General features: G+C 47.6%; 2 protein-coding genes across 3 annotated transcripts in view; one reads left to right on the top strand and one right to left on the bottom strand.

The window, feature by feature from the left end:
• CDK12 (cyclin dependent kinase 12) overlaps positions 1–124,327 on the bottom strand; it is a 503,410-nt gene extending 379,083 nt beyond the window's left edge. Inside the window, exons 1-3 of the mRNA XM_078645647.1 lie at positions 121,933–124,327; positions 98,821–99,780; positions 15,804–15,974 (exon numbers count right to left, since the gene is read on the bottom strand). Coding sequence (XP_078501773.1) covers positions 15,804–15,974; positions 98,821–99,780; positions 121,933–122,963 — 2,162 coding nt within the window. The 5' untranslated portion in view covers positions 122,964–124,327. The remainder of the gene's footprint in view (positions 1–15,803; positions 15,975–98,820; positions 99,781–121,932) is intronic.
• Positions 124,328–161,896: 37,569 nt separating this feature from the next.
• On the top strand, positions 161,897–708,441 carry MED1 (mediator complex subunit 1). 2 transcript variants are annotated; one of them, XM_078645645.1, is made up of 18 exons: positions 161,897–162,026; positions 247,140–247,368; positions 249,858–250,021; positions 252,328–252,406; positions 298,994–299,048; positions 302,164–302,296; positions 302,646–302,674; positions 303,241–303,312; positions 303,567–303,641; positions 411,092–411,165; positions 412,342–412,431; positions 463,019–463,130; positions 463,622–463,746; positions 497,834–497,952; positions 503,623–503,824; positions 593,971–594,066; positions 630,141–630,246; positions 704,668–708,441. In XM_078645645.1, exons 3-18 carry the CDS (start codon positions 249,935–249,937, stop codon positions 707,840–707,842), a joined length of 4,629 nt encoding a protein of 1,542 aa, XP_078501771.1. In that variant the 5' UTR covers positions 161,897–162,026; positions 247,140–247,368; positions 249,858–249,934; the 3' UTR covers positions 707,843–708,441. The 2 variants fall into 2 exon arrangements, with proteins under 2 accessions (XP_078501771.1, XP_078501772.1); XM_078645646.1 differs by having other exon boundaries at positions 162,023–162,075.
• Positions 708,442–879,312: the final 170,871 nt, after the last annotated feature.

Raw genomic sequence — 879,312 nt, 5'->3', positions numbered from 1 at the left:
GTTCAAGATAAAATTTGAGACATCTCTGGACATCCAAGGAATGCAGAGACCTTTCTGCAGGAGACGTAGGTCAAGGAAAAAAAAGATTTCTTAACTACAGGCTCGTTCAAATGGAAATCCGAAGGGACCTTTGCAATAAATTTCGGATTTGTCCTTAGAATTAGGGTGTCTTTTTTGAACTGTAAAAAGGGTTCCATAATGGAGAGAGCTTGCAGTACTCCAACTATCCTAGCTGACTTCAAGACTCGAAGGAGAGCTAACTTCAATGATCAAAACTTTAAATCCGCTCTGTGAATAGGCTCGAACGGAGGTCTCATAAGATGAGCCAGAACTAGATTGAGATGCCACATTTTAGGTGGAGGCTGAACTGGAGGGCAAACCCTGAACAGACCCTTCAGGAATTGTTTGACAATCCTAGCGTACCAGAGAGAAGGACCAGAGGCTGTCTGTCTGAATCTTGAGATAGCCGCTAGGTGTACCTTGATGGAGGCACGTGCCAGGCCCAACCTAGCCAGAGAGAGAATGTAAGGTAATATTTGATGAGGAGCAGAAGAGAACAGATGAAGGTTCTTTAGGTGGCACCATAAGCAGAACCGTTTCCATTTTGCGTGATAGTTCTTATTCGTACTTGGTGCGCGGGCTTTAGATAAGATTTCTTTACACTCCTGAGGGATATTGAAACCTTGGAATTCTCGGTGCTCAGGAGCCACGATGTCAACTGCAGCGAGCTCGGATCTGGATGCAACACTTGGCCCGGGACATTGTCAATAGAGATGGAATGGGGCGAAGGTGAATCGGCTGATCCTGAGAAAGAAGGAGAAGCTCTGTGAACCAGAATTGGCGGGGCCACGCTGGTGCAATCAAAATCATTGTGCAGGGTTCTGTCTTGAGCTTCCTGAGGAGCCTTGGAATCAGGGGAATTGGAGGAAAGGCGTAAAAGAATGTGCCGGACCAGGCTATCAAAAGAGCATTTCCCAACGAGCTGCGATGGTGATTCCTGCTTGCATAGAACTGTCATTTCCTGTTGTCTGGGGTTGCGAATAGGTCTACAGAAGGAGTGCCTCAAAGTGTGAAGACCCCTTCGAGTGTGTCCTGATCCAGTTCCCACTCGTGACAGACTGATTTTAGACAGTTCAATGTATCCGCGGTTGTGTTGAGGGTACCTGGGAGGTGTTCCGCTGATAGAGAAATTCCTTGTAGAACTGCCCATTCCCATATCTTCTGGGCCTCCCTTCAAAGGATTTGACATCTTGTTCCGCCTTGTTTTTTGACGTAATGCATTGCCGTCATGTTGTCCGTACGGACCAGCACTGTGGAATTCCGAATCCTCGGAAGGAAAGCCTGTAAAGCCAAACTAATTGCTCTGAGCTCCAGAAGGCTGATGTGGAGAGTATGCTGCTTGGGCGTCCAATGATCACTCGCATGTATATCTTGTAGAACAGTTCCCCAGCCCTCCAGAGAGGCGTCAGTGGTCAGAACCATGGGAGATGGAGCAATCTTGAAAGTGAGACCTTTTGAGATATTGTCTTTGACCGTCCACCAATTGGCTGCTTCCCTCATAAGAGGAGTGACCCTTATTTTGTCTTCGAACAAAGCTTCTGCCGGGCGCCATTGCTTGTCCAGTTCTTCCTGTAAGGGGCGCATATGCAGTCTGCAATGCGGAATTAAGAGTATGCAGGATGAAATCGATCCTAGGAGAGACTTGTATAGACGGACCGACAGGGATCAGCTTCTTTTCAATTGACGAGCAGGAAAAAAATCTGCCTTTTCTGCCTCTCCTCCGATGGGAAAGCCTTGCAGCATCTCGTATCCAGAATGGAACCTAGGAATCTGGCCGACCTGGATGGGAGGAGGACCGACTTGTCCTTGTTGAGTTGAAGACCCAGATGATTGAAAAGCTGAATGCAACTTTTGACTGCTTTCATAGTTGCTTGAGAAGATGGAGCTTTTATCAACCAATCGTCTAGGTAGTGAAAAACCTGTAGAGGCTGTCTTCTGAGAAACGCTGCCACCGGGGCAACACCTTTGTGAATATCCGCGGTGCGGATCGGAGCCCGAAAAGCAGGACTTTGAATTGAAAGTGGCTCTTGGCTACTGTGAAGCATAAAAACCGTCTGTGAGCTGGGAGGATTGGAATGTGGAAGTATGCGTCCGAGATCCAGAGTCATCATACAGTCTCCTGGATTGAGAAGGCGCAAAATATCGTGAGGGGAAACCATCCGAAACAGTTTTATGAGATGGGTGTTGAGCTCCCTCAGGTCTAAAATTGGGCGCCATTTCTCCTCCATCTTGCGAACCAGGAAAAACCTGGAATGGCACCCTTCTTCTCGTTGTGATAGAAGTACTTGCTCTATGGCTCCTTTGATGAGCAATTAATGAGTTTCGAGACATAACATATGTAGATGTTTTGATTCGGTGGCGCGAGGGGCTCTGGAAAGAGGGAGGTGTTGAAATTCTAATGTGTGGCCAAACCGCTTGATCTAGAAAACCCACCGATCTGATGTTATGATCTTCCAGCTGCGTAGACCGTGTGATGTCCTGCCCCCACTGATGTTACCGGGAGTAGAGGAACTGTAGCTAGAGCAGAGAAGCCACTACTGGCGTTTGGAAGAATCTCTCCCCTGACGCCCCCGTCGACCCCTTGAAGGTTGCAGAGAAAGACGCCGATTGGCCTTGGTGCTGCGAGTACTGAGGCTTGTAGGATTGTGAAGAGTGAGAATAGGAGGAATAGCGTTCTTGGTAACCTTTCCCTCTAGCCCCTCGGAAAGGTACTTTGCGATATTGCAAAGAGCCAAGGACCTTGCTGTTTCTGTGTCCTTCTTGATGTTTTGTAGGGCATCATCTATATGCTTGCCAAAAAGCATGTCTCCATCGAATGGTATATCCAAAATCTTATTTTGCACCTCAGGGCGAAACCAGGAAGTCCGAAGCCAGCCTTTCCTCCTTAAGACAGCCGAGCCTGGCAAAGCGCGAAAAGCAGTTGTGGCAATGTCCATAGCAGAATCGATCATTTCTGAGGAAGACCGTTCCCCCTCCTCAAGGATTTTCTTCGCATCAGCTTTGGAACTGTCCGGCAGCTGGTCCACAAATGGAGACAAATCGCACCACATTTGGCGATCATATCGTCCCAAAATTGCTAGTGCACAGGAGACTGCGAACCAAGATGCTAGACATGGAGGAAAACCTCTTACCCAAATTGTCCAGTCGTCTGCCCTCCCTATATGGTGGAGTGGTAAGGGGTGCAGATGGATTCTTCGATTTTCTCTGAGCCGCCTGAGAGATAACTGAGTTTGGCTTCGGTTGGCCAACCAGGCAAGCAGGACTCATCAGGAGCCATATTTATTTTCTCCAGTCGCATTTGAACAAGGATAACGATTGCTGGAGATTGCATGACTTTAATGCCTTCACTCCATACGTGCTCTATAATGGGGATAGAACGGATGGATGTTCTATAAGGCTCTTTGAAATCATGTAGAAAACAGTCCGATTGGACCATCGGAATGGGAAGGCCAAATCTCCTTGAAGCTCTCTCCATAAGGTTATGGAAACCTCCAATGTCTGCTGGAGGCGAATCCACAGGATCCAGTAAAGGCGAAGCAGGATCTGGAATGATATAATCGGCCCATTCTCTATCCGGTTTCAGGAAATTTTCAACATTCTGTTCATCACCTGAGGAATCATCATCATCATCATCATCCTGTCCTGTGAGGAGATCCGTCGTTCCTGCAAAGGTTCTGGCGGCTGAGCCGTAGACGTAGATGGAGGTGGTGGTGGTGGTGGCAGTGAAGGTGGTTGAATGGACTCGGGAGGCTTGACATGGAAATCTTCTCCTACAATCCTCTAACATAATCTGCAAGTCATTTATAAGGGAAGAAGGCATGGCCACCAAGCCTTGTTGCGACTGTTCTAGAGGCCTATCCCTAGGAGGAAGTTGCCGTTGTTCCAAGTAATAATCATCAGAATCGGAGTCCTGGTATTTCACCTGGAGCTGAAAAGGGCTGTACGCATCTCCATAAGGACTAATATCCTCATCCGAGTAGTCCTCGTCCAAAGTAATGCAGGAGGTAATGGTGTTACCCACCGCGGTGATGTCATTTCCGGTGTTATTTGGCGTCTTTTAATAGAGATTTTGACTTTCTGTACCGGAGTCGACGACGAGGAATCAACATTGTAAAATGCATCGTCGTCGGTGGAAGGATCATCGTCGACGGTGGACTGATCGACGACCGAACCATCGATGAGTTCGACGTCAGCACCATCATAGCAGTCGTCGATGTTCTCAGTCATCGTCCTCACCGTCGGCGTCATCATCGTTGAGGTTGTTAGCATAGTCGACGCCACTGTCGAAGAAGTCGTCGAAGCGGTCGATGGCAAAGCTCTCGACGACGAGACGTCGACGGAGCTGAAGTAGACATCTGGTGGCTTTTAGTTGTCGTCGACGACGTACCTGGAATTATCGTCGTCGACGAACGGGTTTTCTTCTCCGATTTTTCCTCCAGAGGTACAGATGGAGGCTTCTTGAGGAGTTTAGCCTTTTCAGTGGGTGGAGAGGCAATAGAAGGTCCAAGAATAACCTTCTGAGATTGAAGTACCTCAGGAACAAGTTCCTCCCTCCATTACACCTCGGTGAGGAGATTTCTTGGGACTGGGACTGCTAGACCCATCAGAGGTCTTTTGAGAGGCCTTACCAGGAGGCTCAGTTGAAGGGGAAGACCTACCCCTCTTTTTAGACCTCCTTGAAGATGTTGCTGAGGAGGAATCTTCACTGTCGCTTGAAATTACTTATTTCCGTGACTTCATCTTCTGTAACTAGGTCAAACGTCGTCCTTCCCTGTCTCTCAGGGTCTTAGTAGAAAAGGTCCTGCAGATCTTACAATCAGTGTCCTTGTGATCCGGGTACAAGCAATAAATACAATCCTTATGCTGGTCTTTAACATAAAGCCTTTTTTTAGAGCAAGTAGCACAGGCATTAAATAAAGCGTTCTTTTCTTTATCAGACATTCTGAAGAGAATATAGTAGAAATCCAAGAGTTGTTGAGAAATCTGAGCAGGGCTCAGCGGAGACTCCCTAAGCACAACGTGTGATAGAAAATCTGAGGCTCTCTCAGGGGGGTTCTATGGGGTGAGGCTGATCTGATTGGTTGTTGCAGTTTTTTGGTCTCTTTTACCAAAAGAGGTGGACATGCTACAAAATGACATGAGGCCTAGGCCTTTCTCTCTCTTTTGTACCTACTGCTATGGTATTTTTTGTTTACAGAGGCTCCCATTCCGACGACGGGGAATGATACAAGCTATGGGAATCTATGAAAGTTCCAATACTGGGGCAACGTCACTTGTTGCCTATTAAATATATTTAATCTTCCCAATGTCCTTTTTTTGTGACCACTGGTTCTCAAGACAATAAAGAAGATGTCTCAAGCAGGATGTGTTTTGATGAACGGTCAGTCTGACTAGATGGAATAAGTCTGCAAATTTCATCTGTATTGACAATACTCTCTCCCCGGATACACTTTTTCCTTTTGAGTATCTATTTGTGCATCTAGAACAGTGAGGCACTCTACAGGTGCTGAGATTGATTTTGTTAAGTTTATTTGCAAACCTAATCTGGAATAAGTTAGTGATGTTTTTTTTCACCTTCCAAAGAGAATCTACCTTTTTTAACCAATCGTCGAGATAGGAATATACAAATACTCCTCTTTTTCTCAGGTGAGCTGCAACTACGGTCATACATTTTTAAAAAGTTCAAGGAGCTGACTTTAGACCAACTGAAAGAACATATTGATAGTGTTCGTACTCTACCAGAAATCTTTGATACTTTCTGCCAAGATGATAAATTGGAATGTGAAAGTACACATTATGGAAATCTATTACACATAACCAGTCACCTTTTCTTAGGTGTGGATTGATTTAAAGAAGGGCCAGCATTCAGAATTTTTCTTGTTTTTATATATTTGTTGAGAAATCTGAGATCTAGAATTGATCGAAATTGTTTGGGATGGCTTTTCTTTTGGACCAGAAAAAACCTTGAGGATATACCTTGGTTGATATGATTTGAAGGAACCTTCTCTATTGCTCAATTTTGTTTTAGTGGTTTCTCCCCTTTGACTGAGAACATTTTGTTGGAGTGGATCTTCCTTTTTGGTATCCGCTCTGGTATGGTTTTGTAAGGGCTTCTGTTGTTGCGTAGATTGGTATTGCCATCTAGGGGTTTCAACACTACGATAATAGCATCTTTGGATTTGTAATATTGCATGTAAAAGCTTTTCTGTTCAAGACACGCAGCTTTAAGTGTTTCAGCCTCATCCTTCATTCAGAGCATTTCTTCCTCAGTGTGTAGCCAAGAGTGAAATTCCCTGACAGAATGAAGCAGCAGAGAGTTTGCCTGAATCAAACATGGCACTAATAGACTGATTTGAAATGAATGATCCGCCAATAATTTCCCAAAAATCTTGTTATCGGAGTTGGAAGCTCAGACACAAAAGATTTCATAGCATACCAAATATCTGTGGTATTTCCCAAGAAGAGCTGCTGCATTGGCATTCTTTAATTGGAAGAAGGTTGTGTTGCAGAATTTTCTCCCTATAGTGTCCATTCTTTTGATCTCTGTTCGTTGGACAGGGATTCTGGGGCAGAAGCATGTTTACAACTTAGGCTGTAACATTATTAAAATTTATCCTGAATCCAATTTGATCAAAGTCAGAATCTTTTTACTGTATTATGTTACATGCATTTGTAAAGTGCACGTACACCATGCAGTTTCTTGGTGCGGAGGTAACAATTCAGGCAGCAGTTCAAGATGTTAATTGTAGGTTTGCCTGAAGATCTGTGTTTCTAGGAGCTGTCTGAATTTCATGTACTAGGGAGTCATTCTAACCTCCAAGGGCGGGGAGTGCCATCAGGCACTTATATTTCTTAAATAACCTTAAAAAACATGCTTTACCCATAAGACAGATTGAGAAATTGGTCTTTAACAATGTCTAGTAGACATGGAAGGGCCCTTGGTTGTAAAGTTTCACAGCGGACCAAAACTGTTGGTTGAGCGGTGTCTATGTTAATGTTTAGTTTGGTTACACCTCATACCAAAACATCTTGTAGAGTAAGGATATCACCTACTGTACATGTTGTAAGGAACTGGCTCTATATATACTGCACCAAAGTGAGGTACAGTAGGTATAGAGTCCAAGAGTCTCCAGAGGTTTGGCAGAGGCTAAAGTTAGATATAACCTTACTCTCTAAAGTGGTAGCTTGGTCGAGCAGTAAGGCAGTATCAGAGGACAGTGTAAAGCATGTGTTGTACACACTCAGCAAAAGGTTTCACACACTCAAGAACTGAACTCTAGGCCAATTGTTTTGTATAAACAAAAATATACTGCTTTATTTCTAGAACCAAGCAAGCCTGGTGCAGGTAAGCATAAAAATACTCTTCAGTAGCAAATTACTTGTATGAACACAGTTCAAAACAGCAGTGTAACTTGTACTGGTTTTGGTTACAGTTTTAAGAAAGCAGTTTGCAACACATTGCAGGTATAGCACATTCAATTGAAAGGGCTTTTTAAGTAAAAATGCAGTAAATTACTTTTCAGATTACTTTTGCTAACACAGGACTGCATCCAGTCCTGGGACATTTCCTGAAAACAGGCGAGTAATTGCGTTTTGGTTAAAGGTACGATTTTTAAGGAATATTATTCTATTTCAAAAGTTGACACTTGGAAACTTTTTCACATATAATCGCCAATGTTATCCTATGGGAGGAAATTCACTTAGCAGGTAAGTTAGGTTATCGTTATTTTTTCTTACTCCGTGCTGGATCCTGGATTCTGCACTTGGACATTTCCTCGCGACAGTTGAGAAAATGCATTATAGTTATTTGGCTGATTTTTAAGTAACATTTGCAGTTTTCAAAAGTTGACACAAACTTTTTGGGAGAAAAAGTGTCAATGTTATCCTATGAGGAAAAAAATTAGTTATTGGTTGCAAGGAAAGTAATCGGTCTTTTGAGTTAGGGTTCCAGGGTTAGACTCAGGGGTCTCGCAGGGTCAGTGATGCACCCTCAGGGGCACTCGGGCGGCTGGGTGCAGTGTGTTGAGGCCCAAAGTTATCCAAAGGGGGACCCAGGGGGGTTTCGGTTAGTGGTGGCTGGCAAGCATGCCACAGGGTTGTGTGTGGGAGTAAAGCTCATAGGGTAAGCCCAGGGCACGTTGGGGACCAAGTTAGCACTAAAGGGTCACCCTCAGCGGCGCTAGGGCAGCCGGGTGCTTTTTTGAAGTCGGGTGCCCTGTTGATTTCAATTAGATTTCTCCGGGACAAAGAAACACTGCAGGCTCGGGGACGAGGAACTTCCAGAAGTGACCACCACTTCGAGGGGTAAGTTGGGGTGTAGAGGGATGGTTAGGCACCACTGGGTTGGGCACACAAGGCCGTGGGGTGACGGGTGCAGCGGTGCCTTTGGACGTCGGATTTTATTACCCACTCTGGTCGCGGTAGGGGGGCCCTCTGAATTGAGGCTGCAGACTTCGTCTGGAGGCAGGTCAGGAGTCGCCAGATCTTTAGTCCGTATCACCAGGCGACCTCCTCATGGGGTTTGTTCACTCAAACCCGGGCCGGGTTCGGTGGGTGCAGAGTGTGCTGGATTCGCGGTTCCTGGTTGGCACCAGAAGCTGCAATTCAAACGCGTCCAGTGTTCACTGGAGAAATAGCTTGGGAAGTGAATGCAGGCAGCTCCTCCGGGGTTTGTGAGGTTGCTGGCCCCTTGGACAAGCCGGGATTTCGTAGGAGCAGATTCGAGGGGAGACAGGCCTGTAGGGATGGGGCCAGCTCAGTGGGCGTCATCCTCTTATTAGCTTTGCACTGCTTCTCGTCCTTTTCTTGTTGTTGCTGGATCTGAGGAAGGTTGGTTCAGGGTGCCCCTAAATGGAATATGATACTTACCAGTATGCATCTGTTCTTGGCATGTAGGGCTGCTGACATTCATATCTGTGTATAGGTCGCCGCCTAGTGTTGGGTCCAGATGATTGCACTTTGTTGTCCTGGAAGAGTCTTCGAAGTATCACGAGGTAGGTGACTCCTCCCCTGGACTACAGTGCACATGGGCATCCTTTCCATGCTCAGATTGTTTTTCGCCATTGTGGCAGAGGTAGAGATAGGAAAGTAAGAGATGCCCATGCTAGAGATAATGCTGCAGCTGCGACAGGCGCCGGGGAGGAGGGCGGGCGATATGAATGTCAGCAGCCCTACATGCCAAGAACAGATGCATACTGGTAAGTAGCATATTGCGTTCGAGGCATGTGGGCTGCTGAATTCATATCTGTGCATAGACTGAATATCAGTATCTCCTCTAGTGGTGGCCACCTGTGCCAGCTGCAGCAGTTTGGAAAAGAGTTTTGAGGATAGCCTGGCCTACAGCAGCTTGCTGTTTTGCTTGCACGTCTACACAGTAGTGTTTAGTGAAAGTGTGTATGGTGGACCATGTGGCTGCCTTACAGATGTCTTCGAGTGGAATATTTCCTAGGAAAGCCATGGATGCCCCCATTTTCCGTGTAGAGTGTGCTCTGGGGGAACTGTTAAAGTGTGTTTAGCTTTTAGATAACATATTTGAATTCACTTAACTATCCATCTGGCTATTCCTGACTTTGAAATAGGATTTCCTTTGTGTTGTGGTGCAAAGGCAACAAACAGCTGTTTTGTCTTCCTGAATGATTTAGTTCTGTCCACATAGTATAATAGAGCTCTCCGTTCGTCTAGCGTGTGCAGGGCTCTTTCAGCTACTGATTGTGGATTCTGAAAGCATACCAGCAGTCAATTGCTTGATTAATAAGGAAGTTGGATACGATTTGAGGCATGAATTTAGGGTTTATTCGAAGAACTACCCTATTAGCATGTACTTGCATGAATGGCTCTTCAATTGTCAGCGCTTGCAATTCGCACATTCGGTACCTGATACACAGGAGCCCAAGGCACACTCAGTCAAAGCACATCAGCAATTCAGCAAAAAGTGGGGGCATACCATGCAAGAAAGAGGGTACTTTCTCACAATCATGGATGGTGACGGAGGTGGAGAAGTTGGTGGATAAGAGGAACATGTTGTATCAGTATTTGATCATGAATAATGTAGGAGAGTAGGGTCTGCAATCCTATGATCACCCAGATTTTTGCTTTTTGCTTCACTGGTTTACGACTTTCCCTGGCTGTGGGCCTGCTAATCAGACCCACAGCCTAGCTGTTCTCTCTATTCCAAATTGTACCCAGGTACTGAATTGGCACTGGGCCCTCTCCAAGTCCCTGTACCCAGGGCAGAGGTGCACCCAGAAGTCTCCCAGGGGCTGCAGCATGTATTATGCCACCCCTGGGCTGACTAACTAAACAGACACAACTGGCTGCTAGACAGCTGGGGGCAAGGAGGTGTAATCACCCCTGCTCTAGATATAGTATACCTATATCTAAACCGAAAATGGGCACACAGATCTCCTATCAGTCACTCCTATGGCAGGCCTTAATCCTGAAGGCAGAGTGCTTGGAATCGTGTGAGATGGTGCTCTGGCATGAGCTGAGCCTGTCTGCGGCTTTCGGGATCTATCCCATAGCTGTTTCCATGATAGCGTCAGACCATATACTCTTAAGTGCCTTATAATCCTCGCGGTTATGGTAACTTTGGTCTGACATTATCTAAACATGTCGTGTAAGGTGTCATACGCTTTGGAATACTACCCCCTCGCCAGTTCTGGCGACGGGGGTAGCATTCCACCCCTCTAGAGGGAGAAGACATGTTGGTAACCTGTAACCCCGGTTAAAGTTGAACATAGCCTCAGCTCCACAAGATGGATGCTGCCACCGAGACACAAGTCTGCCCTCCTGCTGCTGGGAGTCCTTCCAGTGCGGGAGGCTTGGACAAAGGGTTTCCTGTCAGGGGCGGTGCTAGCACCATCCCAGACAGGGTTATGTGTATCCCAGGTAGGCAGGGCTATAGAGGAAGGTGACTGCAAGTGGCACCCCGGTGCTCACTGTGTATATGCCGGCTCAAACCAGTTCCTGGGGCACACCAGCCCCTGAGCTGGGGAGAGACCGGACAAAGGAGAGGGGTGTAACCACCCCCCTCCTAGTCCCACCCATAGGGCAGGACTTAGTCGCATGCCAGCCCCTTTTCTCAGGATAAAGGTAGGAGCAGGCCCCCTTCCAAATTAGATCATCTTTGAATCCTGAAACTACTTTCTACGAAAGGAACTCAAGACTTCTTCTCAAGATTTCTCCCTTGTGACTAAGTAGTCACCCTGCAGCAGCAGGCACCAACTAAGTATCTTGCGGTTTGCTAAGACGTCCTTCCTCCGGAACCAGACTGACCAGCACGACGAGACCCGGACTCCCTGCCCTCTCTGACCTCAACCTGCCTCTCCAGCACAGCTGAGAACCGTGGGTGCGACGAGACCAGAGGACCCGGCGACCATCAGAACCAGCACGACCACCGAGGGACCCTCGAGTGGGTGCACTGGGGTAAGAGAAGCCCCAACCCCAAGCAGCACGAGCACCGAAGTCCAGCCCCCCAGCATCCACCAGATCTGCGTGGGGGCCCTTTTGCTTCTGTGTTGCTTGCCACGTTGTCCGGTCACTTGCCCGTTGGCTAGTGACCCTCCAGACGTCCTACGTTTGTTTCACCGCTGGTCTAGCTCCTCTGGACTGGCACTTGTCTCCTCTTGAAGGGGAACTTCCTCGGACCCTCCTGGTCCACTTCGGACGCCATTTTGTGTTGCCAAGTGGGCTTGCCTTAGCCAAGGCTTGTTGCCTCCTTCAACGGATCCAGCATCGCCAGCAGCAGACATCCGACGTGGGACAGCTCGACATCAGCGCCCTGGTCCGTGCAGCAGCAGAATCCAGTGTCACCTCTTCGCCTGGCTGAGTGACCTCGTCCGGTGCCATCCTGGTGCCCACCTAATCACTGGCTAGTGATTCAGAACTTGGTCCCCTCTGCATACAGGTACTCTTCTTCAACTGATCCAGTCCTTGGATCAGCCCGGAACATCTTCACTGGTCGCCTGCCAGCAACTCTTACTTCAGGCTCCTGGTTCATCAACGAGGATTCCCGACGACACTTGAACCCTATGCAGCCGCAGCCCCTGGGCTAGGTACACCGAGTACCACGGTGCTCCAGCGTAGATCCACTCTCTAAGTGTCTAGATCCACTTTCGTTTTTGACCTACCTAGTCGGGTTCGCCCGAGAACACTAACTTTTGCATTTACTAGTATCCATAGACTTTCTCCCGCATTACGCGTGAGAGTTTCCACTCTGCACACGACGTCCCTAGGCCTCCTGCTTCTAATCCAAGGGTTCAGCATTGTAGGCCCAGCGTTCCTAAAGTCTATGAGAGTAGTACTTACCTGCTAGTAATTTCGCATTCCACTTTTGTAGTATATGGTTTTTCGTGCCACTCGGGCATTTGTGTAAATTGTGCGACTTTCAGTATTTCTTTAAGAGTTTTGTATTGTGCTTAGCTCCCTGACTCAAAGAGTTCAGGGTAGTCTTGTTATAAATAAATATACTTTATTTTTCATAACAACTTGTGTGGTGTCCTTTCACTTGGTGTTCAAGGGGTAAATGTGATGGTAAAACAGCTGGCTTAACACGCCCTCTAGAGTTTAGCCTAAAGACTGCTCTTGTCCATGCTACTAGGATAGCTGGTCTATCAGGTTGACTTACAACCAATCATCAATAAGGGTCGTTTGGACTGATACATAGTGATCACTAGAATAGTGAGCACTGCATATCAGGCCAACTTCTCACAAATAAGACATACAAATTCTGTTAGAGGGTGTTTTGGGTGGTGTTGCCGAACAGGTAAAGGAGGTTTAAATTTTCTTATAGGGCAACTTTGAGATAGATTTAGAGGCCCTTCTGGTTGGCGATAGAACTAGGGGCTGTAATGGTGTCTATAAAGGGTCATCTGGAGGTATTATAGGCCTCAGTGGGTGAAGTGGTGTTTCTGTCTGAGTCACCGGGGTAGCATATGCTTGAGAAGCTGTGGAAAAGGTATAAGGAGAGCCAGACCAACCTGGAGATGAGAAAAAACTGACCTGAGAAATCCTCAACGCTGAAATAGGTGGGACTGAATTCGTACACGCCTTTTTTTTCAGTAATGGCGTTTACTGCTGCGATAGAGGTCTTCAACATTGTATAGTGTCATTTCTATGTCGACGGAGTGTGTAATGGTGGCAGAGTCTGTGCTGTCGTGGTCTTCAACATTGATGGCAGTGATATTCTTGATGCCAATTCAGAAGCCGAACGAAGTCTCGATATTGTCCTTTCTTTCTAGGAAGAGCATATTGGGACTGAAGCTCGTGATGGTGGTTGTCTTGATGATGGGTGTGGTCGAGAGGGACACCAATGACGAAGTCTAGGAAGAGGTCTTCTACTGCAGCTTTCTCTCTGTAGGAGTCTTTACCAGATTTGGAGTTCTCAGGACGAGATGAAGCTCTTTCCAATCTTTTTCTCTTCCTCTACTCTCAAGTCTTGTATCAAACCTCTTAATCTGGTGCCCTCCCTGTCCTTAAGCGCCTCTTTTAACATTGTATTGCAAACGCCACATCCTTTTGCCCAATGGGATGATCAGAGGCAAATCACACATACTTTGCGTGCATCTGAACTTGCATTCCTTCTTCCATACGGAGGGCAGAAAAAGAGGAGGCATTCCGACTAGGAAAAAAGTGTCACCTCAATGTAAATTTGGTTCTACTCAACTGAAGAGATGTTAAAACGTCTAGTAAAAATGATTTGAAAAAACACTGTAGATAATAAAAAATTGCTTCAAAGGTGTGAAGAAACACCTGATGTGTTCAAAGATCCTGCCTGAAGAAGCTGGAAAAAAGAGAAGTGACTTGCAGGCAAACTGCCACTGCACGGCATTGTGAGTCAGAGTGCTTCTCAGGTTCTTAAAGGACCAGGCTCCTTTATCAGGCTGCATTTTTTCCTCATGGTTTTTTTTATATAAAAAGTTTGGTTTTTTCCAAGACAAATGAAGTACATTCAAAAGCTACTCCCCCACCAACCATTTCCACCAGCATTCTGAAAGAAAATGACATCTCTGATAGACTGCACTGAGAATCCATGGGAAATTAAATGATATACATTCTCCAATGATAATTTCGCCAGTGTTCATATAGATTAAAAAGGTGTTCCTGGGTCCAAGCAGGCAGTGGAGAATTACTACAGGTTTAGGACTTCACAGAAGCTCCTACAATGCAGAATGGAAGTTATCTTCACAGAGGTGAGAAATAACTATGCTCATCAAGTGGGAGTATGGAACAAAAACAACGTTTCAACAGGTAATATTTGGCAGACCGTCAATAAAACATGCACATTTCGTTGCAAAAACGAAAAACTCCAAGGGTTTGTGAGAGATGCAAAGAGAATTATGTATTTAAGACATGTATGGACAAAGGAACAGTATAAGCATTGGATGTGAGCGTTACCTGAAAAAACTTGTGCACATAAATGCTTGTGAAACAAAGAGAACGGCGCAAGTAACACAGCGAAGGACGGCGCAGGGCAGACAATAACCAATATTTTCAAGATACTTTTTGGTTCAAGAGTGGTTTTTTTCAGAGAACAAATTGTAATAAATTTACAATTTTGTGAACCAGAGAGTTGAGCTGAGAGGTCAACGGCGTTTCAACATGTAAGTTACGGTCATCTTCAGGACAAGGTTACAATTTTATTCGTGCTGCACAGTTAAGAGGAGAATAAAAGGAGTGCGGCAATGGGAAAGGTAGATACCTGATCTGGAAGTAATTCCAGGACAGGGAACAATGAATCTCGCTCCTTCAATGCAGATTGGAAGTTATCTTCACAGAGGTGAGAAAAGCCAACGGTACCTTGAGAAACAACTATGCTCAGCAAATACGAGACATCAGAGCTTCACACGTGAAAACATCAGAGAAGAAATGGTGATGTCGAAAGTGTGAGCTAAGCTTGCTGAGACCAAGTGTTAACAGTTGTATAGAGCTGTACAGGCAATTTAAAATCTGGCTGGTTTGCTACGCACATTTGAAGATTTAGCTAAGTGTCTAGGGAACTGGATTTCATCCTGTGAAGTGATTCAGAAACCTCTAAAAATGTGTTCAGGGTTGGGAATATGCAATCTGTGACAAGCCTGTTGGCAAATAGAGATGGAATAAATCATGCAAGGACAAAGATATGAATACAGTGGCAAAAATCATGGACCTGCTATATTGCAGTGGAGCAACAGGTGAGAAGGTGGTGCTGTGCTGGAGTGCAGCATGACTTGGTATGAGGTACTGTTTTACAAAAGAAACAAGAGAAAAGTAAAGATTTCTGCCATTAATGTAGCAGAAACAGATTAAGTAAACATCAATGGACATTAACATTACTGTGAAGGAGGTTCTCCAAGAAGGTACTTTCAAAAACAAAATAATCATGTACATTTAGCCATACAGAAATGTATCAGTCAATTTAAGAACACACTTCGAAAAACCAAAATCCTAATGTTGACTTACTACACTTTCTTTGAACTCTATAATAAAGGCATCACAATTACGCCGAAGACAGATCAGAGCTTATCTCTGACATACCATTTTTACTCTTGAAACCTAACCTGCATTAGCACAGGTGAAGTCTTTTGTTCACATGCAATCGTAAAGGTTTAGCAGCAGCTGTTGAGGGCTTGGGAATAAATGTCAACATTCAGCTTTCCAATCGTCATAAAAATCCAGTTATAGGTTTATTCAGTCTATAGAATAATTTCTAGCACTACTTCAACAGAGGCTGTTCAGTAGGGACATACAAGTCTGGATACACTTACTTCGGCCTCTTTCGGGTAGGCTGTGGCGGCGGGGTTGGTGTCTTTCGCTCTGGTGAATCAGGAGGTGACGGATCACCCCCTGGAAGCTCTGGGGGCAGCGGAAGGTCTGCAAGAAGGTGTCGCATTCTCTGCTCCTTTTTCACAGGTTTCGGTGGTGAGATTTCTTTGGGGCTGTAAATGGATTGAACATTAGCAGCAACATAGGGTAGAGCAGATTTCTATAATTGGTCAATTAAAATAAATGCAAAGGAACTTTCCAACATCTAGGTACACAGGAGCAACCATGTTGATGACATGAACCTGTGCGGTGAAGGGGATCTGGGAAATACATAAAAGGAAAATAAAAAAAAAAAAACTTTGTTTTCACACAATTATTCTAACAGGGACTCTTCAACTTACAACCTCACTTTAGTAATCGGATTTGAGGTTGCAGAAGTTTTGATAAGAACAGCAAATAAAGAACAGCAATAAATTAGATACAGTTGTTCTCCCACCATCTTCAGATCTTTGGTCATTTAAGGTTTTATACCATCCTCCCCCATTCAGAACTCTTTTACTGCCCTCCTCCCTTGAGTGGTAAACTGCTTGCTGGACAATCTTCCAACCCACTACCACAACCAAATTCCACCCTTCCAATCCGAATTCTCCCATACCCAATAATTATGGTTCACAATCCCCTTCACTCCAGGTTACTTTAAGACTTTACTCTTCTCAATATGCTATTTGCCTCTGTATAGTAGATATAGCCATTGGGTAAATCAACATCCTAAATTCATACATCAGAAGTAAAATAATGTAAAGACCTTCACTTCTGTAGCTCAATAGTCTCAAGTCAGACTTCTAAATCTGAACAAATAAAGGCATTACATGTACAACCACTATGGACACTGGTAGATAATGAAATTGAAAATCTGAGAGTCGCATCTTCTCCATCTTGCCTTCTAATTTTAGGGCAATCACGGACAACCAGGCTACGAAATTCCAACATTCAAGTACATACACTTCTGCTTCAGCATTCTGAAACACAACTTTGTAGAAAAGAAACATGTTCTCACTGCACTTTTAAAAACCCATGACAACCTGGCTGAAAATATAACTTGTGGATACCTTAATCAATGGAGGGTCTAAACTTAAAAATATATAAAACTAAACACCCCTTCTTCCCCCCTCACAATTTCTCCTAGTTCACACACACACTCATGCCAAAAGAACCCTTTCTAGGGAATATCATTAATGTCAAACAACATGCTACCTACCCAAAAACAGCCTTCAATTCTTAAGCACCACAATACTAAGCAGTGCTTCTATGACATACTGCTGTCTGCGAAACAAGTACTAGACTTGAAATGATAGGGCTCTTTACTGATTAGACCAAATCATGTTAAACAAACTCATCATCAAGGATAAGAGGTTAATATCCAAGCTTCTGCCTCATCAGGAACCACTGTTTTGCATAAGTAAATAGTCTATGGGTCCTGAAGGACACCCAGTATCTTCACCCACTGAAACCTAGAAAGCAGCAAGCACACAGCAGGACTTATCACGGGACTGGGGCATCAGCTCAATGGCAATCTGTACTCGGATCTTAGTTTAATTTTCCAACATGTGTCGCTCTATTGTTGCATACACTTTTTGTGAAAATTAAGTGATTTGGAAATGTAGAAGGCTTGAATTTTTGTCAGTAAAGACTTCCAAATTCCCCCCTCTGGTGCTCTTGTTTATCGCCCCTCCCCTCCCCTCCCAACCACCCCTTCAATCCTCCTCTCAGACTATGGAAGCTTTGATAATATGCCTTTCCCCTCGACTACTTAGTGTTCTCAATTTATGGTACTAGGAGACTAACTTTCACACAGATGTCCCACACAACAGTGTTGCAAAGCCGTTTCTGGACTCTATGTCTGACCTAAACCATACACAACGTGTTAAGGGTGCCACCCACATTGGGGGCCACATACTTGATCTAATTTTTTCTAAATGAGGTCAGGTCCTCTTCTTCAGCTTACCTGGTCTGACAATTTCCTTATTCCTTTCTCTGTTAACCAGACATTACCTAAAATGGCCACAAGGAACCCTGTGGACACCTTCAGAGCGTGGAATTCCATCCATGACCACAGTCCAAAGAAACTGTTCATGGAGATAAAAATCAATTAGTCTATGGGAATTGATGCACCTGCCCAGCCTTCAACAATGCATTAATGTCAGGCTTTGACAGCCTGGCACTGCTAAAAAACCAGCGCAGGGAGATTTACTCCCTCTGCCTTATGCTAAAAAATGGAAGTGTAAAACACTGGAAAGAAAATGTAGGGTAAGCTATTATAGTGAAGAAAAAAACATTTACAGTGCAGCCTTAAAATTATTCAGAAAAAATATTTTAAAAAAGGCAAAAAAATGTTTTGCTTAAATTGCTGCCTCAGAAAATGCTCTCAGAACTGTATTTAAAATGAAGTCATTCTTAAAACCGGGGTCAATGTATTCCATCCTCCCAGCAGTTTGTGGGCGATTTATCTTTTTTCTGCCATGTCAAATTGGAAAAAAAACGTTCTCACTTTGATCAGTTGGATGTACGTACTCCTTCCCACATGGATTCTTTAATTTCGCTCTTCCATGCAGAGAGGCCCATGCTGTAATCTATTAACAGGATCTCTCTGGCAGAATCAGATGTAACACTGCATAAAATAAAATCTGGGTCTTATCTTGATGCATTTCTGCCTTTCTTATTATTTAAGTTAGGTATCAGTATTAACACTCTGAATAATCTTTTCAATCTCTCCCTTAAACAGCCGGTAGTGTCCCCTTTGTTGGACAAAGGCATTTATTTTACCACTTTTTAAAAAAGATCAATGATTCTCCACTCACACAGAGTAATTACAGACCAATCTACTTTCTTCCTATCTTACGAAAGATGTTTGAATCTTTGGTTAATAGCCAAATTGTCAGTTATGTTGAGCACAATAACATCCTCCACTCCTCCCAGTCTGGCGTCTGTGCTGGGTTGCGCATGAAAATTGCTCCTTTGGAGGACTCTGAATCTATCAGGACCAATATTGATCTGGGTGGGAAGGCAAAGGTCATTTTAATATAGCTGTCCGCCGCCATCGAGACAGTGTCACAAACATTTTTTGTTTCAAAGACTGAAGATTGGAATAGAGGGCAGGCCTTTGACTGGTTACGTTTCTTTCTTTCCGAAAGACATCAAGCTGTATTACAATCTTCTTTCATTTTCTAGTTTAGATCCATCAGCTGTCGTGTCCCGCAGGGCTCTGCTTTGAGTCCCACTTTATTCAACATCTATATAGCTCCTGATGTCCATGTGGTGCAACATTGGGTGAACATCATATCTCACGCTGATGACACTTAACTGATGATGGCCTTTCAACAGCTTGACGACTCAGGGGCCAATGACTTTCATGGTTGTCTTACTGCAGCTGCACACTGGACGTACAACAGTAACTTCCAGCTCAATGCTTGCAAAACAGATTCTTATGCTTGGTACTCCATCTCCCATTGAATATTCAATACTTTGGCCACCCAAGTTGCGCCAAGTACCTACACAATCTACAGTTGCCAGAAATTTAGAGGTCTTGCTGGATTCAACTTAGTCCTTTGATTTTATCAGGATTTATAAAGCGCACAAAGTCATAAAGGTGCTGTAGTATAGCACATAATACAGAAGATTAGTAAAATACAAAAGATTAAGTGCCTATATTAAGATAAACAACCAGGTTTTAGTGCATTCCTAAAAGTGAGCTGCATTTTCAAGATGTAAAACAGAGGGTGAGTTTTTTCCAGAGTCTTGCAACTGCAAGTAAGAAGGTTCTGCCTCCCCATTTTGTCCTCCGAATTCTTGGCACAGTCACTCAAATTTGATGTGCTGAACAGAGATTTCCCAGGGATGGGGAGGGCACATACCATTAAATTTTTTTTAAAATATTGACTAGACTTACCATGTAGCGAGCTCTGTATACCGTACAGATAGCTTTAAACCATACACATAAGGCATGCCAGTGAATTCTGCAAATGTAAGGTGCCAAGGTAAATTTGTTGGTCTCAAGATATGCTGCATTGTAGTAATCGATCCTTGAAGAAACCAAAGCAAGAGCAACATGATTGCGAGCTGAAAGGGCCAGAAATGGAAATATCTTCCTAAGCATTTTAACGGTCAAGAAACACTAGGAGACTCTGGTTAACCTGCTGATCCAGTGATAGGAGTCTGTTCAGGAGGACACCTAGACTTTTTGCACTGTCCCCTGGGATGGATGGGGTGCCCAAGATGTCCGTCCGCAGTTATCATTCCAGATCAAGGTAGGGCTGCCAAAAAGCAGTGTCTCTGTCTTCTCTCCATTCAGCTCAAGGTAGTTCTTGGCCAATGAAAGTGCAACAGCCTACATAAAGAGATTGAAGTTGCGTGCCTGCGAGTCTTTAGAGAGTGACACAATCAGGGTGTTATCAGCATATGACACTGTCTTGAAACCTAAGGAGCGGACGGTGTTTAGCTAATGGAAACATGTGAAGGTTAAGGGATGTGGGGATCAGGGCCGAGCCCTGAGGAACCCTACATGGCAGCACGAAAGGATAAGAGTGAAGAAATGCGTTACTTACCTGTAACTGCAGTTATCCAGTATTAGTGTCTTTCATAGATTCACATGCCTGAATCATTCCCCGTCGTCGAGACGGGAGCCTCCGGTATATAAAAAAGTAATGTCCTATAGACATACATAGAAAAGAATAGGCCTAAGGATCTCACCTTAGTGTCCTATCCACGTCCTTATGTAAAAAGGACCAAAACAGAGAAGGCCCAAGGGTCCCACCTTGGTGGCCTATCTGTGTCCTTTTGTAAAAAGGACCAAAGTAAAGCGAACCAACCAATCGGCTACCACCTCCTTCTAGAACCTTCCTGTAAGGAGCCCAAGTCTCTCAGATTTCCGTACGCACCAAGCTAGTTAGGCGTAAACTTGTTAGAGAGATAGGTGAGTCCTTCCAGGGGAGGCGGGAGGGTGCATGTGAATCTATTAAAGACACTAATACTGGATAACTGCAGTTACAGGTAAGTAACGCATTTCTTATCCAGTATTTGGGTGTCTTTCATAGATTCACATGCCTGAATCAGAGTAGCAAACAATATATTATGCACATTTTTGATGGAACATCATATATGAGTCTGTAGATAATACATATCACGCGACTGCAAACCACCAAAATATATTGTCATGTAAATATAAGTAAAAGAATGTGCATACCAGTAAAGGATGGAGGGATGTAGGAAGGCTCACCTCACTGGAATAGATGGCAAAGCACTGCTCGACCCACTGCTGCATCCTTCATCAGCTCAGTATCCAGGCAATAATGCCTGGTGAAGGTGTGCGGGGACTTCCAGGTCGCCGCTCTGCAGATGTCCAATACCGGCACTCCAGCAAACAGCGCCGCAGACGTGGACATGGCTCTTGTCGAATGAGCTTTGACTCGTGAGTCTAGAGGCCGACCAGCCTTGTAGTGACAAAAGGTGATCGCTGAGGAAATCCACCTTGAAATACTTTGTTTCGTCAGAGGCATGCCTTTGCGTGGTCTACTAAAGGCAATAAAGAGTTGAGATGACTTTCGGAAGTGTTGTGTCTTGTCGATGTAGAATTTAAGACATCTCTTCAGGTCCAATGAATGCAGAGTTCTCTCGGCTGCAGTGGTAGGGTTTGGAAAGAATGACCTGAGTACCACTGGTTCGTTCAGGTGGAAGTCCGAGGGGACTTTCGGAATAAACCGAGGGTTAGTTCGGAGTATGACCCTGTCCTCCCTGAACTGCATAAAAGGATCTTGGATTGAGAGAGCCTGCAACTCACTGACCCTTCTATTTATTTTGAAAGTTTTATATAGCGCGAACAAGATCTTTACAGATAACAGAGCGCTTTACAGAGGCAGGTGTGATCATCATCAAGATCATCAAGTTCAAGTACATAGCAGAAATATTACGTATAGTACAGGTATGAGGTAGCAAGGCATAGTTGGAGCGTATGACAACAAAAAACGCTGTAACTATACAGAGACGGAGAAAAAAAAAGGATCTAAGCACTTTAGACTAATATAAGTCAAAACACACGTGCAGAGGAATATATAGGCTATATCATAATAAAATACTGGAGTACTGATCGCAGTGTAAGTCAAACGCATTGTTCAAGTGTATTTAGCCATAAGGATACTTTTGACTTCTTTCTTAAAAAGAAGGGAGGAGGAGATGAGCCTCGTTTCAGGAGGAAGTGCGTTCCAGATCCTGGGCGCCATTCCAGAGAAGGAGCGTTTGTAAGTTTTTTCCTTCCGGAATCTTCGCGGTTTCAGCAGAAGATTGTTTGAGCTCCTGGTAGTTGGAGGTTAAAGCCAGGAGGAGGGCCGTTTTCCATGAGATGAATTTGATCTCCGCTTTGTGGATGGGTTCGAAGGGGTGCTTCATTAGTTGGTGAAGGACCACATTGAGGTGCCACGACGGAGGGATTGGTCTTGGTCGTGGGAAAGACCTGAAGAGGCCTTTAAGGAATTGCTTTATAAGTCTGTCCGCCCATAGGGATGGACCCTTAGAAGTCCTTGTGAATCTGGAGATCGCCGCTAGATGCACTTTGATGGATGCATGCGCGAGGCCCGATTGCGCTAGCTGCAATAGGTATGGTAGCAGTTGCTGTGGAGTAATGTGGAAGGGGTGCAAGCCCTTAGCGTCACACCAAGAACAGAACCGCTTCCATTTTAGTGAGTAGGTTTTATTAGTGCTGTCCGCACTAGCCTTTGCAAGGACGTCTCTGCACTCCTGCGGGATGTCTAGGTGGCTGAATTCGCGGTATTCAGGAGCCTGGCTGACAACTTTAGGGAGTTGAGATTCGGGTGGAGAACCTGCCCTTGTGACATTGTGAGCAGGGCTGGATAATGATGCAGGCGGAGAGGTGGCCGGGCAGAGAGGCGATGAAGGTCTGTGAACCAGTGCTGCCTCGGCCAGGATGGAGCGATCAGGATCAGAGTGCAGGGCTCCGACTTCATCTTCCTGAGAACCCTGGGTATCAGTGGAAATGGCGGAAAGACGTACGCAAATACGTTGCGCCATGCGATGGAAAATGCATTTCCGAGGGTTCCTGGGTGGTGATGCCTGCTTGCGAAGCTTGGGCATTTGGCGTTCTCTCTGGTGGCGAAAAGGTCTATTTGCGGGGTTCCCCACTCCGCGAAGATGTGCTCCAGCACCTCCGTGTCCAGCTCCCATTCGTGGGTGTCAAAGTCGCCAAAAGCTTCGCGGAGACAGAATCGCTGCTAGTCCCAAGCACCCCCTCACCGGTGTCGCAGCATAAATCTACTAAACCAGAGAGGGGGGGAAAGGGGAAGTAGAGAGAGAGAAGAGAGAAGAGAGAAACTGCGTTTGCTGGCACCCAGGCTCAATCAGGATTCTTCTTGGTCTTCTGACTGTCACTTGGGTATCTAATGCACATATAAAGGGGGAAGGGGTTGGAATTTTGAGAACAAGCACTTACACCTTTATTCACTCTATACTCTACTAAGCTCTAATCCTACCAGCTAGCTGCGGAGTCTTCACCTCTCTTCTATGTGTTTGAATGGTAACTGGAGATTCTTTCTAAAAGAGAGAGACTATATTATAGACATCTATTTACCTATGAAATCTTTTGGAATACTCTATTCAGCTTCGTCCTACCTTTTGAATACTCCAGGAAGCTGCCTTAGGGTTTCTGTTCTTTGTCAGCAATACTAAGCTTCAGAATATTTACAATGCTGTGATGGCAGGGTATCCTTCGTAGCGCGCAAAAAGGGTAAAGGAAGGCAAGAAGGGGAGGAAAGACTAGGAATTGCGCAATGAAGGGAGGGGAAGCCAAAAACGCAGTTAATGCCTTGCACGCTGCAGTCTTACTGTCAAATGCGTAGTTGCCGAATTTCTCTGGTTCGACTTGTAGGAATTTCTCTGGTTCGACTTGTAGGTTCACACCTTGAAAGTTAAGTCGTGTCTTGAACGTCTCTTCAGTATCCAGCTAACATTGCCAGAATGGGTGTGGGGGAAATAACTAGTTACTGGAATAAGTACGACTTGTCTCTGCCGTTTCTCCGTAATTCCAGTCACTCCCTCAGGTGCAAGACTTGAAAACTCTGACGCTCTCCAGCTGAAGCTGCCTGTCCCTGCTCAATGAAGACCAGCGCAGCGAACAACGAAGGAACTAATTTCCTTCTACGAATGATGAAACCGTTTTCTCCCGCAACGAACAAATGCGCGGAGAAACGGTTTTAGACTTCCTCAACGATGAATATCCAAATTGAAGTGCGCAGCACAACGGGCTCGCGCGCTTCATGTAAACTACACTGTAACCCACCAACCTCTAATCCCTAACTCGGCAACCTTGGCGGCCATCTTGGGAGAGAAGCTTCTTACTGAATATACTGCCACACATTAACAGTTTGGGGCTTTAACAGGAATCTGGAATGTGTAACTCCACCCACCTTGGTTAAAGCTGCCACCATGTGATTCCTGGCAATCCTGACAGTGGGATGGAGAACTCTCTCTGCTCAAAGCGTTCGCCAAGACATTGTCCTTGCCCGGGACGTACTCCGCTTTCAGCGTTATTCTATGTTCCAGAAGCCAGTTCCAGACCCTTTGCGATTCTCGAGATAGTGAGAGTGATCGCGTCCCTCCCCTGTTTGTTTAGGTAGTGCATCGTCGTGGTGTTTTCTGTTCTGACGAGCACCGGGGAGTTTCGAATGAGAGGCAGGAACGATTGTAGAGCTAGGAAAACCGCTCTTAACTCCAGTAGATTGATGTGGAGCTTGGTTTCCTGTGTCGTCCACTTGCCATTGATCTGATGTTCTTGGAGGACCGCTCCCCAGCCTTCTAGGGATGCGTCCGTTGTTATCACGTGTGGTTCTGCTGGAAGCAGGAACGGTAGTCCCTGTGACATGTGTTTGAGCGATCTCCACCACTGTAAGTGGTTGACCATGGTTCGAGTGACACGTATGCGGTCCTCGAATGATCCCGCAGCTTGTGTCCATTGCTTCGTCAGCTCTTCCTGGAGGGGGCGCATTTTGAGGCGGCAGTGGGGAATGAGCATGATGCATGAGGACATCATGCCGAGGAGGGACTTGAAGGTGCGGACCGGTAGAGTCTTCCGTGATGCCACTGACGTGGCCAGGGAGATGAGTTTGACTTTTCTCTCCTGAGAGGGGAAAGCTCTGACTTGTTCCGTGTCCAGGGTTGCTCCAAGAAATGTAATGACCTTGTTGGGTTCCAGTGCCGACTTTTCGCGGTTGAGGATCAAACCTAGTCGGTGGAAAATAGCCAGACAGGCGCTGAAGGATGTGGCTGCGGCTGTCGCAGATGGTGCTTTTACCAACCAGTCGTCCAGGTATGGGAAGACCTGGTGACCCTGTTGACGAAGGAAGGCCGCCACGGGGGAAGAGGCATTTGGTAAATATCCGTGGGGCAGATTTGAGGCCAAACGGAAGGACCCGAAATTGGTAGTGTTGTCCTGCTACCGCAAACCTGAGGTACTTCCTATGCCCTTTAAGAATAGGAATATGGTAGTAGGCGTCCTGTAGGTCTAAGGACGTCATGTAGTCCCCTTCCTCCAGGAGACCCAGGATTTCCTGTAGTGTTACCATGCGGAACGATTGTTTCTTTAGGAACACGTTGAGTGCTCTGAGGTCGAGAATTGGCCTCCACTTTCTCCCTTTTTTGTGGATTAGGAAGAAGTGGGAGTAAAAACCTTTCCCTTTGTGGGCATGAGGAACTCTCTCTATCGCTCCTTTTTGGAGCATGGAAGCGATTTCCTGAAGAAGCAGCCGTAGGTGCCTGTGGGACCGTTTGCAATGTGGTGTTGTTGGGGGGGATTGAAACAAATTCTAGAGAATGTCCAAATTGAATGAGTTGGAGAACCCACCTATCTGTTGTTATCTTCTGCCAGTTGTTTAGGAAATATGTGAGTTTTCCTCCAATTTTTAAAGAATGCGATGGTGGAGGGACTGGCCATTGAAACGAGTCATTGGCGGTTGCCAGTAGGTCTTTTTTGGTTTTTCCCCCTGAAGTTTGACTTGCCGTAGGAAGTCTGGCGTCCTAGCTGGTTTTGTCGCGGTTGGTATTGCGTTTTGCTCTGGGTGTACGAATAGGAAGACCTATTCTGGTAGGAACCCCTATATGAAGATTGACCTCTTCCTCTGCTTCCACGAAAGGACTGGTTTCGGAATTGCAGAGTTCCAAGGGCTTTGGCAGTGTCCGTGTCCTTCTTAATGGTGGTGAGGGCCTCATAATTTTTTTCGCCGAAGAGATGCTGGCCGTCGTAGGGCATATCGAGTATTTTCGTTTGCACTTCCCGGCGGAAAGAGGTGGCCTTGAGCCAGCCTTGTCTTCTCAGTACGGCAGCCCCTGCCAGTTGCCGGAAACCAGTCATGGCGACATCCATGGCGCAGTCAATGAGTTCGGAGGCAGATGTTTGGCCTTCTATGAGAAGCGAATGAGCCTCCTCCTTTAAATCCTCTGGCAGATTAGATAGATAGGGCGCAATGTCTGCCCAGTAACGGCCCAGAAGCGCAATTGAGTTCGCCACTTTCACCGTCATGGCCGACGTGGTGGAGAAACGTTTGCCGATGGTATCCAGCTTTCTGCCCTCCTTGTCAGGTGGCGTCGACAGCGGCGATGCTGGATTTCGCGAGTTTTTCTGCGCCGCTTGGGTTACCACAGAGTCTGCCTTGGGGTGACCTGTGAGGCATGCTGGCGCCGATGAGGTTGCCTTGTATTTTTTTATCTAGCCTGGGCACTACCACTGAGATGGATGCCGGCGTTTGCATTAGTTGTTTGCCTTGTTTCCAGATAAAGTCAATGATGGGGATTGACCTTGTTGTCTTTTTAGTGGGCTCCTTGAAATCGTAAAGGAAGCATTCAGTCTCCTGAGTTTCCATAGACATATGGAAGCGTTTGGCAGCCCGCTCTACCAGATTATGGAATCCACGGACGTCTGCGGGTGGTGATTCCGAAGATTGTGGTTCTGGAGAGGCCGGAGAATGTGTAACATAGTCCTGGTCTGCATCCGGGTCTGACTCGTCGTCATGGACCTCGCTCTCTTCTTGGTCTCTGTCCTCGTCGTCAGACGAGTGAATGTCTAGTGTTGGCTCCTGGTCTTTACTAAGCACCAGTGGAGGTGGCTTGTGTCGAGACAAAGGAGAAGGTACCTGAGCAGCTGGAAGTGTAGGCGTAGTGGGTTTTTTCGGAAACCGCTCCTTGTAGTCCTTTATTAGGAATTGCAGGTCCAAGACAATGGATGCTGGTAGGCACACCATTGGTGTAACATGTGTTTGTACTTGAGAGTGGACTGATTGTTCAATTTGGTCCTCCTCTTCCGGCTCCTAGTCTGTGCTTTGGCACTTAAGTACCAAGTCTGATGGGCTAGTGGCTTGAGTATAGAACTCTTCCTCCGACTCTTCACCCTGTAATAGGCATGTTGGAGGTAGTTGCTGCACCTTACCGGGTGACGTCAGGACAGGCGTAACTGGCCTTTTCGTGATCTTAACGGTGATATGGGATGTCTGAGGCGGGAAGGCATCCATGGCATATGAGAGCAGCTCGGATTCTTTCCATGTTCCTGCAGTCGTCGACGCTTGTGTCGACGGTGCCGTTGAAGAAATTACCTTCGTCGACGGTAATTTACCGGTCGTCGACGGTGTCTCCGTCGACGGTGTTCTCGTCGACGCGGCCTTCGTCGATGGCAATGACTCCGCCATCGACTGTTTTCCCGTCGTCGCCGGTTTTCCCGTCGTCGACGGAACGCTCCTCGTCGACGAGATAGGCTTCGTCGACGGTATGGTCTTCGTCGACGGTGTCGTCGTCGTCTTCGACGTCGATCTCGTCATCGACTGTAGTATCTTCGTCGTCGATGAAGTGACTGGAATAGTCGACGGCTCAGGCTTACTCACCGACAATGAAGGCGGCGTCCTCGTCATCGAGGAGGCGGCCGACGAAGCGGTCGTCGTCGACGTCGAGACAGTTTTGTGCGCTTAAGAGACCATCGACGCGGTCGTCGTTGTCAAGCCAAGCGGGCTGCTTCCTGATGACAGGAAGATCCTTGCCAGACACTGAGGTTCTGCCCTCTGAGGACTTTTTAGAAGTCTTCTTAGGAGGGGTGTCTGAGGGGCTAGGGGAAGTAACCCTTGGCCTCTTCAAGGAAAAATGCGAAGTTCCAGAAACATTCTCACCTTCTGACACCAAGTCGTCTGTCCTGTCCTTCAGCCTATTTAGCCAAAGTAGTAGGCGTCCTTCTCAGTCCTTGAGGGTTTTGTTTGAGAAGGTCCGACATATCTTGCAGTCCTTGGCTTGATGTTGAGGGTAGAGGCAGTATAAACAGGTTTCATGTTTATCCTCTACATGGAGCCTTTTTTTGCCACAGGAGGAACAGGCTCTAAAGAGACCTTTTTTCTGGCTATCAGCCATAATGATAGAAGTTGAATAAAATCGTTTTTTGGACAAAGAAGAAAGATTCCTGAGGAGAACTCGGGTGGAGCCTCCCTAGCACAACGTGCGGTAGAAAATCTGAGAGACTTGGGCTCCTGACAGGAAGGTTCTAGAAGGAGGTGGTAGCTGATTGGTTGGTTCTCTTTACTTTGGTCCTTTTTACAAAAGGAATCAGATAGGCCACCAAAGTGGGACCCTTGGGCCTACTCTGTTTTGGTCCTTTTTACATAAGGACGTGGATAGGACACTAAGGTGAGATCCTTAGGCCTATTCTTTTCTATGTATGTCTATAGGACATTACTTTTTTATATACCGGAGGCTCCCGTCTCGACGACGGGGAATGATTCAGGCATGTGAATCTATGAAAGACACCCAAATACTGGATAAACTGATTTATTGATACCTTTTGGGACCTGTCCGAGAGAAAGGAACACAGCAAATTCAGAGCGATTTTGTTAATGTCCAATTAATGCAACTTCAAGTAAGTGCGATCGGCGCTACCTGTTTCGGCCTGTTGAAATCTTTGAAGAAATTCCTAAAATATATTCCTTTAGTTACTCTGAAGGGGATCATTCATACCCTGATTACCTCCAGACTGGACTACGCCAATGTCCTTTACTTGGGATCTCTCAAGAGCAGCTTATAGGGCTTCGACGCCGCTACTCGTCTTGTATTAAATATTCCTAAAAGACATTCCATCAGATCAGATATTTTTATTTTCCCTCCAGGGAGCTCTGCTAATCATAATCTACTTCATATCCCAAAAGTGCATAAAGTTAAATTGGGTGGCATTTCTTTTTCTTGCACCATTTGGAATTTTATGGCAGGACCGGAGGCTTCAGATTATCCTTTAATTTCTCCATTTACTCCAGCCGCTTTCAACATGAAAACAGTAACAACAAACTATTTCCCATGATGCAAAGGGAAATGGAAAGTGAAAAAGTGTAACAGTAATATCCAATCATGAATAAGGGCATCCAATAACTTCCTCCTCTTCTACCCTGCTCTTTCTTCGCTGCTTCAGCAGCATCAAGATAAGGGTTTCTGTACTTCTTTCATGAATTTGCTGTTTTTTGCCTTTAATTGTGCAGAGTTTGCATGTTTGCCTAAGTATGATTGTTCCTTTGTGGTAAGCTTTATCAGACACGCGCAGCAATAATTTTCAAGGTTTAACGGCTGTGGGAGTGTCTCTCGATCCTTCGCGGCCACTCTGTTTTCTCCCAGGCTCTCGGTGCAGCCCTCCCGCTGCTAGGGGACAGCGCGCACAGTATTCACGTTTTTGAACGAGCCTGTGCTCCCTGTGGGGTCGGCGAGTCTCTTTCTTCCGCCTGTGTCAGTTATGAAGAGACTCGCACGGCCGCGCACCTGTCAACACGTGGGGGAAGTATTTATTCATTTCATTAGCGTTATTAACACTTGGGCCAGTACACGAGAGACCCCGCCTGGAGTCGGACACCCGGAACCCTGGTAAGATTAGTGCTTTTACAAAGGGACCAGCCCAGGCAGGAGATTACCCTCAGCACCAGCAGGGAGCAGTGGTGTCAGGGCTCAGCCCTATATTATTGACTTACAGTTTAATTAATTCAGGGTATTTCCCTACTCTAAAACCCATTTGTCTGCCCATAGCCCATAACTATAAAAGAATTATGGACTTTGAGAATTACTATGAGGAGGAGGTGGAGGAGGAAATTACCTACCTACCGACAATCATTTCTGCCAAGTTATGGACATCTCTGTTCTCAAGGTGGTTTCTCATGTGGTAGCGCCCCTGGAGAGGAAAATTGATCAACTTCAGGCACAATGCCACCAACCTCTCGAACCGAGGAAAGACATATCTGGGGCTAAGAATCCCCTATCTCCAGGTCAGCCCTCATCTAATGCCTCATACCCCAAAAGAAAGCGTGCTGACAACCCTTGTGTGGATACAGACGCTCCTGCACGTTTAAAGGCAGCATTTATGGATGCCCAGCCCCCTTCAATGCCCGCTAAACCAGCGGAGGACCTGGCAAGACCCTCTAGTTAACCAGATGCTTTGCCCACGGGTGACCCTGATGAGCTCCCCCCCCCCCCCAGACCTCAGACGGAGATGGGGATTCGGGCAGGCCATGGCGCCCAGCAAAGGTAGATCAGGCGGCAATTCCTGATACAGACTATGATATGTTGAACCCGGATTACCTCTTACACCCAAGATAAGCGGAGTGGGTCCCAGCCCCTAAAGAAGCAGCTTGTATGGCATCCAGACTGCGTAAACCTCTTGACAAGGAGGTCAGAAGCTGTCTGAGAGCAGAAGACCCAAGGCCGGCTTTAGATGGGAAAGTTGCCGCCACGCCAGAGTTGGACCCCAAGTGTTGTGTGTCAATTTAGATACCGTATACAGATTTTACCGATTAATGCCCTTATATAGGTACAATTCACTTTGTCCCTATTTAGGCATATAAATCCAGCCCTTATTTAGGCATTGCTCATGCTAACCAAATACAGGCATGGTCAACTACATCCGTTCATCTTTGTCACAACCAGTTCTTGGAAAACCAGACTCTTAAGGCTTTAGGACTTCCCCTTGCCTGGATATTGATTTCTCCAAGAACTCATTTATTATGCATGAACACCTGTTTCTCAGGGGTTCATTCATGACGTTCTTATGCCCTACTTGTACATCAATACTGGCATTCCTAAACACATCCAAGGTATAAATATACCTTCACTTGCCATAGCAAACTACGGTTCGGATGCCTGCTTGCATGACGCGGCTCGCCACGGCAAGTTCGGAAGGCAGTCAAGTCCCCGCCAGACGCACTGACCAGACGCAGTCATCCTCCTCGCAGAGAATCAGGCTCCAGTGTTTCTTACTCCCCATGCGGGTTGTTAGAGATCGGGACTCGGAAATATTCCAACCTCTCTCAGTCTAAGGTATGGAGCAGACTAGAATCAAGAGAAACTTTTGGTAACTCTTGGCTAAACTAGACTATAGCTAAACAGCACCTACTTCTTCCCTAGTAGTACACTTAAGTTAGGTACACTGGGGTAGGATTATTTTAGAAGCACCAGATGAATATTTTAGCCCGAGCTATTCATGTATGTATTTTTATGAATATATGTCATAGCTACAAACCATGCTATTGCAGTATTTTTTCAATGCTGTACGTATTATACTTCGCATTCTGTCTTACGATTGTAGCAGTTCATATCTCTTGCATGAGAAATAAGTCTGTTCAATAAACCCTTTTTATTGAAACGCCCGACTCTTTTTCTGTGCAAACTCTGTAGAAACAAAGCATGTACCATTGACTGAGTGAAACTTATCTATTGTTTCCACGATTCTGAGACTGTTCCGATTCTAAGGGAAACAAAGTTGTAATGTTTATGCGGTTGTCAGAAACAAATCCCTTCTTGTTTATTCGAGAAGTTTCTAGCGACCTCTGAGTTAGCTGGCACACACAAGTAATTAAGTTTAATGTACTCAATAGAGACATACTGACCTCAGTCCTATGTCAAAACTACAGTGTATATTATTCCAATGTGCAGAGCCTATCAGGGATATAGGAACTAAACCACATGGCGCCCAACGGTTTGGTAAGGCACTAATTTAACACTAGATACTGAAGTAACTCAGTTGTGCTTTTCTCAGAGACCCCTTTTACTCATAATACTCCAATAGACGCCTGGAGTGGGTAAGGGATAGCATCCGCCATAGCGAGTAGGACGGAAAAACCTATGTATTCGCTTTTTGGTTTGTTCAACGTTGAAGGATACAGTGTTCCAAAATATTGTGCACCTTATCTTTGTTCCCTTGAAACTTGCTCTATAGATTTCATTAAAAAATGTCTAACGGCAATAACACCGAAACCGGTGGGGCTGAAGGTGACAACGTCGTACCAGCTTTTAACTTAATAGGTTTTGCTGAAACCGATGAGAATGCTATAATCATTCCTATTAACTTAAGGAGAGCCATCACTATACAACTTATAAAGCATGGCCTAACATCAAGAGGTGGTAGAGCAGTTTTTGTGATAGAGGCACATGAATCTCACCAGACAGATGTATTCTACTCATGGATAGTATTCCCACAATCAAATCCAGTAACAAAAGTGTTTCACGTCTACAAAGAAGATGAAACAGCTGAGGAATATATACCTTTCGAGGACATTGAAAGCCCACTCGCATACCAGGAGCATGAGCTCTGGTTTAAAGGTGCCCTAAAACATTTAAATCACATTACCAGGCTCGGTCCACTAGGTAGACCAGGAGCAATATGGCCGGTTTTTGCCGGCTACACACCTCATCCTGACATTGAAGCAATGTCGAACAAAGAATTACTTTATCAAATACAAGAAATAGAATTACACAGTTAAACCACAACTGTCCGAAAGTCCTGACAGGGTCTTTACTAAAAACAATCCTACATCTTCTAAAAAGAAGTGGGAAAATAGCAAACATTCAAAAGAGAACAATTCTCAATCCAGAGATAGATCTCAAAAGAAGCCCTCTAAAAGGAGGTATAACCTCAGGAATAGGAATAATTTGAGAAAACCCGACAGGTATCAAGATCCTGATACAGGTTCCTCTTGAACCTTTCAGATATCGTCACAGACATCCGAAAGAAGAGGACGGTCAGACCACAAAGAAGAATGTGTGAAGTTAAAAGACGATCAACACGTTCAGAAAAACAAAACAAAACCTCAATTCTCAAAGAAGAAAGTAGCAGGACTAAAAATCAGACATGCCGAGGATTCTGAGTACACAGCTCAAGAACGGAGAATGGGTTCAGACAATGTTGGACAGCGCAGCAGAAGTAACAATAGCTCGCCAGTAACTGAAGGGACTTCTGGAGACAGCGGACTTGAATTAAGACACTGAAGTTAAAACTGCAGACACTAGGGTTAGTTCTCCACATAGGTTATATTAAATAACACTCAGGATAGAGGGAGACATAACAATGAAAGTGAAAGCACTCTTTGGGGAGCGACTTTTAAAGGGTTATGATATACTTCTAGCAGAACGGGACTGGCCACCAGAATTTGTCACCTTCTCCAACCATGTTCCAGTACATTTAAAATGTACTTATGGCAGGAAATGGATAGTTGCCTCAGCATTATACAAAATTCCCGTAGGATGGGATAAGGATTCACCACACCACAAAATCCAGTTAAAAAAAAAAAAAAATCAATCAACTGCACAAAGGCAGTACCCAGTTAAGCAAGAAGCTAAAAAACAGGTCAGGAAGATTTTAGATCAACTTGAATACCAAGGGGTGATTGAAACATGCACCTCATCAATGAACAATCCTTTGTTTTCTATTTCCAACTTTTTAAAAGAGTGTGCGCTGCTCCGACCTCCAAAAACGCTGAAAAACTTAGTTGATTCTAGGTTTGCAGAATTTTAGAAGAACATACATTGTAACTACGCAGAAAGGGTTAAACCTCTCTATGAATTAATCAAATCTGATTTTAAAATCACACATTGGACACAGGAACACAAAGAAACAATGCGTTCAGTCCAAGCTGACATGTTAGCAACAAAACAGTTGTAAACATGCGTAAACATACACAACTTAGTGATCCGAATCATTCCGGGTCAATGGGGATTCACCTTCTTAACTTTTAACGAAGGTGAACAAGTACTAATTGCATACATAGGGGTGTGGAATTTTTAAATAAATGTACTTTCGAATGGGCAAAATGTTACTGAAATCTACTTGTCCTGTAAAGAAATCCACTTGTCCAACATAATACCAATTTCAGTTAGCTGGCATGAACACGTGTGGCATTTGTATATTTCGAAAATAAATATTTCAATCTGTATTTTTTCGTACATTTTAACCCCAGAACTTTGCTGGTATAGAAATCATATTGTCAGTGTACTACTAATATGAATGTACTTCCTTAATATTGGAACCTGTGGTGCAAAAGTTCACAAAGATGCATGCTGTAGGTGCATTAATCCCTGTATCAATACACTAACTGACAGAGAATGCTCTGAAGGCCGTCAGGACAATGCAGACGGAGGAGGTAAATGGCGAACATGCCATGGTGTGGCCGATAGATTTCCGGAGGTATATGAAGAAGAGAGACAAGATTCTGGTTACAAACTTATTTGTTGGGAATACAACCTAATTGGCAATCGAAAGATAGAAAGTAAAAAAGAAATAAAGACGCACAGAAACAAACAACGACCACCAGTGACAGACAGATTTGCACACACTCAGATAGATAGAACACACGCTCACAGACAGCAGATAGTTAAAGCAGAAACGACCGCACATTTGGCGCAAAGGGGATACCTTGGGTATTTGTCTTTGTCCATATTGCCCTACAATGGCTTTCAAGCTGAACTTTATTACCCCAGTAAGTTCCCCATGCCGAGGCTCCCCGCTGCCTTCACACTTCTGTCTACCCTAGAGAAGTCAGACTGCTTGGAATTAAAAGAGGTTCCATTTTTGTCTGAGTACTAGATTAGGCGCTCAAAGTTTTTCAGTGGTCGAGTTTCCAAGAAAGCTCTCTTACTGAGGGGATAGGTGTGCATTTTTTCTTTCTCTAGTGAACATTTCTAAAAACAAGCATTTACAATGCAATGGTTTCGCCTTTGGAAAAGTTAGAGCTATTGGCATTGCTCATGACATATATTTTTTTTTTTTTACTTATAAATAAATGGCATTGTTATTTACATTGCCAACAGCCCACACAGCCCACACAGCCCACACAGCCCACACTATGCTGCTGTCTCTAGGAGAAGCACTTCCCAAATTCAAAACAGATCTCAGTTTCAGAGACACACGCACACACTTGTTAGTTTCTCTTCACCACATACGGGTCCTCAGTCCTTTGGGCATGTCTGGCCTGGTTTGTGTGATGAGGAGGAGGGGTGGTGGCTGTAAAGAGGCCTGCCTCTGTGCAGGGTGTCCCCCTGGACTTAACACCACACCAGAACACATTTATATGGAGGGGGTCCCCACCTCAAACACCCCCCTTGCAGCTCTGCCCCAGGGGTCTGTGGTGACACTCGAAGGCTGCCTTTCTGCTCAGTCCCAGAGCAGGGTTAAGGATAGATTCAACATGTCAAATGGAGACACTCGTGTGTTTGTGCTGTGTTTGCATGAACCGGCTCCATCCATTTCCAAACAAAATCTACCCCTTGAGGACACGGGGCCCCTCTGACCGGACACGGGGCCCCCTCTGACCGGACACGGGGCCCCCTCTGACCGGACACGCTCAGCACAGACCGCACAAGTGTTAAACAAGCTTTTTCAAAGCAGGCGTTTTAAATTCCCACCGTGACTGTCGCAACCCCAGCAGCAGGCACACACTGTGCAGGCTTTTACTATTTAAAGAGCGAGACAGTCATTTATTAATTATTTATCAATACAAATCCATCGGGTGGATGCTGGTCTCGTGCACGCCACGGGCCAGGAATCTTTTAATGTTTATGTACATGACAGGTGTCCACAAACCACCTCCCCGCAGTCAGTCTGTGGTGAGCGAGGACTCACTTCATTCACCCCGGACAGGCCTCCTTCAATGAAGGGGTGGGTCAGTCCGGGTCCGGCCCGGGCCTGCTCCCTACACCGGAAGTGACGCTTCACCAGTGCAGGGTCTGCAAGAATCCGAGCTAAAATCCATCCTGAATACCCCAATGTCCCCGAACTCGCGCCATAAACGAGCTGCGTGAAACGAGCGGATTGAAGTCATTCCAGAGCGCTGTACAACTAATTTTACGAGACACTAGTGCATTCTGGGGGTTGTAGTTCTGGCTAGCTTAAACTAACCCATTATGAAAAACGTAATAGAATGGTCTGCATTTTACAAACCCCGGGGTGATGCGGGTGTTAGATCTCCCTCGAGCACTCTCTCGCGTTGTTTGCCTCGTTTTAACTTTGGATCATTTGACGCTATAACCTCAAAATGAAACATTCAGAACGTAGCAGCGGGCGGAGATAGAAATGAATGCAGATTCGAAAAACGTTCAAAAAGGCAATTTTCATTGAGAAAAAACCCAATGCGAAATAAATACTCAGAAAACAAAATGAACCTGATTTTAGGCAAGGACAAATTTAAGTGACTGCTTCAACAAGCATTGAACGCGCCAACACAACGCTCTGCGAAATGCTCTGAAACAACCCGAGGCGCAGAGGCGGACATGGGTCCGAGGGGGTCATGCGCCCCACTCTTCAAAGCAAACACAAGTGCCACGTTCAAGCATCGAATGGAGACCTCGGGGCAGCGAGGTCTGTAGTAAGGTCCAGTTTGGGGCCACTCCTAGCGCTGCACCGGCACATTTATTCAGGACACCCCCTCTTCACACCCACGGACCCCTTTCAGATGCCCCCGCCCCCTCAGTTTTTTTTCTGCACATTCATTGGACAGTACAGCACAGTAGCAATGGCAGCAGACCGATGCCCCATTGTCAGTGAGCGCAGGGAGAAGCCTGGACAGCTCTCGAAAGGGGTCCAATCATTTCATGATCATCATCATGGACGCTGGGACCGGAGCCGCCTGCACGGACACACACGGACAGGGGGCGGGCGGGCACACGAACAGCGAGAGGGAAGGGGGGGGACGGCACACGGAAAGCGGGGGGCGGGAACGGCACACGGAAAGCGGGAGGGGGCAGGAACGGCACACGGACAGCGGGAGGGGGGGGCAGGAACGGGCACTCACCTGGACTTCTTCCGGCGGCCGTGGTCAGCATGATGAAAACAAACACCCCAAAAAAAAAACGAAACTCCGCCCACCGCCCGATGACTATGCGAAAAGGGTGGAGAGCGAAAAAAATGCAGGAACGCCCACGAATCTGGTCCGGCCTTGACGGACAGATCTCTGTTCCAATGGCTAGCCTCCATTTATGGAGCTAGCCAATGGAACAGAGGGCGGATTCAAGTGTCCCTTACTGAAAACTAAAGATTTCTCTGGGGGCGGAGCTAAAGCTCCGTGCCCCAGGAGAAACCTAAAAAAGTAAAGAATAAAATCTGTCATTGCAAGTACCCAGTGAGTGTTACAAAAAGCATCGCACTGTTGTCTTTGTTTATATAAAATATTAACATGTGGTTTAACTAAGTGACACTTCTAAAAAGAATAGGCCATGGTTTTTTTATTCACCTGCTCGTTTTGTCCGATATTGTAGACGGGTTATTCATGTATTTTACGTTCTTCTGACTCTGAATACTCTAATTGAAGACTACGGTCTACGTTGGAAAAAGGCATGAAAAGTAATATTTGTGGGATTGCATTTTTTGGCATACTTATATGGCGCGAACTCGACCCGAAGGTATGGATTGGAGCGCTTTTCATGAGCATCATTTACATTACAGATTCAGGCACGGGGAGATTAAGGGATTTAGCCCAGAAACACAGGATGGGGACGCGACCCTGAGGCTCGAATCCTGGTTTCCCACCTCCAAAGTCGGCAGTCTAGCCCTCAGACCACATTCTCTCCCCTTGTATTTGAAAATGCATTAGAAAACAAATATATCGGAATTACAGTGATATTTTGTGCTGACTTGCGCTGCGAAAATAAAATATCCACGTTCCAGTACCACATTAAATCATTTACTTTACACAGAGGCTCAGCGCAACTGTAATAGTAGTAAAGCATCAGACATTGTAACAGCCCCTCCCGAAAGGCACTTTTGTTCACAGCAGTGGCGGGTCTGCACAGAAGTCACCTCGCCACTGATACTACTCGCAGGATCACCGCAGTAAGTACTCACAATGGGTGCCAGCGTCCGTGGGGCTTCTCCGCTTCAAAGAAGTTCAACTCTAGGGAGGGAGGGAGGGAGGGAGGGAAAGAAAGATTTCCAGCCACTAGATGCTCTCAGAGAACACAAAGCAGGTCTCTGGGAGACACAGGAATAAAGTGTTGTCCCGGAATCATGCTGCTACCTATGGCCAATAGCAGCACAGAGAGCCACCCTCATGCTTTATTTACCAATGGAAATTAAAATGTTTGTCAGGGAGGCGGGCTCATGTTTTCCCAGTCAACATGGGCCTTGGGCCAGTCCTCCATTCACAGGCCTTTGCAGATGTCAAAAGGTTGTGAGATTTGTTTAAGTGATCTTGATTGGCTGTGAATACTAAAGTGTCTCAGCTCATCCCTTTGATGCGTGATTTTAATGTCTAGTTGTCCATGGGACAAAATAGACATTTGATCTTCTTGTCCCCTTTGTAAATCCTCTTGGTACGGGCGTCGGGTGATATAAATCCCCCACCCCTGCATACAAATCTCATTTGTACACGCAAGCAGAAATGAAATTTACATCAACAGAAAAAATTCTGACAGCAGTTCAAACCGCTGTAGCAAAAGAGCCCTAGCACAAGCAAAACGCATTACGGTCATAACCCCTGTACCAGCCTTAGAGGCAGTTACAAAAGCCAGCATTCCTAATGCAATAGCTTTACATCAGAGATGGATACAATGGGTTAATTCTCTTGCTGCAACTGATGAAGAATACGTTTTTGATCCTTATTTGAAAACTCAAGCATTCCTGAAATACGAACACAAATGTCCTCTGCCTACTGAAATTCTACATCTAGACAGGTATGAATGTATAGTTTATACTGACTGATCTGCACAAACCGCTACGGGGAGTAAGCAAGCTTATAGTGCAGCATGCGCAATCGTTAAAGGTCGTATGCGAGATAGCAAACTGAGGGTTACAAAAACGCAATCTCTAGGAGATTGTACAGCTCAGCGAGCTGAACTACAATCATTCATAATGGCACTTGAAAATATGGATCGCGAATTCCCCACACTCATAGTGTTCGATTTCTTTTACTGTGTTCAATCTTACAATTAATATTTACAGAATTGGCTTCAAAATGGTTTCAAAGATGCAAAAGGTAGCACAATCAAGCACAAAACGCATTGGGAACAAGTAGTTCAGTTGCAGACTACAAAACACTCATGTGATACACACGCTGAGTCATCAACGTGATGGTTTTCACATTGAAGGGAAGTCATTAACTGATGAAGCCGCGAAAGGGGCTGTGCAAACAGCTTCCATAGCTGCAATAACTTGTTCAAAAACGAAAATAGACAGTGAAATAATACTGGCGATCAAAGCTTCAAGCAAAGGCAGCAGTGCAGCATTATCTAAAAGGTTTCCACTCAAATACTCATATAAAATTGATGCAAACAGCGTTCCGTTTGCTCGAATCACTGGAGTGGGGGAATAGGGTAATTCCAAACATCAGGGATCCGGAATATTTTAAAAAATGTACTTGTCCTAGGGACAACATGCTACAGAAATGTACTTGCCCTGCAAAGAAACCAATTTGCCCAGCCTATTGATTAATTCAATTAGATGAGCTTCCAAAGAAAGTGCCTATTATTTGTAGTAGAGACTATGGCACTATTAACTTTACACTGTGATGCTTTTAACTTTTGATTGGATAAAACAGTTTCTATTATAAATGTACTTGATGTGTATGTACTGGAAAAAAACTATATTACAATATACATTGTGCACTATGTATTGGCAAATAAAATACAGTAACAAACATTGTAGAATCAAGCTGATCTCTACAAAACATCTGGGATCCAGCCCCAAGTCATAGATGGATATAAATGTCATTCTTCATTTTCCCTTAACCAGAGCTATTTTCCCTTAACCAGAGCTATGTTTTCTTCAGTAGAGCAAAGGATAGTTTTTCTAATTCATCAGTGAAGGACAGGAGCCCGAATTCCTTTCTTCTTAGGAGACAGTTCTGCAGATTTCAGTCAAATTAACATCAAAGGTTCCTCTCACATGATGTGAAGGATTTTCATTTGGGTGACTGACATTGCAACACATAATGGTAATAAAGAGAACTGTTGGGCCTAGGCCCATGGTTGGGCAAGCCGCCAAGGAGGGAGGCTCAGATTTATGCCTAAGGTACGCCAGTCTTACCAGCAGTCCCAAAGACAGGCAGTGTACCATTAAACTTGGTGAGGAGTCAGTAGGATCTTCAAGAAAGCCCAATTTGTATTACAGATTCACAAAAAGGATTTCCAAGTCTTCCCACAGGAAACAGCTGATTGAAATTCTTGGAAGGATTAAGTAGAACCATTTACCTTACCTGTGTTAGCTAAGTAAAATGTGCACAGTAACAGGTTGTGCAGCAATGAAAGCCTAAAATGACTAAACCCATGCAAGTAGCTGGTATCAGGGTCAAGGATGTTAAAATCCTTCTCTTGTCAGTCCTGGCAGGATTTTAATATCCCATTATACAAACTACAAGGAATCTGTTCTATGATTATGCATTGGTATGCTCGAGATGAACTGCTGAATAAATCCTGTTATAAAACTATGGACAACATATCGGACGAAATGCCAGCGCTTTCAAAACAGCTGTGGTTCCAGTTGTGAGGTTTCGCCAGCAATAGTTACCGCAGTGCGCATCATTAAACTTCTGCAGAAAATTTAACACAAAAATTCCACGAGCGAGAGCTGCAAAATCAGTGTGCAAGGACTAATCAATGTCATTTTTAGTAAGCTCCTAGCAGGAGTGGTCTGCATTTACCACAACCTTTGTTCTCCAATGAGGGTAATCTGCCCGATATGAAAATACAGATTACTTTCTCCAGGTCCAGTGTAACCTCGTCAGACATACGACAGAGAACAATAGACATTTTTTCCTGATCTACTGGTCTGCATGGTGATCTGACCCAAACACCACTTGACTTACCTGCAGGTTAAGAAATTGACACAGTCTGGGATTTCTAGAATCAGATACACTATGTTAGGCAGGAGCCCAGGAAGAAGCATGAAGAAGGTGGCTGGCCGGAGAAACCTCTAAGCAAAAAAGCTTAAATGATCTTATGTCCTCAAAGCATTCCTCAGCTGTTGAGTGGAGGGTAATTGAGAGGCTGCTGAGGCATGGTGTGGCCCTGGATTTGGGGTTGGAAAGGAAACACCAGCCATACATGGGCTTGTGAATCAGTTTTACATTGAGCTTTGCATGCCAGTAGACTGGGATACTGAGAGAGAATTTTGATATCTTATTGTATATACACAAGACACCACCGGCAGCTGTAACACAGAATGGTGTGGTGGAGGGAAGGAAGATAATATGGGGAGAGTGGGAGTTTTAGGGCATTTAGAGGAAAAGAAATGACACAGGAAAGTATCTGGATTGAAGGTAACGGTATTTGCCACATACAGTAGTCCTTATGTTTGTATGAGGAGACTTCACCAGTTTCCAACATCCAAAAATCTGACTGCATCCCCAGCTTTTCAAACTGTGGCAGTGTCTTCCTGAGGACAGCAGCTAAAGAAAAAGTACAAACGACCACAGATTGTGTTGTAGGGCCTGTGCACTAAAGTAGAGAGGGTAAATGCAAGTGATTGGGTTCTCCCAGTACACCATATGATCCAGGTACGCCCTGATACACAATCATGTGACACTCATGTCATTAAATGATTGACAAAACCAAAGACACTTCAAGACATTCACATCACAATTAGTCAAGAGGCAGTTTTGAGGGGATCTATAGATGAATAAAGGAGTACATGGAGAGCCACGGGAAGCCAATCAGGACTGAGGTGCCACACAGGAAGCCAGGGATGTCTTGATTGAGTTACACCGGGAGCCTGTGGTAGTGTAAGATTCATAAAGAGAGCCCGTAGTGGCCCAAGGATTCTCAGCTAAAAACAGCTTACTTGTCCCTGGGAAGCCGTTGATGGGTTTGAAGTTACATGGGGTTAGGCTGGTGGCCAGATAAGAGTGGGAAATGATTAAGAGGTTAGCATAGAGTTAGAGAAGGGAGGGGCGCTTATCAGGGAACTAAACAATAGCAGTAGGCTTTAGATAAGAAGAAACAGAAGAGTTGGGAGTTAAAGTCCCGAAGGCATGGTGAAAGGGTTACACAAGGGACTAGAGATGGGAGAAAGGTTGGGGTTGATTGCGTGCAAGAGACTGGAAAGAGTCAGATGTGGATAGAGATGGAACAATAATTTGCTATGGTGCCTGAGAAGATAGGTGTGTTAGACGTGGATAGATATAGTGGAGGTATCAGGCAGGCCATGGGCTAGTTTTGGTGCCTTTGTTTATATGACTCCACTTGAAAGAGTGGTCTCCCCTTCAGGTGTGAAGATCATCAGCTATGCTGATGATACTCAGCTGGTAGTAGGTCTGACCCAGCTGGCGGAACGACCTGAGGTTCTCCACGACTGTCTTGCCAATGTACATCGGTGGATGTCCCACTCTGCTTTGAAGCTCAATGGAGAAAAAACTGAGCTGATGTTGCTTGGTAAATCCAGGCCTTCACTCATAGCTAGTTGTTGGCCCCGGTCCTTGGGCGTTCCACCATCTCCTAAGAAGGAGATCAAGAGCTTAGGAGTATGGTTGGAAGAAGATCTGTCCTTCAGGACAAACGCCAGGAAGACAGTGGGGATTTGTTTTGGCCTGCTGCGGTCAGCTCGCAAGGTGTTACCGTTGCTCCCTGATTCATCAAGGAAACTTCTGATCCGTGGTCTTGTTTTGTCTAGACTCGATTATGGGAACGCGTTGTTCCTCGGTGCCCCGGAGTCGACTTTTAAGACCCTCCAACAAGTTCAGAATGCAGCCGCTAGACTGCTGATGATGGTCCCTAGGAGACAATCAGCTGCTCCGGCCCTGAAAACTCTTCACTGGCTCCCTGTTAAGGAGCGGGTGAAATTCAAATCCTTATGCACTGCACACAAAATCCTGCATGGGAGGGGCCCCTCCATTTTGATTAATATGGCACGTCCATATAAGTCCACACGGGCTCTTCGCTCTGACCAAAAACACCTGCTTCAGTCAGCCAGAGTTAAAAGAGCTTGTTCGGGTGGCCGGCGTTTCTCGGTGCAAGTAGCGGCACTGTGGAACTCCCTGCCCCTTAAGATACGCTCAGAGCCTAACATCTTGCACTTTAGGAAACTCCTTAAGACCCATCTGTTTCCGGTGTAATGGCTGAGTTTGAGTCTTTTTTTTTCCTTCGCTGTGTCCTGCGCCGGGATGCCCCTGGGTAACTGAGCGCGTTATAAATTTCACAATAATAATAATAATAATAATAATAATTTGTTGTTTTTTTTTACCAAAGATGGTAGACTCTGTAAAGAACACTATGTAAATGCATTTATTTTGTTTTCTGGCTACTATCTTACTAGATTCCTGTACTGAGCATTGAAATGTTGGTTCTTCCTTTATCAATGGTCTTCAAACTTTAAAATAAAAAAAACAGGCCCCAAGAGTTTAACAATTATTCTAATAAATTTGGAATGTTTAAATATTTCTATATGTCTAACATTTGAATATTGCAGTTAAGATATACTATCCTTTTTAACAAGCATTTGCAATGCAATAGGTCTCACATTATTGAAAGATTGAGCTATTGGTGTTCCTAATAATAATGCAACGCCAATAGCTCAAACTTTCAGTAATGCAGAAACTCTTGAATTGCAAATGCTTTTTTTCTATTTATTTACTTTTGAAGCACCCGCGCTTTAGCGTAAGATGTGAAGTGTCGAAATTGTAACAAAAAAAAGAAACTGGGAGGAAAAAAAAGGTATGCTGCAGCATTTTTTTCTATTTATTTACTTTTGACGCAATCCCTGCACCAGCACTTTAGCTTTAAAACATCTTAAGCTAAAGCGCAGGTGGCACGATTGTAGCAAAAATAAAGAAACAGAATAAAATGGCGTGTTGCCACATTCTTTTCTATTTATTTACTTTTGAAGCTATCGCTGCATCCACGCTTTGGCTTAAGATGTTTAAAGCTAAAGCAGGGCATGCCACGATTGTAACAAGCGTAAAGAAATAGAAAAGAAAGGCACAGCCGCCATTATTGCAGCTGAGGCGTGCTGCGCTCGTTATTTTTTTTTTTTTTTTTTTAAAGCATTTAGAGAGAATGTGTCCTGCTTGCCGAAAGTGATTACAGGCTGTAATTAAAACATGTAGAGTAACAACACATGCAACAGCCCTCATGGGAGGTTACAACAGGAGAAAAGGAGGTACTATGGTGGGACTACTAAGCCTATTCACTAATCAAAAGCCACCATTTAAAAATGTGCATCAGCCTCGAAAGAACATGAGGAATGTCACACCATTGACACGCCTGAACACAGCATAAGCCACTGCTTCTCCATTCTCCCTTCAAGTTGCTGTAAAGCAATGAATGACACGGGAGAGGTGAACAAACACCGAAGGCAGGTCCGCCAGAAATAGAAGGCAGCTACATCGATCCTCCCAAACCCAGATTCTCTCCCTGGTATGAGGCTGCAAATGTTCTGCATCTTCTCCCCCCGCTTCGCACCAGCATCAACAGTCTGCCACTCAGTGGATACAGCAGGCAGTGGCAGTCCCTGCTCGAGCCCGCTCTGACTCAGGCTGTTCAAAAAGTACTATCTAGGTGTGTGCATGAATTGGAGCCCCATTTCAAGTGCTCGCTGCTTTGTAATGTTTTAACTTGCTGACATCTTTTTAAAACACTTTGTTTTTCAATCTTTGCCGTGCCCCTTGTCTTGGCTCACACTTACCCGACTCATTAAGGGTGGTGTGCCGTCCCTGCCCCGGTCCACCACGGCTCCTAGTGCTGATTGTGTGGAGGGCAGGGTGCCATCTTGGGTGTCCCGGATCCCGGTGAGAGGCAAGTCAGCGCTCTAGCTGGGAGAGGGAAAGGCATAAATCGGCTGACAGCGCTGGGCTCGCGGCAGATACAGCAGTAAGTGGCAGACCCTGCTCGAACCCGCTCTGACTCAGGCTGTTCAAAAAGTACTATCTAGGTGTGTGCATTAATTGGAGCCCCATTTCAAGTGCTCGCTGCTTTGTAATGTTTTAACTTGCTGACATCTTTTTAAAACACTTTGTTTTTCAATCTTTGCTGTGCCCCTTGTCTTGGCCCACACTTACCAGACTCTTATTAAGGGTGGTGTGCTGTCCTTGCCCCAGGCCACAGCTGCTCCTAGTGCCGATTGTGTGGAGGGCAGGGCGTCATCTTGGGTGTCCCGGATCCCGGTGGAAGGCAAGTCAGCGCTCTAGCTGGGGGAGGGAAAGGCATAAATCGCACATGATCTCTCGGACACGCAGCGGACGCGCACAGCGGGCGCGACGCAGGCGTGCCGGAGGCACGCCAAAGGCAAGCCCGTCTGCGCCCGGGAGCGCCCAGTGCCAGCCATGCTGCGGTTTCAGTCCAGATGTGCTGGGGGATAGGTGCCACTATAGCCGTGAATAATTACTGGCGCTTGACTCCCTCCCCTGGGCTGGCAACAAACAGTGGGCTGTCTTACCCAATCTGTCTAGTACATGCCCTGTTTGTGACTTTTGTTTTAAATCTAACTGCCCAGTCCTAGGGCCCCAAGCTGCCAGTGGGCTTCGGATTTTCGCAGCTCTCCTCAATGCCCGCTCAATGGTGAAACATGCCCTTAATTTCCATGAGCTGATCATAGATAATGCGTTAGACGTTCTCTTCATCACGGAAACTTGGTTTGGTGAGTCATGTGCACCAGTGGTGGAGCTAGCGGTCCCTAGAGAGTATCGTATTGCCCGGGCCGATCGTACCTCCGGGAGAGTAGGGGGCACCGCGGTGGTCTTTAGGGAGACCTGGACTTTTACGTGTGAAATTGTGAGGGAGTTGGGAGAGGGGGAGGCTTTGGATTTCACCTTTGTCCTCTCTCCACATTTCACGATGGGGGGCACAGGGGCACGCAGGTGTATCGCCCTCCCGGTCCTCCAGGGGCTTTTTTGAGGTCTCTAAGTGAGGCCATCACCTCACATGCTCTTCGCTTTCCTAAATTTCTCCTTCTGGGTGATTTTAATATTCATCTTGATGTACCAACAGCCCCGGATTCTGTATTACTGCTGGATTTACTTGAGTTGACTCAGATGACTCAATGGGTTATGAGGCCAACACATACAAGGGGGCATTTGATCGATCTGGTGTGCTCTAACTTTGATATCACGGTCACAGACCCACTCCCAGTTACATGGACTGACCACTTTTTGATAAGGTTTTCATGGGACTCGGGAAAACCCTCTCCCCCACTGGCCATGGCCTTAGGCCCCCCTTCCCGGAAGATCAATATACCTGCGCTTTCAGAGGCGCTGTCACTTTCCCATCAGGCACCTGCGTCTGACCTTGGAGGGGCGGAGGATTGTTTTAATGCCTGGGTTAGCCAGGGGATTGACTCCTCCTCTCACCCTCTGGCCTGCAGATCTCTCCGGTCCTCCCCCTCCAGTCCCTGGTTTTCCCCTAATCTAAAAGAGCTGAAACTAGGCTGTAACAAACTTGAACACCAATGGCGGCTGGAGCATTGTCCTAATGCTAAATCTGCACTCCGCGCAGCTCAAAGAGACTACAATGCAGCGGTCAAGAGAGCTAGGAGCGCCTGGTATGCTGAACTGATCGCAAAAGCCAACAACAATAGTAAGGAGATCTTCACTATAGTCAGCAGTTTTATGTCTCCCGGTGCGGGGAAAAAAGACACTCCCAGTTTCCACCCAGTGGTGTGAAGAGCGGTCTTTATTTTCTATTAATAAAATTCTGTCCATTCAGGACAGTCTGGGCTCTTCCTCGGCAGTCCAGCTGCTCCCTTCTGCCACTACCCTCTTGCCTTCCAAGCGCCTCAGTCCAGGGTTCACTCAGTTCCCACCTGCCGAGGGATCCGATATGCTTGCCATTCTGAAATCGCTCAAATCTGGCTCCCCATCGGATCCGTGCTCAGCAAGAATTTTAGCGGAAGTGGCAGAGAAGGTGCACTTGGAAGTCGCTGCCATTATCAATCTCTCCCTATTGTTAGCATGGTTCCGGCACAATGGAAACAGGCCAAACTTCTTCCTCTTCTAAAAAAAACAAAAAACCACTGCAGACCCTTCCGTCCTTTCCAACTACCGCCCGATTTCCTTACTGCCAGCCTTGGCCAAAGTGTGTGAAAAGGTGGTCTTCCGCCAGCTTGAGACTTTTGTAGAAACGACAGGGGCTCTTCATCTCGCTCAATCAGGGTTCAGATCAGCATATAGCACCAAAACCGCGCTTGTGGAAATGGCGGAGGCCATCAGAGAGTGCCTGGACGGGGGCGGCAGAGCAGCCTTGATTTTGCTTGACCTCTCTGCCGCCTTCGATACGGTGCCTCATGAGCTTCTTCTTGCCCGCCTATCTTCCATTGGCATTGCAGGGTCAGTGTGGGCCAAATCCTATCTGGACGAACGACCCAGCAGGTCTGGATGCCCCCCTTCTCATCCATCGACAGGAAGTTAGCAACCGGAGTCCCACAGGGCTCGCCCCTGAGCCCTCTGCTCTTTAATGTCTATTTGACCCCCCTGATCTTTTTGGCTGAGGAGTTGGGTGCGAAAATCATGCTGATGACAGGCAACTTTTATTCACCTGGAATGGCCCTGATTTAGACTTAGGCATCACTCAAAGGTGCCTTTCAGCTGTATTCACTTGGCTGGCACGGGCCCAACTCAAGTGTAATGAGGAGAAGTCCAAGGTACTGCTGAACGGGCCGTTTCCCCATTCTTTAAAGAAGCCTTAAGGCCCCCTGACTATCCACAACCCTCCTCTGAGGGTGGCCCAGCAAAGAACCTAGGTGTGCTGTTCGGAGAAGGTCTTCGGTTCTCCGAGCACATTAATAAACTTACAGGCGTCTGTTTTGCCACCCTGCAGTCCCTGAGAAAATTCTTCCCTTTGCTTCCTATGCCGGCCAAGGAAATGGTCACGCGGGCCCTCATTCTCTCTCGGCTGGATTATGCCAACGCCCTTTTCATTGGCATCCCCAGCTATCTGCTGAACAAACTTCAGCTGATTCAGAATGCGGCGGCCAGGCTCTTATTTAATATCTCCAAGAGATCTAGTGTGAGAGCGCATCTTCGTGATCTGCTCTGGCTCCCCGTGGCCCAGAGGGTTCAGTTCAAGGTCCTCACCTTAGCTCATAAAGCATTGCACAACCAGGGACCCTCTTACATTAGGAAGCGTTTCGCTTTCTATAAACCCAGCCGCATACTATGCTCGGCTTCTCATAGTCGGATGGTCATGCCACGCTTCCGTCACACTAGGATGGGGGGCCAGTCTCTTTCGGCCAAAGCCCCTTATCTCTGGAACAGCCTCCCGGACAGTCTGCGTCATACACAGGACCTCCGCATCTGTAAGAAATTGCTCAAAACTCATCTTTTTAACCAGCCTTGTTTAGCACCCTTATCCTTTTTTTACAGCCTCAGCCTTCCTACGCGCCAGGACACTCCTAAGTATCAGTGTGTGCTACAAATCATCTATAACGTAACAGTGCCTCATGTTTCCCCATCTATATGCCTTGCTTCACATGAAATGCACCGCCATGCATTCTCCACACCTCTCATGCCACCACCAAGCACAACCATGAAGTCTCCATTGCTCCCCACCTACAAACTATCCGCCCTGTACTCACCTCTGCCTGACACACCACTTCGGAACCAAATCCACAAGGTCCTACCCGCCAGTCTCCTGTCCCGTGGCACCACCAAACACAACTTCAACTCCTCCTCCCCAAACCAGGCACGTAGCCAATGCACTCACTGATATTCATAGGCCTTCTCAACCTTTTCCTCACTCCTTTTGGCAATCCAACTTTGTTGGCACTGTCGTCAAACATGCCCTCCCTCACTCTCACCCTCGCTAGAGTTGGGTATTCGAAAACCAACTGGACGCGGACACGACAATGGCAGCAGCATTGCCGCCATGTCTGCTCCTGCACAGCCACAGGTGCCAACACTCCTTCACCCTCTCCATGACCAAATGCCCTCCCATTCAAACTCATCGTGCTCTACCATTTCAAAGTCTTCACACTTGCATACACTGCAAAGCCTCGAATTGGTGACAAAAAACACATCACGGATTCGGCATCTTTTGGCAGGAAATGCCCACGCCAAAAACACCAATGGAGGGCCCCAGCTATCAATTTCAGTGTTGCCATGGCAGACACCCAGAACACTGCTGCTTTGCCCGTACAGGGCTCCAAAGGAAGAGCAATGCCACACACCGCCTCAGTTGAGCTCCCTTGGCCTGCATGCACCTCGGCCCCTCGAAAACTTGCCCCCTACACACATTCGTCCCCTCGAGTCCAAGACCATCACTGTGACCGACACCATGGCCCCACAAAAACGCCAATCTGACACCTGGCCCATATCCACACTTCTCCTGCTTATGAACTAAAACAGTTTTCTTTTTCTGTTGAACATCCCATGGAGCTGGGGACGCAATCCACAGATGCAAAGTAACTGTCAGTTTCAAACTTGACTCCATGGTTCCTGCAAAATTGAAACCCGTTCAACCTCCAACTCTCTGCATTGTGAACCACAATCAGATTCCATCATGCCCAAGACCCTGAAACTGCAGCCGTGCATCGCCTCCAAAGCAGAATTATGTATCCCAATGCACCTCGAGGAGCCCCTGCGGGTGTCCGTGACGCTGAAGGAGTGCACCAAATGCTCCACCTCCAATTTGCACCGTGTGACACCTGCCCACTCCCACCCCACCGCAAAGCCCTGGGCAAACCGGCCTGTGATGTTGAGGCCCAGCTCCACGCGTGTAAGGTGCAAACGCGTCCACATTACAGTCGTCGGGTTTCCGAACACCTCACAAATGTCTCTCTTGAACATCACACAGGGTCACCACAGCGCTTTAAAGTCACCTCCATTCACACGATAAAACGCAGCCTAAAGTTCTCGAAAGAAACATGAACACATCCCTGGCAGGGTCGCAGAGCGTGCAAATGCCCCTAGGAGTCACTCCGCACCCGACGACCCAGCGGACATGAAGGGGCCACACAAGATACGGAGTCACATGGCGCCAATGCCCATGCGCCCCATTGGTCCAGCGCCCGGCCGCTCCACTGAAGCTGGGCCACCCCCCACCACTGCCCCACCCCTCCTCCGCGCTGCAGGGACACTCCTGGACTCCCCCACGCAGGCAAGGTGGATGAGCGAGCAAAATCGGCTTCAGCTCTATCTCCACTACCACCTGGAAAACCGAAACTCCAGAGACCGGCAAATCGTGCGCCACTTGCCTTGGCAACCGCGAAACAGTCCTGACAGACGACACATGACTTCCGATCACCATCGACCCAGCTCCTGCGGGTGTCCCGTGCTGACCCCCAAGTCAGCCCTTCCTCCACTCCCACCCGACTCCGCTCTATGGCGACGCTTCCACCCTGCCCGCCGCTCCTCTGGCGCTCCGCTGCCCACCCTCACCACCTCCGGGTCTCCATGCTCCACCGATCGAGCCAAGCCTCCACTCCAGAGAAAGTGAAAGCCAAGAGCCTAGCGTACTGCTGGCTCCATCCCCACTCCCCAGGAAGGAGGCAGAGGGGACGGCGTGTGGAGACTCGTGCTCTGCAGGAAAGAGGGTGGTTGGGGGCAAACCCGTGCATGGCAACACCTCAAAACAGGAAACATGGAGACAGTGAAAAAAAACGGGTGATCCACCTTCCCCAGGACCCACATTGAAACAGACAACGCAGCCACTTCCGACCCAGACGCTCCCACAAGTCGAAAACAACCACTCTCCAAGTGTCTGCCTCTTTGTGAGTCCTCCACTATTCTACCATTGCATCCAGGCATATTGCACAAAAAGCCACAAGTAAAGCGATCGCGAAACTGAAAGCGATCGCTTTTGGAACCATAGATGCTGCGAGTGGTGCGCCCGCGCCACAGCAAGCTATATGGTTTTAATTATCGCGCCTGTGTCAGGGTACGATAATTGAAACCAGAAATGCGCGTAATAGACACCAATAGGCCATGGGCGTAGGTATGCGCCCACCTTTGGCCTATTGTGTGCTATCTTTAAAACAAACACGCAGGCAAAGGCCACAAAAGTAAAAACACACGCACGAGCGTGTACAATTCCTGGGTCCATTTCAGAACCCCGGACAAAAGGACTCTTGCTGCGCGAGCACTGCTGTGCAGTGCATCACTAGGCGCGAAACCTAAAAAAGCAGTCAAATACACGATTGCCAAACATTCCATTCTGGTTAGCCATGCCTTAATAAAGTGTAAAAGTATTCACAGTGTGATTTTCAGCAGTGGGTGGAGCGGGAGGTTTAAGGAATATATTAGTCCCTTCCCTTTTGACACCTACTAGGAGCCAATATATAAATGGCAAAAGGTGTTAGTGATGGCCCTTTACAGAGTAGCTTACTGATACTCATCTTTTCAACTTGACACAAAGCACTTTTATCAGCATGAGCCTGGCGCCCCCAATTTGAAGAACTCTGTACTAGAGTTACATTCTTTTAACAGGACCTCTGCTTGTATTTACCGAATTTGTGGGCAATAGGTTTTAAGCACAATTGAGTCAGTGCTGTCTGGGGGTTAAAGCCTGTGTATTCTGTGGTGATTTTTTAAGGTCATAGACAGTGCAAGGTGTAGGTGTTAGAGCACATTAAAAGCACTGGGAAGAGCAGCCAAGTCAAAGGACAGACTGTTAGACATACAGAAGTGTTCACAGCCTAACAGCAAGGCACTTTTAAGCCTTAGTGATGTGAAAGAACACCTAGGCCTCATTAATATATCCACTACAAGCAAGAGACTGAGTTGGACACGTCAGACCCATCATGCTCCCTTCACAACAGAAGCCAGTTTTCCAGGGCAATTTTAAATACATTCCTTTTTATGTGCTGCATTAACGCATTGTTGGGCATTTTACAGTGCTCCATTTGGGGTATGTCTGAGATATAATTCATGCCCAGGCGTTTGCCCTCTGATTGCACAGAATACATCATGTTTCTTAAGATGTATCCTAGTTGCCAGATTAGCGTTAAATCAAGGGAACTACATTTCTAATGCTGCCCACTTAACTACGTGTGATCTTGGGCAAATGTTCAATTCTACTGGGACTCTATTCACTTACCTGTCAAAACTGCTTGCACTTGGCTAAAGCCTAAAGGCTACAGCCTATGTGTTATGACAAACAGCTTGGCATTTACATAAGTGTACGTATCTACGTGAAAACACAACACCACCATTTTTAAAACATTATTTAAATGGTTTTCTTACTGAGACCTAAAGTTTTCCAGCTTATGTTCCTGTGAGGATTGGGAGGCGCCTATTTGTTTGTTGCTGTCCTGCCTCCTCAAAAGTATACTCAGCACTGCAATAAAACTCCTACAAAGCCTCTCAATGTATTGAATACATGGCATTAATGGAAAATGTACTATCGGAAAACTGTCTACAGGCAAACCTTCAAAAGTATGCGCTGTCATTTCATTTTTGTTTAGCATACCTTTTGTTCATAGGTGCTACTAAAGTGAGAAGTACTGCTGAACAAATAGTTTTCACAAAGCCCCTGATTTTATGCTCATTACGCTCACTGTATATAAAACGCAGGCAAGCAGGAAGCACAAGAGGGTAATGGGAAGCATAGCATTTGCCTCTGACGTCAGCACGGATGTGACGGTCACGGAAAGTAAAAGATAACGGAAATCCCCATTATAAGCAGACTTGTGTGGATTCCAAGAGGGCCAGAGAGCAAAATGCCAGAGGTATACCAGACTGGCAGACTTTGATGATTCTACAAAGCCCAGAGGGCACCTGGGCAAGAGACAAGGCCCAAGGAAATGCACGAGGGGAAGCAAAGCTAAGGTAATCGAGAAGGAAACCAAGGGGCACAACTGAGAGGGCCTCCAATAATCTGCTCCCCTGCACTCCAGTCTTTTACTTGGCAGTCCAATGGGAGCTGTGCTACCCTGCTCCATGACTTTTGATTTAAAGTCTGCTGTAAAAGCCGCGCTACTTTGCATTTCAACAATCTCAATTTCAAAAGTAACAGCAGCCGAGCCCATTAAACTAGTTGGCCTTTAATCATTTTCGTTATTGAAGATCTGCTCTGGATTTCTTGATTAGCTGTTAGTGGTAGCAGTTCTATCCCTACTTTAACTATTATCAAGTCTGCTTGTCCTTTGGACAAAACAGACATTTGAACTTCTTGCCCTGGTAATAAATCTTAAAGTCTCGGGCGTCGGGCGATGCAACATGGAACGTAGGACAGCTTTGATTTACGAAGCACATCTGGGAGAGGGTCTGATACATCAGAGGATCTCAAACAATATTACCATTAAAAGAGATGTACTGCGAAGTCGGTGCGGGTGGCGGGGGCACTTTCATCGTCCTTTCCTATTGGGCGGGGCACGCGGCAGGGCTGCCCTCTGTACCCATACTTGGCTGCATGGGTGCGTATTGACACTCAGATCCGGGGATTTGAATAGGCGCCGGGTCTGTCTGATAGGATAGCATAATATGCAGACAATGTTCTTTTCTTTCTCACAGCTATGGATAGGACGGGCCGTGGTTATTGCACATTATGCAAATTTTGGGGGAAACCTCGGGACTCTATATGAACCCCCGTAAGTCAACACTAGGGGATCGAAAGGGGTAGGAGCATGGGTGTCCTCGTCCAGCTGGCGGCGGGGGGGCTTAAATATCTGGCAGTGTTTTCATCGGATATACATGCAGTTTCCTTGGAACACAATCTGGTCCCAGTGTGGGAACTGACTTATAAAGATCTAAAGTCCTGGTCCAGTATGCCTCTGTCTCTATATGGCAGATCTGTGATATTTAAGATGGTGGCACTTCCCCGGCACCACTACCAATTACAGAACCATCCATACCAGATCCCGCCCGATGGTTTAGACAGGAGAACGCAGCACTGGGACACACCTGTGGGAGGGGGGGAAGGTGCGGGTGGCCTTGCGCACATGTTTCCTGTCCACCTACTGCGGGTGCTGTCGTCCTCTGATGTCCTCTCATTATCAAGCCTCACACTTACTGGTTCTTAACGAGTGGTGGTACAGTGACAGGGGAGACCTGGCATATGCAGTTGAGCGGCAGCTCATGGGGCACCATTCCCTGCATACAATATTATATTCGGCGCCGCTGTGGGGGTCGCTTGCCATCGGCTACGCTGTTAGTGTTTCTGATCTGGAGGCAGGCTCTATGCCGAATGGTGTGGTGGAACACTTTGACCCGTGAGACCCCCCCTCTGGGACAAGGGGCGTCTGCCTCAGCTAGCAGCCCTATAGGCTTTCCGGGGTTGGGAGGCAATAGGTATCTCGGTCCTTGGTGATGTCATGAAGGGCCGGACGCTCAAATCTTTTCAAGACCTGCAGAATAAAGAATACCAGTTTTACTGTTACCTTCAAATTAGACATACCCTGTCCCCTAGCTTAGAGGGCTAGGAGTCGCTGCCGGAATTCAGCACGTTAGAGGCGAAGGTCTTCATGGGAGACCTACCTGACCGGAAAAGCTCTCAAATCTATCAATCCCTGGTCACTCACTGCTCCCCCACGTTACAGAGGCTTGGGAGGAGGATGTGGGCACACTGGAGGAAGAGGATTGGACTGAGACCTTAGCAGGCCCGTGGGGGCGGCCATAGCGATGCGCCTTCCCCTGGTGCAGTTCAAGTATTTACACAGGGTCTATTTTACCCGAATGCGCTTGTGGAGGGCAGGGCTGATCGCCTCCTCTGTGTGCCTTCGCTGTAATCCGGAGGAGGGTACATTTATTCACACTGTTTGGAGCTGTCCGTCTCTTGGTCACTTTTGGAGTGGGGTATATTCCGGTCTTTCGGAGGTTCTGGGGTAGGAGCTCCCCCGTACGCCAGAGCTGGCCTTACTTCATGTAATGGAGGAGATAGGGGGTAACATCTATAAGCAACACCTCATGCAATTGGGCTTTACACTAGCGAAAAGGGATATTGCCAGGGCATGGAAGGCACCAAGGGCCCCATCGGTGGGCGCATGGAAGAATGGACTTGAGTTCTGCATTGGGCTAGAACAACCCATTTTCGTTGCCAGGAGGTGCCCAAGCAAACAACACGATTTGGAAACGGTGGGCAGATTATCGGGGTCTGTTAGACCCGCCAACGGTGGTGGAGGTCCATTTGACGGGATAATACATACGCTTACTTTTAGACTGTTGGGGCATGTTGCGGGGGGGGCCTCGGAGGGGCTTGCACTTCCCGCTGTATCTCTATATGGTGGACAGGTTTATGTGGATCTGGTGCGATCAGGGGGGTGGGGGAGGTGGGATGTGTTGCTAGTATGTGTTTGGATATTAAGTGCAAAAGTCAAAGTCATCATAACTGTATAGTTACATTGAGCAGTTGTCTGGGGTGCAGAGCCCTGCAACGTATGTGCAACTTGACAAATTAAATTTGTTTACAGAAAAAAAAAAAAAAAAAGAGATGTACTGGTGGCCAGGGATGAATGCACATATTCACATCTTCGTCATTAACTGCATAAACTGCAATAGAGATCGCAGCACAAAACGTCACCAGATACCCGACTATAGCACAGCCAGCGCAGCATCAGACGATCTACGTGCAGGTGTCCCTCTGGACGAATGCAGTCCCACAAACACTAATTCGAGGTTCCTTTGGATGTGGCCTCAGCGCTCGGCTGACGCTCGAACTGTTATAAAAGATTTGAGAGTCTTTATTGGCACTTACACAATAGGCACACTACACTCTGACCAGGGCCCTGCGTTAAGCTCTCGAGCTTACAAAGAAGCCATGGTCAGTTTGGGCATAGCATTGCAGTATTCCTCTACATTCCATCTTGAGGGAAATTATATTGTGGAAAGAAAAAACCGGGACATAAAACAGTCTATAACATCTAGGGTATGAGGTTCGGGTGATGGGTGGGTCAAACATCTTTATGGAGTTCAACGTGCATTAAACAATTTGCCAAAAAGTTCTCTAGGGGTGTCACTCCATATGATGTCCTATTAGGACCCATCTCCCTGCTCCCCTTCCCGGCGAAGGTCATCGAGAAAATCGCCAACATGCAGTTGACCCGCCACCTCGAGGACAACAACATCCTAGGTTCATCCTAGTCCGGATTCAGACGCAACCACAGCACCGAGACTGCCCTCATTGCCGCCACATACGACATCAGGAGCCAGCTAGACAACGGCAAAACTTCAGCCCTCATCCTCCTGGACCGGTCAGCCGCCTTCGACACGGTCTGCCACCGCACACTAACACGCCTCCAAGAAGCTGGAATCCAGATGAAGGCCCTGGACTGGACCATGTCCTTCTTCGCCGGCAGAACCCAGAGAGTCCGCCTACCACCCTTCCTATCCGCAGCCACCGACATCATCTGCGGCGTAACCAGGGCTCATCCCTCAGCCCGACCCTGTTCAATGTCTACATGGGCCCCCTCGTACAAGTGGCCCGCCAACACGACCTGAACATCATCTCCTACGCCGGTGGTTCTCAAAGTGTGCGCCGCGGCACCCCGGTGCGCCGTGATGAGAAGCCAGGGGCGCCGCGGCGCCGCCTAGGATGTGGCTCCTTTGTACTGAACATAATCCCAGCCCTCAACCTCTGCATTTAAATGGCTCAATTAAGAGCTCGGCGAGGTTACAGAGAGTGCTGTGGAAATCTTGACAGTGCATCCGAGTAATACTGTAGCAGCGGGCGAAATGGCTAAAACTGCAGCTGCCTATAGGAAGAGATAGATAAAATGCTGTATCCCATAAAATGTGCAGACTGTCTCCTCGACTTCCGAAGCACGATTAATTGAACGTGTGCGTTCCCAAGATTGCACATCTGACTCAGCGCGAACAGATACGTTTTCCTAGGGCACACGTGTTTGTCTCTGAAATGAAAACTTACCTGTATTTGTAAGACATGACCATTGTGTTTTTGTGTGTGCAATTTTACAAAACGGGACAAGACGCAAAAGAGTATCGCTTTGCATATATCACATGGTTCCTAGGGTTTAAGTACACTTCATGAGACAGTGAAACGTAATTGCAATTAAAACCAAGCAGAAAAATCACTACATTAAGATACATATCAGAACGTACACCCTTTGGTTTTATTTTTATTTAATGCGCTTTTATATAGTGCGAACATTACCGGAAAGTGTCAGAACGCTTTACATAAGAACCAGTTGCGATACATAAGGACTTAGGATTACATGTGTTACATAAAAGATACAAGCAGAAAAAAAATTGCAAATGTGCAAGTTATAAAGTCACACAGCGAAGAGATATAAACAGAAATAAATTGCAAATGTACAAGTAGTAAAGTCACACAGGAAAGAGACAAATATAAAAAAATTGCAAATGTACAGGTTGTAAAGTCACTCAAGGAAGAGATACAAATGGATAAACTCTAAGAGTCACATAGGAATGGTAAAGAGTACAAAGGTCTACTGCGGTGGTTCCCAAAGTGGGTGCCGCGGCACCCCGGTAAAAAAATGGTTGGGAACCACGGCCGACTGCCAATTAGGACAAGGGAGCCACGGGTCAAAAAAGTTTGGGAACCACTGTCCTACGCAGACGATACCCGGCTCATCCTCTCCCACACCAAGGACCCGTACACCGCCAAAACCAACCTCCACGAGGGAATGAAGGCCGTCGTCGAGTCGATGAGGAGCAGCCGTCTGAAACTGAACTCAGACAAGACAGAGGTCCTCATCCTAGGTCCCACCCCCTCGGCGTGGGATGACTCCTGGTGGCCGACCGCACTGGGAGATGCTCCCACACCCACGGACCACGCACGCAACCTAGGATTCATCCTCGACTCCTCCCTCTCCTTGACGAAATGGATCAATGCCATCTCCTCCTCCTGCTACAACATCCTCCGCATGCTCCACAGGATCTACAAGTGGATCCCGACCGAAACAAGAAGAACAGTGACCCAAGCCCTCGTCAGCAGCAGGCTGGACTATGGCAGCGCACTCTACGCAGGCATCCCGACCACACACCTGCAACGACTACACCGCATCCAGAACGCCTCAGCCCGACTGATCCTCAACGTCCCCCGCCGCAGCCACATCACCTCCCACCTAAGACACCAGCACTGGCTGCCCGTCAACAAGAGGATCACCTTCAAACTCCTCACCCACGCACACAAAGCACTCCACGACACCGGACCAGCATACCTAAACGACAGACTCAACTTCTACATCGCGGCCCGCCAGCTCCGCTCCACCAGTCTCGCCCTAGCCACCGTCCCGCGCATCCAACGAACAACCTCCGGCGGCAGATCTGTTCCTTCCTCGCCGCCAAGACCTGGAACACCCTCCCCACCCATCTACGGCAGACCCAAGACCTGCTCACCTTCAGAAGGCTCCTCAAGACCTGGCTCTTAGAGCAGTAGCAGCAGTCCTCCCCCAACCACCGCCCCCTCAGTGCTTTGAGACCCTCACGGGTAAGTAGCGCGCTTTACAAGTTCATTAATTGATTGATGGATTGGGGACAAGAATGTTGGTTCCGGACCTTGATTGTCATGAAAGAGTGGTGGAAAATAAGAAATTTGATATCAAATTTGATTGTTTGGCTGTTTTACAGGACTTAAATGAACTAAGATCGAAAGAAAGCAACGTGTTCCTGAAGCCAACCACCACACCACCAGCTAGGCCTCAAAACCTGGTGATCTAGTCAGAGAAAGATCGCGGACAAGCAGGAATTTGGGCCTTCTTACAGACAACTAGTACCTGTCCTAGCAATCCACGGATCAAGAACAGTACTACTGCCGCCCCTTGCTGGTAAAAAGGAGAAAAGATGTGTCCATCGACCTGATCAAACCACACTATGTGGCCGATACTAAGCAGTAGGCCAAGTGGACTCCGACAATGTAGCAGACGCACTCCTCTAGCTACAATCCAAGAGGTTCACACTGAGAGACTCATCACCTTTGAAGATTCTACAGTGAGAACTGAAGGACTAAACAACAATGCTATGGAACTCGTACCTCTTGTGACCCAAATAACAGTTCGTATCAAGTGATCAACTGGTTCCAGCGATTTCAACTAATCCTGATGCAATTCCAACCATTGATAGAACTGGCTCTGGCTATTTTATTAACTTCGATACGTTTTCTGAGGATCCTAGCAAACCTGATATGACGCCAGCACAAAGAACTTTCAAAGAACAAGCTACAGACCTTTTTCTTCACGTGAAAACGACTTATCTGGTTTCACCATGGATTGAACTATGGATTGTTTTGGGAATATTCTTCTTTCTACTTTGGTTAACTGGTAATAACTCTGGTTATGCTGATAAATGGAAGATATATTCAAAAGGACACAGCAAGTCAAAGAGTGAACTTACTTCTGCAGCCACACAAATCATCCCATTGTGAAGCAAGAGACTTGTCAGCAGTAAACATCACAGGCATTCCAATACCAGATGGTATAGTTTGGGACAAAACCGAATATGACATTTTTCACCCGTCAGAACTTTTCAAGATTCCACACTTATTTAAGATTTCATTAAGTGACTTTATTACCTCTAATACCTTTTCTGATGATTGGGACTTCGAGACTGTTAATAACATGAAGTCTGATCTAGAAAAGTCTTCATTATTCACAAATCATGAATATTTAGAAGGTTCATCAGACTATGAACAAATGTATTGTTGTAACCATTATGGTCATCCTTTCTTGCATAAAAGAGTATCACCTAGAAATGTATTTATGTATAACCAATGGGAACATTGTCCTATACCTCCAAAGGGTAGCTCAAAAACTTTTGCGAATAAGTTTCCATATTTTTCAGGGTTCAAAGTATCCAATCCAGATTCATATTTCAAAAATATGAACAAAACAGGAACGAAAAATATGTTAACCAATTTATTTGTCTTGCCTTGGGATAGCCAAGATCAAAGACATGAACACACGGACCTTACCTATAGCTGCAAGTAATAGCACTACACGGGTGAGGGCGACGTACATAATATTTTGCATCATAACAGATCAGATCCAGAAAGGAAAATGGCTGCTCTGGCCACAGACACAAACAACTGTCAAGATTGATTCCTGAACAAAACACAAGATTTTACAATCAATAGGCTGCACCCAAGATATGTTCAAAGACAGCATCCTGGGGTAGTAACAACATACAGTATAGGGAAACTATGCCTTAATAGCTACAAAAATCTACACTTGAGGATGTAAAAAAAACACTTACCTTTACTTAACAATGGGGCAGACCTTAGGAAATTCTTGCTAGGACCAAGAAAACCGCATAAAAAAATGTTTCATATATGCCGGTATCTACGCTGCTTATAATTAAGCATGGAAGATTACGCAAGCAGAGACTGCCGAACGAATACAAGAAATTGATCGTATTAATTTAGAGAAATCTCTCTCTGTAGTAGACAATGGGTTAACAACTGTCGTCCAGGATATATTCATTGGATAGCATTGTGTCTTCTGCCATAAACACCATGGAACAAGACTTGGTCATGTTGCAACATGGTCAGACTCAATTACGTTCTTTCATGCTATTAGGCTGGACGCTACAAAACTTGCGTGCAGGAAATGTGCCTTGGCGTTTAATCAATACTACGTCACGGTTTTCAGAATTCAATCTCACTGATAAACAGATCAAACTGGCGCAAAGGGGAGCAGACTATACGGTGCTGAGCATTGAAAAACTGGAAAATTACCGTTTACAGTGGCAGAAAAAACAGCTACTGAGTGGATTATACCTGGTAAAATTACTCTGCATGTTATAATTTTCCATTTTCAGTATTGCCTAAAACATATCAGCAGGCAAATATGAAAGGTTGGGTAAAGAATACATCAAGACATCCTGGAATTTACCATACACACACAGATGTTGGAGTGGGGGGCGTGTAGCGTTTCTTATCGGTACTAACTGTGAAAACGCACTAAGCGGTTCTCTCCTTTGTCAGGGTATTAACTTACACGGGACCTGTGATGGTTCCACTACAAACTTATCTTGTCACCTGCAAGGCTCACCAGCTGCAGTGATTAATCCAATTTTTGGCCAACTTTCGAATGGAAGCAACCTCATGTTGAATGATCATGGTTGCTGTGGCATGTTGCCAGGTATCCCATATCTAGTGACTATTTCATCCAGGGTCACTTGCTGTATGCAAGTATTGTTTCCACAAACCAAGACAGCCAGGGAGTCTCTTCTATACGAGTTGATGCTCTAAGCAGAATGAAAGCCATTCTTTTGCAAAAAACTGTGCCACTGACCTCGCCCTAAGAAACCTATGATCTACAATTCGCAAGGACTTCTGCGAGATACATGCCCTTTTGAATACAAACTGCCCTATACATTTCTCAGAAATGATGGGACGTATCTTAAACAGGTCTGATACGAGCGGTATTGTACATGTATTTAAGAACGTGTGTTCAGGACTGTTAGCACCTTTTCAAGCAGTCCTCGAATTTTTCCAAACTTCGTGCACTCTGGCGGACTGCCGCTCCTTCTAGCACTCATTGCAGGGATATTATTGTTGCTCTTACTGCTATGATATGCAAGCCAAATCACCAGCGACACCCAATTCACCATGGAGAGAGCTCTGCTGGAGATGAAGTGTCGTGAGCTCATCGTCTAAATTTTAGGTTTACCTTGTCTACGAGAATTAAATACCATATGGTTTCTGTCATTCAGACGAATCTGGCAAGATTGCATCCTACCTGTTCTACGCTGCCTGCTTTGCGGTAAAGAATGCGTGCTAGACATCTGTCTAACACTCCCATCAGTCATGCCTATGGATGTCGATACTCTGCTGGACCCTGTAACAGCCCATGCTCCGTGCTGTCCCCAGCAGCTACCAATTCTGATGACAGCATTCATGGAGATCTCACAGACGCAAATTGCTACTGCTGAGGTACGAGAGGAAACAGGCACGCAGGTAACATCCGATACGAACATTGATGATGCGACCAATGCTAAAGGCGATGCTTATCATCTATGTGCAGTTAGTCTTCTAAACGAGGTAATCCAACTTTCACCTACAAAGATAGATTACTTTTTGTCTGCAGATTTAGAAGATTTCATGTTTTCTCCAAGCCCTAACACTGTCACAACGAGTTCTTGGAAAACCAGACTCTTAAGCCTTTAGGACTTCCCCTTGCCTGGATATTGATTACTCCAAGAACTCATTTATTATGCATGAACATCTATTCCTTAGGAGTTCATTCATGACGTTGTGATGTCCGACTTGTACGTCAATACTGGCATTCCTAAACACCTTCAAGGTATAATTATACCTTCAATTGCCATGGCAAACTACGGTTCGGCTGCCTACTTGCACGACGCGGCTCACCACGGCAAGTTCGGAAGGAAGTCAAGTCCCCGCCAGATGTCGCCGCAGAGAATCCAGCTCCAGTGTTTCTGACTCGCCTTGCGGGGTGTTAGAGATCGAGACCCGGAAAGAGACTCCAACCTCACTCAATGGTTTGGAGCAGACTAGAATCTAGAGAAACTTCTGGCAACTCTTGGCTAAACTAAACTATAGCTAAACAGCACCTACTTTTTCCCTCATACTACACTTAGGTTAGGTACACTGGGGAAGGATTATTTTAGAAGCACCAGATGAGTATTTTAGCCGGTTTTATTTATGTATGCATTTTTATGAATATATGTCATAGCTATAAACCATGCTATTGCAGTATTATTTTATCTTACTGCTAAAGCTGTACGTATTATACTTTGCATTCGGTCTTACGATTGTAGCAGTTCATATCTCTTGCATGAGAAATAAGACTGTAAATAAGACTGTTCAATAAACCCTTTTTATTGAAACGCCTGACACTCACTTTCTGTGCAAACTCTGTAGAATAGAAATGAAGCATGCACGATTTACTGAGTGAAACTTATCTATTGTTTCCACGATTCTGAGACTGTTCCGATTCTAAGGGAAACAAAGTGGTCATATTAATGCAGTTGTCAGAAACTAATCGCTTCTTGTTTATTCGAGAAGTTTGTAGTGACCTCCGAGTTAGCTGGCACACAAAATAGTAATTAAGTTTAATGTACTCGATAGAGACATACGGATCTCAGTACTATAGTGTGTATTATTCCAATGCGCAGAGCCTATCAGGGATATAGGAACTACACTACACAAGATGGCCACATTCTTAGCCATGTTTATCCACGATCCTAAGAAAGGCATAGACCGCTCTTGGAGGGAGTGCCAGGATAAACTCCTTGCCACAGCAGGCCCCCTGACTAAGATACTAGACATGGCGGAAGACGCCAAAACCTCGGGCAGCCTTATTTCACCAGAGATCCTCTCTAGCTGAGCAATCATCTTTCTAGGAAACAAGAATGCGGCAAACTCAACAGAGCGTCGCAGATCAGTGCTGATAAAGATAGACCCTAAGTTAGGGAAACTGGCCACCTCAGAGGCTGGTCCAATGGCAGAGGGTAATCTCTTTGGAGACCCCTTCGTAAAAGAGATGGGTAAATACTTTTAACTCGCTGGACAAAGGCCAAACGTCAATAAAACGAAACTTCACCCGCGTGTTTCTGGCACAGCCGGTCGTGGAAGGGGGCGCTCGAGCAGCAATCCATACAAACAAGCCTCCTACACGTCTGCAGAACCTTGTAGGACAGTGGCAGGACCCCGAGAAGTTTGAAAACATCTATCCCACCAGATCATACCCATGCCGCAGGGGTGGCAGAGGACAAGGAAATGGTTCCTACAACAATCAGCAAGGTGAGAGTAGAAAACTCGGGGTTTGTGAAATTAGGGAGAGAGACCAAATATTTCTACACAATTTGCCTTCCTAACCTCAGATGCCTGGGTTTTACAGACTGTCAGGTTTCCAGATAGAGTTTTTCGAGTTCCTGACTCAATTGGTTCTTACAAAACCCTTGGTTTTCCCGACAGATCAGATGGAACTAATAAGACAGGGAGATTTCAGAGATTTTGCAGAAAGCAGCAGTCCTACCCTCAACCTTGCACCCATGGGGCTTCCTCAGCAAACGTTTTCTAGTGGAGAAACGGGACGGGGGCTATCGCCCAGTAATAAATCTCAAGGAGCGGCTAATCTACCGCCACTTCAAGCTGGAGGGTATTCACCTCTTCAGGGACCTTCTGCAAAAACAAGACTGGATGGTCCGTTTGGACCTCAAAGACGCGTACCTTACGGTTCCAATTTTTCCCCCTCACAGACGTTTTCTTTAGTACTAGTGGTAATCCCAGATTTTTGAGTTCACCTCCCTTACTTTCGGTCTATCATCCGCTCCATGGTGCTTCACCAACGTGATGAAGCCAGTGGTGGAGCCCCTCCGATCAGAGGGGATCAGGCTGATAATCTATCTGGTCGATATACTTATTATGAGTCAGTGTCCCAAACGCCTGCTCGTCCAACTGCAACAGGCAATAAATGTTCTAGAGTCACTGGTGTTTGTGATCAACAAATCCAAGACAGACCTTACCCCTTCTCAGAGAATGTAATGTCTGGGTTTCATGATAGACTCGGTCAGCTCGACCCTGTCACTTCCTTCTCGCAAACTATCCAAGATCAGACACAAACTGAGGCATACTCTAACAAGGCCCACAATATCCTCACGCCACCGAGCTAGAGTGGTGGGCCTTCTATCGTCATCAATAGAGGCCATATTTCCGCGCCCTCTCCACTAAAGGGCCCTCAGACGTCTCAAATGTTCTCACTTACACAAAGGCCTCACTTATCCCCAGTTTGTGCCCCTCTCGGAGGAGGCCAAGACCGAGTTACAATGGTGGATCTCCCACATCGAAGCTTGGGAAGGCCGGGCCATCTTTGAATCTCAAACCGATCTAGTAATAGAATCAGATAGTGCAGAGATGTTTCCACCGGCAGAAAATGGTCCTCCTCTGAACAGGATCTTCACATAAATTGCCTGGAATTAATGGCAGGATTGTTCGAAGTGAAATGACAAGGTCCAAAACAACATCCTGCTCAAAATGGACAACATAGCAGCGATCTGCGACATCAACCACCGGGGGGGCTTGGGGGGATGGGAGACAAAGTCCAAGGCTCTATCCAATCTGGCTCGGGACCTCTGGGAATACGGTCGGTCTAACCAAGGGATGTGGAATTCCTATAGCCAGACGCTCAGGACATTTTGTTTGGGGTCAAGGACAACAAGTTTTTATGTGCATTTTGTTCTTGGGACAAGTAGGGCCAACCCCCTGCAGCACAAACCCTTTGCCTGCCAGTGTGCAGTACCACATCATGGAAGGGCACTGTCTGCGGGTCAGGTAATATTTTGGTCCATATAGATTAATGCTGTTCGAACGTGTATTTATGGTTCATTAATTGAAAGTCTCTATTATTAGGGTGAGCGCTCTAAATAAATGTTATAATCTCTGACGGCACTACTGGCAGTGGTTCCAGTATAAAAATGTGTACGCACATTTTCAAAGTTTAGCAATACGAGGCTATGTATAATGCTCTCGGATTTGATGCAAATATTTGCACGAGCTTGAAAGCAAGAATGAGGTTTCTTTGCTTTCAAACTTAAATGTTTATTAAAAAAAAATGAAACCGGAAAAAAACATTTCGCTAAAATACTGTAACATTTCAGGTGCCATTTCTTTGCAGCATCATTTAGTAACATCTTTTGATGAATGCTAGCATTTCCCAAAAATATTCATAATGAAAATTCAGTGTAACCAGTTTCAAGAAGATTATGGGAAACAAAAATAAAACATGCATTGGCAAAGCCAGTTGATCTGAAATTGGTGGTCAACTTTATAGTTTGTCAATGTGTGATTTGTTTTGGCATGGTTTTTGTAAAACCTTATTGGTGTAGGAGCTGCTGGGCCCTCACCGTTATAACAAACATAGGCAAAAGCAAAAATTGTGTTTGGTCTCAAAATGGATTTTGTTACAGGAAAAGTAGATTTATGAAGCAACCTGCCCCATGGACAAGTAGATATTTTATTAAATTCCACACCCCTGTAACCAGATATCACAATCGGCGGAACACCTTCTGGGAACATCCAACCAGGTGGCACTCCCGCCACTGGAAGAACACCAGTCTGTGGAAGCTACATCCCAGGATATTAAGGGAACTCCAATCGCGTTGAGGCCCCTTCTTGATTCATCTCTTTGCCTCGCGACTAGATGCCCAACTGGACAGGTACTACAGTTGGCGTCCGGACCCGGAAGCATTGGATGCCTTCCTTCAGGACTGGAGTGTGAAACAGAGTAACTCATTTCCCCCTTTCGCGATAATAATGAGAGTATCACCCCAGGTGAGGAGACAGCTGGAGGATCTAGTGGTGATCACAAGCCTAGTTTCCAGTTCTGATTGAACTTTCCTGGGATTTTCCAATCCGTCTACTCCACGGTCAGGGTCTCCTCAAAGAGCCTCAAGGGAATCCTCATCACCTCCTTCCCATGGGCTGTATTCACCTGATGGTCTGGCGGGTTACAGGCCACAATGGAAAGTGCCAGGCCTTCCGGCAGACGCTGCCTCGTTGCTCGCAAAATCTTAGGCAGAGAGCACTTACAAAAGATATCGTTCCACCTAGTCTCGATGGGGGCGTTGGAGCCTTCGACAACAGGTGGATACGATGGGGGCAGACGTTGTCTACGTCCTTAATTTCTTAGTCTTTCTGGCAAAGGAAGGACTGGCTGTTAGGTCAATAAATACTTTTCGGTCAGCAATATCAGTGGGCTATATTTCAGTAGACAATCGCCCAATGGGCGAGCACCCTCTAGTATGTAAGCTACTGAGGGGTCTCAGATTATCCGTGCCCCTGGAACATCGGTACTCTGTGCTCTGGGATATTAACAAAGTCTTACAACTGTTCCGATCATGGCCATCCAACAAATACTTGTCCAGGAAACAGATGTCGGAAAAAATGGCAACCCTTCTATGTTTGATATCCTGTCGCAGGGTTTCAGACATGAGGGCCCTGGATCTTACAAGCAGAGTCTTCACTCCAGAGGGAGTTAATTTTCATATCTCTAGAAGAACCAAATGCAATTAGAGGTCAATGTCTTATCCTGATTTTCCTGGCGTCCTTAAGTTAGGTGTAGTCAGGGCGCTCCAGGCCTACAAAGTGCCGACAATAGACCTACGCCCACAGGGCGTCAGACAACTGTTTATAGCCCTCACTAAACCACCAGGGGCAGTCTCATCCCCTACAATTACAAGATGGGCTCGCTGGGCAATGCAGGAAGCAGAGATAGATACCTATAGTTTCTGGGCTCATTCTGTTCAGGGTGCAATGGCATCAAAAGCATTTTTCCTGGGAGCACGGCTGGAGGACATCCTGATAGCTGCTGACTGGTCCTCAGACTCTACCTTCAAGAGATTTTACTTTAAACCAGTGGTATCACTGGCATTCTTGGTGGTGGACGAGCTTTAAACTAGCCTAATTTGAAGCCTCCGGTCCTGCCATAGAATGAAAAATGTCCTAGCTATCGTAAAAGATAGTTTAAATTCTATTAAGGACGCGGAGGCGAGAATTAGCCACCCATGTCAGTTGAACCGTCCAAGAACACCTACGTATATGCAGCGAGTAAAACTGTTTACAATCGGATATGTTTTGCAGTGCTTAATGGATGATTGTTTTACTCTCACTCGGAATATTATTGTTATTGTTATCTGAAGACAAACGTGTTATTTCCCTATCTCAGAATTACAACTAACCTTCTTTGATTTAGGAACAGACGCCAGCAAACAAGAATAACCGAAGACTTGCTTGATGTGGTTACAGGAAGAAAGAGGAGGGTACAGCGTCCTCGTGGGAAGTTATTTGATGCCCTCATTCATGATTGGATATTACGGTTGGACTTTTTCGCTTTCCATTGCAACTTTTCTTGATGAAAGGTGCTAGAGTAAATAAATGGAGAAAGTAAAGCATAATCCTCGCCTCTTTAATAGAATAGAAACTTTCCTTTACGATAGCTAGGACATTTTTTCATTTTCTTCTACTGCATCTTCCTAATGAAAATATATTAAAAGCCCAACTAAAAACTTTCTTGTTCTGCGAACTTTAAAAAGCTCTTTCCTTGTTGGGTTTCCGCACCAAGACTCTTCTGTAGCAGCGACTGCTTTATAGACCTTTTCATTCATTCAAAATCCCTGAAACAAATACCTTTCTTTCATACACCCGAACTGTAACATGTAAACACTGGATCTTACACTTCTGCAACACTACATCTTTGCCGACCTAATGTCTTTCTGAAAATAAAGTGTCAAGAACATTCTCTATTGCCTTCTGAATAAGGTACAACCATGTCCTTCTATGCAAAATATTGACAAATCAGTTCTTTTTAAAGAAGGGTGAAGGTTGTACACAATATCGGTTGGTTTTACTTTTGACATTTAATCATCAGTCCAATCAGAGTTACAATAATTGCTATCCTTAAAATAAGATGTTTCCACAAAAACATCAAACTAGCAATACCTATGCAATGATCACTCCAAAAAAAAAGGGGGAAAGGTTCCGGGATGCATTTTTCCTCAATTTTTTTTTAAAAAACAGCAGTTTCATCCTTAAGACTGAACCCTGTTAGGCCATTGGTCGTTGAACTGACAGGTGAGGGCCTAGTGCAGTGCTTCCCAAACTTTTTCAACCCATGGCTCCCTTTATCTATTACCGGTCCCAGGATGCTTGTTTCCGGTCCAGGGAAGACATGGCTTGGCAGTTCGGGCTGGACTTTCCCATAAGGCACAGGGTCAGACTGATTTGCATATAGCCATGTCTGAACTGGGGTGGCTGAGTGAACTAAAGAATGGTGATGGATTAAACCCAGATCAGTTGACTGGGGTGAGTGTTTGATTTGTTCAAGCGCTCCGTCCATCATCCCCTTTTGTATCCCTTTATCTATTGGCAGTTGTCCGCGGCTCCCCATTATGTCATTTTATTTTATGGGTGGCGGGGATTTAAGCCCGGCGCCTCTGGAGTACTTCCATTTTTCTCCTCTTGTCTGGTGGTTGGTCACTTGCTTACCAGACAAGATGCTGAGTTTACTCACATATCTATACTGTACAGTATATATATATGTGAGTAAACTCAGCCTCTGTTCTCTTTTATCTAACCATACTTCAGATTAGCGAAACAGATAAAAGTCTGTGCCAGTATTGAGCCCCCAATACTGTTGACATACCAATGCGCTACGTTATCTTTCAATTTGGCCTTGATCTCCCGTTGCACAGACTGCTTCTACCCCACTGAGATACTGGCACCCCTCTCACATATAGGGCACAACCAGCAATGACACCCAGTCTGGCACCTCTCCAGGCTATCATGTGTCCCTGGGTATGCAGTCTCACCGAGAGAGTCAGGGTAACAACCGCAGAAAGAAGTGTCAGGGCAACTGTTGGTATGTGTCTGGGGGCACAGACCCTGCCAGACTGACTATGTTGATGTTTCTTAGACACTGGTGATCTCTTTCAATCCCAGTGAGGTGAGCCCTGGCATCTGGTATATTAACAGTAGCAACCCCAAGAAACTGCTGTGCTGCACCCCCGGATGTTGCAGCAGGTCTTGCACACTCCCCAAGTCTCTTGCACAGCTCACCTTTGGCAGTTATGGTCAGCACTGCGCCGCCATGCACAGCCTCAAATTTGTCCCTTCTCCTTCAGCACTCTATTTCAGGGTGGCCCGATTTTTGGCAAATTACACACCGGGACAGGCAGCCCAGCTTTCCTTTGCCCGTTTTACAACAAGGTACATAGGTAGGGGCAGCCCAGATCCAAGCCTCATTCACATTCCCTGAGCCTTCTCTCCGGACCCGAAGCTCATTACCTGGTTGGTCTGGCCCTGCAGTCTATTGCGGCCCATGTCCCAGGGTGGAGCACACCCAGTCGAGATCCGGGCAAGATGTGAAGGGGGGAGTGAAACATTTGACAAGCAGTTGTAGCTTAGCAATGAGGGGAGAAACAGGGTCCCGCCAGGACTACTTCGTGCCCGGTTGCAGCACTGGGACGAAGTATGTGTGGCAGTCAGTCCGAGACAATCCCCTCAGGGCTAGGCCCCGTCCCTCCACAGTCCTCCTCCAACGGCGTTCAGAGCGGCCTACTGCTCACAGCACTATGAGCACTGGGCCCTTTCTCCTCAGTTCTCAGCCAGCTCCCTCATTCAATTCCAGGCCTCCTCGTTTACTCAGGCCAGCACTGTTCTTCACTTGAGGGGGGGGGGCCACGCTGCGGTCTCCTGTGTCAATTAACACCTCCGTGTAACAGGCCTGTCGCCCCCCGCCGGTCTGCATTATCAGTTCGGCTGGCGCCTCCTCCGTGACTAGCCTCACTGACCCAGGCCGTCGGCAGTCGTCTGTTCTCCCTTGCCGCCTTACGTGCCATACTGTTTATTCCTGATTCCCAAACTGTGTGTTCATCTGTTCGTGGCGCCCCTGGCAAGTTTTCGCGGCGCACAGTTTGGGAACCGCTGGCCTAGTGTGATACCACGTAGTTTGCGTTAGCGCACCATTTGTTATTCATTCAGTAATTCATGTTTGACCAACATTTGTTTATTAGCAGTCTTTCTGTGTGCTCGAATGAATCCATGTATAAATGAACTGATCCTCTGTAGAAGTTATACTTCCTGTGCCAGTCTGGTTTAACAGAGCACTTGTTTCCTAAACTAGAACTGTTTAGCCATGAATGGTTCTGGAGCCATTTAACAGTGCACTTTCTTCTTAATATTCTAGTGCTTGCACTGGCTTCCTTATTACAAAAATTGATCTGTAATAACGGTTTCCTTTGCTGGTCATGCTTGCTTGTTTTTGTATTAGCGTTTGCCTAAGTTTTCGCTTCTTTCTGTCTGGACTCTGTCTTTTTCTTTTCTATTAAGTTATGGTATGTGAATCAGTAAAGCGCACTATCACCCGCAAAGGTATTCATAAATGTTACAAGGTTTTCGATTCCAGAGATATGGGTTTCTTAGGCACAGCAACAAACAAAAGTTAGGAATTCTTGTGCTAGCGTAGACTAAGTGAGCCAATACAAAATCACTGAGGAGTTCCTCTTCAGAAAACCTAGGCTTGCATACATCACAAATCACAAGAGTGTGTTCAATTAGAAGACTGCAAATAGTGTGTGATATTTTTAGTAAACTGAAAGACTATTTTGTGACAAATGATGTAGAAAAACACTGAGAAAAGACACTCACACCCTTTGATTAGGCAGAGTTCTTAACCTCAAACAGTAAATTAGTTGGAAATTCAGGTAATCTGATTAGGTGTTGAATTCACTGTTCTTCATTGGGATAACAAAGTGTACTCCTTGAAACAAACAAAAGATTGGTCTATATGGTACAAAACATTAAAGTACTCATGTAATGCTCTTTTTCAGAGAGTCAGGAAATAAAAGTAACCCATCTGTCCCGGGGTGTCCGGGGACACGGGGTTTAGGCCGTCCGCCTCGGGAGTAGCCGGCACCTCAACGGAAGGAGATACAGAGACCTTGAATAAACTTCTTAAGGAAGGTTTTATTTTGGTATAAGTTTTTCTGCTTCTGCTGGTGATACGTTCTCTGGCGAACGCTGCAGGGTCATAGGCTGGAGGGCGAGGAGGGTCCAGGGTGGCTCTTGCGTCGACTCCCCACGTCTTCTACCTCTGGCTCCGTATGCAAGAAAGAGAACACAGAGGCGCATCAGTAACGGACCGTCTACTATGCTGTAAGGGACCAGGAGTGAGGGGAACCCATTGTTGGTGAAACTGTACAAACGTAGGTGCAGGGAAGTGCTCGTGAGAGGGAGGGGAGCAGAGGCTTTTTACTCTTCACTCGTGACTGCCCATCCACCCTGCCATACGCCCCGTACCTGTTGTAGCCACGATCCTCCCGTGGCGGGGCGGCTCGCCGAACCGTGGGCCTCCTGGCTTCTCCATCCTCTCTGCTGTCCTCTGGATACCGTCCTCTGCTTCCTGGCGACCACAGCTCACTCGCTTCTCCTCTCCTGGGCTCGCTGCTCGGGAAACGCCGTCCGTCGCTTCCGTGATCCGGGTCCCTTTTGACGTCGGCGCGTCGTCCTCAGGGGGCGTGGCCACGCCCGTCGAGTCCAGTTCCTTAAAGGAATAGCCGTCTTCCTCGTCCGCGGTCGGCCACCAGTATCCGGGGTCTCCTGCTTTCCAGTCCGCCTCGGTTTCCTGTTCGGGGTGCTGTGGAGAAGGAACGGAGGTAGGTGAAACCGCGGGGCCGGACCACCAGTCGGTGGTCAGACCCCCGTCAAGGGGCCCTCGGGGACCCACCCCGTCACACCATCACTGAGCATCATTGCAGCCTTGCTCAGTGTAGGAAGCAGGCTATGGGAGAGGTGTGGCGCCGCGGCCAGGGCGACTGACGCTGGAATCTGGGGATCAGGGTTCGATCCCCGGCTCCGGCGGCAGGTTAGCCCAGCACCATGCGACTCTGGGCAATAGCTTGCTTAATCTTCCCGACGGCCCCCCAGCACCTAGAGACCCTAACGGGTGATTGTGCGCTATACAAATGTGGATTATTATTATTATTATTATTACCAATGCAGGGGTACACCATGCAAATAGTCCATATGACACTTAATGATTTACAGGGGCTTTATTTATGAATCCCAAGTGCTCTCTTTGTGGTAATAGGGTCGAGCAGCTTCGGCTAAAAGGAAAGTGTTAAGCATTTGAGAGACAGACAGACACACAAATTAGAGACCAATTTAGAAAATAACCGAAAGTACTTACCTGATTCAGATGACCTTGGTGTCTACATTAATATCAATATCGGAGTTATCGTATAAAAAAAACACAAAAAAACTGTACAAAGCAGAAAATAACAGGTTTGAGTCTCGAACATGTTAATGATATCGGGCGGGAGAATGGTGGTTAGGGTCGATCTCTTGGACTTAAGGCTCATAGAACTACCAGCAGTATGGTTTTAACTGCCATGGTGTGCCCGGGTGCAGTGGTGCTGGTCGCGATTGTAGCCCCAAGCACTAGGCAGTAATGTCAATGGAAAAAACCTTTAACAAGAAAAGGCTGCAAGTCCTGCAGTACCCAAAGGGGAACTCAGCTCTTGAGGGTCTCTGGGGCAAGGGGACCCCGTAGGTTGGTTCGGACTCCGCCTGTGGGGCTCGGGTGCAGAGGTGTTTTGTCAAGCAGGGCCGCTCTGTAGGAAGCTGGCTCTGTATTTACTATACCAAATGTAGGTACAGTGTGCACAGAGTCCAGTGGAAAACGAAAGGTAGGGAGAAGTAAAGTTACATAGTACCTCACTCTATTTGTGGTAGTGTGGTTGAGGAGTAAGGCAGCACCCGAGGACAGTGTTAAGCATTTGTTGTACACACTCAGTCAGCAAATGAATTCACACACTCAAAGACTGAACTTCAGACCAATTGTTTTTGTGTACAAATATTTTTTGTTATTTTATTTTCTAGAACAAGGCAATCCTGGCACAGGTAAATGATACATATTTTACAGTAGTAATACAATTGGAATCCAGTTTCAATGATAATTGTACATGAACTTTGATCTGACTTGCAGTATGGATGCAGAGAAATGCAAGACTTAGTAAATGCAGTACATAGTCTTGAATATGCTTTTAAGTAAAATAGCAGGTAAGTAACTTTTTAGATTACTAGGCTACACAGAGTAGTATACCTAGATACTACTCTGGGTCATTTCCTGAAAACAGGTAAGTTATAAAGTTTTTGTTAGATTATGCAATTTTTAAGAATTTCTTTAGTTTCTCAAACTCCACACTTAGAAACCTTTCACAGAAAAACAGTCAATGTTATCCTATGGAGGAAAATGGTGTTATCGGTTTTGAGATAAGTATTTGGTAGTGGGAGAAGAGTTTATGGGGGTAGACTCAGGGGTCCCCTAGGGTTAAGGATGCACTCGCGTTACACCCTCAGCGGTGCTAAGGCGGGCAGGGGCAGAGTGCTGAGGCCCAATGTTATCCAAATGGGGATAGGGGGCCTTCGGTTGGCGGCTGCTGGCTAGCAGGCCACTTGGTTGTGAGAGCAAAGCTCCTGGACTTTAGCTCAGGGCAAATGGGGAAACAAAGTGGCACCTAAGGTGCACCCTAATCTGCCCTAGGGCGGCTGGGTGCCGTTTTGACGTTGGGCGCCCTGTTTTCAGAGGGGAACCTCCGGTTTGCAGGCTTGGAGATGAAGGTCTTCTTGGTGTGATCACCACTTCGAGAGGTAAGTTCGGAAGTTAGTGGTTGGTTAGGCACCGTCTGTTTGGGCACCCAAGACCGTGGGACGCATGGGGTGTCTTTTGTGGTCAGATCTTACCAGCTCCTGGGTGCGATTGGGGGTGCCTTCTGAATTTAGACTGCAGGCGTCGGCTGGAGACAGGTCAGAGGTCGCTGGATCTCGGGTCAGGATCGCCGGGGGGGACATCCTCTTGGAGTTTGCCCACTCTAGCTCGGGCCTTGGACGGCAGGTGAATAGTGGTGCGGATTCGCGGTTTCCGGCCAAGGCAAGAGGTTGCAGATGAACACATCTGGTGTTTATGGGAGACAAAGTCTTTGTGGTTGAAGGCAGGCAGGTCCTCCGGGGTTTGAGGTTGCTGGCTGCAGGACACACTGGGATTTCGCAGGAGCAGGTTTGAGGGGGAGACAAGCCGGTAGGGCAGGGGCCACGTCAGTGGGCGTCTTCCTCTTGTTAGCTTCAGCACGGCTGTTGGTCCTCCTTTTTTTCTGGTCTGTGGAAGCCAGGTTCAGGGTTACCCTTAAATACTAGATGGAGAGGCGTTGCCCCCCTCCTCCCTTCAGGGGGAGGAGGGCATAAGCCTTTCCCTGGTTTGCCGAGTCCCTCCATCTGCAAGTTGGCGGGGACTGAGTTGTGCTTCACCTCGTATCCCCCACCTGAGGGGTGGAGTTGGCAGAGGTGGGCACACCTCACTTGTTTTTCCCACCGGTTCACCAGTCCAAAGCGGGGGTCAAAACCAGTGGGGGAAGAGTTGCTGAAAGCAGCAAGTGGCCTGGGGAAGCTCACAAAGGCGGCAAAGCCATTGAAGCTTCCCCTTCGTGAACCCTGCCCATCCTGGAGGAGGAGGCTTGGCACCTCATCCCAGGATGTGAATTGTTTCAGGCCCCCAAGAGCAGCAAGCTCTCGACCCAGGGGTCCAGAAAGATGTCTGGTGGCGTCAGCTGAAAGCAGCATCTCAGCCTGGACAATAGTGGTAGTTAGTTTTCAGGGGGCATCTCTAAGATTCCCTGTGTGTGCATTTTTCATTAAATCCCACACTGGAATCAGTGTGGGTTTAATGTGCTGAGAAGTTTGATACCAAACTCCTCAGTTTTAAGTGTAGCCATTATGGTGCTGTGGAGTTCGTAATGACAAACTCCCAGCACCATATACTCCTAATTGTAGCACTGCACTTACAATGTCTAAGAATGGACTTAGACACTGTAGTGGTACAAGGCTCATGCGCCTATACCCTCACCACTGGTATAGTGCACCCAGCTAGAGGGGTGACTAGTCTATGTCGACACTTCACTCTGTTCTGCACCAAAACACGCAGCCTGCAAAGGCAGTGTGTGTGAAGGTACAGGACCACTAAGGGTGGCACAATAAGTTCTGCAGCCCTTAGAGGCCTTCTCTGGTCACAGTGACCTGGGTACCGGTGGTACCATTTATGAGGGGCTGACCTGTGGCCAGAGATGCAAATTGGGTTTAGGCTTCACTGTAGTTTTAGGGAAAGAACATAGGCACTCTGTACCTGGTTCGCAGGAGCCCAGGGTTCACTCAGTCAAAGCACATCAGCAATTCAGCAAAAAGTGGGGGCAACCATGCATAAAGATGGCACTTTCTCAGACATAATACATGCTACCGCCCTTGCGGACCTTCTTTAGTACCAATGCCCTGTGGACAAGGGGTACCATTTACTAGGGACTTACAGGAGTGTTAAAGTTCATGCCAATTGTTTAGCAATTGAACATATATGGTTTGTATTAGGGAAAGACCACTGGCACAAGCAGGGACCCAGTGCACATCAGTAGAAAGACATCAGTCGCAAAAAGTGGGGTGACTATGGCAAAAATGGGCACTTTCCTGCACTCTGAAATACTCGGTTAGCTCTTTCTATCCATTTTGACTTTAGCACCTCTATCTCTGCGCCTCATGAATCTATGCTTCTCCAAGATTCTTGAGTGGAAACTATATGTTGCTGAATGAAATGCACCCATCAGTATACAGCTCTCTCATATGGTGAGCTAAAAGGAAAATGCTACTTACCAGTATGCATCTGTTCTTGGCATGTAGAGCTGCAGAGTCGTACACTTAGCATTAGATCACCACCTGGTGTCAGGCTCGGATGATTGCAGGTCGTTGTCTTCTTGGAAGAAGTCTTTGTAGACACGAGATAGGTGACTCCTCCCTTGGACAATACTGCGCATTGTCATCGACTCCATCCTCAGATTGTTTTTCGCCATGATGGGAAATGATGGAGTTAGTAGAAGTAAAGAGAAAGGATGTCCATGCATGTGCATCTAAGTAAAATGAGAACTGGAACGGATACAAGTCCCGGGGAGGCGGGTGGGCATGTACGACTCTGCAGCTATACATGCAAAGAACAGATGCATACTGGTAAGTAGCATTTTCCGTTCGAGGCATATGAGCTGCAGAGTGTACACTTAGCATCGATTGGGCAGCAGTGTCTCCCCTAGCGGTGGTCGCTTGTATCCGTTGCAGTAGTTTGAAACAGTGTTCTAAGGACAGCTTGGCCCACTGCAGCTTGCTGCTTGGCCTGCACATCAACACAATAGTGTTTAGTGAAGGTGTGTGGTGTAGACCATGTTGCTACCTTGCATGTGTCCTCTAGTGGTATATTTCCTAAGAAAGCCATAGAGGCTCCTAGTTTGCGAGTGGAGTGCGCTCTAGGAGGAATGGTTAGTGTACGTTTAGCTTTTTGATAGCATATTTGTATACACTTTACAATCCACCTGGCAATCCCCCCCTTAGAGATGGGGTTGCCTTTATATGGAGGAGAGAAAGATACAAATAATTGTTTTGTCTTTCTAAAGGATTTAGTCCTATCTGTATAGTATAACAGAGCTATTTTAACATCTAAGGTGTGTAAGGCCCTTTCTGCCACAGAGTCTGGGTTTTGGAAAAACACAGGTAGCTTTACAGATTGGTTTAGATGAAAAGGAGTGATAACCTTTGGTAGAAATTTAGGATTAGACCTAAGAGCCACTTTATTAGGATGTATCTGAAAAAATGGTTCTTGTATTGTGAATGCTTGTATTTCACTAACTCTTCTGAGAGAGGTGATGGCAACAAGAAAAGCAGTTTTCCATGTTAGAAATTGCAATTCACATTTGTGTAAAGGCTCGAAAGGGGGTCCCATGAGTCTTGTAAGGACAATGTTTAGGTTCCATACAGGAGCAGGTGGTAATCTAGGTGGAATTATTCGTTTCAATCCTTCCATGAATGCTTTGATTGCAGGTACTCTGAAGATAGATAGATGTTGCCTATTTTGTAAATAGGCTGCAATTGCTGCAAGATGCAGGCGTATGGAAGAATAAGCCAAATTGGACCTTTGTAGATGTAAAAGGTAGCAAATGATATTTTGGATGGAAGCATCCAGTGGATCATTGTGATTATTTTTGCAATATATTGCAAATCTTTTCCATTTAGCGGCATAACACGCTCTGGTAGTGGGTTTTCTAGCTTCCTTAATAATGTTCATACAGTCTGGTGGTAGGTTTAAGTAAACGAACTCTAAGACTTCAGGAGCCAGATCGCCAAATTCAGTTGGCTTGGTTCTGGGTCTGGGTGTTGTCCGAGCTTGCGCACTACTAGTGAAATGAGTGGGAGAAGCGGAAAAGCGTACGCAAATTTGTCTGACCAATTCATCCATATCGCATTGCCTTCGGACCGTGGGTGTGGAAACCTGGCGGCGAAGATTGGGCATTTCGCATTTTCGTGGGTGGCAAACAGATCTATTTGTGAATGCCCCCATATTTGGAAGAATGGCTGAAGAACTTGTGGATGTATTTCCCATTCGTGAATCTGTTGTGACTGCCGACTCAACAGATCTGCTATCTGATTGTGAACTCCCGGAAGGTGTTCTGCTGCCAGATGTATGTTTTGAGGAATGGCCCATCTCCAAATGTTCTGTGAGAGCGGAGACAGTTGCAGAGAGTGTGTGTCCCCCCCTGTTTTTGTATATAGTACATGGCTGTCATATAGTGCTAAGAATATTGCTAGCAGCTCTAGATTGTTGATATGGAACAGTTTTTGTTGGTTGTTCCATTGGCCTTGTAAGAGATGGGCTCCCCATCCTGTGAGGGATGTGTCTGTCGTAAGCACTATTTGTGGAACCGGGTCGAGGAAAACCATCCTCTTGTCAAGTTTTTGGTGTTCCAGAGAGCGATACGTACAGCCGTCTACCAACACCAGGTCTGTAAGCTGGCCTTGAGCCTGATTCCACTGTTGTGCTAGACATTCTTGTAATGGGAGCATTTGCAGTCTTGCATGTGGAACTATGAAGATGCAAGATGCCATCATGCCTATTAGTCTCATGAACACTTTGGCTTGGAGAGACTGCTGGTATTGAAAAATGGAGACTAAGGCCTGAATGCCGTGTATCCTGGCTGGACTGGGATACGCTCGAGCTGTAGATGTGTCTATGGTAGCTCCTAGATCAGGGTTCTTCAATCTGTGGGGCGCGCCCCCCTGGGGGGCCGCGGCACCATCCCAGGGGGGGGGCGCGGGCTCCACTCCGGTCTTCCCTTTGTCTGGGTGATTCTCCCAGGAGGGGGCCAATTCACGGAGTCGACAGCTGTGCGAGGCAGGGGTCTCCTCTGCCAAAAACAAAAGCAAACAAACAGACACGCTTTCAGTTTTAGCAGAGGAGACCCTTTACCTCCCACTGCAGCTGAAGCTGTGGACTCTGAATTAACCCCCTCCTGGGAAAGTTCGCTTTTCACAGAAGGCAGAGAAGGTTTCCAGAGAGGTTTCGAGGCACGGGCGGGGTGGGCTCTGGCCCAGGGCCCCAACCATTTAAGGGGGGTGGGAGTGAGGGGGGGGGAGGGCCTGTATTCCCAGGCAGAGAGTTGTGTTAGTGTGCTAACGCATAATGACGGAATGTGGCCTATTGTTTGGTCTTGCCACACCATTCACCAATTTCCTCACTTTAGAATCAAAAGGGATGAATCCTGTTTTACAGTCACCATGATAGGAAGATGACAAGAAAAGAATAAACTTTTGACAGCATGCATGAAAGGTCTCACTTTGTCAAAGCTCCTAGCTAATGAGTGAGGAAACAAGACCAACCGTTTCGAAGGAAGCTTACAGCAAGTTTGGGAAAATGACCTTCTGAGTTATGTTCCCCAAGCCAGTCCCCAAAGATTAACAGTTTTCCATTAGGGTTCTTTGACCTCCCTGTGGTAGGCTCTCCTAAGCAAAAAGGCAACGCGGATAGAAAATGTGTGAAGTATTATGTGTCATAGCACAAGAAATCAACAATACAGGTAAAAAATGCAAGCTCCTTAAGAGCCTTACCACCACCTTAAAAACTGAAGACTGGGCTTCTGGACAGACACTGCACTAATCCTGGCCTTGGATTGAGAGGAGGACCATACTTGATGAGAGAAAGGCAGCATCACTGATCCTGCAGGATCTTTCCACCACTTTTGAAACCGTAGACCACCTAGTGCTCACCCAGCGTCATGAAACTCATACGACAGCATATTGTTGGACTAGCGCAAGTCTCATACGGTGCTTTCAGACTTTGTCACTTGCACTTTAAGATAGGAGAAGATGGCCATTCTTTGTGGGGTGCAGTGTGGCTCTTCATTATTACAATTTTTCTAATGTATGTCGGTACTTTGTCAGATCTGATTACATCTTTCAGGAGCAGGACGTTGGCTTATGCTGCTGATACTCAGTTCATCAGTCTGCGCAGGTAGGTTCCCACACTAAGGCTGACCGACCTTCAGTTATTTTGGGAAGGGAGGGAGAGGTTGCAATCCGGGTTTGGGCCATGAATCGGGAAGGTGGGCTCTGGTCTGCGGTCCTCAACTCATGAGGATCTTTGTGTGGGCACCGAAGTGTCGGTGTTCAGGGATGTTGGTCTGCAGATTCGAATTTCAATCATTAAATGTGTGAGGGATGTCGGGTGGAGCCGGCCACCAGACGTCCATTATGTTGCCATGTGGGTGAATAGATGTATGGGAGGAGTGGTGGATGTATGGGTGGGGTGATGGGTGGAATGGTGGATGTGAGGGTGACATGGTGGATGTATGGGTGGGGGGTGGATGGATGAGTGAGGGGATGGATGGGTGAACGGGTGGATGGATGGTGAGTGAAGGGGTGAATGGATGGTGGGAGAGAAGATGGATGCATGAGTGGAGGGGTGGATGAATCAGTGAAATGGTGGATGGATCGATGGGGGGGGTGGATGGTGGATGAGTCGGTGGGTGGATGGATAAGAGAGGTGATGGATGGATTGATGTATTGATGGGTGAAGGGGTGAATGAATGGATGTATGGATGAGTGAAGGGGTGGATGTGGGGATGGATGGGTGATTGAGGAGGGTGGATGGACGGGGGATGGATGGAGGAGTGAAGGGGTGGAAGGATGGTGAGTGAAGGGGTGAATGGATGGTGGGAGAGAGGATGGATGTGTGTATGGTTGGAAGGGTAGATGGATGGGTGGAGGGGTGGATGGATCAGTGAAATGGTGGATGGATCGATGGGGGGTGGATGGTGGACGAGTCGGTGGGTGGATGGATGAGAGTGGTGATGGATGTATTGATGTATTGATGGGTGAAGGGGTGGATGTTGGGATGGATGGGTGATTGAGGAGGGTGGATGGACGGGGATGGATGGAGGAGTGAAGGGTTGGATGAGTGGTCAATGGATGGATTCATGAGTGGATGAGTGGATGGATGAGTGGGTGGATGGGTGAAGGGTGGATGGAGGGATGGGTGGCTGGCTGAGGGGGGAATGGAGAGAGAGGGGGAGGATGGATGGATGAGTGAGGACATGGATGAATGATTGGCAGAGTGGATGGGCAGGTGTGTGCTAGGATGGGTGAGGAGAGGAGCATGGAAATGGATGGGTCAGAGAGTGCATGCATGAGTGGGGGGAGGGTGGAGAGCGGAGGGATGGATGGGTGGGTGGATGAGTGGAGGGTTGAGTGGGTGGACGGATGAGTGACTGGGTGGACGGATGAGTGACTGGGTGGATGGATGAGTGGGTGGGGGGATGGCTGGATGGGTGAGTGGGTGGGTGGTTGGTTGGATGGATGAGTGTGTGGATGGATGGGTGGAGGTGTGGATGGATGGGTGGAGGTGTGGATGGATGGGTGGAAGAGTGGATGGATGGGTGGAAGAGTGGATGGATGGGTGGAGGAGTGGATGGATGGGTGGAGGAGTGGATGGATGAGTGGGAGGATAGCTTGGGTGAAGGGGTGAATGGTTGGATGGATGAGTGGGTGGGTGGATGGGTGGATGAGTGGGTGGATGGATGGGTGGAAGAGTGGATGGATTGCTGAAGGGATGGATGGATGATGGATGGGTGAGGGGGTGGATGGAGGGATGGATGGGTGAGATGATGGATGGATGGATGGTGGATGGGTTTGCAAGTGGTTGAAGGCGTTTGGATGTGGATGGGGCACAGATGGAGGGACGCCACACCCACTCACAGGCCTGCAGTTTACTAGGCACTCTTGTTGTGTTGAGCATTCTTTACCGGATATGGCCCGTGGTGTGCACGTGGCAGTCGATCATGTGGTGTGCTGGATTCCCGAGGTTTCTGTCGGGTGGTGGGGGGGCCCAACATCTTGGGGAATTCAGCTGGGGGGGCTCAACATGGAAAAGTTTGAAGACCTCTGTCCTAGATACTGATGAACATGCGATGGCTGCAGGTGCGACTTGGTGTAGGTTATTGTGAACCCCAAGTTGTGCAACGTTTGAATTGTCTGATTTGTGTGTTGGACACATTGACTGAATGATTTGGCTTTTATGAGCCAATCGTCGAGGTAAGGGAAGACATGTATCTGTTGTCTTCTGAGATGTGCCGCTACTACTGCTAAGCACTTTGTGAACACCCGTGGTGCTGTTGTGACCCGAAATGGAAGGACTTTGAACTGGTAGTGCTGTCCTTGTATTACAAACCTTAAATACTTCCTGTGAACAGGATGTATAGCAATGTGAAAATAGGCGTCCTTTAGGTCTAGTGTTGAAAGAAATTCGCCTTGTTGCAGCAGAGGGAGTACTTGTTGCAGAGTGATCATGTGAAAATGATCTGATTGGATGTAATGGTTGAGGGGCCAGAGGTCGAGAATTAGAATTGGTCTCAATGTCCCGTCCTTCTTGGGGATTAGAAAGTACAGGGAGTAAACGCCTGTTCCTTGTTCTTCTAAAGGAACCAATTGAATAGCATCCTTTTGTAGAAGCGCTATAACTTCCTGTTGAAGCAGAGTCAGATGGTCTGTAGACATTGGACACTGCCTGGGTGGTGTGTTTGGGGGGGTTGCTGTGAGTTCTAGGCAGTAGCCATGTTGGATAATCTGTCTCACCCACCTGTCTGTTGTGATGGAGTTCCAGACAGGTAGGAACTGTGATAATCTGCCCCCTACAGGAGTGGAATGCTGTTGGGGAAGCAGAGGGAAGTCACTGTTTTGAATTGGAAGAGGAGCGGTTGTTGTGGTTACCTCTACCTCTCCCCTTATTATTATTGCCTCTGTATCCTCCTCTAAAGTAGCCTTTGTTAGAGGTGGTTTGTGTGTGCGTCTTGAAAGAGGATGTATCTGCTCCAGTTTGCTTGGAGCCTCCTCTATAAAAGGAGCGACGAAAAGAACTTCTAATCTGTGTGGATTGTAACGCTCCCATAGACTACGCTGTGTCCGTGTCCTTTTTTATTTTTTCTAGTGTAGTGTCTACTTCAGGCCCAAACAATTGGTTCTGATTGAAAGGCTGGTTTAAGATGGTAGTCTGCACCTCCGCCTTAAACCCGGAAATGCGTAACCATGTATGTCGTCTGAGTAGGACACTAGTATTGACTGTTCTGGATGCTGTGTCAGCTACATCTAGTGCACATATTATTGAGGCATTGGATATTAATTTTCCTTTTTGTATGAGGTCTGTTGCCTGATCTTTGAATTGATCTGGGAGGTGCTGTAATAGTTTTTCCAATTGATCGTAGTGAGCCCTGTTATAGCGTGAGAGAAGGGCTTGTGTATTTGCCATGCGCCATATATTTGTAGCTTGTGCAGCAATACGTTTACCTGATGCATCAATAACCTTGGATTCTTTGTCAGGTGGGGGCGTGTCACCAGAAGTCTAGGAATTAGCTCTTTTCCGTGCATTGGACACTACCAAAGAGTCTAGTGGCAGATGTCCCTTAATATAGACTGGATCAGATGGTGCTGGTCTATATTTCTTTTCTATTCTTGGATTTAACACTCTACAACGTACAGGGTCTTTAAATATTTCTGGAGCATGTTTAATGACTCCTTTGATCATGGGTAGTATTTGCGTAGACCTTTGTGACTGTTCAAATGTATCCAGTATAAAATCCTCCTCAATGGCATCAGAGTGCATTGAAACCCCGTGGTAAAGGGCAGCTCTGTTCAAGAGGTGATTAAACCCTATACTATCTTCCGGAGGGGAAGGTTTTGTTGGGTAGGATTGAGGATCAGGAATGTCAGGCACATTGTGTGGTGGGAACTTCTATATATAGTCATTTGTAGGATATGTATCTGGATTGATATGTTCATCTACAGGGTATGCATGTGACTCTAGTATGTCATCCCCCCCACCTAGATCATACTCAGTGTGGTGTGATGATGCAGGAGATTGAACAGGAGAAACTGTAGGTGAAATGTAAGGAGGGATAGGAGAGGAAGAAGGTAAAGTAGAAGAAGGGTGCATTGGAGAAGTTGCACAATCCTCCTTTTTGGCAGGAACCACAGGTAGAAGTGGTGTTTCTGCTGGTCTCTTCTTGTGAGGAATAGCTTCCACATGTCCAGATTTTGGGTTGATATAGACCTTTTGTTTAGGATCTGGTTTAAACAGTTCTTCTTCTACAACCTACTTTGGCGTTGGTTTTTCGGGGCCGATAGAGGTTTTTTTGTGACTTTCGCTTTAGGAGGCGTTACAGTGTCCTGTGGCAAATTTTTCGGTGTCGAAAGTGGTTTTGGTTTAGTAGGCTTGTCTGAGGGTTTAGGGGACTCTGAATCAGGCCTTACAGTCTTCGGTACCGAGGTTGGAGTCCTTGGAGTGGAAGCAGGTCTAGTCGGCTTCGAGGCGTCGGACTCTGGTTTTCCATTTTTTTTCTTGGAACCGGACGGTTTCGGAGCCGGAGCTTCTTTTGGATACGGTACAATTTTTGGCTTCGGTACCGGTGCGTCTTTAGGCGTGGGTGCCGAAGGATCTTTGTCTTTTGGTACCGAAGGGTGTTCCAGCTTCGGTGTCAAAGAATCCTTCGGTTTCGAAGGATGTTTGTGCTTCGGTGCCGATGGAAGAGGTGGAATTGGCACGTGTGGTTTGCTCGGTGCCGAGGCACCAGAAGGCGTAGTCTTTTTCCTCGGAGCCAAGCCTGAAGGCGGGGCGTTTGAGGGAATATTTCGGTCTCGACTGGGCCCCTTGGGCGGAGTGCTGACCGCTGCCTTTGGCTTGGGCAGTGTCCGTGGTGCAGGGGCAAGAGTACTCATGGGTTGACGAGATGGAATTCAGTCATCTAAGTCCTCTGCCTCTGATACGATCTGGAGATCAGGCAAATCTTCTTCCGGGACGAGTGCAACCTCATCATCGAAGATGTCCTCCGGTGCTGGGGCTGATCTCATGTCATGTCGACGGCCCTCCGATCCCGAATGGTCTTTTTCGATCGGAAGGATGCACAAGCTGTGCAGGTCGACTCGTCGTGATCTGGCGATAGAAAGAGGTTGCAGACCTCGTGATGATCGCTATGAGGGAATTTTGATCGACATACCGGGCATTTCTTGAACGGAGTCCTGTCTATGAGGTGTAGGCCGCACGGCGCCGATAGGCCCAACGGCCCGCGCCGATGCACCGGAATGGAGCTGATGGCGTCAAAAGTAGTATATTCGATGTCGATATTGTTTGTATAAAGTTTTTACGCTTCGAGGTTGCTGGAAAAGTTTTTCTAGCCAGAGCAGAGAACTTTCATCCGAACCCAGTGGCCGAAAAAAAACAATCGGTGGATGGAGTCTATGACCATGCGCAGTATTGTCCAAGGGAGGAGTCACCTATCTCGGGACTACAAAGACTTCTTCCAAGAAGACAACAACCTGCAATAATCCGAGCCCAACACCAGTTGGCGATGTAATGCTAAGTGTACACTCTGCAGCTATATGCCTCGAACACTTCATCACAAAAGCGTGTCAGCTGGGATTGACACACGGACACCCAGCACACGGTGGTGGGAACTGCTTTTTTAAATGTTACCGTTTCGCTTGAGAATACTGCAGGTGTTAAAGGCACATACTACTTTCACAGTATCTACTGCTCCCTTAACTTCCCAAACTATCTAGTTTTGAGACCACCTTTTATTTTACAAACTTAACTGCTGCCTCAATGTCCCCAGCCCTAGACAAATCTAAGCACCATATATAGTGAATCAATACCTCAGAACAGCGTTATTTTATTCCTGACCTTTTCTGAATCGTGACTGAAGTCCTCAGCCATCTCCTTGTGTCAATGTATCTATGCTACTTCATGACGCTTAAAAAACACCTCCTCCATTTTCCTATTCTCTACCTCCGTCACAATCAGTGAACAAGGCCACATTCCCTCAGGGTAAGTAGAGGGATGCCAAACTTCAAGTTCCAAAGTGAAGAATTCTAAAAGTAAATCTCCCAGCTTCCAAAGAACATACTGCCAGGGAGGCACAGTAGGTTATGGACTTGTGTTAGAATTGGGCAGGCAGAGTGCTTCTCTGTTCCGTATGGCTCAGGGGGCTAATCACACTCCATGGACAAACTCTCCTACTGCTAAACTAACCACCCACACAGAAGTATTTAGCCTTGAACATATGTCCAAAGAGGTACAACTATATGGCGTAAGAAAGGGAAGAAGGCTCCAGCAGTTTGGGATTTAAAAAAAGAAAACTTTAAAACATTGGCAACCTAACAACAAAGACAAAACATCATCAAACTAAAACACAGCAGTTCGAATTTTCTTGGCAGGGCATGGTCACAGATCCATTTACAATGGTAAATGGCGCATCATGGGTCCACACTTGCTCCCACACATTTTACTTCCAGCTGAGTTTAGATTGAGCCAATAGTTTCCCATCCTCTTTAATAGATGCATGAAAAGTAACTTTCAGTCTAGTTAATTTCTCCTGTGCAAGCTTCCGGAGTTCTGATGTGCCACCCATTTACAAGTAAGATTGGAAGACTTGGTACCAAATGAGGCATGACCGACGGACAACTTAAGCATTTAACAAGGACCTAAAGTAATGAGCATCGAGAAATTCCATAATTAAAATAGTGTGTTTGTAATAAGAAGGGAGGCAAGGACACATACTGCTAATGAAAACACTACAGGACTGAGGATGCTCTAGAGAACTGGATGAGTTTCTTCAGATGACAATCATGTAGCGGATCAAATCGGAGTGCAGTATACTATTCTTGTAAGGAAAGGTGTTGTAACCATTAACCTACAGAAAATCAAGATTTACATTTATGGCTCAATGATACTTGGTGGCAAAGACCTTTCAGGAATCTTGCACTAAATTAACAAAGGACCTGATATAGAAGACACTTAATGCACACTGTGCAAGAGCAAAATGCTATCACTCTCAGTGAAGTTAGCCAATGGCTGTAGTGGGCTATGCCCAAGCAGGCAGGTTGAAAGCCTCAATACCTATAGACATACATATATACATACACACACACACACACACACACACACACATTATTATTAGTTTTTGAAAAGCACATAGCTACCCAAAGGCATCCCAGCGCTAGCGTCAAGACAGGAGTTAAGGCAAGGTTTATGCAACTGCTTGTTGGAATAGCCAGGTCTTGAGAAGTTTCCGAAGGGAAGAGGATGGGATTCAGGCCGAATGAGAAGGAGCATTGTGTTCCACAATCTGCTTCAGCTTCTTGTCCTTTTTATTTCAATTATTGATTCATATCAATCAATCAGGGGTTTATATACTCACTCGTAAAGGTCTCAAGGTGTTGGGGTGAGGGTGTTGCAAAGAATAGCAGTACACAAGAAGTATGCTTCTTAGGTTTATTCTGGACTTAAACCCTCTGATAGCAAGGAGAAGTAGACACAACCGCCAGCAGGTAGCTCTATATCATGAATGCCCACACATTCCACACATTCTCCATGCAACAATCTAGAACACAGAGTGGTCGAGCACACGCTCAAGCCCAACACTTTCCCCTTTCTCCCAAAAATAAATACAAGTTTAAATAAAAATAATAACTAAATAATAAACAATTAGGAAATACAGAAACATCTTAGTGAAACACGAATCAAAAGTAGCAACCAGCTATTTATACAATTCTGACATTAGTTGTAAATGTGTGTAATACAACACTCAAATTTTTTAGGCTTGGTACACACACGTTTAGCCGGAGACACTTCTCCCCCACCAAAACTTTTGGATTCACTCTGAAGGGGACATTCAGGACTAATGTAACAAGCATTTGCAATGCAATAGGTCTCGCATTTACTAGAGTTTGAGCTATTGGCATTATAGATTACAATGCCTTTTATTAATGTGTTGGTTTTTTAAACAAATAAATAAAAGGCATTGTCATTTCCAATGCCAATAGCATAAACTTTCGCAAATGCGAGACCTATGGCATTGTAAATGCGTGTTTAAAAAGATAGGTTGTCAAATAAAATCCATTAATAGGAAACTCTGTGTCTTACAGACTTGGAACAATGCTGTAATCACAGTGGGAAAGCTTGAGATAAATCAAAAGAAATGTGAGGACGTGTGTACTGAACACGTTAATTTTCTTTATGTAGAAAAGTAAAGGAGAAAGCTATAAATGTATAGCGACTAACAGCAAGGGAAGATAAAATGTCAAATGAAGGGGTGGAGGGGCACAGGAAAATATTCCTGCAAATTAAAGCATGAAAGAGAATGCACGGTGAACAGGAGGATGGAATATGGGTAGGAAAGAGAAACAGAGGTAGGGATGAAGGGGCGAGAGCTAGAAAAGAAGGGCTAGAGGGAACATGATGGTAGAAAGGAGCAATGCAGAGGCGAGGGGACTGGATGGATAGAAAGAGGGTGAGGCACGGTGAAAGAGGAAGAGAGTGAGGTAGAAAGCAAGAGGGGCCTCGAGCGGTAGGTGGAGAGCGATAGATGTGAGGGAAACAGCGTAAGGGGGAGAGGGGAACAGAGATAGAAAGGGAGAAGAGAGTGAGACAGCGGGTAGGGAGGGAGAAGAAACGAATGGTCAGGAGCGCGAGAGGCATGGATAGGCAGAGGGGCAGGGGAAGCGAGCGGAGGCTGGCAGGTGAGTGGAAAGACAGGGTGGTAAGCAATGTGTGTGTGTGTGTGTGTGTGTGTGTGTGTGTGTGTGTGTGTGTGTGTGGCGGGGGGGTGACTTTAATAGGGCAGCATGGCACCGAGGTAGACCAGGGGCCACAGTAGATATATGGCTGGTCCGCTGAATTTGTGCGAGCGTTGTTATTACCACACAACACGGAATACCATCTGCGCCCTAATGCACAAGTTACTTACCTTCGGTAACGATATATCTGTAAGAAACAGTAGTTAGTAATAGATTCCTTACCTTAGAATATCCCCAGGCGTCAGACTGGATCCAGAAATTTTTGCGTAGCAGTACCCTTGCGCATTGGTCGGCGTCGTCTGCGGCTCCGCGTCAGTCGTCGGCGCCATGTCGCCGGAGTACTTAGACGCCGCCCTCGCGCGCGGACGTCAGTTCTTATACACAGCTTTTCCGCGCCAGAAAACGCAGATCCATGATAAAAACCAACACTGGTGCCATAAAAACTAGGGCCCTGAAAGGGGATGACCTTAACCCTAGATATCTGTTCGCAGAACGGGTAGGGCGGTAAGGAATCTAATACTAACTACTGTTTCTTACAGATATATCGTAACCAAAGGTAAGAAACTTGTGCATCTGTAAGAAACAGGTTAGTATTAGATTCCTTACCTTAGAATAGATACCCCAGCAATACCAACCCCGGTGGTGGGTCTGCGAACCAATGATCACACCAGAAAGTCCTGGAGGACGGAACAGCCAAAGAAGCCATCCCTCCGGACTTGGCTGTCCAGGCAGTAGTGCCTTGCGAACTTGTGCAGCGAGGCCCACGTAGCTGCCTGACAGATGTCCTGCAAGGGGACTCCCCGACCAAGGGCAGTAGTAGCCGCCGTGGCCCGAGTCGAATGGGCCCTTAGCCCAACAGGAGGCTCCTTCTTAGCCAAAGAGTAACATGCCTTGATGCCAAGAGATGGTCCGTTTGTGCACCGCCCGTCCCTTCTTAGCGCCCACGTAACCAACAAAGAGTTGGTCATCCACCCGGAACTGGCGTGTGCGATCTAGATAGTAAGAGAGCGCACGTTTTGGGTCCAGACGGTGGAGCCGCTCTTCCTCTTTAGAGGGATGCGGAGGCGGAAAGAAGGTGGGCAAGGTGATGGACTGCCCGATGTGGAAGGCTGTGACTACCTTGGGCAGGAAAGAGGGTCTTGTCCGCAACACAACCTTGTCCGGATGGACGGAAAGGAGACTTAGAGGAAAGAGTCTGGAGCTCACTCACTCTCCTGGCAGAGGTGAAGGCAACCAGGAAAGCAGTCTTAAGCGTAAGAAGACGGAGAGGACAGTTATGAAGCGGCTCAAAGGGAGCGCACATCAGGTAAGTCAGAATCAGGTTCAAGTCCCACTGGGGCATCACGAAAGGAACAGGGGGGAACATATGAGTGAGGCCCTTCAAGAATCGGTTAACAATTGGGGACTTGAACAAAGAAGGCTGATCAGGTAGCCACAAGAAGGCTGAAAGGGCAGAAAGGTAGCCCATGAGAGTGCCCAGAGCAGAGCCCTGCTGGGCAAGAGAAAGAAGGAAGAGGAGAACTTCAGAAAGGGGGGCAGAGAGTGGATCCACAGCCTTTGCTGTGCACCATGCCACAAATCTGTACCACTAGCAGGTGTATACCGATTTTGTGGAGGGACATCTGGCTGCCAGAATGACACAACAGACTTCAGGAGGCAAGTCAAATGGCCTCAACTGCCGCCGCTCAATCTCCACACATGTAAGTGGAGACTGGACAGGTTCGGGTGGAGGACGGTCCCCTGCTGCTGCGACAGAGGTCCTCCTGAAGAGGCAGACGAATCGACAGACATGCTGAGTAGCTCTGGATACCAATATCTTCGTGCCCAGTCCGGAGCCACAAGGATAACTTGGGCCCGATTGCGCCAGATCTTCTTCAGCACTCTGGGCAAAAGTGGTATAGGCGGAAAGGCGTACAACAGACCGCAGCTCCACTCGCGCCGAAAAGCGTCTCCAAGCGAGTGCCGCCTTGGAAATTCCAACGCGCAGAACTGATGACATTGCACGTTCTCTTCTGTGGTGAATAGATCTAACCAAGGCTCTCCCCACTGCTGAAAGAGGCCTTGCGCCACGTCCGAGTTCAGACGCCATTCGTGATCCATCATGCACCGACGGCTGAGTTCATCCGCCCTGGCGTTCAGGGAACCTGCCAGGTGTTGAACCACCAGGGTCACGCCCTGATGTTCCAGCCACTGCCAGAGGCGCAGAGCCTCCTGGCATAGGGTCCACGGCCCCACCCCGCCCTGTTTGTAGCAGTACCACATGGAAGTGGTGTTGTACGTGAACACCTGCACTACACTCCCCGGGCAGAGGGGAGGAATGGCTTCAGTGCAAGCCAGATCGCCCGCAGCTCCAGAAGGTCGATATGGAGCGGGGACTCGACCAGAGGCCTCTCATCTCCGCCTCTCCCAAGTGGCCTCGCCAGCCCTGGAGGGACGCGTCCGTCACAACTACGTGCTCCGGTTGGGGTACGGAGAGGGATCTGCCGCTGACCCAATCGCGGTCCGTGAGCCACCACTGCAACTGTCTTGCAGTGCTCTCCGAGATCAAGACATGGTCGAACAAGTTGCCCTGATGCTGGGCCCACTGAAACCTCAGGTCCCACTGCAGAGCCCGCATCTGCCATCGGACGTGATGCACCAGAAGGATGCAGGAGGCCATCAGCCCCAGAAGCCGCAACGTCAACGTGACAGACTCGGGATAAAGGCTGAAAGATCGGAATCAGAGCCCAAATATCCCGAACCCGCAGTTCGGGAGGATAAACCCGAAACTGCGCAGAGTCTAGAACCGCTCCGATTAAGAGGAGCTTCTGAGAGGGACACAGGTGCGACTTTGGCACATTGATGGAGAACCCCAGCAGGTGCAGGAGGTCGGCCGTAGTCTGGAGGTGGCTGACGACTGTCTGGGGCGAACCCGCCTTCAACAACCAGTCGTCGAGGTAGGGGAAGACTGAAACCCCTAACCTGCGCAGATGAGCTGCGACCACCGCCATCACTTTCGTGAACACCCGTGGGGCGCTGGTAAGGCCAAAGGGGAGCACGGTAAACTGAAAGTGCTCGTGGCCTACTGTGAACCGCAGGTAACGCCGGTGGGCCGGCAGGACGGGGATGTGAAAATAAGCGTCCTGCAAGTCCACCGCTACCATCCAGTCTCCCGGGTCTAGGGCCGCCAGGAACTGAGCCAGTGTCAGCATCTTAAACTTCTCCTTCCGGAGGAAGCCGTTGACGTTCCGCAGGTCCAAGATAGGGCATAGGCCCCCTTTGCCCTTCTTGGGTACCAGAAAGTAGTGAGAGTAACAACCACACCCTACTTCTGGCCCAGGAACGCTTGGCCAAGAGGGCTGTAACTTCCTCTTGTAGAAGTTTCAAGTGATCCCCCGACACGCGGTGGCATGGCTGGAGGGGACGCCTCGAAGGGGAGGGAGTAGCCCCTTCGGACAATTTGCAGCACCCACCTGTCCGATGTGACAGTGCGCCAGTGGTGGTGATGGCGAACTATGCCCCCCCCTGGCGTCACATGGGCCTGAAAGCTCGGACCAGGCATTGGAAAAGTAGGGAACCGCCAGCTCCCGCGCACTGGTACACATCCTTCGTTAACTGGGCCAAAGCAGAGGGCACGGCACTGCGCGGGGAGGAGATAGCGGGTCTGAGACAGTCCCCGATTGCACACATCTGGGATGAAATCCTGGGGTCCCTGCAGGCAGAGGGCATGGCCAGGGGAATCGCGCAGCGACAGCCGAGACGGGCAGGCCCCCCACGAGCGACGACATCATAGACAGGGCTGCACACCGCGCTCACCCCCCACCTCCCCGAGGGTGCCACCGACCCCCCGGCATGTAGGCCGCGAACACAGTCAGCCACGCTACTGAGGGCTCTCCACCACGTAATGACCCGAACGCAATTCTCAACACCACAGCCTTGACACAACCCGCACGAGTACACTTCCCCCCCCCCCCCCCACTTCTGTCTCCCTCTGCACATTCCCATATTGATGGTCACACATTCCTGTTTTTCCCAGCTGCGGGTATACCCACTATCAAACTGCGACAGACGGGCACCCCTGGCTGAACCCTAGGCAGAGAACACGGGAGCGGGTGGCACCCACCGAAAGTGTCATAGGGGCGACACATATGTTTGCCACATATGTCGCGCGACGAGCGGACAATTGGTGGAACGCCACCGCTTATCGACCCTGTTCACCACCCGCTATACCACCGACCACCTAGGGCGGCCATGGCTCTCTCACTTCACCGGTGCGCTCCTAGCACATGCGTAAACACGTTGGAGAGACATTCACACCACACGCTCCACAGGTGCATGGAGTTACACGGACACCGTAGGCACACTGGGACGTGCAGTTGTGAACGGTCCTGTTTCTTGTTGAAAAGTTACTGGTTGAATTATGATTAAAATGTAAAATGAGACGTCATTTACAGTGATGGCCGAGTGCTACAAGCACATGTTATGTATAATCTTCGCGTGACACGTTACGCCTGATAATGACCTGAAGTATGCATAATACCTTCCCCTGCAACCATCTGCCTCAACACTGCACAGATTTTTCTTTTTGCAGCCGGCCCGCAGGGTTGTAGGCTCTGCTATATGTACTGCACTTTTTGAACAATAATAAACGTCTTCAAAAAAAAAAAAAAAAAAAAAATGGGCCTGAAAGCTCGGACTAGGAGGGTTTTGAGGCGGATGCTGCAGGGGCAGGTGTGGACTGGCCTCGCCGTTGTCCCCTACCGCAGCCACGGCGGTTTCCACATCCGCCACCGCGCTGGATGGTAGTCTGCAGCCCGTGGCTGGCAGGACATGTGTGGGGGCGCCCCTTCCTTGGCCACGAAAGGGGCGAAAGGCAGCAGTTTGCTGGCGCGGGGCCGAGAGGCCCAAGGACTTGGCCGTAGCCCTGGAGTCCTTAAAGCGCTCAAGCGCATGGTCTGCCTTGTCGCCGAAGAGGCAACGGCCATCAAACGGCATGTCCATAAGGGTGTTTTGGACATCAACCGAAAAGTTGGCGGACCTCAACCAGGCGTGGGGACGAACCGCCACCGTCGTTGCCATCACCCTGCCCAGTGAGTCCGTGGTATCCAGCCCACACCGGATGGAATACCGTGCCGCATCTCGACCCTCCGCAAGGGCTTGGGCGAGTTTAGTCCGGGCCTCCTCCGGACATTGTGGCAGCATGTCCGCGACCGTGTACCACAGAGTGGGTGTTACTGCCCAAGAGGCATGCAGTGTTGACTGACCACAACCCCAAACTCAGGGACGAGAAAACCTTCCCGTATTGCTCATACCTCTTGGATTCCTGATCGGGGGGAGCCGTCGGGAATGCGGTCTGGGAGTTAGGGTGGTGTGGGTGGACAGGAAGCAAGGGTTGCCCGGAGCCGGGCGATGGCGCCTGGCCACGTTCCTATCTACAGGCGGACCTGTAGCGGGCTTGGACCAAGTGCCCAGAAGAACGTCTGACAAGGCCTCATTAAAAGACAGCAGAGGCTCGGCCGAGCTTGCCTGCGGTTTAAGGACCTCAGTGAGGAGGTTAGTCCTCATGGCCGCGACGAGGAGTGGGGTGGGTGGAGAGTCGGGATGTGTGCGCGTCTGTGTGTGCGTCTGCGCCGGTGTATGTGTGTGCGTGCCTGTGTATGTGTGTGTGTGTGCGCGCCTGTGCCTGTGTATGTGTATGTGTGTGTGCGCGCCTGTGCGTGCATGTGTGTGCGTGCATGTGTGTGCGTGTGTGCGTGTGTGCGTGTGTGCGTGTGTGTGTGTGTGTGTGTGTGCCTGTGTGTGCGCGTGTGCCTGTGTGTGCGCGTGTGCCTGTGTGTGCGCGTGTGCCTGCGTGTGCCTGCGTGTGCCTGCGTGTGTGCGTGTGCCTGCGTGTGTGCGTGTGCCTGCGTGTGTGCGTGTGCCTGCGTGTGTGCCTGTGCCTGTGTGCGTGTGCCTGTCTGCGTGTGCCTGTCTGCGTGTGCCTGTGTGCGTGTGCCTGTGTGTGCGTGTGCCTGTGTGTGCGTGTGCCTGTGTGTGCGTGTGCCTGTGTGTGCGTGTGTGTGTGTGTGTGTGCGCGCGTGGTGCCTGCCTGTGCGTGGTGCCTGCCTGTGCGTGGTGCCTGCCTGTGCGTGGTGCCTGCCTGTGCGTGGTGCCTGCCTGTGCGTGGTGCCTGCCTGTGCGTGGTGCCTGCCTGTGCGTGGTGCCTGCCTGTGCGTGCGCCTGCGTGTGCGTGCGCCTGCGTGTGCGTGCGCCTGCGTGTGCGTGCGTGTGCGTGCGCCTGCGTGTGCGTGCCTGTGTGTGTGTCCTGATCCATTGTGACTGAACAGCATGCCGGAATCGGAACGCGTGTTCACGCGCTACCTGATCCGATTCCGGCATGCTGCGCGTGCTCATCTCCTGTTTCCTGGGAAGCAGAGCCGGTTACTATAGGTCTGGCAGGCAAGACAGCGGTTTCGCGCTGTAATCGCCAGGTGCGAGACCTAAAAACTACGAGTAGGCGATTGGTAAGGAATGTTAACAGCATTATTAAGTGAACACAATTCTTTTATATCATCATCAATCCAGTCATATCTCTGCGCTTGCACTCGATTGCCTTTGGTAAATACTTCCTTAATATGTCCTTTATATAAAGCAATTCTGTTAGCATTCCATACTTTTCCATCACTCAAAAGTGCAGAGTTACACAAGATTTTAATTACTTTAAGAGGAGCAGAATATTTGCTTTCACCCTTACGTACAAGCCTTCCTTACTTTACTTTAACTATATCACCTACTTGTAACTTGAATTTACTTCCTTTACATTTGTCAGTCTGTTTTTCCACCAACATATTTTGTTTATTCTTGAATGACCGTTTCACATCTTTAACTGACCAGGAAATAATCTTCGTATACTTGGACCAACACCTGTTGTCTTTTGTGCAAGGTGATCTCCCCCTCATAAGTTCAAAAGGAGCGTGGTTAGTCGTTACACATTTTGTGACTGTGCACTCACCATTTTCCTCAACTCCACTTCCCAATCATTATTATTGCTGGGTGCTAATTATTATGTTTTAATCACCCTGTTGAAGCGCTCAAAACTTCTGTTGCCTTCGGGATGATAAAGAGAAGTGGTTCTATGTACAATGCCAGTCTCCTTGATAAATGTTTTAAAATGTTCACCCATAAATTGTTCACGATTGTTGGAAACTTAGGGCCAGATGTAGGTAATCCCAATTTACCTATTCTTAAATACCGAATTTTACCGATTCGGTATTTAAGAATAGGTAAATGGAAGGTGGATAAATTCTCTGTAAAAATTACCGAATCGGTAAGATTTGGTAATTAAGAATCGGTATTTACCGATTCGGTAATTCCTATTCATTCCATGGGAAGCCATTCAATATTACCGATTTTGTAAATACCTAATCAGTAATAGGGGGGGGAACTCATTCAAGGGTGTTGCACCCCTGAATAGTGCATGGGTGCACATGTGGCACACGTACATGCCCTAAGGGCCACATGGCACAGCAAAAAAAAAAAAAAAAAAAAAACGATTTTCGAAATTTACCACCAACCTTTATTTGGTGGTAAATACCGAATCCTTAACTGTGCAATGCACTCATTTGAATGCTCCCTACATTTCAGATTCGGTAATTTACAGATTCGGTATTTTGAGGAATCGGTAATTTACCGATTTCTTAAATTACCGATTCGGTAAATTACCGAATCTGAAATGTAGCCACCAACATCCCAAATGCCCAATACCGGTCGGTAACGGCCGAAATTCGGTAATTTCGGCTTTTACCGACCGGTATTGGGCCACCTACATCTGGCCCCAAGTCTTTAGGCAGACCTTCTCTTGCAAATACTTCTCCTAAAAATGTTTGCAAATTTTCTGAATCTGCCTTCTCCACAATTTTATACTCAGGCCATTTAGAGAAATGATCTATTAGAACAAACATGTATTTGGGTATACCAACCACAGTTATGACCGTCACAAAAAGGTCTATCCAACCCTCTTCTCCCAGGGCATACTGGGAACCACAACGGGATGTAAAGTGGGTTTAAACGTGACCAAACTCGGAGTGGAGTAGAGTGAACTGGTGTAGAGTGTTGAAGAGTACAGTGACATAGTAGAGTGCAGTGGTGTTGTGTAGCAGCATACAACGTAGTGTTGTAGAATGCCGTGGCGTAGGTTAGAGGTGTGCATACAAGAGTGCAGTGGCGTAGAGTGCAGTAGTGCAGATTAGAGTGGCGTAGAGTTCAGTGGCAGAAAGTGCAGTGGCGTAAGGAACAGTGGTATAGAGTAGAGTGCAGTGGTTTAGAGCAGAGTGGCGTAGAGTACAGTAGCATAGAGTACAGTGGTACAGGGTATATTAGAGTGGCGTGCAGTGGACTGGTGAAGAGTACAGGGGCACAGAGTAGATGTTACAGAGTGAAGTGCATGGACGTAGAGTGCAGTGTTGCAGAATGGAGAATAGCGGCGTGGAGTTTAGCAGTGAAGAATAGAGTTGCCTAGACTGGAATGGTTGAGAGTGCAGTGGTTGAGAGTGCAGTGGTGGAGAGTACAGTGGCGCAGGGGGCAGCAGACTAAAGCGCAATGGTGTTAAGTGGAGTGGTGTAGAGCAAAGTGGCATAGAGTGGAGTATGCATGGTGCGGTAGGATACTGCAATTACAAAAACATTTTAACCCCTTGCATGCGGTGCACATTTTCGTGCTGTGCAGGCGATCTGAATAGTGGGAGGAATTTGGACGACCCCCAGCCGTCCTGCGCACTCACCCACTGTGATGTAGGTCGGCCGGGGGCCCTCCGAAGCATGCAAGGGGTTAATTGAAATGAACAATACATTTGCACAGACATACAGTTTTACTAATAAAACTATACAGCACACAAACTGTGGAAACTGCATCACCTAAGGTAATGATTTGTTCTAATCATCTTAAAGTTGGTTTCCAACACACTTCTGAATTACCAAAATATTTCCTTAGTTTTTGTTCCTAATTCCGATATATTCTGAAATACTTGCACAGTTCATTTAAATGTTGCGTGTTAGAAAAAAAACACCTTTCCTCCCCTTAGTATCCAGCAAGATTGTCACATAAATCTGCGCACTTTGAAGTCAGAAAAAGATAAGGAAACACCAAGCTCCATCGGAAGATAGTGCCTGACATATGACCTCAGTCTTTGAATGTACAACAAACGTGACAAGAAAAAGATTTACAGGTCTGTTTACAGAAAGGAGTACTCATTGAAGAATGCATGGGGAGTTGGTGTGAAACAGCTTTGCTCCTTAGGAGGGACAATATCACCCTGGACAGCCTAAAATAAATAAAGCCAGCAAACACAAATCCAGAAAATGTGAGTTACAAACCACTAAGTCAATGGTAAGCAACGTGCGGAATGCATTCCCAGGGAAGCTTTATGAATGTCCCCAAGAGGTCTTTAAGAACCAGACAGCTGAGCTCTCTGGTAGGCCTCAATCTAAAATGAATTAACTCATTTACGTAGAGCAAAGCATTTTCAGTTGTTTCCACTTAAGGAAGAAAATGAGTGTGAGGCTGCAGCACATAGTTACAGTCTATGATATGTGCTAGGAATCAGGCAAATAGAACACAAATCTGAAGATTGCCTGCCTTTCACACAAAGCCCTCCACTTCAAAACCCCTACCTACTTCGCACAAAAACTAAAACTATCTGGAGGAGGTAGATCGTCAAGGAGTGAGAAGAAGACGACGAAGAAGCCACCGAGCTTTCTCGGGATTTGCTCCAAAAATCTGTTTGACTCAAGTTCTGATTGTTTATTTATTTTTTTGCAGAGTTTTATATAGCACGAACTAAACCCGAACGGAATTGGGTATCAGAGCGCTTTACATAGACCCAGTTACGTTACATGAGGACACACATTCATTTTAGGCATAGGGAGATTAAGTGATTTTCCCAGAATCACAGGAGGTTTTTTGGCGTCGAGACTCGAGCCCAGATCCCAAGGTCTGAGGTCGAGCGCCCTAGCCTACAACTGTAAAGCGCTCTGATATCCTCCGGGATCTAGTTCGCGCTATATAAAACTTTATAAATAAATAAACCCAAGGTACAAGCTGCCCTCCTAGAAGGAGACTTCAACTTTTTTATACAGGAGGTCTATAAAGCCCTGCCAATACTGATCCTAAAGGCATGTGCTCCCACACTCTATTGCCATGCCACCGTGTATGACTTTCACTCAGCAAACATCACATTTTCATAAATCAGTTAAAGATCCACACCACTACTACAAATAATGCAACACAATCATCTTGTATCCCACCCCTACAGTGACCTGTCTTTAGGCTAGGTTCAAGATATAGAACTACCGTACATATACATACATTGGGACTACTTGTGGGCAGAGAAATGCAATGGCTTCGTAAAAGCAAAATTATTCAATACCTAAGTTTTACAGGGAGATTTAAAATTAGCTAGCAATATATCAAAGTCTTACCTCTCTATGTCATCCTCACCCGGCAGCAATGGTGGAAGGGGCAATGGAGGAAGCGTGGATGTTTTTAGATGCGGTATAGCGACAGTTAATGACATCTGCGGTTTTACTGTGGTCTGCACAGATGTTTGAGAAGTGGTCGAAGTGGCAAAATCAGACGTCTTCGAGTGGTGAGAGGTGGTTGTTAAAGAAGTAGCCAAAGTGGTGGGAAGTGGTAGAAGTGTCACAGTAGGCTGCGGTGGGAGAGGAGGCGGTTGGTTCTGGACAGCAGGAGATGCAGGCAAAGGTGGCATAGGGGGGGTCTTGACAGGAGAGGAAACCTCTGGCAGTGGAGGAATAGGGGATGCCACAACAGTTGGTGAAGGAATGCTCTCCTGTTCTGGCTCTTCTGTAATGATGTCCAGTGGAGTGGTAGGTTCTTCCTTCACTGGTACACTCTTTACTTCTTCAAGTATTGCTGGAGAAGCAGGTGCAGGAAGAGGTGCAGGTAAAGGTGAAGGTACTGGCAAAGGTAGAAGTGCATCTGCTGCCACAACAGGCTGCTTAATCTCAGAGTCATTAACCTTAGTATCTTCCTCCAGTGTTGGGTTAGAGGCCATATTAATACTTACTACATTGACAAGCTCTGTATCAGAATCAGTTTTGTCAGGCTTGACCATTTTGGTAACCTTTTTAGAGTCCGCTGTTGCAGCCAATTTACTTTCAACAGAACCAATGTCTTTTCTAAACAGCAGAAGAGGTGAACCCTTATTCTCCCAACCATCAAGTTTCCCTGCAGCTGCTGCTGCAGCTGCCCTCTCTCTCTTTTTCCTGCTTAGTTCAGCCCCGAGGCTGGAGTTCAAGGGTAACCTAGTTGGTGAGATACTGGAATGGCGACTACGTGAACCAGACTTTTTTTGTTTCTTGTTTCGAGATGAAGAAGCTTTTCTTCTAGGGCTTCTGCTGCGGTCTTTCAAAGACTTTCTGTTAAGAGACGAAGATATGACAAACAATTAATTTTATTAAATACTAAGGTGCAGGCATCACAAAGTGAACATTAGCCATTAATTAGTAGTAGCCAGCTGACTCAGTTCTTGGGTATATCATTCAAACTACATATGTAAAAGCCACCAGCTCGCAAAGAGCATTATCAGTTACAACACATACAACCAAACATATGCGAAAATGTGGCATTGTTACTTGGTATTAGCATATATTAGCATACATTCCCTGCACATGTTATGTTTTGTAGTGCATTTTGGATTCAAAGAGAAAGTTGATATTGGAATTCCTGGTTGAACTGCAGTTTAACCGGAGCGGTCTTGCCTTGAGGACAGATTGCTGTGCTGCTTCAATAAACTTCTAAACCTCTATTTTGATAGGAATATTTCATTACAACAATAGCGACAAATTAGTGAGGTATCCTGTCATCATTTGCAGCACAGGTGCGGGAATTAACTCGCCTCCCCACGGATTTGAAAATCTTATTCTGTGTTACTTTCTGGATAATATACCCAGTGTTTGGATACTGCAGATTTTCATCACTGAAGAAGAACTGGATGTGTGCATGCAATTGTGTATTTTATCCCGGGATTATACTTTGCATTGGATTTCTTTTACCTGTCTTGCATCACATAGACGAAAACAGCCTTTGGAGGGTGTATGCCTTTGAAAAGCACCACCGACTGCTGGCCATTCTTTCCCAGAATCTTTAGCCCGCAGTTGCACCTTGGCAACAAAACATATTGGTGCACGTCATCGGAACATACAATGTGCACCCCTGTAAGCGCATACGGGTGCGCATCAACAATGTGGGCAACCAGCAGCATGTACACATCACACTACATGGCGCCCGTTTTGGATTGGAGATATTCACAGGAGAATATAGGGGGTGTCAGCAGGTTCAGTTTTCAGGCACAATGACACATTTATTCATCTGTCCTACTGATTTATTCAGGTGAAAACTTCACATTAGTCAGTACAATGAATATTTTGGGGGGGTTTTCTTCTCAGTTGGATATCTCAATTCATCTAAAAAAAAAAAAAAGCACTTCCTTCAGTTCTTTCCATACTACATTAAGTGTATCTGTACTTCAAATTCTGAGGCAATTTTGAGGAAAATTAACTGGATCGACTGAAGAAAATACAGAGGCTATGCAGTTTGACTCCCCCATTCCATGGGTGTGGTGCAGAGGAATTTTTTTTACTTATATGGAAGCAATAGATGGTGAACGAATAGGGGCAGAACGGAAAGAGCGTTTTTTTTTTTACTTTGTCTCAGATCTTAAGGTAAAATTGTTTTCAGACCACTGCCTCAGGTCAGTCCACCCGAAGGACAATATGAGAAGGATGGGTAAAATAAGATATTTTACCGCTGGAACTGAGATTTAAACTGACCACTAGCTTGGTTTTAAACAGATTAAAATTTGACACAAGAGTTGAAAACGAGGAGTCATTTCATGAGCTTTGTACTGTGCATGGATGACTCCACCATTGTGATGAAACGTTTTGTACACGTGGTGGTTGAGTTCAAAGGGAGAAGGGCCCAAATCAAGCTTTATGTTACTGTGAAAGAAGTGAATGTATTGGGGTGGAGAGACCACTGAAGTTGGGCATAATGATAAATTCCCAGTGCAAAGAGCCTGTAGTGTTGTGCAAGGAAGTTTACGATGAACAGGTCATTCACTTGAGAAGACAATGGAGAAAATGTCTTGAGGAACGTTTTATGAAAGTATTCTGAGGATTTGGGGAAATTGAAAGATTGTACAGAAGATTAAATTGAAGAGTAATGCAGCCGCAGTTGGGCAAACTTTGAGGGATGTTCCAATCAATGTGAGATATGATGAATGAGTTGTTTAAAGAAGGGATCATTGAAAAGTGTCGGCTGAGGGGTTTCGCTAATCGTTTTGGCCCACAAGTCTGATCAAAAGTTGAATTTATATGTTGATTTGAGGACACTAAATGAAAATATATTGATTACCATACTTTAGTCAATATCAACGAGGTTGTTTCTATGTTGGAGGGGGGCAAAAATATTCTTCACATTGGACCTTAGGTCACAGTACCATCTGGCTGAAGAATCCAGGCATCTAACCGCATTTATCACACCACATGGATTGCTTCAATTTACAAGAATGCCATTTGGCCTGGCCTCTGCGGCCTCGGTTTTTTCAGAGAGCTATGTTCATATTTTTAGAGACATTGACAAATGCGTAAAGTGTTTCCAAGATTAAATTTTAATATTTCCTAGGAATGAAGAGCACCTGCAACGCATGGTTGAATTTAGAGAAGCATGGTTTAATGCTCAAGGGTCACAAGTGCAAAATAATAATAAAAAATAAAAAAATTAACTGGTGTAATATCTGGGCTACACCTTATCTGGTGATGGGTTGGTGCCAAAGAAGTCTAACCTGGGTGAAATTGTGAATGCCTCTGCACCTACTATGAGAGAACACTGTGCTGGCATGTGCGAGCATTAAAGCAAGTTTTCAGTGAACTTTGTGACAAAAATGGTAACCCTTAAAGAACATTACCCATGCGTGGTCAGACAGGCAGCAAGTAGAATTAGAGAGCATTAAGCAAGAAGTTGGACAGGCTCCCACATGGAGACCATTCTGCATGGGGAAGGAATGGGTTATCAGTGTAGATGCCACAACGTATGGTATGGGTGGTGTTTGGAGGACAGATCATAAACCGTTGGTAAACATTTTGTCTCCGGGAGCTGGTTGGAATTCTATGGCACGAATTGCCAGGCCTACCTAGAGATTGCAGGACTACAGTTTCAAAGCGGAGTACGTCCGCGGTAAGAAGAATGTGATGGCAGATTTCCGGTCGCAGTTGCCATGATTGTAGAGTGGCACATGTGATACGGGAAAGGATGAGTTGATTGCCAACATTAAAGATGTAGATATCAATGAATTTGAGGAAATTTCAGAAGAATTCGGGAAGGAGAGTGACCAGAGGAAAGACAGGCCCAACCACCCAGGAAGGGAACTCAACATCGCGCACAAGAGCACCCTCCGCCCACCACCTCCAGCGAAACCTACCCCTCTGCCGAACACCTGCACTTCCAGATCCAGACCACCCCCAAAGCCACACTCCATGGAACCCTCGTCTACAGAACCCCTGGCGCCAGATTACCCTCCACCACCACCATCACCGACTTCATCGCACCCCACACCATCGTCTCAACAAACTACATTCTCATTGGAGACCTGAACTTCCACCTTGACAACCCCAGCGACCCCAACTCCACTTTCCTTCATGAAAACCTCGCTAGCATCGGACTTCAACAACTCCTCAACACACCGACCCACAGAGCAGGACACACGCTCTACCCTATCTTCACGGCAGGAAACAGCATCCAATTCAGCCACACAACGCAGCCGCCATGGACCGACAACCACTGCGTACACTTCGCCATCAACAAACCCAAGGCACCCAAACCAGCCCCACGCCCACCACAAAGGAACTGGAGCAAGTACAGACAAGCAAATTAACTCCACCCTCAACTGAGACAACCACACCTGGGCACCCGATGCAAACGACGCAGCCAGAGAACTCCACAAGTGAATCTCCGACTGCGCAGACGAGCTCGCTACTGAACCTCGAAAGACAACGCCCCAAAAAAGCTGCCTAGTTCACTACCGCTCTCCAAGAAGCCAGACGCACCTGCAGACACCTGGAGAGGAACTGGAGAAACACCAAGACAACCAAAAACCACACCACCTACAAGGACGCCATGACGGACTACCACAACCAGATCAGAGCCACCAAGAGGAACTTCATCCACAGCAAAACCCTGGCCAACTCGAAGGACTTTTCAGTGTCATTCAAAAATTCACCAATCCACGCTGCGAAGCCACAGACATCACCCTATCCCAAGACCTCTGCGACAAGCTTGGAACCTATTTCCACCTCAAGATCAAAAACCTCTACAACATCTTCATCGACCATCCACCAGGCGCCACAGGCGGCCCCCACCCCCCAGATACAGCAGCCAGCCCACCATCTCCAACTAGACACCGATCACAGCAGAAGACACCACCTCGACCATGTCGGGAGGCCCCCACATACCCCTGCCCCCCTCACATCTGCCACAGAGCCGTGGCCACCATCGCACCCGAACTACAATGCACCATCAACACCACCTTCAAAACAGGCACCTTCGCAGATGACTGGAAGCGCGCCGAAGTCAGACCGCCTGCTCAAGAAGCCCACAGCTGACCTCACCAACCTCAACTATCGGCTCATCTCGCTCCTCCCCTTCGCAGCCAAAGGTGCAAAGAAAACAGTCAATAGGAACCTGAAAAGATTAATTGAAGAGAATGTCATCCTCGACCCGTGCCAATCCGGATTCCGAAGCAACCACAGCAGAGACCACCCTACTCGCCACCACAGACAACATCCGCACCCTCCTGGACCAAGGCCACTCCGTAGCCCTCATCCTACTTGACTTAGCAGCCTTTGACACAGTCTCCCACTGCAAACTAGTCACCAGACTACACGACGCAAAGATACAAGACACAGCCCTGGACTGGACCCGATCATTCCTCACTGGAAGATGCCAAAGGATCAGACTCCCACCCTTCTTATCTGACCCCACGAAAATCACCTGCGGCGTCCCACAAGGTTCATCACGGAGCCGCACCTACTTCAACAGCTACATGGCCCCCCCTCCCAGCCATCGTCTGACAACACAGCCACAACATCGTATCCTCCGCCGATGACACCTAGCTCATCCTCTCCCTCACCAAAGACCCCACCACTGCCAAACTAAACTTCCAGAAAGGAATGGAAGATGTCGCAGTCTGGATGACCAACAGCTGCCTGAAGCTCAACGCCGAGAAGACAGAAGTCTTCGTCCTCTGTACAACTCCTTCGGCATGGGACAGCACCTGGTGGCCGACCGCCCTGGAAGCCCACCTACCCCCTCGGACTACGCCAAGAACCTCGGTATCGTAGTCGACTCACTCACCATGAAAGTACACATCAACGTCATCACCTCCAGCTGCTTCAACACCCTCCGCATCACCTTCAAGTGGATCCCCCCTGAGTCAAGGAAGACAGTCACCCATGCACTCATCACCAGCAGACTGAACTATAGAATCGCACTCTACGCCGGCATCAACAAGTCCCTACTCTGCAAACTCCAGACAATATAGAACACCGCCGCAGGACTCGTCTTCGGCATCCCCCGACACAAACACATCATCCAACACCTACGAAGTCCCCACTGGCTCCCCGTGGAGAAAAGAGTCACTTTCAAAATCCTCACTCAAGCCTACAAATGCCTATAAAACAACTGACTCAAATACCTCAACGACAGAATCAACTCCCACGTACCCAAAAGAAACCTCCGATCTTCCAACCGTGCACTGGCCGAAACCCCCCACATCCACAGAGCCACAGCAGGCGGAAGATCCTACTCTCACATTGCAGGCAAGACTTGGAACGAGCTACCGGCAGACATCATACGTGCCCCCTCCCTGAACACATTCAGGAAGACCCACAAGACCTGGCTCTTCGGCTAAACAGATCTGCAGACACTCCTCCACTCCCTCAGTACCTTGAGACCCTGGCGGGTGAGTAGCGCGCTTACAATTCCCCAATTGATTGATTGCGACGGATCGGGTGAAATCTGGCAGGCCACCAAGAAGTGTGTTTTGGATGGGGGGCCCAGGAGGAGAGAAGTCAAACCAGAGTGGTCATCCACGTATAAGCCTTCAGAAAAATATATATGGGGATGGGGGGATGGATGTACTTCTACCATGGGAGTGCAAGAAATCATTCTCAAATTGGCTCCCAAGTGTCAGCCAGGACTGTCCGCCATGAAGCTTCTTGTTTGCATTCCTTTCAGGTGATCAGGAATGGATAGGAGGATACAGGACGGTGTGAAATATGTGTGGGAAGTGAATAAAATGTTGCAGGTTAATGCTCTCCCCTGAAAAGTTGTGAGTGGCCCAAGTTACTAAGGCAAAAGGTGACTTTTTATATATCTGGTTCTTTCAATTTTCTCCCTCTGAATAGATACCTGGTTTGCTTTCGTTTTAATTGATTACCAAAGTGGCCAGAGAACACGTTGGTGTCACAGGCTACTATTGGGGCAGTAGTCAATTTTTCAAAGGTAGAATTTGCACATGAAGAGTGCCTGTTTCTGTTGGTTACCGACAACAGAGTTCAACTCACAAGTGGAGAAACTGAAACTTTTCTCAAGCATTGTAACAAACGAACTACTGCATTATATGAACCAAACAAAAATGGTCCAGTGGAGGGATTCAAACGCGTGTTGAAGGGTTATATAGTTGAAGCACATCATCAAGGAAGTGATTAGAAAAATACCCTATGCTTTCCAAAAGAGTGAACATCCATTGCAGGTGGATTGACAATCTGTAGGGGTCTTGGTCCATGAAGAGTGTATCATCCAGATATACAATAGGACACAATCCTTGTGCCCGCAGGTGTTTTACGACTGGTTTGAAAACTATGGTGAAGAACCACAGAACGGAGAAAAGGCCACGGGTAAACTCAAAGGTGTGGTGGCGCCAGATGAACTGGATGATGTGCCTATGCGGCAGAAAGATCGGAATGGACAGATAAGCATCCTTCAAGTCCAAGCGGACCATCCAGTAGGAGGGGGAAGGGGAAGATTGCAAAGGAGATGGATGCCACCCCGCGACCCCTTCCTCCCCCCCCACCCTTTGAAGTGGCAATACCCCAGGCACTCGTTGAACTTGTCTACGTTTATGACCGGTCTTTGCCCCTGTCTGACTTGACAAGCAGGAAAATGTTGCTGTTAAAGCCGTAGGGATGTGGGAGGGTTGGACATATGGTCCCCTTGGAAAGCAGCGTGGCAATCTCACCATCCACCAGCTCGGGCTCCTGTTGTGAGAAGTGGAGTGGTCTGTGACTCTAGTTTTGTTTGGGGGCATGTAGGAAGCTGGCTCTGTATATGAAAATGCCACTAGGTGGTAATACCCTGCACTGAGTCCAGAGATTCCCCTAGAAGTGAACAGAGTTAAATGTACCCTAAAGTGCTCTATTTGTGGTAGTGTGGGCAAGCAGCCTTAGGTCTAACAGAGGAGTGAAAGACATTTGTTATGCACACAGTGACTAATAAATGAGACACGACTCAAAGGAGTCAACAACAAGATATATTTTAAGAAAAAGATATTCACAAAAAGGTTAGCACTTTTTTCAGGAAAAATCATTTAAACTTTAAAAAGTGGACACGTAGAGCAATTTTCAAGCTTTGCAACGTTAACCTATGGGAGGAAAACAAGAATGCAGTTTGCAGGGAAGTACTCAACTTACAGATTCAGTCTTCGAGGTCTTTACTCAACACCAGGCAGGGTTCAAATCAGTTCCAACAGTGCACTCGCAGCTGCACTGGGGCAGCGGGGTGCAGAGGTCAAATACAAGGTTGAACACCCAATGTTTACCAAAGGAGAATGGGGTTACACGAACTTGCGCTGCTCAGAAGTGAGTAATGCAGTGTCAGGGGTCGATCTCCTGGGGGTAAGATAAGCACAAGGGGGGGGGGGCACAAGGCAGCACCAAACTGACGTCCTCATCGGCACTGGGGCAGACAGGAGCAGAGTGCCAACACAGCGGCGGGTGATAAATGCTAACCACTGGGAGATTGGTCTTGAAGAAAGGCTGCAGGCTCTGGCCAGGAGGCTGGGTGAAGAAAACAAACAGCTATCCAGATAAGTTAAGATGCTAAGGAAAGTAGGGACACCAATGGTTGAGATCCCCAAGGCGGTCCTTAGGCGTCTGAAAACTCTTACTGGGCAGGTTGCAATGAGGGGGAGTTTTCGGGTTAAGGGGGGGAAAGAGTCCAGCAGGGGTAAGCCCATGGTGGACTCTGGCTCAGAAGCGACGGGAAACCGTTGCAGGGCCGTGGGCCACTTGGACTCTAGCAGTGGGCGTCAGATGCAGGAGGTGGATCCAGAGTCCAGTTATTTTCTTTGCAGATGGTTTCTTCTGGCCAGGTCCACTGTTCACAGGAGATTTGGAGTCTTTCTTGAAGGCATGCAGTCCTACCAGGGTTCTGGAGGTCACTGGTCTACGGAGTGAGTCGCTCTTCTTTAACAAGGTCTTTGAGGGCAGCATAAAGGTCGGTAGGGCTGGTGCCAAGTCAATTGGTGTCTTTAGTCTTTGCTGATGCACTGCTCTTCTTCGTACGTCGAAATCTGATTTCGGGGTCTGAGAGAGCCATCTAAATACTAGATTTAGGGGGTTAACAGATCAGGACCAATGGACACCTTACCTGGGGTGTCTACACCCACAATTACGCAATCGTCCTGTGGGAGGGGGCAAGGCCCTAGCCCCGATTGGATACGTCACACCATTTTTAAGATGGTGGGCACTGGAAAGCATGCTCAATTTCGCCTCTCCCACCTGAGGGGTGGAGTTGGCAAAGGTGAGCACTCCTCCTAGCCTGAGGTTTCCCATCAGTTTGAACGCCAAAAGTGGGTTTTACAGCTGGAGGAGTAGGCCATCTGCCGTTAGCAGCAGAGGCTGGGATCCAATTACAAAGGCCAGGTTGTTCTTTGTTTCTGGCCTCAGAGAGCAGAGGCTCTCGACCCAGGGGCCCAGATACCGGTCTGGTGCTGGCAGGCTGCCTAAAGTCGGTCAGAGACCACACTAGGGTTGGGAGGTTTTCAGAGGTCACCTCTGAGGTGCCCTCTAAGTATATGTTTTAATAAATCCAATACTGGCATCAGTGTGGGTTAAGAGGAGTTGTTTGGTACCAAACACTCCTGGATTCAGTGAAGCCATCATGGTTCTGGGGAACACGAGTAGTCAGGTTTCAGCCAATGTGCTCTTTCTGGCTTCACCAATACTTATAACATTAAAGAATAGACTTAAATATTGTAGAGGCATATCAGCTCATATAGATATGCCCACAAAGATATAGTGCTGTTAAAAATGGGGGTCTCGGTGGGGCGTGGCTAGCAGCCTAAGATGGTGGCAGCTTAGAGGGCGAGCTCCGCGGCTGAAGCGGCCTCCGGACATATCCGACCAGCAATCCGTTACAGAATTTCACCCTGCGGGCAGGGATTGAGTCCCGGGACCGGGCGGCACGCCCGACAGCAACCAGATTGAAAATCAGACGGCGGGAAGTGAAGTTACCCGTGTCGCTCGCTCTGGCCTTAGAAAGAAACTGGAGCCGGGGACCTGCCTGGCGTGAAAGGGCCGACAGGAAGTGCGGCGGACTGGGAGTCGAGGAACCGGAAGCGATCGCTCGCAGCGAAGCACCGGGGAAGAGGGGGGCTTGCGGCCCAGCGCCACCGCCGGCGCCTCTGTGACCTGCGAGTGAGAGACTGGCCGACACCGACTGCTGCCCGGTGAGTGGAGGGAAAGATCCAGGCCACTGCACGGAGGCGGCCGGACCCGTGTCGTCTGAGCCCGGGACTGCCATCTTGACTCCCGACCACCGGAGGGACCGGGGCCCAGCTCCGCGGGGGTGCTGAGTCTGACATACCGGGACCAGGAGCAACCATCACCCGGGCTGCGGGGGACCTGACGCGAGGGGCGCCAGCTTCTCGAGGAAAAACACTGGGGCGGCCATTAACGCACCTGAGCGCGACCACATCGCTGGGGCAGCCACGCAGCCTGCGTACCGGCTCCGATCAACCTGGGCACCCGCACCCCGTCCTCGGTGTACGAGGCTCTCGGCTTGACCCGGCAGACGCCCGGAGGCATCGGGGACCACACCAAACATACAGGGGCCAACAGTGGATCAGTTCAGGCGCTCTTCAAAGGCGTCGGGCACCCTGACCACGGGACGTTCCCACTCGCTCAGTGACGCGGGTCTACGGGCCCGGCGGACCACGCGGAGATACAGCCTCACCCGCTAGTCTCACCGGCGGACCGAGGGACGAGGACGACGACAATACCTCATTCGGACCAACCACATCCAGAGACTGCTGACGCACCGGCGGGCCTCCACCGGGGCTCCTTCTGGAGGGACTCAGCTCCCTGAGAACTCTGCTTGCAGCGACCACTTTGGTGCAACCACAGCTGCCATGGCGGGCAAAGGGCCGAAGGGAGGCAACGCGCAGTCACGACTCGAGAAGTACGCATATGACAGAACGACCGCTTCCCCACCAGACGCTAAAGCGCAGGCAAGCAAGACGACCGACCAGGCGGGTGGTAAAAAAGCGACCCTTGAGGACGTTATGCGAGCCCTGACGCAAGTACAGGCTACAGTGGGATCGATCTCGACAGAAATAACGCTGATAAGAGCCGACTTCCACAAAATGTCTGAAAAAGTTTCCTCGATGGAGGTGGTGACCAAATCTTTAGTGGAGGATGTCTCGGAGCTCCAGATTAGTGTTGAACGAATCTCGAACGAAAATAAAGACCTACGTGCAAAGCTGGACGAGCAGGAAGGGCGCTCGAGGCGGAACAACATCCGCATTATAGGGGTTCCGGAGTCGGAGGACACGAGAGCGATGGATCTCAAAAAACTGATCGAACAAGAACTCAAACCTAAGGGTCTGTCCGCCTTTTTCTCAGTGGAAAGAGCGCATCGAGTCCCGGGGGGACGTCCGAAGCAAGGCGTAGCACCGCGGCCGATCATTGCAAGACTCTTCAATTTTAGAGACAGAGATGCGATCTTGCAAGCGGCGAGAAATTCACCCCCAGTTAGAATTCAAAATTCCACCTTCGCGTTCTTTCCAGACTACACGGCAGAGGTCGCCCGTAGGAGGACGACATTCTTTGAAGTCAAGAAAGAACTGAGGGCGAGAGAACTTCCCTATGCCATGCTCTTCCCAGCCAAGTTGAGAGTAGTGGCAGAAAATAAAACGTGGTTCTTCGACACTCCGAAAGCTGCGCACGACTGGCTAGAAGGGTGGAGACAAACGTGCCTGCCTCGCCGCTCCACACGACCAAACAAGTACCGCACTAATGGATCCCGTTCAGGCTCCCACGCATCCGGAGGAGAAGTGGATCCGCGCTCCCCGCTGAGCGAGGCCCCTGAAACTGAGAACGACGACGAACAATGACTTCCCGGGCTTACTAGACTAGAATAAATGTGACGTTGGCCGGGCGGGCCGTCAAGGACACCGGGCGGAGGTCCTCCGTGGACATGGAGGGAGGCCGCCGACTCCGGAGAGTCCCTCACCCCAGCGAGCAAGTACTATGTTTGGGGTTTGGGTCAGGCACTCTGCTAAGTTGGGGGGGCGGGCAGTTCTGGGTCCGTCTAGCAGGGGGGCAGGGAGGGGGGGGAGTTGGGAGTGGGGGGGGTTTGGTTTTTTCGAATTGTTTTACAGGTGTAGATTGGAACCACGAGGCACACACACTAAGTTTGGCGAGCTCATGTCGACCTATTAGAACGCACTTTCTCTGGTACATAGATTTTCTCAACCACAGAAGCAATGGCACACAATACACGGAATGACATGGGGAGGGGGGAACCTGAGACAGGGCCAATGGCACCTCTGCAGCTTATGTCCTGGAACGTGAGAGGTCTGGGGGGACAAGGTCAAACGAGGTTTGGTGCTACACAGTATAAAGAGGATCAACCCGGCCCTGGTCCTATTGCAGGAGACACACCTCACAGGGACGGCCACACATGCCTTAGACAGGAAAGGTTACCGTATGATCGCCCATTCGGAATTCACGAGAGGATCCCGTGGGACAGGACTACTAATGCATCGATCCTCCAGATTCATACTCCAATCCACGAAGGTAGACACGCAGGGGCGCTTTGCAGCGGCACTCGGACAATGGGAAGGGAGACAGCTGAATGTAGTCTCGGTGTACGTTCCGCCGGCGCTGCACTCAATAGTTCTCCCAGAACTGGGAAAATTTCTGTTGGAACTCCCAGAAGGAGACCTCATAGTAGGGGGGGATTTTAATGCGGTGGCACACAATGCACTAGATAGGTTCCCAACACGAACACAGGCTCAAGGGCCCTCCCGGCTGAACGACTTCTTAGAAGCACAAGGCCTGATAGACCTTTGGAGGCGCCTACACCCGACTGACCGTCACTACACATACCACTCAGCGGTCCATGACAGTCTGTCACGGATCGACTATTTCCTTACACCGGGGCACGGGCTGCTCACTGTCGATGACGTACAAATTAAACCGAGGGGTGTCTCGGACCATTCCCCATTGACCCTGACTCTTTCCAACCCGGAGCGGTCCCAAAGGCGCATATACCCGATATTCCCGGGTTATCTTAGGGTCCCACAGGTGACCAAAGCTCTTAAAACGGCGACGAGGTGTTACCTCGCGGAGAATAGAGGCTCGGTCTCATCCCCATCGATCCTATGGGAAGCCTATAAAACGGTTCTCCGAGGCCAAGCCATTTCTACTATAACGAGTTATAAGAGCACCCGGAAAATGGAACTACTAGACCTAGAGGATAGACTCGCCAGGGCAAATGAGGTTCATATGTCTGACCCGACCGGAGACACGCTACACGCACTACGGCTGTGTCAACAACGTCATGATGATCTTCTGCGCCGTAGAGTGGTCGAAAACATTGCGGCCACTACGAATAGGATATACGAGGTGGGGGATAAGGCGAGTAAGCTCCTAGCCTGGCTGGAGAAAAAACGAGAGGGGCAGAGGACTATCTTACAATTGAAAGACTCTACGGGGGCATTGCACACCCGCCCCGCCCTGATAGTCGAACTCCTGGCTGATCACTTCCAGGCGGTATATACCTCTGAAATAGAGGTTACACGGGAAATGGCGGAGACGGCGCTCGTGGGAGTGCCCACCCGCACCCTGTTGCAGGACAATGCTGAAGACCTAGAATCAGACTTAACGGCCGAGGAGATACAATCAGCTATCGCGGCGCTACATCCAGGAAAAGCCCTGGGCCCCAATGGAATCCCGATTGAATGGTACAAAACCATGTCGGAAACGCTCACGACACCGCTACTCAACATGTACATAGACAGCTTAGAACGAGGACATCTGCCACCTGATCAGTGCATGGCTACCATTGTGGCGATCCCGAAACCTGGCAAGCCCCCTGAAGACTGCGGCTCCTATCGGCCGATTTCCCTCCTCAATGCCGAAAGCAAAATCCTGGCGAAACTACTAGCCAACAGGCTGTTGCCTCACCTTAGTCACCTCATTCACCCGGACCAATCGGGCTTTATGCCGCACAGGAGTACGGCACTGAATCTCAGGCGCCTGCATGGTGTTATGGCGAGGGCTCCGTTGTTGACAACCGATGCAGCAATCCTCTCATTGGACGCCAAAATGGCGTTCGACTTGGTGGAGTGGCGGTACCTCTTTGCAGTCCTGCACCATATGGGCTTCGGCCCAAAATTCATAGCGTGGATCAGGCTACTGTACAAGAATCCTATGGCACGAGTGACCGCAAACGGCCACGTCTCGAGAGCCATTTCGTTAGCAAGGGGCACGAGACAAGGCTGTCCGCTCTCACCGCTACTGTTCGCCCTGGTATTGGAGCCGTTGGCAACTATCATTAGGACCACGCCGCTGCTGAGGGGCATTGCCTGGGGTGATGGCTGGGAGGACAGAGTGTCATTATATGCTGATGATATGCTAATATACCTAGCGAACCCGGCGGAGGGGATCCCAGTATTACTGGCATTGTGTGAGCGGCAGGGACTTGCCTCCGGTTACAAGATTAACTGGATGAAATCGGTGCTCTACATGCTGCGTGGGACCCCGCCACGTCTGGAGGTAGACTGCCCCCTGATGGTAGAGGCCGTTTCCTTCAGATACTTAGGGATTCAGATCACACGGGATCACGTGACCTTTCAGGATATGAATCTAAGGCCGCTGCTCGACAGATTGAAAGCAGACGTGCGCCACTGGAAGACACTCCCGCTGACATTGGGCAGAGCGGCGCTTTTCAAAATGATGGCGCTGCCCCGGTTCCTCTATGTCTTGGAAAATACGCCGGCACTGGTCCCACCTTCCTTTTTCAAACAGATAACGGGGCAACTGTCAGGCCTGTTGTGGGGAGATAGACCGGCGAGGGTAGCGCAGGTAAAACTGATTAGAGATTGGTACACTGGGGGGATTGCGCTCCCAAACCTGGAACTGTATTACTGGGCGGCGCACCTCAAGGTGATTAACCAGTGGTTGCACGCACCGCAGGAGGACCCGGCGTACTTAGCGGACAGACGGCAACTTGGCACAAATACACTTCTGGCTCCGCTTTATAACAAAGGCCTGACGGCAAAATTGATCGGCCCGACTAAGCACACTGTAACGTTGTGGCATAAGGCTCAATCTCGTCTGAAGTGGGGGGGGGGTGATTACACGGCTCACACCCTTGTGGGATTCTAGGGCACTGGGACACCTGAGACGTAGTAAGGGATTTGACCACTGGGACACTATAGGGATTTCCACGGTGGGGGATCTGTGGACCAGGGATGGGGTGGTTCCGTTTGACACTCTGAGAGAACAGTACGAGCTGAGCACCACTGAGACATATCGATACATACAGATTAGACATGCATTACTGGCGGCGCTGACACCGGGCACTAAGGTCCCGGAATCGGCCCCTTTAGAGGACCGACTACTCACTGATTACATGGAAGCTAGCGCCACATCCCTCACATACCGCAAATTAGTTAACAACCTGCCTGACCCACTACACAAATTGAAAGAGAAATGGGAGGGTGATGTTGGCGACCTGGATGAGGCAAACTGGAATGCCGCAATGGCATCGCCTAGAGAAGCGGGAATTTCAGCAAGATTCCGATTGGTACAATTCAAGATACTACACAGAGTGTACTACACACGCACCACCCTACACAAATTTCAAAGGGCAGATCACCCGTATTGTTTACGAAACTGTGGGGAGGAGGGAACGCTGTTCCATACCCTGTGGTCTTGTCCGAACATACTAGATTACTGGAAGCGAGTGACACGCACGGTCGCCCAGACGCTACAGCTCCCGTTCACTCCTGACCCTAGAATTTGTCTGTTAAATGTGTGGGGCCCGACTAACCTGACACCACATGGGCGGCAATGGGTGGTTATAGGGATGATGCTGGCAAAGCGAGATATAGCGCAAAAATGGGGGGCGTCAGAGACGCCGACATTGACACAGTGGTGCAGAAATATGGATGTGCTCATGATGGTGGAGCGGGCGGTATATCAGCAGAGGGCTAATCCACGTAAATGGAACAAACTTTGGTTGCCCTGGAACGCTTACAGGGGTGAACCGTGTGAACCGCTCCCGGAAGAAGAGGATGTAGATAGTTCAGAGGAGGAGGATGATGTAGAATAAAAGAGGTAGAGCGGGAGGGGCAGGGTTACATGGGTGCGGGCTGCCTGGGTCCTCCCCCGCCCTTCTGGCGTAGAAGATGGAGAGATTACCTGTGGGTGGTGAAATCTGGCCCACTGGCCTGACAACTGGAAAGCTGCTGTATACTTAACATGCCTCTGTACGACCAAGCTATACACCTGAATGTTGTTTATTCAAAAAAAAAAAAAAAAAAAAAATGTTGCGACTGATAGAATGTGGCGGAATGTTGACGCCGCACCTCTTAATGCTTGATCTGCTGATTGTGTTAACTTGCTGCAACAATAAAAACAATTTTTAAAAAAAAAAAATGGGGGTCTCTAGTTGGCAGAGGTAGGTACGTTTGTCCAGTAGGTACCCTCGCTTCTAGTCAGGGTTATTAGAATAAGCATTCGAGAACTCCTTCACACTCCCTGGGTAGCTTGGCACGAGTAGAAAAGCCCATCCCAAAGGCAATATGTAAAGTATTTGTGCTCAAGACACACAGTAATACAGTGATAACACTACAAATGGGCACTGTAGGAAGCTGGCTCTGTATATACTATACCAAAGTGAGGTATAGTATGCACAGTCAAGTGGATCCCAAAAGGAAGGCAGAGGTAAAAGTAGATAGCACCTTACTCTCTATTTTTGGTAGTGTGGTCGAGCAGTAAGGCTGTATCAGAGGGTAGTTTTAAGCATTGGTTGTACATGTTCAATCAGCAAAAGATATCACACACTCGAAGACAACTTCAGACCTATTGGTTTTGTATAAAAATATTCTTTTAGCTATTTTATAAAACCAAGCAAGCCTGGGTCAGCTAAGCAATAAATACATTATAGTAGTAATGCAGTGTGTAAACAGTTTGAATTGTAAATGCAGAATAGAATATTTTATTTGCACAATTAAAATGGTTGCAATACGTACAAAAACGAGTTAAAAGCACTTTCCAAGTACTATTAAAAAGAGGAATTCATGGTAGCAAAGGGGCTCATAGCTGGCAATGCACTTTGATATGATTGCAGTAGAGCTACGACTAATGAAATGCTTCTCATACTGTACATATACTTTGTAATGGCTTTTTAGTAGAATGTAAAGTAGATTACTTTACAGATTACTTTTCTTACACAGTCCAGTATACCTGGATACTGCACTGGGACATTTCCTGTAAATGGGTAAGTAAAAGTGTTTGTGTTATTTAGTTACAGTTTTAAAGGCTTTCTTAGATTTTCTAACTCCACACCAAAACTTTTCACAGAAAACCGTCACGGTTATCCTATGGAGGAAAATAGGGTTATCGGTTCAAAGGTAAGTATTTGGTTGTGGGAGTTGGTGTTCTGGGGGTAGACTCAGGGGTCCCCCAGGGTCAAAGATGCACTCTTGTTACACCCTCAGGGGCACTGGGGTGGCCGGGTGCAGAGTGTTGAGGCCCAATGTTATCAAATGGGGCTTAGGGGGCCTCCGGCTAGTGGCTGCTGACAAGCAGGCCACTGTGTTGTGGGAGCAAAGCAACTAGACTTAAGCTCAGGGCAAATGGGGGTTCAAGCCAACATAAATGGTGCACCCTCGGTGGCTGAGTGCAAAGTGCTGTTTTGGCATTGGGCGCCCTGTAGCTTTCAATGGGGAGTCTCCAGTTTGCAAACAAACTGTAGGCTCGGGAACTACGGTCTTCTGGGTGAGACCACCACGTGGAGGGGTAAGTTGGGATGCTGGTGGTTGGTTAGGAACCGCCGGCTTGAGGCAGGTCGTGAGTCACCGGATCTTGGATCCGGATCCCCAGGGAGACCTCGTCTTGGATTTTGGGCCATTCGAACGTGGGCCGTGGGCGTCGGGTGCCAACTCGCTGACTTTGCCGGACATGGAGTCTGTAATCCAGTGTTCACTGGAGACAGTCTTTTCTTTTGAAAACAGGGCAGGTCCTCGGGGGTCTTGAGGCTGCTGGCTGGAGGGCACACAAGAGCTTTGCTTTGCCTCAGGTTTGAGGTGGGGACTGGCCGGTAGGGAGGAGGCCAAGTCAGTGGGCATCCTCATTAGCTTTGACACGGCTGTTCGGTCCATCTTATTTTCTTCTACTAGTTTCTTGTCTGAGGAAACAAGGTTCAGGGGTGCCCCCTAAATACTAGCCTTAAGAGGCGTTACAGGTAGGTATAAGGTTGGGACAAATACACCCCTAATTATGGTCTTTTTCATGGGGGGGAGGGAAATCGCAAAGACGTTCTGGGTGCATTTTCCATTAAATCCCACACCGGCATCAGTGTGGGTTTAATGTGCTGAGAAGTTTGATACCAAACTTCTTAGTTTTCAGTGCCGCCATTATGGTACTGTGGAGTTAGTAAAGACAAACTCCCAGCACCATAGAACCCTTAATGGTAGCACTGCACGTACAATGTCCAAGAATGGAAAAGACACTAACGGTACAGGGCTCATGCTCATGTACCCTCACCACTGGCAAAGTGCACCCAGCTAGAGGGGTGGCTGAGCTATGCCAGGTCAGTGGGTTGTAGACATGGCACACAGGCATGTGTGCCATGTTGACTTCACTTAGTTCAACACCAAAACACGCAGCCTGCAGAGGCAGTGTGTGAGAGTAAAGGTACAGGGCCTCTAAATGTGTCACAATAAGAGCTGCAGCCCTTTGAGGCCTTCACTGGTCACAGTGCCCTGGGTACCTGTGGTACCATTTATGAGGGACTGACCTGTGGCCAGAGATGCCAATTAACTGCCAGACCAGGCCCTCCCTGGACTGGAAACAAGCATCCTAGGACCGGTTTCAGGCTTTCAGCCCTCATCAGCCAGGATAGCTTGACTCCAGTGGCATGGAGAGCACGGGACCCACATCTGGGCATACTCGTCCTACTCAGGGTGACAAATGCAAAAAGAACAAATTGATGGACACTAGTAGCATTTGATTTACAGGCCCTGGCACCCTCATGAGCAATCTTCTAGGGGCTTACAAGTAAATCAAATAGTCAATCATGGTTTTAACCAACCATACTGTTACCACAATTTACACAAAGAGCATATGCACCTTAGCAGAGATTAGCAGTGGTAAACTGCCCAGAGTCCTAAAACCAACATCAGATCAGGAGAAAATATAGGGGGAAAAAGAAAAAAGTTTGGGGATAACCCTGCAAAAAGGGCCACGTCCAACAAGTGCACCCTGCCTTAGGGCTTGTAAGGCTGCCTTATTTATAGCTTAGGCAGTGCTGCTGGACATGGCACACAGGCAGTTTGCCATTTTGACTCGTTTTTCACTGCACCATGGCATGCAAGCTCCAGTGGCATAGCCTTGGTGGGGGGGCTCTTCAGTTCCTATGCCCTTGGTACCAAGGGTACCATTTACTAGGGATTTACAGGGGAGCTGACGTTGCTAATCATGGTACAGTTTCAGGGAAGGAGCACAGGGGACATAGTTTGCAGGGACCCTGTGCACTTACAATCGAAACCACATTTTCCAGACAAAATGTGGGGGCTAACCAAGTCATAAGAGGCACTTTCTCACACCGACGTAGCTTGAGCTTGCATACTAAGCTTATCCAACGGAACACAGATTTTTAGCCACCTTTTTGGGAAAAGAGGGAGCACCAAATTCTTTGATCCACCAGTCCTCTGTCCATATTGAGTTGCTTTTCCAAAAAAGGACGCTCTTGGTCTTTCCTCTATTAAGTGGTAAGCAATTCAGCTTCATATAGGAGGACACTACGGACAAAATGTCGCACAAATGTTTTCTGGCTCTGTGCAACGGATACCACGAGGAGCCGGTCATCAGCGGAAGATAGTATGTCAAAAGAGTGATCCTTTACAAACTTTGCCAGTGGGGTCAATAGATATTAAAGAGCGAAAGGCTTAGTGAAGGTCCTTGTGGAATTCTGCATGTGATGTTAACAGCCTTGGATGAAACAGACTTGAGTTCTGTAAGCTAGGAAGTCAGAAAATCAGGCTAGGTCTTGCAAATGAGTAACGATTTCATGTAGCCTCTAAGTCAGAACTGCATGAGAGACTGTGCGACTGGCCTTAGAAAGGTGTAAAAGGATGAGAGCCACAGGTTGACCTTCATCCATGCTGGCTTTGAACACATCTGTGTGTACCATAAGGTTGGTTTCCGCCCAGAAGAAAAAATGGAGATCTGAGTTCCTGGATTTTAAGAGACTTCATATTTTCAAACTAGATACAACAGCTTGCCTTTAAATAAGATGTACACAAATGTGTAAACATATATACCAACATATACAAGCGATTGCGCCAACGTACAAAAGAAATAAGAAATATCAACGTGCTTTCTTCCTAAATGTGGATGTCTTCTGGCAACATGACATCCTGAACATGTGAAAGTTAGTGAACAAGTAACATTGATTATGATTCTATTAAAAAGGAATCTCTCAGAGCTTTCAAAATTCAAAAAAGTTATTTACCAAGCTTTTCGGTTCTAAGCCAAAAAGCACACATCTTTAGAAAAAGGCTAGGTGAACTAAGTTCAAAAGTAAAATATGAAAATTATGGTGGGAGATTACTTATTGCGATTGGGTATTTAGGTGAATATTTCTGGAGAGTGCCGAGGGGATAACTAAGAATTATGTGCTAAAGTATTTTTTTTTAAATGATCGGTAGAATACTTGAATCTCAGCCACTGGTAATTACTCCAGCCGCATCACAGTCCATCTTTTTGCCCACCGTGCTACCTCACATTAGAGGCAAGCATTTGCAAATCAGCCTTGGTCTTGCTCAAGCTAGTTTCCGGTCCAGGGAAGGCATGGCTTGGCAGTTCGGCCTGGACTGTTCCCATGAGGCACAGGGTCAGACTGATTTGCATATGGCCATGTCTGAACTGGGGTGGCAGAGTGGGCTAAAGAACGGTGATGGATTAAACCCAGATCAGTTGACTGGGGGCGAGTGCTTGTATTGTCAACGCTACGTCCATCACCACCTTTGGTTTTGCTTTGTTCGCCATAAGTTGGCATGGTATGCTCAGACGTGAGTCCCTTGCTCACTTTGCCACTGGATTCAAGCAAGCCGGGCTGAAGACGGCTGTAATGCCAGAAACCAGTCCTCGGAAGCTAATTTCCGGTCCAGGAAGGACCTGGCCTTGCAGTTCGGACTGGACTGTTTCCATTGGGCGCAGGGTCAAGACTGATTTGCATATGGATTTGGGCCCAGAATCTCTGTACTGGGGTGAATGTATGACATTGTTCTGCATTAAGTCCATTAATTGTTCTTTTTGCATTTGCCACTGGAGAAGGACCAGGTCTGATTTACATATTGCTGGGTCTATTCCGATATGGCTTGGTGGGGAGGTAAAATGGAATGGGATACAGCCGGAGTACTTCTAAATGGTTGAGATGAATTCAAGCACACCACCCATCACTTTTGTGAACTACAATAAGAATTAGGTGCAGCAGCACAAGCAGCTCAACGCTACAAACGGGGGCACAACAGTGGAGCTCCAAAATGGCCAAACATTTCACCAAAGGTGTCTGCCTTCACATGACATGGCACTCAAGTTTACCTTCATAATGTACAACAGGTACCTTCACTTAAACATCACAACGCCGTAGTGGGCGCCTGCATGCTGCCCCGACTACTTACTCTATATCAGTCTGGACTGGCATCACTTGCTATATGTCTGTCAGACACCACACTATATATCGAGCTAAGTCCTTTCTCTAAGATCACAAATTAACAAAACTAATATCTGTACCCTAGAACAAACGACAATATCCGTACCCTAGAACAAACGCCAGTATCCGTACCCTAGAACAAACGCCAGTATCCGTACCCTAGAACCACACCAATGTCAAGGATGGGAAGCAGGTTTCTGAAACATATGAAAATATATATATTTGTTTAACTCAAGTGTGAACCCCAACTTCACATCCATTTTCACACCCATAATCATCCTCCATTTGCCATGGGCAAAGACTAATTAATATTCACCTTGATTCTAAATGGATTCTGGACAAGTATGACAGGGAAGTGCTACATATCACAGCTTTCTTAACTAAAGCCTCCAGTTGAATCTCGCCCTGGAACTGCTGTGTGTACCCCACTAGACTAAACAAACTTATTCTTTGCACCTAAAACCATAATCAGTCTATATGAAGTCTAACCCAGCACTTAGATCACTTTCTAGAATATCTACATCAACCACAAATACATTGAACATCTCACAACCTCGCCTCATTGCTGGTGTACTTCAGCAATAATTGATCGCTACAAGACTAGACATCATGCTCTCTTATTTCACCAACCTTTTTTAGATTAACATAACTATGATTTAGTGAAAGGAGGTGATTCATAGTGCAAAGTATTAATTATGATTGTAGGATTATTCGCAACAAAACTAATTCATAAAAAGAAATTATTTTTGTGTGACCAATTTGCCACAACTGAGAATTTGATTGAGGCAGTTACGTTATTAGCACGCCAATAACCCTGGTGCACCATTCTAACCACATACTACAAGACAGAGTGAGCTAGTCTGGATCCCTCCCAAGTGACAGAAGGCATCAGACCAACCCCACACTACACAACTGGACACCCCAGTGTGGTTTGACACTTCTGTCGAAAAGTGCCTGTCTATCACACAACTGATACAGTCGCCAAGTCTAGTACTACTCAACCAACTAGTCTGATAGTAGGGCTCTGCATTATATGCCAGCATCATTATCATGATCTAAAACAGCACTAGGATCTGAGACGCATTAGATTACGGACATTGAACGCCACCCTGGTCAGCAAAACTCCTAAATTGATTTTGATCACCCCCAAGCACGATGAAATATGAACTTGAGATACCCCAGGCCCATGGTAAGAACGCCAATGAATGGTAGAATCAGGAGCGCTACACAAACCTGTGTGTAAGACCTCAGTGTGAGACAAGTCAACCAGTTCTACATACCTGACTGCCGGACTTCGACTCCGGGAATGCTTTATCCCAAAGGGACTGCTGGAGCGCCGGCGGCTATAAGGACTGGGAGACCTCCCGCTGTACGATCCGCTCCCACGCTCGTAGCTGGAAGAGCGCCGCCTGCTGTATGGGCTGACCGACCTCTGCCTCCGACTATATGGACTGGGAGAACGGACACATGTTTGGTAGGCTGCAGGCTCCTTGTAGGAGGGACTAGGAGATTGCCTGCGGGAAGTGCTGGTGGGACTCTTCTTGTACATGTCATAGTTGCTGGAAGCATGAGAACGTGGTGGGCTAATATCATAGTCTTGGCAGTAAGACAAGTCATGAGCACTGTCGCCCTGCTTGGGGCTACCAGGCCATTTTCTACGAGGGCTCCTTGCTTTCCGTTTCGGGCTGTCTGAGGTCTTGTACCTTTTTGATAGGTCCCTTTTTCGATGACTTTTGCTGCGATCCTTATGTCCAGATTTCAACTCTCGCTCTTTCCGGGCCTTCTCCTTCCGTACCTTTTCGGCTAGTTTGGACAACTTAGTCTCCTTATTGCTGCTTTTCGAAGACTGGGAAGGTTTGATATATTCCTCATGCTCTTCGGGCGGTCTCTTGGACGATACAGATGGTCTGTCCTTGGTCGAAGACGACTTGCTTGGCTGTTCTGCTGCTTTCTCTACCCTTTTCTCTGGTTGTTTCCCTTTGATCAGCTCTCGGATTCGCTTGTGCCGATGCTTGTGCAACTTGTCGCTCTTTTCAGCAGTCTTTCTCTCATCGTTCTCTCGCTTCTGAAGTCGGAGGGCTGTCTCATCAGGGAACGTGTCAGAGTCCGAGCTAATATCATCGTATTCAACTAGTGGCTTTAGAGTGGTAACCATCACAGACTCACAGCCATCCTTTAAATACTTGGCCTTGTGCTTTTTGTGCTTGACGATCAGCTTGTGCTTCTCCTTGCTATTGCTTTGCTGGGCGAGGGCCAAGGACGAGGACGACCCACTATCCTTCTTTGCCCCATGTCGCTCTGGATTTGGCATTCCTCTCCTAATTCCAGAGAAATGGAAGGGTGTGTATTTGACCTCTTCGCACAGCTACTTCTCTGTTAGGATCACAAGAAAACGTAAATGAAAGTGTCACACTTTCTTGATTCACGGCAATAGTTGTCCTGCTCACATTGACATGTCTGTCCTTGATACAACAACGTTGCTCGGCAGCTAACCCAGGGGTTCCCTGACGCTTCCATGCACAGACAATGGAGGATGCGGATTGCTAAGGCACGTTGCTCCGTCGCAAACTTGCTGTCAGAATTGGCTTCTGACTCAAGTCCTTATAGCTAGTTGTATAATGAGCTATTTGTACAAGGCAATCTGTAGCACTTCACTGAGCTGGTGGCTCACCTTAGACCCTTGGTTCCACCTTCTGTAAGCGCTTGCATCAATACGATAGCGAGTTTTCCAATAAAACCGTAGTTCTTCCTTCTCTGTGGGCCATGGGTAACCTGTATTAACTGTTTATTACATGTGGTCTTTCAAGGCTGTTGTACCGGACAGTGTTCTCCTCCCTCTCACAGAACACAGTCCTGCTTCCCAGTGAATCCCTCGCTCTGCGTTGGAAGCACTTGTCCCATTGGGGGGTGGAGGGAGAATTCTCTTCCTCGTTTATGCTTCACAATACTGTCCAAAGTGGTGTTTAAGAGGCTTCCTCGTTCTTTGAAGGGTCTTATAATACTGTCCTCCTTGGTGGGGAGTGAACGACAGCCCCTCGACTCCTCATTAGGGAAAGCTGATAACTGTCGTGAGTCTGCACCTTCACTCTTCTTAGGGTGCCTATCTTCTCCGTGTCAACTTGACGAGAGGGTCCACGCTTTCTCCACGGGGACCACCAGGGTGGCCCTCCTCGGAGGGCCTCTTCTCCACCCTCCTCAGGGCAGGTTAGTACTTTCCTAACTTACTAGGGGAGTAGGGTTTCTGCACCGGAGGTTCTACTTCGGTACCTCAGGGGCTCCTCCCCTTCCCGGGACCAGGCCCGGACTGCTTCTCAGTTGCTATCCCTGGCCCCTACTCTCCCGCTTGCTGGTAGGAGTATCGCGCCTCTGCTCCAGGATGAGGAGGCCTGCTTCGCTGACACGGCTCGGGACAGAGGCCGCTTTCACTGCCTCCTGTGGCTCCGTCACTTCAGTCAGATCAGAGCGGCGCTAGGGTTGCACACTGAGGAGAGACTGCGCGAGCTCCCGCGAGAACTGGCTGCCTCGCGAGAACTCAACGGTCGTTTCCCAATTCAGGTTCAACAACAGAAGAGTGCACCACTGTAAAGAGGCGAGGTGAAATACCGAGCCAACTGACAGCGGCTGCTAACACGCTAAAAGCAAATCCTGAGAGGAATAAAAAAGAAAAAAAATGTATCGTTTCCATGACCATAGAAACAAAAGAAGGACAGTTTTTGTGGCACGCAGACCTTTCAATGTAACGCGGCCTGCCATCTTGGAACAGTGACGTGTTTCTTAACAACTCTCCCATCAATTCCAGCATCGTGAATTAAAAGTTTGAAGTGCACCAAACATATGGCATTTTACCAGGTCAATGGAATATTGTTCGTATTTATATATTTTTAAAATCGTGAAATAATTAACACTCAGGAGGACGATCAAAGTTAGACATGGAGTGGTTAAAAATATTTTGCGACATGCCTCTCAGAGTCACACTCATTTCTCGTTTTAGTGCTTGTGATCGTTCGGCCTCTAACGAGGCTTACAAGATGGCTGTCGTTCTTGCTATAATGTGCTAGTTTTTGGGGGCCGGTACATGCAAAGTTCACATTGAGTTTACTTTGCGCATGTTCATCTGCGCCGAAACATGTCGCGTCCTGTAGCCATATTAGGGATAGGCAAAACGTCCCTATACGATAGTCTACTAGGTTTTTATGAAGCACTGAGCTGTTTGCCTGATTTAGCGATGGCCGTCATATATGCCATGCTGTCTCTCCAGCCACCTTGTAGCAGGGTCGGATTGGGATTGAAAATCGGCCCGGGCACACAAAAAAAATCGGCCTCCATTTGCATAATGCCTCTCCTCAAATCACTGCTTCAGTGTAATTGCATTAAAAAGAAGGGGGGGGGTTTAAAAAAAGCCCGCATTAGTTTACACTAGTGAAACACACCTGAAAACAAGTGAGGCCACTTCTACTGCCCCGCTCAGTATGTGCATACATTAATGGGCTGGCCAGCGAGACACAAGGGAGTGATACCTCTGCCTGTTACTAAACCGGGGGTGAGGGACCGGCGGTGTTGGTTTATTGGGGGGGGCGGGGGGAGGTGGGGGGGGGAATGAGCGCCCATCTGCCTGCAGAAAGGCCACTCAGCCACCCACTGGGCCGCTGGCTGTATTTCGAAAATAGAGACACCGCCCAAATCGGCCCCAGACTGCTCAAAAAAGCAGCCCACTGCAGGAACTCAGACACCGGCCCCTCGGGCATTGCCCGAATGCCCGCATTACCAATCCGAGGCTGTCTGTGCCTGCTCATCTTCAAGCTATTCATTCTCCATGCTTTGCCACGTTCGCTTTTGCGCCGATGCATCCTTAATATGGGTATTTGAAGGAATACTTCCAGTGCCAACAAACAGAACTTGGTGGAGGATAGCATAAATCAGTATCTCTAAATTAAGACAGATATAAAACAAGCAATGGAAATGCAATAAGTCACGCGTTTGCTTGAGTTGAAGCCACTGGCGTAACGAAACTTGAGCCCCCCCCCACCCCGCAAGGCACGGGGAGGGCCGCCCACGTACAGTTGAAGTTGCGAGGACCTGTGTTGCTCACTGGTTCGAGCTATGGGCGTTGTAAATGACAATGTCTTTTACTCCTGTGTTATGGAGTGTTTGTATGTGGTGTGTACTGGAATTATGTGGGTTGGATTGGATTTTTTTAAATAAAGCTAATTTCTCAGATACCACCCTTTAAAAATACAGGCTGTGGATTTCAATGAGTTGCACTGACTGAATATTTCAGCCCAGAATAGCAAACAAATGTACTTGTTCGCAGGCTATTGATGACGCCGGATTCTTATCTGAATTTTAGACCTTCTCTTACCCCTACCCGAATCCTCTTCTCCGGATCTTTCTTGACTGCTAAGAAGTGTAAAGGGAAGAAACTCTTTTCTCATTTGCAATTTATCATTAACGAATTCAGTCCGAATCAATAACTACCAACTACAGAATAAAGTTTAAGAATTTATTACAAAGCCAGAAACAATCGGATATACAGACACCTCAGTGAGAGGTTCAAAAAATAAACAGGCACTAATACAAACATAATCGTACGCATGAGCCTCAAACGACTCTATATGATGATCAGAGTGATCTCGAAAAGCATGAGGCAAACTACTACAGTCCCTACTTGTAGAGATGACTACATCGGCCTAAAAGGAAGAAAAAACATTAATCTGTCCCTACACTAACACTAGAATGACATCCCTACATAGCATCATTCCCAGGAAAGAGGAAAAAGGTGTCAGCAGTGAAGACTTCCTTAGAAGTACACTCACTTTGCAAAGGTAAGTAGCCTAAGCTACAGAGCTGGTTCTAAGATGCTCCTTCTTGCACCTTCGCTCCTACTCTGTCTCTCCTCCCCCGGGGCACTGTTCCTAATACAAAATGCCCAAACAGTAGGGCACGCCCTTTGCACACCCCTTCAAGCAGGTCCTCCTTCTGGATTTTTCCAACAAAACTCTGACTTCATCCAAGAACCGTTGAGTCGACCTTGAGTTCCAGACACCAACTTCGCTTAAAACAGACTATCTGCATTCCAGTTGACTCCCATGGCACCTGTTCCTCCATCCCTATTCTTAACAAAGGGTTATTCTGCTTAACGAGACATGTGTCCTTGCACCTGCAACTGGAAGCTGGTAAACCACTTGTTTTTGCACGCTGTCAGGATCGCGATGGGAACAAACTACGATTCCCGGCAAACCCTGGGCCAGAACTACAGTTCCCGTGATCCTTCGTGTCAGAACGCGATCCCACGAGAAAGCATTTTAGGAAGCCGGCGGCTGGACATGGCGTCGGTAATTCCTCTAGAGTTTTGGATTACGGTGGTTGGAGAACTCGAAGTGCTTGGTGCGGTAAGGGTGCCTGGCACAAAAGCGCTTTTCAGCGGGATCGCTGAATTCTTGATCCTTGTTATTTCCGAGCTACTCGGTAACGGCTGTTACCGTGGAGTAGGCTTATGTACTATTGAACCTTGGATTTGGCTCGGTTGGCATTTTCGGCCAACGGAGAAAACTTTGGGATTGTTAAGTGGTGTGCAGGTTGCACATTAACTTTGGTGGTAGTTCTTGACACATACTTTGGATTATACCCTTTACCCATTTAAGAGGCATTATTTGGGTCATTGGAAAAACGAGATTTACAGGAGCATTTACATGTTTATTTTCATTTATCTAGATATCTCAACTAAAGGTGGCAGCGTGTATTGCATTGTGTATGGTCTTAACTATGGTATTTACCTCTTCCATTTAACAGGGGTATTCTGGAGGTGTATGGTTTACACTCTTCCCCTGTGATGCACTGTTAGAGGTATACTTAGGTAGGTTGTTATAGTTGTGATGCATGTTATAGAGAGACGCTGAAGGGAATTGACAAATATCATATTACTGGTACATGCTTTTGTATTGTTATAGTTACTCCGCAACAATTCCTACGCTGACAGATACCTCTACACATCTACAAGAGTTATATCTTCCTTTACAGGTATAACTCCTATACGGTAGATTCATATGTACTGTTAGTTCTGCTTGGTGCAAAACATATACTTATGCGTGTGTCCTGTTTATGTCTTACAGATCTCCCTCCCTGCTGTCCCCTTCCTTTCCTTCCCTGATCAGTACATTTTTCCCCTCACTTGATCTTCTCAATGCTCTGTGCCATTACGGTAATTCAGGCGTTGATTCGATCTAGAGGTGGGCATACTAATCAACAAACCGATCCCGAGGACGTTATCTTAACAGAATTCCCGACCTACATATTATAGTCCTCCTGGTCGGGTTGTGCTAGTATGGCCACTTTAGAAGATGTGATAGAGGTTCTGGGTAACCTACAGTTGGAGGTAGCCGCATCTCGGTTAGAGACTGCTGACCTGAGAGCCCGTTTGGACGGCGTACAGCGCAATCCATTTGATGCGGGGGCTGCTCCTTCGCCGCAGCCGGTGGTAGTAGAGATGCCTGTGTCTATTCCTTTAGCGTCTCCTGAGCGATTTCATGGGGAGTCAGACAAAGTCAGGGGTTCCTCACTCAGGTAGCTTTACATTATTCGTGTAAACCTAAATCTTTCCCTACAAATCAGGCCAAGGTAGACTTTCTGATCTCCTACTTAGCTGGCAACGCTGCACAATGGGCGGTTCCGTTGGTTAATCGCAATGATCCGTTATTGCATGACTGGGAAGCCTTTAAAACGGAATTTCTTAGAGTGTTTGACAGAATGGCTGATTCCTATACAGCCGATCGGGAATTGCTGGAACTACGGCAGGGTAAACAAGCATTTGCAATGCAATAGGTCTCGCATTATTTAAGTTTGAGCTATTATTATTGTAAATGGCAATGTTTTTTGCTTTATGCTATAGTTTTCTTATGTACGTAAAAAGCTACATATAAAGTATTTGTTGTTAAAATTATTTATGCAGTATTTAAATTTGTTTGCATAAAAGATTACAAGAATATCTTAGCAAAAAAGTTAAACTTTTTAATGGTAATTGACTAAATGTCCATTTGTACATTTTAATTTCAAATAGGTAAGTGTAAACATCACAAATATATTGTGCAAACAGTGCAAAATATTTTAGCCATAAATATTTTTGTTTTACGAGGTACTTTGTAAGAAAATGATTGTAAAAGGCAAACACTGTAATTAAAATGTAACATATAACAGTACAGTTATGGCTAGTAAACATACATTAGTAGTATAGTATAATTGTAAACAAGATGTAAATAAGACTACAGAAATTAGCATGAATTATCACTTTAATATCAACTTTACAAACATTTTGAAAACACGATCACAGCTGGTAATCATGCATTGGCTTGTTATTACAAGCATTTCATTTTAATAAATATTTCTGATTCCCAAAAACAAATATGACAGTCTCTCAAAATAATGGCTTTTCAGTTTTAGTTGTATCTTTGATCTCCATGTCATCAAGTACTCATGAATATTACTGCCCCATGGACAGAGTCTGGCTTTACATGTCTACATATCAACATCCAATTCCATGAACACCCATCGCATGCCAGGGATGACCATCACCGCTGGTGAAGAGAAGCACAATTGGGTCAAGAATGCCCACAATACGTTGTGGTCCCATTATACCAGGGATGGGCTCAATAATGCCAAAGATGCCAACATCATGCCAAGCATTGCTAGACTAAAAGTGGGAATAATTCTAACAGGGACACCACCAATAAATTAAGAAGGAACACCATTACGCTAAGGCAAGCATTACCGCCTTCGGGTAAAGTCCGCGCTATATAAAAATGCATAAATACATGAATAAAGAAATACCGCCTTCGGGTAAAGTCCGCGCTATATAAAAATGCATAAATACATAAATAAATAAATACCGCCTTCGGGTAAAGTCTGCGCTATATAAAAATGCATAATTAAATAAATAAATACATACCGCAAAACATCCTCGTTACTCTGCCGGCCTGCGACCAGGAAGTCAGGCAGGCCGGCGCGACACCCGGAAACAGGAAGTAGGAGGGCGGGAGCCTACCCCGCCTCCCACGGAAGAGCCGCGATTGGAGCCGTGTTGGGAGCAGGGAGCACCGGAGCAGGCAGGAGCCTACCCTGCGCCCCGGTGCCGAAGGAGGGAAGAAGAGTCCTGCTGCCGGGCCTTGCAGCTGAGGAGAGGAAGCCGGTGAGTGCGTTGCTGAGCGGCGGGCGGGCGGAGGGAGAGGAGCATGTAGGCGCGGGGGGGGGGCGGCCTGTGTATGTGTGTGTATGTGTGTGCGTGCGTGTGTGTATGTGTCTTGGAGTGCGTGTGTGTGACTGTGGGGGAGGGGGTGTGTGTGTGAGCGAGTGTCTGTCTGCGACGTGTGTGTGTGTGTGTGTGTGTCTGTGTCTGTGTGCATGCATGCATGCGCGGTAGGCTGGGAGGGCGGCGCATGCGCAGTAGGCTGGGAGGGCGGCGCAGGACGGAACGTGCGCGTTCGCGCAGCCAAATCCGACTGCTAAAAATCGTGCCAGTTTTGTGTCCCTCATTCCCCGGCATCAGCCGACTATAAGTCTCCGTCCCTGTTCCAGGGCGAGACCTAAAAAGACCTGGTTGATATATTTGAATGCCTTCAGGCGTTTAGTGACTGAAACCACCTGGCCTGAAAACAAACAGGCTTCTTTGTTTCATCAAGGGTTGAATGATGAACTTAAGGATGTCATCGCTCAAATCGACCCTCAACCCACTACATGTGAAGGTTTGATTAATTTGGCCCTGCGGTTAGATCATCAACTGGGTGAAAGAAAAGGGGAAAACCGTAGGAAACCAGTGGTTGAGACACATGTCACCAAGGAAGGGAATCAGGCCTCCTCTTCTGAGCCTATGGAAATAGGGGCTGTGAGAACAGCTTTGACACCTGCCGAGAGAGAATCAAGGCGTAAACAAGGCCTTTGTTTATATTGTGGGGAAAAAGGCCACTATGTTAGAGAATGCCCAGTAAAGCCTAAAACAACCGTTTTCGAGGTAATCTAGTGGCTTCCGCAGATACAGAAAAGGTGTCGGAAAACTGATTGACTCTGGGAAACAGGAAGGGGTTTCTTGGAGTCCTATGTATGTCCCTTCATTATGTGGCGGAATGAATAGGGTAACGAACCATCTGTTTGAATCCATTGTGTTAATGCTTGCCGGAGAATCTGTGATCACGTCAGCTATGGTTGATTCAGGGGCAACGGGTATGTTTATTGATCTACGGGAAGCCCAACGTATGGGGATTCCCCTAGTGCAGAAAGTCAGGCCTGAAGAAGTGTATGCTGTGGATGGGAGGAAGCTCAGTATGGGTCCTATAGGCTATGACACAGAAGAAATCGAGGTGTTACTAGGCGACACACACTCTGAGTTTCTTACATTCAGCGTTATTAAGGCTCCTCAATATGGTATAATCTTTGGTTTGCCTTGGTTGGAGAAACACAACCCTAGTATAAATTGGGACACCAGAACCGTTCAAATGGGTTCAGAGTTTTGCATGAAACAATGTCATAAGGGGGTTATGAAACCTGCTCAAGCCTTGTCTGGTGGGTCATGTATTGCCACGGCCGCAGAAACATGTGTTCAACTTCCTGCCATGTATCAGTCCTTTGGTAAGGTGTTCAATGAGGTACAGGCTGAGGAGCTCCCTCCTCATAGGCAGTATGACTGCCAGATCGATCTGGTCCCGGGAGCTGCGATACCATGTGGGCGGATTTATGCTCTAACGGAGCCTGAGAACTTACACCTCCATGAGTACTTGGACAAACTGTTGGGGCTGGGTTTTATACGTCCATCTAAATCTCCAGCCGCCTCGCTGCTTTTCTTCATCCCAAAAGCGAATGGCGAGCTACGCGCATGTGTGGACTTTAGGGCGCTAAATGCCATCACTGTAAAGAACAGGTATCCTCTGCCCTTGATCAGTGTTTTGTTGGAGCAGGTGAAAAAGGCTACTGTGTTCACGAAACTTGATCTGAAAGGGGCATACCATTTGGTCCGCATGCGTAGCGGGGATGAATGGAAGACCGCATTCAAGACTAGATATGGGCTATTCGAGTACAGAGTGATGCCCTTCGGACTCTGTAATGCCCCAGCGGCCTTTCAATTCTTTCTAAATGACGTTTTTCGTGAGATCTTGGACCGGTATGTGATTGTCTACATCGACGATATCCTGGTTTACTCGGACTCGGAGGATCTGCACAGGCAGCATGTAGCAAACGTGCTTACCATTTTGCAGGCGAACCATCTTTACTGTAAACTCAGTAAATGTGACTTTCATGTTCGTACTGTAGAATTTCTGGGGGTAATGCTGAGTCCTGATGGCCAAGAGATGGCGGAACGGAAGGTAGCGGCTGTCCGAAATTGGCCTGTTCCGTATAATGTCCGTGATGTGCAATGTTTCATCGGATTTGCTAATTTTTTATAGGCGTTTCATCAATCAATTCTCCCGGTTGGTGGCGCCTATCACTCAGCTGCTGAAGAAAGCGAGCGTGTTTGTGTGGTCTGAGGACGCTCACGCTGCTTTCACGGCCCTCAAAGACGCTTTCGTGTCCGCCCCGGTGTTGGCCCACCCGGATCCTGATAGGCCGTATGTTGTGGAGGCGGATGCTTCGGATGTGCGATCGGGGCAATCCTTTCTCAACGCCATGTGGATACGGGTCAACTACACCCAGTGGCGTATATGTCACGTAAGCTGAATTCGGCCGAGAAAAATTACCACATTGTTGAAAAAGAGCTACTGGCCATTCGGAACTCGTTTCAGGAATGGCGGCATTTCCTCATGGGAGCCCGTCATGTGGTGACGGTTTACACCGACCATAGTAATTTACAGTTTATGTTTATGTTTATGTCGGTTTATATAGCGCCAAGTCACCGACAGGTCTCAGGGCGCTTTTGACCGCAATGACATCACAGCTCGGGCAGCAACAGGAGGCGAGGTAGGTCTATACTGAGTTCAACGCTGTTCTAAATAGGGTTGTCTTTAGGGCTTTCCTAAAGCGTAACAGGTTTCCTTCCTTGCGAAGAGCTTCCGGCAGCTCATTCCACATTTTGGGCAGTAGGACCGAAAAGGATCTCCCTCCTTTTGTTGCTATCCTGAACCGAGGACTTACAAGCAACTGAGCCTCGGAGGACCTTAGGCTTCTTTAGGGCCTGTATATGACTAGTCTTTCCTTGATATAGGAAGGGGCTTGCCCATAGATGGCCTTGTGGGCTATGCAGAGGCTCTTAAAAGCCAATCTTTGCGTCACTGGTAGCCAGTGAAGATTCAGCAACAGCGGGGATGCATGTGATCTCCTTGGAAGTCTGAAGATTAATCTTGCCGCGTCATTTAAGACTACCTGCAGTCTGTTTATTAAGGCTTTAGGTAAGCCCAGGTAGAGCGCGTTTCCATAGTCCAGCCTCGACAGTATGGTGGCAGAAACTATCGTGCGGATCGTGGACTGGGAGAGAAGTGGAACAAGTTTGCGCAGTTGTCTTATGATGCCGTTGCAGTTACCTACTACCGCAGAGATTTGATTGGTCATTGAGAGGGCGCCGTCTATTCTAATGCCCAGACTTTTGACCACGATTGCTGGCTTAGGGGTGGGCCCTAATTCCTGAGGCCAGTAGAGGTCACCCCAGGGGGAACAGGTGGATGATACAATTAACACCTCTGTTTTCTCGGGGTTAATCTTCAGGAGATTCCTGGACATCCAGTTTACTGTGTACCTAAGAATCTCCTGTGCCAGTGACTGGGCCCGTACGGTGTCATCTATGCTCAGCAACAACTGGGTGTCGTCTGCATAGTTGAACACCCGACAACCCATCTCAACCAAGGTGCTTATTAGTGGTTGCAGGTATAAGTTGAACAATAAGGGGGACAAGGCGAAGCCTTGGGGTACCCCACATGTCAGGTCTCCTACTCCTGATACCTCCTCTCCCAGCTGAATCCTCTGGGTTCGCCCAGACAGGAAGGATTCCAGCCAGAGGTAAGCAGAGCCCCGAAACCCAAACCCGGCCAACCTATCCAGGAGTATGGTATGGCTGACGGTATCAAACGCCGCTGATAGGTCTAAAAGTATCAGGGCGCTTGGTTTCTTTCGGTCAGCCAACCCTCTAAGGTCGTCCAGCACCGAGAGCATGACTAACTCGGTGCTATGGTGGGCACGGAACCCTGCCTGCATCTCATGGAGCAGATGGTTAGACTCCAGGAACGCAGCCAGGGACTTCAAAACATGCTGCTCAAGCACCTTGGATAGAAATGGAAGCTGGGAGATGGGCCGATAGTTTTTTAATACTTTGGGATCGGCCCCAGCTTTCTTAATTAGGGGCTTCACTCGGGCCTCTTTAAGGCTAGCTGGCAGCTGTCCCATGTTCAATGACCTATTTAGCATGGACAGAATGCGTTGTTCTAGGCTGAGGCGGGCTAGGCGAAACACACTAGGAGGACATGGGTCGGCTGGAGAGCCTGACTTTGTTTTCCTCATTAAGGTGTCTAGGCTCAAGGAATCAATCGGGGGAAAACTAGACAAGTACATTCCACCTGGAGTTTTAACAGGATGTAGTTCAGTGGAGCCAACTCTGGTACTTGTTATTTCTTGTAAAATAACCTCAACCTTTTCTAGGAAGTATTTCTGAAAGGTGTCGCAATTGAGGGTGGTCTCTGTAGGTTGAGTTCTTTTACTTAGTTCCGTGAGGATTTTAAAAGTTTCCTTCTGAACGTTATCTGCCTTATTAATGCGATTTTCATAGAATGTCGCTTTAGATTCCTGTATTTGTTTTTTTATGTCTGCTGCTCGTCATCTCACGCCTAGGCAGCTCAGGTGGATGATGTTTTTTCTCTGGCTTCAATTTCGTCATCAAGTTCCGCCCAGGGACGGACAATCGGAAGGCGGACGCACTCACTCGCCAGTCAACGGTCACCCCGTGTGGGGTGAGGGAAGAGGCTAGTATTGTGGAGCCGGACAGGGTGGTGTGTGCTATGCAGCCTGATACGTTCCTGAGGGATGTCAAGAAGGGGGTAGACTCCTTCGTTTGGAGGACCTGGCTTGGTAAACACCCGGAATGGAGGTTGCATGGGGGCCTGCCGATGTTTCGTGACAGGTTATTGGTGCCTACGTTGGCTTTGAGGAAACGGGTCTACGTGTGGTGCCATGAGTCGCCGTGTGCGGGTCACCTGGGATGTGCCAAGACCCTGGAGCGTGTCCTGAGGCAGTTCTGGTGGCCTTCTGTGAGACCTGATGTTGGGCGTTGGGTGTCCGCCTGTGCTCAATGTGCAAGAATGAAATCTGACCACTCTCGTCCGCAGGGCTTGCTGCAGCCTCTCCCTACTCCCTCGATCCCTTGGGATAGGATATCGATGGACTTCATTGTGGGTCTCCCTGCCGACCGGGGATGCACGGCAATAATGGTGGTGGTCGACTACCTGTCTAAGATGGGGCATTTTGTGGCCTGCAAAAAGGTGCCTTCGAAGGGGCAGTTGGCTGTCCTACTCATGGCCAACGTGGTTCGGTTACATGGATTGCCGAGTGTTATAGTCTCCGATCGAGGCTCACAGTTTACTGCCCAGTTCTGGAAGAAATGGTGTTCTTCGCTACATATAGACACGGCCCTTTCCACGAGTTTCCACCCGCAAACAGACGGCCAAACTGAGCGGTTCAATCAGACTCTTAAGCAGTATTTGAGGTGCTACGTGGATAACAGTAAGGAGAACTGGGTGGACTATTTGTGGTTGGCGGAAGTGGCTTATAATAATGCCACACACAGCTCCACCAAGAACACACCTTTCTACTGTTTATATGGCAGACACCCCCGGTTTCTTCCCTTTGTGCATCCGAACGCCGATTCACTCCTTCCGGCGGTGGCTCAAAGAGTGGAGCATATCAAGACAACGTTGTCCAAAGCACAGGAACAGCTACAGGCTGTGAAACTCAAGTACAAGGCTGCAGCCGATAAGCACCGGAGACAAGGTTCGTTGTATTGCAAGGGGGATGAGGTGTGGTTATCCACGAGGAACCTGCGGTTCAGGAAACACAGTGTTTTCAACCCTAGGTACATTGGGCCATACACTGTTTTGAAACGCGTGAACCCGGTGGCGGTGAAGCTGAAGCTCCCTTCCCATCTACGCATCCATCCGGTGTTTCACGTCTCATTGTTGAAACCGTCATTATCACAGGGCAAGCATCGTCCGCCTCCCTTGATGGTACAGGGAGAACTGGAGTATGAGGTCAGACGAATTTTGGATTCCAAGTATCGGAGGAGTAAATTGTGGTATCTGGTGTCATGGAAGGGGTATGGGCCCGAAGAAAACTCGTGGTAGCCTGCTCTGGGGATACATGCCCCGGTTTTGGTATCTGCCTTCCATCGGAGATGCCCCACTAAGCCTCGTCCGTGATCTCTCCTGTTGAGGGGGAGGATGTACTGTCAGGATCGCGACGGGAACAAACTACGATTCCCGGCAAACCCTGGGCCGGAACTACAGTTCCCGCGATCCTTCGCGTCAGAACGCGATCCCACGAGAAAGCATTTGAGGAAGCCGGCGGCTGGACATGGCGTCGGGAATTCCTCTAGAGTTTTGGATTACGGTGGTTGGAGAACTCGGAGTGCTTGGTGCGGTAAGGGTGCCTGGCACAAAAGCGCTTTTCAGCGGGATCGCTGAATTCTTGATCCTTGTTATTTCCGAGCTACTCGGTAACGGCTGTTACCGTGGAGTAGGCTTATGTACTATTGAACCTTGGATTTGGCTCGGTTGGCATTTTCGGCCAACGGAGAAAACTTTGGGATTGTTAAGTGGTGTGCAGGTTGCACATTAACTTTGGTGGTAGTTCTTGACACATACTTTGGATTATACCCTTTACCCATTTAAGAGGCATTATTTGGGTCATTGGAAAAACAAGATTTACAGGAGCATTTACATGTTTATTTTCATTTATCTGGATGTCTCAACTAAAGGTGGCAGCGTGTATTGCATCGTGTATGGTCTTAACTATGGTATTTACCTCTTCCATTTAACAGGGGTATTCTGGAGGTGTATGGTTTACACTCTTCCCCTGTGATGCACTGTTAGAGGTATACTTAGGTAGGTTGTTATAGTTGTGATGCATGTTATAGAGAGACGCTGAAGGGAATTGACAAATATCATATTACTGGTACATGCTTTTGTATTGTTATAGTTACTCCGCAACAATTCCTACGCTGCCAGATACCTCTACACATCTACAAGAGTTATATCTTCCTTTACAGGTATAACTCCTATACGGTAGAGTCGGTATGCACCTGTTACAACGCATTCGTTACTCCGCACTACCATTACAACGCGACTTTTATAACGCATACCATTACAACGCATTGCGCTGGGGGGCGCTATAGGATAGGGAATGGTATAATTTACTATCCAACACCTTCCCTAGGGTCCACGGGGACTGGAGTTAGAATAGTAAATTATACTTACCACTATCCAGCACCCCAAAGCGCTATGCGTTGTAATGGTATGCGTTGTAATGGTCGCGTTGTAATGGTAGGTAGTTGTAACGGTATGCGGAGTAACGTCATACATCCGGTAGAGTCATATGTACTGTTAGTTCTGCTTGGTGCAAAACATATACTTATGCGTGTGTCCTGTTTATGTCTTACAGATCTCCCTCCCTGCTGTCCCCTTCCTTTCCTTCCCTGATCAGTACATTTTTCCCCTCACTTGATCTTCTCAATGCTCTGTGCCATTACGGTAATTCAGGCGTTGATTCGATCTAGAGGTGGGCATACTAATCAAAAAACCGATCCCGAGGACGTTATCTTAACACACGCACACACGTTTCACGGTCTTCTTTTAATTAAAGAAATGAGCCTTCCCAAGGAAAAATATATTTCGAGCCTACTGCTTCTGGCTAACATAAGAAATCACAAATAGGCCTTTTCCTATACTTATATGCAGTCAGGCCATCCTACATTTAAACACACATTTTCTAATACCACATTATAAGCATTGCTATTTGTGGTCATCTAATACATTATTTCACTACATGGAAGCAACCTTCCCGTGCAACTTTTACATGGTGCACGTTTAATCCTAATGCATCACCTTTACATGTGAACCAATACATTTTGCATTTCCAAAGCATCTTTACGATGAAACACTACTCTAATCTTCAGCACAATATCAATATACTTCTAGCATTTTAATATAAACTGGTTTAGCACTACATTGCTAAAGATTATATGTTAATACATTCCTCTAAATATGCGGGTGCTGGCTATCTGTGATTATGATGCACCCCTACAATTTTCAGAATAACATGGCGCTCTATCACTGTCAAACTACCCCCCCTTGAATCTGACCACCTTTCCTAGCAAAAAAAAAAAGTGTTTTTTTTTTTTGCCAATACTGATCAGCAGCAACAAAAAGAAAGATTGAAAAATGATTAAACAATTCTGGAAAACAATGAAATTAAAATACCAGGGACAATGATGTTTAAGCATGCATGCATTGTTTGAGAGTAGGATCTGCTTCCTATGTTTACCCCCACTTTTTGCTGGTGTTTCACTGTTTTTGTACTGTAGTCTGGCTGAGGCCCTGCTATCCAGGATCCCAGCGTAGCTGCTTCCTCTCTAAATTGATTGCAAGTACTTTAGGTACACTCCCGTTTGGTTACTAGGGGAACCCTTGTGAGTCCCTAGTATATGGTACCTTAGGTACCAAGGGCACTGGTACCCCAGAGGCCTACCAGGGGCTGAAGCATGTATTATGACACCCATGGGAAGCCTTCCAAAATTACACCACAGGTCTGTTACTGCAGCCTGTGTAAGGTGGTGTATGCACCCCTTACTTAGATATAGGTTCCCTATATCTACCTCATATCACTACACATCTGAACCTATCAGTCACCCCTATGGCAATCCTTATCAATCGTGAAGGCAGGGTGCTGGGTTTTGTGTGAGAGGGTGCCCATGCATGAGCAGGACGCCTCTGCAGCCTTCGAAATCTATTCTCTGGGGCTGTTCGGTGATATTGCCAGACCATATACTCTTAAGTGCATTATAACCTTGCGGTAAATGCTAACTTTGGAATGGCTGCAAGTAAACATTGTGTTTGGTGTCAAAGCGATACCAAAGGAAATGATGGACAGAGCGTTGGAGCAAATCAAACACTCACCTCCAGTCAACTGATCTGGGTTTAATCCATCATCATTCTTTAGCTCACTCCACCACCACAGTTCAGACATGGCCATATGCAAATCAGTCTGACCATGGGCCTCATGGAAACAGTCCAGCCCGAACTGCCAAGCAATGTCTTCCCTGGACCGGAAACAGGCACCCTGGGACCGGTTTCTGGATAATCAGCCAGGCTAGCTTGAATCCAGTGGCAAAATGAGCAAGGGACCCACGTCTGGGCATACCCTACCAACTTACGGCGAACAAAGCGACGCCAAAGGGGAAGATGGGCGAAGCGTTGGAGCAAATCAAACACTCACCCCCAGTCAACTGATCTGGGTTTAATCCATCATCATTTAGCTCACTGTGGCGGGGTGAGTGAGTGCTTGCGGACGGGACTAGCTGCTTCTAGTCTACTTGAGGCCCGGAGGGACGGTTCACCGGAAGGATAGGCAGAGAACTTGAATAAGCTTTTCAAAGATGGCTTTATTTGCGTGTAAGTCTTTCTCTGTCTACTGGTTAGGCATTCTTGGGCAAAGGCGGCAGGATCGTAGGACGTTGACCGGGGAGGATCCAGGATGCCTCGGTCTCGGGTCCGGTCGTCTCAGGAACCAGTTCGCACCATGTGGAAGAAGCGAAAGTACGTATTAGGACCATTCAAGTCAAGTCAAGTCACAATTTATATAGCGCACTACATACCCAGAGGGTCTCAAGGCGCTTGAGGAGGGGGGGGGGGTTTACTTATCGAATATCCAGGTTTTAAGCTGTTTTCTGAAGGCTAGGTGGTTTTGAGTGAGGCGAAGGTGGGTGGGGAGGGAATTCCAGGTTTTGGCTGCTAAGTAGGAGAAGGATCTTCCCCCCATGGTGGCTTTGTGGATGCGCGGGACGGCGGCGAGGGCTTGGTTGGACGGCACTGTACATTGTTAGGGACCGGGAGTGAGGGAAACCAGTGCTCGGGTGTATCTTACAAAGAGTGACACGTGAGGGATTGGTGCTCGTGATAGCGGGGATGCAGGGCAGCTGTACATGGGTCTGTACACTTAGTCTATGGGAGGCAGGTGTCGTTGTCCCATCCAACCCGCCATACGACCCCGTACCAGTTGGAGCCACACTCCTCCCGTGGGAGTGTGGCGGGGCGGCTCGTTTTTCAGATGGCCTCCTGGCTTCCCCGACTCCTCTCGTGGACTCGATATGTTCTCCTCAGCTTCGGTGTAACGGCTCACTCGCTCCTCGGCTCCACTCCTCTCCAGGGAAACACTGTCTGTCGCTTCCTGCTTCCGGGGCTCTTTTGACGCCGGCGCGTCCGTCGGTAGGGGCGGGGCTGTCCGTGAGGGCTCCCATTCCTTAAAGGCGTAGGGCTTATTTCCTTCCTTCGTCCGCCACCAGTACTCCGGGTCTCCGGCGTTCCACTCCTCTTCCTCGGGGCGGTCAGGGTGCTGCATGGAGGGAACGGAGGTACGTGAAACAGCGGTGGCGGACCACCAGTCCATAGTCTGATCACCCTCTACGGGTGCTTGTGACCCCACCCCGTCACACACCTCCCCTCCTGGACTCCCCCGATCGGGGAGAGGAAACACCCTGGACAGGAAGTCCGCATTCCCATTGTCTTTTCCTTTTTTGTGTTGTACCGTGAAGGAGTAGGGTTGAAGGGAGAGAAACCACCGTAGGACACGGGGGTTGTGACTGCTTTGTTGGTGCATCCAACGCAGCGGGGCATGATCAGTATGGAGGACGAATGGCCTGCCCTCTAAATAATACTGTAGCTTCTCCACCGCCCATTTAATGGCCAGGCATTCCCACTCAATGGTGGAATACCTTGTTTCCCGGGGATACAATTTCCTACTTATATACACTATGGGATGCTCCAAACCATCTGGACCTTTCTGGGACAGGACTGCCCCCACCCCCACCCCCACATTGGATGCGTCCGTTGCTAGTACAAAGGGTTTCTCGAAGTCCGGGGATATCAACAAGGGGGCTGAGGTCATGGCTCGTTTAAGAAGGGTAAACGCTGTGAGGGCCTCCTGGGAGGGATAGGTTAGGTCTCGGGGTCTGACGTCCTTCCTCAATAGATCGGTAAGGGGTGAGGCTGTTTCCGCAAAATTGGGGCTAAAGCGCCGGTAGTATCCTATGAGGCCTAAGAAGGCTCTCAGTTCTTTTTTTGTCGTCGGATAGGAAACATCGTAGATGGCCTCACTTTTTCTTCTTGGGGGGCTATATGGCCTTCCCCCAGCACATACCCCAGATAGTTCACTTTCGAGAAAGCCGCTCTGGACTTTTTAGCGTTGATATGTAAGCCGGCCTCTTGTAGCGCGGTTAGGATGGTCTGGATGTGATTCAGGTGTTCATCCCAACTCCTGCTGAAGATCACTATGTCGTCCAGGTAAGCTGAACTAAAGGAGAGGTGGGGCCGTAGTACTCTGTTCATTAGGCGTTGGAAGGTTGCGGGCGCCCCGTGATGGCCAAACGGCAGCACTGTGAATTCGTAGAGGCCATCATCCGTAACAAAGGCCGTCTTCTTCCTGTCTTCCTCACGGAGGGGCACCTGCCAGTACCCCTTCGTGAGGTCCAGGGTGGTTATGTACACGGAGTCTCCGATCTTTTCTATTAGTTCGTCCACCCTGGGGATAGGGTATGTGTCGAAGGAGGAGATAGTGTTCAGCGCCCAAAAGTCCATGTAAAACCACTTGGACCCGTCTGGTTTTGGGATCATCACGATCGGGGAGGACCAGTCGCTGTTCGAGGGCCTGATCACGCCAAGGTCCAGCATCTCCCTGACTTCCTTTTTCACCGAGGCCCGTCGAGCCGCGGAGATCCTGTACGGTTTTTGTTTCACGATCTTCCCCTGTTCGGTATTAATGTGGTGTTCGACGAGGCTCGTTTTTCCAGGGAGATCGGAGAAGATAGGTGAAAAGGGAAGCAGTACATGATGCAGGGTTCCCTCCATCTCTTTGGTCAGTTCGGGGTTCACCACTAGCTGCTTTACTGTGGACGGAGATATCATTGATGGATAAGCCATGTGTATGCCTCTAGGAGCCGGACCCAACCATTCCTTCAGCAGGTTGATATGGTAGCATTGGGTTTTTCTTGCCGACAGGCGTAGCTTATACGTCGTGTCCCCTATCGTTTCAACCACTTGATATGGTCCCTGCCATTCGCTCTTGTTTTTCCCGCTTATGGAGGGGAGTAACACCAGGGCCGACTTCCCCACGGAGAGACGCCTCAGTCTCTTCCCCTTATCGTAGGTCTTCTTTTGCTCCCCTTGTTTCTGTTCCAAATTGGAGGAGGCAAGGTCCCTCAACTTGCCAAGCCTGCTCCTCAAATGCATGGTGTAATCGAGGACGGCTTTCTGTTCTTGTATCTCCTCGGATTCCCACAGGTCCTTGGTGATCTCTAATAACGATCTTGGGTGACGTCCGTATAAGAGCTCAAAGGAAGAGCACCCCAAACTGCTTTATTTTTGGGCTCTTAGCACGTCCAGGGCCAGTGGTAGCAGCCGGTCCCAGTCTGGTCCTTCCGATGTCATCATCTTCTTGAGAACGTTTTTCAGGGACTGGTTATACCTTTCCACCAGCCCGTCGGTCTGGGGGTGGTAGACAGAGGTTTTCAGATGCTTTATGTGCAGGGTCTTGCAGATCTCTTTCATCAGTTTGGAGGTGAACGGCGTTCCTTGATCCGTCAACACTTCCTTGGGAAACCCCACTCTAGCAAACAACTCTATGAACCGGTCTGCAATGGCCGCGGTAGTGGGGGCTCTTAACGGAAACGCTTCCACAAATCTGGTGGCATAGTCCACTATCACCAGCGCATACACGTGTCCTTTTGCTGTTTTAGGCAGAGGGCCTATTAAATCCATGCCGACACGTTCAAAGGGTACTCCCATGATGGGCAATGGATACAACGGAGCGGCGCTAGGACGATGCGTGTTCTTTCTCTGGCACACCTCACACTGGGCACAGTAGTCTTGCACTTCTTTGTAAATGCCCGGCCAGAAGAAATACCTCAGGATACTCTCAGTGGTTTTTTCTTTGCCCGAATGCCCAGAGGTTAGGTGCGTGTGGGCGTAGAAGAGCACCTGGTCTCTGAAGGACCGGGGTACCAGTAGCTGGGGCTGGCTGTTCTCCTGGGGTTGACGATACAGCAACCCGTTCCTTCTGCGGAAACTAGGGTAGACAGGGGACATGAGTGTTCTCCCATGCATTGAACAGAGTCTGGTCTTCTGCCTGAGCATAACGGAAGCTGTGGTCTGTAGTCCGAGGCTCCGGAGCAAGGTAGTGGGGTATCGGACGGCCGCCTGTTGGCTGGGAGGGCACTAGTGAGTTCCTGAACAAGGAAAGGAAGTCGGGATTGTCTACCCCTACTATGACATCCTCGGGTAAAGAATCCACCACCCCAACCCTTACCGTACAGGGACCCTTCTCCTTGGGGGTGAGTGTGATAGAGGCCAGGGGATAGGGCTTAACGTCCCCATGGACGCATCTGATGTGTACGAGGGCGCCGGGGACATACTGGCTAGGTAAAACAAAGCGTTCCTGCACCACCGACTGTCTACACCCAGAGTCCAACAGGGCCCTCACCTGCAAGCCATTCATCCACATACTTACGTAGAAGGAAGAACCCAGTTCGGAGGAATATAGTACTGTCCTGGGGAGATACCCCACCTCCATTGGTTCCTCAGGGGGGGTTCTTTTCCGGGGACACATGCGGGCTATGTGTCCCCATTCACCGCATTCGAAACATTGCGGCCCTCTCAGCATGGGGGAAACGCCCTGTTTCCCCGCTAGGTTTAGGTTTTTTCTCCGTCTTGATAGGTAACGGATGCTTCGATGCTTTATCGTTGTCCCAAGAGGGGTTCTTGGGCTGCGCTCTGGCGTAGTTGGCCGCCATTTCGATGGCCTGCTCTATCCCTAATCCAGAATGTTGACGTAGCCATCGTTGGGAGGCATAGGGGAGTGCGTCCATGAACTGTTCCAAATACACTTTATGCAGTATTTCCTCCTTGGTGCACGCTTCTGGCGTTAGCAATTTATCGGCGGCCATTTTGAGGCGGAAGAAGAGGGTCTTCGGGTTCTCTCCTGGAAGGCCTCTCTCCTTCCTGAACTTCACTCTGTACGCTTCCTGGTCGAGCCCCAGGTGATCCAAGATCACTCCCTTTATTACCGTGTATGGGGTGTTTCCTAGAGGGTTCGCGGCCTGATAGGCAGATTGGGCTTCTCCCGTGAGCAAAGGGGCCAGGAAGAAGGGCCATTTTTCTTCGGGCCATCCCAATGCCCTGGCGGCCCTTTCAAAGTTCATCAGGAAGGCGTCGGGGTGTTCCCCGTGCAGATACTTCTGTAATGATATACCTGAGGGGTGAGGAGTGTGCACCCTTGCTTCTCCCAGGGGTAGTATCGCGGGAGGCGGCACATTTTTCAAGCTCTCGATCTGGGCAGAGATGGTGGATTTGAACAACTCGCGGTCGGCTTGGGCGGAGGTCAACTGTCTTTCGACTGCCCACTCGAGTTTCTCTTGTCCCTTTATCATGTGCTGGATCAGGGCGTCCATCTCGCTGGCACAGATGGACTGGTCTTCTGATCCCACTTCCGACACCAGTTGTGGCGGGGTGAGTGAGTGCTTGGGGACAGGACTAGCTGCTTCTAGTCTACTTGAGGCCCGGAGGGACGGTTCACCGGAAGGAGAGGCAGAGAACTTGAATAAGCTTTTCAAAGATGGCTTTATTTGCGTGTAAGTCTTTCTCTGTCTACTGGTGAGGCGTTCTCGGGCAAAGGCGGCAGGATCGTAGGACGTTGACCGGGGAGGAACCAGGATGCCTAGGTCTCGGGTCCGGTCGTCTCAGGAACCAGTTCGCACCGTGTGGAAGAAGAGAAAGTACGTATTAGGACCATTCAGGCACTGTACGTTGTTAGGGACCGGGAGTGAGGGAAACCAGTGCTCGGGTGTATCTTACAAAGAGTGACACGTGAGGGATTGGTGCTCGTGATAGCGGGGATGCAGGGCAGCTGTAAACGGGTCTGTAAACTTGGTCTACGGGAGGCAGGTGTCGTTTTCCCATCCAACCCGCCATACGACCCCCGTACCTGTTGGAGCCACACTCCTCCCGTGGGAGTGTGGCGCGGCGGCTTGTTTTTCAGATGGCCTCCTGGCTTCCCCGACTCCTCTCCTGGACTCGATATGTTCTCCTCAGCTTCGGTGTAACGGCTCACTCGCTCCTCGGCTCCACTCCTCTCCAGGGAAACACTGTCCGTCGCTTCCTGCTTCCGGGGCTCTTTTGACGCCGGCGCGTCCGTCGGTAGGGGCGGGGCTGTCCGCGAGGGCTCCCATTCCTTAAAGGCATAGGGCTTATTTCCTTCCTTTGTCGGCCACCAGTACTCCGGGTCTCCGGCGTTCCACTCCTCTTCCTCGGGGCGGTCAGGGTGCTGCATGGAGGGAACGGAGGTACGTGAAACAGCGGTGGCTGACCACCAGTCCATAGTCTGATCACCCTCTACGGGTGCTTGTGACCCCACCCCGTCACACTCACTCCACCACCCCAGTTCAGACATGGCCATGTGTTTGGTGTCAAACGCTTTGGAATCCTATCCCCCGCCAGTTCTTGCGGCGGGGGTAGAATTCCACCCTTCTAGATGGAGAGACATGTCCACACTGGTATACCCGGTACCAGTTTAAAAGAGCCTTGGCATCACAAAATGGATGCTGCAGCCACAGACACGAGTCTGGCCTCCTGCTGCTGCACGAAACTCCAGCAGGGGAGGCCTGGACAATAGGTTTCCTGTCACAGGGAGGTGTCACCACCTCCCAGACAGGCTTTAGCGTATTGGGGCTGAGTGGGTGCACTCCAAGAGTGCTTTGAAGTCTGCACGGGGGGCACATTTGGTGTCCCTGTGCATAGCCCAGTTCAAACCGGTTGCAGGGGCTACCAGCCCCTGCTCTGGCGCAAAACTGGACAAAGGAAATGGGTGTAGCCACCCCTCTTTCCAAACCCTACCATAGGTGAGTCCCCAGAGTATTTCCAACCCCTTCCTTGGGTATAGGAAAGGAACCCCTGACTACAGGACTTTAGATTACACCTGGACGAAACTATGATACTGAATCCTGGAACTTTGACGATCTGCACAACGCTGGATGACTGTCAGTCACTAGTTTATTGTATATGATTACTTAAAATCGTTACAATTTACAATATAAAATATTTCGACATAAGAGAGTTGAGCAATTTTTAAAATGCGAACCACATTAATAATGCACATAATATGTTAGTAACAGTTTTAACAAACTTTTAACACCTTGCCTGCTAAGGCAATTCCCGCTGGGCGCTGAGCATCCTAGACACCCATTGTTCATGACAAGGTCAGCTCGTCATAAGCACAGGTCCAGTAAACTGCATTATGAGCTGACCTTGTCATTAGCATGCAAGTGGTTAAAAGTTCATGTTATTCCGATTTTTCCTGTAGCTCGGGTAACTGCATTGTTCAAATGGATTAACCCGGTTCCGTCGAGCTAAAATGTGCCTATAAAAGATGCTTCACTTTACAATAAAATGTGATTAACTACTTTTTTCTGTTATTCAAATTATCCCATGCTTGGTTAGGCTTTAGGTTCGCCTATTGCCTGTGCTTGAGAATTGCTCCGATGCTTGGACGAAGCCCATGCCGACCTTATTCATGCTTTTTTGTCTTCTTCTAAATGGGCTTGCCTTAAAAGTTTCCTTACTTTTGCCAGATATTTTACTCCCCGGCAAGCCAAGATTATCGAGGATCCTTCCAACCAACGTATCACCCCTTGCCTGCATGTGCGAATGTTCGTTAAAAATGGGTTTTAGAAGCAGGTTCTTTAAATCCTTGACTGCGGGGAAAACGCACAGCAGGTGAGTTAACGTTTCATTACGAAAACCGCATAGGTGACAGTGTACTGCATGTTGGTTGTTTTTCCAAGAAGGCTGTAGGTCTTTCGAATCATGCATACCCAACCAGTAATCAATAAAGTAATTTTTTAACTCAGCGCTGAAACGGGTTACTAAGTAAGCCTGAGGCTTTGTTGACACATAAGAATTGATCACAGTCCACCCATGCCAGCGTTTTGATATTGTTATTTTATCTTCTACAAAGGACTTCCTCTTTGCTATGTTATTTACTGATTTACCAAATACTGCCTGGTCTACCATGCTGTCCCATATCAGATGTATATCAATTTTAAACCTAGATATTTGTAGATCACTTGTTCTTCTACTATTATCCCATTTACCAACGATTTGAACTTGGTATTTTTGGGGTCCACTAGATGTACAATCTTTGTTTTCTCTTTATTTAGTTCCAACATTTCCTGGTTCAAGTATTTTACTAAGTTATTGATTGCTCTTTGTAGCCTAATAGGGGTTTGGCTCAGCACCACTATATCGTCTGCATACTGTAAGAAGGATATTGGCTCTTTGGACAGGTTTGATGGATGGCAATCGGCGGCTTGCATGTGTTTAATGATGTCTGCCATAAATAAGTTGAATAGGCTCGGGGCCAGGACGCAGCCTTGTTTTAGGCCTTGCTGTGTGTAAATACTGGCAGTGGTACTACGTCCATAGCCTAATTTCACTCTTGCCCAGGTTTAACTGATTAGGGCTATTATTGCGTCCAGTAATTTACTCGGCAGCCCCCAGGCTCTTAGTTTTTCCCAGAGACGATTTCTGCTTACTCTGTCGAATGCGGCCTTCAAGTCTACAAAACATGCAAACAATCGTGTTTTCTTTTTTGACACTTTTTCAATTAAAAGTGCCAAAGTAGCCAGATTTGTTAAGGTGCTTATCCCTGGTCTAAAACCTGTTTGAAACGTGGGGATTATGCTAATTCCATCCATCAAGTCTTGCAGGTGAAGTAATAGACATGATCCATATATTTTGGCCTCTACGTCGATCAATGATATTAATCTGTAGTTTTCAGGCTTCTTATAATCTCCCTGTTTAAATATTGGATGAATGATCCCGTTCCAAGATTTGGAAACGTCGTTCTGTCTGTAGATCTGATTAAAAAACAGTGTGAGGTAGTCAGCACAAAAATCCGATGCATGTTTGAATAGTGCGTTGGGGAGCCCATTTGGTCCTGCTGCCCCCTCAGTTTTTTATCTTTTTTTTATTCCTCTTAATTGCTTAATATTGATCAGATCATTTGGATCGTTGCAACTTGCGGTTTGTTCTAGATCTTTATATTCTGCCTGGGTCATTCTGGTGTTTACTTCGCGTCTTTGATCTTGCAGTGATTCTGAGGCGACTGTCGCCATATCTCACTTATCGTACTTCATACTGCTGTATCTATTTTGTAAGTGCTGTGTCCAAATGTTTTCACTGATGCCTGCTTCTTGTTGTAAATTTAAACCCTTTGTCAGTTTCTTTCTGATACCCCAGAATTCCCTACTATTTGGCAATTTACTTGCCCACAGTAGTTCTGTCCAGATTTTTTCTTTATATGATGTTTTTGCTTCCCTCAGCATCTTCTTGTATTTGTTCCATAATTCCTTCTGTTTGCCTTTGTCTGGCTTCTTACCCGTTTTTGCCGCCGCTACTTGTAGTCTCACCTCTCTTGCAATCCTTCTCTTTTCTACTCGTAGTGAGAGGTTAAACCATGGCTCCTTCCTGGTGTCTATTCTTTTTTTGCTTCCGTTAATTCCTGGACATTTTTGGATGAGGACGAGGCACAAATCATCCCAACTTTTTAGGCCTTTATCCTCTGTCGGGGGCCCTATTTGACTCATGTGTTCCTTAAGTGTGTCCATTATGATCGTCATATTCAATCCTCACCATTTTAATTTCCGCAGGTTAAACTTCTCTGTATGTTGTACCAGCGTATTTATTTTTTCGGCCTGGGTAAGGGTTATGTTGATGGTTGTTATATACGGGAAATGGTCACCTTCTATACGTGGGCAGACTTGAAATGAGACGATTCTTGGAACCAGATTACTGCTGGTGATGGTAAAGTCTATTATAGATCTATTTTTTCTGCTTGAATGTGTTATGGCCACTGTTGAATCCCCTATTGTATTGCCGTTCAGAATTGACAGACCATGGCTATCTAACTCTTGCGTTAATAATTGGAATCCCCAGTCCTCCTGCCTTTTTCTTTTATTCTGTTTTTTTATTAGGTTGCTATTAAAATCACCTGAAATAATCAACGGGCAGAGCTCATGTGATTTTTGCAGCACATTGATCAAATTCATTAGTATTATGAATTTTTCCTTCTGCTTTTCTTTTCCAGGTGAACATATACGTTAACTAGTATTAATTGCCAATCTGATTTGTTAGAATGAAGATTTCTGGTAAGTTGTATTACCTGCAACCAGTTTACACCAGTGTTTAATTCTTCTGTTTGCCAGCCATATTTTTGTGATATGTATGTTACTAAGCCTCCTCTCGGGTGACCAAATATTGCAAACTTTTCTGCTTGGATGTGATGTTCTATATAGCCCCCTATTGATGCTGGATTCATGTTCCACGTTTCTTGGAGTAGTATTATGTCTTTTTGTTCATAGAAAGACAGAGTTTCATGGTCATGCCCCATATTATTAAATCCATGGACATTCCATGAACAGATTTTTATCATGTCCTGGCTCTCATCCCTAAGGACTTCTATTAAATCCTGTCCATTAGTCTCATCTCGCTGCCCCCACCTTTTGTGATTCATCTTTAATCTCAACTGTTCGTTAGGTACGCGTGTTGCTTAGTACCTTTGGCACCCAGGACCAATCCATGCTTTCACCTGTATGTTGTCGAAGCTTGATTGACTCACTATTGCCTTAACCTCTTTTGCCTTGGATGGCCTCGGTGGCGTGGTAGAACGAGCGCCGCGTAGGCATGTTTTGTGATTTTTCCCAGATGAATATTCCCTTTTTTGCTTCTTATTATTTGTTAGGAAAGGGTGGGGGTATCTTGGGCGTTTGTGGGGCCTCAGTGTGATCCCCAGAATTCGAATGTTGAGCTTGTTGCGTGTATCCTGTTCCCTAGTTCCTTTGAGGACCAGGTAGTCAATTTCTGGGTTATTAATAGTAGGGTTAAATTCTACGGCTAACAGATCTTACGAAGATATGCCTTCCAGTTCTGGAATTTCTTTAAACAACCTTAACAGATTCCCTCGATGTAATATATCTTGCCTTCCCTTTGTGGAGTATTCAGGCACAAATGTCTATTTCGATGTATTCTCCCTTGAGTTATTGACGTTCCCAAATTTTCCTCTTTTTCTACCTGGACCTACGGGTGTTACGGATTTCATCATGAATGTGTATTTCTTTTCCCCTTTGTTTTTTGCTGACCTTTTCCTGTGGTGTGGCCGTCCTGTTTACTTCCTTTAAATCTTGCTCTAGTGTTCCAGCTTCTATATATGTTAATGACCGTTCTGGCTTGATGTGCTGGTCAGTAATGGGCAACCTACATGTTCTACTTTTTCTATTTATTTTAACATTTATTGAGTTCTGGCTACTTTGTTGTTTGTTATCTATTTTATCGTACGTCATATTACTTGGTGTTATTTCATTACTTTTTGTTTTTTCTCGTATTTTCCCCTTCTCTTTCCTACTAAGTGTTTGTACCCCGTTATCTGGACTGGTGCCTCTATCATCCCTGGGTGTAGTTCTTACCTGGACCTGCAATGCTTTTTCTGCCCCTTCTTCCTTTTCGGTAAATTGGATTTGTTCGAATTGCCTTTTTTCAATTTTAATGGTTTGCACAGCTTCTGCTGTTAGCTGATGGTTAGATGTTGTGTGCGGAGCCTGATTCATCTTCTCTTGATTAATGATGACCAAAGGGCTCAATGGAATTTGCTTTGTGTTAAATTTATCCCTTATATGGGTTGATTGTTCTCGGCCCGTTATTGAGTCCTCCAATGTGACTTCATTCAAAGATTTATTTTCTTTCCTTTGTATATTTTGCTTTGTGAAAATTTAAAAGATTTTTTCTGATTTTGTAGTTGGTTGATTGTTATGTTTAACCCTACCCTTTCTGGCTCGTTTTCTTTGCCTTTTTGTAGGTTTTGTCATTTTTGAGGTGTCAATGGTGCTCTGTGTGATTTCAGTCTTATGGTCCCTTGTTTCTGGTCCTAAATCCTCTCTTTCCACTTGTTCTGTTTCTCACTTATCGATAACACCTGTCCCTATGATTGTTTGTTTGTCTTTGTGTGGTACCTTTTTCTCTGCGTCCTTTTGAGTTTCCCTTATTTCTTTGGGCTTTGTTATTATTGAACTGCCCCAAAGATATCCCTTAGTATTTCTAGTAGGTTTACCAATTTGTCTATGATTTTCCCACAGCTGCAATTGGGCTGCATTTGAGGATTGCTTGTTTATAACTCCAGGTTTCCCCTGCAAGTTAGAAGGGCAGTAATTGATTCCAGCTTGGTATTTATGCCTGCAATATGACCAGCAATTCAATTTATACGGTCTATCTGGACTTCCATTTTGTCTGATTGAAAGTTCAGTACCCTAATTGCTTGTTCCAATGTGCTTAGCAGCATATTATTCCATAGTTGAAAGTTCAGTACCCTAATTGCTTGTTCCAATGTGCTTAGCAGCGTATTACTCCATGGTGCAGTCTGCAACTCTTTGAGGGAGTTTCCTGATGCCCGAGACCCATGATCAATCCCACTTACAGAAGAAATTGTTATTGGCGATGACAAGTTTAACATATTTATTTTAGTTGAAAGACTTCCTTCCTCCTGTATGTTCAACTGTTGGTTGATTCTATGGGTCTGATTTAATGGGATAGATACCACCATTACTGCACCTCCTTAGGCTTCCTTTCCAATGGCCAGTGCCGGGGCGTTCCCTTTAATTGGTTTGTTCGGGGTTTTCTGCGTTTGAGTATTGGTTTCCAATATTTATAACAGATTGACATCATTGGATAGTGAAAATGAGCTTAACCAGTTATCGTCCACTGGTACTACCTGTTCCGCTAATTTATTTATTTTTCCTTCCAAGTACTTGTTTTTATTGTCCTAGTTTTCACGCCTTCCAATTACTTTGTTCGTGGAATTGGTCTGGTGTACCTGGGCTATTATAGTTGCCAACCTGTTTGCCAGAGATTCTATGCTTGATTTCTGTAAAGCTGAATTTTCTTTTAGCACGTTAGTGATGTTTGGTGGTTGCTGTGTGGCAGAAGAACTTGTTTTAATGGTAATAGATGCGCCCTTTTCCTGTTGGTCAGTCCTTCCCTGGTTGACATATCCTTTATTAGCCCTTGTGTCTGGTGATATTGGACTAGGCAACCGGGCTGTCTCTAAGGTTGGAGCGTAAATGACTGCCATTGGGTTCTTTAAAAAGAAGAACTTCTGGATCTCTGTGTTATTACCAGGACTGACTGATGTTATTTCCGGTGTTGGCGCTGAGACTAGCCTCTCTCTCCATCTGGAGGCCTTTCTTTTTTGGCTTGTTACTTTCCCTTGTTCTATGTGTTTTTTATTTTTGCTTTTGTTTTTGTCTACAGTCGCCTGATGCACTCTCCCAGATCTCATGCTCCTTATTGCTCCTTATTGAAGTATTGGATTGTTTAAGTTGTTTTGCTAGTTTCTCGTTAGGTGAACCAGAGCTCGGCACGATGGTGAGCTTCTAACTATGTCCAGCCTAGTTGGACGGCTTGTGCAGCGTCCCCAGGCTCACTTATCGTCCGCCACTATTTGCTGCTTGCTCATTATCAGGTGCTACTGATCGTTAATTGACCCTTAACCCGCACTATAGCTAGCTCTGGTTTCTATCACTCTTGCTGCCTGAACCGCTGTACTTTATTAAGCTGGGGCTTACTTGTAGCTTGTAGCTTGTTAGCGATTTTACAATTTGTTCAAACTGCTTTGAGAACGTGGGCTTGGTAAAGTTGCTAGCGGTTTAAGTTATGACTTTCCCGTGTATTTCGAGAACTGGGGGACTATTTGGGAAAATGCTGGCGGAATACTGGAGGTGTAATCAATTGCTCAATTGCTGCGAGTGGCTGTGTGTTGTTAGCAGCCTGCTCAAGGCCACACAGTCTTCCCCATGTTCTCGCCCACTGCTCACCTCTGTTCTCTGCAAATTTATGCTCCTACTGCGTACAAAAATACCTCTCTGCCTCTGCAAATGCTCTGCGGCACCTGCCGCGTTAGTGCCACGCCTCGCTGACTCCTGCCGTGTTGGAAACTGCCCCCCGTGGCTTCTGGAGGCTTGGTAAATGATCTGCAGCTTCTGCCATACCCCGCCGAACTCTTGCGGCTCCCCCAGCGCTGGGCACACTGGCAGCGAATAGGCACGGCTCCTGCCGCGTTGCAAGCTGCAAATTCCGGTAGCTCCCCCGCGCCTGGCAAACAGGATGCTGTTAGAAATAGGATCTCTGGTTGGCTAAGGCTTGCGCCAAAGCCAGGCAGAGACCACCACTCTAGTCAGGGCAAGGGAGTTACACACCAAGATAACCCCTGCTCACCCCCTTGGTAGCTTGGCACAAGCAGTAAGGCATATCCCAGAGGCAATGTGCTGCTGTGTGTGTGTGTTGCGCAACACACACACACAGCAGCAAAACACTAGGCACACCACAAAAAGGGACTCCACACAAGGTTATATATAAAAATAGCCTTTGTATTACCATAACACATTAGATCATAATCACACATATACACTGTGCCAAGTGGCACTGGGCAGTATTTACAGGGGATTATTTACACAAGACAGGGCCATGTGGGACACTGTCAGAATCAGCACTTAGTAGAAATAGTAGATGTAGAACATAGATTAACTGTAGCACAACATAACAATTGTAGAACACAACCAGTAACCACTGGTAAAAGGTAGGAGCACTCTACGCAATACTAATCACCCTAGGCATAGATCACGCAGTGAAACATAAACTGACTAGCATAAACTATACTAGGCAAAACAACCTCCTAGTCATAAAAACACAGTTAGAGGTATTACAGGCATAACGGCATTGCACATTACGCATAAATCACAGGCAATTATCATCACAAGCACAGTAGGCAATCACTTTGCGCAGGAATAACAGAAGTTACTGAACCCAGGCCAACTGGCCTTCCATGGGGCTCAAATGCCCTCTGTCCAAGTAGTCAGGGCGCGCTGCAAAGGCAGGCAAAGCAAAGATGCGCAAGAGTTTAGCCTAAATGTGGCAGCTGCCCACTACTTGCTGGGCAGCTGGGAAATGAATGGGGCGAAGGAGGGCGCCTCACTCCTGAGACCAAAGAACATGTCCCCTCAAAATGAAGAACCTAACGGTGCAGCTGTAAAATCCAAATGATGGGCACGGGCACTTTGGTGCCCTCAGGACTCCACACTGGGGCTCTCTAAACCATTCTGCGCAACGTGGCAGCTGCCTGCGCTCTTGCAGGGCAGCTGGCCTTAGCACCACCCAACACTGGCACTGTGGGACTAAAGAAACGTGCTAGGCCCCAAACGAAGTAGGTACAGCAGGAGGGGAAGGGGCCCTTAAGTAAATCAGTGCGGGCACCACTGTGCATGTGAGCCCCACTCGGGGGACTCTTTAGTAATTATTCTGCCCCCAACGTCGGAGCTTGCCTGCGCTCTAGCAGGGCAACTGGCAAAAATGGGCAAGGATGTTGGGCACTCCTGGTGTCTCTTGGGCCACCACTGGGGCTTCTTAACCAAAGATCTGCCCCCAAGTCCCCCTGGGACTTCTGAAATCAAGGTGGCCTCACAATACGTTAGTACGGGCCGAGGGGTGGGGGCACCGGCACGGTACCACGCGCCCCTTCTACCCATGGCACCAATGAATCCTACTCACCGGGCTCTTCTGACTGCCCTCCGGTCTCCTCTCTTTGGTGCACCATGCCTCCTTCAATCTACAGAAGCGCGGGGCTGGTATGCGGCAGGGGCAGGTACCAACAATGTGCCTTGAGCCCCCTCCGCCTCACTTCCATATGGCTGCGGCTCGTCTCTTTTCACTGCGGCGGGGGCAGGCACCGGCAATGTGCCTTGAGCCCCCTCCGATTCACTGGTTGTTAGTGGGGCACTTGCAGGACTCTCAATACGTAGGGCAGTCCCACACCGCTGTAAGCCTCACTTCCCCCGGTCCCTCTCCTCGGGACCGGGACTTTGTTATGGAGCCCGCAGGGCTCCGGGTCATTTCCGCCTTGTCCCACGACAGAGTCGGGCGAGCCTCCCTGTTGCTAGGGATGCGCTAGAGGCGGGGACCAATCCTGGCGCGGCTCTGGCTGGGACGTGGCACGGCTTCTAGGCCTACGGCGTGGATTGGCCAAAGCACCCAGCAACGCAGGTGATTGGGTCACGGACTCCGCGGTGATTCTTCGCTATGGTGGTAATGAGAGGTGGGCTACCTCTTCTTGAAGCACAAAAGTCACTGGCGGGGTGGGCACCCGCTAGGGGTACTCACAACCCAAAGTCCATGGCAGGGTGGGCACCCGCCAGGGGATTTAATAAAAAAAAACTCGGTAAATTCATCGACGGGGTGGGCACCCGCTAGGGATATCTAAAAACCAGCAAATATGCAGGGTAGGCACCCACGCCGGGAATACAGATGCAGGGGGAACTCCACGGTGCAGCTCCTCGCTGCAGTTGAAAACAGAAGCGCTGCTACTCTTGGCAGCACAACAAAGCGTTCCTTATGGAAGTAGAAATAAAGCACTTCCCAGGCGCTTCCGCCCAAAGTCTCCAAGGAAAAGTCCTTCAGAATGCAGGGGCGGGGCAAAGGCTGGGCCCAGGGGCCAGGTCACAGGGCCCTCCAACAGGGAGGCAGTCCCCAGTAGCGGTTCCTCCTGGCGCCAGCAGCAGGCCCCCCTCAAGCCAGGATCAAGCGAGAACATTTTACATGGGGTCACAGCCCCTTTTTATACACAAATTCCTTTTGTCCCAAGGGTGCAGGGCAGGGGGAAAACCAGATGCAACTGGTTCTGGAGCACTTAGTTGTGCTCAGCCCCTCTCCCTATTCACAGGATGGGCCAGAGACATCAGACGCACCACAGGGGGTGGAGCCAGAATTGTGGAGGGAAGCCCCAGCCCTATTCAGGTCCCAGGTGCAACTCCTCCCTCCTATCTACATGCAGATCTCCATATTCACCACCGGGCAGACCCATCCTGACTCCTGGAGCCAGGCACACAAGCCAGCCCCTGTCACTCACAAGCCAGACAGTCAATTCACATTCACTGCACACAGAAATGCCAACTTCTAAAAGTGGCACTTCTACACTAGTCACATTCAATCTGCGCACACCATTGCACAGCATTTATTCTCACGAGTTCGCACATACCAAACTCGCCCCTGCACTCCTCTCACACCAGGAATTATCTTGGACACACATACCGCCCATTTATTCCTATGGGAGGGCAGGCCAATCTCACCACATGCACTGAGACTGCGCACGGACTTCACACTGGGACACAGTGCTAAGGTGCGCAGAAGCCCAAAACAACTAACATCAGGTCACATTTAAAAGCAAAAAGTTTAGGGGTGAACCTGCCAAAAGGGCCAAGTCCAACAGCCGCAAATAGATGCTGGGCACCAAAAACCGCCCCTTGGGCAGCCTGGCCAAGTGATCTACACCTCCTGCCGCTCACCATGGGCTCCTGCCGGGAAAAAGACAGCAAGACAATCCGTGGCTCACGCCGCGCGCCCACAGGCTCCCGCCGGGCCAACCGGCAGCACAACGGCAGCAGAGCGATCCGCTGCTCCTTCCACGCTCCACAGGCCCCCACGGCCCCCGCCAACAGGCAGGCCTGCCCAGGACCCGGTTCAGGTGAGGAAAGGCGGGGGCTAGCGGGCAGACTGCGACTCTCTTGTTTCCCGCTTTCTGTTTTGCGCTGCTCCGGCAGCTTTCGTCATTCTCGCTCACCCCCCTCTTCTCCTCGCTAGCTGGATGACTGTAGAATCTCCCTGGGGGTAAAGGAGTTACTCCACTGCTTGGCAGGCCCAAAGACGCATCTGACCGGTCTGCATCTCAAAATCTCCCTCCGGACTCCGAAGTAAATGCAGCCCAGGAGGTGGATTTCCAGACTTCTCCGAGGCCGACCTGAGTCCCCAGCAAAGCTGAGACCTGCAGCCCTCGTGATTACCATGGAACCGGAACCATTGGACACTGTGCAAACGTGCAAGTGCATATGCTTTCCTCCGAAGATTGTTGGCCTACACTCCACGAGTGTTCCGTGAACCGACTTCTTGTGATTTCTCTCGAGCTACCTTCGCGATCCCTGGTTCGTTGACTGGTGGGTCCCTGAGAAGGCAACTCTGACTTTCCTTGGGCTTCCCTGGTTGCTCCTGACGTGCTCTGACTCTCCAGCACTTGGTGAGTCCCCCGGACCTAGCTCGTCCACACCAAAGCATCTTTTCTCTTTCTGCGTTGGTTGCTGATGCCAAGGTTTGTTGGGTCCAATCCAGTCACCGATGCTGCAGCGCGCAACATCCTTCGTGGAACAGCTCGAATCCAGCTCCTGGTTGTCGTCAACACCTCCAGGTCCTTGTGGCTGCAAAGTCAAGCTTCACGTCTTCACACCTGAATCACCTGACATCGGTGGGCATTCGTCTATTGTGCCCCATGTCACTGGCAAGTGACCCACACTCTGTCTCCTCTGCTTTCAGGTTCTTCTCATCTTCAATCCAGGCTTGGATCACACCGGACTCTTTCCACTTTGACAGAAGCAGCACTTTGCAGCAGATCGCCATTGAAATCAATGACGATTTCTGACACCAAAAGAGATCTATGCACCCGGCTTCCCTGAGTGAGGTAACTTGAGTACTCTGGTGCTCCTGTGGGTGTTAGCCCTAGAACCCCTTAAGTCTTAAAGGGTTTGCTCAAAGTCCTCTCCTAAGTGTCCTTAATCTTTAAATTTCCAACTGCTACTTTCCCCATAGAAGCTAACGGCGTCTTGCACCTGTGTTTTCACACTGCACGCATCCCCCGTGGGTCCTCTGTGTCACTACCTTGGGTGGTTCTTGTGGTCCTAGCATTTCTACAGGCTCTAGACCTTGTGTCTAGTCAAGTCGTGGTTCTTATACCACCTTCTTAATATATGGTTTGGTACGCCACTAGGGCTCAACGTATATGTTATGTTATGTTATGTTAAATTTTATTTCTATAGCGCACGGCTACTCAAAAAGAGTGTCCCGGCGCTTTATTTAGGCAGCTCAGTATAAAAAACATAACACCATAAAACAGACATTAACAGGGAAAGGACAAAAAAAGACATCCTAAAGGTTGCAGTCTCTTCCTGAACAGGAGCAGATTGGATGAGCGCCGCAAGGCCAGAGGCAAGGTGTTCCACAGCTGAGGGGCCCTCAGACTAAAGGAGCGCCCCCCGGTACGGGCCTTCCTCACTCGAGGAACCGCAGCCAAAAACAGGGATTCCGAGCGCAGAGATCGGGCCGGGCGATAAAAGACAAGCCTGCGCTGTAAGTACTTAGCTCCGGAGCCGAAAAGCGCTTTGTGCGCCAGGGTCAATGTTTTAAACATGATCCGCTTCCGGATGGGCAGCCAATGAAGCGACTGCACCAAACCGGACGCTCTCACTCGCCTATGGAGGCCAAAGATTTGATAGCTGCCGGACGCCAGCAGGTGTAGGCAGCATAGCACCTGCACCTGCACAGGGATTGCGTGTGCCCTTGGGGTGGGGTGCTGCAACAGGGGTTGGAGGTCCCTGATGAGGTCTCTGATGGTCTCTGCCTCCAGCCTGTACCTCTGTAGGATCTCTGGATCTTGCAGCATGCACAGGGTGATCCGCTGTCTATACACCTGCTCCTGTCTCAGCCATTCCCTCTCTCCTTCCTGCTGTAGCCGTAGCCGTCTTGCTATGACATAGAAAGCTGCCATGTTGCAAGTAGAACTGCATTTTGGGTCCTTTTTTATAGGTTGCACCTGGTTACCACCTGATTCCAATCCATGGTAATGTCCGACTCTGAAATACCGAATTTGAAGCAAATTCGGTATTTCAGTGCTTACCTACATCTCATTCTTCAGCTTTTCGCATCGATTCGGATTTTAACCGAATCGGAATGTATACCAAATCGGCGAATTTACCGAATCGGAAAGTCTCCGAGTCGGTAGAATTCCGATTCGGAAAAAGGTCGGAATCGGAAAAATCTCCGATTAGGTATTCTACCGAATCGGAGATTTTCCCGAGTCCAATTATTTTCCGATTCGGATTTCTACCGACTCGGTGACTTTCCGATTCGGTAAATTCGCCGATTTCGCAGGATTTCGGCCTCCTACATCCCGTTGTCTCTATTCCTATCGGTAACGGCCGAAAATACCGATTTTCGGCCGTTACCGACCGACCTACATCGGGCCCTCAATGAGCAGCACTCATTTGCACTCCCCCATTCACTGTGTTCAATCAGGAAACTGATCATGCGTGTAAACCTGAGATGTACTGTGCACACAGCGGCGGGTTACACAAAGAATGCCTGTACAGTACACGTAGGACGCGTGCCCGGGGCTCTTGATGCAGCGCTCTAACCTCTTTCAAAGTACCTTCACAATGTGTCTCCTCCCCTCGTGCAGCTCTACAGGTTGAGTACGTGCTGCATCAATCTTGTGTGTAGCCTCCGCATCACAAGATTGAAGCCCAGCGACGCCACTCATCCTTTTGTCCTCCCAACAACAAAATGAGGAGCACCGAATCTAACGACGCTCCAAAGTACAGACTGGATACAAATAACGACTTCTCCTGAGAAAAAATTCGGTTGAAGTGTCCCTAGAAAAGCTGTGTCCAAAATGCCCAGGACAGGCAGGGCCTCACTTGAGAGGTCAGTCACGAAATCCAAGATCACACAACATGACTCTTGGCACAGGGTGTAGGAAGATGTGCACGGAAGGGAAAGGGATGGCAAGTGCAGGTGATGCTTTTCCTTTGAAAAGGAATTCCTGCTGGCCTCATATCCCCCTGCTGTGCAGGAATGTGGCCCACATTCATTAAACAGCCTAAGTTGTTTGCCCTTGTTAACAATATTCACACGTGCAGACATATCCTCCACTTTCCAATATCCAGTGCAAGAGGAGTGTGTCTTGCCAGTCACACCTGCTCTAGTAGCATCTCATTGGAGTATACTTTGGTACCCAATATATACTTAATTCACATCCAGGAACTTGCATTTGGCTAACAGTTCTCTCAAATTAGCCGCATACGGTACCTATCAATCAGCTCACCTCTCATACATTAAATAACTGCAATCATGGAAATATAACATTTACCTGTGACCCAGGATACGCCACGAATCGCTCCACCTGAATAGTAAGCTTCCCAGGACAGTGTAGCTTTACCATGCTCAGACAGTGCAGCAGTGCCACTTGCTCAGTTTAACCTGAATGTATCAATTCCTTCAAATGTGGTGGTTACATACAAGCTGTAATTACTGGAAGAATGTTTCTCTTTTTTCAATATTCCTTATTTTCTCAAGAAATTCATTAAACTGACACCACAAATGTGATCATCGTTGGCCACGAAGGGCATCTTCCCACTCCCATCCAATGCTGCACAGCACATCAAACATGCTTAGGTGAAATCCCTGCCTTCAGACAAGGATATCACCTCGGTGGCAGCCCGTCTCGAAGAAAACAAAAGGTTGGGGGGCAGGGAGGGTTGCGAGGCTGGCTGGCTCAGGGTGGTCCTAGGTCTCTCAGAAGTCGTCATTAAAATAACATTCTCCGATGCTAAAGCATCCAATAATAAAAACACTACCCGATGTAGAGCCTTGATACAAATGAAACTGGGGAAGAACGGTTTGCATACTTTCATTATTTTAGTGCATGTAAATTAGGAAAGTGTGTCATGCTGTCATCTGAACCTTTGCAGCCCAGGCTGAAGACAATGACTGGGGGGGGGCTGAAGCCTGTTTGGCCCAATGGGCGTTGCGCGCCTGCATGAAGCACAGGGCATATGTAGAGCAAGCACATAGTACACATAGATTATAGTACGAGAAGCACACAGCTGCAAAGTACACGTGGACCACAAATTACACATAGGACAATCAGAAAATGGTACACATAAAGCATATAGTACATAGACATTAAAATATACGCTTTGCATTAAGTGAACACAGGATGTGGGGAAGGGAAGAAAATGACACAGCCGCAGGTCGTGGGGGAGCGATGCACAAGATGAAGGTCAAGGGGAAAGAGGAAGGGGAAGGAATTTAGAGAAAAGTACATGGGAGAGCAGATAGAAAAGCTGATGGGTAAGAGCAGTGGTAGTGAACGGATGGCACATACTGAAGCTGGTGAAGCAGATACAGTGAGGAGGGCACATGTGGAGGTTTGCGAGGAAGAGTCCAGGAAGGGCTCATGAGAGGCCACACTGAGGCTGTTGGAGGAGTGAACCAGTGGGTAAGTCACTAAGTGAAAGGCATAGAAGTCTGTGTGTGATTAGGCAGTGGAGGCACCAAGCACTTAGTGGATAAGTACACAACAGAATATCTTGCAAGACTGTGTCAGGTGTCCGCACAGGATAAATAAAAGTGAAAAAGAAGAATGGGGAAAGTAGAAAGAATGGCCAGTGGACGAGAAAAGAAAAGGTTAATAAGGATGTGCATGACATAAATTCACAGCAGAGGTAACGATTTTTACATGGATGCCTCGAAGCTGAACTTTTGCACAGACAAAGCTTTAATTCAACATTCACGAAGGTTGAAAAAAAAAGGTGTTGAACAGCTAATTGAACGAGTGAAAACAGAAAAAACTAAATCCCCAGTGGTCGCTTGATTTTTAATAAAGAAATTCGCATTTTAAGCAAAGAACAGCAATCGTGGGTGAGGCTATTTCAGGTACAACAGAACGGTGGTGTATTGCGCTGTGACGAAAATGATTATTATTGTTACTGAAAAGCACAAACTGACATGCACTTCATTGGCCATCTGAACGCTTAAAAATAGCATTCACAAAGTGCAAGTTAATTTGTGCTTTTCAGTAACAATAATAAATGTTTTCCTCACAGCGCGAAGATAGCATCTTTGTCGGATTAAATAACTTGCCCATGATCACACAGCTGAGTATTCTAAATGGTCAGGCCGGGACTCGAACACACTAATACTGGAAACACGGCAGAGCCTGAGGTAGTGGATCACGCATGCGCACTAAACCGGCAGAAGAGTGAGGAGCTTCAAAATACATGCATCTAAGACATTGACCATAGTGCGGCTGCGCATAATTATGCGCATGCGTGGAAACGCGGGGGGGGGGGGGGGGTGTTTGAGGCGACCGATAGAACACCGTCGGCGCGGGAGTTGCGAGCGAAAGTCTCGCGAGAGCCTAGAGGAGGATGTGATTGTACTCATCAGCGGTTCCGGCACAGGTACCTTGCAGGGTTGTTGTGTCTGCTGCTAAACCTGGGCATCATGGAGGTCAGAGAGGGAGACAAGGTGGTTCGGGGACACATAACAAGAGGAAGTGAATTTGCCGCACTTGCGATGGGTTGTTTAGGAGGATGTCCCTGCTAGTAACGGGGTGTTGGGCCTGCCTGCTCCCCACAAGGCTTGCCATGTTTATATACCTACTTCGTATTTTAATTCTAGTTGTAACTTTTCTCTATGATCAAGCATTCGTAGCCCTCAAAGTTATACTACGATTTTCTAGAATTGTTTGGACACTGATATGAATAACCCTTGTTTTTAAGCACTATTATTCCAGTGCGGTTCCTCATCAATCAGCCCTTACAGAACTGTTGCTCATGTGTGCGCCACCTTTACATGCACCCTGGTAGTACCACGTGGTTTCTTTTTTTGTTGTAGCGAAGTATGTATGTGGATTCAATGGGATGATAGAAGTGTGTTGGGGAGTGGGTTCTCTAAAAGGGTTGCGACAATGGAAGCGTTACTGTTAATCCTATACCCATTTGATGCAAAGCAGTTGGAGATTCAAGTTTTTGCGTACGTTTTGACAATCACATCCATACATAAAATTGTGCCGGTACGGTTACTCGCTATACCACTGCAGCTACCAGCGTTCCATGAGACAGGACGACGGGTTTTAAAGAAGGAGGGAACCATTAATAAAATGTTATATAATACACTATATGTTATTTAACACATAACAGATGTAACACATTCTTCCCCTTACAGAAATTATACTTGCAGTGCTTCCATGTGGGGGTTCTTGACCTTGATCAGTTATGGAACTTTCTCTAATACTGGATTGTTCAGAATGGTACTCAGGAGCAATCTTTTCACCTCCACTAGGTTGTACCTCAAGCAATCTAAATTTTTTAAAGTGCTTGAATACCCGGGGGTGTCTTGGTGCCAGATTCATAAGATAAACTTACCAAGGAGATTTTGGGGTTAAAGAGATGTGGAAAACAGCAGTGATTTCAACTGTGAACACCTAGACCAGGAATGTGGAATTCCTATAGCCCGACGCCCAGGACATATTGTTTGTTTGTCAAAGGCAACAAGTTTTAATGTGTATTTTGTCCTTGGGACAAGTAGGCCTAACTCCCTGCAGCACAAACCCTTTGGCTGCCAGTTTGCAGTACCTCATTAAGGGTCAGGGAAGGGCACTGCACTGCCTGCAGTGGAGTTAATATTTGTGTGCATATGTTAATGCTGTTCAAATTTGCATTCATGGTTCTTTAATTTAATGCCTTTATTATTAGGGTGAGCGCTCTAAGTAAATGTAAATTCTGACTGCACTACTGACAGTGGTTCCAGTATAAAAATGTGTACACACGGTTTCAACGTTTGGCAATATGAGGATATGCATAATGCTCCCAGAGTGTTCTCTGATTAGATGCAAATATTTGGAGAAGCTTGAAAGCAAGATTAATGATTCTTAGCTTTCAATATAAAATGTTCCTCAGAAAATGAAAGAAGGAAAAAAACATATTGCTAAACTAATGTAAGATTTCTTTGCAACATCATTTAGTAAAATGTGTTTATGCATGCGAGTATTTCCCAAAAATATTCATATTGGAAAATCAGTGTAACCAGTTTCCATAAGATTATGGCAATGACAATGACAATACTTTGAGTGTTTAATAAAAATCAATACAAAAGGAGAGCAATTAAAAACATATTTCAAATTGAATAAAATAATGTATGTGTAGGAAGCATGTGCCATATGGGACCTTCCACCGGTTAAAAGTCAAGTTATACCACGATCGAACTGGCCATTAGGGCTTGTTGCGCATGATAGATGAATTTGGCGAAGTTGGCCATGTGTTTCACCGTGTCTAGCAAATATAATTGATGAACTGCCTCTTTTACAGTCCGTGTTCCCAGTTGGAGAAGGATGGGCCTTAGATGGATTCTACGGACTGACAACAGTGCTGGGCAGCATAATAAGATGTGCAACAGTGTTTCACGCTTGTAGTGGCAGAGGCGACACTCCGTGATTGCTGGACTTAATTTGACAGAAGGATACAGATGTTTTAGGAGGAGCGCATGCAATCTTGCAGCCATAATCCTTTGTAGGACTTGCCTGCCCAAAGGCTGTGCAAGGTGCGATATATGGCCATTTAAAGTGTGAGGAGAACTTTGGGTCTCATGGAAGCCTCTGACTGTCAAACCTTCAATGTCCAGTTTTTGCGAGTAAGATCTTACTTTTTTTTTTATTACTGTTTTGATGGTTGTGAATTTTATTGTGTTGGGGGTCCCAGTTCTCTGTCGCTAGATTAAAGAGCTCTTTGGCAGAGGCTAGACCGGCGGACCACGGGTTACCTGGCTTTTTGAATATTTTGTTTATAATGAACTTCATCGAGTTCTCTGGTGCCGTGGTGATTAGGTAGTAATATTTTGCTAGGCTTGCTAGCTCTTCCAAAGATTGCCGATTAAGATTGAATTCTAAGCGTATTAGAGTGTTCCTTGTGCATAACGGAAGGCAGAATAGCTTTTTATAGGCTGCACAGTTGATTTTTTTCGAGGTCTTGACCTAATATACCTGGGAACGCCTGTATTGCGTAATTGAGGGAGGGTAGCAATTTTGCACTCAGAACTCGTTGGATTGCTGTAGTGGTTGGACTTTCCAAAGTGGCGTTGAGTTTGCAAATGGCATAAGTAACCATTTTGGCTTTCTGCTTGAGCTTGTGTCGTTGAACCTGTGGCCGACCAGTTTCGCTGAGCCAAACTCCAAGATAGTTATGATTGTGTGCTTGATAGTAATAGTGGTCCCAGTCTCCATTTTATTAGCTTCTTTTTTGGATAACGGCCAAAGATAAGTATCTTAGATTTTGTTGGATTAGCGACCAACTTGTTTTCGGCGTTGTACGCTGCTAATGCTGTTAAGCTTTTTTGAAGGCCAACTTTGGTATAGTCCAAGAGGACCAGGTCATCCGCATACTGAATCACTTGGATTCTAACTCCCCCGATCCTAGGAGTTGCCAGGTTTGCTCCCTGCAATGCGTTGCCCAGATCTGCTGTATATAAGTTAAAAAGAAGCGGGGCAAGGACGCAGCCCTGCTTTAGCCCGTGGTCAGCGCTGATCTTTTTCGTGGCTGATTGACACGAGAGTTTGATTCTTACCCACGTATGGGTATACAGTGATCTGATTGCTTGAAGAAGTTTCGGACGGATGTTCCAGCCAGCCAGTTTCTTCCATAGAATATTTCGATCTAAACCATCAAAGGCTGCTGTGTAGTCAATGAAGCAGGCGAAAAGAGGATGGTCGCCCGAGCGATAGATTGTTGTGTTAAGTATGATAGGGCTGTGATGTTATCTATGGTGGAGCCTCCTGGGCGGAACCCTGTTTAATAGAAGGGAAGCAAGTTCTCCTTGGTGACCCAGTCTGCTAATTCCATAAGGAGAGAACTTGCATATGCCTTGCCCTCCACGTCCAATAAGGCAATCATTCGGTCCCCTCCACGAGTCCGGGACATCCATCAGGAGCCTGCACTCTGCATACAGCTGACCCAGGTTCTCTGCCCAAAAGTCGATGTCCTCCCTGAAGAGAGAGCCCGGCAGACCATTTGGTCCAGGGGCCACATTGTGACGTATTTTTTTCACAATTGCTCTTAAAGCCTTTCTTTCAGCAGGTGTAGCGTTAGTTGGAGGGGACGTGGGTTCAGTCAGTTCTTCATTTGGATGTTCTTCAAGAGGTGTTATTTTACTTGAGTTATTCACTGAGTCGTTGGTATAGAGAGTTTTTACGTGGGCTATCCAAGTATTTGCATCAAGTGGGTTCTCACTGTTGCAAGTTCCATGGGTAAGCTTGGCTATATATTGCCAAAATCCTTGGGTCTTGCTAGTGGCAAGCAGCTCGAAGATCTTCAACCATTTTTGCTCTGTTGCTTCACGTTTCATTTGCCAAACCAGTTTTGCTTGAGTTTTGGCCGCATCTTTTAGATTTTTTTTTTTAGGTCTCGGCCTATTCCCATTCCGCAGGAATGGAATAGGACGAGTCTATAGCAGTGAAACCAAGACTTAAACTAAGGTCACCCATAAAGAGGTTTTCCACGAGTGCACGTGCACATGCACGAGCCCGAGCCTTCTGCCTGCCTCCTAGGCAATCTGCATCTCCGCCCCCCTGGTGTTTCTGGCTTGCTCTTCAAAGGCTCCCCATACCATTTGCTACTGCCTCCCCACCCACTGCTTCACACTTCACTCGCATTTCTGCCCAGCCCCCCTCCCAGCGCTGCCTTGGTTTTTTTTTTCGGTCTCAGTATCCAGCTGTCTTTTGCAAAGTCCTACCTATCTGATTGCCTCTTCTATGCCTCACACTCTGCCATGCCTCGTACTTTACAGTCAATTTCATGTTGTTCCTTCGTAGATATTTAATGTTATAGCTGTTTTCCTTTACGTTTTCAAAATCACTCTACAAAGTGTTTGTGTCATCATTCAATTTATGGCGATTTTCTCCCTCTTGCAGGGTAGATTTAACTTGAGTTCGACCCATCTGATTTCTCTCATGCTTTCCGTTTCTCGCACCAGTATTTCCAGTGACACTTAACACCTTTCCCTCCGATTCCTGCCACCCTCATCATTCTGCTAGTGCTATCTCGGACTTTAAGTGGGCCGGGGGTGGGGCATTGCTGCTTAGTGCAATGAGCTTAACTACCTTATAGTTTACCATTTTGGCATGTGGAGGGTCTCGTGAGTTGAGCAGGATATGGAGGCAAGTGGGCCTGGCAAGACCGCAGCTCTGCCAGGGGTCATTCAGCACTAATGCATATTTGGTATAATCGCATTCCCTCAAAATATTTTGTCACGCAATTCAGAGTGCCAGTACTTGCTTGAATTACTGTGCCTGCAATGCGCTTTCCACCGATACTAATGATGTCTGTTGTTATGTGGCTCTGTGAACAGGCCCAGGGCCGAGGAGAGGTCACGGGTTATCAGCCATTTACAAGTCCTAGACTCCCGTGGCTGGAAGCTTTTGACCCAGCTTTACTGTAGTATTCATGGCAGTACTGGCAGCTCTACCCCCCCTCCCCCCCTTCGCTTTTCCTTTTGGTCCCGGCAGCCTCTGTTTTGTTTGAGTGAGTGGTTAGGGGGGGTGGGGGGCTTGGTTGAGGGCAGATTGTCTCTTACGGAGCTCTCGCCACAAAGCTTCGCCCCCACCCCCGAGCCTTCCTACTCTCACGGTGATTTAAGATCTCTATCAGATACTAGCAAAGCATTGCCGGTTGCCGCCCGTGCCTTCCTGGAACTCACTAGTGTTCAGAGGGGAGGGGAAGTGGCTTCCGAGTTTCGAAAAGCAGTTGGCGCTGCAGGAAGTCAATGGCAGTCACTAGTCAGCCCACTCCCGAGCAGACTGACCCGGACGCAGACCATTGTTATTTCCGAACACCAGGGCTTTAAGTGGGATAGAAAAAACTATGAGGTTTCTTATTTTAGCGTGGCCGATCTAATAAAGGGAAGGGCCGAAAGAAATTAAGCTAAAAATCTATCCTTAGCTTAGTGTGCTGCCCATCTGGAATATTTTGCTGCTTCTGTCCATTTATCCAGCTATTAAAAAATAGTAACATTACACCTACAATGAGCACTCACAATGCCATTCCATACCTACGTAAAAAAATTATAAACAGGGCCTCGAAATTAAAATAGTACTTTCACTAAGTTTGTCTTTAACAAGTGTCAGTGCGCTTCCGGTGTTTGTGTGGACTTTTGAGCGCCACAAACCACAGAGATCAACCCTTAGCGCTTGCATACTTATTGTTTGAATAGTTTTGAGGCAGCTGCACATTCAGTTTACCTGTGTTAAATCCGTACAGCGTTTTTTAGGTGCTGGCAGGGCTTTAAGTGGCCGGGTCTCACTGGGTCTGATCATTACTCAATTAATGATTCCAGCCACAAACCTAAGCTCTCCTGTTCAATCCAGCATTCAATCGTAGTGTTTGGTAACTGGCTGGCTTATTAAGGTACTCAATTTCAGGGTCCACTACTTTTGATCGCTTAGAAGGTGCTCTGCAGTCCATCCTACCACAGTGCATGCTGGGAACCGCAGAGGAAATGTTGCTCTTGATTGGCACAATGTGGTGGGTGGCACTTATCTTGTTTATTTTTAATTCTTTACGAAAAATGTAATGTTTTGGTCTTTTTGCACAAAGTGAAGCAGAATGTGCAGTGAATTTTCGAGGCATGGTTCCTTCGGCCCAGTCCTGCCTTCTTTAATAGATCCTCGATGAAATACATCATTCTCGTCCAGAGTTTCCCTATCATTAAACACCTTGTTTTTTTCGTTGCACACTTTAAAACTTTCTCTTTGGCACACATATTACCAGCCATCAGTGCACACTTTCACAAGGCATACACCACCTGCCGTCAGTGCTCACTTCCACCAGGTACACATACCACCAGCCGTCAGTGCACACTTTCACCAGGCATACACACTACCAGCCGTCAGTGCACACTTTCACCAAACACACACCACCAGCCATCAGTGCACGCTTCCACCAGGTACACATACCACCAGCCGTCAGTGCACACTTTCACCAGGCACACACCACCGGCCGTTGGTTGGTGGTGTGTGCCTGGTGAAAGTGTGCACTGTCAGTGCACGCTTCCACCCCAGGCATACACATCAACAGCCATCAGTGCACGCTTCCAACATTCACACACCACCAGCCATCAGTGCACACTTTCGCCAGGCACACACCACCATCCGTCAGTGCACGCTTTCACCAGGCATACACACCACCAGCCATCAGTGCATGATTCCAACAGGCACACACACATCACCAGCCATCAGTGCACGTTTCCACCAGGCACACACACCACTAGCCATTAGTGCATGCTTCCTCTAGACACACATACAACCAGCCATCATCACCAGTCAGTGCATGCTTCCATCATGCACACACACTACTAGCTGTCTGTGCACGCTTCCATCAGACACACACCACCAGCCGTCAGTGCACACTTTCACCAGGCAGACACACACCGCCAGCTGCCAGTGCACGTTTTAACAGGCATACACAACACCAGCTATATTTACATGCTTCCACCAGGCACACACACCACCGCTTGTCAGTGCACGCTTCCACCAGGCATACAAACCACCATCCGACCCGCCTAATTGTTAGCCAACTATTTTTTTATGTATTGTCTTTTACACACGTTTGTTAGGCTGATCTATTTTAGCGCACATTATGCTGCAATCTGGCGTTTATGAGTTTTTTTCTGGCACACCTCTACCCCAAGGCCTCACTGAAAGGTGTGAACTCTAGCACTGCCACGCTCGCGAATGCCTTACAGAGCAACCGCACATACAACACCACACACACACCAGATCACACACACCACACACACACACTACACACACACACACACACACACACACACACCACACACACCACACACACACACACACCACACACACAACCACACACACACCCACAACACACAAATACAACCGCACACACAACCACACATAAAAACATACACACAACAAACACACACACAACTACACTAAAAACCAAACCGTCAGTGCACGCTTTCACCAGACACACACCACCAGTTGTCAGTGCACGCCCTCACTATCTATCGCCCTCACTCTATCGCCCTCACTCTATCGCCCTCACTCTATCGCCCTCACTCTATCGCCCTCACTCTATCGCCCTCACTCTATCGCCCTCACTCTATCGCCCTCACTCTATCGCCCTCACTCTATCGCCCTCACTCTATCGCCCTCACTCTATCGCCCTCACTCTATCGCCCTCACTCTATCGCCCTCACTCTATCGCCCTCACTCTATCGCCCTCACTCTATCGCCCTCACTCTATCGCCCTCACTCTATCGCCCTCACTCTATCGCCCTCACTCTATCGCCCTCACTCTATCGCCCTCACTCTATCGCCCTCACTCTATCGCCCTCACTCTATCGCCCTCACTCTATCGCCCTCACTCTATCGCCCTCACTCTATCGCCCTCACTCTATCGCCCTCACTCTATCGCCCTCACTCTATCGCCCTCACTCTATCGCCCTCACTCTATCGCCCTCACTCTATCGCCCTCACTCTATCGCCCTCACTCTATCGCCCTCACTCTATCGCCCTCACTCTATCGCCCTCACTCTATCGCCCTCACTCTATCGCCCTCACTCTATCGCCCTCACTCTATCGCCCTCACTCTATCGCCCTCACTCTATCGCCCTCACTCTATCGCCCTCACTCTATCGCCCTCACTCTATCGCCCTCACTCTATCGCCCTCACTCTCTCCATCTATCTGTCTATCGCCCTCACTCTCTCCATCTATCTGTCTATCGCCCTCACTCTCTCCATCTATCTGTCTATCGCCCTCACTCTCTCCATCTATCTGTCTATCGCCCTCACTCTCTCCATCTATCTGTCTATCGCCCTCACTCTCTCCATCTATCTGTCTATCGCCCTCACTCTCTCCATCTATCTGTCTATCGCCCTCACTCTCTCCATCTATCTGTCTATCGCCCTCACTCTCTCCATCTATCTGTCTATCGCCCTCACTCTCTCCATCTATCTGTCTATCGCCCTCTATCTATCGCACCGCCACAGCATCACTCAGGGGCACCACACCATCACTATGCTCTACCACAGCATCACTGAACGCCACAGCATCACTCAGCGCCACGACAGCATCAATCTGTGCAATCAACAGCAACTGGTTCAAATATGTTCTCTCAATGTATCAAGCTTTATTACAAATGTCACAAAAAGATGTTAATATTTCACTTCTGTGGAGAAGTGTGGCTCACTGGTTAGAGGAGGCAGACCTGGAAGCAGAGGTCAGCCCAGGACCAGGGTTCAATTCCCGGCTCGGCGGGGTCTTGAGTCCTAAAATGTCCATGGACTCGACAATTCTCGCTCCAGTGCCTACTCGATTCACGGGTTCACACTCTGCGACTCTGGGCAATAGCTTGCTTAATCTCCACAACGGCCCCTCGTGGCGGGATGCCTGGCTTTCACCTTGCGGATACCCTGCCGGGGTTATCTCACAGGGGAATACCAGGACGGGTTCCCTAAGCAAGCGCTTAGAAACCGCTTGGTGATTTGCGCTATATAAATTCCTGTACATTTACATTTACATTTACATTTACATGTACTTCTGTTCTTGGATTTTCGTCACAATACACTGAACATAATCTTCACAAAAGTTATTTACAAAAGTTTAGGCTATTGCCATTATAAATTCCAATAACTTTTAAGTATTAATTATTTAAAAAAAATAAAAGCCATTATTATTTGTAATATCAATACATCTAAGTCACGTAAATACAACACATATTGCATTACAACTGCTATAGGTGTCACATTTGCGAAAGTTAAAACTATTGGCATTGTAAATGACAAAGCTATTAATTTCGCTATTTTCAAAACCAACACATATAAAAAATTTGTCATTTACAATACCAATAGCTCAAACTTTCCTAATGCGAGACCTATTGCATTGCAAATGCTTGTTTTTGTTGCAGTCATCAATCTGGTTTCTCGATAGGCTCTGCGTTTGGAATGGAGTACTTTTGAGGATTTCCTAATTGCCGGCTGGAATCCCAGTTTATAGGTGGAATTGTCATAGGCTCTTTGATTGTTGCTCTCTCGAGGTTGGTTTGCTAAGTCATATGCGAGAGCGCCCCACTCTCCAATTCTACCCTGGTCATTACGGGCGATCTGCCAACCTTTCCAAGTTGATTTCCATGCAGCAAACTTATGGGACGGAAGCGGTCCCCATTTAATTCTTCGAAGTAGTCTGTGTTGCTCATCTCCATTTGTAGCTCCAATGCAATGAAGAGTGTGCCTAGTTTTCGCACTCATGGACAACTCTATTGTGAGGGCGGCATGGTCACTTTCAGTCCGACGTTGTAGCTTGACATATAATTTTATAGGCGATCGCCTAGTAAGATGTAGTCAATTGTTGTTTGATTGTTAAAAGTAGGAGGTATCAGTACAGTTGGGTTATTTTTTGTAGTTAAGCTGTGTGATGTTGCCAGCTTATAGACTCGCATTAAATCTTCTGGTGTTTCTGTTATGATCTTTTTCATCAATGGTTTGCCCTAAGTCGTGGATGTTAAAGTCACCCAAGATAATTGAGTCCATACCTGCGTACCGTACTAGTAGGGATTCGATCTCATTTAATAGGCGGGTCAGATTCTCGTTGGAGTCCGGCCCATGCCGATTGTAATAGACGTTAATGAGGAGAATTGGAGTCGGGCCATCAATCGTTATGAGACCTTTTAAAATTGTAGCCAGAAACATGTCTGAAGTGTTCTGTATTGTTGAAAAATGTACTTTTAGTCCATGCTTTATATACGTTGAGATACCCCCTGATGGTCTGCCAAAAATATTAACCTTTTTTGCAGGTTTAAAATATTAGGCGTAATTCCCTATTGGTGTAGAGGAGGTGGCCCATGTTTCCTGTACACAGATTATGTCCGCTCCGACCATAAGTCCCACTGCTCCTGGGCTTTGCAAAGCTTTGTGTATCCCGGCGACATTCCAGGACACTATGTTGATGATTGGATTGTTTGCCGTGGGGTAGTTATGGTCATTGTGGCTAATGTTGGAATTTGTTGGTGCTACATGGTTACCCGACTCTTGACCAGTGCTAATCTTGCACGAAACAAGCTCGTTATGCCTGGTATGGCCCAAGGTATTCTTTGTTGTTGTCAGATGAAAGTTCGATAGATCAGCAATGAGATCAGCAATGTTGCTATTAGGAAGTAGAATTTAAGGCATGGGCAAGCCAAGACCAGTCTTTGCTACTCCGCCCCATAATTGAGCATGATCGGTTACCTCCTTCAGTATGTTTAAAAATTTGAATTAAATTACTACTCCACTGTATTGCTTCTGTGCCACCTATTGAGCCATGTAGAATGGATTTGGTGGCAGGTGGAGTTAGATGATTGGTGTTCATATTTTCCCGTCTCCCTGTTGATGGTTATCTTTCAAAATCTCAGGGTATTTTGTCGGTAGATGGGCCTTAATTTTCATTTTCATTCCCCAATTCTCCTATTGTGTTTTGTATCCCTTCAGTGCATTCGCCATGTTGAAGTTGGAAAAGGTTATCTCTGTTTCGTTTTGTTCACTAGGCCCTGGACCAGAGAAAGCCACCCTCTCAATGTCTGTTGTTTTTATGTTCTCCAGTCCTGGGATGCTTTCGCAGAGTTTCAAGAGGTTCCCTCTGTTGAGATTGTCCCAACTCGCTTGTGAGATGTCATTGTCATTGTCAAAGATTTTTATATAGCGCATCATCTCACCGTGAGGTCTTATGGCGCTTGTAGCATGAAACCAGATGGAACAGCTGAGGGGCAGAATAAAGTGGAGAGAATGAATTGGGGCTAACAGAGAGGGGATCTAATTGGGGAAGAGCCAGGTTTTTAAAGCTTTACGAATTTGCTTGTGCTCAATGATGGAAAGGTGGGGGGGCAGTTTGTTCCATAGGAGAGGAGCAAGATAGGAGAAAGAACGCTGCCCGTACCTGGATATACGGACGCGCGGATGGGTCCGAAATGATTTATTACTAGACCTTAAAGGTCTATTGGGAACATACCAATTGAGTTTGTATTGGAGATATTTGGGCCCGTTATTATACAGTGCGTTGTGTGTTAAACTTAAGATCTTAAAGTGGCTTCTCTGACGGATGGGCAGCCAATGGAGCTTTCTCAAACATGGCGCTGATGCAGTTCTGGGGGGAAGGTCTAGGACCAGTCTGGCAGCCGCATTCTGGAGAGTTTGCAGTTTTGACAGCAGATCCTCGTTCAGTCCAAGGTGCATGGCATTGCCATAATCAAGATGGCTGCTGATCTTTCCCTGAACCAACGGTTTTCTGGCTTCTATAGGAAGCCATCTGAAAATCTTCCTTAGACTGCGCATAATTCCATAGCAAGTCCCTGTTACTTTGGCAATGTGTTTTTTCATAGACCGGGTGCTATCAATTATGATTCCCAAGTTACGGACTGCTGATTTAGGAGAGGGACACACTCCCAATTCCGGAGGCCACCAGTCTTGAGTCCAGCACTTTTCTGCTTTACCGAACGGAATAATCTCAGTCTTACTGGATTTCAGTTGGAGTTTGTTGTTCCTCATCCAACTGCTTGTCTCAATCATGCAGCTTTTGAAACGTGAACAAGTGCCGGCGAGATCCACGCCGCAGGTGATAAGCAGCTGTGTATCGTCTGCATACAACACAGTTCCAAAGCCGTAGGAATTAATAATTTTAGCCAATGGTGTTAAGTACAGATTAAAAAATAACGGGCTTAAGATCGACCCTTGTGGTACCCCAATTGCTTCTTGGCGACTACTGGAGACCAGGGTGTCTACTCGAACGGTGGTGAGGCGATCAGTCATATAGTTTTCAATCCACCCTAGGGCCCCCCACTGACACCTATCTCCCACAGACGATGTTTCAGAATACTGTGGGAGATGGTGTCAAAAGCAGCGGAGAGGTTCAGGAGGATGAGAATCGCCGATTCGCCCCTATCAACCGCAAGCCTGGTGTTGTCCACAATCTCAACGACACCTCTCTCCATGCTATGGGCAGCACGGAAACCGGATTGGGAAGGGTCAAGGACTCCGTGTGCCTCAACAAAAGCCGTGAGCCGTTTATTTACCAGATATTCCAGCACTTTCCCGAAAAAGGGCAGCAAAGATATAGGCCGGTAATGAGAAGGTAAAGTGTGGTCGTCAGAAGGCTTTTTAAGAATAGGTCTAACTTGTGCATGTTTCCATCTTAATGGTACCCTGGCTTGTTCCAATGAGGTATTAAAAATGGCAGTAAGGGAATTAACTAGCAGTGGCATAATTGCGGCACAGCGGCGCGGAGAGAAAGGGTCCAAAGGGGATCCAGATTTTATTTTTCTTAAGCCCTCCAGTGTTTCAGTTGCAGTAATCGGGTCGAATTCAATCAAATAGGAGGATTCATTGCAATCCATCGGCCGGGGCGAGGGCATCAGGCTATCAACTTGAGGAGATTGACCTAGGTCTAAGTTGGAGAAGGAGGAATAGATAGATTTAATCTTGTTATCAAAGAATTCAGACATTGATTCGACCCAATTTTGGGAGGGACTAAAAGGAAAAGGGGAAGTGAATTCTTTTAATATTTTGTATAGTTCTTTACTGGAACTTGCCGAATTGTTTATGCGCTGGGTTAAGTAGGTGTATTCGAGATATAGCAATACTTTTCGGTTTTCGTGGTCTCGGTCTGACTATTGAACGAGATTCCGTGAGTTGAAAGGAACCGCTGGAGTTTCAAGAGGAGCTATTAGGTTCCATGTGGGGTTGTCACCTTGGCCCCTCCTCGGTCCTATTTGTTTTTGCAGTGTGGATATGTGAGTCAATCCTGGAGATGATGGTTTGGTCCGAGCGAAGTTGGCCATCTCTGTGGCTTGCCTGACTAATAATTTTCTGCCGTTGAAATTTGGATGTAGATTCCATTTGGCGGTCCTTGTGGGCCTTTGTGTCTGCAAGGTCAGATTTGTACGTGTTGTCGTGACCGGGCTCATGGACCTGTAGGCCCTGTGTATAATTCAAGATGCTACTCGGCGTGGTAGATTTTGCAGTTTAGGTTTTAATCAAGTTTTCGCTTGAGACGCGTGATAGGCTCTCGGGAGATGTTATCATGGTGGATGTTCCGCTTATTTGTATGTCTCTGTTTTGGTCTGCCAAAACCAGACCCAGACTCTTCTGGTCCCCACTGTCGGTTGTCAGGGGTGGTCGGATTCACTGACCCTGTATGACGAGTGTTCAGCATTTTGTTCGAATTCATAAAGAATTGCATGTTTCTATACAGCTCCTAATATAGCTCTGTGTGTTCTGTTGTGCCCTGTTTGGTAATTTGGAGACCATCCCTAACGAACTGAAAAGGACGTCTCTCCCGTGAATCCCCGCTTGGCTTACTGATTGTATCGTGAACACGCCCCTTTACTCAGCGTTCTGCTCTTTGTCCTTTTGTGAAACTACAGGAGTTTAGGTTTCTGATTCCCTGCCTGCTCGAGTTCCTGACATTGTTCCATGACCATTTGGTTGACGGTAGATTCGTGGTATCTTGCTATCTAAACCACTTTTCCCCGGTATTCCCTCTCCCTTCCCCGAGGGGCGGGGTGTCTTGCCCGTGCTCTGCTGCTGGTTCTGTTTCCGACCTCTCTTGGTTCCTGCCTCTATCACCTGCACCTGGCATTGTCTGATTGTGTTCGTGAGTACAGTCTTTGTGTGTTTGTTCCGTTAGTGCTCGGTCCGCTCCGTCTTCAGTTTACGAGTCGGACGGCACTCCTTGTGTTTTGTGTTTGTCTGCGTCTTTCTGGCCATTTGAGAGCTTCGTACCGCTCTGTCTTCAGTTTAGGGGCGGACAGGGTTTCTCACTTGTGCGTGTGTTTGGTGTACACCCGTTCCGCTCTATCTTTAGCTTACGAGTCGGACGTGGTGTGTGTACTCCGATCCACTTTGTCTTTAGCTCTATAAGTGGATGGAGTCTGTCCTCTGCGTCTCTGGTGGTCCAGCCCTGCTCTGTCTTCAGTTTATGAGCAGGACTGTGTGAATTTTTGACTACTTCGTGTTCTTACCCCGCTGTGTTTTTTTAGCATAGCCGGGAAGACGTCCCCTGGTTGTGAGTGAGCCTTTCATATCTGTTATTGTTAGCCAGGTGCCCCTCCTATCCCACCTGGCACTTGGCCTCGCCAGAGCTACCCTTGTGTCTACTCACTCAAGACCTGAAGCTCACGATCGTGGGGTAAGTGGAACTTCATGTTTATTAATCCTGGAGGTTATGTTTAAAGTCTAGACATATTGTATGTTTGTTACAGCTTTCTCCCGCCTTCGAGACTGCAGCTACACATGTCCAGCTGGGGGAGAGTTGGTATACTCCTTGGATTTTCCCCCCACACTTTTTGGGAGCAGTCGGCATTGAGTGTGTTTTAATTCCCCTCTGGTCGTTGCTAATTGGAAGTGTGGGGGACTTTCATCTTTGCTCTTTTGGAACTTGTCTCCCCCCCATCGGGGGGGGGGGAACCTTGACACCGGTAGTTTTATTATTCTTTTGCGCTGGCGCGAACCAATGCTCGATTTTCCCTTTTGCATAGCTTTTGTCTTTTTAGGTCTCGACCTCTGCCAATGCCTCTGGCATTGCAGATGTCGAGAGTATAGAGTTGAAACCAGGAAAGCTAAACCAGGCAGATTGCGCCGCGTGCATGTGCCCGTGCACGCGCTTTCCATTTGGTCTCCGAGCCGCCTGCCTCCCATCATTGCATCAGACCCGCCACAGCAATGCCGAGAGCTTCACTTTAAAGGGATCCGCTCCCCTGCCCCCTGCTTCACACTTCAAAGGAATGCGCACCCCGCCCCGCAATGCCGAGAGCATTTCCCGGCCGCATTTAATTTAATTTCACTGCCTTTTCGACGCATATCTGTGATAAAGGCATACGCGTGGTAAAGGCAAGCAACTTACTGAACTTATTATCAGAGTAAACTGAATAACTCCCTTGATGTTGGCGCCAGTGCAGTAACCTCTTTCATTGTAGGTGGTGGCCAGCCATTGAAAATAACAGAATAAAACCCCAGTGCAGACCCAATTTAATCAAAACAGTTCGCATTCAAGAGGTCGTTGCCAGTAGGTACTTGAGGTAGCTTGGGACTCTTGCCGTGTCTTTCCTGCTCCGAGCAAAGCAAGCTTGCAAAAACATCGTGGGGTGCTTTGTGTGTCATTGTAATAATTCTGAAACTAAATTCGACGTCCAAAATTCAAGAGAAGTTCCAGATGCATGAATACGTATTTTCTGCTAACACCGGTTCCCAAACGATAGAATTATTAGGACGCCGTTACCGGAGCAAACACTCGTCACACTTACGATTTTCGATTTGTGGTTGTTTCACCCCCGCAACCAGGTTGGCGGAAACCACAAGACTATCATGGTGTAGCATCGATCCGGCAGCTTAGCTATCTGTCATGTACGAAGTAGGCAGTGTTTGGCTTGTGTTCAGCTGGCACGAGCAACACTTGGTGGCAAGCTTGTTGCTGCTCCTCCACACCCCCCCGGCACTGAATGCCGTGCACACGTGCTGTTCAGTGGAGAGTCTGTTCGTCTCCTACGTGAGTGCTGCTGCCCGTGGTAGACAGTAGTGTCTGACTGATACAAAGCATAGCAAGCCTCTGACTTGCTCGCAAGCACGCGCTGATGCGCCACACTTATGGAATCTTCTAATATGGAATCCGTGACCTGTGCATTCATTAAAATAATACAAGACAGCTTGTTGGCTAGGAACTTCTGTACAATTTGCTATGCTCTTCTCGATTGTCTACACTTGACATTTTGGCATAAATCAATTGGTCAAGTTTGCAGAACTGGGGCATTGCACTTTTACTGCAGTAAAAGTATTAAACACATGATTTAGAACTCAGAGCTATTAGCTGGGGACCTTACTCCATGTAGTTAAGTGACTGCACAGTGTCCTCACCTTTTAGACTTTAAGGTGTAATTACAAAGGGAAGATGGAGAAGAGTGAATGTGGCTATACCGATGCACCAACTAACAAGAAGGTAAGGTTTGCCATGCACACAAAGGACAAAACTCACGACCACAGCATCACTCAGCGCCACCACATTATCACTGGGCGCCACCACGTTATCACTGGGCGCCACCACGTTATCACTGGGCGCCACCACGTTATCACTGGGCGCCACCACGTTATCACTGGGCGCCACCACGTTATCACTGGGCGCCACCACGTTATCACTGGGCGCCACCACGTTATCACTGGGCGCCACCACGTTATCACTGGGCACCACCACGTTATCACTGGGCACCACCACGTTATCACTGGGCACCACCACGTTATCACTCGGCACCACCACATTATCACTCGGCACCACCACCACAGCACCACTCAGCAGCACCACCACAGCACCACTCAGCAGTACCACCACAGCACCACTCAGCAGTACCACCACAGCATCACTCAGCAGCACCACCACAGCATCACTCAGCAGCACCACAACAGCATCACTCAGCACCACCCCAGCATCACTCGGCACCAGCCCAGCATCACTCAGCGCCACCCCAGCGCCACCACATTATCACTCAGCGCCACCACATTATCACTCAGCGCCACCCCGGCATCACTCAGCGCCACCCCGGCATCACTCAGCGCCACCCCGGCATCACTCAGCGCCACCCCGGCATCACTCAGCGCCACCCCGGCATCACTCAGCGCCACCCCGGCATCACTCAGCGCCACCCCGGCATCACTCAGCGCCACCCCGGCATCACTCAGCGCCACCCCGGCATCACTCAGCGCCACCCCAGCATCACTCAGCGCCTCCCCAGCATCACTCAGCGCCTCCCCAGCATCACTCAGCGCCTCCCCAGCACCACCACAGCCCCTCCCCAGCACCACCACAGCCCCTCCCCAGCACCACCACAGCCCCTCCCCAGCACCACCACAGCCCCTCCCCAGCACCACCACAGCCCCTCCCCAGCACCACCACAGCCCCTCCCCAGCACCACCACAGCCCCTCCCCAGCACCACCACAGCCCCTCCCCAGCACCACCACAGCCCCTCCCCAGCACCACCACAGCCCCTCCCCAGCACCACCACAGCCCCTCCCCAGCACCACCACAGCCCCTCCCCAGCACCACCACAGCCCCACCACAGCGCCACCACCACATCACTCAGCGCTACCACATCACTCAGCGCTACCACAACATCACTCAGCGCCATCACAGCATCAATCTGTGCAACCATTCAACAACTGGTTCAAATATGTTCTCTCAATGTTTCAAGCTTTATTACACATGTCACAAAAAGATGTTAATATTTCACTTCTGTTCTTGGATTTTCATCACAATAAAATACACTAAACATAATCTTCACAAAAGTTATTTACAAAAGTTTAAGCTATTGCCATTATAAATTACAATCACTTTTATTTAAGTATTAATTATTTAAAAAAATTAAGCCCTTGTTATTTGTAATATCAATACATCTAAGTCACGTAAATACAAAACATGTTGCATTACAAATGCTATAGGTTTCACATTTGCGAAAGTTATAACTATTGGCATTGTAAATGACAAAGCTATTAATTTAGCTATTTTCAAAACAACACATAAATAAAAAAAGTCATTTACAAGACCAATCGCTCAAACTTTCATAATGCGAGACCTATTGCATTGCAAATGCTTGTTTTATTTTATTGAACTTTTTCAGTTTTTTCTTATTTTTCCTATATAAAGATTGTCACTCTGAGGGTGATGGATTTGAGTTGTCTAGTTTTCCAGGATTATTGTTAGTTGTTTGGGGTTGTGGTATTGAATGTGAGTTTAGATTTGGTGCCTGAAAGTTGGGGCTCAATGGGCTTTTTGGATCATTGATGTTATCGGGAATTTCCTGGGTTCTCACTAGGCTGTCCTGGTTAGCCTTTGAACAGTAATTTGAGTCCAAAATGGGCTGTGTATCCCTTAGAGTAGTTTTGTTTATTGGATCTCCACTTGGCCTTGAGGATGAGTGTGTGGCTTTTGTGCCGTTATGTATGTTCTTTGCACTTATTCTTGTTATTGAATTTTGAGGGGAGGAGTATGCTGTATTATTCTTGCTTCTGTTTACCTCATGTTTAAGATCCATGACTAATGTGCTCATTATTTCCGGCAGTTTTTCAAAAGACTGCAGTAACGGGGAGCACCCGCAATCGATGGGTTTCAATGTTACCTATGTGTCTGCCTGCGCTCTGCGTATTAAGGAGTTTAAATGTTCCAGTGTGGAATCCACTCCGGTAATCAAGCTTGCTACGGACTGCAGAATGTTTATTTGAATGTCCAGTTTGTCTGCGTGCATTAATGCGGCATTTCCCATTGATGTCAAGGCCTCGTTAATTAGTGCAAGGTGGTTTTCTATTCTTTGTGAGACCAAGCTAGATTCCCAGAGCGGCAACTGTTTGTTTGAGTCTGTTAAACTTGTCTCCAAATCTAAGGCAAGGTTTTCGTTTCGTGTGGGGACTATGTCATCATCCTCATCCCCCGATTTAATGGGTACATACGGAGCATTCAGGAAGCCCGACTGAGATTTCAGCGGGGTGCAAATAACATTGAAGTTCACAGTGTTTTCTGTGGGGGTATGAGGTTCCTTGTTTATTTCACTTCCCTCTGGCGCAATACTAGATTGTGGTTCCGGGCGGTGGTAGGACAAATTTATCAGAGCCTGTGTGTTGGTTCCTAGGTCATTGGCTCTGGTCGAATTGTGATCGATTAAATTGTCTTCGGCCTGTGTTTTATTGCCCTTCAGATTCAAATATTTTGGTGATAGAGGAACAGTCGATGAGGGCTTTTGAGTCAAGATTGCGTTTTTACCAGTGCCTGATGGTTTGTTAGCGTTAAAGCGATGGGTGTCAAGCCTGGAGGCATCAGGAGAGGTATTAATTGGTTTTCCATGGGCAGTGGAATTACCTCGTTTTGGATGTTGCAGAAAGTATTTCCTGATGTCATTGATTTTTTTTTATTTTATTAAAGAACCTTTATTGTATCAGCATAGAGAGACAGTCACGGGCCTACAACCAATCCGGCCGGCCGCTACGCAAATCAGGATAAAGGAGCAATATAATATACAAGTCACAGCGGTCCGGGGGTCGAAGGCAGATCAACATCCAGGATATGTCATATATTTAAAGTAACACGTAAGAAAAAGGAGCATATACGGTTCATTTTGAAATAACAAAAAAGTTAAGTGGTATCAATGTCGCACTATCATACACACCCCCATTGCAGCTATTCTAAAAGCAAGAAATTACGCCAGCGATATACATAAATTGAGAATGAGGGGAAAGGGGCATCAAGGAAGGAGAGACGCGACAATCACTAAATAATCATGGCGAACAATTCCCACCCCTCATGGCGAAACACACTAAGGGTGACATGAAAGATAACGACATCAAAAAAAGAGAAGGGAAAAGGGCCATAGAAACAAAAGAGAAACAACACAACACACCCATCCCCCAACCCCCAACCCTGCACCCCTGCGGCCTGATGTCATTGTTGCCTTTGGGGCTGCTGCCACACAAGTACTGATGCTATTATTTGTGTTTTTGTTACAGTCTCTGTTGTCCGTATCATCGTAATTGCACTGGCTTCCTGTTATGCTCGTAGCCCCCTTTATGAATGTATTGGCCTCTGTCCTGGGAGCTAATCCAGAAGCTGGGGAGGAATTTGTCCTTTCTTCTCCCGATTGTTTCCTGTCGTGTAGAGTCCTATCCTGTAGGGACGTGTCATGTCTTCTATTATCTTTGCCCACGGGGTATAGCATCCTGACTTTTTGACGTCGTGCGGACTTATAAGGGCGATAGTTGGGCTGGGATTGTATAAGGCCTGCGTTCCTTGTTCGCATGATTACTCTGCACGATAGATGTCTGGGCTTTAATGCGGCGTCTAATCTTTAAAAATGTAAGTTACAATGTATGTCCAATCTTGTCCAGTGTCTTATCCAATAAAGGAAGGTGTAAAAAGGTAAGCAAAGAGGCAAGCATGGAAAATCCAACGATTTCCTTCCGTTTGGGATGGTTGTCCGGTGAAAGCAGGTGAGGGAGTTTTGTTAAAAAAAAATTCCGCCGTAATTGCCAATTATCACCATCGGAAAGGGTCCGACCTGGCAATAGCAGTATGATTAATGCTGAAAAAGTGATTTGTTGAGATGGAGGTTGATTAGAGCAGGGCCAAGGCTACTGTTGGAATTCCTTAATTCAGCCCGCCTCACTGCTCGTTTGGTCGCCCACTCCCCTCCGCCGTTGTTCATGTCTCTCTGCGGTCAGGGGGGGCGGGCAGCGCTAGCAGAGGAGACTGCTGCTTATGTGGCGAGGTGAGACAGTGCGAGGCAGTGCGGGGGGGGCGAGGCAGTGGGGTGGCGGGGGTAGCGGGGGTGGCGGGGGTGGCGGGGTGGCTCACCTTACTTCCCTTGCCGCTCTCAGCTGAGATGAAGCCTCCGCGGCGCTGCGGTGCCCCAAATCGAAATCTGGAGAGAGCAAGGTCCCGAATCAGAATCGGAGTCAGGGTGAGCCGTTCCACCGTGCCACTATGCCGCGGTACCTGCAGCTCTCGACAGTTCACTTGGACGCTGCGCTCCCCTCCTCCATGCTCCTCCGCGCTCCAGCACCAGACGCCAAACGACAAGCTCACCCTCTGCTCTCCGCTCCGTAATTTGCAGGAATTAGAAGAAATGGTTAGGGGTTCTGCCACATTACCCTCCCGTACCTGAGCAGGAGACATCCAAGGATGAAAAAGTAGCAACAAAAAGGTACTAAAGGGATAAATCTACTTTTATTCTCAAACAAGAAACAATGAATTTTCTTGTGATATGCGAATTATACGCAGTATAAGTATATGTAAATTCATAAACACATATATGAGCAAACAGCCAGAGAGGCACAATATCACAAAATGATACAATCTATATACAACACATCACATCTACAATATGTACAAATCCACAAAACACTATACAATACCAAACATATTTCTCAGTACCCTAGAGAAAACAAGAATTATATACACCAATTTACATATGTATTTCCTCTCAATTTGGACTGGAGTATACAGCAAAATGGTAGTCCCAAACAAAGAAGAAGCACCAGGGGGGTAACTTATCAACACAGCATAGATTTGTGTTGGTGTGCCTTGGAAAAAATATCCAATCTTCCTTAAATTTTTACAAGGGACTCCGTTCAGAACATAAGGTGTCGACGCAGTCGCGTTCGCGTTTCAGCCAGAAGATATAGGCTTCATCAGGACATGGGTACTCTAATAACAACAAATACATATATTTACTCTATCTACATAGACAAAAAGAAAAACACAATTTACAACTGCTAGAATACAATAACTTCGTCTCCCCCACATGTGGAAATGCAGTGTCAATGGGTGATTCAATCATGGAAAGTGAGAAACAATAACACCAATAAATGAAAATAATAAAAGATCAATCTTCAAAGAAACTATCAAAAAAGACCCCAGCCACACCTTCACGTGAACAACTCTAGTGTGCAACGAAAAATAAATAATAAATGCTAGTGCTAATCCAGCGAATCACCTTATGCCCCAGATTAACAGTGCATATAAATGCCACATACTATCAACACTCAGTACGTGTCCAAAGAAAAGTACCTATTCTTTAAAGGCCCCGGTCAGACCTCGGGCTGGTAACATCCGCCCCCCACCACAGGAGTAGGTGGGGTGGCGACCACCGTCTATACTCAATTCCAATGTACTCTGCAAGAGGGAGACATATACAGAGGCAATCAATCCATCCCAGAAGGGGGAAAAAAACGGGGAGACATCATTTTCCCACTGCCTTAACTGACAACATGCTTTCTCAAATACAGCAAGGCACACCTACCTTGAATCTTCGAGATGTACACCCAGGTAGAAAAACATTTTTTAGAAATGGCTCGGGTCACGCAATCTTCCTATAGTCGTGTCATGGCCCCAGAAAGAAAGAAAAGACAGGAACAACACACCATCAATCACTAGGCCCTTTTTCCACATGTCGCCTCCAACAATCTCCTCATGGCGCTAAATTCAAGTCATCAAACGTGGCATAGTGTCGGTCCCCGGTAATTCAAAAACCGAAAGGTACTGGCCACTATAAATCCCCATCTGTACATCCATACCCTACTTAGAGAGTTTCCTTGTTTAAGGTAGCGTATTGGCCTAAGTAAGACTCCTAAATAAACAAATACAGCCTCTCGCGGTAGAAGAACAGTCAGGGCAGAGCCTATCCTTCACTCCGCTGTCGTCGGCACCAACCCCCCTCAATATTCTGCTCTACTCAAATATGAAGGGGACCTCACTGTCCGTACTGCGCGCTCACATAAAAATGCGGCGAACCATGGTAAAAATACCTTCAATTTCTCCTCCGGGGCCGTGGCTCGTGCACTCAATATTCAATATTCGCTCCAGCGCCTCTCCAGTTGAACTAATTTGCAGGAAACAGGAAACTCAGACTCCGAGAATGGGAGAATTCAGCCACACGAGAGAGATTGCCAGAGACCCAGCCACGGGAAGCATAAGATTATGGGAAATATATAAAAATAAACAAGCATGGGTAAACCCAGTAGGTCTGAAGTTGGTGGTCCGCTTTTTTGTTTTGGCAATGCGTGACTTGTTTTGCCATGGTTTTTGTAAAACCTTATTGATGCGAAAGCAGCCTGGCCCTCCCCATTATAACAAACATTGGCAAAAAATGTTTTTGGTCTCAAAAAGCACACACTGCCACATTAGTTATTGGCACTGAACAAAACTACTTTGTGTGCCGATATGCTCCTTGTGAAAGAGAGAGAGAATTTTAATAAACCCAAAAGGTCATGGTTGACGCAAGACCAAATTAGGGGCCCAATTAAAAGTGCACCCTTGGTATATTTCCTTGCATTAAGTGCCGCTATATAGCTTTCGTGAATTCAAAATAATTTACAGAAGTAGGGCAAAAAATTTTACTCCTAGAAAATATTTGTGAACTGCATTTTAGCATGAGCAAATAGGCATGTGTAGATTTGCTAATGCGGAAACCTGAGTATTTGCAAGTTAATTTTCCCTCTAACCACTTTTTTCCCAACTCTGGAAGAAGGTTTACGTCTGCCATTATCAGGAGTACATTTCCAACATTTCTCAGTATGGGAAAAGATTACAGAAGAGTTGTTGAAAACCCTTAAAACATGCAAGTTAGTAGGTTTTCACAGACTCAAAAGGGCATTCCAACCCTGGAGCTATTGCTGACCACTACCTTCAGTCCCAGTATGTAGATCTGCCGAAATGTGGCAACATAAAGGGATTGCTAGTATTAAAACACTACTATGGTATGAGCCCTGGCATAATCGGACAGGCTATAGAAGACCTCCTATATAATGAGATTGCTGCCTGTGACGGAGTCCCGGCGTCCCCCCCCCCCCTGGATTCTTTCCCCCTGAGCCTTTACCTCATCCCGGGGACGTCCACACGAACTCTGGCCATCCAAACCCTCGGGTCCGCACCCGAGCCGGAACAATAACATTGACCCACAGTCCCCCGCCTCTCTCTCCAATACAGGAGCCAATCACGGACCTACAAGCACCGGAAGCACTTCGCCTTCACCCCGGAAGTCCCGCCTCGGAGGTAGCGTCGGAAACGGTGAAAAGCAACCCGAACAGTGGAGGCAGCGTCGGAGAATCGTGGCAGGATACTCAGGCTGGATCTGGAGACGGAGGAGAGGAGCCAACCGAAGCAGACGAGTGGTCGGAGGAGTGGTGGAACCCTTAAGGAGGAAGCTGAAGAGCGGCCGTAGCTCACCTGGAGAGCTACGGCAGACCGCGTCTCTCCACCAACAGCGAAGACCAGGTACCCGGCAAGGACCATCCGAAGGGAGCTGCACCCCACAGACGCCGGATCCGACCATCAAGAGTCCACTGTTTTCAACTTTTGCGTGACTGTTGTACTGCGAATAAAAACCCTAACTATAGCACACTATCTCCGGCCTCCTTGCCTGATTTACCGGCCCGCGGACACCCCACGACCACACTGCCATAATTTGTCGCCGTACTACATGGCACCAAAGAGTCAAGTGGATTTTGTTACAGGACAAGTAGATATATGAAGCAAACTGCCCCATGAACAAGTAGATATTTTAATAAATTCCACACCCCTGCGTAGACATTTGGCAACTCTCATCACACTCCGTAATATCTGCTGTCCTGTGTGATTACACTAATTGTATTCACCTTTACAACTTTTAATAGGTGTGAAAATTTAGATGGACCTTTTTCCCCACTCACTGGCAATTTGATGCACACAATGTCTCCCATGTGCAGATTTTGATATTCAACTCTGTGTGATGCATTGTACCTCTGCTTAGACTTCCGCTGCTTTCTCGCCACTCTACTTCTGATATTATCGAGTCAACGTATTTGCCGCAATTTTGTCCCCTGGGGTGTTTTTAGAGCAACCAAATGTAGTTCACCCATGTCTTCCGTATCATCACTCTGGTCTGGATAAGGGTATCAGGACGAAAAGTTTGCATATTTGATATTTTTCCCTGGAACATGTAATACATTGAAACAGTACTCCTGCAATTTTGAGCATAACTTGGCTATTTGAGCTGTGGCGTTCAACCCGGCGCCTGGAACTCCCTACTACTGTCTTTTTGAGCATTCCCACTATGCCCTATATTTGTCTAGACTCACACCTGCTCAGTGTCAGGATACCCTTCTGGGTGATAGTGCGCTGTACCAATCGGCCTAATATAACTTTAGCGCTGTTAGTATTTCTACAGCTATGCATATCTTCACACAGTTTTGCAATAAGTGGTAGTTACAGTTGGCACAAGTGTGGCCATTGTTCTGTGCATTCTGCAGAGAGGCTAAGTATTGGACAACATGCAGTCGGACTACCTTTATAACCCATTGACAAGCACCAGAAGAAACTCGCACTTCCTTAAATCTCAGCTCTGATGTTTTCAAAAACACCCCGTCACACGCACCCACATATTGAGTTCACCCAAACATCTAGCGACGACCCAGTTTACGATATGTATTGTGCAGCAGTTCTATGTTATAGAAAAAAACCCGAAAGAAACGCAGCATCTGAGAAGATTTAGAGAAACGCAAGATGAAGTGAAAAGTTACTAAGACTGCATTGCTTGACCAGTCTATTCTACTCTGTGCCACTCCACTGTACGCCAGTCTACCCAACTCCACTCCAGTTCACAACCCTCTCCTGCACTCTTTACCAGTCTACACAACTCCACACCAGTTCACAACACTCTACTGCACTCTTTACCAATCAACTCCTCGCCACTCTCTTCTATGCCACAAATTTTCTATGCTGAACAGCAGCCACACTAGCGTACAACATGGTTAAAACACTTTGGCAAAGTCAATAGCTTTTGCATAGACGAGACCTGTTGACTTTGACAGTGCTTGTTCTTTTACTTTGTAACTAGGGGTGGTGAGGGACAGAGTCTCTGAATTAAGCAGAATACTCTCACCCAGTCAAGAGATCAGGGCTAGATCCAACACCGTTTTTTAGCTCACTGCACCATACCAGTTTCAGAACGTGGCTGTATGCAAATTAGTCTGTTCCTGTCCCAGTGCATGATGGGAACAGGGCAAACCAAACTACAAAAGCCAATTCTTACACTGGGAAGGAAACAAGCTTCCGGGGACCGGTTTCTGGCATTTCAGCCGTCTTCGGCCTGGCTTGCTTGAATCCTGATGGTGCAATGAGCAAGGGACTCATGTCTGAGTATACCCTTCCACGCTTAGGGTGGACAAAAATATTTACAACAAGGGGTGGTGAGGGACAGAGACTCTGAATTAAGCGGAATACTCTCACCCAGTCAAGAGATCAGGGCTAGATCCAACACCGTTTTTTAGCTCACTGCACCATCCCAGTTTCAGAACCTGGCTGTATGCAAATTAGTCTGTTCCTGTCCCAGTGCATGATGGGAACAGGGCAAACCAAACTACAAAAGCCAATTCTTACACTGGGAAGGAAACAAGCTTCCGGGGACCGGTTTCTGGCATTTCAGCCGTCTTCGGCCCGGCTTGCTTGAATCCTGATGGCGCAATGAGCAAGGGACTCACATCTGAGTATACCCTTCCACGCTTAGGGTGGACTTGTTGCAATTGTACCATCAGGATTCAAGCCGGGCCGAAGACTGCTGTAATGCCAGAAACCGGTCCCCGGAAGCTTGTTTCCTTCCCAGTGTAAGAATTGGCTTTTGTAGTCTGGTCTGCCCTGTTCCCATGATGCACTGGGCCAGGGACAGACTAATTTGCATACAGCCAGGTTCTGAAACTGGGATGGTGCAATGAGCTAAAAAACGGTGTTGGATCTAGCCCTGATCTCTTGACTGGGTGAGAGTACTCTGCTTAATTCAGAGACTCTGTATAACCACCCCTTGTTGTAAATAATTTTGTCCACCCTAAGCGTGGAAGGGTATACTCAGATGTGAGTCCCTTGCTCATTGCTCCATCAGGATTCAAGCAAGCCGGGCCGAAGACGGCTGTAATGCCAGAAACCGGTCCCCGGAAGCTTGTTTCCTTCCCAGTGTAAGAATTGGCTTTTGTAGTCTGGTCTGCCCTGTTCCCATGATGCACTGGGCCAGGGACAGACTAATTTGCATACAGCCAGGTTCTGAAACTGGGATGGTGCAATGAGCTAAAAAACGGTGTTGGATCTAGCCCTGATCTCTTGACGGGGTGAGAGTACTCTGCTTAATTCAGAGACTCTGTCCATCACCACCCCTTGTTGTAAATAATTTTGTCCACCCTAAGCGTGGAAGGGTATACTCAGATGTGAGTCCCTTGCTCATTGCACCATCAGGATTCAAGCAAGCCGGGCCGAAGACTGCTGTAATGCCAGAAACCGGTCCCCGGAAGCTTGTTTCCTTCCCAGTGTAAGAATTGGCTTTTGTAGTCTGGTCTGCCCTGTTCCCATGATGCACTGGGCCAGGGACAGACTAATTTGCATACAGCCAGGTTCTGAAACTGGGATGGTGCAATGAGCTAAAAAACGGTGTTGGATCTAGCCCTGATCTCTTGACTGGGTGAGAGTACTCTGCTTAATTCAGAGACTCTGTCCATCACCACCCCTTGTTGTAAATAATTTTGTCCACCCTAAGCGTGGAAGGGTATACTCAGATGTGAGTCCCTTGCTCATTGCACCATCAGGATTCAAGCAAGCCGGGCCGAAGACGGCTGTAATGCCAGAAACCGGTCCCCGGAAGCTTGTTTCCTTCCCAGTGTAAGAATTGGCTTTTGTAGTCTGGTCTGCCCTGTTCCCATGATGCACTGGGCCAGGGACAGACTAATTTGCATACAGCCAGGTTCTGAAACTGGAATGGTGCAATGAGCTAAAAAACAGTGTTGGATCTAGCCCTGATCTCTTGACTGGGTGAGAGTACTCTGCTTAATTCAGAGACTCTGTCCATCACCACCCCTTGTTGTAAATAATTTTGTCCACCCTAAGCGTGGAAGGGTATACTCAGATGTGAGTCCCTTGCTCATTGCACCATCAGGATTCAAGCAAGCCGGGCCGAAGACGGCTGTAATGCCAGAAACCGGTCCCCGGAAGCTTGTTTCCTTCCCAGTGTAAGAATTGGCTTTTGTAGTCTGGTCTGCCCTGTTCCCATGATGCACTGGGCCAGGGACAGACTAATTTGCATACAGCCAGGTTCTGAAACTGGGATGGTGCAATGAGCTAAAAAACGGTGTTGGATCTAGCCCTGATCTCTTGACTGGGTGAGAGTACTCTGCTTAATTCAGAGACTCTGTCCATCACCACCCCTTGTTGTAAATAATTTTGTCCACCCTAAGCGTGGAAGGGTATACTCAGATGTGAGTCCCTTGCTCATTGCACCATCAGGATTCAAGCAAGCCGGGCCGAAGACGGCTGTAATGCCAGAAACTGGTCCCCGGAAGCTTGTTTCCTTCCCAGTGTAAGAATTGGCTTTTGTAGTCTGGTCTGCCCTGTTCCCATGATGCACTGGGCCAGGGACAGACTAATTTGCATACAGCCAGGTTCTGAAACTGGGATGGTGCAATGAGCTAAAAAACGGTGTTGGATCTAGCCCTGATCTCTTGACTGGGTGAGAGTACTCTGCTTAATTCAGAGACTCTGTCCATCACCACCCCTTGTTGTAAATAATGTTCTTTTACTTTGAGCGCTCCATTGGAGGGCATGTGTGTTCTTGCCTTCACCAATGTGTTGTTCCTCCCTCACTTCCCTATTCACCATGCCCTCCTTGTTGCTCCCTATTCCTCCTAGCTCGTTGTTAAAAGCACAGCAACAGGTATATTTTTGCTAGGGGTTTTTAGACTTTAAGGTGTAAATACAAAGGGAAGATGGAGAAGAGTGAATGTGGCTATACCGATGCACCAACTAACGAGAAGGTAAGGTTTGCCATGCACACAAAGGACAAAACTCACGACCACAGCATCACTCAGCACCACTAAAGAACACATCTGAATGTTTTTTTTATTGCACACGCTTTACATGTTGGATGAAAGTGCAGGCAGTTACAAACATAGGCTGCATTTATAGTGCTATGGGAGGAGTGGGCTCTTGCACTAACTCATCTAGCATTTGAGTCAAAATGCGTAATTAGCCTAACTGGAAAAGAGATGTCTCTTCTCCATGAGACCATAACTCTGCTTCCTGGCTGCTGCAAAGTAGCAAATGGGAAAATAAGGGGGTGCCTGCCTACCCCCGTGCGATCAGGGATACGATAACCATTAAATAAAATCTGGCCCATTATGAGGAAAATATGAATACAACAAGTTACCCAATGGATGTGCACTTTCTATTAGAAGGTAACTTACTTCCAAACGTGTCAATTCCAATTCTTTAAGGGCCTCCCCAACTCAGATTTGAGTTCTGCTTAAACAAAGGACTTTTGTTTTGAGGGACTGCTCCTCATTGGATTTCCTTGTTTACGCATGAACTACCTCCTGGTGGATCAGGCTTGGCATCCAAAATAAAGAACATTTGTACCACTGTATTATGAAAATTGCTCACTGAGAGACAAGAGTCACGTGTTATGTATCGTGAAATGAACCTCTTGCGTGGTATGGACATGTTGGAGCTGTCTTCAACACATGTGCTCCCCAGCAACTGAGGATGTTTTTTCTTCTTCTGTGCAATGGCGATTGGCATGCATGGCCCGCTGACTTCATTACACAGAAAGTGAAAGTAAATGAGCCAATTGTCTCATTGCCTTTTACTTACATCGGGGCTCGCGTGCATATCTGAGCCCCCCCCCAACACCGATTTGGACGAAGAGGTGTAATTGAAAAGGGGGCAAACTCTCCTTTCCAGTGTTACTTCACCCTAGTGGATTCCTGCTTGGGGATAGCCAGAGGAGGGTGTTCTCCAATCCAGGATTCACCCACTCTGCCCCTGTGAATATTCTTTGATTGAGGCGCAGTCCTCTTGCTTCCATTGACCCCCAGTCCCAAAAGTCTTTGTCAGAAATGCAAGGAAAATGTGAATTGTAGGCAAAGTTTGAAGTTTGCAGGCTTGTTGGGTAAAGGATTTATGGGAGACCCACCATGCTTGACTCCCCTTGGTGTATAGTTTTCAGAAATGTCAGGGTTTGATATGATTCGCTGGGTGGCCATCAATCCCTGGCCAAAGAAACTTTGCTACCCCAATTGCCAAATCAGATACATTTTGTGACAAGAAATGTTAATGTCTCCACATTGTATTTTGGGGCCTTTCCTGTTGCGGGCACTAGGCCTACCAACACAGATGAGATACTGTTTTCATCAGGAGACTTGGGGGAATGGTAGGTGGTAGCTGATTTGTTGCTTCATGCAAAGTCACCCAATCCTGTTTGTGATTTTTAGGTTTTACAAAGAGCACAGCAGCATGTCGACTGAATATCTGAAGTTTCATGCGGATAAAAGGAGAAATTCCTAGGTAGGAGAAGAGTGTGGACAGAGAGTGGTAGACTGATAGGGGCGTGGGGGGAAGGCAAATGGAGGCGAAAGTTAGACAAGTGAAGGAAAGGCATGACCACAAGAAATAAACCGGGAAGAAATAACAAGCATTTGCAATGCAATATGTCTCACATTAGTTAAATGCAGAGCTATAGCCTTTGCAAATGTAAAAGTAATAAGGCGGACAAACAACTTTTTTTCCCTTCTGTTTATTCACTGTTGTAATGATGGCGGCACCAAATTGTTTGCCAGTCGTATTACTTTTCCATTTGCAAAGCCAATTGCTCTGCATTTAAATAATTCAAAGCCTATTGCTTTGCAAATGCTTTTTGTTAGAAGACTTTGGGGAATGATAGGTGGCAGGAAATGTTTGGCTCCCTGCAGATTCCAGAAGTTTTCCTAAAAAAAAATGTGTTTTTAGTCCAAGTTTGAGGTTTGTAAGGTATTCTGGGTAAAAAAAAAGCACAAAAAACAGCCGACTGGGGCCATGCAAGTCGCTCCACCCTGGATTCCCCTAGGTGTCTAGTTTTAAAAAAGAAGTACAGGTTTGCTAGGTTTCTGTTTTACCTGGATGTGGGAGGCTGTGGAACCTTGACTTCTGTCTGGTTCTAGGTTCTGTGGGAAGGATTCTGAGGGTGGCAGTTGGAGTGGAGCTGGCAGGGGGACTGCTTCACTGGCATCGCTGGGACACACAGTACTCTAAATAAATGTATCGGCAAGAACCCCCTGATTTCGAGATATGGTTATTACTTCAACTTACAAGAATTGGCAACAATATGCTAGCTTGATCCTGCGATCTCCAGCAGCCGGAACCTAACCTGTGCAGTCCAAGACTTTCTGTACCGCTGACACACTTTTCAGGGACCTCCTCGTCTTAGACTTCTTGTACCGCTGACACACTCCTCAGCAGATCACCCAGATACTACGCACCTGTGCAGAAGAGCTGGGGTGAGTACTGCCAAAAAGGCCTGTTCCCTCATTGCCTCGCGTTGTGCATATGTCACACGCACAACCAGCATCACGCTGGAGGCCATTTTGTAGAGGTTTACCAGTCTCGAGAACTAAGTTTGCCTACGCTCCTCCATTTTGAGTTTGGATCATACCAGTATATCCCAATCGACGTACGCTTCTTCAGATATCGGATTTGATTCGGTGATTCGCACACCGCCTACTGGCATTCTTGTTGCGAATTAACTTAAAGCTACCTTTTGTTCCAGTGATATCCACACCACCTGGCAATATTTATATTGCATGTCACTTGCGTTCATCTTTTTTCTCAGTGATTTGAACACCACATACAGGGTTTTCATTTCAAATTGCCTGCATATAGTCTAAGTTAAGCATGCAAGCTCATAACGTCATTGTGTCTCTACCATTGTTTTTATCATCACCAGGTCCACTCCCAATTGAATGGGAGGATTGGTTGACAGTGTTTGAGACCCATCTTGAGGCCATAGATGGAGGACTGTTTAGTGCTACTAGGAAAAAAGCATTGTTGGTAAAAAATGTAGGCAAAGAAGGGCAACACGTATTTAAATATCTGCCTTTAGTCACTCAACCCAATGGTGGTCCCATTGAAGGTGTATGCGGAAGCAAAAAAAAAAATTGGAACTCAGATTTGTCCAAGGAGGTCAATTTGGTCATGAACCGGTACAAATCTATACCCACCAACAAGAAGGTGGTCAACCCATAGATGAATTTGTGGCAAAACTGCGAGAATGGTCACTGAAACATAAACTAGTTCGCGACCAATTGATAGTCCATTCGAAATGTAAGAAACCCCAAGAACGCTTGTGGGCTGCTAAGAACCCCTCTCTCAAAGATGCCATAGACATAGCCATGTGTTAGAGCAGTCACATTACATGCATGAGATGGATAAGAGAAATGCTAAGGAAGCTGTAGATTCCACTGTTGATAATGAGGAGTTAGATGTTGCTGCTGTTTCAAAATTCAATCGTAACACTCCCAAAATCAAGCAGCCCTCCAAGTCCTGCTATAGATGTGGCAGTGCATTTCACACCGCAGATTATCGCAGATGTACTGCCTTAGTGGATAAGGTCTTTCCTGACACAAAGGACGTTTCAGATCACATCTTCCCTTGCTTGCTCAGAAACGTTCAGCGCCCCGCATGGAGTACCCCAGTGCTCTATCTTGAGCCCTCTGTTTTTTAACCTCTTCCTCCGACCCCTGGCTGACTTAGCAGACAGATCAGGACTCACCCTCATGACTTATGCGGATGACTCGCAGATCATCTTCTCACTGTTTGAATCTAATCCCCTAGCCCCATCCCTTCTCAGACATGGGCTTCACAACCTCTTCAGCTGGATGTCTACCAACCAGCTGAAGTTAAATGGTGAGAAAACGGAGATCCTCCTTCTGGGGAAAAACAAAGACCTATGGAACTCCTCCCACTGGCCCTCTGAGTTAGGAAACCTCCCCATACCAGCCACCCAAGTAAGAAACCTGGGGGTCACGATCGACAATGCCCTCTCCATGAAACAACAAGCCAACAAAGTCGTAGGCCTCTGTTTTACCATCATGAAGTGGCTGAGGAAAATCCTCTGGATGCTGCCCTCTGTGACCCAAAAGACCGTAGTCAATGCACTTATTACTTCTCGTCTTGACTACGGCAACAGTCTTTATATGGGTTCGAATCAGGCTGTAATCGGGCGGCTGCAACTTGTTCAAAATTCAGCTCATCTCATACCTCCGTTCAGTGATATGTCTCGGCGTCGGGAAACCCTTTTTGGGTAGCTGTGCGCCATACAAGTGTAAAAAGTAAATAAATAAATAAATAAATTAGATAAGACTTGTATTAAGTGCGGTCGAGAGGACATTTTGCTGCAGTGTGCAATTGTAAAGTAGCAATTGTGGATGATACCAGTGGCCTATCGCACCATGGAGACACAATCCTAAGTGTTGGTGCAGATGTGGAGAAATCAGGCAGGAGGAACAGACCCAAAGCTGTCTTCAAGATAAATGGAAAAGAAGTGCAGTTAATGATGGACTCAGGATCCATGTACACCATTATTCCGAAGGACACATTTGAAAAGACGTGGCCAAAAGACAAGTTACTACCCAAGGACATCACCCCAGGAGGGTATCAAGGAGAAACCATAGACTTGCTTGGATTCTGAAATTCCTCAATAGAGTTCCATGGGAGAATCATCAAGGGAAAAGTCTACATAGATGTGGATGGTCCAGCCATACTAGGGTGGATGCACCAATATGACTTGGGTATAGTAGTGAATCCAAGGACACCAGTACAAGTGATGTTGGTTGAAGACTTAAGTGTAGAAGACATTTTAGATCAAGCTAAGGTTGTGTTCAGGGAGGATTTAGGGTGCTTACAAGGTTACTCTCACAAGATCATATAGAAGCCCAGTGCCATACCAGTACAACATAAAGCTCACAAGATTCCTTTGGTGGCACATGCCGCCATTAAGTAACTGCTCATGGCTATGGTAACTTCTGGAGTGATTGAACCTATTGAGAGTGCTGGTTGGGTGTCTCCTGTGGTGATTACAGAGAAATCTGATGGGAGATTTCGATTGCTACATTGATTTGAGATCTCTCCATCAAAATGTTGTTGTGGACACATACCCCTTATCCAACATAAAGTAGCTTATTCTAGCCTTCGGTGGAGGGAAGTACTTTTCTAAATTAGACCTGAAAGATGCGTACCATCAAATCCGTTACTGGGGGTGAGTGTTTGTATTGTCAACGCTCCGTCCATCATCCCCTTTGGTTTTTCTTTACCATCAAATCCGTTTACACAAACAATCCAAACTGCTCACTGCATTCATAACAAAGGAAAGGCTGTTCCAATGTACTAGAATGGCTTTTGGACTGTGGTCAGCCGCAAGCGTTTTTCAGCGCATGATGAGTGAGCTGTTTAACCCCTTGTGTGCTTCTGTCGCCCACCGGCAGTCACAAGCACTACCTTCGTAGTGCTGCGCACGTCCGTTGGCCGATGCGGCCCCGTCCACTGCACTAAACTGCCACACTGAGGCGTAATTGCCGCCACGATCAAGGATGTGACGAATATCATGTTCTGCCAAGATGATATATTCATATTTGGGAGCACAGCTGAACAGCACAATTTAGTTCTTGGACAGGCCCTGCATAGATTAAGCGAGGCAGGACTAACCCTGAGATGTCAGAAATGTAAATTTGTAGTGGCTAGAGTAGAATATTTGAGGTATGAGATCTGTTGAAGGCATGAAACTGAAGAAGAACCCGATGGATGCCATCAAGTTGGCACCTACACCAAATGACAAAGATAAACTGAGATCGTTCTTGGGTCTTATTGAATATTACGCTATAATTGTTAGAAACTTTTCAGAGAAAATTGAGGTGTTAAGGGCACATTTGAAGAAGGGAGCTAGCTTTGTGTGGGGGGAAGACCAACAGAGTTCATTTGATTTAATTAAAAAGAGATACCATTTGACACCAAGCATAAGTCGGTCCTTACTGTTGATGCCAGATCCAGTGCCACTGGTATTGGTGCAGTATTGGCACAAGCCCATTGCAGGGAGGTAAAACCAGTAGCATTCTCCTCCAGAACGTTGACTGATTCGGAAAGGAACTATTCTGTAATAGATTGAGAGACCAGAGCTGCAGGGTGGGTTTGTGAGTATTTTAGGGCTTCCCTGTAGGTCTCCCAAGTTTGTTTATGCTAAATTGGGGGTGCACAGCTCACAAAGTCCAGGAAGCCAAAGTATATGAAAATAGTCACTTTTATGATTTCTAGATGTGGTTATTACTTCAGCTTACAATAGTTTCCCTGTGTGCCTGCTGAGCTAGGGACCACAATCCACAGCTACCCAGATAGAACAAGCATTTGCAATGCAATAGGTCTCGCATTAGGAAAGTGTGAGCTATTGGTATTGTAAATACATTTATTTAATATGTGTTGGCTTTGAAAATATATAAATTAATAGCATTGTTCACAAAGCCAATAGCTTACACTTTCCTAATGCGAGTCCTATTGGCTATGGCAATGCTTTGTTGGTAGCAAGCAAGGACAGTGCTGTTGTGGTGCTGAGTGATGCTATTGTGGTGCTGAGTGATGCTTTTGTGGTTGGGCTGAGTGATGTGGCGGTGCCCCAGAGTGAAGTGGCGGTGCCCCAGAGTGAAGTGGCGGTGCCCCAGAGTGAAGTGGCGGTGCCCCAGAGTGAAGTGGCGGTGGTGTGTGGCGTGCAGCAGTGTGTGGCGTGCAGCAGTGTGTGGCGTGCAGCAGTGTGTGGCGTGAAGAATAATGCGGGCTAACAAATGCGGGGAAGCTAGACTAAAACAAAACCCAAAACATTGCCTCACGCCGAAAGCAAATCTTTTACTGCGGGGGGTGAGGGGGAGGGGGCTACAGCTGAAACGAAATAAAGGTGACTTCGTACATTATGGGAATGCTTGCATGTTGATTAAAGCCCAGGCCATGGTTGAAGAAGCAGCACAGACGTGCTACGTTTATAGGAGGAGTGGTTCTGCCTTTTGTTGCGGACACCATGCAGTGGCCACAGTTAACGTATGGTGCAGAGTGGCAGCACGTCGTGGAGCATCAGAGCAGAGTCCGCTCTTGCAAATAGAAATTCCTCTGTTGTCTCTGTGTTTATTTCGGTTGTAATGCAAGGAAAACCAAGTTTAAGATGGAAGGACTAGCGCATTGTCGCATGTAGCTATGTGGGCACTAATCAGGAAATACGATAAAAAATGTAAGTGGTCTGGTGTGAAAGATGAAGCGGGGCGGCCGTGAAGAGGCGCTGCGCTGATTAAGGGAAAGGAAACACGAACACTTGCATGCAGAGCTTATAATGGGAGAAGTTTGTATGCCACAAGTAATCATGGTGATCCATGAGGGTGAACAAACAACAACAAGCTCTCGGCATTGCTGTGGCTTAGGGGCGGGGGAGCGGGAGCGCATTCCTTTGAAGTCTGATGCGGGGGAGCGCATCCTTTGAAGTCTGATGCGAGGCACAGAAAAATGGTGGTGTGACGTGGCTGGTTTGTGCACGCGCATTGCTCACATGAACTGTACGTGATCCGCAAGTTTGGTAGAGTTTTTGAAGTACTTACTATAATTCTCGCCTATCTATCCCTGCGGGATAGAATAGTCGAGACCTAAAAAAGGGGACAGTTTTCAGCAAAAAAACGTGATATGTTCATGTTGTGTTTTGGGCCCTTCCTGTTGCATGCACTAAGCCTCCCCGCACAAGTGAAGATCCCTTTTTAGCGGGCTACATGTGGGAATACAGAATAGTAGAACATTTGATATTATCATTTTGTATTTCTGTTTTTTGGGGCCTTCCAAATGCAAGCTAGAGTGTAAGAAAGAAGCCATTTTGAAAAATACCTTCTCAATCACATGCCAGTATGGGTGTACACACATTAAGAGATGTATAATAACCACTGCTTCTAAACTCCGTAACTGGTGTCGATTTCAGAAATTCATAGGTTTCCTTGAACACCATTTCTCACGTTCTATATTTTACCATATGAATTGATGTATGACAGGGCCCAATGAAAAAGCAGTGCACGGTGCAGTTCAGTTGTTGGCCCTGGGTACCTCGAGTTCTTGGTAAACGTATAAACCCTACATACCCCTGGAATCAGAAGGGTGTAGCAGACATAATGGTATATTGCTTATGTAAATTGGCCATAGTGGCTAGAAGTTACAAACCAAAACATTGAAGGGGCGCTAAAGTGCCCACAGCAAGATGGTTGCACTCTAGTGCAGCTCTGTCAGCTGGGCGCAATAATCCGTCCTAAATCCTGCCATCCTGCACATTGAAAGTTGTAAATCGTCCTCCAGCGAGATTAGGCAGTAGGGGAACATATCTGTGGCTCCTTATCGACCATCTGTGCACAACCCACACACCGAAAATGAAGAGCGTCTGCTGACAGAGCAGGCCCTGGGCGCAATAATCCGTCCTAAATCCTGCACTTTGAAAGTTGTAAATCGTCCTCCAGCGAGATTAGGCGGTAAGGGAACATATCTGTGGCTCCTTTTCGACCATCTGTGCACAACCTACACACCGAAAATGGAGAGCGCCTGCTGACCGCGCAGGCCCTGCGAGAGAGGCGGAGACAGGCCGCAATGCAGTCGAGACCTGTGAGGCAAGTGAAGTGCCTATACTGGGGCTGAGGGCGGAAACACACACTATGAGGAGTGTGGAATTGTAAAAACAATTTACTTGTCCAAGTGACAAAATGATACAGAAATCTTCATGTCCAGTTAAGAAATCCACTTGTCCCACCTGCTATGTAAATCAATTATATGTGTCGGGACACAAACATCAAAAGATTTTTTATAAACTCTTAATGAAACGGACTAAAATGATTTACATCAATGCTAACGTGAAATGTCATTTTAAACTAGAAAAGTGGCGTTACTGTCATTCATCCAACAAGTAGTGGGATGTGGATTACCGCCTTGTTGCTGCCCTAACGGACCGTTTGACAGACATCAGTCTCCAGGCTCCATACCTCGCGGTACCCGCTCCACGGGTCCCGCATCGTCAGCGGACTGCACCTGGACACCTGGAAGCTGCTGCGGGCGTGGGCTTGATTGAAGGGCTGCGAGCATCGGGGCCGGAACTCTGTCTCCCAGGAGTCCCGGCAAACCCGTGCCCGAACCACCTGGGCTCCTCTCCCTCATCGCCCCGCCCCTCTCCTTCAATATAACTAACCCTGTCACCTGTTTTATCGTGGGATGTGGATTACCGCCTTGTTCCTGCCCTAACGGACCGTTTGACAGACATCAGTCTCCAGGCTCCATACCTTGCGGTACCCGCTCCGCGGGTCCCGCATCATCAGCGGACTGCACCGGGACACCTGGAAGCTGCTGCGGGTGTGGGCTTGATTGAAGGGCTGCGAGCATCGGGACCGGGACTCGGTCTCCCAGGAGTCCTGGCAAACCCGTGCCCGAACCACCTGGGCTGCTCTCCCTCATCGCCCCGCCCCTCTCCTTCAACAACGCTTCGCCCTACATAAGTGATCTGCGAATCCTGCTGCGCGGGAGCGCCCGGGGCGAAGCCCGGGCAAAGGGCGGGCCCTCTGAGGCCCTCCGAGGCCAGAGGAGGACAGGGCAAGCCGGGCCTCGCTCCCTTGACTGCCTCTGCCGCATATTATTAATTGGAACTTTTTGAGGCGGTTTCTCTGCAGTCTACTGCCTTTCCAATAGTTTTAAGCTTGTTTGTTCCTATTGCACCTCAGTTGTATTCAGGTAGACATCATACTCCATAGCCTGTATTTTAAAGTTATATTTTGTTTTGTGTTGGAGGATGCCTTCACCCACCATTGTACTACCTGCCGAAGGAAGTGTTAAACAACGGACGCTGGATAGTTTCGTCATCAGGTCAGCATCTATGGCGGATAGGGATCTAACCCTATCCGAACGACGAGCAAACAGACGCCGCTCGATTGAGCACATTAAGAACAAAAGGTCTTCACTGGGTCCTACTCTATCTGGGTTGCCTGTGCCACTAGATTTAGTTACTGGCCCACCGAGTTCTGAGCATCTGCTCGACTCTAGCATTCCTTTTTTACTGCAGGATAGGGATAGCCCCCAGAATCCCAGATTATTTCTAACCCCGTCACTGATCTCTCAGCCTCGTTGGTTAGCATATCAGACGAGGTTGCATCTATGACGGATTCCTTGCTGACAATAATTGAGCCTCCCCCTAAACCCGATACGCCCGCTGTAGCTGTAGCTACGGAAGATAATCGGTGTTACGGTCCTCCACCTAAGAAAAGGAGAAGTAAGGGGCAGGGTATAGCTCGTAAGTTAGCCGCATCTTCCCCCTGTACTAAGCAGAGCTATCTCCCTTCTCCAGCCATAAACCTACAGAGTACTACTTCTATTCTCTCCACAGATCAGCAAGTTCCCGATGACCTGGGGAGCATGGAAAAAATGATTAGATCAATCACCATGCCCCTGGTGGAGAGACTTAAGGGGATTGCTGTACAGTTGAGAGATTTAGAGAAGGCTTTACATCTGAGTAACAAGGGTCCAGGTGGGGAAGTCCCTACCCCCCTGTTACTACTGCCTCTCGGGGTTCTGCACCACGGATCAAAGAAAAACCTTCCAAGCAGCCCAACGGCGCCGCGTCGTTGGTTACTGTAGTTCCCAGGCGCGACAATGATGGTGCAGTTAAGGATCTTTCGGGGAGCACGACATCTACTTGCTCACAATCCAAACCCGTGGTTGCAGATGCTACTGTCAGATCACAAATCCCTAAAAGACAACGAGTTAATTTACCCCCTGAAGCAGTACCTTTTGTGGTGATCTTAACCGGCGTTCCGGTCCTGGAGCCGGTTAAGAGGGAGGACCAAGTCCAACTTAAAAACAAGGCCATTTATTGGCTTAAACAGAATCGGCCCTTACCTCCTTACCTTAACTGAGAAATACTAATGGTACGACGGCTTGTATGGCTAGGGTCCACCCAAAAAAGCATAACAGGGGATATTGTCATAATTAGTTTTAAAGATAATAGGGCGGTTAGTCACATTCTAAACTGGTCCTCGTTTAATAGCAGCAGCTCGATTACCCCTCGAGAACTGCCTTACTTTTAACCTAGAAACCTGATAACTCCAGTGGCTAATCCTAGACACCGGGCTTTTAATGCGACAAATACAACCAGGCCTCTTACGTACCTGCAGGATAAACAAACGAGGGGACAATGTTCCCATCCTATGGGGCAATATCTTGCACCTAGACCTCTACTTGACACACACTTAGTTGATCCTGTTTTTCCGGCTCACCCGTTTCACCACGATTCGTGGCCTCAGTATTTTAATCATCCCCCTACAACACCTATCCCCTGGACTCTTAACACGTTCCAAATCCCCCTTTATAACCGTTATGAAAGCCTTCGAGAATTGGAGGGTGTAGATTGACTGAGTTGCTGTTCGCATGTATTAGCTTGTCCTGCAGCCTCTACCTTTCAAGTAACTTGTCACAGTAGTCCACCTATTGACCCAGTGTCGCTTAATGTTGCTGGTCCCACATTTATTCCTGGGCAATGTGATGATTTAGGTCCAGTTTCAATTTGCAGCCCAGGTCTTGTTAATCTTGATGTCTTAAAAGTTAGTACAGTAGTCACCTCACGTAGCCTTAGCCCTGATATCCCTGATGTCCCTGAACCTAGTAGCTCCAGCCAGATCCCTGAGATTTCTGTGGACCGCAGTAATAGGGGTCAAGTGGTTAAATACAGTGCACAAGGGAATTTTGAGTTCTTATTTTGGAATGTTTCAGGGATCAAGGAAAAGGCTTCGGACACTTCTTGGGTTGAGTTTGTCGAACCTTTTGGAATACTGTGTATTCAGGAAACTTGGACAGTCGAGCCCGTTCATCTAAACGGGTATAGAAGTTTTCATGTTGCAGCTGTACCCTCCAATCGTGGGAGGAATAAGGGTGGGATATGTATTTACATTTCAAACCTGCTGGGTATTGCGAACATTAAAGTAGTCAAGTCAGGACTATGCTATCAAATTTTATCAATCAGGTTGGCTTCTAAGGTCGATATTATCCTGGTTAATATCTATAACAACTTGCATGAGCGTTTAGTCCCTGAATTGGTATCCTCTGTGACTAAAGGTATAAATGGTATTGTTACCCCGAATGGGAGGGACTGTATTATTGTTTGCGGGGGAGATTTCTATTATAATTTGTGTGTTCATGAGAGGGGGGGTTGTGGATTTACGGAGGAAGACGAGGATGATATTTCCCCACACTTTTCCCACCAGGAAGGCGGTGACTCATTGAATGATATGTTGGCATCTTTTAATCTTGACTTTAACAGGCTGTGCACCCCTAGTGTTGAATTTGGAGCAACCTTTGTGGGCAGAGGGCTTGGCACCACTATAGATTTTATCATTGCCTCAGAAAGCCATGCTACTTGGTATGCAGATTATTCCACCCATCCTGTAGGATTTAGCGACCATCTCCCTCTTTCCTTTGTTATCAACATACCCCAGGCTAAGTCTAGTTCACTTATAGAGAGATTGTCGTGGCTGAAATCCTGTGATATGCCCAGGCAAAGATTCACATCTTATGGATGCGCTACATAAAAAGATCAGGGACCCGTGTGAGGTGGCCAATTGCAGGAAAGACTACCGTCTTTCCCGGAAGATCTGTAAGAACAATATAAAGCAGGAGGCATGGAACAATTTGGTTACTGCCGCACAATCAAAGGATAGCGCCCTATTTTGGCGAGCAGTCAATGCACCCTTTTTTAACGCACCAAATAATGCCAGAGTTGAGGTGGCAATCAATGAAGCCTCCTGGATTGGCTTCTTTTCGGAAGTTTATAATCCGGAGGGGTTTCCTAAACTTGTGGATATGGGGGATCCGGATTGGGACATGGCCAGGAATTTTCAACCTGTTAATTTAGACATCTCAATTGGCGAAATGTCCTCGGCCATCGAGCAGAGTAGGGGAGGCAAAGCCCCAGGAATAGATGGGGTTCCTATTGATTTATTTAAATACCTAGTTGACTTATGGTCTCCCATACTGAAGAGAGTCTTGGACGCTAGTTGTGAGCTGGGGTTTCCTGGGACCTGGTCCGATTCCATTATTATGCCCATCTTCAAGAAGGGAGATGGGGAGAGCCCTTCTTGTTATCGCCCTATCTCCCTTCTTGATTCCTTTATGAAAATCGCGGGAAGGGACGTCCTGAACCGGTTATCTTCCTGGGTGGAGGAGGAAGCAGTACTATCACCGGTCCAGTACGGATTCCGCAAGGGGATGGGAACTGTGGAACAGGTCTTAAATTTCACACTCCTTCGTGGAAAATACGTCCAGGCTAAGGCAGGTAAACTCTATGCGGCATTTGTCGACCTGAGTGCCGCATTCGACTGCGTGAAGCATGATCGACTGGTTTTTACTCCTCAATTTATTCAGGTTGGGTCTTTTTGTCTGATGGCAGTTAATTGTATTACTTGCAAAGCATGTCTTGTAACGTTCATTCCAGCAACCCTCGTACCGTCCTGTAGGCTAGCCTCAGACAAAAAGACCCAGCCTGAATAAATTGAGGAGTAAAAACCAGGCTACATAGATGAAAGAAGAATTTTGGGCACTTTCAGTGAGTTAAAAAGGACAACCATATTCCCCGGCTGAGGGTTTACAGCTCCAGACAATCCTCGTATTTGTGATCATTTGATGAATAGGTAGATCGTGTTCTTGGAACATTTTAAAGTGATACATTCTATTGACATGAACTTATTACCGAAGCATTGGTCTACCCTATTGAAAATATCAGGATACCCATCCATGCAGTGGTTATAACTCGTTTATGAATATCTGATTATTCTGCTAAAAGGTCCTGAGGAAGGTGGTCCTATTCCACCGAAACGCGTCGACCTTGCGTAACAACTTCGCGTTACAACCTGCGATCCCTCAGACGCAGAATAAGGAGTGAATGTAGTGTGAATGAGATAGTTTGTTTCGGGAATTTGTAAGATTTGTTAGGTTTTTGTTCTTTTTTCTGCATGGTATGGTTATGTCTTTTATTATTCTAATGAAATACTATATGTTTTATTAAATGAATTGTGACAATTTGTAAGTAAAAAGAAGAAAAAGATGAATAAATATGAAGTTAATGTTGCCACCCTGTGTTAAATAATACTTGTCAAAGTGTAGAAGTTGTCAATTTCAAAATTGTGTAGGTCGTGAGGTAATATTTCTATATGCTCTCGTACTTGAAACATTTCAACATCTTAGGATTTTGTCATTTTGGACCTTATGTAATAATGGATGTTTACTGTAGAGCACCGCAGCACCTTTGGGTAATGCCTGCGCTATATTAAAATGCATACATAAATGAATAAATAAATAAGAAAGAAGGTGAAGGAACATGCTACCAGCTCAGGAAAAGCGGTCTGTAACAGTGTGGGAGGGCAGGTTGCCAGCTCGCGGAGAGTTCATGTAATTCTGTCGGTCTTCCCTTGCTTGCAGTTTACATTACGGGACTGTTGCGTGTTTTTTGATAATATTTGTCCTGAATGTGGTGTTCGTGCTCTTTCAATATTGATCCGTTTTAGCTCTGTTCGTGTTCTGTGATTGTGCGCTTGACAGTGAGAACATGCTGTGCCCCTGATGGGAACCAATCACATTACTCCCCTTACAACATCAGCTGCGAGGAAGGCATTACTGACGCTTTCCCTTGGGTACATGGACAGCGAGGGCTGCCATAATAGTTGTGGCATAGACCATCAGCATTATCAGTGGCAATGCTTTTTGTGCAAGGGAGCATAGATGGGGGAACCGCTGTGCAGCGGGCGGCAGCTGCATTCAGGCAGTTATATTGAGTCCCAAAGCAGTACAGGAAGCTGTTAACAATAATGTCAGTTCTGTGATAGCTTGTAAAACATTGCAAATTCCCAAAAATTGTAAAGCAGGTTAAAAGTGTTGTAATGTAGCTTCTCTGTGCTGTTCTTTTTTTTTTTAATTTAAAAAAAAAAAAAAAAACAGCATCCGTGACCATGGACTTATAGGCAAATTGTTTAAGACCCAGGGCATGGAGTTTCTCAGACGTGACACCCGATTCCAAAGCTTCCTCCAATGCAGAAATCTCCCCCTCAAGATCCACCACCTCTCTATTCCTCGCCCTCTTAGCATCAACAATAAGGGAGAGGGCCTCCCATAGGGACACCGCCGAGGAAACCGACCCCTCGTTATCTATAAAATACGCGTCCAAAGACTTAAGCAAAAGGCTGCGGGTCTCGGGGGAGGTAAGGTACCACGGATTGATTGGAGCCACCCGGCCCACTGCCTCCACCCCAACCTCAAAACGAAGCCAGAGCGGAGAGTGGTCAGAGATACCCCTGGGCAGGTGCACAATCTCACGCACCGCTGGCGACTGAGCCGCAGGCATAAGGAAATAATCCAGCCTAGACAGACTCCCATGGGCCCCAGAATGAAAGGTATACTGAAGCTGAGTAGGATGCAAAAGCCTCCAGCAATCCACCAAGCCAAAGGTATCCAAAAATCCACCCAACCACTGCTGAGCCGCAGGAGTATCCCTAGGGGGGTGGCGATCGTGGAGACCGGAGAACACCGAATTAAAATCTCCAGCCAGAAAGAGAGTACTATCAGGGAGGTCCAGCAAGACTCGGCCCAAATCTGAAAAGGTAGAAGTCTGCAAGCCGGGGTGCACATAAACAGTGAATAAGGAGAGGGCACGGCCCTCATATCTACCCAGAAGGACGGCATACCGCCCCAGGTCATCCTGAATCACCTCATCAATAGCCAGGGGGAGGGAAGCCCGAACAAGGATACCCACACCCCTAGAACCCGAGGTGAACCCCGAATGCGCAACAAGGTGATAGCCCCACCTATTCATTGCATGACAAACATTGCCTATCAAATGAGTCTCCTGTAAGAAAACAATGTCAGGAGATAAACGTCGTATACATTTCAGCACCACACCCCGTTTGATACGATCTCCCAGACCGTTAACGTTCCACGAAACAAATCTCAACCCTCTACCCCCCATCCCACCCGACAAAGCCAAAAACCCCCACCGATGAGCATGACCACAGTAACATGTGCAAATACAGGATAAAGTCGCCTTGTAAACAGAACACACAAACAACGAACTTCCCAACCACCCTCCCCCAAAACAACAAGAGAACACCCCCCACCCTGCACCCCTGCAAAAAGCTAAAGAGCCACCCCAACCTGCAGTGTGCCTGTCGCCCAAGAACCCCTATTCTACACAAAGACCCCGGAGGAGGAAAGGCTCCGTCCCACCCGCCCCCCGATCAGACCAACGACGAGAAAAAGAACATAAATCAAACACATAAGTAATAGAGGAATATAGGCATACACCCCTGGAGCAATTATTCAAAACAAGGCACTAGGCATAGACGGAATGTTCAGCTCTCTACACCACCTTCAGCACCGCCCGGGTGGGCCTCTGACTCAGTCTCAGGAGGTCGGCTAGGCAGGGAGTCTAGCCAGTCATTCACAGCATCCGCCCGATCAAAGAAGAAAGTTCGGTCATTATACTCGACCCGCAGCCTGGTCGGAAAGAGCATAGCGTAACGCATCCCCAAGTCCCTGAGACGCTTCTTAGCACCACGAAATCCCATCCGCTGCTTCTGGACCTGTTGGGAAAAGTCCGGATAAAAGTTCACCGTGGCATTCTCAAAGGCCACCGGGCCCTTCACCCGCGAAGCCTGCAGGATAGCGTCCCGATCTCTATAGTGGAAAAGCTTCGCGACAATAGGTCTCGGCGGGGCGCCTGGTTTACCCTGGCCCCCCGGAACACGATGTGCGCGCTCCACTGCAAAGAATTTAGTAAGGCCAGATGGAGAAAGGTGGTTCTGGATCAGGTCCTCAACCAGGAGATCAACCGAGTGGGGTTCTGGATTCTCCGGCACACCAACCACGCGAACATTACAGCGACGTGCCCTGTTCTCAAAATCCTCCAAGCGCCGGGTCATGAAATCGTTCACCCTACGGAGATTGCCAACCTCCGTCTGTATCTCAGAGACGTCCGCCGTGAGGCTGGATGATTTGATATCCAACGACTTCACCTTTTCGTTCGTCTTGGAGAGATCGGCTCGAATCAGATTTACCTCAATCGCCACAGTGTCAAGTTTGTGGGCCAAGGTTTCGTACTGTTGGCCTATGGATTCCCTCATGCCAGAAATGGCGCCCATGATGTCCTGCAAGGAGGGCTCCGTCGACGCATCCAAGACGTGGGCAGACGCAGTGGGACCGGGCAGGGCGGCTCCGGGGGACCCCTTAGAGTGGGTATAACGATCCATAACATTAGATTGGACCGGACCTCCGCGCAGAGGTGTCTTCGTCTTGCGCGTCTCTCGGTCCCCTCTGCCCGCCATTTTGTAGATGCGTCACAAGGAGATTCACCAGGGTCAACGGACCGGGCCCCAGAAATGGAGACCCAGGGACCAAAGGTCTGCAAGAGGGGTACCACCAGGATAGAGGCAGCAAATTAGGAGAATAGTCCAACCAAAGGCTCAACAGCCGACGCGTGTCCTGGCACCAGCTCTGACCCGACCCTCTCACCAATGTCCCCGTCTGAGGCAGAATCAAAACCGAAACTTAAGAAGGGGACCCACAAGGGCAATCCCCCTGCCGTTGTTGTTCAACTCCAAGACGGCCACCGAACCTCACCCAGTCCCGGGCGCACCTCAAGGGTGGAGCCCAAAAGTTCAATTCGCCATATCTCAGGCACCCGGTGTCCAAATCAGTTTCGGAAAGGGTCCAGGTAGATCAGCCCAACGTCCTCTATACAAATCCTCGCAAAAAATCAGGATTCATGCAGGATATTATGCCGGGAGCGGCGGGGGTCCGGGGAGCGCTGTGCTCACGCGGCCATCTCGGATGCCCGCCAAGCTCCTCCCTCTGTGCTGTTCTTAATGCTGTTGCCCTCACCCAGGCTGTGAAGTTTCCTAGGCCAATGCATGAAAAGTTCATCCAAGTCAAATTTTAACTTGGCATTCTAGGACCTGCAACCTCGTTTTAACTTGTTAAAAAACAAACACCCCAACCCCCAGAATGCACATGAAGAACTTCGACAGGATGAGTAAGATATTTCAGAGCTCAAGCCTCAGAACACTGCTACAGTTAAAAAAGAACAAACACAAATACTAACCATTCCTGGCTCTTTAACTTAGAACACATGCTAGACTCCATATGTATGTTTACAATTTTACAGGAGAGACCAGTCCAAGGACGCATCTAATGTATAAAAATGTCACGCGTGACATGGCCTCTGTCAGATCAGGGCAGGCAAACGTTTCATTTTCTTGACATCTCAGAGCAGAACACAGCACGCTAATTCTGCCAGAGCAGCTGCCTGACAGCAGCGAGGGTTTAGGAGCCGAGGAGGGTCTTGCCACACTTAAGATGGTGGTTGTGGTTGCCTCCCTGGTGTGATTGACGTCACTAGAACGAGCCGCACGCTGCGGATAATCTCCTGTCACTGTTATTACAAGTTCAGGAGGCATCAGAACTGCACCTTCAGGTGAGAAGACCCTGTGCCTCTTTGAAAGTGTTCTGGACTTTCAGTCCTGGGAAATATGTAATGTATCAGTCAAAGCAGGAGAGGGAGAGGGTAATGGCCATAGTATCTGAATTTGGAACCGGGGAAACGGGTCGAGTCTCAGCATTGACTCAAAACGCTGTGATTCTGGCCAAATTACTTAATCTCCCTGTGCTTACAAAAATGAATGTGGCCATGTGTGATGAAACTGGTGCTCCTGAAAAGCGCCACAATACCTTTGACCCATATAAAACTGCTAAGAAAACAAGCGCTGAAAGACAAGCCTGGCCCACAAGATAACGAGTACTCGTGCATGCAGAGCGTTTGCCATGCGGGAGCGAGCAGCAAGACGTGATAATTGCAAACAGATGGCGCCACTGCTCACTCCCACAAGGCAAACGCTCTGCATGCATGAGTACTCATTGGAAACCGTGTAAAACATGCACGAGTTTCCAAGAAATTACAGTGTGATGACAAGAGGTCCCTCCTAAGCAGCGCTTGCGCCCTACATAGGCGAGACCTAAAAATGTAATCTGCATGTTACCCTATGTGTTTTTTTTACACGAGAAACAGTAACCCTCTGTGCCACTTTGCGTCAAAGGTGTGACTAGACAAAACACAGATTTCTGCTGCAAATGCACTAACCACCAGTTATTTTACCATTAGTACTATACACCTGAGAATTACTGGGCACACAATGCTATCTGCAGCAGGTGCCTTAACCCCACAAGATATTTAACAAGCATTGGAAATGCAATGGGTCTCGCATTTGAAAAGTTGGAGCTATTGGTCTTGTAAATGACAAATATTTTATTTATTTGTTGGTTTTTAAAACAGCTAAATTGATAGCTTTGTCATTTACAGTGCCAATAGTTATAACTTTCGCGAATTTGACACCTATAGCATTTGGAATGCAACACTGAAGAGAGGGTGCTGCCACAGCACTTAGTCATTCAAACTAAAACCTCCCTCCTCTAGATTTGCTTGGTGTGTTTGGACCATGGAGGCTGCGAGCATTGGAGGTTCGGGCACTGTGGCGGTGGTGTGTGTGTGTGTGTGGGAGGGTCTCTGTTTACATTTAGAGAGGAATGGAGCGGGAAAGTAGAGACTGACAGCGAGGTATGAGAGTGAGAGAAGAGAGTGATTGGGAGAAATGGGCGAAGCTAGGAGAGAGAAATGAATGAAAAAGGGGAGGCAGAAAAAATAACACGGCCTGGTGGCTGTGAGAGAGAGGGGAGGTGCTGGCGGCTGGGGAGGGGGAGGAGAAATGCGACTAGCATTGGAGGTTCGGGCACTGTGGCGGTGGTGTGTGTAGCTGACTGACATCGAGGTATGAGAGTGAGAGAAGAGAGTGATTGGGAGAAATGGGCGAAGCTAGGAGAGAGAAATGAAAAAGGGGAGGCTGAAAAAACAACACGGCCTGGCGGCCGTGAGAGAAAGAGGAGGTGCTGACACCTTGTTCGGTACAATGCCTTCCCATCTCCCCCCTCTTTTGTTACGGGACATGCCATTTAAACCCCATTCACAGGTGTGAAATGGGGTTAACAGGCCATTAAAAAAAGCACAAAAAGCAGATCACGAGCGGCAGGAAAGGGGGTAGAGAAACTGTTTGCCACAGATTAGGTGGAAAGCGGCGGTTCTGCATACCAATACACCGGCCCTGTTTACTGAATACCGGAAATGGGAAGCGATAACTCGGCCGACCAGAATTAAATATGAAAGCGCGAGTGCTCCTGCCTGAAGCCAGGCGCGCAGAAACCCTCTCCCTGAACAGGGCGATCCGGCTGCCCGTCACCTGAGCGTTCGCACGAGATGGAATGTCGCAGAAAAATGTACCGTGCAGGAAAACGACATTCTGTTGTATCCTGCAGTTAGTGGTTGATGTTTATCCAGCAAGGAAACCTGTATGGTCAAATCTGGGTACATAGTGGCGGGTGGTGTCACAATCAGAAATGATAGTGTTCTTGACACTTATAGCATTGACATCATACGAGTGCCACTTACACAAGTTATATGATTTGTATCCATAAGCTACGCAGAGAAATCACGCAGGATTGGAGACTGCTGAACCAGGGCACCACGGGCCCTACATTATACACCCATCCCCTGATCCGGAAGTAAAACAGCTACTCATTTGGGGTGCAATGGGTCCCCGGGGCCCCGGGCCTAGTATACCCGCTGCATTAGAGGAGAGGATGAGGCATAACGACCAGAGCTGCTGACCTTGGAACTGCGGAGCCAGGTTCGAGGCTGGCGTCGGCTCGACATCCTGTGATTCTGTGTAAATTACTTAATCGCCCCGTGTCTGCAAAAAAAGCAACATGTCTTTTTTGTAATGTACCTGGTGCTCACGTAAAGCGCTCCAATACATAGGGGTCGAGTTCGCGCTGTATAACACGCTAACATTATATGTATATATAAATATATTTGTAGCTGCACCCATCGTTGGAAGGGCTTAAAGGTTTATGCCCACTGAGCTCCTAAAGAAGCCACGATACATTTTACTATATTCGCTTTTATTTACTATAGATGCATACATGATTTGCTGCAACGTACAGAAATACCGCTTCTAGGCACTGTGCCTACACCCGGGGGTGTTGGAATATTCTCTTCAGCACTACCAGTAAGCAATACAATTTTCATCCATTATATGTCAGGAACCTTATACTGAACAAGGGGGCAGGGAGAGAACAGATGAATGGAGGGAGGGAAGGGATGTGCGGTGAGGGAAAGGGGCGAGCGGATAACTCAGAGGTAAGGGACAGAGAGAAGTAGAGAACGGAAAAAATATATAAAGGGGAGAAAGAAAGGAGTGAGACATATAGTGAAGAGAGTGAGGCGGGGAAAGGAGGAAACACGGGGAATCGAGAGGGAAAGAAGAGATGGCGAGGCAGAGGGAAGGGGAGAGAAAGAGGTGAAGTAAGAGGGATAGGGAGAGACAAAAGGAAGACAGACTGCAACAAACAAGACGGAGGGAAGAGATGGCGAGGCAGAGGGAGGGGGAGGAGAAACACGAGAGACGGCCTGCGGCCGTCAAAGTGAAAGTACGAGGAGAAATGCGACAAGGCGGGCAGGGGAGGGGGCGGAGCGGGGAGAGCGGCATGAGGGTGTGAAGCAGCAGGGGCCTGAGACGCGGCCTCCTTTCATGTGGTAATGCGAGGCAGGCAGGCAGGCGGCTGGTGGCATTGTGCACGCGCTCTCACATGCACTGCAACAAATCGCCAGTGGAATCGCCAGTTAGGTAAACTCTCGATAAGCCCCTATATATCGAGCTCCCGCTCAATGCGCATTGAGATAGGTCGCTCGACCTAAAAATGCAGCCTTTGCAACCAGTTTAGCCAGATCAGATGCACATGTCACATTTCTCCTTGTTGCCTATTTCTTTGTGGCAGAGTTCTTAAAAAATAAACATATACGTTGTCTGAGACTGCTTTTCATGACTTCGCCTCCTTAAAATAATCTGAAGACGTAAACATTCTCAGCGTACTTAATGTTGGAAAGGCATATCATCCACAGGCCTATCCACTAGTAAACGCAACCTTCCTAATAGTATAATCTGCTGCCTGTGTATGAAGTGCTGTATATTTGTATGATATTTTTAATTATTTATATAACTGCAACTATAAATAAAGGAAATCTAGCAAATATGGAAGGGTCAAGTTCCACACATGCTCTTTTTTGTTCTGGGTAACTACCGAAACGGCCTGTGCATTAAATAATTAGCTTAATTCAGCAAGCTACAATGAAAGCTTTGAGACCGTATCCTGTTGTTCTTACAGTGGTTCCCTTCTGGTTTAGTGCCGTTTCATTGCAAGTTTGCAAAGGACTGATCCTAACAGTTGGGTCCTGTAAAGAATGTGTCAGCTCAACAAAAAATGCATGTAAACATTAATTCCCTTATCTCCCAATCACCTTGTGAAAAAATGTAAGCTCCTCAGGCTGACACTATGCTCGGACAGGGAGCACACCTCACCCTAGTTAGTATCATGGAATGTTTGAGGACTCGATAGTCTGCGGAAAACCCAATCGGTACTTTCGTATCTGGACAGACGTAACCTACAGATAGCTTTACTACAGGAGTCACACCTGACCTGCTACAGAGAACAGGCAATGAGCTACTTACCGACTGGCATCTTCCTATCAATCAATCAATCAATCAATAAATTTGTAAAGCGCGCTACAGACCCGTAAGGGTTTCACGGTGCTGAGGGGGGGGGGGGGTCGCTACTGCTCGGACAGCCAGGTCTTGAGTTGTTTCCTGAAGGAGAGATGGTCCAGGGTCAGCCGTAGTTGGGTGGGGAGGGAGTTCCATGTCTTGGCCGCCAGGTAGGAGAAGGATCTTCCTCCGGCGGTGGATCTGCGGATTCGTGGGACGGAAGCGAGGGCGAGGCTAGCAGGCGGGTGGGGGTGTAGAATGTGAGGCGGCTGTTGAGGTATTTCGGGCCACTGTCGTGGAGAGCCTTGTGTGCGTGGGTGAAGAGTCTGAACGTGATCCTCTTGCTGACGGGGAGCCAGTGCAGGTCCTTCAGATAGGCGGAGATGTGGCTGTGGCGCGGGACGTCCAGGATGAGTCGTGCAGAAGCGTTCTGTGTGCGCTGGAGTCTTTTCTGGAGTTTGGCAGTGGTGCCAGCGTAGAGGGTGTACCCGTAGTCCAGGCGACTGGTGACGAGGGCCTGGGTGACCGTCTTCCTGGTTTCAGTGGGGATCCATCAGAAGATCTTTCGGAGCATGCACAGGGTGTTGAAGCAGGAGGACGAGACTGCGTTGACTTGCTTGGTCATCGTGAGGGAGGAGTCCAGGATGAAGCCCAGGTTGCGGGCATGGTCCGTTGGCTTGGGTGCGGTGCCCAGGGCAGGGGGCCACCAGGAGTCGTCCCAGGCAGAAGGGGATGGTCCCAGTATGAGGACTTCCGTCTTGTCTGAGTTCAGTTTCAGACGGCTGAGCTTCATCCATTCCGCGACTCCTTTCATTCCTTCCTGGAGGCTGGATCTGGCGGTGGTGGGGTTGTTGGTGAGGGAGAGGATCAGCTGGGTGTCGTCGGAGTAGGAGATGATGTTGAGGTTCTGTTGGCGTGCGATGGCTGCGAGAGGGCTCATGTAGACATTAAAGAGGGTTGGGCTGAGTGAGGATCCTTGCGGTACGCCGCATATGACTTCGGTGGCCGTGGATCGGAACGGGGGGAGGCGGACTCTCTGGGTTCATCCGGCGAGCAACCAGATGATCCACTCCAGTGCCGCTCCTTGGATTCCGGTGTTGCTGAGGCATTGTATCAGGGTGCGGTGGCAGACGGTGTCGAAGGCTGCTGAGAGGTCTAGGAGGATGAGGGCAGCCGTTTCCCCGTTGTCTAGCAGGGACCTGATGTCGTCGGTGGCTGCGATGAGGGCTGTCTCGGTGCTGTGGTTTGCTCGGAAGCCAGATTGTGAGGGGTCGAGGGATCCGTTGGTCTCGAGGAAGGCAGAGAGTTGTCTGTTGACGGTCTACTCGATGACTTTGGCAGGAAAAGGAAGGAGCGAGATGGGGCGGAAGTTCTTGAGGTCTGTGGGGTCTGCGGTGGGTTTCTTCAGGAGGGCGCTCAGCTCGGCATGTTTCCAGCTCTCCGGGAAGGTGGCGGATGCGAAGGAGCTGTTGATGATGTCCCGGAGTTGGGGTGCGATGATGGAGTCGGCTTTGTTGAAGAAGTGGTGTGGGCAGGGGTCGGTAGGGGAGCCGGAGTGGATGGTGTTCATCAGGCGGGTGGTGTCTTTGGTGGCGACAGGGGTCCAGGTCCGGAGGGTGGTGGTGGGGGGTGCTGGTTCGGTGGTAGGGTGCGTGGTCTGTGCGCCGAAGCTGTTGTGTATGTCGGCGATCTTGCGGTGAAAGAACGAGGCGAGTGAGTCGCAGAGATCTTGCGAGGGTGTGATGTTGTTGTTGCAGGCGCTGGGGTTGGAGAGCTCTTTAACGATGCTGAAGAGTTCCTTGCTGTTGTGGGTGTTGTTGTCCAGTCTTTCTTTGAATGTTGTCCTCTTGGTGGTGCGGGTCATCTGGTGGTGTTTGTGGGTGGCGTTCTTGAGGGCTGTCATGTTTTCTGCTGTCTGGTCATGGCGCCAGGCTTTCTCGAGGGTGCGGCAGATTTTCTTCGCGTTTTTGAGGTCGTTGGTGAACCACGAGGCTTTCTTGCTGCCGGGTCTGCTGGGCGGATTCTTCAGTGGTGCGAGGTCGTCGGCGCAGTTGGTGAGCCACTGTGTGAGGTTGCGGGCTGCTTCGTTGGGGTCCGTTGTGTTGGTGGGTGGGTTCTGGCTGAGGGCGGTGGTGAGCTGGTCGGCGGTGATCTTGCTCCAGCTTCTACGGGGAACCTGTTGTGGGTGATGGTGGTTCGTGGTTCTCCTGAAGTTGAAGTGGACGCAGCTGTGATCTGTCCAGTGTAGTCCGGCGGAGTGGCTGAAGGAGATGTGCTTGCTGGAGGAGAAGACTGGGTCAAGCGTGTGGCTGGCGTAGTGGGTGGGGGTGTTTACCAGAGTCCGAGGTTGGTGAGGTTGTCCAGTAGGGCGGCGGTGTTGCAGTCCTTGTTGTTCTCCAGGTGGAAGTTCAGGTCCCCTAGGAGGATGTAGTCTGAGGAGGTGAGGGCCTCCTACTGATCGTATTCTAGTTTGGTGATGCTACGGGTGAAGGGGGGAGTTCAGTGCACGCTAAACCACTCTGTGACGGATGACCAGGGCCGTTTGGCGATAGCACAGGGAACCTTTAGTGGAACTCCTGTTATACTCATCAACACGTACGGTGCCATGTGTATGACCCGCAATTCTTTACTGCGGTCTCGCGCACTTCTATGCCTTACCACTCTTCTAATATTAAGGGGGGGGGAATACCTCAATATCTACCTTGATCCCGAGTTGGACAGATTGGCTGCATTGGAATGGCATACGAAACAGGCGGCCAAGGTTGTTAGGTGAGGGCTGAGAGAGTATGGGCTAGAGGACATTTGGAGGCTACGCCACCTAGGAAAAAGGGAGGGTACGTTTACTTCATCTGGGCACAGATTGTGGTCCAGACTTGATTACTTGTTGATATACCATGACCAGTGCACATGGGTGGAGGGGGTGTCACACATGCCTAAGACACCCTCGGACCATGTGCCGGTACTGCTGTGCCTATCACCACTGTCCAATGCCCAATACAAATGGAGATTTAATGCGAGGGTCCTGCTTGATGTTCTAAACTGAGATAAGCTCAAATCTGCTATAATAGACTACTTTGCGAATAATGTAGGATCCGTAGACAGCCATTAGCACTCTATGGGAAGCATTCAAAGGGACAATTAGGGGAATATGCATCGGCATGCACGTTGGGGTTCTAAAATCTATCAGTATACAATTGAAAAAACAAAAGTTACTATATAGGAACATGAAAGGGATTATGTGGTTAAGCACCAAAATGTTACCTTCTCCCACATTAGAGAATCCCTCACTGAATTTGATGATTTAGCAGCACAAGAAATGCATTTCCTAGCCAAGCGGCAAGTAGCACGAGTATAAGGAGAAGAGGGACGCCCAGATAGTGGCCTAGCCCATAGACTAATTTCCCCGACATCTTAGGGGTTCTAATAAGTGGTGACCAGAGAGGGAGAAAAATGGTAATATTCAACATTTATGCCCGAGGCACCAAAGGTGGTGCCCGATCTCCTGTAGTCAGTCTCCTAGAAAACGAGCTTAGGCAATGCCACCACAGTGTGCATGTCCTTGTGGCAGGGGACATGAATTGTACATTCGAGCCTCTTGCGGCAGAGGACATTCTGGATATCGCCGAGGATGATGCCAGAAGGGGTATTCCCATACTTGCATTAAAACCAATAAAGAGATGGTCGCAACGGGCCATACAACTCAACACACTAGCCGCAGGGTTTGGCCTAAGAGCAGCGAACGGTAGAACTGTTTCCGATCCATTAGGGGCCCACACGTACAATAGGGTCAATCATTCCACAAGGATTGATTACATTTTCCTCGGCTTTAAGCTCTGGTGCTTCATGCAGGACATGGAAGTCCACCCGTCTACTGATAGCGATCATAACTTACTCTCTTTGAGTTTGTATCCCCTGTGGCTGAGTGAGCACAGACCAGTAATACCAGCTGAAACAATGTCCACCTCGGAAGTACATCCATCTAATTGTGGGAGACGGCTGAAATGGTGCAGAGTCGCTCTGGATGAGGAGAAAGTTAAGAACATTGGGGCTCTTCTATCAGCAGCACATATTAATTTGAACACACCCCCTGTAGATCGTTGTGATCCATCCAGGGTAACGGAAATATTCCAAGACACGATTAAGGCACTGGGTAATCTTTTCCTCGTCCTAAATAGAGGTGTGCTACGAAGAGAGCCCCGAAAGCCTAACAGCAATGAAGGTTGGTACACAACTAAATGCAGGCATAAGAAATCCGCACTAATTAAGGCAGTTAAATCTAAGTCCCAAGTGCTGATAAAGCTGGCTAGGAAAGAATAGAAGCGGACAGTTTTGATAGCAAAAAAAGAGTGGCAAGACCAGTATTGGCAGGCACTTAAGGAGGAAAGTACAGGGAGGGATGCTGGCCGTTTTTGGAGCATCATAAGAGCCAAGAATAGCCCGGATGACGATCTCATAGCGTGCAGTATTGTAGGCCAAAGGTAGTTTGATCATTTTTCAAAACTATACTCGTGCCCACAGGGTGACTTAATTGAGCCCATCTCCCAAAATCTCCCAGCAACATTGGGGGAACCTAACCACTATCCCTTTACAAATAAAGAAGTGGAAAATGCGATCAAATGCATTGCGCCACATAAAGCAGCAGGTCCCGATGGTATTCCTGGTGATCTTATTCGTTTTGACCTGCCCAAATGGGGGAAGCTTATCACCATCTTAATCAACGCCATCGATAATGGTGCCACAATCCCTGAGTCGTGGAAGGGGGCAGAGGTCGTCCCTATTTTCAAAAAGGGGCATAGGGGCGACCCTGCTAAAAGTCTGATTGACTCCACCCAGAAGGTTGTTGGGAAGGTGGTACTCGAGAGAATCCTGCAATGGGCTGATGAAAATTAAGTCCTTTCGGACTACTAAGCGGGATTTAGGGCTGGCACTGGGACCATAGAGCAGGCTTTCCGTTTGTTACTCATCTATTGGAAAGTGGTTCTTATGGGAAAAGGCAGTCTTTATTTTGCAATCTAAAGACTGTCTTTGACCTTGTGCCTAGGGAACGTCTTTGGGGAGTGCTGTCCGAAATGGGGATCCATCAATATTAGTGAAGCTTCATGATGGTAACTTCGCCCAAGTGAGGTGGGGCCAACAGGGGCAAAAGACCAATAGAATCCCAGTGAATAGGGGTGTTCGCTAGGGATGTGTTCTAGCCCCCACTCTGTTTTCACTCTGTGAATGGCGTGGTAGAACACCTTCTGAAAAGTCCATCTGATGCACCATCCCTGGCGGGCGAGCGAATTCCAACTCTTCTATTCGCTGATGACACCCTTCTCATTTCCAAGTCCCCTGTTGGCCTCCAGAGCCTCCTAGACAGCTTCCAGTCCTTCTGCATCCTGAGACGGCTTGTAATAAACACAGATAAAACAAAGTATCTGGTATTAAATCCACCAAAAAAGCTTAGCAGGCCCCCAGTTTTGAACCTTATACCACTGGAAAGGGTTACCGTATTTGATTACCTTGGAATACGCATTTCGGATACCATGCAGTGGACCCCTCACTTGCAGAAAATGCTTCTATGCCACAAAAGGGTAGCGGGGGCCATTCTTAGGGAGCAGCGCTCCTCATCTACCAGGCCCATCGCCCCGGCCGTCGCGATATATAAGGCTAGAGGAGTAACCTCGGCCCTATACGGAGCCGAACTGTGGGGCACAACGAACATGGAGCAGTTAACCAGATCTGAAAACAAATTCCTTAAGGAGTTAATGGCTTTTCCTCAGAGTACCCCTACGGTCCCATTGTTATTGGATTTGGGATGCCATTCGATCTGTGACCTGGCTAAAGTCCGACCGCTCTTACTATGGGCACGGCTGTGGCGAGTGCCTGAGTTAGCAAAGTATGCGGAGGGCCTGTCAGAAGTCATGTCTGTCGGGTTGGCATAAAATCAAGTGGCTTAAAGATGTTAAAACCTTATGTGATTTGGGCCTAAAAGATGCATGGGAAACTAAATCTGCCACACCAAAAGCAGTATTGAAGAGAATCTACTGGAGCTGGGTATCTAGCAAATGCTATTCCGATCCAAATTTGGGCAGAATAACCAATAATTTCCTAGCGATTAAGGACGTTGCATTCTGTGAACCCTATCTTAATATTATCCAGAACCCATTTGATTGGGCTTTGTATTTTAAATTTAGGGTCGGCATACTCCCAATTTGTGAATTGACTGCTCGATGGAAAATCCCTTTCCAGACTTCCCCTTTTTGCCCAATTTGCGCGACTAAAATAGAATCAGTGGCACACATCTTGTTTGCATTTCCAGCGTACCAATCACCAAGGAATTGTTGGCTCAAGCCGCTATGTAGAGAACTGGGTACTAGACAACATTCTGTAGCGCTTTGTATTTTTAAAACGGATACTCGAACATTGTATGTATGTGGATTATCAAAGTTTTTGAGATGGGCTTCGTCCATCCGATCAAAAAGGCTAAGAGAAAATGTTTAATTTGTGATCTTATCCTTTGTGTTGCATTCCGGATGCAATATGTGTACTGTTTTAATGAAAATTTTAAGAAACCTTGCACCTGAGTGTTAATGTGGTTGTAAAATTAGTCTTTTTTACACTGTTAAAGTACTGTTTTATGTTCATGCTTTTAAGATATGTTTTTATCGAAATAAAGCCTTTTTCATACTCATACTCCTAGACTAAGCACACCAAAAGATAGGGGCCATATAGTGAAGATAACATCCCTGCAGACCAGGAAACACTGGGTTACCCCCTCAATAATGGAGACATTTAGGCAATTCTTTGAGAGTCTATATAGCAGGCGCATGACGGCAACAAAAGAGGATGTCAAGTCGTATCTAGATGACATAGCACTAGCGTGGCTCTCCAGGGGCAACGAGAATACCTTTTGCAGCCTTTAATGGTAGAAGAAGTTATGGACACCATATGCTAACTTTCTAACAGGAAGGCGCCAGGCATAGATGGCTTACTAGGAGAGTTCTACAGGCCTAGAAAAATCCCCTCTCAATTGCGAGTGAGAATTTATCAGGTCGACCTATTTTCAGCATTTACTCATCCCTGCTGACGAGTAAACCTAAGCTGAAAGGAACAGGTGTTCTCTTCATTTAAAAAGGAAATGAGCAATAAAAACGCCTTTAAATCTTGTTTTTGTCTTGACACATTTGCTGTCAGTTCAAGGACAATGGTCAAATGTCAGTTTGTCTTTTTACTAATTGTTGCTTATCAGTTCCTGGAAAATGCTGTTTCATTTTATTATAGTTAGTGTTTTTTCTCAAGCGTGTTATCTTACAATAATTGTGAAACAAAAGGCTGTAAAATGTCCGTTTTTTTTCTAAATAGCATTTAAACAGCTTGTGAATGAATAGTACAAGTAATAAAAAATATATCGGAAATTATGAAAGAACTTTTTTTGCTAATTCGGAAGTGTGATGCAAACAAAGATATACATAGGAGCAGAACAAATTGGAACACTGTACTTGATGTGCAAAGGACAAATACTTGCAGAAACTCGATTTCCAGACCTTGTCCACTATATAGTTTTAAAACCACGTCAATAGAAAATTCTGTGGCCATTTCAAAGTACAACCTGCTGATTGCAAATGACAGTGTGCTGCTACTTTAAGGTTTAGTAGTGCATTTATTAAAAGTGACCGTTTTTAAACCTGATTTAAGAAACATTCCTGCCCCTACACTGATGACAATGCGGTTAATGAACTGAGGCATGTCAGCGGTTATGTGTAGCGCCTATTGCTGACACGCTGCTAAATCCTCTGCCACCGGACCTTGGAGGTATCCTGTTGTTACCCTACACGCAAGGGGGGCTCACCTGTGACCTTGCCTGTCCACTGCCCGATTCCTGCTCCTCTCCCGACGCGGACCGCGCGCTGCCGGACTTCAACACCCAGAGGGCGGCGCGGTCTCGCGGGACGGGAGGAGCTGCCCACGTGACATCGGCCTTTAAATCCGGCTAGGGCTACCGCGGCGCGGGACGCGCAGGGGTAAAGCCCGGACCAAGGGCGGGCCCGTCCGCGCCCGTCGTAGCCCGGGGGAGGCTGGGCTGGGCCACCCCCTTAACGTCTGAGGAACTGTAAAGAACTACTGTAACTACCGGGATTAACCAGCTGCAAATAATGGTACATTCTGGGGGTAATTCAGTTGAATCCAGTAGAGTACAGTTATCACTTTGCACCAATGGCGACACGTACATGGAATGGAGGGAGGTATGTGACGGGGGGCTCCATCAAGGGGCCACTAGACCAAATCATAGTCAGGGCAACGTCGGTGCTAGAGAATGAAATAACACTGACAGAACGCAGACTTTCATTGGAACCTATGTATTTAAGAAGGTCATCCCTGGGGCCTATAATGGCGGCAATTTCACCTAATAATGGTGAGGCACAAACACTAAACACAAACAACATGCTCGGTGCCAGCACTGAACACGTGACAGAGAGGCTTTCTGTTTCCCCTGATTTACATATAAACGAGAATAACCCAAGAATAGACAATGCTAACCCCCCTTCCAACGATGTGGCACAGTGTGTATTTGGGGAATCTGGCCCGAAACAAAATCCCAAAAATTCAAACCCAAAACAGACTGCGGACACAGCTCCCTCCACTAAGCGGAAACGCCAAGGTGGCCCGCAAAAGTGAAGGCGACCAAAAGTTACAACATTTTCAAATGCCACTGAAAAGGATGTGGAAGATAGGCGGGTACTCAGAGGTCCCACATTAGCATCACCATCTCCCTAACCCGCATCGCCCCTAATACCACTAATTCCCTTGAGGGACGATCCCACCATGATTTCACAACAAATCACTGAGGGATTGCTAGTTCAGGTCGAGCACCTAATCAAGTCCTTAATCCTACCCCTAGTTGAGAGGACAAAGTAAATTTGTGACAGATTGAGGAAGCTAGAGCAAATTGCTATTGATAACGCGGCCTCTTTGAGTAAGTTACTCGAGTGTCCATCTAGCCATTACAGCTTAGCAAATAAATTACCACCAGAAGTTGCAGATTCAGGTCCTCCCTTGCCTACTATGACAACAGCTAATGTAACCCTTCCAACATTAACTCCAAGTTCCCCACCTGTTGAAGCACTAGAAAATAGGATCACGCTCACTGAGAGAGAGGGAAGTCCAGTGACAGGGGAAGGAGGGGGGTTGAGACAGAACCAGGGCCACATAGCAGCAAGGCCGTCCAATGATTTGATAGCTGGATCCAGCGAAACATCAAATGTTGGCAAGCAGAAATGCTATTCAAAATGTATTGACTTACCTCCCGAATCCCTTCCATATGTTGTCGTACTTACTGGGGTCCCGGAGTTAGGATATGGCAAGATAGAGACCTACTTAGAATTAAAAAACAAGGTATCCTATTGGTTGAACAAGTATAGATTGCTTCCAAGGCACATCGATGGTGAAATCTTGTGTGTTCGTAGAGTTAACTGGTTATGGCGGAGACACAAGGACCTAGGCGTCGACTGCATTATAGTCAACTTTAGGGACAGACGAGTAGTCGGCCACGTTTGCAGTCCGTACTATCAAAAAAGTAATAGTGACATATGAACCTGTGACCTTGGATACTTCTACCCTTCAGCTGCTTCTACAAACACTAATTGGAACTTCAACCTATTTAGCGCATATCGGCCCGGGGCCTTTAATGGATTCAAAAGTCAATTTGATGTCCCTATTGCAAACCGCTTTGACCTATTGTATGGCCTTGATTGAGTTGATTGACTGAGCCCTGTAAAATGTACCATCTTAGCCGGCACTATGACCTACCAGGCGAGCGTCATGAGGTGCTCCCTTGCAATGAGGGTGCTAGAATGTGTATATCCAAGCTTCTTGCCCAGAGGCCTGCCTTTTGAAAGCATTAATGACGAATTCATATTTGTCCCCGCAATTAATGATGGCTTGTCCAACAAGGCAAGTCAGGAAATACTTAGTGATAAAAGCCACAAACCTCTTGTCAGTGATGGCCACGCATAGACATTTCGTGATGGAGCACCAGGATGATATAAAAAATAATTCAGGTAATGGTGAAGTTGCAGACGATGCTTTAGAGCCCACAAAAGAAGTAGAAGCTAATATCTTAAGGATAAATGATAATATTCGGGATACAGGTGATAATTTAACTATAAAACTGATAACCTGGAATGTCGCGGGCATCAAGAAAAATCTATGTGACCCCTTGTGGCAAGAGTACATTGATAGTGGTGATAATGTCTTATTTCAAGAAACATGGTCGGTTGAAAGTTTGTTCAAAGTGGGTTACAAGACTTTCAATGTTCCCGCCACAACTTTAACCAAAGGCAGACCCTCTGGGGGCCTGATAATTTGGACAAAAATCACATTGGGGATAGATGCTAAACAAATTGATCTTGGTAGCCGCGATATATTGGGAATCAAGTGCATCGGTTCTGACAAAAGGGAGGTCTGTATCCTTAATATTTATAGCAGGCCTTCAGTTCCCTCAAAAGAAGTGGAACTAATTGAACAACTAGACAACACTCTTTCTAAGCTCGACCCGAGCGTAATGGTAATTATCGGGGGGGATTTCAATCATAAGTTCGAACCAATTCTAGGACTAGAGGATATCCTTGAGATGGAGGATAATGCAAACAATATTCCTCCAATTGAGACTCGTCCGGCAGTTTGTTGCTCACATGCTGCAGCACAGCTGCTGCGACTGACTGTTACCTATGGCCTTCGTGCTTGTAATGGGCGCTTACCATCAGATAGCCCAAGTCAGCCAACCTTTAACCGGGCTAATTGTCACAGTCCAATAGATTCCGTAATGGTTTCAATTCTACTCCGGCCCATGACTTTAAATTTTGAAGTGGAACAGCGTACAGAGAGTGACCATTTTCCCCTTAGTTTGACGCTTAAAGCATCACTGCTTAACCTTGATAATAAGGGTGACAATAACACCGTACAAAGTGAAATTGAGCCTATGGTTTCTAATAACCGTAGAGCTTTGAAATGGCCACATGTATTGGGAATGATCTCATTGTAAAAAAAATCTACGAGACATATGTAGAAATAGTATCACCATATGTTAATTCCCCAGTTGAAGAAATTCCTATTATGCAGATCCACGATAATTTGGTGAAAGAACTCACCCAAATACTAACTAAAATTCCCAAAATTGAGAAAAAGAGCCATCTAGAGAGAATACCTAAAGGTGACCCGTGGTTTAATAAGCATTGCTGCCACGCTAAAAGGGAACTTATTGCTGCAGTTAAAAGTGACGATGTTCTAGTTCTAAGGGACAAAAGGAGGAGCTACAAGGCCGCAGTATCTAATGCAAAGAAATGTTGGGACCAGCAAATCTGGTCCGAACTACTTGATACATGTAAAACTAATGATCAGGCCATGTTTTGGCTTCTGATTGCAAAGGGCAACAGGACTGGGATTAGTCGTAGGGATTTGTACCTTGATGCTAATATTTAGGTTTCACACTTTTCACAATTATATGCTTCTGTTAATAGTGAGGTGACCCTGGGTAATGAATCCCCAGCTCCCACTTCAAATGAGAATCCTTTAATTTTTAGTATGCTGGAAACTGTGGAAGCTATTAATGCTATTAAATCAGTGAAGGACCCTGGGCCAGACCGGATGCCCGGGGACCTGTGGAAACACGCGAATACGGTATGGGCCCCGTATATTAATTGCTTGTCCAATGCCATTGCAAAGGGTGCCCCCATCCCTGATTCATGGCAGGGCGCAGAAATAGTAGCTATCTTCAAGAAGGGTGATCGTATGAACCCGGCCCATTATAGACCAATAAGTTTAATTGATGTCCAGAAAAAATCAGCACGACCGATCAGGTGTTAAGGTTTCTTCGTATTTTCTGGAAATACATTAAAATAAAAAAGGCACATTTGTTGACCTCAGGGCAGCTTTCGACTTGGTCCCCAGGGGGGCATTGTGGTCGAGGCTAAGGGACCAGGGTGTCCCCGGGGAATTATTGGGCCAGACCGTTAGGCTGCACGAGGCCAACTATGCAAGGGTGAGATGGGGTCCGAATGGAGAACTGACTGACCGCATCAATGTGAACAGGGGAGTAAGGCAGGGATGTGTATTGGCCCCAACATTGTTCTCTTTATATGTGCACGACATTCCAGATTCCCTCTTGGGCTGCGAACATGATTCTCCCAAGTTGGGTGGGACCCACGTCCCTGCCCTCCTGTCCGCGGATGATACTATTTTCGGATGATACTATTTTATTATCACAAACACCCAAAGGCCTGCAAAATTTACTTAATTCTTTCAGTCTATACTGCAAATCGAAGGGTTTGGAGATTAACTCGTCAAACTAAATATATGGCGATCAACCCTCATAGAACTTTTTAAAAAACCCTGACTGTGAACATGGAAAGGATCGAGTATGTGCAAAATTTCAGTTACTTAGGCATAACCTTAGATACTAAGTTGGACTGGAAAACACAAATAAACAAAAGCAAAACTACTCTTATTCAGAACCTGGTCCCAATTGCTAAAAGGCACAAGAATAGCTACTCTAAAGCGGTGTCCCCAGCCCTAGAGCTATATACATTTAAGGCACAATCAGCCTCCCTCTATGGGTCGGAATTATGGGGTCACGCTGCAAAAGATGCCTTTAGGTTACAGGAAAATATATTTTTTAGGAAACTACTAGATATTCCACAGCACACACCACTACTTCCCTTTTATTGGATTTAGGCGTTAATCGTACCGACGATCTCGCCGCCCTACGGCCTCTAATGTTTTGGGTCCGCGTGTGGTCTACGGATGAATTGGCTGATTACAGAGACGCACTTAAAGATATTTTAAGAACAAAAAATAATATAAGGTTACCATGGTTGACTCATATTGAGGGCTGGTTATCCAAGTTGAGTTTAAAATACTACTGGGAAGACCCTGATAGCCTAACTCGGAGTTGTAAAAAAGGAGCTGAAATCAAGCTACTGGGAGTTTGTTTTAAACTCTTACCAAAACAAACCCAGGTTAGGCTCTCTATCATTGAGGTTTCTTGCAGTGAAAAGTAACAGTAGATTTGATCCTTTCATGGATGAAATTCTACCCAGCCTCGCAAAAACTCTGTACTTAAAATTCCGTTATGCTATATTGCAAATCAAAGAAAATACCATTAACTGGCCACAAAATGTTGGGAATGATGATGTGACCAGTTGCGAACTCTGTAATGCTGGTACTAGAGAAGACAAGGTTCATGTATTATTTTTCTGCCCAGCGTACACTCGACCAAGAATAAAATGGATAAAGCCTATTTGTTGTCTTCTGGGCTTTAGACGCTTTAGAGAGGCAGAAAGAATACTTAAATCTGAAACCATTCAATCAATTGTTTTTAGCATAAGTAGATACCTTTTCTCTGTGTACCTAATAAGGAGAAGAGAGGGCCTGAAGCTTTAGAGATCGGTAGCACAATATGTAAACAAGTCCAAATAAGCTCTATAAAGTTATGCAAAGATCTATGAATGATGGTCTAAATAAATTGAAAATACTGTAAATTATGCTCAAAATACCTGCCTTTTAATGTCTTAATGTTCTAACGTTTTTAACTTATTCTGTATGTATTTTTTTTTATAAATAACCTTGCTATACCCTTTGTTTGGCCTCAAAGGGCGATTATATGACTATGCTGGAAAAGATGGGCGCGGGCTATGTATTTTGATTGTTTTTATCATATGTACATCTTTTATGGTTTTTCATAACCGAAATAAAGATTATTGAATTGAATTATAGTTAGTGTTTTTTCTCAACCGCGTTATCTTACAATAATTGTGAAACAAAAGGCTGTAAAATGTCAGTTTTTCTTCTAAATAACATTTAAACAGCTTGTGAATGAATAGTACAAGTATTAAAAAATATATCAGAAATGATGAAAGAACTTTTTTTGCTAATTCAGAAGTGTGATGCAAACAAAGTTATACATAGAAGCAGAGCAAATTGGAACACTGTACTTGATGATGTGCAAAGGACAAATACTTGCAGAAACTCGATTTCCAGACATTGTCCACTATATAGTTTTAAAACCACGTCAATAGAAAATTCTGTGGCCATTTCAAAGTACAACCTGCTGATTGCAAATGACAGTGTGCTGCTACTTTAAGGTTTAGTAGTGCATTTATTAAAAGTGACCGTTTTTAAACCTGATTTAAGAAACATTCCTGCCCCTTCACTGATGACAATGCGGTTAATGAATTGTTTTCTGTACAGCAGACATGCTGAACCCACACATTTGAAGGTGCTCTCATATGTGATAAAGAAGAAAATGGCGTATCAGTGAAAATGGTCAAAATCAGTTTTAGATTTCCATTGACATCCTACACCCTAGAGTGTCCTCTTGAGTTCCCACTAGTGTGGAGCACAGACCTTATCAAGTACTTGGATATATGGATACATAGGAATCCTGAGCTAGTGGTCCGCTATAACTATAGCAATGCATGTGGCAAGCTGGCTCTATATATACACTATACCAAAGTAAGGTTCAGTGTGCAGAGTCCAGTGGATCTCCAGAGGTTTACAGAGGCTTAAGTAGATAATGCTTTAAGCTCTATTAATGGTAGTATAGTCAAGCAGTTAGGCTTATCAGAGGGCTGTGTTAAGTATTTGTTGTACACACTCCGGCAAGAAATGATCACACACACTCAGAGACTGAATCCAAGACCAATTGTATTCTATCAAATTTTATTTCAGCACCAAGCGGAACTCACTTACAGGTAAGTAACAGTTTTAAGAATAGCAATAATTTCAAAATAATGTAGGAATTGTTTTGCAAGGCAGTAAAAATGTTTTACAACAGTAGAAATACTTTTTTATTGTCAATCAGAAAAAGTAGAACTCATCAGTTTATCAAAGAAAGACAGTTTAAATGCAATAGGAGAAATGCAATGCAATACTGTGTGAGGAAAATGGGTATATGCATTAACAGGTAAGTACACAACTTACTCCTTCAGTCTTCGGGGTTTAGAACAACACTCTGCAAGTTTCAGTTTAATGTAGGTACTACACCATCAGCGGCACTAGGACGGCCGGGTGCAGAGGTCACTGAACCTAATGTTAGTCAATAGAGACTGGGGGCACCAAACAAGGTGCAGATTGCAGATAGGTACCCACAGTTTTAGGGCACAGGCCCCGGGGGTTAAGGCAAGTACGGGGTAGGGCACAAGGCAGCACCAGAGCTATACCACCAGCAGCCAGAGTAGGCGCATATCCGCGTTGGGGGCTGGATGAAGTTGACCACATGCTGGAAAGGTGAGTTTTGATGCAAAACAAGGCTGGGCACCATCAGCTGGGCTCTCCAAAGTCTGGAGGCTGAGGATGCATGGTGTTGGGTTCTCCTCACCGGAGCAGGTTGTGGTCAGGTAGACCCTTCATGTTGAGGCTGCAGGTGACTTTGTGGGGTCCAGGAGAGAGCAGCTATTGATGGAGTCGAGGTCCGGATTGCTGGGGAGAAGTCACTAGGCAGGTGAGCCACTACGACTCAGGCCGTGGGCGTCTGGTGCAGAGGTCACGGATCCCCTTGGATTCGAAGTCCTTGTAGCTTTCTGGACAAGGCCGCTCTACTTGGGAGATCTTGTCTTTGCTGAAGAGTGGCAGTCTTCCTGGGGTTCTTAGAAGTCGCTGGCCACCGTACAGGTGTCGTGCTCTTCCAGCTAGAGACAGGCCGCTAGGGCTGAGGCCAAGTCAGTTGTAGTCTTCAAGCTTTGCTGCATAGCGTCTTCTTTGTCCTTCGTCGTAGGTTGCAGGAATCTGAGAATCAAGGTTCAAGGGTGCCACTAAATACTGAACTTAGGGTGTTACAGGTACTGGCAGCTGGTGGCCAATGGGTTACTTGCTTTTTAGGATGACTACGGAGGGGGCATCCCCTAACCTTATTGGTTGGAGGATTTCCTAGGGAGAGGGGCACTTATCAGTGGACCTGGCATTGAGGGGACACACCTCTCCTGACTACTAATTATCCCGCCGACCTTGCTGCCAAAAGTGTGGCTTGGTCGGGGTAGATGGCAGGCATCTCCACTAGCTGGAGAGGCCCTGGCTAGCATATCAAAGGCCAGGGAGTCTTTGAGGCACACCACCCTGAGTGCTGTTCCTGCTTGATGGTAGGTGTGAATCAGTCAGGAGTAGGGTGAAAGGAAAAAAACCTTCAGCTGGCCGGTGACTATCAGTGATCCTTCATTTAAATAAATCCGCTATCTGAGACAAAAAAACCACAAAATACTGTGTAACAGCTCTCCACATCCAGCACGTACTAAAAAGTTTGTTTGGAAACATGACGGTTCCTCCTGCAGGAATATCTGTACGGCTTCCAACTACTAGAATGCACAAACGTAGCTATCGCAGCTTGTTTTGGGAGTCAGTTTTATGTAAAGCAAACCGCTCAGAAGTTTAAATAAGGTTTAGCAAAAACAAGTAGGCTCTTCAATTCACTCTGGAGAAGTATAGGTTTTGCATGCCAACGGTGGTCCCAAGAACGCAACAGTCCTGCTTCTGCTTCCTTATTGTGTCCATTTGAAATGCAGAGCCTGGAGGAGGGCATTTCCTCTATAGTGCAGAGTCCTAACAGGAGCAGTATAAATCAATTGGGTAGACATAAAATTAAGGCCATGTTTGTAGTAAGTCCAATATATCAAACCGAGAACTTTAAAGTGGATTCTCTGCTTAACCAGGAGTCAACGTAAAGTAAGATTCTCACACATGATTGTGTTTTCGGAGGACATATTCCATCCTGACTACCATGTTTTGCAATCACTGTGTTTTTAAAATCCCTGATACATGCACGACTAAATAAAGAGCATTCCTGTAATCTAGAAGGGAAAGTCAACAAGCCCCAATCACCTCTCCATAATGTTAAAAAGGAACAAAGAGTAGTATTTTCTGCTGGACAAAATACAGGGGGTCACGCCGGCAAGAGACGCCACGACAGAGAGCACTGTCGTGCACACTCGCCCCACAGCGAGACCCCATCCCACCCCTCCGGCAGTAACACAACAAGTGGGGTGGATTACAAGACGCCGGGCGGCCGCAGCAGGCTCTGCTCCTCATTGAGCAGAAGCGCATTGCGGCATCTCAAGAGGTGAACTAACCACAGTGCTCCAAAACTCCGGTGAGGAGAGCGGGGAAGCGAACAGCACTTCACTCCGGGGGCTGTGTTGGGCCTAGGCCTGCAGCAATTGGAGTGCTGCCCACACTAGACCACACATCCGCAGCGCAGATTTGACTCTCCTGAGTACGGCACGCTGTCCAGGTGAAGAGCTACAAAGGCACAAGGGCCACACCGGGCCTAGACCCACAATCAAGAAACGCCGCTTAGAACGCAAAAATGCAGGGGGACGCACCGGAGCGAGAAGCCACAGCAGAGAGCGCTGCAGGGGACACTCGGTACTTAGCAGACACCCTCAGCACCAGCAGGCCTCATCTACCAACAATCCAATATTGAAGGGAGAATCAGGATTGATCCGGATTATACATTGAAACGGCCAGAAGCCTTCCTTCCGCGCGCCTAGAGGCACCGCTTCGCAATGGGCAGACATTGGGGAGGGGCAGCATCAACCCCTTCACATCCAGACACCATTGCCTCCCTTCCAGATCATGAAGCGGACAGCCTGATTTAGTATCGTCTCTAGTACTGGATACAAAACGAGACTCCGTGCTTAAAGCAGTGAAACGACTGGGAGCCTCCCTGGCGCAAACATGCACCTCGCTGGAAGACTACATGGATAAAATAACAGTGAACGTGATTCTACTGCACGACGATCACCACAAACTTGCTGATAAAGTGCGGGAAATGTAAATGGCACCTACAGAGGACCGTCCTGCTACTAAAAATGCAGCCACTGTGTGATCACGTGATATGTCAAAACGAGTCCACCTGCTAGAGTACCGGACTGAAGATGCAGATGGGTGCTCCCGTAGGAACAACATTTGTGTTATGGGACTTCCTCAAGGGGCGGAGAGCACCGATACAGTAAAGTACACTCAACATTGGTTGCAGAACCTGCTTCCGCCTGGCTCCCTTACCCCTTCTTTGCGGTTAAGAGGGTCCACCACTTGCCGGCGTCGCACCCGCTACCTGGGGCGAGACCGAGGCTCTTCCTTTTCCACCTCCTAAACTTCAAAAACTGTAACACAGTGCACCGTGAAATCCCCAAGTTAGCAAGCGTGTGGGTTGACAACGTCATGGGAGTACATAGAAAAAAAGGCCATTCCTGCAAGTGAAGAGTAGATTGCAAGAACTGGATATGTCATACTCCCTCTTCTTTCCAGCCCGCCTCCGCGTCACAACTGGCGGCACTGCCCACTTCTTTGGCGAGGCGGAGGAGGCCTCGTCATGGCTGGAATCCACCGGCCACCAAGGGGTCCCTATCAGGCGTGAAGGAAGCGCAGAAGCTGTACACAACTGAAAACATAACCGTGAGAAGAAATGCACCAAGTATCCGCAATCCTCCCTGCCCTGTGCAGTCAAGAACCTGGAGCAGGTGATACAGGTGCGTAGGGAGGCTCCACAAGCTACGGCAACGCTGGGTACCCACAGCACGGAGAGAGAACTGGACACCTCGCTGGATCGTTCCCCTAGTGAAGATGGCTCATCACTAATACGGCCCTCTGGCCAGGATACACGGCCACTCCCAAACATAATACCTTGACATTCGGATGAACTGTTTTAAACCATGTGCCCTACCACCAAGCGCACCTCACAATGCTCTACTTAGCACATTCCTGCACATCTTGATTGCACTCGAAGGAACTAACCTAATCAAACACCTGCTGAAACCAAATCCGTGCACTCGGGCCCGCACCTACTCTGCCCTCATACACTATATAAGGTACCGTGAGCTCCGTATGGTACTTCACCGGAAGCCGCATCACAAGCAACGATCAACACCCCCTCCCCGAACTCTCAAAAAAACACATTGCTTCATACATCTGCACAATCAGTCACTAGTTGGTGCGGGGTGTTCTTTCCACAGTTTGGGCGGACACATGTTATACTTCTGCTCTGTCACAGTTCATAATTGTTTTAATACTTTGTTTTTCCTCTTCTTTGGTTTCCTCTTTCTTCTCTCCCTCCTCAACTCACTCTCTATACACACACACACACACTTACAGATCATGTAGACAGTTAACATAATTACTTGGAATGTGAAGGGAATGCACACGTCTGCACGCATATACAACACATATGCCTATCTTAAATGCAGGTCATCACACATAGCGCTACTGCAAAAAACACATCTCACACTGCCAGAGACTCGCCTCCTTCGGCAGAGGTGGCGGGGACAGGTCCACACCACAGGCTACTCTTCGCACGACAGGGGTGTACTCATAGTGGGAGAGGTGTGGCGCCGCGGCCAGGGCGACTGACGCTGGAATCTGGGGATCAGGGTTCGATCCCCGGCTCCGGCAGCAGGGTTAGCCCAGCACCATGTGACTCTGGGCAATAGCTCGCTTAATCTTCCCGACGGCCCCCAGCGCCTAGAGACCCTTACGGGTGATTGTGCGCTTTACAAATGTGGATTATTATTATTATTATTATATGGGTGAGATCGGGAACCCCGTTCACTGCTGAAGAGTCAATGACCGACACAAACTCATGTCACGTATTCGTGAGTGGCTGTCTCAACGGGAGGCGTGTGCTACTCGGGACGGTATATACCCCCAACCCTGATCAGGCATCCTTGTGGCAATACTGTCCAGCGTACTGCTACACTGGAGCACCCTTCTCTGTTTAATATGAGAAGACTTCAACGCAGTTTTAGACACTGCACTGGACTGCCCCCCCCCCCCCCGTTTCTCATGCACGGCAGCATCCTCTAATGCGAAGACTCTGGGCAATTGGCTACACCACTGGCGCTTAATAAACATCTGGCGAGTGCAACACCTCGTGACTAGAATCTACTCCTTCAATTCCTCACCACACGGCCGTCATGTGCGCATTGACCGGTACATGAGCTCCCCAGGTATTGCTACATGGACTACCTAGGGCGAATTCACTCTGATCATAATCCACATCTCCTCCAGATACAATTTCCAGGCTATGCTTATATGGCGCCTTCAACACCGGAGGACCCACCCTTCTGCGTAGTCGTAGCAGTACCATCCACACTTTCTTCGACAAAAACACAGATTCGGGTACAGACGTAAGAGTGGAATGGGAGGCACACAAAGTGGTGATTTGTTGCCAATGCTTCGGCCTCAGCTGTGGCATCCGTAAACAACTGGATGAGGAGGTGACACGTCTCGAGCGGCACTCTGTCTGGAATCTGCCGCGATAGGTAGCCCCCCCTGGAGTTGGAGCGCCTAGAAAAAGCGTTTGATACGCTGGAATGGGAATACCTATTTGCCATCTTACATAGATATGGCCTGGGCAATTGTTTCCTACATCAGTTAAACTGTTATGCACCCTTCCCCAGGCAAGAGTGAAAACGAGACCTTACTTATCTGTGCCAGTGGACGCTGCACCAGACAGGGATGCCTCCTGTCCCCGCTCTTGTTCTCGGTTCTGTGGAACTGCTGGTGGCGGCCATCCGACGGGTGGGGCAATATGGGGGATACCACTAGGAGAGAGAACACATTCTATCTCGCTCTATGTAGAATGCCTATTCCTTTGTGTCAGAGACATCAAGGCACCTCAAGACAATGTCGCGAAAATACTCACTGACTTTGCGTTCCTGTCAGGCCTGCGGCTTAATTGGACAAAATCATGCCTATACCCATTTGATCCATCCACCTCAGACCCAGATTGGATCAGATTGGAGGGCCACGCTGTTTTGGCAGACTGTCTCTGTCACCGATGCTTGTAAGGCACATGATTGTTCTTGCAGTGGAATTGTGATTTTAACCGTATTTTGTGTTATTACCATTTTCTTTGCGCAACATTATTTGGCATTTTAAAAGCTCCTCTTCATTTCCACTCACCACTCACTTGCCTCTAGACCCCGTTCCGTCACGGCTTGTGCTGCTTGAGCGGATGGTCGGCCCAGGCATTTCCTCACTTCGGTCGCACTACCGGAAGGGACAGCAGCGCTCTAGCTGCCTTCCCCCTCCCCTTACTTAATCGGGAGGAAGGCGCGGACTCTCGCAGCGGCGCACGGAAGGCGAACGCTGCCAGTCGCCAGGACACTCCCGCCTTTAGTTAGGTACCTTCAGTTTTAGCCCTAGCGTCTTCCAACACATCCACAATTATGTCCATCCTTAGGTATTCCAGTAAAGAATAAAAAAACTAAACTTTCTCCACATTACGCCTTTCGATGTCTTATCAGCTGAAATCAATAGGTTTCCCTACATCTCTTGCTTAGCTCCCTCTTCTGACCTGAGTGCGACTGCAGTCTCCCCCTGCTTCAACCAGCCCAATGGAGCCCATAACGATCTCACTGCCATCTATTTCAACGCGCGCTCCACCTCAAAACACACTTTGTAGATTTGGAGCCTTATGAATTCAGAGGCCCCGGACATATGTTTTGTGTCTGAGACTTGGCTACATGAAAATTCCACTCCTGATCTTCATATTGCTTTTCCCCCGGAGTATAAAATAATACGTCATGACAGGAAGGACTCTAGGGGAGGTGGACTACTAATTGCAGCAACCCCTAACCTAAACATCTGCTGCGTTGAAAGTCTTGTATTTGACCGCACCGAGATGGTGGTGTTTAAAATAAGCGGTCCTTCAAACGAGGTCTGGAAGGGGACCTTGCTCTATCGACCCCCTGGTGCTAAAGGAGAGTTTGCCAACACTCTGTTAGAGATCATCGCCCCTCATGTCTTGACCTCAGACAAATTCGTCCTGATTGCTCCTCAGCATGGTGGTTAAAATCACCAATCAGATGCTGATACGGAAAAAATAATCTCCAATATGTGTACCCTTAACCTCAGTCAGAAGATCGCTGGCCCGACTCATCTGGGCACTCTAGATCTTCTTTTTACCAACTTCCCTGATATCAGGACCAGCCCCCCCATCCCATTGCTCTGGACCGATCATTATTTACTGAAATTCACCTTTCCTGCTCTTACTACCGAATTAGCTTCCAAAGAGGAATCTACTTCTCGCAGATCTCTAAAAAAAAAATTACACTACCCTCTTTCGCTAAGCATTTCCAGTCCAAATCAATAACTCTCATTGAAAACGTCAGTGCAGCTGCACAGCATCTTGAAGTGACTATCGAAAGAGCACTGGACAAAATCGCCCCCCGGCGTAAGGTTAAGTGCAAGACTAGGAATGCCCCATGGTTTACAGAACAGTTAAGTCGCAAAATCCCTAACTAGAACGGCTGAGAAAAAATGGCGAAATAATAAAGATCTAGTAAACCGCAATGCATATAAAACTCTACATATTAGCTATATGCGGGATATAAGATCGGCAAAGCGAACATATTTACCAAAGCGCAAAAATAAAGCAGAAAATTCCTTCAAGGAATTATACCAAATTTTAAGAGAATTTACCACCCCCCAATAATCCATCTTCTACTCCCAACTCTAGAGAATGGACCGAAGCTCTTTCGGGTTTCTTTGAGGATAAAATAATCGCTATACATGAATCCTTTTCCCAATGCCAAATTCCAATGCAGCCTGAAGGGCCTATCTTCATTCCCGATGACTCACCACACATCTGGAATGAATTTGAAATGTTTAATAATAAGACTATGTCTGTTGGATTAAAAATTAAGTCAGGCTCCCCCACTGATAAAGTCTCCCCCAAATTGTTCAATGTACTGGCCCCGGTCCTGGTAGAATGCCTAACCAGCCTCCTCAATAAATCTCTTCTGGAGGCAGACTTTCCCACAATATGGAAGGCAGCGAGAATCAGGCCAATATTGAAAAAACCAACAGCGGACCCTAATGTTCTTTTAAATTACCGGCCGATCTCTCTGTTGCCATATTTTGGAAAGATACTGGAATCCTTTGTCAATGGACAGCTGGTGAACCATCTAGAGAATAAGGGGCTTTTGGACCCTTCCCAGTCAGGTTTTCGTGCCGCTGATAGCACGGAGAGAGCACTGGTTGAGGTCGCAGACAATATCAGGCTGGCCCTGGATAAACATCAATCAATCAATCCTCGTCCTCCTTGATTTGTCTGCGGACTTCGACACCATCTCCCTCCGCATTCTTATACAACGGCTGGGGGAGATTGGTGTCAGAGGAAAGGTCTTAGGATGGTTCACTAGCTACCTATCCGACCGTACAACCACTGTCCAAGTCAACAGGAACATAGCAAATACACGACCTGTCAAGATGGGTTTTCCGCAGGGCTCTATTCTAAGCCCTACGCTCTATAATGTCTATATGACACCTTTGGCTAAAGTGATTAGAGCGTTCGGCTTTGAGATCCTATCCTACGCCGACGATACCCAAATTCTGGTCACTTTGGGCCCCTACCTCAATGAGACAAAACTCCGCTTCAAAAACTGTATGCTGGAGCTGAAGAACTGGATGGGTATGAACCATCTGCAGCTTAACGGCAATAAGACCGATATTATCCTGTTTGGAAAAGCCGTGGAACATTGGGCTCAGGACTGGTGGCCAGCACAGCTAGGCGATTGTCCAACCCCAAAGGAAACCGTGCGGAACTTGGGTTTTCACATGGATAATAAGTTGTCCATGAGGACCCAAACCAACCACATTGTAGGAACCTGTTTTGGACTCATGCGCAGTCTGCGCAAAGTTTTTAAGTGAATCCCAGCAGAGGCACGGAAATGAAACCCTTAGTGCAGGGTTTAATCATAAACAGGCTAGACTATGGGAACTCGCTTCTATTAGCGATAAATGACCACCACCTGAGGAGTTTACAGGTTCTTCAGAACACTGCAGCACGGCTAGTTTTAGACCTTCCCCGAAGATCGCTGTCCGCCCCTTGTCTGAGAAGCCTTCACTGGCTTCCAGTGAAGAAGCGAATCATGTTTAAAACACTATGTCTGGTTCACAAACAGATGTATGGCAACGGCCCAAAATATTGGTCCCGGAAGCTTACCTGGTAAGCTCCCGGCAGGCAACTCAAAGCGAGCACTGAGTCGTTGCTTACCCCACTGAGAATACACACTGCCAGAAACGGGGGGTCGTGCTTTTTCCTTTCTTGCACCCTCCTTTGAATTAAAATGCCCGTGAATTTGCGCACTATTTCTGAACACATCTGCTTTCGCAAAGGGTTGAAGACATGGCTCTTTACTAACTAAGCTGTCCTCCTCTTGCCAGAGCCGTTCTGCAAGCGCCAGGAGAGTCTTTGGACGTGATATGTGCGCATTACAAATGCCTTTGACTTGACTTGACCCAGGCATTTCCATCAATGGTGAAAGCATACGATGGCAACCCAAGGTCTTCCGCTATATGGGGATCATGATCTACCACCAAGCTGACAACCTACTAAATGAGAATGTCACGCAAGCAATGACCGCCATACGATCACCTACTGGCGAAGCCTACCACTAACAGTCATGGGCCGCATGGCCTTACTAAAGATGGTGGGAAGACGTATCACAGGAACCTGCAGCACGCCACACTATCCACAGCTGGGATAACCACCTCCACCGCCCTAGCACTGATATAGAATGGGAAAGCATCCTAGCAGGGCCAGTACTCATACCCAAAAATGCCGGGTTCTGCCTCATACAGCACTACATAATCCATAGGGCATAGCTTACGCCTGAGAAAATAAGTAGATGGTTTCGGCACCCCGATGCGCACTGCCCCCACTGCCACAGACCTTAGGAGTGCACGGAGGTGAGAAGATGCCCTAGGGAGAGGCAACACCCCGCTGGTGGCCGCATGCGATACTCCTTTTGGATCTTCAGAAGGCCTGGCGAGGACCCCAATCCCCGTGATCAGAACCTGAAAGGGCACTGGATGCGAGCTGAGACAATCTGCAATAGGTGTGCTTAACAGAGACGATGACCAACGCGCATACTGACATCCTCCAATCACAACTCCCCCCACACAGATCCAAGTGTGCTCTCCACATGGACAAGAAACCATCAGCATCGGGGCAATGGGTAGGTGATAGATAACAGAGCACCAGAGTTCCACACAGTTAACACCCCGTTAACCCTCCATTGTCTCTCCCTCTGACTTCTCCCCTTCCCCCACCTCCTCAGTCCCACCCACCCCACGTGTGCAGTGTGAGAAAGTGGCTCTATATATACTGGACCAGAAGGAGGTACAGTGTGTATAGAGTCCACAAACCCCAGAGGTATAACAGAGGTTAAAGTCAGGACTGACCTTACTCTCAAAAGTGGTAGCTTGGTCGAGCAGTAAGGCAGTACCAGAGGACAGTGTAAAGCATTTGTTGTACTCACTCAGTCAGCAAAGGATTTCACACACTCAAGGACTGAACTCCAGGCCAATTGTTTTTATATCAAAACGATAGTTTTATTTTTAGAACCAACAGGCATAAAAATAGACTTTTCTCGATATGAGTACTCTCATGTAATTACTTTGCTTAGAGGCAATAAACTTTGTGAACACAATAGATATAGGGGTTGCAGTAGGCAACACAATCCTAGACGCACTAAAGCATTGAATTCAATGGGTTTTCAACATATAAATACAGTTGATTACTTTGTCGATTACTTTGGTAGTTCCAGGACTTGGTTCTAGATTCAGTCCTGGGGTCTAAGCTGAAACCAATTTGGTAAAACCGTTTTAGTTATAGCAGTGATTTTTCAGAAATATAAAACTGTTTTAACACTTAGAAACTTTTCAATGAAAATCTGGCAATGTTATCCAATGGGAGAAAATTCAGGTTGCAGGTAAAGTACGATCTCGTTACTTTTGTACTCCAGTACTGGTCTCCTGGGGCCAGCACTGGGGTCTCAACTTAGAACAGGTAAGTATTTACGTTTCAGTATTTCGTATGATTTTGAAAGAATATTTCTAGTTTTCAAAAGTAGACAGAAGAAATTTCATAGAAAAGCAGACAGTGGATTCCTATGGAGAAAATACAAGTTACTAGTAAACCCGCTAGGGATTACTTTTGCGTTTCAGCACTGGGCTACAAGGTACAGTACTAGCTCCTCTCCTGATCACAGGTGAGTATTTTGGAATTCGGATGATTTTATATGAATTTTTCAAGTTTACAAAAGTTGGCACTTAGGAAGATTTTTCGAGTCAAATCAGTCAATGTTATTCAATGGCAGGTAAGTGAGTTACCGGATTCCTGGTGAGTACTCAACTGGTGAAGTTGTGGTTCTGGTCATAGACTCAGGGGTCCCCCATGGTCCGGTAGGTACAGTTGGTTCACCCTCAGCTGCCGGGTGCAGAGGTAGATAGGCTCAGTGTTATCCAATGGGGGACGGGGGGCCTCCGGTTCGTGGCTGCTGACTAGCAGGCCACGCGTCTGTGGGAGCTGGGCTCCTGGTCACTTGCTCAGGGCAAAGGGGTAAGCAGGATAGGACAAAGGTGACACAGCCAGCGGTACTCGAGCAGCTGGGTGCAGGGTGCTTTTGAGCCGTCGGCGCTCAATGTTCTCCAATGGAAAAGGTCAAAAGGGAACAAAGGCTGCAGGCTTGGGGGTGGCTCTGCGGGTGCAGAGTGGGCTGGTTCTGAGCTTCCTGGCTGGCACCAGGGGGTTTGTTGCAGCAGAGCCTCTGCTGATGGGAGTCCCAATCTTGAGGAGGGTTAAGGCAGGCAGGTCCTCTGGGTGTCCCAAGGTTGCTGTCTGCAGGAGTCGCCGGGGATAGGCAGGAGCAGGTTACAGGATCGACAGGCCGGTAGGGCTGGGGGCCAATTCAGTTGTTGTCGTCCTGTTAGCAGCTGCACGGCTGGTCCTCTTCCTCTTGATCTTCTTTTCTTATCAGGATCTGTGGAAGGAAGGTTCAGGGAGCCCCTAAATACTGAATTTAGGGGCGTTATGTTATATTATAGACGTTTGTTATGTTATAGATGTTTTATATCGCGCACAATTACTCAAGAGTATCCTGGCGCGCAGAGTTACCTGGTCCAGGCGAGGCAAAGGAGTTTAAACTGGAAGGTTAAAGAAGAAGGTTTTGAGATGTTTTTTAAACAACCTAGAGTCATGGATGTCGCGTAAATCCGAGGGAAGAGAATTCCACGCTTTAGCTGTTTTCACAGAAAGGGACTGGCTGCCAAGCCGCATCCTACGGAATCTGGGAGTCACCAACCAGCATTGGGAGGCTGAGCGCAGCGCCCTGCTCGGAGCATAGAACGCAAAACGCTTCATCAGGTACATTGGACCAAGGCCGTGCAGGGCTCTGTGGGCCAGAGTGAGAGCTTTAAATTGAACTCTGTATGCCACAGGGTGTCCGTGTAGATCGCGCAGGTGCTGTCTTACGCTTGATCTTCTGGAGATGTTAAACAGAAGTCTAGCTGCGGCATTCTGTATGGTCTGCAGTTTTTTAACCAGATCGCCTGTGATACCAATATACAGAGCATTGGCGTAGTCAAGGCGAGAGAGGATAAGAGCTTGTTACAGGTAGGGCAAGGGCAGGGACCAATAGGTACCTGTCCTGGGGTGGGTACACCCCCTAGCCTGCTCCTCTCCTGTGGGAGGGGGGCAGTAGCCTAGCTGTGATTGGGCAGGGCTCCCCATCTTCAAGATGGCCAGTGCTCTGGGTCGTGCTTCACCTAGTTTCCCCCACCTGAGGGGTGGGGTTGGCATAGGCTGGCACACTCCCCTTCCTGACATAGGCTGGCACCCCCCCTTCCTGACGTAGTTTTTCCCTCCTGTCTTCCCGCCAGAGTGGGGCTCAGAACTGGTGGGGGCCAGTTGCTGGGTACAGCAAATGGTCTGGAGAAGCTCACAGAGGCGGCATGCCTTTGAAGCTTCCCCCTGCCCATCCTGGGGAGGAGACCTAGCACCCCGCCCAGGATGTGCATTGTTGCAGGCCCAGGAGAGCGGGGACTCTCCACCCAGGGGTCCAGCAACATGTCTGCTGTATGGCAGCCAGTCAGCCCGGGCGTGGATTGTAGGTTAGGTTTTCAGGGGGCATCTCTATAATGCCCTCTGGTGCATTTTACATTAAATCCCACACTGGCGTCAGTGCGGGTTTAATGTGCTGAGAAGTTTGGTACCAAACTTGTCAGTCTTCAGTGTAGCCATTATGGTGCTGTGGAGTTCGTAATAACAACCTCCCAGCACCATATACTCTTAATGGCATCACTGCACTTACAGTGCCCAGGAATGGCCCTGGGTACTGTAGGGGCACAGGGCTCATGCACCTGTGCCCACACCTCTGGCGTAGGGCACCCAGCTAGAGGGGTGACTGAAGTATGCCAGGGCAGTGGGTTCTGTGGGCATGGCACACAGGGATGTGTGCCATGTCGACTCTTGGTTTAGTTCTGTACTTAGGCACTCGGCTTGAAAAGGAAATGTGTGGGTGTCCGGGTACAGGGCCCCTGAGGGTGGCACAATAAGTGCTGCAGTCCTCAGGGGTCCTCACTGGTCACCATGCCCTGGTACCTAGGGTACCATTTATTAGGGGCTGATAGGTGGCCAGAGATGCCAATTGGGTTTTTAGTTTCAACACAGCTTTAGGGAAGGAGCACAGGCCCTGGGTACCTGGTTGGCAGGAACCCAGGGCACACTCAGTCAAAGCACATCAGCAGTTCAGAATAAAGTGGGGGCATACCAAGACAAGAAAGATGGCATTTTCTCACATGCAGAACACAACACCTAAACCCACTCCTACAAGCTGGGCCAGGGTCTCACCGGTGCTGAGCATTTTTTTTTTTTTTAAGGGGGCCTCGAAACGGGTCCCTATCTGGCTCTGTTTTGTGCCGTGGCACAGGCGGACTGCAGTGAGTTCATGCACATGAATATGTCGGTGCTCTCACTGCTCAGCTCTAACTAGTGGAGAAGTTACGGCATGACGTCATGCCAGGTGAGCGTTGTCGGAGGAGGGAAATCCTTGAAAGAGAGTCATTTTCTCTCTCTGGATTTCCCTTCTCTTTTTGAAACTCAGTGTAGGAAGGTATTCAGGACCCCAGGCCTACTGCTCTCTCTGTAAAATGGATTCCATGTACCTTAGGTACATATCTAATTGGATACTGAGTCCCCTTATCAGTCCCTGTACAGTGTACCTTAGGTACCCAGGGCATAGGTGTACCCAGGGCCCACCAGGGGCTGCAGCATGTATTATGCCACCCCTGGCTGGCCATCCAAATCTGACACAACTGGCTGCACGACAGCTGGGGCAAGGTGGTGTAATCACCCTTTGCTTTAGATATAGTATTCCTATATCTAACCCTAAAATGGGCACACAGATCTCCTATCAGTCACTCCTATGGCAGGCCTTGACAATCCTGAAGGCAGAGTGCTTGGAATCGTGTGAGATAGTGCTCTGGCATGAGCTGAGCCTGTCTGCGGCTTTCGGGATCCATCCCTTAGCCGTTTTCATGATATCGCATACCATATACTCTTAAGTGCATTATAATCCTCGCGGTTATATGCCAACTCTGGTATCGCTTTATCAAAACATGTCGAGTAAGGTGTCATACGAATTGGAATACTAACCCCTCGCCAATTCTGGCGACGGGGTTAGCATTCCACCCTTCTAGAGGGACACGACATGTATGTAACCTGTAACCCCGGTTAAAGTCAGACAGAGCCTTAGCTCCACAAAATGGATGCTGCCACCGAGACACAAGTCTGCCCTCCTGCTGCTGGGAGTCCTCCCAGCCCAGGAGGCAAGGACAAAGGGTTTCCTGCCAGGGGCGGTGCCAGCACCGTCCCAGACAGGATTTTGTGTATCCTAGGTAGGCAGGGCTTTAGAGGAAGGTGACTGCAAGTGGCACCCCGGTGCTCACTGTGCATAGGCCGGCTGAAACCAGTTCCAGGGGCACTCCAGCCCCTGGCCTGGGGAAAGCCCGCCAAAGGAGAGGGGTGTAACCACCCCCCTCCTAGTCCCACCCATAGGGCAGGACTTAGTCGCGTGCCAGCCCCTTTTTGCAGGATAAAGGTAGGAACTGGCCCCCTTCCAAATCAGATCATCTTTGAATCCTGAAACTACTTTCCACGAAAGGAACTCAAGACTTCTTCCCAAGATTCTCCCTTGTGACTAAGGAGTAGTCACCCTGCAGCAGCAGGCACCAACCAAGCATCGCGGTTTGTTGCCAGTCTCTCCTTCGGATCAAGACTGCTCCAGCACGACGAGAACCGGCTTCCCTGGCACCTCTGACCTCAACCTACATCATCAGCCCAGCTGTGATCCGTGGGTGTGACGAGACCTCGAGGGACCGGCCATCTTCAGAACTGCACGACGCTTGTCCAGCACGACCACCGAGTGACCCTCGACCGAGTGCTTTGGGGTAAGAGAAGCCCCGACCCTGAGCAGCTCCAGCACCGAAGTTCAGCCCCCCTGCATCCACGAGATCTGCGTGGGGCCCTTCTGCTCTTTGCTGCCAACCGCGTTGTCCAGGTCGCTTGCCCGTTGGCTAGTGGCCCCCTCACGACGACAAACACTGCTGATCTGGTTGCTCCAGACTAGCCCTTGCTCCCCTCCAAAAGAGGAGCACCCTGGACCCTCCTGGTCCACTCAAGACGCCATTTTAGGTCCACCGCGTGGGCCTTGCATTTGCCAAGACTTGTTGCCCAATCCTGGGTCCAGCGACGTCGACAGCAAGAACCTTCGTGGGACAGCTCGCACCTCCATCCTGGTCGCCGACAAAGCCTCCTGGTCCGAGAGACTGCAGAGCCCAGCAGCGCCCACTCACCTGGCTGAGGTGACTTCGTCCGGTGCCATCCTGGTGCCCACTCAAATCACTGGCTAGTGATTCAGAACTTGGTCCCCTCTGCTTACAGGTTTCTTCTTCCCTGATCCAGGCTTGGATCACTCCGAACTTTCTTCACTGGCCGCCTGCCAGCAACTCTTTCTTCAGGCTCCTGGATCTTCAACGAGGGTTTCCGACGCAACTTCAACCCTATGCAGCCGCAGCCCCTGGGCTAGGTAACCTGAGTACTCCGGTGCTCCAGCATAGTCCAACACCCTAAGTGTTCGGATCCACTCTTGTTTTCGACCCACCTAGTCGGGTTCGCCCGAGAACAGTAACTTTGCAACTGCTAGCCTCCATAGACTTTTTCCCGCCTTACGCGTGAGAGTTCCCACTCTGCACACGACGTCCACAGGCCTCCTGCATCTAATCCCAGTGTTTAGAATTGTAGGCCTAGCGATTCCTGAGTCTAGAAAAGTATTACTTACCTGCTAGCAAGTTCGCATTCCACTTACTGTGTATATGGTTTTTCGTGCCCCTAGGGCATTTGTGTAAATTGTGCGACTTAAAGTATTTTCGTAAGAGTTTTGTTATGTGCTTAGCTCCCTGACTCATAAAGAGTTCAGGGTAGACTTGTTATAAATAAATATCTGTTTATTTTCATAACAACTTGTGTGGTGTCCTTTCACTGGGTGTTCAAGGGGTAATGTGATGGTAAAACAGCTGGCTTAACACGCCCTCTAGAGTCTTAGCCTTAGACTGCTCGTATCCATGCTACTAGGATAGCTGGTCTATAAGGTTGACTTACAACCAATCATCAATAAGGGTTGTTTGGACTGATACATAGTGATCACTAGAATAGTGAGCACTGCATATCAGGCCAACTTCTCACACTCAGGAGCAGCAACATTGTTGTGGTGTCACCAGGGCTTTAAGTGGAAGCTTTTTCAATATTATATACAAGCCATAGTTGCTGCTTATTTATCTTATGCAACTATCAACCATTGACAAAGCTACCGATTTGTTATAGGAATGATGTTACTTGTTGTATCATATATCTGGATGCTATGACAGAAACAGCAAAATACAAGACGGGCGGCACACTAAGCTAAGAACAATTTTAAGCCACGCCCTTAATTGCATTGGTCATGCCCCTTTAAGAGACCCCAGCCCCCCCAGTTTTTTTTATCCCTCTTAAAGCCCTGCCTACAAACGTTCACACTCAATAATGGCACGCACAGTGACCTCATGAGAGGGGCATGCGACTCACACCTCGCCCACTTGGGATGCACCGCAACTACCGATATGCATTAATCCGTGTCCGTAATGCCATTAAAGCAACAGTGTAACCCAGGTTGCTCGTGACAACTGTAACTGCACATGTAATGTTCTTATTGAATTGGCAAAAAAAAAGTGAAAAGAGAGACTATGAAAGGTAGCCAACCCTTTTAGATATTCCACTCTTAACTTGATTCACAGCTGAATGATATGGAAGAAATATGCCCCTAGGTATGCTTGCTCTAGAAAATGTAAACGATAGTAGATTAGAATCTTCCAAATCTAAAACTGAAAGGTGGCCAACTAGGTTGCAAAGGCTGCAAATGGATCTAAAAGCAGCATCATGGCTGAGCTGCATCTCTTCCAAAGTGGCTAGACAACAGATTATGTGCTACACAGTGAGTGTAAGCCACCTTTAAATTATCCAGCAAAGTTACATTTGCCCAGCTCTTCGTTTTCATTATTTCTTTTCATATACCTTGCATAGCAACTCTTTTTTTGTTTACCATTATGATGTCCATTTACCCAAATGTGTCATTTAGCTCCCCATTTTGATGTTCATCGGGCCCCTCCTTTTTTTTTGTTGTTTTTTTTGCATATGGCACCATATCTTGTGTTTTGGATGTGCTTTGCACTCCCATTTTGATGGCTTTGGTCTGTATTTTTAATACTCTTTTTTTGATGTCCTATGAAACACCCTGACCTGTGTTTTCATCACCATTTATATTGGCAAATGATTCTATTATAGTAACCTAGGAGGAGTTCTTACTTTACACAGTTGAACAGTTTCTTTGGAGCTGCTGCGCCTGAAAGAATCCTAGTCTCAAACATTGAATACCAATGCCTGTTAGTTGGGTGCTGGTAGTAGCTTTGCAGCAATAATCATATATATTAACATTCGCATAGTACTCCCAAGGGAGGGTACCGGTGTAATGATTGTTTTTGGTCGTTAGTGTGACGCAGACTATGCCACTAGTATCGCATGGCTGGTGGTACCTTCTGAGAGCATTTAGGGTGCTTGCTGGTAGCATGAGGCTAGTTGTGAAAGGAATTGTTTACAATTGTAACATTTGGCAATGCTTATTAGCCATGATGATTTAAAATCGATTAATAGTAAAACAGCTTTTATATTCAATTTACCATAAAATTACACAAACCTATCTCCTTGCAAATGTGTACCTCCCCCAACCATGTGTCAAAGCTCCATTTTGCCCTCTTTGGGGATTTTCATATTTGAGAAACCTTTTAAACATATTGGCAGTAATTTAGGCAACAAGGGTACGCTTTGTAAAATTGTTTTTTTTTCTCTAAGGAACAGTGGTTTTTACGTTTCCTGAATTTCCTGATGTGAGATTTATGGGAAAATCTTTGTGAATCATATCGTACGAATGCAGTCTGCTAACGTTAACTATCTATGAAAAATATCTAACAATATAGGTGGCAGTACCTGTGTCAAGTAGGGGTCTAGTAGTTCATCCTTCCATAGTTTAAAACTGATTCTTTGTCCTGTTTGTTATCAGATGTACTCCTGAAGAACAGTCCTATTTCTACTGCATATAATTGGATCCCTGCTTTAAAGGATGCGGCCACGTCGAAATGCAGTCACAAACCGAAAATGAAGCACCCAGCCTACAGAAAGTAACAATAACAAACTGGAAGACATGTTTGCAGCAGGAGAGCCAAGTAGAGCCAGTGTGGCAGCAGCAGACCTGCAGCACCCCCCATATCTACGTCTCTCACTTTCATGATGTGAGTTGTAGACACATTAATTATTGAGTGTGAAATTACTGTACTATGCAAGTCCAGGAAAAAGACTTATTTGGGGCTATTGTCTCCAAATCAGATTACGTTCCTGTACTGTGGATTGAGTGGCCATTCATTTATTTGTGCCACTTTTGCTACCATAATCTTCTGTGCATATAGTGTTCGAACATTTCCCTGTGAATGAAATTTAGTTTATCTTGTTTTAGAAAAAACATTACTGTACATAATTGCGTTTTTTGTAGTGACTATTTTAAGTTCAGTATTCTTGAACGTGTATTGTTTCTTCCTACCAGTATATTCTATAAAATGAAACCTAGATTTGTGTAACCTTTTATCAATATACTACATCGTTATCGGTCTTTGTTGAATACTTCTCATTTCTCTTTGAAATGTTACGCTATTCACTAAATAAATAGAAAATGTCACATCTGAATGTATTGGTAATGATTTTTTCTGCCACTTAATTGAAGCACATTGATGTAATCTGTCTACTGAGAAGTACACACTATTTTGCTTTCTTTAAGTACAAAAAAGCATCTCTTTAAAAGGGATATCCCTCCCCCTTGATCTGCAGAGCAATTCGTTATTTTTAATGTTTTCCATTAGTTTAGGAAAACATTCCCTAACCCAGGATGGGTGTGCATTTCAGTTATGCATTTAATTCCTTTTTCATGCAGCCTTGTGATATGTATTTGTTTTCTATTGGTCTTTTTGCTTTTCCACCCATTATGTAAAATGTAAGCCGGTAGGAGAAATCTTAATGCAATCAATGCTTCTAGGGTAACCGTAGTCAGGAAATGTGACTGCCATCCCCAGGGAATCAGCCTGTCCTCTTGTGGTTCTATTGCAAATTATTTTCCTCTTGTAACTCAATTCTCATATAGGAGGTGGCTTTATAGAGGCTTAAACCACTGTATTGTTTTTTTTTTATATTTCTTTTTATTAAAACAAGGCATCAATAAATACACGGTGCATAGTACAGAAGGGGGTCAATCAACGTCAACATTCAATACAAAAATTCTTGGTCAGTGGGGGGGAGGGGAGCCATACATCAATATCATAAACACTTATTCAATCGGGTCATGGGGAAGTTGGAACATCCAGAACTACATTTGCAGGTGGTACACAAATATTCCCTCTGTATTCATTCCAGGGGCCCCAAATATTATTCCACTTCCGAGGACGACCCCATGCCAGGTAAACAGTTTTTTCACGGAACATACACCAATCCATACTTTCTTTCCATCCCTCTATCGTTGGCGGCCTATCAGAACCCCACAGTTGTGCTACATTTCGTTTAGCGATCATGGTCCCCAACGTGACCCATTGGGTCTGTGCAGTATTTAGATCCGTGGGCTCCCAGATATTTAGCAGGCATCTCCTAGCCTCCGGCAAGAGAGCCACCCCTGTAGCTTCATGCATAACATTGTAAACAGAGCCCCAATAATTCACCATATGTCCACATTCCCAGATGATATGAAGGAATGTCGCCAATAAGCCACATCCCCGCTTACACAAACCCTCCTCCGCTAGACCCATTTTAATCAAACGTGGACCCGTGACATAGACTCTGTGGAGTATCTTAAGCTGGACAAGTCTCAATCTTGCTGGGATCGCGACCTCCTTTGTAGACGAGATCGCCGATTGCCAGTCCTCATCATCAATTTCAAGGCCATCTCGGGTCCACCTCTCCCTCAGATCTACCAAAAGATCAACTCTGTGATTAATCAGTTTTTTATACACCAGGGAAATGGTGCTATTGGGCATATGTCCATCTAGTATACGGTCCTCCAAGGGGGATGCCTCCGGTATCCTCTCCCCCTCGGGGAAGACCGATCGCAGTGCATGTCTGACCTGCGCATAACGAAAATACTCCGTACCACTCGGCTCATATTCCTTTTGTAGGTCAGCAAATGATTTAATCTTTCCCTTCACTCAGATTATTAAACCACTGTATTGTTGATTGGTTATTGATTGGTTTGGTGGCATGCAGGTGTCAGAAGTTTGTTGGGGATTGCATGAGCACTCGATGGGTTTTTGTAGCTCTTCTGAGATTGCCATTCTTGAAGAGTGTGGTGAAATAATCCATGTGCTGTATCACATAAGTTCATGCAGCTTTCGTGTGTGAAGTTGTATACACCAAAAACATACTACGTTGAAGGGACATAAACTCTATTCCTGTCACATCTCACTTTCTGCTGACTTATATGTTCACCCTCCTCTTGTGGTGTAACTAAACTGCCATGCAGGTCTGCTTATTTACTGTAACATATATGTTGGAATATGTCTTACTCTGTTTAACACTGCTAAATGTCAGTGGTTATACAAAAGTTTTCTTTCGGCTGTGCAACATAATTCCTCTATTAAACGAGGTATATATTAATATTGGATTTTATACCATTCTTCTCTTCCCGTGTTGGCTTGGATTTAGAGCTGTCAAAAGTTTTAAAAAACATTTTTTCCCACAATTCCAGATGTGTCCAATGAGCGAAGGACCTCTTGCCTGACCGCAGATGCTCTGTTTGCTCAGTGGAAGTGAAGAATTGAGAAGATGAGTTCCCTCTTGGAGAAGCTGCACGCTAAGTTCAACCAAAACAGGCCATGGACGGAAACAATGAAGCTTGTGCGGCAAGTTATGGTGAGGCTCGTTAGTGCCACTCTGATGGTGTCTGTGAGTGTGGCAGGCTGCTGCTTTGTCACCAAAGTTATTATAGTTACTGCCTTGTTTTCCTTGTCAAGCTGTCCTCCGCAAGTTGTACATTTGCTACTGTATCCTGCAGTGAGACACAGTTGAGCTCTACTGTAACACACTTCTTCACAGGAAGTAGTTGTTCAGCAGTTATTATGAAAAGTGTCTGTTTTGTAACTTGAGGAAGCCTTATTTATCATTCGCACATAATCTTTCATGGCTCTTCCTATCACATTTGACTGTTACTGCAGTCGCTTAACATGCTTCCTTCCATAGCATTCAGTTTCTGCAGTAATGCAATTTAACATACCCCTGCTGTTTGCTAAAAGCCCCCTGGCACACCTCTTTCCACATCTGTTTAATATGTTGGACCTGCTCCATTATATTTCTGTATTCCATGGCATCAGGACTTTATAATAACTGACCATTCTGGAGTCTCGGTAGATAGTGTTAGGAGTACTTGAATTAATAAAAACATCTGTTAATTATTCTGGATATCTTTCCTATGTCTTGTTGTTTTTCAGTCTTGACCACTGCAGAAAGTGCTGACGATACAGAGTTTAGTTTTGGCTTTCCACAAAATCAACATTCTAAGATGAATTGTGATGTCTCCAACCCCCCCCCCCCCCCCCCTCCACCCCCTCCCTCGGAATGGGAACATAAGCAACCCAGCCTAGTTTTGGCTTTATTTTGGTGGTAGGTTGCTGTAAGTGGCTCTGGTGCGACCAGACCTTTGTCCCTTTTCCTCACTGCACAACTAGAAAGTAGAGCTACACGTCACTGATGAGGTTCTGCAAAGCCAAAATATTTATAGGCTGCTTGTGCTTCCTTTAAAAGGGTCCATGTAATGCTGGTTTTTATTATGAAAATTCACTGTCTGCAGGTGGGCAGTGCTCAAAAACTAAAAGAATCAAGTTGTTGTACTATGCCTAGGTGGTTGATACCCAGCCTTTAAAATGTTGCATATTGCTGCCTAGGGCATAAGGCATTCTAAAATGGCGCTTTTTGTGTATAAACACACACAGCACTCAGCTGCCTTTGTGACTAGGTTGATGACATCTAGGTTCCTTTAAGCATACAAGAAGCATGGAGGCCTCCCACCAGGCAGTAATTATGGCTACAGCACACCTCCGGGTCTAGCCAGCGCTATATAAAACTCAAATAAATAAATTGCTACAGCATTCAAACTTCCAATTGAAAATACTAAAGGCCACCTTGCGTACATCCAATACAACACAGATATTCCATTTGGATGGTTTTCACTGTGTTAACAACACTACTTCTATCATGATACTCAACACACTAACAACAAACAGACCACACATCCCAAATCTGCCTGGCAATTTGGATATCACGGTACCAAAGAGCACCTGTCACAGCCACCCAGCTACACTCAATAAACTGGAATTTTTTTAATAATGCTTAACATTGCCCTTTCTCAAACAAAATACATTATTAAGATACCCCAATACCTTTATGTGCACAGCAAGACAAAAGACCACTATTATTCAAAGTGCTCTCAACTCTACAGCCCTTCTCAGTGCACCACACCTACATCCATGTTAGAACCTCTTAGATAAAGTTAGCTTGAACGTGACCTTGTGCACACAATACACCATCATTCTAAACTTAACACATTGAACAAACTCTACTCACCACACCGAGTCAAACACCAACAAATAGGCACAGAATATTCCAAGATCTGCATAAGACATAGTCTATATATATATATAGTTCATTCACTAAAATGCCATGGTAGTGGTAGTTGGCACTACTTAAATGAGCACATAACACATTCATAAAATGAGAAGGACAATATTATAACCATCCCTAATAAGGAAGGCTATAGATGTATCCTGTAGCCTATGAGGTTTATTCATGATAAGCCTAAGTACTTCGGCCCGGTCTCCTTTTCTGTGTGCAGTTATCTGAACTATGAAGCTATAATAGCTGAGATTAATTCACATATTTTTCCTTAAATATTTTATTTTTCACACGCTGTAGTCTCCTCAGATATGTAGAAGGTTACAAAAAGAAAAACTTGATGGTGATGCAGTGGTGGACATTATATTGTTTTTGTTAATGAAAGGAGGGTTTGTTTTCAAAAGCCTACGGCTTCAACTTTCTTGTTGAGTCATTTTCATGGTTGTGTTGAGCATTACTGTATCAGTTTCTGTTGCACCAGTATTTGGCTTTGTTGATATTAGAACAATTAACCACTCACCCAGTGCACTTTTTCTTTCATCTTGACACAGGACAAGAGGGGTGTGCTCGGCCCTGGTGGACATCCACATTTGGTCAGCTGCTTGGAGACCCTCCAGAAGGCCCTGAAAGGTATCTATCATGGCCTATTTGTGAGTGATACCAGCATGAAGAGAGTGTGACTCATCTGTGTTGTACTTTGCTATGGTCCATTGACTTTTAAGTGGCAGACATTTTAAAGCATTCTAGTGCACCACTGAGCAAGATGGCTGCATGAGCAGTCAATGTTTACACTTTCCTGTTTTAGGCTTATTTTTGTATGATTTGTACCATTACGATTTTGAATTCCAGTGTAAAGCATTTTATATGCTAAAATGTGAGGTAAGACATTGCATAATGCTCTACATGGGATTCTACCCTGAAGCAAATAGCGTTCATGCAGATGCAGGGTTCATGCGGATGCCTTGGTTCTTAATAGGTTGTGCTGTGGTGCACCTTTAAGAAAGGTCCCCACTCAGAAGAATACTGTGCCATCAGCTAATGCTTCACATAGTTTAAAAGCAGTGGAATATTTCTGCAGAGCAAACCACTTCGATTATTGAAATATACGGAAATGCTTCAAAGTATGATAAGGAGGTGTTTTAATGACATTTCCTTATTAAATGTTAAATACTTAAAACAATTTTGGAGGACGGCCTTGGGCACTTGCTTTACCCCCACCTATTCTAACTTGCACATGGGCTGCTGGAAGGAGCAGGTGATAGATGATGCAGCCTTTAGTATCTGTTTGGAACATGTAATAACGTTGAGGAGGTTTCTATGACCTGTCGGTTATATGATGGGGAACTGAGGTAAGTGCTGAGCAGTTTGTACATGTTATAAACCAAAATTACCTTAAGCTGCACTTCATTTGCCATGTGGGTGTATTTGAGGTGGATTTTATGGATTTAATTGAATATCTCATTAAAAACAAGGTTGAAACAGTTCTATTGAAAACCAACGGCAGGGAATAAACGTATGCTTTCCTCTAATTATCCATCCAGCAAACCTATAAGAAAGTATACAATATGAGGATATCCGGAGAATGAAGAGGAATTGCAGTGCATACACAGGTACAAAAAGGCAGCAGAAGAGACAGTGCAGATATTTTTACATAGAAGTTATACAGATGAAATAGTCAGTTCAACTTGCAAGAAAACAAGCAAAAGGAGAGAAAAGAATACAAGAAAGAGAAACATAATTTTAGTTTCACAACAACGTATAGCAGTGAACGGAGGCAATTGAGGAGATTCTTACAGAGGCATTGGCATTTATTAATACATGATCTGATGTTAGCAAAAGAAGACCCTTAGAAGGCCCCTGCTAACTTTCAGGAGAGCATCTTTAATGAGAGGTAGCCTAGTGACTAGCAGTGTCCCACAAAATACACAGACAATATGGCTCAATAAAAAACAGAGGCTTGTCAAGTGTATTAAATACCATACACACAAATACTGGATAAATAAAGATACCTATTATGCCCCATTTGAAAGGAAAACAAGAAAAATCAAGAGTAGAAACAACAAACAAGCATTTGCAATGCAATAGGTGTCGCTTTTACAAGAGTTTGAGCTATTCGCATTGTAAATGACAATGCCTTTTATTTATGTGTTTTGAAAACTTTCAAGAGGTGCATAAACATGCACTTGCTACTTACAGCCTTTGCTTACGAGAAGCAAGGTTGGAAATAACTGCCAGCCTTGCTTCTTGTAACCAAGGACTATCTGTAGAAAGCGCGTGTTTACGCACCGCTTGCAGGTTTGCAAAACACATAAATAAAAGGCATAGCCATTTACAATGCCAATAGCTCAAACTCTTGCAAATGCGAGAACTGTTGCATTGCAAATGCTTTATGCTAAAGATGAGACTCTGTGTGAAAGTTAAAGAGAAATGAAACAAACCCATGTGCAGAATAACAAGAAGAGTGGGACTAGACATAGTGACAGGTTCAGTTTTCTTTTTTCAATAGTGGAAGAAAAAGTATGGAACAACAAGTTCAGTGAACACCCAGAAGAGTATAGTGGAGAAACAATTGATATGTGAGATTGTTGCACACTAGTATTCAGGTTTAAGAATCTTTAAACAATAGGAAGCATGTATGTAAATAATATGACAGCGAACTGTATTTACACTGTTAGGCTTAACAGTGGGCCCAACCGCACTCCTTTAAGCGAATTGGAAATCTTCAATATTTAAAGTTCAGGGTATCCAAATGTAAATTTAAATGTATTATTTTTTTATTGTAGAGTTTTATATGGCGCGAACTAGACCCGAACCGAATCAGGTATCAGAGCGCTTTACATAGCTCAAGTTACGTTTTTACATGAGGACACACACTTTCATTTTTAGGCACGGGGAGATTAAGTGATTTGCCCAAAATCACAGGAGGTTTTGGCGTCATTAGCGAGACTCGAACCCAGAGTCCGAGGTCGAGCGCCTTAGCCGTTAGGCCAACTCCTCTCCCCTAAATGAATTGAGTTAAACTTTGTTTATTCATCTTTCACTGATATTTCATCTTTTTCGCTGTTACATCACAGCTCAAAATGTTCATCTTTTACCTCATTGTGAACATCTCATCCTCATTGTAGTTTTTATAATCCAAAAGATTATTGAGATGTATACTTCAAAACCCTATGCATTTCGTGCCGGGGCACTTAATCAGGGGAAATACATGTAATCTATAACAAAAGTAAAGAGTAGAAACAGTGTGTCAATGATCAGGAAGTAGGCCTGCGGATACTTAGTTAAGAGTAGCTAGATGTATGAGTGTGGTGTTCAAGCACGGTTTACCGAACGAAAACGTGTGATTGAGTGGCTTAGTTTGGCTTGTGAGTGAGGGTGAGTGAAACAATGATATGAATGATTGGCTGTCTAACGATGCGCTCAAAGACGTGTGGTTAATCCGAGTGAGTAATTTTCAAGTTGAAGTGAATGGCGTGGTTGGGCGGGTGCTGAAACTCTCCTATTCTGTATTTAATTTTACAAAAAATCCATTATTGTGAGTGCATTTAAAGCATGCAGTGCCGTAAAAAAATGTACTCGTGCCGGTGCCCTGTTGGTATAAGTAAACTGCTCGCGGTCAGGAGTCAAATGGGTGCGCAAGTTAGTTTGTACAAAATACATGCATTATTCAAGCTTTCTCATGCTTGTATCTACAATTATTATATTCGTAGCCAGCGGTTTTACCGGTAATCATAGAGAATATTGTTCGTCTATTCACGGTGAAAACTATCCGAAGACGCGGCGCATGCGTGCAATGGTCTGTTGTGTGTTTCTATGGAGATAACCCGGAAGTGGATTATCGTAAAAGGCGTGTTGGTGAGGGACTGTGCTTGTGTGGGGATGTTATCATGTACAGTAAAGTTCCTATCTTCCCAATAGGCTCTGCGCATTGGAATAATACCTACAGCAGTAAAGGCCTAGGCCAGACGTTAACTAGGTCTACTACTGTCGATACTAGACTTAAAGTTTTGGGTTTGCCAGCGTAGCTCAGAGTTCACTAGAAACTTTCTCGAATGTTCAAGGAGGAATTAACTTCCCTGATTAGACAAGAAGGGATTTAGTTTCTGACAACCATAGAACATGACAACTTTGCTCTCCCCTAATCAAGAGTCAATCTCGAGAGTCGTGTGAACAAAAGGCAAATTATTTTACTCAGTCAGTACGTGCATTCTTAGTCTCATCAGAATGTAGAGAAAAGGAAGAGACGGGCGTGTTCAATAAAAAGGTGTTATTTATTGATCAGTCTCTTTTCTCATACAAGAGAAATGGATCGATATTATTGCAATACTTATAGTTAAGTAAAGTGCATACATTAAAAGCAATAGTATAAAATAATACTGTAAAAACATTGATATGGTTTCTAAGCCATAAGATGTTTTAAAATGAATAAAATATATTATATACACATATACATTTGACTAAACGTACTCAACTGGTGTTTCTAGATACGCCTACCCCGTGTACCTGACCTAAGTCTAATACATGGGCGGGAATAGATAGTTACAGTTTAAGTTAAGTTTGTTTTTGCCAAGTGAATAACTAAAGAATTCTCTGTGAGGGGTTATTCAGTTCTGTACCTGGAATTTAGGATGAATGAGGAATGGTATCTCTCTCTCTGGTCTCGATATTCCAGGCTGCCTGCGAGGGCTGCCCGGAAACGCCGGTGCTGGATTCTCGGCAGGAGAAAGCAGCGCGTCTCTCAGCGCGTCAGAAAGGCGGGGCTGCGCCAGCGGGGTCTGCTCTGCTCTTCGCTTCGGCAAGTATGGCTGCTCCGTCTCGTCACCACGCGTGTGTTTGCATATGGCAAGATCGGTAATATTTATACCTTTAAGGTGCCGAGATTGACGTAAGGATGGACATAGATACGTCAATAAAGATGTCATACGACTTGCTCGTTAGCACATTCTTTTACTAAAGTTCTCGGTGAAATCAAAACAATGGCCGCAGGGTTTTGCCCAGGTTGTCATAGGTTTGATTTGTTATGAGAACTCCGTATGCCTTATCAGGGGCTGGAGGAATATCGCTTGTCTAATTAGATCGCAAGTGTTATGACCTAATCAGATAACACGTTCCTGTGCCGTAGTGTGACTGCGTCAGATAACGGTATCTGCATCATGGGGGTTTTCTGCCTCATGGGCTGACTGCTAGTTAACTTGTTGGTTTTTTTAACTAGAATAGGGTCAGGAATAGGGGGATCGATTCAGGACCTATAGGAATACATGACACCCACTCCACGCTAACTATGGACATATTTACTAATCTAGGCATAGTATAACATAGTACAACATACTATAGAGTAGTGTGTATACCTTACCACCCCAAAATACATAAATGCATTTTGAAATTTTCAAATATACTGAAAAAAATTGCAGACATATATATATGGTATGCACTCAAGCTGTAGAAAAATGCCAAAGTAATCGCATTTGTATACATTATTGCTTATTTGGTATATGAGAATTACACATGAAATGGTTTCTTACAGAAAAAAGTTTCGAGACCATTCCATCACAGAATAAAATATCTTTATGAACATGCCAGCGGGCAGCTAATGTCTATAAGCTATCTAAAATTTAGAAACCTTAGTTCTCTAAGAATAGTTCTTACTTTAAGCAGAAGATAGTGTCCCGAAAAATAAGCAAAAATATTTGGGGCTGCTGGAAAAACTGCTGTCCGTGAACTGGAGCGAAAATGTTCATGTGACTTTATTTTTAAAGTTGAAGGCCGAATTCAGGGAACGCCGTGTGCGAGCTTGCTCAAAAGTCTCTATTTCTGTTCGGGTGAGAACATCATATCATTTAGGCTTTCGAAAAAACTGTCAACAGCTTCCTGGGAAAGTTCCACTAACTCGGAAATAGGTGTAATCATGCATTCTTGCGCATGATTGTCTCCATTGACATTCTGATTTGCATTACTGACAGAAGGTCGTACCTGTTCGATGCTGCTTTCATCTTGAACTTCACTACCCATCAATCGTAGTGGTGAAGCTTCCACGAATGCCGTCATCAGGATTGGTAGCCTTTGAGGGCAGCACAAAGCATGAACCTTGATCGGGCTCAACAATGTTTCTGCATCCATCGGCGCATCTGATTGTAGCGTCAGACAGGTGTCTAACACGCATTCTTCTCCGCATAGCAGACACCTCAATACAGGTAAAACACATCTTTGCCACATTGGTCGAAATGATAGAAACCAAGTCATGTTCAGGTCTCTAAGCCGGGAGAGTCCCAGGATTTTTGATATCCGGTCCCGGTATCCAATGGCTAGGATTGTTTCTTCCCTTGTCGCAAGAGTTTTGTCTGTGACATGGGTTGCCATAACGAAAAATAAGGACTAAGAATAGGATTCCTGCAATTAGTCCCAGGATCAGGGGAAGTCCGCCAAAAATCGAATGGACGAAATCTGGAAAAATACCCAGTATGGCTTTGAATGGTGTTAATGCCATCGAAAATACTGTCTTAAATACCTTTGAGACCCCATTGGTATCAGAAATATTTAAGATTTCATTCAGGATTTCCGCAAAATGTACGGGGGAATTAGTTGATAATAATGTATGTATCTCTGCAGTCGTCCTTGCGACTTGTAGATCATACGTTTCTTTTGATGACGAGAGCCTGGTAGGCGTCTGAAGAAGGACTGTTTTCATTCTGCTTAAAGTATCTATTCGAATAGAAGTAATTTTCAAATCGGGCCATGCCCTTGCCTCCCTGTCTGGGAAGGAGCTGGGGAACAATGTGCGTCCACAGCACTTGACCTTCGCAGTAGTAGTTACTAGATAAGGAAGACTACAACATCTGCGGTCTACAATAAGAATGTAACTCCCATTATAGAGTCTTTGAAAGAATGGTTCTATTTCTGTTGCAGGTGCGCCTTGCTGGTGACATGAAAGGTTGTATGAATTCCCTTCACAGGCTCCATGCAAACTAATTCCGTTACACAGAAGTGTGCCACTCAGTGACATCGCACAATTGTTGCCACTAAGAAACACTTTCTGTCCTTTATTACTGACACATGCATGTGAATAGGGCAGGTTCCATGTTGTTTTAAGGTACCCCTTTCCCAATTTCTCGTACATGCCAGCCTGTATATATTTTTGGCAGTATTGAAACCTGAAGGTTGAGATTGGAATATTTATTATCCCATGTATTATCCATTCATTGACAGGTCGTTCTGACATTGTCATTGGTAATCTTTCTAGTTTTTCAATGCTCAAGATTGTATAATCAGCACCCTTTTGCGCCATACTGATTTGTCTATCAGTAAGGTTAAAGATTTGGAATAGTGACGTTGTGTTGATTAAACGCCAAGGCACATAGCCTGAACGCAGATTTTGTAACGTCCAGCCAAGCTGTACAATAGAACGCAATTGTGACTGACCGTGTTGTAATAGCAGTAAGTCTTGCGATAATATATCGATTGCTGACGACACAATGCTGTCCAAAGAAAAAATTCTGGAGGACAGAGTCATTAACCCATTGTCCACTACAGAAAGTGATTTTTCCAAATTAATACGGTCAATTTCCCGTATTCTCTCTGCTGTTTCAATTTGAGTAACCTTCCAGGCCTCATTGTATGCTGCATATACAGAGGCTGCTATGAAACGCTTTTGACGCTGTTTGCGTGGTCCCAAAGTGAAATCACGCAAGTCAGCACCATCAGTAAGTAAAGTTAGGTGTTGCTTAATTTCTGCCAGTGTGGAAGTTTGTAGCCATTGAAGGCATAATTTGCCCACACTGTAGGTGGTTATTATCCCTGGGTGATGTCTTTGAGGATATCTAGGGTCTGGCCTGGTCATTTTGAACCCCTGTGTTTTGTTCAGGAATCTGTCTTGACAGTTATTAGTATCTGTGGGCCAGATCAACCACTGTTTCCAATCAGGATGTGTTCTGTTTTGGTTTAATATATGGTTTACGTCTATCTCTTCATCTGTATCAGAGTTATTGCTAAACATTATTGGCTTTGGAATAGACGGTTTATTTAAATCTTTGATTTTGGCTAAGCCAAGACAGGTGGTCTGTTGAACAGTGTCATTTAAAAATATCATTTGTTCTGGGATCATGCAGGCTCTAAACAAAGCTTCTATACCCTGTACTTGCCATTCTTTTGTACCCCAAACACTTTTCAATTCAACATTTTTGTCCCAATAATCAAATCCAAAAGTATTCATTTGTTCAAAAAATGAGTCTGAATATAACAATTTTGTGTTGGTTATCATGGTTTTGGTTCCTGTCTTGTTCGACAATTTAAAATAAAATGTTTCAGCATTACTTGTGTTAAAACCTGAAAAATATGAATATTTGTCGTAAACGGTTCTTGAGCTCCCTTTTGGAGGTGTTGCACAATGTTCCCATTGATTATTATTTAAAACGTTTCTAGGTTGTGCAGATCTATGTAAAAAGTGGTTACCATAGTGGTTATAGCAATACATACTGTCATAATTTGTAGAACCCTGCAAATAATCATGTTTGGTAAATTTAGCAGACATTACTAAGTCAGACATCATATTATTAATGCTTTCGAAGTCCCAATCATCAGCAAATGAGTTTGGTTTTGCAAAGTCACTCAATGAGATCTTAATTTGGTGTGGATATTTCAGGATCTCGACCGGACCATAAATTTCATAGTCAGTGTTGTCCCAGGCTACCCCACCAGGTATCGGATTGGCTGTGAAGTTGGCTGAAGAAAGTTCTCTTTTCTCGACGTGTGAAGATGTGTGTGGTTTGAGGATCAAGTTGATTTTCTGACTTGCTGTGTCCATTTTAGCATATTTTCCCTCAATGAAGCGTCCCAAAGTAAGTACCATGATGAGCCAAAGTATGAGGATAAATGCACCAAAACCCACCCAAAATTCAATCCATGGAGAAATCAGATATGTTTCTTTCAGTTGTCTCAAAAGTTCCTTAGCTTTGTTTTTAAAGGTTTTTGATGATGGCTGTGTCTTTGATTCGCTGAAGCCCTCAGAGGAATCATCGAAGTTAATGAAGTAGCCGGATGCAGTTCTGTCAATTGTTCCAATTGGTTCAGGATTTCTGTTTCTTGCATTTTCACTTGGTACTTCATTATAGATTGGTGTGTCTCTGCTAAATGTTTTTATTTGGGTATTCAGAGGTCTTAGTTCTATTGCATTGTTGCATAGTCCTTGTTGTTCTTCTGTAGGCGTTTCGAATGTGATGAGCCTCTTCGTTAGGACCTCTGTACTGGTAGCAAACCTTGGTGTTCTGCTACTTATTGGGAGTCCACTTGGCCTACTGTTTGTTATCGGCCACATGTTGTGGTTTTACCAGGTCGATGGATACAACTCGGTTCTCCTTTTTACCAGCAAGTGGCGGTAGTACAACTGATCTTGTCCCGTTGACAGACAAGACAGGAACTGCTTTTCTGTAAGAAGGCCCAAATTCCTTCTTTACCGCGATCTTTTCCCTGACTAGATCCCCGACTTTTGGAATCCAGACAGGTCTTGCTGGGACAGGTGGTGGTTCTTCAGTGGTTGTTGGCTGTTGTTTCAACTTTATGTTGCTCAGGTCTTTTCTTGTTTTGTTTAAGTCCTGCAAAATAGCCAAACGGTCTTTGATATCAAAGGTTTTTTCTTTCACCACTGAAGTCTGACTATCAATGTCAGAGATCATCATCCTAGTTCCAAATAATAATTCGTACGCACTGAATCCCTTCAGAGAATTTCTTGGCAAGTTATTGAGACTACGTTGGACACTTATTAGATGTTTGACCCACCCAGCTCCCGAACCTAATATCCTTTCCGCTATAGATTGCTTTATGCCTTGGTTTTTTCTTTACACCATCCCGTACCCTCAGGAAGGAAGTGAGAAGATTCCCGCTGGGCTATGCTCATTTGGTCATGTTTCCCCTCAGGCTTGAGGGCTAGAGTGGAGACAATGGTCAAACGTAGCATGCTCTTAGCGTATATGCCATTTAGACTCGCAAATCTTTGTATAACAGTCCGGACGTCAGCCGAGTGCTGGTGATCTACATTATAAGTGGAACTAGCCTGTATATGTTAATCGCAACCCTTCCTTTTTACTCCTGATTTTTTCTGGAGTAGAACGACGAGGTATTAAACTGTTTCTTTCCCCACTGCGATCTCTGTTGCAGTTTGGGCAGTTTTTTACAAACATGGTATGACACAGGCTCATGCCTGGCCACCAGTACCTTGATTGTAATTCTTCCAGAGAATCTTTTAGTTTAAGGTGTCTGAGACCCTCGCCCATATGTGCGTCTGCGATTAACAAGTTTCTCCTGTCCATGTTTGGAATCACCCTATCCCCCACTCCAGGGATTCGAGCAAAAGGGACGGAGTTTGCATCGATTATGTATGTATAATTGAGTGGATAGTTGATCGGTAACGCTGAGCAGTCGCCTTTTGATGACGTTTTCACCGCCAGCACTGTTTCACCGTCAATGTATTTTAATGTACGCTTTTTCCGAACTACGGGAGCCGATTTAGTGGCTGCCGCTGCGGCTGTTTCAGCCAATGAATTCCCTACAACGTGAACGCCATCACGCTGATGACTCAGTGAGTGAGTCACGTGAGTCTTTGGTAGTTCTTTTTGTAAAAGAGCTATTTGTTCCCAGAGCAGTTTCTGCTTTATTGGTGCATCTGTGTCATCTTTGTAACCTTTTTGAATCCATGTCTGCAAATCGCTGTTATATGATTTGACGCAGTAATATGAATCTGACACTATAAGTGTCGGGAATTCGCGATCCGCATTATCTAGCGCCATTTTTAAAGCTAATATTTCAGTTTGTTGTTCTGAATTACTTTCTACTGAGTGTGTCTTTGTTAATAGAGGTTTTAGTTTACCTCCGCGCCACACTTCTTTTGTAATCTCACAGGTGGGGTTGTATGCTTGTTCTCCCCAAACGGAGGGTTGAGCATGTCCGTCTGTATAGATTACACAGGCGTAATGTCGTAAAGGCAGAATGTCGATTGGCAGAGGATATGTTTCTTCATATACTAGATTTTTCAATTCTTCTAGTTCTGGATCAAAGTAGTAGTATACTTTGTCCGTTGTGATAGAATTCACCCATTGTATCCATTCCGGATTCAATGCTGTTGTTGGTAAATTCCACGGTGTTGTTAGTGCCTCAAAGGCTGATTTTGCTGTTCTGACTGTGATATGTCTACCGTCCGCTTGATCTTTCTCTCTAGCTATTGCGGTTTGAACTGCATGAACAATTTTTTCTTTGTTGCTGAATTTCTGTTCAGCTTCTGTGTACAAGTGTGATTTGAATGCAATTGGTACCTTTTCCCCCTCATTAGAGGTCAGGTATGTGAATCCGCATCTCCCTGGGATGACTCGAATCACAAGATTGCGTGTGTTATCACGTGTTTCTAATTTTGTTTTAATTAGCATGTCTGTTTGTAAGGATCTCAGAATTTCTGTGTGTATTTGAGTCCAATTGGATTTTTTAAAATCTGGTTTAATTAGATCATAAAGGGGTTTGACCCTTTCTGCGTAATTTGCAATGTATGTTCTTCCGAAATTTAGGAAGCCTAGAATCGACTGTAGGTTTTTTAGTGTTCTAGGTGCTTGGAGTACGGCACATTTCTCTAGGAAATTGTCAGCCAGGCTTTAGCCTTCGCTTGATAATTCATATCCTAAGAACAGGACTGTCAGATGGGCAATTCTGGATTTTTTAAAGTTGAATTTGTAACCCTCTGCAGCGAACCCAAGTATTATGGTGTTCACTCTTTTCAAGTGAGTCTCCAAGTCATCATCTGTTAAGTAAATGTCATCGACATAAGATAATGCTTCATCATCATATAGTTGTAGTAATTCTGTTACTCTCGCTGAGAATACCCCCGGACTGTTCTTGTACCCCTGGGCTAACCGACAGAATTGTTTTTGAGTGCCATTTACTGAGAATGCAGTTAAATATCTGCTCTCTGGTGCTATGTTTTGACAAAAGAATCCATTAGAGATGTCTAAGGTTGTTTTGTATTTTTTGCGCACTGTTATTCATTAGTGCAGCACTGTGTGAGTTTTGCACTGCAAAAGTTTTGCAACATGTGTTAAGGTGTCGGTAATCCAAAACTAGACGATATGAATTGTCTGGTTTGGAGACCGGAAACAAAGGATTGTTCATTTGTGAGGTGCAAGTTTCAATCACCCCCTGGTATTCTAGCTGATCTAGTATTTCATTTACATGTTTTTTAGCTTCTTGCTTAATTGGGTACTGCCTTTGTGCAGTAGGTTGTGATTTTAGCTGGATTTTGTGAGGAGGAGAATCCTCATCCCATCCTACATGATTTTTATATAAAGCAGGTGCTAGAGCCACTGCCCACTTTCTAGCAAGTGTGTATTTTTTATGAATTGGAATTTGATTTGAGAAGGCAGGCATAATTACTTCTTCGCCATGAGGGCACTCCCTGACAAACTCTGGTGGCCAGTCTTTTTCAGCTAGAAGGATGTCATAACCCTTGGAGAGGTTATCCCAAAATAGTCCCCTTATTTTCCTAGTCTTATCTCCCTCTATACGTAATGTTATCTCGTATATCTTGTGAGGTTTGCTAACCCTGGTGTCTGCAGTTTCCACTTGAAGATATTCATTCGTGTCCACTGTCTCCAGATGATTCATAAGGACTTTGCGAGCTATGCTCACTTCTGCTGCGCTGTCTAGCATTGTCTGAGCCCACTCTCCGTTTTTCAGTTGTGTCCTCAGTATTCTCGGCATTGTTAACTACCTTGATACTGGCTACCTTCTTTTTTGGAAATTGTAATTTCTTTTTTAGTTGAGCAGGTTCCTTGTCTTTGGACTTGGCGTGCTCTTCTCTTTGTTCTGATCGTCCTCTTCTTTCCGATTTCTGCGAGGAAGTCTGAAAAGATTGAGAGGGACGTGTATCAATGTCTTGATATCTATCAGGTTTTTTTATATTATCCCTATTTCTAAGGTTATATCTTTTCCCAGAGGGGTCACTCTGGGGTGACCTGTGTCTTTGGTTCGGAGATTTCTCTCTTCGCCTAGGAGACCTTCCTCTGGACTGGAATTTCTTTTCTTTAGGATTGGATTGTTTGTTTCCATCCCAGTTCTTTTTTGGTGAATTATTATTAAAAAATATTTTTTCTGGACTTTCAGTCAGTTGCGGTTTTACTGGTATTCCACCTAAACTATCTCTACCTAGTTCCTCATAGGATTTTTCTATGATTCTGGCAATTTCAGCTGGTTGGTCTGCTATATCTGTCTCTTTTAACCTCTGGCGGATCGCCACGTTGGCTGCTTCACCTTTTATGTTGGCTAATAATATAGCCGAGACCTGCTTGAAGTCTTTCAGTAATTTCATACCAAGAGTTAAAGCGGGTTCTGGACCGTATTCGTCTTGAATTTGTTTTAGCACATCTGGTATCACCGAAATGGATGGAACACCGTGCGTTTTTGTGTAGATGGAAGTAAAGACTGTACCCCAAGTGTCACAGTCCTCTATGTGTGGTGCGATTCCCATTGGGAGACAGATAGTCAGAATCCTGTGTTTTTCTAATGGGGTGGTGTCAGGAAACACCGCCTCTATTTGGGTAATTTTCTGTGCCAACCAGAATGGTATTTGTTCCCGTTTAGCCGGTACTTTACCTAGGCAGGATTGGATGTTCTGTGGTGTAATTTTATTTGTGTTCCCCTGGTGAGGGGTCAGCTGTGGAAGTTTAATCGCTGGCTGAATTGTTGAAGTCCGCATCACATACTGAACTAATTGTCTATGAATTTTTATTAATTGTTTTAGCTGTGTTAACAGCTCTGCTGCAGACATCCCATTGATGTCTGGATGTGGTGTGTATCCGACTAGGACCGGCCACGTTGCTCCTGGTCTACCTAAAGGACCGAGCCTGGTGATGTGATTATTATGTTTTAGGGCGCCATCAAATAAGAGCAAATGCTCTTGGAATTTGAGTGGTACTTCCACCTCCTCGAAAGGAGTGTACTCATTAGGAGGTTCCTCTATTTTGTAATAGTGGAAGTACTTTGTTACAGCATTTGCTGCTGGAAAATGTATCCATGAATAATATACCTCTGTCTGCCGATATTCGTGTGCCTCAATTACGAATATGACTGTGCCACCTCTAGGTGTCAGTCCATTTTCTATAAGTTTCAAGGTTATAGATTTTCTTTTAATGACCGGGATGAGTATTATATCCGGGTCTGCATTTTGTAGTGCAGTATCAGCTTCTGCTATGTCAGCTGCTAATCTAACTGTCTCTCTTTCTTCATCACTGTCTGTCATTTTACTGACAGGATGGTTATTTTGTTTGTTTGCAGATCAGGTTTCTTATGGAAACAAAGATTAGATGCACAATATTTTGGAACTGTTTATCCTTCAACGTTGACTATACCAAGAACCATACATAGGAGTTCCCTCCTGCGAGGTCTGGCGGATATAACCTTTCACCCACTCCAGACGTCTTTGGAGTATTTGGGAAAAGGGGTCTGAGTGAGAAAGCACGACTGAGTTACTCTAAATGTCTTACGTTAGTTTTATCGCCCTTTCCAAACGCGTTGGGCGCCATGTAGTGTAGTTCCTATCTTCCCAATAGGCTCTGCGCATTGGAATAATACCTACAGCAGTAAAGGCCTAGGCCAGACGTTAACTAGGTCTACTACTGTCGATACTAGACTTAAAGTTTTGGGTTTGCCAGCGTAGCTCAGAGTTCACTAGAAACTTTCTCGAATGTTCAAGGAGGGATTAACTTCCCTGATTAGACAAGAAGGGATTTAGTTTCTGACAACCATAGAACATGACAACTTTGCTCTCCCCTAATCAAGAGTCAATCTCGAGAGTCGTGTGAACAAAAGGCAATTTATTTTACTCAGTCAGTACGTGCATTCTTAGTCTCATCAGAATGTAGAGAAAAGGAAGAGACGGGCGTGTTCAATAAAAAGGTGTTATTTATTGATCAGTCTCTTTTCTCATACAAGAGAAATGGATCGATATTATTGCAATACTTATAGCTAAGTAAAGTGCATACATTAAAAGCAATAGTATAAAATAATACTGTAAAAACATTGATATGGTTTCTAAGCCATAAGATGTTTTAAAATGAATAAAATATATTATATACACATATACATTTGACTAAACGTACTCAACTGGTGTTTCTAGATACGCCTACCCCGTGTACCTGACCTAAGTCTAATACATGGGCGGGAATAGATAGTTACAGTTTAAGTTAAGTTTGTTTTTGCCAAGTGAATAACTAAAGAATTCTCTGTGAGGGGTTATTCAGTTCTGTACCTGGAATTTAGGATGAATGAGGAATGGTATCTCTCTCTCTGGTCTCGATATTCCAGGCTGCCTGCGAGGGCTGCCCGGAAACGCCGGTGCTGGATTCTCGGCAGGAGAAAGCAGCGCGTCTCTCAGCGCGTCAGAAAGGCGGGGCTGCGCCAGCGGGGTCTGCTCTGCTCTTCGCTTCGGCAAGTATGGCTGCTCCGTCTCGTCACCACGCGTGTGTTTGCATATGGCAAGATCGGTAATATTTATACCTTTAAGGTGCCGAGATTGACGTAAGGATGGACATAGATACGTCAATAAAGATGTCATACGACTTGCTCGTTAGCACATTCTTTTAGTAAAGTTCTCGGTGAAATCAAAACAATGGCCGCAGGGTTTTGCCCAGGTTGTCATAGATTTGATTTGTTATGAGAACTCCGTATGCCTTATCAGGGGCTGGAGGAATATCGCTTGTCTAATTAGATCGCAAGTGTTATGACCTAATCAGATAACACGTTCCTGTGCCGTAGTGTGACTGCGTCAGATAACGGTATCTGCATCATGGGGGTTTTCTGCCTCATGGGCTGACTGCTAGTTAACTTGTTGGTTTGTTTAACTAGAATAGGGTCAGGAATAGGGGGATCGATTCAGGACCTATAGGAATACATGACAGTGTTTGCACAACAGTATACTGCCAGTAATATGGGATACCATAATGTCATACTATCCCGAGTAACACAAACTATTTGTGGTGGCCATCTTGGGATGGTTTGGGGTTCTAAATACATAAGAGTTAAATGGAAGATCAAGGCTAAAGTTTCGGGTGGAACTGAGTGTATAAATTAGGTGAATCAAAAAGTGGCGAGCAGAGTTGAACTCAAAATGTAATATGAGAGATCATCAAATTTCGGGATAATCCATGACTAAATAAGTATATGTATGCACATATATCCCTGGTATATATATCAGGCTACTGGAAATCATATCGATCATCTAACAAGATCTAAAGATGTATGCAAATTATGAAAACCAAAATCATAAAAAACTATATTCCAGTGGATCATTTAACCCCGTAGGGTTGCATGAGTTCAGTTTCTTTATCCAAAACATTTCACGTTGGAGTCATCTTTTTCTGTTGTCGATGCCTTGGTTCACAGAAACAACCTCCAAGACCATGAATCTGTTCTGGCTGATGTTATGATGGTTTGTGACTAAGTGGGCGGCCACAGGAGCTTTCACTGTTTTGTTCCTAATGGTGCTTTTATGTTCTGTCATGCGAGTTTTGATTTTTCTCTCAGTTTTCCCAACGTATGGAAGACCACAGGGACATTTCAATAGGTATACCAAGTTCTTGGTGTCGCAGGTGGCATTGGTAAAACGTTTGATTGGTCTGCCTTTGGTTGGATGATTGAGCGTGTTGCCACGAATAATGTTATTGCAATGTCCACACTTCATACATGGGATAGTACCTGTATAAATTATGTTTGATTCTCGTGGTCTCGATTGAAGTAGGTCTTTTAGATTCCTTTATCTTTGATAGGCAAATAAAGGTTTCATGAAAATCCCTTTAAAGTCTGGTTTGTTTTCAACCATCAACCAATTTTTTAGAATGATTTTCTTGATCGGTTGACTTGGATATGACAGCGCCAGTTTTGTGATTCATGGGACAGAGAGGCTAAATGTATATCCGGTAAAGGAATTAGGAAAGAATAATAAAAGAGTTAAACAAGACTTTGAGTGCTAGAATTGGCAAACAGAAGAGATAAGTACATTGTATTAGAATGAGGTAGGATGCAAAACAAAATGCTCACAGCAAGGAATATTTATAGAAGCATCAAAAATGGCATTACTAGTGGACAGGAAATACTCAAAGGCAAAAGAACCAATAGGTTCCTCTTGTGGTTCTGAGATCATTCAATGGCAAAATCTGTTTACGCTTCAACCTTAGAGACGATAACAAGAGCATAACAGTCAAATTCCATTCACCAAGGATAATTTAAATATTTGATTTTTATCACAATTGATTGATCAATGATATACCTTCAAACGTACCTGCATCCAGAGCAGGAAGTTAACTGCTTCTGTTACACTATTCAGTTGTTACAAGTAAAAACGACGCCCTTTGGATTAGCATCCACAGAGGCTGTTTTATTGAGATTCATCCTTGAGTTATTTATTAAAATAAATTATAAGTAAATGGCGGCAGCATTTACTTTTCAGCTGACATCTTAGTAAAGAAGACGACAAGGGAAGAACATGATGGAAGAAGTGGAAGCTGGGTGAGGATGTAAGGTGGGCTGCGGATGGGCCGGGAGAGGTCCGCTGTCCCTGGGGAGGGAGAGGCTGGGGTGGTAGCAGTGACAGGGGAGGCTGGGTGAGGTTGTGGGGCGGGCTGGGAATGGGCCAGGAGCGGGCCGCTGTCCCTGGGGATGGAGAGGCTGCAGGAGGAGGGAGTGGGACGGAGTGACGGAGGAGGCTGGCTGAGGTTGTGGGAGAAGAGCGCATTCCTCGCCTGGACTGGGGAACAGCCGGGGCCTGCCGAGGCCCAGAGACTCACAACGCAGCAGGCTGCCACACACACCACACCTTGCACACATGCTGACTCTTGCTTACACACACGCTGACACTCTCCCACACACATGTTGACACACGCACACCATAACTTGCACACACCAATACTTGCACACAAGCTGACTTATGCTCGCACATACACACACACCGACGCGCTCATGCACGCACCCACAACTTAACACACACTGACTCATGCTTGCACATACGCTGACACACCTACATTTTGCACATACATGGACTCCTAGTTGTACACACACATATACACAGACACACAGACGCACCTACAGCTTGGCACAGCCAGGGCTCTTACACGCTGCTCAGCACACACAGGGAGGTGAGCACACGCACAGCTGGCATTGCACACACATGACACTCACACCGGCAAACGCATCCCAACAACTGGTCTCACAAACTGACACATTCAAACACACAGACTCCCCGGAGGGCACTCGCAACCGGGCACAGCAAGTCGCATCCAGACACACGGACCTACCAGAGACTTGCACCAGCATGCCACAGACTCACCCACCTATCACAGACCCCTCTAGACACACCGACCTACCATACACTGGCGTCTCGAAATCCTCTTCCACACCATGTTAATTCAGCGCAGTATAACACCCGCGCAGCATTGGTTTGGGAACCACTGAATTAGAAGTACTGCCAACCAAATGGAAACTGCTATGTGCCAGACGTGCAGAGTAAGACTTTGTTCCCTGCACTGCACACGCCCGTCAGCCGGTGTAAGCCTCATGCAGTTTAACTTTCTCAATGTGCCCGCACAGTTTTTTGTAGAATTTACTTACATACGTGACGTCTTTCAACTCAACTTCTATCACTACGCACGCTTGATAACTGAAAGTTAAATGCTTTTATCCGGGCAGTGACTGGCTTGCAAGAAATTTCACCCAGATACCACAGATGTTAATGTAGCGGCTTCTGAACTAACTAACGCGTTTATGACTGCAGTAAATGTTTTAGCCCCTGGAACCTTGCGCTACTCTGCTCGTCAGAGACCATCAGCCCCCTGGTTCTCGGAGTCTTTAAGACTCCTGAGGCAGGGGTGCAGGAGGTAGGAAAGGCTATGGCGGGCCAGCTGGAATCCCCTAGAGAGAGACACACAAATCTCTCCTTAAGGAGTATAAGGCGGAGGTCGTTAAGGTGAAACAAGAATATTTCGCCCATCGAAAGACTACTCTTACCTCCCCGAGAGACCTTTTCAAGGTAGTTGATTCCCCCTGTACATTACAGATGCCTGATCCTATAGTATGTTCACAAGACCTCTGTGATAATATCGCAGGATATTTTCATACGAAAATAGCAGACATCTACTCGGCCCTTGATTCACAAAAGGCCTTATTGCCCCCTCCCTCTCCTGGTCCTGCTCTCCTCCTCTCCGAAGCCGATGTTCCCGCCATCACTGTGAATCTATCTGTGTTTCCACCGCTTTCTCTGCAGGAGCTTGACTTGCTCTTAAGCAAGATGAGGTCAGGGTCTCCTTTAGATCCCTGTCCTCTTAAAATTCTTCAGGAGTACAGAGATACCCTACTGCCCCCGCTCCTGGACATCATGAATAGAGCAATGAGGGATGGTATTTTTCCCGACCAGTGGAAGAGTGCTGTAGTCAAGCCCCTCCTTAAGAAGCCTACACTAGACCCAGAGGTACTCAAGAATTTCCGCCCCATTTCCTTGCTATCAGCTCCTGCCAAGATGCTGGAGACTCACCTAAATAAGCATCAGGCGGCATTCTTGGATACCTCGGGTCAATTAGATCAGTCTCAACACGGCTTCAGGAGAGCACACAGCACGGAGACGGCCCTGACGATAGTGCTTGACAACATCCGCACTGAGGTCGATCAGGGCCATACTTCCCTGCTGATCCTATTAGATCCGACAGCCGCCTTCGATACCCTGTCTCCCTCTATTTTAACATCTCGTTTGAGGGAGATAGGGGTAGAGGGCGTGGCTTTGAGCTTGCTGGCCTCTTCCCTGAATCAGAGGGTTAAGCTGGGAGACTTTGTATCTCTTCCCACACCTGTGCAATGTGGGGTCCCACAAGGGTCGGCATTAAGTCCGACCCTGTTCATCATCTATGTGGCCCCACTTGCCAGGTTGGTGAGATCGTATGGGATGGAGGTAGTCTCCTATGCCGATGATACACAGATCTTGGTGTCCCTCTCTCGCTCAGGGCACGCTCCCATTCATAACTTTAGAAGTTGTATGGAGGCGGTTGCTGAGTGGATGATCAACAATTCACTCAAACTGAATGGGGAGAAGACCGAAGTTCTGGTCTTTGGTGGAAACACTAACATCTGGAGGGCTGAATGGTGGCCCCCTTCGTTGGGAGTCTGTCCAACACCCACGGATTCTGCTAAGAATCTGGGAGTAATTATTGACCTTGGTCTCTCATTGGTACAGCAGGTCAATAGAACAGTCGATACCTGTTGGGGCATTATTAAAATTCTTCGCAAAATCAAGCATTATTTGTCCCCGCAGGCCCGCAAGCAGGTCGTCGTTGCACTGGTGGCCTCGCGACTTGACTATTGTAACCCCCTTTATGCTGGTGCTAATAAAGGTCTTGTGCAGCGCCTACAGACAGTCCAGAACGCGGCGGCTAAATTTGTACCGGAGGCTCCTAGACTATCCTCCGCCATGGCTGCCAGGAAAACATTACACTGGCTCCCTATTGAGTCTAGGATTGTTTTTAAGACACTCTGTGTGACCTATGGGGCGCTCAATGGTAATGGGGCTGAGGGGGTGAGGAAATTGCTGCATCCATATGCACCGGAGAGAGTTCTCTGTTCCTCAACAAAGAGTCTGTTGGTGGTCCCCCGCGTTCGTAGAACCAAATGGGGTGGGAAGGCGTTTTCAACAGTAGCCCCAAACTGTGGAACAGCCTTCCTCTTGAAATTAAATCCCAACCGTCAGTCCAGAACTTTCGGAAAGCCCTAAAAACATGGCTTTTTTCCAAGGCGTATCCATAGCGCTGGTTAACTGGTCACTTTGATTTCCTTTTTAGGCGCCTTGATGCCTCCGGGCTTAGTTGCGCGTTATAAGACCTTTTTCATTTCATTTCATTTCATTTCATACAGCTGGAGCAGTTGGGTGAGACCGGCAGGTAAGTGATTCTGTGTGTGCGTGCCAGGCAGATGTGAAGATCGGCCGAGCACGGTAATGGTGGCTGGCTGGTTGGTATGGGGGGGGGGTGCGGGGGTTCTGTTCTGATGAACACGCACGCTCTGCTCGGGATGTCCTCAATCCCCTCATGAGTCTGGAGCACTGGCACGTGTTCTTCCCTTCCTATGCGACTCCCCCTGGTAGGCTTTGGAACAATGTAGTAAGTATCGCGCGCGGGGGGGGGGGTTAAAATTGAGTATTCGGACAATCCTTTGTAACCACCCAAACGCGCTCTGGGGAAGCTGGACGGTGGTAAAGGGCAAGGGGTCAACGTGGGTAGTGAAGACATCGAAGGAAGACGTTGGCGTTTGAGCCCATTAGATGGGGTGCATTAAGATTGGTGATGTGGTTGAGACTGTGATTTGAGGCCATTTGAACGGTTGTTGAGCGGTAGTGTCTGGACCGCTACGATGGCATGATGTTGTATAGTCTTGTATCTGCGCTTATCGGGAGCACTAAATCAACCAAGAGTGGCTTATTGGCCTACATTAAGGGATGTGGTTAGGCCGGAGCAGCTTCGGGACGGCTTTCATGTTAAAGCAAACCAAATGCAGCGTCCTGCGAGTGGTGCGAGCGTGTCAGTGTGGCGTCGGGCAGTGTAGGCGAGCGTGGTGGGAGCACGCATTGGCATAGAACAGATGGCGTGAGCGTGCACATGGGCTGTCCGGGGAAAAGTGCACATCTGTCTCCCTTTCCGAGCCAAGTCGACAACAATAGATCTCGCCTAGGCGAGCAGCGCATGGTGCTGCGTCGCTAGGCGAGACCTAAGAAAAGTGAGTATGTGATGTACATGCTAACTTGTCCATGTGGGACCACTGTTCGTAGCAGATCTTGCCAGTGCACAAGCGGATACATAAGCATATTATAGCCATAAAAAATAAGAATGCTAGTTATCCAGTGTCTTGCCACTATTAGGAAGGGAATAAGGGGGAGGGCGAAGGAAATGGGTACTTTGTGTTATACTTTATACCAAGAGACCCCTGAGGAGAAGATGGGGAGAAGGCTCGACGAAAACTAGTCAAGATAAATATTAGAGTTGGACCTGAATATCCCCATGGGTTTAAATATGAAGGAAGACCTTTATCTATATCTCAAATGAACAATGGCATGCACCATAGGAAGCAGCAAAAGAGGAGCAAGCACAGACTCCTAAATGAGACGCTTTAGAGCGAGTATAAAGGAACATCATGAACCGTTGAGATTCAATGGATTTAGCCAGTAAGGGGCAACCAGAGGATAGCTGTAGGATCAGAGTGATATTGGCTTCAATGCCACTTGTGTTCCAGTTTTGTGCAGGGCTAGAGTAATTGATTTTTTAAAAAACATTTTTAAACATATTTTATTGATTTTATACGGTCATCTTACAATTGGTAGAAACATGTACCACGATATCCATATCAATCAAATATGCCCCCATGTTAACCCCCAACTCACCCCCCCCCCTACATATTCGGTGGTGTGGGCCCATACAGAGTCTCATATCCCACTGTGGTATCAGTTGGCCAAAAAGCTTGCAAAGCAGTATTCCTTGTTTGTCAGTCACATGGACGTGTATTGCTCATTCCTCACCCTTTTCCATCAGCGAGTCCCTTAGGGCCTGCACCAGGGCTTCCCACGCTCTAGCTACCTCCAGGGCCTTATCGTTACCTACACGCGTAGCCTGCCTGAGCCTCACTACACTCACAGTTCGCCCATTTACAGAATTCCTTGCGCCAGCGCTTGCTCGAAGGCCCCTCCCTTGCTTTCCACTGCCAAGTTATTTCTCTTTTGGCCAACAAGAGACCCAAATCAATAAATTTGCTGGTTACTTTAGTTTTAGCTGTGTGCGGGAACCAGGGCAACAAACAAGTGGCCATATCGTACTCTAGTTGTCTGTCTGTAATTGCATTCAAAAGGTCCCCTACTTCCATCCAATAACCCTCTATACGTGGGCACAGCCATAGCATATGTTCCAGTTCGACATCCTCCTCTAAGCACCTGGGGCACGCCGCGCCTCGGACCTGGAAGTATTTCCGGATCTTGCCCGGGGTCAAGTAGGCCCGATGGAGAATGAAAAGCTGAATCTACTGGAGTTAAGCGTTCCCGCTCCCCTTCCATGCCCCCTTGAGAATGTGTTCCCATGTGGTATCCGGGATCGGACGGCCTATACCCGCCTCCCATTTTGATTTGAGGTCCGTCAATGGGCGTAAGCCTTCACGCAACATCCGAGATTGGAGGCATGTGACCGCTTTTACCGTCCCAGCTGCCATCACAACATTGGCGTGCCAACGTAGTCACTGGTTCCGTCCGCCCCTCTCTCCAGTGTTTCCGAAGTGCGTTCGTGACCGCTGCGTAAATCAGAAAGTCACCCTCCGGTAGCCCATACATATCTTGTAGTGCTGGAAAGGGCAGCAGTTCCCCATTCAAGTACAGGTCTCCCACCATTTGGATACCGAGTTGTTCCCAGTTTGCTAGCGGGGTCCAGTCACCTCCGTGCGGAAGCGCCGTCAACAAAACCAGCGGAATCTCTGGTGCATACGGGTGGGGATCAAGCCTTTGTTGTAGGACTATGTAAGCCAGGATATGGCGCTGTATCCCCCATCCTCGCCCATATTCAGGGCCCCTGACTTCTTGCGCTATATTTTGCGTTAGGACCTGCAGCTGCGCCGCTAAATAATAGAGCTCAAAGTCGAGTACCGCTAGTCCTCCGTTGAGCCTAGGCCTCATCAAAGTCGTCAGCGCCACTCGCCTTCTGCCGCTGCCCCATAGGAAGCCGACAGTCAGTGATCGCAACTCTTTAAATACTCGTGGCGGAATCCAGATCGGCAAAGTACGGAAATAGTAAAGCAGCCTGGGGAGTGCTACCATCTTAAGCAAAGCTATTCTGCCCATCACCGATATGGGGAGTGTCGACCAAAACTCCATGCAGCCCTTCAAGGCCCTGACGCAGCGTCCCACATTCCCCTCCAATAGATCTACGTTGTCATGATAGATCCGAACCCCCAAATAGGTAAGGCAAGTCGGTTCCCAGGTGATCTCACCAAGTGACGTTGGCGGACTCAATCCCCGCCGGATCGGGAAGATGCATGTCTTAGTCCAGTTCACTTTGAGTCCCGAGACCGCTCCAAATTGTGACAACAAGGAGGTTGCTCCACGCAGATCTTCTTCAGCAACCCTCAGAAAAAGAAGCAAATCATCCGCGTATAATTGAGATATAGTTTGGCATATCCCGGAGCAGTAACCCTCGATAGATCAGCCCCGACCGCGCCTGAACCGCAAGCGGTTTTATCGCTAGTGCGAAATGGAGCAGTGACAACGAGCAACCCTGCCTCGTTCCCCTCATTACTGGATACTAGTCAGATCACCTCACCCAATCGTGCTGTGGCCGATGAGTACAACACCCTTGTCCATTTCACAAACTGGTCGCCCAGTCCGAATATGTCCAGGACTTTCTGTAGGAAGGCCCATTCCAGGCTATGGAAAGCCTTCTCTATGTCCACCGAGAGGACAGCCGGAGATCGCAGATCATCATGGCCCTCAGCGATAACTCGTAAGAAGCGGCGTATGTTCGACGCCGTACACCTAGTTGGTATGAAACCCGCTTGGTCTGTGTGTACCAGCGATTTCATGTGCAGCAGGAGTCGGGGCGCTAGTATCCGGCTCAAGATTTTGTAGTCTACCGTTAACATGGATAATGGTCGGTAAGAAGCCACATCCACGTCCGCTCGTCCAGGTTTCAATAGGGGAATAATCAATGCCTCACGCATTGACCCAGGTAGATGACCCTCCTTCCCTGCCTCCTGATAGACCTCGAATAAGCGGGGAGCTAATGCATCAATATAAAAATTCAATGGGTATCCCATCAGGTCCCGGCGTCTTGTTCCGGGCCATGTGCTTAACTGCACCGCGTATCTCAGCCAGAGTTATATCCTGCCCCAACAGTTTAGCCTGATCTGTGGCCAGATGTGGCAATGGGATCCCCTCCAGGTAATCCTCTATGTCTGCCTCTGCTGCCTCCAGCTTACTGCAATATAGGGATTCGTAATAGGTAAGGAACCTGGATAGCACCAGTGCTTGCGAGTGAGCCAGTAGGCCAGAGTCCAATTCTATTCGCATGATTGGGCCATTCCTCGGCACCGGGTCAGCCAGTTTAACCAATAGTGTGCCAACTTTATCTCCCTCTGCATGAACTTTTACCATGTATCCTTTGTGGTCAAAGCATCGCAACCTCTCGATTCCAACTGCAAGCTGTTCCTTCGCGTCAAGTAACTGTGCCTGCAGCGTCGGCCGTTCCGGCCTCTTCTGCTCCAGGTCCCTCATGCCTTCTCCGCTTTAGTCACATCTGCTAGGACTGTCTTTCTAGTTCCTGAGTATTTACTAATACAGAGCCCTCTAATGACTACTTTAAAGGCGTTCCACTCAACCGCCCTTTTTGATGCCGTGCCCTGGTTCTCCTGGAAATAACGGTCAATACCCTCCCCCACTTCCGTTCGAAAGACCTGGTCCTCCAGGGTTTCAGGGCGCAAGCGCCAAGTCGGTATTGCGGACCGTGCTCCTTTCCAGGTGATCGACATCAACAACGGGTTGTGGTCAGAGATAGTTCTGGGAAGGTACTCAGTATGTACCGCCATGTGGGCAACCAAATGGGAACAAAGGATTGCGTCAATTCGGACATGGAGCTCGTGAATAGAAGAAAAGAAAGAATAATCCCTATCATAAGGATGCTGTACCCGCCATATTTCAAGCCGCCCCCATCTTTCCTGCCACTCAGATCTAGTTTTAGCCAGGTTCCGAACCAGGGCGGCAGCCAGAGGAGGATCTGATTTGTCCAATTCTTCATCTGCGATGGCATTAAAATCACCTCCCACCACAGCCGGGCCTGCCAGATAGGGCACCAGCACGCCCGATAAGTTGTTCAGGAAGCGGGCTTGATCGACATTAGGGGCATATATACTACAGAACACAATGTCCCTGCCATATAACCTACCCTCTACAGCAGCATATCTGCCCTCCTGATCCAACACTTGTCTCGTGGCCTGAAACGGGACACCCACCCTTACCCATATTAGCACTACCCTAGCGAACGCAGAATACCCCGTGCTGAATACCTGTCCTCTCCATCTACGCTGCAGCGCTTGGCCCTCCGCCCTAGTAAGATGTGTCTCCTGTAACAGAGCTATGCGGATTCCTCGCCTCAATAAATAAGCATGTACCTTGTGGCGCCTAGTAATTGTGTGTAAGCCTCTCACATTCCATGTGAGGCATTTCAAATCAGGTAACGTCCCCATCGCAGTTGCCATGCCATCTCACCCAGGATAGAACATGCCCGCCCACACCACCGTCAGATCCCCAAATAGCAACCCCCCACAAAACGAATAGTTTCTTACCTGTCGGTGTAGTTTTGCAGCTTGAAGATCTTTCTGGATTCACTATGCTGTGCATATTCCGCAATCTGGTGGTTGGGTCCGGAATCGTAGTCTTTTTTTTTTCTCTTTTTTTTTTTCGTAGCCCAGGTGGGCGTCGACGTCCCACCATTTGGTGTACCTTCGGTGACGTCGGCTTGCTTCCGGCGGAAGCTACCACCCTTGGGCGCCATCTTCGGATTCTTTTTACTGTCTCTTTCCTTTTCTGTCTTTGTAGTGAATCCATGGCTATGTTTGTTAATCGTTTTTTCAACGTAATTCTTTTCACGTATCTTTTCACGTATCTTGTAAGCTTCAACTTGCTTTCTTTTCTATGTGTTTCCACCCTCTTCTCCAGCCTCATCTTTCTGGCGGAGGCGGGTGGGTTCGCTAGTGAATCCAGAAAGATCTTCAAGCTGCAAAATACACCGACAGGTAAGAAACTATTCGTTTTGCAGCGTGAATCTTTCTGGATTCACTATGCTGTGCATAGATTTTGTAGCGGTTTTCGTTACTTTTGTGGCGGTTGGGTGGAAGATGAGCGTTGGTTATTGAATATATCTTGAAGCACCTTTTGTCCTACTTGTGCTTCTTTGTTCATTTGTACATCCACGCAATAGTGCTTAGTGAAAGTGTGCACTGAAGCCCATGTTGCCGCCAGGCATATGTCCTGAATTGGTGTGTTGGCCAGAAAGGCAATTGTTGCTCCTTTCTTCCTGGTGGAGTGGGCCTGTGCCCCTCCTGTTAGCTCCTGGCCAGCTTGTTTGTGGCAGAATTGTATTGTCTGTGCGATCCACCGAGCTATGGTGTTTTTAGTCACTGGTTTGCCCATGTAACTGTTTGCGAAGGATACGAAGAACTGTTTTGTTTTCCTGTGTTCCTTCGTCCTTTCAATGTAGTGCATCACAGCCCTTCTTGCGTCTAGGGTGTGGAGCGACCTCTCAGCGCTTGTAGTGGGGTTTTGGAAGAAGCCAGGGATCTGAATACTCTGATTCATGTGGAACCTTGACACCACCTTTGGCATGAAGTGTGGGTCTGTTCTCATCACGACCCTGTCACTGTGTATCTGGATGTAGGGTTCCTGCAGTGTGAGTGCCTGCAGTTCGCTCACCCTTCGTAGCGAGGTGATTGCTACCAGAAAGGCCGTCTTCATCGTTAACATTTGCAGTGATGCTTTGTGGATGGGTTCGAAAGGTGCTTTCATGAGCTCCGTCAGTACCACATTTAGGTTCCAGGCCGGTGGCGGCATTATCTTTGGCGGCGCTATTCTTTTAGCCCCTTCTAGGAATCTTTTTACGACTTGGGATGTAAAGAAGCTTCTCCCTGTTTCTCCTCTTGTGTATGCCACAATCGCTGCCAGGTGCACCCTCAGCGAGGATGAGCTTAGCTTAGCCTTAATTAGGTGCGTGTGGTACCTTAGCACCGTGGATTCCTTGGTCAGTTTCCTATGGAGTTGTTTCTTGCAACACCATTGAGTGAATTTTTTCCATTTTTCCCCATAGCACTTGCGTGTGCTGGGCCTTCTTGCCTCTCGCAGCACCCGCAGGGTGCTCTCTGGTAGTTTTAGGTGTGCGAACTCTAAGTCCTCAGGAGCCAGGCTGAGAGGTTGAGGCTCTCCGGCTCTGGGTGTAGAACTTCTCCGTTTTCCATGGAGAGTAGGTCACTTCTTTTTGAGAACTTGTGGGGTGGCCCTTGCGCCATCTCCATTATCTGAGAATACCAGGTCTGTCCGGCCCATTGTGGTGCCACCAGGATGAGCGTCATGTTGCTCTTCATGCATTTGTTGAGAACCCTGGGGATCAGTGGTATCGGGGGCAAAGCGTAGGCAAATGATTTTGACCAGCTTATCCATAGGGCATTCCCCTGGGACAGTGCCTCTGGTTGCCTGGATGCAAAGTATTGGCATTTTGCATTCCGGTGTGTTGCAAACAGGTTTATTGTTGGCGTTCCCCATTTCCTGAATAGACTCTCTGTTTCCTGACTGTTGAGTTCCCACTCGTGGGACGCTGAAGTCTGCCTGCTGAGCCAATCCGCTTCTACATTGTCCTTCCCTGGCCGGTGTATGGCTAGCAGGTCTATTTTTAGTGGTATAGCCCATTTCCAGATTTCCTGTGCCAAGCTTGACAGAGGGAACGATTGAGTTCCCCCCTGTTTGTTTATGTAAAACATCGTTGTGGTGTTGTCTGTTTGTATTAGCACCTTCTGGTTGTACATGTGTTTCTGAAAAGCCTTGAGGGCTAGCAACACAGTTTTCAGTTCCAGGTAATTGATGTGTCTGACTGCATCTGTAGGGCTCCACAGACCCCTCTCTCTGAGCCTGTTCATGTGTGCGCCCCACCCCTTCTGGGATGCGTCTGTGGTGATGGTCACTGTTGGGTCCGGTGGTGTTAGAGGTTTCCCTTCTGTTATTCTCTCCTTGGTCCACCACTTTATCTCTTCCTGCAACCTGTGCGTTACAACCACTAGATCCTCCCAACTTCCTGTAGCTTGTGACCATTGCTGTTGCAGCCACTCTTGGAGTGGTCTCATTTGTAGGCGTACATTGGGGACCAGGTGTATGCATGATGCCATCATCCCCAAGATCTTGCTCACAGTCCTCACTGTCAGAGCTCGCCCCTTCTGGTAGTGACGTTTCTCCCTCAGTAGGCTGAGGGTTCTCTTTTCGCTCGGTAAGACCCTGCATTGGACGGTGTCAATCTGGGCTCCCAGGAAGATCTTCACTTGCTCTGGTTCCATCGAGCATTTGCCCCAGTGTATGGAGAAACCCAGGCTTGCTAGCGTTCTTGTCACCTGTTCTGCATGATCTTTGCATGTCCTGTAAGAGCTTGCCTTTTCTAGCCAGTCGTCGAGGTAGGGGTACACGTGTATCCCCTTTCTTCTTAGATGTGCGGCCACTGCCGCGAGGCATTTGGTGAACACCCTTGGTGCGGACTTTAGGCCGAATGCCAGGGTCGTGAATTGGTAGTGATCCTTGTTTACTGTGAACCTTAGCATGTGCTTGTGCTGCCTGTTCATGGGGATGGGCAGGTACGCATCTTTGAGGTCTATGGTCGACAAGAAGTCCCCGGCCTTTATCTTTGGGATGACCTCTTGTAGGGACGTCATTTTGAATTTTTGAGTTTTGACGTATTTGTTTAGGAACTGTAGGTCCAGGATGGGTCTTAGACTTTCGTCCACTTTTGGCACCAGGAAGTAGTTTGAGTACACTCCCTCATTCCGTTCTTTGAAAGGAACCGGTTCGATGGCCGCTTTGAGGAGGAGTTCTTGAGCTTCCTCTTACAGTAGTTGCAGCTCTCTTCCCGAGTGCTGTCTTTTCTTTGGTTTTCTGTTTGGTGGTCTCTTTTCCAACTCAATTCAGTATCCGAACTGCATAATGTTGAGTATCCACTTGTCTGTTGTTATTTTTCGCCACTCCTGGAGAAAAAATCTCAATCTTCCTCCTACCGGCGTCACATGTTCCTTTGTGTCTTGTCCGTGTAGCCCTCTCCTCTTTTTTCCCGTGCTCCTCCCCCGGAGGGTTTGGGTGGGGGAGCACCTTCTTCCGTGTGAAGTCACTTAGAGGGGGGTTGTTCACCGCCTCTCCTTCTCTGGCCCTGTCCATTTCCTCTTGACCGAAAGGACTGGCCCCTGCTTTGGTAGTTCCAGCTTTGCCTCTGCTGGCCCTGGTGGCCTTGGTTGTCACTCTGTTGCCCCTGGTGGAAACTCTGGTGAGTATCTCCTCGCTGACTTCCACCTCTGCAGTTCGGCCTCCGTGTAGGAGTGCCCCTTCTCATCCCCCTGAACTGCAGGGCCCCCATGGACCTTGCCGTCTCGTTGTCCTTCAGTTGGCTGAGCTTCTCATCAACTGGGGCTCCGAACAGTGTTTCACCGTTGAAGGGTGTGTTCAGGATGTTCTGAACCTCAGCCATGAAGCCTGAGATTCTGAGCCAGGCTTGCCTTCTCTCTGTGATGCCTATAGCCATCAGTCTGCTGGATGTTTCTGCCCCATCCAAGGTTGTCTTCAGGCACGAGTTGGCGATGTTTTTCCCCTCTTCCACAAGGTGTGATGCCCTCTCACGGTATTGTTCCGGGAGGTGCTTGAGCAATTGTCCCATCTCATTCCAGTGCTGGTATTGATGTCTATTCAGGAGGGCGTTGGAGTTCGCCATCCGCCAGTGCGTTGCGGCGTTCCTCTCAATTTTCCTGCCAGTTAGATCCATCCTCCTGCTTTCCTTGTCAGGTGGAGGTCCAGACGTTGTTGGGACGTTTGCCCTTTTCCTGGCCCTTGCAGCGATTATTGAATCTGCTGTGACGGATCCCTTGATGTAAGCTGGGTCTTGGGAGGAGAATTTGTACTTCTTCTCCGTCCTCGGCGTTACTGATCTGCATGTAGCCGGGTCCTTGAAGGCTTCCTTCCCCTGGTCTGTGATACTCTTGAGCATGGGCAAGAACTGGCTTCTTGTCTGTATGGGGAGCAATGTCTCGAGCAGGAAGTCTGCTTTTGGCTTCTCCTCTTCCAGCTTAACTCCATAATCTGCTGCCGCCTTCCTGACCACCTCATTGTATGCCCCAATGTCATCCGGTGGCGAAGGCCTCGAGGGGTATGTTTCCACCGCCTCCTCCGGGTTTTCGGCCTCGATGTCCTGCCATTCCTGGTCTTGGGCCGTCGAGGAACCTGAGCCGTAGCTTGACTGCTGCTGCCCGTAATCCCCTTCTGTGTAGTAGAGGTCTTCCTCCTCTTCGTGCTCGGAGGGTTCCGGAGTTTTCGGCGTCTCTTCGACGTCGAACTCCTCGAGCTCCTGAACCTCAGCGACGGTCGGTGCCGGCTTTGAGGGGATCTTGTAACTTCTCATTTTTTCATCGAAGTCTTTCTTTCTCTGAAGGATGTTCTCCATTTCGGCCTCGAGCCTTCTTCTCTTTCTCTGCATCTCTGCGGCCTGCTCGTCGTCGAGCGTTTCGGCCGCTCTTTTCGGCGGCATCGTCGACACTTTCTTCGACTCCTTTTCTGTCGAAGTCGAAGGCCCTTTTTCGGGGGCTTGCTTCGATGACCTTTGCTTTTCGCTGGTCTTCGGCCTCCGGGAGTCCTTCTCGGAGGATCCGCTGGGCTCTTTTTCGGAGGATGCAGCTTCGGTTGTCGATTTGTTCGGCGCCGGTGCTCCTTTCTAGGCTCTGGGCTCAGACTTTCGGGAGTCTGCCTCTGGCTTTCGAGGCCCTGTGTGAGTTTTCGGGGTCGTAGACTCTCCTACCTTGTCAGGCGTTTTCTTATCGGTCTCAGCGACCGTGAAGTCATTTGGGCCTTCGGCGATGTTGTCCTCGTCGTCGGTGGAGAGGCCAAGTTCATAAAGCGTCGGGGCTTGGCCCTTGCCCTGCATCGTGTGGTGAGCTGTCCTCTGTCTCTCTCGAACTCGGAGTGTCTTCGGCTTGAAGACGGAGCAGGCGTTGCAGTCTCTGCTCTCGTGGTCGATTGGCAGGCAGAGGTTGCAGACTGGGTGCTGGTCCTTCTGTACGAACTTGTGGTGGCAGTTCTTGCAGAATTTAAAGGGCGGCTTGTACATCCCTGCGTTCAGGGGGCCCCCTGTGTGCGCATTCCTCCAAGGACGTCGAAGATTTCGAAGTTCTCTCCTTTCTTCGTCGTCTCTTCTCTAATGGTCCTCTTCTCCCGATCTTCTCAGGTCTTCACCGTTGAAGAGATGCTGTATTTCCTCCTTTTCTCCTCCAAAACTTCTGGAGCTTCACGCGACGATCCAGACCCAACGGCGGAAAAAAGAATCTGAAGATGGCGCCCAAGGGTGGTAGCTTCCGCCGGAAGCACGCCGACGTCACCGAAGGTACACCAAATGGTGGGACGTCGACGCCCACCTGGGCTACGAAAAAAAAAAATGAGAAAAAAAGACTGATTCCGGACCCAACCACCAGATTGCGGAATATGCACAGCATAGTGAATCCAGAAAGATTCACGCTGCAAAACCCCCTCTACCCACCCCCCCAGAACAGGACCCAATAACAAGCTATCAGCCCCCATCCAAACTTTTCCAACAACACACACAACACTATCCTGTGGTAGTCACCACAGTTGGCCTTTAAGGCAATGGAAGGGTAGCTTGGCCCGACAGGGAGCAGTGCTCGCCCAAGCCCTCCCGCCTGAGACCCCAAAGGATACCATTCTGCTATTAGATGTGCCCAGGCGTCTCCAGGCGCAACAACATTAGTGAGCTGTTCATGTCGACCATTCAGTCCCCAGAGGCCCCCTAGACATGCTATTCGTCCAATATTCCCTCCGCTGTATTCGGTGTAACCGAGGTCCTTTATTGATGTCCGTTTCCGAGAACTCCGTCTCCGATCTCTTCCCGGCCTCATCCGAATCAGTCACCACCGCTGACTCAGTGTTCTGTGATCCCGTTATTGCCGCTGTTGCTTCCAATGCCCCCTGTCTGTCCTGCGCCATGCGAGCCTGCTGTCGTTTTTGTAGATTCTTATTCCGTTTCCGGATACGTTGGGATTGACGTATCTTATAAGGCTTAGGCGGCGCGACATGTTCCTGGGCTCGGCAATACGTGCCCGCTCTATACTTTTCAAGCCACGTCCATGCATCCTCAGGTGTCTGGAAGAACTGCGTCGTGCCGCCCAGAATCACCCTCAATTTCGCCGGGAAGATCAGAGAGTATTGGATCCCCTCCTCCCGCAGTTCTTTTTTAACCGCGAGATAGGAAGCCCTGCGTCTCTGTATGACCTGGGTGTAATCCGGGAATATTGTAACCGTTGCGTTTCCAACTTTAAAGGGTCCCGCTGTACGAGCTTTTTGGATCAGTACGTCCCTGTCTTTATAGTGAAACAGCCTGGCCACCACCGGACGGGGAGGTCGACCAAGCGGCGGCTCCCGAGCTGGTACCCTGTGTGCCCTTTCTAACGTGAAGAAGGAGGACAGGCCCTCAGGCGCAACCTCTGTTTTGAGCCAGGTCTCCAGGTAGGCAATCATGTCAGTCCCCTCCGTTTTTTCGGGCAGGCCCACCACGCGTATGTTATTGCGCCGGTTCCTACTTTCTGAGTCTTCAGCCCTTTTTTCTAACACCGCTAAGTGTTCGAGAGCATCTCCCAACTTGGCTTCCATTGTGGTTTGTGCTGGTTTCAGTTCCTGGATGGTTAATTCAGTCTCCTTCACCTTATCTGCCAGCTTGGAATGGTCCGCACGCAGGAGCCCCAGCGCCGTCGACACTTGCGCAATGTCCTGTTGGAAGGCGTCTTTCGTTTCCGCTATTGCTTCTAGTATCTTATCCAAATATTGGCGCCAGCCCTATGGCTGACACCGCTTCTTCTGATCCGCCTCCTGCCCCCTGAATATCATCCTGCTCGATAGCCTCCTCCTCCTTCCTGTTCTTGGGCTTTATCTTGCTATGGCGGCCGTTGTTCTGTCCAGTGAAGGTATACCTCCCGGTCCAGACTCCCTTTACAAGTCGGCCCGCAGTGCCAGAGGTCAGGTATTGATGGTCCGGTCGGACCCAGTTCCCGTAGCTGCTGTCCTTACAGAAGCCCGCACCACCTTGGGCGCGATACTTTAATAAACCATCAGCGGTCAACCCCGCGCTGCATTGAAAGAACCCCTCGATGAGTCCTGGGGAAACCTAGCTCCCCCCTATGCAGCCCAGAGAGCCATGCCCACTTCTCTTTTCCGTTCTGGCCGTGCCACCACTCTGCACCCAATGTTCTCCCAGGCAGACCGTTGAGCCGTCCGTGACCTGTAGCACAATGCATACAGTGCAGCCCCCACAAATGTTTTTCTCCTGTGCCAGTTCACTGCGGGCCCCTGTGCCTCTAATCCTTGCCAGTTGCCCCTCAGCAGACCTTCAATCTCTCCCGGTGGTGGCCGCAGAGCCCGGAAATACCCGACCCTCACTCCTGGGGTGTGTCCTAGGCCTGGTACCTTGTTTCGTAGCGCGCTGCACCTCTTCCTATTTGGGCCTGTGGGCACGACCCGGTACCGCTGGACACTCGCCCCCGCTCATGCGATGGCGCAGACCTGCCCCTCGCCCCACCTCCGCAGCGCCGGGTGCAGGCCCTCACCACCACACTTGCCGGGGTCTGTAACTGGGCGCCACCTGCAGAGATGCACCACTCCCGTCAGTCGGTGAAGTCCGGAGCGCTCTTCCGCCCCCACAGCGCTATGCAGAGCCTCCTGGTGTTGCAGTTGCCCCACTATCAGCTCCGTGCTCGCCGTGTCAGTCAGGGAAGCCACTCGATGACCCGCTGATCTCAGTGCCTAACGATCTCGCTGACAGCCAGGCGCCCCTCCGCTACATCCAGTTGGTGGATTTCCGCATTGCTCTCTCTCGGGCGCACGGGCCGGAATCGCATTAGACCCCGGTCGCCATCTTGGGCTCCATCTCGCCTTTGATCCCCTCGGGCAGCCCGGTAATCAAGGCTTGCTTCTGGACCGCACCGCCCTTCAGTCGTCCAATAGGGCTGATTGCATGCTCCGGGCGGCAGATCCCTCCGTGCGCACACCTGCAGCTTGTGTCCGCTACCTCGTTCACTCAGGATCCTCTCATCCGCGGTCCCCAGCCATCTTGCTTCTCTCCTCCGGACTCAACCAGCAGCAAAATCTGCGCCTGGAGCGCTCTCGGGCCATCAGGAGTCTCGATGTTGGTCGGGTTGGCACACCCTGGTATTCCGACACCCCCCACGCCGAACACAGCTGGTCACAGGAGTTTATTGGCAGGATAATTTTGGGATCGGGCGCGGAGCTATCGACTCACGCCGCCCCTCCCATCGGCGCTCAAGCCACACCCCCAGGGCTAGAGTAATTGATTATCTTCATCCGATCAGGCTGCAAAAAGAGGATAACTATTAGTTTAGAGTGATATTAGCTATAGTTCCCACTTGGGTTATATTATTGTGCAGAGCTTGAACAAATGATGACCATCATTGGAATAGTTTGCAAAAACAAGTTATTTAAGCAGACGCGTGTGAGTATGCTGCTTGCACTCGGCGCTAGCTGCTGGGTGTCTAAGGCTCTGTCACTCTGTTATTTTAAATTGTGCTGATTAAAAATCAAATTGCACTAAATATTTTAATTGCATCGCTGAAATTTAAAAGTGTACCTAGATAGTTGCATGGACACAGTCAATCCTGAAAATACTTTTTACCCTTACATCTGTTGCCATTTTTCCTGGGTTGCTCTCCTCGGTCCACCGGTGTTTTTTTCCCATTTGTGTGGAGGGAGGCAACTTCCGGCTGGTTGTAGGTTGGCGGTCTAGTCGCCAACTACCCAATATAACCGGATGCAGAACAGTGCACGCAGCAGGCTCGCCGGCGGCGCTTCAAAGGCAAGCCCGTCTGCGCCCGTTCATCGCTAGGAGCCAAAATCCCTGCTCTTTCTAATGTAGATCAAGTTACTGGCCCAAGGCTAATATATTCATGTAGAGACCTACTGTACCTTAGGGAAAACCCCCAATGTTGGTGCCATTCTCACCTACCTGATGGGGTGAAGCACCTTAATTTTCTGGAAGGCCCTTTTTCATGTATACATTGTAGGTACCAGAGTATAGGCCCTGATCCAAGAGACACACACCCAGACGGCCCTACACTGTTAGGTCAATCTTGTATAACTATGAGAAACTTCCCCATTATGGAAGCTATAAGACAGGACCCAGGGCAGGCACCTGCCTCCCCCAGGCAGAGCTGGAAGGGTTTCCTGGGCAGCGTTAGGTCGCTCCCAAAACACTTGATCGAGATATGGGATTTACTCAACTCAGAGAAACCAGATCTATGTTTTTTTAACTGAGACATGGCTCCACCCCTGCAATTACTATAGCAATTGCCGAGGGTTATAGGGTTCAAAGACTGGATAGGCAGACTAAAGTGGGCGGTGGGATAGCCATAATCTATAATGATAGAGCGAATGTCACTATACTGGAGCAACGTAGTAATGATAAGATCGAAATCCTGATATTCCGATGGATCTACTTCCACAGAACAGTTGGACAGGTATTGTATTGTATTGTATTGAGTATTTATATAGCGCATAAAAACTGTCACCCTACGGGTATCCTGGCGCTCGACCTAGATGGTAAACAGCACGTTAACAGCCTAGCGTTGATAGAGGGAGATCTAGTCTTCCGTTCTAGGGAACAGCCAAGTTTTCAGCTCTTTTCTAAAACAGGTCAACGAATGGGCCTGTCTAATGGTCTGAGGTAGATCGTTCCATTGTCGTGTGGCTGCTACACCAAACGCTCTGCCTCCCATTCTGGATTTTTTAAATCTGGTGGTCTTAATCAGATTTACGTCAGAAGAACGGAGCTGCCTGTTTAGATTATACCATACAAATCTCTCCTGCAGCGGAATAGGGCCCACATTGTGCAATGCTTTATACACAATGCATAGGGATTTGAAGCAGACTCTTTCTTTGATGGGCAGCCAGTGTAGGTCTCTTAGGGCTAAGGTTGTTGAATCCCTACGTTGCCTATTCAGTGCTAGTTTTGCTGCCATAGTCTGGATTCTCTGCAAGCTCCGTAAGATGTTTTGTAGGGCTTCCAAGTACAGGGAATTGCAATAGTCCAGTCTACTAAGGATTACACTCCTTACTACCAGCGACCGAGTGTCTTTAGGCAAAAGCGGGAGGATCTGACGCAGCATCCGCATCAGGGAGAAGCAGACACTAGCGGTTTTATTTGCTTGAGTTTCCATTTGAAGATTACCGTCCATTTGTCCCCCCAAATTACGCACTGTTTTGACGGGGAACAGGGGGTCATCTTCCGGGGTAAGCCTAAACTCTATTTTAGGATGTAGCTGCGTACTAATGGGTGGGCAGAATATCACTTCTGTTTTCCACCCATTAAATTGTAGGGAGTTTTGTCTAAACCAACAAAACTGTCTGGCGCGTGCATTCTTGAAAGGTGTCCATGGTCACTGCCTGTTTCCCTTTCAGGGAGAACACCAATTGGGTGTCGTCCGCGTAATTAACTCCGTAAGACTTAATTAGGGAAAGAAGGGGATGCAGGTATATATTGATAAGAATGGGACTTATCGCTGACCCTTGCGGGACCCCATGATGTACAGGGGATTTACGGGACTCAAAAGATGACATAGTCACAGCCTGTTGCCTCCCTGAGAGATAGGATTGCAGCCACTGCAGGGCATGCCCTTTTACCCCCAAGCGTCTTAGTCTTTCCACCAATATAGTGTGGCTCACCACATCGAATGTGGCAGACATGTCTAGTAGCACTAAGACCGATGAATCTCCATTATCGGCACGCATCCGTAGATTGTCCATTACGGTGACCAAAGCAGTCTCCGTGCTGTGGCCAGGGCGAAAATCAAACTGATCCCTGTCTAGGAGATGATTATCTTCTAAATAACAAGACAGAGTCCTGCTAACTAACTTCTCAAGGATTTTAATTGGATATGGTAGTAATGAGATGGGTCTGAAGTTAGCCGGAACCATAGGGTCTAAGGAAGGTTTCTTGAGCAGCGGTGTAACTACTGCTTGTTTCCAGGCCTCCGGAACCCCTCCTTCATCCAGAGATTGATTGCAAATTAGTTGGAGCCACGGAAGGCATTCCTGCCCAGATGTTTTCCAAATTCTATGTGGGAGAGGGTCCCTTGGAGAGCCTGAAGTAGTCCTGTGAGCTAAAGAGTTAAAGAGATCCTCTGCGGGGGCTTGAAAGTGTTCCAGACAGGTGTCTGTTCCAGATCCCTCCCCTGATCTCTCAGGCAAATCACTCAGTTTGTCGATGTTATTAGGACAAAAATTGCCAACTATTTTTGTGATTTTATCTTCGAAATGTGTGGCATTTGCGTTAGAGTTCCTGTGACGCGACTACCTTACTGCTAGTGCAGGTAGGATGTCAGAGATCCCTGACGATATTAAAGAGTGCCTTCGTGCTGTTAGGGGCAAGCAGAATGGAATTGGCCTAAAAATGTGCCATTGCTCTGACTATCGCCTCCTTATATCTTGTCTTGGCCAGTTTCAGCTCATTTTTGTCCATTTCCAGGTATGCTCTCCTCCATTTCCTCTCTGCCTTCTTACAGATCATTCGTAATAACTTTAACTCTTTACTGTACCATGGGGCAGAGGCTTTTTTCCTGTTTTTAATTTTCTTAATTGGGATATTTTTATCCAATGAGCTAGTTATGTAGTCACCGTAAACCTGATAGTTTTCTTCCACAGTGCTTGCAGAGACAAAGAGATTGTTTCGGGGGGGGGGGGATATAGCATGATCTTATTTTTTACTAGCTTAGACCATTCTCTGCCCTTACGGTAGGCAGTCTTACAGCTGTTGTCTTCCGGCCGTGTAATAAATGTGTGGAAATGGATTAGAGAGTGGTCTGACCAGCTTCGCGGCAATATATCCACTATCTTGGTCTCTGCCAGATTGCCAAATATAAGATCTAAAGCGTGTCCTCCTTGGTGTGTGGGTTTTTGTACCAGTTGAAATAAATTGAGGTTTTCTCACGTTTGCGTTAAATCTCTTAGGTGGGTGCCTAAAGTTCCATTGTCCCATAAATTAAAATCTCCTAATAGGATCATCCTCGAGTGAGTCAGGGTCAGATCGGTGTTGGTATCAAGCAGTGCCTGGTACTGGGTATCAGAACCTGGGGGTCTATAGCAGACCATCCCCATGATTAGTCTCCCTTTAGCCTCCTGAAGTGAGAAACCCAGTAGTTCAATCCCGGCAACTGCTTCAATATCGAGGGGAGCAAAATTCCACTTTTGCTTATATAACACCCCTACTCCTCCGCCAACCACCCTTGGTTTATGGAAGACTTTATAGTCTTCTGGGCACGCAAAGCCCAATTCCACAGAAGAGTCTACGCGTGTCCAGGTCTCTGTGAGAAATACAACATCTATATTCAAATCCTCAACCATATTGGAAACCTCCAAGTGATGTTTAATTAGGGACCTACAATTCATCAGCCCACAATTTAAGTATTTGTTATTTTGTCTATCCCCCGTCAAGTCAGCTGTATATTGATGGTTCTCCTCCTCTCCCCTCTTACCAATGGTGAGCAGCCTCTCTCTCGAATACACTATCCTGCTCTGAGCTTGATCCAATCGGGCAGCACCGGCGCAGCGCTAGGCGCAGCCGGTGCGCGGGCGGGTGCAGACGGGCTTGCTTGCTTGCTGTAGCGCGACCCAAAATGGCGCTACCGAACGTGCCACTGGCCCCTGCTCCCTCACCCAAGATGGCGGTCGGGGAACATAAGTGCCCTACTTTCTCGCTAAAAGCGCGAGATGTGTGTTTGACAATTTTATGTGCAAGAATGTGGATTAGAAACAAGCCTTTGAGCCTCAAAATGCAAATCAAACACAATTTAGAAACTTTTCTAAAAACAACATGCGAGGTAGTAGTAATTAAGTGCAGCGTTTCAGGAGATCTTTTCCCCCAGTCAGCGCGCTATTAGCGTCGGTCGGTGCATTAGTATACTGGCCTCCGGGTTCTATTGCTGAATTTTCGCTTCAGCTGATGGAACTGATTGCACACTTGTGATCTCCTCCAATAACTTTATATTGCTGGGAGATTTCAATCTGCATAGTGAGTGTCAGGGCAAGGCTGAGACGGCGTCTTTCCTGGCTGACCTAGCCGCATTGGACCTAACTAAAATGAATGACTGGACATACTCTAGACATTATCTTCTCCAACTCACCCCTCCTCTCATGTAAAGCCCCAAGGCCACTTAGTTGGTCGGACCATGCACTCATTGAGTTCCAAGTGCAGGGACCCAGAGGACAGGACTCACCTAGCCCAGATACTGGTTCCTTTATAGGCAATGGCATAAAATTACCCCGGACTCCTTCTCAGCAGTTTTCACATCACCATGGGATACTGAACCCTGGAATGTTGAGGAGGGCCTAACTCTCTTTAATGAGGTGGCTCAAGCCGCCATTGATAAGATTGCCCCACTAAGAACTCGATCTAGTAAATCCAGGCAAGCCCAGGTGGCCTGGTTTACACTTGAGCTTCATAACGAAAAAAGCCATTGCAAAACTTGGGGGGCGCTAGGTGGCGCACATCCATGATGAATAGTAATCGGGGTTGTGGGGAGCACTCCGTGTTTAAGCAAAAAAATTTTTTTCCAATAGTACAAGTTATTCAAATGGTGCTATGATTACTCAGGGGAGTCAATCCTGGGTGCTGAATTATTAAGTTATGGTGAGTAGTGGCCCACCTAATCATGCACTGTTCACTTAGTGCTACGCACTTTAAATCATTTTCAAATTGTTTCACCACATAATAGTACGTTTGTTGATGTAATTCTCACATTTATTCAACAATTTTTTCAAAATTAGTTTTCAGTAATTAAAGTATTTGTTATTGTATTCATCATAACAATTTACATATATATATATATACAAGTCAATCATAGATGTATGACAGTTATACATATCGTTTACTGCGTTTCACATTTCAAATAATTGGCGTTAGGCCCAATGCATTTCGGCACGCAGGCGGTGCCTTCATCAGGGGCAATTCTAAAAGAGATAAGAAAGTGATGTATGTCAGTGTCAAATGTAAAAGGAGACATGGGGGTATGTGTATGTTAAGAAAACTGGCGTACCTTAGTGTTCAACTGCAGGTATTCTGATGTAGATGAATACCGTTTCTACAACCAAGAAGATATATTCGGTAGGTGATAGTGTTAAGAAATACACTTGTAATGCTGTGTGGCTGTGTTATTTAAATGACATACCTGGTAATCGAATTCGTGTTGGCTGTAATGATAAACAATAAACATAGCTCAGTGTAAGCTGGTTAATGTGGCAGGGACTTGGGATTACCATATACTGAAAAAGAAGAGGTTGGCCGTACCTTATCTTCGTGGTGATGTAAAATCTGCACGGTGAAAAATAATAGAGGTACTGTGTTATTGCCGAATGTAAAATTAAATACGTGAACGGTTCAAAAGCGATGTGTATGGGTAGCTGTTGTTTACCTTAAACCATGGAATATAACGTCCGGCACAGAAAATCGCTGCTAATCTGTCGGGTCTCGTACAAAGTTCTGACCTGCTAACTCCATTTAAGATGTGGCGTGACCCACATGGTAATGTGGCCATAAACATTAAAAACGGACTGTATGGAAAAAACGGAGTGAGTGAATTCGGGTGAGCGCCATCTTAGAATGGGGAGGTTAACATATTGTTCCGTGTGCTGTGAGTAGCCCGGTCAATTGCAATATTATAAAATTTAAGTGCAAACGGCAACTAGGGCAATAAAGTATTGTATGTCGACATGATGATGTAAACGTTGTGTTACGAAAGTCTATGCTAAAAAATGTGGGATATTGCCTGGCCACGGATGAATATGCAACGTGGAAAAGCATTCAAGACGTAATATTAACAAAAGGATGACGAAATAAGGATATTCTAATGTCAAAATGTGTGTATGTCCACCCATTTGATGTTATAAGAATAAAGCGGTATTCACTGAAGAGCAAGTGGATGATTATTTGTGTAATTCATAATGCATCATGGGCTTCATTGAGCGTCAGAGTAAAGGTACCGCTGCATAGCAAATGCTGTACATGCTGTGGGCAACATAGAAGAGTATTTTCAATCATTATAAATTATACATAAAATGACGATAAGTTAAAAGCCATATGAGCTTTTGACAATTGATAACAAAACAATAAATCAAACAGAATGCATGCTGGAAGAAGACGGCATTAACCAGATAAGGTACATGTATGAACTATGTTGAATTAGTGTTACAAAGCTATAATAAAACCAACTGAGCTGATCATTAGTTATAAGTGAGGGCAGTCATCATTAATTATTCACAAAACGATAGGTTGATATAAAGTAGAAATCATATCGATTGTTAACATTTGCTAACATAATAAATCATAAACTAAACAATGTACATACTTCAAGTAACCATCGTTAACCAGACCTCTGGGTACAGGTTTTGGTTGTGTTAAATAGATATTGCAGCCTATGATGGAACCGGCTGCACTACTCATAGAAATAAATGCCAAATTAAGGTCGTATGACTACACATTATCAATATCATAGAAATTTGACCTATAGATAACAAGATAGATCATATTTATCATTTAAACCCGCAGGGAACAAAGTCCCTAGGAATTTGATCCAAAATAGTTCTCTCTGCAGTAATCTTTGGTGATTGTCTAAACCTTGTTTGACCTGCACTTGTTCAAAGATAAGGAACCTCAATTGTGAGATGGTATGTCTTTGTTCCTTCCAGTGTAACACCAGTGGTGAGGTGAGGTTCTCATTGCGAATACGGCTCTTATGTTCTGTGATCCGAACTTTGGTTTTGCGTTCTGTTTTGCCTATGTACATTTTTCCGCATGGACATTTTATTGCATACACAACGTTGGTTGTGTTACAATCACTGGAATGTTTCAAATGTATAAGTTTCCCAGAAGTTGGATGTGTACACGTGTTCCCTGTGATTACATTATTGCAATTTATGCAATTGAGACATCGTGTGGTGCCCTTGTAAACTGTTGGTGCAATAGAATGTTGTTTCTTTTTAAGTCTCTCTCTTAGGTTTGGTCCTCGGGTGTATGCATGTAAAGGAGGCTCCTTAAAGATACCATGAAAATCTGGTTCTAGTGTCAAAAGTTCCCATCGCTTATTGATTATCCTAGGCATTCCTAAAAGTACGAACACTGGCGCATGGAAGACTACATTGAGCGTCTCCTCAGAAGTTGGTGGTGCGCATTGTTTGCTCGCCCCACCCGTCGAGGCCACCCGACCCATCATCGCACGCCTTCTTAATAACCGGGATAGTGATGTCGCACTTCAGAAGGCCCGTGAGTTGAAACAGCTGCAATTCGAGGGGAACACTTTCACTGTCTAGCATGATTTTACATTAGCAGTGCAGAAAGCACGCCGGAAGTTCCTAGCTGTCAAACAAACTCTGCAAGGCGCAAATTTAATATGCGCTCCTATATCCTTCAAAGCTCCGCATCACTTATAACGGCAAACATGTTTTTTGCACCAACCCGCAGCAGACCGACTATTTTCTGAAAACCATTGCGAGGCGTTCACCGCGACATGGTCAAGACTCCGGACCATCATCCTCGCCCAGCGGCTAGGCAGGGGCGGCGGATCCTCGTTGCTGTCTTCACTCATCTAGGGCTGGTCTATGCTGCACTGCTGCCAACTGATACGCCATCTCATGAGGGCAGCTGCCGTTTCTGTCGGTCTTCTTGGACTAGATCGGTGCTCCTGCTTTGAATCACGGACAGATAAGTGACCGACAGACTTAATTCATTGACCTCAGTTTTAACTGTATTTTGGTACTATTAGTCACAATGCTGGTAGAACTTTCATGGCACGCCAAGCACCCTTCCTCCCTATTGCCGCTTTCTCCCAGTCGGGGTTAACACCCAGAGACTGTGTTGCAGATAGTGGAGGGTTAGGGGTCGGGTACACTGCCCCCCTGGTATTTGGATTTGGATTTGGATTTATAGAGCGCCTTATCACCCAGGGGTCTCTAAGCGCTTATCAGAGGGTGCACACGATTCAAGTCGGAAGGGCCATTAGGACATACCCCAGGCCTCCTGAAACAACACAGTTTTCAGCTTTTTTCTGAAGGGTAGTAAACTCGTTTCCTTGCACAGGCTCGCTGGTAAGTTGTTCCAGGCTGTAGGAATTGCACTGGAAAACGCTCGACCTCCTAGTGAGGATAGTTTAAAGCGGGGGCAAGCCAAGAATGCGGCATCTGCCGATCGTAGAGTCCTACTGGGAGCATATGGCACTAAACGCTCCCTGATGTATCTTGCCCGTACAGGGCTTTATGCGTAATGCAAAGGCCCTTGAACTTAACCCGCCGCCTAATTGGGAGCCAATGAAGCTTGCGAAGGAGTGGAGTGACATGTGTCCTTCTGGGTTTGTTGAAGATTAATCTGGCTGCGTCATTCATAACTGTTTGTAGTCTAGCCAACAGTTGTTGAGAGAGGCCTGCATACAAAGAATATCCGTAATCCAGCCGCGCCAAGATCAGAGCTGACACCGCCCTTCTGAGCGTGTCCAACGTCAGGAGAGGGATAGTTTACGCAGTTGTCTCAGTAAGCCCACGCAGGTGCTGACAACCGCCGAGACCTGAGTAGCCATAGTGAGTTTAACATCTATGTGCACGCCGAGACTTTTCACGGCCGCCACTGGTTCTGGGGGAGGCCCTAGTTCAGTAGGCCAAAGAAGATCATTCCAGGGACTTGATGCTGTATTAATCGCCAGCACCTCCGTTTTGTCCGGATTTATTTTTAACGAGTTGGCCGTCATCCAATTGACTGTAAATTTTAGAATATTTTGCAGTCTTTGATGTGCTATCGGTGAATTGTCAATTTGAATGATGGTCTGAGTATCATCGGCGTAGTTATAGATCCGGCAGTCCATCTGATGTATGTGGCACTCCCCTGGTGTATCCCTCAGGGGAGATCCCCCCTCGCATTTTTTTCCCTATGTTTTACACTACGCTTTTTTGCTTTTGTTTCATTGGCCGCCACTTGTTAGAACAGTATGGCCATGTTTATTCGGCTTGTTGGGTGGGCTACGTATTCCCGGCACGATTGGGGTGCTGTGTGGGTTGGGTAGGGTAATGTTCGTTCATCTTTGAGACAATGCATTGATGCCATTTATGTTGGAAGCAACATACTGGATGAGATATTGGTTTCACTGCTCTAACACACACTGGGTACTAACGCCTTGGCACACACGTCATACTGAGTTGAGGCACTCTACCACACGACCGCAACAAGGCTCTTATGTCACATTGATACACAAGCGACGCTAATGCACGCCAATCCGCTCTGCATTAAACTAATCACATGGAATGTCCGGGGTCTGCGTGATCCCCGCAAGATCTTGGCCTACTTAGATAGGCACTACATACAAATAGCCATGCTCCAGGTAACGCATATGGACCCTAGGCGGCCCTCCTGCTTTGGGTCTAGATGGGCCTCTGTGCGGGCGTTTTTGTCCTATTCCACATACTCAAGAGGCACGCTTATCTTGATCAAAAGAAACACACCGTTCATTCTGGGGGGGCACATATAGTGATCCTTCTGGCCACGGCTGCCTGCTCTGGGGCTCCCTGGCCAAAAGAAACACACCGTTCATTCTGGGGGGGGGGCACTTATAGTGATCCTTCTGGCCACGGCTGCCTGCTCTGGGGCTCCCTGGCCACACACTCCGTTACCCTTGCTGCAGCTATGGTCCGAACTTGGACGATACTGAGTACTTCACGACATTCTGGGGACACATCCTAAAAATAGGTTCTACACATGTAATATGGGATGGGGACCTTAATACTGCTCTCTGCCCTTTCATGGATCGCTCCAATCCCCAGCCACACCTCTATACACACACTTGGGATGCTCTTTCTGTTTTGCTCACCAAACATGGCCTCGTAGACCCCTGGCGGCATGTTCACCCCGCCACTAAAGAGGGAAACAAAATTTACACACTTGGGCATGCCACCTGGGTTAGACTCGACTGCTGGCTTTGCACACGTGTGATGGTCCCATGGATCAAGACAGTCACTCATTTGACCCGCATCTATTCAGACTACGCCCCTGTGTGCCTTGAGTTAATGCCCCCTAATGCGGTAGTCACCCCTCGCTGCTGGCGGCTTGTCTTGGAGACACTATTCGATGCGGTATTCCAAGCAGAACTGGGGGAAGAGATTGACGATTTCTTTGCTAGGAACAAGGGCTCGGTCGATGAAGTTGGGCTCAATTTGGGAGGCATTCAAAGTTACGGTCAGAGGTATCTGCATCTCCAAAAGCTCTGGAGTGCTTCGAGACATTCTACGTAATCTGAAGAGTCTCGAGCTTGAAATTTAACAACTCGAAACAGATATGTGGGTCGCTGCTCCTGACGCCATGAGCGCTGCACTCAGCGAGATGCTCACAGATTATACAGGCACTGCAATTCAGGAGGTAAAGTTTAGGGGCAAATATTTCACTGCCCGCCGCTACTGTGAGGTTGAACGACCTGGCTGTGCAGTTTCTTATGCTATCAAGGCGCCCCGGATCTTGAACTATGTCCTGGATGTGGTGGGCAATGACGGTGTTCAATATAGGGATAGCTTGGACATCCTACAAATCTTTACTGAATACTATTCGGAATTATACACCTCACAACTTTTTTATGTAAACAACCTGCTCTAGCTTATACTCTAATGAAACAGGAGGGCCCTCAAAAATGAACAAGGGCATGAACTGGCCAGGAAATTACTTTTTGTCAGTCATCCCCTTTCAGCATTATTAAAAACCAGTCTCCATAAAAGCAAACGCTCCTTCATTGTGTGGGTTCTTCTGAGCATCTCTGGGAATCTGGCCTTCCTCTGGGATCTCATCAGATTTTAGCTAACTGAGGTTTTATATAGAGTTTCATATAGATCGTTACATCACATGGGAGTGGTTGGCTTAATTCACACAAGCCGATTTTTTTAAAAAAAAGTGACCGTGTAATTATGTAGGCGCACGTATACATGGTGCCAACAAAATGGCACAATTTCCTTTTTTCTAACTTAGACATGCTACGAAGTATTAGGAACGCTGTACAGCATGGCTAAAAACCATTTACAAAGAAAATAGGTTCCAAAGCAGACCTATTGACTTTGCCAGTGCTTGTTTTATTATTAATTCCACGTCTCATAGCTCCGTTTTTTGAGGTTTTTTTTCTATACTATAAGATGGTGTTTCTTTAGTGTTCATTAAATTGTTTTTTTTAAATGTTTAAAAAGTACAAAATGACTAAGCCAAGTAGAGAATGTGTTAGGATCGACATTGAAATAAATATCAGTACTTTTTATTCATTAAAAATGCTAATTTCTACTGTGTTCTGTTTTGAAACTGAGCTTTCTTTGTTCCACATTTAAATCGCTAGTGTCTTCATTGTCTGCCATGACTGACCGCCTGGAGTCCATTGCAAGGCAGAATGGGTGAGTTTCTTCTTATTCATAGTTTTAGTTGAAGGATCCCTAACGCAACATTACATATCTTTCCAATGAGGGAAACCAATATCCAACTTGTGTGCCCAAGCTTTTGTTAAGATTCTGCACTGAAATCTTCTAATCTTCCCTTTACCCCTCCAGTACCTAGACTACACAGCTTGATGTATTAAAGTTTGATTATTGTGGTGGTAGAATGGCTTGAAACGTGTTCTAGCCAAGATTTGAAGAGTGCAGGATGTTTTCCATTTTGTTATGGCACAGACCTACTTTTTGAAGGACAAAAACTTGAAGGTCAGATAACCCAAATGTTTTTGGGTTTTCAGGTCTCGCCTACGCAGTGCGCAAGCAGTGCTTAGGAGGGGACCTTTTGCAATCGCTCAGGACTTATGCCCAAACGCGTGCATGTTTTGCATTGGTTTGTATTGCCACTCGTGCACGTTTGGCGTTTCCCTTGCGGGAGAGCGAGCAGCGGCGCCATCTGTTTTCAATTATCTTGGTTGTGCTTTCAAAACACATGGCGCCGCTGCTCGCTCCCGCAAGGGAAACTCTGTGTGTGTCTGGTCCCTGTTAGAAACATTAACTGTGTGCTTTGTCCCACATTAATTTCCTTTTTCTATGTTTATTATTTATTGTGAAGAGTGCAAGTCCCTTTCCCTCAATCTGTTATTTTTTTGTATTTTTTTTGTGCTTTGTGGCCTTTTTTAGTTTGAGCTGCGTAAATCTCAAATATGGCTCTGTGAAAGATTGTTTAAAACACATGGCCTTAGAACTGGAGGGCACGCCGCACTTTGACTCTCTTCTGATCTCCTGCTTCCTGCCCCTAACGTGGCGCGATTGCTTCTTTATTTGAATCCCTTTCTCTTTTTTTACATCGCTTTTTTAAATTTTTATTTGTGTTTATTTATTATAATTTGTTTTTTATGCTATGCGACCTTTTCCGTTCGTCCGTAAATCACAAATACGGCTGGGTCAAAGATTGTTTACACTATATGGCCTTTCAACTCATAGACGGCTAGGTCAACTAGATAAAACATAGTATACAACACATAGCCTTTTAACTCGGTGCCAAGCTGCACCTCTGATTGACTCTGCCCCAGCCCCTCCTTACAATGCAAGTGACATCCACAGTGGCTCATCTTCTGCAAAACTCCTCGGGTTCCCTCCCAGTGGACACACATCAAAGCCAGTACCGCGGGATCCTGGCAGAGAACCCCTCCACTCCTTCCTCTGGCCGGATCTAAGATTGCAAAAGGTAAGTATAGAAAAGAAGCTGCCAACGTCCATGCCCGCATCACCCGGCCCGCTCCTCTCTCGAGCCATCCTTCTTAACCAACCCTCCCTTTGCATGCAACATGCTTGCCTATCCGTCCCCATAACCCCTCCCTCCTCCGACCTAATGTCAATATTACCGTCCGTACTCCGCTCTACTGCAGTCCCTTAGCACCTCCCTTCACTTTCAGCTCTACATCTTACCACTATGACTCTCTTCACTCTTCCCCTCACCAAGCTCATCTCGCGTTGTTCTCTATGCTCCCCTACACCCCTCCTGCACACATTTAGACCTCCCGTCACCCTTGGGAGAAGTCCGAATCCTGCTCGGCTCCAAGCTGGCAGGCGGCCACAGCTAATATGAGACATGTACTAAAAGTGAAACTTTTATTTTAAACTCAAGAAAACCAAAAGAGCTTCCTTGGAATGTGCTGTGTTTTGAAACATCTTGGCCCTTACACCTGGCATGCACACATAACTGGGCCCCGCAGACAGTAAGCTGAAGGCACTATTTGTTTAATCCTTTCTAACTATTCACCCACCCACCCCCTCAACTCCCCCCCCCCCCCCCCACCCCTTCCCGGGACAAGGGAACTAAAAATATTCTAACTTCTCAACAGCGCTGACCCCACCCCACCCCGCCATTCTACGAGAGATCTCACCAGCCCCGATGAAAGTCCATCCTAGCCCGACCAATCACCTCAGTTCTAATCGGCATCATGCAGCACCACCATCACAGGGAAACCACAGGCCGCCGCCAAGGCCCCTCAGCCTTGGACTGCAGTGTTGGCAGACCGAAACAACTGAGACCTCACACAGCTCCGTTAATGTATATTACATAGCGGAAAACAGCAAAACAGAAATTAAACACGGGCTGCACGTATGTTCTTGACTTCAATTGATGCATGGATGGGTAATGGATGCTTAGGTGGATAATGCTGGTGCAGGGGTGGTTAAATGAATGCACAAATGATTAAATAAGTGATTAACAGGATGGTTTAATGAATACATGGTTGTTGGTGCACGGGCGGATACCTGGATTGTTCGAAGGATGCACATGGGTCTACCCAAGTGTGTCAAAGCTCTGCTGCAATCCCTCCCCCCCCCCTCCCCCCCACACACACACGCTCCCCCAAGCTCGGGTATCTGACTAGACACCGATTCCAAAGCAGCAGTGTAGACAGGTAAGCCTGTAGACTGTGTTGTCTGGAGGGCTGGGCGAGGGGCGGTCCTATGTCTGGCCTGCCTTACTGAGGCACCAGCCAGTCACCTCTTCAGCTTCTGCCAAACACGTATAAGGTCCCAAAGGCGAGACCTATTGGCTATGCCAGTGCTTGTTTCATTGGCCCTGAATTACTTCTCATTTGCACCAGAGAAATTGCGTGTTTGACAGGAGTCTTTTTCATTTCTGTGCTATGGATGGTAGAGTTGGGGCAGTGAACAAATGACCTAGTGTGGTGTTGCATATTTTATCCTCCAGACAGAGATTGTTCTGTGATGAAAAGTGGTAGCATTTTATTAATAGTAAGAGGAGTGCCTCTGTAAAGTTTCCTCATCATATACTGTACAAGACTGATGGATGCTAATGCTCAACCGGTTTGATGCAGATTTCGCCTATGGAAGCAATAGCCATTCATGGCAACTACCAAAACCCCACTACAATGCAAGGTTCTTTGAAGCACAGGATAAGGTAAACCCCTGTCTTATATCACCTGGTTGACTGCCTGAGGGTCTAGCAATGTGAAAGACACACAGGGTTTGGTTGCTGACATTAGACAGTGGTGAAAATCTAGCAGGCATTTATTGTAATAGTTCTTTATTGTTCTTGTTTAAGGCTCAGTTCCCATCTCAGTGCTAATGGTACGGAATGTTATATCACCTCTGACATGTTCTATGTGGAAGTCCAACTGGATCCTGCTGGCCTGCTCTGCGACGTCAAAGTAGCTCATCATGGAGAAACGCCAGTGGTAAGTTCATCCAGCATACAAGGACCGAGTATCCAGTGTACATATCTTGAGGGCTAGTAAAGTTTTGTGGTTTCTTGTTGGAGTCCTCAGATGTAAAGGGATCATGGCGTTAGTAAACATGGCCTCGTCTAGCTGTGGTTTCATATGTATGTGGAGAAAGTCATTTTTTTCTCTCTAAACCACTTTGCCATCGTATAGGAGTGTGATTATTGCTAGGTGCTTAGCCAAATTTTTAAGCAATTAATGGGGATGAGTGCTACTCTTCCAATAAACTAAGATTCAAACGAGACATTTCAAGATATTCCAATTCTTTATTTTATTTACTGATTTTTGCCTTTATCTTTTTCAGAGCTGTCCGGAGCTTGTGCAGCAATTGAGGCAAGCAAGATGTGCTTCTTTTTGACATCTAGAAAGTTGTTTAAAACCCCCTAAGCAAAATTAAATATGTTTTTGTCAGAGTTGGTAGTGTGCTCAATTGACTTCTTTTCTCGACTTCTTAAACATTTAGGTTTTCTCTAAAACAAATGACAGCTCGGGTTGATTGAGAAGTATTAATGGGTTGAGGAAAGTGCAGTGCTTTCCTGTGTCCTTTTCACACTACAGAGAATTCTCAAGTGGTAAAAAAAAATTTTTTGAATGCTTTAGCATATTGTTCCTACATAGTAACTCTATTATACAGAGCTGGCAACTATTCAGTGGATTCTGAGGAGACCCCTAAGGGATAGTGCTGCACATGGGCTTGTTTTTTAGTCTGCGTGGAATATGATGGGGCTAACCAAATCATGTGATCAGTGTCATCTATTTAAAAAAGTTACCTCTTTTCTAGGAACTCTAGCACACAAAGAATTCTTCCTTTCTGTATCTGCCTTCTAATGTCGTTTGTGTTCACAGTTCGGGCACTGGCGTGTTTTAAATGATATTCCTTCTGTTTTTCTCCTTTTCAGAGAAAAGAATTTTGAAGAATTCTCACAACACTTGAAGGGACTTGTTAACCTGTACAAACTACCTGGAGACAAGTATGCATTTCATTCGTTTTGTTGCATAATTAAATGTTCTAGATTTTGGTTTTTTGAACAAATCTGCGAATGTACGTCTCTGACAATAGGGCGTGTGCATCTGCTTTATGCATTATTTAGTACCTGTAGTGGAAATAAGCGTAAACATTTGTAATACATTTCTTTATATAACAATATTTTATTTATTCTTTGTATTGTTTTGTTTTGGTGAGAACCTGTTAACTTGTATTTCATCTTTTTTCTATTTTCTCAAGCAAACTAAAGACAAAAATGTACTTAGCAGTGCAGTCCCTTGAGCTGGACCTGTCGAAAATGGCTGTGATGTACTGGTAAGTCCACCATCATATCATGTCTGCACGTTTCTTAGCTTCAGTTTTGAATCCCAGGTGCTTGTCACAAGTTGTATACAAATATCCATAGAGGAATATATAAATCTCCTTCACTTTCATCCTTTTCACCCTGGTTTGCCGAAAGATGAGACCGCCTCTGACTTTGTTTATCTTCTCAATGTGGTGAAGTGTTAAACCTGTAAAAAATACTCTATTGAGATTCTCAGACATTGAGTGCAGCCTACTAATGTATCCATGTGGATTAAATGTGATCTGGTTTCAGGGGGAACCATTGTGGAATGAAGCGCATGATGTGTTGCAGCCAGGTATCCTGTGATCCTATGGCGGTATGTGCCTGGATTAATTAGTTGTGGCACTCATGCCCGCCACTACATCATGGCTGAGTAATAGCAGACCATTCAAGTGCATAGTTTTTTTTTTCAGAACAAAATTTTATTATTTTCTTCGAGAGAGATTGCAAGAAAAACACAGTACTCCGACCACCGGATTAGCCGTGAGCATAAAAGCAGAATGCACTGAAAGCAATTGATACAATAATTCAAAATAACAGTTACCACAACTCTCCTGCCCCCCTGCCCCCCCAGAATTCCTCCCTCCCGGATCCCACCCCAACCCCTTGCACGATGTCCACCGATTCCTAAGAAGGAAAACAATTATGAATCATTTAAGGTATACTCTCCCTCACTCAGGATCTAAGAGTACCTGTACAGCATCAATATCGTGATGTACTGGCGGCTCCAGCCATAGTCCCCTGTAGTCCGCCCACCTTTTCCAAATTTTATAGTGTTTCTTGAAACAGCCGCGGGCCTCAAACACCGGACGCTCCAGCCCCATACAGTGATCCAACCCCTTTTTCCACACTCCCACTGGGGGAGCCCTGGGGTCCTTCCAGGCTCTAGCCACATCTCTCTTGGCCACGGTAAGGCCAAGAAGCAGTAAGTGCCGTTTGTATGCGTTACCCCCCACCTGTTCCACAAGTGCATAGTTTTTGATGGTACACACCAAAAAGTGAAATTGTAAGTTTGTTTACTTCTTTTTAGCAGTTTTTTGGTTGCGGTTGTTGTTGGGCGTGTAACTCCCACTGGAGTCCCTACCAGAGGAGCCCCTCCGGTTGCTATTGTCTGAACCTTCGTCCGAGGAATAGCTGTTTTTCTTATTAGTGTACCCATCTTTGAGATAGGGGTATACCTTCTCTTTATCGCATTTGTCCAGGTCTTTTTGGAGTTTAGTCATTTTTTGCTTAACCCCTTCCGTGCGGCCGCGATTCCCCCCGTGTGCGGCTGACGAACGAATAGGGCGGGGCCGTGACGAACCCCAGCCGTCATCAGCACACGAGCACCGTGGAGCGTGACGGCTGGGGTTCGTCACCAGCATGGAAGGGGTTAAGCAAGAATGCTTGATTATCAGTAATTTCTTGATTAATCTCCGCTAGTTTGTTGGAAAAAATAGTTTTGGTAAGGGTCCCTCTTATGGTTGTCTCCATGGCTGTGATTTTGATCAGAAGGGCATCTGCTAGTCTCTTAGCAGTTTTAACAATCAGAAATAATAAGTCCTTAGTACACTTCCAAGAGACCTGACACCAATCTCCTTTGAACTGGCCATCCTCTAGGAAGAGTCTCGGGACGATATTAACAATCAGTCCCTGTGGGGCTATGTTGGCCCTTAGGTACTCTGTCATCATCGCCCCATGGACAGTGATCTACAATATCGTCCCGAGACTCTTCCTAGAGGATGGCCAGCTCAAAGAGGCCTTATTAGAAACGCACAATAAGGAACCTGAGGACATCATTACCTGTGTCACCTGCTTTACTAAAAACTCAGCTTTCATTAAAAAAAACCTTAACAAACACTGGAACATACTGAACACGGGTGACCTAAACATCCCAAAACCCCGTTTTGCTTTCAGGAGGACATCTAACCTTACAGATACAGTGATACACACACGGCCGAATAAACAAAATACTAGCAGCCAAAGTATACTGTGGAGGCTTCCACCAGTAGTTGGTCATTACCAATGCGGCGGCTGCGCTGTGTGCCCCCAGACTATACAGTACAAAGAGGTGAGGTTGACCGACACCTTCACTTGGCACCTCCGCAAACACACCAACTGTAATAGTAACAAGTGCATCTACCTACTCATCTGCCCCTGCGGCACATATTATGTGGGGATGACGATGAGACAGGTGAAACTCAGGATAATGGAACACAAAAGTAACATCCGGTGTTCCAAAACTCACACGAGACTGTATGAGCACTATACCACACATTCCCTCCAACCAGACAGCATTAAATGGCTAGTACTGGAATCCCACCCGGCCATTACTCAACAAGCCCTCTTCAGGATCGAACAACGTTGGGTGCACCGCCTACGCTTGGACAGTGTTGGTCTTAATGATGCAGTCCCTTGGTCCTCCCTATCCAGATAGAGTTGGTTTGGGTATACCTGCTAGCCCCTACCTCAATTCACCTGAGGATAATGTACACGAACTTACCATTTGTTTCATTATTCCCTTCAACATCCTAATCCCTCAGGCACCTTGGTTTCTCTTCAAACCAATTTTACTATGTCTGTAGTATGGGTACCTGTGTTGCCCTTGCTGCCATATGACAGAGATGGGTTGCTCCCGGGGTCACATTGGTCTCACTACTCTGTATACACATATATATGAGCCATGTCACCATTTCCATTACGCTACTGATCCGTGTGACCTCATTCCCTGTAGCAAGTTGTAGAAATGCTATTTCCAATATGGCCGCCACGAAGTGCATCACTTTACTCCTCTTGGGTGAGTGTTCAAATTGCACACTTCCTTACTATCGAGGCTGACGCCACCATCCTCGCCCACCAACGACATCCACTTTATAGTCCCATAGGTACCCTGACAGCTTTCTAGTATATTTTTATACCATGGGTACCGATGTTACCTTTGATGCCACGGGACAGATATTGGTTACTGCTGGGTTCACATTGGTCTCAACACTCTGTATTCACCAAAACATGAGCCATATAACCAATTCCTTCACGTTACCAATCCAAGTGACCGTATTCCCTGTGGCATACTACAGTAGTGCTCATTCCAATATGGCCGCCACTAAGCGCAATATTTTCTTCTACGCTGGTGAGTGTTTGCAATTGCACACTTCCATACTGCCGAGACGCATGCGCTCGGACTGACGTCACCAACCACGCCCACTAACGACGTCCTCTCGGCGGATTGAACGCGCTGCACATTTAACGCTGGGGTTTCCGCACACCCGGCACCAGCTGTTCCATACACCGATTGTCGCGTGTGTTGTGGGGGTAGGTGTGAGAGGCGATGACCGCACGCCGCCAAGGTAAGCACTGATTGTTGTGTTCTTGTGGATACTTGGTCTCTCGGTTTGCCCGCGAGTCAGACGCGGGAAAGTCTTTACTTGTGTTGACTTCTCTAAACCCCTTCAAAGATTGCTCGCCGGAAATATCTGTACCCGGTCTTATTCAGTGGACCAGCGGAGTGATATTCATAGTTGTTTACTTTGTATGGGCGGCCCAATAGCGCGGCACAGGACTACAGCCTTCGCTCCTAAGCACGCATCCCTTATGGTGTTTTGCAGAGTGGGGGGACGGCTTTGCCTGCTGCATTAGCGCGGCCTGAAACATGTTCATCCGGGCCATCTCTCTGTATGCTTGCGCTGGTCTAAGTGAATCTGCGCACAAGGTCCAGCTTCTTTTTCCTCTGCAACATTCCCGAGTGGTTGGGACATTGATACTTGCCTTTGACCACCCGGCCTGTCTGGACTCGACGCAATACCTCTTTGGCTCCTACACCTGCCTACAGATGGTACCCTCTAGATCTTACCCTTCTTTACAGGTACCTAAACCAGACCGTGCAGGTCCCACAGGAACAGTCTGTGAGGCCCGATCGGGTTTCCCTAGGGTAAGAGCCCACCTATTGTATTTACTTTGGCTGTTTTTGTCTTCGTCATTTTATTAGGCTGCACTCCCTTTTCCCGTACTGATGCAACTCTGTATTACAATCAGTCTTTGGGCTACCATTGGGGTCCAAAAACCTGGGGGTGCAACCGCTGTTGACCGCTCACGCTATCCGTGTGGCGGGTTCAACTATCGTAATTATGTATATGTGTGTTTTATGTGGAGTCTGTTGACCCTGGCCTCCTGCCAACATTACCCTGAATATGTTCTTTTTATCCCTTTAGGGTCATCATACCAGAGTAGGACCTTAAGCCTGCCAATTACCGACCTAGTGAGGTTGTAGTTTTTCTTTTCCTCTCTCACAATTTGTTCACTGTGTAGTACTGTCACTATAGGTCCTGAAGAATTGCCCGTTAGGCAAGAAACATGTCGACCTCACTAGAGGGTCGAGATAGCTAGCCACTACCTTTCCTGTCTCTCTATCTCCCCTCCCACTTTTTAACTAAGGGAACCAGTCGCATCAATAAAGGTCATTGTGGACTGTTTCACCTTGTTTTAATTCACCACTCCCACACGACTACACAGGTTTTCTGAACCCCTCACACGCACTCACCAACTGGCCGGAACAGAAGAACTCCGACAAAGAGCACCTATAAGGTGCCCGTCAGACATTGCAGAGCCAGTCTGACGAGGAGCAGAAGGCCAGTGATGAAGCATGACATCTAGCTTGCTGGGTGTGTGAGGCTTTCTAGTTCCAACAAGGGAACCCCCTAGTTCCCTGTGCAGATACTCTCCACTTCACAACACATACCTCGTTGTCCTTTCACTCCCTTTGGGGAACTTTGTACCCTGTGTTGCTTTCAGTTCGTTGGACTAGTACACTGGACCCCACTAAATATTGTCCGCTGAAGGTGCCCCTTTTTGTATTATATAACAGAATTCCTTTGCCAGGCCTGCAAAGGCAGAAACATTGACTTCGATTGGTTGAGAAAAACACATTTGTCTTTTTTTATGTTTTTTTGTGTGGGAGTTTTGTATAGTGCAGTTCTGATGGATACATCTGCCAGTGAATTCCTCACCTTGTGATTCCTCACCTTGTGAATATTCCCTGCGCAGCAGCCATTCGGAAATTTGTTGTAGCTCTCTACGCCGACGAGGTCATGGACGACGTCACAGAGGGTACGACTCCACTTGCGACCCCGCTGACGTCACTGGCTCCATAATAGGGCCTCATCGGCGTGATGACGTCAGTTCCCTTTTTTCCACGCCGTCGACGCCAACAGTTTTTTGGGACTCTCCGTAGTTACTTTGTATATCTAGCTGTTCTGCTGTGTTTCTCTTGTTTCCTTCGAAGATGTCTACGAGGAAATCTGGTTTTAAGCCCTGCAGGGAGTGCGGTAAACAGATGTCCATCACTGACCCGCACGAAGATTGTGTTTGGTGCTTGTCTTCCGACCATGACGTCGATGGATGTCCATGCTGCAGGAAGATTAATCCAAAGGCGTTGAAAGAGAGAGAGGCGAAGCTTTTTATGGCCAAAATGAGGAAGGAAAAGAAGAGAGGTAGGAGGAGGTCGAGATCGTGGTCTCGTACCGAGTCGAGGTCGGGCTCGAAGTCGACATCGGGATACTCGAAGCGAAGAAACATAAGAAAAAGAAGCACTCTTCAAGACATCGATTTGATAAAGAAGCTGTGCCGAGATCTACCTCGACGTCACAGAAAAGATTATATGTTTCCTTGGTTATTGATTCCGGCTTCACCAGAAAAGTTGGCTTCGCCTGAAGCCTCTCCGCGTCGATCACCGACGACGGCTCAGTCACCGAATTCGGTCTATTCTCTGGCTCAAGAGCAAGAACTCCATGTGCCAGAAGAGGAGGTAACTCCAGAAGAAGTTCCCACATCGGCGCCGGCTGGCCCGAATTCAGGAACACCTGCTTCGGAGTAGGTCCCGGGTGCTTACCCTCCATTTCCAGTTCCAGGACAAGACCCATCGCATTACCTTAATGCCATGTATGAAGTCTTTCACAGGGCTATGTACCCCTCTGGTGCACGTGCGGGTTCCAAGGGTCCATTAGCTTTCAATTTGGGGGTTCCTCAAGCCTGTGCCCAGGCCCCTTTCATGCCGGTCCTTCCAACGGCGCCATCTTGGAGTTTCCCGGCGCCGAGGGCTCCGACGCTGTTTCCATCTTCAACGGCGCCTTCTGTTCGGCCTTGTTCGGCGCAAGTGGCGCCGTCGGATCCATGCACGATGCCGGCTCCGAATCAGAGTGTGGATCCATCGACGCCTGTGCTGCGGATAAGATCGAGGAGAGAGGCCCAGACGGTTTTAGAAGAGGAAAGATATCGTGAGGAAAGGGAAGAAGGTGAACTGCATGATTCAGATGAGTGCTTTGCTGAATTGGGAGAGGCCAGCGGCCTGGACATTTCTCGTGAATGTGACTTTTCTCCTGATTCTGATGCTCCTTCAAAAGATGTAGCACCGTATCATGTGGTTGTTAAAAAGGCAGCTGAATTATTGGACATTCAACTCCCTACTATTGAGTTTAAGTCAAATTTATTAACGGAAGTTCTCCATTCACCTTCCTCAGTTGTTGAGCCCCTTTTGCCTTTCAATGAGGCAATTCTTGAACCTGTACTGGAGGTTTGGCGAAAGCCTCATTCTGCGCCTGCAGTTTCCAGGTCTATAGCAAGAAGATATAGGGTGGCTCCTGGTGACCCAGAGTTTTTATCAGCTCATCCTTCTCCAGAGAGCTTAGTAGTTCAGGCTGCATGCCCAAAGAGATCTTCAAGAGCATTCCCTCAAGTTCCAGCTGACAGGGAATCAAAGAGCCTTGATCATTCTGCCAAGAAGGTATTCTCCTCTGCAAGCATGGCATTGAAATCAACGAATGCTACATGTTTGATGGGTAGATACATCTATGCTTTGATGGACTCATCCAAACAGTTGCTGCCTAAGCTGTCTGAGGAAGACAGGAAGATTTTTGAGGAGGTTTTACACGATACGCAGGCTGCTGCACGTCAAGTCATTCAGAGTGGACTAGACACAGCTGACTCGGTGGCAAGGATCAGGGGTCCTTCAGTGGCTACTAGAAGGAGTGCTTGGTTTAAGTCTACGGATTTTTCAACAGATGTTCAAGCTACTCTGTTGGACCTACTTTTGATGGTTCAGGACTCTTTGGTAAGAAAGCGGACGCTGCCTTAGAGGGATTTAAAGACAGCAAGGCAACAGCTAAATCTCTTGGCTTGCAAGCTCAACCTAGAGGCTCTTACCGAAAATACAGAGGATTTGGGAGGTCGTCCTTTGGTTCATATGGCCAGCCTCATCCGTAGCAGCAACAACAGAATACTCCATACAAATCGTATAGAGGTAAAAGTAGAGGTCGTCCCCGAGGCCGTCCACCCTCCTCCTCTTCCTCTACCTATCCCTCCTATCATCGCAGCAAAGCTGCCCTAGATTCCCCATTCTGGATCATGTTGGTCCTGTAGGGGGTCCGCTTACTCATTTTCTGCAAGATTGGGAATCTGTCACTACAGACCTTTGGGTTCTCAATCTTGTAGAGAATTGGTATGCTCTTCCCTTTTGGGAATTCCCTCCAAATTACCCTCCTTGCCAAGGGGCCTGCTTGGAAGAACATCTCTTTCTCCTGCAGGAGGAAGTCCTAACATTATTAAAGAAAGGTGCGATAGAGGTGGTTCCCGAGCCGCAATGTGGTCAGGGGTGCTACTCCCGGTATTTCCTGATTCCCAAGAAGGATGGCAGTTTACGTCCAATCCTAGATCTCAGGAGCTTGAATCTTTTTCTGGAACAAGAGAAGTTCAAGATGCTCACCCTTACGCAGGTTCTTCAGGCGCTGCAGCAAGAGGACCGGATGGTGTCGATCGACTTGCAGGATGAGTACTTTAACATTCCTATCCTGAAGTCGCACAGGAAGTCTCTCCGTTTCACGGTGGGCTCGCAGCACTATCAGTTTGCGGTTCTCCCGTTTGGACTTACTACTGTACCTCGAGTCTTCACGAAGGTGATGGCAGGGGTGGCAGCCCATCTCAGAAGATTGGGGATGCCAATTTTCCCCTATCTGGACAACTGGCTTCTCAAAGCAGAGTCTCCAGAGAAGGTGCTTCATCATTTGCAGGTGACAACCCAGCTGTTGTACCAATTGGGTTTTTTGATAAATGTACCCATGTCTCACCAGGTGCCCTCACAGAGTAACCTGTTCATAGGGGCAGTACTGGACACTACTGTGTGTCGGGCATTCCCTCCCCCTCCGAGGATTCTCGACATTGAGGAAATTATTCCTTTGTTTTTCAACGGAGCGGTTGTTCCAGTCCTGAAGGTCCTTCGTCTGCTCGGTCTGTTTGCTTCCTGCATTCTGCTGGTCAACCATGCACGCTGGCACATGAGGGTGCTCCAGTGGTGCCTCGGTAGGCAGTGGTATCAATACAACAGAGATCTTAGGAGTCAGTGAGGATCTCCAGAGAAGCTGCAGCGGATCTGTCTTGGTGGAGCGTGGAGGGCAATCTGTCTCAAGGAAAGCCCTTCCATCTGCCTCCATCGGTTGCCACAGTGATAACGGATGCATCCACTCTAGGGTGGGTTGTTCATCTGGGTGATCTGGAGGTCAAGGGTCTATGGTCTCCTGAGGAAAGGTTGCTTCACATCAACCTTCTAGAGTTACGGGCGATATGTTTGGCGCTCAAGGCCTTCCTCCCTTCCCGATCAGTCGATTCAAGTCCTAACGGACAACACTACCGCGATGTGATATCTCAACAAGCAGGGAGGAGTAGGGTCGCAGTGTCTCTGCAGAGAGGCTCTGCGTCTTTGGTCCTGGGTTCAGGACCATCAGATTTGTATGATGGCAAATCATTTGGCCGGAGTTCTGAACGTACATGCAGACAGTCTGTCGGCAGTTCTCTGTGGAGGCTTCATCCGGAGGTGGTTCGTCACGTCTTTCGGACGTGGGGAACTCCTCGGGTAGACCTGTTTGCCACTCACGAGAAAGCTCACTGCCCGGCATTCTGTAGTCTCCAGTATCCGATGCAGGGAGCTTTGGGGGACGCGTTTCAGTTGAGATGGGACTCAAAACTCCTTTACGCATTTCCTCCCATATCCTTGATTTCTCGGGTTCTGGGGAAGATTCGCCAAGACCGGGCCCAAGTCATATTGATCGCCCCGGATTGGCCAAGAAGTGTGTGGTACACAGATCTTCTCCACCTCTCCTCGTGCCCTCTGCTCAGTCTCCCTCTCAGGGCAGACCTCCTCTCGCAGGGGTAAGTTCTACACCCCCACCTCCTGAGCTTACACCTTCATGCCTGGAGATTGAACGGGGCAACCTGAATTCTTTTTCCCTTCCTCCTGATGTGGTGGACGTTATTTTGTCCGCCAGACGTCTCTCCACCAAATCTATCTATTCCTTATAGGTGGTCTAAATTTGTCCATTGGTGTGGGGAAAAGTCTATTGACCCTTTAAAGGCTCGTTTATCCAACATTCTTCAGTTTGCTTTATCTCTGGTCCAGCAGGGTTTTGCTGTGGCTACGGTAAAAGGTTATCTTTCGGCATTGTCAGCATTCCTTTGTTTGCCGGACCAGCCATCTTTGTTTAAGTCATCCGTGGTGTTGCGTTTCATTAAGGGACTTGCCAACAAATTCCCTCCTACTCCTCTTATTGTGCCTCAATAGGACTTAAACCTTGTCTTAACCTTCTTGATGGGTACGCCTTTTGAACCATTGCACAAGTGTCCCATGAGGCTATTGTCTTTTAAGACTGTTTTTCTTGTAGCTATTACCTCGGTAAGGGGGGTAAGTGAGCTTCAAGCTCTTAGTTCAAAACCCCCATTCTTGACCATTCATGCTGAAAGAATGGTACTCAGGACCAGGGCTGCTTTTCTGCCTAAGGTGGTAACTCCCTTCCATCTGGGGCAGACAATTACCCTTCCTACCTTCTATCCTCCCCCTCACCCTCCCAAGGAGGAGGAGCAGCTTCACCGTCTGGACCCTAAGAGGGCGGTGAGCCTTTATATCGATAGAACTAAAGACTATTGTATGGACCACCAGCTCTTTGTGGGATTTGCTGGCTGCAAGAAAGGAAGAGCGGTGCACAAGCGCATACTTTCAAGATGGATTATCTTCTGCATTAAGATCTGCTACACCCTGGCTGGTAAGGAACCTCCAGAAGGTAAAGAGCTCACTCTTCTGTAGTAGGGGGATCTCTGTGTATATAACACACAAAAGGGTAGAACAGGTCTAAGGGTGGTGTGTTTCTATACAAGCGACTGAGAAACAGTTGGATCTATGTGTAGGTGAAAAAAGACTGTTAGGTCACTAGGTTTGGATAAATCCCATCAGCCCACCCATTTGGCGGTTTGTCATCATATGGGACAGGATAAACATCCAAAACCTAACCGGTCTTATAGTACCGGGATAAAATGGTTCCTCAACATAATGGTGTTCTTAAGGTGCAGTGCTCAAGTGATAGTGTGGGTTCAAATGACTACTAGGACCAGGGATGTTTCCAAAAAGAAGTCTAAGTGTCAACAGTTTAAAAACACGCCGGGTAGTGAAAATTGATACTACCCCACGGCGCTAGGCAAGATGGTCGACATGTTTCAGCCTGATGGGGAACTACCCCGGCTTTCTTCAGGACCTTTCGTATTTAGTTGCTACTGCCGCTAATAGTGATAAGTGATATGAGGAACAAAAGTGTATGTGCTTATAAGGAGTCACATATCTACCAGGAACCTTGCTTTGCAATGTTTACTGGAGGAAGACAGGCAAGACTTCTTCCTGGGGAGACAAAAGATGACACAACAAAACAGAATAAGGTCACCCTCATACACCCGCATGAATACACAGACAAAGTACAGTAAAACACACCTGCGTAAACAGACTCTGTTCCGCATTATCAAGCCTAATAGCTACATCACACAGAGGCATTTCCTCATGGTGATACTCACCCAGCTTTGTGTGGGTGACGACCTCACCCGGCAACCGCTCGGGAAAATGAGGCCCCGCTCTACAGTGTAGAAAAAGGACATAGTAAGTGCGAATCATCTACCATGCCCAGCCAGTCTGTTTACGCAGGTGTGTTTTACTGTACTTTGTCTGTGTATTCATGCGGGTGTATGAGGGTGACCTTATTCTGTTTTGTTGTGTCATCTTTTGTCTCCCCAGGAAGAAGTCTTGCCTGTCTTCCTCCAGTAAACATTGCAAAGCAAGGTTCCTGGTAGATATGTGACTCCTTATAAGCACATACACTTTTGTTCCTCATATCACTTATCACTATTAGCGGCAGTAGCAACTAAATACGAAAGGTCCTGAAGAAAGCCGGGGTAGTTCCCCATCAGGCTGAAACATGTCGACCATCTTGCCTAGCGCCGTGGGGTAGTATCAATTTTCACTACCCGGCGTGTTTTTAAACTGTTGACACTTAGACTTCTTTTTGGAAACATCCCTGGTCCTAGTAGTCATTTGAACCCACACTATCACTTGAGCACTGCACCTTAAGAACACCATTATGTTGAGGAACCATTTTATCCCGGTACTATAAGACCGGTTAGGTTTTGGATGTTTATCCTGTCCCATATGATGACAAACCGCCAAATGGGTGGGCTGATGGGATTTATCCAAACCTAGTGACCTAACAGTCTTTTTTCACCTACACATAGATCCAACTGTTTCTCAGTCGCTTGTATAGAAACACACCACCCTTAGACCTGTTCTACCCTTTTGTGTGTTATATATCTAGAATATGGGGAGTGAGTAGTCAGGTCTTTAAATATTCCGCTTGACCCTCCACACTTGTGTTTAAGATCTCTGTGTATAGTCATAATCTAGTGAATAGTCCCGCCCATGTGCTTGGACCCCGGAGCAATCAAAAATAATCTCTTTAATTGTCCTCAGTGCAGTCCTGCATAGACACTTAAGAGAAAATTAAAGACAATAATGCAGCCTATACCTGTAAGGCTACACTGTCCTGTTCTTCATCTAGAAATGCAAAGGATATTCCACCAACATCATATTAAACACAGTCTGTTAAGTTTCACCCATAGAGAAACTTCCCTTTCACAATTCCTTGGAATGATAGAGAGGAAGGGATGGACAGACAAGCCCCCATAGGCTGCCATTATGTGTCTGGAAAAGGGATACCGTGCCTTTAAGGAACTCTCCAGAGACCCTCGGTATCCCATGATGCACAGCAAACTCTTTTTACTTTCAGTTCTTTTTTCCGGCTCCTGCTAGCAGGACCCTGGAGCATTGAACTCTCCCTTTTTGGGTTTAATTCTAATTTTTTTACACTTTTCAAGTGTTTAGAGTTTCACTCGACGTCTACCTACTCCTTCCATTTGCTGGGGTTTTTTGCCAGTTTTTCCACCTTATCTCTGTCAAATGCCTGTATTGTTCGACAGATGCCCTGAGTGTGCCAGGAAGAAGGCCAAATCGGACGTCCACAGAGTGTGTATCCTCTGTCTCCCTTCATCCAATGTCCCTGAAGATTGTGATATGTGTCAGTCCTTTTCCAAGAGGACCAGGAGCGAGAGCGAGAAGATCCGGCTCCAAGACCTGGAGCTGAGGAAACTTCAAGATCAAGGTGGGTCTGGGCATGGGAGGGCTGGATCTGAGTCCTCTGCCCGTTCTGCAGCCTCTGGGGGGCTCCCCAGTCAAGAGAAGGCCAGAAAACGGCACATTTCTCCGTCGTCCATCGACGTCGGCGTCGAGAGGATTGACCACCGTGTGCTCCCCGTCGACCCAGGGCTCTGGGTCGAAGCGGCATCGTCGTTCGACATCGAAGGGGCTGTCGTCGAGACCTTGGACGAGGTCGACGTCGAGAACTACATCAACGTCGAGGAATCATCGATGTCGTGACGGTTCCAGGCACCGGCGCTCGCCGTCGAGGCGACACTGCCACTCGCCGTCGAGGTCTACTCGCCGCTCGACGTCGAGAAAAAGGAGATCGCCGTCTAGGGATGTGTCGACGTTGAGGCAATAGACGTCGAGGAAGAGGTCAACGTCTAGAAAAGGAGAAGTCAACCTCTGGGAGGCGATCCAGGGCAAGAACGGCGTCCCTAGGCTCGGTGGTCAGCTTGTCCTCTGCTTCCACGAGCCCCCGGTCGCGGTGGCGCCGGCGTTCGTCTACTAGAAGGTCTGCTTCTAGGACTTCATCGTGGAGACCTGCAAAGAAGAAGAGTAGTTAGATCCTCCAACTCGGAGTACTCTCAAACCTACTCACCTTCTCGGCCGAGGTCGCTTACGCCTCCTCCGTTGCCGCCGAAGAGTCCCACTCCTCATCGCCCTCTGCCTCTTCCAGCATGGCCTCCTCCAAAGTCCGTCTCGCTGCCGCGCTTTCCATCACCACCTAAGGGTACGCCGCAGCCGAAGACTCTGGCTCTACCGCCGCAGCTTCCACCCCCTATTAGGCCGGTGGATTGTCCACGACCTCGGAGGTCCAGGTCACGATCCAGGTCGCGATCCAGACGAAGATGCCGCTCTAGGAGTGACCGTCGTTCATCTACAAGGTCCTGGCGGAGTCACAGACGAGATCAATTGAGATCCCGTCATACGGATTCGTCCAGTGCTCAGGGGGTATTCGCCCACTCTGTCAGATTCCCCCCACACGAGAATGTTGCCAGTGGACGATAGTGTGTCCTTTCAAGAGGTGCTATAGCGAGGGGCGGCGAAGCTGGGTATTACCCTGACGGTGCCCACGCCTTCAATATCAGTGATCTTCGAGACTCGCCATAAGCGGCAGCTGTCTCTACCCCTATTGCCCTTGGTGCCGGGGCTGGAGGAACCGGCGATGGAACTTTTCCTGACACCGGCGTCCACAAGATCCGCCCCCTCCAGGCTGCAGAAGAAATATAGACCTCCAGACTCGGATTCGGCCTTTTCTCGAATCGGACCCGGCCCCAGATTCTGTGATCGTCACGGCCGCCAGGAAACAACACGCTACTGCTCCATCATCCACGGTACCACCGGATAAAGAGAGTAAACAGATGGATTCTGCGGGTCGTAAGGTCTGCGGTACGGCTGCTACGTCTATGAAAGCCGCTAGTGCCACGGCTCTCCTGGGGCGATACGACCGATCGTTGTGGGATTCCCTACAGCAGTTTTTGGAGCATCTCCCTAGGGACAAGAGGGAGGATTTTCAGGAGATCATCAACGAGGGCATGACGGTGTCCAATCAAGTGATCAGTGCGGTGGCGGATTCCTCGCTCTTGGCTGCCCATGGCTACTGCCACGGGATAAATTTGAGACGTCATGCCTGGTTGCGCCTGAGGTTGCTAAAACCAGAGGCCCAGCAGAGGGTCGTCAACCTGCCGTTCTCTGGAGCGACATTGTTTGGAAAACACGCTGATGAGGAGATGGCCCGCATGAAGGCGGAGGCCGAAACCCTGGCAGCTGTCGGGTTAGAGAAGCCGAAGGAGCAGAAGAAGACTTTCCGCCCCTTCCAGAGGCGTTATGGTGCCCAGGGCAGAGGGCAAGGTTGTCAAACTGGCCAGCAGCAACATCAGCAGTCGCAGTACCAGAGGCGGCCTTTCCAGAAGCGACAGAGGCGGCCAGCAGTCCTCCTCGACGCCCGAAGGCCCAGCCGGGTGTAGGCCCTGAGGTGCTACTTCCCCCTCGTCCGTTACCCGCTCCGGTGGGGGGAAGCATCCAACATTACTTGGCACAGTGGAGAAAAATTACTCAGGACAAGTGGGTGCTGAATATTGTTTGCAATGGATACAGTCTTCGTTTCACCAGCCCGCCTCCAGCAATTCCACCGGTTTGCTCGCAGTTCTGACTGCACGAGCTTCAGACGGAGGCCGATACCCTGTTAAGAAAAAGGGCGATAGAAGACGTCCCTCTGTCTCAGAGGGGAAAGGGCCTTTACTCACGTTTCTTCCTAGTACAGAAGAAGGACAAGAACGAGTTCAGGCCCATTCTGGATTTGCGGCAAGCAAACAAATAGATTCACAGGGAAAAGTTTTGCATGCTGTCTTTGCATCAGATCTATCCTCAGCTACAAAGGGGAGACTGGCTTTGCGCGATAGATCTGCAAGATGCGTACTTCCATGTGCCCATTGCACAGAAACACCGGAAGTTCCTGCGCTTCCTCGTCGGCATCAATCACTATCAGTACACCGTACTACCGTTCGGACTGAAGTCTGCACCCAGGACATTTTCGAAAAGCATGGGAATGGTGACAGCGCACCTGCGAAAGAACAAGGTGTTTGTCTACCCGTACCTGGACGACTGGTTGATCAAAGCCTCCACCTTCCAGGAAGCGCAACTGCACTTCAACAAGACGACTGTTCTGTTGAACCAGCTAGGGTTGCACATAAACTTGTCCAAGTCTGTCCCGATTCCTGTCCAGTGCCTGCAGTACTTGGGAGCTTCCATCGATACGCTGTCAGCAAGCGCGTCTCCTTCGGAGGAGAGACGCTTATCGATCCTTCGGAAGGCTCAGGCTCTCATAGCTGCTCCATCTAAAACAGGGAGGACGGTGTCTTCTCTACTGTGGTCGATGGCCTCTTGCATCTTCCTCACTCCACATGTGAACCTCCACATGAGACCGCTGCAGGAATGCTTGGAGGATCAGTGGGACCAGAGGAAAGGGTGCTGGGACGACAGGAGCCAGTTGTCTCGTCAATGCCCAACAGTCCCCGAGATGGTGGTGCTCAGCAGAGAATCTCCTCAGAGGGGATCCTTTCCACAAGGACATCCCCACTCAAACTATCGTGACGGATGCGTCTCTCCAGGGCTGGGTAGCACACTCAGACCATCTACAGATCCAGGGAACGTGGTCTCCGGCAGAGTCCACATATCACATCAATTTCCTGGAACTCAGCTGTTCACTTGGCACTGAAGGCCTTTCATCTGTCCTTCCAGACCAACTCCTTGCTTGTGCAGGCGGACAATACGACCACAATGTATTATCTCAACAAGCAGGGGGGCTCAAGATCGCGCACACTGTCACAGGAAGCGCAGGCTATCTGGCACTGGCTGGCAGCCAGAGGACTGACGATAACGGCGACTCATCTGCCAGGTGTGCAGAATGTTTAAGCAGACGCCCTCAGCAGGTTGATCCATGAAAACCACGAGTAGGTCATAAACGCCGAGGTGCTCGACGACATCTTCGCCATGTGGGGCACTCCAGACGTAGATCTGTTCGCCACCGCCAAAAACAGAAAATGCTGCGACTTCGCCTCAAGGTATTACTAGCTGGGGACTCAGGGGAACGCGTTATGGATCAGCTGGTCCAACAGCTTTCTGTATGCTTTTCCACCAATTCCCCTGATTCCGGCAGTTCTCATCAAGCGGTCCCAGTCCAGAGCGCAGATGATCCTCATTGCTCTGGAATGGCCCTGGCAGTGGTGGTTCATGGACCTGCTTCCCCGGTCGCTCCTGCCTCTCCGGCGGCTGCCGTGTCGGCCGGACCTTCTCACAAAGTTCGGGGGGCAGATTGTGCACCCCAACCTCTCATCGTTGAGTTTGCGGCATAGCTCCTGAGATAGGGCAATATGGCCACTTGAATCTTCCTGAGGATTGCATGGACATATTGAAGGAGGCTAAGAGGCCTTCCACTAGGACTTCTTACGCTTACAAGTGGAAGAGATTCTGCATCTGGTGCACGTCTAAGAACTATAATCCGACGACCTGCAAGGAGGATGTCATCCTTCCATAACTTCTGCATTTAGCTCAGTCTGGACTTAATTTCTCTTCCATTAAGGTTCACCTCGCAGCATTGACTGCATACAGGAAATGTCCTTCGCAGACGTCCTTCTTCCGGATTCCTGTGATAAAGGATTTTTTGGAAGGATTGAAGAAGATGTTCCCTCCTGTTCGGCGTCCTTCGCCATCGTGGGAGCTGAACGTGGTGCTGTCCAGGTTGATGAAGGAACCTTTCTAGCATATTCACAAGGCTTCACTGCAGCACCTGTCGTGGAAGGCGGCGTTCCTCGTGGCCACTACATCGGCCCGCAGAGTGAGTGAAATTCAGGCACTGTGTTGCCAGGAACCTTACACTGTTTTTCATGCTGCTAAGGTTGTGATGCGTACTCACCCTAAGTTCCTTCCTAAGGTGATATCTGATTTTCATGTTAATCAGACTATAACTTTACCTACGTTTTTCCAGAATCCTTCCACTCCAGCGGAAAGGTCTCTCCATTCCCTGGATGTCAGAAGGGTGTTGAAATTCTACTTGGATAAGACCAAGGACATTTGTAGGTCAGACCAATTGTTTGTCAACTATGGGTCGGTCAGGACTGGTCTTGCTACCTCGAAGCAATCCATTTCTAGATGGATTGTGTCCTGTATCCAGTTATGTTACCAGAAGGCGAATAAGACCTTGGGAGGTAAGCCTAAGGCTCATTCCACCAGGGACAAAGCGGCAACAACGGCTTTGCTACGTAATGTTCCTATTGCAGAGATCTGCAGGGCTGCCACGTGGAAGTCTGTCCATACCTTTGCTAAGCATTACTGTCTGGACTCTGATGACCGAGCAGATGCTCAGGTTGGGCAGACTTAGTTAAGAATTCTGTTTGCACAGTAGTGGTGTTGTCTTTTTCTCAACAGCCGGTTAGATTGTTGGGATGGGCTTGCCATTCTATTCACTAGATTAGGACTATACACAGAGATCCCCTACTACAGAAGGAGTAGTTTCTTACCTGTAACTCCAGTTCTGTAGTAAGGGTATCTCTGTTATAGTCATAAGCGCCCGCCCTCCTCCCCGGTGGAGAATATGGTACTGTAATCTATGCTACAGGCCTTTCTTTATACACCTTCAAAAAGAACTGAAAGTAAAAGGAGTTTGCTGTGCATCATGGGATACCGAGGGTCTCTGGAGAGTTCCTTAAAGGCACGGTATCCCTTTTCCAGACACATAATGGCAGCCTATTGGGGCTTGTCTGTCCATCCCTTCCTCTCTATCATTCCAAGGATTCTGTGAAGGGGAAGTTTGTCTATGGGTGAAACTTAACAGACTGTGTTTAATGTGATGGTGGAATATCCTTTGCATTTCTAGCTGAAGTACTGGACTCTGTAGCCTTACAGGTATAGGCTGCATTATTGTCTTTAATTTTCTCTTAAGTGTCTATGCAGGACTGCACTGAGGACAATTTAAGAGATTATTTTTGATTGCTCCTGGGTCCATGCACATGGGCGGGACTATTCACTAGATTAGGACTATAACAGAGATACCCCTACTACAGAACTGGAGTTACAGGTAAGAAACTACTCCTACTAGGGCAACATCTTCAACATCGGCTTTGTCTAGAGGTGTACCTGTAGAGGACATTTGCAGAGTGGCAACTTGGGCCTCCCTCCACACTTACGCGAAGCATTACTGCTTAGATTCCGAAGTGAGGAGGGACGGCCATTTTGCGCGTTCTGTCCTCCAAGATTTTCTGGTATAGAGGAGTGGACACCCTCTTCCGGGAGTGGGGACTACTGTGGGATTCTATTCACAAAGTGAGGAATCCACTGGCAGATGTATCCATCAGAAGAACAAGTTACTTACCTTCGGTAACGCTTTTTCTGGTGGATACAGTATCTGCCTGTGGATTCCTCACTGACCCATCCGCCTCCCCGTTGTCTGATCTTCTATACCAGCAAGTATTTATGTTGTAGTTTACAATGGAAATGTTTAATTGTTTTTTAACTTTTAAATTGTTTTCACACTGTGTGTTGGTTCAAATACTGTGTATTTTGTATACTATACTTGCTTATGTCAGTCCGTCCGTGTGCCTCGGGGAAATGGAAAAAAGGGGCGGAACTGAAGTCATCACGCTGACGAGGCCCTGTTATGGATCCAGTGACGTCAGGGGGCGCGAGCGGAGTCATACCCTCTGTGACGTCGTCCATGACCTAGTCGGCGTAGAGAGCTACAAAAAATTTCCGAATGGCTGCTGCGCAGGGAATATTCACAAGGTGAGGAATCCACAGGCAAGTACTCTATCCACCAGAAAAAGCGTTACCTAAGGTAAGTAACTTGTTCACTTGACCCAAAGGTATTGGAGAGCTTTGCAAGAGCGCCAGTTGCATTACACAAGTTCACATTCGTTTAGTTTTAGTTAGGCATAGGAAGTTTGTGTTTTGCCCGGAATCACAGGATATTGAGCCGACGCTGGGACTCTAGCCTCGGTCCCCAATCTAAAGTCTGCAACTCTGATCCATATCTTATCCCCATGTACTTAATTTCGCACTCCGTGTTTGCTTTCTTTTACCGGAAGGCTCCTACATCACCCAAATAGGATATAATACTACAGTCAACATTCTTTCCTTTTAACCATAGACACTGAAATGACGATCTCATACCCATTGACAAGCGCTGTGCTTTACCTCTTCCTGGAGGTTATGAAGTGCTATGCAGATGCTGCAACACAATGTTTCTTTAAATAGGTTCATTTATCTACATAGGATTTGTTGTCCTAAAATGCACTTTAAGAACTCGCTGAAACAGTGACCATGTGTAGGAAAGTGCCCCTTTTTGCATTGGTGCCCCCCACTTTTTCGCCAAATTGTTGATGTACTTTAACTGAGTGTGACCTGTGTTCCCGATATGATGTGCCTACCAGGAGGCTTGGTAATGCATTTTTGAACTTTTGGGATAAAATAAATAGCTGGAATTTTCGGTTGGTCATTTTTCAAAATTTTTAATTCATCCTTAGAAATTAAACCTGCTGACTTCCATGCTACAAGTTTTCCATGGAATTTATTGCGTGCTGTGTTAACTTGTTGTGGGTTACTTAGTTTATAGCAATCTCTGTTGTTCAGTTGGTTCAGTGCTTCCTCCATATACATTTCATATGGCACAGTACGATGTTACCCCCTTTATCAGACAGGCGAATAATAATCTTCTTTTGCGCTTGTAATTTCTTCACCCGTTTGTGATACTCATTATTTTGCTTGTTAAATTTCCTCGCTGAGTGCGTTGTTTTATAATAGAGCGATTTTAATTCCCTTGTGACCTTTTCATTAAACAGGTCTAAATTGTCTCTCGGCATAATGGGGCAAAATGTTAATTTGGGCTTGAATGGCATACGTACACTTTCTCTTATTTCTAGTTCCACATGCTGGAATATTTGTGTGCTCGTATTGCTTTCAGCATGCAGTTCCTCCAAGTCACTAAGTAACATTCCATCCTTTGTTGATAGTTCATTGAGATAGTCTCTAGTTGGTATTTGTGCAGTCGCTTGAGTTTCTATGTTGGCCCCTCGCATTGTGTGGTATTTGCGCAGCTTAAGTTTACGCACAAACTTGTATACATCAATTCTTGTGTTAGCATATTCAAAATTCGCCTGTGGGCTGTACGATAATCCAAGTGACAAAGTTCTGGTTTCATCATTGCTACGCTCTGTATCTGACAGATGAATTATTGTGCTTGAATCAGCATCACTCGCCGTTATCTGCGTTGCCACTTTTTGTTCATCTTTTTCTTGTTGTTTGGCTTTGCGTTTATTGCAGCGTCGGCGTCTTGCTCTCCGTTTTTGATTCCTGTTCTTTTTTTTTTTTGTTTTTTTTTTTTTTTTGTTCGTAAGAGTTTTATTAACCTTTGACATTGTTACAATCATTTCGCCTACAACCCGGAGGCCGGCTCCATTTCTATTCATAGTCATGCGTTATGGTACACAGCTATTCAGCCGACAACCAGCGGTCCGGCAGCAACGGTATCGGAGTACTCTATACAGTCAAAGAAATATCAATATTACGTATCGGTGACTCACTTTTGTATTTTATGAACCAAACTAAAACCTTTGATACAGTATAGTGAATTACAACCTATCGCTCTGCCCAGTACATATGACCTGTGCACCTGTGTTCCCGCTCCGTCCTTCATGTTAGATCCGTGTGCAAGTACGTCCTTTCAGGAGACTGTCCCATCATTCAAGGTCGCTAAGGAGACACCTGCGCCCCCATTCATCACCTTCATTCATCCGATTCCTCCCCATCTGAACTATCCACCTCATCTTCCGTTAGAGGGTCACATATGTCTCCCCGGTATTTATTCCAGGGTGTCCAGACTGCATTCCATTTGCGCGGGTTAGCCCTCTTTTTATACACCGCCCTTTCAGTTACCATAATCATGTCCATGTTCTTGCACCACTGATCTAGTGTAGGTGTCCCCGCTACCCCCCACTTTTGTGCTATATCCCGCTTCGCTACCATGCAACCCACCGTCGTCCATATCCTCCCCTGGCGTGTGATGTCTGTCGGTCCCCATATGTGTAGTAGGGCCATACGGGGTTTTGGCACCAGTGTCGTGGCAAGCGTCTGCGAGATGGTACGCACTATACGCCTCCAGTAGTCTGCAATTTTCGGGCACTCCCAGAGTGTGTGTAGGAAGGTACCCTCCCCACCACATCCCCTCAGACAGTGCGGATTATCAGTTCTGTGCAGGTTATGTAAAGTTGTCCTAGTGAAGTATATGCGGTGTAGGACCTTCAGTTGGACCAGACGGAACCTTGCCGAGATGCCCGCCTCTCTGGGGGAAGCTAGCGCCTCATTCCATTCAGTTTCGTCCATGTCCCCCAACTCTCCTACCCATTTCTCTCGCAATTCGAGTAAGGGGTTCGGCAGGTTATGTAATATCTTACGGTATGTGAGGGAGGTGGCGCCCGTGTGCATAAAATCTGTTAGCAGTCTGTCTTCCAACGGCGACGACTCCGGTATCGTAGTCCCCGCTGGTATTACTGCCATGAGTGCGTGTCGAAATTGGATATAGCGATATGTTTCGGTGGGGCCTAGTTGATAGGTCTGTTGTAGTTGTGTAAATGGGACCACACCACCCTACGCCCACATGTCTCCTACTGTTGATATCCCTATGGTATCCCATGCATCAAACCCTTTGGACTGTCTCAGGCTACCAAGCGCCCTGGTGTCCCATAAGGGCGTCATTCTCGTTATGACTCCCTTCCATTTAAGCTTCGCCTGCGCGCTATGCCAGAGAGTCACTGTGTGTTTGGTCGGCCCTAGGAGCTTATTCGCCTTCCCTCTATGATACAGCGGCGCAAGCAAACCCGGCATTCCTAGTTGATGTCTGTCCGCCATGTAAGCAGGGTCGTCCTGCGGGGCATGAAGCCATTGATTAACGACTTTCAGTTGCGCCGCCCAATAATACAGTTGCAGGTGAGGCAGAGCTTTCCCTCCATCGTACCAGCCTCTCGTGAGCTTTACATGCGCTATTCGGGGAGGGTGCTCGTCCCATAGCAGGCTGTTCACCACTGCTGTCACCTGTCGGATATATCCTGCCGGCACTACGCTAGGGGCATTCTCCAATACATACAGGAATCGAGGCAGCGCTAGCATTTTGAATAGCGCCGCTCTACCTAACAACGTCAGTGGAAGGGTCTTCCAGTGTCTGACGTCTCCTTTCAGTCTAATCAATGGAGGCAGTAAGTTTTTCGCGTAAAAAACTGTAGTGTCACGCGTGACGTGTATACCCAGATATTTAAAGGAGGAGCCCGCCGTTAGTAAGGGGCAGTCAGCCGGTAGTGTGGGGGAGGGACCCCTCAGCACGTATATGACAGACTTGGTCCAGTTTATCCTATAGCCCGATGTCCGCCCGTGCGCCTCACAAAGTGCCAGTAGTGCTGGGATCCCGTCGTCGGGGTCCGTGAGGTATATTAACATATCATCAGCGTATAGGGAAACTCTGTCCTCCCAGCCATCTCCCCACACGATCCCCCGTAGCATTGTCGTGGCCCTAAGTATCACCGCCAGCGGTTCAAGGGCTAATGCAAAGAGTAATGGCGAGAGCGGGCATCCCTGCCTCGTCCCTCTGCTCAGAGGTATCTCACGGGAGATATGTCCATTCGCCGTCACTCGTGCCACTGGATCGGTATATAGAAGTCGCACCCAGGCTATATACTTGGGGCCAAAGCCCATATGAGCCAGTACCGCAAGAAGATAGCCCCATTCCACCATATCAAATGCCATCCTAGCATCCAAGGATAGAATGGCCGTCGGTGCAGTCAACAGTGATGCGCGGGCCACTGCACTATGGACTCGCCGGAGGTTCAAAGCCGTGCTTCTATGTGGCATGAAGCCTGATTGGTCCGGGTGAATGAGCTGGGCGAGGTGTGGCATCAACCTGGTGGCTAGGAGTTTTGCTAATATTTTAGCCTCTATATTGAGGAGTGAGATCGGGCGGTAGGAACCGCAGTCCTCTGGCGGTTTGCCAGGTTTCGGGATCGCCACAATGATGTCCTGTCGTTGATCATGGGGCATCACCCCCTCAGCCAGACTGTCTTTGTACATAGCTAACAGGTGCGGGCTTAGCGTATCCGACATCTCTTTGCACCATTCAATCGGGACACCGTTGGGGCCCACTGCTTTCCCTGAGTGTATCATGTTTATGGCTCCCTGGACTTCCTCCACTGTGAAGTCGGATTCAAGGTCATCCACAGCGTCTTGTGACAAGGTTGGTGTCGGCACATCACGCAACGCTGCCTCCGCCATCTCCGTCGTGACCTTATTTTCAGGGGTATACACCCCCTGAAAGTGATCCGCCAGTAGGTCTACTATCACCGCTGGTCGCGTGTGCAGCTCTCCATCCCTGTCTGCCAGTTGCAATATACTCCTGGCTCCTCCCCCCTTCTTTTCCAGCCAGGCCAGGAGCTTACTGGCCTTGTCCCCCACATCATATACTGTCTGCGCTGTAGCGGTTATGTGCTCTTGGGCCCTCTTCCTCAGGTGGGCAGTGTGGAGTTGTTGACTTAACCGGAGGGAGTGTAGGGTGTCGGGTGTCGGATCCTTCATGTGTGCTGTGTGCGCCGCAGCCAGGCGGAGCTCCAATTGTGCGGTTTCTAGTTCCTGTGTGCGTCTGTACCCTCCTATAGTCGATATCGCTTGACCCCTGAGAACCGTTTTATACGCTTCCCAAAGGGTAGCGGGGGAGTCTACCGAATCCACATTTTCCGCGAAAGTTATGGGTTACCTTTTTCAGCTCCTTTTTTATCGCTGGGACTGCTAGGTATCCCGGGCGCAACTGATACATTCGTCTATACACCCGTTCTGGACACGATAGCGTGAGGGTTAAGGGAGAATGGTCAGATATACCCCTTGGTTTGATTTGAACTGCATCTATGCTGAGACGACCCTCCCCCAAGGTGAAAAAGTAATCAATGCGTGACAGGCTGTTATGTGTCGCTGAGTAATATGTGTATTGTTGTTCACTGGGGTGCATGGTGCGCCACACATCTACCAATCCCTGCGAGTCCACAAACTCGCTGAATCGGGAGGTGGCCGGGGCATGGTGCCGCATTGGAAATCTGTCCCGAGTGCTGTGCATGACAGCATTAAAGTCACCCCCCACGATCATGTCCCCTTCCGGGAGCTCCAGTAGGAACTTCCCTAACGCAGGAAGCGCTACGCTATGTAGTGCTGGGGGGATGTAGACCGATACTATGGTCAGTGGCTTACCCTCCCATTGGCCCCAAGCTGCTGCAAATCTGCCCTGGTCGTCCGTTTTTGTGGAGGCGAGCAGGAACGGGGATGACCTACGCAGAAGAATCCCCGTCCCTCTCGATCCCGAGGTGAAGTCAGAATGCACCACCATTTGGTATCCTTTCCTATTTAATGCCTGGCTAGCAGTGCCCACCAAGTGCGTCTCCTGCAGCAGCACCAATGCTGGAGCAGCCCTCTTGATGCCCTGTATCACTAAGTCCCTCTTGATTTTGTCCCCCAGTCCTCTTACATTCCAAGTCATAAGTTGCAGCGGAGCCACCTGTGCCAGCTGGTGGAGGTCTACCCCTGTAGCGTCTGCCCGTGTAGCGTGTGCCATGGTGTAAATCGGGGTGCAGCCAACCTGACTGCCACTATGGAACTCCTATATATGCAGCGGGAGATGACAGTGTCCTTGCGCAGAGCTATCTCGCAATGTTTTCCTTCATCCTGCGTTAAACATTCATTCACCCCCTGTATCAAGGTTCTTACAGTCTGAAATAACTTGACAATAAACAACACCACCTGCACTGAGGTGTAAACTTTGAAACTCGTCCCCTCTTGAACACCCCCCCTCCCTGCCCTCATGCCAAACGGACCAATAACTGCCCGCCTCCCCAACCTAGCAGAGTGCTTAGCCTCTAAAGAAAACTTGATACTTGCTCTTTGAGGGGAGGAGTGCCCCATGACCTGCGGCCCCTCATACTCTCTTCGGGGGGCCCTTCACCCGATATCCAATGGCAGTCTCTCAAGCTGCAGTCTCTCATGTCCATCGACTTGTAGTCACCGGGTGATCATTGTTCTCGCGCAGGAACGTCTTCCATTCTGCCCGACACATCTGACCGTTGTCTGTCCGTGCGGTCCGGGGTCGACGAGCCCGCGCGGCCCTTCTCTGCCTGGTCACCCTTTTTCATGTTCCCTCTGCGGTGTTGGGCGGCCGGCCTCCACCCATCAAGCCACTCTCGTGCCACCTCAGGATTGTCAAAGAACCAAGTCTTGTTTTCCGCTACTATTCGCAGTTTGGCCGGGAAGATCATAGAATATGGAATTTCTCGGGATCTTAGTTCCCTTTTAACATCCAGGAACGTCTTCCTTCGACGCGCGACCTCCGCGGTGTAATCCGGAAAGAAAGTGATCGTCGCATTCTGTATCTTGATCGGAGGGGATCGCCGTGCCGCCTGCAATATGGCATCTCTATCGCGGAAGTTAAACATGCGCGCCAGAATGGGTCTCGGAGGCGCTCCCAGTTGTGGTCTGCCCCCTGGTACTCTGTGCGCTCTCTCCACCGAAAAGAACGTCGATAGACCCTTGGGCTTCAGTTCGGTTTTGATCAGTTCTTCGACAAATAAGTCCGTCGCTTCTGTGCCTTCCGATTCCGGAACTCCCAAAATCCTTATGTTGTTGCGCCTTGACCGCCCTTCCTGGTCGCCCAGCTTGTCTTTCAGCGCTCTGTTCTCTGCCGTGACACGTTCCATCGCCGTCTGCAACTCCGACATATCCTCCACCAGCGATTTAGTGACTACCTCCAGCGAGCCCACCTTTTCCGAAATTTTATGAAGTAATGTAATCTCTGTGGAGATGGAGCCCACCGTGGTTTGTACCTGTTGCAAAGTGCGCATCACATCATCTAGCGTCGCCTTCCCGGCCATTACGCTGGAGATTACTGCGTGTGAGTGTTGTGTCCGTTTCCGGTGACGCAATCTCGGCGAGCTTGCAGTCTTTCGCCACCTAACTCAGCCTTGTGATCTAAGGTCCTCTCTGTGTCCGGTGCACAAGGGGGGGAACAGTGTGAGAAGCAGTCTAAGATGTCACGTGCATGTACACTGGTTAGAAGACTTTTGTTAACGCTCTTCCCCGCAGTGCCCGGTGTCGTGCGCCTTCTCAGACAGGGGTATGCGCCGTCCGGTGCGTTGGTGCCGCTAGAGTCACTAGATGTTGCCTGATGGGCGCTCACCGTGCCTGGTTCTCCAGCACCCACTCCTCTGCCACCCCCGCTCCCCTCGACGGATATGCCGGGGAAAGTCCGCTGAGTGTTCCAACGGGGGCGGGGGGGCTCGTCCACCAGCAGTGAGCCCTCGCGCCCCCTGCCGGGCCGCCCCGCGTGGGAGGGTCCTTACTCTCCGGGAGCCTCAGTCCTCAAGCCCGGAGCCGATGTCGGTCCGGCGGCGCCGCTCAGCGTGTCCCGCGCCGCTCCTCAGCACACTGTGTAGGACTCCTCCGCCTAAGGGGTCAGGCGCGGCAGAGTCGCAGCGGTGGTCCGGCCGTCACTTTCGGTTTGCTCTCGTCCGGCGCTACTCTGCTGCTCTCCGATCGGGTGCTTCCGGTCCGGCCAGTCCCCACTCCACGCACTTCCGGTCGGGGTGGCTCGATACTCGCTCCCCCGGCTTCAGATCGCCGCGCAGGTCGCCAGTGCCCAGTCGGTCTCCCGGTGTCGGATCTTCACCGGATTTACAGCCTTCGATTCCGCCCGGTCTCGGGCTTCAGGCACTCCCCAAAAGAGACAAATGGTGAGTCGGATTAAAGGTCGGATGTACGGAGAGGCCGCTCTGGTCACGGAGCTAATCCTCTAAGCCGCCGCCATGCTTGTCTGCAAGCCACGCCCCCCCTTGATTCCTGTTCTTGATGTGTTTGCATTTCGCACATTATACCTGAGGGTTTGACGCCTGTCCTGGCACAGGTAGCCGACTTCCTGCGCCAGGGATCGTTTTGGAAACCCCATTGCTCTTGATGATCTCGCCTGGTCGGTCTCAGACTCACTGTCAACAGCAGAACTAAGATCGGATGCAGAGGATTGCAGGGCGGGATTGCCGCTGGTACTATGTTGTTGGCCTCTCACCGGGATTGTAATGCTGGTTGTTTTCACATCATCAAACTTTCTGGCGAATGTGAACACCCGTCCCTGTTCATGGTCGCATTTAGCCCGGTAAAATTTGAAAGTTTTCCTCTTCTTTATTATTTCATCCTCTTTTTGTAATCCGACAAGCATTTCATTTCATTCCTTTGGGGTTGGGAGCGTATGCGGGGACGCAAGGAGCCTTAAGGAGTGTAGTTTGCTACACAGCGCTTCACCTTGCAAGACGTCTGTGCACAAGGGTTCATCTAGTTTTTCCCCACACAACACCGTCCCAACAGTGAAGCATCTTGGGATTTGTATTGCCTACAGCGCTGATTGTGGTGTGTGATCACATGATTGGGGGCTAGCGCTTGTTCTCACCAATGAGAGGGACTGCAAGATTAATTTAAACGAGGGTGAGACTGTTCCTTCTCAGTAGCAGCATCTGAGGAAGGCCCTACTTTGTTGTCCCAATAACTTTGGCTCTGGTCCGCTCCTATCCTGAAAGTTTCGGGGTGATTTGCCAAGCGGGGGCGAGATAAAAGGGGGGTCCCAAAACATGTTTTTTCCATGTTATTTTCCATTGTAAACTTTAGACACGGCTACAGCCTGAACTGTTTAACGGAATTACACCAAATTTGGCAAAAAGGCAGCCCTTGTTTCAGTAAGAACTCTTTTTGTTAAATGGTGTAAATCCGTTCAGTAGTTCCTGAGAAATTAAAAAAAAGAGGTAAAAAAATGCATTTCTCATAGGAAACTTTAGACACGGCTACAGCTCGAACTGCTGGACGGAATTACACCAAATTTGGCAAAAAAGGTAGTGCTTGGTTCAGAAAGTGCCCGTTTTTTTAAAATGGTTTAAATCCGTTCAATAGTTGCTGAGAAAATCAAAAAATAAAAGTTTCGATATAGAGGAACGGAGCATCCGCGGACCCTCCCGACCACGAGCTTTATTCTAATTGGCTGTCAACAATCCAAACCAGGAAGTGTTGGCGGCCATCTTGTACCTCGGTAACCGAGGCACAAGAAAACGGGGACAGAAAGGTGAAAAAAAAGAAAAGGGGGCAGGGTAGAAACACCCTGACCCCCTAGACCTGCTCAAGGGGGTCCCACAAAGACCCCCAGGACCAAGAAAGCATTTTCCCCAAAAATCGGCGTGATTTGTGCACCCAGCGCGAATTTCGGCTGACATTTTTTTTAAAAAACAATGCGCAAGCTCCCGCGCTTTGTCATTATTTAGCCCCTGGGGGCATTCGATAATGTAATTGCAGGGGCCAGGGAGGCACCCGCAGCCCCGGGGACCACCACCCCCGTGTCTTTCCATGAATATTTGCGGGGGCTCATGGCCCCCCGCAGCCCCGGGGGCCGCCACACCCGGGGCTTCTTATTTTTAATGTGAGGCCCTGGAGACGGCCTCCCCCCGGGGCCACCCCCGGGGCTTTTATTAATTATAATCACAGGGGCATACAACCCCCCCTCCGCTGCCCCGGGGACCACCACCCCCCGGGGCTTTTATTTTTTTAAATATACACCTGTGTGTGGAGGCTCAAGCCCCCCTCCCACACACCCTGGGGACTGCCACCTTCCTGGGGCACTAATATTCAAATTTGGGGGTCTGTAACGTACCCCCGGGGACCACCACCTCCCCGGGGCTTTGCCAATGTAGGGAGTGGGGCCGCGCGGCCCCCCTCCAGGAGCCCTTGATGGCCCTGGGGACCGCCACCCCCCAGGGCCGTCTCCTGCAGTGTCCCAGGGTGCCCACCCCCGGGTCACTGCTCTTTGCAATGACAGGGCGGGAGGCCTGCAGCTCCCACCCTGTAATTGCGAACTGATTCGCTTCAATGAAACAAAGCTGATTGCTTTTCCACACGGGGAGCTGCATGTTAGCAGCTCCCCATGTGAAAAAGCAATGCCGGCTCCTGCAGGATGCGGGGAGCTGGTAGGAATGTGGGGGCATTGGCGCTCCCCCCTCGGTCCCCAATGGATAGGGCCTGCCCCGGGGGATGGGCTCCCTGGGGCTAGAATTGGCCTGGGAGGGGGGCCACGCAGCCCCCTCCATAAAAAAAACTAATAAAATGTGGCCATCCCCTAGAGGATGGGGTCCCCAGGGCTGGAATTGCCCTCGGGAGGGGTGCCCACGTAACCCCCTTCCCGTTCATTTTTTTTAAAAAAGGGGTCAGGCCCTGTGGCATGGGATCCGGAGGGCCCAAGAAAAGGGAACAGAAGGGGGGGTGGCACACAGCCCCCCTTATAAAAACAAGCATTAGAAATGCAATCGGGCTCGGATTTATTTGAGTTTGAGCTAATGGCATTGTAAATGCCAATGTATTGTTGCTATGTGTTATGGAGTGTGTTCATGTGGTGTGTACTGCTAGGGATCTCCTTGTGAATGTGCCAATATTGCACCACTTGCCTGTGATGTCCTTCTTATGTGTGAGAAGCTTGCACCTCTGCTGCCTGTGGTCTCCTTGTGAGTGTAAGAAGCTTGCACTGCTGCTGCCTGTGATGTCGTTCTTGTGAGTGGGTGAAGATTGCACCTCAGCTGGCTGTGGTCTCCTTGTGAGTGTATGCACTGTCATTGCTAGCCTGTAGATATGCACTATCATCGCTAGCCTGTAGATATGCATTGGCTTCACTAGCCTGTAGGTATGCACCGTCATCGCTAGCCTGTAGATATGCACTGTCATCGCTAGCCTGTAGATATGCGCTGTCATTGCTATCCTGTAGATATGCATTGGCTTCACTAGCCTGTAGATATGCACTGTCATCGCTAGCCTGTAGATATGCACTGTCATCGCTAACCTGTAGATATGCATTGGCTTCACTAGGCTGTAGTTATGCTCTGTCATCGCTAGCCTGTAGATATGCTCTGTCATCGCTAGCCTGTAGATATGCTCTGTCATCGCTAGCCTGTAGATATGCACTGTCGTCGCTAGCCTGTAGATATGCACTGTCGTCGCTAGCCTGTAGATATGCACTGTCGTCGCTAGCCTGTAGATATGCGCTGTCGTTGCTATCCTGTAGATATGCGCTGTCGTTGCTAGCCTGTAGATATGCATTGGCTTCACTAGCCTGTAGATATGCACTGTCATCTGCACTCTGCACCGCCACTCTGCACCGCCACTCTGCACCGCCACTCTGCACCGCCACTCTGCACCGCCACTCTGCACCGCCACTCTGCACCGCCACTCTGCACCGCCACTCTGCACCACCGCACTGCCACTCTGCACTGCCACTCTGCACCACCGCACTGCCACTCTGCACCGCCACTCTGCACCGCCACTCTGCACCACCGCACTGCCACTCTGCACCGCCACTCTGGACCACCGCACCGCCACTCTGCACCGCCACTCTGCACCGCCACTCTGCACCGCCACTCTGCACCGCCACTCTGCACCGCCACTCTGCACCGCCACTCTGCACCGCCACTCTGCACCGCCACTCTGCACCGCCACTCTGCACCGCCACTCTGCACCGCCACTCTGCACCGCCACTCTGCACCACCACTCTGCACTCTGCACTGCCACTCTGCACCGCCACTCTGCACCCTGCACCGCCACTCTGCACCGCCACTCTGCACCGCCACTCTTTACAATGCAATGGTCTCGGAATTATTAAAGGTAGAGCTATTGGCATTGCTCATTACATTTTTTTTTAAAATCATAAATAAATAGCATTGTCATTTACATTGCCAATAGCTTAATCGGGAAAAAAATGGCATTGTCATTTACCAACATTGCCAACATTCTTCAAGAGATAAACTGATCTCAAGCCCTTCCAATGAGGCCATATGACATTTTGGCATAGCAGCCTCAGGGCAGTCCATCTCACAGATCTGTAGAACGCAAAGGAAACCTAGTTCAGCTATCACCATGTGGAAGAACATCTGTGGGTGCTAAATGATGAAGTTATTTTCAAGATTATCAAAATATTGGGAACTCCTGCCATCAATGTATTTGTTATGACAAAACGCAGGCCTTTACCGACTCCCTAAGTCACAAAAAGTACAGCTCCGGTTTGCTGATTTGGCCCTAATTATACCGAAGCGCTCCATCACTGTGAGGTGGAAGTCAGCCTTCCCCCCAACATTACACTCATGGCACATGGAGGCAGTCTGATGGTGCAATGCAGAAAGTGCAACCATTAGGAGAGAAGAATATAGGGGCCTATGGAAAACACAGATCTCGATAGAATGGGATCAAATGCTTGAAGCCCTTAAGGCAACCGAGCCCCCTTTTCCACAATGCAAATAAAACACGAGTCCCCCTTTCCCTGACAAACAGCCATGACCGGCCACCCACCGAGCTCGGAATAAGCTAAAGGATAACGAGGTGAGCCAAATAAAAGGCAGGGGGTGGGTTCCTTAGGAATGTTCTTTCGAATTTTAATGTTTATATACGGTCATTGAATGACAATTAACCTCCTATAAATCCTCAATTGCATGTAGACGTTACAATATTGATGTCTTGCATAGCTAAATGCCTAAATCTTTAATTAATCTAATTTGAGCGTAGAATTTTCTACGTATTCAATAGTTCTAGCTCCGCCTATGCATCCATCATGTTCACGCCCACACTTTATGCGGCACTCTGTAAAATCAATAAAGTATGTATTTAAAAAAAAAATGAAACGGCACGCATTCACTTTCGTGGAAGCTTCTTTCATTTGGAGTGGTTGTTTGATAGATTGTTAGAGACATTCTTTTGACTTTTCCTTTGATTTCTGTGCCGCCCAAAATGGTTGTCAAACTCAGTCAATGCAGGACAGCGATTAACATTACATAGGAGTGTTTGCAGCACTCGTAAAATAAGTATATTTAGCTGCAATTACCATATGCTGAAAATGTTCCCCATTAGCAACTTTTTCACCATTGCAGTGATTTAAAACGTTTCTGCCCTGCTTGTGCGTTAAAATGCTTCCTAAATGTAATGGTCTCCCCTTTTGAAGAAATAGTCAAAATGAATCTCTAGAGATTGTTTATTGCAGTTGGCCAGAGTGGAGAGTTCGCTTCCAGCTGTGAGTGCACAGAAGAACATTATACCGTGTTCCATCATGATAAGGGCTGTTACTGTCTGCTCAAAGTAATTTTATATTTTCACCTGATTTCAAACAGTTTTGCACTAGCTTCGCCCCCTGATCTTTAGACACCGTGAGGATTAGTCACTGCCAAAGACGCGTGAGAAGGAAGGACTCAGCAATTCAGTCCTACATTAGTCAGCGCAGGCATGTTATACCCTAAATACAATCGCCAACTGGGAACAGTGGGAGGAATGATTGCCTGTTCTCCTTCACCGAGACTGCAATTACCAGAATGCACTGGGGTAGCCAGTCGCACAGTTGGCATGAGGGGGGCATAGATGAGAACAACAACAGAGCTTGACAAATGCTAACAGCGCCTTTCCTGGCAGCATATCATGCCCCCGTCAGTGATGTGGCACGAGGAAGTATGCAAAAAAAATTAAACGGCACGCATTCACTTTCCTGGAAGCTTCTCCCATCTGGAGTGGTTGTTGGATAGATTGTTAGAGACATTCTCTTGACTTTTCGTTCGATTTCTGTGCCGCCCAAAATGGTTGCCAAACTCAGACAATGCAAGACAGCGATTAACATTACACAGGAGTGTTTGCAGCACTCGTGAAATAAGTATATTTAGCTGCAATTACCATATGCTGAAAATGTTCCCCATTAGCAATTGCCCTGTCACAGCAGGCAGGCTCGCTCGGCTCAAAGGCAGCCCACTGCAAGTTTTCTTTCCTAGTTTGCACTCTCCCCCGCACCCCGCTTTTATAATATACATTTACCAGAGCTGGGATTGATCCGCTGAAGCGTCCCAAAAAACACTGTGGCTGCCGCACCGGGCTCGGTCTGTGCAGGGGACACCTTTCCGCGGTCGGGCATTAATGGGGGCTAGGGACCACTGCACGCGGCAGGGCTACCGGCTGGGCTGCAGCATCGGAGGAGCAGAGAGGGTGGGGGCTCCAGTGCCAGAAGACACGCAGGGGCATGTAATGGCATCATCAGAGCCAAAGGGAAAGCATTACTTTAGGGCAACACGGGAGCAAAAGAATAACAAACAAATAAAACACGGCAGGGAAGGAATGCGTGCCAATAAATATTTTTCGCTGCAAGTTCGTTTAATTAAGAAGGCATAGTGAGACTTCACCAATACAGCAGAACATTCGTCAGGCGCTAAATTCTAGGAAGATCTGATTGCGCTATTTGTAAATAAATAACAGGAAGGGGACCTAATCCACATTCGGGAAACTATTCCAGCTCGCCCAGTGACTAGGGAGTTTTCCGGCAGCCTCCATGAGTTTGGTTAGCCTGCACGTCAAGCCTCACAGTCTGCAAACAGATGAGAGGTGGACCGGGCTCGGTGAAAAGCAGGCGTACTTAAGGGAGAGGTGCACTGCGTTTTCCGGCAGCCTCCATGAGTTTGGTTAGCCTGCACGTCAAGCCTCACAGCCTGCAAACAGATGAGAGGTGGACCGGGGCTCGGTGAAAAGCAGGAGGACATAACGGAGAGGTGCAGTGCTTATTTTCATACTTTACTCGGTCTGTGCAGGAGACACCTTTCCGCGGTCGGGCATTATTGGGGGCTACGGACCACTGCACGTGGTGGGGCCACCGGCTGGGCAGCAAACAAACCGCGCACATAATCACCGGAAACACACCAACTGAATGCTTCATATGCTCTGGGAAGCAAGGCAGGCATACAGGCAAGTACCAACCGGGAAAAGCGGAGTGAATGAAGCATCGGCCTCAAAACAGCACGAAATAAAAGTACAGTACTAGAAAGTGCAAAAAATTGTAAACGTGACCAATTACAAGCACAACGAGAAGGGGGGGCGGGGGCGATCAGCACAACCTTTCTCCAGCGGCGGTCGGGGGAAATGGCAAAACAAAAGGGCCGGCAAAAAAAAAAAATCGTTGTGTTGCCCGGGTGGTTCACCGCCCTGTGCGTGTAAACGTTTGCCCTGCCGTCGCCTTGCGTCACGAACAAATCACTTAATCTCACCGTGCCTAACAAAACAAGGAAGCTGCGCGCTGAGCGCTGCAGAATTGTGAACGCGCCCGGCCATCTGGATTCACTATTGGAGGCACCCTGACAGATCCTAATTATAATTTATGTACTTCTTTGCTCGAGCACGCACGAAATATGCCCAAAATGGCGGAACAAAACTACATTTACCCTATCACTTCAAGCCTATTAAAACGAAAACACAAGGAAGACGAATCACTGACCAGATGACAGAAAACGCTAAGGAATGTCTGGAATTTCTCTCTCCAAGGCCCTAGGAGATACTTCTTCTTTTTTCTCCTTTAACATTAGTTCTCGAAACTCCTCCCAGTTTCACTGGGAAGGAGTCCGAGCCCTAAAAACGCGATTGTGCCGGAGGCCCCGCCTCCTCCCAGCAACACGCTGTAAACGCGCCCCGTGGAGCGTTTTAAATTGGGCAATTAATTCCTCTTCAATACTGTGGGTCCCTGGGGGCCAACTAGCCCACCAGGTACTACCAGAAGGCGTCACAGGGCTGCGATGCAGAGAGGTGGTCCGGGCCATGCCCCTTTTTACACCTCTCTGCAACACAGCTCTGTGGCGCTTACTGGAGGTACCTGGTGGGCTAGTTGGACCCCAGGGACCCTCAGGATTTAAGGGGACTTAATCCCCCAACTTAAAATGCGCCACGGTGCACGTTTGCACAGTGGTGAAGGGAGGGGTGGTGCCTGAGATGACATATGTGCAAACACACCCTGTGGCACGTTTTAAGTAAGGGAATTAATTCCCCTTCAATCCTGAGGGCCCCTGGGGGCCAACTAGCCCACCAGGTACCTCCAATAAGAGCCACAGGGCTGCGTTGCAGAGAGGTGGTCCAGGCCACGCCCCTTTTTACACCTCTCTGCAATGCAGCTCTGTGGCACTTACTGGAGGTACCTGGTGGGCTAGTTGGACCCTAGAGACCCTCAGGATTCAAGGGGACTTAATCCCCCAACTTGCAACATGCCAGGGGGCGTGTTTGCAGAGTGATGGAGAAAGGGGGAATGGCCTTTGTCTACCTCTCACCAATCCTACTGCGTGGGGCTTACTGGAGGTAAAAGGTAGGCTAATTGGCACCTAAAGGACCCCCAGCAGTGAAGGGGACTTAATTCCCCATCCAAGAGCGTGCCTGGGAGCGCGTTTGTAGAGTGGTGGGCAAAGTGCGCGTGGCCTGGTACGAGTACGTACCAATGCTGCTGTGTGGGACTGACTGGAGGTAATAGTTTGTCAAGTTGTCCCCAAGGATGTCCTTGAGGGCCAAGTACCCCTCTTGTTACCTCCAGTAAGTCCCACACAGTGGGATTGCTAAGTCTTTGGAGGCCATGGCCCCCTTCCTCTACCACTCTGCAAACATGCCTCGTGGCAGACTACGGGATGGGGGATGAAGTCCAATTTAGTCCTGAGGGAATTTGAGGGCAGAGAATCCCTCCTGGTACCTCCTGTAAGTCCTACGCAGTGGAATTCCTGAGTGTTAGTTGGACGCCCAGGACCCTTTCTCCACCATTCTGCAAACACGACTACTGGTTAAAGTATCATATTTCTGATAGATACATCTGCCATGTGGATTCCTCACCTTGTGAATATCCCCCTTGCGTCAGCAACATTCGGAAATTCTTTTCGTAGCCTCGCGCCGATGTGGACTTGGACGTCATAGAGACACGGCATCGCACGCGACTTTGCTGACGTCACCGACGCCGGCGTGATGACATCAGTTCCCTTTCTTCCACGTCGTCGACGCTAACGGTTATCGGGAATCTCAGTAGCCAACTGGTACTTTGTTACCTTTTTGTTGCCTTTGTCTGCTTCTCTGTATCCATTTTCTTCGACAATGTCTTCGAAGAAGACCAGCTTCAAGCCCTGCAGGGAGTGCGGTAAAATGTCTATTACCGACCCGCACAATGACTGCATCTGGTGTTTGAGTTCTGACCATGATGTAGACGATTGTTCTTCATGTCGGAAGATGAATCCGAAGGCCCTGAGGGAGAGAGAAGCAAAACTCCTGGTGGCAAGACTGAAAGCTGGGAAGGAGAAATCGTCGAGATCTCATTCTCGAAGGTCAAGGTAGAGGTCGAGGTCTGGATCTCATGAAGGATCATCCTCTAAGTCGAATTCAGATCATGCTTCGAAATCTAAGAAGAAGCATAAGAAGAGGAGACATGAGTCCCGACGTCGTTCCGGTAAGGAGTCGGGATCGAGGTCGAGGTCACCGAAGAAGGTACGTTCTAAGGTGGTTACTCTTGATGTCTCTGAACCTGAAGGTGAGGCCTCACCTTCGGAGTCGCGAGTGCGGTCTCCGGCTCCGGCTCCGAATCCGTCTCCGAATCAGTCTCCGGCGCCGGCCCGAGAAGAGGAAGAGGTTCAGGAGGATGTGGATTCCGCGCCTGTCGAAGAGCCGAATCCGAACACTCCTCAAGATCAGCCTGAAGGTTTTCAGCCGCCCTTTCCAACACCAGGCCAGGACCCATCGGCGTTTTTGAACGCTATGTATGGCGTCTTCTCAAGGCCGTGGTACCCCTCTGGTGCACCTTCGGGTCCCATGGGTCCTCTGGCTTTCAATTTAGGAGTTCCTCACTCCTATCCTCCGGCTCCGTTTATGCCTTATATGCCGGCTCCGACGCCGCCTTTGCAGTTTCCGGCTCCGCCGAGGCCATCGACGCCGATTCCGACGTCGCCCGCTCCAAGTCGTCCTCGGGTACATCCCACTGAACCATCGAGTTCGATACCGACGTCGATCCCGAATCCGTCGGAGCCGATGGTGGATCCGGTTGCAAAACGTGTGAAGCAGAGATCCAGAAAGAAGGCTCAATGCCTTTTGGAAGAACGGAGGTACTTGGATTCACATTCTGATATGGAGGAAGGTGAATTGGATGAGGATTGTTTTGAGGAGTTGGCTGACACAGTAAGCCTGGATTTCTCTCCAGAGTGGGAGTTGCCCTCAGGCTCTAGTACGCCTTCTAAGGATGTTCAACCTTATCATTTAGTTATGAGGAAGGCTGCTGATCTCCTTCAATTGACTTTGCCGACTGTGGAATTTAAATCCAATATTCTAACTGAGGTCTTACATTCTCCAAATTCAGTAGTGGAACCTCTACTTCCATTTAATGATGCCTTGACAGAGCCCATTTTAGAGGTATGGAAGAAACCATAGTCAGCTCCTGCGGTTTCTAAGAGTGTGTCCAGGAGGTACAGGGTTGCTCCTGAGGTTCCTGCTTTTTTGACCTCTCATCCTTCACCGGAGAGCCTGGTCATTCAAGCTGCATGTTCTAAGAAGAATGTAAGTGCTTTTCCCCAGGTTCCATGTGAAAAGGAAGCAAAGAAACTAGATCAGGTTGCTAAAAAGACCTTCTCCTCTGCAAGTATGGCATTAAAGTCAACAAATGCCACTTGTCTGATGGGGAGGTATGTGCATGCCCTTATTGATTCTTTGCGTGTTCTTACTCCTAAGGTTCCTGATGCCAACAGGAAGGACTTTGAGGAGGTGATCTCAGACGCACAGGCAGCAGCTCGCCAGTTATACAAAGTGGTCTGGACACTGCGGACTCTGGCGCACATCATGGGCACTGCTGTCGCTACTAGAAGGTCTGCTTGGTTAAAATCCTTGGACTTTTCGGCGGATGTTCAGGCAACTTTATTGGATCTTCCCTTTGATGGGTCTGGCCTCTTTGGGAAGAAGGCTGATGCAGCCCTTGAGAGATTTAAGGACAGTAGGGCAACTGCTAAGTCTTTAGGTCTTCAGATAAGAGGCTCTTCGTCCAACAAAAGATTCAGGGGTTTTGGTCGCTCTTCCTTTCGGAATTACCGACAAGGTCAGCAGCAGCAGCAACAGCAGCAAAATTCCATGTACAGATCATACAGGGGAAAGCAGAGAGCACGTCCTCGTGGGCGTCAAGCCTCTTCCTCCTCCACTTCCTCCAACCCTCCTGCCCCAGAAAAGCAGTCCTAGATCCGCCATTCAGGATCATGTGGGTCCGGTGGGGGGTCGGCTTACCCATTTTCTGCAGGATTGGGAATCGGTTACATCAGATCTTTGGGTTCTCAATCTTGTAGAAAATGGGTATGCCCTTCCCTTTCGGGAATTCCCTCCCAATTACCCGCCTTGCCAAGGTTTTTGCACCGAGGAACACCTGTTGCTTCTACAGGAGGAAGTGCACTCTCTGTTAAGAAAGGGTGCGATAGAGGTGGTCCCAGAGCAGGAAAGGGGTCAGGGATGCTACTCCAGGTATTTCCTGATTTCCAAGAAGGATGGCAGACTTCGTCCAATCCTGGATCTCAGGATCTTGAATCTCTTTCTGAAACGGGAGAAATTCAAGATGCTCACCCTTGCTCAGGTTCTTCAAGCGCTGCTAGAAGACTGGATGGTGTCACTCGACTTACAGGATGCGTACTTTCACATCCCAATTCTGAAGTCGCACAGGAGGTATCTCCGTTTTACGGTGGGATCGCAGCACTATCAGTTTGTGGTCCTTCTGTTTGGACTTACTACGGCGCCTTGAGTCTTCACCAAGGTGATGGCAGTGGTGGCGGCACATCTCAGAAGATCAGGGATTCCAGTATTCCCTTATTTAGACGACTGGCTGATCAAAGCAGAGTTGTCAGAGAGAGTGCTCCATCATCTGCGAGAGACAACCCAGTTGTTGTACAGGTTGGGTTTTTCGATAAATGTACCCAAGTCTCACCTGGTGCCCTCCCAGCGCTTTCTGTTCATAGGTGCTGTACTGGACACAACTGTATGTCGTGCATTCCCACCTCCTCAAAGGATTCGCGACATACAGGAAATGATTCCTTTATTTTACAATGGAGCGGTCGTTCCAGTCCTGAAGGTCCTTCGCCTGCTCGGTTAGATGGCTTCATGCATTCTGTTGGTCAACCATGCACGCTGGCACATGAGGGCGCTCCAGTGGTGTCTCCGCAGGCAGTGGTATCAACACAACGGAGATCTCGGGGAGTCTGTGAGGATCTCCAGAGAAGCTGCGGCGGATCTATCTTGGTGGAGCGTGGAAGGCAATCTGTCTCAAGGGAAGCCTTTCCAACTACCTCCATCGGTGGCCACAGTGATAACGGATGCGTCCACTCTAGGGTGGGGTGCTCATCTGGGGGATCTGGAGGTCAAGGGTCTTTGGTCTCCAGAGGAAAGGTTGTTTCACATCAACCTTCTAGAATTGCGGGCGATTCGTTTGGCGCTCAAGGCCTTCCTCCCTTCCCTTCACGGTCAGTCGGTCCAGGTCCTGACGGACAACACAACCGCGATGTGGTACATCAAAAAACAGGGAGGAGTGGGGTCGCAGTGTCTCTGCAGAGAGGCTCTGCGCCTCTGGTCCTGGGTTCAGGACCATCAGATTTGTCTGATGGCAAATCATCTGGCCGGGGTTCTGAACGTTCGTGCAGACAGTCTCATTCGGCAGTTCTCTGCCGACCACGAGTGGAGGCTTCACCCGGAGGTGGTTCACGACATCTTTCAGATGTGGCGGACTCCTCGGGGGGACCTGTTCGCCACTTGCGAGAATGCTCACTGCCTGTCTTTCTGCAGTCTCCAGTATCCGATGCAAGGAGCCTTGGGGGACGCGTTTCAGTTGAGTTGGGGAAATCAACTCCTTTACACGTTTCCTCCCATACCTTTGATTCCTCGTGTTCTGAGGAAGATTCGCCAAGACCGGGCCCAAGTCATATTGGTCGCCCCGGACTGGCCAAGAAGGGTGTGGTATACAGATCTTCTCCACCTCTCCTCTCACCCGCCTCTCCGTCTCCCTCTCAGGGCAGACCTCCTCTCTCAGATGGAGGGGCAGGTTCTACAACCCCACCTCCAGACATTGCACCTTCATGCCTGGAGATTGAACGGGGCAACCTGAATTCCTTTTCTCTCCCGCCTGACGTGGTGGATGTCATCTTGTCTGCCAGGCGTGACTCCACTAAGTCCATCTATTCTTATAGATGGTCGAAATTTGTCACTTGGTGTGGAGGGAATTCTATTGACCCTTTGAGAGCCCATTTGTCTGATGTTCTCCAGTTTGACTTTCTCTGGCTCAGCAAGGGCTTGCTGTTGCCACGGTTAAGGGTTATCTTTCTGCGTTGTCGGCATTTCTCGGTTTGCCTGACCAACCTTCTCTTTTCAAGTCTCCTGTAGTTTTAAGGTTTTTGAAGGGCCTTACAAATAAGTTCCCTCCTACTCCTTTTATTGTGCCTCAGTGGGACTTAAATCTTGTCTTGACCTTTCTGATGGGTTCTCCCTTTGAGCCTCTTCACAAATGTCCTTTGAGGCTTTTGACTCTTAAGACAGTCTTCCTCGTTGCAATAACCTCGACAAGGAGGGTAAGTGAGCTTCAGGCTCTTAGTTCCAAGCCCCCTTTCTTGACCATTCATGCTGATCGAATGGTTCTTAGGACCAGGGGTGCTTTTCTTCCTAAGGTGGTTACTCCTTTCCACCTTGCTCAATCCATTACCCTCCCTACCTTTTATCCTCCCCCCACATCCTTCCAAGGAGGAGGAGAGGTTACACAGTCTGGACCCTAAGAGGGCGGTGTCTTTTTACTTGGACAGAACTAAAGACTGTCGTTTGGAGGATCAGCTCTTCGTTGGTTTTGCTGGCTGCAAGAGAGGAAGAGCTGTCCACAAGAGAACCTTGTCAAGATGGATCGTATTGTGTATAAAGATCTGCTACTCTTTTGCCGGTAAGGAACCACCAGAGGGTATAAGGGCTCATTCTACAAGAGCTAAGTCTTCAACCTCGGCATTGGCTAGAGGTGTTCCTGTAGAGGATATTTGCAGGGCCGCGACTTGGTCTTCCCTCCACACTTTCGCGAAGCATTACTGCTTGGATTCCGAGGTGAGGAGGGACGGCCACTTCGCGCGTTCTTTCCTCCAGGATTTTCTGGTTTAGAAGAGTGGGCACCCTCCTCCGGGGGTGGGGACTGCTGTGGGACTCTATTCACAAGTTGAGGAATCCACACGGCAGATGTATCTATCAGAAGAACAAGTTACTTACCTTCGGTAACGCTTTTTCTGGTAGATACAATATCTGCCTGTGGATTCCTCACTGACCCACCCGCCTCCCCGTTGTCCACTCTTCTATACCAGAGTTACTGTAATGTAATATTTATTTATTTTGTTGTCAAGGTAATGTTTCAATTGCTTTCCTGCATTTGCTTTACACTGTGTGTTTTACCTTGACTATTGTGTACTGTGTACATTTCTACTGTCATTGGTCCGTCCGTGTGCCTCGAAGGCACGGAAAAAAGGGCGGAACTGATGTCATCACGCCGGCGCGGGCCTATTATAGGCGTCGGTGACGTCAGCGGAGTCGCGTGCGATGCCGTGTCTCTGACATCCTAGTCCACGTCGGCGCGGGCTACGAAAAGAATTTCCGAATGTTGCTGACGCAAGGGGGTTATTCACAAGGTGAGGAATCCACAGGCAGATATTGTATCTACCAGAAAAAGCGTTACCGAAGGTAAGTAACTTGTTCTTCTGCACCTCTGACTTAGAGGTAGTTTTAATCCCCTTGCCCTATTGTGTACTAGGGCCTTACAGAGGTGGTCATGGTAATCACAGGGGTACCCCAAAGCATAGTGTTCCCTAGTGTATGTAGGTGTTTTCTCTGTATTTTTTATTTTTTTATTTTTTAAAATCTTTTTATTGAAGAAACAAGAAAGGAAAAACAATAACAGGTGGCTTAGATCGCGAATGAAGGATCAATAATATACATACAGGGGATATAGACGGAGAATCATCAATAAAGTCTGCTCACGTGTTACGTCTGGTATGTGGCCGCTCTATAATCAGGATAGTCAAACAAACGCCTACCGCCAACCCCACCTCCCCATGAAAACAGGATAAACATTGAGTAACAGCCCAGAGTAGAAGGGAGGGGGAAGGGTACAGCAATAAGAAGGTTACGATGTTACATCCACATACCGAACACAGTGATAAATTACGCAACAATTGGCTAACTCACGCAAGTGATATCTCCACCAGAACCCGTCTACCCCATAACACAAATCCGCTACTTAATAAGACCACCTATATCAGGATTTTGAAGGATTTCAAACATAAAAACTACAAATACTAACTAAACCAACACCCATCCCCCCACCCTGCACCCCAGCATATGGCTTGCGCCCTATCACGAACTAGCTGCGTGCCTGTCGCCCCATCTAACTAGATACTAAATATAGTAAAACTTGGAGGAGGACATCTCAATACGGGCCCCCGGTCCCCCCTCCCCCCAGCAGGAACCAAGAATCCCCATAATAAACACACAACTCCATTGAGAAGCAAATTTCAAACTAAACAGGGGAAACAGTAGCCACCACCCTACCTCCCGTAAATACAATGGTAACGAATCCCACTTCAGAAAACCCATGGTGCCAAACCCCAACAATCCGTCTCATCCTTGACCCTTCCGATCAGTCGTACGAGCCCCTTCCAGACAAGTTTTCGCCTCCGCAGGATAGTCAGAATGTGAAAACAGTTCAGTAAAGTTCCGTATGAGGCGAGGCAAAGTTGTAAAGTCCCTGGGAACCCTATCGGCCTCAACGATGGCCCTCATCGACATGTGCTCCCAACGTCGTTGTCTCTGTGATGATAGTGAAAGCGTCCAAGAGGGAATATACACTGAATCGTTCCGTAGATAGTTCCCATCAAGAGTGTCCGGAAGGGGAGCAACAATTAAACCACACTCAGACGATGATGGTGGGCTTGGCAATCCGTAGAGCACGTCGAGTACCCGGTTGTCGGCCATCACATTGCCATGAAGCTCCCACACCTCTTGTGGCACAGGGCCCACTGCCGTTACAGGGACCGCCGAGGGTGGTATAGGCTGATCAGGATATTGAAACGGCGCAGGGTCTGGTTCCATTTGTCAAAAGTCCGTGTGCAACCGCAATCATTTTCCGTACAATGGACATCACATGGGAATGTAGTGCGCCGATAACTGCCAATACAGATTGTATCGACGGTTCAGACTCAGTCCGTCCCACCGAATCTTGTTCCGAGACACCCATGTTTGTGTCCCCCCGAGGCCCGGCCTACCCCGGGGGAATCGGCAAATTTTGGGACGGACTGTCACGGAGGGAGATCGAGGACTTACCAAGGTCGCAATCCAGGCTCCGATACCACAAGCATAGATCCCAACCCGGCAAACACCGGCGGAGGCAAACCGGGTCTCCGGGCCAGGGACCCACACCCACAGCGCACTGTCGTGCCTCGTCAACCCTCCATCGATTGTAGGCTAGAGCAATAACCGCCGTCAAAATTGGGCTTAAAAAGTGTTCCACGTCCAAGGACCGGACCCTGATGATCACCCACAGCGGATGTTATTCAACTGGAACCCGGCTGGGCCAGTACTAGAGTCCCCGGCTCACAAGCTGGTGCAGGACCCAAGCTAAAACTCGACGTAACTTCGTCCACAAAGCTGGGAAAAATCCCAGGATCGCACCAAAATACAACGTAGCCGTTCACACACCCGGAGGCAGGGTGGAAATTCAGGATCTGTAGCAGGATTATCCGGCAGGGGACGGAGGTCGGCGGAGCCGGGAGCCTAAGCGGCCATCTTGGTTGCAGGCGTAGCTCCTCCTTTTCTCTGTATTTTAAGTGTCTTTTAGCATAGCACTGGCTCTAGGCCTGGTTAGTCAGTCAATTACCACCAGTACCCGTCTGAAAAAGTTGTGGGCACAGGATGATTTTGCAACAAGGCCTCTTTCTGCTCCTCTGTTGTTTCTTTCTGCACATGTCTTTTGCTTCTTTCAGTGTGTTTTTTCTTCATCTTTTATGGTTTTGAGAATGTCTGTCTGGATTTTAGAGTGGGTGTGTCAACAGTTATATTAGGGTTTGAGAAGATGCATCAAATTATCACATGGATGATGTCATCAGTGATGTCATTTGAGATGTCATCAGTGATGTCACTGACCATGTCATGAGTGATGTCATATGTGACCTCATCAGCAGCTCATTACGGGGGCGCAAGTTATAGTTGAAATATTTGAATTTTGGCAATAGGTATATGTATGTACACACACACACACACGCACTGCACACGCACTGCCCTAGCCCTCTAGCTAGGTGCACTATCCCAGTGGTGAGGGTACAGATGCTTGAGCCCCTGTCTCAGCCACTGTCTTGCAGGGAAGCTTGCGCGATGTGGTGGCTACACGGGTAAAGACGTGGCTGGAAGCCCCTTCCATGCCACCAGAGGAGCAAAAGGAAGATTGGGGTTGGCGGGTGCCCATGAAAAAGGCCCAAAGACCTATAGTTGAACCGCTTCAGCGGTGTGCCCGCCTTACCTCCAAAGAGACTGGAGCCGTCAAAGGATATGTCCAAAGCGAAGCAGGGAAATCCCTTAAAGTCCGATATGCATGGAAGTAACAGCCCAAAAGACACAAGGTGTTTAAGGACTGCAGTGTCAGGCTGGCGGAAGAAACCTTTTTCTTGCCTAAGATGTGAGGAAGTAGCTCCATATATACTGGACCAGAATGAGGTACAGTGTGTATAGAGTCCACAAACCCCAGAGGTATAACCGAGGTTAAAGTCAGGACTGACCTTACTCTCAAAAGTGGTAGCTTGGTCGAGCAGTAAGCAGTACCAGAGGACAGTGTAAAGCATTTGTTATACACACTCAGTCAGCAAAGGATTTCACACACTCAAAGACTGAACTCCAGGCCAATTGTTGTTATATCAAAAGATAAAGTGGTTTTATTTTTAGAACCAACAGGCATAAAAATATACTTTTCTCAATAGGTGTACTCTCATGTAATTACTTTGCAAGGAAGCAATAAAGTTTGTGAACACAATAGATACAGGGGTTGCAGAAGGCAACACAATTCTAGACACACTTTAGCATTGAGCTCAATGGGTTTCCAACATATAAGTACAGTTGATTACTATCCAGATTACTTTAGTACTTCCAGGACTAGATCCTAGATTCAGTCCTGGAGTCTAAACTGAAACCAATTTAGTAGTTACTGTAGTGAATTATCATGAATTAAAAGCTGTTTTAAAAGTTCCCACTTAGAAACTTTTCAATGTAAATCTGACAATGTTATCCAATGGGAGAAAATTCAGGTTGCAGGTAAAGTACGATCTTGTTACTTTTGTAATCCAGTACTGGGCTCCTAAGTCCAGCACTGGGGTTTCAACTTAAAACAGGTAGGTAATTGAGTTTCAGTATTTCGTATGATTTTTATGGTTTAAATCTTTTATTCATTTCAAGAGATGTATGGAGAGTAACAAGCAAGACCCCCTGCTCCCTTGGCTACATGCTAATGAAACATATGATTTGCAATGATTGACATCACCTCGCGGCGATAAGCATGGAGCGGGTCAACAAATGCAGCAATAACAAAAAGAAAAAGAAAAGGTCCCCAACGAAGCACTCCACCCAGAGCCCCACCCAACCCACCCACCCCATGTCCACTGGAAAGGGAAAAATGCGGAAAGGAAGGGAAGCAAGGGAAGACAAGCTGCTGATCAGCAGCGACGTTTGCGAGTCTTGGCAGAGCTGTCCTCAGGTATCTGCGTATCTGGGAGACGTAGAAGTCGGAGGTATCTAGGGCATGTCAGTTCTTGAAACTCAGACACTAAGAGTGTCAGAAAGAGCCGCCATAGGTCCGGCAACTCCGATCCTCTCCCTGCTAATGTAAGTGTGAGTTTTTCCATGCCCAATACCATCCATAGCCGCTTAAGCCAGCCAGAGAACGTGGGAAGTTGGGAGGTGCGCCAGTGGATCAGGATGTTCTGCAAAGCCGCTCCCAAAGCAATCGCTATCAGGCGACACCGTCGTGACCTGAGTGGATATGTTAAGTGGTTGGGTAAACCCAAGAGTATGTATGAGGGAAAGCGGGGAAGTTGGGTGTCCAAATGTTGTTCTATTTCATCGAGTACCTCTGACCAATTTGGTTGTATGCGAGTGCAGCCCCAGAGGATATGTTCCAGTGTACCCTTTTCTCCACAGTCCCTCCAACACAGGTCGCTGCGTCGTGGGTCGAAGCGGTGTATCCGCTCCGGGGTATAGTACCAGTAGGTAACCATTTTGGTCAGGGTCTCCGTGTGATTTACATTATACACTGAGTGCCGTGCCCTGTGGTAGATGCCCTCCCATTCCTTGTGACAATGGTCTCCCCAAGTCATTCTCCCATCTAGCGCGACCTGCATTGTAGGTGTGTTTATTAGGGCCTAAGAGCATCTTGTAAAGGTCCGAGATGAGTCCTTTGTCAGAGGTGCGGGTTACCAGCCACTTTTCGTAAGGGGATAGTAGACGTTGTGCCTGCGGTTTAATTTGTGGGTGTAGTGCCCAATGCCTGACCTGAAGATATGCGAGGCGTTCTGTCTCTGGTATGCCGTAATGTTCCTTCAACTGTGGAAATGGTATGATACAGTCCAGGTGAAAGAGGTGCCCCAGGGACCTGCAGGGAGAAGAACGCCAGGCTTGAAAGGCTCGTGCTCCCGTGCCAGGTTGGAATTCCGGGTTGTCCCACAGCGGCGTGAGAGGTGATGGGAATGTGGTCAATTGTGCATGGGAATTGGTGCGGTCCCAGGATTTCAGGATGGTGCCTGTGATGTATGATGCATATAGGTTGGCTGGGCGATGATGTTTATGAAGAAAGGGAACCCCTTGCAGCGACCTGCCTGCTACTGCCTGGTCTTGAAATAGCCAGTGCTTTTCCGATTCCAACCTTTGCCATTCTACAAGGTATCTAAGTTGGGCAACATGGAAGTAGGATTGAAGGTCAGGAACCCCTACCCCCCCTCTTCTGGTGGGAGAATGGCTACCTGATGTCGGAACTGCGGCTTACGGCCATGCCAAATAAAGCGCGACAGGTCCGCTTGCTCCGCTGGATCCAGCCCATAGGGGGCCTGAGGGGAAGGGTCTGAAACAAGTATATTATCTGGGGAAGTATGGTCATTTTAATGGCCGCTATCCATTCTAGCCAGGACATTGTGCAGTGTTTCCATCTGTTCAGCTCCTTCCTGACGCAGTGTGACGATGTCATCAGCGTAGAGACTAATAATGTGGGTATCTCCCCCAAATTTAATCCCAGTTATCAACGGGTGGTGACGGACCCTAAGCGCCAGTGGTTCCATATAAAGGGCAAAGAGGAGGGGCGACAGGGGCACCCCTGTCTAGTGCCCCTCCCAATGGGAAACCGGGAGAATGTGTGGCCGTTAACGCGGACCGTCGCCATTGGCGACCTGTAATAATTCAGGATGCGAGTTCGGAGTTTCTCCCCGAAACCAGCAGCTATCATTATCAGCTCCAGGTAAGGCCAGTAGACCCTGTCGAAGGCCTTCTCTGCATTGATAGCTAAAAGCATGTACTCGCCTTGAGTGCGGGAGGCCTTCTACACGAGGTGTAGTATTTGCTTAGTGTTCTCACTGGTTTGTCTTTGGGGAATAAACCCGGCGCGATCAGGCTCAACAAGCTGTGCCATGTAGGGCGCCAATCGGGTCGCTATCATGCTCGTGTAAAGCTTGATATCTATGTTTAGCAACGAGATTGGTCGATATGCACTGCAAGCCGTTCTATCCTTACCAGGCTTTGGGATGACGACCAATGCCGCCTCTAGCATCTCCCCCGGGATCGCCCCTGTGTGTTCAAAGGTGTTAAATAGACGTGTCAAGGTGGGGGCCAGTTGGTGGCAGAAAGCCTTAAAGGGCGTTTAGATTTACCCACTTTGAGGCGGTAGATTGCCGAGATGACCTCTTCCACCTGTATGGCCATGTCGAAATGGTCTGCCTGCGCTGGGGAAAGAGAGGGCAGGCCTGCATAAGCTATGTATTCCGCACTGCGTTGGGGATCTAGAGGGTCTCAGACATAATGGTCGGCATAAAAGTCTCTGAAGACTTCAGCTATGTTCGCATCATCTGTCACTGGTTCACCTGCTGTAGTATCACCGCCCGTGTATTAAGCGTGTTGTGGCCTAAGTGCTGCACATTCCGCCTTATCCTGATCTAAGGCCGCAAGCTGCTTTCGTTCAATGCAAAGCTGGCGCCAGGCTCTGGAGGCCCCTGTCCTCTGGTGAAGTTGTTCAAGCTCTAAGACTCTCTGCGTGAGGTCTGCCCTCTTGCGTTCTCTGTCACGGTTGTGAGCCGTGGAGATCGCTATAAATTCCCCCCGAAGGACCGCTTTCAAGGCCGACCACTGTGTAGTTACAGCAGTGTCTGGGTTAGCGTTGTGGGAGTTAAAGTCCGTAACGGCCTTTTGGATTTGAGCAACCACTGGAGCAATGTGTCGCGTAGGCGCCAATGTCTGCGGGGGCGTGGTGTGTGTGGGATATGGAAGCTAGCTAGTACCAGAGAGTGATCTGAGAGTGAGGCCCGTTAGAATGTCCACGTTGGTTGCGTGAGTTTGAAAAAGGGAGGAACCAAGAAGGTAATCAAGACGTGCGTAAGTTTTATGAGCTCTGGAATAGAAAGTGTAGCTGCAGGATCGGGGATTAAAGTGACGCCAAAGATCAGTCCGCCCCAGCTCCTGGAGTAATGCACGCCCTGAAGGCGGAAGGACCCAAGCCTGCGTCGTTCTCTGACAGGAGCGGTCTAGCTCGTTGTCTAACACAACGTTGAGATCCCCTCCAAGCTGCAGATGCCTATCTGAGGCAGTGGCTGCCTCCCGTAAGGCCGTGTGTAGGAACTTTACCTGCCCTTCGTTGGGAGCGTAGATGGAGCCAACAACAAAAGTCGAGTCCCCTAAGGGAAAATTGGTAAGTCAAAAGGCGGCCCCTAATCTCCGCCTGCTTCTGTAGCACCCACCCCGGGAAGGAACGTGAAACCAGGATGACCACCCCGCTGTCTTTATGGTGGAAGAAGAAAATAGTTCCGTGGGGAATGCCTTAGCTCTCAGTCACAACAATAACAAGCATTGGAAATGCAATAGGTCTCGCATTAGAAAAGTTGGAGTTATTGGTCTTGTAAATGACATATTTTATTTATTTGTTGGTTTTTAAAATTGCTAAATTGATGGCTTTGTCATTTACAATGCCAATAGTTATAACTTTCGCGAATGTGACACCTATAGCATTTGGAATGCAACATGTTTTGTATTTACGTGACTTGGATGGCAGCTCTGGTCATTAGGCCACATCTCTAGAGAGCAGGAGAGTGCAGCAGGGGAGAGAAGCACAGCAATGCAATAGGTCTCGCATTGGGAAAGTTTGAGCTATTGGTATTGTAAAGGACACATTTTTTATTTATGTGCTTGTTTTGAAAATAGCGAAATTAATAGCTTTGTTATTTACAATGCCAATAGTTTTATCTTTCGCAAATGTGACACCTATTGTAACACAATATGTGTTGTGAGGGTGAGGGGGTGAGGGGTTGAGGGTGAGTGAGGGTGAGGGGTTGAGGGTGAGTTAGGGTGAGGGGGTGAGGGTGAGTGAGGGTGAGGGGGTTGAGTGAGGGTGAGGGTGAGTGAGGGTGAGGGGTTGAGGGTGGGTGAGGGGTTGAGGGTGAGTGAGGGTGAGGGGTTGAGGGTGAGTGAGGGTGAGGGGTTGAGGGTGGGTGAGTGAGGGTGAGGGTGAGTGAGGGTGGGTGAGGGTGAGGGGTTGAGGGTGAGTGAGTGAGTGAGGGGTTGAGGGTGAGGGGTTGAGGGTGGGTGAGGGGTTGAGGGTGGGTGAGGGTGGGTGAGGGTGAGTGAGGGTGGGTGAGGGTGAGGGTGAGGGTGAGTGAGGGTGAGGGTGAGTGGGTGAGGGGTTGAGGGTGAGTGAGGGTGAGGGTGAGGGTGAGTGAGGGTGAGGGGTTGAGGGTGAGTGAGGGTGAGGGGTTGAGGGTGAGTGAGGGTGAGGGTGAGGGGTTGAGGGTGAGTGAGGGTGAGGGTGAGTGAGTGTGAGGGGTTGAGGGTGAGGGGTTGAGGGTGAGGGGTTGAGGGTGAGTGAGGGTGAGTGAGGTTGAGGGGTTGAGGGCGAGGGGTTGAGGGTGAGTGAGGGTGAGGGGTTGAGGGTGAGTGAGGGTGAGGGTGAGTGAGGGTGAGGGTGAGAGGGTGAGGGTGAGTGAGGGTGAGGGGTTGAGGGTGAGTGAGGGTGAGGGGTTGAGGGTGAGTGAGGGTGAGGGGTTGAGGGTGAGGGGTTGAGGGTGAGGGGTTGAGGGTGAGTGAGGGTGAGGGAGGGTGAGGGGTTGAGGGTGAGGGGTTGAGGGTGAGTGAGGGTGAGGGTGAGTGAGGGTAAGGGGTTGAGGGTGAGTGAGGGTGAGTGAGGGTGAGGTGAGTGAGGGTGAGGTGAGTGAGGGTGAGGTGAGTGAGGGTGAGTGAGGGTGAGTGAGGGTGAGGGGTTGAGGGTGAGTGAGGGTGAGGGGTTGAGGGTGAGTGAGGGTGAGGGTGAGTGAGGGTGAGTGAGGGTGAGTGAGGGTGAGTGAGGGGTTGAGGGTGAGGGGTTGAGGGTGAGTGAGGGTGAGGGTGAGTGAGGGTGAGGGGTTGAGGGTGAGGGTGGGTGAGGATGAGTGAGGGGTTGAGGGTGAGGGTGAGTGAGGGTGAGTGAGGGTGAGGGTGAGGGTGAGTGAGGGTGAGTGAGGGTGAGGGGTTGAGGGTGAGTGAGGGTGAGTGAGGGTGAGGGGTTGAGGGTGAGTGAGGGTGAGTGAGGGTGAGGGGTTGAGGGAGGGTGAGGGGTTGAGGGTGAGGGGTTGAGGGTGAGTGAGGGTGAGGGTGAGTGAAGGTGAGGGTGAGTGAAGGTGAGGGTGAGGGTGAGTGAGGGTGAGGGTGAGTGAAGGTGAGGGTGAGGGTGAGTGAAGGTGAGGGTGAGTGAAGGTGAGGGTGAGTGAAGGTGAGGGTGAGTGAAGGTGAGGGTGAGTGAAGGTGAGGGTGAGGGTGAGCGAGGGTGAGGGTGAGCGAGGGTGAGGGTGAGGGGTTGAGGGTGAGGGTGGGTGAGGGAGGGTGAGGGAGGGTGAGGGAGGGTGAGGGGTTGAGGGTGAGTGAGGGTGAGGGGTTGAGGGTGAGTGAGGGTGAGGGGTTGAGGGTGAGTGAGGGTGAGGGTGAGTGAAGGTGAGGGTGAGCGAGGGTGAGTGAGGGTGAGTGAGGGTGAGTGAGGGTGAGTGAGGGTGAGGGTGAGTGAGGGTGAGGGTGGGTGAGGGTGAGTGAAGGTGAGGGTGAGCGAGGGTGAGGGTTTGAGGGTGAGTGAGGGTGAGGGTGAGTGAGGGTGAGTGAGGGTGAGGGGTTGAGGGTGAGTGAGGGTGAGGGGTTGAGGGTGAGTGAGGGTGAGGGGTTGAGGGTGAGTGAGGGTGAGGGGTTGAGGGTGAGGGTGAGTGAGGGTGAGGGGTTGAGGGTGAGGGTGAGTGAGGGTGAGGGGTTGAGGGTGAGGGTGAGTGAGGGTGAGTGAGGGTGAGGGTGGGTGAGGATGAGTGAGGGGTTGAGGGTGAGTGAGGGTGAGGGTGAGTGAGGGTGAGTGAGGGTGAGGGGTTGAGGGTGAGTGAGGGTGAGGGGTTGAGGGTGAGTGAGTGAGTGAGGGGTTGAGGGTGAGGGGTTGAGGGTGAGGGGTTGAGGGTGAGTGAGGGTGAGGGTGAGTGAGGGTGAGGGTGGGTGAGGATGAGTGAGGGGTTGAGGGTGAGTGAGGGTGAGGGGTTGAGGGTGAGGGTGAGTGAGGGTGAGGGGTTGAGGGTGAGGGAGTGAGGGTGAGGGGTTGAGGGTGAGGGGTTGAGGGTGAGTGAGGTTGAGGGTGAGTGAGGGTGAGGGGTTGAGGGTGAGTGAGGGTGAGGGTGAGTGGGTGAGGGTGAGGGGTTGAGGGTGAGGGGTTGAGGGTGAGTGAGGTTGAGGGTGAGTGAGGGTGAGGGTGAGTGAGGGTGAGGGGTTGAGGGTGAGGGGATGAGGGTGAGGGGTTGAGGGTGAGGGGTTGAGGGTGAGTGAGGGTGAGTGAGGGTGAGGGTGAGGGGTTGAGGGTGAGTGAGGGTGAGGGGTTGAGGGTGAGGGTGAGGGCTTGAGAGTGAGTGAGAGTGGGTGAGGGGTTGAGGGTGAGTGAGGGTGGGGTTGAGGGTGAGTGAGGGTGAGGGTGAGTGAGGGTGAGTGAGGGTGAGGGTGAGTGAGGGTGAGTGAGGGTGAGGGGTTGAGGGTGAGTGAGGGTGAGGGGTTGAGGGTGAGTGAGGGTGAGGGGTTGAGGGTGAGGGAGGGTGAGGGGTTGAGGGTGAGTGAGGGTGAGGGGTTGAGGGTGAGTGAGGGTGAGGGTGAGGGTGAGTGAGGGTGAGGGGTTGAGGGTGAGGGGTTGAGGGTGAGTGAGGGTGAGGGTGAGGGTGAGTGAGGTTGAGGGGTTGAGGGTGAGTGAGGGTGAGGGGTTGAGGGTGAGGGTGAGTGAGAGTGAGGGTGGGTGAGGGGTTGAGGGTGAGTGAGGGTGGGGTTGAGGGTGAGTGAGGGTGAGGGTGAGGGTGAGTGAGGGTGAGGGGTTGAGGGTGAGTGAGGGTGAGGGTGAGGGTGAGGGTGAGTGAGGGTGAGGGGTTGAGGGTGAGTGAGGGTGGGGTTGAGGGTGAGTGAGGGTGAGGGTGAGTGAGAGTGAGGGTGGGTGAGGGTGGGTGAGGGTGGGTGAGGGTGGGTGAGTGAGGGTGAGTGAGGGTGAGTGAGGGTGAGTGAGGGTGAGTGAGGGTGAGTGAGGGTGAGTGAGGGTGAGGGGTTGAGGGGGAGTGAGGGTGAGGGGTTGAGGGTGAGGGTGAGTGAGCTTGAGGGTGAGTGAGGGTGAGGGGTTGAGGGTGAGTGAGGGTGAGGGGTTGAGTGAGGGTGAGTGAGGGTGAGTGAGGGTGAGGGTGAGTGAGGGTGAGGGGTTGAGGGTGAGTGAGGGTGAGTGAGGGTGAGGGTGAGGGGTTGAGGGTGAGTGAGAGTGAGGGTGAGTGAGGGGTTGAGGGTGAGGGTGAGGGGTTGAGGGTGAGTGAGAGTGAGGGTGAGGGTGAGGGGTTGAGGGTGAGTGAGAGTGAGGGTGAGTGAGGGGTTGAGGGTGAGTGAGGGTGAGGGGTTGAGGGTGAGGGTGGGTGAGGGTGAGGGGTTGAGGGTGAGTGAGGGTGAGTGAGGGTGAGGGGTTGAGGGTGAGGGTGAGTGAGGGTGAGTGAGGGTGAGTGAGGGTGAGTGAGGGTGAGTGAGGGTGAGGGTGAGTGAGGGTGAGGGTGAGTGAGGGTGAGTGAGGGTGAGTGAGGGTGAGGGTGAGTGAGGGTGAGTGAGGGTGAGTGAGAGTGAGGGTGAGTGAGGGTGAGGGGTTGAGGGTGAGTGAGGGTGAGTGAGAGTGAGGGTGAGGGGTTGAGGGTGAGTGAGGGTGAGGGGTTGAGGGTGGGTGAGGGTGAATGAGGGTGAGGGAGGGTGAGGGGTTGAGGGTGAGGGTGAGTGAGGGGTTGAGGGTGAGTGAGGGTGAGGGTGAGGGTGAGTGAGGGTGAGTGAGGGGTTGAGGGTGAGTGAGGGTGAGTGAGAGTGAGGGGTTGAGGGTGAGTGAGAGTGAGGGGTTGAGGGTGAGTGAGGGTGAGGGGTTGAGGGTGAGTGAGGGTGAGGGGTTGAGGGTGAGTGAGGGTGAGGGGTTGAGGGTGAGGGTGAGTGAGGGTGAGGGTGAGGGTGAGTGAGGGTGAGTGTGAGGGGAGATGTATATGGGCATATAACGCGAAAGTGAAAGAACAGGTGATGTGGAGGACTCAGAGGTAATCAGAACGGAGCCGAACGCAGAGGAGATGGCTTCGAGCTCCAGTACAGGTAGAGAGAGGAATGACAAGGACACGAGGGCAGCTTGGGAAGGACTTCTGCTGATTATCTTCAAGTACCGTCTTCCACTGCCAAGTAAACTGCTCTCAGGACAGAAAGGGCAGAGGGGGAGCATGAAACAGAAGACAGGTATAGTGACTAAGCAAAGGGCAGGGCGACAAACAAGAATAATGATCATACGGATAGGGGTTCAAAGGCGGCAAGGATGAGGCTCATGAAATTACGCGTTGGCAATTTGGATAAATACATTAAATGATTACGTTAAACAGAGTAGGCTATAGCCAGAGAGAGGAGGCATGCAGGGAAAGAAGTTAAGGCAAGAGGGAATCCAGGCCAGACTCTCCTGCTCTGGATTCATAATAGAGTGTGAAGAGGGTTATTAGATGACGTGCAATATTAGGATGTAAAACTGTTAACAAAAAAAACCTTTAGAAATAAACATTTTTACGCAATAAAGTGCTATAGTAGTTTGATGCACTAAAATCACACTAACGCTGCTATGATTGGTTCCTGGCAGTGCTCTTTGCAACCAGACTGGAGATGCATATGAAGCGGTACTGATTCTCACAAGAATGAAAACTGGTCTAATGAACAGACTATATGTTTACAGACTCATCTATGAAACAGCAACTTTGTTACCCACAAAAACATAACTAAAACAGACAATAGGTCCAGGTCATTGTTGAGATTGCACACAACAACTTAAGACACCGAAGGGGAGACACGCGGCGGGCAGGGGAGGGGGCGGAGCGGGGAGAGCGGCATGAGGGTGTGAAGCAGCCGGGGCCTTTGAAGTGAAGCTGAGCTTCACTTCAAAGGTGTGGGAGGAGTGTGGCTTTTGGGAACAGATGGCGATTTGGTGATGTGCACGTGCATTTTAGGTCAATGCGCTTGCGCATTGACCTAAAAGCGCACGGGCAATGCACCAAATCGCCGCAGTTAGTTAAACTTTGTTTAAAGCCCTATAGTCTCGCTTCTCTCAATGCGCATGCGCATTGATAGGTCACGAGACCTAAAAATGTCTCAGGCAAGAACAAATAAACCAAAAAGATAAGGAAGACCCCAAGAACTGGCGATCTAACAAAGATCTCAAAAAGAAATAAAGAGTCCAGTCTTCGGAAAGAAACCAAGTTCTGGCAAAAGTGTCCGCCCTCCCAGAGGGGCCGGGAGGTCGTAAATGGGGGAACCCATAGTGTGACCAAGGGGGGGGATCCGGAGTCCACCCGCCCCTGGACTGAGAGTCTGCCCCCGAGGACAGGTTGCCCTCACATCCTCTCTCAGCAGTGGGGCCCGACTCTGCCAGCACATCTGTGGCCGAGGCGAGTGCGTCCTGTTGGCCCCTCACTATTTCCTGCTTATCTGGTTTTCGAATGCGCCGACGCCGCTTTGGTCGCTGCCATCCAGATGGAGACTTCTCCGGCTCTGACATTTCACTCCGCTGATCATCTTCCTCATTGGGTACTGCCAGTCCCAATAATCGACACGTGTTGATGAAAGAGCGCATCTGGTGCAATTTGCCGTTAAAACGGAAGAGAAGTCTGAACGGGTGTCCCCAAGAGTGAGTGATGTTCTGCTGTCGGAGGTGCTCCGTGACCGGGCGAAACTGACACCGGAGCTGTAATGTAATCAAAGCCAAGTCCTGATAAAGAACTGGTGAGTGTCCTTGGTAGGAAATGGGATGGAGGGACCGTGCTTTGGAGAGAATTGCTTCCTTCGTTTTAAAGTCTTGCAGACAGACAAGTATGTCAGCAGGAGGGGCGTTTGGCGCCCGAGGAGGGCCAACTCTGTGCGCCCTATCTATGATGATTGGAGCCTTAGCGGTCAGAATGTGGTGGATGAGGCACTCCGTAAAGGCAAATAAGTCTCTGGTGTCTGTGACTCTCACTCCTCGGATTCTGATGTTGTGGCGACGTGACCTATTTTCCAGGTCCTCCAGGTGGGTCAGGACATCTAAGTGCTGTTCCTGCAAACTAAGAACTTCTTGCTGGAGCATGGTCATTTCCGTCGTCACAGCGTCACTGTTGCCTTCTAGAGTGGCAACGCGCTCACCAACGTTGTCCACATCCCTGCGGATTTCCCTCAGTTCAACAGTGAGATCCGTTTTCACTGTCTGTATGTCTGTCCGGAGCGCATTGAAAAGCGATCTAGAAGGCCTTAGTGATGAGTTCACCGCCGGCGTCCGTCTGAGCCTTCGGCGTCGCTATCTGAGAGTCCATGGTAGGTGCATCAGAGGTGGGTTGCGTTCTTCCAAAAATGTCCTTCAGGGACTTCTGTTTCCTCGTCGTGGCCGAGCTCATAGTCGTGTGGACGTCGTTGTTAGGCCTGTAGTGGATCCCCATCCCTCGCGATCTCCGTCAGGGAGCATTCTGCGGATGACTGCCCCACCACTCCGAGAGGGTGCCGCCCGACTCAGCGTCTTCCCAGTTGCAAGGATAGGAGAGGGAGGCGCTGCTGCCCAGCCCGGAGCGAGAACAGTCCCCAACCTCAAACTTCTGAGTGGAGCGAGGCGCAGTTCCCCTGGGCGAAAGGGCTCTTCACGGCTATCCGGATCCGTAGCTCGGTGCAGCCACGGTGGGAGCTACGACTAAGCCCTCACGCTCCCAGGGTCCCGACACAGCCGTCTCCTATGTTGCGGTTCTCGGCCTCCTCCCTCCACCGCGCTCAAGCAGCTTCTAGCCACCGGGCCCTTCCTGTGGGCCAAGGGTGGGGATCGCGCCGGGCCCTCTGTGGTGGAGAAAGATGGCGGGGATCCCGTGAATATGCCTCAAGTTGCTGACGCCGCAGATCTCCCTTTCAGGTTCTCCCCCTCCGTGCGTGGATCGCCAGTCACTAGCTTCACGCTAGGGCAGTTGTGTGCTTCTCCAGGCCCAGCAGGTGCCTCGATCTGCTATGGCGCAGGTGCCAGTTGCGCCAAGCCTCCTGCGCCTCCCAACTCTATCGCACTCCATTAACCATCACCCCCGCGATGGGCGGGAGGCTCTGTTGTGCCGCTGCCACTGGTGTGGGGGACCTTGCTTCGATCTTGAAGGGCCGCCATCGCCACGCTGTTGTTGCGAGCCTGGGGGAGGGAAGGCCTCACCTCAGTCTATCGGGGCCCGTGGATCGGGCGTCTGGTCTCAGGCTCCTCAGCGGGAGCTCAGCTCGTCTGCGCCAGCGGGGACTGCTGCCGTCCGTGTGGAGCCGCGGCCAGGGCGACTGACGCTGGAATCTGGGGATCACGGTTCGATCCCCAGCGCCGGCGGCAGGTTAGCCCAGCACCATGTGACTCTGGGCAATAGCTTGCTTAATCTTCCCGACGGCCCCCAGCGCCTAGAGACCCTTGCGGGTGATTGTGCGCTTTACAAATGTGGATTATTATTATTATTATTATTAGCACCTCCGGGGAAGTCCCACTAAGCGCTTAGGGCGCCGCAGTCGACCCGCGGGTCGTCCGGGTCAAACCAGCGGAGGCCTGTGCAGTCTATGCCGGCCTCGACGGTCGCGGATGCGAACCGCTCCTCTTCCTCGGCCTCCGCTGCTGCCTAGGTCGCGTAAAGCAGTACAAAAGGGGGTGGTGATGGACGGAGCATCCGAATCAATCAAACACTCGTACCCAGTCAACAGATCTGGGTTTAATCCATCACCGTTCTTTAGCCCACTCTGCCACCCCAGTTCAGACATGGCCATATACAAATCAGGGGTGAGGGGTAAGTTGGGATCTTGGAGGATAGGTAGGCACCCAGGAGTTGGGCATAGGGGGCCGTGGAGTGCCGGGTGCAGGGGTGTCTTTTGAGGTCGGGAAATCTTACCCCCTGCTGGTCGCGGTCGGAGGTGTCCTCTGTCCTGAGGCTGCAGGCATCGTTTGGGTCGTTTGGGTCGCCGAGGAGGGCCTTTGAGCACTGGACTTCGGGTCCCAGTTGCCGGGGGGACGTCCTCGTGGTCCTGGATCACTCGGGAACGGGCCGGGCACGGCGGGTGCAGAGTGGGTTGGTCCGGAGCTTCCTGGCTGGCAACAGGGGTGTTGTTGCAGCAGAGCCTCTGCTGATGGGAGTCCCAGGCTTAAGAGGGTCAAGGCAGGCAGGTCCTCTGGGTGTCCCAAGGTTGCTGTCCGCATGAGTCGCCGGGATTAGGCAGGAGCAGGTTCCAGGATCGACAGGCAGGTAGGGCTGGGGCCAAGTCAGTTGTTGTCGTCCTGTTAGCAGCTGCACGGCGGGTCTTCTTCTTGATCATCTTTCTTCTTTTTTTATCGGGATGTGGCAGCCTCTGCAGCCACTCAGCCCAGATGTGGATTGTAGGTTAGGGCTTCAGGGGGCATCTATAAGATGCCCTCTGGTGCATTTTACATTAAATCCCTGTTATGTTTGGGGGTCTCTGATTGGCACAGGTAGGTACATGTGACGAGCAGGGACCCTCCCCTCTAGTCAGGACAAGGGGATTACACACCTAAAATAACCCTTGCTCACCCTCTAGGTTGCGTGTCGCGAGCTGTCAAGGCTTATTTCAGAGGCGTTGTAAGTTAAGCAGTTGTGACCACATACAGTAACCCAGTGACAACACTACAAATGGACACTGTAGGAGAGTAGGGTCTGCTTCCTATGGCTCCCCTCACTTTTTGCTTTGCTTTGCATTACTGGTTTTCGACTTAGATGTGGCTGTGGGCCAGCTAATCAGACCCACAGCCCAGATGCACTCTCTCTAAATTTACACCATGTACTCTAGGTGCATACACAATTGGGAATTGGTTCACCTTGTCAGCCCCTGTAGAAGTGTACCCTAGGTACTCAGGGCATAGGTGTAACCAAGGCCTACCAGGAGCTGCAGCATGTATTATGCCACCCAAATAGACACAACTGGCTGATCACTCAGCCGGGGCAAGGTCGTGTAACCACCCCTTGCTTAGGTATGGTATTCCTATACCTACTTATATATAGACACATAGTAACCTATAAGTCACTCCTATGGCAGGCCTTAACAATCCTGGAGGCAGAGTGCTTGGTTATGTGTGAGATGGTGCTCTAGCATGAGCTGAGCCTGTCCGTAGCTTTCGGAACCATGTCCTTATAGCTGTTCTATGATATTGCCATACCCTATACTCTTAAGTGCATTATGAACCTCGCGGTTAAATGCTAACTCTGGTTTGGCTTTATCAAAACATGTCGTGTAAGGTGTCATACGCTTTGGAATACTACCCCCTTGCCAGTTCTGGCAACGGGGGTAGCATTCCACCCTTCTATAGGGAGAAGACATGTTGTTACTGACTATCCCGGTTAAAGTTAACCAGAGCCCCAGCGTCACAAAATGGACGCTGCTTCCACCGACACAAGTCTGACCTCCTGCTGCTGGGAGTCCTTCCAGTCACGGAGGTTTGTACAATAGGTTTCCTGCCTGGGGAGGTGCGAGCACCACCCCAGACTGGACTTTGTGTATTGGTACAGGGAGGGCTGAATAGAATGAGACACTGCCTGGAGCACACTAGGTGCTCCATGCATACCCCAGTTCAAACCGGTTGCTGGGGCACTCCAACCCCAGCTCTGGCGCGAAACTGGACAAAGGAAAGGGGGTGTAACCACCCCCCTTCCTGGTCTCACCCATAGGAGGGACCGAGAAAGTAATCCAGCCCCCTTTAGTTGTATAAAGGTAGGAGCTGAGTCCTGAGACTTTAGATTAATCCTGAATTGAAATTTGACAAGAAACTCTGGACCTTCGACATTCTGCTGAATACTGAAGAATTTCCCTTGTGGCCAAGGAGTGACCACCCTGGGCAACCAGGCACCATCCAGCAAATCAACGGCTTGCTTTTTCGACGTTCCCGCCGGAACCTGAGCACAGAGCCTGACAAGACCCAGACTTCCAGACCTCTCTGACCCTCTCTTCACAACTGCAGCATAGCTGGGATCCGTGGAGGCGACGAGACACGTGGGACCGGACATCTTGGAAAGCCTGCAACTTGCTACCTGTGCAGCTCCTGAGGTGCCTTCGAAGCTGTGCACTGGGGATTGAGAAACCCCGATCCCGAGCTCCATCTACGACGAAGATCAGCCCCCCACACTCCACCAGTTCTGCGTGGGGCCCTTCTGTTTTTGTTCTGCTCGACGCGTTGTCCGGTTGCTCGGCCCGTAGGCTAGTAGCCTCTGTGACGACAATTCTTTTGAACCACATCGCTTGTCTGGTTGCTCCAGACTGGCCCTTGCTTCCCTGCAAAGGTGAAGCACCTCATACCTTGCTGGTCTGCACCAGAAGCCTTTGTTGTATCCTGGTGGGCTGCCTTTGCTAAGGCTTGTTGACTCCAATCTGGAAGTCGACCCCTCCATCTGCGAGATCCTTCGTGGGACAGTCCGGTTCCAGCACCTGGTCGTCGTCGACTCCTCCTGGTCCACGTGGCGGCCAAGACAAGCTTCACGACAGCACCTGATTGCTCCTCGACGTCGTCTGGTTCCTTCCTGGTTCCACCCGGTCACTGGCTAGTGACGCAGACTCTGTCCCCTCTGCTTTCAGGTCCTCTTCATCCTAGATCCACCCTTGGATGCATCCGGACATCTTCCTCCTGGTCTCCTGCAGCATATTTTTCCAGGTCCCCATAGGATCCAACGACAAAACCCGACACATCTTCACACCTATGCACCCGCCGTCCGTGGGTGAGATAACGCGAGTACTTCGGTGCTCCCAAGGGTTTTGACTATCCAAGTGTCTAAGTCTCTAGTTGTTTCCTCCCAGCTAAACCAGAAGCGTCCTAAAACCTTCTAAATCTAACTTCTAAGTTCCCATTGACTTTGCATTACATCCCGCGTGTGTGTAAAGAAACTGCACGCGCTGCCTGTGGGCCTCCTACTTCTAAAATATTGTTAAGACAGTGTAGCCCGAGCGATGCCCTAGGCCTTTCCTTTTCTCGTGTTGTGGTACTTATACCACTTTCTTAATATATGGTTTGCTTCGCACCTAGGGCCTAACCGTAAATTGTGCAACTTAACGTATAATAACGAAGTGTCTTGTTATGTGCTTAGGCCTCTGACCTCATAAAGAGTTCAGAGGAGTGTGGTAGAAATAAATACATATATATTTTATATATATCCTGTGTGGTGTCCTTTCATTTGATATTCAAGGGGTTACATATGGTAAAACAGCTGGCTTTATACGCCCTCTAGAGTTTTTTAGCCTAAGACTGTTCTGTCCACGCTACCACTAGGATAGCTGGTCTATAAGGTTGACTTACAACCATCACCATAAGGGTTGTTTGGACTGGTGCAAGGTGATCACTAAAATAGTGAACATCATATACCAGGCCAACTTCTCACAGACACCACACAGGTTTTATATCAAAACTAAGTAGACTTTATATAGAGTGAACACAAGACCATAAACGACAAAAATACACACTATGATTACTTTAAGATGGTAGATTTAAGCTTAGTTCAGTTCAGTTCTTAGATGCGACTCTCTGCGTCAATGTACCTTACGTTGCGTTGAGCTTTCACGACCAGCAATGTCACAGCGATGGGAAATGCGGCAAAGTCGGGTGCAAAGAAATAATGACGTGAAGATCTTCCAGATGCGGCGCGCTTCTCGGGGATGTGAGAAACTCTTGGTTCGATGCGTGGACTGCAGCGGCGACACCCTTGCGATGCGACGGCAACAGCTCCAGCGGCGACGCTCTTCTCCACGATGTGTGAAGCTTCTGCTCGATGCGACAACTACAGCGGCGACATTCAAGATGCGACGGCAGCAGCTCTGACGGGGGCGCGCTTCTCGGCGATGGGAGGTGCTCTTGGTCGATGCGGTGCAATGCGACAGTTCCAGCGGCGACACCCTCCTTTCTCCGGAGTTGCGACGGCAGGCACAGCGACTGCGACACGCTCTGACCTCGTTGCGAGATTCTTCTCCTGATGGGTTGCAGTGCGACAACCACAGCGGCGACTCCCTGCTTCTTCGGAGTTGCGATGGCAGCAGCAGCGACGGCGACACGCTTCCTCTTCGTTGCGGCACGCTTCTTTCCAATGCGGTGCAGTGCGACAGTTCCAGCTGCGACACCCTCCTTTCTCTGGAGTTGCGACGGCAGGCACAGTGACGGCGACACGCTTCTTCTCGTTGAGTCGCGCTTCCAGCTCGTGTGACATGCAATCCCTCAGAAGGCCTAAAACAGCAGCAGGCACTTCCAAAGAACTCTGGAGAGCTAGGGGGTGAAGTCTGTTGTCCCTGAGACTTCAGCAGGAGGCAAGCTCTTTTCCAAACCCTTGGAGATACCTTAACAAGTTGAAAGCAAAGTACACAAAGTTCCTTTCTCCTTCCTTTGGCAGTAAGGCAACCACTGCAGGCCAATCCCCCAAGCAGCACTTCAGCTTGGGAATAGTCTCTCCTCCGTTTCTTCAGGTTCCTCTCCTCAGTAAAGGTTTCTTCTCATAGTCCAAAGTGATCTAATTTCATGTGAGCAGGGTCCCAATATTTATACCCAGAAATCCTTTGTTCTCTGAGGGGAGAGGGGCCTTTCTCCAGTCCAATATAGACACAAAGCTAGAAGGGTTTCCAGAAATTTCAGAAAATGGCGCTCTGCCTGAAGTATACGCTGGACAGTGTCTGGAAATGAGTTCTTGAGTGTGGCGCGTGAAGAGCGAACGGATTAACCCAAAAACCGTTCTAAGACAATCAGAGATTACCCAAACTGTAACACAGCAAAGCTCTCGCAGCCACAAAAACAGTGTAAAATTAAGACAAAACGACAAATGGTAGTAATACAAATGAAAGAAAGCAGCAGATCTATCTGTTCAGGTTCTTTTTCAATGATGTTTTAATTGGATCCAAGCTCAGCCGACACGTGTTTCATCGTGTTAAAGTGGAGTCAACACGACTCTTCAGGGCTAGTGGATAGCTTCAGGCATCCACGGTTAGATGCGTAAATAATCAGCTGGAGTTGCGAGTTCTGCTTGTGGGTATAGAAATCTTCACGGGTAGCTTTAGGCTCAATCTGACAGTCGAAGTCCCTCCTCCGTTGGTTCCCGGTCGCCGTGTTCCAAGAACGGACCTTTCTTGGAACACGGCGACCGGGAACCAACGGGTCCCCTCCCGGTACAGCTATTCACGCACTCGTGTATAGTCATCGTCGAATGCAGACGTGCAACAATTTGTGTGCTCATTTCATAAATTACCTGTGTTAGAGATACTCCTGAACCCGGAACCAGGGTTTGATCGATTAGTTATATTGGCAGACTCGCCAATATCTCATCAGGACAAGCCATCTCTCCGCGCTGATTATTTACGCATCTAACCGTGGATGCCTGAAGCTATCCACTAGCCCTGAAGAGTCGTGTTGACTCCACTTTAACACGATGAAACACGTGTCGGCTGAGCTTGGATCCAATTAAAACATCATTGAAAAAGAACCTGAACAGATAGATCTGCTGCTTTCTTTCATTTGTATTACTACCATTTGTCGTTTTGTCTTAATTTTACACTGTTTTTGTGGCTGCGAGAGCTTTGCTGTGTTACTTTCTCCAGTCCAAACCAGTTCTGAAGCACTCTGTTTACCAGACTTCTCCTTTCCTTTCACAGTGCAGGGCATGCACATCAGACGCCCCACAGGAGGTGGAGCCAGCATTGTGGAAGGCAAGTACAGTCCTGGAGCACTCTGTGTACAGGACTCCTTCTCTTCTTTCAGTGTGCAGGGCAGAGACATCAGCCGCCCCCCATGGGGTGGAGCCAGCATTGTGGAAGGCAGGCACAGCCCTATTCAGAGTTCAGGTGCACTCCTCCCTCTCATTTAAATGCAGATCTCTCTATTCACCACTGGGTGACTCAGCCTGTCTCTTGGAATTCCCCAGCCCTGTCACTCACAGAAACCAGACCTAGGAATACACAAACTAGCAGAGGCAGGTTTGAATGTTTAGACAAGTAAATACCTACTTTCTAAAAGTGGTATTTGCAAACACAGAATATTAAAATAAACTTTACTAAAAGATGTTTTATTATTCTGAGTTAGGCATACTAAACTTGAATTTCTACCATGTTCTCTGAGCCCGTTAGGATTATAAAATGTAACAATTCTAACAGCCCATTCTAGCCTATGGAGAACAGGTAGCCTTGCAATAGTGAAAAACGAAGATGGCTGTAATTCACTATTAGGACATGCCACACACACCAGGGCTTGTCCTACCTTATACTTACAATGCACCCTGCCCGTGGGCCTACCATAGGGGTGACTGATATGAAGAAAAGGGAAGGTTTAGGGACAGGGAAGTGGGTGTGTATGCCCAGTCAGCATGACCGTACCAGACTGCACGCAGGCTCTGCAATGGCAGACCTTAGACACATTTTACAAGGCTGCTTCTGTGGGTGGCACAACCAGTGCTGCAGGCCCACCAGCAGTATTTGTATTACACGCCCTGACACACTCAGTGCACTAGACTAGGGTCTGACAAGTAAACCAAAGTAGCCAAACATGGAATCACTAATCCATACATCAATTTAAGATAGGGAGCACTTGCACTGTGGCACTGAATAGCAGTGGCACAGTGCCCAAAGCATCTAACACCAGCAAAAACACATGAGACAACAGCAAAAATGGAAGGGAGACCCACTCCAATGGTGCCAGGTCTAACAATCCCACACTGGCATCAGTGCGGGTTTAATGTGCTGAGAAGTTTGGTACCAAACTTGTCAGTCTTCAGTGTAGCCATTATGGTGCTGTGGAGTTCGTAATGACAACCTCCCAGCACCATATACTCTTAATGGCATCACTGCACATACTGTGCCCTGGAATGGTCCTGAATACTGTAGGGGCACAGGGCTCCTGCACCTGTGCCCACACCACTGGCCAAGGGCACCCAGCTAGAGGGGTGACTGAAGTATGCCAGCGCAGTGGGTTCTGTGGGCATGGCACACAGGGATGTGTGCCATGTCGACTCTTTGTTTAGTTCTGTACTTAGGCACTCAGCCTGAAAAGGCAGTGTGTCGGCACCAGGGTACAGGGCCCCTGAGGGTGGCACAATAGGGGCTGCAGCCCTCAGGGGTCTTCTCTGGTCACCATGCCCTGTGTACCTAGGGTACCATTTACTAGGTGGCCAGAGATGCCAATTGGGTTTTTAGTTTCAACACAGTTTTAGGGAAGGAACACAGGCACTGGGTACCTGGTTGGCAGGAACCCAGGACACACTCAAAGTACATCAGTTCGGAAAAAAGTGGGGGCATGCCAATGCAAGAAAGATGGCACTTTCTCACACAACCCCCCCCCCCCCCATCCCCCCAAGCGAAAGGTGATGAGACTAACCTTGCCCTAGGGAGTCTTCATTGTCTAAGTGGAAGAACCTGGAAAGTCCATCTGCATTGGCATGGGCAGTCTCTGTTCGGCGTTCCTCTTCAAAGTCCATACCCTATAGGGAAATGGACCATCTCAATAGTTTTTGATTTTCCCCTTTCATCTGCATATGCCATCTGAGAGGTCTGTGGTCAGTTTGAACCAGGAAGTGAGTTCTAAACAAGTAGGGCCTCCACTTCTTCAGGGAACAAACCAAAGCAAAGGCCTCCCTCTCAATGGCACTCCAACGCTGCTCTCTGGGGAGTAGCCTCCTGCTTATAATAGCAACAGGTTGGCCTTCCTCATTGATCTGGGAGAGGACTGCTCCTATCCCCAGCTCTGAGGCATCCGTCTGCACTATGAACTGCTTGGAGTAGTATGGTGCTTTTAGAATGGTCGCTGAGCACATTGCTTCGTATCAGGGTGTCAAAAGCCTTTTGGCAGCTAAAAGTCCAGTTTACTTTCTTGGGCATTTTATTGGATGTGAGTTCTGTGAGGGGAGTCACAATGGACCCGTATTCCTTCACAAACTTCCTGTAGTACCCAGTCAAGCCAAGGAATGCCCTGACTTGGGTCTGGGTGGTTGGAGCTGCCCAGTCCATGATGCTCTGGATCTTGGGCTGTAAGGGTTGGACCTGGCCTCCACCAACAAGGTGGCCCAAGTACACCACAGTGCCCTGCCCTATATGGCATTTTGATGCTTTGATAGTCAGTCCTGCAGATTGCAGGGCTTGTAGAACCTTTCCAAGGTGGATCAGGTGATCCTGCCAGGTGGAGCTGAAGACAACAATATCATCAAGATAAGCTGCACTGAAGGACTCAAATCCAGTCAGGACTGGGTTCACCAACTTCTGGAAGGTGGCAGGGGCATTCTTTAACCCAAAAGGCATTACAGTGAACTGATAGTGCCCATCAGGGGTGGAGAATGCTGTCTTTTATTTGGCTCGTGCGGCCTTGCCAATCTGCCAGTACCCTGCAGTTAAGTTAAAGGTACTGAGGAATTTGGCTGCCCCTAGCTTGTCTATCAACTTCTCTGCTCTTGGAATGGGGTGAGCATCTGCCTTGGTTACAGAGTTGAGCCCTCTATAGTCCACACAGAACCTCATCTCTCTCCTTCCACCCTGTTGATGAGGTTTGGGGACCAGAGCCACTGGGCTAGCCCAGGGGCTCTCAGAGGGTTCAATCACCCCTAGTTCCAGCATCTTGCTGACTTCAGCTCTGATGCTTTCCTGGACTTGGTCTGATTGTTAATAGATTTTGTGGGACCGGGTTACTGTCACCAGTGTCCTCATCATGGGTACACCAGCTGGTCAGGCCAGGGGTCAAGGAAAAGAGGCTAGCAAACTGTTGCAAGACTTGCTTGCAGTCAGTCTGCTGTTGGGGAGAGAGGGTGTCTGAAAAGACTACTCCATCCACTGACCCATCTTTTGGGCTGGAAGAGAGGACATCAGGGAGAGGTTCACTCTCTGCTTCCTGTTCCTCATCAGTCACCCTCAGCATGGTGAGGTCAGCCCCGTCATTGTATAGTTTAAGGCGGTTCACATGGATAACCCTTTTGGGTGTCCTGCTGGTGCCCAGGTCCACTAAGTAACACTAAGTAAGTGACCTCATTCTTTTTCTCCAGGATTGGAGAAGGGCCACTCCATCTGTCTTGGAGAGCCCTTGGTGCCACTAGCTCCAAAACCCACACCTGTTGTCCAGGTTAAAATTGAACCATGGCAGCTTTCTGGTCTTACCAGTGCTTCTGCAGCTCCTGGCTGGCCTCAAGATTATTGGATGCCTTGTACATGTACTCAGCCATTCTGGACCTTAGGCCAAGCACATAGTCCACAATGTCTTGTTTGGGTTCTTGGCGAGGTACCTCCCAACCCTCTTTTACAAGACACAGTGGTCCCCTTACAGGGTGGCCAAACAGAAGCTCAAAGGGTGAAAACCCCACTCCTTTCTGAGGCACTTCCCTATAAGCGAAAAGCAGGCATGGCAATAGGACATCCCATCTCCGTTTGAGTTTTTCAGGGAGTCCCATGATCATACCTTTCAATGTCTTGTTGAACCTTTCAACAAGACCATTGGTTTGTCGGTGGTATGGGGTAGTAAACTTGTACTGCCACCACACTCCTTCCACATGTGTTTCAGGTAAGCAGACATGAAGTTGGAACCTCTGTCTGAAACCACCTCCTTAGGAAACCCTACCCTGGTGAAGACACCCAGGAGGGCCTTGGCAACTGCAGGAGCTGTAGTCACCCTAAGGGGAATTGCTTCAGGGTGCCTAGTAGCATGATCCACTACTACTAGAATTAATTTGTTCCCTGAGGCTGTGGGAGGTTCAAGTGGATACACAATGTCCACACCTACCCTTTCAAAGGGTACCCCCACCACTGGCAGTGGCATCAGGGGGAGCTTTGGTTTGCCACCTGTCTTGCCACTATTCTGACAGGTAACACAGGAGCTCACAAACTCCTTCACCTTTTGGTTCATCTGGCCCAGTAGAAGTGGCTAACTAGCCTTTCCCAAGTTTTGGTCTGCCCCAGTTGTCCAGCTAGGGGGATGTCATGAGCTAACGTTAGGAGGAACTCCCTGTACTTCTGTGGCACTACCACCCTCCTGGTAGCTCCAGGATCGGGGTTTCTTGCCTCAGCATACAGTAATCCCTCTTCCCAATAAGCCCTGTGTGTACCACTGACATCTCCCTGGGATTCTGAAACAGCTTGCTGCCTCAGGCTTTCTAGAGTGGGGCAGTCTCACTGCCCTTGGCACAGCTCTTCCCTAGTGGGTCCCCATGGGCCCTGGAGTCCAACCTGGTAAGGCTTAATCTCCATGGGCTCCGTTCCCTCTAGGGTTTCCAAGTCCTCTCCCTGAGAAGAGGGGCCTGAGAGGCTTGATGGGTAGAAGCTTGTCCCCCAGTCTTCTTGCTTTTTCGCTGGGTTGGTTGGGCCTTACTTTCAGGCTCCAAACCTTCTTGCTCACCCTGCTTTTTACACTGTGCTCTGGTTTGCACACACACCAGTCTAGGGATACCCAGCATGGCTGCATGGGTTACTTGCTCAACCTCAGCCCTGGCTGAGGTTTCCAGGTCATTTCCAAGCAGACAGTCAGCTGGCATTTGTGGAGAGACCACTACCAGTTTCAGGCCAGTAACCTCCCCCCAACCTAATGTCACCATGGCCATAGGGCGTTGGGTGGTAATGCTGTCAGCATTGGTGACTGGGTACGTTTTCCCAATCAAGTATTGCTCTGGGGAAACCAGCATTTCCTTCACCATAGTGATTCTGGCACCTGTATCCCTCAGAGCTTCTACTCTAGTTCCATTAATGGAGGGTATTTCAAATATTTTTTACAGTTGGGTGGCCAACCAGCTACAGTGGCAAACTCCATTTCCCCCAAGGAGACTAGACTAGCTTGAGTGTACTCCTCTGATCCCATCTGTAGATTCACTGTCCCTGGAGTAGCTGTACTGGGTCCCTTAGGGGCTTTATTGTAGGGGCAGTTCTTGTCTACGGTTAAATGTCCCAACTTCTTACAGTTGTTACCAATGTTCCCTCTAATTTTTTTCCTCTGTGTGCGCTAGTGTAAGGTCTTTGTGTGCTGCAACCAAGGCTATGTGCGCCAGTAACCAGACCGCGCGTGTGGGTGCACCGCTAAATATCACTCCAAACTTTTTGCTTAAAAAAGTGAAAAGACGGTGCATTTCCCCACATACAGATCCACGTGAACGGTGTTAAGGCCTGTTTGAAACCGTCCCACAATACAATTTGAAAACTTGGCAGGTATGTTGCTGCATTACTTTTCTTGATAGAGCTGGGCTGTGGGGTGATTGTGTGCATTTGTTCAAGTTTTCATGTTAATTTTAGCTCATGAGGGGTGCTGCAATTAACATGAAAAGTAAAAAAAAAATGCAGGAAAAATAAAATTATAATATAGTTATTATAATTTTGCTTTTCGCGGTTCTGGGTTGGGGTAGGGCCGCATCAAGCTTTCGATTAACGCAGTTTAATGCTAGTGTCTGCATCACTATATCAAAATGCATTAGTCACGTATTCTAGCGCCCCTCTGACAATACTGCACACTGCTAAGAAGGCAGCACCAGCACGCTAAAATTGTCTAACATATATGAGAATGCACTGCGCCTTCAAATTTGAACTGCTATGCGTCAGATTTAGAATATTCATCAACAGCGCTGAGCAGGCAGGCCAGAATTTAACCCCTTCGGGGCTGATGACGTGCTCAGCTCGTCATGAGCGTAACATGCCGTACGGTGATGACGAGTTGAGCTCGTCATGTAACGCAGTAAATTTAAAAACGCAGCGCGCAGCGGAAAAACCGCTAGCGCGCATGCGGTTAACAGATCAATTAGCCGTGCCCCAATCAGCCTTCCTGTGAGTCTACTCTGGGGGTAACAGCCATCACGTGGGTGATCATGGAGCGGGTCTTGCCTGCTGCTCTCCCACAATCACACTACCCTTTTGGTGACCAGAAGCACACACATGCTTCGAAGATTGGACACACCGGCGGGTGGTAGCTTGGTTTTGCCTTCCCGCACTCTCCAGCAGAGAGGACACATTACCTGAGCCACTTGCGCAGGATGTTATAGTTTACAGCCTACTGGACCCATTCCCTCCTAAGCCCCTGCATCAGCCTGGACAGAGATTGTTGACAAAACAGTCAACTTCTCAGCCCCTGCCGTGCCCTCTGAACATGTGTACTTTCATGAATCGAAGGCACAGAATTGGTCTCGTCACTTGATCCCGGGACTTGATTGTCGTCAGAGCGGCACACAAGTGTTTAAGTGCGTTTTTAAAAACCAGCTTATAATCCATATTTTCAGACATTCTGTTTGTATGATCTGGGTTTAAAGCAATAATCGCTTATATACTTCAAAACACTTTGTTTTGGAAATCATCTGCTTTGCCACACTTTTCGAATCATCGTCGTTTAACTAGTCTCACCGTCAATAAACCTTGCTTTACCTCTCAAAAAGACAAATAGTTTTTGGGGAAAATGGACATTGGGAGATTCAGGTCATTACCCAACCCTTACCTCAGCTACCACCTTCTCCACAAGGATGGGCGCTCCGCAGTCTTACTGCTTTGTCACACGGTAGCTGCTGCTGAGAACACATCATTTCAGGGGTCAAGAATTAGGTTTTCAGGGAAAGGGAATGGGATTGTTAATTCCAAGTGTACGTGATTCAGGACCCCAAGAGTAAAAAGTAGAGCTTTCATTTAAAATACTTTGCATGCTGCACAGAGAAGGGAATTAAACATCTTTCAGCAATAGAATGAAAATGCAGCTCTGCCGGGGTTTTCTTCCCTCACTGCCAAACAAACTATGTCCATCCTATTCCATTTCTTTTTGTAGTGACTCTGTCCATTCATGTTGATTCACTTCATGCACTCTAGCTCGGCCATTCTAGTAGCAAGATGATTATTAACCCTTGAAGTAGTCTACTTGCTTTCTAAAAGCACCACACATGCAGTGGTCGAAGTGGGTGGGATCGGCAGGGCACAGCTGCCTCTACTTCTTTCATTTGATAGGTTTTGTTTCCCTGCTTTTTTATTTTAAACATGCGTCACAGGATGGCAGAAATAGCCAAGGCCCACAGATCAGGTTCAGCGTTCATGGCAGTTTTGGGCGGGTTGGGTAGAGAATAAAAAGGACTTTGTTTCTTCCTTCTTGCCCAGAGAAGACAAGGGCAGGGTCCACGTCTGCTGTGCCTCTGGGAAACGCACGCACTGATTTCTGAATAATTAATGTAAAAGCGTTAAGGTAACCATGTTATTCCTACTTACATTTCACATGCTTTACTTAAACTTGCATTACCTATGAGTCTTAGCTTTGTCCATGATTTGTTACTTTTTTTCTTAGGCAGCATTTTACTCTTGTCTAATGCGTAATTTATTTATGTCACATCCAGAAGTTTATAGTGGGGCACAATTGGGTTGTAGCTGAAGGCAGCACACATTTCTCTCAATGGGGCAGTATGGTGTTCAGTGGAGATGATGTGGCACTAGGGTCAGAGCTGCCGAATTTGGAACTGGGAACCAGGTTCAGCCTTCATGACCAGTCTACTAGAACACTCTCCTGAGGGAGCACATTCCCTTCCTAGAACTTAGAAGCCCTGGTGTCTTAGCACCAGCATGAGGACCCTAACGGTGGCAAATGTGGGTTAACCTTAAAGGCCTGTCAACCACAATTCATACTGAAGTTCACCGCGGGCAGGCCTATGAAGCAGCACACCCTAGCGCGACAGTCACCGAGGTCACAGGACCCTTGAGCAAGGTGGCTCTAGGGCGATGCGATCGCACCGGGAGCTGACTTCGGGTGGGGTGACATGCTTACAAGTATATTATGTTTCTAAAAGCACTTGCTGCCTCCTTCCTGGCCTCCAGCAATTTTAGGCAACAATAAAAATGTCATGATAACTCCGGTGATTAATGTCCTAGAGAGAGATAGTTTTGTCAAGTGGAAAATTTGACTCATGGAAAGGTTTCTCTCTCGATTGCTGGCGGTATTGGTGGTGGTATCGCGGATGCGCAGGATAGGAATTGGATAGGAATTTTGTGTTTGAGTATATTGGAATTATGTGGAGTGGGATTATGTGATTGTGTCATGTAGTAGGATTATGTGGAATTGTATTTTTTGTTGTTGGGTGTTATGTAGTGGAGTTTAATTTTGCATTGTGCTGTTGAGTTTTGTGGTATAATGTTGCATTTTATGTTGTGTTTTGGATATATGTGGTGTGTTGCGGTATTGTGTGGAATTGATTTGTGTGAAGTTGAATAGTGTGGCATTGAGCAGGGTGGCATTGAGTGAAATGTTGTTGAGTGGAATTATGTGGCTTGGTGTGGAGTGTATTTATGTGGATTGTTATGTGGCATAGAGTGTGTTATCTGGGGTGTATTTATGTGGTATTGAGTAGGGTGTAATTAGGTGGAGTTGAATTATGTGGTTTTAAGTGGTAATATGTGGAGTGTAAGTGTGGCGTGAGCATTGTGCCTGTGTGAATGCATGGGTGAGCATTGTGCCTGTATGAGTGCAGAGTGAACATTTTGCTTGTGTGAATGCATGGGTGAACATTGTGCCTATGTGGTGCAGGGGGAGCATTGTTCCTGTGTGGAGTGCAAAAAGCTAGAACGGGCATGGCGTAAAAACTATAGTGAGGAGGATAAAAAGAAATTCAGATTAAGGCAGGGGACCTATAAAGAGATGATCAGAAAGGCCAAACAAATGTACTTAACTGACCGTATCCGAGGGGCTAAGAGCTCGTCCAAGGAATTATTCCACACTGTTGCGAGCCTGGCAACTCCTAAGCCAATGTCTACGCCCCTAGCCTGGAACTTTGCGAGAACCTTGCGCAGTTTTTTATGAGCAAGGTTCAGAAAATTTTTGCGTCCTTGGAAGTACAAGTCAGGCACAGCTTGCAAGAAGCTACGTCTAGGAACTCCACAGCAAATTCTCAGGAGACCAAACTCCTTTCCTTCGCTCCAGTCAGCGCAGAAGAGATAAAAAAACAGCTGCTAAGCATAAAATCCGGCTCGCCTCAAGATCCCTGCCCGGCAACGGTGGCGAAGCAGGCAGCGGCCCCTATAGCCGCTATCCTAGCCAAGCTATTTAATCAGCTATTTGAGACTGGGGACTTTCCATCCAGCTGGAAATTGGCCTCGATCATCCCTTTACTAAAAAAACCTAACTTGGATATCGCAGATCCCAATAACTATCGGCCTATTGCCAGATTACCACTTCCGGCCAAACTCATAGAAAGAGCTATGAACATCCAGCTCAGTGTATTCCTAGTAGCTACACAAGGTCTTGATATCTCGCAACACGGGTTCAGAGCAGGCCATAGCACTGAATCCGCTTTGATCAAATCGACGGAGGAAATCAGGAAAGTGATGGACGCAGGGGGTCGTGCGGGCCTGGTCCTGTTGGATCTGTCCGCGGCCTTCGATATGGTTCACCACACTATCTTGGTGGACCGTTTGGAGGACTGCGGGGTACAGAGGAAGGCCCTCCGCATTCTAAGAGTCTTCCTTACCAACAGGGTCCAGGTGGTAGCACTGAGGGAATTTGAGTCAAAACCATTTCTACCACCATGCGGGGTCCCCCAGGGATCCTTGTTAAGCCCCACCCTTTTTAATATCTATGTCTCCTCTCTCGCCCCGGTTATTCGCTCTTATGGGTTCGATCTGACATCTTATGCAGATGACACACAGATTGTGGTGTCTCTGCTTCTAGGGAGAGAGGATGACGTGGCCTGCAAGTTTCAGGAAAGTATGGCAGCAGTTGGTTCCTGGATGGCCAGGAACAGCCTAAAGCTGAATCCGGCTAAAACCGAAGTGCTACTTTTCGGCTCCACAGTCAACTTCTGGAGTCCGAAGTGGTGACCTGAGGAGATGGGGACACCCCCCATTTCGGTTACTAAGGTTAAGAACCTAGGCGTCGTGATCGATGACAAGCTCTCTTTCAGACCTCAAGTAAATGCTCTTTCTGTAGTAGGGGATCTCTGTGTATAGTCCTAATCTAGTGAATAGTCCCGCCCATGTGCGAGGACCCCGGCAATCAAAAATAATCTCTTAAGTTGTCAGAAAATTGCAGAACTGCAAAGACACTTAAGAGAGAATTTAAAGACAAATAATGCAGCCTATATCCACAGGCTACACTGTCCAGTACTTCAACTAGAAATTCCACCAAAAATCCACAAACAGCAAGGCCTGTCCAGATTTCCCTTGCTTTAACAGCAAAACCCCTCTGGAATGATAGAGAGGAAGGCATGGACAGACAAGCCCCATAGGCTGCCATTATGTGGCTTAAATAGGGTACTGTGCCTTTAAGAGATCTTTCCAGAACTTCTCCCAGTATCCCAGAATGCATAGCAGGTCCCTCTCACTTTCAGTTCTTTTTTCCGGCTCCTGCTTACAGGACCCTGGTGCATTGAGCTCTCCCTTTTTCTAGGGTTTATTGGAGTTTTGTACACTTTTTGGCTTTAAAAGTGTTTTCAGTTGCTTCTTGGTGTTTCCTTTCACTTCTGTGTGTTTGTTCAGGCTTTTTAGGGATCTGAAAATGCCTGCTTTATTCGACAAGTGCCCAGCATGTGGAAGGAAGAAGGCCAAGACTGATCCACACGACGTCTGCATTCTTTGCCTCCCTGAAGAGCATGTCCCTGAAGATTGTGACATCTGCCAAACCTTTTCCACAAGGACTCTTAGGGAAAGGCTGAGGATTAGGCTCCAAGGCCTGGAAGAGAGGCATCTGCAGGCTGCAGGTGGGTCTGGGAAGGCGCTGGGGGGGCTCCCCAGAGGCAGGAAGACCAGGAAACGGTCCCGGTCTCCGTCGACGTCGATTGCATCGACGGCGACGTCGAGAGGGATGACGACTGTGTGTTCCCCTTCTCCCCGGGGCTCCGGGTCGAGACGGCGTGGAAGGTCGACGTCGAGAGGCCTGGGTAGGCCGCCGTCGAAGTCACCGCCGACGGCGTCTTCGTCGTCGTCTGAGTCGAGGCATCGCCGTCGACGAAGGAGGCACCGGCGCTCGTCGTCGAAGCGACACCGCCGGTCGCCGTCACGCAGTTCGCCGTCGAGGGGCTCCTCGACGTCGAGGACTGTGAGGAAACTGTCGACGAGGAGGAAGAGTCGACGCTCGCCATCGAGGTCTGACCGTTCGTCGTCGAGGGGGCGACGGTCGTCGTCGAGGAAGAAGCACTCGGAGTCGAGGAGACGGTGTTCGACGCCGGAGTCGAGGGGTCGCCGTTCCACACCTGAGAAACGACGCTCGACGTCGGGTAGGAAGGTCAGTGTCCCCGAGGATCTCCGCCTCCCCTAAGCGGCGCAGAAGGGATTCTGGCGCGAAAAGTCACGCTGGATCCAAGGAAGGACATTGGAGAAGTCGCTCGCGCTCTGGAGGGTCTGGGTCACAGGCTCCTCCCCCGAAGAAGTCACCGGGCACGGTGTACTCGGTGGTATATACACCGCCAAGGCCTGCGACTCCTCCGCCTCTACCGAAGGAGGCTCCTCCGGCTAATCCTCTGCTACCTTTGATTCCTCCGCTACCCCCTGCGGGGCAACCTCCGCCGCCGGTCCCACCTCATAGGCCACCGAGGTCGGTGTCGCTGCCTCTGCTTCCGACACCTCCTAAGGGTACGCCTACTCCGAAGCCTCAGGATAGGCCGCGGAAGACGCCTCAACGGAAACCGGTGGAGCGCTCACGTGCTGGGAGGTCACTCTCCCGCTCCAGGAGAAGGGAACGTTCGCGTCACAGGTCTTCCACACGATCTAGACGGCGCCACAGGAGACACAGGTCTCGTTCCCAGGACTCGGTCGTCTGGGACCAGGGACTACTACCCGACCTTGTCGGATTCGTCAGACACGAGAGTTTCACCGATCGATGATCTGGTGTCCTTCCAGGATGTACTGTTACGTAGTGCGGCGAAATTGGGCATTACTTTGACGGTGCCCACTCCCAAGACATCAGTCATTTTCGAGACGCTCCACCAGAAGCATTTGTCTCGGCCGTTACTGCCACTGGACCCGGGTCTGGAAGAACCGGCCATGGATCTTTTCCTCACCGCAGCGGTGACTAAGGCGGCACCCTCCAGACTACGGAAGAAGTACCGGGCCCCGGACTTGGACCCAGCCTTTCTAAGGATGGAGCCCCCTCCAGATTCGGTGATTGTGACGGCGGCGCGCAAACTGCATATCACCACACCTTCCTCCACAGTTCCGCCAGATAAGGAATCTAGGTGGTTGGATTCGTCTGGGAGAAGAGTTTGTGGGACCTCGGCGACCTCCATGAAGGCAGCTAGTGCCACTGCCTTGTTGTGTCAGTATGACAGAGCCCTCTGGGAATCCCTTCAACAGTTTGTGGAGCTCCTACCGCGGGACAAGCGGGAGGACTTCCAAGAGGTGCTGAACGAAGGGATGTTGGTGGCGAATCAAGTCATCAGCGCTGCAGCCGACTCTTCTCTGCTGGCAGCGCATGGTTTCTGCCACGGAATTAACCAGCGGCGACATGCATGGATCCGCCTTACGTCTCTGAAACCGGACGCTCAGCAAAGGGTTGCCAATCTACCATTCTCTGGCGAAACCCTGTTCGGGAAGCACGCTGATGATGAAATGGCACGCATGAAGGCGGAGGCCGAAACGCTCACAGCGGTGGGTTTGGAGAAGCCCAAGGAGACCAAGAAGTCGTACCGTCCGTTCCAACGTCGGTTCGGTGGTCAAGGCAGAGGGCGTGGCCAGTCTTCTGGACAACAGCAGCAACAACAACAGCAGCAGTTCAGAAGACCGTTCCAGAAGCGCCAGAGAGGCAGAGGCGGCCATCAGTCGGCCCCAGCGACTAAGGGCCAGGCCGGGTCTAGGCCCTGAGCACTTACTTCCCCTGCAACTGTTACCCGCTCCGGTGGGGGGAAGCATTCAATCTTTTCTGGCAGAGTGGAGAAAAATTACTCCGGACAAGTGGGTGCTGAATATTGTTTGCAATGGATACTGTCTTCCGTTCACCAGCCCGCCTCCATCAATTCCTCCGGTCAGCTCGCAGTATCAACTGCGCGAGCTCCAGGCGGAGGCCGATATCCGGTTAAGGAAAAGGGCGATAGAAGACGTACCTCTGTCTCAAAGGGGAAGAGGTCTGTACTCCTGGTTCTTTCTGGTTCGCAAAAAGGACAAGGTCAGGCCCATTCTGGATTTGCGACAAGCAAACAAGTGGATTCGCAGAGAAAAGTTTCACATGCTGTCGTTGCATCAGATTTATCCTCAGCTGCAACGGGGAGACTGGCTGTGTGCCTTAGACCTCCAGGATGCTTACTTCCATGTGCCCATTGCACAAAAAACACAGGAAGTTCCTGCAGTTCCAAGTCGGCGCCAATCACTATCAATACACAGTACTGCCATTCGGACTGAAGTCTGCGCCGAGAACGTTCTCCAAGTGCATGGCGGTGGTAGCCGCACACCTACGGAGGAACAAGGTGTTTGTCTACCCGTACCTGGACGACTGGTTGATCAAGGCCTCCTCCTTCACGGAAGCGCAAGCACACTTCCAGAAGACGTGCGTTCTCTTGAACAAGCTGGGGTTGCACATCAACCTGTCCAAGTCGGTTCTGACTCCAGTCCAGTTCATTCAGTACTTGGGAGCCTCCATCGATACGCTGTCAGCAAGCGTGTCTCCTTCGGAGGAGCGACGATTATCACTGCTTCGGAAGGCTCGGGCTCTTATGACCGCTCCATCCACGACAGTGAGGACGGTGTCTTCTCTACTAGGATCGATGGCCTCATGTATCTTCCTAACGCCCCATGCACGGCTGCACATGAGACCGTTGCAGGAGTGCTTGGAGGATCAGTGGGATCAGAGGAGAGGATCTTGGGAGGACAAGATACGTCTATCTCTGCATGCTCTTCAGTCTCTGAAGTGGTGGTGTTCAGCGAAGAATCTCCTCAGAGGGGTTCCCTTCCACAAGGACATTCCTACTCAGACTATCGTGACGGATGCTTCTCTCCAGGGCTGGGGAGCGCATTCCGGAGACCTACAGATTCAAGGGACGTGGTCCCCGACGGAGTCCACGTACCACATTAATTCCCTGGAACTCAGAGCTGTTCACTTGGCGCTGAAGGCCTTTCAACCGTCCTTCCAGACCAACTCTCTACTTGTACAAACGGACAATACGACCACAATGTATTACCTCAACAAGCAGGGAGGCTTGTGGTCACGCACCCTGTCGCAGGAGGCGCAGGCGATCTGGCACTGGCTTCTGGCTCGAGGACTGACGATAACGGCTAGCCATCTGCCAGGTGTGCAGAATGTTCAGGCAGACGCACTGAGCAGACTGATTCAGGAAAACCACGAATGGGTCATAAACGACGAAGTACTAGGAGAAGTCTTCGCAAGGTGGGGGGAGGAAAACAGCAAATGCCGAGACTTCGCCTCCAGGTACTACCAGCCGGGGACGCTGGGGAATGCGTTATGGATCAACTGGTCGAACAGCTTTCTGTACGCTTTTCCACCCATTCCCCTGATTCCGACGGTTCTCATCAAGCTGTCCCAGTCCAGGGCGCGGATGATACTGATTGCCCCGGAATGGCCCAGACAGTGGTGGTTCACGGACCTGCTTCACCGGTCTCTCCTTCCTCACATTCGGCTGCCATGCAGGCCGGACCTTCTCACGAAGTTCGGGGGGCTGATGTTGCACCCCAACCTCTCGTCTTTGAGTTTGGCAGCATGGCTCCTGAGATAGTGCAATATGGTCATTTGAATCTCCCTGCAGATTGTATGGACATACTGAAGGAGTCTAAGAGACCTTCCACTAGGACTTCCTATGCGTACAAGTGGAAGAGATGTTGTATCTGGTGCAAGTCTAAGAACTATGATCCGACGACTTGTAAGGAAGATGTCATCCTTCCTTATCTTCTTCAGTTGGCGCAGTCTGGCCTTAATGTCCATTCTATTAAGGTTCATCTTGCTGCTTTGACTGCCTACAGGAAATGCCCTGCACAGACTTCCTTCTTCCAGATCCCTGTGATCAAAGATTTTTTGGAAGGCTTGAAGAAAGTGTTCCCTCCTGTCAGGCTTCCTTCGCCTTCATGGGAATTGAATGTGGTGCTGTCCAGGTTGATGAAGGAGCCTTCTGAACCTATTCATAAGGCTTCGTTGCAGCACCTGTCCTGGAAGGCGGCGTTCCTCGTGGCCATTACTCGGCCCGCAGGGTGAGTGAAACTCAGGCGCTGTGTTGCCTAGAACCTTATACTGTATTTCATGCTGCTAAGGTTGTTATGCGTACTCACCCTAAATTTCTTCCCAAGGTTATTTCTGATTTTCATGTCAGCCAGACCATAACTTTGCCTACGTTTTTTCAGAATCCTTCATCTCCGGCGGAAAGGTCGTTACATTCCCTGGATGTTAGGAGGGTGTTGAAATTTTGTCTGGATAAGACCAAGGATATTCGTAGGTCTGACCAATTGTTTATCAATTATGGATCAGTCAGGACGGGTCTTGCGACCTCTAAGCAGTCTATCTCTAGGTGGATTGTGTCCTGCGTACAGTTATGTTACCAAAAAGCTAATAAGACCTTAGGAGGTAAGCCTAAGGCTCATTCCACCAGGGGCAAAGCTGCCACGACAGCATTGTTCCGTAATGTTCCGATTGCAGAAATCTGCAAGGCGGCCACTTGGAAGTCGGTCCAAACCTTTGCTAAGCATTACTGCCTGGACACTGATGCCAGGGCAGACGCTCAGGTTGGGCAGGCTTCGCTGAGAAATCTGTTCGCACAATAGTGGTGTTGATTCTCTTTTCTCCACCGCCGCTTTGGTGTGGGGATCGGCTTGCCATTCTATTCACTAGATTATGACTATACACAGAGATCCCCTACTACAGAAGGAGTAGTTTCTGTCCTGTAACTCCAGTTCTGTAGTAGGGGTATCTCTGTTATAGTCATAAGCGCCCTCCCGCCTCCCCGGTGGAGAGAGAGAGAGATGTTCATTTAAGGAATGCAACAGGTCTGGCGTGTTACGCCTTCAAAAAGAACTGAAAGTGAGAGGGACCTGCTATGCATTCTGGGATACTGGGAGAAGTTCTGGAAAGTTCTCTTAAAGGCACAGTACCCTATTTAAGCCACATAATGGCAGCCTATGGGGCTTGTCTGTCCATGCCTTCCTCTCTATCATTCCAGAGGGATTTTGCTGTTAAAGCAAGGGAAATCTGGACAGGCCTTGCTGTTTGTGGATTTTTGGTGGAATTTCTAGTTGTAGTACTGGACAGTGTAGCCTGTGGATATAGGCTGCATTATTTGTCTTTAAATTCTCTCTTAAGTGTCTTTGCAGTTCTGCAATTTTCTGACAACTTAAGAGATTATTTTTGATTGCCGGGGTCCTCGTACATGGGCGGGACTATTCACTAGATTATGACTATAACAGAGATACCCCTACTACAGAACTGGAGTTACAGGACAAACTAATCCTTCCTCATCCATCCATTGGACATTGAAAACTATCCGGAAGATCCTCCCCTTCCTACCAGAGGAATGTAAAAAAACTGTGGTGACGGCCCTTGTGTTATCACGACTCGACTATTGTAATAGCCTACTCCTCGAGGCCCAACAAGGAGTGCTCAATAGGCTACAGATACTGCAGAATGCAGCAGCCCGTCTTCTCACAGGCTTACCAAAGTTCGCCTCCATTTCCCATGAACTGGTGAAGCTACATTGGCTGCCAGTGCGGAAGCGGATATCTTTCAAGGCCCTGTGTATAGTCTTTAAGGCAGTCCATGGAATCGGTTTGCCTTTCCTCAGACAGCACTTTCAGTGGTATAGACCGGGTAGGCTTCTCAGGTCAGTGGGTCTTGGGCTGATCAAGATCCCACGCATTAGGAAAGTGTGCTGGGGGGGGGCAGAAGCTTCATCCGAGGGGCTGTCTTAGACTGGAATGCCCTCCCGGTGGCCCTTCGACAGACTACTGACCTGATGACCTTCTGTAGAAGTCTGAAAACGTGGCTGTTCACAAACTAAACAGCAGGCTTAGGCTAGGGGAGCTATCATTACAGTGCCAGGACATCGTTCGGTAACAGCGCGCTCTACAAATGTTATAAATAAATAAATGGATGCCTGGTGGGCATTGTGCCTGGTTGAATGCAGGGTCAGAGATGAGCCTGTGGGATTGCAGGGTGAGAGACATGCCTGTGAGTGTAATGTGAGAGGTGTGACTGTGACTGCAGAATGAGGTGTGCTTGGTTGAGTGCAAGCTGAATGTCAGAGTAGAAGCTTTGATGTATCTTTGTGAGATTGTAGTTAGCAGGGTGTTTGTGTGAATGTCTGCTGTAGTTGTCAGTGTTGAGTAAAAAGGCATTTTTGCAAGGCTTACAATACATGCACACTTAAATGCTCAGCGTGCTGGCATGAAAACACAAATCCGATGTCATTACTCAGCCTGTATAACTGTGCACTTGGGGGAATGGTTAGGTTCTCATTACTACTAAGAATAAAGCACAGATGCAGTAAACTGTTATCTTGGAACTAGGCTTTTATTATGCTGGGGAAGCAGCACTGCAGAGCTGCATTAATTAGGCTATGTTTTGCATTCATTAGCCTTTTGCCCTCCCACAGCTCCATGACTCCCCTGCATGTGTTAGATTTCCCAGCTTTCAAAGACTGCTCCATGATGCCCTTTCGTGAGATACCAGTTGATAAGCCGATGTGGGACTGGCCAGTAAACTTGGAGGCATTGACCAAGATGCCAACCTTCGCCCCGCCCCTGTCTCTCGAGCCTGCCCGGGGTAGAATTCCACAGCAACGGGGCATATTCCTAAAATTATCTGCAATTATGAATGCTTCTGGTTACTTAACAGCGCCAAATGCAAAAGGGCCCCCGTCGCCGTGAGCATTATTACAGAATTATCTGCAATGGAAGAATGGAATATATAATGTGATGGTTTTAGTGATTTAGGCTTGGTGGCCCTTACGAACAGCAAAAGCGTCTTTGTTGTTAACCCTTGTGCTTTATAGACAATTCCCAGCTGCACATAGCACTTAAAGCAGATAAACGTTCTTTTGAACTGCCCTCGTTTATAATGCACAAGATCACTCACTGATGAATGGGGCGACCTAGAACTAGAACCATTTTCCCTCATCACTAAAATTGTGAATATATGTTCAAATGTTATTTTCCAGTGACTTGGATTGAGATCATTGCGTAAGCAGGCTAATTGCTTGGACACCACTTGGGTGAAGAAACGCTATATCAAACTAATAGAATAAAGAGTTCAGTGAAACCAACATGTGCAGTAGCCTATGTTCGCAGCAACAGCAGCGTTTCAATAGTAAAGCAACAATACAATTAAAAATATAGATAAAAAAAGGTAATATATTTCCTAGATGTTGTTGAATTCGGAACGGTCATCTGCCATTCGGAACAGTCTTCATTGCTGCATATGTAGAAGCGGAAAGCATTGTATCCAACAGTTGGGTTAAAACGACTTTAGAATAAGGAAGGAGCGTAGAGCGCCTTTCTTAATGTTTTCATGTTAATGGCAGTGCCCTTCATTAGCTGCAATTAACATGAACACTTTAAAAATGGCGCACAATCACCTGGCAACTCAGCTCAATTGAGAGAAGAAATGCAGCAAGTCTAGAAACACAACATGTGCTTTTAGGTGATTCTAAAAGCACACGCTGGGTTTGGTGCTGCATTTCTTTCGTTTTCTAGACTGTGACTGTGGGGCACATTGTTTGCTTTTGTTTGAAGCATTCAAGTTAATCGCAGTTCCTGACGGACTCTGCCATTAACACAAATACTTAAAAACAAACAATGAGCCCCACATTCGCACTCTATAAAACAAAAGAAATTTAGCAAGTGCTCCCTCCGTGGGAGGGAGCACTTGCTAAATTCCTCTTCCTCTGAAACTTTGAAATGCCCGTTTTTCACGCTGCAGTGGCGGTGCTAATGATCTCAGGGATGTGTGTTTGCGCCACACACACAGCACTGCGCGCTCGGGGGCACTGGTGTGCACGAGCGCTCAGGCGCGCACGTTCGAGGGAACACTGGTTGTTACAATAGGCCTTGTTAGGATTAAAGTTCTTCCCCCTATAGGGCTGAGGCACATAGGGAGTAGTTTAGGACCCACCCACCTTTACAGGTCTTTGGGCCCCTTTGGAAGACTCAGACTTTTTATCTTGGGGGTTCTCACCACCTTTCCCCTGGAGAGGTTTTGTTACCACCTTCTTTTGGTCACCCCCAGTGGCTGTCCTTGTCACCCTAGTCTTGACCCAGTGGTCTGCCTTCTTTCCCAATTCTTGGGGAGAAATTAGACCTAGGTCTACCAAATGCTGATGTAACTTTTCATTTGTGCAATTACTCAAAATGTGTTTCTTCATAAACAAATTATAACGTCCAGTAAAGTCATGCACATTGTGTCCAGTTAATCAACCATCCAGTGTCTTTACTGAGTAGTCTACAAAATCTATCCATGACTGGGTCTGGGTTTTCTGAGCCCCCCTGAACCTAATTCTGTACTCCTCAGTAGTGAGTCCAAATCCCTCAATCAGAGTTTTCTTCATGAGCAGCCTATTACGCCAATGAGATTAGACTTCGTCCTAACCCTGCTAAATTCATTTTTAAAGTCCTTAAAGATCTTGGCACTAAGAAGGTCGCAGCACATGCAATTTCTTCAGAATTTCACTGTGAAGAACTAGCCTCCTTTTTTTGGGAAAAAGTACGGGCTATTTACCGGTCCTTCCCTGCCGTAACTTCTTCTCAGGAGTACACCTCCCCTAGACCCAGGCCGAGTTCATGCCTCAACGTTCTCCCAGAGATTTCCGTCGAAGAACTGTGTAAACTATGTGTTAAAATTAAATCCGGCTCCCCTGCCGATCCACTTAAGCCTGTACAGATCAGAGAATCTTCCTCGCTCTGTCTGACACCTTTGCGGCAGTTAATCAATGCCTCCTCTGCTTCTGCCACTGTACCAATTAAGTGGAAACAGGCTTGGGTCACCCCCATCCTCAAAAAATCCACTCTGGACCCGACCAAGCCTGAGAGCTATCGACCAATCTCTCTCCTCCCTTGGGTGGCAAAAGCGGCCGAAGCACATGCTAACAGCATACTCACCAACTTTTTACAGTCTAATAACATTCTAGATGGTTCTCAACATGGCTTCCGTGCTGGCCGTAGCACGGAGACTGCCTTCCTTTCAATGACAGGACATCTCCGGTCCATGCTTGACTCCGGTCAAACGGCGGCACTGATCCTGCTAGATCTCAGTGCCGCCTTTGATAGGTCTCACATGAGGTCTTGCTTCGCCGCCTGGTGGAGATTCGGATCTCTGACCTGGCCCTCGAATGGTTCAGATCGTTCCTGACAGGTAGATCCTTCTGTGTCTCTACCCCTCCCTTTCAATCTCAAGCTTAGCCGATCGAGCAGGGCGTTCCCCAGGGCTCGGCTCTGAGCCCCACATTATTCAATCTTTATGTCCAGCCACTGTCTGCGGTCGCCAAGCAATGGGAGCTTACTATGGTTTCATATGCTGACGACACGCAGCTAGTGGTGGCTCTTTCGGAGGGCTCCAGCCAGGATGCCTCCAAGTTCAAGAATGGTCTGGCTGCGGTGGCAGATTGGATGACATCTAACTGCCTACAGCTGAACGCTAATAAAACGGAGGTCCTGATAGTTGGCAAAAACACCGAGATATGGAGTGACCGGTGGTGGCCCACCGTCATAGGTAAAACCCCTATACCCAGAAATGAGATTAAGAACTTGGGGGTATGGATAGACCCCCCCCCCCTCAGTTTCTGTGGCCATACCAAAAAAGTTGCGGCGCCGTGTTTCGGCATCCTGCGTGGCATTAAACCGATGTAAAAATTCTTCGACGCATCCACTAGGCAGCTGATAATTCAGTCCACCATTCTTTCTCGTCTGGATTACGCTAACTCCCTACTTTTGGGGGCTAATCAAGCCGAAATTATCCGGATGCAGCGTATCCAGAACGCAGCTGCAAGGGCCTTAGTCGGCCTTCCTAGGTTCTGCTCTGCCACTGAAACCATCCGGAAGCTTCATTGGCTCCCGGTGGCACAAAGGATTCAATTTAAGACGCTGTGTCTGTCCTTTAAAATTCTGAAGCTGGCTACTCCTAAAATTCTTGACAACCTGCTAATCCCATACGTACCGTCTCGCCAGCAAAATTGTGGAATTCACTTCCGATCCACATCAGAGCACTGGATGACCTACTGTCCTTCAGGAAGGCAGTTAAGACTCATCTTTTCCCTACCAAAAAATAACACCTTTTCTCATGGTATTTGTCTTACTGGGCCTCCATAGCTGTCTTTCCTTTCTGCTACAAGCGCCGGGACACCCCTTCGCTGGGGCAGCTGAGCGCTTTATACATTTTTATAACATAAGACCCTGCATCTTGCCCAGAGAGGGTCAGAAGCCTGTCTCTGCAGTTACAAGAGAACAGTTCCCAAGGAAGTGCCCCCCAGAGAGGTTTCTTTAGTTGTCCGATAACACAAGCCCTTTCAAAGGCTGTGAACCACTTGGTGATATCATCACCTTCCTCAAATTTAGGGACAATCCCTTTAAGGATTTTAGGATCATAAGATTGCTCTTTATCCTTATTATTGGTATTGCTGCCACCAGAGATGGGCACTAAGCCCATCTTTCCTTTTCCAGAGCCAGGAGTCTGGTTTCTAGATATAATCTCTTGGCCAACTTGGCTAACAAGCTGTCCTCTTCACTGAGACTAGTCCCAATGTTTTCTTACTAGTAAACCTGCTAGGGATTACTTTTGTGGTTCAGTACTGGGCTGAAAGGTACAGTACTGGCTTCTCTCCTGATCACAGGTGAGTATTTTCGAATTCGTCTGGCTGATTTTATAGGAATATTTTCAGTTTTCAAAACTTCACAGTCAACATGGGTCAATGTTATCCAATGGCAGGTAAGTGAATTACCGGTTTCCAGGTGAGTACTTGGTTGGTGAAGTTAGGGTTCTGGGCATAGACTCAGGGGTCCCCCAGGGTCAGGTTAGTACAGTTAGGTCAGTCCCAGCGGCACAAGGGCGGCCAGGTGCAGAGGTAGGTAGGCCCAATGTTATCCAATGAGGGAAAGGGGGCCTTCGGTTGGTGGCTGCTGGCGAGCAGGCCACGCGGCTCTGGGAACTGGGCTCCTGGTCACTTGCTCAGGACAAGAGGGGAAGTAGGGGTCCTCTAGGGGTCCTCTGGGTATCCCAAGGTTGCTGTCCGCAGGAGTCTCCGGAATTAGGCAGGAGCAGGTTCCTGAATCGACAGACTGGTAGGGCTGGGGCCAAGTTAGTTGTTGTTGTCCTGTTAGCAGCTGCACGGCGGGTCTTCTTCTTGATCTTCTTTCTTCTTTTCTTATCGGGATCTCCCGAAGGAAGGTTCAGGGAGCTCCTAAATACTGAATTTAGGGGCGTTACAGGTAGGGCAAGGACAGGGACCAATAGGTCCCTGTCCTGGAGTGGGTACAGCCCCTAGCCTGCTCCTCTCCTGTGGGAGGGGGGCAGGAGCCTAGCTGTGATTGGGCAGGGCTCCCCATCTACAAGATGGCCAGAGCCCGGGGTCGTGCTTCACCTCATCACCCCACCTGAGGGGTGGAGTTGGCACAGGCTGGCACACCCCCCTTCCTGACGTGGTTTTTCCTGCCAGTCTTCCCGCCATTGTGGGGGTCAGGACTGGTGGGGGCCAGTTGCTGGGTACAGCAAATGGTCTGGAAAAGCTCACAGAGGTGGCATGCCTTTGAAGCTTCCCCCTGCCCATCCTGGGGGAGGAGACCTAGCACCTCGCCCAGGATATGAATTGTTGCAGGCCCAGGAGAGCGGTGGGCTCTCCACCCAGGGGTCCAGCAGCATGTCTGCTGTGTGGCAGCCTCTGCAGCCACTCAGCCCAGAGGTGGATTGTAGGTTAGGGTTTCAGGGGGCATCTCTAAGATGCCCTCTGGTGCATTTTACATTAAATCCCACACTGGCATCAGTGCGGGTTTAATGTGCTGAGAAGTTTGGTACCAAACTTGTCAGTCTTCAGTGTAGCCATTATGGTGCTGTGGAGTTCGTAATGACAACCTCCCAGCACCATATACTCTTAATGGCATCACTGCACTTTTAGTGCTCAGGAATGGTCCTGGGTACTGTAGGGGCACCCAGCTAGAGGGGTGACTGAAGTATGCCAGGGCAGTGGGTTCTGTGGGCATGGCACACAGGGATGTGTGCCATGTCGACTCTTTGTTAGGTCTGTACGTAGGCACTCCGCCTGCAAAGGCAGTGTGTGGGTGCCAGGGTACAGGGCCCCTGAGGGTGGCACAATAGGGGCTGCAGCCCTCAGGGGTCTTCTCTGGTCACCATGCCTTGGGTACCTAGGGTACCATTTACTAGGGGCTGACAGGTGGCCAGAGATGCCAATTGGGATTTTAGTTTCAACACAGTTTTGGGGAAGGAACACAGACCCTGGGTACCTGGTTGGCAGGAGCCCAGGGCACTCTCAGTCAAAGTACATCAGCAGTTCGGAAAAAGTGGAGGCATGCCAATGCTAGAAAGATGGCACTTTCTCACATAAGGTGTCCAGCCTCTTGCATTCCTTATCTGGTGGGCCGGCAGGGAATGCACCACGATTTACACGGAATGCTGGACCACCAAGCTCTCCGGGGTAGGGTGTTGGTTGAGGTCACTGCGGTCCCCCGGAGCAGGGAGACGGCACTGGCAATTGTCCTGTTCACAGGGCTTGGACCAGGCCCTGAGCAGGATGTCTGTAAGGACTTCATTGAAAAGGAGAAGCAATTCTGAGGGGGACCCACCTCTGAATCGGACACCGCACGCAGTGAGAATGCAGTCAACGTGTCGACGAAATGGGCCACATGGGGCCCCGCAACCGGTAATTATGCTCATCACCACTAGACACTTATGAATGTCATGGTCCCCCATACGGGAACCACACGTCATGGATGCGGGCAAGATTTCTGGGGCTCCGCACTAGGCAATCCGGTCTCTAGACACAAGTCTTAAGTTTCCGCTCGCAGTTTGAATTTAGTAGCCGAGGAGGGCACCGCCTTCCAGATGTCAGAAGTAGATGGTGTAGGTCCCTCGGGGGGAGTTCTTTGATGCCCCTGAGATCTCCAGTAGAACAGGAGGCTCGCTGTCGGACCCTTTGAGATCACACTTCCTGGCACCACATTTTAGGAGGTCCTCGTCCCAGGCCAGTCTTTATTTGGACAGTTATCCTCCGTGTGCACAATAAAATCTTCTGACAGTGTGCACCACGCAGTCTGGGATCTCCAGTCCCACATCCTCACAAGCATATCTTGGCTGCCCTTCCACCACCACTGCAAAACAGGATTCCCCCTCCATAGCCATGGTAGGAGGAGAGACCATGACAGTATCTAGGGAGGTGTCCAGTCCACTGGCCTCTGACATGTTGAAGCCTAGAGACTAGTATACCTTAGGGTCCAATGGTCCCTCTCATTCTTCCCCAAGTCCTAGCCCACCGGAATAGGGCTAGGGTTCTGGCCTGGAGTGTATGGCTCCAGTCGGCACTGGAATCCCTGTCGGGCGAAGCCTCTCTAGCTCTGTGTCGGGGATGAGAATGGGGATGGCGGCGCCAGAAGCGTCGACATCACAACCGGATCCAAGGGTACTGACTGACGCCGGTGGTGAACTCGTGGGGCTCAAAGGCACTCAGGCAGGGAAAGACCTCCAAATATGAGGTGCATGGCCTCATAAAATTCTCAAATCTGAGTAGGTGTTTCTCCGGCTCCGCGAAACTTGGGGAGGCGTGGAGATGACTCAGGCTCAACCGCAGAGCTAGGCTTCGAGTGATGACACCCTCATCTCGTCAGATGACTTTGCTGGACGGGGAGAAGTAGAAGATCTCTTAGACTTCTTACTCTTCTTTTTCTTGTGGGACTTAACGGAGAACAGCTTCTACTGTAATGAAGATCGATCGCTCATTCAGGAACCACACCAGGGCTGGTCAATTTTCAAGGGACAACCCTAATATACACCCTGAGTGCATTTGGCATTAAATCCGGCAGGGCTGGGACCAAGTCAGTGGGCGTCCTCTTCTTAGTTCAGCACAGCTTCTTTGGTCCTTCTTCTTCTTTCTTGTCTACGCAGGCAAGGTTCGGGTTTGCCCCTAAATGCTAGATTTAGGGGTGTTACAAGTAGGTACAGGTCGGATCAATGGGTCCCTTCCTTGGGGTGGCTACATCCCCTATCATGCCGCCCTCCAGTAGTAGAGGGGTGTAAGCCTCCCTCTAGTTGGCTGGGTCCCCTCATCTGCAAGATGGCGGTGACTGAGAGTTGTGCTTCACCACGCCTCCCCCAACTGAGGGGTGGGTTGGCAAAGATGGGCACACCTCTTCTCCTAACTTGGTTTTTCCACCGATTCTCCTGCCCTAAGTGGGGGTCAGAACCAGTGGGGGCAAATGGCTGTGGTAACTCACAAAGGCGGGAAGCCTTTGAAGCATCCCCTTCCTTGACCCTGCCCATCCTGGGAGAGGAGGCTTGGCACCTCGTCCCAGGATGTGTATTGTTTCAGGAACCCGAGAGAGGCATTCTCTCGATCCAGGGGTCCAGAAACATATCTGGTGATGGCAGCAGGCGAGCAATCACCCAGCCAGGACACCAGAAAGGTAATTGTTCAGAGGGCATCTCTAAAGATGCTCTCGGAGTGCATTTTTCATTAAATCCAACACTGGCATCAGTGTGGGTTTAATGTGCTGAGAACTTTGATACCAAACTTCCCAGTTTTCAGTGTAGCCATTATGGTGCTGTGGAGTTCGTAATCACAAACTCCCAGCACCATGTATTCTTAATGGCAGTACTGCACTTGTAATGTCTGAGAATTGACTTAGACACTGTAGGGGTACAGGGCTCATGCACCTGTACCCTCACCACTGGTATAGTGCACCCAGCTAGAGTGGTGACTGATCAATGCCAGGCCAGTGGTTTGTAGGCATGGCACACAGGGATGTGTGCCATGTCTACTCTTCACTTTGTTCTGCACCAAAACACACAGCCTGCAATGGCAGTGTGTGTGTATGTCAAGGTACAGGGCTTCTAAGGGTGGCACAAGAAGTGCTGCTGCCCTTAGAGGCCTTCCCTGGCCACAGTTGCCCTGGTACCCATGGTACCTATTACATGGGACTGTCATGTGTCAAGAGAGGTGCCAACTAGAGGTACAAGATGCAGATTTTGGGAAAGAACACAGGCCCTGGGAACCTTATTGGCAGGGACCCAGGGCACATCAAGTCAAAGTTCATCAGTAGTCTGGCAAAAAGTGGAGGGTTACTGCAACAGAAACCCAGCTTCCTACAGCTCCGGACTGGGCTCGGAGTATTTGGAATCCCGTTGGGGCATGTTTGTGGCATGGAATGCAGAAAAACAGATTGGCTCTCTTTCTGCTCCTTTTAATCCGGTCCTTATATTTATTCTTTTTATTGCCCAGCTGGCCTCTGCTTGGGGCACCTTAAACTCTACATTTCTGCCATTTCAGCCTTTCTGCAGTTGCCAGATCGGCGATCCCTGCTCAACTCCCCTGTTGTAAATAGGTTTTTGAAAGATCTGCAGCATAGGTTTCCACCTTCATCATGCTTAAGTGGGACCTTAATCTGGTACTCACCTTTCTGATATGCTCTCCTTTTGAGCCACTGCACAACTGTCCCCTCAGGCTCCTTGCCATCAAGACAGCCTTCGTAGTGGCACATAATATCTGCCCTGAGGGTCAATGAACTCCAGGCTTTGTCATCTAAGAATCCATACCTGAACATCTTAACAGATGAATGAAGCCATCTCTGTATATGGTACATCATAAGGTGGTTCTACAGTGCACAGAGTCCAGAGATTCCCCCAGAAGTGTACAGGGCTCAATGCAAACCCAAAGTGCTCCGTTCGTTGTAGTGTGGGGGCGAGCAGCCTTAGGCCTAACGCAGAGTAGTGTAAGACATTTGTTGTGCAAACAATGACCAATAAATGACACGCGACTCAAAAAGGAGATCCACATTATTTTATAAAAGTAAGCTTTACACAAGATTTATTTTAAGACTAAGATCTTCGCAATAAGGACAGTATGTTTTAAGTAGGAATTCATTTCACGTTCAAAAGTGGACAATTAGTGCAATTTAATTTTTTTAATTTTATTTTGAAGGTTTTATATAGCGTGAACAAGACTTGCGAGGATCAGAGCGCTTTACAGGTCATCATTAGAAGGCAAAATCTAATATACGAAGAACTACATAATCGGAAAAAAGAAGAACGATGAATAGACAGAGTTCAAGTGAATCTAACCATGAGGATGGCTTTCACTTCTCTTTTGAAGGAGGCAGTGGAAGGGTTAATTCTTGTTGTACTGGGTAAGGCGCTCCATAGCCTCTGAGCCATACCCGAGAAGGACCGGTTATACGTTTTTTTTCTTGGCAAATCGTTGAGGTTGTAGGAGAAAAGTCTTGGCACTCCTGGAGGCTCTGCTGCCCGCAGAGAGCACCAGTTTCTGAGCTAGGTATTGTGGGGCGTTGTGGTAGAGGGCCTTGTGTGTCATGCGAGCGATTTTTAGGTGAATTCTGCCTTCAAGCAGTAGCCAGTTGAGTGCTCTCAGGTCTGGGGAAATGTGAGCGTTTCTCTTAGAACCTGTGCTGAGTCTTGCAGCTGAGTTGATCATAGCTTTTAGTAGTCGATGACCTAGGAAGGCCGCATAGTGTTACTGCACCATATTCCACGTGAGGAATTACTAGGGCTTGAACTGCTTGTTTGAAATCGGGTTTGTTTTCACAGGGTCTTAAGGTGGAAGTTGGCTCTTTTTGTTGAGGCGCTAATGTGTTTCTGCATCTTTAAGTTCTTGTCTAGTGTTACCCTAGAGATTTCGCTGAGTCGACTATGAGCGGTTGACCATTAAGAGCTGTGAGGTACTTCGTCCAGGACTGTGTGAGTTTTGTTCGGGGGGCGATTAAGAGGAATTCCGTTTTGAGTGAGTTAAGTTTCAGATGTTTTTCGTCCAGCCATGTTTGGGTTTTTGTAGAGTGGTGTTGAGCGATTTGATGTCCTCTAGTGAGTGTATCTTTATGTAAATTTGGGTTTCGGCTGCATACATGTGGAAGTGTATCTTGGTGAGGCTGAGAAGATCAGTAAGAGGTTCCATGAACAGGTTGAACAAGGTGGGTGATAGGGTTGAGCTTTGTGGGACTCCTAATGTGACTGGCATGGGGTTGGACAAGGATTGATTGCCCTTGAATCTTAGGGATCTATTTTGGAGGAAGGAGGTGAACCAGTTAAATACATTTCCAGACAATCCCATTCTGTGTTTCAGGAGATCCAGCAGGTTGTCGTGTTTGACGGGGTCGAAAGCTGATGATAGGTCGAGTAGGATTGAAAGGCAGGCTTCATTTTGGTCTAGGATTTTGAGAGCGTCGTCTAATACATGTGTCATGGCTGACTCGGGGCTGTGACCTGCTCTGAAGCCTGATTGAAATTGGTTCAACAGGTTGAATCGATCAATGTGGCTATTCAGCTGAATGTTAACGCAATTTTCTAGGAGTTTGGCTAACATAGGGATGTTAGATATCGGACGATAGTTATTTAGGTCTGAAGGGTCTGCAGTGGTTTTATTTAGGATAGGTGAGACCTGTCCAGTTTTTAGGATGTCTGGAATGGAACCTTGAAGGAGGGATGTGTTAATGATCTTGGTCCAGCTGTGTAGTAAGAGGGGCATGAAGTCTTTTAGGTAGTTCGCCGGTAGCGGGTCAGTGAAGTGATTGGAGGGCTTCAGCGTGTTTAGCGTCTTTAATATGGAGTCTTCACAGTACGTGTCGAAGTGGGACCAAGTTGTGTTGTTTTTTAGATTAAATAATGGGAGGTCATTCGCTAGGGCACCAACCAGGGGCAGTGATGGGCTCTTTTTCAAGTCTGAAATGGATATTAGGTCCTTGAGTTTATCGGATTTAATGGATTCTGTCTTAGAGGCGAAGAAGGAGGCAAATTCATCACAGTTGGGAAGAGAGGATGGGCTGGGGATGAGGACATCAGGTAGGCTTTTAGTTTGGGCTTTGATAAGGTCGAATAGCTTCTTGGGACGGTTCTTGGCTAGGTCTAGTTGAGACCTGAAGAAATCGGTTTTGGATTTTCCGATCTTTCTAAAGTAGGCGTTTCTGGATATTCTTAGAAGTTTGAGGTCTGTTGAGGGTGTCTCTCTCCAGCGTTGGTCAATTGCTCTGAGTGAGCGTCTGTCGTCATTTAGCCTCCCATCATACCATGGTTTTGAGTCTTTTGAGGATGTTCTTTTCAGTTGCAGTAGGGCCTTTCCAAGGTTAACCTATGGAGGAAAACAATAATGCAGGTTTTACAGGTAAATGAACAACTTACAAATCCAGTCTTCGGGTTGCAGGTTCAGCAGATAGCAAGGTGCAGGTAAGCACAAATACTGCACCACCAGTGTCACAGGGACGGCCTGGTGCAGAGTTCAAAGTTGAAGATCAGGCCCAATGTTACCCAATTGAGATTGGGGGTGCTTGAAGGCACACTGTGTGCAGGTGAATAAAGCGGCTGCACGGCTCAAGCTTCAGAGGTTTAGGCAAGCACATGCGTATCTGGGGTGAGAGCCACAAGGCCACAACAAACATAGTCCACCAGCGGCACACAAACACTATGTTGGGTGCCCAGTGCAATTCAATGGAGAACCTCGGTTTGGGGAAATAGGCTCCAGGTGATGAACTGGAGGCTGCACGAAGGAAACCAGTGACATCAGAGGAAAGTTGGGATGTGTATATACTATACCAAAGTGGGGTATAGTGTGCACAGACTCCAGTGTAACCCCAAAGGTAGGGAGAGGTAAAGGCCGATAGCACCTCACTCCCTATTTGTGGTAGTGTGGTCTAGCAGTAAGACCTTATCAGAGGACAGTGTTAAGCATTTGTTGTACACACTCACTCAGCAAATGAATTCACACACTCAAAGACTGAACTTCAGACCAATTGTTTGTGTATGAAAATATTCTATTAGTTATTTTATTTCTTAGAACCTAGCAAGCTTGGCACAGGTAAGTGATAAGTACTTTGCAGTAAATATACAGATTGTAACACAGTTTGGATTGCAATTATAAATGTACTTTGATTTGATTACAGTACTGTTACTGATAATGCAATGCTTTTCAGAATACAGTACATATACTTTGAATGGGATTTTCAGTAAAATTACACGCAAGTTACTTTTGAAATTACTTTTCTTACACAGAGTAGTATACCTGTATACTACTCCAGCACATCTCCTATAAACAGGTAAGTAAAATTGTTTTTGTTAAACAGTACAATTTTGAAGAATTTCTTTAGGTTTTCAAACTCCACAGTTTGTTTTTCTGTGAAAAGTTTCTGCCATTGTTATCCTACGGAGGAAAATAATGTTATTGGTTTTGAGGTAAGTGCTGAGGCCTAATGTTATCCAATGGGGGATGGGGTACCTGCGGTTGGTGGCTGCTAACGAGCAGGCCCCACTGGGTTGTGGGAGCAAAGCTCCTGGACTTAAGCTCAGGGCAAATGGGGTTTTAGGCCAACACAATAGTTGCACCCTCAGCCACACTGGGGCGGCTGAGTGCAGAGTGCTGTTTTGGCGTCGAAAGCCCTGTAACTTTCAATGGGGAATCTCTTGCAAAAGCACTGCAGGCTTGGGGACGAAGGTCTTCTGGGTGCAACCACCACATCGAGAGGTAATTTGGGAGGTTGGTAAGGCACCGTCGGTTTGGCCACCCAAGGCCGTGGGGCGTCTGGTGCCGGGGTGTCTTTTGGGGTTGGATCTTCTTACCAGCTCCTGATGGTGGTTGCGGGGACCTTCTCGATTTAGGCTTCAGGCTTCGGCAGTAGGCTTGGAGGCAGGTCAGGGGTCGCCTGATCTCAGGTCAGGATCGCCGGGCAGACCTCCTCGTGGTGTTTGCCCACTCGAGCTCAGGCCATGGATAGCGGGTGCAGAGTGGTGCGGATTTGCGGTTTCCGGCCGGGGCCAGAGGTTGCAGATGAACAAATCTGGTGTGCACTGGAGACAAAGTCTTTGGGGTTGAAGGGGGTCAGGTCTTCTGGGGTTTTCGAGGTTGCTGGCTGCAGGACAACCCGGGTTTTCCCAGGAGCAGGTTTGAGGTGGAGACTGGCCGGCAGGGCTGGGGCCAAGTCAGTGGGCGTCTTTCTCTTGTTAGCTTCTGCACGGCTGTTCGGTCCTTCTTCTTGTAGTTGAAGCAAGGTTCAGGGGTTCCCCTGAATACTAGATTTAGGGGCGTTACACTCCCTATTATGCCGCCCTTCAGTGGGGGAGGGGGGGCAGGAGCCTATCCCTGGTTGGCTGAGTCCCCCTATCTGCAAGATGGTGGGGACTAAGAATTCTGCTTCACCTCGCCTCCTCCACCTGAGGGGTGTAGTTGGCAGAGGTGGGCACACCTCTCTTCCTCACTTGTTTTTCCCGCTGGTTCTCCTACCCAAAGTGGGGGTCAGAACCAGTGGGGACCGGTTGCCAAAAGTAGCAAATGGTCTGGGGTAGCTTACAAATACAGCAAGCCTTTAAAGCTTCCCTTTTGTGAACCATGCCCATCCTTGGGGAGGAGGCTTGGCACCTCGTCCCAGGATGTGCATTGTTTCAGGCCCTAGAGCAGCAGGATCTTGATCCAGGGGTCCTGAAACATGACTGGTGGTGGCAGCTGAAAGCAGCCACTCAACATGGACACTAGTGGTAGGTTAGTTTTCAGGGGGCTTCTCTAAGATGCCCTCTGTGTGCATTTTTCATTAAATCCCACACAGGCATCAGTACGGGTTTAATGTGCTGAGAAATTAGATATCAAACTACTTAGTTTTCAGTGTAGCCATTATGGTGCTGTGGAGTTCGTAATGACAAACTCTCAGCACCATATACTCTTAATGGCAGCATTACACTTACAATGTCTAAGAATTGTCTTAGACACTGTAGGGGTACAGGGCTCATGCACCTGTACCCTCACCACTGGTATAGTGCACCCAGCTAGAGGGATGACTGACCTATGCCAGAGCAGTGGGTTGTAGGCATGGCACACAGATGTGTGCTGTTAGACCTGTCTGCCCTTTGAGTAGTCCCTCCTAATTATTTATTAATTTTTGTCCCCTTTTTGCCCCTCAAAACCTTTCATTTTTATGTCCACTGGATTTTTGAGGTGTTGACTTAGGGGTTAGATGCTTTTTGCCCCCATAGTCCTTTCTCCTGAGGTGTAGGTGCCTTTCTAACTGAATTGACCAGGTCCACAAAATGGTGGCTTACAACTGCCACAACTGTTACTTTGGAACCTGGTGCCATTGGGAAGTATGTGGAGTTCCAGAACTTTCTGGTCCACTCTAGACCCTCTGGACCTGGGCTATAAGTACTGGAATGTGGGGCGGCCATTTTGTGTAATGAGAGTGGAGGAAGGCGACACACAGGTCAAGAGCGAGCTGGAGACCAGGCTGAGGAGTGAGGAGGTGGGCGCGCGGAAGAGGATCTGATAGTCTCTGGGGGCTGCTCTTCCTTTACTGACTGAGGCTCCCCCTAATCCGAAGACCTGTCCCGGCGAAGCTGTTTCCTCACGCTTCACTTGAGGTACTGGTGAAGGGCGTCGTTTTCCCCCAATCATCGCTGGTCTAGATCAAAAGGGAATCCCCAAGTAAGCGGAACTGGGATTGTCCTACTACGGAGAACACAGCCTAGAAGACTGAAACTCCTGTGGAATCAACTCCCCTAGCTGGAGGTCTTCCGTGAGGGAGCCGTGGGATTTCCCCTCAGTGACAGAGAGACTTGTCTGTTCCTACCTTCCCCACCCTCTTCCAACTAAGGGGGTAAGAACCTTACCCAGGCTGGTCCAAGTATCCGGTGGCGGCCGCTTCTCTGGGTTTGTGGGAAGTAGAGTCGGCAGGTCCGCGAGGGCTCTGGTGAGGTGGGGGCGGTGCGCTGAGTGAGTGTTGACGGCAGCGCCTCCCAATAGAAGCCGAAGGAGGGGGAACGGGACCCGCGCAGAACTTGGTTCCCGGCGGAAGGACGTCTGCCTGTTTCAGGGGAGCCTGACATGCAAGAGATGACCCGGCATTGAAGCCCAAGGCCCGGAAGGGGAAGACCGACGTCGCGAAGGGAGGAGCTCGAACCTCCGAGGGGCGTGGGGCGGAAGAGAAGTGCCAGCCTTGAAGCGCCCCAGCACCACTGAGTTGGCCGAGCGAAGGAGGCCGTTTGAGCGTAATCAGCCAGGGGAAACCCTTTCAACCCCCGAGTGACGCCGTGAGCCTTACGACTTCTGGTAGCGTGGCTGGTGAGGGGTAAACCTGAGAAAAAGGAGGCTGGGAACTCCCCCTATACGTGCGCAGGCTAAGGAACAAGTAAGGTGGGAACATCATAACCTGAGTTGAATAAAGGGGAAGGGAAACGTGAGAGAGAGGTGAAACTAAAAAGGAGCAGTAGCTATAAAGGTGCTAGATTGCATTACACCTGTTAGAACATTGAAGCCTGAACTTGGAAAACTGTAAGCTGCTAGGAACTACTGACTAGGGTATTTCTCCTTCAAACACTGACGATTTCCCCACTAACCTGAAGACAGGTTGGGTAAACCAAGGGTGGAGAGTCAGGGAAGGATAGGAATTGAAACTCAAGGGGTAAAACTCTGTGACAAGACTCTGAAACAAGTGCATGGAAATGTAAATACAATTGCTGGAGTTTTGAACTACTAAGAGGTTACTGAATTAAGTTCTAGTGTATGAGTGAAGCATAAGGGACAAAGCACAGTGTACAAATAAGAAAAAGGTGGAAATGCTTGATGTAATGTGCGGTTATCCCTATGTGAAAATGTGTATGCTAATAATCCACTGCGGAGCTTTTTAATGAGTGGAAGCTAAATACTGCTAAGAAACAAAGGAAAACTACAAAGAGAATGTGGAGAATCAGGGGTCCCTACCTCATCTGAAGGGCGGAGCAGACAGGGGTCTCCCGCCCCCACGCCGGCACGAACAGCATCCCTAGGTCATCGGACTTCCTCTCTTCACCCACAGGATCCGCTAACCGACGACGACCCGGAAACTGACAAACCGGAAGTGAAGTCCCTGCTAGTGACCCGGAAACCGAACCATCCGGAAGCGGAAGTGCGTCAACTACACTCCACCCGGAACATAGAAAAGTCGGGAGAGCAGTCAAGACAGGGTTCAGCCCAGCGGACTCGTGGCAGGAGAAAGCGAACGGCGCGGAACCCCCGACGGAGAGCGGAAGACGAGAGGAGATCGTAGAGAAGACGGAAAGCGGAGAGGAGGAGGACGAAGAGGACCTGTGGTCGGAGGACTGGTGGCGACCTCCGGAGGTGGCTGGAGAGCGGCCGCAACTCGGATGAGAGTTGCGGCGGGGCACGTGAGTACCCTCTATCCTTTCTCCGTGTCCCTTTGTAACTATAGTGTACATACCTGTAAGACCTGTATATAGAGCGTCACGAGCACCCTGCACTGTCCCCATAGATAAAGGAAGTGTCACGAGCACCTTGTATATATATCTCACCATCCTCGCACTGACCCCGACACCCCAGGCACCGTACCCCTCCCGCTTGCTCAGTCGACCTTACCCCCCTCTGCCCTTCCCCCTCCCACACGTTTCCTTTCCTGGCCACTCACTCCTGGTGAAGGTGACAGTACTCGGTAGTCCTTGTCGGACTGGACTAACCCCACTTTGTTCTCTCTCTTACATATCTCCGAGGAGACCCATCACTCGACCTACATCTGATGACAACAAATCACCGAGGACCCTGAACAAGACATCAACCCTACAACAGAACCCACCCGCCACGACGTTCTCTCCGGACTACCTCCCCTATATCTCTGTGGAACACTACTGTGTGTGCTTTACCTGTGAATAAAATTCTAAACCATAGCTCACTACCTCCGGCCTCCCAGCCTGTTATTCCGGCCCGCCCAACCCACATCGCTACAGGTGGTGTCAGAAGTGGGATCCGCCGGAAGCATGGAGGCCGCGGTTAAACAGCTAGCGGAGAGCCAGGAGGTGCTTGGAAAAATGATGGAGCGGTTCCTCAAGACCGCGGAGGATGACCGTGGCCAACTCCACGATGTCCTTAAAGGACAGGGGACTGCTCAGGACCAAGCCCTCGAGAAACTGACCACCGTCATGGGGCAACAAAGGCCCACCACCTCCTTACCCTCAGTGGTCCTCCAAAAATATGTGTCGGGGGAAGACCCCGACTATTTTTTCACGAATTTCGAGCGCTTGGCCCAAGCTGCCGCATGGCCTGCCGATCGCTGGAGCCACTACCTTGGTCCACTGCTAACAGGTGAACTACAGGCCGCCTATCAGCAGGCCAATATCCAGGGAGTGACCCCCTACCAGGACGTCAAAACCTGCATTCTTGAGAGACTGGGAATCGACGACGAAACGTACAGGGTTCGTTTGCGGCAGGCCAAAGAGGGCCCCCAAGAAACGCCGCGTGCTCTCTCATTCCGGATACAGGACTTGGCAAACAGATGGCTAAAACCGGCCACCGCCTCTAAGGAAGAGATCCTTTCAAAGATATACTTGGAACAGTACCTGGCGTCTCTTCATCCAGCCACACAGAAATGGGTGAGACAACACGCCCGCCTGACTCTGGACAGTGCGGTGGAAATAGCCAGCGCCTACAGTAGAGCCCAAGAGTCCCAACGGGTCAAGGAAGAACAACATCCGCGTATTCCACACGGCAACCACTCACGGCCCCAAAGACCACCAACCCCGGTCAGAAGACCGGATCCCGCTCCCCTGATGCCATACCCTGTCCTACCTCGACCTCCCCCACCCGGTCAGCAGTGTTATCACTGTGGAGGATACGGACACATAGCCCGGGTGTGTCCACAAAAGGAGGAGCCTATGGACATAGGGTTGGCACGGAATTATGTATGCCTCACCAACGAAGTCACCCCACCACCTTTTCACTGCCCCGTGAGAATCGATGGACACCGTATGATGGCCTTGGCAGACACGGGGTGTAGACATAGCGTCCTAAGACCCCAGGAACTACCCCATCCTGTCGGACCCCATACTGGGACTGTCGCTATAAAATGCGTTCACGGCGACACCAAGAGCTATCCAACGGCCCAAGTAAGGGTACAACAAAACACAGATGAGGGCAGCATGTTAACAGTCGGGCTGATTCCTACTCTCCCTGAACAAGCCATATTAGGCAGCGACTATAGCGGTCTTCCCCACCTCCTGAAGGACACTACAGACTCCCTAAAGAAATGGTGGGAGGAGGCCCCGTTTCCCCATGGGTCTCCGACCACGGACTCTCCCTCAAAACCCGGAAAGACTAAGCAACAAAAGAAAAGAGAAAAGAGAACATTTACCGGTGCATTCCCTGCTCATGTCGTCGATCATCCCTGGGAAACAGACCGCGAATTCCGAGCTGCCCAGCAAGAGGATCCCGTATTACAGGAAGCCTGGACTCGTGCCCTGGACAATGAAGACCCGCTGCACGTATGTCCTTACTGCTTTCGCAAACATGGACTCCTCTATAGAAAAGGGGGGCCCCAGGACCCCACCCAGTTAGTAATCCCCGGATTATTTCGGGACAAAGTCCTATACCTGGCCCACAGTCATTTGCTGGGAGGACATTTCAGTGATGTAAAAACCGGGCAATCTATCCTCGAAAAGTTCTACTGGCCGGGCGTACATGGCCAAATAAAGCAGTACTGTAGGGAGTGTCCGGTCTGCCAGAGAAACAGCCGGTATCGACCCCCCCCCGAGTCCCTCTCCAGCCCCTTCCTCTTATTGACGTCCCTTTTTCCCGAGTGGGTATGGACCTGATAGGACCCCTGTTACCCTCTAGGACGGGTTGTAGGTACGCCCTGGTGTTAGTAGATTACGCCACCCGGTTCCCGGAGGCCATCCCTTTGAAGCAGCCCACTACACAGAATATCGCTAAAGCCCTTATCTCCATCTTCAGCAGGGTAGGATTCCCTCGTGAGATCTTAACAGATCAGGGTACGCCTTTCGTATCCTCCCTCATGCGTCAAGTATGCGCCAATTTGGGTGTCAAACAGATAAGGACTTCAGCCTATCACCCCCAGACAGACGGGTTGGTGGAGAGATATAACGCCACCCTAAAAGCCACCCTGAAAAAGCTCCTAGGCCTTGAGAGTAAAAGGTGGGAGGAGATGCTTCCCCTCGCCCTCTTCGCCATTCGCTGCAAAGTGCAAAGCAGCACCGGGTATTCCCCATATGAATTGTTATATGGACGTGCCCCGAGGACCCTGTTAGACATGGCTCGCGAGGCATGGGAAGCTGAGCCAGACCGCACCCGCCCTCTCCCCGAGTATGTCGATAACCTCCGAACCCACTTGACCCAAATCAGAGAAATAGTGAGGCAGAATCTGACAGCTTCGCAGGTCACTCAAAAACAGCAGTATAATAAAGGTACTAAGGCCCGTTCTTTCAACCCAGGAGACCTGGTGTTGTTACTCCTGCCATCTTCCGACCATAAACTGTTGGGTCATTGGCAGGGCCCCTTCCCTATCTTGAGACAAGTGACTCCCGTCACCTATGAACTGGAGTTAGATGCCAACCGAAGGGTCACCCAGATATACCACGTCAATCTGTTAAAGAAGTGGGAGGGACCTCTCCCGGTTCTGACAGGCTCACTCTCTCTGCCCTTTGAGGGCTGTATAGACCCTGACCTCCCTGACATAAACAAACAGGACCTCAAACGGGCCTTGTCCTCGGTCCAAGCAGTGTTCTCCTCCCTACCTGGACACTCCACCATCGTGGAGCACGCAATCCACACAGAAGCCGGGAAAATCGTGCGACAAAGGCCCTACAGGATCCCTGAAGCACGCCGAACAGTTATCAAAGAAGAGACCACCCAAATGTTGAAGATGGGTATAATCGAACCATCTAACAGCAGTTGGAATTCCCCAATCGTGTTAGTACCCAAACCTGATGGCTCCACCCGTTTCTGCATAGATTTCAGGGAGGTGAATAAAGTCTCGGCTTTCGACTCCTACCCCCTGCCTCGAGTGGACGAGATGGTAGAGCGGATAGGCAAAGCACAATATATCAGTACCCTTGACTTGTGTAAAGGGTACTGGCAGATCCCTTTAAAACCGGAAGACAAACCTAAAACAGCATTTTCAACCCCTGAGGGTTTGTTCCAATTCAAAGTGATGCCCTTCGGGCTCCATGGGGCCCCGGCGACATTTCAAAGGGCTATGAACCTGGTCTTACGACCCCATGCCAGCTATGCCGGGGCGTACTTAGATGACATAGTCATATACAGCGACAGCTGGGAACAACACATACTCCATTTACAAGCAGTGGTACACTCTCTGGGTAGTCATGGATTTACCATTAACCCCGCCAAGACCACCTTGGCGGCCCAGAGTGTGAAGTATCTGGGGTATCTCTTAGGGGAGGGGGTCATTCGTCCCCAAAACAATAAGATACAAGCCATACACTCCATACCCTTCCCTCACACAAAGAGAGAACTACGTGCCTTTCTCGGATTACTAGGGTATTACAGGAGGTTTATTCCCCGTTTTTCCCAGATAGCCGCTCCCTTGACGGACCTTTTGAAAAAGACCGCCAGAACCGAAGAGCAGTTGCAACAACCCACTCCTCTCCTGCTGCAGGCCTTCGATCTCCTCATGCAATCCCTGTTGTCGGAACCCGTGTTGATCAGTCCGGACTACTCCCGACCTTTCATCCTGCAGACAGACGCCTCCGATCAGGGTTTGGGGGCGGTCCTGTCCCAGAAAGATGAAAAAGGGGTCGAAAAACTGGTTCTGTATATCAGTCGGAAGCTCTTTCAGCGGGAGCAAAACTATGCAGTCGTGGAGAAAGAGGCTCTGGCGATTAAATGGGCAGTGGACAGTCTCAGGTATTATTTAGAGGGCCGGGAATTCGTCCTGTACACGGACCATGCCCCCCTTGAGTGGATGGCCCGCAATCGGGGCCACAACGACAGGGTTCTTAGGTGGTTCCTATCGCTACAGCCATTCCGTTTCAAGACACTACATCGAAAGGGACTAGACCCGGGCAATGCTGATTACCTCTCACGTCATCCAGCACCTTCCACCACTACTAGTAAGACAGCTAGGGATAGGGGATGTGGAGAATCAGGGGTCCCTACCTCATCTGAAGGGCGGAGCAGACAGGGGTCTCCCGCCCCCACGCCGGCACGAACAGCATCCCTAGGTCATCGGACTTCCTCTCTTCACCCACAGGATCCGCTAACCGACGACGACCCGGAAACTGACAAACCGGAAACCGGAAGTGAAGTCCCTGCTAGTGACCCGGAAACCGAACCATCCGGAAGCGGAAGTGCGTCAACTACACTCCACCCGGAACATAGAAAAGTCGGGAGAGCAGTCAAGACAGGGTTCAGCCCAGCGGACTCGTGGCAGGAGAAAGCGAACGGCGCGGAACCCCCGACGGAGAGCGGAAGACGAGAGGAGATCGTAGAGAAGACGGAAAGCGGAGAGGAGGAGGACGAAGAGGACCTGTGGTCGGAGGACTGGTGGCGACCTCCGGAGGTGGCTGGAGAGCGGCCGCAACTCGGATGAGAGTTGCGGCGGGGCACGTGAGTACCCTCTATCCTTTCTCCGTGTCCCTTTGTAACTATAGTGTACATACCTGTAAGACCTGTATATAGAGCGTCACGAGCACCCTGCACTGTCCCCATAGATAAAGGAAGTGTCACGAGCACCTTGTATATATATCTCACCATCCTCGCACTGACCCCGACACCCCAGGCACCGTACCCCTCCCGCTTGCTCAGTCGACCTTACCCCCCTCTGCCCTTCCCCCTCCCACACGTTTCCTTTCCTGGCCACTCACTCCTGGTGAAGGTGACAGTACTCGGTAGTCCTTGTCGGACTGGACTAACCCCACTTTGTTCTCTCTCTTACATATCTCCGAGGAGACCCATCACTCGACCGACATCTGATGACAACAAACCACCGAGGACCCTGAACAAGACATCAACCCTACAACAGAACCCACCCGCCACGACGTTCTCTCCGGACTACCTCCCCTATATCTCTGTGGAACACTACTGTGTGTGCTTTACCTGTGAATAAAATCCTAAACCATAGCTCACTACCTCCGGCCTCCCAGCCTGTTATTCCGGCCCGCCCAACCCACATCGCTACAGAGAATTTATAAAGTGAATCGTATTTTTCTAAAGCTGGTGTAGTGTCTTTATTTTTGAGTGGAGGGACGTTATGTTACTAAAGGGGTGTGACGCAAACTTAACGCATGTGCCTTTGATTGAAGTCTTTCTACTTAGTGCCAAACTACCCTATGTGACTTGGAAGTCCCAGGTCCAACATGTGCCATGTCGACTCTTAACTTTGTTCTGCACCAAAACATGCAGCCTGCAAAGACAGTGTGCGAGTGTGAAGGTACAAGACCTCTAAGGGTGGCACAATTAGTGCTGCAGCCCTTAGAGGCCTTCTCTGGTCACAGTGCCCTGGGTACCTTTGGTAACATTTACCTTGGGCTGACCTGTGGCCAGAGATGCCAGTTGGGTTTAGGCTTCAATGCAGTTTAAGGGAAAGAACATAGGCCCTGGGTACCTGATAGGAAGGAGCCCAGGGCGCACTCAATCAAAGCACATTTGCAATTCAGCAAAAAATGGGGGCAACCATGCAGAAAGAGGGCACTTTCTCACAGGATGCTGTAGGTCATAGGGTCAATGTCAGTCGAGATTGTCAAGGCCTTCAGGTGCAGGGGTGTTCTTTGACGTTGGGTTTCTGTTACCGGAGCTGGTCGAGGGGAGCCTATGGATTTACACTGCAGGGCTCGTCGTGAAGTCCAGGAGGGTTCATCCAATGCTACACTTGGATTCAGGATCGCTGGGAAACCTTTTCTGGATCGGTGAGCCACCTCGACACAGGCTGGAGGCGTCTGGTCCAGAGTGGTCAGAGATCGCGGATCAGATGGGCACCAGAGACCTTTGTGTTGCTTTCTTGTGGACGGAGCTGTTGTCTTTGGGAGTTCTGGTCTCCTTCAAAGGCAGGCAGTCCTCCCAGGGGTTGTGGAGGTTGCTGACTGCAGGACAGGTGTTGTTCTTTTCGCAGGGTCTTTGAAGCTGCAGATAGGCCGTCAGGGCTGGGGCCAAATTAGTGGGTGTTGTTTTCAGACTACCCTGCAAAGTGTTTTCTTTGTCGTCCTCCTCCTTATGTCGGCAGTAACTAGTTTCAGGGTCTGGGGGAAACCATCTAAATACTAGATTTAGGTAAGTTTTAAGCGAGTGACAGGTAAGGCCAATGGGCAGCTTAGCTGGGGTGTTTATACCCGCAATTATGCCTCCCTCCTTTGCCCCTGATTGGAGGAGTCCCCCATCTTCAAGATGGAGGCTACTGAAAGCTGTACTTGACTTTAGGGGTGGAGTAATCAGAGGTAGGCACACCACCCAGGCTTCCTAGTTTTTCCCTACCGTTTTCCTGCCCAAAGTGTGGGTGTAAATAGTGGGCTGCCATCTGCTGGTAGCAGCAGAGCCTGGGGGGTTGCATTACAAAGATGACAGGCCTTTGAAGCTTCCCCCTTCGATCACTGGCCCACCCTGGGGGAAGAGGTGTGACACCTCTGCCCAGGATGTGCTTTGTTTCTGGTTGCAGAGAGCGGGGGCTCTTGACCCAGGGGTCCAGACACCTTTCTGGTGGTGCCAGGCTGCCTAAAGCCAATCAGTGGCCACATCAGGGTTGGTATGTTTTCAGGGGACACCTCACCCCTCTGATTACATGTTTCAATAAATACCCTACTGGCATCAGTGTGGTTTTATTGAGAGGAGTAGTTTGGTACTAAACATTCCTGGGTTCAGACAAGTTATTTTGTAGGCAAACTAGAGTTGTCCAGTTTCCAGCCCATGTCCTTTCTATGGTTTCCCTGGCGCTTATAATATCTAAGAATAGACTTAAATATTGGAGTGGCATATCTGCTTGTGCAGATATACCCAAACCTTTGATATAGTTCACCCTGCCTTAGTGCTTTAAGGCTGGCTATAGAGGTGACTTACCTACACCTCAGGCAGTGCCAGTTGACCTGGCACACAGGCCACATCATATTCCAGGCAAAACAAAATTGGGGGGCTAACCATGTCAAAAGAGACACTTTCTCACACCAGACAAACTGGTTCTTCACATTAGAGACTCCTTTCTGCCGAAGAGTTGTCACTCCCATTCATGTAGGCCGGTCTCTAACCCTGCCTACCTTGTACGCTCCACCATATCTCTCTAAGGAAGAGGATTGGCTCCACCTAATTAACCCAAATAGAGCATTGTCAATTTACTTTGACTGTATGAAAGAGTTCCAGGTAGACAACCAACTCTTTGTGGGTTATGAAGGAGCAGAGAAGGGGAAGGCTGTGCAGAAACAGACCCTCTCCCGATGGATCGTGCTCTGATTAAAATCCGCTACATACTGTCCAAGAAGCAACCCACTGAGGGTTCCGATTCTCATTCCACCAGAGCTTAGGCTGCGACCACTACGTTATCATACGGAGTTCCGGTTCTGGACATCTGCCAGGCCGCAACGCAAGCTTCTCCATACACATTTACCAAGCAGTACTGCCTAGACAGTGTAGTCTGTTGGGACATGTACTTTGCTTGTTCTGTCCTGCAGGACTTTTAAGTGTGAAACGGTTTCACATACCCACCTCTGGGGTGTTATTACTTTGGGTGTCTATTATAAGGTAAGGAATCTGCTGCTAGAAGTCTATCAGATGAACAAGTTTCCTACCTTCCGTAACGCCTTATATGGTAGAGACACTAGCTGGAGATTCCTAACTTATCCACCCATCCTCCCTGCTCTGCGAACAGATTTCTAGGGATAGGGTTTTTCCCCTTTCAGGGCTCTAGTGTTATACACCAGTGATTAGTGGTATTCGTGGCTTTGCGCTCCTGCGATGAAAAGTCATGAAAAGAAACTGGTGTTAGCACGCTGGGGTGGCGCCTATATAGGCCCCGCACAGGTCACTTCCGGCGCTGGTGATGCCTCCTAAAGTCTTGCAGGGATTCTCCTCATGAAAGATTTCTTGACCCAGTCTGACGCCTGAAAATAATTCTAAAGTAAGGAAAATCTGTGGCTAGATAGTGTCTACCAGGTAAGGTGTTACTGAAGCCAAGTAAGTTGTTCTACAGCTCCACGTGACATCCCTGCTTTTGTTAGTATTACTAGTAAAATACATTCACTTGTAATTTTAAGTCAAAGGAGGAAGGTAAGAGGCAGGCCAGCATCGGAAACCTAGAAAAATATGTAAAGTTTAGATCCATAGGGCCACGAATGTGGATATGATAGTGTTATGAATATGTATTTTTATTTACATTTTAAAAATGCATTATACGGGTGAGTTGCAGTCACCCAAGTAGGTTGGTCCTGAGCTGTTCTATAACAGAGGATTTTTTGTATCCTATGTATGAGGGTCTTTCAGAGTAATCTATAAAACAATAGCTTCATGGGTCTGTACCTAGTATCCTCTGATAGCGGAGATCTGATGCAAGAGCCAGGGTACTAAGCTTTCTTGTTTTTAGTATTGTATGCCACCTCCAAGACAATTATTTTACTTTAGAAATTATTTTTCCTGTTTCCCTTTAGCAGATCATGCTATGTAGTGTCCATGGCTGATAGAACATGAATGGCCTATTTTAGGTCCAAAAGGGGCCTGTTTTCTTTCTTATATAATGCACCCTGCACAAGGTCAGTTGTATGGTTGAATTACTAAACTGCGATTAATCCTGTTTTTTTTTACCCCTACTTGTTGACAATTGTGTATTTATGTCCTTCCTTACGTCCTATTGAAAAGCGCTCTTGATATCCCTCAGGATCTTGTTTGCGCTATATAACACTTTATAACTAAATAAAAATAAACAATATCTGTTTTTTTGCAGGCAAGCTACCAATGCAAGCACTTTGGAGAAGATCCTACATGGCAGTGTGGGCTTCCTGACCCCAAGAAGTGGAGGTACACATGCCTATTTCTCACAGTTTAGAAGCTCACTTGAACCCCATTGGAGGGCATGCTACCCTATATTTTAGAAGTTCACTGGAGGCATGGTTCAGTTGTTTGAAATTAGCTCTGTTGAAGGGCAGTTAGACCATGGCACTTTCTAACTATCTCTCACCTCTGGTGTGAAGAAACGGCTAATCTCAAGCCTGAGAAAAAGTACAATTTCCACCATTCTGTAGGGTTTCAATCTGATATTTACCTGATGTTTACCAATTTAATTATTTATCTGTGAGCAGGTCTGTGCATGTTTCAGAATCCTTTGTATGTCAGTGTCTTTGTGGATCGCTCAGGGCAGCATATAGGGGTTGGGGGGGTTAGGGGCTGGGGGGGGGGTTTAGGGGTGGAGGGGTGGCTTGCATGGGGGGGGGCATCTGGACTTCTTTAGGCCATTTTAGTAACAACATAATTGACTTTGTTAAAAAGTCATTCTCCTTTTTCAGATTATTATTGAATAAAGTAATCTGTTATTTGCCATATTACCTGGAATTGGTTTTGGATTACATGTATGAATCCGTGCTTGTTGATGTTGATTAAAGGTTGGTAGATGCCTTAGTTCTTTTTTCCATCACAGTTGTCTGTTGTCTTAGGAGATAAAATAGCTGGGTGAATGTGCCTTCGAGTTGAAATGTGTTTTCTTTATATCGGGTTCTGTTCTGTTTCTGTGGTTGTTTGTAGTGGTACAATTGTTTGTTGTGTCTGTATAGCTTTGAATCCTGTTTTTTCCCAGATTAGTGCTGGTGGTGTGGCATTCGCATTGGTACATCTACAGGGTTTGTCTCTTTTGGGATTGAACAAGAGCTGTGTGTTACAGCTATGTTCTATGCATGGATCTGATTCTCTGTTTAGGTTCTATACTATTTACTATAGCAGTTTACGTGTGTCTATGTTATTGTGGATTTGCTTCTTGCTGCATTTCTGTGTTGGTGTAGCATCTGTGGGATACTAGTCTAGGTTTTGGGAGGTGTCTTTGATGATGTGTGTCTCTTCCAGCTGTAGCTGTGCCAGTGTGCTGATACACCCTGATGTGCACGATGTGTTTGCATGTAAGTTAGTTTCTTTTGATTAGATGTGTGCCAAAGTACTGTGCTTGCTTTTTCTCTGTGATCATGACCAGTGTTGTCCTCCATACAGGTCAGCTGATGTCTCTTAAGTACTACATTTCCCCATACGACTTATTTGAAGATGACACAGGAGCAAACCTAAGCTTGAGTGAAACTAACGGTATGTTGATGAGGGGTGTCTTACTGCCATGGCAACTTAACCCAGTCTTCTCTTCTGTGGATCTCTATTTGTCTAGTGTGTGTGTGTGTATGTGAGAGTGTGTATTTAGTTACAATAACATTATAGTTAAGCATTGTAACCGAAAACCACGGAATTTGACAGTTCTGGTTAGCTTCCACACCATATGCAATGCTTATGACCTCACCCTTGATGAGACAGATGCAATTCAAAATGCTGTTACTGGTGAAAATATGTATCAGATTACCACTAACCGTATGAATGAGATCACTGTGAATATATACGTCAATGGTTTGAGCATGTGTTATTTAATAATGTGTTTAGAAAGTGCCCTTTATGACATGGTCACACCCACTTTTTGCCCTAGTATTGATGCTTCTTGACTGAACGTGCACTGGGTCCCTGCTAACCAGGCTCCCAGTGCTCTTTCCCTTAAAATAAGGTAAATGTCTAATTTTAACCCAGTTGGGAAGGGATTTAGCACCCCTGTAAATCTCTTATAAATTATACCCCTTGTACTCAGGGCATGGGTACTAAAAAGGGCCCCTATGGCAACTGCAGCATGTATTATGCCACCCACCTGGCCCACGCAAAAATTGCATGTAGACTGCCATTGCAGGATGCGTGAAAAGGTGCTTGTGTGCCATGTCAAGGTACACAATATGTAAATCACCCCTACAGCAAGCCTTGGAGCCCTAAGGCAGGGTGCATTATATGGGAAGGCACATCTGCATGAGCAGATAGGCCTCTGTGATGCCTAGTTCTATTACTAGATATTGCATTTGATCAGGCAGCTATCTTAAGGACATGTACTGGCCACTGATCACTACCAGTTACCTAGCTACATGGTGGCTGCACTGAAAGCAATGGTGTTCGGTAACAAACACCTTGTCTTAATAAATCTTTACTGATGCCAGTATAAGATTTATTACGAAGTGCACCCAGAGGGCACCTCAAAGGTGTCCCCTGAAAACTTGTTAGACCTCTAGTGAGCTGGATGACTGGTATCTCCCAACCTGCCACCACAGTTGAATTTCTTACCTCCCTGTAGGTGAGAGCCTTCGCTCATGGCCTACCTTGAACCGCAGGTAAGGCCTGGGGCCTGGCAGGATGGGAATGTGAAAATACGTGTCTTGCAGGTCCAACGCTACCATCCAGTCTTCTTGGTCTAGGACAGACTAGACCTGAGGCAGAGTGAGCATTTTGAATTTCTCCTACTTGAGGAAGAGATTAACGGTCCAAAGATCCAAAATAAGCCATAACTCCTTGTTCTTCTTCGGAATCTGAAAGTAGCAGGGATAACAGCCACTGCCTACTTCGGAAACTGGGACCCTTTCTATAGCTCCCTTGGCCAAGAGAACTGTAACTTCCTCTTGGAGCAACTTTAAATGATCCTCCATCAGACATTCCTGATTTGGCAGAATAGGAGGAGGAAAAGAAAGAGAAGGTAGAGAATAGCCCTCCTGGACTATCTGCAAGACCCACTTGTCTGATGTTATGGACCTCCAGCGGGGGATATGATAGCGATTTCTCCCACAAACTGAAGTAGTGTGCTCTTGTAGAATCAGCCACCGAGTTCTTGGAGGCAGTGGCTGCTGGGGGCAGTGTGGTCGACGACTTATGGCCTCTATTCCGAGCTGCACATCATCCATGTACGGCTTGGTTAGTGTGTGCGGGACGGTGGCTGGGATAAGGCTGGTACAGCTGGAAGCCCCTTCCATTGCAGTGAAAAGAAGACTGGCCACGGAGGTGGAGGAGAGGCATAAGGATCTCGCTGTAGCTCGAGAGTCCTTGAACCTGACCAGGGCCGAGTCTGCCTTTTCCCCAAAAAGGCGGGTTCCATCAAAGTGCATGTCCCTCAAATTGGCTTGGACATTGCCCGAGAAACCAGTTGTTCGAAGCCAGGCGTCCTCAAGGCCACCGTCCTTGAAATCGATTTACCTAGCGAATCGGTTGTATCTAGGCCACACCATATGGTGAATTTTGCTGCATCTCTCCCATCCTTGACAGCTTGGGAAGCACAAGTCGGGCCTCCTCCGGGACTTGTGGTAGCACTTGCGCATCCGCCTTTCTAAGGGAATGGGCGTTTCTGATAGATACATCTGCCGTGTGGATTCCTCACCTTGTGAATATCCCTTTGCGCCAGCAACATTCGGAAATTCTTTTCGTAGCTTCGCGCCGACGTGAACTTGGACGTCATAGAGGCACGGCACCGCTCGCGACTCCGCTGACGTCACCGATGCCTATAATAGGCCCACGCCGGCGTGATGACATCAGTTCCCTTTTTTCCGCGTTGTCGACGCTAACGGTTTTCTGAGATCATACTGTAGCTTCCTAGTAACTTTGTTACTCTTGTTCTATTATTACTGTTTCTGTTTTCTTCGAGATGTCGTCGAAGAAGACTGGCTTTAAGGCTTGCGGAGAATGTGGCAAGACAATGTCTATTACTGACCCGCATGAGTGCTGCGTCTGGTGCCTGAGTTCCGACCATGACGTCGAGGATTGCCCTTGTTGTAAGAAGATGACCCCAAAGGCCCTGCGAGAAAGGGAGACTAAACTCCTCGTGGCAAAGCTGAAGAGTAAGAAGGTTAAAAAGACTTCGAAGTCTCGATCTCGACGTTCGAGATCGAGGTCTCGATCGAAGTCGCGCTCGGAGTCGTCTTCAGCTCATGTTTCAAGATCCTCAAGGAAAAAACATAAGAAGAGGAGCCATGAGTCATGTCATCACTCAGGGAAGGATTCTGGTTCGAGGCCGAAGTCACAGGTCAAACTTCTTAATAAGGAAGTGGAGGTTTTGGCGTCGGAGGACCAGGACTCTGTTGGTGAAGCTTCGCATCCGAATTCGCCCGAGTCACCGAAGCAGATGGCTATCCCTTCTCCAGATCCGTCCAATCCTTCTGGTCAGGAGGATGAAGGTGAGGTGCAGGGGGCTGGTGAGGCCGAGGTTCTGGTGCCTGCGGGTTCGTCGACCCCGGTTCCGGGACTCGAGGAAGACGTCGACGTCGTGTCGACTCAGCCTCGTCGGGAACAGACCGGAGGACCGTATCCAGATTTTCCGGCTCCATGTCAGGATCCATCCCATTTCCTGAACGCCATGTTTGGTGTTTATTCCAGGGTGATGTACCCGTCTGGCGCACCTGTTGGTCCCACGGGTCCTATGTCTTTTAACTTGGGTGTTCCCCAAGCTTATGCTCCTGCGCCCTTCATGCCTTGTATGCCGGCTCTACCACCGCATTGGCATTTTCCGACACCGCCTGTGTCGTCGACGCCGACGCCGAAGCGTACGACGCCGACTCCGTCGACGCCGGTTCCATCTACGCCGGTGCCTACGACTCCGAAGCAGGATTCTGTTCGACCTCGTGTGAAACGACCTCATCCGACTTCGGGTTCGACGCCGGCCCCGTCGGAGTCGATTCCGGATCCTTCGACTTCTATCGTGAAGGAAAGGTCACGGAGAGAAGCCCAGAGACTTCTGGAGGAAGAACAATATCGGTATGCAGATATGGAGGAAGGAGAGTTGCAGGAGTCTGAAGATCCTTTTGAGGAGCTGGGAGAGGCCAGTGGGCTTGAACTGTCTCCTGAGTGGGATTTGGCTTCGGTGTCGTATGTGCCTTCAAAGGATGTGGTACCTTATCACACTGTTATCAAAAAGGCGGCAAATTTGTTGAACATTACTCTGCCCACTGCTGATTATAAGCCAAATCTTCTAACTGAAGTTCTTCACTCACCCTCTTCTTCTATTGAGACAATGCTACCCTTTAATGATGCGTTAGCTGAACCCATCTATGAGGTTTGGAAGAAGCCTTTGTCTACTTCTGCAGTTTCTAGGACAGTGGCGAGGAGGTACAGGGTTGCACCTGGTGACCCTGATTTTTTGTCAACGCACCCCCTGCCTGAGAGTTTGGTTGTGCAGGCTGCCTGCTCGAAGAGGTCTGCTGGTGCTTTTCCGCAGGTTCCTGGGGATAAGGAGTCCAGAAAGCAGGATCAAGCTGCCAAGAAGGTCTTCTCCTCAGCCAGTATGGCGTTAAAGTCAACCAACGCAACTTGTCTGATGGGGCGGTATGTCCATGCCTTAATGGATTCTGTCAAGCAGTTGGTTCCGAAAATCCCTGAGGATAGAAAGGATTTTCAGGAGGTGATATCGGACACTCAGGCTGATGCGAGGCAGGTGATTCAGAGTGGGCTGGACACTGCTGATTCGGTGGCAAGGGTCATGGGCTCTTCCGTGGCCACTAGGAGAGCAGCATGGCTTAAAACATTGGAGTTCTCTACAGATGTTCAGTCTGTTTTGATGGACTTGCCTTTTGATGGCTCAGGATTGTTTGGCAAGAAGGCTGATGCAGCCTTGGAACGTTTTAAAGACAGTAGGGCCACTGCGAAATCTTTGGGCCTTCAGTCTAGGGGTACTACTGGAAGGCGCTTCAGAGGATTTGGCAGATCTTCCTTTGGTTCCTACAGACCATCTCAGCAGCAGCCACAGCAACAGCAAAATACGCTGTACTAATCATACAGGGGCAGGCAAAGAGCCTGTCCTAGAGGCTGTCAATCTTCCTCCTCCTCCTCCTCTTCTTCCCCTTCCCAGCCCCCTGCCAACGCAGCAAAGCAGTCCTAGATCCGCCATTCCGGATCATGTGGTCCCAGTGGGGGGCCGGCTTACCCATTTTCTACAAGATTGGGAATTGATAACATCGGATCTTTGGGTTCTCAATCTTGTAGAGAATGGGTATGCTCTTCCTTTTCGGGAATTTCCCCCAAATTACCCTCCTTGCCAGGGTTATTGTTCGGAGGACCACCTGCTTCTTTGCAGGAAGAAGTCCTGGCGCTGTTTCGAAAAGGTGCGATAGAGGTGGTTCCAGAGCAGGAAAGGGGTCAGGGATGCTACTCCCGGTATTTCCTGATCCCCAAAATGGATGGCAGACTTCGGCCATTCTGGATCTCAGGATCTTGAACCTTTACCTGAAACAGGAACAGTTCAAGATGCTCACTCTTGCACAGGTTCTTCAAGCGCTGCTGGAAGAAGACTGGATGGTGTTGATCGACTTGCAGGATGCGTATTTTCATATTCCCATCTTGAAGTCGCACAGAAAGTATCTCCGTTTTACCAGTTTGCAGTCCTTCAGTTTGGCCTTACTACTGCGCCTCGAGTCTTCACCAAGGTGATGGCAGTGGTGGCAGCTCATCTCAGGAGGTCGGGGATACCTGTATTCCCGTATCTGGACGACTGGCTGATCAAAGCGGAGTCGCCGGAGAAGGTGCTCCATCATCTGCAAGAGGCAACTCAGTTGTTGCACAGGTTGGGTTTTTTGATAAATGTACCCAAGTCTCACCTGGTGCCCTCACAGCGCAACCTGTTCATAGGTGCGGTACTGGATACAACTGTATGCTGTGCATTCCCTCCTCCTCAAAGGCTTCGCGACATACAGGCAATGATTCCGTTATTTTTCAATGGAGCGGTTGTTCGAGTCCTGAAGGTCCTTCGCCTGCTCGGTCTGATGGCTTCTTGCATTCTGTTGGTCAACCATGCACGCTGGCACATGAGGGCACTCCAGTGGTGCCTCCGTAGGCAGTGGTATCAGCACAGCGGAGATCTCAGGGAGTCAGTGAGGATCTCCAGAGAAACTGCAGCGGGTCTGTCTTGGTGGAGCGTGGAAGGCAATCTGTCGCAAGGAAAGCCTTTCCAACTACCTCCATCGGTGGCCACAGTGATAACGGATGCATCCACTCTAGGGTGGGGTGCTCATCTGGGGGACCTGGAGGTCAAGGGTCTTTGGTCTCCGGAGGAAAGGTTGCTTCATATCAACCTTCTAGAGTTGCGGGCGATACGTCTGGCGCTCAAGGCCTTCCTCCCTTCCCTTCGTGGTCATTCGGTCCAGGTCCTAACGGACAACACGACTGCGATGTGGTACATCAACAAACAGGGAGGAGTGGGGTCACAGTGTCTCTGCAGAGAGGCTCTGCGCCTCTGGTCCTGGGTTCAGGACCATCGGATTTGTCTGATGGCAAATCATCTGGCCGGAGTTCAGAACGTTCGTGCAGACAGTCTCAGTCGGCAGTTCTCTGCCGACCACGAGTGGAGGCTTCATCCGGAGGTAGTTCGCCACGTCTTTCGGACGTGGGGGACTCCTCAGGTGGACCTTTTTGCCACTCAAGAGAATGCTCACTGCCCGTTATTCTGCAGTCTCCAGTATCCGTTGCAAGGAGCCTTGGGGGACGCGTTTAAGTTGAGTTGGGGCTCACAACTCCTTTACGCATTTCCTCCCATACCCTTGATCCCTCGGGTTCTGAGGAAGATTCGCCAAGACCGGGCCCAAGTTATATTGATCGCCCCGGATTGGCCAAGAAGGGTGTGGTACACAGATCTTCTCCACCTCTCCTCGTGCTCGCCGCTCCGTCTCCCTCACAGGGCAGATCTCCTCTCCCAGATGGAGGGGCAGGTTCTACACCCCCACCTCCAGACCTTACACCTTCATGCCTGGAGATTGAACGGGGCAACCTGAGTTCTTTTTCTCTCCCGCCTGATGTAGTGGATGTCATCTTGTCAGCCAGGCGTGACTCCACTAAGTCCATCTATTCTTATAGGTGGTCAAAATTTGTTACTTGGTGCAGGGAGAAGTCTATAGACCCTTTGAGGGCCCATTTATCTGATGTTCTCCAGTTTGCCCTTTCTCTGGCACAGCAGGGGCTTGCTGTTGCCACGGTGAAGGGCTATCTTTCAGCGCTGTCGGCTTTTATCTGTTTGCCTGACCAGCCCTCTCTTTTTAAATCTCCTGTAGTCTTAAGGTTTTTGAAGGGCCTTATAAATAAGTTCCCTCCTACTCCTTTTATTGTGCCTCAGTGGGACTTGAATCTTGTTTTGACTTTTCTGACGGGTGCTCCCTTCACAAATGTCCTATGAGGCTTTTGACTTTTAAGACAGTTTTCCTCGTTGCGATAACCTCGGCAAGGAGGGTAAGTGAGCTTCAAGCTCTTAGTAACAAGCCCCCTTTCTTGACCATTCATGCTGATCGAATGGTTCTTAGGACCAGGGCTGATTTTCTGCCTAAGGTGGTGACTCCTTTCCACCTTGGTCAATCCATTACCCTTCCTACCTTTTATCCTCCCCCACACCCTTCCAAGGAGGAGGAGAGATTACACCATCTGGACCCCAAAAGGGCGGTGTCTTTTTACCTGGACAGAACTAAAGACTGTCGGTTGGATGACCAGCTCTTCATTGGCTTTGCTGGCTGCAAGAGAGGAAGAGCGGTCCATAAGAGGACTTTGTCAAGATGGATCGTCCTCTGTATTAAGATCTGCTACTCTTTGGCCGGTAAGGAACCACCAGAGGGTATAAGGGGTCATTCTACTAGAGCTAAGTCTTCGACCTCAGCATTGGCTAGAGGTGTGACTGTAGAGGATATTTGTAGAGCGGCAACTTGGTCTTCCCTCCACACATTCGCAAAGCATTACTGCTTGGATTCCGAAGTGAGGAGGGACGGTCACTTTGCACGCTCTGTCCTTCAGGATTTCCTGGTCTAGAAGAGTGGACACCCTCCTCCGGGAGTGGGGTCTGCTGTGGGACTCTATTCACAAGGTGAGGAATCCACACGGCAGATGTATCTATCAGAAGAACAAGGTACTTACCTTCGGTAACGCTTTTTCTGGTAGATACAATATCTGCCTGTGGATTCCTCACTGACCCACCCGCCTCCCCGTTGTCCACTCTTCTATGCCAGAGTTTCTATTATGTATTTGTTTTATTTTCAAGGGGTTGTTTATTTCAAATGTTTTGTTGCATTTGCTTCACACTGTGTGTGTTACCTTGATATTTGTACTGCGTATACTGGGTATATGTCTACTGTCATTGGTCCGTCCGTGTGCCTCGAAAGCACGGAAAAAAGGGCGGAACTGATGTCATCACGCCGGCGTGGGCCTATTATAGGCGTCGGTGACGTCAGCGGAGTCGCGAGCGGTGCCGTGCCTCTATGACGTCCAAGTCCACGTCGGCGCGAAGCTACGAAAAGAATTTCCGAATGTTGCTGGCACAAGGGGATATTCACAAGGTGAGGAATCCACAGGCAGATATTGTATCTACCAGAAAAAGCGTTACCGAAGGTAAGTAACTTGTTCAACGGCCCAATAAGCACGCGGTATTCATCAACCGCAATGCCAGGCAGGAGGAAGAAAACAACTTCTTCGCAAATTAATCCAGCCTCTTGGATTCCCTATCCGGAGGGGGGTAAGGGAATGCGCCTTGGGACGTAGAGGCCTGCACTACCAAACTCTGTGGGGTGGGGAGCTGGCTGAGGAAATCTGGGTCGCCAGGCATTGGCGAAGTGCAGTCGTCCTATTCACAGGAGCCCCTGTGCTAGGTTTGGACCATATCCCTAGAAGGACATCTGTGTGTGCCGAAATAAAGGGCAACAGAAGTTTGGAAGTGGAATCCCCAGGTTGAAGCATCTCAGTCAGGAGATTAGTCCTGACCTGCACCGAGGGCAGCTACAGTGCAACAATGACCTCCAAAACCCCTGGGAGGACTGTTGCCTTCAATAAAGACTCCAATCCCTCGAGGACAGCTGACCTGTCCAGAAGAAACCTACTCCAAAGACTCCGGAACCAGGCGAGTCCGCGTCCCTGGTCCAGTCTGCACCCGATGCCCATGGCTCGAGTCTGAGGGGCTTACCTGCGCAATGAAGTCTCTCCGGCGATCCTGACCTTGTGTCCTGCCCTCCACGACAGCGCCTGCATTGTGAAGCCAGATGCTCCCCCTGACCGCGTCTGACTCTTGTAAGAAGACTACAACGGCCAAAGGCACCCCTGCACCCAAAGCCCCTGGACCTTGGTGAGCTGAACAGACGGTGCCTCTATGACCCCCTACATCCCAACTTACCTCTGCTGTCGCTCGTCTACCTCGTGCAAACTCCAGTGCCACGTCTGCAGCCTCTTTACCATCTAGAAAAACCTCCTTGAGAAGCAGCCTAGTGTTGAATTTTCACCCTGCACCTGGCCACCCATGTGTTGCTGGTGATATGTTTGGTGCCACTTTGTAGCCCCCCGTTCTTATCCTAACCCCCAAAAGTTGGCTTCTGCAACCAATCTACTTAGCTGTAAGCAGTGTGGCTCCTGGCACCCCCCTGTGTCCATTGGAAAGCATTGGGTCAAACTCAGATTTGACTACTGCACCCGGCAGCTCCTGTGCTGCTAGCGGGACAGATTTGGTACTTGGCTGAACCCTGGCCCTTGCTGACTTTTGCCTCCGAAGACTAAAATTGTTCGATACTTACCTGTTTAACCACAATATTGATTTCCCCATGGGATAACATTGGACAGTGTGAAAAAAGCTTCCAAGTGTCGATTTTTGGAAGTGAAATCTATTTTTAAATACAAAACATACTTAACTGTGGGCATGGCCAAGAGGTCCGACATGGTGGATGCTTCTTAGGCGAGCTCCGTGGTCTCAAACATAATCCTTTTTTTATCCTGGTCGCTGACGTTGAAATAGCTCCCTCCAACCCTCCCACAATCTGCCGGAACCAGTGAGGAGCACCCGAAAGTCCGCATCTGGAGGCTGGCGGCAGCTGATCCGGAGAATGGCTCTCTGCCGTGGATCGTGGCCGCGCGGCTGCCACTTGGGGCTTGCTTGTAACGAAGGCCTGGCGCTACCCCCTGGAACTTGTGTGAGGTCGAGAGGAGCTCCTGGTGATCTGGGCCGCCTTAATCCTTCCTCGCTGTGGCTGGGGTCAGCCGATTTGGTGCCGGCGGTGTCCTGCACCCTGAAGACATGCTGAGGCCGGCTGGATATTTATCTCCCGGCCGAGCTGCCATTTTGAATCGTCCAGAGTTGCGCCACGGCCCGTGGCTGAGGGCCGGCACATAGGGGACCCGATCGGGATCTGTGCAGGGCCCCCCTCAGGACTTCTTCTCCTACACCCTAACTGAGCACAAGTGGGAGCACTGGTTGCCGCCTGGTTCCGGCAGCGAACTTTGAATTCCGGCAATCGAGCCAGTGCTTACCCCAGACCTACACGCCGGTGAGTGCCTTGGTCCCCTGGGGGAGCCAGAGGCGTGGGGGCCTTTGATGTGGTCCGCTTGAATCGGCTGCCACACATTTGGGGCTCCCCCCCCCCCGCCGGTCTATTTTCCCACGGCCCTTAGCTGTTTCTGCACCCTTAGCTGTTCCCTGCGCCCTCACTCCTCATCTTTGCTGACGAGTAATAGTGGACTGTGTTCGCCGAAGGCTGCGGCGGTGTGGCCACCTGGGTTTGTGGTGGGTCGCCTGGCCTAGGGTCCCGGTGTGGACCTCCTCGTAGCCAGTGATCCCTCTATATAGTGGACCAGCAAGACCTCTTCCTGGATCCTGTGGGGTTTGTTCCACCCGGGGCCCGTACAGTGGCCAGGCAGATGGGTGACACCCACTAGGAGGGCTCTGGGGCACCTGTGCGCGGAGGCGGCCGGGTTCATCCTGGTGCGGCGTGTGTGCGGACTGCCTCGGGCCAGTCTTCCTGCCTTATCGACACGGGACGAAGTGGCGGACGCTGCTTTCGCGTGTTGACCGGAGCCGAGGGTCTGGGGCGGAATTTCCTTGGAGTTGCTGTAGCTCGTCCTACTGGGCCCTCAACTAATTGACGTCCTCACGATGACCAGGGACAAATTTTCAAAGCAGAGCACTCTGGATCGATATGCAGGGCCAGGGGCTCACACACCTGAAACGTCGGGCTCAGCCCCTGCCGGGCTGGATAACGTGGCTAAAACGGCGGCGATAACCCAGTCCCGGTAGGTACTTGAGGCCAAAATTGGAGAGGTTGAATTGGACGTCGCCCTTATCCGTCAGGATCTGCGTTAAGTGGTGGATAGAATCACTGAGGCCAAAACACGCATTTCCACTGTGGAAGATACTAAGACGTCCCTCCAGGCACGGGTGACCTCCCTCAAATCCATCACGAAGGGACTGGCGATCAGAGCGGAAGACGCAGAGGGCAGGGTTTGGAGGAACAATTTCCGCTTTGTGGGATTTCCGGAGGGTTGTGAGGGCAACAACATGGAGCAGTTTCTTGCGAAGTGGATCGCAAGCTGGATCCCCCCACCCCCGACGTCTTTGTCCTAGTGCTTCATAATTGAAGGTGCACATAGCGCCCTCATGCAAAAGCCGCTACCTGGGGCTCGCCGTGGTCTGTTATTGCGAGACTATTGAATTTCCGTGATCGCAATGCCATCCTTTCACAGGCCAGGTTGGCCGGTAAGCTCCACTTCGACTCTCACCATAGCCTAAAATTTCCGGACTATACGCGCATGGTGCAACAACGCTGTCAATCGTTCACTGCCGTTAAAGCCCAGTTGCGGGATCTTAAAATTCAATATGCACTTCTCTTCCCGGCCATAAGGCTGGAGAACTTTCCTTACAATGGTTGCTGCGCCAGCAGCGTCTACTGTGCCCGGGCCCACGGAAGGCCTACCCATAATTCTTTTCTCAGTATCTGAGAACTTTCTCAATGTTTGGGAACTGTTCTGTGGGGCACTCTTGGTATGGGGCTGTGCCCTGCTCCCGTTGGGGTAGCGGTACGTCCTATGCCGCAACAGATGCTTCAGTTGTTGGGAGGTATTGGGAGGAGTGGGTGAGGGGGTGATGGGTTTGTTGAATGTTGTTGATTACACTGTGTCCTTTTTACTTCCATCAATGGCCCAGCTACATTCTGTTACACGTATTATTCGGTGGTACAGGATTTGTATTCTAGGCTGGATTATGTGTTTATACCAAACTCCTACTATTTTTGGATCACAGAGACAGATATTTTACCTAGAGGTCTGTTCCATCATTCTCCAGTGGTCCTCACTCTCCGCCTGGAGGTGGCGCGTACCCCCCTTTCGATGGCGGCTGTCACCGTGGCATCTCCATCACCCACAATACACGTCCCACTTACAACAAGCCCTTGTGACATATTTCGCGGAGAACTCGGGCATGGTTGACTCTGCAGCCATGTTATGGGAGGCGTTGAAGCCCACCATCAGGGGAGTCAACATCGCTTACTGTGCCGCTTGACGGAAAAAGAACCGGGAGGCTTTGAGCCAGACTGAGGCACAGATTTTACTCCTAGAACAGAAATGCAGGGGCAAAGACGGCGGGTCTCACTGCCGTCAATTGCTCCTTCTACAACAGACTTATGTGGACACACTTTGTGATGAGGCCCGACAGGCTTGGTTGGCATCTCGTAGTAGAATTTATCAGTGGGGAGACAAATCGAGCTTGCTTCTACATCGCTTGTGTCAACAAGTGCTCTGCCCAGTGGGCATACTGGGTATTCTTGACAGGCATGGCCGGACTCTCACTGAATCTATGCCAGTTTTGCGGCATACTATGCGGAGTTGTATGCTCCCAAGGACCCCCTTCCGGAACCTCTGGTTCACCAATATCTTGACGATTTGCCTCTTAAGGCTATTTCAGACAGATCAAGGGAATATTTAGACGTCCCGTTGACGATCGATGAGTTAGGTGAGGCCCTGATCGACTTGCATTCCAGGAAAGCACCGGGGCCGAACGGTTTCCCATGCGAGTTCTTGAAATCATTTTAACCCCACAGTCTTCCCCATTACTTGGCAGTGATACATACAGCCCTTGAAGAAGGGAAGCTTACTCCGGACTGGCGGCACGCGGATATCGCAGTCTTTCCCAAGCCTGGCAGGCCCCCGGATCAGCACTCCTCATATCGCCCCATCTCTTTGTTAAACTTTAAGGCCAAATTGTTGGCCAAAGCGCTGGCCAAACATATCCTTCCCTATATGCCCGAACTGGTTCATCCAGATCACACCGGCTTCATGCCCCAGCGGGCTACCTGTCACAACATCAGACGTGTACATAACGCGGTTGCGGCTATTGATCTCCTTCAGAGCTCTGCGGTCCTACTCGTAGCTGATATTGATAGAGCATTCAATTTACTGGGTTGGATCTATCTGTTCGCGTTACTACAACGGTTACATTTCCGTCCACGCCCTATTTCTTATATTAAATTTCTTTACACTGACCTCTCGGCCTCGGTCAGAATTGCTGATGGTATGCCCGATCCTTTCCCTATAAGACGTGGTACTCAACAGGGTTGTCCCCTTTCCCCCTATTTGTTTGCCTTAACTATGGAACAATTAGCCACCTGGGTTCGTATTGATGCACAGGTTATGGGCTTTGTGTGGCTAGGAGGGTTTTCGGATCGGACTGCTCTCTATGCCGACAATGTCCTGTTTTTTCTTATGAATCCCCACTGGTCGGGTCACCGTATTCTCTGCATTATGCAGATCATCGGCCAACACACCAGCTTATATATGAACGCCAAGAAATCCGTTCTGTGGCCCGTCCGTGGGGTCGCGGATATGGGCACCTGGACGGTGGACGTTACGGTGGCTAGGACTGGTCTGAAATATCTTGGCGTCTATATTTCGGATTTACCATCGATATCCTGGGATAAAAATATTGCCCCTATTTGGATGTGCAGACAGATGAAGATGGAGGTGTGGTTGTGGATGCCCCTATCTATACTAGGCAGGTCCGCAATCTTTAAAATGGTGTCCCTCCCTCGTCTCCTTTACCAATTACAGAATCACCCATTTCCAGATAGCACCTTCCTGGTTCCGACAGCTAATTTCCCGGTTGAGCTACTTTTTGTGGCAGGACCAGACTGCTAGGAGGTGCTTCCAGTCAACCTTTTGTGGGGGTATAGCGACTCCTGATCTCCAGTCTTACCATGCAGCATCTCACCTCTTGAACGATTGGTGGTATGGTATTAGATACGACCCGGCCTATCAAGTGGAGAAATGGCTGATGGGGCATATGCTGCCCCACAGGCTGCTCTAGGCGCGGAAAGAGCAGTGCAGGCTGCCGTCAGCTACTCCGGTGTGTTCGACGTGTGGAGGGACTCAATACATCGGGTGAGATGGCTGCGGTAGTTGATGAGGGAGACCCCACTTTGGCAGAGTGGCCTTATGCCACAGGTGACTGCGTTAGTTGGATTTAAACAATGGAAAGCCATCAGTATATCCATGCTCGGTAACGTGATGCGTGGCACTACAATGAAATCTTTTCAGAACCTTAGGCTCGAATACGATATGCCGCATGCTCAGTTCTACAAATACTTGCAATTAAGAGATGCCTTAGCTCCTTATATCTCGAAACTTGATTCCCATCCCATTTCAACTCGATCGAGGAGAAAATTTTATGGAAACTTGGGTGATCACAAAACTGCAAAGATATACCAAACCATGGTAACAAATCTCTCCACGACCTTAGATCCCTTCCGCGATAGATGGCGATTTGGGCTCCCTGGATAGCGATGATTGACGAGAAGCCCTGGAATCCCCGAGATATGCAGCAATTTCCTCCCTTCTCAGTCTTATTCAATTTAAATACTTGCAGAGCACATATTTTTACTAGGTATATGCTTTGAAGGGCAGAGATGGGAGAGGAGGGTTCATTATTACATACAACCTGGAGCTGTGAGGCCTTGGGCCGGTTCTGAAGATGGGTTATCAGCTGTCTTTCTGAAGTACTAAGATGGGCAGTACCTCATTCCCCTAGGCTAATATCTCGCATTGCACAGATGAGATGTGGAGCAAGATCTACAAAAGGCATTCAGTATTCTTGGGTCTCACCCTAGCTAAAAGGGAAATGGCTCGGGCGTGGAAGGATCCGGCACCACCTAAGTGGTGCGCTTGGAGGGCTGGTCTTGATTGGTGCATGGGCCAGGAGCAGCTTTTTTTTAAGGCTAGAGGGTGCCCTCAGAAGCCCTATGAAATTTGGAAACGCTGCGCAGATTTTAGGGGTCTTGATTTGGAGCCACCTCCTCCACAACCTGCGGACAATGAAACTATATAGAGGAGAATCTCGTTATTTTTAGGTCTCGCTGAGCAAGCGCATGCGGTGCTCTGAGACATTTAGTAGGTGAGTTTTCACAGTGCTACCCCACAGTTTGGCTGGACTAGCGATTCCGTTCACGCGAGCGTAAGAGAAGGGAAAACAAACAACCGAAAAACCCTGTAGCACAGTGTGACCAGGTCACAGCAATTTAAGCCGGCGCACTTTGCATTATCAAAAGGCGCCCTGCATTCCTGCACTGCCCCAGCTTTTCACTGCCTCTCCTTGTCCGTGTCTTTACGCAGGGCCCATAAACAACCAGTCGACTCCACAGGAGTGTCCCCAGACAGCTTGCAGGAAACAAATCTCCTATTTCTATGTTTGCGTGCTTTGTCATGTGGCACATTACGTAAAGTATGCACCAGTGCAAAAAAGTTGCACATGGATTTTGCATGATATTTGTTCCGTCCTTCTTTCAGAATAAAACAAAGAGGTTTTCCTGCAATCTTGCTTTTGGAAAGATGTTTGCATTGGGCCAAAAATGGAGTAAAGGGTTTTGCACTATTTTTGTGCTTGTAAGATGGAAATGTGCAAACAGGAGGCTAGCAATCACTGGCGCAGATGCATTTTTGATCCAGTGATTTCCAGATTGCAGGGGTTAAATATAGGCATTTACAATTGCATCCGGACAAATGCTAACTATATAATCTGTAAAGATCTGTGAAAAATTGAACCAGAACCATTGCACCAACATCACTGTAAGTCGACCTAGGTTTTGCGCCATATATTTTGCTTCTTATGACAGGCATATTTACACCAGGGCAAAAAACAAATGAAATAAATAGAATGTTTTAATTTTGTTGTATTTTAAATAAAGAAGACAAGTGCATTTTGCTCCCATTTTGAAAGATGAGACGATGTTTGAGGGAAAAAGTTTGCTTTGTTTCAGATTACATAAACTCCATTTTGTCTTAAGGAAAAAGTCTTAATGAAATAACATTTGGAGTCAAATCTGTTTTTCTCCAGTCCCTGATATACAAGCGGCAAGATGGTGTAAGTTGTTTCACCAGAAACGTTACATAGTATGATTATGGGATGAAATGTATGCGCCATTCAATCTCGACTTGTTCACTGAACTCTGTTCATTTTGTTTCCTCTGAGAATACAATGCAAGCTAGTTTTAGCGAGCTTTGCTCTGTGCCACCTTAGGTGAGTAATTGGAATAGCGGGAATGGCAAACAAGTGTTTTTAGGGAATATTATGAACGTTTCAAGAAACAATGGTGTGACTTGGGCAAACAGTTGGATCCAATAAGGAGCATGGAGGAGAGGAATGTGTAAAAGGAGGTGGCAAGATAATTCAGACAGTGATCAAGCTATAATGGGAGTACGTTGTAAGGCTATTTATTGCAAGATCCTAGGCGCCATATGTGTGATGATTCTCAATGCAGAGTCACACTGTACCCAGGGCTGTGAAACATTTGATAGATTGTGAGGCATAAAGCCTAATATATCAAAATGAATAAATGGAGCCATGGTGCTTGGTAGTAGTGCTTTTCCCCTCCTTTCTGAAACGTACCGGGTAGGCCAGACACCGCCACTGGAGTGCGAGATGGAGTGCTCAGCAGACACGGTACCTGCAACAAGTGCTTGAAATGGAAAAATAAAAGTGAAGGTACTGTGTAGCTGAGTACCAGCTTGTTTCTGAGAAGTGCCAGTACTCTCCAATTAAAGGTATTGCATTTCTCTTGAGAAGTGCTGGTTCTCTCCTACTCAAAATAAACAAGCATTGGCATTGTGACCTTATAAGTGTTTAGCCATGCGCAGTTGATGTTGTTGAACCAAGGATATTGTGCTAGATAACTAAACACTTATAAGGTCCCAAAGGCGCGACCTAGTGGCTATGCCAATGCTTGTTGTTTCAATGGTCCTGGGGCTTGTCATTGGGCGGACAGGGCATGACGGGAGTTTTGTTTTACAATCTGTGACACAGTGTGTTAAAAGGTTTGGGGCTGTGGTTTATGGTCCTGAATGGTTTGTTTTTGTTTTATAACTCTCATGTAATAGTCACCTGCTTGATCTTCCATATGTGTAAGATTATATATATCCATTGCTGTGATATTTGTATAAATACTATATATCAGCTGACTCGATAAAAAGAGTTTTGAAGGAAAAAAAAACGTACTTAACTTGTTATGAAGTCCTGGATCTTAAAATGAAGTACAAACCAAGTATAATGTTACAAAAATTGATCTGGATCTCTGAGTTGTGTATCCAATATTGATTGTATGTGCAATAAAAGTCTTACACTCCTCTGTCTGAGGCCTAAGGCTGCTGGCCCACACTAATAGAGCACTTTGGGTTTTGTATTGAGCCCTGTACACTTTTGGACCCTGTACACGTGGACTCTGTGCCCGGTATTACCTATTGGTGACAATACCATATCCGTCTGTCCCTGTGCTTCAGACACCTTCAAGAGCATCCCCTATTGTGTTCTGCAGGGCTTGTCCCCCAAGTCCCCACTCGCGACCTTTCTTTCACAGGTACTTCGGCTTGCACCTCTGCACTCACACACCAGTATTATATTCCAAAGTTAGGCCAATGTAGCGAAGCAGCGTATTTTTTACATTGTCCTCACAAACAACATTTTTAGCTGTGACCTTTTGCACATATTTGCGTGCACAACAATGTTGGATTAGTTTCCCTGAAACTAAACTTGTTTACACCTCTAGCTTCGCACAACATTATCACTGCGCCTTGAACATCATGTACAAGGTCTTGTTTCGCACAATGTACAAATGTCATCACTATCTTCATCCACACGGCGACAGGGCTATCTACATATCCATAACATCACTGATCTATACGCACATTGCTAGGCTGCTTTCTATTATAAAAGATGAGCATCCTGATACATTAGTAGCGGAGCCACTTCCGCTGACACCAGAGGTCCTTGCTTGCTGAGAAATCACCATGCAGCGGTCTGACATCTCGTGAGGGGTGTCCAGTTTGTGGCCAAGACGGGGTCCTTCACTCTATCTAATCAGGTAATGGGGTTCGATCTTGGGAGTGATTCTTGCCTCTACACCTATGCACACTCTAGGTACACCTAGAGTAGCGTTTGTAGGTGTACGCTACATTACTGCCTTGTTTTTTATGCCTATATTTTTACATTGTTTTAGCACCATTTTAGAACTAAATCTACTATTTACGCGTTTGGTGCTTGTAATCACGTTCATCTGCTTGTGTCTACTAATCATTGCAGCACACATTTTATGTAAGAATAACGATTCAATAAATATTATTGAAAACTTCCCCCTGGTCTATAGGCCACCATATCCGACGGTGTCCGGAATCAGTCTAGACTCCAAGCCCCTAGTTTATGTTGCCCAAACAATGCGCAGATCTTACGGATTAGTAGGAACTACAAGGCACCAGGGCAAGTAAATGGAACTTGTGGTGGTTTCTTGGTCCTGACCCCTAAGCACCTTAAGTCCTTCAAGGACTTAATGCATTGTATGTTTCTTCCATAGGATAACTTTACCTCATTTGAGGTTCATGTGAGAAGTTGGCCTGATATGCAGTGCTCACTATTCTAGTGATCACTATGTATCATTCCAAACGACCCTTATTGATGATTGGTTGTAAGTCAACCTGATAGACCAGCTATCCTAGTAGCATGGACAAGAGCAGTCTTTAGGCTGAACTCTAGAGGGCGTGTTAAGCCAGCTGTTTTACCACCACATTTACCCCTTGAACACCAAGTGAAAGGACACCACACAAGTTGTTATGAAAATAAAGTATATTTATTTATAACAAGACTACCCTGAACTCTTTATGAGTCAGGGAGCTAAGCACAATACAAAACTCTTAAGAAAACACTTTAAGTTGCACAATTTACACAAATGCCCGTGGGGCACGAAAAACCATATACTACAAAAGTGGAATGCGAATTACTAGCAGGTAAGTAACTATTCTCAGAGGCTTTGGGATCGCTAGGACTAGACTAGACTACTGAACCTTTAGATTACGAGCAGGAGGCCTAGGGAGATCGGGTGCAGAGTGTGCACTCTCACGCGGGATGCGGAACAAAGTCTATGGAGGCTAGTAAATGCAAAGTTACAGTTATCGGACGAATCCGACTAGATAGGCTGAAAACGAAAAAGGATCTGGACACTTAGATAGTTAAGCTATGCTGGAGCACCGAAATGCTCAGGTTACCTAGCCCAGGGGCTGCGGCTGCATAGGTCTGAAAAGACGTAGGGAATCCTCGTTGCAGTCTATGGAGCCTGAAAGAAGAAGTTGCTGGCAGGCGACCAGTGATGAAGTTCGATGTGATCCAAGCCTGGATCGATGAAGATGGATACCTGTAAGCAGAGGGGACCAAGTCCTGAATCACTAGCCAGTGATTAGGTGGGCACCAGGATGGCACCGGGCGAAGTCACCTCGACCAGGTGAGTGGGCAACGCTGGGCTCTGCAGTCTCTCGGACCAGGAGGTGTTGTCGGCGACCAGGATGGAGGTGCAAGCTGTCCCACGAAGGTGTCTGCTGTCGATGTCGATGTCGCTGGACCCAGGATTGGGGCAACAACTCTTGGCAAATGCAAGCCCACGCGGTGGACTCAAAATGGCGTCTGGAGTGGACCAGGAGGGTCCGGGGTGCTCCTCTGTTGGAGGGGAGCAAGGGCCAGTCTGGAGCAACCAGACCAGCGGTGTTGTCGTCGTGGTTCGTCGTCAGAAGGGCCACTAGCCAACGGGCAAGTGACCTGGACAACGCGGTGAGCAGCAAAGAGCAGAAGGGCCCCACGCAGATCTCGTGGATGCAAGGGGGCTGGACTTCGGTGCTGGAGCTGCTAAGGGTCGGGGCTTCTCAAACCCCAAAACACTCACTCGAGGGTCCCTCGGCGGTCGTGCTGGGCAAGCGTCGTGCAGTCTTGAAGATGGCCGATCCCTCGAGGTCTCGTCACACCCACGAATCTCAGCTGGGCTGATGATGCAGGTAGAGGTCAGAGGTGCCAGGGAAGCCGGTTCTCGTCGAGCTGGGCAGTCTTGATCCGGAGGAGAGACTTACAGCAAACCGCGATGCTTGGATGGTGCCTGCGGGTGCAGGGTGGCTACTCCTTAGCCACAAGGGAGAGTCTTCAGAAGTAGTTCAAGAGTCCTTTCGTGGAAAGTTGTCAAGATTCAGAATTATCTAAATTGGAAGGGGGCCTGCTCCTACCTTTATTCTCAAAAAAGGGGCTGGCACGCGACTAGGTCCTGCCCATGGGTGGGACCAGGAAGGGGGGTGGTTACACCCCTCTCCCCTGCTGGACTTTCCCCAGCTCAGAGGCTGGTGTGCCCCTAGAACTGGTTCAAACCGGCCTATGCACAGTGAGCACCGGGGTGCCACTTGCAGTCACCTTCCTCTATAGCCCTGCCTACCTGGGATACACATAACCCTGTCTGGGATGGTGCTAGCACCGCCCCTAACAGGAAACCCTTTGTCCAAGCCTCCCGCGTTGGAAGGACTCCCAGCAGCAGGAGGGCAGACTTGTGTCTCGGTGGCAGCATCCATTTTGTGGAGCTGAGGCTATGTTCAACTTTAACCGGGGTTACAGGCTACCAACATGTCTTCTCCCTCTAGAGGGGTGGAATGCTACCCCCGTCGCCAGAACTGGCGAGGGGGTAGTATTCCAAAGCGTATGACACCTTACACGACATGTTTAGATAATGTCAGACCAAAGTTACCATAACCGCGAGGATTATAAGGCACTTAAGAGTATATGGTCTGACGCTATCATGGAAACAGCTATGGGATAGATCCCGAAAGCCGCAGACAGGCTCAGCTCATGCCAGAGCACCATCTCACACGATTCCAAGCATTCTGCCTTCAGGATTGTTAAGGCCTGCCATAGGAGTGACTGATAGGAGATCTGTGTGCCCATTCTAGGTTTTAGATATAGGTATACTATATCTAAAGCAAGGGGTGACTACACCACCTTGCTCCCAGCTGTCAAGCAGCCAGTTGTGTCTGTTTAGTCAGTCAGCCCAGGGGTGGCATAATACATGCTGCAGCCCCTGGGAGACTTCTGGGTGCACCTCAGCCCTGGGTACAGGGACTTGGAGAGGGCCCAGTGCCAATTCGGTACCTGGGTACAAATTGGAATAGAGAGAACAGCTAGGCTGTGGGTCTGATTAGCAGGCCCACAGCCAGGGAAAGTCGTAAACCAGTGAAGCAAAAAGCAAAAATCTGGGTGATCATAGGATTGCAGACCCTACTCTCCTACAGTTCATACCTCCAAAACCGTTATTCAACTGTATTTTCTACTTCTACCAAAATCTATAACTCTGAAAGTAGTTACCTGATTCCGATGATCTTGTTGTCTATTATAAAATTATATGCAAATCTTTATTATTTTTCTAAATTGTCCTCAAATTTCTTCTTGAGTGCGTGCCTCATTTATTGATTATGTGTACAACAAATGCTTAACACTACTCTCTGATAGCCTAAACTGCTCGACCACACTACCACGAATAGAGCATTTGGGACTGTTAAGCCCAGTAAACCAATGAGGGTTGCCTGTACTTTTTGCATGGTGTGCCCTTACATTGGCACATTGGTATCGAACGTCTCAGCACATTAAACCCACACTGATGCCAGTCAGGGGGCATCTTAGAGATGCCCCCTGAAAAATGACCTGACTCTAGTGTCTTGGCTGACAGGCTCCTCGCCAGCTGCCATCCCCCAACATGTTTCTGTACCCCTAGGTTGAGAGCATCCCGCTCTTGTGGTCCTGAAACAAAGCACATCCTGGGCAGGGGTGCCAAGCCTCCTCCCCCAGGATGGGCAGGGTCCACAAAGGAGAAGCTTCAAAGGCTTGCCGCCTTTGTGAGCTACCCCAGCCATTTGATGCACCTGTAGCTGGCCCCCACTGGTTCTCACCCCCACTTTGGACAGGAGCATCGGCTGGGAAACCAAGATAGGAGGAGAGGTGTGCCCATCTTTGCCAACCCCACCCCTCAGGTGGGAGAGGCGAGGCAAAGCATAACTGCCCCCACCATCTTGAAGATGGATGGGGCAGCCAACCAGAGTGAGCCTATGCCCCCTCCCACTGGAGGATTGCATAATAGGGCGTGTACCCACCCCAGTAAAGGGGCCCATCTTCCCAACCCTTAACCTACCTGACACGCCCCTAAATTTAGTATTTAGGGGTAACCCTGAACCTTACCTCCTCAGACAAGAACAAGAATGACCGAAGACCTGTGCTGAAGGAAGAAGAGGAGGATACCAACTGACTTGGCCCCAGCCCTACCCGCCTGTCTCGACCCCTACTTGCTGAAACAGAATCCTGGTGTGTCCTGCAGTCAGCAGCCCCCCAGAACCCGAAGGACCTGCCCTGCCTTCCCCAACCAGACTTTGCCTTCCTGAGCACAGGATTTGCTCACCAACAGACTCCGGCTCCGGCCAAATCCGTGAGTCTGCAACACTCTGCTCCTGACTCCCATGGCCCGAGTTCGAGTGGCCTCGAGTAGGTCTCCCCGCTGATCCCGACCTGTGATCTGGTGATCCCTGACCTACCTCAAGTTTCCCGATGACTCCTGCAGCCTCTTTTTAGAGGATCCCGCGACCGGAGCCGGTAAGAAAAAACCTGACGCCAAAAGACACCCCTGTCCTCGACACCCCACGGCCTTGGGTGGCCCAACCGACGATGTCCCTGCATCCCACGACATCCCAGCTTTGCCGCTCCCGCAGGTGGTCGCTTCCAGAAGACCTTTGTCCTCGAGCCTACAGTTTTTGTTGCAACTGGTGACAACAGGGCACCCGACGCCAAAACAGCACTCTGCACCCGGCCACTCTAGTGTATCTGTGGGTGCACCTTGGGTGCTAACTTGACCCCCCCTTTGCCCTGTAAGCTCCCCTAACCTAGTGGCGTGCTCATGAGCAGTCACCAACCAGTTGGCCCCTGGGCCCCATTTAATAATATTGGGCTTCGGCACTCGCGCCTGCCTGCCCTAGTGCCAATGAGGGTGCTTTGAGAGTGCATCCTTAACCCTGGGAGAACCCTTGTTCTAAACCCAGAAACCCAGCTCCCAAAACCAAGTACTTACCTGTAAACCGATAACTCTATTTCTGTAGTAGGGGATCTCTGTGTATAGTCATAATCGAGTGAATAGTCCCGCCCATGTGCGTGGACCCCGGAGCAATCAAAAATAATCTCTTAAAGTGTCGAAAAATGCAGACCTGCACAGACACTTAAGAGAGAATTAAAGACAGATAATGCAGCCTATAACACAGGCTACACTGTACAGTACTTTAACTAGAAATTCCACCAAAAAAATCCACAAAACAGCAAAGCCTGTGCAGATTTCCCTTGCTTCAGCAGCAAAAACCCTCTGGAATGATAGAGAGGAGGATCTGGACAGACAAGCCCCATAGGCTGCCATTATGTGGCTCAGAACAGGATACTGTGCCTTTAAGAGAACTTTCCAGAACTTCAGAGTATCCCAGAATGCACTGCAGGTCCCTTTTACTTTCAGTTCTTTTTTCCGGCTCCTGCAAGCAGGACCCTGGAGCATTGAGCTCTCCCTTTTCAATGGTTTATTGGTGATTTTTCACTATTAATTTTGTTTTGAGTGCTTTTAAAGTACTTTAGTGCTGTTCTTCTTGGTTTTTGCTCCCTTTTGATGTCAAATATGCCTGCATTATTTGACAAATGCCCGGAGTGTTCCAGGAAGAAGGCCAAATCGGATCCCCATTAGGTGTGTATCCTCTGCCTCCCTCTTCCCATGTCCCAGAGGAGTGTGAGATTTGTCAGGGCTTCTCTGGCAGGACCCTGAAGGACAGACAGAAGATCAGGCTTCAGGGACTCGAGGAAAGGCGGCTGAAGGCGCAAGGTGGGTCTGGAGGGGCTTCTTCTGCCCGTGCTGAGGCCTCTGGGGGGCTCCCCTGAGGCAGGAAGACCAGCAATCGTGCCCACTCTCCGTCTGGGTCGATTGCACCGACCACGACTTCGAGAGGAATGACTACGGTCTGTTCTCCATCTCCCCAGGGCTCTGGGGCGAAGCGCCGTCGACGCTCGACGTCGAGGGAGTTGCACAGACCGCCGTCGAAGTCTCCTGTAACGATTTCGTCGTCATCCTCGTCGGACTCGATGTCGAGTGATCGAAGTTGAAGGGCCAGGCGTCGGCGCTCGCCGTCGAAGCGACACCGCCGTTCTCCGTCGGCGAGGAGAAGATTGTCGTCGAGGTAAACCTCGTCGTCGAGGAGTGGACATCGGTCGAGGCGCAAGAGGTCGCCGTCGATGCTCAAGAGGTCGTCGTCGAGGCGGTTGAGATCGCCGTCGAGGCACGAGAGATCGCCGTTGAGGCGGACGAAGTCGCCGTCGAGGCATGCAAGACGGTCGACTCAGAGGAAGAGACGCTCAACGTCGAGGGGCCTACGCTCGCCGTCTGGTCACCGTTCTTCGACGTCGAAGAAGCGGGAGAAAGAGGCCTGATACCATGGGAGGCTCGCCAACGTCCCAGGCTGGTGGTGGATCACCGGGCTCGGTGTATTCCGAGGTGTATACGCCGTCGTAAGTTACGCCTCCTCCTCCATTGCCGAGGGGTCTCCCCCCCCGAGGGCTCCTACCCCTCCTCCTTTGCCTCCGCAACCGGTACCACGACCTCAGGTGCCAGAGAGGCCGCCCCCGGTTCCTCCGAGGTCGGCTTCGTTACCCAGGTTTCCGACCCCTCCCAAAGGGACTCCTAAGCCGCAGGCCCCGGTCAAACCTAAGACGCCCGCTCCGGTGGAACCGGCGGATCGTCGGAGGCCTAGGAAGTCAAGATCACGCTCCGGACGGAGAGGAAGATCTAGGAGTCGGCGCAGATCCTCCACTAGATCTAGACATCGCCATAGGAGGCGAGGGTCCAGGTCCCGCACGGACTCCTCCAGGACACGATCCTATTCGCCGACCTTGTCGGATTCCCCGGGGACAAGGGTGTCTCCGGTGGACGACATCAGCATGTTCCAGGAGGTTCTCCTGAGGGGGGCGACAAAGTTAGGCATCACGGTGACGGCTCCTACACCTACGACGTCCTTGATATTTGAGACAATTCACAAGAAGCATTTGTCTCGCCCCCTGCTGCCATTAGTGCCAGGTTTGGTGAAACCTGCGGAGGAGCTGTTCCTTACGCCAGCGGTGGTGAAGGCCGCTCTCTCCCGACTTCTGAAGAAGTACAGGGCCCCAGATTCGGACCCGGCTTTCCTGCGAATGGATCCAGTACCCGACTCGGTTATAGTGACGGCGGCCAGGAAGTTACTCTACCTCCCCGTCCTCCACCATGCCGCCTGATAAGGAAAGCCGATGGATCGACTCGGCTGGGAGGAAGGCTTGTGGGACTGCTTCCACGACAATGAAAGCCTCCAGCGATTCGGCTTTGCTGGGGCGGTACGACCGTGCCCTGTGGGATTCCCTGCAACAGTTCACGGACCTTCTGCCACGAGACAAGAGGGAGGACTTCCTAGAGATCCTTAAGGAAGGGATGCTGGTTTTGAACCAGGTCATCAGCGCGGCTGCGGATATCTCTTTTGGGGGCCCATGGTTACTGTCATGGGATCAACCAGCGACGTCATGCTTGGCTCAGGCTCACGTCACTCAAGCCGGAGGCTCAGCAGCGGGTGGCCAATCTGCCGTTTTCAGGAGAAACACTGTTCGGAAAACTTGCCGATGAACCGATAACTCTATTTCCTCCCATAGGATCGCATAAACTGAAGTTGGAAACTCTATAAACAAGCATTTGCAATGCAATAGGTCTCGCATTAGGAAAGTTTGACCTATTGGTATTGTAAATGACAAATTTTGTATTTGTGTTGGTTTTGAAAATAGCTAAAGTAATTGCTTTGTCATTTACAATTCCAATAGTTTTAACTTTCGCAAATGTGACACCTATCGCATTTGTAATGCAATATGTGTTGTATTTACATGACTTGGATGTATTGATATTACAAATAACAATGGCTTGTAGTTTTTTAAATATTTAATACTTAAATAATTTATTGTAATTTATAATGGCAATAGCTTAAACTTTTGTAAATAACTTTTGTGAAGATTATGTTCAGTGTATTTTATTGTGACGAAAATCCATGTACAGAAGTGAAATATTAACATCTTTTTGTGACATTTGTAATAAAGCTTGAAACATTGAGAGAACATATTTGAACTAGTTGTTGTTGAATGGTTGCACAGATTGATGATGTGGTGGCGCTGATTGATGTGGTGGTGGCGACGAGTGACGAGTGATGCTGTGGCGTTCAGTGATGCTGTGGTAGCGCATAGTGATGTTGTGCCCCTGAGTGATGCTGTGGTGATGCGATCGATAGAGCGAGTGTGATAGATAGATAGAGGGAGGGTGATAGATAGATAGAGGGAGGGCAATAGAGGGAGGGCGATAGATAGATAGAGGGAGGGCGATAGATAGAAGGAGGGCGATAGAGTGAGGGAGGGTGTGAGAAGTTGGCCTGATGTGCAGTGCTCACTATTCTAGTGATCACTATATATCAGTCCAAACAACCCTTATTGATGATTGGTTGTAAGTCAACCTTATAGACCAGCTATCCTAGTAGCATGGATACGAGCAGTCTAAGGCTAAGACTCTAGAGGGCGTGTTAAGCCAGCTGTTTTACCATCACATTACCCCTTGAACACCCAGTGAAAGGACACCACACAAGTGTTATGAAAATAAACAGTGTATTTATTAGAATCACAACAACCCTGTACTCTTTATGAGGACAGGGTGCTAGGCACACAACAAAACTCTTACGAAAATACTTAAGTTAGCACGTTATACACAAATGCCCGAGGGGCACGAAAAACCATATACTTAAAAAGTGGAATGCGAAATTACTAGCAGGTAAGTACAGTACTAATAGGCTTTGGAATCGCTAGGACTTAACTAGGGAATCGTTAGATTACTTCTAGGAGACCTAGGGGACTCGGGTGCAGAGTGTGCACTCTCACGCAGGATGCGGGACAAAGTCTATGGAGGCTAGTAAAGGCAAAGTTAGTGTTCACGGGCGAACCCGACCTGGTAGGAAGAAAACGACAGTGGATCCTGACCCTAGGATAGTGAGGCTATGCTGGGACACCGAAGTGCCGAAGTTACCTAGCCCAGGGGCTGCAGCTGCATAGGTCTGAAAAGACGTCGGGGATCTCGTTGCCGGACCAGGAGCCTGGAAGAAGGAAGTTGCTGGCAGGCGACCAGTGAAGGAAAGTTCGTTGGATCCAAGCCTGGATCAGGGAAGAAGAAACCTGAAAGCAGAGGGGACCAAGTTCTTGAATCACTAGCCAGTGATTAAGTGGGCACCAGGATGGCACCGGGCGAAGTCACCTCGACTAGGTGAGTGGGCGACGCTGGCTCTGCAGATCTCACGGACCAGGAGGCGTTGTCGGCGACCAGGATGGAGAGGCGAGCTGTCCCACGATGGATGAAGCTGTCGGCGTCGAAGTTACCCAGGATTGGGCAACAAGCCTTGGCTAATTCAAGCCCACGCGGTGGACTCAAAATGGCGTCTTGAGTGGACCAGGAGGGTCCGGGGTGCTCCTCTTTTGTAAGGGAGCAAGGGCCAGCCTGGAGCAACCAGACCAGCAGCAGAAATGTCGTCGGGCGTCGTTCAGGAGGCCACAAGCCAGCGGGCTAGTAGCCAAACAACGCGGTGAGCAGCAAAAAGCAGAAGGGCCCCACGCAGATCGTGGAGATGCTGGGAGGCTGCACTTCGGTGCTGGAGCTGCTCAGGGTCGGGGCTTCTCGGACCCCAAAGCACGCACCAGGAAATTACTCGGCGGGCTTGCTGGAAAGAAGTCGTGCAGTCTTGAAGATGGCCGGTCCCTCGAGGTCTCGTCACACCCACGAATCTCAGCGTGACTGATGATGCAGGTGGAGGTCAGAGGTGCCAGGGAAGCCGGTTCTCGTCGAGCTGGGCAGTCTTGATCCGGAGGAGAGACTTGCAGCAGACCGCAGTGTTCTTAAGATGGTGCCTGCGGATGCAGGGTGACTACTCCTTAGTCACAAGGGAGAAATCTTAGGAAGAAGTCTTGAGTTCCTTTCGTGGAAAGTAGTTTCAGGATTCAAAGATGATCTGATTTGGAAGGGGGCCAGTTCCTACCTTTATCCTGTAAAAAGGGGCTGGCACGCGACTAAGTCCTGCCCTAGGGGTGGGACTAGGAGGGGGGTGGTTACACCCACTTCCTTGGCGGGCTTTTCCCCAGCACAGGGTCTGGAGTGACCCTGGAACTGGTTCCAGCCAGCCTATGCACAGTGAGCACCGGGGTGCCACGTGCAGTCACCTTCCTCTAAAGCCCTGCCTACCTACAATGCACAAAACCCTGTCTGGGACGGTGCTGGCACCGCCCCTGGCAGGAAACCCTTTGTCCTTATCTCCTGCTCTGGGAGGACTCCCAGCAGCAGGAGGGCAGACTTGTGTCTCGGTGGCAGCATCCATTTTGTGGAGCTGAGGCTCTGTTTGACTTTAACCGGGGTTAGGGGTTACATACATGTCGTGTCCCTCTAGAAGGGTGGAATGCTAACCCCGTCGCCAGAATTGGCGAGGGGTTAGTATTCCAATTCGTATGACACCTTACTCGACATGTTTTGATAAAGCGATACCAGAGTTGGCATATAACCGCGAGGATTATAATGCACTTAAGAGTATATGGTATGCGATATCATGGAAACGGCTAAGGGATGGATCCCGAAAGCCGCAGACAGGCTCAGCTCATGCCAGAGCACCATCTCACACGATTCCAAGCACTCTGCCTTCAGGATTGTTAAGGCCTGCCATAGGAGTGACTGATAGGAGATCTGTGTGTCCATTTTAGGGTTAGATATAGGTATACTATATCTAAAGCAAAGGGTGAGTACACCACCTTGCCCCAGCTGTCGTGCAGCCAGTTGTGTCAGTTTTGGATGGCCAGCCAGGGGTGGCATAATACATGCTGCAGCCCCTGGTAGGCCCTGGGTACACCTATGCCCTGGGTACCTAAGGTACACTGTACAGGGACTGATAAGGTGGCTCAGTATCCAATTTAGATATGTACCTAAGGTACATGGAATCCATTTTACAGAGAGAGCAGTGGGCCTGAGGTCCTGAATAGCAGGGCCTCAGGTCAACTAAGTCAGAAAACCAGCAAAACACCAGGCAAAAAGTTGGGGGCAACCATAGTCAGGGATCTACCTTCCTACAGAGGGCGACAGAGGCAGGGCGATAGATAGAGTGAGGGCGATAGATAGAGTGAGGGCGATAGATAGAGTGAGGGCGATAGATAGAGTGAGGGCGATAGATAGAGTGAGGGCGATAGATAGAGTGAGGGCGATAGATAGAGTGAGGGCGATAGATAGAGTGAGGGCGATAGATAGAGTGAGGGCGATAGATAGAGTGAGGGCGATAGATAGAGTGAGGGCGATAGATCGAGTGAGGGCGATAGATCGAGTGAGGGCGATAGATCGAGTGAGGGCGATAGATCGAGTGAGGGCGATAGATCGAGTGAGGGCGATAGATCGAGTGAGGGCGATAGATCGAGTGAGGGCGATAGATCGAGTGAGGGCGATAGATCGAGTGAGGGCGATAGATCGAGTGAGGGCGATAGATCGAGTGAGGGCGATAGATCGAGTGAGGGCGATAGATCGAGTGAGGGCGATAGAAGGAGGGCGATAGATAGAAGGAGGGCGATAGAGTGAGGGAGGGCGACAGAGTGAGGGAGGGCGACAGAGGCAGGGGGATAGATAGAGTGTGGGAGGGGGATAGATAGAGTTAGGGAGGGGGATAGATAGAGTGTGGGAGGGGGATAGATAGAGTTAGGGAGGGGGATAGATAGAGTGAGGGCGATAGGGTGGTAGAGTGAGGGCGGTAGAGTGAGGGCGGTAGAGTACTTTTTTTCTTATGGAAGTTGGAGAGCAACACACAATTGGAGGTAGGAGGGAAAAAGCAACATGGACAAGGCATGTGGGAGGGAAGATGCAACATGGACAGCGACGGGTGGGAGGGAAGAAACAACACGGACAACGAAGAAAGAAAAATAGTACCTGAATCACAAAGCGAGCAGTGGAAGGCCACTAGTCAAGCGAAGCAATCAGTAGTTGATTTGTGCTCCACATGAAAGAAGAGGAAGTGATACTGGCACACTCTGGCCAATTAGGAGGCAACAAAAAGGATGATGAAGCCAACAAGTGTTAAGCATTGGGTGAGCTCCAAGCCACTTGTAGTAGTAAACAATATCTCTCTGAAGCGACAGCACGTGTGCTATTTTAAGCAAAAACTTTTTAAAAATTACAAAAATAGCAAGAGTACATTTAAAACAAGGGTTCTAAAAATGATGTAAAATATCCTGACGTATTTTAACATGTGGACTTGAAACACAAGGCAATTGTCTAAATGACACCGGTCATCTGGTAAACTAGCACTACAATCGTGCAATAACCTCCGCCCTGCTGCCTGCGACAAGTCACGTATAATGAATTCATTTATATCGACTATGTGCCAAACTTTGGAACAACGGTACAAAAGGGGGTGGTGATGGACGGAGCATCCGAATCAATCAAACACTCACACCCAGTCAAAAGATCTGGGTTTAATCCATCACCGTTCTTTAGCCCACTCTGCCACCCCAGTTCTGACATGGCTATATGCAAATCAGTCTGACCCTGTGCCTCATGGGAACAGTCCAGCCCGAACTGCGACATTCTTTGAGTGTTTGAAATGAGTGTGTGTGACAGAAGGAGGGGCGGGTGCAGCAGGATCAGTCTCAGAAAGCGGCGTGCATATGTGCATAGCAAGCACACGTGAATATAGGGGAGCGTGGGTATGGATCGCCGCTTTGAGAGTTAACGTGGCATATATTACGCGGCTGGTTTACTTTAAACTTGGTAATAAAATGCACGGCACCGACAGAGTATTTTCTTGTTGCAGCAAGGCAGGGGTGGTTTCTGTTAACATAAGAGTGCAATAAAGTCGAGCATTCTGAATCATGGGTCGGGTCGCTAGTACTCGGGTGTCACGGGGTGCACTGACCTGCAGAGGAGCTCAGCCCAGATTCGTTGCAACCAAAAAACGCAAGTGATCGCAAAAACAAACAAACAACAAGTGTAGAGGCTGCAGCCATAAGGATGATGAGAAGAATAGTAAAGAGGATAAAAAATAAAAATAAAAGTACACTGGGAGGGGGGAGGATGTTGAAAGAGACAAGGCCTGGCAGCCGTGAAAGTACGGCCGTAGGCAGCAACAGCAGGGGTGAATAATTAGGGGTAGGAGAAATGCCTGAGGCCGAGCGCACGCTGGGGAAGCTTCAGATGCCTGTGGGAGGGAGGCTGATGGCTTTGATGTGGACGCGCGTTCCGCACGAGTGCACCACACGAACTGTCCGAAATCCACGATGGTTTCAGACCTTGGTTTACCCACTATACTCTTGTCTATTATCCCTTGCCGGGATTAATAGTCTCGACCTAAAAATCATCCAAATGTGTTTTGATAACAGATTACATTACTTAACTCTATCCAGGAAATGTCCTAGTGTGGTATCTAGGTATACCACACTGAGTAGTAATTTCAAATGCTACCGAAAAGAAATTTCAACTGTTTGCGAACAATTGACTTACCTGTAACCAATCCAATTGCATTCAACCTCATTCAAACTGTATTCAATTGTTATTCTTGCAAAGTGCTATTACACTTGCATGTACCAGGCCTCGCTTGGTTCTAGAAATAAAATATTACTAAATAATATTTTTATACAAACAAATTGGTCTGAGTTCAGTCTTTGAGTGTGTGACGTCATTTCTTGCCTGAATGTGTACAATAAATGCTTAGCACTGCCCTCTGATAAAGCCTTGCTTCTTGCCCACACTTCCGCACTATACCTTACTTTGATATAGTATATACAGAGTCAGCTTCATACAACTGGAGATGGAGGACCTACCACCTGCTCAACAGTTTGTGAGTGCAGTACCCCTTCCAGTCGCACACCATTCCGACCAGCCTCTGGCTAAAAGACATTCAACCCCATTAAACCACCAGACATAGACGCTGTAGTAAAGTGACCCTTTTTTTTTTAGGTCGAGCCTGTCCCATTCCGCAGGAATGGATAGGATCGAATTCATGTCTGCAAAATCCTCTTCAAACTAAGGTGTTTTAGCCCGGCGTTTTCTTGCAGTTCACGTGAACATGCACGAGCATTCACGGCCAGGGCTTCTCCTCCCCTAGCAGCACTCCTCCCACACCAGCACCTCCCCCTCCCACACCAGCACCTCCCCTCTCTCTCCCCGCAAACACAGCCTTGCCGTAGCAGCACTCCTCCCACACCAGCACCTCCCCCCTCCCACACCAGCACCTCCCCTCTCTCTCCCCGCAAACACAGCCTTTCCTTTCATTTCTACTCCCCCTCCCCAGCCCGTAGCAGCACTCCTCCTGGACATTGAGATCAGAGTATACACCAGGCATTCCGCAGATGGACCTACATCTCACGCCACTGCTGGTCTTACACCCTGCATATTGTCCCACATTTCACCCGACATATCAGCCTCTCTCATACTACCTCACCCCGCTGCTGCCCCAGTGACTGTGGGATCTTACACCAGCACATCAAGCCAGTCTCACCTCACAGATCCAATACCCCACCTCACCGCACAGCACAGCACACCCGTCAAACCTGCAGCTCACCCGTCAAACCTGTAGCTCACCCGTCAAACCTGCAGCTCACCCGTCAAACCTGTAGCTCACCCGTCAAACCTGTAGCTCACCCGTCAAACCTGCAGCTCACCCGTCAAACCTGCAGCTCACCCGTCAAACCTGCAGCTCACCCGTCAAACCTGCAGCTCACCCGTCAAACCTGCAGCTCACCCGTCAAACCTGCAGCTCACCCGTCAAACCTGCAGCTCACCCGTCAAACCTGCAGCTCACCCGTCAAACTTACAGCTCACCCGTCAAACCTGCAGCTCACTCGTCAAACCTACAGCTCACCTTACACTTCGAAACCCAGAGACCAATCTGTGCTCTCTCACCTATGAGCTGCCGAACTCGCCGATCACATCTAACCCACAGCTCACTCACCCGTAGCCCACCCCACACATCATCTCGAAACACAACTCACCCACCCGACCTAGACACAGCTCATTCCGCACCACGTCTCTCACACTTAACCCACAGGCCTCATACACTACGCAAGTCACCTTAAAAGCCACATATAATCCCTCTCTCCGCGTAGGGGCGTAGCTATTATCCGTGCAGAAGGTGCAGTGGCACCATGGCCTTAGGACTGGGAAAGGCCGATGCATGGCCGCACACCTCAAGTCACGCACTGCGCTCTCCGCATTTCCCGCCAGAGCCCGGCGTCACGCACGCGGTGCCTGGATGCTCTGTCACTTCCCGCAGTAACATTAAAGCACAGATGCTGGTAAGCATCAGTAGGGGAGACCCCGGCCTGCGAGGACCCAGGAGCAAAGGCGCGTTAATATCAGGCGCCGTTTGTTTATCTTGAGCAGACAACTGGCGGCGTTTCATTTCTGGAGGTCCCTTTCTAATAAAGATAAGCAGCAGATGGGGCATACATCAGCCCCGTCACTGGGATGCGCAGTTTACAGCCTCTACCGGGCACTATAATTACCGCCGCTCCTTTCCCACCAGGAGCAGACGTGCACATTATGTATGCCAGGGTTTAAACTGAGTCCCCTGTGTCCTTCCATGCCCTTCAGTGCTCTGTGGGGGTGGGGTGGCCATACAAACGGCCCTAATATGTTCAGCCCATTGCCAGTGTTGTCCAATGGTTGTTGCAAATGCTGGCATCTCTTCATATTGTTTCATTTGCTATTCATTCTTAATTCAGTTCACAAACTACCGCTCCAATGATAGGGGCTTATTTATAAGTCGCTTGCGACGCCGGTATGTCACACGGGGCTTGTGAATAAGCCCCATAGTACGGAGAGCGAGCCGAAGAGAGGTTATGGCCTTCCAGCCAGAGATGCCGACTTTGGATCGGCGGAACCATGTTCGAGCCTGTCCTTGGTCAGCTTTCAGTCAGTGATTCTGGGCATATCGCTTAATATCCCCGTGCCTACTTAGAAATGAATGTGTCCTTGTGTAAGGTAACTTAGTGCGTATGTAAAGCGCTCCAATACGTTCGCCCTATATAAATCTGCAGAAAAAAATCAATAAAAAAAAAAATTTGTGACATCTGCTATTTACTGTGCCTAGAAACAGTAGACGTGTTTTATGAGGTATTCAATGAAGAAAAAAAAGGTTCGCGATAGCCACGATGCTTTCCTGAAGTCTATCTCTTGCTGCGTTTTCAATGTTGACAGATTACACCTATTGCCAAAAAAAGCCACGGCTGGGGTGAAGCACATGAAAAACAAGCATTGGCATAGCCAATAGGTCTCGCTTGTGGGACCTTATAAGTATTTAGTTACAAGGATATTGTGCTGCAAAACAAAATACTTATAAGGTCCCACAAGCGAGACCTATTGGCTATGGCTACCACGTGTTCAAACATGAACGCGCATCAGCCTCCCTCCATTTGCCGCACAGCACATCAAAGGGCTTCGCCCAGCGTGCGCTCTGCGGCTTCTCGGCTTCTCCTCCCCTAACTTCCTTGCATTTCTCCTCCCCCTCCCCAGCCAGCTTCCCCCAGGCCGTGTTCCCTCATCCCTTGCACCCCCTCCTCCTTCAGCTTATCACATTCTTCAAACTAAAAATGCGTCCCCGCTTTTAGCATGCAGGGGCCTAAAGTGATTGCATTAACCAAACTAGTTTTCCTACCCAATTTTTTTTCCCGACAGATAAAGGTAAGTTGCATTTATATTTTCCATTTAAGGTATGTGCGTTGTATTGTGTATGTCTGTACGTAAACATCTACCAAAATCCCCCAGGATCAGAGTTCACTTACTTTTATTTATGCACTTTGACTGCTGCCCAGATCAGTGATGAGTGCTTGGCAAAGAATAAATAGTAATAGTAAGTAAGTAAAATATCTTTATTCGATTGTTTACATAAAACAATCATAAAAGTACATTGCATAAACATTTATCCACAAAGTAAGAAAGAGGAATAAAAGGGGTGGTATCATAACGGACATAAACACTAGCATAAAAACAGAATTGTGGTTAAAAGAGATAAAAATACAGTAGAAATATAGGTACATTCAGCAGCAACAATTGTTTAACCATCCATGCTTTTTCTATGTTTAACTGCAAGTTTTAAAAAGCTACATACAAACATAGTACATTCACTGTTTAGCAATTGGAGGTGATAAAGTGCAGGTCTGAATTGTACAAAGTTCAACTGTTTAAGTAAAGGTTTTAAAAACAAGATGCGGGGGAGTGTATAATACTGACAGAAGAATAAAAAGTGTGCCAGGTCTTGCGGAGACTTATTGTCGCAGCCGCAAGCTAGCAACACTTGTCCTCTATGTGCCCCACTTGGTACAGCTAGCAACAAATGGAACATGTTAAATCGAAACCTTGTTAGTAGAAAGCGATCATATCCGGACAGAGGCCAAGCCAGGTAGGGTTCCATGTGTGGACAGGTTTTTGTTAAAACATGCTGTCTCACACTACTTTTCTTGTGCTCACTCTCCTCCCTCGCCATATACCTGGATAACATAAAGGTGTTCTTTACAAATGTTACATCAGATTTGGTTATTGTCTCAGGGGCTAGGAAGAGATCCGGTCGACCTAGTTCAAAGAGCCATCTTCTAACATATTTTAACCACGGGATCTTAAGTCTCCCATCCCACTCTAATGCCTCTTGAAGGATGTTCCTGGTAAGGGGTATGTCTGTGTTAAGCCAGCTATTTAGCCAGCATAACAGGGGATTCACAGCTAGCTTGTCACTTAGATATGGGGTGCCAAGTTCCTCATGAACAGAAAAGTTTGCTGATCCCCTAGGCAGCCTTAAAACCTGCTTTAAAAAGTTGTTCTTGGTAACTTCAAGGGCATCTAGGGATTCTGACCCCCATATTTCACTCCCATAGCATGCAATGGCGGTACTTTTGAATTGATATAGCTTCAAAACAGCAGCCACCGGACTATTGCCCATTTTTTTGGAAAAATCCAGTATTGCTGCGTTTGCACGCACTACCTCACCCTTTTTCTTTTGAATTGCTGGTGCCCAGGTTAATTTATGGTCAAAAAGGACACCAAGATACGAAAAAGTCTTGGTAGTCGGTATTTTATCGCTATTGACAGAGTGAGAGTATGTCTTTTTGGGAGTTAAACCTGTCATCATTGTAAAAGATTTCGAGTAATAATAAAATACATTTTCATGCAGATTTTAATAATGCTAATCAGTAAGTGGCCACATCAAAGGCTCTGTGCCACTTTCACCCACACAGCAACACTTACAGACACGCAACGCCACTCACACCCACGCAAGCCCGCTATCATCCACGCAACACCACACTCACCCACGCAACGCCACTCACCCAAACAACACCACTCACACACGCAACGCCACTCACACACGCAACGCCACTCACACACGCAACGCCACTCACACACGCAACGCAACTCATCCACGCAACCCCACTCATCGACGCAAAGCCACTCACACACGCAACGCCACTCACACACGCAACGCCACTCACACACGCAACGCCACTCACACACGCAACGCCACTCACACACGCAACGCCACTCACACACGCAACGCCACTCACACACGCAACGCCACTCACACACGCAACGCCACTCACACACGCAACGCCACTCACACACGCAACGCCACTCACACACGCAACGCCACTCTCACACGCAACGCCACTCTCACACGCAACGCCACTCTCACACGCAACGCCACTCTCACACGCAACGCCACTCTCACACGCAACGCCACTCTCACACGCAACGCCACTCTCACACGCAACGCCACTCTCACACGCAACGCCACTCTCACACGCAACGCCACTCACACGCAACGCCACTCACACGCAACGCCACTCACACGCAACGCCACTCTCACACGCAACGCCACTCTCACATGCAACGCCACTCTCACACGCAACGCCACTCTCACATGCAACGCCACTCTCACACGCAACGCCACTCTCACACGCAACGCCACTCTCACACGCAACGCCACTCTCACACGCAACGCCACTCTCACACGCAACGCCACTCTCACACGCAACGCCACTCTCACACGCAACGCCACTCTCACACGCAACGCCACTCTCACACGCAACGCCACTCTCACACGCAACGCCACTCTCACACGCAACGCCACTCTCACACGCAACGCCACTCTCACACGCAACGCCACTCTCACACGCAACGCCACTCTCACACGCAACGCCACTCTCACACGCAACGCCACTCTCACACGCAACGCCACTCTCACACGCAACGCCACTCTCACACGCAACGCCACTCTCACACGCAACGCCACTCTCACACGCAACGCCACTCTCACACGCAACGCCACTCTCACACGCAACGCCACTCTCACACGCAACGCCACTCTCACACGCAACGCCACTCTCACACGCAACGCCACTCTCACACGCAACGCCACTCTCACACGCAACGCCACTCTCACACGCAACGCCACTCTCACACGCAACGCCACTCTCACACGCAACGCCACTCTCACACGCAACGCCACTCTCACACGCAACGCCACTCTCACACGCAACGCCACTCTCACACGCAACGCCACTCTCACACGCAACGCCACTCTCACACGCAACGCCACTCTCACACGCAACGCCACTCTCACACGCAACGCCACTCTCACACGCAACGCCACTCTCACACGCAACGCCACTCTCACACGCAACGCCACTCTCACACGCAACGCCACTCTCACACGCAACGCCACTCTCACACGCAACGCCACTCTCACACGCAACGCCACTCTCACACGCAACGCCACTCTCACACGCAACGCCACTCTCACACGCAACGCCACTCTCACACGCAACGCCACTCTCACACGCAACGCCACTCTCACACGCAACGCCACTCTCACACGCAACGCCACTCTCACACGCAACGCCACTCTCACACGCAACGCCACTCTCACACGCAACGCCACTCTCACACGCAACGCCACTCTCACACGCAACGCCACTCTCACACGCAACGCCACTCTCACACGCAACGCCACTCTCACACGCAACGCCACTCTCACACGCAACGCCACTCTCACACGCAACGCCACTCTCACACGCAACGCCACTCTCACACGCAACGCCACTCTCACACGCAACGCCACTCTCACACGCAACGCCACTCTCACACGCAACGCCACTCTCACACGCAACGCCACTCTCACACGCAACGCCACTCTCACACGCAACGCCACTCTCACACGCAACGCCACTCTCACACGCAACGCCACTCTCACACGCAACGCCACTCTCACACGCAACGCCACTCTCACACGCAACGCCACTCTCACACGCAACGCCACTCTCACACGCAACGCCACTCTCACACGCAACGCCACTCTCACACGCAACGCCACTCTCACACGCAACGCCACTCTCACACGCAACGCCACTCTCACACGCAACGCCACTCTCACACGCAACGCCACTCTCACACGCAACGCCACTCTCACACGCAACGCCACTCTCACACGCAACGCCACTCTCACACGCAACGCCACTCTCACACGCAACGCCACTCTCACACGCAACGCCACTCTCACACGCAACGCCACTCTCACACGCAACGCCACTCTCACACGCAACGCCACTCTCACACGCAACGCCACTCTCACACGCAACGCCACTCTCACACGCAACGCCACTCTCACACGCAACGCCACTCTCACACGCAACGCCACTCTCACACGCAACGCCACTCTCACACGCAACGCCACTCTCACACGCAACGCCACTCTCACACGCAACGCCACTCTCACACGCAACGCCACTCTCACACGCAACGCCACTCTCACACGCAACGCCACTCTCACACGCAACGCCACTCTCACACGCAACGCCACTCTCACACGCAACGCCACTCTCACACGCAACGCCACTCTCACACGCAACGCCACTCTCACACGCAACGCCACTCTCACACGCAACGCCACTCTCACACGCAACGCCACTCTCACACGCAACGCCACTCTCACACGCAACGCCACTCTCACACGCAACGCCACTCTCACACGCAACGCCACTCTCACACGCAACGCCACTCTCACACGCAACGCCACTCTCACACGCAACGCCACTCTCACACGCAACGCCACTCTCACACGCAACGCCACTCTCACACGCAACGCCACTCTCACACGCAACGCCACTCTCACACGCAACGCCACTCTCACACGCAACGCCACTCTCACACGCAACGCCACTCTCACACGCAACGCCACTCACACACGCAACGCCACTCACACACGCAACGCCACTCACACACGCAACGCCACTCACACACGCAACGCCACTCACACACGCAACGCCACTCACACACGCAACGCCACTCACACACGCAACGCCACTCACACACGCAACGCCACTCACACACGCAACGCCACTCACACACGCAACGCCACTCACACACGCAACGCCACTCACACACGCAACGCCACTCACACACGCAACGCCACTCACACACGCAACGCCACTCACACACGCAACGCCACTCACACACGCAACGCCACTCACACACGCAACGCCACTCACACACGCAACGCCACTCACACACGCAACGCCACTCACACACGCAACGCCACTCACACACGCAACGCCACTCACACACGCAACGCCACTCACACACGCAACGCCACTCACACACGCAACGCCACTCACACACGCAACGCCACTCACACACGCAACGCCACTCACACACGCAACGCCACTCACACACGCAACGCCACTCACACACGCAACGCCACTCACACACGCAACGCCACTCACACACGCAACGCCACTCACACACGCAACGCCACTCACACACGCAACGCCACTCACACACGCAACGCCACTCACACACGCAACGCCACTCACACACGCAACGCCACTCACACACGCAACGCCACTCACACACGCAACGCCACTCACACACGCAACGCCACTCACACACGCAACGCCACTCACACACGCAACGCCACTCACACACGCAACGCCACTCACACACGCAACGCCACTCACACACGCAACGCCACTCACACACGCAACGCCACTCACACACACACGCAACGCCACTCACACACGCAACGCCACTCACACACACACGCAACGCCACTCACTCACACACGCAACGCCACTCACTCACACACGCAACGCCACTCACACTATTGTGCTGCAAAACTAAATACTTATAAGGTCCCACAAGCGAGACCTATTGGCAATGCCAATGCTTGTTATCATGGTCACCCCCACTTTGTGCCACGGTACTGATGTTTTTTGACTGATGTGCACTGGGTCCCTGCTAACCAGGCCCCACTGCCGTTCCTCTTTCACTAACAACAAGGTGAAATGGTGAATTGTACACTATTTGCACCCACTTTAGCACCCCTCTAAGCTGCTATCAAGTGGTACCCCTGGTACCTAGGACATGGGTGCTAAAGAGGGTTCCTAAGGACTGCAGTATGTATTATGCCACCCTTAAGGACCCCCATACAAGTTGCATGCAGCCTACCACTGCAGACGGTGTGTCATGGTGCAAAGCATGAGTGAAAACACATGACGCACTCACTGTGTGCCATGACAAAGTCACTGCATATAATATATGCAATTCACCCCTACAGCAGGCCTTGTAACCCTTAGCAGGGTGCATTATATTACATGTGAGGGCATATCCGCATGAGCTGATATGTCCCTGTGCTGTGCAGTTCAATTACTAGGTGGTACAAGTGAACACGGAAGCCATCTTAAGTATATGTACTAGGCACTGGTCATTTCGAGTTCCCCAGCTACATGATGGATTTACTGAAACCTATGGCATTTGGTATCAAACAACTTGTCTTAATAAATCCGTAAGGCTGCCAGTACAAGATTTATTATGACATGCACCCAAAGAGCCCGTTAGAGGTGCCCCTTGAAAAACCTTCCACTATTTAATGTGCTGGCTAACTGGTCTCATCCAGCTTGCCACGACAGACATGTTTCTGATCCCTTGAGGGAAGAGGCCACGCTTTCTGAGCCCAGAAACCATTCCTGCTCTGGAGGAAGGTGTTCAGTCCTCTTTCAGCAGGATGGCTATTTATTTAGCATATCAAGGCCAGGGGCTTCAAAGCCCCTGCCGTATTTGGTATGCGACCCCAGCTTCCCCCAGACCTGGGATATGCCACCACCTGCCCAGAGTCCCATTTGGCACCAGGACAGGAGGGAAATTAGCTATGGAAGTAGGCGTGTTGTACCACCAAGCTAGCCACACCCCTAAGATGGGCAACCTGATGTGCTCCACAAAAGGAGCATTCCACCATCTTGTTATTGGTGGAAATAGGCAGTCTAGGACAGGGTTATGCCCACTTTCCACACAAAGTGGTCATATAGTGGGTGCAGTGACCCCATGGGTAAGTAGCCCATTGGCTACTACCCTATCCCCCTTAACACCCCTAAATTTAGGTGGCCCCGGATACCAGAAACGCAGATTAACCTGACCAAAGAAGAAGAAGGCCAAAGAATGCAAGAACTGTAGACTAGCTGTGGACTTGGCACCAAACCTTGTCCGCCTGCCTGATCTTGTCCCGACAATTGCAAAGACCTGACTTGTCATGTAGCTGTGAAACCTCCAAAAGCCTCCGAGGGATGCCAGCACTTCGCCAACCACCTAGCATCTCCCTTGAAGTGGTGGAGCCACTTGCCTGCAGGCACTGACTGTATCAACCTGGTAAATGTAAATGTTCAATATTTGTAAAACATGAACAATTACCAGAGGGCGTCATAGTACTGGGGGCCGCCGGGAAGATTAAGCGAGCTATTGCCCAGACTCACATGGTGCTGGGCTGATTTGCCAAGAATCGAACCGTTCCCTAGCAGAACACCATTCTGTTCAGCCCCGATACACCAAGTAAGCATCATCCCAGGAGGAGGAGTCTGTGATTTAGGCGGTCCATACGTGAGGACCCCCAGGAGCCACCTTGCACCGATACCCGGGGTACCGTTTTGTGTGTGTATATGTTTATATATATATATATATACACACACACACACACACACACACAACCACACAACCACACAACCCCACACACACACACACACACACACACACACACACACACACACACACACACACACAGAAAAATCCCGGTGCCTAGAGGGTTTGAGAGGTAATAATAACCGGAGTATATCCTCCCTAAGTAGAATTCTAATCACAAAAAATACTCCAATTGACTGCGTTGTGGTCAGTTGTGTAAGCAAGTAAACTGTACCCGAGGTAGAGGGGGTAAAGGAAAAGCTCTCTAGTGTAAGGTTGTACCTAACCCAACTATGAATGTAGGGAAAAAAACTATTTTGTTTATATTACCCTCACACGCCCTAGTGGTGTCATGCTTCATCTTAGAGTCACCCTGACCCCTAGAAGTCGGGGTGGGCTCCACCACAGTGTTGGGAGCTCTTTGGATAGGCAAGAGTGAAGGGGGTTCTAAAGATGTAAATGTATGTGTCTTGTAAAGCGCACTGCTGCCGTGAGGCGTCTTGGCGCTGTAGACCGCTGGGGAACCCGTCCTGGCTATCCCTGTGAGATGGTCCCTACTGGGTATCTCCAAGGTGAAACCAGGCATCCCTGGCGAATGTGGGGGGCCGTTGTAGAGATGAGGCAAGCTAATGCCCAGAGTTGCCGAGTGTGATCCCTGGTTAGAGTAGGCACCGAGGCGAGAATTATCGAGTCCGCTGACCCTGGTCCACGACCCTGCCGCGTCGGGAATTGAACCCTGGTCCCGGGCCGTTCTCTGCTTCCGGGTCTGCCGCCTCTAACCAGTGAGCCACACCACTCCTCAGGCAGATCCCCGGTTTCCCTTTATTGTTGGGTCTGTCTGGGTAATTAAAAATACTAAAAATGCGGTCTTTTTTGGAATATTATGGGCAAGCCCGGACTCCAACATGGCCAAGACAGACTTACCGACGTTGGACATCAGCACCATCCATAGAGGATATCGTCAAAAGTGGCCCTGCTGTCCAGGTTGAACTAAAAAGTGAAAGCCTCCCACGCAAGTGACCCATTGGACAAAACACCTCTGCACCCAAGCCCCACAGCCCAAATCAGAGCCAAATGGTGTACCTTTGCTCCAGATATCCTCAAGAACAGAGTCCCCCTTTGGGTTCTGCCGGACTGGACCCCCAGTCCCCACTTGCAGTCTTTTTCTTGGTACAGATTTTCCTGTTGACTTCAGCTGTAGCGTTCGAGGCTACTCGTGCGGCCAGCACCCCTGCACCCGGACACGACAGGCCAGGTAAACCGAACTGCTGGTGGTTCTAATGACCTTGACCCCTACTTACCTTAGTCCAGAAGAAAAACCCTATAACGTGATTGCAAGTACCCCTATGCAGTGATTATTTATCCCATAAGATAACATTACCACGTTCCAGGCTCATGCCTCAAATCTGACAGCTGTATTTTCTGTCTCTCTGAAAATCGCTAACACAAAAGTATTTAACTAGTCTCGTAGATCTTGTTATATAAATTATTTTAAAATGAAATGTTGTTTTTCTAAATTATTGTTGGATTTCCTTATTGAGTGTGTCTCATTTATTAAGCAAACACAAGGAGATGATGGATGGAGTGCTGAAACCTTTCAGACACTCACAGTTCTGGGTTGAATCCATAATCATTGAAAAGTTTCAGTGCTCAGTCCATCATCTCCTTGTGGTTGCTTTGATTGCCCTAAGTTGGCAGGGTATTCCCAGACGTGGGTCCCCTGCTCACTTTACCACTGGATTCAAGCTAGCCTGGCTGATATGGGGTGTTACCCCAAGACTATTCCCAGGATGCTTATTTCCAGTCCAGGGAAGACCTGGCTTGGCAGTTCAGGCTGGACTGTTCCCATGAGGCACAGGGTCAAGACTGATTTGCTTATAGCGGGGTCTGATCTGAGGTGGCGAAGTGAGCTAAAGAACGATGATGAATTCAACCCTGATCTGTGACTGGGGTTGAGTGTCTGAAAAGTTTCAGCGCTCTGTCCATCATCGCCTTGTGTTTGCTTTGTTCGCCCTAAGTTGGCAGGGTATGCCCAGACGTGGGTCCCTTGCTCACTTTGCCACTAGATTCAAGCAAGCCTGGCTGATGAGGGGTGTTACCCCGAAACCGGTCCCAGGATGCTGGTTTCTGGTTCAGGGAAGACCTGGCTTGGTAGCTCGGGCTGGACTGTTCCCATGAGGCACAGGGTAAAGACTGATTTGCATATAGCTGGGTCTGAACTCAAGTGGCAAAGTGAGCTAAAGAACGCCAAAGACTGCTCTAGAAGTTCATGGACTACGGGGTGGCCCCAGGAATACTCCCTGCATCTCTTCAACAGCTCCAGCATCTTCAGCCCCGTCAGCATCCTTCATCCCCAGAATTAGGACCACTTCTTTGTTGGCACCACAATCCAGGTGAAATCGTCTGTGAGGACCCTGAGACTGCTGAACCCTACAGGTAGCTGTGTCCCTGGATCGAAGTGGTCCTTGTGACTGGCTTCTGACCTTTTGTGGGCAGTCATAGAGTGGATTGGTAGTCGTACTAGCCCATTGGCTGACGAACCTCAACAACGATTGCGATTTATTAGAACTTAAAACAATTTTAGTTACCTTTTAAAAATCACACCTCCAGTTCTCTGCAATAAATTTCTGTCATGTTTTCTCTCAGTTAAGATAAAAATGCACTCTCTTTGTCTAAATTAGTGTTAGGTTTTTATAGTTTCGTGTTTCTTACCTGTTGTTTTGATGCTTCAAAATGCTTTACACTTGTTCCTCTGACTAAGCCTGACAGCTGTGGGCCACAGCTACCTATGACTGAGCTAAAGGTTTTGTTAAAGAAATATGACTGCACTTAATAGAGAGTGTGACGTTATTTGATGTTGATGTCTCGCAACTACACCGCATAATAATCCTTTTTCCTACACGCCGCACCTTAAAGTGAGTGCAGTGGCAGTGCTCCTCCGGATGGGCTGTCTGAGATAGGGAGACAGTTTTATCTTCCGCCGCCCAGAGAGCACCATGTATCGGGCCTCAGGTGGGTTTGAAGGGGGCATCTTGCCGGTGTAGGCTGCACTCTCACTGGTCACAAGCAGACAGTGGTGGGATAGGGGGGGATTTGCCCTCCACCTGCAATCCAAGCTGTATTTTTTAAGTTCCACAATCTTTTGTTTGCCAGCGGAGGGGTGGGGTGGTGGGGGGAGTGTGAGAATAGGGTCAAGACCTGCCAATCACCCCTTTTGGCTAACTACGGGCGTTCAGCAATGTCCTACCCGTCCAGCATCTTGGCCATCCCACCACCAACCCACCCACCCCCCCACATTGCTTTATATTTAGAAGTAGTACCTAAAAGTCCCTAGTCTAGGGCATTATAACAGCCACTCAAAATAATACTTTGGGTGTTTGGTTCTTCGAAATTCCGGAGGCACTATATAATTCAAACTGCAAACCTCTAATCCATAAAGTACATAGTTTGTTTTAGATTCTAACAATTTTCCTCAAAAGTAAAAATTCTTTGGTTTAAATATTGATAGTTTCCCTATTTTTATTTTTAACTCTACCTTGCTTTTTGACTTATGCTTCTTTTATTTATTTATTTATTAAAATAGATGATTCTGGAAACTGAAGTACACCACTGGATCACCAGTAGCCCCATACGACAATTTATATTTTGGCACTTATCAAAGACTTGAAAATTTAGCCTTGACCAGTTTTATTAAATCGGTCGACATTTGTAAGAAACTGAGATACAAATCTTTAGCCATCAATCCCAAAATATTGAAATAGATTGCATAGAATATTTTAAATGCCTTCTATCCATATTTATTTATTTTTAAAGTTTTATATAGCGCGAACAAGATCTTTGCAGATATCAGAGCGCTTTACAGAAACAGTAGGTAGGATAAAATAGACTCTTAAATCAATATGAGATTCCGTAGACAGTGAGATGCAAAAATAGGGTATCAATCATACAAGAGTATACGGAGTAATAACAATCAAGAAACAATAATATGGAAGCAGTACAATGTCTAAACGGATAAGATTATAGCACCCTAGAGGGTGAGTAAACACAATGTTGAAAGCAAAGAAGTAGTCAGTAGTGGGTGCATTGCAGGTTATTGAGGCACTCAAGTCCTAGTGTACAACCCAATAAACAAGTTGGAAATCAATAGTATAGCATCCGTGCAATGAATTAGATCCAGAAGCAGACAAAAAATGGACTGACATAGATAAGTATTCAGACAGCCGATAATGTGGGAGCCAAATACTGTCATTGTTCCAGTATCAATAGTGTTCAGGTGTATTTAGCCATAAGGATGGCCTTCACCTCTTTCTTGAAGAGTATAGTGGACGGGATAAGCCTGGTTTCTGGTGGGAGTGCATTCCAGATCCTAGGTGCCATTCCAGAGAAGGAGCGTTTGTATGTTTTTTCCTTCCGGAATCTCCGTGGTTTCAGGAGGAGAGTGTTTGTGCTTCTGTTGGATCTTGAGCCTCCTGATATGGTCAGCTTATGAGAGAGGTAGTTGGGTGCCTTGTGGTGTACGGCCGAGTGTGTCATACAGGCAATTTTCAACTGAATTCTGGCTTCAATAGGCAGCCAGTTCAGGGTTTTTAAGTCAGGGGATATATGCGAGTGTTTTCTTGAGCCAGTGATGAGTCTCGCGGCCGCGTTCAGGGAGGCTCTTAGGGGAGCCGTTGTTGTCAGGGGGAGCCCGCTGAGAGCCACAATTCCGTAGTCTATGCGAGGAATGACTAAGGCTTGTACCACAGTTTGGAAGTCCTTGGGTGGTAGGAAGGGTTTGAGTTTTCTCAGCGTGTTGATTTGGAAGTTGGCTCCTTTAGTTGCTATGCTAATATGCTGCTGCATGTCGAGATTGCAGTCCAGTGTGATGCCAAGGGATTTCGCTGAGTCCACGATGGTGGGTTGGACATTGAGTGCGGTTAGATGATTGAGCCAGGTTTGGGTGATGGCCTTTTTCGCAGGAGGAGAGATCAGAAGGAACTCAGTTTTCAGAGCATTTAGTTTGAGGTGATTGTCGGCCAGCCAAGCTTGGGTGTTTCTTAGTGTGGCATTCAACAGTTTGATGTCTTCAGGGGATTGAAGCTTGAGGTAGAGCTGAGTGTCATCGGCGTACATATGGAAATGTACCTTAGAAGATTGAAGCAAGGTGGTGAGTGGTTCCATGACGAGGTTGAACAATGTGGGGGATAGGGAGGAACCTTGCGGGACGCCCAGTGTTACTGGCACAGGCGAGGACAGTGCGTTGTTGATCTTGAACCTCTGAGAACGGTTGTGCAGAAAGGACGTGAACCATTTGAGAACCGTCCCGGATATGCCCATTCTGGTATTTAGGAGCTCCAGTAGATTCTCGTGTTTGACCGTATCAAATGCTGAAGAGAGGTCAAGAAGGATGAGGAGGCAAGACTCATTGTGATCAAGGATTTGGAGGGCATCATCTATTATGTGTGTCATGGCCGTTTCCGTGCTATGCTTTGCTCTGAATCCGGATTGGTGAGAGTTGAGGAGGTCAAACTGCTCAATGTGTTTTGTCAGTTGGAGTTGTACGCATTTTTCTAAAAGTTTTGCTAGAGTGGTGATATTGGTGATAGGACGATAGTTGTTTAGGTCGGCCGGGTCAGCTGTGGGTTTCTTGAGTATAGGCGTGACTTGCCCAATCTTGAGGGAGTCTGGGATGAGCCCTTGTTGCAGGGAACAGTTGATGATTTTAGTCCAGAGTGGGAGGAACAGGGGGGTGAGGACTTTAACAGCATTGGCAGGTAGGGGGTCTGTGTGATGATTGGCGGGTTTCAAGGTGACCAGCAGCTTGTGAATTGATTCTTCGGAATAGGTGTCGAAGGACGTCCATGAAGCGTTGTTTTTAGCATGAGTGTTAGTTATGCATATGGAGCCGGCGAATCGACTTACATCCTTGATGAGATCGCTTCTTATAGTGTTGTTCTTTTGCTTGAAGAAAGCAGAGAAGTCTTCGCAACTTGGGATAGCCTTTGTTAAGTTGTTGGGTTGTGGAGGTTGCGTTTTGGTTTGGGTTTTGACTAACTCGAACAGTTTTTTTGGTCGGTTTTTAGCTTGATCCAGCTGTTGGCTAAAGAATATTGATTTCGAGCGTTTGATTTTTCTGAAGTAAGCGTTTCTCTTATTCTTAAGCGTTCTAAGGTTCAGTGCTGAGGGGTCAGATCTCCACGCGCGCTCAGCTAAGCGCATCACACGTCTGTCTTCATTGAGTCTGCCATCGTACCATGGGTTTGAGTTCTTGGTGGAGACTCTCTTCAATTGCAAGGGTGCGGCTTCGTTGATTATTGTAGACATGGAGTCTAGGTAGAGGTTGGTCAATGAATGCACATCAGAGACGTCCGTCGGGGGAAGAAGGAGACTGCCTGTGTGGGCAGGCAAGGACTTTGGGTTAAGGTTCTTCAGGTCCCTCTTCCAAATCTTGGTTTTGGCAGGTTGCGCTGGGTTAAGTTTGACCTTTTCGTTGATGAAGAAGGTGATGATGTGGTGGTCTGACCAGTCGCATGGTTCGATTGCGACTAGTTGGGTAGAGTCTTCTTTGGTGATGATAAGGTCAATGATAGAGCCTTTTTCATGTGTCGGACCGTTGCAGATTTGGGTGAGGTCAAGCGCGTCGAGGAAAGTCTTAAGGCTCTTCACCACAGTGTCTTTCTGGTCATTCCAGTGGAGGTTGAAGTCTCCCAGGTAAATTTGATTGAGCTGTCGACCGGCGTTGGTGGATATCGTGTCCATTAGTTGTTGGGAGAAGATGAAGTTGTCACCGGGTGGGTGGTAAATAACATGAAGGGAGCACACAGGTTTGCCCTCACTAGTAATATCAAGGCAGATGAGTTCGCAGGAGGAGAGGGAGGGGGAGGGGCCTTCAGTGACAGCTAGGTTGCTCCTGTAGATGCAAGCGATTCCCCCGCCCGTCTTGCCATTCCTGTCGAGTCTAATAATGAGATAGTTGGGGGGGACTAGTATGTCCATTATAGGTGTGGATGTTTCAGTTAACCACGTTTCAGTCAGAATGGCTAGATCAATGCCCCTTGATAAGATGAGCTCCGCGATGCCAGAGGAGTGTCTCCGGGCCGATCTGCAGTTGAGCAGGAAACACTTTAGTCTAGGGGTGAGGAGGGTGGGAGAATGTTCTAAGGAGAGGGGGATATTTTTGAGATTACAGGGGACAGAACTTCTGTCGCTCAGTGTGGGTGGCCTGAGGGGATTTGTGAGAATCGTGGGTATGGGGAGGTGTGTTGTGGGTGAGCGTTTTGTGGGACCTGGGCCATAAGAGCAGAGTAGATTGTGTAAGTCTCGGCCCGAGAGGGTGTTTAGGGTGCGACGGGGACGGCCAGTGGCCTTGTGATCAGGGATAGAGGGCCAGCGCGGGGAGAGCAGGGTGGAACGGTTTGAGGGGCGAATGGAGTCCTTGTTGGGCGGGGAAGTGTAGGGTAGTGGGTGCCTGGGGTGTGTGAGAAGAAGTTCTTTGATGGTGTGGAGCTCTTCCTTGACTTGTAGGAGGGTGGAGATGATCATGTCCAGTGTTGGATTGGGGATGGAATTGGAAGTGAGAGCAGTGGGTGAGTGTTTGAGTCGGGTAATTAACACACCACTTGTAGCCCTGCAGAATCTATTTGAGGTAGTTCCCGCACAACGGGCTCAAATGTGGGCTGAAGTATGTGTTTCAACAATAAGTGATTTAATTGGAAAATACACTATTAAAAATTCAAGGAATTTGAATTATCCTCCAAGCAAGATATCAGATGAAGCTATTTTTTCTAATGCAGTTATCCCATATCTTGAAAGTACTTCCCTTATTCCCTTAACTATAATTAAATCGCTTTATTCTATTAATAACCATAAATCTAGCATTTGTTATCATTTGAGCCCCCATTAGTGAAAAATTTGCCAAGGAGGCGAGATGGTCTAATCTAGTTAGTGCTCACTATTGACACAGTAGATTGGAGGAATATTAGTACTTATTCTCTAATTTGAACTTCCAGCTTTCATAGAATGTTTTTTATCAGATTAATGTTATGTTGTACACCTGTAAATCTGAATGGATTCTGCTCGAATTTTCCATCATATTGTTCAGGATGTCCAAGTAACCAACAGTGCTGCACCGTTAATCTGAAGTGTTTAACATTTTGAGCTTTATATTTGACTTCCTAGTGAGTCCAACTCCCAAAATTATATTTTGGGGGATAGTCGATAAATTGATGCACATTGATGTCTATAGTAAGTCTCATTTTACTGCCATGCTATTCGCTGTATCAAATATCACTGCAGTATGGAAATCGCTTAATGCCCCAACCTTTCAGATTTCGCAGGTAATCAGAGTGATCTAGTGTGAGTGTTATGGAAAGAGCAGGCAGTGTGACTGGGAAGCAAACGTGGAATTTCCTGATGTTGAGGACCTGAAATCTAGCTGGAATAGTTGTGTTAGCAATAAATGAATGTATGTGCTTGCTCGACTCTCGCATCATATAGAAATGGAAGTGGACTGAGTGGCTGGGCTACATGTCAAAATTTCAGAATCCTTTTTCGTTGAGGCTTTTCTCATTTCTTGTTCACCTCTGATATCCTGTCTCTGCTTTAGTACTTCAAGACCTTTTTGAAAATTGCTGCCAATGGAAAATGTAATTCCATAATAACTCCCTTCTCTCCAATTCCAGCTCCTCGGTTGTTGGGTCTAAATGTATCGGTGACCATTGAGGGCACATCAGCTATGTACAAACTTCCAATTGCCCCGCTCATTATGGGATCTCATCCTGTCGATAATAAAGGGTAAGGAAATCATTCAAGAAGAGCAAAGAGTTTGATTTTTTTCTCAGGGATCTAATTGAGAGCTGTACATGTATATCTCACTTCCTAAGTGCTTAGCTTAAGTTATACATTCTATCATTATGGAGAGTGGGGAGGAGGTTTTCTTGCATCCAGTTTCACTCTTAGTCTGGTTGATGTGCTTGCCTCATGTAATGCTCCTGCATCTCAAGGTATGAAATGATGTTTCCCTTACGTTCTTACCCATGTGTGATATCCATACCCTTGTGGAAAACCGATAAAACATACAAGTCAACTTTTCTTATAGCTGAATGAATGTTTGGCAATGATAGGGCCTTCAGTGTTTTTCTGATTGTCAGGATGAGGCTCTAGTTGATGTATTTGAAGCAAGTCAGCAGCATGCCATGCCTAGGTAACCTATCTGCCCCAGATATAACAATGAACAGGATTGAAAGCAAGTTGTGACATTGCCTTTCTTTCTTGATTGTTTGCAGTACTCCTTCATTCTCCTCCGTCACAAACGCCAATAGCGTGGACCTTCCAGCCTGTTTCTTCTTGAAATTCTCCCGTCCAATTCCCATCTCTAGAGGGTTTATCCAGAAGATTCAGAACTGCACAGGTAGGTTTAATATCGGAGCCTGTAACTTGGAGTTGTGGCACATTAAGACTCCTTTTTCAGGCAACACCCTATTACTGATTGACTGATAAGTCTTTCAATTATAGAATTCATGTATAAATCTTCCCCTTATTGACTTGACCAGTCTCTCAAATATTGTCTTAATTGATTAATGTCCCATTTATGGCCTTACTTGTTCAGGCTAATGGCTGCAACTAACTAAACTTACAGAATTTTAATTGTGAACGTATTTCATCACTCATCCGGTTACCCACAGTTAGAATTTGCAAGAGTAAGTGAGAGTAAGGTATCACAAATTACCAAAAGATTAAGAAATAGGTTGATGCCCCTTTACAACGGAAAATGCTTTACAAGCTATAATAATTTATAAAGTATATATTCCATGTTTAGGTTTCCCCCGGAGTCTAAACATTTTCAGAAAGATTGGGCACTGCATAAAAGGAGAAATGCAGTATAATCTGGTGACTGCAGGCCATTCAGCATGACCTCGGTTGTGGGAAGAAACTTTAAAATAGGAAAGAATAGAAATATTACCTAAACACTTGTGCCACCGGATCAGCAGCAGAGTGAGTTAACCAGGGCAAAGACCTACTCGGGCCACTTAAATTGTGTGGAAATGGAATGCTAAATTTTTGGGAATTCAAAGGCACAGTACTGTGACAAGTTCAGTTGCAATGTTTCACTGTTTTGCCATTCATCATTTTGAGGCTAGCTTTTCACCTCATCTGCATCAGTGTAACATCTGAAAGATAGAACGCTTGCAAAGGGTCTGCCACTGCTCAGTTCAAATATGGCACTTTATAAAAAAAAATTAATCCATTTCAAGTAGTAGCAACATGTTTTTGGTTTGAAATCTGCTAATTATACAGCAGATGGTCCATTACATGGCAAGTGTGGTAAATCCATAGTTCTCCTGCATTGGACATTTCATAAATTCACACACTTCAGTTATTCCCTGACTTTAGGTTGGCACCCTTTTAGTAAATGTAAATATAGTAGAATATCAGTACAGCAGTTGACACTGAAAACAAATAGAAAAACTTTTACAGACAACAAATAACTCATCCACCTCGTATTTTGACCTTAAGTCTAGCCAATTACATGGAGGCTAGAGGCTCAGATCTATTACTGCCTGGTATCAAGGAATCCTGCGAGTTCTGACACCATGGCTGAAGGAAGGTTTTTACTGATGACCTACACACAAAATGTACTCCATTGAAATGTGGCGGTGATGGAGATGCTGATAGACAAACAGATCAGGGCAGTAACAATTCACATAATAATCAGCAAGACCCTGTTTTGGAGGACTATGGCCCAGAGGAACAATCCAGGTGCAGGACAGTTCGGAGAGACTCCAGCCATATCTTGAGTTTTTATGTCAGTGGACAGAACGACACAAAAGTTCAATTTATCAGTGGCCACCTTGGAAAACAAGTTCTTTCTCTGTGACTTTAAGGAAAAAAATAAATGATTGATAACTATCAATCCCAGTCCTTGATTACATCTGGTAAGAGGGCCCATGTTGCATGTACAGTCCCTCTACAGTTTCCACCCTAATCTGAAAACATGAAAAGAAATATAATGCGCCAAAATAATTCAGCGTGTCCACTAACACTGATCATGACAACTCTGTTACCTTAGCAGTGGCGCTAAGGAGCTCACAAAACCCAGAGAAACCATATGTTTTCCTGCCCGCAGGGGGTGAAGATTGGACACAGTGGGGAAAAGGAGCTGCAGGGTTTGCTGCAACAGCTGTGAAGATAGTCAATACGTGATCCATTTTGTCACATTATGACAGGCTGGTATGGATCTGTGTCACTCCTTACATTGCGAAACTCCCAGCTGACTGCATAGATTTAATCAAATATATCTTACAAGAATGAGAAGCAGATTTGTTATACCCTCAGACTCATCACGCAATGCTTCAAATACAGCATGTCGTTAGATGGCTACAGAAGCCGTTTTAAGAAGGTACGGCTGTCTGGCATGACCTGTAGACAAGAGTCAGTCAGTCAAATACACTTTATTCGATTTGTTAAAATCATAAGACATAAAAATTTACAAACATCCACAAAAATACAGCAATTCATATATTCACAAAATCAGTGCAAAAACTCCTTTGGAACCTGTACACTGCTAAAACTCAGAAATGTTAAATGGTGGAGATGAGTAAGCCGGTGGCAGAGGCAGACACTATCCGCTTGTGTGCTGCAAGCATTGCACTGTGGGCGCTGATTTAGAGCGTATATTTTTAATGTAATAGCGATTGTACTGCTATTTTTAAAACATAGTGTGAGCGAGTACTGCTGGCAGGTTCCTACGATCTACATTGCACTTGAGCTGGTATTTGTTTTTAAAAATTACGTGCACTCTACTTCTGGGCTGACTAAAAAGTTTGGGGGGGTCACTCAACTACTGCACTCCCGCCCCGGTCCGCCGCGTCCTTTTTGGGCGTTTGATGCGGAGGGTGAGGAGGAGCCCAGCACTTCTGGGCACATAGCAGTCAGGTCAGCGCTCTAGCTGCCCCTCCCCCCAGCCCTACCTCCTATATATGTGTGTGGGTCAGCGTCCGTACAGCGGGCGTGGCGGAGGCGTGCCGAAGTTGCGCCAAAGTTAAGCCCGTCTGCGCCTGTCAGCGGCCGGACAGGGCCATGGCCCCTGTGCGAATTAAGCGGACCCACACACACTATGGGAGACAAGAACTGCTAAATCTACATCCACCCAGGGCGGGACCATGCTGGCACTCTATGGAGGCATTAACACTCAGAGACTGCTTACTGTGTTCCTTTAAGGGCAGGAGGGAACCGGCCAGTTGGATATGCAATAAAAAAGTCCAGGGAGGCTTGCTGAACTGCAGATCGTTAAGCAAGCACAGCAATCAGATCTGGGATCTCCTTTTGGATGAGAAGCTGGACTTTCTCTTCCTAACGGAGACTTGGCTGGGGGAGAATTCTGACCCGGACATAATAGAAGCTATCCCGCCAAGCTACTCCTTGGCCAGAATAGATAGGAGCGGGAGGAGGGGAGGAGGGATTGCCATTGCTATTAAGGCTTCGCTTGAATGCACTCTAGAGCCCCTAAAAATAGATAGCTGCGAAGCCGGACTTTTTACTTTGAAATTAGGACTTCAATACTCTGTGTCGGGGATCCTCGTATACAGACCCCCAGGAGGGCTTAAAGATTTTAAGACTAGTCTGGTGGAGGGTATTGCTCATTTAGGTATAAGGAAGAGCAGACTTCTGGTGTTAGGAGACCTCAACATCCATCTTGAAGATGAGCTGGTCAAGGAGGCCATAGACTTAAGGCAAGAATTGCAGGCACTACAATTAGAATTGAAAAACACTACTCCGACCCATAAGCATGGCCATCAACTGGATCCAGTGTTTGGAAGTTGGGATGGAGTGAGGGTGGATACTCCCCTTCCTATACCCTGGTCGGATCACTACTTAGTCCCCTTTAAAATACACATTTGAGCTATTGACACACATAGAGGGGAGAATAAGAGCTACCCCCGTCGCAAATGGAAGCACTTTTCACAAGGCACCTTCAATAAATTGCTGCAGGAAGGGGGTCCGCCGGGGGGCGCTGACTGCGAAAGGGCAAATAATAAGCTAGAGGAGCGCATTCTTGGTGCCCTCGATGCGGCGGCCCCGATGTGTCTATCTAAGGCAGGGAGCAAAGGTAAAAAGTCAGCTCCTTGGTTCACACCTAATCTGCAGGCTGCAAAATCGGACTGCAAAAGAATGGAGCGTTAGATGGCGGGTGGACTTCTGCCCTCAGATGAAGACAACCTATAAGGAGGCACAGAGAAAGTACCAAATTATGGTGCGAGGAGCTAAAGCCACCCACTATTAAAATCGTATCGGGAGGCAGAAAACTCCTCGAAATAACTTTTTAAGATCTTTAAGGAGATTTCTTTGGTAGCAAACTCTAATGCCCCAGATAATGACTCGGTGGCAGAGTGTAACAGAGTAGCTGAATACTTTGCAGGAAAGGTCAGGGATATTTATGCTACCTTTTCTAACAAACCTGAAATTGGACTAAGTTTTGAGGAAGTCACGGGGGCAAGTAATGCGGAAAACAGTCTGAAGCATTTTCCGGTTCCGCTCCCGAAGGTACTTCGTAGCATCTGTCAGGGGATTAAGTCTGGCTCCCCTCGGGACCCGGCACCCCTAGGGTGATGGGAGAGAGCCTCCTGGTTCTGGAGCCTTACATCAGGCATGTACTTCAGATTTCGTTTGTCTCCAAAACGCTTCCGGAAGACTGGAAGAAAGCGGTAGTTCTTCCTATAAAGAAGAAACCTAATGTGAGCCATGAAGTACTTGAGAACCTAAGGCCAATCTCTCTACTACCATACCTAGCTAAAGTGGCTGAGAAAGTGGCTAACTCTCAACTGATGGCACACTTAGAGAAGCCTAACATCCTGCATTCCTCTCAATCAGGCTTCCGGTCGGGTTTCTCGACTTAGTCGGCCCTTTTGAGAGCGACTGAGACCCTGAGACGAAGGGCGGATGCCGGACACACCATGGCACTGGTGATGTTAGACCTCAGTGCGGCGTTTGACACTGTAGCTCACTCCATCTTGCTGCAGTGTCTAAACAAAGCGGGTGTCACGGATTCTGCGCTGGGGTGGCTGAAATCGTTCCTCACAGGCCGAAGCTTTCAGGTTCAACGAGGCTCCTTTTGATCATCAGAGATGACTTTAGAACAGGGGGTGCCTCAGGGCTTTGCCCAGAGTCAAACCTTATTTAATCTATACATGGCCCCCCTGGCCGAAGTGGTGCAAGCATACGGAGTGGAGTTAGTCTCCTACGCCGATGACACCCAACTGCTGATCTCTCTGTCCCAAGCACCTTCGACGGCGGCATCCAATTTCAAGGCCTGTATGCAGGCTCTGGCAGTATGGATGAACTCGCATTGTTTGAAGTTAAACGGCTCCAAGACCGAGGTAATGGTTTTCGGTGGGGCCAACCTGAGCTGGACAGCGGACTGGTGGCCATCATGTCTGGGTCCAACGCCTGTTCCCTGCAAGGAGGCAAAAAACCTGGGGATATGGGTTGATCCCACCCTATCCTACGAAGGCCACATTTGTCGCCTAGTGGGAAAGTGTTTTGGGGTGTTAAAAATACTCAATCACACCTTAGATTTACTTCCTCTTGATGCCAGACGCACCATGACTCAGGCACTGGTGACGTCCCGTATGGATTACGGGAATGTCCTGTTTGTAGGCGGCACAGAAAAAAGCATGGGGCGCCTGCAAGTTCTTCAAAATACGGCCGCTCGTCTGGTCCTGAGACTCCCCAAAAGAGCAGCATTTAAACCTGCTCTCGCGGCTCTACACTGGCTGCCGGTCAGAAAGAGAGTTATGTATAAATCTCTCCTAATATGCCACAGGACATTCTGGCATAAAGCTCCATCCTATCTCCAAGACCTGGTACATAGGTATGAGCCTAGTAGAGCTCTACGCTCAGAAGGGACGGGCCAGCTGACGATTCCCCGTGTAAAAAGAGCCAAACTGGGAGGTCGGTCTTTTAGAGTCGTAGCGGCTCGAAATTGGAACAGACTCCCGATATGCCTCAGACTGGAAAGATCGGAGGCCAAGTTCAGAAGTCTTTTAAAAACCCATTTGTACAATCTTTAAAGCATTTCTTGGGCGGGGGAGGTGCCAATGTTGTTTGCGAATCTTTATCTCCACAGCGCGTGGACACGCCGGGATGGCGTCGCCAGGCGCTTTATAAACTACTTTATTAAACTACTTTATTATTATAAAAACAATCAGGGTAATAAATTCGATGGCATATTTTTTTTTTAATTATTATTGCCACCACTAAAAAACTAGCCACATGAAAGGTAATGCGGGTGCTACACAACATCTGAAGGTAAATAAGGGCCGGTCTGACTTGAATAAAGCCTGCCTCTTTCAGAATTGGAAACAGATTTTTTTTCCTTATCCCTTCATAGAACCTGCAGAACATAATAAAGTGCATGGTATCTTGTTGCGAAAACTTACCGCAATTGCAAGGTGGACCATCTTCTGGTTTACACCACGAAGGAAAGCAGCCCAATGAGTACTGTATCAGATTAAATCTGAATTTAGTCAGTAAGACTCTATGGAAAGGTCTAGTTACAGTCTTAAGGTATGGCTCGAGAGCAGGAGAGATTGTTAGCATATAATGCCGTCTATCTGACGACTTCTGAAGTTCCCGCTCTTCGCGAGCCAATCTAACCCTGTCCATGTAGTGTGACTTAGTCCAATTAATGTCCTCCCTTCTAATACATGAGGGCGTTAAGAAAAGCTCTGGACGGCCTAACTGGCCAAATGAAGATCTCAAATATTCAAGCCAGGGTATTTTTTTTGCGTAATCCAGTGCCAATATGTTTTTCAAGATAGCATGATTCAAGGTTATATCCGGCTTGAGCCATGTTTTTAGCCAGAAGATTAATGGGGCTAATTTTAGCTTATCTGAAACCTAGTCCAAGCCCACCTCAGAATGGATTGAGGAGGTGGGAGTGGGCTGAGGAACTGACAGGAGGTATCTTAAAAACCTGTTCTCAACTCTTAGTATTTTATCAAGTGGAACATAACCCCAAATAGAAGCGCCATATGTGGCAATTGAAAGACATTTAGAATTATAAACTTTTAGAAGAGCCTCCATGGGCCTAGCCCCCAGCCTATTTGAGAAGCCCATGAGGGCTGACGTGGATCTTGCCACGGAAATACTTTTAGCCTTGACCTGGGGGGCCCATGCCCCCTCTCGTCAAAGAGAACCCCTAGATAGGAGAAGGCTGCCACCCTGGAAACCACCTCGCCCTTACAAATAAAGGTTTTAAATTTATACTTATGTCTACGATGTACAACCACCATTGAGTGTTATTTTTTCGCGTTTATCTTTAGGTCCAAACGGTCCATAAAGATCCCAAATAGGTCCAGCAATTTCTGAAGTCCCACCCCAATGCGGGCTACTAAAACTGCGTCGTCCGCGTATAGGAGAGCTGGTATGACTGCATCTCCTACACGCGGCACATCCACCCCTGGTACATCTAAGAAGTTACCTAGTCCGTTAATATAGATGGTAAAAAGAAGGGGGGCTAGGATGCAGCCCTGTCCCACCCCCCGCTCCGATTTAAAGCGGCTCGTGCACCTGCCCTCCTTTGTAACCCTGACTTTAGCAAATAGCTCCTGGTGAAGGTTCGCCATAAAATTGACTAGGGGGGGGTCGATCCCTATCTCCAAAAGAATTGGCCACAACTTATCTCTATTCACCATGTCGAAGGCCGAGGAGAGGTCCATAAAAGCTAGATATGACCTTTAAACAAGAGGTCCAGTAGGGTGTGCTAGAGATGCTATTCAACAGCAAGCATCTGGTTGTCAAACATGTTAATGATGCCCTGCAGGTCATAACAAGCATTTGCAATGCAATAGGTCTCGCCTTTACGCGACTTTAAGCTATTGGCATTGGATATGACAATGCGTTTTATTTATGTTTTAAAAGCCAAAAGATAAATAAAAGGCATTTTCATTTACAATGCTAATAGCTCAAACTGGCTTAAATGCGAGACCTATTGCATGTTTTTTTAAAGATCAGAACGAAACAGAGAGCAAACAGGGAAAAAGAAGATGAAATGAAGAGGTAGTAAACCTGTGGATAGGAGGAAGAATGACAAAAGAGGTGAACAAAGCGAGGAGTGAGAAAGAGGAAAAGGGGAAGGGTGGGAGTGGAGACAGCAAGAAAGAAACAAAATAAGGAAGGGACGAAGAGGAACAATGGAGGGAAATATGGCATAAAAGAGAGAAAAGTAACAACAAAGAAAGAAAAATACATGAAGCATATTGGAAAGAAAGAACCCCAGAAACATATAAAGATAAAGGAAACCTAAAAGAAAGGATGAGACATAAAGATTGAAAAGCAAACTAAGGGAAAGGAAAGATAGAAAAAAGAACGGGAGGGCCACAGCAAGGGAGAAAGAGACGCAGGAAGAGCTGCCTTTAGCATTTTATGGTGGGTGCTTTGTCTCTGCCCCTGTCAGTTCCTGATCTTGCCCGGACATTACCCCCGACTGAGGTGTGAAGTCCCCAGCAGGATGAAAGGAAAGGTCGGGGTGCTGAGCAGGAGGCCTTTGTCTCCGAACACCGCCTCAGATACCGGACAGCCTGTCAGTCTCTGATGGTGGAGGGGGCGTTGGCCCCTCTGAGGATAAGAAGTAGAACCTGCCCGACCGGGGAGGGGCGTGCGTACGCTCAGACAATGCAAGCAGTTCAGGAGATGGTGCACAGAAGCTCTCTCCAACTACAGTCCAAACGGTGGTCTGTGTCACAGATGTAACGCATTCATGTATCTGAAAGCGTGTAATTAGTTAACTATTAGGATAAACCCTTCAAAAGGCGAGCTTTAGCATTTGATCCCTTCGGCAAAAACAACCAAATTAGAGCACTTATTAAACAGAGATTTCAGAAGTATTGCAGCTTCTAAAACACAGCCAAAATCAGTTTTAAATCGCTTCATCTGTGCCAACGTCAGTGCAGTTAACAGCACACTGAAGACATGCCGTGTACAGCGATGCATCCATGACTGTCGAGTTTTCACCTGTTTACCTTTCATGCCGATCACTACACAATGCTAATGTTCCTTACAGCTGCACGTAAATGTTCCTAACTAAACAAGTAGAAGCACACCCTCATACATCACTGGAACAAAGATGGCATCAGCGTGTCGAAATGGGCCGTCCTAAATTTGGACAAGGCGGTAACCAAAAACACCAATTGCCAATCCTGCGCCACTGTTTAACATAAACGATGACGCAAGCCAATTAAAAACAAGGGCGTGGCTTAGTCCCCTTCTGAAACTGGATTGATTCCAAAAAGCCCTCGCAGAGCGTGCAGCGCATGCGCGCTGCACCGCCAGGCGAGACCTAAAAAACTAAACTGACTCAGCAAGGTCCTAGAGGGTGCTACAAGGCACACATGCCTAATCTTATTACAGGACACTGCAATTTGGCTAAAGATTGTTCCAGCAATGAGCTTCCACAACTTTTCGTTACTGCAGACAAGGTTGTTTTTTCAGAGTATGCCTTCCTCTCAGTAATGGAGACGTTAGTCATGGGGCTGGCACCAGACAAAATAAAAGGGCCCATCAGCCAGTAAGGTTCAAGAGTTTCTGCTGCACCTGACTACCCTTTTACAGTACATTTAACCCTCATATTTGGAAAAGTTTCATTGTTTATTCTTTTTACGACATCGTCCAAACCTCATCATCTGCAATTCCTTCATAGAGAATGCACACACGTGGAACAGATGCCTTTCCAGAAATGTCCTGATTCCCTTGCAAAGTTTCCCTGGTCCTACAGAAACCAGGCTTGTAACCTCTGCCTTTCACCTGACCATGAAGTGCAAGGCCTGCTTCACCTTCTGTTAAAGAAAGACCCTTCCATACCACCGGGAGAGGCATTGTGCACATTAAAAGATGCAGCGGCAATCCTCCAAAAACTTTCACAACATCTTCGGAGAGCAAGGGCTACTCAGTGATGAGGAGGGTAAAGATGCTGTCCCTTCGGGCATTCCACCCCATATGAACCATCACCCAGCCACATTGGGGGCTGGTGACATTTTAAAATGGTTAGGCGTAAACGTTGGACATGACTTTCATATAGCGTGCGCCTCGAGCAAGTCTAATGGACAAACCTGCGGTACAGGGTAGGTTCCTCTCCCAAGGAAAAAAATGAAAAAAGATTGGCAAATGGTGCATTTTAAAGCAAATTAATTTAGTGATAAAGCAAGGCTTAGTCAGCAGTGGGAACGTATGGTCATGAAATATAAAACGTATTAAAAACTGGCCCATATCTTACTACATTAAGATATTCAACAGTTACTGTAATGTGCAAATTGTACAGCATGACATTTGAAGTGTACGTGTTACCAGTGTCATGCACGTATGCAGCATCAACTTTAGAAATAAAATGCTCTAACCAGGCTTCAGGATGCACCCAGAGCTGCTGGCTGCAACCAGTCATATAGAAATACGTGCAGACAGGTCTTTAAGTGGGATGAAAAAGTGGAGGCTTTCCATAAAGGAACATGTCAAATTTCTGTGATTCCCATAGTGTGCCATCGGACCGGTATTTTGGTTACTCTCTGAATTGCAATTGCATCCAGATACATAACACAACAACTGACATACATGTGAAACCTGTCAGTATGATTTGCTTTGTCAATGATTATCTGTTAAAGATAATAATAATAAAACCTTGAATTTGTAAAGCACACAGCTACCTCCAAAGTGGTTTCCCGGCACTAGTGGCCCTCGGGAAGATTAAGCGAGCTATTGCCCAAAGTCACATGGTGCTGGGCTGACCTGCCGCGGGCGCCGGGGATAGAACCGTGAACCCCGTGGTACCGAGTCAGGCACCCGGGCTGCTGCGCCACACCTCTTCCACTACATAAATGAGTAACAGCAATGATTTGTTATAAATTAACTTTGGAAATGTTTCAATTCTGAAATTGTGAGTCTGTGAATTAAATAGCATTGAGGCATGTGGAAGGAGTTTTGGCCTCCTGCTATGTGCGCTTTGTCAGATATGTATGCCCTTTTTCTCTGCATATCTCATGAATCTGCACATCTTTCACCACCTCTTTCTTCTTCAGCACCCTCTTTTCACTCTTCCCCGAATGCACTTCATCACTTCCAAACATACACTGCACTCACTCACAGGCACTTTGCTTTGGCTTCAGCCTTAATGCCAGCCCGCTCAATCAAAGCCCCTCATAACCACCTGGCATGGCTCAGAGTACACACAGAAAAAATACAGATAAACAACAACATTACATAACTCTTGGGGAATGCTAGATTAAGTAAAACGTGAAATTAGAGAGGAACTAAATCACTGACATGCATTACCTTAACATTTTTAATATTCATTGTTTGTAAAGCAATCCATGTTTTGGCATAGTTTTAAATAAGGGCATGAAGAACGGGCTGGTTTTAATGACCTACATCAGATTACTGTCTACTCCAAGTACATATTTCTCGCTTTGTGCAGCGACTTGGATATTTGGATCAACTTCACAAGGGATTAAGAACCATGCTCGTTATTTGGATCAATTTCGCTGTGGAAAAAAATACAGCAGCTCCACTTCAACAAGCATTTGCAATGCAATAGGTCTCGCATTAGGAAAGATTGAGCTATTGGTATTGTAAATGACATTTTTTATTTGTTTTGTTTTTGAAAATAGCAAAATTAATAACTTTGTCGTTTACAATGCCAATAGTTTTTTTTTTTAAACAACTTTTTATTGGGTTTTGTTACACATAACATACAGATTCAATTACGTTTTCTAAGCTTCTCCAACATCCAATAAGGCCCCAAAGTCACGTTCTCAGGCAGTAGAGCAGGATGATAGTCAGACCATGTGTGTGAGCTCTCCTGCATATACACCCTAGTGTGCCTTCGCCCAGTAAACTAACAAGATATCCCATATTCCCCCTCCCCGAACCCTCCTCATCGGTGGGTACTGTTAGTGTCCATCAAAGCAGCGTGAGCATACAGGAGCCACTGGGAAGTGCTCAATGTGATGTACCTGTCATGTCTTGGGGGAGTGCGCTGCTCAGAGTGCTAGACCGCCGCCTCGTCATGTGTATCATAATCCCGCAATGCTTGTACTAATGCGTCCCAAGCCTGAGCTGTTTCCAATGCTTTGTCGTTACGTTGTCTCCGTGCAGTGTGAAATCTTAACATAGTTTCTCCCTGAGCCCACTTAAGAAACCCGTTTCTCCATCTAGTGCCATTGGGTCCTATCGCTGCCTTCCAGTGTCGCGTAATTTCTCGCTGTGCTAATATGAGCCCCATGTCTATAAACTTAAAAGTGACCTTATTCTTGGGGGTATGAGGGAACCAGTGTAGGACACTCACAGCCATGTTAAATTCTAAGCCCCTTTCTGTGATCGTGTTCAAAGTGTCTCCCACCAATACATCTCCAAGATCGGGCATGTCCACAACATATGGCCTAATTCTACGCCTAGTGTCGCACACCTAGGGTACGCTGCAGTGTCTGCGTCAAAATACTTTTTGATCTTTCACGGCGTCAGGTATACGCGGTGGAGGATGTAGAAGTGCACTATCTGGAATCTTGCATTGCGTGTGCTCTTCCAGGCCCTCCGCACTATCTGTGCCCACACTGTCTCAGGGATGTCCTTACCTATATCAGTTTCCCAATTTTCCTTCAGTGATTCTAGGGGAGTGAGTCCTTCATTAATCAATCTGGAGTAGAGGCATGTGACTGCCTTGAAGGTTCCCGCGGCCATCATAGCATACTGGCAATCCATTGTTGTTCTCGGCTCCGTCAGACCCTCTCTCCAATGCTTCTGTATTGCTTGTGCCAGTGCCGCATGCTGTAGGAAGCCCCCCTAGGTAGATCGAATCGTTCCAGAAGTGTTGGATAGGGCAGTAGAACTCCCTCCTCATATAAGTTCCCCACTACTTGGATACCTGCTTCCTCCCAATCCTGTAGCTGTGACCAATCGCCACCATGTGGTAGTGCCGTCAGCATCCCCAAAGTAAGTTCGGGGGCATTTTATTTATTTTTATTTTTAGGTTTTTATAGAGCGCGTAGTCACCCTCGAGTATCCCAGCGCTGAAACCTCGTACTCCTACAGGGAGGGGGCAAGGGAAACTTCAAGTAGATCGAGGAAAGAGGAGGGTTTTGAGGGACTTCCTAAATCTTAGGAGGTTAGGTTCCGCTCTAAGGCTCGGGGGAAGAGCGTTCCATTTTCTGGCCGTGTTTACCGAGAATCTGCGACCGCCAAAGCGGGCTTTCTTCACCCTAGGGACAACGATAAGGTTTCCCTGTTCAGACCGGAGCGCTCTCGGTGGTCTGTAAGGGGTGATCCACGTGCTCAGAATGGGGGGGCCAGCGTTGTGCAGGGTCTTGTGGGCTAGGCAGAGGGCCTTGAATGCGACTCTCTCCCTCACAGGGAGCCAGTGAAGTTTTCTCAACGCTGGTTTGGCCGATGTTCTTGATGGGGTGTTTGTGAGCAGGCGGGCTGCGGCATTTTGGGTTTTTTGTAAGATCTGGTAGGTGGCTTCCGGCGCACCGAGGTAAATAGCGTTGCTGTAGTCTAGCCTTGCTAGCACTAGACCTTGAATTAGCAGAAGACGAGACTGGAATGGTAGTAGGGGAAGTACCTTTCTGCATGATCTCAGAAGCCCATAGCAGATGCCGGCAGTTTTCCTCGCCTGAGTTCTGAAGGTGAGGTCTGTCTCCAGCCACACTCCCAGACTCTTGACCTCTGTTTTGGGGGAGGGGGGGTCACCCATACAGGCGGGCCAGATGTCAGGTGGGAGACTCAAGGTTTTGTGGCCGAGGAGCAGGATCTCTGTTTTTGACCCGTTGAGCTTTAGGTCAGAGTCGCTCATCCATTGGTGGACGGTGGAGAGACAGTCACGCAGGTTGGAGGGTTTTAGCTTGGGGTGTGAGAGAGTCACCACCAGCTGGGTGTCGTCAGCATAGCTGACGATCGTGACTCCGAATGGGGCGACCAGCTCCTCCAGTGGGGCCATATACACGTTGAAAAGCGTGGGGCTCAGTGACGAGCCCTGTGGCACTCCACACCGGAGGGGGATTGGGGGGGAGCGGGTTTCTCCTTCCCAAACTTGGAAGGAGCGTTGAGAGAGGAAGGATGTAAGCCATCTCAGCGCACTGTCTTGTATGCCTGTGTTGTCTAGGCGCTGGGCTAGGACCTGATGGTTGACAGTGTCGAATGCCGCGCTGAGGTCCAGGAGGACCACTGCCACTGATCCTCCTGTGTCAATGATTTCCCTCGCTTTTTCTACGGCCGCTAGGAGGGCGGTGTCTGTCCCCTGACCTGGTCTGAAGCCGGTTTGGGAGTTTTTTAAGAGAAGGTTTGCCTCCAAGAAGTGGGACAGCTGTTTATTTGCAAGTTTCTCTGCAACCTTCCCTATCCAGGGGAGGAGCGAGATGGGTCTGTAGTTGGACAGGTCCGTGGGGTCTAGTGATGGCTTCTTCAATATACCTTTGACCACGGCCTCCTTCCAGCTTTGGGGGACTTCTCCTTGAGTAAACGAGGTGTTGATTAGGGCCGTGAGTCTGGCTACAATAGTCCGGGCGATGTTTTTTGTGAACCGAACGGGCACTGAGTCGCTGGGAGCGCCACTTTTCGTGGCTGCTAGGGTGGTTGCCACTTCTTCTTCCGTAAATGGTCCGAATGAAGCTAAACTGGGGAGTTCGGAGGAGTCGGTGGGATTTTTTGACGTGAGGGTACAATCCTTTGCTAATCCGCGGGTGGCCTGATTGGTGACGGGTAGGGAGGAAAGGATTTTCTTTATTTTATTATCAAAGAAATTAGCCAAGTTGGCGCATTTCTCCTCGGCTGCTTTAGGGTCCAGGGATATCTGCGGGGGAGCTGGGACATGGAGAAGCTCTTTAAGGATGGAAAAAGTCTCCTTCGCAGAGCACGCGGAGTTCTTTATTTTTTCCTCAAAGAAGGAGCTTTTTACGCTGTGGAGGGCTTGTTTGTATGCCTTCATGGCTGTTTGGTAGGCGTATTTGTTCGTCGCCGTTTTATTTTTTCTCCAAGTCCGCTCCGTCTTTTTGCACTCCTTCCTGAGGATGTTCAGGGCTGGAGTGTACCAAGGGGCATGGTTAATCCTTTTTACATGCTTGAGGGCGCATGTTAGTGGGGCGAGGCTGTCTAGGGGGTTGGTGAGCCAGCTGTTGAACTCCCTATCAGCGGTGTTAGGGTCAATGGAAAGGGGACCGTCGGATTCCCTCAGCTTCACTTCCCATTCTTCTGGTCTTAGCTTGTTCCAACGTCTGGTTAGAATCTTGGTTTTCTGTTTAGGAACCGTGGCGGGCTGAAAGGGCCAGTGCATGGGGACCAGAAAGTGGTCGGTCCATGGAAGAGGGGTAGGGTCTTGTGTTTGAAGATTTTTAATGTTAGAGAAGACTGGGTCTAGGAGATGCCCTTTCTCGTGCGTGGGTTTCGAGTTCAGGAGCAGGAGGTCAGCTGACATGAGGTCTGCTTGGAGATTGACGGCCGTGTTGTCTGCCTTGTCTAGAAAGTGAAGATTCAAGTCCCCTAGAAGGAGGAAGTTGGGCGTTTCTAGAGTTTTTAAGAGGATGTGGTCCATCAGCGTGCTAGGGAAATCACCTGTCGCGCCTGGTGGTCGATATACCAGCAGACCCGACAGTGAAGTGGTGGGGGAGATCTGGAGGGAGAAATTACCGTTTTCACAGTCCTTTACCGTGCCCTCGTTGATCTTGCAGCTGAAATTGCTTTTATAGAGAATGGCGAGCCCGCCACCTCTTCCAACTGGTCTATCGAGGCAGCAGATTTGATAGCCGGGGGGGGTTGCGTTGACCAGGTCCGAACCGTTGCTGGGGGTCAGCCAGGTTTCGGTTAAGAATAGGGCATCTAGCGAGAGGGTTTGAGTGAGGAGGTTGATCTCGTGCGAGTGTTTTGCTAGCGACCTGCAATTCAGAAGGCCCAGTCGAAGCATATGGCAAGGTTCCGTGGCTTTGTGGGTGTCGCAAAGGGGACATCCTGTGAACGGGGTGTCATCCTTGAGAATGAAGTCGCACTGAGGGTTTTTCTTAGTGTTCCAAAGGCGGAGGGTATCCGGAGAGTAGGATAGGTGGGACTGTGATTTGGGCATAGTGACTGGACCTAGGGCCGGCTGGGCCCGGACGGGCCCAGACGGGCTTGCCTTTGGCGCGCCTTCGGCGCGCTGCCGGCGCGCCCGCTGCGCCCGTCCGCTGCGCGTCCGGTGATTGCACATTTTTTATGGGTGGGGAAGGGGCGGGTGGGCGTGGCCTCGGGGTAGGCGTGGCCTGACTACCTCGCCGTCAATGGCGGCACAATTGTTTGTCTCCGCTTCCTACGTTGCAGCGAAAGGGTCGCTGTTCAGGGCTTCAATCGCCTGTGTTCCGTGAAGGCAGGGGGTGAGTGAAGTTTAAAAATGCAAAGAATGCGCAAGGTGAAAAATACAAGAATACAATTTTTAAAAACAAGAGGTCTCCCGGCTTTCCGCCTCAGGAGAATTACAAGGTCTGCTTGGTAGCGCTGAAGGCAGCGTATTTATACTGTGGAGGGCGGGTGGGCGTGGCCTCGGGGTAGGCGTGGCCTGACTACCTCGCCGTCAATGGCGGCACAATTGTTTGTCTCCGCTTCCTACGTTGCAGCGAAAGGGTCGCTGTTCAGGGCTTCAATCGCCTGTGTTCCGTGAAGGCAGGGGGTGAGTGAAGTTTAAAAATGCAAAGAATGCGCAAGGTGAAAAATACAAGAATCCAATTTTTAAAAACAAGAGGTCTCCCGGCTTTCCGCCTCAGGAGAATTACAAGGTCTTGCATATGGCATATGGATGTAACGCGCCCGCTCTACGCTGTGAGCGATTCCAGCAGAGTCTGATCGTTCTTTCTTCTTGTGTTAGGTCTCTAAGAACTAATTTCTGTTGTAGTGCTATAAAGGAAAGAACATGGCAAGGAATACCTCGGCACCTGGTATGTTCTGGGCCTCTGAATTCTAGAGCCACCTCTTGTGTGTAGATCTACAGTTGAGCTGCCAAGTAATATATTTCGAAATCGGGGACCGCTAGCCCCCTCCGTCTTAGGTCGCAGCAGGGTCGTTAATGCCACTCTCCGGCGACCCGATCCCCAGAGGAAGGATACAAGCATTGACCTAAAAAGTCGGAAGACCGCAGCAGGTACCCATACTGGCGGCGTCCTGAAGTAATAAGGGAGTTGTGGAAGAGCCACCATCTTTAGTAGTGCTATACGGCCCGCCGTGGATAGTGGGAGGGTGGCCCAGAAGGACATGCTGCTCTTCTGGGCTCTTATTCCGCGGCCTATACTGACTTCCAATAAATCGGTTGGCGTGTGGTAAATGTACACGCCCAGATATTTCAGCCAACTGGGCTCCCAGCGTACTGATGTGGTCGTGGATGGTTGGGTTTCCCCTTGGCATACAGGGAATAAGCACGTCTTGGCCCAGTTCACTTTCAGGCCTGATATTTCGCCAAAGCTCGTTAGCACGTTTTCAGCTCCCACCAGCACCTCATCGGCATCTTCGAGAAAGAGCAGGAGATCATCCGCGTATAATGATATGTAGTGGCGCCCATCCTACTTCGTAATCCTTCATAGCGTTATCCTGTTCGTATCGACATTGCTAGAGGTTCTACTGCCAGGACGAACAGCAGTGGCGACAGCGAGCACCCCTGCCTCGTGCTCCTCTATTGGGTATTGCTGTGATATCAGCGTGCTCGTTTTCACTCTAGCTACCGCTGAGGTGTAAAGCACAATCGTCCATCTCATGTAATCCTCACCCACTCCAAAGCGTCTCAGCACCGCGTAGAGGTATTCCCATTCGAGGCTGTCAAATGCCTTTTCTATGTCCACCGATAATATCATTGGATGTCGAGCCTCAGGGTGGTCTCCTTCCAGCAACCGCAGCAAACGGCGTATGTTCGAGGTCGTGTTTCGCGTTGGTATAAATCCAGCCTGGTCTTCATGCACCAGTGAGGTCATGTGTTCCAAGAGGTGAGACGCTAGGATGATGCTAAGTATTTTGTAATCAGTGGTTAGCATCGAGAGTGGTCTGTATGAGGCTGTGTCTCCACTTTCCCTTCCTGGTTTCAGTAAGGGTATTATCAGCGCTTCCTGCATGGAGTGTGGTAGTCGCCCCAATTGTTTCGCTTCTCTATAGACCTCTAGCAGTCTTGGCGCCAAAAGGTCAACGTACCTGACATAGAATTCAATGGGTAGCCCGTCTAATCCAGGGGTTTTGTTATGTGCCATGTGCTTTATGGCGCGTCGTATTTCCTCTAGTTCTCTATCTCTGCCCAACGCTCTTGCCTGGTCATTATCTAATTCTGGGAAGTAGAGCCCTCCGAAAAAGGCCTCCATGTCTGGAGTGCCGGCTGCCAATTTGCTTTTGTATATTGATTCATAATATCTTGTGAAACAATGCATAATTTCAGTCTGGGAGTAGACCTCCTCGCCATCCGTTGTACGCATGGATACTATAGGTGTTCCCCTCTTCGTGGGGTTGGCAAGCCAAGCCAATAAGGTCCCAGCTTTGTCGCCCTCTGCATGAGTCCTGGCCGTATACGCTTTATAATCGAACCTACGCAAACGCTCTGTTTCTATGGCTACCGCTTCTTTAGCCTCGCTGACCCTTCCCTGTAGCTCTGGGTGACCGGGTCGTCAGAGTTCTGCATCGCGGAGTTTCTTATCCGCCCTATCCAGATCCTGTATGAGAACTTTTCGCACTCCTTCCTGTTGCCCTATGCAAAACCCTCCTAAGATTACCTTGAAGGCGTCCCACTCCGTTGCCCGCGCCTCAGTCGTGTCAGCGTTGTCCTCAAAGTACTGCGTTATTCTTTCCTCTAACTCGACTTGAAAAAGGGAGTCCTCCAATGTCTCAGGGCGCAGCTTCCAACTGGGGACACTTGGTGCGCTAGGAAACCACTGCACAGCAATTAACAAAGGATTATGATCTGATACCGTCCTTGACAAGTATTCAGTTCTCATGATCATTGGAACTAGGTCTGGGGAGCAAAGCATCGCATCCAGTCGCACATGGAGCTCAGGCATGCCCGAGAAGTGTGAGTAATCTCGGGTTTGTGGGTGTTGTGCACGCCAGATGTCTATCAGGCCCCATCTCGCTTGCCATTCCATTCTACCCTTGGTGATGCGGTGTGTCGGGGAGTAAGCCAGAGGGGGGTGCGACCTAGCAAGTGAGATATCCAGTACTGAGCTATAGTCACCTCCCATTAGTAATGGTCCCACCAGAAAGTGAGCTAGGGATCCGGACAACCTCGCCAAAAAAGTCAACTGATCAACGTTGGGTGCATAAACACTACAGAAGGCTATGTCTTTACCCCGCAACCTTCCCGTTATTGCTACAAATCTACCCTCCGGGTCTATGATTTGTTTGGTTAATTGAAATGGGACCCCAGCTCTGATCCATATTAAAGCACCTCTAGCAAATGTCGAGTCAGTAGCGTTAAATACTTGTCCCTGCCACCTGCGCTGCAATGCTATCCCTTTGGCCTGTGTCAAATGTGTTTCCTGAAGCATCGCAACCTGCACTCCTCTGCGCACTAAGTAGGCATGAATTTTGTGTCGCCGGGTCATGGTGTGGAGCCCCCGCACATTCCAGGTTATACATCTCAAGTTAGTTAGATCATCCATTGTCCCACAATGTCCTGTTTATTCCACCATACCCACTTCTTAGTCTCCCCAAGCGTGTGAAAACGTCCGCATCGATGATGAGCCCTCCCCCTAACACCCCGAAATAAAGCAACCCCCCCGCCCCGAACAGGACCTAGTAACCTCCATCTAGTTCCCGTCCAAACGTTCCCTATTAACAACATGTGACTAACCCAACAGAAGTCGCTGTGGGTATGCCTTAAGGGCAGTACGGGAGGGTTGGTCGCCAACGGGCAGCCGCCCAAACACTAAGCTCCTTACTAAGCGATCGAGCCCCAGTTAGTGGAACATCTCAATGACCATCCGCCTCTCAATCCCAATCAAACCGTCCATCCCACAATATATGACGAATCATCCGTTACAGTCTATATGTGGAACTCCTACAGCTCACCGGGTATATCTAGCCTTCATCTATCATTTCCTCCGCTGTCGCCGGAGTAACCACTGGTAAAGGCATACTGTCCGTTTCAGACCGCTCAGTGTCCAATTGTTCATCTCCCTTTTCCAATCTCTCGTCCTCCTGCGATGGCGAATCTTGTGTTCCGGATAAAGCAGTCACCACCTCCAGGACCCCCAGCCGCTCCGCCGCCGTCTCCAACTGCGATGGCCTTCTCAGACCCCTCCGCCTGTTTCGGATCCGCCGCAATTTTCGTTACGGCAATCCTTCGGCACCCATCCTGGGCTGGTGATCAAGGGCGTCTTTTCCGGATTTGTACAGTTCTAGCCAGGCGCAGGCATCATCAGGAGTGTCAAAGAACCTGGTGGTATCATCCACAATCACTCGCAGCAAAGCAGGAAAGAGCAAGGAGTACTGTAGACCCTCAGCTCTCAATACTCTTTTGACCGCCAGGAAAGAGGTCCGCCATCGTTGTGTCTCGTATGTGTAATCCGGAAAGATATTGATTTTACTGTTCTCCACCTGAAAAGGACCGTTCTATCGTGCATTGTGGAGCAGCAAATCCCTGTCCCGATAGTGTAACAGTCGGGCGACCTCCGGACGTGGGGGTCGGCCCTGCTGCGACGGCCTGGCCGGGACTCTGAGCCCGCTCCAGCGTGTAGAAAGAGGAGAGACCCTCTGGTGCCACCACTGTCCGGAGCCATTCTTCAAGGTAGCGTACCATGTCCCTCCCCTCTACTTTCTCCGGTAAGCCAACTATCCTGATGTTGTTCCGTCGATTACTCCCTTCTGCCTCCTCTGCCCGTCTCTCCGGCGCATCTATACGGTCCAGCACGTTGGTCATAGTAGCTGTGAGATCTTTTTGCGCCAGCTCTAGAGTGTGAATCGTGTCCTCCACCAGCTTAACTCTGTCAATTTTCCGTGGTCGGCCCGCAGTAGCCCCAGGCCGGTGGCCACCTGTGCAATGTCCTGCTGAAGCGCCGCTCGGGATTCCGCTATTGCTGACAGAATTTTGTCCAGCTGAAGTTGTAATTGAGGGTCTCGCGACTGTCCGGAGTCGGCGTGGTCCCCCTTGTCTGGCACCTCGGTATCCAACGTGGGTTGAGCACCGCCCTTGGTCCCCTTGGGTTTTCTCATGCTGTGGGCGTATGGCCTAGCCTCCCGGCAGTGGGCAGGAAAGCGCAATTCGGAAGCGGGGGGCTCCGTATAGTTAGCCGCTCTCGAGTCCGTATCCCAGGAGACTGTTGAGCTGTGATCCAGACGCTTGGGGCGTAGGGGTCCCCAGCAGCAACAAAGTCATATGAAACCAGCAGGAGCCGACAACGTTGCAGTGATGTAGGTGCCAGCTGTGGGAGTTCGGGGTAGGATAAAACGCGCTCCAATGGTGTGGCTAGTTGTCAGCAGCAGGCTCTCCCCGGCGGGATGTAATGATCAGGCCGATATCCATGTGTACCGTCACCGGCCAGCTAGCAGCGCACTGCCCGCCCAGGGACAGTCCCCCACCGGGCTAGGCGTTGTGCGCCTTTCATTTGGGTTGCAGTGGTCTAACGACTTCCGTAGTAAGCTCCGGGAGGGCCATCCACTACAACCACGCTGCGCACACTCACCTCTAATGTCGACAGGAGCAGGCCATATGCCAAGGGCCTCTGGTCAGAGGGGGAAGGAATGATCCGTGTGCAGCCAGTAATGCCAAAAGGCAGCATCAAACGGCCTTCAGCAACAGAGTTCCTGCATAGTGGTCGCTGCGTGGTGTCTCTCCGCCCGCACGCAGAATTGGGGCCGCGCTAGCGCATTTGCCAGTACCTCGGGCCGTCGTGTAACTCCCCCAGGGATCTCTAAGATTGGCCTCAACTGCCCATGGTCGGTGTCCGAGTAGTACCAGGAGCTGTCTCGCGAGGTCTTGCCACCCGTCTTCCCGTTGCGCCGCCGTTGGGACTCACCACTTCGTCCCGCCTTCTATCTTCAGCGCGCCTCACCTCAGCCTCCGATCTTCTCTTAGTAGTCTCAGCTATTAGACACTGATGTCCGTCCCCCCGCCACAAGTCTGGGGGTGAATTTAATGGAAGCGCTGTCTCACCTCCGGGTCCCAGATCGCCTCCAACCGAGGGCGCCCACCAGCGCCTCCCTGGGACGCCCAGCTCGTGGGCCTCGCAGTGCAAAACAATTCCGTTGAGTCAGTCCCTCCAAGAAGGAGTAGATTAAGCGCAGGGAGCCGCAGAGGTCCGGGGGAGCTTCGCGTTGCAACCGGATTGTAGTGCCACCTCCTCCCTCGCTCCGGGGATATTTAGCGTCTCTCTTTCGCTCTGCGGCTGCCATGGGGGAGGGGAGAGGCCATCATCTGCATTCGCCAATAAGATAAGCGGAATAGTAGGTCCGCGGGGCTCAGTACCGTGATCTCCCCAGCGGCGTCTCTCGCCCCGTAGGCCTGGGGTCAGCAGTGTCTTCAGTTTGCAAAGCCCGACTTGGGGGAGCTAATCACCTCACCTCTAGTGCGTGGGCTTGTGGAGCTTCAGTGCAGCCCTCTGGAGCGGGCCGAACGGGTCCGATATTCGTCCTCCTGTGCGATCCCCGCCAACTAACAGCCGCACCGCAGGACGTAACCCTCACTCCGCCTTCAGCTCCGGAGAGACCGTGGATCGGCAGGGCTCCCCGCAGCACCGGGCATCCAGGGATTTAGCCCGTCTTCGCAGCCGCCATTTTAGGTGCACCCTCAGTCGTGATACTCCGGACAACTCGCCGGTGATTTTCAACGTTGGTGGCAATTTTGGTACAGCGCTCCGTAGGTCCACCGCAGGGGAGACCCTTCTCCCGTTGTATTAGGCGGATTGATGGGTCAGCAAAGTCAAAGCAGGATAAATGAAGGCTCGATCGTGGAGCCCAACGCTCAGACGGCCTCCTCCATCGGCGCTCAAACCACGCCCCCCTACAATGCCAATAGTTATAACTTTCGCAAATGTGACACATCGGTCAAAGCCTCTGCAGGCTGGAACGCACTCCCCCGCAATCTGCGTCTGGAACCCTGTCACGCCCTATTCCGGAAAAAACTAAAAACCTTTTTATTCCCCAAATAGTTCTCCGGCCCTTCCTCCTCCTGGTTCTTACAACTCTATAGCGCGGGGATGCCTACGGGTCACCAGGCGCTTTATAAATTTATAAATAAATAAATAGCATTTGTAATGCAATATGTGTTGTATTTACATGACTTACATGTATTGATATTACAAATAACAATGGCTTTTAATTTTTTTTAATAATTAATACCTAAATAAAAGTTATTGTAATTTATAATGACAATAGCTTAAACTTTTGTAAATAACTTTAGTGAAGATTATGTTCAGTGCATTTTATTGTGACGAAAATCTAAGAACAGAAGTGAAATATTAACATATTTTTGTTACATTTGTAAGAAAGCTTGAAACATTGAGCGAACATATTTGAACCAGTTGTTGTTGAATGGTTGCACAGATTGACGCTGTGGTGGCGCTGAGTGATGTTGTGATGGCGAACGAGTGATGCTGTGGCGTTCAGTGATTCTATGGTAGCGCATAGTGATGTTGTGGTGCCCCTGAGTGATGCTGTGGTGGTGCTGAGTGATGCTGTGGTGGTGCTGAGTGATGCAGTATGCTGTGCCATGTTTTATTTTGCTATCCTTTGTTTTGTTATCCTATGCTTTGTTTTGTTTTGCTATGCTATGTTTTGTTATGCTATGTTTTGTTATGCTATGCTATGTTTTTCTATGCTATTATATGTTTTGTTTTGCTATGTTTTGTTGTGGTTAGCTATGATTTGTTATGCTATGTCTTGTGTTTTGTTATGCTGTTTTGTTATGCTATGTTTTGTTATGTTATGTTTTATGTTATGCTATGTTTTTTTATGCTATGCGGTTTTGTTTTGCTATCCTATGCTTTGTTTTGTTATGCTATGTTTAGTTTTGCTATCCTATGCTTTGTTTTTTATGCTGTTTTGTTGTTTTGTTATGCTATGATTTGTTGTTATATTATGATTTGCTTTATGCTATGCTTTGTTATCCTATGCTATGCTTTGTTTTGTTATGCTATGCTATGTTGTGTTTTGTTATGCTATGCTATGTTTTGCAATGCTCTGCTATGCTATGTTTTGTTATGTATTCTATCTTTTGTTGTGTTATGTTTTGTTGTGTTTTGCTATACTATGTTTTGTTATGCTATGCTAGGTTTTGTTATGCTATGTTTTGTTATGTTATTCTATGTTTTGTTATACTATGTTGTGTTTCGCTATGCTTTGTTATGTTATGCTATGCTTTATGTTATGTTATGCTTTGCTCTATGCTATGCTTTGTTATGCTATGCTATGTTTTGTTGTGTTTTGTTATGCTATGCTTTCTTCTGTTTGCTATGTTTTGTTATGCTAAACTAGGTTTTGTTTTGCTATCCTATGCTTTGTTTTTTTATGCTATGTTTTCTTATGCTTTTTTTGTTATGCTATGCTGTGTTTTGTTATGCTATGTTTTGTTATGATATGCTGGTGTGGGTGTGTGTGGGTGTGTGTGAGGGTGAGTGAGGGTGAGTGAGGGTGAGGGTGAGGGTGGGTGAGGGGGTGTGAGGGTGAGGGGGTGTTTGAGGGTGAGGGTGTGTGAGGGTGTGTGAGGGTGTGTGAGGGTGTGTGAGGGTGTGTGAGGGGGTGTGAGGGGGTGTGAGGGGGTGTGAGGGGGTGTGAGGATGAGTGAGGGGGTGTGAGGGGGTGTGAGGGGGTGTGAGGATGAGTGAGGGTGTGAGGGTGAGGGTGTGTGAGAGTGAGTGAGGGTGGGTGGGGTGAGAGGGTGAGGGAGGTGGTGAGGGTGAGGGTGTGTGAGGGTGAGGGGGTGTGCGTGTGAGGATGAGTGAGGGTGAGTGAGGGTGTGAGGGCGAGTGAGGGGTGAGAGGGTTGTGAGGGGGTTGTCAGAGGGTTGAGAGGGTTGTGAGGGTGAGAGGGGGTGTGAGGGTGAGAGGGGGGTGTGATGGCGAGAGGGGGGTTTGAGGGGGTGTGAGGGTGAGGGTGTGAGGGTGAACATGGGTGAGGGTGAACATGGGTGAGGGTGAACATGGGTGAGGGTGAAGGTGGGTGAGGGTGTGTGAGGGTGAGGGTGTGTGAGGGTGAGGGTGTGTGAGGGTGAGGGTGTGTGAGGGTGAGGGTGTGTGAGGGTGAGGGTGTGTGAGGGTGTGTGAGGGTGTGTGAGGGTGAGGGGGTGTGTGAGGGTGGGTGAGGGTGGGTGAGGGTGAGGGTGGGTGAGGGTGGGTGAGGGTGGGTGAGGGTGAGGGTGGGTGAGGGTGAGGGTGAGGGTGGGTGAGGGTGAGGGTGAGGGTGAGAGGGGGTTAGGGTGAGTGAGGGGGTGTGAGGGTAGGTGAGGGGGTGTGAGGGTAGGTGAGGGGGTGTGAGGGTAGGTGAGGGTGAGGGTGTGTGAGGGAGAGTGAGGGGGAGGGTGAGGGTGTGCGAGGGTATGTGAGGGTGAGTGAGGGTATGTGAGGGTGAGTGAGGGGGTGTGAGGGTGAGTGAGGGTATGTGAGGGTGAGTGAGGGGGTGTGAGGGTGAGGGTGTGCGAGGGTGTGCGAGGGTGTGCGAGGGTATGCGAGGGGCTGTGAGGGTGTGTGAGGGTGTGTGAGGGAGGGTGAGGGTGTGTGAGGGAGGGTGAGGGTGTGCGAGGGTATGTGAGGGTATGTGAGGGAGGGTGAGGGTGTGCGAGGGTATGTGAGGGTATGTGAGGGGGTGTGAGGGTGAGGGTGTGTGAGGGTATGTGAGGGTGAGTGAGGGGGTGTGCGAGGGTGAGTGAGTGAGGGAGTGTGAGGGGGTGGGTGAGGGGATGTGAGGGTGAGGGTGTGATGGCTTACATAATTAATCACGTTTGCAGAGGCTATGTGGCTTATAGTAATAATAGAGTAAGCCAGAGGGAGCAGGCATGAAAGGGTGCACTGTATGCGTCCTCGAGCCTAGTGAGCCTCGAGCCTTGTGAGCTTTGAGGGCAGACTTGAAAGCAGAAGATAGAAGATAGTCCAGGGCTCCGACCAGGGAGGGAGGGTGTCAGTCGAGGTGTCTGAACAGGGCAAGTGTGGCCAGGCATGGAGCAGAGCAGATCATTCACTGCAGCCTGCCCTATGCACCGGAAGAGGCCCGGGTATCCTTTGCATGCGCCTTTACAAATCTAAAGTTACAGTACCCGAACCAGACACTTGTGGAGGATTTATCAAAGCGGCCGCCCATCCTGTGCCTTCGGCACAGCACGCGGCGACTATTCTGTTTTTTGCATTAGGTTTCACGTTGCCCTGCGCTAAGATCTGCCTTAGTTGTATTTTAAATGGCCAGTTGCGCCCTCGGTTATTGTTTAGCACATTTGCCTCCCTTGGGTTTATTATGATGAAAGTAACGAGTCTCGACTGCGGTGTTATTTTTTTTTACAGGGGCTTCTAGTTTTTTAGCGCATCTTCCATTACCTGCAAAAATGTCAGTTTCATATTAAGAAAATTTAGCCAATAAACCCAGTCTCGCCTCTAATGAGAAGGCAGCGAGCTTTCATTAATGGAAAACAAGTTAGTTATGTAAGGCTTTACATGCTAGTTTAATACATTCATGAGCCGCTAGGTGTCGCTGCCCTCTGCAGTTGGTTTTTATTCTGAAAACGTTTAGGTCGTAAAAGTCAGTTTGCCAAAGTGAGCGAAACAGTTGTATTTTAATTTGAGTTTCAACCTGTTTTCTTCTGAGACAAAACGAGCTCAGGGCAACACTAAACAAGCATTTGCAATGCAATAGGTCTCGCATTAGGAAAGTTTGAGCTATTGGTATTGTAAATGACCATTTTTTTATTTATGTGTTAGTTTTGAAAATAGCGAAATTAATAGCTTTGTCATTTACAATGGCAATAGTTTTTACTTTCGCAAATGTGACACCTGTAGCATTTGTAACGCAATATGTGTTGTATTTACATGACTTAGATGTATTGATATTACAAATAACAATGGCTTGTCGTTTTTTTTAATAATTAATACTTTAAAAAAAAGTTAGTGTAATTTATAATGGCAATAGCTTAAACTTCTGTAAATAACTTTTGTGAAGATTATGTTCATTGTATTTTATTATGACGAAAATCCAAGAACAGAAGTGAAATATTAACATCTTTTTGTGACATTTGTAATAAAGCTTGAAACATTGAGAGAACATATTTGAACCAGTTGTTGAATGGTTGCACAGATTGATGCTGTGGTGGCGCTGAGTGATGTTGTGGGGGCGACGAGTGATGCTGTGGCGTTCAGTGATGCGGTGGTAGCGCATAGTGATGTTGTGGTGCCCCTGAGTGATGTTGTGGTGCCCCTGAGTGATGTTGTGGTGCCCCTGAGTGATGTTGTGGTGCCCCTGAGTGATGTTGTGGTGCCCCTGAGTGATGTTGTGGTGCCCCTGAGTGATGTTGTGGTGCCCCTGAGTGATGTTGTGGTACCCCTGAGTGATGTTGTGGTACCCCTGAGTGATGTTGTGGTACCCCTGAGTGATGCTGTGGTGGTATGATTGATAGAGGGAGGGCGATAGATAGAGGGAGGGCGATAGATAGATATATAGAGGGAGGGAGGGCGATAGATAGATATATAGAGGGAGGGAGGGCGATAGATGGATAGAGGGAGGGCGATAGATGGATAGAGGGAGGGCGATAGATGGATAGAGGGAGGAGGGCGATAGATGGATAGAGGGAGGAGGGCGATAGATGGATAGAGGAGGGAGGGCGATAGATGGATAGAGGAGGGAGGGCGATAGATAGATAGAGGGAGGGAGGGCGATAGATAGATATATAGAGGGCGATAGATAGATATATAGAGGGAGGGAGGGCGATAGAGAGAGGGAGGACGATAGATAGATAGAGGGAGGGAGGGAGGGCGATAGATAGAGGGAGGGAGGGCGATAGATAGATAGATAGAGGGAGGGAGGGCGATAGATAGATATATAGAGGGAGGGAGGGCGATAGAGAGAGGGAGGGCGATAGATAGAGGGAGGGAGGGAGGGCGATAGATAGATAGATGGAGGGAGGGAGGGCGATAGATAGAGGGAGGGAGGGCGATAGACAGACAGATAGAGTGAGGGCGATAGACAGACAGATAGAGGGAGATAGATAGACAGAGGGAGGGCGATAGACAGATAGATAGAGTCAGGGCGATAGAGTGGTATTGTGTGGAGTGTGTGTTGCATTCAGTAGAGTGTAATTATGTGGTGTGTAATTATGTGGCACTGAGTGGTATTTGGAGTGTATGTTGCATTGAGTGCTGTGTAATTATGTGGCGTGTAATTATGTGGCACTGTGTGGTATTCAGAGTGTATGTTGCATTGAGTGCAGTGTAATTATGTGGCTTGTAATTATGTGGCACTGTTGCATTGAGTGCTGTGTAATTATGTGGCACTGAGTAGGATTTGGAGTGTATGTTTCATTGAGTGCTGTGTAATTATGTGGCTTGTACTTATGTGGCACTGAGTGGGATTTGGAGTGTATGTTGCATTGAGTGCAGTGTAATTATGTGGCACTGTGGTATTTGGAGTGTATGTTGCATTGAGTGCTGTGTAATTATGTGGCGTGTAATTATGTGGCACTGAGTGGGATTTGGACTGTATGTTGCATTGAGTGCTGTGTAATTATGTGGAATGCAATTATGTGGCACTGAGTGGTATTTGGTGTATGTTCCATTGAGTGCTGTGTAATTATGTGGCGTGTAATTATGTGGCACTGTGTGGTATTCAGAGTGTGTGTTGCATTGAGTGCAGTGTAGGCGAATGGAGCAGTTCTTAGGTTTAGCAAAGACTATGCTTTGAACTGAGGTAGCGCAGAAGAGAGTTTAGCCACAATTAAATTAGAAGTTGACAGGAAATCTCTTTAGTCTCCTCAGTTAGACTCCAGAATGATCATGACCGATATGATCACAGTAGCGAAGTTGACACGTGGACTGTATCTCCTTAGCCAAGGAAAGCCAAAAGCCATAGCATAATTAGGAGAGGCTATTTTAACCAGAAGTACCGTTAATTCAATCTTCAAAAGAGACCTGTTATCTTAAAGAAGCGTTTCTTACCAGATCTGAAGTTAATGGTGCACCATCAACAGTTCAAACTATTTTACTCTTAGTCCTTCTGCGAATATTGTTTTTTCAAGTCCACTCATGATGAATAAAACGTCCATGCGCCCCACAATCAAATAGTAAAAAAAACCAACAAAAAAACAAGCAAATTAAAATCCTTTGACACAGCCGCACATTCTTTTGTAGAAGTGTGAAATACGCATGCACCCACCCAAAAAATTACGCAGACAGCATTTTTTCTTTAAATTTGCCAATCGGAGTTGGATCGGTAACCTAAAAGAAAATAAAAGGCCCCAAAAATGTTTTTTTCCTGAAGTGGGCAGATGGGAGGGGCGGGGATCCCGATGGTGTCAGAAGCAACACTAGATACTGTGACGCAACATCCCAGAGGGAGGGGGCAAACAACGAAGCACCACAGGGGACGATGGGGGTAGAACATTGAAACAACGAGGGTGTGACACGTAAGCAACAGCGGGAGGGCTGGTGAGGGGACACGAAGGCAGCGTGGGGAACAGCATTAGCAAAAGGAACATAGGCAAGTGCAAAGTAGAGGAGCAGGGAGAAGCTATCAGGCAACAACAGAGAGTAACATGGAGTTAAGGGGTGAATATACTCAATTGAGATGGCTTACAAACTCTAATGGAGTGCTCTGCACTAAAGAACAAGCACTCGGCATTGCTGTGGCGGGGGAGCGCATTCCTTCGAAGTCTGATGGGGGGGCAGGAGAGCGGCTTCCTTTGAAGTCTGATGCCGAGGCATGGTGTGGGATGTGCCCGGCGATGTGCACGCGCCTGGCTTACATGAACTGTATCGAATCCGCAGTTTGGGGAGACTTTTCGGACACCTTACTAGAACATCGAAAAGCAAGCATTGCTCTTACCTGCTTTCCGGTCGTCGCCCTGTTCCACTGCGGCAAGTGCCGTTAGTGTGGAGGGCGTTTCCGATCGCGGGCCCGCCCCCTGAGGGTGTCACTGTGCACCAGAGGTGGGGACGGCGCCTACATAGCCTGATTCACTTTCTCCCGCGCAGCGGATAGCCGGCGGGTCGCCAAAGGCGTGCCCGTCTGCGCCGGTCCGCGCTGGTCCGTCGCCGGTTGCCTAGATCCCTGGTCGCTTGATTAGCGATGGCGCCCTACGCCCGGGATGAGCTGTTAGCTCTTAGATATCAGGCTGACTGCATGGCTCACGCTTGGCACCCTGGTTCCCCTAAAATACACTGCAACCAGTGTGGCTTTAAGGCCTCTGAGGCTTGCCCATCACCATCTTCCTAAGCCTCAGCGGCTACTAGCTCCTCTAAGCTACACATATTGAGCCTGAACTGTAGGTCCCTTGTGAAGCATCACTAGGACGTCCATGAGCTCCTCTCAGACGAGAGTCCTGACTTTCTGTTTTTGACAGAGACATGGTTAACCAAGGATTCCTCGGCCACTCTAGCCCTGGCTCTTCCCCCAGGCTACCTTACATGTGTTCAGAATAGACCCATTGGTAGGGGAGGTGGAATAGCGGTGATCTATAAGTCCAAATACACCTGCACTCTCAAGGCCACAAGCATAGTTAGCAGCAAATGCGCACTATTCAAGATAAGGGTTTCTGACACCTTCACTCTCACAGGGCTTCTCGTATACCATCCCCCAGGGCCAGCGAGTGCATTCCAAGAGTCGCTGGTATCAACTATTTCGTCATTAGCGCTTCAAGATAAGGGTTTCTGACACCTTCACTCACAGGGCTTCTCGTATACCATCCCCCAGGGCCAGCGAGTGCATTCCAAGAGTCGCTGGTATCAACTATTTCGTCATTAGCGCTTCAATCAGCTAATTTCAGTGTTCTCGGTGACCTCAACCTCCACCATGAGCGTCATGACTCTCCCACTATATCGAAGTTTCTTGGCGACTTGGAGGCGTGCCAGCTTCATCAGTTGATCGTGGGGCCCTCTCTCAGGCAGGCCACCTCCTGGACCCGGTCTTCACAAATATAGAGGAAGTCACAGCTGAACCCCCTAGTCCTCTCAGCTGGACTGATCACTTCCTGGTCTCTGTTTCAGTCAAGATTCCAACTAGTGGCAGGGAGAATCTCCCCCCCTTTCTATGGAGGCGACCCTGGAATAGTTTAGACAATGCCCTGTTTGAAGCCAGGTTTAACCCCTCCCGCCCTGTCTGGTCGAACAACATGGAGGAGGCGGATTCTGCCTATAGGGAGTTGATGAATAATTCATTGGAGGCCTAAGCGAGATCAGTCCCACCCCTGGTACTCGGAGACTCTCAATGACACTAAAAAAACAATGCAAGCTGTTAGAGCGTATCTGGAGACGATCTTATGACCCCCTGGCCAAAACTAAGTTTAGATTGGCCACTAAAGCGTACCACAAACTTATAAAAAAAAAAACTAAAGCCACCTACTACACAGACCTGATTATTTCAAGCACCAACCGTTCCAAAACGATCTTCTCCCTGGTGAAAGATATGACCAAGGCTCCGGAAGGCACAGGCAACCTGATAGTGTCAGATGCACAGTGTGAAGAACTATCCTGTTTCTTTATTAATAAAGTCAAAGGGATATATGACCTATTACAACCGGATGGCCCCTTGGGGTTCCCCAATCCTGCTAGAGACAAATCTGATCCTCCGTACTCCCTCTCAACTCTTCCACCTATAGAGCAGACAGGGATGGAACACTTGACTCGAAGAGTAAAGTCAGGATCCCCGGATGATCCCATCAAATCGAAACTGTTCAGATCACTTCGTGACTCTGTCCTGCAGGAAGGCCGAGAGCTGATTAATCGATCTTTACAGCAAGCCTTCATCCCTAAATCTTGGAAACATGCCAAAGTAGTGCCCCTCCTGAAGAAACCATCACTGGATCCCTCTAGGCCAGATAGTTTCCGACCTATTTCGCTGCTTCCTTATCTCGCGAAAGTGGCGGAAGCACATGTCAATTCCACTTTGACTGCCTACTTGGAGTCCAATGGGATTCTAGATGAGTCCCAGAATGGCTTCCGTGCTAACCATAGTACGGAGTCTGCCCTGCTAACAGTCACAGAACATCTAAGGGCCTCTTTGGACAAGGGCGCAACCTCCTATTTTGATTCTGCTGGATTTGAGTGCTGCTTTTGACACGGTCTCCCACAAGATACTACTTGAGAGACTGTGGGAGATCGGAGTCGGGGAAATGGCCCTAGACTGGTTCGCGTCATTTCTATCTGACCGTTCCTTCCAGGTGCACGCCCCGCCGTACTCATCCAGCAGGCTCCCTCTTGAATGCAGGGTGCCTTAGGGGTCTGCGCTCAGTCCCACATTGTTTAATGTGCACGTCCGCCCCCTGGCCTCTATGGCCCGGGAACGTAAGATCCAGCTAATATCATATGCGGACGACACGCAACTCATTTTCAACTTTTCAAACAACAATGTGGTGGACCAAATTAAATTCCAAGAAGACATCTTGGCTATATCAAGGTGGCTATCTAACAATTGTCTTCAGTTAAACTCCTCTAAAACAGAGGTACTTCTGATCGGCAATGGCACGCAGACATGGGACGAGCACTGGTGGCCTCTTGCGCTGGGACCAGCCCCCATACCCAAGGAGTCAGTAAAAAATCTGGGGGTGATGCTTGACAACTCACTCAACCTGGAGTCCCATGCCAAAAAAGTGGCAGGCACTTGCTACTGGCGTCTTCGCTCTCTTAAACCCATCTTGGGTTTTTTTGAGCCCCCTACCCGCCAGATTATAGTCCAGGCATTAGTCTTATCTCACCTGGATTATTGCAATGTCCTCATGTTAGGCTCCAACACGACTGCAATAAATAGGATGCAAAGAGCACAGAACGCTGCTGCTCGTGTTCTGTTTGCCATACCCAAAACTTGTCACACGTCCCCCTTTCTCCGACGACTACATTGGCTGCCGATACAGCAACGCATTCAATTCAAGACCCTCTGCCTCACCCACAAAATCTTGTATAGAACTGGCCCCCAAACTCTGCAGGGACTTTGCTCCTTTTATATTCCCACGCGCGCACTCCGCTCAGCGGACCTTTTTCTAGCTCGTACTGTCAGGATCCGGAGGAGTAGAGCAGGCGGCCGCTCCTTCAGGTATCTGGCCCCTAAGCTTTGGAATTCTATCTCCCCAAAAGCTCGGGCCACTTCAAATCACCTGCAATTCCGAAAACTTATAAAAACTTGGCTGTTTGCGTCCATCTAGCACATCCTCTGTCTTACTAGCTTCAGGCATGTCTGCAAGCGCTGGGACGCCCCGTTGCTGAGGTAGCCATGCGCTATACAAGATTCCATAACATAACATAACAATGCTGTGGGTCGAGACCTAAAAAACAAGTGGGAAGAGGGAGTGATAGAGGGGAGTGATATAGATCAAAGCAGTATCCTGTAGTCAGTGGCCGGAGGCTGCCAAACGGTGAGGGCGCGCCTGTCGCACATGAACTGTGTGTGATCAGCTTTTCGGAGCATTTCTGAAGTGCCTACATAAGCTCTCGCTTCGCGCTAGCGCATGGGCTAGCGGAGACGAGACCTAAAAAGAGGCTAGTGACCTGCAGCCAGGGCATGGGGTGTCAAAGTGGGAGAGGTTAGCGTTATGAGGGGTCTCAGCAGAATATGCATTACAGCAGATTAGTATTATAACCATTATTAATACAGAGAACTAGGTACCAAATCAAATGTGGTTGCATCCACTCCTATGTTTGACGAATGGTAAAGGGTGCAATCTGTGCCCGTGAATGACGGTGGGCTGCTCTCATGGGACGGAGACTCCAACGCATGAAACAGTGACACTGAAAGTATCATTGGCCCACAGTTGATACTGCCATAGACTACTATGGCAATGAAGGACGATAGAACTCTAAGTCCTGCGTTGTGCATCGCAGTTCAGAAAGATGATTTACTGCATGGCTTTGTCTGGCAGGGCAGGCAGCCTGGCACAAACTTCCCAGACTTAAATACATCTATTTGTTTAGAGATCCAATCGAATCGCTAATTAATTCGATTTAATTAATATGTTAAGTAAATGTGCAGGAATTTCAGATGGGCGCAGACCCTGAGCCCTAAGGCAGAAATCGCTCCTGCTTGATCCTCCATTGACCACAGTCTCTGCTAGGTGGTTGAACATGCAGCATATGGGTTGCTTCAGGTAAAGTGGTCGACCAGGTTTTCATCCTGCCATATGAAGCTGATCGCCTTAAAATGTGTTCCACATTTGGCTCATAAAATGACTGCTATTGAGTTGTTTATTCATTTAATTAATCTGAATGTGGTGAATCCATTTATTGTTCTGTAAATGAAACCATCAATAATAGATATATGTAACTTGCTACACCTTTTTGTATCTAGGTTGTTGACCCCGCTGATTGCTAGAAGGTATTCATACAAATTAAGTGCATTTTGTTTCTTTCCTCTAGGTATTCCACTTTTCGACACTGCACCAACATTTGTGCCGCATTATGAGCTGGTCACCCAATTTGAGTTGTTGAAGGAGGCAGACCCAGTGCCTTTATGCCACAACATGCGCTTCTACGCAGTACGTATGAGCAGCTTCAATGCAGACCTTTTCATATGGGGAGCTAGCTTCCACCAGGACAGGGCCTCCGAAGTCAAGTACAGCTGGGACAAAATCAGACCACCTCAGGATACCGTGCCTTAACTCAATGTACTCCTGCCTTCCGAGCCTTTCACAGTCACAGCCGCTCTGTTTGGTGACCTCTTCATGGGTTTTGAGGTGTTTAATTTGCGCACACTGCAGACCAGACAAACATTACATTGTTGATTGAAAAGAACCTTTCAGGATTAAGAATATTTATGAATTTAAAAGTTAATAACATTAAAACAACATGGATTGGTGAAACTAATAGGTCTGGTGTTAATGTTCCACTGTATATAAACACAGTTATTCACAAAGCTGTTTACATGTTTTGTATGCACACATGCTGTTTATCACATGAAAGCTTGCCCTATTGGCTCTGCTGGAGCTTGGATATAAGTAACACAACATGTGTTGCTTTCGGTATGGAATGCATAAAGGACATGTAGCGCTGAATAGGACAACGTGTGTTAAGATTGAATGTACTTTTCAGATGTAACATAACTCCTTCCAACTTTTCAGTGGAACACTTCGCTAGCCCCTTCCACACTCATGACGAGCTGGGCTCGTCATGCAGTAGCCTCCCAGCACGCTCATGACGAGCCCAGCTCGTCATGAATAATGGGTTTTTGCATATTCCAGCACAGGGCTGGAACTCATCGAGCATCGATGTGGCTAGAAGGTGAAAGAATACACCAAATAGGCAGTAGCATGAGGTGGAAGTGTGTAACTCCTTTGAGTGTAGCTAAAACCCAATCTGTATTTTGTTTTTAAATGTTAGAAATGGTGTGCCTTGCAGACAGCTTCACTGTCAAGCTAGACATAAAAATGTGCATAGTATATAAATGCACAGTTTACAAATGAAAATTACTTGTTCGAACAAGGGGCATCAGTTAGAAATGCGCTGTGCGCTCCAGACAACTAATCCTTTTATCACTCAGGGCTCTGCATATCTGGAAGTTTGTCTTTCTAGTGCTTGCTAATGTCATCATATAGATGGGTGTTAGGCTTATGCAGCTCCACTGGAGCCACATTGCACTATAGTATGCAGGGAGAAAACTAGGTGACAGATTTAGCAGTGTGCCCAGGCACAAGGAAATAGGAATTGTTGGCATGGTGCAGGGGTTGGATCGTTAAGGCCCCTTTATGTCATAGTGTGATTGAAGCTGCGCCTCTTCTGGGCATGTTGGGATCATTCATTTTTACCATCACTCCAGTCCATCATGTAGTACTTAACCTTACGTTAGTGAGTTTGTATGTATAGCCCAATAGCAGCCCCTTTCTAGGATTGTGGAACTGTTCATTGTTTCAGTAAGCTAAGAGGGTGTTTTGTGACCTTTCTTTTCTTGCCCTTAGTTTAGTGTTGCTACAGACTCTGAGAATGTTTTATTCCAATTACACTTTCTTAGTGTTTCCTTGCTCCACATGTCCATATTCCACTTAAAAGGACAAAGTGTGCTCTTGTTCTCTAGCCTTCAGGGTGGATGTCTCATTGAGTTTGCGTTTCCACCAAACCATGCGAGTTTGATGCATTTGAATGTGTTCATGCCTTTGAACCTGTGACCGGGGAAGTGTTTGGGGAGATAAATATTGTGTTAGTATCTTTCATCTGGTTCCTTCGCGACAGTCTGTCATTCAACCTGGTCGCAGGATGTTAAACAGTAAGAGTTGTAGAAATGGTGCTCTCCTTCTGTTTCAGCTGAAGGTATTGATATGGTATCGTGTGCTGTTGAGGTATGGATGCCTAGACCTTTTCCATAACTCCTGGCAATACAACACGAAAGAAATACCCTGCAGTCTTTAAGGGAATCCCTTGGGTGGTTCCTTGGCCTATGTATTGGACACATTTGTAGCTGGACCCTCTGTGGTTGCATTGCCTAAGCAATATGGCTGTATCCACAGGCAGCTCAACCCTACATCCCAAAAAGGATGCCCAATCATCGATGCTTATCTTGAAAGATCTGTTAGTTCAGTCCACATTAAGTAGCACTTGCCACTCAGAACTCTAGCATAAAGTTCATGCTTCAACTACTCTGGAGTGTCCAGACCACCATTGGGGTCCTCAATCTGTTAATTCACTATTCTAGATCTGGCTTCTATCTACGGTCCCCATAGGTGAACCTTGAGCTGGGACAGTAAGTGCTCTGCACTGCATAGTGTGGCATTGGGACCGTACAAGCCCCAGAGTGCACCCTCATGATTACTGGAACTTTAAGCTAGGGATGATATTTAGGGCCCACCTGAAAGTGGCAGTCTGAGTCAGCACATTGGGACAAGTGCCCATGGTGCATGCAAGGGCATTGTTACAAAACTGGCAACATATGTTCAAGCATTGTATGTGCTGACAGAATACATAGTGCCCCCACACTTCACATTGTGGCATCAAACATGTATGATTACAGAGGACTAATTGACTCATGTTGCTGCATTGGCTTAGAAAACAGGGTTCTACATGGTGCATACTATGGCATTCGATTATTACTGGCAGAGGAGGAAGTACCTTAACTGTTTAATGGGATAGTACAATTAGGATCCATAATACAGGCCCCATCTGACATCTGCTCACAGAAGTAAGACAATGTTTTTTGCTTAATTTGATCATATATAACCCGTCAAAATACTGGATGGAAGACTTCTCTGCTGTTCACTCAGAAAGCCTTATTGATATCAGTGTAAATATTGATAGTCTGGAAACAATTGTGATGCCGCTCTTAAAAATATTCCTGGACCCACTGTTTCTCCACCCCATTATAAACCTAAGCCTGTTCTCCAAATTGAATTGTATTTCATAGCAGCAGATTTGTATAAATACTTTTGCATTTATTTTATTTGCACTTAGCGGTCTCAGACGTATGAATAGTCAAAATCTATTTGGACTTCAGTCAAGGAATTTAGACAGACACCATGCTTGCTGTAATGTGGCACGGTCGAAGTAGAAACGCTGATGCTTATTGATACTTCTGCATTAACCACACCACCCAGGTACAACGCTTGAGAAAACATGGGTCACAAATGAGGTTCTACTTAGATCTCTTCATTTCTTTGTCAAGTACTCAAGTCGCCCTATAGAGTTTTTAGTCTTCCAACACCTACTTGCTTTTCAGAGTCACACTGTGCTCCCCTCTGCACCTTGTTTATTTAACTGCTGTATTATTAATCAATCATTTTAAATGGACTACAGGGGTTTCATGAGCATCCCGCTTTAACATTTGAGTGGGGAAGTGCTACTCGGGAGTTCTATTTAACATAAAACATAAATTGTTTTGTTTATAGCTCCTTTGACTTTGGAGAGTGCAGGTCTTCAAACAACAACTTATAAACACCACTATACGAGTATAGTATAATGGAGCTTTGGGTGAGGGTGGGGGTGGACAAATGGAACAAGAGAGCATGAGAGGAAGGGATGGGGGATGAAAGATGGGAGAGGATGATAAATGGGAGGGTTGATTAAGTGATGTATGGCGTTATAGATGGAGTTGTGAATGGATGGAGAGAATATTGTAGGGTGGATGGACGGATAAAGAGGATAGATAAATCAATGAAAAGAAAGAAGGAAGTAAATACAGATGGAGGGAGAGAAGGAAGAACAGTAGGATGGATGAAAGGAGGACAGAAAAAGACAAAGGATCGAGAGAAGGAGGGAGGTAAAAGGAAAAATGACTGAAAGAAGAATGGAGGGAACAAAAGACATTCCAGGATTCCCTCAATGTGAGCTATCCCCTAAAAGAGCCATATGCCTAATGGCAATGAGCTAGCAAGTAAAACAAGTGAGCCAGGCAGTTGAAGTGGGAGGTATTTTACTTTTTCTGGCTACTCTCTTGCTGGCCTGATATTGAAATACTAAAGACACTCAAATTTACCCAAGTATTATCTGTTTACTGTCCTCCTCGCCTGGTTATATGTACAGTCAATATTGGAGTGTAGATAATTGCCAGATGGCAGCAGCTCAATGCTTCAAAGATTGAGGTAAATCTATGTAATGGGTCTCCCTGCAGAGATAGTCATTAAAACATATATAGATACAAACGTGCTTTGGTTAGACCTCTTCATCCATTGTTCTGTTCACCTGTCATTCACATTTTGCTTCTGAACACCTCAGCATACAGCTTGTGGCAATGAGTCATCCCTCTTCAGCCACTGGCTCTCATGCTGTGTGTGATGTGTTCTTCTGATTGTGTGCACTTCCATATAAAAGTAAGTGTACTTTAGTGCCAAAACTTCGCTCTGCCACTGGTTTCTTCTTTCCATTCTTTATCTTTTTTTATGTTACTCAACCGTGTGTGTTTATACTACAAATTCAGATTACAATAATTCTTAATCAATAGTATCTTTTCACTAACAATACTTCCAAATGGTTTCTATACCTGTTCTAAGTGTACCTGCCTGCTTGGAATCGCCCATACTGTTCTTCTAAATTTAAATGAAATGGCTATTTTTTTATTTAATTGTTTTATTCCAAGCACATGACCGTGTTTAGGCAGTGGCTTGTTATATTTCTGGCACATGCATGGAATAAAAAGAAATAACGGTCACACAAGCTTGCCAAAGCCAAACATTTTGTGCCTGGTTAGTTAAAGGTGTAATTGGATTGCTTGTTAATGCCAGGCTCTCTTCCTTTACTAAAGTCATCCAGTGTCATACCTACAGTGCCCCAAGTAGCTACAGAATGCTGCAACCAAATTAGCTTTGGACCTGCAGTAGCAAGAACGTGCCATGGCAGACAGGAAAGCCGGGCTTAATGTCAAGCATTAAGTTTGTTTTGCATTAACTAAGCTGACCTTAAGTCTGCAAATGTCATGCCTGCTCTCTAATCAACAAAGGATTTCATTTGTCTGTCAGTAGTCCTAACAGATTAGGCTTTCTTCTAAAGTTACATATTCTGATCAGGCAATAGTGGTGTGAAATTTGCTTCTGCCTTCCTGAGAGAGAGAGTCCAAACAGTCCAGACTTTCTGAAACATCTAGGATCTACACTAGGTCTGGGAGGAGTTTGCGGAGTTCCGCTACACGGAAAGCCGCAAAGTGACAAAACAATTCCACTGCGCTAAGCAGAATAACACAAGCGGCAGAGTGCATTACTTTGCGCGTTCACTTGGATTTTGGATTTTTAGCACCAAGTGATTATCACGTGCTGTAAAATCAGCACAAACAGCTTCACACCGTGCTAGAATGCGCTACTTCTTTATGCCTTTCAAGTAGAAGTTCTTCTCAAGCGGCAGCTTCCGAAGTGCGAATACAGCGTTTCTCGACATGAGCGGTAATGACCACCCGCGACCGCTTGCATTGAGAAATCTTGCAGTTAAGTGGTTTAGCATTGGATTTTCTGCGCTTGCCAAGTTAACGTTGGTGAGCGCAAGTGAGGAATAAACTTTGCTTCGCAGAGCGAAGTTTTTCGGAACTCCTCAAGCTCAGCAAAGCGTTGAGTGCAAAAAACTCTGTAAACTCCGTGAGCAGAGTTCACCGCCCAGGTCTAATCTGCACCCTTTGCCTTTCAAGAGTAAAGCGCAAATAAACAACCACATTTGCACCCTGTAAGCTATATATGGCCATTAATGTGCCTCTTGCTACTCACTGCTAGTGCATGTCTGCTAATTTACCTTTTGTGTCTTAGTCTCTTCCAGGGCAGCAGCACTGCTATTTCCTGAATAAGGACGCCCCTCTCCCTGATGGAAGAAGTCTGCAAGGGACCCTACTGCATAAAATACCCTTCCAGCATCCAGGCAATGTTCCTCTCATCCTCGACCTGATCAGGCATCAAGTTGCCTATAACACTCTGATTGGCAGCTGCGTGAAACGGACAGTGCTGAAAGAAGGTACGCCAGTCTCTTCACGCCATCTTACTGACTGGTAAAGCAGGTCTCTAAACATTTTTACTAGACCTGCAGTTCTAGTAACCTAAAAAATGTACTTGATCTAACTAAAATGCACTTGACGACAGTTTCTGAATGCAGAGCAAATCTGACAAGTTACCATGATTTAAAGGCATTTTTATTGCTCATTCACTTTGTGATCAATAAAGATGCCTTTAAATCTTGCAATATTGTCACATTTCCTCTGCTTTCAGAAACAGAGGTCAAAAGTCAGTTTGTCTTCCTACTCGCCAGAAAGGGCGAGTAGGACCTAAAAATAGCTTGTCCTAATTGAATCTGGCCTGCAAATGCGAGCGGGTGAGTGGATTTTAAGAGCCCTGTAAAGGCTTTTATTGGCTTTGCATCTTAGTAAGAGATTGCATGGAAAAAGCAGATCTTCCCTCTCAGTTTTTATTGGTCAAAACATGCACACAGCCAGCCACACACTTCACAGGTAAAATGATTACCAGCAGGTGTAGGTTATGATGAAAGAGAAAGCCAGTGGATACTGGCAAATGGTGGGAGGAATATTGCCAGCAGGGAGGAAGATGTTGAGGCAGAATAAATCAGATGTTCAGAAAAAGCAGAGAGTAGTAGGTTGTAGATTGATGGAAACCAGTGGATGCTGGCATACTTTGGGATATCCATTGCCAGCAAAGAGCACTGTGCTGTTTGAGAGAGCGTCAATGCTGAGAAACAACAGGGAAAAGGAAAATGATTGTAATGATAGAGCAGTGGATGCTTGAGGCACTGGGAGAAGGGGGAGCTAGCAGTGATAAGGTGGTTAGTGTTGGAATGGAGCAGCACTGCAAGGAATAAGAAAGGGAGTGCAAAGGGACAACAAAGGTTGAACAGGGTTATAAGGGAGAAAGCCAATGGCTGTGGCATGCCCTTGAAGAGGAAGTCCTGCAGACCGGATGTTGTGATGAGTGAGAGAGCCAGTGGAATCTGCTGATCACTAGAAGAAATATGTCAGTAAGGAGAACCAGCGGATACTGGCATGTGGTGCCAGAGAGAAAGTGGGTGACATGGGTATTATGAGAAGAATTATCATCAGGGCAGCAAGAGGTCATGGGAAGAGGGGAATGTCAGAGGATGTTGAAATGCATTATGAGAGAGGCGTTTTCATAGAAAGGAGAACAATTGAAGGCTTCTTGGCACTTGGAAAGGTACTGTCACTTTTAAGACGCCTTTATTTTATTTATTTATTTATTTTGAAAGTTTTATATAGCGCGGACAAGATCTTTGCAGATATCAGAGCGCTTTACAAAGAGGGGTACATGAGGGAGCATAGTCAGACAAATATATCAATAGATCAAACAGTACAGGTAGGTGGCTGCAAAGCCAATCATGTGAGTAATAAGATAACAATACAAATAAGCAAAGTGGTCAAAACATGTAGTACAGATCGGTGCATAGTCTTACCAGAGTTCGAAATAATAGTTCAAGTGTATTTAGCCATGAGGATAGCTTTTACTTCATTTTTAAAGAGTGTAGTGGAAGAGATAAGCCTGGTTTCGGAAGGGAGTGCGTTCCAGATCCTAGGCGCCATTCCTGAGAAGGAGCGCTTATATGTTTTTTCCTTCCGGAATCTTCGAGGTTTCAGCAGAAGATTGTTTGTGCCTCTAGTGTTTCTAGCTCCGCAAGAGATTGTCAGTTTCTGAGCGAGGTATCCGGGTGAGTTTAGGTATACCGCCTTGTGTGTCATGCAGGCGATTTTCAGATGAATTCTGGCTTCAAAAGGCAGCCAGTTCAGGGATTTAAAGTCAGGGGTGATATGGGAATGCTTTTTTGATCCAGTGATGAGTCTCGCTGCAGCGTTTAGAGAAGCTCTTAGGGGTGCGGTTGAAGTTAGGGGGAGTCCGCAGAGGGCGATGCTGCCGTATTCAATTCGGGGGATGACTAGTGCTTGTACTGCGGTTTGGAAGTCTTTGGTTGGGAGGAAAGGTTTGAGTTTCCTCAGAGTATTGATCTGGAAGTTTGCTCCCTTTGTTGCCTTGCTGATATGTTGCTGCATGTTGAGATTGGTGTCAAGTGTTATGCCTAAAGATTTTGCTGAGTCCACGATGGTGGGTTGGACATTGAGTGCGGTTAGGTGTTTAAGCCAAATTTGGGTGGTGGAGATCTTCGCTGGAGGTGAGATCAGAAGGAACTCAGTTTTCAGGGCATTGAGTTTGGGATGATTATCGGCAAGCCAGGATTGGGTGCATCTGATCGTTGAGTTCAAGAGCAAAATGTCTTTGGGGGACTGTAATTTGAGATAAAGTTGGGTGTCATCAGCGTACATGTGAAAGTGTACATTGGATGCTTGTAGCAGGGTAGTGAGAGGTTCCATGACTAGGTTGAACAGTGTTGGGGATAGCGAGGATCCTTGGGGGACGCCTAGCGTTACATGTATTGGCGAGGACATCAGGTTATTGCTCTTGAATTTCTGCGACCTGTTGTGAAGAAAGGAAGCGAACCACTTGAGAACAGTTCCAGATAAACCCATTCTTGTGTTTAGTAGTTCTAGTAAATTCTCATGTTTAACGGTGTCGAATGCTGAAGAGAAATCAAGAAGGATGAGGAGGCAGGTGTCGTTTTGGTCTAGCATTTGAAGTGCGTCGTCAATTATGTGAGTCATAGCAGTTTCTGTACTGTGCCCTGCTCGGAAGCCTGACTGGTGAGGGTTAAGGAGATCAAATTGTTCAATGTGTTTAGTTAGTTGTAGTTGTGCGCATTTTTCCAGCAGTTTGGCGAGAGTGGGGATATTGGTGATGGGACGGTAATTGTTGAGGTCAGAGGGGTCGGCTGTAGGTTTCTTTAGTAGAGGTGTGACTTGACCAACTTTGAGGGAGTCAGGTATGCTTCCTTGTTGGAGAGAGCTGTTGATAATTTTGGTCCAGAGCGGGAGAAGCAAAGGGGTAAAGTCTTTTACTGCGGTAGCAGGAAGGGGGTCCGTGAGGTGATTGGATGGTTTCAGGGTGCTGAGCAGTTTGCCAATTTCTTTTTCCGAGTATGTGCCAAAGGTTGACCATGTAGCCTTGTTTTTTGGTTCAGTGGGTGCTAGGCACTGGGGTTTGGAGTAGAGGTTTGCGTCAATGAGGAGATCGCTCTTTATGTTGTCAGTTTTTTGGATAAAGAAAGCAGCGAAGTCTTCACAGGAGGGTGCCTCACGCACAGTGTTGACTGGTTGGGGTTGATCCTTGGATTGTGATTTGATTAGCTCAAACAGTTTTCTCGGGCGGTTTTTTGCTTGGTCGAGCTGGAGGCTGAAGAAGTCTGATTTTGAGCGTTTTATTTTCCTGAAGTAGGCGTTTCTCTTTTTCTTCAGATCTTTTAGGTGCTTTGCAGAGGGCGCTGATCTCCAGGTACGCTCTGCAGTTCGCATGTCTCGTCTATCCTCATTGAGACTCCCGTTGTACCATGGATTGGAGATTTTAGTAGAGACTCTTTTTAGCTGCATAGGTGCAGCCTCATTAATTATTGAGGTCATAGCGTTGAGATAGTGGTCAGTCAGGGTTTGAACGTCCGTAGCGCCAGCCGGCGGGCGTAGGAGATTGCAACTGTTAGGGGGCAAAGAGCCTTTGACTTATAAAGTTACTGTCTGTACTCCAGCTTCCGCTATCTGTCTGTCCTCCATCAGCAGTTTTTCTCTGTCCTCGCAAGAAGTGGATTGGATGGGAATTATTTTAATTTAAGAGCATGTGCTCCGGATGAGCAGTTTTACATTTCAGCTCTGATGTATGACTGAGTGAGATAAGCACAGTTAATAATATGAACTAACCAACTTCTTAGACTGTTGTTGACTGTGAATATTGGGGCATGATGGCTAGAAGACACCCACTCCCTCGCTGCCTAACAGTTTGATAATGTCATCCGTTCAAATGCAGACTTGGAGCATGTATGCTTCAAAACATCGTCCACCTTTCAAGCCATAGCATGTACTGGGGATGGGGAAGTTAATTTGGTTGACAGAAAGGAGCATCCCCGAAACGACTACTTATTGTGGCATTTGAATGATGTATTTATGGATGAGGTGTGTTCAGGCTGTCATTTTTCGAGTTGATTTAATTTAGGTAGAGTAGTTGGCCCCTATTTAATTCCCCCACCCCTCTTACATTCTAGTAGCTTACAAACAGAAAATGTGGTGCTTGTGTAAGTCAATTACGTGGAGTTTGTGTTATCTACTAGCATAATATATCTTTTGAGAGAGTGAAGCATTGGATGAAGCCTAAAAGTGATGCAGACCAGGCAGTTGATCACCTGCTGGGTAGCCAATGTAATGGCTGTTGAGACTAAAGTGTTCTGCATAGGTTGGTGATGCTCTGTGTACCTTGCTTGTATTCTAGGTAGCCTTGTGTTTTTACCCACTGGGATTGACAATTTCATTTAAAGCACTAATAGGTTTTTCTTTATACTCAGAAGCTTATGTTTTGTCTGATTTCAAGCATAAAAATGACTCTAACCATGCATATCCCCTCCCCCCCCGACTGTCGAGGGGGCCATACCGCCCTTCAAACGGGCCTCTGCTTGAGCCACAGACAATGCCCCACCTCTGGACAAAGAGTACAAAAGAGCAAAACGCTTGATGCAGTTGGCTAAAGGATGGCCATTTGAAGCAGTTATCCACTGGCACATAGCCAATTCCATCTGGTTCCTTTTCTCCTATGATATATCCCAGTGGGAGGAAATGCAGAATATGATGAAATATCTCCCTTAGGAGTTGTGGCTGAGGTAGGAGATGGCACCAAAGACCAAGACCATCTCCAATACCATCAAACTCCAGCTGAGAGGGGCTCATTTGGAGGCAGCAGCCTCAAGGAGGAGCTAAGAATACCCCCCCCCCCCCCACCCCCCTCCAAAAATCATCCACAGTACCATCGGAGGCAACAGCAGTCCTTTCACCAGCAGGTGGGCGGGGGCTGTCCTTTATATGCCTACATGGCCAATAACTACAAGGGTTTTTGTAGAGGAGGCTCTGGTAAAAGGTCCTCCGCCTCCAGACGCTGACTTGCCACGCCTTCCATTCCCTTCTTCACACGTCACCTGTTATGGGAAGACTGCAAGATTTCCACCGCTACTGGTATAAAATGACCTCGGATTCTCGCAGTCGTCCACCACGTCTGCTGCCTAGAACATCTCCCATTCCCACTTCCAAACAAGCATCCCATCGCACACACACACCCTCAGCAAAGAACATGTTCAGCTTCGCCAGGAATGAGTGTGGGGTGCAAGCGCTCCTCCTCAAGGGTGCAATAGACAGGCTGCTCCCTCACCCCAGAGGCAAGGATCTCTACTCTTTACTTCTTCGTTTTCAAGAAGTACGACTCCCTAAGTGAAATCCTGGACCTTAGGCACTTCAACAAATACATCATGTAGACATATTTCCACATGGCAACCCTGCAGAACATAATTTCTCTGCTGCAGCTAGGCGAATACATGATGGGGTTAGACTTCAGGGGTTCCTACTTTCACATATCCATCCATCCACCCTGCACACGAGCACTAGCTCCACCTTGTGGTAAGTGGCCAGCACCAATTCAAAATACTACCCTCGAGTTCATCACTGCCTAATAAGCTTCACAAAGTGACTGGCTGTAGCATCTACTCATCTACAGAGGGGCACCACACATGTTCCCTTATCTCGACGATTGGCCGAACAAGAGAGGACCACCAGACAGCAATGCTCACAAGTTGCAATCTCACAGCTGCACAGTTTGGGATTTACCATAAATGAGGCCAGGTCCCTCCTTCAACCTCTACAAGTCCAGCCATTCATGAAGTCTGTCTTAAACACTGTTGCTTCCGGATCTGGTGTTAGTGGACTAATGCGTCCACTGCAGGGACCTGTGTTTTCCTCATGGTCACAAGTTCAAATCCCGGCTAGTCTACTCAGCCTTTCATCCTTCTGAGATTGATAAAATGAGTGCTATTGAGTTGGGTAAAAATAAACATCTGTTATTTAGTGTCGAGATACCCTTCTGGGTGAATGTCCGCTTTACAAATACACGTTTTGTTATGCAATGCTATGTTACATGCAAAGCCCACGCCAAACAGCATAGGCTTTTGGCATTTCTGCTGTAGCTGCATTGTTTTCAGCAAAATCTTCAGCTTACAGTCCGAACAGTAATGTGCTTCCTAGCTGCGATGGCCTCATGCAGTGCCATAGTCCCCCATGCCCAGCACCACATTGACCCATTGCAAAGGCGGAGGGTCACAGGAAAGAAGTAGTATTTGTGAGAATTTCAGCTCCCCTCACACTCCAACAGCAACAACCTATTTGCAGACCCTGTTCTGCAGGTGACCAGTACCACAGATGCATCTTTGTGAGACTGAGGTGGCGGATCTAGTGGTGTGAGCCTTCATCTACCTGCTCCCCCGCCTCCTTTTGTCAGGAATGCCACATCAACATCCTCGAGCTCCTGGCCATACGCCTAGCTTGCAAATGCTTCATTAATGGCAAAATAGTCCTCATCAAGACATACTGTACAACTGCCGTGTGTTACCTCCAGAAACAAGGTGGTACGCATGTGGAGAAGTGTGGCTCAGGGGTTAGAGGCAGCAGACCCGGAGCTGAGATCGGTCCTGGACCAGGGTTCAATTCCCCGCCTCGGCGGGGTCTTGGGCTAAAAATTCCACGGACTCGATAATTCTCGCCCCGGTGCCTCCTCGACTCACGGGTTCACACTCTGCGACTCTGGGCAATAGCTTGCTTAATCTCCACAACGGCCCCTCGCGGCGGGATGCCTGACTTTCACCTTGTGGATTCCCTGCTATCTCACAGGGGAATACCAGGAAGGATTCCCTAAGCAAGCGCCGGGAAACCCACTGCGGGTAGCTGTGCGCTATATAAGCTCAACTACATTTACATTTACATTCTTCCCAACTGTCAGCGCTAGATCTTGTCCTGAGGCATCTGTCACCAGCTTTTCTTTTGAATTGGGGACCCTGCCTGTCTCCACCCCTTTCATTTTGTATGCCACTCATGCTGAGGCTTTGCTGTGCTGGGTCAATGGTACCATGAACAGTAGTTCAGTTTAGCTGTGCAAAAGCTGGTAGCAGCATTTCTATGCTGTGACAGTTCTAGCCAGATGTGACTAAAAGCAGGGTTGTGAGGGTTCTTGCGCACATGGTGTGCTTTTTCATTCTCCTTCCTTCTAATAATACCTTGCCCTTGTGTCCGCACCATCCCACTATATCTACACATTGTTGCCTGAGAAAGTGCCTCTTTTGGCATGGTTCACCCCATTTTTTTGCCTGTTTTTGATGTGGTTTCGATTATAGTGCACAGGGTCCCCGCCAAGCAAGTCTCATGTACCAGTGTTTCTTCCCTAAAACATATCCCCCAATTGGTACGTCTGCCCCTCTATTAAGTGGTACCCTGGGCACCTAGGGCCTGGGAGCTGTAGAGGGTCCCCCGGGAGCCCCCATATCCCCCTCTCACTAGGACCATGCCACTGCCTTTGCAGCTTACATGCCCTTGTGGGAGGAAAAACGACAAAGTCGACATGGCACTTTGCCTTGATGCCATGCCAGCCAGTCACCCCTCTACCAGGCCTCACAGTCCTAAGGCAGGGTGCACCATACCACATGTGAGGGCTTATCTGCATGAGTAGATATGTCCCTACAATATGTAGATCTATTCTTAATATTGTAAGTGCCAGTGAAGTCACAGAGAGTACACGGGCGGGAAACTCAACAACTCTAGTTCCCCAGCATCATGATGGCTTCACAGACACCAGGAGTGTTTGGTACTAAACTCCTAGTAATAAATCCACACTGGTGCCAGTGTGAGATTTATTACACCATGTACTCAGAGGGCACCACAGAGGTGTCCCCTGGACACCTACCAACCCCAGTGTGGGCCCTGACTGTCTTTAGGCAGTCTGCCACACACAGACATGTTTCTGGACACCTGGGTGGAGAACCTCTGTTCTCTGGGACCAGAAACAATGCACATCCTGGGAAGGCCTTTGTAATGATACTCCCAGTCTCTGCTGCTAGCAGCAGATGGCAGCCCCCGGTTTACAACCCCACTTTGGGTGGGAAAACCTAGAAGAATAGGAGGTGTGCTCACATCTGCCAACTCCACCCCTAAGGTGGGGAAGGCAAGGTGAAGCACATCTTCTGATAGATACAGCTGCTGTGTGGATTCCTCACCTTGTGAATATCCCCCTTGCGTCAGCAGCATTCGGAATTTTTTCTTCGTAGCACGCCGGCGTGGACGACGTCACAGGAGCATGGCATCGCTCGCGACTCCGTCTGACGTCACCGACTCCTTATTAAACCCACGTCGGCGTGATGACGTCAGTTCCCTTTTTTCCGCGTCGTCGACGCTAACGGTTTCTGGGATCTTCTGCGATACTTAGTATCTTCTACTATTGCAGTGTTACTATTTCATCTTTAATTATTCCTTCTTCGTCGAGAATGTCGTCGAGGAGGACAGGATTCAAACAATGTGGGTCTTGCGCTCGCATGATGTCGATCACCGATCCGCATAACGATTGCTTATGGTGTCTTGGATCGGACCACGATGTTAAAAACTGTCGATCCTGCTTCAAGATGAATCCTAAGGCGTTACGAGAACGTGAAGCTAAACTTCTTCTTGCGAAGGTAAAGGGGAGAGAGACTGGGAGATCTTCGAGGTCGACGTCCAGACGCTCGAAGTCGAGACAGAAGTCGCGTTCGAAGTCGAGGTCGGCTTCGAGGTCGAGGTCCAGGGCGAGGTCGAGATCCAGAGAGAGGTCGAGGTCTGGAGCCAAGTCTGCTTCGGGTCATGCTTCGAGCTCCTCGAAGAGGAATCACAAGATGAGAAAACATAGCTCAAGACATCATTCTGGAAAAGAGTCTTCGGATTCGAAGAAGTCTCGTAAGCATCATAAGGACTTCGTGTCTCCTTCTCCTTTGCAGTCTCTCGGAGATTCCCCGATTCCGGAACAAGAACCGGATCCGGAGTCACACCATTCTTCGGTGCATGAAGAAGAAGAGGAAGTTCCTCGAGCTCCGACTCCGGTAGTAGTCCCTGTAAATCAAGAGGGTCAGAATGAACCGATGTCGGAGCAACCTCCTTCAGAACATCCAGTAGGTTCGTACCTTCCTTTTCCTGGTCCTGGACAGGACCCCTCGCATTTCCTTAATGCGATGTTTGGAGGTTATTCGAGAGCAATGTACCCCACTGGTGCACCGGCTGGTCCCATGGGTCCATTGTCTTACAACTTGGGCATTCCTCAAAATTACGCCCCAGCTCCTTTTATGCCGTTTATGCCGGCGCCTTATACACCTTGGCTCGCTACGGCTCCACCGAGGTCATCGACTCCGCATACGGCTTCGCCGGCTCCGGATCGACCTCGTAATTTGGATCGAGGTGCCACGCCAGTCCGTGAGTCTCGTCCTCCAGCTGATCCCGGCTCCTCGTTCGACGTTGGATCCGGCTCCGTCGGAGTCGTTACCGGACCCCTCGACTTCGGTTCGTATGGAATGGTCGAGACGCAGGGCTCAGCGTCTTTTGGAGGAAAAGAGGTATGAAGATTCTGATGTAGAAGAAGGTGAACTTCTAGATCAAGGGGACTGTTTTGAAGACCTACATAGTGCTAGTGGTATGGAACTCTCTCCTGAGTGGGGTTTACCATCAGTTTCTGATGCACCATCTAAGGACGTGGCACCCTACCATGTTGTTATTAGAAAGGCTCCAGATCTACTCAATCTGACCTTACCTACTGTTGAGTACAAACCTAACATCCTCACAGAGGTTTTACACTCTCCTTCTATTATAGAGCCTACACTTCCATTTACTGAGGCTTTAACTGAACCGATAATGGAGGTCTGGAAGCGACCGTTGACTGCTCCTGCTGTTTCAAGGTCTGTAGCAAGACGCTACAGGGTGGCACCTGATGACCCCGAGTTTCTCTCTTCACATCCTTCACCGGAGAGTCTGGTAGTACAGGCCGCTTGTTCCAACAGGTCTGCAGGTTCTTTTCCTCAGGTGCCAGCAGACAAGGACTCTAAAAAGTTGGATCAATCTGCAAAGAAGATTTTCTCCTCAGGTAGCACGGCTCTAAAATCTACTAATGCTACTTGCCTTTTGGGGAGATATGTTCATGCATTGATGGACTCTGTGAAACAATTGTCATCTAAGCTTCCAGAGGATGATAGGAAAAACTTTAATGAGGTGGTCTCCGATACTCAAGCTGCAGCCCGCTTGGTAATTCAGAGTGGCATGGACACAGCGGACTCTGTTGCCAGGATTATGGGCTCTACTGTTGCCACCAGAAGGGCAGCATGGCTGAAATCCTCTGATTTCTCTACAGATGTACAATCCACATTGATGGACTTGCCTTTTGATGGGACTGGCCTTTTTGGGAAGATGGCGGATGTGGCTTTGGAAAGATTTAAAGATAGCCGGGCTACTGCAAGATCTTTGGGTCTCCAGACAAGAGGTTCTACCACTAAGAAGTTTAGAGGGTTTGGTAGATCCTCCTTTCGTCCCTTCAGACAAGGCCAGCAACAACAGCAGCAGCAGCAAAACCCTCTACAAATCTTATAGAGGTAGACAGAAGGGTCGTGGACGTGGTCGTCAAGTCTCCTCTTCCTCTACTTCCTCCAATATTACCCAACCCCCACCTACATCAGCAAAGCAGCCCTAGATCCATCATTCTGGATCATGTGGGTCCGGTAGGGGGTCGGCTTACTCATTTTCTACGGGATTGGGAATCGGTTACATCAGATCTTTGGGTTCTCAATCTTGTAGAAAATGGGTATGCACTTCCTTTTCAGGAGTTCCCTCCCAATTACCCTCCTTGCCAAGGTTATTGTTCGGAGGACCATCTTCTTCTCCTGCAGGAAGAAGTCCTGGCACTGTTCTGAAAGGGTGCGATAGAGGTGGTTCCAGAGCAGGAAAGGGGTCAGGGGTGCTACTCCCGATATTTCCTGATACCCAAGAAGGATGGCAGGCTTCGCCCAATCCTGGACCTCAGGATTTTGAACCTCTATCTCAAACAGGAGAAGTTCAAAATGCTCACACTTGCACAGGTTCTTCAAGCGCTGATGGAAGAAGACTGGATGGTGTCGATCGACTTGCAGGATGCGTATTTTCACATCCCCATTCTGAAGTCGCACAGGAAGTATCTCCGTTTTACGGTGGGATCGCAACACTACCAGTTTGCGGTCCTTCCTTTTGGACTTACTACTGCGCCTCGAGTCTTGACCAAGGTGATGGCAGTGGTGGCTGCGCATCTCAGAAGATCGGGGATTCCTGTGTTCCCCTATCTAGACGACTGGCTGATCAAGGCGGAGTCGCCGGAGAATGTGCTTCATCATCTGCAAGAGACAACTCAGTTGTTGCACAGGTTGGGTTTTTCGATAAATGTACCCAAGTCTCACCTGGTGCCCTCCCAGCGCAACCTGTTCATAGGTGCGGTACTGGACACTACTGTATGTCGTGCATTCCCTCCACCTCAAAGGATTCACGACATACAGGAAATGATTCCTTTATTCTACAATGGAGCGGTTGTTCCAGTCCTGAAGGTCCTTCGTCTGCTCGGTCTGATGGCGTCTTGCATTCTGTTGGTCAATCATGCACGCTGGCACATGAGGGCACTCCAGTGGTGCCTCCGCAGGCAGTGGTATCAGCACAACGGAGATCTCAGGGAGTTGGTGAGGATCTCCAGAGAAACTGCAGCGGTTCTGTCTTGGTGGAGTGTGAAAGGCAATCTGTCACAAGGAAAGCCTTTTCAACTTCCTCCATCAGTGGCCACAGTGATAACGGATGCATCCACTCTCGGGTGGGGTGCTCATCTGGGGGACCTGGAGGTAAAGGGCTTTGGTCTCCCGAGGAAAGGTTGCTTCATATCAACCTTCTAGAATTGCGGGCAATAAGTTTGGCGCTCAAGGCCTTCCTCCCTTCCCTTCGCGGTCAGTCGGTTCAGGTCCTGACGGACAACACGACTGCGATGTGGTACGTCAACAAACAGGGAGGAGTAGGGTCGCAGTGTCTCTGCAGAGAGGCTGTGCGCCTCTGGTCCTGGGTTCAGGACCATCAGATTTGTCTGATGGCAAATCATCTGGCCGGAGTTCTGAACGTTCGTGCAGACAGTCTGTCGGCAGTTTTCTGCCGACCACGAGTGGAGGCTTCACCCGGAGGTGGTTCACGACATCTTTCAGATGTGGGGGGGACTCCTCGGGTGGACTTGTTCGCCACTCGCGAGAATGCTCACTGCCTGTCATTCTGCAGTCTCCAGTTTCCGATGCAAGGAGCTTTGGGGGACACGTTTCAGTTGAGTTGAAAAAATCAACTTCTTTACGCGTTTCCTCCCATACCCTTGATTCCTCGGGTTCTGAGGAAGATTCGCCAAGACCGGGCCCAAGTCATATTGGTCGCCCCGGATTGGCCAAGAAGGGTGTGGTACACAGACCTTCTCCACCTCTCCTCTCACCCGCCGCTCCGTCTCCCTCACAGGGCAGACCTCCTCTCTCAGATGGAGGGGCAGGTTCTACACCCCCACCTCCAGACATTACACCTTCATGCCTGGAGATTGAACGGGGCAACTTGAATTCCTTTTCTCTCCCTCACGATGTGGTGGATGTCATTCTTTCTGCCAGGCGTGACTCCACTAAGTCCATTTATTCGTATAGGTGGTCTAAATTTGTCTCTTGGTGTAGGGAGAGCGATGTTGACCCTTTGAAGGCTCATTTGTCTGACATTTTGCAGTTTGCTCTTTCTTTGGCGCAGCAAGGATTTGCTATTGCCACGCTCAAGGGGTATCTTTCGGCTTTGTCGGCATTTCTCTGTTTGCCGGATCAGCCTTCTCTTTTTAAGTCTCCTGTGGTTTTAAGATTTTTGAAGGGACTCACTAATAGATTCCCTCCTACTCCTTTTGTTATTCCTCATTCGGATTTGAATCTTGTGCTGACCTATTTGATGGGTTCTCCCTTCGAGCCCCTGCACAAGTGTCCCATGAGACTTCTTTCTTTTAAGACGGTCTTCTTGGTTGCAATCACCTCGGCAAGAAGGGTGAGTGAGCTTCAGGCTCTTAGTTCTAAGCCCCCATTCCTGACCATTCATGCTGAAAGACTGGTTCTTAGGACCAGGGCTGCTTTTCTGCCTAAGGTGGTAACTCCCTTCCATCTAGGACAGTCCATTACCCTTCCTACCTTCTATCCTCCCCCTCACCCGTCTAAGGAGGAAGAGAGACTACACCGTCTAGACCCTAAGAGGGCGGTGTCTTTTTATCTGGACAGAACAAAAGACTTCCGGATGGATGACCAGCTGTTTGTTGGTTTTGCTGGCTGCAAGAAGGGCAGAGCGGTGCACAAGCGCACACTTTCCAGGTGGATAATCCTGTGCATCAAGATTTGCTACTCCCTGGCGGGTAAGGACCCTCCTGAGAGTATTAGAGCACATTCAATTAGAGCAAAGTCTGCAACATCTGCTTTGTCTAGAGGTGTTCCTGTTGAGGACATTTGCAGGGCTGCGACTTGGGCCTCCCTCCACACTTTCGCGAAGCATTACTGCTTGGATTCCGAGGTGAGGAGGGACGACCACTTCGCGCACTCTGTTCTCCAAGATTTCCTGTTATAGCAGAGTGGACACCCTCCTCCGGGAGTAGGGACTGCTGTGGGACTCTATTCACAAGGTGAGGAATCCACACGGCAGATGTATCTATCAGAAGAACAAGTTACTTACCTTCGGTAATGCTTTTTCTGGTAGATACAATATCTGCCTGTGGATTCCTCACATGCCCATCCGCCTCCCCGTTGTCCACTCTGCTATACCTAGTTTTATTGTTTGTATATATTTTGGGTTTTGATACCTTTGCTATGCACTGTGTGCTATTTTGGTCTGTATGTACTGTGTACATTGTATATATGCGTTCGAGGCATGTGGGCTGCTGAATTCATATCTATAGCATAGATCGCCGCCTAGTGTTGGGTCCGGATGATTGCACATTGTTGTCCTGGAAGAGTCTTCGAAGTATCACGAGATAGGTGGCTCCTCCCCTGGACTACAGTGCGCATGGGCATCGACTCAATCCCCAGATTGTGTTTTTCCGCCATTGGGTTCGGATGTGTATTCGACATCTCCAGTTCGGAGTCAATATAGACTTTTCTTTCGGCCCGAAGGCCTTGTCTTATACGTCGGTATTGTTTGCGTTCGGTCCCAACTTTGTTCCGGCTCAGTTCCCGAGCCGGACGTCCAGAGGAGTCGCGTGGCTCTTCGGTACTCGGGGCCTAGTCGACGCAGAAGACTTACGACGCCATCATGGAACGGAGTCCGTGCAAGAAATGTCCCGTGTGCGGATCGAAGTACCCGCACATTGACGTCCACCCTGTGTGCAACAAGTGCCTGTCGCCGGACCACGATGAAGCCAACTGTATGGCTTGTTCCAGGTTTCGATCGAAGAAGACGATTCGACTTCGGCGCGTGGCGCGCCAGGAGGCCCAGCAGTCGGCCCCGGCACCGGTGGACATCTTTGACAGAGAAGAAGCAGACGAGTAAGAAGTTCATCTGCAAGTTTCCCCTCCATCGGAGGAGATCGACTACGGCTGCGACGCAGACGTCGAGGTGGTCGAGGCAGCAGAAGTCGTCGACGAGGTAGGAGACGACAATGAGGCCTACGGGGCCACGGAAGATAGCTCAGGTGAAGAGCTAGGCCCCGAAAGGGAAATTACTACGGCTCAGGTCAAGGGATCGCCACCCGGCCTTACCCAAGACCTTACACCCAGATCCACGGCCTCGCCTATGGGCCCGGCTACGGACACTTCTGCGGAGCCGACGTTGGTAAAAATGAAACCGAAACCTTCGGTGTCGACGAAAGCGAAAGTAATTGAGATGCCATCGAAACAGAAGACGTCTGCCACTCCGGCCGCCTCCTCGTCTTCGGACACGTCGGGGCAGCCGAAGCCCAAGAAGGCTGTCGACCCGGGGAAGTTGGCCAAGGGCGCCGATCCGAAATCGGCAAAGGGCGCCGATCCAAAGTCGGTCAAGGGCGCCGAGTCAGGCGGGCAAGGCCGTCGACCCAAAATCGGCTAAGGGCGTCGAACCGAAGACTGGGGCCCCGCACCCCGTAGTCAAGGCCGCCGGCACGAACCAGTCGACGCAAAAGGCCGTCGGAACGGCAGGGGGACACAGCGCGCAAAAGCAGGCTGATCCGGTACCGGAAAAACAGAAGGCATCGACGCTCGAGTCTTCACCCGCTGGTGGACCGAAGACGTCTGTCGGATCGACGAAGCCGCCCGCTTCCTTTACGAAGCAGGTGTCGGATTCTCTTCAATGCATCAGGAACAAAGCTTCCGCGTCCGCACCGAAGGATGCTTCCGCCGCGACGCCAGCTGTCATGACGCCAAAGTCTTCGGTGCCACTCCTGTTTACGTTGCTGCCAAAGGTTGCACCAAAGACCTTCGCTCCACAGTCGGTCCCCGAAGCGCCCGTACCAGTGTCCACGGCGCAGAAGCCTTCTCAGCCGCTTGTGAGCTTGAAACCTCGACAACCCTCGGTGGAGGAGCAGTCGGAACACTATATCGACGCCGACACCGGGAAACTCACCCTCTACAAGAGGAAGATCACGGCGACCCAGCCTTTGGAGTCCTACACAATTCCTCTGAAGCGCAAAAAGCCTGCTGCGGAATCCCCTGTTCTAGTGGAGCCTCTTGCTACACGGACTCCACGAGTGGCTACACCCTCACCCACTTATTCGGATGTAGAGGGTGGGGATGGTGATGACGAGGAGTATGGCTTTTCTGCCAACACTGATCCTGAGGATCACCACGACTCATGGACAGTTGCAGGTGACCCAGGGGATCAGCAAGCTGCCCAGGACCCTCAAATGTACGCTGTCAAGACCTCTCCTACCGAGGATTCGGCTTCGTTTAATGCTCTAATTGAGAGGGCGGCTAAAAACCACGACGTGGACCTCCACACTGACCCTATCGAAGTGGACTTCCTTTCTGATACCTTTTCCACTGCAGAAAAGACTGTCAAGACTCTCCCCATGCTCAAAGGGGTTCTCAAACATGCTGCAGACATTTTTAAGGAACCCACACGGGCCAGGGTGGTCAACCCTAGGATTGAAAAAATATATAGGCCGGCGCCTGGCGACCCCACCTACATCAAAGGCCAGTTGCCATTGGACTCTCTGGTCGTCTCTAATGCCCGGGAGAGGGCGAACTCACAAACCACTGGTGATGCTCCTCCCCCCCGACAAGGAATCTAAAGTGCTGGAGGCATCAGGGAAGAGGGTGGCGGCTCAAGCGGCCAATATCTGGCGTATCTCTAACACTCAGGCGCTACTGGTCCAGATATGACAGGGCGCACTATGACACACTAGAGACCCTTTTGCAACATCTTCCAGATCAGTATAAAGAGGCAGCTGAGATGCTTATTCAGGAAGGGAAGCTTATCTCCAACTGTGAGAAGTTGGCCTGATGTGCAGTGATCACTATATATCAGTCCAAACAACCCTTATTGATGATTGGTTGTAAGTCAACCTTATAGACCAGCTATCCTAGTAGCATGGATACGAGCAGTCTAAGGCTAAGACTCTAGAGGGCGTGTTAAGCCAGCTGTTTTACCATCACATTACCCCTTGAACACCCAGTGAAAGGACACCACACAAGTGTTATGAAAATAAACAGTGTATTTATTAGAATCACAACAACCCTGTACTCTTTATGAGGACAGGGTGCTAGGCACACAACAAAACTCTTACGAAAATACTTAAGTTAGCACGTTATACACAAATGCCCGAGGGGCACGAAAAACCATATACTTTAAAAGTGGAATGCGAAATTACTAGCAGGTAAGTACAGTACTAATAGGCTTTGGAATCGCTAGGACTTGACTATGGAATCGTTGGATTACTTCTAGGAGGCCTAGGGGACTCGGGTGCAGAGTGTGTATGATAGCTAGTAACGCTAAAGTTAATGTTCACGGGCGAACCCGACCTGGTAGGGAGAAAACGACAGTGGATCCTGACCCTTGGATAGTGAGGCTATGCTGGGGCACCGAAATGCCGAAGTTACCTAGCCCAGGGGCTGCAGCTGCATGGGTCTCAAAAGACGTCGGGAATCCTCGTTGCCGGACCAGGAGCCTGGAAGAAAGATGCTGGCAGGCGACCAGTGAAGATAGTTCGAGTTGATCCAAGCCTGGATCTGGAAGATGGATGACACCTGAAAGCAGAGGGGACCAAGTTCGTGACTACTAGCCAGTAGTCAGTGGGCACCAGGAGGGCACCGGATGGTAGTCACCTCGACTAGGTGAGTGGGCGACGCTGGCTCTGCAGATCTCACGGACCAGGAGGCGTTGTCGGCGACCAGGATGGAGAGGCGAGCTGTCCCACGATGGATGAAGCTGTCTGCGTCGAAGAACCCAGGATTGGGCAACAAGCCTTGGCTAATTCAAGCCCACGCGGTGGACTCAAAATGGCGTCTTGAGTGGACCAGGAGGGTCCGGGGTGCTCCTCTTCTGGAAGGGAGCAAGGGCCAGTCTGGAGCAACCAGACCAGCAGCAGTGATGTCGTTGGGCGTCGTTCAGAAGGCCACAAGCCAGCGGGCTAGTAGCCAAACAACGCGGTGAGCAGCAAAAAGCAGAAGGGCCCCACGCAGATCGTGGAGATGCTGGGAGGCTGCACTTCGGTGCTGGAGCTGCTCAGGGTCGGGGCTTCTCGGACCCCAAAGCACTCACCAGGAAATTACTCGGCGGGCTTGCTGTGCAGAAGTCGTGCAGTCTTGCAGATGGCCGGTCCCTCGAGGTCTCGTCGCACCCACGATTCTCAGCTGGGCTGTAGAGGTGGGTAGAGGTCAGAGGTGCCAGGGAAGCCGGTTCTCGTCGAGCTGGGCAGTCGGATTCCGGAGGAAGGACTTGCAGCAGACCGCAGTGTTCTTAAGATGGTGCCTGCGGATGCAGGGTGACTACTCCTTAGTCACAAGGGAGAAATCTTAGGAAGAAGTCTTGAGTTCCTTTCGTGGAAAGTAGTTTCAGGATTCAAAGATGATCTAATTTGGAAGGGGGCCTGCTCCTACCTTTATCTGGGAAAAGGGGCTGGCACGCGACTAAGTCCTGCCCTATGGGTGGGACCAGGAGGGGGGTGGTTACACCCACTTCCTTGGCGGGCTTTTCCCCAGCTCAGGGTCTGGAGTGTCCCTGGAACTGGTTCAAGCCGGCCTATGCATAGTGAGCACCGGGGTGCCACTTGCAGTCACCTTCCTCTGAAGCCCTGCCTACCTAGGATACACAAAATCCTGTCTGGGACGGTGCTGGCACCGCCCCTGGCAGGAAACCCTTTGTCCTTATCTCCTGCTCTGGGAGGACTCCCAGCAGCAGGAGGGCAGACTTGTGTCTCGGTGGCAGCATCCATTTTGTGGAGCTGAGGCTCTGTTTGACTTTAACCGGGGTTAGGGGTTACATACATGCCGTGTCCCTCTAGAAGGGTGGAATGCTAACCCCGTCGCCAGAATTGGCGAGGGGTTAGTATTCCAATTCGTATGACACCTTACTCGACATGTTTTGATAAAGCGATACCAGAGTTGGCATATAACCGCGAGGATTATAATGCACTTAAGAGTATATGGTATGCGATATCATGGAAACGGCTAAGGGATGGATCCCGAAAGCCGCAGACAGGCTCAGCTCATGCCAGAGCACCATCTCACACGATTCCAAGCACTCTGCCTTCAGGATTGTTAAGGCCTGCCATAGGAGTGACTGATAGATCTGTGTGTCCATTTTAGGGTTAGATATAGGTATACTATATCTAAAGCAAAGGGTGAGTACACCACCTTGCCCCAGCTGTCGTGCAGCCAGTTGTGTCAGTTTAGTTAGTCAGCCCAGGGGTGGCATAATACATGCTTCAGCCCCTGGGAGACTTCTGGGTGCACCTCAGCCCTGGGTACAGGGACTTGGAGAGGGCCCAGTGCCAATTCAGTACCTGAGTACAATTTGGATAGAGAGAACAGCTAGGCTGTGGGTCTGATTAGCAGGCCCACAGCCAGGGAAAGTCGTAAACCAGTGCAGCAAAAAGCAAAAATCTGGGTGATCGTAGGATTGCAGACCCTACTCTCCTACACCAACGCTTCAATTAAGTGTGCACTGGACGTTGCGGACACCGCGGCCAGAGCCATTAACACCAGTGTCCTGTTGAGACGTCAGGCCTGGCTCAGAATCTCCGGTTTCAAGCCGGAGATACAAACTACCATCCTCAATCAGCCAGTAAACCCAGACAGGTTATTTGGTCCTGAGGTGGATACCACCTTGGAAAAGATAAAAAAGATACCGAAACTGCAAAATCCATGGGGGCTCTCCAGTCCCAGCAGTTTCGGGGCAGCACTTTTCGTCGCTCAGGCAATAGAGGTGTTTCCAGAGGCCAGATGTCCCAGCAAACCCAATACAATAAAAGTGGGGCGCAGTCCTCTTACACCAAGCAGAGTAGAGGCGGCTATCGGGGCAACAGCCCCAAGGGCAGAGGTTGTGGAAACAACAACTCCCGCTCCTCCGCCACCAGTAAACATTGACGCCCTGTCACTGCCCCCCGACCATACTACACCTGTCGGGGGGGAGACTCCAGCAGTTCCTGCCCGTCTGGAAATCCATCACCATGGACAGGTGGGTCAGGAAACTTATCCAGTTCGGTTATTGTCTGGAGTTAACATCCACTCCACCCAACATGCCACCAAAACACCGTCCTATGTCCACAGAACATTTGCACTTATTGCAGCAGGAGGTACTAGTCATGCTGCAAAAAGGGGCAATCGAGCTCGTGCCGTTGGGGGAAGAAGGCACAGGGGTGTACTCCCTGTACTTCTTAATCCCAAAGAAGGACGGATCCCTCAGACCCATACTGGACCTCAGACCCCTAAATCAGTACATTCTATCAGAACACTTTCATATGCTCACACTGCAGCAGGTTCTCCCGTTGCTCAATCGGGGAGACTTCCTCGCAACCTTGGATCTCAAGGATGCCTATTTCCACATTCCACTGCATCCATCACACAGGAAATACCTCAGGTTCACTATTCAGGGTTGGCATTATCAGTTCAAGCTCCTGCCCTTCGGGGTGACCACAGCGCCCAGGGTGTTCACAAAATGTCTAGCGACAGTAGCTGCGCACCTCAGGAGGCAGAACGTTCACGTTTACCCTTATCTGGACGACTGGCTTGTCCAAGCAAAGTCGGCCCAGCAGTGCGCCACCAACATGTCCCACACCATTCACCTCCTTCACAATCTGGTATTCTCACTAAATTATCCCAAGTCGTACCTTCAGCCGGCCCATGTGCGGCAATATCTGGGTGCGACGATCGATACTCTGGCAGCAACAGCTCAGCCGACTTCTGTGAGGATCGACAGCATTCAGTCGCTGATCCAGAAGTTCAGACCGCAACACTCGCTTCCAGCAAGAGTGTTCATGCAGTTGATAGGCATGATGGCCTCCTGCATCTTCATAGTCCCGCACGCGAGACTACATATGCGTCCGCTCCAACAATGCTTGGCCCATCAGTGGACTCGGGCTCAGGGACAGTTGAACGACCTAGTGTTGGTGTCCGGTCGGGCATACAGCTCTCTGCATTGGTGGAATCCACACAACCTTTCAAGGGCCTTACCGTTCCAAGAGCCTGTGCCACAGATTATCCTGACAACGGACGCATCTCTCAAGGGATGGGGAGCTCATGTACTCCACTACACAGTGCAGGGACTATGGACAACGCAGCAGAAAAAGATGCACATCAATTACCTAGAACTGATGGCAATCTTCATGGCATTGAAGGCATTCAAAGTACATCTGTGCAACAAGGTCGTGTTGATCCGGACGGACAACATGACGGCCATGTTCTACATTCAAAAGCAGGGAGGTACACACTCTCCGCAGTTGTCTCATCTGGCTCAGAGCATGTGGAAGTGGGCCATTCAGAGGAACATCTTCCTCATGGCGGAACACCTCCCGGGCAAGGACAATCAAATGGCGGATCTGCTCAGCAGGTACAGCCACCAGATGCACGAGTGAGAGATACATCCATCAGTACTCCGCCCGTACTTCCAGCAGTGGGGTCATCCAAAGATAGACCTGTTTGCCACAAGGGAAAACGCAAAATGCCAAAGCTTTGCAGCCAGGTTCCCTCACCCACAGTCGCAGGGCAATGCGATATGAATGAACTGGTCAGGCAGATTTGCGTACGCTTTTCCCCCAGCACCTCTCATACCGCTGGTGGCACGAAAGCTAAAGCAACACTCGATGACACTCATCCTGGTTGCTCCAACGTGGGCACGTCAACCATGGTACACCACGTTTCTAGAACTCTCCGTGGTACCGCATCAAAGGCTGCACCTCACACCCAGGCTTTTTTTTTTTTTTTTTTGAAAACCTTTATTGTGCAGAGATAGCTGACAAATACGGGCCTACAACCCATCGGGCCGGCCACCACACTGTATTAGCACATAGGCCAGGAAAAAAAACTCCAGCAGGTCTCCGATATAACAAATGCAACAAAGCGAGGCATATAGCCTCAAGGAAACCACAGTGAGAAGGAAAAGTGAAGGTTAATTTTATAATATAATAGGGTGAGGAGCAGGAACATTGCAGTTATTAAAGTCCAAAAAGTCCGTGGCGGGTCGTCAACAGGCAGTGAAACAAAACACAGCGAGTTTAAAAAAAGAACAGCTACATTATAGCAAGGGCAAAACATGAGTCCCACATCAGCAAACAATACCATTCACTGCCCAACGCCCACCCGTTACCACAAAAATACGCATCAACACATAGAAAGGAAGTCAGGATTGCAATACGAAGCCATCCGCTACATCAACCCAGGGAAAGAGAGAAGGAAGGGGAAAAAGGGAAAGAGCATCAGGAGAAAGGGTTGAAAAAAAAAAACAAGGAAAAGAGGACGCGGCCCCACAGTACAGGCCCCATGGCAAGTAAAGCACACGAAAAAGGGGCAGCCCACGGAGCCAAAGGAAACAGGAGTAATGGATGCGCAATGAACATCGGTAGTGGGGAGGCCGTGGGCCCACGCTAGCAAAAAACACCCCAGGAGGCCTACATGCAGACGCAGCGTCCAGAAAAAGAATGCACAAGAGCCATAGAACCAAGAACAAGAGAAAAGCAAAAAGACAGACCCCCCCCCCACCCACCCCACCCTGCACCCCTGCAGAAGGCTACGGCCTACCCCCCCAGCAGCGTGCCTGTCGCCCTAACCGGAAACCCGAAATATAGAAGAGTCAAAGTAAGGAAGAAACCATATAGGCAAAAAGAGAGGAAGAGGAAAGGAAGGAAAAAAACTATCGGGAGAGGAGACACATAATCAAAAGCATCAGCCCCCAACTCTCCCGTCTGAGCACATTCAAAACCCACGAGAAGATAAAGTCATTGCAAAACAATAAACAGGTACCAGGAATATGAAAGAAAGCAATCGTACATGTAGAGCCGCAAGGCGGTCATCCGGCCACGCCACAAAATAATAGTCCGGCGGTGCAAGTTCATCTCATCCCTGTCCTCGTCTGTCCAGTGCCATAGGCACAGAGTGCACAAAGAACCAGAACATGAGGGGCCAGAGGTGAAAAACAGGGATTCCAAACGTCGAGCTAATACACAAGTTATAACGGCTTCGGACCGGATGAGCAAAAAAGGACAGCAACAGCAGCAGGCAACTCAAGCGCAGCTCCGCAGACCAAGGGGAAAAAATTGCCCCGGTGAAACAGTTACAGGATCTCCGCTCGGCAGGCCGAGGCAAAAAATCACCGGGGGACCCGGCGAGACCGATCCGGACGGATCTCGGCCGGAGGCTCTCCAATGCATCCACCACAGGGAAGAACTCTTGACAATACCCGGCAGCAGGCATCTGTACGTCCAAACAAGCGGTGGCCTTAGTATTTTCAATGTCCAGGAAAGGCACCGCAGCACCATGAAGCGGCGAAGCCACACACGCGGGGGACGGCCCAACGAGCCAGGAACAAAGGCTACCATCCAGCCCATCGACAGGCACAGCCATGGAAGCACGCCAGGAACACAAGGCGGCGAAAACGTCGCCAACTGTAGGCTCACCTTTACGGTATTCAGCAAACGTGCCGTGCGGCGAGCCAATGTCGCCGTCCCCAAATGGGCGTACATGCAGGGTGTGGGCCGCCATCTTTGCAGCCCGGCGCGGCCGCGGCAATCTCCGACCCCAATCCGGCCACCAACAGAGCTCAATTGGAACAAGCCGGCGACAAGCAATGGAGCCCTCAGGACAAAAAGGCAGGCCACCAGAATATTGAGGCAGCCGGCGCCACCGACCCACGGGCGCCGCCCGCCGAGACCGGGCGGAGGGTTTCAAGATGGCCGGACAGGAGAACAAAGGGGAGACGAGTCGTCCATTCGGTCAACCCCCGTCCGTGGAAGGCAGCACTCCACCATCAGGTCCCCAGACAGCCAGACCAGGCCCGGTCAGTCCCACCGGTCCAATCGCACAATGGCCGCTCCGGCCGACCCCGCTCCTCCACCGAGGGGTCGGCTCCGCCCCGCCTGGGCGCCGCAGACGAGTGCCAGGCCTGCCCGCCCGGGAGGCCACGAAGCGAACAAGGGCGCAGCTCAGGATCCGCGGCACTTAAGAACATCCGGAGCAGACGGTGAGTGCCAGCATAACGTCATAAGTCCATATTCCAGCAAATAAGACTTCTCGGGGCAGGATAAGGTGCAGGATAGACAGTTCAGGCAGGAAGGTTCGACGGAGCCGAGCTACAACGCGGACATCACGGTCGCGAGCTTGGCTCCTCCCCCACACCCAGGCTTTTGACGCAGAGCCGTGGCGACATTCAGAATCCAGACCCGCAACAGCTCAACCTGGCGATCTGGCTCCTGAAGTCTTAGAGTTTGGCTACCTTGACTTGCCTCCTGAATGCATGGATATCATACGGGAGGCTAGAAGGCCCACCACCAGGGCCTGCTAAGCAGCAAAATGGAAGCGGTTTGTCGTTTACTGTACTGAACACAACATCAACCCGCTAGATGCATCCATTCCCAACATCATCTGTTATTTGTTACATCTTTACAAATGCAATCTAGCATATGCTTCCATTCGGATACACTTATCCGCCATAGCGGCTTATCTCCAGAACAGGCAGCATCTCTCCGTTTTCAGAGTGCCTGCCATCAAAGCCTTCCTAGAAGGACTTAAGCGGGTCATCCCTCCCAGGACCCCTCCAGCTCCTGTATGGAACCTCAATGTGGTCCTCACCAGGTTGATGGGCCCACCTTTTGAGCCTCTGCATTCCTGTGAGATTCAGTTCTTAACATGGAAAGTGGCGTTTCTCATTGCCATTACGTCTCTGCGACGTGTTAGTGAGCTACAGGCGCTCACTGTACAAGAGCCATTCATACAGATTCACTCCAACAGGGTGTGCTGCGCACTAACCCTAAATCTCTTCCTAAAGTGGTTTCGCAGTTCCATGTCAATCAGACCATTGAGCTGCCCGCGTTCTTTCAAAACCCCGAGACAGTGGCTGAAAGAATGCTCCACACTCTTGATGTCAAACGAGCTTTAATGTACTACATCGATAGGACAAAGGATTTTAGGAAGACATAACAACTCTTTGTTGCCTTTTCAGACCAGCACAAAGGCAACCACATTTCCAAAGCAGGTATAGCCAGGTGGATCGTTAAGTGTATTCAGATTTGCTATCACAAGGCTAAGCGCACTTTAACGGTCCCCCCTAGAGCCCACTCCACCCGCAAGTTGGGGGCCTCCATGGCTTTCCTTGGTAATATCCCTTTGGAAGACATTTGTAGAGCAGCCACATGGTCTACCCCACACACATTTACTAAACACTACTGTGTACATGTGCACTCCAAGCAGCAAGCAGCTGTAGGGCAGGCTGCTCTAAAGACACTTTTTCAGACATCTGCAGCTGGCACAGGCGGCCGCCGTTAATGGAGGGACTGCTATTTATTCTATGCTATAGATATGAATTCAGCAGCCCACATGCCTCGAACTGAATATGCTACTTACCAGTATGCATCTGTTCTTGGCATGTAGGGCTGCTGACATTCATATCGCCCGCCCTCCTCCCCGGCGCCTGTAGCGGCTGCAGAATTTACACTTATTCTTAGCATGGTCATCGCTCACACTGTTACACTCCATCTTCGCCACAATGGCTAAAAACAATCTGGGGATGGAGTCGATGCCCATGCGCACTGTAGTCCAGGGGAGGAGCCACCTATCTCGTGATACTTCGAAGACTCTTCCAGGACAACAATGTGCAATCATCCGGACCCAACACTAGGCGGCGATCTATGCTATAGATATGAATGTCAGCAGCCCTACATGCCAAGAACAGATGCATACTGGTAAGTAGCATATTCAATATTTGCTGTCGTTGGTCCGTCCGGGTGCCTCGAAGGCACGGAAAAAAGGGCGGAACTGACGTCATCACGCCGACGTGGGTCTAATAAGGAGTCTGTGACGTCAGACGGAGTCGCGCGCAATGCCGTGCTCCTGTGACGTCGTCCACGCCGGCGTGCTACGAAGAAAAAATTCCGAATGCTGCTGACGCAAGGGGGATATTCACAAGGTGAGGAATCCACAGGCAGATATTGGATCTACCAGAAAAAGCGTTACCGAAGGTAAGTAACTTGTTCTTTCAGTCCCAGCCATCTTGAAGATGGAAGGACTCCTCCAATCAGGGTTGGTCTATGCCCCCTCACACAGGAGGGTGGCATAATAGAGGGTGTAGTCACCCCAGGTAAGGTGCTCATTGGCCCTACCTGCTATTCTCCTAAAATGCCCCTAAATTTAGTTTCTAGGTGGCTCCTCTAAACCTGGAAACTAGATTTGCGACGACCTAAGAGTGAAGAAGACATCCCTGCAGAGAAGACTGAAGACGACGACTACCTTGGCCACAGCCCTACCAGCCTGTCTCCAGCTTCTGCAAACCTGCGACCTGTCTTGCAGCCAGCGACCTCTGTAAATCTTGGGAGCACTTCTGTCTTCAAAAAAGACTTTAATCTCCTGTGTACAGCGGGGCTGTCCAGAAGAAACTGACTCCAAGACTCTGGATCTAGTTGGAACCGCAATCCCTGCCCACTCTGCACCCGACGCCCATGGCCTCGAGTCTGAGTGGCTCACCTTTGCTGTGAAGTCTCCCCAGCAATCCTGACCTCGTGTCAAGCATTGTCTGACCTCTCCAGATCTCCACGGCGACGCCTGCTCTGTGAATCCATAGGCTTCCCCCAACCGGCTCTGGTAAGAAGACTCCGATGTCGAAAGGCACCCCTGCATTAGAAACCCCCGAGCCATGGCAAGGTGAACAGGTGGTGCCCTAAACCCCTCACATCCCTACTTACCTCTTCTGTCATTGGTCTTCCTCCTGCAACCACCGGTGCCACACCTGCAATCTGTTTGCCAAAAGAGAATCACAATTGAAAAGCATTGGGCGCCCAACATATAAAGTGCACCCCGCACCCGGATGCCATTCTTTTGCTGGTGATGTATATTTGGTTCTGCCTTGTGCCCCACCACCCCCTCCTGTGCTTAACCTACCCCCCAAAGCTTGCCCCCTGCAACTGATCTACTTACCTGCAAGCAGTGTGGCTCCAGGCACCCCAAGACTATATTAGAAAGCATTGGGCCGAACTCCAATTTTGACCTCTGCACCCAGCTGCCCCTGTGCCACTGGTGGTGCAATTCTGTTACTCACTTAACTCTTGCCTCTTGCTGACTTTAGGTTCCAAAGACTGGAATTGTAAGTGCATTACTTACCTGTTTAACCTCAATATTGTTTTCCCCATGGGATAACATTGAACTGTGCTGAAAAGTGTCAATTTTTCAAAGTGAAAAGTATTTTTATTTAAAAACCTATCTTATCGCAAAGAACATGGTCTTTAAAAAAAAACAGAAAAAAGTATACATGTCTAAAATTGTTCTGCATCTCCTTCTTGAGTCGTGTCCATTATTGATCACTGTTGTGCAAGAAATGTCTTACACTCCTCTGCGTTAGGCCTAAGGCTGCTTACCCACACTACCACTAATAGAGCACTTTGGGTTTCACATTGACCCCTGCACATTTTCGGGGAACCCCTGGACTCTCTGTACGGTATAACCCACTATACAGAGCCAGCTTCCTACAACCACTCAACTGAATGCCACTTCATTCTACTCTACACCACTGTAGTCTATGCCACTGCACTCCACTCCACACTACGACACACCACTGCACTCTACACTGTGCCACTGTATGCCGCACCACTAAACTCTAAACCACTCTACAGCACTCTACTCTGTCATTCCCTGAAACTACTCCATGATGCTCTACACAACACTCTCTATATCACTCCATGCTTCTTTATTCTACTCTATTCTAAGACAAACTACTCCACTCTACGCCACTCCACTCTGACAATTTGCCACTCCACATCATTCCACTCTATGCCATTCCACTGTATCAATCAATCAAAGCATTTGTAAAGCGCACTACTTACCCGTGAGGGTCTCAAGGCGCTGGGGGGTGAGGAATGCTGCTACTGCTCGAAAAGCCAGGTCTTGAGGAGTCTTCTGAAGGTCAGCAGGTCTTGGGTCTGCCGTAGGTGGATGGGGAGGGTGATCCAGGTCTTGGCGGCGAGGTGGGAGAACGATCTGCCGCCGGAGGTTGCTCTTAGGATGCGGGGGACTGTGGCGAGGTAGGCGGAGTGGAGCTGGCGGGTGGGGGTGTAGAAGCTGAGTCTTCTGTGGAGGTATGCTTAGGCTTTCCGGTTTTCAGTTTCTATTTTTGGTAAATTCTGGTGGTGTTTTTTCAGTGTTTTCAATATCTTAAAAAACAGTTGTTATCAGTGGTTACACATTTTCGCGCCACTAAAAAGAACAGAAAAGGTGTTTTTACGGCGTTTGTGGACCGTTTTGCTTTTATTATTGCTTGCTTTCAGCACGGAAAGAACATGGTATATAGATAGTGTACTTATAGTGTATATGAGGTCCAAATAGATTTTTGCAAATTAATCTTATTGTAGTACACCACACAATATTTCTTCAGTGATTCTTTGTGTCATGTGCGCTTGCTCATTCCTTCCCATGGAAACTTCTGTGAAAAGGCCCTCTCAGCATTCTTAGCACATTGGGCTGAGAACCATCAGCTAAGGGACACAGTTAGGATGACTCTTTCTTTGATGCCACATAAAGCACGAAATGATAAATATTTGCGTTTTAGTTCCTGTGCATTAGAAACCAGTGCACCAGAATGGACTAAAAAGTCAATAGCATCCCTCATTAACTCGTAGGATTGTAAAGATGCTTTCAGCAAACCGTCTAACAAGTGGCAAGGATCTACTACAGGGAATCACTTCAGCTCTGGTATCAATTTTGACAGGTCATCACACAACTTTTTTATATACGTAGCTGAATCACTGCAAATACAAACAATATCACTCCAATCTTTGTTGAACTTGTAAAGAACCTTTTTTGCAGAGCATTACAAGTGACACTGCGTTCCATGTTTTCCAAAAGTCTGGTGTCATGTTTTCACCACTATCCCAGATGCTTGGTGATATATATACTTGTCACTATACCATGCATTGAATGTTTAAAGCCTGAGGTGTTGGCAATTCACCTACTATCAATACTGACCCACTAGATTCTATGGTCTGATGTATTAAGGGTTTTTACCCATTCTCTGTGGGTAAATGTGATTACCCATATTAGGAAAGATTTTTATGAAACCAGCCATTTTACCCATCGGTGAAAGAATCATATGCAGCCAAAATATCAAATATGAGTTTGATATTTCCTGATTCTCTATAGTTTATAAAATCATTAAACTAGACCTAAAACATGAAACTAAACCCTGCATCTTTAGACCAAAGGTCACAAAACTGAAGAAACAATATTTTAGTGGCATCCCTAAAGAATAAAACTCAAGCAGAATGTTAGCCAGTCTTTCTTACTGCTACTTGTATGACAAAGTTACATTGTATTGACCCCTTCAGGAAGAAAACAATGACTTTCACTCTCTTTTCCCGTTCTTTGAATGGCATTTAGTCTGTGGTTGTCCAGGTGTTTTTTCAGTGTTTATATGTTTTCACCGGTGAGGGCTATTTTTCTTTCAGTGGGGTTTTATCAGTTATTATAGGTTTAAACCTAAAACCCACAGCCTAGGTATGCTGGTCCGGTGTTAAGGAGTGCCTTGTGTGTGTGGGTGAGGAGCTTAAAGGTTATCCTCTTGTTGACGGGGAGCCAGTGCAGGTCTCTCAGGTGGGGTGTGATGTGGCTGCGGCGAGGGATGTCGAGGATCAGGCGAGCAGAGGCATTCTGGATGCGTTGAAGCTGTTTCAGGAGTTTGGCCGCAGAGCATATGGAGGTGGGCCATTCCTCAAAACATCTTTCTGTTAGCAGAACATCTACCAGGAGTTCACAATCAAGTTGCAGATCTGTTAAGTCATCAAAGACAACAGATACACGAGTGGGAACTTCATCCACAAGTTCTTCAACCATTCTTTCACAAGTGGGGACAGCCAGACCTAGATCTGTTCGCCACACACCACAACTCCAAATGCCCAAGCTTCGCCGCCAGATACCCACACCCACGCAATGCGGTATGGATGAGTTGGTCAAACAAATTTGCGGACGCTTTTCTACCTCTCCCACTAATTCCATTAGTGGTACGCCAGCTACAGCAACATTCCCTCACATTGATTCTCATAGCACCAACGTGGGCAAGACAACCGTGGTACATTACACTACTAGAGCTATCCGTAGTACCACATCAAAAATTAAAACTCTCTCCACATCTACTGACACAGAACCATGGAGAGATCATGCATCCAGACCCAATGCAGCTCAATCTAGCGATTTGGCTCCTGAGGTCTTCGAATTTGGATACCTCAATCTTCAGCCTTATTGCATGAATGTCATTAAAGAAGCGAGACGCCACACCACACCACTAGGGCATGCTACACAGCCAAGTGGAAAAGGTTTGTTGTGTATTGCACAAATAACATAAACCCATTAGATGTTTCTATACAAAACATCATATGCTACCTACTTCATCTACAAAGATGTAATGTAGCGTACTCCTCAATCAGGTTACATCTTGCTGCTATAGCCGCTTATCTTCAAAAGAGACATTTGTCATTGTTTAGAGTAGCTGCCATCAAGGCGTTTATGGAAGGATTACAAAGAATAATTCCTCCCAGAATACCACCCTCTCCGGTATGGAATACATATTGTTCTCACTAGACTTATGGGTCCTCCATTTGAACCATTATATAAGTGCGAGTTACAGTTTCTTACATGGAAAGTTGCATTTTTAGTTGCTACTATCTCACTCAGAAGAGTAAGTGAGATTCAGGCATTAACAATTCAAGAACCATTTATACAACTTCCTCACAACAAAGTGGTTCTTAAGACAAACCCAAAATTCCTGCCAAAAGTCATTTAATCATTCCACCTCAACCAATCAATTGAGTTGCCAGTTTTCTTTTCCCAACCACAAACAGTTGCAGAAAGAGCTCTACACACATTAGATGTAAAAAGAGCACTCCTCTACTACATTGACAGGACAAAACCGTTTCGTAAAACAAAACAACTGTTTGTGTCCTTTTCTCCTCAACATAAAGGCAATCCTATTTCAAAATCCGGCATTGCAAGGTGGATTGTTAAGTGCATTCAAATCTGTTACCAAAAGCAAAACGCACTCTGTCCATTCCCCCTAGGACTCATTCTACCCGTAAATTAGGGGCATCTATGGCATTCCTAGGAAATATACTATGAGATTGTAGGAGAGTGGGGTCTGCAATCCTATGGTCACCCCAGATTTTTGCTTTTTGCTTCACTGGTTTACGACTTTCCCTGGCTGTGGGCCTGCTAATCAGACCCATAGCCTAGCTGTTCTCTCTCTAAATTGACAACCATGTACTTTAGGTGCATTTACCAATTGGTACTGGGCCACCTTATCAGTCCCTGTACAGTGTACCATAGGTGTACCCAGGGCCTACCAGGGGCTGAAGCATGTATTAGGCCACCCCTGGCTGGCCATCTAAAACTGACACAACTGGCTGCATGACAGCTGGGGCAAGGTGGTGTAATCACCCTTTGCTATAGATATAGTATACCTATATCTAACCCTAAAATGGACACATATATTCCTATCAGTCACTCCTATGGCAGGCCTTATCAATCCTGAAGGCAGAGTGCTTTGAATTATGTGAGATGGTGCTCTGGCATGAGCTGAGCCCGTCTGCAGCTTGCGGAACCAAGTCCTAATAGCTGTTCCATGATAACGCTATACCATATACTCCTAAGTGCATTATCAACCTCGCGGTTAATTGCTAACTCTGGTATAACATTATCAAAACATGTCGAGTAAGGTGTCATACGATTTGGAATACTACCCCCTCGCCAATTCTGGTGACGGGGGTAGCATTCCACCCTTCTAGAGGGACACGACATGTATGTAACTGAACCCCGGTTAAAGTTAACTCGAGCCTCAGCATCACAAAATGGATGCTGCCACCACAGACACAAGTCTGACCTCCTGCTGCTGGGAGTCCTTCCAGCAAGGGAGGCTTGGACAAAGGGTTTCCTGCCTGGGGAGGTGCTAGCACCACCCCAGACAGGATTTTGTGTATTGAGGTAGGGTGGCCTGAAAGGAATGAAACATGCCTGGGGCACACAAGGTGCCCTGTGCATACACCGGTTCAAACCAGTTGCTGGGGCACTCCAGCCCCTGCTCTGGCGGGAAACCGGACAAAGGATAGGGGGTGTAACCACCCCCTTCCTGGTCCCACCCAGGGGAGGGACCTAGTCAGTAGTGCAGCCCCCTTTAGCAGGATAAAGGTAGGAGCTGGTCCCATTCCAAATTAGATTAATCTGAACTACTCTACAAGAAGAAACTCTGGACTTCGACGTTCTGCTCCACAGAAGACTGAAGAAATCTCCCTTGTGGGCAAGGAGTGTCCACCCTGCAACTGCAGGCACCATCAAGCGTCCAGCGGCTTCCCTTTGTCGTCTTCCTTCCAGGATCCAGACTTCAGAGCCCGACGAGACCCGGATTCCCAGACCTCTCCGATCTCGACCTACATCTGCAGCACAGCTGAGATCCGTGGGTGCAACGAGACACGTGGGACCGGCCATCTTGAAAGAACCTGCACTTCGCTTCCAGCACGACTCCCGAGGTAAACTCGACCAAGTGCTTTGGGGACTGAGAAGCCCCAGCCCCGAGCAGCCCCTGCACTGAAGATCAGCCCTCCAGCTTCCACGAGATCTGCGTGGGGCCCTTCTGCTTGTTTGCTGCTCGACGCGTTGTCTGGTCACTTGCCGGCTGGCTAGTGGCCTCCTAGACGACGAATCTTGAAACCTTCACTGCTGGTCTGGTTGCTCCAGACTGGCCCTTGCTCCCTTCCAAAAGAGGGGCACCCCGGACTCTCCTAGTCCGCACCAGACGTCTTTTCCACTCACCGCGTGGGTTGCCTTTGCCAAGGCCTGTTGACTCCGAGTCCGGATCCGACACCGCCGACAGCGAGAGCCTGCGTGGGACAGCTCGTGCCTCCATCCTGGTCGTCGAAGACACCTCCTGGTCCACGTGGCTGCAGAGTCAAGCATCCACTCTTCACCTGAACGCAACAACAGCACCTGGTTCCTTCCTGGTTCCAAACCGGTCACTGGCTAGTGACTTTGAAAACTGTCCCCTCTGCTTTCAGGTCCTCTTCTTCACCGATCCACCCTTGGATCGCACCGGACATCTTCCTCCTGGTCGCCTGCAGCATCTTTTCTTCCAGGCTCCATAGACTTCAACGCGAGAACCCGACACACTTTGACACCTATGCACCCGCAGCCCGTGGGTGAGGTAACGAGAGCATTTCGGTGCTCAAGGGTAGTTTAACTGTCCTAGTGTCCAGTTCCACAGTCGTTTTAGTCCTAACTAGTCAGGATTGTCCGTACTCACCTTTAACTTGAACTGTACTGTCCATAGACGTTGTTACGCATCTCGCGTGCGAGTTCACACTCTGCACACGCGTCCCGTGGGCCTCCTATTACTTACCTAAGGTGAAGATAGCGTAGTCCTAGCGAACATCCAGCCTCTGGACAGCTCCATTCCTTTTATCGACTTTCACATTCCACTTACTTAGTATATGGCTTGTCATGCCTCTAGGGCACCAGTGTAATTTTGTGCAACTTATCGTATTTTTCGTAAGAGATTGTCATGTGCTTAGCCCTCTGACCTCATAAAGAGTTCAGAGGTGTTGTTTTTAATAAAACACTGTTTATTTTCATAACAACCTGTGTGGTGTCTTTTCATCTGGTATTCAAGGGGTTATATTGTGATAAAACAGCTGACTTCACATGCCAAAGGAGTTTAGCCTAAGACTGCTTTGTCCATGCTACCATTAGGATAGCTGGTCTATAAGGTTGACTTACAACCAATCACCATAAGGGTTGTTTGGACTGATACAAGGTGATCACTAGAACTAGTGAGCATCATATATCAGGCCAACTTCTCACAGAGATGATATCTGTAAAGCAGCTACATGGTCTAAACTGCACACATTTACAAAACACCTCTGTGGAGATGTACAGGCAAAAAAACAAGCTAAAACATTATTTCAAACTACTGCAACAGATACGGTTGGTCGCCGCTAAGGGAGAAAACTGCTGTGCAATCTGCAATAGTGTGTGATCTGCAGCCCATATGCCTCGAACGGAAAATGCTACTCACCACTATGCATCGGATCTTGGCATGTAGGGCTGCAGAACCACACACGCCCACCCATCTCCCCGTCTGCCAAATCTCTTAAAGTAATATCTTAATTAGATACACAATACATGGACATCCTTATCTATAGTCCTTCAACTCCATGATTTGCCCAATGGCGAAAACAATCTGAAGGTGGAGTTGATGTAAATGCGCACTACGATCTACAGGAGGAGTCATCCAACAGACAAAGACTCTTCCAAGAAAAACAAAGCGTAATCATCCGGGTCCACCACCAGATGGTGATCTATGCAATAGTGTGTGGTTCTGCAGCCCTACTTGCCAAGAACAGATGCATACTGGTAAGTAGCATTTTCCTTTCCCACCACCCACACGCCTTTGAAGAAGGCGGCAGTGGGTAAAAAATAATACTCCTTCTGTTGGGCAACACCAGATATGTCCTTTTGAAAGGTTGAGTCTACACACCACTGCTCCTTTGTCAAGGAGAGGAAGCTATACAACACCTCTGCTCTTGGACCGGTTGTGATGAGACAAAATGCTGGCAAGGCCTATGACCCTTCAACATGGTTGTGCAAGGAGTGTTGCAGGCATTCTGTACAAACACAGAACTGTGCATAGGATTATGGGACCTTAGTGAATAGGGACTAGGGCACTCTACCACCATAGTACCCATGAGCCCAGTACCAAATAGCTGTAGTCTCTCACTTGCTCTCCTACTCGCTCACAAATAATTAGACACCCCAGAACACAACACTCCCGACTCTCTCAGGAATCACAGTTGCAAGACACACCCTTCCGCTCGCACTCTTGTACTTGTCCACAATAAGATCTGACAGAGACACAAATAAGTTTAAAATATTTATTTTAACTAACGTGCTCTATGTGCTGTATACATGCCTCAATAAGCAGGAAAATGCATAATACACATATGGTAAGCATAGCAATTAGTCCATAAATCATGAAAGGAGCTGTCATAATGAAAAGACAGTATAGACTAAACTCCCTCCCCTTGTATAGAAGCAAAGTGATTATCTATAAGATCATCTCAGGGAGTTATCTGCAGACCACTTACCTCAGTCTATAGATTGTAGAGCTACATCATGCTCTTCTCCCTGTCCAAGTGTGTGCTACATATTCAGGTAGGGGACGTCGAAACCCATGAGACCCCCTTTGTGAGTGGCCCTGCTTTCCCGGAAACGCCTCTTCACGGAGCCTGCCCCTGACCTGGAGGACATCTTGATGCACGCTGCTTGACTGACCTATCTGCTCTGCATCCAGCCCATCCCTCCTGGGCACCGATGAACCAGCTGTGCTGCTGTTGCCCTTGCGACCTGCTCTCTCGAGTAAGATTCCTTGGACTTACCTTTAAATCCCCTTGTGCAGTGTGTTTTAAGGTTGCCCCCTTCTTTGTAGCGCACCAGTTACCAACAACCTCAGCACCCTGCTCCCTCCCGAATCTGGGATGCTCCCAATAATCCGCTTGTGTAAAATTAGAGCTGGCTTTGTTACTTACCTTAATTCCAAAGGTGAACCTTGAAATCCAACTTTATGATTTTATGTGCATTTTTCTATTTTCTCCCTTTAACTTCAGTGGTGCGCAGTTGCACACAAAAGTGATTTATTCGCTGAACTTGGAAAATTAATATCTTAAAAAGTACTTACTGTAAAACTACGTTTTTGGTCTGAAAATGTACATAACAATTTGTGTTATTTTTATATATTAGTCTCCGATTTATTCTTGAGTGTGTCATTTATTGCCTCTGTGAGTACTACCCTTTGATAAGCCTAACTGGGTGCCTGCACTACCACAAATAGAGTATTAGTATTATCTAATTTTGCCTCTGTATGCCAATCAGGGTCCCACTGGATTCTGCACAATAAACTTCATTTTAGTGTACTATATAGAGAGACCTCATCCTAAAAATACCCAACTTCCCTGGTCTTGGGCAATGGGTGGCAAAGAAAACCTTCTGGCCTTGGGCAAGGTAAGGTGGGGGAAATGTATCCTTCAACCACTCCTCTCCCCATGCCTTGGGTGAAAGAAAGCTACCTAACCTCACCCTTTTGCAAGGTAGGGCCTCACAAATGCACCTCACTATTCTTTACATGGGGGAATTAAGTGTCTGCTGTGTCTTTGGCAAGGCAGCTTTTTAGGGCTCGCAAAGCGAGGAGCCCTTTTGTAGGGGGTTTCAAACCGTACCTTGAAATTGCACATGCTCGTGCGTGTGCTTTTTCTTTTTTTGTGACTGGATTGGCTTTTGCGTGCTTGTATTACAGAAACAGAGCACGCAATAGTCCAAAGGCGGACGCGTTGCTCCGCCCATGGCTTATTGGTGTCTGTTACCCGCACAGGGTAACATGTGGTTTGCATTATCGTGCGCAGACGCGTGCACGATAATCAAAACACATGGCTCCCTGTGGCGCACGCGCACCACTTGCGTGCTTGCCGCCGTCGCCACTCCCGAAATATAGCGAGCCGGTGTTTTTTTTCTTCAGGGAAGCTTTGGGCGACTTAACATGTGGGGTGATTCTCTTCTCACGCTATGAAGTCTCGAACCTGCTGACAATGTTGTGTCCTTTACATTTGCAGGTCTGCTCGTTTTAGATGTGTTCTTCTGTGCATTTGTTTAGCTTTTTTAGCATTACGATAATATTTGGGGGGGGACAAGTAGGTGACTGTTGTGATACTTCTGAATCTATTTGAAATGGGTCTTAAATTAATAGCGAAACCCGAATGTGAACTGCTCCCTTAGCTTACAGGAAAATATTTTGCATGTACTTGTTCTAGGTGTGCCGACAATCAACAGGAATGAATAGAAAACGTGAAACATACAGTGAGTGGACTAAAGCAGAATGTGTGATGCTCGGCGATATTTTGTGGAAGGCCCCTTAATGCCCTTTGGCTGACCTCCTGTACACCAAACTGGGCAGGGCCTAATGTATATCTCCTAAGGGGGTGCTTAATAGTAGGCTTTTTTTTACGCCCCTTTATATGGTACGTGTGTGTCTAGGAGATTTGTCACTTACACAAAGTACTTGCAACCAGATATGGTATTAGATGAGGCACAGACAGCATATGACTACGTAGCTTCACGCGGACAGTGATGGCAGAAATGCACAGACGGGCATAATGCTGCATCACTCCATACTCTGTTAGCCTCCAGTTTTTACCGGCCTAGCAATGAGTTTGTGCCACTGACCCTGCCCCAGGCCTCTTCACTTCACCTGGGCGGGTGTGGGGCCTGGGGGGAGTTTGAGTAGAGATGCCTAGCGGCCCACTCTTACATACCGGGGTAGAATAACGCTTAGGGAGGATCCCTGCACTTCTGCCAACCAAACCCATTATACACGAGGCGCAAAAATACACCACCCGAATGATCTGACATGACTTGCTGTGAATCAAAACCTGTCTTCTCGTCTTCAACTAGGAAACGAGACGGAACTCCCCCCTACAACGTCGTGGACTAACCAACCTTTCCCTCAAACCTTGAGTTATGGCAGTGACCTACCTTGTGTGACCAGACACCAGTTCATCCTCCTCACATTCTGGCTCCCCTTTCGGCTATACGGGCCTGAAGTTTGAACACGAATTTGGCTGTGATGGGCTGGCCACTAAAGTCTTTTGTGGGCTAGTGGGTGTCTCTGCTCGACATGCAGGCTGTTTGTTTTATCATTTAAGTTGGGTATGCCGAAACGGTGATATTTTCAGTATTTCTTCACAGCTTTTTGGAATGGGACCCAGAGTTTTTATTAAAGATTGATGGAAGTATGCCACCTCTCACCAATTTTACTTGCCCCTATTACCTTGGTGCTCCTTATAGAACGGCGTGGACTCTGCCTGGACGGTAGCACATACTAATATATTTTGGGGTGCTACGGTGACACATGGGATGACATAGCAGCACGGAGTCATTGTTATGATGTTATGATGACATGTGCTTTGTGGAGAAGGAAGCAATTTTCTTTCCTGTAGACATCTACCATCTTTACTTTACAGAAGAGTGTAGGAAGGTAGATCCCTGACTATGGTTGCCCCCAACTTTTTTCCTGGTGTTTTGCTGGTTTTCTGACTTAGTTGACCTGGGGCCCTGCTATTCAGGACCCCAGGCCCACTGCTCTCTCTGTTAAAATGGATTCCATGTACCCTAGGTACATATCTGATTGGATACTGAGTCACCTTATTAGTCCCTGTACAGTATACCTTAGGTATCCAGGGCACAGGTGCACCCAGGGCCTACCAGGGGCTGAAGCATGCATTATGCCACCCCTGGCTGGCCATCCAAATCTGACACAACTGGCTGCACGACAGCTGGGGCAAGGTGGTGTAATCACCCTTTGATTTAGATATAGTATACCTATATCTAAACCTAGAATGGGCACACAGATCTCCTATCAGTCACTCCTATGGCAGGCCTTAACAATCCTGGAGGCAGAGTGCTTGGAATCGTGTGAGATAGTGCTCTGGCATGAGCTGGGCCTGTCTGCGGCCTTCGGGATCTATCCCTTAGCGGTTTCCATGATAGCGTCAGACCATATACTCTTAAGTGCCTTATAATCCTCGCGGTTATGGTAACTTTGGTCTGACATTATCTAAACATGTCGTGTAAGGTGTCATACGCTTTGGAATACTACCCCCTCGCCAGTTCTGGCGATGGGGGTAGCATTCCACCCCTCTAGAGGGAGAAGACATGTTGGTAGCTGTAACCCCGGTTAAAGTTGAACATAGCCTCAGCTCCACAAAATGGATGCTGCCACCGAGACACAAGTCTGCCCTCCTGCTGCTGGGAGTCCTTCCAGCGCGGGAGGCTTGGACAAAGGGTTTCTGTCAGGGGCGGTGCTAGCACCATCCCAGACAGGGTTATGTGTATCCCAGGTAGGCAGGGCTATAGAGGAAGGTGACTGCAAGTGGCACCCCGGTGCTCACTGTGCATAGGCCGGTTTGAACCAGTTCCAGGGGCACACCAGCCCCTGAGCTGGGGAAAGTCCGGCAGGGGAGAGGGGTGTAACCACCCCCCTTCCTGGTCCCACCCATGGGCAGGACCTAGTCGCGTGCCAGCCCCCTTTTTGAGAATAAAGGTTGGAGCAGGCCCCCTTCCAAGTTAGATAATTCTGAATCTTGACTACTTTCCACGAAAGGACTCTTGAACTACTTCTGAAGACTCTCCCTTGTGGCTAAGGAGTAGCCACCCTGCACCCGCAGGCACCACCCAAGCATTGCGGTTTGCTGTAAGTCTCTCCTCCGGATCAAGACTGCCCAGCTCGACGAGAACCGGCTTCCCTGGCACCTCTGACCTCTACCTGCATCATCAGCCCAGCTGAGGTTCGTGGGTGTGACGAGACCTCGAGGGACCGGCCATCTTCAAGACTGCACGACGCTTGCCCAGGACGACCGCCGAGGGATCCTCGAGTGAGTGCTTTGGGGTTTGAGAAGCCCCGACCCTGAGCAGCTCCAGCATCGAAGTCCAGCCCCCTTGCATCCACGAGATCTGCGTGGGGCCCTTCTGCTCTTTGCTGCTCACCGCGTTGTCCAGGTCACTTGCCCGTTGGCTAGTGGCCCTTCTGACGACGAACCACGACGACAACACCGCTGGTCTGGTTGCTCCAGACTGGCCCTTGCTCCCCTCCAACAGAGGAGCACCCCGGACCCTCCTGGTCCACTCCAGACGCCATTTTGAGTCCACCGCGTGGGCTTGCATTTGCCAAGAGTTGTTGCCCCAATCCTGGGTCCAGCGACGTCGACAGCAGACACCTTCGTGGGACAGCTTGCACCTCGATCCTGGTCGCCGACAACGGCTCCTGGTCCGAGAGACTGCAGAGCCCAGCGTCGCCCACTCACCTGGTCGAGGTGACTTCGCCCGGTGCCATCCTGGTGCCCACCTAATCACTGGCTAGTGATTCAGGACTTGGTCCCCTCTGCTTAGAGGTATCCATCTTCATCGATCCAGGCTTGGATCACATCGAACTTCATCACTGGTAGCCTGCCAGCAACTTCTTCTTTCAGGCTCCATAGACTGCAACGAGGATTCCCGACGTCTTTTCAGACCTATGCAGCCGCAGCCCCTGGGCTAGGTAACCTGAGCATTTCGGTGCTCCAGCATAGCTTAACTATCTAAGTGTCCAGACCCTTTTTCGTTTTCAGCCTATCTAGTCGGATTCGTCCGATAACTGTAACTTTGCATTTACTAGCCTCCATAGACTTTGTTCCGCATCCCGCGTGAGAGTGCACACTCTGCACCCGATCTCCCTAGGCCTCCTGCTCGTAATCTAAAGGTTCAGTAGTCTAGTCCTAGCGATCCCAAAGCCTCTGAGAATAGTTACTTACCTGCTAGTAATTCGCATTCCACTTTTGTAGTATATGGTTTTTGTGCCCCTCGGGCATTTGTGTAAATTGTGCAACTTAAAGTGTTTTCTTAAGAGTTTTGTATTGTGCTTAGCTCCCTGACTCATAAAGAGTTCAGGGTAGTCTTGTTATAAATAAATATACTTTATTTTCATAACAACTTGTGTGGTGTCCTTTCACTTGGTGTTCAAGGGGTAAATGTGGTGGTAAAACAGCTGGCTTAACACGCCCTCTAGAGTTTAGCCTAAAGACTGCTCTTGTCCATGTTACTAGGATAGCTGGTCTATCAGGTTGACTTACAACCAATCATCAATAAGGGTCGTTTGGAATGATACATAGTGATCACTAGAATAGTGAGCACTGCATATCAGGCCAACTTCTCACATTGGTGAGCAGCGGTTGGGATTTGAGCTTGCTGTTGTTTTACCACACGTATCCTAAGAATATCATTTGGAAGATCACATAGGTACATATAACTTAACGTAGAATACTCTTGAGTTCTACTGAACCAGCTGTTGTAGTGTGTTAGGGCTTAGCACACCCTAAACTACAACTCTAGCAAGGGATCAGTAGGTAAACCCATAGTGTAGGTGGGTGCATCACTTACACCACACTAGAAGCATGTCTACCCATGGAGAGTCTTCAGAGACTCCCCTAGTGGCTAATGACCCTCCACAGGTCATCTCAAGATATGCAGCTCTCAGTTTCCAGGAGTTGAGACAATTGTGTACCTCCAGGAAATTGAAACAGGGGTCTAACCCCACCACTCCCTTTCTGTGAGGTCTCTTAGAGACACATGATGCTAGGAAAGCTTCTCATACAGATGGGAATATGCCAGCCTTAGAGGGTACCCTTGGTGATTCAAACCTCCTTGACACTAAAAATGCAGTTGTGGAGGAGGAAGAGGAGGAACTCTCTGGGGATGAGGCAGACAACAGGCCTGAGCTAGTCAGCAGACTCACTAGGGCCAACTTAGACCTACATAGGGAAGGATCTGGGGGACCCCCAGTACTGACCCTAATGAGGCCTAACCTTGGAGTTAGAAGAGATAGATCTCCTTCTAGGGACTCCAATAGATCTCTGCACTCTAATGCCTCTTCTCAGAGGAGATTGACTTCCCCTCAGAGAAGAGAACATGAAGCAAGGATGAAACAGGCTAATCTAAGGATTGAAAGGGAAGAACTTGCCCTGGCCAAAGAGAAGCTTGCCTTTGCTAGAGAGCAGCAGATGAGTGGGGTAGTCCCTACTGGTGGCAGCAATATCCCAAGAGATAAAGAAAGGAGTTTAGATACTAAACACCTGAGTAAGATAGTGCCCCACTTTAAACAAGGGGATGACATCCACAAATGGATGGCTGCTTTGGAGAGGGCCTGCACTGTCCAGTGCATCCCCCAGAGTCAGTGGGCTGCTATATTGTGGCTCTCCTTTGAAGGCAAAGGTAGAGATAAGCTCCTCACTACTAGAGTTGAGGATGCTAACAACTACCAAGTCCTGAAGAACACACTGGTTGATGGGTTTGGCTTAACCACTGAACAGTACAGGTTGCTGTTCAGAGACACCCAGAAAACTCAGTCTCAGGATTGGAATGACTTTGTTGATTGTGCCACTAAGGCTTTGGAAGGCTGGTTGCTGGGTAGCAAGGTTACTGATTACACAGGGTTGTATAATCTGATCATGAGAGAACAGATTTTAAATAACTGTCAGAACCAGTTGTTGCATCAGCACCTTGTTGATTCAGATCTGACCTCTCCCCAAGAATTGGGAAAGAAGGCAGGCAGATGGGTCAGAACAAGGGTCAAGCAGAACCAGACTCAGAACCAGGGTGGTCAGAAGAAAGCAGACCAAAAGGGTAGTAACAAGAATGAACAAAATGACCAGAAGTCTTCAACAGGTCCCCAACAAACCAAAGAGGGTGGGGGTCAGGCTTCACAGCAGAAAAAGAAGACTCAAGAAGGCCAGTCAAAAAGGTGGTGCCAATACTGTAAAAGTAAGACTCACTGGTTTAGTGAGTGCACCAAGAGAGGAGGGCAAACTCCTACCACTACAGCCCCTAAGGCAACTGCACCCCCTAGTACAGTCAGTAGTGGTAGTGCACCTCCCAAGGGAATAGTTGGGTTAACCTTGGGAACTGAGGGGTCTGACAACTTAGTTGACACACTCACTCAGGCTGTCCTTGTCTGTACAGGGGATGTGGATATATCCCCTGATGCCAGTCCCAATACTTTGGGCAAATACAGGCAGACACCTTTAATCAATGGAAAATTGGCTCAGGCCTACGGGGACACTTGTGCCAGTGTCACAATGGTGACACCTAACTTTGTGTTCCCTGGACAGATCATGCCAGGTGCAGATTACCTTGTGACCAATGCCAGCAACGTCACTACCAATCATAGTATGGCAGTTGTTGATTTCTCCTGGGGAGGGGTAAGTGGCCCAAAGAAGGTTGTGGTTAGTTCAGACCTCCCAGTAGAATGTCTGTTGGGCAATGATTTGGAAACATCCCTATGGTCAGAAGTGGAGCAGAGGACTCACATGGAAATGTTAGGCTTGCCAGCACATGCCCTTGCTGTGACTAGGTCACCGGCCAAAAGATGCCCCACTGAACAGGTGCTGGTTCCTGGAACAATGGACCAGACACCTTCCAAGAAGAGGAGCAGTAGGGTTAAGGCATTGCCTTCCCCCTTGCCCCAGGTTGTGGATCAAGTCTCTGAGGAGGCTGATCTCAAAGAACTGAGGGAAACTGAGCCTAAAGAGCTTGAACCTGATCAGGTTGAGTTTCTGGGCTCAGGGGGACCCTCCAGGGAAGACCTGGGAAAGGCACAGTTAGACTGCCCCTCACTTGAACCCCTCAGACAGCAGGCTGCTGCTGAGGCTGCAGGGAATGCCACAGGTACCCACAAGGTATACCGGGATGATGGACTCCTGTACTCTGAGTCAAGAGACCCCAAGCCTGGTGCAACCAGGAGGCTGGTCATCCCCTTGTCTCAGAGAGGTTTCCTTCTTACCTTGGCCCATGAAATTCCCCTTGCAGGTCACTTAGGCCAGAACAAGACGTGGGACAGGCTTGTCACACACTTTCACTGGCCCCACATGAATGAAGATACCAAGGAGTTTTGTCGCTCCTGTGTCACTTGCCAAGCCAGTGGTAAGTCAGGTGGCACAACAAAGGCCCCCCTCATACCACTACCTGTGGTGGGGGTACCCTTTGAGAGAGTGGGGATTGACATTGTTTGTCCAATGGAACCCCAGACAGCATCAGGGCACAAGTTTATGCTGGTGGTAGTGGATCATGCCACCAGATATCCTGAAGCTATACCCCTTAGGACCACTACAGCACCTGTTGTGGCAAGAGCCCTAATTGGAGTGTTCTCCAGAGTGGGTTTCCCTAAGGAGGTCGTCTCTGACAGAGGTGCAAACTTCATGTCAGGATATCTGACTGCAATGTGGAAGGAATGTGGTGTCAACTACAAGTTCACCACACCCTATCACCCACAGTGCAATGGGCTTGTTGAGAGATTCAACAGGACCCTCAAAGGGATGATTCATGGACTACCTGAACCCCTCAGGCGAAGATGGGATGTCCTGATACCCTGCCTCTTGTTTGCTTACAGAGAGGTCCCACAGAAGGGGGTTGGCTACAGTCCTTTTGAACTTCTGTTTGGGCATCCTGTAAGAGGATCCCTTTGTTTTGTAAAGGAAGGATGGGAGAGACCTCTCAAAAAGCCTGGAACAAACATTGTGGACTATGTACTTGGTCTCCGCTCCAGGATGGCTGAGTACATGGAAAAGGCATCCAAAAACCTTGAGGCAAGCCAAGAACTCCAAAAAGCTTGGCATGACCAAAAGGCTGTCCTGACTGTGTACAAGCCTGGACAGAAGGTGTGGGTGCTGGAGCCAGTGGCCCCAGCAGCACTCAAAGACAAATGGTCTGGGCCCCACACCATCATTGAGCAAAAGGGAGAGGTCACCTACCTGGTGGACCTTGGAACTCCCAGGAGCCCCCTCAGGGTGCTCCATGTAAACAGGCTCAAGGCATATGTCGACAGGAAGGACATGGGCTTGCTCATGGCCACAGATGAGGGACAGGAGGAAGAGAGTGACCCTCTCCCAGACCTGCTCACTCAGAATCCTGATGATGGATCAGTAGATGGTGTTGTCTTTTGTGGCAGCCTCTCTGAACATCAGCAACAGGATTGTAGACAGGTTCTGCAATCCTTTAGACATATGTTCTCTCTGACACCCAGTCAAACTAATTGGTGTATACATGAGGTTGACACTGGAGACAGTCTGCCTGTTAAGAGTAAAATCTACAGACAGCCTGATCATGTCAGAGACTGCATCAAGACAGAAGTGCAGAAAATGTTGGAGCTGGGAGTCATTGAGCCCTCAGATAGCCCTTGGGCTAGTCCAGTAGTTCTAGTGCCAAAGCCTCACACCCAGGGTGGAAAGAAAGAGATGAGGTTTTGCGTAGACTACAGGGGTCTCAATGCAGTCACTAAGACTGATGCCCACCCAATACCAAGAGCAGATGAACTTATAGATAGATTGGCTTCTGCCAACTACTTAAGTACATTTGACCTGACAGCTGGGTATTGGCAAATCAGGTTAGCTGAGGAGGCCAAGCCCAAAACAGCATTTTCTACCCCTGGTGGGCATTATCAGTTTGTGGTAATGCCCTTTGGTTTGACAAATGCACCTGCCACCTTCCAAAGGCTGGTGAATCAAGTTCTCAATGGGTTGGATGACTTCTGTGCAGCATATCTTGATGATACAGCTGTCTTTAGCTCCACCTGGGAGGATCACCTGGTCCACCTGAGGAAAGTTTTGGAGGCCCTGCAAAAGGCAGGCCTCACTATCAAGGCTACTAAGCGCCAGATAGGGCAGAGTCAGGTTGTGTACCTGGGCCACCTTGTGGGTGGAGGCCAGGTTCAACCATTGGAGAGCAAGATACAGGCCATCCAGGACTGGGCTCCTCCAACCACCCAGACTCAGGTTCGAGCTTTCTTGGGCCTGACTGGTTACTATAGGAAATTTGTCAAGAATTATGGGTCCATTGTGACTCCACTTAATGACCTGACAAGTAAAAAGATGCCAAAGAAGGTTCAGTGGACAGCAAGCTGTCAGAAAGCATTTGATGACCTAAAGCAAGCCATGTGCACAGCACCTATCCTAAAGAGTCCAGACTACTCCAAAACATTCATTGTCCAAACAGATGCTTCTGAGTTGGGTGTGGGAGCTGTTCTATCTCAGCTGAATTTTGATGGTAACGACCAGCCCATTGCTTTTATTAGCAGAAGGCTGACCCCCAGAGAGAAAAATTGGTCAGCTATTGAGAGGGAGGCCTTTGCTGTGGTTTGGGCCCTGAAGAAGTTGAGGTCATACTTGTTTGGCACTCACTTCAAGATTCAGACCGACCATAAGCCCCTCTTATGGCTAAATCAGATGAAGGGTGAAAACCCCAAACTACTTAGGTGGTCAATTTCCCTACAGGGGATGGATTTTACAGTGGAGCATAGACCTGGTACTGATCATGGCAATGCTGATGGGCTCTCCAGGTATTTCCACTTAGAGCAAGAAGACTCACCTGGTCACGGTCAGCTTATTGTCCCAAAGTTGGGGGGGGGGGGGTCATGTAGGAGAGTAGGGTCTGCAATCCTATGATCACCCAGATTTTAGCTTTTTGCTTCACTGGTTTACGACTTTCCCTGGCTGTGGGCCTGCTAATCAGACCCACAGCCTAGCTGTTCTCTCTATTCCAAATTGTACCCAGGTACTGAATTGGCACTGGGCCCTCCAAGTCCCTGTACCCAGGGCAGAGGTGCACCCAGAAGTCTCCCAGGGGCTGCAGCATGTATTATGCCACCCCTGGGCTGACTGACTAAACAGACACAACTGGCTGCTTGACAGCTGGGAGCAAGGTGGTGTAGTCACTCCTTGCTTTAGATATAGTATACCTATATCTAAAACCTAGAATGGGCACACAGATCTCCTATCAGTCACTCCTATGGCAGGCCTTAACAATCCTGAAGGCAGAGTGCTTGGAATCGTGTGAGATGGTGCTCTGGCATGAGCTGAGCCTGTCTGCGGCTTTCGGGATCTATCCCTTAGCCGTTTCCATGATAGCGTCAGACCATATACTCTTAAGTGCCTTATATTCCTAGCGGTTATGGTAACTTTGGTCTGACATTATCTAAACATGTCGTGTAAGGTGTCATACGCTTTGGAATACTACCCCCTCGCCAGTTCTGGCGACGGGGGTAGCATTCCACCCCTCTAGAGGGAGAAGACATGTTGGTAGCCTGTAACCCCGGTTAAAGTTGAACATAGCCTCAGCTCCACAAAATGGATGCTGCCACCGAGACACAAGTCTGCCCTCCTGCTGCTGGGAGTCCTTCCAGCGCGGGAGGCTTGGACAAAGGGTTTCCTGTCAGGGGCGGTGCTAGCACCATCCCAGACAGGGTTATGTGTATCCCAGGTAGGCAGGGCTATAGAGGAAGGTGACTGCAAGTGGCACCCCGGTGCTCACTGTGCATAGGCCGGTTTGAACCAGTTCCAGGGGCACACCAGCCCCTGAGCTGGGGGAAGTCCGGCAGGGGAGAGGGGTGTAACCACCCCCCTTCCTGGTCCCACCCATGGGCAGGACCTAGTCGCGTGCCAGCCCCCTTTTTGAGAATAAAGGTAGGAGCAGGCCCCCTTCCAATTTAGATAATTCTGAATCTTGACTACTTTCCACGAAAGGACTCTTGAACTACTTCTGAAGACTCTCCCTTGTGGCTAAGGAGTAGCCACCCTGCACCCGCAGTCACCATCCAAGCATCGCGGTTTGCTGTAAGTCTCTCCTCCGGATCAAGACTGCCCAGCTCGACGAGAACCGGCTTCCCTGGCACCTCTGACCTCTACCTGCATCATCAGCCCAGCTGAGATTCGTGGGTGTGACGAGACCTCGAGGGACCGGCCATCTTCAAGACTGCACGACGCTTGCCCAGCACGACCGCCGAGGGACCCTCGAGTGAGTGCTTTGGGGTTTGAGAAGCCCCGACCCTGAGCAGCTCAAGGACCGAAGTCCAGCCCCCTTGCATCCACGAGATCTGCGTGGGGCCCTTCTGCTCTTTGCTGCTCACCGCGTTGTCCAGGTCACTTGCCCGTTGGCCAGTGGCCCTTCTGACGACGAACCACGACGACAACACCGCTGGTCTGGTTGCTCCAGACTGGCCCTTGCTCCCCTCCAACAGAGGAGCACCCCGGACCCTCCTGGTCCACTCCAGACGCCATTTTGAGTCCACCGCGTGGGCTTGCATTTGCCAAGAGTTGTTGCCCCAATCCTGGGTCCAGCGACGTCGACAGCAGACACCTTCGTGGGACAGCTTGCACCTCCATCCTGGTCGCCGACAACGCCTCCTGGTCCGAGAGACTGCAGAGCCCAGCGTCGCCCACTCACCTGGTCGAGGTGACTTCGCCCGGTGCCATCCTGGTGCCCACCTAATCACTGGCTAGTGATTCAGGACTTGGTCCCCTCTGCTTACAGGTATCCATCTTCATCGATCCAGGCTTGGATCACATCGAACTTCATCACTGATCGCCTGCCAGCAACAACTTCTTTCAGGCTCCATAGACTGCAACGAGGATTCCCTATGTCTTTTCAGACCTATGCAGCCGCAGCCCCTGGGCTAGGTAACCTGAGCATTTCGGTGCTCCAGCATAGCTTAACTATCTAAGTGTCCAGATCCTTTTTCGTTTTCAGCCTATCTAGTCGGATTCGTCCGATAACTGTAACTTTGCATTTACTAGCCTCCATAGACTTTGTTCCTCATCCCGCGTGAGAGTGCACACTCTGCACCCGATCTCCCTAGGCCTCCTGCTCGTAATCTAAAGGTTCAGTAGTCTAGTCCTAGCGATCCCAAAGCCTCTGAGAATAGTTACTTACCTGCTAGTAATTCGCATTCCACTTTTGTAGTATATGGTTTTTCGTGCCCCTCGGGCATTTGTGTAAATTGTGCAACTTAAAGTGTTTTCTTAAGAGTTTTGTATTGTGCTTAGCTCCCTGACTCATAAAGAGTTCAGGGTAGTCTTGTTATAAATAAATATACTTTATTTTCATAACAACTTGTGTGGTGTCCTTTCACTTGGTGTTCAAGGGGTAAATGTGGTGGTAAAACAGCTGGCTTAACACGCCCTCTAGAGTTTAGCCTAAAGACTGTTCTTGTCCATGCTACTAGGATAGCTGGTCTATCAGGTTGACTTACAACCAATCATCAATAAGGGTCGTTTGGAATGATACATAGTGATCACTAGAATAGTGAGCACTGCATATCAGGCCAACTTCTCACAAAGAGGACCCCTGAAAATTAATTATGGGAGACGGCAAGCAGGGAAAGGATAAATTCAAGTTGACATCACCTATTCTGCCTCCACTTATTTGTTCATAGGTATAACTCGATTTCTTTGAACTGTATGAATCAGACATATTCTAAGAGAGGATTTCTTAAATCATACATTTATTTTATACGTTTTCTTTTTAAAACACAATACAAAATTCAAATGCACTGTTAGCAGTATATCCAATAGAAAATATATACTTTTGCATGCAATTATGATGGGGCTCCCTGATCCCGCCACACGCTTATACAATTCATACCCGTATATCAACACATCCAGACAGTAAGTACCACATCAGACAAGATTACATTAGTGGACACCATTTGCAAGATTACAAGCGGTGGTCTCCTTAGTTTTCCAGGCATGGTTGCCAGCAGTAAAGTAATAACGGCTTTGTCAATATAGAATGCTTCTACTTGAGTAATACATAACAGCCAAAGCAGTATTGCCCCTTGTATCAAGGTAATAATATTAGTAATAATTATTTCCAACACCACATGATTTATTATTCAAATATCAGGTTTAGATATATTTAGGCAATTCAGCCATTTTTCTCCAAACGTCAGTTTACAACTTCTGAAAAGAAACACATTTTCATCTTGAGTACATGCTTTCAATTTTGCCTCTTCCGCTAGAGCAAAAGAGAGACAAGAGATGAGTTTCCGGTTCTTGAGTCCATTCCTTCTTTCATCTGGCCTCATGGTCTTACACCCATTGGTCACTGAGGAACGGGCATAAACATTCAAAAGATTAGGAGGTTTAAAGTCTATATTGTCATATAGAAGTCAGCCAGAGATAGGCCACACACCCTGAGTGTGAGGGAAAGGGTGTTAAACCTCCTTCTTAATCAAAGTTATTTTTTATAACATTGTCAAAAGCTGTAAATTTTATTAAACAAAGGGGAATTGCGTTGCATGTCTTTATCCATTATGACCAGATCAACTATATTTTACCTTGAAACCTTTTTGTATTGCTTTTATGATATTTTTATCGAAATAAAGCTTGACTGACTGACTGTTAAACCTCCCCGTTCATCTTTACTAGTGCTGCTGGACTTTTTCCTGGGGATGCAGAGCAATATTGCCTTTGAAATATACCTACACTGTACCACCAAAAATGATAATCACTGCTACCAGCTAATAAGCTGGCATTCTTCAGAAAGCTTGTGAAGGGAGGATAACTCCTTGAGGACAATAGGATGGGACCACGTATAGGGATCCCCACACCCACTTCTCTGCCACTGCTTTCAGCTCCGCAGAGAAGCAGTAGAGTTGATGTATGATGGTTATTTAGATCAAGGGTGACGGGGCATGCCATATCAAAACAAGCATTTGCAATGCAATAGGTCTCGCATTATTAAAGTTTGAGCTATTGGTGTTGCATTCTGTGAGACCTATTGCATTGCAAATGCTTGTTTTTAGGTTTCGCCTATTATCATTCGCTTGTGAATGTAATAGGCGAAAATTCAAGGGCTTGATCCGACTCGTCAAACCACTGCGGTTTCTTCCCAGTGCATGTGAGTCACGTGACCACAAAAGCGGGTCACGTGACCACACAAGCACGCGCATCTCCCTAATCCGCCGGCCACACTTCTCTCTCCTCGCTCGCATTCCCGCCCCCCCACCAGGCTCTCCCGCCCCCATCCGGCTTCCCTCCGGCCAGTTTTTTTTGTTTTCAATGGCTGTGAATCATGCTCCTCTCCACTCCCCCCTCCCTTCCCCCCCCTCTGTTTTTGTCACTTTCATTTTCCTCTTGTAGCCCAGTGGATTGTAGTGATGTGTTCCTGTTTTGTTTACTTCACGCGCAATGTTTATGCCCCGTAGCATCATTCTTCACGGCCGCCAAGCTCTCTTGTTTACTTTGAGCGCCATGGTGGTAAGTGTTTGTTATCGTTTACTTTGATTCACGGTATTTTATTAATTAACAATAAATACAAGGGAGAGCCGGTTCAAAGACTCCGCTCACGGCCTCCACTGACTGCATTATAAGGCTCAATTTACAGAGCCTCAGAGCAGATGACCTGATCGCCGAGCAGTAGAAGCAGGAGCACGCCATACATTCTTCTTGAGGCCAACAGTGGTATTTCTGAGCTTCCCCCTGAGGTCGGGGAGGCACAGACAAGGATGTGCAGATGGAATTGTGCAGTCTTGCTCTCCTGTTTCCCACATTATCACATGACCTGATGATGTTAACCAATTGAGCTGATATTGGTTTTCCTTTTACCCGCAGGAGTTGCCGAGGCGCTGCTCTTTTTCCGTTCTCTCTAACTTTCACTTCTGTAGTACTATGCCGCTCACTTGCAGCGCTACGGTTTCCCTTCTTGTCCCTTGAGTCTAGCCTCTGATCCTCGCTGCAGTAGGGTAGTGTATGTCATTTAGAGACTCCTGCCCCGCCTGAGCTCACTATTGCGGTGGACGACCCTGCCTACTGCTGCAGGGCTGTGCTTGCCTACCCCTGCAGCAGTTTCACATGTTCCCTAATTTACAGTCTCTTTCTGGTCTCCCATCTGCTGCTTTCGATATCCTTCTCTCCTGCATTCCGCCAGCACCCTCTGACCCAATATGTCCTCCTCTATCCCGACGTCCGCTCTGCTCGCACCCCTTTGACTCTCACCACACACATGGGCAGTGCACATACGGGGTGTAACATGTGCTGGTTAAAGGCGGGGGGGGTCCTCGGCTTTCCCCTTTCAGTGCTCTGAGGCTCGGGCTGTGAATACCGATGCAAGCAACACGGTTTGTCAGTGAGGGGTAAAAAGTCACGGAGGGTGGGGGGGGGGAAGTGCATTCAGAGGTGAGCACTGGAAGCCATCATTCCATGGAGGTCTGGGCTATATTTGGGAGAATACGAAATCACATATAGATCTCCGCATCCCTCACGCCGTGATTTAATTCTGCGTACACCGGGCCATCTCTCTTTATTACTGCCCATCTTACCCGGCAAGTGGTTTTTACTGTCGACAAAAGAAATTAATTTAAGTGCTGTAGCAGAGTGTTCTGTGTCGTACTTAATTCACTTAAAACAGCTCAATAAATCAAGCCACAAGCTTCACTGAGCTATGTGTGACCTGCTCGTTACAGTAATATGAGCAACCTTAATTGAGTGACTAATTAGCATTGGACCATCGAGTAAAGTTTAAAACCACCACGCTCTGACCTCCTGAGCGGGTGCTTATCCCACTGAGCTAGCTAGCACAAGTATTTTGTCTTTGCCTGTGGAAAACAAACACTTGCTGGTCTTGCCTTGTATTTCCTTTCTCGAATGTTGCATCATTTCATTTTCAGTCCAACGTGAATCTGGCAGCTCCATGTGAAGACGGTGACTTTCCCTGATAATGTTTCTCCAGCTCCTTGCAGGAAAAAAACAGCCAATCTTTCAAGGAGGACTTCCCGTGCCAGGAGTCAGTGCTGTTACTTGAAAGTTGTGCAGAGATCTCTGGAGCAAGCACCTCAACTCGCTGTGCTATCTTATCAGCTCTGTTGGGAATATTGTAGCAAACGACTGGCAGTGGACACACAATTAAATATCAACGAATGTGAAGAACTCTAATGGAGTCCCTCACACAAAAGAACAAGCACTGGCGTTGCCAATAGGTTTCGCATTTGGAAAGTTGGAGCTATTGGTTTTGTAAATGACATTTTATATTTATATATTGTTATTGACAATGCCAATAACGATATATAAATATAAAATGTCATTTACAAAACCAATAGCTCCAACTTTCCAAATGCGAAACCTATTGGCAACGCCAGTGCTTGTTTTAAATATTTACCAAATACCCTTCAAATTCAAGGCCGAGGGTGCAAAAAGCTGAATACCCCAAGTGAGGGAGAGAGGAATTGCGATTCTCCTATTAACATGACCAGAGAATCTGGATTTCATTAAAGACTCGGAGGCTGACATTATGCATTATCCTTTAATAGCAACTCACACAGCCGCACTACATCATAAAGGATAACGTTCTAGAATAAACAACAAAGGATGTAACCAAGAGATGATCTGCCTCTTTTAAAAGAATCGCAGCAGGAAGAACTCCAAAACTGAGAGATCCGGGAAAGGAGCGAACTTCATAGGTTGAGACAACAGGAATCTTGAAGAACATCATGGAAGAAATTTCAGCATGTCCAAGGTCAGCCGGTCAAACGGAATTGTCTGGAAAAAAAGAGATGGATAAGAACCAAGAGCCTGAGAGCTATCTTGTCACACAGGCATAACAATAGATAAAGAACAGTTACAGCAATCAATAAGATCATGAAAAATATAACAAAGATGTAAAAGGATCATAAAGGACATCCCAAAGGTTGTAAAAGGGAGGAGGGAGGGATAATATCAGCCTCCGAGTCTTTAATGAAATCCAGATTCTCTGGTCCTGTTAATAGGAGAATCGCAATTTCATTACAAGACCGGAGGCTACATTATGCATGTTCGTAGCCCCGAAGGACCACTTCAGACATATGCTCGATAGGCTTGCAGTAATGACGACCAAAGGTATTGGCATTTGACCAGTCAGCAGCTTTCAGGATATCATCCAACTTACCACCTGACCAAAAGGACTTACTGGCCATAGATATAATGTGCTTGGAACTTGGAGAGGTCTATACCAGCGAGTTTCATGGTAGATTTAACCCATCTAGCAATGGAGGTGGAAGAAACAGGTTTAAAAGGTTTCACAAAAGAAACTAAAAGTTGATTTGCATCATGAGGACGTAGGAGAGACATCCTAGCGTCGTATTCCTTCATACAAGCAACCACACACAGTTTAGGAAAATTATCAAAACGAGGATAGAAAATAAAATCTGACATGGTTTTAGTTCTTCTTAATAATTCAAACTTGACCCCAAACATATCATAACATCTATTTGAGATGTCTAAACTTCTGATGTCGGATACTCTCCTACAAGAGATTAAACATAAAAGCGTGGCGAGCTTAAAGGAGAGGAACTTTCTATTAAGGGAAGAATTATCAGGCCAAGAACAAAAGAGGTCTAAAATAGATTTGACGTCCCAAATGGTCTGGTATTTCGGTCTAGGGGGTCTTCTTAGTCTTATGCTCTTGAGGACCCTACAAATAATAGGATTTTTACCTACCGACTTACCGTTGATAGGAGAATGACCAGCAGAAATTGCGGATCTGAAGCAATTAATAGAGCGATAGGAGAGGCCTCTATCGAATTGTTCGACCAGGAAATTAACGATATTCACGACAGGAGTCTCCACGGGATCCAAACTCCTTTCCAGGCACCAATGAAACCATTTCTTCCAAATGTTGTTGTATCTAAGGTGTGTTCCAGGGGCCCAGGATTCTCCGAGGAGAGAGAGAGCTGTTGACGAAAGTCCAGACAGCTCGTTAGATTGCCTGACACCTTCCAGGCAAGAAGGTTCAAATTCCCCTCGAGAATAAGGTGATGATCTTCGCCGTCTGCGTTTGAGACCAGACCTGGGGAGGCTGGGATCAGAAAGGGAATGTCGCACACTAGTTCCAGGGCTGTCGGGAACCATGCCTGGGACGGCCAAAAGGGAGTTATTAGGATCAGAAGGCATTGTTCCAATCTGACCTTCTGAAGAACCCTCTGAATGATGGCGAAAGGAGGGAAGGCATAACCCAGGAAGTGGGACCAAGGTTGGAGAAACGCGTTCACGGCAAGAGCGCCCGGGTCCGGCATCCAACTGAAATAGTTGGGAAGTTGGAAGGTAAGCCTGCTGGCAAATAAGTCCACGTCCATGGGACCCCAAAAGTGGGAGAGGGAATTGAATACGTTCACATCGAGTTTCCAGTCCGAGAAGTCTATGAGGAATCTCGAATTCCAGTCTGCAGAAATATTCGATTTCCCGGGAAGATACTCCGCCCTGAGGGAAATCTTGTGTTCCATACAGAACATCCAAAGTTTCCTGGCAAGGTCGGAGAGATCTGCGGACCTTGTCCCTCCAAGACGATTGATATAGGCCACCGCGGAAATGTTGTCCATTTTCAGAACAACAGATCTCCCTTGGATGGAGTGTTTGAAGCTCATAAGGGCGTATAGACCGGCCGTCAGCTCCAGCAAATTTATATGTTGAGAGGATTCCGACAGGGTCCAAACCCCGCCGGTATTCTGGTCTCCCAAGCGAGCGCCCCAGCCATGAAGGCTGGCATCTGATTCCAGGACAAAATCCGGGGATGGGCCGAAGATAGCTTTGCCGTTCCAGGCGTCTAAGTTCTCCAGCCACCAAAAGAGCTCTTCCCGGGCATCTGGGTCTAGAGATACAAGGTCCCCATACCACAGACCCGAATTGAGGGCTTTCCTTTTTATTCTTCTGAAGAGCGCGGTAGTTCAGGGGGCCAGGAAAAATAGCCTGGATGGAGGAAGAAAGGAGCCCAAGAAGTCTGGCTAGTTCGCGGAGAGTTAAGGAGTCTTGTTTCAACACAGATCTGATCTCCTTCCGTATCTTGGCAATCTTCTTGGCAGGGAGAAGGAGAAGGCATTTCAGGGTGTCTAGGGTGAAACCGAGGAACTCTATGATTTTGCAGGGAGAGAGAATGGACTTCTCTCTGTTGATGATGAATCCCAGGCTCTCTATTAAGTTCATGGAAGTTTCTAGATCTCTTAGGAGGTCTGAGTGGGATTGGGACATGATAAGAATATCGTCCAGGTAAATGATGAGGCGGATACCCCTCTCTCTTAGGATTGTAACAACACACTTCATGATCTTGGTAAAACACCAAGGGGCAGAAGAGAGGCCGAAGGGAAGAGCTTGGAACTGGTAAAGACGTTCTTTCCAAGCAAATTGAAGGAACGGTTGATGATCCTTGTGCATAGGGATGGTGAAGTAGGCGTCTTTCAGGTCTAATTTGACCAGCCAGTCTCCTTCGAGAAGGAGGTCCCTGAGGAGGTGGATGCCCTCCATTTTGAAGTGACGATAAACTAGGAATTTGTTGACCTCTCGGAGGTTTATAACGGGTCTCCAACCCTTGTCCTTTTTCTGAACAAGAAAAAGTGTGCATATGAACCTTACATCGGACCAAGGGACTTCCACAATTGCGTCTTTTTTTAGCATGGAGATGATTTCTTCCTCCACGATCAATTGTTGATCTTCTGGAAGAGCAAAGGGTCTGGGTAAATGTGATTGGAAGGGAATCTGAAAGAAATCTATCCTGAAGCCCAAGACGGTTTCCAGAACCCATGGGTCTTGGGTAATTGAGTCCCAAACGTGATAGAACTGTTTTAATCTGCCCCCCACTATGGGAGGGAAAGAAGAAGGGGGAGTAGTACTTACTTGTAGAGTTGGTGGTGTTGGGGGTGCCTCGACCTCTTGAACCACGGTTTCTCGGACCTCTTCCTCTCTGGGGAAAGAAGGGTTGTCTCGGGGGTAGAAGCCCCTTGCTGTTCCTCTGAAGGATGAATAGGGTCGTTGGTTGCCTCTGCCGGAAGAGCGACCCCTTCTACCGGCCTGGCCAAAAAGGTTGTTGTTGAATACCCGTCTCAGGTTATTTTGGGCTCTATCGAGGGCAGTGAAGGTGGAAACGTACTTGCCAATTTCTTTGATAATGTCCTCTCCAAAGAGAAGGCCCTTGGGGTTCTGGGAGGGTTCTTTTTCTGCCATATCACCTAATTTAGGGTCGATCTTGTTTAAAATGGACCTCCTCCGTTCAATATTTAAGCTCGAGTTAGCGTTGCCAAGGAGAACGATGGCCCTTTGGCTCCATCCTCGGACGAGATCAATATTCAAGGGTGTGGAGGAGAGATGGGATTGTTCGGCCATATCAAGGATCCTAACGAGGGGTCCCAAGACGTCCAAGAGGCGGTCTTGGCAGCCTTTAAGGGCTCTCTCCAATCCTTTTCTGGGGTCTCGCCCTAGTTTAAATAAGAATTTGATAAGACTAGGATCTAGGTTGGGGGTTTGACAGACCCTCTCATCGATGGTAGGTCTGGGGGATTCAGATCTCATAGTATTCCTGGTGTTTCTGTCTAAAAGGTTTCTCAACCAACGAGTAACAAATTTAGAAACATGATCCTGCGGAAACCATTTTGAACTGTTGGGGTGAGAGATGTTCAGGGGAGAGAACATCTCCTCTCCAACAGGATTTAGAATAATATTCTTGGAGGAGGGTTCCGGGTCAGGTTGCGAATTAAAATCATGGTGGACCTCATCCAGGTCAAAGACGAATTCGTCTGAAGGGTCTTTAGAGGCATTATCGTCAAAGGAGGATGAGGAGGAGTCAAGACCAACATTCTTCCTTTTTTCGTTAGCACTATCCCAAAGTGTGTCGCGAGGGACACCGTACACATTTGTGCCGCCATGGGCACCGATCAAGGTAGTGTCCCGAGAGACATCAGGTTCAAGTGGGGCGCGGTGGCCACCCATCCAAAGCGAGGTGCTAGGACCTCCTGTACTGTGAAAGGCGCTAGGGCCTGCAGTGCTTTCGCAATGTTTGGTCTTTTTGGGTCTCTTACCGTGTAGGGGAGGATCCTGGGGATCACACGGTCTTTTGGAGAGCATGACTTCTTTAAGAGAAGATATCATACATGACTTAATTTCCTGTTGAAGGAATTTTTTGAGAGAGTCGTCCAAGGGGGCCGGTGAACTAGCAGTGGCGTCATCGGAATCCATGTCAGACATGGTGTAGAAGGGGATACTAGCAGGTAAGGTAATAAGTTTCCCCTCTCTCTCTCCTTTTCCACTATCTCCTCCTTTTTTTTTTTTTTTGCCTCAAAAATTATTCTTATAACATTTTTTTTTTTTATATAACTGATTATAGAAATATTAATATTTATATTTTATAATCTATATATATATATATGGTTTAGGGAAACCACTCCCGTTTTTTGTTTTTTTTGGGGAGGTAGTGGGACCTAGGGTACTAATCTAATCCTATTAGGAACTTGTGGGTTTTTTTTTGTTTTTTTGTGGGGAACAATTGGCAAGGCGTCGTTTTTTAGATGATAGGGGGGCGAAGCGCAACTAACAGAGTTCCTCCGGCGGCTGCAGCAGAGCAACTGGCAAAATTGCCGAGGAGCGCTCGCGCTCAGCCGCCGGGGAAAGGAAAGTCGCTTGGGAGGAGAGGCACGCAACGCGGGCGTTGCTAAGGTGCCTTCCTCCAAGCGGCGTCTTCCCCGAAGGCAGAAAGGCGAGGAAATCGCCGAGAAAGCGAAGGGCTGAGGCGTAGGAGGATCGCCGAAGGCAACGCAGGTACAGGGCGGACGAGTGTCGGGCCGTGAGGGGAGCGCTGCGGAGTCACGCAGGCGGAGGCAATTTTAACGAAAGCTAAGGACAACCAAAAATTGGAAGTCCATGGGGGGGGGGGGGGTGGGGGGGGGGGGGAGTGGGGACTAGCGCCACCCCCGGGATAGCAGCACGAAACCCTGGAAGGGAAGAACAGGGCACAAGACTAATACGGAAATGACATTGATATCTAATCAGCAACAAGGCATGAGGATAGCGCCAGAAGTAAAAACAAGCATAAATTAGCCTCAAAACACGAGATATTATCATAAACAGATATAGTACAATGTGAGTTATTAGAGAGAAAGAAAGTAGTGACTTATCTGCTGGCGAGCCGCTTTTAAAAGAGGCAGATCATCTCTTGGTTACATCCTTTGTTGTTTATTCTAGAACGTTATCCTTTATGATGTAGTGCGGCTGTGTGAGTTGCTATTAAAGGATAATGCATAATGTAGCCTCCGGTCTTGTAATGAAATTGGCTACCCTTCCTGTAGGAGGCCTGCTCTTTTTGTGATATATAAATAATTGGTTATATTGTGTAAAGAGTCCAGAAAGCCACCCATAAGTGTAAAGGGTTTCTATGAAAACCCAAAGTGCTATATTTGTGGTAGTGAGGTCGAACAGTCTTTGGCCTAACATTGAGGTATGTAAGACATTTGTTATACACAAAGTGATTATTAAATGACACACACCTCAAAAAGATGATCCACATCAATTTTAGAAATATAAGCTCCTTTCTAAATTTATTTTAAGATCAAGATTTAATTTACGTTAAAAGGAGAGTACGTTTTTCATTCAAAATACTTTTCACTTTAAAAAGTAGACACTTAAAGCAATTTTTCAGTTCAGTGATGTTAACCTATGGTTTTCAGGATAAAGAATCCGCACCAGACAAGGATCAGGTAGGTCACAACTCTGAATCTCCAGCGGCACTGGGGCAGCTGAGTGCACGGTTCAAATTCGGAATCTGGCTCGAATGTTATCCAATGGAGAATGAGGATAATCGAAGAGATGCTGCTTACAGGTAAGTAACACGGTTTAGTAAACCAGAATCTGGGTGTTAAGGTAAGAACAGGGTTAACAAGGCAGCACCAAACCTACACCTTTAGCGGCACAGGGGCGGCAGAGTACAAATCAATGGGGGAGATCAGTTTTGGAAAAAGGCTGCAGGTTCTGACCAGGAGGCAGGATGACAAAAACCCACAGAGCCCAGGTAAGTTCTGATGCTTGGGGACGTAGGGACACAGTTGCTCAAACTCTGCAAGGCCCAGTGGCTTGGGGTGTGGGGGATGTCCTTAGATGTCAGAAAATGCTTGAGGTTAGGGGGAGTCCTCGTGCAGAGGCTCCAGACTGCGCAATGGAGTCCAGCAGGAGTCCATACACGGTGGACTCTTGCTCAAATCACTGGGGAAACTTTGCAGGGCCGGTGGGTCACTAGTACTCTGGCTGTGGGCGTCAGGTGCCGAGGTGGGTCCACTGAAAGGTTCACGGTTCCTCAGTGCAGAGCTTTAGTTCTTTAAAGATGGTTTCTTCTCGAGTTCTTTATCTTTATTAAAGGCAGACAGTCCTTCGCTGGGCCTGCACGACAAGTCAAATTATGTAGCATTGGCGGAAGGCGTCAGACTGGCAGGGCTGGCACCAAGTCACTCGCTGGTCCTCCTTCTTTCTTGCTGTAGCAGCTCTTTGGTGTTTGGGCTTCGTAGGTGGTCAGGAATCTGACTTCAGGGCTGAAGCCCGAAACCGGTCCTAGGATGCTTGTTTCCAGTCCAGGGAGGACCTGGCTTGTCAGTTCGGTCTGGACTGTTCGCATGGGCACAGGGTCAAGACTGATTTGCATATGGCTGGGTTCAAACTGGAATGGCATGGTGAGCAAAAAAACGATGGATTTAGGCCCAGATCTCTGTACTGGGGTGAATGTATGACATTGTTCTGCATTCTGTTCATCAACTGTTGTTTTTGCATTTGTCACCCCGAGTGGGACAGGTATGCTCCTATGTGAGTCCTGTGCTCTCCATGCCACTGGAATCAAGCTATCCTGGCTGATGAGGGCTGAAAGCCTGAAACCAGTCCTAGGATGTTTGTTTCCAGTCCAAGAAGGACCTGGCTTGGCAGTTCGGGCTGGACTGTTTCCATGGGGCACAGGGTCAAGACTGATTTGCATGTGGCTGGGTTCAAACTGGAATGGCATGTTGAGCAGAAAAACAATGGATTTAGGCCCAGCCTCTGTACTGGGGTGAATGTAAGATATTATTCTGCATTCTGTCCATCAACTGTTGTTTAGGTAAAGCTGGTGTAAACAGCACGAAGCGCTGCATCCAGCGAAGCCTCTATTGTTATCCACTTGCTGGGAATGTGGGACAAGGGATGGGCACGCACTCGGCCGTCGGCGATTTCAGCATGTGTGCGCGCACACGTACAGCCCTGTGCCGTGCACATCTCCTGTCCCGCTTCTCAGACAAGTCAGCCTCCTGCAATCGCGCAGGCGCACACACACACACACCCCCAACCCCACCACACCATCCCCCCATAGCCATGGTACAACTAAGTCAGCCTCCTGCAATCGCTCGCACACACACACAGACACCCCCGCCCCTACAACTAAGCCCCACTCACCTGGCTACAGGCTCCATCACGCTCAGGACTCCGGCGCTCCTCCTTACATGTGCAGCCACCGTGGGGCTCTCCCTCAGGCATGGGAGCCCCGCGTCACCACTGCTGCTCTCTGCCAGGCACTCCGTGGGTGGGGGCTTCACGCAGAAGGCAGAAGTTCTGCCCCACGACCGGCTTCACGCTCCCGAACTTCCGGTTTTCGGGCCGGGGGCGTTAGTTTACTAATGTGAAACCGATGTATAAATTAAGGCAACTCACCATTGGTCCCAGGGACGCATTTGTGATTTATAATAAAAAAAAAAACTTGCACTGGTGCAAATCCTGAAACCTGTCCTTTTGTGCATGGATGTTGCTCTGTGTATAACATGAAATGCCTTAAACTGGGCATGTTACTGCCCCAGGGCAACGTTCATTAAACTCATTTTGTAATCCTGCTGCTGTTTTGCTAGTAAACTTATGAGCAATTATCTTCCCCCACTTTTCAAACGCAAACATTGGTACTAGATGTTTAGCAGACTGTCTGGCCCATTCTTGTTTACCAAGCTGGCAAGATTGTGCAGTGCACCCACCTTTTTGAATTGGTGCAAATGTCTTTGTGTACTCTGTACTTATGTAAAATCTGGTCGCGTCACGTCTGATCTGGAATATACCAACAATGATACAAAATGTATTTTTCGGATTTCATCCCGAGGGCAAACACTTCGAAATATCCGCCATGGAGCTGATCTGTTAGCTGGAAATAGAGCATGCCTTATTTTTAAACTGCATTGCTACGCCATGTGTGACCCTGGGCAAATCTTCTCCATTCTCCCTTCATTTCTCGTCGCTGCAGAACATTCGAGTGTCTTGAATCCGGCATATTCTGGAATAAAGCATAGCATAAAGGTCTGTGCAGAGTGAAGACCACCGGACCGAGCAATGCTAATAATTAAAACATGTATTGTGTGTTTGCTGCGCCTGTACAACACTTTATAGTGCAAACACATAAACATAAAACCATGCGTGTACAGTTCTTTCGATAGTTCGCGCCCAACTACAGGTTCTGGAGTGTCCTGAGATTCAAACAAAAGTTGTTTGGAATCTTCGCTGGCAGAAACTATTCCCTCTCCAGCCCGCACATCGTGACAGCAAAGGCTGGGTGTCTAAATAGCAACAGTGCACCGCTTTATTTGTAGCTGTCTTCTCGGTGGCGCGCACATGCGGATGACAGCCCACGTTGCTTCCTCTGCGCTGCAAACATGCATTCGCACATGAACAGATTGGGAAGTCCGTCATCAAGGCATATGCCCTGTGTAGTTCAGTATAATAATGCACGGTCACCCAGGTCCTCGTCAGCAGCAGAATGTACTACGGCAACATACACTACGCAGGAGCCCCGGCCAAACTCCTGAAACAACTCCAACGCATCCAGAAAGCCTCCGCTCGCCTGATCCTGGACATCCCCCGCCGCAGCCACATCACACCCCACCTGAAAGACCTGCACTGGCTCCCCATCAACAGGAGGATAACCTTCAAGCTCCTCACCCACGCACACAAGGCACTCCACAACACCGGACCAGCGCACCTCAACAGACGACTCCGCCTCTACACCCCGCCCGCCAGCTCCGCTCTGGAGACCATGCCCTCGCCACCATCCCCCGCATCCGAAGAGTGAGCGCCGTCGGCAGATCATTCTCCCACCTCGCCGCCAAAACGTGGAACACCCTCCCCATCTGCCTACGGCAGACCGAAGACCCTCTAATCTTCAGGAGACTCCTCAAGACCTGGCTCTTAGAACAGAAGCAGCATCCCTCCCCCCAGCGCCTTGAGACCTTCACGGGTATGTAGTGCGCTTTACAAATGCTATGATTGATTGATTAAACCCAGATCAGTTGACTGGGGGTGTGTGCTTGCAATTTTCAACACTCCCTCCATCATCCCCTTTGGTTGAGCTTATATACACACCACGCTCTATCAGTTCCTTTCTTTCTGTTCCACCATACTCTCATTCAGAGCTATCTCTTGTCTCCAAGGCCTGCAGTGACTCTGTGTTCGTGAACTTGAAAGTTATAGAGGACTGTGAGGCAAAACTGGAATCGCCAAGCAACAGAAGACTCCACGTCAAGATCGGTCCAAGTGCAAAGGTTGATCCCAGTCCTGGTTTAGAAGTTGATCCTGAGGTTGATTGTTGTATCACTCCAACTCTTCGCATAAGTTGAAGAAAAAACATTAAGAAAACAAGCACGATTCTGCCCCTCCCTGCCACTCTCATACTCCTGAGAAGGCGCACGGGTTTAACAAGACCACTTAATCTTGCTCGCTCTGTTAGCCAACTTTGTTGCCAATCCCTCAACTTGTTCTGGAACAGTCTTGATTTCCAAGGCTTTCTGCAACACCAAGGCGGATCCAAGAGTTCCTTGAGGCCAAGCTTTGATTCTTTAGAGCCCTTCCGACTCTTTGGTACGCCTCAAGGGCCCAAGGAGCCAAGAGGCCCTCCATCTGAGATACTGCTGGCAGTTTCACCCTCAGCACCAGTTTGACCCTCCAAAACCACTGCTTGGCTTCCGTAGGCTCCTGAACTGACTCCGCCTCCAGCTCTATAATTCACTTCTGTTCCCAAAACATTGATGCCAATTCCATCAAATATAGAGGACGAGGTGCTCATTGTGTTTTGACTCATTGTCTGCACCGGTACCGAGGCTGTGCTAGGTTTGCATGGAACTGTAGCATCCACAACTTGACATACTACCTCTGCAAGGAAGACCCTATTTGTTGCATTCCTTTTTTGGTATGGATTCGGACAAAGATTATGGCACAGGTAATGAAATTGGGCAACTGTACCTTGAAAAAAATTGGTTTGATGACCTTCAAGGGGCCAGTGGCATTGACACCTCTCGTGAATCGGACTATCTCACACCCAATCTTTGAGAGTCAGTGGTTTAAGTACTCCCAGGTGTCCCGGAAGACCTCCAACCTGTCCTAACACCAGCTAAACAGCACAGTCGTGCCGCGGCCAAATTCTAACTTTGTTGTGGCATAGATGCCACCAGTTCCATCGGGCAACCTATTGGCACCAATATCTTCATTCGTCACCATAGCTGGCTTCAGTCAACTGGTTTTTCAGACGATATCACTATGTCCCTTATGAACATTCCCTCCGACAGTACTCACCTCTTTGGGGACAAGACACATTACTCTCTGGGGCAGGGCCTCAGCATGCTCCCTGGGCTTATGTGTCCGCCTCCTCAGCAGCATCAGCCATTCGTTCCCTTCATGATTTCGTCAGGGGTACCCCATGCCATCAGTCATTTCTGCCTTAGCACCAACACTATGCCACCCACCTATCCCCGAGGTCAGGGTCAGCAAGCCAGTCTGCCTACTGCCCTCCCCTTCCATTGCCCAACCTGCCATTTCCCTTTAGGCATGCCCTTAGTGGAGCACAGCCACCAAGTTGGAAACAGGATCCAACGATTCTTGCCAGTTTGGCTGACATAACATCGCACAGATGGGTCCTGCAGATTGGCCAGAAGCGATACACCTTACCCTTCAAAGACACTCTGCCACACCTTCCACCAATCCCATCTGTCCGTCTTACATCAAGAAATGTAAGCCATTTTGGCCAAAGGTGCTATTGAGAGGGTGCAAAATCTGAAGGGGTACAGGGGGAGGGAATAGGCGAGGCAGCCCCCCACTCAAACAGTATTCAAACAATTAATGTCTCACCCATCTATACACATCCATGTATAACGTAGACCGGGTAGATACAAAATTTCAATACTACCAGAAATATGTTAAATAACATAAATTCCAAGGTCTGGATGTGTTCTTGAATAAAAATACACTCACACAGGACCAGAACATTCACCTAAAAAAGTGTGAAGAATAGAGAGAGTACCTCACGGTAGAACAACCCGAGGGGGTTCCCGGTTGATAATTCCCGGTATACCCACTTCTCATCATTGGCAACTCTCTCTATTGTGAAAAGACAAACGTGCACTCAACAGAAGAGTAGTGCGGACGTGAGAATAGTGAAGGAAAAACACAAATAGTGACCAACGTATCAAACCACTGATACCTGTTGAAAGTGTCAAAGTACACAAACAGAACCCCAAACAAACCACACCACAAAAATAAATGAATTGTGTAGTGGTGCTTTGCTTGCTGATGCCGTTTTATTCTGATGCAGCGAAGCACTACTAATTAAAAATGGTTGCTTTATATACCATAAAAGTTCAACTGTGTAAACTTTTATGGTATATAAAGCAACCATTTTTAATTAGTAGTGCTTCGCTGCATCAGAATAAAACGGCATCAGCAAGCAAAGCACCACTAAACAATTCATTTATTTTTGTGGTGTGGTTTGTTTGGGGTTCTGTTGTGTGTACTTTGACACTTTCAACAGGTATCAGTGGTTTGATACGTTGGTCACTATTTGTGTTTTTCCTTCACTATTCTCACGTCCGCACTACTCTTCTGTTGAGTGCACGTTTGTCTTTTCACAATAGAGAGAGTTGCCAATGATGAGAAGTGGGTATACCGGGAATTATCAACCGGGAACCCCCTCGGGTTGTTCTACCGTGAGGTACTCTCTCTATTCTTCACACTTTTTTAGGTGAATGTTCTGGTCCTGTGTGAGTGTATTTTTATTCAAGAACACATCCAGACCTTGGAATTTATGTTATTTAACATATTTCTGGTAGTATTGAAATTTTGTATCTACCCGGTCTACGTTATACATGGATGTGTATAGATGGGTGAGCTATTGAGAGGGTACCTGCACTGGAAGAGCAAATTCAGAATGCTCACCATGGCTCAGGTCTGGTCTGCCCTCGACCCTGGAGACTGGAAGGTGGCGCTGGATTTATAGGACACCTGTTTTCGTATCCTCATCCTGCAGGTGCTACCTACGATTCATGGTGGGACAGCAACGTTTTCAGCTCTCCCCTTTAGTCTCACCAGCACCCCTCAGATGTTCATGAAAGTGATGGCGGTGGTGACAGCTCACCATCATAGGTCGGGCTTTCCATTCTCCCCTACCTCAACAACTGGCTTTGAAAGGTAGGCTCATCCAAGGCAGTCACCAACCCCCTCCAGACCACGGTGAACTCCTGCCCTTGTTTGGGTTCACAATTAATGTGCCCAAGTCACACCTAACTCATTTTCAGCCTCTCCTCTTCATCAGACCCGTTGTGGAGAGTCTGGGACATTCAGGTTATGATCTTGATAATTTAACCTCTGTCCTGGATTTCAATGAAGTAGACTCTGGTGCTGCTGGAATTTATGGGTGTAAGAAAGTTCACAGTCCCCAGAGGTTTGGCAGAGGCTAAAGTTAGATATAACCTTACTCTCTAAAGTGGTAGCTTGGCCGAGCAGTAAGACAGTATCAGAGGACAGTGTAAAACATTTGTTGTACACACACTCAAGAACTGAACTCTAGGCCAATTGTTTTGTGTATACAAATATATTGTTTTATTTTAGAACCACAAGTAGTTATAAAAATACTTTCTCAGAATGAAATGTTGCAATTAAACACTTTCAATGAGCAATAGACATTTAAATGCAATAGATACAGTTGTTGCAATATGCAACATAAACTTAAGATAATAACATTGAGCTCCATGGGAATTTTAAGTAAATGCAATTTCAATTACTTTACGTATGTTCTTACTCGGGGCTCGATCCTGGATTCAGCCCTGATGCATCTCCTGTAATCAGTTAAAAGAAGTCGTTTTTGTTAAACAGGCGATTTTTAAGGAATATTTGTGTATTTCAAAAATCGACCGAAGAATTTCTGGTGAAAACGAGGCAATGTTATCCTATGGAGGAAAATCAAGTTATCAGAAAATCACAGTTGTAATTCATTTTTAGGGTCAGTGCTGGGCACAAAGATCCAGCACTGAGATCTCTCCTGGTAACAGGTGATTAATTTAGTTATCCAGTATTATGGGTGTCTTTCATAGATTCACATGCCTGAATCATTCCCCGTTGTCGGGATGGGAGTCCCGGTACATAAATAAAGTAATGTCCTATAGACATATAGAGAATAGTAGGCCTAAAGGCCTCACATTAGTAACATATCTATGTCCTTTTGTAAAAAGGACCAAACTCTAGAAAAGAGCCAATCAGCTGTCACCTCCCTCTAGAACCCTCCTGGCAGGAGCCTCAGTCCCTCAGATTTTCTACCGCACGTTGTGCTAAGGGAGTCTCCCCTGAGCTCTGCTCAGGTTTGTTTCTTCACAGCTTTTTCTTCAGTATTTTGGAATATTTTCCTGTTTTTTCCTCAAGTGAAAGCTATACACTATGGCTGACACTCCAAAGAAGGGTGGCTCTTGTGGTAAGAAAAGGCTACACATTGATGATCAACATAAGGACAGCCTTTACTGCCTATACCCAGATCATTCTGCTAAGGACTGCTAGGTATGTCAAACCTTTTCAACTAAGACCCTTCAAGATAGAGAAGGACGCCTTTTAATCTGGCTCCAAAGGCTTAAAGATAGAGATAACTTGGATTCCTCTGAGGAGAGTGAAGGTTCTTCAGTCTCCTCGAAATTATCTCTGAAAAGGTCAAGGGTAGCTTCCCCTGGCCCCTTGGACACTCCTCAAAAGAAGACATCGAAAAAGTCTTCAGAGGCTATGTCAAAAACAGCTTCTGAGAAAGAGGTTCACACCTTAAAGAAGCCTGCACCGTCGACGACGACAATATCGTCGACGACATCTTCAGCGACGAAGAAAGCAGTGTGTGGTATCCTTCACTGTAATCCTTCCCCATGTTATTTGCTTGAGTGTTATTATGTTCTAATGTGGAATGTGCTTGCTTAGAATGTTCTGTCTCAATGACGAGTGAGTTGTCTGCTGGACCTTAGAGGATGAGGTCTCTAGCTTAGTGCTTACAATAAAACTCCTACTTTCTTCATCTCTGCCTACCTGTTCATCATTTCATCGGCAACACTACACAGTGTCTCCTGCTTATGTGACTACGACGACGGCATCGTCGTCATTATCCTCGACGACGACGACCCCATCGTCGACGGCGGGTAAGGCTTTATCGTCTACAATAGTGATCAAGAGATCATAGTGCACGCCTAAGATCCCGTCGACGATAGCCTCGCCGACGACAGCGTCAACGACGAAATCACCGTTGGCATCGACACCGTCGACGAAGGCCCCATCGACGAAGGTCTCGTCGTCGAAGACACCGCCGACGAGGGCACCGTCGACGAAGACCTCGTCGACGAAGGCACCGTTGATGGCAGGAACATCTATACCGTCGACGGCCCCGTCGATGCCAGCTTCATCGGCTATGGCAACGGTCGACACTACTCAATCGACGATCTCAACGTTGACGGGCCCGTCGACGGTGATTGATTCTGGCTTCCAAACAGCTTCTGTGCGTCTAAAGATCACGAGAAAGACGCTGATGCCGGAGTTAACTTCTCCTAGCCGTGTGCAACTATTGCCACCAGCATGTCTCCTTCAAGATGAGGATTCTGATGACGGGGATATGTTCCAGATGGCAACTAGCCCCTCAGAACTGCATGTCAAATGCCAGAGCTCAGATGAGGAGGATGCTCAGGAAGAGGTAGTTCATCCACCACCTACACCTATGGTCTGTATTCCAGCATCCCTAATTACAGATCTGCGATACCTTATCCAAGATTACAAGCTGAGGTTCCCAGAATCTCCGGCTCCTCCAACTACCACGGCAGCTCCATCACCGCGACCCCCGCCCTTAACCATTCAAAAGGAACGGGTGGATTTGCCAGATCCTGAATCTTCTGATGAAGAAGAAGAGTAGGAGCAGCAAGAAAGAAGGTGAATTGCAGGACGATCAATCTGTCAATGAGGACTGGGAGGATTACGTCATACCTTTGCCAGCATCTCCAGTGCCCGCAACCACAGATTCTCTGCCGGTTGACATCGGCGGTTTCCATAATGTGGTGGAAAGGGCCGCTAAGCGCTTCCAAATTACTATGGATTCCCAGGAACAGGACTGTTTCCTGTACGATTTCAAGGAACCGCTCAAAAAATCAATGAGGTCAATTCCTATTATTGAATATCTTTGGACACAGGGGGTTCAGGTTCTGCAGAACAGCCTCTGTTTCGCCAGTGATCCCTCAATTGGACTAAAAGTACAAAGCTCCAAATACGGCACCGACCTGTCTGACAGGTCATCCTAAACCGGATTCGGTGGTGACGGAGGCGGCCCAAAAGACCTCCAGAAACCCTTCATCTCCTTGATCGGCTCCGCCTGATAAAGATGGAAGAAAGTTGGACAACATTGGGAAACGGTTTTCGTCAATGTCGGCAATGACCGTCAAGGCAGCAAATGCCCTAGCGCTTCATAGGCGTTATAATAGGCAATTGTGGGCAGATATAGCCCCATACCTGTCCGAATTACCTGATGCGTCCAAGGAGGATGTAAAGAAAATACTACTGGAGGGTGAAACATCCGCATCGGAGATGATAGACTGTGCAATGGACGTCGCTATGACAGGATTCCGCCAACTGGCGGGAGCAGCGGTTTTGAGGCGCCAAGGATGGCTAAAAGCAACCTCATTCCGTCCTGAGGTGCAGACAAAGATTTTGGATATGCCATATGACGGCCAACTATTATTTGGCCCCAAAATTGATGAGGCTCTACAAAATATAAAAAAGGACACAGACACTGCAAGAGCTTTGGGCACACTCTAATATAAAAATCAGTCCTTTCGGGGAAACCGAGGAAGAGGTCAATCTTCCTACAAAGGAGGTTTTCAATACAGGTCCTCTTACTCTTCCAACCAGAGTAGGCCACAGTACCAGCGACTCCAGCAGCAACAAGGCCAACAATCCCGTATGGAAAGTTGTCATTTCGGGGTAGAGGACAAAGGAGAAACAACGGACGCAGACATTGACTTGTTTATTCAGCCAGTCCAGACCTCATCTCACTTATTAAAAATTGGAGGAAAAATTACCCATTTTCTGCAAAAATGGAACATAATTACTACGGACAGTTGGGTCCTTCAATTAATACAATTCGGCCATTCTATGGAATTCATAAGCACCCCTCCACAAACTCCGCCTCGCCCAATGCATCACAAAAACCTACGGCTGCTTCTACGAGAAACCTCTGTTATGCTGCAGAAAGGAGCAATAGAGAAGGTACCACCATCCCAAAGGGGAAAAGGATTTCATTCCCGTTTCTTTTTGATCCAGAAAAAAGAAAGAAAATGGAGGCCAATCCTAGTCCTCCAGGCCCTCAACAAAATCCTGAAGAAGCAGTCGTTTCGCATGGTAACGATCCAGGAGGTCTTACATCTTCTAGAAGAGGGAGATTTCATGGCGTCACTAGACTTACAGGACACTTACTTCCATATACCAATTCACAAGAATCACAAAAAGTACTTGAGATTTGCAGTAGCGGGCAGGCATTTCCAGTTCTGCGTCCTGCCCTTTGGACTCAAGTCGGCGCCCTGCATCTTCACGAAATGTCTTTCCCCAGTGGCGTCATATCTCAGACAGCGCCGTCATCAAGTCTTCCCATATCTGGACGACTGGCTGATCAAGGCACCATCCTTCGAAGACGTGTCCAGTCTTCCAACGCCTGTCTAAGTCTCTTCAATTGCCTGGGTCTCACGCTCAACCAGGAGAAATCTAACCTACGACCTTCTCAAACCATCAACTTCCTGGGTGCAACCTTGGACACACGTTCTGCAAAAGCGTTCCCATCTCAGGAGAGGAAAAACAAACTCCTAGCACTAGCGTCTGGAGTAGCCTCATAGAGTGTTGACGGTCCGCCTCTTCAAATCCCTTTTGGGGATGATGTCATCGTGCATCCTTTTGATCCCTCACTGCCGTCTATGGATGCGTCCTCTGCAGGAGGCACTCTCGAGGCAGTGGGTCCAATGCACAGGGTCCTTCGACGACCGCATAAAGGTGACTTCTCAGATGGTCAAAGCTTTGCGATGGTAGATGTCATCACGAAACCTGTATCAAAGATTGACATTCCTGCTTCCAGCGGCTCCTCATGTCATCACAACAGACGCCTCCTTAGAATGTTGGGGAGCCTTCCTACAGGAGCTGCAGATACGCGGAAAATGGTCAGCTGCAAAGAAAAAACTCCATATCAATCTGCTCGAGCTGAGAGCGGTCTTTCTGGCCCTTCAGTCTTTCCTACCAAGGATCAAAAACTCCCTAGTGCTTGTCAGGACAGACAACACTACGACGATGCACTACATCAGCAAGCAGGGAGGGACGCGCTCGCTGACACTCTCTCGCGAGTCGCAGAAAATCTGGAATTGGCTAATAACGAACAATGTAGCCCTGCAGACGGAATATGTCCCAGGCATGGACAATGTACTCGCCGACTCTTTGAGCAGGCAGAAAACATCATCTCACGAGTGGGAGCTAGATCAGAGGATCCTCAACCAAATCTTCTCCAGATGGGGCTCGCCGCAGATCGATCTCTTCGCTACAAGGATCAACGCCAAATGCCCACACTTTGCAAGTTCGCATCCCCAGTCAGGGTCTCTAGGGAATGCATTTTCCATCGCATGGCACAGTCTTTGCATACACCTTTCCGCCATTCCCGATGCTTCCCAGAGTCCTCAGGAAGATGAAAGTGGAGCCTTGTACTCTCATTCTAATAGCCCCAACTTGGCAATGACAACATTGGTTCACGGAACTCCACCGTCTATCCCTGAAACCGCCGATCTGTCTGAAGCAGTGTCCGTCTCTGCTCACAATGAACAACTGGCAAGTTCAACATCCGGATCTGAAATCTCTCGAGTTAACTGCCTGGCTCCTGAGTTCCGAGAGTTTCGAAATTTGAATATTCCGCAGGACTATAGAGACATCCTTTCTAGAGCACAAGCGGATATTGTGAGAAGTTGGCTTGATATATAGTGCTCACTATTCTAGCTATCACTCTGTATCATTCCAAACAACCCTTATTGATGATTTGGTTGTAAGTCAACCTTATTAGACCAGCTATCCTAGTAGCATGGACACGTGCAGTCTTTAGGCTAAACTCTAGAGGGCGTGTTAAGCCAGCTGTTTCACCATCACATATACCCGTTGAACACCAAGTGAAAGGACACCACACAAGTTGTTATGAAAATAAAGGATATTTATTTATAACAAGACTACCCTGAACTCTTTATGAGTCAGGGAGCTAAGCACAATACAAAACTCTTAGGAAAATACTGAAAGTCGCACAATTTACACAAATGCCCGAGGGGCACGAAAAACCATATACTCTAAAAGTGGAATGCGAAATACTAGCAGGTAAGTAACACGATCCAGAGGCTTCAGGACCGCTAGGACTACCTTACTGAACCCTCAGGTTAGGAGCAGGAGGCCTAGGGAACCCGGGTGCAGAGTGGGAACTCTTACGCGGGATGCGGGACAAAGTCTATGGATGCTAGTAGTTCTAAAGTTACTGTTTCCGGACGAATCCGACTAGGTAGACTAAAAACGAAAAAGGATCTGGACACTAGGATAGTGAACCTGTGCTGGAGCACCGAAATGCTCGTGTTACCTAGCCCAGGGGCTGCGGCTGCATAGGGTTCAAATGTCGTCGGGAATCCTCGTTGTAGTCTATGGAGCCTGAAAGAAGATGTTGCTGGCAGGCGACCAGTGAAGATGTTCGGTGTGATCCAAGGCTGGATCAGTGAAGGAGACGACCTGAAAGCAGAGGGGACTTAGTTCTCAATCACTAGCCAGTGATTGTGTGGGCACCAGGATGGCACCGGGTGAAGTCACCGCGATCAGGTGAGTGGGTGACGCTGGAGTCTGCAGTCACACGGGCCAGGAGGCGTTGTCGGCGTCCAGGCTGGAGGTGCGAGCTGTCCCACGATGGTGTCTGCTGTCGGCGATGCTGGATCCAAGATTGGAGCAACAAACCTTGGCAAAGGCAAGCCCACGCGGTGGAGTCAAAATGGCGTCTGGAGTGGACCAGGAGGGTCCAGGGCACTTCTTGTTGGACAAGGAGCAAGGGCCAGTCTAGTTATCAGAGCGCTTTACATAGCACCAGTTACGTTACATGAGGACACACTTTCATTTTTTAGGCACGGGGAGATTAAGTGATTTGCCCAGAATCACAGGGGTTTTTTGGCGTAGTTACCGAGACTCGAACCCAGATCCCCAGGTCCGAAGTCGAGCGCCTTAGCCGTTAGGCCAACCCCTCTCCCCTATGTACCGGGGACTCCCATCCCGACGACGGGGAATGATTCAGGCATGTGAATCTATGAAAGACACCAATACTGGATAACTACAGTTACAGGTAAGTAACACATTTCTTTTTGTTGATCAAAAGATTTTTAGTGAATATTGCAAAGTTTCAAAACTCGACACTTAGAAGAATTTCCAAGTGAAAACCTGCCAATGTTACCCTATGGAGAAAATGTAAATTATCGACTTTCAGGTAAGTATTTGACTGGCAGAGGTAAGGTTCTGGGGTTAGAGTCAGGGGTCTCCCAGGGTCAGGTAGGTACATTTGTTACACCCTCAGCGGCACAGGGGCAACCGGGTGCAGAGTGAGTAGGCCCAATGTTAGCCTATGGGTGGGCAGGGGGCCTTTGGTTGGTGGCTGCTAGCAGGCAGGCCACGTGGCTGTGGGAGCTGAGCTCCTGGTCACTTACACAGGGCAAATGGGGAAGTAGAATAGGACAGATGCTGCTCTTCCAGTGACACTCTGGCGGCTGGGTGCAGGGTGCTTTTGCGCCGTCGGGCACCCAGTGTATTTCAATGGGAAAGCTGCAAGACGAACAAAGGCTGCAAGCTCAGGAACGGAGATTCTTCAGGTGCGACCACCACTTCGAGAGGTAAGTTGGGAAGCTGTAAGTTAGGTAGCCACCCAGGAGTTGGGCACAGGGGTCAGTGGCTGCAAGACGAACAAAGGCTGCAAGCTCAGGAACAGATTCTTCAGGTGCGACCACCACTTCGAGAGGGAAGTTGGGAAGCTGTAGGTTAGGTAGCCACCGAGGATTTGGGCACAGGTGGCAGTGGGGCGCAGAGTGCAGGGGTGTCTTTTGGTGTCGGTAAATCTTACCCTCAGCTGGTCGTGGTTGGAGGGGTCCCTAGTTGTGAGGCTGCAGGCGTCATCTGAAAGAGACACGTTAGTGATAGATTCCTTACCTTAGAATATCCCCAGGCCGTTAGACTGGATCCTGAAAGTTTTGCTTAGCAGTACCCCTGTCAGGTGGCGTCCTTCGGTTCTGCGTCCATCACTGGTGTCGTGAGCGCCGAGATTACATCACGGGGAGTACTTAGACACCACCCATGCGCGCTGACGTCAATTCTTTCTTTTTCTTTCTTTTGTCTCCCCCCCCCCCTTTTTGCTCCTGGTGCATGTAGGGATGCCCGGCTTTAAGTTTTGTGGGGCATGCCGCCGTAATATGTTTTTGCCAGACCCCAAAAATGTGTGCCTCTACTGCCTGGAGACATATCAAGACTCCTGGGCCTGCAGGGACTGTCGAGCCATGGCCCGAAAGTCTTGCGGGAGCAGCGTTGGAAATTGCTGGAGGTTCGGCATTCGTCACACCGCCGCTCTGGGGACCGGGGCGGTTCCTGCGACCGCTCGCAGGACCGGAGCCGTCGCTCCTCGGGCTCCAAGTCTTCGCCTTCGGATTCCGGTAAGCGACGCCATAAAAAGAAGTCGAAGAAGCGTCACTCCTCGGAGGTGGACGAGGGGGACAGGGTCTCTGCCCCTGCCGCTCCTCTGAAGCCTAGGAGTCCTGCGGCCTACCCGGATCCGTAACCGCCTCCCGAACAGGTGCAAGAGTTTCTTGCTGCCATGGACTGCCATTTTAGGCCCCGGGCTCCTTCCGGCACGCATTCGGGCGCCGCAGTCCCTTGTCCAGAGCCTGCTGGCCCGGTGGCTCTGCCACAGATCCTGCGCTGCAGGCTCCGGCCCCGACGCCATGAGGTGCAGCGCTGCCGGCTCTGGCCCCGGCGCTGCCCTCTGCTCCACCCCTGGTGCTGCACTGAGTGCTGTTTATCCCACCCCTGCCCCGGTTCCCGGACCATTTTGTCCCGGCCTGGGATCCGCATTGGGAAGCGGCTCGGCTCGGCCCCGGCCGGCGCCGTTCTCAGCTCCGTTCCCGACGCCACTCGTCCCTTCTCCGGCACTGCCGCTGCGACCAACTCCCTCTACGCCAGAGGCGGACGGTGACTGGGACGGGTCCATGGACCCTCTTGCCCGGCAATGTGATTCCGAGCAAGATTGGGTGGACGATCTGGAAGACGCGGGCGACCTCCATGTTTCTTCTGACCCGGGGTTTGCCTCTCCGCCTACTATGGAGGAGGGTGCTTCCTACACCATGGTGCTCCGTCGGGCTGCGGATTTTCTCAATCTTGACCTCCCTACAGTGGCACTCAAAACCAACCTGCTTACAGAGGTGCTCCAGACGGCGTCTACAACATCGGAGCCACTACTTCCTTTCATTGAGGCCCTTACCGAAGTTCTCTTGGGCACTTGGTTGCAGACGGCCACGGGGGCGCCGGTGGATAAAAACGTCACCAGGCGCTTGGTGTTCCCGCCTTCCTGACCATTCACCCTACGCCTGAGAGCCTGGTCATTCAGGCCTCTCCGTCGCCGAGTGCCTTTCCCACGTCTCCGCCGGATAAGGACTCTAAAAGGCTGGAACAATTTGGTAATATGCCATCTTCTCCTCCAGCCCCCACGTTGCCTTCAGCCACGCTTCTGAACTCACCTGGACCGACCACCACTGCATCCATTTCACCTTCCGAAAAACTGTCACACATCGCCGCACCCCACAGATTCCCCGACGTCGCTGGGGCAAAGTCACCATGGTACTACAAACACACCTCGCACTCAACCCACCGACCAACCCCACCGACCCCGAGGAGGGGGCTCGCACCCTTAGACTCTGGATGGAAGACTGCGGCAACACCTTCGCCCCATTGAGACAGCACACCTACCAGAGAGACAGCTGGTTCACCCCGGAACTCCTAGCCTCCAAGCGCACCTGTCTGAGACAGGAAAACATCTGGCACAACGAGAAGACGCCCGACAGCCGCGCAGCCCTTAAAGGTGCCATCCGCAACCATCACCACCTCATCAGGACTACCAAGAAGGCCTCCTTCAAAGACCGTCTCGACAACAACGCACACAACAGCAAGGAGCTCTTCAACATCGTGAAGGAACTCTCAAACCTCAGCTCCTGCACCAACGACATCCCGCCTTCACAAGTCCTATGCGACGCCCTTGCTGCCTTCTTCCATCGCAAGATCACTGACATACACGACAGCTTCAACCCTCGGATAATCCCTGCTGACCCCACCACACCGGACCCACCGAACCCAGCCGACCACGACCTTCTCACTACATGGACCAACGTGAACACCGAGGACACTATCAAGACCATGAGCACCATCCACTCGGGCGCCCCCATCCGACACTCTTCCCCACCACATCGTCAACAAAGCAGACAGCTCCATCGTACCCCACCTGTGTAACATCATCAACCTCTCCTTCGAGACCGAGACCTTCCCTGAGAGCTGGAAGCAAGCCGAGATCAACACCCTGCTGAAAAAACCCAAGGTGGACCCGAGCGACCTCAAGAACTTCCGGCCCATCTCGATGCTTCCGTTCCCAGCTAAGGTCATCGAGAAGATCGTCAACACCCAACTCACCCGCTACCTGGAAAACAACAGCATCCTCGACCCCTCCCAGTCAGGCTTCCGCAAGAACCACAGCACCGAGACCGCCCTCATCGCCGCCACAGACGACATCAGAACCCTACTCGACAACGGTGAGACAGCAGCCCTCATCCTCCTGGACCTCTCCGCCGCCTTCGACACAGTCAGCCACCACACACTGCGCACATGCCTCTACAACGCCGGGATCAGAGACAAGGCCCTGGACTGGACCACCTCCTTCCTCTCCGATAGAACCCAAAGAGTCCGCCTCCCCCCCGTTCCACTCCGGGATCACAAAGACCGTCTGCAGCGTCCCGCAAGGATCATACCTCAGTCCGACGCTAGTCAACATCTACATGGCACCTCGCACGCATCGCCAGACAACACGGTCTCAACATAATCTCCTACGCCGATGACACCCAGCTGATGTTCTTCCTCACCAAGGACCCCCTCACTGCCAAATCCAACCTCCACCGTGGTATGAAGGCCGTTGCATACTGGATGGAAGAAAGCCGGCTCAAACTGAACACGGACAAGCCGGAGATTCTCATCCTCGGGCCCAACCCCTCAGCCTGGGCCAACTCCTGGTGGCCCGCATCACTGGGCTCCCCCCCCACCCCGGCACCAACCAACCGACCACGCACGCAACCTAGGACTCATCCTCTACTCAAAACTCAGCATGACCAACCAAGTCAACGCAGTCTCCCCCACCTGCTTGTAAACCCTCCGCATGCTCCGCATGATCTACAGATGGATCCCGACAGACACACGGAAAACCGTCACCCACGGCCTCGTTAGCAGCAGACTCGGCTACCGAAACGCCCTTTACGCCGGAGCCCCGTCCAAGCTCATCAACAGACTTCAAAGAATCCAGAACACCTCTGCACGCCTCATCCTCGACGTCCCGCGCTGAGACCACATCACCCCCCACCTGAGAAGCCTGCACTGGCTCCCCATCGACAGAAGAATCTCCTTCAAACTCCTGACCCACGCACACAAGGCACTCCACAACACAGGCCCAGCCTACCTCAACAACCGACTCTCATTCTACGTACCCAACAGGAAACTCAGCTCCACCGACCTGTCTCCGGCCGCAGTCCCACGCATCCACAGAACCACTTCCGGGGGCAGGTCCTTCTCCCACCGCGCTGCCAAGACTTGGAACACCCTCCCTCTCTTCCTACGACAAACTGAAGACCCACAGACCTTCAGGAGACTACTCAAGACCTGGCTCTTCGACCACTAGCAACGGCCACCCCATTCCCCCCCAGCGCCTTGAGACCCTCGCGGGTAAGTAGTGTGCTCTACAAATCCACTGATTGATTGATTAAGAGGTTGTTTTCCTTGGTCCGCTTAGGGCAGCAGTTGATTAACACTGTTTGCTAGTTGGGCCGTTACTCCCACACAGTGTGGGATTCCGTTGCTCAGGTCTTGCCTCAGTGTTCTGAGGAGGTCCAGGCTGTCCTTTCCCAAGTGATTGCTGAAGGTAAGGATGCAGCTAAGTTTGCCATTAGGTGTGAGTTGGACACCGCTGATTCGTTGGCCAGGGCAATTTCCACGACTGTGGCATTGCGGCGCCCCGCCTGGTTGCGTTCGACTGGGGTCTCGCCCGATGTCCAGGGCTTGCTCATGGACATGCCCTTTGATGGCTACCGCCTCTATGGTGCTAAGGCCGATAGTGCACTGGAGCGCTTTAAGGACTTACGGGTCATGGCCAAGTCCTTGGGTCTTTCTACGAAGAACCCGGTCACTCCTGGGTTTGGTGCCTTTCGTGGCCAGGGCAGAGGCACCCAGGTACACTTCTCCAACAAGCCTGTGCAGAACCAGCCTCAGCGTGGCTGTGGCTTCTGCAGGGGTGGGCCGGGAACCAGCGTGTGGGTCAGTCCACCTCTACCCCTGCTGTTTCCACCTCCAAGCCTTCCTAATCCGAGCTTCAGGGAGCACCCCACGCCGGTAGGTGGCAGGGTCCGCCATCACCTCCACCACTGGCGTGAAATCACATCGGAAAAATGGGTGCTGCAGATAATCTGCAATGGTTATTCCCTTCCCTTTCAGTCCTCTCATCCAGCCATGCCGCCTCTGTGCCACAGCATGTCGGGGGATTATTTGGTTCTTCTCCAACAGGAAGTCATGGCCCTCTTGGCCAAGGAGGCCATCAAGTGCGTTCCTGAGCAGGAGTAGGGAGTGGTTGTTATTCCCATTACTTTCTGGTCCCCAAAAAGGACAAGGGGGGGCCTGCACTCCATTTTTGACCACCGGGACGTCAATCGCTTACTTCGGAAGGAGAAATTCAAAATGCTGACTGGCTCAGATCCTGGCAGCCCTTGACCCTGGAGACTGGATTGTAGCGTTGGACTTTAAGGATGCTTATTTTCACATCCCCGTCCTGCCGGCCCACCGGCGTTGCCTGCAGTTCACGGTAGGCCAGGAGCCTTTTCAGTTTGCCGTGCTCCCCTTACCAGCGTCCATCAGGTGTTTAAGAAGGTGATGGCGGTGGTCGTGGCTCACCTGCGCATGTCGGGGGTGTCAGTCTTCCCCTACCTTGACGACTGGTTGTTGAAGGCGACTCGCCCCAGGCAGTCGTCAACCACCTTCAACCTACAGCCGACCTCCTGCTGTTGCTGGGGTTCTCCATCAACATACCAAAGTCTCACCTGAGTCCCTCTCAGAAGCTCCCCTTCATCGGAGCGTTTCTGGATTCAGCGCTGTTTCGGGTTTATCGTCCCGAGCAGCGAGTCTGTGATATTCAGGCTATGATTCCGATCTTTCGGCCTCTATCCTAGGTTTCAGTCAGGATGACCCTATGGCTCCTGGGCCTGATGGCCTCCTGCATCCTGCTGGTGACACATGCCAGATGGCATATGCGGCTCTACAGTGGGACCTGAAGTTCCAGTGGGCGCAGCATCAGGGCAACCTGCCCGATTATGTCCAGATCTCGGAGGGCACTGCTCAACAATTGCAGTGGTGGCTCACGAATCGGGATTGGTTAAGGGCAGGTCCCACTCCCTTCCCCAAATGGAGCACACAGTGGTGACAAATGCGTTCCTCCTGGAATGGGGTGGCCACTTGGGAGAGGCGGAGATCAGAGGCCTCTGGTCTCCGGCGGAGTCCCGGCTCCATATCAACCTTTTGGAGCTGCGGGCGATCCGACTTGCCCTGAAGGCCTTCCTTCACTCTGTCCGGTGAAGTGTAGTGCAGATGTTCACGGACAACACCACCACCATGTGGTATTGCAACAAACAGAGCGAGGTGGGGTACTGGACCCTATGTCAGGAGGCTCTGCGCCTCTGGACATGGCTGGAACATCAAGACATTACCTTGGTGGTTCAACACCTGGCAGGTTCTCTGAACGCCAGGGCGGACAAACTCACCCGCCGCAAGGTCTCTTTCAGCAGTGGGGAGAGCCTTAGTTAGATCTATACGCCACCGAAGAGAACGCACAATGTCATCGATTCTGTGAGTTGTAATTACCACGGCGGCACTCGTTCGGCAACGCTTTTCGTCACGAGCGGAGTTGCGGTTCATTTGTACGCCTTTCCGCCTATACCACTTCTGCCCAGAGTGCTGAAGAAGATCAGGCGCGACCGGGCCCAAGTCATCCTTGTGGCAATGGATTGGGCACAAAGATACTGGTATCCCGAGCTACTCAGCATGGCGATCGATCCCCCGATCCGATTGCCTCTTCGGGAGGATCTTCTGTCGCAGCAGCAGGGGACGATTCTCAACCCGAACCTGTCCAGCCTCCACGCGTGGAGATTGAGCGGCGACAGTTGATACCTTACCTTTCGATCTTGCTCCCTAAGTCTGTGATGTCATTCTGGCAGCCAGGCGTCCCTCTACAAAAACGGTATACGCCTGCAGGTGGAACAAGTTTGTGGCATGGTGCACGGCGTACGCTATGGATGCCCTTTCTGCCCCTCTTTCCGAGGTTCTTTTGTTCCTTCTTTCATTAGCCCAGCAGGACTCTACTCTGGGCACTATCAAAGGTTATATTTCGTCCATTTCCGCCTTTCTACGGTTTCCTGATCATCCTTCTCTTTTTAAGTCCCCGGTTGTGAACCGTTTTCTAAAAGGCATTACACACACGTTCTCTACGGTGCCGTTTATCATGCCTGAACCATGTCATGATGTTTCTGATCTTTTTCTCCCTTCGAGCCCCTTCAGGCCTGTCCTTTGCGTCTTCTCACCTTAAAGACTGCTTTCCTGGTTGCTATCACCTCTGCCAGAAGCATTCATCCGGACAAGGTGGTTCTCAGGACCCGTCCTTCTTTCTTGCCAAAGGTTGTCACACCCTTCCACATCGGGCAGACCATCACTTTGCCCACCTTCTTTCCGCATCCTTCCGGAGAGGAAGAGAGGCTCCACCGTCTGGATCCAAAATGTGCGCTCGCATTCTATCTGCAGCATACACAGCAGTTCGGGTGGATGATCAGCTCTTTGTCGGCTACGTGGGTGCCAAAAAAGGTCAGGCCGTGCACAGACGGACCATCTCCCAGTGGGTCGTTCTGTGCATCAAAGCATGTTGCTCTTTGGCAAAGAAGGAGCCTCCTGTGGGACTGCGTGCCCATTCAACCAGAGCTACTGCAGCCACTACTGCCTTGGGACGTGGCGTTCCCTTGCAGGACATTTGTCAGGCAGTTACGTGGGCCTCGCTGCACACGTTTACCAAGCACTACTTACTTGACAGTCAGGTCCGGCTGTAGAGGCTGCCACACAGCAGACATGTTGCTGGACCCCTGGGTGGAGAGCCCCCCACTCTCCTGGGCCTGCAACAATGCACATCCTGGGCGAGGTGCTATGTCTCCTCCCCCAGGATGGACAGGGGGAAGCTTCAAAGGCATACCGCCTCTGAGAGCTTCTCCAGACCATTTGTTGTACCCAGCAGCTGGCCCCCCCCCCCCTTCTATTCCCACTCTGGCGGGAAGACTGGTGGGAAAAACTACGTCAGGAAGGAGGGTGTGCCAACCTTTGCCAACTCCACCCCTCAGGTGAAGGAGGCGAGGTGAAGCACGACCCCGGGCTTCGGCCATCTTGTAGATGGGGAGCCCTGCCCAATCCCAGCTAGGCTCCTGCCACCCTCCCACAGGAGGGGGGCAGGAGCCTAGCTAGCCTAGCCTGTCCTCACCCCAGGACAGGGACCCATTGGTCTATGCCCTTGCCCTACCTGTAACACCCCTAAATGTAGTATTTAGGGGCTCCCTGAACCTTCCTTCCTCAGATCCCGATATCAAAAGAAGAAAGAAGATCAAGAAGAAGACGACCCGCCGCGCAGCTGCTAACAACCAGACAACAACTGACATGGCCCCAGCCCTACCGGCCTGTTGATCCTGGAACCTGCTACTGCCTAATCCCGGCGACCTCCGCGGACAGCAACCTTGGGACACCCAGGGGACCTGCTGTCTTGTCCCTCTCGAAGATTGGACTCCCATCAGCAGAGGCTCTGCTGCAACAACCCACCTCGTGCTCACCAGGAAATTCCAGACCAGCCCACTCTGCACCAGCCGAGCCCGGGCCTGGCGAACCCGAACCAAGACCACGAGGACGTCCCCCCCCCCGGCGACTGGGACCCGAAGTCCAGTGCCCAAAGACCCTCCTCGACTAACCAGCCGACGCCTGCAGACTCAGAACCAGGGGCCACCCCAACCTCGACCAGCCATGGGTAAGCTTTTCCGACCCCCAAAGACACCCCTGCACCTGGCGCCCCGCTGCCCCCTGTGCCTCCTTTTGGGGTACCTACCTGTGCTCCATCATACCAACTTACCTCTCGAAGTGCTGGTCGCCCCCGGAGAGTCACCGTCCCTGAGCCTGCAGCCTTTGTTCCTTTTTCAAGAACCTCATTGGATAACATTGAGCGCCCGATGGCTCAAAAGCACCCTGCACACAGCCGCCCGAGTGCCTCTGGCTGTGACCTCTTTGCCCTATCCTACTTCCTCCCTTGCCCTGAGCAAGTGACCAGGAGCCCAGCTCTCAGAGCCGCATAGCCTGCTAGCCAGCAGCCACCAACCGAAGGCCCCCTTGCCCTCATTGGATAACATTGGGCCTACCTACCTCTGCGCCCGGCCGCCCCTGTGCCGCTGGCACTGAACTAACTGTACTCACCTGACCTTGGGGGACCCCTGAGTCCATGCCCAGAACCCTAACTTCACCAACCAAGTACTCACCTGGAAACCGGTAATTCAAAATATTCCTATAAAATCAGCCAAAGTCCGAATTCGAAAGTACTCACCTGTGATCATGAGAGAAGCCAGTACTGTACCTTTCAGCCCAGTACTGAACCGCAAAAGTAATCCCTAGCGGGCTTACTAGTAATCTGTATTTTCTCCATAGGCAGACCCTCCAGGATATCGCGATTTAGCGGTTTGCCGCGAAATCGGCACTTTTGTAAAAATGCCACGATTTTTAAAAAAGTGCCCGCGAAATCATCACTTTTGTAGAAATCGCGGTATTTTTACAAAAGCTAATCCATGCCACTATATCCTGGGGGGTCTGTTTAAAGAGTTAAACAACACGCAAGGCCAAGGGCTGTTCTCTGGGAGATCAAATTCCTCGACTACTGAAACCCAGACAGGGTGTTTTTTTTCCCTTTTTTCCCTACACACTGCACTGTTTGACAAAGGTGTCATCTGATATTAAACATGATCTCAAACCTGCTTAATCTAACCTTTGCCCCAGCTTTCAAATCTGAAATGTAGATTTGGCCTGGTGACAAAATCCCTTCTAGAAATTAGAAGAGAAAGTTTGCGCGCCAGTTTCAATCGGAGCCATGCAATGCCGAGGTCAGCCTAACACAAAACACCGAGGCCACGAGACATAACGCAGGCGGCCTCAGACACATTACCAATGTTGTGAAACAATTTCGCTCTGCAATCATTGCAAGTCAATATCAGACGTCAGGAGAGGACCTGAAAGACCGGAAACAAGAACCAAATAAGTGGCATTAGGTGAAGTTCTGTAGTAAAAATAATTAGAAGGGCCTAGTAAATCAAGAGTACAGTAAAACAGCTGCAAAAGTCCCAATTACGCAATATTTACGCAATATTTACAAAACAGTCACAGTGATTGAGGGGCATTAAAGTACTTGGAAAACCAAAACTCTTTACATTGACAATGTGACCATAGCTCCCTCACTGTATTGAAAGTAACTACACATCACAGCAGAAGCATCTGTACACACATCCAGAAATTGCAGCCTAAAGCAAGTTCTATAACTATAGTTGTTTGATCTGGGCATGCAGTCATTTTCTTCTGGCTAGCTGGAGATTCAAGGTAAAAGGGTTTGGGGATTGGGAGGTAGTATAGGAACTTGGAGGCACAAAGTGTAGAGCCTGTGGAACTGTATTTCTTGTTCACTGTACAGCCTATATATTGGCTCAAAAGAAGACCTTTATTTTAACGATCCAAGTGGCCATGGTAAAGAAGTGCACCAGAAATGCAGCAGCCGTTTTTGCCCACTTTTTGCATCCTAAGGGATTTACACATTTCAGAAAGGTCCCAGATGATTGTGCGGCCTCTTCAATATTATTAAATCTGAGTGCACCAATTTTGGTCACCTGTGCATCTCTAAGATGGTTGCCACAATGGCATGGGGAGATGTAGAAATTCATTTGACCACCTAACCTTTTGTCTGACATAGGCTAACCCATTAGTTCCACTGAATGTGTAGGAAATAGGAAGTGTCACGTATTTTGTGTCCCTGATGCTACCGCCCGGGAGCAGGAATAGGAGAGTAAGAGAACCCTAAAACATTTCATAACATACAGGTACACTTACACACTGCATTCACCTTCCTGGTCCCCGTTTCCCTCTTAGAGAACCACCATGTTATCTACATAGAAAGAACGTATTCAAACTCAGGTCTGTTTTTAATGCAGCACAGATCTGAACCTGCACTGAGGAGAACACATTTTGTTTGTCATTTGGCACACTGTCCCGGTCTGTACCACTTTACATAATATGTTGCCAATTAATTTTTTGTTTGTTTTTTAGCCATTCTTTCTTTCTACATCCTTCCCTTCTAACATCAGTACCCAAGGCATGATTCCTAGTTTTCAGTGGCTTGAAGCTCCTTGTTGAGCAGAAGAGCCTGCCAGTTATGTGTCTTTGCTTTGAATGCACCGAAACTCCCTAATACCCTCCCTTCCATTCCTTTGCCTATATCACACCCACCGTTCCCCTTGTTAATAATTCCTTGCGCTGCTGATTTGATGTCTTTGAGTTACTTGTTTTCTCTTCCCTCTTGATCTTATATGTTACCAAGTGTCTGCAAAAGTGTACCACCCATAGTTTGATGGTGGCGCTGTTTTTAATTTTGAGATTAGCACAACAGCAGTGTTTATTTACACAATATAGATTGAAAATTAATAATCCCAACCGCTCATGCCACTATTATAGCTTTGTGTGACCTAAAAAAGTCTGAATTGTCACACTTATTAGGGGAAATGGCCCCTTGGGCGCCTTGGACCGGGTAGATCTGTGGTAGAAAATAAATGCCATTCAATTGCCAGAGGAGGTCCTTTTTTACCTAGCCAGATACACGCCCAGATTGATGGAGGCTTTGGTAAATACGACACCACAATGCCCTCAGGAGTGTTTGTTTTTATCTAATGTGCACTGCAGCCTTTCTTCTTCAGGTCCAACCTCGCACAGTCACTACAGCCCTTTAGGGAAGATAGCTGTGCGTGCCCAAGTACCACCCTATACTCCTGGCCACATCACTGCATACGATTTTGCAGGTGGGGTGCCCACAATGCAAGCTGCACTGTCACTGAATACTTTATTTTATTTACTTATATTTAAATAGTGTGCACCGGATGCCTGAATTGCTTCTAGGGGCAGAGAGAAAAGAGAAGGATGCAAGAAAATGTGGAACATGTTCTTGCAGAGATGTGTTTCCAGCAGTTTATTGAAAGTGAGCAGGTTGTTTGCGTTGCACAGGTGTGGGGATTGGTAGGGGCGGGCAGCTACTTAGAAGAGACTTCTGGATTTGCCATTGGACTTGGGAATGCATAGGGAGTTCTGCATGTTGGAGTTTAGGGGTTAGGAGAGGGTGCATTCACAGTACACATATAGCTGCAGAGAACCGAAAGTGCACCGTGCATCACGACTAGGCATAAGTAGGGCTGTGAGCCAAAGGGTGTGCATCACGGTGGACTCGGGTGAACTCTGCATTTGACATCTTGCTCGGTCACGCCATCACCTATTCCAGGTCTGGTTCGACAACAAGCAGAGCACGCACTTCAAGAGACCAATGGTGCGGACTATCCAACGACGTCACGCCCCTGGAATACTTCACTACTTCATTTCCCCACGACCAGCACCAGGATTCAACACGTTGAGAATTCCCAAACCATATCCAGAGATGCACTCGAATATCTGTACATGCTTTTCGAGGGAAACTAAGTGTCTACATTGTAATTAAACCAAATATACATAGCTTCATGTTGTTAAATAACTAAAAAAGCTAAGATATCTGTGTTTTTATGTAGGAAAAATGACCAAATAAAATGCCGCCAAATTGCCGCTAAATTTCCACATTTGTGCCGCTAAATTTCCATTTTTGTGCCGCTAAATTTGCGAATCCATGCCGCTATATCCTGGGGGGTCTGACCCATTGTCTGCTTTTCTATGAAATTTTTTTGTCTACTTTTGAAAACTGCAAATATTCTATAAAAATCGTACAAAATAATGAAACGCAATTACCTACCTGTGTTTTGTTAAGCCCCCAGTGCTTTACCTGTAACCTGAATTTCCTCCCATTGAATAACGTTGTCAGAATTACCTTGAAAAGTTTCAAAGTGTGAACTTTTAAAACGGCTTTATATTCAGGAAAATTCATCACAGTAACTAAAACGTTTTTGCTAATCTGGTTTCAGCTTGGACCGCAGGACTGAATCTAAGATCTAGTCCTGGAACTACCAAAGTAATCCATAAAGTAATCAACTGTACTTACCTGTGAAAAGCCCATTGAGTTCAATGCTAGAGTGTTTCAGAACTGTGTTGCTTACTAGCTATCCTGTAATTGTTGTGAGCTCAAACTTTATTGCTCCTCTGCCAAGTATTTACATGAGAGTACTCATAACTTGAAAAGTATATTTTTATAGCTGTTGGTTCTAAAAATAAAACAACTATATCTAAGGATATAATAATAATTGGCCTGGAGTTCAGTTCTTGAGTGTGAGAAACCTGCTCGACCAAGCTACCACTTTGGAGAGTAAGGTCAGTTCTGACTTTAACCTCTGTTATACCTTTGGGGTTGGTAGACTCTATACACACTGTACTGCCTTATTGTCCAGTATATATAGAGCCACTTTCTCACAGCTGCCACATGCAGATCTGAGGTCTCTAGTACCTGGCGGAGTCCTGGCACAATATAAACTTTATGGAGTTGAGGGCCATCCGCTTGTTGTTGGAAGCCTTCCTTCTGTCCATCATGGAGAGGCTGGTGCAGGTGCTCACTGACGACACCACCGCTATTTGGTGCTTCAACAAACAGGATGGTGTGGGACCACTGACACTGTACCAGGAGGTGCTGCGCCTCAGGTAATGGTAGACCATCAAGTAATATTACTGGTGGCAAAACAACGGCAGGATCCTAGAATTTCAGGTCAGACATACATGCAGATCAATAATTGAAGTTGCATTTAGAGATGGAGCAAGGCCTCTTCCTCGAATGGGGATAAGCTTGGCTCAATCTATTCACCATCTACGAAAGCACGCAGTGTCAGCAGTTCTGTGTATTGGAGTTTCCAAAGTGTCTCTCGCTAGGAGACACATTCTTCCTACGATGCAACTCAGGACTTTTGTATGCCTTCCACTGATATTTTTCCTGTCCCTAGTTCTGAAGAAGATCAGAAATGACTGAGCCCAAGTCATCCTAATGACTCAGGATTTGGAACAGAGAGCAGGGTATCCAGAGCTCCTGGGCATGAACATCTGTTCTCAGATAAGGCTAAATCACCCCCTTACCTAAGATCAGTTGTTACAGCATCAAGGCAGGGTTCTGCAACTGCGCTTTCAAAATCTCCACCTTCATGCTTAGCGTTTGAGCGGCGACAGTTGAACACCTGAGACCTTCCTCCAGAGGTAGTTGATGTCATCTTGGTAGTCAGGGTTCCCTTGACACAAACTGTATATGCCTGTCGTTGGGACAGATTTGTGGCTTGGTGCTCTCCAGCCAAAGTTATCTAACATTTTTTTCTTTGTTTTGTCACTGGCCTGGCAAGGCTTTGCTCTGGGCACAGTTAAAGGGTAATTTTCGGACTCTTGCCGCCATTTTACAGTTTCCAGATAAGACCTCGTTATTGCAGTCACATGTTGTGATGGGATTTTTGAAAGGCTTACAACAGCTATTTCCTTCCTCACCGTTTTGTATGCCATAGTGGGACCTTGACTTGGTCCTCACATATTTGATATGAATTAATTTTGAGACACTTCACTGCTTTCTAATGTGGCTTTTCACCCTAAAGATTTGTGTGCCTAGTCACCAGAACATCAGCACTGCAGGGAAATGAGCGAGAAAGCTTTCTGTGTCAACCTACCATACACCTACTTCTTCCCAGACAAACTGATCTTGTGGACACGAGTATCCTTCCTTCCAAAGGTTGAGATGCCAGTCCACGTCAGTCAAACCATCACCCTACTGGCATTCTATGGTCCCCTCACCCACCTAAGAAGGAGGAGAGACTCAATTGTTTGGACCCCAAAAGAACACTGAGCTTTTACATTGATCGTATCATAGAACACCTGGTGGATGTCAACTCTTTGTGAGGTTTACTAGAGGGAAAAAAGGAACGGCTGTGCAGAAAATTAACATCTTCCACTGGATCGTGCTCTGCGTTGATCTGCTACGTATCAGCCAAAGAGCAGCTTCTGGAACTAACTGCAGGCTCTTTCCACCAGGGCTAAGATACTATGTGGCATGTGGATTTCCTATCCTGAACATTTGCCAGGCAGGTACTTTTGTCTCATTCCATACAGTAATGAAGCACTACTGTATGGATAGCCAGATTCGCCGAGAAGGTTATTTTCCCCACTCTGTCCTTACAGGAGTTTCTGGTTTGAGTCGCTTTACTCTCCAGAGGTGCCATCAGGAGGATTCCGGACTCGGAAAGCGAAGGGAGTTTTACTCTCGCTATTTTCTTATTCAGAAGAAGAACAGGGGTCGCAGCCCTGTTCTGGACCTCCAGCCTCTGAATGCCTTCCTCTGAAAGTACATATTTAAAATGCTGACACTGGCTCAGATCCTATCTTCGCTGAACCTGGGTGACTGGTTGGTGTCCTTGAATCTACAGAACACAAATATTCATATACCTATCCTGTAGAACCTTTATCTGCGGTTCAAGGTAGGTCAGGAGCATTTTCAGTTTGTCATGCTCCCCTTTTGCCTCAACAGCACCCCTGGTGTTCACAAAAGTGATGGCAGTGGTTATGGCCTAAATTTGGAGTTTGGGGTACCAGTATCCCCATGCCTTGCTGCCGGACTGCTGAAGACTGGTTTACCACAGTGAGTCATGGTCCACCTCCAAATGACTACAAACCTTAACTTTGTTGGGGTTCATTATAAAACTGAAGTCCCACCTGAGGGCTTTGCTGAAGCTGCCTTTCATTGGACGCAGTAGAATTCAGGGTTTAAACCACAATCTATGGTAAGCAAATAGTGGCTGGTCCCTTGACTTCCTGCATCGAACATCCATGGTGAATTTTAAGTCCATCCATTCCTGTTGGAGGTTTTTATAAACAAATTAGTTGCCACAATTCACAAATTTAGCCTCATCGCAGCTTGAGGATTTTCCCTGCTGTGCTGGACAGCAATAAAAACGGGTGTGGTCATGACGAGCTCAGCTCGTCATGAGCACAGGAGCACTGTACTGCATGACGAGCTGAGCTCGTCATGAGCATGGAAGGGGTTAAAAGACATCCATGAAGTGTTCACGCAACGTGATTTTCCTTATTCAATTTAGATAAATCATTATTAGGTACAATTAGTGCAAGAAATAGCCAACACTTGTTTCGAGGCAAAACATGTCAGTACATCATGCGTTCAGTTATATCATATGGTTATGGCTTTAGCGCTGGTGGCACCTGGTGCACCTGGCAAAAGTGCCCTTTATCTCTCCATTCCACTTCTCTCATACACATTTAATTTGTTTTAAAGTGCTGGTAAAGGCTGGGTTTACTAATCTACCAGCTATGCACGTAAAATACAAATTTGTTCTTTGCAGAAGGCATATTAACCCTCTGTGCCACTTTGTTGCAAGTCAATACTGCCACTAGACAAATTCCAATCTCTCTCTAGCAAAAACAATAATCATAAGAGGTATCTTGACATTTGTGTTGCTGCCAGAAAGTTGGGCGCTCCAGAAACTGCAGCAGGTGCTTTTAAATCGTAAGTTATTGCTAAACACAGCGCCCCCTCCCCCTAAGGTCAGTGCCTACCATCCAGTTCAGCGCCAAGTTCGGATGCACCCGTCTCACCGCCCTAAAGCCGGCCCTGGTTATGCATGTCATCCACATCTGCAATATAATACCTTTCACCGAAACACGTGTGTCAGTTGGCGTTGTTTTCTCTCATGAACATCCTTACATAAAACAACCCTCTTGAAACTACGGGTGTCGACTGCACTATAATTTCAGTTCTGTATCAACTGTTTAATATATACTTGTGCCCGGGATCTGTACATATTTTCACACACTCACATGCCTTTTTTTGTTTGATGCTGCTTTGCATCAACAAAAATAATTTCTTTTTCAGCTGGAGTAAAGGGTCTACAAGGCGCGATCGATTGGCTTTGCCTAAGCTTGTTTTTAAGTGTTACCATGTTTTTCAGTGCTCAGAAACTTAGGTCAGGTCTGTAAAACCAAAACATAGATAGCTCTTGCTTTTATATGTTTGTACGCACTGTGAAGCTGGCATTTCAAGTCTTAGAAAATTCCTCTCACTCTCCTTACACTCCTCTCACTCTCCTTACAAGTCACCAAAGCCTCATGATCTCCTTCATGGTGTAAGAGATGACTACAGGAGACTTGTTTTCTCTTACATGAGATTTCATTGTTCCCTGGCTTGGACAGTCTCCACACTTAATTACCTTTTACTCAGCCACTTAGAGCTATCTTAATAGGAGATCTCGTCTTCACCACAAGCATTTTGCACTTGACCAGTGTTTTAATAAACAATGTTAATGACATGCTTATGTGCGAGTCCTTCAGGCTCACTGGCATGCATATGTGACGAGACGCATTGAGTAGCACCAGTGATTCTCTGGGCGTTGGAATTCCTGTTCAATAAAATGTATTAACGATTAAAATAATCTCTCTACTTTTCAGATACTCCAGGAATCCTGCAGTTTGAGGTTTCTCCCCTCTCGGATTCCTGTTTTAGTGTGTCCTTCCAGCACCCTGTGAATGATTCGCTGGTGTGTGGTGAGTTGCTCTTGTGAACCAATGCCTAAAGTTAAATGTTAAAAAAAAAAATGATTAGACCAGTGATGTACAGTCTGCATGAACAGTGACCTAAAAACCTGAATTATAATCTGTTATAAAATAAATTAGTCAAATAATGGGGGTCTGAAGCATGTTGCTGCTTGGGAGGCAGGTGCAAAGCCTGACATAACTGTGAGCTGAAGCAGAACACAGGAAAAGGAGTACAGATGTAGAAAGGAGGGGCCTGACCCAGCACCTGCTGGGTGTGGTGGAGACTACAACAGGAAGTGAATTTAAAACATCCTAGACAGACATATGTAGAATGAGCATGAGGTGTGTAATGACAAAGGTTGACACTATTCAGCATGTTTGAGGAAACACATGCTAAATCAGCCTAGCACTCCTCTCCTCTGGCAAGGTTTTGCATTCTGTACAAGATTCATTCATGCACAAAGCAGCTACCCTCATCCTTCTATAGCGTGTATTGTTTTGAATGTCAACATTCAAAGTCTTTGAACCTGCCTTGAGCTAATCAATAGCTGGATTTTCAAGCGTTTACCTAAAGTTCAACCCATTCAAAGGCAGAGATCCTCCGGCCCGCTATAATCTACAAATACAGGTTGTAGTTTAGGTCTCCAGCATGAACCTAAACTACATCACCCTCCAGCTAATCATGCTCAACACCCTCACCCACAACCACTTTTGCCCCTCTCAAAAATATCTTACATACTCCAGCACATCTCGCAGAAGGTCTTAAGAAGTTTGGCCGTATCACCTAAACATTGAGGGAGCTACACTGCGCCCAGCTCCAAGGCTCCATCATCTCCCAGACTTGCTTCATCACCTATGAAACCATCACAAATGTCCCAACTGAATACCTGGCGGAGCACATTATCATATTTGAAGAGCAAGTACATCTCCAGATTTGAATACAATAGGTGAAAGAAGAAGGCAGCCCTTAATATACACTCCCAGAAATAAGTGATCATGCCATCCAGGACTCCTCAAGTGAGTATGCAAGTACCTCTATAGAACACAGTGGTATTGCACTCTAAAACGTCATGGACTTGAAATGAAATGAAATGAAATGAAAAATTGCATTTGTATAGCGCATAACTGCCCTAGGGCCTCGCAGCGCTTGAAGATAAAATGGTTTAGCGCAGGCTCGGGGCAGATCAGCAGGATTTAGCAAACAAATGCGTTTTCAAGGCCTTTCTGAATGAGAGGAGGTTGCTATTTCCTCGGATGGCAAAGGGGAGGGCATTCCAAAGTCTGGTCGCCGAATGGGAAAAAGAGCGGCCACCCCAACGGGCTTTGTTAATTTTAGAGGAGGTGGCCAGCTGCAAGGTACCAGACCGAAGGGGGCGTGCTGGTGTGGTATATAAATAAATAATACCGGATCTATTTTTGAATGAATGAATGAATAACAGATAGCTCAATAAATAAGAGTCAAGATTCGAGGTAGTAGGAGTTCTGCAGGTTTATTACAGCATAAGGACAGGAACAGGTCAACCTGCATAGGAATAGGATGACAGGGCCCAGCAGCTGCTGGGGCTGGATCTGGGATGAGCGCGCTGACTTTTAATAACAATACATGAGCATATATACATAACGCAACCACATAGCATTACATTGCAGTAGGCGTAGCAGTGGGTGGAACAGAAGGCGTGACGCGAAACAGTCGCGAAAGATAAGGGCTAAAGAGGGTGTAACTGGGTGTGCACATAGACATGTGATGCAAATGTAACAGAATATGTCATGAATGGGCGGAAACATTGGAGGGGGCTACCTAAGGAGCCGGGACCTCTAACCTGGTGGTGCGCGCAAACTGGCAATGACGTGTTACTAGGAGAAGCTGGGGGCTATGAACTCTGTGCTAGGAGCAGAGACTGAAGTCTGGAGGGTCGGAGCGACATGTACCTAAACCCTATCTAGTATCTGATGTTTAGGGAACATGTTGATATGAACTAGAAGTCAGGAGGGGAAAGGCTAACTTGATTCTAAGACTGGACCATGCATTATTCTACATGTAGTGCGTGATGAAGAATATTAAATGACCATTAAATACAGTATTTCTCTAACGTGGAGACGAGAAGGCTAGACAATGACGGAAACTATTGATGCGATTCAGTAGCTTTAGGAATGCAGGGAAGGAGGGCTGAACTGATAACTGGAATCATAACATAGTCTTGGCAGACTCAGAGGCAGAGCCAGGCTGCACCGGGCACTGCGAGGCAGGAAGTAAGTGAAGGGTCGAGGATACAGGTGGGGGCTGTATCCCTCCTCAGCGAGGCTTCAGGAGACAGGAGCTGAATCTGGTGTCCGGGCCCTTTTGAGGCCTAGAAACGGGGACTTTATAATAGAATAACGTGCACACTGAGAAACGTGGCAACGTAGCTTTACATAGGCCTGATATTCGTAGTATTCACGAGAACTGGGAACTGGCATACTAGAGATGGACACAACTATAATTGCGTCATTAATCGGACATGGGGAATGCATATGCATATTTAATCATGCACACATAACATATGATGGATGACACGTAGGGACACAGAACATGGCAAAATTTACTTTTCCACACTGGGACATAAGGCGTGACCAAAGGGTGCAGAATCGCTGGGCCTACACGGTGAAAGGATTTGTGCATAATGGTATACTATAAAGAATGTGCACCTTAGCACTGATCCAGCAGTGCTCCATGGGGAGACTTGCTTATTTGCTTAAGATATGATCTTCTGGTGGTTACTTATAACCTCAGATGCCTCATCTTGTGAATACCCTCCAGATGCAAGACTGGATTAGGAAGTTGGCTCTTTACATACCAAAACGAGGTATATTGTGTAGAGAGTCCAGGTATCCTTTGAGTGGACAGGGGTTTGCTTTAATAATCCCAAGGTGCCTTTTTTGGTGTAGTGTGGTCGAGCAGCCTTAGAATTTATTATTTTTTTAAAGTTTTATATAGCGCGAACTAGGCCCTAGACATCGGGTATCAGAGCGCTTTACATGAGCACAAGTTCCGTTACAGGTGGGCACATTCATTTTTGTTAGGCACGGGGAGATGAAGTGATTTGCCCAGAATCACAGGATGTTGAGCGTGGTTGTCAAGACTCGAACCCAGCTTCGAGGTCGACCGCTCTAGCCATAAGGCTACATCCTATTCCAGCTAGAGCATGCATTGTTTCTGCCCTCAGAAAGCATAGGCTCTCACCTGCAGGGGGTCAGAATCCTTTCTGTGGTGGCAGTCTGCCAACACACTAGAGGCTGGTAGTTTTTCAAGGAGAACCTTTAAGGTGCCCTCTGGGTGCATGTATTAATAAATTCACCACTGGAACCAGTAGCCGGGAAACTTTTTTTACCAGTGTCAAGCACATGTACTTAAAATTTATTTTCATAACAAACTTTGGGTTTTGACCTGCAAAACTGACCTAAGTGCGCACATAAGACATTACAGAATATGGTGTTCCTGCCACGCAGGGCGGAGACATCTCTCTGATATATTGTGATGCACAGGAAGAATGACCACAGTTAAAATTTCATAAATAATTAAGCAAGTTAACCCAGCCATTTCCCCCACACCCGTAATGTTCCTGGGGGCAGACATGGGCTTCAAACACCACTCGCTTCTGCTGCGCACACAAGTCACCTCCCCTTCTCCACTTTGATCGGGTAGGAGGCACAGGAGACAACCAATGCACTGCGATATCCCTTTTCACCACCAGGAAGGCCGTCCCTAAAAATGCATGTTCCGCCTACTTTCCCCTAGAGCCCCCGAACGCACCGAAGAGAATCAATATGGGAGAGAAGGGGACTTCCCATCCCAGCACCCCTGATAACTCATGGGTCATCTTAGTCCAGTATTTAAGTATTGACCATACCATGTGGTAGAAGTCTGCAGGGTCGAACCTGCAGCAAGAACATGTGTGAGTGGGGCACAGGCCTGCTCGGCACAAGCAGGCTGGGGAGAGGTACGCAAAATAGAGGTAGTAGGATTGAACAAGTCAGAGTCTGAAAGAGGTGGTAAGCTCTCGGGGGTGGGGGGCCATCCGTGCGTCCCGCCAGTCCTCATTCTCTACAGGTCCCACCCAATTTTCCCAGCGGCTTCTGAGGTGGTCAAGTGAGCCAGCAGAGTTGATGACAAGCGTGCAATAAATATTCCGCCGCAGGCTAGACTACCCTTAAGTAACTTGGATTCCAGGGGGCTAAACTCCGGGAGTGTATCAGTGGGTAGGGGATGTGATTGGAGATCGTGTCTTGAGTTGGTGATTTTTGTAAAACTGGCTACTTGCGAGGCTGCGTTGAAGGTCTTGGAAGGAGCACAAGTGTGTCCTTGACAAGACATCCCTAAGGTGTCTAATTACAATAAGATCCCAGGACTGGAAACCGTGGAGCAAGGCCACCTCTTTCAACCAGGTGCTGTGTCAGAACGGTGTCTGTTGCATGAGTCTGGCTTCCCATCATACATGCCGAAGCACTGTGTGCCATGAAAGAAATGCCACTTGAGTTATCGGGGGCAGAGAAAGAGAAACCTGAGATCCGTAAAGTATAGCCTGTAACTGGGGGAAACCCATCAGTGAAAGCTCCAGGCGATAGGTGGGATCAGAGAATCCCCCATTGAATCAATCGTGGAGAACAAGGAGATGGGAAGCAAGGTAGTAGAGGTGGAGATTGGTCCTAGTTCCTACCAGTCTGGGAAAGCATTACCACAGACAGGTGGGTAAGACAACTTACGGTTATTGTCTAGAGCTAACCTCAACTCCACCCAACATATCCCCAAGATGCCGTCCTATGTCCGCAGAGCACATAAACGTATTGCAGCAAGAAGTTATCAGCATGCTGCAAAAAGGGGCCATAGAACTCGTCCCTATACAGGAACAGGGTACAGGGGTGTACTCTCTGTACTTCTTAATCCCCAAAAAGGACTGGTCTCTCAGGCCAATACTAGACCTCAGGCCCCTAAACCAATACATCTTGTCAGAACACTTTCACATGCTCACTTTACAGCAAGTCCTACCATTACTCAGTCAGGGAGACTTCCTCGCAGCACTGGACCTAAAGGATGCGTATTTCCACATACCAATACATCCAGCACACAGGAAGTATCTCAGGTTTACCATCCAAAATCAGCACTACGAGTTCAAGGTACTGCCTTTCGGGGTAACAACAGCCCCCAGGGTGTTTACCAAGTGCCTAGCGACAGTGGCTGCGCACCTACGGAGAAACCATATTCACGTCTACCCCTATCTAGACGACTGGCTCATCCAAGCAAAGTCAGCCCAGCAAAATGCCAGCCACGTGTCCCGCACTATTCGCCTCCTACATAGCCTCGGGTTCTCATTAAACTACCCAAAGTCTCATCTTCAGCCCGCCCATGTACAACAGTACCTGGGAGCAACAATAGACACTCTGGCGGCAAAGGCGCAGCCAAACTCAGCAAGAATCAACAGCATTCTGTTACTCATTCAGAAATTCAGACCCCAACATTCGCTCCCGGCAAGAGTGTTTATGCAGTTGATAGGCATGATGGCCTCCTGCATCTTCATAGTCCCTCATGCAAGACTACACATGCGTCTGCTTCAGGAGTGCTTGGCACGGCAGTGGAACCAGGCTCAGGGACAATTGAAAGAGCTAGTGTTGGTAACCGGTCGCGCATACAACTCTCTGCATTGGTGGAACCCACAAAACCTTTGCAGGGGACGACCGTTCCAAGAGCCTCTACCACAAATAGTGCTCACAACGGACGCATCTCTCCTGGGATGGGGAGCGCATGTCCTACATTACACAGTGCAGGGACTATGGACGACACAGCAAAAGAAGTTGCACATCAACCTACTGGAACTGATGGCAATCTTCATGGCAATGAAGGCGTTCAAGGTACATTTGTGCAACAAGGTCGTGTTAATCCGGACGGACAACATGACTGCCATGTACTACATGCAGAAGCAGGGGGGACACACTCTCCACAGTTGTCCCATCTAGCGCAAAGCATGTGGAAGTGGGCCATTCAGAGAAACATCTTCCTCATGGCGGAACACCTCCCAGGCAAGGACAACCAGATGGCGGACCTGCTCAGCAGGCACAGCCACCAGATGCACGAGTGGGAGATACATCCCTCAGTGCTGCAACCGTACTTCCAGCGGTGGGGTCACCCAGAAATAGACCTGTTCGCCACAAAGGAAAACGCAAAATGTCAAAGCTTCGCCGCCAGGTTTCCACATCCGCAGTCTCAGGGCATTGCGATATGGATGAACTGGTCAGGCAAGTTTGCGTATGCTTTTCCCCCAGCCCTGCTCATACCACTAGTGGCACGCAAACTGCTACCACACTCAATGACGCTGATTCTAGTTGCTCCAACATGGGCGCGACAACCATGGTACACTACGTTCCTAGAACTTTCCGTGGTTCCTCATCAAAGGCTGCGATTAACACCCAGTCTTTTAACGCAGAGCCATGGCGACATTCAGCACCCAGATCCGCAACAGTTGAACCTTGCGATCTGGCTCCTGAGGTCATAGAGTTTGGTTACCTAAACTTGCCTCCCGACTGTATGAATATTTTCAAGGAGGCAAGGAGGCCTACCACCAGGGCATACTATGCGGCAAAGTGGAAACGATTTGTCATCTACTGTAACAATGACATAAATCCGCTAGATGCTTCTACTCAAAATATCATATGTTACCTCTTACATTTACACAGATGCCTGCTATTAAAGCTTTCCTAGAGGGACTCAAACGAATCATTCCTCCAAGACACCCACCTTCACCTGTCTGGAACCTCAACGTGGTTCTAACCAGACTAATGGGCCCATCTTTTGAACCTCTACATTCCTGTGAGATACAATTCCTAACGTGGAAAGTGGTTTTTCTGGTGGCTATTACATCACTCAGAAGAGTTAGTGAGCTGCAAGCCCTAACTATTCAGGAGCCATTCATACAAATTCACGCTAATAGGGTAGTGCTGCGAACTAACCCTAAATTTATGCCAAAGGTGGTGTCCCAATTTCACATCAATCAAGCTATAGAACTGCCAGTATTCTTCCCTAATCCATATTCCGTGGCAGAAAGAGCTCGTCATACCCTAGACGTTAAAAGAGCTCTCCTGTACTATATAGACAGAACAAAACTTTTCATAAAGACTAAGCAACTGTTTGTTGCCTTCTCACCACAGCACAAAGGCAACCCCATTTCCAAAGCAGGTATTGCCAGATGGATTGTTAAGTGCATACAAATCTGTTATCAAAAAGCTAAACGCACATTAACAGTTCCCCCAAGAGCGCATTCAACACGCAAGTTAGGGGCATCCATGGCTTTCCTAGGAAACATTCCTCTAGAAGACATATGTAAGGCAGCCACATGGACTACCATACATACATTTACCAAACACTACTGCGTAGTTGTACACTCCAAGCAGCTGTAGGGCAGGCTGTACTCAAAACTCTTTTTCAGACTGCTGCAGCTGGCACTGGCAACTGCTGCTAGGAGGAAACTGCTATACATTCTATGCATAAGATGTGAATTCAGCAGCCCACATCCTCGAACGGAATATGCTACTTACCAGTATGCATCTGTTCTTGGCATGTAGGGCTGCTGATATTCACATCGGCCTCCCTCCTCCCCGGTTCCTGTCGCAGCTGTAGCACTCAGTATTAATCTCTAGCATGGACATCACTTACTGTATCATACTCCATCCCTGCCACAATGGCAAAAAACAATCAGAGGATGCCCATGCGCACTGTAGTCCAGGGGAGGAGCCATCTATCTTGTGATACTTCGAAGACTCTTCCAGGACAACAATGTGCAATCATCCGGACCCAACACTAGGCGGCGATCTATGCATAAGATGTGAATATCAGCAGCCCTACATGCCAAGAACAGATGCATACTGGTAAGTAGCATATTCCATCTGTAAGGGACATTAGTTAGTGATAGATTCCTTACCGACCCACCCATCCTCCCCGTTCTGCGAACCGATATCTAGGGTTAAGGTCATCCCCTTTCAGGGCCCTAGTTTCAATGGCACCAGTGTTGGTTTTTAACATGGCTCTGCGTTTCTGGCGCTTAAAAGCTGTGTCTAAGAACTGACGTCAGCACGCGGAGGGGGCGTCTAAGTACTCCGATAACGTCATCACGGCGCCCATGACGCCGTCAGACGCGGAGCCGCAGACGACGCCTACCGACGCGCAAGGGTACTGCTACGCAAAAAATTTCCAGATCCAGTCTGACGCCTGGGGATATTTTAAGGTAAGGAATCTATCACTAACTAATGTCCCTTACAGATATATCGTTACACAAGTAGTAACTTGTGCGTCAAAACAGGCACTGGTAAATGCATTAGGTTTTGCCAGTGTGAGTAATAAGAAGTTGTAGATTGCTGAGTAGTTTTGCAATATAAGTTACATAAAGTCTGTTAAAGTGTTATGACTTGTTTATGTACAAAAAGGCAATATATTTTGCTGTTACTAGTGGTAAAGTGCAGGTAAGTAATAGCAACATTTTGAAAAATGAAAGAGGGAAATAATAGAATTAATTGATGTAAAAGCATTATTATATGTTTAGAGGAGTCCTGACATCTTCCGGGCCTGGTGCCACTGCACCTGCTGCATCATTAAAATCATGCCTCTAGTGCCTGAAAGATAACTGCATTTGTCATTGCCTGTTTAGTAGTAAAATATGGCAATGTTTGATGTTAAGAGTAATTGTGACAACTTTTGGCCATGGTGGTACTGCACCTGCTGCACCATTCAGATCATGACCGTTTTGCCTGTAAGGCAACTGCACCTGTGACTGGCTATTTATTAGGAAGATATAGCAATATTAGATGTTTAGAGGAGTTCTGACAACTTTTTGCCGTGGTGCCACTGCACCATTGAAATCATGACCCTGTTGTCTGTGAGGTAACTGCACTTGTAGCTGCATGTTTAGTTTTAAATTTTAGCAATAATCTGGGTTTAGTGGGGGCCCTAAAGCTTTTGGCCTCTGTGCCACTGCACCTGCTGTACTATTAAAATCAAGTCCTTTTTAACTGCAAGGTAACTGCAATAGTGACTGTCTGATTAGTAGTTAAATATAGAAATATAATGTGTTTAAAGGAGTTCTGACAACTTTTAAGCCCAGTGCTCCTGCACCTGCTGCACCGTTCAAATCATGACCATGTGTCAGGTAACTGCACTTGTGGCTGTCTGTTGAGTAGTACAATTTAGGATTGCTCTTGTATATAAACTTTATTTTTAATGTGCAATGTTTATTACAACATTTAGAATTTGATCATAATAACCAAATAAATTAAGTTGAAAAAAAGCAATCCGAATATGCCTACCTAGTGCAAAGAATAGTACTGAGGCATGAATAGAGAATGCCACAAAGTTCTAAGACTAAAGCCTCTGCCTTACACAACTAAGTAATAAAAAGCAAGCATTCCAGCATACTGTTAGAAGCTGTCTGCCTTTTATGTGGGAAGAGATCTTAGCTTCACTGTGAATGGGGCTTTATCAGTGTGAACAGCTTTAGTAGAAGTATCATAAAAACGTGCAGTGATGGGGAAGTTAACCAAAACGAACTTACACACAAAAGTGAATTAACACAGTAATTCGGCAATGGGAACTGATTAGAGCCCCCTTTTAAGATATATTAAATACTAGAATACAAGAGATTTCACAAGTGCTGTGCAGGCGAAACCTAAAAAGGGGAACGTTCTTACAAGGACATCTTACCCATCCTATAGGGGAAAGTTGGGGGCCAGCAAGAGGGTGTTGGCATCAGAAATAGGGACTTGATGCTACCCCTGTTAATTCATGGTGCAAAAAAAGGATGACTGACTTTGTCCTAAAGTAAAATGATAAGTTCAGGATGCTCGCTGTAGCCCAGGTGCTATCTAGTCTAGTTCTAGGCATTGGTTGGTAGTGTTAGATTTTCTTGACGCCTATGTTTATATCTTCGTCCTGCAGTCCGACAGGTGTTGGCAGTTCCAGGTGGTCCAAAAGCATTTCCAGTTTTCTGTGCTCTGCCCTCACCAGTGCCACTCTGGTGTTCACAAAAGTGATGATGGTGGATGCTGCATATCTACAAAGGTTGAGAATACCAGTCTTCCCATATCTCAACCACTGGTTACTGGAGGCATCCTGGCCTTAGTCAGTCATGGACTACCTCCAGATGTCGGCAAACCTCCCTGCATCTTTGGGGCTTTCGATCAGTGTGCTGAAGTCACACCTGACTTCTTTGCAGAGGCTTCTGTTCGTCTGAGCCATTTTGGACACAGTGCAATTTGGAACCTTCCCTCCAGCTCAACAAGTCCAGGACATTCACTCTATGACCCTGCGTTCCAGTTTGGTCCTGTGTCTCAGTGAGGTTAACATGGGGAGAGGAGTTGGCCTAACGGCTAGGGCGCTCGACCTCGGACCTGGGGATCTGGGTTCGAGTCTCGGTAACGACGCCGAAACCTCCTGTGATTCTGGGCAAATCACTTAATCTCCCCGTGCCTAAAATGAAAGTGTGTCCTCATGTAACGTAACTGGAAAATATGGAAAGCGCTCTGATACCTGATTCGGTTCGGGTCTAGTTCGCGCTATATAAAACTCTGCAAACAAAAAACAACAAAAAAAATTGAGACTTCTTGGCCTTCTGCATCCTGCTAGTGGACTACACCAGGTGTCAGATGCAGGCTGAGAACTGAGATCTGAAATCTAAATGGGCTCAGCACCAAGGGAACCTCAGTTTCCATCACGGTTTTCGGGGAGACTGCAAAAGATCTGCTGTGGTGGCTGTGGTAACTGTTAAAGTTTATTTGTCTGCCCTAGTGGCCTTTCTATGGCTACCAGATCAACCCTCGTTGTTTTTAATCACCTTTTGTGATATATTTTTTTTTAAAGGGTTATCCCACATGTTTGCAACCATGCCTTTGGTGATGCCCCATGGGACTTCAACTTAGTTATCATATATTTGAAGTGCCCTCCATTTGAATCGATGCATCATTTTCTCAGCATCCTTTTCTTCTGAAAACTGTGGTTCTAGGCATATGAGCTGTAGATTGTATACTTTAGCATAGATCGCCATCTGGTGTTGGGCTCGGATGTTTGCACTTTGTTTTTGTGGAAGAAGTCTTTGTAGTCACGAGATAAGTGACTGCTCCTTATGGTGATAGTGCGCATGGGCATCGACCCCATCTTCAGATTGTTTTTTTTTTCCGCCATCTGGTTCGGATGTAAACTGTTGCGCTCCGGGTCGCTGTACTATTCGATTCCCCTTCGACGCGCAATCCTTCACCGCTCGACGTATTGTTTTTCAATCGTGATCCTAGACTTGCATCCAACAAACCTCTCAACACCTTTGATTCCGGTCGTCGACGTGGGCCGTTCGGCCTATCTGCGCCATCAGGCCCTACAGCTAATGGAAAGAACTCCATTCAAAAAATGACCCCCTGTGTGGTGCTAAATTCCAACACACGGATCTCCACGAGGACTGTAACCTTTGCCTCTCTCCAGAACACGAGGACAAAGATTGCCCGGCCTTCGCTTCCTTCCGATCGATGAAAACCATACGTGATCGCCGGGCTCGACGTCACATGATGTCTCAATCCACTACCTCAGTGCCAGACAACGTCTTTGATGCAGGCCCCAATGTTCCAGAGGAACAAGAACCAGACAATGAAGACATCAGCGTTTCCGAGGCACACGATTCAGAAACCGAATATCAGGCGGTTACTCCAGGTCAACGAATTGTGAGTACCAACATCGAAAACCCTACTCCTTCTCAAAAACATAAGACTGAGGTAACACATTCGCCTTCCGGCTCAGGTCGACACCGTGATAATCCTTCAGGCGCCTTCAGGCGACTCTGGAATGAGCCAGCCACACATCAGTACCGAAATACCATCCCCGGTACCGAAATCCAAACATTCCGCACCAGAATAAACCCTTGGAGCCGAAATCAGACCATAAATCTTCGGAACCGAAAAAAGACAATAAATCTTCAAAGCCGAAAAAAAGACAATAAATCTTCAAAGCCGAAAAAAGACAATAAATCTTAAAAGCCGAAAAAAGACAATAAATCCTTGGAGCCGATAAAAGACAATAAATCTTCAAAGCCAAAAAAGTAATCGAACTCCACAGCTCCTCCAAAGTATAAGGACACCAAGACCCCCCTGATGCTTCGGAGTCTAAACCAAAACAACCAAACCATCGGTGCCAAAGAAGGATACGGGATTGAAAGACCTATTTCAACCAGATTCAGTGGATCCTAAACAAAAAACCCTTCACATTGACCCTAAAACTGGTCATATCAAGACAATTCCATCTAAAAAGAGACCTTTGGACTCCTCAGACGAACCCAAGGTACCCTTAAAGAAGAGAGACTTGGGAACTTCTCTCCTCAAAATATTCCTACTACACCACTTTCTCCAGCACACTCACCAATGCTTCCATATTCACCTACACCACAAGATAATGATGATGATCAGCTTGGGGGTGGGATTGAAAACCCACAAGAGGATAATGACGATGACTCTACTCTCCCACCTCCTGATCCTTGGGAGGATTATAATTCCCCAGATGTCCCCGATCCAGTCTCCCACCCTTCTAGGCCATCCCCCCAGATGACATAATAGGTTTTGCACAGCTCATAAATAGGGCTGCACAATATCATGGGGTAGAATTACACTCAGACCCACTGGAGGAGGATTTTTTATTAGAGACTTTCACCCGGTCACAAAAATCAACAAGCTTTCTGCCTATGTTAAAAGGTATGATCAAGCATGTACCTGACATTTTTAAAGCCCCTGTCAGGGTAAGAGTTCTCAATCCTAGGATTGAGGAAAAAATATAAACCAGCTCCCAACGATCCAGCTTATATTAAAGCACAGCTCCCGCTAGATTCCTTGGTTGTGTCAAATGTACAAAAAAGAAGAAAATCCCAAAAATCAGGAGATGCCCCAGCTCCAGATAAAGAGTCTAAATCACTAGACACATCTGGTAAGCGCATTGCGTCAAAAGCAGCGAATTAATGGTGCATTGCTGGTACCCAAGCTTTACTGCCCAGGTATGATAGGGCTCATTACGATGAGCTTGAATAGCTCATACAACATCTTCCCGATCAGTATAAGTCTTAAGGCTAACAACCTCATACAAGAGGGAAAGTTAATCACAAACACTTCTATAAAGTGTGGTCTTGATGCAGCCGACACAGCGTCTCGTGAGGTTAACACAAGCGTTTTACTACGCAGACACGCATGGCTACGCATGACTGGGTTTAAACAGGACGTGCATTCTACAATTCGTAATCAACCTTTTGATCAGGAACACTTATTTGGACCCACTGTAGACACATCATTATAAAAAATGAAAAAAGATCCTACAGGCAACAACCACTAGAGGTTCTTTTCGCCGCTCCTTTTATAGGGGCGCCTCTAAAACTATCAGGACGGACAACACCTCATCCTCCTCCAAAAACATTACTCAAACCCCCCTAACAGGAGATATTTCAGAGGGGGTTATAGAGGGAACCACTAAAAAGGTAGAGGCCGCGGTAATGACACCCACACCTCTCCTACTAAAAAACAGTGACTTCTCTCCACTTCCCCCCCCAAACATTCCACTCCAGTTCGGGGATGACTATCACAGTTCCTACCTGTCTGGAATTCCATCACCACAGACAAGTGGGTAAGACAAATTATTCAGTATGGTTACTGCCTGGAACTCACTTCAATACCCCCAAACAACGTCCAATGTCCACAGAATATCTGACACTGTTAAAACTAGAGGTTCTCTATTACAAAAACACTCAATAGAACCGGTGCCCTTACCTCATCAAGGATCAGGGGTTTACTCCCTTTACTTTCTAATCCCATAGAAGGCCGGTACTCTCAGGCCAATACTAGATCTCCGACCGTTAAATCTCTACATAGTCGGACCACTTCCACATGATCACTCTACAACAGGTCCTCCCACTTCTCCAACAGGGCGAATTCCTTGCCACTCAAGATCTCAAGGACGTCTACTTTCATATTCCCTTTCACCCCGCTCACAGAAAATATCTACGGGTTGTAGTGGACGGCCAGCACTATCAATTCAAAGTCCTCCTATTCGGAGTGACTACAGCACCCCGAGTCTTCACAAAATGTCTAGAGGTAGTCGCAGCTCATTTGAGGAGACAACACATCCACGTGTTTCCTTATCTTGACGACTGGCTCATAAAAACCAAGTCAGACACACACTGTGTGCAAAATACTTTCAAAACAATGCAGTTGCTCCACGGCTTGGGATTCACAATAAACCTACCCAAGTCACACCTGTGAGAATGTGCCAACTTTTTTGCATTGGTATGCCCCCACTTTTTGCTGAATTGCTGATGTGTTATGACTGAGTGTGCCCTGGGCTCCTGCCAACCAGGTACCTAGGGCCGGTGTTCCTTCCCTAAAACTGTGTTGAAACTAAAACCCAATTGGCACCTCTGGCCACCTGTCAGCCCCTAGTAAATGGTACCCTAGGTAGCCAGGGCCTGGTGACCAGAGGAGACCCCTAAGGGCTGCAGCACTTATTGTGCCACCCTTAGGTGCCCTGTACCCTGGCACCCACACACTGCCTTGGCAGGCTGATTGTCTAGGTACAGAACCAAACAGAGAGTCAACATGGCACACCTCCCTGTGTGCCATGCCCACCAACCCACTGCCCTGGCATACATCAGTCACCCCTCTAGCTGGGTGCCCTATGCCAGTGGTGTGGGCACAGGGGCATGAGCCCTCTGCCCCTACAGTACCCAGGGCCATTCCTGGGCACTGTAAGTGCAGTGATGTCATTAAGAGTATATGGTGCTGGGAGGTTGTCATTACGAACTCCACAGCACCACTGATGCCAATGTGGGATTTAATGTAAAATGCACTACAGAGGGCATCTACGAGATGCCCCCTGAAACTTAACCTACAATCCACGTCTTGTCTGAGAGGCTGCCTAGGCTGCCACACAGCAGACATGTTGCTGGACCCCTGGGTGGAGAGCCCTCGCTCTCCTGGGCTTGCAACAATGCACATCTTGGGACGAGGTGCCAAGCCTCCTCCCCCAGGATGGGCAGGGGAAGCCTCAAAGGCATTCCACCTTTATGAGCTACTCCAGACCATTTGCTGTACTCAGCAACTGGCCCCCACCAGTTCTGACCCCCAATCTGGTGGGAAACCCTATGTCAGGAAGGGGGGTGTGCCAACCCCACCCCTCAGGTGGGAGAGGTGAGGTGAAGCACGACCCCGGGCTCCGGCCATCTTGAAGAGAACACTGCCCAATCACAGCTAGGCTCCTGCCCCCCTCCCACAGGAGAGGAGCAGACTAGGGGGTGTACCCACCCCAGGGCAGGGACCTATTGGTCCCTGCCCTTGCCCTACCTGTAATCCCCCTAAATTTAGTATTTAGGGGCACCCCGAATCTTCCTTCCTCAGATCCGGGTTGCAACAACAAAAAGACCAGAAACCAGAAGACCTGCCGCACAGCTGCTAACAAAAGGACGACGGCCACTGACTTGGCCCCAGAACCCTACAGGCTTGTTGATGCTTGAACCTGCTCCTGTGTAACTCCGGCGTCTCCTGCGGACAGCAACCTCAACAACCCTGGACGACCTGCCTGCCTTGAACCTTCCAAAAGACTGGGACTCCCATGAGCAGTGGTTCTGCTCCAACAGCAATACCCCTGGTGCCAGCCAGGAACCGCAAATCCAGCCCACGCTGCACCCGCCACGCTTTGAAGACTGAGAAGTTTGGTATCAAACATCTCAGCACATTAAACCCACACTGATGCCAGTGTGGGATTTAATGTACAATGCATGGCAGAGGGCAACTTAGAGTTGCCCCCTGAAACTACCCTACAACCCTTGTCCTGACTGAGAGGCTGCCTCCCAGCAGCCATGTTGCTGGACCCCTGAGTAGAGAGCCATCCGCTCTCGTGGGCCTGCAACAATGCACATCCTGGGGCGAGGTGCTAGGCCTCCGCCCACAGGATGGGCAGGGGGAGCTTCAAAGGCATGCCGCCTTTGTGAGCTTCAAAGGCCACTTACTGTACTCAGCAACTGGCCCCCATCGGTTCTTACACCCACTCTGGCGGGAAGACAGTCTGGAAAACCTAAGTGAGGAAAGGGGGTGTGCCAGCCTCTGCCAACTCCACCCCTCAGGTGGGGGAGGCGAGGTGAAGCACAACTTCGGACTCTCGCCATCTTGAGGATGGGGAGCCCTACCTAATCAGAGACAGGCCCCTGGCCCTCTCCCACTGGAGAGTGGCAGGATAGGGTGTGTACTCACCCCAGGGATGGGACCCATTGGTCCCTGACCTTCCCATACCTGTAACGCCCCTAAATTTAGTATTTAGGTGCACCCTGAACTTTCATTCCTCAGATCCTGATACAAGAAGATAGAAGACCTGCCGTGCAGCTGCTAACAAGAGGACAACACCAACTAACTTGGCCCCAGCCCTACAGGCCTGTCGACCCTCGAACCTGCTCCTGCTAAATCCTGGCGTCTCCTGTGGTCAGCAACCTCGAAAACCCCGGAGGACCTGACTGCCTTGTTCATCCAAAGACTGGAACTCCCACGAGCAGTGGTTCTGCTCAAACAGCAGCAACCCCTGGTGCCAGCCAGGAACCGCGAATCCAGCACACTCTGCACCCGCTGAGCCTGGCCTGTGCCCAAGTGAACAAAGACCACAAGGACGTCCCCCCGGCGACTGACCACAAATCCAGCACCTAAGGACCCTTCTCGACGCTCCTGACGACGCCTTCAGCCTCACAACCAGTGACCCCTCCAACCGCGAACAGCTGAGGGTAAGATTTCCTGACACCAAAAGACACCCCGGTGCCCCACGGCCCCTTGTACCAAACTCCTGAGAGGCTACCTAACCTCCGGCTTCCCAACTTACCTCTCGAAGTGGTGGTCGCACCTGAAGATTCTCCGTCCCCGAGCCTGCAGCCTTTGTTCAACTTTCAGCTTTCCCATAGAAATACATTGGGTGCCCGACGGCCCAAAAGCACCCTGCACCCAGCCGCCCGAGTGCCACTGGAATTGTAGCATCTGTCCTATCCTACTTCCCCACTTGCCCTGTGTAAGTGACTAGGAACTCAGCTCCCACAGCCGCGTGGTGTTCACTGCGTATAAGAAATGCCTTTCACAAACATCCTTCCATAGGATAACATTGCTAGTTTTTCACTGAAAAGTTTCTAAGTGTCAACTTTGAAAATACATTTATATTCTTTAAAAATCACAACTGTAACCAAAACGCTTTTACTCTACTGTTTACAGCTTAGGTCCCGGGACAGAATCCAGGATCCAGTCCTGTGGTTAGAAAAGTAATCCTTAAAGTAATCAACTGCATTTATGTAGAAAAACCCATTGAGCTCAAAGTTAAATTGTGTTTAGAATTGTGTTGCCTATTGCAACCACTGTAGCTATTGTACTTACAAAGCCTATTGCCTTTCAGCAAAGTAACTACCTGAAGTCACTCATTTTGAGAAAAGTATATTTTGATACCCGTTGGTTCTAAAATAAAACAACTATATCTTTTGATATGAAAACAATTGGCCTAGAGTTCAGTTCTTGAGTGTGTGAGACCATTTGCTGACTGAGTGTGTACAACAAATGCTTTACACTGTCCTCTGATACTGCCTTACTGCTCGACCAAGCTACCACTTTAGAGAGTAAGGTTATATCTAACTTTAGCCTCTGCCAAACCTCTGGGGACTGTGGACTCTGTGCACACTGTACCTTACTTTGGTGCAGTATATACAGAGCCACTTTCTTACACCAAACACAGCAGATCCACGAATGGGAACTTCATCCTCAAGTTCTTCTTCCATTCTTTAACATGTGGGATCATCCAAATATAGATATGTTCTCCACACACCGAAACTCAAAATGCCCAAGCTTCGCCTCCAGATATCCACACCCATTGTCCAAAGGCAATGCGCTATGGATGAACTGGTCAGATTTGCATACGCTTTTCTTCCCCTCCACTAATTCCGTTAGTGGTTCGGAAGCTCAAACAACACTCACTCACAATGATCCTAGTTGCTCCAACATGGGCACGCCAACCATGGTTCACAACCCTGTTTGAACCTTCAGTAGTGCCTCATCAAAAGCTGCACCTCTCCTCCAAAAATCTCACTCAGAACCATGGAGAGATAAGGCACTCGGATCCCAATCAACTCAATCTTGCGATCTGGCTTCTGGAGTCCTAGAGTTTGGTTACCTTAATCTCCCGCCAGACTGCATGAACATCATTAAAGAGGCTAGACATCCTACTACTAGAGCAAGCTATGCAGCAAAGTGGAAGCAATTTGTCATTTATTGTACAAATAACAAAATCGATTCGCTAGATGCTTCCATCCAAAATGTTATCTTTTGCATCTACAACAATGTAACCTATCATATACATCCATATGGCTACATCTTGCTGCAATTGCTGCTTACCTCCAAAACAGACAACATTTGTTGTTGTTTCGAGTACCCGCTATCAAAGTGTTTATGGAAGGAGTTAAAAGAATAATTCCACCTAGAGTTCCACCTTCTCCTGTATGGAATCTCAATGTAGTTCTCCCCAGACTCATGGGTCCCCCATTTGAACCTCTGCACAAATGCGAGTTACAGTTCCTTACTTGGAAAGTAGCCTTCCTGGTAGCTATCACATCCCTTAGGAGAGTTAGTGAACTCCAGGCATTAACCATACAAGAAACATTTTAATAAATACACCATAGTAAAGTGGTTCTTAGGCCAAATCCAAAATATCTGCCCTACCTGTAATCTTAATCAACCAGTTGAACTTCCAGTATTTTTCCCCTCAATCAGAGTCAGTTGCAGAATGCGCTCTCCACACGCTAGACGTTAAGAGCGTTACTCTACTACATTGAAAGAACTAAAAGTTTTAGGAACACAAAATAACTTTTTTTTAGCTTTCTCCCCACATCACAAGGGCAATCTCATTTCAAAAATAGGAATTGCAAGGTGGATTGTTAAATGCATCCAAATATGCTATCTCAAAGCTAAACGCACATTAACTATTCCCCCTAGAGCTCCTTCCACATGCAAACTAGGGGCTTCTATGGCATTCTTCGGGAACATTCCCCTAGAAGACATCTGCAAATCAGCAACTTGGTCTACACCACATACATTCACTAAACACTATTGTGTAGATGTGCAAGCAAAGCAACAAGCTACTGTGGGCCAGGCTGTATTAAGAACACTTTTTCAAACTACTGCAACGGATACAGGTTGCCACCGCTAGGAAGGAAAAACTGCGTTATAGTCTATGCTAAAGTATACAATCTACAGCTCATATGCCTCAAACGGAAAATGCTACTTACAAGTATGCATCTGTGCTTGAAATGTAGAGCTGTAGAGTTGTATACGCCCACCCACCTCCCGGGGTACCTCTATCTGTTGCAGTATTATCTTATTTAGATACATCACATGGACATCCTTTTCTATTCTCTTACTAACTCCATCATCACCCTTTATGTCGAAAAACAATCGGAAGATGGAGTCGATGCCCATGCGCACTATCACCATATGGAGGAGTCACCTATCTCGTGACTTCAAAGACTTCTTCCACAAAAACAAAGTGCAAACATCCGAGCCCAACACCAGATGGCGATCTATGCTAAAATATACAACTCTACATGCATTTTCGTTCCTTATAGTAGCTCAAGTCAGCTCATTGCGCAAGTCACAAGTTCTGTCTTACAACAACCATACATCACCTTTTTCCAGACAAGCTGGTGCCTTGGACTAGGGCAGATTTTCTTCCTGAGGTTGTGACCCCATCCATTTAGAATAATCCAGCACCCTTCCGACTTTCTTTGCTCCCATTCATCTCTTGAAAGAGGAATAAAGACTCCCTCATTTGGATCCCAAAAGAACTGTAATATTTTACATTGATCGCGCCAAGTATAATCCGGTGCATGATCGGTGATTTGTGGGGTTTAGAGGGGCAAGTAAGGTCAAGGCTGTGCAGAAGAGAACCACCTCAAGGTGATGGTGATCTGCATCAAAATTTGCTATGCAAAGGTGACAAAGCAAGTTCTAGAAGGCTTTAGGGCTCATTTGACCAGAGCCAAGGTTGCTACTATTGTGTTTGCACTTTAATGCCTGTCTTTGACATCTTTCAGGCTACCGCGTGGGAGCCAGTTCACAAAGACAGCCAGTTCTAGAAGGAGGAACACTTTACCCACTCGGTCCTGCAGGACTTTTTGGTTTGAGTCAATCCCACAGACCCACCTCCTTGGTAAAGAATCTGCAGTTAGACATCCATCAAAATAACAAATTACTTATCCTCTGTAATGCTCTTTCTGGCACACACTCAATCTAACCGCAGATTCCTCACTTGCCCTCCCAGCTCTGTGGAACCGACTCTTTCTCCATCTACAAAAGGTTCCAATTTAGTGATCTGCACACTGTGAAATCTGATTATTTAAGGGCTCTGCGTTCGACTGCACAGCAAAAATTCTGAAAAACTGATGTCAGTGCTCAGGAATGGCAGCTATATTGGGCTCTGGCATAATTATTGTGGCGGAATAATCACCACTGAGCCGCACAATGTCACCTACCAGCATGTGAGAGAATTACTGAGAAAATTCTCCAGATCCAGGGTGGCACGTGGAGGGTATTCACAGGGTGAGCAATCTGTTGTTAAATAGTGTCCACCAGAAAAAGTTTTACCAGAGGTAAGTAACTGTAGAAACAAACCACACTATCAAGTGTTGTATCAAAAGAAAGGGGCATCAAAAACTGGTGTTTTATTGCGAAGTTTGTAAAAAAACTTTCAGGAGAAAGCAGTGCGAGTTTTCCAGTGCCGGTATTTTCAATAGATTGACATTATATTATAAATTTGCCCCAAGTGTTAGTCGAGGGCAGAGCCTTAGCCTGACACAATGGCAACTGAAATTACAAGTCAAGAACATTTCCCAGCTCTCCTTATGAAATGTGTAGATAGTCCCTTGTGAATTACTGATGAACAGCAAAGTAGCCCTTCATAGCTACCCCACAGATGAGTATTGCTAAATGTACTTATTTTCTCCTCACTTTTCTTTAAAAAAAAATGTTTCTTTATGTATTTATCAGGTGCAGTTTTATTCCCTTCCTCTAGCAATTGGAAAATAGTAACATTATGTTCGAGTCATGTGAGCTGTAGATCACATGCTTTGCATACTCCTGCCATCTAGAGTTGGGTCTGCATGTTCGCAAGATGTTTTTCTTTGAAGAAGTCTTTCGAGTCTCAGGGTAGTTGACTCCTCCTTTCGGTGATAGTGCGCATGGGCATCGATTCCATTGTTAGATTGTTTTTTTCCGCCATCTGGTTCAGACGTGAATTGCTGCGCTCCAGTTCGACACCGTTTCTCGGGTTCCCCTAAGTGCGCAATCCACTGACCCACGTCGGTATTGTTATTCGATCGTGTTTCCCATTCTCCGCGTATCGTATTGGTTCAGAAAACACTTTCAATCGGAAACTTCGTGGAAGGCCATCGGACCTAGCTGCGTCAAGCCACCTCGCAGTCTATGGAACAGACTCCATTTAAATTCTGTCCTCAGTGCCACCCCTAGTACCCGTGCACAGACTCCCACGAAGTCTGCAACTTGTGCCTCTCCCAGGAGCACAACGAACAGGACTGCGACGCGTGCAAATCCTTCCCATACAAAAATAATGCTCCTCCGTGACCGTCGGGCTCGACACCACGAGAAGCAACACAGCGTCTCCATTCTGGATCTCTTCGGAGAGGACTCCGTACCAGACCTCTACGGCGCGCAAGGAGCCGAGTAAGAAGAGGAGCTGATTTCCGTATCAGTAGCAGACTCCAACATTGATGAGGAGCTTCCACAGGGTCAGTTTACCCTGAGTACTTATCCTCCCCTGCCCTAAACTCCACCTTTGCCCAAGAAAAAGGCTCCGTTCCCTCCTCTGCCTTCGGGCCAAAGTCGGCACCGTGAACATGTTTCGAACGCCCCGCCTTCAGACCCAGCACCGAAACAAATATCGAAGTCTTCCGGCTCGGCATAGTCTGCTGCATTCTGGCACAGCGCCGAAACAATTGGCTTCGAAACCGTAACAAGTTTCAGAACCAATTCTTTCGGATCTGAAGACTTTGGCTCCAAAAATATTGGCACCGAAATATAAAACATCTCTTAGTCCATCAAAGGAGCCTCGTTTCGACGGCCCGCCTTCAAACCCGAAACAGAAAAAACAATCCCAACACTGGACATATCCACGGCAAATTGCCATAAAAACGCGAACCGGAGACAGAGGACATTTACCACATTATACTTAAAAGGAAAAACTTTGGCACTAACGCTTCTTCTCCTCCTCTCTATCACCCCGTTTTCCACCAAACCCCAATCTGTAAATAACACCCACAAATTCACCACCACAAACACCTGTCAACCAGGATGATGGTGACAGAGTAGATGATGATAGTCCTGATCCATGGACTGATTATAACACGGATCCAAATGCGGATAATGATCCAGACCTATAGCCCTCTTCACTTGATGATGATGTAGGGTATATAGAACTAATAAATAGGGCTACTGAATTTTATGGAGTTCAGCTGCATATAGAGTTACTTGAGGAGGATTTTCTCTTTGAAACACTGAGTTCTTGCCAAAGATCCACTCAAACATTGCCTATACTTGTGTATGCTTAGGCACGTGGATGACATCTTTACGGATCCTGTTCGTGCACGTATCCTTACACCAAGGGTAGATAAAAAGTATAGAGCTGCACCATCGGATCCAGCTTACATCAAGGGTCAATTACCTTTAGATTCCTTAGTAGTTTCTAAATCCTGCAAACGGGAAAACTCACATACATCGGGGATGCCCCTCCTCCAGACAAGGAATCTAAATTAATAGTTGCCTCAGGCAAAAGAGTAGCTGCGCAGGCAGCCAGTCACTGGCGTATTGCTAATACCCAGGCTCTCTTAGCCAGATATGCCAGAGCGCACTACGACGAATTGGAACAGTTGCTCTAATTTTACCTGATGAACATTAGTCTAAGGCTTGCAGCCTAATTCAGGAAGGAAAGCTAATTTACAACACATCTATTAGATCTGCTTTAGATGCAGCTGACACTGCGGCTTGTGCAATCAACATCCAGTGTCTTGCTAAGAAGACACGCCTGGCTTAGAATTTCAGGGTTTAAACCCAAAGTACAGTCTTCTATTTTAAACACACTCTTTGATAAGGAGCATCTCTTTGGTCCTGTTGACACTTCCTTAGAAAAGATGAAAAAGGACACAGACGTGGCAAAATCTATGGGAACCCTGCAGTCCCCATCTCATAGGGGTTCTTTTCGTCGCTCCTACTACGGGGGGGGGGGCTCCAAAAATATATCCACGGATAACACCTCTACATCATATAAGTCATCCTCTTCAAGCGGTTACTGTTGAGGCGGATTTAGAGGCAATAATGGCAAGGGAAGAGGTTAAAGTTCCACACCCTGCACCTCCCACTCAACAAACAAACAGTGACTTGCCTCCCCTTCCCCCGAATATTCCACACCTGTCAGGGGACGTCTCTCTCAATTCCTCCCCGTCTGGCGTACAGTAACTTCAGACAGATGGGTCCTAGGAATTATCCAATATGATTATTGCCTGACGCGTGCAGACAATCCCCCAATTATCCCTCCATGTTCACACAAAATGACACCAGAGCATCTACACCTCCTCAAACAAGAGGTTTAGTCTCTTTTGCAAAAAGGAGCTATAGAGCCCGTACCATTACAATGTCAAAGCTTGGGCGGGTGCTCCATATACTTTCTATTACCCAAAAAGGACAGCTCGCTCAGGCTTATAGTAGACATCAGAGAACTCAATCTATATATTCACCCCGATCACTTTCATTTGGTCACTCTTCAACAAGTTCTCCCACTCCTACAGCAAGGTGACTTTATGTCTACTCTAGACTTAAATGACACATACTTCCATATACCAATACATCCTGCTCATCGCAAATATCCCAGGTTTGTGGTAGCGGGACACTACTAGTTCAAAGTGCTTCCATTTGGAATCACCACTGCTCCCTGAGTATTCACCAAATGCCTAGCAGTAGTCGCTGCTCACCTGTGAAGACATCATATTCATGTCTCCCCGTACTTGGACGACTATCTCATCAAAGCCCGTTCTCACCCAAGGTGTCTCAGGACACTCAAATAACACTACAATTGCTACAAAAGCTCGGGTTCACAGTAAATGTGAAACATCTCATCTCCAACCCTCCAACATACAAACGGATTTGTGAGCCATTCTGGATACTCAAAAAGCTCTCGCGTGTCCCAATGAAGCCAGGATCTGCAATCTCCCAGTTTCAGCCCAACAAATCACTACGAGCTCGGGTATACATGCAGCTGCTAGGAATGGTGGGGTCTTGCATTATCATAGTTTCCCGTGCACGACTTCATATGCGTACCATTCAAGAATGCTTAGCACGTCAGTGGAATTAGTCTCGGGGTTGATTAACAGATCTAGTGTTTATAGACGCCGCACCCATCGCTCTCTGCAGTGGTGGAATCCACAAAACGTATGCAAAGGTCTGCCCTTTATCGGCTATACGCCAATATTGAAAAGACTCCCAGATGCCGAGATCGTAAACTTTTTACCGGATAATTTTAGAAGTCTCTACCCCTGATCTTTTGTGTGGATACAGCCGCCACGGTGAACCTTTAATCAAAGCGGAGATATATCGAGAGGCTACTACCTCTAGTCTGATGTGTGGAAACGCCCGCTTCGGAGGCCACTAATTAAAGCGGAGATATACTTAAAGACTACTACCTCTATTCTGACGTATGGAAGCGGCCGCTCCGGTGGCCATTAACTAAAATTGAGGACGCGGTTACACACATATACTACTATTTAGAAGCATACTAATATTGGAAGGACAGACTTCTTGAAGAATTAGGATTCAAAATATTTTTAACACCTTTTGGTTTCGCCAATATACAGATCATAGAAAGAAACACTGCCCTGATGAAGTCCATTGGCTGCAAAGCTGGACGAAACACGTGTTGGCATGGCATTGGCAATGAACAATATATTATGAAAATGTTGGAAGAATAGTACTGAGTGACTGAAAGAAAACGAAGAAATAAAGATCTATTGAAAAATATTTCTATCGATATTCACTGTTATTGAATTGAAGAGTATTGTTTTGTTGATATATCCTTAGATATTCCCCTAGTATTGCTCAGGTGGAGAATTTTTATAATTGTTTAAACAGGCATACATTGTTTGTCTGTGGCTACAACTGTTGGCCCTATAAGCTTTCTGATATTATAATACACTATTTTTGCGCAAAATCCCCTCTTGCCTTCTGTATATTAATAATTAACAGATCTAGTGTTTATAGACGGCCGCACCCATCGCTCTCTGCAGTGGTGGAATCCACAAAACGTATGCAAAGGTCTGCCCTTTATCGACCCAGTTCCACCTACCATGCTTACAGCAGACCCATCGCTCACTGGTTGGGGAGCTCATCTCCAAACTCACACAGTTCAAGGTTTGTGGACCCAGAAGCAAAATCAACTTTACCTAAATGATCTAGTGGCTCTAGCAGTATTTTTAACGCTCAAAGCCTTCCAGACTCATCTTGCAGGGAAAGGTGTCCTGGTCTGCACCGACAACATGACAGCCATGTATTACATACAAAAACAGGGGAGACACACTCTCCCCAACTGTCACACCTTGCTCAAGTCATTCGGAAGTGGGACATACGTTGCAATATTTATCTCCTGGCAGAATACCTTCCAGGAGTAAACAATCAAATCGCAGACCTTCTCAGCAGGCAGACAACCAATTCACAAATGGAAACTTCACCCTCAAGTTCTCCTTGCATTCTTTCAGATGCGGGGTTTTCCGCAGAGTGATCTGTTCGCCACACACGAAGACTCAAAATGCCCAAGCTTCGCCTCCAGGTGTCCGTACCCAGTGTCCAAAGGCAATGCTCTTTGGATCAGTTGGTCAGGGATCTTTGCCTACGCTTTTCTTTCTCCCACTTATTCCTCTAGTGGTTTGGATGCTCAGACAAACATCTCTCACACTGATCTTAGTAGCTCCCACATGGGCCAGTCAACCTTGGTTCACGACCCTGTTAGAGCTCTCAGAAGTTCATCATCAAAAACTACATCTCACACCTTCTCTCCTCACACAGAGCCATGGAAAGATAAGACACCTGGATCCCAAAGAACTCAACCTAGCGAACTGGCTCCTAAAATCCTAGAGTTTGGTTATCTGAACCTTCCACCAGACTGTATGAACATCATTAAAGAGGCCAGAAGGCCTACTACAAGGGCTCGCTACACAGCTAAATGGTAGCAGTTTATTCTATATTGTAAATCAACCCATTAGATGCTTCCATTTAAAATATTATGTTATTTACTACACTTGCAGCAGTCAGGATTGGCTTATACATCCATTCATTTACATCTCGCTGCAGTAGCTGCATATCTTCAAAATAGACAGCATCTGTCCCTTTTAGAGTAGTTGTTATCAATCTTTTATGGAAGGACTCAAAAGAGTTATTCCACCAAGTTCCTACCTAAAGTAGTATCTGCCTTTCACATCAATCAATGTGTTGAGTTACCTATGTTTTTTCCGCAACCAGATTCAGTAGCAGAACAAGCTCTAAAACACTTTAGATGTTAGAAGAGCGTTATTATATTACATAGAAAGAACAAAACCATTTTGTAAAACAAAATAACTCTTTTTGGCTTTTGCTCCACCACACAAAGGCAATCCTATATCTAAATCGGGTATTGCTCGGTGGATTGTCAAATGTATTCAATCATGTTAGGTTAAAGCAAAAATAACTTTACCAATAGCCCCTAGAGCACATTCCACCTGCAAACTAGGGGCTACTATGGCTTTCTTAGGAAACATCCCCATAGCTGACGTCTGTAAAGCTGCAACATGGTCTACACTGCACACATTCACCAAGCACTAGTGTGTAGATGTGTTAGCGAGACAGCAAGCTAATGTAGGCCAGGCAGTACTTAGAACACTCTTTCAAACAACTGCAACAGCTACCACTTTGGGAGAATATGGCTATTTAGTCTATGCAAAGCATGTGATCTACAGCTCACATGCCTCAAACAGAAAATGTTACTTATCCGGTAAGCATCTGTTGTTGGCATGTAGAGCTGTAGATTCACATGCACCCACCTGCCTCCCCTGGTGCCTATAACTGTAGCAGTTCCTCTCTTACTTTATATACATATGAATGGACATCTCTATTCTACTCTTACTAACTCCATTCTCACCCTCTACGGGAAAACAATCTAACACTGGAGCCAGTGCCCATGCGCACTATCACCGAAAGGAGGAGTCACCTACCTCGTGACCTCAAATGACTTCTTCGAAGAAAAACAGCTTGCAAATATCCGGACCCAACACTAGATGGCAGGAGTATGCAAAGCATGTGAATCTACAGCGCTACATGCCAAGAACAGATGTTTATTGGGTAAGGAATATTTTACGTTAGGTCCTGGAAGCTTCTTCCCAAAAGGGCGCTCTACGCCCTTCAAATTGAGGAAAAACGTTATGTCCGAGGTATATGAGCTGCAGATTACACACTGTGCATAGAACGCCACCTAGTGTTGGGCCCGGATGTTTGCAGTTTGTTATTGTCCTGAAAAGTTCTTTGGAAGTCACGAGATAGGTGACGCCTCCTTAGGACCACATTGCGCATGGCCATCGGCTCCATCCTCAGATTGTTTTTTTCCGCCATCGGGCTCGGATGTGTTTCCAGCACTCCAGTTTGGAACCGAATTTCCTTCGGCACGCAATGCTCACCCAGTTCGACAGTATTGTTTCGATCGCGATCCACATCGACGCGATTCTTCACCACTTCGAAGTCTTCGATTCCGGTCGTCGCCGAACGCCTTCAGGCCTACCTGGGCCTTACTCTCTGGATCATGGAAAGGACGCCATTCAATAAGTGTCCTCGATGTGGGTCGAAGTTTCCCCACACAGATCTACATTAGGTGTGCAACCTTTGCCTCTCACCGGAGCACGAGGCCAAAGAATGTTCCGCTTGTGCCTCTTTCCGCGTCAAAAAGACAATTCGGGACAGACGAGCTTGAAGAACTATGGCTCGCTCGTCAGCTTCGATCCCCGACCACATCTTCGAAGATGGCGTCGACGTGCCAGAACACCAGCGGGCCGAAGAAAGTGCCAGCTCCTCTGATGCCGAAGACTCAGACGTCGAGGACATCACTCCAGCTCATCGTAAGACCATCAACCTCAACCCTTCCTCGACACCTTCAAAAAAGGCTTCGGTCACACCCTCACCTTAGGGCCCGGGTGCTCACGAGAGACTGCTTCCCACGCCCGCCTTCAGGCCCAGCAGAGAAGCCTACTAATCCTTCAGGCGGTTCGGGCTCGTGCCAGTCTGTTCCCGGTGCCGATCCCATACCGACACCAGAGAAGAAGCCGTCTTCCTCAACCATGCCGACCAATGCTCCGACACCTAAGCACTTAGTGCCGAAGACTGGCACCGGCTCATCGATGCCAAAACTGCACTCTGAGCCGAGTAAAAAACCACCTAAAGGTCCCAACTCACATGCTTCGGAGCCATAAAAACACCCGGAACCGAAAAAACATGTTCCGGTAAAAGACATTTCGAAAGGTCGTACTTCTGAGCCAAAAGACCCTAGACCAGCTACCGAGTCGGTGCCGAAAAAGCCTCCGGAACCGAAAACTTCAACGCCGAAGGATCTTCCCTACACAGAAGAACTTTTTACACTAGATCCTACTCAAAAAACTCTTGTAAAGGATCCTAAGACTGGCCAATTAGCTCTTAGCTCCAAGAAGAGACCACTACAGGCGCCTGCACCCCCTCCTCCTCCAAAGAAGAGAGACATTGCAACCTCTCCATTAAGGGTCCCTTCTCCACCACCTCCCCATACTATTCCACATCCTGCACCTTCACCATCCACTAATCCAGATGATGATGTAAATACAGACTCTGATGACACAAGTGGGGGTGCACATGACCCAGCAGGGACCAATACTCCCTCAGTCACCTAATCCATGGGATTATTATAACACCCGTGATGTGCCTTATGTCCCACTAGACGATGTATATCCTTCCAGGCCTTCCCCACCAGAGGACACTATAGGTTTTAACCTACCAGTCCAAAGAGCTGCCCAGTACCAAGGGGTTGACTTGCACACCGATACTGTGGAGGAAGATTTCTTATTGGACACATTTGATAATATACAAAGGTCCACTGCCATTCTGCCAATGCTTAAGGGGGTCATTAAGCATGCAACAGAGGTCTTTAAAGATCCTGTCAGGGCAGGAGGCCTCAACCCACGCATTGAGAAAAAGTACAAAGCTGCCCCTACTGATCAAGCTTACATTAGAGGTCCAGCACCCCTAGATTCCTTGGTAGTTTCTAAAGCACGTAAACATGCCAATTCACAAACATCAGGTGAGGCCTCACCACCAGACAAGGAATCTAAGCTCCTTGACGCCTCCAGTAAACGAACAGCGTCACAGGCATTTAACATTTGGCGCATTGCCAATACCCAAGCGTTGTTGGCAAGATATGACAGGGCACATTATGATGAACTGGAGTCCATAATGCAGCATCTACCAGACAAGTATAAAAATAGGGCCAATGTTCAAGAAGGTACAAATATTACTAATACTTCCATTTGTTGTGCCCTAGATGCTGCAGATACTGCCTCAAGGTCAATCAATATGTGAAAAACAAGGACCCCCTGAGTAAAGGTTACAATTCCTAGGACAGGGAAATAAACAAATGTGCAGAAATTCCTAGGCAATCACAATAAAAATACGGGAACTTATTATTAATATATATTCTTGCCACCTCGTCTCTTTTAATATTAATTGTTTTTTCTATTATTGTTGGCGATTTCGTCATCATTTTAAGTTTATTTTAATTGTGTATTTGAATTCGTGATAAATAATTTTTACCTGATAATTATGTGTATTATGCTTTTGTTGTGTAATAAATAATACATGAATGTATGTGCATTTACCTCATTGTCCGCCCCTCCTTGTACTAGTTCCTGTATTTTTATTGTGATTTCTGCACATTTGTTCAAGGGCAATCAATACCAGTACCATTTTGTGTAGACATGCCTAGCTACGTATTTCAGGTTTTAAACCTGAGGTACAAAATTCCATCCACAATCAGCCATTTGATGAGACCCATTTATTTGGCCCTAATGTCGATGTGTCTTTAAAGAAAATGAAAAAAGACACCGACACAGCGAAATCTATGGGAGCCTTGCAGCTGCAAGCTCCCATACGTTCTTTTCATCTCTCATCATATAGAGGCAACGCAAGAGGCTACTCCTCCGAAAGCCCCTCCACTTCCTACAAGACCCCTAGCCAATCCACATTCACTAAGGGCTACCAGAGAGGGGGCTACAGGGGTAACAACAACAAAGGCAGAGGCAAAACCACAACTCCCGCTCTGTCTCCACCCCTACCCAATGACTTTCCTCCCCTTCCCCCCTAACATTCCACTCCTGTGGGGGGAAGACTGCAACAATTCCTTCCTGCCTGGACCAACATCACATCAGACAGGTGGGTGCGACAAATTATTCAGTCAGATTACTGTCTAGAACTAACATCTACCCCCCCAAACATACCACCCAAACAGCGTCCAATGTCACAAGAACATCTATCATTGTTAAAGCAAGAAGTAATATCTCTGCTAAAAAAAGTGCAATAGAACCAGTTCCTCTGAACCAACAAAACAAAGGGGTTTACTCCCTATACTTTCTTATCCCAAAGAAGAACGGCTCTCTAAGGTCTATTCTGGACCTCAGACCGCTAAACATATACATACAATCAGACCATTTTCACATGGTCACACTCCAACAAGTCCTTCCTCTCCTGTTACAAAAGGACTTCCTTGCTACACTAGATCTCAAGGAAGCATACTTCCACATTCCCATTCACAAGGATCACAGGAAGTATCTCAGATTTGTAATAGACGGGCAGCACTATCAATTCAAAGTACTCCCATTCGGAGTCACAACAGCACCAAGAGTATTCACCAAGTGCCTAGCAGTAGTGGCAGCACCTTTACGAACACAGCACATCCATGTCTTCCCGTACCTCGACGACTGGCTCATAAAAGCCAGCTCATACAACCAGTGTGTGAAACGCACTCATGCCGCGATCCAACTGCTCCACAACTTGGGATTCACAATAAACCACACCATATCTCATCTGCAACCATCAAAAGTACAACAGTACCTCGGTGCCACAATAAACACCTCAACAGCGCTAGCTTATCCCACTCCAGTAAGGATAGCCAGCATGCAAACTCTTCTCAAAAAGTTTCAGCCCCAACACTCCCAGCACAAGTGCAGCTCATAGGGATGATGGCCTCTTGCATTTTCATAGTGCCCCATGCAAGAATTCAAATGCGTCCTCTACAAGAGTGCCTATCACGTCAATGGAACCAGGCTCAAGGTCAATTAACAGACCTAGTGTTGGTAGACGGTCGGACTCATTGCTCTCTGCAGTGGTGGAACACCAAAAACCTTTCCAAGGGACGACCGTTCCTAGAGCCAGTTCCTCAGATGATCTTGACAGTGGACGCATTGCTCTGGCTGGGGGGCCCACCTACTGCAACACAGCATGCAAGGCAGGTGGACACAGCAACAAAAGTTACTCCACATCAATCATCTGGAGTTACTAGCTATATTCCCAGCACTAAAAGCTTTCCAAAAGCAAGTATCAAACAAAGCTGTGTTAGTCCGCACGGACAACATGACAGCCATGTATTACATACAGAAACAGGGCGGAACACACTCCCTGCAACACTATCAACTAGCACAGGACATATGGCGGTGGGCTATACCTCCAAAACATATTCCTTTAGCCCAGCATGTTCCAGGAGTACAAAATACCATAGCAGATCTGTTAAGTCGTCAGACACAACAGACCCACGAGTGGGAACTTCATATGCAAGTTCTTCAACCATTCTTTCAGATGTGGGGACAACCTCAGACAGACCTCTTTCCCACCCACGAAAACTCCAAATGCCCAAGCTTCGCCGCCAGATATCCACACCCACTGTCCAAAGGCAATGCGATATGGATGAACTGGTCAAACAAATTTGCGTGCGCTTTTCCACTTCTACCACTCATGCCACTAGTAGTACGCAAACTACAACAGCATTCTCTGATCCTCATCCTAGTTGCTCCAACGTGGGCCAGACAGCTGTGGTGCACCACACTGCTACAACTGTCTGTAGTACCGCACCAAAAATTCTACCTGTCTCCACACCTTTTAACACAGAACTGTGGAGAGATCAGGCACCCGGACCCAGCTCAGTTCAACCTTGCGATCTGGCTCCTGAAATCTTAGAATTTGAATATCCTAACCTTCCTCCTGACTGCATGAATGTCATAAAAGAAGCTAGACTTCCAACCACTAGAGCATGTTATGCAGCTAAGTGGAAACGCTTTGTAATATATTGTCACAACCACAATATTAATCCACTTGATGTGTCTATTCAACACATCATAGGATACTTACTGCACCTGCAAAGGTGTAACTTAGCCTACACGTCTATTAGACTGCATCTTGCTGCAATAGCAGCATATCTGCAAAACAGACAACATCTATCTCTCTTTAGAGTGCCTGCTATTAAAGCCTTTATGGAAGGCATTAAAAGAATAATTCCTTCCAGAGTGCCACCTTCACCTGTGTGGAATTTAAACATTGTTCTCACACGGCTAATGGGACCTCCCTTCGAACCCTTACATAAATGTGAACTACAATTTTTAACATGGAAGGTTGCATTCCTAGTAGCTATTACTTCTCTGCGGCGAGTTAGTGAGCTACAAGCACTAACCATTCAAGAACCCTTCTTGCAAATGCATCATAACAAGGTCGTTCTCCGTACTAATCCAAAATTCCTGCCCAAAGTAATTTCTCCCTTCCACCTCAATCAATCTGTGGAACCGCCCGTTTTCTTCTCTCAGCCACAGACAGTAGCAGAAAGAGCTCTTCATACCCTAGATGTCAAAAGAGCATTGCTATACTACATCGAGAGAACACAACCCTTTCGTAAGACCAAACAACTTTTTGTGTCTTTCTCACCACCACATAAGGGTAATCCCATTTCAAAATATGGGATAGCTAGATGGATTGTCAAATGCATACAGATTTGTTACCACAAAGCTAAACGTATGTTATCTGTTCCTCCTAAAGCCCACTCTACAAGGAAAATAGGGGCTTCAATGGCATTTTTAGGGCACATTCCCCTAGATGACATCTGCAGAGCAGCTACATGGTCTACACCGCACACATTCACAAAACACTATTGTGTAGATGTGCAAACCAAACAACAAGCTAATGTGGGCCAGGCTGTTCTCAAAACTTTATTTCAAACTACTGCAACAGATAGGGGTGGTTGCCACTTAGTAGGTACTGCTATACAATCTATGCACAGTGTGTAATCTGCAGCTCATATGCCTCGAACGGAAAATGCTACTTACCAGTATGCTTCTGTTCTTGGCATGTAGAGCTGCAGAGTTACACACGCCCACCCGCCTCCCCGGCTACCCTTGTCTGTTCCAGTATTATCTTAATTAGATACAGCTTACATGGACATCCTTCCTTTTCTTGCAAAGCTCCATCATTTCCCTAATGGCGAAAAACAATCTGAGGATGGAGCCGATGCCCATGCGCAATGTGGTCCTAAGGAGGTGTCACCTATCTCATGACTTCCAAAGAACTTTTCAGGACGAAAACAAACTGCAAACATCCGGCCCAACACTAGGTGGCGATCCATGCACAGTGTGTTACTCTGCAGCTCTACATGCCAAGAACAGATGCATACTGGTAAAAAGCATTTTCCTTCTCTATTTATTAAATCTTTTTAAAATCAGTTTTTCAAATTGGATTTAATATAAACTGTCATTGATTCTGTTTTGATCCCTGTTTGTTCTTCATGAGAATTGAGATTAGAATCTTGAAACAACCGAAACAATGTTATCCTCTTAATTCTATATTTCATTCATGCTACTGAGTTCTCCAATAGCCCTAACCCTTCCAAATTAATCTTCAAGGTACTTAAAGACCTGATGGGGAAACGGGCTACCTCGCTAGAAATCTGCACGGACTCGCACTGCGAGAGCCTGGCATCCTTTTTCGTGGAGAAGGTGCAGGCAATCTACCGAGGATTTACACCATCCGTTCCCGGGGATGCTCCTAGTGCTGTGAAGGTCTCGGTCTCTGAAACTCTGTCCTCCTTGCCGGCTATGTCTAACGAGGTATTTGACACTCTGAGCCTCAAAATTAAATCTGGCTCTCCCTTAGTCCCGCTGAAGCCGGAGTTTTTTATTCTTCTCCCGCCCCTGTGTCGTGAGCCCATCCTGGATTTGATTAATCTTTCCCTCACTGAGGGCGTGGTTCCTCCTTCCTGGAAGCAAGCTGTGGTCAGCCCTATTTTGAAGAAACCCAATCTTGACCCCTTGCTCCCGGAAAATTACCGGCCTATCTCCCTCCTGCCTTGGACCGCTAAGGTCACTGAGGCACACGTGAATTCCATCCTGTCTGCCCATCTCTCTCGTAATAACATTCTTGACGAGAGTCAAAATGGGTTCCGCTCTCAACACAGCACTGAAACTGCTTTGCTCTTTATGGTCGAGCATTTGCGGTCAGTGCTCGATGCGGGGCAGACTGCGGCGCTCTTATTGTTAGATCTGAGCGCCGCATTCGACACGGTGTCTCATGACATTTTGATGCGGCGTTTGGAGGAAGTAGGTATCGGTGGGAAGGCTCTTCAGTGGTTCCGCTCTTTCCTCTCGGACCGGTTTTTTAAAGTAGCCATTCCACCTGGCCAGTCCTCGTTCCATTCTCTGGGTCTGGGAGTCCCTCAGGGGTCTGCTTTAAGCCCTACACTGTTCAACCTGTATGTGAAACCGCTGGCTGCTGTCGTCAGGCAATGTGGCCTTACCATGACATCGTACGCCGACGACACGCAGCTGGCGGTGACACTCAGTGGGGACCCTGAGGTGAATGCGCCCAGATTCCGGGCAGGACTCATAGCTGTGGCTCACTGGATGCGTAGCAACTGCCTACAGCTTAATGCTAAAAAAACCGAGGTCCTGATTTTAGGGAAGCAGGCGGAACTTTGGGGAGACCAGTGGTGGCCTCCCGAATTGGGAGTCTCCCCTATTCCAGCGGCCGAAGTTAAAAATCTGGGGGTCTGGCTGGACTCCCACCTTTCTTTCACCAGTCACACAAAGAAGACAGCAGCTACCTGTTTTGGTATTCTGCGAGGACTGAGACCTGTCCTTAAATTCTTCGACCCTCCCACGCGGCAACTGGTGGTTCAGGCCTCTATCCTTTCCCGGCTGGACTACGGGAGTGCTCTGCTGCTTGGAGTGAATCAGGCTGAGGCCACCAGGCTTCAGATGGTGCAGAATGCTGCTGCACGGGCCATTGTGGGCCTTCCGAGACGATGTTCTGTCTCCACTGTCTTGACCTCCCTTCATTGGCTTCCGGTCAGACAGAGAATCAAATTTAAGGCTCTCTGTCTGACATTTAAGATTCTGAAGCTTTCCTCCCCTCCTGCCCTCGCGGGCCTTATTTCTTCGTATGTTCCCACGCGGTCCCTCAGGTCTGAATCTCACCACCTGGCAATCAAGCCTAGGTTCAGACTGAGTAGGATGGGAGGACGCTCTTTTCGCATTCTGGCGGTTGATTTATGGAATTCCCTCCCTGTACACATTCGTGCCCTTAATAGCCTAACCCTTTTTAGACGCGCCATTAAAACTTACCTGTTCGCTTCTGTTAATTGATTCCTCCCCTTTTCAGCTTTGACCTGTTATGTTGTGGTACCTGATCAGGCGCCAGGACGCCCCTTCGCTGGGGCAGCTGTGCGCCGAATAAAAGTTATTAACATAACATAACATTTAACTTTATCTGCTATTGTTTTGCTGAACACACCTACCTGGCAGCTTGTGATACGTTATTTAAGTTTAGTTGGGAGGTCAGGGAAAGGGGAAACTGTGTGTGTACACCATATTTATTTACATTTTGCTGATTATCTTCTTGTGTTTTATTTTTTGCAGTGGTGATGGATGTTCAGAACTCAACCCATGTGAACTGCAAACTGTATAAGGGTCTATCGGATGCACTAATCTGTACTGATGATTTCATTGCCAAAGTTGTTCAGAGGTACTTGCCATCTTCACCATGGCCTAATGTTGCACCTTTGTACGTGTATTAAAAAAACTGGGCCCCTGTTTTTAACAAAATGTATGTCAAGGTATTTAAAGTCTCCAAAGTTGTCCTACTTTTCTTTTTAAATGTATTTTATTGATTTTCTTCTCTATGCACACAAGTATACATTTTTGACCTTACTGTAATAACAATTCGGCAGTAATTATAAGTCCCCCCTTAATCTAACCTTAATAGGGCGGTCATGTTCTGGTAGAATACTGTATTACAATTTGGAATCCCCACTCCTGCTACAATTAAATCTCCCCAACTTCCTTCTCACAGTAACTCATCCCTCCCCAACTTTCGTCATCTCCACTCAGGGTAACAGTAATTCTATTGTGTAATCGTGCTCAGGAGCCACTTTTCGACATTCCACTAGATGTGCCAGGCGTGTTCCAGGGAGCTGGGGGGCACTACCCGGTCTTCTTGTGTCTCATAGTCTTTCACTGCCTGCACCATAACATCCCATGCTGTGGCTGCCTCCAATGCTTGATCATTGTTTAGCCTGCGCGCTTGTTGATAACGTAATGTACTTTCACTGCTTGCCCATTTTAATAACTCATTCCTGAACCTCCTGCTGCTAGGCCCCACTGTTGCCTTCCAGTGCTTAGTGATTTCTCTCTTTGCTAATATAAGGCCCATGTCTATAAATGTGCTCGTTATCTTGTTTTTGGACGTGTGGGAAAACCAATGAAGCACACTAGTGGCTATGTCAAATGTCAGCTGCCTGTCTGTGGTATCATTCAGCACTGACCCCACCTCTTCCCAGTAAGTTCCGAGCCCCGGACAGGACCAGAGCATGTGGTCTAGTTGTACTCCAGATCGCGTGCATCTAGGACATGCTGTCGCTTCCACCTTGAAATATTTGCGTATCCTACCTGGTGTTAGGTACGCCCTGTGAAGTATGTAGAAGTGCACAAGTTGGAATCTGGCATTCCGAGTGCTCTTCCAGGTCCTTTTCACTATGTGCGACCATGCAGCATCAGTAATTTCTTTTCCTATATCCACCTCCCACTTCCCCTTCAGTGTCTCTAGGGGCGCTATCCCTTCGTGAAGCATTCTTGAGTAAAGGCATGTGACTGCTTTAAACGTCCCGGCTGCCATCATAGTATATTGGCAGGCCATAGTTGTTTGGGGCTCCGACAGCCCTCCTTTCCAATGAGCCTGTATCGCCCTTATCAATGCAGCGTGCAACATGTATCCCCTCTTGGAAGGTCAAATCTGTCTCTCAGCGTCTGAAAGGTTAATAATGCGCCATCCTCATAAAGGTCTCCTAACATTTGGAGCCCGCTTCCTCCCAAGTCTGCAGTTGCGACCAGTCCCCGCCATGTGGCAACGCCGTTGCCATGCCTAGTGGGATTTCTGGTGCATAGGGGTGCCGGACTCCTGCTCTGCGCTGTGATCGGTTCCAGCATAATCGAAGCGTTTTTTCCTTCGTTACCAGGTCTCTCGGGTCTATTTTTTGTTGGAGCGCTATATATGACAGTACGTGCCGCGGTATCTCCCTACCTCTGTGCTGTTCCGGGCCTCTAAATTCTCGCGCAATTTCTTGCGTGAACACTTGTGTAGCTGTGCAGCCAGATAGTAGAGCTCAAAATCCGGGACTGCCAGCCCCCCCTCAGTTTTGGGTCGAACTAATGTGGCTAGTGCCACTCGCCTTCGACCATTACCCCAGAGGAAAGACACCGTCAATGATCTTAGTGACTTAAACACAGAGCTCGGGATCCATATTGGCAGCGTCCGGAAATAATACAGGAGACACGGCAGCGCTAATATTTTTAACAGGGCTGTACGGCCCATCACTGACAGCGGGAGGGTGGCCCAGAAGGCCATGCTGCTTTTCAAAGCTCGCACGCCCCTGCTTATATAACCATCCAGTATATCTGCCGTTCTGTGGTATACATGGACCCCCAAGTATTTTAGACACGAAGGTTCCCATCTCACCTCCCCTTCCGTGGTGGGTTGGGCAGTACCTCGTCTTACTGGGAACAGGCATGTTTTTGACCAATTTACTCTTAGGCCTGAGACGTCGCCAAAGTCCGTGAGTAGCGACCTGGCCCCCAACAACGCCCTATTGGCGTCCTCCAGGAACAATAGCATGTCATCGGCGTATAGCGATATATATTGTTGTCCATGTCTGCCCCTCGGGCCTCCGTAACAATTCCCTTCACGTATTTTTGCCGCCAGTGGTTCTACCGCCAATGCAAATAGTAATGGGGACAGCGAGCATCCCTGTCTCGTACCTCGCTTAACTGGATATTGCTCCGATATCAGCGTCCCCACTCTTACTCTAGCTACAGCCGAGGTATACAACACCCTCGTCCATTGTATGAAATCTGGACCTAGGACAAAGTGTCCCATAACCCTATATAAATATTCCCACTCTAGGCTATCGAAGGCCTTCTCCAAATCCACTGACAATATCATTGGTTGTCGCGCTGCAGGATGGTCATCGCCCAGCAGGCGCACTAGCCTTCTGATATTTGTGGAGGTGTTTCTCGTCGATATGAATCCAGCTTGATCCTCATGGATTAGCGTGGTCATGAAGCTCAAGAGCCTGGTCGCCAGCACACTGCTTAGTATTTTATAATCAGCTATCAACATCGACAACGGCCGATAAGAAGTCTTATCCATGCCATTGCGATCCGGCTTCAACAGTGGGATCACTAGCGCCTCTCTCATAGATTGTGGGAGCTTCCCTTTCTCTTTCGCCTCCTTATACAGTTCCTGAAGCCTTGGCGCCAGCAGATCAATATATTTCTCATAGAATTCTATGGGTAGGCCATCCACCCCTGGGGTTTTATTACGGGCCATGCCTTTGATGGCTCTCTGGATCTCGCCCAATTCTATCTCCTTTCCTAATTCCTTCGCCTGTTCAGGGTCTACCTTAGGTAGATGTATGCCCTCCAATGGCTGGGTCCCCTGCTAGTGTAGTGGTTTGGTAATAGGTCTGAAAGCACTGCAGTATCTCGTTCTGGGTGTTAACTACCATACCTGTCCCTGTGCCAAGAGCCAGTATTGGGGAACTCCTTTTAGCTGGGTTAGCCAGCCAGGCCAACAAAGTTCCCGCCTTGTCACCTTCTGCGTGCGCTCGCGATACATAGGCCTTGTGATCGAAACTACGCAGACGCTCTACTTCTGCCGCCACTGCCTCTTTCGCCCGGCTAACCTCCTCTTGTTGTTCCGGATGTCCGGGTCTTGCTAGTTCCGCCTCTCGCAATTTATTATCAATTACGGTCAAGTCACTTAAGAGTACTTTGCGGACACCCGCGTGCTTCCCTATGCATATCCACCTACGACCACCTTGAAGGCGTCCCATTCCGTTGCTCTCGCGGTTGTGGAGTTAGCGTTTTCTATAAAATAATGGGTGATTTCCTCTTTTAACGCCTCAGAGAAGACTGGGTCATCTAACGTCTCTGGGCGCAGTCTCCAGGTGGGTATACACGAGGTACCTATCATCCAATGCATAGTGATCAGCAATGGGTTATGGTCCGAGATCGTCCTGGTCAAGTATTCAGATTGTACTACAGTGGGCAGTGTTGTGGGGGAGCATAGCACCGCGTCTAGCCTAACATGCAAGTCATGCATCCCAGAAAAGTAGGAGTAGTCCCTGTCCAGTGGATGCTGTTTGCGCCATACGTCTATTAATCCCCACCTGTTTTGCCACTCCACCCTACCCTAGGATAGCCTGTGTATCAGTGAGTCGACTAGTGGGGGATGAGATCTATCTAGCGCTACGTCTGTAATGGAGTTGAAGTCACCACCCAGCACTAGCGGCCCCGCTAGGTAGTGCGCCAAAGCCCCTGACAGCCGCGTCAAGAACCCTAGCTGGTCCACATTGGGCGCATATACACTACAAAGAGCTATGTCCCTGCCTCCGAGTTTCCCTTTGATGGCTACAAATCTGCCCTCTGGGTCAATCATCTGGCTAGCTAGTTGAAACGGGACTCCTGCCCTCACCCAGAATAAAGCTCCTCTAGCATAGGCAGAGTATGTGGTATTGTACACTTGGCCCCTCCATCTCCTCTATAGTGCTATACCCTCAGCTCTCTCTTGGAGTAGCGCAATGTGCACCCCCTAGCGTACTAAATAGGCGTGAATTCTATATCGCCTTGTCATAGTGTGTATCCCTCTCACATTCCAGGTTATACATCTTAAGTCAGTGGTATCACCCATTCTATAAATCCAATCTGTGCAACATCTATAACCCTGCTTGCGTGACGATGACTGTCTTCCCCCAAACTACCCTCAAAGTACCTCCATCCCCCCTCCTTCCCAAGAACCGGACCTAGCAACAAACACCTAGTTCCCGTCCAAACCCAAACATGATTCAACTTGCTTCTAAGTCCAGCGGTAGTAACTGCGGACATGCATTAAGGGCGGTGAGGGGAAGCTGCCCGCCGGACAGTAGCTACCTTACTTCTCCAAATCTGAGTAAACGGCTGAGCCCCTCGGTTGTGTCGCCTCCAAAAGCCCTCCCGCCTCCCCCATAATGTTCACTCAGGCCACTACCACCTCATGTCCTCATCAGCGGCAGCCCATCTTGTCGGACACTTCCCTGCTCTGTCAGTCTCAGAATTCCGCTATCCCTCATCCAGCACCCCATCGGCCGTCTCAGGTGTGACCTTCGGTAGCCGGTCGCTGTCCGCCTCTGAATGCTCAGTGTCGGAGCGAACGTTGTCTTTTCCGGACTCCATGCCATCCTGTGATGGCGATCTCTGCGCACTCGATAGCGCGGACACCACCACCAATGCGTCTCTACGCTCTACCTCTGTCTGCGAAGAAGAGGGCCTCCCAAGGCTCAGTCGTCGATTGCGAAGGCGTCTTGATTGCCGTGGTGGTGGTCCTTCAACCACAGTAGTTATTCTCCGTGCGGTGCCATCTTTCCCGGCTCTATATAACTCCAGCCAGTTACAGATCTCATCAGGGGTGTCAAAGAAATTCGTTTTGCCATCAACAATGACCCTCAACTTAGCCGGGAAGAGGAGAGAATATTGGAGCCCCTCATTGCGTAGCTCTCTTTTGACTGCCAGAAAGGAGGTGCGGCGGCGTTGGGTCTCGTAGGTGTAGTCCGGGAATATATTGACCCGGCTGTTTTCCACCTGGTATGGACCATCTGTTTGCGCCTTCTGAAGTATCAGGTCCCTGTCGCGGAAGTGTAATAGTCGAGCCACCACCGGTCGCGGAGGGCGCCCCTGGGGGGAGGCCTGGCCGGAAATCGATGCGCTTGTTCCAAAGTATAGAAAGCGGACAACCCCACTGGCACCACCACAGTCTTTAGCCAAGTCTCCAGGTACTGTACCATATCCGTCCCTTCAATTTTCTCAGGAAGACCCACTATTCGAATGTTCCGGCAGTTGCGCCCTTAAGCATCCTCCGCTCTTTTCTCTAAGGTGGTCATGCGCTCCAGCACGTCAGTCAAGGAGGTTTTTAGTTCCTTCTGCAGTGGTTCAGTGGTCTTCAGTGCTCCCTCCACTGATGTGACCCTGTCTGCCAGCTTGCAATGATCGGCCCTCAGCAAGCCCAGTCCCGTGGCCACCTGCGCTATATCCTGCTGGAGGGCTGTTCGCGTATTCGTTATAGCCTCCAGGATTTTGTCCAGTTGGTGTTGGAGATGAGGGTCCCGCGCCTGCTCAGCGTCTTCCTGTTCTCCGCGGATGGGCAAATTCTCTCCCGCTGGTGGCTGGGTGCCGTTCTTGCTTCCTTTCGGCTTCACCATCGATGGTCACTTCCTTTGGTTCTTGTTATCGTCTTCTTTTCCTGTTTCCCCTTGGTGCTTCACCCCCTTCTTGAGTTGCACTTCCTTCCCACTCTTCACTCGCTTTATGTTCTCTGCGTTCTCCCCTGCTGCGCTCCTTTGTCACCTTCTCTAGTGTCCCCCCCGCGTCTCTCCTCTCCAAACTCTCTCGCGTGGCAGGCTAGGGTATCGGCAAACGGGCCGGCGGCGTTCCACAAGGGCGCCGTGCTTCCCTGGATCCGCACCTCTCACCCCAGCTTGTGCGTTCGGGTCCTCGGGGCTTCCGATCTCCGTGCCTTCACCGCACTTTGGAGCGCCCCACCGGCTCCGGGGCTCAGGCTTCACTTAACTCCGAGCAGGCGCCATTTTGGGGATTTGCAGCACGTCCCCCGGGCTGCTGTTTGGCACTTTTCTTTATGCGTTCTGGGCGCTCCTCACCTCCGCTTCTGTCAACGAGGGGGGGGCCTTCGCTTCCTCTATCGCACCGTGTGTGGAAGGGGCTTCGGGGACCGATGATTCAGGATAATTGTGGGCAAGTTTGCGGAGCTCTCCGCTTAGGCAGCCACCATCGTCGGCTGCTAGCCACGCCCCCTCCAAAGTTGTCCTACTTTTAACGGACCGGGTCAGCAGTAGTCTTATGGCAGGATCTGGGCAAATATTTATTAGAGGAAGGCCTTGATTCATACTGTTCTAGACTTTCTCCCCAGATGATATCTCCCCTACAATGCTGCCACAAAGAGGATAGTTGACCTATGGCTACAACTAGAGGAAGAACAGATGGAAGCATACTTCTGCTAGAAACTCTAATTCTATCCCAAAGAAAAATTTCTACAATGTAGTCTAGCTTTATGGATCAGAAGGTGGACATTTGAAAGCCTCTTCCCCCTAAGGTTGTCACACTTAGAGTCGATAAACAGAAGGAAAAGAAAATCACTTGACACAGGACCCTGTATATATTGGTGGTAATGCACAAGCAAACTCATTGTCTCCAATGCTAGGAAGAGGGCCAATGCTCCAGCATCCATTGGACCACCACCAGATAAAGAAAGTAAAAGGTTAGACATGGGAAAAAAAATTATCTGCTTCTATGCAGTGGAAAATGCAAACTTCATCACCTTCTTCATTGGTTTTGGCATTATTAGTGGGAGAAGATAGAGAAACTGATGTAATATGTTCCTGTTCTGTTAGAGATTTCTACCACATATTTCTCTCCTTGTGAACTTTCACAGGTGCCAGACTTGATCCAAAAACGTTTGTAGCAATTACCTCAGATGTCGACAGGTGGCATCCTGCACCTCCACATCTGATAACAGGCCTCTTATATATGTGCCACCTCTACAAGCTGAAGTCAGTTCCTTTATTTCCGTCCCTACTGACGCAGATCCAGTGCTTCTCGATTCCTCTCACTTCTGACAGATTTTTCCTTAAATATTTTCAAGTGTACTGAAGATGTCACCCCCTAAGACTACTGGATTTAAACTGTGTTGTGACTGTAACTGATAGCTGTCAGTTACGTACACCTGCGAGGTACCTCTGCTCTAAACATGATTTAACGTTGTGTTCTTGCTGCACCAAGATGAAAAAGAAGGGCAACCACAAGGTGCAATTCACCGTCACTGAACTCTGTGGGCCGAAAAAGTCTCACGTGGAAGTTGCAGTGGTCCCAGTTGAAGTTGAGGGCACGGTCACACTCCTGTGGCCGCTCCAGTGATTGGTTTTCAATGATGTCATGGGCCTCTGGTAAGTTACAGAAGTCCCACCAAAAAAATAAAAGCACGGGTCTACCGTGTCCTGGCACTACCACCGTTTGGAGTCATGTAACGCTCCAAGCACCTTTAGTTCAGGGATTCGTTCAGCCACTGTGGAGCCGATTTTGACACTACTCCCGTTGTAGCTCGACCAAAGGACAGCATTACCGCAACAGCTCCAGAAGCCAATGATAGCCATGGTCCAGATTTTTCTGAATCGCATTCATGCCCAATGGATCCTGGTGACCATCCAGTCAGTTTACTGTTAATGGGTCCGTCCTCCACGACAGCTGTGCCCCTCAACTTTGCTCAGAAGTAGACTCGTTTCCTGGTTTGGCCCCCGAATCTGGCCCCAGCACCACCCTCAATTTCACCATCAGGCCCATGCTTGACGCTATCTTTAATGCTACAACTGATACCATCTCAATCGTAGACACCGTTATCAGAGCCAAGTCTAATGACTAGGATACCCACTCCTAGACATTATGCACACTTTGAATCAGACTGTGCCCTACCTTATGATATTGGAGACCATGATGACCAAAATGTGGGTGGCAATATTTTTAAATGCCAGTGGTCTAGATGCATTGCCAATATTTAAGAAACAAACTTTGGTAAGTTTGTTTTTTCGCAAATAGGCTGGGCTACATTATCCACAGACGAGTATCGGTTAGGCAACATGGGTTTATTCCAGGGAGGGGGACCTCTGATCATTTGCAACGTGTTATAGCATTATTTGATGTTACCGAAATCATGGAAGAACCCATGGTGGTCCCCATGTTTGATGCCGAGAAGGCATTTAACGGGGTATCCTGGGACTATCTTTGGACGGTGATGGGTCTCTTTTGGTTTGGGGGTTCTTTATTGAAGCAATTCAAATGATGTACTCCAACCCAATAGTGCGACTCCAGATGATTGGAAATGATTTCAAGCCATTCCGTATAGAAAGGGGAACAAGGCAGGGTTGCCCCCCTTCCCCTTTGCTATTCGCCTTGTATATAGATCCCCTTCTGCGTAGATTGGAAGCCTCTATTGATGTCATACCGCTCTGTCTGCAGAGTTGGGCAACAAAAACATTGGCATATGCGGATGATGATGCAATAGTTACAAGCAACCCAGATAATGTCCCTGGGCTACCGAAAAGATAACTGAGGACTTTGATGTACACTCTGAGTACTTGTTATAGAAAAGCAGTATGCAAATAGTGGTGAATAGATATACGACCACCCAGGATTGTCAGGTGGTAGAGCAGGCAGTTCATTTGGGGATTATTATTACCGCAAATGTGGAGCATTTAGGTGGGATAAACCTTTACCCAGTTATTGAGAAAGCTAAAAAACATTTTATCAGGTGGGACAATTTACAACTCTCTATTATGGGGAGATGCAACTTAGTGAAAGTGATCTTCCTCTCAAAGTTACTATATATGTTTCGAGCAATTCCTCTCGAGTTTAAAAATGTTTGGTTTAAAACAATAGACGCGCTAGTTGCTAGGTTTATTTGGTCAGACGGTAAAATCAGGTGGGCAAATAGGTTTTAGAGTCTACCCAGAGAAAGGGAGGGGTTGGTTGTTGTCTAACTTTAAATTATATTACCTAGCGTCAGCTTTGCAGTATCTTCGCCCTCTTTTTGATGATAATGTAATAGAAGGGGGGGGGGAATTGAAGGTTATGTCCCATTAATATTTGAGTTTGAGATTGCTAGGGTATACCTGTTGAAAATCTTCGAGCCGAGTTACTACCAAAAAAAAGCCCACTGTTTAAGACCCTAATTGCTGTGTTTAAAAATTGGTCCGGAATTCAGAAGAAATTGGGCCTAGGTAAATATAGCTGGTATACTCCAATAGTCAATTGCCCAAAATATTTAATGATGGTTGTTTATCCAAATGGGAGCAAGCTGGTCTCAGAAGGGTAGGAGATTTGCTCTCGGAGGCCATATTTCATCATTTGAAGAGATCCGGGTCAGATTTAACATAGGGGTCTGAGATTTTTTTTAAATATCTACAATTTAGAGATTTTCTGCTGAAAAGGGTGGGTAGAGTTGCTGGATTTCCCAGAATATCCCTGTTAGAGGTTTTAACAGGGGGAACCAACTATTCGATCTCACAAGTATATGTGTGTCTAATGGAGTGGATCTCAGATGACCTTGAAAAACACAATACTAAATGGCAGATGAGGTTAAACATGGATAATTCTTGTTTCCTGGAATCTCTTGAATTGAGAAGTTCAATTTTATATTTATCTAACTTGCAGACACAACATTGTAAAATGGTTTTTGATTTATATTTTACCCCTTCCAAAATGGGGCGCGGTGGGTGGAACTCACTGTACTCGCTGTCAGAAACCAAGTGCAGACTTGGTCCATATGCTTTGTTTGTGTTCCAACGTCAATATTGCTCTATTTTTAGGAGAAATCCTTAAATTGAATATCTCCCCGTCACCGCAGCTTATGCTGCTGGGTGTAGATGAGTCAATATCGGGGATTGAGGGCCAGCTAATTTTTATCACAGTGAAATTTTTTCGGCTCTGTGTAGCCTCAGCATGGCTGGATCCCCTACCTCCTGCAATCTAGCAATGGAAGGGGCGATTTTTATATACTTATAATTTGGAGTGGCACTTTAAGGGTGCTAGGGGAAGAAAGCTAAACAAAAAGGGAGGAGGCTATGGTGGACACTTTCGGATTGGATGTTGTCCCATACGTTGGTTTGAATGCAAGCCGAAGTTTCCGCAGGTTGTTTGGGTGGCCTAGGCTCCTAATTCTATGTGCTGTAATTTATGAATGGGACCTTTAGCACTGTATTTTTTTTGATGAATGTTAATTGAGATGAATTTGTATTTCAACCCAATTGTTGGACTTATTACTATTTATTGTATTTGCGTATACTTGCTGCTGATATGTTAAATTATTGAGTGGGGGAAAGTTCAATAAAAAGTATTTTTTGTTTTTTTTAATACATTTGATTATAAGCATGACGATTTTGCTTGAATAAATGGCACATTTACTTAAAAAAAATAAAAGTAACTTGATGTGATCAATGTAGACAAAACAAGTTTCTTTAGAACCAGCAAGCGGTGGCAGGATTACAGTTCTTGTACATTGAATGCCAAGCACTGGCACCAGAGCACGGAATGATGGACCAAACTCCTTCAATGCTATTTTTTCACGAACTAGATCCCCAACTTGTAAAATCCAGACAGAAGTTACTGGTTTCTCCTTCATTCCTGCTGAGTCAGGCATCCTCAACTGTTCGTTGGATTGGCTATCACAGAAGTTTAGTAAATCCTCGAAGATAGCACAACGATCATTTACGTCAAAGGGTGTGGCTACCGCCACAATGTCTGGACTATCAAAGTCTGGAACATACATTGTGATGCCAGAAAGGACCTTGTATGGGGACTGGCCACCCAGAGATCTTGTTGTACCTCGTATATGTGATGGATCCAACTACGCCCAGTACCTAATACTCTTGCTGTTAAGGACTGCTTTCAGTCATGGTTCATCCCCTCCACAACAGATTTATGCTTGGGCCGATATGGAGAGGAATAATGCACTTCTACACCCAGAGAAGCCAGAGTATCCCTATACCATTTAGAAGCGAAAGCAGGGCCCGTCACCAAGTGGAATGTAGTGCATGTATTTGTTGCGACAAAGACTAGCAGATCTTTAATAACATTTTGAGTTTCAGATGAACATTGGGGCCCCACCCAGAGGAAACTTGAGCAAGAATCAACTGCAAGTAGGATAAATTTAAACGCACCATTCAAATTAAGAGGATCTCAGTGGTCCAAATAAATGCAGCCAAAATCAACAGGTGTGTCTGCAGTGGAAGAGCCACAGTGGAAGCTTTAATTTGTTGACAAATGTCACAACAAAGAACATATTTCTTGGCCTTTTGATAAAAGCCTCGCCACCAATAACGCTGCTATAGTAACTAAATTGTGGCCGCCACATCTGCATGTACAGAAGCAATACGCAGCTATCAGTAATGCTAGCCTGCAGTCTTGGTTGGTAATCAAACACTCTCCAACCCTCAGAATTATAACAAAAGGAATGCTTTGTTCACTTAAATAATGTGTATTTAGCTAGAAAGCCCCTTGCTAAAGGGGTGCATGAACAGCAGAAAGTTTATAGTCATCTATTGCAATTTTAGAACAAGTAATCACAGCAACAGTCGCAACTACAGATTTTGCTGCTTCATCCGCCAAAGAATTCCCTACAACATGTGCTCTCACATGTCCATGACTCACGGTATGTATAACATGAGTCAGTGGTAACCTATCCTTTACGTCTGCCACCCTTACTCAAAGCGTTTTATGCTTTGTGTTGCCTTTAAAATCTTTGAATCCATTCTGGTGCCAATAATGTACTTGGTCATTAAGACTGGATACAGTAATACGAATCACACACTTTCAATGTGGGGAATTCAGAATCTGTATGTTACATTAAAAGAAGCAAAGCTTGCAGTTCATCCAACTGCACAGTGCAGTCCCTTAAGGACTGTGTGCAAGTTTTTTCTGGCTGGAATTGTCCGTCCAACATCCCACCATTAACAGCGCAAGCTGCTAAATATTGGTGCTTGGTGGTGATATCAGGCTGGCTGATACATCAGTATAAATAATGAATTTATACTGGTCAAGTGGTAAAACAGTGCTGAGCTTGGGATAAACATGCTCATATTGAAGAAAATCTCACATTTGTAAAAGCGGCTCAAAGACGAAGTCTACATCAACAGCTGTTAAGTATGTTGCCCACTGTATCCATTAGGATGGACGGCTTTAGCGTTAGGAATGCTAGCTTTTGTAACAGCCTATAAAGATGGAATGAGAGTAACGACAATGATGTGTTTCCCTTGTGCATTTGGCTGCTCTTTAAGTATAGCCATCTGCATCGCAGTCAGTATTTTCTCAGTCGATGCAAAATGCATTTCAGCATTGGATTTTAAATGTGATGTTCGAGGCATATGGGCTGCAGATCACACACTAGTGCATAGATCACCATCTGGTGGTGGGCCCGGCGGCTAGGGAAGGCAGTGGCAGTGTCTCCCCGATCCGCTTGACGCCAGATAGCTATCACCAGGTCAGCTAATCGGAAGAAGCTTTTTTATGTTTTTAAGCCCTGGAATCTGATGTTTTAATATTTACGCTACCTGCATTTTTAAAATGTATTAGTATCGCCATATATTTTTAAGACTATTTCACACGCTGCTTGGTGTATTGGGGGTGATAGAAACTCACTTGCACATAAGGAAGTCTGTGCTCGATGGTATAGCCTGCCCGCCTCGGTCCGTCTCGGCAATTAGTGCCGTAAAGCGGACCGGCAAGAGCTAGACATTCACATTCACTCTACTTCCGCTAGGACGAACTGAAAGCGGTCTAGTCTCCCACAAGGAGGGACTACTTAGGCAGTGAGGAGCTGCGGGCTGACCGCGGCTAGGGAAGGCAGTGGCAGTGTCTCCCCGATCCGCTTGACGCCAGATAGCTATCACCAGGTCAGCTAATGGGAAGAAGCTTTTTTGGGGGTGATAGAAACTCACTTGCACATAAGGAAGTCTGTGCTCGATGGTATAGCCTGCCCACCTCGGTCCGACTCGGCAATTAGTGCCGTAGAGCGGAGGGCGGACTGGCAAGAGCCAGACATTCACATTCACTCCACTTCCGCTAGGACGAACTGGTAGCGGTCTAGTCTCCCACAAGGAGGGACTACTTAGGCCTCTCGTCGCCCGGAGCGCGCAGCGCCTGAGGACGCGCCTGAGACAAGCCAGAGAGAAGCCCGTCTGTGCCCGTCCGTGACTGGACTGGACGGGACCCGGGACTAGGGGCCATGGGCTCTGTCTTAGAGGACACAGACGCAATTACGAGTCATAGTTTTCGGTATTCCTCCCAGGCGCTAACAGATCTGCAGCCAGAACCTCTGGTAGGTTGTGCTGTGCGCTCTTCCCTATGCCCTGAAGGTCCATTTTCATGTTTACAATGTGGCTTTCAGGCTAATTTAGATATTGGTGGTATTACTGAAGAAAATATGCCACTTACTAGGCCTTGTCCTCCTTTTTCTCCTTATAACTCTTCCATCAGTCTTAATATTGAGGAAACTGTGCCAGCAAATAGTTTAAAAAGTTTTCTTTTAAACATTCGCTCCCTACCAAAACACCATCTTGAATTTTGGGATCTGGTCAACACTGTAAAACCAGATATCTGTTTCCTCACAGAAACTTGGTTAAAGCCCCACACAGTTCCTGCTATTACGTTGGGGGTCCCGAAGGGATATAAGGTATTAAAACTAGACCGTCCTGCCAAAACTGGGGGAGGTATTGCTATTGTGTATAAAGAAGAGGGCCTGAAGATCTCCCTGTTAGAGCAAAGAAGTTGTCCCATGATGGAAATTATGGTCTTCAAGATCCACTCCACCCCCAGAACTCATTGGAAAGGTGCACTAGTCTACCGTCCCCCAGGGTCAAGTGCGGGCTTTTCTATTTCCCTAGTGGGATTTTTGGTTCCTTACCTAAAAGCTAAAGAAGATTTTATTCTCCTTGGAGATTTTAATATTCACGGAGACCTCCCTAGTCATCCCGATACTGCATTATTACTTTCAGATCTTACAGTATTAGGACTAGAGATCCAAAATAAGGGTCCCACACATATTGGTGGGCATACTTTGGACCTAATTTTTACCAATTGCTTGAAAATTAAATATTGGTCAACGTCTCAAGTATGCTGGTCCGACCACTATATGGTAGAATTCTTCTTCTGTGGTTTTGTTCCCCCACATCCAAAGATACTCCCTGCTGTTTTGCGGAGATCCTGGCATAAAGTAACACTGGATGAACTACAGAGGGTCTGGAAGGAACCCATCTTTACAGAGATAGATGATGCTGAGTCTGGCTTAGCTAAGTATAATACAGCTCTTTTAGAAGCAGTGGACCTATTGGCGCCACTGAAGCTGTGTAAACAGCACTCAGTATCCAAACAAGAGATATGGTACACTGAAGAACTTAGAGGGGAAAAGCAGAAGTGCAGAAAGCTCGAAAAAGCTTGGAGGAAATCGCACATGGATACTAATAAGAAAGAGTATACTGATGCCCTGGCCTCCTACCATAAAAACGTAAAGATGGCCAGACGGAGCTGTCTTGCGTCACAATTGGCTGAAGCAGGCAACTCTTCCAGAGAACTCTATAAGATCCTACAGTCCTTTATAAAACCTGTGGCCTGCGAGAGTCCAGATGACTTCTCTCAAACCTTGTGTGATGAAATATCATCATTCTTCGAGAATAAAATAGAGCTCATCTATGAGAAAATCAAGCAGACAGGGACTGTCGGAAGTAATATCATCAGCCCCTCCCTCATATCACCTATTCCTTCTACGCCACCTGTGTGTGCTAGTATCTCATTTACCACATTTCCAGAGATTACTCTTTCTGAAGTCACTTCTCTGGCCAATCAAATTAAAACAGGATCTCCTTCAGATCTTTTGCCAGCAAAGATGGTGGGCTCTTTAGGGAATCTGCTCTTACCTGGAATTCAAATGGTGATCAATCTCTCTCTTAGAGACGGGTATGTGCCAGGTGAATGGAAGAGAGCGGTAGTGAACCCTATTCGAAAGAACGCAGCCTTGCCATGGTCCGACCTTTCCAATCTCCGTCCTATTTCCCTACTTCCTCATATCAGCAAGATGACCGAGAAACATGTGAATACCTATCTATCTAAGTTTATCGAGGCAGCGGGTGGTCTGGACCATTCTCAATCCGGGTTCAGACCTAACCACAGCACCGAGTCGGCTCTCCTCTCCGTGACCAATACCATCAGGATAGAGGAGGCTCCATGATCTTGGTGCTGTTGGATTTATCCGCTGCCTTTGATACGGTTTCACATGATATCCTACTTGGTCGTCTGCAGAAGTCGGGAATAGGCGGCTTGGTTCTGGCCTGGCTAAAAAGGTTTCTTGTGGGTCGATCACAAACCATCAAGTTGGGCTCCCATCATTCGATCTTTAGGGAGCTCACCAAGGGGGTCCCTCGGGGCTCATGCCTAAGCCTCACACTTTTCAATGTGTATGTGGCCCCCTTGGCGGATATTGTAAGAGAATATGGGTTCACCCCAATATCGTATGCTGACGATACTCAGCTTCTGTTTCCCTTCCATACCCTGACACCGGCAATTAAACATGCATTTGCCACCGGTATGAGAGCAGTATCTGATTGGATGACATCCAATTGCTTACTATGCAATGTGAGCAAGACGGAGGTCGTGCTTTTTGGAGAAGCCCCTCTACTATGGTCGCCTGAGTGGTGGGCTACGGATTTAGGAGCTGCTCCCTGCCCTAAGCAGATAGTAAAAAATCTGGGGGTACGGCTGGACCAGGCGTTATTACTAAAGGAACATGTGAGTCTGGTGGCGGGAACCTGTTTCAGGACCATTGGGCTCCTGAGGCGTGTGTTCCCATTCCTGGATGACTGCTACAGGAAAACACTGGTTCAGACATTGGTCGTCAGTAGATTGGACTACTGCAATGGACTACTCCTATCAGCCAACGAGGAGCAACTGAGCTGTTTGCAGGTAGTCCAGAACACTGCGGCCAGATTAATCCTTGATGCCCCTCCTAGGGCCTAGTCACGCCCTCTTTTGCACAAACTTCACTGGCTGCCTATCCGCCAGCGTATTGAGTTTAAAGTGTGCTGTGTAATTCACAGATGCCTCTATGGATCTGGCCCTAAATATTTGGCTGAATTATTTCAGCCATACATTCCGACCCGCTCTCTGCGCTCTAGCAACCTTCTATTGCTGCAGATTCAGCGGATTAAAAAGGAAAGACAAGGGGGTCGTGCTTTGTCATATAAAGGCCCTACTCTATGGAACACTTTGCCCCTTACTCTAAAACAAATTACTAATCTATATGCCTTTAAGAAATCATTGAAGACTCATCTGTTTCCGGTTGTATAAGATTTAGGGCTCTCTATGACTGTGACACTGATCTGGCATCTTGGAAGATCCTGAAGCGCAGAGATTCCTCTTGGGGTCGATTCCGCGCTATATAAGAAATAAAAATAAATAAATAAATGATTACACTTGTTGTCTTGGAAGAGTCTTGTTAAGGTAGATGACTCCTCCTCTGGAGCATAGTGCCCATGGGCATCGACTCCATCTTCAGATTGTTTTTTTCCTCCATTGGAAAATTGTTTGTCTCTCGGTCCCGTTACCGATCTCCTTTCGACGCCCATTCCTTGATTTCTACCGTCGATATTGTTTTTGATTGCGATTTACTTCATACTCTCGTTGAATAAGCCTGAACTTCTCGATTCCGGCGATTGTCTGGGCCGTTGGGCCCAACTGCGCCATTGGGCCTTCGACTCATGGAAAGAATACCTTCAAGAAGTGCCCTTAGTGTGGACACAAATTCCCCCACACTGATCTACATGAGGTTTGCATGTTGTGCTTGTCACCAGTGGACGAAAGGCGAGATTGCCAGGCCTGCTCTTCGTTCCGGTCCAAGAAGACTATCAGGGACAGTCGAGCTCCGAGAGTCATGGCACAGTCCTCTACATCGGCTTCAGACATCGTCGAGGAGACTCCAGTCGATCCGGAGTCGGAAGAAAAACAGCAGGAAGACGTCGTCATTTCCAAAACAGGATTCAGCTTCCGGAGCCGAAGAGCAAGCCGACGATGATGATCCCCCTTCCAGCTGGTCAATGGGTTGTGAGTACAGACGTCGACCCTCCTGACACCGCCGTACCCAAACGCTTCGGTTCCACCCCCTCCTTCGGGCCCAGGTGCACACCGATCACAAACTTCTGCCACCCCAGCCTTCGGGTCTGGCAACGAAGACTCTCAAAAAGCCTCTAGGCGACTCAGGCTCGAGTCAGCCTGTCTGTTCCAACAAACAAAAAGTCCTTAAACCGAAAACAAGTCCGGCACCGAAGCAAACTTTGGTAACCAAATCAGTCGTGCCGAAGACGAGCTCCGCACCGAAACCAATTTCGACACCGAAAACTGTTGAACTGAAGTCAACTCCGGTACCTAAACCGGTCCAACCAAAGTCCACTTCGGCACCTAAAGCTGTTGACCCAAAACGCGCTTCGGAACCAATAACTCCAGATCCGAAAACATTCGATCCAAACAAAAAACACGAGCCGAAGAAAGCTTCTGACCACAAATCTTCAGAACCGAAACCAAGATCTGCTCCAAAGACTATAATCGACACTGCTAAACCCTCTAAACAACTCTGCCCCAAGCAAGACAAGTCGGTGATGGAAAAGGATGCTCCCACAGAAGAGTTTTTCCGTCCAGATCCAAAACAAAAGACTCTTCTTATTCATCCAAAGACTGGACGTGTCATTACTGTGCCTGCTAAAAGGAAACAGGACCCTCCCCCACACCTCCAGTCCCTCTCAAAAAACATGCACAGACATCTTCTGTAAGGGTACCTTCACCACTTCCAGAGGTACCAGACCTTGACATTTACCCCGCAAATTTCACCATTCATCTCACACAGCCCTGCACCAGCAGATGATGAAGATGATAACTCAGAGCGGATAGAAGATGAGCAACCCTTAGATGACCCAGATGATATTCCTGGTACATCAGATGATCCTTGGGAAGATTATAATGCACCAGATGCCCCAGATCTGCCACAAGATGATGCATACCCTTCAAGGCCATCTCCTCCAGATGACACTATAGGGTTCGCTCAACTCATTCATAGAGCAGCACCCTTTCATGGGGTCGATCTACACACTGATCCAGTAGAATACGACTTCCTTATGGACACATTATTACCATCACATAAAACCACAACCATTTTACCGATGCTTAAGGGGGTTGTAAAGCACGCAACTGAGGTGTTTTGAGACCCAGTTAGGGCCAGGGTAATTAATCCCAGGTTGGAGAAATAATACAAAGCCGCTCCAACTGACCCAGCCTATATCAAAGGCCAGCTGCCATTGGACTCGTTAGTAGTCTCAAATGCCAGGAAAAGAACAAATTCTCAGACATCAGGAGATGCTCCACCCCCTGATAAACAGTCTAAACTTTAGGCGCCTCTCGCAAACACATGACATCTCAGACTGCCAATGTCTGGAGAATTGCCAACACCCAAGCTCTCTTGGCAAGGTATGATAGGGCTCACTACAATGTGCTTGAAATACTTATGCTACATTTGCCAGACAAATATAAGACCAGGGCTTCTGATTTAATACAAGTAGGGAAGGTCATCACTAATACTTCCATCAGTTGCACTTTAGATGCTGCTGATAAAGTCTCAAGGGCAATAAATACCGGCATACTTTTACGTAGACATGCCTGACTGCGCATTTCTGATTTCAAACCAGAAGTACTAACCAGTATTCTTATTCAACCTTTTGACCAGCAACACCTTTTTGGTCCTACAGTTGATACATCCCTAGAGAAAATGAAAAAGGATACGGACACTGCTAAGTCCATGGGAGCTTTACAAACTCAAACTCCCAGACGCCCCTCTTACAGGGGCGCCTCCAGAAATTTTCCAACAGATACTGCCTCCTTTTCATATAAAGCACCCACCCAATCATGGTCCAATAGAGGTAATTACAGAGGAGGATACAGAGGCAACAACACTAAAGGTAGAGGCAGAGGTTAACAACACCTGTACTACCTCCACTCCCAAACAGTGATTTCCCTCCCCTCCCCCCAGACCATTTCACTCCTGTCGGGGGAGATTAAAACTTTTCCTACCTGTCTGGAACTCCATACAACAGAAACGTGGGTGAGACAAATAGTTCTGTCAGGTTATTGCCTGGAAGTCACTTCCACTCCTCCAACAATACCACCCAGACAACGTCCCATGTCACAAGAGCATCTCGCACTCCTAAAACAAGAAGTTGCCACTCGACTGCAGAAAAAAGCAATAGAACTAATTCCAATACACCATCAAAAGACAGCAGTTTACTCCCTATATTTCCTTATTTCCAAAAAGGACCTCTCCCTCAGACCTATATTAGACCTGAGACTCCTAAATCTTTACATACAGTCCATCCACTTCCATATGGTCACATTACAGCAGGTCCTTTCTCTGTTAAAAGAAGGCGACTTCCTTGCTACCCTAGATCTCAAGGACGTCTACTTCCACATTCCCATTCACCAAGCTCACAGAAAGTACCTTCGATTTGTACTGGACGGTCAGCATTACCAATTCAAAGTCCTCCCTTTAGGAGTGACTACAGCACCCTGAGTTTTCACAAGGTGTCCCGTGGTAGTAGCAGCACACTTGAGAAGGCAAAACATCCATGTATTCCCATATCTCGATGACTGGCTAATAAAAGCCAAGTCATACCACCAGTGCATACAGCGCACACACAAGACAATTCCCCTATTACACAAACTCAAGTTCACTATAAACCAAAGTCACATCTCCAACCATCCCTGTCTCAACAGTATCTGGTTGCCACAATAGATACCTCCAAAGCACTTGCATCCCCCAATCCAGCAAGAATACAAAGTATGCAAGCTCTTATACAAAAATTCCAACCGCAACACTCACTACCAACTCGAGTGTTCATGCACCTAATTGGAATGATGGCGTCTTGCATCTTCGTAGTACTGAACGCAAGACTCCAAATGTGCCCCCTGCAAGAGTGCTTAGCAAGTCAATGGAAACCGGCTCAAGGTCAATTAACAGATCTGGTGGTGGTGGACGGCTGAACCCATCGCTCGCTGCAGAGGTGGAACACCAAAAACCTTTCCAAAGGACGGCCGTTCATAGAGCCAGTTCCACAGGTGGTGTTAACCACGGACGCATTCCTCACTGGCTGGGGCGATCATTTGGCAAAACACACAGTACAGGGCAGGTGGACACTGCAACAAAAGCTACTCCACATAAACCATCTGGAGTTGCTAGCCATTTTTCTAGGTCTAAAGTCATTTCAACATTACCTACCATGCAAAGCTGTCTTAGTTTGCACCGACAATGACAGCCATGTATTACATCCAAAAACGGGGGAACACACTCCTTACAGTTCTCCCAGCTGGCGCAGAGCATATGGAGGTGGGCCATTCCTCAAAAAATCTTCCTATTAGCAGAACATCTACCAGGAGTTCACAATCCGGTTGCAGATCTGTAAAATCATCAGAGACAACAGATTCACGAGTGGGAACTTCATCCGCAAGTTCTTCAACCTTTACAACTGTGGGGACAGCCAGAAATAGATCTGTTCGCCACACACCTCAACTCCAAATGCCCAGTCTTCGCCGCCAGGTATCCACACCCATCGTCCAAAGGCAATGCAATATGGATGAGTTGGTCAGACAGATTTGTGTACGCTTTTCTGTCTCTCCCCAGTCCAAATCCCCCTGGTTCAACCTAGAACTCCGCCTCCTAAAAAAATGCTGCAAAAAAAAGGAAAGAACATGGCGGAAAGACTTCGCCCCTCAAAAAAAGAAAGACTACAGCCAATCTATCCTTATCTACAAAAAGGCCCTCAAATCCACTCAGGCGGCCTTCTTTGTGGAAAAAATCAACTTCCCCCAGCTCATCTAGGGAAACATTTCGCATAATAAATAAACTTCTCAAAATTCCAGACCCCCCCCCCCCCCAAACTCATTAGGCCTCTCAGAATCGCCCCGCAGCACCCAGGGACAGAATGAATGTAGCCTTATCTCCTTTTCCCCCCATCTCCGAGGAGACCCTCCTTTCCGTCCTCTTCTCCATAAAAAGTGGCTCCCCACTTGACCCAGCCCCACCCAACATCTTAAAGCTAGTTGCCCCCACCATCCTCCCCCCTTGGCCAAACGTATCAACACCTCCCTGCATCAAGGCACTGCCCCCCCCCCCCCCCCAGCTGGAAAAGGGCCATCGTAAAAGCCCTTCTCAAAAAACCCCACTTGGATCCTACTGAGCTGAGTAACTTCCGGCCCATTTCACTCCTGCCCGAAGTCAGCAAGATAGCTGAAAATTGTGTTAACCTACAGCTCTCAGCCTTCCTTGAGTCCAGCGGTCTCCTTCACGCCTCCCAGACGGACTTCCGCCCTGGTCAGGGCACGGAAACGGCGATGATCGCAGTCGTGGAAGAAACAAGAAGGATCCTAGATTCAGGAGGATCAGTGGCAGTGATCCTCCTGGATCTAAGTGCAGCCTTTGACACGGTGAATCATACCATTCTGACTCATCGACTCAAGGCCCTGGAGATTGCTTGGTCCGCCCTCGCCTGGCGCAAGTCTTTCCTCCACGATAGATCTTTTCAAGTTCTCGAGGGAACATCCAGATCTCAAGTAACCCCCCCCCCCCCCGATAACCTCCTTTCCTGCCTCCAAGATATTTCCCACTGGATGGATGGCTCCCATCTCAAACTGAACAGCGAAAAAACCGAGATCCTTGTACTGGGCAATCAATCCCTTTTCACACCGAAGTCTCTGTGGCCCCCTTGTATGGGAACTGCCCCGGCCCCCAAACAGCACATTAAGAGCCTGGGCACGTGGCTCCTCGAACAGGACCTCTCATTCAATACACAAGCCAGGGAAACTGCTGGGTCCTGCTACGGCATCCTCCGGACCAGCCGCTAGATTCTCCCCCTCCTCCCCCATGAAGCGAGGAAGCTCCTAATTCAGAGTCTCCTACTTTCCAGACTGGACTACGGGAATGCCCTGTATTTGAGAGCCCCTAAGAAAGTCATCAGAAAGGCTCGCACAGGGGGCGGTCTTTTCTCCTACAATGCTCCCAAGCTATGGAACTCTCTCCCCCTGGCTTTACGTGCCGAACCTAACCATCTGACCTTCCGCAGGCTTCTGAAAACCTGGCTTTTCCCATAACTCCCTTCCCCTCCCCTCCGTCAGCTCATCCACTAGCGCTGGGACACTCACGGGCAGCCATGCGCTTTATAAATCCCTCTTTCATTTAATTTCATTTCCCACTCATTCCCTTAGTGGTACGCAAGTTACAGCAACTCTAATGATTCTCATTGCACCAACATGGGCAAGGCAATCGTGGTACACCACACTATTAGAACTCTCAGTGGTACCACATCAGAAACTAAAGCTCTCTCCACACCTGTTATTACAGAACCATGGAGAGATCATGCATCCAGACCCAATGCAGCTCAACCTAGCGATTTGGCTCCTGAGGTCTTAGAATTTGGATATCTCGACCTCCCACCTAATTGCATGAATGTTATCAATGAAGCAAGACATCCCACCACTAGGGAATGCTATGCAGCCAAGTGGAAAAGGTTTGTTATATATTGCACCAATAACAACATTAACCCACTGGATGTTTCCATCCAAAAAAATCATATGCTGCTTGCTTTATCTACAAAGATGCAGTTTAGCATACTCCTCAATCAGGTTACATCTTGCTGCTATAGCAGCTTACCTTCAAAACAGACAGCATCTGTCATTATTCAGAGTTCCTGCCATCAAAGCCTTCATGCAAGGCCTCAAAAGAATAATTCCTCCCAGGGTACCACCCTCCCCTGCATGGAATCTAAACATTGTTCTCACTAGGCTTATGGGTCCTCCATTTGAACCCTTGCATAAGTGTGACTTGCAATTTCTTTCTTGGAAAGTTGTGTTTTTAGTGGCTATTACTTCACTCAGAAGTGTAAGTGAGATCCAGGCATTAGCAATTCAAGAACCATTCTTACAACTCCATCACAACAAAGTAGTTCTAAGGACAAATCCCAAATTCCTTCCAAAAGTAATTTCACCATTCCATCTGTCAGTCTATTGAGTTGCCAGTATTATTCTCCCGATCTCAAACAGTTGCTGAAAGAGCTCTCCATACATTAGATGTCAAAAGAGCTCTCCTCTACTATATTGAGAAGACAAAGACATTTCGTAAAACAAAACAGCTTTTTGTGTCCTTTTTTCCTCCACATAAAGGTAATCCCATCTCAAAAACTGGATTACAAGGTGGATTGTTGAATGCATTCAAATTTTCTACCAAAAACAAAACGCACTCTATCCGTTCCCCCTAGGGCGCATTCCACACGTAAACTAGGGGCATCTATGGCTTTTTTAGGGAACACCCCCTTAGATGATATCTGCAAAGCAGCTACATGGTCTACACCGCACACATTCACAAAGCACTACTGTGTAGATGTGCAAGCAAAACAACAAGCTACTGTCAGCCTGGCTGTACTCAAAACACTATTCCAAACCACTGCACCAGATACTGGTCTCACCGCTAAGGGAGAGAACTGCTATGCAATAAATGCACTAGTGTGTGATCTGCAGCCCATATGCCTCGAACGGAAAATGCTACTTACCAGTATGCATCTGTTCTTGGCATGTAGGGCTGTAGATTCACACCTTTATCTGTTCCAGTAATATCTTAATTAGATACACTATACATGGACATCTTTCTGTTTTCACACAACTCCATAATTTCCCCTAATGGCGAAAAACAATCTGAAGATGGAGTTGATGCCCACGCGCACTATGCTCCAGATGAGTCGTCATCTACCATACAAAGACTCTTCCAGGACAACAACAAAATGTAATCATCCGGACCCACCACCAGATGGCGATCTATGCACTAGTGTGTGAATCTGCAGCCCTACATGCCAAGAACAGATGCATACTGGTAAGTAGCATGTTCGAGGCATGTGGGCTGCTGAATTCATATCTTTGCTTAGATCGCCGCCTAGTGTTGGGTCCGGATGATTGCACATTGTTGTCCTGGAAGAGTCTTCGAAGTATCACGAGATAGGTGGCTCCTCCCCTGGACTACAGTGCGCTTGGGCATCCTCTCCATCTTCAGATTGTTTTTTCCGCAATTGGGTTCGGATGCTATTCCTTAACTCCAACTTCAGAACCGAAAATGTTCAACTTTCTAAGGCCAAAAGGCCTTCTACCTCAACGGTATTGTTCTCGTTCGGTACCCCTTCACTCTAAATTACTTTCCATCTCGATCCGGTCGTCGACGCGGGCCGATGGGCCTTTTCGGCGCCACGTGGGCCTGCTGCCGATGGATAGGACCCAGTTTAAAAAAGTGCCCACAATGTCACTCCAAATTCCCACATTCTGAAAAACATACAGTATGCAACAAGTGCCTATCACCCGAGCACAACGAGGAAAACTGCCCAGCCTGTGCTCAGTTCTGGTCGAAGAAAACTATCCGAAACCGAAGAGCCGCTAGACAAGAGATGCAGTGTCAGGCACCGGAACCGGAGAACATTTTCGAAGACGAACATGACCTCCCAGAAGCGTCCGACTCCGATCTAGAAATTGTCACCGTAGAGGACCAGTCTGACTCCGATGACCAGATCACACCGGGGCAAACTGTGAGTACCAAGCCCCCAACCCCGCTTTCACCACAAGACAAGGCTACGGTCGTGGCTTCGACTAAAGGCCTTAGCCGAGATCGACAAACTCCTTCAGAGGCCCCGCCTTCTGGCTCGGCTCCGAAGACCAAACCCAAGCCTTCTGATACCCCATGAAGGAGCATACTATTCCCAAAAAGACCGTACAACCTAAATCGGTTGTCGAGCCGAAGAAGCACGTCAATACAAAAAAGGGCGTAGAAACAAAAAAAGTCGTCGACCCCAAAGACAATAGACCCGAAACAGGCCGTCGACCTGAAAAAGAGTGTCGATCCACAAAAACAAGATCGCACTAAAAAGACTATCGACCCGAAGAAGGTCGTCGATCCGACCAAGAAGCTTGAGCCGAAAGGGGTCGTCGAGCCCGAAAAACACGGGGAACCGTAAAAAGTTATCGATCTGAAAAAAACGCCTGATTCGAAAAAAACGGTTGATCCGAAAAAGGTCAGCAAACCAAAAAAGGCTGTACAGCCAACTAAGGACGTCGAACCAAAGAAAGTCGTCCAACCAAAAAACGTCACCGACCCGAAAACAGCAGTCGAGCCAAAAGAAGTTCCACAGCCAAAGGCCCAAGAGCCAAAGACTCACCACAAACAACTGACGAAGACAAAAACATCAGCGCCAAAACCACGGACAGTTGAGGAAGAACTCTTCCATCCTGATCCAGTGAGCGCAGACCAATCTAAACTGTATATCGACCCTGAAACTGGTGACATAACAATTTACAAAAGGAAGAAAAGACCGTTAGACACTAACACTTCTTCCCCTATTCCTACAAAGAAAAAAGACTTTGGAACGTCTCCTTCAAGGCCTTTCACTCCTCCTCCTTTCCTTCCTAACGTGCCTTACTCTCCTACACCTTCAGGTTATGATGACACAGAAAACATGGGGGAAGATCCTCAGGATGTACAGGATAACACATGGGATGACCAAAATGATCCTTATGATACATACGAGCCACAACCCATCCCTGACACCTCTACATATCCTACAAACCCGTCGCCTACCGACGACACCATTCTTTTTAATCAGCTAGTGGATAGAGCAGCTAAATATCATGGCGTAGACATGCACACTGATCCAATAGAAGAGGACTTCCTTTTTGACACTTTTCCCACCTCAGGAAAAAAGTGTACGTACACTTCCTATGTTGAATGGGGTACTAAAACACGCGCCTGACTTATTTAAAGACCCAGCCAGAGCACGTGTCCAATACCAGAATTGAGAAAAAGTACAAATCTGACCCTGCAGACCCTACTTATATTAGGTCACAGTTGCCATTGGACTCACTAGTCGTATCAAACGCTCTAAAGCGAGCTAATTCACAAACAGGAGATGCTCCCCCTCCTGACAAGGAGTCAAAGATATTAGAAGCCTCAGGCAAAAGGGTAACCTCCCAGGCAGCAAATACCTGAGGATTGCAAACACACAGGCTCTATTAGCACGCTATGATAGAGCACATTATGACCAACTAGAGGGTTTATTACAACACCTACCAGAACCGTTTAAAGCTAAAGCTAATGACCTACTACAGGAAGGCAAATTTATCACTAACGCTTCCATTAAATGTGCACTTGACGCAGCTGACACAGCAACTAGGTCCATCAACACAAGCGTCTTAATACGCCGGCATGCGTGGCTATGCATTTCTGGCTTCAAAAATAAAGTGCAATCAACCATCCTCAACCAACCAGTTAACCCAGATTTCCCGTTTGGCCCTGCAATAGATACAATGTTACTAAAAATGAAAAAAGATACTGACGCTGCTAAGTATATGGGTGCACTTCAGTTTCAGCAATCCAGGGGTTCCTTTTGTCGCTCCTCCTTCAGGGGCTCAGGGAGAGGCAACACATCTCAAACTTCCTCTACATTCAAAAGTAATACCCAGAGCACTTTTAATAAAGGCTCCAACGGAGGAGGTTATAGAGGCAATAATAACAAAGGCGGAGGACGGGGCGGCAACAACACCAGAGCCTCTTCCGCCACCAAACAGTGACTTGTTCACGCTCCCTCCAGACCACTTAACACCTGTCGGAGGCAGACTAACGCAATTCCTACCAGTCTGGAACAACATTACCACAGAGAGGTGGGTGAGACAAATTATCCAGTATGGTTACTGCCTGGAACTCACTTCTACTCGACCCAACATACCACCCAGACACCGTCCAATGTCCAGAGAGCACATCACGCTGTTACAACAAGAGGTCACATCCATGCTAGAAAAGGGAGCCATCGAACCAGTCCCTTTTCAGCACCAGGGAACAGGAGTATACTCTCTTTACTTCCTAATCCCCAAAAAAGACGGCTCGCTCAGACCGATACTGGACCTCAGACCTCTGAACCAATACATACTCTGAGCATTTTCATATGGTCACTGTACAACAGGTACTCCCGTTACTCCAGCAAGGCGACTTCCTTGCTACATTAGACCTAAAAGATGCATACTTTCACATACCTATACATCCAGCTCACAGGAAATATCTGAGAAGGTCACCATTACCAATTCAAAGTTCTCCCCTTCGGGGTAACTACAGCACCAACGGTTTTCACAAAATGCCTAGCAGTAGTAGCAGCACACCTCCGAAGGCAACACATCCACGCGTTTCCATACCTAGACGATTGGCTCATAAAAGCCAAATCATACGAACGGTGTGCAAACCATACGTCTCAAACAATCCAGTTGCTGCACAGTCTAGGATTTTCTATAAATTACCCAAAATCACATCTGCAACCCTCCCACACACAACAATATCTAGGAGCAACATTAAATACCTTGGTGGCAAAGGCATATCCGAATCCAGCCAGGATAGCCAGCATACAGAACCTCATTCAAAGATTTCGACCACAACACTCCTTACCAGCTTGAGTGTTCATGCAGCTTATAGGCATGATGGCCTCCTGCCTATTCATTGTTCCTCATACCCGACTTCAAATGTGTCCATTGCAAGAATGCCTAGCACGGCAGTGGAACCAGGCTCAAGGACAACTGAAAGACCTAGTGTTGGTCGACAGTCGCACTTACAACTCTAAGCAGTGGTGGAATCCACAAAACCTTTCAAAGAGGCGACTGTTCCAAGAGCCAGTTCCACAAGTAGTATTGACAGCGGACACATCACTGATAGGTTGGGGAGCACACCTACTTCAATACACTGTCCAAGGGCTCTGGACAGTCAAGCAAAAGACACTGCATATAAACCACTTAGAATTGCTAGCAGTATTTCTAGCCATGAAAGCCTTCCAAAAATACTTGTACAACAAAGCTGTGTTAATCCGGTCGGACAACATGACAGCCATGTACTACATCCAGAAACAAGGAGGGACACACTCCCTGCAGCTGTCTCACCTAGCACAGAGCATATGAAGGTGGGCAATTCCAAAAAACATCTTTCTCCTCGCAGAACACCTACCAGGGAAAGACAATCAAATAGCGGATCTACTAAGCAGACACAGCCAACAAATACACGAATGGGAGATTCACCCTCAAGTTCTCCAACCATTCTCCCAAAAGTGAGGACATCCAGAAATAGATCTGTTTGCCACAAAAGAAAACTCAAAATGCCAGTCCTTTGCCGCCAGGTTCCCACACCCGTTGTCACTAGGCAATGCGATATGGATGAACTGGTCAGGCAGATTTGCGTACGCTCTTCTGCCAACCCCACTGATTCCATTAGTGGCACGCAAACTAAGGCAACAGTCACTCACAATGATCCTGGTTGCTCCCACATGGGCAAGACAGCCATGGTACACGACGCTTCTAGAACTCTCAGTAGTTCCCCTTCAAAGACTGCGCCTATCGCCGCAGCTATTAACTCAGAACCATGGAGAAATCAGGCATCCAGATCCCAATCAGATGAACCTAGCGATCTGGCTCCTGAAGTCTTAGAATTCGGATATCTTAACTTGCCTCCAGACTGTATGTACATTATCAAGGAAGCAAGGTGCCCAACTACTAGAGCATGCTATGCAGCCAAATGGAAAAGATTTGTAATGTATTGCAATAATAACCAAATCAATCCATTAGATGCCTCCATCCAAGACATAATCTGTTACTTATTACATCTTCAAAGACGTAATCTGGCATGCTCTTCCATAAGACTACACCTTGCTGCTATAGCAGCATATCTCCAAAACAGACAACATGTGTCCCTGTTCAGAATCCCACCTATCAAAACTTTTATGGAAGGCCTGAAAAGAATCATACCTCCAAAACATCCACCTTCACCAGTCTGGAACTTTAACGTAGTGCTTACCAGACTTATGGGGCCACCTTTCGAACCACTCCATTCATGTGACTTACAATTCTTAACATTGAAGGTGGCATATCTGATTGCCATTACCTCCCTCAGGAGAGTGAGTGAGCTACAGGCATTAACCATTCAAGAACCTTTCATGCAAATACACCACAATAAGGTAGTGCTTTGAACTAACCCTTAGTTTATGCCAAAAGTTATATCCACGTTTCATATCAATCAGTCAATAGAATTGCCAATTTTCTTCCAAAACCCGCAGTCAGTGGCTGAAAGAGCCCTACACACATTAGATGTAAGGTGGGTTCTGCTATATTACGTTGACAGAACCAAATCATTCAGAAAAACAAAGCAACTATTTGTTGCTTTTGCTCCACAACATAATGGGAATCCCATTTCAAAATCAGGAATAGTCAGATGGATAGTTAAATTCATTCAAATATGCTATCAAAAAGCTAAATGCACTCTAACAGTTCCCCCAAAAGCACACTCAACGCACAAGATGGGGGCATGCATGGCTTTCCTAGGAAATATTCTCCTAGAACACATATGTAGGGCGGCTACATGATCTACCATACACACTTTCACTAAACACTACTGTGTGGACGTGCAAGCAAAGCAGCAAGCTGCTGTAGGCCAGGCTGTCCTTAAAACTCTTTTTCAAACTGCTGCAGCTGTTACAGGTGACCACCGCTAGAGGAGATACTGCTATACAGTCTATGCAAAGATATGAATTCAGCAGCCCGCATGCCTCGAACGGAATATGCTACTTATCCAGTATGCATCTGTTCTTGGCATGTAGGGCTGCTGACATTCATATCGGCCACCCTCCTCCCCGGTGCCTGTCACAGCTGCAATACTCTTTCTACATACATTTACATGGTCATCTCTTACTTTTTCTATACTCCATCTTTGCCACAATGGCAAAAAACATTCTGAAGATGGAGAGGATGCCCATGCGCACTGTAGTCCAGGGGAGGAGCCACCTATCTCGTGATACTTCGAAGACTCTTCCAGGACAACAAGGTGCAATCATCCAGACCCAACACTAGGCGGCGATCTATGCAAAGATATGAATGTCAGCAGCCCTACATGCCAAGAACAGATGCATACTGGTAAGTAGCATATTCCTTTCCTTATATGAAATCAGTACTGTTTTACCTTAGTTAAAGGTGATATAGGTAAATCCTGTAGCACCCCCAATTATACCGATGACTAGGTTTGGCAAGATTTACACGTGTATGTAAATGACTTGTTGCAAGTAAGTCAAACTGTAAAGATCGGAGTGTCTGTATGTTCTTATGTCTAATGTGAACTGGAGAAATCCAAATTAATTAATTCATATAGTAATTTAATGTGTTGTACATAATCAGGTGTGTATGTTCTGCCAAAATGTGAGAATCCTAACAAGGATTGCAGTTTTTAGGTCGAGCCTAAGGGCAGCGCATGATGTATTGAAGTATGCAGTGGAAGCCCCTCCCACTCTCCTCGCATATTTGTCATTGGCTTGTGTCCTTGTCCTTCATAAATGCTGGCTTCTGATTTGTAGGTAGGCTTGTTAGTCCCTCCTTGGTACCGCCTTGTCAGCAATTGTTACCTCCCTTACTACTGGACCTTTTACTTGGTTTGCTACATCATCTGCGTTATATGTGGGTAAGCGCTATTTTGTTTATTGACTAATGGGGACAAAACATGGCGGCTGCTTTTTTGCATTTGCAGCACGCTCGCCACTTTTGTATAGAACGCTATGCCACTCTAACTTTAAAAGCGGCGGCCCTCTACCCCCACAGCACTCACGGCACAATAGCGAAGCTTTTTGAAAAATCATTATTAGTTTTTAGAAGAATGCAGCATCTGCTTCAGGGGCAGCGCACGTTCTGTCACCTTATGTATATATTTTTTTAATTTGCATGCAGAGTGCGGCACCCGCTTTAGGGATACCACACTGAGTTTAATTTTTTTTGTTTAACTATAATCTATAAAGTTGAACGCGGCCCCCACTTCAGGGACACAATGCTCTGTTCATTTATTTTTTATTTTTTTACTTTATTGGTGAATGTGACCCCTGGTGTCCGAGGTCAAGAAGGCATTGACTGAAACAGAAAGGAAACACAGCCATAAGGCCCTCATTGCTAGTTGCCCAAATGTGGGTACAGCAAAACTGTTGAAGGGGGCATCTCCGGTTCTGGACTGATTTAAGCATCTAAATATGGGAATGACCAGTTGTTTACCTAGAACGGGAGAAAAGTAAGCACCCAGAAATGCTTCGCCCAATGTCATGTTTTTCCCCTTTCCAGTGGTAATAATAGACCCAGTCTGCACCCATCCTATCACCACCTTTGAGCAGGTGTTGAATGGGTACCGCGCCGGTGCTATTTTGAGGGGTGGGGTGCGGCTTGTGGTGGACAGGAGTGCAGTAGGTGAGAGGGCGAACTTCGGAAAGTATCTGCTACTCCCCCTGTTGTGTAAGAGTGCGGTGGGAGGGTCCGAGAGCAGCAGCTGTAGGCATCGCACTAGACTCCAAGATCAGTACATCCAGGACCCAGTATTACCAGGTCTGGTCAATCCAGAACCAGTAATCCCGGGACGAGAAATACCAGCAACTCAGAGCGGCCGAAGTAGACTCTGTTCTGGGCCACTTGGTACCTACGGCAGTTATTCAATTTCTCTAGTTTCCACTTATTGCTTTTTCTCAACCCCCGAACAGCAAATAGCAAAGAAACCTTTAGGGGTTAAATGTGAAGAATGGTTCAAACATTTGATGTAATTGGCTGAATCAATGGTCATCTACACTAAATCTGACATTTTGGCGATTTAACATCCATGTAGGTAACCAGTGGCTCGCTCGTTTAACATTACCTAGACTAGAAGTGTGCCTGCTCACTTCAGAGAACGACCGTAGCAGACTAGGGAGAGAATGTGGCGTAACGGCCAGCGCTGCTGACTTCAGAACTGGAGAACCTGGTTCGTGTCTCGGTATCGGCTCTACATCCTGTGATTTCAGGCAAATCACTTAATATCCCTGTGCCTACATAAAATGCATGTGTCCTTGGGAAATGTAACTGGTGATCATATAAAGCTGTACAATACCTTTGGGTTGAGTTTGCGCTATAAACAAAATTGCGTTGGTTCTTGCTGACGTTGTCCTATGCATGTACTAGCTTTATAACATAGCTGCCCCAAGCCCGTGAACACACTAGACCAGCTCAGGTGAACTAGCCACAGGGTCATGCACGAGAGGAACAGATTAGTAAATGTCATAGAAATGTGCTTTGGGCCAGGGCTGAACAAAGGGTTGGAAAGCGACAAAGAATATGCCCAGCTGCCAAAAACGGAAAGAGGATTGCCGCACTTTCAGACATCGCAATCATTATTTAAGATGGGCAGAGGATGCACTTTTGGGAAAACAGTACCCAGTGGTGAATTTTATCAATTAGCAAAACTGGATAGGAATGTACAACTAAATTATAAGTGTAATATTTGCTGGTGGATTATCCACTAAAGGAATTTGGAGGTAACTTACATTTAAATACATTTTAAGGCTCATCAATGAGGTTGCCCAACCAAAGGTAGGTGGTTCTGTGCTTCTACTCTTAAATCAGTATTGCACTAAACATTATGAAACTAGCCTTTCTGATAGATACATCTGCCTTGTGGATTCCTCACCTTGTGAATATCCCCCTTGCGCCAGCAACGTTCGGAATTTTTCTTTGTAGCACGCCGGCGTGGGCGACGTCACAGGTACGCGGCATCGCGCGCGACTCCGTCTGACGTCACCGACCCCTTATTAGGCCTACGTCGGCGTGATTACATCAGTTCCCTTTTTTCCGCGTCATCGACGCTAACGGTTTCAGGGATCTTCTGTTGTTACAGATAGAGACTTTGTTTCTTTTTGTTGTTACTGTTTCTGTTCTTCGTCGAAGAAAACGGGATTTAAGCAGTGTGGCTCGTGTGACAGAATGATGTCAATTACTGACCCACACGAAGATTGTTTATGGTGTTTGGGATCGGATCACGACGTCAAGGGCTGCCGGTCCTGTTCAAAAATGAATCCGAAGGCTCTGCGTGAAAGAGAAGCGAAACTTTTATTGGCCAAGATAAAAGGTAAAGAAGCCGATAGATCCTCAAGATCAAGACACTCCAGATCGAAGTCGCGATCGAGGTCGAGATCGAAGTCATCGAGGTCGCGATTGAGGTCGAGAGCCAGATCGGAGTCGGTTTCGAAATCGGCTTCTGGACATGCTTCGGGTTCCTCGAAGAAAAGACATAAGAGGAAGAAGCATAGTTCTCACCATCATTCAGGTTCTTCGGACTCTAAGAAGAAGTCTTCTCGAAAGCATCACAAGGACTTTGTATCTCCATCTCCTGCTGATGCTACCACTCCGGTAAGATCTCGAGAGCATACACCGGTTCCGGAACTGGATCCGAATCCGGCTTCGGGTCAGTCTTCGGAGCATGAGGACGTCGTGGAAGTCCCTCAGTCTCCGATTCCGGAGGATGATCCAAAAGGTCAAAAGGATCAAGAGGAGCCGAATCCAATACAACCTCCTACGAATCCAATGGGTTCTAACCCTTCCTTTCCTGGTCCTGGTCAAGATCCATCGCATTTCTTAAATGCTATGTATGGAGTGTATGCGAGGGCAATGTACCCCACTGGAGCACCTACGGGTCCTATGGGTCCTTTCTTTCAACTTGGGTGTCCCCCAAGCTTATGCACCGGCGCCTTTTCTACCCTTCATGCCGACTCCATGCCCTCCTTGGATCGACCTCGGGATTCAGATCGAGGCTCGACGCCGGTTCCTGTTCCTCTGACTCCAGCTCCTCGGTCGACGCCGGCCCCGACTCCATCGGAGTCGTTACCGAATCCGTCGACGTCGGTCCGTATGGAATGGTCGAGGCGTAGAGCCCAGTGTCTACTTGAGGAAAAAGAATATGTGGAATCTGAAATGGAGGAAGGTGGACCTCATGAGCATGATGATTATTTTGAGGATCTTCATTCTGCTAGCAGTCTTGAGCTTTCTCCGGAATGGGGGTTACCTGTGGTTTCGGATGCACCCTCCAAGGATGTTGTTCCATATCATATGGTAATTAGGAAGGCTGCTGATTTGCTAAACTTAACTCTGCCAACAGTTGTTTAAGCCCAATATCCTCACGGAGGTCTTACATTCGCCCTCTTCTATCGTTGAACCTACTCTACCTTTTACCGAAGCTCTGACCGAACCAATTCGGGAGGTTTGGAAAAAGCCTTTGTCTGCACCTGCAGTGTCTAGATCGGTGGCGAGACGTTATAGGGTGGCTCCTGGAGATCCTGAATTCTTGTTATCTCACCCTTCGCCTGAGAGTTTGGTGGTTCAGGCTGCTTGTGCAAATCGATCAGCTGGCTCCTTTCCTCAAGTTCCTGGAGATAAGGACTCCAAAAAGTTGGATCAGGCCGCTAAGAAAGTCTTCTCCTCTAGTAGCATGGCCTTAAAATCGACGAATGCTACTTGTTTGCTTGGCAGATATGTGCATGCCTTAATGGACTCAGTCAAACAATTATCTGCTAAACTTCCAGAAGAAGACAGAAAGAACTTTAATGAGGTTGTTTTGGACACTCAAGCTGCGGCCCGTCAAGTTATTCAAAGTGGCATGGACACTGCTGACTCCGTGGCTAGAATAATGGGTTCTTCGGTGGCTACCAGAAGAGCTGCTTGGTTAAAATCCTCCGAGTTTTCCTCTGATGTACAAGCAACTCTTTTGGATTTACCTTTCGACGGGGTTGGTCTCTTTGGAAAGAAAGCAGACACAGCTCTGGAGAGATTCAAAGATAGCCGGGCGACGGCTAGGTCTTTGGGTTTACAGTCGAGAGGTACAACTGCCAGGAAGTTCAGGGGTTTTGGCAGATCTTCATTTCGTCCTTTCAGACAAGGACAGCAGCAATAGCAGCAGCAGAACCCTCTGTACAAGTCTTATAGAGGTAGACAGAAGGGTCGTGGACTTGGACGTCAAGCCTCCTCCTCCTCTACTTCCTCCTCTAATACCCACCCCCCACCTACATCAGCAAAGCAGCCCTAGATCCGCCATTCCGGATCATGCGGGTCCGGTAGGGGGTCGGCTTACTCATTTTCTACGGGATTGGGAATCGGTTACATCAGATCTTTGGGTTCTCAATCTCGTAGAAAATGGGTATGCTCTTCCTTTCCAGGAGTTCCCTCCCAATTACCCTCCTTGCCAAGGTTATTGTTCGGAGGACCACCTGCTTCTCCTGCAGGAAGAAGTCCTGGCACTGTTCAGAAAGGGTGCGATAGAGGTGGTTCCGGAGCAGGAGAGGGGTCAGGGGTGCTACTCCCGGTATTTCCTGATCCCCAAAAAGGATGGCAGACTTCGACCAATCCTGGATCTCAGGATCTTGAACTTGTATCTGAAACAAGAAAAGTTCAAGATGCTCACTCTTGCGCAGGTTCTTCAGGCGCTGTTGGAAGAAGACTGGATGGTGTCGATCGACTTGCAGGATGCTTATTTTCACATCCCTATCCTGAAGTCGCACAGGAAGTATCTCCGTTTTACGGTGGGTTCGTAACACTACCAGTTTGCGGTCCTCCCGTTCGGACTTACTACTGCGCCTCGAGTTTTCACCAAGGTGATGGCGGTGGTGGCAGCACATCTCAGAAGATCGGGGATTCCTGTATTTCCGTATCTGGACGACTGGCTCATCAAAGCAGAGTCGCCAAGGAAGGTGCTCCTCCATTTGCAAGAGACAACTCAGTTGTTACACAGGTTGGGTTTTTCGATAAATGTACCCAAATCTCACCTGATGCCCTCCCAGCGCAACCTGTTCATAGGTGCGGTACTGGACACTACTGTATGTCGTGCATTCCCTCCACCTCAAAGGATTCGCGACATACAGGAAATTATTCCTTTATTTTTCAATGGAGCGGTTGTTCCAGTCCTGAAGGTCCTTCGCCTGCTCGGTCTGATGGCTTCTTGCATTATGTTGGTCAACCATGCACGCTGGCACATGAGGGCACTCCAGTGGTGTCTCCGCAGGCAGTGGTATCAGCACAATGGAGATCTCAGGGAGTCTGTGAGGATCTCCAGAGAAGCTGCAGCGGATCTGTCTTGGTGGAGCGTGGAGGGCAATCTTTCTCAGGGGAAGCCTTTCCAGCTGCCTCCATCGGTGGCCACAGTGATAACGGATGCATCCACTCTCGGGTGGGGTGCTTATCTGGGGGATCTGGAGGTCAAAGGTCTTTGGTCTCCAGAGGAAAGGTTGCTTCATATCAACCTTCTAGAGTTACGGGCGATACGTTTGGCGCTCAAGGCCTTTCTCCCTTCCCTTCGCGGTCAGTCAGTTCAAGTCCTGACAGACAACACGACCGCGATGTGGTACATCAACAAACAGGGAGGAGTAGGGTCCTGGGTTCAGGACCACCAGATTTGTCTGATGGCAAATAATCTGGCCGGAGTTCTGAACGTTCGTGCAGACGTTCTCAGTCGAGTGGAGACTTCACCCGGAGGTTGTTCACAACATCTTTCAGATGTGGGGGACTCCTCGGGTGGACCTATTCGCCACTCACGAGAACGCTCATTGCCTGTCATTCTGCAGTCTCCAGTATCCGATGCAAGGAGCTTTGGGGGACGCGTTTCAGTTGAGTTGGGGAAATCAACTCCTTTACGCGTTTCCCCCCATACCCTTAATTCCTCGGGTTCTGAGGAAGATTCGCCAGGACCGGGCCCAAGTCATATTGGTCGCCCCGGATTGGCCAAGAAGGGTGTGGTACACGGACCTTCTCCACCTCTCCTCTCACCCACCGCTCCGTCTCCCTCTCAGGGCAGACCTCCTCTCTCAGATGGAGGGGCAGGTTCTACACCCCCACCTCCAGACATTACACCTTCATGCCTGGAGATTGAATGGGGCAACCTGAACTCTTTTTCTCTCCCTCACGATGTGGTGGATGTCATTCTTTCGGCCAGGCGTGACTCCACCAAGTCCATCTATTCGTATAGATGGTCTAAATTTGTTGTTTGGTGTAGGGAGAAGGCTGTTGACCCCTTGAGGGCTCATCTGTCTGATATTTTGCAGTTTGCTCTCTCTTTGGCACAGCAAGGATTTGCTGTTGCCACTGTCAAAGGTTACCTTTCGGCGTTATCGGCATTTCTCTGCTTGCCGGATCAGCAGTCTCTTTTTAAATCTCCAGTTGTTTTGAGGTTTCTGAATGGCCTCACGAATAAGTTCCCTCCTTCTCCATTTATCGTGCCTCAATGGGGCTTGAATCTTGTCTTAACATTCTTGATGGGTTCTCCCTTCGAACCCTTACACAAGGGTCCCATGAGGCTTTTGTCTTTTAAGACGGTCTTCTTAGTAGCAATCACCTTGGCAAGGAGGGTGAGTGAGCTTCAAGCTCTTAGTTCTAAGCCCCCATTCCTTACCATTCATGCTGAACGAATGGTTCTTAGGACCAGGGCTGCTTTTCTGCCTAAGGTGGTGACTCCCTTCCACCTAGGGCAGTCCATTACCCTTCCTACCTTCTATCCTCCCCCTCACCCTTCTAAGGAGGAAGAGAGACTACATCGTCTGGACCCTAGGAGGGCGGTGTCTTTTTATTTGGATAGGACTAAAGACTTCCGGATTGATGACCAGCTGTTTGTTGGTTTTGCTGGCTGTCGGAAGGGCAGATCGGTGCACAAGCGCACACTTTCCAGGTGGATAATCCTGTGCATCAAGATTTGCTACTCTCTGGCGGGTAAGGACCCTCCCGAGGGTATAAGAGCTCATTCTACCAGGGCAAGGTCTGCTACTTCTGCATTGTCTAGAGGTGTACCTGTTGAGGACATTTGCAGAGCCGCGACTTAGGCCTCCCTCCACACTTTCGCGAAGCACTACTGCTTGGATACCGAGGTGAGGAGGGACGGCCACTTCGCGCGCTCTGTCCTCCAAGATTTCCTGGTGTAGCAGAGTGGACACCCTCCTCCGGGAGTGGGGACTGCTGTGGAACTCTATTCACAAGGTGAGGAATCCACAAGGCAGATGTATCTATCAGAAGAACAAGTTACTTACCTTCGGTAACGCTTTTTCTGGTAGATGCAGTATCTGCCTGTGGATTCCTCACTGACCCGCCCACCTCCCCGTTGTCCACTGTGCTATACCTGGTCTTATTTGTATATTTATTTGTTTATTTATTGGGTTTTTGATACCTTTGCTTCGCACTATGTGTGCTATTATGGTTTGTATGTACTGTGTACATTGTATATATGTATATTTCCTGCCATTGGTCCGTCCGGGTACCTCGAAGGCACGGAAAAAAGGGCGGAACTGATGTCATCACGCCGACGTAGGCCTAATAAGGGGTCGGTGACGTCAGACGGAGTCGCGCGCGATGCCGCGTACCTGTGATGTCGCCCACGCCGGCGTGCTACAAAGAAAAATTCCGAACGTTGCTGGCGCAAGGGGGATATTCACAAGGTGAGGAATCCACAGGCAGATACTGTATCTACCAGAAAAAGCGTTGCCGAAGGTAAGTAACTTGTTCTCCTTGACCACAAACAGACCCATATTGACCACAAACTAACCCACATCTGCATTTTGGGAAAGCCCTCCTTGCACACATTCTGTAGCCATAGGACCATTCAGCACAACAGTGCATTTACTGGAGCCTCAGATCCATGAATTAGAGATAGCAACCTAAATCAGCCCAACCATATCTCATGTATATTGCGAGCCATGCGATTAGGGTGTGCTCCCTAGTCTCACCCTAAGGCCATGCTAGACATCTAGGTTGTCAAAAGGCCGTGTGACTATGATTGGCTCTTTGCACTCACCTTAAGACCCCACAGGTTAGACCTAGCTATCTAAGGTGATCCTTGCACTCACTCTGGGGCTACGCAATTACAGCTAACTGCCTATGTCGCAAAAAGGGCCATGCGATTAGAGATGGCTACCTGCACTCAACACGTGCGATTATAGCTAGCTACCTGCACACGCCAGAGTGCCATGCAATTCGATTTAGATGGAGTATGGGGATTAAGAACTTCAAGGTAGTCTACAGAATCCTTAAATCTGACACAACACCATTGACTGTGTTTGCTCTGTCTGTTTTTAGGTCTAGCTTGAGAAGCGCATGTGCTGCTCTGCGTGCCATGCTGCAATGGAGTATGAAATAGAAACCCCGCCCACTCTCCCCCCATATTTGTAATTGGCTTGTGTCATTGTCCTTCGTAAATGCTGGCTTCTGATTCGTTAATAGGGGTGTTAGTCCTTCCTTAGTACCGCCTTATCTTCATTCGTAACCTCCCATGAGTCTGGACCTTTTACTTCGATTGTTACACGGTGAGTCTTTCTTAGTCAGTAAGCACTATTTTGTATAAGTAGTTTCTCCTACTGCAGGTACGACATGCTTTCCTGCAATATTCAGTGTGCCTATTCACTTTTTAAGCATCCTAGGACAATGGTGCAGCTTCTTTGCATAGTTTCGCATTTACATAAGTTTGAGCTATTGGCATTGTACATGACTATGCCTTTTATTTATGTTAATTATCAAAACATAAATAAAAGTCATTGTCATTTACAATGCCAATATCTTAAACTCTTGCAAATTTAAGACCTATTGTATTGCATATGCTTATTTAAGAGTATTGAGAGGTTGCAGCTGAGTCCACTTCTCAAAAAAGTGTGACACAAGGTTTTTGCCCCCATTGGTAAGTTTGTAGCCCAAAAATAGTGCACTGAGAAATACTATATTAAATTTTTTAAAGTTTAACTCTAACCGGATTCAGTGAAACCGAGAATTACACGGTCCACCCTGGCCAAATATGTGCCAGTTCATCGTCAGTCAGGTAGATTTCATTTACATAATTTGTATTTTGTATTTGTATAGCGCTAATCACCGACAGGTCTCTAAGCGCTTTAGGAGGCGAGGCTTAAGGCAATGTGGACAGATCAGGGTACCCAACAGTGGCGGGGGGTTTAGCCGGTGGTCAGTGCTTCCTTGAACAGTAATGTTTTTAGTTGTTTCCTGAAGGCGAGGAGCGTGGGTTCTTTCCGAAGGTGGTCTGGCAGCTGATTCCAAAGCTTCGGGACTTTGATAGAGAAAGTTTGTCTCCCTTTCGATGCCAGAGTGTATTGGCGGGTCACCAGGTTGCAAGCCTCAGTAAATCAAAGTGAGCGCCCTGGTACGTAGATCTTCAGGCGTTCTTTGATATGTGCTGGGGCTTTGCCATATATCGCTTTATGGGCAATGCAAAGGCCTTTGAGCTTCGCTCTTTGCCTGATCGGGAGCCAGTGAACTTTGTGAAGCAGAGGGGAGGCATGGGTTTTTCTAGGTAGCCTAAAGATCAGCCTGGCTGCATCATTTTGTACCACCTGGAGCTTGTGAGTGAGTTTTTGAGGGATGCCAAGGTATAGCGCATTGCCGTAATCCAGCCTGGAAAGGATAGTGGCTTGGATGATCATTTGTAGGGAAACCGAGGAGAGCAGGGGGGCTAGTTTGCGTAATTGTCTAAGGAGTCCTGTGCAGGTGCCTACCACCGTGGTTATTTGGTTGGTCATGGAAAGCTCTTGGTGTAATTTTATGCCTAGGCTTTTTACTGTGGCGGCGGGGGATGGAGCTGAACCCAACTCCTGGGGCCAGAAGCAATCATTCCATGGATTGCTTTTTGTGGGGAGCAAAAGGACTTCAGTTTTCTCTGGGTTGATTTTCAGGGAATTTTTGGTCATCCAGTTTATGGTGAATCTGAGGATCTTTTGCGCTGTTTCCTGGGCTCGGGCAGTGTTGTCAATCCGAAGAATGAGCTGGGTGTCATCAGCATAGTCGAAGACACGGCAGTCCATGTGCGCCAGGGCTATTACCAGGGGTTGTAGGTAGATGTTAAATAGGAGTGGGGAGAGGGCGGATCCCGGAGTCAGGGTTAATATCATGTAGAAATGACATTATACATGCAGCAAACAGTCCTTGGCTGGTTTTTAGCCTGTAGTGATTTGTGAAAAGTGATGCAGATAACCAAGCCCTGAGAAGACAGTACAATCCCGCTTCAAGGCGCTAGATTTTTGCTGAATCTTTTTTCCAAAATATCCATGGTTTCTTATTTTTTACAAACTATATTATTTATAAGTGCCGTACTATGTGTATTTTGTATTGCAAAAGTTTTGATGACTGTTTAAAAGTCTGTAGTCTAAGACAATGCGATATGAACGATCCAGTTTTGAGACAGGAAAAAGGGGATTATTCATTTGAGAGACACATGGTTCAATTACTTGCTGGTACTCCATTTGTGAGAGAATTTCCCTAACAGATGCCTTGGCTTCCCGTTTTATGGAGTATTGCGGTTGCCCTTGTGGACTGGACCATATTGGGATTATATGATAAGAAGAGTCATTATCCCAGCCAACATGATTGCAATATAAAGCTGGGGCTTGTGAATGGGACCATTCTTCTTCTTAGACTTGTTTGACTTCATCAGGGCAAGGGCAGGAAATGAGGGGAGGATGACATCTTCACCTTGTGGGGATGTCTGGACAAACTGCGGGGCCAATCGACCTCCGCTAAAAGGATGTTGTACGATATAATGACATTTTCCAAAAAAATTAGTCTAATGATACGCCTTATGTCAGATAATCTGTCTGACAGGGCTACGTGCCTTATTGGGGTTTCAACTGTAACAAAGTTATCAGTTGCTGTCACTGCCAAATACTCCTTGAGATTCCGGCACATAGTGACGACTGCAGCGCTGTCAAGGAGAGTACCTGCCCAACTCCTGTTCAGGAGGAGTTGTCTTAAGGAGGTTTTTCCTCCTTCTTTATCTTCACGTCATTCGAGCATTGCGAGTCCCTGATCGGTTTCATATACTCTTCCTGCCTGTGGTCAGAACACCCTCATCTCTCGTACTGCTTGGCAGATTAGTCCTTAAAGGAACGAGGAGAAGGCGTATCAGCAAACTGATACCAATCCGGTGCCTTTATTTGTGTGCGATCACACAAATTATAGCACCTTCTAGAGGGCTCCGGTGGCGGAGAACCTCCTCGAAAGTTAACTTTAAGATTAGGTTCAGATTTGTCCCATTGTTTTTAGGTCTCGCCTCGCGAGGCAGCGCATGCGCTGCTCGCCTTGGCGAGACCTATTGTCGGTTTGGTCAGCGGAGGGGGACAGGACATGTGCACGCGTACATCTGTCTAACAGCTTAGCTGAAGACACAGCAGATGTGCGCATACGGCTAACAGGAGATGTTCACGTGTACGGCTCTGCTCGGTTGCTCCCTCGCTCCTTCCGTGTCTGTGCGCACGCAGGACAAAACATATGCACGCGCTCGGCTTCAAATATGGAAGAAGGCCGAAGACAAGTGACAGACATGTTTGTATAAGCGGCTTGAGGTTGGAAAAGAAACCTTTTGCCATTTTATACTGCTGGGCTACATGTCTTGAAGCGAGTCGGAAGAGTGGAGACAGAGGAGGACTCATATTCCCGCTGCAGGTATGTAATGATTAATGTTTTTCAGCTCTCGCACACTTACAACAACTGTGCGTGATATGAAAATACCACACTTTAATAGCACCGTACGGGACACGCTGGCATCAAAATCATGCCTTTATGTGTGTTCAACTCATGCCTCTCTTGCGTGTATGCAAGGGTCGGGGAAGAATGTTAACAATCTTTCAAAAGAATATTGAAACAACCTAGAACTATACGTTTGACGTACACAGACTTGTTGCAGTTTAGCTCCAATACCTATTATATACGCACAATATTTGCAGTTCCCTCTGATGTCCTGATCATGTTTTACATATGTCGGTTTCACCCTCCTCCCCAGGTTATTAAAGCCGTTGAGACGCGGCACAACTATGGAAAGTAGGAGGAGCGGTGGAAATGCATTATGGGTATTGTCAACATAAGAGAATACTTATCGCTAGCTCCCCCGTTCTGCCCCGTGTTTATTAGGGAGGGTGTATATTCTGTGCACACTGGCACCCATCCCTTTGCGCGCGTAATCAGCCACCCTTCAACCCACACCCCACTCTACGTGTAGCCAGTGATTAATTCCTAGAGGCTTTTTGATGACATTAATTGGAAGAGATTTTTAAATTCTTATTAATATTTGTAAAACAATAATTCATCTGTGCATTACCTTTGGTGATGTTTCCACCCTGGTTCATATAGAGTCGCCTGAGTTTTTAGCCATCTGCCCTCTGTGTCCAGAGGCATTCCCTTCCCGTGCCTGGCGGGGCAGCCCCCGCCCACCCGGTCCTGACCAAATTTGCCAGACCACCCCATAGGCTATAGCTGGCCCTCTCAGTTCTCCTTAGCTGAGAAATTCCTTTCCTCAGACGGCCCATTCCCTCCTTTCACCCTGTGATTAAACCCAACGCTGCCTCTTCCCTAGCTGCCTAAGTTAGTGCCCCCTCTCACCCACCCCCGCCACTCCCACCGGGCGTGCTTTTTCTCCCTCCTACCTTACTCCTGTCGCCCTGCGACTTCACCAGAGACAAGGTACTACCAAATCCCCGCTACCCAAGCAATCATTCAGTGGGGGGGGGGGGGGACTAAACAGTTCTGTTGAAAGCACCCGACTGTCCAATGATGCATTGCACACTCCCAAAACCACAACCGTCCACACACCACCCTGCTAGTGTCCCTCCATCTCTGGCGACCTGCAGCAGTTCCAAGACTCTCCCTGAACCTCCCGCCGCCCAGATGGGTGCAACCTCTGACACCTATGTGTTCCTTGTCTTCACTGACTGACCCGCCGGACAGGACACTCACAGTGCTAAAACCTCACTCACAACCCCACCAAAACCTTGACAGCTATGTCCATATCTTAAACTGTATTCTACTTATGTTTGTAACATGAAAGTAGTCCGTGTATTGTCGGAATGCCGCCAACCCCGTACCGCAAAGACCCGAGGTGAGGGACCGCCTACTGGATTATAGCCAGCATCCACCCTGTTCTTCTTCTAAAAATAATAGGCATTGTTATTTACAATGCCAATAGCTTAAACTTGCGTAATTGAGAGACCTATTGCATTGCAAATTCTTGTTTTTTTTATTTATTAGGGTTCTGCTTGGCAGTGTCCTTGTCTGAACCAGGTTTGCCAAGTGGCTCTTTAGTAGGTCTGGTTCCCAAATTATTGCATCCTAAAGAAGCATAGACAGCCGCAATAATTACAGGTAACTCATGTTGCTGGTCGACTTGTGCAACGTGCTTGAGCCACTGGCTTATAGCCATAGAAGCTGCTTCGCCTTTAATGTTAGACAGAATGATTGCGAACACCACGGGAAAATTTCCAATTTCTCTCATCCCCAAATCCAGGGCAGCAGCTGCCCCGTGTTCTGTGTTTGTTTTAACACCTCCAGCAAGACTGACATAGACCGAGAACCATGACTTGTGGTATAGGTAGCAAGCAGCAAAGACTGTGCCCAAGTGGTACAGTCACCTATTTCAGGAACAAGTCCATGGAGTAACACATAGTCAATATTCTTTTCTTGTCTTGTGGTCCCGCAAGGGGAAACACAGCTTCAAGTTGATCTTCTTTTTTTTTTTTTTTTTTTTGGGCAATCCAAAATGGAATTTTCCCACGATTCGTAGAAATTTTGCTCATAATTGAATGAATAATTACAGGACTTATGGTTGGCCTTGCGGGGAACTGGGCTTGCCCTGGCAGGTCAGGCCTTGCTGGTACAGGCAGCAAGGTGCACAAAACATATTGAGTTAAACGTCTACAATAGTTTAACTAGACCATTGTATAATTGTTGTAGCCCTGGAGCATTGAGATTCACTAAATTAGTGAATGGTGTATAACCAGCCAGATCTGGCCAGGTGGCCCCTTCATTACTAAGGGAACCTGTGCGTACTGGTGCAAATACATGGATATGGGCATCTCGAAACCAAGTTTGATGTTCCCAATGTGATAATGGTACTTCTAAAAGCACCTATGTTCTGTATTGTTGTGGTGGTGCATCATTAATGTATTCATGACATTTATTTGTGTTCGCATCCACAGACGAAAAATTGACCCAAGAATAAAAGACATTGTAACAATAGCCTTCGTGGACTTCAACTACAAAAAAAGTAATCGCCCTATATTGTAAGCCCATGAAAAGTAGCATGTACGTGAATTGCAGGTCTGCAGTTGTGTACAATTGCAATGGATTGTGGCTGCGCCATGATCACAATCAGTAATGGAAACAAAGAACAAAAATAAAAATGGGTTATCCTTTTAAAGGTTCAAGCTTGAACAACCAACAGTAAAAAAAAATAGTTGCTCCCTAAAAATACTGTGGATTATTAACCCCCAACACCATGGATGTCTCCAGTGGTAGGTGTAAAGGCTATTATGGACACTCACAAGCACTACTCAGGAGACCCGATGATCAAGTACCAGACCATCGTTGGTCGTGCCATGTCGCAAGGATTTTGTTTGGCAACAGACTTATGCCAGGGATTACAGGATGCAGAATTCGGGGACTATGTCTCGCTACCACATTAGTACCTGTATGCCCCAAAGTCCTACTAGCTCACAATGCCTTACCTGAAACTCCTAACCTTTCCAGAGTAACAAGTGATTCTGCAACCTAGAATACAACATTCTAGTCCCCATAGGAACCGTGGAAACAGATCATCCCCTTTTGTTTAGTTTTTAGGTCTCGTGACCTATCAATGCGCATGCGCATTGAGAGGAGCGAGACTATAGGGCTTTAAACAGAGTTTAACTAACTGTGGCGATTTGGTGCTGTGCCCGTGCGCTTTTAGGTCAATGCGCAAGCGCATTGACCTAAAATGCGCGTGCACATCATCAAATCGCCATCTGTTCCCTCAGCCGCACTCCTCCCACACCTTTGAAGTGAAGCTTAGCTTCACTTCAAAGGCCCCGGCTGCTTCACACCCTCATGCCGCTCTCCCCACTCCGCCCCCTCCCCTGCCCGCCGTGTCGCACTTCTCCTCCCCCCTCCCCACAGCAATGCCCTCTGTCTTGTTTCCTTTCTTGTTTGTCGCCCTGCCATTTGCTTAGTCACTATACCTGTCTTCTGTTTCATGCTCCCCCTCTGCCCTTTCCGTCCTGAGGGCAGTTTACTTGGCAGTGGAAGACGGTACTTGAAGGTAATCAGCAGAAGTCCTTCCCAAGCTGCCCTCGTGTCCTTGTCATTCTTCTCTCTACCTGTACTGGAGCTCGAAGCCATCTCCTCTGCGTTCGGCTCCGTTCTGATTACCTCTGAGTCCTCCACATCACCTGTTCTTTCACTCTCGCTTTCTCGTTATATGCCCATATACATCTCCCTTCATTTTCCTCCACTTCTCCCAGGTCTTGTGCTGTCACCTTTTTTTGATCATTCCATCAAGTCCCATCCTTACTTTCTCTACCTTCTCTTTTTGACACCCTGCTGCTCTGTGCTTTGTTTTCACAGCGTAATGTCACTTTTGTCCCTGTTTTGATTTCCTTCTTTTCCTTTTGCTGTGTCCTTTTGCTCTTCATTTTAGCCAGGTTTCCACTGTTGCTACATCTCCGGTTTAGCCTATTCTTTCCTCAATTACTCTCTCCTTCCTACATCTCCTCCTCCACCCTCCTCCATACCAAATCTTTTACATTCTGACATCTCCCTCCTCCTTCCTGTTCTCTCCGTTGAGTCTCTTTATGTCTTCACTGTTGGCTTCTTTTCCATTTCACTCCCTCAGCTGTTCACTAGATCTCCCACCTAGAGCTTTCGCCTCCTCGGCTGATGCATGCTCCTCCCTTACTCTCCCTTCTTCTGCCCGCACCTCCTTCCCCGCTGCTCCGTTCTGATTACCTCTGCGTCCTCCACATCACCTGTTCTTTCACTCTTGCTTTCTCGTTATATGCCCATATACCTCTCCATTTTCCTCCACTTCTCCCAGGTCTTGTGCTGTCACCTTTTTTTGATCATTCCATCAAGTCCCATCCTTACTTTCTCTACCTTCTCTTTTTGACACCCTGCTTCTCTGTGCTTTGTTTCCGCAGCGCAATCTTACTTTTGTCCCTATTTTGATTTCCCTTTTCCTTTTGCTGTGTCCTTTTGCTCATCATTTTAGCCAGGTTTCCACTGTTGCTATAGCTCCGGTTTAGCAGATTCTTTACTCAATTACTCTCTCCTTCCTACATCTCCTCCTCCCTCCTCCACACCGCATCTTTTACATTCTGACATCTTCCTCCTCCTTCCTCGTTCTCTCCGAGTCTCTTTACGTCTTCACTGTTGGCTTCTTTTCCATTTCACTCCCTCAGCCGTTCACTAGATCTCCCACCTAGAGCTTTCTCCCCCTCGGCTGATGCATGCTCCTCCCTTACTCCACCACCACATCCACCACCACACCCACCACCACCACTACATCCACCACCACCACCCCATCCACCACCACCCCATCCACCACCACCCCATCCACCACCACCCCATCCACCACCACCACCCCATCCACCACCACCACCGCATCCACCACCGCATCCACCACCACCACCGCATCCACCACCGCATCCACCACCGCATCCACCACCGCATCCACCATCACCGCCACATCCACCGCCACATCCACATCCACCACCGCATCCACCACCGCATCCACCACCGCATCCACCACCGCATCCACCACCACATCCACCACCACATCCACCACACCCACCTCCACCACACCCACCACCACATCCACCACACCCACCTCCACCACATCCACCACCACATCCACCGCATCCACCACATCCACCACCACATCCACCACCACATCCACCACCACATCCACCACCACATCCACCACCACATCCACCACCACATCCACCACCGCATCCACCGCATCCACCACCACCACATCCACCGCATCCACCACCGCATCCACCGCCACATCCACCGCCACATCCACCACCACATCCACCACCACATCCACCACCACCACATCACCACTTCCACCACCACCACATCACCACTTCCACCACCACCACCACATCACCACTTCCACCACCACATCCACCACCACCACATCCACCGCATCCACTACCACCGCATCCACTACCACCGCATCCACCGCATCCAACACCACATCCACCGCCACATCTGCCACATCCACCGCCACATCTGCCACATCCACCGCCACATCTGCCACATCCACCGCCACATCTGCCACATCCACCGCCACATCTGCCACATCCACCGCCACATCCACCGCATCCACCACCACATCCACCATCTCCATCACATCCACCACCACATCCACCACCACACCCACCACCACCACCCCATCCACCACCACCCCATCCACCACCACCACCGCATCCACCACCACCACCGCATCCACCACCGCATCCACCACCGCATCCACCACCGTATCCACCACCGCATCCACCACCGCATCCACTACCACATCCACCACCGCATCCACCATCACCGCCACATCCACCGCCACATCCACATCCACCACCGCATCCACCACCACATCCACCACACCCACCTCCACCACACCCACCACCACATCCACTGCATCCACCACCACATCCACCACCAATCCACCACCAATCCACCACCACATCCACCACCACATCCACCACCGCATCCACCACATCCACCACCACATCAACCGCCACATCCACCGCCACATCCACCACCACATCCACCACCACATCCTCCACCACATCCACATCCACCACCACATCCTCCACCACATCCACATCCACCACACCCATCACCACATCCACCACCACATCCACCACCACCACACCCATCACCACATCCACCACCACATCCACCACCACCACATCACCACTTCCACCACCCCATCCACCACCACCACATCACCACTTCCACCACCACATCCACCACCACCACCACATCCACCGCATCCACTACCACCGCATCCACCGCATCCAACACCACATCCACCGCCACATCCACCGCCACATCTGCCACATCCACCGCCACATCTGCCACATCCACCGCCACATCCGCCACATCCACCGCCACATCCACCATGACATCCACCGCCACATCCACCACCACCACCACATCCACCGCATCCACCACCGCATCCACCACCGCATCCACCACCAGTACCACCACCACCAGTACTAACACCACCAGTACTAACACCACCAGTACTAACACCACCAGTACTAACACCACCAGTACTAACACCACCAGTACTAACACCACCAGTACTAACACCACCAGTACTACCACTACCAGTACTACCACTACCAGTACCACCACCACCAGTACTACCACCAGCACCAGTATTACCACCACCAGTACCACCTCCACCAATACCACCACTACTACCACCACCAATACCACCACTACCAGTACTACTACCACCAGTACCACCACTATCAGTACTACCACCAGTACCACCACCACCACTACCAGTACTACCACCACCACACCACCAGTACTACTACAACCAGTACCACCACCACCACCCCCAGTACTACCACCACAGTACCACCACCACCAGTACTAACACCACCACCTCCAGTACTACCACTACTACCTCCAGTACTACCACTACTACCTCTACCAGTACTACCACCACCAGTACTACCAGTACCACCACCACCAGTACTACCACTATCAGTACCACCACCACCAGTACTACCAGTACTACCACCATCAGTACTACCACTACTACAGCCACCAGTACTAACACTACTACAGCCACCAGTACTAACACTACTACAGCCACCAGTACTACCACTACCACCAGTACTACCACCACCACCAGTACTACCACCACCACCAGTACTGTCCCCACCACCAGTACTGTCCCCACCACCAGTACTACCACTACCAGTACCACCACCACCAGTACTACCAGTACCACCACCACCAGTACTACCAGTACTACCACCATCAGTACTACCACTACTACAGCCACCAATACTACCACTACCACCACCACCAGTACTACCACCACCACCAGTACTACCAGTACTACCACTACCAGTACTACCAGTACCACTAGCACCACCACCAGTACTACCACTACCAGTACTACCACAACCAGTACCACCACCACCAGTACTACCACCACCAGTACTACCAGTACCACCACCACCACCAGTACTACCAGTACTACAGCCACCAGTACTACCAGTACCACCACCAGCAGTACTACCACTACCAGTACTACCACTACCACCACCACCAGTACCACCACCACCAGTACTACCACCACCAGTACTACCACCACCAGTACTACCACCACCAGTACCACCACCAGTACCACCACCACCAGTACTACCACCACCAGTACTACCACCACCAGTACTACCACCACCACCAGTACTACCACTACCAGTACCACCACCACCAGTACCACCACCACCAGTACCACCACCACCAGTACCACCACCACCAGTACCACCACCACCAGTACCACCACCACCAGTACTACCACCACCAGTACTACCAGTACCACCACCACCAGTACTACCACTACCAGTACCACCATCACCAGTACTACCAGTACCACCACCACCAGTACTACCGCCACCAGTACTACCACCACCAGTACTACCACCACCAGTACTACCACCACCAGTACTACCACCACCAGTACTACCACCACCAGTACTACCACTACCAGTACTACCACTACCAGTACTACCACCACCAGTACCACCACCACCAGTACTACCACTACCACTACTACCACTACCAGTACTACCACCACCAGTACTACCAGTACCACCACCACCAGTACCACCACCACCACCAGTACTACCAGTACTACCACCATCAGTACTACCACTACTACAGCCACCAGTACTACCACTACTACAGCCACCAGTACTACCACCACCACCAGTACTACCACCACCGGTACCACCACCACCACCAGTACCACCACCACCAGTACCACCACCACCAGTACCACCACCACCAGTACCACCACCACCACCAGTACTACCAGTACTACAGCCACCAGTACTACCACTACCACCACCACCAGTACTACCACTACCACCACCACCAGTACTACCACCACCACCACCAGTACTACCACCACCAGTATTACCACTACCAGTACTACCAGTACAACTACCAGTACTACCAGTACCACTACCAGTACTACCACTACCAGTACTACCACTACCAGTACTACCAGTACCACTACCACCAGTACCACCACCACCACCACCACCAACAGTACTACCACCACCAGTACTACCAGTACCACCACCACCACCAGTACTACCACTACCAGTACCACCACCACCACCAGTACTACCACTACCACCACCACCAGTACTACCACTACCACCACCACCAGTACTACCACTACCAGTACCACCACCAGTACCACCACCACCAGTACCACCACCACCAGTACTACCACCACCAGTACTACCACCACCAGTACTACCACCACCAGTACTACCACCACCAGCACTACCACTACCAGTACTACCAGTACCACCACCACCAGTACTACCAATACTACCACCACCACCAGTACTACCACCACCAGTACTACCAATACTACCACCAGTACTACCACCACCAGTACCACCTCCACCAATACCACCACTACCACCACCACCAATACCACCACTACCAATACCACCACTACTACCACCACCAATACCACCACTACCAGTACTACCACCACCAATAACACAACCACCACCACGAGTACTACCACCACCAGTACTACCACCACCAGTACCACCACCACCAATACCACCACTACCAGTACTACCACCACCACCACCAGTACTACCACCACCAGTACCACCTCCCCCAATACCACCACTACTACCACCACCAATACCACCACTACCACTACTACTACCACCAGTACCACCACTATCAGTACTACCACCAGTACCACCACCACCACTACCAGTACTACCACCAATACCACCACTACCAGTACTACCACCACACCACCAGTACTACTACAACCAGTACCATCACCACCAGTACTACCACCACCACCTCCAGTACTACCACTACTACCACTACCAGTACTACCACTACTACCACTACCAGTACTACCACCACCAGTACTACCAGTACCACCACCAGTACTACCACTACCACCACTACCAGTACTACCACCATCAGTACTACCACCATCAGTACTACCACTACTACAGCCACCAGTACTACCACTACCACCACCACCAGTACTACCACCACCACCAGTACTACCACCACCAGTACTACCACTACCACTACTACCACTACCAGTACTACCACCATCAGTACTACCAGTACCACCACCACCAGTACTACCACTACCAGTACCACCACCACCAGTACTACCACTACCAGTACCACCACTACCAGTACCACCACTACCAGTACCACCACTACCAGTACCACCACCACCAGTACCACCACCACCAGTACCACCACTACCAGTACCACCACTACCAGTACCACCACCAGTACTACCACTACCAGTACTACCACTCCCAGTACTACCACTACCAGTACCACCACCACCAGTACCACCACTCCCAGTACTACCACCACCAGTACCACCACTCCCAGTACTACCACCACCAGTACTACCAGTACTACCACTACCAGTACTACCACTACCAGTACCACCACCACCCGTACTACCACCACCCGTACTACCACCACCAGTACTACCACCACCAGTACTACCGCCACCAGTACTACAGCCAGCAGTACCACCACCACCAGTACCACCACCACCAGTACTACCACTCCCAGTACTACCACTCCCAGTACTGCCACTACCAGTACCACCCCCACCAGTACTACCACTCCCAGTACTACAGCCAGCAGTACCACCCCATCAATTCTAACACTAGCAGTACCACCACCACCAATTCTAACACTACCAGTACCTCCACCACATATACTACCACTGACAGTACCACCACCACCAATACTACCAGTACTACCACTACCAGTACTACGGCCAGCAGTACCACCACCAACACTGCCAGTACCACCACCACCAATACTACCACTACCGGTATTACCAGTGCCACCAGTACCATCAAGCATTTGCAATGCAATAGGTCTCGCATTTGCGAGAGTTTAAGATATTGGCATTGTAAATGACAATGCCTTTTTATGTTTCAAAAACCAATACATAAATAAAAGGCACTGGCATTTAAAATGCCAATAGCTCAAACTCTCACAACTGCGAGACCTATTGCATTGCAAATGCTTGTTTCTTTCATGCATGTCCATGATAAACAAAACAAAGACAAGGGAAACATTTACAATATTTATTGAAGCTACCTGGTGTCTATTATGAAGCATTTGTTCTGTGATTAGAAAACATATACAGCTAAGCAAAGTAGTTAGCATTACTTGGAAACTGTATACAATAAAAAACCCTAACATGTTAAATGATATATTTGTCTAAGCCTACCCTCACCATGTGAGCACAGGAATATATCCGTGATCTCTGGGATTAGCACCTAACCCCCATATCTGGTATTGTAGTTAGGTGGTCTGCATTGTATGTGTAAATTTAGTGTTCAAGGCATATGAGCTGTAGATCACACACTATGCATAGATTGCCATCTGGTGTTGGGCCCGGATGTTTGCAGTTTGCTATTGTCTTGGAACAAGTCTTTGGAAGTCACGAGATAGGTGACTCCTCCTCTGGACAAGAGTGTGCATGGGCATTGACTCCATCTTAAGATTGGTTTTTTTCCCGCCATTGGGCTCGGATATGTTCGGCGCGCTCCAGTTCTGTGTTGTTACCGTTCTACTTTTCAACGCGCTATCCTTTACCCTTGCCTCGGTATTGTGTTCGATCGCGTTTCCCATTCGACGTGCATCTCTGCAGACTTGAATTCTTCCGTTCCGGTCATCGACGCAGGACTTCGGGCTTATCTGCGCCATCAGGCCCTTTAGCTCATAGAAAGGACTCCTTTCAAAAAGTGTCCTCAATGTGGATCCAAGTTTCCACACACCGATTTTCATGAGGTGTGTAACCTCTGCCTTTCACCCGAGCACGAGGCCAAAGACTGTCCAGCTTGTGCCTCTTTCAGCTCCAAGAAAACAATACGGGATCATCGGCTCGAAGAAGCATGGCTCGATCATCAACATCAATAAAGGACAATATCTTCGAAGAAGGCATCAATGTACCGGAGGAGTAGCAGATCCAAGAGGGCAACATTAGCAAGCAGACGACTCAGACGTCTAAGACATCACTCCAGGGCAGGGGGTTGTAAGTACTGACTGCCCCCCCCCCCCTATCCATAAAAATGCTTCGGTAACACCTTCACCTTCGGGCCTTGGTGCACACCAGGACAAACTTCCCACACCCCTCCTTCGGGCCCAGCAAAGAAGTTAACACATAATCCTTCAGGCCACTCGGGATCGAGCCAGCCTGCTGTCGGTACCAAATCCCCATCTCCGGCACGACAACTAAAGGTAAACCACTGTCTTCGTCCGCACCAAAGCCTTGTTTCCACATCGGCGCACTCGGCACCAAAATCCACTGACACTGAACCTTCAGATCTGAAAAAAATCATCAGAACCAAGGAAACAACCGCTTCCTAAGACCACTGGCACTGAAACTTTGGATCCGAAAAAACCGTCGGAACCAAACAAACAACGGTTCCAAAGACCCCAATTAAACCTTCGGAACCCAAGAAAAGTCCTGATTCCAAACCTAAGGAGCATAAAACCACTCCAAAACTTGTGCCACACAAACAGTTGGACCCGAAAAAATCGGCACCGAAGCAGCACACTCCAGAGGAGGAGCTTTTTCAACCTGATCCAACCCAAAAAAAACTCTTGAAATAGACCCAGAAACAGGTCATCTTATAATTTGTCCTTCCAAAAAAAGGAAAATGGACAAACCTGCCCCACCTCCACTCCCTTTAAAGAAAAGAGACATTGCCACTTTTCCTTTAAGGATTCCTTCTCCGCCTCCTCCACACCACATCTCTCCCATCCCACCTCCAGTACCCTCACAATCTCCTCCACCTCAGTATGAAGAGGACACCTCTCGGGAGGAATGGGGTGATGAACCTTTACGGGAACCTAGTTATCCTTGTATCCCAAATGACCCATGGGAAAATTATGGCACACCAGATGTTCCTAATATACCACAAGAGGATGTCTACCCATTTAGACCATCCCCTCCAGAGGACACTATAGGATGCACTCAGCTCATACACAGAGCTGCGGAATACCACAGTGTAAATTTTGCACACAGACCCTATAGAAGAGGATTTCCTCATGGACACTTTTGCACCATCTTAAAGGTCCACTCCCAATGTTAAAAGGGCTAATCAAACACGCTCAGGAAGTCTTTAAAGATCCTGTAAGGGCTAGAGTCATTAACTCCAGAGTGGAAAAGAAATACAAGTCTGCCCCCAACTGACCCTGCTTACATTAAAGGCCAGCTTCCCTTAGATTCCTTGGTAGTCTCCAACGCCAGGAAAAGGGCTAACTCCCAGACCTCAGGCAATGCTCCATCTTCTGAGGAGTCAAAACTGTTGGACGAATCTGGTAAAAGAACAGCGTCCCAAGCAGCCAACACATGGAGAATTGGCAACACAGAGGTCTTACTGGCTAGGTATGATAATGCGCACTATGACGAACTAGAGACCCTACTACAACACCTTCCAGATCAATATAAAACAAGGGCCAATGATCTCATCCAGGAAGGGAAACGTATAACCAATACCTCCATTCGATGTGCTCTGGATGTGGCAGACACAGCCTACTAAGCTATTAATACCAGTGTACTTTTGCGCAGACATACCTGGCTACGGATTACGGGGTTCAAACCCGAGGTTCACACTACCATACTAAACAACCCTTTGACAAGGAACATTTATTTGGGCCTACTGTAGATTCATCTTTTGAAAAAAGATACAGATACTGCCAAATCAATGGGAGCGTTGCAATCGCAAGCCCCCAGAAGTTCCTTTCGTCGCTCCTCTTATAGGGGCGCCTCTAGAGGCTTTACCACTGATAACTCCTTCACCTCCTATAAGAGTCCCACACAGACCTCCTCTACCAGAGGTTATTACAGAGGAGGCTACAGGGGCAATAACCACAAAAGTAGAGGCAAAACTATGAATACTCGCACTGCCTCCACCTCCAAACAATGACTTCCCGTCACTCCCCCCCGGACCATTATAGTCCGGTCAGGGTAAGATTGCTACAGTTCCTACCTGTCTGGAACACCATTACCACGGAGAGGTGGGTGAGACAAATCATCCAATCCGGCTATTGCCTGGAGCTCACTTCAACTCCCCCAAACATACCACCCAAACCGTGTCCAATGTCAACAGAGCATTTAACGCTTCTAAAACAAGAGGTGCTTTCCCTAATACAAAAACATGCAATAGAACCAGTTCCCCTGCATTATCTAAACACAGGGGTTTACTCCCTGTATTTTCTCATTCCAAAGGAGAATGGAACCCTGAGGCCCATCTTGGACCTCAGACCATTAAACCTATACATACAATCAGACCATTTTCATATGGTCACTCTGTAATATTGAAGAAGATGCACGCTCAAGAAGATTGAATATAAGGTTTATTTATCAGATAGTTAAAGTTATGTCTATTCAACGAGCCTGGTTCTAAACTGCCCCAACTGAAATCCCGAAAACCGTAGTATTCCAGATGAAGACATCAAGATGCCACACATCCCCCTTCGTAAACACTATAACAAATATGTTGTCAATGAAAGACATAGAGAATAATGTTAACAAATCACATATAAAAGGATTAGAAGAAACAATTACTTTTCTGTAGAGATCTAGATATACCAAAACTATACATAAATAACTTTTGTGTACAATAAAGTATTACCTAAAAAAAAAGAAAAATTGTCACAACTGTGCAAAGCTCAAGTTTGAGATGTTGATAATAAATGTTTCTTGACAATTGGAGGCCAAGATTTTACTACTAATGTTAATTGTCAACATAATAGTCTTTGCACCACACCGGACGTTGGCATGATCTTTTCACATATTGGTTATGGGGAGTTTCACAAAATGTATTGGTGAACTTTTTCCAATTTCCACTACTATCGGCAGATTTAGAGAACTCAGGATTAACAGATTTATTTAACTTTTCAACAGTCCTTAACCGCTGCGGAATCCTAACAACTTTGGATAAACTCCAAACATTACCATCTGATAATTCCACAACCTGTCGACCAACTCGTACAACCTTCAATGGATCAGAAAACCTAGATTCTCCTGATTTCACAAATCTACCCTTCTTAACTCGAACCCAATCATTCACTTTAACAAGGCTAGTCTTTCCTTGAAAAGTCTTATCCTGAGATTTCTGAACAGATCCATTCCTTTTATTATCCTTGTCAATAAACAAATCTCTCATCCACAACTAACTCATGTTAGATACACACTTTCTTCCTCTCATCTTTTCAAAAGGAGTCAAATCACCCATGCTCCTAGGAGTATTTCTGTAGCACCAAAGAACTTCACTTGCGGTTTGTTTGCAATCCTTTCCATTCGACATCGCTAACTGTAAACCTTCTTTAAATACCCTGATCCATCTTTCCACAATACCGTTGCTTTGTGGATATTACACAGAAGCACGTTTATGAACAATTCCATGACGTTCCAGAAAATCTTTCATCTCAATGGATACAAATTGTACACCATTATCAGTCGTGATGGACTCAGGAAAACATTTTTCAAAAACTTTATTTAAAAATTGTATCACCACTTTAGAAGTAATATTAGAGACCATTTTTACTTCAGGCCACTGACATTTGTTCAATGAGTATGATGGCATACACGGCACTTTTATTCAAACACATAGGACCTGCAATATCTCATGAAACAGATTGCCAAGCACGACATGGCCTGGGTATTGGAACATGCTCATAAGCAATGATTTTCTGAGATTTGTCACTTAAACAACATTCCACACAATCTCTGACCTTACGCTCTATGGCTTTATCCATAGCTGGCCCCCAAAATTCACTTCTAACCTTTCTTTTCATGCTAGTCATTCCTGGATGACCTTCATGAGCCATGTCTAGAATACACTGTTGTAAATCACATGGTACAACTAACTGTAAACCTCATCATTTAAATACAACTCATGTGCAATCTGAAAGAAAGGTAACAAATTCTCTAATAAATCAGCTTTTCGGGGCCATGATAACTTTACATATTCAACAACCTTTTTGATGGTAGAATCGTTTTGGCATTACCATTTCCATTCCTTCTCCTGTATGCAACCTTTTGACACCTCACAAATAGAAATGACATTTTCCAAATCAATGTCTTCCTCAACCATATTGTCGTCAGGGACAGGTAATCTTGACAGACAATCTGCCAAAATATTTCTTACCCCGGGTATGTATTCCACTTTGAAATGAAAGTCTTGCAACTTATATTGCCACCTCGCAATTCTTGATGTAGCCTTGCCACATCCCTTTGTAGTGAATAAATAATCTAAAGGTCGGTGATCAGATCTGACTTTGAAAATAGTGCCATATACATACTTTTGAAAATATTCAATTCCCCACCAACAAGCAAGAGTCTCTTTTTCTAAAGTAGAGTATTTAAATTCTGCTCCCCTTAGTGGCCTGGATGCAAATCCAATGGTGACCAAATGACCTTTTTGATCCTGCATCAACACCGCACCAATCCCCACATTACTTGCATCTGATACAATTATTGAGTTATAAGCAGTGTTAAATGTTGCCATTGCAGGTGCAGAAGCAATACATTTTTTTAACCCCTTCAGTGCTAATGACAAGGGTAACTCGTCATGGAGTTTCCATTGATTTCAATGGAAATTACATTGAAGCAGAGGAATGTGCTTAGCATCCAAGTGGTTAAATCTCTAAATTCTTTTGTACAGTTGTCGTCCCATAAAAATGATACCTTTTTTCATTAAATTTCTCATGTGTACAGTCTTGTCAGAAAATAATGGAATACATTTTGCGTAATATTCAGCAAGACCTAAAAAAGATCTGAGCTGATCTTTATTTTCAGGATCAGATTTAATGGCCCTAATCAAATTTTGTTTTGGAGAAATGCCATGTTTGTCAATAGAGTGACCCAGATAATCAACAGATGACACACCACATTTACATTTTTCTTTGGTAAGTGTTAGACCATTATCTTGTGTAAAATTTCAGTGTGTTCAGACACATTTGAAGCAAAAATTAAAATGTCGTCTTGAAAATATAAAACGTTCTCAATGTTCTTAAACAAATTGTGCATTACCCTTTGAAAAACTGATGATGCCAAAATTAAGCCAAAAGGCATTCTTTTATATCTAAAAGCCCCCTCAATAGTAATGAATGAAGTGAGATGTTTACTGTCTTCATGTAAAGCGATCTGGTGCTAGGCGTTGGACAAATCAAGAGTGGGAAATATGGACGCACCTTTCAATTTCGTGAACGTTTCACCAATATTTGGTAATGGATGTCTGTCAACCCACACATTATTGTTCAAATCTCTTAAATCAACACACAATCTTACTTTACCATTAGGTTTGTGAGCGACTACAACTGGGGACAACCACTCAAAGGATTCTATTTCCTCAATTACATCAAGATCACACAATCTTTGAAGTTCATTTTTAGCCGTTTGTCTTAAATGTAAAGGGACATTTCTAACCTTATGCACCTTGGGTACAGCATTGTGTTTAGGTATAATTTTATGAACAAATTTCTTTTGAAGCCCCAATTTTGAGGATGAAAACACACTAGGAAATCGCCTTTCCCATTCCGCTGCCGGGTCAGATTCCACATGTAAAACTAAATCCGAATACCCTAATACCTGATCAGGGTGATTAGTATCTAGAGTGATCATTAAATCTCTTTGCTGAGGCCATCCCAGAAGACAAGAACCATCTTTTGCCACATACACTTTTGATAAAATAGTTTTGCCCTTGAAGCTTAAAGTAGTTGTGAAAAATCCTAAAACATCAATCTGTTTCTTACCATACCCAACTAACCTAATATCAGGAGGCGATAGAGAAATGTTGGAAAATTCTTTGTTCGAGGCATGTGGGCTGCTGAATTCATATCTATGCATAGATCGCCTCCTAGTGTTGGGTCCGGATGATTGCACATTGTTGTCCTGGAAGAGTCTTCGAAGAATGTGGAAATCCTGGCCATTTGGCTAACGACAAAGTGTCCAGCTTTGGGACAGGTGTGTAGGTACTGTAAATTAAAAGGACACTACACCAAGATGTGCAGAAAGAAAAACAAATTTAAAAATAGAAGTTATGTTAATGATGAGGAGTATTTGTTGGCTGTTTATGAGGTTAATAGCAATGCTAAAGACGCACCATACTGTTCAGTGGTTATTGGTGGTAAAGATGTAACAATCATGGCTCATTCTGGTGCCAGACACACTCTCATTGGTGAAGAATGGTTAGGAATATGCTACTTACCAGTATGCATCTGTTCTTGGCATGTAGGGCTGCTGACATTCATATCTGTGCATAGATCGCCGCCTAGTGTTGGGTCCGGATGATTGCACATTGTTGTCCTGGAAGAGTCTTCGAAGTATCACGAGATAGGTGGCTCCTCCCTAGGACTACAGTGCGCATGGGCATCCTCTCCATCCTCAGATTGTTTTTTTCCGCCATTGGGTTCGGATGCATTTTCCTGTACTCCAAGTTCGGAATCGAAAGAAACTTTCCTAAAAGGCCAAAAGGCCTTCGGATTCGTCGGTACTGTTTTCGATCGGTAAAGAAAAACTTTCTTCACAATTTCCTTGCACTCCGGTCGTCGAATCGGGCCGTTAGGCCTGCTCGACGCCACGTGGATCCACGGTCGATGGAACGAAGTCCATTCAAATATTGCCCGCAGTGCAACTCAAAGTTCCCGCATACAGATAAGCATCCTGTATGCAACAAATGTTTATCACCAGATCATAATGAAGATGATTGCCTAGCTTGTGCCCAGTTCTGGTCCAAAAAGACGATCCGGAAACGGCGGGCTGCGAGGCAAGAGATGCAGAGATCTGCACCGGAGCCCGAGAATATCTTCGACGACGAGGAAGAACTAGATGATGTCGAAGACTCGGATCAAGAAGAGGATCAAGACTCCGAGCGCGACTCTGAATATTATATTGACGAGGAAGAACAAATCGTCGAGGTCGAGGAATAGGACCAAGACATCGTAGCTGTCGAAGACGACTCCGATGACAACGGAGGACGAACCGTGAGTACACCGCCCCCCACAAACACTACACCAATATCAGAGACTCAGGTCGAGGCATCGCCAACAGGCCTTAGCCAAGATCTAAACACTGATTCTATAGCCCCGCACTACAGCCCGGCCAAGAATATACAAAAAGAGCCGTCTGAGACACCTATCTCTCCAGCTATGCCTACTACTCCAAATGCACCATACTCACCTACACGCTCGGACTACAACCCAGATGTAGATCATGACACAGATGTAGATTATGGATATCCACAAAACCCAGATGTAGACCCCAACTCACAGCCCTGGGGGAATGACCCAGTTCCTGATGAGCCTCAACCCATTACAGACATACCTGCATACCCAGCTAAGCCATCACCTACAGAAGACACGGTAGCATTCAACTCATTAATAGATGGAGCAGCGCTGTACCATAATGTAGAAATGCATTCAGATCCTATAGAGGAAGATTTTCTGTTTGATACGCTTGCAACATCAGAAAAAAGTCACAACATCAGAAAAAAGTGTCAAAACACTTCCCATGTTAAAAGGGGTCCTAAAGCACGCAAATCACATATTCAAAGACACTGCTAGGGCCCGTGTCATCAACCCTAGAATTGAGAAAAAGTATAGGGCTGCACCACTAGACCCTACTTACATCAGGGGACAACTGCCTCTAGACTCATTGGTGGTCTCCAACGCACGAAAGCGTGCTAATTCTCAAACTACTGGAGAGGCTCCTTCTCCTGATAAGGAGTCGAAGATTTTAGACGCATCAGGCAAAAGAGTAGCTGCTCAAGCAGCAAACTCATGGAGAATTGCCAATACTCAAGCCCTGTTGGCTAGATATAACAGAGCGCACTATGACAGTTTAGAAGCACTTCTCCAACACTTACCTGAGCCTTTCAAAGAGCAGGCCGATGAACTTATACAGGAGGGAAAGCTCATTACCAATGCCTCCATTAAGTGTACTCTAGACACGGCAGACACAGCTGCCAGATCTATCAACACAAGCGTACTGCTTAGGAAACACGCATGGCTTCGCATATCTGGATTTAAAAGTGAGGTCCAGGCCACAATCCTTAACCAATCAATCCAGATTTTTTGTTTGGTCCAGCAATTGACTCAATTCTGGACAAAATGAAAAAGGACACAGACTGCAAAGTCAATGGGAGCTCTTCAGTCCCAACAACACAGAGGCTCCTTTCGTCGCTCCAACTACAGAGGAGGAGCGCGAGGTAACACATCGCAGCAATCCTCCACATACAAAAGTAACACGCAATCCAAATACAATAAAAACACAAATCGTGGTGGATACCGAGGAAATAATAACAAGGGCAGAGGTTGTGGAGGAAATGCCAATAGATCCTCCACTAATACTATACAGTGACTTCTTGGAACTACCCCAGACCATACAACACCAGTCGGGGGAAGACTACAACAGTACCTACCAATCTGGCTAAACATCTCTACAGACAAGTGGGTCAGGCAAATTATCCAACATGGCTATTGCCTAGAACTCACATCAACACCACCCAACATACCACCCGTACACCGTCCAATGTCAAAGGAACATATAACATTATTGCAGCAAGAGGTCATCAGTATGCTGCAAAAGGGGGCCATAGAAGCAGTCCCATTCAAACATCAAGGAACAGGAGTATACTCGCTATACTTCCTCATTCCAAAAGGACGGGTCTCTCAGACCAATATTGGATCTCAGGCCCCTCAACCAGTACATTTTATCAGAGCATTTTCACATGCTCACTCTGCAACAAGTCTTACCACTGCTGCGGCAGGGAGACTTCCTAGCAACACTAGACCTCAAAGATGCATACTTTCACATACCAATGCACCCTGCTCACAGAAAGTATCTCAGGTTTACTATTCAAGGACAACACTACCAGTTCAAAGTCCTACCATTCAGTGTAAAAACAGCTCCACGGGTGTTCACAAAATGCCTAGCGACAGTGGCGGCGCATCTCAGGAGACAACGCATTCATGTGTTCCCATATCTGGACGATTGGCTAATACAAGCGCCATCGGCCCAGCAATGTGCCAGCCACATGTCAAAGACCATTCATCTCCTGCACAGTCTAGGTTTCTCGCTGAACTACCCAAAGTCACACCTACAACCCTCCCACGTACAACAGTACATGGGAGCGACAGTAGATGCACTAGCAGCAAAGGCATATCCAAACACAGCACGAATCAACGGAATGCAGACGTTAATCCAAAGGTTCAAACTTAAACACTCATTACCAGCTCGAGTGTTTTTGCAACTAATAGGCATGATGGCCTCGTGCATATCCATAGTCCCTCATGCCAGACTACACATGCGTCCACTACAGGAGTGCCTAGCGAGGCAGTGGAACCAGGCTCAGGGACAATTAAAAGACCTAGTGTTGGTGACCAGTCGGGCATACAACTCTCTGCATTGGTGGAATCCACAAAACCTTTGCAAAGGACGACTGTTCCAGGAGCCAGTCCCACAAATAGTAATGACGGCGGACGCATCCCTGCTAGGCTGGGGAGCCCATGTCCTGCATTACACAGTCCAGGGTCTATGGACTATACAACAAAAGAGGATGCACATCAACCTACTGGAGTAGATGGCGGTCTTTCTAGCACTAAAAGCATTCATAAAACACTTATGCAACAAAACTGTGTTGATCCAGACGGACAACATGACAGCTATGTATTATATTCAAAAACAGGGAGGAACACATTCCCCACAGCTATCGCATCTAGCTCAAAGTGTGTGGAAATGGGCCATTCAGAGGAACATGTTTCTCATGGCAGAACACCTCCCAGGCAAGGACAATCAAATAGCTGACCTGCTCAGCAGGCACAGTCAACAAATGCACGAATGGGAGATTCAACCCAATGTGCTCCAACTATTCTTCCGGCAGTGGGGACAACCAGAGATAAATCTGTTTGCCACAAGCGAAAACGCAAAATGCCAGTACTTTGCCGCCAGGTTCCCACATTCGTAGTCGCAGGGCAATGCGATATGGATGAACTGGTCAGGCAAATTTGCGTACGCTTTTCCCCCAGCTCCATTAATACCGCTAGTGGCGCGCAAAATGCGTCAACATTCGCTGACGCTAATACTAGTTGCTCCCACATGTGCGAGGCAACCATGGTACACAACGTTCCTGTCAGTGGTTGCCTCATCAAAGACTGCAACTCACACCCAGTCTTCTAACTCAGAGCCGTGGAGAAATCCAACACCCAGATCCGCAACAAATGAACCTGGCGATCTGGCTCCTGAAATCCTAGAGTTTGGATACCTCAACGTGCCTCCAGACTGCATGAATATTATCAAAGAGGCAAGAAAACCCACTACCAGGGCATGTTATGCAGCAAAGTGGAAACGTTTCGTCATTTACTGCAGTAACATCGATATAAACCCATTAGATGCTTCTACACAGAACATCATTTGCTATCTCTTGCACCTACAACGTTGCAATTTAGCCTACTCATCCATCAGGATACATTTGGCTGCGTTAGCAGCATATCTCCAAAACAGGCAACTCCTTTCACTGTTTAGAGTGCCAGCAATTAAAGCATTCATGGAGGGACTTAAACGCGTTATTCCCCAAAACACTCACCTTCACCAGTCTGGAATCTAAACATCGTTTTAACCAGACTTATAGGACCACCTTTTGAACCACTACACTCATGCGAACTACAATTTCTTACTTGGAAGGTGACTTTCCTTATTGCCATTACTTCACTTAGAAGAGTTAGTGAGCTGCAAGCCCTAACTATTCAAGAGCCATTCATTCAAGTACATGCAAATAGAGTAGTTCTCAGAACAAACCCTAAATTCATGCCAAAAGTGGTATCCCATTTTCATATAAATCAAACAATAGAACTGCCAGTGTTCTTTCAAAATCCACAGACAGTAGCTGAAAGGTAACACAAAGGCAACCCTATTTCTAAATCGGGTATAGCCAGATGGATCGTTAAGTGCATTCAGATATGTTATTTAAAGGCAAAACGCACCTTAACAGTTCCCCCTAGGGCGCATTCTATACGCAAACTAGGGGCATCCATGGATTTCCTAGGAAATATTCCTTTACACGAAATTTGTAGAGCAGCCACATGGTCAACCATACATACATTTACAAAACACTATTGTGTAGATGTACATTCCAAACAGCAAGCTGCTGTAGGACAGGCTGTTCTCAACTCTTTTTCAGACTGCTGCAGCTGGCACGGGCAACCACCGCTAGTGGAGATACTGCTATACATTCTATGCACAGATATGAATTCAGCAGCCCACATGCCTCGAACGGAATATGCTACTTACCAGTATGCATCTGTTCTTGGCATGTAGGGCTCTGACATTCATATCGCCCACCCGCCTCCCCGGTGCCTGTCGCAGCTGTAGCATTCACTCTTTGCATGGACATCTCTTACTGTACTATACTCCATCTCTGCCACAATGGCGAAAAACAATCTGAGGATGGAGAGGATGCCCATGCGCACTGTAGTCCAAGGGAAGAGCCACCTATCTTGGGATACTTCGAAGACTCTTCCAGGACAACAATGTGCAATCATCCGGACCCAACACTAGGCGGCGATCTATGCACAGATATGAATGTCAGCAGCCCTACATGCCAAGAACAGATGCATACTGGTAAGTAGCATATTCCTAACCATTCTTCACCAATGAGAGTGTGTCTGGCACCAGAATGAGCCATGATTGTTACATCTTTACCACCAATAACCGCTGAACAGTATGGTGCGTCTTTAGCATTGCTATTAACCTCATAAACAGCCAACAAATACTCCTCATCATCAACTTAACTTCTATTTTTAAATTTGTTTTTGTTTCTGCACATCTTGGTGTTGTCCTTTTAATTTACAGTACATACACACCTGTCCCAAAGCTGAACACTTTCTGTCGTTAGCCAAATGGCCAGGATTTCCACATTTAAAGCATATATAATCTTTTTTATCTTGAACAACTTGGCTTTTATATTTCATTGTGTTGGAGTTTGATTCTTCAGGATTGCTCTTTTTTATAGCATTCACTTCTGAAATCTTTTGCTCAGCCAGTTCTTTCAAACCCAGTTTCATATCTTCAAATCGATGAGCAATATCTAATGCCTTGTCCAAAGTTAAATCCTCTGCGGCCAACAATTTCTCTTGAAGCTTAACATCAGCTGCCTTATGTACCATTTGATCTCGTAGCATTTGATCGTGAAAAGTAGAGTAATTGCATTTTGACGCCAAAATCCTTAAATCATTCATGAATTAATCAATAGATTCATTAACTAACTGTCCTCTACTAAGAAACTTATGACGAGATACAACTTCATTAACTTTTTTTTATGTAACGCTTATCCATTTGTTTGATAGCCTCGTCAAATACATCAGTGTCATCTTCTGATGATAATATTTGGTTATTACTAGGAGGTAGATGACTTAAAACATGTCTTCCTTCAGCACCTAAACAATGCTTTAAGATAGCCAACTTTCGTTTATGTGTATAATCCTCTCCACCAATGACTTCAATACAAGCCAGAAATTCTTCTTTCCAACGTTTCCACTCCAAAATAGGTTCTACGGGAGTTGGTAGAAAAGGCGCAGGAGCAATAAAATTCTCCATTGAAATGTAAAAGTTATTGTTGAATAATGACAAGAAATTATACAATATCTTATGTCAATATATATTTGTAATAAATACAATTTATATACACCACGTAACAAAAAATAATCGTTTTAGAAATTATACCCTGTATTTTGTACCTAATAATACTGGTAAAATATATAGGTCATGGTGAATACTCTTAAATTTTGTTGTCAGTTTTGATAACGTTGTAGAAAATATGTGCTCCACTTTTGTGATCCACTTGTGAATAACTTCTTGTTAAATCTTTGCATTGCACAATATTTGACACATAAAATGTACCATATAGTGTCTCCAGTAAGCATTTAACACAATGTGCTTTGTTCTGTGCCTTCCAATTTACACGATCTTTTTAATCCCAATTAAACTAAATCGCGAAGAATGGACGGTGAAATGGCCGCGACTTTGCGTCTTACTTCCCAATTCAAGATGGCCGCGACGTTATGACGTCATGCGCTTTCATCCTAACGCATGCACACACAAGCAAAGTTCCGATGGAAGGGAAAAACGCTCCATATTGAATAACTTCCTCACCGTGTGTGGCCCCAACATGCGTTTTTCATACCACGACTCCGGACATCTTTGCCAATATTTCGGACCACACAAAGGAAAGATTTTGCCGAATTTGCTTTTCACGTACGCAAAAGCAACACGATCTGCATGCCGCAGGACTCCAGGCTCCTCAGGTACCTTTTTCCGATCCTGGCCATTGTAATATTGAAGAAGATGCACGCTCAAGAAGATTGAATATAAGGTTTATTTATCAGATAGTTAATGTTATGTCTATTCAACGAGCCTGGGTCTAAACTGTCCCAACTGGAATCCCGAACACCGTAGTGTTCCAGATGAAGACATCAACATGACAAACGCTCTTCAATAGGTCCTTCCTCTACTCAAACAAGGTGATTTCCGTGCCACCATAGATCTCAAGGACGCCTACTTCCACATTCCCATTCACCCTGCTCACAGGAAATATCTTCGATTTGTAGTAGACGGTCAGCATTATCAGTTCACGGTTCTCCCATTTGGAGTCACCACCGCAACCAGAGTCTTCACAAAATGTCTAGCAGTGGTAGCAGTTTGCTTTAGAAGACAACAAATTCACGTCTTCCTATAGTTGGACAACTGGCTTATAAAAGCCAAGTCGCATACCGACTGTGTAAATTACACACACACCACAATCCAACTACTTCACGACTTAAGGATTACAATAAACCTCGCAGAGTCTCACCTCCAACCGTCCCGCATCCAACAATATCAAGGTGCCACAATAGACACCTCAAAAGGCCTTGAATATCCCAATCCAGACAGGATAGCAAGCATGCAAGCCCTTATAACAAAATTCCAGCCGCAGTACTCACTTCCCGCTCAAGTATTTATGCAACTAATAGGCATGTGGCCTCTTGTATATTCATAGTACCTCATGCAAGACTCCAGATGCGCCCCTTACATGCTTAGCAAGTCAGTGGAACCAAGCTCAAAGTCAGCTAACAGATCTGGTGTTGGTGGACTGCCGCACACATCGCTCTCTGCAGTGGTGGAACACCCAAAACCTTTCCAAAGGGCGACCGTTCCCAGAGCTGGGTCCACAAATTGTGCTAACAGCAGGCACATTGCTCACCCACTGGGGAGCTAATCTACTACATCAAACCATACAGGCCACGTAGACACTTGAGCAAAATCTACTCCACATCAATCATTTGGAGCTACTGGCAATCTTTCTGGCATTAAAATCATTCCAGAACGACGTGTCAGGCAAAGCTGTCTTAGTCCGGACGGACAACATACCAGCGATGTATTATTTACAAAAACGAGGGGGGACGCACTCTCTGCAGCTCTCTCAACCACCACAGAGTATATGGAGGTTGGCTATTCCTAAAAACATATTCCTTTTAGCCCAACATCTTCCAGGAATACGGAATCGGATGGCAGATCTGTTAAATCGTCGAACATGACAGATTCACGAGTTGGAACTTCATTCACAAGTCCTTCAATCGTTTTTCCAAATGTGGGGGCATCCAGACATAGATCTTTTCGCCTCACATTGATACACAAAGTGCCCAAGCTTCACTGCCATATCCACACCCATTGTCCAAAAGCAATGCGATATGGATGAATTGGTCAGGCAGATATGCGTATGCTTTTCCGGCTCTCCCACTCATTACATTGGTGGTACACAAGCTGCAACAACAGTCACTAACACTGATCCTAGTTGCTCCAACATGGGCCAGAGAGCCATGTTACACAACATTGCTGGAACCATCAGTAGTCCCGCACCAAAAACTACACCTCTCCCCACAACTCTTAACACAGAACCATGGAGAGATCAGCCATCCAGATCCAGCACAGCTCAACCTAGTGATCTGGCTACTGAAGTCCTAGAATTTGGTTACCTCAATCTTCCACCTGATTGTGTGAACGTTATTAAAGAGTCTAGGCTCCCCACCACTAGAGCCTGCTATGCAGCCAAGTCTAAAAGATTTGTGATATACTGTACCAATAACACAATCAATCCTCTAAATGCGTCCATTCAGCACATCATATGTTACCTGCTGCATCTTCTAAGATGTAATCTAGCATACTCATCAATTAGATTACATCTCGCTGCCAGAGCAGCTTACCTGCAAAATAGACAGCATTTGTCATTGTTCAAGGTACCTGCCATTAAAGCATTTATGGAAGGCCTCAAAAGAATAATTCCTTTCCAGGGTACCACGCTCTCCAGTGTGGAATGTGACCATCGTCCTCACTAGATTAATGGGTCCTCCATTCTAACCTCTACATAAATGTGAGCTATAATTGCTTACATGGAAAGTCGCTTTCCTTGTGGCCATCACATCTCTCAGAAGAGTCAGTGAACTAAAGGCACTAAGGCTTCAAGAACCATTTTTACAACTCCATCATAACAAAGTGGTTCTCAGAACAAATCCCAAATTCCTTCCTAAAGTTATTTCTCCCTTCCATCTCAACCAATAAGTAGAGTTGCCAGTGTTCTTCTCGGAACCACAAACAGTAGCAGAAAGAGCTCTTCATGCACTAGACGTAAAAAGAGCACTTCTTTACTATATTGACAGAACAAAACCTTTTCGCGAAACAAAAACGCTTTTTCTATCCTTCTCACCCCCACATAAAGGCAATCCCATATCAAAGTCTGGAATTGCAAGGTGGATTGTCAAATGTATACAAATTTGCTATCACAAAGCAAAATGTACACTTTCTATTCCTCCTAAAGCCCATTCTACCCGCAAAATAGGGGCTTCCATGGCATTTTTAGGGAACATTCCCTTAGATGATATCTGCAAAGCAGCTACATGGTCTACAGCGCACACATTCACAAAACACTATTGTGTAGATGTGCACACAAAACAACAAGCTAGTGTGGGCCAGGCTGTACTCAAAACACTAATTCAGACTACTGTAACAGATACTGGTGGTCGCCGCTAAGGGACAGTACTGCTATGCAATCTATGCATAGTGTGTGATCTGCAGCTCATTTGCCTCAAACTGAAAATGCTACTTAACAGTATGCATCTGTTCTTGGCATGTAGAGCTGCAGATTCGCACACGCCCTCCCACCTGCCTTTATCTGTTCCAGTATTATCTTAATTAGATACAACATACATGGACATCTCTTTCTGTTTCTCACAAAACTCCATCATTTACCTTCTTGGCGAAAAAATAATCTGAAGATGGAGTCACCACCTATCTCGTGACTTCCAAAGACTTGTTCCAAGACCATAAAAAATGGCAAACATCCGGGCCCAACACCAGATGGTGATCTGTACATAGTATGTGAATCTACAGCTCTACATGCCAAGAACAGATGCATACTGGTAAGTAGCATTTTCCTCACCCAAGGCTGGTGTGCCAGTTCCAAGACCTGTTTCTCTGCTGGAATCCTCCTCTCTAGCTCTATTGGAGCATGGCACCGTGTATGTGATAAGACCTGCCGTGTTGGAAAACAGCAACTGTGCTACCGTGTTCAGCCTAAAACGTAAAGAGATGGTGCTGATCGAGTATACAAAAACAGTGCACCAGGTTGTTCAACCTTGTACGAAATGTTCAGACTGAATCCTGAGATTCATAACTAAATACCATGCAGCATATTTCCAAAATAATATTGTTGCACAAAAACAAACATGTAAACCGTGTAATATGCTAAACTAAGGGAAAACCACGGTGGGTCGAAGAGGGAACTTAATACACCACCAGTAAGGTAATTTGAACGCCATGCCCACCACCCCACCTGATCCTGAGTCCAGAAGGCTTGAGACCCTGGGCATGGGCATCTTCTCATCCACAAGCCTTGTTTTGCAGTCTATAAATGTCAGCTATCTTCAAGGCTGTTACTGTCAAGAATGTAAGCAGCTGGTGATGGTTAAAATGTATGAGAAAATGCAGCAAAACTTTGTCGCAAACCCCTTTGCACAGCTTCAAAACAATGCGTTACACGTTTTTCATTTTTAAGTTCATTTTATTTGAAATCTTCATAGTTTGTCCAGTTTAACTTCATTGATCGCGATTAAGCTGTCCAAATATCCTCTAGCTTCACACAAAGTAATTGTGCCCATCCAGGCCTCTTATTATATTGCGTAAGGACATTTCATTCATGAATCGCAGCCACAATTTTATTCCCAATGCATTTCGAGCACCTTTAATTGCTCTTCGTCAGGGGAAGCTGCTTCAAGATGCTGATCATATCTTATCTGTGCCGTTTCGTTGCTCAGCTGGTGATGGTTAAAATGTAACCAGCTCCGGAACCAGTAACAAGAGAAGCACCGTTGTACAAAGGTATACCTGAGTATCCACTCACTGGTATTCATACTGGTAACGGAAAATCCCATGTAAATAAAAATCTAAATATCTAGGAGAATACGGATCCAAAAAGTGAAGTAGTAAATATAATTTTCAAGCAAAATAATACTTGTTCTGAAGTACACAGTAAATGTGAATGCAATTAGAATATTAAGAAAAGTAAATAGTAGGCTTAAATCCATTAAGACCGTGTTGGATTTATGTTATGTTAGATGTATTTGTAAAGAAAACTATCACCAGTGAGGGTATCCTGGCACTGGGCAGTTTCTGAGGAATTATTCGAAGAGCCTCGTCTCCCATTTTTTGTTGAATTCAAGAAGAGAGAAGGAGTCTCTGATGTAATATGTGAGGTTGTTCCATGTTTTAAGAACGATGTGAATTCAGTATTGATCGGACTCCCTTCAAAGTAGGAGTCCAGTCAATACTGAGAACATAAACAGTAGAGAGCGTACAATGTGGAACAGGACTTGACTTACAGTAATGTGACAGTGAGGAAAGCCGGTCATCCATAAACCTCACCATAGTGGACAAGCAGCAGCAATATAGTAGTAAATTGTATGATCGTTGTGCTTGACACAGCAATATTCATTAAAATGAGTGCCAAAACTGCTCCAGCTGTTTCCCCATTGGGCGGCTACAAAATCTTCTGGTAAGTGAACGTAGAGACACATTAATGACACACTCTGTCAGTTTTGAATCTGCTCTAAGGAGAATGAGCTAGAAAGTTTTTGAAAGAACAGTTGGCATCAGGAATGTATTGCAAGCATGTTTAGCACACAAAGAGGAAAAAAGTAAACAGTATTTAAATAAAGCGTTGACGTTTCTCAAGTGACATCACTGGCACATCCATTGGTCCCAGTAATTTTGTGAACTCAAATGAAGAGAGATAATCATCTTAATTCCACGTCCTAGTTTCTTCAGGAAAAAAGAAGCTCCAGCCATTTCACAGTATCTCCTCAAGCTTCAATTGTGCAAAATAGAATACCCTCCAAGAGTTTGATTGTAAAACATTCTTGGCTGGAGCTTTGAGACAAGTTCCAAAGATGAGGACTACAGTGAGACCCCAGATACCACATTGTCCTACAGGGTGACTCTTTGGTGGAGACTCTATCCAACACAAAATGATCTGTCTAGTTCCTGCCCTTTGTTGAGGGCATGCTCAAGTCCGAACCCGACAATTTAAGTCTTTTCTCAATTAACCCCTATGCACCAAGGGATAGCTCAAACACCCCACCCACCCACCACCTCTATACAGATAAGGACGGGAAATGCCTTGACACCGCCGGCAAACACATGATGGTTTAACTACCCATTGGCGTATTGTCAATTTGCGTGGCTTGTTGTTAAGGTACAACATATTTAATTGAGAGTAGACGAAGAGCTGGTATGGAACCTTACCGAAGTCTACAGAAAGTGAGGGTAGAGCGAGTGAATGCAGGAAAGATTATCTACAACACTACCCTCTCACTGCTACAGATACTGTCTGCCACAGCATGAATACTAGAATCTTTCTCCACTGGCATGCATGGCTTTGCATCTCTGGCTTCATACTGGGGTCCATTAATACTACCTCAACGTCCTATTCGACGGTAACCTACCCGCTGGACAGGCAAATACCTACTAGCTAACAGCAGGGTTTTCACGAGTCCCAGGAAACAGAGAAGACTCAGGAGATGGTTAGATAGGTAGGGATAACAATAACAAGGGCAGAGGTGGGTCTGGTAAAATGGCCTTTTCTCCCAATCCTCATCTGGCCTCAAATCACCACCCGCACGCACCCCTTTTACCTCCACCCACCTCTGCCATCATTCATCAGGCAGGCAGGGGAGACTCAAAGATTTCCTTAGCTCAGATCAGTGGGTGCTGGCAGTAATTCAGCAGAGCTACTGTTTAAAATTCTGCAACACCACCACTCCCCCTCTCCCCCTTCCACACACACTTAACATATGTAGGCTAAGCAAATACATACAAGATGGCATGGGAGAAGGCATAAAAGACGGATAAGGCAAAATATATGACGGGAGGTCTTTTTTTTTATTTTTTGAAGACATTTACCTGAATGGTAAAAGACAAACTTGGGGTTTTGGTCTTGATTCTTTGGAATGCTGCAGACTCTTGGCTGCTCCTTCAGAACTGCTGGCTAGATAAGTTGCGTTTGGGAGAATATGTTGTATAGTATACAATCTGGGTTAATTGGATACATTTTTAGCATTTTCTGAGTGTGGTGTGAACAGTTGCAGTGATTCCATAAATTCGCTCACTCCTGTGAAAAACTCTGATGGCATTCAGTGGGAGTAATATGGTGTTCAGGCTAGTGTTTTTTTGGACATTGCCTGGTCTTCACAGGCCTAGACGACATTGCCTGGTTTTAACAGGCCTAGACCACTTTCCTTTACAATAGGTCAGTTATCAAACACATCTTCCTTGAATTTACACCAGAAGAGAAACCATTTCCGTTTTGATGTAATTTCATGAACTTTCCAATCAAAAGTTATCTAAGCCTTTTAATCAAAATCGCTGTTTGGAAGACAACCTGAACTGCTTGATTTAAATTTACTATCTTCATCAGTTCTGCAAAGCAAACTTAATTTGTTTGTATATTAGCTTAAAAATGCTTCAAGCTATTAGACTACTTTACTTACAAGTGCATCTAACTCTTTAGTACTGCACTACTCCTCTTCTACTATAACACAATAGTTAAGCTAAAAATTCAAACTGATACTGTTAAAAATGGAATAAACGTAAATTGCCTTGAAACTCTGGGTATGACTGATTCGTCTGAAATCCTCCCTTTCCCTTGCCCACTAATATGTTTACTTTTCTAAATTTCAGGTGCATGTCCATCCCAGTCACTATGAGGGCTATTCGCAGGAAAGCGGAGACCATCCAGGCAGACACCCCTGCACTATCTCTCATTGCTGAGACTGTGGAAGATATGGTGAAGAAGAACCTTCCACCCACCAGCAGCCCAGGATATGGTATGACAACCGGGAGCAACCCTATGAGTGGTACCACAACACCTACAAATACTTTCCCTAGCGGGCCAATCACCACTCTGTTCTCAATTGGCTTAAAGGAGCGACACGAAGAGGACTTCAACAAGGTCAACCAAAACCCCATCCTGACCAGCTTGCTGCAGATCACAGGGAACCCGGGTGCAACAGTTGGCTCCAGTCCCACGCCACCACACCAGACCCCACCACCCATCTCCTCACCAGCAAGCAACACCAAAAATCACCCAATGCTAATGACCCTCCTAAAAGACAATCCTACTCAGGACTTCACCACGTTGTATGGTAATAGTCCACTTGAGAGACAGAACTCTTCCTCTGGCTCTCCCAGATTGGATGCGGGCTCAGGGAGCAGCAAGCCAAAAAAGAAAAGGATGCGCACAGGTGAAAAGCCAAAGCATCAAACCGAAGATGACTTCCAGAGGGAGCTGTTCTCCATGGATGTTGATTCTCAAAATCCTATATTCGATGTGAATATGACAGGTGACACATTGGATACCCCTCACATTACCCCAGCACCTAGCCAATGCAGTACCCCACCTACTGCATATCAGCAGCCCTTATCTCATCCACAGCACAGGATAGTTCGCTTGCCCAGCTCTGACAGCATTGGGGCAGATGTCAATGACATATTGTCCGACATAGCAGAGGAGGCTTCTAAACTTCCTGGTGCTGGTGACGATTGTCAACAGATTGGCACACCCATCCGAGATTCTTCCAGCTCTGGGCATTCCCACCAAAGTGCTCTGTTTGATTCAGATGTCTTTCAAACAAACAACAGTGAAAGCTTATACACTGACCCAGCTGACCTCCTTGCTGAAGCCAATATCAGTCCAAACAGTGATTCATCCAACCAGTTTTTCACAGATGGTGTAGATTTCAACCCCGAGTTATTGAACAGTCAGAGTCAAAGTGCCTTCGGTGATGAGCTCTATGATGACAGCAGCCAAAGTGGAGACAATGATGACTTTAAGGGCTTGTCTGCGCACGCCCTCAGTGCTTTAGGAGTGCCAATTTTAGGGAATGATGGGGATAGTAAGTTTAAAGGAAGTAGTCAAGGGGACACAGTTGACTTCAGTATTATTGCCCCTGGGTGCAAGGATGTGCTAGATCTTGGAAGCCAGAGCCCTTTACTAAGTGGTGATTTAACAAAGGATAAGCCTCCCAAACCTCGCTTGAAAGATGGCACTGGTAATGGCAGTCTACTGGTCGTGGGTCTTGATGGGAAGGCCGGAAAGCGCAGCAGAACCCCATCCAGTGATAGTAAAAGTAAGGACAAGGTACCTAAACGAAAAAAGGCAGAGGGGGAAGTGAAATCTCCCTCACACAGCTCATCTAGCCGGCCCTTTACCCCACCTGCTAGTACAGGGGGCTCCAAATCACCAGTGACCACTGCCAGATCACAGACCCCACCAGGAATAGCAACCCCTCCCATTCCAAAAATCACTATTCAGATCCCAAAGGGCACTGTAACCGTGGGCAAACCTTCTTCACACGGTCAATACAGCAGCGCTGGTTCAGCGTCTTCCTCCAGCAACAAGAGCCATCACAGTCATTCATCCTCTTCCTCCTCCTCTTCCAACCCAGGCAAAATAAAAAGCAACAAATCCGAAGGGTCTTCTGGCTCTAAGATGAGCAGCAGCAGCCTTTATTCCAGCCAGAGCAACAGTGGATCTGGCCAGTCTAAAAGCTCATCCCAGTCTTCTGGCAAGCCAAGTTCCTCTCCAGTCACCAAACATGGCCTCAGCAGCACTAGCAGCACAAAGCTGAAACCTCAGGGAAAACCATCATCTGCACTTATGAACCCCTCAATGAGCAAGCCAAACATATCTCCTTCCCATGCTCGACCTTCGGGTGGCTCTGACAAGATGTCTTCACCAATGAAGCCGGTTCCAGGGACACCACCTTCCTCCAAAGCAAAGTCACCTATTAATTCAAGCTCTAGCAGCTCTCATGCTTCTGGCACTAGCTCAACCTCCAATATGAAGTCCTCTTCTGGGATGGGGTCATCCGGCTCATCTCAGAAACCGCCTTCTTCAAATTTGTCATCTTCGTCATCCGCTTCCTTTTCATCCAGCTCCTCCAATGTATCCTCATCATCACAGAACCAACATGGAGGCTCAAAGGGAAAGTCCCCCAGCCGAAACAAAAAACCATCACTGACTGCAGTCATCGATAAGCTCAAACACGGGGTAGGAACAGGTGGGCCTGGCTCTGATGAACCTATGGACAACCAAGGAGGAGGAGGTTCTACCACCTCTGGCCACACTGTGTCCTCCAAGCACAGTGCATCAAGCAGTGACTTCCAAGGGAAGCGCGAGAAAAGTGAGAAGGACAAGTCGAAAGTCTCTGGGTCTAGTGGTTCTTCAGATTCTTCAAAGAAGATGTCAGATTCTAAGAGTGCAGGAAGTACTGGGGTAGCAAAGATAATTATTAGCAAACATGATGGGGGCTCACCAAGCATAAAAGCCAAAGTCACCTTGCAAAAGCCTGGCGAAGGTGGAGGGGACGGCCTGAGGCCTCAGATGTCCTCCAAGAGCTACGGGTCTCCCCTTATTAGTGGCTCTACCCCTAAGCATGAGCGTTGTTCTCCTAGCCACAGCAAGTCACCAGCATACACTCCCCAAAATGTGGACAGTGAAAGTGAGTCTGGCTCCTCCATTGCTGAGAAATCTTATCAGAACAGCCCAAGCTCTGATGATGGGGCCCGACCTCCACCAGAGTACAGTTCTGAGAAGCACAAGAAGCACAAAAAGGAGAAGAAGAAGCTGAAGGACAAAGATAGAGACCGCGACAAGGAGCGTGACAAGAAGAAGTCACATAGTATGAAGCCAGAGAGCTGGTCCAAATCCCCCATCTCAAGCGAGCAACCTCTCTCTATCAGCAGCAGTGTTATGCTTACAAGTGAGAGGGCTTCGCGGCCAAGCCCGGGGTTCCTGATTGGGGATGACGACGACCTCATGGATGTGGCACTCATTGGCAACTCAGCAATGTAAACCACATAGTGAGGAGAGCATCTGTCTACTCTGCTGTTGATTTACTGAACTTGAGCACAACTATGACTTGCCTGATGATGCAGGGCTTATGTTTTTGTAATGGTGTAATTAAGCAAGTTTTAACGTCCCAAGAAAAATAAGGTTGTACCAAGGACAGGCAAGTAGCTGTAGGACTGTGGTGTGCCTAGCTTTCTTTTTCCACAAGGCAAAGGTGTGGACTGTACCACGAACCATGGTACTTTGCTAACAGCTGCAGCTATGTCACAAACCATATGACATTCTGCTGGGATATTTTGTATAGTGTGATCACTGGTTCCAAATCACAGATTGGCAAATGCCTGCCAGAGTTTCATCTTCTTTTTTATTGCTACATTGGAAGAAGTTATCATCACAATATCCGTGGTTTTCCAGCTTTTAGATTATTTTATTACTTTTGTTTTGCTATTTATGTACATTTTTGTACAATTCTCTTTAGACTATTTTTAAGGTTGTTAAGGTAGTGTTATTGGCTGCCATTTTAACTGGATGCTGTGTACTCCATCTGTACCTGCTTGTTACCAAACACTGTTCAGTTCCTTTTAAAGACCTGGTTATTTCAATAACGTTTGTCCAACAATCTGTTGCCTTTAAGCGATTGCGAATGTAGGGTGGAGGATTGAGCTGACTTGAAAATTAAGGGGGGGACTATTGCTACAAGCCAGTAGTGTTCAAATGTACAGTTTCAAGAAGCAGATGTATTGGTGAGCAGTATGATGTAGCAAACATTTTGTGGGGAAGGACAGAGTAATCTGAAATTGAGGTAATTGGATATTATGCTTTTGGGTGACTATTTTATTTGGCAAGGTTTTATTCAATGTCCTAATTAGTGAGATGTCATAAGAAGTGCCTTAACATAAGAAAGCGAACTTAAATTGTAAACCGTAATTAACCACTAGGTTTGTTAGACTTAAAATGTGAGCTCATGTCACCAAAAGGCACTTTGAGTGCTGCCGAAATTAGCTTTTTGGGCGCCAGATGTCAGTGTAAGAGGATTTAGCAATATTGTCTACGCCTAGGTATGGTGGGTATGCTCAGGCTTAAAAGACTAATACATAACTCGCGAAAATTGTAAAAGACCTCACCAGTATTTCTGTAACAGAAATGTTTTTCTTTAGCTGAAGGCATAGTACCCCGTGTTCCTTTTGTGGCTGGTGTATATTGGCCACCAAAAAGAAAAGGCATGTGTTGATAATTACTTGGCTCCTGATGAAAAAAGAAATGGCACCTGAGGTGTACAGAGGTTTTAATTCAACAAACCGGTTGCATTAGGTATTGGGACCAGATGGCATTATCAGTGAAACTCAGAATACCAGTCTTATTCTGGCATCAGCTGGATATTAGTTTCAAATCTATTATTAAGCGTAAAAGAATCTCAACTCATTTAACATATCAAACATACCAGTTATAACAGAATATGGCCAATTAAAGGTCCATCCAATGTGGAAAAGAGCCTAGTGATAAGATGCAGAGTGGAGACCACAATACTAATTCCACAATCTCCACTTAACCAGATTTTGTTAATCAGGATACATGATTAGGATTCCTTTGCCGCTTATAATTTAGGGAGTCTAAAAGCAATTCAATCAATCAATCCGAGATTTGTGATGCGCACTACTCACCTGTGATGGTCTCAAGGAGCTGGGGGGTAGGAGGTGTTCGAGCAGCTCCATCTCATCCTAAGAGCCAGGTCTTGAGGCACTTCCTGAATGCTTGCAGTGTGGGGGTTCATCTGATGCTGAGGGGGAGTTTGTTCCAGGTCTTAGCAGCAATGTAGTAGAAGGCTATTCCTCCTGCTCTTGCTCTGCGGATGCACAGGATTTTGGACCGGGCGAGGTCGGCGGAGAGGAGGCATCTCTTGGGTATGTAGAAGGAGATTCTTTCATTGGGGTTTTGGGGTCTGGTGTTGTAGAGGGATTTGTAGTCGTGAGTGAGCAGCTGGCATATCACTCTCTTTTCGACGGGGAGCCAGTGGAGTTGTCGTCGGTGCTGGGTGATGTGGTCTTGTCGTGGGATGCCGAGAACAGGTCTGGCAGCGGCGTTCTGGATGGTCTGGAGTTTGAGGAGTAGAGATTTGTTGATTCAGGCGTAGAGGGCGTTCCCGTAGTCCAGTCTGCTCGTTATGAGTGCGTGGGTGATGGTCTTTCTGGATTCGGGGGAATCCATTTGAAGGTCTTGCAGAGGGTATTGAAGCACGTTGAAGATGCAGCGTTGACCTGTCGGTTCATGGTGATGGAGAAGTAGAGTATGCTGCCCAGGTTGCGGGCGTGGTCTGTGGGTGTGGGAGGGTTGCCGAGGGTGGTGAGCCCCCATGTGTTGTCCCATGCGGAGGAGATGGATCCGAGGACTAACGTTTTATCTGAGTTGAGCTTCAGGCAGCTGCTGCTCATCCAAGAGGTGACTATTTCATTGCTTCCTGGAAGCAGTTTCGGTTTCATTGGTGAGGGAGAGGGTGAGCTGGGTGTCGTCGGCATAGGATACTATGCTGAGTCTGTTTTCTGATGATGGTGACGAGGGGGATATGTGAATGTTGAAGAGCGTGTGTCTGTGTGAGGATCCGTGGGGTACTAGTCAGCTGATCTCTGTGTGTTCCGAGCGGAAGGGCTGGTGTCTGATTCTTTGAGTTCAGCCGGTGAGGCAGGAGTGAATCCAGTCTAGGGCAGTTCCCTGAATGCCGGCGTAGTGGAGTCTGGCGGTTAGTGTGCGGCGGGAAACTGTGTTGAAGGCTGCTGAGAGGTTATGTTACAACCGCACTTTTTGAGCGCACGGCTACCCCAAAAGGGTGTCCCGGCGCTTTAGCAAAAGAGGCCTGAACAGAACCCAGAAAACCCAAAAGTGGATACACTAGACGCACTGGTTATACAGAAAAGAGGACGGTCTTCAACTCCTTCCTAAAGGCCAGAAGGTTATTAGCCTTACGTAGAGAAAGAGGGAGCTCATTCCAGAATCGGGCTGCCATAAACTGAAAAGACCGACCTCCCATCCGCACTCGTTTGATCACTGGCACCTCCACTTTAGCCAAATCAGCAGATCTCAATTTCCTCCGAGGAACATAGAAAGCAATACGCTTCTTGAGGTAATCGGGGCCAGTTGAGTGGAGGGCTTTAAACGCCAGCGTAAGAATTTTGAACCTGATTCTGCTAAGCATTGGAAGCCAATGCAACCTGACCCGCAACAAGGAGGCGCTGACCCTCCTCGGTAGGCCAAAAATTGCTCTGGCTGCTGAATTTTGGACAATTTGCAGTCTGGACACCAGATGTTTAGGCAGTCCTGCAAAAAGTGGGTTAGCATAATCCAAACGCGATCCCACAAGCACTTGAACAATGTTCTTACGGTATTGTAGGGAGAGCAGTGGGAGAAATTTCCTCAGCATCTTGAGGATGCCGAAGCATTTTCCCGCTAGTCCCGTAATGTGTGGACGAAAGGAAAGATAGTCGTCAAACACAACTCCCAGATTTTTTACTTGGGAGGAAGGTTTCTCATGTGGAAACATGTCCGGGGGCCACCACAACATCCAACCAGGGTCAGGGGCACAGCCAAAAAAGAGCAGCTCGGACTTGTCCGAGTTGCATTTCAGGCTCTGGTGCTGAAACCACGAAAAGACTGCACTCAGACAGTCTTTAATTCTACCGCCGTCAAAAACCTCTCCCTTCCTGCACGTGAACATGAGCTGGGTGTCGTCAGCGTATGAAATGACCCGGGCTCCAAATGCCTCCGCAACCTTCGCCAAAGGGGCCATATAGATATTAAAAATGGTGGGGCTCAGGATAGATCCTTGAGGCACCCCCACCTCAAGCGAAGGCATTTCCGCGGAGAACGGTGGAGCCCAGATCACCTGTCGACGGTCGGCTAAGAAGGATTGAAACCAGTCCAACACCGTCCCCCGCAGTCCTATCTCCCTGAGTCTTAAAAGGAGACCTGCGTGAGGGACGGTGTCGAAAGCCGCCGACAGGTCCAGCAGGACCAACATAGCCTTTCCCCCATGATCAAGCGTCTCCCTGATGGCGACGGTCACCTCCACAAGAGCTGTCTCCGTGCTATAATTAGCACGGAAACCAGATTGGGAGTCATGCAGCACTTCGTTGTTCTCGATAAAGGTGGTAAGAGTGTGCTGAACATGCTTCTCCGCCACCTTTGCCAGAGCAGGGAGGAGAGAGATTGGTCTATAGTTGGCCAGCTGCAGGGGGTCAAGCAAAGGTTTTTTGATCAGCGGGAGAATAAGAGCATGCTTCTACTCTCTAGGAACCACCCCCGAGCTCAGAGACATATTAAGCAGGGGGTTCAGCAAGCTGTTTACAGCTGAAGCCACATTGCCCAGGCATTTAGCCGGGCACGCATCCAAAGGGGATCCTGATTTCAGCCGGGAAAGCAGCTCAAGTGAGGTTTCACAAGACAGCAGGGGAAAAGCCGATAGAGTGGGCCCGGACTCTGCTTCTACAGATGGCACGAACTTCTGATCGCTCCCCAAGGCCGCAACATCCTTCAGAGGCCCCACCCCGGGAAATGAATCCTGGATCTTTAAGATCTTAGGAACAAAGAAGTCAGCAAGCTGCCTGATCCACTCCTCCGTATGGGAGTGTACACGGGCGCCAGCAGCAGGATCCACGAATTCCTTCACAATTCTGAATAATTCCCGGCTCGTATTGTCAGCTTGATCTATTCTGTGCTCAAAGTGGGTCTTTTTAGCTTCAGCAATCTGTTTATGGTATAGTTTTATATCAACCCTGTACTTGATTTTCTCCTCAGGATCGTACTTGCGCCGCCAGAGTCTTTCCGCCTTTTTGCAGTCTTGGCGCATTTTCCGTAAAGTGGAGGTAAACCAGGGAGCAGAGTCCTGGCAGGGAGCTATCCTTGCTGGCTTCCGAGGGGCAAGCTCCTCAAATCTTGCCTGAAGCCAGTCTTGAACTAACGACAGGTCAGCTTCCAGGTTCCCTGTCATAGTACAAGGATGTTGACAGAGTGCGTCAGTGAGCATATCAGCTGTCACTAGGTGAAAGGCTCTTGATTGACGAGACCCATCCTTGTGAGTTCTATGGCTAGTCTGGCACTCGGATAATAGAGCAAAATTTATTAAAAAATGATCAGTCCATAGGACCGGGAGAGGGAGAGACACCTTAATCGGAGCCGTGGAAAAAATTAGGTCAAGCGTATGACCTTTAACATGGGTGGGACTATCAATAAAAGAGACAAGCCCTAGCATCTCGGTAATATCCCGTAATTTAGATGCTTCAGCGTCGGTTGTTGAGTCCATATGCAAATTTAAATCGCCCAGCAGCACACAGTGCGCCGAGCGCATGCAGGGTACTGACAGCGCTGACTGCAGATCCTCAAAAAAAGAGCCAATAGGCCCTGGTGGTCTGTAAACTAGAATCCCTGTGCAGGTCTGTGAGGCTGACAAATGGAGAATAAAACCAAGGGCTTCACATCCAGCGATGTTATCCACAGGGAAAGAGGAACATCCCAAGGACTTGTCGACAATCAGGGCCACTCCACCGCCTCGACCTCCCATTCTGTCCTTCCTTAAAATAGTGTAGTTGGGGGGAAGGGCACTAGCAATGTCAGGTTCTGAACCCGCCCCCAACCAAGTCTCTGTCAGAAAAAGACAGGAGATTTTAGAAAGTACAAGGAGGTCCCATATCTCCACCGAATGACGCGCCAGAGATCTCGTGTTCAGAAGGGCGCAGTGACATTCTACGGGGGGAGAAGATGTAATACGAGTGGGTGAAGACAAAGGACGCCATGCACACACAGGACAGCCTTTGCCCAGTTGGCGACCGCCGGGGAAAAGAGATTTGCAGTCCAGCCCAAGTGGGCGTAGCGCCAATAAAGCAGCAGCACTGTAGGTAATCATCCTAGATCACTTACCCGGGATACCAGAGTCCCGCCTCACACGCCTCCGAGACGCTGACGAGCGCAGACGGGCAGGACTCTGGCACGACTCAGGCGCAGGGAAGGCGCACCGCTGCGCTAGTCAAGCGAGCTTTAAATAGCGTCGTCTCGGCGTCCCAGGTGACCTGGACGCTCAAAGATGGCGCTCGCACTACTTCCCTCTCCAAGATGGCGCTCAACCCAAACCCTCCCGGTAACCCGGATCCGCCCAAAAGCGGTGGTGTTCACTCGAATTACAGTGCAGGTAAGGGCCAGAATGGAAAAGCAGCAGGGAGGCAGGCTAAAAATAAAATTAACAAAGTTCAAAAAAACGAAGGTTTTTAAAATACAGGAGCAAACAAGCGCGCGACCAGCGCGGTCCACAGCGAGGCGCCAAGAGCAGTCTCGGCCTCAGGAACCCTAAGCAGGCTCACCTTGCAGCTGGCTCGCCCTAAATAGCGTCGTCTCGGCGTCCCAGGTGACCTGGACGCTCAAAGATGGCGCTCGCACTACTTCCCTCTCCAAGATGGCGCTCAACCCAAACCCTCCCGGTAACCCGGATCCGCCCAACAGCGGTGGTGTTCACTCGAATTACAGTGCAGGTAAGGGCCAGAATGGAAAAGCAGCAGGGAGGCAGGCTAAAAATAAAATTAACAAAGTTCAAAAAAACGAAGGTTTTTAAAATACAGGAGCAAACAAGCGCGCGACCAGCGCGGTCCACAGCGAGGCGCCAAGAGCAGTCTCGGCCTCAGGAACCCTAAGAGGTCTAGTTAGGATGAGGGCAGCCATGTGTGGCCTTAGTCGAGGAGGGTGCGGATGTCGTCCATGACAGCTAGGATGGTGGTCTCGGTGCTGTGGTTGCTGCGGAATCCGGATTGGGAAGTATTGAGTATCGAGTTGCATTCTATGAAGTTCGTGAGCTGATAGTTGATGATCTTCTTGGTGACTTTCGCTGCTAAGGGGAGGAGAGAGATGGGTCTGTAGTTCTTGAGGTACGTCTGGTCTGCGGAGGGCTTCTTGAGGAGGGGCTTGACTTCTGCCTGTTTCCAGTCATCGGGGAACGTGTCTGTTTCAAGGGTGCAGTTGATGGTACTTCATAGATCGGGTCCTATCTCGGAGGCGGCTTGTGGAAGATGTGCGCTGGGCAGGGGTCGGTCGGGGCTCCTGGGTGTATGCTTGTCATGGTTTTAGCAGTGTCTGCTGTGGTGACAGGGGTCCAGGCGGTGATGGTAGACTGGGTGGAGTTGCCGGCTACAGGTGTAGTATCAGTGTCTAGGTTCTGTTACTCGAAGTTGTCGTTGAGAGTCCTGATCTTGTGATGGAAGTAGGAGCAGAGTTTGTTGCAGAGGTCCTGGGAGGGGGGTACGTCAGAGGATTCGCTGGGGGGTTTGGTGAATTCTTGTATGATGCTGAAGAGTCCTTAGAGTTGCGTGAGTTGGAGAGGATTCTGTCCTGAATGAAATTCTTCTTCGTCGTTCTGAAGAGTTGGTGGTATTCAGTCATGGCGGTCTTGTAGGCGGTGTGTCCTTTCGGGGTGTTGATGTTCCTCCAGGCCTTCTTGAGTTGTTGGCACGTGCGCTTGGATTCTCGGAGGTCGGTGGTGAACGAAGTGGCTTTCAAGGTGCGTTGTCTGTCAGAGTTGTGGAGGGGGGCGAGTGTGTTTGCGCAGTCGGTGATCCATCTGTGGAGTTTGTTGGCTGCAGAGTTGGCATCAGTCATGGGTGGAGGAGCGTGTTTGAGGGCGGATTTGATGTGCTCATCGTGACCAGTTCTTGCGTGGGGACGTGGTTAAGGCTTGTGTGCGGTGGGTTTCGAGAAGAAGTGGACGCAGTGGTGGTCCGTCCAGAGGCGTCGTGTGGCTGAAGCAATTGCTGTTTCCTCCTGTCGAAGATGGGGTTGAGGGTGTGTCCTGCCTTGTGGATGAGGGTGGTGACAAGCTGTCTCAGACCGATGTTGGTGAGGTTGTCCAGGAGGGCAGTGGAGTTGGGGTCGCTTAGGTTGTCAAGGTGGAAATTCTGGTCTCCGAGAATTATGTAGTCTGTGAATGCGAGGGCGTGGAGCGCGATGAGATCTGCGATGGTAGGGGTGAACGTGGCGTGCTGTATGGGAGGTCTGTAGGCAAGGGTGCCACGTTGAGTAGTTTTGGGGTCGATCTGGAGGTGTTCCATGAGGGATGTGGGGTCGTTCGTGCTGGCTGTAGTGGGTCGGAGGGAGTTTTTGTGTACGATGGCAAGTCCACCTCCAGGGTGATTGGGGCAGTCCTTCCTCTGGATCTTGTACCTGTCGGGGATGGCAATTGCGATGTCGGGTGCAGAGCTGGCATTGGTCCACGTCTCTGTGAGGTAGGCGACTTCGGGCGATAGGGTGTTGAGGAGGCCCCAGATTTCTACTGTGTGTCTGTTTAGGGAGCGTATGTTTAGCAGGATACAGCTCAGGGTTTGGGTACGCTGGTGTTCGGTGGTTGATGGTAGCTATAGGGTTGATGGTAGCTATAGGGGTCCGGAGGTGAGTGAAGCTGTGGTGGCAGTGTCTGCAGGAGGAATGGCCTTGGGTGGTGGTAAGTCTATAGAATGTGGTAAACCAGAAGAATATTCCCAGAACAATTAGTGAAATTCTTTCTAATTTTGTAAAATTAAAATATCAGAAACTTAGGCAGGTTGTCTCTCACTCCATTTCCTGGAGCAGTTACCATCTCCTAACTTCACATAGTTAGTAATTTATGTGTTTATAATTGTATGCCAGCATTGTATCTTTCATAGATTTTTTTTATCCCTGACATCCGGGTGGTAACCCTCTATATTAATTGTTAATACAAGAATATTCCAGTTTAGCAATTTATATTGAAAACAGCCACGGACTACCAGAAGCCCATCCATCTCATTTTATGACCCAGATGCTAGGCAATCAGGCAGAGGGGTTCAGAGTTGTATCCCCTCAGAGACACCCAGCTGTCTAGAATTTTTCCACCATGGCTGCAGGGAATCCTCCCTTTGGTTTATTTATGTATTTGTTCTCTTCGAAATGGCTTATTCCAGACTCCCAGTTACAGAAGGTAAACAGTTTCTGCACCTTTCTGAACTTGGGAAGCTGAGTGTCAGCTTTTCGAATGATAATATAATAATCCACATTTGTAAAGCGCACAATCACCCGTAAGGGCCTCTAGGCGCTGGGGGCCGTCGGGAAGATTAAGCAAGCTATTGCCCAGAGTCACATGGTGCTGGGCTAACCCGCCGCCGGAGCCGGGGATCGAACCGTGATCCCCAGATTCCAGCGTCAGTCGCCCTGGCCGCGGCGCCACACCTCTACTATGACTGTAGCTTCAAATTCTAGATCACTTTTAAGCCATGTTAATTGTTTGGACTGAGAAAGCTCTTTGCAGAAGATGCATATTTTGTCCTTACAAAGTCTGGACATGTGCTCAAGAACTGTTCCCTATGTGATGCATTTAGCACAAAGACTCTCAAAGGATGTAGAAGGCTACCTGCTGCGATTCCTGAGTACTGAATCTCCAGTACAATTTTCAGAAAAAAGCTCTACTGGGTGAGGGTGCTACAATCCCAGCAGAAAATCACTCGTAATACTAGACTTAAGTTCATACAACTTTGCATCCTCCACAGTTCTTACATTTCGCATGCGCACATCAGCTGGGGCTTCAGACTACTGTGCTAGGTACAACAATGCAGCAGCTGACTTCAAACACCTACTATAGAATTGTCCTTCCTTACCCACATATTGGCTGTGGTGTCAAGTTGCCTCAAGTCAATTACCAAGATCCCCAAGATAAATTCCTGGTAGGTTGTTTCGCTAGATCTTTATTGACAACCAAAGAAAAGCAGAGTAACATCCAGATTCCTTGAACTGACATTAGTGTTTCCTAAAAGAATGAACACCCTGCATTGGAAGAGTGTCTGGCTTCCTCACCACATCATTGAGCCGATTGCTCAAGCTATGGGTGGAGGCAGAGAGGCTTGTCCTTCAAAGGGACAAAGCCAAGGACTAACACTGGCACCCAATAGCTGCTGAATGGGATATATTGATGTCCAAATTAGTTTTACCTAAATTTACGATGACCCCTCCCTTCCCCCTTTCTGAACTTTTTCCAACTTCCTGAGACCATTGTGGCCTCCCTCTGCTGGACCACTACATTACTCTGCCCTTTGGTAGACAACCCCTCCTGTCTTCCAATACCGATGTGCTCCATACCACACCAGGAATGAGTCCCTCTGCACTCAGTCTTGCTCTCCGGTTCACCCTATGGTTGTCTTTTTCAGTTATTTTGTACAAGTTTATTGTATTGAACAATCGCACTCTGTGGACACGCAGTTTTCGTTTGTTGTGGAGGTATACATTTCCGAATGTTGACTTCCTCATCCCATTCGCAGGTGATACCTCTGGTTGGGCTAACCTCCTTTTTTTCCTGCAGATATAGACAAACTACTCATTGATTAGTATGATGTATACCCTAGAAACCTGTTTTTTATATATATATATATATATATATATATATATACACACACACACACACATATATATACACACACACATATATACCACCTCGATGCCAGTTATATTTTATGTAGTATGTTGTTTATACAAAAAGCCAATAAAAATAAGTTGTAACAACAAAAACGATCCAATACATTACAGATGAAAGCCAGTAAATTCTATGAAACAACTAATCGAAGACTTGTTCACAAGGCTACCTCGGACACATCCAGATTGTCTTCCTCATTTTCTTTCAAAAGATTCAATACCTCACCTGGGGTCATATTAACAAGTAATAGGGAAAATTAACGCTAAGGGCGCTTAGCGTTAATTGTATTAACCCCCGCTATCGCTGGATAATATTGCCTGGTTATCGCGTTATTAACAACGCTAACGTCCTAGGCGATAAAAAATCCAGCGATAGCGGCATTTTGGGAGGTTATCGCTCATAATGCAGCGATAAAACTACAAGGATAGGAATATCCTTGTTGACAGCCCATGGTGGACTTAGCCATGTAATCTACCTCCCATTGGATTACATGGCTAAGTCTGAAAATTAGCAGACGTAAAAAAGCAGCGTTAACCGTGGTTAGCGTTGCTTTTTTTTGTCTCTAACGGGGTTAGCGTGAAGCTTGATAATAGGAGAAGTGTGGCTTAGCGACATTTCTCCTATTATTTTGCACTGGAACGCCCACTTTGCATCTCATTAGAGATGCAAAGAGAAGCGTAGTGAAAAAGGGTGCTAACATGCGATTTTGCATGTTAGCACTCTGTTGTTGATAGGGCGATATTTTTATCTCCGCTTATTTGGCTTTTAAAGCCAAAAAAGCGGAGATAAACCCTTGCTAGTTCTTACAAAAAAGACACCTGCAAAAGGACCTTTAACACTGCCCCCTGTGGAGCCAGCTACTTGCTCCGGTCGAATTTTAAGATTAGAGAAAAAGGTCAAAGCTCTTGAGTAGGCTCCATCATGTCTGTTAAATCAAATCAAAACGGATTCTGTGGTTTCAGTTACAGAGCAACGGCATTCTTCAAATCCGTGTGTTGTCCTCTTGGACAGTAAAGGCATGAGACTGGTCACAATAGGAAAGAGAATTGGGATGTTTTCAGAAATTTCACCTTCTCATGACAGACAACTATGAAATTACATTACCCCTTTTAAACAAAAACTCTCTAGTGACAGGTGAGAGCGGGAGACAAGTATATGAAAAGAGGGGGAATCAACTTCATTTACTCCATTAGATCCATCAATTATTGCCTCTAAACCTGAATTACAGCTAATAGCAACAGTGGGAGTCTTGAGGTGATGTGGTTGACGCTGTAGTTTTGAAGGACAGTACAGTGGAGAATTTAAGACAAGATGTTCGACCGTCAATGTTTGTTCGGCAGACCCATGGATGATTAGGTTGTTTCCTGAAATATAAGAAACTTTATTTGCTGGCAAAGTTTATGACAGCCCGGAACTTCAATTAATTTTGGTACTTTCAGCCTGGTACACTATCCACAAAATCATCCTCCTGCTCGGTAAAGAAGACCTTGGAGGATGACAACAGCATAACACAAGGGCCCATCAACCACCAGAGGCCAAGCCAGAAACTGCCATACCAGAGTTCTCTGGCAGCCTAACCCCCTCTAGCGTTCATTTCTGTCTGTAAAATGTACAGGAACATCTATGAGCCAGGTGGAAAATTACACCAGACTACTGGGGGTTGAACATTACGAAGCATGGACAAACGATGGAATTCATGGCAAAACTCCCAATGACACCACCAAGAAGTTAGCATTGTATGCATCTTAAGGCTGTGACATTAGAAATGATCATACTACTGTAGAAAGTTGCTGTAGAACCAGTGCCGAAATTCCTGAGCCGAATGAAAGCTGGGAAATGGTGCTCTATTTTTTACTTAGGCAGTAAAAATTCATGAAAAAGGAGCGATGATACCGTTGATGGATGTTCCCTAAGCCATCATCGAGGAGGATTTCTTAGCATCACTAGATCTACAAAACACATACTTACAACTACCTGTACATTGATGGCATTGTAAATAACTATGCTCTTTGATGGATTTAGCTTTAAAGGCTAACCGCGTAAACACAAGGGCCATCAACTGCAAAGTGCCATACCCGAGTTCTCAGACAACTTAACCCACTTATTGTTCATTTATGTTGGGGTAAGGTACGGGAACATCTTTGAGCCTGCTGGAAAATTACACAAGATTTGAAAATATGACAGTTGGTGCCTCTGAGGCTTACAGGTCTGAACCTCTCCGTCTGAATGGCTGGACTTTGAGTAAAAAAAATGAGGTGGCAGGGCTATTGGTAGGGTATTTGTTTTCAATGTTAGTTGACTCCTAAGTTTCCCAGCATAAGGTTGGAGAAAAATTCAGTGTTGTGAATCTATGAAAGATACCAGTGCAGCAGCAGTGTAGCTACAGGTAAGAAGCCAAATTTGTTTTATACGTTGCCGCTATGTGATTCAGCCTCTTCAAAATGCTTTGAGACACTGGAGGAAGAAATGGAGTGGGGCTTGTAGAGGAGGCCAGTATAGGGTTCCATTGTAGAGACCTAGAGAAGGCAATCTTGAAATCATGTGTGCCAGAGACGGAACCCAGATCCTAGAAGTGGGAGATGAATTATATCAGCCAGAGAGGTCCCTGCGAAGAGATGGATTGAAGAATAGAAAAATGGATTAAACTGGTTTGCGATGGTGGGTTGCTGTTCCCAAACATGATGGTATGATTTAGCAGTGACTCACAAAAAAATGCAGTATGTTACTTTAGGTTTTTCGCCATTTCCATAAAGCTGATGTTTAAAGATCCCTTGAATTTTCCATTTGTACTGCATCATGGCCAAACCTCTGCTTCACAATGCAATTAACAGAGTTTGGCTTTCAAAGGCATTCATTGTATTGGAACTCAAGTTTGATTACTTTAGTAACTGTAAAGACATTAAAGAATACATAGATATCCCATGTGAGTTTTTGCTCCCATTCCTGTCTGATGTTGAGCATACTCAGGGCTTCAAAAAACGAAGTGATTGATGAAATGCTTTAATTAATCTCAGCCACTGGCAAACGATCGTACCGCATCCCAATCCATTGTTTTCGCACACCATACCACCTCAGTTTGGACCCAGCCAAATGCAGATCGGCCTTGACCCTGATCCTTATGGGAACAGTCCAGCTTGAACTGCTAGGCCAGGTCATCCCTTAACTGAATGATGAGCAACTCAGGACTGGTCATTAGGTTGATTCCAGTAGCACAGTGAAAACTGGACCCAAGTCTGAGCACACCCATCACACTTAGAGCATCCAAAAACAAAGTGATGGAATCATTGAATTAAAATCAGCCACTTGCAATCACTCGTACCATATCCCAATCCATTGTTTTGCGCCCATCATGCCCCATCAGTTTGTGAATGTTAAAACCGGTCCTGGTTTGCTTGGGGTCCATTTCAAGGAGGACCTGGCTTAGCAGTTGGGGATGGACTGTTCTCATTGGAGCAGGGTCCACACTGATTTGCATGTAGCTGGGTCCAGTCAGAGGTGGCATGGTATGCAAAATAATGATGGATTGGGATGCAGCCCGAGTAATTTCCAGTGGCTGAGATTGTTGAGCATTCCATCCATCACTTTTTATATACTTTAGTGAGTCGCCCTAAGTGGGACGGGTATGCCCAGACATGGGTCCCATTCACAAGTGTCACTGAAACCAAGCCATACCCAGCTGATGAACCCATAACACGCGCGAAACATGTTCTGGGTTGTTTAGGTTCAGGAAGGACCTTCACTGTTCTCTTTGGAGCAGGGTCAAGACTGATTTGCACATAGCTTGGTCAAAACTGAGTTGTCATTGTGTGCAAAACAACGATGGATTGGTATGCGTCCCCAAGTAATTACCAGTGGCTGAGATTAATTCAAGCATTCCATCCTTCACTTTTCGTATATTTTTATGATGTTCAGCACAAGCATATCACTTATGCTGAGCTCTTTCTATCACTTAAAGCATTTTTAAGCCTTGTTTGAACACGAAGCTGTTGAACTATTAATTGAATGTTAGGCGAGCTGTAGCTGGCTACAGCACATGTTGAAGTCACTGAGCATGTACAAAAGCTGTAACTGCAGACTGCTTATTTTTTTTTTTTTTTACTTCTTTGTTATTTCCACTGATAATGGGACTGCTATCCACCTTACTCTCATCTGCTTCTTTGACTGACAGCTGCTCAACAGTCAAGAATGAGAAAATCACTTCACCTCCTGCCCCGGGCTTGGAACGCTCAACACTTTTAAAATAAGCATTGGCAATGTCATTAGGTTTGGCCTGCACTTAAATAAGTGCCTCTTCAGTATCTGGTGAACTTAGACACAAAATAAATAGTTCATACATGCACTGTTGGTGGTCATAAGCGCTGTCAGGAAAGTTGTTGATTGCTCTGAGAAAAAAAGAAGGAAAGAAATTAAAGGGAACTTACATAAGTAGAACTAAAGCAGTGGCCCACCATGTGTGAAGGGGAAAAATTAGAGGGACCCCACACCAAGAGGACTGGTTACCACTTAATGAATTCACAACATTTCCCTTAGGGCCAAAACATAAATCACATACTATACTTCAATCTTTACAAAAATACACAATTCATTCAAAAGAAAGTTTTTCACCATCAGCTAGTACCCAAAGTTTCGTTTACTGATTTTACTGCATTCTGTAATCTTATTTTGGCAGCAAGAACTTCAGAAGTCTGATCAGCTGACTTATTCTTTTTGTCAGACTGACAAAAACGAATTCTGTTGTACATTCTCACCAGAAAAATCTTAATTTCGTTATTATGGATCAAGACATTTTCATCAATGTTGACCATTATTTCTCCGATCTCACCGAGTGTGAACCCCCCGTAGCCAGCACTCGAGTGGCTTTAAACTTAATTTGCTTTTTCAAAGAGTGCAAACGTAACTGAAGGCTGCTTGTTACATTGCTGCTGGGAGCTTTTTCTACTTTCATATTTTCAAATGTATGCACACATGCAGTTCAGTGGGAATACAGATCCGCTGCAGATACATTTACCTTCGCTGTTTAGATGATCATCTACTCCGCTGAAAACGTAATGTTATAAGAAACTAGCTGTAGACAAAAATGTGTTTGCCCTAGAGACTCACGTGCTCAGTACTTTGTTCTTTCGTCAATCCCTCTGGCTTCTGTTTTGGTTAAAGCACAGATAACACATTGAAGAACCTATGCTTTCTGATCAGTTGTTGGAGGTGGATGAGGGGTAGGCATCGATCTTCTAAGCAGATGGGCATTGGGCTTGGTTGTCGTCGCTTTCTCAGAAGTCTCCGATTCATTTTGTAATTTACTGGTTTCTGCTATTTTTTTAATGGTTTTTTTCCAGGAATTTTTTCATGTATATGACTTGAAGCACCTGTTGTTACAATGATAACATATCTGATCCTTTTCACCCATTAGTTTCAATATTTGTGAACTTCATCTTGCTGTATTACTGCAACATCTCAAACTCTCTCCTGTCCAGCTGCAATTGATGTTAGCTTTTCTTTCGGATTAGTTTGGCATATGACACATTTTTCTTTGTTGAAGGAGTCCTCAGATTTTGCAGATAGTAGACCTCTGTCAGGAGGTAACGATCCTCTGCTACTACCTGCTTCATTCATGTTTACGAATTTCAATGTGATGGCTAAAACACATCATTATTGAGCCCCAATTTTGAAAAATGGCGAAAGGGTTGCTCTGAGGCGTTAATATCTCTCTCTGTACTTGGCCTCCAAAGTCTATGTTTTGACACCAAAATGAAGTACATAAGTATCATAGTTCCTGAAATATTACATCATCACTGCAATGCATTCGCCATTTTTAAAAATGTTGTCCAAAAGAATTCAGCCCATATTAGCAATGCCTACCCAAGCTAAATTATTTCTCTAATGATACAAAAACGGAAATCAAAAATGAAAATCTCTGTAAAACAATTTTTGTACGGAGTTATATCAAGGGGCCAAACTATGTAGCCTTCACCAGTAGTTAGCCATCATAACCAAATCAGGCCTACAGTGACGAGTGGAAGCTTTCCCACAAACGGCAGTACAATGGACAAGAATCTATGGCACTCCTCAGTTCTACTTTTTAAACCTTTTTCTAGGGATCATATTGGATCTGGCAACAGCTGTGTTTTCAAGCCTGATCTAAATAAAATGACACTACAAAAAGTCCCCCAAATCAGAGGGGCTAGGGAAATTACTATTGGTTTCTTGTGAGAACTAAAAGTCCAAGTGAAGGCTTAGGCTCATTCTACTACTTACGGCTGCTAACAATCACCTTTTCCGTATGGGTTAATCAGTGTGTGGTGTTTACAATTTGAATAAAGAAAAGACTGCAAATAATGCAAAATTCTGGATATTTGTGCTGTATGAAATTTAGTCATACTTACAGAGATATGGGTAATTACAGACTATGCAGAATATTTTCACAAGGAAGCAAAGTTCCTGATGCTTATTATGGACAGTTAGAGCCAACCATGTTAACTATCTTTTTTTTTTTTTTACATTTGTTTTTTCCCCAGAAAAGCAGTATTTACAAAACTTTGAGTATTACAATTATGTAATGTATAGGTGACCATATATTTGTTCTTAAATAAGAAAAGCAGAAAGAATAATTGGTCGATGGAGATTATTTGAACCAGCATAACCTTGAACCTATTAATAATACATTCCAATCTACATTACAACAAGAAAATCACAAGAGATAAGAAAAGAACAGAATGAATTTATATCTCAAACAAAATCCATCAACTGGCCCCAAGGTTTCCTACCCCGTTTCCTTGCCCGTAGTCCTTTACAGTTATACAGTGTGATTTCAAATATATTTATGTGTAGCAGTCTGGCGTACCATGCTTGATACGCCAGATGATCAGTGTCCTTCCACTTTAAAGCAATCAGCTGTCATACTACTGCCATTGCCATAAAACAAAAATATACCTGTGTTGATCCTAATTGAGCTCTTTTGTCAAAACCCAATAACAACATGGTTGGAGAAATAGGCACTGCTTGTCCTAATACTTTATACAGAAAAGTTTCAATACTCTTTTTCAATGTATCTAATATAGTACACTCAAAAAACGTATGAACTAGATCTGCTGGGCCCAGCCCGCATCTCGGACACTGATCATTTTCCCGTTTTCCTCAGCTAAAAAGTTTTACCGGGGTGAAATATGAATTGTAAACTGTTTTGAAATGTTGGGCCTTCGAGTTGGAGTAGAGAAAGACCTTCTTAGAGAGAGCTAGGGACCTACTTAGATCCACATTCTGATTCCCTACCTTGCCTGCCCAAGCAGATTCCATTTTTACTAGGTCGTTCTGAGAAGCTTCTATGAAAAGGCAATATATATCCTTAATTCTGATGGATACTTCTGCCTGTGGATTCCTCACCTTTTGAAGACCTCCTGCGCCAGCCTTTCGTGGGAAATTCTTTCTCGGCTCTCCCACGTCGAAGAGGACGTCACAATGGACAGGCTCCGCTCACGGTACCACATGACGTCATCGGAGCCACAAAAGAACCTATTTGGTGTGCTGGCGTCAGTTCCTTTTTTTTCCGCGCTGCCGACGCTTAACGGTTTTTCTAGGGGCTCTCCATTTTCTTTTAAGAAAACTTTGTATCTTGTTTTTTCCTGATTGCTACTTCTAGGAAGACGGGATTTAAACCCTGCAGAGAGTGTGATGGGTATATGTCAATCACGGACCCGCACGATGACTGCCTCTGGTGTTTATCTTCAAACCACGACGTCGAGGAATGCCGAAGCTGCAGGAAGATGAATCCCAAAGAGATTAAAGAACGTAAGTTGTTCATGGCCAAAGCCAAGAAGGAGAAGAGAGGTAGGAAAAGGGCAAAGTCTTCCTCTTCTCACACTTCGAGGTCGAAGAAGCATAAGAAATCCAAGAGAAGACATGGCTCTCAACATCGCTCTTCGAAGGTCAGGGCTTCGAGGTCGCCGACTCCGGCTGAGTGACCTCGAAGGATGTTTCTCCATCCCCTTCTCATCAAGTGACTCCTGTTCCGGGGTCTCCAGCGTCGAAAGATTCTTCGCGACATGAAGATTCACCGGCTTCAGCGATGTCACCGGCGCTTGGTGTGTCCTCTCTAGGCTGGGTGGCTTCACCTGTGCGGGCGCCATCCCTGGCTCCGCTGGCTCCAGTTCGACCTCAGGTGACTCCTCTTCAGGAAGGTAAGGATCCATATCCTCCTTTTCCTGCTCCTGGGTCAGATTCTCCGCATTTTCTCAATGCGATGTTTGCCAGGGCCTCTGCTCCATCCGGTGCACCTTCGGGCCCCGTGGGTCCTCTGACTTTTAACCTGGGTGTTCCTCAATTTTATCCCCAGGCACCCTTCATGCCATTTTTGCCGTAGACTCCGGCTTGGCATTTTCCGGCGCCGAGATCCTCCTATCCGGCTCCTCGAACTCCTTCGGCCACCTTGAGTTCGATCGACGCCGAGGTTCGAAGCCGAGGCTCCTCCATCGACGCCGTTGATGTCGTCACCGGATGTGGGTCCAGCGATGCAGTTACCTAAACAATGCTCTAAAGGAGAGGCACAGCGGCTCCTTGAAGAGGAGGAATATTTACAGAATCAGGAGGAAGGTGAGATTGTGAACTCTATGGACGAGTTTGAAGTCCTTCATGAAGCTAGTGGCTTCGATACTTCTCCTGAATATAATCTTCCATCTGCAAGTGGAGGTGTTGTACAGGACATTGATCCATACCATGTGGTTATAAGGAAGGCAGCTGGTTTGTTAGGTCTTAAGCTTCCTTCAGATAAAATACAATATACTTAGGGAAGTTTTAAACACTTCTTCATCAAATTCTGAGCCGTTGCTTCCCTTTACGGATGCTTTAACTGAACCAATCCAGGAGGTGTGGCAGAAGCCTTTATCTGCTCCAGCTGTTTCTCATTTCATCTCCAGAAGGTACAGGCCTGCCCCGGTGATCCAGCTTTTTTGTCATTGCATCCTACGCCGGAAAGTTTGGTTGTCCAGGCTTCTTGTTCGAAGCAGTCTTCTGGTTCCTTCCCTACTATTCTAGGTGATTTGGGATTCTAAGAAGATGGAGCAAGCTGCAAAGAAGGTGTTTTCTTCTGCGAGTATGGCTCTTGCCACTAATGCAACTTGCCTTCTTGGGCGATATATCCATGCTTTGATGGACTCTGCTGTGCAATTGGCCCTGAAATTGCCTGAAGTAGATCGTGCCAATTTCTTAGAAGTCCTTATGGATTCGCAGGATGCGGCATGTCAGGTGATTCAATCGGTCATGGACACTGCTGACTCGGTGGCTCGTGTAATGGGGTCTTCTGTGGCTGCAAGGAGACAAGCATGGCTTAGGTCATCTGGTTTCTCAGCTGATGTTCAGGCGACTTTGCTGGATTTGCCCTTTGATTGATCGTAGCTCTTTGGTTCAAAGGCGGACTCAGCCTTAAAATGTTTTAAACACAGAAGGGCTACTGCAAGATCTCTAGGCCTCCAGGTGCAGTCTAGAGCATCTGGTTACAAGAGGTATTGTGGTTTTGGGAGATCTGTTTCCATTCGTGGTCGCCAGCAATCTCAACATGGCCGGCAACAACAAAATTCCTTGTACAAGTCATACAGAGGGAAGAATAAAAGAGGCCTCAGGGGAGCAAATCGACAACCTTTGGTACAACAGGAAAGCAGTCCTAGATCCCCCATCTTAGAACATGTTGGTCCGGTTGGAGGTTGGGTGTCCCACTTTCTACAAGATTGGAGACTGATCACTTCCAATCGTTGGGTCTTGAATCTTGTAGAGAATGGGTACACCCTTCCCTTTTTGGGGTTTTCTCCTCCTTACCCTCCTCGCTAGGGTGGGTGTTCAGAGGACCACTTACTGCTTTTACAGCAGGCGGTTCTTACATTGCTTCAAAAAGGTGCGATAGAGGTGGTTCCGGAGCAGGAAAGGGGTCAGGGTTACTACTCCCAGTATTTCCTGATCCCCAAAAAGGACTGTCGCCTGAGACCAATCTTGGAACATAGGATTTTGAACCTTTACCTCGGGCAGGAGAAGTTCAAAATGTTGACTTTGGCTCAGGTTCTTCTTGCGCTGCAACAGGAAGACTGGATGGTGTCCATCGATCTACAGGATGCGTATTTTCATCTTCCGATCCTGCAGTTGCATAGAAAGTACCTCTGAATCGTGGAGCGATCGCAACACTACCAGTTTGCGGTTCTTCCGTTCGCTCTTACTTCTGCACCGTGAGTCTTTACAAAGGTGATGGCAGTGGTTATGGCTCATCTCAGAAGTTCAGGGGTTCCTGTTTTCCCCTACCTGGACGACTGGCTGTTGAAAGCACTGTCACCAGAGTTGGTTTTGCGCCACTTGCAGGTAACAGCTCACCTGTTGTTCAAATTGAGTTTCTCGATAAATGTACCCAAATCTCACCTGGTGCCTTCTCAGCACACCCTGTTCATAGGGGCAATACTGGACACTACTGTGTGTCGAGCATACCCGCCTCCGCAGAGGATTCTCGACATACAGGATATGATTCCTGTATTTCACGATGGAGCGGTTGTTCCAGTCCTGAAGGTTCTTCGCCTGCTCGTTCTGTTCGCTTCCTGCATTCTGTTAGTCAACCATGCACGCTGGCACATGAAGGCACTCCAGTGGTGCCTCCGCAAGCAGTGGTATCAGCACAACGGAGATCTCAGGGAGAAGATCCGATTCTCCAGAGAAGTTGCAGCCGAGCTGACTTGGTGGAGTGTGCAGGGCAAACTGTTGCAAGGAAAGCCCTTTCAGCCTCCTCCGCCGGTGGCCACAGGGATCACGGATGCCCCCCCCTTTAGGGTGGGGTGCTCATCTGAGGGATCTGGAGGTCAAAGGTCTTTGGTCTCCAGAGGAAAGGTTGCTTCACATCAACCTGTTGGAATTGCGGGCGATATGTTTAGCACTAAAAGCTTTCCTCCTTTGCGGTCTGTCGGCTCAGATCCTGATGGACAACACTATCGCGATGTGGTACATCAACAAAGAGGGAGGTGTAGGGTCGTATCGTCCTGCCGAGAGGCTCTGCGACTCTGGTCCTGGGCTCAGGGCCAACGGATTTGTGTGTTTGCAAATCATCTGGCCGGTGTGCTGAATGTCCGTGCGGACAGTCTCAGTCGGCGTTACTCGGCCGATCTTGAGTGGCTGCATCATCCGGAGGTGGTCCATCGCTTCTTTCAGATGTGGGGATCTCCTCGGTTGGACCTGTTTGCCACTTACAAGAACACGCACTGCCCGTTGTTCTGCAGTCTCCAGTATCCAATGCAGGGAGCATTGGGGGACGCGTTTCAGATAGATTGGAGCTCACAACTCCTTTACTCGTTTCCCCCATACCCTTGATTCCTCTGGTTCTGAGGAAGATTCGCCAAGACCTGGCCCAAGTTATATTGATTGCCCCGGATTGGCCAATAAGGGTGTGGTACACAGACCGTCTTCACCTCTCGTCGCACCCTCCGCTCCGTCTCCCTCTCAGGGCAGACCTCCTCTCGCAGTCGCAGGGGCAGGTTCTACACCCCCACCTCCAGAGCCTGCACCTTCTTGCCTGGAGATTGAACAGGGTTTCTCTCCCGCCAGAAATAGTGGACGTTATTTTATCATCCTGGCGACACTCCACTAAGTCTGTTTACTCTTCCAGATGGTCCAGATTTGTTAAGCGGTGCGGAGAGAGAAACCGTGATCCTCTTAAGGCCTGTTTGTCTAATATTTTGGAGTTTTCACTTTCTTTGACGCAACAAGGCTGTGCTGTAGCTACTGTCAAACATTATTTATCGGCTTTGTCTGCCTTTTTATGTTTGCCGGACCAGCCGTCTTTATTTAAGTCCCCCATTGTCATGAGGTTCATTAAGGGCCTTACAAATAAGTTTCCTCCCACACCTTTCATTATGCCTCAGGGAGATTTGAATCTAGTTCTTACTTTTTTAATGGATTCTCCATTTGAGCCTCTTCATTCTTGCCCGTTGAGGCTTCTTTCTTTTAAAACGGTTTTCTTGATAGCCATTACCTCGGATAGGAGGGTAAGTGAGCTTCAGGCTCATAGCTCGAAACCTCCTTTCCTGACCATTCATACGGATAAGTTGGTTGTAAGGACCAGGGCTGCTTTCCTTCCCAAGGTTGTTACCCCTTTTTATATGGGACAGTCCATTACTTTACCCACCTTCTATCCTCCCCCTCACCCTTCCAAGGAGGAGGAGAGATTGCATCATTTGGACCCTAAGAGAGCTGTTAGCTTTTATTTGGATCGGACAAGAGATCTGAGGCTGGACGATCAGCTCATCGTGGGCTATGTTGGGAAGATGAAAGGCAAAGCAGTGCACAAGAGGACTCTCTCCAGGTGGATTATCTTGTGCATCAAGATTTGCTACGCCCTGTCCAAGAAGGACCTTCCTCAAGGTATTAGAGCCTATTCCACCAGAGCTAAATCTACTTCTGCTTTAGCTAGAGGTGTTCCTGTTCTAGCAGCAACTTGGGCCTCCTTCCACACCTTTGCAAAGCATTACTGCTTGGACTCTGAGGTTAAGGGATGGCCATTTTACTCGGTCTGTTTTGCAGGATATTTTGGTCTAGTCAGGTGGACACACTCCTCCAGGAGAGGTACGGCTTTGTGAATCAATTCAAAAGGTGAGGAATTCACAGGCAGAAGTATCCATCAGGTTACTTACCTACGGTAACGCTTTTTCTGGTGGATACAATATCTGCCTGTGGATTCCTCATGTTCCCACCTGCCTCCCCGTTGTCCTCGTGCTTCTACCAAAAAATGTTTTATTTTAATCATGTTTGTTTGAATAATGAGAAATCCTTTTCCCTTGTGATTTCTCTTTGCATTTATTGATTATGCATTGTGATTTTACATGTGTATTTATATATATTTTATATACTATGTATATATTTGAAAATGTGTCAGTCCACCCGTTTGCCTCGGTGGCGCGGAAAAAATGGGTGTAACTAACGTCAGCACTCCGACGAGGTCCTTTTGTGGCTCCAAAGACGTCATACGGTGCCGCGAGCGGTGCCTGTCCATTGTGACGTCGGCGTGGGAGAGCTAGGAAAGAATTTCCCACGGAATGCTGGCGCAAGGGGAATTCAAAAGGTGAGGAATCCACAGGCAGAAAATGTATCCACCAGAAAAAGTGTTACCGAAGTAAGTAACTTGTTCTTCGGGGGCTTTTATATAAGATGGTTTCTGGCAGGTGGATCCTACCTATGGAGAGATTAGACAAGAAGGGTCTGATGGTTTTCCTAATTTGAACTTACTTAAAATACGATCTTGGGTCAATTTTATACTGCCACTGTAGCTCTACAAAAGGAATCATTCCATTCCCATCTATAACATCCCCTATTCTACTGACGCCTGCCTACTCACAATGTTTGACCATCCCATCAAAAAGAGGGGCCAAGAAAACCGGAGAGCGCCACAGAAATAGATATTTCTGGTGCCTGGGGATATTTAAGAGCTTTGAAGCTTTGTGCCAAACATTCCAAGCAGTTATAAGAGGCTTCAACCGTGTTTTCTTAGGGCTCGCGCCCTGCGTTGCACTGCGCAGCATGCTTGCGCAAGCAAGAGTCCTTTTGTCCGGGGTTCTGAAACGGACCCTGGAATTGTACACGCTCATGCGTGTGTTTTTACTTTTGTGGCCTGCTTTTGGCTTTTGTCTGCGTGTTTATTTGTAAGATAGCACACAATAGGCCACAGGCGGGCGCATTGCTCCGCCCATGGCCTATTGGTGTCTATTACGCGCATTCCTGCCACATGGTTTCAACTATCGTGCCCAGACACGGGCGCGATAATTGAAAACATGCCTTGCTGTGACGTGCGCGTGCACCACTCGCGGGCATTTTTTTGTTTACATTTTTCTGCCGTGCTGACGCAAATATGCTCAGCTTGTTTTTTTTATTTGGACGGAATAAAGTTATATTTTGTGTAGAGCTTTTGTCACCCCCACACATTTTGGGGACTGGGCCACGGAATTGCATTATTTCAGGGCCTCGACTGGAAAATATTAAAGAAGAGGTGAAGGGGTTTGGTCGATTTTTTTTTTTTTTTTTTTTTTTTTTTTTTTTTGTACTTAAAATGGCATACGTTTGTTAGTAGTTTGGGCACAGAAGGTGGAACATCATTTTTTTAATAAGAAAAAAAACGAAAATAAGATGGTGTTGGCGAGGAGGAGGGAGCTGCGGGCCCGTGCGAGGCGCTGGGAGGAAGAGGCCCGGCCACTCCCGCTGCTCCCCGGCCCCCTCTACTCGCGGCCCTCTGCCCCCGGCTCTCGCTGCAGTCCGCTGCCGCCGCGGTCCTCTTCCCCCGAGCAACATGGGGTGACTGGGCAACAGCAAAGACCGAAGACCAGCGCAACGAGGGAAAGGCCCAGCGAGAGGCCAACAAGAAGATCGAGAAGCAACTGCAGAAGGACAAGCAGGTCTACCGAGCCATGCACCGCCTGCTTCTGCTTGGTAAGAGGGGGTGCCACTCTTGGGTTCAGGGGCTTTTGGGGGGGGGGGCTCTGCTGTTGGGTAACAGGATAGGGCCTGCTACAGGGTTTGACGGAAGAGAGCCACTGCTTAAACCCTCTCCATGTTGGTGAGGGTAAGTGGGTCCTGTCTGTGACGGAACGGCCAGGAGAATGACATTGGCTGCAAGATCGGGGTACTCCAGGGTGGGGATCCTTGAGAAAGGCTCTCAGAGAGATGGGGAGGGGGGGTCACCAGTGGTGGTTTGGGGGTCCTTATTGATTGCAGTGTGGCCGAGCACAACCATTACTGTCACAGAAGGGATCGCTATTCAGGGGGGTGCACTGCCGAGGCAGCACAGGGTGACCATACAAAATGGTTCATTGCCTCAAGGAGCACGTATTTTGTCAGCACATTGGAGGCATATAGATTATATGACGGTGTCACAAGCCGTCTGCTTTGGGAAGGGGCTACACACAGCCTGCTGTTGAGTAATGGGATCACAGTGCTTTCTCCTAACTGTAGACGCACACCGCTTGCTGCTAGGTAAGGTAGTGCACACTCTTGCCCACCTGCTGCTTTGTTAGGTAGGGTGACCAGAATTTTAAAGCCAAAAACCGGGACATTTCACAACATTTCTCAGCAGAGAATTACAAAAAAAGGCAGTAAGAACATACATAAAATGCAATTTTTAAGCCCAGTAGCTTGCCTGTTAATTAAATAGCTTTCTTGAAACAACTGCTAACTATCCCTGCTTTGTAAAACATTAAAAACACCTCCCACCGTTTTCAGTCGACCCTCTCCAAAAACAGGGACATGAGCTAAATTTCTTGAAATTTGCTGGGACAGCTGGTTAAAAACGGAAAGTCCTGGCAAAACGGGGACGTCTGGTCACCCTATTGTTAGGGAATACACAGTGCTTAGTGCTGTGATGGGGCACCTACTTCCATCTATAAGTTAAGGGGTGTATATACTTCCTGCTCTTCATGTCTACGGGGTAAGGAAGGGATCACGTTAACTGTTCCTGTTGGCTAGTGGAGACACACGGTCTGCAATGACTGGGTGAGGGTGTACACACTTCCTGATTTTTTTTAATGTGGAGGCACTGTCTGCTGCTGGGTAAGGGCTTGTAAACTATCTGCCATTTGTTGGGTGAGGATGCATGCACCGCTTGATGGTTCTGTGCTTGTTACTTGCAATAAAGTTATATTTTGTGTGTGCTTTTGTCACCCCACCCCCCCATTTTGGGGACTGGGCCACGGGATTGCATTATTTCAGGGCCTTGACTAAAAAAAATTAAAGAGGAGGTGAAGGGGTTTGGTCGAATTTTTTATTTTTTTTGTACATAAAATGGCACACGTTTGTTAGTAGTTTGGGCACAGAAGGTGGAACATCATTTTTGAAGAATAAAAAAAAGGAAAAAAGACGGTGTTGGTGAGGAGGAGGGAGCTACGGCCTATGGGCCCGTGCGAGGCACCGCCGCCGCTGATAGGAAGAGGCCCGGCCGCTCCGTGGCCCCCACTCCCCGCGGCACTCTGCCCCCGGCTCTCGCTGCAGTCCGCCGTGATCCTCTTCCCCCGGGCAGCAAGGGGTTCCTGGGCAACAGCAAGACTGAGAACCAGCGCAACAAGGAAAAGGCCCAGCGTTATAATTGTATATCTGGTTTGTTGTTTATGTGACTCATTTGGTCATTTTTGCACATAGTGTGTTTGTTGGTATTTTACATCCCTAGTGTGGTGTGTCCTGCATCTGAAGCTCTAATTTACGCCTTAGCTGCTGATTTATGATTTTGGTACTTTTGTGTCCTCAGAGGGAATTTAACTGTACCACTTAAAATTATTTCTTCTGGAATCAGTTGCTGGCATAGAGGTTTTTCGACAGCTGCCGAATTGCTTTTGAGAAAACTGTATTTGACCTCGAGTGCCTCATCATGAAAATTGTATTGCTCTCTAACTCTGTCTCTTTATTTCAGGTGGAATTTCCGTTTAACCAGAAAATAACACAACTTGTGTTTTTTAACTGAGCATATGTAGTGTTCAAGACTCTAGGATCTAGATTCCGATATGTAATCCAGTAGAAACCATTGTTAACTGGAATGTTTACCCGGATTGTCTGTCTTAGTTTTTGGCCTCTTGGTTAGTAGTTTGCAATCAAGGGTTGGAGCTTTGTGTGCCTTAGTTGTAGGATTTTGTGCTTGTGTTGCCATTTTCTTGCCTTTGTGGATAATTTGATGTGCGCTTCCTTTATCCTCATGTTTGCTGACTATGTCTGAGAATAGGGCTGTATTTGGTCATTTTGTGTCTGTTGTGTGTTTCCAGCTAGGTTGCTGATTTATGTGCCTGTTTTTTTGTAGTTTGCTGGTTGGTTCTTAGTTTCTAGGTCGAGCTTGGGCAGCACATACGCTGCGAGGCCTGCTGTATTCAGGTAGGGACTTAAAGCTCCACCCACTTGCCATCCATATTTTTCATTGGCTTGTATCATTGTCCACCTTAAACTGTGGCTGTTCATTGGTCAATAGGCTTAGTAGTCCCTCCTTAGTACCGCCTTCTCTTATTTTGTAACCTCCCATGGCTACACCCCCTGTAAGGTGTGTTGTTACTCGGTAGGCTTTAATTACAGCCTCCAAGCACTATTTTCTCAAATAGCAGCAGGCAGGACACTCTCCTATCGCTTTTTGAAAATGTTTTATAGCACGGGTGCCAAACACATTTGCAATGTAATAAGTTGAGAGTTTAAACTATTGGCATTCTAAATGACAATGCCGTTTATCTGTTTTAAAAACAACACATAAATAAAAGGCATTGTCATTTACAATGCCAATAGCTCAAACTCTCGTAAATGCGAGCCCTATTGCATTGCAAATGCTTGTTTATAATAGCTGGCCTCCAGCTGCCTGAATAGAACCCCTGATACAGCTCCACTTATAGCCAACTCAAACATTGAGGGGGGGGCTTTATATTCCTGTGTACCCAAACTATTAACTGGCCCCCTATTAGATTTAAACAAGATAGCCATTTGTTGCAGTGTTCTGGCCAAATCGTAAATTGGAAACCGACCAACCCCCACGATCTTGGGGTAGAGTCAAGAATTTCAATGATCGTCTGACCTTCTAATATTGCCAGATAAATTGAGAAAAATTCCGTCCAGTTTTTAAAAAAACACTGGCTCTGGCTCAAGCGGGATGCAACGAAGTAGATCTAGTCTATCTATTCTTTTTAGATCTTGACTAATCCTACCAATAAGAGGAGCCAGGTTCATTGTCCAGATAGAACCCACATCCACAGAGATGTCGATCCCGAGATAGGTGGGTATCTCGGTCCTACGGGGATCCTACCAAGTAATATTTTTTGAGTAGACAATCCTAGTTTTGTCGGCATTCAAATGATATCCTGATTCCCTACCAAACTCTTTAGCCAAAACTTCGATCCTCGCAATTGCTCCCATTGGGTCAGGGGTAACATTTACAATCCTTTTGCCTGAAATCTCCCTTTCCCTCCTCCGTTTCCTCTAAATAAATGGCAGTGGTAGGCACATCTCAATTTCAATACAAACAAGTCTTCATTTGATATGTTGCAAAGGTCCTGAACTAGCACAGACCAGCCAGCAACCTCTTGCCCTTTCAAAGAGACCTTCACTGATGTGCTGCTGGACCCCTGGGTGAAACCAGGATCTTGTCACCAGTGAACAGCCAGGTGACAAGACAACAGGCCTGCTCCTGAGAACCCTTATTTTCTGCTCTAATACCCTGCCCAAGTGGGGTACCCAGAACTTCAGGCCATGAGCCCTGGAGAGCTAAATGGTGCATGCATCGCCCAAGCTGGCTGAACCCAAAATTGTCCATACCACCCCACCCAACAGGCAGTCTAAAAGGATGGGACATTAGGTAAACAAGTATTTTCAACTACCAGCTTTGCTATGTGATTGGTCGACACCTCATGCATCCTGGGACAGTACTTGCACACATAGTGGGACAGGGTGCCAGACATCTTGCCAGTCATCACGGAAAAACATCATACGGACCCTACAACATTTAATTTTGAACCAACTGGGTAGGGAAGTCTGGACCAGGGTGTTGCTCTAGGTCTGGATTTGGTCAACTGGCTTTTTCTTTTGCCAAGTTTCAGTCTCTGCGCTTTAATGACTCAAAACTGTTTGGCGCGAGGGCTGCCTCCGCCCTAGAGAAATTTAAAGAGAGTAAAGACACAGCTCTGTCTTTTAGCCTAGTTCAGCCTGTTCAACGATTCCCCCAACAACCGTGCTCCTTTCGTTGCTTCATAAGGGGATACCAGCAGAGACAGCGTCAATACCTCCCGCAGCATCAACAGGCCTCCCAACCCTTTCAATGGGAAGGCCCGTGAGCGGGCCAATGGCGTTTAGGCCCTACCAACCCCTCCCCTGCAACCACTGCAAAAACGCTTTAAATTTTACCTGGCAGCACATGATAACTCAGTAGGCTTTTGGGTCACCTTTTATCTCCCCAGGTGGCAGAGCATCACATCAGATCAATGTGTGCTTCAGATCATTGAACACAGATATTTCTTACCCTTGTTGTTCCATCTCTACAACCTACCACCCACACTGGACCACCTCCCAGAGGACCACTTACCCATACTCTGCAGAGAAGCTCAGGCTCTCTTGGCCAAGGGAACAATAGCGAGGGTGCTGACATCCGATATCTGAAAGAAACACATTTGTTATAGATTCCTTACCTTCGAATTACCTCCAGGCATCAGACTGGATCCGGAAAGTGTTTTCGGCAGCAGTACCTCTGAGCATCGGAAGGTGGCGCCGGTCGGCTCCACGTCAGTTGTCGGCGCCATGGTCGCCGGGATGACGTCGCGGTAGCTACTTACACACAGCCATCGCTCGCTGCCGTCAGTTCTTTTTCCGCGCCAGCCAGCGCAGATCCGGGAAGAGCTGTACCTCAGTAATTTTGTTACTTACGTTTTTCTTGACTTTTGTCGACCTCTTGTTTCGAGTCTTCGATTCCAAGCAGGTGCACAAGGGATGCTGAGGTTTAAGGCCTGCAGTTCCTGTAACCGGCTGATGTCGTTTACGAATCTGCACTGCCTGTGCCTCTTTTGCCTGGAGTGCGACCACGACCCCAAGTCTTGCTCCCACTGTCGGTTGTTGATGCCGACGGCTTTGCGTGAGCGGTCCCGAAAGCTGCTTGAACACAGACAGTCTGCTCTGCGCCGTTCGAGGTCCCGGTCGCAAAGGAGGTCAAGGGATCTGTCGCAGAGCCGTCGCCATTCCGACAAGTCATCGAAGTCTTTGCACTCTGGGTCGGGTAAGTCGAAGCATAAGAAGTCGTTGAAGAAGCATCGTCGCTCTTCGACTTTCGCTCGGCCGATCCGACGAGGCCAGCGGGTGGTACCCTTCTCGCGGCTCCGAGCTTTCCTCCCTTTCTGGGACCCAGAGCAACCCCCGCCCAGCTTCGTAAGTTCTACGAGGCGATGCATGCCATCTTTGGGTGGACTGACCCCGGCGACGCTCCTTTGGGCCCTGCGGACTCGGTTGGGGGGCCTAGGTCTTTGCCGCCTGCAGCTTTGTCCCCCGCAGGCCCCCCTTGGATCCAGACCTGGCACCACTACCACGTTCGGCGCTGATCGGCTCCCCGGCCGGCGTCGACCCCGGCCTCCATCCAGACGTGGACACGGACCAGCGTCGGCCGACGCTGGATCCAGCGCCGATGGGTACTTTTGTTCCTGTGTTCCACTCTGGCCATTTTCAGCCTGATTGGCAGCCAGAGGTGGGTGAGGAGGACTGGGAGGGGTCAGGTGACCCTTTAACTGACCAGTTAGATACTGAGCAGGACTGGAGAGAGCACCTGGGGGATGCCAGTGGTCTTGACACTTCACCCGACCTTGGCATGTTGTCTCCTCCTACCGTGGCTACCCTGTGGTGTTGCATAGGGCGGTCGAGGCTCTCAACCTCGAGCTTCCTACGGTAGCGGTCAGGACTAACGTGGCTGAGGTGCTATAACCGGCGGTGAGCTCTTCGGAGCCCCTGTTGCTGTTTAATGAGGCCCTCACAGACGTCCTTTTGGGCACGTGGTCCAGGCCCAACACGGGGAATCCCGTGGAAAGGATGATCGCCCGACGCCACCACCCGCCTCCAGGCAACCCCACTTTCCTCTCCCAACACCCCACCCCGGAGAGCTTGGTGGTCCAAGCCTCCACCTCCAAAAGCGCCTTCTCTACCGCTCCACTGGAAAGGGAATCCAAGAAGCTGGACCATCTTGGCAAGAAAATGTTCTCTTCCTCTAGCTTAGGACTGCGGTCCACAAACACTGCATGTCTCTGGTGGCGCAAGTGCTCTGCTAGGCTGTCGCCGCCGGGAGGGACGTAGCAAAGTTTACGATACATTGTGGGCTGAACACCACTGACTCTCTGGGCAGGACCATTTCAACGTTGGTAGGGCTACGCCTGGATGAGGTCCACTGGCTTTTTGGTGGATGTCCAGAACACCTTGATGGACATGGCCGTCGCCTTTTTGGCGACATATCCAGACAACGCCCTAGAGCCTTTCAAGGACTCATGGCCTCTGGCCAAGTCCTTAGGCCTCTCCTCCCTTCCGGCGCAGTCTGCTTTTCGCTATCTCACCCAGGGCCACAGGCCGCAGCAAGTTACTCAGCCTTCGTGCGGCCGGAGACGTGGAAACACCCGGCGAGGTTCCGGGGGCCAGCGGGCGTACCATTCCACCAACCCCCCTCCTGCAGCAGCCTCCAAACCCTCCTAGTCCGATCTTTCAGGCCCATCAAATGCCAGTGGGTAGCAGGATTCGCCATCACCTCCCCCACTGTCGCACCATTACTTCGAACAGATGTGTTTTGCAAATAGTCCGAAGGGGCTTCGCCCTCCCCTTTCGAGACTACCCCTCCAGCCAGGTATGGCTCTTCTCCGGCAGGTAGTTACGCCTCTCTTGGCCAAGGGAGCCATCAAGCGCGTTCCTCTCCCAGAAGTAGTTTGTGGTTGTTATTGCCACTACTTTCTGGTTCCCAAGAAGGGCAAGGGCCTGCGTCCTATCTTGGGCCTCAGGGACGTCAATCGCTTGCTCCGAAAGGAGAAGTTCAAATATTTACACTTGCTCAGGTTTTGTCTGCCCTCGACCCGCAAGACAGGATGGTGGCGACTTGCAGGACGCTTATTTTCACATCCCCGTCCTGCCAGCCCACCGGCATTACTTACAGTTCACGGAAGGCCACGAGCATTTTCAGTTTACCGTGCTCCCTTTTGGCCTTACCAGTGCCCCTCAAGTGTTGACGAAAGTGATGGTGGTGGTCCTAGCTCATCTGCGCATAAAAGGTGTTTGTCTTCCCCTATCTCGACAACTGGTTGTTGAAAGCGGGCTCGCCCCAGGCAGTCGTCTCCCACCGCCAGTCAACGGCCGACCTCCTGCATTTGCTGGGGTTCTCCATCAATGTGGTGAAGTCACACCTGATTCCCTATCAGAAGCTCCTCTTCATCGGAGCAGTTCTGGACACACCTCGATTTCGGGTTTATCCTCCCAAACAGCCAGTCCGGGATATTCGGGCTATGATTCAGATTTTTCAGCCTCTTTCCTAGGTTTCGGTCAGAATGATTCTGAGGCTGCTGGGCCTCATGACCTCCTGCGTCCTGCTGATAGATCATGCCAGATGGCATATGCGGGCTCTGCAGTGGGACCTGAAGTTCCAGTAGGCGCAGCATCAGGGGAATCTGTCCGATTGCATCCAGATCTCGGAAGTCACTGCTCGACAGCTGCAGTGGTGGTTTAGGAATCAGGATTGGGTCAATGACAGATCCCTCTCCTTTCCCCAACCAGACCACACTGTGGTGATGGATGCCTCACTACTGGGATGGGGCGGCCACATGGGAGAGGCCGAGATCAGAGGCCTTCGTTCTCCCTCGTTGTTCGGGCTTCACATCAACCTTCTGGAGCGCCGCGTGATTCGTCTTGCACTGAAGGCATTCCTTCCCTCTGTCCGGGAAAGAGTAGTGCATTTGTTCATGGACAACCCCACCGCCATGTGGTATTGCAGCAAACAGGGCGGGGTGGCATCGTGGACCCTATGTCAGGAGGCCCTCTGCCTCTGGACATGGCTGGAACATCAAGGCATTTTCTGGGTGGTTCAAAACCTGGCAGGTTCTCTGAACGGGGGGGGCGGACAAGCTTAGCTGCAGGTGCATGATGGATCACGAATGGCGTTGCCACTCGGAGGTGGTGTAAGGTCTCTTTCAACAGTGGGGAGAGCCTTGGTTAGATCTATTCACCACTGAAGAGAATGCGCAATGTCAGCAATTCTGTGTGTTGGAATTTCCAAGGCGGCACTCGTTCGGCATCGCTTTTCGTCGTGAGTGGAGTTGCGGTCTGTTGTACGCCTATACCACTTCTGCCCAGAGTGCTGAAGAAGATCAGGCACGACCGGGCCCAAGTCATTCTTGTGGCCCCGGATTGGGCACCAAGAGTCTGGTATCCCGAGCTGCTCAACATGGCCATTGATCCTCCGATTAGACTGCCTCTTTGGGAGGATCATCTGTCGCAGCAGCAGTGGCCGGTCCTCCACCCGAACCTGTCCAGTCTACACCTCCTTGCGTGGGGATTGAGCGGCGACAGTTGACGTCTTTCGACCTGCCTCCTGAGGTCTGTGTTGTAATCTTGGCAGCCAGGCGTCCCTCCACTAATACAGTATACGCCTGTAGGTGGAACAAATGTGTGGCATGGTGCACAGTAAAGGCTGTGGATCCCCATTCTGCCCCTCTCTCTGAAGTACTTTTGTTCCTTCTCTCTTTAGCCCAGCAGGGCTCTCCTCTGGGCTCTATCAAGGGCTATCTTTCAGCCATCTCTACCTTTCTTCGGTTGCCAGATCAACCTTCTCTTTTCAAGTCCCAGGTTGTTAACCGTTTCCTAAAAGGCTTAATGCATCTTTTTCCTCCATTCCCCTTCGTTATGCCTCAGTGGGACTTGAACTTTGTTCTGACTTATTTAATGAGCTCTCCCTTTGAGCCGCTTTATAACTGTCCCTTACGTCTCTTGACTCTTAAGACTGCTTGCCTGGTAGCCATCACTTCTGCTAGAAGGGTGAGTGAGCTCCAGGCTCTTTCTTCTAAGCCTCCTTTCCTGTCTGTTCATCCGGATAAGGTGGTTTTTCGGACCCGTCCGTCCTTCCTAAGGTGGTCACTGCCTTCCACATCAGGCAGACCATTACTTTGCCCACCTTCTTTCTGCCTCCACATCCTTCAAAGGAATGTGCGCTCTCCTTCTATCTGGACCGCACAAAGCAGTTCCGGGTAGATGATCAACTTTTTGTTGGTTACGTGGGTGCAACGAAGGGTCAGGCCGTACAAAAACGCACCATTTCTAGATGGGTCGTCTTGTGTATTAAGGCTTGTTACTCTCTAGCTAAAAAGAAGCCTCCAGTCGGGCTACATGTTCATTCCACCAGGGTGACAGCAGTCACTACTGCCTTGGGAAGAGGAGTGCCTCTACATGACATCTGTCAGGCAGGCACTTGGGCATCGCTGCACACGTTCACCAAATTCTACTTCCTGGACAGCCAAGTCCAGAGAGACGGCTTCTTTGGCTTTTCTGTTCTCCAGGAATTTCTGGAGTGATCTTGGTTCGCAGACCCAACACCGGGGTTGGTATTGCTGGGGTATCTATTCTAAGGTAAGGAATCTATAGCTAACGGGTTTCTTTCAGATGCACAAGTTACTTACCTTTGGTAACGATATATCTGTAAGAAATATTAGTTAGTTATAAATTCCTTACCGCCCCACCCATCCTCCCCGTTCTGCGAACTCATTTCTAGGGTTAAGGACGTCCTTTCATGGCCCTAGTTTTGCGCACCAATGGTCAGTGTCTTGCATGGCTCTGCTTTTCTGGTGCGGAAAGTCGTGTACAGAACTGACATCAACGTGCGAGGGCGGCGTCTAAGTAGCTACCGCAATGTCATCCCGGCGAGGCCGTCGACGGACGCCACCTACCGACTCGCAGAGGTACTGCAGACGAAAAAACTTTCCGGATCCAATGTGACGCCTGGGGGTAATTCTAAGGTAAGTAATCTATAACTAACTAATGTTTCTTACAGATATATTGTTACCGAAGGTAAGTAACTTGTGCATCTGGACTAGTTGCTACTCATTATTTTCTGGTGCAGAAGAATGGTGGACAACACCTGGTGGCCCTCTGCACTCGAGAGCCCACCCACCCCTACAGACCACACTCGGAACTTCGGTATCATCATTGACTTCACCCTCTCCATGAACTGCCAGATCAACACTGTCGCCCCTACCAGTTTCAACTGCTTTCGCATCCTTCGTAAGACCTTCAAGTGGATCCCCCCCCCCCGACTGCAGAACGACCGCCATCCACGCAGTCATTACCAGCAGACTAGACTACCACAACGCCCTATACGCCGGATTCAACAAAACTCTTCTGCACCGACTGCAGACCGTTCAGAACGCCGCAGCCAGACTCGTTCTTGGGACACCGCGCCATGAGCACATGACCCAACAGCTACGAGGCCTCCACTGGCTCCCCGTCCCGAAGAGGGTCACCTTCAAACTCCTCACCCACGACTACAAATCCCTCCACAACATCGGACCCAAATACCTCAATGAGAGAGTATCCTTCCTCATACCCAAGAGGAACCTCCGCTCCGCCGACCTCACCCTGGCAGAGGTCCCCGCATTCGCACACGTTCAGGAAGGACCTCAAGACCTGGTTCTTCGACTGACCTGGAGAGCCCCCTCCATCCCCAGCGCCTTTAGACCCTCATGGGTGAGCAGCCCACTTTACAAACCCCTGATTGATTGATTGAGACCTTTGTGTCATCTAGACCTTTGTCCTCTGAACTTCTTAGTCCAGAAGGACAAATTCAAGGTGCTCACTTTCGCACAGTTCTGCCAGTCCTGGATCCAGTAGATTGGATGGCAGCGCTAGACTTACATGATGCTTCACTTTCGCTTTACCAATGCACCTCAGGTGTTCACAAAGGTGATGGTGGTGGTCGCATCCCATCTGCGGAGGTTGGGAATACCAGTCCTCCATTTCCTTGATGGCAGACTAAGGAAGGCAGACTCGCCGCAAAGTCGTAGGCCACCTCCAGACGACGGGGAACCTGTTGAGAACATTGGACTTTTCCGTCACCATGCCAAAATCACACCTGACTCCTCAACGGCTTCACTTCATCCGAGCCATATTGATGCACTCTTTTTTAAGCTATTCCATCACCTCAACGAATCCAGGACATTCAGGCTGGGATTCCTGTTTCAACCCTTGACCTGGGTCTTAGTGAGAGCAGCTCCGAGGCTTCTCATCCTCTTGCCCTTCTGCTCCTGCTTGTGGACCATGCCAGGTAACATATGCCTGCTGTTGCAATGGGATTTGAAGTCTCAATGGCTCAACATCAACGCAGCCTCTCAGATTCCATTCCGGTGTCAAAGGAGACTGCGAAACACCTGTAGTGGTTGCTATTTGACTGCGATTGGACCAGACACAGGCCCTTCTTTCAAGCTCCGAACTGGGCGAGGAGAGTGTGGTCCCTAGAACTACGGGCCATGGGCATTTGTCACCTTACTATGCAGAAATTAAAGGAGCAGGTTTTTTTTTGTAACGAGCAGTAACTAATCAGCAACACCATCAATAGTGAGTCTAAATAGTACAGTTGAGTTAATGAGGCAAAAACTTCTCCTTCCTTCCTTTGTGACACTGCTCCTATTATCCTACTTCCACCAGCACAGGCACAGCCCTGCAGTACTTTACAGTTGCATCAGGATTCCAGGTGAATTGGTCTAAAATGTTGTACCTTCCCTCTTGTCCCCGGTCTTTCAGAATCCAGACTAGACTTGGGAGTGGGCTCCTTACCCTGGGAGGGGAACTCATTTATTAATTCAATCAGGGTATACAACTCAATACAGCAGTGATGTCCATCTAATCTCAGATAGCTTTCTGGGAGTCCCTTCCCTTGGTCCCAACTCGCCCTATACAGGATGATAGTCCTCTTAAGGTTATTATACTCGAACCTGCCTTTGGTCCTAGTCCTATCCTTTTTCTGCGGTCTTGAAATTCTGCTAGGGGAACTTATTTGGCATATGTATAGTAGGAGAGTGGCCTTCGCCAAGCTCAGATTTCATTTTTCTCACACTTTTCTTTATTGTGATTTTTATAATACATGAAAACAATTTTCATAACGTAGAAAGTACCCCACAATGTACCTCATAAACACTAAAATAAATTAATAAGAAAATCAAATACAACCTTGACCGCCATAAGAGCCGTTGACATCCATCTACGCCAATGGGAAGTTGTATTATCCAAATCAACATAGTCATGTAACAGAGCCATTTTGTCAGACTCCTCAAAAGTAATAGAACTAGTTGAATTTAGCGTTTCCCATATACAACACCACAATGAATCTAGTGCAGGGCATGACCACAGTATGTGATACAAATCACGTGCTGTGCTAGAGCACCTCCAGCATGCCACATTGGGTGCTAGTAGAGCTTTGTACAGTTTGAAATGAGACAAATACCAGCTGCAGAATTTTAAAATAAACAAACTTAAGCGTTGTTCTCTGAGTGACAGTCGTGATACTCTAAGACTTCCTTCCAGTCGCCCTTCGAGTATTCCAGTGTTAACCACTCCTGGCAATAGGATTTAGCCGCAAGACACGTTTCATGTGAGTATAAATTGCCAATAAGTATTTGGTAGATATTAGACACATCACCCTTAAAAAGGCCCCACAATCTAAGGTAGTCCACGGCCGTTGAGGCTGAGAGATGTATCGGATCTTGCCCTAGTTTACCTCTCAAGTAATGCCACACTTGCCAATACTTCCAAAACTACGACTGGGCAAGAGAAAGTTCTATTTATAACGACTCAAAGAAACAAAACGAGTCCCCATCAAGAAGTTCTCTAATTGTTTTAATTACCCCACAAAGCCCCTCTAAACAGTGTTCGATCTACAATGATTTACTCATTATTCCAAAGTGGTACTTCCTTATGAAATGTACTAGCCTCTCTCAAAAGTCAGTACAACTCTCTCCAAGCAGCTCGCATAGTCCTTATAGTCAGAGGACAGATTGGGGTTGCTAAGACACAAGAATTGTACAAGATGCCTAAGCCTCCAGGAGCCTTAACAATATTTCGCTCCCATATCACCCCATAGGACTGATCAGTAACAGGAACCAACAGATATACCAGTTGTCATAAATGTTGAGCCAACTAGTAAAGATGCATGTCACGGAGCCGAAGACCACCTGACTCGGAATCTGTATGCAACCGTGGCGATTTAAGTGGCAGTTTCCTGCCTTCCCAGATAAACCTCGTAATACCTAGATTTATAGAGTGAGGGGTACTAGCATAAATAATCAAGGTCAGCATACCAATTACATAGTTGAATGTAGGAGCTGTCATCATCTTAATCATCGGTACCCTACCCTAGAAAGAGACCTTTAAGGTGGACCATCTTACAAAGTCCTATTCCATCTTAATCATCAAAGGTTGGATATTATCAACCACCATTGTAGAAAAGTAGGATCTGCTTTTATGGTTACCCCCACTTTTTGCTTGATGTAACACTATTCCTGACTATTCTGACTGGGACCCTGTCAATCAGGACCCCAGTATCTGTGCTTTCTCCCCTAAATTGGTATGGTAAGTACTTAGGTACATTCCAGATTGGACACTGGTGTACACTTATCAGTCTCTAGTATATGGTACTAAGATGCACAGGGCATAGGTACACTAGGGGCCCCCCATGGGCTAAAGCATGTATTATGCCACCAAAGAGGGACCACTCAAACTGTAACTACAGGCCTGCCATTGCAGTCTTTGTAAGCTGGTGCTAGCACCACTTATGAAAGATTTAGGTACAACACTTAAACCCTATATGTCACCCCTAAAGCGGGCCTTTCAATCCTGAAGGCAGGGTGCTCGGCTCAAAGTGTGAAGGTACCCCTGCATGAGCAGGACACCCCTACAGGCTCCGTAGCCCCTTTTCCTCGGTTGTGAGTGAGACAGCCAGATAACATGCAAAGGGGCACCGTGTCATTACGCGATGACCATCTCGAAACTGACTATAACGAACCCTATCATGTTTGGTATCAAATATGATGGAATCATACCCCCACAGTGTGAGAGCTATGATTCCATGCACTGTAAATATCCTCCGGGAGGCCCTCAATGCTCCTGGTACCAGTCTTCTAGACCCGGACAGCACAACATGGATGCTGCCGACCAGAGACACGATTCTGCCCTCCTGCTGCTGAGCCAAGCTTGAGCAAGGGAAGGCAGAACAATAGGTATCCTGACAAAGGAAGGTGTGACCGGCTCCTATCCGGTATTGGGGCCTGGTGGGAGCGCTTGCCAGCGCCACTCAGTCTTCTTGAAGGGCACACTTGGTGCTCTCCTTGCATAACCAAACCAGCTCAGGGAGCCGTTGGCTTCCGCTATGGCGGGAAACTGGACAAAGGACATGGGAGTATCTTCCCAACTTTCTGACCCCTCCCCTGGGAGGAAACCCTGAATCGTCCCAATCCTTTCTTTACGGTATTTAAGGGCTTACCTGAGGGTGAGTTCCAGGCATCGTCATGGGACAAGATTAATTTCAGACACTACTTCTTCAACCGTCTGGGCATCAAGGCTTCAACTCTTTCACTTTAAGGGAGATTCCTTCCGGTGTCTTGGATGCCCACAGGTTTTGGAAGGTTCCTGTGGGGTGCACAGGCACGGACGTTGCAGCAGACGAGCAGGGCGACGAGATCAGGAGCAGCAGGAGTGCTGCTCCTGATCTTGTCGCCCTGCTCGTCTGCTGCAACGTCCGTGCTTGTGCACCATACAGGAACCTTTCCAAAACCTGTGGGCATCCAAGACACCTGAAGGAATCTCCCTTGAAGTGAAAGAGTCACTTACCTGCATCTGCAGGCACCGCAACTAAGCTGACCGGTCTGCTGATCCTGGGCTCCCACAGACTCTGAAAGACTTAGCAGCACATGTGTGGTTCTTTACATCCCACGCAGCCTGCCCTGTCCTCTCACCAAGTTTGAGACCAGTATCCCTCATCGGAGCTGCAGGAACTGAACCCCTGTGCACTGTCATCTTGCCGTTGCAAAGGCTTGTTGGCTTCCTTCCACCAAGATCTTCAGGCTCCAATTAGCCCCAACCTTATGCATCTCCAATGACCAAGATCTTTGTCCTCTCCACATCACTAGCACTGTGGGCCTGCCTCTTTGGTGAGATGCTCGAGGTCCTCTTGCGACTCCAGTGCCTCTGCCCCGTGAGTCCTCTTGAGGGTCATCTTTGAATTTTTTGGGCTTCCCTGATTGCTTGGGGCCTGCCCTGATACCCCTGTTGTTGGTGAGTTCACTGGACCTTGCTGGTCCCAACATTGTACCTTCTTCGACTTCCACGTTGGTTGCAATTGCCAAGGCTTGTTGGTGCTACCGACGGACACCGACCCCTTAACTCTTGAGATCCGGCGTGGGACAGCTCGTATCCGGCTCCTGGTAGTCCACGGAGTTGCCTGGTCCGCACAGCTGCAGTTTCAAGTCAGCTTTCCTGCAACACTCTAATTCGGTGGGCATTCATCTTCCGTGCCTCCGGGTCACTCCTGAGTGGCCATAGACGCTGTCCCTTCTGCTTTCAGATACTTCTCTTCCTGAATCCACCTTTGGGTTCTACCGGACACTTTCACCTTCTCCAGCAGCGGCATCTTCCTGAAGTCTTCCATTGGGTTCGACAGCAGTTTTGGACGCCACTTCACACCTATGCGCCTGGCTTCCCTGGTGTAGGTACCCTGGTTCCTAGGGTATCCATGGTTGGGGTGGCCTTCCAGCCTTCTGTCTTCCACTGGGTTTCTTCTGGGACCACTTGGAAGGGTCCTTCTTCTTTAAAATTGCAACCGCGACTTACCCATTGACTTGGATTGATCCCACGGTCGTGTTCCCACTCTGCACACTGCGTCCGTGGGGCTCCTGATTACTTATTTTGGGTGGTTCCTTGGGTCCCTGGCACTTCTACGTCTTCTGGGTATAGTCTTGACTCAAGTCATGGTTCGCATACCACTATTTTAGTATACGGTTTGGTCTCCCCCTAGTGACCAATATGTATTACGTTCTACTTACCTGTTTCTATTGAAACATATTGTATATATCTTCGGCTAGGAGATATCTGTATGTGTTAATGAGTGTCTTATAATAAATACATTTCTGATGGATACTTCTGCCTGTGGATTCCTCACCTTTTGAATATTCCCTGCGCCAGCATTCCGCGGGAAATTCTTTCCTAGCTCTCCCCACACCGACGAGGACGTCACAATGGACAGGCTCCACTTGTGGCACCGCATGACCTCATCGGAGCCACAAAAGGACCTCGTCGGTGTGCTGACGTTAGTACTCTTTTTTCCGTGCCATCGACGCTTAACTGTTTTTCTAGGGGCTCGCCATTTTCTGTGAGAAAACTTTGTATCTTCCAGATGGCTACTTCTAGGAAGACAGGATTTAAACCTTGCGAGAGTTTGGTGGGCATATGTCAATCACGGACCCGCATGATGACTGCCTCTGGTGTCTATCTTCGGATCATGACGTCTAGGAATGCCGAAGCTGCAGGAAGATGAATCCCAAAGCGATTAAGGAGCGTGAGGCCAAGCTGTTCATGGCCAAAGCCAAGAAGGAAAAGAGAGGTAGGAAGAGGGCGAAGACTTCGTCTTCCCACATTTCGAGGTCAAAGAAGCCTAAGAAGACCAAGAGAAGACATGGCTCTCGGCATCTTTCTTCGAAGGCTAGGGCTTTGAGGTTGAGGTCGCCGACTCCGGCTAAGCGACCTCAAAGGAAGGACTTTGTTTCTCTATCTCCTTCTCCTCAAGCGACGCTACTCCATCTCCGATTCCGGTGTCGAGAGATTCTTCGCAGCATGAAGATCGTCTGGCTCCAGCGACGTCACTGGCGCTTGGTGAGTCCTGTCCAGGCTGGGTGGCTTCACCTGTGCGGGCTCCGACCCCGGCTCCGGTTCAACCTCAGGTGATTCCACTTCAGGAAGGTACGGATCCATATCTTCCTTTTCCTGTTCCTGGGCCAGATTCTTCGCATTTTCTGAATGCGATGTTTGGCATGTTTGCCAGGGCCTCTGCTCCATCCGGCGCGCCTTCGGGCCCCGTGGGTCCTTTGGCCTTTAACCTGGGTGTTCCTCAGTTTTAGTCCTCAGGCACCCATCATGCCACTTTTGCCGTTGACGCCGGCTTAGCATTTCCCGGCGCCGAGATTCTCCACTACGGCTCCTCGGACTACTTCGGCTGCTGAGTCGTCGCTGCCTCGAGTTCAACGTCGAGGTTCGAAGCCGAGTTTCATCCATCGACGCTGTTTATGTTGTCACTGGCGCCATTACCTAAACAATGCTCCAGGAGAGAGGCGCAGAGGCTCCTTGAAGAGGAAGGGGAGATGGTGGACTCTATGGACGAGTTTGAAGGCCTTCATGAAGCTAGTGGCCTCGATCCTTCTCCTGAATATAATCTTCCTTCTGCAAGTGGAGGAGTTGTGCAGGACATTGCTCCATACCATGAGGTTATAAGGAAGGCAGCTGATTTATTAGGGCTCAAGCTTCCTTCTGCTAAGATAAAATCTAATATTCTTACGGACGTTTTAAACACATCTTCGTCAACTTCTGAGCCGTTACTGCCCTTTACAGATGCCTTAACCGAACCAATCTTGGAGGTGTGGCAGAAGCCCTTATCTGCTCCAGCTGTTTCTCTTTCCATCTTGAGACGGTACAGGCCTGCCCCTGGTGATCCTGCTTTTTTATCATCGCATCCTATGCCCGAAAGTTTGGTTGTCCAGGCTTCTTGTTCGAAGCATACCTCTGGTTTTTCCCTACTATTCTGGGTGATTGGGATTCTAAGAAGATGGAGCAAGCTGCAAAGAAAGTGTTTTCTTCGCCAAGTATGGCTCTTAACTACTAATGCGACTTGCCTTCTTAGACGATATATCCATGCTATGATGGACTCAGTTGCGCAATTGCCCCCGAAATTACCTGAAGAAGATCGTGCCAATTTCTTGGAAGTCATGGCGGATTCGCAGGCTGCGGCACGTCAGGTGATTTAATAAGCATGAGCACTGCTGATTCTGTGGGTCGTGTGATGGGGTCTTCTTTGGCTACAAGGAGACAAGCATGGCTTAGGTCATCTGGTTTCTCGGCTGATGTTCAGGCGACTTTGCTGGATTTGCCCTTTGATGGGTCGAAGCCCTATGGCTCAAAGGCGGACTCCGCTTTAGAGCGTTTTAAAGACAGCAGAGATACTCCAAGATCTCTGGGCCTCCAGGTGCAGTCCAGAGGATACGGCTACAAGCGGTATCGTGGTTTTGGTAGGTCTGCTTCCTTTCGTGGCTGCCAGCAATCTCAGCAGAGCCAGCAACAACAGAATCCCTTGTACAAGTCATACAGAGCGAAGAATAAAAGAGGCCTCAGGGGAGCAAATCGACACCAATCCTCCTCTTCTTCCTCTACCTCTCCTCCCGCCACCGTTGGTTTAACAGGAAAGCAGCTCTAGATCCCCCATCTTAGAACATGTTAGTCCGGTTGGAGGTCGGGTGTCCCACTTTCTACAAGATTGGAGACTAATCACTTCCGATCGTTGGGTCTTGAATCTTGTAGAGAATGGGTACGCCCTTCCCCTTTGGAGTATCCTCCTCCTTACCCTCCTCACCAGGGTGGGTGTTCAGAGGACCACTTACTGCTTTACAGCGAAAGGCTCTTACTTAGCTTCAAAAAGGTGCGATAGAGGTGGTTCCGGAGCAGGAAAGAGGTCAACTTTGGTACTCCCGGTATTTCCTGATCCCCAAAAAGGACGGTCGCTTGAGACCAATCTTGGACCTCAGGATTTTGAACCTTTACCTCAAGCAGGAGAAGTTCAAAATGTTGACTTTGGCTCAGGTTCTTCTTGCTCTGCAGCAGGAAGACTGAATGGTGTCCACCAATCTACAGGATGCGTATTTTCATCTTCCCATCCTGTAGTCGCATCGGAAGTATCTCCGGTTCACGGTGGGATCGCAACACTACCAGTTTGTGGTTCTTCCGTTCGGTGTTACTTCCACTCCTCAAGTCTTTACAAAGGTGATGGCGCTGGTTGCGGCTCATCTCAGAAGGTATGGGGTTCCTGTTTTCCCCTCCCTGGACGATTGGCTGTTGAAAGCAGTCTCCAGAGTTGGTTTCGCGCCACTTGCAGGTAACAGCTCATCTGTTGTTCAAATTGGGTTTCTCGATAAATGTACCCAACTCTCACCTGGTGCCTTCTCAGCGCCGCCTGTTCATAGGGGCAATACTGGACACAACTGTGTGTCTGGCATATCCGCCTCCGCAGAGGATTCTCGACATATAGGAGATGGTTCCTTTATTTCACGATGGGGCGGTTGTTCCAATCCTGAAGGTTCTTTGCCTGCTCGGTCTGTTCGCTTCTTGCAGTCTTTTGGTCAGTCATGCACGCTGGCACAGAAGGGCACTCCAGTGGTGCCTCCGCAGGCAATGGTATCAGCATAACGGAGATCTCGGGGAGAAGATCAGAATCTCCAGAGAAGCTGCAGCGGAGCTGACTTGGTGGAGTAGGCAGGGCAACCTGTCGCGAGAAAGGCCCTTTCAGTCTCCTCCACCATTGGCCACAGTGATCACGGATGCCTCCACTCTAGGGTCGGGTGCTCATCTGGGGGATCTGGAGGTCAAAGGTCTTTGGTCTCCAGAGGAAAGGTTGCTTCACATCAACCTTTTGGAATTGTAGGCCATACGTTTGGCACTAAAGGCTTTCCTTCCTTCCTTTTGCAGTCAGTCGGTTCAGATCCTGACGGAAAACACTACCGCTATGTTTACATCAACAAGCAGCGAGGTGTAGGGTCGTATCGTCTGTGCCGGGAGGCTCTGCGACTCTGGTCCTGGGCTCAGGGCCAACAGATTTGTGTGTTTGCAAATCATCTGGCCGGTGTGCTAAATGTTCGTACGGACAGTCTCAGTCGGCGTTACTCAGCCGATAATGAGAAACGGCTTCATCCGGGAAGTAGTCCATCGCATCTTTCAGATGTGAGGATCTCCTCGGTTGGACCTGATTGCCACTCGCGAGAATGCGCACTGCGCGTTGTTCTGCAGTCTCCAGTATCCGATGCAGGGAGCATTTGTGGCAGAAGTGTGGCTCACTGGTTAGAGGCGGCAGACCCTGAAGCAGAGGTCAGACCCGGGACCAGGGTTCAATTCCCGACGCGGCAGGCTCTTGAGCCCAAATATCCACGGACTTGATAATTCTCGTTTCGGTGCCTACTCGAGTCACAGGTTCACACACTGCAGCTCTGGGCATTAGCTTGCTTAATCTCCACCAGGCATCCCGGCGGGATGCCTGGCTTTCACCTTGGGGATGCCCAGTATGGGTATCTCACAGGGAAAAACCAGGACGGGTTCCCAAGGCAAGCGCCGAGATGCCTACGGGTAATCGAGCGCTATATAAGAACGCTTAATAATAATAATAATTTGGGGACGCGTTTCAGATAGATTGGAGCTCACAATTCCTTTACGAGTTTCCCCCCATACCCTTGATTCCTCAGGTTCTGAGGAAGATTTGCCAAGACCGGGCCCAAGTTTTATTGATCGCCCCAGATTGGCCAAGAAGGGTGTGGTACACAGACCTCCTTCACCTCTCGCCGCACCCTCCGCTCCGTCTCCCTCTCAGGGCAGACCTCTCGCAATTGCAGGGGCAGGTTTTACACCCCCACCTCCAGAGCCTGCACCTACATGCCTGGAGATTAAACGGGGCAACCTGAGTTCTTTCTCTCTCCCGCCAGAAATAGTGGACATTATTTTACCATCCAGGCAACACTCCACTAAGTCTGTTTACTCTTCCAGATGGTCCAGATTTGTTAAGTGGTGCGGAGAGAGAGACATTGACCCTCTTAAGGCCCCTTTGTATAATATTCTGAAATTTTCACTTTCCTTTAGCACAGCAAGGTTGTGCTGTAGCCACTGTTAAGGGCTATTTATCGGCTGTGTCTGCCTTTTTATGTATATCTTTATTTAAGTCCCCCATTGTCATGAGGTTCATTAAGGGCCTTACAAATAAGTTTCCTCCCACACCTTTCATTATGCCTCAGTGGGTTTTGAATCTAGTACTTACATTTTTAATGGGTTCTCCATTTGAGCCTCTTCACTCTTGCCCTTTGAAGCTTCTTTCTTTTAAATTGGTTTTCTTGATAGCCATTACCTCGGCTAGGAGGGTAAGTGAGCTTCAGGCTCTTAGTTCGAAAACTCCTTTCCTGACCATTCAAACGGATAAATTTGTTCTAAGGACCAGGGCTGCTTTCCTTCCCAAGGTGGTTACCCCTTTTTATATGGGACAGTCCATTACTTTACCCACCTACTATCCTCCTCCTCACCCTTCCAAGGAGGACGAGAGACTGCATCAGTTGGACCCTAAGAGGGCTGTCCACTTTTATTTGGATCGGACTTGCGATCTGAGGCTGGACGATGAGCTCTTTGTGGGCTATGTTAGGAAGATGAAATGCAAAGCAGTGCACAACAGGACTCTTTCCAGGTGGATTATCTTGTGCATCAAGATTAGCTACGCCCTGGCCTAGAATGATCCTCCTAAAGGTATCAGAGCTCATTCCACCAGAGCTAAATCTACTTCTTGTGCTTTGGCTAGACCTGTTCTTGATATCTGTAAAGCAGCAACTTGGGCCTCCCTCCACACCTTGGCAAAGCATTAATGCTTGGACTCTGAGGTTAGGAGGGTGGCCATTTTGCTCGCTCTGTTTTGCAGGATTTTGTGGTCTAGTCAGGTGGACACCCACCTCCGGGAGAGGTATGGCTTTGGGAATCTATTCAAAAGGTGAGGAATCCACAGGCAGAAATATCCATCAGAAGAACAAGTTACTTACCTTTGGTAACGCTTTTTCTGGTGGATACAATATCTGCCTGTGGATTCCTCACGCTCTCACCCACCTCCCCGTTGTCCACCTGTTTCTACCCAAAATGGTTGTATTTTAATCATGTTTGTTTTAATGATGAGAAATGCTTTACACTTGCTATTTTTCTTTGCCTTTATTGATTATGCATTTGTGATTTTACGTGTGTGCGTGTGTGTGTGTGTATATATATATATATATATATATATATATTTGATTGCTATGTATATATTTGAAAATGTGTCGGTCCGCCCGTTTACCTCGGTGGGCACGGAAAAAATGGGTGGAACTGACGTCAGCATGCCGACGAGGTTCTTTTGTGGCTCCGATGATGTCATGCGGTGCCGTGAGCTGAGCCTGTCCATTGTGACGTCCTCGTCGGCGTGGGGAGAACTAGGAAAATTTCCCGCTGAATGCTAGTGCAGGGGGTATTCGAAAGGTGAGGAATCCACAGGCAGAGATTGTATCCACCAGAAAAACCGTTACCGTAGGTAAGTAACTTGTTCATTTTTATAAATACACTGTGGTTCTTTTTCACTTATTCTATACCTTTAAGATTATGTTCTGATATAACAAGCTGCTTTACACTCCTTCTGGACTAAGCCTGAAGGCTGCTTTCCATAGCTACCTCTTAGTGCTTTCTAAGGTTATCTAAGACCACTAATAATCTGGATTGGTGCAAGGTGCCCACTTACATGAGTGTGTGTATCGTGCAGGGGAGTGATCCAGTTGGGGACTTTGTAGGCTGGAATCAGTACATCATTTATCATTTAGAAGTACCTCCAGGACCATCAATCCAAATGTTTCTTAAGAAACAGAAGAAACCAAAATATTGGTCTCCAAGTATCGATGGCTTAACCTATTATTATTTGAGATTTTTAGCAAAAGTGTACACTTGGGTATATCACACCAGAATGCATTAATCTTGTTGTATGAATCAGGAGTCCTCTTTGTTTACTCATTGCTTAAAAAAAAATACAGAAAAAAAACATTGAACATGTAGTGATTTACATCCATTTAAAGAAATCTACATTTGCAGACCCATTAATTAAAGAGAAAACATATACAGACCATAAGCAGTACATGACCTGAATTATTAAATATGTGCAAAGATTTCATCAAAGGACATACAGAATTGCATGTCTAGTGTCCTATATTGTTGTGTTGGTGGGACATTTATCAATATAGTCCTCTTGTTTGCAGGGCTAAACAGTATTACTTGTCCCTATTCTAGTGGTGGTCAGAGCGTGAATTTGTGGACGGGTGAGACCCTGAATTACATCACCTATAATGCACAATTTTATATGCAAATAAATCCCTCAATTGTAGCTCTTGACCCCGTTACTAATTGCGCTGATGCGTTTCGACCTTTGGGTTGGGCCTGTGGTGTATTTCAGGGATGGTCTTCTTTAGGGCTGTCAACTTTGTGGAGACGTTGGGGCTGCTGGTTCCTGTTGTTTTACTAGGGCGTCTACTAGATTCTTTTGTGGATGGCTCCTATTTCATCCCTTGACCCTTGGAGTATGGTTTATTTTGAAAGCATCCGATAGGTTAATTCAGGGGTCCTACTTGTTTAAGGGCCCGTGCTCCTCCTCGGGGGTCTATTTCATCCTCAGTTCCCTGCTGCTCAAGCAGCGGTGAAAGCCGCAGCAGACCCAAATACTTCAAAACAGAGACTTTGCATGTGAGACCAAAATCACTTTGCATGGTTCTTCGAATCCCACGGGAAGGACCACTAGAATGATGCAGCAGGAGAGGGTCAAATTATGCACTTAATTGTAGCTCTTGACCCTGTTTCTAATTGCGGCGACGCGCTTCGACGTTCGGATTGGGCATGTGGTGTATTTCAGGAAAGGTCTTCTTCAGGGCTATCAATTATGTGGACACATTGGGGCTGCTGGTTCCTGTTGTTTTACTAGGGAGTCTATTAGATTTCTTTGTGGACGACTCCTATTTCTTCATTTGGCTCTTGGAGTATGTTTTTTGTTGTTTTTTACGGGGTTTCATATAGCGCAAACTTGACCCGGTATCAAATATCAGATCGCTTTCCACAGCACCAGTTGCGTTACATGAGGACACATTAATTTTTGTTAAGCACGGGGAGATTAAGTGATTTGCCCAGAATCACAGGATATTCACCGTCATTGCCGCGACTCAAACCCAGTTCCCCAGATTCAAGGTTGACCGCCCTAGCCGTTAGGTCAACTCCCCCCACCCAAAAAAGAAAGAAAAAGAATGACATGGCATTACTAAGCCTATAACAAATGTGAGCAAAATACAGAAAACGTACCATAGGTTAGGGTTTTGACTTAGTGCACTGCTTCCTCGCCTTCCCAGCGAACACACCAAACCACAGATACACTAGAGCCATGGCTAACCCAAACAATTCAGCCCCTGACCTGTTGTGCGGCAAAATATGGAGTCAATAATCACTGGGGAAAAAAACAACAAATTCTTCACTATCAAGGAAGACAAAACAATCTATGAAATCAGAGACCCAAGGAACAAAGGGGCAGACGCAAGGATCAGTGTCTCGCTGTTATATAAAATCACATTTTTTAAGGAAACCCAAAGACGATAAGCCCTGAAAAAGTTAGTTAATAGTTCATGAACAGTCAATATGCTGGTGCTGGGGACAGTAAAAGGGTTTATGTTGAAAGCATCCGGAGGGTTAATTCAGGGGTCCTACTTGTTTAAGGGTTCTGTGCTTCTCCTCGGGGGTCTATTTCATCCTCTGTTCCCTGCTGGTCAAGCAGCGGTGAAAGCAGCAGCAGACCCAAATACTTCAAACCAGAAACTTTCCATGTGAGACCAAAATCGCCTTGCATGGTTCTTCGATCCTATGAGGAGGGCCACTAGAATAATGCTGCAGGGGAGGGTCAAATTATGCAGCACTGTTGAGTATATTATGCGGCAAGAAAAGGCAAATGATGCCGCAAACTTTGCCATAGTATTACTTTATTATTTTATCTTGTTTAAGCTTAACACTGTCTAGGCATTCGTTGTACCTCATTAGTAACAGTTTAACATGCAAATTTAGAAATAAACTACTGAAAGGTGACCATTCAACATTTGCTAAGGGCCTTCCACTGCGCAGCCACACGTGTTGCTGTGTTTTTACCAACTTTTGAACCTTTGAGCCAGAAACATTTATATTAATTAAAATCTGTAAATTATGTTGCAGAAGAATTATGTGGCAAATGCTGAAAATCTACAATAATGTGAAAATTGCTGCGGCTGCACAAATGCATCTTTCCAGTGGCTCTGCCTACAGATGGGTGACATTGCCTCACTCTTGGACCAGTTTATCTTCTATCCGTAGAAGATCGAAAAAGCCTCGATTAAAGTCATGAGTTGGGGTACAGAGGAGGCAGGATGACTCAAAGTCAACAAGATAGCCTCCGTTGATGTTTCCACTCCCTGAACAAGGAGAGACGGACGTATTCCACCTGCCAATGTCTCAAGTGCTAAAAGGAACAACAAAGGCGACAAGTGCAGTCCTGAAGCATGCGTCGTAAAATTTAAAAGTGCTTTGATAAGTGACCCCCCACAATCATTCTGAACAGGCTGAGTATTGCCACTGAATTTTGGACAAAAAAACGGGACCTATACCCACCTTGCTTAAGGTACGATAAAGATATCCCCCCTTTAACGCGGTCAAAAGCCTTTTCGGCATCCAAAGAAAGTAGCAGCTTGTCAACTGGATAATTCCGAACTTGCCATATTATATTGGACAAGAGATGCATGAGATTTCGAGTAGAATGACCTGGTACAAAACCCACTTGAGAGCTATGTATCAGGCTAGGAAGAACTTTCTTGAGGTGAGTTTCAAGGACTTTCAATGGAGGCAGGCAGTCTCCCATTTTTAACTATATGATATAGCGGCACAGCTTCAGTGACTGGGTAGATGTCTCTGACCTCTCTCTAGTCCTTATCCTCATTACAACCAGAGGACTTAAACATCCTCCTACACATACACTCCAGATAACACCAATCCTGCCCTAAACTCCTCCATGTGGCACTGCAATACTACTTTCATGCTGTTAAACTCTCGAGGTGCGAATACCCCCCCAAGCCCTGGTAATCCCCCTATTGGGCCTCCATACTTCCACCGGATCACTCATCCGCTGGTTTAAGAAAGAATGGTCTGAGGCACACAATGTAACAATCGGGGCTCTCTACAGCTAGAAGTAATAGCTCTGTTTTAAGAGCTTATGGATACAGATAAGTTACACAGAGGCCAATTACTCTTTTATTATACTAATCATCAGACAACCTGAAGGCTCTTGAGCCTTAAAGACACGCCTGTTTATTCAAGCATTGCACAGAGTGTGCATGGTTGCCAATATATCTCCTGGTTCTTCAGGTCTCTGTTGCCCCTTGCTTCACCGACACTAATCCTTGTAAGAGACAAGTGGGAGGTGGACCCAGGAGTGCCCAGCATGACCGGCTTGTTCCCTAGACCTTCCTCACACCATCTCACATAACACAAAGTTTAAATGAATACAATACTTAAAACTACACAGGGGCTTATCGTGATTTGGTCCTGTCCCCTCCTTAGGCCTTTATAGTAAACGCACTGTCAGGGCTTTAACCCCTTCGATGCTCATGAGGCACACTAACTAGAGGGATTTCCTTTGATGTATGTTAGCCTCTGGAGCTGGGGGAAGAGCTTCCCCGGCTGCAGAGGCTCTTTTTTCTTTCTCTCTGGAATGCGTGGCACACTGATGTAATTTCAGTGAAAGTGAAATTAGACAATCAGCTAATTTCACTTTCACTGCTTCTCAACACCCCGGAGCACCGAAGCATGAGACAATGGTACCTTTCCCTAGTGGATCCCTGCTTGGGATCGTTGCAGGAGAGCGATTCTCAAGCAGGGAACCATCCACTAGACTCCCAATAAATATTCCTAGAGGGTGTAGTGGCCCCTCTGGCAATGGGCAAATGCTCCCCCAGGCATAAACATCTTTTTGCCCCCATCCACACCCCCCCCCCCCCCCCCCCGCCGCTCCGGGCAGAGTGCAGTTTCTTACCTCCAATCTGCCCACCCACTCGCAACCAGGGATTGTGTTTCTGCAAAATGGGTGGGCTGCTCTCCTAGGCATCAGGCCTAACCCCCACCAACTCATACATCCCTCAGCAGTCTAGATTGGAGGTGTTTTCATCCAATATTCCGCCGGCGCAGGGTAGAAAGCACACTAGACCAACAGGGCCTATATTTGGAGTGGTGAGTGCCACCCCCTCCCCGGCAAGAGGCTAGTGCCCCCATGCCCAGAAGTCTCTCTGCCTCCACCTGGGGACTGATCAGAAGTTCTTACCTTCAATCTGTCCCCGGGGGTGGGGGACAGAAAGTCCACTAGATCACTAGACACCAGGGACTATATTTGGAGGGGGGAGTTGGCTCCTGTGGAGAGGGTGGGAGGAGGAAAGTCCACTAGACACAGGGATACATTTTTAAAGGCAGAATGATTGGGGTGGAGCTGCCAGGCAAAGGGCCTAGTCTCCACCCATATAACCTCCAGCAGTCTTTTTGTCCCCCCCCCTCGGTGCAAATATGAGATGATTTCCTCCAATCTGCCCACAGCCTGGGTTAGAAAGCCCACTAGACTACCAGGGATTATATCTGGTTAATGCACCCCCACCCGAGACCCAAATGTCTTACTGCTCCCCTGGGGGCATAATGTAGATTGTTCCCTCCAGTCTGCCTGGGGAGGGCAGAGCTCATCAGACACCAGGGACGATTGTTTTTGTGGAGAAATGGGTGGGGACAGCACGCCTAGGCATTGGGTGTAATCCCACTCCTCAAATGACCCACAACAGGCTTTCTGCCTTCAACCCCCCTCCCCCACCCACCCCTCCCCAGGCTGGTAAGAGGACTTTACCTCCAGTCTGCACTGTCTGGCTGGAATTTTGTAGATTCCTCCTAATTCCAGAAGTTTATGTAACAGAATGCAGGGATCATGTTACATTTTAGGTTTGTTGTGCATTTTGGGAAAGAAGTTTGTGTGTTCAACGTGAGGCATACCACCCTACACCCCCCTTGGTGTCTAGTTTTCAGAAATGTCTGGGTTTGGTAGGTTTTCCTAGGTGACCGTCGATCCCTGGCCCAAAAAATTTTACTAACCCCATTACCAAATCAGATCATTTTTGTGACCAGAAATGTTGATGTTTACGAATTGTATTTTGGGGTCTTTCCTGTTGCCGATACTAGGCCTACCCACACAAGTGAGGTATCGTTTTTACCAGAAGAGTTGGGCGAATGCTGGGTGAAAGGAAATTTGCGGCTCCCCACCGATTCCTAAACTTTCCGTCACAGAAATGTGAGAATTTTGTCAAAATGTTTTGTCAAAGTTTGAGACTTGCAAGGGATTCTGGGTAGCACATCTTGGTGAGAAACACACAAGTTACCTCATCCTGGATTCCCCTAGGTGTTTAGTTTTTAAAAATGGACAGGTTTGCTAGGTTTCCTTAGATGCAGATTAAGCTAGGGCACAAAATCTGCAGATACCCACTTTGCAAAAAACAGGCCAGTTTTGAGTGGAAAAATATGATGTATCCATGTTCCATTGTGGGCCGTTTCCTGTCGCGGGCACTAGGCCTACCAGCACAAGTGAGGTACCATTTTTGTCATAAGACATATGCGGGCATAAATACTAAGATATGTTACCAATTGAATTTCACTGGACTTGTGCCTTTCAAATAAAAACCAGTGTCTAAAAAAAAGACATTTTGATAAAATACCCTCGAAATCATATGCTTGTACAGGTACCCACAAATTCAGAGATGTACAAATAACCACTGCTCCTAAACTCCATATCTTGTGCCCATTTCAGAAACATATAGGTTACTTTGATACCTATTTTTCACTCTACATATTTCACTATATAAATTGGTCTATTGGTACACAATGGAAAACCATTGTTCTGTGGACCTCAGTTGTTGGATCTTGCTACCTGCTTGCTGGAGAAGCGTGGCTTAGTGGTTAGAGGCGGCAGACCCGGAAGCTGAGATCGACCGTGGACCAGGGTTCGATTCCCCGCCTCGGCGGGTCTCGGGCTCAAAAATTCCACGGACTCGACAATTCTTGCTCTGGTGCCTACTCAACTCACGGGGTCACACTCTGCGACTCTGGGCAATAGCTTGCTTAATCTCCACTACGGCCCCTCGCGGCGGGATGCCTGGCTTTCACCTTGTGGACACCCTGCCGGGGTTTCTCACAGGGGAATACCAGGACGGGTTCCCTAAGCAAGTGCCGGGACGCTCACGGGCAGCTGTGCGCTTTACAAGTCCAGCACATTTACATTTACATTTACTATATAAATTGGTCTATTGGTACACAATGGAAAACAATTGTTCTGTGGACCTCAGTTGTTGGATCTTGCTACCTCGGGTTCTTGGAGAAACTACAAACCCTATATGTCCCCACAACCGAAAGGGTCTAGCAAATGTAGTGGTACATTGTTTTTGTTAAACGGACATGGATCACTTCACTATCGGCCATCTAAGTTAGTTTTGGTGCGCTTTTTCTTTTGCCTAGGCTTGTTTGGCTTTCCGAACGCGCTTAGCAGAGGGCTGCAAATCATGTCCTTCTCTTGTTTTCCACTGTCTCTATTTCACGAGTGCTTTTTCAACCAGATGCTGTGTTGTTTTTCATCCTATAACATTTTTGGTTTCATTAGCTCAAATGTCCAAGCCTTAAATAATATTCTTAATGGAAGTGTAGTTTAAAAAGATGGCGGACAGTAGGATCAACCTATTTACATTGTGTTTTTGACAGTGTGATTATTTGGATGCAATTAAAGAGGTAAATATTGCTCTGTTTTATGAAAATGGGAGCAGCTTTAAGTTGCGTAATTCTAACTTTTGATGCTTTATTTTAGTTTTAAGTATTGGTGAAATAAAACCTATATCAAGTGATGCCTCCTCGTGCTCTTCAAATGTGGCAAGTAATGCAAGGTTATTTAACAATATATCCTACATGTAGACAGTGCAGTGCAGTGCAGTGCAAACCCTATATATCCCACAACCGAAAGGGTCAAGCAAATGTAATGGTACATTGTTTTTGTAAATCGGACTCTTTGACCAAAAGTTACAGATGAAAACATTGTCATAAATGGCTGTTTTTTCCTACTCATTTTCAATACTTGTTTATTTCAACAGTTAGGTTCTTTGGGAAAGCCTTGAGGGATCTGCAAATGACCCCTTATTGAATTCAGAATGTTTTCTATTTTTCAGAAATACATTGTTTTCCTGGATCACCCATTGGTATCTCACTGGTTTGTGCCACAAACTGGAAGTAGGTTGAAAGCACAGAAATTAGGAAAAAATGGGCTACTTCATTGAAAAATGTCAAAACTGGTGTTTTTTTGGTTATTATTCAATTCTGCACATTCCTGAAAGCTGGAAAGAATGGTGACTTTAGCACATTAAACTATTCGTTGATGTCATTTCTATAAGATGTTAAAAAACAGACACTTTTATCCAGAGCACTTTTTTCCTATTTTTCCACAAAACTCAAAATGTTGTATTTTGGGTATTTTCTCAGTCTCCTCCAGGAGAATTCCCAAACCCTGTGTACCTTTAGAGTCCCCAGGGTGTTGGGAAAAAAAGAACACACATTTAGCATGGATAGCTTATGTGGTCAAAACGTTATGGAGGACTAAGCGCAAACTACCCAAATAGCCAAAAAATGGCTTAGCACTAGGGGTGGGTGGGAGGCCTACCACTGAAAGGCTTAAGTGGGCCGGTAGAAATTGAAAACGAACATTGAAACTGGTCCATTTCAACAAGTTATGAGGCGACAATGTAATGCTAATGCAATATGACCACTGAAGTAATGAAAGATAGTCAATTATTGGACTTACTGTAAAACTGAGAAGGATTACATGTCAAATAGCCGAAAGTTATAAGAGGAAAACGAGAAAAGACTGTTCGATGCTAACATATATAAATGTAACATGTGATAAGAGATACAGTCGTGAATAAAGTGTTTAAAAAAAAAGAAACTGGTCAATTTCAGGCCATTTATTCGGTATTAAGACATAATATCGAAGTAAAAATATAGAATGGACATAATATCGAATTAAAAATATAGAATGGACAAAATATCGAAAGGACATAATATAGTTGTTAAAAATATCGAATTGAAGGTAAGTAATATCGATTGTCAAAATATCGAAGTTTAAAATATCGAAGTTTAAAATATCAAAGTATATAAAATAGGCATTAAAATATATCGAATTTTTAATAATATCGAATTTTTTAAAGTGTTTTGTATGTTAGTATATGTGTGAAAAGTGTATATTATTTTTGTAATGTACGTTCAATTTTTTTCAAGTAATGAATTTTATGTTATTTAATTTTTGCGTAATTTAATTCTGTAGCGGGTTGTGGGTTTATAGGGGAATAGGGTGGGAAGTAATTTAAATATATTAAATTAAATATACATTTTTAACAATTATTAATTATTATTCATTTAATTTTGCTTTTTAGTTTTGTAGCGGGTTGTGGGTTTATAGGGGAATAGGGTGGGAAGTAATTTAATTGTAATTAATTAAATATTTGTATTTATGTATTGGTCTTTATTTTGAATTTATTGTTAATACATTTTTAATTGGTAATGAATTTTTATTAATTGTTAATTCGTTTTTATTAGTTCTTTGATAATTATGATAATTTTATTAATTTATTTTCTGTAGCAGGTTGTGGGTTTATAGGAGAATAGGGTGGGAAGTAATGTAATTGTAATTAATTGCATATTTAAAATAGTTTTTGTGTATTCATAATTAATTTACTGTTAATTTATTAAGTGGTATTAATTTGTATTAATTAGTTTTTGTTATTGAAAATTAATTAGTAGTTAATTATGAATAGGTAATTGATTTTTAATAACTAATATTTATTTGTATTTCTAACTAATTAATTATTACATAATATTAAATTGGGAATTCATTTAAATTAATGTTTTATTGGTATTGATATTTAATTTATTTTTATTAATATATTAAATCATTACTTTCCCTACTGTTTAAGTCACTGGAGTGGGAATAGTAATTTTTACCTCTACGCTATCCAATGTTTTCTCTACTGTTGCACTCTCTGGAGTGGGAATAGTAATTCTTACCCTCCCCCTATCCAAAGCTTTCCCTACTGTTGCACTCACTGGAGTGGAAATAGTAATTTTTACCCCTACGCTATCCAACGCTTTTCCTACTGTTTCACTCTCTGGAGTGGGAATAGTAATTTTTACCTCTACTCTATCCAATGTTTTCTCTACTGTTGCACTCTTTGGAGTGGGAATAGTAATTCTTACCCTCCCGCTATCCAACGCTTTCCCTACTGTTGCACTCTCTGGAGTGGGAATAGTATTTTTTACCCTTACGCTCACCAATGCTTTCCCTACTGTTGCACTCACTGGAGTGGGAATAGTAATTTTTACCCCTACGCTATCCAACGCTTTCCCTACTGTTGCACTCATTAGAGTTGTAATAGTAAATTTACTCTCCCGCTATCGTATGGTAAAAATATAGTATATTTTTTATTAATATTACGTTTATATATATATATATATATATATATATATGTATTAAAAAATAATATTGTATTTTTTTGTAACTTACATTAATCATTTATTAATTTTAAGGTTATTTAAGTATTTTAAGTATGTTTAAGTTAATTATATTTATTATTTCATTCATTTTAAATTACTTTTAAGACATACAAATACATCGATATTTTGACTAACTATGGGCTCTATTATGATGGCGGACGGACTTCCGCCACTCCTGAGTAAGAGGGGCCGTCTGCATGGGCAGCGGCGGTCCCTCCATGGCAATTAGGATGTGACCGCCACCCTGGCGGTCACATCCTGTATTTTTTACATTGCGGCGGGTGCTGCTTGAAGCAGCACCCACCGCAATGTAAAAAATGAAAGCAGTGCATTTGCATGCACAAAGCGGCAGGCACCGCGCGGTGCCTGCCGCTTCGTGCACGCAAACGCAGGGGGGTACCATAGGTGCCCCCCATGTGCACCCCCCACCCCCCCTTTACCCAGGGGGCCCGCAACGGGCCCCCGAAGTGAATGTCCGTATGCATCCTAATATGGCTGGCGGTGTCTGATAGACACCGCCAGCCATGTTAGTGCTTTTCTGCCGCGGTCGGAAGGCGACCGCGGCGGAAAAGCTGCGGACGGAATTCAAGACCCACCAGCCATCCTAATTTGGCGGTGGGTCTTTGGAGGCTCCGCAGCGGTTTTCCCGCATCCTCCGGGCCGGCGGTGGCTTCTGCCAGCCCGGAGGATGCAGGAAAACCGCGATCATAATCGGCCCCTTAATTTTTTATAACTATATTTTTGATTTGATATTTTTGTACTTACCTGTTTGAGATAGGAATCCGATATTTTTGCATTCTATATTTTTTCCTCGATATTTTGGTAGTTCTATATTTGTGTAATCGATATTATGTCAGTGATCCCATTTATTCATGTTCTTAATTGTACAGGTAAAAACATTGTTCGATTTCTGACAATGAGTGTGAAAAACTTGAAGGTCATCCATGTCCTTCCTGTGTATAATTGACATTATTTACTTAATTGTACATCCCTAGTGCTGAATTTTTCCAGGGTGTTGTATTTCTTGTAGCGTATTGCTCTTGTAATGTAAGTGCATATTTTGAACTGAATCATTGCCGGGTGTTTATAATGGGTGAGAAACTGAGTTGTGGTTGCAAGCAATGCAATTCTATGCAAATGTATGGATAGGGTGGCACTCTATAGGGATTTTAGGTTGCATGTTTAATCTGTGCCCTTTGTTATAGAGGCCATGTCGCTTTTATGGCTTTCTAAACCCCATACACTCTTTAATTTCATTCCAGTTAAAGCCCTGCATACACTCCTCCATCATGTCCAGATCGATCCCACAAGATCCACATTAGACACTGTAGTGTAGTTCCTACATCCCTAATAGGCTCTGCGCATTTGAATAACATACACTATAGTTTTGACATACGACTGAGGTCAGTATGTCTCTATCGAGTATATTAAACTTAATTGTGTGTGTGCCAGCTAACTCAGAGGTCACTAGAAACTTTCTCGAATAAACAAGAAGGGATTAGTCTCTGACAACCGCATAAACATGACAATTTTGTTTCCCCTAGAATCGAAACAATATCTTCAGTCTCGTGGAAACAATAGATAACTATTTCACTCAGTCAATTGTGCATGCTTCTTTTCTACAGAGTTACACAGAAATAGAGAGACAGGCGTTTCAATAAAAAGGGGTTATTGAACAGTCTTCTTTCTCATGCAAGAGATATGAACTGCTACAATCGTAAGACAGAATGCGAAGTATAATGCGTACAGCAATATAAAATAATAATGTAATAGCATTGTCTGTTGCTATGACATATATAAAAATACATACATAAATAACACAGGCCAAAAATACTCAACTAGTGCTTCTAAAATACGCCTACCCCAGTGTACCTAACCTAGGTCTAGTACGAGGGAAGAAGTAGATGCTGTTTTAGCTAAGTTTAGTTTTGCCAAGAATCTGCCAAAGGTTTCTCTAGGTTCTAATCAGTTCCATACCTTAGAATGAGAGAGGTTGGTATCTCTTTCCTGGGACTCGATTTCCCAACACCCACAAGGGGAGTCAAACACTGGAGCTGGATTCTCGGCAGGAGGATGACAGCGTCTAGTCAGTGCGTCAGCTGCAGAGTTGGCTTCCTTCGGTAGTTGCTGTGGCGAGCTGTGTCGTGCAAGTAAGTAGTTGAACTGCACCGAACCACACCGTGCTTTGCCATAGCAAGTGAAAGTATATTTATACCTTGAAGGTGTTTAGGAATGCCAGTATTGACGTAAAGTCGGGCAAATGAACGTCATGAATGAACCCCTAAGGAATAGATGTTCATGCATAATTAATGAGTTCTTGGAGAAATCAATATCCAAGCAAGGGGAAGTCCCTGACGGCTTAAGAGTCTTGTTTTCCAAGAAATTGTTGTGACGTAGATGAATGGATGGAAGTAGCCATGCCTGTATTTGGGTAGCTTGGGCTAAGTCTAAATAAGGACTGGATTTCTATGCCTATATAAGGGCAATGTAAAATGTACCTATATAAGGGCATGAATCGGGAAATTCATACGGAATCTAAATCGATACACAACAACATGATACCCTGACAGACAGCTACTCCTGCCCCCATGCAGGTGGACCAGTGAATACCAGGGCCTAATCTTTTCAACTACATCTTCTGACTTAGTGCGACTGAACGCTTCTCCCGCTTAACCATTAGCCGAACTCCAGTAACAAGTGCTACTCAACAGGCCATACCCTCTACCCTGCTCATCAAGCCATCAGCCCTAGTCCTGTCACATTAGTCTGGTACACTGTTCAGTTTACCGTTGGTCTAATTTCACTAGAGGGACAACACAGTGACTGTGATATCTGCCTCTCTTACTGCTTTTAATAATTTTGTATTTAAATGCACGTACTTGAGGGATTATTTGTCAAAATGTATATCATTCCCTCTGGGCATTTGCACTATGAAAAGCTTTAGACTGAGAAAGTTAAACAAAAGTTTATTTACAACTCTATTGAAATAAAATGCCAATAAAAAGTCTATAAAAAAATCTAGCACCAGCGCATCACCACCTCTGCACTATTGCAGCACAAACCTCACTACCAGCAAATCACTACCTCAGCATCAGCGCAGCACCACCTCAGCATCAGTGCAGCACCACCTCATCACCAGCACAGCACGACCTCACTACCAGCGCAGCACTACCTGCGCATCAGTGAAGCATTACCACCTCAGCATGAGCGCAGCACCAGCCAAGCATCACTCAGCACCAGCACAACACCACCTCACTACCAGCACAGCACTATATCAGCATCAGCACAGAGATACCCCTTCGGGCCGATTCCACAGAATCAGTCAGCACCACTTCAGCACCACTTCAGCACCAGCGCAGCACCTCCTCGGCATCATTCAACACCACCAGCTCAGCATCAGCACAGTACCATCTCCTTATCAGTGTACCACCAGTGCAGCCCCACCACAGCATCAGCAGAACCTCAGCAGAACCCCAGCACCAATTCAGCATTAGTGCAACACCAACTCAGCATCAGAGCAGCACCACCAAAGATTTACTCAGCACCACCTCAGCATCACTCAGCGCCAGTGTAGCACCACCTCACAGCAGCACTACCTCCGCATCAGTGCAGAACCACCTCAGCACCAGCGCATCACCACCTCTGCACCAGTGCACCTCCACCTCACTACGAGGACAGCACTACCTCAGCATCCGTGCAGCATCACTGCAGCACAGCATCACTCAGCACCACCCCGGCACTATTGCAGCCCACCTCACTACCAGTGCATCACTCACTACCTTAGCATCAGTGCAACATCAGCACCAGCACAGCACCATCTCACTACCAGCGCAGCATTACCTCAGCATCTGTGAAGCATTAGCACCTCAGCATGAGCGCTGCACCAGCCAAGCATCACTCAGCACTAGCACAACACCACCTCACTACCAGCACAACACTATCTAAGCATCAGCACAGAGATACCCCTTCGGCCGATTCCACAGAATCAGTCAGCACCACTTCAGCACCAGCGCAGCACCTCCTCAGCATCATTCAACACCACCAGCTCAGCATCAGCACAATACCATCTCCTCATCAGTGTACCACCAGTGCGGCCCCACCACAGCATCAGCACCACCTCAGCAGAACCTCAGCACCAATTCAGCATTAGTGCAACACCACCTCAGCATCAGAGCAGCACCACCAAAGATTTACTCAGCACCACCTCAGCATCACTCAGCGCCAGTGTAGCACCACCTCACAGCAGAACTACCTCCGCATCAGTGCAGAACCACCTCAGTACCAGCGCATCACCACCTCTGCACCAGTGCAGCTCCACCTCACTACCAGGGCAGCACTACCCCAGCATCAGTGCAGCATCACTGCAGCACAGCATCACTCAGCACCACTCCGGCACTATTTCAGCCCACCTCACTACCAGTGCATTACTACCTCAGCATCAGCGCGGTGATACCCATTCGGGGGCGATTCCGGCACTTTACAAATCCCATCATTCATTCAGTGCAGCATCACCACCATCACATCACTCAGCTCCACCACAGACTCAGTCAGCACCACTTCAGCACCAGCACAGCATCTCCTCAGCACCACTCAACACCACCAGCTCAGCATCAGCACAGCACCATCTCCTCATCAGTGCACCACCAGTGCAGCCCCACCACAGCATTAGCACAGCACCACCCCCGCATCAGCACAGCAGTAACTAAGAATCACTCAGCACAGCTCCACCAAAGATTCACTCAGCACCACCTCAGCATCCCTCACTACTACCTCAGTATCACTCCACGTGAGCACCACCTCTGCACGAGCACCTTCTCCGCACAAGCACACCACCACCCCAGCACCACGTCAGCACCAGCACAGCACCACCTCTGTATCAGCGCAGCAGCCACCTTCTGATCAGTGCACCGCCACCAGTGCAGCACTAACCTAGCACCAGCGCTGCACCATCTCAGCATCAGCACAGTACTACCTCTGCATCAGTGCACCAGCACAGCCCCACCTCAGCAGCAATTCAGCAACAATACAGAACACTTAGCCATCAGTGCAGCACCACTTCAGCATCAGCAAGGCATCACCTCAGCACAGAGTCAGCATCAGTCAGCACCAGCACCTCAGTACCACCACAGCACCACCTCTGAATTAGCACAGCCCCATCTCAGCATCAGCACAGCCCCATCTCATCATCACCTCTTCAGTACAGCACCACCTCACCAGCAATTCAGCACCAATGCAGCACGACATCAGAATCAGCTCAGCACCACATCAACACCTGCGCATTACCTCAGCGCAGCACCAACTCGGCATCACTCGGCACCACCTGAGCACCAGTGCAGCACCACCACCTCAGCATGACTCCGCGCCTTAGCATCACTCAGCACCACCTCAGTATCACTCAGGATCACCACCACCTCTGCATCAATCAGCACCACCTGAGCATCGTTCAGCATCACCTCTGCACCAGCAGACCACCACCTCAGCATGCCCTCCGAATCCGGCATCTGTGGATTCTCCCCTAGTGTCCTTCCGCTGGTTGTGTTGCAATTCTGGTACCATTTCCCAACCTTCACTCTCGTGTTGCTTCTGCCCACCCCCTCCACCCCACCTGACAGATTAAGTATTCCCCCTTTCACTATGACATGCCCCCTTCCTACCCACTTCTTTACATCATGAGTATGTCAGTCTTTCAAGGCACCAAATGATAGTAGATGCTCTACGAATCAGTGATCGCGAGAATACAAACTGCCTCGTTCTGTTAGACCACATGTCCAGTGAACTCAAGACCCCATTTTACACACTATCAGCTTACTGGACTGCATGTGTCTCCACATTTTTGGTTTTAAGGCGCACTGAGCAGTAGCAAAGGTGATACCGTCTCGCCTATCCATGATTCTAGGTTGTACTTGTAACTAGTAAGGTAGATGACTTTTCTTTCCTTCTCTGGTGGTTGCTGTCGTAGGGCAGTCAAGGTGTTACTGACGAGAAATGCTCAGTGAATGTGTAGTCAAATGTATTGTTTTGAATAGAATTTGATTCAGGAAAACACATTTCTTTACATGTAGGAAAGGATAAACTAAAGAACTGGTTAGAACATTATTCTTGGAATGCAATACTGAAGTCAGTGGCATCGGACTAAATATAATGCCTTTTATCTATTAAAACTATTATTCGCTATATAGGTTTTTTTTTAAAACTCCTCCCTGGTTAATCTGATTTTGGCCCCTTATTTTAAGACATTTAGAATCAAGGCTACAAAATGCCAGTGGAAAAAACTTTCATTTTATAGGGCTCCTACAAGGACTACTGGTTGGTGGTACCTCAATGTTTGTAAGGAAACAGGTATTTTGTAGGTTCGCCCCATTTGACTACTAGGCACTGGTGTTATGGCTTTGAAATATCCTGCTAATCAAGACTCAGTGCATGTGTTATTACTCTTAAAAAGGTACATGATTAATTGGCTTACAACCAGTTGGTATAGCTTAAGTCTTAGGATATGGTTCCAGAGACACCTCAGGTCTGTAAGTTAGGGTATCTCTTGTGGACTGCATCATTAGTTGTGCCACCATTAGTATGACTGTAGGAAGCTGGCTCTGTATATACTATACCAAGGTAAGTTATAATGTGTACAGAGTCCAGTGGATACCCAGAGGCTTACAGAAGCTAACGTAGATAATACTAAAAGCTCTTATTTATGGTAATGTGGTTGAGCGGTTAGGCTTATCAGAGGGCTCAGTTAAGCATTTATTGTACACACTCGGGCAAGAAATTATTGCACACACTCAAAGACAGAATCCAGACCATTTGTTTGGTATACAAAGTTATTTTGCTATTTTATTCTTGGAACCAAGAGGAACGCAGTTGCAGGTAAGTAACAGTTAAAAAGTAGCAATACTTTTCAAATGCAGTTGGAATTGTTTTGTAAGGCAGTAACCAATGCTTTACAGTAATAGAAATAATTTAGTGATATCAATTTAGAACAGTAGAACTTTGCAATAGAAAGAGATGGACTTTTGTATGGAATCGGATGGGAATGCAATGCAATCCTAAGTACTCGACTTGTGATTCCAGTCTCCGGGGGTTTAGACTAACTCTGTGCAAGGTTAAGTTCAGAGTAGGTACTGCAATATTCAATGAGCCTGGAGAAACCTCGAAGAGGCACGGTTTGCAGGTAAATACCCATGGTTTCAGGGCTCAAGCCCCGGGGAGCACAGGGAGGGTCACAAGGCAGCACCAAAGCTACACCACTAGCGGCACAGGGGCGGCCGGGTGCAAAGTGCAAAATCAGTACCAGGCGCCCAATACGTTTCAATGGGGAAGGGTTGCCCAAAGAGGCTGCAGGCTTGGGCCAGGAGGCCGGATGAAGGTGACCACTGGCTGGGTAGGCAAGTTAAAGAGTTGAGGGACAGTAGGGCAACGTACCTGGGCCTTGCAAAGTCAGGGGGCGGAGGATGCAGGGGTGCCTTTTGGTGTCAGGTTTACTTTACCGGAGACGGTAATGGTCGGGAGGAAACTTCATGTTGATGCTGCAGGAGACTTCGTGGGGTCCAGGAGTGGTCAGCCTGCGATGGAGATGAGGTTAGGATGAATGGGGAGACTTGACAGGTGAGCAACTCAGCTATGGGCGTCGGGTGCAGAGTGGGCAGGTGTCATGGATAAGCCTGGATCTAGAATTCTTGAAGATGGGAGTTTTTCTGGACAGGGCCGCTGTTTGTATGACGAAACAATGAAATCCCTAACCATGCATGCCTAAACAACATGGTCTGAACAATGACCGCGTCTTAACCACGCATGTCTTTACCAAGAATTTTCATGGTTGTGGGGGTTGTGTTGTGGGCTGGACTGTGGATCTGGGTTGTTTTAAGTGGCGCTGGGGGATGTGTTAGGGGTAGTTTGGTGGACTGTGGGGTTGGTTGGGGTAGTTTTGTGGGTGGGGTTCGGGGTAGTTTTGTGGGTGGGGGGTCGGATAGCTTTATGGGCTGGGGAGTCGGGTAGTTTTTTGGGCTGGGGGATCGGGCCTAGTTTTCAGGGCTGGGGGTTGGAGGTAGTTTTCAGGACTGGGGGGATTGGGGCTAGTTTTCAGGGCTGGGGGGTGGGGCTAGTTTTCAGGACTGGGGGTGGAGCTAGTTTTCAGGGCTGGGGGTATGGGGTAGGTCGGGAATGTTTTGTGGGCTGCGGGTGAGTTGGGAATGTTTTGTGGGCTGGGGGGAGGGTCAGGGGCAGTCTAGTTTCAGACAGATGGAAGCAGGAATCAGGGAGACATCCACCGTGAGTTAAGTGAGGCTGGGGCTTGGTCGGGGTACTTTTGTGGGGTGGGAGTCGGGGTTGTGTTGTGGGCTGGGGGTGGGTCTGGGTTGTTTTGAGTGGAGCTGGGGGGACAGGTCATGGGTTGTTTTGGGGGCTGGGAGGTCAGGTTGTTTTGTGGGCTGGGGTGAGTCGTGAATGTTTTGTGGGCTGTGGGTCGGGGTTGTTTTAAGTGGGGTTTGGGGTGGGTCGGGTTACTTTTGTGGGCTGGGGGTTGTGCTGTGGGCTGGGGTGTGGGTCGGGTAGTTTTGTGGGCTGGAGTGTGGGTCGGGGTAGTTTTGTGGGCTGGGGTGGGTCAAGGGTAGTTTGATGGGCAGGAGTTAGGTCTAGTCTTCAAGGCTGGGGGGTTAAAGGTAGTTTTGAGGGCTGGAGGCGATTGGGGGTAGTTTTCAGGGCTGTGGAGGAACTAGTTTTTAGGGCTGGGGAGGGATAGGTCCAGAATGTTTTGCGAGTTGGGAATATTTAGTGGGCTGGGGGTAGGTCGGGGGCAGTCTGACTTCGGACAGATGGACGGAAGCAGGACTCAGGGAGAGATCCGCGGTGAGGTAAGAAGGTGTGTCGGGATACTTTTGTGGGATGGAGGTCGGGGTTGTGCTGTGGGCTGGGGGTGGATCGCCGTTGTTTTATTTGGGATTGGGGGGTGGGTCAGGGTTGTATTTTGGCCTGGGGGATCACGGTTGTTTTGTGGGCTGGGAGTGAGTCTGGAATGTTTTGTGTGCTGGGGGTGAGTCGGTGGTTTTAAGTGGGGCTCGGGGCGAGTCAGGGTACTTTTGTGGGCTGGGGAGTTCGGGGGCAGTCTAGCTTTGGACAGACGGAAGCAGAAATCAGGGAGAGATCCGCGGTGAGGTAAGAAGGTGTGTCGGGATACTTTTGTGGGATGGAGGTCGGGGTTGTGCTGTGGGCTGGGGGTGGATCGCCGTTGTTTTATTTGGGATTGGGGGGTGGGTCAGGGTTGTATTTTGGCCTGGGGGATCACGGTTGTTTTGTGGGCTGGGAGTGAGTCTGGAATGTTTTGTGTGCTGGGGTGAGTCGGTGGTTTTAAGTGGGGCTTGGGGCGAGTCAGGGTACTTTTGTGGGCTGGGGAGTTCGGGGGCAGTCTAGCTTTGGACAGACGGAAGCAGAAATCAGGGAGAGATCCGCTGTGAGGTAAGTGGGGCTGGGGGTGAGTCTGGAGTACTTATGTGGGATGGGTGTCGGAAGTTGTGTTTTGGGCTGCAGGTGGATCGGGGTTGTTTTGTGGGCTGGGTGTGGGTTGGGGGTAGTTTGTGGGGCGGGGGAGTTGGTAAGGGGTAGTTTTGTTTGCGGGGTCGGGAAAGTTTTCTGGGCAGGGGCCAGGCAGTTTTCTGGGCTGGGGTAGGTCGGGGTTGTTTTCTGGGCTGGGGTTTGGGCTAGTCTTCAGGGCTGGGGGGTTGGGGGTAGTTTTCAGAGCTGGGGGTGTGGCTAGTTTTCAGGGCTGGGGGGTCAACCGTAGGGTTCAGGGCTGGAGGGGTCAGGGGTAGTTTTCAGGGCTGGGGGGATCGGAGTAGTTTTAAGGACTGGGGGAGTGTTGGGTAGTTTTTTTAATTAGCAGTTAGGGCATTAGGCCTCAGGGTAGGGGAGGGGAATGGGTAGTCCGGGTAGCGTTTGGTGCGTGGGGAGCGTGGGGCAGTTCTTAGGGCTGGGTCACGGCTGGACAGGGTCAGGTTAAGGGACAGGGTTTTAGGTATTAGGACAGGGTCAGGTTAAGGGAAAGGGTTTTAAGCATTAGGGCAGGGGTAGGGCACAGAGCGGGGATGGCGGGGGTAGTTTGTGCCTTAGGGCAGTGGGGAGGGGAGTGGCTACCTTAGCCACGCATACCCCTTTACCATACATGCCTTTACCAGGCGACGGTGCCGCGCGTAAAAAGAACCCGCATTGGAGGCCGCTCCTTTGGACAGCTGGCACCACAGCTGTGGAACACCCTGCCGCTGACACTCCGTGGAGCCACTAGCTTACTTGCATTTAGGAAAGGTTTAAAAACTTGGTTATTTGCTCTTTAGGTTGTTTCTTTCCTTTTTTTCTGTTATGCTTTCCACGCTGTTTTTATCACTGTGTTGTGTTATTCTGCTGTAGGTCTCATTATTAAAGCGCCGGGACACTCTTTTTGAGTAGCCGTGCGCTATATAAAAACAAATATAACATAACATAACATAACATAACCATGGAAATTTGTGGTAGAGGCATGCGTAGAAAAGCAATGCATGGTTAAGACGCAGTCGTTGTTCAGACCACTTTGTTTAGGCATGCGGGGCTAGCGATTTTGTTGTTCCGTTATACAACCGTAAAGCAGTTTAACTGCTAACTCGACTTTGCCATTTAAGGTAATGGCAAAGCCCAATTCTCCCTTTCTAGTACATATGTCACCCCTAAGGTAGGCCTATCGAGCTCTACGGCAGGGTGCTATATATTAAAAAATGGAATAAGTACTTTTACATGTTCCATCAGTCAAAACCCTAAATTGTCATTTTTAGTGTAAGGGAACCTGGACAATCACAGAGTTACAGACTGACACCTCAGCCCTGCTAACGTCTGAATGGGACTACTAAAGTTGGTACGGTAAGGTATCAAAAGAATCAGTGCATGAAATCTGATGGTTAAATTAAATTTAACTGGTGGGCAAAGTGCAACTTTAGAAGTTGCCATTTTGTTTGCCCAGGGTTTCCAGGCCCATTTAGGTTTGCACACAAAGACTGTCCCCACAGACAACCTTCTGCCATCTTGGGGAGAGGTGTAAACAACTCCCAGGAAAGGACACAATAGGGTCCTGCAGTTGTAAGAGGTATCACCTCCCCAAGGCGGGAACCCACTCAGGGTGTTAGCCCAAAAGGCAAGCTTTAAAGGGGAAACAGCCTTTGAAGGGTAAACGATGAACACACAGAGAGAGGCTGCTCTGTTATTTAGGCAGCGGGAAGAGAGAAAGGAAACTAAGGCCTAGATGTATCAAGCCGTTTGCTATCGCAAAGGCCAAAATTCGCAGAATTTCGGCCTTTGCGAATCGCAAACTATCTATTTGCATGTTTTGACATGCATCAAAAATTCGCAAATTAAGGAATTGCAAAAATTTGCGATTCCTTATTTTGCCATAGCATTTAAGGACTCGCAATTTTGCGATTTCTTAAATGTTATGTATGTAGCATTTTTCAATTGCGAATTTTGGTTAAGAAATCGCAAATTAACACCAACTTGTAGTTGATGTTAATTTGCGAATTCTTTTAAAAATGCACAATTTGGCATTTTTTAAGGTGGCATGTGAAACACACACATGCCCATAGGGCATGTATGTGCGCCATATGCACACACATGTACACTTCAGGGGTGCAGCAGGGTGTCCTTGAGACACCCCTGCACCCTTGAAATTATTCTCAATTTGCGATTAGCAAATTGCGAATCGCAAATTGAGATTAATTGCACAATCATTCCTATGGGCCTCCTGGCCCATAGGAATGAATGGGAAATTATTCCTTATTTGCGAATTCGCAAATAAGGGAGATTAAGAAATCGCTAAAAAATAGCGATTTTTTTACATACATCCCATTTTGCGATTTCTAAATGGCGATTCCTTAAAAATCGCTATTTAGAAATCGCAAAATTGAATCTTGATACATCTGCCCCCAGATGCTTTTTTCTATGCGCATGTAGCCACACCCCAGGGGTGGCTTACCAAGCTATCAACGACTGAGAGAGGGGTTCTTCTACCTTTTGATTGGGCAGAATAGAGCACTTTTGGATAGCCAGAGGCCACATTTCACATGAAGTTGTCATCAAATGGATGCGATCCTCATTGCACAGTGGTTAGTGACCGCAGCATCTCCTTTATGCTCTTTCTGGTCATAAAAGAGGCACCCCTGGCTCACAGAACTCTGATCTCTTTGAACTGGAGAAGAGGACCAAAGAAGGACTGGCCGTCTGCACCAAGGACCCAGAAAAGGAAAGGATGCACTCCACCTTGGGCGAGCAAAGAAAAGGACTATGCCAGCTGTGTCTTTCTCATGGAGAGGTTTTCCACCCCCAAGGCCATCCAGAAGTAGAGTCTCCAAGAGTCAGTTGGCTGACTTCCAGCTCAGGTCGACAAAAGCTGAAGTAGCATGCCTGGCGAGTGTACCTGAACTTTGCTCCTCATCTCCGTGCAGTCTAAGAGACCAGGACCAGACACTCATGTGTTGTACCGACGTCTGCTGGACCGAGGAGAGTCATCAGAATGCAGGTTGTTTCCCCAGAATGAGAGTTATTGTCAAAGGAGGAAAACCACTGATTCTGCTCTGCTGGGTGACTGATAGTATAGTTGTGACTAGACTACCGCTGACCCCAAGAGATCTTCAAAGGATTTCGACCCCTGTAGCCTAAATCATCTCACAAAGATCGTGAACCGAGTAGTAGCCCCAGGAAGACCCCTTCGACTACACAGCATCTTGGTTCATCTTCAGCATCCTGTATAGCTTGCATCAGGACCACTCCATAGAAGTGAATGGCAAGGAGACACTGATACTGTCAAGGTAACTGTTTCTTCTAACTTTGCTGGTCTCCTTGACTGGCTCCCTGCTAGAGTTGGCCACCGAAAATCACTCTAAGTAACTGCATTCCATTTTGAAAGTTTTTCTTGAAAAAGTTTTCAAGTGTCACATTCATTGAATTTGCCCATGCTTTTTCTTTATTACGTGAACAGTGTTGATTTACCGTTCCTTGTAAAATCTATATCTCCAGAACCGTCCTGTAGATCTTTTTAGTGTTCATATTTTCATGAAAATATAAGCAATTTTTTATAAATTGGTGTGGGATTTCTTGAGAGTCATATTTCTTTCTTCTACAATTGTTTTGGGTGCTGTTTAAATGTTTTACACTTGTTTCTTTGTGTAAGCCTGACCGCTCAGAGTCACATTCATCCAGGGTTGACCTAAGGTCTGACAAATGAAACATGACTGGCCCTAAAGGGGCTGGAACTGCATTGCATGGCGAAGTCACACAACCACACAATATAATATACCCTATTCCTCACAGTGCTTCAATACACTCTTGCTGCCTACAGATGTGGGGGGCATGAGTTGCCACCATACTACACAGATAGATGAATGTAGTACGGGGAGAGGGATGTACACTGTCATTAGTGCAAGGTGTGTCTGCAGTAAAGAGTCACCATGTTGGCTGCTCACTTGCTCCTTGTGCTGTTTTGTTTGAATATTTGGCTGTTCTGAATCTTGTGGCTGGTCTCTAGTCTCTGGAAAGATTGGGAGCCGGCCTTTGGAAAGTTCTGAAGTCTTTTTCCTAGAAGAGACTGGAACCTCGGACAGGCAAGCACTTCACTTAAGCAACTAGGAGAAGATCTCTGCTTGGCTTGATCAGAGCTGCAGGGGAACAGCCAGCACACAGTTGCATGTCCATGATTCCACACATCTGGTATACACAAGGCATCAGAATGTTACTCTTTAGAGCACCGAGTACACCCTTGTGTCATGCTCGGCAGTTGACTCGGCTAAGACAATACTCAAGTATCTCCAGTTTGGCTTCTTCACAAAGGACCCAAAGACAACTCCTGAAAAAAATAAAGATTAGTTGTGTATAACCTGACAAACTTTAGACCCAGCGCTAAAGGATATTTCTTAAGTAAGCTGATTGAGAGAGCAGCATTCAAAATGTGAAAAATCCTCAGAAGACAATATCATGGTGTCTGATTATTAGACTGAGCTCCACCACGAACACAGGCTTTCTGTCATTGCTGATCAAAATATAGGACCTGCCTTTGATTGGATCTTTTCTGTCCTTGAAGATAAGTTGCATATAATAACCCTCAAACCTTTCCTGTTTTTATGATGGATAGGTCAGAAAGGTGGCAATGTGCGGCTCTGAAGGGACTCTGTACCAACAGGGAAGTGACCGAGTGGAGCCACAAATAAGCACCATCCCTGCATGCTGATGTCAATTCCTTTCTTTCTGCGCCTTCCAGTGTGTATACAGAACTCTTTGTTGGTGCTTCTGATGCTCTTGAAATTCTCAACAGTTTGCTAGTGAACACTTTCCCATCCCAAAACAACACGTTTCAGGCCATGCTGAGACTGCGCAAAGCAGATATTGGTCAGAGGCCCCCACGAGGTATGTCTTTGGTGCCTAAGCTCCAGTCATGATTCCAAGTTGTGCAAGATGTGTACACTCATGCAATGGAAGGGTGATCCAAGACCAGAGAGGAAACACAAGAGGCGCTTGCTGTCAAAGCATTTGTTCCGTTTCTGCTCCAAGTCACTGGTCCCATCTCGATCCCAGTCACAAGGCCCTCCCACGAAAGGTCTAATGGTAAGTTAAAGTCCAAGCATAAGCTTCAAAAGGCGAAGTGGACCTCGGCCGCATTCCTCCTTTCCAAATTCATCAGGAAGGTGCAATGGCATCAAAATAATACAACTTCAAAGTTTCAAGAATTCAAACCAATTGCACAATTGGTTCCAGTGTGCCCAGAATTTCCCAGGCCATCATCTACTCTTAAGCAGATAGAGGCCTTCAAAGGAGGCCATGCTGAAGATTTTTAGTGTGATGCACCTTCATGCCCCACTGAGCATGCAGTGATCTTCAGTTGGGATACCACCAATGGGTCTGACTTAATCTGCTTCCTTGGGACCTGATACCGGGGCCAGTACAGACTTGAGTACAGATTTGCACTTCAGTTCCTGTCACATGACTCTGCCAATACTGATAACTAACCTGGTGCCAGTGGCAATTTCAGACCCCGAACCAAGGTTGGTGCGATCTAGGCTGATGTGACTGCATGAAATTACTAAAGCACGTCTAGCTGCTATACAGCCTGACTCTAATCTGAGCACTCTGCCTCGATGTCACTACTAGCAGAGACTTTAGTTTGCCCTTGACTACTTATATCAGGGAGGTAGGAGGCAGGATCCAACATTTCCTCCCCCAGCTGGAGGTCTGTCAAATCAGACAGCTGGGTATTTCACATTGTTCGAAAGGTCTACAACCTTCCCTTTATTTTATTTCCACCCCAGCTTGTTTCCTCACCAGAGCAAATTTCGGAAGACCACTTTGCGATCCTCATACAGAAGGTCTATTGTTTACTCTCGAAGGGTGTTATCGAAAGGGTACTTCATTATTCCGGGGAAGGATGAGGTTCTCCAGCCTATTTTAGACCTCCATCTATTGAATGCCCTTCTGTGGAAGGTCAAATTCAAAATGCTCATGCTGGCTCCGATTCTCTCTCCTCTGGACCCAGAAGACTGGATGTTGTACTTGGACTTGCATGGCATGTATTTCATATGCCTATCCTACGGTCTCACAAGTGCTGTCTGAGGATGAAGTTAGGTTTAGTTTACCATGCTCCCTTTTGGCCTTCCCTCTGGTGTTCATGGAAGTGATAACTGTGGTTGCTGCCTGTCTTTAAAGGTTGGGAGAACAAGTATTCCTGAACCTCTATGACTAACTACTGAAGACGGGCTTGCCCCAGTCGCCATAGACCATCTACAGATGTCATCTGAACTCTTAGGTTTCACACTGAGCGCCACACGAGGTTTCCGTACATTGGTGCAATTCTGGACACAGTGTTCAGGGTTCTTCCTTCCCCACTGTAAGTTCAGGCCATCCAGGATATCATCCTGGTGTTTTAGGATCTGGCCCAAGTTTTGGTGATAAGGCTTCTTGGTGCCCTGACCTTGTATATCCTTAAACCCAAATGTAAGTTGGCACATGCCGGCCCTGCATGGGACCCTAAGATCTCTTGGAGCCCAGCATCAGGTCTGCCTCTCTGACTCCATTCAGATTTCAAAGACCAGAATCTGCAATGAGGGCTGGTGGGTTCCAGTCGAACCTGTACCACCCAGAGTGTCAGTGGAGTGCCAGCTCCATGTCAACCTGCTGTAGCTGCAAATAAAACATCTAGCAGTCAGAACCTTCCTGCCATTCATTCAAGGGTGACTGGTGCAAGTCCTGACAGAAAACACTGCTGCAATTTGGTACTATAATAAGCAGGGTAGTGTGGGGTCATGGATTCTGTGCCAGGAGACCTTGCTCCTCTAAATGTGGTTAGACTGGCAGAACATCTTGTTAGGTGCCAATCATGTGGCGGGATCCCAAATTTGATATCACAGATGGTGCTCAAGCAGGGAAATTAACAAACACAAAGACTATTAATGTGTTAATTGTCCTCAGTCAATGTCATCTGAAAGTATTCAAAAGGTACTGGAAGGTCATCCCACCCACAACTTATGTAATGCTATAAGGCTTATAAAGTGCATAGCTACCTCAAAACCAGGGTTTTCCAGCGCTGGATCCAGAGGACAACCGGGCTGCCACACCCAGCTCCCCTAAGAGAGGGGGTGGGCTAGGTGGAGAAAAGCCATGCCTGGAGGGATTTCCTGACACACAGGTGGTACTGGGTGTTCCTGAAGGAGAGAGGAGGTGAGTTCCAGAGAAATGGGGCCAGGGCATGGGAAGAGCAGCCACCCGCTCTTGATCTCCTGATTCGGGTAACATTGGCCAGGTTAAGATAGGCTGAGCACAAGGGTTGCGAGGGTAGGTATGGTGATATGAGGTTGAACAGAATGAGGGCCGCCTAGCAGTGAAGGGTCTTATGAACGATACACAGGGTCTTACAGTGAATGAGCTTTTCCACAGGGTGCCAATGGAGCTTGCGAAGAAGACCTAAGGTAGAGCAGGATTTAGGGAAGGAAAATAGAAGCCTAGCTGAAGAGGTTTGGGCCAGATAGAGTCTTCTAATGACAGGTTTGTTGGCTCCTATGTACAGAATGTTACAATAATCTAGCCAGAAAGGAATTACTGCCTTAATAAGGATTTGTCAGGTTCGTGGGTTGAAAAGTCCCAGGATAAATTTAAACCTTCTGCAGGCACAGAAGCAGATGACGGAGAGAGATAAACCATTTCTAAAGCGGCAGGGAGGACAAAGTCCTGTAGCTTGATGAACAGATCAGTTTAAGCAGATCTTCGCGCGAGCCAGATCTGATTTGGCTACAGAGGGTTTGAGAAGCAGAAAGACACATATCCTCTATCCTCTCAGCGAAATAGTTTGCTAGTTTATTGCAGTGTACACTGAGGGCTCTAATAGGATAGCACTAGTTTTGTAATGCTGTTCACTAAATTGAAGATTTCTTTAGCAGGGTTGTTGCTATTACTTATTTTATTTGCAAAGTGTTCTGCCCTAGATTTCATGATCGGTGTATGGCAAGCTTTGATGGCTGATCGATATTGTATTTTAGTGAAGGATCGTATGGTTTCCTCCAGGAGCATTCTAGGTCCTTACAATGCTTTTTGGCCAAGATAAGGGTCTTTTTAAACCAAGGGGCAGCATGCCCTTTCTTAAAAAGACCTGTCTGACAGGGATGAAGACATCTAAGGCTGAAGTGTACCAGGATGGCAGGGTGTTGTTTGTTGCATCTGCATTTGGGGCCAGTTGGTTGCGGCTAGCCTGAATAAAGTACCCATATTTTTGGAGGTCGAACTTGTGCCAAGGACGTTTGAGGATAGAGTTGGGGGCCAATGTATGCATTTGACGAGGCAATCATGGAATGGATGGTCAGGCAATGGGAATAGAGGTCGCGGCCTGTAAGGAGCTGAAATTTGAAAAGACCAGGTCTAAGTGGTGGCCAGCTGTGTGTGTTATCATAGCATACTCATCATCAGTGACCTCTCCACACCAGAGTAGGAAAATACCCCTCTGGCTGACTCAACATTGTCTGGAGTTCTTAGATAATTTTTGTCTGGACTATAACAGGGATCCAGATTGAAAGTAAACCTACCTAAGGATAAGCCCTTGAGTTTTCTCTTTATTTGCGGGTACCCTGGTTTCACTGGATGTCATATCATACTCAACATCGGTAACCTCTCTACACCAGAGTAGGTAAATACCAATCCGCCTGACTCAACCTTGTCTGGAGTTCTTAGATAATTTTGTGTGGACTACAGAAGGAATCCAGATGGAACTAAAAAATACCTAAGGGTAAACCCTAGGAGTTCCATATATTGGTGAGTACCCTGGTTTCCATGTATATCCGATGAAATGCAATTTTTCACCTCTCCACTTTTTCTTGCCAACACGTTTGACAGATATCTAAACCCTTGTGGCTCAACTGTCTTCTTTAGGGGTTCACAACTACTGCATACATTCCATGCATATTCATGAGGTGTAAGGCTCTCATACTTGTCTTGTGCCATCCGATTTGGACATCTTCAGGTAACATAATCGTGATAAGATTAAAAAAATGGAAATATGTCAGCTCGACCAAAGTCATTCAAAATTAGAAAATTCAAACGTGATGATGTGTTCTCATAAAGACACTTTACTTTCAGCATACTCGCACCCAGTCGTGGCACTGCAAAGCGATAAGTAGAGTATGTGTTTTATGTGTATCAGATCATACTGCAAGACATAAAGCCAAAGCAAATGCATGCAAAAGTAAAGACTCACTTTTACCTTGCTTCATCAATGCTTTCCCTATTCTGGGGTATTACTTAGCATTAGGGTCATGATCGTGGGGGCACCTCCCCTGTAATCTCTGAAAGCCACATTTGGCTAACTAAGCGGGTGTCATCTGGCAGCTCACAAATGCAGTCTTCAACTTGATGTGGTGCAGACCATCTTCAATCAGTGAGGAACAGCCTGGCTAGAACATACAGTATCTGCAGTTTTGCTTGCTTGTATTTCTACTGAACCATTTGTTAAGGAAGGAGGGTATCCTGTATACATTATAACTGCTCCTTCTCCTTCCTTGGCTTAAGGACAGTGTGAGCCCAAGTCATTCTAATATCTCCAGACTGAGCCAGAAAAGTGAGGTACCCAGAGCTTCTGAGCCTGAACAAATTTGTCCTCCTGTCATGTTACCACTTTGTGAGGACCTCTGTCTTGGTGACAAGTCTTAGATCTGAGTCTCCACAACCTACCTTCCATGCATGGAAATTGAACAGCGGCACCTAAATATGTTTGTTTTGCTGACTAAGGTGGTTTATATCATCTTTGCAGCCAGACTTCCCTCCACAAAGTTCATCTATGAAGGGCGTCGGGAGAAAATTGTGGCCTGATGTAGTGCCGGAAATATTGACACATTTGAGATCAAACCTTTGGGCGTTCTTTTGTTTTATTAGCCGAGCAAAGTCTTGCAATATGTACCATGAAATGTTGTTTGTTAGCCATTTGGGTCTTTCTGTGTTTACTATACCAGCCGTCCTTGATTCATCAATGTGTTTTATTAAAGATTTGACCCATATGTTTCACCCCAAACTTTTTGTAATTCCTCATTCGGATCTTAACCTGGTCTTGACATTTCTTATGTTCTGTCTTTAAGACTTTGCACAACTGCTGTTTAATGCTGATTGAAAACAGCTATTTTCAAGGAGACATAGGTCCTAAGCACAATTTGAATGGTGAAACAATGTGATATAGACCACAATGGGCTCTATAAATCACTTTTCCTTGTCCAGCCGGACAGGGAACTTTAATGGTTAACTTAATGACAATCTTAGTTACAATACAAATATACAACAACCAATCATTGCAGTATAGCACACTCCTGTGCCATACCGTGGAAAATCAGAGGGAAGAATAAGATGATAGGAAAGAGGCAAAAGGAAGAGCGGACAGGTCACTATTTTGGGTCAAAACAATTTGTTAGTGTAACCTGAAGCGGCGCATACAACAAAGTAAATGTTCAATAAATCAACTGTATGCCCACTCAAAGGAGTCCTTTGAGTGGGCATACAGTTGATTTATTGAACATTTACTTTGTTGTATGCGCCGCTTCATTATATTACATTGTTTCACCATTCAAATTGTGCTTAGGACCTATGTCTCCTTGAAAATAACTGCTACCCATGGTCCTTAGCTACCCGCTGGGTTCCCTTGTTCTTTAGAAATTGATTGAAAACAGCTATTCCTTATAGCATCCCATTGGCATGCTGTGTGAGTGAACCACAGGTGTTATCACTACAGCCACCGCTTTATGGACAAGTTAGTGCAAAGGACACAGGTGGACACAGGTGGCTGTCCTTCACAAAGTTTTGACTCTTTTGCACTTTGGTAAATCACTCTGCTAGCGTTATTTGCTCTGCCTTACTCCTCAAAGAAGGATGAGAGACTCCATTACCTTGATCCAAAGAGGGCATATAGGGGCACATGCATCAAGCACATGCATCAAGCAATTTTGCGATTGGAAACAGTGCGATTCGCAAAAATCGGCCATTTGCGATTGCAAAATGGCCTTAAACTTCCAAACACCCTTGCCTCTGCATTACCTTATTTGTGATTAGCAATTAGGTAATCGCAATTTAGGCGATGCAAGACCATTCTCACCTATGGTCCTTGAGACCCATAGGAAAGAATGGAGTCGCAAATATCAATTCCCTAATTGTGTTTGCGATTCTTAAGGAATCGCAATTAGGAAATTGCTATTTGCTCTGTGTTTTGTTGCATTTCATTTTGCGATTACCAAATAGCGATTTCTTAAAAATCGCTATTTGGTAATCGCAAAAATGAAACTTTAATGCATGTGCACTCCGGATCACCAACCGACCCCTGTCCACACCACGTCTTCAACAAAGCCGACGCCATCATCGCACCCCATCTCCGGGACATCATCAACTCCTCCTTCCACACCGCCACCTTCCCGGAGAGCTCTAAGCACGCCGAGCTGACCGCCCTCCTGAAGAAACCAACGGCGGACCCCACCGACCTCAAGAACTACCGTCCCATCTCGCTCCTTCCTTTCCCGGCCTAAGTCATCGAGAAGACCGTCAACAGACAGCTTGCCGCCTTCCTCGAGACGAACGGATACCTCGACCCCTCGCAGTCCGGGTTTCGGGCCAACCACAGCACCGAGACCGCCCTAATCGCAGCCACCGACGACATCAGAACCCTGATCGACAACGGAGAAACAGCGGCCCTCATCCTCCTGGACCTCTCCGCGGCGTTCGACTCTGTCTGCCACCGCACCCTAGTGAAGCGCCTCAGTAACGTCGGAATCCAAGAGAAAGCACTGGAGTGGATCATCTCGTTCCTGGCCGGAAGAACCCAGAGAGTCCGCCTCCCCCCATTCAGATCTGAGGCCACTGAAGTCATCTGCGGAGTACCACAAGGATTTTCACTAAGTCCAACCCTCTTCAAAGTATACATGAGCAGCCATCGCATGACAACACAACCTCAACATCATCTCCTACGCCGACGACACCCAGCTGATCCTCTCCCTCACCAACGACCCCACCACCGCCAGAGCCAACCTACACGAAGGGATGAAAGACGTCGCCATCTGGATGAGGAACAGCCGCCTTAAACTGAACTCAGACAAGACGGAAGTCCTCATCCTGGGATCATCACCCTCCGCCTGGGACGACTCCTGGTGGCCCCCGGCCCTGGGCACCGCTCCCAAGCCAACGGACCACGCACGCAACCTGGGCTTCATCCTGGACTCCTCCCTGTCGATGACCAGACAAGTCAACGCCGTCTCATCTTCGTGCTTCAACACCCTGCGCATACTCTGCAAGATCTTCAAATGGATCCCCACTGAAACCAGGAAGACTGTCACCCAGGCACTCGTCACCAGCCGACTGGACTACGGGAACACCCTCTACGCCGGAACCACAGCCAAACTTAAAAAAAGACTCCAACGCATCCAGAACGCCTCCGCACGACTCATCCTGGACATCCCCCGACACAGCCACATCACCGGACACCTGAGAGACCTGCACTGGCTCCCCGTCAGCAAGAGAATCACATTCAGACTCCTCACCCATGCACACAAGGCTCTCCACGACCTGGGCCCCAAATACCTCAACGACCGCATGACCTTCTACACGCCCACCCGCCAGCTACGATCGACCAGCCACGCCCTCGCCACCGTACCACGCATCCGCAGAGCCACCGCCGGAGGAAGATCCTTCTCCTACCTGGCAGCCAAGACTTGGAACTCCCTCCCCACCCACCTCCGGCGAACTCAAGACCATCTCTCCTTCAGGAAGCTGCTCAAGACCTGGCTGTTCGAGCAGTAACATCCCCCTCTCCCCCAGCGCCTTGAGACCCTCCCGGGTGAGTAGCGCGCTCTACAAATGCCGTGATTGATTGATTGATTGTGCCCCTAAGTTTTTACATGGACTGCATGAAAGGCCATTGGGTAGATGATCATATCTTTGTTCGGTTTTCTAGTACGAATAAAAGTAAGGTGGGTCAAAAAGAGGGCCCTTTCAAGGTGGTTAGTCCTCTGAATTAATATCTGCTACAGATTGGCCAAGAAATAGGCCCCTGAAGGTTTGAGAGCCCGTTTCACCATGGTCAGAGCCACTACAACAGCGCTGATGTAAGAGGTGCCGTATCTGGATTTCTGGCAGGCTATAACTTGGATGTCTGTGCATATTTTATAAAATACTACTGCCTTGCCAGACTCAGCGTGCCTACTCTTGCATGACTTGTTCGTCTAAGTCCTCTCCCCATATCCCCCAAGTAAGGGAGATATTGGTATGTTATCTAATCTATTCTAAAGGTGAAAAATCGGTGGTTAGAATTATGCCAGAAGAACAGGTTACTTACCTCCAGTAATGTTCATTCTGGTAAATAACGCTGCCCTCTCGCCTTCCTGTTCTGTGGAGTGGCTTCTATTACATCTAAAAAAAGTTCCACATTTGAGATCAGTACAATGTCAACAGCAATTTCAAAAATGCTCCACGACACAAGGCATGTTGCAAAAGTGATTGTTTCCATTAGTAAACTTAATTCTGATATTTCCTCCTTTCTGTCAAACAAGAGTCCTGACATCAAAAATTAGGTTAATCTTTAATCATGCCCTTTATAGTGAAAACATAGTTGTATATTGCAGTAAAACAATAGGTGTTGTGATGCTTTTTATAGGGTACATACTTTTAATCAAAATATGTAAAACACATTCATTTACATGTGTTGATTATGAAGGAAGCATACAGCCACCAACAAGTATAACATCTTTTGGATATATTTCTATTTGACCACCAAAATTATTTACAATCTTACTCTATTTGTGTTGATGTGTTTTGCTATTCTACTTTGTAGGCCTCACAAGGACAAATAGACAGGGATCAAAATATCAAATATTGTAGACACAGCTTCCTATGGTATACATCAGTGTCTGAACTTCAGTGCAGTATTGCAGATTGCTCATAATATTGAGTTTTATATAGGCCTGGGAGAAGGCAAAATAATGCTGAAGTAATTTTGCATTATTCTTCACACGAAAATTATGAAACTCCAGATTAAGTTTATTTCATTGTTAATAAAAACCAGTATACAAGAGGGTTTTTAAAATTATACATATATATAGTAAGATAACATGTTTGAATTATTTGGCAACTTGTCATTAAACATTCCCTAAATGTAAAGTCCTATAGTTGTTCAAACCAGGCAGTAATGCTCTTGGCCAGATTGTTTTGATTGATAGTGTATTATTAAAGTTAACACTGTACTTTTGTACCGCATCCTGGTGCAGGGTAGTGACATTTATTAGACCCACTCAGTTGTCGTAATTATAAGTAATTTGGCAGGAAGATCGTAGTGCAGGAGCCCGGGTACAGTGAACTTGGGGAGCGAGAGCGGCTGTTTGCTGCTCCTCTTCATGTTATGTTGCATTTAGTGCTATTTTTCTTAGCACAAAGTGCCTCTTGGGTTACGCTTTTTGCATAATCTCAATTACTATGGCTCAAATTTTATGTAATTCTGCTACTGCAAATTGTTCAAATTCTACCTACAGCTAATCTTGAACACAAGGTATGCTATATAATCTGATGAGTTCACAAAGTATTGTCAGTAGTACAAGCATTAAAAATGCAATAGGTCTCACCTTTGATTAAATGAAAGCCATTTGCTTTGCAAATGGTTTTGTATAGCAAAGAAAATGTCACCTGCTAAGACCACAAGGTTCAAACTGTGTAGGAACTGTCCTATACAGATATCTGTGAGAGCTCTTCATGAGGTATGTCTGAGCGGCTTGGGTTTGGATCACAATTCCATGGTCTACAGCTGCACCCAGATGAGTCCGAAGGCATATGTCACCAAACATTGTACCGTGACCAGTCCAGGCTGCATGGAAGGTGCAGTTCATGCTCCCAAAGTCATTCCTGCAGCAGATCTTTGTTGTGGTCGAAATCTTTGGATAAGGCTAAGAAGAAGCATAAGACATCTAAGTGGGAGTCAAAGGGGGCCAACATGCCACTCTGTGTTGCTCCTAATCTTTATTGGAGCCAATTCTGATTCTGTCCCTGATGCACCCCGAATTTCCGGATCCATCGGCGATGACACAGCAGGTGGAGGCTTTTAACAAGGCCATGCTGTGCATTTCAGCACTTTAATGATTTCCTCTGATGCACCTTAAGGCCCCAAGAATCCGCACGGGCCCCCAGTCTGCAGCTCCTCCAACCCGCTTCAGGTTCAGCACCAGCTTGAGTACAAACTCTGATTCTGGCTCCACCGGTTCCCTTTGCATCAATGCCAGTGCAAATGCTGTGCTCTTTGACACTGACCAGAATCCACCCTGATCTCAACCGAGGCCAGCAGAACCTTCAGACTCTGATATCTTTCCCTTATCACACGGTAGAGCTCGGGTTTCACATTGGTTTTGGCACTGGTTCGACAATTCTATGAAGCGGGTGATTTTGTCCCTCAATCTATGATACAAATTGGTATGAGGAACTACACGATTCCAGTGACACAGACTTCTCCAGATACTGGCCTCGTTTCTGCTCTAAGCCCTGCCACCAAAGAAAGTACCTCCTACCAGGCGCGCAATGCCCATTGGGCTCAAAGGGCTTCCGCCCCCGTCATGTGTGTCAGACCGGCTGAGACACCTTCCTGGGCACACACACTGCTGCACTTGAGTACTTCACAGGTCTTTAATAGACCATTTACTTGCTAACGAGGCTTTGTTGTGTTTTTACCCCTTCTTAGAGCCCCTGCATCTCCACTCTGCATATTGCTGGAAGACTCAGCACCCCTCCTAAATTTTTAATAGCCCCCCCCCGAAATTTGACTCTAGTTGCACCTCTGCCTCCTACAATGTTATGTAGAGGGCAGCAGATGTACTGGACGTACAACTACCTACTATAGAGGTGAAGACTAAAGTGCTTTCAGTGGTACTCCAGCCTGGTCAAGCATCCACAGAGCCTCTATTGCCTTTTGCTAAACCCTCACGAATACCCTCTTGGGCGAAACTATGTTCTGGAACACCAGTTAATAAGCAGGTCGCTCAGCGACATTGACCAACACTAGGAAACCCTGACTTCCTTACACAATACCCCACTGTTGCAGGGATTCTGTTTGGAAACAGAACTGTACCAGGGATTACAGGACATCAGAATGTAGAGACCGAGTCATGCTACCACGCCAGTAGCTGTAGGCCCCAAAGTCTGCATAGCTAACAGTACCTCACATGAAACTCCTAACCTTTCTCTAGTAACAGGTGATTTAGCGACTTAGAACACAACACTCTAGTTCCCAAGGGAACAGTGAAAACAAATCATCACCTTTCATTTTCTCACTCATTCATGTCCGTAATAAACAAAAGAAAGATACGGAAAACGTTTACAATATTTATTGAAACTACTGTTGTCTTTAATGAATCAGATGTGCTGCGATTAGAAAATATATGCAACTAAGCAAAGTAATTAGCATTAGCAGGAAACTGTATCCAACGAAAAGCCCTAAAATGGTAAATGATATATTTGTCTAACCCTACCCTTACCATGCGAGCACAGGAATATATCAGTTATCACTTGGAATAGCATCAGATCACATATCTAATATTGTAGTTAGGTAGTCGGCATTGTATGTGTAAACTCAGTTTACACAAGGCTGGTGCACCAGTTCCAAGACCTGTTCCTCTGCTGTAATCCTCCTCTCTAGCTCTAAGGGGACCCGGCACAGTGTATATGATAAGACCTGCTGTGTTAAAAAACAGCAGCTCTGCTACCTTGTTGTGCCTATTAGGAGATGTTGCTGACCTAGCATACAAAAACAGTACATCATGTTGTTTGACCTTCTACAAAATGTTCAGACTGAAGCTCTAGAAGGAGAAAAAAATAACAACATGTGCAGCATATTTCTAAAATAATATAATGGCACCAAAACAAACATATTAATGTGTGACTGTACAAAGCAAAGGCAGCCTAAAATGGGTAATATACAAAACTAAGGGAGAACCACAAAGGATCCAAGAGAGAACTTACTACACACACTCCTTGGTTGGGAAAGGTACTTGGCGACTAACAAAATATTAAAAGTCAAAAGCTAAGCAAAGTCAATGCAATATAGTTGATGGGGAAATACTGCCACCATTCATATGCTCCTGTATGAATGAAACTCACCAGACATAGCAGGTTTACTCAGAAACTGAGTGAAATGTATTTAATGGTACCAAAAGCATGCATCATTGCTAATTAGCAAGGACGAAGTCAGACCTGCCACCTTAGGGGCTCTCAGACCGCTTCTTCCCAGAGTGCCAAGTTTCTAGGTGTTATATACAGTATGAAATGCCATATCAGCAGAACTAGAATAAGGCACCAAGCCAAATATGGCTGACATGGATGTGCAATGTCTGCACCATGCAAAACAGCCAGATATGGGCAGACCAGAAAGGCAGGCTCTGCACTGTGTAACACTTGCATATCAAGTAGTCAAGACAAGCAAGGTGACCTGTAAGGGGGTACAGAATAGCTAGTTGAAGCTTGTCCTGTCAAGGTCAGATAGGAAGGCCTTTTGAGCTCCAGGCCTCATGTTAATGTGAAATATCCAATCATGATATATTTTAAAGTGCATTCACATGAATTTGTATGGCTATTCATATATATTTTATAACAATCCCCCCTTTTGGATAGACCTATCCACCATTAGTGTAAAACATTAGTTACAGATCTTTGGGTGGCAGTACACAGTGTTTGCAAACAATGCATGTATTGTCACATTGATACATCTTGATGAGATCAATATTATATCAGCAGGCTGTTGTGATACCGGCAGTAAGTGTCCAACAAATATTTTTCTCTGTGCAATGCATAAGGCTACAGTGTTATGTTATGTTAATTTCGATTTATATAGCGCCAAATCACCGACAGGTCTCTTAGCGCTTGCTTTGGGAACCCGTCCTGGCTTTCCCTGCGAGATTACCCCTACTGGGCATCCCCAAGGTGAAGACCAGGCATCCCGCCGCGGGGGGCCGTAGTGGAGATTAAGCAAGCTATTGCCCAGAGCTGCAGAGTGTGAACCCATGATTCAAGTAGGCACCGAGGCGAGAATTATCGAGTCCGTGGACATTTAGTCTCAAGACCTTGCCGCGTCGGGAATTGAACCTTGGTCCCGGGTCTGACCTCTGCATCAGGGTCTGCCTCCTCTAACCAGTGAGCCACACTTCTCCACACTTTAATCACTCAGTTCCTGGGAACTTGCAGCAAGTGTCAGTAATTTAAAGGCATGCAGTGAGCAATCATCTGCTTCTCCTCCTGGTCCGCAGTCGTCTCGTTCAGGGGCTGTGTCACGGACCTGCCCTGCGTTGTCCTCTTTAGTCTATCTTTCTGCAGGTGCAGGTGCAGACCATCATGTGTACTTCACTCAACAGCATCAGTAGATGTCGGTGTCGTGTCCCTCTGACACTTTATGATGGGCCCTCATCTATCGTGGAAATGGTCTGGTCTTTCCTCTTCTTGACTGCTGTGTTGCTCAGGTCCTCTGGTGACAGAGAGTCATCACTTTCTGGTACCGTCCTCTCAGGCGTTGGGGAGCTGCCTTGCATCTTCTCCCCTCAATCCATTCATGGCGTTTGTTCACCGTCTGTGGTCCAGTCCACCTAGAACTAAAAGAAACAGCTTTTATTTTTCTCGCAATGACCATGTATCCATAATCACTTTAGAAGTCTTTGCCATATTGCAGGCAGTACTAAAGTCAGTGCATTAGGCCCAGTTGCTTTTACTAATAATTTATTCCTTTATTTTTATTTTTATTTTGGAGTTCATTTACTCCTCCTGGCCTCAAGTTGGAGGGTGGTATGGGGTATGCATGATATACTTAATTCCCCAAAACAACCTCTTCAGCCTAAATGTAGTCACTAAGTTATCTCCTTCTATCGCTATTTATGCCCTGGTGGGTCCTAACCTTGTAGAGATGGCTTTACTAAAGTACTGTGCCTCAGTTGCTGCATTATTCTTCCCAGTTGGATACACCTCCATTCATTTTGAAAACATATTCACCCACACCAGGAAATATTTAAATCCATTCACTGGGAAGCAACATGCATCTGCACATTCATCCTCCCTTGTGCAATATCAGAGGGTCCCTGTTCCAGTCTTGTAAGGGAAAGGAACATACTGCGTGGGGACACAGGCATCTCATCCTGGTAGGCCCATACTCTCTTCTTTATTCAGCTCACATCCATCATCAATCTTTCTTCTATGTTCATCTGTTGTTGGAGACCATTGTGCTTCCTTTACATTATCTTACAACAATCGTCTCTGAATAGGCTGTATTTTTGGAATGCTTTGTTCATTAGTCCCATCTGCACTGGCTGTAACATGCTTTCATTTAATGCTGTGTCAGCAATGGCATCATTTTTGGCTAACTTAGTATTAGCTCCTGTGTAGGCTTCACATGTTATTACCGCTATCCTGGTGTATAATAATATTGCTTTTAACAAGATCCTTACTAAAGGACCATTTTTAATAAGGCGCCCTGCTTCTGTTATGCATCCGTGGTACTTCCACAGTTGGCCACAAATAATAACTGCAAAGCATAATGTTAGTCAGTTTAAATGTTAAGTTTTACCCTTGACTAGTATTCATGCTTTTGTCACAGCATACAGCTCATCTTATTGGGTAGATGTTACAAGTGGCAGAGCTGCACTTCAGCTATTGCTATAGCATACTCTTCTCTGTAATCAGTGTCTATCATTCTGCTAGAGGAACCATCAGTGTACCACTCCTATAGTCCGCCTTTTTTAATGGTGTCTAAACTTGGCGCGGTGCCGTTTTCTACAATTTCAACACCAACTTACGTAGGGGTCTTGTCTGTTTCTAAGAGAATGGATCTCATCAAAATAACCTTTTGCCAATTTAATAGGTGGGCATCTTACATGGTGCCATTATAACCTGTGTGCCTGCTAGCAGAAACATGTTGTGTCGATCCAGACAGCAACAACTGCACCAAATATGGCACCTAGACAATACAGGTATAGTCCAACCCAATGAGAGCCATCCTCTCCACCATCACAGCTGCTGACCCCAAATCACTGCAGAAAGCAAAGTCACATAGTTGTGTCCCACAGGTCTTTCTTTTCCAGCTGTGTCAGCACATCATTGGCAGCATCACTTCATTTTCAATGATATTTTGCTCTGAAACAGAGATGGAAAGGCAGTCAGTTTGCAAGTTCATTTTGTAACAGTCATAGCATCTGCATTCATTATCCATTGGTGGCAGCAGTTCATTATCCCTAGGAAGGACATCATTCCTTTCTTGGTGGGCAGGAGCTGAATGCCCTGAAACAATTTAATTATGTCAGGTGATATGCTGCGGGTACCTTGGAATATCACAAAACCCAGGTAAGTCATCTCTTTTTGGCAGCGCTGGCATTTTGACAATGAGGCTCATCTTCTCTCCTGGAGGTAGTTCAGCAGAGCTACAGTGACTTTTATCACAGGCTTTCACAGGCCTCAAGTGATGGAGAGGTCACAGGCGGTCATCAGCTTACTGCAAGACAATGTACCACCTTTCAGGCATAGGTGGCCCAAGTCTCTCTTTACTGCCTGCGCATTGACATTGGGACTCACAGTGAACGAAGTGGACTTGGTATCCCAGTATGACGGCACAGATGTTTTCACCCAGTGGATGGAATTTAATGCTAAAACCCACTGAGGAGAGAAAAATACTCTGCCTCTACAGGTATAAATAATAATATCGTACTGGTGTCAGGCACAACAGGCTCTAAGGGAACCACAAGTTCACAAGGTAATCACTTTATGGGGACAGCATGTTTTCACCAGCCTCTCTTTTTAAAATCTTATTTATTTTAAATATCACTTTATGGTGAAGGCATTTTTTCCAAACCTCTCCATTCCCTAAATCTATAACCTTATTGTTAGTTATGTATACATCCATCCATTTCCTTTTCATATGTAACAAGCTGCAGTCTAACAGCATAATTCGTCATCTCTCAACACATCCATATGTGCTCTACAGGGGGTGCATACAACAGTGAATCCTTACTGAAGCTGCAAGCAGCAAGTGCCCTGTTATAACCTTTTGTGAGTAAATTCCATTTATTAAAATATATATATATTTATACTGTTGCAAAATTATATTTATTTATATTAAAGTTGTGAAATGTTCCCTTTATCTCCCACATTAGTGGAAACATCTTCCACTTTAGTGGAAACATGGGATTTTCCTTGGGCATGTCTGATATCTTCATCCTGTAACACTGTGCAACAATAAAACTGATACCATACTATTATCTACTCTCTGGTATCTACGCTGCACCCCTTGATAATGTTATTCAGTGGAATGAACCTACCCTGCATATCTCCAAACAAAGGTATTATTTCTTAAGAAAACAGTGATATCCTAAACAGATCTGTGGTGTCCAATATAGTTCCAGGAAGGCTAATGTGATATCCCTAATATTATTACCATGAATTGAGAATTAATTTTGACCCTAATTTCCCTAAGCACATTATAGATTTAGACATCATTAGAGCAAAATTTACATTTACCTCTAGTGTTGTACCCTACAATGGTAGAATGAGAATATTTCATTAATATAAAGGAATTAAAGTTGTTTAAACTACTCTTCAACATTACAAGCAGGTATTGTGTCTATGTTTTTTCTTTTAGAACAAGTTGCACTGGAGTTTGCATTTGCTAAACACTTATTTGCTGTAGGCCAAAATAGAAAGAAATCTGCTGAAAAGGAATATGTTCCCCCTTCAATCAAGACAGCCCTGTACACACACACCGTGGCCAACTTCAGATAAAAAATACTCAAAAACGTCCTGCGTGGACAGACTTTACATTACTTGTACAGGACTGCAGACACTTCTAAAGTTATTTATTTTAATAAAAGCACCTACAATGTACGCTTAGGACCATGCTCTTATGTTATAGGAGCAGCAGGACAATCCCAAACTGCTAATTTTACAGGTATTCTAGTGGGTACATTTTCTTCAAGAATGTTTGCTAAGGAACACATGGGCATCTTCCCTGCATTCTACTTTTCATGATCCAAACTATGCAACTGCAAACACAACAGTGATGGACAGAATGTGGATCAATGTCACACATTCACCCCAGTCCAAAGATCTGGGCCCAAATCCATCGTTTTTCCACTCCACACCACCCTGGGTTAGACAATGGCGATATGCAAATCAGCGCTGACCCTGTGCCCCATGGGAACAGTCTAGTCCGAACTACAAAAGCCATGTCCTTCCCAGAACGGAAACAAGCATCCGAGGACCGGCCCGGTTTCGAGGTAACACCTCTCATCAGCCCGGCTAGCTTGATTCCAGTGGTGTGGAGTGCCTGGGACTCACGTCTGAGCATCCCCAGTACACTTAGAGCGGTAATTGCATACACAACAGTGATGGACAGAATGTGGATCAATGTCACACATTCACCCCAGTCCAAAGATCTGGGCCCAAATCCATCGTTTTTCCACTCCACACCACCCTGGGTTAGACAATGGCGATATGCAAATCAGCGCTGACCCTGTGCCCCATGGGAACAGTCTAGTCCGAACTACAAAAGCCATGTCGTTCCCAGAACGGAAACAAGCATCCGAGGACCGGCCCGGTTTCGAGGTAACACCTCTCATCAGCCCGGCTAGCTTGATTCCAGTGGTGTGGAGTGCCTGGGACTCACGTCTGAGCATCCCCAGTACACTTAGAGCGGTAATTGCAAACACAACAGTGATGGACAGAATGTGGATCAATGTCACACATTCACCCCAGTCCAAAGATCTGGGCCCAAATCCATCGTTTTTCCACTCCACACCACCCTGGGTTAGACAATGGCGATATGCAAATCAGCGCTGACCCTGTGCCCCATGGGAACAGTCTAGTCCGAACTACAAAAGCCATGTCCTTCCCAGAACGGAAACAAGCATCCGAGGACCGGCCCGGTTTCGAGGTAACACTTCTCATCAGCCCGGCTAGCTTGATTCCAGTGGTGTGGAGTGCCTGGGACTCACGTCTGAGCATCCCCATTACACTTAGAGCGGTAATTGCAAACACAACAGTGATGGACAGAATGTGGATCAATGTCACACATTCACCCCAGTCCAAAGATCTGGGCCCAAATCCATCGTTTTTCCACTCCACACCACCCTGGGTTAGACAATGGCGATATGCAAATCAGCGCTGACCCTGTGCCCCATGGGAACAGTCTAGTCCGAACTACAAAAGCCATGTCCTTCCCAGAACGGAAACAAGCATCCGAGGACCGGCCCGGTTTCGAGGTAACACCTCTCATCAGCCCGGCTAGCTTGATTCCAGTGGTGTGGAGTGCCTGGGACTCACGTCTGAGCATCCCCAGTACACTTAGAGCGGTAATTGCAAACACAACAGTGATGGACAAAATGTGGATCAATGTCACACATTCACCCCAGTCCAAAGATCTGGGCCCAAATCCATCGTTTTTCCACTCCACACCACCCTGGGTTAGACAATGGCGATATGCAAATCAGCGCTGACCCTGTGCCCCATGGGAACAGTTTAGTCCGAACTACAAAAGCCATGTCCTTCCCAGAACGGAAACAAGCATCCGAGGACCGGCCCGGTTTCGAGGTAACACCTCTCATCAGCCCGGCTAGCTTGATTCCAGTGGTGTGGAGTGCCTGGGACTCACGTCTGAGCATCCCCAGTACACTTAGAGCGGTAATTGCAAACACAACAGTGATGGACAGAATGTGGATCAATGTCACACATTCACCCCAGTCCAAAGATCTGGGCCCAAATCCATCGTTTTTCCACTCCACCCCGTGTTAGACAATGGCGATATGCAAATCAGCGCTGACCCTGTGCCCCATGGGAACAGTCTAGTCCGAACTACAAAAGCCATGTCCTTCCCAGAACGGAAACAAGCATCCGAGGACCGGCCCGGTTTCGAGGTAACACCTCTCATCAGCCCGGCTAGCTTGATTCCAGTGGTGTGGAGTGCCTGGGACTCACGTCTGAGCATCCCCAGTACACTTAGAGCGGTAATTGCAAACACAACAGTGATGGACAGAATGTGGATCAATGTCACACATTCACCCCAGTCCAAAGATCTGGGCCCAAATCCATCGTTTTTCCACTCCACACCACCCTGGGTTAGACAATGGCGATATGCAAATCAGCGCTGACCCTGTGCCCCATGGGAACAGTCTAGTCCGAACTACAAAAGCCATGTCCTTCCCAGAACGGAAACAAGCATCCGAGGACCGGCCCGGTTTCGAGGTAACACCTCTCATCAGCCTGGCTAGCTTGATTCCAGTGGTGTGGAGTGCCTGGGACTCACGTCTGAGCATCCCCAGTACACTTAGAGCGGTAATTGCAAACACAACAGTGATGGACAGAATGTGGATCAATGTCACACATTCACCCCAGTCCAAAGATCTGGGCCCAAATCCATCGTTTTTCCACTCCACACCACCCTGGGTTAGACAATGGCGATATGCAAATCAGCGCTGACCCTGTGCCCCATGGGAACAGTCTAGTCCGAACTACAAAAGCCATGTCCTTCCCAGAACGGAAACAAGCATCCGAGGACCGGCCCGGTTTCGAGGTAACACCTCTCATCAGCCCGGCTAGCTTGATTCCAGTGGTGTGGAGTGCCTGGGACTCACGTCTGAGCATCCCCAGTACACTTAGAGCGGTAATTGCAAACACAACAGTGATGGACAGAATGTGGATCAATGTCACACATTCACCCCAGTCCAAAGATCTGGGCCCAAATCCATCGTTTTTCCACTCCACACCACCCTGGGTTAGACAATGGCGATATGCAAATCAGCGCTGACCCTGTGCCCCATGGGAACAGTCTAGTCCGAACTACAAAAGCCATGTTCTTCCCAGAACGGAAACAAGCATCCGAGGACCGGCCCGGTTTCGAGGTAACACCTCTCATCAGCCCGGCTAGCTTGATTCCAGTGGTGTGGAGTGCCTGGGACTCACGTCTGAGCATCCCCAGTACACTTAGAGCGGTAATTGCAAACACAACAGTGATGGACAGAATGTGGATCAATGTCACACATTCACCCCAGTCCAAAGATCTTGGCCCAAATCCATCGTTTTTCCACTCCACACCACCCTGGGTTAGACAATGGCGATATGCAAATCAGCGCTGACCCTGTGCCCCATGGGAACAGTCTAGTCCGAACTACAAAAGCCATGTCCTTGCCAGAACGTAAACAAGCATCCGAGGACCGGCCCGGTTTCGAGGTAACACCTCATCAGCCCGGCTAGCTTGATTCCAGTGGTGTGGAGTGCCTGGGACTCACGTCTGAGCATCCCCAGTACACTTAGAGCGGTAATTGCAAACACAACAGTGATGGACAGAATGTGGATCAATGTCACACATTCACCCCAGTCCAAAGATCTGGGCCCAAATCCATCGTTTTTCCACTCCACACCACCCTGGGTTAGACAATGGCGATATGCAAATCAGCGCTGACCCTGTGCCCCATGGGAACAGTCTAGTCCGAACTACAAAAGCCATGTCCTTCCCAGAACGGAAACAAGCATCCGAGGACCGGCCCGGTTTCGAGGTAACACCTCTCATCAGCCCGGCTAGCTTGATTCCAGTGGTGTGGAGTGCCTGGGACTCACGTCTGAGCATCCCCAGTACACTTAGAGCGGTAATTGCAAACACAACAGTGATGGACAGAATGTATATCAATGTCACACATTCACCCCAGTCCAAAGATCTGGGCCCAAATCCATCGTTTTTCCACTCCACACCACCCTGGGTTAGACAATGGCGATATGCAAATCAGCGCTGACCCTGTGCCCCATGGGAACAGTCTAGTCCTAACTACAAAAGCCATGTCCTTCCCAGAACGGAAACAAGCATCCGAGGACCGGCCCGGTTTCGAGGTAACACCTCTCATCAGCCCGGCTAGCTTGATTCCAGTGGTGTGGAGTGCCTGGGACTCACGTCTGAGCATCCCCAGTACACTTAGAGCGGTAATTGCAAACACAACAGTGATGGACAGAATGTGGATCAATGTCACACATTCACCCCAGTCCAAAGATCTGGGCCCAAATCCATCGTTTTTCCACTCCACACCACCCTGGGTTAGACAATGGCGATATGCAAATCAGCGCTGACCCTGTGCCCCATGGGAACAGTCTAGTCCGAACTACAAAAGCCATGTCCTTCCCAGAACGGAAACAAGCATCCGAGGACCGGCCCGGTTTCGAGGTAACACCTCTCATCAGCCCGGCTAGCTTGATTCCAGTGGTGTGGAGTGCCTGGGACTCACGTCTGAGCATCCCCAGTACACTTAGAGCGGTAATTGCAAACACAACAGTGATGGACAGAATGTGGATCAATGTCACACATTCACCCCAGTCCAAAGATCTGGGCCCAAATCCATCGTTTTTCCACTCCACACCACCCTGGGTTAGACAATGGCGATATGCAAATCAGCGCTGACCCTGTGCCCCATGGGAACAGTCTAGTCCGAACTACAAAAGCCATGTCCTTCCCAGAACGGAAACAAGCATCCGAGGACCGGCCCGGTTTCGAGGTAACACCTCTCATCAGCCCGGCTAGCTTGATTCCAGTGGTGTGGAGTGCCTGGGACTCACGTCTGAGCATCCCCAGTACACTTAGAGCGGTAATTGCAAACACAACAGTGATGGACAGAATGTGGATCAATGTCACACATTCACCCCAGTCCAAAGATCTGGGCCCAAATCCATCGTTTTTCCACTCCACACCACCCTGGGTTAGACAATGGCGATATGCAAATCAGCGCTGACCCTGTGCCCCATGGGAACAGTCTAGTCCGAACTACAAAAGCCATGTCCTTCCCAGAACGGAAACAAGCATCCGAGGACCGGCCCGGTTTCGAGGTAACACCTCTCATCAGCCCGGCTAGCTTGATTCCAGTAGTGTGGAGTGCCTGGGACTCACGTCTGAGCATCCCCAGTACACTTAGAGCGGTAATTGCAAACACAACAGTGATGGACAGAATGTGGATCAATGTCACACATTCACCCCAGTCCAAAGATCTGGGCCCAAATCCATCGTTTTTCCACTCCACACCACCCTGGGTTAGACAATGGCGATATGCAAATCAGCGCTGACCCTGTGCCCCATGGGAACAGTCTAGTCCGAACTACAAAAGCCATGTCCTTCCCAGAACGGAAACAAGCATCCGAGGACCGGCCCGGTTTCGAGGTAACACCTCTCATCAGCCCGGCTAGCTTGATTCCAGTGGTGTGGAGTGCCTGGGACTCACGTCTGAGCATCCCCAGTACACTTAGAGCGGTAATTGCAAACACAACAGTGATGGACAGAATGTGGATCAATGTCACACATTCACCCCAGTCCAAAAATCTGGGCCCAAATCCATCGTTTTTCCACTCCACACCACCCTGGGTTAGACAATGGCGATATGCAAATCAGCGCTGACCCTGTGCCCCATGGGAACAGTCTAGTCCGAACTACAAAAGCCATGTCCTTCCCAGAACGGAAACAAGCTTCCGAGGACCGGCCCGGTTTCGAGGTAACACCTCTCATCAGCCCGGCTAGCTTGATTCCAGTGGTGTGGAGTGCCTGGGACTCACGTCTGAGCATCCCCAGTACACTTAGAGCGGTAATTGCAAACACAATAGTGATGGACAGAATGTAGTTCGGACTGGACTGTTCCCATGGGGCACAGGGTCAGCGCTGATTTGCATATCGCCATTGTCTAACCCAGGGTGGTGTGGTGTGGAGTGGAAAAACGATGGATTTGGGCCCAGATCTTTTGACTGGGGTGAATGTGTGACATTGATCCACATTCTGTCCATCACTGTTGTGTTTGCAATTACCAAACTATGCAACATCAGCTCTAATTAGCACGGTCAGCTTATTTACACAGACTAGCTAATAAAGCAATGTAGACTACTCATCCTCTCATTAAAACATCAGACAGGATGGACAGTAACATAGCATATATATATTCATTTTATTAATGCTAACACTTTTTAAAACAGTACTACTGAATAGCCAATTAAATGTCTCATGGCTATTTCATAGACAGTTTAGACAGGCTCAAAAGAGATTAAGAAAAAGAGAGACATTTCTTCTTACCCTTAATTTGTAGAGGAGCTAGCCTCTTTCCCCCATTTTGACTGTATGAAACCTGAAACAGGTTTCACTTCTGTCAACACTATCAACCCCTATTTGTAGCAACTCGGCATAAACAAACTCTGAGGAAGTAAATAGCATATTTAAGCGATTTAAACATGTATACCCACCCAGCATTTCCCTTAGCATGAGTGCATATAGTGCTTGCTTTTGTCAAAAACAAAGTAAGCAAACTTCTCCTTCTCTCCCTGCGCTGCCATCTCCTCTTTCAGAAAGTTTCAGAGGTCAAAATGTCAAAGACACACCTTGCTCTTGAGCCCTGTCAGGCTTCTAAATGTGGACATCGAACTTTTAACCCATTAGCAGCTGTTCTTCCGTGTCTGAGCAGCGTTACACCATGTGGCTTATTTGTTTAAAGAACTTCTCCAGAAGCAGGACTGAGGGTCCGTGCCTCCGTGGTGATATTTTAAAAGGTACGATCACATTTTATTATTGTGCACTACGCTTTTCTTATAACTTAAAAAGTGGCTCAAAATATTTCAGTTTTCAGAATGCCATAATTTTCTCCCAGTATTCTTGTGCATGAAAGCAAAAGATTGCATAAAGGCTTGCAATGTAATTCTCATGTCCAACAGTGAAATCTGGATATATATTTTGCACAAAATTATTTTCAACAGTGCTAAATATTCCAAACCAGTCTAAATCTATTGTTAGCAGTTTTTATTTTACAGCAGCTCATCCTCTGAGCAGCCACCAATTACTCATATAATGTGAATGCCTTTTAATATTTAATATCATGTGTCTAAGGAGAGTCAAATCTACTCCACCTCAATGATAAATTTAGCTTACACTACTGGCATTTTGAGTTTTCTGCAACATTTTGCATCTATTTTTAATATTTGTTATGTCCTAGTTTTGTAAAAACACACAAATTCGTTTTTTTTTCTCTGTGAGGCCTACTTTTTCTATTTACATTACCTTTTTCTAGGAAAAGTCCGTTTTAACATTTATCATGTAACAATTAGTATGAAAGACACACTGAGCGAACCACGTCTGTTTCTAGCAAACCACTCGCCTGCATCCTACAAATCTATTCCTGCCTGACTTTTTCTGCCCTTTTTGACACGTCCTGGGTTAACAGCTGCCAAGAAGCCTCAGATTGTGGCTTCACCACTGACGGTGGTTCCAGTATAAAGTTGTACACACGTTTTAAAGTTTAGTAATATGAGGCTAGGTATAATGATCCCAGAATGCTCTCTTATTATATGCAAATATTTGTAGATGCTTGAAAGCAAGTGTGAATATTATTTGCTTTCAAAATAAAACGTTCACAGGAAATGCAAGCAGGAAAAAACATTTCGCAAAACTACTGTAATAGTTTAGGTACTATATCTTTGCAGCATTATTTAGTAACATGATGATGTATGCTAGTATTTCATAGTATTCATAACGGAAAATCAGTTTACCCAGTTTAAATACATTTATACAAAACAAAAAAAACAAGCATTGCCAAAGCCAGTAGGTCTGACACTGAAGGTCAGTCTTTTGATTTTTCTTTTTTTTTTTCAATGCATGCCTTTTTCTAACCATGTTTTTTTTTTGTAAAACCATATCGGTGTTGGAGCTGCTGGCAAAAGCAAAAATCGTTTTTGGTCTCAAAAAGTACACATTGCCACAGGAATTCTGTACACTGTACAAAACTACTTTGTGGGTCAATATGCTCCTTGTGAAAGAGCAGAATACAGTCACTCACAGTGATGCCCGCTGATAGAGAGAGAGAGAGTGACAGGCATCATTTTAATATACACAAAAAGTCATGGCTAACGCCAGGCCTAATTAGAAGCCCACTTTTCCCCAACCCTGGAAGAAGTTTTACGTCTGCCACTGTCAAGAGTAAATTTCCAACCTTTCTCATTATGAGAATATTTGAGAAGAATTCGTGAAAATCCTTAAACATGCAAGTCACTAGGTTTGCAGATTCAAAAGGGCATTCCAACCCTGGAACTATTGCTTACCACTAACTTCAGCCCCAGTATGTAGACCAGCAGAAACGTGGCAACATAAGGGAATTGCTAGTATTCAAACCCTACTATGGTATAAGCCCTGGCATAATCAGAGATGCTATAACAAAACTTTGATATAATGAGATTGCTGCCATAATTTGTTGCAGCATTGCATGGCACAAAAGGGACAAGCGGAATACGGGACAATGTATGCAAAACCAGTCTCCTTTTATATGCTATACCTTTTCACTGCTTCACTGTCCATAGTACTTAACATATTTTCTATACTTCATATTATTACCTTCATTTGAATTTTTCTCTTCTGACGTTTTTTTTAATAGCTTTCTAGTGCGCTTACCATGATATTCATCTGAGATCCTGTCTTGTGATGTCTGCTTTGTACTTACAATGTGCGCGTACACCCTGAAAGATAAATTCAAAAAGTCTCCTGCAAGGGAAACGTTTTAGGTCAATTACCTTCTCTCATGCACTAATGCGCTTAATTTTTTATATAAATCATGAAACATAGAGGTTCAGTACTGAAGATATATAACCTATTCAAATGCAGTCATTCATCCATGACATAACTACACATATTTCAAAATTATTCCATGTGTTCTGGTGCAACCAGCAAATCAGAAGCTCCTCTCACTATATTCTGGGAGGGTTTCTTTTTGTGGGTAAAATCAATGCCCCTCCTAGCATAGGGTATCCTGAACATGGATTTTATGAAACCCCCAAAGGGTCTAGCCATTTGTCAATATTTATTGACATAAAGTAACTTAGTTACTTATCAGTCACCTGCTTCACTACTTCTTATATGTGTAGGTACACATACATGATTCTCTAACCCAGGCTCTCCTGCAGTGTATGCCACATATCAATTAGTGTATTGATACAGAGAATATTTTTAAAAACATTCTCTACAGTCCCCTTGTCTATTTTAAATGCCAGGCAACGCCCCTTTTATTAATACTATGTGTTAAATACATATTTGAAAGACTGAAAAGTCACTTGCAGCAAGGCAAGTTAGTTTTTTTTTAACTTACATCTCACTTACCAACTGGTGACATCACAGTCCTCCAATATGTCCAACTTTCTGTCACCATTCTGATGGGGAAATACTGGCACTCTCCCAGAAGCATATGAATGGAACTCACCAGACATAGCAGGTTTGCTCAGAAACAGAGTGAAATGTATTTAATGGTACCAAAAGCATGCATCATTGCTAATTAGCAAGGAAGAAGTCAGTTCTGCCACCTTAGGGGCTCTCAGACCGCTTCTTCCCAGAGTGCCAAGTTTCTATGTGTTATATACAGTATGAAATGCCATATCAGCGGAACTAGAATAAGGCACCAAGCCAAATATGGCTGACATGGATGTGCAATGTCTGCACCATGCAAAACAGTCAGATATGGGCAGACCAGAAAGGCAGGCTCTGCACTGTGTAACACTTGCATATCATGTAGTCAAGACAAGCAAGGTGACCTGTAAGGGGGTACAGATTAGCTTGTTGAAGCTTGTCCAGTCTAGGTCAGATAGGAAGCCCTTTTGAGTTCCAGGCCTCATGTTAATGTGAAATATCCAATCATGATATCTTTTAAAGTGCATACACATGAGTTTGTATGGATATTCATATATATTTTATAACAATAATAATCATAATAATTTTACAATAATGCAAGATGATAATTTAGCAAATGTGGTTAAAAATAAGGTGAGCCGGAGGCACCCAAGATTTCTTCCTCGAGATCAGCAGCCAGTCCAGAATGGATTCTGTCCCTGCAGATGATATTCCGCAAGAAATCCATTGAAAAACTCAAAAGAACAGACATGATCCTCATTATCAGCTGAGGAAGTAGCCTGCTGCCCTGCATCCATGTTATTAGAGCCAGAGTTAGTTAATACTGGTGCTGAAGAACTCCTTTCTCCCAGAGGGAGTGGCTCATACTAGGTATCATGAAGCAGCTGCAAGTTCATGGGACAACTCTGAGAATGGGTCGTTAAGGGATTCATCAACAGGCTCATGTCCACAGGAACCATCATTTGCAAAGCCAGGCAAATATCCTGTGCCCATTTGAAGGGGCAGTGCAAAACAGGTTGTATGCAGGTGAACCATGCAGGTCGGAATGACAATGACCAGGCAGTGTTTAGTTCCTGGAGCAAAGTGATTCCGAAGAATCAACATGCTGTCACAGCACAGCTGGATCGGTGGTAGTGCCAATGGGCTTTGAGACAGAACATCCCTTGCGGGGAAGCAAACAATGAGCCTAAATTCCACAAACGAGGAATAACACCAAAGGTTTTGGTGCACTAGCTCGCCGAAATGTAATGAGAGATTGGTGTTGAACAGGACTAGATTTCACTAGATGTCCTTGCAACCTGTAACTAGAAGGTTTCTAGGGCAGATGTTAATGCTACATCTTTTTGAAACAATAGAGCTTTGAGTCAGCTTAGCCTGTTAAAATCTGCCTTCAAAGTTGGAATTGAAGGCCACAATGAGCTATCATAACCCCCTGGAGTGGGAGTTAAAGTATGTTATTATAGCAGCTCATTATCTGGGAGACAGGTAAAATAAATGGGGTTCTGTTGCAGTAACCTCCCCCATACTTTTTGCCAGATTGCTGATGCACTTTGACTTGATGTGCCCTGCGTCCCTGCCAATCAGGTTCCCAGGGCCTGTGTTCATTCCCAAAACTGTACATCTGTACCCACAATTGGCACCCCTCTGGTTACAGGTAAGTCCCTCATAAATTGTACCATGGATACCAAGGGCACTGTGGCCAGAGAGGGCCTTTAAGAGCTGCAGCACATATTGTGCCACCCTTAGAGGCCCTGTACCTTAACCCACACACACTGCCATTGCAGGCTGCGTGTTTTGGTGCAGAGAAAAGTGAAGAGTCAACATGGCACACATCCCTGTGTGCCATGCCGGCAACCCACTGCCTATGGTATAGGTAAGTCACCCCTCTAGCTGAGTGCACTATACCACTGGTGAGGGTACAGTTTGAAGAGCACTGTACCCCTACAGTGTCTAAGTCCATTCTTAGACATAGTAAGTGCAGTAAAGCCATAAGAGTATATGGTCTGGGAGTTTGTCATTACGATGTTCACAGCACCATGATGGCTTTACTGAATTCTGGGAGGTTTGGTAGCAAACTTCTCAGCATAATAAACCCACACTGATGCCAGTGTGGGATTTATTATACAATGCACTTAGAGGGCATCTTATAGATGACCCCTGAAAAACAACCAGTCTCTAGTGGGTTCCCGGACTAGTAAACACCAGCCTGCCACCATGAGACAAGTTTCTGGACCCTTGGGGTGGGAGACTTCGCTCTCGGGGCCCAGAAAAAAAACATTTCCTGGCGGTGGTGTTATCACCTCCCAAAAGTCGGGAAGTGCCATCTGTGGCAGGGGAGCTTCAAAGGCCTTGTTGCCTTTCGAACACAACCCCCTGCCGCTCCTGCTATCAGTAGCAGGTCCCCTTCCTGTCTTACCCCCTTTTCGGCAGAAAGACAGGCGGGTAAAATTAGAGCAGCCCAGAAGGTTTGCCCACCTCTACCATCCCCACCCCTCAGGTTGGGAAGGTGAGGTGAAGCTCACTCTTCAGTGCCCGCCATCTTGCAGATGGCAGGCACTCTCCAATCAGGATTAGGGATTGTGCCCACTCCCCCACGGGGGTTGAGCACGCCAAGGGTATTGTCATCCTAAGGTCAGTAGCCTATTGACTACTACCTCAGGACCCCTAAAATGCCCCCTAAATACAGTATTTAGGGGGAAGCCCTGAACCCAGAAGGCAGTTTCCTGCAACCTGCGAAGAAGAAGGACGGAAGAAGTCACACAGCAGGGGAGACTACAGAGAAAAACTCACTTGGAAGCAGCCCTACTAGCCGGTCTGCAGTTTCCGGAGATCCTGCGCCAAAAGTTGACTTGTCAGTGGCCAGTGACCTCCAAACTCCCTGGGAGGACGGACTGCTTTCAACAAAGACTGAATTTCTTGGTTAGAGGGAAATTGCCTGATGGAAATTGCCTGATCCGCACGGCCTACCATAAAATGTTATTCTTAAACTGAAATCGTATTCGATGAATCCCTACAAATGGTTTCCTGACTGTCATCGTCCAGAGAAGCAATGGTGGTCCCTCTTCCTAAATCTAAGTCCACTGCTGTGGGTCCATCGGGTTATCGCCCCCTGTCTATGTAGAACGTAGATCTTAAAATTCTAAGTAAAATATTGCCGACAAGACTACTCCCCTCAAAGAGGGAACTTATCCATGAGGACCAAAACGGATTTATACCCATTAGATCTATCTCGGGGAACCTACGTAGGATGTTCCACATTCTCCATATCACTCGGATACCTCCCAGTATTCGGATGCCTTGATCATTTTTTTTTTTTTTGCAAAAACAATTTTTATTGGCGTTTCAGAGAAAGACATTCAAGATACTGGTCATTGTTTACATGCACACTGAAGAGTGTAGGAAGATGAGTCTTTTCTGAGAACATACCATTTAGAAAAACAATCCCACAACCGGTCCCTCCCTGGATCCCACCCCCCTAGTCAGTGTGCCAGTGTCCTCCGTCCAACAGTTAATGCTCCACAATCCCTCCCTCCTTCCGGGCAATTGAAGGGGAGGTAGATGATGCTTCCCAGTGGGGGGCCTGAACCCTCACAAACTTTGTCTTTATTCATGGCAGGTGTGTGTCGTATCCGGAACAGGGAACCTCACCCCTACAGCCCCCTATGGCGTCGGCGCCTCACTATCCTCCTCCTGGCCGCCCTCAGGGAGTCGCAGCTCGGCCACAAGGGCCTCCCACGCTCTGGCTGTGTCCAGTGCCCTGTCAGTATCTAGTCGCCTGGCCTGTCGCAGCTGCAGTGCGCCCTCTGCCGTAGCCCACCTCTCCAGTGTAGATCGCCAGCGCAAGTAGCTGGGGCCCTGGCTGGATTTCCAGTGCATGGTAATTTCCCGTTTGGCCAATATCAGGCCCAAATCGATGAATTTGCTGGTGACGCGGGTGCGGGGGGTATGAGGGAACCACAACAGCAAGCACACGCCCATATCTGCTCCAATATTCCGATCCGTGACAGCATTCAGGCAGGCCATCACCGCCTCCCAGTAATCGGTCAGCTTCACACACGCCCAGAACATATGGGCGAAATCCGCCTCCTCCATTCCACATCTAGGGCAGAGCGAAGGCGCGCCCTCAAAGTACTGCGAGATCTTGACCGGTGTCAGGTAAGCTCGGTGAAGAGAGAAGAATTGGATCATCTGGAACCTGGCATTCCTCGTGCCTTTCCATGCACGCCGCAAAAGCTGCGGCCAAGTCGTGTCGGGAATCGGTCGACCAATATCCGCTTCCCATTTGGCTCTCAGTCCGTCCAGGGGCTGCAGCGTCGCCGACGACAGCCTCCGGTATAGACAGGTGACGGCCTTGTAAGTACCAGCCGCCATAACCACATACTGACAACTCTCAGACGTGGGCGGTTCAGAGAGGCCCTTCCTCCAGTGGCGCTGGATGCTAGCCACGAGCGAGGCGTGCAACAGGTAATCCCCCCTCGGGAGGTCGTAGACATCACGCAGCTCCTGGAATGACAGCAGCGATCCCTCCTTGTACAGATCACCGACCATTTGCAGGCCTAGGTCCTCCCAGGTCGCCAAAGCTGACCAATCCCCTCCATGCGGGAAGGCAGTGCACATCCCCAGTGGGATTTCCGGGGCATATGGGCGAGCGACGCCTGCTCGTCTATGGCATCGCAGCCAGCAATTGCGGATCGTCCGTTCCTCGCTGGAGAGTAGGGAAAGGTCCAGCTTCTGGGCCAGTATAACGAAGGACATGACATGTCTCGGAAGGAAGCCGCCTGCAGCCCCCTCCGGGCCTCTGAATTCAAGAGCCACTTCCTGAGTAAGCCATTGCAGCTGGGCCGCTAAGTAGTACCATTCAAAGTCAGGGGCGGCTAGTCCCCCGTCCGACCTAGGGCGCATCAGTGTGGTCAGCGCTACTCGCCTCCTGCCCGCACCCCAAAGGAACTCGGTGACCAAGGATCGCAATCTGGCGAACACGGAAGCCGGGATCCAGACTGGTAGAGTGCGAAACAAATATAAGAGGCGGGGCAGCGCCACCATTTTGAGTAACGCCACTCGCCCCGCGATCGCCAGCGGTAGCGTCCGCCAAAACCCCATACAGCCTCGCAGGTTCCGGATCGCTCTCTCGATGTTACCCTCCAAGAGGTCCAATTGGGACCGGTATATACGCGTACCCAGATAAGGGAGGCAGTGAAATTCCCACCGCAGCTCATCCTCTGGTTGGGAGTCGTCCGCTCCTGACCCTAGCGGGAAGAGGCATGACTTCTTCCAATTGACCCTTAGTCCCGAAAGGTGGCCGAAATCCGATAACAGGCGTCTAGCCCCGCGTAGGGCGGCGTCCGCATCGGCCAGAAACAGTAGGCAATCGTCAGCGTAAAGGGAGATATAGTGCGTGTCGCCTCTTAGCTGTAAGCCCTCATATGCCTGACCCAGACGGGCGTGAGCTGCCAATGGCTCTATAGCTAACGCAAACAGGAGAGGGGACAAGGAACAGCCCTGTCTAGTTCCACGTTCTACCCTGTAAGGGGCCGAAATAGTGGCCCCAGTCTTGACTCGGGCTGTGGCCGCAGCATAGAGCAAGGAGGTCCATTTCACATATCGCTCACCCAGGCCGAAGGTCTCCAGTACGCGAAGCAAGTACGGCCATTCGACGCTGTCAAATGCTTTCTCAATATCAGTTGACAGAACAGCGGGTCCTGGCAGGCCGTCAACATAGCCCTCCATGACCCGAAGCAGTCGTCGCACACAGGTAGCGGTAGTGCGCTGGGGGATAAACCCTGCCTGGTCCCGGTGTACCAATGCTCGCATGTGGGGCAGCAATCGCGTCGCAAGAACCCTGCTCAATATTTTATAGTCCGTTGTGAGCATGGACAAGGGTCTGTAGGCCGAGCGTGAGGTGGCGTCGCCGTCCCGCTTCAGTAAGGGAATCACCAAAGCTTCCCGGGTCGACGAGGGGAGAGTCCCCGTGTCCCACGCCTCTCGGTACACCACAAGCAAGCGCGGCACCAACACGTCAGCATAAGCTGCATAAAACTCGATCGGTATCCCATCTGTACCGGGAGTCTTCCGGCGAGCCATCTGTTTAATGGCCACCCGAATCTCACCTTCAGAGATGTCACCGCCCAGTGTGGCCACATGGTCAGGGTCTAGTCGGGGGAGCTGCGCCACCCGGAGGAACTCGTCCAAGTCCTCTAGCATACACGGTGTCGCACTCTTATAAAGGTGCGCGTAGTATGTGAAAAACTGGTCATTAATCTCCGATTGGGAGTAAACCTCAGTCCCTTCCGGTGTAGCGATAGCCACAATCGGGGTGCCACGAGTTCCTGGAGAGGCCAGCCAAGCCAGGAGCGAACCCACTTTGTCGCGCTCAGCATGAGCTCGAATCAGGAACTCTTTATAATCAAAGCAGCGCAGCTTTTCCATCACTGCCGCCACGGCCTCCCGCGCCGATGAAACCGCCTCGCGAGCTTCCGGGGCTGCGTGGAAGCGCCTCTCCTCCTCACGCAAGCGATCCTCGCTCTTCGTGAGGTCCCGCAAGAGAGTTTTCCGGACTCCCGCCGTGGCCGATATGCATAGACCCCGAACCACCGCCTTAAAAGCGTCCCATTCCAGCGCTCTACTAGAAGCCGTGCCCGCGTTATCGCCAAAGTAGCCCTCCACCCCGATACCTACTTCTGTTCGAAATACCGGGTCCTCAAGCGCCAGCGGGTTCAATCGCCACGTCGGTATAGCTTGGCGTTGCCGCATCCAGTGGAACGTTACCAGACAAGGGTTATGGTCAGAAATTGTCTTGGCCAGGTACTCACTATGACGGACCAGGCACTGAACATCTGGCGTGCAGAGAATGCTGTCAAGGCGAACATGAAGCTCGTGCGGAGGGGAATAGAACGAGAAGTCTTTCTCCGTTGGGTGTTGGGTACGCCACGCATCAACCAGGCCCCAGCCACTCTGCCATGCTCGCCTACTCTGCGCTAGCCTGTGCGCCGCTGCCTGCGCCAGTGGAGGGTGAGACCTGTCCATCCCCACATCAAGGACCGAATTAAAGTCCCCCCCTAATATGACTGCATTGGCTAATACAGACGCCAGCTTCCCTGAAAGACGCGCAAAAAAGGCAGGTTGGTCTACATTGGGGGCGTATATACAACAGAGTGTGACATCCCTCCCGTCCAATCGGCCCTGTACAGCCACGAACCTCCCCTCAGGGTCAAGCACCGTCTGCAGCGGCTGAAAGGGGACCCCCGCCCGCACCCAGATCAGGACCCCTCTCGCAAATGCCGAGTAGCTCGTGTGAAACAGCTGACCCCGCCACCTGCGCTGTAAAGCCCGCCCTTCGCAGTGGTCAACATGCGTCTCTTGCAGAAAGGCTATGTGTACCCCCCTACGGACAAGATAGGCATGCACCTTGTGGCGTTTCAGCATGGAGTTCAGTCCCCGTACATTCCAGGTCACACATTTGAGGTCAGGTATGGTCCCCATTCACAACAGTAAAAGTAGCTCCGTCGATAACCCAGAGTCTGGACACACTGACATCACCCCCAATCCAACCCCAGAACATCACCCAACAACCCCCTAACCCACCCATCCCCAGAACAGGCCCTAAACAGCAGAGTCCCATCCAAATGTCAATAACCTCAGTTGAAACGTCTCCGGTAACTACCAGAGTCCCACAATAGGTGTGAGGAGGAGGGGCGGCTTGTCGCTACCTCCAATAGGGCGTGAGCGAACCGTGTCCCCTGGCCAGCCCTCCCTATCGTGTCCTCGATGCCCCATATCCCCGCTACCGTAGTGGTCTAGATCGCCAGCAGCGGGAGGGAATCCCCCCAGCACCCCGTAACAACCCAACACTCCCAGCCACGTGCCTCCGCCCCAGTCCCAACCCAATTGTCCCACAGCAAATACGACACCAGCAGGACAGGTCCCGAAGGTCACTCATCCAATAAATCATCAGCCGTCCCAGGCGTGACCGAAGGTAGTCCCTTATCACCAACACTCGATTCCTCCGACACTGCTTCCTCCGAGCCCATTTTGGAGCCCGTCTCCGCTGCAGAGAGCACCGCCACCGCCTTGGAGATGTTTGAAACCGCCTGAAGGGCCTCCCTGCGTTCCAACTCGGTTTGCGAGACAGAAGGTGTTCCAGCCTTCGGCGGTCTCCTCCTGGGTCTCCGGGATCGCCTGGATTGTTGCGGCTTCCTCCGTCGTTCGTCAGATGCAGGGGGACCATCCGTCCCAGCTTTATAGAGCTCCAACCAGTCCCACACTTCATCTGGAGAGTCATAGAAAGAAGATTTACCATCCATCATAATCCTCAGACGCGCAGGAAACAGAAGCGAGTAGCGGATGCCCTCCTCCCGTAATGCTCTCTTGACTGCCAGAAATGTGGAGCGTTGCCTCTGCACCTCTAGGGAGTAATCCGGGTAAATAGAGACCTGAGCGTTGTCCACCCGGTAGGGCCCCAGTGCTCTCGCCCTCTGCAGGATAAGATCACGGTCCCTGAAGTGCAACAAGCGCGCTACCACTGGGCGTGGTGGCCTGCCCTCCGCTGGGGGTCGAGCTGGCACCCGATGGGCGCGCTCCAACGTGTAAAACTGGGTCAGGCCCTCCGGCGCCACCACGCTGCGCAGCCAGGGCTCCAGGTAGCCTACCATGTCAGTCCCCTCGATTTTCTCCGGCAGGCCAACCACGCGGATGTTGTTGCGGCGATTGCGCCCTTCCGCGTCCTCCGCTCTCTGCTCCAGGAGGTGTACCCTGCGCTGCAGCTCCCCTATGGCAACCTCGTTCGCCTTGGTCGTCGGTTCCAGCACGTCCAGACGGCCTTCAGTCTGCTTGACCCGGTCCGCTAGCTTGCCGTGGTCCGCTCTCAAAAGTCCCAGGCCCGTGGACACTTGGCCGATATCCAGACGCAGGGCCTCCCTGGTGTCTGCGATGGCCTGTAGAATCTGCTCCAGTTGGCCTTGAGGCAGGCCCGACGGCGGCCCCTCACTCACGGCAGAGCTCTGGCTGCTCGCCGCCCCCTCCTCCACGTCCGTCGGGGGCTTCCGAGGGCGCCCCATGGTTCACAAGGCCCCACTACTCCCCTCCTCCCGGAGGGCACAGAGTGCGCAGAAGGATTCCCGGTAGTTCCTCACCGCAGCCCAGCACTTTTCAGCCAGGGGTTCAGGCGATCAAAGCATGTGTATCCCCTCCAGGCGGGCAAGCCGTGTCTCAAAGCAAAGCAAAAGGGGGGCCAGTCCCAGTATATAGGCAGCCAGCACCAGTCCCGGGAGTTAAGGCTCCCAGTGCAGAGGATTCCCCAGTAGATCAGCCCCCAGGTCTACAGCTCCCAGCAGAGCGTTCCCGGTCGAGATACCTCAGTGGCCCCCCCCAGTGTCGGAGCCCCGGAGCATCTACCGAGTAAGGCAGGCAGGAGGAGTGGGGGGAACGTCACCAACCAGCAAATGCCCCCTCCTGGGGGTAGGCCGCGGACCTGAGAGCCCCCGCCAGCACCAGCGCTGGTCCGATCAGTTCTCCGGGGGGGGGGTCCCACCAGCTGCCGCCGCCCCTGCACCACCGCGTCCGTCCGACAAGGTCCCTGCGGTTTTGCCGCCAAGCCGGCCTGCGCGGGCGGCAGAGGCCGAGCAGCCCGCACCGCAGGTCAGCCGCTCGCACACGCGAGGCCGGGGATCCCGCTGGGCGCCCAGGCCGCCCACAATGGCTGGCGCTGTGTCAAGGCCTCCTCGGTCAGCGCGCCACTCTCCGCAGATTTGGGGCCAGCGATGGCCCTCCTAAACCCAGGCAGGGGTACAGGTGAGCGCTCGGCAGCGGGCGCCTCCGGCGGGTCCCGGTCGCCGGTTGTCGTCCGCGACCCCAGGCCGCCCGGTAGGTGTCCAGGTCCGGGGGCGCGAAACTCTAGGTCCCCGGCTCCACCTCACTGGTGCAGGCCTCCAGATGGCACGTCGGCTCGCGTCGCGTCCCCGGCTCTGGGAGCTCCGCTCAGGGCACCGGATCGCCGACAGGCAGCCCCAGACCCCGTACACTGGCAACGGGCGCCTGAAAGCAGGGCAGAGGCAGGATAATCACAGGAGAAGTAGCGGGCCGGCCGGAGCTCGCTCAAGCTGCGACCACCATCTTCAAGCGGCAAGCCACGCCTCTCCGGATGCCTTGATCATGTCCATTGATTTAGAGAAGGCATTCAATTCTTTATGATGGGACTTCCTAGACATGGTTATGAGGCAAATGGGATTGGAAGAGGGCTGGGCCCGCTGGGTACACCTCATATAAGAATCTGACAGTGAAAGTTAAGACTGGAGGGGTGGTTTAGGCAGCATATGGTGTCCATCGCGATACTAGACATGGGTGCCCATTGTCGCCCCTGTAGTTTACCTTGGCTATTGAACCTGTGGCAGTGTGTTTCCAGAACCAAGGAGTAGGGCATTGGTTGGGTGTGGGGGGAAGAGAACATGTTATCTCACTATATGCTGATGACTTGTTGCTCTAGCTGAAAGATGGCCATGCTAGCGTGACGAATGCTATTGAATTGTTGGATGAGTTATCCATGCTCACAGGCTTGCGTGTCAACAGGACCTAGATACACCTGTTCCACATCAGGGCGGGCATCACACGAGTGGTCACCCCAGTCTTTCTGATATTTAGGTATACAAGTGTTCCATGCCCTGACGATCTTAGAGATGGCAACCTGGGTTCGGTGGTTCGATCCCTCAAAACGACCTTACAATTTTGGCATTCCTTGATACTTTTGGCGATGGCACGTATCTCTCTCTCCAAAATGATTATGCTCCCCAGACTTCTATATTACTTTGTGAACCTCCTAATCTTGTTGCCTCACCTCTGGTTTAAGGACCTGGAATCTTTGCTCCGGGAATTGATCTGGGATAGAGAGCAGTATACGGTCTCCCTGCCGGTCCTGCAGAGAGCTCCGGAGAAGGGTGGGTTGGGGCCACCAGCCACTGGCTAGATAGCAATGACCTCGAGTTAGTAGGGCCTATTGGATTGACTGCACACCAGGGACCATTGTTGGTGAAACTAATTAACCTGAAAGTGAATATGCCCAACCCTGGAGTACTACTACGAGTGGCACTGCAGTGTGGGGTGTACACTTGGGGCACCTCTGTATGCTTCGGACCTACCACTAGTGGGTCTGCCACACGGAGAACCCCTCCCCTTTTACAGATGCCCAATTGGTAGACTGGATGACTGCGGGACTGGTGACAGTAGGAAACTGTTTCCAACTGGGGGAACTTCTACCACTCAACAACCTTATGGTACAGTGTGGGCTGCCTCCTGGATAGTAATTGGTGCTATGGTCAGGACTTATAGAGCTCTCTGGCCTGGGAGTCAGGGTGAAGAACACAGAAACCTTCTCAGGGGTCTCACTGATACTTGGTCCTTTTAAACCAACAAAGAAGAAATTGGCACAGAAGCTGTAATATAAAAGTAACATCTTTAATAACCTCAAATGAGGGAGACTACGTCACACAGAAGCCTTAGCAACTGAATGAGGCAGTCTAAGGAGTACAGCAAACTGGGGGCTTATATATGCTTAGGGTTACATAGTCAGCATAAGACCAAGGGGAGGTCCTGGCACATGTAAGCATGCAAAATGACTAATATTTGCTTGTTCAACAAAGTGGGAGGAGAGTTACTTCTCCATACAGCAGCAAAAATAGCCTGACCGTTGTAAAAGAGAAGTAGGTGCATTCTACTAGCTAGGCCCTTCTGTTATGTTATGTTATGTTATTTTTTATTTGTTAAGCGCGCATACGCCCGAAGGCTTCTTGGCGCTGGAGAGAATCAAACATAACAGTACATAAAAAGACACAAATCACTACTTACAATAAACCTGAGAAAAAAGAAAAGTTTTGAATGTCTTCCTAAAGGTGAGGAGGTCCCTGCTGTGTCGCAGAGTCAGGGGGAGAGAGTTCCACAATGAGGCCGCTAAAAATTGGAAGCTGCTACCTCCCTGACGTTTCCTTTTAAAACGGGGAACCTCAAGTAGGTCGTGCTGGGCAGATCTCAAGCTGCGCGAGGGTTGATTTCTACGCAGTAGTTGTCTAAGAAAGATAGGGCCCTTACCTTCCAAGGCCTTAAACACAATGCAGCCCACCTTAAACATTGCTCTCTGCTCCACAGGCAGCCAGTGCAAGGTCTCCAGTCCATGTCTAATCGATTCCCACTTCGGGACTTTACAAATGAGTCTCGCTGCTTGATTTTGCAGATATTGCAATCTTTTCAGCTGGCCAATAGGAGCCCCCAAATAGAGGCCATTTGAAAAATCGATGTGAGAAAGGACAAGAGCACTGACTGTTTGGATTAAAGCCATACCTGTGAGGAGATGTGCTATTTTCTTGATCTTCCTCAATTGGAAAAATCCCGTGGAAACCACTGTTCCAATTTGACTTTCCAAGGAAAGATCCTCACTGAGAGTCACTCCTAAGCTTTTAGTTGTACGAGATTTTTTAGGAGGCGAGCCCATGTCCGATGGCCAAAAACAAGGGTTCCAACTGATCTCACTCTTCCCAGGTAGAATGAGCTCAGTTTTTCCCGGGTTTAGCTTAAGGTGATTTAGCGACATCCACCTTTGAATAAAAGACATGGTTGCTCGAAAATCCTCAGCCGCGTTGTCTGCGTTTAAAACAAAGACCAACTGCAGATCATCTGCATAGTTGTACACATCAACATTAAACTGTTGTAGGGAGAACAAAAGAGGCCGCATATACAAATTAAATAATAAAGGGGACAAGGAAGATCCTTGGGGAACCCCACAGAAGGAGATATTTTTAGGGGCTGTAAAAGAACCCAGACGAACCGACTGGGTACGTTCTGAAATAAAGGACCTGATCCAAGCCAAAGCCGAATCTCGAAGTCCGGCCTGTTCGACACGGTTGACCAAGATGGTATAGTCAACCGTGTCGAACGCGGCGGACAGATCTAATAACACCAAGGCCTGGTGCAGGTCCCCGTCAGCATTAGACCTCAAGGTGTTCTGAACGGCCAGTATCACTGCCTCGGTGGAATGACCTGGCCGGAAACCTGCCTGGTTAGGTTGTAAATAACCAGAGGTTTCCACAAAACTCGATAGACAATTGGTCACATGGGCCTCCAATATTTTGGATAGGTAAGGCAGTAACGATATTGGTCTATAATTTGAGAGGTCGGAGGAATCAATGCCGGGTTTCTTTTTTAGAGGGATCAGCAAGGCCTGTTTGAAACTGACCGGGACAGTCCCAGACATCAGGGAGTTATTAAGCAAAGGAAGTAGGCTGTTGGGAATTGCCCGACCAATCTCCCTCATTATTTGAGGAGGACAAACATCCTGAGGAGACCCAGACTTAACTCTGGTCAGCAGATCTGGGAGAATTTGGTCAGTAATTAGAGGAAAAGAATGCAAAGTAAGGGGGTTAAAAAAGGTATCATCTATCGGCATGCAAGCTGGCAGCCTAGATAGAGTATCCTTAATCGATGCTATCTTGTCATAAAAATAATCATTCAAGGAGTTACATAGAGATTGTGAGGGGACAACTGGAGGAGAAGTTCTCTCATCATTGCACAACTCAGTCACAATCCTGAAAATTTCTTTCGACTTATTAGTCGCATTAAGTATTTTAGAAGAGAAATAATCAGTTTTGTGAGTGTGCAGTGTTTTTTGGTAGGCTTTACGGATTAGGCAGTATGCAATCCTAGCATGAGGGCAGTAGTTAGTACGCCATGTCCTCTCATATTGCCTCACTTCAAGTTTTAATTTCCTCAACTCCGGTGTGTACCACCTATGTGCACCCACACCGCGTGAGTTATCGAAGCGAGTGAGAGGGACACATGCATTAATGGCCAAATTAAGCCATTCTTGAAGCCTACAATCAGTAGTCTCCACATCCAAGCTCTGTTCTGGCAAGGTAGACTTTAACAAATTAAAAAAATTTGAAATGTCCAAAGAGGACCATTTCCGAATCAGACTGGTAGCCTTCAGTTTAAATTGGGGGGCTTTCACAACACAAAAAGAGAAACTGATAATAAAATGATCAGACCAACTACATGGTTTAATATCAATAAAATCAATAGGTAGGTTCAATGACCAAATTTGATCGAGACTATGGCCCTTTTGATGAGTTTGAGTGTCTATATGTTGTGATAAATTCAGATCACTCAAAAGAACCTTCATTTCAGCTGCTAGGGGGTCTAATAGTATATTGTCAAACCAGAGATTAAAATCCCCGATCAAGAGTAATTTAGAATTATTGGTGGTCAGCATGGCCAGTTGCTCAGCAAGAATAGCAGGAAACATAGCCATGTTTTGGGGCGGGCGGTATAACAAAACCACCACAAGTGTCCCATTAACAGTATCCAGCTTGACAACAATGTTCTCCACGTTAGGTAAGTCCAAGGAGGAGAGTTGTCTAAGTTGATGTTTCTTATTAGAAATGATGGCCACCCCGCCCCCAATTTTACCTGCCGATCGTAGCACAGACATAATGTAATACTCAGCAGGCAAGGCAGCCAAGATGTTCGGTAGAGAATCCAATGTGAGCCATGTCTCGGTCAACAAAAGTAAGTCCGGTTTAAGATCGGATAGCAACAAAAAAATGTCCATCTGATGTTTGGGCATAGAGCGAGTGTTTAAATAAATACATTTAAAATTACAAATAGCACCAGCCGTACTTTCCAGCACCGTGTAATTAGAACCAGGGTCCATGGCTATATTAATGGGATTGGTAATGCCTAGGCGAAATGTCCGTTTCACCGTATTAAGGGGTACGGGGGGGCATGTGGTAATAGTGGGTCGCAACGCTAACAGGTCAGCGGATGTATACATTACTGGACCAACAGGGTCCTTAGCCCCTAGCCCCGGACGCTCGCGGACGAGCGCAGACGAGCTTGACTCTAGCGCGACTCCGGCGCGCCTCCGTCGCGCCCGCTGCGCTCGTCCACTGCGCTCCCTCCAGCACATTACGTTTTATGTGAGGGAGCCTCGAGCGACTGGACCGCTGCCACAGGTCCCTGCGCTCTCTGACTCCTCCCAATATGGCGCCCGTTCCCACCACCGGACCGGCACTAGGAGCCGCGGTAAGTGAGCCGCCCTCCACACAATCGGCAGAAGCCGCGATGGAACGAGGCAGAGGGGCCGCAATTCAGGTGAGAGTGCGAGTGGCGCTATTGATCAGCCGCCCTGCGCACCTACAAGTTTTAAAACACTCGCGCGTGCAATTGACAGTTATAATCACCGCTTTGCACAGAGTGACAATGTACCAGTTAAAAACACAAAATGGCCCGAAATTAATACAATTTTAAAATAAGAGCAATTGTAGTCAGGTCTGCCGTTATGCAGTCTCTCAACCAATGGCGCCGGGCTGCTACCACCAACCCGGAATCCACGAGTGAAAAGAGACTCCCAAACGTTTTATGGGAGGGAGCCTCGAGCGACTGGACCGCTGCCACAGGTCCCTGCGCTCTCTGACTCCTCCCAATATGGCGCCCGTTCCCACCACCGGACCGGCACTAGGAGCCGCGGTAAGTGAGCCGCCCTCCACACAATCGGCAGAAGCCGCGATGGAACGAGGCAGAGGGGCCGCAATTCAGGTGAGAGTGCGAGTGGCGCTATTGATCAGCCGCCCTGCGCACCTACAAGTTTTAAAACACTCGCGCGTGCAATTGACAGTTATAATCACCGCTTTGCACAGAGTGACAATGTACCAGTTAAAAACACAAAATGGCCCGAAATTAATAAAATTTTAAAATAAGAGCAATTGTAGTCAGGTCTGCCGTTATGCAGTCTCTCAACCAATGGCGCCGGGCTGCTACCACCAACCCGGAATCCACGAGTGAAAAGAGACTCCCAAACGTTTTATGGGAGGGAGCCTCGAGCGACTGGACCGCTGCCACAGGTCCCTGCGCTCTCTGACTCCTCCCAATATGGCGCCCGTTCCCACCACCGGACCGGCACTAGGAGCCGCGGTAAGTGAGCCGCCCTCCACACAATCGGCAGAAGCCGCGATGGAACGAGGCAGAGGGGCCGCAATTCAGGTGAGAGTGCGAGTGGCGCGATTGATCAGCCGCCCTGCGCACCTACAAGTTTTAAAACACTCGCGCGTGCAATTGACAGTTATAATCACCGCTTTGCACAGAGTGACAATGTACCAGTTAAAAACACAAAATGGCCCGAAATTAATACAATTTTAAAATAAGAGCAATTGTAGTCAGGTCTGCCGTTATGCAGTCTCTCAACCAATGGCGCCGGGCTGCTACCACCAACCCGGAATCCACGAGTGAAAAGAGACTCCCAAACGTTTTATGGGAGGGAGCCTCGAGCGACTGGACCGCTGCCACAGGTCCCTGCGCTCTCTGACTCCTCCCAATATGGCGCCCGTTCCCACCACCGGACCGGCACTAGGAGCCGCGGTAAGTGAGCCGCCCTCCACACAATCGGCAGAAGCCGCGATGGAACGCGGCAGAGGGGCCGCAATTCAGGTGAGAGTGCGAGTGGCGCTATTGATCAGCCGCCCTGCGCACCTACAAGTTTTAAAACACTCGCGCGTGCAATTGACAGTTATAATCACCACTTTGCACAGAGTGACAATGTACCAGTTAAAAACACAAAATGGCCCGAAATTAATACAATTTTAAAATAAGAGCAATTGTAGTCAGGTCTGCCGTTATGCAGTCTCTCAACCAATGGCGCCGGGCTGCTACCACCAACCCGGAATCCACGAGTGAAAAGAGACTCCCAAACGTTTTATGGGAGGGAGCCTCGAGCGACTGGACCGCTGCCACAGGTCCCTGCGCTCTCTGACTCCTCCCAATATGGCGCCCGTTCCCACCACCGGACCGGCACTAGGAGCCGCGGTAAGTGAGCCGCCCTCCACACAATCGGCAGAAGCCGCGATGGAACGAGGCAGAGGGGCCGCAATTCAGGTGAGGATGCGAGTGGCGCTATTGATCAGCCGCCCTGCGCACCTACAAGTTTTAAAACACTCGCGCGTGCAATTGACAGTTATAATCACCGCTTTGCACAGAGTGACAATGTACCAGTTAAAAACACAAAATGGCCCGAAATTAATACAATTTTAAAATAAGAGCAATTGTAGTCAGGTCTGCCGTTATGCAGTCTCTCAACCAATGGCGCCGGGCTGCTACCACCAACCCGGAATCTGAGCATGTGCAAGACTCTGAAGAGGGAAACAGCACATGGCGAGCACATGACTACCTAAAATGGCTGCCATGTACAAAAATGGCTTTCAGCTCATGCTAAGAAATAACTGCAATCTTTAACAGATAGTCCTTTTAGCATGAGCTAAAGATATTCCTATGATCCAGTAGGAACACAGAAAATATTTGCACATTAATTTTCATAATTTTATCAATATCCTAATTCATTGCTAGGTGGGCATTTTCCATTCTAAACATTTCATTAAGCGGGTGCATATGCGGTATAAGCATTAATACAAAGGGAACAAAGCATCAGGTCATAATTAACATACAGATAGCAGGAGGGAGTAATTACTATTATCACAAACAGAATTATCAGTTCTCTAGTCCTGAGGGAATCCTAGAACTATCTAGTACAAACATTTTCAGGGCTCCTTTGCATTTCAGTGACCATTCATTTCAATTTCAGAATAGCCAACAGCACATATCTAATAAAAACATTTTCCAATTGACTTTAAAAATTTTCTTTTATGAGGGCTAGAACATTCATCATATTTGGGACCAGGAGGACAATACAGGGCCATAGGAATTAGGACAAAGAGCTGCAAAGGGCTGCTCCTCCTCAAAAACGGGACATCCAAAGGGGTACATTATTGACAAAAAGAAGAAGTCCTGGGGAAATTGAAGCTGCTGTACAATCAAGCCAGAGGGGAGTCTTCTCCCTGTGTCCGTTTGAGCACCTGTACCCTAAACTCAAGTTCTTCCCTAACTCCTCTATTGCTCTGCTGGCGTGCTGCTCATTCGTTGGGGCCACACATTGCATCTAGTGTGCTCAGGCACTTTTTGACCAACAAACAAAGGAGCAAACTAGTATTCACTTTGGGACCAGGATTCAGAGGCCTGATGCTAGGATCTCTGAAGCAACTCTTGTTTCAAAAGGGGACACCTCAAGCAAAGCCTCCTCGCCGTTCTGGTTGGTCTGTGACTCTCAGCTGGGCATCAAAAACTTGATCCACAATTTCTCCTTTCTGGTTTGTGACCCCGTCTTTCGCCCAAGACAGTGACAGGGGTACACAATTTATCCCAGGGCTTCCGCCTTCACTGAGGTCCTAGTTGCCCGCAATGCCTGTGCTGATTATCTTCACTTTGGCTACAAGCTGGACTGGTGCTGACGCTGACTCCCCAGGCTCAATCTGATATCCGGGCCCCTCTGGCAATGGTTGTAAGGCAGCAAATATCTATTGGTGGACAGAACAAAAGGTTTTTAGACAAGGCACAGACACAGTCTATCAACAGAGAGGATAGTCTCAGAATACTTCCTAGTCTTGGGACACCTAATATATTAGCAAGGCACCCAAGAACCACTTCATTTATCTATGTGAGAGTGAAAAAAACAACATCCTGGACCTATTGGCAAGTATAAAAGGAACTCTTTGGTGAACTGACAAGAGTTATACATCACCCAATCCCAAGCAGCCAAGGAAGTCTGTATTAATTTACTAAACTGTGAGGAACAGAGAAAAACAACACAGACAAACACTACATCCTTACATTGGTGTATTCCTGTGTACTAATCTGAAAACACTCAAGAAGAAAGGAAATGTTCTACACTTTTACTTATAGATTTTAAACTACTTGTACAGGACTGCAGACACTTCTAAAACGATTCTTCTTAATAAAAGCACCTACATTGTATGCTTAGGACCATGCTCTCATGTTATAGGAGCAGCAGAAAAAATCTAAAACCGCTAATTTAACAGGAGTTCTTATCTATAAAACAATATTTCCTTCAAAAAATTTTGATAAGGATCACATGGGCATCTTTCCTGCATTCTACTTTTCATGATCCAAACTATACAACATCAGCTCTAATAAGGACTGTCAGTTTATCTACACAGACTAGCTAATAAAAAAGTAGCAATGCCCTTGCAAAACTATGTAGCATGAGAATAACATACAATAATGGTGTTATCACCTAAGACTTTTAGAACAAAAACTACCCACATCTAGTTCCCCTTAAAGATCAAATAAGGGAATAACAATCTAGACTACTGATCCTGTCATAATTTCATCAAACAGGATGGGCAGTAACATTACATATATATTTATTCATTTTATTAATGCTAACAATGTTTTAAACAGTATTACTGAATAGCCAATTAGATGTATCATTGCTATTTCACAGACAGCTTAGACAGGCTAAAAATAAAATTGAGAATAAGAGAGAGCAACAAACATTTTACCTAGCCTTAATTTGTAGAGGAGCTAGCCTCCTTCCCCAATTTTGACAGTAGGAAACCTGAAACAGGTTTCACTTCTGTCAACACTATCAACCCCTATTTGTAGCAACTGGGCATAAACAAAGTTATAGGTGGTACATAGTACATTTGAGGAGGTAAAGAATATGAATACCCAACCCCCAATTTTTTTAGCAAATGTACAAATGTAACATGAGGGCAAATGAAGTCAAACTAAATTTCATTGCCTCAGCTTTTTTTACAGTAATCCTCAGACTAAAAGCATTTGTGCTGTATAAAATGGCAAAACCTTTCTGTTAATCAACGTGCACATATACCATGATATCGTTTTCTATCATATGAGTACATAAAGTGCTTGCTTTTGCCAAAAAAAAGTAAAACTTCTCCTTTTCTCCCGTCATCTTTCAAAAAGTTTCAGAGGTCAAAATGGCAACACAAACCTTGCTCTGGGAGCCCTGCCAGGCTTCTAAATTTAGAACTGACATTTAACCCTTCCCAGCTGTCCTATTCTGTATGCAAGTGTTCCCATGCGGCTGTCCCAATTCAAAGGCACCCTAAAGACAGAAAGCTGGAATGCAGACCCATTCCCCTGTTTGTCAGTTTAAAGTTATGAGAATAACTTCTGCTGGTTTTATACATATTTTCAATTATAAGCAGTGTGCAGTAGACTTGTCTAATAATATAGAAGTCAGTTATTTGTATTATACCTAAATGTATGCATTTACTGAAGCCTAAAGCAGTTTAAAAGCTGCTCTGAAAGGCAGAATTTGTTTTAAATTAGTGAATTTTACCCAAGTTCGACTTTGATATTTGGGGCACTAAAAAATGAATATCCTATAATTTTTTGGCATAATAGTCATCCTCAGAATGTTCTCTACAGATTCCAGAGATTGGACATTAGAAATATCTCATGTATACCCTTATAAAAATGAGTATTTACGCCTGCGCGGAGTGATATTTCCTATGCAAATTACCTCATTATGTGGTACAACACAACTTAAATTTTATTTTGATGCTAGGAGGTCACAGTATGAGTATTAAGCTTCATAAATATTGAAAAAAAATTTTAGAAGCACTTATTTTTTAATAATTTGTTTACATATTTTATTTTTATTTTTATTTTTTAATAAAACCAATCATTTTGATAATTCCACATAGGAAAAGCAAGCTTCATTCCCTGCCTGTCATATTTAGACGCATTCATAAGCCTAAGCACAGAAGCCTAACTTGAAACATGAAAAGTTTTGCGCCACTTTTTAAAAGAACAATCATTATTGAACATCAGAACCAAAAATGTGCTTATGTAAAAAGGCATTAAGAAAGGAAATCCCTACTTTAAATGTTTTCCTGTTATCCAAAATAATGAACCTGATTTTTGTAACATTTTAAAACAGCAGTCTGAAATGCAGGGTTTTACACCATGTTTAAACTGAAAAAATCCTAGCTGAGTCAACATTCCTGTCTCTCCGCGGCCTACAATTAAAACAACAGCTGTTGCTCAGCGGCAGTAAATCCACACCGCTGTTGGGAAGCTTTTTTTAGCGTTGAAATGTAAGCACGGTGACAGTCTATTTAAAGCTGAGGCATTTCAATGCATGTTCTATAATATGTGTTTAGTTCAGCAACATCCAATTTACTCAGATGATGTGTTTGCCTGTTTATATCTAACACAATGTATCTAAGGAAAATGCTGTAACATTTTATAATTGTTTATTTATTGCAAACACACAATTTCATTTTTGAGGCCTACTTTATTCCTATTCAATGTGAATTCTAGTTTTATCTTTCAAGCATTGGTCGTCTGTACATGTACATAGTTGCTTACTCTATCAATTTAATAGTAACATGCAGTTATTTAGCATATCATATGGTTCATTTCTGGATTTTTATTTAATATTAATTAAATGACATTTTGCATAACAGACTGATGACAGCAAGAAAACACAAACAAACACATTGAGCTCATTCCAGACATACACAGAAGGGGTCATACACTCAGAACACATAATACAGTGCGCTTAAGGCTAGCCGTTATTTCACAAAGAGCGCAATCGCTATTTACTCAGAGAAGTACCACTAATGTGAAACCACAAACCACATAGACATTTAAACACACATTTAACCCACAGATCAACACTTAAGACAGAAACAAAGGACAGCCCACAGACTGTACTTAAACCAAACCATTTGTAAATACTAGTTGTAAGTCATATTTACAAGACGAGCTTCTCAATAGTATTCCAAAAGACTGCAAAAAACAGCCCACGCAGCCAAATAACACTCAATTCACTAGATTTGTCTGGCAGAACACCAAAAAAATCGCTCTGCATATCTCCATTTATAAAAGTGCGCAGAAAAGGATCCTTGTTTGTATTATGTCCATATTTGAATTCCATGGGGATACAGAATCACCAAGGAGGAAATATGTTTTTATACCTAAACCTATTTAGGTCTTCCCTCTAGGGGAGCCGGCTAATTCGCTTCACATCTCACTATGGTACCTACAAAAAGCAACACATTCTTCGATGTGTGCTTGAAACAGGCATGCCAAAAATATTGCAACCTATGCAAATATTATAACCAAAGTAGCACTTAAGGTACTCTTGTACTGTGTGCCGTTCAAATCAATTCAAAACAGAGAAAATTCTCATTACCTGCCTACACAAATTGCAATTCATATATTAATCCCATACAAATCCAAGTTGGCCAACACAAATTCCAAAGCCACAGTACGCGTTACTAAACTACCTTACCAATCCCAGGCATCAAACCAACAGCAAGTGTTGCATCAAAACAACCCTTACCACTCACTTGATGTCTAAATTCTAACTGCCAAGTTCTGAATGACCTAACGGTCTTTTTTAGAATACTCACGCCAAAAACTTTCTCAGTCAGGAGTGGTAAACATCATGTGGAGGATCAAAACCAGGAAGACCAGAAATATATCGGGTTGCAGAGACAGAGAATCTCCAGAATCTCCGTGCACAGCGTACCTCCTTAGTAGAATCCTGTCCTTTTCTCCTCAGTAGATTCCTGTCTCCTGTCAAGATCACTCCCTTAGATAGCCACTTTTCAGATGAGGTCCACATTGGAGCGCCATTTGAAGAACACAGAAACCTTCTCAGGGGTCTCACTGATACTTGGTCCTTTTATACCATCAAAGAAGAAATTGGCACAGAAGCTGTAATATAAAAGTAACATCTTTAATAACCTCAAATGAGGGAGACTACATCACACAGAAGCCTTAGCAACTGAATGAGGCAGTCTAAGGAGTACAGAAAACTGGGGCCTTATATATGCTTAGGGCTACATAGTCAGCATAAGACCAAGGGGAGGTCCTGGCACATGTAAGCATGCAACATGACTAATATGGGCATACAAGATCTGCTTGCTCAACAAAGTGGGAGGAGAGTTACTTCTCCATACAGCAGCAAAAATAGCCTAACAGTTGTAAAAGAGAAAAAGGTGCATTCTACTAGCTAGGCCTTTTTGAGCATGTGCAAGGCTCTGAAGAGGGAAACAGCACATGGCGAGCACATGGCTACCTAAAATGACTACCAAGTACAAAAATGGCTCTCAGCTCATGCTAACAAATCCCTGCAATCTTTAACAAGGGGGACCGGACACCCATGTAGTTTTGCAGGCACTGGTGACGCTGGGTTCAGCCCGACATCTTGTGAAATGGCTCTACAGAGCTCAATTGGAGATGGTCACAGTGCCGCTATATGGACACGAGACAAATGGACGTTATGGCTGGGCAGGTACTTGAAAGACGTAGAGTGGAGTAGAATTGTCGAAAGCCCTAGGTGTATCACTAGGAACACTAGCTGTAAGTATGTCCAATTCAATTACCTACACATGACATATTTGACCCCGCCACCGACTCCGGGCTATGCATGGAGGAGAATCCAGGGCCTGTCCGAGATGTAGGATACCTGATGTGGGATTTGCTCACAGGCCATGGGAATGCCCAGGGCAGATGCCTACTCAGCATGTTCCCTAGATCCAGAGCATGCAAGATTGGTACCAGATTTATAGACCTAGTTTGATTCTCGCAAAATGCTGCATAGCCCTTGGGTGAATCTCACAGTTGCTGCCTGGGAAAGAGATGTAGCAGCATGGGTCAGGGCAGAAGAGAGGGCACTAATGAGGGAAGATGCCTAGGGTCTCCGACGCAGCCCAATGGCGGAGCTCTGGACAGAGGTGCTCCGGGCATTGCATACAAGTCTCACTACAATGACAGACAAAACACAGATGCACACATCATAGGCAGGAGCCCCGGTGGCATCTCCCTCCCCCCTGAGTGGCCTGTATCGGTCATTGGCACTAACAAAATATGTCTGTATACACAATCATGGCTCCCAGAGCACCATGATATTATGTACGGTCGAGCACACAGATGAATGAGGTTGTACTGTTACGGAATAAGACATATAATAGCATAATTCTTCTCATACTGTTCACACCAATACAGTTTGTAGTTTTGTCCTAGAATGCCAATTTTTTTTCACAGAGCAAACATGGGTTTCAGAGGGCTGTACACAAGCACCAGTTGCGTTACATGAGGACACATTCATTTTTGTTAGGCACGGGGAGATTACGTGATTTTCCCAGAATCACAGGAGGTTGCGCGTCCTTGCCGAGACTCGAACCTGGTTCCCCAAATTTGAGGTCGATCTCCCTCGCCGTTAGGCCAACTTCACTCCCCAATACATAGAGGATAGTACTTATCCATTTGCTGTTCCACCTCAATAATTGTCTAGCAGAATGTTGATATTCCATGAACGCAGCAATGTCTCTTGTATAGATTTACACCTGTGGTGTTTTCGGGGGTGAACTCCTGTTATCACTTATGTGACCACATTGTCTTATCTTAAATGCCAATACAAAAATGTTTAATAAAAGACTGGATCTCCTGCGAACTGCAGCTCTGTTCCAAATAAACTCCAAATCCAGACTCTGAGCCTGCTGAGGACGAAGAAACGTGACGCCTGGAACCACCACTGCACCTGTCACCTACGGCCCAATTCCAAGTGGCCCCAGTCCCAGCAAGGTGTCCCAGCACTCCAGAGTCAACTGTGGATTGACCTCTCCAGGACTTCCCAACGTCGCCTGCAAGCCCCTGCACAGATTATAAGATTGTGGGCCTAAAAATGTTCTAAGTGTTGAACTGTTGTTGTGTATGGGAAAAACAGTAACTCTAACTGAAGCCAAGAAAAGTCTCACTTGAACTGTATTGTGAGATCCTTATGCGTGGTATTTAGGTATACCACCCCCAGTACTCAAAGTAATCTAAAAGTAACTGAAAAGTATTCTAAAAGTAATTATTGTGTAATGTAAACTGCTTTTTGAATCAATACTAATCTGTAACTATTGCAAATTCAATCACAACTGCATTTTCTTGTGAAAAGTCCTGCATTTGAGAGTATATTTTACAAATATTTTATTTTATTTTATATTTTTGCCAAGTCCTACTTGATTCTAAAAACAAAACATAAGTATACCTTTTTTACACCTACCCAATTGGTCTGGATTCAGACTCTGAGTGTGTGCCTTCAGTCTTAATTGAATGAGTACAATAAATGCTTAACACACCCTATGGTTAAGCCTAACTGCTCGCCCACACTACCACAAAGCGAGCTGTTCTTACTTACCTAATTTAGCCTCTGCTATACCTCTAGGGACTCCCTGGACTCTGTGCACACTATACCTTTCTTTAGTATAGTATATGCATAGACAGCTTCCTACACCAGCCTGGTGTTCTTTTTAGCAAACAATCCAAATTCGCTACCAAAGCATTACATGCGCCATGAATAGTAAGAGGTTTTCAAACGAATGAGTGCCCGACAGAAGAGTAGCATTCCTTTCCAGTAAGGAAGAGTTCTTTATTGGCTCATTCACAACAATAAGAAAATGGGAGCGACCATAAATCTGAAAGAAACAGGTTAGTGTTAGATTCCTTACCTTAGAATATCCCCAGGCGTCAGACTGGATCCGGAAAGTTTTTGTCAGCAGTACCCCTGCGCGTCGCTAGGCATCGTCTGCGGCTTCGTGTCCGTCGTCGGCGTCGTGATCGCCGGGATGATGTCATCGGAGTACTTAGACGCCGTCCTCGCGAGCTGACGTTGGTTCTTCTTTTTTCCGTGCCAGCAAGCGCAGATCCGGGAAGAGCAGTACTCTTAGTCATTTTTTGACTAACTTTTTTGATCTATTTAGATCACTTGTCAAGTCGACCCTCGACTCGCGGTGCCGATAGGGATGCCTGGTTTCAAACCTTGCGAGGACTGTCACCGCTTGATGTCAGTGACCGACCCCCACCGTCGGTGCCTTTACTGTCTCGTGGCCGACCATGATGACAAGTCTTGCCCCAACTGCCGGGTCTTGACCTCGATGGTTAGACGGGAGCGGTCCCGTAAACTGCTTGAGCTCCGGCACTTGGCTCTGCGCCGTTCGAGGTCCCGGTCGAGGAGGACATCGAGGGACCGGTTGCGGAGTCGCGGGCATCGCCGCTCGCCAAGTCAACACCAATCGTCGGGCTCCAAGTCCTCAGGTAAGTCGAGGCATTCAAAAAAGAAGTCGAAGAGGCGTCATCGCTCTTCTGACTCCCCACGACGCTCGCTCGACGCGGCCGGGGGTTCGGGTGACACCGCCCACGTGGCCCCACTGGAGCCGCAAGCACCACATCAAGCTCCCCACCCAACGGTTCCTGGGCTGCACGCGACGCCGGAGGAGATACGTGACTTCCTCGTGGCCATGAGAACTCACTTCCGTCCGTCGGACCTGGTCGAGGTACATTCGGGCCCGCGGGTCCGTCTGGGAGCCCTAGCGGGCCAGCGGCTCCGGCCCCGTCGGGTGCTTCGGCCCCGGCGCCATCGTTGACTCCGGTCCCGACGCCGAAGGGCCCCATAGCATCCAGACCTGGATCCTGGTCATTTGCAGTCGACCTTACGACTCCTCCGCTGGCGCCGACCCCGAGGGTGTCGCTCCTGGCGCCGTCTCCGGACGACGTCGTCCCCAGTCTCAGCCGCGGTCCCTGTCCGGCGTCAGACCGGCTCCGTCCGGCGTCGATGGGTAGGCAATTCACCTACAACTCGGCTCCATAATTTTTTTTTATCAGGAGATGGATGACGAGGACGACTGGGAGGGGTCTGAGGACCCTCTGGCACTACAGTGCCTGTTGAGCCAGGACTGGGCAGACGAGCTAGGGGAGGCCAGTGGTCTGGACACTTCGCCCAACACTGGATTCGGCTCTCCTCCCTCCCACTCTTTGTGGGATATGGTTGCGGAGGTGCTGCCACAGTGCCCGGAGGAGGCCCAGGCAAAGCTCACCTAAGCCCTGGCGTAAAGGGCGGGATGCAGCACGCTATTCAATACAGTGTGGACTCGACACCACGGATTCACTGGGTAGGGCGATTGCAACCACAGGGGCGGTTCGCTATTCAATACAGTGTGGACTCGACACCACGGATTCACTGGGTAGGGCGATTGCAACCACAGGGGCGGTTCGCTGCCACACCTGGCTGAGGTCCGCCAACTTTTCGAGGGATGTCCAGGCCACCCTCATGGACATGCCCTTTGATGGCCGTTGCCTCTTTGGCGACAAGGCGGACAGTGCGCTGGAGCGTTTCTAGGACACCAGGGCTACGGCCAAGTCCTTGGGCCTAGGCCAACGCCAGCAAACTTCCGCTTTTCGCTCCTTTCGTGGCCAAGGAAGGGGCGCCCCCACACGTCCAGCTGGCCACAGGCCGCAGAACCAGGCTGAACGTGGTCGCCGACGTGGTTACCGCCGTGGCGGTACCGGGGGACACCGGCAGGGTCAGTCCACACCCGCCCCTGCAGCATCTGCCTCTAAGACTTCCTAGTTCGGCATTTCAGACCCATTCGTTGCCAGTGGGGGCAGGGTCCACCATCACCTTCCCTACTAGCGTACCATCACATCGGACAGGTGGGTGCTGCAAATCGTCCGAAGGGGCTACTCCCTCCTCTTCGAGGTGTGGTAAATAAAAGATTACCCTGGCTGAATTTCTAGGCATTAACAATTAGCATGCATCAAGTGAGAAGCAGAGTCCGTGGTATCTGAGTTAAAATGGGCTTTATTCCAATAACTCGAGTCAAAGGGAGAATATGTTCCATCACCTCTGAGGTTCAGGAAGAGTCTTCTAATCATTTAATAACAAAACATCATATATATACTTTTTACTCCTTGTACATAGGGAGCTCGAGGCAGAGCAAGACAGAAAATGAGATAAGAACATGTGGGTGTACACTTGATGAGTCATAGGTGTGTGATAGGTAGGTGTCATAGGTGGGTGGTACACAGAGGAGGAGTTTGCATGACCAGCTCGAACTGTGCCTTAATTGTGCAATTTGAGCATGACGTGCAATTGACGTGTAACTGGGAGGAGGCTGACTTTCAACCTAGCAGAGAGATCTCTTATGTCAAGGCGACCAGCACATCTAGTACAACTGATATCTAGAGTCAGCAAGCAAAAGAAGCAAAGGTTGTTCGTCACTAAAAGACAGAGAGGGCATATTTATTCGTTCATTGCATGAGGGCTGTGAGCTCTTCTATGGATGCAAGCACCGTGATTTACTTAAATGGAGTCAGAATGGCTAGGCCCTATCTCCCTCGGATAACAGTTATACATAATACAGTCTTGGCAGGCCTCTTGCTGGGCTTCTCTCGGCTGAGCTAGAAGTATGCAAGGTCAGAGGGACGTAACTGCAGCTTCAGTGTGTCAGGAGTCATGAAACACCCTTATTTCAGAAAAGTGGCTTGGGCTGCGCCACAAAATGGGTTCATTACAATATTTATTTAAAAGTGCACAATGCAATGCAAATACATGGGCCTTATGCTAACTTAATGTTTGGGAGACTTGATGACTTGACTTGCAGGACATGTTTGCAGAGGCCTAGTGATTCAGGCCACTACGGGAAATATGCATGGGTGACATGCACATGACATGTAACATAGGGTATATGTAGTGGACATATTTGGTCAGGCAAAATATCATTTTCCTCATTCCCTCCTTGCCCCCTACATAACCCTTTAGGATACATCTATATTCATGAGACCGTATAGTTCATCATACAGAATCATTTGTTCATCTTTAACTCTTTGTTTACGTGGATGGGGAACACAGGCAGTGGCACACAGGCCGCAAATCGCCGGACCACACTGCAGACAGAGACAGCAACCAAATACCATAAGTAGGGCCATTCCTAGGAAGGACATAACTTTCCATCCCCATGCAGATATTACACCCCAGAGTCAACTGGACCAGGTCCATGTGCCTGGATCTTGATGTATGGCATGAGCAATCTTGTGGAGCCTTGTTATTGCTTCGTACACAGATGGTGCATTATCTGGGATGAAAACGCAACAACTAGATCGGATGACTCTACAAGCTCCGCCCCTATCCGCCAAGATGACGTCTAGAACGAGGCGGTTTTGAAGAACGACAAGTCTAATAGCAGACTGTTCCTGGGTCAAGTTCGCCAGGGCAGATGCAGTTACATTTACAACTGTTTCAAGAGTCCTTGTTAACCTGCGTATCAGTTTACTGTTTTGGACGGGACCTATGAAGAAAAAGAATCCTCTGTTGAAATCTGTATATTGCTCCAAAGCTGTTTCAGTCTGATCGATACCTGCAGAATCTGTCTCTCTCTTTTGTCTAACATGTTCTAGTCGTGAATCTCTGTGATAATTGGATGGGGCTAGAAAAACGGGTGGCAATAAGAATGCTATATAACAAATCCCACCCCAGTCTAAGGGCAGATGTACATAGGCTGTCTGACCGCAAATGAAATAGGTATGGCGTGATGTTTTGAAAGAAGAAAGTCCGTTATCATCAAACTCTACTACAGTGTTACACTTGCTGTGTCCCATATGTACTGAGCCTTTCTTACTAACACATAAATCACCTTTTGCTGGCAGGACTGATATAAACGGTGGACCTGTGTTTTGCTTGGGCTGAACATTTAACATTATAAAATTAACAGATGCATTTCCCTGTTCGTACTCTTCATTCTCTAAATCGGTTCCCTTTCTTTGGGGGAATCCGTCTTTGTCTGGAAAGCATGCTTCATTCATTACTTTATTCAGGTTTCCATATATCCAGCCACCTGGATAAGCTATGTACCTTCTATCTATTGATGTCATTAGAGCAAACCATGCTCCACACGAACCGTTGTGTGAGAACGGTAAAGGGTAGAAGGAGGCAGTTGGCCACATACCCAGCAATCGGTCGCATTGCTGGTCTGATGAGAATGGTGTAACATTCGAATAAATGTATTGTTACGCAGTGCAAGTCGATATGACAGTTCATGGGGAGGCAGTTCACTAAATGTATGCTCTATGGTACTGTTACTGGAAGAATGTATATGTGAGGAAATGGGAAAGAAAACATGTAGCAATAAACTAACACCAATTATAACAATGCACAGAATAAAAAGGATGATCAAAGTAACTATACATCTACTGCGTAATACCTTGCAGTACTTTTCCTTCTTATCTCTCTCCTTGCTATTCTCATATGTGATCTTATACATGTCAGAATCGAGTCTAACCGATTCACCACCGGGTGGGCTTAAACAATTAAACTACGTCTGACTTGCTAGTTCTTAATCTAGACCTATACTCTTGCTGAGGGGTATTTTCTAGCAAAGGTCAGTGTTCTTTATTAAAAGTTTCAAAGTTCCAAAGTTCCAAATAGTGATGAAGGTGAGTTCGGCCTTTACGTCCTTCCACCAACTTCGGCGTCTTCCAACGTGGCTCAAGGGGACTTGAACGATCAAAGATCCTGAGGAGTCCAAATTCTCCTGGTGCTATGGCATGTTCCTTGACCTGGGTGTTGTCAGGGAAGGCGGCAGCAACCTGTGAACAACAAGAGAGTAGTGCAGAAATCAAGGAAGCCAGGTAATCTGTCAGCATGTTACTGTCAACATCAGTTATTTTCTTTGGCATAGGCGTACCCCACATATTTGGCGGTCTAACAAAAACCACTTCATATGGAGATAGGCCTGTTCTGGAATGAGCTACCGTACGCATGTAAAAGAGGGCAACCGGCAAGGCCACCATCCAATCCACGCCTTTTTCTGTACAGATCTCAGCAACCTTTGTCTTAATTGTCTGATTATGTCTTTCTACAAGGCCTGCTGCTTCTGGGTGTCGTACACAATGGAACTTCTATCCTAACAGAAGTGACACTTGTTTCATTAATTCAGAAGAAAATGGCTGACTGTTATCAGAATAGATGACACGGGGCAATATCTGGGGAAGAACTCGTGCACTAATTGCCTGGCTGTAGTCACAGCAGTATAACCTGGAACTGGATATGCTTCTGTCCATCTAGACAGTGCACACACAACTACTAGGACATACTTGTTAAACCTCTACATCTGTCCATTTTGATATAATCCATCTGGAGAACTTCAAAAGGGTGGTCAGGAGGATGAAATCCGCCTTGTTCCACCGGAATGCCTTTACCTGGATTGAACTGGTAATAGATCATACATGTTCGCTGCTTGTTAAACCAAATGTTCTGTAAGCTGTCTAGCATTGCCTTCTCTCCCAAGTGTGTTGGACTATGTGCTGAGAAGAAAACAATGTACCTTTTCCCCTAGTCATCCAACCTTGGTTAGTCTGGACCCCTCCTTGTTCAGTCCATTTCTTTATCTCATCTGTTGTGGCATGTGTCTGTATGTCGAGTACATCTTGTGTAGGGTCCCTGACTGTCATACTTTATATCAGTAATGGTACCTCTGTCCTTGTCGTGTCTGTTGGTGTCTGGGCTGTCTGAGCTGTTCGGTCTGCCAGGTCATTACCCTGGGAAATGGTGTCTGTAACTTTGGTGTGAGCTTTATATTTCAGGATAGAAATGGCTGTAGGTAAATGTATGGCCTCTAACAGGGCCTGAATAAGCTGGCTGTGCTGAATCTTGGTCCCATGGGAGGTCTCAAGAAACCTCTCTCTTTCTCCTCAGAACCCCGAAATCATGAACAACGTCAAAAGCGTATTGTGAGTCAGTATAAATGTTTACTTTCAAGTGCTTAGCTCTTATGCAGGCTTGTGTCAGAGCAATGAGCTCTGCTGCTTGAGCAGACAGTGTGTCTATTTTCTGTGTCTCTATGACCTCTGTGGTCACGGCATACGCTGCTACTAAGTCTCCTGTACTTGTTCTCATGCATGATCCATCTACATAGAGTGTCAGGTCTGGGTCTAGAAGTGCAATATCTGTCAGGTCTTGTCTTGGTTTATTCATTACTTCCACACAGTCATGTGGTGATGCATTTACTGTACTTGAGGGCAAAAGCGTTGCAGGATTCAGAATATTACAACGTCTGATCTCTATGTGTGGTTAAAATAATGTCAGTTCATATCCTGTCAGTCTCGCTACAGTCAAATGTAAAAATAAATAAAAATAAAAAAGCATAAAATGTTTACTGTAACATGGAGTCGCTTAAAACTGGCGCTTGACATAATGCTCTTTTTAATTCCTCAAATGCCAAGGTGTGTTCTTGTGTCCTAGGGAGAACAGTCAAAATGGCTGCCTCCTGTGTAGTTAACTGTATGAGTGGTTTGGCTAGATATGCATACTGGGGAATCCATTGCCTGCAGTAAGAAGTAAGGCCAATAAATGGTTATGTTAGCTGTATACCTGGTGTACCCTCCTTGGAAAGCAAGTGTTGTACACCACTTGCTTTACACAGAAAGTACAAGACTGTCAGAGATGCAATGTCACAGTCTGGTTCTGATCTTGCTGTAATTAGAATGTCGTTTATGTACTGTATCAGTGCTGTGTTGGTAGGCATGTAAACACTGTCTAGCTGTCTTTAGTGTCTGACTGTAAATGCTAGGGCTCACTGTCATCAATCTAGCAAAAATAATTATATAAAAATAAATAAATAAATAAAAATGAATTCTCAATTCAAAAGCACTATTTTATATTGGGGAACCTCTATCCAAAACCTCTGCAGTTTTACAATAAATCCTACTCTAAATCCTGGTAATAGTATGACCATACTACCTACAATATGTTCTCTAAATGTATCTGAATAAAACCAAAGTATTCTTGTCATAGACAGAAGGCTGGAGCCTCTGTGAGAAACAGCCCCTCCCTCTAGAATTATGTTCGCGCTCGGAGTTTTGAATCAACTCCAAGCCGGGCTACACTGAGATCTACAATTGAATGACTGCCAGATGCTGAACTCATTGCAAGAGCAAGACTCCTGACAATTATTCTGTTTACACTACTGAGGGACAAACTTATACATTTGCAAGCGTGACTTATCTGAAGTCAATGAAGCTCTCAATGTTGACCGTTTCAGAGGAGCAACTTGGCCCCCCTTTACATAAACATTGTCTCCGTGGCTCGTCAAGTATTTTTATTCTGTTCGCGAAGGAAGCCTGACTTAGCTGGAGAACAGCCAATAATCGTCCGCGGAAAGAAATTGGAGGATGGCCAATATCAACAAGACAGGCACTACAAGAGAGAAAAAGCCCTCCCTTTACATAAACATCATTTACTGGGAACCAGGCCATCTCGGACGGACTGTGTCTCAAGGTCAAAAAAACACATTCCTTGTACTTCAAAACATATCTGTTCCCAGGCCAGAGCTTTTCTAACTTTAACTGAAGCAAAATTTTAAAACGTGGTAAAAAGTAAATTAATAAAGACATATATTTTTCTGTAACTGAGTGACATGCTAGCATTTTAAATAATTCTGTACTGCTACTAGCTGCAAGGGAAAAAATAGACAGAACAAAACAATCATGGCATGGAAACACACCATATTTTACTTTTTTGAAAATAACATGTCAAACTCCTTAATTCTGCATTGCATAACCAATATTTTCATAAGCAAGTGTGCAAGCTTTTCTATTCTACCTATTAAAAGGGCCAGATTCATACTTTTTCAAAAGGCCATCTTTTCTAATTTTAGTGGGGACTGTTCTCTGCACATATCAATTGAAGCAGCCTGTCATCACGCCATACCTATTTTCCAAGTCTTGTTTAATGAACACTGCTTTTACCGTGCAATATATCACCATTCTATCAGCAGCCTGTCAAAGTACATAGGTGAGCCTTGAAACTAAATGAATGCAAACTAAACTAATGTAGGGGACTCTTAGCAATGCACTAACATGGTAGTGTATTGTAGCTATCAAAAAGGGCCACGTTCATTAATTTACAAATAGCCATTTTCCTAAGTGAGTGGGATAACTGTCACACGCTATTCTAAAGGGCAGCTTGCATTGGGAAAAATAATCTGTAGGAACATTCCTATTTAATCAAAAAACACTGTTGCATTACACTAATTTAAAAGCACATTCTAAGATGGGTCTGTTTCATATTTTCTTTCCAACCGTCAAAACATTGAAGCACTCTTTGTGCAAACCCTTATCTCAATTCGACTGGTCTATTTACAACTATACCGACCTCTGAGCCAAACACATTAAATCAAGCGTTCCAAGGCATTTACCATTCAATCTGCAAACTGAATACGCCCATTGGATAACATGGCAAATCGCACCTCCACACAAAACATGCTTTTTCCACCACTTCCACAGCTCAGATCCTTTTCAAATTTGGCATCACAGTAGTCCAAGCTATTCCCTAAATCCTCACCAAAAAGCAACCAAATCCCTCCACTGGAACGGGTACGAATTTCCGCTCAAAAACACGCCCCCCGCAAACAGCAAAAAAACGCCAAAATCCCTCAACACCTTGTTACACAGCTTGTTAAAACAAATACTGCCTTCTCAATATAAGATATTAACTCTTTGGCAGCCGAAGCACAATCATTCCCCAATGACTGCAGTACATGGGAAAGTCATGACCTCATCTCTCCACGTTATCACATAACACATACGCACATCTTCAAAACATTTTCTCTAAGCACTTGAAAGAGATCCAGCTCACTCCTGACTAACGTAACGGCTAGGGACCTGATGATAACATGCTCTGCACAAGCCATAACTACATGGCGCTATTCACAAGCCATATTTACAAGAAACTCAACAAGTCACAAAAATGACACGCTATTCACAAGGCATATTTACAAGAAACTCAACAAGTCACAAAAATGACACGCTATTCACAAGGCATATTTACAAGGAGCTATACTTAAGAAAATTCAACAAACTACTCACAAGTCTTAATCACAAGGCGCTATGTACAAGGAACTACAAGCCACTCACAAAGCGTTACACACATGGATGTAACAAACTTATTCACAAGTCTTAAGCACAAAGCGCAATTCACAAATAAACCAACTAGTTACTCACAAGGCACTTGCGCAGTCCAGAAGGGACTTGTCTAGATACAAGGAAATGAACGCTTCAGATGCTGTCGGCTTTAATCCTACATACTCTAAAGGGTACAGGTGGTGGCGTTCTCTACCTACTGGGTCTTTCTGAGGTGGTCACTTTAGCTAGTTTTTCTGACAGAACGGGATAAATACCAGTTAACAACGGCATTTCTTGGCTTGTTTAGCTCTCTCTGCTTTATTGAATTCTTTCTCTGTTCTCCTATGTCACTCTTTGCGCCATAACTCAATGGCATCTTTCTGAGAGGGTCTTGACTTCTTTCTCCAAATGGCGTTTAGCCCATGCTTATTATACATAAAATGACCAGGTGTGTCTCTAGGCCGGATATTAACTGTCTATTCTAGTAAACCTCTTCTGGTCCCTATCTGACGTAATTTTGAAAACAGAAACCAATACAATGGAAACACAATACACAAAAATAGACTGTAACAATCAACAATCATTCACACTAAAACAACATAACATTGAAACACTAAAACAGATACAACCTAAACTGATACAGAGAGTTAAACATGTACTTGAAAAACATTTTTGTGCACTGAAAATACAGTACAACCATACCGGTCCCAAAAATTGAGACACGTCTTTACCGGGCCCACGTTTTACTGTGGACACGTCTTGACCGTTCTCATCTATAATGAGCCCGTCTTGAAACTAGATACATTCCCCATAGTGGTACTCACCGGGAAAGCAGAACTTGAAACTTGAAGGCCTCGGAAACTTGACTTGACTACGCTTGCGCCTTGGAACAGGTGGACCTCTGGAGACCTCGGACCTTGCTCTCTCACGGGCTGGGCCTCTGGTTGAGACGATCCGCGATTCTCACCGCCTCACATGGATGCCCGGTCGCAGTCCGTCCTCCTCCGTGGGCCTGAGGGAGTGGCAGGAAGTCCTGCTGGTGCGCTTTGAAGTCCGTCACGGCTGTAGAAGGGGGCAAAGACTAGACCGACAACTCCGGCGAGTGGGGAAAGGGATATGGCCCTGTTCGGGCGCCAAATTATGTGGTAAATAAAATATTACCCTGGCTGAATTTCTAGGCATTAACAATTAGCATGCATCAAGTGAGAAGCAGAGTCCGTGGTATCTGAGTTAAAATGGGCTTTATTCCAATAACTCAAGTCAAAGGGAGAATATGTTCCATCACCTCTGAGGTTCAGGAAGAGTCTTCTAATCATTTAATAACAAAACATCATATATATACTTTTTACTCCTTGTACATAGGGAGCTCGAGGCAGAGCAAGACAGAAAATGAGATAAGAACATGTGGGTGTACACTTGATGAGTCATAGGTGTGTGATAGGTAGGTGTCATAGGTGGGTGGTACACAGAGGAGGAGTTTGCATGACCAGCTCGAACTGTGCCCTAATTGTGCAATTTGAGCATGACGTGCAATTGACGTGTAACTGGGAGGAGGCTGACTTTCAACCTAGCAGAGAGATCTCTTATGTCAAGACGACCAGCACATCTAGTACAACTGATATCTAGAGTCAGCAAGCAAAAGAAGCAAAGGTTGTTCGTCACTAAAAGACAGAGAGGGCATATTTATTCTTTCATTGCATGAGGGCTGTGAGCTCTTCTATGGATGCAAGCACCGTGATTTACTTAAATGGAGTCAGAATGGCTAGGCCCTATCTCCCTCGGATAACAGTTATACATAATACAGTCTTGGCAGGCCTCTTGCTGGGCTTCTCTCGGCTGAGCTAGAAGTATGCGAGGTCAGAGGGACGTAACTGCAGCTTCAGTGTGTCAGGAGTCATGAAACACCCTTATTTCAGAAAAGTGGCTCGGGCTGCGCCACAAAATGGGTTCATTACAATATTTATTTAAAAGTGCACAATGCAATGCAAATACATGGGCCTTATACTAACTTAATGTTTGGGAGACTTGATGACTTGACTTGCAGGACATGTTTGCAGAGGCCTAGTGATTCAGGCCACTACGGGAAATATGCATGGGTGACATGCACATGACATGTAACATAGGGTATATGTAGTGGACATATTTGGTCAGGCAAAATATCATTTTCCTCAGAGGGGACCCCTCCAGCCATGCCACCGCAGTACCACCGCATGTCGGGGGATCACTTGCAACTTCTGCAGGAGGAAGTTACGGCCGTCTTGGCCAAGGGGGCCATCGAGCACGTTTCTGGGCCAGAAGTAGGACGTGGTTGCTATTCCCACTACTTTCTGGTACCCAAGAAGGGCAAAGGAGGCCTACGACCTATCTTGGACCTACGGAGCGTTAATGGCTTCCTCCGGAAGGAGAAGTTCAAGATGCTGACTCTGGCTCAGGTCCTAGCTGCCCTGGACCCAGAAGACTGGATGGTAGCGTTGGACGTGCAGGACGAGTATTTCCACATCCCTGTCCTGCGGTTCACAGTAGGCCACGAGCACTTTCAGTACCAGCGCCCCACGGGTGTTCACGAAAGTGATGGCAGTGGTCGCAGCTCATCTGCGCAGATTAGGGGTGTCAGTCTTCCCCTATCTCGACGATTGGTTGTTGAAGGCGGGCTCGCCCCAGACAGTCGTCTCCCACCTCCAGACTACGGCCGACCTCCTGCACTCACTGGGGTTCTCCATCAACGTGCCGAAGTCACACCTGTGCCCCTCTCAGAAGCTCCTTTGTATCGGGGCGGTTCTGGACTCAGCGCAGTTTCGTGTTTATCCCCCCGAAGAGCGGGTTCGGGATATTCAGGCTCTGATTCCGATCTTTCAGCCTTTATCCCGAGTCTCGTTCAGGTTGACGCTGCGACTCCTGGGACTGATGGCCTCCTGCATCCTTCTAGTGCATCATGCCAGGTGGCGGATGCGGGCTCTGCAGTGGGACCTGAAGTTTCAGTGGGCCCAGCATCAGGGCAACCTGTCCGACCACGTCCTGATCTGTGAGCCAGTTGCAGTGGTGGCTCACAAATCGCGATTGGGTCAGGGGCAGATCTCTTCCTTCCCCAACCGGAGCACGTAGTGGTGACAGATGCGTCCCTCCTGGTATGGGGGGCCACATGGGAGAGAGGGAGATCAGAGGCCTCTGGTCTCCGGGGGAGTCCCGGCTCCATATCAACCTTCTGGAGCTGTGGGCGGTCCGACTTGCACTGAAGGCATTCCTTCCCTTTGTCCAGGGAAGTGTAGTGCAGGTGTTCATGGACAACACCACCGCCATGTGGTACTGCAACAAACAGGGCGGGGTGGAGTCGTGGACCCTCTGTCAGGAGGCTCTGCGCCTCTGGACATGGCTGGAACACCAGGGCGTTACTCTGGTGGTTCAACATCTGGCAGGTTTCCTGAACGCCAAGGCGGACGAACTCAGCCGCACGATGGATCACGAATGGCGTCTGAACTCGGAAGTGGCGCAAGGTCTCTTTCAGCAGTGTGGAGAGCCTCGGTTAGATCTATTCGCCACCGAAGAGAACGCGCAATGTCATCAGTTCTGCGCGTTGGAATTTCCAAGGTGGCACTCGCTCAGCGACGCTTTTCGTCGCGAGTGGAGCTGAGGTCTGTTGTATGCCTTTCCGCCCAAACCACTTCTGCCCAGAGTGCTGAAGAAGATCAGGCGAGACCGGGCCCAAGTCATCCTTGTGGCTCTGGACTGGGCACGACGATACTGGTATCCTGAGCTTCTCAGCATGTCAGTCGATCCTCTAATTCGTCTGCCTCTTCAGTAGGATCTTCTGTCGCAGCCGCAGGAGACGGTCCTCCACCTGAACCTGTCCAGTCTCCACCTACATGCGTGGAGATTGAGCGATGGCAGTTGAGGCCATTTGACTTGCCTCCTGAAGTTTGCGATGTGATTCTGGCAGCCAGCCGTCCCTCCACAAAAATGTTATATGCCTGCAGGTGGAACAAATTTGTGGCATGGTGCACAGCAAAGGCTGTGGATCCACTCTCTGCCCTTTCAGATATTCTCCTCTTTCTTCTTTCTCTTGCCTACAAGGGCTCTGCTCTGGGCACTCTCAAGGGCTACCTCTCAGCCATTTCAGCCTTCTTAAGGCTTCCAGATCAGCCTTCTCTTTTCAAGTCCCCTGTTGTAAATAGATTCTTGAAAGGCATCACGCACATGTTCCCTCCTGTTCCCTTTGTGATGCCTCAGTGGGACTTGAATCGTGTTCTAACGTATCTGATGTGTGCTCCCTTTAGCCACTTCATAACTGTCCTCTTCGTCTTCTGACTCTTAAGACTGAATTCCTGGTTGCCATCACCTCTGCTAGCAAAGAGAGTGAGCTCCAGGCTCTCTCTTCTAAACCTCCTTTCCTCTCTGTCCATCCGGACAAGGTTGTTCTAAGGACTTGTCCTTCTTTCCTGCCCAAGGTGGTCACAGCCTTTCATATCGGGCAGTACATCACCTTGCCCACCTTCTATCCGCCTCCGCATCCCTCGATAGAGGAAGAGAGGCTCCACCGTCTGGACCAAAAACGTGCTCTCATTCTATCTGGACCGCACATGCCAGTTCCGGGTGGACGACCAGCTCTTTGTTCATTACGTGGGCGCAAAGAAGGGACGGGCGGTGCACAAGCGGACCATCTCTCGATGAGTCATCTTGTGTATCAAGGTTTTTTACTACTTGGCGAAAAGGGAGCCTCCTGTTGGGCTGCGCGCCCATTCCACTCGGGCCACGGCGGCTACTACTGCCCTGGGTCAGGGAGTCCCCTTGCAGGACATCTGCCAGGCGGCTACGTGGGCCTCGATGCACACGTTTGCTACACACTACTGCCTGGACAGTCAAGTCCAGAGAGATGGCTTTTTCGGCCGTTCCGTTCTCCAGGACTTTCTGGTGTGATCTTGGTTCGCAGACCTACCACCGGGGTTGGTATTGCTGGGGTATCTATTCTAAGGTAAGGAATCTAACACTAACCTGTTTCTTTCAGATGAACAAGTTACTTACCTTCGATAATGATATATCTGTAAGAAAGAGTAGTTAGTGTTAGATTCCTTACCGCCCCACCCAACCTCCCCGTTCTGCAAACCGATATCTGGGGTTAAGGACATCCCTTTCAGGGCCCTAGTTTCATGGTACCAGTGTCAGTTTCTATCATGGTCCTGCGTTCCTGGCGCGGAAAGCTATGTACAGAACGGACATCAGCGCTCGAGGGCGGCGTCTGAGTACTCCGACGACGTCATCCCGGTGATCACGACGCCGACGACGGATGCGGAGCCGCAGACGACGCCTAGCGACGCGCAGGGGTACTGCTGACGAAAACTTTCCGGATCCAGTCTGACACCTGGGGATATTCTAAGGTAAGGAATCTAACACTAACTACTGTTTCTTACAGATATATCGTTACCGAAGGTAAGTAACTTGTGCTTCATGAATGAAGCTGCCTCCTAGGGTTTCATATCTACCGACTGGGAAATGTTTCATTCAAGCTGTGAATTGAAATGTTAAAAATTAGCAAAGAGGCAGGCATCTTCAACTGCTTGTTGGATTCGCTGTCACCGACTATTGATAAATCCTGTAAGATAGCACAATCATCATTTACATCAAAAGGCTTGGCTGCTGCCACAATGTCTTTACCCTCAAAGTCTGGAACATATATTTTGATGCCAAAAAGGACATGTCGTACAGGGTCCGGCCACGCAAGGATCTTTTGGGGGGACTTTAAAGTGCTCATTGCACCACATATAGGTGGTGGATAGAACTATGACCTGTACCAAATACTCTAGCTGTTAAACACTGCTTTAAGTCCCGGTTCATCCTCTCCACAACAGAGTTGCTCTCTGGATGATATGGAGAAGAATAATGCACCTCTACACCCAGGGAAGCCATAGTATGCCTATACACCATAAAAGCAAAACCAGGGCACTTGTTCGAGTTGAATGTAGTGTTATATGGCCATTAGGGTCATTGTCAACATTGCTAAGTTAGCATGAGCTCTGCTGCCATGATGCTGCTTGTGCGCATGTCACAACATAACTTTATATTGCTAGACTCTGTTTTTGCCTTTCACATGAGAACTGTCTGCTTTCTGCGTTCTCTGCCTCTTCCTGGAGTTTAGTCTGAACACAATGTGCAAGGTCAATAAACAATGCCCCTTGTTATTCTGTTCTAGTCAGTCCCTAGCACCTAGACAAAACATGCTATCACAGCTGCACTGCTGAAAACTCCAGGCTTTGATATTATGGGGATGCATGTTGTTCAAACACACACTCGGAGAGAGACCTTTCCATGGAGAAGAGCTCTGCTGTTCCTATGATGTAAAACTTTCATCTAGGCACTAAGGTATGGGGTCTGCTGACAAAGCCCAGAGATCTTCCATTATATAATATAATTCACCTTACCAAGGGGAGGGGGTTAGGCTTTATAGGCCTTTTTCCATTGGCTGTATATGATGACATCCCCCTTTGTATTATATGGAATTGTAACAATGCTAACTGTTTTAGGTTTATGCATTTTGCTGCTTGTAGTGGCTTGTATACTGCAGTATAGAGCACAATAGTTAAAATAAACATTTTGAACTATAACTGTGACTCTGACAATTCTTATTGTGGACAAGTATGAGTGAGTGAGCGAAAGGGTATGTCTTGCTACCGCGATTCCTGAGAGAGTCGGGAGTGTTGTGTTCTGGGTTGTCTAATCATTTGTAGCTCCGTGATTATGTAGGAGAACATATTAGACACTATGGCTAGTCGGTTTTGGGATTTGGGGTACTAAGGTGGTAGGAAGGTACAACCCCTATACAGTGAGGTCCTGTTTTCCTGTGCATAATTCTGTGTATGTGCAGAATCACCGCAACAGTAGTGCATGCATCTGGTCTGACAAAGACTTGCAGATCTTTAATAACAGTGTGTGTCAGCCAAATGTTGTGGCCACACCCAGAGGAAACTTGAGCAAACTTAACTGCAAGTAGGCTAAATTTAAACGCACCATCCGAATTTAGAGGCCAACAATTGTCCAAATAAAGGTAGCTGAAATGTTGGGTGGAAATCAACAGGTATGTCTGCGGTAGACAAGCTGCGGTGGAAGCTTTAATTTGTTGACAAATTTCACAACACAGGACATATTTCTTGGCTTGTTGATATAAGCCTCACTGACAATGACGCTGCTGTAGCAATGAAATTGTTTCCACCACACTTGCATGTGTAGAAGCAACACCTTCATGCACAGCTATTACTAATGCTAGCCTGTGGTCTTGTTTGGGAATTAAATGATCACCAACTCCTGTAATTGTAACTAAAGTAATGCTTTGTTCACTTATGATTTGTGTATTTAGCTGGAAAGCCCCTAGGTAAAAGGGTGCCATCACTATTTGCATGAACAGCTGCCAGTATGTCATCTGTTCTCGTTTTAGAACAAATAATCACACCAACAGTTGCAGTCAAAACTGCAGATTTGGCCGCTTCATCCGCCAAAGAATTCCCTACAACGTATGCTCTCACACATCGATGACTCAAGGTATGTATATCATGAGTCAGTGGCAACCTATCCTTTAGGTCTGCCGCCTTTACCCGAAGTATTTTATTCTTTATTTTGTTGCCTTCAGAATCTTGGAATCCATTCTGGTGCCAACAAATTAAATTGTCAATAAAGGACTGGACACAGTAATACGAACCACACACAATCAGTGAGGGGAATTCAGGATCCATATGTTCCAGAACAAGCAGCAAAGCTTTCAGTTCAGCCTACTGCACAGTGTAGTCCCCTAAGGACTCTGTGCAGGTTTTTTGTGGTTGGATTTGTCAGTCCAACATCACACCATGAACAGGAGCGCCTGCTTATGAATATTGGTGCTTGGGACCTATAGCAGGCTGGCTGAATCATCAGTATAAATAATACATTTATAATGGTCAGGTGGTAAAATAGTGCTGGGCATGGGATAAACATGCTCATATTGAAGAACTTCTTGCATCTGTAAAGACGGGTCAAAGACAAAGTCTACATCAACAGCTGTTAAGGATGTTACCCACTGTATCCATGTAGGATGGAGGGCTTTAGGGTTAGGAATGCCAGCTTTTGTCACAGCCTCTAAGGCTAGAATAAGAGTAACAACAATTATGTGTTTCCCTTGTGCAAGTTGTCTCTCTTTAAGTAAAGCCATCTACATTGCAGGCAGTATTGTCTCAGTGGATGCAAAACGTATTTCTGCATTGGAATGTGGAAAAGTAAATTTTGCCATGTTCTGTGTCCCTACGTGTTCCCCATCTTATGTTATATGTGCATGATTAATATGCATATGTATTCCCTTATGATCGATTAAAGACGCAATTTTAGTTGTGTCCATCTCTAGTATGCCAGTTTTCAGTTCTCGTTAAAGCTACGAGTATTAGGCCTATGTAAAGTTATGTTGCCACGTTTTACAGTGTGCACGTTAATTCATTGAAAAGTCTCCGTTTCTAGGCCTCAAAAGGGCCCGGACACCAGATTCAGCTCCTGTCTCCTGAACCCTCGCTGAGGAGTGATACAGCCCCCACCTGTATCCCTGACCCTTCACTTACTTCCTGCCTCACAGTGCCCGGCTCGGCCTGGCTCTGCCTGCCAGTCTGCCAAGAGTATGTTATGATTCTAGTTATCAGTCCAGCCCTCCTTCTCTGCATTCCTAAAGCTACTGAATCGCATCAATAGTTTCAGTCATCGTCTAGCCTTTACGTCTCCATGTAAGAGAAATACTGTATTAATGGTCATTTAATATTCCTCAACACGCACTACATATAGAATGATGCATGCACCAGTCTTAGAGTCTGTTAGCCTTTACCCTGATAACTTTTGGATTCTATCAAGATGTTCTCTAAACATCAGATACTAGATAGTGTTTAGGTACATGTCGCTCTGACACTCCAGACTTTCGTCTCCTCTTCTAGCGCAGAAGTCATAGCCCCCAGTTCCTCCTAGTAACACGTCATTGCCAGCTTGCGCGCACCACTAGGTCAGAGGTCCCGGCTCCTTAGGTAGCCCCCTCCATGTTTCCGCCCCGTTTATGACATATTCTGTTACGTTTACATCACATGTCTATGTATACGCCTCTTGTTCCACCCACTTTATGCCTTATCTTTCGCGACTGCTATGAACTCCACCCACTGCTACGCCTACTATACTGAATGTAATGCAATTGTTTAACTATAAATATTGCGCACTGTTATTAAAAGTTACCCTTATGCTCCCAGATCCTGCCCCCCGGCAGCTGCCATCCCATTCCCATGCAGGTTGTCCTGTTCCTGTCCTTTATGCCTGATTAAAACCTGCAAACTCCAGCTACCTCGAATCTTGACTCTTATTTATTGAGCTATCTGTTATTGTATATCTAGTCAAAAATAGAACAGGTATTTAATTATTTATTTACCACATAATGGCGCCCGAACAGGGACTTGCCCTTTCCCCACGCGCCGGAGAAGCCACGCCAGCCCCCTGACCCTCTGCAGCCGTGACGGAACCATACCGTGCACGTGCAGATATTTCTGCTTCAAGTATCCCTCAGGCCCACGGAGGAGACGGAGGTTGCGGTCCAGCATCCAGACGAGGCGGTGGAGGAACGCGGCGAGTCCCGACCAGAGCCCAAGCCGAGAGTCCAAGGTCCGAGGTATCCGGAGGCCCACCCGTAACTGAAGTCCGAAGTTCGTAGTCCGTCGTCGTAGCAGTCCAGTCCAGTCCGAGACCTTCCGTTCTTGCTGCCCGGTGAGTACCGTTGCTGGGGTAGTATCTAGACAGGGTCAATTAATTTGTCTCTGGTCCGTGGGTTTGGGTACGCAAATCCAACACGAAGTATCCACCTAGGTGGATGCGGGTCCTGACGTGTCTCTTTATGAGACCGGTATGTTTCGTACTGTTTCAGCAGTGCATCTAGTAACTCTAGTAAGTTCTAGTCTCGAGAAATTCATGTGTTTCTGTTCTCAAGTATTCCAGGTAATGTTTCTGTTCGAACTGTTATTTTAAATGTCATTTCAATGTGTTTTTAATGTTGTGGTATGAGTGATCAGTCTCAAGTCATTATTGTGTTCATTGTGTATTGTATTGTGTCCAGATCCCAGTTCACGTCATGCCTCTGTTCTCAAAATTACGTCAGTTAAGAACTAGAAAAGGTCTGCTCGAGGAAGCAGTTCCTGTCCCACCTAGGGACAGTCCAGGTCATTTTATGTATCATAAGCATGGCATAAGTGCCATATTATATCTAGACTTATGGGTCGAGTACACTAAGGAATTAGAAGAGAAATATAGATGGCCTGTATCAGGCACATGGGATGCCGAGTGCATCATGCGAGTAGAAGAAGTATTATGGAAAAAGAAAGCCAGACAGTCACAGAAAGATGCCATCGAGTTATGGCGCAAAGAATCTCATAAAAGAACCGAAAAAGAAATCAGAAAGTCAGAATTAAGTAGAGAATCCTCAGAAAGAGCCCAAGAAAGGGAATTAATCGAAATAGGTGAACGAGTTAAAACCGAACAGTCAGACAGACAGAGGAATGCCCTTATTAAGGGTATGTACCCTCTTCTTGCCGAGGGCTTGCCAAAAGCAACCCCGGAGGCATCCAGTAATTTTCCGCCACCCTTAGTTCCGACCAAGCTACGTCACAAACCGACCGCAGCTGATATTTTTCTCTCATCCTATTTGGACGACACAGTCCCAGAATATGCAAATCCTGTTCCGCCAGCTCCTGTAAATAATGTAAATCCTGCTCCTCCAGTCACCGGGGCACCTGTTACAGCACCTGTTACGGTACCCCCGGTCCAGCCTACATTACAAGTACCCGCTACACTGGTCACTCTGCCAGCACGAAGAGTATCAGTCGACGATTCCAGTTTAGGGGCCGCGGGAGGAGGTCCTCCGGGAACCCCGCCGCCACACAAACGTGTAACGTCAGTCGAGTTACATGAACGTGCGTTACAGCGCACGCCCAAACATCAGTCTGTTGCAGATATCAGACGAGCTCTTACCGAATGCCGTTATGATCCGGTCCCAGGTGATGATAGTATGGTTATATATTCATTACGTGTAAGACGGGTGACCGAGTATTTGGACACCCTACCAAATATGAAAGAAGATCTAGACAGAATATATCGTTTCATTCGTACAGGAACAGACCCAGAAAGTATTGGCGAAGTCATGTTTCTAAGAAAAGCTGAGATTCAGCTCATGCTATTAAAGTTTCTAATTAATTGTTTAATAAGGGAACAAGATTATCCGACTAAAGATCCGACCGAAATGAAAGTCCTGACAAGGTGGAGTGATAATATAGCCGAGGGAAGACACAGGACGCTCAGTTGTATAGAGAGTATGTACAAGAAAATTCGTAAGGAAATAATAAGGTTACACGAGAAACGCAAAGCAGCACAAGTAAGCGAGAAGGAAAACGACTCTTCTACTGAAGAGGTAGACGACGAGAATACCGCCAGAATAGCGTATGTAGGTAAAGCTAGACTTCCCGACCGACATTCACGTCTAGAACACAAGAAAACTGTTCCTCTTCCAGCACCAGAACAAGGTTCTCTAGAGCAAGTATTTCAAGCTACCGATCACATTCTGAAATCACGAATCGGTTATAGTGAACTTAGTACCATGCATGAACAAGAACTAGCCCGATCAGCAGTCCGATGGGCTACTGATTCTACCACTTTTTCAGACGAAATAGTGGCACAAATGTTTCTGAAACTGCCCCCAGCCGAGCAGCGACTGGTGGGTATGTATATGATCCAGCACCTCATTACATTGTATGAGGGTCAGCATTCCGATCCAGGTCCGTTACATGATGTTCTGAACGAGTTACTCCAGTATAAATGGAGAGGTCTAGGTACCGACTTAATTAGTATCATTCTAGAACAGCGCCACAAATATAGAACGTTTCTGAACCCGCATTTTGTTCACGTCTCACCCCCAGAAAGTAAACCCTTTTACATAGACAGACAGCATCCGTTACGAGAAGTACACCCAGTTAGGACAGCGGGTGGTGAAATGCAACGAGTATTTGTTTACACCCCGATTACAAAGATGGAACTCTTAGAGATGAAAAAGTTAATTCCCTGTCACGATAAAGATCCAGCAGGGTTCCACCGTGAATTAAAAGACATGCTCCGTATGGGAGAATACACGTATCCAGATATAATTAAAATGTTAAAGGTCCTGTTGCCCGCGGGCATATATGAAAAACTCAAGGAGAAAGAATGGGAGGTGGGAGAGAAAAAGATAGATTGGGCAGCTCTAGAAGCTGAAGAAAATACACGCGTACCAGGTACCGGTCAAGGAGATAAATGTAAAGAATTACCTGAACTGTTAATACAAGTTTTGCCAAGATTACTAGCCACGAAAAAGGAAGACTGGGATGCAATCTCAGCCTGTAAACAGAAACCAGACGAAGATACTAGTGATTTTTATTCTAGATTTGAGAAATGTTTTAGCATCAACAGTGGTTTGAAGACGAGTAGTGAGTCATACCCTCATCTTTTTGTTACTAAACTAGTCGAGAATTCAAGTCCACAAGTTAAAAATAGAGTTTTGAAAGTCGAGAGTACCTGGCAAGCTAATACTCCGTCCCAAATGCTCCAGATGCTCCAGTATCACCAGAATAGAATCAGGGAAGAGCAAGAACACGAAAGGAAACGTATGAAAGACACGAAAATGAAAGTATTAGTTGCACAATCTGTTCCACAGGACAGTCAGAAGAGGGGTCCAAATCAAGCCAGTCATCCTGCAGCTCCTGTTAAAGGGACCTGCAATTATTGTAAACAGCCAGGTCATTTTATAAACGAGTGTGCAGTTCTGAAACACAACATAGCCACTGGTAAGACTAAAGAAAGACCACGTCCGCCTAGACAAGAACAAGTTTCACAGACTTCCCAGTTACCACAGAATACACCACAGACAGTTACAGCACCGCAGCCTATAGCTGCAACACAGCATGTTACACAGCAGATGTACCAGTATGCACAGTCCGAGTATCCAGAGTACCAGCCGTATTCATGAAACAGCCTAGAGAGGGAGGTAGGCTTGCCTCTCATCGAGATTCCTGTAGATCAAGAGGGTCCCTATGTTCACAGTCAAGTATTAGGGAAAGACAGAAAGTTTCTGATTGATACAGGGGCAAGTAGGACTACTATCAGTCATGACGAGGTTCCAGGGGCTCCGCTCTCAGGCTCTAGAAATGTTTCCCTTGGATTTTCAGGAAAGCCAATTGTTAACGAGATTTCCAAACCAGTTACTCTAGAAGTAGGTCCATTGTCCCGAACTACTGACCTGCTACTCACGAAATCATGTCCAGAAAATTTGTTAGGCATTAAGACATTAAAAGAATTAGGTGCAGTTATTTGCTGCTCCCCAGAAGGAATACGTTTGTTTTTACGTGACTTTAAGGGTCACTATGTATTACGTGATTTTGATCCAAGATTATTGAATGTTCCGCAGCATCTATGGGCACAAGGTCCAACTGATGTTGGTTTTATGCAAATCACACCCCATCGTGTGACTCTCAAACCAGGTGTAGTGTTACCACGAATCAGACAGTACAGAATGCCACCTGAGGCTGTAGCAGCCTTATCCAAAATTATTGACGAGCTCATTGCTCAAGGAGTAGTTGTAGAAACTGACTCCAATGTATGTAATTCTCCTATCATTCCAGTCATGAAACGTACTGATCCAAATGCACCTCCAGTATATCGATTAGTGATTGACCTTCGAGAACTTAATAAATGTATCATTCCCCAGTACCCAGTTGTCCCAGATATTTCTTCCCTATTGACAGCCATTGATTCTGAGGCTACATTTTTCACAGTCATAGACCTCAAAAACGCATTTTTCAGTGTCCCCATTCATCCAGACAGTCAGTTTCTTTTCGGATTCTGTTTAAATGGAAGGAGCTATAAATTCACACGAGCTCCTCAAGGTTTCACAGAAAGTCCTAGTATTTACAGTCAAGCACTTAAGAGACAACTAGACAATATTCACATGCCAACTGACACTGCCCTGCTCCAGTATGTCGATGATCTACTGATCACAGCCCGTTCTGAACGTGCCTGCGAGCGTGCGTCACTTACAGTCCTGTATTTCCTAGCCGAGATGGGGCACAAGGTGTCCCCTTCGAAGCTTCAATTCTGTGTCCAGCAAGTGATCTACTTAGGCCACTTACTGTCCAAGAGGGGTAGGCAGTTGACACCTGACCGTATCCAGTTAATAGCGAGTCTTCCTCAGCCCAAGACCCAGAAGGAGGTACGAGCTTTTATCGGCCTCACTTCTTATTGCCGACAATGGATTCCTCAGTATGCATTTCTAGCCAAGCCACTGATACAGTTAACGACACAGGAGGCAGCCGTATCGACTGTCCTCCCTTGGACCCAGGAACATACACTTGCTTTTAATGAGTTAAAGAAAGCTTTATGTCAAGCTCCTGTTCTAGCTACTCCGAACTACAGTAAGCCTTTTACGCTTTTTGTCACAGAACGTAATGGTACAGCATTATCTGTTCTCACACAAGATCAAGCAGGACAATACAAGCCCTGTGCTTATTTTTCGAGCACATTAGATCCAGTAGCCCAGGCTCTGCCTGCGTGCCTCAAGTCAGTTGCAGCCACAGCACTAGCTATCAGACAAAGTGATTCCATAGTGTTAGGACATTCCCTGACAGTACAGGTTCCACACTCCGTGGAAGTTCTTTTAAACCGAACCCAGACTCAGCACTTGACCATTGCACGTTTAACAGGTTATGAATTGACACTGTTCCAGCCACACATAGAAATCAGACGCTGCAACGTTCTAAATCCTGCTACACTGTTACCGTCAGTTACTTCAAATCCTGCCACACATGACTGTGTGGAAGTAGTTAACACCATGACAAAGCCAAGACAAGACCTGACAGATATTCCATTACCAGATCCCGACCTGACACTTTATGTGGATGGTTCATGTATGAGAACAAGTACAGGAGAACTAGTAGCCGCGTATGCAGTGACTACTGAGACTGAAGTTATAGAGACACACCGTATTGACACTCTGTCCGCTCAAGCAGCAGAGCTAGTTGCTCTGACCCAAGCCTGCATACGTGCCAAAAACCTGAAAGTTAACATTTACACAGATTCACGTTATGCATTCGGAGTCGTACACGACTTTGGAGTGCTCTGGCAAGAAAGAGGTTTTATGACTTCTCATGGAACAAAGATTCAGCATGGTCTCCTTATCCAAGCTCTGTTAGATGCAATACATTTACCAACAGCTATCGCTATCATGAAGTGCAAAGCACATACGAAAGTCACTGACATTATTTCCCAAGGTAACGATCTAGCAGATCGAACAGCCAAGTTTACAGCCCAGACTCCAGACATTCCAGTTAACGCAACACTGACACACACTCCAGATCCGACTACATGTATGACAGTTAAGGACCCCACTCAAGATGTCATAGATATCCAGTCACATGCTACTCCCGAGGAAATCAAGAAATGGTCCGAACAAGGAGGGGTCCAGACAGATCAGGGATGGTTGACGAAGGGAAAAGCCACATGGTTTCTCCCCGACTCAATGGTTCAAGTCATTATTAATACCGCACATAGTCCTGCACATTTAGGAGAAAAAGCCATGTTAGACAGTATCCAGAACATTTGGTTCAACAAGCATTTACGAGCTGCAGCCAAGCAGAAAGTCCGTACCTGTATGATATGTTGTCAGTTCAATCCAGGTAAAAGTGTCCCGGTGGAACAAGGGGGATTCCAGCCTCCTGACCACCCTTTTGAGGTCCTCCAAATGGATTACATTCAGATGGAGCGATGTCGAGGTTTTAAGTATGTCCTTGTAGTTGTATGCGCTTTGTCCAGGTGGACAGAGGCATATCCAGTCCCAGATTACACAGCCGCGACCACTGCCAAGCAGCTGGTTCGTGAATTCTTCCCCCGTTATGGACTCCCTAGGGTCGTGTACTCAGATAACGGCCAGCCATTCTCATCAGAGTTGATGAAGTATGTTTCCCTTCTGTTAGGGTACCAGTGGAAGTTTCATTGTGTACGCCATCCTGAAGCAGCAGGTCTCGTAGAGAGACATAACCAGACATTAAAAATCCGTCTTGCCAAAGTCTGTAAAGAGAAAGGTGTAGACTGGCTAGTAGCTCTGCCAGTCGCCCTATTTTATATGCGCATGGTCGCACATTCCAGATCAGGTCTGTCCCCTTATGAGGTCGTATTCGGCCGCCCCCCGAACATGTGGGGTACACCTAGACCCCGAAGTATTACAGATGTTTCCAGTAATATGCTGACAGATTACCTAGCTTCCTTGATGTCTGCCCTACACTCTTGTCGTTCACAGGTTGCCGCCGCATTTCCAGACAATACCGAGGTGAAACCACATGAGGTCATTCCAGGCGACCTAGTCCTTGTGAGGAATTTTGATCGTTCAAGTCCGCTGGAGCCCCGCTGGAAACTGCCTCAACTTGTCCTTCTGACCACCCGCACGGCCGTGAAGCTGGAAGGCCGCAAGGGGTGGGTCCACCTGTCTCACGTCAAGAAGTTTCATGGACTCCGAGAAAAAACTTTTTCCAAGAACATTTTTAAGGACTGCCAGAATTCTAAAAACTGCCCTATTCTCAAGGACTGTCCCGCTACGAACTTTGATTCCAAGCCTCCCCTGTTAGAGGAAACTCCGCAGCAGGAGTATAAACAGAAGCTCCGGTCTAGTAAAATAAGTCAGCCAGTTTAATTGTCTAAGTCCCCCTCGGGTGAAACGGTTAGACAGGTTTCTGACATGTATGAGATAGACCCCCATAGTGAGAGAGTTAGTCAAAACTCCATCAGATGTATTGTTATTTTATGTTTTCTTCTATTTTTGAGTTTGATGGTTACCTGCACAAGTTATGCATTGCATTTATGTTTTTCAATTTCTCATGTAAATAAGTTTTCTAATGCTACAGTAGAACACACATTTAGTGATCTGCCTCCTCACGAGCTATCCTATCGTCTTGCTATGCGCAATAACACATTTATCCGTATGTTACACTATTCACACCAGACCAGCAATGCCACTAATTGTTGGGTGTGTGGTCGACTCCCCCCTTTCCAGACACCGAAGGGAGTTCTGCCACTCTTTCCTTATCCGTTTTCACATAATGGTTCGTGTGGAGCGTGGTCCACGTTAACGTCATCCTCAACTGATATGTCCCTTCTGAATAGTACATGTTTTCCAGACAAGCAAGGTCTCACCCATAGAACCGGGTTAGACCTAGAAAATGAAGTTTATAATTTAGGTAATTATTCTTCGAATTTTATGGTCCTGAATGTTCAGTCTGATACTACTCCAGATTTACCTGCTATTTCAGTACTACCAGTCAAAGGCGAATTATGTGTCCGAAAAAATGGTTCCGCACATGTAGGACATAGTGATTGTACTACTATTGTCAAGTATAGTGACAGTGGGAAATCTATTTTCAAAGCCTCACGTCATTCTTATTTTGTTTGTGGTCAGACCGCATATGTTCGTCTGCCCCTCGATTGGGATGGAACATGTTACATTGCCTTCCTACTGCCACCAGTTTTCCTAGCCCCATCCGATTATCATAGAAACACACATCTAGTACACATTAGACATAGAAGGGAGATTGAGTCCCCGATTGTCGATCAAACTGAAACTGCTCTAGAACAGTATACAGACTTCAATAGAGGTTTCTTCTTCTTTATAGGACCTATCCAGAATAGTAAGTTAATCCGTAGGTTAACCAGAACCCTTGAAGCAGTAGTGAATGAGACTACTTCTGCTCTAGGTAACTTAACCGAAGAGCAATCTGCTATGAGATTTGTCGTGCTCCAAAATCGTCTCGTTCTTGACGTCATACTGGCCGATAGAGGAGGAGCATGTAGAGTCATCGGATCTAGTTGCTGCATTTTCATTCCTAATAACGCGCCGTCTGTTTATTCAGCTATAACCAGACTTCATAAAATTGCCCATCAGTTACACCAGAATCCAGGCACCTGGACATGGTCCGGTTGGCTCTGGAGTATAATCTCTGCCTGGGGATGGAAAGTATTGTCATTCCTAGGTATAGCAGTAATGATCATTTTCAGTTGCTGCCTCTGTTTACAATGTGGCCCTGCGATTTGCGGCATTTGTGCTACATCCTGTATTCCAAGTCCTAGTCCTAAGTCACGTTCCAAGACAATTCGAGACGAGCAAATGATACTGTATGAAATGATAGATGGTATCATGAATATTGATGTTTCCTGATGGAAACGTAGTGACAAGGAGGGAATGTGAAAAAGTAAATTTTGCCATGTTCTGTGTCCCTACGTGTTCCCCATCTTATGTTATATGTGCATGATTAATATGCATATGTATTCCCTTATGATCGATTAAAGACGCAATTTTAGTTGTGTCCATCTCTAGTATGCCAGTTTTCAGTTCTCGTTAAAGCTACGAGTATTAGGCCTATGTAAAGTTATGTTGCCACGTTTTACAGTGTGCACGTTAATTCATTGAAAAGTCTCCGTTTCTAGGCCTCAAAAGGGCCCGGACACCAGATTCAGCTCCTGTCTCCTGAACCCTCGCTGAGGAGCGATACAGCCCCCACCTGTATCCCTGACCCTTCACTTACTTCCTGCCTCACAGTGCCCGGCTCGGCCTGGCTCTGCCTGCCAGTCTGCCAAGAGTATGTTATGATTCTAGTTATCAGTCCAGCCCTCCTTCAGTGCATTCCTAAAGCTACTGAATCGCATCAATAGTTTCAGTCATCGTCTAGCCTTTACGTCTCCATGTAAGAGAAATACTGTATTAATGGTCATTTAATATTCCTCAACACGCACTACATATAGAATGATGCATGCACCAGTCTTAGAGTCTGTTAGCCTTTACCCTGATAACTTTTGGATTCTATCAAGATGTTCTCTAAACATCAGATACTAGATAGTGTTTAGGTACATGTCGCTCTGACACTCCAGACTTTCGTCTCCTCTTCTAGCGCAGAAGTCATAGCCCCCAGTTCCTCCTAGTAACACGTCATTGCCAGCTTGCGCGCACCACTAGGTCAGAGGTCCCGGCTCCTTAGGTAGCCCCCTGCATGTTTCCGCCCCGTTTATGACATATTCTGTTACGTTTACATCACATGTCTATGTATACGCCTCTTGTTCCACCCACTTTATGCCTTATCTTTCGCGACTGCTATGAACTCCACCCACTGCTACGCCTACTATACTGAATGTAATGCAATTGTTTAACTATAAATATTGCGCACTGTTATTAAAAGTTACCCTTATGCTCCCAGATCCTGCCCCCCGGCAGCTGCCATCCCATTCCCATGCAGGTTGTCCTGTTCCTGTCCTTTATGCCTGATTAAAACCTGCAAACTCCAGCTACCTCGAATCTTGACTCTTATTTATTGAGCTATCTGTTATTGTATATCTAGTCAAAAATAGAACAGGTATTTAATTATTTATTTACGACAGGAATATAAATGCAAGTTATATTGGAGAAGTGTGGCTCACTGATTAGAGCTGCAGACCCTGAGGCAGAGGTCTGGCCCTGGACCAGGGTTCAATCCCCGTCGCGGCAGGGTCTTGGGCTCAATGTCCTCGGACCTGATAATTCTAGCCTCGGTGCCTACTCTAATCATGGGTTCCACTCTGCAACTCTGGGCAATAGCTTGCTTAATCTCCGCAACGCTAGGATGCCTGGCTTCACCTTGGGGGTGCCCAGGAGTGGACACCTCACAGGAACAGGCCAGGAAGGGTTCCACAGCGGTATTCGTACAGTGCTTAGAGACCCCTGGGTGATAGGCGCTATACAAGTGCAAATTACATTTACATATGAAATCAGCACTGTTTCACCTTCGTTGAAGGTGATGTAGGTAAATCCAATAGCACCCGCAATTATACGGAAGACTAGGTTTGTCATGTTTACATGTGTGTGTAAATGACTTGTTGCAAGTAAGTCAGATTGTAATGATCTGAGTGTGTCTGTATGTCCTGATGTCCAATGTGAACTGGAAAAATCAGGATGAATGAGTTCATATTGTGCATAATCAGGTATAAATGTTCTGGCAAAATTTAGGAATCCGAACAAGGTTTGCAGTTTTTAAAGAGTGTTGGGAGGTTGCAGCTCAGTGCACTTCTCTAAGAAGTGTGACACAATTCTTTTCCCCTGATTGGTTAAGTTTGAAGCCCAAAAATAGGACACTGCGGAATGCTATATTAGATTTCTTTAAATTGAACTTATAACCAGAGTCGGTGGAACTGAGAACTATGCGGTCCACCCTGGCCAAATGTGTACTGAGTTCATCGTCCATCAGGTTGATTTCATCCACATAGGACAATGTGTCAGGGTCAATATCATGTAGAATTGATACTATACGAGCTGCAAATTGTATAGACTGTTCTTAAAGCCTGAAGGGATTCGCGAAAAGCGACACTGAAAGGGCAGTACAGTCCCTGCTTTCAGGTGCTACATTTTGGAAGAAACAAACATAGGAAATTTACAAGGTTGTTTTGTATATTTTGAAGATTATATTATTTATAAGTGCCGTACTGTGTGTATTTTGTATTGCAAAAGTTTGTGTATGATTGTTTGAATCTAAGACAATGCAATATGAACGATCCTGTTTTAAGACAAGAAAAAGGGAATTATTCATTTGAGAGACTCAGGGGGTTATCAGGATGGCGGGCGGACTTTGCCCGCCCGCCATCCTCGTGCAAAACGGGACCGCCCGCCATAGGAGCGGCGGTCCCGCCTTGAGCATTAGGATGCGCCCGCCACACAGGCCCGCCGCAATGGTAAAAATGCACGTTGTGTATTTCAAAGCACAACATGACAGGCACCGCACGGGGCCTGCCATGTTGCACTTTGAAATGCGGGGGGGTACCATAGGTACCCCACATGTGCACCCCCCGGACTCCCAGGGGGCCCGCAGGGAGTCTCCGTATGCCTTTCCGTGGCGGCATTGCCACCACGGAAAAGCATGTCAGGAAGGGCATCCTAATATAGCTGGCGGTGTCTGATAGACACCGCCACCATATTATTCCTTTTCCGCCCCGGCCGCAAGGCGACCGGGGCGGAAAAGCAGCGGTCGGTCTTTCCGTCCGCTGGCGGTGGCTACCGCCAGCCTGGCGGGGGCAATCTGCCCGACATCGTAATGGGCCCCTCAATGGGCCCCAGCATTACTTGCCGTTACTCCATTTGGGAGTGAATTTTACTTACAGGTGCCTTAGCATTCTGTTTTATGGGGTATTGTGGTTGCACTTGTGGACTGGACCTTATGGGTATTATATGATGAGGAGAGACCTAATCCCAACCGACATGACTGTGATATAAAGCTGGGGTTTGTGCAAGAGCCCATTCTACTGCACAGGCTTGTTTGACTTCATCAGGGAAAGCATAGAAAATGAAGGGATGATGGCATTCTCACCTTGTGGGGATGTCTGGACAAACTGTGGGAGCTAACCGACCGCCACTAAAAGTATGTTGTATGATAAAGTTACATTTTCCCAGAAAATTAGTCTGATAGTGCGCTGTATTTCACCCTCAATTTGTTTATTTAAATCGGATAATCTGTCTGGAGGGGCTACGTGCCTTTCTAGGGTTTCAACTATAACGAAGTTATCAGTAACTGTCACCACCAAAAAACTCCTGTTGATTTCGGCACGCTATAGTGACTTCTGCTGCGCTGTCGAGGAGAGTCAATGCCACACTCCTGTTCAGGAGGAGAGTTCTAAGTATTTGGAGCATATTTAGCGGTTATATCCGCTCCTCACTGTTTTTTAAATTAGGGCTTAAATTAAGGAGGTTTTTTCTCCTTCTTTATCTTCATATCACACAAGCGTTTAGAGTCCCTCTTCGGTTTCACATACTCTTCCTGTCTGCGGTCAGAATGCCCTCTTCTCTCATACTGCTTGTCAGATGAGTCCTGAAAGGAACAAGGATAACACGTATCAGGAAGCTGATACTGATATGTGCCATTATTTGTGTCCGATCACGCAAATTATAGCGCCTCTCAAAGGGTTCTGTGGCAGAGAACCTCCTCCTGATTTAACTTTTTGTTTAGGTTTAGATTTTTCCCATTGTTTTTTAACAAACTCAGGGTTCTGCTTGGCAATGGCATTGTCTGAACCAGGTTTGCCATGGGGCTATTTGGTATGTCTGGTTCCTAAATTATTACGTCCTAAAGAAGTATACACATCTGCAATAATTACAGTTGGTTCACGTTCCCGGTCGACTTGTGCGACCTTTGTGAGACACTGGTGTATAGCCAGAGAAGCTGCTTCACCGATAATGTTAGACAGAATCATTACAAACACCATGGGAACATTTTCCATTAGTTTTATCCCCAAATCCAGGGCAGCAGCTGCCCTGTGTTTGTTCTGTATTTGTTTTAACACCTCCAGCAAGACTGACATAGACGGAGTACCATGACTTGTGGTATGGATAGAAGCAAAGACTGTGCCTAAGTGGTACAGTCACCTATTCCAGGAATCCTTCCATGGGGTAAGCCCATATTCAATATTCTGTGCATTTCTTGTGGTCCCGTAAAGGGAAACACTTCCCCAAGTTGATAATTTTTTGGGGGGCAATCAAGAATGGAATTTTCTCATGATTAACGGAAGATTTGCTCATGATTGGATGAATAATTACAGGACTTATGTTTGGCACTGTGGGCAACCTGGCTTGCCCTGGTGGCCAGGCCTTGGTGGGTCAGCCAGCAAGGTATATTGAGTTAAGCATCTATAGAGTCCAACTAGACCAGTGTATAATTGTTGTAGCTCTTGAGCATTGAGACTCGCTAAATTAGGGAACAGTGTATAACCAGCCAAAGCTGGCCAGGTGGTTCCTTCATAACTAAGGAAACCTGTGCGTACTGGTGCAAGTACATGAAATGCATTTTTATTTGCATCCACAGCCATAAAATTGACCCAAGAATAAAAGACTTCAAAATGATAGCCATTACGGGCTTCAAACACGAAAATAAAGTAATTGCCTGCATTTGTAAGGCCGTGAAATGTAAAATGTGCATTTACTGCAGGTTGGCAACTGTTTACATTTGCAATGGGTTGTGGCTGCGCCATTATCACAATCAGTAATGGAAACCAAAATCAAACCCAAAAATGTGTTATCCTTTCAAAGGTTCATGCACAACCAACAGTAAAAAGTAGGTGCTCTCTAAAAATACTGTCGAGGATTAACCCCCAACACCACAGAAGTCTCAAGTGGTAGGTGTGAGGGCTATTATGGACACACCCACAAGCATTACTCAGGAGACCCGCTGAATATGTACTAGACTATTGTTGGTAGTGCAATGTAGCAGGGATTCGGTTTGGAAACTGAACTGTGCCAGGGATTACAGGGCATCAGAATTCAGGGACTGAGTCTCGCTACCATGTCAGTACCTGCAGGCCCTAAAGTCAAATTAGCTCACAGTGCCTCACCTGAAATAACACTAGTCCCCAAAGGAACCGTGAAAACAGATCATCACTTTTTGTTTTTTCTTTCATGCATGTCCATAATAGACAAAAGAAAGACAAGATAAAAATTAAGAATATTTATTGACGCTAGCATTGTCTATTATGTAGCAGTTGTTCTGTGATTAGAAAATCTATACAACTAAGCAAAGTATTTAGCATTAGTAGGAAACCGGATGCAATAAAAACAAGCATTTACAATGCAATGGTCTCGGCATCATTAAAGGTAGAGCTATTGGCATTGCTCATGACATTTCTTTTTTTTCTTTAAATCATAAATAAATGGCATTGTCATTTACATTGTCAATACACAGCACTCTGCACTCAACAGCACACACCACTCTGCACTCAACAGCACACTCCACTCTGCACTCCCTACTCTGCCCTCACTACTCTGCCCTCACTACTCTCCACTCTGCCCTCACTACTCTGCCCTCTGCCCTCACTACTCTGCCCTTACTACTCTGCACTCTCTACTCTGCCCTCACTACTCTGCCCTCACTACTCTGCACTCTGCCCTCACTACTCTGCCCTCACTACTCTGCCCTCACTACTCTGCCCTCACTACTCTGCCCTCACTACTCTGCACTCACTACTCTGCACTCACTACTCTGCACTCCCTACTCTGCACTCCCTACTCTGCACTCACTACTCTGCACTCCCTACTCTGCACTCCCTACTCTGCACTCACTACTCTGCACTCACTACTCTGCCCTCACTACTCTGCCCTCACTACTCTGCACTCACTACTCTGCACTCACTACTCTGCACTCACTACTCTGCCCTCACTACTCTGCACTCACTACTCTGCCCTCACTACTCTGCCCTCACTACTCTGCACTCACTACTCTGCACTCTGCCCTCACTACTCTGCACTCTGCCCTCACTACTCTGCACTCACCACTCTGCACTCACCACTCTGCACTCACCACTCTGCACTCACCACTCTGCACTCACCACTCTGCACTCACCACTCTGCACTCACTACTCTGCACTCACTACTCTGCACTCTGCACTCACTACTCTGCACTCACTACTCTGCACTCACTACTCTGCACTCACTACACACACGATAACGGCAAGTTACCCGGGCTGTGCCCAGAGGCATTAAAGTCTTTGACAGGTGCTGGGCACACTCACTTGCCTGCGCTCATGGTTACCTTCCACTGCAGGCTGCACACTGCACCACTGTGCCAAGAATGCCCACTGCTACCTTTTACCAGCACCCGCTGCTTATTGGGGGCATTACACTGGCCCTGTACTTATAACTAGTTCGGGGCTAGTAGGCAAAACGCACTTTTCCAAAGCTGCTTCATGTTCATAGTCAAAGGCGACCAAAGCGCTGCGAGGCACAGTGGACTACCCTTACAAACTAATACATTTTAAGAATGTAAAGCTCTTGCACCAAAAGGCGTATGCCTACCAGGTGGCATTCACTACATAAACGCTCATAAATTCACTACAAAATAAATAAAAAAGTATTTAGGTGGACTGTTTAATCCCCTCTGGACAATCCAGTGCCTTGACATGGTCTGATTTTGTTACATATAGCAATTAACAGTCTACCCAACTTTGTTTCTAAAAAACACCTCTTTATTGCAGCAGATCGTAATGCTCGGCACATGAAAGCAATTTGCCCAGGAACGCACTTTCAAATGCATTTTGTTTGAATGAATGCAGTTGTGAAATAAGTAGACTGCTATAATCGATGTCGTGATGCTCAAGCAGTAGTTTATTTTTGATTCTGGCTGCTTCCGAGTTGTCAGTGTAGGCAGTGGCCATAACAATGGTACAATTGGGTGGCGTAGTAATTTAACCAGGTGAATAACTGTGAGAAGTTGCGCCCGCCGCATAAGAAAGATTTTGAGCACCGGGACTTATTTTTCTACAAATTAAGCACTGCTTACACTGTGGCATGGAGTCATCCTGCTCAGCTCTCGGCCTCGCGCGCGCGCCACTCCAGTCATATGTTTTCAATTATCTCCGCCGTGATGGCGAGATAATTGAAGATATATGGTCTTCTGCTCTTAAGACAATGCCTTTCACGTCTGCCGTACACGGAAAGAAAACACAAGAAAAGCACGAACGCGCGCCATTCACTGCAGACTGGTGAACGCGCCCACAACATCTGCATTACATTATCGCGGCACCCTGACAGCTCCTAATTGAAATTAATGCACTGTTGTGCGCGTAACCACACAGAAAATGCCAACATGCCGAACGACAAATTACATTAAGCCTATCGCGTCAAGGCTACTAAAAACACAGCACAGCGAAGACGAATCACTATGCAGATGCTATAAAAAACGCGCGCGCACTAAGGAATGTTGCAGCCCGGACCCCTAAAGAAACTTTTTTTTTTATATAACATAAGAGCTCGGAGCTCCGCCTCCCCTGCTGACGCAGGGTTGACGTAGGCCGAGCCCTAAAAATTACATCGTCTAAGCCTACCTTCACCATGTGCGCACAAGAATTTATTGGTGATCTCTGGGATTATCACCTGACCCCACATCTGGTTTTGTAGTTAGGTAGTCTGCATTTATGTGTAAACGCAGTTCAAGCAGGGCTGGTGCACCAGTTCTAAGACCTGTTCCTCTGCTGGAATCCTCCTCTCTAGCTCTAAGGGAGTGTGGCACAGTGTATATGATAAGACCTGCTGTGTTGGAAAACAGCAGCTGTGCTACCGTTTAGTGTCTAAAACATGAGGAGATGTTGCTGACCGAGCATACGAAAACAGTACACCACGTTGTTCTACCGTTTTCAAAATGTTCAGACTGAATGCCGAGAAGGAGAACTAAATAACAAATAACATGTGCAGGTTATTTCTAAAATAGTATTGTAGCACAAAAACAAATATTATGTGGGTCTGTGCAAAGCAAAGGCAACCTAAACTGTGTAGGTGTAATATGCAATATGTATGTGTAATATGTAAAACTAAGGGAAAACCACAGTGGGGCTAAGAGGGAACTTACTAGACCCCCCAAGAGAAGTAGGTAGTGCAGGCGTCCACCAGTAAGTTAACTCCGAATGCCATCCCCACCACCACAACGGATCCTGAGTCTAGAAGGCTAGAGACCCTTGGCATGGGCATCTTTTCATCCACAAGCCTTGCTTTGCGGTCTGTTAAATGTCAGCTATCTTCAAGGCCGCTAATGTCATGAGACACAGTGGCTCACATTTTACCACCAATTCCAGACCACCTCTGGGCGTCCCTGACCGAAGCTATGCTGGATGACTGTGATGCATCACAATTTTTGATACTCTCTGGCTTGGACACAGACGACTGCTTAGGTAGGACGATTTGCACAAGTATGGCACTTCAATGCTATGCCTGGATAAGGTCTATGGGCTTCATTGCGGATGTGCCCTAATGGTCATACCATCTGTTGGCTCTTGCCTTTTGGGTGAGAAAGTAGACTCTACCCTAGAATGTTTTGGGGAAAGCAGGGCCATAGCACATTTCTTGGGCCTGTATGCTCTCCTCCAGTCTTCTGTCAACAATGTTGCCCCCTGAAAGGCTACTGTAGAGGTTTCCAATGCCATCAACTTCAGGCCCACCAGTAGGCCTCCCAGTATTTCGTGGCCGAAGGTAAGGCCTATGAAGGTGACTCCCAGGGCTGTTCAGTACCTCGCCCTTCGAGCTGCCGCAAACCACTTTAATGTGTACTTCGCTGCACACAGCCACTCTCTTGGTGGCAGAATTGGACATTTACTCCAAGGGTAGCAAGCCATCATGTCAGACAAGAGAGTCCTGAAAACTGACAATCGGGGCTATGCTCTCCCATTTCTTTCTACCCCACCACACCTTCCACCACCAGATCACTTACGATTTTGCCTGCCAAAGCTTCTTTCTTGAATGCCATCACCTCAGGACGTCGACCGAGTGAAATTGGTGCTTTTATTTCTTCAGATCCCTATGTTTGTTTTCTTCCTGAGGTTTTAGTCTTGAGGCTTTCATCTGATTACCGGCATAAGGCGTTTTTCAGATTTCCATCTGTGTCCTTTTCCTTTATCAGTTCATCAAGAGGCCTTACATTCTGTGGATTTTCAGACTCACCTCTAATTTTCATCAGTCTGCCTAGCTATTTGTGGCTTTTGGTGCTGGCCCCAGGATAAAAAAACTTCTGTTTCTACTCTCATCTGCTTGGTTCACACTGCAATTGCTACTTCATTTGACATCTCTGAAACACAGCTGCCAGGAAACTGGGTTGCACCATTGAATGCATTCCCTTTCCTCTGAGCTATTCTGGACACAGTGCAGTTCCACGCCTATCCTCCGGTGTGGCGAGCCCGGGTTATTCAGGCTATGATTCAGATGTTTCAGCCTTTAGCCTAGATGTTGTTGAGAATGACTGGGTGTCATTGGCTCCTGCATCCTGCTGGTAAAGCATACCTGATGGCATATGCAGGCTCTACTGTGGGTTCGGTAGTCCCAGTCGGTGCAGCATCAGGGGAATCTTTCCAACCTAGTCCACACAGTGGAGGTTACTATGTTAGATCTGCAGTGGTGTCTGATGGACCACAATTGGGTCAGTAGAAGACCCCCTCTTTCTTCCTCACCTAGAGCTGACAGTGGTGACAGATGTTTCACTCCTGGGTTGTGGCTGCCACCTGGGAGAGGTGGAGATCAGAGGATGGTGGTCTCCTACGGAGTCGCAGCGTCACATCAATCTGTTGGAGTTGAGGGCTATTCACTTGCCATTGAAAGCCTTCCTTCTGTCCATTAAGGGACAAATGGGTCAAGTGTTCTCAGACAACACCACTGCCATGTATTATTGCAACAAACAAGGCAGGTTTATAGACTTTGTGCCAGGAGGCTCTGCACCATTGGACTGGTTGTGCATCACATGGCAGGATCACTGAATGCCAGGCTGGATACTCTCAGTCGTTGATTCCTAGCGTATCATGAATGGTGTCTACATCTAGAAGTGATGCATGGTCTCTTCCAAGACTGGGGAAAACCTTGGCTAGATCTATCTGCCACTGCCAAGAGTGCACGTCTGTGCACTGGAGTTTCCAAAGCAGCTCTGCTCAGAGATGCGTTTTCAAGAAGATCAGGACCAATTGGGCCCAAGTCATCCTAGGGGCTCCGAATTGGGCACTGAGAGTATGAACATCTGTCCTCTGGTCAGGTTGCCCCTTTAGGGGGACCTCCTGTTGCAGCAACAAGCAGTGTTCTACACCCGAACCTCGGCACGCTTGACCTTCATGCCTGGAGCTGGAGCAGCAACATTTGAGGGTTTTCAATCTCCCTACTAAAGTTTGTGATGTCATCTTGGCAGCCAAGCGCATATCCACTAAAACTGCCTAAGTCTGCCGTTGGAATATTTCTTTTGCTTAGTGTTCCTCTCGTCATGCGGACCCCCACTCTGCCCCTGTGTAGGTTCTTTCTTTAGCCCAGCATGGCCTTACCCTGGGCTCTGGTACGGGTTACTTGTCAGCTATTTTGGCTTTTCTGCAGCTGCCTGATCAACTCTGTCTGTTCCAGTCACCAGTTGTGACTCATTTTTTTAAAGATTTACAGGCTTTATTCCCGCCTACTCCTTTTGTGATGCCACAATGGGATCTTAATCTGGTCCTTACTTACCTCATGTCTGCTCCCTTTGAGCCCCTGCATAGCTGCACTTTGCAGCTTTTGACCATCAAAATTGTTTTCCTGGTGGCCATTATATTAGCCGTGCCCTGTTGGTTCAACCTCCATACATATTGCATTCATTCGGTCCTCCAGGACCTTTTGGTCTAAGCCATTTAGCAGTCCCACCTCCGTGGAGGTATTGTTTGGGCATCTGTTCTAAGGTGAGGAATCTCTGTTGAGACGCCTCTGTCAGAAAAACAAGCTAGTAACCTTTGGTAATGGTTTTTCTAGTACAGACTCTATCTAACCGCAGATTCCTCACTGACCCTCCATTCCTCCCCGCTCTATAAACCGGGCTTTTCACCCAAAAGATCCTGGTAGACACTGCACACTGGTCAACATAGGAACATTGGTTTTTACATGACTCCATGTTTAGGGAGGAGAACTGGTCACAAAAGAAACTGATGTTAGCATGCCGGGGCTGCGCCTATAAGGGCACTGCTACAACAATTCCGACATGGACAATGCTGAGCGGAGCCACCTCCCGGCACACAGAAGTACTGCTCAAGATTTTACTGATCCAGTCAGACACCTGGGAATATAATCGAAAGTGAGGAAGTTGCGGTTAGAGTTTCTGCCAGAAAAAGCATTAACAAAGGTAAGTTACCACTTCTTCTGACAAAATCCAACAATTCCAGGCAAATATACATGAATATATGTATCAAGAGTGGGTACGAGATATCCCCTTTTCAGAAAAGTACAATGGATATACAATTTTGTATAAGGTGCAGTTATTACCCTAAGTGACAACCCCCTAAAGTACTAGTTGAAGGGACCCTTACTATGTTTGGGAGGACATCCCCTTGCGTCATATGCAGGCAGTTTAAGAAACATACATGTATTCATGCCTTGTACCCAACCACCAGGAGAGTGGCGATAGTGGCTCTGGAATACTGTGCTACGTCACACTGATCTATCTTCAAGTTCAATTATAGCAATGGCTTTACATAGTGTTGATGTTCTCAAAGATGTGACGGAGAGTTAACTTTAGAGTGGCCAAGTTGGTCAACCTAGTACATGTGTAAAAACATCAAGGACTTCTTTCTAGAAGACCTAAATAGTTGGATGCTCCCAGGTGGTTGTGTTGAAATGGAGCTGCTGTGTTGTGATAGGCATATAAGAGGAAAGTCATTTTGCAGAGCAGGATTCATTGTGGAGGGACCTGAATTGAATAAGCCCAAAATCGTGTGGATTTTGCCACTTCATACAGGGACATAAAGGCATCCTGCAAATTCTCCCTGGTGGATCTTCCACATCTCCTTCCCAGGTCACCTGCAGAGAAGAAAATGATTCAGGGGAGTTATTAGCCAGGGATTTCTAAATGTGGGAGATCTTACCTATTAATACTCCTTTTATGATTTTAGCCTCAAGTGGGTAAGATGGATTTACGTAAGGCGTAATGACATGTGAAAACTGAAGATAAAGGATGAATGATGAAGTTAATTTGCAGATCCGAAAACGAACAAAGCAAAATTGAGAACGTGCATCCTTCAACCAAAATGACAATGATGTCCCCATCCTGTGAAGCTCTGGAAGGAGACCACTTGGGCCAATCTCTTCCCCACCAATAACGGAGTCTCAATGCGCCTTCCCATTGAATCACAGTAAGGAGTTTCTTCTTAAATTAAACATTAATTTGGTGCCTGGAGCAGATCATCAGAGCTTTTTTACCCTTACTTGTAATGCAGGGGAGAAAAACAGTTCAGTATCTGCCTCTTTATCATGTAGGACACATTTGATCGCACTCCATAAACCCACTATTTTATTACCTGGAGATGGGATGCTTGATATTAGGAAATTATAATTAGCATACAGAGCCAAAGTTGGCAGTCACTCAGCAAAACAGCAGTGCCTTTAGAGAAACTGCTGCGACAGCGGCTCTTATGAAGGCAGAGAGATCTCTGCCTGGAATGCAGAGGTCTCTAAAAATGGTGGGACAGTGGGCCACCTGCCATACTTTAAATAAGGCCATTTCTTGTTGGAAAGTCCTGCTCTAGTGCTGTGAGCCATCAGTCAGTCGTCCACTTAAGAGTAGATTATTATAACTTGACGTCGACGATGGGCTACTATTACATTTGGAAAATGTTTGAGGGGTAGAATTGAGGCCATACGAGAGTTGTGTATGTTGGTAGTGTGATGGTCCTAATACAAATCTCAGATATTCCCTGTTTATCTGCTATTGGAATTTGGACGAAAGGGTCTCACCTGAGATGGAAAGAAAACGTAATGGAGCCCTGGCACACAAAACGTCTCCCTTTTGATTCCCGTTCAAATACAAGATGAGTGATTTCTCTCTTTGGGCCTTTTTTTCTGAACCAGACAATACCTTGAATAGATACTGCTCCCTCTTGGGAGGGATGGGGGCTGCAACTGATTTTACTGCACGCTTCATCCGGAAGGTCAGCTCGTTGGAATTTTGATGCTGGCTTTGGTTTTACAACCATCTGCGCCCACCTATGTTTTCAATTGAGTTTTCCAGCCGTAGAGATATTGCTTAGCCCACTGGAGTGAATAACGGAGGAGTGCATGTTGAGAAGTCATTGGTCACTGTTAAATGGCAGCTGCCCTTTGGAGATGGCTGAGACAACTTATTCTTAGTTTCACACTTGTATTAGGATTGGAAGATTTCATTTTTTTTCTCCTTCAGACTCACTCTCTCACCTTTATTCTTCGCCCTCACAATATCTTCTTTAGCGGGTTGTTTGATTTATGAAGAACTAGAGAATGGGATGGTGAGTATCTTGAGTTTCTCATCAGGTTTTAAAGTAGCATGGTGCAACCAGGATGAACTGTGCAGTGTGATTCTATGTCAGAAACCAGACTCTGGCTGCTCTGCTGAATCTATTGCCATACTGATAACCTATTTGGACCCAACAAAAAGAGAGCCTTTGCCTTCAATCTCCTCAAAGTCTTGACTATGATGTCTTGGTAGGTCATAGGCAAAGGATCTGAAAATCAATTAAATCTCTGAGATCCATCCTAGCTCCTGAATCTAGACTTCTATGTTAAGGTAATAGCTACAAACTGCCAGCTATCAATAGTGAGTTACATATAGCATTAGACAATGTCTTCCAGAAAAGACCTAAACTACGTAGTTCAGGCTCGGGTGGTCACCTCAATGTTCAATATGGTAATGCTCTACACACCAACTTTCCTAAGACCTGCCAAGCTCCTCCTAAAGCCCTCTGGTGCTCCCCACTCAACTCCTTTACAAACTAAGAAATTCAACGATATCAAACTAGTCCTGGAACTGAAATGGCTACCACTTGAGACGAGGCACCGCGAAGTCTGACTTCATCACCTACAAGGAATAGACTCTCTAAACTGCCTTGCACACAAACCATTGACCTCTGTAAGGAAAAGAATTCAGAGAGAAAAAGTTTCATTCACTCAGAGAAAGCAAATCTTCAAGAGTGTTGGTTTGGCAGCAACGCACCAAAGATTCGGAATTGTATCCCAACAATCAGTCAAATGGCTGCCTCCTTCAAAAAATTCAAAAGAAGCTTATATAGATGCCAGCTCTCTACTGGTTACCCTCTAACCTTGCAAAAGGCCTGACACAATGTGATCTGCTCTACATTTCTTTTATTGGGTTTGATACCAAATGTGTCCTAAATTGTATGTCTGTGCGCATAATTAATAATATTGTACCTGCTATAAGTAAAATTATGGAATGCTATCTCTGCTTCTCCCTTCTCCTATAAAAGGATCAACATGTGTTCAATCTCCTTGTAAAGTGCTTTGGCATTCTAGTTAAAGGTACATTTCAGCACTATCCAAAACAATTATTTAATTAACGAACGCTATTGCAAATTACTTTCACTTAAACCTATTTGCATATAAATGCGCACAGCTTGAAAATATGGCAGGACGGGTTGCCTGTGGACCAATATTGGAAAGTTCAGCCTAAAAATAGATGGGAAATTTTCAAATTTCTTATGTGTGACATTTTCATGAATTGAGTGTATGAATGAGTGGCATTCTGCAGCCAAATGCCTAACACGTCATTGCGTGTAAAACCAAGCAATGTAGTCCTTCTAACGAGATGTATATCACAAATGACCACCTTTTGGGGAATGAGAAGCTATCAAAAAGTCCTGGAAGTCTTGCAGACCCCTGAAATGGATGGCCACTAACCATGGAAGGTCACTGGTTCCAACTGACTGTAGTCTGAGTCCTACAGCTACACTCACTGCCTGCTGCCTTCAGTCAACAGTAGAAGAGTCAAGCCGGGACTTCATGTGTCAGGTGGGGCTCAGTGCTGATAATGATTGCCCATTCTCCCTGTTGATCATCAGGCTCCTCCAGCCAGTGCCACCACTCTCCTAGCGCTGCGGCTCTCCACAGCTGGCTCGCTAGAGATTGATAACTGCAAGAAAACCTGAGCTATGGATTTCTTCATATTTCAGGCTGGCTAGGTTCAACTGCCGCTGATGATAGCGAGCAGAGAAGGCCAGAGATAGGCCCCGTGCCCACCGGTCAGCTCTGGGGGACATTGTGAAAGCTGTACTCTACTGAGCCACATGCAATGCATTGCTTTTAACTCTGCTGCCAGGCACAGGTCCCCAGGTGTACACAGACAAGTGACCAAACCAGATGGTTCTTCTCAGATCTGAAGGTAACCTCTCCCGGAACGAACCAATACCAGCCATCAGTATGAGAAAATCTCAGAGGACGAAAGAAAACATCCTGCACTCTACTGTGGGGAAAATCCAAAGTGCTGTGCCACTCTGTGGGGGGACAGCCTAAAAAAACAAACACACAATGTACTTAGTGGTCCAGTCATAATACACAGGGCCTGGTACACCATAGGAGGATATCATACCACGTGAGGTGTGGGTGGTCCTGTCATAATGCACACACAGGGCCTGTTAGTCCACAGGAGGACGTCATGCCACGTGGAGTGGTGAGAGCTAGGCCCATAGGCAGCTGTTACTGAGGTAAACAATTATGACAAATTAATGCAACATCTTTGCCGAGGGCAGGCTGAGCCACTTCAGGCTGAGTAGCCACAGGCACCTCCCCATGACAATGGGCTGGCTCATTACTTCAGCCCGGGGCAGCACATCAAACGTGCGCTAGCTGTTCAGTTAATCACCACTGCTCTGCTCTGAGAGCTGCAGCGCAATGTGAGTCACCAGGTATTTCAAGGGCCAGCTAATTAAGCGTGACCTCACATTACAGTGCTGTGATGCGGACACCAGCACTAAAATGCGTTAGTCTAACCCATGATGCTGGTGCTTGGCAGTATTATGCTTGAGGAGCCTCGCAAAGTTTCCCATGCATGACTAGCTACTCAGTTCAGGCAATTTTTTTTTTATTCTGGGACTGGTAATTTGTATATTCCATTCTAACACCAAAACTAAGACTCCCAGATAAAAAAAAAGCCTTGACTGGAGCAGCTCACCGCGCATGGACCCGGGAAGCTTGACAGCTATGCATAAAATCTTCAGGGGCCTATTTACAAACTGCACTTTGTAGTATGTTTTGTAGTACTATAATAGTGGTATAAAATGTACTACAAAAACCTAATCGCAAACTTAGGGCCCTATTAGGATGGCGGACGGACCTGCGTTCGTCCGCCACCCCAGAGGTGGAGGGACCGTCCGCAGGGGCAGCGGCGGTCCCTCCGTTCGAATTAGGATGTGACCGCCAGCCTGGCGGTCACATCCTGTATTTTTAACATTGCGGCGGGTGCTGCTTGTTAAAACTGCATTGAGTGCATTTGCATGCACAAAGCGGATTCACCGCAATCCTAATCGGCACTATGTGCGGAAGCCTGTGCCTCCACCTGCCCTATCTTTTTCTGTGTGGAGATCTCAACCCCGAATGTGGGGAGAGCGGCTGGAAAATAGGGAATATGTTTAGGGACTAGTAAGGCGGGTTAAGGGAGGATTATTGAGGGGTATAAGAAGGAGCATGCACCCAACCACAGAAGAGTAAGCCCATGCCTATTCACAAACTGAACTTCTATAGGTACTAAAGCCTGTACCCTAACACATACAGATTGGCATGGTGAAGAATTCACAGACAAACAGGACAGGGCTTTTAGGCAAAAGCTACGGATTTCTGTGATTAGAACTGTAACAGAAATTCAATTCACACCATTACAGGCATATCACACAAGGTATACATTTTAAGTATATGGTGTTTAGAAAAGTCGACGGCGTTTCGATCCCATTATAAAATCAGGGGGATCATCATCAGGACAAAATAATGCCGAAACAGTATAAGCCTCTATATCCGGTAGGGCCCGAACATTAGGTTTGGGCAAGGCGGAATGCAGATGGTTAATTACCCAGACATCCCGTAATAAGCGAGCCTTGGGGCAACAAGCTCTAATGCAACTGCCTGGAAGACACTTCTGCCGACTGACCCGGCGGACTTCCCCTTCTTAAAACGCGACCGAACACCTCGCTGGCGCGTTACCCCAAGGCTCCCTTATTACGGGATGTCGGGTTAATTAACCCCCTGCCTTCCGCCTTAAAACACGACCGAGCACACTGCTGGCTCGTTGCCCCAAGGCTCCCTTATTACGGGATGTCTGGTGAATTCTTCACCATGCCAATCTGTATGTGTTAGGGTACAGACTTGTGCCCTCCTACGAAGAATTGTTGAAGGTATTCTCTGTGATTTTTTCAAAAAGTAAAAGATTGGGACCTCTGTCCGGCTGGACATGTCATAACCAAATATAGTATCCATTGTGTCTATATTTATTGTTGTCTATAAATTGCTTATGCATGGGACCACTGTTGTTTTGCCTACACGGACACCGGTCGGACCACGCCATGAACACCACCATGTTTCTCCGAGGTCAAGCACAAAAGAGACTGATAAATGCCCTGTCATTTTCAGACTGGGGGGCGTGTTTTTCTTGCTTCTTTCTTCTCCATTGGCTGGAATGTAAACAACGGGCGTATTTTTGACTTGTTGTTTACCATTTCAGGCAATGGAGAAAAAGGTAGAGCAAACCTAAAAAAACACTCCCCTCAATCCGAAAAAGACGGGGCTTAGAGCGAGACAATGACGACACTGAGACCTCTTCTACAATGGCTGGCCGCCATTTAGGAGGCCAGCCAATGGAGAAGAGGGGCAGGGTTTACCCTCGCTACTCAGAGTCATTAATTCTCGCTGGCGATACTGCGCATGTGCACAGCCTACGCCAGTCTCGACCTAAAAATGGTAGAAAAAGTTCTCCAAGTGGCCACTCACAGGTTCTGCAACACTCTCCCATAGAATATAATGGACCTTGGGACTTCACATAAAATCCCATAGTAAATAATGTTAAAATAAATAAATTATGTACAATAGTTTAAAAAAATATATTTTAATCTAAAAAAATGCCTAAAAATAAAAACAATTTCCATTTTATTTTGACATATTTAATAACCTTTTTTGAAATAAAAAAATGAATGTAACATTAATTTTTTAACAATGTCAAATTAAATTACATTTAATCAATTCTATCCATCACTCTGAATAATTATTAATACACAATGGTTTTTTAGGTAGGATTTTAATAAATTCTAACAATTTTAATTTAATTAATTCTAAACAATTACATTTAAAATGTAAATAAGTTATTATTGCTTTATCATTTTCTTACTTTGGTCTACATTTAAAATAAATCTTCAAAATTAATTTACACTAATATTTAATGTAAACATATTGTACTTTTTTTAATACTTATTGCACGATTAATTAAAATAATTACAATCTGAGACCCCTGTACAGGAGGGGAAGCAACGCCGATAAATAAGAATAAACAGCATATAGAAAAAACATTGGCTGAGAACGTAATAAATTAGTTGACGCGTTAAGATCAAGTGCATTGCTGATTATGCATTATTGTAAGCTCACTGATGGTATGTTGTTCCTATAGTAATGTAACACATTTGAAAATGGACTACTGTATGGACTAACAAGTTGATGAGGGTACTGAAGCTGATGGGATAGCCTGTTATAAAAACCATCACTGTGGGTGATTCAACCATCAAGTTATTATTTGTCTATCTGCCATGGTGTTATGTTGTATACCCTTTGTCGGGGCTGCCGCCTATACCGATGAATTTGTACCGTACCTTTGAAAATCTCAATAAATAAAGTTAAAAAAAAAAAAAAAGATCAAGTGCATTGGGATGGCAGTAATACTGAGCAAGCTATTCCTCCAGATACTGAAAGGCTCCCCTTTGAACCCCTTCAGTTTCTGTTATAGGCCAAGTAGGGGGAGGTTTGTTAGTGGGTCTTTAAGGCACTGACCAGTTGATCATTGAAAGATTGTGATATTTGGTATAGGAACGGACTCAAAGAGCTGGCCAGAGGCAATAAACCAACTGCAGCTTTCATGAGTTTCACAAAGTGAGTAGCTAGCTGAGTGGATTCATCTCTCAGACACGCTTCTACCGCACCATGGCAAGTCGGGACGTTTGAAGCCTTTGGGTGATTGATGCGCTATATAAATATCAAACTCAAATCAAAATCATAAAATGAGCCAGACTGGACAAAGCCAGAACGGGAGCAGCGCCTCACAGATACAGAGTACATGGGTCAGCGATTCCTCGCCCTTCACACACAGGCGACATTGACTGTCAATGTCATGAAGGTTCCGCTGGTCACACCAGTAAGACTTCAGAGGCACTAATCCGAATCGCAAGCCCATTAACTAGAGTTTCGTGGTTAAGTTAAGGGGCAATGAAAAATAGGATGTGAGAGACTCTGGCTCATACACCATTGAAGCAAAACTTCCCTGACTCAGTTTCTTCACAGCTTGTGCATCACTGTCTGTCAATATTAGTCTAGCTTGTTTAACCAGCAGTCTAGCCACCACAGCTGCTGGCAGGCCCCCTGTCCAAATTAAGCATGCTTGCAGGACCTCCAAGGCGCGATTCAGATACTTGTACCAATTTGTTGCCAGAGAGCCTAACAGCTACCAGGTGGAGTTTTTTTAATGTGTAGACCTTCGCCTGCTTGGCTTTAAGGCTGTAGGCTATGAACTTGGCTTTTAATATCCAGTTATGTGAGGCTAACACAAACTCTTGTCGGATTTGAGCATTGAGTGCAATTAGGGAGCAAAAATACTATTCGGTAGCAAGAAGACTCTGCTCTGTCCAACCAATTGCCCATTTTATCTCTAAATGCCAGTGCCCTATAGGCAATGGTTGGGAGGAATTTGCATCCTATTATCTACAAAAGAGGGGATAAATCTGGGTTCTTCATTGATTTTTTCACTTTACAAAAAGCCCACTCTAAAGAGTTTGTTACCCCTGTTGGGCATTGATGTCTGATGCCAGACCGCTGCTCACCAATTATGACCTTACCGCCACAGGCCAGCATAGTTGACCGACTATCTGGCCCCCCCCAAAAAACCTACACTGAAAGGTCATATCCTCCTCGCAAAACCTTCTACCCATGCTAAGATGTTCCTTATGAATAGGGCATTCCCTGACTCTGTCAAATGGACCCCATCCCGCACATAGAACTGTTCTCCCCAGATGCAACCATGAGGTATGGTCTGTAGGTAAGGAGTTCGAAATAGCTTGTCTAGTTTATTGTTGACCCTCTTTACTGAGTGATTCATCACCCTGACTGATACACCCCCCTCCACTGCAGCCTGGGTATCAACTGTGACCACACTATAGTGCAATCCGGTAACAGTTTCGCCAGCCACCCTGCCGCTGAGATGATTTCTTCCAACAGGACCCTTCTGCCCAAGTCTACCAAATCATTCCCCC

Source organism: Lissotriton helveticus, chromosome 5_1 (genome assembly GCF_964261635.1).
Source record: "Lissotriton helveticus chromosome 5_1, aLisHel1.1, whole genome shotgun sequence".
NCBI lineage: Eukaryota > Metazoa > Chordata > Amphibia > Caudata > Salamandridae > Lissotriton > Lissotriton helveticus.
The sequence above is the reverse complement of the archived record's forward strand: the minus strand, read 5'-3'. Positions and strand labels throughout refer to the sequence as shown.

Coding starts and splice junctions, on each gene's coding strand:
- MED1 (XM_078645645.1), top strand. CDS start 249,935: ATGAGTTCCCTCTTGGAGAAGCTGCACGCTAAGTTCAACCAAAACAGG. Junction 463,131..463,621: donor CATCCTGTCGATAATAAAGG/GTAAGGAAATCA, acceptor GATTGTTTGCAG/TACTCCTTCATTCTCCTCCG. Junction 463,747..497,833: donor GAAGATTCAGAACTGCACAG/GTAGGTTTAATA, acceptor TCTTTCCTCTAG/GTATTCCACTTTTCGACACT.